The sequence below is a fragment of the Lissotriton helveticus genome, chromosome 8, assembly GCF_964261635.1.
Source record: "Lissotriton helveticus chromosome 8, aLisHel1.1, whole genome shotgun sequence".
Lineage (NCBI taxonomy): Eukaryota > Metazoa > Chordata > Amphibia > Caudata > Salamandridae > Lissotriton > Lissotriton helveticus.
In genome coordinates this window covers 1715167159-1716320591 of record NC_136069.1, presented here as the reverse complement: position 1 = coordinate 1716320591, position 1153433 = coordinate 1715167159, and the positions used below count along the sequence as shown (strand labels likewise).

Below are 1153433 nucleotides of genomic sequence, written 5' to 3'. Positions count from 1 at the left end.
GGGCTAGGTTTAGGTTTTGGGGTATAGGGGTATTTTTAGGGTTCAGGGGTAGGTTTGGGTTTTGGGGTACAGGTGTATGTTAAGGGTTCAGGGCTAGGTTTGGGTTTTGGGGTACATGGGTTCTTTTAGGGTTCAGGGCTAGGTTTGGGTTTGGGGGTACAGGGTTATTTTTATGGTTCAGGGCTAGGTTTGGGTTTTGGGGTACGGGGGTATTTTTAGGGTCCAGGGGTAGGTTTGGGTTTTGGGGTACAGGGGTATTTTAAGGGTTCAGGGCTAGGTTTGGGTTTTGGGTTACAGGGGTATTTTAGGGTTCATAGGTAGGTTTGGGTTTTGGGGTACAGGGGTATTTTTAGGGTTCAGGGGTAGGTTTGGGTTTTGTGGTACAGGGGTATTTATAGGGTTCAGGGCTAGGTTTGGGTTTTGGGGTACAGGGGTATTTTTAGGGTTTAGGGATAGGTTTGGGTTTTGGGGTAGAGGGTATATTAATAGGGTTAAGATGGGTTAGTGTTTAAGGGTGTTGGGGTATTTTAAGGAGTAAGGGTGGGCTATGATTATGGGGTGCAGGGGTATTTAACGGGAGCAGGGTGGACACCCGGAGCTGGAATGTACAGAACATGGGAAGAAAAAACAATGAAATATTGGGCACAACGCTCGCTTTTCTTTTTCCGTAATCCCGCGCCCCGCACACGCCCCCAGCACACGCCCACAGCACACGATATGAGACATGGCATGAAGGGCGGAACGTACCACACTCCCCCAGCGTTTGTCACGCCCCCCAGCACACACCCACAGCACAACGCAGACACGCCCACAAGGGACTTCTTTGCTGGCACGGTACTTTTACCTTTTAAATGTATATGGTGGGTGTCTGCGTAGCCTATGTCCTTCTGCTGCAACTGCCCTTTCGAACGCTGTATTGGGTGTTGTGATTGGTGCTGTGGTTCCTGAGATTACCCGCCTCAAAGGTTTGGGCTCTCTCTCTTTTATATTAGTATGGATTTATATCCTCAACTAACCTCAATACCCACTCCCCACCCTCCGCAATTGGTGTGGACATCATGCTTCCAAATGCAACTCACATCATAATTCTCGGCTATAAATTAAGCATTCCTAACATAGTTCAAACACTAGGGGTCAGTTATACATTCCTTGTGTCCTAATTCCCATCTGCACTTTGTAGATCCCCCATGGTCTGCACCATTGCCTCCCAAGCTTTCGCCAGCTCCAGAGCCTTCTCATTAGCTGATCGTTGGGCCTGTTGGAATCTAACACCGCTCTCTTCTTTAGCCCACTTATAAAACTCCGCCCGCCGTCCCTTGCCTATGGTCCTTCTTTTGATTTCCAATGCATAATTATTTCTTTCTTTGCTAATATTAACCCCAGATCTATAAATTTACTTGTAATTTTCGTTTTAGCTGTGTGGGGGAACCAATGCAATAAACATGTGGCTATGTCATAATCTAGTCGTCTGCCCGTTACTTCGCTCAAGAGCTCTCCCACCTCTGTCCAATAATTCCCTAGAATCGGGCATTCCCAGAGCATGTGCTCCAATTCCACCCCCTCCTTCGAACATCTGGGGCATGCTGCATCCTGTACATGAAAATATTTCCGGATCTTTCCTGGCGTCATGTAAGCTCGGTGAACTATGAAAAATTGCACTAGTTGAAAGCGCGCATTTCTCGTTCCCTTCCATGCCCTCCTGAGGATATGTCCCCAGGCCGTGTCTGGTATTGTTCGACCTACGCTCGCGTCCCATTTTGATTTAAATTCTTCTAGCGGTTGTAGCCCTTCATGTAACATCCTGGATTGGAGACACCTGATTGCTCTAAAGGTCCCCGCAGCCATAACTACATATTGACAAGCCATTGTTGTTTTGGGCTCCACCTGTCCTTCCCTCCAATGTTTTCGGATTGCCGTCGGCACTGCCGCATGAATCAAGAAGCTGCCACCTGGAAGGTCATACCTCTCCTGTATCGCCTGGAAAGACAATAGCTCTCCTTCTTCATACAGGTCCCCTAACATGTGGAGTCCCATTTGTTCCCACTCCATAAGAGAGGTCCAGTCCCCCCATTGCGGAAGTGCCGTCAACATCCCCCAGCGGAAGCTCCAGGGCATAAGGGTGTAAGACTCCCGCTTTGCGCTGGCTACGGTTCCAGAACAACCTCAAAGTTCTCTTTTCTAGTGATAAATCCCGGAGATTACGTTTTTGTTGTAGGACTATGTATGAGAGTATATGCCTTTGAATCCCCCTGCCTCTTAGATGATCAGGACCCCGAAACTCTGTAGCAATTGCTTGTGTGAAAACCTGCAAATGCGCCGCTAAGTAGTAGAGCTCAAAGTCCGGGACTGCCAGTCCGCCTTCTGCTTTAGGTCGCATTAATTTTGCTAGAGCTACACGCCTTTTACCATTCCCCCATAGAAACCCGACGGTCATTGTCCTCAAAACTTTGAACATCATCGGCGGAATCCACACTGGCAAGGTCCTGAAGTAGTAAAGCAACCTAGATAGAGCCACCATTTTAAGTAGAGCTACTCTCCCCATCACCGACAACGGGAGCGTTGACCAAAATCCCATGCTCCCTTTCAAGGCCCTTATGCAGCGCCCCACATTTCCTTCCAGCATATCAATTGCTTCATGATAAATTCGGACTCCAAGATAGAGGAGACATGTCGGTTCCCTTTTTATCTCCTGGGTAAGCACCGGTATGGATTCACACGGCCGTATTGGGAATAGATATGTCTTCTGCCAGTTCACCCTGAGTCCAGATAGGTACCCAAATCCAGACAACAAGGACACTGCCCCCTGCAACGCCTCCCCCGTGTTCCCTAAAAACATGAGTAGGTCATCTGCATATAGCGATATATGCTGCGGCATCTCATTACACCTTAGTCCCTCATAGCTGTGCCCCAGTCTTGCTTTCACTGCCAAAGGCTCTATCGCAAGAGCAAATAACAGAGGGGACAATGAGCATCCCTGTCTCGTCCCCCTTAGTACTGGATATTGGGTAGATATCAACGTCCCCAGTCGTACTCTTGCCACTGCTGAAGAATACAGTACCTTTGTCCAGTTCCCAAATTGTACCCCCAAGCCGAATCGCCCCAACACCTTATAGAGGTATGCCCACTTCAGACTGTCAAAATGTAAATGTAAATGTAGTATACTTGTAAAGCGCACAGCTGCCCCAGCAACGGGGCGTCCCGGCGCTGTATAACTCTGGGGAACCCGTCCTGGCTTTCCCTGTGGGATGGTCCCTGCTGGGAGTCCCCAAGGTGGAGCCAGGCATCCCCGGAATTGGTGGGGCCGTTGTGGAGATTAGGCAAGCTAATGCCCAGAGTTGCCGAGTGGAACCCCTGATTAGAGTAAGCACCGAAGCGAGAATTATCAAGTCCGCTGACCAAGGTCCACGACCCTGCCGCGTCGGGAATTGAACCCTGGTCCCGGGCTGACTTCTGCTCTCAGGCCTGCTGCCTCTAACCAGTGAGCCACACTACTCCAAAGCCTTCTCTATATCCACTGATAGGACCGCAGGCATCTCCAGACCATACTGATCGTCTCCCATAATCCGTATGAGCCGCCGTATATTCGAGGATGTGCTCCTAGTAGGAATAAATCCCACCTGATCCGCATGCACCAAAGTGGTCATGTGAGGAAGCAATCGAGTCGCCAGTATCCGGCTCAAGATCTTATAGTCCGTCGTCAACATAGACAGACGTCACATCTGTACTTTCCCATCCGGGTTTCAGGAGGGGGATAATCAGCGCCTCTCGCATTGATGAAGGCAATTGACCCTGCTCCCTGGCCTCCTTATATACCCCAGACAACCGGGGAGCTGAAATATCCACATACTGCGCATAAAATTAAATGGGTAGACCGTCCGTTCCCGGAGTCTTGTTCCGAGCCATATGTTTAATCTTGCTCCTAATCTCAGCCAACGTTATGTCTTCCCTAATAGGTCTGCTTGTTCCTCTTCTAATTGCAGAAGCTGAGCCTCTGCTAGGTAAGCATCTATGTCTGTCTCCTCCACCCTCAAAGTGCACTTGTATAGTGACTCATAGTAGTCTAGAAATCGTAGCATGATTTCTCTCTGGGTGTGTACCATATTACCTGCTGTCGTCTCTATGGCCATGATTGGGCAACCTCTCCGAGCATGATCGGCCAGCCGTGCCAGTAATGTTCCAGCTTTATCTCCCTCAGCATGTATTCTTGCCGTGTAAGTCTTATAATCGAAGCTCCGCAATCTCTCTACTTCCACTGCCACTGCCTCTTTTGCCTCCACTAGTTGCGCTTGCAGTGCTGGCTGTTCCGGTCTCCGCTGTGTCACCACCCTCTGTTTCTTCTCCGCCTTTTCTACATCGTTCAACAACACCTTCCTCACTCCTGCATATTTGCTAATACAGAGCCAGCGTATTACCACCTTAAAGGCGTCCCATTCCACCACTCTGGTAGAAGCTGTTCCCCCATTTTCCACAAAATAGCGTTCTATGCCATCTTTTATCTCTGTCCTGAAAACTTGATCTTCCAATGTCTCAGGGCACAAACGCCAGGTAGGTATATTGGATCTTGCTCTCAACCAATTGATAGATAATACCAGTGGGTTGTGATCAGACAGTGTCCTGGCCAGGTATTCGGAGCGTGCAACGACAGGGGCTATCGTCTGGGAGCATAAGATTGCATCTATCCCAACATGTAGCTCGTGCAAGGCCGAAAAAAAGGAATAATCCCTGTCCCTGGGGTGGTGGCTGCGCCAAACAGCTACTAATCCCCATCCTTCTTGCCAATCCACCCTGCTCTTGGCTAGCCGACGGACCGGTGAGTCAATCAGCGGGGGATGTGATCTATCCAGGGCAATATCTGTTATTGAGTTAAAATCTCCCCCCACTATTGCCGGGCTTGTCAAATACTGCGCTAAGGCGCCTGATATGCGCCCAAAGAAGTGTGCCTGGTCCGATTTTGGTGCATATATATTATAGAGTGCAACGTCTCTCCCATATAGCCTTCCCTCCACCGCTACATATCTGCCCTCCGGATCTATAATGTGTTTCGTGGCCTGGAATGGGACCCCAGCTCTTACCCAGATCAGTGCTCCACGAGCAAACGCCGAATATGATGTGCTAAAAACCTGCCCCCTCCATCTACGCTGCAGCACCTGCCCTTCCGCTTTAGTAAGATGGGTTTCCTGCAGCAATGCTATCTGGACTCCTCTCCTGACCAAATAGGCGTGAACTTTATGGCGCTTCGTCATCGTACATAAGCCCCGTACATTCCAGGTGATGCAACGCAGTTCAGGTAACGCTCCCATTGTGATTGAACCACATCCTCCCACCTCTTTTCATACGACTGCCCACACCAAGTGCCCCCACCACCCCAACAACACCCCTGCTATTCCCTTCCCTCCACCACCCAAGAACAGGACCTAATATTAAACTATCAACCCCCATCCAAACCATACAACAAAATCACACAACTATATCCCGCAGTAGTCACTGCGGGCTTGCCTTAAGGGCAATTGGGGGTTGCTCAGCTCCAACAGGCAGCTACGCCAGCCTTCGGACCCGTTGCACTGCGATCCCTTACGTAAACCTCAAAGATCTACACCCTCCTGTGCATTCATATGATACAGCATTAAGCTTGGTCAATTTGTCTTTTGATTGACCATCTGCAGGTGCCCACGTCCCCTTTCCCTACTCGTCCAATACACCATCTGCAGTTCCAGGTGTGACCCTCGGGCCCTGGATGCTGTCCGTTTCCGACATCTCAGTGTCCGAACGTGTCTTGTCCCCATCAGATTCAGTTCCTGGTGTTGAGTGAGTCCCCTGATCCCCGGACAATGCTGACACTGCTTCCAGAGCTCCCAGTTGTTCTTCTTCCGCTTGTGACGTTGATGGTTTCTGCAATCCCCTTCCTCTACGACGTATCCGCTGGGACTTGCATACTGGGGGTGCCTTTGGCGGGTCCGACGCCCGATGCCTTTTTCGGTCTGTGCCCGCTTTATAAGACTCTAGCCAAGTCCATGCTCATCACAAGAGGTCTTTATTCGATTTGCATCATAAAAGACAAATACATAATAAAAAAACAGTTCATACACTTTTACATATAAGATAATAAATACGTTACATTTTAAAACCATGTTAAGAAAAGTATTACATTTTAGACAATGATGTACAAAAACACCCCTTACTACATAAAAACAATGCTACGTTGAGACTAAGAGTCATAAAAACATATACAATGGGAACTTCATTTACCAAGGTTGTGAATACGGATTGACCAAGCCCAGCTCACAAATTTTGCAACACCAATGGCGATAGGGGGGGAAGTGTCAGTTTTGAGAATCCTAGTCGCTGCAACAGCAGATCTAGTACCTAGTAAGCGGCAGACTGGTAAAAGCCAAACTTTTCTGGGTAACAAATACTTAGGGCAGCAGAAGAAAAAGTGTTCAATATTCTCTACTGCTGTTACACAGAAAGGACACTTATCGCTACCACCAGTTGACCAGGAGTGCGTAAGCCCCCGCACAGGTAACAAGCCTACTCGTTATTGGTGATACAGTTTACGATCAATTGGCTTAGTAATTAAGTCCCAGTAGGCTTCATATTTAGGGACATCCTTTACAACCAAAAATTCCAATGACATAGTAGGACCAACAACCATAGTGGATCTCCTCTCAGCGATCCAATGCCAATAAATATCTTTAAGTGCCTTTTTGATGGAAAGGTCGCATGTGCTGGATCAACCCATAACGCCTCCAGGCTCAAATTTTTCAAAAGCGTCCTGAGATGAGAGAACCAGGGAACCCTGTGGGACCCTTCAAGCCCCCTCACCTCAACGATGGCCTCAGCAAACAGGGATAGTTCAGGTGTAGTCCACAGACGATGCCAGAACGCCAGTGGTCTATACCGTACCACGTCCTTGATGGATTTAATACCTAAGTCAAGCTGCAGGGGTAAGCAAGGTGTTGATTGTGGGAGACCAGTTGCCATTCTGAGGAACCTATTCTGTGCCACCCTCAGAGTGGATAAATCACTATACCCCCACAGTTCTGCACCGTAGATAGTTGCAGGAATTATCTTGGAGCTATACATTTTTACCAACGGTGCCAGGGGTTTAGTGAGAGATTTTGCATGCTCCTTCAATAAGGCTCCCCCAAGTTGAGCATGTTTCAGGATCATAAGATCCAATTGGGGTTTCCAGCTCAAGTTCTCACTTAATGTGACACCCAGGTATGTAAAAACTTCCGTTTGATCCAAAATGGCTCCGCTCATCGACACCTTGGCATTCACAGCCTTGGGGACTCACAGAACCATAAATTTGGTCTTGTTGACATTCACCTCTAACTCGTGCTCGCTGCAGAAACACTCAAAACGGGCCAGTGCGGACTTAAGGCCCTGCCTCGTTTTAGAAATAATAAGAGTGTCGTCCGCGAACATGAGGAGGGGAATTTTCCTTCCAGCGAGAGATGGGGCGTCCGTTGGATAGTTAGAAAAATACTTAGTCACCCCGTTAAAAAACAAGGAAAAAAGGGTGGGGGCCAACACACACCCTTGTCTAACCCCCTTGGCAACTTTAAAGCTGTCTTTGACCTCCCCTGGACCACCCCATCTTACTTTGGCATAGGTGTTTGAGTGCAGACTGATCAGCAACGCCACAAGCTCTTTGGGCATGCCCAAATCCAACAAGACTTCCCAGAGCTTAGTCCTGGGCACTAGGTCGAAAGCAGACCTAAGGTCCACAAATGCCGCAAACAGCAAACCTCCCCCAAGATAGACCACCTTCCAATATAATAGCATGAATCTAAAAACTTGCTCTAAGGTCCCCATGTGTTGCCGAAAACCCGCCTGGAGAGGACTTAAAACATCATAATCAGATATCCAAATCTGGATCCTACCCAAAAGAAGGCGAGCCACAATCTTTTGTACAGCATCAATGAGGCTAATAGGTCGATAATTAGCCGTTACTGAGCGATCACCCTTCTTATGAATAGGAAGGATCTCCGCCCCCAGCCATGAGTCGGGGACTTTCGCACCTCTTGCCAAAGCATTGGCTAAAAGAACATTCTATGGGACCCAGAGGTCCTGTTCCTGCTTGAACATATTAGCTGGTATGCAGTCAGGTCCTGGTGCTTTACCCCCTGGGATAGCCCTTAACACTGCCCTCACTTCAGCTGGCGTAAAAACCAAGGCTTCGTTGGAAGTAATGGGCAACGGAGTTGCACAACTAGTGACATTCGCTTTGAATTGATTCCCGTAGTAATCGACCCATTCCCTTGGCTCAACACAGTTTGAGGGGGATCTATCCTATGGGTGATTGCCCCATTTAAGCTGCCGCCAGAATTTAATCATGTTATTACTCTGGCAGGCCTCCAACAGTTCCTTCCAACGGATCTCGTCCCAATTCTTCTTGGCAGTGGCCTGCGCAGCTTTGTAGGTGGCCCTGCAACTGCGGATTAAGCTCTGATCTCTTGACTTTAAAGCCGCATGCAGCACTTTTTGCGACTCCCTGCATGCACTGTCAAACCAGGTTAGGGCCAGTGGATTTAATTTAATAAAAAGAGTTTTAAGATTTAGGAAAAGGTCCCTATGTAATGTAGTGATATTGTCCAGAAGGGCCGACTCTTGGCTGAACCCTCTGATTAGGATCATTGTATCCCTCAGAATGGTTCTAATCCTTGACATAACCTCCTCATCAAGGGCTATTTTAGGCCAACTAACCCTTCTTTCATTATTGGATAATAGGACCTGCGGCAGGGACGCCTCTGCCACCAAGGGCTCTGCAAAGGTACCTTCTTTGATCGATAGAACCAGGGGATTGTGATCACTCTCTGCTCTATTTACTACCACCATATCCAGCAGACTGGGCCACATTTCCACATTCACCAAAATATAGTCAATGCAGGAGCTAGATCTGCCATTATCGTAGGTCATTGCCCCCATCCTATCGGACTTCAATCGCCCATTGACTGCACGCATTCCCTGATTCATGCATAGACCCTTCAAAAATATGGCTGATTGGGACCATTTCTTAATAGGTTGTAATTCCAAACCCGGAATGCCCCATAAAGAATCCTCATCTTCGGTGAGCATACCATCGTCCAACCCCATAGGTTCAAAACAGGTATTGAAATCCCCCAATACCACCCTATTTGTATTCACCGGCAGTGAACTTAGGAGACCCTCCAACACCAGTGCAACAGGAGAACATTTTCCCCCTTGAATACCCCGCATATAGATATTTACAATCACCATATTCAGTCCCAAAGACGAATTCACCCGTATGGCCAGCATATCGGGGTTGTCCAACGGGAGCTCCTCCACTGTTACTCCCACGTGTTGGCGTACCCAAATAGCTAGACCACCCACAGGTCTGCCCCTTGCACCTTTCACAGCTGGTCTAGAATAGTTCAAATAGCCAGCGCGAAAAATAGGCCGGGTAGCCCAGGTTTCCTGGAATGTCCAAATATCAGAGTGGTCTATGAAGGACCCCCAATCAGGCAGATCAAGCTTTGATTCAAGGCCAGCAATATTCCAGGAACATATCCGTAACTTCGGTAAACACTGGTCAATTGCCCCATTCCCAGCTCCTGCCGAGCTAGATAAGGCTGGGCAGGGTGGGCAGAGAGTTGGGCTAGCATCAATGCAAGAAGGTAGAGAACTTACTGGTAAGACTGAATATAATGTTTCACCAAGGGTGGCTTTATCAACATTTAAACCAACGGATATCCCCTGTTCAGATCCCGCTAGAAATGAGCAACCGTCAACAGAAGGGAGTACACTTTTGGGCTCAATGGTTTGTACAGATAAAGGACTCTCACATCCTGAATGTAATAAGGAGTTTGATGTCAGAGTCACCGTACCCAGTGGACTGCCAACAGAGTACCCCGGCTGTCAATCACACCCATCGAAGCAGGAGAAAATGTTAAATCTGTTAGATGTTTCTAACGGAGTAAATGGAATCAAATGATCCATTCTCCTCTTCCCATGTGAGTGATCCAACCTCCCTGGAGGCATACTATAGCTTCCATGCTTCTTCAGGGGTAGTGAAGAACTGCGTCAGGCCATCCAAGATGATCCGCAGCTTCGCCGGAAAAAGCAAGGAGTATTGAATCCCCTCGGCCCTGAGTTCTTTCTTGATTGACATGAACTATGCGCGGCGACGTTGAGTCTCCAGTGTATAATGTGGAAATATTGTCACTTTATTATTACCCACTGAAAATGGCCCATCATTGCGTGCCCTCTGGAGCAACAGGTCTCTGTCTTTGTAATGGAGTAATCTAGCTACTACTGGCCAGGGAGGACGACCCAGTGGTGGCGGCCGCGCCAGGACTCTGTTTGCACGTTCGAGTGTGAAGAAGGAGGACAGTCCTTCTGGGGCTACGTCTGTCTTCAGCCATGATTCTAGGTAACCAATCAGGTCGTCCCTTCCACTTTCTCCGGGAGTCCCACTACGCGTATGTTGTTGCACCTATTTCTACTTTCGGAATCCTCGGCCTTCTTCTCCAGCGCTTGTATACGGTCTAGGGCATTTGCCATTTTGCCCTCAAGGGCAGCGTGGGCCGGCACCATGTCTTGGAGTGTATTCTCAGTAAGTTTCACCCTATCTACTAGTTTCGAGTGGTCTGCACGCAATAGCCCTAATCCAGTCCCCACCTGCGCAATATCCTGTTGTAGGGCATCTCGTGAAGCCGCTATAGCCTCTAGGATTCGGTCGAGCTGCTGCTGCAACCTCGGGTCTTGCACCATTTCCATGGCCCCCTGTTCCGCCTGATTGGGCACCTCCGCCTCCATGGTCCCCTCCTTCTTTCCTTTGGTTTTCAACATGGTCAGGGGTCCACTCTATTGCCCAGCGTGTTCTGTGTGACTCTATAAAATCCTCCAACCAGGATATACCGAGTTGTTTAATCTCTGAGGTCTTTCCGTTCTTCCCCAGTGTTTGCACAGTGCTCTATCGGGGACCGGACCATACTACTCACACATCTTTAGCTCCCAGAGTTGCACTCCCAGGCCCAGTCGCAATGCCAATACACTTCAGCCCCGTTCAGCCCCTACAGTTCACTAATGCAACCACACCCTCCTCAGTTCACTGCCATCAACTGGCACATCTCCAGATCGAGCTCTACGTAGTTCGGTGTCTACACTTCCACATGCTCCAATATAACAACTACTGAGATATCCACTCCTTTGCTTTCGAAATGGTTCTAAAAGTCCTCCTTAATCAAGCGCTGCCGTGGTCCTAAGCGCCCCATCAGTGCAGCCTGTTCTTGCGCTTTCACCGATCACTCTCGGTTCACTAATGTCTATTCACAGGGCCCCAATCGATCCTTACTAGCCGCATTTTTCCTCCCTGCTGAGCATCCTATCATCGAGGCAATCTCCGCCAGCCGCCGCGCAGCCTTGATCCTAGCTGGACCATGCCGATGTTCTCGTGGTCAGCCGTCCCAATTTTACTGTCCCTGCCCTGGCTCGTAGGCTGCAGCTCGCCTGCGCCCCGCTCCCACCTCCGCAGTGCGGGACCCCAGGCTGACCGCAACCCACTCACCTGGGCTTTTGCTGCAGGGCCCTCCAGCGATCGCCTCCATGTGCAGTTCGCCGTTGTCGCCGCTCTCCTCCGCAGTGCCTCATCAGGATGCAAGGGCCCAGACGCTTCTCACCGATGGTTTCCGATCCCCACTATATTCAGCGCAAGTCATCAGTCGCGCTGATTTAGGGATCTGTCGCCCTTAACACCAGTCGGCCACTTCAGGGTTCCTAGCGCAATTTCCTTACTCCTTCAGCGTCAAGAAGCAGCGCCCCTCACCGCCGGTCCTTCAGGCCTCTGGTACCCGGCTAGCAGAATGGTAACGCCGCCGCCATCTTAGCTCCACAGTTCCGAATTTTTGCTGCGATTTCAAGGTTATATGCTGCTACCTAACTCGGCGTTGCAATTACAGGCAGCTGGCCGTTGCCGCCGTTTTGCCTTCTGATTACCGTGCGGCTCCGTCTTGTGTGTCTGGTTTTTACTCGGAGTCTAGGGCACCGGCAGTTCCGCAAGCACACCACCTCTGTTCTGCCCCACTTCCGACACCTTTGGGGCCGATTTTCCTCGCAGGGTAGATGGTTTATTCAGGATAACACAGGGATCAGGCACGGAGCTCCGAGCTTACGCCGTCTCTCCCATCGGCGCCTAAGCCACGCCCCCCGAGGATCCACACTCACAAGATACTACTAGTAAATCCCTGTGTGAATAGCAAACAATGGTAAACCTACAACTTTGTGACTCAGGCCCTCGGTGTTCTGAGTGAGGGCTCGATGATGACGCCACTGGAGAGGCTTCGCACTCAGAAGATACTACTCGTAAATCCCTGTGTGAATAGCAAACAAGGGTAATCCTACACTGTGTGAATCAGGCCCTCGGTGTTCTGAGTGAGGGCTCGATGATGACGCATGCCACTGAAGAGGCTTCATACTCACAAGATACTACTCGTAAATGCCTGTGTGAATAGCAAACAATGGTATACTTACACCTTTGTGATTCAGACCGTCGGTGTTCTGAGTGAGGGCTCGATGATGACGTCACTGGAGAGGCTCCGCACTCACAAGATGCTACTCGTAAATCTCTGTGTGAATAGCAAACAAGGGTAAACTTACACATGTGTGACTCAGGGTAAACCTACACTGTGTGAATCAGGCCCTCGGTGTTCTGAGTGAGGGCTCGATGATGACGCATGCCACTGAAGAGGCTTCATACTCACAAGATACTACTCGTAAATCCCTGTGTGAATAGCAAACAAGCGTAAACTTACACCTGTGTGACTCAGGCGCTAGGTGTTCCGAGTGAGGGTTCAATGATGAAGCATGACACTAACGAGGCTCCGCAATCACAAAATGCTACTCGTAAATCCCTCTGTGAATAGCAAACAAGGGTAAACTTACACCTGTGTGAATGAGGCCCTCGGTGTTCTGAGTGAGGGCCTGATGAAGCCACTGAAGAGGCTCCGCACTCACAAGATACTACTCGTAAATCCCTGTGTGAATAGCAAACAAGGGTAAACTTACACCTGGGTGGTTCAGGCACTCGGTGTTCTGAGTGAGGGATCAATGTTGAAGCATGACACTGAAGAGGCTCCGCACTCACAAGATACTACTCGTAAATCCCTGTGTGAATAGCATACAAGGGTGAACTTACACCTGGGTGAATCAGGCCCTCAGTGTTCTGAGTGAAAGCTCGATGATAAAGCCACTGAAGAGGCTCGGCACTCACAGGATTCTACTTGTAAATCCCTGTGTGAATAGCAAACAAGGGTAAACTTACAACTGGGTGAATCAGCCTCGGTGTTCAGAGTGAGGGCTTGATGATGGAGTATGTCACTGAAGAGTCTTCTGAGTGAGGGCTCGGTGATGACTCCTCTGATGAGGCTTCACACTCACAAGATACTACTCGTAAATACCTGTATATATAACAAACAAGGGTAAACTTACACCTGTGTAAATCAGACCTTCTGTGTTCTGAGTAAGGGCTCGATGATGACGCATGCCACTGAACAGTCTCCGCACTCACAAGATACTATTTGTAAATCCCTGTGTGAATATCATTACAAGGGTGAACTTACACCTGTGTGAATCAGGCCCTCGGTGTTGAGAGTGAGGGATCGATGATGAAGCATGCCAATGACGAGGCTTCACACTCACAAGATACTACTCGTAAATCACTGTGTGAATAGCAAACAAGGGTAAACTTAAGCCTTTGTAAATCAAGCCTTAAGTGTTCCAAGTGAGGGCTCGATGATGAATCATGCCACTGAAGAAAGGCTGCGCACTCACAAGATGCTACTCGTAAATCCCTGTGTGAATAGCAAACATTGGTAAACTTACACCTGTGTGAATCAGGCCCTCGGTGTTCTGAGTGAGGGCTCGATGATGAAGCCACTGAAGAGGCTCTGCACTCACAAAGATACTACTCGTAAATTCCTGTGTGCATAGCATACAAGGGTTGTTGGACCTGGGGTCTCCAAGTCACATAGGGTAGCCTGGCACCAAGTGGTCAGTACTAAACTAGAGGTCAACCATGTTAAGCTTGCGTCACACCCTCACAGTAATGCAGCGTTCACCCATTCAAAAATAACGACACTACACCAAATTAGAAACATACGGCTGTTTTTATAAAAATTCTTTTTGTGCACGCCCTCTTTGTTTCTCAGCAGTATTTCTGTTTCAGCGCAAAATTAGCTTCACTTTTAATGATTGTCAATTCATTAATTCTTAGCAGTATCTTAGTTTCAACACAAAATTCGTTCCACATGTAATTATTGACAATCAGTTCATTCTTAGCAGTATAGATTTCATTTATAGATAGACTTAGGTTTCCTCTTCAACCCTCTTCTCCCATTACCAAATTGAGCTTAAGGTTACAGGTACTAGTCCTTTACTTAGTGTTTCCAAACCAGGCCTAGAGGGAATGGTGCTCGGGTAACCCCTCAACCAGAGTATTGCCTTTGTTCCCCACCCTCTTTTAGGTTACACTGCCCAGAAAGACATCACAAGCTCTGACAGCTCCAGTCAGTGTGATAGAAGGTTTAGCGTTAGAACTTTAACCCTGTTCTCCTTAGGCTGCAAGTTGGCCTTCACCCTGGATACACTTTCCTGCAGGCAGCCCTTCCGTGGGTGGGTGTGTGTGTGTGTCCAGTTATGATGTCACACTCGGCTTGAGTTTGGTTCCTTCCCTACACGATGGTGGAAAGAAAGATTGTTCCCCGCCTGTCAGCTGTAAGTCGGGGGAGGCGGGCTCTTCAGGCAAACTTGAATGATTCACCCCTCCCTCTCCCTATGCTGAAGCTGGGTAAGAGGCACTCTCTGCCTTGGGCCCCACTCTCCACTCCCCGACCTTACAGCGTAGGTGAGGCTTGTCCTAGTTCCACACTCTCCCTTGCCGCCGCGTTTCACTTGGAGATCCACTTCGTGTCGGTTCCGGCCTCAGCGCGGCAGCAAACCCAGCAGCTGAAGGGGGCAGAGCTTCGCCAAGTCCTTCTCACAGCTTCCTGCTCTGGATCCCGCCCTCCTCGCTTCGTCAGAGGGGAGAGTGGAGATCGACGCCGGCCGGCCTCCGTCAGGTACACGCCTCTTTCTCTTCCGGGAACCCCCTCATCTGCCTCACCGCTCTCTGCAGTACAGTCTGCCGCGCTCGCCACTCACAAAGCTCAGGCAGACCCTTCCGACTGACCTTTCTCCTCAGAGGCCCGGGAAAAACAGCATCAGTGGAAGAATGACGCCGTTACCATTTACCAGCGCCACCGGGTAGGTCTTTCCCTTACGACCAGAAAGTCGGATAGGAAGGGAGCAAGGGGGGGTTCTCCACACTGCAGTTCCTCAACGAGCCTTTCCAGCGGGGTCACTCAAAAGGCGGAGGGTGAAACGTGAACAGAATAGTCTTCCCTAACCAGGTGACCCCGTTTCTAAGAACGGACTCTCTTCAGCTGTTAGGAGCCTAGAATGTTGTACAGCTATCAGGGCTCAGTCAGAAGATAGGGGGCTCCGTCAGCAGAGTAGGGCAGCTGAACTTAGGGACAGTCTACCTCATAACTTTGCGCTGGCCTCCCTACACTAATGCTTCACTCCTAACAAGGTTCTCTCAGGCTCTCTGGTCGCTCCTAAAATGGCTGCCTACCATTCCGCCTTATATAGGCTGACCCCAGAAGGTCCAGAAGGGTCCAGAAGGTTCTGGAATGTCCCTATGCTAACCTATGGGTCCGTACTCTGAGGTGGCATTTATGGCAGTTGCTGACCACCATTTTGTGTGTCTTGTAACTTTAGTCAGGAAGGCACCTAGGCCTTCCCTCAGAAAAGGAGGGATTTCTGGGACTGTGAGGAACCATGGGGTCAAGGAGCACCTAACCCCAAAGTCAACACTTGAAAAATTCAGTCAGTGGACATAAAAAGAATAAAAAGATTGGGGGCAAAAAGGGGACAAAATAAATAAATAATTAGGAGGGACCACCAAAGGCTGACAGGTCTAACAAGGGTAAACGTACAACTTTGTGAATCAGGCTCTAGGTGTTCAGAGTGAGGGTTCGATGATGAAGCCACTGAAGAGGCTCCACACCAACAAAGATACTACTCGTAAATCCCTGTGAATAGCATACAAGGGTAAACTTACACCTTTGGGAATCAGGCACTAGGTGTTCTGATTGAGGGCTCGATGATGACGCATGCCACTGAAGAGTCTCCGCACTCACAAGATACTACTCGTAAATCCCTGTGTGAATAGCAAACAGGGTAAACTTACACCTTTGGGAATCAGGCCCTCCGGTGTTCTGAGTGAGGGCTCGGTGATGACGTATGCCACTGAAGAGGCTCCACACTCACAAGATACTACTAGTAAATCTCAGTGTGAATAGCAAACAAGGGTAATCTTACACCTTTTTGAGTCAGGCCCTCGGTGTTCGGAGTGAGGGCTCGATGATGAAGCAGGTCACTGAAGAGGCTCCACACTCGAGATGCTACTTGTAAATCACTGTGTGAATAGCAAACAAGGGTAAACTTACACCTGGATGAATCAGGCCCTCGGTGTTCAGAGTGAGGGTTCGATGATGAAGCATGCTACTGAAGAGGCTCCACACTAACAAAGATACTATTCATAAATCCCTGTGTGAATAGCATACAAGGGTAAACTTACACCTTTGTGAATCAGGCACTAGGTGTTCTGAGTGAGGGCTCGATGATGAAGCCAATGACGAGGCTCCGCACTCAAAGATACTACTCGTAAATCCCTGTGTGAATAGCAAACAAGGGCAAACTTACACCTGAGTGAATCAGGCCCTCGGTGTTCGGAATGAGGGCTCGATGATGATGCATGAAACTGTAGAGACTCCGCACTCACAAGATACTACTCGTAAATCCCTGTGTAAATAGCGAGCAAGGGTAAACTTACACCTTTGTGAATCAGGCCCTTGGTGTTCGGAGTGAGGGCTCGATGATGAAGCATTCCACTGAAGAGGCTCCGCACTCAGAAGATACTACTCGTAAATCCCTGTGTGTATAGCAAACAAGGGTAAACTTATAACTTTGTGAATCAGGCCCTCGGTGTTCTGAGTGAGGGCTCGGTTATGACGCATGCCACTGGAGAGGCTCTGCACTCACAAGATACTACTCGTAAATCCCTGTGTCAATAGCAAACAATGGTAAACTTACACCTGGGTGAATCATGCCCTCAGTGTTCTGAGTGAGGGCTCGATGATGAAGCATGCCACTGAAGAGGTTACGCACTCACAAGATAATACTCCTAGATTCCTGTGTGCATAGCAAACAAGGGTAAACTTACACCTTTGTGACTCAGGCCCTCGGAGTTCTGAGTGGATGTTCGATGATGAAGCATGCCACTGGAGTACTGTAGCGAGTGAGAGCCCTTTTTAAAAAAAACGATTTCAAGGTGAGGAGAGGCATCACCCTGGTTCCATTCCTTTTTGATTTGCTGGTATTTAAATGATCAAACAGTTGCCATGTTTGAATGTCTACATCTTAAATCCACATCTTTTTTTGGTGAATTCAATCGTCAAGTGTTTTGTTGCACGTTCTAATCTCTTTCCCAGGTCCACACGTCTGTGGCGGTTTCCATGCCAGAATGTAACTTAGCGAGTAAAGCTAGTGATTATGTTACTATCTAACCTACTCGACTGCGTACAGAATCCACTGTGAAATGCTATGATACTTTTCGCCTTTGTACGCACTTTACAAAAACTCACAAGAAATCAATAACACATAAGATAGTGATTGGGGTACTCACACCTTTGTGATTCAGGTCCTTGGTATTCTGAGAGAGTGCTTGTTAATGAAGCCACTGAAGAGGCTCCGCACTCACAAGATACTACTCGTAAATCCCTGTATAAATAACAAACAAGGGTAAACTTACACCTGTGTGAATCAGACCCTCGGTGTTCTGAGTGAGGGCTCGATGATGACGCATGCCACTGAACAGTCTCCGCATTCACAAGATACTATTTTTGAAGTGAAGAGCCTCCTGCGTTCACTGGGGAATTGTATTGGGGGTATTTTATTTTTATTTCCTCACCTTGCACGGTGGCAATCTTTTTAAATACTGTTTTCTTGGCGTTCCTTACCTGATTTTGATCTCTGCTTTCTTCTTCCCACCCCGATCCGCCACGTCCTCCCTTGGGCGATTGAGCAGAGGGTGAGGAACCTTCACTTCCTGTGTGGGCTGGGGTTAGCACTCTTGTCTCCCGCGCTTCTCCCCCTACATAATGGAAGCTACACAGCGGGTGCGCCAAAGGCAAGCCCATCTGCACCCGTCCGCGGCCGGCCGGGGTCAGAGGCCAGAACCGCTGCCCAATGTGTGCAAAATATGCATTACTCTGGAGACCAGCTTAAAAAACTCTGTCCTTTCATCAAAGAATCATGCAGACTTAGCCTGCGGCCCGATGTTGTGCACCAGGGATGTCATAATTGCCTGTATAAAGTGGCTAACATGCCCTTAGTCAGAAGGGGTGGCAGGGAGCTAGCTATGTCACTAGTTAACTGTCGCTCCTTGAAGAAGCACAAACTGGAAATCTTTGATTTTTTTGTGGACCATCAGCCTGACAACCTTTTTCTGACAGAAACATGGCTGGATGCTGATTCTGCCCCGGAGATTTTAGAGACACTCACGCCTAACTACGGTTTAACAAGAGTTGACCGGCGGATCCAAAGAGGGGGAGGGATCGCGGTGATTCATAGAATTGATACTACCTGCGTCTTGGAGCCAGTAGATATTACAGGCAGGGAGGCTGTTTTTGTTTCTATTAACCTGTCACCGAATAATACCATCAATGGGTATCTTATTTACCGTCCGTCAGGCACTATGATCCAGTTCTCGAGAAGTTTAATCGAGCAACTGATGCAACCAGCCTTAAGATATAGCAAAATACTAGTGGTAGGGGATCTCTATAAACATTTCGTTGAGAATGATAATAAAGAAGCGCAATCTCTAAAGCTCATGCTGGAATCCCTCCAGTTGAGACTGCAATCAACACTTCCTACCCACCAACATGGGCACTTGTTAGATCCTATTTTCGCTAATTGGGAAGGGATCAAAGTATCTGTCCTAACTAGAATACCGTGGTCTCACCATTATCTTGTCATGTTCTCCGCTCCACGGTGTGTGGATAATCAGTCAAAAGCCATTCATGCAGCACAACTGCGCAGGAAATGGGCTAAATTCTCTCAGGAAGCATTTGACCAGGCACTTAAGCAAACTAAGCTCTCTTTAGGCAGGGATTTGGCCTCGGCCTGCCCAGCTTTTGACAGCTGGATCTTGGAAGCTCTTAATAGAACGGCTCCCTGGACTACGCAACCTCCGGTGAGATGTACCAAGTCGGCGCCATGGTTTAATGATAATCTTAAAGTGGCTAAATCTATCTGTAAACTGCTGGAACGTACATGGCGGAATTTATTTTTAATGAGGCTGATGAATTGAGTTATAAAGCAGGATTGAAAATCTATCATGCCCTTATCAGAAAAACCCGTAGGGAGTATTATAAGGAGAAGATAGCAATGGCGGAGAACTCTTCTAAAGAGCTCTTCTCTATCCTTGAGGACATCTCCTCCTTAAACAGGATACTGTCTCCCGATGTCCTTTCAGAGTCTTTGTCTGAGACATTAGCCAACTTCTTCATTGAGAAGGTCGCTAAAATCTATCGGTCCTTCCCTGATGAAGCTTGTAATGGCCTCCACGAGGAAGATTCTAGAAGGAAGTTAAAGGAGGAAGACTCCTTAACACATTTTAATGTTCCTTACACTATGGAACTTAAGAAAGTGGCGTTGGGCATTCGTTCTGGCTCTCAGAAGGACCCGGCCACTCCCAGAATTCTCAGAGACCATGCGGAGTGCTTATGACCACATATAGGTCACCTCCTCGAACTCTCCTTTCAATCCAGCTGTCTACCGCTTAGCCTGAAGAAAGCCATGATACTCCCCATAAAGAAGAAGCCTAATCTCAGTGCTTCTCTTCTGGATAATTTCCAACCTATCTCCCTTTTGCCTTATTGTGCGAAAGTTGCAGAGAAAGTGGTGAACCTCCAAGTTACGGAACACATTAATGCTCCTCAACTTTCCACCCCTCTCAGTCGGGATTTAGGGCGTATCATTCAACTGAAACGGCCCTCCTTTTCCCTACTGAACTGATTTGGAAGCAGGTGGACGAAGGGCACACTGTCGCTCTGGTGCTTCTAGACCTCAGCGCGGCGTTTAACACGGTTTCGCACCTGATCCTTCTTAAGTGCCTTAAAGAACCTGAGATCGTTGGGGTGGCTTTCGAGTGGCTGAGCTCTTTTTTGAAAAACAGAAGTTTCCAAGTTAGTCGATCACCTTTCCGTTCTCAGTCTATATCCCTGGTGCAAGGGGTTCCACAGGGCTCTATTTTGAGCCCGACACTATTCAACCTTTACATGGAGCCTCTTGCTAAAATCATTGAGGCCCATGGGGTTGATATAGTGTCATAACGCTGATGACACCCAGCTGGTGGTATCCCGCTCTCAGGCTCCGGATAAGGCAGCAGTCAACTTCTCCTCTTGCCTTTCTGAACTTGCAGGATGGATGAATAAAAACTGCCTGCGCCTGAATGGAAACAAAACCGAGCTGTTGGTAGTGGGCAAAACCCCCTCAATATGGTCATCAGCTTGGTGGCCGTGTGAGTTGGGCCCTACCTCCGCCCCTTCCAATCAGGTGAAGAACCTGGGAATGTGGTTGAACACTAAACTGACGTATGACCACCACATTAACCCGTTGCCTGTGTCGGACGTCCCCCAGCCGCCCGACGTCACGGTGGGCATGTGGGTCGAACGGCTAAGGGCCGTCCGACCACGCCTAGGGCAATAAAACACCTCACGGCTGCGGAATTTCCGCCGCGGTCAACCGGTCAAAGTGGTCACTGGGAAATGCGTTGGCATCTTGAAGTGCTTACGAAAGACCTTGGATTTGCTCCCCATTGAGGCCAGGAAAACCCTGGTTCACTCCCTTGTCACTGTCCATCTTGATTATGGGAATGTGACGTATGCAGGGCTGAGTAAAGCGGGCCTGCATCAACTACAATGTATACAAAATGCTGCGGACCGAATGGTGTTGCAGCTTCCCAGGAGATCTTTGAGCATCCGTGCCCTATCCACGCTGCACTGGCTACCCATCAAAGAAAGAATCATGTACAAAACTCTCTGCTTCCGCCATCGCATTGCGTATGGCAAGGGGCCGGCATATATCCAGGCATTGCTTACCCCGTACTGTCTGACACGACAATTGCGATCTTCATGAACAAGGCTGTTTCAGGTCCTTCGCATACACAAAGCTAGAATGGGGATGCGTTCCTTTAGCTATTTAGCAAGCAAGCAATGGAACGCACTCCCCGGTGACTTGCGGCGTAAACCATCTGAATCTATATTCGGCGAAAGTTGAAAAAGTTTCCCTTTCCAAATTAGGGTGGGTGGATACTGTTCCTAGTTCTCCCCACTCTTGCTCTCTTTTTGATGCTTGACTAGGGGGCCTTTGCGCCATGTCCTTGGAATATCTGCTAGGCTTAGCGAACGCAGCGTGGGGACACACTGTGATTAGATTTAGAAGTGCTTTTATTATTATTATTTGCTAAGCCCTTGAGTTGCCATGGAGTCCGGCAAGGCAAGGCGACGCAAGGCAACACAAGAGCTTAGGTGTGACTTACTAAGCCATGGAAAGCCACAGTGTGTGAATTAATAAATCCAGAGGGACGCAAGGGATCACAATTCGTGCCTTGTGCTACTCTCCATTGGGAAGGCCTTCCATGGGTGGAGCATGGACATTCCCGGCATCCACCGATGGATTTTGGTGCATTACAGTTTACAAGACTTGTAAACCTGGGAATGAGTCAACATGGTGTGCCTACCCGACAGAGGTGCGGCAAAGAGAAATATCTTTATTTCTTCATGTTATTTCCTCTTTCAGGGTGTAATTCATTCTGTGGCACATGTAGAAAGAGGACAATGCCTCTCAGGATTGTCAATCATACCTATACCACAGGCACCCTTGTACCAATGCACAAGGGTGCCTGCGTTGGTGCTAGGCAGCATTTAGTGCGCCAGAGCAGGAATGAGGTTCCGTAAAAATTATTACGATGTTCTGGGCATTGCCGAATATGGACGAGTTTGGTATCTACGAACCGCAAATGACGAGTTCGGCAAGTGTGCGAAATTTCGCTACACTACCTGCCAGGGTTCGTCTAATATTAGGCATTCTTCATCTGAACCCTCGGGTTCCATTTTAGATACAGCATCCATTTTGTTTCTTGCCCTCACGTAGTCAGCGAGTAGATAACTGTTCGCCCCCTGACCCTCTAGTTCCCAAGCCTTGCGGAAGACGCATATTCCTTTCATGCGTCTTTATGGCCGGAGGAATGACACAGCAAAGGCAGATGGCTCAGCTTGAGGGTAATCTGGCCGTGCCGGCTTATTGTGACAGCCTTGCAGGCGATGGATCCAACTCTTTGATCCTACGATCATGCTTCCGATATTACCCCCACACTCTTTTCTCTACACGTGTCTGACTTCCTTGCAGCTGTTCTTGTCTCTTCTTCTTTGTCATTTACAACTCTAATGGGTGTGCCTAATGGTGGGAAGATGTACTTTTACAGTTGGGAACCGGCATAGCTATTGTAATGATGTTCCGGGATTCTGAACACATGAAAGCGACCCTTTTGAAGTTTTACTGTGGGAACTGAATTGTAACCTTTTGTTCACACGTTGTGCAATGGCAACATTTTGTATAAAAGAGAGTGACCTACAATACAATTTGAAGCAGACTCTCAGAACCTACACACTGTTGTACTTCTTGTGACTTTTGCCTCCCTGCAGTAATAAACGCTGATCTTTGACGCCGAAGGAAGTATCCCGTGTCTCTGTAATTTGTGCGCCGAAACAGGTATCCCATGAAGGTTATAGGTGTTGTTCCCTGGCACCGCTGGTACTGCTAAAAGTCCAGTCCTTCAGTTGGCGCCCAACGTGGGGCGACTTCAGCGGTACCGGTCCAAAGCCTGATGATCGTGTGGAACTTCGTGTGAAATCTCCGAGGGAAGGTGCACCCCGCTTCATCGATCCTGTTGTCGAAATAAGTGGCCCGAAGTTTTTCCCTGCGAAGATTCCCGCCTCCTAACGGCTGCGACGGACCGATGCCCTGACTGTCGACCTGTCTTCGACGCCCGGTGCAGACCTTATGTACAAGCGAGACGACAGACGGGCCTTCCTGGTGACGCCATTGAAGTTCTGAGTTAAGTATTTTGTGGGTCGCTCCCAGTCCTTAGTGGTTGTTCTAGCTTCTTGAAAGCTTTGTTGTTAGCCTTTAAGGCTTTGTTGTAATAGCTCACCGAGCTTTGTAATAGCCTCCTCAGGCTTTGTGGTTAGCTCTCCGAGCTTTGTGATAGCCTTAAGGCTTTGTTGTATTGCATGGTTCCATTGCATTTGTGGTTCTTAGTATTGGTTCTTAGTATTATTTGACAGTTGCAATTGCCAAAAACCGAGGGTTTTGACTTACACGAGGTTCTATTGCTTCGGTAATCCTTGAAGTTTGATACTAGGTTAGTGTGCATGATGCCTAGCCATAGTGGTTTGTTTCGTATTTTCCAATGTTGCGCAATGGATTCCCGGTTGGAGGACTCGTGTCCGATACCTCCAGTTGGAACTCCGATACATGATCTTTATAGTCGACATGGGGTGGGTCCTATAATATATAATGATTACTGGGTCCGCTATACAAAGAAAGACGGTGACCTTAGATGGCCACCACATGGAACTTTTGAACTTTCGATTTTAGATAATCTTGAGGCTAAATTATTTTTAAAGAAAGCTAGGCCAGCTATGTTTGATTCTTTTCGAATATGGCGTAAAGAGGCCAAGCAGAAAGAAATCAAACAACTTAAAAAGGATCAAAAGCAAGGGTTCGTTCCGATAATGCAAACTATAAAAGAATGTAAACAGGACAAAGAAGAAAAGGAAATGGAAATTTCTACTAGATTGCATCATATGAAAATAGATAAATGTTACCCGGTTTTACCGAATAAACTAGAAAAGAAAGAAGAAGATTTAAAGGAGGATTCCTTGTTATCATATTTGATGAAATCATCACCTCCTTACGTACAGGGTGCTACTGCTCCTGTAGCTCCTCCTGTAGCTCCCCCTGTTGTTCCTCTTGTTGCTCCAGCGGCTGCGGGCCAGCCCGTTGTTCACCCTACGTTTGTTTCACCACCTGTCTTTGTTCCTACTGCTCCTGTACCTGTATCTTCGCAGACTGTTGTTTCTGCTACTCCAACTATCTTGTCAGTTCCTACTATGCCTTCTTTCACCTCCAGTGTTGTTGCCCCTGTTTTTCTTTCCCCTTCTGTTCGTAAGCGTGTTCCTAACTCTGTTGCTACCCTTTATTCACCTCTTTCTGGTCCGTTATTTTCGTCTGATTCATCTGAAACTCCTCAGAGACGGAGTCAGATCCCTAGTGGTAGGGAGAAAGAGACATTAATAACCATGGCACATAGGTGGATAAGACATCCTGCTAATTACACTCCTCGTGTGGTCTTTGATACATTTTCTCAGTTTAATGAGCCTACGCAGAGATTCGTGTTTGAGGAGATGTGTAACTTTTTGAGGGAAGAATGGTATAATGATGATGTAGATAATGTACCGTCCGACATAATTGAACTTCAGAGTCACTTTTCCAACGGTATGATCATAGGTGAAGATGTACGACGTGCCGTGGAACGCTTATTAGCGTTTAGATCCACAGCACATTCTCGGGTGTCCTCAGATGATACCACCGAGAATTGGAAAGCGGTTCCTGGTCAATATCCCATGAGAGAGGTTCCGCCACTGTGGGTGCCTGGTGATCCTAATGCAAACCCTGTGGTTCTACCGCATTTTCGAAGGGTATGGATACATCTTCCATGGAAACGATCGGAAGTTTTGCAAGTGAAGCAATCCTTACCCGATCCGCGTAAAAATCCGGCTGGTTATTATAAGGAGTTATCACAACTGGTGGAAGCTTCTATTATGAACCTTGCCGACATCGACATGTTGTTTGGCAATATTGTACCGCAACCAGTTTGGGCCAAAATTCGTCAAGCCAACCACGCAGTTGAATTAGGGGGTGATTGGGCTGCACTGCTAGCGGCTGATGCATTACAAGTTGGTGGGGCTAAGCCCGACCAGCTAATCTTAGACTTGCCGCAGAAAATCATTACGCTCATGAAAACTATCATGCCAGCGATGAAGGTGAACTGGGATAAGTTATCAGCTTGTAAGCAAAAGAAAGACGAGAGTGTCTCGGATTTCTTTACAAGGTTTGAGGAAGCGTTTGTCGACCACAGCGGCCAGGACATGGGCGCTGAAGGAGGCCAGCGGTTATTTGTTGACAAGTTCGTATCGAATCTGTTGCCTGAATTAAGCAACAAACTGAAAAATTCAGAGAGTGCGTGGGCAGTTTCAACCCCTGCGCAAATACTAGCAACAGCCCAGTATTATGAGAATAGGGAAAAGGAAGAAAGTGATCGTGTAGAGAAGAAAACGAAGGAGCTCAAAACGAAGGTTTTGTTACAACAAGCATACCCTCCACGATCAAACCAAAATGATTCACAACAGCAGTATCGACCACGGGCACAGCCTGATAGGATGCAGCCGCGTTCTGACAATTTTGATTATAGATCTTCACTTGGGTATAATCAGTGCGCATATTGTAGGAAAGAGGGACACCTAAAATATGATTGTCTTGCCTTACGGGACCGCCTAAATGGTGTGTCAGCACGAGGAAACCGCGGTGGTGGTCCCCAACAGGCATCACGAGGTAGAGGTCGTGGTTCATCCCACAATCAGAGTGATCGTTATCAAAATCAATCAGATGCAAATAATTGTTTTGACCAGCGAAATGCAGGGTCAGTCCGATCTGCACAGTATAATGTGGATGATTATTACGTAGAGCATGAGACTGTTGCAAATGACCATTACTAGGACAGCCAACGACAAAGAGAGGGAGTAGTGTCAGTTCCGGTCGATCAGAGTGGGCCTTACGTTGCAGTGGCTACATCGGGTGTAGTTGAGCCTTTTCTGTTAGACACTGGTGCAACGAAAAGTTCCATCATGCATTCGAGACTCCCTGGCGCACCTTTGTCTGGCTTAACGAACGTTTCCGTTGGATTCTCTGGCGCCCCTGTTAGTAACCCAGTCTCTAGTCCCTTGCCTCTTATGATTGGACCTCGTGAGCTAACGGCTCCACTGATTCTATCTACAGGTTGTGGTGAAAATCTTTTGGGCATGGATTTGTTGAAACGATTATATGCAACATTGTATTGTTCCCCCGAAGGAGTGGAGCTTACATTGGGACAGAGAGTGATCTCTCCAATGTATTTATCGGTCGATAAATTCCCACCGGAATTGAATTCCCTCCCTGCGTCCTTATGGGCCACAGGTCCCAATGATGTGGGTCTGTTAGACATTCCACCCTATGTGATTCAATTGGAACCGAATGCGCGATTACCGCGTTTACCTCAATATCGTATTTCTCTTGAGGGCGAACGAGCGCTGTTAGCAATCGTTCATGATTTCATTGGAAAAGGTGTTGTTGAAGAAACTCGTGGAAACGTGTGTAATAGCCCTGTATTACCAATTCTGAAACGAACTGACCCAACTAAACCTCCTGTGTATCGTTTCGTTATAGATTTGAGAGAGGTAAATAAAATAGTGGTTCCACAATTTCCTGTGGTCCCTGACATTACGGCCTTACTAACAATGATTCCGGCATCTGCCTCCTGGTTCACAGTGATCGATCTAAAGAATGCTTTCTTTAGCATCCCAATTGCAGAGGAAAGCAGAGACCTATTCGGATTCTCATTAGGTGGTCGCAGTTTTAGGTTAAAACGCGCTCCACAGGGCTACTGTGAGAGTCCGTCAATCTACAGCCAAGCACTTAAAGGTCAACTTGATGCCTTTGTATTACCTAAAGGTGCAGCTTTGATTCAATACGTTGATGATCTTTTAGTGGCAGCTGATACAGAGGCTATTTGCAAAACGGCTACAGTATCATTATTGCATTATCTACATGACTTACATCACAAGGTATCGCCTTCAAAGCTACAGTATTGTTGTCAAGAAGTAACCTATTTAGGTCACTTATTGTCAAGAGAAGGGAGAAGGTTGACCCCAGAGAGAATTGCAGCAATTTCCCGAATGACTGTGCCAAAAACCCAGAGAGATGTTCGTGCCTTTTTAGGTATTACGTCCTACTGCAGACAATGGATTCCAAATTTTTCATTGTTGGCGAAACCATTGATAGCCCTTACGTGCAAAGATGTTCCATCCCCATTGCCTTGGTCTGAAGAGTGTCCGAAAAGTTTTTCGGAATTGCGTGATGCGTTGTGTTCGGCTCCTGTGTTGGGCACTCCTGACTACAGTAAGCCATTTACACTATACGTTCATGAGAGGGATGGTTGCGCGTTGAGTGTTCTGACACAACCTTTTGGCGACAAACAACGCCCATGTGCCTATTTTTCTTCGACTTTAGACCCAGTAGCAAGAGCCTTGCCAAGTTGTTTAAGGGCAACGGCGGCAGCTGCGGCGTCCATTCGACAGTCCGCAGGTTTAGTCATGGATAATATGCTCACGGTAATGGTTCCGCATGCAGTTGACACTCTATTGAATCGAACGAAAACTCAACATCTGACGAGCGCAAGATTGTCTGGATATGAGTTGACGTTGCTGGCCAGTCATATACGGATAAAACGATGTAATGTGTTGAATCCAGCAACATTGCTGCCAATTGACACAGAATCAAATGGTGAAGCAGTACATGACTGCTATCTCAGAACTGAGGAGGAAACTAAGGGTCGTATTGACCTAAAAGATACTCCATTGACAGATCCCGATGGTACTTTGTATGTGGATGGTTCCTGTTTTAAATTGCCGAACGGTGATGTGACAACTGCGTATGCTGTAGTAACATTGAAAACGATTGTAGAAAGCGCAAGATTAAGTCAGAAATCAGCTCAGGCTGCCGAGTTAGTCGCCTTGACAAGAGCGTGTGTGTTGTCTAAAGATAAACGGGTGAATGTGTTTACAGATAGCCAGTATGCGTTTGGTGTGGCACATAGTTTTGGACGACTGTGGAGAGAGAGAGGATTTCTTACGTCGCATGGCACGAAGATTCAACATGGTCAGCTTGTAAATGATCTTTTGGATGCACTCACATTGCCTAAACAGGTGGCCATAGTCAAATGTAGCGCACATCAAAAAGTAACGGACGATGTGGGTCGTGGTAATGCGTTTGCGGATGAAACGGCTAAAGAGACGGCTAAAGATTTGACGAACAGAATGTATGTTACGAGCTCAGTGAGATGGCCAACAGAGACTGGTATGTGTGAAGACACATTTGAAAGTGTGAAAGGAATACAGAATGAAGCCACTGAGACGGAAAGGACAAAATGGAGAGAGAGCACGGGAAGATTGGATGAGAATGGATGTTGGGTTGATCTATCAGAGAAGCAGAGATGGATGTTACCGGATGCGTATGTGCTCGCTGTTGTTACAATGGCTCATGGTATGGCGCACATCAACACGAAAGGTATATGCAAGTTGTTGTCTCATGTATGGAAGAATGATGGGATTACTAAGTGCGCCGAGAGAGTGGTTAAGAATTGTATGGTGTGTTTGATGCACAATCCTGGTAAGGGCACCCCCACTCCACCTGGTCATTTTGCCCCTCCTACGTACCCTTTCGAAGTTATCCAGTTGGACTTTATCCACATGGACCGATGTAATAACTTGAAGTATGTGTTGGTTGTGGTGTGTGCATTCTCTAGGTGGATTGAGGCCTACCCCCTTAAGGATAATACGGCCTTATCCACGGCAAAAATTTTGCTCAAAGAGTATTTTCCCCGCTAAAGAATGCCTCGGGTCGTATGGTCGGACAACGGAAGTGAGTTTGTTGGGAGTGTGATGAAGAGTGTGTGTCGCGGTTTAGGGATAGTACAAAAATTTCATAGTGCAAACCATCCACAATCAGCAGGCCTGGTGGAAGGATATAATGGCACCCTAAAACTAAAATTGGCCAAAATTCAGGCAACAACTGGTTTATCATGGCCCGACGCTTTGCCTCTGGCTCTCCTATCGACCAGGGCAACTGTACACTCTCGAGTAGGGCTCAGCCCATATGAGATTGTGTTCGGTCGTCCTGCTAATATATGGGGAGTCCCAAGACCTAAGGAAGTTGACAGAATTGAATACCCTATGTTGATTGATTATCTCTATGATCTGACTGCTAAATTGAGTTTGATTCATCAACAGGTCTTTGAGTCTCTGCCGTCACAAACAGAGGGTCCTGGTCATCGACTTCAACCAGGGGACTGGGTCCTTGTTAGAAACTACGGACGAAAACGAAACCTTGAACCAAGATTTGTGGGCCCGTTTCAAGTACAGCTGGCTACGAGGACGGCGGTTCGACTACACGGACGTCGGAACTGGGTACATGCTACCCACACAAAGAGAGTCCCGCTTCCTTTGCCATCGGACACCTGGATAAGAAGAGGTCTTTCTTCATCTGAGACCGACACTGCACCACGTTTCGTTCCATTCAGCGAAGCTCGGCTTGTATCTGACACCGTTGCTGACTCCTCTCAAACAATCTCTTCCACGTCAACCTTGGAAAATTTGACTGTTGAACAATTGCCTGAACAATTGAACACTCCTTTGCCGTCCAATCCATTGTTTGAAGATCAGACTCGCCCTGGAAGTAGCCGATATTTTCTTCGTCCACGAACAAGCCATAAATAAAAAGATTTTTTTTTTGTTTCTAGGTTCTACATTGCTCTGAAAACAGTGGACATTATATATTGTGTATCTTTTTCTTTTTTTTTCGTACAGCCAAGAACATTATTTAGTTAGAACCTACCATCCAGGTTGACCGTAAGGCCGTGCGGGTACTCCCTTCTGTTTAGCAGCTATCAACACAAGGTTGGTTTCTATTATCAATTTCTGGGAACTCCTGGGAATTGATAACCGCTACTCAGAACGAAGTGCGTCAAGAACGTCGCGGACGGTCGTTAGGGGATGGAATCATCATTTTCTGAGCTGTCGAAAAGAGAAGAAATGTTGGCGCAAAGATCTACATTACAGAAAATATGTTATACAAAATGGTTTTTCTCACAAGTAATCATACTGTTTCTCACCATATCTTTGCTATTGGTAGGAGGAATATATTATGGGTCTCAGTTCTTATTGTCTTCTGCTACACCTACTCTTCCATCTCATGATCAATATTTCGTTTCTACTGTTTCTCCACATTCCTTTTATCCTCTGCCTCAACACGAACAAATCAGACGTGTGGAATTCAGAAACAACTCTTTTATCCAACTCCTGCATCAGCATCAGTTAGTGGTAAACACTACCAATTGTTGGGTGTGTGGGTTAATGCCACATACCATGGATAAAGGTGTTCCGTACCTAGTTCTGCCTTATAGTGCACAAGGGTCAGCTCGAGCATTACAAACTATGTTCCGTAGCGCACTAGATTCCTACCCCCATCGAGAACCACGCTCAGCAAACTCTGGTCCTGGCCCGTACCACAAGACTCTGGCGAGAGCTATTGCAGACTTAGATAGAGATATTTTTGACGCATCGCTCATCCCAGAGGAAGAGGTGCGAGCATATAAGGAACTAAGTGAAGCTGAGTACAGCTTATCAGTGGGTGAAAGGCAGCTTAAAAGCTCACCACCGATATGGATTGTACCTCACCTTGGTAATTTCTGCTTGAAAGGTCTTGGTCGAAATCCGAGAGCTCAGTTTGGGGAGAGTGCTTGTACCGAGACATATGTCTTACCCACACTCTCCTCCCCTGTCTTCCTGCCTGCCAAGAGTACCTACTTTGTATGTTATGATCGAGCCTATACGTGGTTACCTCATGACTTCTCGGGTACCTGCTATATTGCAAATCTTTTGCCTCCGACTTTCACTGTGGCCTCTGATTATCACAGAAATAGAATTGTAAGAGGTGTGATTAGCAAAGAAGATACTTCCGGACAAGAAGCGGGAGACTTCTTTAAGGGTTTCCTACCGTTCTGGGGACCGATGGTTAATAGCAGGAACCTGAGACAGTTAACTCGTGTAGTAGAATCAACTGCCAACATAACTGCAAATGCCCTTGGTAATTTAACAGCCGAAGTTCAGGCGGATAGACTGATGACGTTGCAGAACCGTATGGTTCTAGATATCGTTCTAGCAGATAGAGGTGGGGTTTGTAAAGTCATCCATTCGAGTTGCTGCATATTCATACCTGATAACGCTCCAACGGTTTATCAAGCCATCTCTAAGTTGCACAAAATTTCGGAGTCCATACACGTGGACGAAGGAAATTGGACGCTTCTGGGATGGTTTTGGGGTCTGATATCGACTTGGGGTTGGAAGATTCTGATGATCATAGGGGTTGTTGAGACATTTCTGTTCTCATGTTGTCTTTGTGTGCAATGTGGTCCTGCCTTATGTGGCCTTTGTGCTACGACGTGTATAAGACAGCCCGTTGTCACCAAAGAAGCATTGAAGAGCAGAATAATGTACCAACAACATCTGAGTGATCTGATGAGTATCGAAATCGATTATGATTCCGACTAGTGCTTGCCTACATGAGGGCAAAAGGACCGTCTGAGGTTCCGTAAAAATTATTACGATGTTCTGGGCATTGCCGAATATGGACGAGTTTGGTATCTACGAACCGCAAATGACGAGTTCGGCAAGTGTGCGAAATTTCGCTACACTACCTGCCAGGGTTCGTCTAATATTAGGCGTTCTTCATCTGAACCCTCGGGTTCCATTTTAGATACAGCATCCATTTTGTTTCTTGCCCTCACGTAGTCAGCGAGTAGATAACTGTTCGCCCCCTGACCCTCTAGTTCCCAAGCCTTGCGGAAGACGCATATTCCTTTCATGCGTCTTTATGGCTGGAGGAATGACACAGCAAAGGCAGATGGCTCAGCTTGAGGGTAATCTGGCCGTGCCGGCTTATTGTGACAGCCTTGCAGGCGATGGATCCAACTCTTTGATCCTACGATCATGCTTCCGATATTACCCCCACACTCTTTTCTCTACACGTGTCTGACTTCCTTGCAGCTGTTCTTGTCTCTTCTTCTTTGTCATTTACAACTCTAATGGGTGTGCCTAATGGTGGGAAGATGTACTTTTACAGTTGGGAACCGGCATAGCTATTGTAATGATGTTCCGGGATTCTGAACACATGAAAGCGACCCTTTTGAAGTTTTACTGTGGGAACTGAATTGTAACCTTTTGTTCACACGTTGTGCAATGGCAACATTTTGTATAAAAGAGAGCGACCTACAATACAATTTGAAGCAGACTCTCAGAACCTACACACTGTTGTACTTCTTGTGACTTTTGCCTCCCTGCAGTAATAAACGCTGATCTTTGACGCCGAAGGAAGTATCCCGTGTCTCTGTAATTTGTGCGCCGAAACAGGTATCCCATGAAGGTTATAGGTGTTGTTCCCTGGCACCGCTGGTACTGCTAAAAGTCCAGTCCTTCAGGAATGAGTCGTATCTTGGTAGATACAGCGCATTTCTGCGCTGCCCCGGTCATGCAGTGGAGCAAATTGCCTTGTGTTGCTTTCATTTTTGTTAAATATGCTCCTAACATGAATTTCAGCATCACAATTACCATCTAATAAATTGATTAAGAGAAATCGCTCAAACCACCAGTAAAGAAAAATGAATGTATTTAAACGCTGAGTTGATATCTGTAGGTTTGCTGCTCATCTGATTCGTCGCTTGAGTCTGAAAGAGAAACAAGTTACAATTACATGGAGGGAGAGCAAGAATGTAAGAAACATCTGATATCCATAACAATGTACATTTCATTTTTTACTATTTTAAAATATGTATCTCTCCAAATGCACCCACAAAAGTCTCCACATTCTTTAGCTTTGGCTGATTTTCATCATTTGCAATTCATCATCCTCAAATCTTTTTTGGCCAATCGTCATCATAAAAGTGCATGTAAACATTGTTAAAATTCATAACATATCTATAAAAGCCATGTAAAGTGCAGTGTGCAAAACAAAGCTTAAAACACAAAGGGTCATTTAAGCAGCTAATACAGGAACAAGAAGGATAATTCCTATCTCTGGAGGTTACACAACTTGTACCTGATGACAAAATCCTAAGTAAGGGTCCGCTCCGTCACAGGGATGTTTGGACCTCCTCATAACCTAACATATTGTCCATCAAGATACATGAATACATTCCATTTCAAGTAACTGTCCATCTGCTGTCTTAGATATTCTGCCATTATCCCTTGTTCCTCAACTAATCGATCAAAGCCGCCATAAAAACATGCAAATGGAATAAAGCTATCAAATGCATCATGCAACTAGATAAATATGTTAGGAACCTCTAAAACTGTCCATACCTTTAAAATTCTGTCCATCATTAAAACCAGTTTTACTAAGAAAACATGCTGCAACCTTAGAGTTCTTGATGCGAAGGGAATCAAATGAATGTCGGCCTCAGGGGGTGCTATGGATGCTGAAATGAATGAATGTCGGCCTCAGTGGGTCCTACGGATACTGAAATGAAGGAATGTCAGCCTCAGTGGGTCCTACGGATACTGAAATGAAGGAATGTTGGCCTCAGGGGGTCCTACGGATACTGAAATGAATGAATGTCTGCCTCAGTGGGTCCTACGGATACTGAAATGAAGGAATGTTGGCCTCAGGGGGTCCTACGGATACTGAAATGAATGAATGTCAGCCTCAGGGGGTCCTACGGATACTGAAATGAATGAATGTCTGCCTCAGTGGGTCCTACGGATTCTGAAATGAATGAATGTCTGCCTCAGTGGGTCCCACGGATACTGAAATGAATGAATGTCGGCCTCAGGGGGTCCTACGGATACTGAAATTAATAAATGTCTGCCACAGGGGGTCCTACGGATACTGAAATGAATGAATGTCTGCCTCAGTGGGTCCTACGGATTCTGAAATAAATGAATGTCTGCCTCAGGGGGTCCCACGGATACTAAATGAATGATTGTCTGCCTCAGTGGGTCCTACGGATACTGAAATGAATGAATGTCAGCCTCAGTGGGTCCTACAGATACTGAAACGAATGAATGTCGGCCTCAGTGGGTCCCACGGATACTGAAATGAATGAATGTCAGCCTCAGTGGGTCCTACGGATACTGTCATGAATGAATGTCGGCCTCAGTGGGTCCCACGGAAACTGAAATGAATGAATGTCAGCCTCAGGGGGTCCTACGGATACTGAAACAAATGAATGTCGGCCTCAGTGGGTCCCACGGATACTGAAATGAATGAATGTCTGCCTCAGTGGGTCCCATGGATACTGAAATGAATGAATGTTTGCCTCAGGGGGCCTACGGATACTGAAATGAATGAATGTCGGCCTCAGTGGGTCCCAGGGATACTAAATGAATGATTGTCTGCCTCAGTGGGTCCTACGGATACTGAAATGAATGAATGTCAGCCTCAGTGGGTCCTACAGATACTGAAATGAAGGAATGTCTGCCTCAGTGGGTCCTACGGATACTGAAACGAATGAATGTCGGCCTCAGTGGGTCCCACGGATACTGAAATGAATGAATGTCAGCCTCAGTGGGTCCTACGGATACTGTAATGAATGAATGTCGGCCTCAGTGGGTCCCACGGAAACTGAAATGAATGAATGTCAGCCTCAGGGGGTCCTACGGATACTGAAACAAATGAATGTCGGCCTCAGTGGGTCCCACGGATACTGAAATGAATGAATGTCTGCCTCAGTGGGTCCCATGGATACTGAAATGAATGAATGTTTGCCTCAGGGGGCCTACGGATACTGAAATGAATGAATGTCGGCCTCAGTGGGTCCCACGGATACTGAAATGAATGAAAGTCGGCCTCAGTGGGTCCCACGGATACCTGAAATGAATGAATGTCGGCCTCAGTGGGTCCCACAGATACAGAAATGAATAAATGTCGGCCTCAGTGGGTCCCACGGATACTGAAATGAATGAATGTCAGCCTCGGTGGGTCCCACGGATACTGAAATGAATGAATGTTGGCCTCAGTGTGTCCAACGGATACTGAAATGAATGAATGTCTGCCTCAGTGGGTCCTACAGATTCTTAAATGAATGAATGTCTGCCTCAGGGGGTCCCACGGATACTAAATGACTGAATGTCTGCCTCAGTGGGTCCTACGGATACTGAAATGAATGAATGTCAGCCTCAGTGGGTCCTACGGATACTGAAATGAAGGAATGTCTGCCTCAATGGGTCCTACAGATACTGAAACGAATGAATGTCGGCCTCAGTGGGTCCCACGGATACTGAAATTAATGAATGTCAGCCTCAGTGGGTCCTACGGATACTGAAATGAATGAATGTCGGCCTCAGTGGGTCCCACGGAAACTGAAATGAATGAATGTCAGCCTCGGTGGGTCCTACGGATACTGAAACAAATGAATGTCGGCCTCAGTGGGTCCCACGGATACTGAAATGAATGAATGTGTGCCTCAGTGGGTCCCACGGATACTGAAATGAATGAATGTCTGCCTCAGTGGGTCCTACGGATACTGAAAGGAATGAATGTCGGCCTCAGTGGGTCCCACGGATACTGAAATGAATGAAAGTCGGCCTCAGTGGGTCCCAGGGATACCTGAAATGAATGAATGTCGGCCTCAGTGGGTCCCACGGATACAGAAATGAATAAAAGTCGGCCTCAGTGGGTCCCACGGATACTGAAATGAATGAATGTCAGCCTCAGTGGGTCCCACGGATACTGAAATGAATGAATGTCAGCCTCAGTGGGTCCTACGGATACTGAAATGAAGGAATGTCTGCCTCAATGGGTCCTACAGATACTGAAACGAATGAATGTCGGCCTCAGTGGGTCCCACGGATACTGAAATTAATGAATGTCAGCCTCAGTGGGTCCAAAGGATACTGAAATGAATGAATGTCGGCCTCAGTGGGTCCCACGGAAACTGAAATGAATGAATGTCAGCCTCGGTGGGTCCTACGGATACTGAAACAAATGAATGTCGGCCTCAGTGGGTCCCACGGATACTGAAATGAATGAATGTGTGCCTCAGTGGGTCCCACGGATACTGAAATGAATGAATGTCTGCCTCAGTGGGTCCTACGGATACTGAAAGGAATGAATGTCGGCCTCAGTGGGTCCCACGGATACTGAAATGAATGAAAGTCGGCCTCAGTGGGTCCCAGGGATACCTGAAATGAATGAATGTCGGCCTCAGTGGGTCCCACGGATACAGAAATGAATAAAAGTCGGCCTCAGTGGGTCCCACGGATACTGAAATGAATGAATGTCAGCCTCAGTGGGTCCCACGGATACTGAAATGAATGAATGTTAGCCTTAGTGGGTTCCACGGATACTGAAATGTAATCGTAACAGCATTTTAGGATCCTTATAGCAGCTGGCCTTACACCTTCTGGTTAACCACGCACAGTAGAGGTATCTGCTCACAGCAAACACAATTGCTAGGGAAGTATTGTTCCGTAAAATCCATAAAGTGGGCAGATACTGGTGGGAAACCAGATGAAGGCCAATAGGAAAAATCCACGTCCCCCTCACTGTTAAATATGCAGGTATGCAATATATGTTCTATATTCTCCATTGCAAGGCAATGAAAAAATGGAAAATGTATATGTGGAAAGCTTCATCTCAAAGTAAAACACTTCACGTGAAGTGTTCTATACTGAAGTCTCAGGTGCAAGATCTTTGCTAACGGTGGACAAATTTCACTAGAGATGTCTCGACGTGAGGTGAGGGTTTATGTTGCAGATACTTTGCTGTAAGACTCCCCTCTGAGGTGTTCACTTGTATCTAGCCCAAAATGTGGGCACAATATGGAAGTTTAAGTTTATTGTTTCAGTTAGATAAAACCATAACAATTTTGCAGGTTAAACACTATATAAACGTCATGAATATGTATAAAACAATTCAAAAAGTCAGTCAGCTGGTTACTTGCTGGTACAATTATCTTCAATCACTGCAAGGTGACAACAGTAGTAGTCTAATATGACACCCTTCTTCAACAATCTGACTGCAAAAGTGGCAGGTCTGGCCGCAAACTCCTGGCCTTAAAAGTGACAGGCCTGGCCGCAAACTCCTGGCCTTAAAAGTGACAGGCCTGGCCGCAAACTCCTGGCCTTAAAAGTGACAGGCCTGGCCGCAAACTGCTGATAGCAAGAACTAAGGTTTTAAAAGGGGTGACATGGCTGGCTGCAAAACATGGGTAGGTGTGTGTTTAAAAAGTGCGCAGAAAAGTGCGTGCCTGCAGGAGGGAAATGTCTGGGCATGTTTACAACTGAAGGGATTGCAGGCAGCTGGCGGTTGAACAGCTGTGGAGCAGTCCTGAGGACATGTAACCAGGGCATGGGGAAGGCTCGGTCCTCTAGGTGTTAAAGTGGTAAAGGGGTCCCAGGCGTGAGCTGAGGGAGGAGGAGTGAAAAAAAAACTTGCCCGGGCCCTCACAAACCTTACTATTGCAATTCTCAAAATAGGCTAATACAAACCCATTACAAAATAATAAACCACAGCCACCCAGGAGCTAAGGGTTGTGCAAAAAAAAAAAAAGACAGGTGGCCTGTAGAGCCAAGGCTGCCCCCACAACCTGAAACAGGGGGACAGCTGGCAGGCTGTAATTCACACATCCCAAAGCTCCTGGCCGCAAAAGTGACAGGCCTGGCCGCAAACTCCTGGTCTTAAAAGTGACAGTTCTGGCCTTAAAAATGACAGGGGATTGGAGTTAGAGCCTGTTCCACGGAGCCAGCCTTCCCAGGACAAGCGTCAAACAGCTTTAACAAATGGGGCCCATTATAAAAGTGTCAAGTAGGTGTAGAGAGTTTTGCAATGGCCACCCCAGCAACTTAAGGCAAGAATGGACCTGAGCCACTTATCCCAGATTGACGCCGCCTGCTACACTGTAATGGAGGTAAATAAGGGTTGGCGCAATGTTGTATGTTGTATGTTTATGGGTTATTTAAAGTCTAGGGACAATGCATTTAAATGAGCATAGATGTATTTTTAAATGGTGCGCAGTGCATTTGTAGTATTGCACCCTTGGTGTTTTAATGTTTAAAGTGTTGTGGCCTGCTGGTAAATGTGAATAATGTTGGCAATGAAGTTTTTAAACGGCGCAAAATACAATGTATCTGTATTTAAAGTGTATAAAGGAGGTTTTGTGTGTGGCGCAGGGGTGTAGTCTTAAGATTATACATTTTTTATAGAAACAGTTTACCATGCTCGAGTACATTTAATGGCAATAATGTTAGAGGTTACGAGGTGCTTGTATTGCAAGGTTACTAGAGGGCCTTTAAATAATATACAGTGCATACATTTCAAAATAAAAACAATTTGGTACTCACCAGTCCTGTTTATCCTGCCGGTGAACTATCTCAGAAGTCATAGCCTTCAGGTTAAAAAAAGAAAATCTGCTACAAGTCCATGGGGGGCTCCTGAGTCAGTGTTGGGGGCGTTGTGGGTGCTAGCGCCGTTTTTTAGGTTTCGCCTGGCGTTCACTGCGGAGCAGTGTCGCGCAGGCAACATTTTTTGATCTCCAGTATGGGGCTTTCACCCGCCTCTCTCTTCCAATTGGCTAGCTCCATAAATGGAGGCTAGCCAGTGGAAGAGAGATGTGGCTCTCATTCTCGGAGCAGATTCGTGGGCGTTTCTGTGTTTTTTTAGCCCCGCCCCCTTTTCTCCGTCATGCAGCGGTGGGCGTTTTTTGTTTTTTTCAAAGCTTTGTTTTTGTCATTCCTCCGAAGATGGCGCCCGGGCAGTAGCTTACATGCGAAGCTGCTCTGCAGTGCCGTCTTGTTTTTTTTTTTTGGTGCGTGCGGTTTTATCATTGTTGCCTCGTTCTCCTTGCTGGAAGGAGGCATTGCAGTGTATGCAAATGATGGCTTTCAAGGTAAGAAGAATGATGTCAGAGAAAACCGGCGGGAAGTGCTGGATGCAGTGAAAGTGAGAACTCAACAGGAAGAGTTGTGGTGCGTGTGGATAGTATAAGCGTTACCCACATTATAGTGAAATTGGCACGGGAGTGGCGAGTGCCTAATTAAGTGAGCCACGAGTTACCAAAGCCCAGCGCATTCACCACACTTGTTAATATGGCGCAGGTAGGAACCAGTAGCCAAGCGTGGTAGCTGGTGTCAGCGTTCCCGTATTATAATTAGGGCTCCCGGTTTTACATTTTTACGGATTTATACATATAAATACAGACGGGAAATAAGTTTTCCTTTCTCTGTATTTATATATATATAAACGGAAAAATACGAGTAAATTTGGCACGCTGCAGTGCTTTTGTTTCCGTGCCACGCCGCTTTTCTGATACTGGAAATTCCTTTCAGTGACGTGCTGTGGTGTGGACCTATTGGCTCAGGGTCTTCTAGTGACGCCGGTGACCCTGAGCCAATCCTGGTCCTAGCAAAACGTCACTCTATGGGCGTGCTAACACCTTCAGCCCCGCCCTGAGAACTTTGTAAGTTTATTACGCATGCTTAGTTGTATTGGGCATTGGTTCGAGGTTCTGGTGGGGCACCAGGACCTGTTTATTTATATCGCTCCGTTCCTGGAAGGAGGAATGCTTTTGAAAAGAGGGGTATTTTTGGAGAGCAAGCACTCTCTCGAGTTTCTTTCTGTGTTTGGGCATAATAAGCGGCGGCATCATATATAGCCAAGCAACACGCATCACCATTAGGCTCGGCTACGATTGGGCGAGGGGAGCAGAGGATCGGCAGGCCTAATTTCTACTGGTGAATGTCAGTGTTTGCGCTTGTAAGGGAGACGCGGGTTGGGCAGGGAGTTCTAGGGAAAGGTATGGCATGGGGATGGTCTGCGAGCAAAGTCCGAACACTCCAAGGGGAAAAGATATGCGTCGGGTTTGACATCAGACAGTTCCCGGGAGTGACGCCAGTGAGAAAACACGTTTACACCAGGCGTTCAGGTCCTCTCCGAGCGGCTCCCTGGTTTCCCTTCTAAAAAAAAATGTTGCAAAATACGATGTTGCCTCTTTTCCACATAGTAACTCGAGCTGCGATCTAACCCTAGTCCATTGGCCAAATCTTCCTGGCAACATTGCTTTAATTTACTTATACGTCGTTTACCTGATTTGGTAAAACCGAGAGTGGTTAAATGGGCTAGATGCTGATATTAGCTGATAATGTAAAATTGAACTTGCATACAGAGCTGTTGTTTCTTCGAAGTAGGGTGGTGTTTGTACTTTTTAAAAGCACATTTTTTAGTCTCTTGAAATGCACATGTGCTTGTACTACAATGGGAAAGTTTTCAGATGAATGTATTGTATTGACCAATAACAACCGGGCGCTGGTATGCATTGTCAATTTAAATAAATGTTGAAAAATACTAGCTGTAGCAGCGTCTTTTGCTTGCGTCAAAAATAAATGTGGATAAATACAGAAAAAATGCCCAAAAAAGAAATATGGATAAATACAGACGGAAATGGCAAAAAAATAAATACCATAAAACCGGGAGCCCTAATTATAATGAAATAGGCACGGGAGTGACGAGTGCCTGATTATGTGAGCCACGAGTTATCACATCACGAAGGAATAGCACGAGAAGAGGTTCCTACTGGAGAGTAAGGTTGTGAGCTATAAATTAGGGAGACAATGGATGGGGTGAAGCCATTATCAGTAGATACTCTGCAGGGTGAGGGGAACGAACGCGTGGTGAAGCAGCGCTTAGGCACCCGTATACAGTATAAGCACGGAGCAAAGGATGGGATAGCCACCAGCTACATACCAGCACTCTTACAGCTTAAGGTAGCGTTAGGTCTTGGAAGCAATATGGTTACGCTTACCTGAGTCAAAGAGTAGATCGGTCCGTGACTTGAGCCGTGTTACAAGCGTCCAACGTCCGTGAAGTTCTTTTAGAAATGCCAGTACTGCTGCGGGCATGCGCAGTTTAAGTCAATGCACGCCAGTGGTCAGAATTGACAACTAGACCGCGCGCCCACTGAAAGAGTCAACTTCCTGTTCAAAGAGGCTCTGGGAAAATACACTTCCCGTACAGATAGCCAGCACATTAATGCAATGAGTGTCAATGTCGAAAAAACAATAAAGTTAAAAACAAGAATGAGAGTAATGTCAGAAGGTCAAAAGCATACGTGTTGGTAAGCCAAGGTTTAAAAAGGGTAAATGATGATCAGTGAGTGCTATGGATGTCGAAAAGAACAAAGGAAGAGAGAAAATAAGTAGAACTAGATTATATATGAAGGCTAAAATGTCGATAAATTGTGACATGTCCGACCAGGAAAGGTAGTACCTATGCTAAGCACAATGCAGCGGTTTAAGTGCAATAAGGAAGCCAGGCGGTGTGAATGGTGAGAAGAGCAATAAGCGGAGGTGCTAAAAGGTGATCTCAATCTAGTGCGTATGGTAGCTGGTGGCTATCCCATCCTTTGCTCCGTGCTTATACTGAATATGGGTGCCTAAGCGCTGCTTCACCACGCGTTTGTTCCCCTCATCCTGCAGAGTATCTACAGATAATGGCATCACCCCACCCATTGTCTCCCTAATTTATCCACTGAGGCCAACATTCATTCATTCGTTTCAGTATCCGTAGGACCCACTGAGTCCGACATTCATTCATTCGTTTCAGTATCCGTAGGACTCACTGAGGCCGACATTCATTCATTTCAGTATCCGTAGGACCCACTGAGGCTGACATTCATTCATTTCAGTATCCGTGGGACCCACTGAGGCCAACATTCATTCATTCGTTTCAGTATCCGTAGGACCCACTGAGGCCGACATTCATTCATTTCAGTATCCGTAGGACCCACTGAGGCAGACATTCATTCATTTCAGTATCCTTAGGACCCCCTGAGGCCGACATTCATTCATTTCAGTATCCATGGGACCCACTGAGTCAGACATTCATTCATTTCAGTATCCGTAGGACCCACTGAGGCCGACATTCATTCATTTCAGTATCTGTGGGACCCACTGAGGCCAACATTCATTCATTCGTTTCAGTATCCCTAGGACCCCCTGAGGCCGACATTCATTCATTTCAGTATCCTTAGGACCCCCTGAGGCCGACATTCATTCATTTCAGTATCCGTAGGACCCACTGAGGCAGACATTCATTCATTTCAGTATCCGTAGGACCCCCTGAGGCCGACATTCATTTGATTCCCTTCACATCAAGAACTCTAAGGTTGCAGCATGTTTTCTTAGTAAAACGGGTTTTATTGATGGACATAATTTTAAAGGTATGGACAGTTTTTGAGGTTCCTAACATATTTATCTAGTTGTATGATGCATTTTATAGCTTTATTCCATTTTGCCTGTTTTATGGCGGCTTTGATCGATTAGTTGGGGAACAAGGGATAATGGCAGAACATCTAAGACAGCAGATGGACAGTTACTTGAAATGGAATGAATTCATGTATCTTGATGGACAATATGTTAGGTTATGAGGAGGTCCAAACATCCCTGTGACGGAGCGGACCCTTACTTAGGATTTTGTCATCAGGTACAAGTTGTGTAACCTCCAGAGATAGGAATTATCCTTCTTGTTCCTGTATTAGCTGCTTAAATGACCCTTTGTGTTATAAGCTTTGTTTTGCACTCTGCACTTTAAATGGCTTTCATAGATATGTTATGAATTTTAACAATATTTACATGCAATTTTATGATGACGATTGGCCGAAAAAAGATTTGATGATGATGAATTGCAAATGATGAAAATCAGCATTAGCTAAAGAATGTGGAGAATTTTGTGGGTGCATTTAAAGAGATACATATTTTAAAATAGTAAAACATTAAATGTACATTGTTATGGATATCAGATGTTTCTTACACTCTTCCTCTCCCTCCATGTAATTGTCACTTGTTTCTCTTTCAGACTCAAGCGACGAATCAGATGAGCAGCAAACTCACAGATATCAACTCAGCGTTTAAATACATTCATTTTTCTTTACTGGTGGTTTGAGCGATTTCTCTTAATCAATTTATTAGATGGTAATTGTGATGCTGAAATTTATGTTAGGAGCATATTTAACAAAAATGAAAGCAACACAAGGCAATTTGCTGCACTGCATGACCGGGGCAGCGCAGAAATGCGCTGTATCTACCAAGATACGACTCATTCCTGCTCTGGCGCACTAAATGCTGCCTAGCACCAACGCAGGCACCCTTGTGCATTGGTACAAGGGTGCCTGTGGTATAGGTAGGATTGACAATCCTGAGAGGCATTGTCCTCTTTCTACATGTGCCACAGAATGAATTACAGCCAGAAAGAGGAAATAACGTGAAGAAATAAAGATATTTCTCCTTGTTACACCTCTGTCGGGTAGGCACACCATGTTGACTCATTCCCAGGCTTACAAGTCTTGTAAACTGTAATGCACCAAAATCCATTGTTGGAAGCCGGGAATGTCCACGCTCCACCCATGGAAGGCCTTCCCAATGGAGAGTAGCACAAGGCACGATTTGTGATCCCTTGCGTCACTCTGCATTTATTAATTCACACACTGTGGCTTTCCATGGCTTAGTAAGTCACACCTAAGCTCTTGTGTTGCCTTGCGTCGCCTTGCCGGACTCCATGGCAACTCAAGGGCTTAGCAAATAATAATAATAAAAGCACTTCTAAATCTAATCACAGTGTGTCCCCGCGCTGCGGTCGCTAAGCCTAGCAGATATTCCAAGGACATGGCGCAAAGGCCCCCAAGTCAAGCATCAAAAAGAGAGCGAGAGTGGGGAGAACTAGGAACAGTATCCACCCACCCTAATTTGGAAAGGGAAACTTTTTCAACTTTCGCCGGAATATAGATTCAGATGGTTCACGCCGCAAGTCACTGGGGAGTGCGTTCCATTGCTTGCTTGCTTGGTAAATAGCTAAAGGAACGCATCCCCATTCTAGCTTTGTGTATGCGAGGGACCTGAAACAGCCTTGTTCATGAAGATCGCAATTGTCGTGTCAGACAGTACGGGGTAAGCAATGCCTGGATATATGTCGGCCCCTTGCCATGCGCAATGCGATGGCGGAAGCAGAGAGTTTTGTACATGATTCTTTCTTTGATGGGTGGCCAGTGCAGCGTGGATAGGGCACGGATGCTCAAAGATCTCCTGGGAAGCTGCAACACCATTCGGGCCGCAGCATTTTGTATACATTGTAGTTGATGCAGGCCCGCTTTACTCAGCCCTGCATACGTCACATTCCCATAATCAAGATGGACAGTGACAAGGGAGTGAACCAGGGTTTTCCTGGCCTCAATGGGGAGCAAATCCAAGGTCTTTCGTAAGCACTTCAAGATGCCAACGCATTTCCCAGTGACCACTTTGACTGGTTGACCGCGGCGGAAATTCCGCAGCGGTGCAGGTGTTTTATTGCCCTAGAAGTGGTCGGACTGCCCCCAGCCGTCCGACGCACATGCCCACCGTGACGTCGGGCGGCTGGGGGACGTCCGACACAGGCAACGGGTTAATGTGGTGGTCAGTTTAGTGTCCAACCACATTCCCAGGTTCTTCACCTGATTGGAAGGGGCGGAGGTAGGGCCCAACTCACACGGCCACCAAGCTGATGACCATATTGAGGGGGTTTTGCCCACTGCCAACAGCTCGGTTTTGTTTCCATTCAGGCGCAGGCAGTTTTTATTCATCCATCCTGCAAGTTCAGATAGGCAAGAGGAGAAGTTGACTGCTGCCTTATCCGGAGCCTGAGAGCGGGATACCACCAGCTGGGTGTCATCAGTGTTATGACACTATATCAACCCCATGGGCCTCAATGATTTTAGCAAGAGGCTCCATGTAAAGGTTGAATAGTGTCGGGCTCAAAATAGAGCCCTGTGGAACCCCTTACACCAGGGATCTACACTGAGTATGGAAAGGTGATAGACTAACTTGGAAACTTCTGTTTTTCAAAAAAGAGCTCAGCCACTCGAAAGCTGTCCCCACGATCTCAGGTTCTTTAAGGCACTTAAGAAGGATCAGGTGCGAAACCGTGTCAAACGCCGCGCTGAGGTCTAGAAGCACCAGAGCGACAGTGTGCCCTTCATCCACCTGCTTCCAAATCAATTCAGTAGAGAAAAGGAGGGCCGTTTCAGTTGAATGATACGCCCTAAATCCCGACTGAGAGGGGTGGAAAGTTGAGGAACATTAATGTGTTCCGTAACTTGGAGGTTCACCACTTTCTCTGCAACTTTCGCGCAATAAGGCAAAAGGGAGATAGGTCGAAAATTATCCAGAAGAGAAGCACTGAGATTAGGCTTCTTCTTTATGGGGAGTATCATGGCTTTCTTCCAGCTAAGCGGTAGACAGCTGGATTGAAAGGAGAGTTCGAGGAGGTGACCTATATGTGGTAATAAGCACTCCGCATGGTCTCTGAGAATTCTGGGAGAGGCCGGGTCCTTCTGAGAGCCAGAGCAAATGCCCAACGCCACTTTCTTAAGTTCCATAGTGTAAGGAACATTAAAATGTGTTAAGGAGTCTTCCTCCTTTAACTTCCTTCTAGAATCTTCCTCGTGGAGGCCATTACAAGCTTCATCAGGGAAGGACCGATAGATTTTAGCGACCTTCTCAATGAAGAAGTTGGCTAATGTCTCAGACATAGACTCTGAAAGGACATCGGGAGCCGCTATCCTGTTTAAGGAGGAGATGTCCTCAAGGATAGAGAAGAGCTCTTTATAAGAGTTCTCCGCCATTGCTATCTTCTCCTTATAATACTCCCTGCGGGTTTTTCTGATAAGGGCATGATAGATTTTCAATCCTGCTTTATAACTCAATTTATCAACCTCATTAAAAAAATAATTCCGCCATGTACGTTCCAGCAGTTTACAGATAGATTTAGCCACTTTAAGATTATCATTAAACCATGGCGCCGACTTGGTACATCTAACCGGAGGTTGCGTAGTCCAGGGAGCCGTTCTATTAAGAGCTTCCAAGATCCAGCTGTCAAAAGCTGTGCAGGCCGAGGCCAAATCCCTGCCTAAAGAGAGCTTAGTTTGCTTAAGTGCCTGGTCAAATGCTTCCTGAGAGAATTTAGCCCATTTCCTGCGCAGTTGTGCTGCATGTATGGCTTTTGACTGATTATCCACACCACGTGGAGCGGAGAATATGACAAGATAATGGTGAGACCACGGTATTCTAGTTAGGACAGATACTTTGATCCCTTCCCAATTAGCGAAAATAGGATCTAACAAGTGCCCATGTTGGTGGGTAGGAAGTGTTGATTGCAGTCTCAACTGGAGGGATTCCAGCATGAGCTTTAGAGATTGCGCTTCTTTATTATCATTCTCAACGAAATGTTTATAGAGATCCCCTACCACTAGTATTTTGCTATATCTTAAGGCTGGTTGCATCAGTTGCTCGATTAAACTTCTCGAGAACTGGATCATAGTGCCTGACGGACGGTAAATAAGATACCCATTGATGGTATTATTCGGTGACAGGTTAATAGAAACAAAAACAGCCTCCCTGCCTGTAATATCTACTGGCTCCAAGACGCAGGTAGTATCAAGTCTATGAATCACCGCGATCCCTCGCCCTCTTTGGATCCGCCGGTCAACTCTTGTTAAACCGTAGTTAGGCGCGAGTGTCTCTAACATCTCCGGGGCAGAATCAGCATCCAGCCATGTTTCTGTCAGAAAAAGGTTGTCAGGCTGATGGTCCACAAAAAAATCAAAGATTTCCAGTTTGTGCTTCTTCAAGGAGCGACAGTTAACTAGTGACATAGCTAGCTCCCTGCCACCCCTTCTGACTAAGGGCATGTTAGCCACTTTATACAGGCAATTATGACATCCCTGGTGCACAACATCGGGCCGCAGGCTAAGTCTGCATGATTCTTTGATGAAAGGACAGAGTTTTTTAAGCTGGTCTCCAGAGTAATGCATATTTTGCACACATTGGGCAGCGGTTCTGGCCTCTGACCCCGGCCGGCCGCGGACGGGTGCAGATGGGCTTGCCTTTGGCGCACCCGCTGTGTAGCTTCCATTATGTAGGGGGAGAAGCGCGGGAGACAAGAGTGCTAACCCCAGCCCACACAGGAAGTGAAGGTTCCTCACCCTCTGCTCAATCGCCCAAGGGAGGACGTGGCGGATCGGGGTGGGAAGAAGAAAGCAGAGATCAAAATCAGGTAAGGAACGCCAAGAAAACAGTATTTAAAAAGATTGCCACCGTGCAAGGTGAGGAAATAAAAATAAAATACCCCCAATACAATTCCCCAGTGAACGCAGGAGGCTCTTCACTTCAAAAATAGTATCTTGTGAATGCGGAGACTGTTCAGTGGCATGCGTCATCATCGAGCCCTCACTCAGAACACCGAGGGTCTGATTCACACAGGTGTAAGTTTACCCTTGTTTGTTATTTATACAGGGATTTACGAGTAGTATCTTGTGAGTGCGGAGTCTCTACAGTTTCATGCATCATCATCGAGCCCTCATTCCGAACACCGAGGGCCTGATTCACTCAGGTGTAAGTTTGCCCTTGTTTGCTATTCACACAGGGATTTACGAGTAGTATCTTTGAGTGCGGAGCCTCGTCAGTGGCTTCATTATCGAACCCTCACTCTGAACACCTAGTGGCTGATTCACAAAGGTGTAAGTTTACCCTTGTATGCTATTCACACAGGGATTTATGAATAGTATCTTTGTTAGTGTGGAGCCTCTTCAGTAGCATGCTTCATCATCGAACCCTCACTCTGAACACCGAGGGCCTGATTCATCCAGGTGTAAGTTTACCCTTGTTTGCTATTCACACAGGGATTTACAAGTAGCATCTCGAGTGTGGAGCCTCTTCAGTGACCTGCTTCATCATCGAGCCCTCACTCCGAACACTGAGGGCCTGACTCAAAAAGGTGTAAGATTACCCTTGTTTGCTATTCACACTGAGATTTACTAGTAGTATCTTGTGAGTGTGGAGCGTTCAGTGGCGTACGTCATCACCGAGCCCTCACTCAGAACACCGGAGGGCCTGATTCCCAAAGGTGTAAGTTTACCCTGTTTGCTATTCACACAGGGATTTACGAGTAGTATCTTGTGAGTGCGGAGACTCTTCAGTGGCATGCGTCATCATCGAGCCCTCAATCAGAACACCTAGTGCCTGATTCCCAAAGGTGTAAGTTTACCCTTGTATGCTATTCACAGGGATTTACGAGTAGTATCTTTGTTAGTGTGGAGCCTCTTCAGTGGCTTCATCATCGAACCCTCACTCTGAACACCTAGAGCCTGATTCACAAAGTTGTACGTTTACCCTTGTTAGACCTGTCAGCCTTTGGTGGTCCCTCCTAATTATTTATTTATTTTGTCCCCTTTTTGCCCCCAATCTTTTTATTCTTTTTATGTCCACTGACTGAATTTTTCAAGTGTTGACTTTGGGGTTAGGTGCTCCTTGACCCCATGGTTCCTCACAGTCCCAGAAATCCCTCCTTTTCTGAGGGAAGGCCTAGGTGCCTTCCTGACTAAAGTTACAAGACACACAAAATGGTGGTCAGCAACTGCCATAAATGCCACCTCAGAGTACGGACCCATAGGTTAGCATAGGGACATTCCAGAACCTTCTGGACCCTTCTGGACCTTCTGGGGTCAGCCTATATAAGGCGGAATGGTAGGCAGCCATTTTAGGAGCGACCAGAGAGCCTGAGAGAACCTTGTTAGGAGTGAAGCATTAGTGTAGGGAGGCCAGCGCAAAGTTATGAGGTAGACTGTCCCTAAGTTCAGCTGCCCTACTCTGCTGACGGAGCCCCCTATCTTCTGACTGAGCCCTGATAGCTGTACAACATTCTAGGCTCCTAACAGCTGAAGAGAGTCCGTTCTTAGAAACGGGGTCACCTGGTTAGGGAAGACTATTCTGTTCACGTTTCACCCTCCGCCTTTTGAGTGACCCCGCTGGAAAGGCTCGTTGAGGAACTGCAGTGTGGAGAACCCCCCCTTGCTCCCTTCCTATCCGACTGTCTGGTCGTAAGGGAAAGACCTACCCGGTGGCGCTGGTAAATGGTAACGGCGTCATTCTTCCACTGATGCTGTTTTTCCCGGGCCTCTGAGGAGAAAGGTCAGTCGGAAGGGTCTGCCTGAGCTTTGTGAGTGGCGAGCGCGGCAGACTGTACTGCAGAGAGCGGTGAGGCAGATGAGGGGGTTCCCGGAAGAGAAAGAGGCGTGTACCTGACGGAGGCCGGCCGGCGTCGATCTCCACTCTCCCCTCTGACGAAGCGAGGAGGGCGGGATCCAGAGCAGGAAGCTGTAAGAAGGACTCGGCGAAGCTCTGCCCCCTTCAGCTGCTGGGTTTGCTGCCGCGCTGAGGCCGGAACCGACACGAAGTGGATCTCCAAGTGAAACGCGGCGGCAAGGGAGAGTGTGGAACTAGGACAAGCCTCACCTACGCTGTAAGGTCGGGGAGTGGAGAGTGGGGCCCAAGGCAGAGAGTGCCTCTTACCCAGCTTCTGTTGAAAGTTAAGGAGATAGGCCCTGGGACGTGGGGTAGGCTGGACCGTGTATAATTTTTGAAAAAACAAGTGCCACCCCCACCAATTTTCAGTGCTCTTTACTGCGAGCAAACAAATCAAGAAATGAATCACCGATCTGTTTGGTATATTTATTTATACCTGTTATTTACTAAGTTCAACATATAAACTTCAACGAGTTGTCCGAGGAAGACACTCAACATATAATTACTGTACACAAAAGAAAAATGTACGACGATTCACAAAAACAATTCAAAGAGAATATATATCACGAAATTCACAAACAATTTTAAACAAGAAAAAACACACAATTAGTGTAATACATATTTCATGATGAATGATCATTTAGCAACATTCATTTCATAGTGAACTTCAATTGATCGGAACATTTGCTCATCCAAAAACAATATGTACTCAATGAAGGAGACACGTTCTAGGAAAACAATGGGAGAATGCAGACGAATTAATCAAATGGCCAGTTAAACCAAGAAAACAATTATGTATTCTCTATGCATTCCTCCAATGATGCCGACGCGTTTCGAGTCCGTGAAACAATTAACGGGCTCTCATCAGGGCTCATTCAATCTGGATCTAAAAGTGTGTGTTAAAAACAAGAACAAAAAGAGAGAGCGACATGTCACCATTGTGTTCAGTATCCGAGTGACTGCCCCCACTGCCCCTCTAGGCCCTTTTAGTACCTGAAAAGTGGCTCCGGAGGCCTGATCTCGGGGATCTGTGAGCACCAAAGCTTGTAGTAGGACCTTGTTATCTGTAAGATAACATAGAACTTAAAATGCCGTCAGGCATAGCATCATCATTGAAAGCACACGCGGGAAAACCCGCGAACCATCAAGAAAGAAATCATCGTGTTCATACCTGGGACAGTACCGGGAGAAATCCCTGCCCCTTTCTTATTTCAAATGGCCCGTCATTCCTTCTTTAGACCTGTAAAATGCGAACCATAATAGCCGCATTAGGCTAATATCCCAATTCCCAACATTAAAAAAGCGCAAACGATATTCCAGAGTCAAAGGTTTTGCAGTCGCCTACCTGGAGACTCAGCGTTTTGTCCGTGGTCTCCGGTGAAAGGGCGTACTGTTCGTTCTGGTGGAGGCAAGAGAGCGCAGTGATGTATAAAAAGCCTGCCAACAGTCAAACTATTTGTATTTCAGGCGGGGTGAGTTTTAAATATCAGATCTTAAGTGCAAGTTTACCTTAGCTTCAGTATCTGTGGATCACAAACATATCAGTAATCCTTCGTGCGTTAGGGTGAAGCAGGTCATGGCAACGTGGCATTTAATCCCGTCCAAATATCAGTAGCCTGTCAAGCAAAGGGGGAAGACGCTTCAGTAATCGTCTCCATTTGTGCATAAAAAACCATGACATTGAATGTTGTGTGGAGCACTCACCAGCTCAATAGGCGCTCCGTTGTCAGTCTGTTCAGGTTCGATTCCGAATCAGTACTGCCATGTTTGGGGCGGAGTTATAAACCTTTATTTAGCGCTGCGCTCTCTTGCCTCCACCAGAACGAACAGTACGCCCTTTCACCGGAGACCACGGACAAAACGCTGAGTCTCCAGGTAGGCGACTGCAAAACCTTTGACTCTGGAATATCGTTTGCGCTTTTTTAATGTTGGGAATTGGGATATTAGCCTAATGCGGCTATTATGGTTCGCATTTTACAGGTCTAAAGAAGGAATGACGGGCCATTTGAAATAAGAAAGGGGCAGGGATTTCTCCCGGTACTGTCCCAGGTATGAACACGATGATTTCTTTCTTGATGGTTCGCGGGTTTTCCCGCGTGTGCTTTCAATGATGATGCTATGCCTGACGGCATTTTAAGTTCTATGTTATCTTACAGATAACAAGGTCCTACTACAAGCTTTGGTGCTCACAGATCCCCGAGATCAGGCCTCCGGAGCCACTTTTCAGGTACTAAAAGGGCCTAGAGGGGCAGTGGGGGCAGTCACTCGGATACTGAACACAATGGTGACATGTCGCTCTCTCTTTTTGTTCTTGTTTTTAACACACACTTTTAGATCCAGATTGAATGAGCCCTGATGAGAGCCCGTTAATTGTTTCACGGACTCGAAACGCGTCGGCATCATTGGAGGAATGCATAGAGAATACATAATTGTTTTCTTGGTTTAACTGGCCATTTGATTAATTCGTCTGCATTCTCCCATTGTTTTCCTAGAACGTGTCTCCTTCATTGAGTACATATTGTTTTTGGATGAGCAAATGTTCCGATCAATTGAAGTTCACTATGAAATGAATGTTGCTAAATGATCATTCATCATGAAATATGTATTACACTAATTGTGTGTTTTTTCTTGTTTAAAATTGTTTGTGAATTTCGTGATATATATTCTCTTTGAATTGTTTTTGTGAATCGTCGTACATTTTTCTTTTGTGTACAGTAATTATATGTTGAGTGTCTTCCTCGGACAACTCGTTGAAGTTTATATGTTGAACTTAGTAAATAACAGGTATAAATAAATATACCAAACAGATCGGTGATTCATTTCTTGATTTGTTTGCTCGCAGTAAAGAGCACTGAAAATTGGTGGGGGTGGCACTTGTTTTTTCAAAAATCTTACCCAGCTTCAGCATAGGGAGAGGGAGGGGTGAATCATTCAAGTTTGCCTGAAGAGCCCGCCTCCCCCGACTTACAGCTGACAGGCGGGGAACAATCTTTCTTTCCACCATCGTGTAGGGAAGGAACCAAACTCAAGCCGAGTGTGACATCATAACTGGACACACACACACACCCACCCACGGAAGGGCTGCCTGCAGGAAAGTGTATCCAGGGTGAAGGCCAACTTGCAGCCTAAGGAGAACAGGGTTAAAGTTCTAACGCTAAACCTTCTATCACACTGACTGGAGCTGTCAGAGCTTGTGATGTCTTTCTGGGCAGTGTAACCTAAAAGAGGGTGGGGAACAAAGGCAATACTCTGGTTGAGGGGTTACCCGAGCACCATTCCCTCCAGGCCTGGTTTGGAAACACTAAGTAAAGGACTAGTACCTGTAACCTTAAGCTCAATTTGGTAATGGGAGAAGAGGGTTAAAGAGGAAACCTAAGTCTATCTATAAATGAAATCTATACTGCTAAGAATGAACTGATTGTCAATAATTACATGTGGAACGAATTTTGTGTTGAAACTAAGATACTGCTAAGAATTAATGAATTGACAATCATTACAAGTGAAGCTAATTTTGCGCTGAAACAGAAATACTGCTGAGAAACAAAGAGGGCGTGCACAAAAAGAATTTTTATAAAAACAGCCGTATGTTTCTAATTTGGTGTAGTGTCGTTATTTTTGAATGGGTGAACGCTGCATTACTGTGAGGGTGTGACGCAAGCTTAACATGGTTGACCTCTAGTTTAGTACTGACCACTTGGTGCCAGGCTACCCTATGTGACTTGGAGACCCCAGGTCCAACAACCCTTGTATGCTATTCACACAGGAATTTACGAGTAGTATCTTTGTGAGTGCAGAGCCTCTTCAGTGGCTTCATCATCGAGCCCTCACTCAGAACACAGAGGGCCTGATTCACACAGGTGTAAGTTTACCAATGTTTGCTATTCACACAGGGATTTACGAGTAGCATCTTGTGAGTGCGGAGACTCTTCAGTGGCATGCTTCATCATCGAGCCCTCACTCTGAACACAGAGGGGGTGATTCACACAGGTGTAAGTTTACCCTTGTTTGCTATTCACACAGTGATTTACGAGTAGTATCTTGTGAGTGTGAAGCCTCGTCATTGGCATGCTTCATCATCGATCCCTCACTCTCAACACCGAGGGCCTGATTCACACAGGTGTAAGTTCACCCTTGTAATGATATTCACACAGGGATTTACAAATAGTATCTTGTGAGTGCGGAGACTGTTCAGTGGCATGCGTCATCATCGAGCCCTTACTCAGAACACAGAGGGTCTGATTTACACAGGTGTAAGTTTACCCTTGTTTGTTATATATACAGGTATTTACGAGTAGTATCTTGTGAGTGCGGAGCCTCTTCAGTGGCTTCATCAGGCCCTCACTCAGAACACCGAGGGCCTCATTCACACAGGTGTAAGTTTACCCTTGTTTGCTATTCACAGAGGGATTTACGAGTAGCATTTTGTGATTGCGGAGCCTCGTTAGTGTCATGCTTCATCATTGAACCCTCACTCGGAACACCTAGCGCCTGAGTCACACAGGTGTAAGTTTACGCTTGTTTGCTATTCACACAGGGATTTACGAGTAGTATCTTGTGAGTATGAAGCCTCTTCAGTGGCATGCGTCATCATCGAGCCCTCACTCAGAACATCGAGGGCCTGATTCACACAGTGTAGGTTTACCCTGAGTCACACATGTGTAAGTTTACCCTTGTTTGCTATTCACACAGAGATTTACGAGTAGCATCTTGTAAGTGCGGAGCCTCTCCAGTGGCGTCATCATCGAGCCCTCACTCAGAACACCGACGGTCTGAATCACAAAGGTGTAAGTATACCATTGTTTGCTATTCACACAGGCATTTACGAGTAGTATCTTGTGAGTATGAAGCCTCTTCAGTGGCATGCGTCATCATCGAGCCCTCACTCAGAACACCGAGGGCCTGATTCACACAGTGTAGGATTACCCTTGTTTGCTATTCACACAGGGATTTACGAGTAGTATCTTCTGAGTGCGAAGCCTCTCCAGTGGCGTCATCATCGAGCCCTCACTCAGAACACCGAGGGCCTGAGTCACAAAGTTGTAGGTTTACCATTGTTTGCTATTCACACAGGGATTTATGATTAGTATCTTATTAGTTCGGAGCCTCTTCAGTGGCATGCTTCATCATTGATCTCTCACTCAGAACACCGAGGGTGTGATTCACCCATGTTTAAGTTTACCCTTGTTTGCTATTCACACAGGGATTTACTAGTAGTATCTTGTGAGTGTGGATCCTCGGGGGGCGTGGTTTAGGCGCCGATGGGAGAGACGGCGTAAGCTCGGAGCTCCGTGCCTGATCCCTGTGTTATCCTGAATAAACCATCTACCCTGCGAGGAAAATCGGCCCCAAAGGTGTCGGAAGTGGGGCAGAACAGAGGTGGTGTGCTTGCGGAACTGCCGGTGCCCTAGACTCCGAGTAAAAACCAGAAACACAAGACGGAGCCGCACGGGAATCAGAAGGCAAAACGGCGGCAACGGCCAGCTGCCTGTAATTGCAACGCCGAGTTAGGTAGCAGCATATAACCTTGAAATCGCAGCAAAAATTCGGAACTGTGGAGCTAAGATGGCGGCGGCGTTACCATTCTGCTAGCCGGGTACCAGAGGCCTGAAGGACCGGCGGTGAGGGGCGCTGCTTCTTGACGCTGAAGGAGTAAGGAAATTGCGCTAGGAACCCTGAAGTGGCCGACTGGTGTTAAGGGCGACAGATCCCTAAATCAGCGCGACTGATGACTTGCGCTGAATATAGTGGGGATCGGAAACCATCGGTGAGAAGCGTCTGGGCCCTTGCATCCTGAAAAGGCACTGCGGAGGAGAGCGGCGACAACGCCGAACTGCACATGGAGGCGATCGCTGGAGGGCCCTGCAGCAAAAGCCCAGGTGAGTGGGTTGCGGTCAGCCTGGGGTCCCGCACTGCGGAGGTGGGAGCGGGGCGCAGGCGAGCTGCAGCCTACGAGCCAGGGCAGGGACAGTAAAATTGGGACGGCTGACCACGAGAACATCGGCATGGTCCAGCAAGGATCAAGGCTGCGCGGCGGCTGGCGGAGATTGCCTCGATGATAGGATGCTCAGCAGGGAGGAAAAATGCGGCTAGTAAGGATCGATTGGGGCCCTGTGAATAGACATTAGTGAACCGAGAGTGATCGGTGAAAGCGCAAGAACAGGCTGCACTGATGGGGCGCTTAGGACCACGGCAGCGCTTGATTAAGGAGGACTTTTAGAACCATTTCGAAAGCAAAGGAGTGGATATCTCAGTAGTTGCTATATTGGAGCATGTGGAAGTGTAGACACCGAACTACGTAGAGCTCGATCTGGAGATGTGCCAGTTGATGGCAGTGAACTGAGGAGGGTGTGGTTGCATTAGTGAACTGTAGGGGCTGTGTGGTAAATAAATAAATAATACCCTATTTTTGAATGATTGAATGAATAACAGATAGCTCAATAAATAAGAGTCAAGATTCGAGGTAGTAGGAGTTGTTGCAGGTTTATTACAGCATAAGGACAGGATCAGGACAACCTGCATAGGGTGACCCAGCAGAACAAAAGGGGTCCCAGCAGCTGCTGGGGCTGGGTCTGGGATGAGCGCGCTAACATTTAATAACATAACATTGACTTTTATACATAGCGCAAACACATAGCATTACATTGCAGTAGGCGTAGCAGTGGGTGGAGTAGAAGACGTGACGCGTAGCAGTCGCGAAAGATAACAGTAAAAAGAGGTGTAACTGGGAGTTTACTTAGACATGTGATGTAAACGTAACAGAATATGTCATGAATGGGCGGACACATAGGAGGGGGCTACCTAAGGAGCCGGGACCTCTAACCTAATGGTGCGCGAAAACTGGCAATGACGTATTACTAGGAGAAGCTGGGGGCTACGAACTCTGTGCTAGGAGCAGAGACTAGAGTCTGGAGAGTCGGAGCGACATGTACCTAAACCCTATCTGGTATCTAATGTTTAGGGAACATGTTGATATGAACTAGAAGTCATGAGGGGAGAGGCTAACTTGATTCTAAGACTGGACCATGCATTATTCTACATGTAGTGCGTGAAGAATATTAAATGACTATTAAATACAGTATTTCTCTAACGTGGAGCCGAGAAGGCTAGACTATGACGGAAACTATTGATGCAGTTCAGTAGCTTAGGAATGCAGAGGAGGAGGACTGAACTGATAGCAGGAACTATAACATACTTTTGGCAGACTCAGAGGCAGAGCCGGGGTGCACCGGGCACTGCAAGACAGGAAGTAAGTGAAGGGTCGAGGATACAGGTGGGGGCTGCATCGCTCCTCAGCGAGGCTTTCAGGAGACAGGAGCTGAATCTGTGGTCCGGGCCCTTTTGAGGCCTAGAAACGGGGACTTTATAATGGAATAACGTGCACACTGAGAAACGTGGCAACATTACTTTACATAGGCCTGATATTCGTAGTATTCACGAGGACTGGAAACTAACATACCAGAGGTGGACACAACTGTAATTGCGTCTTTAATCAGAAATGGGGAATAACATATGCATATTGGTCATGCACACATAACATATGATGGATGAGGCGTAGGGACACAGAACATGGCAAAATTTACTTTTCCACATTCCCTCCTTGTCACTACGTTTCCATCAGGAAACATCAATATTCATGATACCATCTATCATTTCATACAGTACCATTTGCTCGTCTCGAATTGTCTTGGAACGGGATTTAGAACAGGGCTTGGGACTGGGAATACAAGAGGTAGCACACATGCTGCAAATCGCAGGGCCACATTGTATACAGAGGCAGCAGCTAAATATAATCGCTACTGCAATACCTAGAAAGGACAAGACTTTCCATCCCCATGCGGAAATTACATTCCAGAACCAACCGGACCATGTCCAGGTGCCTGGATCTTGATGTAACAGATGGGCAATTTTATGGAGTCTGGTTATAGCTGAATAAACAGACGGCGCGTTATTTGGAATGAAAATGCAACAACTGGATCCGAGAATTCTACAGGCCCCGCCCCTATCGGCCAGTATGACGTCAAGGACGAGACGATTCTGTAAAACGACAATTCTCATAAAGGATTGCTCTTCAGTTAAGTTACCTAGAGCGGAGGCAGTCTCATCTACTACTGCTGCAAGGGTTCTTGTTAACCTACGAATTAGCTTACTATTTACAACTGTACCTAAATAAGGGAAAACACCTTTATCTATATCAATGAATTGTTCTGCGGCGGTTTCAGTATAATCGACAATCGGGAGATTTCTCTTGTGTCTAGTGTGTACTAAAAAAGAATTCCTATGATAGTCAGGTGGGGCTAGAAAAACAGGTGGCAGTAGGAAGGCAATGTAACAGGTTCCCTCCCAATCGAGGGGCAGACGGACATATGCAGTTTGACCACAAACAAAATAAGAATGACGTGAAGCTTTAAAAATAGATTTCCTACGGTCACTATACTTGATAACAGTAGTACATTCACTATGACCTATATGTACAGAACCATAACTACGGACACATAATTCGCCTTTGACTGGTAGTACTGAAATAGCGGGTGAGTCTGGAGTAGTATCAGACTGAACATTCAGAACCATGAAATTCGACGAATAATTTCCTAAATTATATACTTCATTTTCTAGATCTAAACCTGTTCTGTGGGGGAAACCTTGCTTGTCTGGGAAACATGTACTGTTAAGAAAAGACATATCTATGGAAGATGACGTTAACGTGGACCATGCTCCACACGAACCATTGTGTGAGAATGGATAAGGAAAGAGTGGCAGAACTCCCTTTGGTGTCTGAAAAGGGGGGAGTCGACCACACACCCAACAATTAGTGGCATTGCTGGTCTGGTGTGAATAATGTAACATACGGATGAATGTGTTATTACGCATTGCGAGGCGGTATGAATATTCGTGAGGAGGCAGATCACTAAACGTGTGCTCTACTGTAGCATGAGCAGACATATTTACATGAGGAACTGGAAAACACAGATAGAAAGCATAACTGGTGCAGGAAATCATTATGCTGAGAAACAATATGAAACTTAGAAAAACGATACATTGGAGTGAACTTCGACTGACTCTCTCACTATGAGGGTCTATTTTATACATGTCAGAAACAATCTAACCGTTTCACCTAGGGGAGGACTTATACAATCAAACTGGCTGACTTATTAGACCTGAGCTTTAACTTATACTCCTGTTGCGGAGTTTTCTCTAACAAGGGAGGGGTTGTAATAATGTTCGGTGCGGGACAGTCCTTTAAAACAATGTTCTGGCAATCCTTCAAATCCTGGGAAATGTTCTTGGAAATGTTTTTAAAGTCTGGACTCGGTCCTTTGAAAAGTTTTACATGAGAAAGATGGACCCACCCCTTCCTGCCTTCCAACTTGACGGCAGTTCGGGTGGTCAAGAGGACCTGGCGTGGCTCCTTCCAACGTGGTTCCAGCGGACTTGATCTGTCAAAGTTTCTGATCATCACCAAGGATCCTGGAACGATCTCGTGCGGTGCCACCTCGGTATTGTCTGGAAATGCGGCGGCAACCTGTGAACGACATGAGTTGAGGGCAGACATCAAGGAAGCTAGGTAATCTGTCAGCATATTACATGAAACATCGGTAATACTTCGGGGTCTAGGAGTACCCCACATGTTAGGGGGGCGGCCGAAAACGACCTCATACGGGGACAGACCTGATCTGGAATGTGCGACCATACGCATATAAAACAGAGCGACTGGCAAAGCTACTAGCCAGTCTACACCCTTGTCTTTACAGACTTTTGCTATACGGATCTTCAGAGTCTGATTATGTCTTTCGACTAGTCCAGCTGCTTCTGGATGGCGTACACAATGGAACTTCCACTGGTACCCTAACAACAGGGAAACATGTCTCATGAGTTCTGATGAGAATGGCTGGCCGTTGTCAGAATATACGATTCTAGGGAGTCCATATCTAGGGAAGAATTCACGAACCAACTGTTTGGCAGTGGTCGCGGCTGTGTAATCTGGGACTGGATATGCTTCTGTCCACCTGGACAAAGCGCATACAACTACAAGGACATACTTGAAACCTCGACATCGCTCCATCTGAATATAATCCATCTGGAGGACCTCAAAAGGGTGGTCAGGGGGCTGGAAACCACCTTGTTCCACCGGGACACTTTTACCTGGATTAAACTGACAACATATCATACAGGTACGGACTTTCTGCTTGGCTGCAGCTCGTAAATGCTTGTTGAACCAAATGTTCTGGATACTGTCTAACATAGCTTTTTCTCCTAAATGTGCTGGACTATGTGCGGTATTGATAATGACTTGAACCATAGAATCGGGGAGAAACCATGTGGCTCTACCCTTCGTTAACCATCCTTGATCTGTCTGGACCCCTCCTTGTACAGACCATTTCTTGATTTCATCGGGAGTAGCATGTGACTGAATATCTATGACATCTTGTGTAGGGTCCTTAACTGTCATGCATGTAATCAGATCTGGAATATGTGTCTGATTAACTGGAATGTCTGGAGTCTGTGCTGTAAGCTTGGCTGTGCGGTCTGCTAGGTCATTACCTTGGGAAATAATGTCTGTAACTTTCGTATGTGCTTTGCACTTCATGATAGCAATAGATGTCGGTAAATGTATGGCATCTAACAGGGCTTGAATAAGGAGACCATGCTGAATCTTGGTTCCATGAGAAGTCATAAAACCTCTCTCCTGCCAGAGCACTCCGAAGTCGTGTACAACTCCAAATGCGTAACGTGAATCTGTGTAAACATTAACCTTCAGGTTCTTGGCATGTATACAGGCTTGTATCAGAGCGACTAGCTCTGCTGCTTGAGCGGACAGAGTATCAATACGGTGTGTTTCAATAACTTCAGTGTCAGTAGTCACTGCATACGCGGCGACTAGTTCTCCTGTACTAGTTCTCATACATGAACCATCCACATAAAGTGTCAGGTCAGGATCTGGTAATGGAATATCTGTCAAATCTTGTCTTGGCTTTGTCGTAATGTTAACTAATTCCACACAATCATGTGTGTCTGGATTTGAACTAACTGATGGTAACAGTGTAGCAGGATTCAGGACGTTGCAGCGTCTAATTTCTATGTGTGGCTGGAACAGTGTCAATTCATAACCTGTTAAACGTGCAATTGTCAAGTGCTGAGTTTGTGTTCGGTTTAAAAGAACTTCTACTGAATGTGGGACTTGTACTGTCAGGGAATGTCCTAAAACTATGGAATCACTTTGTCTGATAGCTAGTGCTGTGGCTGCAACTGACTTGAGACACGCAGGCAACGCCTGGGCGACTGGATCTAATGTGCTCGAAAAATAAGCACAGGGCTTGTATTGACCTGCTTGATCTTGTGTGAGAACAGATAATGCTGTACCTTCACGTTCTGTAACGAAAAGTGTAAAAGGCTTACTGTAGTTCGGTGTAGCTAGAACTGGAGCTTGACATAGGGCTTTCTTTAACTCGTTAAAACTAAGTGTATGGTCAGATGTCCAAGGGAGGACAGTCGATACGGCTGCCTCCTGTGTCGTTAACTGTATCAGTGGCTTGGCTAGAAATGCATACTGGGGAATCCATTGTCTACAATAAGAAGTAAGGCCGATAAAGGCACGTACCTCCTTCTGGGTTCTGGGCTGGGGAAGACTCGCTATTAACTGGATACGGTCGGGTGTCAACTGCCTACCCCTCTTGGACAGCAAGTGTCCTAAGTATACCACTTGCTGGACACAGAATTGAAGCTTCGAAGGTGACACCTTGTGCCCCATCTCGGCTAGAAAATACAGAACTGTAAGTGATGCTCGCTCGCAGTCACGTTCAGAACGGGCTGTGATCAGTAGATCATCGACATACTGGAGCAGGGCAGTGTCAGTTGGCATGTGAATGTTGTCTAGTTGTCTCTTGAGTGCTTGACTGTAAATACTAGGGCTTTCTGTGAAACCTTGAGGAGCGCGTGTAAACATATAGCTCCTTCCATTTAAACAAAATCCGAAAAGAAACTGGCTGTCTGGATGAATTGGAACACTAAAAAATGCATTCTTGAGGTCAATAACAGTGAAAAACATGGCTTCGGAATCAATGGCTGTTAACAGGGATGAAATGTCTGGGACAACTGGGTACTGAGGAACAATACATTTATTAAGCTCTCGTAAATCAATCACTAATCGATATACTGGGGGTGCATTTGGATCAGTACGTTTCATGACTGGGATGATCGGAGAATTGCATACATTGGAGTCAGTTTCTACAACTACTCCTTGAGCCATGAGCTCGTCAATAATTTTGGATAAGGCTGCTACAGCCTCGGGTGGCAATCTGTACTGCCTGATTCGGGGTAACACTACACCTGGTTTGAGAGTCACACGATAGGGTGTGATTTGCATGTAACCTACATCAGTTGGACCTTGCGCCCATAAATGCTGCGGAACATTAGACAATCTTGAATCAAAATCTCGTAATACATAGTGACCCTTAAAGTCACGTAGGAACAGACGTATTCCCTCTGGGGAACAACAAATAACTGCACCTAATTCTTTCAATGTCTTAATACCTAACAGATTTTCTGGACATGACTTAGTAAGTAACAGATCAGTAGTACGGGACAATGGACCTACTTCTAGAGTAACTGGCTTAGATATCTCATTAACTATGGGTTTTCCTGAAAATCCAAGGGAAACATTTCTTGAGCCTGAGAGCGGAGCCCCTGGAACTTCGGCATGACTAATTGTGGTCCTACTTGCCCCTGTATCGATCAAAAACTTTCTGTCTTTCCCTAATACTTGACTATGAACATAGGGACCTTCTTGGTCTACAGGTATCTCGATGAGAGGCAAGCCTACCTCCCTCTCTAGGCTGTTTCATGAATATGACTGATACTCTGGATACTCGGACTGTGCATACTGGTACATCTGCGATGTAACGTGCTGTGTTGCAGCAATAGGCTGCGGTACTGTAACTGTCTGTGGTGCATTCTGTGACTGAGGAATCTGTGAAACTAGTTCTTGTCTCGGCGGACGTGGTCTTTCTTTAGTCTTACCAGTAGCTATGTTGTGCTTCAGAACTGCACACTCGTTTATAAAATGACCTGGCTGTTTACAATAATTGCAGTTCCCTTTAACGGGAGCCGCAGGATGACTGGCTTGATTCGGACCCCTCTTCTGACTGTCTTGAGGAACAGATTGTGCAACTAGCACTTTCATTTTCGTGTCTTTCATACGTTTTCTCTCGTGTTCTTGCTCTTCTCTAATTCTATTCTGGTGATACTGGAGCATCTGGAGCATCTGGGACGGAGTATTTGCTTGCCAGGTGCTTTCGACTTTCAAAACTCGATTTTTAATTTGTGGACTTGAATTCTCGACTAATTTGGTAACGAAAAGATGAGGGTATGACTCACTACTTGTCTTGAGACCACTGTTAATACTGAAACATTTCTCGAATCTAGAATAAAAATCACTAATATCCTCTTCTTGTTTCTGTTTACAGGCTGAGATTGCATCCCAGTCTTCTTTTCTAGTTGTCAATAATCTGGGTAAAACTTGAATCAATAATTCTGGTAATTCTTTACATTTATCTCCAAGACCGGTACCTGGTACTCGTGCCTTGTCTTCAGCTTCTAGAGCTGCCCAATCGATCTTTTTCTCTCCCACCTCCCATTCTTTTTCCTTTAACTTTTCATACACCCCTGCGGGTAGCAGAACCTTTAACATTTTAATGATATCTGGGTAGGTGTATTCTCCCATACGGAGCATGTCTTTTAATTCTCTATGGAACCCTGCTGGATCTTTGTCATGACAGGGAATTAATTTCTTCATTTCAAGGAGTTCCATCTTTGATATCGGAGTGTATACAAACACTCGTTGCATTGCGCCACCCGCCCCCTGGACTGGGTGGACTTCTCGTAGCGGATTCTGTCTGTCTATATAGAATGGTTTACTTTCTGGGGGTGAGACATGAACAAAATGCGGGTTCAAGAACGTTCTATACTTGTGGCGTTGTTCTAGAATAACACTAATTAAATCGGTACCTAGACCTCTCCATCTGTACTGGAGTAACTCGTTCAGGATATCATGTAACGGGCCTGGATCAGAATGTTGACCCTCATACAGAGTAATGAGGTGCTGGATCATATACGTACCCACCAGTCGTTGCTCGGCTGGGGGCAGTTTCAGAAACATTTGTGCCACTATTTCGTCTGGAAAAGTGGTAGAATCAGTAATCCATCGGACTGCTGATCGGGTTAGTTCTTGTTCATGCATGGTACTTAACTCACTGTAACCGATTCGTGATTTCAGAATGTGATCGGTAGCTTGAAACACTTGTTCTAGTGAACCTTGTTCTGGTGCTGGATGATGAAAAACAGACTTGGGTTCTAGGCGTAAATGGCGATCTGGAAATCTGGATTTTCCTACATACGCTATTCTGGCGGGATTCTCGTCTTCCTCTTCAGGATCAGAGATACTTTCTTTCTCGCTTACTTGTGCTGCTTTACGCTGTTCGTGTAACCTTACTATTTCTTTACGAATTTTCTTGTACATACTTTCCATGGCACTAATGGTCTTGTGCTTACCCTCGGCTATATTATCACTCCACCTTGTTAGGATTCTCATTTCGGCGGGATCTTTAGACGGGTAATCTTGTTCTCTTATTAGACAATTGATCAGGAACTTTAATATCATGAGCTGAATCTCGGCTTTTCTTTGAGACATAATCTCGCCTATACTTTCTGGATCATCCCCTGTACGGATGAAACGATATATTCTGTCTAGATCTTCTTTCATATTCGGTAAGGTGACTAGATACTCGGTCACTCTCCTTACACGTAAGGAATATAAAACCATAGTATATTCGCCTGGAACTGGATCATAAACACATTCGTTAAGGGCTTGTCTGATTTCTGTAACAGACTTATTACTTTTAGGAGTACGCTGTGATGCTTGAGCGTGTAATTCGAGTGCTGATAAACGCTTGTGTGGCGGCGGGGTTTGAGGAGGACCTCCTCCTGCGGCCCCTAGACTAGAATCGTCGACTGACATTCTTCGTGCTTGCAGGGTCGGTAATTGTAACGTGGGCTGAACTTGTATGGCAGGCTGACCCGGGGGTACCGTAACAGGTACTCCGGTGTCTGGAGGAACGGGAAGTGCCTGATTTACAGGGACGGGCGGAGCGCGAACAGGATTTGCATATTCTGGAACTGTGTCGTCCAAATAGGACGAAATAAAAATATCAGCTGCGGTCGGTTTGTGACGTAGCTTGGTCGGAACTAATGGTGGCGGGAAATTACTGGATGCCTCTGGGGTCGCTTTTGGCACACCTTTGGCAAGAAGAGGATACATACCCTTAATAAGGGCATGCCTCTGTCTGTCTGACTGTTCGGCTTTGACTTGTTCACCTATCTCGATTAGTTCTCTTTCTTGGGCTCGTTCTTGGGATTCTCTACTTAACTCTGACTTTCTGACTTCCTTTTCCGTTCTTCTATGCGCTTCCTTACGCCATAACTCGATGGCATCTTTCTGTGACTGTCTGGCTTTCTTTTTCCATAATACTTCTTCTACTCGCATGATACATTCGGCATCCCATGTACCCGATACGGGCCATCTATACTTTTCCTCTAACTGTTTGGTATATTCTACCCATAAATCTAGATACAATATGGCGCTTATGCCATGTTTCTGATACATAAAGTGACCTGGACTGTCCCTAGGCGGAACAGGAACTGCTGCTTCCAGCAGACCCTTTCTGGTTTTTAACTGACGTAACTTGGAAAAGAGCGGCATTCTAAACTTGAATCGGAACACAATACAATACACGAAAAACAATAACAATTGGGAAAACAATTCAGGCATACCACGACATTGGAAATACATTGAACAACATTATAAATAACAGTTCGAACAGAATACTACCTGAAAATACTGAAAACAGAAACAGAACAGAATTCTCGAGAACGGAACAGACTAGAGTTACTGGATGCACTGCTATAACAGTACGGAACATACCGGTCCCATAAAGGAACACATCAAGACCCGTATCCACCTAGGTGAACACTTCGTTTGTGGGCTTGGGTACCACCAACCCACGGACCAGGAGTCAATTTAGACTGACCCTGTCTAGACACTACCCCAGCAATGGTACTCACCGGGCAGCACGGAACGGAAGGCCTCGGACGGGACTGGACTACGACGACGAACTTCGGACTTCGGACTTCAGTTACGGGTGGACCTCCGGATACCTCGGACCTTGGACTCTCGGCTTGGGCTCTGGTCGGGACTCGCCGCGTTCCTCCACCGTCTCGTTCGGATGCTGGACCGCCTCCTCCGTCTCCTCCGTGGGCCTGAGGGATACTTGAAGCAGAAATATCTGCCAGTGCACGGTATGGTTCCGTCACGACTGCAGAGGGTCAGGGGGTCGGCGTGGCTTCACCGACGCGTGGGGAAAGGGCAAGTCCCTATTCGGGCGCCATTATGTGGTAAATAAATAAATAATACCCTATTTTTGAATGATTGAATGAATAACAGATAGCTCAATAAATAAGAGTCAAGATTCGAGGTAGTAGGAGTTGTTGCAGGTTTATTACAGCATAAGGACAGGATCAGGACAACCTGCATAGGGTGACCCAGCAGAACAAAAGGGGTCCCAGCAGCTGCTGGGGCTGGGTCTGGGATGAGCGCGCTAACATTTAATAACATAACATTGACTTTTATACATAGCGCAAACACATAGCATTACATTGCAGTAGGCGTAGCAGTGGGTGGAGTAGAAGACGTGACGCGTAGCAGTCGCGAAAGATAACAGTAAAAAGAGGTGTAACTGGGAGTTTACTTAGACATGTGATGTAAACGTAACAGAATATGTCATGAATGGGCGGACACATAGGAGGGGGCTACCTAAGGAGCCGGGACCTCTAACCTAATGGTGCGCGAAAACTGGCAATGACGTATTACTAGGAGAAGCTGGGGGCTACGAACTCTGTGCTAGGAGCAGAGACTAGAGTCTGGAGAGTCGGAGCGACATGTACCTAAACCCTATCTGGTATCTAATGTTTAGGGAACATGTTGATATGAACTAGAAGTCATGAGGGGAGAGGCTAACTTGATTCTAAGACTGGACCATGCATTATTCTACATGTAGTGCGTGAAGAATATTAAATGACTATTAAATACAGTATTTCTCTAACGTGGAGCCGAGAAGGCTAGACTATGACGGAAACTATTGATGCAGTTCAGTAGCTTAGGAATGCAGAGGAGGAGGACTGAACTGATAGCAGGAACTATAACATACTTTTGGCAGACTCAGAGGCAGAGCCGGGGTGCACCGGGCACTGCAAGACAGGAAGTAAGTGAAGGGTCGAGGATACAGGTGGGGGCTGCATCGCTCCTCAGCGAGGCTTTCAGGAGACAGGAGCTGAATCTGTGGTCCGGGCCCTTTTGAGGCCTAGAAACGGGGACTTTATAATGGAATAACGTGCACACTGAGAAACGTGGCAACATTACTTTACATAGGCCTGATATTCGTAGTATTCACGAGGACTGGAAACTAACATACCAGAGGTGGACACAACTGTAATTGCGTCTTTAATCAGAAATGGGGAATAACATATGCATATTGGTCATGCACACATAACATATGATGGATGAGGCGTAGGGACACAGAACATGGCAAAATTTACTTTTCCACAGCTGAACGGGGCTGAAGTGTATTGGCATTGCGACTGGGCCTGGGAGTGCAACTCTGGGAGCTAAAGATGTGTGAGTAGTATGGTCCGGTCCCCGATAGAGCACTGTGCAAACACTGGGGAAGAACAGAAAGACCTCAGAGATTAAACAACTCGGTATATCCTGGTTGGAGGATTTTATAGAGTCACACAGAACACGCTGGGCAATAGAGTGGACCCCTGACCATGTTGAAAACCAAAGGAAAGAAGGAGGGGACCATGGAGGCGGAGGCGCCCAATCAGGCGGAACAGGGGGCCATGGAAATGGTGCAAGACCCGAGGTTGCAGCAGCAGCTCGACCGAATCCTAGAGGCTATAGCGGCTTCACGAGATGCCCTACAACAGGATATTGCGCAGGTGGTGACTGGATTAGGGCTATTGCGTGCAGACCACTCGAAACTAGTAGATAGGGTGAAACTTACTGAGAATACACTCCAAGACATGGTGCCGGCCCACGCTGCCCTTGAGGGCAAAATGGCAAATGCCCTAGACCGTATACAAGCGCTGGAGAAGAAGGCCGAGGATTCCGAAAGTAGAAATGGGTGCAACAACATACGCGTAGTGGGACTCCCGGAGAAAGTGGAAGGGACGACCTGATTGGTTACCTAGAATCATGGCTGAAGACAGACGTAGCCCCAGAAGGACTGTCCTCCTTCTTCACACTCGAACGTGCAAACAGAGTCCTGGCGCGGCCGCCACCACTGGGTCGTCCTCCCTGGCCAGTAGTAGCTAGATTACTCCATTACAAAGACAGAGACCTGTTGCTCCAGAGGGCACGCAATGATGGGCCATTTTCAGTGGGTAATAATAAAGTGACAATATTTCCAGATTATACACTGGAGACTCAACGTCGCCGCGCATAGTTCATGTCAATCAAGAAAGAACTCAGGGCCGAGGGGATTCAATACTCCTTGCTTTTTCCGGCGAAGCTGCGGATCATCTTGGATGGCCTGACGCAGTTCTTCACTACCCCTGAAGAAGCATGGAAGCTATAGTATGCCTCCAGGGAGGTTGGATCACTCACATGGGAAGAGGAGAATGGATCATTTGATTCCATTTACTCCGTTAGAAACATCTAACAGATTTAACATTTTCTCCTGCTTCGATGGGTGTGATTGACAGCCGGGGTACTCTGTTGGCAGTCCACTGGGTACGGTGACTCTGACATCAAACTCCTTATTACATTCAGGATGTGAGAGTCCTTTATCTGTACAAACCATTGAGCCCAAAACTGTACTCCCTTCTGTTGACGGTTGCTCATTTCTATCGGGATCTGAACAGGGGATATCCGTTGGTTTAAATGTTGATAAAGCCACCCTTGGTGAAACATTATATTCAGTCTTACCAGTAAGTTCTCGACCTTCTTGCATTGATGCTAGCCCAACTCTCTGCCCACCCTGCCCAGCCTTATCTAGCTCGGCAGTGCTGGGAATGGGGCAATTGACCAGTGTTTACCGAAGTTACGGATATGTTCCTGGAATATTGCTGGCCTTGAATCAAAGCTTGATCTGCCTGATTGGGAGTCCTTCATAGACCACTCTGATATTTGGACATTCCAGGAAACCTGGGCTACCCGGCCTATTTTTCGCGCTGGCTATTTGAACTATTCTAGACCAGCTGTGAAAGGTGCAAGGGGCAGACCTGTGGGTGGTCTAGCTATTTGGGTACGCCAACACGTGGGAGTAACAGTGGAGGAGCTCCCGTTGGACAACCCCGATATGCTGGCCATACGGGTGAATTCGTCTTCGGGACTGAATATGGTGATTGTAAATATCTATATGCGGGGTATTCAAGGGGGAAAATGTTCTCCTGTTGCACTGGTGTTGGAGGGTCTCCTAAGTTCACTGCCGGTGAATACAAATAGGGTGGTATTGGGGGATTTCAATACCTGTTTTGAACCTATGGGGTTGGACGATGGTATGCTCACCGAAGATGAGGATTCTTTATGGGGCATTCCGGGTTTGGAATTACAACCTATTACGAAATGGTCCCAATCAGCCATATTTTTGAAGGGTCTATGCATGAATCAGGGAATGCGTGCAGTCAATGGGCGATTGAAGTCCGATAGGATGGGGGCAATTACCTACGATAATGGCAGATCTAGCTCCTGCATTGACTATATTTTGGTGAATGTGGAAATGTGGCCCAGTCTGCTGGATATGGTGGTAGTAAATAGAGCAGAGAGTGATCACAATCCCCTGGTTCTATCGATCAAAGAAGATACCTTTGCAGAGCCCTTGGTGGCAGAGGCGTCCCTGCCGCAGGTCTTATTATCCAACAATGAAAGAAGGGTTAGTTGGCCTAAAATAGCCCTTGATGAGGAGGTTATGTCAAGGATTAGAACCATTCTGAGGGATACAATGATCCTAATCAGAGGGTTCAGCCAAGAGTCGGCCCTTCTGGACAATATCACTACATTACATAGGGATCTTTTTCTAAATCTTAAAACTCTTTTTATTAAATCCACTGGCCCTAGAAGAAATAAGCTGAAGCCCCTAACCTGGTATGATAGTGCATGCAGGGAGTCGCAAAAGGCGCTGTATGCGGCTTTAAAGTCAAGAGATTAGAGCCTAATTCGCAGTTGCAGGGCCACCTACAAAGCTGTGCACGCCACTGCCAAGAAGAATTGGGACGAGATCCGTTGGAAGGAATTGTTGGAGGCTTGCCAGAGTAATAACATGATTAAATTCTGGCGGCAGCTTAAATGGGGCAATCGCCCACAGGATAGATCCCCCTCAAATTGTGTTGAGCCAAGGGAATGGGTCGATTACTATGGGAATCAATTCAAAGCGAATGTCACTAGTTGTGCAACTCCGTTGCCCATTACTTCCAACGAAGCCTTGGTTTTTACGCCAGCTGAAGTGAGGGCAGTGTTAAGGGTTATCCCAGGGGGTAAAGCACCAGGACCTGACTGTATACCAGCTAATATGTTCAAGCAGGAACAGGACCTCTGGGTCCCATAGAATGTTCTTTTAGCCAATGCTTTGGCAAGAGGTGCGAAAGTCCCCGACTCATGGCTGGGGGCGGAGATACTTCCTATTCATAAGAAGGGTGATCGCTCAGTAACGGCTAATTATCGACCTATTAGCCTCATTGATGCTGTACAAAAGATTGTGGCTCGCCTTCTTTTGGGTAGGATCCAGATTTGGATATCTGATTATGATGTTTTAAGTCCTCTCCAGGCGGGTTTTCGGCAACACATGGGGACCTTAGAGCAAGTTTTTAGATTCATGCTATTATATTGGAAGGTGGTCTATCTTGGGGGAGGTTTGCTGTTTGCGGCATTTGTGGACCTTAGGTCTGCTTTCGACCTAGTGCCCAGGACTAAGCTCTGGGAAGTCTTGTTGGATTTGGGCATGCCCAAAGAGCTTGTGGCGTTGCTGATCAGTCTGCACTCAAACACCTATGCCAAAGTAAGATGGGGTGGTCCAGGGGAGGTCAAAGACAGCTTTAAAGTTGCCAAGGGGGTTAGACAAGGGTGTGTGTTGGCCCCCACCCTTTTTTCCTTGTTTTTTAACGGGGTGACTAAGTATTTTTCTAACTATCCAACGGACGCCCCATCCCTCGCTGGAAGGAAAATTCCCCTCCTCATGTTCGCGGACGACACTCTTATTATTTCTAAAACGAGGCAGGGCCTTAAGTCCGCACTGGCCCGTTTTGAGTGTTTCTGCAGCGAGCACGAGTTAGAGGTGAATGTCAACAAGACCAAATTTATGGTTCTGTGAGTCCCCAAGGCTGTGAATGCCAAGGTGTCGATGAGCGGAGCCATTTTGGATCAAACGGAAGTTTTTACATACCTGGGTGTCACATTAAGTGAGAACTTGAGCTGGAAACCCCAGTTGGATCTCATGACCCTGAAACATGCTCAACTTGGGGGAGCCTTATTGAAGGAGCATGCAAAATTTCTCACTAAACCCCTGGCACCGTTGGTAAAAATGTATGGCTCCAAGATAATTCCTGCAACTATCTACGGTGCAGAACTGTGGGGGTATAGTGATCTATCCACTCTGAGGGTGGCACAGAATAGGTTCCTCAGAATGGCAACTGGTCTCCCACAATCAACACCTTGCTTACCCCTGCAGCTTGACGTAGGTATTAAATCCATCAAGGACGTGGTACGGTATAGACCACTGGCGTTCTGGCATCGTCTGTGGACTACACCTGAACTATCCCTGTTTGCTGAGGCCATCGTTGAGGTGAGGGGGCTTGAAGGGTCCCACAGGGTTCCCTGGTTCTCTCATCTCAGGACGCTTTTGAAAAATTTGAGCCTGGAGGCGTTATGGGTTGATCCAGCACATGTGACCTTTCCATCAAAAAGGCACTTAAAGATATTTATTGGCATTGGATCGCTGAGAGGAGATCCACTATCGTTGTTGGTCCTACTATGTCATTGGAATTTTTGGTTGTAAAGGATGTCCCTAAATATGAAGCCTACTGGGACTTAATTACTAAGCCAATTGATCGTAAACTGTATCACCAATAACGAGTAGGCTTGTTACCTGTGCGGGGGCTTACGCACTCCTGGTCAACTGGTGGTAGCGATAAGTGTCCTTTCTGTGTAACAGCAGTAGAGAATATTGAACACTTTTTCTTCTGCTGCCCTAAGTATTTGTTACCCAGAAAAGTTTGGCTTTTACCAGTCTGCCGCTTACTAGGTACTAGATCTGCTGTTGCAGCGACTAGGATTCTCAAAACTGACACTTCCCCCCCTATCGCCATTGGTGTTGCAAAATTTGTGAGCTGGGCTTGGTCAATCCGTATTCACAACCTTGGTAAATGAAGTTCCCATTGTATATGTTTTTATGACTCTTAGTCTCAACGTAGCATTGTTTTTATGTAGTAAGGGGTGTTTTTGTACATCATTGTCTAAAATGTAATACTTTTCTTAACATGGTTTTAAAATGTAACGTATTTATTATCTTATATGTAAAAGTGTATGAACTGTTTTTTTATTATGTATTTGTCTTTTATGATGCAAATCGAATAAAGACCTCTTGTGATGAGCATGGACTTGGCTAGAGTCTTATAAAGCGGGCACAGACCGAAAAAGGCATCGGGCGTCGGACCCGCCAAAGGCACCCCCAGTATGCAAGTCCCAGCGGATACGTCGTAGAGGAAGGGGATTGCAGAAACCATCAACGTCGCAAGCGGAAGAAGAACAACTGGGAGCTCTGGAAGCAGTGTCAGCATTGTCCGGGGATCAGGGGACTCACTCAACACCAGGAACTGAATCTGATGGGGACAAGACACGTTCGGACACTGAGATGTCGGAAACGGACAGCATCCAGGGCCCGAGGGTCACACCTGGAACTGCAGATGGTGTATTGGACGAGTAGGGAAAGGGGACGTGGGCACCTGCAGATGGTCAATCAAAAGATAAATTGACCAAGCTTAATGCTGTATCATATGAATGCACAGGAGGGTGTAGATCTTTGAGGTTTACGTAAGGGATCGCAGTGCAACGGGTCCGAAGGCTGGCGTAGCTGCCTGTTGGAGCTGAGCAACCCCCAATTGCCCTTAAGGCAAGCCCGCAGTGACTACTGCGGGATATAGTTGTGTGATTTTGTTGTATGGTTTGGATGGGGGTTGATAGTTTAATATTAGGTCCTGTTCTTGGGGGGTGGAGGGAAGGGAATAGCAGGGGTGTTGTTGGGGTGGTGGGGGCACTTGGTGTGGGCAGTCGTATGAAAAGAGGTGGGAGGATGTGGTTCAATCACAATGGGAGCGTTACCTGAACTGCGTTGCATCACCTGGAATGTACGGGGCTTATGTACGATGACGAAGCGCCATGAAGTTCACGCCTATTTGGTCAGGAGAGGAGTCCAGATAGCATTGCTGCAGGAAACCCATCTTACTAAAGCGGAAGGGCAGGCGCTGCAGGGTAGATGGAGGGGGCAGGTTTTTAGCACATCATAATCGGCGTTTGCTCGTGGAGCACTGATCTGGGTAAGAGCTGGGGTCCCATTCCAGGCCACGAAACACATTATAGATCCGGAGGGCAGATATGTAGCGGTGGAGGGAAGGCTATATGGGAGAGACGTTGCACTCTATAATATATATGCACCGAAATCGGACCAGGCACACTTCTTTGGGCGCATATCAGGCGCCTTAGCGCAGTATTTGACAAGCCCGGCAATAGTGGAGGGAGATTTTAACTCAATAACAGATATTGCCCTGGATAGATCACATCCCCCGCTGATTGACTCACCGGTCCGTCGACTAGCCAAGAGCAGGGTGGATTGGCAAGAAGGATGGGGATTAGTAGCTGTTTGGCGCAGCCACCACCCCAGGGACAGGGATTATTCCTTTTTTTCGGCCTTGCACGAGCTACATGTTAGGATAGATGCAATCTTATGCTCCCAGACGATAGCCCCTGTCGTTGCACGCTCCGAATACCTGGCCAGGACACTGTCTGATCACAACCCACTGGTATTATCTATCAATTGGTTGAGAGCAAGATCCAATATACCTACCTGGCGTTTGTGCCCTGAGACATTGGAAGATCAAGTTTTCAGGACAGAGATAAAAGATGGCATAGAACGCTATTTTGTGGAAAATGGGGGAACAGCTTCTACCAGAGTGGTGGAATGGGACGCCTTTAAGGTGGTAATACGCGGGCTCTGTATTAGCAAATATGCAGGAGTGAGGAAGGTGCTGTTGAACGATGTAGAAAAGGCGGAGAAGAAACTGAGGGTGGTGACACAGCGGAGACCGGAACAGCCAGCACTGCAAGCGCAACTAGTGGAGGCAAAAGAGGCAGTGGCAGTGGAAGTAGAGAGATTGCGGAGCTTCGATTATAAGACTTACACGGCAAGAATACATGCTGAGGGAGATAAAGCTGGAACATTACTGGCACGGCTGGCCGATCATGCTCGGAGAGGTTGCCCAATCATGGCCATAGAGACGACAGCAGGTAATATGGTACACACCCAGAGAGAAATCATGCTACGATTTCTAGACTACTATGAGTCACTATACAAGTGCACTTTGAGGGTGGAGGAGACAGACATAGATGCTTACCTAGCAGAGGCTCAGCTTCTGCAATTAGAAGAGGAACAAGCAGACCTATTAGGGAAGACATAACGTTGGCTGAGATTAGGAGCAAGATTAAACATATGGCTCGGAACAAGACTCCGGGAACGGACGGTCTACCCATTTAATTTTATGCGCAGTATGTGGATATTTCAGCTCCCCGGTTGTCTGGGGTATATAAGGAGGCCAGGGAGCAGGGTCAATTGCCTTCATCAATGCAAGAGGCGCTGATTATCCCCCTCCTGAAACCCGGATGGGAAAGTACAGATGTGACGTCTGTCTATGTTGACGACGGACTATAAGATCTTGAGCCGGATACTGGCGACTCGATTGCTTCCTCACATGACCACTTTGGTGCATGCGGATCAGGTGGGATTTATTCCTACTAGGAGCACATCCTCGAATATACGGCGGCTCATACGGATTATGGGAGACGATCAGTATGGTCTGGAGATGCCTGCGGTCCTATCAGTGGATATAGAGAAGGCTTTTGACAGTCTGAAGTGGGCATACCTCTATAAGGTGTTGGGGCGATTCGGCTTGGGGGTACAATTTGGGAACTGGACAAAGGTACTGTATTCTTCAGCAGTGGCAAGAGTACGACTGGGGACGTTGATATCTACCCAATATCCAGTACTAAAGGGGACGAGACAGGGATGCTCATTGTCCCCTCTGTTATTTGCTCTTGCGATAGAGCCTTTGGCAGTGAAAGCAAGACTGGGGCACAGCTATGAGGGACTAAGGTGTAATGAGATGCCGCAGCATATATCGCTATATGCAGATGACCTACTCATGTTTTTAGGGAACACGGGGGAGGCGTTGCAGGGGGCAGTGTCCTTGTTGTCTGGATTTGGGTACCTATCTGGACTCAGGGTGAACTGGCAGAAGACATATCTATTCCCAATACGGCCGTGTGAATCCATACCGGTGCTTACCCAGGAGATAAAACGGGAACCGACATGTCTCCTCTATCTTGGAGTCCGAAGTTATCATGAAGCAATTGATATGCTGGAAGGAAATGTGGGGCGCTGCATAAGGGCCTTGAAAGGGAGCATGGGATTTTGGTCAACGCTCCCGTTGTCGGTTATGGGGAGAGTAGCTCTACTTAAAATGGTGGCTCTATCTAGGTTGCTTTACTACTTCAGGACCTTGCCAGTGTGGATTCCGCCGATGATGTTCAAAGTTTTGAGGACAATGACCGTCTGGTTTCTATGGGGGAATGGTAAAAGGCGTGTAGCTCTAGCAAAATTAATGCGACCTAAAGCAGAAGGCGGACTGGCAGTCCCGGACTTTGAGCTCTACTACTTAGCGGCGCATTTGCAGGTTTTCACACAAGCAATTGCTACAGAGTTTCGGGGTCCTGATCATCTAAGAGGCAGGGGGATTCAAAGGCATATACTCTCATACATAGTCCTACAACAAAAACGTAATCTCCGGGATTTATCACTAGAAAAGAGAACTTTGAGGTTGTTCTGGAACCGTAGCCAGCGCAAAGCGGGAGTCTTACACCCTTATGCACTGGAGCTTCCGCTGGGGGATGTTGACGGCACTTCCGCAATGGGGGGACTGGACCTCTCTTATGGAGTGGGAACAAATGGGACTCCACATGTTAGGGGACCTGTATGAAGAAGGAGAGCTATTGTCTTTCCAGGCGATACAGGAGAGGTATGACCTTCCAGGTGGCAGCTTCTTGATTCATGCGGCAGTGCCGACGGCAATCCGAAAACATTGGAGGGAAGGACAGGTGGAGCCCAAAACAACAATGGCTTGTCAATATGTAGTTATGGCTGCGGGGACCTTTAGAGCAATCAGGTGTCTCCAATCCAGGATGTTACATGAAGGGCTACAACCGCTAGAAGAATTTAAATCAAAATGGGAAGCGAGCGTAGGTCGAACAATACCAGACACGGCCTGGGGACATATCCTCAGGAGGGCATGGAAGGGAACGAGAAATGCGCGCTTTCAACTAGTGCAATTTTTCATAGTTCACCGAGCTTACATGACGCCAGGGAAGATCCGGAAATATTTTCATGTACAGGATGCAGCATGCCCCAGATGTTCGAAGGAGGGGGTGGAATTGGAGCACATGCTCTGGGAATGCCCGATTCTAGGGAATTATTGGACAGAGGTGGGAGAGCTCTTGAGCGAAGTAACGGGCAGACGACTAGATTATGACATAGCCACATGTTTATTGCATTGGTTCCCCCACACAGCTAAAACGAAAATTACAAGTAAATTTATAGATCTGGGGTTAACCGCATGCGTGCGGGCGGAATTCCGCTCGTACGCTGACTTTTTCAAAAGCGCACTTTACGTGACGAGCTGGGCTCGTCATGAGCGTGCGAGGAGGCTACCTCATGACGAGCCCAGCTCGTCATCAGCGTCGAAGGGGTTAATATTAGCAAAGAAAGAAATAATTATGCATTGGAAATCAAAAGAAGGACCATTAGGCAGGCGACGGCGGGCGGAGTTTTATAAGTGGGCTAAAGAAGAGAGCGCTGTTAGATTCCAACAGGCCCAACGATCAGCTAATGAGAAGGCTCTGGAGCTGGCGAAAGCTTGGGAGGCAATGGTGCAGACCATGGGGGATCTACAAAGTGCAGATGGGAATTAGGACACAAGGAATGTATAACTGACCCCTAGTGTTTGAACTATGTTAGGAATGCTTAATTTATAGCCGAGAATTATGATGTGAGTTGCATTTGGAAGCATGATGTCCACACCAATTGCGGAGGGTGGGGAGTGGGTATTGAGGTTAGTTGAGGATATAAATCCATACTAATATAAAAGAGAGAGAGCCCAAACCTTTGAGGCGGGTAATCTCAGGAACCACAGCACCAATCACAACACCCAATACAGCGTTCGAAAGGGCAGTTGCAGCAGAAGGACATAGGCTACGCAGACACCCACCATATACATTTAAAAGGTAAAAGTACCGTGCCAGCAAAGAAGTCCCTTGTGGGCGTGTCTGCGTTGTGCTGTGGGTGTGTGATGGGGGCGTGACAAACGCTGGGGGAGTGTGGTACGTTCCGCCCTTCATGCCATGTCTCATATCGTGTGCTGTGGGCGTGTGCTGGGGCGTGGGCATGTGCGGGGCGCGGGATTACGGAAAAAGAAAAGCGAGCGTTGTGCCCAATATTTCATTGTTTTTTCTTCCCATGTTCTGTACATTCCAGCTCCTGGTGTCCACCCTGCTCCCTTTAAATACCCCTGCACCCCATAATCATAGCCCACCCTTACTCCTTAAAATACCCCAACACCCTTAAACACTAACCCATCTTAACCCTATTAATATACCCTCTACCCCAAAACCCAAACCTATCCCTAAACCCTAAAAATACCCCTGTACCCCAAAACCCAAACCTAGCCCTGAACCCTATAAATACCCCTGTACCACAAAACCCAAACCTACCCCTGAACCCTAAAAATACCCCTGTACCCCAAAACCCAAACCTACCTATGAACCCTAAAATACCCCTGTAACCCAAAACCCAAACCTAGCCCTGAACCCTTAAAATACCCCTGTACCCCAAAACCCAAACCTACCCCTGGACCCTAAAAATACCCCCGTACCCCAAAACCCAAACCTAGCCCTGAACCATAAAAATAACCCTGTACCCCAAAACCCAAACCTAGCCCTGAACCCTAAAAGAACCCATGTACCCCAAAACCCAAACCTAGCCCTGAACCCTTAACATACACCTGTACCCCAAAACCCAAACCTACCCCTGAACCCTAAAAATACCCCTATACCCCAAAACCTAAACCTAGCCCTGAACCCTAAAAATACCCCTGTACCCCAAAACACATACCTATCCCTAAACCCTAAAACTACCCCTGTACCCCATAACCCAAAACTATATCTGAACCCTTAAAATACCCAAACACCCCAAAACATATTCCTCAGTACCCAAAAAATATACCCCTGTACCCATACTTACCTTATCCAAACATTAAAAAAAATGCTTTTACCATTCATGCATTTACAAAGAATTTCGTTGTAAATGTATGCGTGGTAAAAGCATATAAAATGTAATGCCATGCGTTATAATGGCATTGCGGAGTCATGGTACTTTCGTAATGAAAGTATGCGGAGTGTTGGTATGCGGAAAGAAAGTTGCGGAATAATGGATGTTTACCCTCCCCTGGTAAGTACATTGGTGGCACGGCGCCCACATCTCCAGCAACACACTCATATTTTTTCACCACCAATTTGAAAAATGCCAGCACCGACATACACTTTTAGACACACCTCCCGCCATAAGTTCTAGAATTGCGAACTTTAGAGCTGGGGAGCTACGTTCGAATCACGGCATCAGCTCAACATCCTGTGGTTCCAGGCAAATCGCTTTGTCTCCCCGTGCCTACCACAAATGAAAGTGTTCTTCTGTAATGTAAATTTTGCTCACGCCATGTTGTCGAGTTTGCGCTATATAATATTGCAAGGAAAAATAAAGTAGGGAAACTCGAGTTCACACACTACTGAACACGCACTCTTAAGTGCATCAGCAGTGCACTGTGAATCGGAGCGTTTCACAGGCCTGTCACAGATAAGAAATGCTATCAAACCGAAAGCCTACACTACAATATACTACTGGCCGGCAGCAATTCATACCCGGACAACGTCGGGACGGGCTGCTAGTGAAGATTTATTTGGTGGATGATGGAAATATTGATTATAAAATGGTATTGTAAGATGGTAAAATCATTAATAAAATGTGTTTTCAAAAAAAAAGTGAGTGTGGATCCTCTTCAGTGGCTTCATCATCGAACCCTCACTCTGAACACCGAGGGCCTGATTCACCCAGGTGTAAGTTTACCCTTGTTTGCTATTCACACAGGGATTTACGAGTAAAATCTTGTGAGTGCAGAGCTTCTTCAGTGGCATGATTCATTACTCTGAACACAGAACACTGAGGGGCTGATTCACACAGGTATAAGTTTACCCTTGTTTGATATTCACACAGGGATCTGCAAGTAGAATCTTGTGTTTGCGGAGACTCTTCAGTGGCTTGCGTCGTCATCGATCTCTCACTCAGAACACTAAAAGCCTGATTAACACAGGTTTTAGTTTACCCTTGTTTGCTATTCACACAGTGATTTAGGAGTAGTATCTTGTGAGTGTGAAGACTCTTCAGTGGCATACTCCATCATCAAGCCCTCACTCTGAACACCGAGGCTGATTCACCCAGGTGTAAGTTTACCCTTGTTTGCTATTCACACAGGGATTTACGAGTAGAATCTTGTGAGTGCCGAGCCTCTTCAGTGGCTTTATCATCGAGCTTTCACTCAGAACACTGAGGGCCTGATTCACCCAGGTGTAAGTTCACCCTTGTATGCTATTCACACAGGGATTTATGAGTAGTATCTTGTGAGTGCGGAGACTCTTCAGTGGCATGGGTCATCATCGATCTCTCACTCAGAACACTAAAAGCCTGATTAACACAGGTTTAAGTTTACCCTTGTTTGCTATTCACACAGGGATTTACGAGTAGTATCTTGTGAGTGCGGAGCCTCTTCAGTGCCTTCATCATCGATCCCTCACTCGGAACACCGAGGGCCTGATTCACACAGGTGTAAGTTCACCCGTATATGCTATTCACACAGTGATTTACAAGTAGTATCTTGTGAGTGAGGAGCCTCGTCAGTGTCATGCTTCAACATTGATCCCTCACTCAGAACACCGAGTGCCTGAACCACCCAGGTGTAAGTTTACCCTTGTTTGCTATACACACAGGGATTTATGAGTAGTATCTTGTGAGTGCGGAGCCTCGTCAGTGGCTTCATCATGGAGCTCTCACTCAGAACACCTAGTGGCTGATTCACAAAGGTGTAAGTTTACCCTTGTATGCTATTCACACAGGGATTTATGAATAGTATCTTTGTTAGTGTGGAGCCTCTTCAGTGGCATGCTTCATTATCGAACCCTCACTCTGAACACCTAGTGGCTGATTCACAAAGGTGTAAGTTTACCCTTGTTTGCTATTCACACAGGGATTTACAAGTAGCATCTTGTGAGTGTGGAGCCTCTTCACTGACATGTTTCATCATCCAGCCCTCATTCCGAACACCGAGGGCCTGATTCAAAAAGGTGTAAGTTTGCCCTTGTTTGCTATTCACATAGAGATTTACGAGTAGTATCTTGTGAGTGTGGAGCGTTCAGTGGCGTACGTCATCACCGAGCCCTAACTCAGAACACCGGAGGGCCTGATTCCCAAAGGTGTAAGTTTACCCTTGTTAGCTATTCACACAGGGATTTACGAGTAGTATCTTGTTAGTGTGGAGCCTCTTCAGTGGCAGGCTTCAACATCGAGCCCTCATTCAGAACACAGAGAGCCTGATTCACAAAAGTGTAAATTTACCCTTGTTTGCTATTCACACAGGGATTTACGATTAGTATCTTGTGAGTGCGGAGCCTTTTCAGTGGCATGCTTCATCATCAAGCCCTCACTCAGAATACCGAGGGCCTGATTCACTTAGGCATAAGTTTACCCTTGTATGCTATTCACACAGGGATTTACGAGTAGTATCTCATGGGTGTGGAGCCTCTTCAGTGACATGCTTCATCATCGATCTCTCACTCAGAGCACCAAGGGCCTGATTCACTCAGGTGTAAGTTTACCCTTGTTTGATATTCACACAGGGATCTCCAAGTAGAATCTTGTGTTTGCGGAGACTCTTCAGTGGCATGCTCCATCATCGAGCCCTCACTCAGAACACAGAGGGCCTGATTCACCAAGGTGTAAGCTTACTTTGTTTGCTATTCACACAGGGATTTACGAGTAGTATCTTGTGAGTGTGAAGACTCTTCAGTGGCACACTCCATCATCGAGCCTTCACTCTGAACACCGAGGCTGATTCACACAGGTGTAAATTTACCCATGTTTTCTATACACCCAGGGATTTACGAGTAGTATCTTATGAGTGCAGAGACTCTTCAGTGGCATGCTTTATCATCGAACTGTCACTCTGAAGACCGAGTGCCTGATTCAACCAGTTGTAAGTTTACCCTTGTTTGCTGTTCACACAGGGATTTACGAGTAGTATCTTGTGAGTGCGGAGCCGCTTCATTATCGAGCCCTCTCTCAGAATACCAAGGGCCCGAATCAGAAAGGTGTGAGTACCCCAATCACTATCTTATGTGTTATTGATTTCTTGGGAGTTTTTGTAAAGTGCGTACGAAGGCCGAAAGTATCATAGCATTTTACATTGGATTCTGTATGAAGCAGAGTAAGTTACATAGTAACATAATCACTAGCTGTACTCGCTTAGTTACATTCTGGTGTGGAAACCTCCACAGACGTGTGGCTCTGGGAACGCAATTAGAATGTGCAACAAAACACTTGACGAAAGAATTCACCAATAAAAGATGTATATTTAAGATGTAGACATTCAAACATGGCAACTGTTTGATCATTTAAATACCAGCAAATAAGTGGCATGCTTCATCATCGAACTCTCACTCTGAAGACAGAGGGCGTGATTCACAGAGTGTAAATTTACCCTTGTTTGCTATTCACACAGGGATTTACGAGTAGTAGCTTTGTGAGTGCGGAGCCTGTTCAGTTGTAGTGTAGTTCCTATTATCCCAATAGGCTCTGCGCATTGGAATAATACCTTCAATAGTATAGGCCTAGACCAGACGTTAACTAGGTCTACTACTGTCGATATTAGACTTAAAGTTTTGGGTTTGCCAGCTAGCTCAGAGTTCACTAGAGACTTTCTCGAATAGGCAAGGAGGAGTTGAACCTCCCTGGATAGACAAGAAGGGATTTAGTTTCTGACAACCATAGAACATGACAACTTTGCTCTCCCCTAATCAAGAGTGTATCTCTAGAGTCGTGTGAAAACAAAAGGCAATTTATTTTACTCAGTCAGTACGTGCATTCTTAGTCTCACCAGATTGTAGAGAAAAGGAAGAGACGGGCGTGTTCAATAAAAGATGTTATTTATTGATCAGTCTCTTTTCTCATACAAGAGAAATGGATCGATATTATTGCAATACTTATGGTTAAGTAAAGTGCATACATTAAAAGCAGAAGTATAAAATAATACTGTAAAAACATTTATATGGTTTCTAAGCCATATGAAGGTTTAAAATGAATAAAATGAATATATACACATATACATTTGATTAATCGTACTCAACTGGTGTTTCTAACTACGCCTACCCCGTGTACCTGACCTAAGCCTAATACGTGGGCGGGAATAGAAAGTTACAGTTTAAGTTAAGTTTGTTTTGCCAAGTGTCTGACTAAAGAATTCTCTGCGAGGGGTTATTCAGTTCTGTACCTGGAATCTAGGATGAATGAGGGATGGTATCTCTCGTCTCTGGTCTCGATATTCCAGGCTGCCTGCGAGGGCTACCCGGAAGTGCCGGAGCTGGATTTCTCGGCAGGAGGAAAGGCAGCTTCTCGTTCTCAGCGCGTCAGGAAGGCGGGGCTGCGCCAGTGGGGTCTGCTCTGCTCTTGGCTTCGGCAAGTCTGGCTGCTCAGATCTCGTCACCACCGCGTGTGTTTGCCTAGGGCAATATCGGTAATATTTATACCTTTAAGGTGCCGAGATTGACGTAAGGATGGACATAGATACGTCAACAAGGAGGTCATACGACCTGGTCGTTAGCACATTCTTTTGCTGAAGTTCTCAGTGAAATCAAAACAATGGCCGCAGGGTTTTTCCCAGGTCTGTCATAGGTTTGATTTGTTTTGAGAACTCCGTATGCCTTATCAGGGGCTGGAGGAATATCGCTTGTCTAATTAGATTGCAAGCGTTATGACCTAATCAGATAACACGTTCCTGTGCCGTAGTGTGGCTTAATCAGATAACGGTTCCTGCATCATGGGGGTTTTCTGCCTCATGGGATGGCTGCTAGTTAACTTGGTAACCAGAATAGGGTCAGGAATAGGGGGATCGATACAGAACCTATAGGAATACATCACACCCACTCCACGCTAACTATGGACATATTTACTAATCTAGGCATAGTAAAACATACTGTAGAGTATAGTGTATACCTTACCACCCCAAAATACATAAATGCATTTTGAAATTATCAAATATACGGAAAAATAGTCACATGTACTATATGCACTCAAGCTGTAGAATAATGCCAAAGTAATCAAGCATATGTATACATTATTACTAATCGAATATGAGAATTACACATGAAATGGCTCTTAATAGAGAAGAAAAAGTTCGAGACCATTCCATCACAGAATAAAATAATTATGAACATACCAGCGGGCAGCTAATGTATATAAACTATCTAAAATTAGAAATTTTAGTTCTCTAAGAATAGTTCTTACTTTAAGCAGAAGATAGTGTCCCGAAAAATATGCAAAAATATTTTGGGGCTGCTGAAAAAATTGCTGTCCGTGAACTGGAGGGAAAATTGTTCATGGAATTTTGCTTTTCTAGTTGAAGGCCAAATTCAGGGAACGCCGTGTACGAGCTTGCTCAAAAGTCTCTATTTCTGCTCTGGTGAGAACATCATATCATTCAGACTCTCGAAAAAGTTGTCAACAGCTTCCTGGGAGAGTTCCACTAACTCGGAAAAAGGTGTAACCATGCATTCGTGCGCATGATTGTCTCCATTGACGTTTTGATTAGTATTGCTGACAGAAGGTCGTACCTGATCAATGCTGCTTTCATCTTGAACTTCACTACCCCTTAATCGTAGTGGTGAAGCTTCCACGAATGCCGTCATCCGGATTGGTAGCCTTTGAGGGCAGCACAAAGCATGAGCCTTTATTGGACTCAACAATGTTTCTGCATCCATTGGCGCATCCGATTGTAGCTTCAGACAGGTGTCTAACACGCATTCTTCTCCGCATAGCAAGCACCTTAATACAGGTAAAACACATCGATGCCACATTGGTCGAAATGATAGAAACCAAGTCATGTTCAGGTCTCTAAGCCGGGATAGTCCCAAGATTTTTGATATCCGGTCCCGGTATCCAATGGCTAGGATTGTTTCTTCCCTTGTCGCAGGTGTTTTGTCTGTGACATGGTTTGCCATAACGAAATATAAGGACTAGGAATAGGATTCCTGCAATTAGTCCCAAAATGGGTGGAAGTCCGCCAAAAATCGAATGGACGAAATCTGGAAAAATACCCAGTATGGCTTTGAATGGTGTTAATGCCATCGAAAATACTGTCTTAAATACTTTTGAGACTCCACTGGTATCAGAAATATTTAAGATTTCATTCAGGATTTCTGCGAAATGTATGGGGGAATTAGTTGATAATAAGGAGTGAATCTCTGCAGTCGTCCTTGCGACTAGGAGATCATACGTTTCTTTTGATGACGTGAGCCTGGTCGGTGTCTGTAGAAGCACTGTTGTCATTCTGCTTAAAGTATCTATTCGAATAGAAGTAATTTTCAAGTTGGGCCATGCCCTTGCCTCCCTGTCTGGAAAGGAGCTGGGGAACAATGAGTGTCCACAGCACTTGACCTTCGCAGTCGTAGTTACGAGATAAGGAGTCCCGGGCATAAGACTACAACATCTGCGATCTACAATTAGAATGTAACTCCCATTGTAGAGTCTTTGAAAGAATGGTTCTATCTCTGTTGCAGGTGCGCCTTGCTGGTGACATGAAAGGTTATTTGAGTTCCCTTCACAGGCTCCATGCAAACTAATTCCATTGCACAGAAGTGTACCGCTTAGTGACATCGCACAATTATTGCCACTAAGAAACACTTTCTGTCCTTTATTACTGACACATGCATGTGAATAGGGCAAGTTCCATGTTGTTTTAATGTACCCTTTCCCCAATTTTTCGTACATGCCAGCCTGTATATATTTTTGGCAGTATTGAAACCTGAAGGTAGATATTGGAATATTAATTATCCCGTGTATTATCCATTCACTGACAGGTCGTTCTGACATTGTCACTGGTAATCTCTCGAGTTTCTCAATGCTCAGGATTGTATAATCAGCACCCTTCTGCGCCATACTGATTTGTTTATCAGTAAGGTTAAAGATATTGAATAGTGACGTTGTGTTGATTAAACGGCAAGGCACATAGCCTGAACGCAGATTTTGTAACGTCCAGCCAAGCTGTACAATAGAACGCAATTGAGACTGACCGTGTTGTAACAACAGTAAGTCTTGCGATAATATGTCGATTGCTGAAGACACAATGCTGTCCAAAGAAAAAATTCTGGAGGACAGAGTCATTAACCCATTGTCCACTACAGAAAGTGATTTTTCCAAATTAATACGGTCAATTTCCCGTATTCTTTCTGCTGTTTCAATTTGAGTCACCTTCCAGGCCTCGTTGTATGCTGCATATACAGAGGCTGCTATGAAACGTTTTTGACGCTGTTTGCGCGGTCCCATAATGAAATCATGCAAGTCAGCACCATCAGTAAGTAAAGTTAGGTGTTGCTTAATTTCTGCCAGTGTGGAAGTTTGTAGCCATTGAAGGCATAATTTGCCCACACTGTAGGTGGTTATTATCCCTGGGTGTTGTCTTTGGTAATATCTAGGGTCTGGCCTGGTCATTTTGAACCCCTGTGTTTTGTTCAGGAATCTATCTTGACAGTTATTAGTATCTGTGGGCCAGATCAACCACTGTTTCCAATCAGGATGTGTTCTGTTTTGGTTTAATACATAATTTACGTCTATCTCTGCTACAGAGTTTCGGGGTCCTGATCATCTAAGAGGCAGGGGGATTCAAAGGCATATACTCTCATACATAGTCCTACAACAAAAACGTAATCTCCGGGATTTATCACTAGAAAAGAGAACTTTGAGGTTGTTCTGGAACCGTAGCCAGCGCAAAGCGGGACTCTTACACCCTTATGCCCTGGAGCTTCCGCTGGGGGATGTTGACGGCTCTTCCGCAATGGGGGGACTGGACCTCTCTTATGGAGTGGGAACAAATGGGACTCCACATGTTAGGGGACCTGTATGAAGAAGGAGAGCTATTGTCTTTCCAGGCGATACAGGAGAGGTATGACCTTCCAGGTGGCAGCTTCTTGATTCATGCGGCAGTGCCGACGGCAATCCGAAAACATTGGAGGGAAGGACAGGTGGAGCCCAAAACAACAATGGCTTGTCAATATGTAGTTATGGCTGCGGGGACCTTTAGAGCAATCAGGTGTCTCCAATCCAGGATGTTACATGAAGGGCTACAACCGCTAGAAGAATTTAAATCAAAATGGGAAGCGAGCGTAGGTCGAACAATACCAGACACGGCCTGGGGACATATCCTCAGGAGGGCATGGAAGGGAACGAGAAATGCGCGCTTTCAACTAGTGCAATTTTTCATAGTTCACCGAGCTTACATGACGCCAGGGAAGATCCGGAAATATTTTCATGTACAGGATGCAGCATGCCCCAGATGTTCGAAGGAGGGGGTGGAATTGGAGCACATGCTCTGGGAATGCCCGATTCTAGGGAATTATTGGACAGAGGTGGGAGAGCTCTTGAGCGAAGTAACGGGCAGACGACTAGATTATGACATAGCCACATGTTTATTGCATTGGTTCCCCCACACAGCTAAAACGAAAATTACAAGTAAATTTATAGATCTGGGGTTAATATTAGCAAAGAAAGAAATAATTATGCATTGGAAATCAAAAGAAGGACCATAGGCAAGGGACGGCGGGCGGAGTTTTATAAGTGGGCTAAAGAAGAGAGCGCTGTTAGATTCCAACAGGCCCAACGATCAGCTAATGAAAGGGCTCTGGAGCTGGCGAAAGCTTGGGAGGCAATGGTGCAGACCATGGGGGATCTACAAAGTGCAGATGGGAATTAGGACACAAGGAATGTATAACTGACCCCTAGTGTTTGAACTATGTTAGGAATGCTTAATTTATAGCCGAGAATTATGATGTGAGTTGCATTTGGAAGCATGATGTCCACACCAATTGCGGAGGGTGGGGAGTGGGTATTGAGGTTAGTTGAGGATATAAATCCATACTAATATAAAAGAGAGAGAGCCCAAACCTTTGAGGCGGGTAATCTCAGGAACCACAGCACCAATCACAACACCCAATACAGCGTTCGAAAGGGCAGTTGCAGCAGAAGGACATAGGCTACGCAGACACCCACCATATACATTTAAAAGGTAAAAGTACCGTGCCAGCAAAGAAGTCCCTTGTGGGCGTGTCTGCGTTGTGCTGTGGGTGTGTGCTGGGGGCGTGACAAACGCTGGGGGAGTGTGGTACGTTCCGCCCTTCATGCCATGTCTCATATCGTGTGCTGTGGGCGTGTGCTGGGGCGTGGGCATGTGCGGGGCGCGGGATTACGGAAAAAGAAAAGCGAGCGTTGTGCCCAATATTTCATTGTTTTTTCTTCCCATGTTCTGTACATTCCAGCTCCGGGTGTCCACCCTGCTCCCTTTAAATACCCCTGCACCCCATAATCATAGCCCACCCTTACTCCTTAAAATACCCCAACACCCTTAAACACTAACCCATCTTAACCCTATTAATATACCCTCTACCCCAAAACCCAAACCTATCCCTAAACCCTAAAAATACCCCTGTACCCCAAAACCCAAACCTAGCCCTGAACCCTATAAATACCCCTGTACCACAAAACCCAAACCTACCCCTGAACCCTAAAAATACCCCTGTACCCCAAAACCCAAACCTACCTATGAACCCTAAAATACCCCTGTAACCCAAAACCCAAACCTAGCCCTGAACCCTTAAAATACCCCTGTACCCCAAAACCCAAACCTACCCCTGGACCCTAAAAATACCCCCGTACCCCAAAACCCAAACCTAGCCCTGAACCATAAAAATAACCCTGTACCCCAAAACCCAAACCTAGCCCTGAACCCTAAAAGAACCCATGTACCCCAAAACCCAAACCTAGCCCTGAACCCTTAACATACACCTGTACCCCAAAACCCAAACCTACCCCTGAACCCTAAAAATACCCCTATACCCCAAAACCTAAACCTAGCCCTGAACCCTAAAAATACCCCTGTACCCCAAAACACATACCTATCCCTAAACCCTAAAACTACCCCTGTACCCCATAACCCAAAACTATATCTGAACCCTTAAAATACCCAAACACCCCAAAACATATTCCTCAGTACCCAAAAAATATACCCCTGTACCCATACTTACCTTATCCAAACATTAAAAAAAAATGCTTTTACCATTCATGCATTTACAAAGAATTTCGTTGTAAATGTATGCGTGGTAAAAGCATATAAAATGTAATGCCATGCGTTATAATGGCATTGCGGAGTCATGGTACTTTCGTAATGAAAGTATGCGGAGTGTTGGTATGCGGAAAGAAAGTTGCGGAATAATGGATGTTTACCCTCCCCTGGTAAGTACATTGGTGGCATGGCGCCCACATCTCCAGCAACACACTCATATTTTTTCACCACCAATTTGAAAAATGCCAGCACCGACATACACTTTTAGACACACCTCCCGCCATAAGTTCTAGAATTGCGAACTTTAGAGCTGGGGAGCTACGTTCGAATCACGGCATCAGCTCAACATCCTGTGGTTCCAGGCAAATCGCTTTGTCTCCCCGTGCCTACCACAAATGAAAGTGTTCTTCTGTAATGTAAATTTTGCTCACGCCATGTTGTCGAGTTTGCGCTATATAATATTGCAAGGAAAAATAAAGTAGGGAAACTCGAGTTCACACACTACTGAACACGCACTCTTAAGTGCATCAGCAGTGCACTGTGAATCGGAGCGTTTCACAGGCCTGTCACAGATAAGAAATGCTATCAAACCGAAAGCCTACACTACAATATACTACTGGCCGGCAGCAATTCATACCCGGACAACGTCGGGACGGGCTGCTAGTGAAGATTTATTTGGTGGATGATGGAAATATTGATTATAAAATGGTATTGTAAGATGGTAAAATCATTAATAAAATGTGTTTTCAAAAAAAAAGTGAGTGTGGATCCTCTTCAGTGGCTTCATCATCGAACCCTCACTCTGAACACCGAGGGCCTGATTCACCCAGGTGTAAGTTTACCCTTGTTTGCTATTCACACAGGGATTTACGAGTAAAATCTTGTGAGTGCAGAGCTTCTTCAGTGGCATGATTCATTACTCTGAACACAGAACACTGAGGGGCTGATTCACACAGGTATAAGTTTACCCTTGTTTGATATTCACACAGGGATCTGCAAGTAGAATCTTGTGTTTGCGGAGACTCTTCAGTGGCTTGCGTCGTCATCGATCTCTCACTCAGAACACTAAAAGCCTGATTAACACAGGTTTTAGTTTACCCTTGTTTGCTATTCACACAGTGATTTAGGAGTAGTATCTTGTGAGTGTGAAGACTCTTCAGTGGCATACTCCATCATCAAGCCCTCACTCTGAACACCGAGGCTGATTCACCCAGGTGTAAGTTTACCCTTGTTTGCTATTCACACAGGGATTTACGAGTAGAATCTTGTGAGTGCCGAGCCTCTTCAGTGGCATGGGTCATCATCGATCTCTCACTCAGAACACTAAAAGCCTGATTAACACAGGTTTAAGTTTACCCTTGTTTCTATTCACACAGTGATTTAGGAGTAGTATCTTGTGAGTGTGAAGACTCTTCAGTGGCATACTCCATCATCGAGCCCTCACTCTGAACACCGAGGCTGATTCACCCAGGTGTAAGTTTACCCTTGTTTGCTATTCACACAGGGATTTACAAGTAGAATCCTGTGAGTGCCGAGCCTCTTCAGTGGCTTTATCATCGAGCTTTCACTCAGAACACTGAGGGCCTGATTCACCCAGGTGTAAGTTCACCCTTGTATGCTATTCACACAGGGATTTACGAGTAGTATCTTGTGAGTGCGGAGCCTCTTCAGTGCCTTCATCATCGATCCCTCACTCGGAACACCGAGGGCCTGATTCACACAGGTGTAAGTTCACCCGTATATGCTATTCACACAGTGATTTACAAGTAGTATCTTGTGAGTGAGGAGCCTCGTCAGTGTCATGCTTCAACATTGATCCCTTACTCAGAACACAGAGTGCCTGAACCACCCAGGTGTAAGTTTACCCTTGTTTGCTATACACACAGGGATTTATGAGTAGTATCTTGTGAGTGCGGAGCCTCGTCAGTGGCTTCATCATCGAGCCCTCACTCAGAACACCTAGTGGCTGATTCACAAAGGTGTAAGTTTACCCTTGTATGCTATTCACACAGGGATTTATGAATAGTATCTTTGTTAGTGTGGAGCCTCTTCAGTGGCATGCTTCATTATTGAACCCTCACTCTGAACACCTAGTGGCTGATTCACAAAGGTGTAAGTTTACCCTTGTTTGCTATTCACACAGGGATTTACAAGTAGCATCTTGTGAGTGTGGAGCCTCTTCACTGACATGTTTCATCATCCAGCCCTCATTCCGAACACCGAGGGCCTGACTCAAAAAGGTGTAAGTTTGCCCTTGTTTGCTATTCACATAGAGATTTACGAGTAGTATCTTGTGAGTGTGGAGCGTTCAGTGGCGTACGTCATCACCGAGCCCTAACTCAGAACACCGGAGGGCCTGATTCCCAAAGGTGTAAGTTTACCCTTGTTAGCTATTCACACAGGGATTTACGAGTAGTATCTTGTTAGTGTGGAGCCTCTTCAGTGGCAGGCTTCAACATCGAGCCCTCATTCAGAACACAGAGAGCCTGATTCACAAAAGTGTAAATTTACCCTTGTTTGCTATTCACACAGGGATTTACGATTAGTATCTTGTGAGTGCGGAGCCTTTTCAGTGGCATGCTTCATCATCAAGCCCTCACTCAGAATACCGAGGGCGTGATTCACTTAGGCGTAAGTTTACCCTTGTATGCTATTCACACAGGGATTTACGAGTAGTATCTCATGGGTGTGGAGCCTCTTCAGTGACATGCTATATCATCGATCTCTCACTCAGAGCACCAAGGGCCTGATTCACTCAGGTGTAAGTTTACCCTTGTTTGATATTCACACAGGGATCTCCAAGTAGAATCTTGTGTTTGCGGAGACTCTTCAGTGGCATGCTCCATCATCGAGCCCTCACTCTGAACACAGAGGGCCTGATTCACCAAGGTGTAAGCTTACTTTGTTTGCTATTCACACAGGGATTTACGAGTAGTATCTTGTGAGTGTGAAGACTCTTCAGTGGCACACTCCATCATCGAGCCCACACTCTGAACACCGAGGCTGATTCACATAGGTGTAAATTTACCCATGTTTTCTATACACCCAGGGATTTACGAGTAGTATCTTATGAGTGCAGAGACTCTTCAGTGGCATGCTTTATCATCGAACTGTCACTCTGAAGACCGAGTGCCTGATTCAACCAGTTGTAAGTTTACCCTTGTTTGCTGTTCACACAGGGATTTACGAGTAGTATCTTGTGAGTGCGGAGCCGCTTCATTATCGAGCCCTCTCTCAGAATACCAAGGGCCCGAATCAGAAAGGTGTGAGTACCCCAATCACTATCTTATGTGTTATTGATTTCTTGGGAGTTTTTGTAAAGTGCGTACGAAGGCCGAAAGTATCATAGCATTTTACATTGGATTCTGTATGAAGCAGAGTAAGTTACATAGTAACATAATTACTAGCTGTACTCGCTTAGTTACATTCTGGTGTGGAAACCTCCACAGACGTGTGGCTCTGGGAACGCAATTAGAATGTGCAACAAAACACTTGACGAAAGAATTCACCAATAAAAGATGTATATTTAAGATGTAGACATTCAAACATGGCAACTGTTTGATCATTTAAATACCAGCAAATAAGTGGCATGCTTCATCATCGAACTCTCACTCTGAAGACAGAGGGCGTGATTCACAGAGTGTAAATTTACCCTTGTTTGCTATTCACACAGGGATTTACGAGTAGTAGCTTTGTGAGTGCGGAGCCTGTTCAGTTGTAGTGTAGTTCCTATTATCCCAATAGGCTCTGCGCATTGGAATAATACCTTTAATAGTATAGGCCTAGACCAGACGTTAACTAGGTCTACTACTGTCGATATTAGACTTAAAGTTTTGGGTTTGCCAGCTAGCTCAGAGTTCACTAGAAACTTTCTCGAATAGGCAAGGAGGAGTTGAACCTCCCTGGATAGACAAGAAGGGATTTAGTTTCTGACAACCATAGAACATGACAACTTTGCTCTCCCCTAATCAAGAGTGTATCTCTAGAGTCGTGTGAAAACAAAAGGCAATTTATTTTACTCAGTCAGTACGTGCATTCTTAGTCTCACCAGATTGTAGAGAAAAGGAAGAGACAGGCGTGTTCAATAAAAGATGTTATTTATTGATCAGTCTCTTTTCTCATACAAGAGAAATGGATCGATATTATTGCAATACTTATGGTTAAGTAAAGTGCATACATTAAAAGCAGAAGTATAAAATAATACTGTAAAAACATTTATATGGTTTCTAAGCCATATGAAGGTTTAAAATGAATAAAATGAATATATACACATATACATTTGACTAATCGTACTCAACTGGTGTTTCTAACTACGCCTACCCCGTGTACCTGACCTAAGCCTAATACGTGGGCGGGAATAGAAAGTTACAGTTTAAGTTAAGTTTGTTTTGCCAAGTGTCTGACTAAAGAATTCTCTGCGAGGGGTTATTCAGTTCTGTACCTGGAATCTAGGATGAATGAGGGATGGTATCTCTCGTCTCTGGTCTCGATATTCCAGGCTGCCTGCGAGGGCTACCCGGAAGCGCCGGAGCTGGATTTCTCGGCAGGAGGAAAGGCAGCTTCTCGTTCTCAGCGCGTCAGGAAGGCGGGGCTGTGCCAGTGGGGTCTGCTCTGCTCTGGGCTTCGGCAAGTCTGGCTGCTCAGATCTCGTCACCACCGCGTGTGTTTGCCTAGGGCAATATCGGTAATATTTATACCTTTAAGGTGCCGAGATTGACGTAAGGATGGACATAGATACGTCAATAAGGATGTCATACGACCTGGTCGTTAGCACATTCTTTTGCTTAAGTTCTCGGTGAAATCAAAACAATGGCCGCAGGGTTTTTCCCAGGTCTGTCATAGGTTTGATTTGTTTTGAGAACTCCGTATGCCTTATCAGGGGCTGGAGGAATATCGCTTGTCTAATTAGATTGCAAGCGTTATGACCTAATCAGATAACACGTTCCTGTGCCGTAGTGTGGCTTAATCAGATAACGGTTCCTGCATCATGGGGGTTTTCTGCCTCATGGGATGGCTGCTAGTTAACTTGGTAACCAGAATAGGGTCAGGAATAGGGGGATCGATAAAGAACCTATAGGAATACATCACACCCACTCCACGCTAACTATGGACATATTTACTAATCTAGGCATAGTAAAACATACTGTAGAGTATAGTGTATACCTTACCACCCCAAAATACATAAATGCATTTTGAAATTATCAAATATACGGAAAAATAGTCACATGTACTATATGCACTCAAGCTGTAGAATAATGCCAAAGTAATCAAGCATATGTATACATTATTACTAATCGAATATGAGAATTACACATGAAATGGCTCTTAATACAGAAGAAAAAGTTCGAGACCATTCCATCACAGAATAAAATAATTATGAACATACCAGCGGGCAGCTAATGTATATAAACTATCTAAAATTAGAAATTTTAGTTCTCTAAGAATAGTTCTTACTTTAAGCAGAAGATAGTGTCCCGAAAAATATGCAAAAATATTTTGGGGCTGCTGAAAAAATTGCTGTCCGTGAACTGGAGGGAAAATTGTTCATGGTATTTTGCTTTTCTAGTTGAAGGCCAAATTCAGGGAACGCCGTGTACGAGCTTGCTCAAAAGTCTCTATTTCTGCTCTGGTGAGAACATCATATCATTCAGACTCTCGAAAAAGTTGTCAACAGCTTCCTGGGACAGTTCCACTAACTCGGAAAAAGGTGTAACCATGCATTCGTGCGCATGATTGTCTCCATTGACGTTTTGATTAGTATTGCTGACAGAAGGTCGTACCTGATCAATGCTGCTTTCATCTTGAACTTCACTACCCCTTAATCGTAGTGGTGAAGCTTCCACGAATGCCGTCATCAGGATTGGTAGCCTTTGAGGGCAGCACAAAGCATGAGCCTTTATTGGACTCAACAATGTTTCTGCATCCATTGGCGCATCCGATTGTAGCGTCAGACAGGTGTCTAACACGCATTCTTCTCCGCATAGCAAGCACCTTAATACAGGTAAAACACATCGATGCCACATTGGTCGAAATGATAGAAACCAAGTCATGTTCAGGTCTCTAAGCCGGGATAGTCCCAAGATTTTTGATATCCGGTCCCGGTATCCAATGGCTAGGATTGTTTCTTCCCTTGTCGCAGGTGTTTTGTCTGTGACATGGTTTGCCATAACGAAATATAAGGACTAGGAATAGGATTCCTGCAATTAGTCCCAAAATGGGTGGAAGTCCGCCAAAAATCGAATGGACGAAATCTGGAATAATACCCAGTATGGCTTTGAATGGTGTTAATGCCATCGAAAATACTGTCTTAAATACTTTTGAGACTCCACTGGTATCAGAAATATTTAAGATTTCATTCAGGATTTCTGCAAAATGTATGGGGGAATTAGTTGATAATAAGGAGTGAATCTCTGCAGTCGTCCTTGCGACTAGGAGATCATACGTTTCTTTTGATGACGTGAGCCTGGTCGGTGTCTGTAGAAGCACTGTTTTCATTCTGCTTAAAGTATCTATTCGAATAGAAGTAATTTTCAAGTTGGGCCATGCCCTTGCCTCCCTGTCTGGAAAGGAGCTGGGGAACAATGAGTGTCCACAGCACTTGACCTTCGCAGTCGTAGTTACGAGATAAGGAGTCCCGGGCATAAGACTACAACATCTGCGATCTACAATTAGAATGTAACTCCCATTATAGAGTCTTTGAAAGAATGGTTCTATCTCTGTTGCAGGTGCGCCTTGCTGGTGACATGAAAGGTTATTTGAGTTCCCTTCACAGGCTCCATGCAAACTAATTCCATTACACAGAAGTGTACCGCTTAGTGACATCGCACAATTATTGCCACTAAGAAACACTTTCTGTCCTTTATTACTGACACATGCATGTGAATAGGGCAAGTTCCATGTTGTTTTAATGTACCCTTTCCCCAATTTTTCGTACATGCCAGCCTGTATATATTTTTGGCAGTATTGAAACCTGAAGATAGATATTGGAATATTAATTATCCCGTGTATTATCCATTCACTGACAGGTCGTTCTGACATTGTCACTGGTAATCTCTCGAGTTTCTCAATGCTCAGGATTGTATAATCAGCACCCTTCTGCGCCATACTGATTTGTTTATCAGTAAGGTTAAAGATATTGAATAGTGACGTTGTGTTGATTAAACGCCAAGGCACATAGCCTGAACGCAGATTTTGTAACGTCCAGCCAAGCTGTACAATAGAACGCAATTGAGACTGACCGTGTTGTAACAACAGTAAGTCTTGCGATAATAATTCGATTGCTGAAGACACAATGCTGTCCAAAGAAAAAATTCTGGAGGACAGAGTCATTAACCCATTGTCCACTACAGAAAGTGATTTTTCCAAATTAATACGGTCAATTTCCCGTATTCTTTCTGCTGTTTCAATTTGAGTCACCTTCCAGGCCTCGTTGTATGCTGCATATACAGAGGCTGCTATGAAACGTTTTTGACGCTGTTTGCGCGGTCCCATAATGAAATCATGCAAGTCAGCACCATCAGTAAGTAAAGTTAGGTGTTGCTTAATTTCTGCCAGTGTGGAAGTTTGTAGCCATTGAAGGCATAATTTGCCCACACTGTAGGTGGTTATTATCCCTGGGTGTTGTCTTTGGTAATATCTAGGCTCTGGCCTGGTCATTTTGAACCCCTGTGTTTTGTTCAGGAATCTATCTTGACAGTTATTAGTATCTGTGGGCCAGATCAACCACTGTTTCCAATCAGGATGTGTTCTGTTTTGGTTTAATACATAATTTACGTCTATCTCTTCATCTGTAGAGCTATTGCTGTTCATTGTTGGTTTTGGAATAGACGGTTTATTTAAGTCTTTTATTTTGGCTAGGCCAAGACAGGTAGTTTGTTGAACAGTGTCATTTAAAAATATAATTTGTTCTGGGATCATGCACGCTCTAAACAAAGATTCTATACCTTGTACTTGCCATTCTTTCGTACCCCAAACACTTTTCAATTCAACATTTTTGTCCCAATAATCAAAACCAAAAGTATTCATTTGTTCAAAGAATGAGTCTGAATATATCAATTTTGTGTTTGTTATCATGGTCTTTGTCCCTGTCTTATTTGACAATTTGAAATAAAATGTTTCAGCATTACTTGTGTTAAAACCTGAAAAGTATGAATATTTGTCATAAACGGTTCTTTAGCTTCCTTTTGGAGGGGTTGCACAATGTTCCCATTGATTATAATTTAAAACATTTCTAGGTTGTGCAGATCTATGTAGAAAATGGTTAACATAGTGGTTGTAGCAGTACATACTATCATAATTTGTAGAACCCTGCAAATAATCATGTTTGGTAAATTTAGCAGACATCACTAAGTCAGACATCATATTATTTATACTTTCAAAGTCCCAATCATCAGCAAATGAGCTTGGTTTTACAAAGTCACTCAATGAGATCTTGATTTGGTGTGGATATTTCAGGATTTCAACCGGACCATAGATTTCGTAGTCAGTGTTGTCCCATACTACCCCACCCGGTATAGGATTGGCTGTGAAGTTGACTGAATAAAGTTCTCTTTTCTCGACGTGTGAAGATGTGTGTGGTTTGAGGATCAAGTTGATTTTCTGACTTGCTGTGTCCATTTTAGCATATTTTCCCTCAATGAAGCGTCCCAAAGTTAATACCATGATGAGCCAAAGTATGAGGATAAATGCACCAAAACCCACCCAAAATTCGATCCATGGAGAAATCAGATATGTTTCTTTCAGTTGTTTCAAAAGTTCTTTAGCTTTATCTTTAAAGGTTTTTGTTGATGGCTGTGTTTTTGATTCAGTGAAGCCTTCAGAGGAATCATCGAAGTTTATGAAGTAGCCGGATGCAGTTCTATCAATAGTTCCAATTGCTTCAGGATTACTGTTTCTTGCATAGTCGTTTGTTACTTCATTATAGATTGGTGTGTCTCTGCTAAATGTTTTTATTTGGGTTTTCAGAGGTTTAAGTTCCATTGCATTGTTGCATAGTCCTTGTTGTAGTTCTGTAGGCGTTTCGAATGTGATTAGCCTCTTAGAATGAACCTCTGTGTTTGTAGCAAATCTTGGTGTTCTGCTACTTATTGGGAGTCCACTTGGCCTACTATTTGTTATCGGCCACATGATTGTGGTTTTACCAGGTCGATGGATACAACTTGGTTCTCCTTTTTACCAGCAAGCGGCGGTAGTACTACTGATCTTGTCCCGCTGATAGACAAGACAGGAACTGCTTTTCTGTAAGAAGGCCCAAATTCCTTCTTTACCGCGATCTTTTCTCTGACTAGATCCCCGACTTTTGGAATCCAGACAGGTCTTGCTGGGACAGGTGGTGGTTCTTCAGTGGTTGTTGGCTGTTGTTTCAACTTTATGTTGCTCAGGTCTTTTCTTGTTTCGTTTAAGTCCTGCAAAATAGCCAAACGATCTTTGATATCAAAGCTTTTTTCCTTCACCACTGAAGTCTGACTGTCGAGGTCTAAGACCAACATCCTAGTTCCAAATAATAATTCGTACGGACTGAATCCCTTCAGAGAATTTCTTGGCAAGTTATTTAGACTACGTTGGACACTTATTAGATGTTTGACCCACCCAGCTCCCGAACCCAATATCCTTTCCGTTATAGATTGCTTTCTGCCTTGGTTTTTTCTTTACACCATCCCGTATCCCTCAGGAAGGAAGTGAGAAGATTCCCGCTGTGCTATGCTCATTTGGCCATGTTTCCCCTCAGGCTGGAGGGCTAGAGTGAAAACAATGGTCAAACGTAGCATGCTCTTAGCGTATATGCCATTTAGACTCGCAAATCTTTGTATAACAGTCCAGACGTCAGCCGAGTGCTGGTGATCTACATTATAAGTGGAAACTAGCCTGTATATGTTAATCGGACGCTTTGCTTCTTACTGTTGATCTTTTCTGGAGTGAAACGACACGGTATTACACCGTTTCTCTCACCACTGCGATTTCTGTTACATTTTGGGCAGTTCTTTACAAACATGGTATGATGCAGGCTCATGCCTGGCCACCAGTACCTTGATTGTAATTCTTCCAGAGAATCTTTTAGTTTGAGGTGTCTGAGACCCTCACCCATATGCGCGTCTGCAATTAACAAGTTTCTCCTGTCCATGTTTGGAATCACTCTATCCCCCACTCCAGGGATTCGAGCAAAAGGGACGGAGTTTGCATCGATTATGTATGTATAATTGAGTGGATAGTTGATCGGTAGCGCTGAGCAGTCGCCTTTTGATGACGTTTTCACCGCCAGCACTGTTTCACCGTCAATATACTTCACTGTACGCTTTTTTCGAGCTACGGAAGCCGATTTAGTTGCTACCGCTGTGGCTGTTTCAGCCAATGAATTCCCTGCAATGTGAACGCCATCACGCTGATGACTCAGTGAGTGTGTCACGTGAGTCTTTGGTAGTTCTTTTTGTAAAAGAGCTATTTGTTCCCAAAGCAGTTTCTGCTTTATTGTTGCACCTGTGTCATCTTTGTAACCGTTTTGAATCCATGTCTGCAAATCCTTGTTATAATGATTTGACGCAGTAATATGAATCGGACACTATAAGTGTTGGGAATTCGCGATCCGCATTATCTAGCGCCATTTTCAATGCTATTATTTCAGTCTGTTGTTCTGAATTAGTTTCTACTGAGTGTGTTTTTGTTAATAGAGGTCTTAGTTTACCTCCGCGCCACACTTCTTTTGTAATCTCACATGTGGGGTTGTATGCTTGTTCTCCCCAAACGGAGGGTTGAGCATGTCCGTCTGTATAGATTACACAAGCGTATTGTCGTAAGGGCAGAATGTCGATTGGCAGAGGGAATGTTCTTTCATATTCTAGATTTTTTAATTCTTCTAGTTCTGGATCAAAGTAGTAGTATACTTTGTCCGTTGTAATTAAATTCACCCATTGTATCCATTCCGGATTCAATGTTGTTGTTGGTAAATTACACGGTGTTGTTAGTGTCTCAAAGGCTGATTCTGCTGTTCTGATTTTGATATATCTACCGTCAGCTTTGTCTTTTTCTCTAGCTATTGCGGTTTGAACTGCATGAACAATGTTTTCTTTAATACTGAACTTCTTTTCAGCTTCTGTGTACAAGTGTGATTTGAATGCAATTGGTACCTTTTCTCCCTCATTAGAGGTCAGGTATGTGAATCCGCATCTTCCTGGGATGACTCGAATCACAAGATTGCGTGTGTTATCACGTGTTTCTAATTTTGTTTTAATTAGCATGTCTGTTTGTAAGGATCTCAGAATTTCTGTGTGTATTTGAGTCCAATTGGTTCTTTTAAAATCTGGTTTTATTAGATCATAAAGGGGTTTTACCCTTTCTGCGTAATTTGCAATGTATGTTCTTCCGAAATTTAGGAAGCCTAGAATTGACTGTGGGTTTTTTAGTGTTCTAGGTGCTTGGAGTACGGCACATTTCTCTAGGAAATTGTCAGCCAGGCTTTTGCCTTCACTTGATAATTCATATCCTAAGAACAGGACTGTTAGATGGGCAATTCTGGATTTTTTAAAGTTGAATTTGTAACCCTCTGCTGCGAACCCAAGTATTATGGTGTTCACTCTCTTCAAGTGAGTATCCAAGTCATCATCTGTTAAGTATATGTCGTCGACATAAGATAATGCTTCGTCATCATATGTTTGTAGTAATTCTGTTACTCTCGCTGAGAATACTCCCGGGCTGTTCTTGTACCCCTGGGCTAACCGACAGAATTGTTTTTGAGTGCCATTTATTGAGAACGCGGATAAATATCTGCTCTCTGGTGCTATGTTTTGACAAAAGAATCCATTAGAGATGTCTAATGTTGTTTTGTATCTTTTGCGCACTATGTTATTCATTAGTGCAGCACTATGCGAGTTTTGCACTGCAAAAGTTTTGCAACATGTGTTAAGGTGTCTGTAATCCAAAACTAGACGATATGAATTGTCTGGTTTGGAGACCGGAAACAAAGGGTTGTTCATTTGTGAGGTGCAAGTTTCAATCAACCCCTGGTATTCTAGCTGATCTAGTATTTCTTTTACCTGTTTTTTAGCTTCTTGCTTAATTGGGTACTGCCTTTGTGCAGTAGGTTGTGATTTTAACTGGATTTTGTGAGGAGGGGAGTCCTCATCCCATCCTACATGATTTTTATATAAAGCAGGAGCTAGAGCTACTGCCCACTTTCTAGCAAGTGTATATTTTTTATGAATCGGGATATGATTCGAGAAGGCAGGCATAATTATTTCTTCACCATGAGGGCACTCCCTAACAAACTCTGGTGGCCAGTCTTTTTCAGCTAGAAGGATGTCATAGCCCTCGGAGAGATTATCCCAAAATAGTCCCCTTATTTTCCTAGTCTTATCTCCCTCTATACGTAATGTTATTTCGTATATCTTGTGAGGTTTGCTAACCCTGGTGTCTGCAGTTTCCACTTGAAGATATTCATTCGTGTCCACTGTCTCCAGATGATTCATAAGGACTTTGCGAGCTATGCTCACTTCTGCTGCGCTGTCTAGCATTGTCTGAGCCCATTCCCCGTTTTTCAGTTGTGTCCTCAGTATTCTCGATATTGTTAACTACCTTGATACTGGCTACCTTCTTTTTTGGAAATTGTAATTTCTTTTTTAGCTGAGCAGGTTCCTTGTCTTTGGACTTGGCGTGCTTTTCTCTTTGTTCTGATCGTCCTCTTCTTTCCGATTTCCGCGAGGAAGTCTGAAAAGATTGAGAGGGACGTGTATCAATGTCTTGATATCTATCAGGCTTCTTTATATTATCCCTATTTCTAAGGTTATATCTTTTCCCAGAGGGGTCACTCTGAGGTGACCTGTGTCTTTGGTTCGGAGATTTCTCCCTTCGCCTAGGAGACCTTCCTCTGGACTGGAATTTCTTTTCTTTAGGATTGGATTGTTTGTTTCCATCCCAGTTCTTTTTTGGTGAATTATTATTAAAAAATATTTTTTCAGGACTTTCAGTCAGTTGCGGTTTTACTGGTATTCCACCTAAACTATCTCTACCTAGTTCCTCATAGGATTTTTCTATGATTCTGGCAATTTCAGCTGGTTGGTCCGCTATATCTGTCTCTTTTAACCTCTGGCGGATCGCCACGTTTGCTGCTTCTCCCTTTATGTTGGCTAATAATATAGCCGAGACCTGCTTGAAGTCTTTCAGTAATTTCATACCAAGAGTTAAAGCGGGTTCTGGACCGTATTCGTCTTGAATTTGTTTTAGCACATCTGGTATTACCGAAATGGATGGAACACCGTGCGTTTTTGTGTAGATAGAAGCGAAGACTGTACCCCAAGTGTCACAGTCCTCTATGTGTGGTGCGATTCCCATTGGGAGACATATAGTCAGAATCCTGTGTTTTTCTAGTGGGGTGGTGTCAGGAAACACCGCCTCTATTTGGGTAATTTTTTGTGCCAACCAGAATGGTATTTGTTCCCGTTTAGTCGGTACTTTACCTAGGCAGGACTGGATGTTCTGTGGTGTAATTTTGTTTGTGTTCCCCTGGTGAGGGGTCAGCTGTGGAATTTTAATCGCTGGCTGAATTGTTGAAGTCCGCATCACATACTGTACTAATTGTCTATGAATTTTTATTAATTGTTTTAGCTGTGTTAACAGCTCTGCTACAGACATCCCATTGATGTCTGGATGTGGTGTGTATCCGGCTAGGACCGGCCACGTTGCTCCTGGTCTACCTAAAGGACCGAGCCTGGTGATGTGATTGTTATGTTTTAGGGCGCCATCAAATAAGAGCAAATGCTCTTGGAATTTGAGTGGTACTTCCACCTCCTCGAAAGGAGTGTACTCATTAGGAGGTTCCTCTATTTTGTAATAGTGGAAGTACTTTGTTACAGCATTTGCTGCTGGAAAATGTATCCATGAATAGTATACCTCTGTCTGCCGATATTCGTGTGCCTCAATTACGAATATGACTGTGCCACCTCTAGGTGTCAGTCCATTTTCTATAAGTTTTAGAGTTATAGATCTCCTTTTGATGACCGGGATGAGTATTATATCCCCGTCCGCATCTAGTGCTGCAGCATCAGCTGCTGCGAGTTCAGCTGCTAATCTAACTGCCTCTCTTTCTTCTTCATTGTCTGACATTTTACTGTCCTGAAGGTTATTATGTTTGTTTGCAGATCAGGTTTCTTATGGGAACAAAGATTAGATGCACAATACTTTGGAACAGTGTATCCTTCAACGTTGACTAAACCAAGTACCATACATAGGAGTTTCCTCCTGCGAGGTTTGGCGGATATTACCTTTTACCCACTCCAGACGTCTTTGGAGTATTGTGGGAAAAGGGGTCTGAGTGAGAAAGCACGACTGAGTTACTCTAAATGTCTTACGTTAGTTTTATCGCCCTTTCCAAACGCGTTGGGCGCCATGTAGTGTAGTTCCTATCATCCCAATAGGCTCTGCGCATTGGAATAATACCTACAGCAGTAAAGGCCTAGACCAGACGTTAACTAGGTCTACTACTGTCGATACTAGACTTAAAGTTTTGGGTTTGCCAGCTTAGCTCAGAGTTCACTAGAAACTTTCTCGAATGTTCAGGAAAGAATTAACTCCCCTGATTAGACAAGAAGGGATTTAGTTTCTGACAACCATAGAACATGACAACTTTGCTCTCCCCTAATCAAGAGTAAATCTCGAGAGTCGTGTGAACAAAAGGCAATTTATTTTACTCAGTCAGTACGTGCATTCTTAGTCTCATCAGATTGTAGATAAAAGGAAGAGACGGGCGTGTTCAATAAAAAGGTGTTATTTATTGATCAGTCTCTTTTCTCATACATGAGAAATGGATCGATATTATTGCAATACTTATAGCTAAGTAAAGTGCATACATTAAAAGCAATAGTATAAAGTAATACTGTAAAAACATTGATATGGTTTCTAAGCCATATGATGTTTAAAATGAATAAAATATATTACATACATATATACATTTGACTAAACGTACTCAACTGGTGTTTCTAAATACGCCTACCCCGTGTACCTGACCTAAGTCTAATACGTGGGCGGTAATAGAAGGTTACAGTTTAAGTTAAGTTTGTTTTTGCCAAGTGAATAACTAAAGAATTCTCTGTGAGGGGTTATTCAGTTCTGTACCTGGAAGTTAGGATGAATGAGGAATGGTATCTCTTTCTCTGCTCTCGATATTCCAGGCTGCCTGCGAGGGCTACCCGGAAGCGCCGGTGCTGGGTCTCTCGGCAGGAGAAAGCAGCTTCTCTCAGCGCGTCAGAAAGGCGGGGCTGCTGCCAGCGGGGTCTGCTCTGCTCTGGGCTTCGGCAAGTATGGCTGCTCCGTCTCGTCACCACGCGTGTGTTTGCATAGGGAAAGATCGGTAATATTTATACCTTTAAGGTGCCGAGATTGACGTAAGGATGGACATAGATACGTCAATAAGGATGTCATACGACTTGCTCGTTAGCACATTCTTTTGCTGAAGTTCTCTGTGAAATCAAGACAATGGCCGCACGGTTTTTCCAGGTTGTCATAGGTTTGATTTGTTATGAGAACTCCGTATGCCTTATCAGGGGCTGGAGGAATATCGCTTGTCTAATTAGATCGCAAGCGTTATGACCTAATCAGATAACATGTTCCTGTGCCGTAGTGTGACTGCGTCAGATAACGGTATCTGCATCATGGGGGTTTTCCTTGCCTCATGGGCTGACTGCTAGTTAACTTGTTGGTTAGTTTAACCAGAATAGGGTCAGGAATAGGGGGATCGATTCAGAACCTATAGGAATACATGACAGAGTGGTGTCTGTACTCTGACATTTACTGTGTAAGGGGTATGAGAGTGCCATCTGTAGTGTCTAACTGCTAGCTTGTATGGGGAGCCAGTCCACTCAGTAGAGTGAAATTACTACTCTGGGATGTAAGAGTGGTGTCTGTACTCTGACATTTACTGTGTAAGGGGTACGAGAGTGCCATCTGTAGTGTCTCACTGCTAGCTTGTATGGGGAGCCAGTCCACTCAGTAGAGTGAAACTACTACTCTGGGATGTAAGAGTGGTGTCTGTACTCTGACATTTACTGTGTAAGGGGTACGAGAGTGCCATCTGTGGTGTCTCACTGCTAGCTTGTTAGGGGAGCCAGTCCACTCAGTAGAGTGAAACTACTACTCTGGGATGTAAGAGTGGTGTCTGTACTCTGACATTTACTGTGTAAGGGGTATGAGAGTGCCATCTGTAGTGTCTCACTGCTAGCTTGTATGGGGAGCCAGTCCACTCAGTAGAGTGAAACTACTACTCTGGGATGTAAGAGTGGTGTCTGTACTCTGACATTTACTGTGTAAGGGGTACGAGAGTGCCATCTGTAGTGTCTCACTGCTAGCTTGCTAGGGGAGCCAGTCCACTCAGTAGAGTGAAACTACTACTCTGGGAAGTAAGAGTGGTGTCTGTACTCTGACATTTACTGTGTAAGGGGTACGAGAGTGCCATCTGTAGTGTCTCACTGCTAGCTTGTTAGGGGAGCCAGTCCACTCAGTAGAGTGAAACTACTACTCTGGGATGTAAGAGTGGTGTCTGTACTCTGACATTTACTGTGTAAGGGGTATGAGAGTGCCATCTGTAGTGTCTCACTGCTAGCTTGTATGGGGAGCCAGTCCACTCAGTAGAGTGAAACTACTACTCTGGGATGTAAGAGTGGTGTCTGTACTCTGACATTTACTGTGTAAGGGGTATGAGAGTGCCATCTGTAGTGTCTCACTGCTAGCTTGTTAGGGGAGCCAGTCCACTCAGTAGAGTGAAACTACTACTCTGGGATGTAAGAGTGGTGTCTGTACTCTGACGCTTACTGTGTAAGGGGTATGAGAGTGCCATCTGTAGTGTCTCACTGCTAGCTTGTAAGGGGAGCCAGTCTACTCAGTAGAGTGAAACTACTACTCTGGGATGTAAGAGTGGTGTCTGTACTCTGACATTTACTGTGTAAGGGGTACGAGAGTGCCATCCGTAGTGTCTCACTGCTAGCTTGTTAGGGGAGCAAGTCCACTCAGTAGAGTGAAACTACTACTCTGAGATGTAAGAGAGGTGTCTGTACTCTGACATTTACTGTGTAAGGGGTATGAGAGTGCCATCTGTAGTGTCTCACTGCTAGCTTGTTAGGGGAGCCAGTCTACTCAGTAGAGTGAAACTACTGCTCTGGGATGTAAGAGTGGTGTCTGTACTCTGACATTTACTGTGTAAGGGGTATGAGAGTGCCATCTGTAGTGTCTCACTGCTAGCTTGTTAGGGGAGCCAGTCTACTCAGTAGAGTGAAACTACAACTCTGGGATGTAAGAGTGGTGTCTGTACTCTGACATTTACTGTGTAAGGGGTATGAGAGTGCCATCTGTAGTGTCTCACTGCTAGCTTGTTAGGGGAGCCAGTCTACTCAGTAGAGTGAAACTACTACTCTGGGATGTAAGAGTGGTGTCTGTACTCTGACATTTACTGTGTAAGGGGTATGAGAGTGCCATCTGTAGTGTCTCACTGCTTGCTTGTTAGGGGAGCCAGTCCACTCAGTAGAGTGAAACTACTGCTCTGGGATGTAAAAGTGGTGTCTGTACTCTGACGCTTACTGTGTAAGGGGTATGAGAGTGCCATCTGTAGTGTCTCACTGCTAGCTTGTTAGGGGAGCCAGTCCACTCAGTAGAGTGAAACTACTACTCTGGGATGTAAGAATGGTGTCTGTACTCTGACATTTACTGTGTAAGGGGTACGAGAGTGCCATCTGTAGTGTCTCACTGCTAGCTTGCTAGGGGAGCCAGTCCACTCAGTAGAGTGAAACTACTGCTCTGGGATGTAAGAGTGGTGTCTGTACTCTGACATTTACTGTGTAAGGGGTACGAGAGTGCCATCTGTAGTGTCTCACTGCTAGCTTGTTAGGGGAGCCAGTCCACTCAGTAGAGTGAAACTACTACTCTGGGATGTAAGAGTGGTGTCTGTACTCTGACGCTTACTGTGTAAGGGGTACGAGAGTGCCATCTGTAGTGTCTCACTGCTAGCTTGCTAGGGGAGCCAGTCCACTCAGTAGAGTGAAACTACTACTCTGGGATGTAAGAGTGGTGTCTGTACTCTGACATTTACTGTGTAAGGGGTACGAGAGTGCCATCTGTAGTGTCTCACTGCTAGCTTGTTAGGGGAGCCAGTCCACTCAGTAGAGTGAAACTACTACTCTGGGATGTAAAAGTGGTGTCTGTACTCTGACATTTACTGTGTAAGGGGTACGAGAGTGCCATCTGTAGTGTCTCACTGCTAGCTTGTTAGGGGAGCCAGTCCACTCAGTAGAGTGAAACTACTACTCTGGGATGTAAGAGTGGTGTCTGTACTCTGACATTTACTGTGTAAGGGGTACGAGAGTGCCATCTGTAGTGTCTCACTGCTAGCTTGTATGGGGAGCCAGTCCACTCAGTAGAGTGAAACTACTACTCTGGGATGTAAGAGTGGTGTCTGTACTCTGACATTTACTGTGTAAGGGGTACGAGAGTGCCATCTGTAGTGTCTCACTGCTAGCTTGTTAGGGGAGCAAGTCCACTCAGTAGAGTGAAACTACTGCTCTGGGATGTAAGAGTGGTGTCTGTACTCTGACATTTACTGTGTAAGGGGTACGAGAGTGCCATCTGTAGTGTCTCACTGCTAGCTTGCTAGGGGAGCCAGTCTACTCAGTAGAGTGAAACTACTACTCTGGGATGTAAGAGTGGTGTCTGTACTCTGACATTTACTGTGTAAGGGGTATGAGAGTGCCATCTGTAGTGTCTCACTGCTAGCTTGCTAGGGGAGCCAGTCCACTCAGTAGAGTGAAACTACTACTCTGGGATGTAAGAGTGGTGTCTGTACTCTGACATTTACTGTGTAAGGGGTACGAGAGTGCCATCTGTAGTGTCTCACTGCTAGCTTGTATGGGGAGCCAGTCCACTCAGTAGAGTGAAACTACTACTCTGGGATGTAAGAGTGGTGTCTGTACTCTGACATTTACTGTGTAAGGGGTATGAGAGTGCCATCTGTAGTGTCTCACTGCTAGCTTGCTAGGGGAGCCAGTCCACTCAGTAGAGTGAAACTACTACTCTGGGATGTAAGAGTGGTGTCTGTACTCTGACATTTACTGTGTAAGGGGTACGAGAGTGCCATCAGTAGTGTCTCACAGCTAGCTTGTTAGGGATGCCAGTCCACTCAGTAGAGTGAAACTACTACTCTGGGATGTAAGAGTTGTAGTGTAGTTCCTATCATCCCAATAGGCTCTGCGCATTGGAATAATACCTACAGCAGTAAAGGCCTAGACCAGACGTTAACTAGGTCTACTACTGTCGATACTAGACTTAAAGTTTTGGGTTTGCCAGCTTAGCTCAGAGTTCACTAGAAACTTTCTCGAATGTTCAGGAAAGAATTAACTCCCCTGATTAGACAAGAAGGGATTTAGTTTCTGACAACCATAGAACATGACAACTTTGCTCTCCCCTAATCAAGAGTAAATCTCGAGAGTCGTGTGAACAAAAGGCAATTTATTTACTCAGTCAGTATGTGCATTCTTAGTCTCATCAGATTGTAGATAAAAGGAAGAGACGGGCGTGTTCAATAAAAAGGTGTTATTTATTGATCAGTCTCTTTTCTCATACATGAGAAATGGATCGATATTATTGCAATACTTATAGCTAAGTAAAGTGCATACATTAAAAGCAATAGTATAAAGTAATACTGTAAAAACATTGATATGGTTTCTAAGCCATATGATGTTTAAAATGATTAAAATATATTACATACATATATACATTTGACTAAACGTACTCAACTGGTGTTTCTAAATACGCCTACCCCGTGTACCTGACCTAAGTCTAATACGTGGGCGGGAATAGAAGGTTACAGTTTAAGTTAAGTTTGTTTTTGCCAAGTGAATAACTAAAGAATTCTCTGTGAGGGGTTATTCAGTTCTGTACCTGGAAGTTAGGATGAATGAGGAATGGTATCTCTTTCTCTGCTCTCGATATTCCAGGCTGCCTGCGAGGGCTACCCGGAAGCGCCGGTGCTGGGTCTCTCGGCAGGAGAAAGCAGCTTCTCTCAGCGCGTCAGAAAGGCGGGGCTGCTGCCAGCGGGGTCTGCTCTGCTCTGGGCTTCGGCAAGTATGGCTGCTCCGTCTCGTCACCACGCGTGTGTTTGCATAGGGCAAGATCGGTAATATTTATACATTTAAGGTGCCGAGATTGACGTAAGGATGGACATAGATACGTCAATAAGGATGTCATACGACTTGCTCGTTAGCACATTCTTTTGCTGAAGTTCTCTGTGAAATCAAAACAATGGCCGCACGGTTTTTCCAGGTTGTCATAGGTTTGATTTGTTATGAGAACTCCGTATGCCTTATCAGGGGCTGGAGGAATATCGCTTGTCTAATTAGATCGCAAGCGTTATGACCTAATCAGATAACACGTTCCTGTGCCGTAGTGTGACTGCGTCAGATAACGGTATCTGCATCATGGGGGTTTTCCTTGCCTCATGGGCTGACTGCTAGTTAACTTGTTGGTTAGTTTAACCAGAATAGGGTCAGGAATAGGGGGATCGATTCAGAACCTATAGGAATACATGACACCCACTCCACGCTAACTATGGTCATATTTACTAATCTATGCATAGTATAACATAGTACAACATACTATAGAGTATAGTGTATACCTTACCACCCCAAAATACATAAATGCATTTTGAAATTTTCAAATATACGGAAAAATTGCAGTCATATATATTGTATGCACTCAAGCTATGAATTAAATGCTAAAGTAATCACGCATTTGTATACATTATTGCTTATTTGGTATATGAGAAATTACACATGAAATGGCTTCTTAAATACAGAAAAAAGTTTCGAGACCATTCCATCACAGAATAAAATATTTGTGAACATACCAGCGGGCAGCTAAAGTCTATAAAGTATCTAAAAATAGAAATCTTAGTTCTCTAGGAATAGTTTCTTACTTTAAGCAGAAGATAGTGTCCCGAATAATTGTAAAAATTAATTTGGGGCTGCTAAAAAATTGCTGTCCGTGAACTGGAGGGAAAATTGTTCATGTGACTTTATTTTTAAAGTTGAAGGCCGAATTCAGGGAACGCCGAGTGCGAGCTTGCTCAAAAGTCTCTATTTCTGTTCGGGTGAGAACATCATATCTTTAGGCTTTCGAAAAAACTGTCAACAGCTTCCTGGGAAAGTTCCACTAACTTGGAAATAGGTGTAATCATGCATTCATGCGCATGATTGTCTCCATTGACATTCTGATTCGCATTGCTGACAGAAGGTCGTACCTGATCGATGCTGCTTTCATCTTGAACTTCACTACCCCCCAGTCGTAGTGGTGAAGCTTCCACGAATGCCGTCATCAGGATTGGCAGCCTTTCAGGGCAGCACAAAGCATGAACCTTTATCGGGCTCAACAATGTTTCTGCATCCATCGGCGCATCTGATTGTAGCGTCAGACAGGTGTCTAACACGCATTCTTCTCCGCATAGCAGACACCTTAATACAGGTAAAACACATCTTTGCCACATTGGTCGAAATGATAGAAACCAAGTCATGTTCAGGTCTCTAAGCCGGGAGAGTCCCAGGATTTTTGATATCCGGTCCCGGTATCCAATGGCTAGGATTGTTTCTTCCATTGTCGCGAGAGTTTGGTCTGTGACATGGGTTGCCATAACGAAAAATAAGGACTAAGAATAGGATTCCTGCAATTAGTCCCAGGATCAGGGGAAGTCCGCCAAAAATCGAATGGACGAAATCTGGAAAAATACCCAGTATGGCTTTGAATGGTGTTAATGCCATCGAAAATACTGTCTTAAATACCTTTGAGACCCCAGTGGTATCAGAAATATTTAAGATTTCATTAAGGATTTCCGCGAAATGTATGGGGGAATTAGTTGATAAACAATGAATGTATCTCTGCAGTCGTCCTTGCGACTTGGAGATCATATGTTTCTTTTGATGACGAGAGCCTTGTAGGCGTCTGAAGAAGCACTGTTTTCATTCTGCTTAAAGTATCTATTCGAATAGAAGTAATTTTCAAATTGGGCCATGCCCTTGCCTCCCTGTCTGGAAAGGAGCTGGGGAACAATGAGCGTCCACAGCACTTGACCTTCGCAGTCGTAGTTACTAGATAAGGAGTCCCGGGCATAAGACTACAACATCTGCGGTCTACAATTAGAATGTAACTCCCATTATAGAGTCTTTGAAAGAATGGTTCTATCTCAGTTGCAGGTGCGCCTTGCTGGTGACATGAAAGGTTGTATGAATTCCCTTCACAGGCTCCATGCAAACTAATTCCGTTACACAGAAGCGTGCCACTTAGTGACATCGCACAATTGTTGCCACTAAGAAACACTTTCTGTCCTTTATTACTGACACATGCATGTGAATAGGACAGGTTCCAAGTTGTTTTAATGTACCTCTTTCCCAATTTTTCGTACATGCCAGCCTGTATATATTTTTGGCAGTATTGAAACCTGAAGGTTGAGATTGGAATATTTATTATTCCATGTATTATCCATTCACTGACAGGTCGTTCTGACATTGTCACTGGTAATCTCTCAAGTTTCTCAATGCTCAGGATTGTATAATCAGCACCCTTTTGTGCCATACTGATTTGTCTATCAGTAAGGTTAAAGATTTGGAATAGTGACGTTGTGTTGATTAAACGCCAAGGCACATAGCCTGAACGCAGATTTTGAAACGTCCAGCCAAGCTGTACAATAGAACGCAATTGTGACTGACCGTGTTGTAGCAACAGTAAGTCTTGCGATAATATATCGATTGCTGAAGACACAATGCTGTCCAATTAAAAAATTCTGGAGGACAGAGTCATTAACCCATTGTCCACTACAGAAAGTGATTTTTCCAAATTAATACGGTCAATTTCCCGTATTCTCTCTGCTGTTTCAATTTGAGTAACCTTCCAGGCCTCATTGTATGCTGCATATACAGAGGCTGCTATGAAACGCTTTTGACGCTGTTTGCGTGGTCCCATTATGAAATCACGCAAGTCAGCACCATCAGTAAGTAAAGTTAGGTGTTGCTTAATTTCAGGCAGTGTGGAAGTTTGTAGCCATTGAAGGCATAATTTGCCCACACTGTAGGTTGTTATTATCCCTGGGTGATGTCATTGGGGATATCTAGGGTCTGGCCTGGTCATTTTGAACCCCTGTGTTTTATTCAGGAATCTGTCTTGACAGTTATTAGTATCTGTGGGCCAGATCAACCATTGTTTCCAATCAGGATGTGTTCTGTTTTGGTTTAATATATGGTTTACGTCTATCTCTTCATCTGTATCAGAGCTATTGCTAAACGTTGTTGGCTTTGGAATAGACGGTTTATTTAAATCTTTGATTTTGGCTAAGCCAAGACAGGAGGTTTGTTGAACAGTGTCATTTAAAAATATGATTTGTTCTGGGATCATGCAGGCTCTAAACAGTGATTCTATACCCTGTACTTGCCATTCTTTTGTACCCCAAACACTTTTCAATTCAACATTTTTGTCCCAATAATCAAATCCAAAAGTATTCATTTTTTCAAAAAATGAGTCTGAGTATATCAATTTTGTGTTGGTTATCATGGTTTTCATCCCTGTCTTGTTCGACAATTTAAAATAAAATGTTTCAGCATTGCTTGTGTTAAAACCTGAAAAGTATGAATATTTGTCATAAACGGTTCTTGAGCTCCCTTTTGGAGGTGTAGCACAATGTTCCCATTGATTATAATTTAAAACATTTCTAGGTTGTGCAGATTTATGTAGAAAATGGTTACCATAGTGGTTATAGCAATACATACTATCATAATTTGTAGAACCCTGCAAATAATCATGTTTGGTAAATTTAGCAGACATTACTAAATCAGACATCATATTATTAATGCTTTCGAAGTCCCAATCATCAGCAAATGAGTTTGGTTTCACAAAGTCACTCAAGGAGATCTTAATTTGGTGTGGATATTTTAGGATCTCGACCGGACCATAAATTTCATAGTCAGTGTTGTCCCATGCTACCCCACCCGGTATAGGATTGGCTGTGAAGTTGGCTGAAGAAAGTTCTCTTTTCTCGACGTGTGAAGATGTGTGTGGTTTGAGGATCAAGTTGATATTCTGACTTGCTGTGTCCATTTTAGCATATTTTCCCTCAATGAAGCGTCCCAAAGTTAATACCATGATGAGCCAAAGTATGAGGATAAATGCACCAAAACCCACCCAAAATTCAATCCATGGAGAAATCAGATATGTTTCTTTCAGTTGTTTCAAAAGTTCTTTAGCTTTCTCTTTAAAGGTTTTTGATGATGGCTGTGTCTTTGATTCACTGAAGGCTTCAGAGGAATCATCGAAGTTTATGAAGTAGCCGGATGCAGTTCTGTCAATTGTTCCAATTGGTTCAGGATTACTGTTTCTTGCATTTTCGTTTGTTACTTCATTGTAGATTGGTGTGTCTCTGCTAAAAGTTTTTATTTGGGTTTTCAGAGGTCTAAGTTCCATTGCATTGTTGCATAGTCCTTGTTGTTCTTCTGTAGGCGTTTCGAATGTGATGAGCCTCTTAGTTAGGACCTCTGTACTGGTAGCAAACCTTGGTGTTCTGCTACTTATTGGGAGTCCACTTGGCCTACTATTTGTTATCGGCCACATGATTGTGGTTTTACCAGGTCGATGGATACAACTCGGTTCTCCTTTTTACCAGCAAGCGGCGGTAGTACAACTGATCTTGTCCCGTTGACAGACAAGACAGGAACTGCTTTTCTGTAAGAAGGCCCAAATTCCTTCTTTACCGCGATCTTTTCTCTGACTAGATCCCCGATTTTTGGAATCCAGACAGGTCTTGCTGGGACAGGTGGTGGTTCTTCAGTGGTTGTTGGCTGTTGTTTCAACTTTATGTTGCTCAGGTCTTTTCTTGTTTTGTTTAAGTCCTGCAAAATAGCCAAACGGTCTTTGATATCAAAGCTTTTTTCTTTCACCACTGAAGTCTGACTGTCAAGGTCAGAGATAATCATCCTAGTTCCGAATAATAATTCGTATGGACTGAATCCCTCCAGAGAATTTCTTGGCAAGTTATTTAGACTACGTTGGACACTTATTAGATGTTTGACCCACCCAGCTCCCGAACCTAATACCTTTGCCGTTATAGATTGCTTTATGTCACGGTTTTTTCTTTCAACAATTCCGTTCCCCTCAGGGTGAAATGGACAAGAGTACCGCAAATTCACGGCCATTCCGACCATGGCCTCCTTATAAGCTCTAGAGCTAAAAGCAGGACCATTGTCCGAATGCAGCATGCCAATTGCGTATGTGCCGATAAAGACTCGCAAATCTTTTATAACAGTTCTGGCGTCAGCCGTTCGCTGGGGCCACATCCATATGAATCTCGTGCATGAATCCACTGCGACCAAGATATATTTATAGTTACCATCCCTTTGTAAGGGACCACAGTGGTCTAGATAAACACATGCTAATGGTTTATCCGAGATTAGAAGGGGCGTCTGAGCTGGACGTCTCACCGTTGATACTTTCATTCTTTGACATATTTCACATTCTAGAACATAGTTCCTTGTTTGTCTTCTCATATGTGGCCACCAGTATCTCTGTTTTAATAATGATACTGTGGCTGAGACGCCAGCATGTATAGACGCAAGCCCTTCGTGTGCCGCTATTATTAGTCCTAACCTATGTTCCATGTTTGGAATTGCCCTATCCCCCACTCCAGGGATTCGAGCAAAAGGAACATTGTTTGCATCAGTTATGTATGAATATTTTACTGGAAAGCCTTTCGGGAGTCGTTCTATCGAATCCTTTTCTGAAGCGCTGACAGCTTGTAATATTTCGCTGTCTATTTTTGTTTTTGACCGGGTGATGGCAGCTACGGAAGCCGTTTGCACAGCTGCCTTCGCGGCCTCATCAGCCAATGAATTCCCTGCAACGTGAACGCCATCACGTTGATGACTCAGTGTGTGTATCACGTGAGTCTTTGGTAGTTCTTTTTATAAAAGAACTACTTGTTCCCAGAGCATTTTATGCTTGATTGTGCCTTCTTTTGCATCCTTAAAACCATTTTGAAGCCAGATCTGCAAGTATTCATTGTAAGACTGAACGCAATAATACGAATCGCACACAATGAGTGTGGGGAATTCTCGATCGGTATTTTCAAGCGCCATCTTGAATGCCAGTAGTTCAGCTCGCTGAGCTGTACAATCTCCTAGAGATTGTGTTTTAGTGAGGGTTGGTTTAAATTTTCCTTCGTGCCAGCGACCTTTGACAATCGCGCACGCAGCACTGTAAGCTTGTTTACCCCCTACTGCGGGTTGTGCTGATCCGTCTGTATATATTATACAGCCGTAATGTTCTAGAGGCAGAATTTCGGTCGGCGGAGGACATTCAAATTCATATTGGAGAAATTCTTGTGTTTTTAAGTTGGGATCAAATTCGTATGCCACGTCTGTTGCAGCAAGAGAGTTAGCCCATTGTATCCATCTTGGATGGAGCGCTTTAGCATTAGGAATGCTTGCTTTTGTTACAGCCTCTAAGGCTGGTATCGGTGTCACGATTATTATTCGTTTACCTTGTGCCAGGGCTCGTTCTTTTGCTATAGCTGTCTGTGTTGCAGTTAGAATTTTTTCCGTAGGGCTAAATTTCATTTCAGCCTTAGTGTACAAGTGTGATTTGAATGCAATTGGTACCTTTTCTCCCTCATTAGAGGTCAGGTATGTGAATCCGCATCTCCCTGGGATGACTCGAATCACAAGATTGCGTGTGTTATCACGTGTTTCTAATTTTGTTTTAATTAGCATGTCTGTTTGTAAGGATCTCAGAATTTCTGTGTGTATTTGAGTCCAATTGGTTCTTTTAAAATCTGGTCTTATCAGATCATAAAGGGGTTTGACCCTTTCTGCGTAATTTGCAATGTATGTTCTTCCGAAATTTAGGAAGCCTAGAATTGACTGTAGGTTTTTTAGTGTTCTAGGTGCTTGGATTACGGCACATTTCTCTAGGAAATTGTCTGCCAGGCTTTTGCCTTCACTTGATAATTCATATCCTAAGAACAGGACTGTCAGATGGGCAATTCTTGACTTTTTAAAGTTGAATTTGTAACCCTCTGCTGCGAACCCAAGTATTATGGTGTTCACTCTTTTCAAGTGAGTCTCCAAGTCATCATCTGTTAAGTATATGTCGTCGACATAAGATAATGCTTCATCATCATATATTTGTAGTAATTCTGTTACTCTCGCTGAGAATACTCCCGGGCTGTTCTTGTACCCCTGGGCTAACCGACAGAATTGTTTTTGAGTGCCATTTATTGAGAATGCAGTTAAATATCTGCTCTCTGGTGCTATGTTTTGACAAAAGAATCCATTAGAGATGTCTAAGGTTGTTTTGTATTTTTTGCGCACTATGTTATTCATTAGTGCAGCACTATGCGAGTTTTGCACTGCAAAAGTTTTGCAACATGTGTTAAGGTGTCGGTAATCCAAAACTAGACGATATGAATTGTCTGGTTTGGAGACCGGAAACAAAGGGTTGTTCATTTGTGAGGTGCAAGTTTCAATCAACCCCTGGTATTCTAGCTGATCTAGTATTTCTTTTACCTGTTTTTTAGCTTCTTGCTTAATTGGGTACTGCCTTTGTGCAGTAGGTTGTGATTTTAACTGGATTTTGTGAGGAGGGGAGTCCTCATCCCATCCTACATGATTTTTATATAAAGCAGGAGCTAGAGCTACTGCCCACTTTCTAGCAAGTGTATATTTTTTATGAATCGGGATATGATTCGAGAAGGCAGGCATAATTATTTCTTCACCATGAGGGCACTCCCTAACAAACTCTGGTGGCCAGTCTTTTTCAGCTAGAAGGATGTCATAGCCCTCGGAGAGATTATCCCAAAATAGTCCCCTTATTTTCCTAGTCTTATCTCCCTCTATACGTAATGTTATTTCGTATATCTTGTGAGGTTTGCTAACCCTGGTGTCTGCAGTTTCCACTTGAAGATATTCATTCGTGTCCACTGTCTCCAGATGATTCATAAGGACTTTGCGAGCTATGCTCACTTCTGCTGCGCTGTCTAGCATTGTCTGAGCCCATTCCCCGTTTTTCAGTTGTGTCCTCAGTATTCTCGATATTGTTAACTACCTTGATACTGGCTACCTTCTTTTTTGGAAATTGTAATTTCTTTTTTAGCTGAGCAGGTTCCTTGTCTTTGGACTTGGCGTGCTTTTCTCTTTGTTCTGATCGTCCTCTTCTTTCCGATTTCCGCGAGGAAGTCTGAAAAGATTGAGAGGGACGTGTATCAATGTCTTGATATCTATCAGGCTTCTTTATATTATCCCTATTTCTAAGGTTATATCTTTTCCCAGAGGGGTCACTCTGAGGTGACCTGTGTCTTTGGTTCGGAGATTTCTCCCTTCGCCTAGGAGACCTTCCTCTGGACTGGAATTTCTTTTCTTTAGGATTGGATTGTTTGTTTCCATCCCAGTTCTTTTTTGGTGAATTATTATTAAAAAATATTTTTTCAGGACTTTCAGTCAGTTGCGGTTTTACTGGTATTCCACCTAAACTATCTCTACCTAGTTCCTCATAGGATTTTTCTATGATTCTGGCAATTTCAGCTGGTTGGTCCGCTATATCTGTCTCTTTTAACCTCTGGCGGATCGCCACGTTTGCTGCTTCTCCCTTTATGTTGGCTAATAATATAGCCGAGACCTGCTTGAAGTCTTTCAGTAATTTCATACCAAGAGTTAAAGCGGGTTCTGGACCGTATTCGTCTTGAATTTGTTTTAGCACATCTGGTATTACCGAAATGGATGGAACACCGTGCGTTTTTGTGTAGATAGAAGCGAAGACTGTACCCCAAGTGTCACAGTCCTCTATGTGTGGTGCGATTCCCATTGGGAGACATATAGTCAGAATCCTGTGTTTTTCTAGTGGGGTGGTGTCAGGAAACACCGCCTCTATTTGGGTAATTTTTTGTGCCAACCAGAATGGTATTTGTTCCCGTTTAGTCGGTACTTTACCTAGGCAGGACTGGATGTTCTGTGGTGTAATTTTGTTTGTGTTCCCCTGGTGAGGGGTCAGCTGTGGAATTTTAATCGCTGGCTGAATTGTTGAAGTCCGCATCACATACTGTACTAATTGTCTATGAATTTTTATTAATTGTTTTAGCTGTGTTAACAGCTCTGCTACAGACATCCCATTGATGTCTGGATGTGGTGTGTATCCGGCTAGGACCGGCCACGTTGCTCCTGGTCTACCTAAAGGACCGAGCCTGGTGATGTGATTGTTATGTTTTAGGGCGCCATCAAATAAGAGCAAATGCTCTTGGAATTTGAGTGGTACTTCCACCTCCTCGAAAGGAGTGTACTCATTAGGAGGTTCCTCTATTTTGTAATAGTGGAAGTACTTTGTTACAGCATTTGCTGCTGGAAAATGTATCCATGAATAGTATACCTCTGTCTGCCGATATTCGTGTGCCTCAATTACGAATATGACTGTGCCACCTCTAGGTGTCAGTCCATTTTCTATAAGTTTTAGAGTTATAGATCTCCTTTTGATGACCGGGATGAGTATTATATCCCCGTCCGCATCTAGTGCTGCAGCATCAGCTGCTGCGAGTTCAGCTGCTAATCTAACTGCCTCTCTTTCTTCTTCATTGTCTGACATTTTACTGTCCTGAAGGTTATTATGTTTGTTTGCAGATCAGGTTTCTTATGGGAACAAAGATTAGATGCACAATACTTTGGAACAGTGTATCCTTCAACGTTGACTAAACCAAGTACCATACATAGGAGTTTCCTCCTGCGAGGTTTGGCGGATATTACCTTTTACCCACTCCAGACGTCTTTGGAGTATTGTGGGAAAAGGGGTCTGAGTGAGAAAGCACGACTGAGTTACTCTAAATGTCTTACGTTAGTTTTATCGCCCTTTCCAAACGCGTTGGGCGCCATGTAGTGTAGTTCCTATCATCCCAATAGGCTCTGCGCATTGGAATAATACCTACAGCAGTAAAGGCCTAGACCAGACGTTAACTAGGTCTACTACTGTCGATACTAGACTTAAAGTTTTGGGTTTGCCAGCTTAGCTCAGAGTTCACTAGAAACTTTCTCGAATGTTCAGGAAAGAATTAACTCCCCTGATTAGACAAGAAGGGATTTAGTTTCTGACAACCATAGAACATGACAACTTTGCTCTCCCCTAATCAAGAGTAAATCTCGAGAGTCGTGTGAACAAAAGGCAATTTATTTTACTCAGTCAGTACGTGCATTCTTAGTCTCATCAGATTGTAGATAAAAGGAAGAGACGGGCGTGTTCAATAAAAAGGTGTTATTTATTGATCAGTCTCTTTTCTCATACATGAGAAATGGATCGATATTATTGCAATACTTATAGCTAAGTAAAGTGCATACATTAAAAGCAATAGTATAAAGTAATACTGTAAAAACATTGATATGGTTTCTAAGCCATATGATGTTTAAAATGAATAAAATATATTACATACATATATACATTTGACTAAACGTACTCAACTGGTGTTTCTAAATACGCCTACCCCGTGTACCTGACCTAAGTCTAATACGTGGGCGGTAATAGAAGGTTACAGTTTAAGTTAAGTTTGTTTTTGCCAAGTGAATAACTAAAGAATTCTCTGTGAGGGGTTATTCAGTTCTGTACCTGGAAGTTAGGATGAATGAGGAATGGTATCTCTTTCTCTGCTCTCGATATTCCAGGCTGCCTGCGAGGGCTACCCGGAAGCGCCGGTGCTGGGTCTCTCGGCAGGAGAAAGCAGCTTCTCTCAGCGCGTCAGAAAGGCGGGGCTGCTGCCAGCGGGGTCTGCTCTGCTCTGGGCTTCGGCAAGTATGGCTGCTCCGTCTCGTCACCACGCGTGTGTTTGCATAGGGAAAGATCGGTAATATTTATACCTTTAAGGTGCCGAGATTGACGTAAGGATGGACATAGATACGTCAATAAGGATGTCATACGACTTGCTCGTTAGCACATTCTTTTGCTGAAGTTCTCTGTGAAATCAAAACAATGGCCGCACGGTTTTTCCAGGTTGTCATAGGTTTGATTTGTTATGAGAACTCCGTATGCCTTATCAGGGGCTGGAGGAATATCGCTTGTCTAATTAGATCGCAAGCGTTATGACCTAATCAGATAACATGTTCCTGTGCCGTAGTGTGACTGCGTCAGATAACGGTATCTGCATCATGGGGGTTTTCCTTGCCTCATGGGCTGACTGCTAGTTAACTTGTTGGTTAGTTTAACCAGAATAGGGTCAGGAATAGGGGGATCGATTCAGAACCTATAGGAATACATGACAGAGTGGTGTCTGTACTCTGACATTTACTGTGTAAGGGGTATGAGAGTGCCATCTGTAGTGTCTAACTGCTAGCTTGTATGGGGAGCCAGTCCACTCAGTAGAGTGAAATTACTACTCTGGGATGTAAGAGTGGTGTCTGTACTCTGACATTTACTGTGTAAGGGGTACGAGAGTGCCATCTGTAGTGTCTCACTGCTAGCTTGTATGGGGAGCCAGTCCACTCAGTAGAGTGAAACTACTACTCTGGGATGTAAGAGTGGTGTCTGTACTCTGACATTTACTGTGTAAGGGGTACGAGAGTGCCATCTGTGGTGTCTCACTGCTAGCTTGTTAGGGGAGCCAGTCCACTCAGTAGAGTGAAACTACTACTCTGGGATGTAAGAGTGGTGTCTGTACTCTGACATTTACTGTGTAAGGGGTATGAGAGTGCCATCTGTAGTGTCTCACTGCTAGCTTGTATGGGGAGCCAGTCCACTCAGTAGAGTGAAACTACTACTCTGGGATGTAAGAGTGGTGTCTGTACTCTGACATTTACTGTGTAAGGGGTACGAGAGTGCCATCTGTAGTGTCTCACTGCTAGCTTGCTAGGGGAGCCAGTCCACTCAGTAGAGTGAAACTACTACTCTGGGAAGTAAGAGTGGTGTCTGTACTCTGACATTTACTGTGTAAGGGGTACGAGAGTGCCATCTGTAGTGTCTCACTGCTAGCTTGTTAGGGGAGCCAGTCCACTCAGTAGAGTGAAACTACTACTCTGGGATGTAAGAGTGGTGTCTGTACTCTGACATTTACTGTGTAAGGGGTATGAGAGTGCCATCTGTAGTGTCTCACTGCTAGCTTGTTAGGGGAGCCAGTCCACTCAGTAGAGTGAAACTACTACTCTGGGATGTAAGAGTGGTGTCTGTACTCTGACGCTTACTGTGTAAGGGGTATGAGAGTGCCATCTGTAGTGTCTCACTGCTAGCTTGTAAGGGGAGCCAGTCTACTCAGTAGAGTGAAACTACTACTCTGGGATGTAAGAGTGGTGTCTGTACTCTGACATTTACTGTGTAAGGGGTACGAGAGTGCCATCCGTAGTGTCTCACTGCTAGCTTGTTAGGGGAGCAAGTCCACTCAGTAGAGTGAAACTACTACTCTGAGATGTAAGAGAGGTGTCTGTACTCTGACATTTACTGTGTAAGGGGTATGAGAGTGCCATCTGTAGTGTCTCACTGCTAGCTTGTATGGGGAGCCAGTCCACTCAGTAGAGTGAAACTACTGCTCTGGGATGTAAGAGTGGTGTCTGTACTCTGACGCTTACTGTGTAAGGGGTACGAGAGTGCCATCTGTAGTGTCTCACTGCTAGCTTGCTAGGGGAGCAAGTCCACTCAGTAGAGTGAAACTACTACTCTGGGATGTAAGAGTGGTGTCTGTACTCTGACGCTTACTGTGTAAGGGGTATGAGAGTGCCATCTGTAGTGTCTCACTGCTAGCTTGTTTGGGGAGCAAGTCCACTCAGTAGAGTGAAACTACTACTCTGGGATGTAAGAGTGGTGTCTGTACTCTGACATTTACTGTGTAAGGGGTATGAGAGTGCCATCTGTAGTGTCTCACTGCTAGCTTGTTAGGGGAGCCAGTCCACTCAGTAGAGTGAAACTACTACTCTGGGATGTAAGAGTGGTGTCTGTACTCTGACGCTTACTGTGTAAGGGGTATGAGAGTGCCATCTGTAGTGTCTCACTGCTAGCTTGTTAGGGGAGCCAGTCCACTCAGTAGAGTGAAACTACTACTCTGGGATGTAAGAGTGGTGTCTGTACTCTGACATTTACTGTGTAAGGGGTACGAGAGTGCCATCTGTAGTGTCTCACTGCTAGCTTGCTAGGGGAGCCAGTCCACTCAGTAGAGTGAAACTACTGCTCTGGGATGTAAGAGTGGTGTCTGTACTCTGACATTTACTGTTTAAGGGGTATGAGAGTGCCATCTGTAGTGTCTCACTGCTAGCTTGTTAGGGGAGCCAGTCCACTCAGTAGAGTGAAACTACTGCTCTGGGATGTAAGAGTGGTGTCTGTACTCTGACATTTACTGTGTAAGGGGTACGAGAGTGCCATCTGTAGTGTCTCACTGCTAGCTTGCTAGGGGAGCCAGTCTACTCAGTAGAGTGAAACTACTACTCTGGGATGTAAGAGTGGTGTCTGTACTCTGACATTTACTGTGTAAGGGGTACGAGAGTGCCATCTGTAGTGTCTCACTGCTAGCTTGAATGGGGAGCCAGTCCACTCAGTAGAGTGAAACTACTACTCTGGGATGTAAGAGTGGTGTCTGTACTCTGACATTTACTGTGTAAGGGGTATGAGAGTGCCATCTATAGTGTCTCACTGCTAGCTTGTATGGGGAGCCAGTCCACTCAGTAGAGTGAAACTACTACTCTGGGATGTAAGAGTGGTGTCTGTACTCTGACATTTACTGTGTAAGGGGTATGAGAGTGCCATCTGTTGTGTCTCACTGCTAGCTTGCTAGGGGAGCCAGTCCACTCAGTAGAGTGAAACTACTACTCTGGGAAGTAAGAGTGGTGTCTGTACTCTGACATTTACTGTGTAAGGGGTACGAGAGTGCCATCTGTAGTGTCTCACTGCTAGCTTGTTAGGGGAGCCAGTCCACTCAGTAGAGTGAAACTACTACTCTGGGATGTAAGAGTGGTGTCTGTACTATGACATTTACTGTGTACGGGGTATGAGAGTGCCATCTGTAGTGTCTCACTGCTAGCTTGTATGGGGAGCCAGTCCACTCAGTAGAGTGAAACTACTGCTCTGGGATGTAAGAGTGGTGTCTGTACTCTGACATTTACTGTTTAAGGGGTATGAGAGTGCCATCTGTAGTGTCTCACTGCTAGCTTGTTAGGGGAGCCAGTCCACTCAGTAGAGTGAAACTACTGCTCTGGGATGTAAGAGTGGTGTCTGTACTCTGACATTTACTGAGTAAGGGGTACGAGAGTGCCATCTGTAGTGTCTCACTGCTAGCTTGCTAGGGGAGCCAGTCTACTCAGTAGAGTGAAACTACTACTCTGGGATGTAAGAGTGGTGTCTGTACTCTGACATTTACTGTGTAAGGGGTACGAGAGTGCCATCTGTAGTGTCTCACTGCTAGCTTGAATGGGGAGCCAGTCCACTCAGTAGAGTGAAACTACTACTCTGGGATGTAAGAGTGGTGTCTGTACTCTGACATTTACTGTGTAAGGGGTATGAGAGTGCCATCTATAGTGTCTCACTGCTAGCTTGTATGGGGAGCCAGTCCACTCAGTAGAGTGAAACTACTACTCTGGGATGTAAGAGTGGTGTCTGTACTCTGACATTTACTGTGTAAGGGGTATGAGAGTGCCATCTGTTGTGTCTCACTGCTAGCTTGCTAGGGGAGCCAGTCCACTCAGTAGAGTGAAACTACTACTCTGGGAAGTAAGAGTGGTGTCTGTACTCTGACATTTACTGTGTAAGGGGTACGAGAGTGCCATCTGTAGTGTCTCACTGCTAGCTTGTTAGGGGAGCCAGTCCACTCAGTAGAGTGAAACTACTACTCTGGGATGTAAGAGTGGTGTCTGTACTCTGACATTTACTGTGTACGGGGTATGAGAGTGCCATCTGTAGTGTCTCACTGCTAGCTTGTATGGGGAGCCAGTCCACTCAGTAGAGTGAAACTACTACTCTGGGATGTAAGAGTGGTGTCTGTACTCTGACATTTACTGTGTAAGGGGTATGAGAGTGCCATCTGTAGTGTCTCACTGCTAGCTTGCTAGGGGAGCCAGTCCACTCAGTAGAGTGAAACTAATACTCTGGGATTTAAGAGTGGTGTCTGTACTCTGACATTTACTGTGTAAGGGGTACGAGAGTGCCATCTGTAGTGTCTCACTGCTAGCTTGCTAGGGGAGCCAGTCCACTCAGTAGAGTGAAACTACTACTCTGGGATGTAAGAGTGGTGTCTGTACTCTGACATTTACTGTGTAAGGGGTACGAGAGTGCCATCTGTAGTGTCTCACTGCTAGCTTGTTAGGGGAGCCAGTCCACTCAGTAGAGTGAAACTACTACTCTGGGAAGTAAGAGTGGTGTCTGTACTCTGACATTTACTGTGTAAGGGGTACGAGAGTGCCATCTGTAGTGTCTCACTGCTAGCTTGTTAGGGGAGCCAGTCCACTCAGTAGAGTGAAACTACTACTCTGGGAAGTAAGAGTGGTGTCTGTACTCTGACATGTACTGTGTAAGGGGTACGAGAGTGCCATCTGTAGTGTCTCACTGCTAGCTTGTTAGGGGAGCCAGTCCACTCAGTAGAGTGAAACTACTACTCTGGGATGTAAGAGTGGTGTCTGTACTCTGACATTTACTGTGTAAGGGGTACGAGAGTGCCATCTGTAGTGTCTCACTGCTAGCTTGTTAGGGGAGCCAGTCCACTCAGTAGAGTGAAACTACTACTCTGGGAAGTAAGAGTGGTGTCTGTACTCTGACATGTACTGTGTAAGGGGTACAAGAGTGCCATCTGTAGTGTCTCACTGCTGGCTTGTTAGGGGAGCCAGTCCACTCAGTAGAGTGAAACTACTACTCTGGGATGTAAGAGTGGTGTCTGTACTCTGACATTTACTGTGTAAGGGGTACGAGAGTGCCATCCGTAGTGTCTCACTGCTAGCTTGTTAGGGGAGCAAGTCCGCTCAGTAGAGTGAAACTACTACTCTGAGATGTAAGAGAGGTGTCTGTACTCTGACATTTACTGTGTAAGGGGTATGAGAGTGCCATCTGTAGTGTCTCACTGCTAGCTTGTATGGGGAGCCAGTCCACTCAGTAGAGTGAAACTACTGCTCTGGGATGTAAGAGTGGTGTCTGTACTCTGACGCTTACTGTGTAAGGGGTACGAGAGTGCCATCTGTAGTGTCTCACTGCTAGCTTGCTAGGGGAGCAAGTCCACTCAGTAGAGTGAAACTACTACTCTGGGATGTAAGAGTGGTGTATGTACTCTGACGCTTACTGTGTAAGGGGTATGAGAGTGCCATCTGTAGTGTCTCACTGCTAGCTTGTTTGGGGAGCAAGTCCACTCAGTAGAGTGAAACTACTACTCTGGGATGTAAGAGTGGTGTCTGTACTCTGACATTTACTGTGTAAGGGGTATGAGAGTGCCATCTGTAGTGTCTCACTGCTAGCTTGTTAGGGGAGCCAGTCCACTCAGTAGAGTGAAACTACTACTCTGGGATGTAAGAGTGGTGTCTGTACTCTGACGCTTACTGTGTAAGGGGTATGAGAGTGCCATCTGTAGTGTCTCACTGCTAGCTTGTTAGGGGAGCCAGTCCACTCAGTAGAGTGAAACTACTACTCTGGGATGTAAGAGTGGTGTCTGTACTCTGACATTTACTGTGTAAGGGGTACGAGAGTGCCATCTGTAGTGTCTCACTGCTAGCTTGCTAGGGGAGCCAGTCCACTCAGTAGAGTGAAACTACTGCTCTGGGATGTAAGAGTGGTGTCTGTACTCTGAAATTTACTGTTTAAGGGGTATGAGAGTGCCATCTGTAGTGTCTCACTGCTAGCTTGTTAGGGGAGCCAGTCCACTCAGTAGAGTGAAACTACTGCTCTGGGATGTAATAGTGGTGTCTGTACTCTGACATTTACTGTGTAAGGGGTACGAGAGTGCCATCTGTAGTGTCTCACTTCTAGCTTGCTAGGGGAGCCAGTCTACTCAGTAGAGTGAAACTACTACTCTGGGATGTAAGAGTGGTGTCTGTACTCTGACATTTACTGTGTAAGGGGTACGAGAGTGCCATCTGTAGTGTCTCACTGCTAGCTTGAATGGGGAGCCAGTCCACTCAGTAGAGTGAAACTACTACTCTGGGATGTAAGAGTGGTGTCTGTACTCTGACATTTACTGTGTAAGGGGTATGAGAGTGCCATCTATAGTGTCTCACTGCTAGCTTGTATGGGGAGCCAGTCCACTCAGTAGAGTGAAACTACTACTCTGGGATGTAAGAGTGGTGTCTGTACTCTGACATTTACTGTGTAAGGGGTATGAGAGTGCCATCTGTTGTGTCTCACTGCTAGCTTGCTAGGGGAGCCAGTCCACTCAGTAGAGTGAAACTACTACTCTGGGAAGTAAGAGTGGTGTCTGTACTCTGACATTTACTGTGTAAGGGGTACGAGAGTGCCATCTGTAGTGTCTCACTGCTAGCTTGTTAGGGGAGCCAGTCCACTCAGTAGAGTGAAACTACTACTCTGGGATGTAAGAGTGGTGTCTGTACTCTGACATTTACTGTGTAAGGGGTATGAGAGTGCCATCTGTAGTGTCTCACTGCTAGCTTGTATGGGGAGCCAGTCCACTCAGTAGAGTGAAACTACTACTCTGGGATGTAAGAGTGGTGTCTGTACTCTGACATTTACTGTGTAAGGGGTATGAGAGTGCCATCTGTAGTGTCTCACTGCTAGCTTGCTAGGGGAGCCAGTCCACTCAGTAGAGTGAAACTAATACTCTGGGATTTAAGAGTGGTGTCTGTACTCTGACATTTACTGTGTAAGGGGTACGAGAGTGCCATCTGTAGTGTCTCACTGCTAGCTTGCTAGGGGAGCCAGTCCACTCAGTAGAGTGAAACTTCTACTCTGGGATGTAAGAGTGGTGTCTGTACTCTGACATTTACTGTGTAAGGGGTACGAGAGTGCCATCTGTAGTGTCTCACTGCTAGCTTGCTAGGGGAGCCAGTCTACTCAGTAGAGTGAAACTACTACTCTGGGAAGTAAGAGTGGTGTCTGTACTCTGACATGTACTGTGTAAGGGGTACAAGAGTGCCATCTGTAGTGTCTCACTGCTGGCTTGTTAGGGGAGCCAGTCCACTCAGTAGAGTGAAACTACTACTCTGGGATGTAAGAGTGGTGTCTGTACTCTGACATTTACTGTGTAAGGGGTACGAGAGTGCCATCCGTAGTGTCTCACTGCTAGCTTGTTAGGGGAGCAAGTCCACTCAGTAGAGTGAAACTACTACTCTGAGATGTAAGAGAGGTGTCTGTACTCTGACATTTACTCTGTAAGGGGTATGAGAGTGCCATCTGTAGTGTCTCACTGCTAGCTTGTATGGGGAGCCAGTCCACTCAGTAGAGTGAAACTACTGCTCTGGGATGTAAGAGTGGTGTCTGTACTCTGACGCTTACTGTGTAAGGGGTACGAGAGTGCCATCTGTAGTGTCTCACTGCTAGCTTGCTAGGGGAGCAAGTCCACTCAGTAGAGTGAAACTACTACTCTGGGATGTAAGAGTGGTGTCTGTACTCTGACGCTTACTGTGTAAGGGGTATGAGAGTGCCATCTGTAGTGTCTCACTGCTAGCTTGTTTGGGGAGCAAGTCCACTCAGTAGAGTGAAACTACTACTCTGGGATGTAAGAGTGCTGTCTGTACTCTGACATTTACTGTGTAAGGGGTATGAGAGTGCCATCTGTAGTGTCTCACTGCTAGCTTGTTAGGGGAGCCAGTCCACTCAGTAGAGTGAAACTACTACTCTGGGATGTAAGAGTGGTGTCTGTACTCTGACGCTTACTGTGTAAGGGGTATGAGAGTGCCATCTGTAGTGTCTCACTGCTAGCTTGTTAGGGGAGCCAGTCCACTCAGTAGAGTGAAACTACTACTCTGGGATGTAAGAGTGGTGTCTGTACTCTGACATTTACTGTGTAAGGGGTACGAGAGTGCCATCTGTAGTGTCTCACTGCTAGCTTGCTAGGGGAGCCAGTCCACTCAGTAGAGTGAAACTACTGCTCTGGGATGTAAGAGTGGTGTCTGTACTCCGAAATTTACTGTTTAAGGGGTATGAGAGTGCCATCTGTAGTGTCTCACTGCTAGCTTGTTAGGGGAGCCAGTCCACTCAGTAGAGTGAAACTACTGCTCTGGGATGTAATAGTGGTGTCTGTACTCTGACATTTACTGTGTAAGGGGTACGAGAGTGCCATCTGTAGTGTCTCACTTCTAGCTTGTTAGGGGAGCCAGTCCACTCAGTAGAGTGAAACTACTTCTCTGGGATGTAAGAGTGGTGTCTGTACTCTGACATTTACTGTGTAAGGGGTACGAGAGTGCCATCTGTAGTGTCTCACTGCTAGCTTGCTAGGGGAGCCAGTCCACTCAGTAGAGTGAAACTACTACTCTGGGATGTAAGAGTGGTGTCTGTACTCTGACATTTACTGTGTAAGGGGTACGAGAGTGCCATCTGTAGTGTCTCACTGCTAGCTTGAATGGGGAGCCAGTCCACTCAGTAGAGTGAAACTACTACTCTGGGATGTAAGAGTGGTGTCTGTACTCTGACATTTACTGTGTAAGGGGTATGAGAGTGCCATCTATAGTGTCTCACTGCTAGCTTGTATGGGGAGCCAGTCCACTCAGTAGAGTGAAACTACTACTCTGGGATGTAAGAGTGGTGTCTGTACTCTGACATTTACTGTGTAAGGGGTATGAGAGTGCCATCTGTAGTGTCTCACTGCTAGCTTGCTAGGGGAGCCAGTCCACTCAGTAGAGTGAAACTACTACTCTGGGAAGTAAGAGTGGTGTCTGTACTCTGACATTTACTGTGTAAGGGGTACGAGAGTGCCATCTGTAGTGTCTCACTGCTAGCTTGTTAGGGGAGCCAGTCCACTCAGTAGAGTGAAACTACTACTCTGGGATGTAAGAGTGGTGTCTGTACTCTGACATTTACTGTGTAAGGGGTATGAGAGTGCCATCTGTAGTGTCTCACTGCTAGCTTGTATGGGGAGCCAGTCCACTCAGTGGAGTGAAACTACTACTCTGGGATGTAAGAGTGGTGTCTGTACTCTGACATTTACTGTGTAAGGGGTATGAGAGTGCCATCTGTAGTGTCTCACTGCTAGCTTGCTAGGGGAGCCAGTCCACTCAGTAGAGTGAAACTAATACTCTGGGATTTAAGAGTGGTGTCTGTACTCTGACATTTACTGTGTAAGGGGTACGAGAGTGCCATCTGTAGTGTCTCACTGCTAGCTTGCTAGGGGAGCCAGTCCACTCAGTAGAGTGAAACTACTACTCTGGAATGTAAGAGTGGTGTCTGTACTTTGACATTTACTGTGTAAGGGGTACGAGAGTGCCATCTGTAGTGTCTCACTGCTAGCTTGTTAGGGGAGCCAGTCCACTCAGTAGAGTGAAACTACTACTCTGGGAAGTAAGAGTGGTGTCTGTACTCTGACATTTACTGTGTAAGGGGTACGAGAGTGCCATCTGTAGTGTCTCACTGCTAGCTTGTTAGGGGAGCCAGTCCACTCAGTAGAGTGAAACTACTACTCTGGGAAGTAAGAGTGGTGTCTGTACTCTGACATGTACTGTGTAAGGGGTACGAGAGTGCCATCTGTAGTGTCTCACTGCTAGCTTGTATGGGGAGCCAGTCCACTCAGTAGAGTGAAACTACTACTCTGAGATGTAAGAGAGGTGTCTGTACTCTGACATTTACTGTGTAAGGGGTATGAGAGTGCCATCTGTAGTGTCTCACTGCTAGCTTGTATGGGGAGCCAGTCCACTCAGTAGAGTGAAACTACTGCTCTGGGATGTAAGAGTGGTGTCTGTACTCTGACGCTTACTGTGTAAGGGGTACGAGAGTGCCATCTGTAGTGTCTCACTGCTAGCTTGCTAGGGGAGCAAGTCCACTCAGTAGAGTGAAACTACTACTCTGGGATGTAAGAGTGGTGTATGTACTCTGACGCTTACTGTGTAAGGGGTATGAGAGTGCCATCTGTAGTGTCTCACTGCTAGCTTGTTTGGGGAGCAAGTCCACTCAGTAGAGTGAAACTACTACTCTGGGATGTAAGAGTGGTGTCTGTACTCTGACATTTACTGTGTAAGGGGTATGAGAGTGCCATCTGTAGTGTCTCACTGCTAGCTTGTTAGGGGAGCCAGTCCACTCAGTAGAGTGAAACTACTACTCTGGGATGTAAGAGTGGTGTCTGTACTCTGACGCTTACTGTGTAAGGGGTATGAGAGTGCCATCTGTAGTGTCTCACTGCTAGCTTGTTAGGGGAGCCAGTCCACTCAGTAGAGTGAAACTACTACTCTGGGATGTAAGAGTGGTGTCTGTACTCTGACATTTACTGTGTAAGGGGTACGAGAGTGCCATCTGTAGTGTCTCACTGCTAGCTTGCTAGGGGAGCCAGTCCACTCAGTAGAGTGAAACTACTGCTCTGGGATGTAAGAGTGGTGTCTGTACTCTGAAATTTACTGTTTAAGGGGTATGAGAGTGCCATCTGTAGTGTCTCACTGCTAGCTTGTTAGGGGAGCCAGTCCACTCAGTAGAGTGAAACTACTGCTCTGGGATGTAATAGTGGTGTCTGTACTCTGACATTTACTGTGTAAGGGGTACGAGAGTGCCATCTGTAGTGTCTCACTTCTAGCTTGCTAGGGGAGCCAGTCTACTCAGTAGAGTGAAACTACTACTCTGGGATGTAAGAGTGGTGTCTGTACTCTGACATTTACTGTGTAAGGGGTACGAGAGTGCCATCTGTAGTGTCTCACTGCTAGCTTGAATGGGGAGCCAGTCCACTCAGTAGAGTGAAACTACTACTCTGGGATGTAAGAGTGGTGTCTGTACTCTGACATTTACTGTGTAAGGGGTATGAGAGTGCCATCTATAGTGTCTCACTGCTAGCTTGTATGGGGAGCCAGTCCACTCAGTAGAGTGAAACTACTACTCTGGGATGTAAGAGTGGTGTCTGTACTCTGACATTTACTGTGTAAGGGGTATGAGAGTGCCATCTGTTGTGTCTCACTGCTAGCTTGCTAGGGGAGCCAGTCCACTCAGTAGAGTGAAACTACTACTCTGGGAAGTAAGAGTGGTGTCTGTACTCTGACATTTACTGTGTAAGGGGTACGAGAGTGCCATCTGTAGTGTCTCACTGCTAGCTTGTTAGGGGAGCCAGTCCACTCAGTAGAGTGAAACTACTACTCTGGGATGTAAGAGTGGTGTCTGTACTCTGACATTTACTGTGTAAGGGGTATGAGAGTGCCATCTGTAGTGTCTCACTGCTAGCTTGTATGGGGAGCCAGTCCACTCAGTAGAGTGAAACTACTACTCTGGGATGTAAGAGTGGTGTCTGTACTCTGACATTTACTGTGTAAGGGGTATGAGAGTGCCATCTGTAGTGTCTCACTGCTAGCTTGCTAGGGGAGCCAGTCCACTCAGTAGAGTGAAACTAATACTCTGGGATTTAAGAGTGGTGTCTGTACTCTGACATTTACTGTGTAAGGGGTACGAGAGTGCCATCTGTAGTGTCTCACTGCTAGCTTGCTAGGGGAGCCAGTCCACTCAGTAGAGTGAAACTTCTACTCTGGGATGTAAGAGTGGTGTCTGTACTCTGACATTTACTGTGTAAGGGGTACGAGAGTGCCATCTGTAGTGTCTCACTGCTAGCTTGCTAGGGGAGCCAGTCTACTCAGTAGAGTGAAACTACTACTCTGGGAAGTAAGAGTGGTGTCTGTACTCTGACATGTACTGTGTAAGGGGTACAAGAGTGCCATCTGTAGTGTCTCACTGCTGGCTTGTTAGGGGAGCCAGTCCACTCAGTAGAGTGAAACTACTACTCTGGGATGTAAGAGTGGTGTCTGTACTCTGACATTTACTGTGTAAGGGGTACGAGAGTGCCATCCGTAGTGTCTCACTGCTAGCTTGTTAGGGGAGCAAGTCCACTCAGTAGAGTGAAACTACTACTCTGAGATGTAAGAGAGGTGTCTGTACTCTGACATTTACTCTGTAAGGGGTATGAGAGTGCCATCTGTAGTGTCTCACTGCTAGCTTGTATGGGGAGCCAGTCCACTCAGTAGAGTGAAACTACTGCTCTGGGATGTAAGAGTGGTGTCTGTACTCTGACGCTTACTGTGTAAGGGGTACGAGAGTGCCATCTGTAGTGTCTCACTGCTAGCTTGCTAGGGGAGCAAGTCCACTCAGTAGAGTGAAACTACTACTCTGGGATGTAAGAGTGGTGTCTGTACTCTGACGCTTACTGTGTAAGGGGTATGAGAGTGCCATCTGTAGTGTCTCACTGCTAGCTTGTTTGGGGAGCAAGTCCACTCAGTAGAGTGAAACTACTACTCTGGGATGTAAGAGTGCTGTCTGTACTCTGACATTTACTGTGTAAGGGGTATGAGAGTGCCATCTGTAGTGTCTCACTGCTAGCTTGTTAGGGGAGCCAGTCCACTCAGTAGAGTGAAACTACTACTCTGGGATGTAAGAGTGGTGTCTGTACTCTGACGCTTACTGTGTAAGGGGTATGAGAGTGCCATCTGTAGTGTCTCACTGCTAGCTTGTTAGGGGAGCCAGTCCACTCAGTAGAGTGAAACTACTACTCTGGGATGTAAGAGTGGTGTCTGTACTCTGACATTTACTGTGTAAGGGGTACGAGAGTGCCATCTGTAGTGTCTCACTGCTAGCTTGCTAGGGGAGCCAGTCCACTCAGTAGAGTGAAACTACTGCTCTGGGATGTAAGAGTGGTGTCTGTACTCCGAAATTTACTGTTTAAGGGGTATGAGAGTGCCATCTGTAGTGTCTCACTACTAGCTTGTTAGGGGAGCCAGTCCACTCAGTAGAGTGAAACTACTGCTCTGGGATGTAATAGTGGTGTCTGTACTCTGACATTTACTGTGTAAGGGGTACGAGAGTGCCATCTGTAGTGTCTCACTTCTAGCTTGTTAGGGGAGCCAGTCCACTCAGTAGAGTGAAACTACTTCTCTGGGATGTAAGAGTGGTGTCTGTACTCTGACATTTACTGTGTAAGGGGTACGAGAGTGCCATCTGTAGTGTCTCACTGCTAGCTTGCTAGGGGAGCCAGTCCACTCAGTAGAGTGAAACTACTACTCTGGGATGTAAGAGTGGTGTCTGTACTCTGACATTTACTGTGTAAGGGGTACGAGAGTGCCATCTGTAGTGTCTCACTGCTAGCTTGAATGGGGAGCCAGTCCACTCAGTAGAGTGAAACTACTACTCTGGGATGTAAGAGTGGTGTCTGTACTCTGACATTTACTGTGTAAGGGGTATGAGAGTGCCATCTATAGTGTCTCACTGCTAGCTTGTATGGGGAGCCAGTCCACTCAGTAGAGTGAAACTACTACTCTGGGATGTAAGAGTGGTGTCTGTACTCTGACATTTACTGTGTAAGGGGTATGAGAGTGCCATCTGTAGTGTCTCACTGCTAGCTTGCTAGGGGAGCCAGTCCACTCAGTAGAGTGAAACTACTACTCTGGGAAGTAAGAGTGGTGTCTGTACTCTGACATTTACTGTGTAAGGGGTACGAGAGTGCCATCTGTAGTGTCTCACTGCTAGCTTGTTAGGGGAGCCAGTCCACTCAGTAGAGTGAAACTACTACTCTGGGATGTAAGAGTGGTGTCTGTACTCTGACATTTACTGTGTAAGGGGTATGAGAGTGCCATCTGTAGTGTCTCACTGCTAGCTTGTATGGGGAGCCAGTCCACTCAGTGGAGTGAAACTACTACTCTGGGATGTAAGAGTGGTGTCTGTACTCTGACATTTACTGTGTAAGGGGTATGAGAGTGCCATCTGTAGTGTCTCACTGCTAGCTTGCTAGGGGAGCCAGTCCACTCAGTAGAGTGAAACTAATACTCTGGGATTTAAGAGTGGTGTCTGTACTCTGACATTTACTGTGTAAGGGGTACGAGAGTGCCATCTGTAGTGTCTCACTGCTAGCTTGCTAGGGGAGCCAGTCCACTCAGTAGAGTGAAACTACTACTCTGGAATGTAAGAGTGGTGTCTGTACTTTGACATTTACTGTGTAAGGGGTACGAGAGTGCCATCTGTAGTGTCTCACTGCTAGCTTGTTAGGGGAGCCAGTCCACTCAGTAGAGTGAAACTACTACTCTGGGAAGTAAGAGTGGTGTCTGTACTCTGACATTTACTGTGTAAGGGGTACGAGAGTGCCATCTGTAGTGTCTCACTGCTAGCTTGTTAGGGGAGCCAGTCCACTCAGTAGAGTGAAACTACTACTCTGGGAAGTAAGAGTGGTGTCTGTACTCTGACATGTACTGTGTAAGGGGTACGAGAGTGCCATCTGTAGTGTCTCACTGCTAGCTTGTTAGGGGAGCCAGTCCACTCAGTAGAGTGAAACTACTACTCTGGGATGTAAGAGTGGTGTCTGTACTCTGACATTTACTGTGTAAGGGGTATGAGAGTGCCATCTGTAGTGTCTCACTGCTAGCTTGTTAGGGGAGCCAGTCCACTCAGTAGAGTGAAACTACTACTCTGGGAAGTAAGAGTGGTGTCTGTACTCTGACATTTACTGTGTAAGGGGTACGAGAGTGCCATCTGTAGTGTCTCACTGCTAGCTTGTTAGGGGAGCCAGTCCACTCAGTAGAGTGAAACTACTACTCTGGGATGTAAGAGTGGTGTCTGTACTCTGACATTTACTGTGTAAGGGGTATGAGAGTGCCATCTGTAGTGTCTCACTGCTAGCTTGTATGGGGAGCCAGTCCACTCAGTAGAGTGAAACTACTACTCTGGGATGTAAGAGTGGTGTCTGTACTCTGACATTTACTGTGTAAGGGGTATGAGAGTGCCATCTGTAGTGTCTCACTGCTAGCTTGCTAGGGGAGCCAGTCCACTCAGTAGAGTGAAACTACTACTCTGGGATGTAAGAGTGGTGTCTGTACTCTGACATTTACTGTGTAAGGGGTACGAGAGTGCCATCTGTAGTGTCTCACTGCTAGCTTGTTAGGGGAGCCAGTCCACTCAGTAGAGTGAAACTACTACTCTGGGAAGTAAGAGTGGTGTCTGTACTCTGACATTTACTGTGTAAGGGGTACGAGAGTGCCATCTGTAGTGTCTCACTGCTAGCTTGTTAGGGGAGCCAGTCCACTCAGTAGAGTGAAACTACTACTCTGGGAAGTAAGAGTGGTGTCTGTACTCTGACATGTACTGTGTAAGGGGTACAAGAGTGCCATCTGTAGTGTCTCACTGCTGGCTTGTTAGGGGAGCCAGTCCACTCAGTAGAGTGAAACTACTACTCTGGGATGTAAGAATGGTGTCTGTACTCTGACATTTACTGTGTAAGGGGTACGAGAGTGCCATCCGTAGTGTCTCACTGCTAGCTTGTTAGGGGAGCAAGTCCACTCAGTAGAGTGAAACTACTACTCTGAGATGTAAGAGAGGTGTCTGTACTCTGACATTTACTGTGTAAGGGGTATGAGAGTGCCATCTGTAGTGTCTCACTGCTAGCTTGTATGGGGAGCCAGTCCACTCAGTAGAGTGAAACTACTGCTCTGGGATGTAAGAGTGGTGTCTGTACTCTGACGCTTACTGTGTAAGGGGTACGAGAGTGCCATCTGTAGTGTCTCACTGCTAGCTTGCTAGGGGAGCAAGTCCACTCAGTAGAGTGAAACTACTACTCTGGGATGTAAGAGTGGTGTCTGTACTCTGACGCTTACTGTGTAAGGGGTATGAGAGTGCCATCTGTAGTGTCTCACTGCTAGCTTGTTTGGGGAGCAAGTCCACTCAGTAGAGTGAAACTACTACTCTGGGATGTAAGAGTGGTGTCTGTACTCTGACATTTACTGTGTAAGGGGTATGAGAGTGCCATCTGTAGTGTCTCACTGCTAGCTTGTTAGGGGAGCCAGTCCACTCAGTAGAGTGAAACTACTACTCTGGGATGTAAGAGTGGTGTCTGTACTCTGACGCTTACTGTGTAAGGGGTATGAGAGTGCCATCTGTAGTGTCTCACTGCTAGCTTGTTAGGGGAGCCAGTCCACTCAGTAGAGTGAAACTACTACTCTGGGATGTAAGAGTGGTGTCTGTACTCTGACATTTACTGTGTAAGGGGTACGAGAGTGCCATCTGTAGTGTCTCACTGCTAGCTTGTTAGGGGAGCCAGTCCACTCAGTAGAGTGAAACTACTGCTCTGGGAAGTAAGAGTGGTGTCTGTACTCTGACGCTTACTGTGTAAGGGGTATGAGAGTGCCATCTGTAGTGTCTCACTGCTAGCTTGTTAGGGGAGCCAGTCCACTCAGTAGAGTGAAACTACTACTCTGGGATGTAAGAGTGGTGTCTGTACTCTGACATTTACTGTGTAAGGGGTACGAGAGTGCCATCTGTAGTGTCTCACTGCTAGCTTGCTAGGGGAGCCAGTCCACTCAGTAGAGTGAAACTACTACTCTGGGATGTAAGAGTGGTGTCTGTACTCTGACATTTACTGTGTAAGGGGTACGAGAGTGCCATCCGTAGTGTCTCACTGCTAGCTTGTTAGGGGAGCAAGTCCACTCAGTAGAGTGAAACTACTACTCTGAGATGTAAGAGAGGTGTCTGTACTCTGACATTTACTGTGTAAGGGGTATGAGAGTGCGATCTGTAGTGTCTCACTGCTAGCTTGTATGGGGAGCCAGTCCACTCAGTAGAGTGAAACTACTGCTCTGGGATGTAAGAGTGGTGTCTGTACTCTGACGCTTACTGTGTAAGGGGTACGAGAGTGCCATCTGTAGTGTCTCACTGCTAGCTTGCTAGGGGAGCAAGTCCACTCAGTAGAGTGAAACTACTACTCTGGGATGTAAGAGTGGTGTCTGTACTCTGACGCTTACTGTGTAAGGGGTATGAGAGTGCCATCTGTAGTGTCTCACTGCTAGCTTGTTTGGGGAGCAAGTCCACTCAGTAGAGTGAAACTACTACTCTGGGATGTAAGAGTGGTGTCTGTACTCTGACATTTACTGTGTAAGGGGTATGAGAGTGCCATCTGTAGTGTCTCACTGCTAGCTTGTTAGGGGAGCCAGTCCACTCAGTAGAGTGAAACTACTACTCTGGGATGTAAGAGTGGTGTCTGTACTCTGACGCTTACTGTGTAAGGGGTATGAGAGTGCCATCTGTAGTGTCTCACTGCTAGCTTGTTAGGGGAGCCAGTCCACTCAGTAGAGTGAAACTACTACTCTGGGATGTAAGAGTGGTGTCTGTACTCTGACATTTACTGTGTAAGGGGTACGAGAGTGCCATCTGTAGTGTCTCACTGCTAGCTTGTTAGGGGAGCCAGTCCACTCAGTAGAGTGAAACTACTACTCTGGGAAGTAAGAGTGGTGTCTGTACTCTGACGTTTACTGTGTAAGGGGTACGAGAGTGCCATCTGCAGTGTCTCACTGCTAGCTTGTTAGGGGAGCCAGTCCACTCAGTAGAGTGAAACTACTACTCTGGGAAGTAAGAGTGGTGTCTGTACTCTGACATGTACTGTGTAAGGGGTACGAGAATGCCATCTGTAGTGTCTCACTGCTAGCTTGTTAGGGGAGCCAGTCCACTCAGTAGAGTGAAACTACTACTCTGGGATGTAAGAGTGGTGTCTGTACTCTGACATTTACTGTGTAAGGGGTACGAGAGTGCCATCTGTAGTGTCTCACTGCTAGCTTGTTAGGGGAGCCAGTCCACTCAGTAGAGTGAAACTACTACTCTGGGAAGTAAGAGTGGTGTCTGTACTCTGACATGTACTGTGTAAGGGGTACAAGAGTGCCATCTGTAGTGTCTCACTGCTGGCTTGTTAGGGGAGCCAGTCCACTCAGTAGAGTGAAACTACTACTCTGGGATGTAAGAGTGGTGTCTGTACTCTGACATTTACTGTGTAAGGGGTACGAGAGTGCCATCCGTAGTGTCTCACTGCTAGCTTGTTAGGGGAGCAAGTCCACTCAGTAGAGTGAAACTACTACTCTGAGATGTAAGAGAGGTGTCTGTACTCTGACATTTACTGTGTAAGGGGTATGAGAGTGCCATCTGTAGTGTCTCACTGCTAGCTTGTATGGGGAGCCAGTCCACTCAGTAGAGTGAAACTACTGCTCTGGGATGTAAGAGTGGTGTCTGTACTCTGACGCTTACTGTGTAAGGGGTACGAGAGTGCCATCTGTAGTGTCTCACTGCTAGCTTGCTAGGGGAGCAAGTCCACTCAGTAGAGTGAAACTACTACTCTGGGATGTAAGAGTGGTGTCTGTACTCTGACGCTTACTGTGTAAGGGGTATGAGAGTGCCATCTGTAGTGTCTCACTGCTAGCTTGTTTGGGGAGCAAGTCCACTCAGTAGAGTGAAACTACTACTCTGGGATGTAAGAGTGGTGTCTGTACTCTGACATTTACTGTGTAAGGGGTATGAGAGTGCCATCTGTAGTGTCTCACTGCTAGCTTGTTAGGGGAGCCAGTCCACTCAGTAGAGTGAAACTACTACTCTGGGATGTAAGAGTGGTGTCTGTACTCTGACGCTTACTGTGTAAGGGGTATGAGAGTGCCATCTGTAGTGTCTCACTGCTAGCTTGTTAGGGGAGCCAGTCCACTCAGTAGAGTGAAACTACTACTCTGGGATGTAAGAGTGGTGTCTGTACTCTGACATTTACTGTGTAAGGGGTACGAGAGTGCCATCTGTAGTGTCTCACTGCTAGCTTGCTAGGGGAGCCAGTCCACTCAGTAGAGTGAAACTACTGCTCTGGGATGTAAGAGTGGTGTCTGTACTCTGAAATTTACTGTTTAAGGGGTATGAGAGTGCCATCTGTAGTGTCTCACTGCTAGCTTGTTAGGGGAGCCAGTCCACTCAGTAGAGTGAAACTACTGCTCTGGGATGTAATAGTGGTGTCTGTACTCTGACATTTACTGTGTAAGGGGTACGAGAGTGCCATCTGTAGTGTCTCACTTCTAGCTTGCTAGGGGAGCCAGTCTACTCAGTAGAGTGAAACTACTACTCTGGGATGTAAGAGTGGTGTCTGTACTCTGACATTTACTGTGTAAGGGGTACGAGAGTGCCATCTGTAGTGTCTCACTGCTAGCTTGAATGGGGAGCCAGTCCACTCAGTAGAGTGAAACTACTACTCTGGGATGTAAGAGTGGTGTCTGTACTCTGACATTTACTGTGTAAGGGGTATGAGAGTGCCATCTATAGTGTCTCACTGCTAGCTTGTATGGGGAGCCAGTCCACTCAGTAGAGTGAAACTACTACTCTGGGATGTAAGAGTGGTGTCTGTACTCTGACATTTACTGTGTAAGGGGTATGAGAGTGCCATCTGTAGTGTCTCACTGCTAGCTTGCTAGGGGAGCCAGTCCACTCAGTAGAGTGAAACTACTACTCTGGGAAGTAAGAGTGGTGTCTGTACTCTGACATTTACTGTGTAAGGGGTACGAGAGTGCCATCTGTAGTGTCTCACTGCTAGCTTGTTAGGGGAGCCAGTCCACTCAGTAGAGTGAAACTACTACTCTGGGATGTAAGAGTGGTGTCTGTACTCTGACATTTACTGTGTAAGGGGTATGAGAGTGCCATCTGTAGTGTCTCACTGCTAGCTTGTATGGGGAGCCAGTCCACTCAGTGGAGTGAAACTACTACTCTGGGATGTAAGAGTGGTGTCTGTACTCTGACATTTACTGTGTAAGGGGTATGAGAGTGCCATCTGTAGTGTCTCACTGCTAGCTTGCTAGGGGAGCCAGTCCACTCAGTGGAGTGAAACTAATACTCTGGGATTTAAGAGTGGTGTCTGTACTCTGACATTTACTGTGTAAGGGGTACGAGAGTGCCATCTGTAGTGTCTCACTGCTAGCTTGCTAGGGGAGCCAGTCCACTCAGTAGAGTGAAACTACTACTCTGGAATGTAAGAGTGGTGTCTGTACTTTGACATTTACTGTGTAAGGGGTACGAGAGTGCCATCTGTAGTGTCTCACTGCTAGCTTGTTAGGGGAGCCAGTCCACTCAGTAGAGTGAAACTACTACTCTGGGAAGTAAGAGTGGTGTCTGTACTCTGACATTTACTGTGTAAGGGGTACGAGAGTGCCATCTGTAGTGTCTCACTGCTAGCTTGTTAGGGGAGCCAGTCCACTCAGTAGAGTGAAACTACTACTCTGGGAAGTAAGAGTGGTGTCTGTACTCTGACATGTACTGTGTAAGGGGTACGAGAGTGCCATCTGTAGTGTCTCACTGCTAGCTTGTTAGGGGAGCCAGTCCACTCAGTAGAGTGAAACTACTACTCTGGGATGTAAGAGTGGTGTCTGTACTCTGACATTTACTGTGTAAGGGGTATGAGAGTGCCATCTGTAGTGTCTCACTGCTAGCTTGTTAGGGGAGCCAGTCCACTCAGTAGAGTGAAACTACTACTCTGGGAAGTAAGAGTGGTGTCTGTACTCTGACATTTACTGTGTAAGGGGTACGAGAGTGCCATCTGTAGTGTCTCACTGCTAGCTTGTTAGGGGAGCCAGTCCACTCAGTAGAGTGAAACTACTACTCTGGGATGTAAGAGTGGTGTCTGTACTCTGACATTTACTGTGTAAGGGGTATGAGAGTGCCATCTGTAGTGTCTCACTGCTAGCTTGTATGGGGAGCCAGTCCACTCAGTAGAGTGAAACTACTACTCTGGGATGTAAGAGTGGTGTCTGTACTCTGACATTTACTGTGTAAGGGGTATGAGAGTGCCATCTGTAGTGTCTCACTGCTAGCTTGCTAGGGGAGCCAGTCCACTCAGTAGAGTGAAACTACTACTCTGGGATGTAAGAGTGGTGTCTGTACTCTGACATTTACTGTGTAAGGGGTACGAGAGTGCCATCTGTAGTGTCTCACTGCTAGCTTGCTAGGGGAGCCAGTCCACTCAGTAGAGTGAAACTACTGCTCTGGGATGTAAGAGTGGTGTCTGTACTCTGAAATTTACTGTTTAAGGGGTATGAGAGTGCCATCTGTAGTGTCTCACTGCTAGCTTGTTAGGGGAGCCAGTCCACTCAGTAGAGTGAAACTACTGCTCTGGGATGTAATAGTGGTGTCTGTACTCTGACATTTACTGTGTAAGGGGTACGAGAGTGCCATCTGTAGTGTCTGACTTCTAGCTTGCTAGGGGAGCCAGTCTACTCAGTAGAGTGAAACTACTACTCTGGGATGTAAGAGTGGTGTCTGTACTCTGACATTTACTGTGTAAGGGGTACGAGAGTGCCAACTGTAGTGTCTCACTGCTAGCTTGAATGGGGAGCCAGTCCACTCAGTAGAGTGAAACTACTACTCTGGGATGTAAGAGTGGTGTCTGTACTCTGACATTTACTGTGTAAGGGGTATGAGAGTGCCATCTATAGTGTCTCACTGCTAGCTTGTATGGGGAGCCAGTCCACTCAGTAGAGTGAAACTACTACTCTGGGATGTAAGAGTGGTATCTGTACTCTGACATTTACTGTGTAAGGGGTATGAGAGTGCCATCTGTAGTGTCTCACTGCTAGCTTGCTAGGGGAGCCAGTCCACTCAGTAGAGTGAAACTACTACTCTGGGAAGTAAGAGTGGTGTCTGTACTCTGACATTTACTGTGTAAGGGGTACGAGAGTGCCATCTGTAGTGTCTCACTGCTAGCTTGTTAGGGGAGCCAGTCCACTCAGTAGAGTGAAACTACTACTCTGGGATGTAAGAGTGGTGTCTGTACTCTGACATTTACTGTGTAAGGGGTATGAGAGTGCCATCTGTAGTGTCTCACTGCTAGCTTGTATGGGGAGCCAGTCCACTCAGTGGAGTGAAACTACTACTCTGGGATGTAAGAGTGGTGTCTGTACTCTGACATTTACTGTGTAAGGGGTATGAGAGTGCCATCTGTAGTGTCTCACTGCTAGCTTGCTAGGGGAGCCAGTCCACTCAGTAGAGTGAAACTAATACTCTGGGATTTAAGAGTGGTGTCTGTACTCTGACATTTACTGTGTAAGGGGTACGAGAGTGCCATCTGTAGTGTCTCACTGCTAGCTTGCTAGGGGAGCCAGTCCACTCAGTAGAGTGAAACTACTACTCTGGGATGTAAGAGTGGTGTCTGTACTCTGACATTTACTGTGTAAGGGGTACGAGAGTGCCATCTGTAGTGTCTCACTGCTAGCTTGTTAGGGGAGCCAGTCCACTCAGTAGAGTGAAACTACTACTCTGGGAAGTAAGAGTGGTGTCTGTACTCTGACATTTACTGTGTAAGGGGTACGAGAGTGCCATCTGTAGTGTCTCACTGCTAGCTTGTTAGGGGAGCCAGTCCACTCAGTAGAGTGAAACTACTACTCTGGGAAGTAAGAGTGGTGTCTGTACTCTGACATGTACTGTGTAAGGGGTACGAGAGTGCCATCTGTAGTGTCTCACTGCTAGCTTGTTAGGGGAGCCAGTCCACTCAGTAGAGTGAAACTACTACTCTGGGATGTAAGAGTGGTGTCTGTACTCTGACATTTACTGTGTAAGGGGTATGAGAGTGCCATCTGTAGTGTCTCACTGCTAGCTTGTTAGGGGAGCCAGTCCACTCAGTAGAGTGAAACTACTACTCTGGGAAGTAAGAGTGGTGTCTGTACTCTGACATTTACTGTGTAAGGGGTACGAGAGTGCCATCTGTAGTGTCTCACTGCTAGCTTGTTAGGGGAGCCAGTCCACTCAGTAGAGTGAAACTACTACTCTGGGATGTAAGAGTGGTGTCTGTACTCTGACATTTACTGTGTAAGGGGTATGAGAGTGCCATCTGTAGTGTCTCACTGCTAGCTTGTATGGGGAGCCAGTCCACTCAGTAGAGTGAAACTACTACTCTGGGATGTAAGAGTGGTGTCTGTACTCTGACATTTACTTTGTAAGGGGTATGAGAGTGCCATCTGTAGTGTCTCACTGCTAGCTTGCTAGGGGAGCCAGTCCACTCAGTAGAGTGAAACTACTACTCTGGGATGTAAGAGTGGTGTCTGTACTCTGACATTTACTGTGTAAGGGGTACGAGAGTGCCATCTGTAGTGTCTCACTGCTAGCTTGTTAGGGGAGCCAGTCCACTCAGTAGAGTGAAACTACTACTCTGGGAAGTAAGAGTGGTGTCTGTACTCTGACATTTACTGTGTAAGGGGTACGAGAGTGCCATCTGTAGTGTCTCACTGCTAGCTTGTATGGGGAGCCAGTCCACTCAGTAGAGTGAAACTACTACACTGGGATGTAAGAGTGGTGTCTGTACTCTGACATTTACTGTGTAAGGGGTATGAGAGTGCCATCTGTAGTGTCTCACTGCTAGCTTGCTAGGGGAGCCAGTCCACTCAGTAGAGTGAAACTACTACTCTGGGAAGTAAGAGTGGTGTCTGTACTCTGACATTTACTGTGTAAGGGGTATGAGAGTGCCATCTGTAGTGTCTCACTGCTAGCTTGTATGGGGAGCCAGTCCACTCAGTAGAGTGAAACTACTACACTGGGATGTAAGAGTGGTGTCTGTACTCTGACATTTACTGTGTAAGGGGTATGAGAGTGCCATCTGTATTGTCTCACTGCTAGCTTGCTAGGGGAGCCAGTCCACTCAGTAGAGTGAAACTACTACTCTGGGATGTAAGAGTGGTGTCTGTACTCTGACATTTACTGTGTAAGGGGTATGAGAGTGCCATCTGTAGTGTCTCACTGCTAGCTTGTTAGGGGAGCCAGTCCACTCAGTAGAGTGAAACTACTACTCTGGGATGTAAGAGTGGTGTCTGTACTCTGACGCTTACTGTGTAAGGGGTACGAGAGTGCCATCTGTAGTGTCTCACTGCTAGCTTGTTAGGGGAGCCAGTCCACTCTGTAGAGTGAAACTACTACTCTGGGATGTAAGAGTGGTGTCTGTACTCTGACACTTACTGTGTAAGGGGTACGAGACTGCCATCTGTAGTGTCTCACTGCTAGCTTGCTAGGGGAGCCAGTCCACTCAGTAGAGTGAAACTACTACTCTGGGATGTAAGAGTGGTGTCTGTACTCTGACATTTACTGTGTAAGGGGTATGAGAGTGCCATCTGTAGTGTCTCACTGCTAGCTTGTTAGGGGAGCCAGTCCACTCAGTAGAGTGAAACTACTACTCTGGGATGTAAGAGTGGTGTCTGTACTCTGACGCTTACTGTGTAAGGGGTACGAGAGTGCCATCTGTAGTGTCTCACTGCTAGCTTGCTAGGGGAGCCAGTCCACTCAGTAGAGTGAAACTACTGCTCTGGGATGTAAGAGTGGTGTCTGTACTCTGACATTTACTGTGTAAGGGGTATGAGAGTGCCATCTGTAGTGTCTCACTGCTAGCTTGTTAGGGGAGCCAGTCCACTCAGTAGAGTGAAACTACTACTCTGGGATGTAAGAGTGGTGTCTGTACTCTGACGCTTACTGTGTAAGGGGTACGAGAGTGCCATCTGTAGTGTCTCACTGCTAGCTTGCTAGGGGAGCCAGTCCACTCAGTAGAGTGAAACTACTGCTCTGGGATGTAAGAGTGGTGTCTGTACTCTGACATTTACTGTGTAAGGGGTATGAGAGTGCCATCTGTAGTGTCTCACTGCTAGCTTGTTAGGGGAGCAAGTCCACTCAGTAGAGTGAAACTACTACTCTGAGATGTAAGAGAGGTGTCTGTACTCTGACATTTACTGTGTAAGGGGTATGAGAGTGCCATCTGTAGTGTCTCACTGCTAGCTTGTATGGGGAGCCAGTCCACTCAGTAGAGTGAAACTACTGCTCTGGGATGTAAGAGTGGTGTCTGTACTCTGACGCTTACTGTGTAAGGGGTACGAGAGTGCCATCTGTAGTGTCTCACTGCTAGCTTGCTAGGGGAGCAAGTCCACTCAGTAGAGTGAAACTACTACTCTGGGATGTAAGAGTGGTGTCTGTACTCTGACGCTTACTGTGTAAGGGGTATGAGAGTGCCATCTGTAGTGTCTCACTGCTAGCTTGTTTGGGGAGCAAGTCCACTCAGTAGAGTGAAACTACTACTCTGGGATGTAAGAGTGGTGTCTGTACTCTGACATTTACTGTGTAAGGGGTATGAGAGTGCCATCTGTAGTGTCTCACTGCTAGCTTGTTAGGGGAGCCAGTCCACTCAGTAGAGTGAAACTACTACTCTGGGATGTAAGAGTGGTGTCTGTACTCTGACGCTTACTGTGTAAGGGGTATGAGAGTGCCATCTGTAGTGTCTCACTGCTAGCTTGTTAGGGGAGCCAGTCCACTCAGTAGAGTGAAACTACTACTCTGGGATGTAAGAGTGGTGTCTGTACTCTGACATTTACTGTGTAAGGGGTACGAGAGTGCCATCTGTAGTGTCTCACTGCTAGCTTGCTAGGGGAGCCAGTCCACTCAGTAGAGTGAAACTACTGCTCTGGGATGTAAGAGTGGTGTCTGTACTCTGAAATTTACTGTTTAAGGGGTATGAGAGCGCCATCTGTAGTGTCTCACTGCTAGCTTGTTAGGGGAGCCAGTCCACTCAGTAGAGTGAAACTACTGCTCTGGGATGTAATAGTGGTGTCTGTACTCTGACATTTACTGTGTAAGGGGTACGAGAGTGCCATCTGTAGTGTCTCACTTCTAGCTTGCTAGGGGAGCCAGTCTACTCAGTAGAGTGAAACTACTACTCTGGGATGTAAGAGTGGTGTCTGTACTCTGACATTTACTGTGTAAGGGGTACGAGAGTGCCATCTGTAGTGTCTCACTGCTAGCTTGAATGGGGAGCCAGTCCACTCAGTAGAGTGAAACTACTACTCTGGGATGTAAGAGTGGTGTCTGTACTCTGACATTTACTGTGTAAGGGGTATGAGAGTGCCATCTATAGTGTCTCACTGCTAGCTTGTATGGGGAGCCAGTCCACTCAGTAGAGTGAAACTACTACTCTGGGATGTAAGAGTGGTGTCTGTACTCTGACATTTACTGTGTAAGGGGTATGAGAGTGCCATCTGTAGTGTCTCACTGCTAGCTTGCTAGGGGAGCCAGTCCACTCAGTAGAGTGAAACTACTACTCTGGGAAGTAAGAGTGGTGTCTGTACTCTGACATTTACTGTGTAAGGGGTACGAGAGTGCCATCTGTAGTGTCTCACTGCTAGCTTGTTAGGGGAGCCAGTCCACTCAGTAGAGTGAAACTACTACTCTGGGATGTAAGAGTGGTGTCTGTACTCTGACATTTACTGTGTAAGGGGTATGAGAGTGCCATCTGTAGTGTCTCACTGCTAGCTTGTATGGGGAGCCAGTCCACTCAGTGGAGTGAAACTACTACTCTGGGATGTAAGAGTGGTGTCTGTACTCTGACATTTACTGTGTAAGGGGTATGAGAGTGCCATCTGTAGTGTCTCACTGCTAGCTTGCTAGGGGAGCCAGTCCACTCAGTAGAGTGAAACTAATACTCTGGGATTTAAGAGTGGTGTCTGTACTCTGACATTTACTGTGTAAGGGGTACGAGAGTGCCATCTGTAGTGTCTCACTGCTAGCTTGCTAGGGGAGCCAGTCCACTCAGTAGAGTGAAACTACTACTCTGGGATGTAAGAGTGGTGTCTGTACTCTGACATTTACTGTGTAAGGGGTACGAGAGTGCCATCTGTAGTGTCTCACTGCTAGCTTGTTAGGGGAGCCAGTCCACTCAGTAGAGTGAAACTACTACTCTGGGAAGTAAGAGTGGTGTCTGTACTCTGACATTTACTGTGTAAGGGGTACGAGAGTGCCATCTGTAGTGTCTCACTGCTAGCTTGTTAGGGGAGCCAGTCCACTCAGTAGAGTGAAACTACTACTCTGGGAAGTAAGAGTGGTGTCTGTACTCTGACATGTACTGTGTAAGGGGTACGAGAGTGCCATCTGTAGTGTCTCACTGCTAGCTTGTTAGGGGAGCCAGTCCACTCAGTAGAGTGAAACTACTACTCTGGGATGTAAGAGTGGTGTCTGTACTCTGACATTTACTGTGTAAGGGGTATGAGAGTGCCATCTGTAGTGTCTCACTGCTAGCTTGTTAGGGGAGCCAGTCCACTCAGTAGAGTGAAACTACTACTCTGGGAAGTAAGAGTGGTGTCTGTACTCTGACATTTACTGTGTAAGGGGTACGAGAGTGCCATCTGTAGTGTCTCACTGCTAGCTTGTTAGGGGAGCCAGTCCACTCAGTAGAGTGAAACTACTACTCTGGGATGTAAGAGTGGTGTCTGTACTCTGACATTTACTGTGTAAGGGGTATGAGAGTGCCATCTGTAGTGTCTCACTGCTAGCTTGTATGGGGAGCCAGTCCACTCAGTAGAGTGAAACTACTACTCTGGGATGTAAGAGTGGTGTCTGTACTCTGACATTTACTTTGTAAGGGGTATGAGAGTGCCATCTGTAGTGTCTCACTGCTAGCTTGCTAGGGGAGCCAGTCCACTCAGTAGAGTGAAACTACTACTCTGGGATGTAAGAGTGGTGTCTGTACTCTGACATTTACTGTGTAAGGGGTACGAGAGTGCCATCTGTAGTGTCTCACTGCTAGCTTGTTAGGGGAGCCAGTCCACTCAGTAGAGTGAAACTACTACTCTGGGAAGTAAGAGTGGTGTCTGTACTCTGACATTTACTGTGTAAGGGGTACGAGAGTGCCATCTGTAGTGTCTCACTGCTAGCTTGTATGGGGAGCCAGTCCACTCAGTAGAGTGAAACTACTACACTGGGATGTAAGAGTGGTGTCTGTACTCTGACATTTACTGTGTAAGGGGTATGAGAGTGCCATCTGTAGTGTCTCACTGCTAGCTTGCTAGGGGAGCCAGTCCACTCAGTAGAGTGAAACTACTACTCTGGGAAGTAAGAGTGGTGTCTGTACTCTGACATTTACTGTGTAAGGGGTATGAGAGTGCCATCTGTAGTGTCTCACTGCTAGCTTGTATGGGGAGCCAGTCCACTCAGTAGAGTGAAACTACTACACTGGGATGTAAGAGTGGTGTCTGTACTCTGACATTTACTGTGTAAGGGGTATGAGAGTGCCATCTGTAGTGTCTCACTGCTAGCTTGCTAGGGGAGCCAGTCCACTCAGTAGAGTGAAACTACTACTCTGGGATGTAAGAGTGGTGTCTGTACTCTGACATTTACTGTGTAAGGGGTATGAGAGTGCCATCTGTAGTGTCTCACTGCTAGCTTGTTAGGGGAGCCAGTCCACTCAGTAGAGTGAAACTACTACTCTGGGATGTAAGAGTGGTGTCTGTACTCTGACGCTTACTGTGTAAGGGGTACGAGAGTGCCATCTGTAGTGTCTCACTGCTAGCTTGTTAGGGGAGCCAGTCCACTCTGTAGAGTGAAACTACTACTCTGGGATGTAAGAGTGGTGTCTGTACTCTGACACTTACTGTGTAAGGGGTACGAGACTGCCATCTGTAGTGTCTCACTGCTAGCTTGCTAGGGGAGCCAGTCCACTCAGTAGAGTGAAACTACTACTCTGGGATGTAAGAGTGGTGTCTGTACTCTGACATTTACTGTGTAAGGGGTATGAGAGTGCCATCTGTAGTGTCTCACTGCTAGCTTGTTAGGGGAGCCAGTCCACTCAGTAGAGTGAAACTACTACTCTGGGATGTAAGAGTGGTGTCTGTACTCTGACGCTTACTGTGTAAGGGGTACGAGAGTGCCATCTGTAGTGTCTCACTGCTAGCTTGCTAGGGGAGCCAGTCCACTCAGTAGAGTGAAACTACTGCTCTGGGATGTAAGAGTGGTGTCTGTACTCTGACATTTACTGTGTAAGGGGTATGAGAGTGCCATCTGTAGTGTCTCACTGCTAGCTTGTTAGGGGAGCCAGTCCACTCAGTAGAGTGAAACTACTACTCTGGGATGTAAGAGTGGTGTCTGTACTCTGACGCTTACTGTGTAAGGGGTACGAGAGTGCCATCTGTAGTGTCTCACTGCTAGCTTGCTAGGGGAGCCAGTCCACTCAGTAGAGTGAAACTACTGCTCTGGGATGTAAGAGTGGTGTCTGTACTCTGACATTTACTGTGTAAGGGGTATGAGAGTGCCATCTGTAGTGTCTCACTGCTAGCTTGTATGGGGAGCCAGTCCACTCAGTAGAGTGAAACTACTGCTCTGGGATGTAAGAGTGGTGTCTGTACTCTGACGCTTACTGTGTAAGGGGTACGAGAGTGCCATCTGTAGAGTCTCACTGCTAGCTTGCTAGGGGAGCAAGTCCACTCAGTAGAGTGAAACTACTACTCTGGGATGTAAGAGTGGTGTCTGTACTCTGACATTTACTGTGTAAGGGGTACGAGAGTGCCATCTGTAGTGTCTCACTGCTAGCTTGTTAGGGGAGCAAGTCCACTCAGTAGAGTGAAACTACTGCTCTGGGATGTAAGAGTGGTGTCTGTACTCTGACATTTACTGTGTAAGGGGTACGAGAGTGCCATCTGTAGTGTCTCACTGCTAGCTTGTTAGGGGAGCAAGTCCACTCAGTAGAGTGAAACTACTGCTCTGGGATGTAAGAGTGGTGTCTGTACTCTGACATTTACTGTGTAAGGGGTACGAGAGTGCCATCTGTAGTGTCTCACTGCTAGCTTGTTAGGGGAGCCAGTCCACTCAGTAGAGTGAAACTACTACTCTGGGAAGTAAGAGTGGTGTCTGTACTCTGACATTTACTGTGTAAGGGGTACGAGAGTGCCATCTGTAGTGTCTCACTGCTAGCTTGTTAGGGGAGCCAGTCCACTCAGTAGAGTGAAACTACTACTCTGGGATGTTAGAGTGGTGTCTGTACTCTGACATTTACTGTGTAAGGGGTACGAGAGTGCCATCTGTAGTGTCTCACTGCTAGCTTGCTAGGGGAGCCAGTCCACTCAGTAGAGTGAAACTACTACTCTGGGATGTAAGAGTGGTGTCTGTACTCTGACATTTACTGTGTAAGGGGTATGAGAGTGCCATATGTAGTGTCTCACTGCTAGCTTGTTAGGGGAGCCAGTCCACTCAGTAGAGTGAAACTACTACTCTGGGATGTAAGAGTGGTGTCTGTACTCTGACATTTACTGTGTAAGGGGTACGAGAGTGCCATCTGTAGTGTCTCACTGCTAGCTTGCTAGGGGAGCCAGTCCACTCAGTAGAGTGAAACTACTGCTCTGGGATGTAAGAGTGGTGTCTGTACTCTGACATTTACTGTGTAAGGGGTACGAGAGTGCCATCTGTAGTGTCTCACTGCTAGCTTGCTAGGGGAGCCAGTCTACTCAGTAGAGTGAAACTACTACTCTGGGATGTAAGAGTGGTGTCTGTACTCTGACATTTACTGTGTAAGGGGTACGAGAGTGCCATCTGTAGTGTCTCACTGCTAGCTTGAATGGGGAGCCAGTCCACTCAGTAGAGTGAAACTACTACTCTGGGATGTAAGAGTGGTGTCTGTACCCTGACATTTACTGTGTAAGGGGTATGAGAGTGCCATCTGTAGTGTCTCACTGCTAGCTTGTATGGGGAGCCAGTCCACTCAGTAGAGTGAAACTACTACTCTGGGATGTAAGAGTGGTGTCTGTACTCTGACATTTACTGTGTAAGGGGTACGAGAGTGCCATCTGTAGTGTCTCACTGCTAGCTTGCTAGGGGAGCCAGTCCACTCAGTAGAGTGAAACTACTACTCTGGGAAGTAAGAGTGGTGTCTGTACTCTGACATTTACTGTGTAAGGGGTACGAGAGTGCCATCTGTAGTGTCTCACTGCTAGCTTGTTAGGGGAGCCAGTCCACTCAGTAGAGTGAAACTACTACTCTGGGAAGTAAGAGTGGTGTCTGTACTCTGACATTTACTGTGTAAGGGGTACGAGAGTGCCATCTGTAGTGTCTCACTGCTAGCTTGTTAGGGGAGCCAGTCCACTCAGTAGAGTGAAACTACTACTCTGGGATGTAAGAGTGGTGTCTGTACTCTGACATTTACTGTGTAAGGGGTATGAGAGTGCCATCTGTAGTGTCTCACTGCTAGCTTGTATGGGGAGCCAGTCCACTCAGTAGAGTGAAACTACTACTCTGGGATGTAAGAGTGGTGTCTGTACTCTGACATTTACTGTGTAAGGGGTATGAGAGTGCCATCTGTAGTGTCTCACTGCTAGCTTGCTAGGGGAGCCAGTCCACTCAGTAGAGTGAAACTACTACTCTGGGATGTAAGAGTGGTGTCTGTACTCTGACATTTACTGTGTAAGGGGTACGAGAGTGCCATCTGTAGTGTCTCACTGCTAGCTTGCTAGGAGAGCAAGTCCACTCAGTAGAGTGAAACTACTACTCTGGGATGTAAGAGTGGTGTCTGTACTCTGACGCTTACTGTGTAAGGGGTATGAGAGTGCCATCTGTAGTGTCTCACTGCTAGCTTGTATGGGGAGCCAGTCCACTCAGTAGAGTGAAACTACTGCTCTGGGATGTAAGAGTGGTGTCTGTACTCTGACGCTTACTGTGTAAGGGGTACGAGAGTGCCATCTGTAGTGTCTCACTGCTAGCTTGCTAGGAGAGCAAGTCCACTCAGTAGAGTGAAACTACTACTCTGGGATGTAAGAGTGGTGTCTGTACTCTGACGCTTACTGTGTAAGGGGTATGAGAGTGCCATCTGTAGTGTCTCACTGCTAGCTTGTTTGGGTAGCAAGTCCACTCAGTAGAGTGAAACTACTGCTCTGGGATGTAAGAGTGGTGTCTGTACTCTGACATTTACTGTGTAAGGGGTACGAGAGTGCCATCTGTAGTGTCTCACTGCTAGCTTGCTAGGGGAGCCAGTCTACTCAGTAGAGTGAAACTACTACTCTGGGATGTAAGAGTGGTGTCTGTACTCTGACATTTACTGTGTAAGGGGTACGAGAGTGCCATCTATAGTGTCTCACTGCTAGCTTGTTAGGGGAGCCAGTCCACTCAGTAGAGTGAAACTACTACTCTGGGATGTAAGAGTGGTGTCTGTACTCTGACATTTACTGTGTAAGGGGTACGAGAGTGCCATCTGTAGTGTCTCACTGCTAGCTTGTATGGGGAGCCAGTCCACTCAGTAGAGTGAAACTACTACTCTGGGATGTAAGAGTGGTGTCTGTACTCTGACGCTTACTGTGTAAGGGGTACGAGAGTGCCATCTGTAGTGTCTCACTGCTAGCTTGTTAGGGGAGCAAGTCCACTCAGTAGAGTGAAACTACTACTCTGGGATGTAAGAGTGGTGTCTGTACTCTGACATTTACTGTGTAAGGGGTATGAGAGTGCCATCTGTAGTGTCTCACTGCTAGCTTGTATGGGAAGCCAGTCCACTCAGTAGAGTGAAACTACTACTCTGGGATGTAAGAGTGGTGTCTGTACTCTGACATTTACTGTGTAAGGGGTACGAGAGTGCCATCTGTAGTGTCTCACTGCTAGCTTGCTAGGGGAGCCAGTCCACTCAGTAGAGTGAAACTACTACTCTGGGATGTAAGAGTGGTGTCTGTACTCTGACATTTACTGTGTAAGGGGTACGAGAGTGCCATCTGTAGTGTCTCACTGCTAGCTTGTTAGGGGAGCCAGTCCACTCAGTAGAGTGAAACTACTACTCTGGGAAGTAAGAGTGGTGTCTGTACTCTGACATTTACTGTGTAAGGGGTACGAGAGTGCCATCTGTAGTGTCTCACTGCTAGCTTGTTAGGGGAGCCAGTCCACTCAGTATAGTGAAACTACTACTCTGGGAAGTAAGAGTGGTGTCTGTACTCTGACATTTACTGTGTAAGGGGTACGAGAGTGCCATCTGTAGTGTCTCACTGCTAGCTTGTTAGGGGAGCCAGTCTACTCAGTAGAGTGAAACTACTACTCTGGGAAGTAAGAGTGGTGTCTGTACTCTGACATGTACTGTGTAAGGGGTACGAGAGTGCCATCTGTAGTGTCTCACTGCTAGCTTGTTAGGGGAGCCAGTCCACTCAGTAGAGTGAAACTACTACTCTGGGATGTAAGAGTGGTGTCTGTACTCTGACATTTACTGTGTAAGGGGTATGAGAGTGCCATCTGTAGTGTCTCACTGCTAGCTTGTTAGGGGAGCCAGTCCACTCAGTAGAGTGAAACTACTACTCTGGGAAGTAAGAGTGGTGTCTGTACTCTGACATTTACTGTGTAAGGGGTACGAGAGTGCCATCTGTAGTGTCTCACTGCTAGCTTGTTAGGGGAGCCAGTCCACTCAGTAGAGTGAAACTACTCCTCTGGGATGTAAGAGTGGTGTCTGTACTCTGACATTTACTGTGTAAGGGGTATGAGAGTGCCATCTGTAGTGTCTCACTGCTAGCTTGTATGGGGAGCCAGTCCACTCAGTAGAGTGAAACTACTACTCTGGGATGTAAGAGTGGTGTCTGTACTCTGACATTTACTGTGTAAGGGGTACGAGAGTGCCATCTGTAGTGTCTCACTGCTAGCTTGCTAGGAGAGCAAGTCCACTCAGTAGAGTGAAACTACTACTCTGGGATGTAAGAGTGGTGTCTGTACTCTGACGCTTACTGTGTAAGGGGTATGAGAGTGCCATCTGTAGTGTCTCACTGCTAGCTTGTATGGGGAGCCAGTCCACTCAGTAGAGTGAAACTACTGCTCTGGGATGTAAGATTGGTGTCTGTACTCTGACGCTTACTGTGTAAGGGGTACGAGAGTGCCATCTGTAGTGTCTCACTGCTAGCTTGCTAGGAGAGCAAGTCCACTCAGTAGAGTGAAACTACTACTCTGGGATGTAAGAGTGGTGTCTGTACTCTGACGCTTACTGTGTAAGGGGTATGAGAGTGCCATCTGTAGTGTCTCACTGCTAGCTTGTTTGGGGAGCAAGTCCACTCAGTAGAGTGAAACTACTGCTCTGGGATGTAAGAGTGGTGTCTGTACTCTGACATTTACTGTGTAAGGGGTACGAGAGTGCCATCTGTAGTGTCTCACTGCTAGCTTGCTAGGGGAGCCAGTCTACTCAGTAGAGTGAAACTACTACTCTGGGATGTAAGAGTGGTGTCTGTACTCTGACATTTACTGTGTAAGGGGTACGAGAGTGCCATCTATAGTGTCTCACTGCTAGCTTGTTAGGGGAGCCAGTCCACTCAGTAGAGTGAAACTACTACTCTGGGATGTAAGAGTGGTGTCTGTACTCTGACATTTACTGTGTAAGGGGTACGAGAGTGCCATCTGTAGTGTCTCACTGCTAGCTTGTATGGGGAGCCAGTCCACTCAGTAGAGTGAAACTACTACTCTGGGATGTAGGAGTGGTGTCTGTACTCTGACGCTTACTGTGTAAGGGGTACGAGAGTGCCATCTGTAGTGTCTCACTGCTAGCTTGTTAGGGGAGCAAGTCCACTCAGTAGAGTGAAACTACTACTCTGGGATGTAAGAGTGGTGTCTGTACTCTGACATTTACTGTGTAAGGGGTATGAGAGTGCCATCTGTAGTGTCTCACTGCTAGCTTGTATGGGGAGCCAGTCCACTCAGTAGAGTGAAACTACTACTCTGGGATGTAAGAGTGGTGTCTGTACTCTGACATTTACTGTGTAAGGGGTACGAGAGTGCCATCTGTAGTGTCTCACTGCTAGCTTGCTAGGGGAGCCAGTCCACTCATTAGAGTGAAACTACTACTCTGGGATGTAAGAGTGGTGTCTGTACTCTGACATTTACTGTGTAAGGGATACGAGAGTGCCAACTGTAGTGTCTCACTGCTAGCTTGTTAGGGGAGCCAGTCCACTCAGTAGAGTGAAACTACTACTCTGGGAAGTAAGAGTGGTGTCTGTACTCTGACATTTACTGTGTAAGGGGTACGAGAGTGCCATCTGTAGTGTCTCACTGCTAGCTTGTTAGGGGAGCCAGTCCACTCAGTAGAGTGAAACTACTACTCTGGGAAGTAAGAGTGGTGTCTGTACTCTGACATTTACTGTGTAAGGGGTACGGGAGTGCCATCTGTAGTGTCTCACTGCTAGCTTGTTAGGGGAGCCAGTCCACTCAGTAGAGTGAAACTACTACTCTGGGAAGTAAGAGTGGTGTCTGTACTCTGACATGTACTGTGTAAGGGGTACGAGAGTGCCATCTGTAGTGTCTCACTGCTAGCTTGTTAGGGGAGCCAGTCCACTCAGTAGAGTGAAACTACTACTCTGGGATGTAAGAGTGGTGTCTGTACTCTGACATTTACTGTGTAAGGGGTATGAGAGTGCCATCTGTAGTGTCTCACTGCTAGCTTGTTAGGGGAGCCAGTCCACTCAGTAGAGTGAAACTACTACTCTGGGAAGTAAGAGTGGTGTCTGTACTCTGACATTTACTGTGTAAGGGGTACGAGAGTGCCATCTGTAGTGTCTCACTGCTAGCTTGTTAGGGGAGCCAGTCCACTCAGTAGAGTGAAACTACTACTCTGGGATGTAAGAGTGGTGTCTGTACTCTGACATTTACTGTGTAAGGGGTACGAGAGTGCCATCTGTAGTGTCTCACTGCTAGCTTGTATGGGGAGCCAGTCCACTCAGTAGAGTGAAACTACTACTCTGGGATGTAAGAGTGGTGTCTGTACTCTGACATTTACTGTGTAAGGGGTATGAGAGTGCAATCTGTAGTGTCTCACTGCTAGCTTGCTAGGGGAGCCAGTCCACTCAGTAGAGTGAAACTACTACTCTGGGATGTAAGAGTGGTGTCTCTACTCTGACATTTACTGTGTAAGGGGTACGAGAGTGCCATCTGTAGTGTCTCACTGCTAGCTTGTATGGGGAGCCAGTCCACTCAGTAGAGTGAAACTACTGCTCTGGGATGTAAGAGTGGTGTCTGTACTCTGACGCTTACTGTGTAAGGGGTACGAGAGTGCCATCTGTAGTGTCTCACTGCTAGCTTGTTAGGGGAGCAAGTCCACTCAGTAGAGTGAAACTACTACTCTGGGATGTAAGAGTGGTGTCTGTACTTTGACATTTACTGTGTAAGGGGTACGAGAGTGCCATCTGTAGTGTCTCACTGCTAGCTTGTTAGGGGAGCAAGTCCACTCAGTAGAGTGAAACTACTGCTCTGGGATGTAAGAGTGGTGTCTGTACTCTGACATTTACTGTGTAAGGGGTATGAGAGTGCCATCTGTAGTGTCTCACTGCTAGCTTGTTAGGGGAGCCAGTCCACTCAGTAGAGTGAAACTACTACTCTGGGAAGTAAGAGTGGTGTCTGTACTCTGACATTTACTGTGTAAGGGGTACGAGAGCGCCATCTGTAGTGTCTCACTGCTAGCTTGTTAGGGGAGCCAGTCCACTCAGTAGAGTGAAACTACTACTCTGGGATGTAAGAGTGGTGTCTGTACTCTGACATTTACTGTGTAAGGGGTATGAGAGTGCCATCTGTAGTGTCTCACTTCTAGCTTGTATGGGGAGCCAGTCCACTCAGTAGAGTGAAACTACTACTCTGGGATGTAAGAGTGGTGTCTGTACTCTGACATCTACTGTGTAAGGGGTATGAGAGTGCCATCTGTAGTGTCTCACTGCTAGCTTGCTAGGGGAGCCAGTCTACTCAGTAGAGTGAAACTACTACTCTGGGATGTAAGAGTGGTGTCTGTACTCTGACATTTACTGTGTAAGGGGTACGAGAGTGCCATCTGTAGTGTCTCACTGCTAGCTTGTTAGGGAGCCAGTCCACTCAGTAGAGTGAAACTACTACTCTGGGATGTAAGAGTGGTGTCTGTACTCTGACATTTACTGTGTAAGGGGTACGAGAGTGCCATCTGTAGTGTCTCACTGCTAGCTTGCTAGGGGAGCCAGTCCACTCAGTAGAGTGAAACTACTACTCTGGGATGTAAGAGTGGTGTCTGTACTCTGACATTTACTGTGTAAAGGGTACGAGAGTGCCATCTGTAGTGTCTCACTGCTAGCTTGTTTGGGGAGCAAGTCCACTCAGTAGAGTGAAACTACTGCTCTGGGATGTAAGAGTGGTGTCTGTACTCTGACATTTACTGTGTAAGGGGTTCGAGAGTGCCATCTGTAGTTCTCACTGCTAGCTTGTATGGGGAGCCAGTCCACTCAGTAGAGTGAAACTACTACTATGGGATGTAAGAGTGGTGTCTGTACTCTGACATTTACTGTGTAAGGGGTATGAGAGTGCCATCTGTAGTGTCTCACTGCTAGCTTGCTAGGGGAGCCAGTCTACTCAGTAGAGTGAAACTACTACTCTGGGAAGTAAGAGTGGTGTCTGTACTCTGACGCTTACTGTGTAAGGGGTACGAGAGAGCCATCTGTAGTGTCTCACTGCTAGCTTGTTAGGGGAGCCAGTCCACTCAGTAGAGTGAAACTACTGCTCTGGGAAGTAAGAGTGGTGTCTGTACTCTGACGCTTACTGTGTAAGGGGTATGAGAGTGCCATATGTAGTGTCTCACTGCTAGCTTGTATGGGGAGCAAGTCCACTCAGTAGAGTGAAACTACTACTCTGGGATGTAAGAGTGGCTTCTGATAGTGTGAGACTGCTAGACTCACTCTAGTGTGAGACTGCTACTTTGTGAGTGGTGTAAGGGTTCCATCAGCAGAGTTACACGGCTTGTTTGTGAGGGGGGGAGTGCTCTTGGTATCACAAGTCTGCTGTTTTTAGGGATGTGAAGGTGTTGTCTCTAATTGTGACTGTTAGTCTTGGAGGAATGTGAGTGTTGTTAGTGTGTGACACTAGTATGTGAGGGGTTAGAGTTTTGTCTATAGTGTGGCTCATAGTCTTTGAGATGTGTAAGATTGCTGTCAGTAGTGCACAAATTCGTGTTTGTGAGGTATGCCGGTGTTTTCAGCGATGTCACTGATCGTGTGTGGGACTGTACGAGCGCCATCAGTCGAGTGAAAATGAGATTCTGTGAGAGGCGTGAGAGTGCTGTTGCTAGTTTGAGACTGGTAGTCTGAGAGGTGTGAGAGTGCTGTTGCTAGTTTGAGACTGGTAGTCTGAGAGGTGTGAGAGGTATGAGAGTGCTGTATGCAGTGTGAGACTGGTAGTCTGAGAGGTGTGAGAGTGCTGTTGCTAGTTTGAGACTGGTAGTCTGAGAGGTGTGAGTGCTGTACGCAGTGTGAGACTGGTAGTCTGAGAGGTGTGAGAGTGCTGTTGCTAGTTTGAGACTGGTAGTCTGAGAGGTGTGAGAGTGCTGTTGCTAGTTTGAGACTGGTAGTCTGAGAGGTGTGAGAGTGCTGTTGCTAGTTTGAGACTGATAGTCTGAGAGGTGTGAGTGCTGTATGCAGTGTGAGATAGATAGTGTTAAAGGGTATTGTGAGACTGCTGTTCTGCCAGGAATATAAGAGTGCGGTCTGTCATGTGACTGCGGCTTTGTGAGGAGTATGAGAGTGCTGTCTCCAGTGCGAGATGGCACATTTGTGAGGGCTGTTGGCCCACTCAGTAATGTGAGACTACTACTATGATGGATGTTAGAGGGCTTCTGATAGTGTATGCCTGCTTGTTTGTGAGGGGTAAAGGAGGGCAGTGGGTTGTGTGAGATTACTACTCTTCAATGAGTGTGAGCCCTTGGTTGTACTGTGAGACCTATGTGAAGGGTGTGAAAGTTTTGATGTTGTTGGGAAAATGCTATTCTGTGAGATGCTTGGGCGATATCTGTAGTGTGAGACACCTACCCTGAGATATTTGTGAGGGTCTTAATATGTGTGCTCCCCAGTCCGCTATAAAATATAGTGTCACATGCAGCACTGGGCCCCTACCAGGCCCAGCGAAACAGCACTTTGTTAGAATGAAAATTAGAAGGGTTCAGACAATCAAAAGGGACGACTGTAATTGAAAATCCGAACACCAGTGAAGCAGAGAGAATTCAGAGGGAAGAGGTTTTCTCTGTAGCTCTCAACATGTTCCTTTAGTGACAAATGTGCTCCGCTTTCATCCCATGGGCTTCTTCTAACAGACCGCGATGAGGAGAGGGCAGGACAGGTATTACAAGAGATCTGAATAGGGTCAAATCAGCTTGCCTTACTTCTCCAGTACAATTAAAGAGAACCATCTTTAGTGATTATTGATTCATGATTGTTCTGTGAATAATGCCCAAATTTCACAAAAAAGCATGAATTCTTTTTAGGTCGAGCCTAGCGCAGCGCGCATGCGCTGCCCTAGGAAAACGACCTCTTGGAATCACTCTGGACTTTTCACACGCTTGTGTGTGTGTTTTTTTTAAAGTATTTTTTCTATTGGGCTTTGCATGCATATTTCTAAAAAGACAGCACGCAATTGGGCAACGGCGGATGCATGTCCCACCTTTCCCAGGAAATGTATCCGCCCACGGCCTAGGGCTTACGGTTACGAGCAGCAGCACGCAGTGTGCCATCTGTTATGTGTCAGATTTCACACGAGCACGTGTGCACCACTTGCGGGATGCTGCAGCTGCATTCCTCGCGCTTGTTCGTTAATCGGGACAAGCATGTTGGAAAACTGTACTAGAACACACAAGAGAAATACACTGCTATTCCACATCCCCCGCATGTGTAGATTTGTGCAAACAGCCTTATCTTTCTAACATTTGGTGTTAGTCACTGCCTATTGTGAAGGCCTTGCTTCTGTCCCGAGTTGGCTATGGTTGATTCCATGAGCTACAATCTCAGGCTGCATACATCTGAAAACCTAATTTCAGCAATGTACAGGAAGTTCCTGCTTGTTATCGCTGAGGCTCAGAATGATAAACCCATGTCAGTGCTCTCAACAGTCATTATAGCCACTTACCCTGACGTACATATGTACGTGATCCTCGAAGGTCACCTAATGCACGGGGTTCGCAGCATCTGCTCCAATATTATTAATCTTGAGGACAGCAATCGATCAAAGGTGTTTGTGTAGCGTTCTTCTGGTAAGTGGCAGCCTGCCTCACTGGGCGAGCTTCATATCTTACCTTCGGAAGGCCTTTGAACTACCTCCCTTTTCCGGCAGAATCTCGAGTCAAAAGAGACACGTTTAGGGCAGATGGTGATTTTTTAATAAATAACTTTGGTGGAATTTTTGTATTTGTACGGTTTACATTTTCTGTCCTGGAAACAGTATTACTTATTTTTCAGCTACTTAAGGTTCACTCATTTCTTTACGTTACCTTTATTTTGTTTACCTGTGACATCCCGTCACAGTGTTTTATAGCGCTGGGGCCGTTTCCATGTGCACTTGGTATCATCATGCATGGAACAATAACGCTTTGAACATTGAACTCCCTCCTACTCCCCTGGAAAAAGTAATCCTTCAGCGTCTTGCTAGTGCTATTAGGTGGATGTATGTTGTGGAACTGTGTGCGTGCAGTCCTCTCCCTCCTATCAGTGATTTGTTATTTAAGTTCATGCCGGACTTGTATGTATTTCATGATCGCCAGCAAATCCATTGAAGGCATCTCCTGTCTGTGGGACTGGCATGTAGATATGGTTGTGGAGTTCCAGTAATTTGATGCTGCCATGCTCAAGCAGACTTATCATCAATATTTCATCTGTTTTAAAGGTGTGGGTTGTCTCAACCTCAGTCCTCCCATGGGTTTCAGCGCCTTCCTTTCTTCCGGTCTAAGTACCATGGTTCCAACTTCCACCAGGTTCCAGTTTCTCGTCCAGGGGGCCCAGGTACCTTCCATCTCATGGTGATGGGCCTTTTGGTTTAGCAACAACACAAGATCAGCGAACTACTTAGCCACCTTATTTGTCTTGGGTGGTGCGTGTATCCCCGGCAGGCACCTCTCGATGCTCCTGTGCTGTCCCCCCTGTGATATGACATACCACCATCACACATCTTATCACAACTCACCACTACATTCCACACCATGCCACTGCCCTAACGTCACTACACTACGCATAACTTGCACACAAAATGTACAGTTTTGAACACAGCAGCTACATTGCTCTACAACATACCTTAAAACATTGCCAATATCTAAGGCTACACACTTATAAGGTCCCAAAGGCGAGACCTATTGGCTATGCCAATGCTTGTTCAGGATTGCTTGGGAAGTTAAACTGAGCTCAGCTCGTGGCCCAGTTGATGCCAACATTCGTAGGTGTTTGTGGCTGCTCTGTAAAGCCAGGTCACTTTGGAACCTGCCTCCCCTCTGTCAAAGACACAATCTGATGCTAAGAGCCACCCCTGTGTATTTCCTCATCATGCCAGGGCTGCGGCCATATTCCAAGTCGGTGGAAATACAAGTTAGTTCCATTTGAGTTTGCGAGGAGGCGGTTGTGCTCTGTGCTGAAACAATGTGAGCGTTAGCTGTCGGTGTGCTTGTTGAATGACAAGGTGTGACATCTAACCGTATTTAATATTTAAAATTCAGCATCTGTCACCATGACTTCGGATTGATCAAGTTTTGCGTGCTTGGAGAGATGACCCTGGCTCTGTTGTCGCACCACAAGTTAAGAGCAGTGTGAGTTGGAGCTTCTACCTGAAAGGCACTCTCAGGGTTCTGTGGGACCATATTTAGTTTTTCTTTGTAAATGTATTGTTTTCGTGATGCCAAATCGGTCCCAGGCAAGTTCTTTTTTGTTTAAATGAATTGACGGGCTCCTTGTGAAATGTTTCTAGTTGCTACTGGGGTTTATAAAAACGAAATATAAGCTCAGTTTATTCCACATCATCATGACATATGACGTCATGACAGAATCCAGCAATTCTACCTCAAACACCTATCCACCCTGTAGGATGGACACAGAGATGAAAGGTGATATTAAAGGACTGACTGGAGTCTTACCAGTGAGTTTGCAGAGTGCACACGGACCCCACCCATGACTGCACCGTCCACTGTGCTAACTTTCAGGCATTTCCAGGAGCTGGCATGTCACATGTGTGCATTAAAGTCAGGACTGGTTATCTTGAGAGCAGGGCACGCGACAGAAGCATGCTCCTGAAAATCCTGGTCAAAGCCCTGTTTGAGATACTTTAATGCAACCCTCATGTGGGACGCAAGGAAAATTGAATTTTGCCATGTTATATGTGCCTACGTGTTCCCCATCCTATGTTATATGTGCATGATCGATATGCATGTATCCCCCTATGATCGATTAAAGACGCAATTATCGTTGTGTCCAGCTCTAGTATGCCAGTTTCCAGTTCTCTTGAAAGCAACGAGTATTAGGCCTATGTTGCCACGTTTCTCGGTGTGCACGTTAATTCGGAATAATGTCCCCGTTTCTAGGCCTCATGAGGGCCCGGACACCAGATTCAAGCTCCTGTCTCCTGAACCTGCTCCGAGGAGCGATACAGCCCCCACCTGCATCCCTGACCCTTCACTTACTTCCTGCCGCGCAGCGCGGTGCCCGGCTCGGCTCTGCCTGCCTGTCTGCCAAGAGTATGTTATGCTTCTAGTTATCAGTCCAGCTCCTCGTCTTTGCATTCCTAAGCTAATGAACCGCATAAACAGTTTCAGCTATAGTCTAGTCTTTCTGTCTCCATGTAAGAGAAATACTGAATTAATATTCATAGAAGATTCCTAGCACACGCAATACATGGAGAATACATGCATGCACCAGCCTTAGTGTCAAGTAGCCTTTGCCCTGATAACTTTTGGATTCTATCAACATGTACTCCAAACACCAGATACCAGACATGATATAGGTACATGTCGTCCTGACACCGCAGACTTTAGTCTCCTCTTCTAGTGCAGAAGTCATAGCCCCCAGTTCTCTCTAGTAACACGTCATTGCCCGTTTGCGCGCACCACTAGGTTAAAGGTCCCAGCTGCTTAGGTAGCCCCCTCCATGTTTCCGCCCATTCATGACACTTCTGTGACGCTTACATCACATGTCTCAGTGCACGCCCTGTGCACGCCTACTTTTCACGCCTACTTTGTTCTTATCTTACGCTTGTCACCAGTTACGCCTACTGTATGTAATGTAATGTAATATTGTACTATATATATGCTGCACTGTCGATGAAATGGTGCAGCTGCCATCCCGTGCCTTCTATGCCCTTTTATTTCAGGCTGTCCCGTTCCAGTCCCTTCCCTTTTGCCTGAATAAATCCTTTCAACTCACATACATCGGATCCTGCCTCTTATTTATTGAGCTATCTGTTATTGTTAATATAGTCAAAAATAGTACCGGTAATTAATTATTTTTTTACCACATAATGGCGCCCGAATAGGGACGAGCCCCTTCCTCACGCGCTGGCGATGCAACGCCGGTCCCCTGACCCTCTGCAGCCGTGACGGAACTATACCGTGCACGTGCAGATATTTCTGCTTCAAGTCTCCCTCAGGCCCACGGAGGAAACGGAGACTGCAGTCCGACATCCAGACGAAGCGGTGTGGAATGCGGTTCGTCCCGACCAGAGCCCAAGCCGAGAGAGCAAGGTCCGAGGTATCCGGAGGCCCACCTGTAACCGAAGTTTCCGAAGTTCGTAGTCCGACGTCGTAGCAGTCCAGTCCAGTCCGAGGCCTTCCAGTTTCTGCTTCCCGGTGAGTACCGTCGCGGGGCGAGTATCTAGACAGGATCATTAGTTTGTTCCTGGTCCGTTGGGTTTGGGTACACAGATCCATTACGAAGTATCCACCTAGGTGGATACGGGTCCTGACGTGTCTCTTTATGGGACCGGTATGTTCTGTACTGTTTTAGCAGTGCATCCAGTAATTCTAGTAAGTTCAGTTCTCGAGAAATTCATGTGTTCTGTTTTCAGTGTATCAGGTAGTATTTCTGTTCGAACTGTTATTCATGTATTTTTCGTGGTATGAGTGATTTGTTCGCTATTTTATTATTGTGTTTATTGTATATTGTGTTAAAGTCGAGGTATAAGTTTAAGATGCCTCTATTCTCGAAATTACGTCAGATCAAAACTAGAAAAGGTTTACTCGAAGAAGCAGTTCCTGTCCCTCCTAGGGACAGTCCAGGACATTTTATGTATCACAAGCATGGCTTAGATGCCATAATATATCTAGACCTATGGTCAGACTACACGAAAGATCTTGAAGAGAAATATAGATGGCCTGTATCAGGCACATGGGATGCCGAGTGCACCATGAGAGTAGAAGAAGCATTATGGAAAAAGAAAGCCAGACAGTCCCAGAAAGATGCCATCGAGTTATGGCGCAAAGAATCTCATAAAAGAACCGAAAAAGAATTCAGAAAAACAGAATTAAGTAGGGAATCCTCAAAGACAGCCCAAGAAAGGGAATTAATCGAAGAAGGTGAACGAGTTAGAGCAGAACAATCAGACAGACAGAGAAATGCCCTTATTAAAGGTATGTATCCTCTTCTTGCCGAGGGCTTGCCAAAAGCAACCCCGGAAGCATCCTCTAATTTTCCGCCGCCATTGGGCCCGACTAAGCTACGTCATAAACCGACGGCAGCTGAAATATTTCTCTCGTCCTATTTGGACGATACAGTCCCGGAATATGCAAATTCTGTCCCGCCTGCTCCCGTTAATAATGAAATTCCTGTTCCTCCAGCCGCTGGTCCCGTGGGTCCAGTTAATGTTACAGTACCTGTTACAGCACCCCCGGCCCAGCCCACAGTACATGTACCCGCTTTTCCAGTCACTCTACCAGCCCGTACAGTATTCCCCGACGATTCTAGTTTAGGAGCCGCGGGGGGAGGTTCCCCTCGTACCCCGCCTCAACCCAGACGTCTGACGCTACATGAACTAGCATTACAGCGTACGCCAAAAGTGTCTACATATGTAGATATCATGCGAGGTCTTACTGAATGTCGTTATGATCCAGTCCCAGGCGAGGATCACATGGTCATATATTCATTACGTTTAAGACGGGTTGCCAGTTATCTAGACACCCTGCCCGATATGACAGAACATCTAGACAAGATATATCGTTTCATCCGTACACGAGTGAATCCAGGAAGTATTCACGAAGCCATGGTTCAGAGAAAAGTCGAGACTCAGCTCATGATTTTAAAGTTTCTGATTAACTGTTTAATAAGAGGGCAAGATTATCCAGATAAAGATCAAGAAGAACTGAAAGTCCTGACTAGGTGGAGTGACAATATAGCCGATGGAAAACACAAGACACAAGGTTGTATAGAGAGTATGTACAAGAAAATCCGTAGGGAAATTATAAGTATACACGAGAAGCGAGAAGCAAAACAAGCAACCGAGAAAGAGAATGACTCTTCCAGTGAAGAGGTAGACAGCGAGAATCCCTCCAGAATAGCGTATGTAGGTAGAACCAGATTTTCCGACAGACATTCATATCTGGATTACAAGAAAATTTCTCCTTCTCCAGCACCAGAACAGTGTTCTCTTGAGCAAGTATTCCAGGCCACCGATCACATTCTGAAATCACGAATAGGTTATAGCGAGCTTAGCACCATGCATGAACAAGAACTAGCCCAATCAGCAGTCCGATGGACTACTGATTCTACCACTTTTCCAGATGAAATAGTGGCCCAAACGTTTCTGAAACTGCCCCCAGCCGAGCAACGACTGGTGGGTATGTATATGGCCCAGCACCTCATTACACTGTATGAGGAACAACATTCTGATCCAGGTCCTCTACATGATGTATTAAACGAGTTACTCCAATACAGATGGAAAGGTCTAGGTACCGATTTAATTAGTGTCATTCTAGAACAGCGCCACAAATACAGAACGTTTCTGAATCCACATTTTGTTCACGTCTCACCACCAAAAAGTAAATCATTCTACATAGACAGACAGAATCCGTTACGAGAAGTACATCCAGTCAAGAAAGAGGGTGGTGGTCTAGAACGAGTATTTGTTTACACCCCTATCACGAAAATGGAACTCTTAGAAATGAAAAAGTTAATTCCCTGTCATGATAAAGATCCAGCAGGGTTTCACCGTGAATTAAAGGACATGCTCCGTATGGGAGAATACACGTATCCTGATATCATTAAAATGTTAAAGGTCCTGTTGCCTGCGGGCATATATGAAAAACTCAAAGAAAAAGAATGGGAGGTGGGAGAGAAAAAGATAGATTGGACCGCATTAGAGACTGAAGATAACACACGAGTACCAGGTACCGGTCTTGGGGATAAAGCTAAAGAATTGCCCGAGTTATTGATACAAGTTTTGCCAAGATTACTAGCCACGAAAAAGGAAGACTGGGATGCTATCTCAGCCTGTAAACAGAAACAAGACGAAGATACTAGTGATTTTTATTCTCGATTAGAGAAATGTTTTATTATTAATAGTGGTCTGAAAACAAGTAGTGAATCATACCCTCATCTTTTTGTCACTAAACAAGTTGAGAATTCAAGTCCACAAGTTAAAAATCGAGTACTGAAAGTCGAAAGTACCTGGCAAGCTAATACTCCGTCACAGATGCTCCAGATGCTCCAGTACCACCAGAACAGAATCAGGGAAGAGCAGGAACACGAAAGGAGACGTATGAAAGACACGAAAATGAAAGTATTAGTTGCACAGTCTGTTCCGCAAGACAGTCAGAAGAGGGGTACGAATCAAGCCAGTCATCCTGCAGTTCCCGTTAAAGGGACATGCAATTACTGTAAACAGCCAGGTCATTTTATAAATGAATGTGCAGTTCTGAAACACAACATAGCTACTGGTAAAACTAAAGAAAGACCACGTCCGCCTAGACAAGAACAAGTTTCACAGACTTCCCAGCCACCGCAGAATGCACAACAGACAGTTACAGTACCGCAGCCAATAGCTGCAACACAACACGTTACACAGCAGATGTACCAGTATGCACAGTCAGAGTATCCAGATTATCAGCCGTATTCATGAAACAGCCTAGAGAGGGAGGTTGGCTTGCCTCTCATCGAGATTCCTGTAGATCAAGAGGGTCCCTATGTACACAGTCAAGTATTAGGGAAAGATAGAAAGTTTCTGATTGATACAGGGGCAAGTAGGACTACCATCAGTCATGACGAGGTTCCAGGGGCTCCGCTCTCAGGCTCTAGAAATGTTTCCCTTGGTTTTTCAGGAAAGCCTATTGTTAATGAAATATCGAAACCAGTTTCCCTAGAAGTTGGTCCATTGTCCCGAACTACAGATTTGTTACTCACGAAATCATGCCCAGAGAATCTGTTAGGCATTAAGACACTGAAAGAATTAGGAGCAGTTATATGCTGCTCTCCAGAAGGAGTACGATTGTTTCTCCGTGATTTTAAAGGTCATTATGTATTACGTGATTTTGATCCAAGATTATTGAATGTACCACAGCATTTATGGGCTCAAGGTCCAACTGATGTAGGTTGTATGCATATCACACCCCATCGTGTGACTCTGAAGAAAGGTGTTGTATTACCACGAATCCGACAGTACAAATTGCCACCTGAGGCTGTAGCAGCCTTATCCAAAATTGTTGACGAGCTTATTGCTCAAGGAGTGGTTGTAGAAACTGACTCCAATGTATGTAATTCTCCTATCATTCCGATTCTGAAACGTACTGATCCAAATGCACCTCCAGTTTATCGATTAGTGATTGACCTTCGAGAACTTAATAAATGTATTATACCACAGTACCCCGTAGTCCCAGATATTTCCTCCCTATTGACAGCCATTGATTCTGAAGCTACGTTCTTTACAGTTATAGATCTTAAGAACGCATTTTTCAGTGTCCCCATTCATCCAGACAGCCAGTTCCTTTTCGGTTTCTGTTTAAACGGAAGAAGCTATGAATTTACGCGAGCTCCTCAAGGTTTCACAGAAAGTCCTAGCATTTACAGTCAAGCACTTAAGAGACAACTAGACAATATTCACATGCCAACTGACACTGCCCTGCTCCAGTATGTTGATGATCTACTGATCACAGCCCGTTCTGAACGTGACTGCGAGCGTGCGTCACTTACAGTCCTGTATTTCCTGGCCGAGATGGGGCACAAGGTGTCCCCTTCCAAATTACAATTCTGTGTCCAGCAAGTGGTCTACTTGGGACACTTACTGTCCAAGAGGGGTAGGCAGTTGACACCTGACCGTATCCAGTTAATAGCACGTCTTCCACAGCCCAAGACTCAGAAGGAGGTACGAGCTTTTATCGGCCTCACTTCCTACTGCAGACAATGGATTCCTCAGTATGCATTTCTAGCCAAGCCACTGATACAGTTAACGACACAGGAGGCAGCCGTATCGACTGTCCTCCCTTGGACCCAAGAACATACACTTGTTTTCAATGAGTTAAAGAAAGCCTTATGCCAAGCACCCGTTCTAGCAACACCAAACTATAGTAAGCCTTTTACACTTTTTGTTACTGAACGCGATGGTACTGCATTGTCTGTTCTCACACAAGATCAAGCAGGACAGTACAAGCCTTGTGCTTATTTTTCTAGCACATTAGATCCAGTAGCCCAGGCTCTGCCTGCGTGCCTCAAGTCAGTTGCAGCCACAGCCCTAGCTATCAGACAGAGTGATTCCATAGTGTTAGGACACTCCCTGACAGTACAAGTTCCACACTCCGTGGAAGTTCTTTTAAACCAAACACAGACTCAGCACTTGACAATTGCACGTTTAACAGGTTATGAACTGACACTGTTCCAGCCACACATAGAAATCAGACGCTGCAACATTTTAAATCCTGCCACCCTGTTACCCTCAGTTACTTCAAATCCTGCCACACATGACTGTGTGGAAGTTGTTAACACCATGACAAAGCCAAGACAAGACTTGACAGACATTGCATTACCTAACCCCGACCTGACACTTTATGTGGATGGTTCATGTATGAGAACAAATACAGGAGAACTAGTAGCCGCGTATGCAGTGACTACTGAAACCGAAGTTATAGAAACACATCGTATTGATACCCTGTCTGCTCAAGCAGCAGAGCTTGTCGCTCTGACCCAAGCCTGCATACGAGCCAAGGACCTGAAAGTAAACATATACACAGATTCACGTTCTGCATTCGGAGTCGTACACGACTTCGGAGTACTCCGGCAGGAGAGAGGTTTCATGACTTCTCATGGAACCAAGATTCAGCATGGTCTCCTCATTCAAGCTCTGTTAGATGCAATACATTTACCGACAGCTATTGCCATCATGAAGTGCAAGGCACATACGAAAGTCACTGATATCATTTCTCAGGGTAACGATCTAGCAGATCGAACAGCCAAGCTTACAGCTCAGACTCCAGACATTCCAGTTAACACGACACTAACACACATTCCAGATCAGACTACTTGTATGACAGTTAAAGACCCTACACAAGATGTCATAGATATACAGTCACATGCTACTTCCGATGAAATCAAGAAATGGTCTGAACAAGGAGGGGTCCAGACAGATCAAGGATGGTTGACGAAGGGAAAAGCCACATGGTTTCTCCCCGACTCTATGGTTCAAGTCATTATTAATACCGCACATAGTCCTGCACATTTAGGAGAAAAAGCCATGTTAGACAGTATTCAGAACCTCTGGTTTAACAAGCATTTACGAGCAGCAGCCAAGCAGAAAGTGCGTACCTGCATGATCTGTTGTCAGTTCAATCCAGGTAAAGGTGTTCCGGTGGAACAAGGTGGATTCCATCCTCCTGACCACCCTTTTGAAGTCCTCCAGATGGATTATATTCAGATGGAGCGATGTCGAGGTTTCAAGTATGTCCTCGTAGTTGTATGCGCTTTGTCCAGGTGGACAGAAGCATATCCAGTCCCAGATTACACAGCTGCGACCACTGCCAGGCAGTTGGTTCGTGAGTTTTTCCCCCGCTATGGATTGTCTAGGGTCGTGTATTCAGATAACGGCCAGCCATTCTCATCCGAGCTCATGAAACAAGTATCTCTTCTGTTAGGGTATCAGTGGAAGTTCCATTGTGTACGCCATCCTGAAGCAGCCGGTCTCGTAGAGAGACATAACCAGACTTTGAAAATCCGAATTGCTAACGTGTGTGCAGAGAAAGGCTTAGATTGGATAGTAGCACTGCCAGTTGCCCTTTTTTATATGAGAATGGTTGCTCATTCCCGTTCAGGTCTATCCCCATACGAGATAGTGTTTGGTCGTCCCCCCAACATGTGGGGTACTCCTAGACCCCGTAAGATCACTGATGTTGACAGTAATATGCTGACAGATTACCTTGCCTCCTTGATGTCTGCACTACAATCTTGTCGTTCACAGGTTGCCGCTGCATTTCCAGACAACACCGAGGTGAAACCGCACGAGGTCGTTCCGGGTGATATGGTCCTTATAAGGAACTTTGATCGTTCAAGTCCGCTGGAGCCCCGTTGGGAGGAACCCCGCCTCGTCCTTCTCACCACCCGGACTGCTGTGAAGGTGGAAAACAGAAAAGGGTGGCTACACGTGAGCCACGTCAAGAAATTTCACGGACTTAAACCTAAGACTTTTCTCAAGGACTGCCCCGTTTTCAAGGACTGCCAAGACTATGAATCTAAAATTCCTCTGTTAGAGAAAACTCCGCAACAGGAGTATAAATCCAAGTTGAGGTCTAGTAAGTCAGCCAGTTTAATTGTCTAAGTCCCTCTCGGGTGAAACGGTTAGACAGGTTCCTGACATGTATGAGACAGACCCACACAGTGAGAGAGTTAGTCAAAACTCTAAGAGATGTATCATCATTCTGTTCTTTTTATTGTTCCTGAGTCTTATGGTTACATGCATAAGCTATGCCTTACATTTATGTTTTCCTATTTCACATGTACATATGTTTTCTAATGTTACAGTAGAGCACACATTCAGTGACCTGCCTCCTCACGAGTTATCCTATCGTCTTGCTATGCGTAATAACACTTTTATCCGAATGCTGCATTATTCACACCAGACCTGCAATGCCACTAATTGTTGGGTGTGTGGTCGACTCCCCCCTTTCCAGACACCGAAGGGAGTTCTGCCACTCTTTCCTTATCCGTTTTCACACAATGGTTCGTGTGGAGCATGGTCCACGTTAACGTCATCCTCAACTGATATGTCCCTTCTGAATAGAACATGTTTCCCAGACAAGCAAGGTCTTTCCCATAGAACAGGGTTAGATCTAGAAAATGAAGTATATGATCTAGGTAATTATTCCTCGAATTTCATGGTTTTGAATGTTCAGTCCTATACTACTCAAGATTTGCCTGCTATTTCAGTTCTACCAGTTAAAGGCGAATTATGTGTCAGAAAGAATGGTTCCGCACATCTAGGACATAGTGATTGTACTACTGTGGTCGAGTATAGTGACAGTGGGAAATCTATTTTCAAAGCCTCACGTCATTCGTATTTTGTGTGTGGTCAGACCGCATATGTACGTCTGCCCCTTGATTGGGATTGAACATGTTACATTGCCTTCCTACTGCCACCAGTTTTTCTAGCCCCATCTGATTATCACAGAAACACACATCTAGTACACATTAGACATAAAAGGGAGATCGAGTCCCCAATTGTCGATCAAACTGAAACTACTCTAGAACAGTATCAAGACTTCAATAAAGGTTTCTTTTTCTTTATAGGCCCTGTCCAGAATAGTAAGTTAATACGTAGGTTAACCAGAACCCTTGAAGCAGTAGTGAATGAAACTACTTCCGCTCTAGGTAACTTAACAGAAGAAGAATCTGCTATGAGATTTGTCGTGCTCCAAAATCGTCTCGTCCTTGACGTCATACTGGCCGATAGAGGAGGAGCTTGTAGAGTCATCGGATCTAGTTGCTGCATTTTCATTCCTAATAACGCACCGTCTGTTTATTCAGCTATAACCAGACTTCATAAAATTGCCCATCAGTTACACCAGAATCCAGGCACCTGGACATGGTCCGGTTGGCTCTGGAGTATAATATCTGCCTGGGGATGGAAAGTATTGTCATTCCTAGGTATAGCAGTAATGATTATATTCAGTTGCTGTCTCTGTTTACAATGTGGCCCTGCGATTTGCGGCATGTGTGCTACCTCTTGTATTCCTAGTCCTAAGTCCCGTTCCAAGACAATTCGAGACGAGCAAATGATGCTATATGAAATGATAGATGGTATCATGAATATTGATGTTTCCTGATGGAAACGTAGGGCACAAGGAGGGAATGTGGAAAATTGAATTTTGCCATGTTATATGTGCCTACGTGTTCCCCATCCTATGTTATATGTGCATGATCGATATGCATGTATCCCCCTATGATCGATTAAAGACGCAATTATCGTTGTGTCCAGCTCTAGTATGCCAGTTTCCAGTTCTCTTGAAAGCAACGAGTATTAGGCCTATGTTGCCACGTTTCACGGTGTGCACGTTAATTCGGAATAATGTCCCCGTTTCTAGGCCTCATGAGGGCCCGGACACCAGATTCAAGCTCCTGTCTCCTGAACCTGCTCCGAGGAGCGATACAGCCCCCACCTGCATCCCTGACCCTTCACTTACTTCCTGCCGCGCAGCGCGGTGCCCGGCTCGGCTCTGCCTGCCTGTCTGCCAAGAGTATGTTATGCTTCTAGTTATCAGTCCAGCTCCTCGTCTTTGCATTACTAAGCTACTGAACCGCATAAACAGTTTTAGCTATAGTCTAGTCTTTCTGTCTCCATGTAAGAGAAATACTGTATTAATATTCATAGAAGATTCCTAGCACACGCAATACATGGAGAATAAATGCATGCACCAGCCTTAGTGTCAAGTAGCCTTTGCCCTGATAACTTTTGGAGTCTATCAACATGTACTCCAAACACCAGATACCAGACATGATATAGGTACATGTCGTCCTGACACCGCAGACTTTAGTCTCCTCTTCTAGTGCAGAAGTCATAGCCCCCAGTTCTCTCTAGTAACACGTCATTGCCCGTTTGCGCGCACCACTAGGTTAAAGGTCCCAGCTGCTTAGGTAGCCCCCTCCATGTTTCCGCCCATTCATGACACTTCTGTGACGCTTACATCACATGTCTCAGTGCACGCCCTGTGCACGCCTACTTTTCATGCCTACTTTGTTCTTATCTTACGCTTGTCACCAGTTACGCCTACTGTATGTAATGTAATGTAATATTGTACTATATATATGCTGCACTGTCGATGAAATGGTGCAGCTGCCATCCCGTGCCTTCTATGCCCTTTTATTTCAGGCTGTCCCGTTCCAGTCCCTTCCCTTTTGCCTGAATAAATCCTTTCAACTCAGATACATCGGATCCTGCCTCTTATTTATTGAGCTATCTGTTATTGTTAATATAGTCAAAAATAGTACCGGTAATTAATTATTTATTTACCACAGACACAGAGATGAAAGGTGATATTAAAGGACTGACTGGAGTCTTACCGGTGAGTTTGCAGAGTGCACACGGACCCCACCCATGACTGCACCGTCCACTGTGCTAACTTTCAGGCATTTCCAGGAGCTGGCATGTCACATGTGTGCATTAAAGTCAGGACTGGTTATCTTGAGAGCAGGGCACGCGACAGAAGCATGCTCCTGAAAATCCTGGTCAAAGCCCTGTTTGAGATACTTTAATGCAACCCTCATGTGGGACGCAAGGCCGGAAGACCTGAGCCGCATAAAGCTTTGCCAGAACTTCCTTTCAGGATACATGGACAATAATGCGAGTCGGGGATTCTTTCCTGAAAGCCCAGAGTCCGGCTCCTGCTAGAACGCCAGGTCTACCTCTCTGACAAACTTCCAGTCATGGGGCTTGTCAAGACAGGCAGCCAGAGTATCTTCCCAGAATGTCTAGTCAGGTCGCCAGCCAGAAACGTCATCAAGTTATCTTGAGTTTTTGTAAAGCACGTGTTGCTGTTTTTCGGCCACTGCAAAGCCCTTTGAGTGAGGGAGACCAAGGCCTAGTAACCTACTCCTTTTGTTCTGGGGCTGTGGAGAAAAGATATTCTTTCAGATTTGTCCTGAGCCCATTCCACTTCCTTGCAGTGCCCACTGGTCACGGCCAGCTGCATCCATTCGAAACCACGGGACTCAACGTAGACCACGCCCCATGCGTGTACCTTGGTCATGCCCTGTGTAGTGTCCTGCGGGACACGGTCTAGTTGTTGTAAATGATGTATTCTACACTGTACACCCACCCACCACTGATGTCACGAGTCACGTGACACAGTTAATAAATAGGGCGGAGCGCACGTGCTCTTGGCCAGTCTTACTAACCCACTACCTTGTGCCTGCGTCCCTCATTGCAGCTCCATGTGGGCCTAAGGCCCAACACTACACTGGCGACGAGGTCGGTACGTGTGCCCATGCGTGCCACTACCCACAGCAAAAACAAGAGAAAAGGGGAGGAGAGCTGCCCGCCTGAAGGGCATCCCCTGCAGCAAGGAAGCGCTCAGCGGCACGTCGGAGCCCCACAGCGACCGGGAGGCCCACAGCAAGCCGACCGGAGCCCACCCGCGTCGTCCGCCACCAACAAGTGCCACCAGGGAAAAGCGGACCGCCCAGTGCCCACCTGGGACAGCCGCGAGGCAGCGACCCCCACCAGAGAGGGGCACCAGCCGGGCGGAGCCCACCCGCCACGTCCGCGAGGCCGAAGGTGAGCTCCAGGGGCGAAGTGCCCGCCATGAACTATGCCCAATCATAAGCAGGACCAGCGGAGACCACCCGCGGCCTGCCCGAGTCATCCCCTGCCCCCGCCGCGTGTGTGATTGGAAGCGGTGGGGCCCAGAGACGAGCAACGGCGTGGGGGAGTATGCGGCCGGACCCGACTTTACAAAGAACAACGAGGGGGAGGGAGCGGAGTAGCTAACCGCCTCCCGACCCCCCTCGCAATGTGGTCCGAGTCGTTAGCTGGCCAGCGGAGCCCACCCACGGCCCGCCGATAGCACCCCCAGCAAGACACTGCAAAGCAGCGCCAGCGGAGCCCACCCGCGGCCTGCTCTGAGCATGCCCGGTCTCCGGCGCGCAGCGTGAGGCTGCTGCGGCGGGTGACCGGAGGAAGCAAAGACTGCCGGGCCAGAGAAGTACTGAACGGGACACAATCAGAGCCGGAGAAGCCCACCCGCGGCCTGCCTCAAGCACCCCCCTTGGCCCGGAGAGAGGACAGGAAAGCACCACAAAGCCGCCCGTACACGCAGTAACAGTGTGCACACACACCCCCCGCACATACCCACTGAACTACCTCGCCTTCATGCCTGCGCCCTCCTGCCCCCAACAGTAGATAAATAAAGGGAAGTGACTCACAGCAGGATAGCTCGAAGCCCAGCAGCAGCTCCAGCCCCCCTGTGTGCAGCCGGTGAGGGACAGACAGTAGAGTACACAACACAGGGAAGACAGCCACAAGGCAGGCTGCTGCCAAATCGGAGTCTACCGCCATCTAGTGGCCGGAGAGGAAAAGCGCACCTGCCATTCAAGAAAAGAAAACAAGCATTGCACAAACCCCCGATGGGTCAACAGTAGCAAGGGTCAACGGATTGAGTAGCGCCCCCTCCCAACGAAAGCATACAATCTCATGCAGCAAGTAAGTGCGCAACCACGCAGGAAACACCCACACACACCAGCAAGGAGTCGGCAGTCGCCACTTCCAACGCAACGTGGGAAGAGGCACGCCTCAGTGAGAACTCAAGCACTGACAGAACGTCTAGAGGGAAGCGACTGCCAAGCACTGGAAGAACGTCCAGGGAAAAGACTGCCGCGATCAGAAGACGGAGAGAGCAGCGACTCCTAGTGGCCACAGGTGTTCACCGCAGTATCAACTACTCCCGCCAACGGTCCAATGCAGCAAGTACCCGACGACAGCCAAAGCAGCAAGTACCCAACGACACGCAACAGGCGTCCAAGAGCCCTGAACAGTAAGTGCGCAGATAACGCGCCACGTGGCAACGCACAGCCACCGCAAGGAGAAAGAAGAGCGCAGACAAAAGCGCACTAAAGGAAAAGCACTGCAAGCAGCAAAGTGCAAGAACCACACAGCGTCCCGCCAACGGATCAGCAACCGCAGCCAGCAGATCTCAGAGGACGCCCCGCCATCACCAGGAAGATTGCCTGCTCACGCCCAGTAGCTGAAACGGACTCCACACAGAACAAATCAGCTGAACGCACAGCAAAGTGCGCCCAAGGAATCAAAAGCGCGCCAACACTGAAGCATTGCAAAAAAAAAAAAAAAGAACAGTGATCACACAGATCACCGGAAGCATCCAGGAAGTCAACCGAGTACACAAAGGACACGCAAAGTCAGAAGCGCGCAGGAGATCGCGCCAGTGAACCTGACAGCACAGTCGGAAAACCTCCCCACTCAGGAACACTGCTGAACGCAGGTCGGAGAGCACACACATCCCCACCGCCACAGCGAAGCCCTACAGTAGGCCGAAGACCACCAACAGTGTCCTCCCTCGCACTGCCTCCAGATTGAGTCGGCAGTGACCCACGACAGGCAAGAGAGGAGTCGCACACCCCACGTGGCAGGCCGCCACAGCACCATGTGCTCCAACAACCAGCGACACAAGACGGACGTCACGTCGCCCAGCAAGCAGGAAACACGTCACCAAGTGACTAATCCCGATAAGCACGCCAGAGCAAAGGCAGAAGCCGGTGCCACAACAGCACCGCCTCCAGGTCTAAACGCAACGCCCTCGAAGAAAAGAAGAGTGACAGCTCTGTCACCCCAAAGACCGGATGAGCACAGGTGGACTGAACAAACCAACAATAGAGAAGACCGAGGACTCACAGCCAGCCAAGAAGCACACCCTGACACGCCAGACAGCCACCAAGGCGGACCGACGTCCAAGGACACAGCCCCACGGATGAACCAAACATTAGCCGCAGCAAGCGCAGTCCACGTCTCATCCCAACGCTTCCCCAGGCGACCGACCATCCCAGAGCGTCGGCAGTCTGAGTCAGTCGGCGTCCCTGCTCCCGTCCGCAGATGCCAAAGGCGAATACCAGCACTGAGCGGCTGCCCTCTCACCGCCCCAAGATGGAGTCGGCAGTAGCCCCACAACAGGCAAGAGAGGAACCGAACACTCTACGGGTCAAGCCGCCACCTAAGGTCAACATCAACAAAGCGGAGGCACAGGCTGCCAAATCTCCCCGGACATCCAACACTCCCAGCAAGTCCCCAACACCTATCATCCCGTGTCTCTACATGGCTGACAACCACCATCACCCCAGCCACCAGCACCTACACCAATCAACACCACTGCCAGAGACCGGCAGTGTGGACTGGCAAGAGGTTCAAGAAGTTCAAGTAAGACGTGGTCCGCGACCAAGAAACCAACGAACTTCGACACCCTCAAGAGCCAGAAGTATAACCATTATCAGGAGAAGGTCGCGACGACTGGTCCAGTCACAGAGTGGAAAAGAAGACAGTGTCCTAGAGCCAGGACAAGACCAGAAAGAAATGGGTGGAGTGCACGCTGCTCGGAGAAACCTGGTCAGAAGGACAAGAGCGGCACGGTGACCGGACCGCGTCGCGAAGAAGGAAAGAAGATGGAGAACGAGTGGCACGATGCCACGAAAGGAAGGAGAAGGAGAAAGGAATCATGTGGCACGATGCCATCAAAGAACAGCAACATCCAGAAAAGTGAGGAGAGGTGTGACGAGTCTGCACACCCACCAGAAGAGAAGGTGACACGCACCACAACATCGAGGGCCTACGAGTCCAGGGGAACATCGGTAGCACTAAGTGAAGAACAGGCCCCTACCTACAAGTCCTCTAACAACCCGTCAACTGCAGGAATGAACAGGCTGGACCATTGGCAACACCCACCTTTGGGATTGAGCGGAAGTCTGGATGGGGAGAACGCTCAGACGCCCGGCAGAGGGAAGACTGACCACCCCACACCAGCCCGTGGATATCCAAGGGGCAAAGGCCTCAGGGACACCGGTGGCAGAGGGTCCCGACACGAGAGATGGATCCGTCGCCGTCTACCCTGCACGTCCCAGGAAAAGGGGAACTTGTGCGCAAAGGAAAGAGTCAACAGCTACCCTCCAGGCGGAGCTACGGATGCATGGTAGTAATCTCATCGCCTCTTACATTCACACCGGCTTGTGGAGTTGGAGCAACGCTGCAGAGAACACCCTGCCCAGCGGACACCTGAAGAAGAGGGCCTCCAGGACATCTCGTGGCAGGAGAACACCCGCGAGAGGGGCGTCCCAGTGAGAAGGATGCTTTTCAACCACTCACTCCTTTGCAGTGTGGAGCCAAGCTGCCTACAGTGAAAAAACCCAACGGACTAGTAAAAGACAACCTCCATCAAGTCTACCTTCTGGCCATCCGGTTCGGCGTCACCCCAAGATCAAGCTCTCAACTGACTGAAGAACACACTGCCATGGCGCAAGTCCAGAAGAGCACGCCCACGAGGACCAGGACATCTAGCCCAAGAGAACGAACGTTTCAGCTGGATATTTCCACCGTCGTCATCTAGCAATCAGCTGAAGAGACTCTTTCTAAAATTATGATTTTGTATATTTTGTGTTTTTCTCCCACAGGTTCGGACTTTATTTTGTCTCAACTTTCATTAAAGTTGGGGAGGAATGTAGTGTCCTGCGGGACACGGTCTAGTTGTTGTAAATGATGTAACCTACACTGTACACCCACCCACCACTGATGTCACGAGTCACGTGACACAGTTAATAAATAGGGCGGAGCGCACGTGCTCTTGGCCAGTCTTACTAACCCACTACCTTGTGCCTGCGTCCCTCATTGCAGCTCCATGGGGGCCTAAGGCCCAACACTACACCCTGCTCCCGCTGCTCTCAGGGACTCCACGTAGACCACGCCCCATGCGTGTACCTTGGTCATGCCCTGCTCCCGCTGCTCTCAGGGACTCCACGTAGACCACGCCCCATGCGTGTACCTTCGTCATGCCCTGCTCCCGCTGCTCTCAGGGACTTGACGTAGACCACGCCCCATGCGTGTACCTTCGTCATGCCCTGCTCCCGCTGCTCTCAGGGACTCGACGTAGACCACGCCCCATGCGTGTACCTTCGTCATGCCCTGCTCCCGCTGCTCTCAGTCTCTTCTGGGCATCACCATAGTGCCTGCTTTGACTATGCTACGTCCCTGCACCACAACACCACCTCAAAAAGGGGCTGATAGGATCACAGACCCAGTGAAACCAATCTTAGCATTCTCAGTAAACGTTTGTGGTCCAAAATGTGTATATTGCGCAACAGACGTGTTGGCAGCGTATGTGGGTGCTGCTCTGAAACACTTTTAGACTGAGGAAAGGGACTCTGCCCCCTTTAGTTCATGCTCCTGGCCCCCAGTGGATAAGAGCTGCTGTTTTCCACCAATGCAGGTCCCAGGAAAGGAATTTGTGTTAAACTGTGACTCTTCAGGGTTTCTTTAAAACATGTCATACCAGGAAACTCTTAATGTCAGTTGAAGTGTATTGATCATATGTAGAGTTCTATATTGTATTGGTTTACTAGGCTATTAATTGTAAATCGCACAGCCTGGTATTGGGGACTAATTTAGTCAAAAGTTGTCGACAGTATCCCAAGATTCATCCCGTCCAGATGTAGTAAGGAGAAAGGTGGCCATGTTCTCTGTTACAGCTGCAGTACGCCTCATCGGACCCACCAGGATGGACTGAGAACTCTACGTTTATCAGAAACACTGCGAAATGCAGAAAAAAGCAACACACTGATAACACTCAATAAATCAACGAGCATACAATATTTTTCGTTAAATATGAAAAGTTCTTTAATGTACACAAAACTAAAGACTCTAATTAAAATCACAAACAATTACAAGATTTCCTATAGGGCCTTGTGTAGTAAGGAATGTCCACACGTGGAGTTATTTCAGGAACTTTATTCGGTATCAATCATAACAAGATGCTCCCAGCTTGACAGGACCAAAACTCTCAACATTCTAAGGCTGTCTCCAGAGACAGCTACGGGTCGCACCAAGTGGGCATGAGAGGGGAGGGGGGAAAAGAGGAGAGTGGAAGATACCAAGTGCCAAGTTGCAACACATCATCCCCCCTAGGGAAACAAAGGGAGTGGGAACGGGACAGCAGAGAGAACGGGTATGGTGAAGAGGAGAGAAGGGAGAAAGGTGAGGCAGGGGTGAAAGTAAAGGGGAAGACGGAAGAGAGGGAAAGGATTACGAAGGAGGAACAGCAGAAGAGAAGGATGCGGGGAGTGCGAAGTGGGGAAAGGGGAGACACCTCAAACCCAGGGCCAGCGAAGCTGTCCCAATGAGATAGAACTGAGTGAAGATAACTGTGGAGGCAAGATTTTAACAACCTTAAAGAAGAACTTGCGGAGGAGAGAGGGCCAGGTCGGGGCAGGGGACCCTGTACCGCTAGGTCCCACGCGGTATACTGGCTTGTGACGCAATGGATGAGCAGGAAGATGTCACATGGGCTTTTGCAGGAACTTCCCCACCCTATGACGCGTCCTCAGTCACCTCCCCCTCTGCTCTAATCATAATAATTAGTGGAAATCAACGAAATGGAGTTCTGCACTACTCCCACCAGTCCTTCCATCTCCCACTGGAGAGGTGCTCCAGGAGATGCCGCTCATATCACTTCTTTAAGCAGAAACTTGAACCCTGGCAGTGCCCGGCAACACCCTCTGGCACCCTATGTCTCTATTGCAGTAACATCAACGATGACTGGCCTCGGCGCTCTTTTGTCCTTCCTTCCTTGGCCACTACCAGCAACCAATACTCTCTTGACTTCCTTTTCAAATAGCTCGCGCTGAACGACTTGATTCCCCATTGCCCTAGTTCCTTTCTCCTGTTTCATCCTGCATCTTCCCTCGGAGAACTCAGAAGTGTTTTCTAGGTCCAGTAACTTATGCTTGCTTCTATCATCATAGCGTGGACCCCTCAGTCCTGACTGGACATTTGGCTGGAAATCTTTTAGTATGGATCTTTGCATTACCTTGCTCTCTCTCTCCGCCGTCCCACTGTAGGGCCTTTGAGGGTATTCTCCTTTCTTCTCCCTCTTCAAACTTGAGACCACTTCTCTTTCCTTTAGACTATTGACAACATACTCCTCCCTCACTTTAGACTCGAGTTCAGATGGCGTGGTCATTTGCCTCATCTCTTTGCTATTGAATGGATTACCGTTACCTTTATTCTTTTTGCGCTCACTTACTATTGCCCTAGTGTGTTTTCCTTTCCTTTCGAATACTTCTTCTTCTCCTCCTAAACCTTCTCCACATTTGTCCTCTAGTTTCTTACGTATCTCTCTCTCATCCACTATACATCGATAAGATTCTCGTTTTCCTTGCAAGTTGCTTATGGTGGTAATTTCCCTTAGTACTTTAATACTGGCAGCCCCATCCAAAACTTCAGCGCCCTCGGATTGCGGCGTAGAGTTCTTTGACACACCTCCCTTTGTTACCCTCATGCTTAGCTTCGGTGCCTGCTCCTTCATTTGTTCTCCTCTTCTTCCTTTGTGTGATATTCTCAGTTTCATTAGATCCTTCCACCCCAGTACGGTGGGTCCGCTTTCTGTTATGTAAATGGTGCTCCTAGACTGATTTCCCCTGTACATTAAATCCATGACTTGGTATCCTATTACTTTAATGTCATCTCCTGTATTAGACTTTGGGGAAATGTTTGCCTCTTTCAATACGCTTCCATATTTTTTGACTAATTTACGGTTCCATTCCCTCTTGCTCATCATACTATGACGGGAACCTGAATCTGTTATCACGTCTGTCACCACTCCACCTATACTGATGGTACATCCCATGCTTATTTTACTTAGATTGACTTCCTCGTGGCCACCTCTCCTTTCCTTCTTTACTTCTTCACTTTGTATTTTTTCCAACGAGTCATGTTCATAGTATTTATCCAAAACACTCAAGATGTCCTCATAGATGTTCCTGATAGTACCTATCATGAATGCCTTTTCCATTTCTCGGTACTTTTCTCGTCCCCCAGTTCCTAAGCTGTACAGCAATATTTCCGCCTTTTCCTTGGGTACAAAGGATACTGCCTCTTCCTCAAAAATTGAAATGTAATTCTCGAAGTACTTTTTCCACACACTCCAATCAGCGACATTTTGCTCATCCTCCTCCTTGAACGGCACGGGTGGCGGAAAATTGTACTTCTGGCCCCACTCCATGTTACCCGTGCTGTTGTCTCTATGATAGCTCATGGAGGTGCAATGTTCCCCTCCCGCCAGCAGATGTCGTGACGAGAGTGCCTCGTTATGTGCTCCTTTGCCCCGGATAGTTAAAAGGAAAATGCTGATGGGGAAAATCTTGCTCGGTGCGATCACCCTTTCAGTCCTGCGAGTAGCGGGTTCCTCCTCCTCTTTTGTTACCCATGAAACAGGAACGCAGTCTTCCCTGATAAGCTCTACTGCCCCCCCTTCAGCCTCGCCGATTTTCTCTTAGAATACTACTCTTCACAAACGTGCTCATGTAATCATAAGTAAACCCCTTATTTTATTTGTTTATTTATTTTCTCCTTGACGTCTTTTAAATTTCTCTGATCTTGTTCCTTGTTCCCCACTGCAGGTTTGTTAACGTGCGTGCATTGGGCAGGAAAGCCCACTGGGTGGCAGTACAAGGTGGCGTCTGTACCATTTACCCTCTGTGGAGGTGACACTGGCGTCTGTAAATCTTCACGGCTTAAATTTTTCTGAGAAAGAGGATAGTTATTACACAAAAACCCACTCTCGGATGCTCCTCACGCTCAATTTCCTAGGAGCACCCCTCTGTGAGTCAGGGAACAGTCTCGGTGACCGGTTGCGCGATCTTTCTATCACCCGCTTCACCCCCCCGAGAACTCCCCTGGTTCCTCAGTGAATCTCGTAACCCGCAGCGTTTTTTTTCACTTCAGGTACGTTTGTAAATATTTAACTTAAACATCCTTTACAACCCTTCTTTTCTTAACTAATATATTCCTCTTATGCAAGCCTAATGTCTCACGATATCGTACCTCCACTTCAACGGCTAAACTTGGGACAATTTCTGGTTGGATGTGTCTCTGGGTGAAACGCCGAACAAACTGTCTCTACAGTGCAGCTCACGGCTGGAGACGGCAGCTTGCCTTTGGCCCCTCTTTGCTTGTTATCTCTCACCTCTTCTTGACGCTTCCTCCCGCGATGACGAATCTCCACTTCTTTGATTTTCCTTTTCACACACACCCCGGAGTTCCCCGCACCAACGCCTGCTCGGGCTCCGCCTGAGGAACCCTCCGGGGAGTTTACCAAAGTCGCTTCTTCTTCCTAAACTCAGATCAGCTTCCCGCTGCGTTGTGATGACGCACTGACAGGGAGAATGGCGACGTGCTGACAGGCAGGGATTAACTCCTCAGGTAGGATCTTTCACTTATACCGGGGTTAAATTACCTTCCTCAACATCCAATGCTTCTGAGGTTAACTTCCCAATGCGGTGAGAACGATTTTTATTTCATTTTTTTTTTTTCCGATACTTCCGTTCCTCATCCGCTAAGCTCTCTTTTGAGTTCCAGCTGAACACTTTGCGGACTTCCGCCTCCTTCAAGACCCACCACCGGATTAGCTTCTACTCACAGCATGTCCATTGCTCTCTTCCTCTAGCTCAGGGGCGAGAAAAATGTCTGGCAGGGTGTTGCTCGATGGAAGCTGACCTCAAGGCAAACACGCCGCCTAGCGCCGGAGAGCTGACAACGAGTCAATGTTTACTTTCTCCTACGCGCCATCCGTATAGTGTTCCTCAGAGCGCAGAGCGCAGCGCGTATCCTTTTCATATGTATGTATGTATGTTTTTTTTTTTCCTTTGATTCCTTTCAGGAACAGTTCTCGCCTTCGAGCTCAGCATGCACGCCTTCCCTGTGCCCGAAATGACACACGACTTTGCCCCAGCACACTGATACCCAAAGGCTTACTTTGAGTAGGTGATGTGAATACACGGTGCCCGACCCGACACCCGATTATCGTTCTCCACCTCACTTGGGAGATCTATCAGGGGCTAATGCGCAGGGAAGTGGTGACTGTACAACCTCTTACTTGAAGATCACTTGGGGTCAGCTCCCTTATCACCTCACCGCTTTGCTTTCCTACGCTTCACTCCGTTTATTTTCTTTTCCCCTTCTTCAACTGGTTCATGTTACTTCGTCAGTTACAACTGCTCACCACACGAGCCTTCGTCTCTATCACAGCTCTTCAACTCGGGTCTTATTTATCCTCACAAACTCACTTTTCATAAGAACGCCCGATGCAAATCCTCTCTCAAATTGCTTCTTCCGCTAATTTCACGAGTACTCTCCAACAGAGCCGATTTCTCGACCTCTTGACCGAGGCTTTCAATGTCACTTTACAACGCGGTGGGAACAACTAAATGCAATTTCGTCTCCCGCTCCGCTCAGCCTTCTTCATAGGCTTCAGCTGCTCACCTGATGATCTTTTCAAAATTCATCCACTCGGGACTTACTCCTCTTCCGTTTCTTTTTCACACAAGGACGACGCTTCAATCCTTTTTTTTTCACACCAGGACGCCCGACGCAGCTTAATAAATCAATTCTTCACACGTTGTCTCTGTCCAAGCTTAACTTACTCCAGGGGAGAGCACCCCACTGACCCTGGCTCAGCTCCGTAGTCCTCGTCGCCACAAATGTAGTAAGGAATGTCCACACGTGGAGTTATTTCAGGAACTTTATTCGGTATCAATCATAACAAGATGCTCCCAGCTTGACAGGACCAAAACTCTCAACATTCTAAGGCTGTCTCCAGAGACAGCTACGGGTCGCACCAAGTGGGCATGAGAGGGGAGGGGGGAAAAGAGGAGAGTGGAAGATACCAAGTGCCAAGTTGCAACACCTTGCAGATTGACCGGGGTGCAAACTAAATACATAAAAAAGATGGCAGGAGGCAACTAACCCTGTACATATAATATGCTACCGCTCTCTGCGACGCCCCGTGTGACAGTCTGCACCAAGGTAGGCTCATGTGGGGATAAAATAGCAAATATCCTTTATGGGCCTTTATTGTTAAACATGAGGCTTTTTACAACCAAAAAGGTGACGTCTACAGCCCTTGTCAAGTCATTCACAGTGTCAAATGAAACACCTGTTGCTTATGTGACTACATTTAAAAATCAGTAAAGTAAACCTGTTGCCTTTAACATGAACATAGGCAGAGAGCACATGTTCAGGTGTTAGAAGGCCGGTCAAACATTTTAAATTGATGATACACTGGCAGGAACCTTAAGGCCCTCGCTCTGAGAATCACCAGATGTTGTACAGCCTGGATCAGTGGCTTATTACTGTGGCCAGCTCACAATTACTGTACTGAGCATAGTCTGAGCAATATAAGCATGCTTTCCAGCACAGCAAATATGTATGTTCCGCCCAATAAAATCCAGGAAAGAGTAACATTCAGGAAAGAGTAAAATTCAGGAAAGAGAAACATTCAGGAAAGAGTAACATTCAGGAATGAGTAAAATTCAGGAAAGAGAAACATTCAGGAAAGAGTAACATTCAGGAATGAGTAAAATTCAGGAAAGAGAAACATTCAGGAAAGAGTAACATTCAGGAAAGAGTAACATTCAGGAAAGACTAACATTCAGGAAAGAGTAACATTCAGGAAAGAGTAACATCCAGGAAAGAGTAACATCCAGGAAAGAGTAACATCCAGGAAAGAGTAACATCCAGGAAAGAGTAACATTCAGGAAAGAGTAACATTCAGGAATGAGTAACATTCAGGAAAGAGTAACATTCAGGAAAGAGTAACATTCAGGAATGAGTAAAATTCAGGAAAGAGTAACATTCAGGAAAGAGTAACATTCAGGAATGAGTAACATTCAGGAAAGAGTAACATTCAGGAATGAGTAACATTCAGGAAAGAGAAACATTCAGGAAAGAGTAACATTCAGGAAAGAGTAACATTCAGGAAAGAGTAACATTCAGGAATGAGTAACATTCAGGAAAGAGTAACATTCAGGAATGAGTAACATTCAGGAAAGAGTAACATTCAGGAAAGAGTAACATTCAGGAAAGAGTAACATTCAGGAAAGAGTAACATTCAGGAAAGAGTAACATTCAGGAATGAGTAACATTCAGGAAAGAGTAACATTCAGGAAAGAGTAACATTCAGGAAAGAGTAACATTCAGGAAAGAGTAACATTCAGGAAAGAGTAACATTCAGGAATGAGTAACATTCAGGAAAGAGTAACATTCAGGAAAGAGTAACATTCAGGAAAGAGTAACATTCAGGAAAGAGTAACATTCAGGAAAGAGTAACATTCAGGAAAGAGTAACATTCAGGAAAGAGTAACATTCAGGAAAGAGTAAAATCCGCGAGTGAGGGAAGCCAAAGCCCTTCCCTCAGTAGTGATTCTTAAAACTTTTCATCTGTTGATCGCAAAGTGCGGTGACAGCTGTGCTGGCAAGTCCACCCTAAATTCAGAGAATGCCTCTGTTTAAACATATCCCAAGAACTTCCTATAACTATTGTCACTTTTCTTCCCACATTTCCCATTGGTACAAATACTGCCGCCACATATCTATCCCGGTTGGATTTTCTACCGAGATTGCACTCGAAACAAACTCTTACACTGGGTCTCAGGAGGTCATTTCGAATTTGATTGCAGTAATACTGTGAGTTGATATTGTCATTACGACAACTGGTAACCATGATCTTGCTGCAAATTTAGCATTCAGTGGGAACTAGCAAGCAGAAACAGTGTATGAATATATATATATAGATATAATATATTTTTGGGGTTTTGCTATTAACTTTTGCCCGGTTTGATGACTCTTCAGAAAACGTGCCCAAAAAAAGTGAATCCACCTCAGCTCCTTCCTGGCGAGTTTTGGGGGATCCGTCTCTGCCCCTGGTCCTTGTGGATTCTTTGAGAGACAGGCGGTGTTGTGTATTTAATTGTGTGTAAATAAATATATAGATGTAAACAGCACTGTGCTGAAGTCGGAACACAGAATAAAGCTCACACTCTGAAATATTATTTGCAGTAGTAGTTAATTCAAAGGCTGACTTGTATGTGTATGTACTTTGTGGGCTCTGGAGATCAGCCATAGACTTGTCTGCTTCCGCTTAGGGACTTTTTTTCTGTTCAACTGCCTCTATGTAACTGTCTTGTTAGAAAACGACCAGCAGAGGTCAGTAAAATACCAGAATTACCTTCTGCCGAGGGACTTTATTTTTGTAATTTTTCTGGCCATTGCCTCTATTTAACTTTCTGATAGAAAACGACCAGCAGAGTTGAGTAAATTACCAGAATCACTTTAGCATTCTCTGGATTCCAGTCCCTAGAAATTGTCTTCCACAAGCACCCATAGACAAAAACATTTTTTTCAAATCTTGTATTTTCCGTGATATGACCATCGAAGTTTCTGATTTTATATTAAAAACAGAGCTTGGAGTTTGGTGCTTACTTTCCCTCATGTTAAAGAACTGTAGATGTTTCAGCGCCCCGGCTAATGTGCTACATAGCTAAATGCATATAAGACCCCAAAGGCGAGACCGATTGCCTTGCAAATGCTTGTTATATATAGGGACAATTATAACTGATCTCCAAGACTCCGGAGGACCCAGGGCCGCATTACATCTTAATATGTTGGTTAACAACGGTAGCCACAGGGGGATGTTTGCTAAGAACAAGTCCGCGGGTATGCCATCCGGCCCCGGGGCCTTGTTCTTTACAGTCCAGGTGAGTGCCCCTTTACTTCAGCCAGAGTTGGAGGTTCCAAAGGAGACGCCACATATTGGGGGTGGGCATCACATTGGGTCTCAGTGCTATTACTATAGAGACCATCAACCTGCCTTACCCACATTTCAGGCGTGATTGTTACATCAATGTTGCCGTTTATTGTATCATTAGAATACTCTTCATGGACAGTTTTCCAGAAGAGTTTAGAGTCTTTGCACTGAGATGCCAGATGTAATTGGCCCCATGCTTCTTACCTGAACTTCATCTTACGTTTTTCCAGCGCGCGCTTGTAGTCTATACGCATCTGTCTCACTCCCACCATGTCTCGTGGTTTAGTTTTTAAGGTCTTAATTAATTTATTATGTAACTGGGAGCATTTCCTATTGAACCACCTTTTGCTTTTCTGTATTCTATTAGGTTGGTTCTTCGTTAGGAGTACCTTTATTGTCTCAGTTATTTCCTCATACGATTTAATCATAACTGATGCGTTTTTTTCTTCCAGACAATCCAATACTTGCCCTAGGTGACTCCTTATAATCTCCTCCAGAACGAAGTCTGGATTAATGGTAGACCACTTCTGAGTTAAACCTTTATTTTTAGTATAAGAAAGGGGGACTGCTTTAGCTGATGTGGTGAGGGGATCTGATAAGACCACTAGTTTTAGTGTTAGTGGGTAATGATCGCTAAAATGTATTTTAGGTATATTAAAAATCACATTTTGAAAGTTAAAATAATCAGACAGAATAATAAAATCAATCAACGTCCCTTGGCCTCTTCCTACTTATGTTACTACATCAGAAATCCAAAGTTAAAAAGAGTGAACATTTAAACAGTAAAGAATTCAAAATATTCCCACAAGGATTATGTTCAAAGTGAAAACCACCCACCGTGTCCCTTGCTAAACAGTGACATGTCTCATGTTTCGATAGTGTACACAATTTACAATACAAATCACTCCCCCAAAGTATTACATAATCCATTTGTAGCTCCTCAATATGCTTCATTGGTGCAGTTTCTAATTCCTGGACAATAGTAATGTTTGCGCTATTAAAGGTATTGTGATAAAAATTAATGACCACAAGGGTCAGATTTTTCTTAAACAACATATTAATAATCTGGAAATGCGAGGATTCCAACTGCATTTTTCTAAATCTGCCGTTTAATGTGGTGGAAATCAGAGTTAATAGGCCTCCCTTGTCGTGACTACCTACAGATGGTCAGGCAGGAGTGTGCACAGAATACGCCATTTATGTGGGCTATTATTGCGCATCAAGTTTCCTGTAAGCAAACTATACTAAATTCGCGAACAAACTCTACCCAATCTTTAATGCCTAATATATTTGACAAAGCCGCTGTATTCCAGAAAAGACTGCCATATGTAATTACGCTGGTATAAGAGGTGTCCTCGCTCGCTATGCAGCCAATGTCTATGACATCACCCTCTACTGACAGCCTATTTGATAATACATTAGAGTCTGGAACAATAACTGATAGTACCTCAGGGCGTGCTGGCAAAGGGTCTTACATACCATCACTGATATATTATCAGGATTAGACCCTGTGAGATATGTCAGATCTAAGATGCCAGCCTGGTTGAGATGACAAGCGTCATTAGCCATTTTGATGTTAAAAAATGACGGTGAAGTTACTATTGGGGCACGATGACTATCTCTTTCGACAGGACACGGAGTGGGGGTAAATTTAAATTTGCAACCACCAGTCTCCCTCATCGACTGATGGTTCAGTCATTCCACTTGATCTTGGGAGGAAAAGTGATTAAATGTCGGGATGATCAATGGGGAAAACGATTTTGATTGTACATGGGCACGACCAGTGCCTATATTAGACTATGGCCTATAGAAATATCCACGTGATACAGCTTCAATAAACCCCCCAAAACTGTTACTATTACTCCAAGGAAGTCTGTCCATAAGTCAATGTGCAAAATTCCTGTCCCTAAACTGTATGACAACGCAGTCTCCTACTTCGTTTTTTGCCTGCGAACCCACCCATGAAACACGTTCTACATTGTTGATATTATCATTTAAAACGTCACATCCTGACCAGTCCAAGGTATTCGCCAGCCAATGCATTGTTTTGTTTTTGAGCTGTTTCCAGTTTTCTGTCTCGCTAGGTGGCAAGGGTGGGAAATTTTTGAGGATAATAACATTGGGGGTGACTTCCGGAGGTAGATGGAGTGTTCTCAAATTACTTTTATTAATATCAAAAGAAAGTTTATTGTAATTTCTGCCAATGAGAGTATTCTCACTTTTTTCCCTTGAGCTGTTGAAGGTCCAGGCCGAGCATTTTCGAGTTGTTTCGATGAACGCGTTATAATGTCAATATTATTAGTAGCGTGTTGGACTTGGCCCTTTTTGCAGGGTCATCCCTGAACTTTTTGCCTTCCTCCTGTATTTTTTCTGACCTGTTGTTGGCTGTTTTATGACTCTGGGCACTTTACCACTGCTGATCAGTGCTAAAGTGCATATGCTCTCACTATTGTAAATAGATGTATGGATTAGTGACTCCATGATTGGCTGGTTTAGTTTACTTGTCAGACCCTAGTACGGTGCACTGCGTGTGTCCAGGGCTTGTAATTCTAATACTGCTGGTGGGCTGGCAGCACTGGTTCTGCCACCCACAGAAGCAGCATGTGAAAGTGTGTCTCAGGTCTGCCATCGCAGAGCATGTGTGCAGTCTGGTACTGCCATGTTGACTGGTCAAGTGCACCCACTTGCCAGTTCCTAAACCTTCCCTTTTCTGCATATTATTCACCCCTATGATAGGCCCAAGGGCAGGGTGCATTGTAAGTATACGGTAGGACATGCCCTGGTATGTGAGGCATGTCCTAATAGTGAATTACAGCCATTTTCGTTTTTCACTGTTGCAAGGCTACCTGTTCCCCGTAGGCCAGAATGGGCAGTTTGATTATTACATCTTATAATCCTAACTGACTCAGGGAACTAGGTACACATTCAAATTTAGTATGCCTGAAATACATCTTTTAGTTAAGTTGGTTTTAACATTCTGTGTTTGAAAATACCACCTTTAGAAAGAAGGTATTTTCTTGCCTAACTAACCAAGCCTGTCTCTGCTAGGTTGTTCGTTCCTTGCCTGGACTTTGAGTGGTAGTGGCTGGAGGATTCCAGGAGATAAAGGGAATCAGCACATGGCTGAATAGAGAGATATGCATGTAGATGGGAGGGAGGGAGTTGCACCTGGGACTTGAATAGGGCTGTGCCTTCCCTCCAAAATCCTGGCTCAAACTCATGTGGTGTGTCTGATCTCCCTGCCCTGCACTGTGAAAGGAAAGAAGGAGTCATGTTCAGGACTGACCAGAACTTGTTTGGACTAGGCCTCTCTGCCTTCAGAGAACAAAGAGAAACTGTGTATGAAAAGGGGTACCAGACCCCAGAACTTTAGATCACTTTTGGGAAACAAGAAGAAATCTTTGCTTGGGAGAGGAACCAAAGAGACTGAGGAGAGACTATCTCTAAGCGTGAGGGATTGGCCTGCAGTGGTTGCCTGACTGCCAAAGAGAGGAGAATGGACTTTTGTGCTACTTTCATTTAACTTGTGAAGGATCTCCAAGGGCTTGAGATAGAGCTTGCCTCCTGCTGGGGGGCGCTAGGTGGCGCACACCCAAGATGGGCGCATACCTGTGAGGCTCGGGATGCTTGGTGAACTTATCCGCAATTTATCCTAACTTCTACCATGGCGGCATGATATCTGTTGCTGCCTAATTGGTCCTTAAGTGCTCTGCTACGCCCGGGGCAAGATGTGAGGCTCCTGAGGCTTCCTGGCTCCGGCTGTGGCGAGGTGCGGACTGCGGGGGCTGCAGGGGCTGCGGTGGACGCGCCTGTTGGAGCCCTGACTCGGCTGCTGTGCCTACTCTAGGCCCGCGGCTTACCACGAAGGAGATAGGCCTTGCCATCATCGGGCCCCGGCTGCGGCCTCGTTGCCTTGATTCTGCTCCTTGCCTGCGGCTATTGCTCCTGATATTGCCGCTGTTACCTTCCTATGCTGTGACCTGGGACTCTCTCCGACCACAAGGCAGCGAAGAATGCGGTACATTTCAGCGGTCCTTGTCTGCATTTGCGATCGGCTTGAAACCCTTGCGCTGCACCCTGGCCCTTCCCTGCTGGCACCTCCCTGTATCGGCCACTGTCTCTCCCACTTCAGAGGATTGTGCCTGCTGTCGGCTGTGGGGCAGTGCGGTGCACTGCATCGGTTGAGACGCTATTCATTGCTGTAAGAGGTGTCCCTTGTATAGGATTCAGAGGCTGCAGCGGCCGCGTGAGTACTGTCCCTAAGGACAGTGTCCTGTCTTCTTGGCCCCATTGCCATTGGTCAGCGGAGCTATCCATACTGCCCCACGTGCTGGAACTCGTGGAGCCACTTGCCCGCCTGATCTTCAACACCCTCAGCGCTGATCTTGACCCCTGCATTTGCTGGTGCGGCTCATACACCCCCTCAGGGCTCGCTGCACTGGCTGCTGTGTATTGGGGTATAGCCCTGACCCTCATTGTGACTTGACGCTGCAAACGCTGCCAGTCCCATCGCTGCCACATCACTGTCAGACACATCAACGGCATTGACTCTCGCACACACTGCGATCTATGGGGACACGTACTCTGTGATGCCCGTTTGTGCTGCCACGCTACGGTCTGGGGTCCATCCACCTTCCATAAAAAGATTTGGGCCTGACTAATCTCCTCTGGAGGAATTCTTTCAAGAAATAACTGGTTTTGGGAGAGACCTCAATTTACAAACACAGTAGCATGCTGACTGCACCCTCCATCTTGGCTCAGTGCCTCCAGACACGACTCCCCTCTCCGTAGACGCCTCTGTCGCTTATTTGGACAGCTCTACGGACTCACAACCTGCGCCTGCTTGTGACTGCTTGGCGCTTGCTCCTTCGTGCTGTGGGGTCGCCAGTGCAGTTACCGACGGACGTCAACGACGCTTGACTTTCGAGTCCAAAAAAACTGCGACAAGGTCCACCACCGCTGATGCTGAGTCTGTAGCTGTAGACCAAACTCAGTCCTCGCGCACACCTTCGAGGATGATGTTAAGTCGTTGCTCCTAGCAGTACAACATAGCCTATCAGATTTATCAGGAAACATGGACACCATGTATAATAGGCTGAACTTCTTGGTGCAAAAAGTTGACAAGCATGACGGGCAGTTAAAGGAGGCGGAACGCCGCATATCTGAGAATGAAGATGTCACCACACAGATGCAGACTCAGGTCACTCAAATGGATAAACTTCTAAAGTTCATTGCAGCTAAGAATAAGGATATTGAGGCCAAAAGCTGTCGCAATAACGTCTGCATTTTAGATTTTCCTGAGAGCACAAATATTGGGCGTAGGGAGGAATACATTGAACGTCTTCTAAACAGCTCCTTTGGTGCAGACTCTTTTTCGCCTCACTTTGTAGTAGAATGTACGCATCTCCCCGCATCGCAATGATGTATCGTGCCCCCCGTCCCCCGAGGGGAGGCACGAGGCCCATCATTGCTTGGCTTCTCAATTACCGGGACCGCAACATAGCACTTCAGAAGGCCTGTGAACTGAAACCACTGCCGTTTGAAGGAAATGCTTTCACCATATATCCGGACTTCATGCTGGCGGTGCAGGAGGCACGCCGGAAATTCCTTGCTGTCAAGCAGAAACTTCGGAAGGCTCCGATAGAATACACTCTTTTATATCCTGCGAGGCTCCGGATTGCGCACAATGGGAAGCATGTCTTCTGCACAAATCCACAGCAGGTAGATGACTTCCAGAAAACCATCTTGAGACGTTCTTCGCGCCGAGACTGTACTTCCAGTGGTACAAAAGGGGATTCATTGACTAGGACCCAGATTATATCTTGTACTGCCGGCTATAGGTTAATTAGATGTAAATGCCACCTTGCCAAGCACCCTTTCCCCATGCGCCACTCTTCTCCTTTATGGGTTGACACCCAGGGACTGCAAAGCAGATAGAGTTAGGCCCTGGGAAGGGATTATTGCCCCCTGGTGCCCCCCTTATGGGAGCTCCCGTATGTCTCTGGTTTTTGCTTTGTACATTCAACTGTTACGAAATTATATCACTTAGCTGGCCTCAGTTGGTTGTAGCACATTGGCTGTTTATGTTGACCTTTTTTGGGTGGGCTACGATATGCCGGCACGTTTGGGGTGCCATTGTGGGTGGAGGAGGAATGTGTTGTACTGAGTTTTGTTTTCAGGTGGAGGGGTTGGGGTCGGGAGGTTTTTAACTGTTCTTGTACATATTGGATAATTGCAGCTAGGCAGAGACATCTTTATGTGAATGGACACACTGTCCCTCATCATTGGCAGCATCAACATGCAACACCACTCCACCTACAATGATGACACAAACTGACGTCCCTTGTCTCAGATTGCTCACATGGAACGTCAGGGGACTCCGTGATCCTCGCAAGCGCCAACAGGTATTGGCATACCTTGACAGACACCACATCCAACTAGCCATGCTTCAAGAAACGCATATGGACCCTAAGCGTCCTCCTTTCTTCAGCACAAAATGGGCTTCTACATGTGTATACTCATCTTATTCCACCCACTCGCGTGACACGCCTATACTAGTTAAGAAGAACACGCCGTTCATAATGGGAGGTACATATGGTGACTCATCTGGTTGTAGCTGCATACTCTGGGGTACACTTGGTACATAATCTGTCACACTAGCTTGCAGTCATGGTCCTAACACAGATGACCCCGATTAATTCACCACCCTCTGGGGTCAAATACAAAAAATATGCTCCACGCATGTTATATGGGGTGGGGATTTCAATACTGCCCTTTGCTCATCTATGGACTGCTTTAATCCCCTTCTGCAATATTACACCAACACTCAGGAGACATTATCTGGCCTGTTTGTGGAACATGGACTTGTTGATGCGTGGAGTAACACCTTGGATTCATAGTGCCATTCACTTAGATTGCACACACTCTGACCACGTGCCGGTGTACCTTGAATTGCTACCCCCCAACTCCATTGTCACCCCACAATGCTGGAAACTCATACCCGTGGCACTACTAGACACCGTGTTTCACGAGGAACTTGGCGAAGAGATCACTATGTTTTTTTATAGGAATAAAGGTTCGGGTGACGACCTGGGCGTGCTCTGGGAGGGTTTCAAAGTCACGATCAGGGGTATCTGTATATCAAAGAGTTGTGAAGTGCTCCGGGACATTCGGAATAGACTGCAACGCCTTGAAATCGAGATAAAGCATTAGAAACAAATATGTGGGCAGCTAACTCTAGTACCCAACGGGCTACCCTCCGCAAAACATTCACAGACTATACTGACACTGTGTCTAGGGAAGTGAAGTTCAGATGTAAATACTTCACCGCCCCTAGATATGGGGAGGGTGAGAGGCCTGGGCGAGCATTGGCGAGCGCCATAAAGAAACCTAGGTTTTCTAGTTATATACTGGACGTGATAGACGATGACGGGGAACGGCACGGAGACAGTCTTAACATACTCAATGTCTTTGTCACATATTATACAAACTTATATACCTCACAACGATCATCCCCCCCTGATTTTGCTCCTTACTTACAGGATATATCCCTTGCCTGGTTGGTGTAAGAAAGTGAGTTTCTGTTGCAGTACCCCCCCCCACTTTTTGCCTGATACCCAATGCCCTTTTTCCTTGGTGTGCCCTGGGTCCCTGCCAATCAGGTACCCAGGGCCTGTGTTCCTTCCTCAAAAACTGTACTAAAGCCTAAACCCAATTGGCATCTCTGGCCACATGTCAGCCCCTAGTAAATGGTACCCTAGGTACTCAGGGCATTGTGAACAGAGAAGACCCCTAAGGGCTGCAGCACTTATTGTGCCACCCTTAGGGGCCCTGTACCCTGACGCACACACACTGTCTTTGCAGGCTGAGTGACCTGGTGCAGAACTAAAGAAAGAGTCAACATGGCACACATCCCTGTGTGCCATGCCCACAAACCCACTGCCCTGGCATACATCAGCCACCCCTCTAGCTGGGTGCCCTATGCCAGTGGTGTGGACACAGGTGCATGCACCCTGTGCCCCTACAGTGCCCAGGGCCATTCCTGTGCACTATAAGTGCAGTGATGCCATTAAGAGTATAGGATGCTGGGAGGTTGTCATTACGAACTCCACAGCACCATAATGGCTACACTGAAGGTTGACAAGTTTGATATCAAACTTTTCAGCACATTAAACCCACACTGATGCCAGTGTGGAATTTAATGTAAAATGCACTACAGAGGGCATCTTAGAGATGCCCCCTGAAGCCTTACCTACAATCCACGTCGTGTCTGAGAGGCTGCTTAGGCTGCCACACACCGGACATGTTGCTGGACCCCTGGGTGGAGAGCTCCCAATATCCTGGGCCTGCAACACTGCACATCGGGGAACGAGGTGCCAAGCCTCCTCCCCCAGGATGGGCAGGGGAAGCTTCAAAGGCATTCCACCTTTGTGAGCTTCTCCAGACCACTTGCTGTACTCAACAACTGGCCCCCATCAATTCTGACTCCCACTCTGGTGGGAAGACTGGCCGGAAACCCTATGTTAAACAGGGGGTGTGGGAGAGGTGAGGTGATGCACGACCCCGGGCTCCGGCCATCTTGAAGATGGGGAGCCCTGCCCAATCACAGCAAGGCTCCTGCCCCCCTCCCACAGGAGAAGAGCAGGCTAGGGGGTGTACCCACCCCAGGACAGGGACTCGTTGGTCCCTGCCCTTGCCCTACCTATAACACCCCTAAATTTAGTATTTAGGGGCAGCCTGAACCTATTTCCACAGATCCATATTCAGAAACAAGAAAGAAGAACAAGAAACAAGAAGACCTACCATGCAGCTGCTAAGAAGAGGAAGACACCAACTGATTTGGCCCCAGCCCTACAGGCCTGTTGACCCTCGAACCTGCTCCTGCTAAACCCCGGCATCTCCATTGGTCAGCAACCTCAAAAACCCTGGAGGATCTGATTGCCTTGTGACTCTGACTACCTGGGTCTCCCACAAGCAGTGTTACTGCTCAAAGCAAGTAACAAGCCCTGGCATCAGTCCGGAACCACGAACCCTGCACATTCTGCACCCTCCAAGCCTGGCCTGTGCTGGAGTGAGTCAAGACCCTGAGGACGTCCCCCTGGCGATTCTGACTTGGAATCCAATGCCCAAGGGCCCTCCTCGACGACCCTGACGACGCCTGCATCCTCAAGACAAAGGACCCCGCCAACCACGACCAGCAGGGGGTAAGATTTCCCAACCTCAAAAGAAAATCCTGCACCCAGCAGCCCACGGCCCCCTCTGCCCAACTCCTGGGTGCCTACCTATCCTCCAAGATCCCAACTTACCCCTCAAAGTGTTGGTCACTCCAGAAGATTCTCCGTCCCCAAGCCTGCAGCCTTTGTTCCCTTTTCAAGATCGTCATTGAATAACATTAAGCGCCCAACGGCTCAAAAGCACCCTGCACCCAGCTGCCCGAGTGCCTCTGGCAGTGCAACCTTTGTCCTATACTACTTCCCCATTTGCCCTGAGCAAGTGACCAGGAGCCCAGCTCCCACAGCCGCATGGCCTGCTAGCCAGCAGCCACCAACCAAAGGCCCCCTGCCTCTCGTTGGACAACATTGGGACTAACTACCTCTGCACCCGGCTGCCCCTGTGCCGTTGAGGGTGTACCAACTGTACCTACCTGACCCTGGGGGACCCCTGAGTCGATGCCCAGAACCTTAACTTCACCAGTCGAGTACTCACCTGAAAACCGATGACTCACTTTCCTGCCGTAGGATAACATTGACTGGTTTGACTCGAAAAAACTTCCAAGTGTGAAGTTTTGAAACTTTAAAATCTTCATCTAAAATCAGCCGAATAACAAATTCCAAAGTACTCACCTGTGATCAGGAGAGAAGCAAGTATTGTACCTTTTAGCCAAATACTGAACAGCAAAAGTAATCACAACCGAGTCTACTAGTAATCTAAATTTCTTCCTTAGGAAACCATTGACTGTTTTTCTGTGAAATTTCTTCTGTTTACTTTTGAAAATTACAAATATTCCTTAAAAATCGTACCAACTACTAAAACGTAATTACTTACCTGTCTTAGGTAGAGACCCCAGTGCTGGACCTAGGATCCCAGTACTGGATTACAAAAGTAACGAGAACCTACTTTACCTCTGACTTGAATTTCCTGCCGTAGGATAACATTGCTAGTTTTTCACTGAAAAGTTTGTGTGTGAACTTTTAAAATACCTTTTTATTCTTTAAAAATCATTGCAGGGGGCGTGGCCAAGATGGCGACCGCAGCAGATGCGAGTCTGTGAGGCTCCCGGTCCCGGCCCTAATAATTGACCCATAAACAGCTCGAAACTCCCCCCCCAGACAACGCCTTTTGCAGCCCTAGGCACGGGGGCTGCAGCAACTGACCCGACGGTGTGGCGGAGACTGCGGAGGCTGCCCAGCGCGGTGCCTTCTCCCCGGCGGCGCTGACATCGGCCGCGCGTATCGCCTGCAGGAGGGGGCCTCTAGGGCTCACGAGGTGTGTGGCCCGGTCGGAGGGGCAGCGGAGATGGCAGAGAGCCGGAGCACTGAGGGTCGAGGTGCTGTTGAGCCCGTTACACAGAAGGCGGAGGTGAGAGGCGAGGTGAGCGCTCCCAGAGCTGCGGTGTACCGCGGGAGCGCGAAACTCGAGGCCCAGGCTTCGGGGCCTACCCCGCGAGGGGTGCTACAGGGGTGAACAATTCAGAAAAGGGGGTGGTGATGAACAGAGTGTCTGAATTAAGCAGACCACTCTTACCCAGTCCAAAGATCAGGGCTTGATCCATCACCGGTATTTAGCTCACTGCCCCATCCCAGCTCAGAACCTGGCTATATGCAAATTAGTCTGTCCCATGCCCAGTGCATCATGGGAACAGGGCAGACCAAACTACCAAGCCAATTCTTCACCAGAAAGGAGACAAGCTTCCGGGGACCGGTTTCTGGCATTTCAGCCGTCGTCGGCCCGGCTTGCTTGAATCCTGATGGAGCAGTGAGCAAGGGACTCATGTCTGAGTATACCCTGCCACACCTATAGTGGCCAAAGAATTATGAAAGAATTGGCTTGGTAGTTTGGTTTGCCCTGTTCCCATGATGCACTGGGACAGTGACAGACTAATTTGCATGTAGCCAGGTTCTGAGCTGGGATGGTGCAGTGAGCTAAAAAACGGTGATGGATCAAGCCCTGATCTGTTGACTGGGTAGGAGTATTCTGCTTAATTCAGAGACTCTGTCCATCACCACCCCCTTTTCTGAATCGTTTTGTCCACCATAAGCGTGGAAGGGTATGCTCACATGTGAGTCCCTTGCTCATTGCACCACCCCAGTGAAAGAATTGGCTTGGTAGTTTGGTTTGTCCTGTTCCCATGATGCACTGGGACAGTGACAGACTAATTTGCATGTAGCCAGGTGCTGAGCTGGGATGGTGCAGTGAGCTAAAAAACTGTGATGGATCAAGCCCTGATCTGTTGACTGGGTAGGAGTATTCTGCTTAATTCAGAGACTCTGTCCATCACCACCCCCTTTTCTGAACAGGGGTGAACAGTCGCCGCAACTGGGGCACGATCAGAAGGCGCTTGGGGGGGCGCGGTTACCAGAATCTGGCGGATGAGGTGGAGGACGGCGGCCGAGGCGGCGTTGGGAGAAGGGGCCGTGAGAATGAAAATTGAGGCTCAGGCCTCGAGGCCCTTGCCCGACAGACAGGAGGCGGGTACAGCGTCCGGAGTGCTGGCGTGAAGCGGAGTCCGGGCTCGGAGGACCGCAATTGGAGGAAGGCCTCGCAGTCGCCGCCCTGCTTTCCTGAGGATTGCCAGAACCACATGGAGGGACCTCCTCGGGTTTGAGGTGCAACACAGTGACGCAGGGGACCCGAGCGGTTGAGCGGTAAGGAGACCCGCTGCGTCCCGGAGAGCAGCCCACTGTGCGCTGCTGGGGCCCTGAACCTGACTAGAGAGGGCCCCCATTCAGGGACTTCAACGGGTGGCAGTAGCGGAAGGAGACGTTGGAGCGTGGCTGCCGGCCGGGGGTGCTCGCGCTGCACGGAGGGTGCCCTGCCCAGAAGAGACGTCCAGAAGGTAGCGGACGCCGGTCCCCCTTGGTGGCCAGAGAGCGGGAGGTGAGGAAGCCTGAACATTGCAGGCCCCTGGGAGGCCAAGACCAGCGGGGACGCGGCCGACCAGGTGGGTGTGATCCCGGGCTGTGGGTGCTACGGAGGAGAGTGACCCCTGTGGGGACTGCGGGTCCACGAGTCTGCGGCGGACACAGAGCCGTGGAGGATTGGTGTGACTTCATGGACCTCCGGGGAAGCTGTTTCACATCCGGGGGCCCAGGGACAAAGCTACGTGCCTGGCCATGTCGGGGGGCTAGCATCGGGGTGGCGGCACAATAACGGAGCTGCTGATGAAGGGGGCAGTCAAGGGAGAGAAGAGCCTGTCGGGGTCAGCAGCGACCAAGGACTCCGCAGTACAGGAAGATGAGGGAGCCCCGATAACCAAAGCCTTCCTGGAGTCCCTATTTAATTCCCTGCGGGATGACAACCAGACCCTCAAGCAGGATGTGGTGTTCTGTGTCATACATGGAATCAGGAACACTGCCGTGTTCCGGATTCCATGAGATGACAGTTATGACCCAGGTTGATAACATAGATCTGTTTTATCTGTCTCCATAATAAATCAGCTAATAACATCTTCCTGACTCTGGAATCAACTTCATTTCACTGGCGACGATTGGAGAATGACCACAGCTCAACCTGGAGTCCCTACCTGCATCATTGCACCTCGTCTGATGCGGAGGATCACGAACTGTTCACAGCAGTGTCAGCGCGATATCAGCGCTGTTTCCCCATCCATCTGAGCTTCACAGCAGTGAAATCGCCGTTCTTGTGAGTTGTTGTGGGAATAAGCTGAGCAATTTCGACTGAAATCATCATTTTCCGGTGAGTCGCGCTGAATCAGCCTGTGCGCATGCGCATAACAAAACCAGAGCGAGACAACGCGCAAGACCGGTGCCTGAACACGAGCAGTGTCTGCGCGAGCCAAGCCTGAGTGTGACCAGCGTCTGCGCGAGCCCAACAACCTCATTACTCATACGTGTGACGTCATAACGTCACAATCTAACGCAGGGCGGCCATTTTAAAGAAAGAAATCTTCAATCTTCACGAAGTTAATCGTTTTTACCAAACGAAACCACATTTCGGCATCTAAAAACACTGGAATATTACAAAATTTCCAAATGAATCTTATAAAATATTAATACAACAATTTTAATATAAAAAAAAAAATTTTTTTTATTCATCAAAAAAAAAAAAAAAAAAAAAAAAAATTTCTTCAAATACTGTACTAACACTATAATGGAGAGTTTTTCAGCGCCGCCACCATTTCTGCCTAATCCAGGCGAACCTATGTTAGAATGGAAGAGATGGAAAGAAGGATTTCATGCTTATATTGAAGCCATTGGAGGAGAAGATTATACCGACAAGCGTAAATTAGCGATTTTAAAACACTGTTTGGGTGCAGAAGGAAGGCATGTCTTAAGCCATTTACCTTTGCCTACGGATGGTGTATCTACTTCTGATAACACGATTGATGTTTTTGAGGAGGCAATCAAACAATTAGATAAGCAATATATAAAAAAAGTCAACACGGTAGTTGCCCGTCACAAGTTTTTAAGTAGAGGTCAATTACCAAATGAATCAGTTGACTCATTCATGAACGACTTAAGAGTTTTAGCATCCAAATGCAAGTATTCAACCTTTCATGATCAGATGCTGCGCGATCAAATGGTTCACAAAATTGCTGACACCAAGCTTCAAGGGAAACTTTTAGATACTGAAGATCTGACTTTAGATAAAGCATTAGATAGAAGAGGATGCCTTTTGGCCTAATATCAGCATCTTCCGTTTTTCAAAGGGTCATGCATAATCTGTTTAAGGACTTCGTCAATGTCTTGTATTTCCAGGATGACATTTTAATTTTCGCATCCAATCAATCTGATCATTCCGAAATTCTGTATAAAGTTTTATGTGTGTTACAAGAAAGTGGTCTAACACTTACGAAAGAGAAATGTAAATTTGGTGTAACTTCTGTAGACTATCTGGGTCACACCATAAGTAAAGAGGGCATTTCCCCGAAAATGAACTTAGTCAAGGCCATAGAGTTAGCCCCAGACCCTGTTGACAAAGATCAGCTCAGATCTTTCTTGGGGCTTGCAGAATATTACTCAAAGTTTATTCCCCTGTTTTCTGACAAGACTGTAAACATGAGGAACTTGATGAAAAAAAATGTTCAATTTATTTGGGATGACAACTGCAAAAAAAGAATTCTTGTTGCTAAAAAAAAATATCATATCTGCACCTGCGTTAGCAACGTTTAATACTGCTAACAGTTCACTTATTATCACTGATGCAAGTAATGTAGGTGTTGGTGCAGTATTGATGCAACGTCAAAAGGGTCAATTAGTGGCGATTGGGTTCGCATCTCGTCCTTTGAGGGAAGCTGAATGCAAGTATTCCACATTAGAAAAGGAGGCTCTAGCTTGCTGGTGGGGCATTGAATACTTCCGGAAGTATGTGTATGGCACTGTGTTTAAGCTATGGTCGGACCATCGTCCGTTGGTGGATTTATTTACTACCAAGGGCTGTGGTAAAGCAACTTCAAGAATTGCCAGATGGCAGTACAAGCTTCAAGACTTCCATTTTAAGGTGGAATATATCCCTGGCGTTAGAAATGTCTTAGCTGACTGTTTATCAAGGTTGCCTGTGCCCGATGACAATGTTGTAGAAGAAGATAAGGATGAAGATAACGTTGTGTCAATATGTGAAGTCTCCAAAGGTTGTATTGATGAGAATGCATGGAAGTCAGCGTGTGATAACGATTCAATTATTAGTGATGTGAGCAAATTTGTAAAAACACAATGGCCTCGTAAAGAGTTGTTGTCTGATGAGTTTCTCCCTTTCTTTCATGTTGCTCAAGAATTGTCCGTTGTAGGTGATGTTTTGGTCAGAGGTCTACAATTAGTGGTTCCTCATGACTTACAATCCAGGATTTTAGACATGGCTCACGAAGGTCATCCAGGGATGACATCCATGAAGAGAAGGATTAGAAGTGAATTCTGGTGGCCAGCAATGGACAAGTGCATAGAACGTCAGGTTAGAGACTGTCTAGATTGCTGTTTAAGTGATAAATCTCAAAAGCATATTAAATGTGAATTGTTTCCCATTTCTAGACCTTCACGTGTTTGGGAAAGTGTGTCGTTAGATATTGCTGGTCCTTTGTCGTTTAACAAGAGTGTGATGTACGCAATAATTTTGGTAGACCAGTTGTCTCAGTGGCCTGAGGTAAAGATGGTTTCCAGTATAACATCCAGTGTTGTGATCAAGTTCTTAAACGAAGTGTTTGAAAGGGAGAGTTTTCCAGAATCAATTACTACTGACAATGGGGTGCAATTTGTATCCTCGGAGATGAAAGAGTTTATGGAGCGTCATGGTATAAGACATAGACGCGTGTCAGTGTATTATCCCAAAAGTAACGGTATCGTGGAGAGGTGGATCAGAGTGTTTAAGGAAGCTCTTCAACTTGCCTTGCAAAATGGAAAAGATTGCAAACAAACCATTAGCGAGGTTCTGTGGTGTTATAGAAACACACCCAGGAGCATGGGAGATCTATCTCCTTTTGAAAAGATGAGAGGGAGGAGATGTGGTTCTAACATGTCACAACCTTGGATGAAAATGCTTGGGTCTAGGAGTTCTGTTGACATTGATTGTACTCCTTGTGGTAATTCTTCTCAGTTCAGTGTCAATGATTGGGTTCGTGTCAAGAAGTGCAGGAATGTCAAGTCTGGTGAGTCCCGGTATTCCAGTCCTTTGATGGTCACGCGTGTAGGAAGGCAGGTTGTCGAACTTTCAGATGGAAATGTCTGGAACTTGTCTAGGGTTGTTAAGGTTCCTAAGTGGTTGTGGCCCAAGGATGTGTCTCCAGGGTCTAAGGTTTTTTCTGGCTTGAGGTCTTCCAATAGTGCAAGTAATTGGAGGAAGTTCTCAGGTTCTACAACTCTTCATTGTTTTCCTGAAGTTAAGTCTACCTGCTCCACCAAAGACAATGTGCCAATTCATCGAGCACAGAGAAAATGTCATGTTCCAGTGTGGACTAAGGACTATCACCTTTATAAATAATTCTAATTGGGAATTTAGTATGTTGCTTTTCAGATATTTGCATTTATATGTTTCTTGCATGTCACAACTTCTTGATGTATAATATTTGCTAGTTTTTGTCATTAAGTGTTTCTTTATGTTCATATAATTGTTTCTTTACGAAGGGGAATGTGTAGTGTTCTGTGTCATACATGGAATCAGGAACACTGCCGTGTTCCGGATTCCATGAGATGACAGTTATGACCCAGGTTGATAACATAGATCTGTTTTATCTGTCTCCATAATAAATCAGCTAATAACATCTTCCTGACTCTGGAATCAACTTCATTTCACAGGACATGGCGGGTGAACACCGGGAGCTCCGTCAATATGTGGATGGTCTGGGGGAAAGGGTGGCAGCAGTCGAAGAAGCGGAGCAGTCGCGGAGTGAGGAGGTGGAACACCTGCAGCAAGAAGTACTACGCTTACAGGAACAACAGCTGAACTTACAGGCCCATGCGGAGGACCTCGAAAACCGCTCCCGACGGAACAACCTACGGGTCCGGGGAGTGCCATCCAAGGCGGAAGGGGACGATATCACCCGCTACTAACAGGGCCTCTTTAAGGAAATCCTGGGAGAAAACGAGGACTTCATCATCCGCATCGACAGGGCACACAGGGTGGGCCTCACACGCAGGGCACCCGCCCCTCCCCCGGACCTTCTAGCATTCCTGCCTGATTTCCCACTGAAAGAGCGCATTATGAAGGAGGCACGCCGAAAACAACCGCTCCGCTATCAAGGACAGCGGTGGCACTTTATCACGACCTCTCTTGATCACCTTACAGAAAAGGAGGGCCTTTAAAATCGCCACCACGTTTCTACAGGACAAAGGGATTCCATATTCTTGGGGTCACCCCTTTCGCCTTATCTTCAAGTGGAACGGTGTACTGCAGCAGTTCCGATCCTTGAGAGACACTTGTGCCCTGCTGGGGATTGACTTGGCCGACGACTCGATGTACAGTACCGAAATGAGCGGCCTCTCGCAGGGGAGACCTCCCCGCTCCACAGGGGAGGGCTGGCATTGCATACGGCGTAGGCAGTCGTCTAGAGCGGCTCATAAGCTGGACCCGACAATTTCCGTCGCCCATGATGCCGCTGCTGGAAAATCCAGACTTTGGGCCCGGTAGGGATGTGCGGGCGTTTGCTCGGTGGCGCCCGGCGGGCTGTCGGGTATTATGCCACATGTACTCCGGTGGAGGGGTGGCACCTTTTTTAGCGCCTACGTCAGGATCATGGCCTTCCAGAATCGGAGAGCCTCCGTTATTTCCAGGTGTGTCACTGGGCGCTTGACCCTCGGATGTGGGAGGGGGATGACCGAAAACTCAGCCAATACGAATATTGGCTTCTCTCCCGGATGACAGACAAACGACTTATATCGGACCTCTACCGAATGCTACTGGAGCGATATTCCCGAGTTTATAATGCAGGGAGGGCACTCTGGGAGAGGGAGCTGGGTAGGGACCTGAGCAAAAAGGAGTGGGAAGACATTTGTTATCGGGCCCGACACTCTGCTTACCACATGGGCCTGACGGACACTTTTACCAAGCTGGTGTCATACTGGTATTACACGCCCGAAAGGTTGCATGAGATAGATCATACCAGGGATGCATCCTGTTGGAGGGGCTGCGCAGAGACAGGCACATTGACACACCTCTTGTGGGATTGCACACACATTCAGGGATACTGGAAGGTGGTCCTTGATGAGATAGATACTCACTTTGACACGGAGATTCCTAGATTCCCGGCCTATGTTCTCTTAGGGCTTCCCAATGCCATTACTTTTCCGTTGAAGGCTCGAAGAGAGAGGTTAATCGCAATAGCGCTGGGCTCCGCCGTTCAGACTATTCTGGCCTTATGGCCCAAGGCACATGTACCCACCATGCTGGGTTGGTTGGGCAGACTTTGGTCAGTCTTGGGAATGGAGAAACTGTCCCTGGTTAAAGCGGGAGAGGGGGCTAAATATGCAGAGTTATGGCAACCCTTCTTGTCCCTTTTGGCCACAGAATTCAGGGAGGTGACCTGCCCCCGTTATCTACGGCTGTTGCGGCTGTCTCAGCCCGGTGCTTGAATTGAATTTGAGTGACTGGATGTCTGTCTAGTGTGAGGAATTGGACCTGGAACGAGGGTGGTGGGTGGGTAGGCTGAGAGGCGGTTGGGGTCTGGGGGGGGGGCGGTGGGGATTGTTCTCTCTCCTGGCATTTGCACTTGCGCAACTGATTCAGCCGCCTTTCGGTGTGGAACAGGGGTCCTTTTTTCTATGTAAGCCTTTTAATAAGACTTGCCCTGATGTTCTTGTTTCACATTTAGCACTTGTCACATGTACACTGGCTGCTGTATGTATGTTGCTTTATATGAGAGTCTTTAGTTCAATAAAAAGATTTAATACTTAAAAATCATTGCAATAACCAAAACTTTGTACTAAACTGTTTTCAGCTTAGATCCCGGGACTGAATCTAGGATCCAGTCCTGGAGTTACAAAATAATCTATAAAGTAATCACCTGCATTTATGTAGAATAACTCATTGAGCTCAATCCGCATCGACAGGGCACACAGGGTGGGCCTCACACGCAGGGCACCCGCCCCTCCCCCGACATTCTAGCATTCCCACTGAAAGAGCGCATTATAAAGGAGGCACGCCGTAAACAACTGCTCCGCTATCAAGGACAACCGGTGGCACTTTATCACGACCTCTCCACGGTCACCTTACAGAAAAGGAGGGCCTTTTAAATCGCCACCACGTTTCTACATATTCTTGGGGTCACCCCTTTCGCCTTATCTTCAAGTGGAACAGTGTACTGCAGCAGTTCCGATCCTTGAGAGACACTTGTGCCCTGCTGGGGATTGATTTGGCTGATGACTCGATGGACGGTACCGACATGAGCGGCCTCTCGCACGGGAGACCTCCCCGCTCCACAGGGGAGGGCTGGCAATGCATACGGCGTAGGCGGTCGTCTAGAGCGGCTCACAAGCCGGACCCGACAACGGTGGCGCAGGAGAAAGCAGCGGCCATCCAAGAGGTGTCCAAGGACACTACAGCCTCGGAGTGAAACACCTCCTTTAGAGAACAACCAAGAGAAAGGGGGGGTTTCCATCTATAGCTATACTTCCAAGCGGGTCTGAAAGGGACTGGGTCGGGCCATAGGGGTTTCCAGTGCCACGTTCCCCTTTATTGACTTCTTCCATGGGCCTGAACAAGGTTGTGACTGGTCCAGGACTCTTATGTCTATTGGGGAGTTCTCAGTTGGGGTTAGGGGGGGCAGCGGGTTGGAGTTGAGGGTAAGGGAGCGGGGACTGATCTGCAATCTTGGAGGTAGTTTGGTAGGGTGGGGGAGGGGTTCCAGGTTCAGGTAAGGATGGATGTGTGTGAGGACATTGGCTTGCAGGAGGTTGGCAGAAGGGCGGAGGGGTGGGAGACAGGAATGGCAGGGAGGAGAGCGGGAGAGGGTCAGGCTTCAGTTGGGACTCTGTTTCTGGGGATACAGCTTGGAGGATTGAAGGACGCTTATGCCTGCGACTGATATGTGCCTCCTCACCTTGAATGTCCGAGGCTTGAACAACCCAGTAAAGTTAGGTATTTGTACGAAAAAGCAGCAGCGGACCTTAAAAAATGCCGCACATAACCTCCAGTGCCAATGAGTCTAAGATCAAGTCAGTTTGATATTGTGCTGCCAACCCCGACACCAGCTGCTGTTTGGCGTCGCTGTGCTCTCCAGATCAGTTAAATAGTTTTTAGGTATTCATGGGGGCGCACCAAAATGAGAGTCCAAAAAGAATAAGTAGAGAAATGTTCTTTATTTATCTTTGTTCAGCAGAGAAAGGCACATTAATAAAATATATAGTGAGATCAGCCAACGCGTTTCACTCCCTACCAAGGAGTTTCTTCAGGGCGCTATGAATATTTTCGGTAAGTTGTCCTTTGTAGGATCCCTCTGTGATCACACTGATATTTTCCCGGTCGTTATTCCAGCCTTTAGAAGACTTTTTGGAGTATCTATCTTCCCTTCTCTTTTCTTGTTGTAGTGGGCTTTGTAGGTCTTGTCCAAAAAGGTAGTTCTGGTACTTCAAAAAAGGAGAAACCCGTCCCTGGTTATGTTTGTTCTAGGTGGGTGAAGTGCTGTAATGACCGTCGTCAGTTTCGGAGTCTCGGCATGGCTGGTTCCAGGCTATATATTTTATTAATGTGCCTTTCTCTGCTGAACAAAGATAAATAAAGAACATTTCTCTACTTATTCTTTTTGGACTCTCATTTTGGTGCGCCCCCATGAATACCTAAAAACCCAGTAAAGTGCAGGGCGGTCTTGTCTCTCCTGGAGGACTCGAAGGTGGATATTTGCCTCCTACAGGAGACACACCTCTTGCCTAAAGATTGCCATAGGCTGAAGTCGCGCCATTTCCCAACGCAATTTTTCTCTTCGGCTTCCACGAAGACTGCAGGAGTTGCTATATTGGTGTCCCACCACTTCAGAGGCAAGGTTCTACAGAAAAGCGCTGAAATAAAGAGGCGGCTGCTCTCCTACAGATTTTCATTGGGGGAGGACACTTTCATGGCTAGCTCAGTATATGCACCTAATGAGGGACATGAAAAGTTTTTTCACCAGATTCTTAGTGAGACGGCTACGTCCCCAGATAGACATATTGTGATAGGGGGGGATTTTTATTTGGTCTTTGATAACCTCCAGGACAGATCAGTGCAGCGTTCTTCACAGTCAGGCACTCTGTCAGAAGGAGGACATTGTAGGATGAGAGAGCTGGGGTTGACCGATCTTTGGCGGAGCTTTCATCCGGGTACCAGGGATTACACGTACTACTCCAATGCTCACAAGACCTATGCTCGCCTAGACTACCTGTTGACATCCACCTCACTCACATCGCTGGCAAACCAGACTGACATTGGGGCGATGGCGCTGTCAGATCATGCGCCACTCACGGCAGTGTTCTCTTTCCCGCCCCTCGCCCGCGCTCCACGCTGTTGGAGACTGCGCGATACGTTACTCCATCGGAAGGAGGTTATAGACAAAATCAAGGGGGCCATAAAGAAGTACATGACACATAATCAGCCTTCTGAAACTTCACAGGCCACACACTGGGCGGCGGTGCTAAGGGGCGAATTCATAGCGCTCTCGGCGGCGGAAAATGCGGAGCGGCGCGTAAAATGGAGGAGCTGACGGCTCATACTCGCGAGTTAGAGAAGATTCATCAACGAACAGGGGCGCCGAAAGTTTGGCGACAGCTCCGCCTGGCACGTCAACAGCTGGAGGCGCTTGACCAAAATCGCGCCGAATATGCGGCTCTGAGGGTCCGTCATATGTATTACACAGGCGGGGACTGATGCGGACGTCTGCTAGGAAGGGCACTCAGGGAGCAGTTACAGCGCCATTCGGTACAAGAGATAACCACACAGGTGGGCAATAGAGTTACCGGGGATAGGGACATAGCGAATGCCTTTAGCGATTTTTATTCCTCGTTGTATACCGGAGCCAGACTTGACCCCGCAGACAGTGAAGCGTTCTTACTGGCTGTCGTTCTGCCCACTATTTCACCTGAGCAGTCTGAGGCACTGGAGAGGGCGATCCGACCGGAGGAGGTGATTTCAGCGATCTCACGACTTAAATTAGCTAAGGCTCCGGGCCCGGATGGTTACACCGCGATCTTTTATAAGACCTTCTGCCTCCAACTGGCTCCGTTGCTCACCGCTCTTTTTAACTCATTTTCAGAACCAGGTGCTATTCCGAGGGATCTGATGGAGGCCACGATCTCTGTCATCCATAAACCCGGGAAAGACCGAACGCAATGTGGAGCCTATAGACCCATCTCCCTCCTCAACGTTGATCTCAAGCTTTATACTAGCATCCTCGCTTCCCGGCTAGCGCCCCTTATGCAGGGGTTGGTTGACCCGGATCAGGCGGGATTTATCCCCGAACGACAGATCTTCCCTGAGCCCGACGCTGTTTAACGCATATATGGCTCCCCTGGAAGACGTGGTGACACCATTTAACATAAAAATGGTAAGCTACGCTGACGACACTCAACTGGTCGTCTCTCTATCCCAACTAGCCGACCACCCAGAGAAACTGGCGAACTGCCTTACCCAAATACACAGCTGGATGAGTGATTCATCACTAAAATTAAACGGGTCTAAGACCGAAGTGATGCTCCTGGGAAAACAATGGGCAACCATCCCCCCAACAGTCTGGCCCGACGTATTCGGAGAAATCCCCTCCCCGAAGCGTGAAATCAAAACCCTTGGAGTATGGCTCGAACCGGAGCTCACCATGAAGACGCAAGCGGCCAAAACTGCTGGCACCTGTTTTGGGCTCATGCGCACCACCCGTAAGATCCTCCCATTACTTCCTCCTCCCTCTAGGAAACTTCTCATCCAGGGGCTAGTTTTGTCCCGTCTTGACTACAGCAATATGGTCTACCTGGGCGCCCCAGAGGCCACCCTGACTAGACTACAGCGGACACAGAACGCTGCGGCCCGTCTGCTCACGAACCTTCCTTCGAGAGTGTCAGCAAAACCAGCCCTCAAGGCCTTGCACTGGCTCCCTGTTCGCCAAAGGGTGGAATTCAAAGCCATGTGTACAACACACAAACTTATCAACGGATCTGGCCCTACTATCCTCAGCAGCCTGGTCACCCCCTACAAAGCATCCATATCCCTCCGTTCAGACAGTGAGCACCTAGCCAACGTCCCCAAATTCAAAAGGACCCGCACCGGAGGCCGACCATTCTCAGTGCAAGCGGCCGTGAGATGGAATTCCCTCCCACGCACCCTCAGACTGGAAGCCATCTACCTGACCTTTCGCAAAAAACTGAAAACGCACCTATTCCCGAAATAACTGTTCCTCCTCCCTCCCTCTCCTTACAGGATAAACAATCTCCTTACAGCGCGGGGATGCCCTTGGGTCACCAGGCGCTATACAAATCGCTAAAATAAAATAAATAAATAAAATACCAAGAGAGCACTCCACCTGATCGAACGGGCCACAAGATTGCCCGGCGAATTCATGATGCTGGCGATTGACGCCGAAAAGGCATTTGATCGGGTCCATTGGCCGTATCTGGAACAAGTGTTGATAAAGGCGGGACTGGGTGCCAAATTCCACACTTGGGTGCTGAATTGTTGTACCTTTCCCACGGCGACTGTACGCTTCAATGGTTGTTCGTCACTCCGCTTCCCTATAGAACGCGGGACCCGACAGGGGTGCCCACTCTCCCCCCTACTTTTTGCATTATACAGGAGCCGCTGGCGCAGGCCCTGAGGACGTATCCCAGAGTTAAAGGGATGAAATTTGGAGCCTACATCCACACAATCAGTTTATATGCTGATGAAGTGCTCCTTTCTTTGGCCACCCCGAAGGAATCCCTGCCGGCCAGTGTCAAGATTCTCGATGCATTCTCAGGGGCCTCTGGCTTTCAAGTAAATATGGCAAAATTGCTGACCCTGGGTCTCTCCCTGGAGCACCAGACTCACTCGTCCTTTGAGGAGTGCTTTACCTTCCGCTGGTCATCGGAGGCGGTCCCTTACCTGGGGATTCAATTGGCGGCAACTTTGCAGGACACGGTAAGTATCAACTATACCACCCTCCGCCGTACTATCCGCGCGGAGCTGAGACGTTGGCAGCATTTGCCACTCTCTTGGCTAGGACGGGTGTCGGCAGTAAATATGACTATCTTGCCACAGGTTTTGTATGTCTTCTGGGCTATCCCGCTCCGAGGGTTGGATTCGCCAAACTCAACCGGAACTTGCGCAGTTTATCTGGAATGGAAGGCGCCTGAGGATGAAACTGCGACTGGCGATGCTCCCTCCAGAGAAAGGAGGCCTGGGGCTGCTGCTCTGATGCTATACTACCAGGCGACGCAACTCCGCACCCTAGTGGAGTGGAATCGGTGGGAGTCGGAGCGGCACTGGCTCTTTCAGGATCAGGCGGTGGCGAGCCGCCCACTGCAGGAAGTCCCCTTCCTCCGTAGACAACACCGACCCCCTAATCTATACGCCTCTTTCATCACCAGAGTGCCTCTGGAGGTGTGGGACCAGACTATCGCTCAGCACGGTCTGACGACGTTTCCGTCGCCCATGATGCCGCTGCTGGAAAATCCAGACTTTGGGCCCGGTAGGGATGTGCGGGCGTTTGCTCGGTGGCGCCCGGCGGGCTGTCGGGTCTTATTCCACATGTACTCCGGTGAAGGGGTGGCACCTTTTGAGCGCCTACGTCAGGATCATGGCCTTCCAGACTCGGAGCACCTCCGTTATTTCCAGGTGCGCCACTGACCCTTGACCCTCGGGTGCGAGGGGGGGCTGACCGAAAACTCAGCCAATACGAGTTATTTCCTGTGATTTTCACAAGAGTGCAGGTGTGGTCGTGCTGCAATTTTGGAACTCAGTTTCTAGTTCAGTGTGTTGCATGGGGGAGAGGCGATCGTGTGTCTTCCCTCATACTCATATTCATGTTTTGACATTTGGAATTGGCTGGAAGAGAGATCCTTCATCTGCCGATGTTTTCCCCAAGTGATGACGTCTTAGAATGTTCTTCTAGAGACAGTGGAAACTAACGAGGCATCAGCAGAAGTTTCCGTGTTCACTTGTCGTTTTCGTTTTCCTAGAAACAAGAAGCGGTGATAAGCAGTGAGTTCTTGTAGCGTGTCATCTCCGGTTTCCAGGGTGACGGCTAGTGATGCATCTGTGGAGTTTCACTTTGATTCTTTACCAGGAAGCTGGAAGCAGTGTGTTGCACGAGCATGTCACCAGAGTTTTCCAAGGTGACGGTAAACAAAAGGGAAGTGACATGACTGTGGGTGTGTCTTTCGCAGGTTACACATCTCAGTGAGTGGTTCTTCGAGGAAGCGGCAAGTGACGTGACGCATTTGAGGGAGTGTTGTTTTATGAAGAAGGCAAGTGACTTGTTTTGTCGTGTTCCCCGTACTTGCTTGTTGTTGGGCAAGGGGAGAGTTTAGTTTCCTGGTCCAAGAAGTACCCCAATGTTTTTCGTGACAAGCTTGGCTGTGTTAAAGGTTTCAAACATTTTATCAATGTCAAGGAAGGCGCTCTCCCGATCAAACACAAATTATGTAATGTGCCTTTTAGTATCAGGGATGATATCTCATTGGAACTTAAGAAAATGTGTGAGTTTGGAGTTATTGAACCGATTGAGTTCTCACTCGGTGGTAGCGCGCAAAAAGAATGGTACTCTTAGGGCCTGCATTGACTTGCACAGTCTCAATAGAGAGGTTTGGGTGGATTCTCACCCTCTTCCCCGTATTGATGACGTACTCTCAAAATTTGCTGGTGCTGTGTTATTCTCCAAGATTGACTTAGCATCCGCATACCATCAGGTTGAACTTGATCAAGCTTGCAAGCATGTGACTGCTTTTGTATCACCAGTCGGTACTTTCCAGGTTAGGAGGATGCCTTGCAGGCTACCCTCGGCAGCATCAGTTTTCCAGTGTGTTATGGAAAAGGTTTTAGAGGGTGTCATGGATACTCTCGTTTTTCAGGATGATATTTTGGTGGCTGGGAAGAACAAGGAGTCGCATGGCAAGAATCTGGCTGAGGTTTTGGGAAGGTTGGAAAGTCAAGGCATTGTTGCTAACAAACTTAGATGTGTTTTTGGTGTTGTTTCCATTGAATATCTGAGACACTGTATTTCAGAGATGGTATTGTGCCAAGAGAAGGTCTCAATGAGGTAATTTCAAATGCTCCTTCCCCCACTTTAAAAGGGCACGTTTCTCCCTTTTTGGGTTTGTGTGAATTTTACACAAAGTTTATTTCTAAGTTTGCTGCGAAGATTGTTCACATGAGGGATCTCCTCAAGAGAAAATCTGTGTTTCTTTGGGATAATTCATGTCAGGAAGAGTTTGTACAAATCAAAAAAGAGTTGGGGTCATGTAATAGTCTTAGTCCCTTTGATCCTTCTTTTCCATGCACGGTGTCTGTTGATGCTAGTCTTGATGGACTCAGTGGTATGATCTCCCAAGTCAAGCAAGAAAGGAATTCACAATTGGTTTTGCCTCACGGTCTCTATACCCCAGGGAGAAGAACTACTCGGTCATTGATGGAGAATTGCTTGCATGTTGTTGGGTTATTGAACGTTTCACGTGTTTTTTGTGGGGAAAAACGTTCACACTCCTTACTGACCATAAACCCCTCATTCCAATTTTGGAGGGGAAGATTGTCAAAGATCACACTCCCAATTTGTCAAAGATCACACATTGTAATCAGAGCCCATGTTGCCAGGTTGAGTTCAAAGCTGCTGCAATACAATGTTGGGGTAGCACACATTCCTAGTGGGTGAAATACACGTGCAGATTATCTTTCTCGGTCTCCCTTACCTCTGGGTAAATCTGAAATGACAATGATGCTGAGGATGGTTGTCTGATTGCTGCAGTTGATGCTTGTGCTGTGAGTTCTTTCTCTGAGTGTGATTGGTTTCATGGTATGGAGTCTGATTCTCTACTATGGAGTGGATAGATCAGTGGTGTCTCTTCCGTGTAAGAGAGACACCCCCGATCTATCCACTTTGGCGTCTATACTCAGATCGCCATAACGACGGATGTACCCGCCCGTTGTCTACTTTCCTTTTTACTTTCCACCGATAACCCTTCACTAATTAACCCGTTTATGCCGGGTTGGAATTATCACCGGCTACCCACCCTGAAGAGTCACAAGCCAACTGCTCGCTTGACGAAACACGTGTCGGCTGGTTGCTTTATGTCTTGAAGTCACCCTTCCAGAAAGGAAGGCCTAATACATTACTTTTGAAAGAAACCATCTATGAGTCCATCTTGTTTCATTACCTACAATTTTCCCTTCTTTACTTCTGAATACATTCATGATTGACTTATCATAACGTGTGCACAGGATTTGTGTTGTTTAAAAATGTTACATTATGTAAAAAAAAATTGAAATCGTATATAAAATGCATTTTGTTTGAAATTTTTGTTTTATGCTACATTTTTTTAAACATTTTGTAAATATAAATATATATTAAAAAAATGTATTATTGTTAATTTATCATTTTCATTTTATTATGATTTAAGGGGCTGATTACAATGGTGGTTCAACTGACGCATTACAAAGGGACCATCCAATGCTCTCTGACGGGCTCATGGAGCCTGCCGGTGAATCGGACAGACGGCATAATCCCTTAATGACGGTGGCTTAGCCATCAGGATTATGATGTTGGTTTCCAACAGCCATTCCATGTCGGCCTTTCTGACATGGAAAGGCCGTTGGAAAGTGACATTGGAGGCCCCTTGCAAGGTCCCCTTCCGGCCTTTGTAATGTGGCCACACGGTGCAGGGATGTTTCAAAACCTCCATTTGTCAATGGAAGCTTGTGCTGCGGGCCCGTCCGCTGCACAAGCTTCCATTGACAAATGGATGTTTCTGACCGCCCTATGGACGTTCGCTTCAAAATACTGCTGTCGGAACCTCCCACCTAAGGTCGGGCAGTTCACAATCCGCAACTTGACAGGCAGATGTAAATCCACCCGACATTGTAATCAGAGCCCATGTGTTTAAAGTTTATGAAAGGTAGTAAATATTTTTAAAAATATAATATTTTTTAATAGTAATTAAAATGCTAACTATATGTTCTAAAAATTAAATATCTATATAAAGGTTTGTAGTTTAGATTAGTGTGTTTTGAGATAACATTTTAGTTACTTTTACATAAAAATGTGTGTGCATATGCAAAATGTATTGTTTATGTAATTTTTTTAAATGTGCAATATGTTGTGTAAAATGTTTTTTCTTCAAAACCTTCGGTGCTCATGAGGGCCTGGAGCCGTCATGATGCACAGTGAGCGTGTGCTCATGACAGCTCCAGGCCTTCATGAGTCTGACCCATTGGGGAAGCGCTAGCGCTCCCCCTGTGGGATGCCGATCGTCGCGTTTCTCTCGGGGAAGGCAGGGGAAGCTCTTCCCCGGCCTCCCCTGCCCTCCTTCAATGACGTCAATGCGCGAGGCGCGCTGACATCATTGGAGTTTTGCCTTTGTTCCCCGATGCGCAGGAAGCCATTTGCTTCCAGCGCGTCGGGGAACAAACAGGTACGTTTTGTGGCTGGGGAGGGGGGGAATTCTCCCAAAGAGGCATTGGGGGGGAAAGGAAAGGGGTTTCCTTTCCCCGATGCCTCTTTTGTGCATTCTTGCTGCATGACTGTGCGATCGTGCAGCAGGAATGCCCAGTAGCACCAGGGATTTTTTTAATTTTTATTTAAATGCCAGCAACAGCTTGCAGGGAGCGCCCCCTTAAGCAAGGGTCGCTCCCCTTATTGGGGGCATAATTAATAACTGTTAGACGGGGACCCGGAGGGTCGGCCGCATACAGGGGGGAGAGGCCTCCGGTGAGGGTCCCCTCCGGTAATCGTACGGACGGGTAACTTCCCCCCCACAGATAGACACCACACAGGGATGAGTTCTTCACACTTTTATATATCGTAAGAGCAAGGTAATTGACGGTAGAGCAGGACCAGGATACGAGGATCCTGTCAATTCTAGTCTCTTTGAGGGAAGGGGTAGCGGGACAGTCTCAGTACTGGACAGGTACGGGGGTAGCAGGTGTGGAGCTCACAATCCTCGAGCTGATGGTTCGCAAGTAGGGGCCACGGCAGCGCCAGCAGGCCTTCAAGATGGTTCACGAAAGGATGAGCCGCGGCAGCGCCAGCAGGCCTTCAAGATGGTTCACGAAAGGATGAGCCGTGGCAGCGCCAGCAGGCCTTCAAGATGGTCCACAAAAGGATGAGCCGCGGCAGCGCCAGCAGGCCTTCAAGATGGTCCACAAAAGGATGAGCCGCGGCAGCGCCAGCAGGCCTTCAAGATGGTTCGCAAAAGGATGAGCCGCGGCAGCGCCAGCAGGCCTTCAAGAGGGTTCGCGAAGAGGAGCCGCGGCAGCGCCAGCAGGCCTCCAAGGATGAGTTTGTCTCGGTGTCTCTCGACTCCAGGATACAACTGCCTTCCTGCTCTGGAGCGGCCCCAGTTATAGGTCTGGCGCCCTTTGATGTCCGGACCCTCGCACTTGGAGGTCGGGAGGTCCGGGATGAGGGAGTCCAGACACCCAGCAGGGGGGTGGAGCCAGCGCCCAGGGAGGCTGGGGGCGATCGACACCTGGCGGAGGGGAGCCGTTGACACTCCTTCTCCCATTGACCTGCCAAGTGGTCTCTTTACCCCATGGGTGGATGGTGGTGCCTCGATGTCGGGGCCTGGCCGGGCCCGAGGTCCACCCGAGGCCACGAGGCCTGGCCGAGTAGTGTCCAAAATGGCGGCTGGGCCGGGGACAGGGGTCCTGGAAAGGACCCGGGCCAGCCGATACGGTGGTGTTCAGGAGCCAGGGTTCCGTCGGGGAAGGGCCGGAGGTTCCCTCGGCGGGTTGCGGGGGTGGTTCTTGTCCGGGGAACAGGAGGAGCAGGGGGCCGCGACCCGCCATGCGGGGAGGGGACAGCCCGGCCACGAGGCCTGTCCAACAATAACTTTGTCTGCCCCCTCCCCCCCCCCGAGGAGGGAAGATTTTAGCATATTTTTGTTTTTTTAAATGGCCCATTGGACTAAGAGTCCATTTTGTGTGGGGAGTGTCCCCTTGGGCAAGGGTCACTCCCTTTGGGGGGTATGTAAATGCTGTCTTCCCCCATGAGGGGCAGATCTTGCCATTTTATGTTATCTAGGGCCCACTGGCCACCAGGGTTTTTTTTGGGGGGAGATTGACCCCTTGGGCAAGGGTCGCTCTCCCTTGGGGGATGTCTCTCCCCATATTTGGCCCACTATACCACCAGGAATTTGTTTTTGGGCAGTGGCCCCTTGGGCAAGGGTCACTCCCCTTATTGGGGCAATGTTTTTTGGCTTTGTCTGCCCCTCTGTGGGGCAGATTTCACCATTATTTTTAAATGTGGCCCACTTGACCACCATTGAATACTTTGTGTGGAATGGCCCCTTGGGCAAGGGTCACTCCCCTTTGGGGGCTATGTTTTTGGCTGTCTGCCCTCATGGGGGGTAGATCTTGCCTTTTTTTTTTTATCTAGGGCCCAGTAGGCCACCAGGGAATTGTTTTTGGGCGAGTGACCCCTTAGGCAAGGGTGGCTCTCCTTTGGAGGCTGTGTCTCCCCATGTTTGGCACACTAGACCATCAGGGATTTGTTTGTGGGGAGTGGCCCCTTGGGCAAGGACGCTCCCCTTATGGGGGCAATGTTTTATGGCTTTGTCTGCCCCCCGGGGGCAGATTTCACCATTATTTTTACAGTGGCCCGCTGGACCACCATTGAAAACTTTGTGGGGAGTAGCCCCTTGGGCAAGGGTCACTCCCCTTTGGGGGCTATGTTTTTGACTCTCTGCCCCCATGGGGGGCAGATCTCACCTTTTTTTTTAAATCTTGGGCCCATTAGGCCACCAGGGATTTTTTGGGGGGAGCCTGACCCCTTGGGCAAGGTTCGCTCCCCTTTATGGGAGGATGATTGTGGCCATTTCTGTCCTCTTTGGGTGGCAGATCAGAAGTATGTTGTTTAGGCCCATCTGCCCCAAGGGAGCAGAAGCCACTAGACAACAGGGGGTTTTAAATTTTTGAATCGGGGAGTGGCTGCAAGGGCTAGGATTGCTCCCCTTTTATTTGGTATGAAAAACATTTTTGTTGTGTTTACTCCAAGTATTATTGTCATGCATGAATGAATTGTTTTGTAAGTAATGGCAGCATATTTGTTAGTGTTCAGAGCATGAAATTCTTTGCAATGTGTTTTGCATTGTCATATGTGCATTTTTTTTTCTTTTTCTTCTTTAGTGGGATATTGTTGATCCTTACTGTGTCTGTGCAGAGTAGGTGGTGGTGAGTCTAGCTGATTCTGTCAAGTGAGTGGTATAGTGTTGGAGTGTATAGGTCTTTGTAATAAAGCTACATTATGTTTATATTTTTTTTACAAAGGGTTTGTTGTTGTTGACTTGTTTGACAAGTAACCTTTATTAGTAAGCATTATGGCTAGCCATAGAATGACTGCTCAGCAGATGGTTGGTATGCTTCTTGAATCTTCCTCGGAGCATGATTATGAGACGGACAGTGCGTCTGAGGGAGAGGAGGGGGGGAAGATTCAGGTAGTGAGCTTTCTCTCCACATGGAATCATCGGATGATGAAGGTACTCTCAGTGCGGATGAAGGTACTTGGTGTGGATGAAGCACTCTCTCTGGGGATGAAGTGCCTGCTTTAGAGGAGGATACGGCTGTGCTGATGGTGCAAGAGGCATCTGGATTGGAGCCTGAGGCTGCTATGCTTCCTAATGGAAGTGCTAGACTCTGGGTTGATCCAAACATGGTGCAGCCGGTGTTGCTGCCTTTAGTAGTGATGCAGGGTGTAGAGTGGATTGTGAAAATGTTTTGCCTATACAGTTTTTTCAGTTGTTTATGGATCATGTATTTTTGGGTGAGATTGTTGAGCAGACTAATTTGAATGCTGAACAGTTTTTGAGGGACAACAATGCCAGACTTAGGCCCCACTCTAGAGGTACCCGGTGGACTCCCACAAAACTGGAAGAGTTGAAGAAGTTTTTGCGTTTGAATTTATTGATGGGTTTGATAAGGAAGCCTTCCATGGCTTCATATTGGTCTACCAGTCCCTTAATGGCAACGGCCATATTTCCTGCAGCTATGACTCTTGATCGGTATTTACTTTTGCTTCGGACAATGCATTTTGTTGATAATGATTTGGCTTTACCTCGAGATCACCCTGACTGTGACTGTCTTTTTAAGATTCGGCCTGTTCTTGATCACTTTGTAGATCAATTTTCAGAGATCTATACTCCAGGGAAAGAAATATCTCTTAATGAGTCTTTGGTCCTGTTTGGTACATTCCTAGCAAGAGGGCACGCTATGGAATTAAGCTGCATATGTTGTCTGAGGGTAGGACAGGATATGTTTTTAATTTCCATGTGTACACTGGTAGGCACTCCACTACTGACCCCCCTGGTTGTCCGCCACTTTTGGCGTTTTTAGAGAAAATTGTGTGGGATCTTGCTAGAGGACAGTTTAACAGAGGCCACAGAGGGCACTATAAAGGGCACTTTAAAAAAATCCTAAATTTGATGGCGGTGTGTGTAGGCTGGCGCGTGACTGGTGGTGTGTGTGGACTGGCATTTGGTTGGCGGTGTGCGTGGACTGGCGCTTGGCTGGCGATGTGCGTGGACTGGCGCTTGGCTGGTGGTGTGCATGGACTGGCGCTTGGCTGGCAATGTGTGTGGATTGGCGTTTGGCAGGCATTGTGCGTGGACTTGTGGTGTGCGTGGACTGGCGCTTGGCTGGCGGTGTGCGTGGACTGGCGCTTGGCTGGCAGTGTGCATGGACCAGCGCTTGGCTGGCAGTGTGCGTGGACTGGCGCTCGGCTAGCGGTGTGCGATTAGTGACTTGCTGCTGGTCACTACACACACTGCTAGCCGAGCGCGACTCCACGCAATTCATCAGCTTGTGTGGTTGCTGTGTCAGGTATGTGGGCATATGAAAGCGATGGGCCCTTGAATGGCGCTGTCTGCTGGTGTGAGTGTTGTAATGTGATGGGCCCGCGGCTGGTGGTGTGAATGGTTTTGTATGTGTCACACATATGAAAGGTGAATGAATGGCCTGTAAAGAGGTTGGTGCCTAGTCGTGGCTTTACAGCTCACGAGCTGTGAGTCAATGGTTCTGTTTCTCGTCCTTTCAATTATTAACAGTGCATTTCATTTTTGTGAAATCACTTGTTAATACAATTGTATATACTGAACCATCATTCACCCTTGTGCCAAATCCAACCAGTATGTGTGTGTGTGCTTGAGGATTAGATGGCTGTGTAGTAATATTTGTCTTTTTTGTTTTTCTTAAGCAGTGTGGACCTTGTCCCTTTTTGTGAATGTTGTAATGTGTTGCTTTCATGCCTGGTGGTATGAATGGTGTGTGAATGGCCCGTAAAGCAGTTGGGGCCTTGATGTGTCTTTACAGCTCACGAGCTGCTAGTCACTTGTTCAGTTTTTTGTCCTTTCAATTATTATCAGTGCATTTCATTTTTGTGAAATCTCTTGTTAATAAAATTGTATATACAGAACCATCACTCACCCTCGTGCCAAATCCAACCAGTATGTGTGTTTGTTTGATGAATAGATGACTGTGCAGTAATCTTTGTACATTTCCATTCCATCTAAGAATAATCTACCAACTGTAAATATTGTTGTAAACTAAACACCCATGGGAGTACATGGTGATGTCTCTCTTGTGGATCCCAAAAAGTTATCGTATCTACAATGTCCTTCAAACCTGCTGCGGGTACTTGGGCCTCCCAGATGAGTGAGGCACCATTTTTATTGGGAGACCCAGGGGAACGCTGGGTGGTAGGAAATTTGTGTAGGCCCGGTGATGCCGCAACTTTCCCACACAAGAATGTGTGAAACAAGTTATTACTTTCAGCTAAAATTGAGGTTTGCAGGGGATTCTGGGTAAGGAAACCTTGGGGGATCCACACAAGCCATACCTCCCTGGAATTCCCTGGGTGTCAAGTTTTCAGAAATGTGTGGGTTTGGTACGTTTCCCAGGATGGCCGCTGAGCACGGGGCCAAAAACCCGCTGGTTCCCCCTTGAAAAACCAGGTCATTTTGAGATGCAATTTTGATGTTGCCTCACTACGCTTTGGGCCCTTGCCTGTCGCGGGTGCTTGGGCCTCCTACACGAGTGAGGCACTGTTTTTATTAGGAGACCTGGGGGAATGATGGGTGGTAGGAAATTTGTGTCAGGCCGGGGATGCCACAACTTTCCCACACAAAAATGTGTGAAAAATTTGATTTGTTTTTCCAGCTAAAATTGAGGTTTGCAGGCAATTCTGGGTAAGGAAACTTTGGGGGATCCACGCAAGCCATACCCCCTGGAATCCCCTGGGTATCTAGTTTTAAGAAATGTGTGGGTTTGGTAGGTTACCCTAAATGGCTGCTGAGCACGGGCCAAAACCCAGGTGACCCCCACTTGCAAAACCAGGTAATTTTGAGATAGGCAATTTTAATGTTGGTTAACTACGTTTTGGTCCCTTGCCTGTCGCAGGTAATTGGGCCTCCCAAACAAGTGAGACCCCATTTTTTTCTGGAGACCTGGGGGAACGCCGGGTGGTAGGAAATTTGAGTCAGCCAAGTGTTGTCACAACTTTTTTACACAAAAATGTGCAAATAAAAAAAGTGATTTTATCAGCTAAATTTGAGGTTTGCAGGGGGTTCAGGTTGAGGAAACGTTGGGGGATTGACGCAAGCCATACCTTAATGGAATCCTCCAGGGATCCAGTTTTCAGAAATGTGTGGGTTTGGTACGTTTCCCTAGGTGCCAGCAAAGCTAGGGTTCAAAAACTACAGCTAGACACTGTGCCAAAAAGGGTCATTTTTCACCTTGAAATTGCGGTGTGTCCATGTTGCGTTTTGCGCCGTTTCCAGTCACGGGCACTAGGCCTACCCACACAACTGAGGTACCATTTTTCTTGGAAGACTTTGGAAAATACAGGGTAGGTAGAAATGTGTGGATCCACCCAGAACTTTCTACCACAGAATTGTGAGGAAAATGTGTTTTTTTGGCAATGTTTTCGGTTTGCAAGGGATTCTGGGTAACAGAACCTGTTGCGAGACAGTCAAGTCACCCCATCCTGGATTCCCCTGGGTGTCTAGCTTTCAGAAATGTATAGGTTTGCTAGGTTTCCCTAGGTGCCAGCAGAGCTAGGGTTAAAAAAAACTACAGCTAGGCAATTTTTCCCTGTGAAATTGTGCTGTGTCCACGTTGCATTTTGTGCTGTTTCATATAGCGGGCACTAGGCCTGCTCACTCAGGTGAGGTACCATTTTTCTCAGAAGACTTTGGGGAATGCGGGGAGTGTGGACATTTGTGGATCCACGCAGATTCCAGAACTTTCCACCACAGACATGAGGGAAATTTGTTTTTTTGACAATTGTTTTGCAAGGGATTCTGGGTAACAGAACCTGGTGGGAGAGGCAGTTTACTCACCCCATCCTGGATTCATCTGGGTGTCTATTTTTCAGAAATGTATAGGTTTGCTAGGTTTTCCTATGTGCCAGCAGAGCTAGGGTTAAAAAACTACAGGTAGGCACTTTGCCAAAAAAGGGTCATTTTTCACTGTGAAATTTTGGTGTGTCAACGTTGCATTTCGTGCCGTTTCATGTCGCGGGCACTAGGCCTATCCATGCAAGTGAGGTACCATTTTTCTCGCAAGACTTTGGGGAACGTGGGGTGAGTGAAAATGTGCGTATCCACACAGATTCCAGAACTTTCCACCACAGAAATGTGAGGAAAATGTTTTTTTCTGACAATTTCTTTGGTTTGCAAGGGATTCTGGGAAACAGAACCTGGAGGGAGGCAGTTGAGTCACCCCATCCTGGATTCCCCTGGGTGTTTAGTTTTCAAAAATGTATATGTTTGCTAGGTTTCTCTTGGTGCCAGCAGAGTTAGGGTTCAAAAACTAGAGCTAGGCACTTTGCCAAAAAAGGGTAATTTTTTACTGTGAAATTGTAATGTGTCCACGTTGCGTTTTGTGCCGTTTCATGTTGCGGGAACTAAGCCTACCCACACAAGTGAGGTACCATTTTTCCCAGAAGACTTTGGGGAACGCCGCGTGGGTGTACATTTGTGGATTTACGCAGATTCCAGAACGTTCCACCACTGAAATGTGAGGAAAATGTGTATTTTGTCAATTGTTTAGGTTTGCAAGGGATTCTGGGTAACAGGACCTAGTGGGAGGCAGTCGAGTCACCCCATCCTGAATTTCCCTAGGTGTCTAGTTTTCGAAAATGTATAGGTTTGTTTGGTTTCCCTAAGTGCCAGCAGAGCTAGGGTTCAAAAACTACAGCTAGGCACTTTGCCAAAAAAGGGTCATTTTTCACTGTGATATAGTGTTGTGTCCACGTTGCGTTTTGCGCAGTTTCATGTCACGGGCATTAGGCCTATCCATGCAAGTGAGGTACCATTTTTCTTGTAAGACTTCAGGGAACGTGGGGTGGGTGGAAATTTGTGGATCCACACAGATTCCAGAACTTGCCACCACTGAAATGTGAGGAAAATGTTTTTTTTGTTGTCACTTTTTTAGTTTTGCAAGGGATTCAGGGTAACAGAACCTGCGGGAGGCAGTCAAGTCAGCTCATCCTGGATTCCCCTGCGTGTCTGGTTTCTAAAAATGTACAGGTTTGCTAGGTTTCCCTAGGTGCCAGCAGAGCTAGTGTCCAAAAACTACAGCTGGGCACTTTGCCAAAAAAGGGTCATTTTTCACTGTAAAAATGTGGTGTGTCCATGTTGCGTTTTGCGCCGTTTCCTGTCACGGGTATTAGACCTATCCACGCAAGTGAGGTACCATTTTTCTTGGAAGACTTCGGGGAACGAGGGGTGGGTGGAAATTCGTGGATCCACGCAGATTGCAGAACTTTCCACAGCAGAAATGTGAGGAAAATTTGTTTTTTGGCCATTTATTCAGGTCTGCAAGGGATTCTGGGTAACAGAACCTGGTGAGAGAGAGACAGTCAAGTCACCCTATCCCGTGTTCCCTAGGGTATCTAGTTTTCAAAAATGGATAGTTTTGCTAGGTTTCCCTAGGTGCTGGCAGAGCTAGGGTTCAAAAACTACAGCTAGGCACTTTGCAAAAAAGGGTAATTTTTCAATGTGAAAATGTGTTGTGTTCACTTTGCGTTTTTAGCCGTTTCCTATTGTGGGCACTATGCCTACCCACACAAATAGATACCATTTTTATTGGGAGACTTAGGGTAATTCAGATTTGTAAAGCAACTATTATTACCTATTGACTTTCAATGCATTTCTGCCTTCCAAATGAAATTCAATGTGTAAAAAAGATGTCCTTTTGAAAAATGACCGATAACGATAATTCTCATGCTAGTATGACTGTTCCCAATTTCAGAAATGTGCAAATATCTTCTGTTTCTAAACTCTATATTTTGTTCCTATTACAGAAATACATAGGTCTCTTTCATATCAACTTTTCCATGTATACATTTTCCCAGAGTAATTGCAATATACCCGCTACAAAAAACCATCATAAGTCACTGCTCAGTTTTTGGCTCTTGGTTCGTTGGGTTTTTGGTAAACCTACAAGTCCTATATATCCCCACATCCAGTAATGTCCTGCGGATGTAACGCTATATTGCTTTCAAAGAGATGTCATATTTAGAAGAAGTTACAGGTGAAAACATTGACAAAAAAGGCTGTTTTTTTTAACAAATTATCAATTTTTCCTATATTTAACTGTTAGTTTCTATGAAGAAACCTTGAAGGATAAACACATGACCCCTTGCTGAATTCAGAATGTTGTCTACTTTACAAAAATGTATAGCTTTCCTGGATCCAGTATTGATTCACACCCATTTCTACATTAAGTGGAAGGAGGTTGAAAGCACAAAAAATAGCAAAAATAGGCTATGTCCCAGAAAAATGCAGCAACTGTGCAATAAATTTAGTTTTTCTGATACAAGTCTGTAATTCCCTAAAATCTGGGAAAATTCTGCCCCATAAACCCTTTTTTGATATCATTTGCAGGGAAAGACCCAGACACTTTCATTTGCAGCACTTTTTTCCCATTTTTCCCCAAAAAACAAATATTTATCTGTATTTTGGCTAATTTCTGGTCCCCTCCAGGGGACTCCACAAACCCTGGGTACCTTTAGAATCCCCATGATAATGGAAGAAAAGGACCCACATTTGGCATGGAAAACCTTCAAAAAGCCTTAGATTGGCGTGGGAAAAGCAAATGTGTCCACTTTAGGCTCCAACACCTTCCACCAAAATGATTAGATTGGAGTGGGAATAGTAAATGTCACCCATCAGAAATTGGTTTTATGGTTGGCAGAGGTATGTAGCCTGTCCAAGCAGAACAAAAATCCTAGTCAAGGTAAGTCAGATACACTCTAAAAGATAACCTGGGCTCACCCTCTGTAAACTTGGAACAGAGCAGTAAGGCTAATCTAAGTGGAAATGTGTAAAGTATTTGTGCAACACAATGCCAAGGAACACAATGAAAACACCACAGAAAGACTCCTCACCAGGTTAGAAACATCGATTATATTTTTATATAAAAAAATCAAGACCAAAACATCATAATCCAATAAGTAGAAGTCGAGATATGAATTTTTAGAGGATAAAAGTGTTTCTAGTGCTTAGAAGCAATGCAGACCTATGGCGGTTATCTGGTCATTCTGTACCGGGGCAAAGTCAAAAGGTAAGGCCAACCACAATGGAGGACAGGCTTTATACAGGAGCCATGAAGGCCCGCTGAACTAAGTACCTTGATCCTGGACACAAAAGCGAGATGCAGGGTGCAGCCAAGCAATGTGTCGATGTTGATCCCACAGTCGAGGTAATGCGTCGATCAAGTCAAGTCAAGTCAGAAGTTTTTGTATAGCGCATACTATTCACCGCAAGGTCTCAAGGCGCTCCTTGGCTTCCTTTCTGGGCAGCCATGGACCTAGTGGTCACACAAACCCACTCAGGCAACCCCGACATTTCCAGGTGTGACTTGAGCTCCACTTCTAGGCAGTGTGCTCAAGATCATTCTCTAGCAAACAACAACTTTCAGAAGACCTGAGACCCCCTCCCCCACTCAGCAGGAACTAGAACCACAGGGTAGTGGATCTCCCAGGTGTCTGTACTACAACCTGGTGGAATGTATTTGGAATCACTTGCTCAGAGAATACCAGATGACACCTTAACATAGTCACACTGGCTCCTGTGCCCCTCAGATTTGCCCATTGATGGTGACCCACTGCCTATACTAGGAAGTATTAGAAGGCATGTAGGCTTTGGGCACCATCTCCTTGTCACCCAGGGATGCTAGGGCAATGTCACCAACCCCCCCACTACCTGGGATCATCTCCACTATGCTAACCAATCCCGGGGGAGTCCCTTCTCTGAGAGGCTGTGCCCTCTTGGAGCACTTGGGATCACCCTTGATGTGCCCATACTCATAACATGAATAACACTTGGGTCAGACTTGCAATGACTCTTATCAGAAAAGCCTTTCTTCTGGTGGCCAAGTTGGGAATCCTCTACTTTGCGGCCCCTAACCCAGCCCTTCAGTGCCTTGCTGGAGTAGTCTAAGTCTGGTTTGGACTGGTTTGGGAGTTTGTGGCGGTCTGTAACCTCTGTCTATACTTATAAGGCGGTAGCCCAAATTTAGTAAGGAGAATGCCTTCATGGGGGCATACGTGGTCTGGTCCTTCATCTCTAATGTCAAGAGTGAGTCCCACCCCACCATGGGCATATTCCTCCATGAGCTACCCCCCCTACCCCCAATGCTCCTCTAGGACCTTGAGGACCCTCAGAGATACCTCATAAGCTGAGAACCATCTATCTATATTGTCCCCCATCACATAACTGGGCACTGGGTCCTTGGGTATGCGGACCCTCACCTCTCCTTTGGACGCTGCTGGTATGCTGCCACCATTACTGCTGGACTCCATCTGCTTTGCTCTGAAGAACAGCTCTCTGAGACTGAGCTCATGGGCCACCCTCTTCTCATCCATGGCCAGTCTCTCGCTTGCCAACCTCTCCTCAGTTTCCAGTTTTAGTTTGGGTAGCTCCAGCTCCATCTCCAGTTTGAGCTTCCTCTCCTTTCCTCCCTCCTGTCCTCCAGCTTCACTTGTGACAAGCCCCTGGAAGGCACGCCGCTCCCTGCCCCATGCTGATTCTCCTCCTGGGGGTGGGGGTTGGGTGTCATTCCTGCAGCTCATGATTCTCCTCTGGGTCCTGGTCCTCATCCTCTTTCAGCCCCAGGTCCCCCTCAGGGTCCTCCTCCTCTGTTGCTGCTTGCAGCCCCTTTACTTCCTCATTGGCTGTGAATCCACCTTAGAAGCTTTCCAGCCCACATTTAGCCACGTCTCTTTGCAGAGCATTTGCAGCTTAGACCTAGGGCCAGATAATTGATAATTGTGACTCGCTAATTGGAATGCACAACAGTATCTCAGACACTATTTGCGATTCCCAATGGTGTCGCAAAATGCATGCCTCATTAATATTAATGAGGCAGGCACAATTTGCGACCCCTTTAGGAATGGCTAGCACTCACTGGGATGGTGGCCTGCTGGGGTCAGCAGACCACCATGTCTTTGACTGCTTTTTTAATAAAGCTGTTTTTTAAAGAAAAAGAAAAATTTCATTTTTCCGTTTCCTTTTTTTAAGGGCAGGAGGGGTCTCTGGGTCCACTGCCTGCTCTTAAAAAATATTTTCCCACAAACTCACAAATTGCGAGTAGTTTACCACCTACTGAAAGTAGGTGGTAATCTGCTTGTATTTTGCGGCCACAAATGCAGTCGCAAAACATGAGTCCATAGCATGTTGACTCGCTATTAGGAAGGGGCGCCCCTTCCTAATAGCGAGAGTCGCAAATGCTATTTTGGGAGTCAGTGACTCGCAAAATAGCATTTGTACATGCTATTACCCTTTTTTGTGGTCGCAAACGGGAGATCGCAAAAAAGGGTCGTACATCTGGCCCTTAGTGAGGTTCTTGACATCAATCAGCTGCTTCTCCATGGTAGTAGAGGAAGGTAGGGTTACTAAAATTTAGAAAATGAAAATGGCCAATGGAGATTTAGGAGAATTTAGAAAGCCTTTAATTTGCCATAGACATCGGATGGCAGCGTACAGCAAATCACTGTATGGCACTGAACAAACACACGTCCTGTCATCGCAGCTGATCACATGTTAGAAATTGGATTACTGGGGTGAGAGCCCTGTTCAACCTGCAACCACAATCCTAGTAAGGATAAGGCACAAGCAAACCCCAAATTAACCTGTGCTCAAACCCCAGGCAGCATGACACAGATTAGTCAGACTTAAGTTGGAGGCAGTATGTGAATTATTTGTGACACACTTCAAAAAGTAAAACAGTAAAAATAAAAGTATCCCACACCAGGTTAGAGAAATAGATCTTAATTTAATTATTAAAACAAGACCAAAATAACGAAAATCCATTCAGCAGAACCAGAGTTATGAATTTGTTAAGAATACACTGGAATTTAGTGCCTCAAAGCATAAAGCGCCATCTGCGGCTATCTGGTTGAACTGGACTGGGTCAACGTAATAGGTTAAGTTTAATAAGTTTAAGCTGATCGTGATGGAGCGCAGGTCGGTTCCAGTTCCACATTAGTCCAGCTGAAGTTTTACCTTCTCAAGTTTTGTTCCAAGAGTCCCGTTCGCGTTGGAGGTGGTAGCGAGGAGCAAGGAGAGCATTGCAGCCAGTGATCTGCATGGCCCGAGGAGCAGGCCGGGCATCGCGGATGTGTTTGCGCTGGAGATCCTCCGCGAGCGGTCGATGATGCAATGAGATAGACTTGTGGCGGCTAGTGCTGGTCAAGCAGCGCAGTTCCGGTGCAAATAAACCCTTTCAAGGTCGCTAAAAGCCCATACGTTTTACTTCAAGAGCTCAAGAGCCGCACCAAGGGTACAGGACTTGAGAGGCACCTCTTGGGGGTCAGGAATTCCCTGAAAATGGGCCCAGGAGCTGTTGGGAAGCCTTTTATGTGCCTGAGGCTATCACATGGACTTCAGGCAAGCCCTTTGAGTCACTCTGGGTCCTGGGTTCAAGATGATATTTCAGGTCCAGTCCTGCCCCAGGTAGAGGGGGGATAGAAGACAGCAGGTCAGCACAGCAGGGCAGAAAATCTTCCAGAGCAGCAGTCCAGCAGAACATCCTTGTAGCTACCCAGCAGTCCTTCTTCCTGGCAGAGTATCCACAGGTCCAGAAGTGCACTGAAGAGGTGGGGTGAAGGCCCTATTTCTATACCCTGGTGCCCTTCTCCTGGAAGGTGGGAGAAGCTTCTGGAATGGTTTTTTGAAGTACATGGAATTTCCTGACTCTTCTGCCTAGGTTCCAAGTTAGCTGCAATGACAATGGAGGATGATAAGGCCCTTTGTGTGAAGGCAGGGCACAAGCAATTTGGTTGTAAGTGGGGCTGTGCTCAGCACCACCTTCCCACCCTGCCAGCCGATGGCCCATCCAGGCACAACTAATTCCTCTATTGTGTCTGTGTGGAAGGAATTAACAAAGTTTAGCTGTCAGTTACACCAAGTCATGTGACCCAAGACAGACTGCAGGCAAAAAAAGAGCTAATGGCAGGAAAATATAATTTTTCTAAAAGTGGCATTTTCCAAACTGTAATGAAAAATACAACTTTTCCATAAAAGAAGATTTATCTTTACAATTTCACATGTACCAAACAGTATCCTATGGGAGGAGTAGGCCTCACAGTGATGAAAAACGAATTTGGGAGTTTTTCACAACTAGGTCATGTAAAACTTAAAAGTACATATCCAAACTTTAAATTACACCACACCCCACCCTATGGGCTACATAGTGCCTACCTTAAGGGTGCCTTATATTTTATAAAACAGGAGTTTAAGGCAAGGGTATTTTAATGCCAAGTTGACATGGTGTTGCAGCACTGCATTAAGGCTGCATTTGCAGGCATGGGACATATTTTAAGGTGCTGCTAAGTGGGTGGCACAAGACGTGCTGCAGAGCCATTTGTAACATTTAATTCACAGGCCCTGTGTACATGGTATCCCACTCTACAAGTGGCTTATAAGTAAATTAAATCCAGAACCTTAAGGCCAACAGAAACAAAAATACAGCAAAAATTGGACTTAAGTAAGCAAAACGTTTGAGGGAAGACCACCCCAATGCCAACAGTTCTAACGTCTGCTGTCAATCCACCGTGCCTCCAAGGAGAGTTGGAACTGGAGAGACACTCGGCACCAGCCATGCTCACCAGGGAGCGTGGTTCAGTCAGGCGAGCAGCCGTACGTGGGAATCGAGGAAGCTGGCTAACAAGCGGGTGGCAGGCAAGAATGCTCCTTAAGACACGGTGGTGGGATAGACCCATCCCCTTCAATTTGAATTTAGTTAGGAGTGAGAGAAACTCCAAGGTATGTGGGGCCAACAAAGTGGCTGGTTCATTCTGTTTTACTAAAAAAGTGAGAGACGCTTGGCAAGAGTGGGACTTCTATGACGTTTATGGTTTTCTTTTTTACATTGCAGTTTGGGGCGTAGTTGTAACAGAGAAAGGCGGACAGGGTCAGAGAATATACCCAGAGTACTCTCATAAGTGAAAGAGAAATAGGACAAGACAGAACGAATAGAAGAAAGGTGAAAGTAAAGCACAAGGAATTACATCGGAAAGGCACAGAAGAGAAACTTTCCGGACCTTGTTTCTTTTCTGAGGGTCTCCAGTCCCACATAAGAGAGAAGCTTAGAAGTAAAAGAAGATAAGGAAGGCTGGACAAGGACCTTACAAGAGAGCAAGATACAAGATACAAACATTTAAAGTCACAGCATTCAGGACAAAACATTCTGACAAAATACCTATTACAGCTACCAAGACTCACCTCAAAATATTGGCCTGTTGTATGATATATATTGTATACTATGTTGATAAATTTCTACGAAGGATTTTCTCTTCTTTTTTTTCAGACTCCAATAATAAAGGCAAATCATGTGGAGCAAATGTGGAAGGTAAGATAAATACATTATTAAATTCCACTTCCTTTGTATTCTTAAGGATACGAGGAAAAATAATTTAAGTTTTTTGTAAATGATTGAGTGTGCTAAACCATCCTGTTATGGTACTTGTCACTGTAATTTCCTGTTAAGGAAGTTTCTGTGTGCCCACCTGCCAGCACAATGACCCATTGCTTGCACTATTTATCCGGCTGTTTGTACATCAGGTGACCATCAGGTCATGTAACCGCCTGGACGCGATTCTTTTCCTCCCACCTCATGATTCAAGAATTAAAACTGAAAGATGAGTGAAGAGCAAAGGAGGGAGGAAAACTCAAGAGAGAGATGTAGGGATGGGTAGAGTGGGTAGAGCTGGCAGAGCAGGGTTAGGGTGGGCAGGCTGAAGGAACAGAGGTCAGAATTGGGCTGGGGTGAAGGGAAGACTGGAGGTAAGAGGGAAACAGGCATAAGAGAAAAACAGAAAGAAGATATACTAGAATAAAGCAGTCAGCCTAAGAGAAATGGGGGCAGAATCAAAGGAGAAAACAGGCAGACTGGTGGAAAGTCAGCAAGGGTAAGTGGGCCAAATAGGGAGAAGGCCCTGGTTACTTACCAGTAATCTTTAATTTTTTCAATTCCTTATTCCTCGTTCCATTACTTACTACTTGCATTTATCCCCCCTTTCTAAGGATATTTGAGGACAGCATTGCTCTAAAGGTTGGTCTCCAGTTTATTCCTGAAGTGAACTCCATCTTTTCCAGATCACAAGAATTTCTTCTTCTCTTTCTTCCTCTAATTCTGAATCTCTTGGATGTGATAAGAGAGGTTAAGAATTATTAGTCCGGATTGACTGAATTTAGAATGAGTGTCTCCCTTCTTGTCAATTTCTGCCAGGTCAACAGAGGGAAACACTTCTCTTTCCATGTTATCTGTTGGATTAGGAGGTAATCTCTTTTTCATATAGAAAAGTTCACGTTGAGTGGCCTGGTTCCTTTCAGGGATCTCCAGCCAGGGGGGTGGCTCCTCTAGGGCTGGTTGGTGGAGCCCCCTCCTCTGTTTGTGCTGCAGCGGCTCCTCTAGGGCTTGGGGGTGGGGCCCCCTCCTCTGTTTGTGCTGCAGCGGCCTGGCCTCTCATTCCACTGTTGTTGATCATCACACACAGTGCTTGTCTCAGGGGTCAGCATTGCAATGTGGAGCTGCCATTCTTACATCTAAAGCTCTATAGAGCTGATATCCCCTTGCCTGGCAGATTCATGCATGTTTTCATTTATTAAAATTGTTGTTGCATGAATTCCCTCAACTCTTATCTGTTATGCATCGGTATTTCTGCAATGAGAAAGGAATGGGACGAGGAATGGATGAGGAGGTAATGCCTGGATTACTCACCGGTAATCTTCATAACTCTGATTTCTTATGCCTCATCCTATTACTTATGTCCCTTCCTCCCTCCTTTTAGGTCTCGCCTACGCAGCGTGCATGCGCTGCATAGGAAAGAGACCTGTAGCCATCGGTTGCCTTTTTCAGGCTAAAACAAGCAAGCATTGGATTGCCTTCAATGGCAACGCATGCACGTACAGCGATTCCCTTACGGGAGCGCGTGGCGCCATGTGTTAGTAATTACCACAAACACATGGTGCCCCTGGCTCGCTCCCGCAAGGGAAACGCTTTAGTTTCTCTGGGCCGCACTCCCCTCAACCCTCCCACTATTAGCACAATGCACCCACGCTTGTTAAACGCTTCTTGTAAGAAGAAATGTACCTCATTCATTCAGGACATCTCAGTGACGTTCTGAAACTTAATTTTCAGGTTTGTTTTTTTTGTTCACAGAGCAGGGAGATGCTTTGGAAGAAAAAATATTGTCTCACGTCTCACTGTCTCTTTCAAATTGCTCCTGCTTTGAGAACAGTGTCTTTGATATAAACCCAAATTGGTGTGAATGTTTCCCCGAACATAGGGGCATATTACCAAGTGCCTTATCCCCGCTTTAGCGGCACTTTTTGCCGCTAAAGCTGCGATATTTATTTATATCACCCTATCAGCAAGCTGTCGCTAACAGCAGTTAGCGACAGCTTTCTGGAGAAGGCGACCGGTGTGGGTGCCGCTTTGCATGTCAGCGAGATAACAGAGGGTTGTATCAGCAAGGTTTTCCACTTTCCCCATGCTACATCGCTGCTTTTCTCGCAATGTTGGCCCTTCCCTCCTGCTATCGCTGGAATATATATCACCATGGCGCTAATTGTTGCTAATACAGCATTAGCATGGTGATATATTGCAGCGATAGTTGGCAATGGAAATATTTGCGTTAAGCACGCTCTGCGATATTTTTCGCAGCTTCTTGATAATATGTTCCATAGTCATTCCACTGGTTTTTCTATTCCATTTTAGAATTTGATGTTTGTGTTTCCATCTGCTGATAAATGCTTTCCCTGAATTCTTGTAGTTTGAGATGTTTACTTAATTTGAGCAAATGAATTGAGTCTTTAAATGGCTGAAACAAAACTGAACACATCTGTGAGGTGTCTCGTTATCTTATGCAGTGTCCGGTGTGGCATACAACCATGCAATCCATTTTTTAACCTTTGTCCGTGTCAACTATTATCGACTTTTTTGTCACAAATACAAATTATACTACAAGTGATCTACTGTAAATGAATGTTTTTCAGAATATCATCCCCACTTTTCTGGGCGGTATCCTTACTTTACTGTCATGTCCCAGTGCACTTCTAATAGCTGGTTGCCACAGCGAGCCAATAAAAAGCAATATATTTAAGTTTTTAGACCTCAAAAAGCAATAATTTTAATCTTTTGGACATCACTGTTGTGTAAGATAATTAGCAAATAAACAGTTTTGACTCGTTTTTCAATTGTTTACTCTCTATAATAATTGTATCGTACATTGAAAATGTGTTTACATTTATGGACTACAATTGATGACTTATTTTTATTTAAGAATAAATCTGACCTTTTAAAGAGAAGTTTAAATTAAAATATGTGGTAAACAGGGGTTCGTCTGATAGAATTACACATTGATAGAGGTAGGCGTGGGCATACTGGAGAATTGTTCCCACTGTGGAGTCTTGTAGTTGTTTGTGAAATGTACTTATCATAAGTAAAGGTGATAGACACTTCTTACTTCCATCTCTTGTGGGGGGTCGGATTTGAGCCCAGATTTCTTTTTTAAATATGTACAAAAGCGGAGGACATAAATATGGGTAAAATACCACGTGTGCTGGTGTTAGTAAATGTGTTAAACTGGTGAATTTTAAAACTCTTTATCACGAAGTCCATGAGGGTTTGGGAAAAAGGTTAATGCCTCTCCCTCGATAATGTAAATGTTCATATTTTCCCCTCTAAAGTGTTCATTATAAATAGTGTTATGATGAGGCGTTGGGGAGGTGGAATCAGATGAGCCCAGTTTCATCATTTAACTCACACTCCTTGCATGCCGCAGCTATTGTCATCATTCTTGAAAGATGGAACCAAGACGTCTTTCCTTAGAGTGTTTCTTGAAAGCAGCCATGATTGACATTACAATGCAGATGTTCCAGGACAGAAGTTGGCTGAGATGATTTTCTTCTAATGGTCGCTGCTCCTGCTGAAGCCATGCTTCCACCCCTGAGCTGGCATGCAGCATGTGCTCTGAACACTTCACAAACACTATCCAAGCACACTTTTGTAGCACTGAACTCTTGCTGCAGGCGCTGCACCCTCTGCAGTCTCACGCATGCAGAGTGGATTGCACCCATGCTGACCCCTCAGGTGCAAGCCCATGTGTGCACGCCTGGCTCGTCTCTAGAAGGGAAGCTCTAGTCTGCTGCATGGTCCAGTAAGACTTGGATTGGGTCTTTGTATAAAGAATGCTGACTCCCTGTTGTCTCAATAAGACCACTCACTTCTCAGTTGGTGAATGTAGGCACACTTCCTCAGCAGTGTACTCACAGCCATGAAGTCTTCATGACAGTTTTCAGATGGGTGGGCATGATGTGGTCTTGAAAAGTTTTCAAGACCTCCTTTGGGTAAGACATCTTAGTTGCTAATGTGTTTTCCTTCGATTACAGCTAATCCTTGCATTCTTCACTATCTGGGTCAAAAGCTAAGAATTGTTCGGAATCCAAATGTGCATTCTTAGTGTGTGCATAGAATGAACAAAAAGACACTGTGTTTCCATATATGGAATTTAGATGCTTTTGAGGTCGCGCCTGCATGAGCATGCGGTAATACAGGCGCTTCCGCTTGTGGTACTTCTGCGTTCTATAACAGGCTTGGATCCCATCCATTGCCTCCCATTCATTTCCATCCCTGTCACTCTTCTCTGCTGCCTGCTAGTTGAGAAGTGCTTGACATGCGTCATTTCCTTTTCTTTCGGTGATGCATAGACCAAGTACAGATTAAGTTCAATTAGGCTCCTCTTGCTCGTCATCTGTTGCTCACACTGTGTTTCAAGTACTATTTCTTCAATTTAAAAAAAAAAAGCAATCTGACCCGGTCAACGCTGGCCGAGTCATAGTGCTTTAAAAAAAAAACATATAGCACAAAATCGTCCCGGGGACATTGGAGTGCTTATATGAGCACCAGATTGCATTACACAAGATAAGATTATTGAATTTCCTTTTTTTTTAGGTCTCGCCTACGCAGCGTGCATGTGCTGAATAGGAGACCTTTAGCCGTCGTACAGCTCTTTTTCCAAGCACATACTCGTGCTTGTGGCGGCATACAGCTTGCGGGAGTGCGCAGCGGTGCGCCACAAGCACGAGTGTGTGCTTGGATAAAGAGCGAACAGCTGATGCTTAGCGAGCACGCGCGCGCGTGCACTCCCCCCACCCCTCCCACTTGTTTACTTCTTCAAGCCTGAAGGCTCAAGCACGCACAGCTGCAAGAGTTGTCTCCTGTGTGTGCACGCGTGCACTCCCCCCACCCCTCCGACTTGTTTACTTCTTCAAGCCTGAAGGCTCAAGCACGCCCAGCTACAAGAGTTGTCTCCTGTGTGTGCACGCGTGCACTCCCCCCACCCCTCCCACTTGTTTACTTCTTCAAGCCTGAAGGCTTAAGCACGCCCAGCTGCAAGAGTTGTCTCCTGTGTGTGCGCGCGTGCACTTCCCCAACCCCTCCCACTTGTTTACTTCTTCAAGCCTGAAGGCTCAAGCACGCCCAGCTGCAAGAGTTGTCTCCTGTGTGTGCGCGAGTGCACTCTCCCCACCCATCCCACTTGTTAACTTTGCCTCCCAATGGAACTTAAGAAACTTAACATACCGCACTCCTTCATGTGACACTGCACTGATAGCGCAGCTGACGGTACTTGCATTTTTAACTTGTTTACTTGTTCTATATGTGAAATCGGCATCACATTGTCTCCATTGTAGGAAGCATTGTGTACTAAGCATAGGGAGCACCTTCCTGATTTCAAAGGCTGTGAGTGTACTGTGGATACTTGCCAAGGCACATGGGCATTGTGAGAAGAGTTGAGAGGGGGCGGCGTTCATGTATCCCTCTTCTTTCACGTAGACCTCATAATTTTGTTATCGTGTTCACTTTTCCTCGTTCCAATGACCGCAAGTTGTAGGTGCCCTGTTACATATTGTTTCGTGCCCAGGCTGCACCTCTTCTGTTTTAGGGGCTCCTGCTTCTGCTGCCTGCACTGTAATTAATCTGTGTGCGAGGGGAGCTTGGCAAACAGCCGTGCCTATGCTACTGTCCATGTGCGTGAGAAAATTGTGCAGTGTTTGATCTGTGTTTGCATAACTTGCACTACCCCTGCTATACCTCTTCTGTGTTTGATGGAAGCTTGTACTGCTGATGCTTGTGTGGTTCCTGCTGCATGTTATAGAGACTTCCAGTTCGCTATACAAAGCCCCAATGATGGTCTTTGCCACTGCTTGTTTGTTAAATATTTGGAGATAGAAGCTGTCAGTTCCTCAGAGAGCTGGCAAGTCCTCAAGGAGCTACGTGAGGCTTGCATCAAGCTGGTATATTGAGGTATCTTTCAGACCGTCTTTCACCTCCCCATGCGGCATTGATTCTTGTACATGCAGTGTTTTGTACATTGATCTCACTATTGGCCTGTAACATGTCATTCACCTTCCCATTGTATTGCTGGTGCATTCCTTCCTCTAAAAAAACTCATAAATGATAGTTCATTGGTTCTGAGGTTTCAGGAGCTGCCTTCTGAAGCACGCTTTCACGCATTCGATATACACAGTTTGTAAATGTCACTTTATTACAGTTATGCTGTTAACCTCGCAGGGTTTGGGAAGTCGTATTATCAGATTAAAGCTCAAGTGCGTGTGCTTTTCTATGCCACCATTCTAATTCATGTTATGAGGCGGTTTTATGTCAAGTGCTCTGGGTTACTGTCCTATGCCTACCTTTAACGATTTATTACTTTCAGTTGGGTTTGTCCAATTGAGTTAGTTGGAATAAATCAACAATACAAGTCCCACAATGCATTGGGTTGGTAAATGAAAGCACCAACACGTTAACATGTGAGCATGTCATTGCAGGAAAGAAAATATATTTTCTAAAGGGAGTGTCTGCTCTGTTAATGAGGGTTTGTCACATGACCACAGGAGGTTTACCTGAAGAACAAGCATTGGCATAGCCAATAGGTCTCGCCTTTGGTACCTTATAAGTGTTTAGTTATGCAGCACAATATCCTTACTGCAACAACATTCACTGTTACATGGCTAAACACTTATAAGGTCCCAAAGGTGAGACCAATTGGCTATGCCAATGCTTGTTTTATGTAGGAGTCTTTATAGAGGCTTATTAAATCATGATGAGTGGTAAGAACTGGTCCCTGTAAGGTGCATGCGCATGCGCACCTCTGTCCCCCCGAGCGCACTGTGCTGTCTGTGAAGCGCGCACACACAGCCCATCCCGGGCGAGCGTTCGGGTCATCGGTTTTATGTTAAATGCAGCCCATGACGGGCGCTCAGGTTAACATAAATACTTTCTCAAATGCCCTATATCAGTCCCGAAGCCATGCTCTATTTAGAAAAGAAATGCCCAGGTAAATCTGTCCCCCTGATAAAGATGTTGGAGGTTATTTAAAAAAAAGAAAGATTAAGAAAGAGGTGCTTGGTGAGGGTGACCTTGGAGAGTTTCTCTCACCATAATAGCAACTAGTAATGAATGGGACGAGGAATGGTGAGGAGGTAATGTAAAGACTGTGGAAAGAGAGCAGTTCACGGTAATGAGGGGCGTAGTTTCTCTGTTACTTACCGGTAATCTTCATTACTCCAAGTCATAGGCTTCCTCACCACAGTCCTTAAGTCGAGAGCACCTCATGACTCATGCACGGCATTCACCTGTAAAAATGCTAAAAACTATTGCTATGATGCCCACACCAACATTGCCCCCACCCTCAGGGAACGAGAGAACTAATGCAGGACTGTGGAAAGAAGACTATGACTCAGAGTGAAAAGTTTACTGGTAAGTAACTGAGTCGTTACCTACCTCTTCCGTCTTTATTGCCACAGTCTTTACGTCATGAGCGCACACCCAAGCCATATTGAAAAAATCGAAAGAGACAGAAACAATGAAACACCCAGGGCCTGAGTCACAAAGATAAACTTCTCCTTTTGTGTACAGTTGTGCTTGTTTACTATTCACAAAGGGATTTGCAAGTAGCATCTATACAAGTTTGGACTCTCCACACATAAAAAGACCCCTCATTTTATGTAGGTATAACTTTACCTTTGTGAATCAGCCCCACTGTGTTTAGTCAAAACACCAGTATCAGAAACACACAAATAAACATATTCCATTGCAGAAAGCACATCTCAACCGAAGCAAGTGGAGTAAACTTCACCCAATCGTAATTTATAATAGGAAATAAAAGTATGGTGGTCAGATCAAATGGCTGCTGTGCAAATATCTTTGAGCGAAGCCCCCTTAAAAGCTGCCCATGAGGAAGAGACTGCCCCAGTGGAGCCTCCCTGAACCTCAGAAGGAAAGTAAAAGACACGCCCTTTGTGAGCCAAAGCAGTCGCTGTTTTAATCCACCTACGAAGCGTGGAAACAGTACGCTTAGGACCAAATTTGCTCGAGCGCACGAGTTAAGATGGCCGCACCCCGGTGAGCTCCTCACCACGTCTGCCCTTCATCGTTGATTCCTGCAATTAAGGAGCCAGAATTCAACTTAATTATGCCGGCAGTAGCGTTTTAACGCTTTTAAATTCCAGTGGGGTGCTTGTCTAGTTCCTCTTCGTGGCAGAAGGAGTCTTTTTCCTCTCCTGTTTCTTCATCGGTCTTCTATCACAGGTACAGCTGAGTCTTCCAGTCAGGGGGGCAGAGCAACATTCTGGAAAGGGCGAGGCTGTGGCCTAGTCACTCCCACAGTCAGATTTAGCTGCTGCACCTCCTTCTCCTGAAAGGTCTTCCTTTTTATAAATATATTCTGAAAGTTATATTATATTTTGTTGCAGAATTTCAATTTTAGGAAGTATGGAGAGCAAAAATACACGTTCAACATAATAAAAGGAAGCAAAATATTTCTCCCCCTCCAGTTAAATCAAAAATGGTAGAATCTAGTGAACCTTCTTTGGCTTTACTACTTGTTTAGATTCATGCAATTCATTCTAGCACAGATACTATTGATTCTGCAATAACATTTTTACAAACAGACATGGCTAGTCTATCAATGGAAATATCTGACAACGCAATTAAAATTCAGGACAATAAAGTTAAACTTGATAGTTTCTCACAGCTTGTACCAAAAATACCTCCTATGTCTAACCTTCTTCTTGAATTGGAAAATCGTAATAGAAAGTATAACTTGCGTATTTTTAACTTACCAAAAGACGTGGAGGGTAATGCTTGTTGGTTATGTTTGGAGAATTTGTTACTTGGCCTCCTACGTCTAAAGTTTCTTGAGAAATTTGAAATTGATAAGGCTCACAGGATTCCCTCTCATCGTAATCCACCCCAAAATAAACAGTGACACATGATTTTTAAAGTTTTATGTCATCATCACTTAAGGGCCAATTACAATCTCGCTCAGAAGAGCTCCTGACAGCATCCGTCAGGAGCGGATCCAATTCGTAGGCGCGATTTTCGACTGACTCGTCCCCCATTCCGAATAACCAAGTATGATGTGAAAAAGCCCTCCGCTCCAAGGGAGTCTTCTCCGAGCACAAGTCCTTCTGTTCCCTCGCCCGGAGCTGAATTGCACAGCGCAAAGGGGGCTGCTTCCGAACAACCAATTACGATGCATGCGTCAACCTGCAGGAGTGACTCGGAGACAAAAAAGCTTTTGGAGACAGACATTGGGGGGCCGCAGCAGGCCCCAATTTACCCGGGCCCTCCGAATCAGTCACAGGGGTGCACATAAACCACCCCCGATCCAACCATGCACACCGTGTTGGGCACCATAGGGTGCCCACGACGGAGAGCCCGCTTTTCCCCAACCACCTGTTTTTTTGCTATGGGAGTCTGTGTACGCATCACTACACAGGCTCCCATAGACTTCAGTGGGAGTCCAACCGACCCGAGTCCGTCAGCGCACAATTGCATTGTATTCAGTCGGTCAGAGGCCTGGAGCCCGATTCGCTCGGAAAGCCCTCCAAGACTGAGCCGTCCTTAGGACTTTTCCAGCAAGATCATAATCGGCACCTTAGTATTGATACGAACAGCAGCACATAAAATTCCTTCTTTAGTGGTTAATGGCAATAAAATCTTCACACATCAGGACTTTGCAGAAGAACCTGTTAAAATTCACAAAGACTTTACTGATCTTCGACCATAATTGCAAAGTCTTTCCTTCAAATATGGTGCTTTTGGCCCTTCGGCTATGTGAATTTAGAAGGACGGTTTCTCAAAGTCCTTTCATGGCCCTGAAGACCTCCGTCTATTTTTGGATCAACCTTCACAGCTCCCCATGGATACACATGAGACCGCTACCTGAAAATTAATCTCATTGTTCTTTCCTGCTAACCTACTTATTCAATTTGTTTTACAGGGCACAAATGGTCCGGTCATGCTTGCTAAGCATGTGTGCGTTTCAAGATTGTTATTAATGTTTAAATGTTGTCTTTTTCTGTGTATGTACTTATCTTTACTTTTATTTTTTCCCTATTGTTCCTTTCTAGAGCTACTTTGTATTATTTTATGCTTTAACAAACGTCATCTCTTTCTTCTTCTCTGCACTTTCTTTTCTCTGTTATTGCTAATTTCAATAATATTAAAATTGTATCCTTGAATGTTAAAGGTTTAAGACATCTTGTGAAGCGTACTAAAATTTTAGATTATTTACGAGGTTATAAAGCGGATATTTGTATTTTACACGAGACACATATTGATGATAAAGTCTTGGCTTATATACAGAAAAAAATGGGTTTTAATGTATATGGTCCGATGACTTATTACCCCAATTTTTGGTCTCTTTTTACCACAGAAGTGCTCAAGTTAGGCAATGTCCCACTTATTGTTGGAGGAGATTTTAACATTATATGTGACCCTTTATTAGACAGGTCATCACAAACTAAATATCGACAACCTAGAGCTTTTTTTACTCTAAAGTCATTTTTTAAAACAATGAAGTTGGTTGATATCTGGCCGTTGCATCATCCTACTGAGAAAATGTTTACTTTTTTTTCAAATCCTCATAGCTCTTATTCAAGATTAGATTATGTATTAGTTTCTCGCAAATTAATTCACTCAGTCACTACACCACATAGCTATAATATTGATATTTCTGACCATGCTGTTATTTCTATGGTTCTACAACTTAGAATTCTCAAGCTCATTCCAGATGGCTTATGAATGCACATATTGTTCTTAAATAATAAACCAAAAATGTAATCAGCCCTTCACGATTATTTTACTTTTAACCCAGAAGTCTCTGCATCCATGGTAACTCGATGGGATGCCTTTAATGCATACATTAGAGGGACATCCATTTCTTTTATGGCTCTTGAAAACAAATCATTCAATTGTAAAATTATAAGAATTGGAAAAACAAATTGCAACATTTGGGAGACTTTTCATATCATCCAAAAACCCCCATTTAAAAAAAAAATGCAAAAGCTGCGTTATGAGTTTAACTCAATATTAAGTAGAAGAGCTGGTATACAACTTTCTCATTCTAAAGCCAAGTTTTGTTTTAATGATAATAGATTTGGAAGGCTCTTGGCAAACTATTACGTATTAAAAAAGATAAAACTCAAATAAATTCAATTCATGGTTGCAATGGAAAGATTGCACTATCCCAAAATGGATATTGTTAAGGAATTTCTAATTTATTACTGAACCTTACATAATAAACCTAATTTAGAAGACACTTCACTAATTGATCACTTTTTACGTAAATGTTGATTACCTAAAGTTTCTCAGTTAACTAAAGATAAATTAGACTCGCCAATCAGTATGGAAGGGTAAATCTCTAGTTCCTGATGGAATTCCAGCAGAATTTTATAAAGAATTTGCCTTGCAAATTATTCCTCATTTATTTACTTGGGATAGTGCACTTGTGGGACACCCCCGCGCCGCACGGCCACCAGCTGCTGCGTGTGTCTCCCTCTGCCTGCCCTCTGCCTCGCCGCCGGCCTCGCTGACGCCTGGCCGCTCCCCTCTGGCCTTTGCCAGTGTTTTTGCCCTAAATTTGTGCTTGTTTTTCTCTGTGCCGTCCGATCGCTTTTTTAGCTGTTTTTCCTCTGTTTTGCCCGTCTATTGTGCCTGTATTCCCTTGTGCTGTACCATCGTTTTTCCTTCCTGTTTTTGCCTTATTTTTCCCTCCATTTGTGCCTGTTAACTGTAATTTTATCCTCTTTGCTGTGTCCAGTGTCCTTCCTGTCTGCCCGCCTACCTCGCCGCCCTCCGCTCTCCCTCCCCGCTTCCCACCTCCCGCCACCGCCTGTGGCCACGCCCCTTTTCTCTTCTGTTCCCTCCCCGCTCCCGCCTCCCAGCTGCTCCGCCCACCCGCGCACTTGGCCTTAAATGGCGACCGTGCGACGCAGGTGAGTGTGACCCACTTGTGGGACACCCCCGCGCCGCACGGCCACCAGCTGCTGCGTGTGTCTCCCTCTGCCTGCCCTCTGCCTCGCCGCCGGCCTCGCTGACGCCTGGCCGCTCCCCTCTGGCCTTTGCCAGTGTTTTTGCCCTAAATTTGTGCTTGTTTTTCTCTGTGCCGTCCGATCGCTTTTTTAGCTGTTTTTCCTCTGTTTTGCCCGTCTATTGTGCCTGTATTCCCTTGTGCTGTACCATCGTTTTTCCTTCCTGTTTTTGCCTTATTTTTCCCTCCATTTGTGCCTGTTAATTGTAATTTTATCCTCTTTGCTGTGTCCAGTGTCCTTCCTGTCTGCCCGCCTACCTCGCCGCCCTCCGCTCTCCCTCCCCGCTTCCCGCCTCCCGCCACCGCCTGTGGCCACGCCCCTTTTCTCTTCTGTTCCCTCCCCGCTCCCGCCTCCCAGCTGCTCCGCCCACCCGCGCACTTCGCCTTAAATGGCGACCGTGCGAACGCGCAGCGGTCACGCGCAGCGGGCGCGCCGATTGTGCGCCGAAGGCGCGCCAAAGGTAAGCCCGTCTGCGCCCGTCCGCGACCGGACCGCGCCCAGCGCCAGGACCCCTGGCCCACGGAGACCCCGACCTACCCGCCTGACGTACTCCGCCGCAACCCTCATCGCACTCAACACCGGCCGACTTCCAGACTGCCACCAAGCTACTCCACGACGTACCCACGGACCTTTCAGCTGCCACGCCTGCAAGTTCACCTGCACCCGGACCTGCCCCGCACCAGCACCCGCCAAGTCGAACACCAGCAGCACCCACCTCAAGTGCATCCTGCTCAACACCCGCTCCGTCCACAGACACGCCATCGAACTCTGGAACCTCCTAGACGCCACAGCCCCTGACGTTGCCTTCCTCACGGAGACCTGGATGAACGCCTCGTCAGCTCCTGACATCGCCATCGCCATCCCAGAGGGCTACAAGATCGTCCGGAGGGACCGAAACGCCAACCAGATGGGAGGAGGCATCGCCATCATCCACAGGAGCACCATCCGTCTCACGACCAGCACCGACAACACTCTGACCAGCGCCGAACACCTGCATTTCCAGATCCACACCAACCCGAACACCACCCTCAGAGGCACCCTGATCTACCGACCCCCTGGACCACGCACGCAATTCAGCGAGGACATCGCCGACTTCGTCAGCCCGCATGCCCTCCCCTCCGCTGACTACATCCTCCTGGGAGACCTCAACTTCCATCTGGAGAACAACAACGACCGCAACACCAGCACCCTGCTCGACAACCTCGCCAACCTGGGACTCAAGCAACTGGTGTCCACCCCCACCCACCTTGCCGGACACACACTCGACGCCGTCTTCTCATCCAGCAAAGACGTCACCTTCAGCCACGCCACAGAGCTTCAATGGACGGATCACAGCTGCGTCCACTTCACCTTCAAGAGAACAACGACCCACCAACACCAGCAACAGGCCGCCCGCAGAAGCTGGAACAAGATCACGGCAGACCAGCTCGCCACCTCCCTGGGCCAGCACCCTCCTGCCAGCTTAGCGAACCCCAGCCAGGCCGCCGACAACCTCACGAAGTGGATCAGCAACTGCGCGGACGAACTCGCCCCACTGAGGACCCCGCCTAGCAGACCCGGCAGCAAGAAGGCCCCATGGTTCACCGACGAACTCAAGAGCTCCAAGAAGAACTGCCGAGCCCTCGAGAAAGTCTGGAGAAGGGAACCGACACCAGACAACAGGACCTCCTTCAAACTTGCCACCCGGAAACACCACCAGCTGATCCGCGCCGCCAAGAAAACAGCATTCAAGGACCGGTTGGACAACAACGCACACAACTGCAAGGAACTCTTCAACATCGTGAAAGAGCTTTCCAACCCCAGCGCAGGAAACAACGACATCACCCCATCGCAAGACCTCTGCAACTCCCTCGCTTCATACTTCCACAACAAGATCGCGGACATACACAACAGCTTCAACAACCAACCAACGCACACCAGGACCGAACAACCACCCCCCACCACCACCCTCCACGCCTGGACCCCGATCAGCACCGAAGACACCATCCGCACGATGAACTCCATCCACTCCGGATCACCGACCGACCCCTGCCCTCACCACGTCTTCAACAAGGCTGACGCTGTCATCGCACCCCACCTGCGAGACATCATCAACACATCCTTCGACACCACCATCTTCCCGGAGAGCTGGAAGCACGCCGAACTCAGCGCTCTACTCAAGAAACCAACAGCGGACCCCACCGACCTCAAGAATTACCGCCCCATCTCGCTCCTCCCGCTTCCAGCCAAAGTCATCGAGAAGACCGTCAACAAGCAGATGGCCGCCTTCCTCGAGACGAACGGATCCCTCGACCCCTCACAGTCCGGCTTCCGAGCCAATCACAGCACCGAGACCGCCCTCATCGCCGCCACCGATGACATCCGAACCCTGATGGACAATGGAGAAACAGCGGCCCTCATCCTCCTAGACCTCTCCACGGCTTTCGACACGGTCTGCCACCGCACCCTAGTGCAGCGTCTCAACAACGCCGGAATCCAGGGGAAGGCACTGGAATGGATCATCTCCTTCCTCGGCGGAAGAACACAGAGAGTCCGCCTACCACCGTACAAGTCAGAGGCCTCCGAAGTCATCTGCGGCGTCCCCCAAGGATCATCTCTGAGCCCCACCCTCTTCAACCTCTACATGAGCCCCCTCGCGGCCATCGTACGCAAACAAAACCTCAGCATAATCTCCTACGCCGACGATACCCAGCTGATCCTCTCCCTGACGAACGACCCCGCCGCCGCCAGAGCCAACCTGCACGAAGGGATGAAAGAGGTAGCCGAGTGGATGACGACCAGCCGCCTGAAACTGAACTCGGACAAGACGGAGGTCCTCATCCTGGGCTCCTCGCCCTCCGCCTGGGACGACTCCTGGTGGCCCCCCGCCCTGGGCACCGCACCCAAACCGACAGACCATGCACGCAACCTGGGCTTCATCCTGGACTCCTCCCTCTCCATGACCAGGCAAGTCAACAACGTCTCCTCGGCGTGCTTCAACATCCTACGCATGCTACGGAAGATCTTCTGGTGGATCCCCACCGAGACCAGGAAGACCGTCACCCAGGCCCTCGTCACCAGCCGACTGGACTACGGCAACGCCCTCTACGCCGGTACCACCGCCAAGCTCCAGAAGAGACTCCAGCGGATCCAGAACGCCTCAGCCAGACTCATCCTCGACATCCCACGAACCAGCCACATCTCCGGACATCTGAGAGACCTTCACTGGCTCCCCGTCAACAAAAGAATCACCTTCCGTCTCCTCACCCACGCACACAAAGCCCTACACGACCAAGGCCCGAGCTACCTCAACAGCCGAGTCAACTTCTACGCTCCCAAACGCCACCTCCGATCAGCCAACCACGCCCTCGCCGCTGTCCCCCGCATCCGAAGAGCGACTACAGGAGGAAGGTCCTTCTCCTACCTGGCCGCCAAGACCTGGAACTCCCCCCCGACCGACCTGCGCCTGACCCAAGACCACCTCTCCTTCAGGAAGAAGCTGAAGACCTGGCTGTTCGAGCAGTAGCGGCACCCCCCCCCCCCCCCAGCGCCTTGAGACCCTACGGGTAGGTAGCGCGCTTTATAAGTGTCAATGATTGATTGATTTAAATGTTTCACCTTTGTTGGTGCTTCAAGCTCAACTTCTGGTTCTTTTACTGGAGCTTTGATTATATTTTTTCCAAAACCTAACAAAGTCTCGCCCATTGTATCAAATTAAATCAAGATTGTAAACGCTATGCTAAAAGTCCACATTTGTAAAGCGCACAATCACCCGTAAGGGTCTCTAGGCGCTGGGGGCCGTCGGGAAGATTAAGCGAGCTATTGCCCAGAGTCACATGGTGCTGGGCTAACCTGCCGCCGGAGCCGGGGATCGAACCGTGGTCCCCAGATTCCAACGTCAGTCACCCTGGCCGCGGCGCCACACCTCTCCCTAAAATTATTGCAACCAGATTGACCTCCATACTAGATTTCCTTATTCATCCTGATCAGTCTGGTTTCCTGAAAAATAGATATCCTGTCAATAACATAGTCCTGACTGTACTTTGAGCAAAATCAAACCCACTCAGGCGTTGTGCGATGGGCTGGCTCTCTTCTTCCAAGAAAAAATTCACAAGATCGTGGAAGGCCTGAAAGATGTAACGCTATCCGGTCCTTTGGAACAGGAAAAGGGGGAAATAATTAATAATAGCCTTAACTGGGATAGCGACTCTAACTCGGCTGTCCCTAAGGTCACCTTGGATGAATTCATGATGCCTTCGGAAGAGTAGTTTGCCCGAGTGGCCCTAGGAATCTCCTCAGGATCACCCTAGGATCCTGCTCCCCATAAGATAATGAAAGAACTCAGATTAGAGATAGTTCCTATCCTACGTCAGCTGTGCTGCCAATCCCTCAATAATGGAGTGGAGCCACCCAGCTGGAAGCAGGTTATTATTACGCCACTCCTGAAAAAATCCACACTGGACCCAGGCTGCCATAAGAACTGTAGGCCAATTTCGCTCTTACCATACCCGGTCAAGATCCTGGAATGTTTGGTTAGTAGGGCGCTGTCCTATCTTCTGGAGACAAACAATAAATTGGAAGAGGAGCAATTTGGTTTCAGGCCTGGTCACGGACGGAGACAGCCTTGGTGACCGTCTTAGATAACCTTCGAATGCGGGCGGACAGGGGCCAATCAGCATTTGATACGGTCAACCACAATATACTTCTCTCGAGGCTGGAAACCCTAGGAGTGACAGGTGTGGCATTGAGATGGATGCGCTCCTACCTATCTGATAGATGGCAAGCAGTAGCGCTCCCTCCCTATCAATCGGAGTTTGTAAAAAATTGAACACGGAGTACCGCAGGGGTCCTCAATCAGCCCTATTCTGTTCAATGCATATATGCGACCACTGTTAGAGATGATTAAATCGCACAACATCAGAGTGGTCAACTACGCCGATGACACCCAGCTTATGGTGTCCCTGGATGGTGACCAGGCGGATTCCCTGGAAAGCTTTCACACCTGTATGCTTGAAATGGTGAAATGGCTGAGGGACAACTCGCTTCAATTCAATAGCGAGAAAACAGAGATTCTACACTGGAAGGTGGAGGCGAACCTTCGAGGACTACCAACTGATTTTTGGCCAATAACCACAGATGGCTCGTTGACACCAGTGAGCACAGTACGCAATCTGGGGGTCAGTCTTAATGAAAAGCTGAATCTGGAGTCCCATGTCAACAAACTGGTGGGAGGCTGCTATACTCTCATCCGAGGACTTCGGAAAGTGCTACCATTGCTGCCAATCCAGGCAAGCACCACAGTATTCAGGAGCATTATACTGAGCTGCCTGGATTATTGTAATGCCCTGCTCTTAGAGTCCCCGAGATATCTGATTGCCAGACTCCAGGGTATCTAGGCAGCAGCAGCAAAGCTTGCTCTGACTCGAGCACGCCGCTCCTCGACGACACAAGCACTGGCGGAGCTGCACTGGCTCCCAGTGACCCAAAGGATTCTGTTCAAATCCTTATGCATAGTGTTCAAGGCACTTCATGGACAGGGACCCAAACTGCTCCAAGATTCCCAGGATAAAGAAAGCAACCCTGGGGGGAAGAGTTTTTGACGTGGCAGCTGCCCGCCTCTGGAAATCAGGAGCAGACAGAACCTAATGCTGTTCCGTAAGAGAGTCAAGACGTGGTCTTCCCTAAAGTTTGATCCTTGACTTAGTCACATGGTTCTCCACATTAGCTGCCTTCCTTTCATATCAGCGGCCTTTCTCTCACCAGCTCTCTCCTTATGTCTCAGCGCCAGGATGCCCGAAGGGTGGCAGTGTGCTCTACAAATGCTAAAAATAAAATAAATAAATAAAACACTAAAGTCTTATTATATTTTTTTGAACAGGTGACTTCCTTATCTTTACCATCTGGAGTGCTTGCATTGGATGTTGAAAAAGCTTTTGACAAAGTTCATAAGCGATTTTTATTTCATACCTTATCGGCATTTAATGGTGGTGATTTGTTTATTCGCATGATATCTGCTTTCTATTCTAGCCCTTCTGCTCGCCTATTCATTAATGGTCAAATTTCTAATGATGTGCTTTTCTTTTTAGAGGTACCAGACAAGGTTGTCACTTGTCTCTGTTGTTATTTCTTCTTGTTATTGAGCTCTTACTTACTACTATTAGAACATGTATTGCTATCACTGGTATTAATATCAAGGATGTTATTATCAAAACATTAGCATATGAAGATGATATACTTTTGTTTATTAGTAATCCTGAATCCTCACTCCCTCCATTATTAGATATTATCTCATTATATTTTCAGATTTCAGGTTATACATTAAATACGAACAAAACTGTATTTTTTCCTCTCAATCTTCATTGTACACCTGAAATGTTACCTATACAAGAAATAATTTGCAAAAGGGATTAAATTGAAAACCTTAGAATTCAGTTTTCCACTTCTATAAAAAAAACAATTACATTAAATTGTGAATCTATTATAAACTATATTAAAGATAAATTCACTAAGTTGTCTGCATTACACCTTTCATGGTGGGGGAAAATTGATTCAATAAAAATGGTAATAGCTCGTATTTTTTTTTTATTCCCTAGATATGATCCCTCGTAAATTTCCTATGCAGTTTTATAAGAATGTTGATCAGCATTTTTGTACGTTTTATTTTAATATAAATCAACCTGTATGGAAAAAAGAAATGGAGGGTTTGGTTTGCCACCTTTTTTAACTAATGTAAAGCGTTTGCATTAAAACAAAGCTCTCTTTGGTTTAATCATTCCCACCTTAATAATCCCCCTACATGGCTTTTAATAGAAAAAGGTTTGATAACGATTTTTCCTTTACCTACTTTGCTAACTACGTCTCACACTTCAATGTTAATTAATAACTCAGAGCCTGATTCACAAAAGTAAATTGAGACTAAATCTAACTTTACGACTTTTGGTATTCACAAAAGGCATTTACGAGTCATAAAGTTAGACTTTTATCTCAGTTAAACTTCAGTTTTACTTCCGTTAAACTTAAGACCAAAACTTAAGTTTGACTGAGACAAAAGTCTAACCTTACTACTCGTAAATGCTCTTTGTGAATACCGAAAGTCCTATAATTAGACTTTCTTCTCAGTTTACTTTTGTGAATCAGGCCCTCTATTATTTTGAAATCCACAAAGTTAAAATTTCACGATTTAGATTCACTTTTTCAGAAACCCATGAGACTCCAGACACTGAAACACCATCTTGTCAGCTTGCAGGCCCTCCGAAAAAGAAGCGCAAATGAGCCAGTTATCAAGATAGGTTGAAACCAATAACCCCAAGGCATGCAGGGTACCAACCAAAGGAGCCACGGTCTTTGTGAAGACTCAAGGAATCTAAGAGAGGGCAAAAGGAAGAACACAGAACTCAAAATGGTGCCCCAGTGCAAAGAATAGCAAAGTCTTCTGAGAGGAATGGTGCATAGATAAATGAAGATCGATATCCATCAGGTCTGTAGAAGCCAGAAACATGCTAGGGCAGATGAAGTACTTCATTCCTCCAAGCACCCCCTGGGCCTGCTGTCGCCCCCCGACTCCTGTCTCAGCGCTGGTCCACTCAACTCTAAAAACAAGGGTAAGGGCCTCCCATCTAGACCTACTAATGATGCTGCGACTCCCCGTTCCACCCCCTCTCTCCCTCCCGCAAGTCAGGTTGGCGCGAATCCTCCCAATGTGTTCTACAATCGGATCAAATCCAGGGATAGCATCTCCCCTAGTGCTGCCAGAGAAGTTCTTCCCACTCCCCCAACCTCTTGCATCCGCCATTAAGTCTACGTTGCCGCCCGCTTCCTATCTTTGCTCCTCGCCCTCTCGCCTAGTAACTAACAATCACCTCACCCTCTGCTCACCTAGATTCTACCTCTCCTTACTTTGATTTACTGGTCCCACCAAACTATAACATCATTAGACTTGATAGATAAGTAAAAAAAGGGGGAGGCATTGCTTGCATCTATCTCCTTGTCACAGAACTCCATGCAGAACCCACGGACTCTTGCGAATATCGTGCCCTAGCCATTAGTAACAACTCTACTCAGTTGTGCATCTTCTACCACCCCCCAGACTAGAATGACACATTCATGGATCTGCTCATGGAAATCCTTACTGCTAAAGTCTCCTCCCATTCCAATGACATTTTCCTTGGTGACTTTAATCTGCATTAGAATGACCCCAATGACTCCCAGGTCAACGCTGTCAAAGACTTTCTTGCTGACCAATCACTCACCCAGGACTGTACCCTGCCAACCCACTCAAAAGGCGCCACATTGGATTGGAACATCACCAAGGCATCGGCGGTCAGGCTGAATACAATTGATACATGTGACTAATCGGACCACCACGCCATCACCTTCCTAATACCTGACTGCCACATGAAAAGACATGGGCAACCGGTGAAACCGAAACCGAAACGTTAGCTCAGAGACACTAAGAACTTTGACCTCAAGAAGCTGACTGCTCGCTGCGAGAATGACCTACACCCCCCCAAATCTATCTAAGGTCAATCACCTTACAGAGCACTACAACTCGGCTATGTCCAACATATTGGATGATCTGGCCCTGTTAGAGCTCAAAAGGTCCCAAATCAAAGACAAAAACCCCTGGTTCAGCAGACCCCTCAATAGCAAAAGGCGAGCTCTCCGACTGGAGAAACTGGAGACAACACCCCTCAGCCCCCCAGCTTAAACTTCTATGCCAGGCCAGAAACACTTACAACAAGAACATCTTCATATTTAAAGAAGAGTTTTTGAGATCAGAACTAGAAAATGCCAAAAACAGACCCCGCAAACTCTTTAAAATAGTCAAACGTTAATCAAACAAACTCGCGTAATCTTCAAAAGAAACTACAAAATCATTAATAACCTGTGATGAGTTCTCCTCCTTCTTTAAAACCAAAATCAATTTGTTAGGTATCAAACTTAATGCCACCTCAAACTTCCCTCCTCCTCTTACCGGGACCCATCTCCTCTCTTCCCCCAGGCAACACCCAAGAACAAAGCCCACTTGTCCTACTTCAAACTTTATGATGACCATTCCATCTCGAAAATTCTATCCTCCTTAAAACCGGATACCCACTTCAACGACCCTCTCCCTGCCAACTGCTTGGCAGTGACCTCCATACTCATCACTCCCTTATAGATTACAATATCTTTTTTTGAATAAATCTTTTTATTAACAATCATCGACATACAAGCAATCATAAAACCCACTCAATATCAATAGAGGCATGACAATTAGAGGCAATAATCCTTCACATTAGACACAGTAAGGACATTTCAAGGAGGGAGCAGGTCATCTAGTTCAATACTTTGTGGGGGAGTGCAAATGTCTCCACGATATGAGTTCCTCTGTGTCCATATGTGGGGCCACTTTCTAGGACAGCTTTGGGCAGCATATAGTGTCTTTTTCCCTGACCATACACCAGTCCATACTCATCTCCCATGCCCCCAGCGTGGGGGGAGTTGCCGCTCCCCAGGCCTAAGCGATGTTTCTTTTGGCTAGCATGAACCCCAGAGTGGCCCACTGTGTTTGATGGGTGTTCAAGTCAGTTGGTTCCCATATGTTCAGTAGGCATCTACGTGCTTTAGGGTGAATAGCAATAGTGAGGATTGCCCTCATGACTTCATGTATCTCCCTCTGGTATGTTTGAATGTGTGTACACTCCCATATGATGTGCATAAAGGTGCCTATTTTCCCACAACTTCTGCGACAGTCTCCTGTTTCCGCTCTTCCGATCTGTACTAGTCAAGGCCAGTCATATTTATCCTATGCAGGATTTTAAGCTGTACTAATCTTAATCGTGCTGGAATAGCCACCACCCTAGGGGAGGATATCGCCTCCTGCCATTCCTCACCATCAATTTCTATACCATCTGCTACCCATTTCTGTTGCAATACAGAGATAGGATCTTCCATATTATATATTAACTTATTATAGATTAATGAGATGGTCTTATCCGGGAGGTGGCCATCCAGTATCCTGTCCTCCAACGGGGATGACTCGGGAAGGGAGGAGCCCTTTGGAAGGAGTGAGTGTAATGCATGGCTAACCTGTGTGTAACGAAAAAGCTCAGTGTCAGCTAGCTCGTGTTGACTTTGGAGAGTGGCAAATGTTTTCACTCCTCCCTTTTCCCATAAATCTTTAATTTGTGAAATACCAATCATGTCCCATTTATCGAACTCTTTCGATGTCCATAGATTACCTAGTTGTGCCGAATCCCACAGGGGGGTGACCAACGTCAGTCTACGCTCCCATCTGAGGAATATGTTTGCGGCGTGCCATACACATACTGAGTGACCAGTGGGGACCGTCATCTGAGGCCGGCCAGGTTTCGAGTAGAGTGAGCTATTATAATTCCCTCCCGGAAGGAGCCACCTATCCATATGGAAGCCTGGATCATCTAGGCCACCGTAGGTGCCATGATTGATGGCTGCCAGGTGTGCAGCCCAATAATATTTCTTTATATCTGGGAGACTGATGCCTCCATCATACCATTTTAATGTAAGTTTACCCAAGGCTATGCGTGGCGTCCCATTCCACAATAATTCTCTCTGAAGGTGTTCCATTTCTTTAAAATATTTCAGTGGAATAGGATCAAGTGAGTTTTGCAGGGGAGGGGCATCATTTTAAAAAGAACAGCCTTGCCTAGAAGAGAGAGGGGAAGGGATTTCCAGCTGGCTATGTCCCGCTTTAACCGTAGTATTGGAGGAAGGAGCTTTTTTTCGTATCGAAGTGCAGGGTCTAGGGAGAGAAAAATCCCCAAGTATTTCAATCTCGTGGCACTGATCTGAATTTGACAGTTACGGGGCAAGACAGGTAGATCTCCCTGCAGGACATACAGGTGAGACTTAGTCCAATTGATCGTAAACCCAGAATATCTGCCGAATACTGCCAAAATGTGCAGAACTGCAATTAGGGATTTTTTTGAATAAGTTAAATAGAGTAGTTTGTCATCCGCATAAAGCGAGATGCCGTCCTCCCATTCAGGTGACCAACAAGATGGGGGAGAGCGGGCATCCCTGACGCGTACCCCGGCTCAAGACAAATGTGTCCAACTTTTATTATTAACCACAACTTGTGCCAGTGGTGTCGAGTACAGTAGGCAAACCCACTGAATAAATTCCTGGCTGAACCCCAGTTTTCGGGGGACCGCTATGAGATAAGGCAACTCAATAGTATAGAATGCCATGGTGGCGTCCAAAGAGACAAGGATAGATGGATCCAGGATCATGTCCACCCGACCTAGGACCCCATGGACTTGGTGCAAATTTAATGTTGTGTTCAAGTGCGGTATAAAAACGGATTGGTCTGGATGCACCAGGTTAGAAATTATTTTATTTAGTCGTTTAGCTAGTACTTTTGCAAGGATCTTTGGCTCGGCAATAAGGAGGGAGATAGGTCTATATGAGGTACAATCTGTTTTGGGGTTGCCTTCCTTATGTATAGTCTCTATGTTGGCTATTCCTTGGTCCTTTGGTAACTCCCCTCTTTCTCTTCTTTCCTCGAACATGGCTTTAAGTTGAGTAGCCAATTTATCAGGGTTAAGTTTATATAATTCGATTGGAATGCTGTTAGGGCCAAGGGCTTTCCCTGAGCTCAGTGATCTGTTCGCCTGTGCTATTTTGACTGTTGTCAAGGGGCTGTCCATTAGTTAATGCTCCTTCAAGGAGAGGGTTGGGAGTGTTATGTCCCTCAACAATTCAGCAGAGCCTTCTTCGGTGTATGGTGCTACTGCGGTATACACCGCATCAAAATGACTGGCAAAGTGATTTGCAATTTCTTGATGGTCAGTGATGCAAATATTGTTAGCGTCTTGCAGAACCGGGACCAATCTGTTCACCCATTCCCATTTATCAAGCCAAGCTATCAATTTTCCAGCTTCATCCCCTAGGTCATAGATCCTACTGATTTACTTTTTTCCCCAGTATTTTAGCCTTCTCTGTAACTAACGCCCTATATTCATCCTGTTTAAGGCGCACCAAGTGAAGCAAAACTGGTGTGGTCATTGTTTCCATGTCTCCTTGTAAGTGGTAGATCTCATCTTCTATGTTAGACACTTTCTTTTGTTGTTCCTTCTTCTGTCCAGATATTAGGGACATGGGGGCCGATTCACAGTACTAACTTAAGACAAAATCCTAAACTTGCTACTTTTGGTATTCACAGAAGGCATTTAATAGTAGTAAAGTTAGGATTTTGTCTTAAGTTTGACTTAAGTTTGACTAAAGATAAACTTAGGACAGACTTAAGACAAACTTAAGACAGACTTGAGACAGACTTAAGATAAACTTAAGACATAATCCTAACTTAAGTCTGTCTTAAGTCTGTCTTAAGTCTGTATATGTACCCATATCGGTGAGTGGTCGGATATGCCCCTAGCTAGGCATCTGATTTCGTCAATATGTGAGATTTGGGGGCTAGGGATCAAAATGTAATCTAATCTGGATAGGCTGCGGTGGGCTCCAGAGTGGAAGGTGTGTTGTATTTTCTCAGGGTTGTAAGTACGCCAGCCGTCCACCAATCCCATGGTCTCCAGAAAGTCCGGTAGCCATCTATTAGAAGGCCCTAATTCATGAGTGGGGTGACGGTCCAATCTACCTGAGCCCAGTGAATTGAAATTGAATCAGTAATAACATTCTCTCCGATAGTGAAAGGAGAGTGGTACGTAGGTCTTGGAATGTAGTAGTCTGGAGGTCAGGTGGGACATAAACAGACATTAATGCCAGGACCCAGTAATACCTATATAACGGCCCCTGTCATCAGCCCAAATGGAATCTACGCTGAGGGGGAATGTGGTTTTTAGAATAATGCCTACTCCTCTCGAACTTGTTGTGAACCCCGCATGCGCCACCAGTTGTACCCCCACCTGCACATAGCTTTACATGAGATTCATATCAGGTGCGTATCCTGAAGAAGAACTATGTCAGGGGCCTGTTTCCTGACATATCGAAAAACTATACTGCATTTAACTTAATCCCCAAACCCGTTGACATTCCAGCTCAGAATTCTGGCACTCTTTTCCCACTGCGTATGCATTAAACCTAGTGGAAAAACTCAAAGCCTCAGTAACACCTATCACATTGCTTGTCGATGGAAAAACTGCAACAAAGAACAAAAACAAATCTCTCCTCCAACAACCCCCCTCCCTGCTTCCCTGCCCTTTAAACTGCCAATACTAAACTGGCAGAGTGCCTGTCGCCCAACTGCTGTAGTAAATAAAGAAAATGAGGGTGTGTGGTACCCCGCCCCCACCACCCCTCCACCCCAGAACACTTAATTTGTCTCTGAGAGGAAATGTTACACCATTGTACATCTAGTCTATCAAGCTAGTTGCACCCCCTTTAGCAGTCTCATTATGTCCGCCAGTGTCCAACTTCGTTGCTTTTGGACTAACTGGATGAAGTCAGAGAAAAAGGTTATATCAGCATTATCAAGTCTAAGTGGAGGCAAGATTCTGGCGAGTTGAAGTATTGCGTTGCGGTCCGGGTAGTTGAGGATCCTAGCCAGGATAAGGCGCGGGGGCCCCGGGCCTCGGACGTCCCCCGAGACTCTGTGGGCTCTTTCAACGATGAAGAGGTTGCTAAGTCCTTTGGGTCTGAGATGTTGAAGGATGAGCTCTTCCACAAATAGATCAACTGATTCTCCCTCCGCTCTTTCGGGGACCCCTAATAAGCGTACGTTATTGCACCTAAGGTGTCCTTCATAATCATCCAGCTTAGTTTCTGCGAACTTTCGAAAAGATTGCAGTTCGTGAATTTCGGTTTGTAGTTGCGAGGTATCTTCCACAAGGCTGGTAAACTTGAGTTCCATCTGTTTAAGCCTCTCATTGTTTTTATTGAGATCTTCCCGGATAAGGTTCACCTCGAGCGTTACGGTGTCCGTTTTGTGTTCAAGTGAGGTTTTTATCTCCGCTATGGCTGTCATGACATCCTTAAGAGTAGGTTCTTTGTCCGGGTTCCTTTGCTCTACTGCATTCCTATTAGGGGAGGACTCGAGTATGCTCTCCTTTGAGAAGCATATTTGTACAACTTATTAAATTGTACTGTCTTCAGGCCACTTGTGGTCACCATTTGCCTTCCATCGGGTTTCCCACTGAGGTCCGCAGCGTGGCCTATTAGCTGGCCCAAACAGCTGGGAATTTTGCTGTATGGTGTGAGAGATAAAATTACTGCAGGCGCTGGGTTGATATATGGGTGCAGTGCTTGTCGGACAAAGTAGGTGAGATCGTGGGAGGCTGGCGATCATTATGAGTCCAGGATGCTGCCTCGGTAAAAAGCTGTGGGGCCTCCCCCACTAACTAATGGAAATGGTGCCACCATGTTCCTTCAGGAACGTCCTTTGTGGGGCCTGTGATCACCCCTTCACAAAATGATTCATCTGCCACAGCGCAGAGAGCTCGTGCTTCGCTGGCATTCCGCCCTCCTGATAGCCTGGTTGCACCCAAGTGATTACCCGTTTCGGCTCTGCATCTAGCGGCCATCGGCCGGGAAGACATGGTTTGGCAGTTTGGGCTGGACTGTTTCCATGAGGCACAGGGTCAAAACTGATTTGCATATGGCCATGTCTGAACTGGGGCGGCATGGTGAACAAAATAACGATGGATTAAACCCAGATCTGTGACTGGGGGTGAATGTTTTGCCATTGTGCAACATCCGTCCATCATCTTGTTTGTTTTGCTGTTCACCCTATGTGGAAAGAGTATGTTCAGACGTGGGTTCCGTGCTCACTACACCGCTGGAGTCAAGCTATCCTGGCTGATGACAGCTGATAGCCAGAAACCGGTCCTAGGATGCTTGATTCCGGTCCAGGGAAGACATGGCTTGGCAGTTCGGGCTGGACTGTTTCCATGAGGCACAGGGTCAAGACTGATTTGCATATGGCCATGTCTGAACTGGGGTGTGCAAAATAACGATGGATTAAACCCAGATCTGTGACTGGGGGTGAATGTTTTGCCAATGTGCAACATTCCGTCCATCATCTTGTGTGTTTTGCTGATCGCCGCGTCCGAAGCAACACTGGTGGGGGTGGGGGCTCGCCGCACCTCACTCTGAGCCTCCCTCCCCACCGCCTCCTTTACAGCTTTTTGGGCTGGATCTTCTTCTTCTCTAGTGGAGGCTCACTAATGCACAACCCAGAGTCTGCCAATCCTGTTCTGCGCCGTCCGCCCCGCAGTCACACCGATGATCCCATCTTCCGCTTAGTGCTGCAATTGAAGGCCGCAGCAGAGGTCAATTTGGGGCGAGCCTTTCGGGCAAAACTCAAAGTTCTTCCGCCTGCGTCGTCACGCATGTCCCATCTCCAATCACTCGAGGTCCCGGCACTCTTCACTCTGCAGGCCGTGTGGTGCCGAGGGGGATATCTCAGCATGGAGATCGACTGCAGACTCAGTTTTTTCCGCCTTGTATTCCAGGTCCCTTTTGATTGTCAGTTTCCTCTTCAGATAGAAGGATATGTGGGTCGGATATGTGGTTTAGGGTCAGGGTTAACAGAGCTCCACTAAGCAGCGGCAATTACGCAACGCCACGTAGCCACGCCCCCCCTCCTGGACTACAATATCAATGCTTCCCTTCCATAAGGATCCATATCTGACTCCCTGAAAACCGGGCAAGTCATCCCCATCCTAAAAAAATCCACTCTGAATCCAGCAATTCCAGACAGCTTCAGACCAATTTCTAATATTCCTCTTCTTGCGAAAGTGCTGGAAAAATGTGTGCAGCCACAACTAAGCCAACATATCGCTAATTTCAATTTGTTTGACAACTTCCAAACATGGCGGATTTTGCGGATTGGCAATACGCGGATTTGCGGATTGCCAAAATCCGCAAAATCCGCGAATCCGCGCGGAATTATTTTTTTTTATGTTCGCACGGGTTTCTGCAAGTTCGCACGCGTTTTGTACTCCAATGGAATGGATTAACTCAATTACAGCACTCAACTGCACACCGACCATAGTGGATTCTGCTAAATCTCTCGGGATAACCTTGGAGAGCAACCGGAATATGCACAAACACATCAACTCGATGGCCAAAATGTCCAGGTTCCATCTGAGCTACTTGAGAAAACTAAAAGCCTTCTTTATACTGCGGACCTAAACATCGCAGTTCAGGCGTTCGTTATCTCCAAAATTGAATACGGCTGCTCTACCCTATCTGGCCTACCAAAGACTTCCACAGCTCCTCTAAAAACAGCAACTAGCCTCTTATCTGGCTCAAAACAATTTGACCACATTTCACCACATCTGAAGGCCTTGAATTGGCTTCCTCTCGAGGCCAGAATCCAGCTCAAGCTGGCCTGCATCACTCACAAAGCCCTGTACACGAACTCCCCGGCATACCTCGCCCAGACAATTGTGGTATCTGGGAAATTCAGAAACTCCCGGTCTGCCAGAGACCTTGTGCTCCAGTCACCCGCTTCCACAAGGAAAAAGCTTATAACCGAGCGTTCTCGGGGGCTGCACCAAGAATCTGGAACTCGCTACCATCCTCCATCAGAAAAATACCTTCTCTGTCGATCTTCAAAAAGGAAGCTAAAACCTTGCTAATGAGCAAATTTCTCCAATGACTCTCCTTGGTCGCACATTCCGCCTTCTATAATGACTTTTGTTTTCTGTGCATAATCTCCTGTACTGCTTGCCACTCTCTGTGTACCAATTCTCACTCCTTCAAATGTTCTGCCGGTTCTCTCTGCCTTTTGCAATCATTTATCCCCTTGTATGCAATTGCTATTTTTTCCCTTTTTATCGCTGAGATGTACCTCGCTGATTTTGGTTCTGCACTGATTATTGTATATAACTATGGCTTTTGTCCTAATGTGTTCAATTCCCTAACCCCCATTCCTTTTTTTTGCCTATGCCTAAACTGTACCTAACGTGTTTATCCCTGTAAAGCGCTTTGATACCCTGATGGGTCATGTTCGCTCTCTATAAAAACTCAAATAAATAAATAAATAAATAAATGTGTTGTAAACTCACCATTTTTTATTTTTGATGATGTATGAATTGGTTTACTCCCTTGAGATCCAAAACCAGATGAAATTCACCTGTGAGCTTTTGAACCAAGAACATAAGTGAGTAGCAGCCTCGCCCCGACTCTTACTTTGGCACTCGGACGGGATGTATGTCGTTTCAACGCATGCTTTTACCACGCATCCCCTACAACGCGGGGATTACAACGCAAGTCGTTACAACGACTTGCGTTGGGGGGCGCTTGATAGTGGAATAGTTGAATTTTCTATTCCAACTCCAGTCCCCGTGGACAGTAGGGAAGGTGTTGGATAGAAAATTAAACTATTTCCTATCCAACAGCGCCCTACAGCGAAAGTCGTTGTAACAACTTTCATTGTAATTCCTGCGTTGTAATGGTAGTGCGGGGTAAAAGATTCGTTGTAAACGATGTTCCCCCTCGGACAGTAGCCCCCTGTGCTCAAGTTCTTGAATTCTGCTTTGTGCAGTGACAGTAGTGAAGCGCATGTCTGTTCAGTGAGTGATGTGTCTGGAGGCTCAGTGAGACACTGATATGTAGGTTGACAAGATGAGAGGGGCTCCAGGGGTGAATGGGGGGCTATAAGAGTCAGTGAGCTCTATGACTGGAAGCTCAGTGAGATACTGGTGTTGTGGCAGATTGACAGGATGAGAAGGGTGATTGAGTGCTGTTAGTGTCAGTGACGTCTGGAATGTCAGTGAGATACTAATATCAGTCAGACTAACAAAATGAGAAGTGCTACTGAGGAGTGACTGAGAGACTATAAGGGTCAGTGAGCTCTGTGTCTGGGATCTCAGCGAGATGCTAGTATCATAGCAGACCGTCTGCATGAGAAGGGCTGCTGAGTAGTGACTGAGAGACTATAAGGGTCCGTGAGCTCTGTGTCTGGGATCCCAGTGAGATGCTAGTATCATAGCAGACCGTCTGCATGAGAAGTGATACTGATTGGTGACTGAGAGACTATAAGGGTCAGAGAGCTCTGTGTCTGGGATCTCAGTGAGATGCTGGTATCGTAGCAGACCGATGGGATGAGAAGGGCTGCTGAGGGGTGACCGAGAGACCATAAGGGTCAGTGAGCTTTGTGTCTGGGATGAAGGTTAAATATTGGTATCGTAGCAGACCGTCTGCCTGAGAAGATATGCTGAGAGGTGATTGAGAGACAGCAAGGGTCAGTGACATGCTGGTATTGTATAAAAATAATTATGTTTTATATAGAAATACCACAAGACCATAAACAACAAAAATGATCCTCAATACTATTGGAAATCAAGAGTTCTGATTAAAAAGGCTTAAATCAAAGTTCTGTGCGAGTCAGTTGCCCTGTCCGGCTACAGCGTTGCTGAAATAACACAGAGTCTAACAAATCCAGCTGACCGCGTCGGTCCGGGCCCACTCAAGTGTCGACAGACTCGGTCACAGTACCTTTACTTGATGTGGCAGGCACTGGCGTGCGAGCCGGTTCTGGCGTTCACCGCGTTGCAGAAAAGAAAGCGGTGCAGAGACAGACCGGAGTTCGGAAGCTGGCGTCAATCAGTCCGGACATCGGTACACGTCGGGCGGTGCGTCGCGAAGTGTGCGAGCGGTGCCCAACATCGATGCGTTTACAGGACTCGAAGTCAGCAACAGTGATCATGTCGGTCAGACCAGTTCGAGTCTGTATGTCGCGGTGTCCACAGGTTACGGTGCAGGCAACGGCTTGGTGACGGCATCAGGATGGAGTCGTGAGCTTAGAGCTTGTGTTGAAAGATGCAGAAGTTGTTCGATGCTGCGCCTAAAGGACACTGGGTTGGTTGTGAGAGTCAGTCACAGTTCCCTGCCTCTGTAGCCACTGAAACAGCATTTCCAGCAGCAATCCACAAAGGCTGGTGAAGTTACTGGTCCTGAGACTTCGGTCAGGGGGCAAGCTCTTCTCTCAAGGAGATCCTTCACAAGTTCAAAGTAAAGTACACAAAGCTCCTTTCTCCTTCCTTTGGCAGTCAGGAAACCACTACAGGCCAATCCCCCAAACAGCACTTCAGCTCAAGGATAGTCTCTCCTCAGTATCTTCAGGTTCCTCTCCACAGCAAAGGTTTCTTCTTGTAGTCCAAAAGTGATCTAATTACTTGGGATCAGGGTCCCAATATATATACCCCAAAATCCTATGTCCTCTGAGGGTAGAGGGGCCTTTTTGTCCAGTCCAAACCAGTTCTTGAGCACTCTTTTTACAAGACTCTTTCTTTCCTTTCACAGTGCAGGGCAGAGACATCAGACGCCCCACGGGAGGTGGAGCCAGCATTGTGGAGGGAAAGCACAGCCCTGGAGCACTTTGTTGAAATGATTCCTTCTCTCCTTTCACAGTGCAGGGCAGAGACATCAGACGCACCACAGGGGGCGAAGCCAGCACTGTGGGGGGCAGGCAAAGTCCTATTCTGGTCCCAGGTGCAACTCCTCCCTCCCATCTAGATGCAGATCTCTCTATTCACCACTGGGCGGACTCATTCTGTCTCCTGGAATCCCCCAGCCTTGTCACTCAAAACTTCAGACAAGGAATACACAACCTAGCAGAGGCAGGCTTGGAAAGTTAGACAAGAAAATATCTACTTTCTAAAAGTGGTGTTTTCAAACACAGAATGTTAAAACCAACTTCACTAAAATATGTATTTTATCATTCTTATTCCAGGCATACTAAACTCGAATTTCTCCCATGTTCCTTGAGTCAGTTAGGATTATAAGATGTAATTATCTAACTGCCCATTCTGGCCTATGGAGAACAGGTATCCTTGCAATAGTGAAAAACAAAAATGGATGTATTTCACTATTAGGACATGCCACACATAGCAGGGCATGTCCTACCTTATACTTACAATGCACCCTGCCCTTGGGCGTACCATAGAGGTGTCTGATATGAAGAAAAGGGAAAGTTTAGGGACTGGCAAGTGGGTGCACGTGCTCAGTCAACATGGTAGTATCAGACTGCAAACAGGCTCTGCAATGGCAGGCCTTAGACATATTTTACAAGGCTGCTTCTGTGGGAGCACAACCAGTGCTGCTAGCCCACCAGCAGCATTTGGTTTACAAGCCCTGGGCACTCCTGGTACACTGTACCAGGGTCTGACAAGTAAAACGAAAAAAGCCAATCATGTAATCATGAATTAATACATTAATTTACAATAGGGAGCACTTGCACTATGGCACTGGACAGCAGTGGCACAGTGCCCAAAGCATCTGACACATGAGGCAACAACAAACATGGAAGGGAGACCCACACCAATAGTGCCAGGTCTAACACTGACACTGTCAGGATGTCATTGGATAGTGGAACTCCAGTGATGTTAGTCCTCCTCGATCAGTCAGCCCCCTTTGACACCATCTCTCATCGCATCCTTTTGAAAAGATTGCGAGAGTTTGGTGTCAGAGGCACAGCCTTTAAATGGATTCAAAGCTGTTTATCTGACAGAACACAATGTGTCCAGCTGGACTCTTGTGTCTCAAACCAGTCTGACAGATAAGGGAGTCCCCCAGGGATCCATCTTAAGTCCCACCTTGTTTACCGTATATGTGGCTCCCTTGGCTGGAGTCATTAGAAGGTGTGAGTTTGAGACCATATTGTACGCAGATGACACACAGCTGATAGTCCCTACTGAGGATCACGCTACAGTAATAAAAACTAAAGTTTAAAAATTATATGTCCAGTATAGCAAGATGGATGAGTGAGTATTTTCTGCAGCTCAATGCCACCAAAGCAGAGATATTGTTGTTTGGGAAAGCCGAGGAATTGTGGACTTCAGATTTGTAGCCATCTGAATTAGGAGAAGTACCCTCCCCAAAAATCTGGGCTAAGAATCTAGGCATTAGAATCAATAATAAATTATCTACATTATCAGGCACCTGTTTCGGAACAATGCAGATGTTTAGAAAGATCTTCCCCTGGATCCCTCTATCGGCAAGAAAAACCCTCATCCAGTCGCTCCTGGTTAGTCGACTGGACTATTGTAACGCCTTATTGGTTGGAATAAGGGAAGACCTACTTTCCAAACTACAGGTGGTACAAGATACCGCTGTCCGCCTTGCCCTCAATAAACCAGCACGAACCCCCTCTCTACTACTTCTTCACCAATTACACTGGCTTCCTATTAGGAAACGAGCTATTTTTAAACTCTTATGTACGGTCTTTAAGTCTCTTTAGGGGAATGGACCAGCCTACCTCAAGAAGAAGCTTGTACTGCATCGACCTGTACGTCAGTTGGGATCCAGCAAACGCAACCAGCTTCGCACGCCGCGTATCAGGAAGGCAAAAATGGGTGGTCGGGCCTTTTCCCATTTAGCCCATCGGAATAATCTCCCTGAGGAGATCTGGGCATGCACCGAGCTGTCTCAATTCAAAAAAATGCTCAAGACTTGTCCATTTTAAGTTTATGCTGCTCATTGGGTGTCATCTTCTCAAGCGCCGAGAGATCCCCCAGGAGATGATTCGCAGCACCATAAAAATGAGTTTATTAATAATAATAATAATATAGTGGTATTGTTGCAGACAGTCTGCATAAGAAGGGCTCCAGAGCAGCCACTGAGGTAGATATAGGAGTCAGTGAGTCCTGTGTCTTTCATCTCAGTGACATACCAGCATCAAGGTAGGCTGACAGGATGAGAACGATGACAATGGGGTTTAAGGGTCAGTGAGTTCTGTGTCTGGTATTCCAGCGAGAACCTAGTATCATAGCAGACCATCTGCATGAGAAGGGCTGCTGAGGGGTGACTGAGAGACTATAAGGGACAGTGAGCTCTGTGTCTGGGATCTCAATGAGGTACTGGTATCGTGACGCACTGTCAGATCAAACAGTGCGATCCTTACCTTCTATGTCTCTGCTGTGGCTCTGCAGACACAACGTAGACCCGGCCGTTGTTACTCGTGAATGTCCAAATCGAGAAGGAAGACTGGTCGGGGCTAGGGAAGAGGGCCTTGTCTGTAGGGCTCATCTGAATCTCTCAATGAGCTGCTGTGAGGCCTTAAAGGCTGTGATAGTCCCAACTAACTTCCTAACCTTTATCTCACAATTATCTACCTGTGATCTGCGTGTATACGTGGGATGGCGCTTGTGAAGGGTCTGGTGAAGACGTCAGGTGATCCTCAGTGATCCTTGTATAGGGTTTGGCTTTACAGACAGATCTACAACACAATCATTACTTAATTACAATTAGTTAGAACAGATTAAATCTACATCATGTAATTGCTACACGTTTTTATTTGTCAACTTATACAACTTGGAGTGTAGATTTAAGGTTTCCAATTTTCTCTCTGGTGTTTCTTTCACAGCAAAGAGTCTGCAACAATATATTGTCTCTAAGCTCCTAGAGGTTTTGTGAAGAATTCTTTTTTGAAAACTGATTTTGTACTCTGGTGTTTTGGAACTCAGTGATATGAGCTTCAAATTTGCAAATGTGAATGAGTTATTGTTCTCTCAAATCCTGTCTTTTTAATGCATATCTATGCGTAATTTACAAAAAAAGGTCATCTTGATTTTCCATAAAAGGCCAATGTGCCTACCCTCTTTCTTTTACTTGTTATATTGGGCTTTTGTTTTACAAAATATGACAATTTTGATAACTGGGGAGCCTCAAGATATAGATTTAGCCAATAATATATGAGATGATTGTAGGAAAAGAAGCTGAAAGCAATGCGAACAAAAATATTGAACCGAACTATCATAAGAAGAACAAAAGCAAAGCAGCAATAAAGGTATGGGGTCAAGTTAAGAAGCATCTGGTATTTGGAAAATGTAATTTTAATTTAAAATGTAACTTCTACATGCCTACATCTTCCTATACTATCCTTCCATCAACTTTTCGTGGTGCAGTAATGAAAGATAGAGACAGAAGGGGGTTCTAACAATATCATGCTATTGCACAGCTTCACTCTTTTGTCGAATTATCAGAGTTGTTTTATTTGTGGTAGGCAGATTTTTATACATATTTTCAAGTATGGATTTCCTGTTTAAAAAGATAAGAGACCAGAATTCTGACTTTAAATGTATGACCAAGATTCCTTTAATTGAAGCCTTGAGATTGAGTTATAGAATGGGACCCATATATGCATTGATGATTCTAACTCACTCAGAATAATGACTTAGAGGCACAGAATGATAAATGGAATTAGCGATTGGGCTTGGAGGATATGTACCTACAAGAATCATTGGCTTTGTCTGATAAGATTATTCCACAAGCTGATCTGAAAGCCCAACCTTTCAAGACAGCCTTTCATTTGCATTACACCCCTTCAAGAATGTTTAAATGGGGTGGGGGGGTGACTGTGATGGGAAATGTAACAGATGTGCACAGACTTGGCAGACATAGTACATATGTTTTCTGCAAGTCCAGAGCTAGTACCATTGATACAAGGAGTGGGCGGCCATTTGAGTAACAGCATTAAGACACCAATGGTGGCCCACCCGTTGAGGATGATGCTGGGGGGGGGGGGTTGGTGAGAGGGAGGATGTGAATGATTCGAGAAGGATACTGTATTTAGTTTTTATGGCTATGGCTGTAGCAAGATTGTGTATCAACTCTGACTGGCTAAAACCGGATGCCCCTAATTTTAATATGAGAAGATCTCGGGGATATTATCAACAAAAGGCAATAATAATATATTATGAAGCCCATTATCGCCGTATACAATATTGAGATATTCTTATATAAACTTAAGGGGCTTAGGAAACAGCGACGATGGAAAACTGGTGTGCAAATGGGCTTCTATGGGAATTCTCAAGGGCATATTATCAACAAAAGGCAATAATAATATATTATGAAGCCCATTATCGCCGTATACAATATTGAGATATTCTTATATAAACTTAAGGGGCTTAGGAAACAGCGACGATGGAAAACTGGTGTGCACATGGGCTTCTATGGGAATTCTCAAGGGCATATTATCAAGCCCATTATCGCCGCTTTAGCGGCAGTTTTCTGCCGATAAAAGCGGCGATAATGAATCGCCTTTTGTTGATAATATGCCCCTAGGTTCTCGCCGTATACATTATGGAGATATTCTTATATAAACTTAAGGGGCTTAGGAAACAGCGACAGGGGAAATGATTTGGTCTTGGGTAACAGAATGGATGGAGGGTTACAAGAAAGTCAGAGGCTTTAGTTGGTTAGGAAATTGATGTACGGTGTTTATAAAATGCATATATGGATGTTTTATATTTGTGGTATGGATTGCTGCTGTTAGGAATTATGCACCTGCACTTTAACCTGGGGTATTTGCCTATTTATGATAATAATTGAATCAATTGAATTTTTGTGGTTATGTACTTAGAATATGAATGGATTTTTATAATCATGTCTTAAAAATGTGATATTTAATGCTTTGGAAAATCAATTAAAAAAAGCAACACATGTATTCTACATCATGTATTTGCTACATGTTTTCATTCATCAAATTAAACAACTCTCTGGTGTTTCCAGCACACCGAAGAGTCTGTAAGAATGTATTGTCTCTCAGCTCTCAGCTCCCAGAGGTTTCAGGAAGTCTTTTCCGATGACTGATTTTGTACCCTGGTTTTCTGTATTTTTTATGGAAGACAAGTGTGCCTACCCTCTTCCTTTTCTTTGCAGGAGCTTCTGTTGTTGGCCAGAGGATCGGGAGACTGAGGACATGGTGGCGCAGCTACTGGATGAAGTTAGGTGAGTGAGCGATGATGAGGAGAACCTCGCGGCAAAGCACGTGAAGCCTGGGCGTGGTTTAAATATTGACCGTGGCCTGAAGTACCGGGTTTTTAAGAACCCAGCGGTGCCAGGGAGAACACCCAAAGACTTCGAGTTCTTCCTGTTTCAGACTACAGAAACACAGAGTCTTCTTGGTGAAATCAAAGATCGTATTTATTGGCTGTAGCCAGTAACAGGTATCCTAGAAGTACAACAGCATGTATGTTCTCAGGAGACTGCTCAATCTTACAAAGCCAGACTTCTCCTTTTATACAAAATAATATGCTTCAGGCAAAACATTCCTTATTTTATGGTTGACCATTCACATATTTTACTACAAAGAAAAAGCAGAGTCATGATGACAAGCCCACATTTCAGTTCGTCCAGCCCGCAATTGATTACCCGGCAAGGCCCAGTATTTCCATCAGATATCGACGGACCCCCAATAAAATCGGGCACCTCCTCCTCGTAAAGCAAGTCATAAAGCAAGAAACAGGGACAGGTGTGTGTAAGATTAGGCATGATTTGTGTGTGATGAAAGGTTTATGATATGTTGTGCCTCAATGCTAATCTCGCTCTGCCACTGGGAAAGGAACTGGCCGGACAGGTTTGGCTTCGGGCAGTGGAGTCAGCTTGCCCAGGTCACAGAGGAGGCAGCAAAGGTACGTGTCCTTCGGACTCGGTTTTGGCTTTAGTCATTTGGCTATGTGAGGGCAATCACAAAATGGCTGCCGTTCACAAAATGGAACACGAGGGTCAAGACGAAAACTCCGATTTCAGGGTGATTTCGTCACTCGAACATGACAGAAATGCTTGTGCATAGTATTTAATTCATTACCGGTCTGCTGATACCAAAATCGTCATGATACGATGGTGTTTATGACACGGGTCCAGAATTTTCAGTACCACAGACCCTCCTTTTGCACTTACATAGGCAATAACCTATACTCACGCTAATCTGAGTCCAGGTCTATATTCATAAAGTCATTGAGATGTTGCTGTAGCATCATCCTATTACTTAGCTCGTTTCTTGATACAGGTTTCCTTACACATGATGTAGCACAGAGGCCACATATTGCAGGAGCACACTGTACGCACAGACAGAACAGGAAAAGAATGGCTAAGATCATCCCAATGACTATCAGAATCTTCCATCCCCAGGCGGATATCAGTTCCCAGAACCACCCCATCAGTGACCAGTCTCCTTTATCCACGTGAATAGATTCAGAGATCTTATGCAGTTTGGAGATGGCCTGGTATACTGTCGGAGCGTTATCTGGGATGAAAATGCAGCAACTTGATTGGGTCACTTTGCATACCCCACCTCGGTCTGCAATTATGACGTCTAAAGCGACCCTGTTCTGAAGTGTCATAAGGCGATCCGACTGGAGCTCAGCAGTCAAATTACTAAGGGCACCGGCTGTTTCAATTACAGTGGATTCAACCACCCTTGTCAATTGCCTTATGTTCCTGCTGTTCACCATAGGTCCCCAAAACGGCAGAAAACCTTAACAAAATCTCCGAATTCTTGTCCTGTAGTGTCGTCACTACTAATGACACCTCTGACTATCCTTGTTTTATGGTAATCTGCCGTGGCCGTGTAGGTGGGAGGCAACAGGAACGAAACAAAACATGTGCCCGAAAAGTCAGGGGGCAACCATGTATAGGCCCTATCATGGCAGATGAAGTAGGTGCCCTTAGCTGCTAGAAACGAAGGGGAAGTTCGAGATGGAAAGACATATGTTTCAGTGCAGACACTTTGCCCTAACTGAGCTCTGGGATTCTTGCCATTACCTTGCAGACATAGGTGACCCTGATGGGGTACAATCCAAATCGGGGAGGATATTTTTGCTTGCTGGTTCTCACTCAAAGCAACTCTATATCCTGTTATGTTCCATCTAGTGTATGCTTGCAACTCATCTCCGGCAATGGTTCTATACGAGTCAATGTCTCTGAGTTACTTCTCGTGGAACGTGGGGGATATGGTTCAATGGCATATATGAACACTGTTTGAAACGCCCACAAAGAACCATTGTAGCTGAATGGGAGAACCAAGTATGGGATGCCCTTATCTGTGGTATGTGGCATAAGACCACACACCCAACAATTAGTTGTGTTTACTACCAGTTTGTGTTGGTGTAAAAGCTGAATGAATGAGTTATTGGCAAATTCTGATCTTCTAGCGGACTCGTGTTCAGGTAGAGGGTGAAAAGAATGCGAGGAAACAGTAGAAGGAGGTATGGGCTGTGTAGTGGGTGTAAATGTCACTTGAAAAGTAAATAAAACATATCCTATTAAAAACGTCATCACACTAAGCAACATAAAAATACATAATATCAAAAATCGTGTTCTTGTCATCAATGTACACATTCTGGCTTTAAAGTTCATCGGTTTGGCAGGTCTCTCCATCTTGAAAAACTCCATCCTCTATAATTGCTGCCCGCGGCGGTAGGGTGTTCTATGCTAAGGAATGCTTCTGTCAGTCCAGGGCAACTCCCTTAGACCAACCAGAACCGTCAACCTAACGTCTTCGGCTGCACCCCAAAGACTTGGGCAACCGCGACCCTAGCAGCGGAACCCGGATGGCGGTTCGAAAAACAAAAATAAGCAAGTTTCTCAGATGAGAGAGCTGCACTTTCAAAAATAGAAGAAAAGAATTTTATTTGTCCATAGTCATAGTTCTTGGCCTCAAATTATAACGGGTTCTTCCAGGTGCTGTCTGGTCTTGGAATAAGAGTTCAGGCTCTGTAGTGTTCAATCGAATTGACGGAGGCACGGCTGCTTGCAAAACATTATCGCTTTCCTGTTCAGAAGTTGTTCCTTTTACTCGTGCATCACTAAAAGGCAGAAAGCGAGGCACGGTCTCAGTCTCAGCGTCAGCGATCCCCTCCTGGGTCCACCGGTCGTACGCTAGAGGCAAAGGTACCCTCTTGCAATGTACGCCGTGAACCCAGTACTTTTTCCCTTCCACTGGAACAGCTGATCTTGTTGAGAGAAGGACTAGATGAGGGCCGGTCCACCGGGGTTGGTCATTCTTTGTTCACTGGAAGTTTTTAATCAGCACGTAGGATCCAGGATCGATCGGATGTCCTGGAGTTTCAGAGACCTGAGGCAGGGTGTCGTGGACCTGTTGGTGTAAAACACGCAATTTAGCCGTCAATTCGTACAAATAATCTAGCAGTACAGGGTGTTCGATCTCACTAAACTTGGTTGGCCTTGGCACTCCCCATATGTTGGCCGGGCGGCCGAACACAATTTCATAGGGACTAAGTCCCACCCTTGAATGAGCAGTCATTCTCGTTGATAGGAGTGCCAAGGGCAGAGCGTCCCCCCGGACAACTTTAACTTAAGGTGCATGGTAAGCCTCATTCCTCCAGGGTTTTACCCCTCCCTTTGTGGTATATAAATAAATAATACCGGATCTAGGTTTGACTGGACATAGCAATAACAGATAGCTCAATAAATAAGAGTCAAGATTCGAGGTAGTAGGAGTTTGCAGGTTTAATACAGCATAAAGGACAGGAACAGGACAACCTGCACAGGAATGGGATGGCAGCTGCCTGGGGGTAGGATCTGGAATGAGCGCGCGCTGGCGTAAGGGAAAAAAGGATCGGCGTAACATTTAATAACAGTGCACAAGCATATATACTAAAACAGTTGCAATTGCAATACATACAATAGGCGGAGCAGTGGGTGTGGTCAATAGCAGTCGCGAAAGATAAGGGTGAAAGTAGGTGTAACAAGAGGCGTATACATAGACATGTGATGTAAACGTAACAGAATATGTCATAAATAGGGCGGAAACATGGAGGGGGCTACCTAAGGAGCCGGGACCTCTAACCTAGTGGTGCGCGCAAACTGACAATGACGTGTTACTAGGAGAAGCTGGGGGCTATGAACTCTGTGCTAGGAGCAGAGACTGAAGTCTGGAGAGTCAGGGCGACATGGACCTAACACTATCTAGTATCTGATGTTTAGAGAACATGTTGATAGAATCCAAAAGTTATCGGGGTAAAGACTAACAGACTCTAGGACTGGTGCATACATTATTCTACATGTAGTGCGTGTTGAAGAATATTAAATGACCATTAATACAGTATTTCTCTTACATGGAGACGTAAAGGCTAGACGATGACGGAAACTATTGATGCGATTCAGTAGCTTAGGAATGCAGAGAAGGAGGGCTGGACTGATAACTAGAATCATAACATACCCTTGGCAGACTAGCAGGCAGAGCCAGGCCGAGCCGGGCACTGTGAGGCAGGAAGTAAGTGAAGGGTCAGGAACACAGGTGGGGGCTGTATCGCTCCTCAGCGAGGGCTCAGGAGACAGGAGCTGAATCTGGTGTCCGGGCCCTTTTGAGGCCTAGAAACGGGGACTTTTCAATGAAATAACGTGCACACTGGGAAACGTGGCAACGTAACTTTACATAGGCCTGATATTCGTAGTATTCACGAGAACTGGAAACTGGCATACTAGAGATGGACACAACTATAATTGCGTCTTTAATCGATCATGGGGAATACATATGCATATTAATCATGCACACATAACATAAGATGGGGGACACGTAGGGACACAGAACATGGCAAAATTTACTTTTCCACATTCCCTCCTTGTCACTACGTTTCCATCAGGAAACATCAATATTCATGATACCATCTATCATTTCATACAGTATCATTTGCTCGTCTCGGATTTTCTTGGAACGGGATTTAGAACGGGACTTGGGACTAGGAATACAAGAGGTAGCACAAATGCCACAAATCGCAGGGCCACATTGTATACATAGGCAGCAACTGAATATGATCGCTACTGCAATACCTAGAAAGGACAAGACTTTCCATCCCCAGGCGGAAATTATATTCCAGAACCAACCGGACCATGTCCAGGTGCCTGGATCTTGGTGTAACATATGGGCAATTTTATGGAGTCTGGTTATAGCTGAATAAACAGACGGCGCGTTATTTGGAATGAAAATGCAGCAACTAGATCCGATGACTCTACAAGCCCCGCCCCTATCGGCCAGTATGACGTCAAGGACGAGACGATTCTGGAGCACGACAATTCTCATAAAGGATTGCTCTTCGGTTAAGTTACCTAGAGCAGAAGTAGTCTCAATCACTACTGCTTCAAGTGTTCTGGTTAATCTACGTATCAGTTTACTATTCACGACAGTACCTAAATAGGGGAAAACACCTTTATTGATATCTATGTATTGTTCTAGAGCAGTTTCAGTATAATCGACAATCGGGAGGTCTCTCTTGTGTCTAGTATGTACTAGGTGGGAATTCCTATGATAATCAGGTGGTGCTAGGAAAACTGGTGGCAGTAGGAAGGCAATGTAACAGGTTCCCTCCCAATCGAGGGGCAGACGAACATATGCGGTCTGACCACAAACAAAATAAGAATGACGTGAAGCTTTAAAAAATGGATTTCCTACTGTCACTATACTTGACAATAGTAGTACAATCACTATGTCCTACATGTACGGAACCATTCTTTCGGACACATAATTCGCCTTTAACGGGTAGTTCTGACATAGCAGGTAAGTCTGGAGTAGTATCAGACTGAACATTCAGGACCATGAAATTCGAAGAATAATTACCTAAATTATAAACTTCATTTTCTAGATCTAACCCTGTTCTGTGGGAAAGACCTTGCTTGTCTGGAAAACATGTACTGTTAAGAAAAGACATATCTGTTGATGATGACGTTAACGTGGACCATGCTCCACATGAACCGTTATGTGAAAATGGATAAGGAAAGAGTGGCAGAACTCCCTTCGGTGTCTGGAAAGGGGGGAGTCGACCACACACCCAACAATTAGTGGCATTGCTGGTCTGGTGTGAATAATGTAACATGCGGATAAAGGAATTGTTACGCATAGCAAGACGATAAGATAGTTCATGAGGAGGCAGATCACTAAACGTGTGCTCTACTGTATTATTAGAAAACTTATTTACATGAGAAATAGGAAAATACAAATAAAATGCATAACTTGTGCAGGTAAACATAATGCTGAAAAACAATATGAAACTTAGAAAAACGATACATCGGTTTGAGTTTTGACTAACTCTCTCACTATGGGGGTCTATTTTATACATGTCAGAAACCGGTCTAACCGTTTCACCTAGGGGAGGACTTAGACAATCAAACTGGCTGACTTATTTTACTAGACCTTAATTTCTTCTTATACTCCTGTTGCGGAGTTTTCTCTAACAGGCAGGGTTTAGTATCATTGTCTTTTGCGGGACAGTCCTTAAGAACAGTACTTTGGCAGTCTTTCAAATCCTGGGAAATGTTCTTGGAAACAGTCTTTAGTCCATAAAACTTTTTCACGTGAGACAGGTGGACCCAGCCCTTCCTGCCTTCCAGCTTGACGGCAGTACGGGTGGCCAGGAGGACCTGTTTTGGCTCCTTCCAGCGAGGCTCCAGCGGACTTGAACGATCAAAGTTCCTCACAAGAACCAGATTTCCGGGAACGATCTCATGCGGTGCCACCTCGGTATTGTCTGGAAATGCGGCGGCAACCTGTGAACGACAAGAGTGCAAGGCAGACATCAAGGAAGCTAGGTAATCTGTCAGCATATTACTTGAAACATCTGTAATACTTCGGGGTCTAGGTGTACCCCACATATTAGGGGGGCGGCCGAATACGACCTCATACGGAGACAGACCGGATCTGGAATGTGCGACCATGCGCATGTAAAACAGAGCGACTGGCAGAGCTACTAGCCAGTCTACACCTTTTTCTTGACATATTTTGGCAATGCGGATTTTCAGGGTCTGGTTATGTCTCTCTACGAGACCAGCTGCTTCTGGATGGCGTACACAATGGAACTTCCACTGGTACCCTAACAACAGGGAAATGTGTTTCATGAGCTCAGATGAGAATGGCTGGCCGTTATCAGAATACACGACCCTAGGGAGTCCATAACGGGGGAAGAACTCACGAACCAACTGCTTGGCAGTGGTCGCGGCTGTGTAATCTGGGACTGGATATGCTTCTGTCCACCTGGACAAAGCGCATACAACTACAAGGACATACTTGAAACCTCGACATCGCTCCATCTGAATATAATCCATCTGGAGGACTTCAAAAGGGTGGTCAGGGGGCTGGAATCCACCTTGTTCCACCGGGACACTTTTACCTGGATTAAACTGGCAACATATCATACAGGTACGGACTTTCTGCTTGGCTGCAGCTCGTAAATGCTTGTTGAACCAAATGTTCTGGATACTGTCTAACATAGCTTTTTCTCCTAAATGTGCTGGACTATGTGCGGTATTGATAATGACTTGAACCATAGAGTCGGGGAGAAACCATGTGACTTTACCCTTCGTTACCCATCCCTGATCTGTCTGGACCCCTCCTTGTTCGGACCATTTCTTGATTTCTTCGGGAGTAGCATGTAACTGGATATCTATGACATCTTGAGTAGGGTCCTTAACTGTCATGCATGTAGTCGGATCTGGAGTATGTGTCTGTGTCGGATTAACTGAAATGTCTGGAGTCTGTGCTGTAAGCTTGGCTGTGCGATCTGCTAGATCATTACCTTGAGAAATAATATCAGTAACTTTCGTATGTGCTTTGCACTTCATGATAGCAATAGATGTCGGTAAATGTATGGCATCTAACAGAGCTTGAATAAGGAGACCATGCTGAATCTTGGTTCCATGAGAAGTCATGAAACCTCTCTCCTGCCAGAGCACTCCGAAGTCGTGTACAACTCCAAATGCGTAGCGTGAATCTGTGTAAACATTAACTTTCAGGTTCTTGGCGTGTATGCAGGCTTGTGTCAGAGCAACTAGCTCTGCTGCTTGAGCAGACAGGGTGTCAATACGGTGTGTTTCTATAACTTCAGTGTCAGTAGTCACTGCATACGCGGCTACTAGTTCTCCTGTACTTGTTCTCATACATGAACCATCCACATAAAGTGTCAGGTCGGGATCTGGTAATGGAATATCTGTCAGATCTTGTCTTGGCTTAGTCATAGTGTTAACTACTTCCACACAGTCGTGTGTGGCAGGATTCGAAGTAACTGACGGTAACAGTGTAGCAGGATTCAGAACGTTGCAGCGTCTGATTTCTATGTGTGGCTGAAACAATGTCAGTTCATAACCTGTTAAACGTGCAATTGTCAAGTGCTGAGTTTGGGTTCGGTTTAAAAGAACTTCCACGGAGTGTGGAACTTGTACTGTCAGGGAATGTCCTAATACTATGGAATCACTTTGTCTGATAGCTAGTGCTGTGGATGCAACTGACTTAAGGCACGCAGGCAGAGCCTAGGCTACTGGATCTAATGTGCTTGAAAAATAAGCACAGGGCTTGTATTGTCCTGCTTGATCTTGTGTGAGAACAGATAATGCTGTACCTTCACGTTCAGTGACAAAAAGTGTAAAAGGCTTACTGTAGTTCGGTGTAGCTAGAACTGGAGCTTGGCATAAAGCTTTCTTTAACTCATTGAAACTAAGTGTATGTTCAGATGTCCAAGGGAGGACAGTCGATACGGCTGCCTCCTGTGTCGTTAACTGTATCAGTGGTTTAGCTAGAAATGCATACTGAGGAATCCATTGTCTGCAATAAGAAGTAAGGCCGATAAAAGCACGTACCTCTTTCTGTGTCTTGGGTTGAGGAAGACTCGCTATTAACTGGATACGGTCTGGTGTCAACTGCCTACCCCACTTGGACAGTAAGTGGCCTAAGTAGATCACTTGCTGTACACAGAATTGAAGCTTTGAAGGGGACACCTTGTGCCCCATCTCGGCTAGAAAATACAAGACTGTGAGTGATGCTCGCTCGCAAGCACGTTCAGAACGGGCTGTGATCAGTAGATCATCAACATACTGGAGCAGGGCAGTGTCTGTTGGCATGTGAATATTGTCTAGTTGTCTCTTAAGTGCTTGACTGTAAATACTAGGACTTTCTGTGAAACCTTGAGGAGCTCGTGTGAACATATAGCTCCTTCCATTTAAACAAAAACCGAAAAGAAACTGGCTGTCTGGATGAATGGGGACACTGAAAAACGCATTCTTGAGGTCTATGACTGTGAAAAATGAGGCTTCGGAATCAATGGCTGTCAATAGGGAAGAGATATCTGGGACAACTGGGTACTGGGGAATAATACATTTATTGAGTTCTCGAAGGTCAATCACTAATCGATATACTGGGGGTGCATTTGGATCAGTACGTTTCATGACTGGAATGATCGGAGAATTACATACATTGGAGTCAGTTTCTACAACTACTCCTTGAGCCATGAGCTCGTCAATAATTTTGGATAAGGCTGCTACAGCCTCAGGTGGTAATCTGTACTGTCTGATTCGTGGCAGGACTACACCTGGTTTGAGAGTCACACGATAGGGTGTGATTTGCATGAAACCCACATCAGTTGGACCTTGTGCCCATAGATGCTGCGGGACATTAGACAATCTTGGATCAAAATCTCGTAATACATAGTGACCCTTGAAGTCACGTAAAAACAATCGTATTCCCTCTGGGGAGCAGCAAATAACTGCACCTAATTCTTTCAGTGTCTTAATACCTAACAAATTTTCTGGACATGACTTCGTAAGTAACAGATCAGTAGTGCGGGACAATGGACCTACTTCTAGAGTAACTGGCTTAGATATCTCGTTTACAATAGGCTTTCCTGAAAATCCAAGGGAAACATTTCTAGAGCCTGAGAGCGGAGCCCCTGGAACTTCGGCGTGACTGATGGTCGTCCTACTTGCCCCTGTATCAATCAGAAACTTTCTGTCTTTCCCTAGTACTTGACTATGAACATAGGGACCTTCTTGATCTACAGGAATCTCGATGAGAGGCAAGCCTACCTCCCTCTCTAGGCTGTTTCATGAGTACTGTTGGTACTCTGGATACTCAGACTGTGCATACTGGTACATCTGCTGTGTAACATGCTGTGTTGCAGCAATAGGCGGACGTGGTCTTTCTTTAGTCTTACCAGTAGCTATATTTAAGCATGAGCGCAAAATCCGCTCCGATCGCGGATTTTGCGGATTTTTGGTAAATCCGCGATCCGCGAACTCTCGCGGATTTACCGAGAATCCGCAATCCGCGATCGGAGCGGATTTTGCGGTCAAAAGTTCAAGCCTTAGCCTAATGCATAATTTACGATGGCGCCGGCAAGCTGCCAGCGCCATCCTCAAATGGTTACTTAATTAGCTTCGACAGGAAGCTCTAACAGATAAGATAAAGCAGGGGCTCGAGCGCCTGCTTTATTTTATCAGTTGGAGCTTCCTGTTGAAGCTAATTAAGTAACTTTTGCAGGATGGCGCCGGCAGCTTGCCGGCGCCATCGTAAATTATTTACAATGCTGAAAAACGGAGGTGTCTTCTCGAATTAATATGAGGGGCAGGGTGGAGGTGTCTTCTCGAATAAATATGAGGGGCAGGGTTCATTCTGGCACGACGGTCCTGGCACAAAAAATATACCTCAACAGGAAACACTTGCGGATATCAATAAAGCATGTGCCCTAGTTGAAGCTTAAATTCAGTGACTCATTCATCAGCCCAAAAATTAATCTGCTGCTCTGATCGGTCTCTGCCCTTTTATACACACAAGAGGCATGCTCGCATGGACGCCCCGTCCGTTTGGCCCCGCCCACACACTCGAGGTGTGCACCGTCTTCCCGCCATTTACCCACTATGATGGACATTTCACTCAAGGGACCCCTGCGCACTTCGGCGCGATTGCATAGTAACACACACTTGGTCGCTGGAACTAGTTGAAGCGCAAATGCAGTGACTCATTAATCAGCCCAAAAAAAATCGTGAGCATTGGGAGGCTGGGCAGATGTGCCTTCTTCCCAAATATATCATTGAAAATCCGCTGTGATGCTGCTCTGATCGGTCTCTGACCTTTTAGACACACAAGAGGCATGTGCGCTCGCGTGGAAGCCCCGTCCGTTTGGCCCCGCCCACACACTCGATGAAGCCCCGCCCCCAAATCCGCAAATCCGCTAAATCCGCGGATTTTGCGGATCCACGATCCGTGGATCCGCTAAATCCGCGAATCGTGGATCCGCAAAATCCGCCCATGCTTAGCTATATTGTGTTTCAGAACTGCACACTCGTTTATGAAATGACCTGGCTGTTTACAATAATTGCATGTCCCTTTAACGGGAGCTGCAGGATGACTTGCTTGATTCGGACCCCTCTTCTGACTGTCTTGAGGAACAGATTGTGCAACTAGTACTTTCATTTTCGTGTCTTTCATACGTTTTCTCTCGTGTTCTTGCTCTTCTCTGATTCTATTCTGGTGGTACTGGAGCATCTGTAACATCTGGGACGGGGTACTAGCTTGCCATGTACTTTCGACTTTCAAAACTCGATTCTTAACTTGTGGACTTGAATTCTCGACTAATTTAGTAACAAAAAGATGAGGGTATGACTCGCTACTCGTCTTCAAGCCACTGTTTATAATAAAGCATTTCTCAAATCTAGAATAAAAATCACTAGTGTCTTCGTCTTGTTTCTGTTTACATGCTGAGATTGCATCCCAGTCTTCCTTTTTTAGTGGTTAATAATCTGGGCAAAACTTGTATTAACAGTTCTGGTAATTCTTTACATTTCTCTCCAAGACCGGTACCTGGTACGCGTATCTTATCTTCAGCTTCTAGAACTGCCCAATCGATCTTTTTCTCTCCCACCTCCCAATCTTTTTCCTTGAGTTTCTCGTATACCCCTGCGGGCAATAGGACTTTTAGCATTTTAATAATATCTGGATAAGAGTATTCTCCCATACGGAGCATGTCTTTTAATTCTCGGTGGAACCCTGCTGGATCTTTGTCGTGACAAGGAATTAATTTCTTCATCTCTAAGAGTTCCATCTTTGTAATCGGGGTGTAAACAAATACTCGTTGCATTTCACCACCTGCTGTCCTGACTGGGTGTACTTCTCGTAGCGGGTTCTGTCTATCTATGTAAAACGGTTTACTTTCTGGAGGTGAGACATGAACAAAATGCGGGTTCAAAAACATACTATATTTGTGACGCTGTTCTAGAATGACACTAATTAAATCGGTACCTAAACCTTTCCATCTATACTGGAGTAACTCGTTCAGGACATCATGTAACGGACCTGGATCAGAATGTTGACCCTCATACAATGTGATGAGGTGCTGGATCATATACATACCCACCAGTCGCTGCTCGGCTGGGGGCAATTTCAGAAACATGTGTGCCACTATTTCGTCTGGAAAAGTGGTAGAATCAGTAATCCATCGGACTGCTGATCGGACTAGTTCTTGTTCATGCATAGTACTTAACTCACTATAACCGATTCGTGATTTCAGAATGTGATCGGTAGCTTGAAATACTTGTTCTAGAGAACCTTGTTCCGGTGCTGGATGATGAAAAACTGACTTGTGTTCTAGGCGTAAATGGCGGTCTGGAAATCTAGATTTTCCTACATACGCTATTCTGGCGGGATTCTCGTCCTCTACCTCTTCTGTAGGAGAGTCATTCTCTTTCTCGCTTACTTGTGCTGCTTTACGTTGTTCGTGTAACCTTATTATTTCCTTACGAATTTTCTTGTACATACTCTCTATACTACTGATAGTTCTGTGCTTACCCTCGGCTATATTATCACTCCACCTTGTCAGGATTCTCATTTCGCTCGGATCTTTGGTCGGATAATCTTGTTCTCTTATTAAACAATTAATCAGAAACTTTAATATCATGAGCTGGATTTCAGCTTTCCTTTGAGACATGGCTTCGCCAATACTTTCTGGATCATCCCCTGTACGGATGAAACGATATATTCTGTCTAGATCTTCTTTCATATCTGGTAGGGTGTCCAAATACCCGGTCACCCGTCTTACACGTATGGAATATATAACCGTACTATCATCACCTGCGACTGGATCATAGCGGCATTCAGTAAGAGCTCGTCGGATATCTGCAACGGACTTATATTTGGGCGTACGCTGTAACGCACATTCATGTAACTCGACTAACGTTAAACGTTGGTGTGGTGGCGGGGTACCAGGAGGACCTCCTCCTGCGGCCCCTAAACTGGTATCATCGACTGATACTCTTCGTACTGGCGCGGCGGGAAATTGTAATGTAGGCTGGACCGGGGGTACCGTAGCAGGTACTCCGGTGTCTGGAGGAGCAGGAATGGCATGATTTACAGGGACTGGCGGAACAGGATTTGCATATTCTGGGACTGTGTCGTCCAAATAGGACGAGATGAAAATATCAGCTGCGGTCGGTTTGTGACGTAGCTTGGTCGGAACTAATGGTGGCGGAAAATTACTGGATGCCTCCGGGGTCGCTTTTGGCAAGCCCTCGGCAAGAAGAGGATACATACCCTTAATAAGGGCATGCCTCTGTCTATCTGACTGTTCGGTTTTGACTCGTTCACCTATCTCGATTAATTCCCTTTCATGGGCTCTTTCTAAGGATTCTCTACTTAATTCTGACTTTCTGATTTCTTTCTCGGTTCTTTTATGAGATTCTTTGCGCCATAACTCGATGGCATCTTTCTGTGACTGTCTGGCTTTCTTTTTCCATAATGCTTCTTCTACTCGCATGATGCACTCGGCATCCCATGTACCCGATACGGGCCATCTATACTTTTCTTCTAACTGTTTGGTGTACTCCACCCATAAATCTAGATATAATATGGCACTTATGCCATGCTTCTGATACATAAAATGACCTGGACTGTCCCTAGGCGGGACAGGAACTGCTTCTTCTAACAGACCTTTTCTAGTTCTTAACTGACGTAGTCTGGAAAATAACGGCATGACTGAACTGTAATCTGGACACAATACAATACACAATGAACACGATAATACAATAACGATAATTACACCACTTTCATACCACGACACTAAAATACATGAAAAACATTTAAAATAACAGTTCGAACAGAATACTACCTGGAATACGGAAAACAGAATACATGAATTGCTCGAGAACAGAACTGACTTAGAACAGAAACTAGATGCACTGCTGGAACAGTACGAAACTTACCGGTCTCATAAAGAGACACGTCAGGACCCGCATCCACCGGAGTGGACACTTCGTTTTGGGATCTGTGTACCACCAAACCCCACGGACCAGAGACAATTAGATTGACCCTGTCTAGATACTACCCCAGCAACGGTACTCACCGGGCAGCAAGAACGGAAGGCCTTGGACTGGACTGGACTGCTTCGACGCCGGACGGACGAACTTCGGACTTCTGTTACGGGTGGGCCTCCGGATACCTCGGACCTTGGACTCTCGGCTTGGGCTCTGGTCGGGACTTGCCGCGTTCCTCCACCGCCTCGTCTGGATGCTGGACCGCAACCTCCGTCTCCTCCGTGGGCCTGAGGGATACTTGAAGCAGAAATATCTGCCGGTGCGCAGAAGAGTTCCGTCACGGCTGCAGAGGGTCAGGGGGCATACGTGGCTTCACCGGCGCGTGGGGAAAGGGCAAGTCCCTATTCGGGCGCCATTATGTGGTATATAAATAAATAATACCGGATCTAGGTTTGACTGGACATAGCAATAACAGATAGCTCAATAAATAAGAGTCAAGATTCGAGGTAGTAGGAGTTTGCAGGTTTAATACAGCATAAAGGACAGGAACAGGACAACCTGCACAGGAATGGGATGGCAGCTGCCTGGGGGTAGGATCTGGAATGAGCGCGCGCTGGCATAAGGGAAAAAAGGATCGGCGTAACATTTAATAACAGTGCACAAGCATATATACTAAAACAGTTGCAATTGCAATACATACAATAGGCGGAGCAGTGGGTGTGGTCAATAGCAGTCGCGAAAGATAAGGGTGAAAGTAGGTGTAACAAGAGGCGTATACATAGACATGTGATGTGAACGTAACAGAATATGTCATAAATAGGGCGGAAACATGGAGGGGGCTACCTAAGGAGCCGGGACCTCTAACCTAGTGGTGCGCGCAAACTGACAATGACGTGTTACTAGGAGAAGCTGGGGGCTATGAACTCTGTGCTAGGAGCAGAGACTGAAGTCTGGAGAGTCAGGGCGACATGGACCTAACACTATCTAGTATCTGATGTTTAGAGAACATGTTGATAGAATGCAAAAGTTATCGGGGTAAAGGCTAACAGACTCTAGGACTGGTGCATACATTATTCTACATGTAGTGCGTGTTGAAGAATATTAAATGACCATTAATACAGTATTTCTCTTACATGGAGACGTAAAGGCTAGACGATGACGGAAACTATTGATGCGATTCAGTAGCTTAGGAATGCAGAGAAGGAGGGCTGGACTGATAACTAGAATCATAACATACCCTTGGCAGACTAGCAGGCAGAGCCAGGCCGAGCCGGGCACTGTGAGGCAGGAAGTAAGTGACGGGTCAGGAACACAGGTGGGGGCTGTATCGCTCCTCAGCGAGGGCTCAGGAGACAGGAGCTGAATCTGGTGTCCGGGCCCTTTTGAGGCCTAGAAACGGGGACTTTTCAATGAAATAACGTGCACACTGGGAAACGTGGCAACGTAACTTTACATAGGCCTGATATTCGTAGTATTCACGAGAACTGGAAACTGGCATACTAGAGATGGACACAACTATAATTGCGTCTTTAATCGATCATGGGGAATACATATGCATATTAATCATGCACACATAACATAAGATGGGGGACACGTAGGGACACAGAACATGGCAAAATTTACTTTTCCACACCTTCCCTCAGTAGAAATTAACCACCCCCTGATAACTGTTGCTCTTAACACAGGTACAACTACAACGGCTCACTGCAGCAATCAGATCTGACCCAGCCCCCCAACTTGTGAACAGCGCGGTAGACACAACGCTCTTCGCGCTCATGTAATTATCCCCCTGCTTCCTTCATGGTCCCCTCACCGCCCCTCACTATCCCTCGCCAATAGTGTGGAACACTTCACCAAGGCACACCTATGTCCCTCGTCGCATGAACTGATCACAATGCGCCGTGGATATCAGCACTGGTTGCTTGACAATTCTCTCACAAGAATGACCAAGTAACACCTTAAAGCATGGTATGAGTCCGAATTCAGAATAATCCTAAGAGTTACACAGATGTTTAATGTTCTGTCATATGTCCCCCTTTTTCCATGTTTATACAGGCTTTAATTCAGGCAGGCAATGGTTGTCCTGATGATGATCCATTATCTTTGACTGGATCGAAACGCCGTCGACATGATATGTGGGCTTAACACTAGTTCACTATTATGTGCCTAAAACGTTCTGTTTCCCACATATGTGAAGCAAATACATTGCAAATACTGCCCTTTTCCTCCGCTTTTCTTCACATGCCTGAAACACCTTATATGTTTGTATTGTCTTAATGTACGTATAGCACTGTGGATGCAGGACTGTGTCCCACTGTTCCATTGTTTTCTTCTAAATCAATTTATTTAACTATTGAATAAATTTGCAAGTCCGGCTGGACTTTTTTGGTTATTATAGTGCATATTGTGGCCTATAATTATTATGGTTGTCAGCTTCCTTGTCAAGGACCTTTGTTTCTTTTGCAATTGATACCCCAGGTCCTTGTTTACCTAGCGGGTCCCCTTGTCTTTAAAATAGTAAGGGCAGAGCGTCAGGCCATTTAAGACCAGTGCTCGCTTGGATCTTGGCCAGTTTCAGTTTTAGTGTGCCATTATAGCACTCTACTAGTCCAGCTGATTGGGGGTGATTTGCAGCGTGAAATTTTTGCTGAATGCCTAGCCCTTCACATACTTTCTTCATCACTCGACCCACAAATTCACTCCCATTATCACTCCAGACCATTCTCGGCATTCCAAATCTAGGGAAGAATTCTTTGACAATGGCTTTAGCTGTGGACAGGGCAGTATTGTCCTTTAAGGGATATGCTTCTACCCATCTTGAAAAGGCACAAACAACAATGAGTACGTATTTCAGATTGTTGCACCTTTCCATGTGGAGGAAATCTAGCTGCAAAACCTCAAACGGATACGTTGGAGGCGCAAAATGACCAGCTGGAGTTGGAGTTCCCCTACCAGGATTGTATTTCAGACACACCATACAATTCTTGACCACATTCTCTGCACACTTGAGAATTCCAGTATTTTGCCATACTGGAGCCAACAACTTACAAATCCCTTTCACACTGATATGAGCCATTCCATGGGCCATTGTCACCACTGCAAGCACATACGCATCGGGTAACAACTATCGCTGATGTTCTGACAATTCGACCCAACAACCATTTGCATCCAGTTTACCCTTACTTTCTCTCCATTCATTCAACTCTTTCTCTGTAGCTTCAGCTTGAATGAACTTCACACTCTCAATCGTATCTTCACACATTCCAACGTCACCAATCCAGTTCGCAGGGCCTGCAACATACATTCGACTCATCACATTCCTTGCAGTTTCTTTCGCAACTTCATCCGCAAACGCATTTCCGCGACCAACATCATCTGTAACCTTTTTGTGTGCACTGCATTTCACAATCGCAACTTGCAACGGCAAGGTCAGTGACTCAAGAAGCTCATTCACCAACTGACCATGCTGGATCTTAGCACCATGCGAAGTCAGGAAACCACGTTCACGCCACAGACGTCCAAAACTATGAGCAACACCAAAGGCATACTGACTGTAAGTGTACACATTCACTCGTTTTCCTTTCGCCAACACACACGCTCTTGTCAATGCAATCAGTTCTGCCGCTAGTGCTGAGTTATGTGGGATACGTGCAGTTTCAACAATCGTATGCAAAGTCGTAACAGCATATGCCGCAGTCGTATCACCATTCGGCAACTTGAAATACGAACCATCAACCCACAAAGTACCATCACATTTTGGAAGAGGAGTGTCCTTGAGATCTATCCTCCCTTTCGTTTCTTCCTCAGTTCTAAGAAAACAATCATGTGACTCTTTGACATTCTCTGTCTCAACTGAAATCGGCAACAACGTGGCTGGATTCAGTGTATTGCACCTCTTGATGTGCACATGACTCGCCAACAGTGTCAGCTCATAACCTGACAAACGAGCACTAGTTAAGTGCTGTGTCTTGGTTCTGTTTAACAAGGTGTCCACCGCATGTGGAACCATCACGATCAGCATGTTATTCATTACTAATCCAGCAGACTGTCGAATATAAACAGCTGCTGCCGGAGTGGCTCTCAAGCAACTTGGCAACGCCTTAGCTACCGGATCTAAAGTCGACGAAAAATAAGCGCATGGACGTTGCTTGTCCCCAAAAGACTGTGTCAGAACTGACAATGCACAACCTTCTTTCTCATGGACATACAATGTAAAGGGCTTACTGTAGTCGGGGGTACCCAACACAGGAGCCGAACACAATGCATCACGCAATTCGGAAAAACTTTTCTGACACTCTTCAGACCACGGAATTGGATTCGGTGTATCTTTCCAAGTTAATGCCACCAAAGGTTTGGCCAATAAGAAAAAATTTGGTATCCATTACCTACAATATGATGTAATGCCCAAGAAAGCACGTACTTCTCTCTGTGTCCTTGGCACACTCAATTTTGCAATTGCCTGAATTCTTTCTGGGGTCAGTTTTCTTCCCTCCTTCGATAAGAGATGACCTAAGTAGGTCACTTCTTGTCGACAATATTGCAACTTCGAGAGAGACACTTTGTGATGCAGATCACACAAATGACGCAACAACGACAAGGTGGCTTCTTTACAAATCTCCTCAGTATCTGCAGTGACAAGCAAATCGTCGACGTACTGAATAAGGGTAGCACCGTCAGGTAAAACAATCGTATTAAGCTGTGTTTTCAAAGCCTGACTATATATTGATGGACTTTCACAGTAGCCTTGAGGAGCGCGTTTGAAGCGGAAGCTTCGCCCTCCTAAACTGAAGCCGAAAATATCCCTGCTCTCCTCGGCAATCGGGATGCTGAAGAAAGCATTCTTCAAGTCAATCACCGAGAACCAAGTCGCTGAAGCTGGAATCATGGTCAATAAGGCAGTGATATCAGGGACAACTGGAAACTGTGGCACAACTATTTTATTCACTTCTCTAAGATCAATCACAAACCTGTAAACAGGTGGCTGGGAAGGATCAGTACGCTTCAAAACAGGCAGAACAGGACTATTGCAAACGTTGTCTCTAGTTTCCTCAATTACATCTTTTTCTATCCGATCATAAATGATCGCTAACAACGCCTTTTCGCCTTCGCTAGAGATCTTGTATTGGGGAATGCGCGGCATTCTAACATTGGTTTTCAATGTCACAACATATGGCGGTATTTCGAAGAGACCCACATCATTAGGACCAGTAGCCCAAAGAATATCCGGAAGAGAAGACAATTCTGTCGGAAGTTTATCCTTCGATAAATACATTAGAGAAACCACTCTCTTGCCCAGTGTAAGTTGTACTCCCGAAGGAGAACAGTACAAAGTCGCATACAATCTTTTCAACAGATCCAATCCCAACAAGTTCTCACCACAACCTGTTGTAAGAATAAGGGGTGCTTCCAATTCACAAGGTCCAACAGAAAGAGACATAGGACTATAAATCGGGTTCCTAACCGGGGCACAAGAAAAACCTACTGAAATATTCATTTCGCCAGACAAAGGTGCGCCAGGGAGTTTTGAGTGCATAACAGAACTCTTTGTAGCACCAGTATCCAACAGAAAGGGCTCTGACAAACCTGATGTAATCACCTCAACATAAGGTCCATTCTGATCTATTGGAACTGAAACAACTCCCTCTCTTTGTCCATGGCTGTCCTAGCAATCATTACCTTACATATTCTCATCCTCTGCATAGTAGTCATCAGCATAGTACTGAGTCGTCCTACCAGATGCGTTATTCTGCTGGTCAAAACTATTCATTGAATTCTGTGGCGGAAACGAACGTGCGTTTTGCGGGAACGCACCGCGTCCCCTACCTCTAGGCGTTTGTTGAACACCGCGACCTCGTACACCAGAAGCACCATTCGTACGCTGCAACAAAACCGGACAACTATTCTTAAAATGGCCCTCCTCTTTACAATACGCACACTGATTGGGTCCATACGGTAAACGCTGTTGAGAAGACTCGTTTCTTTGCGAGTTTCTCGAATATTGCTGAGGCTGCTGATAATCGCGCTGATTATTACTACGGGGTGGATAAGCTTGTTGTAGAAGAACTTTAGTTTTTAATTCCTTAGTCTTTTTATCCGCTTTCTCTAACTCATCTTTGCGCCTATTTTCGTAGTACTGGGCAGTAGCTAAAATCTGTGCTGACGTGGAAACAGCCCAAGCCCTTTCAGAATCCTTCAACATATTACACAATTCGGGAAGCAAATTATGTACAAATTTGTCAACTAACAATCTCTGACCACCCTCAGTAGCCATATCCTGACCACTATGATCTACAAAAATCTCTTCAAACCGCGTGAAAAAATCAGACACAGTCTCATCTTTCTTCTGTTTGCACGCAGACAACTTGTCCCAATTAACATGCAAATCAGGCATTAAAGTCTTCATATACGTAATAATCTTATCAGGAAGTTCAGTAATTAAATCCTCAGGCTTAGCACCGCCTACTTGCCTATTGTCGGCATCTCTAAGATTAACCCATGTATCACCTAATTCAACCACATGATCCGTATGACCAATCTTACTCCAAATGGGTTGTGGAACGACATTGCTAAACAACATGTTGATGTCCGCCAAATTCATAATACACGAACCCACAGTCTGAGTCAACTCTTTATAGTACCCTGCTGGATTTTTGCATGGGTCAGGCAAAGACTGCTTAATAGCTAAAACTTCAGCGCGTTTCCACGGAACATGCACCCAAACACGCTGAAAATGAGCCGGTACAAGTGGCGGAACATTACCTGGACCAGCAGCTACTTCTTCTTTCCACACAGGAGGAACCTCTCTCATTGGATATTGTCGTGCCTTTCTCCCAACTGAAGAATTAGGCCTGAACAATTGTTGAGAAGGAGATTCACTCCTAAAGGACAACAACATCGCGACAGCTTTTTCAACATCAGATGGACTTACAATAGTTCCCTTCGCAAATTCGGAACGTATGTTGTACAGCTTATCAGGAGCTTTCCCTACTTCCTCGTCCCATTTTTCAACAAGAAAAGCACACATCGTATCGAAAACGTACCGTTGCTTCGGTGCTTCCCATTGAAGGAAAACATGCATAACGCTCTCTAGATCATACTGTGTATCGTACATAATCCATTTACGCGCCATGTGATCCAAAATCGTACGCTCATCCATATTCAGCAACTGACTACGTGACTGTCTACGCTCAGTAGCAGGGGACATACTCAATTGTCCCAACAAAGGAGAAAATAAACCAGAAACAGCAGCAGTCATTCGCTGTCTAGTAGAAGGAGAAGATGGAAAAACAAGAGAAAACGGAGCAATAGTGGAAGAATCCAAAGTCGGAGCAGAAGGAGTGTTTGAAACAGGCGTGGGAGTAGCAGGCAAAGGAAGAGGCAAAGTTGGCGGCCCCTGAGGAGGCTGCGCCAAAGGAACAGTAGCCAACGGAAGAGGAGCTGGCTGTGGAGGAATCACAGGTGGCACAATAACCGGAGGTTGCACGGCAACAACTGGTGGCGGTGGTGCCATAGCATTTTGTGCATAAGGGGGTGGTGAACTCAAGATATGTGACATTAAAGGATCTTTCTCAAGATCTTTCCTCATTTCCTGTTCTTTACGCGGCAAAACTGGGTAGCACTTATCTACCGCTAACTTCTTTACTCTTTTCATCTGTTCGCTTTCTTGCTCTTCTTCGTTATCCCTAAATGCAACAGCAGCTTGTACCATTGACATACCTCGTTTATTTTTCTTCGCTAATTTAATTTCTCTCTGTTTGGCTTCTTTGCGCCATATGCGAAAAGAGTCAAACATTGCCGGCCGGGCTTTCTTCTTAAAAAGTTTAACCTCTAGATTATCCAGAATCTCTGTGTCAAAGCTACCATATTGGGGCCATTTTAAAACACCATCCTTTCTGGTGTATCGGATCCATACTTCGTTATATGCGATAGGGCCTACGCCATGTTTCACATATAAGTCATAAGTCGGAGTTCCAATCGGAGGAACCGGACACGAGTCCTCTAACCGGGAATCCCTATTACAACCAACACAAAACAAATTTCCAAGTCTGCTAAGACCAGGCATCTTCGGTCTCTAGTCTAGCTTCAAACTTCAAAGGATTATCGAATACGATAGTCTCGTGAATACACGAGTCCTTCGGCTTTGGCACTTGCAAGTTCCAAACAAAGCGATCCCGAAGGATACCAAAAACTAAGAACCAAACTAAGGACTGGGAGACGCTCCACTTTTACTTAACTGAGGTATCGATGACGTCACCAGAAGACTCGTCTATCGTTTCGCTCTACCAATCATCAAGGGTCCAAAACAGGGCGATAGTCAGGGCAGCAGTCCTTCGTAGCCGTCGGGACGTGGGGAACCTCGCAGCAAAGACTTTCGGACCACGTCGACATACAGGGGTCGATGAAGTGGTTGGCCATCCTCCAGAATTTTCACACGAAGCTCCTCACGAACCTCTGGCTTGGACCGGTACCGCTGATACCGCCCCACATTGGGCGCCAACTGAAGTACCGGGTTTTTAAGAACCCAGCGGTGCCAGGGAGAACACCCAAAGACTTCGAGTCCTTCCTGTTTCAAACTACAGAAACACAGAGTCTTCTTGGTGAAATCAAAGATCGTATTTATTGGCTGCAGCCAGTAACAGGTATCCTAGAAGTACAACAGCATGTATGTTCTCAGGAGACTGCTCAATCTTACAAAGCCAGACTTCTCCTTTTATACAAAATAATATGCTTCAGGCAAAACATTCCTTATTTTACGGTTGACCATTCACATATTTTACTACAAAGAAAAAGCAGAGTCATGATGACAAGCCCACATTTCAGTTCGTCCAGCCCGCAATTGATTACCCAGCAAGGCCCAGTATTTCCATCAGATATCGACGGACCCCCAATAAAATCGGGCACCTCCTCCTCGTAAAGCAAGTCATAAAGCAAGAAACAGGGACAGGTGTGTTTAAGATTAGGCATGGTTTGTGTGTGATGAAAGGTTTATGATATGTTGTGCCTCAATGCTAATCTCGCTCGGCCACTGGGAAAGGAACTGGCCGGACAGGTTTGGCTTCGGGCAGTGGAGTCAGCTTGCCCGGGTCACAGAGGAGGCAGCAAAGGTGTACGTGTCGTTTGGACTCAGTTTTGGCTTTAGTCATTTGGCTATGTGAGGGCAATCACAAAATGGCTGCCGTTCACAAAATAGAACCCGAGGGTTCAAGACGAAAACTCCCATTTCAAGGTGATTTCGTCACTCGAACATGACGGAAATGCTTGTGCATAGTATTTAATTCATTACCGGTCTGCTGATACCAAAATCGTCATGATACAACGGTGTTTATGACACGGGTCCAGAATTTTCAGTACCACAGGCCAAGATGGCCACCAAGACTTGATGAAATCTTGCAAGGTTTCAGCAAATCCGGTGTGGAATTACTTTTTCCAAAACAGTACAAGGCACTCCACATTACCAGGGTGGAGCTCCTGATAACGATCGATAAATCAATCGACAGGGGAGACTGAGGGGGTCTGAGGGTCAAAGAGCCCCCTTATCTGAGTTCTCAGTGGGATCTCAGTGTGGTGATAGACCTAGAGGATAAAAGGGCTACTGAGCAGTGTAAGAGATTGGGTCATTGGTTAAGGTGGGTGACACCCTATTAAAGCAACAAACACACTCCTTGTCAGGGTGAACCACAAAAGACACTCATTCTGTGCTTAACCCTCTGGTATCTTGGCACAAAAACAGTCAGGCTTATCTTAGAGATAACCTGTAAAATATTTATGCAGCACTTAAACAGTGATAAAATGAAACTACAACAGAAAAAAACAAAAAAAATCTCAAACCAATTTAGATAAAGGATATATTTTAATGAATACAAATATACCAACGTTATAATGAGTCTAATCTGTAAAACCAGAGTTATGAATGTCTCAGGTTTTCAGTTTAAAATACCACCTAAAAGATTAAACACCAACTACGGGTATCTTGTCATGCGAGACCGGGACAAAGTCCAAAGTTAGGGTCGGCTGTGAGCGAGTACAGGTCGAATACATGAGGGGAATTTGGCACGGTCTCGGCCAATCTTTAGACTTAGAAATAATTGTGAAGAAACTACAAGGATTTAGCAGGGGAAAGTGGCAGGCAGTGGCTGAGAAGGAGTCATTATCACCGAGGAACTCTGACAAAGAAGCCATCGACGATGAGGGGAAAATGCTCAGAGCAGAAAAAGCCAGATCTCAGGTCCAAGGAGGTTGTCTTCTTCAATGGGGAGCCTGTTGCCGTCGAGCACTTTGAAGTTTTTACCTGCAGACTTAGATATTTTTTGGGAAGTTGAAAACCTTCAGCGGGAAAAAGCTGTAAGCTGGAGCCAAAAAGAGCTCCATGAGGCCGGATACTGTCACTCAGATGTCGCTTTAAACAGGATTTGCTGCTGTGGAGGAGAACATAGTGGAAGTTACAGTGAATTCAGGACAACAGGAGATGCACATTGGGCGGATCGGCAGGAAGGTAGGTTCCGGTCTCCTGTTGGCTCGCCAGGAAGTATTTGGTGGACTTTTTTCCAAGTCCCAACTTTTAGGGTTAGGCTGGAGCAGCATCTTTAACACCACTTCCAATGTTGCAGGATTAAGGGTTAGGACTCACTCCAGCAAAGGCCAGGTGCAGGGTTTAAGGCCCAGTAGTCCTGGGTTCAAAGAGATGGTCCACTTCTCCTGCACTCATCAAGGCAGGCCTCAGGCAGCAGGCCAGTCCCATAGCTGCCAAGTTTTCAGATTGCTTATGTATGACATTTCCATGATTTCTGTTTACTAAAGAGTAACATTGAAGCGCCAGATGAATGACATTCAGAGTGACATCTTATCGCAAATAAAACCACGCAATTAGGCCCATGCAAAGAGATAAAGACCAGAAATGATGACCTGTTAAGCAACGAAAAGCTAAATTGTCTTAAAACTACTTCAGAGCCTATGCTATTGCCCCTTTCTAAGATGATCGTACTCTCATTTCAATTAAGAAATACTGTTTACTGCTGTTTGTAGATGATGAGGAGCAGGCTTACTGCTGATTGTAGCTGACGAGGAGCAGGCTTACTGCTGATTTTAGCTCACGAGGAGCAGGCTTACTGCTGATTGTAGTTGACGAGGAGCAGGCTTACTGTTGATTGTAGTTGACCAGGAGCGGGCTTACTGCTGATTGTAGCTGACGAGGAGCAGGCTTACTGCTGATTGTAGCTGACGAGGAGCAGGCTTACTGCTGACTGTAGTTGATGAGGAGCAGGCTTACTGCTGATTGTAGCTGACGAGGAGCAGGCTTACTGCTGATTGTAGTTGACCAGGTGATATAGACAGAGGGGTCCCAAGTACTATAGATAGATATTATCTTCAATGACTTCAAAGAGAGAGTATCACAGCATTGTTTTTAATCACGACGTGTACAGTAGAACAAAATTCATAAAATACATCAACAATTCATCACAATAAATACCCCTGAGGGATTGGGAAGGGAAGGTAGTGAATGAGAAGTGAGGAAACTATACAAACGATAGAACACTGGTCATTATGACCTCAATAAAAATATGATAATGATTAGTTAGGGTAAACTAAATATAACAATTCATAAAACAATTACTCCAATAAACTCATGCCTCATCAAAACAGAATCATAAATGATATATCAAAAAAGGCTGAGCAAGGAAGGGAAGTGTCGACGTTTCGACCCAAATCAATGCAGGTGTACGATGGAACCTTGCTCGAGGGTCTTCATCAGGACGAGGGTGGACAAGGGGCAAGAAATCTGCATAAAAAATTATTTTATCAAAATTAATAATGGTCCAGTTGATCCATATATCTAAAAATGTTTCACAGGGTCAGAGAGAGGGAGTCACTCTAAGAGCACTATAAGGAAGTTAAAGGCAATCCAAGGAATATTAAGTGAGATATCACACAATAAAAATAACGACACAAGCAAACAATATCAATGAATAAATACCACACAGATATTATTGTGGTTTGCTGCATCAATGTAAACAGTGTCAGAATATATAGTTCATTATAATACCTGAGCAATGGTCTTATACTGGTAATAGTGTCTTAAAGTTTTTACTGAAAAAGACAACAGTAGTCGGGTTTTAGTGTGCCTGTCAAGCGAATGACCCAATTATCTATCAAGGAACAATGTCTGGTATATGCAATTATCAGCATACAGTTCGTAACGATATTTACCTCATGGATCAAGCAGTTTGGCGTTAGGTCGATGGGGAAACCGCCACGTGGGTCGGGATCCGGCAAAATGTGGATTGGCAAGAGGGTCACACCTCAGTACAATATAAAAGAATTAGCAGGTAACGAAACCAACACTAGCGTACCTCTGATATCAGATCACTAACCTGGGACGATTACTGTACAGTGACGTTTCAATAGACAGAGTCCGCTTTCTATAAATCATTAAAGGAGACAGCTTAGTAATCCCAGTGACTTATTGGGTAAACCCGTGTAGTTGACCAGGAGCAGGCTTACTGGTGATTGTAGTTGACGAGAAGCAGGCTTACTGCTGATTGTAGCTGATGAGGAGCTGGCTTACTGCTGATTGTAGCTGACGAGGAGCAGGCTTACTGCTGATTGTAGTTGACGAGGAGCAGGCTTACTGCTGATTGTAGTTGACAAGGAGCAGGCTTACTGTTGATTGTAGTTGACGAGGAGCAGACTTACTGTTGATTGTAGCTGACGATGAGCAGGTTTACTGCTGATTGTAGTTGACGAATAGCAGGCTTAATGTTGATTGTAGTTGACGAGGAGCAGGCTTACTGCTGATTGTAGCTGAAGAGAGCAGGCTTACTGCTGATTGTAGCTGACGAGGAGCAGGCTTACTGCTGATTGTAGTTGATGCGGAGCAGGCTTACTGTTGATTGTAGTTGACCAGGAGCAGACTTACTGCTGATTGTAGCTGACGATGAGCAGGTTTACTGCTGATTGTAGTTGACGAGGAGCAGGCTTACTGTTGATTGTAGTTGACCAGGAGCAGACTTACTGCTGATTGTAGCTGACGAGGAGCAGGCTTAGTGCTGATTGTAGCTGACGAGAAGCAGGCTTACTGCTGATTGTAGCTGACAAGGAGCAGGCTTACTGCTGATTGTAGTTGACGAGGAGCAGGCTTACTGCTGATTGTAGTTGACCAGGAGCAGACTTACTGCTGATTGTAGCTGACGAGGAGCAGGCTTACTGCTGATTGTAGCTGATGAGGAGCAGGCTTACTGCTGATTGTAGTTGATGAGGAGCAGGCTTACTGTTGATTGTAGTTGACCAGGAGCAGACTTACTGCTGATTGTAGCTGACGATGAGCAGGTTTACTGCTGATTGTAGTTGACGAGGAGCAGGCTTACTGTTGATTGTAGTTGACCAGGAGCAGACTTACTGCTGATTGTAGCTGAGGAGGAGCAGGCTTAGTGCTGATTGTAGCTGACGAGAAGCAGGCTTACTGCTGATTGTAGCTGACGAGGAGCAGGCTTACTGCTGATTGTAGTTGACGAGGAGCAGGCTTACTGCTGATTGTAGTTGACCAGGAGCAGACTTACTGCTGATTGTAGCTGACGAGGAGCAGGCTTACTGATGATTGTAGCTGACGAGGAGCAGGCTTACTGTTGATTGTATTTGACGAGGAGCAGGTTTACTGTTGATTGTAGTTGACGAGGAGCAGGCTTACTGCTGATTGTAGCTGACGAGGAGCAGGCTTACTGCTGATTGTGATTGATGAGGAGCAGGCTTACTGCTGATTGTAGTTGACGAGGAGCAGGGTTACTGTTGATTGAAGTTGACGAGGAGCAGGCTTACTGCTGATTGTTGCTGACGAGAAGCAGGCTTACTGCTGATTGTAGCTGACGAGGAGCAGGCTTACTGTTGATTGTAGTTGATGAGGAGCAGGCTTACTGTTGATTGTAGTTGACGAGGAGCAGGCTTACTGCTGATTGTAGTTGACGAGGAGCAGGGTTACTGTTGATTGTAGTTGACGAGGAGCAGGCTTACTGCTGATTGTAGCTGACGAGGAGCAGGCTTACTGCTGATTGTAGCTGACGAGGAGCAGGCTTACTGTTGATTGTAGTTGATGAGGAGCAGGCTTACTGTTGATTGTAGTTGACGAGGAGCAGGCTTACTGCTGATTGTAGCTGAAGAGGAGCAGACTTACTGTTGATTGTAGCTGACAAGGAGCAGGCTTACTGTTGATTGTAGTTGATGAGGAGCAGGCTTACTGTTGATTGTAGTTGACGAGGAGCAGGCTTACTGCTGATTGTAGCTGACGAGGAGCAGGCTTACTGTTGATTGTAGCTGACGAGGAGCAGGCTTACTGTTAATTGTAGTTGATGAGGAGCAGACTTACTGCTGATTGTGATTGATGAGGAGCAGGCTTACTGCTGATTGTAGTTGACGAATAGCAGGCTTACTGTTTATTGTAGTTGACGAGGAGCAGGCTTACCGCTGATTGTAGCTGACGAGGAGCAGGCTTACTGCTGATTGTAGTTGATGAGGAGCAGGCTTACTGCTGATTGTAGTTGACGAGGAGCAGGCTTACTGCTGATTGTAGTTGACGAGGAGCAGGGTTACTGTTGATTGTAGTTGACGAGGAGCAGGCTTACTGCTGATTGTAACTGACGAGGAGCAGGCTTACTGCTGATTGTAGCTGACGAGGAGCAGGCTTACTGTTGATTGTAGTTGACGAGGAGCAGGCTTACTGCTGATTGTAGCTGAAGAGGAGCAGACTTACTGCTGATTGTAGTTGACAAGGAGCAGGCTTACTGTTGATTGTAGTTGACGAGGAGCAGACTTACTGTTGATTGTAGCTGACGATGAGCAGGTTTACTGCTGATTGTAGTTGACGAATAGCAGGCTTAATGTTGATTGTAGTTGACGAGGAGCAGGCTTACTGCTGATTGTAGCTGACGAGGAGCAGGCTTACTGCTGATTGTAGCTGACGAGGAGTAGGCTTACTGCTGATTGTAGTTGATGAGGAACAGGCTTACTGTTGATTGTAGTGGACCAGGAGCAGACTTACTGCTAATTGTAGCTGACGATGAGCAGGTTTACTGCTGATTGTAGTTGACGAGGAGCAGATTTACTGTTGATTTTAGTTGACCAGGAGCAGACTTACTGATGATTGTAGCTGACGAGGAGCAGGCTTACTGTTGATTGTAGTTGACGAGGAGCAGGTTTACTGTTGATTGTAGTTGACGAGGAGCAGGCTTACTGCTGATTGTAGCTGACGAGGAGCAGGCTTGTGCTGATTGTAGCTGATGAGAAGCAGGCTTACTGCTGATTGTAGCTGACGAGGAGCAGGCTTACTGCTGATTGTAGTTGACGAGGAGCAGGCTTACTGCTGATTGTAGTTGACCAGGAGCAGACTTACTGCTGATTGTAGCTGACGAGGAGCAGGCTTACTGTTGATTGTAGTTGATGAGGAGCAGGCTTACTGTTGATTGTAGTTGACGAGAAGCAGGCTTACTGATGATTGTAGCTGACGAGGAGCAGGCTTACTGTTGATTGTAGTTGACGAGGAGCAGGTTTACTGTTGATTGTAGTTGACGAGGAGCAGGCTTACTGCTGATTGTAGCTGACGAGGAGCAGGCTTACTGCTGATTGTGATTGATGAGGAGCAGGCTTACTGCTGATTGTAGTTGACGAGGAGCAGGGTTACTGTTGATTGTAGTTGACGAGGAGCAGGCTTACTGCTGATTGTAGCTGACGAGAAGCAGGCTTACTGCTGATTGTAGCTGACGAGGAGCAGGCTTACTGTTGATTGTAGTTGATGAGGAGCAGGCTTACTGTTGATTGTAGTTGACGAGGACCAGGCTTACTGCTGATTGTAGTTGACGAGGAGCAGGGTTACTGTTGATTGTAGTTGACGTGAGCAGGCTTACTGCTGATTGTAGCTGACGAGGAGCAGGCTTACTGCTGATTGTAGCTGACGAGGAGCAGGCTTACTGTGAGCAGGCTTACTGTTGATTGTAGTTGATGAGCAGCAGGCTTACTGTTGATTGTAGTTGACGAGGAGCAGGCTTACTGCTGATTGTAGCTGAAGAGGAGCAGACTTACTGTTGATTGTAGCTGACAAGGAGCAGGCTTACTGTTGATTGTAGTTGATGAGAGGCAGGCTTACTGTTGATTGTAGTTGACGAGGAGCAGGCTTACTGCTGATTGTAGCTGACGAGGAGCAGGCTTACTGTTGATTGTAGCTGACGAGGAGCAGGCTTACTGTTAATTGTAGTTGATGAGGAGCAGACTTACTGCTGATTGTGATTGATGAGGAGCAGGCTTACTGCTGATTGTAGTTGACGAATAGCAGGCTTACTGTTGATTGTAGTTGACGAGGAGCAGGCTTACCGCTGATTGTAGCTGACGAGGAGCAGGCTTACTGCTGATTGAAGTTGATGAGGAGCAGGCTTACTGCTGATTGTAGTTGACGAGGAGCAGGCTTACTGTTGATTGTAGTTGACCAGGAGCAGACTTAATGCTGATTGTAGCTGACGATGAGCAGGTTTACTGCTGATTGTAGTTGACGAGGAGCAGGCTTACTGTTAATTGTAGTTGATGAGGAGCAGACTTACTGCTGATTGTGATTGATGAGGAGCAGGCGTACTGCTGATTGTAGTTGATGAATAGCAGGCTTACTGTTGATTGTAGTTGACGAGGAGCAGGCTTACCGCTGATTGTAGCTGACGAGGAGCAGGCTTACTGCTGATTGTAGTTGATGAGGAGCAGGCTTACTGCTGATTGTAGTTGATGAGGAGCAGGCTTACTGTTGATTGTAGTTGACCAGGAGCAGACTTACTGCTGATTGTAGCTGACGATGAGCAGGTTTACTGCTGATTGTAGTTGACTAGGAGCAGGCTTACTGTTGATTGTAGTTGACCAGGAGCAGACTTACTGCTGATTGTGGCTGACGAGGAGCAGGCTTAGTGCTGATTGTAGCTGACGAGAAGCAGACTTACTGCTGATTGTAGCTGACGAGGAGCAGGCTTACTGCTGATTGTAGTTGATGAGGAGCAGGCTTACTGCTGATTGTAGTTGACGAGCAGCAGGCTTACTGATGATTGTAGTTGACCAGGAGCAGACTTACCGCTGATTGTAGCTGACGGTGAGCAGGTTTACTGCTGATTGTAGTTGACGAGGAGCAGGCTTACTGTTGATTGTAGTTGACCAGGAGCAGACTTACTGCTGATTGTAGCTGACAAGGAGCAGGCTTAGTGCTGATTGTAGCTGACGAGGACCAGGCTTACTGCTGATTGTAGTTGACGAGGAGCAGGCTTACTGTTGATTGTAGTTGATGAGGAGCAGGCTTACTGTTGATTGTAGTTGACGAGGAGCAGGCTTACTGCTGATTGTAGCTGACGAGGAGCAGGCTTACTGTTGATTGTAGCTGACGAGGAGCAGGCTTACTGTTAATTGTAGTTGATGAGGAGCAGACTTACTGCTGATTGTGATTGATGAGGAGCAGGCTTACTGCTGATTGTAGTTGACGAATAGCAGGCTTACTGTTGATTGTAGTTGACGAGGAGCAGGCTTACCGCTGATTGTAGCTGATGAGGAGCAGGCTTACTGCTGATTGTAGTTGATGAGGAGCAGGCTTACTGCTGATTGTAGTTGACGAGGAGCAGGCTTACTGTTGATTGTAGTTGACCAGGAGCAGACTTACTGCTGATTGTAGCTGACGATGAGCAGGTTTACTGCTGATTGTAGTTGACGAGGAGCGGGCTTACTGTTAATTGTAGTTGATGAGGAGCAGACTTACTGCTGATTGTGATTGATGAGGAGCAGGCTTACTTCTGATTGTAGTTGACGAATAGCAGGCTTACTGTTGATTGTAGTTGACGAGGAGCAGGCTTACCGCTGATTGTAGCTGACGAGGAGCAGGCTTACTGCTGATTGTAGTTGATGAGGATCAGGCTTACTGCTGATTGTAGTTGACGAGGAGCAGGCTTACTGTTGATTGTAGTTGACCAGGAGCAGACTTACTGCTGATTGTAGCTGACGATGAGCAGGTTTACTGCTGATTGTAGTTGACGAGGAGCAGGCTTACTGTTGATTGTAGTTGACTAGGAGCCGACTTACTGCTGATTGTAGCTGACGAGGAGCAGGCTTAGTGCTGATTGTAGCTGACGAGGAGCAGGCTTACTGCTGATTGTAGTTGACGAGGAGCAGGCTTACTGCTGATTGTAGTTGACCAGGAGCAGACTACTGCTGATTGTAGCTGACGAGGAGAAGGCTTACTGTTGATTGTAGTTGATGAGGAGCAGGCTTACTGTTGATTGTAGTTGACGAGGAGCAGGCTTACTGATGATTGTATCTGACGAGGAGCAGGCTTACTGTTGATTGTAGTTGACGAGGAGCAGGCTTACTGTTGATTGTAGTTGACGAGGAACAGGCTTACTGCTGATTGTAGCTGACAAGGAGCAGGCTTACTCCTGATTGTGATTGATGAGGAGCAGGCTTACTGTTGATTGTAGTTGACGAGGAGCAGGGTTACTGTTGATTGTAGTTGATGAGGAGCAGGCTTACTGCTGATTGTAGCTGACGAGGAGCAGGCTTACTGCTGATTGTAGCTGATGAGGAGCAGGCTTACTGTTGATTGTAGTTGATGAGGAGCAGGCTTACTGTTGATTGTAGTTGATGAGGAGCAGGCTTACTGCTGATTGTAGCTGACAAGGAGCAGGCTTACTGTTGATTGTAGCTGACGAGGAGCAGGTTTACTGCTGATTGTAGCTGAAGAGGAGCAGAACTACTGCTGATTGTAGTTGATGAGGAGCAGGCTTACTGCTGATTGTAGCTGACGATGAGCAGGTTTACTGCTGATTGTAGTTGACGAGGAGCAGGCTTACTGTTGATTGTAGTTGACCAGGAGCAGACTTACTGCTGATTGTAGCTGACGAGGAGCAGGCTTACTGCTGATTGTAGCTGACGAGGAGCAGGCTTACTGCTGATTGTAGTTGACGAGGAGCAGGCTTACTGCTGATTTTAGTTGACCAGGAGCAGACTTACTGCTGATTGTAGTTGACGAGGAGCAGGGTTACTGTTGATTGTAGTTGACCAGGAGCAGGCTTACTGCTGATTGTAGCTGACGAGGAGCAGGCTTACTGCTGATTGTAGCTGACGAGGAGCAGGCTTACTGTTGATTGTAGTTGATGAGGAGCAGGCTTACTGTTGATTGTAGTTGACGAGGAGCAGGCTTACTGCTGATTGTAGCAGACGAGGAGCAGGCTTACTGTTGATTGTAGCTGACGAGGAGCAGGCTTACTGCTGATTGTAGCTGAAGAGGAGCAGACTTACTGCTGATTGTAGTTAATAAGGAGCAGGCTTACTTCTGATTGTGATTGATGAGGAGCAGGCTTCCTGCTGATTGTAGTTGACGAGGAGCAGGCTTACTGCTGATTGTAGTTGATGAGGAGCAGGCTTACTGCTGATTGTAGCTGACGATGAGCAGGTTTACTGCTGATTGTAGTTGACGAGGAGCAGGCTTACTGTTGATTGTAGTTGACCAGGAGCAGACTTACTGCTGATTGTAGCTGACGAGGAGCAGGCTTAGTGCTGATTGTAGCTGACGAGAAGCAGGCTTACTGCTGATTGTAGCTGACGAGGAGCAGGCTTACTGCTGATTGTGATTGATGAGGAGCAGGCGTACTGCTGATTGTAGTTGACGAATAGCAGGCTTACTGTTGATTGTAGTTGACGAGGAGCAGGCTTACCGCTGATTGTAGCTGACGAGGAGCAGGCTTACTGCTGATTGTAGTTGATGAGGAGCAGGCTTACTGCTGATTGTAGTTGACGAGGAGCAGGCTTACTGTTGATTGTAGTTGACCAGGAGCAGACTTACTGCTGATTGTAGCTGACGATGAGCAGGTTTACTGCTGATTGTAGTTGACTAGGAGCAGGCTTACTGTTGATTGTAGTTGACCAGGAGCAGACTTACTGCTGATTGTGGCTGACGAGGAGCAGGCTTAGTGCTGATTGTAGCTGACGAGAAGCAGACTTACTGCTGATTGTAGCTGACGAGGAGCAGGCTTACTGCTGATTGTAGTTGATGAGGAGCAGGCTTACTGCTGATTGTAGTTGACGAGCAGCAAGCTTACTGTTGATTGTAGTTGACCAGGAGCAGACTTACTGCTGATTGTAGCTGACGGTGAGCAGGTTTACTGCTGATTGTAGTTGACGAGGAGCAGGCTTACTGTTGATTGTAGTTGACCAGGAGCAGACTTACTGCTGATTGTAGCTGACGAGGAGCAGGCTTAGTGCTGATTGTAGCTGACGAGGACCAGGCTTACTGCTGATTGTAGTTGACGAGGAGCAGGCTTACTGTTGATTGTAGTTGATGAGGAGCAGGCTTACTGTTGATTGTAGTTGACGAGGAGCAGGCTTACTGCTGATTGTAGCTGACGAGGAGCAGGCTTACTGTTGATTGTAGCTGACGAGGAGCAGGCTTACTGTTAATTGTAGTTGATGAGGAGCATACTTACTGCTGATTGTGATTGATGAGGAGCAGGCTTACTGCTGATTGTAGTTGACGAATAGCAGGCTTACTGTTGATTGTAGTTAATAAGGAGCAGGCTTACTGTTGATTGTAGTTGATGAGGAGCAGGCTTACCGCTGATTGTAGCTGATGAGGAGCAGGCTTACTGCTGATTGTAGTTGATGAGGAGCAGCTTACTGCTGATTGTAGTTGACGAGGAGCAGGCTTACTGTTGATTGTAGTTGACCAGGAGCAGACTTACTGCTGATTGTAGCTGACGATGAGCAGGTTTACTGCTGATTGTAGTTGACGAGGAGCGGGCTTACTGTTAATTGTAGTTGATGAGGAGCAGACTTACTGCTGATTGTGATTGATGAGGAGCAGGCTTACTTCTGATTGTAGTTGACGAATAGCAGGCTTACTGTTGATTGTAGTTGACGAGGAGCAGGCTTACCGCTGATTGTAGCTGACGAGGAGCAGGCTTACTGCTGATTGTAGTTGATGAGGATCAGGCTTACTGCTGATTGTAGTTGACGAGGAGCAGGCTTACTGTTGATTGTAGTTGACCAGGAGCAGACTTACTGCTGATTGTAGCTGACGATGAGCAGGTTTACTGCTGATTGTAGTTGACGAGGAGCAGGCTTACTGTTGATTGTAGTTGACTAGGAGCCGACTTACTGCTGATTTTAGCTGACGAGGAGCAGGCTTAGTGCTGATTGTAGCTGACGAGGAGCAGGCTTACTGCTGATTGTAGTTGACGAGGAGCAGGCTTACTGCTGATTGTAGTTGACCAGGAGCAGACTACTGCTGATTGTAGCTGACGAGGAGAAGGCTTACTGTTGATTGTAGTTGATGAGGAGCAGGCTTACTGTTGATTGTAGTTGACGAGGAGCAGGCTTACTGATGATTGTATCTGACGAGGAGCAGGCTTACTGTTGATTGTAGTTGACGAGGAGCAGGCTTACTGTTGATTGTAGTTGACGAGGAACAGGCTTACTGCTGATTGTAGCTGACAAGGAGCAGGCTTACTCCTGATTGTGATTGATGAGGAGCAAGCTTACTGTTGATTGTAGTTGACGAGGAGCAGGGTTACTGTTGATTGTAGTTGATGAGGAGCAGGCTTACTGCTGATTGTAGCTGACGAGGAGCAGGCTTACTGCTGATTGTAGCTGACGAGGAGCAGGCTTACTGTTGATTGTAGTTGATGAGGAGCAGGCTTACTGTTGATTGTAGTTGATGAGGAGCAGGCTTACTGCTGATTGTAGCTGACAAGGAGCAGGCTTACTGTTGATTGTAGCTGACGAGGAGCAGGTTTACTGCTGATTGTAGCTGAAGAGGAGCAGAACTACTGCTGATTGTAGTTGATGAGGAGCAGGCTTACTGCTGATTGTAGCTGACGAGGAGCAGGCTTACTGCTGATTGTAGTTGATGAGGAGCAGGCTTACTGTTGATTGTAGTTGACGAGGAGCAGACTTACTGCTGATTGTAGCTGACGAGGAGCAGGCTTAGTGCTGATTGTAGCTGACGAGAAGCAGGCTTACTGCTGATTGTAGTTGATGAGGAGCAGGCTTACTGCTGATTGTAGTGACCAGGGGTGCCACTTTTCTGCTGCAGGTGGGCATCCAGTAGTTTACTCAGGGCTAGGCAGAACGGCTTGCGTTGCTGTGTCTGTCTAATTGGAGGGTAAACTCTCAAGCTGGCTGGTGCTAGGGGGTCTTTAGTGCGCTTGAGTGTGTCCAGCTCACCCACATCACCTAGTTCAATGGGCAGGAGGATCAGGAGGGTCACCCCCTGTTGACTTTCAGCACTATTGGGCTGGTGAAATCAATAGGTCCGGGGTTTGGGCCCAGAGAGAGCTATTTGATTGCTCAGTCTCACCGGCTGCAAACATGCTATGCTTCGCTGTGACACGCATGATGACACACACACACACACATACACACACACCCTGCTTTTGCCATGGCGTAGGGTAAAATAAGTACAAATGAACCCATTCCAAAGAATGTACCTGCCACCAGGACTAATGACAACTGTGGCCCAGGAAGAAACAGAGGGCTCCACTGGAGCTACATGAGACGGGCTGCGCCTGGCAGTGCTTGATGTTATGTTTTATGGAACAAGAGCTTTTTGTCACTGTGAGTCACTGACGTTACAGCCCAGTCCTCGAGACATGTTCCAGAGAATCTGGGTCTGGCAGAGCAGATTTGAATTTCTTTTCAAAGCTACGCAGGTTGTGGGAACAATATCACAGAACATACTATTGTGGTCACCATAGCAATGTGAATGAGTCCAGACCACAGCCTCGGTAAGTGCGCGTAAATACATTGCTGCTGGAATGCAGTGGCAAAGCAAGCAGTTGACAAGTACCTGAGCTACTTTTGTTGATAATTCCACTTCATCCATACAGTTCAGGCGGTTCATGACTGTTACTGCGAGTAGGCAAACTACCACACAGTTATCCACCACTTTAGCGGAAGGGACTGTGAGAATTTGGCCTGGCATATGCTGTCCACTATTCTAGTGGGCACCTTGCACCAGTCCAAACAACCCTTAAAGAAAACCTTCATTGAAAGCTATCCTAGTGGTAGCTGTGGAGAGCAGCCTTCAGGCTAAGTCTTGAAGGAGTGTAAAGCAGCTTGGTTTACCAGATTATAACCTCTTGAATGTCTAAATAAAAAGAGAAACACACAAGGTATATATATAAAATATATTTATTTATTTCTAAACACTCTCTAGTAATCTGTTTATGAGATTACAGAGCAAGGTATCCAGTCAGTCAGTCAGTCAGTCAGTCAATCTTTATTCGGGTACCACAGTACCCATAAAAGCACAATATAAAAAATACATTACATACATATTAAAAATGTTAGCCGGTCAACTAGTCTAAATATCCATTTTTAGGTATTGATTAGACTTTTTTGCTGGAATTTTCAAATCGCTTGGACATCATACACATGAGCACATATATATAATATATATATTTAAAAAAAATTCTCTCTCAGTTCTTAACTTACAGCAACGTCTACATGGACAGGAATACATTCACGTGGTCTATTATCGTATTAATTTCGACTTTTTACACAAGAGTGAGGTAGATATACTATATCCTTCTCTTATAAAACTTGCTTCACCTTGTTAGCATGCTTACTTATGCATGGGATCTAAGAATTAAAAATCCTATTTTTCTTCCTGCTCTTCTTCTGGACACTCTCCTTGACTGGTAATATTTCACAATGGGTGATACTTTTGATAAGTTCATGGCCTTTTTATATATCAGTTTTTCCTCCCTGGACACTTTAAGAGAACATCACTGCATGCTACTTCGTTCTTGTTAGATGGAACATCATAACATAAATCCTGTGTATCACACCTAAAGGAATAAATGCATGATGAGCACTACATGTTATTTATTTGTCTCTGCAGCCTTGAGAAATTTACATTACAAGTAACAAAACACGTGTCGGCTGTCATCGGCTGTTCTTTGAACATCACTACCTGGAACGCCCTAGGATTAGGACCCCCAACGTGGCCGTTACTTCTTGTCTTTCTGTAGTGCTATAATTTCTAGCCAATTGTGCATTTAAATGTGAATGTCGCGTCTAATGTACTGAATGCATTATTAACATCTTATGTTCTGTCTGTTGGATCTCTTGGAGCTGAATGCCCAGAGTTCTTTGATGTCCCATAGAATTTGGAAATTGAAACAAAAAAAATTAAATAGAACAAGACAAGTGTTCAAATCTCAAGATGTTCTCTTCTCTCTCTTTGGAGTAATGAGTATGATGTTTTTTCATGTATGAGCAAAACTTTTATTGTATGATTATCTTGACCATCATACATAGATATATTGATTCAACTGCAAAACTGCATAAACAAAAATCCTAGAGTGCCGAGGTATAATCTGTTTTTGTAAGATTCTTTTAAACTGCTACCAGGTGTACCGTTGTGTACATGTCTCTCCCTCCAGAAGGGTGGAATCATACCCCCGCTGCCAGGACTGGCGTGGGTTGGGGGGGTATGATTCCAAAGTGCTTGACATGACATGTTTCCTTGCAGCCATTACAAAGTTAGCTTTTACAGCAAGGTTAAAATACACTTAAGAGTATATGGTGTGGCTGCATCACAGAAAAATCCCAGAGAATAGATTCCGAAGGCTGCAGAGGGGCCCTGCTCATGCATGGGCACTCTCACAAAACCCAGCACTCTGCCTTCAGGATTGATAAGGCCTGCCATAGGGGTGACTGATAGGTTTATATGTGTAGTGATATAAGGTAGATATATGGAACCTATATCTATAGAAGGGGTGCATGCACCACCTTACACAGGCTGCAGTAGCAAACCTGTGGTGTCATTTTGGAATGCTTCCCAGGGGTGGCATAATGCATGCTTTAGCCCCTGGTAGGCCACTGGAGTACCTATGCCCTGGGTACATGGTGTACCATATACTAGGGACTTATACGGGTACCGCAGTAACAAAACTGGAGTGTACCTAAAGTGCTTGGAATCATTTTAGAGAGGAAGAAGCTAGGCTGGGGTCCTGGAGAACCAGGCCCCAGCCAGACTAAGTTGTTGTTGTTGTTGTTTTTGTACTTGTATAGCACGCAGCTACGCGGACCGGGTCTCCCGGTGCTTGTACTCATACCGCTAAGGAACCCTTCCTGGCTTTCCTTGTGAAGTGTCCACTCCTGGGCACCCCCATGGTGAAACCAGGCATCCCAGCGCTGTTGGGGCCGTTGTGGAGATTAAGCAAGCTATTTCCCAGAGTTGCAGCGTGGGACCCATGATTCGAATAGGCACCGAGGCGAGAATATCAGGTCAGAGGAATTTTGAGCCCGAGACCCGCCGAGGCGGGAATCGAACCCTGGTCCCGGGCCAGAGCTCTGCATCAGGGTCTGCCGCTCTAACCATTGAGCCACACTTCTCCACTAAAGTCGAAAAACAGGGAAACAACAGCAAAAAGTGGGGGTAACTATAAGAAGCAGATCCTACTCTCTCTCCTACACAACCCCCCCACCCCCACCAAGCAGGGACATTAAACTAACCTTGACCAGTTGAGTCTTCATATTCTAAGTGGAAATATCTGGAGAGTCCATCTGCATTGGCATGGTTACTACCAGGTCTTTGTTCCACTGTATAGTCCATCCCCTGTAGTGAAATGGACCACCTCAAAAGTTTGGGGTTTTCACCCTTCATCTTTTTTACCCATAAGAGGGGCCAATGGTCTTTCTGAACAGTGAAGTGAGTGCCAAACAAGTATGGCCTCAGCTTCTTCACAGCCCAAACCACAGCAAAGGTCTCCCTCTCAATAGCTGATCAACGTTTCTCTCTGGGGGTCAGCCTTCTGCTAATAAAAGCTACTGACTGGTCCTGACCATTATTATTCAATTGTGATAACACAGCCCCTACCCCCAACTCGGAGGCATCTGTTTGGACAATGAATTCTTTGGAGTAATTAGGACTTTGCAGAATAGGAGCAGTGCACATGGCCTGCTTCAGGTCATCAAATGCCTTTTGACAGCTAACTGTCCACTGAACTTTCTTTGGCATTCTCTTGGGAGTTAAGTCATTCAGGGAAGTGACAATGGATCCATACCCCTTGACAAATCTTCTCTAGTACCCAGTCAGGCCCAAGAAAGCCTGGCCTGAGTGTGGGTAGTTTGAGCAACCCAGTCCATGATGGTCTGGATTTTGCTCTGTAATGGTTGAACCTGGCTTCCACCCACAAGGTGGCCCAGGTATACAACCTGACTCTGCCCTATCTGGCACTTACTAGCCTTGATAGTTAGGCCTGCTCTCTGCAGGGCCTCCAAAACATTTCTCAGGTGGACCAGGTGATCCTCCCAGCTGGAGCTAAAGACAGCAATATCATATAGATATGCTGAACAATAGTATTCCAGGCCTGCTAGGACTTTATTCACCAACCTTTGAAAAGTGACAGGTGCATTCTTCAAACCAAAGGGCATCACCAGAAATTGGTAGTGCCCACTAGGGGTAGAAAATGCTGTCTTGGCCTTTGCATCATCAGCTAGTCAGATCTGCCAGTCGCTAGCTGTTAGATCAAATGTGCTCAGAAACTTGGCTGAGGTTAAAGTGTCTATGAGCTCATCTGCTCTGGGTATTGGATGGACATCAGTCCTAGTGACTGCATTGAGACCCCTGTAGTCAACACACAACCCTATCTCTCTCTTACCACCCTGGGTGTGAGGTTTAGGTACCAGGACTAGTCCAAGGGCTCTCTGAGGGTTCAATAACTCCCAAATCATTATCTTCTGGACTTCTGTCCTAATACAGTCCCTGACATGGTCAGGTTGCCTGTAAATCTTATTTTTCACAGGCAGACTGTCCCCAGTGTCCACTTCATGAATGCACCAGGTAGTCGGACTTGGAGTCAGAGAGAACATATGTCTGTACTAATTGTGCACCTGTCTACAATCAGCTTGTTGCTGATCAGTTAGGCTGCCTACCAAGGCTACACCATCTACTGACCCATCATCAGGGTTCTGTGAGAGCAGGTCTGGGAGAGGGTCACTCTCTTCCTCCTGTCCCTCATCAGTAGCCATGTGCAATCCCATGTCTGCCCTGTCAACATATGGTTTCAGTCTGTTGACATGAAGCACCCTATGGGAACTCCTGGAAGTTCCTAGGTCTACCAAGTATGTCCCCTCTCCCTTCTGCTCAACAATTATATGGGGGCCACTCCTGTCCTGGAGGGCTGCTGGGGCCACAGGCTCCAACACCCACCCTTTCTGTCCTAGGTGGTATATAGTCAGCACATCCTTTTGCCGTGCCAGGCTTTTTGTAATTCCTGACTGGCCTCAAGGTTTTTAGTTGCCTTCTTCAAATACTCTGCCATCCTGGAGCGGAGACCAAGTCCACAATATCCTGTTTGGGAGGTTAGAGAGGTAACTCCCATCCCTCCTTCACTAGACAAAATGGACCCCTAACAGGATGTCCAAACAGAAGTTCAAAAGAGCTGTAACCAACCCCCTTTTGAGGAAACTCCCTGTAGGCAAACAGAAGGCAGGGCAAAAGGATGTCCCATCTGCGCCTAAGCTTTTCTGGGAGACCTTTGATCACGTCCTTTAAGGTTTTGTTGAATCTCTCAACTAAACCATTGCAATGTGTGAGATAGGGTGTGGTGAATTTGTAATTCACTCCACACTTCTTCCTCATAGCAGTCAAGTAACTAGACATAATGTTTGTCCCCCTCTCTGATACTACCTCCTAAGGGAAACCCACTCTGGAAAATACTCACAGGAGGGCTCTTGCCACCACAGGAGCTGTGGTGGTCCAAAGTGGAATAGCTTCTGGGCACCTAGTAGCATGGTCCACCATCACCAGGATAAATCTGTTGCCAGAGGCTGTCTGAAGAGCCATGGGACCAACTATGTCAATCCCCACTCTTTCAAAGTGAACCCACAGCACAGGTAGTGGTATCAGGGGGGCCTTTGTTTTACCACCTGCCTTACCACTGGCTTGTCAGGTAACAAAGGAGCGACAAAACTCCTTGGTGTCTTCAGACATATGGGGCCAATGAAAGTGAGGGACAATCCTGTCCCAAGTCTTGTTTTGGCCCAGGTGACCTGCTAAGGGAATATCATGGGCTAGTGTTAAGTATAACTCAAAGTGATCAGGCTCAAGCTCATCTGGGGCAGTTCCTTCTTCATGACTAAGATCATCTCCCTCAAGAGACTGATCTGTACTCTGAGTCAGGGGGAAAGGCACTGCCTTAACCATACTGCTCCACTTCTTGGAAGGCACCTGGTCCATTCTTCCAGAATCCAGGGCCTGTTCAGTTTTAGACAGTTTGGCCTGTGACCTGGTCACTACAAACACATGTACAGGGATTTCTAACATTTCTGCATGGGTCCTGAGCTCCACTTCAGCCCAAGCTGAAGTCTCTAAATCATTGCCAAGCAAGCATTCTACAGGGCGGTCTGCACTTACCACAACCTTTTTAAGGCCAGTTACCCCTCACCAGAAGAAATTAACAACTTCCAAGGAATGGTCAGTCCTGACATTGCTAGCATTTGTCACTTGGTACATTTCACCAAGTATGATATGCTCAGGAGTCACATGGTCTTGGGTCACCATTGTGAAACTTGGCCCGGTGTCCCTGTATGCCGAAGCCTCTTTTCCATTAATCAAAGGCTGCTGTCTGTATTTGCTCAGATTACTGAGACTGACAAAGGAGGACATATCCATGCATCCACCACAGATCAGTACAGCCTGCATTGGAACTCTGACTAGGACAGAGTCCATCTCAGGACCCAGGGTTAACCCTACTACACCCTTATTCTGAGTACCACCACTTGGAGCTGAATTAGGGGAAATAGTTGCCTTAGGGGCAATGGTGGCTGGAGTTGAGTCTTTGGACTTTGAACAATCACTAGTCCAATGGGTTTTCTATTTACAGATTTTACACCATGGTTTCATTTGGCCTTTTCCTTTGTTAAATTGGGACTCCCCACCAGATGCAGATCTTTGGGGACCTTGAGAAGGCTTGTGCTCTTTACCCTTTTCCCCACCCTTGTCAAAGTTCTTAAAATATTGCTTCTTAGAGCCACCTTGGTTCTGAACCTTCTGCCTCACCCTGGTTCTGACCCACATGTCTGCCTTATGGGCCAATTCTTGGGGAGAGGGCAGATCAGAGTCCACCAGGTACTGATGCAATGGCTGATTTTGACATTTATTAAGGATCTGCTCCCTCATAATTAATCTGTACAATCCTTTAAAATCACACACCTTACTGCCAAGTAACCAGCCGTCCAGAACCTTAGAAGCACCATTTACAAAGTCAACTCAGCCCTGAGTCTGTGCCTTTTGGTTATCTCTGAACCTAATCCTGTATTGTTCAGTGGTTAAGCTAAACCCTTCAATCAGAGCACTCTTCAGGACTTTGTATTTATCAGCATCATCTTCTCTTACTGCGAGGAGCTTGTCTCTACCTTTGTCTACAAAGGAGAGCCACAAGATTGCTGCCCACTGCTCCTCAGGGACCCTCTGTACTTTACAGGCCCTCTCAAGTGCAGTTATCCATTTGTGGATGTCTTCCCCAGTATGGTAGGGAGGGACAATCTTTCTCAGGTTCCTGTGGTCATGAGTATGTTCTCTAACGCTAGGGACACTGATGCTGCCACCATGGGACTCTAGTCCCAAATTTTTAGAAGCTCTCTGGAGCTCCAGGGCTTCCCTATCTAAATCCAACTGTGCTCTTCTGATTCTGAGTTTCTCCTACTCAAAAGCAAGTAGTCTGCTATTTCTCTCAGTGGAGGACTCTCTCCTTAAGGAGCCTCAGGTCCTTTGAGGGGCAGACATCCCTACAGATGCACCAGAGTGATCAGACTCCACTGAAGGAGTTCTAGACCTCCTAGGTACACACTGAATTCCGCCTGGAGGGGTGAAGAGGGGAGCACTGGGGTTCCCTTCCTCATCCTCGGGTAGAATTTGGTTATCCAGTTTAGAATCGTTCTGAGGCTCTGGTCAGCATCAAGGTCTAGGTCTTAGATGTTTTCACCTCCTTGCCTTTACTCTTCTGCTGCCCCACCCAACCTGCCTGTCTCATCAGGCCCAGGGGTCTTTCTAAGATCATCTAAAAGCAATACCTCTATGAGGCGTTGGGTATCTGGGTGTCTCCCTGTCTTCAATTTCATAGCTATACAAATGGCCCTCAATTCTGGAAAGGGGACATGGTCAGAGTTAGTTAATCTGGAGCCATTGGCTTCAGCCCTTGAAGACATACTAGTGCGGTGTGGTGTCTGCACCTACCTACTCTAGTGGGACTAATAGACTCTCTCTTGAGTTGTAGAAAGGGTGTGGTAGACCCTTGGCACACAACTCTAAGTTCAGTAGAACTTACTTTATTCTAACTTGATTTATATGTACCTATGTACCTATAGTGGTTTTCAGTTAGTCACTCAAAGAGATTATCTCGTAAAGCAATAGCAAGCTTGAATCCAACCGTTGCACACCAATGTGAGAAGTTGGCCTAGAAAATGCTGTCCACTATTCTAGTACTACCAAAGGGGATGATGGACGGAGTGTTTGAGCAAATCAAACACTCACCCTCAGTCACCTGATCTGGGTTTAATCCATCACCATTCTTTAGCTCACTCCACCACCCCAGTTCAGACATGGCCATATGCAAATCAGTCTGACCTTTTGTCTCTTGGGAACAGTCCAGCCCGAAATACCAAGCCATGTCTTCCCTGGACCAGAAACAAGCATCCTGGGACCGGTTTCGGATTCATAAGCCTCATCAGCCAGGCTAGCTTGAATCCAGTGGTAGAGTGAGCAAGGGACCTACGTCTGGGCATACCCTGCCAACTTAGGGCGAACAAAGGGATACCAAATGGGGATGATGGACGGAGCGTTTGAGCAAATCAAACACTCACCCCCAGTCAAATGGTCCCTTGCTCACTTTAGGCCCGATTCACAGAACTAACTTAAGACAAAATCCTAAACTTACTACTTTTGGTATTCACAGAAGTTAGGATTTTGTCTTAAGTCTGTCTTAAGTTTGTCTTAAATCTGTCTTAAGACAAGCTTAAGCCAAAATCCTAACTTCTGTGAATACCAAAAGTAGTAAGTTTAGGATTTTGTCTTAAGTTAGTTCTGTGAATGGGGCCCTTTGCCACTGGATTCAAGATAGCCTGGCTGGTGAGGGTTATGAACCCGAAAGCGGTCCCAGGATGCTTGTTTCCTGTTCAGGGAAGACATGGCTTTGCAGTTCGGGCTGAACTGTTCCCATGTGACACAGGGTCAGACTGATTTGCATATGGTCATGTCTGAACTGGGGTCGTGGAGTGAGCGAAAGAATGATGATGGATTAAACCCATATAAATTGATTGGGGGCGAGTGTTTGATTTGCTCAAACGCTACATCCATAATTCCCTTTGGTATCGCTTTGTTCGCCCTAAGTTGGCAGGGTATGCCCAGAGGTGGGTCCCTTGCTCACTTTGCCACTGGATTCAAGATAGCCTGGCTGATGAGGGTTATGAACCCAAAACCAGTCCCAGGATGCTTGTTTCCGGTCCAGGGAAGACATTGCTTGGCAGTTCGGGCTGGACTGTTCCCATGAGGCACAGGGTCAGACTGATTTGCATATGGCCATGTCTGAACTGGGGTGGTGGAGTGAGCTAAAGAATGATTATGGATTAAACCCAGATCAGTTGACTGGGTTGAGTGTTTGATTTGCTCAAACGCTCCGTCCATCATCCCCTTTGGTATAGCTTTGTCCACTATTCTAGTGGGCACCTCGCACCAGTCCAAACAACCCTTATTGATGATAGGTTTAAGACAACCTTTATTGAAAGCTATCCTAGTGGTAGCTGTGGAGAGCAGCCTTCAGGCTAAATCTTGAAGGAGTGTAAAGCAGCTTGGTTTACCAGATTATAACCTCTTGAATATCTAAATAAAAAGAGAACCACACAAGGTATACATATAAATATATATATACTAGCAGCCCCTCCCGACGTTGTCCGGGTATGAATTGCTGCCGGCCAGTAGTATATTGTTTTGTAGGATTTCGTTTTGATAGCATTTCTTATCTGTGACAGGCCTGTGAAACGCTCCGATTCACAGTGCACTGCTCATACACTTAAGAGTGCGCATTCAGTAGTGTGTGAACTCCAGTTTCCCTACTTTATTTTTCCTTGCAATATTGTATAGCGCGAACTCAACAACATAGCATGAGCACAATTTACATTACAGAAGAACATATTCATTTGTGGTAGGCACGGGGAGACAACGCAATTTGCCTGGAATCACAGGATGTTGACCTGATGCCGAGATTCGAACGTAGCTCCCCAGCTCTAAAGTTCGCAATTCTAGAACTTGTGGCGGGAGGTGTGTCTAAAAGTGTATGTCGGTGCTGGCCATCAATGAGAGAGACCTGTGCATTTTTCAAATCGGTGGTGAAAAAATATGAGTATGTGCTGGAGATGTGGGCCGCCGTGCCACCAATGTACTTACCGGGGGAGGGTAAACACCCATTATTCCGCAACTTTCTTTCCGCAGACCATCACTCCGCATACTTTCATTATGAAAGTACCATGACTCCGCAATGCCATTATAACGCATGGCATTACATTTTTTATGCTTTTACCACGCATACATTTACAACGAATTTCGTTGTAAATGCATGAATGGTAAAAGCATGTTTTTAAAAAATGTTTGGATAAGGCAAGTATGGGTATAGGGGTATATATTTTGGGGTACTGAGGTATATGTTTTGGGGTGTTTGGGTATTTTAATGGTTCAGATATAGTTTTGGGTTATGGGGTACAGGGGTATTTTTAGGGTTCAGGGCTAGGTTTGGGTTTTGGGGTATAGGGGTATTTTTAAGGTTCAGGGGTAGGTTTGGGTTTTGGGGTACAGGGGTATTTTAAGGGTTCAGGGCTAGGTTTGGGTTTTGGGGTACAGGGGTATTTTTAGGTTTCAGGGCTCGGTTTGGGTTTTGGGATACAGGGGTTTTTTAGGGTTCTGGGCTAGGTTTGGGTTTTGGGGTACAGGGGTATTTTTAGGGTTCAGGGGTAGGTTTGGGTTTTGGGGTACAGGGGTATTTTAAGGGTTATGGGCTAGGTTTGGGTTTTGGGGTACAGGGGTATTTTAGGGTTCAGGGGTAGGTTTGGGTTTTGGGGTACAGGGGTATTTTTAGGGTTCAGGGGTATGTTTGGGTTTTCAGGTACAGGGGTATTTATAGGGTCCAGGGCTAGGTTTTGGTTTTGGGGTACAGGGGTATTTTTAGGGTTTAGGGATAGGTTTGGGTTTTGGGGTACAGGGTAGATTTATAGGGTTAAGATGGGTTAGTGTTTAAGGGTGTTGGGGTATTTTATAGAGTAATGGTGGGTTATGATTATGGGGTGCAGGGGTATTTAAAGTAGGGGTGGGTGGAATGGGCACGAACTTGGCACAATAAATCCGCAATATTTCGTTCCGTCAGATTTCCAATTATTAAAACAGAAACCTCATATATTCAAGGTAAAAAAACAAGTATTTCTACATGCTAAAATGCATATAGTAATTTCACAAAAGTGAAATTATCTTCCAGCAAGCAGTGAGAGAGGTGATGATTTTGAGATCAAGCCCCTGCAAACCATTATGGGACGAGATTAGCAGTGGGAAGTGAATATTATAGTATCCAAATAATTCTACAAAGAGCTGCAGTTCACCTCGTTATCCCCAGTTGTCCCCAAGAGGGAAATGCAATAGCATTTAAAATATTACACATCAAGCTGCAGTTCACCTCATGTCCCTAGATGTCCCTGATGATGCAAATGCAATAGCATTTAAAATATTATATATCAAGCTGCAGTTCACCTCGCAGTCCCTAGATGTCCCTGATGAGGCAAATGCAATAGCATTTAAAATATTATACATCAAGCTGCAGTTCACCTCGTCGTCCCAAGATGTCCCTGATGAGTAAAATTCAAAAACATTGAAACCCTTTCATGAATGCTAAAAATTATGCTAAGCTTATCCCATAATGCTTTGCAGGGCCTTTTAGTTCTATTTTTGCCCATAACTGTGCTTGGGGTGGTTCTAAGAGAATGGGACCTCCACTGCATTACTCTTTAAAGGGAGCAGGAATGTATAGAACCTGGGAAGAAAAAACAACACTTGTGACGGAATGCCCCCAGCGATTATCACGCCCCCAGCACACACCCACAGCACAATGCAGACACGCCCACAAGGGACTACTTTGCTGGCACGGTTCTTTTACATTTTAAATGTATATGGTGGGCGTCTGCATAGCCTATGTCCTTCTGCTGCAACTGCCCTTTCCAACGCTGTATTGGGTGTTGTGATTGGTGCTGTGGTTCCCGAGTTTACCTGGCCAAAAGGTGCAAGTTCTCTCTTTATAATAGTAGTATATATTTATTTCTAAAGACTCTCTAGTAATCTCTTTCTGTGATAATGGTTCTGAGAATCTGAGAATCTGGTTTAAGGCTATGTGCACTGTCCATAAATCGATCACCGGTAATGGCCCCCCGGTGATCGTGCCTATGCTGAAACCCTATCAAGCTCCAAGGATACTGAGATCAAATAACAAAAATCTTCTGACGGTTCCCAGGATTCGTCGGTCACGCATGGGTGGCCGACGCTTCGCCCTTCATGCTGCAAACTTGTGGAATCGACTCCCCAATTCCATCCGCCTAGAACCTAACCATCTCCTTTTTAGGAAACTGCTGAAGACCTCTCTTTCCTTGACTAGTGGCAATGTCCTCTAGCTTCTAAATGTGCTGGGATGCCCTAGGGTAGCCATGGGCTATAGAAATGCGTATTCATTCATTCATTCATTACAGAGCAAAGTACACACTTTAAACAATATAGAACTTCAGTAAATAGCACAATATACACTGGTCCCCAGGGAGGGAACCACACCGTATATTAAGAAAGTGGTATAAGAACCACGACTTGACTAGACACAAGGCCTAGAGCCTGTAGAATCGCTGGGACCACAAGGAATCACCCCAGGTGGTGACACAGGGGAGCCACGGGGGACGCGTGCAACATGAGAACACAGCCACGAGACGCCATTAGATTCTATGGGGAAAGTTGCGGTTGGAAATTTAATGATTAAGGACACTTAGAAGAGGACTTTGAGCAAACCCCTTTAGACTGAAAGGGTTCTAGGGCCAAAACCCACGGAGCACTGGAGTACTCAAGTTACCTCACCCAGGGAAGCCGAGTGCCTAGGTGTCAAATGGTGTCGGGAATCGTCTTTGATTTCAATGGCGATCTGCTGCAAAGTGCTGCTGCAGTGGAGAAGAAAAGTGTCCGGTGTGATCCAAGCCTGGATCGAAGATGTCAGGAACCTGAAAGCAGAGGGGACAGAGTCGGGGTCACTTGCCAGTGACCAGGAGCACGATAGATGAATGCCCACCGATGTTAGGTGTTTCAGGTGCAAAGAGGTGAAGATTGACTCTGCAGCCACGAGGACCAGGAGGTGTCAACGATGATCAGGAGCTGGATTCGAGCGGTCCCATGAAGGATGTTGAGTGCTGCGGTATCGGTGCCCAGATTGAACCCAACAAGCCTTGGCAACAGCAACCCACGCATACATCAGCCAGCCCAAGATCATGAATCAAATTACTCATTGCTCGATGTATACGTGGGGCTCCGACATAATAACTATTATTTGATCTATCCCGTGAAGGGTCAAGAAGGACGATGAAATCACCTCTGATTATTATTGGAGTAGTGGTTTCTATTAGTTTAGATTGAATTTTACAGATATGCGCTGGATCGTCTATATTAGGGCCAAAGAATGAAGCTATGGTAAACTCCATCCCTCCAATCTCCAACTGCGCTATAATCCATCTCCCTGACTGATCGGATAACACTGATGTAATATTACCTCTAGCGCACTGCCTGTTCTGATGAACAAAAATGCTCAACCCAATGATATTTACCAAAGGTGACCCACCATTCTGAATAGCTCAGGTGAGTCTCCTGTAGGAGGCAGACCTGAGCAGATGATTGTTCGAGGTATTTCATGACCAATCTTTGTCTACGTGGACATCGCAGCCCATTGATGTTCCATGAGATACATTTTATTTCACTACTCATTAAGGCTGCTACATCCACCCAATGGCAAAACTTTACTCAGACGTTTTAAGGTTGGCTTAAGTTTTAATACAAGGTTGAGATTGAGGATATATTTTAGTTCCCATTGCACCCCCACCCATGCTCCCCCACCTCACTCCCTCCCTGCCCCAGTGACCCCTTCAGCTCCACGCTACCCTGGGGAACCCCCCTTCCTCTCTGAGCATGAGCCCTCTGGACCAGATCCCCTGACATGACCGTGAAAAAAGAAAACGTTTATATAGAGACTAAACCGGTCGCCCCCGGGATGCCCAGCAATACAATAACTAACAGTGGATAATAGGTGAGTACTCCTCCCCCCTACACACCTGTACCACACGCCAGTTCCTTATTTTATTAATGAGGGCATCGACTTCCTCAATTTGACGTAGATTATGCATATGATTATTCCACATAATGCGGAGGGATGCTGGAAATCTCAGTTGTGTCTTAGCTCCCAATGAATTTCGAATTGCCATTCTTTTACCAAACTCCCATTGTTTTGTTGCTGTAATGTTGGAGATGTCAGACCTGATGGAAAAAGAAAATGGGTTGGATACAGAATTACTTTTTATCAAGCCTACTTTTAGAGCCAAGGATAGAATTTTCTCTTTTACAGAGTACATAAGAAAATTTACAAAAAAAATTATTGGCTTTTGTTTTGCAAGATTCCTCTTGTATGGGTCCCAATGGACTCGTTGAATATCAAGAGCCAGATCTAGTTCCGGGGAGTCCTTGAGATTCACTTCTTTTAAGAGAGAAATCAAAAAGGTTTTAATGTCTCCCCCTCCAAGTCCTCTGGGACATTTAGCAGTTTTAGTTCGTTTTTTTCTGGCATGATTCACAAGACGCTCTATATCATCCTTCAAATCCCTGTTTTGAAGGGCTGATTTATCCATTTCCTTTGAGGACGAATGTAGTGCTTCCTTAATTTTAGGGATTTCAGATTCTATAACGTCCGTTCTCTGAGAGACCTCTTCAAGTTTCTGTGCTAATACCTCACAAGAGGCTTGAATTGCAGCTTGATTCGATTCTGAACCAAAGAATCTTCTCCCGATATCCTCCTTTAGGGCCAATAGAATATCCGCTAGTGAGTCAATCTCCAAGCTGGTAGGGGGTACCGCTTGAGGTGGCCCAGGTATTCTAGGTGTTTCAAAAGCTAAAGAGGATGCAGATACATCCCCCTTCTCCGTTGCTGGGGGTAAACCCAACCCGTTCTCTTGGACTTCCAAGGTCGAGTACCTGTTCGACATTTCCACAGAGTGGATGACCGCACGTTGCTTGATGGGTGCTTCAGGTATTTTCATTGCAGAAACCACCCCTCCTACAGCTTCATTCATTGCCCTAGAGGGGGACGGAGAAGAGGACTGCATACTATCCTTCGATGGGGGGATTTGATGGAGAAGCAGACTGTATACTCGTAGATGCCATAATGCTTCTTTTATTTAGCCCCCTATCCGATGGAGTAGATAACACCTTCTAGAATGTCTTCAGTGATGGAGTAATTCTAACTTTCTTCGTCCTCCCCTTCCCTTTTCCACTCACTGGAGGAGTTTTCTCTGTGATAGCTTTCCCCTTGCCCTGCCTAGCAGTGGCCCTTACTTCTGCGACCGGGTAAATTTGGCAGAGTCAGTGCCTAAATCGAATTTGTCAGCCCTATTACGCATAAAGTACCGGCAAATGTTTGATTTGATGGTGGCACTGCGGGGGCCCTGCAGGGAACACTACTCTCACTATTCTCCATGCAGTGCTGAGGGCCCACCCGCTGTACTACCCCAGTTGTCCCTGCTAGGCTCACATGCACACCAGGGACCTCACTGCATACCTCCAAGGTGGACAGAACAGTCAGTAGGTCCTCAGTATAGAAAAAATTAAAGTTCTTACCCTTGCCTTCACTGGGAAAGACAGCAGACTCAGGGGGGAGAAGGGCGCAATCTCCTACCTCGCTCCAGATCCAGCTTCCCACCACGCTCTCCCACCTCTGCTCACCACACCTCCGGGAGACGTAGTCGCAGGTGCTGACTCTGCCAGCGAAGACCCTGAGCTGCAAACCTGGGATCCGTATCCTCCACTCCCACGCTGCGCCGACAAACCTCATGAACGTAGGCTCCTGTGGTGCCGTGCTGCCTCAAACTTCAGACACCATCCAAAGACGCCAGCAACACCTTTTGTCGAGGTAACTAGAAAGAAATGGCACAAAAGGGAATATATTTCAAGCTGGGGAAGAGGGGGGTCTGCTAATATTGATTTATGATATCATCTAAAGTGCTCGCCGGGCTCCGAGGATAGACCTGGTAGCACACGCCAGGGGAGCTCGACCGCGACCATTAGTTTCCGGCCACCATGTTCCCCCCCAATAATCAATTCTTGAATCATCATCAAACCATATTCTGAGATTATTTACGTTCTGACAGGACAGGGAGGGGTGCCTAAGGAAGAAAGCCACCAAGATATGTTCCAGAAAGAGTGATTGGAGCCAAGAGGATTACCTTCGTTTTTTTTAATTCATATTTAAATTATTATCTTGCATCTAGATGACAATGTTGAGCAGACAATCCTTAAATTTAGTGGCTATCACATCAGCATCAGAAGAAATTTACACTACAACGTGTTTGTCATCTGCGTATGACACAACTGCAAAGCCATAAGATCCAATACGTTTTGCCAATGGAGCAACGTGTATCTTGAAATGTGTAGGCGATAGTGAAAAGCCCTGGGGCACTGTTGTGTTGTAGTATTCTTGTTAAGAATGTGGGTAGGTTCTTAGAATAAGAACGTGAATGTGGGGTTCCAGGGTGGGACAGTTGATGGGAGACAGAGGACTTGTTGAGACCCGTCTTTACAATTTTGGCGACGGAGCACCCTACATGATAAGGTAATAGGATCCAAAATAAAAACACCAAAAGCCACACTATTTTTTCTTCCTGGAAGAAAAGAACTCAGGGTGGCAAGGACTGCGCCTTTAACCCCGATCGACTCAAGCCGGCTGATTAACTGTGAAGGATTCATTGTATCAAACGCAGCTGAGAGGTTGAGGACTTGGTGCAGCCCTATCACCTGAATTTGTGGTGGTGAGCCCCAGCAAGACCTACCAGTGCAAGGGATTCACCCTTCTCTGCAGAGTCCTCAGACCAATAGGAAGAATTTGGCACAGATACTGGAATAGAAAATACAGAGTTTATGAAATCTCATGAGGTGGAACTACATTCACACAGCACCCTTTGGTAATGTATTAAGTAGCACACTGAATGGAAGGAGCTGGGTCCTTTTATACCCACACAGGGGCTCAAATGAAGGCGGTACAAGTACAAACTGCTGGTTTTAGGTACATATAAGGTCATACAGAAAATGCACAGTCAACAAGTAGGAGGAGCTAACTGTTGCTAATTCTGGTGAACACATCCTGACAGTTACAAATTAACAGCAGCTTCATGGACAGCTGCAAGCTCAACTGAGCATGTGCGAAGGTGGGAGATGCAAAATATAGTTCGACTCCAGGCAGATTTCAAGAGCAGTTAACAGAAAGTTAGGACAGAGCACATGGCGAGCACATGGTAGCACATGGCAAACAAAATGGCTTACAGAAATACAAAATGGATTCCACAAAATAGACAAGATTGTCTCTAAATGCAGGATGGCTTCTGCTAATGCTAACCTAATCGCTGCCAAATTACAACAGACAACCCTTTTAGCATTAGATGAAGACATTCGTTTATCTGGGGTAATCTAGATATGCATCCTGTACATTGATGCTCATCATCTCAGTGATTTCTTTATTTAACATTTGTTGTGCTTTCATTTCTGTAATATTTCTTTTGGCAGGTGTACAAGCGGTTGTATGACGTTACAACGCATACTTTTACAATGCATGCCTTTACAACACATTTTTTACAACGCAACATCCATTACAACGCAGTTCATTACAACGCATGCCATTACAACGAATTTCCTAAAACTACCATTACAACGCATTCCATTACAACGCATACTACCTTTACAACGCATACCATTACAACGCATACCATTACAACGCATGTTTGTTCATTATTGTAATGGTATGCGTTGTAATTACTGCGTTGTAATGACATGCATTGTAATGGTATGCGTTGTAGTGTCATGCGTTTTTATGGTTGCGTTGTAATGACATGCGTTGTAATGGATCTTGCATTGTAAAAGTTTCGTTGTAATGGTAGTGCGTTGTAAAAGTTGCGTTGTAAAGGTTGTTTCCCGTACAAGCAGCCATGCACATGGAGCAAAGCATAGGACCACATTGTATACAAGTACAGCATGTAAATAGTATCACCAGTAGTATACATAGAATAGTCAGTAGCTTCCAGCCCCAAGTAATAAAGAGTGTCCATATCCAGTTCGAAAATGACCATGTACCAGTCTCTGGGTGAATTTCTGCAGCAATCTTATGCAGTTTAGAGATTGCATCATATACTGAAGGTGAGTGATCCGGAATGAAGACACAACAGCTGCTGCCAATGAAGCGGCATGCACCACCTCGATGAGCCAGAATCACATCTAATACCATGCGATTCTGGAGTGCTACAATCCTCGCAACTTGCAGCTCCTCTGTAATGTTCCCAAGTGCCATAGCTGTTTGATTGGTGACAGCCTCCACACCACGAGTCAATCACCTTATCTTTCTGCTATTCAATGCAGCACCGACAATCAATCAATCAATCAACAAAATTTGTATAGCGCGCTGCTCACCCGTAAGGGTCTCAAGGCGCTGAGGGGAGGGGGGGGGTTGCTACTGCTTGAACAGCCAGGTCTTGAGTTGTTTCTTGAAGGAGAGATGGTCATGGGTCAGCCGTAGGTGAGTGGGGAGGGAGTTCCATGTCTTGGCTGCCAGGTAGGAGAAGGATCTTCCTCCGATGGTGGATTTGCGAATTCGTGGGACGGAGGCGAAGGCGAGGCTGGCGGATCGGAGCTGGCGGGTGGGTGTGTAGAATGTGAGGCGGCTGTTTAGGTACTTCGGGCTCGTGTCGAGGAGAGCCTTGTGTGCGTGGGTGAGGAGTCTGAATGTGATCCTCTTGCTGACGGGGAGCCAGTGCAGGTCTTTCAGGTGGGCGGAGATGTGGTTGTGGTGAGGGATGTCCAGGATGAGTCGTGCTGAGGCGTTCTGAATGCGCTAGAGTCTTTTCTGAAGTTTGGTTGTGGTTCCAGCGTAGAGGGTGTTCCCGTAGTCCAGACGGCTGGTGACGAGGGCATGGGTGACCATCTTCCTGGTTTCGGTGGGGATCCATCGGAAGATCTTTCGGAGCATGCGCAGGGTGCTGAAGCAGGATGACAAGACTGCGTTGACTTGCTTGGTCATCGTGAGGGAGGAGTCCAGGATGAAGCCCAGGTTGCGTGCGTGGTCCGTTGGCTTGGGGGCGGTGCCCAGGGCAAGGGGCCACCAGGAGTCGTCCCAGGCAGAGGGAGATGGTCCGAGGATGAGGACTTCCGTCTTGTCTGAGTTCAGTTTCAGACGGCTGATCTTCATCCATTCTGCGACGTCTTTCATTCCTTCCTGGAGGTTGGCTCTGGCGGTGGTGGGGTCATTGGTGAGGTAGCGGATCAGCTGGGTGTCGTCGGCATAGAGATGATGTTGAGGTTGTGTTGGCGTGCGATGGCTGCGAGAGGGCTCATGTAGAGGTTGAAGAGGGTGGGGCTGAGTGAGAATCCTTGCGGAACGCCGCAGATGACTTCGGTGGCCGCGGATCGGAACGGGGGGAGGCGGAATCTCTGGGTTCTTCCGGTGAGGAATGAGATGATCCACTCCAGGGCCGCTCCTTGGATTCCGGTGTTGCTGAGGCGCTGTATCAGGGTGAGGTGGCATACGGTGTTGAAGGCTGCCGAGAGGTCTAGGAGGATGAGGGCAGCAGTTTCCCCGTTGTCGAGCAGGGACCTGATGTCGTCGGTGGCTGCGATGAGGTTGGTCTCAGTGCTGTGGTTTGCTCGGAAACCGGACTGTGAGGGGTCGAGGGATCCGTTGGTCTCGAGGAAGGCGGAGAGTTGTCTGTTGACGGTCTTCTCGATGACTTTGGCTGGAAAGGGGAGGAGCGAGATGGGATGGAAGTTCTTGAGGTCTGTGGGGTCCGCGGTGGGTTTCTTCAGGAGGGCGCTCAGCTCGGCATGTTTCCAGCTCTCCGGGAAGGTGGCGGATGCGAAGGAGCTGTTGATGATGTTACGGAGTTTGGGTGCGAAGTTGGAGTCGGCTTTGTTGAAGATGTGGTGTGGGCAGGGGTCGGTAGGGGAGCCGGAGTGGATGGTGTTCATCAGGCGGGTGGTGTCTTCGGTGCTGACAGGGGTCATGGTGCAAAGGGTGGTGGTGGGGGCCGCTGGTTCGGTGGTTGGGTGCGTGGTCAGTGCACCAAAGCTGTTGTGTATGTCGGCGATCTTGCGGTGGAAGAACGAGGCGAGTGAGTCGCAGAGGTCTTGCGAGGGTGTGATGTCGTTGTTGCAGACGCTGGGGTTGGAGAGCTCTTTAACGATGCTGAAGAGTTCCTTGCTGTTGTAGGTGTTGTTGTCCAGTCGTTCTTTGAATGTTGTCTTCTTGGTGGTGCGGATCAGCTGGTGGTGTTTGCGGGTGGCGTTCTTGAGGGCTGTCATGTTTTCTGCTGTCTGGTCGTGGCGCCAGGCTTTCTCGATGGTGCGGCAGGTTTTCTTGGAGTTTTTGAGGTCGTTGGTAAACCACGAGGCTTTCCTGCTGCCGGGTCTGCTGGGAGGATTCTTCAGTGGTGCGAGTTCTTCGGCGCAGTTAGTGAGCCACTGTGTGAGGTTGCGGGCTGCTTCGTTGGGGTCCTACGTGTTGGTGGGCGGGTTCTGGCTGAGGGCGGTGGTGAGCTGGTCGGCGGTGATCTTGCTCCAGCTTCTGCGGGGAACCTGTTGCGGGTGGTGGTGGGTCGTGGTTCTCCTGAAGTTGAAGTGGACGCAGCTGTGATCTGTCCAGTGTAGTCCGGTGGAGTGGCTGAAGGAGATGTGCTTGCTGGAGGAGAAGATGGGGTCAAGCATGTGGCCGGCGTAATGGGTGGGGGTGTTCACCAGTTGCTTGAGTCCGAGGTTGGCGAGGTTGTCCAGCAGGGCGGCGGTGTTGCAGTCCTTCTTGTTCTCCAGGTGGAAGTTGAGGTCCCCTAGGAGGATGTAGTCTGTAGAGGTGAGGGCGTGCGGACTGATGAAGTCTGCGATGGCTTCGCTGAATTGTGTGCGTGGTCCCGGGGGTCTGTAGATGAGAGTGCTTCTGAGGCTGGTCTTGGGGTCGGTGTGAATCTGGAAGTGAAGGTGCTCGGCGGCGGTGAGGGTGTCGTCGGAGTTGATCATGATGCGGATGGTGTTTCTGTGGACGATGGCGATGCCTCCTCCGGTTTGGTTGACGCGGTCCCTCCGGGTGATCTTGTAGCCTTCCGGGATGGCTATGGCGATGTCGGGGGCTGAGTAGGCATTCATCCATGTCTCTGTGAGAAGGCGACGTCTGGTGAAGTTGTGTCGAGGAGGTTCCAGAGTTCGACGGTGTGCCTGTGGACGGAGCGGGTGTTGAGCAGGATGCACTTGAGGTGGTTGTTGCTGGAGCTTGGCTTGGCGGGAGAGGTGCAGGTCCAGAGGCAGGTGAATTGGCAGGCTTGGCAGGTGAAGGGTCCCTGGGTGCGTTTCAGGGTGGCTCGGTAGCAGGCGGGGTTCCAGCTGGCGTTGAGTGCGTAGAGGGTTGCGGCGTCATAAGTTCGTCGGGTGCGCTGGCATCGTGAAGGACCAGGGTTCCTGGCGCTGGGAGCGGTCCAGGCGCGGACGGGCGCAGACAGGCTTGTCTTTGGCGCACCTTCGGCGCACAATCGGCGCGCCTGCTGCGCACGTCCGCTGCGCTTCCGTGCATCGACCTCCATAAATGGCAAAGTGGGAGGGAGGAGCAGCTGGGAGGCGGGAGTTGGGTGGCCAATGGGCGGGATACAGAAGAAAAAAGGGGGCGGGCCACAGGGGAGCAGCGGCGGGGAGCGGGGAGGGGGAGAAGCAGCGGGAAACAATCACGGGCACACGGGGACGGCAAAATTACTGGGGCACAGCTAAGACAAGAAAAACAAGAGACTGGCAAAAATACAGGGGCACAAGCTAAGACAGAACAAAGAAACTGGCACAAGTCACTACGCAAACAATCCAGGCACTCAGCTGGAGCGAGGCAGCAGTGGAGGGGTCAGGGGTCCTGGCACTCACGGGGTGGGAGCCGCGCGGTGTGTGGAGCGACCGGCCCTGCAAGAAGGGACAAAGGTCACAGCTCACCATCGTGCGGCGACCTCCATAAATGGCCAAGTGGGAGGGAGGAGCAGCTGGGAGGCGGGAGCGGGGTGGCCAATGGGTGGGATACAGAAGAAAAAAGAGGGCGGGCCGCAGGGGAGCAGTGGCGGGAGCGGAGAGGGGGCGAAGCGGTGGGAAACAATCACGGGTACACGGGGACGGCAAAATTACAGGGGCACAGCTAAGACAAGAAAAACAAGAGACTGGCAAAAATACAGGGGTACAGCTAAGACAAGAAAAACAAGAGACTGGCAAAAATACAGGGGCACAAGCTAAGACAGAACAAAGAAACTGGCACAAGTCACTACGCAAACAATCCAGGCACTCAGCTGGAGTGAGGCAGCAGCGGAGGGGTCAGGGGTCCTGGCACTCACGGGGGGGGGGGGAGCCGCGCGGTGTGTGGAGCGACCGGCCCTGCAAGCAGGGACAAAGAAGAACAAACCCAAATTGAAATCGACATATTGTTGCAGAGTGGTATCAGTCTGATCAACCTTATCTGTACTTATTGTTCGTTTGTAATTGTGTTTGGAAATATCATTGTACAATTTTAAATCCCGGTGATCTGATGGAGGGGCTAAGAACACAGGTGGTAGCAAAAATGATATGTAACATACCCCAGACCACCCAACAGGTAATTGATAGTATCCTTTATTACCGCACACAAAATAGGTATTATGTGAAGACCTAAAACTGCTGTTATTAGCACCTTCAATGGTTAGAATTACTGTACACTCACTCCTTCCTACTGGAATTCTCCCAACACTACTAATACATAATTCTGCTTTAGCTCTTGTCACAGAAACTACAAAAGGTCCAATGTTCTTAATGTTTCTCATATTGATGAAGACATATGGTGTTGAAATATTGTCCGGTTGATACTCTTCCCATTCCCATTTAGTCCCTTTAGCTTGAGGAGAACCATCTTCGTCTTGATAGCATACTTTATTCAGACGAAAGATAATTCCACCTACTAAGGGATTTCCGGAAGCAAACAAAAGTGCATAGCAAGCTTGACAAGAACCATTATGGGAAAACGGTAGAGGAATAGAAGGTGTTCCTCCTTTCTTTTGGTGCACAGGTATCATCCCACACACCCAACAGTTGGTGGTATTTGTGGCATTATGTGTATGATGCAACATTTGAAGAAAAGTGTTGTTTAAGTAGGATTGTCGCTGCTTTGGCTCATGGTACGTAAGCGTGAAGTAATGATGTTCCACTGGCGCAGTCATAGTCATAATTTCTTGTATAGCGCACATTTCACAAAAGTCTCAAGGCGCTTAGCAACAAACGACAACCAAGTATAGAGGGGGGAAATGGAGAGAAAATTAATTGGGAAAAAGCCAGGTTTTTAAGCCCTTACGAAAAGCCTGATGATTGGAAAGAGACAGCAGATGTGCAGGTAGTTTGTTCCATAGTTGAGGGTCTAAGTAAGAAAAAGCTCTACATCCCATTCTCGATGTTCTAGCCCTAGGCTGTACCAGAAGGGCTTTAGTACTAGACCTTAAGGTTCTGGAGGGTTTGTACCTGGCCACTTTCTCAACAAGATAAGAAGGTCCAGTCCCATGTAGAAGTTTGTGTGTGAGACTAAGGATCTTAAACTGGCTTCTTTGTCGCACTGGAAGCCAGTGCAATTGTCTAAGACAGGGCAAAGAGGGGGACCTGGGGGGCAAACCTAGCACCAAGCGTGCGACAGCGTTTTGGAGGGTTTGTAGCTTAGTCAACAGGCCCTCATTGATGGAGGTATACATTGCAGTAGTAGTAGTGGCAACAAAATGCTGTCGAGCAGGAGCCACTTTCTCAATAAACTAGGCGATTATTGCCATAACCACCAGAGCAACAACAAACCCTACAGCAAAAATGATTCGTTTGTTATGCATTTTAGCAACAACGATAATTGATCTTTCTACAAACTCATTGAAACAATCATTGGAGCTCTTATCCCTGGGCAGCCGTTGATTTCTTCACCACGGGCCAAGACAGGTGTCACTACACTACACAGGAGTGATCCCCCCCTTGCCACATCAGCTCTCTCCGTTTCACTAACCCAGGGCGGTAGCTCAACCAGTCTTTTCCAGCACTGCAGATTCTTTCCTCGGTCTCAAGTGGTATCGCGATGCTCCAGGAATCGTGTGGTCCGGGAAGACTTCCGCAGATTTGTCAGGTGAGATAGCTTGACCTTTCTCCGTCTCCAGAATCTCTCGATGGTCGGTCAACACAGCAGGCTCCACCAAGGCAGTTAGTACTCTCTTGCAGTGAGTACTATGGACCCAATTCTTTCGATTCGTCACTCAAACTGCAGTCCTTGTCTCAAGGAGCACTTTCTCTGGTCCTTGCCACCTTGGCTCCAAGCTGTTCGATCTGTCGAAGACCTTGACTATCACATGGTCGCCAGGACGGGGTTCATGGGCCTTACCTGTAGATCTCTCAGGAAGTGCTTCTTGAACCTGTTGATGAATAGAAATCAAACTGTTGGTTAACTGTGACAAATAATCATTCATCAGAACACAAGGTACATCATGTATGGGGCGTGGCTTAGGAACTCTCCAAATGTTCATTGGTCTCCCAAAGACCACTTCATATCGGGTAAGGCCAGATTGTGAATGTAACAATGCCAAGGGGAGTGCATCTGGCCACTTCAAAGACGTGGAAGCCAGTATTTTCGCCAACTTCAATTTCAAAGTAGCGTTGTACCTCTCCACTAATCCTGCTGATTGAGGGTGGAAAACTGCATGGAATTTCTGCTTGATCCCTAATCCTTTCAGGACATGCTCAACAACTTGCCCAATAAAATGAGGTCCGTTGTCACTCCACAAAAGTTTACAAACACCATATCTAGGGAAAAACTCCTTTAGAAGCACCTTCGTTGTGGTGAGAGCAGTATTATCCTTTGTAGGGTATGCCTCTATCCATTTACTAAAGGCACATACCACCACTAGGACGTATTTCAGATTATTGCAGCGTTCAAGTTGGATGTAATCCATCTGCAAAACTTCAAAAGGTGCGGTTGGTGTAGCAAACCCTCCTGTAGGAGTTTGGGTCCCTTTTCCAGGATTATACTGCCAAAAGATCAAACAGGACTGTATTACTCTTTTAGCCGTGCTGGAAATTTCAGGATGCTCCCAATCTTGCGTAAGCAATTTCGTTATTGCTAGAGCTCCAACATGTGCCAGCCCATGTGCCATGTGAACCATAGGATGTAAATAGGCTGCAGGCGATTTCCATTTATCCATGTCTTTATTGCGCCAACAACCCTCATTGTCCAATATTCCTTCTTTAGACCATTGCTCAAGTTCTTTCACAGAGGCAGATCTCTGTATATCCAATACTTCTTCTCTAGCATCATGCCAATGCTCAGCTTGAGACTTCAATACGTACAAGGAAGTAGTGCTTCGTTGCATTGCAGTCTCACGGGCTACGCGATCAGCAAAAGCATTACCTTGTCCTATCTTGTCAATGATTTTCTTTTGTGCGCTACACTTCATAATAGCAATTCTTATTAGGTATGTAAGTGCAGAAAAGAGATTTTGTACTAATTCTCCGTGCATTATTTGCATCCCGTGGGATGTAAGAAAGCCTCTTTCCTTCCAGAGTAGGCCAAAATCATGAACCACTCCAAAAGCATAGTGGCTATCCGTGTAGATGATCACACACAAGTCAGTGCTAAGTTCACACGCTCGTGTCAAAGTGTAAAGATCCATTTTCCAGTCAATTTAATGAAGATTAGATGACTGTATTGAAGAGTAAAGTAGATATACCTCCAGCATAGCTTCACAGCTTACAATCTAACTTCTCTAATTAAAAACTAACATTCCATCCTAGCAACACATGAACATTCCAATGATGTCATGTTCATGTACTCAACTCTACACAAAGCTATTAGTTCAGCTGCTTGAGCCGACTTCTGTGGTATGCGAGCTGTTTCCACTACTGTCTCAAGTGTCGTTATTGCATATGCAGCTGAGGTCGTACCATCTGGCAACTTCAAACAGGTCCCATCAACCCACAGTTCCCCATCTACATCTGAAAGGGGCGTATCTTGCAAGTCGACCCGACCCTTTGTCTGTTCCTCAGTAAGGAATATACAATCATGAGGCTCTTTTGATTGAGATTCAGTCACAGGATATGGCAACAAAGTAGCTGGGTTCAGTGTGGCGCACCTCTTCAAGGTAATATGAGGTGCCAACAGTGTCAATTCATATCCTGTCAGGAGGGCACTAGTTAAGTGTTGTGTCTTAGTCTGATTCAAAAGGGCATCCACTGCATGAGGTACTAGCACCAACACTTTGTGTGACAAAACTATCCCTTCACTCTGACGTATGGACACAGCTGTTGCTGCAACTGAATGGAAGCACCCAGGCAATGCACGAGCAGCAGGATCAAGAACTGCAGAAAAGTATGCACAGGGACGCTGCTTATCACTGTGTGTCTGTACTAAAACTGACAATCCACACCCATCTTTTTCGTGTACATAGAGTGTAAAAGCCTTCGTGTAATATGGTATGCCTAACACTGGTACAGAGCAAAAAGCTTGTCTTAACTGACGAAAAGCATTTTGGCATTCATCTGTCCATGGAAGGGGGATTGGAGTGTTTTTAGTCAAAAGCGCTAGCAGGTGTTTAACAATGTGTGAAAAACCCAATATCCATGGCCTACAAAACAAAGTCAAACCAATGAATGCACGGACATCTTTCTGAGTGGAAGGTACTGGTGTGTCTAAAATTGCTTGAATGCGATCTGGTGTCAATGCACGTCCCTCCTTAGACAGAAGGTGGCCTAAGTAGGTTACCTTCGGTCTGCAATATTGCAATTTCTTCTGTGATACTTTATGGTTGTGTGTAGCAAGAAAAGAAAGTAAAGACAAAGTACATTCTTCACACTGCTCAGGCGTGTCGGCTGCCAACAAGATGTCGTCGACATATTGTATGAGAGCCACTCCTTTAGGCAAAACGAAACAATCAAGCTGTCTCTTCAATGCTTGACTGTAAATACTAGGACTCTCAGTGTACCCTTGAGGAGCTCTACAAAATCTGTATGATCGATTATTCAAAGTGAAACCAAACAAATATTGGCTATCAGGATGAATTGGAATTGAGAAGAAATCATTCTTCAAATCAATTACAGAAAATGTAGTTGCTGTTCGAGGGACTAAGGTAAGCAATGTCGTTATGTCAGAAACCGCAGGGTACTGCGGTACTACAATCTTGTTTACTTCTCTCAAATCAATGATGAATCTGTAAATCCTAGTGTCAGCATATTTTTTCAAAATGGGAAGAATCAGACTATTGCAAACATTGTAAGAAACTTCTTCCACAATCCCCACTTAATCAAATCATGTACAATGCGTGTGAGTGCTTCTTCTCCTTCTCGAGAAATTTTATGCTGAGGCAGTCTTGGCAATGAAGCGCCCTCCTTGACATTAATGTGGACTGGCGGAATAACCATTTGGCCAACATCGGTGTCTGAAGTAGCCCACAAAGTACTAGGGAGTGAAGCTAATGCAATGTCCTCTTTAACAATACAGGATCTCTCAATCACAGGGTAGTTGTCATTCAAAATAACACGCACTCCTTCAGGAGAACATCGTATTGTAGCCCTGCAATACTTGAGCATATCAAGACCCACAATATTGTCTGGTGTCTTTGGAGAGAGCAAAAATGGACATGGAGCAGTAAACTTATCAACATGGAATGCAAGGGGTTGTGACAATGGGCTAAGGGAGGGTGTTCCATCGAACCCTATTGATGTAATGGTTGAGCCAGACAGGGGAACCCTTGGAACCAATGGTTTAGATAAGGTGCTACGAGTAGCTCCTGTATCAACCAGAAACTGATCAGTAGAACCGAAAACATGTGCTGTAACCTAGGGACCCTTCTGATCTACTGAAACTTCAACTGATTTCTTACCCCATCCTAGGCAATCCTATGCGTAAGCAGAATCTTGAAAATCAGACGGCAAATAGTCGGACATTTGATATTGGTTCCGTCTATCAAAAGTGTTAAACCCATCCTGCCCACGTGTATTAGCATCAAACTTAGCATGATCATTCGTGCTTCCTCTAGGCCCTGAATATCCTGAACGACTTCTCGTTTGTCTCCGACCACGTGGACACTGCTGAGCACGCAGCACTGGGCAATCAGAAATCCAATGTCCAAATTTCTTGCAGTATGCACACTGGTCAACAGACAAATTCGGACGAGCATAAGAAGAAAAAGACGAACCATAAGATCCACGTCCACCTCTACCATTACCTCTAGAAGGCGGACCATAAGCCTTAGCCAATATAACCTTCGTTTTCAACTCTTTAGTCTTTTTCTCCTCATTACCCTTTGCTTCTAATTGCTGGCGTTCATAATACTGAGCCATAGTCAAAAGAGAAACCAGAGAAGAGGTAGTCCATGAACTCTCACTGGCCTTTAGGCGACTAGCTATACCTGGCAAAAGGTTTGCGACATATTTATTGACAAACAGATGCCTACCCGTGTCAACTGTCAATGACTGGCCACTAAAATCGTGGAATGCCTCCTCAAAGCATGTAAAGAAATCTGAAACCGATTCATCTGCCTTTTGCTTACATGAAGTTAATCCAGTCCAATCTATCTTTTTAAGGCGAATTATTGTCTTTAACTTAACTAATATAGCTGTAGGGAGCTCTAAAATCAATTTACACGGTTTCTGTGCAGGCTCCCGCTCTACATCCATTTGTTCTAACTCTTTCCATAATGCCCCAAAAGTTGCACGATCATCAACTTTACGCACGGTTCTCCACATGTCAGGCGGCAATATCAATCCGAAAAACAAATCAATATTAGGCAAAGTCATGGTACAAGAGCTAATAGCACCCTCAACTTGATCATAAAAAGTTGCTGGATTTTTGGGCGGATTAGGCAATGCATTTTTAAGGGCCATAACATCTGCTCTATTCCAAGGAGTGTAGACACAATTATAAATAAAGTAACCCTTCGAATCGGCAGAACTTTTATCATTATCTGTTCCCTCACCTCTAGGATGAACAAACAAAGGCGCGGCTTCCCGCATAGGTTTTGCATGAACTATCAGTCTTATCTGTTCCAACGATAGAAGCTTGTACCACGCCGGTCTGAGATGTTAGTGCTGCTGCTGCTGCCTTTTTCTCCTCTCGCAAACGGACTGCATCAACACGCAGTTTAACCAAACGCCTGATTGTATCAGCCACCTGGGAAAAGACAAAAAGACCATCACGCATTTGCTTACAATCAGTTGCTAGATCATCAGGTTCCAATTCATCAGAATTTTTCCTAAACCACTCAACAACCTCTGCGGCAAATACCTCGCTAACATATATTTGCTCCCTTTCCTGCCAGTTTTTTATCTCATCCAAAAGCTCAGAAGCAGGGGCAGTACTATGAAGGGACTTACGAGCAGCAGCTCTAATGTCAGACGCACGCTCAGCAGACAACATAGAACAAGTTTCCTGTGCTTTCTCCTGTTATTTAGAAGAGTCCTCATCTGACTCATGAGGGGCAGAGGGAAGAATATACTGAGGTGGAGAATGATCTAATAACAAGAAATCATCTTGGGGTTTATTAAGGATAGGATAAAGGGGTTGCCTAACAGCGTATTGGCCAGTTACCTGTAAATGGCGCTCCCTATCCTCTCTCTCTTTTAGTTCTTTTGTTTCCTTCTTTTTTAACTCTAATGCTTTCGCATAAATGTTCTTTCGCTGTTCTTTTTCAATCAAGGCTTGCTCACGCTTCATTCATTCATGCACTTCTTTCTCCCACATTCGCACACAGTCAAACACATATTGCCTAGTCTTTCGTTTAAACATACATTGTTCCACATACTGAATCTTTCGCAAATCAATTGACCCATGCATAGGCCAACGCAACGCAGGATCCTTATGAGTATATTTATTCCATAACGTGCTGTACATTATGGAATAAATACCATACTTAATGTACATGTCCCTATTAGGCGTCACCTCCGGGGGGGCTGGTTGTGCTTCATCGCGTCTCAAACTGGTACCTATACAAAAGCAACACATCCTACGAAGTGTGCTAGAAACAGGCATGCCAAAAATAGTGCAAAATATGCAGTATTATAATCAAAGTAGCGCTTAAGGTACTCTTGGTACGTTGCGCCGTTCAAACAAATTGAAATGGAGAAAAATCTCCTCATTACCTGCCTATATAAATTGCAAATCATATCTACCTTGCAAACAAATACTAATATGGGCCAATCCTTCAAATCAAAAGCCACAGTGTTACAAAACTACCGTACCAATCCAAGGCATCAAAAACCAGCAGCAAGTGCCGCAGAACGACTCATACCAATCAAATGGTGTCCAGGATCCAACTGCCAAGTTCTCAAATGACCAAATGGTCACTTCACGGCGAATCAACAGAAGAGATCTCAGTCGAGCACCGGCACCACCTGGAAGGTCAGATCAGAAAGAAAGAAAAAATGCTGTGGTTGCCAAGACTCGGGTCTCCTCAGGCAGCGATCGCGTCCAAAGCAGATTCCAATCCTTCGTTTCGACCAGTCCTTCGGGCATCCGAGTCGCCGATGAGCCCCAAGTTGGAAGCGTCAATTTGTGGTGGTGAGCTTCAGCAAGGCCTACCAGTGCAAGGGATTCGCCGTTTTCTGCACAGAGTCATCAGACCAATAGGAAGAAGTTGCCACAGAAACTGGAATAGAAAATACAGAGTTTATTAAATCTCATGAGGTGGAACTACATTCACACGGCACCCTTCGGTAATGTATGAAGCAGCACACTGAATGGAAGGAACTGGCTCCTTTTATACTCACACAGGGGCTCAAATGAAAGCGGTACGAGCACAAAATGCTGGTTTTAGGTACATATAAGGTCATACAGAAAATGCACAGTCAACAAGTGGGAGGAGCTAACAGTTGCTAATTCTGGTGAACACATACTGACAGTTACAGACTAACAGCAGCTGCATGGACAGCTGCAAGTTCAACTGAGCATGTGCGAAGGTGGAAGATGCCAAATATAGTTCGTCTCCAGGCAGATTTCGAGAGCAGTTAACAGAAAGGTAGGACAGAGCACATGGTGAGTACATGGTAGCACATGGCAAACAAAATGGCTGACAGAAATATAAAATGGATTCCACAAAACGGACAAGGTAGTCTCTAAATACAGGATGGCTTCTGCTAATGCTACCTAAAGAACAAAGGTACCTGTCAGTCACGTGACGCCGAGGTGCTCAAAAAGTCACGCTGGAAAGGAGAGCACAGAAAAAACAAACAAAACAGACAGATAGGTCAAGGACTTAGTAATTACATAGACTATCAACAAATGCTGTTTTGAGTCCTATCAGACCACCCAAATGGCGGAGCCTCATCAAGTAGGACACTCATACCATGATCAGTCTGCAAACGCCCAGATGTATATTGGCAATGCATGACTTCGTCATGGTCAGGACACCGCAAATGTTAATACAAGAGGTGGTACTGATAAGTGCAGTGCAAAAAAGTATATATGTAGTGAAGTGACTAAATGGCTGTCGAGGCAAACAAAGACCTTTATTAGTGATTGCCTGGACGTCAGGTTAAAAATAGTGTAATGACAGTGTAAAATAATCACTGTCCAGCTTGCTTGGTGGAAAAAATCAGGCCAACATGTTTCTGCCGTATTGTGTAAAATCACTGGCATTCATCAGGGCCAAGCTCTCATATGCTACTGCAATTACACTAACCAATGTGTAAGAATAAATTGAAAAAGGATTAAATAACCATATTGCATGTAAACTAAGAGTGGTCGCACACGACCATCCTACCGCATCTTCTCAATTTGCTCAGTGGATGCGATCGGTCTTCCCTGTAGTAGACATGAAAAGAAACGGAAAACCATATAGAAAATATGAACACGTGGTGTTAAATAAGACATAGACAACATTTATGACTTAGATATACCCAGAATGCCACGTGTTATTACTGTGCACCACCAGCGATCATTCAAGCAAACTCGGACAGATCCATCACTAAACTATGATGATCATTCAAGAGGTGCGAATATAGCGTCACCAGGAGTTGTCCTGTGCATAGTTTCAAGAACAAAAATTTTTTTCACTTACCCATCAATCTGTGGGAAGTAAGCCTCACCTCACCCGGCAACTGCTCGGAAGGATAAGGCCCCGCTCTAGACATGTGAATGTTCCCAGGTTAGATCACTGTCAAAATTATAGTACAATGTACTGTCTAACAAACCCAATAATTTTCTCAACTGCCCACAACTCTCACCACGAGGAGCCGGATGCAAACATCAGACGACTAACATGTAGTGCAACCTCTATACATATTACAAAATATTGCTGACTGCAAACCAGCCGCTCAGTTCTATGTCTACACTGAACCACTGTGCAGTCATTCATGATGAAGAAAATATTACTGACTGCAAACCAGCCCCTCAGTTCTATGTCTACACTGAACCACTGTGCAGTCATTCATGATGAAGAAACAGGTGTAATAGTAACCTTGTCCTCACAAGCATGTCTCTGGTAAAGGCTGACAATGCCATACTGGCCAGACCCCAAATACACGCTCAAGATAATAATCCACTTTACACAATCCCAACTAACCTGTCCGTCGGTACCTCACGGCGGGTTCACGAGCCGAAGGGGAGGCACCGACTGACAGTTTTGGACTATTCTTATACTTGCGTTAATTAGGTGATCGTTTCCAGCTGGTTCATGTCCCGCTGTAACAGCGCCTGTGCGCTGTTGAAACACTATCTAGTGCATGCGCAAATGGGCCCAGAGTGATCGCGCGCATGCGCTGAACGAGTTGACTACAACCCGGACGAGAACGCTAGCCCTGCAAGTGTGTGTGAGTACGGGGCGCATGCGCGAGCCGGGTACACTTACCGGTCTCTAGCGCGCAGTCTCAATGAACCGTCTGTGTCGCGTGTATGCTAAACCGAGTTAGCGAGGCGCATGCGCGTCCATTCTGCTAATGCTAACCTAATCGCTGCCAAATTACAACAAATCCACCTGTCTGCGGATCTCCTCTGTAGCAACCAGCAATGCAGACTCAGGCCTAAAATCATGTTGAGAAGAATCCATAATGTTATGGGTCTCAATGAAGGCCACTTGTACTGTATTAAGTGTATTTTCCAAACTTTAGGCTAGCAAAGGTAGTGTTGATATAGGTCTAAAGTTTTTTGTATCACCAAATCAAAGGTAGATTTTTTTAACAATTGGCAGATAGATGCATTGGAAAATAACCTGATGTCAGATCTACGTTAAGCAAAATGGTAAGGTGTTTGGCCATTGCACCAGATACCATATTCAAACCCGAAGGGGGACAAGGGTCTAGCGGAGGCCCTGATTTAATGGTCTCCCGAAAACCCAAAGTCCTATCCTCTTAGAAAGTGGTGAAATGCACCAGCAGGGTCTGACTTGGTTCAATGCCATCTGTAAATTCCTGAGAAAGGGAAAAGGGACCTATCGCCATATCTGAACAGGACCCTTTAGATATGGAAAAAAAATCAATGTAGACCCCTGACACCTGGACTGAAAATATACTGCCAACCCATAGCAGAACTCTTGCAAGGGTAAAATAAGTTGTGACCTATTATTGTTAGCGAGGGAAGTGACTGTCTTAAACAGTTTGTCAGTGGAATCCTTGAACTAACATATTTTATCTGAAAAATATTTGGGTTCCTCTAACATAATCAATGTTTTATACTCCTGTATCGCCGCTTTATATTGCACTTTTTTCTCCGCTTTATAATCAGTTCTCAATCTTCTTTCAAAAGTCCTACATTTTTACTTAAGTTTTTCTACTCAGGGGAATACCATGGGGCGGTGGAGGCTTTCCGAAAACATTTAAAAGTTATTAAAGTTGCTTGCAAGTATGTCTGACTTGGAGTCAATGGGAGGTTATCAGTGGTGAATCCAACAACAATGACACGAGCCCGAGGAGCATGTATGTGTAACAAGGGGGTCATTGATATCATATTTACCTACATTCTCATTATTATGCGGACAGTTATTACATCATACATCAACATCACATTTACTGATATTGACTTCATTATGCATGCATACATTACGGCATACATCAACATCACATTTACTGATATTGACTTCATTATGCGTGCATACATTACGGCATACATCAACATTGCATTTACTGATATTGACTTCATTATGCGTGCATACATTACGGCATACATCAATATTGCAATTACTAGTATTGACGTCATTATGTGTGTATAAGTTACGGCATACATCAATATTGCATTTACTAGTATTGACGTCATTATGCGTGCATAAGTTACGGCATACATCAATATTGCTATTACTAGTATTGACGGATTGTGTGTGTATGAGTTACGGCATACATCAATATTGCAATTACTAGTATTGACGTCATTATGCTGCATAAGTTACGGCACACGTCGATATTGCATTTACTGTGCGTACAGAGGTTTCAGCGTACATCGATATTGCATTTATTGATACTGCTGTTGTTATGTGTGCATACATCAAGGTGTACATTGACATTGACATCGTATTCATCACTCTCAACATGTGCATGGGCCTGTGTGTGGCCTTGGTCTTGCATACAGTGTGTGGGTGTCATTTGAGTGGTGAGCTACTCAGCCACTTGAGTAAAGATCCCCTTCTATGCGCTAACTTGAATCTTAGCATTAACGTCCCAAGTGTATGTTGTGCGTGGGCATGTGTGTGGCACATACATTGTATGGTTGTAAATAACAAGAGTGATGAAGGACTGTGGGTTTCATTTTGGACGCCTGGGACCTGTTCATGTGCACAAGGTGAGGTTATTTTCCCTGACAGTGGCTGACATTCCTGAAGCTGGAAGGAAGAGACCTACACAGGGAAGTGGAGAGGGAGGAGACAAGCTCCACTCAAAATTCATTGAGGGCTGGTGTTGAGAGGGCCTGCTCATTAGCCTTCCTGTGCCCTCCCATTAGGTGGCGGGTGGGGGTGGCATTTTTGTTGTTTATGTTTAGGATATGCAGAGCACATGGGTGCCCCAGATGGAGTGCCCCAGCACAAAAATACCCTCCGCATGGAGGAAATGCCACCTGAAGCTGAATTATATTAATAATTTCCTGAAAATGGCTTCAGAAGAGCATTGACGAAGAGAGAGGCGAGACTGTTCCAGAGTGTGGGGGCAGATTCCTGAAAGAGTGGCCCCCACGCGTGAATATCCTAAGTCTTGGAGTCCTGGATGGGGTATAGGGATGCATGTAGAACTGAAGTAATATGGGACTGTTCTTGTTAAGTCTTGTACATGAAGCAGAGAGCTGTCAATGTAAGTCTCTTGCTGGCCAGCAGCCAGTGCAGGTCTCTAAGGAAGGTGAGAGGGGAGTCATGCCTTTGTACTTGTGAAAGGAGATGGGATGCTGCATTTTGAATAGTTTGCAGACGTCTCATAAGGGCCTGAGAGAGGCTGAGATTCAGGACATTGCCATAGTCCAGAGGCGAAGTGATAATAGCCTGGACAATGGGTTTTTGATCAGATGGAGAAACAGTAGAACCTTTTACAGACAACTGCGAAGTTCAAAGCAGCGATCAGTAATGGTCTTTATTTGGTTGTCTGTGGTTAAAAGTTGTGACCGGTCCTTTCTAATAGCTTTTTGATAGGCCTTAACAGCTGCATTATAGTGTTTCTTATAGAGCGCATATCATATTGCTTGCGCCAAGAGCGTTAAAGGCCACTGCCGCTTATCTTGAGGGAAGTAAGGTGGCTGTTGAACCAAGGGGCCGAGAGTTGTCTACATGGAGGGAGATACAAGAGGAATACCTGAATCTAGTGCAGAGGAAAGCCAGGGCTTCACAGCGCTATCAGCTACATTCTGGTCTGAGCTCGATTCTCTCCATGTTGGACTATTCTAGTGATCCCTACTTGGGTCTCCTGGAATATCTAATACATCAGCTCCAAGGGGTACAAAACACCGCAGTCCACCTTCTGTTTGAACTGACGAGATGGGGGTCTGTGTCTCTGTACTGAAAACAGCTGGACTGGTTGCAGGTGAGCAAAAGAATCAGAAACAAAGCCCTAACAATTGCTTACCGAGCTTTCCATGGAGTTGAACCTAATTATCTCAACATCAGGATCTGAGAATCCTGCCCTCCAAGGGCCTTGCGCTCAAGGGATGCACATCTGCTAGGGGTCTCACCCTTCAATAAAAAGAGACATGGGGCTCCCCCTTCAATAAAAAGAGACATGGGGCTCCACTTCTCTGTTCGAGTCACTTTGATCTGGACTCAGCTCCCATCCCAACTCAGAAATATACCTGGTCAGACTTCTTTCCGGAAGATGTTAAAAACATATTTATTTTAACTATAACATGATGCACTAGACCTGCCTCACAGGGACACTCTTGAGTAGCCAGTCATTCATTCATTCATACATTCACAACTGTGTAAGAGTACGTTTAGATCGGGGTTTGGAACATATTCTGTTCTGCGGCAGAATTGGTGGCATTTTGGTGACTCCGCATTACTCTTTGTAACGCAGAGTTCCAGACAAATTCTGCCAGTTGCCACATGATGAATTTATTTGCTCACACATGGCTCCAGAAGGATAATTTGGCATGGATGAAGGAGATTTGGTGCCGCTAGCATGATTTCCAGCCGCTATGAAGACACCCAATGACATTTTTCTAAAGTGGGCTGTCACGTTCGCATTCAGAACATGCCGCTCGAGCAGAAAATCTACTAGAGCGGCAGCAACATCATCTCGAGTAGCTGCTCCCTCTGTTGTGCATTTGCACTGATTTTTTAGCATTGAACGCACCCCCAGCACTAAATCAACGCATGAGCAGCGCAACATGTCTATTTCCACCCATTGGCGGAGCTCTGCTGTGTTTATATATAACTCCACGCAATTCTGCTGAGTCAAATTCATCAAGTTCCACACACCCCTAGTTTAGATGCACACAGACGACGACAGAAGTGAGAAGTTTAGACAAATGACTAACCAGAGTGGGTGTCATTGCACTGGAAGCAGTCCATACGGGAAACAGCGTTTACAACGCTGTTTCCACAATGCATGGCTTTACAACGCGGTCGTTACAAAGACCGCATTGTTATCACGTGTGCCATTACATCGTATCAATGACCTGCTGAAGGGGGCGTGCAACACAAGGGAATGTGTTGGACTTTAAATCCAACACCTTCCCGGCCGTTGCACAAACTGGAGTAGGAATAGTAATTAATACTATCCTAAGTCCAGCACGCCCCCTACAGCAAGTCGTTGAAACGACTTGAGATGTAATGACACGCGCGGTAACAATGCAGTCATTGTAACGTCTGCGTTGGTAAGCCATGCGTGGTGAATGTATGCGTTGAAACGTCATACATTCGACCATACATCTATCAAGATGGAAATATGTATTTTTTAAAAAAAAATTTAATCCTCACACTGCAATAGTAGGTTTAGGGAGTTTTCAGGGACCCGCTTCTCAGTTCACTGTTCCTTCACTGCCCCTTTTTCTTTGATCTTAACAATGGACGTACATTTGGGTAGTATGGACATTTTAATTATATTGGATCTACCTAGGAAGGTCAGGGGGAGGCCTCCCCAAGCTTTTAACAGTTTTCTGACCTCTGCAGTAATCCTCTCAAGATTTATCTTCGTTATTTTGTCCAGATCTTTAATTAGATCTATTCCTAAGTACCTGATTTTCTCCCTGGTGTAATTGTTGTTAATCGGGGCATTCCAGCTCATAATCTCTGTTTTTGCCTGAATAGTTTGGTATCCAGATACCTTCCCAAATTTAGACAAAGCTTCTTCTATTGAGGTGATTGACCCCTCTTAGTTATTGGTAAAAATCATTAGGTCGTCTGTATATAGAGCAACCTTTTTTTCCCACCCATGGTATTTGAATGGTGTTATGTTGGGGTGAGTTCTAAGACTATTTTCCAAGGGCTCAATGTATAAATTTAAAAAAAGTGGGGAAAGGGGACATACCTGTCTTGTCCCTCTCTTTATATCGATGTTTTCTGTTAGATCCCCATTGATTAAAATGTTGGCCTTAGGTGTTCTATATAATGCTTTGACCATTCCCTGGAACTTATCCCCTAGATTAAATTTAATGAGTGCTTTATTTAAAAAGTCCCAATTCATCCTGTCGAAGGCTTTGGCAGCGTCAAGAGTGATTATAGTCAAGGGGGTTTTTCAGTCACGGCTATGTCTATGGCCCCGATGAGCTCATGTGTTAGGTCATGCAGCTGCCTACCCTTCAGAAACCCTTTCTGAACTTCCTTTATCAAGCTTTCGGCTATTTTCCCTAGCCTTTTTGCCATAATTTGTGTAAATACTTTATAATCGCAATTCAGTAATGAAATCGTACGGTAAGACTCACATTTTGCAGGATTTTTCCCCGGTTTTAATAGAATATTTATTGTTGCATCATTCCAGGAGTCTGGGAGTTTTCCTTTCTCTAGGTAGATTGTATTTATCAAGTCTGTGAACGGAGGAGTTGGAACCTCTCTGAGCTTGGTGTATAATTTGTTTGGAAGTGCATCTGGTCCTGCCGCTTTCCTTCTTTTTAGGCCTTTCACACTTCTTCCACTTCCTCCTTTGAGATTTCGGAGTTTAACTCTTCCCTTTCCTCAATTGTTAACCTTGGAAGTTCCTGAGCTTCAAGGTACTCTTTAATTTGTTTGCTTGTTGGATTTGTGTCCTCTGTGTATAGTTCCGTGAAGAAGTTTACAAATTCATTCATTGTCACCGAGTCCTCTGAGCTCGGTTCTGTAGTACCTTGTGGCTGGATATTAGCTATCTTATTCCTACTTGCGTCCGTTTTCGTTTTCCATGCCAACAACTTGCTACAACCTTCTCCATACTTATAGTGAGACAATTTGCTCACTTCCCATCTTTCTCTTACCTTACTCTCTAGTACTCCTGATAAGGATTCCTTTTGTTTCATCCTGTCCGCCTATAATTTCCTTTGTTTAACTAAATCTTCTTCCGCTTCGATTTGTTCGTCCAGAGTTTTTATAATTTTTCTAACTTCCTTTTATCTTGTTTTGTTGTTTTTGTTTTATGTGTTGCCAGGCTTAATATTTTCCCCCTGATTACTGCTTTGTATGCGTCCCAGATGACCTGTGATGAAGTTCCCTCTTTGTTATTTTCAAAATAAGCTATTGTCTCGGCTTTGAGATCTACTATGTTTTGTGGGTCAATTAAGATGATACGGTCTACAGTCCACCTTGAGGTTGGCTTATCCTTTCCTTGATGTGTTTTTAATAGCACAGCGGAGTGATCGGATAAATGGGTAGGCAGATGCTCAACTTTTTGTGTATTATCTACCAGAGCCTTATCTAGTAAGAAGTAGTCTATTCTAGACTGCAGACCGAGTTTTTTATTTTTAAACGTGAATGCGTGATTTTTGTCTCCTTTTTTCCTTTCCAGATGTCCACCAACCCTAGGTCTCTTTTTCAAATCCCCAGCCAGTCCCTCATTTTAGGCAAATTTGGTTGTTTTATTGGATGGGACCGATCTATTTTTTGATCTGGGACTAGGTTGAAATCTCCCCCTAGTATTATCGGGGATGTAGCTGATATTAGTTGGGCATATAAGTTTTGTAATGGGTCTGGATCATCTATATTGGGCCCATAGTATCCCGCAATGGTGTAAGAGTTATTGCGTATTCTTACCCTGGTGACCGCCCACCTGCCCTTTTTATCTACTTCTGTTTTCTCAATTCTAACTTTGAGTGATTTTTTGAAGAGTATAGCTACTCCTTTTATGGTGCATTCCTGGTTTGTACAAACAAAGCAGTCTACCCACTTTAGTTTTTTTATAATTTCTTCCCATTCCTTTTTTAGAAGATGTGTTTCTTGTAAAATTATAATTTCACTGTCTATGACCTTCAGATATTCAAAAATCCTGCACCTTCTGCTTGGTGTTCTAAGACCGTTAACATTCCATGATATTATGTTAACCTTATTTTCCATTTTTCTTTTATTTGCCATAGCTTCCTACAGCCCTTTGGTAGTATTTGGTGGGACCTAATTTCTCCTTTCTTGCAATTTGATGATTTGTTTTTCTTTTTTTCCCTATTTTGCTCCTCACCCTTGTGTGTATTTTGTTTGTTTTATTTTACATATGATTAAAAAAGACCCTCCCTGGGGAATCCTCCCTATTGTCTTTTTTGGGCTGCATCATTTGGCCCCTTTTGAGCTTTGTGTTAGCCCTTTTAGTGTGTAACGTCTTTTAATTCTTATCTCATTTTCTCTTACTCATCTGTCCCTATTTTATTATTATGCTCAGTGAATTGACTCTGACTCACCCCTCATTTGGTCCTTCATTTGATCAAGAAGATGGGCAACTTCAGCTGGCTCTCTTATATTGTGCATCTTGTTTCTCCACATGATTCTAAGTGCAGCTAGGAACTTCATCTGGACAGTGGCTCCTAGGCTTCTTAATTCTTGCATATGTTGGCCTAGTCCCCACTGCCTGTCCTGAGTAGCTTTTGAAATATACGAGCGAATTCCAAAGGACCATCCCCCTTTATCCTGGGGGCCAATATTTAGGGCCTCACTTAAAATTCTCTACTTGACAGTGTATGTTTTGAAGTTTATTAGTATTTTCCTTGGATTTTTCCCATCCTTATTTCTTCCAAAAGGGTCGCGATGTACCCTTTGTATGTCTTCCTCCAACCCTATTTTTTTGTCCAAGGGAAATGTTCCTCTAGGAGTTGCACTATGAACTTTTTGACGTCTGTCCCTTCTTGACCTTCTGGTACATTTAGTATTCTTAGATTGTTCTTTCTTGCCTGGTTTTGTAAAGATTCCAATTTTTCGTTAATCCTTTTATCACCTTCTCTCAGGACCCTTATTTCCTTTTGGTTCATTTCTACTTTCTTACTCAGTGCCCCAACCTATCTTCACCAGTATTTGCCGGTACCCCCCTCTCTCCCTCCAGTGTTACACCAGACTCCTCTATACTTAGTCCTCGATCTCCACACTGCAATTTGTCTGCACTTTGCCTCCCTCATCCTTGCCTTTATCACCCTCAATTCGGCTTACCCTTTTCATCCGCTGGGAAGCTTCACTTGCCTCTGCCACTGCTCCTCCGTCCACCGAGTCCCTTTCTGCCTTTCTAGGTGTTATAGATCCCGCTTCTGTAATAGGGGACAAGATAAGTCCCAGTGGCTGTCCTGCTGTCACCAAATCACCCCTCAAGAGGTGCTGCGTTGACTCCGTTATTGCTCCTGTTACTGTTGCCTGTGCTCTGTATACTGAGAGCTCCTGGGCATTGATGACTGTTTTCTTCTGCTGATCTGCACCAATGAGACGAGATACGACCTGTTTCCTACTTGTTATGCCTCCGTCGCACTCCCTTACTAGCAGCGCTTCATGAGCGTCTCTGCTTTCTGCCCTTTTCAGACCTCCTGGGATTGCCTTCAGTGCCTTCAGAAAGTTGTTGGATTCCGTGCTCCTCCCTGTTGCAGTGTGAGTGCTAGTGCAGCCGCCACCACTGTCCTCATTCCCCCGGAAGAGGAAGGGGATTCTGGCAGCTGCTCGCAGAAAACTCTTCCGGGCTTCTCTCGCAGCGGTCCACAATCCGATGTATGGGAGGAATGCTTCTCTCAGTTTGTCTCGCGGAATCGGTGCCACTCCCGAATGGAGGTAAGCATGTTCTTTTCCGCTGCCATCTATAGACATTCTTGAGATTAGGAATGTTGGTTGTCTACTGTGGCTCCGTCTCCGATTTCAACACCTGCTCACCATTCTTATGATTATTTCGCTTTTTTTAAAAAAAATGAGGATCAGGTTACCTAAAGATTACGTATGTATTTTGGGCTGAAGTCAGTGCATTTTGTACAATTCCTTCTCCTGGGACTGCTTTCTTGCGGGAGGTTTACATGGAGCTCCCGACCTGGCTTCCTAGCCGGCCGCCATTTTCCCCCTTAAGATGGAAATATGTATGGTGCAATGGTCTAACTTTATGTGGTAAATAAATAATTAATTACCGGTACTATTTTTGAAATACATTAATAAAACAGATAGCTCAATAAATAAGAGGCAGGATCCGAGGAATCTGAGGTTATCAGGCTTTAATCAGGCATAAAGGAAGGGACAGGATCGGGACAGCCTGAAATAAAGTGACATCGAAGGCACGGGATGGCAGCTGCAACGCTTCATCAACAGTACAAGCTATATATACTATAACATCATAATTACATTACATACAGTAGGCGTAACAAGTGACAAGCGTAAGATAAGAACAAAGTAGGCGTGCAAAGTAGGCGTGCACTTAGACATGTGATGAGAACGTCGCGGAAGTGTCATGTAATGGGTGGATACATGGAGGGGGCTACTTGAGCAGCTGGGACCTTTAACCTAGTGGTGCGCACACACGGACAATGACGTGTTACCGGGGAGAACTGGGGGCTCTGACTTCTGCACTAGAAGAGGAGACTAAAGTCTGCGGTGTCAGGACGACATGTACCTATAGCATATCTGGTATCTGGTGTTTGGGGTACATGTTGATAGAATCTAAAAGTCATCAGAGGAAAGGCTACTTGACACTAAGGCTGGTGCATGCATATATTCTTCATGTATTGCGTGTGCTATGAATCTTCTATGGATATTAATACAGTATTTCTCTTGCATGGAGACAGAGAGACTAGACTATAGCAGAAGATGTTTATGCGGTTCAGTAGCTTAGGAATGCAAAGGCGAAGAGCTGGACTGATAACTAGAGGCATAACATATTCAGGGCAGACAGGCAGGCAGAGCCGGGCCGGGCACCGCGCTGCACGGCAGGAAGTAAGTGAAGGGTCAGGGATGCAGGTGGGGGCTGCATCGCTCCTCGGAGCAGGTTAAGGGGACAGGAGCTTGAATCTGGTGTCCGGGCCCTCATGAGGCCTAGAAACGGGGACATTATTCTGAATTAACGTGCACAATGGAAAACGTTGGCAACATAGGCCTAATACTCGTTGCTTTCACGAGAACTGGAAACTGGCATACTAACGTTGGACACAACTATAATTGCATCTTTAATAGATCATAGGGGGATATATGCATATCGATCATGCACATATAATATAGGATGGGGAACACGTAGGCACACATGACATGGCAAAATTCAATTTTCCACATTCCCTCCTTGTGCCCTACGTTTCCATCAGGAAACATCAATATTCATGATACCATCTATCATCTCATATAGCATCATTTGCTCGTCTCGAATTGTCTTGGAACGGGACTTTGGACTAGGAATACAGGATGTAGCACACAAGCCGCAAATCGCAGGGCCACATTGTAAACAGAGGCAGCAACTGAATACGATCATTACTGTTATACCTAGGAATGACAATACTTTCCATCCCCAGGCAGATATAATACTCCAGAGCCAACCGGACCATGTCCAGGTGCCTGGATTCTGGTGCAACTGATGGGCAATTTTATGAAGTCTGGTTATGGCTGAATAAACAGACGGTGCGTTATTAGGAATGAAAATGCAGCAACTAGATCCGATGACTCTACAAGCTCCTCCCCTATCGGCCAGTATGACGTCAAGGACGAGACGATTTTGGAGCACGACAAATCTCATAGCAGATTGCTCCTCAGTTAAGTTACCTAGAGCGGAAGTAGTCTCATTCACTACTGCTTCAAGGGTTCTAGTTAATCTACGTATTAACTTACTATTCTGGACAGGACCTATGAAGAAAAAGAAACCTTTGTTGAAATCTTGATATTGTTCTAGAGTAGTCTCAGTTTGATCGACAATTGGGGACTCGATCTCCCTTATATGTCTAATGTGTACTAGATGTGTGTTTCGGTGATAATCAGATGGGGCCAGGAAAACTGGTCGCAGTAGGAAGGCAATATAACATGTTCCATCCCAATCAAGGGGCAGACGTACATATGCGGTCTGACCACACACAAAATACGAATGACGTGAGGCTTTGAAAATAGATTTCCCACTGTCACTATACTCGACCATAGTAGTACAATCACTATGTCCTAGATGTATAGAACCATTCTTTCTGACACATAATTCGCCTTTAACTGGTAAAACTGAAATAGCTGGCAAATCTGGAGTAGTCTCGGACTGAACATTCAAAACCATGAAATTCGAGGAATAATTACCTAGATCATATACTTCATTTTCTAGATCCAACCCTGTTCTATGGGAAAGACCCTCCTTGTCTGGGAAACATGTTCTATTCAGAAGGGACATATCATTCGAGGATGACGTTAACGTGGACCATGCTCCACACGAACCATTATGTGAAAACGGATAGGGAAAGAGTGGCAGAACTCCCTTCGGTGTTTGGAAAGGGGGTAGTCGACCACACACCCAACAATTAGTGGCATTGCTAGTCTGGTGTGAATAGTGTAACATACGGATAAAAGAATTGTTGCGCATGGCAAGACGATAGGATAACTAGTGAGGAGGCAGGTCACTGAAAGTGTGCTCTACTGTAACATTGGAAAACACATGTACATGTGAAATAGGAAAACATAAATGTAAGGCATAACTTATGCAGGTAACCATAAGACTCAGAAATACTAAAAAGAACAGAGTGATGATACATCTCTTAGAGTTTTGACTAACTCTCTCACTGTGTCGGTCTATCTCATACATGTCAGGAACCTGTCTAACCGCTTCACCCGAGAGGGACTTAGACAATTAAACTGGCTGACTTACTAGACCTCAATTTCTGTTTATACTCCTGCTGCGGAGTTTTCTCTAACAAGGGAAGTTTAGATTCAGTGTCTGGGCAGTCCTTGAGAACCGGGCAGTCTTTGAAAAATGTCTTTGGCTTAAGTCCATGAAACTTCTTCACATGGCTGGAGTGTAGCCAGCCTTTTCGGTTTTCCACTTTCACTGCTGTCCGGGTGGTGAGGAGGACAAGACGGGGCTCCTTCCAACGGGGCTCCAGCGGACTTGAACGATCAAAATTGCGAACCAACACGAAGTCTCCTGGAACGACTTCATGCGGTTTCACTTCGGTGTTGTCTGGAAAAGCAGCGGCAACCTGTGAACGACAAGATTGTAGTGCAGACATCAAGGAGGCAAGGTAATCTGTCAGCATATTACTGTCAACATCAGTGATCTTACGGGGTCTAGGAGTACCCCACATGTTTGGGGGACGACCAAAAAGTACCTCATACGGAGATAGACCTGAACGGGAATGAGCAACCATTCTCATATAGAAAAGGGCAACTGGCAGTGCTACCAACCAATCTACGCCTTTCTCTACACATACTTTAGCAATTCGGATTTTCAGGGTCTGGTTATGTCTCTCTACGAGACCGGCTGCTTCAGGATGGCGTACACAATGGAACTTCCACTGGTACCCTAACAGAAGAGATACTTGTTTCATGAGTTCGGATGAGAATGGCTGGCCGTTATCTGAATACACGACCCTTGGCAATCCATAGCGGGGAAAATACTCACGAACCAACTGCCTGGCAGTGGTCGCAGCTGTGTAATCCGGAACTGGATATGCTTCTGTCCACCTGGACAAAGCACATACAACTACGAGGACATACTTGAAACCTCGACATCGCTCCATCTGAATATAATCCATCTGGAAAACTTCAAAAGGGTGGTCAGGAGGATGGAATCCACCTTGTTCCACCGGGACACCTTTACCTGGATTGAACTGACAACAGATCATGCAGGTACGCGCTTTCTGCTTGGCGGCTGCTCGTAAATGCTTGTTAAACCAAAGGTTCTGCATACTGTCTAACATGGCTTTTTCTCCTAAATGTGCAGGACTATGTGCGGTGTTAATAATGACTTGAACCATAGAGTCGGGGAGAAACCATGTGGCTTTTCCCTTTGTCAACCATCCTTGATCTGTCTGGACCCCTCCTTGTTCAGACCATTTCTTGATTTCCTCGGAGGTAGCATGTGACTGGATATCTAGTACATCTTGTGTAGGGTCCTTAACTGTCATACAAGCAGTCTGGGCTGGAATGTCTGTCTGTGTCGTGTTAACTGGAATGTCTGGAGTCTGAGCTGTGAGCTTGGCTGTTCGATCTGCTAGATCGTTACCTTGGGAAATGATGTCAGTAACTTTCGTTTGTGCCTTGCACTTCATGATAGCGATAGCTGTCGGTAAATGTATTGCATCTAACAGAGCTTGAATGAGGGGGCCATGCTGAATCTTGGTTCCATGAGAAGTCATGAAACCTCTCTCTTGCCAGAGTACTCCGAAGTCGTGCACGACTCCGAATGCATAACGTGAATCTGTGTATATGTTTACTTTCAGGTTCTTGGCTCGTATGCAGGCTTGGGTCAGAGCGACGAGCGCTGCTGCTTGAGCAGACAGGGTGTCAATACGATGTGTTTCTATAACTTCGGTCTCAGTAGTCACTGCATACGCGGCTACTAGTTCTCCTGTACCTGTTCTCATACATGAACCATCCACATAAAGTGTCAGGTCGGGACCAGGTAATGCAATATCTGTCAAGTCCTGTCTTGGCTTTGTCATGGTGTTAACAACTTCCACACAGTCATGTGTGGCAGGATCTGGAGTAACTGAAGGTAACAGTGTAGCAGGATTTAAAAGGTTGCAGCGTCTGATTTCTATGTGTGGCTGGAACAGTGTTAGTTCATAACCTGTTAAACGAGCAATTGTCAAGTGCTGTGTCTGTGTTCGGTTCAAAAGAACTTCCACGGAGTGTGGGACCTGTACTGTCAGGGAGTGTCCTAACACTATGGAATCACTTTGTCTGATAGCTAGTGCTGTGGCTGCAACTGACTTGAGGCACGCAGGCAAAGCCTGGGCTACTGGATCTAATGTGCTAGAGAAATAAGCACATGGCTTGTACTGTCCTGCTTGATCTTGTGTAAGAACAGATAATGCAGTACCTTCACGTTCGGTGACAAAAAGTGTAAAAGTCTTACTGTAGTTCGGTGTTGCTATAACAGGTGCTTGGCATAAGGCTTTCTTTAATTCATTGAAAACAAGTGTATGTTCTTGGGTCCAAGGGAGGACAGTCGATATGGCTGCCTCCTGTGTCGTTAACTGTATCAGTGACTTGGCTAGATATGCGTACTGAGGAATCCATTGTCTGCAGTAAGAAGTGAGGCCGATAAAAGCTCGTACCTCCTTCTGAGTCTTGGGCTGTGGAAGATGTGCTATTAACTGAATACGATCAGGTGTCAACTGCCTACCCCTCTTGGACAGTAAGTGTCCAAGGTAGACCACTTGCTGGACACAGAATTGCAATTTGGAAGGGGACACCTTGTGCCCCATCTCGGCCAGGAAATACAGGACTGTAAGTGATGCACGTTCGCAGTCACGTTCAGAGCGGGCTGTGATCAGTAGATCATCGACATACTGGATCAGGGCAGTGTCAGTTGGCATGTGAATATTGTCTAGTTGTCTCTTAAGTGCTTGACTGTAAATGCTAGGACTTTCTGTGAAACCTTGAGGAGCTCGTGTAAATGTATAGCTCCTTCCATTTAAACAGAATCCGAAAAGGAACTGGCTGTCTGGATGAATGGGAACACTAAAGAATGCGTTCTTGAGATCAATAACAGTAAAGTACGTAGCTTCAGAATCAATGGCTGTCAATAGGGAAGAAATATCTGGAACCACTGGGTACTGGGGAATGATACATTTATTAAGTTCTCGAAGGTCAATCACTAATCGATAAACTGGAGGTGCATTTGGATCAGTACGTTTCAGAATTGGAATGATAGGAGAATTACATACATTGGAGTCAGTTTCTACAACTACTCCTTGAGCAATAAGCTCGTCAATAATTTTGGATAAGGCTGCTACAGCCTCAGGTGGCAATTTGTACTGTCGGATTCGTGGTAATACAACACCTTGCTTCAGAGTTACACGATGGGGTGTAATATGCATACAACCTACATCAGTTGGACCTTGCGCCCATAAATGCTGTGGTACATTCAATAATCTTGGATCAAAATCACGTAATACATAATGACCTTTAAAATCTCTCAAAAACAATCGTACTCCTTCTGGGGAGCAGCAAATAACTCTTCCTAATTCTTTCAATGTCTTAATGCCTAATACATTTTCTGGACAAGATTTCGTAAGTAACAAGTCTGTAGTTTGGGACAATGGACCAACTTCTAGGGAAACTGGTTTCGATATTTCATTAACAATAGGCTTTCCTGAAAATCCAAGGGAAACATTTCTAGAGCCTGAGAGTGGAGCCCCTGGAACCTCGTCATGACTGATGGTAGTCCTACTTGCCCCTGTATCAATCAGAAACTTTCTGTCTTTCCCTAATACTTGACTGTGTACATAGGGACCCTCTTGATCTACAGGAATCTCGATGAGAGGCAAGCCAACCTCCCTCTCTAGGCTGTTTCATGAATACTGCTGATATTCTGGATACTCTGACTGTGCATACTGGTACATCTGCTGTGTAACGTGCTGTGTGGCAGCTATGGGCTGCGGTACTGTAACTGTCTGTTGTGCGTTCTGCGGTGCTTGCGTAATCTGCGGAACATGTTCTGGTCTCGGCGGACGTGGTCTCTCTTTCGTCTTACCAGTAGCTATGTTATGTTTCAGAACTGCACACTCGTTTATATAATGACCTGGCTGTTTACAGTAATTGCAGGTCCCTTTAACGGGAGCTGCAGGATGACTGGTTTGATTCATACCCCTCTTCTGACTGTCTTGTGGAACAGACTGTTCAACTAATACTTTCATTTTCGTGTCTTTCATACGTCTCCTTTCGTGTTCTTGCTCTTCCCTGATTCTGTTCTGATGGTACTGGAGCATCTGAAGCATCTGTGACGGAGTATTAGCTTGCCAGGTACTCTCGACTTTCAGTACTCGATTTTTAACTTGTGGACTTGAATTCTCGACTAGTTTGGTAACAAAAAGATGTGGATATGACTCACTACTTGTTTTCAGACCACTATTTATAATTAAACATTTCTCAAATCTAGAATAAAAATCACTAGTGTCTTCATCTGGTTTCTGTTTACAGGCTGAGATAGCATCCCAGACTTCCTTTTTCGTGGCTAGTAATCTTGGCAAAACTTGTATTAACAATTCGGGCAAAGCTTTAGCTTTTTCCCCAAGACCGGTACCTGGAACTCGTGTGTTATCTTCAGTCTCCAATGCGGTCCAATCTATCTTTTTCTCTCCCACCTCCCATTCTTTTTCTTTCAGTTTTTCATATATGCCCGCAGGCAACAGGACCTTTAACATTTTAATGATATCAGGATACGTGTATTCTCCCATACGGAGCATGTCTTTTAACACACGGTGGAACCCTGCTGGATCTTTATCGTGACAGGGTATTAACTTTTTCATTTCTAGGAGTTCTATTTTCGTGAGGGGGGTGTAAACAAATACTCGTTCTAGATCACCCCCCGTTCCCTTGACTGGATGTACTTCTCGTAACGGATTCTGTTTGTCTATGTAGAATGATTTCCTTTCTGGAGGTGGAACAAGAACAAAATGTGGATTCAGGAACGTTCTGTATTTGTGGCGCTGTTCTAGAATGACACTAACTAAATCAGTACCTAAACCTTTCCATCTGTTTTGGAGTAACTCGTTCAGTACATCATGTAAAGGACCTGGATCAGAATGCTGATCCTCATATAGTGTGATGAGGTGCTGGATCATATACATACCCACCAGACGTTGCTCGGCTGGGGGCAGTTTCAGAAACATTTGGGCCACTATTTCGTCTGGAAACGTGGCGGAATCACTAGTCCATCGGACTGCTGATCGGGCTAGTTCTTGTTCATGCATGGTACTAGGCTCGCTATAACCTATTCGTAATTTCAGGATTTTATCTGTAGCCTGGAATACTTGTTCCAGAGAACATTGTTCTGGCACTGGAGAGGGAAAAACTTTCTTGTAATCTAGACGTGAATGTCTGTCGGAAAACCTGGTTCTACCTACATACGCTATTCTGGAGGGATTCTCGCTGTCTACCTCTTCACTGGAAGAGTCATTCTCTTTCTCGGTTGCTCTACTTGCTCTCTCTTTCTCGTGTATACTTACAATTTCTTTACGGATTTTCCTGTACATACTTTCTATACAACCTTGTGTCTTGTGTTTTCCCTCGGCTATATTGTCACTCCACCTAGTCAGAGCTTTCATTTCTTCTTTGTCTTTATCAGGATAATCTTGTTCTCTTATTAAACAGTTAATCATAAATTGCAGAATCATACTTTGAATATCGACCTTTCTGTGTGCCATAGCTTCGTGAATACTTCCTGGATTCTCCCCTGTACGGATAAAATGATATATTCTGTCTAGATGACCTTTCATGTCGGGCAGGGTGACCAAAAAGTTGGCAACTCGTCGTAAACGTATTGAATACAGGAGCATGTGATCCTCACCTGGTACTGGATCATATGCACAATCAGTAAGGTTTCGCTTGAGATCTGCGTATGTAGTCACTTTTGGCGTACGCTCTAACGCTGCTTCTCTCAGCGTCATTCGTTTTGTTTGAGGCGGGGTGATAGGAGCACCTCCTACCGCTCCTCCTGGACTAGAATCGTCTACTAATGCTGAATGTGCTGGTAAGGTAACTGGCAAAACTCGTGACGTGGACTGGTCCGGGGGTACTGGCACATGGACAGGGTTCCCGGGACCAGTGGCTGGAGGAACAGGAATTACATTATTAACGGGGTGCTGGGGTTGAGCAGGCGGAATAGGATTTGCATATTCTGGGACTGTATCGTCCAAATAGGACGAAAGAAATATTTCAGCTGCCGTCGGTTTGTGACGTAGCTTAATCGGGACCAATGGTGGCGGTAAATTACAGGATGCTTCCGGGGTTGCCTTCGGCAAGCCCTCGGCAAGAAGAGGATACATACCTTTAATAAGGGCATTTCTCTGTCTGTCCGACTGTTCTGCTCTAACTCGTTCACCTTCTCCTAGAAGTTCCCTTTCTTGGGCTTTTTCTGAAGATTCCCTACTTAATTCTGCTTTTCTGAATTCTTTCTCGGATCTCCTGTGAGATTCTTTGCGCCATAACTCGATGGCATCTTTCTGGGACTGTCTGGCTTTCTTTTTCCATAATGCTTCTTCTACTCGCATGATGCACTCGGCATCCCATGTACCTGATACAGGCCATCTATATTTCTCTTCAAGATGTTTGGTGTAATCCACCCATAAGTCTAGATATTATATGGCATCTAAGCCATGCTTGTGATACATAAAATGACCAGGACTGTCCCGAGGAGGGACAGGAACTGCTTCTTCGAGCAAACCTTTTCTAGTTTTGGTCTGACGTAATTTCGAGAATAGAGTCATCTTAAACTTATACTTGGACTTTAACGCAATATACAATAAACACAGTAATGAAATGAAAAACAAATCACTCATACCACGACATATAAATACATGAATAACAGATCGAACAGAAATACTACCTGATACATTGAAAACATAATACTTGAATTTCTCGAGAACAGACTTACTAGGAATACTGGATGCACTGCTAGAAACAGTACAGAAACTAGATGCACTGCTAAAACAGTACAGACTGGATCTGTGTACCCAAACCCATCGGACCAGGAACAAACTAATGCTCCTGTCTAGATACTTCCCCCGCAACGGTACTCACCGGGAAGCAGAAACTGAAGGCCTCGGACTGGACTGGACTGGTACGACGTCTGGTTACTCGCGCTTTGAACTTCGGGCTTCGGTTACAGGTGGGCCTCCGGATACCTCGGACCTTGTTCTCTCGGCTTGGGCTCTGGTCGGGACAAACCGCCTTCCACACCGCCTCGTCTGGATACCGGACCGCAGTTTCCGTCTCCTCCGTGGGCCTGAGGGAGACTTGAAGCAGAAATATCTGCACTTGCGCATAGGGTTCCGTCACGGCTGTAGAAGGGTCAGGGGGCCTGCGTTGGATCGCCGGCGCGTGGGGAAGAGGTAAGTCCCTATTCGGGCGCCATTTATGTGGTAAATAAATAATTAATTACCGGTACTATTTTTGAAATACATTAATAAAACAGATAGCTCAATAAATAAGAGGCAAGATCCGAGGAATCTGAGGTTATCAGGCTTTAATCAGGCATAAAGGAAGGGACAGGATCGGGACAGCCTGAAATAAAGTGACATCGAAGGCACGGGATGGCAGCTGCAACGCTTCATCAACAGTACAAGCTATATATACTATAACATCATAATTACATTACATACAGTAGGCGTAACAAGTGACAAGCGTAAGATAAGAACAAAGTAGGCGTGCAAAGTAGGCGTGCACTTAGACATGTGATGAGAACGTCGCAGAAGTGTCATGTAATGGGTGGATACATGGAGGGGGCTACTTGAGCAGCTGGGACCTTTAACCTAGTGGTGCGCGCAAACGGACAATGACGTGTTACCGGGGAGAACTGGGGGCTCTGACTTCTGCACTAGAAGAGGAGACTAAAGTCTGCGGTGTCAGGACGACATGTACCTATAGCATATCTGGTATCTGGTGTTTGGGGTACATGTTGATAGAATCTAAAAGTCATCAGGGGAAAGGCTACTTGACACTAAGGCTGGTGCATGCATATATTCTTCATGTATTGCGTGTGCTATGAATCTTCTATGGATATTAATACAGTATTTCTCTTGCATGGAGACAGAGAGACTAGACTATAGCAGAAGATGTTTATGCGGTTCAGTAGCTTAGGAATGCAAAGGCGAAGAGCTGGACTGATAACTAGAGGCATAACATATTCTTGGCAGACAGGCAGGCAGAGCCGGGCCGGGCACCGCGCTGCGCGGAAGGAAGTAAGTGAAGGGTCAGGGATGCAGGTGGGGGCTGCATCGCTCCTCGGAGCAGGTTGAGGGGACAGGAGCTTGAATCTGGTGTCCGGGCCCTCATGAGGCCTAGAAACGGGGACATTATTCTGAATTAACGTGCACAATGGAAAACGTTGGCAACATAGGCCTAATACTCGTTGCTAACACGAGAACTGGAAACTGGCATACTAACGTTGGACACAACTATAATTGCGTCTTTAATAGATCATAGGGGGATATATGCATATCGATCATGCACATATAATATAGGATGGGGAACACGTAGGCACACATGACATGGCAAAATTCAATTTTCCACACATATCAGAGGAATGTGGGGGGTCTACCTTAAGATTAGTTAACCCGGAATGAAATATAACCTGCTTTGTGGGTAGGGGCATTAACACATTTTAAAAGCTGAATACCGTCCAGGTCGTATTAAGGTTCATAGCAGAGGAACACTTTGTGTTGTTGAAGTGTAGATTTAGATCACCTAGAATGCTGGAAATTGCACATTTTAAGACTTCAGGGGAATTACTTCATGCAGATTACTAGAGAGCTATTGATCTGGGCCCGGGGGCTGCAATGGAGAGCTCCTGAATAGGAGAAGTAAGGTGTTATCTTTAATGAAAGGTCAAACCTTCACTCTCCAGGACATGAAGATCTACGATAGAGCAATTTAAAGGTGACTTAAAAACAATGGCCAGGCCACCACCCTTTGTGGCGGGTAGATCTTGCCTTAGAATTGAGCAGCCCTCTGGGAGCATCTGAACTATGTGTGGGATTGAGGCTTTGTTGGGGGTGAAAAAAGTCATTTAGGTGGCATCAGCCTTTTGTCCCATCTCTGATCACTGTTCATTATGGCTGTTAATAGATAGATGCATAAAGTTTGCACACTTTTTGTCTCTTTTGTGGGTATTTGTGCGGCTGGTTTCCTGCCAAAACAACCTTTAAAAGAAGAAGCCAAGCAAGAGGATTCATTTCCATTATCCATCAGAATGGGAAGTGACATCACTGGATATCCCAACATCCATCTCCACAGGAAGTGACATTGCTGGATTTTCAATCATCCATCTCCACAAGAAGTGGCATCACTGGATTTCCCATCATCCACTTGCACAGCAAATTCATCATTCTTTCCCCCTCCCTGGACCTACTTAATAGCGACCCATTGCCGGTTTACCCAAAACCAATCTTTATCGGACCCACACTGACAGTACACATTGACCCACTCTCTCACGCTCACACAGCCCTGTAACCAAACATACAGTACTCTGCCTTTGTTTGTATGCTCCTCAACACTCATCAAACACACCACCTGGAACCTGCTGCACAACAATGCCCCGGGGCTATTTTCCTTGTGGAAACCTGGCTGAACCCTTCATAGTCACCAAACATCACCACATCCACCCCCCCCAGCTAAAAAATCACCAGACAAGCTAGACTTCACCTGCCCAGAGGCAGAATCACCAATGTCCACTAGAATTCTATCAGCTTCACCACTCCCATGGACATGTCATCCTAAACATAGAACACTTGTCGTTCAAGCTCCATGTCACAGCCAACTTCACCCTAAGCGGCACTCACACAAACTTCACCAACACCACCATGGATTTCATCATACCAACCCCCTCATTGCGAGCAATTACTTCCTGCTAAGAAACCTGCACTTCCACCCAGAAGACCACCAGACCCAAACTCAAAAGCACTCATCAAAGACCTTGAAAGCCTGGGCCTCACTCAATGCGTAAGGTACCTATGAATATTGCTGATAACCTCCTGGACTCTATTTTCACCACTTACGACAATATCTGAGTCAACAAGTCCTCACCAGTCTCCTGGACAGACCAAACGCTTGTCGAATTGAGCATCTCCGTTCACTGCACATGCACCACTGCCAGAACACCCAGCCATAACTGGAACAGCATCACCGACAAGGACTAGAAAACCGCTAAAAACACCCTGCGACCAAAACACAGGAACAGCCTCCCAAAAGCCATCAGGAATTTCAAAATTGAATCACTTCCTGTGCCCACTCCCTGGCCCCCTTAAATACCATAAATATCATAATACAACAAGATATAGACCAAAGGTCAGTTGGGACCCACAGGAACTCAGACGGATGGAACGTCACTGCAATCAACTGGAGAATGAACCAGGACAATGCAGACAGGAGCACTTTCAAATTCGTCCTGAGACGCTACCACCGAATGATTTTGCCCACCAAACATACCTTGCACGGGTGGACAACATCAATGAGCCATTAACAGAAACAAAGAACTTTCACCATTGTGAAGGTTTTCAACTGACCAGCGGCTGCCTCCAAATCGATCACCCCCTGGCAGAACCTCTGCAGCAATGTTTCTTAATTCTACATCAACAAAATAACCAGTTTTTACATCAAATGCAACCCGCAACCGGATGTGACAGACCTCACCAAATGCATCCCGGTCTTATGCAAAGAGCAAATGCTGCCACATGGCTCGTCATCATCATAGATTAAACAGCAACCACCATGAAATCCATCAACTCAAGTGCCCCATCATGCTCCTGCTCCCACCAGGACTACTCCAGAGGACTTCAACCCATCAGCACCATTATCATGCCATTCCAAATGCCTCCACCTCTATTGTGACCTTCCCGGAAACTTGGAAGCATGCAACTTTCCTCCCATTGCAGAAGATACCCTCAGTGGACCCTTCAACACTTTTCTACTACAGACCAATCTCCCTGATACCAATCCCAGCCAAAGTCTTAGACAAAATCATCAACCAACATCTCACAGATTACTTCAACAATCACCAAGTATTCGTGTTTAAGGCCCAGCCACAGCAGGCAAACTGCCCTCATCGCAGCCACAAATTATATCAGAATGACTCTGGACTGAGAAGCACCATCGGTCCTCATCCTCCTGGATCTCTCTGCAGGGATTGGCAACGTATCCCACCCCATTCCCATCAAACTCTTCTATGTTGATCAAGAGATACAACTCATTCTCTCCCTCATTGACCAGATGCCCAGCCCAGGATCAAGTTCACTGCCTGCATGACTGAAATCACTGACTGGATGAAGCTAAAAAAAACAGACCAAAATCATGTTTGTCTGAAAGAGCGCTTTACCGTGGGTCTCCACCTGAGGGTCACGCCCACACCAAGAACTTCGGGTTCGTCATCAACAGCTGACTCAATATCACAGCCCAAGTCAACCCCATGCCCACCTCATGCTTCCATACCCTAAAGATGCTGAGGAAGATTTTAAAATGGCTTCCAAACAGCACATGCTAAACCGGCACGCACGCCCTTTTCACAAGCAAGCTGAACCTAGGGAATACCCTCTATAATGAGAGCAACAAAATATTCACCAGAATTCTGCAGATCAATCAGAACTAAACAGCCAGAATCCCTCTCAACTTCCGTTGGGAAGGAAAACCCCTCTGCATGGCAAAAGACATGTACCCCTGCCCTGAGTACTGTTGTCTAGTTCTCCTTTTTTGGCATGGGCGAACACAGATCATGCGTGTGCCCCATGACATAGGCCTGTCTCACAGATTGTGATCTTGTTGGACCTAGAGGGGTGCCCAAAGTGCTACCCTCTAAGTGGTGGAAGGCTACTGCCTTCACCAGGAGATAAGAAGTACTAGCGCGGTCATGCCAGGAATCCAAGGGCCTCATTTATGAGGCTGTGCGTCACTTTTACGCCGCTGGTGCGTCACTTTTTGTGACGCACCAGTGGCGTAAAAAATGTGCCTTGTTGCAGCATATTTACAAAGTGATGCATCTAGGTAGATGCGTCACTTTGTAAACCCCTGCGCCACATTATACCTGCGACAGGTATAATGTTTGCAAGGGGGGCGTTTTGACGCAAGAAAGAGTCATAGAAGTGACGCAGTGAAATCTATAAGATTTCACTGTGCCATTTCTTGGACGCTAATGCGTCAAAATCTGACGCCTGCCTCACGGCAGGCGTAAGACTGACTCAGGCCCTAACAACATGTCCATGTGAAAGTACACATTGCGGGAGTTGCGTCACTTTTGTGACACACCAGCAATGCTTCACTTTTGCACCTACAGATACGTCAGAAATACTGACGTATCTGTAACTCCTTGCGACATGATGCGTCATACTGTGAATATGATGCATCGTTAGTGTCGCTTGGAGAGCGTAGTGAAAAGTGACGCATCGCTGTTTTCACGCAGCGATGCGTCACTTTTCATAAATGAGGCCCCAAGTAGTGATCAGTAATAGTGAACAGGACGTTTGTACTGTGAGTCACTGGAGTGAGGCCTACACACTCACCCACCTTTTGAAAAAGTTCCACTGCTTTGTGCTTAGCTCACTCTAGTCCTCCATCAGGTAGATGTGAAGTGCTGCATAGTGCAGGAGCAGTGACTCTGACTTAGTTGTTAGCGTGCCTGGGGAGGGTACAGTACAAGGATGGAGCAATACTGTGCAGTGCATGTGCGGTTAGTACATCTTCCGGGTGTATGTATGCCTGAGAGGAATACATTACATGAGAGATGTAGTGCTGTGCAGTGTGTGCACGAGGACCGCTTGTGCTGGATCTGTGTGTGCTGCATGAAGTGCAGTACACGAAGGTTGAAGAGTTGTGCAGTGTGCACATAGTGTGTGTGTGAGGCAGTGTTTGGGGCGACCCTGACAGGGAAACAACAGTCACTTGATTAGAGTCATCTGGTAGGTCCACACCTCGTCCATTGAGCGAGGTACTGAAAGGACCCCATATGTCCCTTGGTCGAGATGCCGTTGGCATTAGGTCCCAAAATATCGCCAACTGCTCCAGACAGTAGGCAATGTCACGTGCCCACGCAGCAACCCGGGCGGCTTTAGGGGTATCCCAGTGTATGACTAGTCTACGCTTTACAAGTAGTAACATCATGGACACCAAACAACATCTTTCAAGTGGGATGTCCCCTATATATCCCAGCAGTGCCACCAGTGAGGTGCATTTAAGTGACAATCCAGTGACAGCTTGTATAGTATCATATACCTGTTTCCAAAATTCAGCAATGGGCGGGCAACTCCACGCAATATGCAGAAAGGCTGCGGCCTCCCGTTTGCATTTCCAGCAGCTGGAATCTGGGCGTAACCCAAGTTTGTACAACTGCATGGGGGTGCAATATACCCTGTGTATGAATTTGAAATGGATAAGTCTCAGCTTATAGTTCGGGGTTAGATATCTCAGCTGCGAGCAACAAAATTACCATTGCTCATCTGTAGGCAGTTCTTCATGGTCAGTTCTCCATTGTATTAATGCCCTAGGGGCAACCCATGGGGTGAGTATGCGTGAGGTTATATAACTTAGTGATAGACCTGGCACCTTGGCGTGAGTCTCCCTTCCACTTTTTGCTGATGTGCCTCAGATGTTTTGCTGGTGTTCGCTGCTCAGGGCACTGCGCCACAGCCAATCCGTGCCGCAGTGCAAGTGCTCCCAAAGTAAAGTGTATCCGTAATTGATTTCCATGATTGGCTTATTTGGTTTACTGTCAGGCCCCAGTAACGTGCAGGAGGAGTGCCAGGGCTTGTAAATACAAATGCTGTTAGTGGGCCTTCAGCTCTGGTTGCGCCACCCACAGAAGCGTCCTCGTAAGATGTGTCTAAGGTCTGCCATTGCAGAACCTGCGTACAGTCTGGTACTGACTGCGCAAGTGCACACACTTGCCAGTCCCTGAACCTTCCCTTAACTTCATATCAGTCACCCCTATGGTAGGCCCACTGGCAGGGTGCATTGTAAGCATAAGGTAGGACAAGCCCTAATGTGTGGCATATCCTAATAGTGAATTACCGACCTGTTCTCTTAGGCAAGATGAGCTGCCGGAATTATTACACGCTATAGTCCCGGCAGGCTCAGGGAACACGGTGGCACGTCAAGTTTAGTAGGCCTGAACTCCGAATAATAAAATACTTCCTTCAGTAAGGTTTATTTTAATATCCTGTGTTTGCAAATGCTACTTTTAGAAAGTTAGCATTTGCTCGCCTGACTATTTCAGCCCGGCTCTGCCAGGATGTGTATCTGCTGTCTGGGTTTGTGTGAGTGACAGGGCTGGGGGATTCCCGGGGACAGTCGGGGTTACCAGGTGGTGAATGGGGTGCTTACACCAGGATGGGTGGGCGGAGTAGTCCTTGACTCTGAATAGGGTTGTGCTCCACCACCACAATGCTGGCTCCACCTCCTGCGGAGCGTCTGATGTCTCTGCCCTGAGCCCTGAAAGAAGACGGCGGCTTTCTGTCAACAGAGTACTCCAAAACCGGGTGGAACCAGGCTCAGGCCCCCTGGCCTGCAAAGACAAAAGAAACTGTGTATAAGAGTAGGAGCCCTGCTCCTAAAAAAGCAGATCCTGTTTTGACCACGACAAACCTCTGCCTGACTAGAAGGACCAAGAGAAGCTGAAGGAAGGAAACCTGTCCCTGACCTGAGGGACTGGCCTGCAGTGGTGCCTTGCTGAGAACGGAGAGGAAAAACCAGAGAAGACTTTGAAGACTTGTGCCTGAAACGATCTCCAAGGGCTTGATCTCGAGCTTGCCCCCTGAAAAGAACCCCAGGACCAGTGGGTTCAATTCTGCCTGTGCCCGTCTGCTGCTGGGCCCTTACGTTCTCTTCCCTCGCCGGGGTTGTGAGTCGGGTGCCTTCGCCCCTCCTAAGGTCGTGACAGCTCGGAGCATGGTCGCCCCGCATCCAGTGCCGGGCCGACCGCTCTCCTGTCACCTCGTCTGCTACGGAGCGCGTTGCGCGCCTCTCATCTTCTCCCGCCGGAATCTGCACGGAGCGCATCTGATAGCCCCGGACAGTCCGTACGTCGCTACGTACCTGACTGTCTCGATTGCCCTCCTGCATACCAAGGCCCGTGCCGCACCTCAAGAAGGCCTCCCGTACGTTGGTACCAGAGGCCCAGTGCTGCAACCGTCTGCCCAAGAATGCGACACCCCTCACAGATCCACAGGTACGACCCAGCATGCTAAGAAGTAGTACGCCCCGCAGGCCTGAATGGCGACTCGCCCCGTGAGCAGCTCCAGACCCCAGATCGCCGCAACCCTCCACACCATCCCGCTCACCCGCCTCGCACCTCGAGGGGGCTTCGAGCCGGATAGATCCTTCGGAGAAACGTCTGCCTCGTCCCGGGTCCGCCCTGACCAGTGGCCGCACCTGAAACACCTCGGACACTCAACTCAAGGTACACTTGAACTCGATCCCGAGTTAACATCAGATGCAGGGTCCGCAACATTTGTTTTCCCTCTCGTCCGTCATTCATCAACGGGTCCCTCCTCCAGCACGAGGCGCGCATCAACCCTCAGCGTACCTTGCTGACCAAGAACACTAAAAAACTATTGCCTATTTAAATCTGGTGGCCTCAATCGCTAAACGTTTTATGGTCTTGTAATAATCCTGCATATGAAGTATATCTTTTACATAAAGTCTACGTATTTTTGATACAACCTTACGGCTGGTGTCCGTCTGTGGTGGGTCAGTGGGTTTACTGTGTGTGATCATAAATGCTTAACTAACTATCGCTCTGAGGATTAGCCTTGTCTGCTCGCGCCACGCAACCTAGAGGGTGAGCAGGTGTTATTCTCACGGAGTAGTTCCCTTGCCCTGACTCGAGGATAAGGTCCCTGCTTGTCACAAGTGCATACCTGTGCCAACCAGAGACCTCCAATTCTAACATCTAGTAATAAATCTACGAGGTGAAGGTGTGATTAATAGGTGCTCTAGAAGCTTCATTATATCTGGGGGGCTGGGAATGTCGAGCGAATTGTCTTGCAAGCGGGTCGGAGTTGAAAATAAAGGAATAGGTTCAGAAGTGGAATTTGAGTGTCTTCCCGTTGTTGTGGCTGCTCTAAAATTGTGTCCAGTGGGTACAGGTCTCCCAGTGTGGAAATGCCCATGTTATGTGCCTGTGTTATGCAACCCCTGTCATTGAGAAAGGGAAAATATGGATGGGCGCAACTGGGGTGGAGGGAGCTTAGAGCAGTGGCGTCCCGACACGTTTTCTTAAATTTTCCCAGGCCCAATGCAATGTTTCTACAGTATTTTATTTAATTGGCGGATCTATGATATGGCTTATACACAGCCACGTGTAGAGGAGTAGGGTCAGCCACATTTGTTTCAATGGCCACGTGTGGCTGGTGGGATGTGTCCAGAAATGAAGGAATTGGGCTTGTGCACATAATGCATGGAGTTCAAAGTCAGGCGCACCCATTCCACCCCCAGAAAGCTGGCGTGTTAGCAGTTCCCAGCTCACGCAAGGTTGTTTGCCGGCCCAAACCAATGCAATCACCAAAGAACGAAGGGAGTTAAAAAAGGCCTCGGTCAGTGGTATGAATAGGTATAAAAATTGAGGAAGGGCTATCATCTTGGTGATAGCGATTCTGCCAGCTAGGGACAAAGATAGAGCAACCCAGATTTTCGATTTACGCTCCAACCAGTCCAATAACTTGCCAAAGTTCATTCGCCATATGTCCTGTAAGTCTCTACTGAGCCAAACCCCCAGGTATTTTACAGCACCACCTGCCCATTTAAGTAGGAACTCCAAGTCGGTTTCCAGCGGGACCTCAGTCAGAGGTAAAACAAAGAACTTAGACCAGTTGATCTGTATGCCAGACATTCACCCAAACTGAAGGATTTCTCTCAGCACGGGTTAAGGTTATCATCTGGTTTACGAATATATAATGTTATATCGTTTGCATACATTGATAATATTATACCTCTGTCCTTGAATCCCAGTCCACGAGCGTGTGGTGCTGGCGAATTCTGGCTGCTAAGGGCTCCATTGCCACTGCGAAGAGCTGCGGTGAGAGTGGGCATCCCTGCCTGAAACCACGAGTTATACAGAATGGTTTCGATATTAGATTGTTTGCTCTGAGTCGGGCTGTGAGCTTAGTATAAAGCAGGCCTTTTAGTTTGATAAAATTGGGACTGAATCCTAATCTAGGTATTATCATGAACAAGAAAGGCCATTCCAAGAAATCAAACGCCTTGGTTGCGTCAAGAAACACTGCAATGGCAGGGGGTTGGGGGTCAAGCTGGTTTATCGGGGCGAAGAATGTGCACAGATTGTGGGCCATTGACCTACCTGTAATGAATCCTGATTGGTCTGGCCTAGCTATGAGCGGTAAAAGTGGCTGTAGCCTGTTAGCAATTAGTTTGGCCAGGATCTTAGCATCCACATTGATCAACGACAGGGGTCTATATGAGTCACAGAGATTAGATGCCTTGCCTGTTTTCAGAAGGGAAATGATTGCTGCTTTCCGCATAGTCAGTGGGAGGATTTCTATCTTCAACGACTCCTGATAGGCATTCAACAGTCGGGGCGCCAGCTCCTCTGCATAAGTTTTATAAAATGTGGTGGTCAGACCATCTAGCTCATTTACCTTTTCGCCAGGTAAACTGCCAATGACTTGTGTGATGTCAGCTATTGTAAAAGGTTCGTCCAGGTAATCTCTATGTGCGTCGCTTAACCATAGTAGCTCTAATGATTCTAAATATTCACTAAGTTCTGGGTGGGGTGTTGCTGTGTATAATGAAGAATAATATTGTGTACGATATTCATTCGTAGCTTTTTGCCCTCTAATGGGGAATTCGTCCTCATCCAATAACTCGGCTATGAAGGCGGGAGAAGAGCGCTGTCTGAGGGCATTAGCAAGGGTTTTGCCAGGCCTGTCACCCTCCCCATAGCTGCGTGTTCTTTTGCGTTTCCCCAAGAATCAGGTCTCCTTATCTGCCTCATCTTCAAATTCTGAAATTGTCACTTGTATGATTGCCAAGTGTCTGGGTTCTCTAGTCTGAAAAAACAGTTGCTCGGCAAATTCGATTTCTTGCTCAAGCTTTGCTATAGCAGACCGAATCGAACCTAGCACCCCTGGTCGCTTGGATATGCAGGCCCTCTGGATCACTACCTTGAACGCTTCCCGCAGCGTTGAGGCTGAGTCCACCAACCCTTCATTAGTGTCGAAACATTGAGTAATGTCAGTTCTGATCTCTTCTCTGAATACTGTATTCAGTCAGGAGCGTGTGTGGCGGTAGATGCCAGCTGAATGCACGGGGTAATGTTTGAGGGATCTTCCAGTGCAGTACCAGTGGATTCAAGCAAGCCGGGCTGAAGACGGCTGGAATGCCAGAAACCGGTCTTCGGAAGCTTGTTTCCAGTCCAGGGAAGACATGGCTTGGCAGTTCGGGCTGTACTGTTCCCATGAGGCACAGGGTCAGACTGATTTGCATATAGCCATGTCTGAACTGGGGTGGCAGAATGGGGCTAAAGAACGGTGATGGATTAAACCCAGATCTTTTGACTGGGTGTGAGTGTTTGATTGATTCAGATTCTCCGTCCATCACCACCCCCTTTTGTACCGCTTTTGGCCGCCATAAGCGTGGCAGCGTATGCTCAGACGTGAGTCCCTTGCTCACTTTGCCACTGGATTCAAGCAAGCCGGGCTGAAGACGGCTGGAATGCCAGAAACCAGTCCTCGGAAGTTTGTTTCCGGTCCAGGGAAGACATGGCTTGGCAGTTCGGGCTGGACTGTTCCCATGAGGCACAGGGTCAGACTGATTTGCATATAGCCATGTCTGAACTGGGGTGGCAGAGTGGGCTAAAGAACCGTGATGGATTAAACCCAGATCTTTTGACTGGGTGTGAGTGTTTGATTGATTCAGATTCTCCGTCCATCACCACCCCCTTTTGTACTGCTTTTGGCCGCCATAAGCGTGGCAGGGTATGCTCAGACGTGAGTCCCTTGCTCACTTTGCCACTGGATTCAAGCAAGCCGGGCTGAAGACGGCTGGAATGCCAGAAACCGGTCCTCGGAAGCTTGTTTCCGGTCCAGGGAAGACATGGCTTGGCAGTTCGGGCTGGACTGTTCCCATGAGGCACAGGGTCAGACTGATTTGCATATAGCCATGTCTGAACTGGGGTGGCAGAGTGGGCTAAAGAACGGTGATGAATTAAACCCAGATCCTTTGACTGGGTTTGAGTGTTTGATTGATTCAGATTCTCCGTCCATCACCACCCCCTTTTGTACCGCTTTTGGCCGCCATAAGCGTGGCAGGGTATGCTCAGACGTGAGTCCCTTGCTCACTTTGCCACTGGATTCAAGCAAGCCGGGCTGAAGACAGCTGGAATGCTAGAAACCAATCCTCGGAAGCTTGTTTCCGGTCCAGGGAAGACATGGCTTGGCAGTTCGGGCTGGACTGTTCCCATGAGGCACAGGGTCAGACTGATTTGCATATAGCCATGTCTGAACTGGGGTGGCAGAGTGGGCTAAAGAACGGTGATGGATTAAACCCAGATCTTTTGACTGGGTGTGAGTGTTTGATTGATTCAGATTCTCCGTCCATCACCACCCCCTTTTGTACCGCTTTTGGCCGCCATAAGCGTGGCAGCGTATGCTCAGACGTGAGTCCCTTGCTCACTTTGCCACTGGATTCAAGCAAGCCGGGCTGAAGACGGCTGGAATGCCAGAAACCAGTCCTCGGAAGTTTGTTTCCGGTCCAGGGAAGACATGGCTTGGCAGTTCGGGCTGGACTGTTCCCATGAGGCACAGGGTCAGACTGATTTGCATATAGCCATGTCTGAACTGGGGTGGCAGAGTGGGCTAAAGAACGGTGATGGATTAAACCCAGATCTTTTGACTGGGTGTGAGTGTTTGATTGATTCAGATTCTCCGTCCATCACCACCCCCTTTTGTACTGCTTTTGGCGGCCATAAGCGTGGCAGGGTATGCTCAGACGTGAGTCCCTTGCTCACTTTGCCACTGGATTCAAGCAAGCCGGGCTGAAGACGGCTGGAATGCCAGAAACCGGTCCTCGGAAGCTTGTTTCCGGTCCAGGGAAGACATGGCTTGGCAGTTCGGGCTGGACTGTTCCCATGAGGCACAGGGTCAGACTGATTTGCATATAGCCATGTCTGAACTGGGGTGGCAGAGTGGGCTAAAGAACGGTGATGAATTAAACCCAGATCTTTTGACTGGGTTTGAGTGTTTGATTGATTCAGATTCTCCGTCCATCACCACCCCCTTTTGTACCGCTTTTGGCCGCCATAAGCGTGGCAGGGTATGCTCAGACGTGAGTCCCTTGCTCACTTTGCCACTGGATTCAAGCAAGCCGGGCTGAAGACAGCTGGAATGCTAGAAACCAATCCTCGGAAGCTTGTTTCCGGTCCAGGGAAGACATGGCTTGGCAGTTCGGGCTGGACTGTTCCCATGAGGCACAGGGTCAGACTGATTTGCATATAGCCATGTCTGAACTGGGGTGGCAGAGTGGGCTAAAGAACGGGGATGGATTAAACCCAGATCTTTTGACTGGGTGTGAGTGTTTGATTGATTCAGATTCTCCGTCCATCACCACCCCCTTTTGTACCACTTTTGGCCGCCATAAGCGTGGCAGGGTATGCTCAGACGTGAGTCCCTTGCTCACTTTGCCACTGGATTCAAGCAAGCCGGGCTGAAGACGGCTGGAATGCCAGAAACCGGTCCCCTGAAGCTTGTTTCCGGTCCAGGGAAGACATGGCTTGGCAGTAATAATAATAATAATAATATGAAACTTATAACGCGCTCAGCTTACCCGGGGGCATCCCGGCGCATCCCGGCGCAGTTCGGGCTGGACTGTTCCCATGAGGCACAGGGTCAGACTGATTTGCATATAGCCATGTCTGAACTGGGGTGGCAGAGTGGGCTAAAGAACGGTGATGGATTAAACCCAGATCTTTTGACTGGGTGTGAGTGTTTGATTGATTCAGATTCTCCGTCCATCACCACCCCCTTTTGTACTGCTTTTGGCCGCCATAAGCGTGGCAGGGTATGCTCAGACGTGAGTCCCTTGCTCACTTTGCCACTGGATTCAAGCAAGCCTGGCTGAAGACCGCTGGAATGCTAGAAACCGGTCCTCGGAAGCTTGTTTCCGGTCCGGGGAAGACATGGCTTGGCAGTTCGGGCTGGACTCTTCCCATGAGGCACAGGGTCAGACTGATTTGCATATAGCCATGTCTGAACTGGGGTGGCAGAGTGGGCTAAAGAACGGTGATGGAATAAACCCAGATCTTTTGACTGGGTGTGAGTGTTTGATTGATTCAGATTCTCCATCCATCACTACCCCCTTTTGTACCGCTTTTGGCTGCCATAAGCGTGGCAGGGTATGCTCAGACGTGAGTCCCTTGCTCACTTTCTAACTGGATTCAAGCAAGCCGGGCTGAAGACGGCTGGAATGCCAGAAACTGGTCCTCGGAAGCTTTTTTCTGGTCCAGGGAAGACATGGCTTGGCAGTTCGGGCTGGACTGTTCCCATGAGGCATAGGGTCAGACTGATTTGCATATAGCCATGTCTGAACTGGGGTGGCAGAGTGGGCTAAAGAACGGTGATGGATTAAACCCAGATCTTTTGACTGGGTGTGAGTGTTTGATTGATTCAGATTCTCCGTCCATCACCACCCCCTTTTGTACCACTTTTGGCCGCCATAAGCGTGGCAGGGTATGCTCAGACGTGAGTCCCTTGCTCACTTTGCCACTTGGTTCAAGCAAGCCGGGCTGAAGACGGCTGGAATGCCATAAACCGGTCCTCGGAAGCTTGTTTCCGGTCCAGGGAAGACATGGCTTGGCAGTTCGGGCTGGACTGTTCCCATGAGGCACAGGGTCAGACTGATTTGCATATAGCCATGTCTGAACTGGGGTGGCAGAGTGGGCTAAAAGAACGGTGATGGATTAAACCCAGATCTTTTGACTGGGTGTGAGTGTTCGATTGATTCAGATTCTCCGTCCATCACCACCCCCTTTTGTACCGCTTTTGGCCGCCATAAGCGTGGCAGGGTATGCTCAAACGTGAGTCCCTTGCTCACTTTGCCACTGGATTCAAGCAAGCCGGGCTGAAGACGGCTGGAATGCCAGAAACCGGTCCTCGGAAGCTTGTTTCCGGTCCAGGGAAGACTTGGCTTGACAGTTCGGGCTGGACTGTTCCCATGAGGCACAGGGTCAGACTGATTTGCATATAACCATGTCTGAATTGGGGTGGCAGAGTGGGCTAAAGAACGGTGATGGATTAAACCCAGATCTTTTAACTGGGTGTGAGTTTTTGATTGATTCAGATTCTCTGTCCATCACCACCCCCTTTTGTACTGCTTTTGGCCGCCATAAGCGTGGCAGGGTATGCTCAGACATGAGTCCCTTGCTCACTTTGCCACTGGATTCAAGCAAGCCGAGCTGAAGACGGCTGGAATGTCAGAAACCGGTCCTCGGAAGCTTGTTTCCGGTCCAGGGAAGACATGGCTTGGCAGTTCGGGCTGGACTGTTCCCATGAGGCACAGGGTCAGACTGATTTGCATATAGCCATGTCTGAACTGGGGTGACAGAGTGGGCTAAAGAACGGTGATGGATTAAACCCAGATCTTTTGACTGGGTGTGAGTGTTTGATTGATTCAGATTCGCCGTCCATCACCACCCCCTTTTGTACCGATTTTGGCCGCCATAAGCGTGGCAGGGTATGCTCAGACGTGAGTCCCTTGCTCACTTTGCCACTGGATTCAAGCAAGCCGGGCTGAAGACGGCTGGAATGCCAGAAACAGGTCCTCGGAAGCTTGTTTCCGGTCCAGGGAAGACATGGCTTGGCAGTTCGGGCTGGACTGTTCCCATGAGGCACAGGGTCAGACTGATTTGCATATAGCCATGTCTGAACTGGGGTGGCAGAGTGGGCTAAAGAACGGTGATGGATTAAACCCAGTTGCCCCAGTATTGGAACTTTCATAGATTCCCATGCTTTGTATCATTCCCCGTCGTCGGACTGGGAGTCTCGGTAATAAAAAATATCATAGTAGTAGGTACAAAAGAGAAAGGAAAGGCCTAGGCCTCATTCCCTTTTGTAACATATCAGCCTCTTTTTGTAAAAGAGACCAAACTCTAGGCATCAGCCAATCAGAAGAGCCTCACCCTTAGAACCTTCCTGAAGGAACCTCAGAGCCTCAGATTTTCTACCGCACGTTGTGCGAGGGAGTCTCCATTGAGCTCTGCTCTATTTCTACTCTTTAAAACTCATTTCTACAGATATTTCTTCAAAATTTTCTTCAGATTTCTTCAGGAAACTCTTTCTTCTTCAAAATGTCTGAGGTTGAGAAGAAGGAAGCCCTTTTCAAGCCCTGTTCCACCTGTGGGAAGAAAAGGCTGTTTGTGGAAGACAAACACAAGGATTGCATCTACTGCCTGTATCCAGATCACAAGGCAGAGGACTGTAAGATTTGCCGCACTCTCTCCACCAAGACCTTGAGAGATCGTGCTGGAAGGCTTCTTACATGGTTGCAGAGGCAGAAGGAAAGGAAACATGGAGTTTCCAGTGATGAGGAGGAATCGGCATCCTGTGCTTCCTTTAGAAGGTCAGTGAAAAGGAGTAGAGGTTCCCCATCTTCCTCTATTGGGCGCCCCTCTAAGGCTTCAAAGAAAACCCCCAGGGAGTCTGATGGCCGGGGTTCAGGAGGTTCCCCCCACCACAGTGGGTCGGGCAAGGCAGAACTGGTTTCGCCTCCTAAGGGTGAGAAGACAGACCCAGCCTTCAAGAGACCCTCTTCACACTCTTCAGAGAGGAGTTCCAAGTCCTCTACGACGAAGACTTCGTCGACGGTGGCTTCGTCGACGACGAAAATGAAGCCCAAGATCCAATTGGTCCCGTCGACGGGCTCGTCGGCGGGAGCGTCGACGACGAAAGCTTCGTCGTCGTGGAAGAAGAGCTCGACGACTGCGGCGTCGACGGGAAGTATGCCGACGACATCGTCGACGAAGGCGAAGACATCGTCGACGAAGAAACCATCATCGTCGACGACGGTGTCGACGACGGCAGTACCGACGACGACGTCGACGACGGTGTCGACGACGGTCATGTCGTCGACGAGTGCTTCGACGACGACAACAATTTCTACATCGACGGCGGGCTCGTCGTCGGTGGCGTCGACGACGACATCTACTATTCCTATCTCGTCGACGAGGATTTCACCGGCGTCGACGGACCAACCAACGATACTGGCTGCAGAGAGAAGGGTAACAATACCTCTCACAAGGATCACGCCTGAAATGACATCCCCAAGGAGGGTGACCTCATTACCCCCAACGATGTTGCTAGACCAGGAGTACTCTGAGGGAGACGGTCAGGATGGCTTTGATTATGCGAATAGCCCATCTCAGCTTCTCATTAAAAGTCAAGAGACGGACTCAGAGGAGGCATATGAACAAGGTGGAGGTGACTACCCACAAACAGACCACTTAATGGACTGTGAATCACAAGACATGGTTTCAGTCCCGACGTCCTTCCTGCATGACCTGCACAAGATGTTGTAAGACTACAAGTCCAAGGCCGAGCGACCAGCGCCGAGGAGGTCTACTCCGTCAACACCAGTAAAGGACCACTCTTCAATTGTCCCTCCTGTACACCCAGTACAGACTCCTCCTCAACCACAGCGGCCAGTGCCCCAGGCTGCGTCTGAAACAGCGGATGATCCGGATGGGGATCATGATAATGATACGGATACGTCATCCGGTGATAATCAGGACTCGGATCAGGAAGGGGATGAATACAATGGCTACATCATCCCGGATCAAGCTTCGCCCCACCAGGACCTAGGTGATTCTCCTCCTGCTGACATCGGCAGTTTTCACCAACTGATGGAACGTGCAGCCGGCCGATTTAAGTTGGTATTGCCTGCGCAAACCACAGACTGTTTCTTGTACGATTTTAAAGACACTCACCGCAAGACTACGAGGCCCATTCCGATTGTGGAACATCTATGGGAGGAGGGTTTGAAGACCATGAAAAACCCAGCGACGGTGGTCCCTGTGCTACCGCGCCTTGACAAAAAGTATAAAGCGCCGGAGGATGGACCGGCTGCCCTGACAGGTCATCCCAAGCCGGACTCTGTAATCTCACAAGCGGCGCAAAGGAAGTCACGGAACCCTTCTGCTCCCTTGACGGCCCCTCCTGACAAGGATGGACGACGGCTGGATAACACAGGCAAGAGATTTTCATCCATTGCTAGCCTTCTGGTTCGCGCCGCCAATGCTTTGGCAATATTGGGACGATATGATCGCCAGTTATGGTGCGATATAGCTCCCTATTTGGATCAGCTTCCACCAGAATACGGGCTGGAAGCCAAGAAAACCTTGCAAGAAGGTGAAGCGGTCTCCATGGAGATAATAGACTGTGCCATGGACATTGCCACAACGTCCTTTAGGGCTTTGGCAGGAGCGGCAGTATTAAGACGCCAAGGGTGGCTAAAAGCGACTTGGTTTCGGCCAGAAATCCAAAACAAGGTCCTTGATCTACCTTTTGATGGCGAGGCACTCTTCGGCAAATTGATCGACGACACGCTGCAGGACATCAAAAAGGACACGGAGACAGCTAGATCGCTGGGAACACTCCAGTACCGCAAAACTCCTTTTAGGGGCACAAGAGGCAGAGGTGGCACCTACAGAGGCGCATACCAACAACAGCGCTATTCTTCGAACAGCTCTGGGTACCAGCCGAATCGCCAGTCATACCAACAAAGGCAGGGCCAGTCCTCTGGTTATTCACGGCCTTACAACAAAGGCAAGCAAGCTGCCCGTGGACGAGACTCGTCCAAACGCCAATAGCGGCCTTCTGGCTCTGCCTACTGCTCCCTCCTCCGAGAGATCATCAGTTGGAGGCAGGGTGTCAAAATTCCTTCTGAACTGGTCCCAAATTACATCGGACCGTTGGGTGCTCAACATCATCAGACGAGGACATACTTTGGAGTTTACGGAAGTCCCTCCACCCAGACCCCCATCAGCCATCCCATCAAAACATCTGCATCTCCTGCGGCTAGAGGTACAACAAATGCTCCGCAAAGGAGCGATAGAGCCGGTCCCCTCCAATCAACAGGGCCACGGTTTCTATTCCAGGTTCTTCCTGGTGAGAAAAACGCAGGAGAAATGGTGTCCCATCCTGGACCTCAGGGAGCTAAATGCCTATCTCATCTCCTTATCCTTCAGGATGGTATCCCTACAGGACGTTTTGAAAATGGTCAACCCGGGGGATTATATGGCCACACTCGATCTGGAGGATGCGTACTTCCATATCCCGATTCACCCAGCGCACAGAAGGTTCCTACGCTTAACAGTAGCCAAGAGCCATTTTCAGTTCAGAGTCTTGCCGTTCGGCCTTCGCTCTGCTCCAAGGATTTTTACGAAGGTGCTGGCACCTGTAGCAGCATTTCTGCGGAAAAACCACTTCCAGGTCTTCCCTTACCTGGACGATTGGTTACTAAAGGCCCCGACCAGAGCATTAGCGCAGGACGCGGTGCAGGCTTGCACCACTCTGTTCCAAAATCTGGGTCTCACCTTGAACATGGAGAAATCCACGCTGCTGCCGTCACGGACAGCGCGGTTCCTGGGAGCGATGTTGGATTCGCGGCTCTCAAAGGCATTTCCTACTCGAGAAAGGGTACATAAACTGCAAAGATTAGCAGGAAGCCTTCAAAGAAAAAAGTGTCTTTCTGTACGCAGCTACAAGTCGCTGTTGGGGGTGATGTCATCTTGTATACCCCTGATCCCGCACTGCAGGCTCCGGATGCGCCCCCTGCAGGAGCAACTGGACCTCCAGTGGCAGCAAGTGCACGGATCGTTCGCCGACAAAGTAATGGTCACTCGAGAGATGAAGGAGGCAGTGCTTTGGTGGTCGAATCAACAGAACTTATGCCAAGGTCTATCCTTCGCAAGCGTTCCATCACCTCACATACTGACGACGGATGCGTCATTGGAGGGATGGGGAGCAGTGATGCAGGACCTGCAGGTCAGCGGCCATTGGTCTCCAAGCGACCAAAAGCTACACATCAACCTGTTGGAGCTGAGAGCGATCAGGCTAGCCCTTCAAGCCTTTCTTCCGCGTCTCCAGGGTTCACAGGTGCTAGTCAGGACGGACAACACCACGGCTATGCATTATGTGAACAAGGAAGGAGGGACGAGGTCACTCCCCTTGTCGCGAGAGGCTCAACAGATTCTGGAATGGACAATTCTTCACGGAATTTCTCTAAAGGCGGAGCACTTACCAGGAGTGCTCAACGAGGGCGCCGACAGGCTGAGCAGGCTCGCCTCAGTCAGTCACGAGTGGGAGCTGAAACAACAAGTACTAGATCTACTCTTTCAAAAATGGGGCACACCAGAGGTGGACCTTTTTGCAACGCCGACCAACAAAAAGTGCCTAGCCTACGCCAGCAGGTTCCATCACCAAGGCTCATTGGGCAATGCCCTATCGATAGCCTGGACAGGGAGGTTCCTCTATGCATTTCCACCGATTCCCCTGCTTCCTCGTCTCCTCAGGAAAATGAGGACGGAACCATGCAAGATCATCCTTATAGCCCCGGCATGGCCAAGACAATTCTGGTACACCGAGCTCCATCTGCTATCACTAGTACCTCCGATAAAGCTGGAAGATGTTCCGGATCTCCTGGCAATGTCCGAAGGACAAGTTTGGCATCCAGACCCAAGATCGTTGCACCTGACTGCATGGCTCCTGACCAGCGAGAATACATGAATGTTCCTCTTTCCAATGAGGTCAAAGACATCCTCTCTCAGGCAAGGGCTCCGTCCACAAACAAAACATACAGACTGAAGTGGAAAAGATTCTGTATCTGGTGCAAAAAAGAAAAGATTGATCCTTTCACGTCAAAACCTCATCAGCTCCTACCTTACCTACTCTCGCTAGCTAAGTCTAATCTGTCCCATTCTACTATCAAGGTTCATTTAGCGGCGATTTCGAGATTCAGAAGATCTGATTCTGGTCCTTCGTTGTGGTCTGCAAGAATTGTCAAACAATTCCTCAAAGGCCTGTTCAGGGTCTATCCGCCAGTGTGATCTCCTCCTCCAACATGGCATCTAAACTTAGTCCTGGCTCAACTACTGATGGGACCTTTTGAGCCGATTCACCGCTCAGACCTAAAATTCTTATCATGGAAGTTAGCTTTACTCTTGGCCCTCACATCAGCGAGGCGAGTGGGGGAGATGCAAGCCCTAACTATCCAAGAACCGTTTTTGCAGTTCAAAAAGAACACTACCATCTTAAGGACGAACCCAAGGTTCATTCCCAAGGTCCCCACTGACTTTCACCTAAATGAGCCGGTCATACTAAAGACATTTTTTCCGAACCCAGTCACTCCAGCAGAAAAGACATTGCACACTCTGGATTTGCAACGCTGTCTAAAGTTCTACATGGACCGAACCAAAGACTTTAGAAAATCTTCACAATTGTTCATTGCTTTCGGCGGTCCAAACAAAGGTCTCCCTCTGTCTAAACAGGGGATCTCGAGATGGATTTCAAGTGCCATTCTGCATTGCCACAAGTTAGCAGGAAAACCTCTAGTGGGCAAGATCCGTGCTCACTCGACGAGATCAGTGGCTTCTTCTACGGCCCTCTTTGCGGGGGTACATATCAAGGACATCTGCAGAGCTGCTACCTGGAGCAGCGTGCACACGTTCACTAAGCATTATTGCTTAGAGTCATTGCAGCAGGATGACGCGGCTGTGGGCCAGGCTGTCCTGAGAAACCTCTTCAAGTGATGGGTGAGCTTTCCTTTCTATCCCACCTTCCATGGGTGACACATTTTGTAATTTTCTGGCTAATGTTATGGTATACTGCTTTACAAAATGGGTTTATGGTGTTTACTGCTTGCTATTCTGATAGAAAGCATGGGAATCTATGAAAGTTCCAATACTGGGGCAAGAAAACAAGTTACTTACCTGTAACTTTGGTTCCCCAGTATTGGTAACTTTCATAGATTCCCATGCGCCCACCCACCTCCCCGGGGAAAGCTCAGCCTTCAGCAAGTATGGTGTCTAGCACACTACGGCTACGAAAATCTGAGGCTCTGAGGTTCCTTCAGGAAGGTTCTAAGGGTGAGGCTCTTCTGATTGGCTGACGCCTAGAGTTTGGTCTCTTTTACAAAAAGAGGCTGATATGTTACAAAAGGGAATGAGGCCTAGGCCTAATGTGGAAAAGTGAATTTTGCCTTGTTGTGTGTCCCTACGTGTTCCCCATCATATGTTATATGTGCATGATCGATATGCATATTTATCTCCCTTGCCTGAATAAAGACGCAATTATAGTTGTGTCCAACGTTAATATGCCAGTTATCCAGTCCTCCTGAAAGCAACAAGTATTAGGCCTATGTTGCCAACGTTTTACATTGTGCACGTTAATTCATCGAATTGTCCCCGTTTCTAGGCCTCATGAGGGCCCGGACACCAGAATCAAGCTCCAGTCTCCTGAACCACTCCGAGGAGCGATGCAGCCCCTCCCGCATCCCTGACCCTTCACTTACTTTCTGCCAAGCAGCGCTGTGCCCGGCCTGGCTCTGCCTGCCTGCCAAAATTATGTTATGCCCACAGTTATCAGTCCAGCTCTCCGTCTTCACATTCCTAAGCTAACGAACCGCATAAACATCTTCAGCTATAGTCTAGTCTTTCTGTCTCCATGCAAGTGAATTACTGCATTAATATCCATAGAAGCTTCATAGCACACGCAATACATCCAGAAATATATGCATGCACCAGCCTTAGTGTCAAGTAGCCTTTCCCCTGATGACTTTTAGATTCTATCAACATGTACTCCAAACACGAGATATCAGATATGCTATAGGTACATGTCGTCCTGACATCCCAGACTTTAGTCTCCTCTTCTAGCACAGAAGTCAGAGCCCCAGCTCTCCCCAGTTACACGTCATGGCCCGTTTGCGCGCACCACTAGGTTAAAGGTTCCAGCTGCCCAGGTAGCCCCCTCCATGTATCCACCCATTTCATGACACCTCTGTGACGTTCTCATCACATGTCTTCGTGCACGCCCTGTGCACGCCTTCTTTGTACGCCCATGTGTTCTTATCTTTCGCTTTGTCACTTGTTACGCCTACTGTATTCAATGCAATTATAATGTTTTCCTATATATACTATGTAATGTTAATGTGAAGCTGCCCCTGCTGTCCCTCTCTCCCCTTCCCCGGCAGCTGCCATTCCATTTCATGCCAGGCTGTTCCGATCCTGTCCCTTCCCTTGTGCCTGATTAAAGCCTGTTCGACTCAGATTCCTCGGATCCTGCCTCTTATTTATTGAGCTATCTGTTTTAGTTAATATATAGAAAAATAGTACCGGTAATTAATTATTTATTTACCACATAATGGCGCCCGAACAGGGACTTACCTCTTCCCCACGCGCCGGCGATGTAACGCAGGCCCCCTGACCCTTCTACAGCGTGACGGAACTCTACTGCGCACCTGCAGATATTTCTGCTCAAGTCTCCCTCAGGCCCACGGAGGAGACGGAGACTGCGGTCCGGCATCCAGACGAGGCGGTGAGGAAGGCGGTTCGTCCCGACCAGAGCCCAAGCCGAGAGAGCAAGGTCCGAGGTATCCGGAGGCCCACCTGTAACCGAAGCCCGAAGCTCGAAGCGCATGCGTAGCAGTAGCCAGACGTCGTAGCAGTCCAGTCCAGTCCGAGGCCTTCAGTTTCTGCTTCCCGGTGAGTACCGTTGCGGGGGAAGTATCTAGACAGGTTCATTAGTTTGTCCCTGGTCCGATGGGTTTGGGTACACAGATCCAGTCCGAAGTATTCACCTAGGTGGATACGGTATGACGTGTCTCTTTATGAGACCGGTATGTTCTGTACTGTTTTAGCAGTGCATCTAGTAATTCTATTAAGTCTGTTCTCGAGAAATTCAAGTATTATGTTTTCAGTGTATCAGGTAGTATTCTGTTCAAACTGTTATTCATGTATTTTTATGTCGTGGTATGAGTGATTTGTTTGCCATTTCATTACTGTGTTTATTGTGTATTGTGTTTAAGTCCAAGTACAAGTTCAAGATGCCGCTGTTTTCTAAGTTACGTCAGATAAAGACTAGAAAAGGGTTACTCGAAGAAGCAGTTCCTGTCCCTCCTAGGGACAGTCCTGGTCACTTTATGTATCACAAGCATGGCTTAGATGCCATACTATATCTAGACTTATGGGTGGATTATACAAAGAATCTTGAAGAGAAATATAGATGGCCTGTATCAGGTACATGGGATGCCGAGTGCATCATGCGAGTAGAAGAAGTATTATGGAAAAAGAAAGCCAGACAATCCCAGAAAGATGCCATAGAATTATGGCGTAAAGAATCGCATAGGAGATCAGAGAAATAATTCAGAAAAGCAGAATTAAGTAGGGAATCCTCAGAAAAAGCCCAAGAAAGGGAAATCCTAGAAGAAGGTGAACGAGTTAGAGCAGAACAGTCCGACAGACAGAGGAATGCCCTTATTAAAGGCATGTATCCTCTTCTTGCCGAGGGCTTGCCGAAGGCAACCCCGGAAGCATCCTGTAATTTACCGCCACCCTTGGTCCCGACTAAGCTACGTCATAAACCGACTGCAGCTGAAATTTTCCTTTCTTCCTATTTAGACGACACTGTCCCCGAATACGCTAATACAGATCCTACTCCGCCAGTTCAAGCCCAGCCCCCTGTTAATAATGTACTTACTGTTCCTCCAGCCATTGGTCCCGGGAATCCTGTTAATGCACCCGCACCCCAGGACCAACCCACATTACGTATGCCTATTTTACCAGTCACGTTACCACCACCCGTACATTCAGTATTAATCGACGATTCTAGTTCAGGAGGAGCGGGGGGAGGTGCTCCTACCACCCCGCCTCAAGTAAAACGACTGACGCTGAGAGATGCAGCGTTACAGCGTACGCCAAAAGTGACTACATACGCAGACCTCAAGCGACACCTTACTGATTGCATATATGATTCAGTTCCAGGCGAAGATCACATGATAATATATTCCATAGGTTTACGACGAGTTGCCAACTATTTGGCCACCCTGCCCGACATGAAGGAACATCTAGACAGAATATATCGTTTTATCCGTACAGGGGAGAATTCAGAAAGTATTCACGAAGCTATGGCACATAGAAAAGTCGAGAATCAAAGTATGATTTTACAGTTTTTGATTAACTGTTTAATAAGAGAACAAGATCAACCTAATAAAGACAAAGACGAGATGAAAGTCTTGACAAGGTGGAGTGACAATATATCCGAGGGAAAACACAAGACACATAATGGTATAGAAAGTATGTACAGGAAGATCCGTAAAGAAATCATAGGCATACACGAGAGGGAGAAAGCAAGTAGAATAGCAGAGAAAGAGAATGAATCTTCAGACGACGAGACAGATAACGAGAACCCAACCAGAATAGCGTATGTAGGCAAGACGAGATTTTCCGATAGACACACACGCCTAGATTACAAGAAAGTTTTTCCTCCGCCCGTGCCAGAACAGTGTTCTCTGGAACAAGTATTCCAGGCTACAGATAAAATTCTGAAACTACGAATAGGTTACAGTGAGCTTAATACCATGCATGAACAAGAACTAGCCCGATCAGCAGTCCGATGGACTAGTGATTCCGCCACGTTTCCAGACGAAATGGTGGCTCAAATGTTTCTGAAGCTGCCCCCAGCCGAGCAGCGTCTGGTGGGTATGTACATGATCCAGCACCTCATCACACTGTATGAGGATCAGCATTCTGATCCAGGTCCCTTATATAATGTACTGAACAAGTTACTCCTAAACCGATGGAAAGGTCTAGGTACCGATTTAATTAGTGTCATTTTAGAACAGCGTCACAAATACAGGACATTCCTGAGTCCGCATTTTGTTCCTGTCTCATCCCCATTCTACATGGACAGACAGAATCCGTTACGAGAAGTGCATCCTGTTAAGGGAGCAGGGGGTGATCTCGAACGAGTATTTGTTTACACCCCTATCACGAAAATAGAACTTCTAGAAATGAAAAAGTTAATACCCTGTCACGATAAAGATCCAGCAGGGTTCCACCGAGAGTTAAAAGACATGCTCCGTATGGGAGAATACACGTATCCTGATATCATTAAAATGTTAAAGGTCCTGTTGCCTGCGGGCATATATGAAAAACTGAAAGAAAAAGAATGGGAGGTGGGAGAGAAAAAGATAGATTGGACCGCGTTAGAAACCGAAGATAACACACGAGTCCCAGGTACTGGTCTTGGGGAAAAAGCTAAAGCATTGCCTGAATTGTTAATACAAGTCCTGCCAAGATTACTAGCCACGAAAAAGGAAGACTGGGATGCCATCTCAGCCTGTAAACAGAAACAAGACGAAGACACTAGTGATTTTTATTCCAGATTTGAGAAATGTTTCATTATTAATAGCGGCCTGAAAACAAGTAGTGAATCATATCCACATCTTTTTGTTACCAAACTAGTTGAGAATTCTTTACCACAAGTTAAAAATCGAGTACTGAAAGTCGAGAGTACTTGGCAAGCTAATACTCCGTCACAAATGCTCCAGATGCTACAGTACCACCAGAACAGAATCAGGGAAGAGCAAGAACACAAAAGGAGACGTATGAAAGACACGAAAATGAAAGTTTTAGTTGCACAGTCTATCCCACAAGACAGTCAGAAGAGGGGTACAAATCAAACCAGTCATTCTGCAGTTCCTGTTAAAGGGACATGCAATTACTGTAAACAGCCAGGTCATTACATAAACGAATGTACAGTTCTGAAACACAATATAGCCACAGGTAAAACGAAAGAGAGACCACGTCCGCCTAGACAGGAATATGGTCCACAGAATGCCCAGCCACCGCAGAACGCACAACAGACAGTTACAGTACCGCAGCCTATAGCTGCCACACAACACGTTACACAACAGATGTACCAGTATGCACAGTCAGATTATCCAGAATATCAGCAGTATTCATGAAACAGCCTAGAGAGGGAGGTTGGCTTGCCTCTCATCGAGATTCCTGTAGATCAAGAGGGTCCCTATGTACACAGTCAAGTATTAGGGAAAGACAGAAAGTTTCTGATTGATACAGGGGCAAGTAGGACTACCATCAGTCATGACGAGGTTCCAGGGGCTCCGCTCTCAGGCTCTAGAAATGTTTCCCTTGGTTTTTCAGGAAAGCCTATTGTTAATGAAATATCGAAACCAGTTTCCCTAGAAGTTGGTCCATTGTCCCGAACTACAGACTTGTTACTTACGAAATCCTGTCCTGAAAACTTACTAGGTATCAAAACATTGAAAGAATTAGGAGCAGTGATATGCTGCTCCCCAGAAGGAGTGAGATTGTTTTTACGTGATTTTAAAGGTCATTATGTGTTACGTGATTTTGATCCAAGATTATTGAATGTACCACAGCATTTATGGGCGCAAGGTCTAACTGATGTAGGTTGTATGCACATTACACCCTATCGTGTCACTCTGAAACAAGGTGTGGTGTTACCACGAATCCGACAGTACAAATTGCCACCCGAGGCTGTAGCAGCCTTATCAAAAATTATTGACGAGCTCATTGCTCAAGGAGTGGTTGTAGAAACCGACTCCAATGTATGTAATTCTCCTATCATTCCGATTCTTAAACGTACTGATCCAAATGCACCCCCAGTATATCGATTAGTGATTGATCTTCGAGAACTTAATAAATGTATCATTCCAGTGGTTCCAGATATCTCTTCCCTATTGACTGCCATCGATTCTGAAGCAGAGTTCTTTACTGTTATTGATCTCAAGAACGCATTCTTTAGTGTTCCCATTCATCCAGACAGCCAGTTTCTTTTCGGTTTCTGTTTAAATGGAAAAAGTTATAAATTCACACGAGCTCCTCAAGGTTTCACAGAAAGTCCTAGTATTTACAGTCAAGCACTTAAGAGACAACTAGACAGTATTCACATGCCAACTGACACTGCCCTGCTCCAGTATGTCGATGATCTGTTAATCACAGCCCGTTCTGAACGTGACTGCGAACGTGCGTCACTTACAGTCTTGTATTTTCTGGCCGAGATGGGGCACAAGGTGTCCCCTTCGAAACTGCAATTTTGTGTCCAGCAAGTGGTATACCTTGGACACTTACTGTCCAAGAGGGGTAGGCAGTTGACACCAGACCGTATCCAGTTAATAGCACATCTTCCCCAGCCCAAGACACAGAAGGAGGTGCGAGCTTTTATCGGCCTCACTTCTTACTGCAGACAATGGATTCCTCAGTACGCATATCTAGCCAAGCCACTGATACAGTTAACGACACAGGAGGCAGCCACATTGACTGTCCTCCCTTGGACCCAAGAACATACACTTGTTTTCAATGAGTTAAAGAAAGCTTTATGCCAAGCACCGGTGTTAGCGACACCAAACTACAGTAAGCCTTTTACACTTTTTGTTACTGAACGTGATGGTACAGCATTATCTGTTCTTACACAAGATCAAGCAGGACAATAGAAGCCTTGTGCTTATTTTTCTAGCACATTAGATCCAGTAGCCCAGGCTCTGCCTGCGTGCCTCAAGTCAGTTGCAGCCACCGCTCTAGCTATCAGACAAAGCGATTCCATAGTGTTAGGACACTCCCTGACAGTACAAGTTCCACACTCTGTGGAAGTTCTTTTAACCCCTTCAGTGCTAATGACAAGGGTAACTCGTCATGGAGTTTCCATTGATTTCAATGGAAAGTCAATGGAAGTGCATCAGGTGCCTTAGCAGCCAAGTGGTTAAACCGAACACAGACTCAGCACTTGACAATTGCACGTTTAACAGGATATGAATTGACACTGTTTCAGCCACACATAGAAATCAGACGCTGCAACATTCTAAATCCCGCTACACTGTTACCCTCAGTTACTTCAAATCCTGGCACACATGATTGTGTGGAAGTTGTTAACACCATGACAAAGCCAAGACAAGACTTGACAGACATTGCATTACCTGATCCCGACCTGACACTTTACGTGGATGGTTCATGTATGAGAACAAGTACAGGAGAACTAGTAGCTGCGTATGCAGTGACTACTGAAACCGAAGTTATAGAAACACATCGTATTGACACCCTGTCTGCTCAAGCAGCAGAGCTCATCGCTCTGACCCAAGCCTGCATACGAGCCAAGGACCTGAAAGTAAACATATATACAGATTCACGTTATGCATTCGGAGTCGTACACGATTTTGGAGTACTCTGGCAAGAAAGAGGTTTCATGACATCTCATGGAACCAAGATTCAGCATGGTCTCCTCATTCAAGCTCTGTTAGAAGCAATACATTTACCGAAAGCCATTGCCATTATGAAGTGCAAAGCACATACGAAAGCCACTGACGTCATTTCCCAAGGTACTGATCTAGCAGATCGAACAGCCAAGCTTACAGCTCAGACTCCAGACATTCCAGTTAACACGACACAGACAGACGTTCCAGTCCCGACAACTTGTATGACAGTTAAGGACCCTACACAAGACGTACTAGACATCCAGTCACATGCTACTCCCGATGAAATCAAGAAATGGTCTGAACAAGGAGGGGTCCAGACTGATCAGGGATGGTTGACGAAGGGAAAAGCCACATGGTTTCTCCCCGACTCTATGGTTCAAGTCATTATTAATACAGCACACAGTCCAGCACATTTAGGAGAAAAAGCCATGTTAGATAGTATCCAGAACCTTTGGTTTAACAAGCATTTACGAGCAGCAGCCAAACAGAAAGTACGTACCTGCATGATCTGTTGTCAGTTCAATCCCGGTAAAGGTGTCCCGGTGGAACAAGGTGGATTCCATCCTCCTGACCACCCTTTTGAAGTCCTCCAGATGGATTATATTCAAATGGAGCGATGTCGAGGTTTCAAGTATGTCCTCGTAGTTGTATGCGCTTTGTCCAGATGGACAGAAGCATATCCAGTCCCAGACTACACTGCCGCGACCACTGCCAGGCAGTTGGTTCGCGAGTACTTCCCCCGCTATGGCTTACCGATGGTCGTGTATTCAGACAACGGCCAGCCATTCTCATCCGAACTCATGAAACAAGTATCTCTTCTGTTAGGGTACCAGTGGAAGTTCCATTGCGTACGACATCCCGAGGCAGCTGGCCTCGTCGAGAGACATAACCAGACTCTGAAAATCCGCATTGCCAAGGTCTGTGCCGAGAAAGGCGTAGATTGGTTGGTAGCACTGCCAGTCGCCCTTTTTTACATGAGAATGGTTGCTCACTCCCGTTCAGGTCTGTCCCCTTTTGAGGTAGTTTTCGGTCGTCCCCCGAACATATGGGGTACACCTAGGCCACGTAAGATCACAGATGTTGACAGTAATATGCTGACAGATTACCTGGCTTCCTTGATGTCTGCACTACTCTCTTGTCGTTCACAGGTCGCTGCTGCCTTTCCAGACAACACCCAGGTGAAACCGCACGAGGTCGTTCCTGGTGATCTTGTTTTGATCCGAAATTTCGATCGTTCAAGTCCGCTGGAGCCCCGCTGGAAGGAACCAAAACTTGTCCTGATGACCACAAAGACCGCCGTCAAGATTGAAGGAAGAAAAGGCTGGTTACATTCCAGTCACGTGAAACGATTTCATGGACTCAGTCCAAAGACTTTTTTCAAAGACTGCCCCGTTCTCAAGGACTGCCCAGATACTGACTCTAAACTCCCCCTGTTAGAGAAAACTCCGCAGCAGGAGTATAAACAGAAGCTCAGGTCTAGCAAGTCAGACAGTTTAATTGTTTAAGTCCCTCTCGGGTGAAGCGGTTAGACAGGTTCCTGACATGTATGAGATAGACCCACATAGTGAGAGAGTTAGACGAAACTCCAAGAAAATACTTTATTGTAAGAATTTACGCAGCCGATGCGTTGTCACATTATCATGTATGTTATTTCTGAGTCTTACGGTTACATGCATAAGTTACGTTTTATATGTATATTTTCCTCCTACTGTTTCACATGTACATTTTTCCTCTAATGATACAGTAGAGCACACTTTTAGTGAACTACCCCCTCACGAGTTATCCTACCGTCTTGCCATGCGCAACAATACTTTTATCCGAATGTTACACTATTCACACCAGACCAGCAATGCCACTAATTGTTGGGTGTGTGGTCGACTCCCCCCTTTCCAGACACCGAAGGGAGTTCTGCCACTTTTTTCCCTATCCGTTTTCACACAATGGTTCGTGTGGAGCATGGTCCACGTTAACGTCATCCTCAAACGATATGTCCCTTCTGAATAGAACATGTTTCCCAGACAAGGAAGGTCTTTCCCATAGAACAGGGTTAGATCTAGAAAATGAAGTATATGATCTAGGTAATTATTCCTCGAATTTTATGGTTTTGAATGTTCAGTCCGAGACTACTCCAGATTTGCCTGCTATTACAGTTCTACCAGTGAAAGGCGAATTATGTATCAGAAAGAAGGGTTCAGTACATCTAGGACACAGTGATTGTACTGCTGTGGTCAAGTATAGTGACAGTGGGAAATCTACTTTCAAAGCCTCACGTCATTCTTATTTTGTGTGCGGTCAGACCGCATATGTACGTCTGCCCCTCGATTGGGATGGAACATGTTACATTGCCTTCCTACTGCCACCAGTTTTTCTAGCCCCATCCGATTATCACAGAAACACACATCTAGTACACTTCAGACATAGAAGGGAGATCGAGTCCCCAATTGTCGATCAAACTGAAACTGCCTTAGAACAGTATCAAGACTTCAATAAAGGTTTCTTTTTCTTCATAGGTCCTGTCCAGAATAGTAAGTTAATACGTAGGCTAACCAGAACCCTTGAAGCAGTAGTGAATGAGACTACTTCCGCTCTAGGTAACTTAACTGAGGAACAATCTGCTATTAGATTTGTCGTGCTTCAAAATCGCCTCGTCCTTGACGTCATATTGGCCGATAGGGGCGGAGCTTGTAGAGTCATCGGATCTAGTTGCTGCATTTTCATTCCTAATAACGCGCCGTCTGTTTATTCAGCTATAACCAGACTTCATAAAATTGCCCATCAGTTACACCAGAATCCAGGCACCTGGACATGGTCCGGTTGGCTCTGGAGTATTATATCTGCCTGGGGATGGAAAGTATTTTCATTCCTGGGTATAGCAGTAATGATCATATTCAGTTGCTGTCTCTGTTTACAATGTGGCCCTGCGATTTGCGGCTTGTGCGCTACATCCTGTATTCCAAGTCCAAAGTCCCGTTCCAAGACAATTCGAGACGAGCAAATGATGCTATATGAAATGATAGATGGTATCATGAATATTGATGTTTCCTGATGGAAACGTAGGGCACAAGGAGGGAATGTGGAAAAGTGAATTTTGCCTTGTTGTGTGTCCCTACGTGTTCCCCATCATATGTTATATGTGCATGATCGATATGCATATTTATCTCCCTTGCCTGAATAAAGACGCAATTATAGTTGTGTCCAACGTTAATATGCCAGTTATCCAGTCCTCCTGAAAGCAACAAGTATTAGGCCTATGTTGCCAACGTTTTACATTGTGCACGTTAATTCATCGAATTGTCCCCGTTTCTAGGCCTCATGAGGGCCCGGACACCAGAATCAAGCTCCAGTCTCCTGAACCACTCCGAGGAGCGATGCAGCCCCTCCCGCATCCCTGACCCTTCACTTACTTTCTGCCAAGCAGCGCTGTGCCCGGCCTGGCTCTGCCTGCCTGCCAAAATTATGTTATGCCCACAGTTATCAGTCCAGCTCTCCGTCTTCACATTCCTAAGCTAACGAACCGCATAAACATCTTCAGCTATAGTCTAGTCTTTCTGTCTCCATGCAAGTGAATTACTGCATTAATATCCATAGAAGCTTCATAGCACACGCAATACATCCAGAAATATATGCATGCACCAGCCTTAGTGTCAAGTAGCCTTTCCCCTGATGACTTTTAGATTCTATCAACATGTACTCCAAACACGAGATATCAGATATGCTATAGGTACATGTCGTCCTGACATCCCAGACTTTAGTCTCCTCTTCTAGCACAGAAGTCAGAGCCCCAGCTCTCCCCAGTTACACGTCATGGCCCGTTTGCGCGCACCACTAGGTTAAAGGTTCCAGCTGCCCAGGTAGCCCCCTCCATGTATCCACCCATTTCATGACACCTCTGTGACGTTCTCATCACATGTCTTCGTGCACGCCCTGTGCACGCCTTCTTTGTACGCCCATGTGTTCTTATCTTTCGCTTTGTCACTTGTTACGCCTACTGTATTCAATGCAATTATAATGTTTTCCTATATATACTATGTAATGTTAATGTGAAGCTGCCCCTGCTGTCCCTCTCTCCCCTTCCCCGGCAGCTGCCATTCCATTTCATGCCAGGCTGTTCCGATCCTGTCCCTTCCCTTGTGCCTGATTAAAGCCTGTTCGACTCAGATTCCTCGGATCCTGCCTCTTATTTATTGAGCTATCTGTTTTAGTTAATATATAGAAAAATAGTACCGGTAATTAATTATTTATTTACCACACTTTCCTTTCTCTTTTGTACCTACTACTATGATATTTTTTATTACCGAGACTCCCAGTCCGACGACGGGGAATGATACAAAGCATGGGAATCTATGAAAGTTACCAATACTGGGGAATCAAAGTTACAGGTAAGTATCTTGTTTTCATCTTTTGACTGGGTGTGAGTGTTTGATTGATTCAGATTCTCCGTCCATCACCACCCCCTTTTGTACCGCTTTTGGCCACCATAAGCGTGGCAGGGTATGCTCAGACGTGAGTCCCTTGCTCACTTTGCCACTGGATTCAAGCAAGCCGGTCTGAAGACCGCTGGAATGCCAGAAACCGGTCCTCGGAAGCTTGTTTCCGGTCCAGGGAAGACATGGCTTGGCAGTTCGGGCTGGACTGTTCCCATGAGGCACACGGTCAGACTGATTTGCATATAGCCATGTCTGAACTGGGGTGGCAGAGTGGGCTAAAGAACGGTGATGGATTAAACCCAGATCTTTTGACTGGGTGTGAGTGTTTGATTGATTCAGATTCTCCATCCATCACCACCCCCTTTTGTACTGCTTTTGGCCGCCATAAGCGTGGCAGGGTATGCTCAGACGTGAGTCCCTTGCTCACTTTGCCACTGGATTCAAGCAAGCCTGGCTGAAGACGGCTGGAATGCTAGAAACCGGTCCTCGGAAGCTTGTTTCCGGTCCAGGGAATACATGGCTTGGCAGTTCGGGCTGGACTGTTCCCATGAGGCACAGGGTCAGACTGATTTGCATATAGCCATGTCTGAACTGGGGTGGCAGAGTGGGCTAAAGAACGGTGATGGATTAAACCCCGATCCTTTGACTGGGTGTGAGTGTTTGATTGATTCAGATTCTCCGTCCATCACCACCCCCTTTTGTACCACTTTTGGCCGCCATAAGCGTGGCAGGGTATGCTCATACGTGAGTCCCTTGCTCACTTTGCCACTGGATTCAAGCAAGCCGGGCTGAAGACGGCTGGAATGCCAGAAACCGGTCCTCGGAAGCTTGTTTCCGTTCCAGGGAAGACATGGCTTGGCAGTTCGGGCTGGACTGTTCCCATGAGGCACAGGGTCAGACTGATTTGCATATAGCCATGTCTGAACTGGGGTGGCAGAGTGGGCTAAAGAACGGTGATGGATTAAACCCAGATCTTTTGACTGGGTGTGAGTGTTCGATTGATTCAGATTCTCCGTCCATCACCACCCCCTTTTGTACCGCTTTTGGCCGCCATAAGCGTGGCAGGGTATGCTCAGACGTGAGTCCCTTGCTCACTTTGCCACTGGATTCAAGCAAGCCGGGCTGAAGACGGCTGGAATGCCAGAAACCGGTCCTCGGAAGCTTGTTTCCGGTCCAGGGAAGACTTGGCTTGACAGTTCGCGCTGGACTGTTCCCATGAGGCACAGGGTCAGACTGATTTGCATATAGCCATGTCTGAATTGGGGTGGCAGAGTGGGCTAAAGAACGGTGATGGATTAAACCCAGATCTTTTAATTGGGTGTGAGTTTTTGATTGATTCAGATTCTCTGTCCATCACCACCCCCTTTTGTACCGCTTTTGGCCGCCATAAGCGTGGCAGGGTATGCTCAGACATGAGTCCCTTGCTCACTTTGCCACTGGATTCAAGCAAGCCGGGCTGAAGACGGCTGGAATGCCAGAAACCGGTCCTCGGAAGCTTGTTTCCGGTCCAGGGAAGACATGGCTTGGCAGTTTGGGCTGGACTGTTCCCATGAGGCACAGGGTCAGACTGATTTGCATATAGCCATGTCTGAACTGGGGTGACAGAGTGGGCTAAAGAACGGTGATGGATTAAACCCAGATCTTTTGACTGGGTGTGAGTGTTTGATGGATTCAGATTCTCCGTCCATCACCACCCCCTTTTGTACCAAAAATAAAAGTGTGTCCTCATGTAACGTAACTGGAAAATATGTAAAGCGCTCTGATACCTGATTCGGTTCGGGTCTAGTGTGCGCTATATAATACTCTGCAAAAAAAAAAAAGGCACAATCAAATAACGGATACGTTCATTGTCAAACACTGATTTAAACAATGTGCTAGACGTATCTAGATCTTGAAAATAGATGTGCAATTGTATTTGACAATTAATTAGGTCTTACATGTTGTGTTGTCTGTTTTATGCTGGTCATGTTTGGGGCATTAAGAAATTGTATGAACTATATATAAAAAAGTAGGCTTTGTATTTTGTGCTGAAAGTTTTGTTTTTATTGTTATTTTTATTAATTTTGCATATGTATTTTTAAGATTTTGTATAATGAGCTCTAATATCGTGAATTTGTGGCAATAAAGTGTCCTTTTTTATCAATTTTTTTTATTAATTCTCTGTTCAGTGTGATAAATATATTAATACATGTTAGCATTGTATATCAGTGTGTCAAGGGAAAAATGCGTTGTTGTTGGTACTATAACTAGAGCAGCGTGTCTGGCTCTAAACAGTTGAACAGATTTGATATCTCCACAGGGAGATATTCTCATGGTGCTCGAGTAACGGCCACTGGGTACCTAGAAGAAGTTGCACTAAATAGAATGTACATTTTTAAGGATAGCTATACGTTAAAATATACATTCCAACACGATTTGTTAAATGTAGTTTTCACAGCAGAAGAAGACGTACTAAATTGAATGCACATTTTCCAGGAATAGTCACACGTAAAATGATACATTCCAGCGCGGTTTATTAAATCTATTTGTGACGGCGGAGAGCAGCGCTCTCGAATGTGAGTGACCGCTGGACCACGGTGACTACACACCCCAGCATGCATCATTGCTCCCAGCAATCGTAGCGAGAGCATGACGCGATTCTGTCACCGTGCTCAGGATTTAAACCTGGCACTCATGCCCGCCGGACGGGCACCTCCTGGTCCAGCTCCGTGGATGCCCGGGGTACCGGCGGACAGGTGAGCAGCTCTTTGTGGCCCTTGAACCACTGATGACGTGTTACTCTGGTGGTGAGGCTGCATGCATGTGTGAGACATGATGCTCTAAGACCTCCACACTGGGCAGATGGAGGGACCAGAGCGTGTGTGTTTAGTGCCCATTCGCTTACTCTCTCCCACTGCACATGCAATGTCACGTAATCTATGTCAAAGGCGTGACACTTTGTATTGACGGGCAGCGGATAACATCTGTTAGGGGTGTGTGCACATAAATGCCATTTCCAAGCCTCCACACTGGCGTTTGTATGTGTATAAGTCTGCTACAAAAGCTGCACTGAAGCAAACTAAATATCACGAGTAGATCAAACTTTGCATATCTATCGTGCTAGGATCAGATTGGCCCAGAGAATTGTTAGCAGGATTATAAACTAACGTTAGTTCTCACAGTGCACCCCACGGATCCTAGGACGCGTGCCTCAGTATCCTGATTGACACTGATGCACTCGAATAGTGTGACAGCGGCTGTGTGCTTCCTGGTGCCCCCTATGTATGCTCTTCCTGAGCATCAGCACCTCTCTCACCATCACCGGGGGCTCCATTTTCAACTGCCGTCCAACAATTGGCAGTAAAAACGCACTATTAAGTTACAATACCTATACATCGGACATAGGAGTCCTTTCTCTTCTACTGCCTTGTGCTTTTCAAGTTCACGCCCCTGACCAATACACTCTCAAAAGAGCCCCTATGTGTCTACTACATATGTGCCATTGTCTTTCTGATAGACTCACAACCCAACAATTGGCATCAGGACGAAGCATCAGTTTTGGACGCATTACCAATACATCTTACTAGAGAGTCTTCTCTCTGTTTTTACCAAGTGCCCCCAGTGGGCTAACAGACTTACACTTTATGCAGATTTACTCTGTGAACAGTTTTGAACTCATAACGTGTGAAATGTGTCAAAACGACTACTATAGACATGTATTCTATTGACCCAGCATACTTCCTTTTTTTCAGAGCCTAGCCTCTCCCCTGAGCTGCGGCCAGCTTGAGGTGAGGTTCTTTATCCGTAAGTAACGGGCAAGCCACTTATTCTACTAAAAGTAAAAAACCAAGAATGAGGACCGCGTCTCACATGGTCATGATTGTTCCCTATTGTTTGCTTCAAGAGTTGTACACATTCTTGATTTCCTTTTTTTGCTTTTGTCTTCCACAGGTACGACCAGTAAATAGAACACCAACTGTGGGATTACTGGTTTTGTATTGATATTTGTTATTTATCACTGTTAACTTTTCTAAGCCGTAGCATAACTTTTGATGGTCCTGACGAAAGCTGTGACACCTTCTAGTGTCCTCTAGGCTGAAACATGTAGACCTGTTTGCGTCCACCACATGCAGTTATTATTTCAGACTGTATCACTTCCCTCACATTACAACTGATTTCTGTTTTGCACAGCTCCCATTACCTAACCAGTAAAGTGTCCTCTCATCCAAAGGATTTAGTATATCCAAACAGTATAGGAATAGGAATAAAAACAACCCTGAGCTCCTCTCTCACAGTGAGGGGGTTGCGGCCCTTGGCGGGGCTAGGGGATCCCGTCAAGAGGAGAATCCCAGATGATGAAGCATACCACCTCGGTGGGTGATGGGATTACGTACTAATTACATACTAATTAAGGGACTCCTACAGAAGCATCCTGAGATCATTTTTGTCATCTCTTTTTCTATCATTAGTTGTTCACCCAGACCCGAGGATTTCTTGTGTTGTTTTAAAACCCCTTGACAAGCCTTAAACTCCCATTTAATTACATATAAGTAACCCCTAAAGTAGGTTCTGTGTAGCCCATAGGGCAGGGTGCTGTGTAAGTAAAAGGTAGGACATGTACTTTTAAGGTTCGCATGTCCTATGGTGACAAACACCCACATTCTTATTTTACTAGCCTGCCCATCTCCTCCCATAGGTTAACATTAGGAATTTCTTAATACACTTTTAAGTTGTAATTCCTGAATAGAAAGGAGGGGCTGTATCATGTTTTGTATCTTTGGAATGGTAAAGATAAATCCTCTGTACTGGTTAATTTGGATTTAACATTACTGTTTTAGAAATGCTACTTTTAGACTCTGTGTGCCTGCAGCATGTCTCCAATACATGTCTGGGGTGGGTGACAGCTACACTTTGGTGTTCCCTCTAGAAAGCCACCAACACAGGAAGGTTATGTGTGTCTGAGAACGTATCTGCATTCTGATGGCCCACCCTAGGCAGGTAGGGGGAATAGCTGACACTTGCAACTGAACAGGTAGTCCCCACACAAAGGGCTGATCACCCCGTACCGATAGTCTGGAGCTGGGGCTGAGAAGAAACACTCTGTACACTTCAAAGACCTTTCTTTGAGGGCACTCCCACTTTAAAGTCACAGCTGGGTATGATTAATGAGTGTCTGGCCCCACCAAAGAGGTACACTACTTGACTTCTGAAGAACTCTGCCAGGAAGGATGACTGTAGTGCCGCTACAAGGACTGCCTCTCTCCTGGACTGCGGCTTTGGAAGAACTGCTTTTCTGCTTTGATGTGCTGACTGTTGCCTGCTGCTTGCTACCCTCTGCCCTGCTGAGGAAAGGGCTGGACCCCTCTCACTTGAACCCAGAGTGACTCCAAGTGCTTGCTGGCTTGCCCCCGGTCTGAAGACTCAGAGCCACCAAAGATTTCCTAAAATACTGCAACAGCACCTGGACTCTGCCAACTGTGAGTCCTGCCTTGCCAAGTGGGGCCAATCCAGTCTTGGGGCTTTGGAAGTGACTTTTTATGTGCTGGCCCAGCAGAACCTACTCCTAAGCTACTTTGTGCCAATTGGAACCGACACATCTAATTCAACACTGATGCAGTTGCTGGTCGACGACATCACTTTGACAGACTGCGCAGTTCAACAATGACAGACTGCATGGCATGAAGACGATGCATCCCCGTCATTGCAAAGGCGTTTGGCGCTGACAGCGGAGAATGGAATTGAATCACCGGCTCCATCTGAAGGATCAATGACAATTTACCGCCTCCTTTGCTACTTGCATCAGGTCTTTTGAAGCTTCCTCCATCTAAGCTACTTTTTCAGCAGGACCTGCGTGAGTCCCCTAGCTGGCCTGCACTCCATCCCGGTTGGCCTGAACTTTGGATTTGCCGCAGTCTAGCGCGACCAGATGCCCCCGGTTGGCGCTCTATGACTCTAAGCACTATATTTTGATTGAAACTTAAAAAATACAAAACTCCTGTTCTACTAATTGGATTTTTGTAGTTGTGGTCTTGTTTTACTCACACAAAATAATATGTTTGTCTTTCTATTTGTGGACTTTTTTGTGGTGTTTTCATTGTGTTCCTCTGTATGTGTGTGTGTGTGTGTGTGTGTGTGTGCGTGTGTGTGTGTGGGGGGGGGACATCCTTTACAACGCAACTATTACCCCGCACTACCATTACAACGTGGGGATTACAACGAAAGTCGTTACAACAACTTTCACTGGAGGGCACTGTTGGATAGGGAATAGTTTAATTTTCTATCCAACACCTTCCCTACTGTCAACGTGGGCTGGAGTTGGAATAGAAAATTAAACTATTCCGCTATCCAGCGCCCCAACGCAAGTCGTTGTAACGACTTGCGTTGTAATCCCCGCGTTGTAATGGCATGCGGGGTAAAAGCATGTGTTGTATTGGAATACAACCGTGCGTGTGTGTGTGTGTATGTGTGTGCACAAATACTTTACACATTGCCTCTTTAGATAAGCCTGACTGCTCAGTGCCAAGGTATGAGTGGGTGAACACAGGTGTGGATTTCAATTACCCTGACTAGAGTGGTGGTCCCAACTTGGACAGGGTGCATACCGTTTCCAACTAGAGACCCCAATTTCTAACAAAAAACAAATTGATGCTTTCGGGCATTCCTGTTTGGTGTTATGATTTTAAATAACATTTTTCTAATGGACCACGTTACAAATGCCCTTTGGGTGTCGGCCTGAAGATCATACTGGCAGTCTTGGAGTATCTAAAGCCTTTCTTGCCAAGACTACACATGATGGACTGAATGCAGCAAAATATGTTATCTGCATAGGTTTAGACACTACGGATCATCTCGCCAGGGCAGTTAGTACAAGCGTTGTTCTTCGGAGGCATGCCTGCATGACATCCAGAGTGTTTTCTGTGTCGTACACGCATCACAAATTCTCCACTCTAGAGAGAACACAGACTACACTTTGGAACACTTCAAAGCCTACAGCTTGTTCATTGGAGCTGTGGATTCCTTTTTGGCAGTTTCCACATCAATACAGCAAGTTTAGGGTCTATTTCATGAGGTGGCTTATAGACAGCTCATATGATGAATGTTATTTGTAAAGAGCAATTGTCTCTCAAAATAGAGCATCCTAGCGCTGTGCTTGGAGTACTATTGATTTCTGACAGTGTGCCGCATAGAGTTCGATTAGTGAGATGCAGAGGGAGGGGCAAGCCCGAAATCACCAAGTTTTAAGTTATTTTTTAAATGCTGAGCAGATCTGATGGTTCGCGTATTACTGGGAAGGCGGTTCCAAGCTTTAGAGCCTAAAACTGCAAAACACTTTCCGCCCAAGACTTTAATCGAAACAAGGGAGGTTTCAAAAGTTTCTAAGAGGATGATCCTTGGGTTTGTTGAGGAACATAGTGGCAGAACCGGTCATTGAGGTATTTTGGCCTGACTAATTGAAGGCTCTAAAAACAAGCAAAAGTAATTTAAAAAGGCCCCCTTATGGATTGGGAGCCAGTGCAGTTTCTTGAGTGCAGCTGATGCAGAACATCTCCTGGGCAGTTGTAGACCCAGTCCAGGGGCTGAATTCTGTACTATCTGAAGTTTATTCAATGATACGTTGTGTGTAGCCGGCATACAGACTGTTGCAATAGTCCAATTTTGATGAGATTAGCGCCATGGTAACAGGTTTCCTGGCAGCCAGAGGCAGGAGATTGAAGAAGGATTTCAATGATTTTATTAGATTAAAACACATGCCGGGAATGGGCGATTCCTGTGGAAGAAAGGATAGATCAGTGTCAATTTTTGCCCAAGATTCTTTTGTTGTGTTCGATTTTAGATTCCAAATGATATTCCCGATTCATGCCCTTATATAGGTACAATTTGCGTTGCCCTTATATAGGCATAGAAAACCAGTCTTTATTTAGGCATAGCCCATGCTACCCAAATACAGGCATGGCTACTTCCATCCATTAATCTACATCACACCGATTTCTTGGAAAACCAGACTCTTAAACCATTAGGGACTTCCCCTTACTTGAATATTGGTTTCTCCAAGAACTCATTATTATGCATGAACATCTATTCCTTAGGGGTTCATTCATGACGTTCATATGCCCGACTTTACGTCAATACTGGCATTCCTAAACACCTTCAAGGTATAAATATACCTTCACTTGCTATGGCAAAGCACGGTGTGGTTCGGTGCAATTCAACTACCCACTTGCACGACGCAGCTCGCTACAGCAAGTGCCGAAGGAAGCCAACTCTCCAGCTGACGCACTGACCAGAAGCTGTCATCCTCTTGCTGAGAAATCCAGCTCCAGTGTTTTTGACTCCCCTTGCCGGGTGTTGGGAAATCGAGTCCCGACACAGAAATATCAACCTCTCTCATTCTAAAGTACGGAGCTGATTAGAACCTAGAGAAAACTTTGGCAGATTCTTGACTAAACTAAACTTAAGATAAACAGCACTTACTTCTTCCCTCGTACTAGACCTATGTTAGGTACACTGGGGTAGGCGTATTTTTGAAGCACCAATTGAGTATTTTAGCCTGTGTTATTTATGTATGTATTTTTATATTTGTCATGGCACCAGACAATGCTATTACATTATTACTTTATATTACTGTTTACGCTCTACGCATTATACTTTGCATTCTGCCTAACGATTGTAGCAGTTCACCTCTCTTGCATGAGAAAGAAGACTGTTCAATAAACCCCTTTTTATTGAAACACCAGTCTATCTCTTTTCTATGCAACTCTGTAGAAACGAGGCATGCACCATTGACTAAGTAAAATAGTTATCTATTGTTTCCACGACTCTGAAGATACGTTTTTGATTCTTGGGGAAACAACGTTGTAATGTTTATGCAGTTGTCATAAACTAATCCCTTTTTGGTTATCCGAGAAAGCTTCTAGTGACCTCTGAGCTAGCTGGCACTCACAATTAAGTTTAGTATACTCAATAGAGACATACTGACCTCAGTCCTATGTCAAATCTATAGTGTGTATTATTCCAATGCGCAGACCCTATTGGGTATATAGTAACTACTCTACACTTTGCACCCTTTGTCGTGGCAGTAGGGGTTGCAAAATCTGGCCACCATTTCATGGGGGAAATCAGTTGGATTTTCCGAATAGGAGTATTTCCGTCTTAAAAGAATTGCATTTGAGGTGGTTATCTTGTATCCACTGAATGGTATCAGTCAAGCAGTTACCAAAAAAAATTCTGACTTGAAAGAGTTTTTGTCCAAAGACAGGATCAGTTGGGTATCGTTTACATAGGATGTAGTAGCAATCCCATATGAAGACATTAAGGATACCTGGGGAGGCATATAGGTATTAAGAAGATCTGTGCTCAACAAAGACCCCAGTGGTACTCCCATACTAACTTTTTTTTCTGGTGACGCAAAATTGTCCAAGGGCGACCATTTGCCTTCTCTTGGTCAGAAATGAGTTTAGCCAAGCAAGGGCAGTGTGTGAGATTCCGATGTTCTGAATCCACTGCATTAGAATGGTGTGGGTGATGGTATCAAATGCAGCAGGTAGGTCCGATAGAATCAGCACCGCATTATTCACTGAGTCTAGGTTAATGTTAATCATTTCTGAGACATCAAGGCGTGCTGATTCTGTGAAATGTTTGGGCCTAAACCCTGATTGTCAGTTGTGGAGTACCCCGTAATTCTGAAGAAAAGTCATTAATTGTTGGTTGACAATTTTTTCCAAGACCTAGATAAGCATTGGATGGAGGGAAATATGGACTAAGTTAGACAGGATGGTTGAATCTGCAAGAGAGTTCCTCTGTAAGGACTTGACGATTGCCAGTTTACAATCGGCAGGGTCTGCTGCTTTTTCTAGTGAGGTGTTCATGATATGGTTGCTGAAAGTATTTACCACATCAATGACTGCGTTAAGTATAGATGGAGGACAGGGGTCAAATGGGGATCCTGCTTTGCACATCAAGACAGCTTGACGAGTGGGTGCTAAGGAGACCTTCTGACAGTGGGATAGCCCCACCTTCCGGACAGTGTTACCGACGGGTACAGGCAAGACATTTGCTAAAGTGGTATTTAGAATTGGACTGAAACCCTGCTGGATGATGGAGATGTTATCTTTAAAAAAAACTGGAATTTGATTGAAAAGGGCCTGAGAGGGAGGAATTTCCCAAATTAGAGCTTTTGGTTCAAGAAATAGTTTCGCCAAGTTGAATATCTATTTTTAATCATACTGAGCTTCTTCAATTTTAGAAGTTTAATAGCATTTTTATGTTTTCATAATGGGTTGGTGGTGACTCTTTTGTGCAGTCCTATATTGTACAAGATCATGTTGTTTGTAGGCTCAAAGCCATTGACGTTCTTGTTAGATCGAGGTTAGCCGCAGCGCACATGCGCTGCTCGCGCTGCAAGACTGCTGTAGTAGTGTATGAAAGAGAAGCTGCACCGACTCTCCGCCCATATTTTTCATTGGCTTGCGTCATTGTCTTTCGTAAATGCTGCTTTCAGATTCGTTAATAAGCTTGCTAGTCCCTCCTTAGTACGGCCTTGTCTTCATTTGTAACCTCCCGTGGCGACTAGCCCCTTTACTTCAGTTGTTACACAGGACCAGTTATTTAGTCTGTAAGCACTGTTGACTTTATTGAGTTCCTCTTACTGCCGGCTGGACATGCGCTGCTTCAGCTGAAACCGCTTGTGTTTTTATAAATAGCACGGCTTCTGCCATAACATGGGTGCCTGCTTTCAATCACTTTAACCCTGCATTATCTCGTGTCTGTTTCAACCCCCCAAGTAAAATGGATTTAGAAATGATTAGAGAATTAAGTCATGTGAATTCCAGGTAGCACATAATCCTGTGCTAATGAGCTGAAGCTGACAACAGCACATCTGTGTTACATGTCATCTATATAAGGCAACCTGATAGGTTGTTTTCAAAAGCCTGTTTTATTAACAACAATACCACCACCACCAATACTACCAATACCACCACCACCAATACCACCAATATCACCACCACCATCAATACCACAACCTCCACCACCACAAATACAATCATCACCAATACCACCACCACCACCGATACCACCACCATAACCAATACCACCACCACAATACCACCAACACCAATACCACCAACACCAATACCACCACCACCACCAATACCCACACCACTTATACCCCTACCAATATCACCACCAGCAATATCACCCCTACCACCACCACTAATACAACCACCACCAATACCATCACCACCAATACCAATGCCACCAATACCACCAATACCACCAATACCAATAATACCAATACCACCAACACCATCAATACCACCAATATCACCACTAATACCACCACCACCAATACCACCACCAATACCAAGACCAATAGCACCACCAATACCATCACAAATACCACCACCACCACCAATTCAAACAATACCACCAATACCAACACCATCAATACCAACACCACCACCAATACCCCCAATACCACCAATACAACCAACTAATGCCATCACCAATACGATCACAAATACCACCAATGCCACCACCACCACCAATACCACCACCACCTCCTATACCACCACCACCACTAATACCCCCACCATCAATACCATCAAAACCACCACCAATACCACCTCCAATACCATCAATACCACCCCCAATACTACCAAGAGCACCAGCACCAATACCACCCCACCACAAACACCAGCACCAATTGCGCCAGCACCAATACCACCACCAATATCACTAATACTACCACCACCAATACCACCACCACTAATACCACCACCACCACCAATACCGTCACTACCAATACCACCACCAATACCGTCACCACTAATACCATCACCACCAATACCCTCACCACCAATACCACCACCACCAATACTACCACCACCAATACCACCACCAATACCACCACCACCACCACCACCACCACCAATACCACCACCAACAATACAGCATCACCAATGCCAATACCATCACCACCACCGATACCAGTACCTCCATCAATACCACCACCAATACCAATGCCGCCAATACCACCAATGCCAATATCACCACCACCAATACCACCACAACCAATATCACCACCACCACCACCAATACCATCACCAACAATACCACGACCTCCACCACCACCAATACAACCACCAAAAATACCACCATCAATACCATCACCACCAATAACACCACCAATACTAATACCACCAACACCAATACTGTAACCACCAATACCACCACCAACAACACTACCCCCACCAATACCACCACCACCAATACCAATATCACCGCCAATACCAATACCACCACCACCAATACCACCACCACCAATGCCATCCACAATACCACCACCATCACCAATACCCACACCACCAATACCCCCACCAATATCACCACCACCAATATCACCACCTCTAATACCACCACCACCAATACCATCACTACCAATGCCACCACCAATATCACCACCACCAACACCATCAATACCACCACCACAAATACCACCAACAATACCACCAACACCGCCATCACCAATACCAACAATACCACAACCTATATCACCAATACCACCACCAATACCATCACAAATACCACCAATCCCACCACCATCCATTCAACCAATACCACCCAATACCACCACCACCAATACCTCCAATACCAATACCACCGATACAAACAACCAATGCTACCATAATACCATCACAAATACCTCCATTACCATCCCAATACAACCAAGAGCACCAGCACCAGTACCACCCCCACCACCAATACCAGCCACAATTCCACCACCACCAACACCGCCACTACCACCAACACCAACAATACCACCACCACCAATACCACCACCACCAATACCAGTACTACCATTAAGACCACCAATATCACCACCAATACCACCATCACCACCACCAATACCACCACCAATAACACCACATACCAAACCAATACCACCACCAATACCTCTACCAATACTACCACTGCCATTACTACCACCACCACCAATACTACCACCACCAAAACCACCACCAATAACACCACCATCAATACCACCACCAATACCACCACCAATATTGTCACCAATACTACCACCAACATTACCAATGCCACTGCCAATACAAGTACCACTACCAATAGCACCAATACCACCGCCACCACCAATACCACCAGTTTCACCACCACCATCAATACCACAACCTCCACTACCACCAATACAACCATCACCAATACCACCACCACCACTGATACCACCACCATAACCACTACCACCACCACCAATACCACCACCACCAATATCAATAATACCACCACTAATACTACCACCACCAATACCACCACCACCCGTAACCACACCACTAATATCACCACCAATATCACCACCAGCAATATCACCACTGCCACCACCAATACCACCACCACTAATACAATCACCACCAATATCATCACCACCAATACCAATGCCGCCAATACCACCGATTCCACCAATACCAATAACACCACCACCATCAATACCACCAATACCACCACCACCACCAATATCACCACCAATACCGCCACCAACACCAACAATACCAAGACCAATACCACCAACAATACCAAGACCAATACCACCACCAATACCATCACAAATACCATCAATACCACCACCACCAATTCAAACAATACCACCAATACCACCACCAATACCAACACAACCAATACCAACACCACCACCAATACAACCATCCAATACCACCACCAATACCATAACAAATACAACCAATACCACCACCAATACCAATACAACTAATACTACCACCACCACCAATACCAACACCACCTCCTATACCACCACCACCACAATACCACCACCACCACCAATACCCCCACCATCAATACCATCAAAACCACCACCAATACCAATACCACCTTCAATACCATCAATACCACCCCCAATACTACCAAGAGCACCAGCACCAATACCACCCCCACCACCAATACCACCACCAGAACCAAATGCACCAGCACCAATGCCACCACCAATATCACTAATACTACCACCACCAGTACCACCACCACCAATTCCACCACCACCAATACCGCCACTACCAATACCACCACCAATACCACCAATACTACCAACACCAATGCCACCAGCAACAATACAAGCACCACCAATGCCAATACCACCACCACCAATACCAGTACCACCCATACTGCCACCGCTAATACCACCACCAATACCACCACCACCAATACCAATATTACCACCAATACCAGTACCACCAATACCACCACCACCAATACCATCCACAATACCACCACCAATACCATCACCATCAATACCAATGCTTCCAATACCACCAATACCAATAACACCACCACCAATACCACCATCACCAATATCACCACCACCATCAATACCACCACCACCAATATCACCTCTAAAACCACCACCAATACCAGCAATACCACCGCCAATACCAACAATACCAAGACCAATACCACATATACCACCACCAATTCCACCAATATCATCACAAATACCACCACCACCAAATCAAACAATTCCACCAATACCACCACCAATACCAACACAACCAATACCAACACCACCACCAATACAACCAACCAATACCACCACCATTACCATAACAAATAAAACCAATACCACCACCAATACCAATACAACCAATACTACCACCACCACCAATACTACCACCACCTCCTATACCACCACCACAATACCACCACCACCACCAATCCCCACCAAAAATACCATCAAAACCACCACCAATACCACCAATACCAATACCACCTTCGATACCATCAATACCACCCCCAATACTACCAAGAGCACCAGCACCAATACCACCCCCACCACCAATACCACCACCAGCACCAAATGCACCAGCACAAATACCACCACAATACCACCAATACCACCACCAACACCCCATCATCAATACCACCAAGAATACCACAACCAATAATACCTCCTTTACCACCCCCGATACCACCAATAGCACCAGCACCAATACCACTCCCACCACCAATACCAGCACCAATTCCACCAGCACAAATACAACCACCACCACCAATATCATTAATACTACCACCACCATTACCACCACCATCAATATCACCAATGCCAGTACCACCATTAAGACCACCAATACCACCACATACCAAACCAATACCACCACCGCCAATACCTGTACCAATACTACAACTGCCAATACCACCACCACCAATATGACCACCACCAAAACCACCACCAATAACACCACCATCAATACCACCGCCAATACCACCTCTGCCAGCACCAATACCACCACCACCACCAATATCGTCACCAATACCATTAATACCACCACCAATATCACCAATACCAATGCCATTACGAATACCACCACCAATACCACCACAACTAATATCACCAACACCATCAATACCACAACCTCCACCACCAATACAACCACCACCAATAACACCACCACGAATAACTCCCCCAATACCACCACCACCAATACTGCCACCACCAATACTAACACCAATACCACTACCAACAATACTACCACCACCAATACCACCAGCACCAATTCCAATATCACCGCCAATACCAATACCACTACCACCAATACCACCACCACCAATACCATCCACAATACCACACCCAATACCACCACCACCAATACCATCAATACCAATGCTGCCAATACCACCAATACCAATACCACCACCACCAATACCCCCATCACCAATATCACCACCACCATCAACACCTCCAATACCACCAACACCAATATAACCTCTAATACCACCACCAATACCAGCAATACCACCACCAATACCACCAATACCACCAACAATACCAACAAAACCAAGACCAATACCACCAATACCACCACCAATTTCACCGATACCATCACAAATACTACCAATACCACCACCACCAATTCAAACAATACCACCAATACCACCACCAATACCAACACAACCAATACCAACACCACCACCAATACCACCAATACAACCAACACCACCACCAATACCAATACAACTAATACTACCACCACCAATACCACCACCACTAATACCACCACCATACCACCAATACCACCACCACCACCAAAACCCTTACCATCAATACCATCAAAACCACCACCACCACCAATTTCACCTTCAATACCATCAATACCACCCCCAATACTACCAAGAGCACCAGCACCAATACCACCCCCACCACCAATACCACCACCAGAACCAAATGCACCAGCACCAATACCAGCGCCAATATCACTAATACTACCACCACCACCACCACCAATATCGCCACCACCAATACCATCACCACCAATACCCTCACCACCAATACCAATACCACCAATACTACCAACACCAATACCACCACCAACAATACCAGCACCACCAATGCCAATACCACCACCACCAATACCAGTACCACCATCAATACCACCAACAATACCACCATCACCGCCAATATCACCTCCACCAATACCACCACATAACAAACCAATACTACCACTACTAATACTACCACCACCACCACCAATACTTCCACCACCAAAACCACCACCAATAACACCACCATCAATACCAACATCAATACGACCAATACAACCACCAATACCGTCACCAATACCACCAATACCTTTTTAATAATTTCTTTTATTAGCGACACAGGAGACAAAAAAATAAACAGACAAATCAAGACAAGCAGCATGAGGAAAGAGACAATGAATATAAAAAAAGGAATAGTTTCATCATATACAGAATTGACACTGAATCATTTGACATATTCTGTTTATATCCAGGCAAAATAAATACAAATGTCATTGCTGGTTAAAAGAGAGAGAAAAAAAAACAACAAATAACTAAATGAAGAAATAATTTTCACCTAAAATAGGAAAGACCCCAGATCTTCTCAAATTTAGCTAGAGATTTAGTGCCCCTGAGCCTGGCCAACACTAGGTCCATACTATGAATTTAATTAAGTAATGACCACCATTCCATAATATGTGGGGAATTAGGGGAGATCCAAGCGCGTGCGATTATAAGTTTGGCACATGACACCGAAATGGTGACTAAAGATCTTTGTGAAGTACTCCTGCCATTACTATCTAACAAAACAATACCAATGCTGCCAATACCACCAATACCAATACCACCACCACCAATACCCCCATCACCAATATCACCACCACCATCAACACCTCCAATACCACCAACACCAATATAACCTCTAATACCACCACCAATACCAGCAATACCACCACCAATACCACCAATACCACCAACAATACCAACAAAACCAAGACCAATACCACCAATACCACCACCAATTTCACCGATACCATCACAAATACTACCAATACCACCACCACCAATTCAAACAATACCACCAATACCACCACCAATACCAACACAACCAATACCAACACCACCACCAATACCACCAATACAACCAACACCACCACCAATACCAATACAACTAATACTACCACCACCAATACCACCACCACTAATACCACCACCATACCACCAATACCACCACCACCACCAAAACCCTTACCATCAATACCATCAAAACCACCACCACCACCAATTTCACCTTCAATACCATCAATACCACCCCCAATACTACCAAGAGCACCAGCACCAATACCACCCCCACCACCAATACCACCACCAGAACCAAATGCACCAGCACCAATACCAGCGCCAATATCACTAATACTACCACCACCACCACCACCAATATCGCCACCACCAATACCATCACCACCAATACCCTCACCACCAATACCAATACCACCAATACTACCAACACCAATACCACCACCAACAATACCAGCACCACCAATGCCAATACCACCACCACCAATACCAGTACCACCATCAATACCACCAACAATACCACCATCACCGCCAATATCACCTCCACCAATACCACCACATAACAAACCAATACTACCACTACTAATACTACCACCACCACCACCAATACTTCCACCACCAAAACCACCACCAATAACACCACCATCAATACCAACATCAATACGACCAATACAACCACCAATACCGTCACCAATACCACCAATACCTTTTTAATAATTTCTTTTATTAGCGACACAGGAGACAAAAAAATAAACAGACAAATCAAGACAAGCAGCATGAGGAAAGAGACAATGAATATAAAAAAAGGAATAGTTTCATCATATACAGAATTGACACTGAATCATTTGACATATTCTGTTTATATCCAGGCAAAATAAATACAAATGTCATTGCTGGTTAAAAGAGAGAGAAAAAAAAACAACAAATAACTAAATGAAGAAATAATTTTCACCTAAAATAGGAAAGACCCCAGATCTTCTCAAATTTAGCTAGAGATTTAGTGCCCCTGAGCCTGGCCAACACTAGGTCCATACTATGAATTTAATTAAGTAATGACCACCATTCCATAATATGTGGGGAATTAGGGGAGATCCAAGCGCGTGCGATTATAAGTTTGGCACATGACACCGAAATGGTGACTAAAGATCTTTGTGAAGTACTCCTGCCATTACTATCTAACAAAACAAGAGCAGGATCTAAAGAAAATAAGACCCCCTAATTTCAATGACATTATGTTCTCAAATGAAGCCCAAAATTCTGATATCTTGGGGCAAGTGTATAGCATGTGCACAGGATCTGCTGCAGCTAACGCACATTTAGGGCATTTGGTTTGTTCACTATAAATACTGTTAGAAACCCATTTAGATATTCTTTCTGGAGTGTGGTAAAGCATACATGTTGTTTTAAAATGCAGCAATCTTAAACTTGACGAAGAAACCACATTGTTAAAATTGTGTAGCGATGAGTTAATCAAAGCCGGAGTAATATTACTCCCTAACATCCTACTCCACTTCTCTGCAAGAGTACTGCAGTCTGTATTCTTGTAAGTATTGAAACACTTATAACAGGTACTAATTAATGACTTATGTTTCTGCGAATAAAAGCAATCCCATATACTAGAATCAGTAATATACTTTAGTTTCATCTTACGAATAAAGAAGTCATATATCTGCAAGTACTTAAACCTCGTAGAGTCAGGAATATTCTAGAGTGTCCTAAGTGTTTCAAAACTCATGAAACCTTGTGCGCCATACAGATCCCCGAGACTTTTTATTCCATGCGTCAACCATATATTAGTTAATCCATCACTAAAGATACCCGGTAGACCAGGATTTCCCCATAAAGCCAATTATTACGCCAGATCTTAACTAAGTCTCTAGCTATCTTAAAGCGCACCTTTTTGTAGTAATTGGGATCAATAATCCTCCACAAAAACATATTCACATCAGACTTAAACATACAAGTAAGATAATAAGGTCGATTATCTACATCCTCAGAATTAATTAAATATCGTAAACGCCCCACAAATGTTGCCAAAAAATATAGATTAAAATCCAGGAAATTCAGCCCTCCTGAGTCTGAGGCCCCTTTTAACAGAGTAATAGATCTACGAACTTTACGATACCCCCAAATAAAACTACTAAAAACCCCATCCAATTTTTTAAAGAAAGAATTACATAATACCAAGGGGATAGAGCGAAAAAGATAAAGAAATTTAGGTAAAATTATCATACGAATCAAATTAATTCTACCAATAATATTTAAGGGGAGTTTGTGCCACTTTTTTTAACAGAGTTATAGTGTTTTTAACTAATTCATCATAATTGATTTTAATTACATCCTTAATATTTGCAGATAGCTTTACCCCTAGATATGTAGCTGATTGACAGAATCCAACGAGGCCCCCAGGTTTATAATTCGCAATTATTTGTGTTTTGTTTAAATTTAATTTGTAGCCAGAGACGATCCTGAATCTACTAGCTTCTACTGTAATGCCCTGCATCGCATTAACAATATCAGTTGAGAAAATAGTGATATCGTCAGCATATGCTGTGAACTTCAGTAAATAAGGACCAGATTTAAAAGGAGAAATGGCAGGTTGTAATTGTAGTGCATGCAGAAATGGTTCTATTGATAATGCAAATAAAAGAGGTGAGAGAGGGCACCCCTGGCGAGTTCCTCAGGCTATGGTAAAAGAGGTGGAAAGTTGACCATCATAACTGATTTTGGCCACGGGGTTATCGTATATTGACTGTATCCAATTCAAAAAGTTTTCCTTAAAACCCAGGCCAATCATACCTCGCCACAAGTAATCCCACCCCACTCGGTCGAAAGCTTTTTCTGCGTCAAGCATGATCATACCGAGTGGGGTGGATTCCTTTTCTGCAATGTCAAAGGCTGTCACAGCCATGTTAATATGTGCTGTGGTATCCCTACCTATTACGAAACCGTGTTGATTTGGGCTAACTATTTTCGGTATAATTGGTGCTAAGCGGTTAGCTATTACTTTTGCAAATATTTTAGCATCCGCATTAATTAGCGAGATGGGGCGGTAAGAACCGCACTCATCAGGTGATTTCCCCTTCTTCAAAAGAAAGACCAATTTAACCTTATTCCAAGACCTCGGAGCTTCCTTGCTTTCTCCAACAAATTTAATGACCTGATAAAGGAGAGGTGTAAGCTCATCAGCACATAACTTATATATTTCTAACGGGATCGCATCTTCTCCCGATGCTTTCCCTGATGGCAAGAGGGAGATTGCCTCCTTAATTTCAGATATGCTAATAGAATCAGATAGTTGTTCCATCTCTGGAAGGTCAGGCTTTTCTAGAAAATTATCTAGATACTTCTGGATTGCCTCTACTGTAGGATAATTTTCTGGGGTATATAATTTTTTGTAAAATGCAACAAAGTGTTCTAGAATTTGCGTTGGTTGGTCAATTATAGTATTATTAGGGCCCCTTAAATTTTTTATCAGAGTATTAGCTCGATCATCAGCTATTTTATAAGCTAATAGTTTTCCAACTTTATCTCCACTCTCATACTGTGTCACTTGGAATTTATGTAATTTTATACTACTCTTGTCCCAAAAGGTAGTTTTTAGGGCAGACTTCAAGCGTCCTAATTGTAATTCCAATTCTATTGTATTCGTGGCCTGTCGACCCAAAGCCTCTGCCAATAGTAATTCAGCCGAGAGTATATTATTAACCAAGGCTTTGTTTTTTCTACGAAGTTCAGAATTTTGGTGATACAGAAATTGTTGGGTAAAGCCCCGAATACTAGCTTTGCAAGAATCCCATACCATAAGGCATGTCGTAGAATTAAGGTTAAGCATGATGAAGTCTACAATGTGTAACTTAAGTTGTGAAATAAATAATGTGTTGGTAAATAAATGCCTGGGAAAAGAAAAAATATGAGGTGTTATATGGTTCTTTTCTGTATTAAAAGTTAATAATATGAGATTATGATTGGAATTGATTCTAGGGCAGAGTTCAATAGTACTAATGCTGATTACCCTATCAGATGCCCAAACCATATCGATACGTGAACCAAGCCTATGAGGGGCAGAGTAATATGTGTAGTCAGGAGTAGTGGGAAAAATAGATCGCCAAACATCTTTAATATTGTGAATACGCCCTAACTCTGAAATGGCTGCCCTAGTTCTCCGCATTCGAAAAAGAGCGTTTCTCCTCGTAGTGTCAATCTTGTAGTCCATTATGCAATTGAAGTCCCCCATTATAATTAATTTGCCTACCCACTGCAACAGTTCTACAATCAACTCATCAAAAATATAAGCATCATCAAAATTAGATCCATAAACTACACAAAAAACATATTTACTTTTTTCGATCAATAATTGAACAATAGCCCACCTCCCTTTCTTATCGCATTTGCTCTTTCCAACTTCAACCTTAAAACGTTTATCTTTTAGAATGGCAACCCCCCTTATTGATGCATTAAATGTCGAGCAGATTATTACCTCATACCCCAGGTGGGCCAAAATGTTCCTATCTGCATAGGCAGCATGTGTCTCGGATAAAAAAACAAAGTTGGGCATATACAAAGCTATTTCTTCCCGAACCAAACGTCTTTTCTTCTTACTATTCAAACCAGCAACGTTCCAGGCTAGACATTTTATTTGAGGCATTTAAGATAGAAAAAGATTACATGTGTCCTGTCAATCCTATCAATCTGTAATTTTATAATACCTAGTGCTTTTCTCTCCAGCTGCTCTGGTTTTTTATTTTCCTGTGAAGCTTTTTTCAGACAAACCCCCCTCCACCTACCCTTCCCACCCTTCAGCCCCAACCCGCCTGCCCCCTCCCTCCTCCGACGAGAGAGCACCCCCCAATGACATCTTTCTGCCGCTGTGGTGGCAGTGACCCCAAGAATCAGCCTGTGGCTTCACCCACTCGTTGCCAAACCCAAAAAAATAAACAGAGTTTTACTTCAGATAGTATCTCTCTCAATTACGAGAATGAGGCTAAAAACTCCTCAGCTTCCCTTACATCTATAAAGAAATGAGTGTGGCCTCCCTTAATTACTTTTAACCTAGCCGGTTCCTGCAGATATGCTTGTCCCCCTAGGGCCTTAAATGGATCAATTAACTTGCGTAATTGCCATCTTCTGTCCATTGTGGCCTTACTGAGGTCCGACTTAACGAAAAAAGAAAGTTCTCCTACCGTAACTGGTAGAATAGGCTTTGCTTTTAAGGAAACAGCCTGCCTTAACAGATGGTTCCCGTAGGGGATTAGGAATGGGCGAGGGAATTTGTTATGTTTATTTCTCTGGGTTATTGGTAACCTATAGACTCTCTGCAACTGAGAGTCCCAATTCCAATCTAAAAGATCTGTGATGGCCTTCTGCAATAACCCAACAAAAAATGCCCTCGGATCCCCCCCCTCAACCCCTTCGGGAATACGAAAAAGCCTAAGTTTGGACCGCCTTTGGCGGTTTTCAAGATCCTCAACTTTTAACTGCAGTGCTAAAAGCTTGTCATCATGTTGGTTAACCATAGTGCTCATTCCTGCCGCTCCTTCCTCTATCCTAACCACACGCTGTTGTAGATCCCCAATTTCCTGCGTCATCCCGCCCATCTTTACATCAATATCCGTAAGGAGTTCTGCAATCTGGTATTGTCCTCCCTTAATTTAAAAAAATGTTCCTGCGCCTCCTTCCGATTGCTAGCCAGAATCTGTAGAATAGTATCAAATGACGAGTTGGTGTTTCCCATCTCTACCTTCAAAGTCCCACTGATGCTAGTGTTACTAGTATTGCTAGTATTGTCAACTCCTTCTAGTAGGGTTAGAGGGCTAGTAGCAGCAGAAGAGGTAGCCGAATGGATGATGACCAGCCGCCTGAAACTGAACTCAGATAAGACGGAAGTTCTCATCCTGGGCTCCTCGCCCTCCGCCTGGGATGACTCCTGGTGGCCACCCGCCCTGGGCTCCGCACCCAAACCAACAGACCACGCACGCAACCTGGGCTTCATCCTGGACTCCTCCCTCTCCATGACCAGACAAGTCAACGCCGTCTCCTCGTCTTGTTTCAACATCCTGCGCATGCTACGTAAGATCTTCCGGTGGATCCCCACCGAGACCAGGAAGACGGTCACCCAGGCCCTCGTCTTCAGCCGTCTGGACTATGGCAACGCCCTCTACGCCGGAACCACCGCCAAGCTCCAGAAGAGACTCCAGCGAATCCAGAACGCCTCAGCAAGACTCATCCTCGACATCCCCAGGCGAAGCCACATCTCCAGACACCTGAGAGACCTGCACTGGCTCCCGGTCAACAAGAGAATCACCTTCCGCCTCCTCACCCACGCACACAAAGCCCTGCACAACCAAGGCCCGAGTTACCTCAACAGCCGCCTCAACTTCTACGCTCCCACACGCCACCTTCCATCGACCAGCTACGCCCTCGCCGCCGTCCCCCGCATCCGAAGAGCCACAACAGGAGGAAGATCCTTTCCCACCTGGCCGCCAAGACTTGGAACTCCCTCCCGACCCACCTCCGCCTGACCCAAATTCCACCTCGCCTTCAGGAAGCAGCTCAAGACCTGGCTGTTCGAGCAGTAGCGGACCCCCCCCCCCCTCGCCAAGCGCCTTGAGACCCTCCGGGTGAGTAGTGCACTATATAAATGCTATGATTGATTGATTGATTGAAGAGGTGATATCTTCTACGTCCTCCAACACCGTTGAGCTATTAGGGAGAGTTATTTTAGTAGTTAGTTCCAACAGGATGACAGCATTTTCTGGGGCATCTGAAGCTCTCGAAACGTTAGCCAAATGGTTAGATATTACAGTCTTTTGCGATGCTGTTGTAATCAAATCCGATACAGGCTGCTTTAAAGTATCCTTTACTATAGAGATATCCTCAATAGGTGTTGCAGAGACAGGAGTAATCTCTTGTTCAGGTGAGCTTACCCCAGAAAGCCGAAGTGTCATGCTCTTTACCAACCCTTTGGCCTGAATCCATTTCTTAAGGGGACTTTTTTCAGCAAGAAGCGATTTCTTTACTGCCAGCAATAGAATCGGTACTGATGAATTCTGTAGACCCAGTACTTTCCCTTTTTTTGGTCTTCGTTTTATTCTTTGATTTAGGTTTAGGTTTGACCTTGCCGTTAAAGTGTACAGTATTGCCGAATATAGGGTCAGTTTCACTCAGCTCCTCGTATTCCTCGTTCGACACTTCATCCTCTATATCTCCATTCTCATCCACATACGAGTTTTCCTGAAGGGGGTCGGTTCAGATAATTCTGGAGAGTTTACAATAGTCTCTGCGACAGGAGAAAGAGCTTCCGTTAGGCAGGTAGAAGGAGCCTTCCCTGGACCATTAGCTTCTTCTACGGATATTTCTTCGTCTACAATTTCCAATGGGGGTACCCCCCCTGAGCAGACGGAGAGACGACTATGACCCCTTCACCCTTTTAGCACCATTCGCAGGATCCATGCTGATTGGGTTCTTAGTTACTTCTTCAGAGGAAATGTTAGCAGACCCAAGCGCTGGTATAACCAAGACGGGGGGTCGAAGTACTTGTTTACCCGGGACCAATGGAGTTACTGTGGTATTAAGTATTTCTTTAGTTGTAGAGGAGGCACCAGTAGAGATAGAAGCATCAGTTGTTTTAGCAGCTTTAGACATTGGTGTCACAGCATTGGATTTAAGAGTACTATGCTTCAGAGTCGTGTCTATAACCACTGTCGCCTCACCTTCCTCTAAGGCATTATTCTTATTAGCCCTAGTGTCCCTCCGATAGATTTTAGGAGCCATTTGCAAACACTTACTTCAAGGTGGGTCCACGCTCACCTGAACTCCGTTAGACGGCGTCTCAAACCAACGTCTCTGATCTAAACCATACCAGCCGCGTGTGAAGCCTCCAACGAGCCGCTGGATCAGGCGCCGTAAGACCAAGAGGTAAATCTGGAACAACCGCTGCATGTGTCCAAAACCACCCCTTTCTTTACTTTGTTAGGAAATCACAAGACTCACAAGAGTCACAAGAGTCGCAAAAACAAACAGGAGCCAGGCAAACAGAAATATATGCTGCAACTGCTGCCAATGCATGTAAAAACCTCAATTCCAATTCCGATTCTGATCCCCTCGTTTAGTCCATGTCTGGTTTTCTATCTCTCTAGTCCGCCTCCCGATGTGTCAGCAAGCTCGCCGAGTAAGATCCGAGGCTTCCACGCTTTAACCTGCCTGCACAACCATTCAACATACAGCACTTCCCGTGGGTGTGTCAGCAATTCAGCCCTCGAACACCTCGAGCACCGCCAGCCCACATCCAGTTCCTCTGTCTCGCCAGGCTGTTACCACTCCGTCCGTCCGTCCGCACAGCAAGTCAGCAAACATGCCTTAGATGCCGGGTTAGATGCCGGGTTAGCAAGGAGTTTGGGTAAGCTCTTTCTGCAGTTCCGTAGCATCCGTAGCCATCCTCAAACACGAAACTCCATATCCATAAAACGCCTGGTTAGCAAGGAGTAGGGATCTGCTCACAGCTGCAACTGCACGACGGCGTCCTCAGTCCGCCATCTTGGTATACCACCAATACCACCACCAATATCACCTCCACCACCAACACCAATGCCACTACCAATACAAATACCACCACCAATACCACCACCAATATCACCACCACCAATACCACCATAACCAATATCACCAACACCACCATTACCACCACCAATACCACAACCTCCACCACCAACAATACAACCACCACCAATACCACCACTACCAATAACACCACCAATACCACCACCAATACTGCCACCACCAATACTACCACCATCAATACTTGCACCACCTTTACCACCACCAACAATACTACCACCGCCACCAATACCAATATCACCGCCAATACCAATACCACTACTACCAATACCACCACCACCAATACCATTCACAATACCACCACCAATACCACCACCACCATCACCAATACTCATAACACCACCACCAATACCATCATCAATACCATCACTACCAATGCCACCACCAATACCAATACCAATACCACCACCACCAATACCAATAAAACTACCACCAATACCACTAACACCATCAATACCACCACCACAAATACCACCACCAATACCACCAACACCACCACCAATACCATCACAAATACCTCCAATACCACCACCACCAGTTCAACCAATACCACCACCAATAGCACCAATATCACCAATACCAATACCACCATTACAAACAACCAATACCACCACCAATACCACCAATACCACCACCATACCACAAATACCACCACCAATACCCCCACCATCAATATCATGAATACCACCAAGAATACCACAACCAATACTACTTCCATTACCACCCCCAATACCACCAGGAGCAGCAGCACCAATACCACCCCGACCACCAATACCAGCACCAATTCCACCATCAATAATATCACCAGAACCACCACCAATACCACCACCACCAATATTACCAACACCACCCCCACAAATACCACCAACAATACCATCACAAATATCATCAATACCATTACCATTAATACCACCATCAATACCACCACTCTAAATACCACCAATAATACCACCACCAAAACCACCACCACCACCAATACTACCAATCCCACCACCAATACCATCCCAAATACCACCAATGCCATCATAAATACCACCACCAGTGCCAATACATACTACCAATACCACTACCTCCAATACCAAAACCAGTACCACCAATTCCAATACTAATACCACCACCAATACCAGCACCAATGCCCCCACAATCATACCACCAATACCACAACCAATACCACCATCACCACCAATACTACCACCACCAATACTACCACATACCAAACCAATACCACCACCTGTACCACCACTGCCAATACCACCACTACCACCAAGACAACCACCACCAATAACACCACCCACCACCAATACCAATACCACCACAATCAATACCACAACCTCCACCACCACCACCAATACAACCACCAATACCACCACCACCATCACCACCAATACCAATTTCACCACCAATACCAATACAACCACCACCAATACCACCACCAGTACCAGCACCACCATTACCACCACTAGTAATGCCACCACCACCACCACCACCAATACCATGACCACCAATACCAATGCCACTAACAATACCTCCAATGCCAATACCACCACCAACAATACCACCATCACCAAAACCACCAACAACACCACCAATACCACCACCACTAATACCAACACCACCAATACCACCACCAAAACCACATCACGAATACCACCACCAATACCACCACCACCAATACCACAACCAATACCACCACCGATACCATCACAAATACCACCACAAATACAACCAATGCCACCACCACCACCACCACTACAACCATCAATACCACCACCACCAATACCACCACCACCAATACCACCAACACTACCACCACCAATGCCACGACCAATACCTCCAATACCACCACTACCAATACAACAAATCCCACCACCAATACCAATACCACCACCAATACCATTACAAATGCCACCAATACCACAAATACCATCATAAACACCACCAATACCAGCACCACCACTGCCAATTACACCACTACCAATACCACCACCACCAATACTACCACCACTATCAGCACCAATACCCCACCATTATCAGCACCAATAATCCCACCACCAATACTACCTCCAATACCGCCACCACCAATACCACCACCACCACCAATACTACCACCACCATTACCAATATAACCAGCACCAATACCATCACCACCACCAATATTACCAGCACCAATACCATCACCACCACCAATATTACCACCACCAATACCACCACTACCACCACCACCATCACCACCAATACCACCACCACCAATACTATCACCACCAATACCACCACCAACAATGCCACCACCAACAATAACACCACCACCACCAATACCACCACCACCAATACCAGTACCACCACTAATTTCAGTACCACCATCAATACCACAATACTACCACTAATACCACCATCACCACTAATGCCACCATTGCCAATACAACAACCAATACCACCACCACCAATAATATCACCATCAATACCACCAATACCACCGCCGATACCATAACCAGTACCACCATCAATGCCAATGCCAATACCAATACCACCAACACCAATACCAACACCACCACCAATACCAATGACACTACGACCAATAGCATCACAAATACCAACTCCACCAATAAATACCACTACCACCAATACCGCCACAACCACCAATACGACCACCAATGCCACCACCACCACCACTAATACCAACATTACTGTTGGACTTGGCCCTTCTGGCAGGTTCACCCCTGAACTTTTTGCTTTGTGTTGTGACCCAGTGATAGTGACTTCTGGTCTTTGCACACTTTGACACTGTGGCGCAGTGTAAAGTGCGTGCGCTCCCTAAGTGCGTGTGTAAGATGGGCCTGCCCTCCCTTAGGAATGCATGGGGAATGTCTGTGTCCCTGGTAGTTCCTGATGCGTGAGGTGTGCATGGTCGTGTTTGGTATGTGCACACTCGTGTGATTGAATGCTTCACAACGATGTATGTGGCATGACTGTGTCTTGTGCGGAAGTGCCACTTCTAGGAATTGGCATATTAGTGTAAAATATGCCTGGCGTGTGATTGGCTGGAGCTGGCTGGGATGCCAGGCTCCAGGAGTCTGTGTGGGTCTGCCCTGGTGGTGAATGGAGAGATTAGCATGCTGATGTGAGGGAGGGGCTGCGCCTGTGTCCTTAATGAGGCTGGGTTTTCCCCATACAAGGCTGGCTCCGCCCCCTGTGGTGCAACTGATGACCCTAGCCTCCCTAGTGAATGAAAGGTGTGGTTGAGCCATCAAGGGTACTCCAAAACCAGCTGCGACTGGTTCTCCCCCCACCCTGCACCTAAAGACAAAGGGAAAAGGTGTATAAAAGAGGGACTGTGACCCCATGAAAATGTTCTTCTTCTTAACTTGAATATGACCAGGGGCATGCTGCTGCTGGGGCCCGGGGGAAGGCTTGCCTCCCTGGGCCCTGCCCAGCCCCTGGACTCCTGAAGGACTTTTGCTGGACTGTTGGCTCCTCTTGCGCCTGGGGGCCCTGGATTTCTTCCCTAAGCGCCTGGGAGCGCTTGTTCTTTGCTCCAGCGCTGTGGAGCCCTGTGTCCTGCCGTTCGCGCTTGGGAGCGCTGATTCTTTGCCCTTTCTAGTGCTTCGAACCACTTCATTCCCCACTAGCGATGAGAGCGCTTTGTTTATGTAAGCCAGTGCCCACCCGGCATTTGCCCCGTTCAGTGAAGGGTTCCTGGACCCCCAGCGAGTGCCTACCTCGCTTTATTTCTTTATTATTGATTTTGAGGGTGCCCACCCCTCGTTTTGACCCCCAAGATTCACTGCCGCGGCCCGAGCCGCGATAGAATTGCCGCCGCGTCCGCGGCCCGTCTGGTTGTGGGCGGGGCCGCTGGACGGATGCGGAAGTGCGGCCATTTTCCCCAAAAACAGAAGTCCCGGAGCCTCGCAGGCTCCATCTGCTCAATGTCCCGGTCCCGAGATGGGGGACCGGGTAAAGACCGGTGTGTCGAGAAAGCGGGGCTCTCATGAGGTGAGAGAGCCCCGCCAGCTGCCCTGCTGACACCCACCGAGGCTCCCTTGAGCAAGGGAGAGCCCCGGCAGACCTCCTGGAGTCTGACGGAAACGGCGAGACGCCTCCCCAGAGCAGCCCGGTGAGTTAGGGCTGGACCGGGGGGGGGGGAAGAGAGGCAGCATTTGAGCGGCCCCGTTTGGTAGCGGGCCGCTCCTCCAGCTGGCTATTAATTTGTCTTAAAGCCTTGTTGGCTCCATCAAAGCCCCCCCAGTATTTGCAGAGCCTACATGGCTCAATGGGGCGCAGTTGTTTTGAGGGGCCCATGCTTCCCCGCACAGCTCTTCCCAGGGGCAGAGCTGATTCCCAGAGCCCCGTGGCTCCAACGATGGGGACATTTATTTCTTTAGGGAGCCAGAGTGCTCCCGTGCACACATTATGGATTCACAGCCTGTGAAGGGCTCCAACGTTTTGGGCGCAGTGTTCCTGAGGGGCTAGAGAGAGCCCCTGGCGATATTTGTTTCCAGCTGCCCAGCAATTAGTGGGCAGCTGCACCGTTTAGGTCTTTCTCTTTTAGGGACATGTACTCTGGACTTTAGGAGTGAGGCGCACTCCTTCTTCCCTACCTTGGCCTTCCCCAGCTGCGCAGCACTTAGTGCCAGCTGCAGCGTTTAGGCCCTGTTCTGTCCCTGCCTACAGCTGCCCAGCACTTTGTGGGCAGCTGCTATGTTTAGGTTTTGGCGCAGTGGCGCAACCTGGACCCTGGACTTTTGATGTAAGTTCTGTGTTAATGTGATTTATGCGAAGTGTTCTTTGCTGCACCTCTGAATGTTTCTATGCGTCATGCGCCTTGTTCCTTACACCGCTGAATGTGTTGTTGATACATCATGTGTTTTCCTTCCCTGCACCTCTGAATGTATGTTTATGCATCATGTGTTTTGTCCCCAGGTCTATACCCCTAAATGTATGGTGATATTTAGTTGGTTGTTCTTGCTAGTACAGGTGGTGCTAGTGAGGTCCTGGTTCCCTGCGTGACCTGTTCCTAGGGTGGTTAGGATTGCGTAGGTGGTACTTACCTGATTACCAGTAGTTACTGATTGTGTGCTATTTTGTGCTACAGTGATTTTCTGTTATGTTCTAAGTGATATTCCAAGGGCTTGATACTGAGCTCGCCCCCTGACCAGAGTCCCAGGACCAGTGGACTCTATTGTGCCTTCCCTGACAAATTGCTGGGACTTGTCTGATCTCCCTTGGGCTCCTGGAGCCTCGCTGAAGTGTGCCTCGCTCATTCCCCTCGGCAGCTCGTGCACGGCAGCCCGTCCAAGCCTCGAGCAGCGCCGCTCTCCCCTGAGCCGCGCCGCTTCGCTGGGTCGCCCGCATCCTGCCTTCCCCTCCTCTTCTGAGCCGCACACATTGGTCGCCCCCAGAGAAACGCTTGTAGCTAGCCGGCCGCCCGCTCAAGTTTACTAAGGTGATCACTCGCATTATCCCGCAACCAGGACGGGAGTTACTGTCCGTTAGGCTCTATGTTCTAAGTTCTAGGCCTACAAGTATTGTATTCTAAGTTCTAAAAGTGCAGATTCCTGACAGTGGTCCAAGTGGCCCTGTCTTGTACATATCCCTTGTAAATTCTGCCCGTGCCTGTTGGCACATTGTAAAGTGTGTGTTTTTATCTAATGTGTTTTGGTGTAATACAAAGGCTATTTTTATATATAACCTTGTGTGGAGTTTCCTTTGTAGTGGGCCTTGGGTGTTGTTGCTGGGGTGCGTGCGCAAATACTTAACTCACATCGCCTCCAAGTTTAGCCTTGCTGCTCGCGCCACGTTACCTAGAGGGTGAGCAGGGGTTACCTTGGCGTGTAACTCCCTTGCCCTGACTTGGGAGTGGTGGTCTCTGACTGACTTTGGCGCAAGCCCTGTCCAGCCAGGGATCCCATTTCTAACAATTACTATCAGCAATAGCATCACCACCAATGCCACCGCCAATACCATTACCACCAACTCCACCACCAATACCAATAACACCAAAACCAAGACCACCATCACCAATACCACCAATACAACCACCACCAACAATACCACCATTAATACCAATGCCACCACCACCAATATAATTACCAATACCACCACCAATACCACCACCACCAATACTACCACAATACCACCACCACCAATACCACCACAAATACTATTGCAAATACCACCAACACCACCACCAATACCACCACCAATGCTACCACCACCACAACTACCACTTCCAGCAATACCACCACCACTACCAATATCACTAATAACACCACCAATTCCACAACCAATAGCACCACAAATACCACCAATACCACCACCTCCACCAATACACCACAACCAATACCACCACCACTAATTCCAACACCACAATGATCACCAATACTACCACCACCACCAATATCCCCACCATCAATACCACCACCATACCACCACCACCACCAATACCACCTCCAATGCCACCACCAACACTAATACCACTAACAGCACCACCACCACCACCACCACCACCAAAACCACCACCACCACCAATATCACCATCACAAATACCACCACCACCAATACCACCACCACAAATACCACCACTATCAATACCACCACCACCAATACCACCAGCACCAATACCACCACCAATACCACCACCACCAATATCAATACCACCAGCACAAATACCACCACCAATACCACCATTTCCACTAATACCACCAACAGCAATACCACCAACAATACCACTACATACCACACCAATACCACCACCACCAATACCACTCCCACCATTAATACCACCACCACCAATACCACCATCATAAATACCACCACTGCCATCACCAATACCACCACCAATACCACCACTACAAATGCCACCAATACCAACACCACCACTAATACCAATGCCACCACCAATACTACCACCACCACCAATACCACCACCACTAATACCACCAACACCACCAATAACGCCACCAATACCACCTCCAACAATACCACCACCAATATCACAGCCACCAATACCACCACCACCAATTCCACCACCACCAATACCACCACCAATACCACCAGCACCAATACTACCAACACTACTACCACCACTACAAATACCATCACCATCACCAATACTACCACCACCACTAATACCACCAATACCACCACCAATACCACCAACAATACCACCACATACCAAACCAATACCACAAATACCACCACCAATACCACCACCACCACCAATACCACCACCATCAATACCACCACTGCCACCACCACCAATACCACCACCAATACCATCAACTATGCCACCATTGCCACCACCACCATTACCACCACCACCAATACCACCACTATCAATACCACCACCAATACCACCAGCACCAATACCACCACCAATACCACCACCAATATCAATACCATCAGCCCAAGTACCACCACCAATACCACCAATCCCACCATCACCACTAATACAACCACCAGCAATACCACCACCACAAATTCCTCTACCGCCAATATCGCCATCACCAATACCACTACTACCCGTACCACCTCCAATACCACCAAAATCAATACCACCACCAACATCACCAATACCACCACCACTAATACTACCATCACCACCAATACAAATACCATCACCAATACCACCACCACCACCAATATCAATACTACCACCAGAATACCATCACCGCAATACCACCATACCACCACTAATACCAATACCACCACCAATACCAGCACCACCAATATCATTACCACCAATACCAGTACCACTATCACCAATACCACCACCACCAATACCAATACCGCCACCAATACAACCATCACCAATACCACCAATTCCACGACCAATACCACAACCACCAATACCACAACAACCAATACCAGCACCACCAATACCACCACCACCAATGCCATCACCACCTGTACCACCATCACCAATACCACCACCAATACCAATACCACCACCACCAATACCAATACCGCCATCAATGCCACCAATACCACCATCACCAAAACCACCAATGCCATAACCAATACCACAACCACCAATACCACAACAACCAACACCAGCACCTCCAATAATATCACCTTCAATACAACCACCACCACCACCAACACAACGCCACCAATACCACCACCAATACCACCGTCAATGCCAATGCCACTACCAATACCACCAACACCATCACGAACACCACCACCAATACCAATGACACTACCACCAATACCACCACAAATACCACCTCCACCAATACCACCACCACCAATACCACCACCAATACCACCACAAATGCCACCACCACCACCACTAATACCAACATTACTATCAGCAATACCATCACCACCAATACCAATAACACCACCACCAAGACCACTATCACTGATACCACCAATACAACAACCACCAATACCACCATTAATACCAATGCCACCAGCACCAATACAATCACCAATACCACCACCAATACCACCACCACCAATACCACGACAAATACTATTGCAAATACCACCAACACCACCACCAATACCACAACCAATGCCACCACCACCACCACTGCCAGCAATACCACCTCCCCTACCAATACCACTAATAACACCACCAATTCCACGAACACTAGCACCACAAATACCACCAATACTACCACCTCCACAATACACCACAACCAATACCACCATCACTAATTCCACCACCACAATTATCACCAATACTACCACCACCACCAATAACATTACCACCACCACTAATATCCCCACCATCAATACCACAACTATACCACGATCACCACCAATACCACCACCGATACCACCTCCAATACCACCACCACCACTAATACCACTAACAGAACCACCATCAATACAACCTCCAAAACCACCACCACAACCAATATAATCAGCACAAATACCACCACCAATGCCACCACCACCATTACCACCAGCACCAATACCACCACCACCAATACCACTCCCACCATTAATACCACCACCACCAATACTACCACCATGAATACCACCACTGCCATCACTAATACCACCATTACCAATGCCACCAATACCAACACCACCACTAATACCAATGCCACCACCAATACTACCACCACCAATACCACCAACACCACCAATACGCTACCAATACTACCTCCAACAATACCAACACCAATATCAATACCACCACCAACATCACCAATACCACCACCAATACTACCATCATCACCAATACCAATACCGTCACTGTTTGACTTGGCTGTCTCTAGTTGGCAGAGGTATGTGCTTCTGACAAATAGGGACTCACCTCCTCTAGTCAGGGCAAGGGTATCACACACTTAGATAACCCCTGCTCACCCCCTTGGTAGCTTGGCAAAGCAGACAGGCTTATCTCAGAGGCAGTGCGTTAAGCATTTATGACCACATACAGTAATAAAGTGAATACACTACAAATGGACACGACACAATAGTATTATAAAAATAAGGATTTTTATATAAGGCTTAGCACAAGACCAAATAACGACAAAAATATACCACAATCTTAATAAATACTCTTGGAAGGAAAAATAATAGTTCAAGTGTAGTTTCTTCTTAGCACAAAGACTTTAGTAACAAAAGCAACTCTTCTTCTTTAAAACACAGTTCTTGGCAACAATGTAACCCACACGGGAGTCACACGATGTCGAGGCAAAGTTAATCCAAAGGTTCGGCGTCGACCGCGAGGAGCGCTACGTCGAGCCTGGAGTCGAGCAGACCCCCACAACACAGTACCTTGGAAAAGCGAAGCACACGATGATCAGCGGCATCGAGATGTCCGGCGTCGCGTCTTCGGCGTCGATCGGGCCTCGGAGTCGGGGCGACCTGCAGCGGCGTCGACAGATGTCAGGCAGGAGCAGCTCTCCCGAGGCGAAGCAGGATACGGCGTCGTCGTCGATGTCGATGATGATGTTGCAAGAGTGAGCAGCGCTCACGGCGTCAAGAGGGCTCGGGGTTGATGCGATCAGCGGCGGCGTCGACACGGGGTCACTTGGAGCTGGAGCCGAACTCGCTTACTCACTGGCGTCGCTACTGGCGTCGATCGGGCCTGGCGGCCGGCGTCGAGGAAGCGGGACACTGGAGCCGTTACTCACGATGTCGGGCTGGATTCGGCGGCGTCCGTCGGCGTCGAGATTGCTGGATTCTTTCAGAGGTGCTAGATTTTCAGGTTCCAGCAACAAGCACTTTTAGCAAATAAATGAAGTCCTTTAGCCCTGTGACTTCAACAGGAGGCTGGCACTCTTCCAGCCCTTGGAGATTTTCTTTAGCAAAGTTTGAGAGTACACACTCAGTTCCTCTCTCCTGGTTCCTTGGCAGAAATAAAGAAGCACTGCAGGATTCCCCCCAGCAAACAGCACTCTGGCAGAAGGGGTAGGCAAGTCCTTGGATCAGCAGGCTTCTTGTCCTTGGTTCAGGTTTCCTTGTCAGAAGTGATCTAAATTCTTGGTTCAGGGGTCCTTCTCTTATACCCCTTTTTGGCTTTGATCCCTTTGTCCATGCGGGGAAATTCCCCTCATCCTGGGTTTGTTGTGGGTGTAGCCAGGCAGAGGCACCTGGCCTATTCACTGTGCAGGGCAGAGTCCTCAGACGCCCAGCAGGAGGTGGAGCCAGTATTGTCACTGGCAGGAGCAGAGCTATCAGTCGCCCGGCAGGAGGTGGAGCCAGCATTGTAACAGTCAGGGCAGGCTATCAGGAGCTACTCTTCCCCTACTCTCAATGCAAATGCACCACTCACCCCACACTGACTCATTCAGAACTCTGGAGCACCCAGCCCCTGTCACACACACACCAAACCAGCAGAAACCAGAAATAGTTAGACAAGAAAATAGCCACTTTCTAAAAGTGCTATTTTCAAACCCAGAGTCCAAAAACCATCCACACAGACGGATGCGTTATTAAACCCCGAGTTCAGGGATACCAAACTCGACATTGCACCATGCTCCCCGAGCCAGCTAGGATTATAGCATTAATAATCCTGGCAGCCCATTCTAACTAATGGAGAGCAGGTAACCTCACAATAGTGAAAAACGAATATGGCTGTAATTCACTATTAGGACATGCCAACTTGGTCAGGCTTGTCTTACCTTATACTTACAATGCACCCTGCCCGTGGGCCTACCATAGGGGTGACTAACATGCAGTTATGGGAAGGTTTAGGGACTGGCAAGTAGGTGTACTTGCGCAGTTTGCGTGACAGTACCAGACTGCACGTAGGTCTAGCAATGGCAGACCTTGAGACATACTTTTACTAGGCCGCTCTTGTGGGTGGCACAACGGTTGCTGCAAGCCCACGAGCAGCATTTGTATTTAAAAGCCCTGGCACTCCTGGTGCACTAGACTAGGGACTGACAGTAAACCAAATAAGCCAAACATGGAATTCAATCAATACAGCAATTTTACATAGGGAGCACTTGCACTGTGGGACTGATCAGCAGTGGCACAGTGCCCAAAGCAATACACCAGCAAAAACATCGTAAACAGAATAAAATGGAGGAGAGACTCAGGCCAATGATGTCAGGTCTAACACGTGTCCCCTCCAGCTGAAATGTGGGGAGAACTACCCTTGACCTATGGAGTCCTCATCACTAAGGTGGAAAAATCTGGACAGACCATCAGCATTGGCGTGATCTGTACCAGGGCGGTGTTCCACCGTGAAGTCCATCCCCTGTCGGGAAATGGACCACCTCAACAGCTTTGGATTCTCTCCCCTCATCTGCATCAACCATCTGAGGGGCCTGTGGTCTGTCTGAACCCGGAAGTGAGTCCCAAACAGGTAGGGTCTTAGCTTCTTCAGCACCCAGACCACATCAAATGCTTCTCGCTCTATCGCACTCCACCTCTGTTCCCCGGGAAGTAACCTCCTACTGATGAAGGCTACAGGTAAGGCTCAGCCCTCTTCATTCACCTGAGCTAGAACAGCCCCCACGCCATGCTCTGAAGCGTCCGTCTGGACAACAAATTCTTTAGAAAAGTCGGGTGCCTGGAGTATGGGTGCTGTACACATTGCAGTTTTCAGGGTGTCAAAGGCCGTCTGACAGGAGTCAGTCCAGATCACATTTCGTGGCTGCTTCCTGGAAGTCAGCGAAGTCAAGGGGTGCACAATGTTACCATAATCCTTGACAAACCTCCTCTAGTAACCCGTGAGTCCTAAGAAGGCTCTCACCTGAGTTTGGGTTTTGGGCGGTGCCCAAGCCAGGATGAAATCAATCTTGGGTTGCAGGGGGGCCACCTTGCCGCTCCCTACTTGGTGCCCCAAGTACACCACTGAACCCTGCCCAATCTGGCACTTACTGGCTTTGATTGTGAGGCCTGCTCTGCGCAGGGCCAACAACACTTCCTGGAGGTGGCGCAAGTGTTCCTCCCAGCTGGCGCTGAACACTGCGATGTCGTCCAGGTAGGCGGCACTGAAATCCTCTAGTCCAGCCAAGACCTGGTTGACCAACCTCTGGAAGGTGGCAGGGGCATTCTTCATCCCAAAGGGCATAACCCGGAACTGGTAGAGCCCATCTGGTGTGGAGAATGCTGACCTCTCTTTTGCCCCATCAGTTAAAGCGATCTGGCAGTACCCAGACGTTAGATCAAACGTACTAAGGTACTGGGCAGCCCCCAACCGATCTATGAGCTCATCAGCTCTGGGGATGGGGTGCGCGTCAGTCTTGGTGACTGAATTGAGTCTTCGGTAATCCACACAGAACCGAAGATCTGGTGAAGCACCAGGCGCTGCAGCCTTCGGGACCAAGACCACTGGGCTGGCCCAAGGACTGCTAGAGGACTCAATCACCCCTAAGGCAAACATCTTGGAGACCTCCTCCTTGATGTATGCTCTGACCTTGTCAGTCACCCTGTAAGCCTTGTGCTTCACAGGAGTGATGTCCCCGGTGTCCACATCATGGACACACCAGTGAGTGACACCAGGAATCAAGGAGAACAGATCAGGGAATTGTCCCAACAGTTGGCGACAATCTTGCTGCTGCTCAAGGGTCAGTGTGTCAGAGAGGACAACACCATCCACTGACCCATCTTGCTCTTTTGCATACAGGAGGTCAGGAAGAGGCTCACTCTCCTCCTCCATTCCAGCATCTGTAGCTAGGAGCATGCCCACTTCGGACCTTTCTAAGTGGGGCTTTAAACGGTTGACATGCAGGACCCTCAAGGGGTTCCTGGGAGATTTCAAGTCCACCAAGTAGGTGACATCGCTCTTCTTCTCCACAACCTTAAACGGTCCAGTCCACCTGTCCTTGAGCGCACAAGGTTCCACAGGGGACATGACCCAAACTTCCTGACCCGGCTGAAGTTCGACCAGAGTGGCATCCCGGTCGTACCACCACTTCATCTCTTCCTGGCTGGCCTTCAGATTTGCCTGAGCAAGATCTCTGAAGCGCCGAGTCTGGTTCCTGAAGGCCAGCATGTAACTGTATACATCCTGGGGAGGTTTCCTGGGAGATTGCTCCCAGCCTTCTTTGACCAGACTCAAAGGTCCTCTTACCGGGTGCCCGTACAAAAGCTCAAAGGGGCTGAACCCTAGAGACTTCTGCGGCACCTCTCAGTAAGCAAACAGCAGGCATGGCAAGAGGACGTCCCATTTATGCCTCATTGGTTCTTCAAGACCCATGATCATGCCTTTAAGGGTCCAGTTGAATCTCTCAACCAGCCCATTACCTTGAGGGTGGTAAGGAGTGGTGAACTTGTAGGTTACCCCACACTCCTTCCACAGAGACTTCATATAATTGGAAATGAAGTTGGTGCCCTGGTCTGACACCACCTCTCTGGGGAACCCCATGCGGGAGAAAACACCCATCAGCGCCCGTCCCACCACGGGGGCTGTCACTGTTCGGAGAGGGATGGCTTCCGGGTACCGTGTGGCATGGTCCACCAAGACCAGGATGAACCTGTTGCCCAGGGCTGTCTTGTGGTCCAGGGGCCCAACAATGTCAATCCCAACCCGGTCAAAGGGGGTACTGACAACTGGAAAAGGTTGGAGGGGAGCCTTCTGCTTCCTTCCGCTTTTCCCACTTGCCTGGCAAGTGTGACACGTTTTACAATGGATGTCTACATCCCTTCTCATCTGAGGCCAATAAAAATGAGTGACAAGCCTGTCAAAAGTCTTGTCCTGCCCCAGATGTCCAGCTAACGGAACGTCATGAGCCAAACCCAGTAGGAAGGCTCTGAAGCGCTGGGGTACCACCAGCACACGGACTGACCCAGGCTCAGCAGCCTTAGGCTCGCTATACAGGAGGTCGTTCTCCCAGTAGACAAAATGTGTCCCTGACTAATCACCTGTGGTTTGGGCTGAGGCCTGCTGCCTCATACCCACAAGAGAAGGGCACACTTTCTGTTCTGCACAAAATTCTTCCCTGGAGGGACCACCATCTTGCTGCCAGTGGGTCAGCTCAGGCAGGTCTCCCAGTTCAGCAACTTGTTCCCCTGTGGGCTCCAGGGCATACCCCTCAGGGTCTGCTTCCTCCTGGACCACGGGAACTATGGGGGCCGGTTTCCCGTGCCTCCTGCCTCATCTCTTCACAGCTGGGTCCTGGGCCATACTTTCAGGCTCCGGGACCCCATCAACACCCTTACTTGCTGTCATCGATCGAGTGGTTGCACACACCCACTCTGGCACACCCAACATTTTCAAATGTGTCTCTCGCTCCACCTTAGCCCAAGGGGAGTCTTCCAAATCATTGCCCATGAGACAATCAACAGATATGGCGGGTCTTACAGCAACTTGAAGAGTACCTGAAACTCCCCCCCATTCAAAGGGAACCTGAGCTACCTCACACTTTTTCTGGGAGTTGTCAGCAGCTATCACAGGGTAGAATGCGTGGGGAACCACCTGCTCTCTGGACACCAAGTGACACTTGACAGCTGTCACACTCGCTCCGGTGTCTCTGAGAGCTTCCACTCTATGGCCATTAATGGTCACCCTCTGCCTATATTTATTAGTGTTACTAGGCAGAGGGGGTGGAGGGACCATTTCCATGTCTCCTAACGAGACCAGGAACATCTCTGCGGGACCCCTCCCACCAGGGGCAACCATCTCCTCACCTCTCAGGGCTACACTCGCCAACTGACGGGGGGTGCACATGGTGGTGCACTAGAGTCCCTCATGGGACACTGGGGATCATAAAAACGATGTCCTACCTGCTTACAAACATAGCAGGTCATTGGGCCCCTATGAACAGGTTTTCCTGTCAGGCCCCTGGCTTCTTCACAGGGGGAGGCTGGGAACCCTTCCCTTGGTTCCCTTGGGGATTACTTTGGGGCCCTTTTTGGAACTCCCTATGTTTACCCTTGTCCCCCCCACTCTTCTGCTGGGGACCCTGCCCACCTTTGGCTGAGTCTCCCACTGGACCGTTGTGGACCCTGGTACTGACCCAGCGGTCCGCCTCCTCAGCAAGTTTTCTAGGGTTAGATATCTTGCTATCAATAAGGTGCTGGCGCAGCTCTGGAAAACATTTATTAGACAAATGCTCCCAAGCAAACAAATCATAAAGAGCTTAATAACTTTCCACTTTGCTGTCCTTTACCCAACCATCCATGGCTCTGCAAAAAAATGACACATATTCAACCCACGTCGTACCAGGCAACTTCTTACATTCTCTAAAGGTGTGTCTGTACTTTTCTGGGGTTAGGCCATACCTTAACATTAAAGCATCTTTCATATGAGCATAAGACATCCTATCCTCAACAGGCATGTCCAAGAGGGTATCTCTCCCCTCATTCACAAAGTGACCCCACAACCCCGCTCCCCAATTCTTCTCAGGGACCAGGTGGGCCAACAATGCTAACTCATATGCTTTAAACCATTGACCAATATCCTCATTCTTCTGAAAATCTATGATCACATCTTTGGGAAAATAAAACCTACTTTCTGCAGGCACAGATGGGATGCTGCCACCAGAGGGATTCAATTCTAAACTCTTAGCCTTGAGCTCTATCTCCCTCAACCTTGTGTCATGCTCCAAAGCTAACTTTTCTCTTTCAAGCTCCAACCTTTTGATCTCCAGATCAGCTTCTCTCCTACCTCTTGCATTTTCTATTTCCAACTGCCCATTTATCTTAAGTTTTGCCATTTCCATGTTGTATGCAAGCTCCTTCGCCCTTTCTTCTCTTTCTTCAGGGGAAAGACCTTTAGAGGAAACACTGCTACCGGGAGGAGACACGGCCCCATTTACTGGCACCTCTTCCTCCCCTTCCACTGGCGGTACCACCATCGCATCAGAGGGATCTCTGGACTCTAACCAGGCTTCCAAAGATTTGAGAACTTCCCCTTTGTTTTTGCAGCCTTTAGTAGGAACTTTCAAATGCTTACAATAATGATCCAATTGCTTTCTGCTGTAATCTTTGATCTTACTTCTATCAAATTCCTCCACAACAACAGGGGTAGTGCTTCCGGCATCACTCATGGTCAAAACTGGCAGTGTTAAAAAATCAAGCTTCAGAAAAGCGGAAAACAAAAATAGAATCCTACCAAAATAGATTGTGGCTGCGCTATGGTCTGCTTTCACTATGTAGTGCATACTAATCACTGCACATGGGTCATAAATGCAATGTTCAAATCCTCACCGCTGACCCACCAATGTTAGACTTGGCTGTCTCTAGTTGGCAGAGGTATGTACTTCTGACAAATAGGGACTCACCTCCTCTAGTCAGGGCAAGGGGATCACACACTTAGATAACCCCTGCTCACCCCCTTGGTAGCTTGGCAAAGCAGACAGGCTTATCTCAGAGGCAGTGCGTTAAGCATTTATGACCACATACAGTAATAAAGTGAATACACTACAAATGGACACGACACAGTAGTATTATAAAAAAAGGATTTTTATATAAGGCTTAGCACAAGACCAAATAACGACAAAAATATACCACAATCTTAATAAATACTCTTGGAAGGAAAAATAATAGTTCAAGTGTAGTTTCTTCTTAGCACAAAGTCTTTAGTAACAAAAGCAACTCTTCTTCTTTAAAACACAGTTCTTGGCATCAATGTAACCCACACGGGAGTCACACGACGTCGAGGCAAAGTTAATCCAAAGTTTCGGCGTCGACCGCGAGGAGCGCTATGTCGAGCCCGGAGTCGAGCAGACCCCCACAACACAGTACCTTGGAAAAGCGAAGCACACGATGATCAGCGGCGTCGAGATGTCCGGCGTCGCGTCTTCGGCGTCGATCGGGCCTCGGAGTCGGGGCGACCTGCAGCGGCGTCGACAGATGTCAGGCAGGAGCAGCAATCCTGAGGCGAAGCAGGATACGGCGTCGTCGTCGATGTCGATGATGATGTTGCAAGAGCAAGAGTAAGCAGCGCTCACGGTGTCGAGAGGGCTCGGGGGCGATGCGATCAGCGGCGGCGTCGACACGGGGTCACTTGGAGCTGGAGCGGAACTCGCTTACTCACTGGCGTCGCTACTGGCATCGATCGGGCCCGGCGGCCAGCGTCAAGGAAGCGGGACACTGGAGCCGTTACTCACGATGTCGGGCTGGATTCGGCGGCGTCCGTCGGCATCGAGATTGCTGGATTCTTTCAGAGGTGCTGTATTTTCAGGTTCCAGCAACAAGCACTTTTAGCAAATAAATGAAGTCCTTTAGCCCTGTGACTTCACAGGAGGCTGGCACTCTTCCAGCCCTTGGAGATTTTCTTTAGCAAAGTTTGAGAGTACACACTCAGTTCCTCTCTTCTGGTTCCTTGGCAGAAATAAAGAAGCACTGCAGGATTCCCTCCAGCAAACAGCACTCTGGCAGAAGGGGTAGGCAAGTCCTTGGATCAGCAGGCTTCTTGTCCTTGGTTCAGGTTTCCTTGTCAGAAGTGATCTAAATTCTTGGTTCAGGAGTCCTTCTCTTATACCCCTTTTTGGCTTTGATCCCTTTGTCCATGCAGGGGAATTCCCCTCATCCTGGGTTTGTTGTGGGTGTAGCCAGGCAGAGGCACCTGGCCTATTCACTGTGCAGGGCAGAGTCCTCAGACGTCCAGCAGGAGGTGGAGCCAGTATTATCACTGGTAGGAGCAGAGCTATCCGTCGCCCGGCAGGAGGTGGAGCCAGCATTGTAACAGGCACGGCAGGCTATCAGGAGCTACTCTTCCCCTACTCTCAATGCAAATGCACCACTCACCCCACACTGACTCATTCAGAACTCTGGAGCCACCCAGCCCCTGTCACACACACACACCAAACCAGCAGAAACCAGAAATAGTTAGACAAGAAAATAGCCACTTTCTAAAAGTGCTATTTTCAAACCCAGAGTCCGAAAACCATCCACACAGACGGATGCGTTATTAAACCCCGAGTTCACTGATACCAAACTCGACATTGTACCATGCTCCCCGAGCCAGCTAGGATTATAGCATTAATAATCCTGGCAGCCCATTCTAACTAATGGAGAGCAGGTAACCTCACAATAGTGAAAAACGAATATGGCTGTAATTCGCTCCAACGCATCCAAAATGCCTCAGCAAGACTCATACTGGACATCCCCCGTCAAGCTCACATTTCCGGTCATCTGAAAGACCTCCATTGGCTCCCCGTCAACAAAAGAATAACTTTCCGTCTCCTCACCCACGCACACAAAGCCCTCTACGACCTAGGACCTGAATGCCTCAACACGCGACTGTCCTTCTACACACCCACCCGCCAACTACGATCATCCAATCAAGCCCTCGCCGCAATTCCGCGCATCCATAGATCCACCATGGGGGGAAGAACCTTCTCCTACTTAGCGGCCAAAACCTGGAATTTTCTCCCCACCCACCTCCGCCTTGTACAGAACCACCTCACCTTCAGAAAGCAACTTAAAACTTGGATATTCAATAAGTAAAGCCCCCTCCCTCCCCCAAGCGCCTTGAGACCCTCTGGGTGAGTAGTGCGCTATACAAATTTCCTAACTTGAACTTGAACCACCAATACCAGCTCACTAGTAATAGCAGGGGCACTGTACGAGGATAGAGCTGCATCTGAGACCATCCCTCCCTCCCTCCATGCCTGCCATAAAGCACAGCCCGCCCTGCACCATGATGTGAAACCAGGGCCCTACTACACCTGGACTGTTTTGTATTAGGCCAAAGATAGCAATGACATTATGCAACGCCACTCTGAAATCACGGAGAGGGCAGGAAATAGCCACCCCCTCTCCCACTCTTCTTTCCGTGCCGCGACAGTGTAATCACAAAGCGAAAGGTGTTGGAGTGCTTTGTTAGTGTTTTTAGCTCGGATCGTATGTACCTCTCACGGCACAGTTTGTGTCTGTGTAATTTACAACACTTACAAATCTCATTCACAGCACTATGTATCACTACTTTGAAGACGTCGCAGGCCTGTCTCTTCCTCTGACATTTACAATCTAACAAGCGGTCAAATAGGTCCTTTATTGCAATGCAATAGGTCTTGCATTTGCGAGAGTTTAAGCTATTAGTATTGTTAAAGACAATGTCTTTTATTTAAAAAGATAACAAGTATGGTTAGCGAAGGGGAAAGCCCTAATGAAGTGCATCAGAGATCCCACTATCTGATTGCAATAAAAGAATCGTACCACAAGCTATGTTGCAATGTTACAAATGTTACTGCCAAGTTCTCATTTGGTGGGTTTGGGAAAGTGGAGAAGAGAAGCTTTAAGGCACACCATATCACTTCTTTAATGTGCACCGACTGACTATCCACATTTTTCCAAGAAACTTACTACTGCACAGGCAACAAGTGGTCTTAAATCCGATGTTAAGATACGCAGCGCTTCCTGGTGACAACGTGTTCCCAGCAACCTACAAACGGGTGCCAACTATTTGCGTCTCAGAAGTTGAACATTGGACAAACAAAAAAAATGTGTGCAATTGGCCCAACAGACATGGGGCAACCAGGACAACGTAACTGCACAGAGGGAGGCCGTCGCCACACAGCTGTAAAGGAATTCACAGGAAGGGATCCAAGTCTAAGTTGGATATAAAGCTTTCTGAATTGTGGAATCGTGATGTCCTCCAGATATTGCTCGTGTGCACTTTGGGTTTTAAAAACCATAAATTCGGTTGTGAGGCGACCATTGTGATTTTGTGTTACATTAGACTGAGCCGCGCAGCTCCAATATTGGGACTTGAGCTGCCTTTTACTTGGTAAAATACAGGGGTCGTTGGCGTTCCATGAGCTCCCTAAGCCTTTTGCTGCAAATAGGGATCTAACTTTGGTAAACCTCCCAATTTTGTTAAAATAATCAGGTTTGCAAACTTCATCGGCCACAGCAGCGTAATATGAAAGCTCAGGGTTTTGTTTCAGACGCTGCCAAAAGAGCAAAGTCGTGCCTTATTTACAATAGATTGCCTAACCATATCAAGTTTTAGAGGAAGAAGCATTAAGCCCTGTACAACGTGGAGTTCACTACTTTGTGGTTGTAGATCTGTAGTGGCACTGCTATTGGTCTTGACTGAGAGTGTCTATGCTCCTTCAACAGAACCCCAGTGGTCTGCTTCTGCTAAAGAATCCGCTTTGCTACGTGGCACTTCCAGGCCATTTCCTCAGAGAGGGTCACACACAGGTAGTCAAATGTATCTACTCTCTCTTTCGAGGGGGTGGTCTCCCAGAGAGTCATTTTTCCTTTAAAGGATTTGGGGGAGTTCTTCAACAGAAGTTTTGTTTTCGATGTGTTGACCTCCAGGCCTCTCGACCCACAGAAGGAATCAAAGCGATCTAACAGCAGTTGGAGACCACTGGGGGTCTTTGAGACCAACAGCGTATCATCTGAAAATAGCAGAGTTGTCACTTTGACCTTCCCCAATGAGAGGGCATCAGCTGGGACTTCCGCTAAGAGGTTGACACCATTGATAACGAGCGAAAACAAGGGAGGCACCAACACGCAACCTTGTCTAACCCCCGCTATCGACTCTCTTCGGGTCTGTCAGCTGCCCTTGCTATCACTAGCAGACCCGTGCGAAATTATTCTTGTGAAGGCCGATGGCCAACGGGAGGAGTTGAGGTGAAAGGCCCATCTCCTGCAGGACTTGCCATAATTTGTGTCTTGGGATGAGATCAAAGGCCGACTGCAAGTCGATAAATACTGTGTAAAGATTACCCCCTTCTATAGTGACTGTTTTCCAGGCCAATAGTGAAAAACAAAAGACCTCTTCGATGGTGCTTACTTTCTTTCTGAACCCTGCTTGGAAGGGAGATCGGATGTTAGTCTCCTCCATCCATTCTGTGATCTTCATGAGGAGGGCGCGGGAGAAGACCTTTTGGGCACCATCGATCAGGCTAATGGGCCTATAGTTGGATGGAAGGTAGCGATCGCCTTTTTTAAATACCGGGATGACCTCAGCTTCCTTCCACGAAGGTGGTATTTTGGCACCACTGGCGAGTGCACATATGTACTTGGACCATTTGTTTGTGTCAGAAAGGAAAACATAACCAGGGATGCCATCAGGCCCTGATGCCTTATTCCTGACCACCGAGTTTATACTGTGTGATATTTCCTCTAGAGTAAAACATTCAGGGGTCTTGAGAGAAGTGGATATGGGAATCAAGCCTTCGATAGCCAGTGTTTCTGTAGCAGTGTAGACTGCAGAGAAGTGTCCCTGCCAGGTGGAAGTGGCAATTAGTGGGAGGCTTCGGTCTATCGGTGTCTCCCCCGGTCACCAAACACTAGAAGTGTTGGGAATCCTTATTTTGGCAGGCATCCTTGATCGGGAGCCATCTGTCCTCTTCAGAATCCTTTTTGGCTTTGGCCTGGGCTTTCTTGTAGGATATCCTCGCTACTTTCACGTCTGCCACATTTTTTGCTCTAATGGCCATGGCCAATTGTTATCTTGATTTGTTACACTCCTGGTTAATCCAGGAGTGTGGTCTGACTGATTTCGGTTTGCTCTGAGGTCTGAGAGGGATGCTAAAAAATCAAGCTAACTGTTTAAAAAAGCGTGTGTGACACGACGTAATCTTTGTGAACCTGTCATGCTGCTCCAGTAGGCTAAGTAGCTCACCAGTACTCTCTAGAAATTTGTCTTTCATGGTCTCTAATTTTGAAGTGTCTATGGCTACATGTGCCCACTTCAGTCGCCTGTCATTATTATTCAGGATTACCTCCTTGGTGGAAAGACTTGTATGCAGGTGGCCAAAGTTTTTATCCCACAGAGGTGACATTTCAAGCTCAGAGGATTGTGTTACCTATGTCCCAACTACCACATCCAACAGTCCGTGCCACAATCTGACATCTAGCCAGATGTGGTCAATGCGGCTCGTATTCGTGGTTGTGTTAAAGGTGTTGGCCCCGTCTTATCAGACTTAGTCCGGCCTTTGGCAGCTCTGAGCCCATACTTGAGGGTTACAGCATGTAGCTGTAACGCTGTACGGGGCCATTTTTTAATGGGTGGCAAGAGTAAAGAGGGAACGAGCCACATCTCGTCCACCTTATCACTGTCAGTTACATCTTGGGAGTCCTGGGGTTCAAAGGTGGTATTAAAGTCCCCTACCACCATTACGGGTGACTGTGGGTCCCTCTCCTCTAGACAATTTTCCAGATCCAGAATGGTGGGAGAACTGCAACCAACTTCGGCACCCTGGGCATAGAACTTGAAGAGGTCAAGTCCTGTGTCGTTCCTGTCCCTGATAGGAAGGGTCTAGGATGTCAGGGCTTTTGATCTTAAGGTCTCGGGCGGTACATGAAAGATTGATTTTTACCCAGATCAACAGTCCCCCTGCAGGTCGCCTTGATATACTGGCTACTGCTGGACAGGAATAAGTGACATAACCAGTTATAAAGAATAGACCAAGTTTCCTGCAGAAAACAAATATCAAATTGCTCAGTATACTGGGACCAATGTGGTAGTGCCAGCTTGGACCTCACTCCGGCAACGTTCCTTGATAGTATACGAAGGTTGGGAGGTGTTCCCCCTTGTGCTGGGTGGGAGGATTGGATCTCATTCAGTCTGTAGGCTGATACTTGGTCAGCGATATATCGGGCCGAGTTGGAGCCTCCTCTCTAGGGGTAGCGGTAATAAGCTATTGAAAAACAGGCATCCCCAAAGTACTGGGCTCTGGAGGTGGTAGTGTTGTATCTATACAGTGCCTCAGTTTAGTTTCTGGGTGCTCAACCTTTCTAGTAGAAGGGACTGATGGGTAAAGTGGACTGGTTTGGCTTTGCCAGTCACTCATTGGTGGCTAAAGGTGAATCAGAACCTAGAGGGATTCCTTGGCTAGTGGTTGTAAACTGCTATGAGTTGCTAAAGCGATTGCATTTTAGTCTAATTCCCATTTGGGTGGGAGAACATGATCTTGCCTCTAGGGCTATGAGGTTATGGACTAGGTTTGCATCCCTAAGATGTAGTTCTATAGAATCGATTAGGAGTTGTGATGCAATAGCCTCTCTGCCCATACAAAGATATACACCCCCTCACCTTGCGTATCCAATGTATGGATTTATTTATCAAGGAATCTTTGCCCTCCTTTTTCATATGTGGGACAATTTTAGGTATATTTGTCATAAAGATGGACGTGGCGCAACCTTGTGCCTGATCGTTCCTATAGCTTGGTTGGCAACCACTACCTTCATTTGTGCAGCCTCTGCTTTGGATTACGTCAGATCTACTCTTAACAGTCACAGTTGTCGGGGAAAGGTGGACATGGACATTAAAGGGACTATACTAGTCAAAGTGTGAGACGGCTCCTGTGTAGGTCCCTTGTCTGCGCTGGGCAGCGTTCATCAGAAGTGCCTCTATAAATCAAAAGTTTATCTTGAACATTGAGGGATTTTATTTCTCCCCTCAGATCAAAGATAATCCTGGCTGTATCCTCGCTCTGTGATGTTGTCTCCACAGGAAGGCTCCCAGCCCAGTGCACCCTTGAATCTTTCTCTAAAGGTTCTGTAGTCACCCTTGTCAAGGAAGGATCCGTCTCTAGCGCCTGCACTTCCACCTGTTTCGAGCAGGACTGATCTTGGAGCGGTAGAAACCTGTTTGATAAGACAATGTTGGTGGAAGTGTCGATGTCAGTATTGATCAGGGATTTTTCTACATCTGCAATGGGAAGTGGGAGTGAAACTACCTCCAAAATACCAGTGCTGTCTATAGAATATGTAGCAGTGGTGGTACGGGGAGGCAACATTTTTCTACTCCTCGTTTTAGTCAACATTGTGGTAATATGTTGTGCAGGGTTAGGAGTGGGACTATGGGATGAGAGGGCCCTTCAGAAAGTTGTGGTTGGCCATAGTAGCCGTGCAGGTGTCAGAGCCAGGATTCCCTGGCATTCCATTATTAGGTAATCAATACGATCCAGGACACAGTTTTGGTTGTAGTCTTACGAGTCTGCTTACTTCTGCTCACTTTCAGACGGGGCCCGCTCCCTCGCTCACAATTAGACAATTTTATTTTCCCCATAATGTTGATCAGTATAATTTTTAATATAGTTAATAATTGGGATATCAATGGTATCTACAGAGGTGTGTATGGGAAGTATATCACGTCAATGTTCAATAGGTACCTACAGGAATCTAACAGCAGCACCTACCACACACATATGTAGCTAGTATCCAAATCCTGTTTCAAGATGTGTGGATAAACAGAGGGAAGCTTAGAAAGGGGTAGTAAAGACACCCTACAACTTGCCTTTTGAGACTTAGGGATGGTAGTAGCTACGTCTATATATCATATGTGTCAAGTGTAATGTGTCATGTGTCTTATCGTGTTTGGAATATGGACTATTGTAATATTTAAGATAACAAACCCTCCCAGAACATAAAGGGTGCTCAGACCTCGAATAGAGATTGAAGAACAACAAATCAACCCACAATTTGGTAGAGAAAGTCACATTTAACAAATAAATAAATAAAAATCAGGACAAGTAACTGCAGATAAAAGCAAGGTGATCGCTTAGGTGTGGATGTTGCTATCAAAGTCTCAAGTTCTCAGAAACCCAATGTTAATGGAGGGAATGAGGTGGCTTTCGTGGCTCCAGCCAAAGGCAAAGAGACAGTCTCCTAGCAATCAGCTGTGACATATGGACTCTTCAGACAAGATGAGAAGTTGATGAGAAAAGCTGGCATTGAAAAGTGGCCTAGCCCATTCCTGCTTCTCCTTGGGCTTGGCAAAGGCTGTTGCGACTATAAGCCTGCTATAGTAGCGCGTAGTGCGGGCTTAGGATAAGTCTACTTTGTTACCAAGATTTAGAAAAGAGGGAAAGTACTCAATGACCCCAGCCCTGAAGACTGCTGCAATCAGTGGCTAATCAGCAATAAGGAGAGCAAGCAAACTCACCCAACAAGTCGAAGTAGGAGTCCTAAGGAAAAATCAGATAGAAGAGAGGAGGCCCAGCCTAGCCTCTTCAAGACTCTGACTGGCATTGACGGGCCCCCCTTTGACCCAAACTTTGCTGGGGCTTGTCCACGCGTGTCCTGCGCTCGTTGCATGGAAGCGGCTCCCTTACCGCGAGGAGCTCTGGTGAATGAGGTCTGGGTCACCCCAGCAAAGCAGCAAAGGTGGAGCAGGAGTACAGGCGTCCCATGCTGTGGGAGCCCTGGCGATGTTTTATGTATCTCCTGACGTGCTTGTTGCATGGAAGCGGCTTCCTTGCCACGAGGAGCTCTGGTGAATGTAGTCTTGGTCACCCCAGCAAAGCAGCAAAGGTGGAACAGAAGTATGGGCATTCCCCGCTGCGGCAGACGTGGCGAGGTTTTATGCGCCTCTTGGCGCGCTCGTTGCATAGAAGCGGCTGCCGTGCCGCGAAGAGCTCTGGTGAATGTAGTCTGGGTTATCCCAGCAAAGCAGCAAAGGTGGAGCAGGAGTACAGGTGTCCCACGCTGCAGGAGCCCTGGCCATGTTGTATGCACCTCTTGGCATGCTCGTTGCATGGAACCGGCTCCCTTGACACAAGGAGCTCTGGTGAATGTAGTCTGGGTCACCCCAGCAAAATAGCAAACTTGGAGCTGCTTCCGTAGATGTAAAATGCAATCTGGCATCGCTGAATGGAACAAACGTTGGCACTATTTCTGTTTCTGAGTCTCCTCGTCCTTCTCTCACCCACTGATCATAGGGGAGAGGTTGAGGCACTCATTTACAGTGTGTTGCATGTGTCCAGTTTTTCCGACCTTCAACTTTCAAGGCAGTGCGGGTGGCCAGTAACACCTGACGGGGCTGAGTCCAGTGGGGCTCGAGGCTCTTAGTACGTTGAAAGTTGCGAAACAGAACCCAGTCGCCAGATTGGATAATGTGTCCTGGGACCTTGCTTTTATCAGGTATGGCCTCATGCACCTGGTGATAAAGAGTACGAAAGCTGTTAGTCAAACTGTACAGATAATCAGTCAACACAGGGTATTCAACATCAGACAGTTTCTTAGGCTGCGGGACACCCCACACATTGGCAGGCCTCCCAAACACAATCTCATGGGGGGATAATCCTATCTTGGTATGGGCTGTTGTCCTGTCAGACAGCAGAGCCAGGGGCAGAGCAACAACCCAAGTGACACCCGTCTCGGCTACAATTTTGGCCATTATGGTCTTTAGGATGTCATTGTACACCTCCACTAGACCTGCTGAGTGGGGGTGGTTAACTGCATGAAATTTTTGTTTTATACCAATTGCTGAACAGACCTACTCCATTATTTGAGCCGTAAAGTGTGTCCCGTGTTCACTCCAGACCCAACGGGGCAAACCAAATCGTGGGAAGCATTCTTTCAATAGTATTTTGGCGGTAGTGATAGCGGTGCAGTCTTTGACAGGGTAGGCCTCCACCCATCGGCTGAAGGTACAGACCACCAGGACATATTTCAAATTATTACATCTGTCCATCTGGATGTAATCCATCTGGAGGACTTCAAAAGAAGAGGTAGGAGGAGAGAATCCTCCTTCAGGAGTTACTGTACCTTTACCTGGGTTATACATAAGGCAACTCATGCATGTTTTGACCAACCTCTCAGCATATGCTTGTATCTTTGAATTATATCAGGTAGGTTCCAACAGCTTACATATCCCTTTTGCACTAATGTGAGCAGGGCCATGGGCCATCGTAACTATTGGTAGCATATGACTGTCAGGTAACATCCATTGCCTTTCCATAGTAGTGCGGACCCAGCAACCATCAATTCCCTCTTTCGCCAAATGCTCTTTCTACACCCCTAGTTCCTCAGGAGTAGCATGGGACTGAATATCAAGCACACTTTGGACTGTGTCTTCTACCATCCCCCCTCTGCCACCCACCTTGCGGGACCTGCTACATACATCCCTAACCTTTTCTTAAGAGCTGTCTGGCTGGGTTTCTGGTCAGCCAGGGCATTGACTTTCCCAACATCATCTATCACTTTCTTAGGGGCCTTACATTTTATAATGGCCATGTTTCTGGGGTATGTCAAGGAGTCTAACAATCGGAGAATTAGGGGGCCATGTTGAATCTTTGTCCCATGTGAAGTAAGGAAATTCATTTCTTTCCACAGTCTTCCAAAATTGTGAGCCACCCTAAAAGCATGCTGACTTTCAGTGTAGATATTAACCGTTATTCCTTTGCTTAACTCACAGGCTCTAGTGAGGGCCACTAATTCTGCAGCTTGAGCAGAGCACTGTGGAATCTGAGCTGTTTCTACTACTTGCTCCAATGTCGTGAGTGCTTAGGCGCTGATGTGTTACCATCTGATCCTCTGAGATCCGCCCACATATAGTGTACCTTCTGGGTCTGCTATCGGGGTATCCTGTAAGTCAACCATAAACACCACAGAGAGAGAAAGGGTCATAGGGATATTTAAAGACCTGCCCAGGTTTACATCCCCTTGTACTACAATGTAATGAACAAAAAGAACCGGGGGTCTAAAAGACAACAATATATCCGACTGGCTTAAACTCCTCAAAGAGTAAGTCAGAACACAAGTCACATAAAAGCCCACAAAGCCAGAAAAAGAGAGCAAAAATCAAGTGATTGCTAGTGAGATCCAAAAGCAACTGAATGGATTCCCATCAATGTATCGCAGTGATCAATCTTCTCATTTGGTCATCCATCTATCAAGATGGTGTGTCTCTTGATCATAGAGACTTGCTACCATTCCAAAGGTAATTGACTGTATTGGATCAGACCCACAATCACTTCAGGCAGAGAATGTGTTACTAGATATCAGATCACAAGGGAATTCAATGCAGTGCAAAACACAAAAAGTGGTGATTAAAATAGGGTGATGAGGCAAAAAAAAGACATTTTATTAGGATACCGACTCACCCCCTAATAAAAAACAGAACAGTGCAAGGGGCAGTTGAAACAAATAACTGTTTTTTGCAGTTATTTGTTTAAACTGCCCCTTGCACTGTTCTGTTTTTAATTAGGGGGTGAGTCGGTATCCTAATAAAATGGTTTTTTTGCCTCATTATCCTGTAAGTCAACCCGTCCCTTTGTCTCCTCCTCTGTCCTCAATATACAGTCATGTGGCTCTAAACGGGCATCATGAGTATCCAGTGGGAGTAAGGTGGCGGGATTCAGTATGGTGCATCTCTTGTTGTTAATTTGGCTGGAAAAGAGTGTCAATTCATATCCTGTGAGTCGTGCGCTAGTGAGGTACTGTGTCGTGGTGTTATTAATGAGGGTATCCACAGAATGAGGAACCATCAGAGTCAAGGGGGAGTTCATGACGATCCCCGCACTCTGACGGAACATGAGTGCGGCCGCTGCGGTCGCCTGTAGGCATCCTGGGAGAGCCCTCGCAACAGGACCTACGGTAGCTGAAAAAAATAGGCACATACCCGATGATGACCTCCGAACATCTGGGCCAAGACAGCGCATGCACAGCCGTCTGTCTCCGGTCCCCTCCCACCACAGTTGCAGTCTTTACCTTCCTCCCTCTGGGCATTATCAGTGAAAGAAGTGATAAGGAACATAATCAGTTCCTAGTAAAAGTGCGCACATCCCACGGAAAAGGAATCACCTAACTGTTACAGATATTACCATGTGCCTCCTCCACTACGCCCTTGTCCATCAATTCAGATATTATTGTTAAAAGGGCTACTTCTCCTCCCGTGGGTAGTCGATACTGCCGGAGGCGGGGGAGAATTGCACCTGGCTGAATGCGTACCACATGAGCGGGTATGCTGAGACACCCCACACCAGTGTCTGATAATGCCCAGAGGGAGGAAGGTAAAGACTGCAACTCTGGTGGGAGGGGACCGGACAGATACATATAGGAGGCTGTGGTGAGGGAAATTGTTAGGGATACACCTTGGGGACTACATGAGCTTTCAGTAAATCCATGGCTAATAAGTTTTCACTGCAACCTGTAGAAAGGACCAAGGGAGCATCAACATGTGCGGGGCCAATATCGAGAGGGAGGGGTTCAGAGACAGGGCTGGTCACGGGTGTTCCTGCAAAACACACGGAGACATTCATTTTGCCAGAAAGGGGTGCATACAGGACTGACAGACGTGCATTAGAAGACCTGGTGGCCCCAGTATCCAAAAGAAAATTCTGACTGTTTCCCACAACTGAAATTTGAACATATGGGCCCCTTTGATCCACTGGAGTTTGCACTCTAGTAATACCCCTTTCCTGGCTGTCCTATGCTTGATAGAACCCTGTCTCATCATCTTTATCATAATCATCATTGTAATAAGTGTGTGTTGCTACGTATTCATCAAACCTATTGACCGGGCGTTGCTGGACAGGAGCGTCATCCCTGGGCCTACGTTCTTTGTCCTGTGGATGGGGCGGGCCATGGTCCCTAGTCGGCCTCCCCTCCCTAGGAGCGCGAGGTCGAGTCTTCCCTGTTCGAATGTTTTCAGCTAACACGGGACACTCATCTATCCAATGGCCGTACCCTTTACAATAAGCACACTGATCTGTTTGGAGGGCTCCCGTACATTGAGGGCCGGCGGGGGTAGACTGGCGAGCCCTCGGAGGGGGTTGGGGCTGTGGTCTGAAATTACCGCTGGCATCGGGACCTCGGGGAGGATAAGTCTGCTGCAGAAGTACCTTAGTCTTAAGATCTCTAGCCTTCTTACTTTCCTTTTCTCTATCTTCATTCTCCCTATTCTTGTGATACTGTGCCATAGCCAAGATACCAGTCCTAGTCTTGGCAGACCATGTACTCTCAACTTTCTTGAGCCTGGCGGAAATCTCAGGAAGCAAGTTGCTGACAAATTTATCGACAAATACTGGGCCAGAGCCTGGGATCCGGGGGTCCAAGCCACTATGTCCCTTGTATTCTGTTTCAAAATGGGTAAAGAAGTCAGCCACACTTTCATCTTTTTGCTGCCTGCAGGCATTTATCTTATCCCAGTTGACAACAGTTTCTGGCAACATTGTTCTTGTTGGAGCATCATTTTCATATTGGTGTTGTGAGTGTTAGAGGTTGGGGGCTTGAGAGCCTGAACACACATTGCACAGAGCACTGGCAGGCACTGAATGCACAAACAGCAGGAGACTAGGACAGCTACTCCCAAGGCAAGGAAGATGTGAACCCTCTATTCCCATTGGGAAAGGAGGCCCCAGATCCCGCCTGTGATTGACCAGTTGCCTTCATCCTGATGAATTTCAGAAGAAAGGCGATGCAGACGTTGGATGGCATCATAAACTGTAGGTGTGGTATCTAGAATATACACACAGCAGCTGGAGCCGATCAATTTAAACACACCACCACGATCTGCAAGGATGATGTCAAGGACCATACGGTTTTGAAGTGTTACAAGGTGGTCTGCCTGTAGGTCTGAAGTGATGTTGGCGAGGGCAACGGCTGTTTCTGTGATGGTGGCCTCAAGGACCCTGGTCAGTCCTCACACAGCAAGATTGTTTGCCATGGGGCCCCAGAATGGAAGGAAACCCTTAAAGAAGTCCACGACTTCCTGGCCCACTGTATCCTCAGCCGATATGACACCCCTACGCGAGCGGCGCATAGCACCCTTCATCAACAGGTGGTAACCTCCATGGGTAGAATACGTTGGTGGAAGGAGGAAGGCCAGATAGCATGTACCAGACCAGTTACGGGGGAGCCAAGTGTAGGCCGCTGTACAAAAGATAAAGTAAGTGTTGGGGGACGCCAGCAACTTCGGAGGAGACATAGAGTTTAAAGTTTTAATAATATCACAAATACTAGTACCAACTTTCTTAGTTCCCAGGCCATGGATGCAGACATGGCTCTGCACATTTATAACATTTAGGGGCCCATTAGGATGACGGGCGGACTTTTTCCGCCCGCCATCCTATCGTGAAATGGGACCGCCCACCATAAGGGCTGGGGTCCCGTGGGGGCCATTAGGATGTGCCCGCCACAGTGGCGGGCACATCCCGCATTCCTGTCATTGTGGCGGGAGGTGCACTCAGCACTGCCCGCCACAATGCCAGGAAGGCATGTTGTGCATAGAACTGCTGGGGGGTACCAAGGGTACCCCCCATGTGCACCCCCCACCCCCCAGAGCCCCTGGGGGCCTGCAGCGGGCGTGGCGATCCACCCTACATCCTAATTGGCCCCTTAGTGTTTCGTACATCAGGCAGTATCCTTCAGGCACGGAATTTAGAAAATGTTTGTCGAGTAGTTGAGTTGAAGACTACCGAGTTCATCCATTGATAATGGCAATGTTGATGAGCTGGTCGGGCAAAAGGACCATTGGCATTGCCAGACCTGTTCGCCAGAAGTCATCCCGAAATGTTCCAAGTGCAAACTTGGCAGTACCATTGAGAGTATAGGCCTCCTGCATCAACATCCACCATGCAAGACAGGACCCAGAGACGTAAAAAGGATAAGGAAAGAATGGGACAGGGTGTATCATAGAATGCGGCATGAGCCCACATACCTAACTGTTGGAAGTATTCATGATCAGCTGATGATGATGCAACATTTGGACGAAGGTGTTATTGAAATATTTCTGCACGGCGGGGTAATTTGTGGGCTGCTAACGTGAAATACTGATTGTTAGATCTGGGGGTCTCTAGTTGGCAATGGTTATCACCTTTGTCCAAATAGGGACCCTTACTTCTAAGTCAGGACAAGGGGATTACTCTCCTTAATAACCCCTGCTCACCTCTTTGGTAGCTTGGCACAAGCAGACAGGCTTATCTCAGAGGCAGTGTGTTAAGCATTTGTGAATATACCCAGCAATACAGTGATAACACTACAGATGGACACAACACAGGTTTTATAAAAATAAGTATTCTTTATATAGACTTAAACACAAGACCACAAACGACAAAAATCCACAATACTATACTAAAGGTCACTTAAAAGATGATAAAAGTCTCTTAGTTCAAGTGGTTGGTAAATACGACAAAGTTCTCAACAAAGTTCTGGGAGGCGGCACGCAAAGTGAACAAAAGGCTTGCAAAAGGGGAGATGCGTCGGTTCCGTGACCCGGAGGAACGGTTGCGTCCTTCCTCAATGCTTGCGCAGAGTAGGGAACTCGTCGTGAGCCTTACCGGTGCAGAGGTGATGCGTAGATTCTCGACCTGTTGCGGTGCACAAGATGGCGCACTGATGCGATGCGGTGATCCAGTTGCAATGCGAGAAGATGGCGTCCTTGATGCGGCGATGCGATTACGATGCGATGACGCCCTGGCAGTCTTGCGACAACTCTGTACTTTGGAGCTGCGACCGGCCCTGCGATGCGCTTCTCTGGTGATGCGATGACAGCTCTCTCGATGCGTCGCGCTTCTCCGGCGATGCGACAGCAGACAGCTTCGATGAACACACGCTTCCAGGGAGATGCGTCGAACTCTCGCTTCTCCTGCATTGCGATGATTTCAGCTGCGGCAGCAACACGCTTCTTCTCGATGCGTCGCGTTTCCAGCTCCCAGCGACACGCAAGTGACTGGAGTCAGAATTCCCAGCAAGGAAATTCAGGAGGGAGCTGGAGGTGAAGTCTTTTGGCCCTGAGACTTCAGCAGGAGGCAAGCACAGTTCAAGCCCTTGGAGAATATTCTGTAGATGAAAGTCCTTACAAAGTTCGTTCTCCTTTCCCTTGGCAATGAAGCAACCACTGCAGGCCAACCCAGCCAACAGCACACTGGCAGAGGGGCAGTCCAAACTCCTGCAGCTTCCTTGGTTCTTCTCCTTGGCAGAAAGGTTTCTTGTTTCAGAAATGATCTAAAGTCTGTGGGACTGGGTTCCAATATTTATACCCCAAAATCGTTTGTTCTCTGAAGGCAGAGAGGCCTCTGCCTAGTTTAAACCAGTTCCTGAGCACTGTGTTTACATGACTCTTCTCTTCCTTTCACTGTGCAGGGCAGAAACATCAGACGCCCCACGGGAGGTGGAGCCAGCACAGGGGAGGGAAGATGCGGCTCTGGAGTACTCTGTTGACAGGATTCCCTTTCTCCTTTCACTGCGCAGGGCAGAGACATCAGAGAAGCCACAGGGGTTGGAGCCAGCGTTGTGGAGGGAAGGCCCAGCCCTATTCAGGTCCCAGGTGCACTCTCCCCCTCCCATCTGGAGGTAAATCTCCCTATTCACCACTGGGCTGTCCCAGACTGTCTCCTGGAATTTCCCCAGCCCTGTCACACACAAACCCAGACAAGGAATACACAAGTCAGCAGAGGCGGGCTCAAATGGTTAGGCAAGCAAATACCTACTTTCTGAAAGTGGTATTTGCAAACATAGAATATTAAAATAAACTTTACTAAAAGATGTATTTTATTATTCTGAATTCAGGCATACTAAACTCGAATTTCTACCATGTTCCCTGAGTCAGTTAGGATTGTAGGGATGTAACAATCTTCACTGCCCAGTCTAATCTATGAGAACAGGTAGCCTTCAATAGTGAAAAACGAAAATGGCTGTAATTCACATCAGAACATGTCCTACCTTATACTTACAATGCACCCTGCCCTTGGGCCTACCATAGGGGTGTCTAATATGAAGCAAAGGGAAAGTTTAGGGCCTGGCAAGTGGGTGCACTTGGCCAAGTCGACATGGTTGTCACAGACTACACACCGGCCTTGCAATGGCAGGCCTGAGACACACTTTACAAGCTGCTTCTGTGGGTGGCACAACCAGTGCTGCCAGCCCACCAGCAGCATTTGCTCTACAAGCCCTGGGCACACATTGTGCACTGTACTAGGGGCTGACACTAGATCAAATAAGCCAATCATGGAATCCAATCAGTATATCAATTTAACACTTACACTGTGGCACTGATTAGCAGTGGCACAAGGCCCAAAACATACAACCAGTAAAGATAGGTCAAAACAGAGGAGGCAATCCGTCAAAAATGGAAGGAAGACTCACCCCAATGATGTCAGGTCTAACACTGATGCTCCGCAGGAGTCAGGGTAGGAGTTTGTGGGGTAACAGGATAGTAGAACAGTAACATCTAACCGATGATAGGCAAGATGAGGGAGACAAACAGTATCACCACGGTGGCCATGAAGCACTTGCTATGTGGGAGACTGACATATCGTTTCTGGACTTGGGTGTACTGAACGGCTGCCATTGTACTAAGGCAGGGACCACTAGCGGCTGTCTATGATTGGTGGTTGCTTCACTGGATGCAGGTGCCAAGAGCCCTAGGGCGTACCTTAGTTTGACACACCAGCACCGGTCTCAGCCGGTAGATCACAGCTCTACAGCCTATAGGTACCTGAGCGAAGTCAAGGGCAAGCCTTCCTTCTGGAACGCAAGTTATATCAGGTAAAAGTAGGATCAGTATGGTTGGGGAATAATTGTTCCTGATGCTGAGCAGAGTTAGGGGAGTGTTCCACCTTTCCCTTCAGTAAACAGCCACTCTCTGCTTCCGTAGATGTAAAATGCAATCTGGCATCGCTGAATGGAACAAACGTTGGCACTATTTCTGTTTCTGAGTCTCCTCGTCCTTCTCTCACCCACTGATCATAGGGGAGAGGCTGAGGCACTCATTTACAGTGTGTTGCATGTGTCCAGTTTTTCCGACCTTCAACTTTCAAGGCAGTGCGGGTGGCCAGTAACACCTGACGGGGCTGAGTCCAGTGGGGCTCGAGGCTCTTAGTACGTTGAAAGTTGCGAAACAGAACCCAGTCGCCAGGTTGGATAATGTGTCCTGGGACCTCGCTTTTATCAGGTATGGCCTCATGCACCTGGTGATAAAGAGTACGAAAGCTGTTAGTCAAACTGTACAGATAATCAGTCAACACAGGGTATTCAACATCAGACAGTTTCTTAGGCTGCGGGACACCCCACACATTGGCAGGCCTCCCAAACACAATCTCATGGGGGGATAATCCTATCTTGGTATGGGCTGTTGTCCTGTCAGACAGCAGAGCCAGGGGCAGAGCAACAACCCAAGTGACACCCGTCTCGGCTACAATTTTGGCCATTATGGTCTTTAGGATGTCATTGTACACCTCCACTAGACCTGCTGAGTGGGGGTGGTTAACTGCATGAAATTTTTGTTTTATACCAATTGCTGAACAGACCTACTCCATTATTTGAGCCGTTAAGTGTGTCCCGTGTTCACTCCAGACCCAACGGGGCAAACCAAATCGTGGGAAGCATTCTTTCAATAGTATTTTGGCGGTAGTGATAGCGGTGCAGTCTTTGACAGGGTAGGCCTCCACCCATCGGCTGAAGGTACAGACCACCAGGACATATTTCAAATTGTTACATCTGTCCATCTGGATGTAATCCATCTGGAGGACTTCAAAAGAAGAGGTAGGAGGAGAGAATCCTCCTTCAGGAGTTACTGTACCTTTACCTGGGTTATACATAAGGCAACTCATCCATGTTTTGACCAACCTCTCAGCATATGCTTGTATCTTTGAATTATATCAGGTAGGTTCCAACAGCTTACATATCCCTTTTGCACTAATGTGAGCAGGGCCATGGGCCATCGTAACTATTGGTAGCATATGACTGTCAGGTAACATCCATTGCCTTTCCATAGTAGTGCGGACCCAGCAACCATCAATTCCCTCTTTCGCCAAATGCTCTTTCTACACCCCTAGTTCCTCAGGAGTAGCATGGGACTGAATATCAAGCACACTTTGTACTGTGTCTTCTACCATCCCCCCTCTGCCACCCACCTTGCGGGACCTGCTACATACATCCCTAACCTTTTCTTAAGAGCTGTCTGGCTGGGTTTCTGGTCAGCCAGGGCATTGACTTTCCCAACATCATCTATCACTTTCTTAGGGGCCTTACATTTTATAATGGCCATGTTTCTGGGGTATGTCAAGGAGTCTAACAATCGGAGAATTAGGGGGCCATGTTGAATCTTTGTCCCATGTGAAGTAAGGAAATTCATTTCTTTCCACAGTCTTCCAAAATTGTGAGCCACCCCAAAAGCATGCTGACTTTCAGTGTAGATATTAACCGTTATTCCTTTGCTTAACTCACAGGCTCTAGTGAGGGCCACTAATTCTGCAGCTTGAGCAGAGCACTGTGGAATCTGAGCTGTTTCTACTACTTGCTCCAATGTCGTGAGTGCTTAGGCGGCTGATGTGTTACCATCTGGCCCTCTGAGATCCGCCCACATATAGTGTACCTTCTGGGTCTGCTATCGGGGTATCCTGTAAGTCAACCATAAACACCACAGAGAGAGAAAGGGTCATAGGGATATTTAAAGACCTGCCCAGGTTTACATCCCCTTGTACTACAATGTAATGAACAAAAAGAACCGGGGGTCTAAAAGCCAACAATATATCCGACTGGCTTAAACTCCTCAAAGAGTAAGTCAGAACACAAGTCACATAAAAGCCCACAAAGCCAGAAAAAGAGAGCAAAAATCAAGTGATTGCTAGTGAGATCCAAAAGCAACTGAATGGATTCCCATCAATGTATCGCAGTGATCAATCTTCTCATTTGGTCATCCATCTATCAAGATGGTGTGTCTCTTGATCATAGAGACTTGCTACCATTCCAAAGGTAATTGACTGTATTGGATCAGACCCACAATCACTTCAGGCAGAGAATGTGTTACTAGATATCAGATCACAAGGGAATTCAATGCAGTGCAAAACACAAAAAGTGGTGATTAAAATAGGGTGATGAGGCAAAAAAAAGACATTTTATTAGGATACCGACTCACCCCCTAATAAAAAACAGAACAGTGCAAGGGGCAGTTGAAACAAATAACTGTCTTTTGCAGTTATTTGTTTAAACTGCCCCTTGCACTGTTCTGTTTTTAATTAGGGGGTGAGTCGGTATCCTAATAAAATGTTTTTTTTTGCCTCATTATCCTGTAAGTCAACCCGTCCCTTTGTCTCCTCCTCTGTCCTCAATATACAGTCATGTGGCTCTAAACGGGCATCATGAGTATCCAGTGGGAGTAAGGTGGCGGGATTCAGTATGGTGCATCTCTTGTTGTTAATTTGGCTGGAAAAGAGTGTCAATTCATATCCTGTGAGTCGTGCGCTAGTGAGGTACTGTGTCGTGGTGTTATTAATGAGGGTATCCACAGAATGAGGAACCATCAGAGTCAAGGGGGAGTTCATGACGATCCCCGCACTCTGACGGAACATGAGTGCGGCCGCTGCGGTCGCCTGTAGGCATCCTGGGAGAGCCCTCGCAACAGGACCTACGGTAGCTGAAAAAAATAGGCACATGCCCGATGATGACCTCCGAACATCTGGGCCAAGACAGCGCATGCACAGCCGTCTGTCTCCGGTCCCCTCCCACCAGAGTTGCAGTCTTTACCTTCCTCCCTCTGGGCATTATCAGTGAAAGAAGTGATAAGGAACATAATCAGTTCCTAGTAAAAGTGCGCACATCCCACGGAAAAGGAATCACCTAACTGTTACAGATATTACCATGTGCCTCCTCCACTACGCCCTTGTCCATCAATTCAGATATTATTGTTAAAAGGGCTACTTCTCCTCCCGTGGGTAGTCGATACTGCCGGAGGCGGGGGAGAATTGCACCTGGCTGAATGCGTACCACATGAGCGGGTATGCTGAGACACCCCACACCAGTGTCTGATAATGCCCAGAGGGAGGAAGGTAAAGACTGCAACTCTGGTGGGAGGGGACCGGACAGATACATATAGGAGGCTGTGGTGAGGGAAATTGTTAGGGATACACCTTGGGGACTACATGAGCTTTCAGTAAATCCATGGCTAATAAGTTTTCACTGCAACCTGTAGAAAGGACCAAGGGAGCATCAACATGTGCGTGGCCAATATCGAGAGGGAGGGGTTCAGAGACAGGGCTGGTCACGGGTGTTCCTGCAAAACACACGGAGACATTCATTTTGCCAGAAAGGGGTGCATACAGAACTGACAGACGTGCATTAGAAGACCTGGTGGCCCCAGTATCCAAAAGAAAATTCTGACTGTTTCCCACAACTGAAATTTGAACATATGGGCCCCTTTGATCCACTGGAGTTTGCACTCTAGTAATACCCCTTTCCTGGCTGTCCTATGCTTGATAGAACCCTGTCTCATCATCTTTATCATAATCATCATTGTAATAAGTGTGTGTTGCTACGTATTCATCAAACCTATTGACCGGGCGTTGCTGGACAGGAGCGTCATCCCTGGGCCTACGTTCTTTGTCCTGTGGATGGGGCGGGCCATGGTCCCTAGTCGGCCTCCCCTCCCTAGGAGCGCGAGGTCGATTCTTCCCTGTTCGAATGTTTTCAGCTAACACGGGACACTCATCTATCCAATGGCCGTACCCTTTACAATAGGCACACTGATCTGTTTGGAGGGCTCCTGTACATTGAGGGCCGGCGGGGGTAGACTGGCGAGCCCTCGGAGGGGGTTGGGGCTGTGGTCTGAAATTACCGCTGGCATCGGGACCTCGGGGAGGATAAGTCTGCTGCAGAAGTACCTTAGTCTTAAGATCTCTAGCCTTCTTACTTTCCTTTTCTCTATCTTCATTCTCCCTATTCTTGTGATACTGTGCCATAGCCAAGATACCAGTCCTAGTCTTGGCAGACCATGTACTCTCAATTTTCTTGAGCCTGGCGGAAATCTCAGGAAGCAAGTTGCTGACAAATTTATCGACAAATACTGGGCCAGAGCCTGGGATCCGGGGGTCCAAGCCACTATGTCCCTTGTATTCTGTTTCAAAATGGGTAAAGAAGTCAGCCACACTTTCATCTTTTTGCTGCCTACAGGCATTTATCTTATCCCAGTTGACAACAGTTTCTGGCAACATTGTTCTTGTTGGAGCATCATTTTCATATTGGTGTTGTGAGTGTTAGAGGTTGGGGGCTTGAGAGCCTGAACACACATTGCACAGAGCACTGGCAGGCACTGAATGCACAAACAGCAGGAGACTAGGACAGCTACTCCCAAGGCAAGGAAGATGTGAACCCTCTATTCCCATTGGGAAAGGAGGCCCCAGATCCCGCCTGTGATTGACCAGTTGCCTTCATCCTGATGAATTTCAGAAGAAAGGCGATGCAGACGTTGGATGGCATCATAAACTGTAGGTGTGGTATCTAGAATATACACACAGCAGCTGGAGCCGATCAATTTAAACACACCACCACGATCTGCAAGGATGATGTCAAGGACCATACGGTTTTGAAGTGTTACAAGGTGGTCTGCCTGTAGGTCTGAAGTGATGTTGGCGAGGGCAACAGCTGTTTCTGTGATGGTGGCCTCAAGGACCCTGGTCAGTCCTCACACAGCAAGACTGTTTGCCATGGGGCCCCAGAATGGAAGGAAACCCTTAAAGAAGTCCACGACTTCCTGGCCCACTGTATCCTCAGCCGATATGACACCCCTACGCGAGCGGCGCAAAGCACCCTTCATCAACAGGTGGTAACCTCCATGGGTAGAATACGTTGGTGGAAGGAGGAAGGCCAGATAGCATGTACCAGACCAGTTACGGGGGAGCCAAGTGTAGGCCGCTGTACAAAAGATAAAGTAAGTGTTGGGGGACGCCAGCAACTTCGGAGGAGACGTAGAGTTTAAAGTTTTAATAATATCACAAATACTAGTGCCAACTTTCTTAGTTCCCAGGCCATGGATGCAGACATGGCTCTGCACATTTATAACATTTAGGGGCCCATTAGGATGACGGGCGGACTTTTTCCGCCCGCCATCCTATCGTGAAATGGGACCATAAGGGCTGGGGTCCCGTGGGGGCCATTAGGATGTGCCCGCCACAGTGGCGGGCACATCCCGCATTCCTGTCATTGTGGCGGGCGGTGCACTCAGCACTGCCCGCCACAATGCCAGGAAGGCATGTTGTGCATAGAACTGCTGGGGGGTACCAAGGGTACCCCCCATGTGCACCCCCCACCCCCCAGAGCCCCTGGGGGCCTGCAGCGGGCGTGGCGATCCACCCTACATCCTAATTGGCCCCTTAGTGTTTCGTACATCAGGCAGTATCCTTCAGGCGCGGAATTTAGAAAATGTTCGTCGAGTAGTTGAGTTGAAGACTACCGAGTTCATCCATTGATAATGGCAATGTTGATGAGCTGGTCAGGCAAAAAGGACCATTGGCATTGCCAGACCTGTTCGCCAGAAGTCATCCCGAAATGTTCCAGGTGCAAACTTGGCAGTACCATTGAGAGTATAGGCCTCCTGCATCAACATCCACCATGCAAGACAGGACCCAGAGACGTAAAAAGGATAAGGAAAGAATGGGACAGGGTGTATCATAGAATGCGGCATGAGCCCACATACCCAACTGTTGGAAGTATTCATGATCAGCTGATGATGATGCAACATTTGGACGAAGGTGTTATTGAAAAATTTCTGCACGGCGGGGTAATTTGTGGGCTGCTAACGTGAAATACTGATTGTTAGATCTGGGGGTCTCTAGTTGGCAATGGTTATCACCTTTGTCCAAATAGGGACCCTTACTTCTAAGTCAGGACAAGGGGATTACTCTCCTTAATAACCCCTGCTCACCTCTTTGGTAGCTTGGCACAAGCAGACAGGCTTATCTCAGAGGCAGTGTGTTAAGCATTTGTGAATATACCCAGCAATACAGTGATAACACTACAGATGGACACAACACAGGTTTTATAAAAATAAGTATTCTTTATATAGACTTAAACACAAGACCACAAACGACAAAAATCCACAATACTATACTAAAGGTCACTTAAAAGATGATAAAAGTCTCTTAGTTCAAGTGGTTGGTAAATACGACAAAGTTCTCAACAAAGTTCTGGGAGGCGGCACGCAAAGTGAACAAAAGGCTTGCAAAAGGGGAGATGCGTCGGTTCCGTGACCCGGAGGAACGGTTGCGTCCTTCCTCAATGCTTGCGCAGAGTAGGGAACTCGTCGTGAGCCTTGCCGGTGCAGAGGTGATGCGTAGATTCTCGACCTGTTGCGGTGCACAAGATGGCGCACTGATGCGATGCGATGATCCAGTTGCAATGCGAGAAGATGGCGTCCTTGATGCGGCGATGCGATGACGATGCGATGACGCCCTGGCAGTCTTGCGACGACTCTGTACTTTGGAGCTGCGACCGGCCCTGCGATGCGCTTCTCTGGTGATGCGATGACAGCTCTCTCGATGCGTCGCGCTTCTCCGGCGATGCGGCAGCAGACAGCTTCGATGAACACACGCTTCCAGGGAGATGCGTCGAACTCTCGCTTCTCCTGCATTGCGATGATTTCAGCTGCGGCAGCAACACGCTTCTTCTCGATGCGTCGCGTTTCCAGCTCCCAGCGACACGCAAGTGACTGGAGTCAGAATTCCCAGCAAGAAAATTCAGGAGGGAGCTGGAGGTGAAGTCTTTTGGCCCTGAGACTTCAGCAGGAGGCAAGCACAGTTCAAGCCCTTGGAGAATATTCTGTAGATGAAAGTCCTTACAAAGTTCGTTCTCCTTTCCCTTGGCAATGAAGCAACCACTGCAGGCCAACCCAGCAAACAGCACACTGGCAGAGGGGCAGTCCAAACTCCTGCAGCTTCCTTGGTTCTTCTCCTTGGCAGAAAGGTTTCTTGTTTCAGAAATGATCTAAAGTCTGTGGGACTGGGTTCCAATATTTATACCCCAAAATCGTTTGTTCTCTGAAGGCAGAGAGGCCTCTGCCTAGTTTAAACCAGTTCCTGAGCACTGTGTTTACATGACTCTTCTCTTCCTTTCACTGTGCAGGGCAGAAACATCAGACGCCCCACGGGAGGTGGAGCCAGCACAAGGGAGGGAAGATGCAGCTCTGGAGTACTCTGTTGACAGGATTCCCTTTCTCCTTTCACTGCGCAGGGCAGAGACATCAGAGAAGCCACAGGGGTTGGAGCCAGCGTTGTGGAGGGAAGGCCCAGCCCTATTCAGGTCCCAGGTGCACTCTCCCCCTCCCATCTGGAGGTAAATCTCCCTATTCACCACTGGGCTGTCTCAGACTGTCTCCTGGAATTTCCCCAGCCCTGTCACACACAAACCCAGACAAGGAATACACAAGTCAGCAGAGGCGGGCTCAAATGGTTAGGCAAGCAAATACCTACTTTCTGAAAGTGGTATTTGCAAACATAGAATATTAAAATAAACTTTACTAAAAGATGTATTTTATTATTCTGAGTTCAGGCATACTAAACTCGAATTTCTACCATGTTCCCTGAGTCAGTTAGGATTGTAGGGATGTAACAATCTTCACTGCCCAGTCTAATCTATGAGAACAGGTAGCCTTCAATAGTGAAAAACGAAAATGGCTGTAATTCACATCAGAACATGTCCTACCTTATACTTACAATGCACCCTGCCCTTGGGCCTACCATAGGGGTGTCTAATATGAAGCAAAGGGAAAGTTTAGGGCCTGGCAAGTGGGTGCACTTGGCCAAGTCGACATGGTTGTCACAGACTACACACCGGCCTTGCAATGGCAGGCCTGAGACACACTTTACAAGCTGCTTCTGTGGGTGGCACAACCAGTGCTGCCAGCCCACCAGCAGCATTTGCTCTACAAGCCCTGGGCACACATTGTGCACTGTACTAGGGGCTGACACTAGATCAAATAAGCCAATCATGGAATCCAATCAGTATATCAATTTAACACTTACACTGTGGCACTGATTAGCAGTGGCACAGGGCCCAAAACATACAACCAGTAAAGATAGGTCAAAACAGAGGAGGCAATCCGTCAAAAATGGAAGGAAGACTCACCCCAATGATGTCAGGTCTAACACTGATGCTCCGCAGGAGTCAGGGTAGGAGTTTGTGGGGTAACAGGATAGTAGAACAGTAACATCTAACCGATGATAGGCAAGATGAGGGAGACAAACAGTATCACCACGGTGGCCATGAAGCACTTGCTATGTGGGAGACTGACATATCGTTTCTGGACTTGGGTGTACTGAACGGCTGCCATTGTACTAAGCCAGGGACCACTAGCGGCTGTCTATGATTGTTATGTTATGTTATGTTAATAACTTTTATTCGGCGCACAGCTGCCCCAGCGAAGGGGCGTCCTGGCGCCTGATCAGATACCACAACACAACAGGTCAGAGCTGAAAAGAAGAAAGATCAATTAACAGGCGCACAGCTGCCCCAGCGAAGGGGCGTCCTGGCGCCTGATCAGATACCACAACACAACAGGTCAGAGCTGAAAAGAAGAAAGATCAATTAACAGAAGCGAACAGGTGAGTTTTAATGGCGCGTCTAAAAAGAGTAAGGCTATCCAGGGCACGGATGTGTACAGGGAGGGAGTTCCATAAATCAGCCGCCAGAACACGAAAAGAGCGCCCTCCCATCCTACTCAGTCTGAACCTAGGCTTAATCGCCAGATGGTGAGATTCAGACCTGAGGGACCGTGTGGGGAAATACGGAGAAATGAGGCCCGCAAGAGCAGGGGGGGAGGAAAGCTTCAAAATCTTAAATGTCAGACAGAGAGCCTTAAATTTGATTCTCTGTCTAACCGGAAGCCAGTGAAGGGAGGTCAGGACAGAGGAGACAGAACATCGTCTCGGGAGGCCCACGATGGCGCGTGCAGCAGCGTTCTGCACAATCTGAAGCCTAGAAGCCTCAGCCTGGTTCACTCCAAGTAGCAAAGCACTCCCGTAGTCCAATCGCGACAAAATGGAGGCCTGAACCACCAGTTGCCGCGTGGGGGGGTCGAAGAACTTAAGGACAGGTCGCAGTCCTCGCAGGATACCGAAACAGGTAGCTGCTGTCTTCTTTGTGTGACTGGCAAAAGAAAGATGGGAATCCAGCCAGACCCCCAGATTTTTAACTTCGGCCGCTGAAGTAGGAGAAGCCCCCAATTCGGGAGGCCACCACTGGTCACCCCAAAGTTCCGTCTGCTTCCCTAAGATCAGGACCTCGGTTTTTTTAGCGTTAAGCTGTAAGCAGTTGCTACGCATCCACTTAGCCACAGCTATAAGTCCTGCCCGGAATCTGGGGGCATTCACCTCAGGGTCCCCGCTGAGTGTCACCGCCAGCTGCGTGTCGTCGGCGTACGATGTCATGGTAAGGCCACATTCCCTGACGACAGCAGCCAGCGGTTTCACATACAGGTTGAACAATGTAGGGCTTAAAGCGGAGCCCTGAGGGACTCCCAGAGAGTGGAACGAGGACTGGCCTGGTGGAATGGCTACTTTAAAAAAACGGTCCGAAAGGAAGGAGCGGAACCACTCAAGAGCTTTCCCACCAATACCCACTTCCTCCAGACGCCGCAACAAAATGTCATGAGACACCGTGTCGAATGCGGCGCTCAGATCTAACAATAGGAGCGCCGCAGTCTGCCCCGCATCCAGCACTGACCGCAAATGCTCGGTCATAAAGAGCAGAGCTGTTTCAGTGCTGTGTTGAGAGCGGAACCCATTTTGACTCTCGTCAAGAATGTTATTACGAGAGAGATGGGTAGACAGGATGGTATTCACGTGTGCCTCAATGACCTTAGCGGTCCAAGGCAGGAGGGAGATGGGCCGGTAATTTTCCGGGAGCAAGGGGTCAAGATTGGGTTTCTTCAAAATAGGGCTGACCACAGCTTGCTTCCAGGAGGGAGGAACCACGCCCTCAGTGAGGGGAAGATTGATAAGATCCAGGATGGGCTCACGACACATAGGCGGGAGCAGCGTAAAAAGCTCCGGCTTCAGCGGGTCTAAGGGAGAGCCGGATTTAACTTTAAGGCTCAGAGTATCAAATACCTCAATAGACATAGCCGGCAAGGAGGACAGAGTTTCCAAAACCAAAGTCTTCACAGCACTAGGAGCCTCCTCGGGAACGGAAGATGTAAAACCTCGGTAGATTACCTGCACCTTCTCCACGAAGAAGGATGCCAGACTCTCACAGTGTGAGTCCGTGCAGATTTCTATCGAGGTAGTCCGTTTCCCCATCAGATCTTTAAGTACCTTGAAGATAAGTTTGGAAGGATTAGGACTATTGGAGAACTCAGTTGCATAATAGGCAGCCCGAGTTTGACAGATGGCTCTATGGTAGTTCTTGAGCTGGGTAAAGTACAGCGATTTTAACACGGGATCAAAGGACTTCCTCCAGGCCCTCTCAGCTTGCCAGCAAGTTCTTTTAAGCTCGGCAAGACTCTCATTATACCAAGGGCTGCGGGTCTTAGCGTGACATTTAGACCAGCGCAGGGGTATAAGATTGGTGGTTGCTTCACTGGATGCAGGTGCCAAGAGCCCTAGGGCGTACCTTAGTTTGACACACCAGCACCGGTCTCAGCCGGGAGATCACAGCTCTACAGCCCATAGGTACCTGAGCGAAGTCAAGGGCAAGAATCCTTCTGGAACGCAAGTTATATCAGGTAAAAGTAGGATCAGTATGGTTGGGGAATAATTGTTCCTGATGCTGAGCAGAGTTAGGGGAGTGTTCCACCTTTCCCTTCAGTAAACTGTCACTCTCTGCTTCCGTAGATGTAAAATGCAATCTGGCATCGCTGAATGGAACAAACGTTGGCACTATTTCTGTTTCTGAGTCTCCTCGTCCTTCTCTCACCCACTGATCATAGGGGAGAGGCTGAGGCACTCATTTACAGTGTGTTGCATGTGTCCAGTTTTTCCGACCTTCAACTTTCAAGGCAGTGCGGGTGGCCAGTAACACCTGACGGGGCTGAGTCCAGTGGGGCTCGAGGCTCTTAGTACGTTGAAAGTTGCGAAACAGAACCCAGTCGCCAGGTTGGATAATGTGTCCTGGGACCTCGCTTTTATCAGGTATGGCCTCATGCACCTGGTGATAAAGAGTACGAAAGCTGTTAGTCAAACTGTACAGATAATCAGTCAACACAGGGTATTCAACATCAGACAGTTTCTTAGGCTGCGGGACACCCCACACATTGGCAGGCCTCCCAAACACAATCTCATGGGGGGATAATCCTATCTTGGTATGGGCTGTTGTCCTGTCAGACAGCAGAGCCAGGGGCAGAGCAACAACCCAAGTGACACCCGTCTCGGCTACAATTTTGGCCATTATGGTCTTTAGGATGTCATTGTACACCTCCACTAGACCTGCTGAGTGGGGGTGGTTAACTGCATGAAATTTTTGTTTTATACCAATTGCTGAACAGACCTACTCCATTATTTGAGCCGTAAAGTGTGTCCCGTGTTCACTCCAGACCCAACGGGGCAAATCAAATCATGGGAAGCATTCTTTCAATAGTATTTTGGCGGTAGTGATAGCGGTGCAGTCTTTGACAGGGTAGGCCTCCACCCATCGGCTGAAGGTACAGACCACCAGGACATATTTCAAATTGTTACATCTGTCCATCTGGATGTAATCCATCTGGAGGACTTCAAAAGAAGAGGTAGGAGGAGAGAATCCTCCTTCAGGAGTTACTGTACCTTTACCTGGGTTATACATAAGGCAACTCATCCATGTTTTGACCAACCTCTCAGCATATGCTTGTATCTTTGAATTATATCAGGTAGGTTCCAACAGCTTACATATCCCTTTTGCACTAATGTGAGCAGGGCCATGGGCCATCGTAACTATTGGTAGCATATGACTGTCAGGTAACATCCATTGCCTTTCCATAGTAGTGCGGACCCAGCAACCATCAATTCCCTCTTTCGCCAAATGCTCTTTCTACACCCCTAGTTCCTCAGGAGTAGCATGGGACTGAATATCAAGCACACTTTGGACTGTGTCTTCTACCATCCCCCCTCTGCCACCCACCTTGCGGGACCTGCTACATACATCCCTAACCTTTTCTTAAGAGCTGTCTGGCTGGGTTTCTGGTCAGCCAGGGCATTGACTTTCCCAACATCATCTATCACTTTCTTAGGGGCCTTACATTTTATAATGGCCATGTTTCTGGGGTATGTCAAGGAGTCTAACAATCGGAGAATTAGGGGGCCATGTTGAATCTTTGTCCCATGTGAAGTAAGGAAATTCATTTCTTTCCACAGTCTTCCAAAATTGTGAGCCACCCCAAAAGCATGCTGACTTTCAGTGTAGATATTAACCGTTATTCCTTTGCTTAACTCACAGGCTCTAGTGAGGGCCACTAATTCTGCAGCTTGAGCAGAGCACTGTGGAATCTGAGCTGTTTCTACTACTTGCTCCAATGTCGTGAGTGCTTAGGCGGCTGATGTGTTACCATCTGGCCCTCTGAGATCCGCCCACATATAGTGTACCTTCTGGGTCTGCTATCGGGGTATCCTGTAAGTCAACCATAAACACCACAGAGAGAGAAAGGGTCATAGGGATATTTAAAGACCTGCCCAGGTTTACATCCACTTGTACTACAATGTAATGAACAAAAAGAACCGGGGGTCTAAAAGCCAACAATATATCCGACTGGCTTAAACTCCTCAAAGAGTAAGTCAGAACACAAGTCACATAAAAGCCCACAAAGCCAGAAAAAGAGAGCAAAAATCAAGTGATTGCTAGTGAGATCCAAAAGCAACTGAATGGATTCCCATCAATGTATCGCAGTGATCAATCTTCTCATTTGGTCATCCATCTATCAAGATGGTGTGTCTCTTGATCATAGAGACTTGCTACCATTCCAAAGGTAATTGACTGTATTGGATCAGACCCACAATCACTTCAGGCAGAGAATGTGTTACTAGATATCAGATCACAAGGGAATTCAATGCAGTGCAAAACACAAAAAGTGGTGATTAAAATAGGGTGATGAGGCAAAAAAAAGACATTTTATTAGGATACCGACTCACCCCCTAATAAAAAACAGAACAGTGCAAGGGGCAGTTGAAACAAATAACTGTTTTTTGCAGTTATTTGTTTAAACTGCCCCTTGCACTGTTCTGTTTTTAATTAGGGGGTGAGTCGGTATCCTAATAAAATGTTTTTTTTTGCCTCATTATCCTGTAAGCCAACCCGTCCCTTTGTCTCCTCCTCTGTCCTCAATATACAGTCATGTGGCTCTAAACGGGCATCATGAGTATCCAGTGGGAGTAAGGTGGCGGGATTCAGTATGGTGCATCTCTTGTTGTTAATTTGGCTGGAAAAGAGTGTCAATTCATATCCTGTGAGTCGTGCGCTAGTGAGGTACTGTGTCGTGGTGTTATTAATGAGGGTATCCACAGAATGAGGAACCATCAGAGTCAAGGGGGAGTTCATGACGATCCCCGCACTCTGACGGAACATGAGTGCGGCCGCTGCGGTCGCCTGTAGGCATCCTGGGAGAGCCCTCGCAACAGGACCTACGGTAGCTGAAAAAAATAGGCACATGCCCGATGATGACCTCCGAACATCTGGGCCAAGACAGCGCATGCACAGCCGTCTGTCTCCGGTCCCCTCCCACCAGAGTTGCAGTCTTTACCTTCCTCCCTCTGGGCATTATCAGTGAAAGAAGTGATAAGGAACATAATCAGTTCCTAGTAAAAGTGCGCACATCCCACGGAAAAGGAATCACCTAACTGTTACAGATATTACCATGTGCCTCCTCCACTACGCCCTTGTCCATCAATTCAGATATTATTGTTAAAAGGGCTACTTCTCCTCCCGTGGGTAGTCGATACTGCCGGAGGCGGGGGAGAATTGCACCTGGCTGAATGCATACCACATGAGGGGGTATGCTGAGACACCCCACACCAGTGTCTGATAATGCCCAGAGGGAGGAAGGTAAAGACTGCAACTCTGGTGGGAGGGGACTGGACAGATACATATAGGAGGCTGTGGTGAGGGAAATTGTTAGGGATACACCTTGGGGACTACATGAGCTTTCAGTAAATCCATGGCTAATAAGTTTTCACTGCAACCTGTAGAAAGGACCAAGGGAGCATCAACATGTGCGGGGCCAATATCGAGAGGGAGGGGTTCAGAGACAGGGCTGGTCACGGGTGTTCCTGCAAAACACAAGGAGACATTCATTTTGCCAGAAAGGGGTGCATACAGGACTGACAGACGTGCATTAGAAGACCTGGTGGCCCCAGTATCCAAAAGAAAATTCTGACTGTTTCCCACAACTGAAATTTGAACATATGGGCCCCTTTGATCCACTGGAGTTTGCACTCTAGTAATACCCCTTTCCTGGCTGTCCTATGCTTGATAGAACCCTGTCTCATCATCTTTATCATAATCATCATTGTAATAAGTGTGTGTTGCTACGTATTCATCAAACCTATTGACCGGGCGTTGCTGGACAGGAGCGTCATCCCTGGGCCTACGTTCTTTGTCCTGTGGATGGGGCGGGCCATGGTCCCTAGTCGGCCTCCCCTCCCTAGGAGCGCGAGGTCGAGTCTTCCCTGTTCGAATGTTTTCAGCTAACACGGGACACTCATCTATCCAATGGCCGTACCCTTTACAATAAGCACACTGATCTGTTTGGAGGGCTCCCGTACATTGAGGGCCGGCGGGGGTAGACTGGCGAGCCCTCGGAGGGGGTTGGGGCTGTGGTCTGAAATTACCGCTGGCATCGGGACCTCGGGGAGGATAAGTCTGCTGCAGAAGTACCTTAGTCTTAAGATCTCTAGCCTTCTTACTTTCCTTTTCTCTATCTTCATTCTCCCTATTCTTGTGATACTGTGCCATAGCCAAGATACCAGTCCTAGTCTTGGCAGACCATGTACTCTCAACTTTCTTGAGCCTGGCGGAAATCTCAGGAAGCAAGTTGCTGACAAATTTATCGACAAATACTGGGCCAGAGCCTGGGATCCGGGGGTCCAAGCCACTATGTCCCTTGTATTCTGTTTCAAAATGGGTAAAGAAGTCAGCCACACTTTCATCTTTTTGCTGCCTACAGGCATTTATCTTATCCCAGTTGACAACATTTTCTGGCAACATTGTTTTCATAAGCGTCAATATTTTACCTGGTAAGGCCAAAATGGCGTCATCTGGCTTTGTCCCTCCCACTCGTGCATTTTCCATGGCCTCTAAAACTGAATCTTATCCCATACATCAGTGGGGACGACTGTGCCGAAGAGCAAGTCCATAGCATCTAGAATAAGAATGCCTGTAGAACATATCTGACCCAGCTCTTGATATAAGGCGGCTGGGTTCTTTCGGGGATCAGGCAGCTGGCCCTTTAATTGCATAACCTCTGATCTCTTTCAGGGAACGTGGACCCATACTCTACGCCAATGCGCATCAACTGCCTGACCATTATTTTGCGCTGCAGTGACCGTGTGAAAATAGACTGGAGCCGCCTCTCTCATGGGCATAGCTGTTTCGGGAAGGGGGTCAGGGAATGTTGTGGCATCACGATACGCAATTAGAGTGGAGATGGCATTATACATTTCCTCGCCATTCACATGTCCTTGCATTTTCTGCAACCGTAGTTCAATCAGACCTGCCGGTATTTGCAAGAACAAGGCCTCATACCTTTTCATCACAAAGGTGCACATGTACTCAGCCATGGTAGTTTGTTGCATAGTCGTCCACTGAGGAAAGGTGGACCATATCTCTTTAAACCCGTAAATATTCCCATCATTAATCCAGAATTGACATTGCTTCCTCTGTGCGTCTGTTTCTTCAAGACCAGCAAAACATATGGCAGATCGCAGGGAATCTCTCCTTGGTGTCATAAAGAGTGTCTGTAAGTTGCGTCCCACGGAAGTAAAACATGATTCAGGTGTGATAGGAGTAAGGGAGGAAAGGTCAGGTGTACAGGGTTTGGAAGGGTGGGTGTTGGAGCCGTCTGAAAAGTGGAACTCGATGGGGGGCCTAAAGACAGAGGAGTGGGGGATAGGATAGGGGGTGGGGGTGTTACCGGGGAAAGCTGAGCGGGCAAGGCCGTAGGAGTAGGCAAGGCTGGCGGGGCAGGGGGGTGAGGATGAGGCTTTGGGGCAGTCTGCAGGGCAGGATACATAGGGGCATAAGGGGGCGGACCATCCAAAATAGTATTGAGCAAGGAATCCCCCTCCACGTTCATTTGGTTTCGTCTCTTCTTATCTCTAACGGGGTAACAGCCCTGAGTCTGTGCTCCCTATCGGCTATTTCAACTGATCTTTCTGCCCTTTTCTGTAGGTGTTCCCTAGCATGGTCAGCCATAGACATACGTTCCTGTTTTCTCTCCTGAGCCTTCTGCTTTTTAGCTCTCTGCTCTATCTCTTTCCTCCAAAATCGGACAGATTCGAACATAGAAGGGCGGGTTTTTCTTTTTAGCAATTGTTCTCCTAAGTTGGCGAGAACTTGGGAATCAAAGGCGCCATAAGGTGGCCACTGCAATTCTGAGTTACTTTGCTTCGTATATTTTACCTAGAAGGAGGCAAACAATATGGCAGAAGGACCATGTTTAACATACATCGCATGGCCAGGGGTCCCTTCTGGAGGAAGCGAACAAGCTGCCTCCATCTGGGAGTCCTGCGTACACATACAACAACATAATTTCTTAAACTTACTACTGACCGGCATGTTTGTAAACAGATAAAAGACAACAATGGGTCTGGGAACTCACCTCGCTGGCTTGGCTTTTTCAAAAGTCAATAACAGCAGGACCATACAGACTTGGTGGGTGATCAGCCCACCCTTACCTGACAGGGGTAGTTCTCTTCTGCAGTTGCAGGGCCGTGTCCTGTTATAGGAATCACAGTTAGGGGACCCCAGCGAGGACGCGGTCACGTGGCCCAGACCCGGCGGGGAGGAACAGTGGGTGAGTCGTTTGGCTACCGGACTGCAAGAATCCCTTGGGTAGGGTACCTCCGTTGGAGTCTCTCCGTACACCTCCTCACATCTACCGGGCCTGACCTTCGTGCTCGTGGGGTTCCTATTCGGGCACCATTTGTAGAACCATAGGTACCCACCTACGGGGTCTCGGTGGCAGGGGGACCGCCCAAGTCTACCATATCCTACCGTATCCAGGTTTATTTAGTATAGCCCGGGCAATGGAACAGAGTCCCAAGCGCGTCAGCGACAAGACAGAGGAGCCTGCTGCTTCACTCTGCAGCGTACAAGCCTTATACACACATTTTCCTCACAAAAATACGTAGCTTATTCATGCCAGTCTTGGTTCAGAAAAGAGGATGTTGAAACAGGTGGCGTAACCAAGTCTTGCAAAACAGGATGGGTGCGTGCAGAAGTCCGGTCCGAGGGTGGTGAGGCCAATTCTTTGTTCCCTTTTTCAAAATTGGCTCAACCACAAGGAGCAGGAAGGGCAGGGTGGTCGTGACAGTTAGAACTTCGTCAGACATCTGCAGAAACAACCAGGAGGGTCTTGCGGAGGTGTTTGACATGAAATGGCAATGCAAACACAATGGAGTCCTGACAAGAAGGACACTTTTCCTCAAGGTACATGCAGAGAGTGGGTTATTTTCCACATTTTCTTCTATGCAGATCTTGCTTCATCCAACCCCTTCCTGGGACTTAATAATGCCCAATGAATTAGACCCCCTCGGGGACCTAACAGTGGTCTCATGGAATGTTCGATTACTGAATAAAGTGCAACGAGGCACAGTCCTACGACAGGCGGAGAGGTATGGGGCAGATATCCTGCTCTTACAAGAGACCCATTTACTGGGGACAAAGGTCCCATGCCTCGCCAACTTCTGGATTTATCACATTTACCAAGCAGGGTTCACAAGGGGCTCCAGGGGGGTGGCTCTCCTTATATATCGTAGGGTTCAGTTTCAATATATAGCACATAGGGATGATCCCAGGGGCCGCTTCCTCTTCATCAGGGGGAAGATATATGGAGAGCAGATCACCATTGGCAGTATCTATGCTCCCCCCTCCACTAGGAGCTACTTTTATTGAAAAACTTTTGGGGTTATGGGGAACCATTCCAACGGGTTTGACCCTGATGGGGGGCAACTGAAACAACACTATGGGGCCTTTAGACCGACAGCGCAACTGAAATTCCCATCAACCATCGGGCCCGACTAAACTTTATACACTGGCATCAACATTGGACTGGGCTGACATATGGAGCAAATGCCACGCTACAGAGCGGGATTACACATACCTTTCGACTGTCCATGGGTCACAGTCTCGATTAGATTATTTTTTGTCCCTTTGGTGTTTCTCCATGCATGTTCACAGATACGGTACAAAAGGGGGTGGTGATGGACGGAGCATCTGAATCAATCAAACACTCACACCCAGTCAAAAGACCTGGGTTTAATCCATCACCGTTCTTTAGCCCACTCTGCCACCCCAGTTCAGACATGGCTATATGCAAATCAGTCTGACCCTGTGCCTCATGGGAACAGTCCAGCCCAAACTGCCAAGCCATGTCTTTCCTGGACCGGAAACAAGCTTCTGAGGACCGGTTTCTGGCATTCCAGCCGTCTTCAGCCCGGCTTGCTTGAATCCAGTGGCAAAGTGAGCAAGGGACTCACGTCTGAGCATACCCTGCCACACTTATGGCGGCCAAAAGCAGTACAAAAGGGGGTGGTGATGGACAGAGCATCTGAATCAATCAAACACGCACACCCAGTCAAAAGATCTGGGTTTAATCCATCACCGTTCTTTAGCCCACTCTGCCACCCCAGTTCAGACATGGCTATATGCAAATCAGTCTGACCCTGTGCCTCATGGTAACAGTCCAGCCCAAAATGCCAAGCCATGTCTTTCCTGGACCGGAAACAAGCTTCCGAGGACCGGTTTCTGGCATTCCAGCCGTCTTCAGCCCGGCTTGCTTGAATCCAGTGGCAAAGTGAGCAAGGGACTCACGTCTGAGCATACCCTGCCACACTTATGGTGGCCAAAAGCGGTACAAAAGGGGGTGGTGATGGACGGAGAAGACATGGCTTGGCAGTTTGGGCTGGACTGTTCCCATGAGGCACAGGGTCAGACTGGGTGTCACAGGGGTGGAAGCGCCATCTCCCCCGACTACGAGCAAATGGAAGAACACATTAGATAAATGTATGGGAGCTGAGATTGCAGTCTTTGAGTCCCGGGTTGCCCCAGTAAACATCGCAAGATTTGGACATAATGGGTGACATTTCGCAGATTTAACCTATACCCCTACCCGAGGAAGACCCATGAGTGCCACTCACCGATCCCTGACGCGTATCACCCCATGCTATATCGTCTGATTGTCTTATTGCCTTGTTGGAATGTATAATGTGAATCTGAGGCCTCATGTGCTATATCGTAGAGATTGACCACTGTCTGCATATTGTTTGTATTATTGTTTTACCTGCATGTTTGGCCGATAATGTTTATCATCATGAAAATGGTTATTGATGCAAAAATAATCCCTCTGCTCATGCGTGTTATTGTAGGGCTAACGCCCGTTATACGGCAAAATAACCAAATAAAATTTGTTATAAAAAAAAAAGAACAAGTTATTGACCTTTTGTAATCCTCTTTCTGGTGCATACTCTGTCTAACCGCAGATTCCCCCCTGCCTTTCAACCGCTCCGTTTTGTGGCCTGGTATCTCTTTAATACTCCAGCTCTGAGGGTGCAGAAAGGGTGGCTTATGCGGCACGGCTTCATCACTTCTGGGGCAGTATGAATCGGTGTGGAGGTCCTTGCAGCCTATATGTGATGGTCCCAGCCATGTGTTTGTGACAAGTACTGATTATTTCTGTAACCTTATATAGCAGTGGGCATGAAAATCTGGGAGTAATCCCTCAACAATGGCTTTCATTATGAGTTTAAGGGTACAATCCAATCCCTTCATAAACATGGACTGGAATTTCAGTTTTTGTTGGAAATACTGCACCCCGCAACTTCCTCCTGACGGATTTCACATGGATAATCCTGTCAGACGTCTTCAGGGAATAATGAGTGGTAAAAATGCCACATACATCAAAAGAGGAGCAGAAAATAGCGATTCTGCATGTAATTCCCCATTTTTAGGTTTAAAGTATTTTATTGAAGGAGTACACAGATAGAACAAACATTCCAGCAATGACATCCGTGCTGCAGCCCTGGGAGCCCCCCTAAAGAAGTGTCAAACACCCTGCAACCGTAGTAGAGGCTGTGTGAGCTCCGCACCCATGTGCATAATAGTAAACAACACCCTGAGGTAGAAAAAGGCTCTCCGTACACTCCCAATTTTCTAGAAACTGTTCCCCCCAACTCCCCCCCACCCTGTCCCTCCCTTTTCTCCCCGGCCCCCTCCGTCCAGTTGTGGTAAATAAATAAATAAATACCGGTACTATTTTTCTATGCATTAACTGAAAAGGATAGCTCAATAAATAAGAGGCAGAATCCGTGGTATCTGAGTCATACGGGCTTTAATTAGATGGCTCGAGCCAATAGACCATCGGGTTCCATCACCTGCTAAGGTTCAGGAAGGGACAGACACAGGACAAAAAGGGAAGTCGCGCACCCTCATATTAACATCATACAGTATATATAGTAAAACAGTACAATTGCATTGAATACAGTAGGCGTAACAAGTGACAAACGGAAGATAAGAACATATGGGCGTGAAAAGAAGGCGTGCACAGGGTGTGCACGGAGGTGTGTGATGTAAACGTCACAGAAGTGTCATAAGTGCGTGGATACATGGAGGGGGCTACCTGGGCAGCTGGAACCTTTAACCTACTGGTGCGCGCAAACGGGCCATGACGTGTAACTGGGGAGAGCTGGGGGCTCTGACTTCTAGCACTAGAAGAGGAGACTGAAGTCTGGGATGTCAGAACGACCCGTACCTATAGCATATCTGATATCTTGTGTTTGGAGTACATGTTGCTTGAATCTAAAAGTCATCAGGGCAAAGGCTACTTGTCACTAAGGCTAATGCATGCATATATTTCTTCATGTATTGCGTGTGCTATGGATCTTCTATGGATACTAATTCAGTAATTCTCTTGCATGGAGACAGGAAGACTAGACTATAGATGAAGATGTTTATGCGGTTCGTTAGCTAGGAATGTGGAACCGGGGAGCTAAACTGATAACTGTAGGCATAACATATTCTTGGCAGACAGGCAGGCAGGCCAGGCCGGGCACCGCGCTGCTTGGCAGGGAGTAAGTGAAGGGTCAGGGATGCGGGCGGGGCTGCATCGCTCCTCGGAGTGATTCAGGAGACTTGAGGCTTGAATCTGGTGTCCGGGCCCTGTGAGGCCTAGAAACGGGTGCAACTCGATGATTTATCGTGCATAATGTAAAGACGTTGGCAACATAGGCCTAGAAGCCTAATTCACGTTGCTTTCAGGAGGACTGGATAACTGGCATACTAACGGTGGACACAACTATAAATGCGTCTTTATTCGGTCAAGGGGGTAAATATGCATATCGATCATGCACATATAACATATGATGGGGAACACGTAGGGACACATGACAGGGCAAAATTCAATTTTCCTCATTCCCTCCTTGTTCCCTACGTTTCCTTCAGGAAACATCAATATTCATGGTACCATCTATCTGTTCATAGAGCATCATTTGCTCGTCTTTTATCTTTTGGGAATAGGACTTTGGACTGGGAATACAAGATGTAGCGCACAAACCGCAAATCGCAGGGCCACATTGTAAACAAAGACAACAACTGAATATGATCATTACTCCTATACCCAGGAATTACAGTACTTTCCATCCCCAGGCAGATATTATACTCCAGAGCCAACCGGACCATGTCCAGGTGCCTGGATTCTGGTGTAACTGATGGGCTATTTTATGAAGTCTAGTTATTGCTGAATATACAGACGGTGCGTTATTAGGAATGAAAACGCAACAACTAGATCCGATGACTCTACAAGCTCCGCCCCTATCGGCCAGTATGACGTCAAGAACAAGGCGGTTCTGAAGGACAACAAATCTCATAGCAGATTGCTCTTCTGTTAAGTTACCTAGAGCGGAAGTAGTCTCATTCACTACTGCTTCAAGGGTTCTGGTTAACCTGCGTATTAATTTACTATTCTGGATAGGTCCTATGAAGAAAAAGAAACCTTTATTGAAATCTGTATACTGTTCTAATGCAGTTTCAGTCTGATCGACAATTGGGGACTCGATCTCCCTTCTATGTCTGACGTGTACTAGATGTGTATTTCTGTGATAATCGGATGGGGCTAGGAAAACTGGTGGCAGTAGGAAGGCAATGTAACATGTTCCATCCCAAACGTACATATGCGGTCTGACCACATATAAAATATGAATGACATGAGGCCTTGAAAGTAGATTTCCCACTGTCACTATACTCGACCACAGTGTTACAATCACTGTGTCCTAGATGTACTGAACCATTCTTTCTAACCCATAATTCGCCTTTTACTGGTAGAACTGTTATAGAAGGTAAGTCTGGAGTGGTCTCGGACTGAACATTCAATACCATGAAATTGGAGAAAAAATTACCTAGATCATATACTTCATTTTCTAGATCTAACCCTGTCCTATGGGAAAGACCTTCCTTGTCTGGGAAACATGTTCTATTCAGAAGGGACTTATCGTCTAAGGATGATGTTAACGTAAACCATGCTCCACATGAACTATTGTGTGAAAACGGATAGGGAAAGAGTGGCAAAACTCCCTTCGGTGTCTGGTAAGGGGGGAGTCGACCACACACCCAACAATTAGTGGCATTGCTGGTCTGGTGTGAATAGTGTAAAATACGTATAAAAGTATTGTTGCGCATTGCAAGGCGATAGGATAACTCGTGAGGAGGCAGTTCACTGAAAGTGTCCTCTACTGTATCATTAGAGGTTAAATGTACATGCGAACCAAGAGGAGGAAAAAATACATGTAGCGTAATACTTATGCATGTGATCGTAAGACTCAGAAATAACATAAACAATAACGTAATAACACATCTGCTTCGCAGACTCTTACAATAACGTATTTTCTTGGAGTTTCGCCTAACTCTCTCACTATGTGGGTCTATCTCATACATGTCAGGAACCTGTCTAACCGCTTCACCCGAGAGGGACTTAAACAATTAAACTGTCTGACTTGCTAGACCTTAATTTGAGTTTATACTCCTGCTGCGGAGTTTTCTCTAACAGGGGAAGTTTAGAGTCAGTATCGGGGCAGTCCTTGAAAAAAGTCTTTGGACGCAGTCCATGGAAACGCTTGATGTGGCTGGAGTGTAGCCAGCCCTTCCTGCCTTCCAGTTTCACGGCGGTCCTTGTGGTCATCAGAACAAGTTTCGGCTCCTTCCAGCGGAGTTCCAGCGGGCTTGAACGATCGAAATTCCTAACGAGGACGAAATCGCCTTGAACGACCTCGTGCGGTTTCACCTGGGTGTTGTCTGGAAAGGCAGCCGCGACCTGTGAACGACAAGAGAGTAGTGCAGACATCAAGGAAGCTAGGTAATCTGTCAGCATATTACTGTCAACATCGGTGATTTTAAGTGGCATAGGTGTACCCCACATGTTCGGGGGACGACCAAATACAACTTCAAAAGATGACAGACCAGAACGGGAGTGAGCGACCATTCTCATATAAAAAAGGGCAACCGGCAGGGCTACCAACCAATCTACACCTTTCTCTGCACATACCTTCGCTATACGTATTTTCAGAGTTTGATTATGTCTCTCGACGAGGCCAGCTGCCTCGGGATGTTGTACGCAGTGGAACTTCCACTGGTACCCTAACAAAAGGGATACTTGTTTCATGAGTTCGGATGAGAATGGCTGTCCGTTATCTGAATACACGACCCTCGGTAAACCATAGCGCGGAAAGAACTCACGAACCAACTGCCTGGCAGTGGTCGCGGCAGTGTAATCTGGGACTGGATATGCTTCTGTCCATCTGGACAAAGCGCATACAACTACGAGGACATACTTGAAACCTCGGCATCGATCCATCTGAATATAATCCATCTGGAGGACTTCAAAAGGGTGGTCAGGAGGATGGAATCCACCTTGTTCCACCGGAACACCTTTACCTGGATTGAACTGACAACAGATCATGCAGGTACGCACTTTCTGCTTAGCTGCTGCTCGTAAATGCTTGTTAAACCAGAGGTTCTGAATACTATCTAACATGGCTTTTTCTCCTAAATGTGCTGGACTATGTGCTGTATTAATAATGACTTGAACCATAGAGTCGGGGAGAAACCATGTGGCTTTTCCCTTCGTCAACCATCCCTGATCTGTCTGGACCCCTCCTTGTTCAGACCATTTCTTGATTTCGTCTGGGGTAGCATGTGTCTGTATGTCTAGTACATCTTGTGTAGGGTCCTTAACTGTCATACAAGTCGTCTGGTCTGGAACATCTGTCTTTGTCGTGTTAACTGAAATGTCTGGAGTCTGAGCTGTAAGCTTGGCTGTTCGATCTGCTAGATCGTTACCCTGGGAAATGGTGTCAGTGGCTTTCGTATGTGCTTTGCACTTCATAATGGCAATGGCTGTCGGCAAATGTATTGCTTCTAACAGAGCTTGAATGAGGGGGCCATGCTGAATCTTGGCTCCATGAGAGGTCATGAAACCTCTTTCTTGCCAGAGGACTCCAAAGTCGTGTACGACTCCGAATGCATAACGTGAATCTGTATATATGTTTACTTTCAGGTTCTTAGCTCGTATGCAGGCTTGGGTCAGAGCGATGAGCTCTGCTGCTTGAGCAGACAGGGTGTCAATACGGCGTGTTTCTATGACTTCAGTTTCAGTGGTCACTGCATATGCAGCTACTAACTCTCCTGTACTTGTTCTCATACATGAACCATCCACGTAAAGTGTCAGGTCTGGGTCAGGTAATGCAATGTCCGTCAAGTCTTGTCTTGGCTTTGTCATGGTGGTAATAACTTCCACACAGTCATGTGTGGCAGGGTTTGATGTAATCGAGGGTAACAGTGTAGCAGGATTTAATATGTTGCAGCGTCGGATTTCTATGTGTGGCTGAAACAATGTCAGTTCATATCCTGTTAAACGTGCAATTGTCAAGTGCTGAGTCTGTGTTCGGTTTAAAAGAACTTCCACGGAGTGTGGAACTTGTACTGTCAGGGAGTGTCCTAACACTATGGAATCACTTTGTCTGATAGCTAGAGCTGTGGCTGCAACTGATTTGAGGCACGCAGGCAGAGCCTGGGCTACTGGATCTAATGTGCTAGAAAAATAAGCACAAGGCTTGTGTTGTCCTGCTTGATCTTGTGTGAGAACAGATAATGCCGTACCATCACGTTCAGTGACAAAGAGTGTAAAAGGCTTACTGTAGTTTGGTGTCGCTAACACAGGTGCATTACATAAAGCTTTCTTTAATTCACTAAAAACAAGTGTATGTTCCTGGGTCCAAGGGAGGACAGTCAATGTGGCTGCCTCCTGTGTTGTCAACTGTATCAGTGGTTTGGCTAGATATGCGTACTGAGGGATCCATTGTCTGCAGTAAGAAGTGAGGCCGATAAAAGCTCGTACCTCCTTCTGTGTCTTGGGCTGTGGAAGATGTGCAATTAACTGGATACGATCAGGTGTCAACTGTCTACCCCTCTTGGACAGTAAGTGTCCAAGGTATACCACTTGCTGGACACAGAATTGCAGTTTCGAAGGGGACACCTTGTGCCCCATCTCTGCCAGAAAATACAAGACGGTCAGTGATGCACGTTCGCAGTCACGTTCTGTACGGGCTGTGATCAATAGATCATCGACATACTGGAGCAGGGCAGTGTCAGTTGGCATGTGAATACTGTCTAGTTGTCGTTTAAGTGCTTGACTGTAAATACTAGGACTTTCTGTGAAACCTTGAGGTGCTCGTGTGAATTTATAGCTTCTTCCATTTAAACAGAATCCGAAAAGGAACTGGCTGTCTGGATGAATGGGGACACTAAAAAATGCGTTCTTGAGATCGATAACAGTAAAGAACGTAGCTTCGGAATCAATGGCAGTCAATAGGGAAGAGATATCTGGAACCACTGGGTACTGGGGTATGATACATTTATTAAGTTCTCGAAGGTCAATCACTAATCGATAAACTGGAGGTGCATTTGGGTCAGTACGTTTAAGAATCGGAATGATAGGAGAATTACATACATTGGAGTCAGTTTCTACAACTACTCCTTGAGCAATGAGCTCGTCAATGATTTTCGATAAGGCTGCTACAGCCTCAGGGGGTAACTTGTATTGTCGAATTCGGGGTAATACAACTCCTTGTTTCAGAGTGACACGATATGGTGTAATGTGCATACAACCTACATCAGTTGGACCTTGCGCCCATAAATGCTGTGGTACATTCAGTAATCTTGGATCAAAATCTCTTAACACATAATGTCCTTTAAAATCACGTAAAAACAATCTCACTCCTTCCGGAGAACAGCATATTACAGCACCTAACTCTTTCAATGTTTTAATACCAAGTAAATTTTCTGGACATGATTTCGTAAGTAACAAGTCTGTAGTTCGGTACAATGGACCAACTTCTAGGGAAACTGGTTTCGATATTTCATTAACAATAGGCTTTCCTGAAAATCCCAGGGAAACATTTCTTGAGCCTGAGAGTGGAGCCCCTGGAACCTCGTCATGACTGATGGTAGTCCTACTTGCCCCTGTATCAATCAGAAACTTTCTGTCTTTCCCTAATACCTGACTGTGTACATAGGGACCCTCTTGATCTACAGGAACCTCGATGAGAGGCAAGCCAACCTCCCTCTCTAGGCTGTTTCATGAATACTGCTGATATTCTGGATAATCTGACTGTGCATACTGGTACATCTGCTGTGTAACGTGTTGTGTGGCAGCTATAGGCTGCGGTACTGTAACTGTCTGTTGTGCGTTCTGCGGTGGTTGCGAATTCTGCGGAACCTGTTCCTGTCTAGGAGGACGCGGTCTCTCTTTCGTCTTACCTGTAGCTATGTTGTGTTTCAGAACGGCACATTCTTTATGTAATGACCTGGCTGTTTACAGTAATTGCATGTCCCTTTAACAGGAGCTGCAGAATGAGTAGTCTGATTCGTACCCCTCTTCTGACTATCTGCTGGAACAGACTGTGCAACCAGTACTTTCATTTTCGTGTCTTTCATACGTCTTCTTTCATGTTCTTGCTCTTCCCTGATTCTATTCTGGTGGTACTGTAACATCTGTAGCATTTGGGACGGGGTATTAGCTTGCCAGGTACTCTCGACCTTTAATACTCGATTTTTAACTTGTGGTAAAGAATTCTCAACTAGTTTGGTAACAAAAAGATGTGGATACGACTCACTACTTGTTTTCAAACCGCTATTAATAATGAAACATTTCTCAAATCTGGAATAGAAATCACTAGTGTCTTCGTCTTGTTTCTGTTTACAGGCTGAGATGGCATCCCAGTCTTCCTTTTTCGTAGCTAGTAATCTTGGCAAGACCTGTATTAACAACTCGGGCAATTCTTTGGCTTTTTCCCCGAGACCAGTACCTGGAACTCGTGTGTTATCCTCGTTCTCTAACGCGGTCCAGTCAATCTTTTTCTCTCCCACCTCCCATTCTTTTTCTTTGAGTTTTTCATATATGCCCGCAGGCAACAGGACCTTTAACATTTTGATGATATCAGGATACGTGTATTCTCCCATACGGAGCATGTCTTTTAATTCACGGTGGAACCCTGCTGGATCTTTATCGTGACAGGGCACTAACTTTTTCATTTCTAGTAGTTCTATTTTCGTTATAGGGGTGTAAACAAATACTCATTCAAGGTCACCCCCCGTTCCCTTAACAGGATGCACTTCTCGCAACGGATTCTGTCTGTCTATGTAGAATGGGGGTGAAACAGGAACAAAATGTGGAGTCAGGAACACACTAATTAAATCGGTACCTAGACCTTTCCATCGGTTTAGGAGTAACTCGTTCAATACATTATATAAAGGACCTGGATCAGAATGCTGACTCTCGTACAGTGTAATGAGATGCTGGATCATGTACATACCCACCAGTCGCTGTTCGTCTGGGGGCAGTTTCAGAAACATTTGAGCTACTACTTCGTCTGAATACGTGGTAGAATCACTAGTCCATCGAACTGCTGATCGGGCTAGTTCCTGTTCATGCATGGTACTAAGCTCACTGTAACCTATTCGTAGTTTCAGAACTTTATCGGTAGCCTGGAATAAATGTTCAAGAGAACACTGTTCTGGTACGGGAGGAGGAAAAGCTTTCTTGCAGTCTAGGCGTGTGTTTCTGTCAAAAGGTCTCGTCCTACCTACATACGCTATTCTGGTGGGATTCTCGGTATCTACATCTTCGTTTGAAGAGTCATTCTCTTTCTCGGCTACTCTCCTTGCTTTCTCCCTCTTGTGTATGCTTACAATTTCTTTACGAATCTTTCTGTACATGGTTTCTATACAATTTTGTGTCTTGTGTTTTCCATCTGCTATATTGTCACTCCATCTTGTCAGGACTTTCATCTCATCTTGATCTTTATCAGGATGATCCTGTTCTCTTATTAAACAATTTATTAAAAATTGCAAAATCATGCCTTGAATCTCGACTTTCCTGTGTACCATAGCTTCATGAATACTTTCTGGTTTCTCCCCTGTTCGGATGAAATGATATATTCTGTCTAAATGTTCCTTCATATCTGATATGGTAATCAAGAAGTTTCCAACTCGTCGTAAACGTACGGAGTATATTATCATGTGATCTTCGCCTAGCACTGGGTCATATCTGCAATCAGTAAGGTACCTTTTGAGGGCTTCGTACGTAGCCACTTTTGGCATGCGCTGTAACGCTGCGTCTCTCAGCGTTAGTCGTTTTGTTTGAGGCGGGGTGATAGGAATACCTCCCCCTGCTCCTCCGGAACTAGAATCGTCAGTTAATACTGAATGTGCGGCTGCTGGTAATGTGACTGGTAAAATAGGCGTACGTAATGTGGGTTGGTCCTGGGGTACGGGCACATTAACAGGATTCCCGGGACCAACGGCTGGAGGCACAGTAATTACGTTATTAACAGGGTGCTGAAGTTGAACTGGCGGGGTAGGATTCGTATTAGCATATTCTGGGACAGTGTCGTCTAAATAGGAAGAAAGGAAAATTTCAGCTGCAGTCGGTTTATGACGTAGCTTAGTCGGGACCAATGGTGGCGGTAAATTACAGGGTGTTTCCGGGGTCGCCTTCGGCAAACCCTCGGCGAGAAGGGGATACATACCTCTAATAAGGGCATTTCTTTGTCTGTCTGACTGTTCTGCTCTAACTCGTTCACCTTCTTCTAGTAATTCCCTTTCTTGGGCTTTTTCTGAGGATTCCCTACTTAGTTCTGCTTTTCTGAATTCTTTTTCGGTTCTTTTATGCGATTCTTTACGCCACAATTCTATGGCATCTTTCTGGGATTGTCTGGCTTTCTTTTTCCATAATGCTTCCTCTACTCTCATGATGCACTTGGCATCCCATGTTCCTGAAACAGGCCATCTATATTTCTCTTCGAGATCTTTAGTATAGTCAACCCATAAATCTAGATACAGTATGGCATCTAAGCCATGTTTATGATACATGAAATGTCCAGGACTGTCCCTAGGAGGGACAGGAACTGATTCTTCGAGTAACGCTTTTCTAGTTTTTATCTGACGTAACTTTGAAAACAGAGGCATATTTGAACGCACTTGAACTTGAACACAATACACAATGAACACAGTAATGAATAGCAAGACAAATCACTCATACCACGACATCAAAATTACATGAAAAACAGTTCGAACAGATACTACTTAATACATCGAAAACATAATGCATCGGAGACATAATACTGGAATTTCTCGAGAAACTATACCAGAGAACAGACTTACTAGAATTACTGGATGCACTGCTAAAACAGTACAGAACATACCGGTCTCCTAAAGAGACACGTCATACCGTATTCACCTAAGTGAACACGTCGGACCGGATCTGTGTACCCAAACCCGTCGGACCGGGGACAAATTAATGAACCCGTCTAGATACTTCCCCAGCAACGGTACTCACCGGGAAGCAAAACTGAAGGCCTCGGACTGGACTGGACTGCTACGACGTCTGGTTACTGCTACGCACTACGCATGCGCCTCGGGCTTCGGGCTTCGGAAACAGGTGGGCCTCCGGATACCTCGGACCTTGCTCTCTCGGCTTGGGCTCTGGTCGGAACGATCCGCCTTCCTCACCGCCTCGTCTGGATGCCGGACCGCAGTCTCCATCTCCTCCGTGGGCCTGAGGTAGACTTGAGCAGAAATATCTGCAGGTGCACAGTAGGGGTCCGTCACGGCTGTAGAAGGGTCAGGGGGCCTGCGTTACATCGCCGGCGCGTGGGGAAGGGGCTCGTTCTTATTCGGGCGCCATTTATGTGGTAAATAAATACCGGTACTATTTTTCTATGCATTAACTGAAAAGGATAGCTCAATAAATAAGAGGCAGAATCCGTGGTATCTGAGTCATACGGGCTTTAATTAGAAGGCTCGAGCCAATAGACCATCGGGTTCCATCACCTGCTAAGGTTCAGGAAGGGACAGACACAGGACAAAAAGGGAAGTCGCGCGCCCTCATATTAACATCATACAGTATATATAGTAAAACAGTACAATTGCATTGAATACAGTAGGCGTAACAAGTGACAAACGGAAGATAAGAACATATGGGCGTGAAAAGAAGGCGTGCACAGGGCATGCACGGAGGTGTGTGATGTAAACGTCACAGAAGTGTCATAAGTGCGTGGATACATGAAGGGGGCTACCTGGGCAGCTGGAACCTTTAACATACTGGTGCGCGCAAAAGGGCCATGACGTGTAACTGGGGAGAGCTGGGGGCTCTGACTTCTAGCACTAGAAGAGGAGACTGAAGTCTGGGATGTCAGAACGACCCGTACCTATAGCATATCTGATATCTTGTGTTTGGAGTACATGTTGCTTGAATCTAAAAGTCATCAGGGCAAAGGCTACTTGTCACTAAGGCTAATGCATGCATATATTTCTTCATGTATTGCGTGTGCTATGGATCTTCTATGGATACTAATTCAGTAATTCTCTTGCATGGAGACAGGAAGACTAGACTATAGATGAAGATGTTTATGCGGTTCGTTAGCTAGGAATGTGGAACCGGGGAGCTGAACTGATAACTGTAGGCATAACATATTCTTGGCAGACAGGCAGGCAGGCCAGGCCGGGCACCGCGCTGCTTGGCAGGGAGTAAGTGAAGGGTCAGGGATGCGGGCGGGGCTGCATCGCTCCTCGGAGTGATTCAGGAGACTTGAGGCTTGAATCTGGTGTCCGGGCCCTGTGAGGCCTAGAAACGGGTGCAACTCGATGATTTATCGTGCATAATGTAAAGACGTTGGCAACATAGGCCTAGAAGCCTAATTCACGTTGCTTTCAGGAGGACTGGATAACTGGCATACTAACGTTGGACACAACTATAAATGCGTCTTTATTCGGTCAAGGGGGTAAATATGCATATCGATCATGCACATATAACATATGATGGGGAACACGTAGGGACACATGACAGGGCAAAATTCAATTTTCCTCACAGTGCCCTGCGCAGCTAAATGTAGTTGAATCCACCTGCGACCCTCCTCTCCCTGTTAACCAGGGCCAATGGCAGCTAAGCAGTGTAATCAATCGGTGGTGTGATTCTCAATAATCTCAAGTATCTTGGACAGGTTAATTCCCTGAACTCGGTGGCCAGTAGTGCATGGAAGGGCTGCCATAGGTCTTCAAATTGTTCCACCTCCCCGGCCACCATAAGTGACAGTTTCTCCATGCCCAGGACATGCCACAATCTGTGCAGCCAACCCGTAATGGACGGAACAGTGGTAGTGCGCCAGTGTATTAGGATGTTTTGAATCGCCAAGCCTAGTGCAATTGCAATTTGTCTACCCCTACGTGATTTCAGTGGATACATCAACCCATTAGGCAATCCCAAAAGGACATATGCTGGAAAGCGGGGCAACTCTATCTCAAAATGGGCATCGATCTCATCAAGCACCTCCTTCCAGTACGGGAGCAATATCGGGCAATCCCACAGAACGTGTGTCAGAGTGCCTAGTTGTCCACACTCCCGCCAACAGGCGTTATCAATGTGCCTATTCATCTTGTGCAACCGTTCCGGGGTATAGTACCAATATGTTGATACCTTGGTGAATGTGTCAGTCAGTCCTACGTGATAAGCGGAGTGTCGCGCACGATACGAGATCTGGTCCCACTCCTTGTGGCTCAATGTCCTACCCAGCTCCCTGTTCCAGCGTTCCCTACCCGGATTATGAAAGTGGGTGGAGGGGGGTTGCAACATCTTGTAAAGATCCGTAATTAGTTTTGCATCCAAAGTACGCGTCGCCAACCATTTCTCGTACGGCAGTAGCTTCCTGTCAGCCAAGTCTCGTACCTGTGGCTGTAAAGCCCAATGTCGTACCTGCCAGTAGCGCATCCTGTCCGTCTCTAATAACCAATATTCCTCCTTGAGACTCTGAAAAGGGAGGACCCCTTCCGACCCGTACAGATGGAAAAGAGCCCTGCATCCAGCCGCCCGCCAGTGTGTGAAGACACCCGGGGCAGTCCCCGGCGTGAAGTCAGGGTTGTCCGCAATAGGTGTGAATGGGGAGGGAAACGTGGTGAGCTCGTGTGTCTGATTGGTAACATCCCACACTCTCAGTGGGACCCGCGTAACAAAAGAAGCATAGAGGTTCGGAGGGCGATGTACTCTACGCAGAAAGGGCACTTCCTGCAACAGACGGCCAGCCACCGCCTGGTCCTGGAAAAGCCAGTGCTTGTCCGTCTCCCACCGACTCCATTCCACCAGGTATCTCAGCTGCGCCACCTGAAAGTACTTGCGCAAGTCTGGGACTCCCAGTCCCCCCGACTCCGGTGCCAACACGGAGAGTGCCCTCTTCATCCGAGGTCTGCGGCCCTGCCAAACGAAGTGGGATAAGGCCGATTGCGTCTGCTGAATCCAGCCTTTAGGTGGTTGCAGCGGCAGCACCCGAAACAGATATAAGATCTGGGGGAGGACCGTCATTTTAACCGCCGCCACTCTCCCAAGCCAGGATATCAGGCCTTTACTCCATCTCCCCAGTTCCTCTTTAATCTTTCTACCCAGGGTTGCATAATTAGCTGTCACTATTGCCTGCAGCGTGGGCGCTAGCAGGATACCCAGGTACTGGACCTGACTGGTCGACCACTGCATGGGGAAGAGGTCTTGCAATTCCCGGCGCGTGGCAGGCGTAAGGGAAAGATCCAGGGCCGCCGATTTCCCCATGTTCATCTTGAACCCCGCCACCAGGGAGAAGGCCTCCAGCTCTGCAACGCACGCAGGCAAAGCGTGCCTCGGCTCCTCTAAGGTCAGTATCACATCGTCGGCGTAGAGGCTGACCGTGTGTATATATCCCCCCATTTTCACGCAGATCGCGTCCGGATTCTGCCGTATTCTCTGGGCAAAAGGCTCCATATACAGAGCGAAGAGGAGTGGGGACAACGGGCATCCTTGTCTGGTGCCTCGCTCAATATTAAACCTCTGAGAGCTACAGCCGTTCACCCGCACCACCGCCGACGGGAACCGGTAGCAATTAAACACCCAAGAGCGAAATTTCCCGTCGATGCCCATCTTCTCCAGCACTCGAGCTAAATAAGGCCAGTGCACCCGGTCGAACGCTTTTTCAGCGTCAACCGACAATAGCATCCTTTCTCTGGGAACCCGAGCTGCCTTTTCCAAGATATGTACCACTCTCTTGGTGTTATCCACCGTCTGCCTCCCGGGCACAAAGCCGGCCTGATCCGGTTCCACCAGACCCGGCAGATAGAGCGCCAAGCGCGCCGCCAAAATTCCCGTGTACAGTTTGAGGTCAACGTTTAAAAGGGAGATCGGACGGTACGAGCTGCACTGGGCCCTGTCCTTCCCGGGTTTGGGTATGACCGACACCGTGGCTTGCAAAAGATCCGGCGGGATTGCCCCCGGTTCGGCGAAGGAGTTAAATAGTCTCGTCAGTATAGGCGCCAGCGTGGCACTAAACGTCCTGTAAAAGAGCGCCGTATAGCCATCCGGGCCAGGGGCCTTACCGTGTTTAAGCTTAGAGATGGCGGTGATAACCTCCTCCATCCGGATCTCTCGTTCCAGAAACTCCGTTTGGGACGGTGCCAGGGACGGGAGGGTAACCGAGTCTAGATAATCCTCTGTCTCCCGCGCCAGCAGGTCCTCCCCTGTGTACAAGTCGGCATAAAAACGGCGGAAGGTCTCGGCTATCTGTGCGTCCTCCGAGACCATCCCGCCACCTCCAACCGCGATCTCCTTCACCCAGTGGCGTTCATGGGCCACCCTGAGTTTGCTCGCCAGGAGGCGGCCACACCTGTCCCCCCCTGTATAGTAAGCATGCTTCAAGCCGCAGCGCCGCATATTCCGCCCTATCCATATCTAAAGAGGACAGGAGTTTCCTCGCTGCCTTCAGCTGCTTCCAGATCCTGGGGGCCCCCGTGCGACGATGCACCTCCTCAAGTTCCTTGACGTTTTGCGTGAGCTCGTCCCGCTTCTGCCTCCGATCCCTGTTCTCTGCCGAGGAGATCGCAATGAATTCCCCTCTGACCACCGCCTTGAGTGCCGCCCATTGTGTGGCTACCGAGGTATCAGTGTTGTCATTGTGTGTTTGGAAGTCCCTGATTGCCTCTGTAACGCGCTGCACAACTGTTTTCTTATGTAAGAGAGCGTCCCTAAGGCGCCAGACCCCGCAAGAGCCCCGATCAGCTAGCAAAGAAAATGATCCCGAGACCGGCGCATGATCCGATAAGGAAATGACCCCCATCTCCGATGTCGTAGCCAAAGCACTGACTGGACCAGTAACCAGTAGGTGGTCCAGCCTAGCGTATGTCTTATGCGCGTGAGAGTAGAAAGAGTAGTCCCGGTCTGCAGGGTGCAAGTAGCGCCAAAGATCGTGAAAATCCAGATCTATTAATTGGGACTTTGTGAGCTGTGATAGTTCCCCCGACTGTGGGGACCGCTGGGCTGACCTGTCTGTAGCTGAGTCAAACACCATATTTAGGTCACCGCCCAAAATAATGTGTCTATCTGGAGATGCCGCTATGTCTACTAGTGCTGAGCGCATGAAGCTATCCTGTTGTTCATTCGGACAGTATATCGTCCCGATGGTAAATGTCAGGGTCCCTAGTTTAAACCTGTGCGCTAAGAGTCTCCCCTTCTGCTCTGCGAATTTGTGTAATACCTCCCCCCTGAATGAAGCAGACACTAATATCGCTACCCCTGCCATTTTGGTGGTGTTCGATGAGAAAAACTGCGTGGGGAATTTGCATGATCGTAATCTATGGCAATCCCGTGTGAGCAAGTGAGTCTCCTGGAGGAGACAAATGTCAGCCTGTGTGTTCTCTAGCAAGGACAGGACTGCCCGCCTCTTAACAGGGTTTTTAAGCCCTTTGACATTGAGAGTCACAACCTTAAGGGACGCCATAATACTTCAGAACAAAGTGATGTACGCAACAAGTCCCAAATAGGGAAGATCGATGTGTGAGCCTACGCAGCGACATGACCCTCACTGGGTCCACGTGAGAACAACCAGATCACTGAACGGACTGCACCCACCCCACCTCGTACCCAACTCCCAACCCCCCAGTCCCCAACTTCTCAACTCTCCCCCCTCCTGTACCCCTCCCGGTCCCCCAACATCCCCCGACTCCCTCCCCTTCCAGGTCCCCCGGCACCTTCTGAAGAATTGTCCCAGCCATGTCCTTTCGGACAAGTCCGCGGTTAAGTATCGAAGTGGATGTCCAGCCACACCCTTCCACCCTCCGCTCCCTCCCCGCCCCACAGGATCCCCTGCCTGCGAAAGCTGCAATGCTGTGTCGTTCTCCCCCCGGAGCAATCTCACGCTGTCAGCACGACACCATCACTCATCGTAGTGTCTCCCGCAGCAGCTTGGATGGCGCTCGCCATTTCGGCCCTGATGATGGGCGAGCTTGGACGTTGAGGCGCCGCCAGTGTTCTGCGCCTCTAGACCCTGCGCCATCCGTTGTCCGAGGTGCGTCTTCTGCGAGGCGTAGCGGACTCCTCCTCCTCCGCGGTGATCCCCAATACCTCACATGTGTCCTGCAGGTACCTCAGCTGATGCACCTCACCGTTCCACTTAAAAATAAGGTGGAAAGGATGACCCCATGAGTAAGGCGTTTCGTGTTGCTTTGGGAAGTCTGTCGCGATCTTAAACGCCTTACGTTTTTGTAGGGTGGTCACGGCCAAGTCCTGGTACAAGGCCACCGGGTGCCCTCGGAAGGCCAGTGAGGGTGTTTTCCGGGCCTCCGCCATGATTCTTTCTGTGAGTGGGAAATCAGGAAGGAAGGCCAAGAGATCCGGGGGTGGGGCATTAGCACGTCTCTGGGGCCCCACTCTATGAGCCCTATCAATTCTTATTGGAAAATCCGCCGCCTCGCCCAATATGTCTCTGAAGAGTTCCCGCAGGAATCCCGCTACATCTGATCCCTCCTCCGCCGATGGAATTCCCCGGACCCTTATGTTATTCCGCCGGGAGCGGTTTTCCAAATCCTCATTATGGGCCTGGAGGTCTAACTGCTGGTCCCTCAAGAGCAACACTTCTTGCTGTAGCTGCGCAATTTCCTCGTCCTGCCGTTGCGTAGTGCCTTCTGTCGCGGCCACTCTCTCTCCTAGGCCATCCACCTCCCTCCGTATCTCACGAACTTCCCTGGCCACTTCCTGCTTAAGCGCTTGAAAGTCATCGCGCAACGTGCCAAAGAGTGACTCCAAAAAGGACCTGGTGACCGGCGGCTCACCGCCCCCTGCCGATTGTGAGCCACTCGCCGCGTTCGGTGATGGCTGATTCCTGTCTCCCCTGTTCTGGGACCTACCAAGCAGTTCCGGTAGTGTGCGCTCGTTCCTCTTCCCACCTTTCTGATTCGCCATTCCTTCCGCCGGGCAGCACCGCTGCTCACCGCCAGCCAGTCCTCCGTTCTGTGACCACACGCAGCTCCACTGGACGGGGTGTTTGGGATTCACTTGCTCTCTGTCCGGGTATGCCACCCCGGAAGGCCCACGCCAGCGTCCGCTCTTTAGGCCGTGCTATTGACCACCGTCCCCCCCCCCCTCCACTGGCTGTCCACCCAGGGCCGAAAAGGCTACGATCTTCAGAGGCACTCCCTACGCGATAGCTGATGAGCCAGACGTCTGCGCAGTTCATTCAGGCCCTCGTGTCCAACGGTTTCGTGAGACCCTCTCACTCCTAGGCCAGACCCCTCGATAGCTGCGGGTCCGGTCTCCTCCAGCCGTTCTCAGTATCCCAGCCCCAATTGTCAACGGGTGGCGCCTCACATCCCACTCTCCAGGGGGAACTGTCTCAGCGGGCCCCTCGGTGATAACTCCCCTCTTTGTCCGCCCTGGAGTAGCACTGCTGCCGGGCCGCCAAGACCGTGGGGGCGCCCTCCTTGAACCGGATACCACCTACAGTCCACTGGGTCGTAGCGGGCAAGCGTCAGGCCCGGAGCCTGACCACCGGCCTCGTGGCACAGGCCTCACACTGCCAGGGTCGCCACCTCCCCTTATCTCCTCACTTGCGGGACTCCCCCGTGTTCCTCGGGCGGCCAGTCAGTTCCAGCATTCCTCCCAGGGGCGCAATGTCCGTCTGCAGTCCGCCGGCCCCCTCCGCTCCCTCCAGGGCGGTCCGGCGGTTCCGCGTACTTCCACCAACTGCGTCACCGCCCTTGGTGCCGGGGTAGTTACCGGCCTCCACTCCGGTCTCGCTCGGGGCTCGTCGTGGGCCGCTCCGTGGAGGCACCCCCAACGCTGCGCTCCGGCCGGCGTTAACTCCCGGGCCCCTCTCCGACGCCTCCTGCGCGGGCTGAGTCTTCAGGGGCTCTGCCCTTCCGGCCCACAAGCCTCCGGAGATCCAGGCTGCAGCCGTGGCCCCGAGTCGCAGAAGGGCCGACCCCAGGGGGAGGGGCGTCCCGGCAGGCCTCCGGCGCTGTCCTGGGTCACCCTGTACCTTCGCGGCACCCAAGCGTACCGCAGCTGTCCCTCACAGCGCTACCGCAGGTTCCTTCAGGCGCCGGGCAGAGACCCACTCCTCTCTCCGATACAGGCGCCGCCCACCTCCGCTCCGGCTCCGACGCCGTTCAGCGGCGATCCGCGCCGCACTCCAAACTTCGCCTCCCGGTCCTCCGCAAGACTGATCTCCGGTCCCGCAGCAGCCTGGCCGGTCTTCACGCCTTCCCCGTCCGGTATGGTGCCGGGGGGGGGGAGAACTGGCGATTCCAACGGCTCTGGGTTAGGGCCTGGTCGGGAGCTCCGGGAGAAAGCGTCTCCTCACCCCGCCATCTTGGCCACGCCCCCTAATTCCCCATTTTCACATGGAAACTCATATTAGCAGGTTTATACGGTTTCTGATGAATGGCTCAGCGTGGGGTAGCGGTAGTTCCCGGGATCAGCAGGCACCTTCCTCATTACCAGGGCAGTTGTAGTTTTTCATTTACCTTGAAATTGGTATTGTGTTAGATCCACTCCTGGACTGTGGCCCCCGCGGCTCCTCTGTGTGACCTTCACTCGCCATCAGCGATGTTGACTCTCTTGATGAATGTAGAGTCTCCCACACGACTGCTTCAGGGGTTCAGATTCCATCACAGACATTGTAGTGAAGGACGCGGCATTTAAAGGGGGGCTGCACGTGGACTGGTGGGCGTGAGGACAACTGTGGAAGGAAGACATTGAGCTGATAACTTTGCTGTTTATCTTAAGTATTTTGGCCTCCTTGTTTGATGAACCTGTGATGTTTTTCTTTTTTTGCTGATAGACCTTTTCAGGAAATAAATGTAGTTGTAATTGAGCCTCCATTTCCTATAATAGTCTTCTTTCCTGGGAATCATGTCCTTGATGCTCCTGCCCTGTTTATTTCAATCCAAAGTCTGTCATTTCAGGACCACAAAGAATCCCCGATGTTATTACCGTGTCACTTTTTAATGTCTTATTCTCTTTGATAACACCAAACAAGAACCAACCGTAGCGGCGACTATAGATACATCTGTAGTGTTTCATGCTCATTGTGACTGTGCAGTTACATTAAACCGTAATACTCTTAACTCACATTTTATTCCTAAGTAGATTTTTCATATGTTGTCTCTATTTTCAAACAGATCACAAGAGGAAGTACAAGCAATATATTAAAGATGAATTCAGAGAAATGAAAGATAATGACAGTAGATTCGGTGAAACTGTGACTTTAGAAGGAAGGTATACAAAGCTCCTCATTTTAAAGAACTACCGTGAAAGGAAAGATAAAGAACATGAAATAATGTCTTGTGGAGAGAGACATCTAGAGCTTATGGAAGAAAGAGCTGCAGATTCATTCTCTAGCATCAAAGATTTATTTTCCCCTGAGAAGGACGGACACGTCCCCAGGACTGTGGTGCTCCAGGGAGCGGCTGGGATCGGAAAGACAATGACGGCCCGAAAGATCATGTTCGACTGGGCATCGGGCAAACTCTTCCGGGGCAGATTTGAGTATGTGTTTTACATCCACTGCAGAGAATACAACCAGCTGAGGGCAGAGAGGCCGCTCGCTGACCTCATCTTCCCCAGCATTGAAGGCGGGCCGCGCCTGTCAATGGGTGAGATCGAAGTCAACCCCGAAAGGATGCTCTTCATCATCGACGGCTTCGATGAACTTAAAATCCCTGAAGGTTTGCTGTCCGGTGATCCTGATAAAAAATCTCAAGAGGGTAAAACAATCTTCAGTTTATTAAGGAAAAGGTATCTAAAGGAATCATATAAAATAATCACCACCAGGCCAACTGCTTTGGACGCCCTTGGAAGGTGTGTGAAGGGTGAACGCTTCGCAGAGATACTTGGATTTTCTGAAGCTGGTAGGAAAGAATATTTTACAAAGTTCTTTGGAAATTAAATACAAGCTGCAGACGCTATCGTAATAGTAAAAGAAAATGAAATCCTCTACACCATGTGTTTTGTGCCCATTGTGTGCTGGATTGTCTGTACTGTCATCAAGGAGCAGATGGAACAGAAGGAGGATTCTTTGCGTGATTTGAGAACAATTACTTCCGTCTACTTGCTTTTTCTTTTCAATTTATTGAAGCAGCAGGGTTTAGACCCTGTGCAGCAAAACATTACCAGTAACATGAAGAGTCTGTGTGCCTTGGCTGAGGAAGGCGTCTATCAGCAGAAAATCCTATTTGAAGAACAGGACATAGTTAACCATGGTGTAGACATACCGGCCGTCCAATCCCTCTTCCTGAACAATAATATTTTTAAACAATGTACTGATAAGGTCAGCCTCTACAGCTTCATCCACTTGAGCTTCCAGGAGTTTTTTGCGGCTCTCTTTTACATACTCGAAGGAAAGGATGGAGCCGCAGAGAACACAGAGAGTCCGCAGAGCGCCGTGAACCACTTACTAAAGGAATACACAGAGCTAGGAAACAATCACTTGATGCTGACCGTGCGCTTCCTGTTCGGCCTTCTCAATACAGAGAGACTGGAGAAGATAAACAGGAAACTCCAGTGGAAGGTTTCACCAGAAATCAAACCTGTGCTACAGGCCTGGATAACAGAAAAACTAAACCAAGAAGGAGACAAGATCACTAGTCACATGGTGGACTTATTCCAATATTTGTACGAGACTCAAGATGAAGAGTTTGTGACAACAGAACCTGTATGTGTGAAACACATAAGTATAACAAAAAGTACGATGGAGCGAGAGATGACTTCCATGGATTTCAGAGCACTCGCATTCTGTTTACAGCATTCAGGAGTCGAGAGCATTCATCTAGAGCGGATTCCACTGAGGCCCGAGGGAGTCCGAGCGCTGAAGCCGCTTTTAATGGAATGTCCCAGTCTTCGGTAAGTTTCTCAATTTCGTATATTTCAAAACATCTGTGTCTTAGAGTAAAAATTCAAAAAAACTGGTAGCATGGGACTTCCTGTCAGGGATGCACAGTATAAAACACAGAAAATTACATTTGAACTTTGGCAGAGCGTTGAGTTTGTGGGCTGTGCTTGGCTTTATCTGGTATTTTACACCACTGAGCCTTGCTAGGCATTTTGTTTCATGGTACTTCTGCGGCTGCTAGTAATTTTGTCTGAAACAAAACAGATTGCCAGTACTGTGCAGCAGTTCAAAACACCATGAAAGAACGAACTACCAATTGCTCGTTTCCAAATGACCACTCTTTCAGTCAAGTTTTAGAGTAGAAATCTATAAATCTTTTATTTTTATTTTTTTATACTGATTTAGCTTGTTTTCGTTTTATTTTTTTATTTTTTTATTTTTATTTTCAACTATAAAACATATACATTATTGGGAAATACGGAGGAGTGAAACAAATTCATAAACAGGGGACATATATGAAAAAACTGGTTTATACAACATTGAACACAATGATAGACAAGACACGTATACACGAGACAAACAATAATCACCAATCAATAGCTAAGGGGGCGGTGATAGTTGGTGGTATGATTTTCTCAAATAATTAGAGTCACTAGGTTACAATTCAAGGTGGAAATCAAATCCTATTTACAATCTAAAGGATGGTGTAATGAAATCGATAAGATCAAAACATCAGAAAAAGTAACGTTTGAAAGACAATTTTTTTGCTTTGTGATTGTCCAAGCAAAAATAAATCAAAAGCCACAAACGTGGCACCAATCGTCAACTACCACCTTGGTCGACGCGTTTCGAATCCTAGGCAATTCTAAGGATTCTCTTCAGGACCAAACAGATTTAGTCTGTAAAAAACAATAAATAAAAACAGTCTGTCAGTCCACTCAGCAGAGAGGGTCTCAACTTTCATTCGTCAACAGCATACTATCAGTAGGTTACCTGTCAAAGGCTTTGAAGGGGCTCGAGGGTGTGATGAGCTGCAATATAATTGCAAAACAAAAAATCAGAATCCCATTTGCTGAGAGGAAACCCTAGTTGGAGGGGGGAGGCTGAAATACTCACTAGTAACAGGTCTTGTCGTGTCCCAATATACACGCAAAGATTCCCGTGAGAATGATCCGCAGGTTCCGGATGCAAATCCGTCATTACATTTTTATGCGCCTCGTATTCAAATCTGGGGAATGAAGTAACGGGGGACGGTTAGCATGGCGAGTATCACACTTCATGCCAACAATGAGCAGTGGTCTATTTGAATCAACAAGAACGCAGTCCAGCGTTGGTGTCCGCTACATGGGACACACTACGTAACTTAATCTGTGCAAAGATTAAGTGGGCGGTGTACGTCGAGTTTATAAAAAACAATTACCTCTGATTAGGCGTCCATCTCCTCCTCGCTCAGTCGTAGTCCTGTGTGTTTGCGATGTTAGTGCTTCCGGGTCGTCCTTATTTAAAGGGGTAGTACTTCCGGGTGTCTCCGTGCGTATCTCGAGTGATCTGTAGTTACATATAAATTGCTACCGGCAACTTTTAATTGCGTCAAATTTAGATGCGCTGATAGTCATTCCAGGTCAACCTATAGAATAGATGGTACTTCCGGGTGTCTCCGTGTATGACTCAAGGGATCTGTAGTTCCATGTAGTTCGCTCTCGGCAAGTTTAATTGCGTAAAGTTTCGAAATGCATTGTTTAAGGGAGATCGAGTCAGCTATTTGATGTTGACGCATTGAGCATAATACAGATAAGTTTCAAGGAGTTGAACAGCAACATATTGCATTGCGAGGGGTTTGAGGGTTTTGCACTAATCACTGTTGTGCAAAGTATTAGAATTCGATGTAGCTGTTAAATATCGAATGTAGTGATAATCCTCTGTTTAATCAACTTGGCCTATTGGGTAGAACGAGATATTACAGGTTATAAAGCTCGGACATTTCGTTCAGACCTTGTATAGTGGTATTAAATTTCAGAATCAGCATTGCCTCTCGTTGTCGTAGCTTGGCCTCTACATCTCCGCCTCTTGGGTCATTGTCTATTTTTGATATTATTGTCCATTTAAAATCCTGTTCTCCATGCGACTCATCGATCCAATGTTGAACCAATGGGGCTGTGAGCACTTTTTTCTTTATTCTGGACTTGTGTTGGGACATCCTTTGTCTTACTTCCTGAGTTGTTTTTCCTATATACAGTTTATCGCATGAACATAGTATGCCATAAACCACGTTCTTTGTTTTGCAGTTTGTGAACTGATCATGCTTCCATGATATTCCTGCGTGTTGAAAAAGATTTCCTTCTATGGTCGAAGAACAACATAGGCATGTACCGCATTTTCGGTGGCCAATTATAGGTGGAAGGTTCACGTAGTCACGTAATGTGGGTACTTTTGGCTTGGGGATGGCTGCTCTGACGATGTAATTCGCTATGCTTTTGTCTTTTTTATATGTGAAGAGAGGGACATTCCTAAGCTGGGTGTCGAGGTCTCTGAGTAGATGCCAGTTTTGATGGATCAGTTTCTTAAGAATGTTGGATGAAGGGCAATATGTAGAAACACAGACCGTGCGTTGTTGATGGGTGTTTTGCTTTTTAACCAGCAGTTCTTCGCGTGGTGTCCACCAAGCTCTTTTGATCGCCTGTTTGAGTAATTTGGCTGGGTAACCGCGAGTTAGGAGTTTCTCTTTAAGGACATTTGCATGGTCCATAAATTCATCTTTAAAGGTGCAGATTCTGCGGATGCGCAGAAACTGTCCTATTGGCAGATTTTGTTTTAGACTCCTTGGGTAGCTACTTGAAAAGTCCAATGCCTTATTGCGGTCAGTTTTCTTTTTATATAGAGTGGTCACCAATTGTCCGTTAGCACAGTACACTTCAACGTCCAAAAAAGACATTCTTGTCTCAGAGGTCTGGAGTGTAAATTTAATATCCTCTGTCCTGTTATTGATCCAGTCGTGGAATTGGTTTAGTTGTTCCAAGGTCCCTGACCATGTGAAGAAAACATCATCGATATATCGTACCCATCCACCAATCCATTGGTGGAATGGGTTATTGTTGTGGATGAAAGTATCCTCATATTGGCTTATAAAGAGGATCGCCAATTCCGGGGCAAAGGGACAGCCCATGGCGACTCCCTTTATCTGGTAGTAGAAGTCTTCTCCAAACTTGAAATAGTTTTTTGTCAGAGCTAGTTTGGCCAATTTCAGAATAAACTCTGTTGGAATTTTAGATGGACTCGCACGTTTATTCAAAAAGATCTCTAGTACCTCCAGTGCTTGATCTTGAGGGATTTGGGTGTAGAGTGATACTATGTCCATGCTCACTAAAAGGTCGTGTTTCTCTGTGAATGGTAGGTGGTCCAATTTTATTAGGAAGTCTGTGGTGTCCAACAGAAAGGATTTAACCGTCAATGTGAATGGTTTCAGGAAGAAGTCTATAAATTTCGAGACTGGCTCAAATAAGGAGTCACATCCAGAAATTATAGGACGGCCTGGTGGTGTTGTTTTGTTTTTATGTACTTTGGGGAGTACGTAAAACAATGGAATTCGTGGGTGTTTGTTCAATAAAAAGTTGAATTCATTTTTCCCAAGAAAACCTTGTTCGAGTCCATTGTGAAGTATCAGGCCCAGTTCTTGTTGTAATTCGGACGTGGGATCCATATTGAGTTTTCGGTAACATTTAGGGTCTGAAAGTTGTTTTTTTGCTTCTAAGATGTATTCGTCTGTTCCCCAAATCACAATCGATCCACCTTTATCGGCTTGTTTGACAATGATGTTTTCATTTTGTTTGATTGATTGCAGAGCTGATTTTTGTTCCTGAGATAAATTTGGTTTTGTATATCCGTTTCTTTTCTTTTCTTGAGCCGCCAGTGCCGAAAGGATGGTCTTTTCAAAGTAGATCACCTCTTTAGGTATTTTATGTGCTGGCAGGCAGAAGGAAGATTTTTTCTTGAACCCAGTTGTTTCAAGTTGAGGAGGTATTTCTTTGTCAGAAAAAAATGTAATCAATCGAATTTTTCGGCAAAATTCTATGAATTCCAATTTCAACCGAACGAAATCAGTGAATTTCGATGGTACAAATGATAGTCCCTTCTCTAGGACACTGATTTCTGCTGTGGTTAAAATTTCTTTCGAGAGATTGTAAATTGGAGACTTTTCATATGGTGCTAGTTCTTGTAGTTTTGCCGCCTTGTTGACATCTCCCATGGTTGATTGAATCTTGTTTTGCCGCGGGTTTTTTGCTGGCCCTGTCCTAAAAAAGGTTGTTGTTGTTGGTTTTGGAAATTAGGTTGATAATTCGCTTGATACTGTTGTTGATAATTTCTTTAGAAACCTCCTCTTCGGTTATACTGAGGACGTGAGGTCCCCTGATCGGGCTCACTCCCTCCTGAGGATGAAGTATCAGAGAAGGTGAGATATTTTGTACGTGATCTGCCTTGATTATCCGAAAGGAACCGTCTAGCTTCAGGTCTAGAATAGAATTCTTGTTGAAGATACGGATAAGCTTTTTCGAAGGTAAAATTGCGTTTATCTCTCTCGAAGTTGTTGTCTTTTTGTTGAACAGTGTAATCCTTAAATTCAAGGATATCTTTCTCAACTTTTTCAAGGAGGATCTTTGAATCCTGGATTAGAGGGTTCGATTTAATTTCAGTCTCTAGTTTTTCAATTTTTTCCAGTTGGATTTTTGATAGACGTTGAGCTGTTTCTATAGTCAAGACCATAAGGTCTCGACTACATTTGGTCTCTATAAAACTGAAACCTTTTTTGTAAACACTGTCCTCAGTGAAAATCACTGGTATGTTTTTCACTATCAGTCCAGATGGTATAGTGCCTGACCTAAGATGTTGGAGTAAATAGTGGCCGTGCAAGTCTGTCCGTATTTGTTTCTTCTTCAAGCAGACTCATTTGTCTGATTCGTTATTTATCTGAGCAGAGTTACTGAATGTAGCTGAGCCGAACGAAGGAGGGTCTCTAAGGAGTTTTTTAATATGATCTTCGCTGTAAGCGAATGTTTGTTCCTCTGACATTATCTGTAGGTTGAATTTTTTAATATGGCCAATCTAGACAAATCTTTTCAAAATAAACACTCTCATACATGCAAACCAGTCTAAAAAAATGTATAAAATAAAAAATAAAAAATAACGTGTAGTGATAGACAAAGATTATGTGTCACATAGACAAGGTGGAAAGTTACCACAGTCCACACGTGGTGGAAAAAAGTTGATCCGAAACAGAGACTAACTTGAATGTCTCTCAAATAACCTCGCGAGCCGGCGCCCGTAATTTTGTCATCACCCGTGTGCTTCTGTGCATAAAGGGCACAGCTAACCATCATATTTCACAAAGTGCCAGATGTAGGAACCCTAATACTGGTCGGTAACGGCAGAAGTTACCGAATTTCGGCCGTTACCTACCAGTATTAGGCATTTGGGATGTAGGTGGCACAATTCAGATTCGTAATTTACCGAATCGGTATTTAAGAATTCTGAAAATTACTGCATTCTTGAATATCGATTCGGTAAATTACCGAATCTGAAATGTAGGAAGCACTCAAGTGAGTGCTTTTCACCTGTAAGGATTCGTTATTTACCACCAACTATAAGTTGGTGGGTGTTGGACTTGGTCCTTTTCCCTGAAATTTTTTGCTTTTCGCTCCCCTAATTCAGGATGTCCCCCCATCGTAACGAAGTTATGTAGGCCCTGTGAGGTTTTGATGCCCTGTGTAATATTAAAATCAATGCTAAGGTGCAGGTGCTCTCTTCCCCCAACATGGCTGCCACTGACCCCTGCTACTGCAGCGTGGTCTTTATAGTAGCACTCTACTTGCCAGGAGCTGGTTGGAACCCCTAAATATTGTTGCCATACCAGCCTGCCTTGCCTGCCCATAGCTAGACTAGGGAAGCTCCTGGAACCTTCTAGAATAGGGGCGGAGTCTGTTTTTGCTTCCTTAGAGGGTATTCACCTGACCTGGGCATATATAAAGAAAAGGAGGGAAAGGTTTCAGTCAGTTGGGGCTTCACTGACCTGGGGGACCCTACGTAGGAGATTTAGGCGGTAGGGCCTAGTCAGAAACCTATACCACTGGGGGTGACAGGGTTTAGGCGCTGCCCACCAAGCTGTGTGAGGAACACTGAACTAGCCCACTGATCAGGCCCGGCGGGAGGGGAACCCAGGGACCACCTGCAGTGACCTGCTGAGGAATCCTGTCAGCAGCCTTCAACTCAACCCCCCCTTCAGGAAACCAAGAAACTGCTATCTACAAAGAGCGCAGGAACCATCAAGCGCCAAGAAGAAACCTAACTACCACAGGACTGCTGGGGTTCAACCAGGTACTGGGCTGTGCCATCTCTGCGCCGCCTTGCCTCTACCTGTGTCCCCAGCGCTGTCCTGCCTCATCCCCCTGGCTAAACTGACTGAGATGCTAAGCGCTCATCCTTCCTAGCGCAAGGCTCCTGAACTGCCTAGCCGTCTGGACTGCTTGTCCTGCTCAACTGAAGTGTGCCCCCCTCCAGCGCTCCCCTCTGTGCCCTGGAGAAGCGCTGGATCCCTGCATCCTGCTGCTGGCTGAAGCGCTACTGCCCATTTGAGCGCTGTGACCCCCGAGGCGCTATAAGTACCCAGCGCCATCCTGCCCTCCATCGTGCTGATTTGCCCCCCTTCCTGAAAAGCGTGGGCCCTTGACACCGGCTGCAGCCTGAGCGCTGAGGGCGCTGACGTACCTGTCCACAAAGAGCTGAGACGCCCGGCTAGTGCTGTACTTTGGGGCGCTGTGGTCCCCGAAGACCCCTGCTGGGGCGCTGACTGGGCTTTCACCGCCCGGACCTGGCTCGACTGGAGGGCCTTCCCGCAATCGCCTGCCTTGTCCCGGTGGCCCCCGATGTGAGGAGAGGGCTGCCGTAGTTTTGTAGGGGGCCGCGATAGGCCCTGAAGCCCTCGCCACCACCACCATGTGACGGGGGCGCCGGCTGCGTCATCGGCCCGCCTCCACCAACAACGCACACGGATTGCCTCCCGCGGCTACATTAGGTGAGGCCGCAAACCGATAGGCGGCCGCTGCCGCGCCTTCCCCAAAGCTGTGCCCTGATTGGCTCTGGGCCTGCCCGAAGCTCGGGAAGGCCAATTCTATTGATGAGGGGGCCCTGGAGAGGGAACACGGGCCCCGTCTGATCCTCAGCCCAGGGACAGTTCCTCAACACCGCGGGGCCTCCGCTGCTGTACTGAAGGCCCCTGTTAACTCCTGCTGTCGCCTGACCCTACCGGAGGACTCCGAGGAGAGAAGGAGCCCTCCCACTCATCTGGAACCTCCGCAAGGGCTCCCCGAAGAGCCGAAGCTCAAGGTAAACCCGGGGAGGAGGGTGGAAGGCCCAAAGGAGGCCCCGAGTTCTCCCTCCCCTGAGGAAGACTGTTGTTGGGCCTCGTTGGCCCCTAGTTGTGCCCGCAGGGCTGCTGGAATTGGAGAGGAGCCCTGTACTGACTGGTGAGCCCAAAAGTAACCCTTGACTAGGGGAAAGGCGAACGCTAATGTGATACTGCTCCTGGGGGATCGCCTAGGCCCCAGTCCTAACGATTACCCTGAGGCCCCTAACCATGATTGAGACCTGTTAAATTAAATGTTCCTTTTTGCCTGATACAGGGTGTATCATGGCCTAATGAAATGCTCCTTCTAGCCTTATGCATGTTTTACTCTGATCTAATGAAATGCTGGCTTTTCCTGATGAGATGTTAGTTCGCTGGCCTAAGGAGATGTTGCCTGGGAATTAATGAAACCTTTACCCCGGCCTGTTGAATGGTTCATTACTGCACAATGAAATGTCTATAATTGCCTGATTTCCAGAAAGTTGTACTTCTGCCTAATGCCAGGTCGAAGAGGGCCCCTGAACTGGGCCAGACCGTGACTAAAGCCCTCTGGTGACCGTTGGGCCATGAAAGTTAGCCCCCTGTTGGGGTACCGGTGTCTCCAATCTGCCCTAGGCAGGACCCCAAGGAATGCTAAAACGTGCTGTCGATTTGCTGGTCCTGAGGCACACGGTTATATATAGGCTTACTCTGGTTACTGAAATGTTGAATCCTGCTTCATGGGAGAAATGCCTGCTCATTCTGGTTAAAAGAAATGTTCATTCTTGCCTAATGAAATCACCACCTTGGCTTGATGCCTTGCTTGTTAGTGCCTAATGAAATATTTAATGCTGAGCAATGGAATGGTTATGATTTCCTGCCAAAATGGTTATTTGTATTTGTATTTGTACTGGGTTTTATATCGCGCCAACTCACCGACAGGTCTCAAAGCGCTACTAACCAAGTGCAGCAACAAGAAACAAGATGAATATATGAGAGATTCTAGAGCTAATAACCAGATACTAGGAAGTAAATGCGTCTTTGAAGAGTAGAGTCTTCAAGGACTTCCTGAAGTGGAGAAGGTTGGATTCTCTGCAAAGCGCCTCCGGTAACTTATTCCAGATGATCGGAGCCTGAACTGAAAAGGATCTGCCTCCTTTAGTTGCCAGCTTAAAGCGTGGGCAGGACAGCAGGAAAGAACCGGATGATCGCAGGGCGCGCTTAGGTTCGTATATTTCAAGTCTCTCTTTTATATAAGCTGGCGCCTGTCCGTGGATTGCTTTGTGGCAGATGCACATGCTCTTAAATTCAACTCTTTGCACCATAGGCAACCAATGAAGCCTATAGAGCAAAGGGGAAGCATGAGTCCGCCTTGGCACTCCAAATATCAGGCGCGCTGCGTCATTCAGAGTGACCTGAAGACGGTTGGATAGATTTTTTGGGAGGCCAAGGTATAGCGCATTGCCATAATCGATTCTAGACACTATTGTGGCTGAGACAATGGTTCGAAGCATATTCCGTGAGAGTAAGGGAACAAGCTTCCGCAGTTTCCTGATTAAATTGGTACAAGAACCAACTACAGCAGACACTTGGTTAGCCATCGAGAGTTCCTGATCGATTTTCATGCCGAGGCTCTTAACGCTAGGACACGGTTTTGGAGAGGGTCCGAGTTCTTGTGGCCAAAACAGATCATCCCAGGGGGAGGTCAAGGTTGAAACTACGAGAACCTCCGTTTTATCTGGGTTGATTTTCAGTAAATTGGACGACATCCAGTTCACTGTAAATCGTAATATGTCTTGGGCCATGGACTGAGCCGATGGTGTATTGTCGATACTCAGCAGCAGCTGAGTATCATCGGCATAGTTGAAAACTTTACAGTTCATAATTGCCAGGGACTCTATCAATGGCTGTAAGTACAAGTTGAATAGGAGTGGAGAGAGCGCAGAGCCCTGCGGGACTCCACAAGATAAGGCACCCCCATCGGAGACCTGATCTGCTACCTGGATTCTCTGCGTCCTCCCAGATAAGAAGGCTGTTAGCCATTCAAGGGCTTGCTCTCCTATCCCAAACCGGGCCAGTCTTCCCAGAAGCAATGCATGGCTGACAGTATCAAACGCCGCTGAAAGGTCTAATAATATCAGGGCGCTTGGCTTTTTACTGTCAGCCATGCATCTAAGCTCGTCCAGCACAGACAGCATTACCAATTCTGTGCTATGGTGGGTACGAAAGCCAGCTTGCCGCTCCTGGAGAAGATGGTGAGTTTCCAGGAGGGATGACAAAGATTTTAGCACGTGCTGCTCCAACACTTTTGACAGAAATGGCAGCTGGGAGATAGGTCTGTAGTTCTTCAGGCTGGATGGATCTGCCCCAGGCTTTTTTAACAGGGGTCTGACGCGTGCCTCTTTAAAGGAGGTTGGTAATGCGCCAGTAGCTAGTGAGGTGTTTAGGAGGTGTAAGATCTGATCCTCTAGGATCGGGATTGCTAGTCGGAGGATATCGGGTGGGCACGGGTCGGCAGGGGAGCCTGACTTGGTGGATGCTACAAGTTGTCTCAGGATGGTAGGGTCAATTTCGGGGAATCTAGTAAAGATAGGGGTTGAGGGATTTAAGAGAGGCAGTTGTTCGATGTGTGAGACTGGATTATCCTTCTTAATATCAGACAAGATAATCGCAACTTTTTCGAGGAAATATCCTTGAAAGGTGTCACAGTTGATCGAGATGTCGATCTTTTCCTCCTTCACACTTAGCTCTTTTAGGATTTGAAAGGTTTCTCTCTGGATGTTTGTGGCGTTGTTTATGCGTGTCTCGTAGTAGTCCTTCTTAGCTAAGACGATAAACTTTTTGTATGTTTGAAACGATATTCTATATAGTTCCCTATCAGTGTCCTTTTTGGATTTCCTCCAGCATCTTTCGAGGCAGCGGAGTTTTCTTTTATGTTCGCGTAAACTTTGGGTGAACCAAGGGGCTCCTTTCTCTGCACCCTTTACTCTTTGTACCTTTTCGGGGGCTAGCTCATCGATTGATTTCCTGAGAGTAGTCGTTATCGCATCATACATTGAGTCAAGGTCGGAATCACCTTGGGAGACTATGGAATTCTGTTTGTATTTGGGCAGAGTTTTGGCCAGGGTGTCAGAGTTCACTTTTTTCCATTGGCGCACTTTTTTAGTTTTTAAAGGGAGTTTAGCCTGGGGATTGATTAGCGGTATGTCGTACAGTATTAGATGGTGATCCGACCAGATACAGGGTGTAATACTTGTAATGGCCGCCTTTGGCATGGAAGACCAGATAAGATCAAGAATATGGCCTTTTTTGTGGGTTGGAGCTTCCACAAGTTGTACTAGACCAAGAGAGGTCATAGTAGTCTGTAATTTCTGGGCTAGCGGATCATGATCGCTTTTATCCCAGTGGACATTGAAGTCGCCAGTTACCAGGATGCTTTTGTAACGTGTGCATAAGTCTGATAATATAGGGAAGAAGAGGTCGTTGAATTTTGAGGTACTTTGGGGTGGGCAATACACTGTTAGGATAGTAAAACAGGAGTTGTTCATAGTGATTTTTATTCCTAATATGTCGACGGTACTTATGGTCTCCGCTAAGATTTTAGTTACCGTAAACTGCCTTTTAAAGATCGTTGCTACACCCCCACCTCGGGCCCCCTCTGGTCGGTTGTGCCAGATCATATCATACCCACTAGGAAGGGCGGCGATGATATCCGGGGAAGAGGCATCACTCAACCAGGTTTCGGTGAGTGTCAAGATATCAATAGTCTCATCTTGTAAAAGGGTGTAGATTTCCAGGTGATGTTTCTGCAATGACCTGGTATTAAGGGTAGCTAGCTTAAGGGGGGGTGGAGAACTAGAGTTCTTACAGCTAGGTATGTGCAAGATGTTAAATTCCTCTAAAGTGGCACATATAACGGGAGATAGTGTATAGCTGTCAGATTTCAATACTAGGAGATCCCCTGAGGAATAGCAGGTGCGTGTACCAGAGTCCCTAAGCCCTGTGCCCGGTCGTGCGCGGACGGGCGCAGACGGGCAGGACTCTGGCACGACTCCGGCGCAGATCCGGCGCGCCCGCTGATCGCGTCCGCTGCGCGGAGTCATCTCTGCCCGTTTTTATGGCGATTGGAATCGCGTCACAAATTACAGCCTGACCCAAGATGGCCGCCAAAACCGGTGCTCTGCTCTCGGCGTCAACACTCGGCCGAGAGCAGGTCCGGATCGAGAAAGGAGGGGGTGACAGGGGTCTAAGGCACTATTGAGCGCAAGGGGGGTCACAAACACCTATTGCGATCAGGTGCAACAAAGTACCAAATTACACAATTTCAAATTTTAAAAATCGGATTAAAATTCAGAGAAGGCAAGAGACCTCCCGGCATCCGCCTCAGGAGGGTGAAAGTGCGTGCAGGTTAGAGTTACCGGCACTCTCCCTTCGCGTCCCTTTTATGGCGCTTGGAATCGCGTCACAAATTACAGCCTGACCCAAGATGGCCGCCAAAACCGGTGCTCTGCTCTCGGCCGAGAGCAGGTCCGGATCGAGAAAGGAGGGGGTGACAGGGGTCTAAGGCACTATTGAGCGCAAGGGTGGTCAACAGGGGGGTCACAAACACCTATTGCGATCAGGTGCAACAAAGTACAAAATTACACAATTTCAAATTGTAAAAATCGGATTAAAATTCAGAGAAGGCAAGAGACCTCCCGGCATCCGCCTCAGGAGGGTGAAAGTGCGTGCAGGTTAGAGTTACCGGCACTCTCCCTTCGCGTCCCTTTTATGGCGCTTGGAATCGCGTCACAAATTACAGCCTGACCCAAGATGGCCGCCAAAACCGGTGCTCTTCTCTCGGCGTCAACACTCGGCCGAGAGCAGGTCCGGATCGAGAAAGGAGGGGGTGACAGGGGTCTAAGGCACTATTGAGCGCAAGGGGGGTCAACAGGGGGGTCACAAACACCTATTGCGATCAGGTGCAACAAAGTACAAAATTACACAATTTCAAATTTTAAAAATCGGATTAAAATTCAGAGAAGGCAAGAGACCTCCCGGCATCCGCCTCAGGAGGGTGAAAGTGCGTGCAGGTTAGAGTTACCGGCACTCTCCCTTCGCGTCCCTTTTATGGCGCTTGGAATCGCGTCACAAATTACAGCCTGACCCAAGATGGCCGCCAAAACCGGTGCCCTGCTCTCGGCGTCAACACTCGGCCGAGAGCAGGTCCGGATCGAGAAAGGAGGGGGTGACAGGGGTCTAAGGCACTATTGAGTGCAAGGGGGGTCAACAGGGGTGTCACAAACACCTATTGCGATCAGGTGCAACAAAGTACAAAATTACACAATTTCAAATTTTAAAAATCGGATTAAAATTCAGAGAAGGCAAGAGACCTCCCGGCATCCGCCTCAGGAGGGTGAAAGTGCGTGCAGGTTAGAGTTATTCCCAATGAAATGTTCTTTCTTGATTAAGGAGATGTTTACCCTGGCATGAGGAAGTGTTTATTTCTGCACTGAGTGATTACTGAAGGGTTTGCTTCAGATTACAGAGTTGTTTTACCCCAGCCTCATGAAATGTTTTGCTCCTGTTTAATAACATGCTGATTCCTGACACGATGAAATGTTTATTGCTAAGTAATGAAATTCTAACCCCTAATGAAATGGTTATTGCAAGACGCTACATTGATTATTGAACTGCTCCCTTTACTCCCCTCTGATGAAATGCTTTGATGAAATAGAGATACTCTGATTTTTGATTACCCTGAACCTTGATCATAGATAAAGCCTATTGATTTAAATCAAACTCACTGGAGTGGCGTCATTCATTGCATGCGTTTTATTGTCTCAGTGGATGCCTGTGCTGTGTGGTCACTTACCACCTAAGCTTTCGGGTGCCTACCTGCTCGAGCCAAGCTACCCCCTGGGGAACTGGTGACCCCAGTTCCTACAGTGATAAATAACAAAAACCGTTAAAAAAGCAATTATGTGCTTTTTTAACAGTGCTTTGCTGCAGACATACATGCCCTTAGGGCATGCATGTGTGCCACATGTGCACCCATGCACTATTCAGGGATGCAACAGGGTGTCAATATGACGCCCTGCCACCCTTGTAGGTCTTACCCCCTTACCGATTCGGTATTTACCGAATCGGTATTACCCATTCATTCCTATGGGCCTGGAGGCCCATAGAAATGAATGGGGAATACCGATTTGGTATTTACCAAATTTACCGAATTTTACAGATTCGGTAAAAAATACCGAATTATTACCTGCGTACCATTTACTCATTCTAAAATACCGAATCAGTAAAATTTGGTATTTTAGAAACGGTAAATGGTATTTACCTACATCTGGCACAAAGTGATTTGTTACCAGTATAAAGTAATTCCATAAAGAAATTTGCTGTGTCCAGATTTAGTGCTAGTGGGTGGCATTCCCTTGTGGGATTCCTGCTATCATGAGACAATCCACATGGAATCGGGAATTACAGTGCGGACTGGAGTTACAAGTGGCATTCCCTCATGCAAGACGCTACATTGATTATTGAACTGCTCCCTTTACTCCCCTCTGATGAAATGCTTTGATGAAATAGAGATACTCTGATTTTTGATTACCCTGAACCTTGATCATAGATAAAGCCTATTGATTTAAATCAAACTCACTGGAGTGGCGTCATTCATTGCATGCGTTTTATTGTCCCAGTGGATGCCTGTGCTGTGTGGTCACTTACCACCTAAGCTTTCGGGTGCCTACCTGCTCGAGCCAAGCTACCCCCGGGGAACTGGTGACCCCAGTTCCTACATTGGTGGCAGCGGTGGGATCAGGACCTGTGGCTATACAGCACCCTCCAGTGAGACAGAGTGCGCCGCAATTGGACTAGACACCTATCGTACATGCAAGCCTAATCAATTGACCCCCCACTGTCAAACCTGAGTGTATAGAGACCTGTTTTGACCTAATCCTGTTACCTACGTCCAAGTATCTTTCCCTTATTTATCTGGGTCCCCACCTGTCAAAATGGAGTTCCAGCTGGCCAACCTTGAAGAGTATACAGTGGTGCACTTAAGGGAATTTTGTCAGGGGATGGGGGTGCCGGTTGGGCGGAGAGCCGCAAAGGAGGAACTCTGTACTGCCTTGAGGGCATGGGTAAGGGCCCACCCAGAGGGGAGAGGGGATGGGAAACAGGAGGGGCAGGGCACACCAGGGGAAGCTACCACCCAGGAAGAGCTAGACCTACTGAACACTGTGGCGAGTGAAAATGTGTTGCCAGGAAGACGTCCCGGGGCAGGTAGTAGTATATCTAGGAGGAGTGCGTCGTCAATGGAGTATGAGGACAGGAGGGAGGAGAGGCGATTGAGATTGGAGCTTGATAAGCTAGAGCATGAGAGGGAGTGAGAAAGGGAAGATAAGGAGCTCGCAATGGAAGAAAAGATATTAGCAATGGAGGAGAGGTAGTTGGCGCACGAGCTTCAGCTTAAGGAGTTGGAGCTGAGAGCCTTGCAATTAAGTGCACCAGGAAGTCCTAATGGTGGCAGCGTACCCGTGGTTTGGGGTTCTGACCAGTCGCAGGATTTAGATCCTGGACTGGGGTGCCAGGTTCAGGGGTTGCCTGAACTGGTGGGTGGGACGTCTGTAAACAGTTACCCCTGGGTTTGACTTCCAGGGGTACTTCTCCCGCTGGGAGGGTGCGGAACTCTGGGAGCGGGTGCGGAGGGAGGAAGGACTCTCCTCTGGCACCTGCCCAGCCACGGGGCGTAGATCCTGGACTGGGGTTTCAGGTTCAGGAGTTGCCTGACCTGGAGGGTGGGGTACCTGTAATTAAGGTCCCTATCGGTTTTGCTTCCATGGGTACTTCTCCCGGTAGGAGGGTGCAGAACTCTGGGAGGGGGTGCAGGGGAAGGGAGGACTCGCCCCTGTCACCAGTTCAACCTAAGGGTCCAGACTCTAGGTTGGGGAGTGAGTGGTGTTCTGAGGGTGTCCTGCTTTGGAGGAAAGAGCGGAACCCCAGAAGGAGAGGTAGGGGGAGGAGAGCCTCGCCCCTGGTGGCTGGTCAGCCTGAGGGTTCGGACCCCAGGTGGGAGGACCAGTGGCAGTTTGGAGCTGCAAGGGGAGAAGGAGAGTGGTCAAAAGGTACTACGGGCCTGGGGCTACTGCCCCCCACTCTGTGAGAGCGCAAGGGCCAGAGGCTTCTGGATTGTCTAGAGGCCAGTCCTGGCCACATCCCACTAGGGAACACCAGTGGGGTGGCTTGAATGGCGAAGAGCTGGCAGATTCCATTGCAGTTACGGGCCTGCATCCACCTTTTTCCACCCCAAGCAGGGAAGCCCATCAAGGTGATGATTGGTCTACCCTGGCTTTTGCCTGGGGGGGAGTTGTGTTGGATTTGGTCCTTTTCCCTGAAATTTTTCGCTTTTCGCTCCCTTAATTCAGGATGTCCCCCCCATCGTAACAAAGTTGTATAGGCCCTGTGAGGTTGAGATGGCCTGTGTAATATTAAAATCAATGCTAAGGTGCAGGTGCTCTCTTCCCCCAACATGGCTGCCACTGACCCCTGCTACTGCAGCGTGGTCTTTTTAGGCGCACTCTGGTTGCCAGGAGCTGGCAGGAACCCCTAAACATTGTTGCAACACCAGCCTGCCTTGCCTGCCCATAGCTAGACTAGGGAAGCTCCTGGAACCTTCTAGAATAGGGGCGGAGTCTGTTTTTGCCGCCTTAGAGGTTGGTCACCTGACCGGGGCTTATATAAAGAAAAGGAGGAAAAGGTTTCAGTCAGTTGGGGCTTCACTGACCTGGGGGACCCTACGCGGGAGACTTAGGCGGTAGGGCCTAAGCAGAAACCTATACCACTGGGGGTGACAGGGTTTAGGCGCTGCCCACCAAGCTGTGTGAGGAACACTGAACTAGCCCACTGATCAGGCCCGGCGGGAGGGGAACCCAGGGACCACCTGCAGTGACCTGCTGAGGAATCCTGTCAGCAGCCTTCAACTCAACCCCCCCCTTCAAGAAACCAAGAAACTGCTATCTACAAAGGGCGCCGGAACCATCAAGCGCCAAGAAGAAACTTAACTACCACAGGACTGCTGGGGATCAACCAGGTACTGGGCTGTGCCATCTCTGCGCCCCCTTGCCTCTACCTGTGTCCCCAGCGCTGTCCTGCCTCATCCCCCTGGCTAAACTGACTGAGATGCTAAGCGCTCAATCTTCCTAGCGCTAGCTTCCATAACTGCCTAGCCGTCTGGACTGCTTGTCCTGCTCAACTGAAGTGTGCCCCCCTCCAGCGCTCCCCTCTGTGCCCTGGAGAAGCGCTGGATCCCTGCATCCTGCTGCCGGCTGAAGCGCTACTGCCCATTTGAGCACTGTGACCCCCGAGGCGCTATAAGTACCCAGCGCCATCCTGCCCTCCATCGTGCTGATTTGCCCCCCTTCCTGAAAAGCGTGGGCCCTTGACACCGGCTGCAGCCTGAGCGCTGAGGGCGCTGAAGTACCTGTCCACAAAGAGCTGAGACGCCCGCTAGTGTTGTACCTTGGGTCGCTGTGATCCCCGAAGGCCCCTGCTGGGGCGCTGAATGGGCATTCACCGCTGCGCGCCCGGCTCGACTGGAGGCCCTTCCCGCAATTGCCTGCCTTGTCGCGGGGGCCCCCGATGTGAGGAGATGGCCGCCGTAGTAATGTAGGGGGCCGCGATAGGCCCTTAAGCCCTCGCCACCACCACCACGTGACGGGGGCGCCGGCTGCGTCATCGGCCCGCCCCCACCAACACCGCACATGTATTGGCTCCCGCGGCTACATTAGGTAAGGCCGCAAGTCGATAGGCGGCCGCTGCCGCGCCTTCCCCAAAGCTGGGCCCTGATTGGCTCTGGGCCAGCCCGGAGCTCGGGAAGCCAATTCTATTGATGAGGGGGCCCTGGAGAGGGAACACGGGCCCCGTCTGAACCTCAGCCCGGGGACAGTTCCTCAACACCGCGGGGCCTCCGCTGCTGTACTGAAGGCCCCTGTTAACTCCTGCTGTCGCCTGACCCTACCTGAGGACTCCGAGGAGAGAAGGAGCCCTCCCACTCATCTGGAACCTCCGCAAGGGCTCCCCGAAGAGCCGAAGCTCAAGGTAAACCCGGAGAGGAGGGCGGAAGACCCGAAGGAGGCCCCGAGTTTGCCCTCCCCTGGGGGAAGACTGTTGTTGGGCCTCGTTGGCCCCTAGTTGTGCCCGCAGGGCTGCTGGAATTGGAGAGGAGCCCTGTACTGACTGGTGAGCCCAAAAGTAACCCTTGACTAGGGGAAAGGCGAACGCTAATGTGATACTGCTTCTGGGGGATCGCCTAGGCCCCAGTCCTAACGATTACCCTGAGGCCCCTAACCATGATTGAGACCTGTTAAATGAAATGTTCCTTTTTGCCTGTTACAGGGTTTATCATGGCCTAATGAAATGCTCCTTCTAGCCTTATGCATGTTTTACTCTGATCTAATGAAATGCTGGCTTTTCCTGATGAGATGTTAGTTCGCTGGCCTAAGGAGATGTTGCCTGGGAATTAATGAAACCTTTACCCCGGCCTGTTGAATGGTTCATTACTGCACAATGAAATGTCTATAATTGCCTGATTTCCAGAAAGTTGTACTTCTGCCTAATGCCAGGTTGAAGAGGGCCCCAGAACTGGGCCAGACCGTGACTAAAGCCCTCTGGTGACCGTTGGGCCATGAAAGTTAGCCCCCTGTTGGGGTACCGGTGTCTCCAATCTGCCCTAGGCAGGACCCCAAGGAATGCTAAATCGTGCTGTCGATTTGCTGGTCCTGAGGCACAAGGTTATATATAGGCTTACTCTGGTTACTGAAATGTTGAATCCTGCTCCATGGGAGAAATGCCTGCTCATTCTGGTTAAAAGAAATGTTCATTCTTGCCTAAGGAAATCACCACCTTGGCTTGATGCCTTGCTTGTTAGTGCCTAATGAAATATTTAATGCTGAGCAATGGAATGGTTATGATTTCCTGCCAAAATGGTTATTCCCAATGAAATGTTCTTTCTTGATTAAGGAGATGTTTACCCTGGCATGAGGAAGTGTTTATTTCTGCACAGAGTGATTACTGAAGGGTTTGCTTCAGATTACAGAGTTGTTTTACCCCAGCCTCATGAAATGTTTTGCTCCTGTTTAATAACATGCTGATTCCTGACACGATGAAATGTTTATTGCTAAGTAATGAAATTCTAACCCCTAATGAAATGGTTATTGCAAGACGCTACATTGATTATTGAACTGCTCCCTTTAATCCCCTCTGATGAAATGCTTTGATGAAATAGAGATTCTCTGATTTTTGATTACCCTGAACCTTGATCATAGATAAAGCCTATTGATTTAAATCAAACTCACTGGAGTGGTGTCATTCATTGCATGCGTTTTATTGTCTCAGTGGATGCCTGTGCTGTGTGGTTACTTACCACCTAAGCTTTCGGGTGCCTACCTGCTCGAGCCAAGCTACCCCCTGGGGAACTGGTGACCCCAGTTCCTACAGTGATAAATAACAAAAACTGTTAAAAAAGCAATTATGTGCTTTTTTAACAGTGCTTTGCGGCAGACATACATGCCCTTAGGGCATGCATGTGTGCCACATGTGCACCCATGCACTATTCAGGGGTGCAACAGGGTGTCAATGTGACACCCTGCCACCCTTGTAGGTCTTACCCCCTTACCGATTCTGAAGGACTGGGCTATTCTAAGGCCCAGCGGTGCCAGGGGACAACACCTGAAACCTTCGTGGGTTACCTGTTCTGGCGCACAAGTGACAGAGACACGGGACACTTCCTTTGGCGTCAAAGATCGAGGTTTATTTACTGCAGGGAATACAGAAGTCACAAGAAGTACAACACGTGTATGTTCTAGGAGACTGCTTCAACTTCCACTAAGTGGGTCGCTCCTTTAATACATCTTTCCGACATTGCACAACATGTGAACAATAGATTACAACTCAGTTCCCACAGTAAATGACAAAAGGGTCGCTTTCATGTTTCGGAAACCCGGAACATAATTACAGTAACATCGCCGGTTCCCAACTGTAAAAGCACATCATCTCATCATTAAGTACATTCCATTTAGGCTGTAAATGAGCAAAGAGAAAAGGCAGAAACAGGTGCAAGGAAGACAGTCCAACAGATTGAAAGAGAGTGTGGGGGCAGTATTGGAAGCAAGATTGCAGGATCAAAGGATTCGTGCCATATGCATGCACGACTGAAACAATAGACCAGCCGGCGAGATGCGCTTCGAGCGGAATCATCTGCCTTTGCTGTGTCATCCCCCTCGTCATAAAGTCACCCTCAAAGGAACACGTGTCTTCCGCAAGAGCTTGGGAATCCCAGGGTCACGAAGCGAACAGTGTCCGTTCGCTGACTACTTGAGGGCAAGAGACAAAATGGATGCCGTATCTAAAATGGAACCTGTGGGTTCAAAAGAAGAAACCCACGAATAAGACGAACGGTGCAAAGTAGTGTAGCGAAAATACGTACACCCACTGAACTCGTCATTTGCGGTTCATAGATACCAAACTCGTCCATATTCGAACGAGTCGAAAACGTCGTTCCGATTCTCACGGAACCTCAGACGCTCCTTTTGCCCTCATGTAGGCAAGCACTAGTCGATATCAGAATCGATCTCGATATTCATCAGATCATTTAGATGTTGCTGCAACATTATTCTATCCATCAATGCTTCCTTGGTAACAGATGGCCGTCTTATACACGTTGTAGCACAGAGGCCACATAAGGCAGGACCACATTGTACGCAAAGACAACACGTGAATAGGAACGTTACAACAACCCCGATGATCATCAGACTCTTCCAACCCCACGTCGACATTAGGCCCCAAAACCATCCTAGTAGCGTCCAATCGCCTACATCCACGTGTATGGATTCGGAGATCTTGTGCAACTTTGAGATGGCTTGATATACAGTTGGAGCGTTATCAGTAATGAATATACAGCAACTCGAATGGATCACCTTGCACACACCACCTCTATCTGCAAGAACGACGTCTAAAACCATACGGTTCTGCAACGTCATAAGTCTATCCGCTTGGAGCTCTGCTGTTAGGTTACCAAGAGCGCTCGCAGTTATGTTAGCAGTCGATTCTACCACACGAGTCAACTGTCTCAGGTTCCTACTATTAACCATAGGCCCCCAAAACAGCAGGAAACCCTTAAAGAAGTCTCCTGCTTCTTGACCAGCAGTGTCCTCTTTGCTAACAACGCCTCTCACAACTCTAATCTTGTGATAGTCTGAGGCAACTGTAAAAGTTGGTGGCAAAAGATTCACAATATAACAGGTGCCTGAGAAGTCACGGGGCAACCATGTATATGTGCGATCATAACATACGAAGTATGTACCCTTGGCAGCCAAGAAAACGGGGGAAGAGAGCGTTGGCAAAACATACGTCTCAGTACATGCACTCTCCCCAAGCTGAGCTCGCGGGTTTCGACCACGTCCTTGCAAGCAGAAATTACCGAGGTGGGGTACAATCCAGATCGGAGACGAGCTTTTAAGCTGTCTGTCACCCACTGACATGCTATACTCAGCCTCACTCAGATCCTTGTATGCTCGCACCTCTTCCTCTGGGATAAGTGATGCATCATAAATATCTCTATCTAAATCTGCAATCGCTCTCGCTAAAGTCTTGTGGTACGGGCCGGGACCAAGGTCTGCAGTACGTGGCTCTCGATGGGGGTAGGAATCTAGTGCGCTACGAAACATAGTTTGGAATGCTCGAGCTGACCCCTGGGAGCTATAAGGAAGAATCAAATACGGAATACCCCTATCCATGGTATGTGGCATTAACCCACACACCCAACAGTTAGTAGTATTCATCACCAACTGATGCTGATGTAGGAGCTGGACAAAAGAGTTGTTCATGAATTCCGCACGTCTAACCTGTTCATGTTGGGGTAGGAGATGAAAGGAATATGGAGAAACAGTGGGAGTAGATTTCGGTACAGAAGAAGAAGTAGGTGAAACAGAAGGCAATAATGACTGTATTCCAAAATACACTCCACCCACTAACAGCATAGAAACAGTCAGGAATAGCAAAAATAGCTGAAACAGAAAGCATTTGGTTCGAATAAGCTTATGAAGCTTAGATCTTGACGCTAACATCTTCTCTACTTCCGACAGCTTAGAAAACTCCATCCTCTAAAAACCGTCCGTACGTTCTTGACGCACTTCGTTCTGAGTAGCGATTATCAATTCCCAGGAGTTCCTAGGTATCGACAAAAGTAACCGACCTAGTGTCAGGAACCTGCTAAACAGAAGGAAGTACCCACACGGCCTTACGGTCAACCCGGATGAAAGGTTTTTATTTAACAAACATTCAATTTTAATGTAAATCTCCTAGCTGTGGAAAAAGAAACACACATAAAAAAGGACTCAAAATCAATAGAGGATTCAATTGTTCATAATGTTCGTGGCAACTGTAAGGGATAATGTGAATTCAAAGGGAAAAACAAAACAAAAAAATGTTTTATTAGTCTTTGTCACGAGAACGAAGGAAATATCTGCTTCTTCCAGGACGAGTTTGTTCTTCAAATAATTGTTCAGATTGTGAAACAATGTTCGATCGTTCTGATGACAGTTCAGGCCTTGAATTCTCCAACGCTGGTGGTTCAACAAATATATCTGACTGTAATGTAGTGTCTCCTACAGGTTGAGCATCACTAAACGGCACAAATCTTGTTGGGGTCTCTGTTTCCGTTGCAGCAATTCCAGTCCTCACCCAAGAATCTGATGGCAAAGGAATCGGAACTTTCTTGGTGTGGGTGGCATGCACCCAATTCTTTCGACCTTCCAACCGAACTGCAGTCCTTGTGGCCAGGAGGACTTGGAAGGGGCCAACGAATCTCGGCTCCAGGTTCCGTTTCCTTCCGAAATTGCGGGTGACAACCCAGTCACACGGTTGGAGCCGATGTCCAGGACCCTCTGTTTGTGCCGGTAGAGCTTCAAAGACTTGTTGATGAATTAACCTCAATTTAGCAGTCAGATCATGAAGATAGTCAATTAACATTGGATATTCAAGACCACTGAAGTTCTTGGGCCTCGGGACTCCCCAAATGTTTGCAGGACGGCCGAACACAATCTCATATGGGCTAAGTCCTACTCGAGAATGTACAGTCGCCCTGGTCGACAAGAGAGCTAGAGGCAAGGCATCAGGCCACGACAGACCAGTCGCCGCTTGAATCTTAGCAAGTTTCAGTTTCAGGGTGCCATTGTACCCTTCCACTAAACCTGCGGACTGGGGATGATTGGCGCTATGGAATTTTTGTCGAATTCCAAGGCCCTTACACACACTCTTCATCACGCTCCCCACAAACTCACTTCCGTTATCTGACCATACAATCCGTGGCATTCCATACCGAGGAAAGTATTCCTTCAGTAGGACTTTCGCTGTGGACAGGGCAGTATTATCTTTCAAAGGATAGGCCTCAATCCATCTGGAGAATGCGCAAACCACAACTAAAACGTATTTCAGGTTATTGCATCTCTCCATATGGATGAAGTCCAATTGGATAACTTCAAAGGGACATGTAGGGGGAGCAAAATGGCCAGGTGGAGTGGGAGTGCCCTTGCCAGGATTATACATCAGACACACCATGCAGTTCTTAACCACTCTTTCCGCACACTTAGCGATCCCATCATTCTTCCATACAGGAGACAACAACTTACATATACCTTTCGCGCTAATATGTGACATGCCGTGAGCCATAGTCACAACGGCAAGCACATATGCATCCGGTAACATCCACCTCTGGCATTCTGACAAATCAACCCAACATCCATGTATGTCTAACTTTCCCGTGCTTTCTTTCCACTTAGTCTTTTCAGTTTCAGTGGCCTCATTCTGAATCGCTTTCACGCTCTCAACAGTGTCTCCACACATACCAGTCTCCGCAGGCCACCTTACTGAACTCGTAACATACATTCGGGTTGCAAGGTTTTTAGCGGTGTCCTTAGCCATCTCATCCGCAAACGCATTACCACGACCAATATCATCCGTAACCTTTCGATGCGCACTACATTTAATGATTGCCACCTGCTTAGGCAACGTAAGTGCATCTAAAAGATCGTTCACGAGCTGTCCGTGTTGGATCTTGGTACCATGCGATGTCATGAATCCTCTTTCTCTCCACAATCGTCCAAAGCTATGTGCAACACCAAAGGCATACTGACTATCCGTAAACACATTCACTCGCTTTCCCTTAGACAAAACACACGCTCTCGTTAACGCAATCAACTCTGCTGCTTGTGCAGAACTCTGACTCAATCTCGCAGTCTCCACAACCGTACTCAACGTCACCACAGCATACGCGGTCGTCACATCACCATTCGGCAACTTAAAACACGAACCATCAACATACAAAGTACCATCGGGATCTGTCAATGGAGTGTTTTTCAGGTCAACACGACCTTTCGTTTCTTCTTCAGTTCTCAAATAACAATCATGTGGTGATACATCATCTGATTCCATACTAGTCGGCAACAATGTTGCAGGGTTTAGCACATTACAGCGCTTGATCTGTATATGACTTGCCAAAAGCGTCAACTCATAACCAGACAACCTCGCACTCGTCAGATGTTGAGTTTTTGTCCGATTCAAAAGAGTGTCAACTGCATGCGGAACCATTACCGTAAGCATATTATCCATGACCAGTCCTGCAGATTGTCGGATGGACACCGCAGCTGCCGCTGTCGCTCTTAGACAACGCGGCAATGCTCTAGCTACTGGGTCCAAGGTCAAGGAAAAATATGCACATGGACGCTGCTTACCGCCAAATTGTTGCGTCAAAACACTCAACGCACAACCTTCTCTCTCGTGAACGTATAGTGTAAACGGCTTACTGTAGTCAGGAGTACCTAACACAGGAGCCGAACACAACGCATCACGTAACTCAGAAAAACTTGTCTGACACTCTTCAGTCCATGGCAAAGGAGTCGGGACATCCTTGCACGTGAGAGCTACCAATGGCTTAGCTAGTAATGAAAAATTTGGAATCCATTGCCTGCAGTATGACGTAATACCTAGAAAGGCACGTACATCTCTCTGAGGTGTTGGCACAGTCATTCGAGCGATCGCTGCAATTCTTTCTGGGGTCAACCTTCTTCCCTCCTTTGACAATAAGTGACCTAGGTAGGTTACTTCTTGACAACAATATTGTAGCTTAGAAGGTGACACCTTGTGATGTAAATCACATAGATGCTGTAACAGCGATACTGTAGCAGTTTTGCAAATGTCTTTAGTGTCAGCAGCCACTAACAGATCATAGACATATTGGATCAAGGCCGCACCAACCGGTAATACAAACGCATCAAGTTGACTCTTAAGAGCTTGACTGTAGATCGATGGACTCTCACAGTAGCCCTGAGGAGCGCGTTTAAATCTAAAGCTGCGACCACCTAATGAGAAGCCGAATAGATCTCTGCTTTCCTCAGCAATCAGAATACTAAAGAAAGCATTCTTCAGATCGATTACCGAGAACCAACAAGCAGAGGCTGGAATCAGAGTCAGTAAAGCCGTAATGTCAGGCACCACAGGAAATTGTGGAATCACAATTTTATTCACCTCTCTCAAATCGATGACAAAACGGTACACGGGAGGCTTAGAGGGATCAGTTTGTTTTAAAATGGGTAACACAGGACTGTTACACACATTTCCTCTAGTTTCTTCAATTACATCCTTTTCAATCAAATCGTAAATGATCGCTAACAGCGCACGTTCACCATCAAGAGAGATACGATACTGGGGAATACATGGTAATCGCACATTCGATTTCAATTGGACGACATAGGGCGATATGTCCAACAGGCCCACATCATTGGGACCTGTCGCCCACAAAGACTCAGGAAGAGAACTCAATTCCGGTGGGAGCTTATCTGTTGACAAGTACATAGGAGAGATCACTCTCTGACCCAGTGGAAGCTCCACTCCCGCAGGAGAACAATACAAAGTCGCATATAACCGCTTCAACAAATCCAGACCCAAAAGATTCTCACCACAACCAGTAGTCAAAATCAAAGGAGCTTCTAGCTCACGAGGTCCGATTGTGAAGGGCAAAGGGCTAGAAACCGGATTACTAACGGGGGCGCCAGAGAATCCAATGGAAACATTCGTTAAGCCAGACAAAGGTGCGCCAGGGAGTTTCGAATGCATGATGGAACTTTTTGTCGCACCAGTGTCCAACAGAAAAGGCTCAACTACGCCCGATGTGGCAACTGCGACGTAAGGCCCTCTCTGATCAACCGGAACTGATACTACTCCCTCTCTTTGTCTATGGCGGCCCTAGTAATGACCGTCTGCATCGATGTCATGCTCGACGTAATGGTCGTCCACATGGTACTGTGCAGATCTACCAGACGATGAATCGCGCTGGTCAAAGCAATTGTTCGAGTCCGATGAGGACGTAGAACGCTCGTTCTGATTTTGAAAAGTACCCCGACCTCTACCTCGTGGTGCCTGTTGAGGACCACCACGACCGCCTCGAGCCGAAACGCCATTATTTTGGTCACGTAGAGCATGACAATTAAACTTCAAATGGCCATCAAGCCTACAATACGCACATTGATTATAACCAAGCATAGATCTTGGTGTAGAGGTGTCAGTACGCGACTGCGTCCTAGAAGACTGTGGTTGCAATCGATTTTGCTGTTGCGAGTCATTTTGATTTGAGCGCGGAGGATACGCTTGCTGCAACAAAACCTTAGTTTTAAGCTCCTTCGTTTTCTTATCTACACGATCACTTTCTTCTTTCTCTCTATTTTCATAATATTGAGCCGTAGCTAATATTTGAGCAGTGGTGGAAACAGACCAAGAACTTTCGGAATTTTTCAACTTGTTACTTAGCTCAGGCAACAGATTCGACACAAATTTATCAACGAACAGTCGCTGACCTCCCTCAGTACTCATATCCTGACCACTATGATCGATAAATGCCTCTTCAAATCTAGTAAAGAAATCAGAGACACTCTCGTCTTTCTTTTGTTTGCACGCAGACAATTTATCCCAATTAACTCTCATTGCTGGCAGAAGCGTCTTCATAAGCGTAATAATCCTTTGGGGCAGATCCGTAATCAACTGGTCAGGCTTAGCCCCACCAACTTGTAGTGCATCAGCCGCCACAAGAGCAGCCCAATCACCGCCTAACTCGGCTGCGTGATTTTCTTGACGAATTTTCGCCCAAATTGGTTGCGGAACTACGTTACCGAACAACATGTCAATATCAGCAAGGTTCATGATGGTAGCATCCACAAGTTGGGATAACTCCTTATAATAACCTGCGGGATTCTTTCGTGGATCAGGCAAAGATTGCTTCACCTGCAAAACCTCTGATCGTTTCCATGGGAGGTGTATCCAAACTCTCTGGAAGTGTGGCAAAATAGCAGGATTGACAGTAGCATCACCTGGCATCCACACTGGTGGAACTTCTCGCATGGGATACTGACCAGGTGTTGCCATCTATTCCTCAGTTTCTTTGCTAAACAATGCCCTAGGTTGTACTGTAGGCCGGAAAGATAACAAACGCTCTAATGCACGTCGTACGTTACCACCTACAATCATACCGCTCGAAAACTGATTCCGAAGTTCAGTCATTTCGGACGGTACATTATCTAATTCATCCTCGTCGCACTCCTCCTTCAATGATTTGCACATTTCTTCAAACACAAATCTTTGTGTGGGCTCATTAAACTGAGAGAACGTCTCGTAAACTACACGCGGAGCATATTTAGCAGGATGTCTAATCCATTTGCGTGCCATGGTTACTAACGTCTCACTCTCCCTACCACCAGGAATTTGACTTCGTCTCTGAGAGACATCAGAAACATCGGACCCAAGAATCGGTCCGAAAAGTGGAGAATAAAGGTTAGCGACAGCGTTAGGTATACGATTACGAACAGAAGGAGAAGAGGAAAGAAGTACAGGAGCAACAACATGAGGGCTAAACGTAGGAGCAGTAGGAGTAGTCAAAACAGCAGAAGTAGCAGGAACAATAGACTGAGCAGGTACAGGTAAGGGAGCAATAGGAATAGGAGCAGATAAGGGAGTAAGAACAATTTGAGGACCAAGGGGATTCGGAAGAACAGGACCTACGGCAGGCTGTCCAGCAGCTGCCGGAACAACAGGTAGGGGAACAGGAGGAACCACAGGGACTGTAGTATCCTGTGCATATGGAGGTGGTGATTTCATTAGATAGGACAACAAAGGGTCCTCTACCACTTCTTCTTTCTCATCAGAACTTGACGGTAGAACCGGATAACACTTATCCACCGCCATATGATGCAATCTAGCAAAGACTTCTTTTTCTTTCTCTTCTTTGTCTCGCTGAAACTGCTCTGCATTTCTCATTACCGTAATGATACCTTCCCTCTTATTTTTCTTATTCTGTTTGATTTCTTTCTGCTTGGCCTCTTTGCGCCATAACCGAAAGGAATCAAACATGGCCGGCCTAGCTTTCTTTTTAAACAATTTGGCTTCAAGATTATCTAAAATTGCAAGTTCGAAACTTCCGTGAGGTGGCCAACTAAGGACACCATCATTTTTAGTGTAACGGAGCCAGAAATCATTATATATGATAGGACCTACTCCGTGGCGACTATAGAGCTCATAAATTGGAGTTCCAACCGGAGGTATCGGACATGAGTCCTCTAGTCGGGAATCCGAACCGCGGCATGTAAAGAAACCAAACAAAGAACTACGGCCAGGCATCGTGCACACTAACCGTCTTACAAACTTCAAGGGTTTATCGAATTACGATGTCCTTGCAAAAATGCAAGACCCTTGGTTTTTGGCAATTGCAATCGTCAAATAAAACCCAACAACTAAGAACCAACAACTAAGAACCACAAATGCAATGGAACCATGCAAACAACCAAGTTTCAACAACAAAGCAAATGTCCCAAGAAGGAACCAACAACTAAGGACTGGGAGCGACCCACAAATACTTAACTGAAAGAACAATGGCGTCACCAGGAAGGCCCATCTATCGTCTCGCTGTACAAAGGTCTACGCCAGGCGCCAAACCAGGTCGACAGTCAGGGCATCAGTCCGTCGCAGCCATCAGGAGGCGGGAATCTTCGCGGGAAAAGTCTTCGGGCCACTTATTTCGACAACAGGATCGATGAAGCGGGGTGCACCTTCCCTCGGAGATTTCACACGAAGTTCCTCACGATCGTCGGGTTTCGGACCGGTACCACTGATGTCGCCCCACGTGCTGGGCGCCAACTGAAGGACTGGGCTATTCTAAGGCCCAGCGGTGCCAGGGGACAACACCTGAAACCTTCGTGGGTTACCTGTTCTGGCGCACAAGTGACAGAGACACGGGACACTTCCTTTGGCGTCAAAGATCGAGGTTTATTTACTGCAGGGAATACAGAAGTCACAAGAAGTACAACACGTGTATGTTCTAGGAGACTGCTTCAACTTCCACTAAGTGGGTCGCTCCTTTTATACATCTTTCCGACATTGCACAACATGTGAACAAAAGATTACAACTCAGTTCCCACAGTAAATGACAAAAGGGTCGCTTTCATGTTTCGGAAACCCGGAACATAATTACAGTAACATCGCCGGTTCCCAACTGTAAAAGCACATCATCTCATCATTAAGTACATTCCATTTAGGCTGTAAATGAGCAAAGAGAAAAGGCAGAAACAGGTGCAAGGAAGACAGTCCAACAGATTGAAAGAGAGTGTGGGGGCAGTATTGGAAGCAAGATTGCAGGATCAAAGGATTCGTGCCATATGCATGCACGACTGAAACAATAGACCAGCCGGCGAGATGCGCTTCGAGCGGAATCATCTGCCTTTGCTGTGTCATCCCCCTCGTCATAAAGTCACCCTCAAAGGAACACGAGTCTTCCGCAAGAGCTTGGGAATCCCAGGGTCACGAAGCGAACAGTGTCCGTTCGCTGACTACTTGAGGGCAAGAGACAAAATGGATGCTGTATCTAAAATGGAACCCGTGGGTTTAAATGAAGAAACCCACGAATAAGACGAACGGTGCAAAGTAGTGTAGCGAAAATACGTACACCCACTGAACTCGTCATTTGCGGTTCATAATACCAAACTAGTCCATATTCGAACGAGTCGAAAACGTCGTTCCGATTCTCACGGAACCTCAATTCGGTATTTACCGAATCGGTATTACCCATTCATTCCTATGGGCCTGGTGGCCCATAGGAATGAATGGGGAATACCGATTTGGTATTTACCAAATTTACCGAATTTTACAGATTCGGTAAAAATTACCGAATTATTACCTGCGTACCATTTACCCATTCTAAAATACCGAATCAGTAAAATTTGGTATTTTAAAAACGGTAAATGGTATTTACCTACATCTGGCACAAAGTGTTTTGTTACCAGTATAAAGTAATTCCATAAAGAAATTTGCTGTGTCCAGATTTAGTGCTAGTGGGTGGCATTCCCTTGTAGGATTCCTGCTATCATGAGACAATCCACATGGAATCGGGAATTACAGTGCGGACTGGAGTTACAAGTGGCATTCCCTCATGGGATTCCTGCTATCATGAGTGAATCCCCATAGAACATGGAATTACAGTGTGGACTGGAAATACACAAGGCATTCCCTTGTGGGATTCCTGCTGTCATGAGTCAATCCACAAGGAATCAGGAATTACAGTACGGACTGGAATTACATGTGGCTTTTCCTCATGGGATTCCTGCTGTCATGAGTCAATCCCTATGGAATAGGGAATTACAGTGTGGACTGGAATTACACAGTTCTGTCTGAAATAATGTGCACATTTACTATTTTCTCTAAGCATGCGTTAAATGTGAGTGGTAGGGGGCCCGCAGCAGGGGTGGGGAGGACAGTTGAATGGATTGTGGAAGGAAATGAAAGTCAAGTTATAGTAGGATTTTGTGAACAGCCGAAAAGTAGTACATTTACTCAAAAGTGTAAATTACTCGAAAGTGTGAGTTACTTTTGTGTTTCAGGACCTTGCTTTTTTATTCTATACATCAGTAGAGCCTTGTTAGGCGGCCGGACGTTTGTCCGCTTCACATCGTCTGTTTGGAATGTCAAACCCAGCTTCCCACGTGACACTATCTGAAGGAAGCTGAAGCTCTACATAGTGCGCTAAAGCAAAGTACACTCTGTAGAGTCCAGGCATCCCTTATTGGTATACAGGTGCAAAAAGGGTAACATTCAATTCTCTCTTTTGTGGTCATGTGGGAGAGGAGTTTAGACTTATCAGAGGGTGGTGGTAAGCAGTTGTTGTACTCAGAGGCAATGAATGAGACACACACTCATGAATAAATCTGAGACCAAATAAAAAAATAAGTTGTATATTTATATAAAATTTGATACCAAGAGCTACGTAAACTAATAATTAATTTTGAGATATTGAATTTCACAAGTAAATTAAATGTTCTCTTAAATGCATCTTTACGTGTAATGCTTTCCTATGGGAGAAAAAGACATATACAGGTATTTGCAGGAGGTTTCCGGGGGTCCCCTTCAGGTCCAAAGTACTATCAGCAGTTAGTGTTCCTGCCCTGGGAAGTCGTGGTGCAGAGAGGCTGGTAAGGTTGGTAGCCTTTTGCGATACACCGAAGGAGAGGGGGGCACCTAAAGACAGGCTGTAGGGTCAAGTCCGGGAGCTCCCGATAAGAGCCTCGGTTCACAAGGGTCCTAGGAGCAAGGCAGCACAGTTGGTCCTTGAGAACCTGGTCGCAACAACCTCTGTATTTTAGGCGTCCCGGAGAAACTTGAGGGGGGCGATACCCAAGCCTTTGTGGTTAAACTGCTAGAAGAGTCCCTTCCAGCCCTCAAAGATTGGAACTTGAATGCAGAGATTCAACGAGCCCACCGGATGCCATTTAATATCCCTACGAAACCGGGATACATCCCAGAGCTATTTTGGTTTATTTTGGGAATGTTTTGGTACGACAGATTGTTGCCGATAAAGCTAGGCCTGACCACAAAGTACAGTATAATGACTTTTCATATTTTTCAAGACCAGACTTTTGCCACGTTACTGTGGAAAGACGCTGGCGGCTTCGATCTTTGATCAAACCGTTTCAAGATAAAGGCGCACAGGCGTATCTCAATAACCCCGCAAAGTTAAAAATTGTACATGGCGGCCTTACCAAATTTTTTCAATCAGAAATCAAAGCAAATGCTTATCTAGGTCAGATTTCTTAAAATTTGCAGAATAGTAAAGAAATAGAAACCTTACTTATTCTCTGTAATATGCAGTAAGTGTATGAAAGGAGCCGCTTGTCCGTTATAATATCTGTTATAATGTAACTAATGGCTTAATACATCCTTAGATGATGTTACATATGTATTAATATTTGCATTATTACTGTTGTCTACCACTTCTAGCTTATCATTTATATTATCCAAACTATTCGCTCCTATCCTTCTTTCCACTTTTTCTTTTCGTAATTCTATGAGTCAACTACCTTATAAAGCGGAAGCTTAGATACTATGCTGTGACTACATCACCCAGACTCTGTGTGAGTCTGATTGCCTACTTAATGGGGGGGTTCAAGGGAAGGGTAGGGAGTTTGTTAAGGGGGGACACGGGAGGGTCACCACGGGGGGTGAAAATACAAAACGAAAAAAAAGAACCAGGTTTTTCATCTAAAGAAACACTTAAAGGGGTACCCAATAAAACACTAACAGAATTAGATAATTGTTGTATAATAAAGTTTTATATGTTTGAGGCGATGCTACAACCATTTCCTATAAATAATGGGTAGATTAAGCATCCAAACTTGGAATGTTGGAGGGCTATTAACAGGGGATAAGTGAAGGCGCTTGGCTGAGCTGCTTAAATTAAACCCAGTAGATGTGCTTTGTCTTCAAGAAACCCATGTGCCATGGACTAAAAAATCGTGGTTAAATATGAATGGCTACAATCTAGTGGCTGTCTCCACACAATCCTCGAATATAAGGGGGGTTGCAATACTAGCAAAAAACAATCTTGGATCAGGGATACGACACCTTTCAGATCCTCATGGCAGATGGGCTATTACTAAACTTGCTTGTGGTATAACCATTTGCACTGTATATGGCTCAAACCAAGATGACCCCTCAATCTTTGAAGAATTAGAGATCGAATTAGCCACCTGGCAAGGCCCGTTAGTTCTATGTGGGGATTTTAATATTTCATTAATACCACCATTATCTAATATTTCCTCCAAAACAAAATATCGAGGACGTAAACCCAGAGTATACAAAGCTGTTAGGAGGCTTATAGGTAATCTTGGCTTAACTGATATGTGGCTACACAACAATTCATACGATCAAGGATTTACCTACTTCTCTCACCCGCATCAAAAACAGGTTCGAATCGACTACATGTTTGTTACTGGAGACCTTATTCCACAATCGAATATTAAAAAAATTCCAAGAATAATCTCAGACCATAATGCATTAATCCTTGCCGTTACAATTACTCCTCTATTTACTCAACAACGATCTTGGTCATTTGATAGGAAATTACTGTCCAATACTGAATTTATATCACACATTAAAAAATGGACAGAAGAGTTTTTTAATATAAATCGGTTCAGTACGTCTAGAAACGTAGTTTGGGATTCATATAAATCTGCCTTAAGAGGAGAGGGTACACAGACATAATATCGACTCCAAAATATCGTTTGGACAGAATATCGAGTTGAAAATATCGTTTGGAGAAAATATCGACTGGACAGAATATAGACAGCCAAAATATCGTTTTTAAGGTAAGTGAAGTAATATCGTTTTTAAGGTAAGTGAAGTAATATCGATTTTTATTTTTAGGGTTCAGGGTCAGTTTTGGGTTTTTGGGTAAAGGGGTATTTTTAGGGTTCAGGGTCAGTTTTGGGTTTTTTGGTTAAAGGGGTATTTTTAGGGTTCAGGGTCAGTTTTCAGTTTTTGGGTAAAGGGGTATTTTTAGGGTTCAGGGTCAGTTTTCAGTTTTTGGGTAAAGGGGTATTTTTAGGGTTCAGGGTCAGTTTTCAGTTTTTGGGTAAAGGGGTATTTTTAGGGTTCAGGGTCAGTTTTCAGTTTTTGGGTAAAGGGGTATTTTTAGGGTTTAGGGTCAGTTTTCAGTTTTTGGGTAAAGGGGTATTTTTAGGGTTCAGGGTCAGTTTTCAGTTTTTGGGTAAAGGGGTATTTTTAGGGTTCAGGGTCAGTTTTCAGTTTTTGGGTATTATTTTATTATATTTTATTACTATATATATATGTTTAATAAATATGAATTTTTTTTTTATTATTTAACTTTCATTAATTATTTATTTATCATAAGTTAATTTAAGTAATTTTAAGTATATTTTAGTAATTAATTATTAATATTAATTTAATTTAACACTGTTTCTAGTAAATACGATATTTTTTACAACTATATTTTTGTTAACGATATTTTAAACTCGATATTTTTGTACTTACCTGTTTGTAGATAGAAACTCGATATTTTGACTGTCGATATTTTCTCAACGATATTTTTGAAGGTCGATATTCTCTCCGTCGATATTCTTTCAGTGATCCAGAGGAGAGATCTCCAGTTTCCAATATGCCGCATGAACCAAAACAAGAAACTATCATGAAACAAAGCTGTCTGAACTGGCTAAAGCCGAACTAGAGCACACCTCCTTGATTGAACAGGGCAAAGAAGCAAATAATCAATGGCTTCAGGTTGCGGTCTTAAAAGCTGAACTTAATACTGATCTTAGTCAGAAAGCCGCTCAAACCTATAGAGCCTATAGAAAGAAAGCTTACGAAAGTGGGGAAAAAATAAGTAAACAATTGGCATTACGAACCCGTCCCAAAAAAAATTCTAATAATATTACCACTATTGTAGACGGCGGACGGACTTATGTCCAGCCGACAGATATTATTCTACAATTCCAACAATATTACCAAAACTTATACTCTGAAGAAGTGACCAATTCGGAAGAAGATATTGATACCTTCCTGGCTGGCTTTCTTAATAATTCGGCAGCTACCAGTTTATTAGACGATGCGGCTAGAGAAGAACTTGAAGCCGAGATCACATTGGCTGAAGTTGAGGCAGCTTTATCACTCTTATCTTCTGGTAAAGCAGCAGGCCCAGATAAATTGCCAATCGAAATATATAAAACCATTAGTTTCCAACTAAACCCCCTACTATTGGATCTATTTTTGGGTGTTCAGTACAATGGCATTCCCCCATCTTCTTGGGATGAGGCTAGTATTATAGTATTTCCCAAGTAGGGAAAATCACCAGAGCAGTTGACTTCGTATCGCCCAATTTCTTTGATAAATTCGGACTCCAAATTATATGCCAAGGTGATGGCTCTCAGACTCAGCGGGATCATTGGGCAGCTGGTCTCTCTGTGGCAGCATGGCTTCGTTCCGGGAAAAGGGACCACTGACCATACTCGTCGGGCTATTGCCCTTTTCGATGCCATGTCAGTCACGGGGGGCCAAATGTCTATGATCCTGCTTGACGCTGAGAAAGGCTTTGATCGTGTTTCATGGAACTTTTTATGGGTTGCCATAGCACGTCTTAATTTCGGCCCTAAATTTCTTAAATCTATAAAATCCATGTATCGTCAACCTAAAGCAAGAATATCATTGTCAGGTTTGGAATCTGGTTATATTAATATTGAAAGAGGTACAAGACAAGGGTGTCCCTGTTCACCCCTACTCTTCGCCCTCTATATTAATCCCCTTATCCTAAAATTGTTAGAAAATAATAATATCAAGCCAATTCTATGTAATCAATACGAAACTAAAGTTTTGGCATACGCTGATGACATCGCGGTATTAACATCCTACTTATCTATTCCTTTCAATAGAGGTGGGCTTACAGCACCGAATATTATCCTGTATCATTGGGCAGCCTTTTTAAAACATCTAAAACCAATGATTTTAGAATCATCGTCTGTCTTTGGAACAACTAATACCACAATCCCTACAATTTATGAACTTGTACTTGGCCGAGTAGCCAGTGGCCTCTTATTAAGAAAGACTGAAAATTCCTATTACAAACAATTTAAGGGTGAAATCATTAAAAGCGCCTGGATACTTTGGAATCAGGTACTCAAACATATGCAGATAGGCAAAATTAACCGGTACACACCTCTATTCCAATCCACTATTACCTCTGGTCTTGATTTTGATCATACGGCTAAGAAATGGCAAAGATTGGGTATAAGAACAGTTAAAGATGTTTGGGTAAATGGCTCACACACTACATTTCAAGATCTAAAAATAAAATTTGGCCTTCCGGAAGGGGACTTTCTCAAATTTGCACAGCTCCATGCAAAATTAAAAGCAACAAGCATTTACAATGCAATGGTCTCGGCAGCATTAAAGGTAGAGCTATTGGCATTGCTCATGATTTTTTTTTTTTAATAATAAATAAATGACATTGTCATTACATTGCGAATAGCTTCATCGCTTGCATATGCGAGACCTATTGCATTAGCACCCACGCACAGAGTAAGTAGTAGAGTGAGAAGTTGATAGTGAGGAGGAGAGAGTTATTAGGAAAGAGTATTAGAGAGCGCATCAGAGTTGTGTGATTAATAACAGCTGTGAGCCCGTGCCTGAGGTGCATCATCAGAGCTGTGTGAGTAATAACAGCTGTGAGCCCGTGCCTGAGGTGCATCATCAGAGCTGTGTGAATAATAACAGCTGTGAGCCCGTGCCTTAAGTGCATCATCAGAGCTGTGTGAATAATAACTGTGGCAGCTCCGTGCCCGAGGTGCATCATCAGAGCTGTGTGAATAATAACAGCTGTGAGCACCTGCCTGAGGTGCATCATCAGAGCTGTGGGAATAATAACTGCGTCAGCCCGTGCCTGAGGTGCATCATCGGAGCTGTGTGAATAATAACAGCTGTGAGCCCGTGCGTGAGGTGCTTCATCAGAACTGTGTGAATAATAACAGCTGTGAGCCCGTGCGTGAGGTGCATCATCAGAGCTGTTTGAATAATAACAGCTGTGAGCCCGTGCGTGAGGTGCATCATCAGAGCTGTGTGAATAATAACAGCTGTGAGCCCGTGCGTGAGGTGCATCATCAGAGCTGTGTGAATAATAACTGCGTCAGCCCGTGCCTGAGGTGCATCATCGGAGCTGTGTGAATAATAACAGCTGTGAGCCCGTGCGTGAGGTGCATCATCAGAGCTGTGTGAATAATAACAGCTGTGAGCCCGTGCGTGAGGTGCATCATCAGAACTGTGTGAATAACTGTGTCAGCCCGTGCCTGAGGTGCATCATCAGAGCTGTGTGAATAATAACTGCGTCAGCCCGTGCCTGAGGTGCATCATCAGAGCTGTGTGAATAATAACAGCTGTGAGCCCGTGCGTGAGGTGCATCATCAGAGCTGTGTGAATAATAACTGCGTCAGCCCCGTGCGTGAGGTGTATCATCAAAGCTGTGTGAATAATAACTGCGTCAGCCCGTGCGCGAGGTGCATCATCAGAGCTGTGTGAATAATAACAGCTGTGAGCACCTGCCTGAGGTGCATCATCAGAGCTGTGTGAATAACTGTGTCAGCCCATGCCTGAGGTGCATCATCAGAGCTGTGTGAAGAATAACTGTGTCAGCCCGTGCCTGAGGTGCATCATCAGAGCTGTGTGAATAACTGTGTCAGCCCATGCCTGAGGTGCATCATCGGAGCTGTGTGAATAATAACAGCTGTGAGCCCGTGCGTGAGGTGCATCATCAGAGCTGTGTGAATAATAACAGCTGTGAGCCCGTGCGTGAGGTGCATCATCAGAACTGTGTGAATAACTGTGTCAGCCCGTGCCTGAGGTGCATCATCAGAGCTGTGTGAATAATAACTGCGTCAGCCCGTGCCTGAGGTGCATCATCAGAGCTGTGTGAATAATAACAGCTGTGAGCCCGTGCGTGAGGTGCATCATCAGAGCTGTGTGAATAATAACTGCGTCAGCCCCGTGCGTGAGGTGTATCATCAAAGCTGTGTGAATAATAACTGCGTCAGCCCGTGCGCGAGGTGCATCATCAGAGCTGTGTGAATAATAACAGCTGTGAGCCCGTGCGTGAGGTGCATCATCAGAGCTGTGTGAATAATAACAGCTGTGAGCACCTGCCTGAGGTGCATCATCAGAGCTGTGTGAATAACTGTGTCAGCCCATGCCTGAGGTGCATCATCAGAGCTGTGTGAAGAATAACTGTGTCAGCCCGTGCCTGAGGTGCATCATCAGAGCTGTGTGAATAACTGTGTCAGCCCATGCCTGAGGTGCATCATCAGAGCTGTGTGAAGAATAACTGTGTCAGCCCCGTGCCTGAGGTGATGACCTCGAAGACTAATCGTTTTTTGAGTATTTTACTCACCAACAATTTCACGCAAATAGGGCTTTTCCTGATCACCTATTGTTTTTACCCCACCCCACCTCACGTCATCCACACGTTTTTCGTGCTAAATTGTGAGCCCGTGCCTGAGGCGCGCGCGCAGGTCAAGGCACGCACACAAGCCCAGATGAGAAACACTTCGTACCACTTTTATTAAAACCATACGAAGTTTTCCCAAATACTTCACCAAGTGAAAAAAGCTTAATGGAAGAACAAAAATCAGAGAAAAAAATGCATCAAACACTCTGGCCCAAAAACATTATGTCTTGGGCGGTCTTTTAATTTAGACCTGGTAAATTTCAAACATGGGCTTTTGCACAATATACCGAGATTAAGAGCAGTAGGGGTGTGAATGCCGTTAGAATGAGCAGTTCCTAAGCACGTGGTAGCGTGCCCAACTGGCGATGATGTTATAGGTTTCGCTGGTTATCCAGACTGACAGATGTTGGTGGAGTTGCCAGCAAACACTATCCCTCATAATAGAGAGAAATTATATGAATTGGGTGTTCCCTTGGCATATTCTCTTTTCTCCATTCAAGAAGTCAATTGGACTATGCCGTACAGCCGGCTCCTAAATCCCTATTCACCATTCAATGTCCAGCATCCAGGACTCTATTAAAAAAGGCTTCTTTAAACAGCAACTAGTTTTTTTTATACTGTAATTATTTTCTCATAAAAACGATTTCATTACATTACACTGCAGTCCATCAGTTATCCCCCGACACAAATGTGACAGTGTTAACAATGCTAGGTTGCTTTATTATGTGAGACGCGGTATAAAAAGAAATACAGACACATCCTTCCACCTATCGATAGACGATAAAATGAAGCCCAGTGTCACTCCTGGAGGGAGCCAAGCTGCATATACAACAGGCCCAAGCAGATGTTCGATACCTGATACTGGTGCAAAACTATGGATAAAGGTGGCCATCACTTACAAGAAACATTTTAATGCAAACAAGACCCTTTACAGCCCAGTTTAATACAGAATCCTTCTCAGTGAAAACTGTTCAGCAATAGCTGGACGGAGAGGGTAAGCTAAAAGCTTCTTGCAACTTTCAAGCAAAATGGTTCTGTGAGGGGGAGGGAAGAAACACGACAATGTTGTGGCTCAAAGGGATTATTGCTGGTATTTTGCCTGACCACAAATAAACCGAACTTCAATGTATGCAAGTTTAACTATGCCGTTTTGTAAAGTGTTTGACACATTTATGGGCATCGGGTGTGCCCGATTCTCTAGCTTATTGCTCCTAAACATACTGTTCTGGGCAAATAAACCTCATTGTACAAAACTCAGTAATTTGTGCAGCGCTGAAGACATGATCTATCGTGGAAGGCTGTAGAAAAGTCAACTAATTTATATGTAAAAATATATTTACATATTCAAAGCTTAGCTAAATCTGCTCAGAATGATACATTATAAATACTGCTTAGGAGCACGTGTGACACAGCATTCATGACACAGTAACATTATCGGCCAGCAATCTTTAAGGCTTCCAGCAAAGAAAGCCTCCCAATTAGGCAATTGCCTTTCATTAAAATGCACCCTGCATGGTGTAGAAAAGAGAAATAAAGTAGGCAGGGCGTCAGTGTAACATGAGCATGTCAGTTCATTAATATGTGGACCCCCGCGCCTGACCTGGTACTGTACAAGCTGTGGCGCGGCCTGCCCTATACATCACCTGTTCTCGCTGCTGGTCCACTTCAGACAGACAGACAGCTGCAGCACTAGAGCCCGCTCACAGCTTGATGGGGCTCTGGCCACGAGATGCCAAAGTGCGGCTGCACAGCTAGAGCGCTGCCAGCGCACCCAGGGCTTGGGACGTCTGCAGCCTGACAGGCGGCAGGAAATATGATTAATGAGCAAGATATAATGATAGCAGGAACCCGATTTGCACCACAAAAAGGTCACAGATCAAAGTAGTATGCAGGTCATGAGTCCGCAATCACTGCATGCAATCTGCGGACGGGGAGAGGTCAACTGGGAGCCACGAGGAAACAAGCAGCACCAACTTCTCACTGCACTGCATCTCGGGCCTGCTTGCGCTCTTTTCCCTTTCAGTGTGGCTACATTTGGAGAGCCAGAAACGCCTTGTTGCCACCTGTACTTCCCCTACCTCCTGCTTGGGAGCCTCGTTGCGGCCTGCGCGTGGAGAGAAAAAAAGCAACAATCCTGGAAGCGAAGGGGGCGGGAAAACAAGGCAGAGGAAAATAATCTAAAAATAAATTAAAGAACAGCGTGGGGGCTTGGGCACGTCCGCTGCTGTTCACCACAATGTGCCGGCTGCAGCAGGATAACGTGTGCAGCCAGGATAGGGGCTTTGTCAATGGCGGCACGGCGCAATGAAAAACAAGATGTAAAGAAGGTGAACACAATTAAATGAACATAGACCATTGAGAAATGTAGATAGAGGCTAAATGTCAGCAGCATTCACCTACCTGTGGCTCCGTCTTCAGGCTCGGTGGAGGGTCTGCAAGGCAAAAAGAAGAACAAGACCGAACATTGGAGCTGGTTCTCACAACAACAACCAATAAGCCGTGAGCGTGCACGCTCCCGAACTTCCGGTATCGGGATGTGCACGCTCACGACTGTCGTGGGGCGGGACTTCTGTCTTTGCGAGAAGCCCGCGCCCACGCCACGGAGTGGATGGCCCAGAGGAGCGGTGGCAGCAGAAGTCAGGAGTGGCGGCTGATGCGGTAAGTGAGGCTTGGGGGGCTTGGCACGTGTGTGTGTGAGTCTGCGCGTGTGTGTCTGCACGTGTTTAAGAGTGTTTGTGTCTGCATGTGTGTGTGTCTGCGCGTGTGTGTGTGTGCGTGCCTGTGTGTGTGCACGTCCACAGACCCTGGTCGGCTCGTGCACCGCTCTATCTCCCTTGAGGAGCAAGTGGGCGACAATAGGTCTCGATGCCGAGACCTAAAAAGGGACGTAATTAGTCTCCAGAAGAATGACCTAATTGAAGCATGTACCACCTCAAAAACTAGGATAGGCACACTCTATGACATTCTTTTAACAAATATTAATGATGATATCGAGAAAACAGAAACTAAATGGGCGGTGAAATTAAACAACCCCGATATTGATATAGATAAAGTACTCGATATGAGCAATAATTTGTTTATGGCTAGCAATTTAAGGGCACAACTGTATAAAACAATATATGATCTATATTTTACCCCGGCCAAATTATTCGCGTGGGGTAAAAGGGGGACCGATGCATGCCCACGCTGCTCACAGGGCCCAGCGACATTAGTTCATATGTTTAGTAGCTGCCCCGAACTTCTTATCATAAAAAGTATGATTGCTTCATTTTGGGAGAACATTTTCCATCATAAACTTCCTGAATCTGACACCCTATATGTTTTGGGATATGATGGCTCGTTAAACTTAGCTAAATCTGAACAAAGATTAATATTTATAGGCACAGCTGTACTGAGGTTAATTTTATCTGCTCGCTGGAAGGATGATCTTCTCCCTAGTTTTCAAATGTGGTTAGCTCCTTTTCCTGCTGTCTTTAATTATGAGTCTGCAATATTCGCCACTAGGGGATTCAAAACAAAACTCAGTGGTGAAGAACTTTGGCGTCCAATTTCTATTTGGAAAGAAGGTTTATTTCCTAGAGGAATTGGCTGAGATGAATGAGACTTTATCGAGTCATGTCAGTAGCCTTTGTTAATCCCCTCCAACACATTTGTTTTGTTCGGCTGTTTTTCTGTTTTCTAATTCTCGTCTATTATCTTTGTTACTCGTTTTATCATTATTATTTCACTGATCCCTAATGTATATACTTTATTCAATGTCTCTATGTTAAGTGTATTGTCTTATGCTGATACTGGTTCTTTAATAAAAAAATAAAACATTTTTTAAAAAAGAGAGAACCTGGGCCGGGTCGCTCGCCTGCAGAGGGGTAAGGTCGGCTGGTCTGGTGCATCCCAGGTCCTTGCTATTGTCAGTTTTGCCAGTTGTGGATTAAAAACCAGGACAGCTGGGCCACTCTGGAAGTTGGTCTCCGTGGTGCTGCTGTCCCTCAATGGCTGCTCAGTCTCAGTGTTTTGGAGCCCCGACTGGACTCAAACAGGCTTTGGTTGCTGCAAGTGGTCCGGTATTCCGGGTATTGGTGCCGTGCGGCTCTGAATCCTCCTGGCATCTTCTCACTTTGTGGGGAGACGGATCTGACCTCCTGGAGCCTGGTGACCAGGGAGCGGCAGCACGGTAAACCGGACGCTGCTGTTTTTGTGCCCGCGGACTACAGGGGAATAGTTCCTCTACTCCAAGGAAGATTGCAGGCAAACTACAAAGGGCTGCAGTCCCCCCCCCCCAGTTCTTGGTAGCGGCTCATCTGCAGGATGAATTGTTTTTTTCACTATTGTTGAGCTGGTGCAGGCAGGCAGGGTTTGGCATCAAAAAGTCCACAGCAAGTTTCAGTTCTTGTTTTCGCGGCTCTTCTTTGTCGTCTTCTTCTGGGTCCATCGAATCTGAGTTCCTGGCATCAGGGGTGCCCCCTAAAAACTCAATTTAGGGACATTAAAGGGCGTGACAATTGGTAGCCAATGGACTAGTTACCTTTAGGGTGACTGCACCCCCTATATGACCACTTCCTGTGGGAAGCTGGCATAAGCCTAACCACCAAAAACAAAGGTGGTGAAATTCTAGTTTGCGGTTCACTTCAGGTAGTCCACCTAACTAGCCAATTTTCCCCCCTGTCCTTGTGCCAAATGGGCCCTGGGCAGGGGGTGTCAGTTTGCCTGTCTGGGAGAAGCATGGGTCGCATATCAAAGAGGCAACAGAGGCCTTTGAAGCCTCCGACCTTGATATGCTGATCACTCGGCCATCGTCCTTGGAGGAGGCGACAACACATCCTGCCGGAGCTGGCTTAGTTTCTGCCCTGAGAGAGCGCAGGCTCTCACCTGCATGGGAATAGAAACCTGTCTGTGGTGGGACTCTGTTCCACACCAGTTAGCCAGCGCACTAGAGGTTTGTAGGTTTTCAGGGAGCGTCTCTAAGGTGCCCTCTGGGAGCATGTATTAATAAATCCACCACTGGAATCAGTGTGGGTTTATTAATAGGAGATGTTTGATGCGAAACATCTTTAGTTTCAGTGAATCCATCATGTAGCTGGGGAGCTTGTAATCACCAGTGCCCGGTACATATACTCACGATGGCTTCCCTGTTCACCGGCAGTGTCCAGGAATCGACTGGGACACCACAGGGGCATATCTGCTCATTCAGATATATGTCCTCTCATGTAATATAATGCACCCTGCCTTAGGGCTGTAAGGCCTGCTGTAGGGGTGACTTACATCTATTACATGCAGTGTCTGCAGACATGGCACACAGGAAGGATGGCATGTGGTGTCTTCACTTTTGTCTGCACCTTGTCACACATGTCAATTTTGCATGAGGGTGGTGAGGAGTCCCTTCTTAGGGTGGCACAATACATGCTGCAGGCCTTAGGTGCCCTCCTTAGTACCCATGCCCTAGGTATCAGGGGTACCATTTACTGGGGATTTACAGGGGTGCTAAACTTATTGCCAATTGGGGAACAATTGCACAGTTTTCGGAAACGAGATCTGCCACTGGGGACCTGCAAGGCGGAAACTCAGTGCACTTCTGTCAAAATTGCATCATATACCAGGCACACAATGATGGGGTGACCATGTTCAAAAGGGGCACTTTCATACGCTGCCCATCTCTCAGGGGCCTATTAATGAAGGTGAGCTTACACATGAGTAAATCTACACATGGAACTTTACTCTTATTCTTTGTAGTAAAATTACTACTTTAGGCTACTCAACCTTTACGAGTGCAAATTTACTAGAATGTGTACACGTACATGTCTACATTTAGGTACTTTCCTAATAGTGAATCGCATCGGTATGTATGAATGTTTTGTGACTGCTTCGGGGTCGCAAAACATTCACATTTTACCACCTATTTCAAGTAGGTGATAACCAATTTACAAATGGGAAGGAGTCCCCAAGGGACCTCTTCTCCTTTGTGAATGTTTGTAAAAACGTTTTTAAGAGCCGGCAGTGGTCCCATGGATCACTAACTGCTCTTACAAAATGAAAATAAACTTTTCATATTTTGTTTTGTAAAGCATCTCCTTTTCCTTTAAGGAAAACTGGCTGGTTTACAAAAACAAAAAAAAAGCTTTATTGAGAAGCAGTCATGGACATGGTGGTCTGCTGATCTCACCAGGCCTCCTTCCCCCTTGATTTCTGCGATTCCTAGAGAGTCACAAATTGCAACCGACCTCATTAATATTCATGAGGTAGGTCATTTGCGACCCCCTAAGAATCGCAAATGGTGTACTATACACCTTCATACATTGCACTTTGCGATTTCCTAATTGGGGATCCTTGTGATTTGCAATTAGGGATCGCAAAATGATAGCTACATTCATCTGGCCCTATATCTCTTTTATCTCAGTATTACTCCGAGGTGCCTGTTTTTTTTTTCTTCAGTTGTGTCATTTGTAGTGGTATTAGGCTATCAAAAGCTTCCTGTGGCCACTCATATAATTTTGGAACAGAATGTCTTGTGTCTAGATCTGTACTGGACGTTAGTTGTGTTTCTAAGTGTTCCATATTGAGTTTGTTCCACTGTCGATAGGTAAATGCAGGTAAGGTGGTTTTAGGGGCGTTGCTTTGTGTTGTTTTATGTTTGAAATCAGGCAAATGGTGGTCTTACCATGTGACTGGAGTCATTATTTGCAAGGTAACTAGTTCTGTATTAGCAAAAAGACATCTAGGATGTGTCAGCGATGTGTGTGGGTCTGTCAGTGATCTGATGCAGGTTCAGTGTGTCTAGGCCAGCAATGATTGTTTTTGGTTGTTGAGGTCACCCAGTATGTGTAAGTTGGAGTGTAGTGTTATCATGTTTGAAACTGTGTCTTAAAGTGTCTCTGTGAATGTTGCATTGCTAGGTAGAGGACTCTAAAGGAGCAGGAAGTTCTAGGAGGGAGATAGAGTAGGATTGCATCTGGTGAAAAGTGCCTCACAATCTTGTATGGAGACGTCGTCAGCTTTAGTGATATGTAATGTTTGCCTGAACACAGCAGCTAGGCCACCTCTTCTTTTGCCTATACGATATTTCATGATAGATTGATAGCCTAGAGGACGGCCTAATGCAGGACTGGAGCCATATCATCTCCCAACCATGATTCATTTATGCAGAGTATGTCAGGTTTTGCATCAGTGAGAAGGTCGTAGATGTGAGGTTCGTTTTTAGAGAGTGATTGAGCATTTATTAGTAGTGAGTTTAGAGAATGTGCTTTGGCAATAGTGTGCCTTTGTTTTGTAAAAGAGTGAGCAGTGGTTTGTAGCAGGTGTGTACTTAGTTTGGTATTGGGTATAAGAGGATAGCAATCGTGTAGCTGTTCTGTATCGTGTTCCTTGTCCAGCGGGCTAAGAAGTCATTTTGATGGGTCTGCGTGTGTAGGTGGTAGAGACGGTGGTTGAGAGCGAGTTGGTGAGCTGTGGTGTTTTTTAGTGTAATGTAGTACAGTAGACATGGAGAAGCAAAGTTGTGAGGAGTGGCATGTTGCTTATTTTGTTTGCTTCTGTTTAGGGCGGAAGGTGTATGAGTTAGGTGTCGTGGTGCAGCATGTGGGTCATGTAGTAAGGTTCTAAATTGTCCAATGCATGAGAGGCGGTTAAAAGAGAGTTGCTGTCTCGCTGTATATGTGTTAGGTGTGGGGGAAGAGAGAAAGCTTGGCATTGGAGTTTGACCATGGTGTGAATCATTTGTGTAGTCTGGAAGGTGGGTGTATGTTTGTAGTTTGTGATGGAAAGAATTATGAGGTGTGTATGAGAGATTTTGTTCTGCTGGGGCATGTGTTATATTTTGTTTTTGAGGAGTAGTGAAAGGAGGTGCTGATGTATATGTTTTCTGAGAAGGATCTGCATATAGAGTATTGTTTGTGAGTGGAAGTTGGAAGGCAAAGGGGGTGGTGATGTGTTTGTGAGTGGAGTATAAGTTGTGTGTAAGAGGGGGTGAACTAGAGTTAAGAATGTTTGTGTTATATTTGATTGCTGCTAGAGGTAATATGTGTGGTGCAGTAGAATTCAAGTGTTGTGTGGTTGTGGTATTGTGGGAAAACGAAGAGGAGGATGTTGGTGACGGGAAAGATGGAAGGCTGAGTATAGGTTTGTTAGTGACAAAAGGGGTCTGTTAGGAGTAATTAGAGCAGTGAGTGTGTGTCTGGATGGGATATAGGGCTAGATGTACGACCCATCTAATTTGCGAGTCTCAAATTGCATTCTTTTGAGACTCGCAATTTGCGACTCCCAAATTGCGATTTACTACAGTGTCTCAGACAGTTTTTGCGATACCTAATGTGGTCACAAATTGCCTGCCTCATTAATATTAATGAGGCAAGTGCAATTTGCGACCCCATTGGGAATGGCTAGCACTCCCAGGGACGGTGGCCTGCATGTCTGTGACTTCTTTTTAAATAAAGTATATATATATATTTTTTTTTAAATGCAGCCCGTTTTCCTTAAGGGAAAACGGGATACATTTAAAAAAGAAAAATTAAACGTTACTGGTTTTTTTTTAAGAGTAGTAAGTGGTCCGTGGTCGGTTCCAGTCACAAAGGGGAAAGGGTCCCCTTGGGACCCATTCTCGTTTTGCGAGTGGCTTTCCACCCATTTCAAATGGGTGGTAATTTGCGAGTGTTTTGCAGCCGCTATTGCGGCAACAAAATAATGAGTCGCTATTAGGAAAGAACGCCCTTGGCACGCCCCTTCCTAATAGTGATTAGCAAACCCTATAGATTACCGACTCACAAAATAGGGTCTGTAAATAGGGCAGACCGATTTTGCAGTCGCAAACGGGCTGATTTCCCGTTGACAACTGCAAAAAATAGTCATACATCTAGCCCATAGTTAAGTATGGTGTGGATTTGGGTTGTGTTAGTGATTAGTGGATTGGTTAGTGGTATAGGACAGAGTTGTGTATTGTTTGTAAGTGATGGTGCAAATGTGCGGTGGCTGGGATAGAAGAGTGTATAGGTTTAGTTTCTGAAGCTTTGTTTAGGGTTAGTGTTGGACTTGGCCCTTTTGGCAGGTTCACCCCTGAACTTTATGCCTTTTAATATGACATAATGGTAGTGATTTCTGGTCTCTGTGCACTTTGGCACTCTGACCCAGTGTAAAGTGTGTGCGCTCTCTGAGTGCCTGTGGTGAGATTGGCCTGCCCTCCCATAGGAATGCATGGGGGATATGTGTGTCCATGGTAGTTCCTTATGTGAGAGGAATGCAGGGGCGAGTTTGGTATGTGCGAACTCGTGCGATTAAATGCTGCGCGATGGTGTGTGCAGATTTATTGTGTCCACTTTTAGAAGTTGGCATTTCTGTGTGCAGTGAATGTAATTTGACTGTCTGTCTTGTGATTCTCAGGAGCTGGCTGGTGTGCCTGGCTCCAGGAGTCAGGATGGGTATGCCTGGTGGTGAATAGAGAGATCTGCATGTAGATGGGAGGGAGGAGTGCACCTGGGACCTGAATAGGGCTGGGCCTTCCCTCCACAATGCTGGCTCCACCCCCTCCGGTGCATCTGATGTCCCTGGCCTGTCCTGTGAATAGAGAGGGGAGCTGAGCAAAACAAAGTGCTCCAGAACCAGTCGCATCTGGCTTTCCCCTTGCCAGCACCTTTGGGAACAAAGGACTTTGTGGTATAAGAAGGGGCAGTGACCCCATGTAAAATGTTCTTGTTTGCTACTTGAATCTACCAGGGGCGTGCTGCTGGTGGGGCCCAGGAGGGACCGCCGGGGGGGGGGGGGGCTGCCTCCCTGCTGGAGGGCCCTATTTGCTGGCCCCTGGGCCCTGACCTGCCCCTGAATGCCTGGAGGACTTCTTGGGGGGGGCTTCTCCTTTTGGATCCTGACAGAGGGGGCTTTCTGCTGGTGGGGCCCTGGAGGGACCGCCATAGGGACTGCCTCCTGGCTTGAGTGCCCTGTTTGCTGCCCCCTGGGCCCTACATTGCCCCTCCTGATGCCCAGGACTTCTGGAACCTTCTGCTTCATTTTTCTGGCCCCAGAATTTGATTCTGTCTTTTTGCGCCCTAGGAGTGCTGAGATTTGGCTCCAAAAGGAGCCCTGAAGCTTGGCAGCACTGGGGTGCGATAGTCTGCGAGGGATTCCTGACATGGGGACTCCCCCACCTGTGCTGCTTTCATTGCGGGTGCCCACCCCACTGATTGCTTGTAATTCAAGAGCAGGTGCCCACCCTGCATTATGGCAGCTTGGTTGATTTAATAGTGCGCGAGTGCCCACACCGTGACTTTGTCCGGGTGTTTATTTAAAAGTAGAGCGGGTGCCCACCCCGCGATGTGTTCTTGATTCTGAGGGAGCCTACCCCTCATTTAGTCCCACGAAGGAAAATCACCGCCGCAGCTCACAGCAAAACCGGAAGTCAGGCGGCCAGACGCCTGGAGAGGGGTGGGACTTCCGTGCGAGGAGGAAGTCCCGCTCACCGCCCGAGGTCCACCCGACAAGCCCCGATCCCGAGACGGGGGACCGGGTGAAGCCTGACTCATCGAGAAGGCAGGGTTCCCATGAGGAGAGAGAGCCCCGCAAAGCACCACAGTCTGTTTCTTGCAGAGGGGGCGCGAGGCACATTGCCTGTGCCTGCCCCTGCCGCATCCACAACGAGGAGCCTTCCTCCCCCGCCATGAGCCGTTAAGTCGAGACGGCAAGAAGGGGGAGGCCACACGACAGCATGCAGTGCCAAGTCAGTGAGCGGGCAAGCAGTTGCGGGCCGCTCCGACGGTGGAGCATCTTTTGTAGTAAGAGACGCATGGCCCTCGTGATGGGCCTGATTCTTTCCAGAGGCAGTGCGCTCCATGGGGGCCAGTTTATTTTTATAACCACGGTGCCCTTGGGACATAATTGTTTTCCTGAGCCCCATGGCTCCCATGTTTGGGGGCCATTTCTTCTCCCCTTTATCTGGCGCATAACTAGTTCAGGAGCCAGTGTGCTCCCTGGGCCATAGTTGTTTCCAGAGTCTAGATTGCTCCAACGTTGTGCATCATGATTTCTAGAGCCCAGGTGGATCCGACATTTGGGGCAGTTTGTTCTAAAGGGCCAGTGAGGGCCCCTGCCGCACCCTATCATTTACAGCTGCCCAGCAAGTAGTGGGCAGCTGCACTGTTTAGGCGCAATTCGTGTGAGAGTCCCTGAGAGGGACAGAAGTGGCCCAGAGGTGCCAGGCCTTCCACAGCTGTGCAGCCCTTAGTGCCAGCTGCATCGTTTAGGCCTCACAGTTATTGTTCTCAGCTGCCCAGCAAGTAGTGGGCAGCTGCAACGTTTAGGTTTTGCGCAGTGGCGCACCCTTGACTTTCGCTGCCTAGGCAGCAGCCATGACTTTGAGATATCGGGCGTTTGAGCCTCCTTTCTGAGATGGCCAGTTGGCCAGGGTGATGGTTACATTCATAGGGCACCAGGCCCCAATGTGATTTATGTGCTAATGCCTTTGGTGCTAGGAAATGTATAGTGTGTAGTATGTTTTACGCACCCTGTGTTTGATACCTCTAAAATATGGTTTATGATTATGAGGTTGGTTTGCCTATTTTGGGTTTGTGTTTGTGAGATTATACTTCACTGTGTAATTTACGCCCCTAATGTGAGTTATACTTAGATGGTTAGGATCGAATGTATTTAGACTGGTGTGATACTGTGCATAATGTAGTTTCTGTCACAGATTGATGCAATGTACAGTGATTACCAGTTTTTACTTGTTGTACGTTTTATGATCTATTTTACTTTTACCAAGTCCGCTTTGTGATGATCCTGACAGTGGTCCATGTGGCCCTGTCAGGTGTACATAATCCCTTGTAAATATTGCCCGTGCCAGTTGGCACAGTGTATCGTATGTGTTTACTATTTTAATGTGTTTTGAGAATACAAAGGCTATTTTTGATATAACCTTGTGTGGAGTTCCTTTTGTAGTGTGCCTGGGATGTTGATGCTGTTGTGTGCGTGTGCATATGCTTTACACATTACCTCCCGGATAAGCCTGACTGCTCATGCCAAGTTACCAAGGGGGTCAGCAGGGGTTTTCTTTGTCATGTAACTCCCTTGCCCTGATTAGAGTGGTGGTCTCACTCTCTGCCTGGCTTTGGCGCACGCCTTAGCCAACCAGAGATCCCATTTCTAACAGTTAGTTTGTAGTAAATGAGTAGAGTACATGTACTTTGAGTCTGAAAATCTGGTTGTGGATGGGGTAGGGTGGGTACTGGTGTATGTGTTTTTGGGCAGCATTTCTAGCCGTAGTCCTGGCCAGCCTTGAACAGGCTCAAACCTTGGCCAATGGGAACCCTAGCTCTAACCCTAACCAATCACAACACTAGCCCTAAACCCTAGAAAAAAGAGGACACTAGCCTCTTACAGAAAATCACAGCCCTAGTCCTAGGAGCAAACCAGAAACCAAACCTTCAACCCTAGGTTCAATAGAAACCCTAGCCCCAACCCTACTCCCAACAGCCAATCAGACATGAAACCCTAAGCCCTACATCCAATAAAAACCCTAGCCCCAGCCCTAGTTTCAGCAGACAGTCACAAAACCCTAAGCCCTACGTCCAATGGAAACCCCAACCCCAGTAACCAATCAGAAACCCTAAACCTATACACCAATCAGATCACTAACCTTAACCCCTACATCCAATAGAATCACTGACCCTGGAACCAATCATAACCTTGAAATTATCAACCAATAAGAACACTAAACCCAATCCAGTAGAAACACCAGAACCAGCCACCAATCAGTGCACAGATGTAGCATCCAAGAGAAGCTAATATAAGGTGCCTGCGACATCCGGCACAGTTTGCTGGGCAGGGGTCTGGGAGCTGCTCCTCAATTCAGAATCTGAAAGGAGACAGAGGAGAACCTAACCCTTATCCTAAAAGATCTACCCTCCGCCATTGCACCACTATCTTAGAATGATGATTTGTGATGTAATCTTTCATATAGCTTAATGACGGAAAGTTCAAACATCAATGTTCACATTGTGAGTCTACAGCACTCCACACACGTGAAATCTGTAATATCTGAAATTCATTAAAGTAGTAAGAACACAACACTAAAGGAGTATTTCATTTTGAAACCATATGCTTTCCTGGTGTGTCCTGTCCCTGGTGATGAGGGGGTTCCCGAGTTCTCTCAGGGGGCAGTGGGGTGTAGACAAGTGTACCCATAAGGATGCTACTGCCCTTAAATGTGGGTAAGAAAGGGTGCGGGCTGCACACAAGCATATTGATGCCCTTGCAAGAGTGTGCACTAGAATGTATATAATGTTGGTGGCTCTGGCCAAATATTATTATTTTTTTGCAGTTTTTTTTATAGTGCAATATGGTCATCAGTTGCATCACAAAAGGACTAATTCATTTGTTTAGGCATGGGGAGATTGAACGAATTGCCCAGAACCACAGGATGTTTGAGCCTCTTGCCCGACTCCAACCTGGTTTCCAAGCCCAGAAGTTGGCCGCATTGCCGGTGTAAGCTACCATCTTCCAAATGTGTGCTAGCTAGTGCGTCTGGCCTAAGATGAGTATACTCTTTACCTGATCCTCGGGAAATACACGGGTGCCCGAGAAGGGACGATCTACATGGCCTTCATGGATCTCTCCTCTGCTTTTGACTGTGTGAATCTGGGGAGAATGTGGCAATCCATGAGGGCCATGGGGGTGGAGGACAATCTGGTGGACTTCCTGAGGGATCTGCATAGTGATACGAGGGCAAATATTAGGTTTGCTCAGGACCTCGGGGTCTCCAGGATTTCAGTATTGAAAGGGCTGTAAGACAGGGATGCATCCTTGCCCCGTTTATTTTTTACCTTTATATTAACGACTTGGATAGGATTTTAACAGAAACAGGGGCTGATTTTCTGTATGTGGGGCGAAGGGATCTGCCCGTTCTGCTCTATGCAGATGACGCGGTTCTCCTAGCCCGCACCCCAAGAGGCCTGCAGACCTTGTTGGATACCTTTTGCAGCTTCATGGCAGACCGCGATTTGGCCGTGAATAACTCAAAATAATTTGTAATGCAAGTTGGAACATGCCCTAAGAAGCAATATTCCTTTAGGGTGAATGCAGAGAAGGTGCCCTTAACCCCAACCTTCTCTTACTTGGGCGTCCTAATGGATGATCATTTGGACTGGAGTGCACTGGGTTAGGAGATGGAAGAGGGACAAGAGTAAATGCATCTATTCTCAATTTTGCCACAAAGATGGGAAAGCGCCCAATTGCGGCATTACTGAAAATGTATCAAGCAAAAAGCGTAGCAACTGCCATCTACGGAAGCGAACTATGGGGATATGTAGCCTCGGAGGGAATTCGGGAGGCTGAGAATAATTTCCTAAAACAACTGCTAGGGGTTCCCAAAGGTACTGCTAATTTAATAGTACATGAAGAGACTGGGACTGCATTTATTTCTGATACTCTGGCTATACGTCCATTGATCTTTTGGCTCAACTGTTGGCTGAACAAAGCCTTAATCATGAAATATTGAAGGAAGTAATGAGCCTGGACCACATGCTTGATATCCCATGGCTTAAATACATAAAGGGTTGTTTTGGTGTTTGGGTTGTTTTTGTGATCTGGGGTGCCCAGACTTGTTTTTAAGACCTGGTATTATAACTACAAAAGACGTGGTGTTTGTAAAAGAATCTTTTTTCACGCTCAAAAAAACATACAGACATGGGGTAGAATTTTTAAAAACCAGCGTGCGGAAATTTGTGATGCTAAAAACTATTCCGGGCTCTGAGCATTATCTCTTAATGCCACTGTCGAACTATGAGCGGTTTTTATTAACCAGGTTTAGAATGGATTTTTTACTTGCTGTTCCTCTGGGGCGCCACAGAGGACACGAGCTAGCACCCTGTGGCTGCGACGGGGAGTCTCCACAGGACTTGCTGCACTTTATGTTCTTCTGTAGCTTTTATGATGCTCCCCGGAGGTTTCTTTTTAAAATCACTTTTAAAAAACTAAATTTTTTCAAAGCGCGCCCCGCCCTTTATTATGTACAAATGTTAAAACCTGAATGCATCTCTTTTGTGGTTTGTTTTTTGAAATGCTCATTGAAGTATAGAAAATGTATGCAAAAATTAACTTTTAAATGCCGCCTGTTTTTTCTTTCTGTGTAATACAGTGCTGTGGCCATACAGTCTTTTTAACCGGTTAATTAATTCATCTGTAATGCTGGTATCTTCATCTATTGATTGGATGGTCCACCCACATTGTAATAATAATATTGTGTCTTTTAATAATGGTTATATATGGCAGTTAAATATTTTAATATGTATACAATGGGATTGTTGTTTCGAACGTCTAGGATTTAGATACGCCCCGTGTCTTTTTATGAGATTTGTAATCTTATATGGTTTTCTATCTTTTAAACCGAATAAAGTTTTTTTTTTTTTAGTATACTTAAGTTCGTTGGTGCTGTAATCATGTCTGCGAAAAGTTTGCTGGTACCCGCAGAGCAGAGATACAGAACAAGTTTACAGGCAGAAGGGACTGATGTCTACAGAGTCTGTGCACAGAAGGCTACCACTAACTTGCCCCGTTGGCCTGTATAAACGGGCCTCTGTTGGGCAGCGCTGATAGTGGAACAAATAAAAATAGAAATAAAATAAAGTAAACAGGTTTGTTTACGAGGGAGATGCGGGTGACCCACTGAAACCCTCGCAACCGAGCAGTGGCCGACCCTGAACAAAACGAGAAACAAAACTGAAGGCCTTACCAGTCCTCAGTAGAGCTTTTATAAATGCGGCGGGAGACAGAAGTCGGTAGGTTTTCAGCCTGTGGGGAGTACGTAACAATGCTGTGCACACAAAATCTATAGTATATAAAAGTAGTTTCAAAATAAAGGAATGTGTCCCAATAGTACCAAAGTCCTCCAGCAAACCAAAAGTTCCTGCGCTCCCTTTACAGGATATACGGCGACTTGCACACCGGCCGCCTCTGCTTCAGAAAGTAGGGGGCGGCCTCCAGCACAAGTCTGCCTCAAGTGACAATAAAATGTGGCTGTTGCTTCCCTTCCATGAGAATATGGCGTTGAACAATGGCCACAGTAAAAAAACAAACAATGTCTTCTACCTGATGTGTTTTGGCTTGGAGTGTGGTGTATGTATGAACAGAGACGCAGCTGCAGCACTGCCTAGAGGACTTAGAATGAAGGAGTTACTGATGGGACCAGAGAAGCAGCTAGAAGCACTGCCTAGAGGACTTAGAATGAAGGAGTTACTGATGGGAACAGAGAAGCAGCTAGAAGCACTGCCTAAAGGACTTAGAATGAAGGATTTACTGATGGGACCAGAGAAGCAGCTAGAAGCACTGCCTAGAGGACTTAGAATGAAGGAGTTACTGATGGGACCAGAGAAGCAGCTAGAAGCACTGCCTAGAGGACTTAGAATGAAGGAGTTACTGATGGGACCAGATGAGGTGCCGGGTTTTTAGGAACCCGGTGGTGCCAGGGGATAACACCCGAAGACCTCTGAGTTCTCCCTTGTTCCAGACCACAGAAACAATGAGTCTTCTATCGCAGTCAAAGATCAAGTTTTATTGGCAGCTACCAAGTAACACGTGTCCCAGAGTACCTATTTTTTAAGATTTGCCATTTATCCATCTAGTGAATTTTGGTATTTAATAAAATCCCCCTTCGTAATGTTTTCGTCTAGCTCTGCACCGTCGCTCATGCCTCCTTATTCTATGTCACTAAGAACGGGAATTAAGGTATGATAAAATGCGATCTCCTTCCCCTTTTTTAAATGATGATCCAATTTATATTCGGTCACTAACATAGACCTTGCCTGAATTTTTTATTCTGAAAACTTGTGCCAGAATCCGCTTCTTCATACATCCTCCTCCCCTTGTAACCCGTGTGGTTAATAAATCCAGGTACAAATCTACTTAACAACCTCTCTTCATGAATGATTTTTCATGAATGATATATTATTGCAATGTTTAAAAAGTTGTGTTTAGGATAATCAGCATGAAAAAGATATAATGCCTATAAGAATCACAAACTGTGTCTATTTCGGAACTTTGATATTTCAGTTGTCTTGACCCTCAATTAATGACACAATGAAATTATCAGATCAATTGATATTGAACTTTGTCACAATCGAGTTTACCATACAAATCTAGAAGGATCATAAACTGGGTTTATCTCGCCACAGTGCTCATTTTGGAATGTAGGAATTACAATTACCTTGACCTTCAATTTATGGTATAATGAAATTACCAGGTCATCGATATTGGATTTTTTCATAATTGAGTTTACTATATAAGTTTTATAATATGACTAGCTAGTATTTTTGTCTCATATAAGTTATTGTTTTGTTTAATGTCATGTATGTTATGTTATTTCTAGGTGTATTATGTTCAATGAATTTCTTTGATTGGACTCAATTGTAATTGTAAATATTTCTGTTTCATTTTACATTAGGGCTTTACAAATATTATTTTGATCAGTCCTGAAGATGGTCTCAAAGATATGTTCATAGGAGACCGAAACGTCGACCATCACCCTTATCCTATAAAGAAGTAGTAACACTCATATATTGGATAGGCGTGTCCAGGTTTTACAGAGCAGCCAATTGAAATCTACCTATTTCTTCCTGTTTACCTGTATATATATATATTTGTATTTTAAATCCCTTGCAATTCATGATTTGATAAAACTCAACACTTTGCATATACACCATTTTGTCTTGTTTTCTTCTTGTTTGTTATTGTGTTATCTAGCTATGTCAAATGTATTTTTGTATTGATATACAATTGAATTGATCAAATATAGTTGTTTTGAACTAAACTCGTCTGGGACCATTCAATTGTCCTTCTGAATAAGATTTTTAAAATAATATCTAAATTTCTACTGAATAAACTCCCTTGGAGGCAATTCTTACCCATTCATTACTTTCACCCAAGGCCCCAAGGGTATATTGGGTTGCTCACTGCATTTACCTCGCACTTGGATCTCAGCAGCAGGTGGGGAACAGTTTGCACCCGCACTTCCTGGAGGTGTCACAGGGGCCCATGAGCCAGGGTCTCACTTACAATCTGATGGTCACTGCACAAGGAGGAGGGATATTATTTTTGTGTCAAATGAACCTGCTGAAAGCTCCGACGGGGTCATATGCATCGAGGCACTTCTCAAGAACACCTTCCTCCCGTTACGACCTTTTCCCCTCGAGCCTCCCGGCCTCACTCGCTTGTATTTAAGTGTACCGTGATATCAGGAGCCGTGCCAATAATAGGTCTTCCATTACACGCCTCCACTCGGTAGAAAAAACCTCGTGCGCATCTTCGATAGGGAAATTAAAGCTGAGTCCGAGAGGGTCTATCTCAAATGTAGCGCCTTGAAACGCTGAACAGATGTTAGTGAAGAGGGGCAGGAAACATGGCCTAAATAGATGGAGGCAACAAACCCACTATCATGGGTAACATTTTAAGAGAGAATTTGTTGTTTCTCAAAACTGATCAGATCTTTCTTTATAATCTGAACCTTTTGTCTCTGGAGATAAGTTCGCCCTTTGCTGAATGAATCACAAACTTAGAAATTGAATTATCCGAGTCAGACTCACAAAGACTTAGGCCCGATTTAAATGTTGGCGATGAGCATTCTCTGTTGTGAGGAGGAGTTCTTACCGCCAACATTATGGCTGAAAGCTGAATTTAAAAGAAGGCCGACCACAGCTTGACCGCGGTGGAGACGTGTCTGTCTCAACTGTGGACAAACAAACTTCTCTGACAGCCTCAGAGATGCCTACGTGTAGCTCGGGCAGGCATGCGCATTAAAAAGACAAATACTGTGTTTATTACCAAATATCAACGTCTCAAGTGACATGTGCAAGCATCAAGACAGGAATGAGAAACAATATCCGTGACAGGAACTTTGGTGGAAAAATATTAAATTCCGTACAAAACAACATTTCAAAGTAATTCCATAACAATCCCGAGGTCGGGGTGATTGTATGAAAACAGAACCCACCTGCGGTGAAGAGCAATAAGCCCTTGACCTCAAATCTGCTATTTTGGGTCAGAAGTTTAGCAGCAAAGCCGAGCTAGGAAAGCACCTCTATAGGGTGAGACCTAGTGGAGATCAATGAATACTTACCCCGAAGCCACCATTACGAGTTAAACATTGACAACGAGGAGTGCTTTTGTAATCTAATTGCATATCTAAAGAGGGATTACTCACCCCATCCTGGCAAATTCACACTTGTGCCGTGTATCCCTTATCTTATGTCAGCACTTCAAAATATGAACACCTGAAAAGTACCCAATATGTGATGTTGGTCTATTTTATTTTCTGATTAAACACCTCGTCCCACAGGGACTGCAGACAAAAAGATCTCTGTGTGCATCACACCCCGTGAAAATATACTACTGGCTGCAATAACTGCTAAAGTTGTAAGTTGAGCATTCACACCACGGCAGAGGGTCTCCAGGTTAAAATATGTCTTAATATATTTATAAATATGTCCATTTCATTCTGCATCTGCCAGTATGAGAACTCCCTATGAGAAGTTAACCTGATATATGATGTTCACTAGTTCTAGTGACCACCTTGTATCAGTCCAAACAAACCTTATGGTGATTGGTTGTAAGTCAACCTTATAGACCAGCTATCATAATCGTAGCATGGACAGAGCAGTCTTATGCTAAACTCTTTTGGCATGTGAAGCCAGCTGTTTTACCATATGCAACCCCTTTAACACCAAGTGAAACGACACCACACAGGATATATATTGAAAATATATATGTATTTTATTTCTATAGAATCCCCTGAACTCTTTATGAGCACAGAAGCACACACGTTAAACAAGATACTTGATTAAATATACAAAAGTTGCACAGTTATGGATAGGCCAGGTGGCCCGCTAAACCATATATTAAATAAGTAGTATAAGAACCACGAATCAAACAGTTGTAAGGCTTAGGGCCTTGGGAATCGCTGGGGCTACGCTGTGATGACAGTAGTTAAGAACTAGGAGGCCCACGGGATCTGGTTGCAGTGTTCAAAGTCACATGCATGCACTCATTGGAAACAATGGGTGCGTAAAATTTAAAGAATTAAAGAATGGAAGTCTTCCGGATGGTCTAGAACTTAGTCACTTAAAACTAGGACACTAGGAGTGTCAACCTACACGGGAGCACCGGAGTGCCAGCGTTACCTCACCCACAGGAAGCGGGTGTAGTGGTGCCAAAGTGTGTCGGGTTTCTTGGTGATGTTCAATTGAGGCTGGAGATGAAGATGCTGCAGGCGACCAGACGAGGAGAGTTCCGGTGGATCCAAGGGTGGATCGAAGTTGGTGAAGACCTGTAAGCGGAGGGGACAGTGTTCAAGTCACTAGCCAGCGACCGGCGTGGAACCAGGAGGGAACCAGGCGATGTCACGTTGCAAACAAGTGAGGATTAGAAGATTGTCTCTTCAGCCACGTGAACACGAAGACATCGACGATGACCAGGAGTCAGGCAAAATCTGACCCACGAAGGCTCTAGCTGTCGGTGGAGACGGCTTCAGGATTGGAGCAAACAAGCCTTGGCAATTGCACACCAAGCAGGAAACGATGTCGGCTTCTTACTCAGACCAGCAAGGTCTGAGGGGCTGCTTCCTTTCACAGAAGCAAGGGCCAGTCTGGAGCAGCCAGACCAGTGGTGGAAATTCAAAGATGGGTCGCCAAGATGGCCCCTAGCCAACGGGCCAGTAACCGGAATGACGTGTCGAGTGGCAAAATGCAAAAGAGCACCACGCAGAACTCGTGGGGGATGCGGGGCTGATCTTTGGTGCAAATGCTGCTCGGGGCTGGGGCTTCTCAAACCCTAATGCACAGCTTCGAGGAGGCCTCGGTTGCTGCACTGTTAGCTTCTCGTGGACTTTCCAAGATGGCCGGTCCCACGTCTCTCGTTGCCTCCATGGGTCTCAGTTTTGCATGGACTGTGGATTGGGCTGCAGGATGTCTGGGAGTCTGGTTCTTGTCGGGCTCTGGGCTCGGACTCTGGCGGGAGGCGGCGGCAAAGCAAGCCGTTGATCGCTGGATGGTGCCTGTATTCACAGGGTGGCCAATCCTTGGCCACAAGGGAGATTTTCTTCAGTCTTCTGAGCAGCAGAATGTCGAAGTCCAGAGTTTCTTCTTCCAAAGTCGAGTTTCAGGATAATCTAAAGTCTTGGGACACAGCTCCTACCTTTATTCCAAATCAAGGGGCTGGATTACCTACTAGGTCCCTCCTATGGGTGGGACCAGGAAGGGGGGTGGGTACACCCCCTTTCCTTTGTCCAGTTTTGTGCTAGAGCTGGGGCTGGAGTGTCCCAGCACCGGTTTGAACTGGCCTATGCACGGGGACACCTTGTGTGCCCCAGGCATGTCTGAGTCTATTCAGCCCTCCCTAACCCACTACACAAAATCCTGTCTGGGGTGGTGCTAGCACCTCCCAAGGCAGGAAACCCTTTGTCCAAGCCTCCCTCGCTGGAAGGGCTCCCAGCAGCAGGAGATCAGACTTGTGTCTGTGGTGTCAGCATCCATTTTGTGATGCTTAGGCTCGTGTTTAACTTTAACCGGGGTTTTAGTTAGGTACATATCGTGTCCCTCTAGAAGGGTGGAATGCTACCCCCATCACCAGAATTGGCAAGGGGGTAGTATTCCAATTCGTATGACACCTTACTCGACATGTTTTGATAAAGCCAAACCCATGTTAGCATTTAACCGCGAGGTTCATAATGCACTTAAGAGTATATGGTATGACAATATCCTAGAACAGCTATAAGGACATTGTCCTGAAAGCTGCAGACAGGCTCGGCTCATGCTAGAACACCATCTCACATACAACTAAGCACTCTACCTCCAGTATTGTTAAGGCCTGCCATAGGAATGACTTATAGGTATATAAGTGTCTAGATAGAGGTTAGATATAGGTATACTATATCTAAAGCAAGGGGTGATTACACCACCTTGCCCCAGTTGAGTGATCAGCCAGTTGTGTCAAATGTAAAGGCCAGTCAGGGGTGCCATAATACACGCTGCAGCCCCTGTTAGGCCTTGGATGCACCTATGCCCTGGGTACCTAGGGTATACTGTACAGGGGCTCACAAGGTGATCCAGTATCCAATCCAATCCCCGTCAACAAGAGGATCACGTTCTGGCTCCTCACCCACGCACACAAGTCTCTCCACAACCTGGGCCCCAAGTACCTCAACGACCGCCTGACCTTCTACACGCCCACCCGCCAGCTACGGTCTACCAGCCTCGCCCTCACCGCCGTACCACGCATCTGAAGAGCCACCGCCGGAGAAAGATCCTTCTCCTACCTGGCGGCCAAGACATGGAACTGCCTCCCCATCCACCTACGGCTGACCCTGGACCATCTCGCCTTAAGGAGACAACTCAAGACCTGGCTGTTCAAGCAGTAGCGGACCCTTTCCCCCAAGCGCCTTGAGACCCTTCCGGGTGAGTAGTGCGCTATACAAGTGTTATGATTGATTGACTGATTGAATTGGAGATCTACCTAGGGCACATGGAGTCCATTTTATAGAGAGAGCAGATAACCTTGGATCCTGATTAGCAGGATCCCAGGCCAACTAAGTCAAAAACCAGCTAAACACTAGGCAAAAAGTTGGGGGCTTCCTACACAACCCACCCCCCCCCAAACGAAAGGAGATAAGGCTATCCTTGACCAGGTAAGCCTATATTGCCATGGTGGCCATATGAGGAGGTGCATGCACTGGCATGGTTACCCCCTATCTCATGGTCCATTAAGCAATCCCTCACCCTAAGGGTATCAGAGGGTCTCCACCATAAGGAATCTCTACCTGTGGTGTGTTTTGGCAAAGTAAAAGGCTGGTGTGGGAATGGAGTATTGAAGTGAGGCTCCACTAATGTAGGGCTCAGATTCCTCCAATCACTATCCACTATATGCCTTTCTTTCCTTGACTGAGTTGCAGTGTGCTCTCAGGGTCAACCTCTGGCTACCTACAGCTGGAGGCTGGGTTCCTTCTGTTGGATTGCTAGAGGGACATGTCAGGTTTAGGGCCCTTAGGTCCCAGGTTTGGCTGTGCCCAACAGAGTCCATCTGGGGGAGGTTCCTAACTAGGTGTAAGGGAGATCCCTGAGGAGTGTTTAGAATTGTCACCTTGCTAGGGCTGCTAGCTTTGGTGCCCCTAATCTGCTGATGGGGGGTTCCTGTGGACAGGGGGCCCTTTGGGGTCCACTGGCCTCCCTGACCTCTACAGCCCTGGGCTGACTGAGGCAGGGTAGAGAGGGGCAGGTTACCTGCTCCAGACTGGGTCCCACCTTGGAAGGGTCCACTGACATCAGGGGTTCTGCCAGGCTAGGCCTGACTACCTCTGGGGCAGTTTCTTCACAAGGGGTAGGGTCAGTTCTCTGAGGAGGCTGACTCTCACCCAATGTCTGGTGGGAGGGAGACTTTTCTTCCTCCCCAATGCTCCTTGTCTGAGTGGAGTGATCCATAGTTTCAGGCTTCACAACACTAAAATCTGTTTGGGTTTGGGCTGTGACCATCACAGCCCTGCCAACCTTTTCTGGAAGGAACTCTGAGTGTGGACTGTGACTATCACAGCCCTTCCAACCTTTTCAGGAAGGAATTCTGCTTCGGCTGGGGCTGTGGCTATCACAGCCCCAATAACCTCTTTGGGAAGGCCTATCATTCTGGAATGTGTTTCTTGTTCTACCTCAGCCCAGGCTGAGATCTCTAGATCATTCCCCAGTAGGCAATCTACAGGCAAGTTTGTAGACACTGCCACTCTCTTGGGGCCAGTGACACCTTCCCAGCTGAGATTCACAACTGCCATGGGATGATCTACCTTCACTCCTTCAATGTTGATCACCTGATAGATGAACCCAGGTAAAAGTTATCCTGAGGGGACTAGACTGTTAGTCACCATAGTGATGCTAGCCCCTGTGTCTCTGTAGGCTTCAACTTTCTGGCCATTGATGAGGGGCTCCTGTCTGTACTTTCCCAAAGTGTTGGGACAAGTGGTGAAGTTGGCAAACCCCATGCCATTTTCACTGACAAGAGTAGCTGAGTTAGGGGACCTGGTTAGACCAGAGTCCCCATGCACTCCCAAAGTAAACCCAGCCAAATTCTTGGGGGTCCTCCCACCACCTGGGGGATTACTACTAATAGTAACAGGAGGTTTGAGAGTATTACTTGGGGGTATGTTCTCCTTATTGTTGGCCTTTGGGCAAATGCTGTCATTCTTCCAGTGGCCACGCTTTTTACAGTCATGGCAATAAGGTTTCTTTTGGGTAGAGGAAGTGTTTTGGGACCCACCCCCATCATTGTAATTTTGGGGCCCTGGGGAAGTCTTGTCTTTAGATTTATACCCACCTTTCTCTTGAGGCTTGGTAGAATCTTTCTTCTGGTCACCACCCTGATTTCTAGGCCTAATCCTGGTTCTGACCCATTTGTCTGCCCTCTTACCCAATTCTTGTGGAGAGGTCAGATCTGAGTCCACCAGGTGCTGGTGTAGAAGCTGGTTTTGACAGTTATTAAGTATTTGCTCTCTCATCATCAAATTATACAATCCTGTATAGTCCTTAACTTTACTGCCCAACAACCAGCCCTCCAGAGCCTTAGTAGCACAATCTACAAAATCAGCCCAGTCCTGAGTCTGTGTCTTCTGGGTATCCCTGAATATCAACCTATATTGTTCAGTGGTTAAGCCAAACCCATCAATCAGAGCACTCTTCAGGGCTGTGTAGTTATTAGCATCCTCATCACTAACTGTGAGGAGCTTATCTCTCCCTTTTTCTGAAAAGGAGAGCCACAAGATTGCTGCCCACTGACTTTGGGGTAACTGCTGTACTTTGCAGGCCCTCTCCAAAGCAGTTATCCACTCGTGGATGTCATCCCCTTCTTTGTAGGGGGGCACAATCTTACTCAGGTGTCTATTGTCATAGGACCTGTCTTTATCCTTAGGGATATTGCTGCCACCAGTGGAGCCTACTCCACTCTCTCTATGCTCTCTGGCACGAGCAAGCTTCTCTTTGGCCAAGGCAACTTCAATTTCCTGCCTCTCAATCCTAAGTTGAGACTCTCTCATTTTTGCCTGATGTTATCTCCTCTGAGGGGAAGTCATTCTCCTCTGAGCAGAGGCATTGGAGCCATTAAGAGCATTGGAATGGTGAGAGTCTCCAGAGTGAGCCCTTCTCCTCTATGCCCCTTGTTAAACCTGCTTGGGGGTTGGTATGGGACTGTCCCATTTCCAGCCCCATGTAGGTTTAGGTTAGCCTGACTAAGTCTCCTGACTAAGACCTGGCTGTTTCCCTCCCCATCAGAGTCTTTCCTAACCCCATCTGATTCTTCATCGTCATCATCATCATCAATGACTGTGGGATCCCTGGCATCATCTGTTGGGGACAGGACCTCATCTGCATCCCCTGTAGGGTCTGGGTCAGATGTTTTTAGAGCTTCTGCTTCATCTAGGAGCTCTAGGAGTTGCTGAATGGTAGGGTTAGACCCTTGTTTCAGCTTTCTTGTGGTACACAAGTGTCTCAGTTCCTTAAAACTGATGAAAGCAAATTTGGATGGTGCCCTGGGAGGGTCATTCTCCACAGGTGGAAGTCCACTGGACCCCTCTGTGCCCGACATTGCTCTAGTGAGGTGGATGTGATGCAACTACCTACACTAGTTGTTTTCCCACAAAACCTTCTCTAGTAGTTGTAGTCAGGGTGTGCTAAGCCCTATCCTCTACAACAGCTAAGTTCAGTAGAACTTAAGTATACTATCCTTGTTTTATATGTACCTATAGGTACCTGTATGATCTTTCAAACGATATTGCGAAGGTTACAATGGTAAAACAGCAGCAAGCTCAAATCCCAACTGCTGCTCACCAATGTGAGAAGCTGGCCTGATATATGATGTTCACTAGTTCTAGTGACCACCTTGTATCAGTCCAAACAACCCTCATGGTGATTGGTTGTAAGTCAACCTTATAGACCAGCTATCCTAATGGTGTCATGGACAGAGCAGTCTTAGGCTAAACTCTTTTGGCATGTGAAGCCCGCTGTTTTACCATATGCAACCCCTTTAACACCAAGTGAAACAACACCACACAGGATATATATTGAAAATATATATGTATTTTATTTCTATAGAATCCCCTGAACTCTTTATGAGCACAGAAGCACACACGTTAAACAAGATACTTGATTAAATATACAAAAGTTGCACAGTTATGGATAGGCCAGGTGGCCCGCTAAACCATATATTAAATAAGTGGTATAAGAACCACGAATCAAACAGTTGTAAGGCTTAGGGCCTTGGGAATCGCTGGGGCTACGCTGTGATGACAGTAGTTAAGAACTAGGAGGCCCACGGGATCTGGTTGCAGTGTTCAAAGTCACATGCATGCACTCATTGGAAACAATGGGTGCGTAAAATTTAAAGAATTAAAGAATGGAAGTCTTCCGGATGGTCTAGAACTTAGTCACTTAAAACTAGGACACTAGGAGTGTCAACCTACACGGGAGCACCGGAGTGCCAGCGTTACCTCACCCACAGGAAGCGGGTGTAGTGGTGCCAAAGTGTGTCGGGTTTCTTGGTGATGTTCAATTGAGGCTGGAGATGAAGATGCTGCAGGCGACCAGACGAGGAGAGTTCCGGTGGATCCAAGGGTGGATCGAAGTTGGTGAAGACCTGTAAGCGGAGGGGACAGTGTTCAAGTCACTAGCCAGCGACCGGCGTGGAACCAGGAGGGAACCAGGCGATGTCACGTTGCAAACAAGTGAGGATTAGAAGATTGTCTCTTCAGCCACGTGAACACGAAGACATCGACGATGACCAGGAGTCAGGCAAAATCTGACCCACGAAGGCTCTAGCTGTCGGTGAAGACGGCTTCAGGATTGGAGCAAACAAGCCTTGGCAATTGCACACCAAGCAGGAAACGATGTCGGCTTCTTACTCAGATCAGCAAGGTCTGAGGGGCTGCTTCCTTTCACAGAAGCAAGGGCCAGTCTGGAGCAGCCAGACCAGTGGTGGAAATTCAAAGATGGGTCGCCAAGATGGCCCCTAGCCAACGGGCCAGTAACCGGGATGACGTGTCGAGTGGCAAAATGCAAAAGAGCACCACGCAGAACTCGTGGGGGATGCGGGGCTGATCTTTGGTGCAAATGCTGCTCGGGGCTGGGGCTTCTCAAACCCTAATGCACAGCTTCGAGGAGGCCTCGGTTGCTGCACTGTTAGCTTCTCGTGGACTTTCCAAGATGGCCGGTCCCACGTCTCTCGTTGCCTCCATGGGTCTCAGTTTTGCATGGACTGTGGATTGGGCTGCAGGATGTCTGGGAGTCTGGTTCTTGTCGGGCTCTGGGCTCGGACTCTGGCGGGAGGCGGCGGCAATGCAAGCCGTTGATCGCTGGATGGTGCCTGTATTCACAGGGTGGCCACTCCTTGGCCACAAGGGAGATTTTCTTCAGTCTTCTGAGCAGCAGAATGTCGAAGTCCAGAGTTTCTTCTTCCAAAGTCGAGTTTCAGGATAATCTAAAGTCTTGGGACACAGCTCCTACCTTTATTCCAAATCAAGGGGCTGGATTACCTACTAGGTCCCTCCTATGGGTGGGACCAGGAAGGGGGGTGGGTACACCCCCTTTCCTTTGTCCAGTTTCGTGCTAGAGCTGGGGCTGGAGTGTCCCAGCACCGGTTTGAACTGGCCTATGCACGGGGACACCTTGTGTGCCCCAGGCATGTCTGAGTCTATTCAGCCCTCCCTAACCCACTACACAAAATCCTGTCTGGGGTGGTGCTAGCACCTCCCAAGGCAGGAAACCCTTTGTCCAAGCCTCCCTCGCTGGAAGGGCTCCCAGCAGCAGGAGATCGGACTTGTGTCTGTGGTGTCAGCATCCATTTTGTGATGCTTAGGCTCGTGTTTAACTTTAACCGGGGTTTTAGTTAGGTACATATCGTGTCCCTCTAGAAGGGTGGAATGCTACCCCCGTCACCAGAATTGGCAAGGGGGTAGTATTCCAATTTGTATGACACCTTACTCGACATGTTTTGATAAAGCCAAACCCATGTTAGCATTTAACCGCGAGGTTCATAATGCACTTAAGAGTATATGGTATGACAATATCCTAGAACAGCTATAAGGACATTGTCCTGAAAGCTGCAGACAGGCTCGGCTCATGCTAGAACACCATCTCACATACAACTAAGCACTCTACCTCCAGTATTGTTAAGGCCTGCCATAGGAATGACTTATAGGTATATAAGTGTCTAGATAGAGGTTAGATATAGGTATACTATATCTAAAGCAAGGGGTGATTACACCACCTTGCCCCAGTTGAGTGATCAGCCAGTTGTGTCAAATGTAAAGGCCAGTCAGGGGTGCCATAATACACGCTGCAGCCCCTGTTAGGCCTTGGATGCACCTATGCCCTGGGTACCTAGGGTATACTGTACAGGGGCTCACAAGGGGATCCAGTATCCAATCCAATCCCCGTCAACAAGAGGATCACGTTCTGGCTCCTCACCCACGCACACAAGTCTCTCCACAACCTGGGCCCCAAGTACCTCAACGACCGCCTGACCTTCTACACGCCCACCCGCCAGCTACGGTCTACCAGCCTCGCCCTCACCGCCGTACCACGCATCTGAAGAGCCACCGCCGGAGCAAGATCCTTCTCCTACCTGGCGGCCAAGACATGGAACTGCCTCCCCATCCACCTACGGCTGACCCTGGACCATCTCGCCTTCAGGAGACAACTCAAGACCTGGCTGTTCAAGCAGTAGCGGACCCTTTCCCCCAAGCGCCTTGAGACCCTTCCGGGTGAGTAGTGCGCTATACAAGTGTTATGATTGATTGACTGATTGAATTGGAGATGTACCTAGGGCACATGGAGTCCATTTTATAGAGAGAGCAGATAACCTTGGATCCTGATTAGCAGGATCCCAGGCCAACTAAGTCAAAAACCAGCTAAACACTAGGCAAAAAGTTGGGGGCTTCCTACACAACCCACCCCCCCCCCCAAACGAAAGGAGATAAGGCTATCCTTGACCAGGTAAGCCTATATTGCCATGGTGGCCATATGAGGAGGTGCATGCACTGGCATGGTTACCCCCTATCTCATGGTCCATTAAGCAATTCCTCACCCTAAGGGTATCAGAGGGTCTCCACCATAAGGAATCTCTACCTGTGGTGTGTTTTGGCAAAGTAAAAGGCTGGTGTGGGAATGGAGTATTGAAGTGAGGCTCCACTAATGTAGGGCTCAGATTCCTCCAATCACTATCCACTATATGCCTTTCTTTCCTTGACTGAGTTGCAGTGTGCTCTCAGGGTCAACCTCTGGCTACCTACAGCTGGAGGCTGGGTTCCTTCTGTTGGATTGCTAGAGGGACATGTCAGGTTTAGGGCCCTTAGGTCCCAGGTTTGGCTGTGCCCAACAGAGTCCATCTGGGGGAGGTTCCTAACTAGGTGTAAGGGAGATCCCTGAGGAGTGTTTAGAATTGTCACCTTGCTAGGGCTGCTAGCTTTGGTGCCCCTAATCTGCTGATGGGGGGTTCCTGTGGACAGGGGGCCCTTTGGGGTCCACTGGCCTCCCTGACCTCTACAGCCCTGGGCTGACTGAGGCAGGGTAGAGAGGGGCAGGTTACCTGCTCCAGACTGGGTCCCACCTTGGAAGGGTCCACTGACATCAGGGGTTCTGCCAGGCTAGGCCTGACTACCTCTGGGGCAGTTTCTTCACAAGGGGTAGGGTCAGTTCTCTGAGGAGGCTGACTCTCACCCAATGTCTGGTGGGAGGGAGACTTTTCTTCCTCCCCAATGCTCCTTGTCTGAGTGGAGTGATCCATAGTTTCAGGCTTCACAACACTAACATCTGTTTGGGTTTGGGCTGTGACCATCACAGCCCTGCCAACCTTTTCTGGAAGGAACTCTGAGTGTGGACTGTGACTATCACAGCCCTTCCAACCTTTTCAGGAAGGAATTCTGCTTCGGCTGGGGCTGTGGCTATCACAGCCCCAATAACCTCTTTGGGAAGGCCTATCATTCTGGAATGTGTTTCTTGTTCTACCTCAGCCCAGGCTGAGATCTCTAGATCATTCCCCAGTAGGCAATCTACAGGCAAGTTTGTAGACACTGCCACTCTCTTGGGGCCAGTGACACCTTCCCAGCTGAGATTCACAACTGCCATGGGATGATCTACCTTCACTCCTTCAATGTTGATCACCTGATAGATGAACCCAGGTAAAAGTTATCCTGAGGGGACTAGACTGTTAGTCACCATAGTGATGCTAGCCCCTGTGTCTCTGTAGGCTTCAACTTTCTGGCCATTGATGAGGGGCTCCTGTCTGTACTTTCCCAAAGTGTTGGGACAAGTGGTGAAGTTGGCAAACCCCATGCCATTTTCAATGACAAGAGTAGCTGAGTTAGGGGACCTGGTTAGGCCAGAGTCCCCATGCACTCCCAAAGTAAACCCAGCCAAATTCTTGGGGGTCCTCCCACCACCTGGGGGATTACTACTAATAGTAACAGGAGGTTTGAGAGTATTACTTGGGGGTATGTTCTCCTTATTGTTGGCCTTTGGGCAAATGCTGTCATTCTTCCAGTGGCCACGCTTTTTACAGTCATGGCAATAAGGTTTCTTTTGGGTAGAGGAAGTGTTTTGGGACCCACCCCCATCATTGTAATTTTGGGGCCCTGGGGAAGTCTTGTCTTTAGATTTATACCCACCTTTCTCTTGAGGCTTGGTAGAATCTTTCTTCTGGTCACCACCCTGATTTCTAGGCCTAATCCTGGTTCTGACCCATTTGTCTGCCCTCTTACCCAATTCTTGTGGAGAGGTCAGATCTGAGTCCACCAGGTGCTGGTGTAGAAGCTGGTTTTGACAGTTATTAAGTATTTGCTCTCTCATCATCAAATTATACAATCCTGTATAGTCCTTAACTTTACTGCCCAACAACCAGCCCTCCAGAGCCTTAGTAGCACAATCTACAAAATCAGCCCAGTCCTGAGTCTGTGTCTTCTGGGTATCCCTGAACATCAACCTATATTGTTCAGTGGTTAAGCCAAACCCATCAATCAGAGCACTCTTCAGGGCTGTGTAGTTATTAGCATCCTCATCACTAACTGTGAGGAGCTTATCTCTCCCTTTTTCTGAAAAGGAGAGCCACAAGATTGCTGCCCACTGACTTTGGGGTAACTGCTGTACTTTGCAGGCCCTCTCCAAAGCAGTTATCCACTCGTGGATGTCATCCCCTTCTTTGTAGGGGGGCACAATCTTACTCAGGTGTCTATTGTCATAGGACCTGTCTTTATCCTTAGGGATATTGCTGCCACCAGTGGAGCCTACTCCACTCTCTCTATGCTCTCTGGCACGAGCAAGCTTCTCTTTGGCCAAGGCAACTTCAATTTCCTGCCTCTCAATCCTAAGTTGAGACTCTCTCATTTTTGCCTGATGTTCTCTCCTCTGAGGGGAAGTCATTCTCCTCTGAGCAGAGGCATTAGAGCCATTAAGAGCATTGGAATGGTGAGAGTCTCCAGAGTGAGCCCTTCTCCTTCTATGCCCATTGTTAAACCTGATTGGGGGTTGGTATGGGACTGTCCCATTTCCAGCCCCATGTAGGTTTAGGTTAGCCTGACTAAGTCTCCTGACTAAGACCTGGCTGTTTCCCTCCCCATCAGAGTCTTTCCTAACCCCATCTGATTCTTCATCGTCATCATCATCATCAATGACTGTGGGATCCCTGGCATCATCTGTTGGGGACAGGACCTCATCTGCATCCCCTGTAGGGTCCGGGTCAGATGTTTTTAGAGCTTCTGCTTCATCTAGGAGCTCTAGGAGTTGCTGAATGGTAGGGTTAGACCCTTGTTTCAGCTTTCTTGTGGTACACAAGTGTCTCAGTTCCTTAAAACTGATGAAAGCAAATTTGGATGGTGCCCTGGGAGGGTCATTCTCCACAGGTGGAAGTCCACTGGACCCCTCTGTGCCCGACATTGCTCTAGTGAGGTGGATGTGATGCAACTACCTACACTAGTTGTTTTCCCACAAAACCTTCTCTAGTAGTTGTAGTCAGGGTGTGCTAAGCCCTATCCTCTACAACAGCTAAGTTCAGTAGAACTTAAGTATACTATCCTTGTTTTATATGTACCTATAGGTACCTGTATGATCTTTCAAACGATATTGCGAAGGTTACAATGGTAAAACAGCAGCAAGCTCAAATCCCAACTGCTGCTCACCAATGTGAGAAGCTGGCCTGATATATGATGTTCACTAGTTCTAGTGACCACCTTGTATCAGTCCAAACAACCCTCATGGTGATTGGTTGTAAGTCAACCTTATAGACCAGCTATCCTAATGGTGTCATGGACAGAGCAGTCTTAGGCTAAACTCTTTTGGCATGTGAAGCCCGCTGTTTTACCATATGCAACCCCTTTAACACCAAGTGAAACAACACCACACAGGATATATATTGAAAATATATATGTATTTTATTTCTATAGAATCCCCTGAACTCTTTATGAGCACAGAAGCACACACGTTAAACAAGATACTTGATTAAATATACAAAAGTTGCACAGTTATGGATAGGCCAGGTGGTCCGCTAAACCATATATTAAATAAGTGGTATAAGAACCACGAATCAAACAGTTGTAAGGCTTAGGGCCTTGGGAATCGCTGGGGCTCCGCTGTGATGACAGTAGTTAAGAACTAGGAGGCCCACGGGATCTGGTTGCAGTGTTCAAAGTCACACGCATGCACTCATTGGAAACAATGGGTGCGTAAAATTTAAAGAATTAAAGAATGGAAGTCTTCTGGATGGTCTAGAACTTAGTCACTTAAAACTAGGACACTAGGAGTGTCAACCTACATGGAAGCACCAGAGTGCCAGCATTACCTCACCCACAGGAAGCGGGTGTAGTGGTGCCAAAGTTTGTCGGGTTTCTTTGTGATGTTCAATGGAGCCAGGAGATGAAGATGCTGCAGGCGACCAGACGAGGAGAGTTCCGGTGGATCCAAGAGTGGATCGGAGTTGGCGAAGACCTGTAAGCAGAGGGGACAGTGTTCAAATCACTAGCCAGTGACCGGGGTGGAACCAGGAAGGAACCAGGCGATGTCGCGTTGCAAACAAGTGAGGATTAGAAGATTGTCTCTTCAGCCACGTGGACACGAAGATGTCGACGATGACCAGGAGTCAGGCACAAGCTGTCCCACGAAGGCTCTAGCTGTCGGTGGAGACGGCTTCAGGATTGGAGCAAACAAGCCTTGGCAATCACAAACCAAGCAGGAAACGATGTCAGCTTCTTACTCAGACCAGCAAGGTCTGAGGGGCTGCTTCCTTTCACAGAAGCAAGGGCCAGTCTGGAGCAGCCGGACCAGTGGTGGAAATTCAAAGATGGGTCACCAAGATGACCACTAGCCAACGGGCCAGTAAACAGGATGACACATCGAGTGGCAAAATGAAAAAGGGCCCCACGCAGAACTCGTGGATGATGCGGGGCTGATCTTTGGTGCAAATGCTGCTCGGGGCTGGGGCTTGCCAAACCCCAATGCACAGCTTCGAGGAGGCCTGGGTTGCTGCACTGTTAGCTTCTCGTGGACTTTCCAAGATGGCCGGTCTGACATCTCTCGTTGCCTCCACGGCTCTCATCTTTGCAGGGACTGTGGATCGGGCTCCGGGATTTCTTGGAGTCTGGTTCTTGTCAGGCTCTGGGCTCCTGCTCCGGCGGGAGGCGGCGGCAAAGCAAGTCGTAGATCGCTGGGTGGTGCCTGTATTCACAGGGTGGTCACTCCTTGGCCACAAGGGAGATTTTCTTCAGACTTTCCACATACCTCAGTCAGAAGTAACTGTACGTGACTCTGGCTTTTTTTCAGATTTGAGTGACTGTGATTGTGACTTGCAAATACAACGTGCTTATCAGCTTCCCGTCAATCGCAATGCCTCCAACACCAATGAGACACAGCCCCGGTCTATGATAATATATATTGGGAACTTCCTTTTGTTACAGGCTGTTTCTCTTACAGCCTGACCAACCTTCCCGGTCTTAATTGACAACCTGTCCATTGTCACATGCTCAGATCAATGTAGATTCACAATAGACTGGAGATGGAAGCAGCAACAATTTATCGCCTCTTCGAAGGCCACAGTGGACAAGCTGTCCTGCGTGACCCTGCTTCTTTCAAATTTATTAAGGATGGGCGGTCTCAGAGGTGATTGTCTGAGCAAGGTGCTGCACAGGCTCTGGCTTGACTGAGGGGAGCAAATAATTACACTTAATTACATATGATAAAATAATTACATTCTTTTTATTTTGGTTCCCCTTTATTTCCATTCTAGGTGCTGCTTAGCTCTGCTGGTTTGTAAAGGTGTTACGTGATAAGCTGAAATAGTATGTCTTTTCTTTCACTCTGACTTGGTCTCCGCCTAATCTTTTTTTTCTTTTTCCTTTTTCTTCTACTGCAAGTTTGGTGGATAGTTGGTGGTTAGGGATGCAGGGTGGATGGGGGCTCTTTTGGGCTGATTTCTGTCGGTCGGAACCACATCATTCACTCCTATGGACAGCGTTTCTGCCCTCGGGACTACAATTTTGATTTCCAACAGCCTTTCCATGTCGGCCTGTCCGACAAGAAAAGGCTGTTGGAAATAAATTTGGGGGCCCCTGGCCCTCTATGGCCTACAGTTGATGGCCGAGGGGGTACCTAAGGTACACCCAGTGAACCCACGCACTGTGTGGAAGGCACTGTAGGATGTCTGCAAGAGGGTGCAGGGTTTTTCACATACAATCCATTTCCCCATAGGAGCCTGTGTTACGGCCAGCTCTCGGACATAACACAAGCTCCCATAGGGAACAATGGTTTAAGTTTATTTGAAACAGTCTGTCAGTCAGTCAGTCTCTCTCTCTCTGTAAGTCTCTCTCTCTCTCTCTCTCTGTCAGTCTCTCTCTTAGTCAGTCAGTCTCTCTCTTAGTCAGTCAGTCTCTCTCTCTGTCAGTCTAGTTCTCTCTGTCATCCGGTCTCTCTCTGTCAGTCAGTCTCTCCCAGTCAGTCAGTCAGTCTCTCTCTCTCTCTCTGTCAGTCAGTCAGTCGGTCTCTCTCTCTCTGTCATTTTATCTGTCAGTCCCTCTCTCTGTCAGTCTTTCTCCCTGTCAGTCCCTCTGTTTGTCAGTCTCTCTCTCAGTCTCTCTCTCTCTGTCAGTCTCTCTTAGTCAGTCAGTCTCTCTCTCAGTCAGTCTCTCTCTTTCTGTCAGTCAGTCTCTCCCTTTCTGTCAGTCAGTCTCTCACAGTCTCTCTCTCTCTCTGTGTTGGACTTGGCCCTTTCTGCAGGGTCATCCCTGAACTTTTTGGCTTCCTCCAATATTCTCTCTGACCTGTTTTTGTGGGTTTAATGACTCTGGGCACTTTACCACTGCTGACCAGTGCTAAAACTGCATATGCTCTCCCTATGTAAAGTGTAACTGTGATTAATATTCCTGATTGGTTCATTGGATTTACTGTCAGTCCCCAGTAAAGTGCACCAGGAGTGCCAGGGCTTGTAAATGCCAATACTGCTAGTGGGCCTGCAGCGCTGGTTGCGCCACCCACAGAAGCAGCCTTTTACGATGTGTCTAGGGTCTGCCATTGCAGAGCCTGTGTGCAGTCTGGTACTGTCATGCTGGCTGGGCGAGTGCACACACTTGCCACCCCCTAAACCTTCCCTTTACTTCATATGAGTCACCCCTATGGTAGGCCCGAGGGCAGGGTGCATTGTAAGTGTAAGGTAGGAGATGCTCTGATTTGTGTGGCATGTCCTAATAGTGAATTACAGCCAATTTCGTTTTTCACTATTGTAAGGCTACCTGTTCTCTTAGGCCAAGATGGGCAGCTGGAATTATTACACCCTATAATCCCAGCAGACTCAGGGAACACGGTAGAAAAATAAGTTTAGTATGCCTGAACTCAGAATAATAAAATACTTCTTTTAGTAAAGTTTACTTTAATATCCTGTGTTTGCAAATGCTACTTTTAGAAATTTAGCATTTGCTTGCCTAACCATTTCAGCCCGCCTCTGCTAGGATGTGTCTGGGTTGTGTGAGTGACAGGGCTGGGGGATGACCGGTGGTGAATGCAAGGATTACACCTTGGTGGGAGGTGGGAGTGCCCCTGGACTCTGAATAGGGCTGTGCACTATACTAACAAGAAATAACTGTGGGTCTAGAATGATTATTTACTCTGTATTCAATCTGTGTCTATTCCGCAACCTGTACTCATGTGCAATTAGTGAGATACATTAGGACTGATGTGATTATATACCCATCAGTTACACACTCTGAAGCGCCCTTTTGTCATCATTTGGGCCACTTCACAAAGTGGTGTGTCCACACTGTAGACATAGGTATTCTAAAGAGTGGTAACTGGAAGCAGTGCTAAACAAAAAATTTGAGTGAAAGTGCTAATATTAAAATTGGATAGTGGGTGCACACACAATTTTATTAGAGAGCAAACCACTTCGAAGATTAAAAACATAAAGTACAAAGTAACAGTAGTTCATAACAAATATCTACTGCATGTATGGTAAGGTCGACATGTTTCTGCAGTTATAGATCATAACGGTATCACCTGCTTCAAAACGGGTGCGTGCATAATAAATAAAAAATTATCATAGATATCACCTGATTCAGTCCTCTCACTTCTCTTTTGGGGTGAAACAGATATCCGCACACAAGAGATACCATGCAGAGAAGACACAAGAAAAAATAAAAAATAAAACAGAGACAGTGAGATAACGATTTAATAAAGAAGTTAGTTATCTCACACCGAGCTTTATTTTTAGCATTATAACCCAACCTAGTATGTTTGAAAAACATAACTTAACCCAAACCAATTTTATTGGGATTCCCTCTCACTCACCTTGAATGAGAGAGGCAGGCGCCGCTCCTCACCTGGCTACAGCTCAGAAAAATGGGGCACCGCTCTAATAGGAAACCATAAAGTCGATAGTGAGATGCTCTCATGACCACCGTCAAATACAAATTCTGCCTATACTGTTACTTCTGTTCTTATTATCCAGTCTTATGTTGGTAAGGCTAAAAACTCCTACTAATTTCATACTGAGCAATACTTATTGTGTCAGTGTGTCTCGAGCATGCTCAGATGTTATTAGAAAATATTGAAGGAGAAGCACTCACACACGCGTGTGAAAATTGATTAGTTAAGCAATTAGTATCTCTCCTAGGAGTTAAAAGCTCCACTCATTTACAAAAAAATTGCCTTTCTTAGCAAACGCTTCTCAAAGAAGGATACTTTTAACAGAGAAGGCAATTACTCAGAGATGGTATATCAACGTGTCTTATAACAGAGAAGGCAAATACTCGGAGATTGTTGTGGTTCTGAAAATTCTGGACTCGTGTAATAAACTTCGTCGTAGCATGACGATTTTTATATCAAAAGACCGAGAATGGCTAGTACACTATGTACAAGCAATTTCGTCATATTCGAGTGACGATTTCACCTCGAAATCTTCATTTTCGTCCTGAACCCTTGGCTTTCATTTTGTGTACGGCAGCCATTTTGTGAGTTGCCCTCACATAGGCTTATAACTACAGCCAAATTCGATATCAAAGGACACGTACATCTTTAATGACTTCTCTGTGACCTGGGCAAGCTGGAACCATTGCCCCAGGCCAAACCTGTTTGGTCAGTTCCTCTCCCAGTGGCCGAACAAGATAGCATCAAGGCACAACATGCCATAAACCCTTTTCATCACACACACACCCTGCCTAATCTTGCTCACACCTGTCCCTGCTATTTTCTGTCTCACTTGCTTTATGATGAGGAGGTGCCCGTTTTTATTGGGGGTCCACCGATATCTGATGAAAATGTTGGGCCTTGCCGGGTAATTTGTTGTGGGCTGGACGAACTGAAATGTGGGCTTGTCATCATGACTCTGCTTTTTCTTTGTAGTGAAAATATGTGAATAGTCTACTGCAAATCTAAGAATGTTTGCCTGGAGCTTAATATTTTGTATAAAAAGAGAAGCCTGGCTTTGTAAGATTGAGCAGTCTCCTGAGAATATACACACCGTGTTGTTGTACTTCTAGGACGACTGTTACTTGGTTGCAGCCAATAAATTCGATCTTTGACTTCATCTAGAAGACTCTGAGTTTCTGTGTCTGAATCAGGAAAGTACTCGAGGTCTTTGGGTGTTGTCCCTGGCACCGCTGGGTTACCGGCTCAGTACCGGTTCTGAAAAACCCAGTACCTCAGCTGGCGCCCAACGTGGGGCGATACCAACGGTACCGGTCCAAGCCAGAGGTTCGTGAGGAGCTTCGTGTGAAAATTCTGGAGGAAGGCCGCCACTTCATAGACCCCTGCATGTCGATGTGGTCCGAAAGTCTTTGCTGCGAGGTTCCCCGCTTCCCGACGGCAACAAAGTACTGCTGCCCTGGCTATCGCCCTGATTTGGACCCTTGATGTTTGGTAGAGCGAAACGATAGACGAGTCTTCTGGTGACGTCATCGATATCTCAGTTAAGTATAAGGGGAGCGTCTCCCAGTCCTTAGTTGGTTCTTAGTTTTGGGTATCCCTTCGGGATCTTTGATTTGGAACTTGCAAGTACCAAAGCCGAAGGACTCGTGTATTCACGAGAATATCGTAATCGATAATCCTTTGAAATTTGAAGCTAGACTAGAGAGCAAAGATGCCTGGTCTTAGCAGACTTTGAAGTTTGTTTTGTTGTGGTAGTAATAGGGATTCCCGATTGGAGGACTCGTGTCCGGTTCCTCCGATTGGAACTCAAACCTATGAATTATATGTGAAACATGGAGTAGGCCCCATCACATATAATGAAGTATGGATCAAATACACCAGAAAAGATGGTGTTTTAAAATGGCCCCAATATGGTAGTTTGACACGGAAATCTTAGACAATCTCGAAGTTAAACTTTTCAAGAAGAAAGCCCGGCTGGCGATGTTTGACTCTTTCCGCCTATGGCGTAAGGAAGCCAAACAGAAAGAAATTAAATTAGCGAAGAAAAATAAGAGAGAAAGGGGTATTTCGATAATGCAAGCTGCCATGCAGTTTAAAGATAACGAAGAGGAACAGATGAGTGAGCAGTTGCACAGGCAATGTAAAATGGTAATAGATAAATGCTATCCAGTTTTGCCGCCTCTTCAGCAAGATGCAGCAAAAGAATTTGAAAAAGATCCCCTAATGTCGCATTTGTTAAGTTCGCCACCCCCTTATGCGCAAAATACTACGGCACCTCCGCAACCGTGATTGCATTGCCTCCTGCTCCCCCACAGCACCCACCAGCTGTTCTCCAGTTGGCTCCTGCTCCTCCGGTGCAGCCTCCTCATGGGCCACCGCCTTTGACATCTGCTCTGCCTTTACTTCCTACAACTTTAACTACTATATCGACTCCCACTTCTGGTATTCCTTCTGACACTGCCTCTGCATCTGCCTTGCCTCACCCTGCTTTCCCGCTTGTCTTTTCATCGACTTCTCCGTCAGAGAGTGGCTAGTACTGTTACTAGTATTCTATATCCTTTCTTTGGAGCGCAAGTCCGGCTCCTATCTCTGAGCGCACACAGTTGCGTAGCCAACTGCCTGATTCTAGGGAGAAGGAAACGTTGAATCATTTGGCACATAGATGGGTGACTGACCCGATGAAATATGATCTAGAATCTGTTATGGATGTCTTCCATCAGTGGGAAGCATCAAAGCAGAGATACGTTTTTGAGAAAATGTGTGCTTTTCTTTGTGAAGATTTAGAGGACAATGATTTGGACTCTAATCCGCCCGAGTTGAGCCATGTACGGTTTGAGTTTGCAAAAGGCGCAATTGTGGGTTCGGATGTTAAGAAAGCAGTTGCGACGTTGTCGTTAAGGACTGAAGGTGTTTCTCGTTCGTTGTTTGAGTCTGACTCTTCTGTCAAAAAGAAGGGAAGACAATATCCCATGAGAGAAGTTCCCCCAGTTTGGAGAGATGGTGACCCGAATGCTAATCCGGTTATTCTGCCACACTTTCAGCGTGTATGGGTACATGTTCCATGGAAGCGAGCTGAAGTTTTGGCCCTTAAGCAGACATTGCCTGATCCCAGTAAGAATCCTACAGGGTATTACAAGGAATTGTCACAGACTGCAGGTTCTTGCATTATGAATTTAGCTGACATAGACATGTTGTTTGGGAATGTTGTTCCACAGCCTTTATGGGGAAAGATTCGCTATGCGGATCATGATCAGGAGTTAGGTGACTCATGGGCTAATATTGCTGCTGCAGATGCCCGAAAAGTTGGTGGTGCTAAACCTGAACCTTTAGTAGCAGAACTTCCTGGTAAGATCATTGATTACATGAAGACTATAATGCCCGCGATGCGTGTGAATTGGGATAAATTGTCTGCGTGTAAGCAGAAGAAAGATGAAACGGTGTATGATTTCTTCACCAGGTTTGAAGAGACGTTTGTTGACCACAGTGGTCAGGATATGAGTACAGAAGGTGGTCAACGGTTATTCGTCGATAAGTTCGTGCACAATTTACTTCCCGAGTTGTGTAAAAAGTTAAAAGACTCAGAGAGTTCTTGGGCAGTTTCCTCTTCAGCACATATATTGGCGACTGCACAATATTACGAAAATCGAGACAAAGATGAGAAAGATAGAGCAGAGAAGAAAACTAAAGAGTTAAAAACGAAGGTTTTGTTACAGCAAGCATATCCGCCACGTGGTGGTCAAAATAGTGGTGCTCAGAGTAACTATCAGAATAATTATCAGCAGCCTCAACAGTTTCAGAGGAACTCGCAAAGAGTCGAGTATACTCAACCACGTGTCCCTGTAGGTCCCAATCAGTGTTCATATTGTAAGGAAGAGGGTCATTTCAAGTATAGTTGCCCTATCTTGTTACAGCGCGCAAATGGTGTTTCTGGCTTAAGAGGTCGAGGTGTTCAACAAGCACCTAGAGGTAGAGGACGTGGAAATTTCCCCCAGAACGTTCGTTCCCTTCCGCCTCAAAATTCAATGAATAGTTTTGACCAGCAGAATAACGCGTCTGGTAGGACGGCTCAGTACTATGCTGATGATTACTATGCAGAAGATGAGCATATGGAAGGTAATGATTGCTAGGACAGCCATAGACAAAGAGAGGGAGTTGTTTCAGTTCCAGTAGATCAGAGTGGACCATACGTCGAGGGGGTTACATCAGGTGTGTCGGAACCTTTTCTGTTGGATACTGGGGCTACAAAGAGTTCTATTATGCACTCAAAACTCCCTGGCGCACCTTTGTCTGGCAAAATGAATGTTTCTGTAGGTTTTTCTGGCGCCCCGGTTAGGAACCCGATTTTTAGTCCTATGTCCCTTTCTGTTGGTCCTTGTGAATTCGAAGCACCCCTTATTCTGATGACAGGTTGTGGTGAAAACTTGTTGGGATTAGATCTGTTAAAAAGATTGTATGCGACTTGGTACTGTTCTCCTTCGGGAGTACAACTTACACTGGGTATGAACGTGGTTTCTCCAATGTATTTGTCAAGGGATAAACTTCCGACAGAATTGTCGTTTCTTCCTGATATTCTTTGGGCTACTGGTCCTAATGATGTGGGTCTTTTGGAAATACCACCATATGTTGTAACATTGAAAGCCAATGTTAAAATGCCACGCATTCCCCAATACAAAATCTCTAGTGAAGGTGAAAAAGCTTTACTAGCGATCATTTATGATTTGATTGAAAAAGATGTGATTGAAGAGACAAGAGGCAACGTTTGCAATAGTCCTGTTCTGCCTGTTTTGAAACGAACTGACCCTTCCCAGCCACCTGTTTACAGATTTGTGATTGATCTTAGAGAGGTGAATAAAATAGTTGTGCCACAATTTCCAGTTGTTCCTGACATTACTGCCCTATTAACTATGATTCAGGCTTCTGCCACCTGGTTTTCGGTGATTGACTTGAAGAATGTTTTCTTCAGCATCCCGATTGCTGAGGAGAGTAGGGATATTTTTGGCTTCAGTTTAGGAGGTCGAAGCTTCCGCTTTAAACGCGCTCCCCAGGGCTACTGTGAAAGTCCATCAATATATAGTCAAGCTCTAAAAACACAGCTTGATACGATTGTTTTACCTGATGGCGCAACCCTCATTCAGTATGTTGATGATTTGCTTGTTGCTGCAGATACTGAGGAAATCTGTAAAGAAGCCACGTTGTCTTTATTGCGTCATTTGTGTGATTTGCATCACAAAGTATCTCTCTCAAAATTGCAATATTGTCGACAAGAAGTGACATACTTAGGTCATCTCTTATCGAAGGAGGGAAGGAAACTGACCCCAGAAAGAATTCAGGCAATAGCAAAATTGAGTGTGCCAAGAACACAGAGAGAAGTGCGTGCTTTCTTGGGCATTACATCATATTGCAGACAATGGATACCAAATTTTTCGTTGATGGCCAAACCTTTGGAGGCATTAACTTGTAAAGATACACGAATCCCGTTCCATGGTCTGAAGAGTGTCAGAAAAGTTTTTCTGAATTGCGCAGTGCATTATGTTCGGCTCCTGTGTTGGGTACCCCTGACTACAGTAAGCCCTTTACATTATATGTCCATGCGAAAGAAGGTTGTGCATTATCAGTGTTGACACAGTTGTTTGGAGACAAGCAGCGTCCATGTGCATATTTTCGTCGACTTTGGATCCGGTAGCTAAAGCATTGCCGAGTTGTTCAAGAGCAACAGCGGCAGCAGCTTTTTCTATTCGACAGTCTGCTGGTCTAGTGATGAATAACACGTTAATTGTGATGGTTCCACATGCAGTGGACACTTTGTTAAACAGAACCAAGACACAGCACTTAACTAGTGCTCGATTGTCAGGTTACGAGTTGACATTGTTAGCGAGTCATGTGCACATAAAAAGATGCAACACTCTTAACCCAGCTACGTTGTTGCCGAGTGTAGAGGAATTAGATGCTTCAGAACAGCATGATTGTTTCCTTAGAACAGAAGAAGAAACGAAAGGGAGAATAGATCTTAGGGACACTCCTCTTGTAAAGTGTGATGGTACCTTATGGGTGGATGGTTCATGCTTCAAGCTTCAAGCTTCCGAATGGTGATACGACTGCAGCATATGCTGTCACGACTTTGCATACAACTGTTGAAGCTGCACGTATTCCACATAATTCAGCTCAAGCAGCAGAATTGATTGCACTCACGAGAGCATGTGTGTTGTCGAAAGGAATGAAAGTGACTATCTATACCGACAGTCAGTATGCATTTGGAGTGGCTCACAGTTTTGGACGATTGTGGAAAGAACGTGGGTTCCTGACTTCGCATGGAGCTAAGATTCAGCATGGTCAGTTGGTGAATGAGCTTCTTGAGTCACTGACTTTGCCGTTGCAAGTTGCAATTGTAAAATGCAGTGCTCACAAGAAAGTGACTGATGATGTTGGTCGTGGAAATGCATTTGCTAACGAAATTGCAAAAGAAACAGCAAGGAATGTGATGAGCCGAATGTATGTTGCAGGCCCTGCAAGATGGGTTGGTGATGTTGGAATGTGTGAAGACATGATAGAGAGTGTGAAGTCTATTCAAGCTGAAGCTACAGAGAAGGAGTTGAGTGTGTGTAGAGAAAGTATGGGTAAAATGGATGCCAATGGTTGCTGGATTGAATTGTCAGAGCATCAGAGATGGTTGTTACCCGATGCGTACATGCTTGCAGTGGTTACAATGGCCCATGGAATGGCTCACATCAGTGTGAAAGGGATTTGTAAGTTGTTGGCTCCAGTATGGCAAAATGCAGGAATTCCTAAGTGTGCAGAGAATGTGGTCAAGAATTGCATGGTGTGTCTGAAACACAATCCTGGTAGGGGAACCCCAACTCCAGCTGGTCATTTTGCGCCTCCTACGTATCCGTTCGAGGTTTTACAGCTAGATTTCATCCACATGTAGAGGTGCAACAACTTAAAATACGTACTCGTTGTTGTTTGCGCCTTCTCAAGATGGGTAGAAGCATATCCCCTAAAGGACAATACTGCCTTGTCCACAGCGAAAGCCCTTGTGAAAGAGTTCTTCCCCAGATTTGGAATGCCTAGAATTGTCTGGAGTGACAATGGGAGTGAATTTGTGGGTCGAGGGATGAAGAAAGTATGTGAAGGGCTAGGCATTCAGCAAAAGTTCCACGCTGCAAATCACCCCCAATCAGCTGGACTAGTGGAATGCTACAATGGCACGCTGAAGTTAAAATTGGCCAAAATTCAACCGAGCACTGGTCTTAAATGGCCTGATGCTCTACCCTTAGCACTCCTATCCACCAGAATGACTGTGCATTCGCGAGTGGGACTTAGTCCATATGAAATTGTTTTTGGCCGCCCGGCCAATATATGGGGAGTGCCAAGGCCCACAAAGTTCAGTGAAATCGAACACCCTGTTTTGCTTGACTATTTGTACGAATTGATGGCTAAATTGCGTGTTTTACACCAACAGGTCCATGACACTCTGCCTCAGGTCTCTGAAGCTCCAGGACATTAGATCGATCCTGGATCCTGGGTGCTGGTCAAGAACTTCCAGTGAACCAAGAACGACCAGCCCAGGTGGACCGGCCCACACCTCGTCCTTCTTTCTACGAGATCAGCTGTTCGAGTAGAAGGGAAAAAGCACTGGATCCACGGTGTACACTGTAAGAGGGTGCCTTTGCCTCTGCCGTACGACCGATGGGTCCAGGAGGGTGTCGCCGACTCAGAGACTGAAACTGTGCCACGTTTTCTGCCTTTCAGTGATGCACGTGTAAAAGGAACACTTACTGAACAGGAGAGTGACAACATTTTGTAACCAGCTGTATCACCGTCAGTTCGATTGGACACTACAGAACCTGAACTCCTTTTCCGAGATCATACCATACCTGGAAAGCAAAGATACAATCTGAGGTCGAGAACTATGGACAAATAAAAAAAAACTTTCTTTTTCATTGCTATTTTTGAAAGTGCAGCTCTCCCATCTGAGAAACTTGCTTATTTTTGCTTTTCGAACCGCCATCCGGGTTCCGCTGCTAGGGCCGCGATTGCCCAAAGTCTTTAGGGTGCAGCTGACGACGTTAGGTCGACGGTTCTGGTTGGTCTAAGGGAGTTGCCCTAGACTGACAGAAGCATTCCTTAGCAGAAACAACCAACCATCGCGGGCAGCATTGTATAGAGGATGGAGTTTTTCGAGATGGAGAGATCTGCCAAGGAAACGAACTTTAAAAGCAGAATATGTAAAATGATGACAAAGAAAAGCTTTTTGATATTGTGCATTTTCATGTTATTCAGTGTAATGATATTTTTTATAGGATATGTTTTATTCTCTTTTCGAGTAACATTTGCACCCACTACATCGCCTATACCTCCTCCTTCCACTGTTTCCTCACATTCTTTTCAACCCCTTCCTGAACACAAATCAGCTAGGAGATTAGAGTTTATTAATAACTCCTTTGTTCAGCTCTTGCATCAACACCAACTTGTAATGAACACGACTAACTGTTGGGTGTGTGGTCTTATTCCTCACACAACGGATAAAGGTATCCCTTATCTGGTCCTGCCTTTCAGCCATAATGGTTCTGTGTGGGCATACAGAACAATGTTCATATATGCACATGAAGTCTACCCCCTACGCTCTGTAACAGACAATCCTAAAAATAGCGCTCTAGTTAAGGGTATAGTAGACATTATTAAGGAAGATATTTCCTACGAGACTATCCCGAGAGATGAGACACTAGTATACATAGGATGGAACGTGACCGGATATGGAGCTACTCTGAGTGAGAAACAACAAGCTAAGAGATCTTCCCCGATTTGGATTGTACCCCATCAGGGTCACCTGTGTCTGCAAGGTACTGGCAAGAATCCCAGAGCTCAGTTAGGGAAGAGTGTCTGTACTGAAACGTATGTTTTTGCATCTCAGACTTCCCCTTCGTTTTTAGCAGCTAAGGGTACCTATTTCATCTGCCATGATAGAGCCTATACATGGTTGCCCCCTGACTTTTCGGGCTCATGTTTTGTTTCGTTCCTGTTACCTCCCACCTACACAGCAGCGGCAAATTACCACAACACAAGGATAGTTAGAGGTGTCTTGAGTAAAGAAGACACTGCAGGACAAGAATTTGGGGACTTCGCAAAGGGTTTTCTGCCGTTCTGGGGACCAATGGTTAACAGCAGGAACATAAGGCAATTGACAAGGGTGGTTGAGTCCACCGTAATTGAAACTGCTGGTGCCCTTAGTAACTTGACTGCTGAGCTCCAGTCGGATCGTCTTATGACCCTTCAGAACAGGGTCGCATTAGACGTCATCCTTGCAGACCGAGGTGGGGTATGTAAATTGATCCAATCGAGTTGCTGTGTTTTCATTCCAGATAACGCTCCAACAGTGTACCAGGCTATCTCCAAACTACATAAGATTTCCGAATCTATTCATGTGGATAAAGGAGATTGGTCGTTAATGGGATGGTTCTGGGAACTTATATCCGCCTGGGAATGGAAAATTCTGATGGTCATTGGGATGGTCTTAGCCATTCTTTTCCTGTTCTGTCTGTGCGTGCAGTGTGCTCCTGCAATATGTGGCCTCTGTGCTACATCATGTGTAAGGAAACCTGTATCAAAAGACGAACTAAGTAATAGGATGATGTTACAGCAACATCTCAATGACTTTAGAAATATAGACCTGGACTCAGATTAGCATGAGGATAGGTTAATTGCCTATGTAAGGGCAAAAGGAGGGTTTTTGGTTCTTTAAATTCTGGACTCGTGTAATAAACTTTGTCGTAGCATGACGATTTTTATATCAAAAGACCGAGAATGGCTAGTACACTATGTACAAGCATTTTCGTCATATTCGAGTGACGATTTCACCTTGAAATCGTCATTTTCGTCCTGAACCCTTGGCCTCCATTTTGTGTACGGCAGCCATTTTGTGAGTTGCCCTCACATAGGCTTATAACTACAGCCAAATTCGATATCAAAGGACACGTACACCTTAATTGACTTCTCTGTGACCTGGGAAAGCTGGAACCATTGCCCCAGGCCAAACCTGTTTGGTCAGTTCCTCTCCCAGTGGCCGAACAAGATAGCATCAAGGCACAACAGGCCATAAACCCTTTTCATCGCTCACACACCCTGCCTAATCATGCTCACACCTGTCCCTGCTCTTTTCACTCTTACTTGTTTTATGATGAGGAGGTGCCCGTTTTTATTGGGGGTCCACCGATATCTGATGAAAATGTTGGGCCTTGCCGGGTAATTTGTTGTGGGCTGGACGAACTGAAATGTGGGCTTGTCATCATGACTCTGCTTTTTCTTTGTAGTGAAAATATGTGAATAGTCTACTGTAAATCTAAGAATGTTTGCCTAAAGCGTAATATTTTGTATAAAAAGAGAAGCCTGGCTTTGTAAGATTGAGCAGTCTCCTGAGAATATACACACCGTGTTGTTGTACTTCTAGGACGCCTGTTACTTGGTTGCAGCCAATAAATTCGATCTTTGACTTCATCTAGAAGACTCTGAGTTTCTGTGTCTGAATCAGGAAAGTACTCGAGGTCTTTGGGTGTTGTCCCTGGCACCGCTGGGTTACCGGCTCAGTACCGGTTCTGAAAAACCCAGTACCTCATTGTATGTCAACATGACTCTTCAGAAGAGTGAAGATCTGTATTGTATTCCATGATAACGCCAAATTAATAAGTCTCTTATTGTGCCTACCTGTCCGTCGGTACACCAGACAGGCATCTGCGCTGTTCGGGGAGGTGCCGCGGTGCCATCTCGCGCCGCTTTTAAAGAGTATTCAAACCCGTTGGGTCCCTCGTCAGTTTTACAACTCACCGAGCATGTGCAAAAATGCGGAAGAGTATACTGTGCGTCCATTGGCCACCTATCGGATGTCATCGGCACGCGTCAGCTAGACTACTTGGGAAACGTAGTTTGGTAAATAGAATACTGTATGACGAGTTCGTAAACACCTGTGTGTCATATTCAATCGAAAAAAATTTAGTTTATGCCGTGCATGTCTATATAACCTTTTGGCTATTACTTAGATGTTGTAGTGAAGCGTCAATTCAGTTGTTAGGTAAATGTAGTTAGTATGTTACCTACTGTCAGAAAATGTAGTTTATGCCGTGCACATCTGTGTCATTTTTTGGCTATTATTTAGATGCCATAGTAAAGCGTCAGTTCGGTTGTTTGAAGTTCGGGTTAGAGCTTCATATGCCGCATTCGCCCACATCATGATAGTGTATCACTAGCTGATGGGCAATCAAATGATTATCAATGGTTTATGCAATGTTACTATTTGTAAAACCATGCTCATTATATTTTCGCTATGTGCTCATATCATCTATTCTAAGAATGATGAGGCGATATTCTGAAGAATGTTAACAATAATAGTAAGTTGCCCATCAAACAGTGTGAGCCCAAAATTATTTGGGTATTTACAGACAGTAATAAGATACATTCCATAAAGAGTTGTATCAAATGTATACTCTGAGGAACGGAGAAGGCCCACCGACTGATCGTGCAAGGAGACACACTGTACTGGAGGTCAGCCCTGTAATTCAGTTCACTTGCAATATTATAACGCCATCCATGGAATGTCTTCGTTTAGGCCGTTTTTATCAGTATTCAAACGATACACCCATTTCTGCTCCAATTTAAATAGATGTTTAGTGATGTCTGTGACATGAGGAGGGATCTGTGGTTGCTCCAACACGGTCCAGGTGAAATCAATTAGTTTGTGTCCCACCTCCAAAAAATGGTTGGTAAGGCGAGTCGCCTGCTTTTTACTGCCTTTTGCTGTGCACTGCCACCACAATGCTGGCTCCACCTCCTGGGGAGCGACTGATGACTCAGCCGGCACCTGGCCCAGGAAGAGGGAGGACTGTCAACAGAGTACTCCTGGCTGCCCCTGTCATCACAATGCTGGCTACACCTCCTGCGGAGAGTCTGAAGTGCCTGCCCCTCACACTGAAAGCAAAGGCCAGGAACAGCACAACAGAGTGCTTCAAAACTGAAATAGGCTATGCAAAGGTCCCCCTGGCCCGAAGGAACAAAAGAAACTGATTAGAAGTATAGGAACTAGATCCTGTTTCTCACAACGAACCTCTGCCCAACTAGAAAGAAGAAGCTGAAGGAGAGATCTGCTGTCTGCCTTGCTGAGGAAGGAGAGGAAGAGGCCTAAAGAGGACTTTGCTGACTTGTGCTGAAACTTTCTCCAAGGGCTTGATTGAGCTTGCCCCCTGAACGGAACCCCAGGACCAGTGGGTTCCTTGTGCCTTCGCTCGCCTTGTACTTTGAGCCGTGTGTGCCTCTTACTGGAGCTGAGTCTGCGCCCCCCATCGCCCCCTCCTAGGGCTGTGGCACTCGGGAGCTTGCCTACCCTTTACCCGTGAGAGCCTCGCTCTGTTGGAGTCGCTCTCTGCCCCCGGGTCAGGCTTCCTGCTCCTCTGGCCCCGCCTGCCATTAGGAGCACGCTGCAGCGCTCTCTCGCCCCTCCCACTGGTATTCCTCCGAGGCTGGTGATCGTCGCTGGGACAGCCGCCCGCACGTAGGAACGTGCCCTGCTGCCCAGCTTCACCCCCCCGTTTGAGACTTTACAGGCCGCGCCGGCCACTCTACAGGAGACCCCAGTACAGTCGGTACTGAGGCCGTGGACTGCGCCTGCCTGTGCGCACACACCCGCTGTAGTAAAGGTCCGAAAGCACACTAGTGCCCCCAGGTGCACCAGACTCCTACGAGCCGTCCCCCTGCACGAGGGACGACGAACGCAAAGAAGTACACCTGCCTCTCCCCTTAGGTGCACTGAGGATCACTAGGTGCACCTCCCTGAGCCAAGCGTACCCGTTCCCAGCGCACCGACCCTCTCTGCACAACGAGTCTTTGACTCTCACCGGGCTTGGGGCCCGCAATGTTTTCTTTCCTCATTTCAACCGTGCAGAGTAGAGGAGTGCGCCTCGCATCGCCTGGTCGAGCCGCGTGTACAACTCTTCCCCTAAAGAAGAACCAAAGGTACGCCTTCACATGATTCTACAACGGGCTCGGGCCCGCACCGTTCTGCTTTCCCCACCAGCCCGGTACTCCGCGTACCAAGCCTGTACCCTAGAGGATCCTTCAAGACTGCCCAAGCAAACGGTACGTCGCGTACCTCTATCGAAGCGCATTTGAATCTGAGCGCATTTTAATCTGAGCGCATTTTAAACTGGGCGCATTATTTTTGGCTGGTACGCTTTCCCCCCCTTTGAAAAGACCGGTACGCTTCATATCGGTACCTTGGAGCCCGTACGCTTCGATCCTCATTGCGAAGCTGTACGCCTCGTACGCATGCTCACGCTAGATGCGTGAGTATTGGTAGGGCCTCGGTGTACGCGACTCACGCGAGAAGCGTGAGTATTTGGTAGGGGCTAACGATTTCAACCGTGCAGAGTAGAGGAGTGCGCCTCGCATCGCCTGGTCGAGCCGCGTGTACAACTCTTCCCCTAAAGAAGAACCAAAGGTACGCCTTCACATGATTCTACAACGGGCTCGGGCCCGCACCGTTTTGCTTTCCCCACCAGCCCGGTACTCCGCGTACCAAGCCTGTACCCTAGAGGATCCTTCAAGACTGCCCAAGCAAACGGTACGTCGCGTACCTCTATCGAAGCGCATTTGAATCTGAGCGCATTTTAATCTGAGCGCATTTTAAACTGGGCGCATTATTTTTGGCTGGTACGCTTTCCCCCCCTTTGAAAAGACCGGTACGCTTCATATCGGTACCTTGGAGCCCGTACGCTTCGATCCTCATTGCGAAGCTGTACGCCTCGTACGCATGCTCACGCTAGATGCGTGAGTATTGGTAGGGCCTCGGTGTACGCGACTCACGCGAGAAGCGTGAGTATTTGGTAGGGGCTAACGATTTATCCCTGTTAAAGTGCACAGAAGCGCTACGAAGTGTCCAGCTGGCCTCAGACTGGCCTAGATACCCAAAATCTAAAGAAGAAGCAGCCTAAAGTGAACTAAGGACTACAAGAGAATATTGCCTATTTTTTTACACCCTGTGGTCCCCCACTCAAAGAACTGTGGCATCATCATTTCTGGTAGAGTAACTGGAACTGTTGCAAGATACTAAGGACCAAAAAGAACATTTGCCTATTTTTTCTAGACCTTGTGGCCTAATACTGTGTTGAGTTGGTCTTGTGATAAGTCATTGCTGCATATATATATATTTTTACATAACCTAAGCCTGGTGTCCATTTGTGGGGGAATCAGTGTGTTTTACTGTGAAAGGTCATGAATGCTTAACTAGCGCCCCGAAGTTTAGCCTTGTCTGCTCGTGCCACACTACCTAAAAGGGTGAGCAGGGGTCATTCTAAGGAGTTGTTCCCTTGCCCTGAGTAGAGTGGTGATTTCTGTCTGGCTTTGGTGCCAACCTCAGTCAGCCAGGAATCCCATTTCTAACACTCAGGCAGCCGGTCTCTCTCTCTGTCATTTTATCTGTCAGTCCCTCTCTCTGTCAGTCTCTGTCTCTGTCAGTCTTTCTCCCTGTCAGTCCCTCTGTCTGTCAGTCTCTCTCTCTCTCTCTATCTGTTAGTCTCTTTATCTCTCTCTTTCTGTCATTCTCTCTTAGTCAGTCAGTATCTCTATCAGTCAGTCTCTCCCTTTCTGTCAGTCAGTCTCTCACAGTCTCTCTCTGTCAGTTTCAGTCAGTAAGTCAGTCTCTCTCTCTCAGTCAGCCGATCTCTCTCTCTGCCAGCCAGTTTCTCTCTCTCAGTCAGCTAGTCTCCCTCTCTCTCTCTCTCTCTCTCTCTCTGTCAGTCAGTCTCTCTCTCTCTCTCTCAATCAGTCACTCTGTCAGTCAGTCTCTCTCTTAGTCTCTCTCTTAGTCTCTCTCTTAGTCAGTCTCTCTCTCTGTCAGTCCCTCTATGTCAGTCTCTCTGCCAGTCTCTCTCTCAGCCTCTCTCTATCAGTCTCTCTCTCTGTCAGTCAGTCTTCCAGACAGTCTCTCTCTCTCTCTGTCTGTCTCTTGCAGTCAGCCAGTCTCTCTCAGTCAGTCTCGCTCTCTGTCAGTCAGTCTCTCTCTCTGTCAGTCAGTCTCTCTCTGTGAGTCTCCCTCTCACTCAGTCTGTCTGTCTCTGTCAGTCAGTCTCTCTCTCTGTCGGCCAGTCTCTCTCTCTCTTTCCCTCTCCTTCTCTCTGTCTCTCAGTCTCTCTCTCTGTCAGTCAGTCTCTCTCTGTCAGTCTCTCTCTCTCTCTCTCCGTCAGTCTCTCCCTCTGTCAGTCTCTCCCTCAGCCAGTTAGTCTCTCTCTCTCTCTTAGTCTCTCTCTCTCCTAGTCAGTCTCTCTCTCTCCGAGTCAGTCTCTCTCTCTCCCAGTCAGTCAGTCTCTCCCAGTCAGTCAGTCAGTCTCTCTCAGTCAGTCAGACATTCTCTCTCTACATCAATCAGTCTCTTTCTCTCTCTCTCTGTCAGTCTCTCTCTCTGTCAGTCTCTCTCTCTCAGTCAGTCTCTCGCTCAGTCAGTTTCTCGCCCAGTCAGTCAGTCTCTCTCACAGTCAATCTCTGCCTCTCTCTCTTAGTCTCTCTCTCTGTCAGTCAGTCTCTCTCTCTGTGTCAGTCAGTATATCTCTACCTCAGTCAGTCAGTCTCTGTCAGTCAGTCAGTCTCTCTCTGTCAGTCAGTCTCACTCTCAATCAGTCTCTCTCTGTGTCAGTCAGTAAGTCACTCTCTCAGTCAGCCAGTCTCTCTCTCTGTCAGTTTCTCAGCCAGTCAGTCTCTCGGTCAGTCAGTATTCAGTCTCTGAGTCAGTTAGTCAGTCTCTACTCTCTCTCCACTCTCGCTCTCTCTCGCTCTCTCCATTCTCTCTCAACTCTGTCTACTCCATCTCCACTGTCTCTCTCCACTCTCTCTCCACTGTCTCTCTCGCCACTTTCTCTCTCTCTACTCTCTCACTCTTTCTCTCACTCACCACTCTCTCTCCACTGTCTCCCTCCACTGTCCCCTCCACTCTCTCCACTCTCTCTTTACTCTCTCTCTACACCCTCTCTCCCTTCTCTCTCTCTACTCTCTCTCCACTCTCTCTCTCCACTCTCTCTCCACTCTCTCTCTCTCCACTCTCTCTCTCTCCACTCTCTCTCTCCACTCACTCTCCACTCTCTCTATCTCCACTCTCTCTCTCTCTCCAATCTCTCTCCACTCTCTCTCTCCACTGTCTCCCTCCACTCTCTCTCCACTCTCTCTCCACACTCTCTCGCCACTCTCTCTCTCTCTCCTCTCTCTCCACTCTCTCTCGCTCACTCTCTTCACTGTCTCTCCATGCTCTCTCCACTCTCTCTCTCCACTGTCTATCTCCACTCTCTCTCTCTACTCTCTCTCCACTTTCTCTCTCTCCACTGTCTCTCTCTCCAATGTCTCTCTCCACTGTCTCTCTCCACTCTCTCACTCGCTCCACTCTCTCTCCACACTCTCTCTCCACTCTCTCTCTCCACACTCTCTCCACACTCTCTCCACTCTCTCTCTCTACTCTCTCTCCACTGTCTCTCTCTCTCCACTCTCTCTCTCCACTGTATCCCTCCACTCTCTCTCCACTCTCTCTCCACTCTCTCTCTCCACTCTCTCTCTCTGCTCTCTCTCTCTCCACTCTCTCTCTTCACTGTCTCTCCACGCTCTCTCCACTCTCTCTCTCCACTGTCTATTTCCACTCTCCCTCTCTCTACTCTCTCTCCACTTTCTCTCTCTCCACTGTCTCTCTTTCCAATGTCTCTCTCCACTGTCTCTATCCACTCTCTCACTCGCTCCACTCTCTCTCTACTCTATCTCCACACTCTCTCCACTCTCTCTCTCTACTCTCTCTCTTCACTGTCTCTCTCTTTCCACTCTCTCCACTCTCTCTCCACTCTCTCTCTCTCCAATCTCTCTCCACTCTCTCTCTCCTCTCTCTCTCTCTCTCCACTCTCTCTCCACTCTCTCTCGCCACTCTCTCTCTCGCCGCTCTCTCTCTCTCTCTCTCCACTCTCTCTACTCTCTCTCCACTGTCTCTCTCTTTCCACTCTCTCCACTCTCTCTCTCTCCAATCTCTCTCCACTCTCTCTCTCCTCTCTCTCTCTCTCCACTCTCTCTCCACTCTCTCTCGCCACTCTCTCTCTCGCCGCTCTCTCTCTCTCTCTCTCCTCTCTCTCTCTCTCCACTCTCTCTCGCTCACTCTCTTCACTGTCTCTCCATGCTCTCTCTCTACTCTCTCTCCACTTTCTCTCTCGCCACTGTCTCTCTCTCCAATGTCTCTTTCCACTGTCTCTCTCCACTCTCTCACTCACTCCACTCTCTCTCCACTCTTTCTCTCCACTCTCTCTCTACAATCTCTCCCTACTCTCTCTCTCCTCTCTCTCTCTCTCCCTACTCTCTCTCTCCTCTCTCTCTCTCTCCACTCTCTCTCCTCTGTCTCCCTCCACTCTCTCGCCACTCTCTCTCTCTCCACTCTCTCTCTCTCCACTCTCTCTCCACTGTCTCCCTCCACTCTCTCTACTCTCTCTCTACTGTCTCTCTCTCCCCACTCTCTCCACTTTCTCTCTCCACTCTCTCTCCACTCTCTCTCCACTGTCTCTCTCTCTCCACTCTCTCTCTCCACTCTCTCTCCACTCTCTCTCCACTGTCTCCCTCCACTCTCTCTCTCTCCACTCTCTCTCCACTGTCTCCCTCCACTCTCTCTCTCTCCACTCTCTCTCCACACTCTCTCGCCACTCTCTCTCTCGCCACTCTCTCTACTCTCTCTCCAATGTCTCTCTCCACTCTCTCTCTCTCCACTGTCTCCCTCCACTCTCTCTACTCTCTCTCTACTGTCTCTCTCTCCCCACTCTCTCCACTCACTCTCTCCACTCTCTCTCCACTCTCTCTCCACTCTCTCTCGCTCACTCTCTTCACTGTCTCTCCATGCTCTCTCCACTCTCTCTCTCCACTGTCTATCTCCACTCTCTCTCTACTCTCTCTCCACTTTCTCTCTCTCCACTGTCTCTCTCTCCAATGTCTCTCTCCACTGTGTCTCTCCACTCTCTCACTCGCTCCACTCTCTCTCCACTCTTTCTCTCCACTTTCTCTCTACTCTCTCTCTCCACTCTCTCTCCACACTCTCTCTCCACTCTCTATCTCCACACTCTCTCCACACTCTCTCCACTCTCTCTCTCTACTCTCTCTCCACTGTCTCTCTCTCTCCACTCTCTCTCTCCACTGTATCCCTCCACTCTCTCTCCACTCTCTCTCCACTCTCTCTCTCCACTCTCTCTCTCTGCTCTCTCTCTCTCCACTCTCTCTCGCTCACTCTCTCCACTGTCTATTTTCACTCTCCCTCTCTCTACTCTCTCTCCACTTTCTCTCTCTCCACTGTCTCTCTTTCCAATGTCTCTCTCCACTGTCTCTATCCACTCTCTCACTCGCTCCACTCTCTCTCTACTCTATCTCCACACTCTCTCCACACTCTCTCCACTCTCTCTCTTCACTGTCTCCCTCCACTCTCTCCACTCTCTCTCTCTCCAATCTCTCTCCACTCTCTCTCGCCACTCTCTCTTTCGCCGCTCTCTCTCTCTCTCTCTCCTCTGTCTCTCTCTCCACTCTCTCTCGCTCACTCTCTTCACTGTCGCTCCATGCTCTCTCCACTCTCTCTCTCTCCACTGTCTATCTCCACTCTCTCTCCACTTTCTCTCTCGCCACTGTCTCTCTCTCCAATGTCTCTTTCCACTGTCTCTCTCCACTCTCTCACTCGCTCCACTCTCTCTCCACTCTTTCTCTCCACTCTCTCTCTCCTCTCTCTCTCTCTCCCTACTCTCTCTCTCCTCTCTCTCTCTCTCCACTCTCTCTCCTCTGTCTCCCCCCACTCTCTCTCCACTCTCTCTCTCTCCACTCTCTCTCTCCCTACTCTCTCTCCACTGTCTCCCTACACTCTCTCTACTCTCTCTCTACTGTCTCTCTCTCTCCTCTCTCTCTCTCTCCTCTGTCTCCCTCCACTCTCTCTCCACTCTCTCTCTCTCCACTCTCTCTCTCCCTACTCTCTCTCTCCTCTCTCTCTCTCTCCTCTCTCTCTCTCTTCACTGTCTCCCTCCACTCTCTCCACTCTCTCTCTCTCCATGCTGTCTCCACTCTCTCTCTCTCCACTGTCTATCTCCACTCTCTCTCTCTACTCTCTCTCCACGTTCTCTCTCACCACTGTCTCTCTCTCCAATGTCTCTTTCCACTGTCTCTCTCCACTCTCTCACTCGCTCCACTCTTTCTCTCCACTCTCTCTCTCCTCTCTCTCTCTCTCCCTACTCTCTCTCTCCTCTCTCTCTCTCCACTCTCTCTCCTCTGTCTCCCTCCACTCTCTCTTCACTCTCTCTCTCTCCACTTTCTCTCTCCCTACTCTCCCTACTCTCTCTCTCCTCTCTCTCTCTCTCCACTCTCTCTCTCTCCTCTGTCTCCCTCCACTCTCTCTCCACTCTCTCTCTCCCTACTCTCTCTCTCCTCTCTCTCTCTCTCCACTCTCTCTCTCTCCTCTGTCTCCCTCCACTCTCTCTCCACTCTCTCTCTCCTCTCTCTCTCTCGCCACTCTCTCTCTCGCCACTCTCTTTCTCTCTCTCTCCCCACTCTCTCCACTCTCTCCACTCTCTCTCTCTCCACTCTCTCTCCACTGTCTCCCTCCACTCTCTCTATTCTCTCTCTACTGTCTCTCTCTCCCCACTCTCTCCACTCTCTCGCTCCACTCTCTCTCCACTGTCTCCCTCCACTCTCTCTCTCTCCACTCTCTCTCACTCCACTCTCTCCACTCTCTCTCCACTGTCTCTCTCCACTCTCTCTCCACTGTCTCCCTCCACTCTCTCTCACTCCACTCTCTCCACTCTCTCTCCACTCTCTCTCTCTCAACTCTCTCTCCACTTTCTCGCTCTCCTCTCTCTCTCTCTCTCTCTCTCTCTCTCTCTCCACTCTCTCTCTCCACTCTCTCTCACTCCACTCTCTCCACTCTCTCTCCACTCTCTCTCTCTCAACTCTCTCTCCAGCTGCAACATGTTATTTTATTACATCTAGATTTATTATAAATATCCTAAATTAATTTACATTTATATTTTATATTTCAATATTTTCATTTAAAAAAAATTAAAAATAAGCTTTAATAATTTCCCTATACTTCCTCATAGGGAGATCTCCACTACAATGGCAGTGGTGGAAATCACTACCTACGAGTGAAAAGTTACTAGTAGTAATTTTAGACTCATAAATCCTATTGAAGGAAAGTCCACCAGTGGGTGGAAACATGTAAGTTTACACTTAGGTGTAAATCTACAGTAGGAAATGCTGGACGGCAAAAAGGTTTAGATTTACACCTGGGTGCAGGGGTTTACAGGAGTAAATGCAGGTCTCGAGTCGGGGTACCACGTGGGTGGGCAGCGTCCCCCTACTTATTTTACCGGGATTTCGACAACTGGAGCAAATGGAGCCACACATTCACTTTTGGGCCTCTCTGGGGCGAGATCAGAGCTCATTCAGAACGCTGCTCACGCGCTGGCTTCTCTGATGCAATCGCATCTAAGGGGTGAGCAAGAGGAGGTAATCAATCTGATGGTGCAAGCCACCTTTCGTGATGTCACTTCCTGTCGTGACGACAGCACCCCCCACTTCTTTTTTTAGGATTTGTGCCCTGAGTAAATGTACATGTGTAAACTTACCTTTGCGAAGAGGCCCCAATGAATTTTACAGCTGTGTGCCTAATTGTTCCTACTTAATGGAGATAATTGCTTTGGCTTTTGTGTAGTGAGAAGTTTATGGAATGAAGTAGGCATCTTAAGTTATAGCGCTTTGACTGTACCTTTTCAAATGCATTCTGGGCACGGAGTTAAGGGGATTTCATGTGAAAACGTAGGCTGGCACTGGTGGCAGAGTGGGAGGCTGGCACTGGTGTCAGAGTGGGAGGCTGGCACTGGTGGCAGAGTGAGAGGCTGGCACTGGTGGCAGAATGAGCGGCAGGCACTGGTGGCAGAGTAAGAGGCTGGCACTGGTGGCAGAGTGAGAGGCTGGCACTGGTGGCAGAGTGGGAGGCTGGCACTGGTGGCAGAGTGGGAGGCTGGCACTGGTGGCAGAATGAGTGGCAGGCACTGGTGGCAGAGTGGGAGGCTGGCACTGGTGTCAGAGTGGGAGGCTGGCACTGGTGGCAGAATGAGCGACAGGCACTGGTGGCAGAGTAAGAGGCTGGCACTGGTGGCAGAGTGAGAGGCTGGCACTGGTGGCAGAGTGGGAGGCTGGCACTGGTGGCAGAGTGGGAGGCTGGCACTGGTGGCAGAATGAGTGGCAGGCACTGGTGGCAGAGTGAGAGGCTGGTACTGGTGGCAGAGTGGGAGGCTGGCACTGGTGGCAGAGTGGGAGGCTGGCACTGGTGGCAGAGTAAGAGGCTGGCACTGGTGGCAGAATGAGTGGCAGGCCCTTGTGGCAGAGTGGGAGGCTGGCACTGGTGGCAGAGTAAGAGGCTGGCACTGGTGGCAGAATGAGTGGCAGGCACTGGTGACAGAGTAAGATGCTGGCACTGGTGGCAGAATGAGTGGCAGGCACTGGGGGCAGAGTGGGAGGCTGGCACTGGTGGCAGAATGAGCGGCTGGCACTGGTGGCAGAGTAAGTGGCAGGCACTGGTGGCAGAATGAGCGGCAGGCACTGGTGGCAGAATGAGCAGCAGGCACTGGTGGCAGAGTAAGATGCTGGCACTGGTGGCAGAATGAGTGGCAGGCACTGGGGGCAGAGTGGGAGGCTGGCACTGGTGGCAGAATGAGCGGCTGGCACTGGTGGCAGAGTAAGAGGCTGGCACTGGTGGCAGAGTGAGAAGCTGGCACTGGTGGCAGAATGAGCGGCAGGCACTGGTGGCAAAGTGGGAGGCTGGCACTGGTGGCAGAGTGAGAGGCTGGCACTGGTGGCAGAGTGGGAGGCTGGCACTGGTGGCAGAGTGGGAGGCTGGCACTGGTGGCAGAGTAAGAGGCTGGCACTGGTGGCAGACTGAGTGGCTGGCACTGGTGGCAGAGTGGGAGGCTGGCACTGGTGGCAGAGTGAGAGGCTGGCACTGGTGGCAGAGTAAGATGCTGGCACTGGTGGCAGAATGAGTGGCAGGCACTGGTGGCAGAGTGGGAGGCTGGCACTGGTGGCAGAGTGGGAGGCTGGCACTGGTGGCAGAATGAGCAGCAGGCACTGGTGGCAGAGTGGGAGGCTGGCACTGGTGGCAGAATGAGCGGCAGGCACTGGTGGCAGAGTGGGAGGCTGGCACTGGTGGCAGAGTGGGAGGCTGGCACTGGTGGCAGAATGAGCGGCAGGCACTGGTGGCAGAATGAGCAGCAGGCACTGGTGGCAGAGTGGGAGGCTGGCACTGGTGGCAGAATGAGCGGCAGGCCCTGGTGGCAGAATGAGTGGCAGGCACTGGTGGCAGAATGAACAGCAGGCACTGGTGGCAGAGTGGGACGCTGGCACTGGTGGCAGAATGAGCGGCAGGCACTGGTGGCAGAGTGAGAGGCAGGCACTGGTGGCAGAATGAGTGGCAGGCACTTGTGGCAGAGTGGGAGAGGCTGATACATCTCAGAGGAGCAGATTCCTGTGGGGAATGCTGTCTCTGGGGCCCCCACCCTTGTTCCGGGTCTGGCTCTTGCTCTGACTGGAGAGAAACAATGTCTATTGATACTTTTTTTCTCTTCAGTCAGCGGGAGGGGCTCAGAGGGGGCTGCAGACAGCCTGCACCTTCTTTAGAGGGAGAGAGGCTTGCTTCAGCGCAAGCCTCTCTCTCACAGCTCTCACCGAAGAGCTGAGGGGGGCCTGGGCCCCGTTCATTTACTGAAGAGAGTGGGCTCCCCCGCACCACGTTTGTTACGCCCCTGGGCAGGAAGGAAATTAAGATAAAACTGAAGTTGTGACGCCCCTGTCTGTGCTCTGCTTTACTCCTCTCCATATCACTTCTGTCCTGCAGGTTGAGGAGCTGCTCCCTCACCGGTTTATGGTGTGGAGACCTCGCCTCTGTCCTGAAAATAAACACATCTCTCACAGAGCTCGACCTGAGCAGCAATTATAAGCTGAGAGACGCTGGAGTAAAGAAGTTGTGTGAAGGCCTCAAACATCCAAACTGCAAACTAAAGACACTGAGGTACAGAGCTGTGCAGGTCTTATCACGTCATTGATTTCAAAATATACATCATAGATGGGGCTCACACAAATATTATAAAAATGTATTTAAATGTTTACATGATTGCCTCTTTTCTGTTAATGTCGTGATAAAGGCACCCATTAATAACATTTGTGAATTAAGTCAGGTTTGTGAAGTGGGGGTACCCGAGCCCCAATCCATGGCCATGAAAGAAGCCCCTGTCATGGTGCAGAGGGGCACTTTTAAAGCCGGTTTCTCAGGTATTTGAGATAAAGTGGAATAGGTCGTAACTAGAGGGCAGGTCAGTTCCTTCCAGTGAGGGCGCCTCGCTCACCAGTGTCCCTGCTGTTACCAGACCGGCTGCTGGATACGAGGCCGAGGAATGTCAGTGAGATACAGGGGGCTCTGGGGTGCTCTTCATCCTCTGCGGGGGCCTCCGAGGCCCTCTTCATTCTCTGCGGGGGGCTCTGGGCCCTCTTCATTCTCTGCGGGGGGCTCCGAGGCCCTCTTCATTCTCTGGGGGGGCTCCGAGGCCCTCTTCATTCTCTGGGGGGGCTCCGAGGCCCTCTTCATTGTCTGCGGGGGCTCTGAGGCCCTCTTCCTTATCCATGGGGGGGCTCCGAGGCCTTCTTCATTCTCTGTGGGGGGGCTCTGAGGCCCTCTTCATTCTCTGTGGGGGGGGTCTTAGGCCCTCTTCATTCTCTGGGGGGCTCCGAGGCCCTCTTCATTCTCTGCAGGGGGAGGGACACATCATTGTGTCTTAAGCCACTGAAGGGACACCTAGAGATTACGCAGGGCGTGATTCAAGCCAGCAGCCGCGAGAGCATTGTTAGGCGAGCTCTTGACCCTTAGAAATTCATACTAATATAATAAAGAGAGAGCCCAAACCTTTGAGGCGGGTAATCTCAGGAACCACAACACCAATCACAACACCCAATACAGCGTTGGAAAGGGCAGTTGCAGCAGAAGGACATAGGCTATGCAGACGCCCACCATATACATTTAAAAGGTAAAAGAACTGTGCCAGCAAAGTAGTCCCTTGTGGGTGTGTCTGTGTTGTGCTGTGGGCGTGGGCTGGGTGCGTGACAAATGCTGGGGGCGTGTGGTACGTTCCACCCTTCATGTCATGTCTCATATTGTGTGCTAGTCCCACCCTGCTCCCTTTAAATACCCCTGCACCCCATAATCATAACCCACCCTTACTCCTTAAAATACCCCAACACCCTTAAACACTAACCGATCTTAACCCTATAAATATACCCTGTACCCCAAAACTCAAACCTATCCCTAAACCCTAAAAATACCTTTGTACCCCAAAACCCAAACCTAGCCCTGAACCCTATAAATACCCCTGTACCTCAAAACCCAAACCTACCCATGAACCCTAAAATATCCCTGTACACCAAAACCCAAACCTAGCCCTGAACCCTTAAAATACCCCTGTACCCCAAAACCCAAACCTAGCCCTGAACCCTAAAAATAACCCTGTACCCCAAAACCCACACCTACCCCTGAACCCTAAAATACCCCTGTACCCCAAAACCCAAACCTAGCCCTGAACCCTAAAGATACCCCTGTACCCCAAAACCCAAGCCTAGCCCTGAACCCTAAAAATACCCCTATACCCCAAAATCCAAACCTAGCCCTGAACCCTAAAAATACCCCTGTACCCCAAAACCCATACCTATCCCTAAACCCTAAAACTACCGCTGTACCCCATTACCCATAACTATAACTGAACCCTTAAAATACCCAAACACCCCAAAACATATACATCAGTACCCCAAAACATATATCCCTATACCCATACTTACCTTATCCAAACATTTAAAAAAAAATGCTTTTACCATTCATTCATTTACAACGAATATCTTTGTAAATGTAGGCATGGTAAAAGCATATAAAATGTAATGCCATGCGTTATAATGGCATTGCAGAGTCATGGTACTTTTGTAATGAAAGTATGCGGAAAGAAAGTTGCGGAATAATGGGTGTTTACCCTCCCCCGGTAAGTACATTGGTGGCACGGCGGCCCACATCTCCAGCAACATACTCATATTTTTTCACCACCGATTTGAAAAATGCACAGGTCTCTCTCATTGATGGCCAGCACCGACATACACTTTTAGACACACCTCCCGCCACAAGTTCTAGAATTGCGAACTTTAGAGCTGGGGAGCTACGTTCGAATCTCGGCATCAGCTCAACATCCTGTGATTCCAGGCAAATCGCTTTGTCTCCCCGTGCCTACCACAAATGAATGTGTTCTTCTGTAATGTAAATTGTGCTCATGCCATGTTGTCGAGTTCGCGCTATATAATATTGCAAGGAAAAATAAAATAGGGAAATTCGAGTTCACACACTACTGAACGCGCACTATTAAGTGCATCCGCAGTGCACTGCGAATCGGAGCGTTTCACAGGCCTGTCACAGATAAGAAATGCTATCAAAACGAAATCCTACAAAACAATATACTACTGGCCGGCAGCAATTCATACCCGGACAACGTCGGGACGGGCTGCTAGTTACAATATAAAGGAGCGGACATTTGTTTTTCACGCTCTCCCCTTAATGATCTCCCCATTTGCTTGTCTCTTGCTAAGTGTTTCCTCGCCGTCTGCCCTCAGGGCCTCATTGATGAGTTTTTGCCGTAGGGCAGCGCTGCAGGCCTTCCTGCCCTACGGCAAAAGAAAAGGGGAGGAATGCGTTGTATGTATCAGATACGGAGCATTCCTGCCCTTTTTTCCAGCACTTGCACACAATGGGCTGCCGTGCGCCAAGCCAGGCACAAAATCAATCACAAGAGGCTTTTTACTCTTTTTTTTGTGTACCACAGAATGCTGCACACATACAAAAAGGAAACATTAAGAGAAATTAAGATATTTCTCCTTGTTGTGCCTCCCTCACGCAACCACAGCCGCTCCTATGCATCAGCTTCTTCCTCTCGTATCAGCATTCCTGGTGCTGAGGACACACTCACTTGTGCTTATTCCACTCACTTCTAGTCTTCAGTGCATCTCCTTTAGCTCTGCTGGTGGACAGATCTCCTCAGATGCAGAGGATCACAGGTGTGTATTGCACTCAGTTCTTATTCAGTGCTTCTTCTCACTGTGTGTGTGTTGGATAAATCTCCCCAGGTGCAGTTAACAAATGTGTTTCAAAACAATCTGCCAACTATTTACTCTCTGCCTTTCACAAGGCTTGTTGTACAGTGGCTGAAGATCAGGAGGAGGCCATGAAAGGTAGAGCAGGCTGCAGAGAGGGGCATTTGTAAGAAGAAACGAAGCATAGGCTGCGGAGCTCTGCACCTATCCGTTCTACGTAGGCTGAGAGATAGCTCTGCTGTCAGAGCTCTGCACCTCTCCATTCTACGTAAGCTGAGAGATAGCTTTGCTCTCAGAGCTCTGCACCTCTCTGTTCTGCGTAGGCTGAGAGATATCTCTGCTGTCAGAGCTCTGCACCTCTCTGTTCTCCGTAGGCTGAGAGATCGCTCTGCTCTCGGAGCTCTGCACCTCTCTGTTCTAGGTCAAAAGCATACTGACACCAGGCAATAACCATGGAAGCTGATCCTACTTCCCTACAGACATTTTCACGTACAATGGACATTGTTGATTTTTGATTTTTGTTGGACAATGGTTGGGGACAGGTGTAGGAGAGTAGGGTCTGCTTCCTATGGTCACCCCCACTTTTTGCTGTGATTCTCTGGTTTTTCAACTTTAATGTGGCTGCGGGCCTGCTAATCAGACCCACAGCCCAGCTGTTCTCTCTCCAAATTGATACCATGCACTTTAGGTGCTTACCAGATCGGTTACTGGGTCATCCTTGTGAGCCCCTTTATAGTGTACCCAGGTACCCAGGGCATCGGTGCACCCTAGGCCTACCAGGGGCTGCAGCATGTATTGTGCCACCCCTCGTTTGCCGTCCAAACTGACACCACAGGTCTGAATGGGGGTTGGGAGCACAGTGCCTCACAGTCCCAGCACAGTTCGCCCCTTTGCATCCTGGTAAATGCAGTACACAGTTCAAACTTACTTCAAAAATAGCTGGAGTTTTTCACCAAAGTTGGTGCAGACATGGCTGTATATCTCTAGACACCTGTTTCTGGGTTGAGCCCTTCATCAATAGAGAGCAGCAGTTTTAGAGAGCAAAGAAAAATCATCTAGGGTTGCTGGAAATGCTGCCAAGTTCCTCTCAGGTCACAGTACCGCTCACAGGCACACAGGTGCATCTCCAAAGCTCGTCAGCTTGCTGGCTCAAGGGAGCCTTTTAAACAGAAAGTGGATTGGGAGCACACTGCCTCATAGTCCCAGCACGGTTCACCCCTTTGCATCCTTGTAAATGAAGTACACAGTTCAAACTTACTTACTTCAAAATTAGCTGGAGTTTTACTGAAGAAGGACAATTATCCTGAAACACGTGTCTAGAGATACACAGCACTGGCTGCACCAACAAGGGTGAAAAACTAATGCCTTATACCGAAGAAAGTGTTATCATGCACTGCATTTATTATGATGCATCGGGGCAAACTGAATGCTGGAGTGTGAGGAAGTGAGTGTCCACCCCCCTCCTATTTGAAAAATCTCCCTTGAGCTAATGAGCTGATGAGCTCTGGTTGATGCACCTGCGCCCAGCGAGTGGTACTGAGACCCAAAAAGACTTTGAGCAGCATCTCCAGCCCTCCCCAAAAAAGTGTTGCTCTCTACTGAAGAAGGACAATTATCCTGAAACAACAAGGGTGCAAAACTAAAGCCTGATACCGAAGAAAGTGATATACACTGCCCTGCACCCATACTCCAACACTTTTAAACATTACGTTGGAGTTTTGACCAAGTTTGATTTTCCAGACATCATTGAGAGATTCTGGGAAGACAGTCAGTTGAAGAAGCTGGAGGTTGCTGTACACGTGCGATCAATTAGGTGAGAGCAATTTCACAACAATCACAGACAAGTGGCCGCATGTATCAGACTGATCAAACTTGCAATATTCTGATCACAAATTCATCATTATAATATTAATATGCAACAAAATATCACGTCTATTATGTGATGATCACTGTTAGAAATGGGATCCTCGGCTGGCCAAGGCTCACGCCAAAACCAGTCAGAGACCACCACTCTAAGTCAGGGCAAGGGAGTTACACATCAAGATAACCCCTGCTCACCCCCTTGGTAACGTGACACGAGCAGTAAGGCTAAACCCGGAGGCGATGTGAGTTAAGCGTTAACCTTTTTATGCACGCACCCCCAGCAACAACATCCAAGGCCCACCACAAAGGAAACTCCACAGAAGGTTATGTATAAAAATAGCCTTTGTATTACACCAAAACACACATTAGATAAAAACACACACTTTACAATGTGCCAACAGGCACGGGCAGAATTTACAGGGGATATAAGTACAGGACAGGGCCACATGGACCACTGTCAGGAATATGCACTTTTAGGTTTGGAAATAGCACTTGTAGAACATAGAATAATTACTTTAGCACCAAATAGAAAATAGAGCACACAACCAGTAACTACTGGTAACAAGTAAGTACCACCTACGCAACCCTAGCCACCTTAGGAGAATATTATCCAGGGAATTAGGAACATCACCTTTGTATCACAATACATTTAGGGGTATAGTAGACTTGAACACATTACACAACCGGGGCCGCTCAAAGCGAAAGGAAACTGCCCCCTTAAAGGTGGAGCCTCACTGGCTCTTGCTGCGGAATGCCCCCGGAGCCCTTACACGGAGAGAGCATACTGGGGGGGTGGGCACTGGCAATGTGCCCCGACGCCCCCCTCTGCTACAACAACACCGGGCCCCACTTATCGGTTTGCGAGGACTCCTCTGGGTCACACAGGGCTCGCACCGCAGCTGCCGGAGCCCTGCCTCTCGTAGTCCTTCCGACGGTGTCAGGCGGACGTCGCGGGGCTCTCTGCTTCTGCCGGCGCTGCGGCACTTGTCAGGACGTCCTGGGAGGCGGGGTAGGCTCCCGTGCTCCCTCTCACCGGCCACTTCCTTCTTCACCCAGGAGCGCGGGGTCGGCTCCCGTCCACTTCCGGGTCTGGGCAAGCACTTCAGGGTCGCGGCTGCAGCCAATGGCAGCACAGCCCTGGGTTGTGGAGGCGGGATAGCGCCTCAGAGGATTCTCGGCCTGCGGCGGTTATTTTCCTTCACCAGTGCAGGGTGGGCACCTGCGAATTAACCCCTACAGCGGGGCACGCACCACATTTAGGGCCATGAAAGAAATAGCGGCCAGGTCCCTGGGGGGGTGGGCCCCTGCCAGGGGACTTAAAATATCGGCGAAAAGCGGCAAATAAGCGGGGTGGCTCCCGCACTGCAAGATTCACAAAAATGGGGGATCCCCACGCCGGGGAATCCCTCGAGGGTGGAAGGAGTACTGCACCGGCTGCTAGGGGGCAAATCCAGCGCTCCCAGGCGCTGTAAGGCTCCAGCAAAGTTCAGGCCCCCAAAGTCCAGCAAGAGTCTTTCAGGAGGTGGGGGAGCAAGGCTGGGCCCAGAGCCAGCTCACAGGGTCCTCCTAGGCAGGGAGGCAATCCCCAGTGGTGGTCCTCCTGGTGCCCAGAAACAGCAGCCCCCCTCTGGAATGGATTCAAGAAGAGAATATTTTGTATGGGGACACAGCCTCTTTTTATACAGTAAAATCCTTTGTCTGTGTGCAGGGTGGGGGAAGAACCAGTTGCAGCTGGTTTTGGAGCACCTTGTTTTCCTCAGCCACCCTTTCCATTCACCAGGCAGGCTAGGGTCATCAGTCGCACCACAGGGGGTGGAGCCAGCATTGTGTGGGGAAAGCCCAGCCCTATTCAGGTCCCAGGTGCACCACTCCCTCACATCACACATGCTAATCTCACACTCACCACCGGGGCAGACCCATCATAACTCATGGAGCCTGGCATACCAGCCAGCTCCAGCCAATCACAAGCCAGCACATTCACTGCACAGACAGGCACACTTCTAGAAGGGGCACTTCCATATTAGACACAAACACGCTGCACACATCATTGCGCAGCATTCAATCACACGAGTCTGCGCATACCAGACTCGAGCCTGCACACCCCACGCATCAGGAACTACCAGGGACACATACATTCCCCATGCATTCCTATGGGAGGGCAAGCCTATCTCATCACAGGCACTCGGAGTGCGCACGCACTTTCCACTGGGACATAGTAAAAGTGTGCAGAAACCAAAAATCGCCATCCCCAGGTCACATACAAAAAGCAAAAAAAGTTCAGGGGTGAACCTGCCAGAAGGGCCAGGTCCAACAATCATCATATGTCTGTCTCCAGTTACCCACAACAGGCCCCCACCCAACCACCTCATAGTTTCAAATTTGAGCCAGCCTGTACACACACAGCAACATCGCATATCCAAATCAAGTAAAATCAACGCATTCTTTGTGTAGCCTAGATTTGTATTTGTTAGCTAAAGGGACTGGTTGGGTCTTTGAAGATTGAGAAGCAGAAAGCAAGGCAGTGTGGACTCAGCAAACAAATGTTGCTAAGTATTGGAAGGGAATGGAAAAAATCACCTTCACAAACAAAATGATCCCCCGTCATTAGCCACCAACACTGTAAATCATATCATACACAACTAAGTTAAATAGTTATAGTAGAACAAAGACCGAGTGTCACTGCCTGCCACTACGTGAATCATCTCAACACACTCACAAGCAACAATCACTCATAATATATATCATACTTTGGTGCGTGCAATACATGCAATCCACCTGGTGAAATTCAAGCGCGGTGACGGTGGTACATTGTCAATTTTTTGTTTCACGAAACAGACATTGGCCAATCTTGTAAATGTCATGATACACAGTTAGACTGCGTGGTTGGCCCCAGTTTTATGGCATGATGGGCTCCTATGCATAAAACGCCCTCCCTTTGACCAGCGCCCCAGCACCTGTATTTTATATGTGTGAAGTTGTGCTGTGCAGGGAACACGCTTGTTTTTATAATGCATACTTTCTATTGTTTTACACTTTTGTCTGTTTACTTCTTGTCTTTGCTATTGCACTGTGTGTCAGAAAACTCTACTATTTACCCCCGGCACTGCGTGCCTGTAATGGTTACTTGCTAGGCGTATTTTTGCACCCAACACTGCATGCCTGTAATGGGTGCTTGAACACCCGCAGAAGTGCTGATATCCGGTGACCCCGTGGGTGCTCTCGGTGGCCATCTTGGATGTAGTTTTCCTACATGAACCACACTAGAATAGCCAGAAACCTCTTTGCCTTCAGAGTTCCAGAGAGGCAACACCCCCATGTTGAGGGAGCACCGAAAGCTCTACATTTGCCTGTCATCACCCAGGAACAGCAGAGTGGCTGCTCAGGCCCTCCTGAAGACCCACATTGTGATCTGGAAGAAAATCGCTATAATCACTACTTGGCCTTCTGAACCTGCATCAACCCCTTGCACGACATCTGTCATATTCACTGCTCGACCTTCCTGAAAATCTGAAAAACGAAACAAAAACTACACGTAAAGGTACCCAATGCATGCATGCATGCAAACGCATGCTGCAAATCACATTTTGTGTGAGTGACTTCAACCATACAAACCCTATTTCAACAGGCGTGCCCTAGTACAGTCAATAACTTGAAGCTTTGGCATGTGGCATACGTGAATAATAGCTTGGAACCTTTGGAATTAATGACTTGATGTTCTTTCTGAACGTTTCTTGTTTAAACTGTACTACCAATCCTGGTTCTAAGGGACATGTAAAGCTATGCCACCTGTGAGTCAAGGACCCCCACAGGTCTGAGAAGGTCTGAGAATCATCGGACATGTGGTGTCAAAAAAGCAATACTGTGTGTTACGTTAATGACTTAAAGTTGTTTCTGCATCTGTATAAGCACCATTCCTTGTACAAATAGCTATGTTGTGTCATAGTAGATTGCACATTTACGAGTTATTCAACAACATTCCTCCGTAGACTAAACTAAACGGACAGGGTCCTAGGACCTTGTAACGGACTTCACAATGGATTTAGTTGTTTGCAGGCAGGTAGGAGACTAGACCCTACTCACAACACAGTAAATACACTCGATGGTGGATACATTACAATGCAAAAAATAAGTTAAGTCACGATTAGCTCTTCCTTTTTGATTTGACAACTATAGAGCAGGAGCCTTATATATGTATAGGTTACCTAGGCAGCATAAAACTAAGGGGACGTCCTGGCACATACCAGCATGCACAATGACTAATATGGGTGTACAAAATTTGCTTGCTCAACAAAGTGTGAGAAGATACATTTCTCCTTACATCAGCAAGAATAGCCTGACAGTTCTATACTAGGAGCAGGTGCATTCTATAAGCTAGGCCTTTCTGAGCATGTGCAAGGCTCTGGAAGAGGTAGAAAGCACATGGCAAGAACATGGCTAACTAAGATGGCTGCCAAGTACAAAATGGCTTTCAGCTCATGCTAACAGATTCCTGCAATCTTCAACAGATGGTCCTTTTAGCATGAGCAAAAGACATTCCTATGATCTAGTAGGAACATAGAAAGTGTTTTGCACATTTATTCTCATCAATTTATGAATATCCTAATTAATTACTTAGGTGGGCATTTTTCATTCTAAACATTTCATTAAGTGGGTATATATAAGGTGTAAACAGGAGTACAAAGGGAACAGAGCATTGGGTCATAATTAACATACAGATAGCAGGAGAGAGTAATGACTATTAACACAAACAGAATTATCAATATTTTCCAGCCCTAAGCAAATCCTCGAACCATCTAGTCCAATTCTATGTAAAAAACATGTTCAGGGCTCCTATGCATTTCAGTGACCATCCATTGCAATTTCAGAATAGCCAACAGCACATATCTAATAACAACCGTCACCAGTGTTCCTTTTATGAGGGCTAGAATATCAATTAATGTACTTTTAGGAGGAGGGCAAAGTAACATTGCTAACAAAAAGAAGTCCTTGGGAAATTGAAGCCACTGTACAACCAAGCCAGAGGGGAGTCTTCTCCCTGTGTCCGTTTGAGCCTCACAGGCAGGCTCTTGTAGTTCCCACGGTGGAGCTGCACAACTGCAAATCAGGAATCACAGCCCAGTTTAAGAAGGAAAATAAGTTTTTATTTCAGGATAGAGCAATCACCCCCCCACCCCCCATCCCCTGGGAAAATGCCCTAAACTATCCGGTCCAGTGTCTCAGGCAGTTCGCCAGTTTTCTTCACTTCAAAATAACAGGCACCAGAGACACAGCACCTGTACCCTAAACTCAAGTCCTTCCTTAACTCCTGTAATGCTCTGCTGGTGCACTGCTCTTTTGTTGGGGCCACAAATTGTATCCAGTGTGCCCAGGTATCTCTTGATCAACAAACAAAGGTGCAAACTTGCATTCACTTTGGGACCAGGATTCAGAGGCCTGATGCTGGGATCTCTGAAGTAACCCTTGTTCCAAAAGGGGTCACCTCAAGCAAAGCTTCCTCGCCATTCTGGTTGGTCTGTGACTCTCAGCTGGGCATCAAAAACTTGATGCACGATTTCTCCTTTCTGATTTGTGACCCCGTCTTTCACCCAAGACAGTGGCAGGGGTACAGAATTACCATCCCAGGGCTTCTGCCTTCACTGAGTTCCTAGTTGCCAGCAACACCTGTGTTGGTTACCTTCACCTTGACTTCAAGCTGGACTGGTGATGACTCCCCAGGCTGGATCTGATGCCCGGGCCCCTCTGGAAATGGTTGTAGGGCAGCAAATATCTATTGGTGGACAAAACAAAATGTCTTTAGACAAGGCACAGGATCAATCTATCAACACAGAGGAAAGCCTCAGAATACTTCCTAGTCTTGGGGGCACCCCATACATTAGCAAGGCATCTAAGAACTACTTCATCTATCTGAGAGTAAAATAAAACCTGGACCTATTACACTATTTGAAGCAGCTATGGAAGTCTGTGTTCATTGACTAAAATCGGAGGAAAAGAGAAAATCAATACAGACACACTCTGAATCCTTACATTTGTGTATTCCTACATTATTCATCTGAAGAACCTCAAGAAAAAAGGAAATGTTCTACACTTTTACTCATAGACTTTGCATTACTTGTACTGGACTGCAGACAATTCTAAAATCAATTTTCTTCCATAAAAACACCTACATTGTATGCTTAGGACCATGCTCTCATGTTATAGGTGCAGCAGGAAAATCTAAAACTGCTAAATTAACAGGGATTCTTATTACATAAAGAACTAAAAACTTCAACTTAGTGGGTGCATACATTTCTCCGGCAGAACATGTTGTGACAAAGTCCTATAAAACAATATTTTCTTCAATTTTTTTTACTGAGGATCACTTGGGCGTCTTTCCTGCATTCTACTTTTCATGATCCAAACTATGCAACATCAGCTCGAATAAGGACTGTCAGTTTATTTGCACTGACTAGCTAATAATAATGTTATCACCTGGGAATTTTAGAACAAAAACCACCCACATCTAGTTCCCCTTAAAGATCAAATAAGGGAACAGCAATCTAGACTACTCATCCTTTCATAAAAACATCAGACAGGAAGGCCAGTAACATACTATATTTATTTATTGATTTTATTACTTTCAACAAGTTTTAAAACAGTATTACTGAATAGCCAATTAAATGTCTCATTACTATTTCATAGACCGCTTAGACAGGCTCAAAAGAGATTGAGAAAAAGAGAGAGAAAACATACATTTGCCTACCCTTAATTTGTAGAGGAGCTAGCCTCCTTCCCCCATTCCGACAGTAGGAAAACCTTAAACAGGTTTCACTTCTGTCGACACTATCTACTTCTATTTGTGGCAGCTCGGCACCAATACACTTGCAGGAGGTAAATAGCACATTTAGCTAGCTAGAAAACATTAATAACCAGCTACCAATTCCTTTAGCAACTGTAGTAGTTGTAAAATGAGGGTGAATAAATTCAAAACAAATCCCATGGCCTCCTTATCTCAGCCCTTGCACAGTAATCTTTAAACTAAAAACATTATTTGTATATACATGGCAGAGCTATGCTCTTAATCAGAGCCCTCATATAACATTATATTTCCTTCTGTTCATATGAGTGCACAAAAGCTTGTTTTTGTCAAAAATAGTAAGCAAAACTTCTCTTTCTCTCCCTGCACTGCCATCTCGTCTTTCAAAAAGTTTCCGAGGTCAAAGTGCCAAAGAAAACCTTGCTCTGAGCCCTGCTAGGCTGCTAAATGCAGAACTCGACCTTTAACCCTTACCAGCTGTCCTATTTTGTGCAAGGCTTTCCATGCGGTTTTCCAATTCAAAGCAACTATGAAGAATCACAGCTGAAAGGCAGTCCTGTTCATGCCTGTTTGCCAGTAATTTAGAGGTACGCTTAATAACTTCTGCTGGTTTCTATATTTAGTTTCATTTGTGTGCATTGTGCGGTGTGCTTTTTCAGCAGTATAGAGGTCAGCGGTTCATTCTATACCTACATGTGTGCATTTACTGAAGCCTGAGATCAGCTTGAAACCTGCTCTGAGTGGCTATTAGACCGTGAATTTTGCCCCATTTTGACTTTGGTGTTAGGGGCACTTAAAAAGGAATAACCTACAATGTTTTGGAATATTAGTCATTCCCAGAGTGTCCTCTACATATCCCAGAGATGGGGGATCAGAAATGTATAAGGTACACTCTTATAACAAGCATTGGCATAGCCAATAGGTCTCGCCTTTGGGACCTAATAAGTGTTTAGCCATGCAGCATATAATCGTGGGTGCAATGCCACCAGGGATTTGATAGCAATACAAATACTACATACTGGGTCTTGCAGTCTTGTTCTAGGTTTCCCTACAGTAATAGCGCATAGATAAATTAATTTAGGGCTTTAAAAGGGATGAAAAACTTGGGGGTTTCTCAAGGGGTTATGGCCTATATAATTAAGGTTGTGACTTAAAAACACCTAAGCTAAAAACTTGTGCTTAGCATAGTAAGCCTCCTGACTGGTATTTTGCATTTTCTAATAATGCATTCAGATATATAATACAGCAAGTAACATTGGGCCATATTATCAAGAACTGCTTTAGTGGCAGGAAACAGCAGCTAAAGCGGCGATAAGAGGCTTGATAATATGCCCTTGTGAATTTCTATAGAAGCCCAGGTTCTGCAGCATGTGAATGTGCAGTATAAAAGGTGACTTTGGTCTGAAAGCACAGATTATCAGCAAAAGACTGTTTTAGAAGGAGTGGGACCCCCACACAGGAGCCCTATGAACCTCACACATTAGCAGCATGATGGGGAGAAGGGGTGTTTCACTGGGTGTAAAATACTACTTTTAAAATGCATTTTGTCTCACTTTTGATGGAGATACTAGTCTCTAAAAAGTAGTTCCTTAATACTTCTGCAAGGTCATTTATATGATGAAGCAGTGAGAAAATAGAACAAATGAAACAATCTATCATGAATGAAAATATGAATGGAAAGAAGGATGGAGCGAAGGATGAATGTATGAAGAGAAGGATGGAAGGATGATGGAAGAATTGATAGGTGTGTGGGTCTATGGATTGATGGATTGTTGGTTGGATAGAGATGGATGAATGGATGGATGGATGAAGAGAAGGAATGATGGATATGGAAAGGAAGGAACAATAGATGTCTAAAATTTTTGAGGAAGGGCACCCTTTGCTAGATTGAGATGGGGAAGGGTGGAGAGACAGGCAGTCAGCTGGACTGTCAAAGGCACAGAATCGGAGGTAAAAAGGTTAGGAACAGTCTGCAGGTCAGAGGCTGCGACCATTCCTTGCTCGCTCTCTTCTCAGACGTCATGTGCCATTTGGTGTAGTTATGGACATCACGCTGTCAGGGAAAATGCAGGCCAGGAGTGGCCGGAGCTAAGCAACATCTTGCTCCCAAGCCACAGTTTGTAAACCCCTCAATGAAAGTTTATGGCCTACAGTAAACCAGGATAAATAGGTGAGGCAATATAAAGTAGTCCACTTCAAACAAGCATAACTCCGGAAGATGGGCAGGCTTGTGATGCTTAAAAAGAAAGGAAAAAAATCTAACTAAGACCGCAGACTAGCCTTCTTCTTGAACCTGCATTAAACCAGTACTTTATTAAAGTACAGAACTCTTAATATAAAAACAAAACAAGACATTTTTGGTCTAATGCAAGAAGCAAATACACCAACGCTCACACTGAGACAGATTAGATATCCTAGTCTCATGTAATCTACAATGAATGCTATATCCCCAAACAAGGTTGTGATCATTCCACTAGTCCCGCGCACTGCTCAAGAAGGTTGCAGAAAAACCCCCTTCAAAACATAAGGAAAAAAGGGCATAGTGATGTGAGATAATTGCAAGTAATGGGCAATGGGAGTACCAACACAAGGAATTTAACTGTCTGGAAAACAAGAATGCCTAATCTTTGCATTCCATTTTAATATTTGTAGTCACATTTTTGGATAAAACTCTTAGTGTTTTGTTGCAGCGAAAAATCACAGAAAAAAAGAATATATACAATGGTATGGCAGATCTTACCAACTAAACCCACTGCTATTTAAATCCAGGATGACGTACAAAAAAGTGAGGTAAAGAAAACAGACACACAGGGCAATAGCTTTGTTTTACAGACCACAAACATCACCCATTCTAAAGGGAGCAGCAAATTCATGTTTCTGGGCCATAAAGTGTTTGCCAGCGGTAATTCAATGTGATGGCATGCACAGCTGGAGGTGATAGGGAGAAGAAATTTTAAATTAACCGCGACCTTTGTTAACACATGAACGTACCCCACAGTATGTGCGGTGTGAGAAGCAATTGAGAATACGGGGCAGATAGCAGTTTTAGTGCTCCACCCCCTGCCGGTTGACTGTCTATGGTAGCCCTACAAACAGCATCAGAAAACAAGCCTTGTCTGCCTAGCGCTATTGCCTTCTTGCTGGACATTGATCATGTGCCTGTGCGTACAGAATGACAGTGCTTCTTTTCCTTTTGGGGTATTCACGTGATAGGCTTGTGGTGGGGAAGAGAAGAGTGGAATTAAAAATGTGTTTTAGAAGAAGACTTTGACGCACGCTCTTGTCTCCCTCCTCCCGCACTACTCAGTTGCTGACAGTGTGAGAGCGACATGGGTGCATGTGCAGGAGGACAAAGCACTAGGAGCCGCTTCAACATGGGAGAAACACTAAGCTCCAGCACAGTGCATAAATAAACAGACACACGGCGCATGCAGGTGGACACTGCAATGCCGCACGGCAATAAAAAAACAAAAAAGCATAAATGAACAGACACAGGGCACATGGAGGAGGACACTGTAACACTCTGCAGCATTGGCCACGAAAGTCATCGCGATCACGATCGCTGTGAAGGGGAAAGTGATCGCGATGGCGGGCTACAACATGCAAGTGATGCGCGCGCAAGCGCACGTTCTATCAAGCTGGTCGCCCCTTCGGGAGCACTTCCCAAAGCCTCTACTAAATGTCTCTCCGAGCAACGCATGCGCGCTGACTCATCGAGACCTAAAAATTAGTTTTGTACGCCTGGGTGAAGTGACTTTTTCCATTTTAGTTTCCCCCATTACGGTAAAACGATTCTTAAATTAAACTTTGATGCTAGGAGTTTACAGTATGATAATTATTAGGCTTTATAGAGATTAAAAAACAAATTTAGAGCACTTATTTTTAATGAAAATTTTTTCATATAATCAAAATTCCCCTTTTTCATAATTTTTTTTCTTTATTAACACCAACCCTGTTGATGGTTGCACATATGAAAAGCAATCTTCATTCCCACTTCTCTTCACAATGTATTCATTCATAACCCTAAGCACAGAACCCTTTCTGGAAACATGAAAATTCTACGCCACGTGTTTAAGGACAGTTATTATTTAACATCAAAACCACGGATGTGCTTAATTACATTGGCATTAAGAAAGGAAAATCCCTACTTTAAAATTTGTGTCTGTTATCCTAAATAAAGAAACTGTTTTTTGTAACTTTTAAAATTATTCTGTAATACAGGCTTTTATACCAGGTTTATACTAACTTAAAGTCTAGTTCACTCAGCAGTTTCCTTGTGGCTTGCGGTCAGGAATAGCCATGTGCTATTGACGCAGCTGTTGCTGTGACCAGCAGGTGTCAAATTCTCACGCCTTTCAAGTCAGCACAAATCTATCATTCTGTAATGCTGTGTTTATTTCAGCAACAACCAATTCATTCAGATGATGTGAATGCCTTTTAATATCTAATTCAATGTATCTAAGGAAAATTCTGTAACTTTTGCATTTTAGTCCTAATTATTGCAAATCAAACAATTTAGTTTTTTCCCTTCCTTTCAAGGAGGCCTATTTTAATCCTGTTGAATGTGAATTCTATTTTATCTGTAGCATTGTTGCAATTTGCACATATCTATAGTGGCTTACTTTGTCAATTTTAATGATAGCGTGCAGCTATTTAGCATATGTTACATAATTAATTTCTGGATATTTATTTAATATGTAACTAATTAACCCCTTCAGTGCTGCGCGAATTTCGCTGCAGTGCTGAAGGGTCATAAATCAAATTGACTCATGACGGAAATGTTCCGTCATCAGCACCGGAGCACCGACGCTGATGACGGAACCGTTCCGTCATGAGCATGCAAGGGGTTAAATAACATTTTGTATAACAGAATGATGACAAAAAAAAAAACACATTGAGTTCATTCCAGACATTTACAGAAGGGGGCCATACACCTCAGAACACACAATACAATGCGCTTAAGGCTAGCAATCCTTACATAAAGAGTGCAATCGATATTTACTCACACAATTACCACCGATGTCAAACCACAAACCACATAGACATTTAAACACACGATTAACCCACAAATCAACACTTAGGACACAAACAAAAGACAGCCCACAATCTGTACTTAAACCAAACAATTTGTAAATACTAATTGTAAGTCATATTTACAAGAAAAGCTTCTCAAAAGTAGTCCAAAAGGCTGCACAAAAAAACAGCCCAAAAACGGTTCCATGTTTAAGAAGCCAAAATACACCAAATTTGCTAGTTTTAGCTGGTAGAACACTCAAAAATCGCTTTGCATATCTCCACTTATAAAAGTTTAAAGTGCACAAATCAGGATCCTTTTTTATGTACATATTTAATTCCATGGGGTATGTAGTCACCAAGGAAGAAATACGTTTTTATATCTAAACCTATTTAAGTATCCCCTCTAGGGGAGCCGGCTGATTCCATTCTAGTTCCATAATGGTACCTCCAAAAAATCAACACATTTTACGATGTGTGCTAAGAACAGGCATGCAAAAAATATTGCAGAATATTCACTATTATGCGCAAAGTAGCACTTACCTCAATGTGTGCCGTTCAAGTTTTATAAAAAGTAGAGAAAAATCTTCTCATTACCTGTCTATATAAATTGCAATTCATATATATCCAAATTCCAAATATTTGCCAATTTCCATACAATTCTAAAACCAAAAAGTGTTGCAACAAATGACCTTTCTAAGCACAAATCTCCAACCTCTCACTGCCAAGTTCTGAATGACCTAAGTATCGTTTAGAATACTCACGCCAAAAGGGTTCTCAGTGTGCCTGGGCGGTAAATTCGGTTTCGCTTGCGGAATTTGGGTGATTTCGCTTTCCGCAGAGAACGCGTAGTTGCCAAAATTCTGCGATCCGCGGCTTCACAGAATTTTTGCTTGTTTGCGCTTTCAAAATGCGTGTTCGCAAGATATTTCTCCCTGAGCACGCAAACAGCGTTCGCAAACTGGAAAAAAGCAAACTGGAAAAAAGCATCGCGAACACGCGGAAAAAGCAATTCCGTGTGTTTGCAGAACTTTTGCGTACTCATGGAGGTTTTATGCCGTTTTGCGGAGCTTTGCGTTGCACAACTACGCAAATTCCTCCCCTAGTTCTCAGTCAGGAGTGGTAAATATTTGGAGGATCAAATCAGGAAGACCAGAAATATACTGGGCTGCAAGACAGAGAATCTCCAGAATCTCTGTGGACAGGGTATCTCCTTAGTAATGTCCGGCCTGTCCTCCTCAGTAGATTCCTGCCTCCTGTCAAGACCACTCCCTTGGATAACCGCTTCTCTGAAGAGGTCCACGTCAGGCGCCATTTGAAGAAATATAAACCTCCTATAGGTGTTCACTGATTCACCTAGTCCTTTTAACCAACAAAGAAGAAATTGGCACAGAAGCTGTAATGTTATTTCACATAAATTTGTAACGTGCACAGCTACTCATGAGTATCCTGGCGCGGAGCCTAGTGGGGAGGGAGGGAGGGTGAAATGCTAGCCGGAGAATAGACACATTTTCAACTCCCTCCTGAACACAACTGGATCCTGGAAAGTGCGTAAAGCGAGGGGAAAAGTGTTCCAGGCCGCCGCCGTCCTCACTTTAAAGGAGCTGCCCCCTAGTCTCTGAAACTTAAAACGGGGGATCAGAGCATAGCAGAGGGACGAGGACCGCAAAGCACGTGCAGGGACATCAAAGGAAAAGCGCCTCTGTAGATAGAGAGGACCACAATCGTGCAGGGCCAAAGTCAAGGATTTAAATTTCACTTTCTCCCTCAAAGGGAGCCAGTGAAGAGAGCGTAGCTCCTGCCGGACACTGTTACCAGCTGGAATGGCCAACAAAAGTCTGGCTGCTGTTTTCTAAACCACCTGCAGTTTTTTCAACAGGTACCCAGGAACACCAGCATAAAGGGCATTGGCATAATCCAGCCTAGACAGGATCAGCGCGCAGGTAACAGTTTTCCTCGCTGCTAGAGGGAGGAGGGGGAAGAATCTTCAGAGGGTTTTAAGTTGGCCAAAACAACATACAGCCAGCTTGTTGATGTGAGTCAAAAAAGAGAGACGTTCATCAAACCATACCCCCAGGTATTTTACTGCATTTCCTGATGGGGTCGGAGAAGGAAACCCAGGATGCCAAAGGTCCTCTCTAAAATTGGGGGGGAATTTGCCAAAGAGCAGAACCTCCGATTTTTCTTTATTCCATTTCAGCTGTGCCTCAGCCAACCATTTCAAAATGGAGGACAGGCAGAAATGTACCAGTAGTACCATGTCTATATCTGGGTATCATCTGCATATGAATAAACAAAATAGAATCCACTCAGAGGGTGGCAGTGATCCCTAAGGTGATGGGGAACACACAGTGTTGTTTAAATGCCCCTCACACACCAACAGGCCCCTTGGTGTCATGCTTCATCATTGGGGCCTTTGCATCCCTCTACGGGATGCGGCGTGCTACGACTCACGGCTACGTAGGAGCACTAAGTAGTGAACTATGTGAGGGTGTGTGTATACTGGGGGAAGAGTGTGAGTGAGGTGAGGTGAAAAAAGTGAGTAAAAAATACCTGGCACGTAGGAAAACAATTATTTATTATGTCCTCGGCTGGTATTAATAAAAGGTGCAGAATCTGGTTGATAATATACGTACTAGGGTATATCAACCATCAGGGTGTCAACATGTTTCGGAGCGCAAGGCTCCTTCTTCAGGACGAGGATATGCACTCTATCCTCACCTTACTCAAATGAGAATGTGAAAGTGTTTGAAAATTAATACAAAATAAATGTGTAATGTACCTATCAGTGTTTATAAATAGGTATGTTCGTTGCGCCCAATTGGCGTTTGAAAAAACCTGTGAAAAAAAAGACATAATAAATATACTAGTCGGATGTCCAGGAACATAGAGAACATAATAGTCGGATGTCCAGGAACTGAAGAAGAAATTTCTCTCCTAATTAGATAAGGGTAAACAACAGAACATAAATGGGGGTCTGGTACCCTGAAAAAGAAGACACTTGAGAAGGACATGTAAACATAAACACATAGACATACATCATAAATGTAATCTCCCTTGGTGGGTGGAGGGAGAATGTGGTAAGGGTAAAGGCTTACTTATTTTCAAAATTCAGATGGCTTCATGAGCCTATACGTGGTATTGGGGGTATCTTCCCTCGTTGCCTGGTAAACAACCTAAAAGATAGTAAAGGCTGCATTGTAGGTGGTGGATAGAAGGGATAAACAGAAAAATATATATAAGGCTGCTGATGCACAATGCGCCTCTTCGTTTTTCACAACCCCACTCACGGTTACTGCATGGTTCCATCGCCTGCCTTCCCCTCAACCCGGCTCCGATGAAGTGAGCAGTAGGCGAGAAGACTGGCTATTTATACTCTTCGTTGTGGTAATTAGTGAAGGCAAATTGGGTAATGAATCTCGGAAGTATGCCCAAATACGGCAGCAAACGCCCTGCCGTTTCCGGTGTTGACGCGATCTATGAAGGATTGCGCTGGACAATACTGCGCCTGTCTGAGGGGATAGCGCATCGTCAGATGCGCACGCGTGAACCCGGGACTGACGGCGCATGCGCGAGAGTGCCACACTGAGCTCTCGCGCATGGGCAGTCCCGATTGACGGATCTTTTTTTTGGTGCATTGTGTGAATGAGTATCAGAGGAAAGGCAAGCAATCCTTGATAAAATATACTGATAACGAGGGTGAAAAGTCGCCTCACTGCTCTGGGGGAATATTAAGTTGGCAAAAGGAAATCTTAGAAATGGTCAGAAAATTTATATAGTGGGAAATAACGCCAAAGTTGATTTTGGGGCGTTCAATGTACAGAACCCACACTGGTGACCCTGTCTTCGGACATAGTCTTATATATTGGATCATAGATATAAGGTCTGTATGGGTAATCTGATAGATAAAGAATGGGTGCCAATATACTCAAGGAGGTCACACCATGTTGTATTACACTCTTCATAACCTGAATACAGATTCTGGAGTTAGCGTAGTTGGCTCCAAGGAATCGAGTCATTGAGCCCTGAGGTGTCTGTGCCAAGACGAAACACCCAACGTTGCTCTTTTTCCAATAACCCTATCTCTGAAGGTAGCTGTTCGATCACTGTCCAGTGCAACTCATTGACACAGTGTTGAAGTTCAAGGAAGTGGGCTGACATTTTTGTTGTTGACTTCTTGCACCTGATGTTGCTTTTGTGCTCATTAATCCTTACTTTGACTTGTCTCGTGGTCATTCCCACATACTCCTTTTTGCAGGGACATGTGATCAGGTAGACCACATTTCTACTATTGCAGTTCGTAAAGGTACGTTGTTCCCAACTAGTGCCATTAGTAAAGTTGAGAGTCTGGCTCTTCTTGGTAAGGTGACAGCTGTTGCAATTGCCACACGGATGGTGCCCTTTTACCCCTTGTAGTCTTGTTTGTTCCACTCTGTGTGGAGGGGGTCTTGTATAGACAAGCATGTCTTTAAGATTCCTACCACGCCTGTGGGCGAACAGTGGTTTCTCAAGGGATAGTGTGCCACTCGTGAGTATGCGCCAATGTCTATTCACCAGTTTCGCCACTTGGTTGGTTACTGGGCTATAGGTAGTGACACAGACTGTTCTACTCATCTGATCATCTTTTGTGGGTTTGTCTTCAAGGAGAGCATCACGGTTATTATTCCTAGCTCTCTTCATAGCCTTCTGGATGACAGGGTTGGGATATTTTCTTTGTCTTAGTTTGGTGCAGAGATCTTTTGCTTGATTTTTGTACTTCGCCAGGTCACTGCAGTTGCGGCGTAGGCAAAGGAACTGCCCGTACGGAAAATTTTCCCTCAGGTGACGTGGATGGAAGCTGTCAAACCTGAGTAGGCAGTTCCTGGCCGTCGGTTTAAAGTGGGTCTCAGTTTTGAGAAAACCTGCCTCATGGTAGATGTTGAGGTCTAGAAAAACCATAGTGCTGTTTGACATTTGGTGAGTGAATTTGAGGAAAGTGTTCTGATCATTGAGCCATTGCATAAATTCTGAGATTGAACTTTCATCTCCGTCCCAAATCACCAGGATGTCGTCAATGTAACGTCGCCACGAATTGATCTTCCCCCTAAAAGGGTTACTAGGGTGGAGGATTTTGGAGGACTCCAAGTGATGGACATAAAGTCCCGCCAGACTAGGGGCAAAAGTGCTTCCCATGCTGGTCCCATGGCTCTGCCAAAACAGGGTCCCCTGGTATTCAAAAACGTTTTTTGTGAGAGCTAAGGAGATACACTCCATGACAACACCACGAGGGGTTTGGTATTTCCAGTGTGTGGAGTGGAGTACTTCTTCAATAATCAGAAGAGTTTCATCATGTGGGAGACTTGTATAAAGACTCTCCACATCTAAGCTCAGAAGCATTTGTGACTCGGGATCAAAAGGGTAGTCCCGCAATAGTTGGAGCACTGCCTTTGTATCTCTTAGGTACGTATCGGTTGCCTGCACCAGGGGCCTCAAAAAGGCATCTGCAAACTTTGATAGTGGTTCCAGGATGGATGAGATGCCGGATACGATCGGGCGTCCCGGTGGATTCTCAAGGTTCTTATGCACTTTTGGTATGGTGTAGAAGTAGGGCGTGCGCGGGTTTTTTTGAACCAGAAACTCAGATTCTTTTTTGGAGAGCCAATCGTGTGCAAGGGCCTCCTCAATCATTCCTTCAATTTGTACTCGCAGGGACTCGGTGGGGTCTTCAACCAAGACTTGATAGTTCCTGTTGTCAGACAGGAGTCTTCTGCATTCCTTGTCATAGGCGGTGGTGGTTTGAATAACCACTGCTCCCCCCTTGTCAGCAGGTTTGATGGTTAGGTCTTTGTTGAGTCTGAGTTCCCTTATTGCTTCATTTTCCAGTTTACTGATATTCTGGAACACTCTTTGCTTGGTGTCCAAATTTTTTAGTTCCTGCATGATAGCTTTTTCAAAAGCCAAGACTTCCACAGGGAGTTGGTTGTCCATTGGTGTGAAGTTAGATTTAGGTTTTAACCCAGTATCTGACAACTCTACAGATGGTTCTTTTTCCTTGAAGAAAGCCATCAATTTTATAGTTCTTATGAAATCCTGCATTTCTTTATGTAGCAAGAAAATGTCTGGTTTATTAGTTGGGACGTACCCTAAGCCTTTGTTGAGTACCTTTTTTGTATCTCCGAGAGAGGCCAAGGGGTTATCTTGATAACTAGGTCCCCCTCTTGCTCAAAGACGCTCGGTTCGCTGTCATACTCCTGGTTAGGACTCTGGGGTCTGTTCCGTCTCCGGGTTGCCAGTTCACATTGTTGCCCTTCCTGTTCCTCCCTCTGTTCGATCCCTGGCCCCAGGATAAAAAAGGCTGGGTATTTTGGGGTACATTAGTTTGTTCCGGGACCCATTGTGGATACATTTGTCCCATTGGTGGTGGGACAAATTGATATGGTGGGAACTGGAAGTGGTTCTGATAGGGGTTGAACTGAGGTCCCTGGAAACCTCGCCATCCTCTCTGGCGGGGGAATTGAGATCTCTGCTGTCGATAACCACCCCTCTGTTTTTTCTGGAAGCCACCTGAACTCGTGCTAGTAGTACTCCCGTCAGAACTTACATTATCTGTATCACTGCCATTATCTTTCATCACATAGTCTGCCTTTGTGTAAGGATACGCCCTCTCAGGGGTGAAGCCATCTTTATCTTTCTTCAGTTTATTGAATTTACTCTGTTTCAGAGTGGTCTCAAAATCCATCATTTGTTGGTTAAGTTCTTCTAACCCTTTCTTCAGATCAGCCGGTGAAATGAAGGCTTTTAACTGTACTTCCAGTCTGGTGATCTCGGTTTTAAGTTCCAGGGATTTTCTTGTTGCAGTGTGCACTATCAAGACCAGCCAGTCTCTAGTGCAATGCCATGAAATGAGTGACCATGCTTTTTAAAAACAAGGTCGTCCTGGAAAATAAAAGGTTCATTCTTGACCAGCAGACCCTGCGGGGCTATTTTGTTTCTTAGGTATTCCCTCATCAGTAAACCATGTAGGGCTGCTCTTATTTGGATTTTTCTAGTGTTCATTAACTCATCCCAGTCTGCTACTGCTGGGCTCGGGTCACTACTGGTAAGGCCTTCAAAAGGATTAACATCAGCAAGAATTCTGTCGATGTCGTCCTCACTGAAGGTCAGTCCATGTTCATCCTCCATGATAGTATCCGGAGGGAGGGGAGGTCCAGGATGGTTCAAATATGTGTTAGAAAATGTGTTAATGTATGTCCAAAGTGTCTTCTATTGAACGGGAAGGGGCTCCCACAGCTGCGCGCTGTCTAGAACTAAGATACAACAAAAGGGGGGAGAGAGAGGGAAGTGGATTCAGTCTCCCTAGGCATTATGAATAAACAAAATAGAATCCACTCAGAGGGTGGCAGTGATCCCTAAGGTGATGGGGAACACACAGTGTTGTTTAAATGCCCCTCACACACCAACAGGCCCCTTGGTGTCATGCTTCATCATTGGGGCCTTCGCATCCCTCTACGGGATGCGGCGTGCTACGACTCACGGCTACGTAGGAGCACTAAGTAGTAAACTATGTGACGGTGTGTGTATACTGGGGGAAGAGTGTGAGTGAGGTGAGGTGAAAAAAGTGAGTAAAAAAATACCTGGCACGTAGGAAAACAATTATTTATTATGTCCTCGGCTGGTATTAATAAAAGGTGCAGAATCTGGTTGATAATATACGTACTAGGGTATATCAACCATCAGGGTGTCAACATGTTTCGGAGCGCAAGGCTCCTTCTTCAGGACGAGGATATGCACTCTATCCTCACCTTACTCACATGAGAATGTGAAAGTGTTTGAAAATTAATAAAAAATAAATGTGTAATGTACCTATCAGTGTTTATAAATAGGTATGTTCGTTGCGCCCAATTGGCGTTTGAAAAAACCTGTGAAAAAAAAGACATAATAAATATACTAGTCGGATGTCCAGGAACATAGAGAACATAATAGTCGGATGTCCAGGAACTGAAGAAGAAATTTCTCTCCTAATTAGATAAGGGTAAACAACAGAACATAAATGGGGGTCTGGTACCCTGAAAAAGAAGACACTTGAGAAGGACATGTAAACATAAACACATAGACATACATCATAAATGTAATCTCCCTTGGTGGGTGGAGGGAGAATGTGGTAAGGGTAAAGGCTTACTTATTTTCAAAATTCAGATGGCTTCATGAGCCTATACGTGGTATTGGGGGTATCTTCCCTCGTTGCCTGGTAAACAACCTAAAAGATAGTAAAGGCTGCATTGTAGGTGGTGGATAGAAGGGATAAACAGAAAAATATATATAAGGCTGCTGATGCACAATGCGCCTCTTCGTTTTTCACAACCCCACTCACGGTTACTGCATGGTTCAATCGCCTGCCTTCCCCTCAACGCGGCTCCGATGAAGTGAGCAGTAGGCGAGAAGACTGGCTATTTATACTCTTCGTTGTGGTAATTAGTGAAGGCAAATTGGGTAATGAATCTCGGAAGTATGCCCAAATACGGCAGCAAACGCCCTGCCGTTTCTGGTGTTGACGCGATCCATGAAGGATTGCGCTGGACGTTACTGCGCCTGTCTGAGGGGATAGCGCATCGTCAGATGCGCACGCGTGAACCCGGGACTGACGGCGCATGCGCGAGAGTGCCACACTGAGCTCTCGCGCATGGGCAGTCCCGATTGACGGACCTTTTTTTCGGTGCATTGTGTGAATGAGTATCAGAGGAAAGGCAAGCAATCCTTGATAAAATATACTGATAACGAGGGTGAAAAGTCGCCTCACTGCTCTTGGGGAATATTAAGTTGGCAAAAGGAAATCTTAGAAATGGTCAGAAAATTTATATAGTGGGAAATAACGCCAAAGTTGATTTTGGGACGTTCAATGTACAGAACCCACACTGGTGACCCTGTCTTCGGACATAGTCTTATATATTGGATCATAGATATAAGGTCTGTATGGGTAATCTGATAGATAAAGAATGGGTGCCAATATACTCAAGGAGGTCACACCTTGTTGTATTACACTCTTCATAACCTGAATACAGATTCTGGAGTTAGCGTAGTTGGCTCCAAGGAATCGAGTCATTGAGCCCTGAGGTGTCTGTGCCAAGACGAAACACCCAACGTTGCTCTTTTTCCAATAACCCTATCTCTGAAGGTAGCTGTTCGATCACTGTCCAGTGCAACTCATTGACACAGTGTTAAAGTTCAAGGAAGTGGGCTGACATTTTTGTTGTTGACTTCTTGCACCTAATGTTGCTTTTGTGCTCATTAATCCTTACTTTGACTTGTCTCGTGGTCATTCCCACATACTCCTTTTTGCAGGGACATGTGATCAGGTAGACCACATTTCTACTATTGCAGGTCGTAAAGGTACGTTGTTCCCAACTAGTGCCATTAGTAAAGTTGAGAGTCTGGCTCTTCTTGGTAAGGTGACAGCTGTTGCAATTGCCACACGGATGGTGCCCTTTTACCCCTTGTAGTCTTCTTTGTTCCACTCTGTGTGGAGGGGGTCTTGTATGGACAAGCATGTCTTTAAGATTCCTACCACGCCTGTGGGCGAACAGTGGTTTCTCAAGGGATAGTGTGCCACTCGTGAGTATGCGCCAATGTCTATTCACCAGTTTCGCCACTTGGTTGGTTACTGGGCTATAGGTAGTGACACAGACTGTTCTACTCATCTGATCATCGTTTGTGGGCTTGTCTTCAAGGAGAGCATCACGGTTATTATTCCTAGCTCTCTTCATAGCCTTCTGGATGACAGGGTTGGGACAAGACTACAAGGGGTAAAAGGGCACCATCCGTGTGGCAATTGCAACAGCTGTCACCTTACCAAGAAGAGCCAGACTCTCAACTTTACTAATGGCACTAGTTGGGAACAACGTACCTTTACGAACTGCAATAGTAGAAATGTGGTCTACCTGATCACATGTCCCTGCAAAAAGGAGTATGTGGGAATGACCACGAGACAAGTCAATGTAAGGATTAATGAGCACAAAAGCAACATTAGGTGCAAGAAGTCAACAACAAAAATGTCAGCCCACTTCCTTGAACTTCAACACTGTGTCAATGAGTTGCACTGGACAGTGATCGAACAGCTACCTTCAGAGATAGGGTTATTGGAAAAAGAGCAACGTTGGGTGTTTCGTCTTGGCACAGACACCTCAGGGCTCAATGACTCGATTCCTTGGAGCCAATTACGCTAACTCCAGAATCTGTATTCAGGTTATGAAGAGTGTAATACAACAAGGTGTGACCTCCTTGAGTATATTGGCACCCATTCTTTATCTATCAGATTACCCATACAGACCTTATATCTATGATCCAATATATAAGACTATGTCCGAAGACAGGGTCACCAGTGTGGGTTCTGTACATTGAACGCCCCAAAATCAACTTTGGCGTTATTTCCCGCTATATAAATTTTCTGACCATTTCTAAGATTTCCTTTTGCCAACTTAATATTCCCCAAGAGCAGTGAGGCGACTTTTCACCCTCGTTATCAGTATATTTTATCAAGGATTGCTTGCCTTTCCTCTGATACTCATTCACACAATGCACCGAAAAAAAGATCCGTCAATCGGGACTGCCCATGCTCGAGAGCTCAGTGTGGCACTCTCGCGCATGCGCCGTCAGTCCCGGGTTCACGCGTGCGCATCTGACGATGCGCTATCCCCTCAGACAGGCGCAGTAACGTCGAGTGCAATCCTTCATGGATCGCATCAACACCGGAAACGGCAGGGCGTTTGCTGCCGTATTTGGGCATACTTCCGAGATTCATTACCCAATTTGCCTTCACTAATTACCACAACGAAGAGTATAAATAGCCAGTCTTCTCGCCTACTGCTCACTTCATCGGAGCCGCGTTGAGGGGAAGGCAGGCGATTGAACCATGCAGTAACCGTGAGTGGGGTTGTGAAAAACGAAGAGGCGCATTGTGCATCAGCAGCCTTATATATATTTTTCTGTTTATCCCTTCTATCCACCACCTACAATGCAGCCTTTACTATCTTTTAGGTTGTTTACCAGGCAACGAGGGAAGATACCCCCAATACCACGTATAGGCTCATGAAGCCATCTGAATTTTGAAAATAAGTAAGCCTTTACCCTTACCACACACTCCCTCCACCCACCAAGGGAGATTACATTTATGATGTATGTCTATGTGTTTATGTTTACATGTCCTTCTCAAGTGTCTTCTTTTTCAGGGTACCAGACCCCCATTTATGTTCTGTTGTTTACCCTTATCTAATTAGGAGAGAAATTTCTTCTTCAGTTCCTGGACATCCGACTATTATGTTCTCTATGTTCCTGGACATCCGACTAGTATATTTATTATGTCTTTTTTTTCACAGGTTTTTTCAAACGCCAATTGGGCGCAACGAACATACCTATTTATAAACACTGATAGGTACATTACACATTTATTTTTTGTTAATTTTCAAACACTTTCACATTCTCATGTGAGTAAGGTGAGGATAGAGTGCATATCCTCGTCCTGAAGAAGGAGCCTTGCGCTCCGAAACATGTTGACACCCTGATGGTTGATATACCCTAGTACGTATATTATCAACCAGATTCTGCACCTTTTATTAATACCAGCCGAGGACATAATAAATAATTGTTTTCCTACGTGCCAGGTATTTTTTACTCACTTTTTTCACCTCACCTCACTCACACTCTTCCCCCAGTATACACACACCCTCACATAGTTCACTACTTAGTGCTCCTACGTAGCCGTGAGTCGTAGTACGCCGCATCCCGTAGAGGGATGCGAAGGCCCCAATGATGAAGCATGACACCAAGGGGCCTGTTGGTGTGTGAGGGGCATTTAAACAACACTGTGTGTTCCCCATCACCTTAGGGATCACTGCCACCCTCTGAGTGGATTCTATTTTGTTTATTCATAATGCCTAGGGAGACTGAATCCACTTCCCTCTCTCTCCCCCCTTTTGTTGTATCTTATCATCTGCATATGCCATCACCTTAGCCCCCAACTCCTCCGCCAGATAGATCAGCGGTGTAACATATATGTTAAAGAGAAGGGGGCTAAGGGAGGGACCCTGAGGGACACCCATAGATGCCGATTGAGGGGCGGAGGAGGAAGGAGAAATCCAGATCTGCTCGACAAGCTCATCCAGAAATGATCGAAACCAATCCTACACGACATCTGCCAGACCAATCTAAACCAAACGGGAAAGAAGAAGTGCGTGTGGTACCGTGTCGAACGTCGCCAAGAGGTCAAGCTAAATAAAACTGCTCTCCCGCCGGTGTCCAGACACTCCTGAATGGCTTCCGCCACCTCCACCAGCACCGTTTCTGTGCTATGTGATGCCCTGAACCCTGATTGCGTAGGGTGCAGGAGCATCTCCCTTTCCACAAAGTCGGTCAACTGCTTATTGACCACCTTCTCACACATTTTCGCCATGGCAGGAAGGAGGGAGAGAGGACTGTAATTCCCTGGGCAGAGGGGATCCAGTGATGGATTTTTTAGAAGAGGGAGGATCTTGGCCTCTTTCCAAGCCCGTGGAACCACCCCTTTCTGGAGAGACAGATTTATAATGGTGGTTACCTCCGTGTTGATATCCTCGGCAACTGCTGCCAGTGTCCTTGCTGGACAAGGGTCCAAGGGTGAGCTTGACTTCAGTCCCTTCAGGATTTTGTAACACTCCAAAGGGTCCACCATCCTAAAAGCGGACCAGGAGGGGGCTGTACCACAGAGTGACGTTCCAAAGGGATGTCCATACTGCTAATGCAGGGAATAAATGTTGCTTGAATTGCCCAAATCTTTTCCCTAAAATAGCAGGAGAGGGTGTTACACCAGGAAGGTGAGGATAACGGCACACTTGCCTGAGCCATCGGAGGCGTGAAGCTCTGGACAATCGCAAAGATTACTTTAGAGCTGTTACTAGCTGAATCAATGCGGGCAGAGAAGAATTGCCCTTTGGCAAGCGTAACCGCTGCATAATATATTTTCTGCTGGGTTCTGAGTTTCTGCTTGTCAGCTGAGCAATAACCATTCCTCCGCTCGAGAACCTTACAGTCATGCTTCAAAGTTTTAAGAGTAGGGTTAAACAATGGCTTGGATGGTGACTCCCTCGCCAGCCTGGCTGGACTACACGGAGCCACAGTGGCTACCACCGTTGATACCAAACTGGAGAATATAAAAATAACATGTTTATTTATCTCAGATGAGGGAGATTGCGTCACACAGTACCCTCAGGTCACTGTAGGAGGCATTCTAAGGAGTACAGAGAGCAGGGGCCTTGGGTATGCATAGGTTACATAGTCAGCATAAAACCAAAGGGAGGTCCTGGCACATACCAGCATGCAAAATGACTAATATGGGTATACAAAATGTGCTTGCTCAACAAAGTGGGAGGAGAGACATTTCTCCTTACATCAGCAAGAATAGCCTGACAGTTCTATACTAGGAGCAGGTGCATCTATAAGCTAGTCCTTTCTGAGCATGTGCAAGGCTCTGGCTAACTAAATGGCTGACAAGTACAAAATGGCTTTCAGCTCATGCTAACAGGGATCCCTGCAATATTTAACAGACATGCCAGGCACATCAGGGCATGTCCTACCTTATACATACAATGCACCCTTCCTTAGGGCCTATCTTAGGAGTGACTAATATGTAGAAAAGGGAAGGTTTAGGGACTGGCAAGTGGGTGCACTTGCCAAGTTGACATGGAAGTCACAGCCTGCACACAGGCCTTGGAATGGCAGGCCAGAGTCATACTTTACAATCTGCTTCTGTGGGTGGCACAACCAGTGCTGCAAGCCCACCGGCAGCATTTGATTAACAGGCCCTGGACAAACATGGTGCACTGTACTGGGGTCTGATAAGTAAATCTAATAAGCCAATCATGGAGTTACTAATCCAATACAACAATTTACCAAAGGGAGCACTTTCACTTTGGCACCGAATAGCAGTGGCAAAGTGCCCAAATCATCTAGACTAGCAAAGAACATTGCAAAAATACAGGAGGCAACAGCAAAAAATGGAAGGGAGACCCACGCCAAAGGTGCCAGGTATAACACGTGTCCCCTCCAGCTGAAATATAGGGAGAACTACTCTCCCCTTGGGAGTTCTCTTCACTAAGGCTGATAAATCTGGACAGACCATCAGCATTGGCATGTTATGTTATGTTACTGTGGGTTTTGTAAAGCGCTCAGCTGCTCCGAAGAGCGTCCCGACGCTGTAGATCATTACACAAATACCAGCAACTAACAAGACAGCCAAAGCGGCACAAAAAATCCACAAGAACAACTTACAGGGCAAAAAGATGAGTTTTAAGTCCCTTTCTAAAGGTAGACAAATTGGAGCACGTTCGCAACATCAGGGGCAGAGTGTTCCAAAGACGGGGGCCAGGTAACTAAAAGAGCGACCTCCACAACGAATACGTCTCACTGCCGGCACGATTGCATTGGCCTGGGAAGCCGACCTCAAGGGTCTAGATGGAAGATAGAAGTTGACCCTTCGCTGCAGATAGCCAGCGCCGAAATTGTGTAGCGCCTTAAAAGCTGTGGTTAAGGTCTTAAAAGAGATGCGCTTTCGAATCGGCAGCCAATGCAGAGTAACAAGGAGGTTGCTAGCCCTGGCTCATCTGGTAAGACCAAAGATTGCCCTGGCTGCCGAATTTTGGACTACCTGAAGGCGGGTCAGCAGATATTCAGAAAGACCCAAATAAAGGATGTTGGCATAGTCCAGGCGTGAGCCTATCAAGGCCTGCACCGTTATCCTCTTGTGCTCCAAAGATAGGTACGGCAGAAACTTTCTCAACATCCTTAGGATGGCGAAGCACTTCCCCGTCAGGCCAGCTACCTGGGCCTTGAAGGAGAGGGTGTTATCAACCAGCATGCCCAGATTCTTAGCTGTAACAGAATCGCTGGCAGGGGGGAACATGGCCGAAGGCCACCAGTGCTTCCATCTCGGGTCGGCGGGACAACCAAAAAACAATATCTCGGATTTTTCTGAGTTGCATTTGAGGCCGCTTTTCCCGAACCAATCAAACACAAACTCCAGACACTTCCGGATGGCCGCTCCGTCGAAGTCACAGCCCCTGTCACAAGTGAACAGAAGCTGTGTATCATCCGCATAGGAGACGATCTGAGCCCCTAGCTCCTCTACTCGCGCCGCTAAAGGTGTCATAAAGATGTTAAAAAGAGAGGGGCTGAGTATGGAGCCCTGCGGGACCCCCACCTCAAGCTGCGGCATAGGGGCGGAGAAGGGGGAGCCCAGATCGTTTGTCTGCGGTCGGACAAGAAAGATTGAAACCATTCGAACACCGTTCCCCCCAGGCCAATCTCCCAGAGTCTTGTCAGGAGAAGGTCGTGGGGAACAGTGTCGAAGGCCGCCGACAGATCAAGCATGATGAGCAAGGCCTTTCCACCCCTGTCCAAAGTTTCCTTCACAGCCTCGGTCACCTCGAGTAGAGCGGTTTCTGTACTCAGGTTAGATCTAAACCCGGACTGTGACTGATGTAACAAGGAATTGACCTCTAGAAAGTTGGCTAGGGTGGTGTGTAAATGCTTTTCCGCTATTTTGGCCAAAGCGGGCAGCAACGAGATTGGCCTGTAGTTGGAATGCAATTTGGCATCTGCATTCGGCTTTTTAATAAGTGGAAGGACTAGGGCCTGCTTCCAAGATGAGGGGACTTTGCCCGAACTCAGAGATGAGTTAATAATAGGGTTGATGATAGAGTTAAGAGCAGGAGCCAAGGTCGCAAGACACTTGGAGGGGCAAGGGTCAAGTGGAGAGCCAGATTTCAAGTTGGACAAGAGGTCAAGCGAGGCATGAAGCTCTAAAACAGGAAAGCAGTCAAGAGTAGGACCCGAAGTATCCGTGCCCAATGCAGATGAGTGTAACCAGGGATTAAGAGAGCCGTCGGCCACAGAGCCGGAATCCGAGATGTTATGAGCTCCTTGCAAGGCCGACTGGATGGTACGAATTTTATTAGTGAAAAATGCTGCAAGCTCCGTAATCCATGGTTCCGAGAAGACAGACGTGGGAGTACAGCAGGAAGGAGAGATAAACTCTTTAACAATCTTAAAGATCTCTTTGCAGGAGTTATCTGCTTCCACAATCCTTTTAGCTAAAAATGATTTTTTCTCTGCTGTGATCTCCCGATGATATTCCCTCACTGCTTCTCTATAAGACTGCTTAGCAGATGTATCATACTGCCTCCGCCAAATTCTCTCCAGCCTCTTGCAGTGCCTTCTCTTACCAGCCAAGGCAGCAGAAAACCACGGGGCCGACGCTCTTGCCAGTTCTGATCTGACCTGGCGGGGTGGTGCCAAGGCTTCCAAACGTGCAGTGAGCCAGTTCTGAAAACACACTACATCGTCCTCCAACCTGCCTGTGAAAACACAAGGATAGGTTTCTAAGGCCCGAGTAAGCATGGCTGGGGTGACTTTGTGGAAGGCTCTAGGCATACGTGCTATTTGCCGCTGCACATTGCGAGCGGACGCTAAATGATGTACTATCACAAAGTCCGCTAGGAAATGGTCCGACCAGAGGACTGGGGCAAGGGAGGAGAGGGACACCGGAACGGTCGAGAATATTTGATCTAAAATGTGCCCTGTCTCGTGTGTAGGTGCCTGCAAGTACATATGAAATCCCACCGAAGATGTCATATCCAGGAATTTTTGCACTTCAGGATCCTCAACCTTATCCATGTGGATGTTAAAATCCCCTAGGATTAGGCAGTGTTTTGCCCTAAGACTGAGTGTGGAAATAATCGAGAACAAATCCTCGGTGAAAGAGCAGAGAGGGCCAGGAGGTCTATAAAGCAAGAGCCCAAAGCAGGATTGATGGGAGGAGAGGGCCAAGGAGAAGGCTAGGGTCTCACAGCCTGGTAGGTCATCCACAGGCAGGATAGTACATGGAATGTGCCTCTTAATAATGAGCGCCACTCCACCTCCCCTGCCCTTACTTCTGTCTCGATGGAAAACAGCATGCGTAGGAGGGATGGCGATGGCCAGATCAGGTTCCGATCCCTCACCGAGCCATGTCTCCGTGAGAAAGAGACAATCCGTTTCATCGTGTGTTAGAAGATTATGGATGTCAAGAGCATGTTGGGGAAGGGACCTGGTGTTTAATAATGCACATTTGCTGCCTAAAGGGGGGAGCTTGCACGGAGGGGTTTCGGTAAAACCAGGAATCCACCCGCACATGAAACATTTAGTAATAGCCCCTGCGGAATAGGGGATGACTCGCTGACATGGAGCAGTATGTGTATTATAGGTCAAAAGTTCCTCTTTAGTGTACATCCTGCTAAGTGCTAAATGAGACCCGCCTGGCTCGCGCCCCGAGCGCCTCCAGGACGCTGACGGGCGCAGACGGGCTGACTCAGGCGAGACTCCGGCACAGGGACGGCGCTCTCGCAAACGCGACCGCTAGGGCGGGAGACAACCGTTTCCTTTTATGTGGGACCCTAGAGCGCTCACACCGCTCTAGCCCACACTCAAGATGGCCGCCGTGGGAGGAAATCCCTGACCCCGGTCTGAAGCCCTAACGGCAGCTAGAGCCGTGACAAAGTGGCGATAATGCGTGCAAGTGGCCTAAGAGTATGCTGTATGCAATACAGAGTGGAAATAAACAGTTTTTAAAATACGATAAAAACGAGCAGAATTACTCGCACAGCTCGTGAATAAAAGTAGCATGCTCAGCACTTCACAGGTAGCGTTTCTAGCTGATATCTGAGATAAGATCTCGCGAACGCTGTCCCTGGGCTCCTTTTATGTGGGACACTAGAGCGCTCACACCGCTCTAGCCCACACTCAAGATGGCCGCCGTGGGAGGAAATCCCTGACCCCGGTCTGAAGCCCTAACGGCAGCTAGAGCCGTGACAAAGTGGTGATAATGCGTGCAAGTGGCCTAAGAGTATGCTGTATGCAATACAGAGTGGAAATAAACAGTTTTTAAAATTACGATAAAAACGAGCAGAATTACTCGCACAGCTCGTGAATAAAAGTAGCGTGCTCAGCGCTTCACAGGTAGCGTTTCTAGCTGATATCTGAGATAAGATCTCGCGAACGCTGTCCCTGGGCTCCTTTTATGTGGGACACTAGAGCGCTCACACCGCTCTAGCCCACACTCAAGATGGCCGCCGTGGGAGGAAATCCCTGACCCCGGTCTGAAGCCCTAACGGCAGCTAGAGCCGTGACAAAGTGGCGATAATGCGTGCAAGTGGCCTAAGAGTATGCTGTATGCAATACAGAGTGGAAATAAACAGTTTTTAAAATTACGATAAAAACTAGCAAAATTACTCGCACAGCTCGTGAATAAAAGTAGCGTGCTCAGCGCTTCACAGGTAGCGTTTCTAGCTGATATCTGAGATAAGATCTCGCGAACGCTGTCCCGGGGCTCCTTTTATGTGGGACACTAGAGCGCTCACACCGCTCTAGCCCACACTCAAGATGGCCGCCGTGGGAGGAAATCCCTGACCCCGGTCTGAAGCCCTAATGGCAGCTAGAGCCGTGACAAAGTGGCGATAATGCGTGCAAGTGGCCTAAGAGTATGCTGTATGCAATACAGAGTGGAAATAAACAGTTTTTAAAATTACGATAAAAACTAGCAGAATTACTCGCACAGCTCGTGAATAAAAGTAGCGTGCTCAGCGCTTCACAGGTAGCGTTTCTAGCTGATATCTGAGATAAGATCTCGCGAACGCTGTCCCGGGGCTCCTTTTATGTGGGACACTAGAGCGCTCACACCGCTCTAGCCCACACTCAAGATGGCCGCCGTGGGAGGAAATCCCTGACCCCGGTCTGAAGCCCTAACGGCAGCTAGAGCCGTGACAAAGTGCCGATAATGCGTGCAAGTGGCCTAAGAGTATGCTGTATGCAATACAGAGTGGAAATAAACAGTTTTTAAAATTACGATAAAAACTAGCAAAATTACTCGCACAGCTCGTGAATAAAAAGTAGCGTGCTCAGCGCTTCACAGGTAGCGTTTCTAGCTGATATCTGAGATAAGATCTCGCGAACGCTGTCCCGGGGCTCCTTTTATGTGGGACACTAGAGCGCTCACACCGCTCTAGCCCACACTCAAGATGGCCGCCGTGGGAGGAAATCCCTGACCCCGGTCTGAAGCCCTAATGGCAGCTAGAGCCGTGACAAAGTGGTGATAATGCGTGCAAGTGGCCTAAGAGTATGCTGTATGCAATACAGAGTGGAAATAAACAGTTTTTAAAATTACGATAAAAACTAGCAGAATTACTCGCACAGCTCGTGAATAAAAGTAGCGTGCTCAGCGCTTCACAGGTAGCGTTTCTAATTGATATCTGAGATAAGATCTTGCGAACGCTGTCCCGGGGCTCCTTTTATGTGGGACACTAGAGCGCTCACACCGCTCTAGCCCACACTCAAGATGGCCGCCGTGGGAGGAAATCCCTGACCCCGGTCTGAAGCCCTAACGGCAGCTAGAGCCGTGACAAAGTGCCGATAATGCGTGCAAGTGGCCTAAGAGTATGCTGTATGCAATACAGAGTGGAAATAAACAGTTTTTAAAATTACGATAAAAACTAGCAGATTTACTCGCACAGCTCGTGAATAAAAGTAGCGTGCTCAGCGCTTCACAGGTAGCGTTTCTAGCTGATATCTGAGATAAGATGTTCAATACCAAGGCGGTCTTCCACCGTGAAGTCCACCCCCGTAGGAAAATGGACCACCTCAACAGCTTTGGATTCTCAACCCTCATCTGCATCAACCATCTGAGGGGCCTGTGGTCTGTCTGAACCCGGAAGGGAGTCCCAAACAAGTATGGCCTCACCTTCTTCAGTGCCCAGACCACAGCAAATACCTCTCGCTCAATTTCACTCCACCCCAGTTTTTGTGGAAGTAACCTCCTACTGATGAAGGCTACAGGTTGGTCTAGGCCCTTCTCATTCATCTGTGACAAAACAGCCCTCACACCATGCTCTGAAGCGTCTGTCTGAACAATAAACTCTTTAGAGATGTTGGGCGCCTGAAACACGGGCACAGTGCACATGGCAGTCATCAGGGCATCCAAAGCTTTCTGACCGGTGTCAGTCCAGTTCACTTTCTTGGGCTGCTTCCTGGATGTCAGCTCTGTCAAGGGTGCAACGATGCTGCCATACCCCTTGACAAACCTCCTGTAGTACCTCATGAGTCCTAGAAAGGCTCTCACCTCTGTCTGGGTCTTGGGGGGCTCCCAATCCAGGATGGTCTCAATCTTGGACTGTAGGGGCTAACCTGGCAGCTCCCAACCTGGTGTCCCAAGTACACCACAGAACCCTGCCCGATCTGGCACTTACCCACCCTTGATCGTGAGGCCTGCTCTCTGCAGAGCCATCAACACTTCCCGGAGGTGGCGCAGATGTTCTTCCCAAATGGCGCTGAACGCTGCAATCTCATCCAGGTAGGCAGCACTGAACTCTTCCAGTCCAGCCAACTCCTGGTTGACCAACCTCTGAAAGGTGGCAGGGGCATTCTTCATCCCTAAGGGCATAACACAGAACTGGAAATGCCCATCTACTGTGGAGAATGCTGACCTCTCTTTGGCCCCATCAGTCAAGGCGATCTGCCAGTACCCAGACATCAAATCAAACGTGCTGAGGAACCGGCAGCCCCTAACCAATCAATGAGCTCATCAGCTCTGGGGATGGGGTGCGCCTCAGTCCTAGTCACTGAATTGAGTTCTTGGTAGTCCACACAGAACCGAAGTTTGGGTGTGGCACCAGGTGCGGCAGCCTTTGGGACAAAGCCTTTGGGACCAGGACTCAATCCCCCCTAATGCAAAGATCTTGGAGACCTCCTCCTTAATGCAAGCTCTCAGCCTGTCAGTCACCCTGTACGTTTTGTGATTAACAAGAGAACTTGTAGTGTAGTTCCTATATTCCCAATAGGCTTTGCGCATTGGAATAATATATCCTGTAGTTTCGACGTAGCATTGAAGTCGACTAGGTCTCTACTGAGTATACTAAACTTAATTGTGAGTGCCAGCTAGCTCAGAGGTCACTAGAAACTTTCTCGAATTCACAAGAAGGGATTAGTTTCTGACAACCGCATAAACATGACAACTTTGTTTCCCCAAGATAAAACGTATCTTCAGAGTCGTGGAAACAATAGATAGTTATTTCACTCAGTCAATCGTGCATGCTTCGTTTCACCAGAGTTGCCGAGAAATAGAGAGACGGGCATTTTCAATAAAAGTATTTATTGACCAGTTTTCTTTCTCATGCAGAGGAAATGAACTGCTACAATCGAAATACTGGATGCAAAGTACAGTGCGTACAGTACGAAGAATATTATAAAATAATACTGTAAAAGCAGGGTATGGTTTCTAAGCCATAAAATAGATAAAATACATACAATAATAAATAATTACTAAAAGTACTCAACTGGTGCTTCTAAAATACGCCTACACCAGTGTACCTAACCTAGGTCTAGTAAAAGGGAAGAAGTAAGTGAGGTGTAGCTTAAGTTTAGTATTCTTTGCCAAGAATCTAATCCAAGAATTCTCTAAGGGTCTAATCAGCTCCGTACCTTGGTTTTAGAATGAAGGAGGTCTGGTATCTCTCTCTCAGGACTCGCTTTCCCGGCAACCCGCAAGGGTAGCCTGGAAACACTTGAGCTGGATTTCTCGGCAGGAGAAAACACATTGTCTCTCAGTGCGTCAGCTGGAGGGTCGGTTTCCTCCCGCGCTTGCTGCTGCAGGGCGCGTAAGGCAAGTAGATAGTCGATCTGCTCCAAACCACTGTGTCTTTGCCTAGGCAAGTGTGGGCATACTTATACCTTGAAGGTGCGCCGAGTTTGTCGTAAGGTTTGACATAGTAACGTCATTAGAGACTCAATTCTCTGAAAACTCCATGAGTTCTTGTATAAATCAAAATTCAAGCAGGGGGAAGTCCCTAGCTGCTGAAGGTGGGTTTTTCCAAGAAATCGTTGTGGATTTTCTGAACTAGTGGAAGTAGCCCTGCCGTATTTGGGCTGCAAGGCTCAGTTTAAATATGGTTATGATTTCTATGCCTATGTAAGGATATGGTGAATTATACCTATATTAAGGCATGAATCGGGAAAATTGTACTATGGTCCTAAAATGATCCATAACAAACTGTCTCCAGTGTCCACGTCATGGACGCAGCAGTCAGTGACACTGGGAGTCAGGGAGAATGGATCAGAGAATTGCAGTTTTAGTTTTTGGGCATCAGGGCACCTTTCTCATCTCAACTAAGGGTCCAGGACTGATGGGACACGACTTGGGAGTACAGGACTCACTCAGGCGGGGTTCATGTGTGGATTCAAGATGGAGGAAGCCTTTGGTGTCTCTGTGGCTCTGAGCAGGAGGCCTTCAGTCTACCTTTAGTGTCACTCTGGTAGTCCTGGGTGCAGGTGACACGGCTGTGGATTAACAGCAGGGCTGGCCTCTGAGGGCTCAAGGCAGGCTCCAGGTAGCAAACCAGTCCTTCGAGGTACAGCGAGGCAGTTTGGCAGAGTATGCAGCAGGTCACAGCAGCAGGCAGTCCTCTGAGGGCTCAAGGCAGCTCCAGGCAGCAAAGCAGTCCTTCCAGGTGCAGCGAGGCAGTCTTGCAGAGTATGCAGCAGGTCACAGCAGCAGGCAGTCCTCTGAGAGTCCTTCTAGATACAGCGAGGCAGTCTGCAGAGCATGCAGCAGGTCACAGCAGCAGGCAGTCCTCTGAGAGTCCTTCTAGGTACAGCGAGGCAGTCTAGCAGAGCTTGCAGCAGGTCACAGCTGCAGGCAGTCCTCTGAGGGTCCTTCCAGGTGCAGCGAGGCAGTCTTGCAGAGTATGCAGCAGGTCACAGCAGCAGGCAGTCCTCTGAGAGAGAAGAGTGGGGCTGAGGGCCCTAATTTTTATACCTGGTTCCCTTCCTCTGGAAGGTGGTTGAAGCTTTTAGAGAGTTGTTTAGAAGTGCATTGAACTTTCTGACTCCCCTGCCCTGGGTCCAAGAGGTTGCAATGACAATGTGGAGGTGATAAGTCATTTGTGTGACGGTTCAGCACAGCCTGTTCATCTGCAAGTGGGGCTGTCCTAAAGAGAGGAGTCTGTCCATAGAGAGGAGCATGTCCATTAGAGGGGTCTGACCACACAGAAAAATCTGTCCATAGAGAGGAGTCTGTCCGTAGAGAGGAGTCTGTCGATAGAGAGGGGTCTGTCCATAGAGAGGAGTCTGTCCATAGAGAGGAGTCTGTCGATAGAGAGGGGTTGGCCCATAGGGAGGTGTCTATCTATGGAAAGGGGTCTGTCCATCGAGAAGCGTCTGTTCTTAGATGGGAGTGTGTTTATAAACAGAAGTCTGTCCATAGAGCGGAGTCTGTCAATAGGGAGGTGTCTATCCATAGAAAGGGGTCTGAGAGGAGAGTGTCAAAAAGAAAGTCTTTCCATAGAGAGGAGTCTGTCAATAAGAAGGAGTTTGTCCGTAGAGAGGGGTCGGTCCATGGAGAGGTGTCTGATTGTAAAGTTGTCTGTGCATAGAGAAGAGATTGCCCATAGTGAGAAGTCTGTCCAAAGAAAGGGGTCTGTTCATAGTTAGGAGTCTGTCCCTAGAAAGGAGTCCATTCCATCGAGATGGGTCTATTCTATAGAGAGGAGTCTGTCCATAGAGAGGAGTCTGTCCTCTCAATGGACAGACTCCTCTCCGGACAGACTCCTCTCTATAGAATAGACTCCTCTCTACGAACAGACTCCTCTCTAACAACAGACCCCTCTCTATGGACAGACTCCTCTCTATGGACAGACTGCTCTCTATGGACAGACTCCTCTCTATGGACAGACTCCTCTCTATGGACAGACTCCTTTCTTTGGACAGACTCCTCTCTATGGACAAAGTCCTCTGTATGAACAGACTCTGCTCTATGGACAGACTTCTCGCTATGGACAGACTCTTTTCTATGGATAGACCCCTCTCTAAGGGCAGCCTCCTCTCTACCGACAGAGTCCTCAGTCTTTCGATAGAAAGTGGTTCGTCCATAGACAGGAGTCTGTCCATAGAGATGAGTCTCAACATAGAAAGGGGTTTGTCCGTTGGGAGAAGTCTGTCCATAAAGAGGGTCTGTCTATAGTTGGGAGTCTGTTCGTAGTGCGGAGTCTGTCTGTAGAGGATATTTTATACAGTGATATAAGTGACAACAATATTTGTTCCTGATATTTTTGTACTCACCATTATAAGTGTAGGATATCTTTGACATCGATATTTATGTCTCAATATTTTATATTTCAATATTCAATATTTTTGTATCACGATATTTCCAGAGGCGATATTTGGTCAGCGATAGAACACGAGCGTGTTGCTTGTATTGGATGGACGCGGCATATATCACTAACAGATATTTGTTAGCTCTTAGGAGACACCTGTGCATGCAGGGGGGGTGGGATACTGTGCAAACTTTCACCGATCGAGAACGATATCTGCCCGCTGTCACATCCTACGCCATTTCACAGCTCCTTGGAAATGAAATACCAGTATTTGTAAAGCGCACAGCTACCTCCGAAGGGGTGTCCCGGTGCTGGGGGATGTCCCGAAGATTAAGCAAGCTATTGCCCAGAGTCACATAGCGCTGGCCTGACCTGCGGCCGGTACCTGGGAATCGAACTGTGAAACCCGTGGTCTGGAGTCAGGAACCCAGGCCTCTGTGCCACACCTCTTCCTTGGAGAGCAAGAGGTCCTACAGAGGCACTACTAGTTCATGCTACTGTCACCGGGCATCCACCAATGACACCCCCCACGTGAGCCACTGCTCCCTGCATCTGCAGCACAGCGCCACCACTGTCCTCCCGCCAACACTGCATCCGCAGCACAGCGCTACCACTGTCCTCCTGACAACACTGCATCCGCAGCACAGCGCTACCACTGTCCTCCTGCCAACACTGCATCCGTAGCACAGCGCCACCACTGTCCTCCTGCCAACACTGCATCCACAGCACAGCGCCACCACTGTCCTCCCGCCAGCACTGCATCCGCAGTCTCTCTCAGCACCCTGTCGTACAGCTGCCCTACATCTGCGGGCGCCCCCCCTGAACACTACAACTCATGCTGTCTGCCAACCCCCCTACTTCCACAGCACACTGTTGTGGCCCCTCGTCACTGCCGAGGAGCTGATGCTTCTGTTCTGTAAGAGCATCGCAGTCTCCCCCAGCACCCTGTGAGCACAGCTGCCCTACATCTGTGGTGCCCCCTCACACTACAACCTCTGCTGTCTGCCTCCATTACTGCTGAGGAGCTGATGCTTCTTTTATGTCGGAGAGCATCACAGAGCCCGTAGGAGGGACAGACGGATGAGCACAAGAGCACCCACCCGTCGGGGGAAGCGCTGGGAGTCAGTCGCGCAACACCCATTGGACTCACCGGGCTTCAGCCCCCCCCGTCGTGTGTGGCACCCCGTTATGAGACAGATCCCGGGCACACACACAGCCACACCCAAACGTTTCACAGGTCTTTAAAAGACCATTTGAATGCTAATTAGGCCTTGCTGTTGTTTCACCCCTTGTTGGAGGCCCTGCAGCTCCACTCTGCCTACTGATCAAAGGTTCAGCCCCCCTCCGAAATGTTTTCTTATTCCCCCCCCCCCCCCCCCGAAATTTGGGTCTAGTTGCGCCTCTGCTGGGAATAATTCCGTGTTAACACTCCTCTGCCTTTTCAGCCCCTCCCACGGCTGCAGGGCCATTGAATGCATGCAGCGTTGAAATGAATGGCTGCAGGTTACCCAAAGAACACGGACATGTGCATTAACCGACTGAGCTACCTCCCATGGTTTCCATCCTGAATGCTGCACTTGGATCTCAGCAGCAGGCAGGGAACAGTTTGCACCCGCACTTCCTGGAAGTGTGACTGGGGCCCACGAGCCAGGGTCGCACTTACATTCTGAGGAGCACTGCACAAGGAGGAGGGGTAATATTTTTCATGTCAAATGAACCTGCTGAAAGCTCTGACGGGGTTATATGCGTCGAGGCACTTAAAAGAACAACTTCCTCCTGTTATGACCTCTCGCCCTCGAGCCTCCGGCCTCACTCGCTTGTATTTAACTGTAGCGAGATATCAGGAATTGGGCTAATAATACGTCTTCCATCACAAGCCTCCACTCGGTGGAACAAACCTCGCGCGCATCTTCGATCGGGACATTAAAGCGAAGTACGAGAGGGTCTGTCTCAAATGTAGCGCCTTGAAACGCTGAACAGCTGGTAGTGTAGAGGGGCAGGAAACATGACCTAAATAGATGGAGGCAGCAAACGCACTATCATGGGTAACATTTGAAGAGAGAATTTGTTGTTTCTCAAAACTGATCAGATCTTTCTTTATAATCTGAACCTTTTGTCTCTGGAGATAAGTTCGCCCTTTTCTGAATGAATCACAAACCTAGAAACTGAATTATCTGAGTCAGACTCAAAGACTTAGGCCTGATTTAAATGTTGGTGATGAGCATTCTCTGTTGTGACGAGGTGTTCTCACCGCCGACATTACGGCTGAACGATGAATTATAAAGCGGGTCGACCCTAGTTTAACCGCGGTGCAGACTTGTCTGTCTCCTCTGTGGACAGACAGCTCGGGCAGGCATGCACATTAAAAAGACAAATACTGTGTTTATTACCAAATATCAGCGTCTCAAGTGACATGTACAAGCATCAAGACAGGAATGAGAAACAATATCCGGGACAGGAACTTTGGTGAAAAATTTTACATTCCAACAAAACAACATTTCATAGTAATTCCATAACAGTCCCGAGGTCGGGTGATTGTATGAAAACAGAACCCACCTGCAGGTGAAGAGCAATGACCCTCGACCTCAAATCCGCTACTTTGGGTCAGAAGTTTATCAGCCCTGCCGAGCTACGGAAAGCACCTCTATAGGGTCAGACCTAGTGGAGGTAAATGAATACTTACCCAGGAGCTAACATTACGAGTTAAACATTGACAATGAGGAGTGCTTTTGTAATCTAATTACATATCTAAAGAGGGATTACTCACCCATCCTGGCAAATTCACACTTGTTCTGTGTATCCCTTATCTTATGCCCGCACTCCAAAATATGAACACCTGAAAAGTACCCAATATGTGATGTTGGTCTATTTCTCAATATACTATTTTATTTTCTGAATAAACACCTCGTCCCACAGGGACCTCTGATGAAAACATCTCTCTGTGTGCATCACACCCTGTGTAAATATACTAATGGCTGCAATAACTGCTAAAGTTGTAAGTTGACCCATCACACCACGGCAGAGGGTCTCCAGCATGAAACATGTATGAATATATTTATTAATATGTCCATTTAGCTCCGCCTCTTCCAGTCTGAGAACTCCCCCATGAGATTCCTATGAACAGGGCGTGGTCGGATGTGTGAGGTGGGGATGTGTCACTAGAGGGGGGTAAGTCAAGGACGGGAAGGAAATGAAGATAAACTGAAGTTGTGACGCCCCTGTCTGTGCTCTGCTTTACTCCTCTCCCTGTCTCTTCTCTCCTGCAGGTTGGATTGGTGCTCCCTCACCAGTTCATGCTGCGAAGACCTCACCTCTGTCCTGGAAACAAACTCATCTCTCACAGAGCTCGACCTGAGCTGGAATGAGCTGCGAGACGCTGGAGTGAAGAAGTTGTGTGAAGGCCTCAAACATCCAAACTGCAAACTACAGACACTGAGGTACAGAGCTGTGCAGTTCTTATCACGTCATTGATTTCTAAATATACATCGTAGGTGGGGCTCACACTTATATTTTAAAAATGCCTTGAAATGTTTACATGATTGCCTCTTTTCTGTTAATGTTGTGAGAAAAGCTCCCATTAATAACATTTGTGAACTAAGTCAGGTTTGTGAAGTGGGGGCACCCAAACCCCAAAGATGGTGCCGAGGGGCACTTTTTAAAGTCTGTTTCTCGGGTATTTGGGATAAAATGAAAGAGGCCTTAACCAGAGGGCAGGTCTGTTCCTTCCAGTGAGGGCGCCTACCCACCAGTCTCCCTGCTGTTAACAGACCTGCTGCTGGATACGAGGCCAAGGAATTGCAGCTACAAGATAAAAGGCAGAGCAGGTTGCACAATGGGGCAACTGTAAGATGAAAGGTAGAGTGGGCTACAGAGAGGGGCTAGTGTAAGATGAAAAGTAGAGCAGGCTACAGAGAAGGCAGCTGTAAGATGAAATGTAGATCAGGCTGCTGTGAAGGGCAGCTGTAAGATGAAATGCAGAGCAGGCTACCGGGAGGGACAACTGTAAGATGAAAGGTAGAGCAGTCTACAACAAAGGCAGCTGTAAGATGAAATGTAGAGCAGGCTGCTGTGAAGGGCAGCTGTAAGATGAAAGGTAGAGTAGACTACAAAGAAGGCAGCTGTAAGATGAAAGAAGAAACAGACTGCGGAGAGGGCTGTTGTAAGATGAAAGGTAGAGCAGGCTACAACAAAGGCAGCTGTAAGATGAAATGTAGAGCAGGCTGCTGTGAAGGGCAGCTGTAAGATGAAAGGTAGAGCAGACTACAAAGAAGGCGGCTGTAAGATGAAAGAAGAAACAGACTGCAGAGAACAACAGCTTTAAAATGAAAGGTAGAGCGGGCTGCAGAGAGGTGGAGCTGTACAATGAAAGGAGGAACAGACTGCAGAGAGGTGCAGCTGTAAAATGAAAGGTAGAGCGGGCTGAAGAGAGGGGAAACTGTGAGATGAAAGGTAGAGCAGGCTACAGAGAAGGTAACTGTAAGATGAAAGGTAGAGCAGGCTACAGAGAAGGTAACTGTAAGATGAAAGGTAGAGCAGGCTGCATGCAGGGGCAGCTGTAAAATGAAGAGTAGAGCAGGCTGCAGAGAGAGGCAGCTATAAGATGAATGGTAGAACAGGCTGCGGAGAGGATTATCTCTGAGATGAAAGACGTAGCAGGCTGCAGAAAGTGGTTCACAGTATGCCTAGCCAGCAGAGCTGGTGAGGTTCACGGTGTGCTTAGACAGCAGAGCTGCTGAGGTTCATGGTGTGCTTAGACAGCAGAGCTGCTGAGTTTCATGGTGTGCTTAGACAGCAGAGCTGCTGAGGTTCATGGTGTGCTTAGACAGCAGAGCTGCTGAGATTCATGGTGAGCTTAGACTCCAGAGCTGCTGAGGTTCACTCTGTGCTCGGACAGCAGAGCTGCTGAGGTTCACGGTGTGCTAAGACAGCGGAGCTGCTGAGGTTCACTCTGTGCTTAGACAGCAGAGCTACTGATGTTCATGGTGTGCTTAGACAGCAGAGCTGCTGAGGTTCAAGGTGTGCTTAGACATCAGTGCTGCTGAGGTTCACTCTGTGCTTAGACAGCAGAGCTGCTGAGGTTCACTCTGTGCTTAGACAGCAGAGCTGCTGAGGTTCATGGTGTGCTTAGACAGCAGAGCTGCTGAGGTCCATTGGGTGCTTAGACAGCAGAGCTGCTGAGGTTCATGGTGTGCTTAGACAGCGGAGCTGCTGAGGTTTACAGTGCGCTTAGAGTGTAGAGCTGCTGAGGTTCACTCTGTGCTTAGACAGCAGAGCTGCTGAGGTTTACGGTGCGCTTAGAGTGTAGAGCTGCTGAGGTTCACAGTGTGCTTAGACAGCAGAGCTGCTGAGGTTCACTCTGTGCTTAGACAGCAGAGCTGCTGAGGTTCATGGTGTGCTTAGACAGCAGAGCTGCTGAGGTTCATGGTGTGCTTAGACAGCAGAGCTGCTGAGGTTCATGGTGTGCTTAGACAGCAGCTCTGCTGAGGTTCACGGAGTGCTTAGACAGCAGCTCTGCTGAGGTTCACGGAGTGCTTAGACAGAAGAGCTGCTGAGGTTCACAGTGTGCTTAGACAGCAGAGCTGCTGAGGTTCACAGTGTGCTTAGACAGCAGAGCTCCTGAGGTTCACTGTGTGCTAAGACTGCAGAGATGCTGAGGTTCACAGTGTGCTTAGACAGCAGAGCTGCTGAGGTTCACGTTGTGCTTAGCCAGCAGAGCTGCTGAGGTTCATGGAATGCTTTGTCAGCAGAGCTGCTGAGGTTCATGGTGTGCTTAGCCAGCAGAGCTGCTGAGGTTCACGGTCTGCTTAGACAGCAGAGCTGCTGAGGTTCACGGTCTGCTTAGACAGCAGAGCTGCTGAGGTTCATGGTGTGCTTAGACAGTAGAGCTGCTGAGGTTTATGGTGTGCTTAGACAGCAGAGCTGCTGAGGTTCACGGTGTGCTTGAACAGCAGAGCTGCTGAGGTTCATGGTGTGCTTAGACAACAGTGCTGCTGAGGTTCACTCTGTGCTTAGACAGCAGAGCTGCTGAGGTTCACAGTGTGCTTAGACAGCAGAGCTGCTGAGGTTCACGGTGAGCTTAGACAGCAGAGCTACTGGGGTTCACTCTGTGCTTAGACAGCAGTGCTGCTGAGGTTGATGGTGTGCTTAGACTGCAGAGCTGCTGAGGTTGATGGTGTGCTTAGACGGCAGCGCTGCTGAGGTTCACAGTGTACTTAGACAGCAGAGCTGCTGAGGTTCATGGTGTGTGCTTAGACAGCAGAGCTGCTGAGGTTCATGGTGTGTGCTTAGACAGCAGAGCTGCTTGAGGTTCACTGTGTGCTTAGACAGCAGAGCTGCTGAGGTTCACTGTGTGCTTAGACAGCAGAGCTGCTGAGGTTCATGGTGTGCTTAGACAGCAGAGCTGCTGAGGTTCATGTTGTGCTTAGACAGCAGAGCTGCTGAGGTTCATGGTGTGCTTAGACAGCAGTGCTGCTTAGGTTTATGTTGTGCTTAGACAGCAGAGCTGCTGAGGTTCATAGTGTGCTTAGACAGTAATGCTACTGAGTATCACAGTGTGCTTAGACAGCAGAGCTGCTGAGGTTCACTGTGTGCTTAGACAGCAGAGCTGCTTGAGGTTCACTGTGTGCTTAGACAGCAGAGCTGCTGAGGTTCACTGTGTGCTTAGACAGCAGAGCTGCTGAGGTTCACTGTGTGCTTAGACAGCAGAGCTGCTGAGGTTCACTGTGTGCTTAGACAGCAGAGCTGCTGAGGTTCACTCTGTGCTTAGACAGCAGAGCTGCTGAGGTTCACTCTGTGCTTAGACAGCAGAGCTGCTGAGGTTTACGGTATGCTTAGACAGCAGGGCTGCTGAGGTTCATGGTGTGCTTAGACAGCAGAGCTGCTGAGGTTCACAGTGTGCTCAGACAGCAGAGCTGCTGAGGTTCACGGTGTGCTTAGACAGCAGAGCTGCTGAGGTTCATAGTGTGCTTAGACAGCAGAGCTGCTGAGGTTCACGGTGTGCTTAGACAGCAGAGCTGCTGAGGTTCATAGTGTGCTTAGACAGCAGAGCTGCTGAGGTTCATGGTGTGTGCTTAGACAGCAGAGCTGCTGATGTTCAGCTGTGCTTAGACAGCAGAGCTGCTGAGCTTCACGGTGTGCGTAGACAGCAGAGCTGCTGAGGTTCACTCTGTGCTTAGACAGCAGTGCTGCTGAGGTTCACTCTGTGCTTAGGCTGCAGAGCTGCTGAGGTTCACTCTGTGCTTAGACAGCAGAGCTGCTGAGGTTCATAGTGTGCTTAGACAGCAGAGCTGCTGAGGTTCACGGTGTGCTTAGACAGCAGAGCTGCTGAGGTTCATAGTGTGCTTAGACAGCAGAGCTGCTGAGGTTCATGGTGTGCTTAGACAACAGTGCTGCTGAGGTTCACTCTGTGCTTAGACAGCAGAACTCCTGAGGTTCATGGTGTGCTTAGCCAGGAGAGATGCTGAGATTCATGGTGTGCTTAGACAGCAGAGCTGCTGAGGTTCATGGTGTGCTTAGACAGCAGAGCTGCTGAGGTTCACGGTGTGCTTAGACAGCAGGGCTGCTGAGGTTCACGGTGTGCTTAGACAGCAGAGCTGCTGAGGTTCACTCTGTGCTTAGACAGCAGAGCTGCTGAGGTTCACGGTGTGCTTAGAGTGTAGAGCTGCTGAGGTTCATGGTGTGCTCAGACAGCAGAGCTGCTGAGGTTCATGGTTTGCTTAGACAGCAGAGCTGCTGAGGTTCATGGTTTGCTTAGGCAGCAGAGCTGCTGAGGTTCACGGTGTGCTTAGACAGTAGAGCTGCTGAGGTTCATGGTGTGCTTAGACAACAGTGCTGCTGAGGTTCACTCTGTGCTTAGACAGTAGAGCTGCTGAGGTTCACTCTGTGCTTAGACAGCAGAGCTGCTGAGGTTTATGGTGTGCTTAGACAGCAGAGCTGCTGAGGTTCACGGTGTGCTTAGACAGCAGAGCTGCTGAGGTTTACGGTGCGCTTAGAGTGTAGAGCTGCTGAGGTTCACGGTGTGCTTAGACAGCAGAGCTGCTGAGGTTCATGGTGTGCTTAGACAGCAGAACTCCTGAGGTTCATGGTGTGCTTAGCCAGGAGAGATGCTGAGATTCATGGTGTGCTTAGACAGCAGAGCTGCTGAGGTTCATGGTGTGCTTAGACAGCAGAGCTGCTGAGGTTCACGGTGTGCTTAGACAGCAGAGCTGCTGAGGTTCACGGTGTGCTTAGACAGCAGAGCTGCTGAGGTTCACTCTGTGCTTAGACAGCAGAGCTGCTGAGGTTCACTCTGTGCTTAGACAGCAGAGCTGCTGAGGTTTATGGTGAGCTTAGACAGCAGCGCTGCTGAGGTTCATGGTGTGCTTACATAGCAGAGCTGCTGAGGTTCACGGTGTGCTTAGACAGCAGAGCTGCTGAGGTTCATGGTGTGCTTAGACTGCAGAGCTGCTGAGGTTCAGCTGTGCTTAGACAGCAGAGCTGCTGAGGTTCATGGTGTGCTTAGACAGAAGAGCTGCTGAGGTTCACAGTGTGCTCAGACAGCAGAGCTGCTGAGGTTCACAGTGTACGTACACAGCAGAGCTGCTGAGGTTGACTCTGCCTAGACAGAAGAGCTGCTGAGGTTCACGGTGTGCTTAGACAGCAGAGCTGCTGAGGTTCAGCTGTGCTTAGACAGCAGAGCTGCTGAGGTTCACTATGTGCTTAGACAGCAGAGCTGCTGAGGTTCAGCTGTGCTTAGACAGCAGAGCTGCTGAGGTTCACTCTGTGCTTAGACAGCAGAGCTGCTGAGGTTCACTCTGTGCTTAGACAGCAGAGCTGCTGAGGTTCACGGTGTGCTTAGACAGCAGAGCTGCTGAGGTTCACAGTATGCTTAGACAGCAGAGCTGCTGAGGTTCACAGTGTGCTTAGACAGCAGAGCTGCTGAGGTTCATGGTGTGCTTAGACAGAAGAGCTGCTGAGGTCCAGCTGTGCTTACACACCAGAGCTGCTGAGGTTCATGGTGTGCTTAGACAGAAGAGCTGCTGAGGTCCAGCTGTGCTTACACACCAGAGCTGCTGAGGTTCACTCTGTGCTTAGACAGCAGAGCTGCTGAGGGTCATGGTGTGCTTAGACAGCAGAGCTGCTGAGGTTCATGGTGTGTGCTTAGACAGCAGAGCTGCTGAGGTTCATAATGTGCTTAGACAGCAGCGCTGCTGAGATTAGCACATATAACAAGAGGCATCTTTGTAAATTCTCGCGTTAGGTGACCTATGAACACTCAATGTAATTCCTTTAAAGAGGAAGAAGCACCCCTGCCAATGCTTCTCTTCACCTGGAGGCGACAAAGATAAACACAGAAGAAGGACCACTCAACCACGTCCTGGCACGGCGTCATATCATGCTTGGAGTTTAATGTATCAGGACTAGACTCGGACCTCATCAAAAATAGGAATAATTGGAAATATTTGCCCTCCCATGCAAGGCTTAAAAGAAAATGAAAAGGCACAGGCAGGGTCGATAGGTCTGGCCTCGGCTGGCATTGCAATAGTAACTTTCTTTTGCCATAATTTGACATTACATTTATTTATTTTTTAAATCATTCAGAGATGTAGCTGTTTTACTAATGATGTTTTTTAAATAGCAGGCATTTATTTTGGGAAACAGAGTTCACACCGCAACCGTTACAACGCATGCCTCTACCCCGCATTCTATTGCAATGAAAAAGTTGTATAGCAGTGGGGAGAAGGTGTTAGATTTAACTCCAACACCTTCCCTACTGTTGCACACACTGGAGTTGGAATAGAAAATTAATCTATTCCAACTTCCGTGCTCCCCCGACAGCAACTCGGGGTAATGTTTGGCGTTGTAACGGCTTGCGGGGTAACGTCACATAACCATTTAATTTATGTCATGAATTTCAATATTATTGGTGAATGAGACAAGATTACATCGCCATCTCATCTCTTCAGTCTCTGTCGGGGGGGCTCCGAGGCCCTCTTCATTCTCTGGGGGGGCTCGGTGGCCCTCTTCCTTCTCTGTGAGGGGCTCCGGGCCCTCTTCATTCCCCGGGGGAGGGGGCTCTGAGGCCCTCTTCATTCTCTGGGGGGCTCCGAGGCCCCCTTCATTCTCTGCGGGGGGCGCCGAGGCCCTCTTCATTCTCTGGGGGTGGTCTGGGGGGAACGCATCATAGTGAAGGGACACGTACACATTTTTTTCAGTGCATCTTCTCTCTCTGCTGTTGGACAGATCTCCTCGGGTGCAGAGGATCACAGCCGTGTATTGCACTCAGTTCTTGCCTTCAGTGCATCTTCTCTCTCTGCTGTTGGACAGATCTCCTCGGGTGCAGAGGATCACAGGTGTGTATTGTACACAGTTCTTGTCTTCAGTGCATCTTCTCTCACTCTGCTGTTGGACAGATCTCCTTGGGTGCAGAGGATCACAGGTGTGTATTGGACTCAGTTCTAGTCTTCAGTGCATCTTCTCTTCTGCTGTTGGACAGATCTCCTCAGGTGCAGAGGATCACAGGTGTGCATTGCACTCAGTTCTTGTCTTCAGTGCATCTTCTCTCAATGCTGTTGGACAGATCTCCTCAGGTGCAGAGGATCACAGGTGTGTATTGCACTCAGTTCTTGTCTTCAGTGCATCTTCTCTCACTGCTGTTGGACAGATCTCCTTGGTGCAGAGGATCACAGGTGTGTATTGCACTCAGTTCTTGTCTTCAGTTCATCTTCTCTCTTCTGCTGTTGGACAGATCTTCTCAGGTGCAGAGGATCACAGGTGTGTATTGCACTCAGTTATAGTCTTCAGTGCATCTTCTCCCACTCTGCTGTTGGATAGATCTCCTCAGGTGCAGAGCATCACAGGTGTGTATTGCACTCAGTTCTTGTCTTCAGTGCATCTTCTCTCTTCTGCTGTTGGACAGATCTCCTCAGGTGCAGAGGATCACAGGTGTGTATTGGACTCAGTTCTAGTCTTCAGTGCATCTTCACTCTTCTGCTGTTGGACAGATCTCCTCAGGTGCAGAGCATCACAGGTGTGTATTGCACTCAGTTCTTGTCTTCAGTGCATCTTCTCTCTCTCTGCTGTTGGCTAGATCTCCTCAGGTTCAGAGGATCACAGGTGTGTATTGCACCCAGTTCTTGTCTTCAGTGCATCTTCTCTCTTCTGCTGTTGGACAGATCTCCTCAGGTGCAGAGGATCACAGGTGTGTATTGCACCCAGTTCTTGTCTTCAGTGCATCTTCTCTTCTGCTGTTGGACAGATCTCCTCAGGTGCAGAGGATCAAAGATGTGTATTGCACTCAGTTCTAGTCTTCAGTGCTCCATCTCTCTCTTCTGCTGTTGAATAGATCTCCTCAGGTGCAGAGGATCACAGGTGTGTATTGCACTCAGTTCTTGTCTTCAGTGCATCTTCTCTCTTCTGCTGTTGGACAGATGTCCTTGGGTGCAGAGGATCACAGGTGTGTATTGCACTCAGTTCTTGTCTTCAGTGCATCTCCTCTCACTCTGCTGTTGGACAGATCTCCTCGGTGCAGAGGATCACAGGTGTGTATTGCACTCAGTTCTTGTCTTCAGTGCATCTTCTCTCTTCTGCTGTTGGACAGATCTCCTCGGGTGCAGAGGATCACAGGTGTGTATTGCACTCAGTTCTAGTCTTCAGTACATCTTCTCTCTTCTGCTATTGGACAGATCTCCTCAGGTGCAGAGCATCACAGGTGTGCATTGCACTGAGTTCTTGTCTTTAGTGCATCTTCTCTCACTGCTGTTGGACTGATCTCCTCAGGTGCAGAGGATCACAGGTGTGTATTGCACTCAGTTCTTGTCTTCAGTACATCTTCTCTCTTCGGCTGTTGGACAGATCTCCTCGGTGCAGAGGATCACAGGTGTGTATTGCACTCAGTTCTTGTCTTTAGTGTATCTTCTCTCACTCTGCTGTTGAACAGATCTCCTCAGGTGCAAAGGATCACAGGTGTGTATTGCACTCAGTTCTTGTCTTCGGTGCATCTTCTCTCTTCTGTTGTTGAACAGATCTCCTCAGGTGCAGAGGATCACAGGTGTGTTTTGCACTCAGTTCTTGTCTTCAGTGCATCTTCTCTCTTCTGTTGGACAGATCTCCTCAGGTGCAGAGGATCACAGGTGTGTTTTGCACTCAGTTCTTGTCTTCAGTGCATCTTCTCTCTTCTGCTGCTGGACAGATCTCCTCAGGTGCAGAGGATCACAGGTCTGTATTGCACTCAGTTCTAGTCTTCAGTGCATCTTCTCTCACTGCTGTTGGACAGATCTCCTCAGGTGCAGAGGATCACAGGTGTGTTTTGCACTCAGTTCTTGTCTTCAGTGCATCTTTTCTCTTCTGCTGTTGGACAGATCTCAGGTGCAGAGGAGCACAGGTGTGTATTGCACTCAGTTCTAGTCTTCAGTGCATCTTCTCTCTCTGCTGTTGGACAGATCTCCTCAGGTGCAGAGCATCACAGGTGTGTATTGCACTGAGTTCTTGTCTTCAGTGCATCTTCTCTTCTGCTGTTGGGTTGATCTCCTCAGGTGCAGAGGATCACAGGTGTGTATTGCACTCTGTTCTAGTCTTCAGTGCATCTTCTCTCATCTGCTGTTGGACAGATCTCCCCAGGTGCAGAGGATCACAGGTGTGTATTGTACTCAGTTCTTGTCTTCAGTGCATCTTCTCTCTTCTGCTGTTGGACAGATCTCCTCGGGTGCAGAGGATCACAGGTGTGTATTGCACTCAGTTCTAGTCTTCAGTGCATCTTCTCTCTTCTGCTGTTGGACAGATCTCCTCAGGTGCAGAGGATCACAGGTGTGTATTGCTCTCAGTTCTTGTCTTCAGTGCATCTTCTCTCAATGCTGTTGGACAGATCTCCTCGGGTGCAGAGGATCACAGGTGTGTATTGCTCTCAGTTCTAGTCTTCAGTGCACCTTCTCTCTCTGCTGTTGGACAGATCTCAGGTGCAGAGGATCACAGGTGTGTATTGCACTCAGTTCTAGTCTTCAGTCCATCTACTCTCTTCTGCTGTTGGACAGCTCTCCTCGGGTGCAGAGGATCACAGGTGTGTATTGCACTCAGTTCTAGTCTTCAGTGCATCTTCTCTCTTCTGCTGTTGGACAGATCTCCTCGGGAGCAGAGGATCACTGGTGTGTATTGAACTCAGTTCTAGTCTTCAGTGCATCTTCTCTCTTCTGTTGTTGGACAGATCTCCTCAGATGCCGAGGATCACAGGTGTGTATTGCACTCAGTTCTTGTCTTCCGTGCACCTTCTCTCTCTGCTGTTGGACAGATCTCAGGTGCAGAGGATCACAGGTGTGTATTGCACTCAGTTCTTGTCTTCAGTACATCTTCTCTCTCTGCTGTCGGGCAGATCTCACCAGGTGCAGAGGATCACAGGTGTGTATTGCTCTCAGTTCTTGTCTTCAGTGCATCTTCTCTCTCTGCTGTTGGACAGATCTCCTCATGTGCAGAAGATCACAGGTGTGTATTGCACTCATTTCTAGTCTTCAGTGCATCTTCTCTCACTCTGCTGTTGGACAGATCTCCTCGGGGGCAGAGGATCACAGGTGTGTATTGCACTCAGTTCTTGTCTTCAGTGCATCTTCTCTCACTGCTGTTGGACAGATCTCCTCAGGTGCAGACGATCACAGGTGTGTATTGCACCCAGTTCTAGTCTTCAGTGCATCTTCTCTCTCTGCTGTTGGACAGATCTCCTCAGGTGCAGAGGATCACAGGTTTGTATTGCCCTCAGTTCTAGTCTTCAGTGCATCTTCTCTCTTCTGCTGTTGGACAGATCTCCTCGGGTGCAGAGGATCACAGGTGTGTATTGCACTCAGTTCTAGTCTTCAGTGCATCTTCTCTCTTCTGCTGTTGGACAGATCTAAGGTGCAGAGGATCACAGGTGTGTATTGCACTCAGTTCTAGTCTTCAGTGCATCTTATCTCTTCTGCTATTGGACAGATCTCCTCGGGTGCACAGTACCACAGGTGTGTATTGCACTCAGTTCTAGTCTTCAGTGCATCTTATCTCTTCTGCTATTGGACAGATCTCCTCAGGTGCAGAGGACCACAGGTGTGTATTGCACTCAGTTCTTGTCTTCAGTGCATCTTCTCTAGCTCTTCTGTTGGACAGATATGCTCAGGTGCAGAGGATCACAGGCGTGTATTGCACTCAGTTCTTGTCTTCAGTGCATCTTCTCTAGCTCTTCTGTTGGACAGATCTGCTCAGGTGCAGAGGATCACAGGCGTGTATTGCACTCAGTTCTAGTCTTCAGTGCATTTTATCTCTTCTGCTATTGGACAGATCTCCTCGGGTGCAGAGGACCACAGGTGTGTATTGCACTCAGTTCTTGTCTTCAGTGCATCTTCTCTTCTGCTGTTGGATAGATCTCCTCAGGTGCAGAGGATCACAGGTGTGTATTGCACTCAGTTCTTGTCTTCAGTGCATCTTCTCTCTTCTGTTGGACAGATCTCCCCAGGTGCAGAGAATCACAGGTGTGTATTGCACTCAGTTCTTGTCTTCAGTGCATCTTCTCTTTTCTGCTGTTGGACAGATCTCCTCGGGTGCAGAGGATCACAGGTGTGTATTGCACTCAGTTCTTGTCCTTAGTGCATCTTCTCTCTTCTGCTGTTGGGCAGATCTCCTCAGGTGCAGAGGATCACAGGTGTGTATTACACTCAGTTCTAGTCTTCAGTGCATCTTCTCTCACTGCTGTCGGACAGATCTCCTCAGGTGCAGAGGATCACAGGTGTCTATTGCACTCAGTTCTAATCTTCAGTGCATCTTCTCTCTTCTGCTGTTGGACAGATCTCCTGAGGTGCAGAGGATCACAGGTGTGTATTACACTCAGTTCTAGTCTTCAGTGCATCTTCTCTCTTCTGCTGTTGGACAGATCTCCTCAGGTGCAGAGGATCACAGGTGTCTATTGCACTCAGTTCTAATCTTCAGTGCATCTTCTCTCTTCTGCTGTTGGACAGATCTCCTAAGGTGCAGAGGATCACAGGTGTGTATTGCACTCAGTTTTTGTCTTCAGTGCATCTTCTCTCTTCTGCTGTTGGACACATATCCTCAGGTGCAGAGGATCACAGGTGTGTATTGCACTCAGTTCTAATCTTCAGTGCATCTTCTCTCACTGCTGTTGGACAGATCTCCTCAGGTGCAGAGGATCACAGGTGTGTATTGCACTCAGTTCTAATCTTCAGTGCATCTTCTCTCACTGCTGTTGGACAGATCTCCTCAGGTGCAGAGGATCACAGGTGTGTATTGCACTCAGTTCTTGTCTTCAGTGCATCTTCTCTCTTCTGCTGTTGGACAGATCTCCTCGGGTGCAGAGGACCACAGGTGTGTATTGAACTCAGTTCTTGTCTTCAGTGCATCTTCTCTCTTCTGCTGTTGGACAGATCTCCTTGGGTGCAGAGGATCACAGGTGTGTATTGCACTCAGTTCTAGTCTTCAGTCCATCTTCTCTCTTCTGCTGTTGGACACATCTCCTCAGGTGCAGAGGATCACAGGTGTGTATTCCACTCAGTTCTTGTCTTCAGTGCATCTTCTCTCACTCTGCTGTTGGACAGATCTCCTCGTGTGCAGAGGATCACAGGTTTGTATTGCACTCAGTTCTAATCTTCAGTCCATCTTCTCCCACTCTGCTGTTGGATAGATCTCCTCAGGTGCAGAGGATCACAGGTGTGTATTGCACTCAGTTCTTGTCTTCAGTGCATCTTCTCTCAATGCTGTTGGACAGATCTCCTCGGGTGCAGAGGATCACAGGTGTGTATTGCACTCAGTTCTAGTCTTCCATGCATCTTCTCTCACTCTGCTGTTGGACAGATCTCCTCAGGTGCAGAGGATCACAGGTGTGTATTGCACTCAGTTCTTGTCTTCTGTGCATCTTCTCTCTTCTGCTGTTGGACAGATCTCCTCAGGTGCAGAGGAGCACAGGTGTGTATTGCACTCAGTTCTAGTCTTCAGTGCATCTTCCCTCAATGCTGTTGGACAGATCTCCTCAGGTGCTGAGGATCACAGGTGTGTATTACACTCAGTTCTAGTCTTCAGTGCATCTTCTCTCTTCTGCTGTTGGACAGATCTCCTCAGCTGCAGAGGATCACAGGTGTGCATTGCACTCAGTTCTTGTCTTCAGTGCATCTTCTCTCAATGCTGTTGGACAGATCTCCTCGGGTGCAGAGGATCACAGGTGTGTATTGCACTCAGTTCTAGTCTTCCATGCATCTTCTCTCACTCTGCTGTTGGACAGATCTCCTCAGGTGCAGAGGATCACAGGTGTGTATTACACTCAGTTCTTGTCTTCAGTGCATCTTCTCTCACTGCTGTTGGACAGATCTCCTCAGGTGCAGAGGATCACAGGTGTGTATTGCACTCAGTTCTTGTCTTCAGTGCATCTTCTCTCTTCTGCTGTTGGACAGATCTCCTCGGGTGCAGAGGATCACAGGTGTGTATTGGCCTAGTCTTCAGTGGATCTTCTCTCTCTGCTGTTGGACAGATCTCCTCAGGTGCAGAGGATCACAGGTGTGTATTGCTCTCAGTTCTAGTCTTCAGTGCATCTTCTCTCTTCTGCTGTTGGACAGATCTCCTCAGGTGCAGAGGATCACACGTGTGTATTGCACTCAGTTCTTGTCTTCAGTTCATCTTCTCTCTCTGCTGTTGGACAGATCTCCTCAGGTGCAGAGGATCACAGGTGTGTATTGCACTCAGTTCTTGTCTTCAGTGCATCTTCTCTCTTCTGCTGTTGGACAGATCTCCTCGGGTGCAGAGGATCACAGGTGTGTATTGTACTCAGTTCTTGTCTTCAGTGCATCTTCTCTCTTCTGCTGTTGGACAGATCTCCTCGGGTGCAGATGATCACACGTGTGTATTACACTCAGTTCTTGTCTTCAGTGCATCTTCTCTCTCTGCTGTTGGACAGATCTCCTCAGGTGCAGAGGATCACAGTTGTGTATTGTACTCAGTTCTTGTCTTCAGTGCATCTTCTCTCTTCTGCTGTTGGACAGATCTCCTCAGGTGCAGAGGATCACACGTGTGTATTGCACTCAGTTCTTGTCTTCAGTGCATCTTCTCTTCTGCTGTTGGACAGATCTCCTCGGGTGCAGAGGATCACAGGTGTGTATTGCTCTCAGTTCTAGTCTTCAGTGCATATTCTCTCACTCTGCTGTCGGACAGATCTCCTCAGGTGCAGAGGATCACAGGTGTTTATTGTACTCAGTTCTTGTCTTCAGTGCATCTTCACTCTCTCTGCTGTTGGACAGATCTCCTTGGGTGCAGAGGATCACAGGTGTGTATTGCACTCAGTTCTTGTCTTCAGTGCATCTTCTCTCTTCTGCTGTTGGACAGATCTCCTCAGGTGCAGAGGATCACAGGTGTGTATTGCACTCAGTTCTTGTCTTCAGTGCATCTTCTCTCTTCTGCTGTTGGACAGATCTCCTCAGGTGCAGAGGATCACAGGTGTGTATTGCACTCAGTTCTTGTCTTCGGTGCATCTTCTCTCACTCTGCTGTTGGACAGATCTCCTCGGGTGCAGAGGATCACAGGTGTGTATTGCACTCAGTTCTTGTCTTCAGTGCATCTTCTCTCTTCTGCTGTTGGACAGATCTCCTCGGGTGCAGAGGATCACAGGTGTGTATTGCACTCAGTTCTTGTCTTCAGTTCATCTTCTCTCTTCTGCTGTTGGACAGATCTCCTTGGGTGCACAGGATCACACAGGTGTGTATTGCACTCAGTTCTAGTCTTCAGTGGATCTTCTCTCTTCTGTTGTTGGACAGATCTCCTCAGGTGCAGAGGATCACAGGTGTGTATTGCACTCAGTTCTAGTCTTCGGTGCATCTTCTCTCTTCTGCTGTTGGACAGATCTCCTCAGGTGCAGAGGATCACAGGTGTGTATTGCACTCAGTTCTTGTCTTCAGTGCATCTTCTCTCTCTGCTGTTAGACAGATCTCTTCAGGTGGAGAGGATCACAGGTGTGTATTGCACTCAGTTCTAGTCTTCAGTGCATCTTCTCTCTTCGGCTGTTGGACAGATCTCCTCAGGTGCAGAGGATCACAGGTGTGTATTGCACTCAGTTCTAGTCTTCGGTGCATCTTCTCTCTTCTGCTGTTGGACAGATCTCCTCAGGTGCAGAGGATCACAGGTGTGTATTGCACTCAGTTCTTGTCTTCAGTGCATCTTCTCTCTTCGGCTGTTGGACAGATCTCCTCGGGTGCAGAGGATCACACGTGTGTATTGCACTCAGTTCTTGTCTTCAGTGCATCTTCTCTTCTGCTGTTGGACAGATCTCCTCGGGTGCAGAGGATCACAGGTGTGTATTGCTCTCAGTTCTAGTCTTCAGTGCATATTCTCTCACTCTGCTGTCGGACAGATCTCCTCAGGTGCAGAGGATCACAGGTGTGTATTGCACTCAGTTCTAGTCTTCAGTGCATCTTCTCTCTTCGGCTGTTGGACAGATCTCCTCAGGTGCAGAGGATCACAGGTGTGTATTGCACTCAGTTCTTGTCTTCGGTGCATCTTCTCTCACTCTGCTGTTGGACAGATCTCCTCGGGTGCAGAGGATCACAGGTGTGTATAGCACTCAGTTCATTTGTTCAGTTCATCTTCCCTCTTCTGCTGTTGGACAGATCTCCTCAGGTGCAGAGGATCACAGGTGTGTATTGCACTCAGTTCTTGTCTTCAGTGCATCTTCTCTCTTCTGCTGTTGGACAGATCTCCTCGTTGCAGAGGATCACAGGTGTGTATTGCACTCAGTTCTTGTCTTCAATGCATCTTCTCTCTGCTGTTGGACAGATCTCCTCGGGTGCAGAGGATCACAGGTGTGTATTGCAGTCAGTTCTAGTCTTCAATGCATCTTCTCTCTGCTGTTGGACAGATCTCCTCAAGTGCAGAGGACCACAGGTGTGTATTGCACTCAGTTCTTGTCTTCAGTGCATCTTCTCTCTGCTGTTGGACAGATCTCCTCAGGTGCAGAGGATCACAGGTGTGTATTGCACTCGGTTCTAGTCTTCAGTGCATCTTCTCTCTTCTGCTGTTGGACAGATCTCCTTGGGTGCAGAGGATCACAGGTGTGTATTGCACTCAGTTCTAGTCTTCAGTGCATCTTCTCTCTTCTGCTGTTGGACAGATCTCCTCGGGTGCAGAGGATCACTGGTGTGTATTGAACTCAGTTCTAGTCTTCAGTGCATCTTCTCTCTTCTGTTGTTGGACAGATCTCCTCAGATGCCGAGGATCACAGGTGTGTATTGCACTCAGTTCTTGTCTTCCGTGCACCTTCTCTCTCTGCTGTTGGACAGATCTCAGGTGCAGAGGATCACAGGTGTGTATTGCACTCAGTTCTTGTCTTCAGTACATCTTCTCTCTCTGCTGTCGGGCAGATCTCACCAGGTGCAGAGGATCACAGGTGTGTATTGCACTCAGTTCTTGTCTTCAGTACATCTTCTCACTCTGCTGTTGGACAGATCTCCTCAGGTGCAGAGGATCACAGGTGTGTATTGCACTCAGTTCTTGTCTTCAGTACATCTTCTCTCTCTGCTGTTGGACAGATCTCCTCATGTGCAGAGGATCACAGGTGTGTATTGCACTCATTTCTAGTCTTCAGTGCATCTTCTCTCTTCTGCTGTTGGACAGATCTCCTCAGGTGCAGAGGATCACAGGTGTGTATTGCACTCAGTTCTTGTCTTCAGTCCATCTTCTCTCTTCTGCTGTTGGACAGATCTCCTCAGGTGCAGAGGATCACAGGTGTGTATTGCACTCAGTTCATAATTTACACTGTGCCACTGGCATGGGCAGAATTTACAGGGGATTATGTACATAGGACAGGGCGACATTGGCCACTGTCAGGAATAAGCACTTGGTAGAACTAGCACTTAGAACATATAATACTTGTAGCACCAAATAGCAAATGTAGCACACAACTAGCAACCACTGGTAAAAGGTAAGTACCTCCTACGCAATCCTAACCACCTTAGGCATAAACCATATCTAGAGGTATCAGAACACAGGGTGCACAAAACATACTACACACAGTACATTTCCTAACACCGAAAGCATTAGCACATGAATCATAATAGGGTCCATGTTCCACCACTGCACCTAAACGTAGCGGCTGCCCACTACTTGCTGGGCAGCTGAGGTACAAGAACAGGGCCTAAACGCTGCAGCTGGCACTAAGTGCTGTGCAGCTGTGGAAGGCAAAAGTAGGGGCGAAGGAGTGCGACTCACTCCTGAGTCCAAAGTACATGTCCCTAGAAAGAAAACCTAAACGGTGCAGCAGCCCACTACTTGCTGGGCCGCTGTGAAGCAAACTGTGACCTGCTCCACAGGTTTGGAAGCCTCTAAAAACAAATAGGGGCCCTGGGGCAAAACTGCGCCAACTGTTGCAGCCCCGTGGGCTTGAAAGAAATGAACAACTGTGTCCCTTGGAGCCTCTCAGGCTCTACATACAAAAATGACTGTGGGACAACGTGGGAGCGAAAACAAATGCCCCCGTGTGCGTGGAGCCTCGTGGGCTCTAGAAATATACTGCCCCCTTTGAGCCTCTTGGGCTTGAGAAACAATGCTGCCCGCTGGGGGGGGGGGAGGTGGGAGCGGCCCGCTGCAACCTGGGGCCGCTCTACCCTCTTAGACACCCCGAAATTAAGCTAGCACCACTGGGGGGGGGAGGGCACCGGCAATGTGCCCCGATGCCCAAAGGAACACAGGGGCCATCGGTGGAGCCTTCGCGGCTCTAAAACTATGGGGAACGAACGTTGGAGCGGCCCACTGCCAGACGGGGCCACTCGGACCTGGCATCTTGCTCCCTCCAGGAGCGGCAGCGCTTCTCTCTTCCGTGGTGGCAGCCCCGGGGCTCTCCATAACTCACCGGAGCCCCGGGCCGCAAGAGGCCATCTCTCGGCAGGCTGCTTCTTCCTCCGGCCAGAGCAGGACCCTTAGCCAATCCCAGCTCGGCGGCGGGTTGGACTTCCCTCCAAAAACGGAAGTCCCACCCCGCGTCAGGCACTCCGGCAGGATTCGATGTAAAACACCGAATGCGCCTCTTGTGGACCGTTTCATCGAAAAGATCATACCAAAATGGATCTACAATGGACAATCATTGACGCAATAGAAGTCCCACCAAGGGGCGGAGATCTCAACCGACTCATGAACAAGGAAGAGCTCAAATGGATACTTAAGACTAAAAGCAACCACAATGGTCTCGACCGTCTCGAAGGTTGGACTTCTTTGCAATGACCATGCAATTTCTTCTGAATTAATTGAATATGACACTGCTACACCATCATAGTCCTGTATAACTCTATATGTATGTAATTTAATTGTTTTATTGGTAGTGGTTGGATGAGTCACTAATTTGTTGGACTTATTCATGCCTTAAACAACACCTTCCAAAATGGCCGCCGCATTAGTTTACCTCTCCCTATGCAGAAGCATGAGACCTTCACTTCGCACCCTTCTAAAATGGCGGACTCATTAGCTCACTTCTCCTAGCCTAAAAGCTAGTGACCTTCACCCGGTCACATGGTCACTGTCACATGATCGGCCCAAACTTAATGGAGTTTCAGTTCCAAGCCGCGTACAGTCACTCTGAGCATCGTCTCGACTGTCGGCTTGGACCCCATTCTAGTACCACTGCTCATCAACCACACGGTAAGAGTACTGGTTGTTTCCATCTGCCCTAGTTTATGAATTATGACGGCCATACCGGCTCCTCATTCCCCCTTGTTTCTCTCTCCTTAGGCTAAATTCTGCCACTTTAACAAGAGTTTACAGATTCTAAGGTAAGCGGCACGTAGGACACCAAAATGCATGCCTCAGTACGGTCCCATTCCATTCCATTCCATTCCATTCCCTAACTCTAATTCCCCCTCCCCAGCTACCGGATTCTCATCGCAAACCTGCATCGAGAACGCAGCGCGCCGTTGTATGACGGTAAGGACACCACCAGCCACTGCTGCTTGCACGATGTTCCATGTAGCGTCTTAATCACTATGGGGCATATTTACAATAAGTGTCGCATCCCTGCATATCAGCAGGGATGCGCCACTTATTGTGCACCACGCCTCCACCACCATGGATGCGCCGCATTTACTATGCGGGGCACCATGGGGCAAAACTGTCACAGATGCGTCACGCAACTGTGCCGAAAAGTGACGTATTGCTGGAGTTGCATCGCAAGCGCGACGCAGCTCCAACAATGCTCTAGGGTGCCCTATCTTGTTAATGCTGCGTCAATCCTTACGCCTGCTTCAAGCAGGCGCAGGGTTTTGACGCAGCATGGGCCCCAAAGTGACTGAGTGAAATCTTGTAGATTTCACTCAGCCACTTTTAGGAGGTGTTCCTGCTCCGGAACACCCCCCCTGCTTTACAACGTGACGCATCTCCCGGATGCGTCACGTTGTAAATACCCCGCACCATGGTGCATCTTTTGCGCCGCTGTTATGTCACAAAAGTGACGCAACGGCAGCGTTAAAGAGGCGCAAGGGGCTTGTAAATCTGCCCCTATATGCCTCTTTCACTTGCAGAATAAATGTTTTTTTTTAAACTTAACCGGCTATCTCCACATACGACTATTGTCACTCCGGCATTTTCGTAGGTAAGCGCCATGATTCGCCTTGTTGCACCGCACTCCTTGATACTTTTCGGCATTGTTAATTTCACCCGCGCCCGCACTTTTTAGATTTTTCACAGTTCTTCGGCCATGTATAATTCCTAAGGTACTGGCCTTGGCTACGATTTATCGCATCATAGCAGCGCAGGTCCGGTGGTACCAACGGGCATTCTTCTCAGGTGCGTGCCATGTGTGAATCTATTTAAACGGGCCTTCCCACACCTGCTGAAATGTCCCTCATACCATATCGTTTCTCCACGGAGAAATTCGTCCAACCCTCTTGTAATGTAATTTATTCCACATGTATTGTAAAAAATGTTGATATTAGGGCACCCTGTCACATGGATTGGTATTATGATACTCACTGGTCACACGTGCCTGTCTTAATTATGTACATTATGTTTATATAATTTTTATACCTCTTTTCTCCCCATTTTTCTTCCCCCTTTTTCCCCAATTGTCAATCCATGTTGATGTATTGTCTATGTGATATGTTTTAAATTTCTATCTGGGTGTGGTAAATAAATAAATAATACCTCTATTTTTTGACTAGATATAACAATAACAGATAGCTCAATAAATAAGAGTCAAGATTCGAGGTAGTAGGAGTTTGCAGGTTTTAATACAGCATAAAGGACAGGAACAGGACAACCTGCACGGGCAAGATCTGGGATGGCTAGCCAACAGGGGGGCCCCGACAGCTGTCGGGCAGGATCTGGAATGAGCGCGCTGGCTTTTAATAACAATACACAAGTATATATACTAAAACAATTGCATTACAGTACATACAGTAGGTGTGACAGTGGGTGGAGTTAGCAACAGTCGCGAAAGATAAGGATGAAAGTGGGTGTAACAGGAGGCGTATACATAGACATGTGATGTAGACGTAACAGAATATGTCATAAATGGGGCGGAAACATGGAGGGGGCTACCTAAGGAGCCGGGACCTCTAACCTAGTGGTGCGCGCAAACTGACAATGACGTGTTACCAGGGAGAAGCTGGGGGCTATGACTTCTGCGCTAGAAGGAGAGACGAAAGTCTGGAGAGTCAGAGCGACATGTACCTAAACACTATCTAGTATCTGATGTTTTAGAGAACATGTTGATAGAATCCAAAAGTTATCGGGGTAAAGGCTAACAGACACTAAGACTGGTGCATGCATTATTCTACATGTAGTGCGTGTTGAGGAATATTAAATGACCATAAATACAGTATTTCTCTTACATGGAGACGTAAAGGCTAGACGATGACTGAAACTATTGATGCGATTCAGTAGCTTAGCAATGCAGAGAAGGAGGGCTGGACTGATAACTAGAATCATAACATACTCTTGGCAGACTGGAGGCAGAGCCAGGCCGAGCCGGGCACTGTGAGGCAGGAAGTAAGTGAAGGGTCAGGGATACAGGTGGGGGCTGTATCGCTCCTCAGCGAGGGTTCAGGAGACAGGAGCTGAATCTGAGTCCGGGCCCTTTTGAGGCCTAGAAACGGGGATTTTTTACAATGAAATAACGTGCACACTGAGAAACGTGGCAACGTAGCTTTACATAGGCCTAATACTCATAGCTTTCACGAGAACTGGAAACTGGCATACTAGAGATGGACACAACTGTAATTGCGTCTTTAATCGATCATGGGGAATACATATGTATATTAATCATGCACATACAGCATGGGATGGAGGACACGTAGGGACACAGAACATGGCAAAATTTACTTTTCCACATTCCCTCCTTGTCACTACGTTTCCATCAGGAAACATCAATATTCATGATACCATCTATCATTTCATACAGTATCATTTGCTCGTCTCGAATTGTCTTGGAACGGGATTTAGGACGGGACTTGGGACTAGGAATACAAGAGGTAGCACAAATGCCGCAAATCGCAGGGCCACATTGTATACAGAGGCAGCAACTGAATATGATCGCTACTGCAATACCTAGAAATGACAATATTTTCCATTCCCAGGCAGAAATTATACTCCAAAACCAACCGGACCATGTCCAGGTGCCTGGATCCTGGTGTAACTGATGGGCAATTTTATGAAGTCTGGTTATAGCTGAATAAACAGACGGCGCGTTATTTGGAATGAAAATGCAGCAACTAGATCCGATGACTCTACATGCTCCTCCTCTATCGGCCAGTATGACGTCAAGAACGAGACGATTTTGGAGCACGACAAATCTCATAGCAGATTGCTCTTTGGTTAAGTTACCTAGGGCAGAGGCAGTCTCATTCACTACTGCTTCAAGAGTTCTTGTTAACCTACGGATTAACTTACTATTCTGGATAGGTCCTATAAAGAAAAAGAATCCTCTATTGAAATCTGTATACTGTTCTAGAGCAGTTTCAGTTTGATCGACAATCGGGGACTCAATCTCCCTTCTATGTCTAATGTGTACTAGATGTGTGTTTCTATGATAATCAGATGGGGCTAGAAAAACTGGTGGCAGTAGGAAGGCAATGTAACAGGTTCCCTCCCAATCGAGGGGCAGACGAACATATGCGGTCTGACCACAAACAAAATAAGAATGACGTGAAGCTTTAAAAATAGATTTCCCACTGTCACTATACTTGACAATAGTAGTACAATCACTATGTCCTACATGTACGGAACCATTATTTCTGACACATAATTCGCCTTTGACTGGTAATACTGAAATAGCAGGTAAGTCTGGAGTAGGATCAGACTGAACATTCAGGACCATGAAATTCGAAGAATAATTACCCAAATTATAAACTTCATTTTCTAGATCTAACCCTGTTCTGTGGGGAAGACCTTGCTTGTCTGGAAAACATGTACTGTTCAGAAAGGACATATCATTTGAGGATGACGTTAACATGGACCATGCTCCACATGAGCCATTATGTGAGAACGGATAAGGAAACAGTGGCAGAACTCCCTTCGGTGTCTGGAAAGGGGGGAGTCGACCACACACCCAACAATTAGTGGCATTGCTGGTCTGGTGTGAATAATGTAACATACGGATAAATGTATTGTTGCGCATAGCAAGACGATAGGATAGTTCGTGAGGAGGTAGATCACTAAACGTGTACTCTACTGTAGCATTAGAAAACTTATTTACATGAGAAATTGGAAAACATAAATGAAATGCATAACTCGTGCAGGTAACCATCAGGCTGAGAAACAATATAAAACTTAGAAAAATGATATATCGGATTGAGTTTTGACTAACTCTCTCACTATGGGGGTCTATATCATACATGTCAGATACCTGTCTAACCGTTTCACCTAGGGGAGGACTTAGACAATTAAACTGGCTGACTTTATTTTACTAGACCGGAGCTTACTTTTATACTCCTGCTGCGGAGTTTTCTCTAACAGGGAGGGCTTGATATCAATGTCATTTGCGGGACAGTCCTTAAGAATAGTTAAATGTTCAGACTTGAAAGTGTCTATAGAAGTGTCTTTGAGCTGTTTAGGTCTTAGTCCATGAAATTTCTTGACGTGAGACAGGTGCACCCACCCCTTCCTGCCTTCCAACTTGACGGCAGTACGGGTGGCCAAAAGGACTAACTTCGGCTCCTTCCAGGGAGGCTCCAGCGGACTTGAACGATCAAAATTCCTGACGAGAACCAAGCTTCCAGGAACGATTTCATGCGGTTTCACCTCGGTATTGTCTGGAAATGCGGCGGCAACCTGTGAACGACAAGAGTGTAGGGCAGACATCAAGGAAGCTAGGTAATCTGTCAGCATATTACTGGAAACATCTGTAATACTTCGGGGTCTAGGTGTACCCCACACGTTTGGGGGGCGGCCGAATACGACCTCATAAGGGGACAGACCTGATCTGGAATGTGCGACCATGCGCATATAGAACAGAGCGATTGGCAGGGCAACTAACCAGTCTACACCTTTTTCTTGACAGATTTTGGCAATGCGGATTTTCAAGGTTTGATTATGTCTCTCTACGAGACCGGCTGCTTCTGGATGGCGTACACAATGGAACTTCCACTGGTACCCTAGTAAAAGGGAAACGTGCTTCATGAGTTCAGATGAGAATGGCTGACCGTTATCAGAATACACGACCCTAGGGAGTCCATAACGGGGGAAGAATTCACGAACCAACTGCTTGGCAGTGGTCGCGGCTGTGTAATCTGGGACTGGATATGCTTCTGTCCACCTGGACAAAGCGCATACAACTACAAGGACATACTTGAAACCTCGACATCGCTCCATCTGAATATAATCCATCTGGAGGACTTCAAAAGGGTGGTCAGGAGGCTGGAATCCACCTTGTTCCACCGGGACACTTTTACCTGGATTGAACTGGCAACATATCATACAGGTACGGACTTTCTGCTTGGCTGCAGCTCGTAAATGCTTGTTGAACCAAAGGTTCTGGATACTGTCTATCATGGCTTTTTCTCCTAAATGTGCAGGACTATGTGCGGTATTAATAATGACTTGAACCATTGAGTCGGGGAGAAACCATGTGGCTCTACCCTTCGTCAACCATCCCTGATCTGTCTGGACCCCTCCTTGTTCGGACCATTTCTTAATTTCCTCGGGGGTAGCATGTAACTGGATATCTATGACATCTTGAGTAGGGTCCTTAACTGTCATACAAGTAGTCTGTTCTAGAGTGGATGTCGGTGTCTTGTTAACTGGTATGTCTGGAGTCTGAGCTGTAAGCTTGGCTGTTCGGTCTGCTAGATCATTACCTTGGGAAATAATGTCTGTAACTTTCGTATGTGCTTTGCACTTCATGATAGCGATAGATGTCGGTAAATGTATTGCATCTCACAGAGCTTGAATAAGGAAACCATGCTGAATCTTGGTTCCATGAGAAGTCATGAAACCTCTCTCCTGCCATAGCACTCCGAAGTCGTGTCCGACTCCGAATGCGTAGCGTGAATCTGTGTAAATATTAACTTTCAGGTTCTTGGCACGTATGCAGGCTTGTGTCAGAGCAACTAGCTCTGCTGCTTGAGCAGACAGGGTGTCAATACGGTGTGTTTCAATAACTTCAGTGTCAGTGGTCACTGCATACGCGGCTACTAGTTCTCCTGTACTTGTTCTCATACATGAACCATCCACATAAAGTGTCAGGTCGGGATCTGGTAATGGAATATCTGTCAGATCTTGTCTTGGCTTAGTCATAGTGTTAACAACTTCCACACAGTCATGTGTGGCAGGATTTGAAGTAACTGACGGTAACAGTGTAGCAGGATTTAGAACGTTGCAGCGTCTGATTTCTATGTGTGGCTGGAACAGTGTCAGTTCATAACCTGTTAAACGTGCAATTGTCAAGTGCTGAGTCTGTGTTCGGTTTAAAAGAACTTCCACGGAGTGTGGAACTTGTACTGTCAAGGAATGTCCTAATACTATGGAATCACTTTGTCTGATAGCTAGTGCTGTGGCTGCAACTGACTTGAGGCACGCAGGCAGAGCCTGGGCTACTGGATCTAATGTGCTCGAAAAATAAGCACAGGGCTTGTATTGTCCTGCTTGATCTTGTGTGAGAACAGATAATGCTGTACCATCACGTTCTGTGACAAAAAGTGTGAAAGGCTTACTGTAGTTCGGTGTAGCTAGAACGGGTGCTTGGCATAAAGCTTTCTTTAACTCATTAAAACTAAGTGTATGTTCAGATGTCCAAGGGAGGACATTCGATACGGCTGCCTCCTGTGTCGTTAACTGTATCAGTGGCTTGGCTAGAAATGCATACTGAGGAATCCATTGTCTGCAATAAGAAGTAAGGCCAATAAAAGCACGTACCTCCTTCTGTGTCTTGGGCTGTGGAAGACTCGCTATTAACTGGATACGGTCAGGTGTCAACTGCCTACCCCATTTGGACAGTAAGTGGCCTAAGTAGATCACTTGCTGGACACAGAATTGAAGCTTCGAAGGAGACACCTTGTGCCCCATCTCGGCTAGGAAATACAGAACTGTAAGTGATGCTCGCTCGCAAGCACGTTCAGAACGGGCTGTGATCAGTAGATCATCGACATACCGGAGCAGGGCAGTGTCAGTTGGCATGTGAATGTTGTCTAGTTGTCTCTTAAGTGCTTGACTGTAGATGCTAGGACTTTCTGTGAAACCTTGAGGAGCTCGTGTGAATTTATAGCTCCTTCCATTTAAACAGAATCCGAAAAGGTACTGGCTGTCTGGATGAATGGGGACACTGAAAAATGCGTTTTTGAGGTCTATGACTGTGAAAAATGTAGCCTCAGAATCAATGGCTGTCAATAGAGATGAGATATCTGGAACAACTGGGTACTGGGGAATGATACATTTATTGAGTTCTCGAAGGTCAATCACTAATCGATATACTGGGGGTGCATTTGGATCAGTACGTTTCATGACTGGAATGATAGGAGAATTACATACATTGGAGTCAGTTTCTACAACTACTCCTTGAGCCATGAGCTCGTCAATAATTTTGGATAAGGCTGCTACAGCCTCAGGTGGCAATCTGTACTGTCTGATTCGTGGCAAGACTATACCTTGCTTGAGAGTCACACGATGGGGTGTGATTTGCATAAAACCAACATCAGTTGGACCTTGCGCCCATAGATGCTGCGGGACATTTGACAATCTCGGATCAAAATCTCGTAAAACATAGTGACCCTTGAAGTCACGTAAAAACAAACGTATTCCCTCTGGGGAACAGCAAATAACTGCACCTAATTCTTTCAGTGTCTTAATACCTAACAAATTTTCTGGACAGGACTTCGTAAGCAATAGATCAGTAGTTCGGGACAATGGACCTACTTCTAGAGTAACTGGTTTGGAAATCTCGTTAACAATTGGCTTTCCTGAAAATCCAAGGGAAACATTTCTAGAGCCTGAGAGCGGAGCCCCTGGAACCTCGTCGTGACTTATAGTCGTCCTACTTGCCCCTGTATCGATCAGAAACTTTCTGTCTTTCCCTAATACTTGACTGTGAACATAGGGACCTTCTTGATCTACAGGAATCTCGATGAGAGGCAAGCCTACCTCCCTCTCTAGGCTGTTTCATGAATACGCTTGATACTCTGGATACTCTGTCTGTGCATACTGGTACATCTGCTGTGTAACATGCTGTGTTGCAGCAATAGGCTGCGGTGCTGTAACTGTCTGTTGTGCATTCTGTGGCTGAGAAGTCTGTGAAACTTGTTCTTGTCTAGGCGGACGTGGTCTTTCTTTAGTTTTACCAGTGGCTATATTGTGTTTCAGAACTGCACACTCGTTTATAAAATGACCTGGCTGTTTACAATAATTGCATGTCCCTTTAACGGGAGCTGCAGGATGACTGGCTTGAGTCGGACCCCTCTTCTGACTGTCCTGCGGAACAGATTGTGCAACTAGTACTTTCATTTTCGTGTCTTTCATACGTCTTCTCTCGTGTTCTTGCTCTTCTCTGATTCTATTCTGGTGATACTGGAGCATCTGTAACATCTGGGACGGGGTACTAGCTTGCCAAGTACTTTCGACTTTCAAAACTCTATTCTTAACTTGTGGACTTGAATTCTCGACTAATTTAGTAACAAAAAGATGAGGGTATGACTCACTACTCGTCTTCAAACCACTGTTTATTATGAAACATTTCTCAAATCTAGAATAAAAATCACTAGTGTCTTCGTCTTGTTTCTGTTTACAGGCTGAGATTGCATCCCAGTCTTCCTTTTTAGTGGCTAATAATCTAGGCAAAACTTGTATTAATAGTTCTGGTAATTCTTTACATTTGTCTCCAAGACCGGTACCTGGTACTCGTATCTTATCTTCAGCTTCTAGAGCTGTCCAATCGATCTTTTTCTCTCCCACCTCCCAATCTTTTTCCTTGAGTTTCTCGTATACCCCTGCTTGCAACAGGACTTTTAACATTTTAATAATATCTGGATACGTGTATTCTCCCATACGGAGCATGTCTTTTAATTCTCGGTGGAACCCTGCTGGATCTTTGTCGTGACAGGGAATTAATTTCTTCATCTCTAAGAGTTCCATCTTGGTAACTGGGGTGTAAACAAATACTCGTTGCATTTCACCACCCGGTGTCCTAACTGGGTGTACTTCTCGTAACGGATACTGCCTGTCTATGTAAAACGGTTTACTTTCTGGAGGTGAGACATGAACAAAATGCGGGTTCAAAAACGTTCTGTATTTATGGCGTTGTTCTAGAATGACACTAATTAAATCGGTACCTAAACCTTTCCATCTATACTGGAGTAACTCGTTCAGGACATCATGTAACGGACCTGGATCAGAATGTTGACCCTCATACAGTGTAATGAGGTGCTGGATCATATACATACCCACCAGTCGTTGCTCGGCTGGGGGCAGTTTCAGAAACATTTGTGCCACTATTTCGTCTGGAAAAGTGGTAGAATCAGTAATCCATCGGACTGCTGATCGGGCTAGTTCTTGTTCATGCATAGTTCTTAATTCACTATAACCGATTCGTGATTTCAGAATTTGATCGGTAGCTTGAAATACTTGTTCTAGAGAACCTTGTTCTGGTGCTGGAAGATGAAAGACTTTCTTGTGTTCTAGGCGTAAATGTCGGTCTGGAAGTCTAGATTTACCTACATACGCTATTCTGGCGGTATTCTCGTCGTCTACCTCTTCAGTAGAAGAGTCATTTTCTTTCTCGCTTAATTGTGCTTCTTTGCGTTGTTCGTGTAACCTTATTATTTCTTTACGTATTTTCTTGTACATACTCTCTATACTATTGAGTGTCTTGTGCTTACCCTCGGCTATATTATCACTCCACTTTGTCAGAACTTTCATTTCGACCGGATCTTTAGTCGGGGAATCTTGTTCCCGTATTAAACAATTGATCAGAAACTTTAATAACATGAACTGGATCTCAGCTTTCCTGAGAGACATGACTTCACCAATACTTTCTGGATCTTGTCCTGTACGAATGAAACGATACATTCTGTCTAGATCTTCTTTCATATTCGGTAGGGTGACCAAATACTCGGACACCTGCCTTATACGTACGGAATATATAACCATACTATCCTCGCCTGGGACTGGATCATAACAGCATTCAGTAAGAAGTCGCCTGATTTCTGCAATAGTCTTATATTTGGGCGTACGTTGTAACGCACGTTCATGTAACTCGACTGCTCCTAAACGCCTACTTGGCGGCGGGGTACCAGGAGGACCTCCTCCCGCGGCCCCTATACTGGAATCGTCGACTGATACTCTTCGTGCTGGCAGAGTGACTGATGTGGCGGGAAGTTGTACTACGGGCTGGACCGGGGGTACCGTAGCAGGTACTGCAAAAGGTGCCCCGGTGTCTGGAGGAGCAGGAATTACATGATTTACAGGAACTGGCGGAACAGGATTTGCATATTCTGGGACTGTGTCGTCCAAATAGGACGAGATGAAAATATCAGCTGCGGTCGGTTTGTGACGTAGCTTGGTCGGGACTAAGGGTGGCGGAAAATTTCTGGATGCCTCCGGGGTTGCTTTTGGCAAGCCCTCGGCAAGAAGAGGATACATACCCTTAATGAGGGCATTCCTCTGTCTGTCTGACTGTTCGGTTTTAACTCGTTCACCTATTTCGACTAATTCCCTTTCTTGGGCTCTTTCTAAGGATTCTCTACTTAATTCTGACTTTCTGATTTCTTTTTCGGTTCTTTTATGAGATTCTTTGCGCCATAACTCGATGGCATCTTTCTGTGACTGTCTGGCTTTCTTTTTCCATAATACTTCTTCTACTCGCATGATGCACTCGGCATCCCACGTACCTGATACGGGCCATCTATACTTTTCTTCTAACTGTTTGGTGTACTCCACCCACAAATCTAGATACACTATGGCACTTATGCCATGCTTTTGATACATAAAATGACCTGGACTGTCCCTAGGCGGGACAGGAACTGCTTCTTCTAACAGACCTTTCCTAGTTTTTAACTGACGTAATTTGGAAAACAGCGGCATGACTGAACTGTAGTCTAGACACAATACAATACACAATGAACACGATAATTACACCACTTTCATGCCACGACATTGAAATACATGAATGACATTTAAAATAACAGTTCGGACAAAATACTACCTGGAATACTGAAAACAGAATACATGAATTTCTCGAGAACAGAACGGACTAGAACAGAAACTAGATGCACTGCTAAAACAGTACGAAACTTACCGGCTCCATAAAGAGACACGTCAGGACCCGCATCCACCTAAGTGGACACTTCGTGTTGGATCTGTGTACCCCAAACCCACGGACCAGAGACAATGCAATTGACCCTGTCTAGATACTACCCCAGCAACGGTACTCACCGGGCAGCAAGAACGGAAGGCCTCGGACTGGACTGGACTGCTACGACGACGGACGGACAAACTTCGGACTTCTGTTACGGGTGGGCCTCCGGATACCTCGGACCTTGGACTCTCGGCTTGGGCTCTGGTCGGGACTCGCCGCGTTCCTCCACCGCCTCGTCTGGATGCTGGACCGCAACCTCCGTCTCCTCCGTGGGCCTGAGGGATACTTGAAGCAGAAATATCTGCACGTGCACGGTATGGTTCCGTCACGGCTGCAGAGGATCAGGGGGCTTGCGTGGCTTCACCGGCGCGTGGGGAAAGGGCAAGTCCCTATTCGGGCGCCATTATGTGGTAAATAAATAAATAATACCTCTATTTTTTGACTAGATATAACAATAACAGATAGCTCAATAAATAAGAGTCAAGATTCGAGGTAGTAGGAGTTTGCAGGTTTTAATACAGCATAAAGGACAGGAACAGGACAACCTGCACGGGCTAGATCTGGGATGGCTAGCCAACAGGGGGGCCCGACAGCTGTCGGGCAGGATCTGGAATGAGCGCGCTGGCTTTTAATAACAATACACAAGTATATATACTAAAACAATTGCATTACAGTACATACAGTAGGTGTGACAGTGGGTGGAGTTAGCAACAGTCGCGAAAGATAAGGATGAAAGTGGGTGTAACAGGAGGCGTATACATAGACATGTGATGTAGACGTAACAGAATATGTCATAAATGGGGCGGAAACATGGAGGGGGCTACCTAAGGAGCCGGGACCTCTAACCTAGTGGTGCGCGCAAACTGACAATGACGTGTTACCAGGGAGAAGCTGGGGGCTATGACTTCTGCGCTAGAAGGAGAGACGAAAGTCTGGAGAGTCAGAGCGACATGTACCTAAACACTATCTAGTATCTGATGTTTTAGAGAACATGTTGATAGAATCCAAAAGTTATCGGGGTAAAGGCTAACAGACACTAAGACTGGTGCATGCATTATTCTACATGTAGTGCGTGTTGAGGAATATTAAATGACCATAAATACAGTATTTCTCTTACATGGAGACGTAAAGGCTAGACGATGACTGAAACTATTGATGCGATTCAGTAGCTTAGGAATGCAGAGAAGGAGGGCTGGACTGATAACTAGAATCATAACATACTCTTGGCAGACTGGAGGCAGAGCCAGGCCGAGCCGGGCACTGTGAGGCAGGAAGTAAGTGAAGGGTCAGGGATACAGGTGGGGGCTGTATCGCTCCTCAGCGAGGGTTCAGGAGACAGGAGCTGAATCTGAGTCCGGGCCCTTTTGAGGCCTAGAAACGGGGATTTTTTACAATGAAATAACGTGCACACTGAGAAACGTGGCAACGTAGCTTTACATAGGCCTAATACTCGTAGCTTTCACGAGAACTGGAAACTGGCATACTAGAGATGGACACAACTGTAATTGCGTCTTTAATCGATCATGGGGAATACATATGCATATTAATCATGCACATACAGCATGGGATGGAGGACACGTAGGGACACAGAACATGGCAAAATTTACTTTTCCACATGGGCTTGAAGTAGATAAGGAAATTTAACACAGGTATGAATTACAATGTCCTGAGGATGATCCCCTCATCTTAGCATAGGGATCGAAACATCGTCGACACCATATACACTATGGACAGACTGCTGTCTACGGACAGAGTCTTCAGTCCTTCCATAGAGAGTGGTTCGTCCATAGAGAGGAGTCTCAGCATAGAAAGGGGTCTGTCCGTAGAGAGGAGTCTGTCCATAACGAGGGTCTGTCTGTAGGTGGGAGTCTGTCCATAGTGAGGAGTCTGTCCGTAGAGGATATTGTATACAGTGATATAAATGCCAACAATATTTGTTCCTGATATTTTTGTATTCACCATTATAAGTATAGGATATTGTTTACATCGATATTCATGTCACAATATTTTATATATCAATATTCCATTCAATATTTTTGTATCACGATATTTCCAGAGGCGATATCTGGTCAGCGATGGAACGCCAGTGTGTTGCTTGTATTTCATGGACATGGCATATATCACTAACAGATATTTTTTATCTCTTAGGAGACACCTGTGCATGCGGGGGGATGGGACACTGTGCAAACTTTCACCAAACGAGCGCGATATCTGTCCACGGTCACACCCTGCGCCATTTCACAGCTCCTGGGAAATGAAATGAACTGAAATACCAGTATTTGTAAAGCGCACAGCTACCTCTGGAGAGGTGTACCGCGCTGGGGGCCCTCGGGAAGATTAAGCGAGCTATTGCCCAGAGTCACACGGTGCTGGGCTGACCTGCAGCCGGCGCCGGGGATCAAACCATGAACCCTGTAGTCCGGAGTCAGGCACCCTAGCCGCTGCGCCACACCTCTTCCTTGGAGAGCAAGATGTCCTACAGAGGCGCGATAAGTTCATGCTACCGTTCACCGGGCAGCCAGCAATGCCCCCCCATGTGAGCCACTGCTCCCTGCATCCGCAGCACAGCGCCACCACTGTCCTCCTGCCCCCTGCATCCGCAGCACAGCGCCACCACTGTCCTCCTGCCAACACTGCATCTGCAGCACAGGTCCACCACTGTCCTCCTGCCAACACTGTATCCACAGCACAGCGCCACCACTGTCCTCCTGCCCCCTGCATCCGCAGCACAGGTCCACCACTGTCCTCCTGCCCCCTGCATCCGCAGCACAGCGCCACCACTGTCCTCCTGCCAACACTGCATCCGCAGCACAGGTCCACCACTGTCCTCCTGCCCCCTGCATCCGCAGCACAGCGCCACCACTGTCCTCCTGCCAACACTGCATCCGCAGCACAGCGCCACCACTGTTCTCCTGTCAGCACTGCATCCGCAGCACAGGTCCACCACTGTCCTCCTGCCAACACTGCATCCATAGCACAGCACCACCACTTTCCTCCTGTCCTGCCAGCACTGCATCCGCAGCACAGCGCCACCACTGTTCTCCTGCCAGCACTGCATCCGCAGCACAGGTCCACCACTGTCCTCCTGCCAACACTGCATCCATAGCACAGCACCACCACTTTCCTCCTGTCCTACCAGCACTGCATCCGCAGCACAGCGCCACCACTGTCCTCCTGCCCCCTGCATCAGCAGCACAGCGCCACCACTGTCCTCCTGCCAACACTGCATCCTCAGCACAGGTCCACCACTGTCCTCCTGCCAACACTGCATCCACAGTACACCACCAGCACTGTCCTCCTGTCCTGCCAGCACTGCATCCGCAGTACAGCGCCACCACTGTTCTCCTGCCAGCACTTCATCCGCAGCACAGGTCCACCACTGTCCTCCTGCCAACACTGCATCCATAGCACAGCACCACCACTGTCCTCCTGTCCTACCAGCACTGCATCCGCAGCTCAGCGCCACCACTGTCCTCCTGCCAACACTGTATCCACAGTACACCACCAGCACTGTCCTCCTGTCCTGCCAGCACTGCATCCGCAGCACAGGTCCAGCACTGTCCTCCCGCCAACACTGCATCCGCAGCACAGCGCCACCACTGTCCTCCTTCCAACACTGCATCTACAGCACAGTGCCACCACTGTCCTCCCGCCAACACTGCACCCACAGCACAGCGCCACCACTGTCCTCCCGCCAACACTGCATCCGCAGCACAGTGCCACCACTGTCCTCCCGCCAACACTGCACCCACAGCACAGCGCCACCACTGTCCTCCCGCCAACACTGCATCCGCAGCACAGGTCCACCACTGTTGTCCCACCAACACTGCACCCACAGCACAGATCCACCACTGTCCTCCCGCCAACACTGCATCCGCAGTCTCTCTCAGCACCCTGTCAGCACAGCTGACCTACATCAGAGGACACCCCCTGAACACTACAACTCCTGCTGTCTGCCACCCCTCCCCCCTGCATCTGCAGCACTGCCCCCGCACTGCTCTCCTGCCCTCCATCCTCATTCCAGAAGCCTCCTTGCCCCACTTCACACGGCAGTCACACTGCACCCTGCCCACTGCACTGTAAACTAACACCCCCCCCCTCAGGCAGTTCTGTGCATCTCTGATGGAGGGTGCAGGGTGACGGGGAGACCCCCTCCCTGGACTCTCGGCTGCTCGTGGCCCCTCATCGCTGCTGAGAAGCTGATGCTTCTTTTCTGTAGAAGTGCATCACAGAGCCCGTAGGGGGACAGATGTGCGCAAGAGCACCCAGGCATCAGAGGAAGCGCTGGGAATAATTCTGTGTCCACACTCCTCTGCCTGTTGGGCCCCTCCCATGGCTGCAGGGCCACTGAAAACACACAGAGTTGAAATGAATGGCTGCAGGTTACCCAAAGAACTCGGACATGTGCATTACCGACTGAGCTACCTCACATGGTTTCCATCCTGAATGTTGCACTTGAATCTCAGCAGCAGGTGGGAACAGTTTGCACCCGCACCTCCTGAAGGGTCATAACATCACATAACATGGTTATTTGTAAAGCACACGTATCACCCAAGGGTCTCAAGGCGCTGAAAAACAGATGTATATTGTTACCCACCTCAATGGTACTCATTTTATCGACCTCAGACGGATGAAAGGTTGAGTGTACCCTCTGTGATTAGAACCTGTGACCATGAGGTCGAACCCAGGCCCCTGCAGTGGATGCTTCAGTCCACTGCGCCACCAGACCCGGACACAGGTGACCACGAGCCAGGGTCGCACTTACATTCTGAGGATCACAGTCAAAGGAGGAGGGATATTATTTTTGTGTCGAAGGAACCTGCTGAAAGCTCTGACAGGGTCATTTGCGTCGAGTCTCTTCTCAAGAACAACTTCCTCTCGTTACGACCTGTCCCCCTCGAGCCTCCCAGCCTCACTCACTTGTATTTAACTGTAACGAGATATAAGGAACCGGGCCAATGATACGTCTTCCATTAGAAGCCTCCATTCGGTAGAACAAACCTCGCTCGCATCTTCCGACACTGAAATTAAAGCTGAGAACGAGAGGGTCTGTCTCAAATGTAGCGCCTTGAAACGCTGAACAGATGGGAGTGAAGAGGGGCAGGAAACATGGCCTAAATAGATGGAGGCAACAAACCCACTATCATGGGTAACATTTGAAGAGAGAATTTGTTGTTTCTCAAAACTGATCAGATCTTTCTTTATAATCTGAACTTTTTGTCTCTGGAGATAAGTTCACCCTTTGCTGAATGAATCACAAACCCAGAAACGGATTATCTGAGTCAGACTCATAGACTTAGGCCTGATTTAAATGTTGGCGATGAGCATACTCTGTTGTGACGAGGAGTTCTTACCGCCAACATTATGGCTGAACGCTGAATTTGAAAGCAGGCCGACCATAGCTTGACCGCGGTGGAGACGTGTCTGTCTCCACCCTGGATGAACACACTTCTCTGACAGCCCCACAGATGCCTGCGTGTAGATCGGGCAGGAATACACATTAAAAAGACAAATACTGTGTTTATTACCAAATATCAGCGTCTCAAGTGACGTGTACAAGCATCAAGACAGGCAAGAGAAACAATATCCGTGACAGGAACTTTGGTGAAAAATGTTAACTTCCAACAAAACAACATTTCATAGTAATTCCATAACAATCCCGAGGTCGGGTGATTGTAAGAAAACAGAACCCACCTGCAGGTGAACAGCAGTAAGCCCTTGACCCCAAATTCGCTATTTTGGGTCAGAAGTTTATCAGCACAGCCGATCTACGGAAAGCACCACTATAGGGTGAGACCTAGTGGAGATAAATGAATACTTACCCAGGAGCCAACATTACGAGTTAAACATTGACAATGAGGAGTGCTTTTGTAATCTAATTACTTATATAAAGAGGGATTACTCACCCATCCTGGCAAATTCACACTTGTGCCGTCTATCCCTTATCTTATGTCCGCACTCCAAAATATGAACACCTGAAAAGTACCCAATATGAGATGTTCGTTTATTTTTCAATATACTATTTTATTTTGTGAATAAACACCTCGTCCCACAAGGGTACTGACTGTGCTGTGGGTCCTGGCCAGTAGTATTGATAGAGATCGCAGGTCACCCAACCAATAATTTCACCACTTGGTTTCGGGCCCATATACTTTAATTCTCCATCTACATTAATCAGGTGACCTTACAATCTACTACCAATAACCATGAGTCCTTTCGATTGTTTCAAGTGTACCCGACTTACCATCCACCGTTACGGGTACCTAATGACACGATGAATCAGGGAGCTAGCTGTAAAGAAAGGCAGGCAAAATACAAACCCAACTTTATAAACCTTGATATTTCATAAAATGACCACGGACAACTGGGAAGTTTTAAGATTTTTATCTAGAATTCGTCTTCTAAGAGCATTAGGCTTACAGTTAAAAGGCAGTCGATAATCAAGATAACAAAAATCATATAACCATAAAGGAACAATGTAAGGGCAACCATTTGGGTTTTTCTAAATAATAGTGAACAGGGAACATGCTAAGTAGAGTAAAAAAATGTAATTCAAGAATGGACATCTATAAATGGGCAAACTTATGCAAGTACTAGAGTTACACTATTGGGAAATACTTAAAGTTGGAATAAACTCAGTGATCCTATACATTGATAGGAAGGAATGATAAAGGGAACACGCTATAAATCTAGAAAATTACTTTAGTCAGTTTTATAAGAGAAAATTATAGACCACATCAGAAGATTGCAAACTGCAATGGAGAAAATGATTTCTAAAAGGTAGGGTAACATAGGAACACGCTATGAAATTAAATGCAACTGACTTTATGATATGCAATGGTTGCGGAAAGCATGGAAAATTATCGTATGCAAAGGTATGTCTTTATTGAAGCAAAGACAGAAAAATAGAAAGGTGCAGTTTAGAGTTTCAGTGAGATATTTACCTAGACTGGTGTGAAGACCAACCCTGGCCACGGGTCAGTTAAGGACAGGAAATACCCCAAGGAAGGATAGTCATCAATGGGACAGCAGGTGCAGAATGGACACCACAGGACAGGACAGGAAAACCAGATTAGGATCAGGACAGGACCACCAGGACACGACCAGCACCCGCAGTTCAGAAGCAACGCCTGCGCTCCACCCTCTCTGCAGCTACCGGTCAGAACCCCGATTGGGTTAGCGAACTTTCCAGCAAAGTGCTCCGCCAGCACTTAAGGTTTAGTAAAACCTTTGAGTCTATGGTCAAATTCGGACAGAGTGCTCCGCAGCGCTCTGTAAATTTGGTCACCTATTGAGTGCGTTGGGTCAGTGACAGGTCAGCTAATTCAGACAAGTCGGACAAATTCCCTAGGTGAACCTAGGCTAGTTATACTGTTTTCGGGTCAGTGCACCACCCCCCAATGTTGCAAAGTGTCAGAATCCCCAATTTCGATTGGTTCTAAGGTAGGATGGGTTAACACACCAATCAGAACAGACTTTTCTAAGACCTAATTTACATTCTAGGGTACCGCCTAACAAGATTGGGGTTCTCATGAGACAAATCTTTGGAATACAATGAAATATTAACAAATGTTTCAACTTGGGTACAGCCAACTCCGTCCTGCTGGGTCGCAGGTCCTTTTCTCAGGAGCATCTTGACTGTGGCTGCCAGCTGGCTGAGTTCCACTGCTCAAGGCTACATCTCTCCCGGGCTGCGTGAGCATGCGTGGAAGGGACCTTCAAGATGGCTCTTGGTACATTCAGACCCCCATTTGCCGCGATACATGAAAAGTAAGCGAAAACAAATTAAAACATAGAAATGAATGAATGTACCATATATCATGAATAACTACTTTATATTTCTTACTTATAAAAATATACTATGCAATTAAGGGTAAGTGCAACAGACAATAACACAAGAGCAGCGGTGCAAGCTTCACCACGTTATTACAATGACAGCCATTTTATGGCTATTACGCATGCGCACCCTTTCCCTCCAGAACTGCAACTACGTCACATCACGTGAGTGTGTCTAACGCATGCGCAGAAGCAAAATTCAAGCAGCGGCCATTATTATATACAAGGGTTATTCATATTAATGAAACACATGGCAAGCATCACTACGATACACACGCATATTCAAAAATACGTAAAATTAGTAAAACGAACAAATTGGATTATAGGATTATAAAAGATTCGAGGTTCTTGACTCGAGCAAGTCGCGATGCGAATTCTTGCTCTATCAGTATAACAAGGGTACTGACTGTGTTGTGGGCCCTGGCCAGTAGTATAACAAGGGTACTGGCTGTGTTGTGGGTCAGGGGCCGTAGTATAACAAGGGTACTGACTGTGTTGTGGGCCCTGGTCAGTAGTATAACAAGTGTACTGACTGTGTCGTGGGTCCTGGCCAGTAGTATAACAAGTGTACTGACTGTGTTGTGGGCCCTGACCAAGAGTATAACAAGGGTACTGACTGTGTCGTGGGTCCTGGCCAATAGTATAACAAGGGTACTGACTGTGTTGTGGGCCCTGGCCAGTAGTATAGCAGGGGTACTGACTGTGTCGTGGGTCCTGGCCAGTAGTATAACAAGTGTACTGACTGTGTCGTGGGTCCTGGCCAGTAGTATATCAAGGGTACTGACTGTGTCGTGGGTCCTGGCCAGTAGTATAACAAGGGTACTGACTGTGTTGTGGGCCCTGGCCAGTAGTATAACAAGTGTACTGACTGTGTCGTGGGTCCTGGCCAGTAGCATAACAAGGGTACTGACTGTGTTGTGGGCCCTGGCCAGTAGTATAACAAGTGTACTGACTGTGTTGTGGGCCCTGGCCTTTAGTATAACAAGTGTACTGACTGTGTTGTGGGTCCTGGCCAGTAGTATAACAAGTGTACTGACTGTGTCGTGGGTCCTGGCCAATAGTATAACAAGGGTACTGACTGTGTTGTGGGCCCTGGAGAGTAGTATAGCAAGGGTACTGACTGTGCTGTGGGCCCTGGCCAGTAGTATAACAAGGGTGCTGACTGTGTCGTGGGTCCTGGCCAGTAGTATAACAAGGGTACTGACTTTGTTGTGGGCCCTGGCCAGTAGTATAACAAGTGTACTGACTGTGTCGTGGGTCCTGGCCAGTAGTATAACAAGTGTACTGACTGTGTCGTGGGTCCTGGCCAGTAGTATAACAAGGGTACTGACTGTGTTGTGGGCCCTGGCCAGTAGTATAACAAGTGTACTGACTGTGTCGTGGGTCCTGGCCAGAAGTATAACAAGTGTACTGACTGTGTCGTGGGTCCTGGCCAGTAGTATAACAAGGGTACTGACTGTGTTGTGGGCCCTGGCCAGTAGTATAACAAGGGTACTGACTGTGTCGTGGGCCGTGGCCAGTAGTATAGCAAGGGTACTGACTGTGCTGTGGGCCCTGGCCAGTAGTATAACAAGTGTACTGACTGTGTCGTGGGTCCTGGCCAGTAGTATAACAAGGGAACTGACTGTGTTGTGGGCCCTGGCCAGTAGTATAACAAGTGTACTGACTGTGTCGTGGGTCCTGGCCAATAGTATAACAAGGGTACTGACTGTGTTATGGGCCCTGGCCAGTAGTATAGCAAGGGTACTGACTGTGCTGTGGGCCCTGGCCAGTAGTATAACAAGGGTACTGACTGTGTTGTGGTCCTGGGCAGCAGTATAACAAGGGTACTGACTGTGTTGTGGGCCCTGGCCAGTAGTATAGCAAGGGTACTGACTGTGCTGTGGGCCCTGGCCAGTAGTATATCAAGGGTACTGACTGTGCTGTGGGCCCTGGCCAGTAGTATAACAAGGGTACTGACTGTGTTGTGGGCCCTGGCCAGGAGTATAACGAGGGTACTGACTGTGTTGTGGGCCCTGGCCTGTAGTATAACAAGGGTACTGACTGTGTTGTGGGCCCTGGCCAGTAGTATAACAAGGGTACTGACTGTGTTGTGGTCCTGGGCAGTAGTATAACAAGGGTACTGACTGTGTTGTGGGCCCTGGCCAGGAGTATAACAAGGGTACTGACTGTGTTGTGGGCCCTGGCCAGTAGTATAACAAGGGTACTGACTGTGTTGTGGTCCTGGGCAGTAGTATAACAAGGGTACTGACTGTGTTGTGGGCCCTGGCCAGGAGTATAACAAGGGTACTGACTGTGTTGTGGGCCCTGGTCAGTAGTATAACAAGGGTACTGACTGTGTTGTGGGCCCTGGGCTGTAGTATAAAAAGGGTACTGACTGTGTTGTGGGCCCTGGCCAGGAGTATAACAAGGGTACTGACTGTGTTGTGGGCCCTGGCCAGTAGTATAACAAGGGTACTGACCGTGTTGTGGGCCCTGGCCAGTAGTGTAACAAGTGTACTGACTGTGTTGTGGGCCCTGGCCAGTAGTATAACAAGTGTACTGACTGTGTCGTGGGTCCTGGCCAATAGTATAACAAGGGTACTGACTGTGTTATGGGCCCTGGCCAGTAGTATAGCAAGGGTACTGACTGTGCTGTGGGCCCTGGCCAGTAGTATAACAAGGGTACTGACTGTGTCGTGGGTCCTGGGCAGTAGTATAACAAGGGTACTGACTGTGTTGTGGGCCCTGGCCAGTAGTATAACAAGGGTACTGACTGTGTTGTGGGCCCTGGGCAGTAGTATAGCAAGGGTACTGACTGTGTTGTGGGTCCTGGCCAGTAGTATATCAAGGGTACTGACTGTGCTGTGGGCCCTGGCCAGTAGTATAACAAGGGTACTGACTGTACTGTGGGCCCTGGCCAGTAGTATAACAAGGTTACTGACTGTTCTGTGGGCCCTGGACAGTAGTATAACAAGGGTACTGACTGTGTTGTGGGCCCTGGCCAGGAGTATAACAAGGGTACTGACTGTGTTGTGGGCCCTGGCCTGTATTATAACAAGGGTACTGACTGTGTTGTGGGCCCTGGCCAGTAGTATAACAAGGGTACTGACTGTGTTGTGGTCCTGGGCAGTAGTATAACAAGGGTACTGACTGTGTTGTGGTCCTGGGCAGTAGTATAACAAGGGTACTGACTGTGTTGTGGGCCCTGGCCAGGAGTATAACAAGGGTACTGACTGTGTTGTGGGCCCTGGCCAGGAGTATAACAAGGGTACTGACTGTATTGTGGGCCCTGGCCAGTAGTATAACAAGGGTACTGACTGTGTTGTGGGTCCTGGGCAGTAGTATAACAAGGGTACTGACTGTGTTGTGGGTCCTGGGCAGTAGTATAACAAGGGTACTGACTGTGTTGTGGGCCCTGGCCAGTAGTATAACAAGGGTACTGACTGTGTTGTGGTCCTGGGCAGTAGTATAACAAGGGTACTGACTGTGTTGTGGGTCCTGGGCAGTAGTATAACAAGGGTACTGACTGTGTTGTGGGCCCTGGCCAGTAGTATAACAAGGGTACTGACTGTGTTGTGGTCCTGGGCAGTAGTATAACAAGGGTACTGACTGTGTTGTGGGCCCTGGCCAGGAGTATAACAAGGGTACTGACTGTGTTGTGGGCCCTGGTCAGTAGTATAACAAGGGTACTGACTGTGTTGTGGGCCCTGGGCTGTAGTATAAAAAGGGTACTGACTGTATTGTGGGCCCTGGCCAGTAGTATAACAAGGGTACTGACTGTTGTTGTGGGCCCTGGCCAGGAGTATAGCAAGGGTACTGACTGTGTTGTGGGTCCTGGGCAGTAGTATAACAAGGGTACTGACTGTGTTGTGGTCCTGGGCAGTAGTATAACAAGGGTACTGACTGTGTTGTGGGCCCTGGCCAGTAGTATAGCAAGGGTACTGACTGTGTTGTGGGTCCTGGCCAGTAGTATAACAAGGGTACTGACTGTGTTATGGGCCCTGGCCTGTAGTATAACAAGGGTACTGACTGTGTTGTGGGCCCTGGCCTGTAGTATAACAAGGGTACTGACTGTGTTGTGGGCCCTGGCCAGTAGTATAACAAGGGTACTGACTGTGTTGTGGGCCCTGGCCAGGAGTATAACAAGGGTACTGACTGTGTTGTGGGTCCTGGCCTGTAGTATAACAAGGGTACTGACTGTGTTGTGGGTCCTGGCCTGTAGTATAACAAGGGTACTGACTGTGTTGTGGGTCCTGGCCTGTAGTATAACAAGGGTACTGACTGTATTGTGGGCCCTGGCCAGTAGTATAACAAGGGTACTGACTGTGTTGTGGGCCCTGGCCAGGAGTATAACAAGGGTACTGACTGTGTCGTGGGTCCTGGGCAGCAGTATAACAAGGGTACTGACTGTGTTGTGGGCCCTGGCCAGGAGTATAACAAGGGTACTGACTGTGTTGTGGGTCCTGGCCAGTAGTATAACAAGGGTACTGACTGTGTTGTGGGCCCTGGCCAGTAGTATAGCAAGGGTACTGACTGTGCTGTGGGCCCTGGCCAGTAGTATAACAAGGGTACTGACTGTGTTGTGGGCCCTGGCCAGGAGTATAACAAGGGTACTGACTGTGTTGTGGGTCCTGGCCAGTAGTATAACAAGGGTACTGACTGTGTTGTGGGTCCTGGCCAGTAGTATAACAAGGGTACTGACTGTGTTGTGGGCCCTGGCCAGGAGTATAACAAGGGTACTGACTGTGTTGTGGGTCCTGAGCAGTAGTTCCCCATTAATGAAACTCACACCTGCAAGCACGGGACTAATAATGTCCTTTATGCACGCGTGACGCCGTGCACGGCGCATCACAGGAGGAGGAGATTTCTCAATACACAAATGGCGTTTCTCTTACGGAGCTTCGCTCTAGTTTCTACATATGAAGATTTATGTGGCAATAAATATACATTCCTTACTACTTTGTGGTAACGTGATGGCTGTTATTTCTATTGAGCCCTGACGCGCTAATAAAGAAACCGCTCCTAGGTGTATCCCTAGAGGAGAGTAAGTCAAGGACAGGAAGGAAATGAAGATGAAACTGAAGCTGTGACGCCCCTGTCTGTGCTGTGCTTTACTCCTCTCCATGTCTCTTCTCTCCTGCAGGTTGGAGAGCTGCTCCCTCACCGATTCATGCTGCGGAGACCTCGCCTCTGTCCTGGAAACAAACTCATCTCTCACAGAGCTCGACCTGGGCAACAATGAAGAGCTGCGAGACACTGGAGTGAAGAAGTTGTGTGAAGGCCTCAAACACCCAAACTGCAAACTACAGACCCTGAGGTACAGAGCTGAGCAGTTCTTATCACGTCACTGATTTCTAAATATACATCGTAGGTGGGGCTCATACATATATATTTTATAATGTGAAAAACGCACATCCGTTCCATGACAATACAAGGTGTGCAATAAGTGAGGGTTGTGAAGGGGGGGACCCAAGTCCGAGAAGTGAGTTTGGAACAAGCCCCTCTAATGGTGCAGAAGGGCAGACTTTAAAGCTTGTTTTTCAGGTATTTGGAGTAAAATGTCAACAACGGCGCAGATCTGCCCATAAGTAGTATATGGTCAGGGGCGTAACTTGAAGGGGGTGTGAGGCGGGGGAAGACCCTTAATGGTTCCTTAAAGTCCGGTCTCATCCTCTTGACAGCCCAATGACAGCTGCTCGTCGCTGGAAGTGTGAGATACCCCCTAGTGTGTGCGTCTGTGCGTCTGTGTGTACCTGTGTGTGCTTCTGTGTCTGTGAGCGGGTGGCATGTAGGCAGCAAGCGCAGCGGTTGAGCCATTAATTTGCCAGCTGGTGCAGCGAGCCCCTGACAGTCAGTGTGTAGATCTGTGAGTCAGAATGTAAGTAGGTCTGTTAGACAGAAAGCAGACAGATATGTGAGACAGAATGTCTGTTGGCTTTTGAGACGGAATACAAACATATAACGTTCACTCCCAGCTTTCCTGCGTGAGCAGATTGTGTGATCCTGAGCAATACTGTAAATGCACCATTAGTGAGGTGACACTAACAATGGGTTCATTATCTTTAGGATACTACATAGGAGATTAATTGAAGAAAGCATATCTTTAAAAAGGTGCAAAGCGATTAAAAATATGTCTGCACACCTGGAATTTCTCTGTTAAAAGACATTTTGGTGAGACTCCATATGTTTCACTTTCTTTAGATTGAACTAAAACTAAATATATAGACCAAGGGTCTCTAAGTGACTTTCCACCTGGTCTCCACAGACTTTTTACATTTTACTTTCTGATTAAAAGCAGAAATATAGTGACTTAGGTTTTCTAATTGATTATGAACCTTGGCCTCACTGAATATTAATCAATGTATCCTGATGTGAGAGTGAGCACTGAACCAATAGAGTCTATGTTTACAGAGAATTCTTTTAAAAAATTCATTGTATTTTATCCATTGCTTTTAGATGTATGCAATGAAAATGATTTTGTTCAAATAGCCTTGTTAGACATCGAGCATTGGGTCGCGTGACTTGGTTCAGTGTATCCTACATGGGGTCAGTAGCGCGGCACCAAATGCAATCTCTGGTTTTCCATTTCACTGGCAACCTTCTCGGCTTAAGTATTTAGGAATACTCCTCAATAGGGGATTGGATAACATTGTCACGGACAATTTAACTCCCTTGATTGCGCAAATGCAAAGGGACTTCGAGAAATGGAAAGCCCTGGGTTTATCCCTTTGGGGACGGGTCCAGGCGATTAAGATGGTCACCTTACCGCGTTTTCTTTATGTTCTGGGTATGCTTCCTTTGACTATTCCTTTGGCTACTCTTCGGTCCATTGATTCCAAAATAAAAATTTTTTTATGGGGTACAGTTAAACCGCGTCTCACCTTAGCAAAATTAAAATCCCACCAATTGCAGGGAGGTTTGGGTCTTCCCTCTATCGAGCACTATTCCCTTGCCCTTCATCTTTCTCATCTTTCTTTCTTTTTACCTAAGTCTAAGGACATCCCTCAATGGGTGCCACTTGAACGCCATTTATTGGCTTCTGGCCCTGGTTTATCCCTTTTATATGGCAAGGGTTCCAGTTCTCTTGACCCCAAAAATCCTATTCTATCCGCCATGTTTAAGTCTTGGCAAAGAAGTCACCGTCTCCTTAAATCTAATTCGCGGCTTCACTTTCATGCTCCTATATGGTCTAATTCGGCTATTCGAGTTCGAGGTCGCACTGTATCCTGGCCTTTATGGCAGGACGCTGGTATTCATTCACTGGAACAACTGTTCCATGGTGACGATTTTAAATCCTTTTCCCAACTAAATGAGGAATTTCATTTACCGCCCACTCAATCCTGTAAATATTCTCATCTTCAGCAAGCTATCACAAAACATCTAAGTTGCCCACCTGAACTATTGTCCACTTCTCCTATTTTATCTTACTTGAATTCATGGGGAACTTTTAAGGGTGTTACTTCTGGTCTCTATAAGACTTTTTTGCACCCTTTATTTTCGCATCCCCTTTCGAAAGCTCTTCAATTGAAATGGCAAACACGCCTCTCGGTGACATGCTCAGATACTCAATGGGATCTCATTTTGGAAGGATTACATAAGGGTGTTCGTGAAGCTCGCCTTAAATTTTGTATTTTTAAAATTCTTCATGAGTGGCACTGGTCTCCGGTCAAATTACATCATGCTAAGTTACTTTCGCATTCTTTGTGTTGGAGGTGTTCTGCTTCCGGCTGTGACATAACGCACATTATATGTGAGTGCCCTCGTACCAGATCATTTTGGCTTTTTGTACGCAACACCTTGGCTCATTCTATGTCATTGCTCTTACCCTTTACCTCTGCAAACATAATTCTACATGACTTTCGTGGCCTTTCCAAGTTTACTAAACCACAGACCCGTCTCCTCCATACTGCTTTAGCCACGGCAAAAATTTGTATATTGCGTCACTGGAAATCTCCCTTACCTCCTTCTCAGGAGGAATGGCTGGTGGCAATGATACAAACTGCCTCTTATGAACGTATAATTTACAGTCTACAGGACCAAGCTTCCATTTTTCTGCAAGTGTGGTCCCCATTCCTGGAGACCACAGTGGATGATAACTCTGTCTCTACTTCTTCTTCTTCTACGACTACTCTTCCTTCTTAAATTCACCTTCCTTGTAACATGCTTACTTTCTCTTCCTTCTCTCTTTTCTGCTTCCTATCGTTTTTCTTGTTTCCATCTCTTTTCACAACTAGTTTGTTACTCTGGGGCTTCCTTTCTCTTTCTTTTTCTTTTTCTTTCTTTTTCCTTTTTTCCTTTCTTTCTCTTCTCTTTCTTTTCTTTCCTTTTTTACCCTGAATTTCGCCTTATGAATACTAGAGGATGTGTTGTTTTATACCTCCTTTGTTATATTTTATGAATGATTTCCTCATTTATACTGTGATTCATTACTTCCTATGCATATGTGTCTGCATTTGTGACTTATTTGAAATTTTCTTAATAAACAATTTCAACACAAATAGCCTTGTTAGACGTTGAGCATTGGGTCGTGTGACCTGGTTCAGTGGATCCTACTTGAGGTCAGTGGCACCAAAGGGAATCTTGTTCTTTGTGAGTTATAACCGCCCGGTCCCTTTTGGCTTAGCTGGGGTAACGCTCTCTTTTTTGTGGGGTGCGATCCTAAGCGACGCTTTTACTGCACTGAGCCTCCTTTTCTTTAATCATCTAAGAGCTCCTTGAAGCGCATCAGTCCAGGGTGTGCGCTGCACCAAGGCTCCTGCGTGTGGTTTCATAGACTCCCGTGCTGCTCCAGACATGGGTTTGATTGGGCGGCGCGTCCTGGGTGGGGTCTGGACATGACAGACGGACACAGGGGCTCCTCTGCAGGGTGTGTGCCAGAGGCGGCCCTCGGGGAGGGCGGGGCTTAGAGTTTGTATGAAATCCCTGTGGGTGAGTTACCCCGGGTCTGACTGATGCACCTGCTTTTGTTCCACAGCCTGGGGGGTGTTCAACTCTCCCATGAGTGCTCTGCAGACCTGGGAGAAGCTCTCCTGGAGAAGCTGTCACCGGGGGAGCTCTACTGAGAAGCTTCAGCGACTGAGGTCTCTACAACTGAACTCCAAGGTGAGATTCCTGAGTCTGTCCAGGGAGAGGGGTCTATGGTTCTCATGAGTTTACAGTTCACGTCAGACCCAGAGGAAATTCAACAATAAAGGAATTCATATGTTCTACTCACAACTCAAAATAAATGTTTTAAGATTACACTATCATATATTAAATTACAGAGATTGTGAGTAGCTTGTGTTCAAAACTGTGCATTCTGTCGGCAGAGAGCAGTCTGTTCATAGAAAGGAGTCTGTCCATAGGGAGGAGTCTGTCTGTAGAGAGGAGTCTGTCCATAGAGAGGAGTCTGTCCATAGAGAGGAGTCTGTCCATAGAGAGGAGTCTGTCCATAGAGAGGAGTCTGTCCACTGAGAGGAGTCTGTCCACAGAGAGGAATCTGTCCATAGAGAGGAGTCTGTCCACAGAGAGGAGTCTGTCCATAGAGAGGAGTCTGTCCACAGAGAGGAGTCTGTCCGTAGAGAGGAGTCTGTCCATAGAGAGGGGTCTGTCCTTAGTGAGGAGTCTGTCCATAGAGAGGAGTCTGTCCAGAGAGAGGAGTCTGTCCGTAGAGAGGAGTCTGTCCAAAGAGGAGTCTGTCCATAGAGAGGGGTCTGTCCTTAGAGAGCAGTCTGTCCATAGAGAGGAGTCTGTTCATAGAGAGGAGTCTGTCCATAGAGAGGAGTCAGTCCATAGAGAGGAGTCTGTCCATAGAGAGGAGTCTGTCCTTAGAGAGCAGTCTGTCCGTAGAGAGGAGTCTGTCCACAGAGAGGAGTCTGTCCATAGAGAGGAGTCTGTCCATAGAGAGGAGTCTGTCCATAGAGAGGAGTCTGTCCTTAGAGAGCAGTCTGTCCGTAGAGAGGAGTCTGTCCACAGAGAGGAGTCTGTCCATAGAGAGGAGTCTGTCCATAGAGAGGAGTCTGTCCATAGAGAGGAGTCTGTCCATAGAGGAGTCTGTCCATAGAGAGGAGTCTGTCCATAGAGAGCAGTCTGTCCACCGAGAGGAGTCTGTCCACAGAGAGGAATCTGTCCATAGAGAGGAGTCTGTCCACAGAGAGGAGTCTGTCCATAGAGAGGAGTCTGTCCACAGAGAGGTGTCTGTCCGTAGAGAGGAGTCTGTCCATAGAGAGGGGTCTGTCCTTAGTGAGGAGTCTGTCCATAGAGAGGAGTCTGTCCATAGAGAGGAGTCTGTCCTTAGAGAGGAGTCTGTCCATAGAGAGGAGTCTGTCCATAGAGAGGAGTCTGTCCTTAGAGAAGGGTCTGTACATAGAGAGGAGTCTGTCCATAGAGAGGGGTCTGTCCATAGAGAGGAGTCTGTCCATAGAGAGGAGTCTGTCCACAGAGAGGAGTCTGTCCGTAGAGAGGAGTCTGTCCATAGAGAGGAGTCTGTCCGTAGAGAGGGGTCTGTCCTTAGAGAGCAGTCTGTCCTTAGAGAGGAGTCTGTCCATAGAGAGGAGTCTGTCCATAGAGAGGAGTCTGTCCTTAGAGAAGGGTCTGTACATAGAGAGGAGTCTGTCCATAGAAAGGGGTCTGTCCATAGAGAGGAGTCTGTCCATAGAGAGGAGTCTGTCCACAGAGAGGAGTCTGTCCGTAGAGAGGAGTCTGTCCGTAGAGAGGAGTCTGTCCATAGAGAGGAGTCTGTCCGTAGAGAGGAGTCTGTCCGTAGAGAGGAGTCTGTCCGTAGAGAGGAGTCTGCCCATAGAGGAGTCTGTCCATAGAGAGGAGTCTGTCCGTAGAGAGGAGTCTGTCCAGAGAGAGGAGTCTATCCGTAGAGAGGAGTCTGTCCATAGAGGAGTCTGTCCATAGAGAGGGGTCTGTCCTTAGAGAGCAGTCTGTCCATAGAGAGGAGTCTGTTCATAGAGAGGAGTCTGTCCATAGAGAGGAGTCTGTCCATAGAGAGGAGTCTGTCCATAGAGGAGTCTGTCCATAGAGAGGAGTCTGTCCGTAGAGAGGAGTCTGTCCATAGAGAGGAGTCTGTCCATAGAGAGGAGTCTGTCCATAGAGAGGAGTCTGTCCGTAGAGAGGAGTCTGTCCATAGAGCCTGGCGCTGCTGAGGATGGTGCTCCAGAGAGCCTGGCGCTGCTGAGGATGGTGCTCAAGAGAGCCTCGCGCTGCTGAGGATGGGGCTCCAGAGAGCCTCTGCCTGCTGAGGATGGGGCTCCAGAGAGCCTCGCACTGCTGAGGATGGTGCTCCAGAGAGCCTCGCACTGCTGAGGATGGTGCTCCAGAGAGCCTGGCGCTGCTGAGGATGGTGCTCCAGAGAGCCTCGCCCTTCTGAGGATGAGGCTCCAGGGAGCCTCGCGCTGCTGAGGATGGTGCTCCAGAGAGCCTCGCGCTGCAGAGGATGGTGCTCCAGAGAGCCTCGCGCTGCTGAGGATGGTGCTCCAGAGAGCCTCGCACTGCTGAGGATGGTGCTCCAGAGAGCCTGGCGCTGCTGAGGATGGTGCTCCAGGGAGCCTCGCGCTGCTGAGGATGGTGCTCCAGAGAGCCTCGCCCTGCTGAGGATGGTGCTCCAGAGAGCCATGGCACTGCTGAGGATGGGGCTCCAGATAGCCTCGCCCTGCTGAGGATGGTGCTCCAGAGAGCCTTGCACTGCTGAGGATGGGGCTCCAGAGAGCCTGGCACTGCTGAGGATGGGGCTCCAGAGAGCCTCGCGCTGCTGAGAATGGGGCTCCAGAGAGCCTGGCGCTGCTGAGGATGGTGCTCCAGAGAGTCTCGCGCTGCTGAGGATGGGGCTCCAGAGAGCCTCGCCCTGCTGAGGATGGTGCTCCAGAGAGCCTCGCCCTGCAGATGCTTGGGCTCCAGAGAGCCTCGCCCTGCTGAGGATGGTGCTCCAGAGAGCCTCGCCCTGCTGAGGATGGGGCTCCAGAGAGCCTCGCCCTGCTGAGGATGGTGCTCCAGAGAGCCTCGCTCCGCTGAGGATGGGGCTCCAGAGAGCCTGGCACTGCTGAGGATGGGGTCCAGAGAGCCTCGCACTGCTGAGGATGGCGCTCCAGAGAGCCTCGCGCTGCTGAGGATGGGGCTCCAGAGAGCCTCGCTCTGCTGAGGATGGTGCTCCAGAGAGCCTGGTGCTGCTGAGGATGGGGCCCCAGAGAGCCTCGCACTGCTGAGGATGGTGCTCCAGAGAGCCTGGCACTGCTGAGGATGGTGCTCCAGAGAGCCTCGCCCTGCTGAGGATGGGGCTTCAGAGAGCCTCGCGCTGCTGAGGATGGTGCTCCAGAGACCCTCGCGCTGCTGAGGATGGTGCTCCAGAGAGCCTCGCACTGCTGAGGATGGTGCTCCAGAGAGCCTCGCGCTGCTGAGGATGGGGCTCCAGAGAGCCTCGCTCTGCTGAGGATGGTGCTCCAGAGAGCCTGGCGCTGCTGAGGATGGGGCTCCAGAGAGCCTCGCACTGCTGAGGATGGTGCTCCAGAGAGCCTGGCACTGCTGAGGATGGTGCTCCAGAGAGCCTCGCCCTGCTGAGGATGGTGCTCCAGAGAGCCTCGCCCTGCTGAGGACGGTGCTCCAGAGAGCCTCGCCCTGCTGAGGATGGGGCTCCAGAGAGCCTGGCGCTGCTGAGGATGGTGCTTCAGAGAGCCTCGCCCTGCTGAGGATGGGGCTCCAGAGAGCCTGGCGCTGCTGAGGATGGGGCTCCAGAGAGCCTCACCCTGCTGAGGATGGGGCTCCAGAGAGCCTCGCGCTGCTGAGGATGGTGCTCCAGAGAGCCTCGTGCTGCAGATGCTGGGGCTCCAGAGAGCCTGGCACTGCTGAGGATGGTGCTCCAGAGAGCCTTGCCCTGCTGAGGATGGTGCTCCAGAGAGCCTGGCGCTGCTGAGGATGGTGCTCCAGAGAGCCTCGCCCTGCTGAGGATGGGGCTCCAGAGAGCCTCGCGCTGCTGAGGATGGTGCTCCAGAGAGCCTCGCGCTGCTGAGGATGGTGCTCCCGTGAGCCTCGCGCTGCTGAGGATGGTGCTCCAACGAGCCTCGCGCTGCTGAGGATGGTGCTCCAGAGAGCCTTGTGCTGCTGAGGATGGTGCTCCAGAGAGCCTCGCCCTGCTGAGGATGGTGCTCCAGAGAGCCTCGCACTGCTGAGTATGGTGCTCCAGAGAGCCTCGCTCTGCTGAGGATGGTGCTCCAGAGAGCCTGGCACTGCTGAGGATGGTGCTCCAGAGAGCCTCGCGCTGCTGAGGATGGTGCTCCAGAGAGCCTCGCCCTGTTGTATTGGTTTCATATCAGGCCTACATACTCTGCTAAACTCTCGAACTCCTTAGTATAGAAGTTGGCACGGACACTGGAAAGGGTAAAAGACAAGTTTATTAGGACCCCATGGGGTGGTGGTACATTCCTACAGCACCCTTCGGCAATGTAAGAAGTAGCACACCGAACATCGGTGCGCGACCTCTTTTATACAGTTTAATAACAATAAAAAGATAGGCGGTTACAAGTTACACATTTTAGGTACATATAAGGTCATTTTTGGAACACAGCCAGCATGGGGGAGGAGTTCAATAGCACTGGTCAGTTAGTACTAACATTCCTAAAGAGTGACCAGCAAATGCATGATGCGCATGTGCGCTTGACCAGTACTAAAAATAGCCTGTTGCCGAGCAGAATAGGGACCATGGGTATCAAGAAAGGACAAAAGGGCACACTGATCACGAGGCAGCGTGTTCATAGAAAACGGAAGTCAGAGGGAGTCAAAATGGCCCCCGTTCGTTTTGGTCAAGTTAACAGAAAAGACCGTGTAGCTGTGCTAAACGCTAACTCAGGAGCTGCCAAAACACGACAGACGGCCCTTTTAGCGTTTAGCAAAAGCTACCTCATAGTGAACGTAGTCAGAATGTTCATCCTCAATGTTAATAGCCATTATTTTCAATACTTCATCATTGGTCAGTTTCTCTTGCTTAAAAATAGCTCGTTTAGACGGAATACAGGTTGTGATACATACGGAACATACTGTAGGGCCACATTGAACACATAGACAAAGGGAAAATAGTACTCCAATAAAAACACAGAGAATCGTTAATAATTTCCAACCCCAAGTACTAAGCAGGGTCCAGAACCAACCAGAAAAGGTCCATGTTCCATTTTCTGGGTGGATCTCAGCAGCTATCTTATGTAATTTTGTAATCGAATCATATACGGAAGGTGAGTTATCTGGTACGTACACGCAACAACTACTTCCGATGACGCGGCATGCTCCGCCCCTATCAGCTAATATCACATCTAGAACCATTCGGTTCTGGAGCGCCACAATTCTGGTAATTTGCAATTCCTCAGTAATATTCCCTAAAGCAGAGGCAGTTTCATTAGCGACAGCTTCCACCACACGTGTAAGCCGCCTTATCTTCCTGCTATTCAGTGCAGCTCCTACGAACGAAAATAACCCCAAATTGAAATCTACATATTGTTGTAAAGTGGTATCAGTCTGGTCTATTTCATCAAGATCTACTGTTCGTTTAACTCTGTTCAGTATGAAATCATGGTACAGAACGTAATCATTGTGGTACATGGGAGGAGCAATAAATACAGGTGGTAATACAAAAGCTATATAGCATGTTCCTAACCATCCCAATGGTAGACGATGGTATCCCTTACTTCCACAAATGAAATATGTGTTACGTGAAGCTACAAATGCAATTCCAGTTGGTGTATCAAAGGTAAGTGTAATATTACATTCACTGCGGCCTACAGGGATTGTACCTTTATTTCTAATACACAAATCTGCCTTTGTCTCAATGACTGTTATCATATGCGAGCTCGTTACATTTATAAGTCTTTGATTCGTATATACACGAGGTGTAGAAACATTGTCCGGACGATACTCTTCCCATTCAAATTTAGTTCCTTCAGCGTGTGGATAGCCATCTTTGTCGTTATAGCAGATTTTATTCAACCGAAAAAGTAGTCCACCTTTCGTTGGCCATCGCAGAGTAAAAAGAAGAGTGTACCAAGCATGACAAGAACCATTATGAGAAAACGGGAGAGGAATGAGTGGTGTTCCTCCCTTCTTCTGATGTCCGGGCAACATTCCACATACCCAACAATTGGACGTGTTGGTCATGTTATGAGTATGATGCAAAATCTGAATAAAGCTGTTATTCAAATAAGTCTGTCTATGTCTTTCTTCGTGAAAAGGCAAAGTAAAATGAAAATGTTCAGATGGACTTGGAGTGGTGGACAGCAAATGTTCTCGTACGGGAAACAATAGTTCTATAGTCCAAGCTAATACTGCAATCACCACTACGGTCAAGACAAACAAAACAGCACCAAGAATTCTCCCTTTTCGTGTCGAAGGAGATGCCATAGTTCACAAAACAATACTCTTCAAAAGCAACACTAAGCGGAAAAATAAAACGATGGTTCTGGACCGAGGCTGCCGTTGATTTGTTCTCCGGGATTCAAGACGGGTGTCGCTACACTAGGCAGAACTGATCCCCCCCCCCCTTGATATTCCCGGCTTCCGTTTCACAAACCTCGGAGCAGTTACCAACCAGTTTCAAAAACACAAAAGGAATCTTATTTCCTGGGACGTAGATTGTACTTCACTTTATCAGAAACAACGTGGTCCGGGAAGGCTCCCTCCAATTCATCAGGCGTGACAGCTGGGCTCTTTTCTGTATCCAAAATCTTTCTGTAGTCGGATAGCACCACAGGGCTCACCAGATCCGGAGAGACACGTCGGCAGTGCGCTGAATGTATCCACCGCTTCTTGTTGGGGACTCTCACAGCAGTTTGCGTAGCCAGCAGCACTTGCTCAGGGCCATGCCATCTCGGTTCCAAACTGCTGGATCGCTCAAATACTTTGACCATCACGTGATCCCCAGGGCGGAGATCGTGAGCCTCACCAGTGGAGTTATCAGGGAGCGCCTCTCGAACCTGTTGATGAATAGAAAGCAAATCATTTGTTAATCGTGCCAAATAATCGTTCATCATTATACAAGGCATATCATGTATCAAACGAGGTTTTGGAACTCCCCAAATATTCATCGGCCTTCCGAACACCACTTCATAGGGTGTGAGGCCAGATCGTGAATGTGGCACCGATCGAATGGACAGCAATGCCAGAGGCAAAGCATCCGGCCATTTCAGAGATGTGGATGCCACTATCTTTGCTAGCTTCAGCTTCAGAGTCGCATTGTATCTTTCTACCAAACCTGCTGACTGCGGATGAAAAACAGCGTGGAATTGTTGCTTGATTCCCAATCCTTTCAGGACTTACTCCACTACTTTCCCAATGAAATGAGGGCCATTATCACTCCACATAAGTTTACAAACACCATAGCGCGGGAAGTACTCTTTGAGTAACACCTTAGCTGTTGTCAATGCTGTATTGTCTTTCGTAGGGTAAGCCTCAATCCATTTGCTGAAGGCACACACCACCACTAGGACATACTTGAGATTATTACAGCGCTCCAGCTGGATGTAATCCATTTGTAGTACTTCGAATGGTGCAGTAGGTGGAACAAACCCTCCTTTAGGAGTATGAGTCCCTTGTCCAGGATTGTGCTGTAAACATATCAGACAAGTCTGTACTACTCTCTTAGCCGTGCTAGCAATGTCAGCATTGTCCCAGACTCGTGTAAGCAATTTAGTAATTGCGAGAGCTCCAATGTGTGCCAGCCCATGTGTCATGTGCACCATTGTTTGTAAGTAGGCCATGGGTAGTTTCCATCTCTCCATATCTTTACTACGCCAGCAACCCTCATCATCCAGCATTCCTTCAGTGGCCCATTTCATAAGTTCCGCCTCAGATGCTGACTTCTGTATATCTAGTATTTCTTCTCTAGCATCATGCCACCGCTCGGCTTGTGACTTCACCACATATATGGGGAAATTATTTTGCAGCATAGCGGTCTCTTTCGCAATGCGATCTGCGAAAGCATTGCCTTGCCCTATTTTGTCCGTCACCTTTTTGTGTGCGCTGCACTTGACTATTGCAACTTTCTTTGGGCATAACAGTGCATTCAGGAGATCGCGTACCAATTCTCCATGCATGATGTGTATTCCGTGTGAAGTCAAAAATCCTCGTTCCTTCCAGAGTAGGCCAAAATCATGCACTACTCCAAAAGCGTAACGACTATCCGTGTAAATGTTCACACATAGTCCAGCACTTAACTCACATGCTTTCGTTAAGGCTATCAATTCAGCTGCTTGAGCCGATTTCTGGGGTATTCGTGCTGCTTCTACCACTGTCTTAAGTGTCGTGATCGCATAAGCTGCAGAAGTCGTACCATCTGGTAACTTCACGCACGATCCATCAACCCACAGTTCCCCATCTACATCTGGAAACGGTGTATCCTGTAAATCGATACGACCCTTTGTCTGTTCCTCAGTCAGAAAAACACAATCATGTTGTTCTTCCTTCTGGGTCTCAGCAACAGGATCCGGCAGTAAAGTAGCAGGATTCAGTGTCGCACATCGTTTTAGTGTGATGTGCGGCGACAACAACGTTAGCTCATATCCCGTCAAACGGGCGCTGGTTAGATGCTGTGTTTTCGTTTGATTCAATAACGCATCTACCGCATGGGGAACTAACACCAGCAATTTGTGTGACAAAACTATTCCCTCACTTTGTCGTATCGCAACTGCTGTTGCTGCAACTGCTCGAAAACATCCAGGCAATCCTCGAGCCACAGGGTCGAGTACCGCCGAGAAGTATGCACAAGGCCTCTGTTTGTCTCCGTGCGTCTGCACTAACACTGACAATGCGCACCCATCCTTCTCGTGTACATATAATGTAAAGATCTTCGTGTAATCAGGTGTACCCAACACTGGTGCAGAACAAAGAGCTTGTCTCAATTGTTCAAAAGCATTCTGACATTCATCCGTCCACTCAATGGGGATCGGCGCATCTTTAGACAACAATGCTAACAATGGTTTAACGATATGTGAAAAGCCCAATATCCATTGCCTACAAAAAGACGTCAAACCTATAAAGGCACGAACATCCTTCTGAGTGCGAGGAACTGGTGTGTCTAAAACTGCTTGAATTCGATCTGGTGTCAATGCACGGCCCTCCTTAGACAAAAGATGACCGAGGTAGGTCACCTTGGGTCTACAATATTGCAGCTTTTTCTTCGAAACCTTATGATTATGTTTGGCTAGGAAGGAAAGCAAGGAAAAGGTACTCTTCTCACATTGTTCTGGTGTGTCTGCAGCAAGTAAGATATCATCTACATATTGAATGAGAACCACTCCATCTTGTAATTCAAAGGAATCAAGCTGTCTTTTTAATGCCTGACTATAAATGCTAGGACTTTCAGTATAGCCTTGAGGAACTCGACAAAATCTGTACGATTTATTATTTAATGTAAAGCCGAATAGATATCGACTGTCGGGATGTACAGGGATCGAAAAGAAGGCATTCTTCAAATCGATGACTGTAAAAGTAGTTGCCGTTGATGGAACCAACGTAAGCAACGTGGTGATGTCAGACACCACCGGGTACTGAGGCACTACTATCTTATTTATTTCCCTCAAATCAATAATGAATCGGTAGACCTTAGCATCTGTGTCTCGTTTAAGGATCGGTAAAATTGGGCTATTGCAAACATTGTAGGGGACTTCCTCAACTACTCCTGCCAAAATCAAATCGTTCACAATGTATATCAAAGCATGTTCGCCTTCTCTGGAAATCTTATATTGTGGGACACGTGGTAAAGATACTCCCTCCTTCACAGTAATACGTACTGGAGGAATTACCATCTGCCCTACATCAGTATCAGAAGTGGCCCACAACGTTTGTGGTAAGGAGGCCAATACTTCAGATTCATGGAGAAAACACACTCGCTCTAATTCTGGGTAATTCTCGTTCAACACAACTCGCACTCCTTCTGGGGCACAGCGAATAGTAGCTCAAAAGTGTTTTAACATATCGAGTCCCATAATATTATCTGGTGTGTTCGGGGACAACAAGAAGGGACAAGGGGCAGCAAATTTATCAACATGAAATGCAACTGGTTGAGACAATGGGCTAGAAGTAGGTGTTCCATCGAACCCTATCGCTGTAATTACCTCGCCAGACAGGGGAGCCCTTGGAACCAAGTATTTGGACAAAGCGCTACGAGTAGCTCCTGTATCGACCAGAAATTGATCAGTAGAACCCAGAACATGTGCTTCTATATATGGACCCCTTTGATCAACTGGTACCTCAACCGATTCCACACCCCATCCTACGCAATCCTATGCATAATGCTCATCCCGTGGTTCAGCAGAACCACCCTCATTTATCTGATATTGATTGCGATTATCAAACGTATTATAATCTGCCTGACCACGACCCCTTGCTCCATATCCTCCGCGATCATTCATGCCATAACCTCCTCTTGACCCCTCATAATTATTTCTAGACCTCCCACTTCCACGTCCCCTCAAATTACGCTGCTCTCGAAACACCGGACAGTCTGCAATCCAATGTCCAAACTGTTTGCAGTATGCACATTGATTCACAGAAATGTCAGAACGAGGGGGAGGAGCATTACTGTATGATCCTCGCCCTCCTCTATTGTTTCCTCTCGTAGCCTGAACCTGAGCTAACATTACCTTCGTCTTCAAATCCTTCGCCTTCTTTTCACTACTTTCTTTTGCCTCCAATTCCTGTCGTTCATAATATTGAGCCATAGTCAATAAAGAAGCAGGGGTTGCTGTGGTCCATGAACTTTCACTCGTTTTTAATCGTTTCGCAATCTCCGGTAGGAGATTAGTCACATACTTATCAACGAATAAGTGCCTGCCTGTATCTTCTGTCAATGATTGACCACTGTAATCATGGAACGCTTCCTCGAAGCGAGAGAAAAAATCAGAAACCGATTCATCCGCCTTCTGCTTACAAGAGGCTAATATAGTCCAATCAATCTTTTTAGCGGGAGCAAGAGTCTTTAATTTTGTTAGTATGGCCTGTGGAAGGTCTAATATTAATTGACACGGCTTACATGCTGGTTCCCTATCCAAGTCAGCCTGAACAAGATCTTTCCAAGTGGCCCCGAGAGTCGTGTGGTCATCAAACCTACGAATCGCTCTCCACATATCAGGGGGCAATATCAACCCGAAAAATAGTTCAATATCAACTAACGTCATGATACACGAAGAAATTGCACTTTCAACATTTTCATAAAAAGCCGCAGGATTTTTACGGGGATCAGGTAAAGCATTCTTAAGTGCCATAACATCTGCTCTATTCCAAGGCGTGTAAACCCAATTATATACAAAATACCCTTTCGCATCTTTGGATCTTTTATCATCATCTGTGCCATCCCCTTTATGAGGGACATATAAAGGCGCAGCTTCTCGCATAGGTCTAACATTAATCGCAGCGATCTTATCTGTTTCAAAGATAGGGCATTCTTTGGATATCCCCGTCGCTCCGGACGCAGACGAATTCTTCGACTTTGCCAACTCCCGTAGTCGTGTCGCCTCATTTCGCAGTTGAATCAAACGCTTGAAGAAGCCGTCCGCATCTGAAAGAACAAAAAGACCTTTACGAAAATTCTCACGACCCTCGGATATCTCCTTTGGTTCTAACTCGAGAGAATATTTTCTGTACCGCTCAACAACTTCATCTCCAAAATGATCTAAAAAATACAGTCGCTCCTGATCAGACCACTGTTCCATTTTTGCAGTAATGTCAGAAACAGTAACAGTATTAATATTTAGTTTTCGTGCAAACGAACGTAATTCCGCAGTTCGTTCTGCATGTAACCTGGTACGCTGTGTTCGATCACTATCCTCGTCTGATTCCTCGTTCGGAGCCGTAGGTGCGACGTACGGAGGCGGACAACGATCTAGTAATGAAAAATCATCTGTTTCATTAGTAAGGACTGGATAAAGAGGACGCCTGATAGGGAATTGACCATTAACCTGTAAATTACGTTCTCGTCTCTCCCTCTCTTCCTTGTCCTGTAATTCCCTCTCCTGTAGCTGTAAAGCTTTGTCATGTGCAGCCTTCCGCTGCACTTTCTCCGCCAAGGCTTCCTCACGCTTCGCTCGTTCACGCACCTCTTTCTCCCACATACGCACACAATCAAACATATCTTGTCTAGACCTTCGCTGAAACAGACACTGCTCTACATATTGTACCTTTCGAAGGTCAAACGACCCATATAGTGGCCACCGTAATTCACAATCAGTTTTAGTATACTTATGCCATAATGTGCTATACATTATTGGTGGAATACCGAATTTGACATACATTTCACGATTTGGAGTCCCCTCTGGGGGAGACGGCTGTTTTTTACTTAATCGATAATTGGTACCATTTTCAGAACAGCACATCCTTCGGAGTGTGCTAAAAACAGGCATGTTTCAAAAAGTACCACGAGGTGTGAGACTACAAAAATGACACCTAACGCGGTGTACCGTTCAGATCAAATAAATCAGGAAAATATCCCTACATGCCTGTCTATGTGAGGTGCACTTCACATATTCAAATTCAAATTCAAAGATTCAAACGTTAGCTAACAAATTCAAATTCAAATTCAAAATTCAAAAAGCCACAGTAAGTGTCAGTAGACTACCTCACCAAGCAAAAGCTTACCAAGTATTTTTCAAACGTCCAAAGTCCAACTGCCAAGTTCTGTGGTCAAATCAGCCAAAACGGCACATCACGACAATCCAAGATCAGAATCTCAGTCGAAGACCGGCACCACCTGGAAGGTCGGATCGGAAGGAAGGAAAAACACACCGTGGGTGCCAAGACTCGGGTCACTCAGTGGCAGCGTACGCGTCCATGGCGAGTTTCCTGACCTTCGTCGCGACCTCTCCTTCGGGCATCCGAGTCGCCGATGAGTCCCTTCGTGGTCGCCAATTGTTGTATTGGTTTCATATCAGGCCTACATACTCTGCTAAACTCTCGAACTCCTTAGTATAGAAGTTGGCACGGACACTGGAAAGGGTAAAAGACAAGTTTATTAGGACCCCATGGGGTGGTGGTACATTCCTACAGCACCCTTCGGCAATGTAAGAAGTAGCACACCGAACATCGGTGCGCGACCTCTTTTATACAGTTTAATAACAATAAAAAGATAGGCGGTTACAAGTTACACATTTTAGGTACATATAAGGTCATTTTTGGAACACAGCCAGCATGGGGGAGGAGTTCAATAGCACTGGTCAGTTAGTACTAACATTCCTAAAGAGTGACCAGTAAATGCATGATGCGCATGTGCGCTTGACCAGTACTAAAAATAGCCTGTTGCCGAGCAGAATAGGGACCATGGGTATCAAGAAAGGACAAAAGGGCACACTGATCACGAGGCAGCGTGTTCATAGAAAACGGAAGTCAGAGGGAGTCAAAATGGCCCCCGTTCGTTTTGGTCAAGTTAACAGAAAAGACCGTGTAGCTGTGCTAAACGCTAACTCAGGAGCTGCCAAAACACGACAGCCCTGCTGAGGATGGTGCTCCAGAGAGCCTGGCGCTGCTGAGGATGGGGCTCCAGAGAGCCTCGCCCTGCTGAGGATGGGGCTCCAGAGAGCCTCGCGCTGCTGAGGATGGTGCTCCAGAGAGCCTCGCGCTGCTGATGCTGGGGCTCCAGAGAGCCTCGCACTGCTGAGGATGGTGCTCCAGAGAGCATCGCCCTGCTGAGGATGGGGCTCCAGAGAGCCTGGCGCTGCTGAGGATGGTGCTCCAGAGAGCCTGGCGCTGCTGAGGATGGGGCTCCAGAGAGTGTGGCGCTGCTGAGGATGGTGCTCCAGAGAGCCTCGCCCTGCTGAGGATGGGGCTCCAGAGAGCCTCGCGCTGCTGAGGATGGTGCTCCAGAGAGCCTCGCGCTGCTGATGCTGGGGCTCCAGAGAGCCTCGCACTGCTGAGGATGGTGCTCCGGAGAGCCTCGCCCTGCTGAGGATGGGGCTCCAGAGAGCCTCGCGCTGCTGAGGATGGTGCTCCAGAGAGCCTCACGCTGCAGATGCTGGGGCTCCAGAGAGCCTCGCACTGCTGAGGATGGTGCTCCAGAGAGCCTCGCCCTGCTGAGGATGGGGCTCCAGAGAGCCTCGCGCTGCTGAGGATGGTGCTCCAGAGAGCCTCGCGCTGCTGAGGATGGTGCTCCAGAGATGCTCACGCTGCTGAGGATGGTGCTCCAAAGAGCCTCGCGCTGCTGAGGATGGTGCTCCAGAGAGCCTGGTGCTGCTGAGGATGGTGCTCCAGAGAGCCTCGTGCTGCAGATGCTGGGGCTCCAGAGAGCCTGGCGCTGCTGAGGATGGTGCTCCAGAGAGCCTGGCACTGCTGAGGATGGTGCTCCCGAGAGCCTCGCCCTGCTGAGGATGGTGTTCCAGAGAGCCTGGCACTGCTGAGGATGGTGCTCCAGAGAGCCTCGCGCTGCTGAGGATGGTGCTCCAGAGAGCCTTGCGCTGCTGAGAATGGGGCTCCCTCGCGCTGCCGAGGATGGTGCTCCAGAGAGCCTCGCGCTGCTGAGGATGGTGTTTCAGAGAGCCTCGCCCTGCTGAGGATGGGGCTCCAGAAAACCTCGCCCTGTGGAGGATGGGGCTCCAGAGAGCCTCACCCTGCTGAGGATGGTGCTCCAGAGAGCCTCACGCTGCTGAGGATGGTGCTCCAGAGAGCCTCACCCTGCTGAGGATGGGGCTCCAGAGAGCCTCGCCCTGTGGAGGATGGGGCTCCAGAGAGCCTCACACTGCTGAGGATGGTGCTCCAGAGAGCCTGGCGGTGCTGAGGATGGTGCTCCAGAGAGCCTCGCACTGCTGAGGATGGGGCTCCAGAGAGCCTCGCCCTGCTGAGGATGGTGCTCCAGAGAGCCTCGCCCTGCTGAGGATGGGGCTCCCTCTCCCTGCTGAGGATGGTGCTCCAGAGAGCCTCGCCCTGCTGAGGATGGGGCTCCCTCGCCCTGCTGAGGATGGTGCTCCAGAGAGCCTCGCACTGCTGAGGATGGGGCTCCAGAGAGCCTCGCCCTGCTGAGGATGGTGCTCCAGAGAGCCTCACCCTGCTGAGGATGGGGCTCCAGGGAGCCTCGCGCTGCAGAGGATGGGGCTCCCTCTCCCTGCTGAGGATGGTGCTCCAGAGAGCCTCACCCTGCTGAGGATGGTGCTCCAGAGAGCTTCGCGCTGCTGAGGATGCGGCTCCAGAGAGCCGTGCGCTGCTGAGGATGGGGCTCCAGAGAGCCTCGCACTGCTGAGGATGGGGCTCCAGAGAGCCTCGCGCTGCTGAGGATGGTGCTCCAGAGAGCCTCGCACTGCTGAGCATGGGGCTCCAGAGAGCCTCGCGCTGCTGAGGATGGTGCGCCAGAGAGCCTGGCGCTGCTGAGGATGGGGCTACAGAGAGCCTCGCGCTGCTGAGGATGGTGCTCCAGAGAGCCTCCCCCTGCTAGGATGGTGCTCCAGAGAGCCTCGCGCTGCTGAGGATGGTGCTCCAGAGAGCCTCGCGCTGCTGAGGATGGTGCTCCAGAGAGCCTGGCACTGCTGAGGATGGTGCTCCAGAGAGCCTCGCGCTGCTGAGGATGGTGCTCCAGAGAGCCTCGCTCTGCTGAGGATGGGGCTCCAGAGAGCCTCGCACTGCTGAGGATGGTGCTCCAGAGAGCCTCGCCCTGCTGAGGATGGGGCTCCAGAGAGCCTCGCTCTGCTGAGGATGGGGCTCCAGAGAGCCTCGCAGTGCTGAGGATGGTGCTCCAGAGAGCCTGGCACTGCTGAGGATGGTGCTCCAGAGAGCCTCGCCCTGCTGAGGATGGTGCTCCAGAGAGGCTGGCGCTGCTGAGGATGGGGCTCCAGAGAGCCTCGCCCTGCTGAGGATGGGGCTCCAGAGAGCCTGGCGCTGCTGAGGATGGGGCTCCAGAGAGCCTCGCCCTGCTGAGGATGGTGCTCCAGAGAGCCTGGCACTGCTGAGGATGGTGCTCCAGAGAGCCTTGCCCTGCTGAGGATGGGGCTCCAGAGAGCCTGGCACTGCTGAGGATGGTGCTCCAGAGAGCCTCGCCCTGCTGAGGATGGTGCTCCAGAGAGCCTGGCACTGCTGAGGATGGTTCTCCAGAGAGCCTCACCCTGCTGAGGATGGTGCTCCAGAGAGCCTTGCGCTGCTGAGGATGGGGCTCCCTCGTGCTGCCGAGGATGGTGCTCCAGAGAGCCTCGCACTGCTGAGGATGGTGCTCCAGAGAGCCTCGCGCTGCTGAGGATGGTGTTCCAGAGAGCCTCGCGCTGCTGAGGATGGGGCTCCAGAGAGCCTGGTGCTGCTGAGGATGGTGCTCCAGAGAGCCTGGCGCTGCTGAGGATGGGGCTCCAGAGAGCCTCGCCCTGCTGAGGATGGTGCTCCAGAGAGCCTCGCGCTGCTGAGGATGGTGCTCCAGAGAGCCTCGCCCTGCTGAGGATGGTGCTCCAGAGAGCCTCGCGCTGCTGAGGATGGGGCTCCAGAGAGCCCTGCCCTGCTGAGGATGGGGCTCCAGAGAGCCTCGCCCTGCTGAGGATGGGGCTCCAGAGAGCCTCGCCCTGCTGAGGCTGGGGCTCCAGAGAGCCTGGCACTGCTGAGGATGGGGCTCCATAGAGCCTCGCGCTGCTGAGGATGGTGCTCCAGAGAGCCTCGCGCTGCTGAGGACGGTGCTCCAGAGAGCCTCGCTCTGCTGAGGATGGGGCTCCAGAGAGCCTCGCACTGCTGAGGATGGTGCTCCAGAGAGCCTCGCCCTGCTGAGGATGGTGCTCCAGAGAGCCTCGCACTGCTGAGGATGGGGCTCCAGAGAGCCTGGCGCTGCTGAGGATGGGGCTCCAGAGAGCCTCGCGCTGCTGAGGATGGTGCTCCAGAGAGCCTCGCCCTGCTGAAGATGGTGCTCCAGAGAGCCTCGCGCTGCTGAGGATGGTGCTCCAGAGAGCCTCGCGCTGCTGAGGATGGTGCTCCAGAGAGCCGCGCTCTGCTGAGGATGGGGCTCCAGAGAGCCTCGCTCTGCTGAGGATGGTGCTCCAGAGAGCCTCGCCCTGCTGAGGATGGTGCTCCAGAGAGCCTCACCCTGCTGAGGATGGTGCTCCAGAGAGCCCCGCGCTGCTGAGGATGGTGCTCCAGAGAGCCTCGCGCTGCTGAGGATGGTGCTCCAGAGAGCCTGGCACTGCTGAGGATGGTGCTCCAGAGAGCCTCGCGCTGCTGAGGATGGTGCTCCAGAGAGCCTCGCTCTGCTGAGGATGGGGCTCCAGAGAGCCTCGCACTGCTGAGGATGGTGCTCCAGAGAGCCTCGCCCTGCTAAGGATGGGGCTCCATAGAGCCTCGCTCTGCTGAGGATGGGGCTCCAGAGAGCCTCGCAGTGCTGAGGATGGTGCTCCAGAGAGCCTGGCACTGCTGAGGATGGTGCTCCAGAGAGCCTCGCCCTGCTGAGGATGGGGCTCCAGAGAGCCTCGCGCTGCTGAGGATGTGGCTCCAGAGAGCCTGGTGCTGCTGAGGATGGTGCTCCAGAGAGCCTGGCGCTGCTGAGGATGGGGCTCCAGAGAGCCTCGCCCTGCTGAGGATGGTGCTCCAGAGAGCCTGGCACTGCTGAGGATGGTGCTCCAGAGAGCCTCGCCCTGCTGAGGATGGTGCTCCAGAGAGCCTCGCGCTGCTGAGGATGGTGCTCCAGAGAGCCTCGCACTGCTGAGGATGGGGCTCCAGAGAGCCTGGCACTGCTGAGGATGGTGCTCCAGAAAGCCTCGCCCTGCTGAGGATGGTGCTCCACAGAGCCTGGCACTGCTGAGGATGGTTCTCCAGAGAGCCTCACCCTGCTGAGGATGGTGCTCCAGAGAGCCTTGCGCTGCTGAGGATGGGGCTCCCTCGCGCTGCCGAGGATGGTGCTCCAGAGAGCCTCCCACTGCTGAGGATGGTGCTCCAGAGAGCCTCGAGCTGCTGAGGATGGTGTTCCAGAGAGCCTCGCGCTGCTGAGGATGGGGCTCCAGAGAGCCTGGTGCTGCTGAGGATGGTGCTCCAGAGAGCCTGGCGCTGCTGAGGATGGGGCTCCAGAGAGCCTCGCCCTGCTGAGGATGGTGCTCCAGAGAGCCTCGCGCTGCTGAGGATGGTGCTCCAGAGAGCCTCGCCCTGCTGAGGATGGTGCTCCAGAGATGCTCACGCTGCTGAGGATGGTGCTCCAAAGAGCCTCGCGCTGCTGAGGATGGTGCTCCAGAGAGCCTGGTGCTGCTGAGGATGGTGCTCCAGAGAGCCTCGTGCTGCAGATGCTGGGGCTCCAGAGAGCCTGGCGCTGCTGAGGATGGTGCTCCAGAGAGCCTGGCACTGCTGAGGATGGTGATCCCGAGAGCCTCGCCCTGCTGAGGATGGTGTTCCAGAGAGCCTCGCCCTGCTGAGGATGGGGCTCCCTCTCCCTGCTGAGGATGGTGCTCCAGAGAGCCTCGCCCTGCTGAGGATGGGGCTCCCTCGCCCTGCTGAGGATGGTGCTCCAGAGAGCCTTGCACTGCTGAGGATGGGGCTCCAGAGAGCCTCGCCCTGCTGAGGATGGTGCTCCAGAGAGCCTCACCCTGCTGAGGATGAGGCTCCAGGGAGCCTCGCGCTGCAGAGGATGGGGCTCCCTCTCCCTGCTGAGGATGGTGCTCCAGAGAGCCTCACCCTGCTGAGGATGGTGCTCCAGAGAGCTTAGCGCTGCTGAGGATGCGGCTCCAGAGAGCCTTGCGCTGCTGAGGATGGGGCTCCAGAGAGCCTCGCACTGCTGAGGATGGGGCTCCAGAGAGCCTCGCGCTGCTGAGGATGGTGCTCCAGAGAGCCTCGCACTGCTGAGCATGGGGCTCCAGAGAGCCTCGCGCTGCTGAGGATGGTGCGCCAGAGAGGTTGGCGCTGCTGAGGATGGGGCTACAGAGAGCCTCGCGCTGCTGAGGATGGTGCTCCAGGGAGCCTCACCCTGCTGAGGATGGTGCTGCAGAGAGCCTCGCACTGCTGAGGATGGGGCTCCAGAGAGCCTGGCGCTGCTGAGGATGGGGCTCCAGAGAGCCTCGCGCTGCTGAGGATGGTGCTCCAGAGAGCCTCGCCCTGCTGAGGATGGTGCTCCAGAGAGCCTCGCGCTGCTGAGGATGGTGCTCCAGAGAGCCTCGCGCTGCTGAGGATGGTGCTCCAGAGAGCCTCGCTCTGCTGAGGATGGGGCTCCAGAGAGCCTCGCCCTGCTGAGGATGGTGCTCCAGAGAGCCTCGCCCTGCTGAGGATTGGGCTCCAGAGAGCCTCGCTCTGCTGAGGATGGGGCTCCAGAGAGCCTGGCACTGCTGAGGATGGGGCTCCAGAGAGCCTGGCACTGCTGAGGATGGGGCTCCAGAGAGCCTCGCCCTGCTGAGGATGGGGCTCCAGAGAGCCTGGCGCTGCTGAGGATGGGGCTCCAGAGAGCCTCGCCCTGCTGAGGATGGTGCTCCAGAGAGCCTGGCACTGCTGAGGATGGTGCTCCAGAGAGCCTCGCCCTGCTGAGGATGGGGCTCCAGAGAGCCTGGCACTGCTGAGGATGGTGCTCCAGAGAGCCTCGCCCTGCTGAGGATGGTGCTCCAGAGAGCCTGGCACTGCTGAGGATGGTTCTCCAGAGAGCCTCACCCTGCTGAGGATGGTGCTCCAGAGAGCCTTGCGCTGCTGAGGATGGGGCTCCCTCGCGCTGCCGAGGATGGTGCTCCAGAGAGCCTCTCACTGCTGAGGATGGTGCTCCAGAGAGCCTCGCGCTGCTGAGGATGGTGTTCCAGAGAGCCGCGCGCTGCTGAGGATGGGGCTCCAGAGAGCCTGGTGCTGCTGAGGATGGTGCTCCAGAGAGCCTGGCGCTGCTGAGGATGGGGCTCCAGAGAGCCTCGCCCTGCTGAGGATGGTGCTCCAGAGAGCCTCGCGCTGCTGAGGATGGTGCTCCAGAGAGCCTTGCCCTGCTGAGGATGGTGCTCCAGAGAGCCTCGCGCTGCTGAGGATGGGGCTCCAGAGAGCCCTGCCCTGCTGAGGATGGGGCTCCAGAGAGCCTCGCCCTGCTGAGGATGGGGCTCCAGAGAGCCTCGCCCTGCTGAGGCTGGGGCTCCAGAGAGCCTGGCAAAGCTGAGGATGGGGCTCCATAGAGCCTCGCGCTGCTGAGGATGGTGCTCCAGAGAGCCTCGCGCTGCTCAGGACGGTGCTCCAGAGAGCCTCGCTCTGCTGAGGATGGGGCTCCAGAGAGCCTCGCACTGCTGAGGATGGTGCTCCAGAGAGCCTCGCTCTGCTGAGGATGGGGCTCCAGAGAGCCTCGCCCTGCTGAGGATGGTGCTCCAGAGATCCTCGCCCTGCTGAGGATGGTGCTCCAGAGAGCCTCGCCCTGCTGAGGATGGGGCTCCAGAGAGCCTCGCAGTGCTGAGGATGGGGCTCCAGAGAGCCTGGCACTGCTGAGGATGGGGCTCCAGAGAGCCTCGCCCTGCTGAGGATGGGGCTCCAGAGAGCCTCGCGCTGCTGAGGATGGGGCTCCAGAGAGCCTGGTGCTGCTGAGGATGGTGCTCCAGAGAGCCTTACCCTGCTGAGGATGGTGCTCCAGAGAGCCTCGCGCTGCTGAGGATGGTGCTCCAGAGAGCCTCGCGCTGCTGAGGATGGTGCTCCAGAGAGCCTGGCACTGCTGAGGATGGTGCTCCAGAGAGCCTCGCGCTGCTGAGGATGGTGCTCCAGAGAGCCTCGCTCTGCTGAGGATGGGGCTCCAGAGAGCCTCGCACTGCTGAGGATGGTGCTCCAGAGAGCATCGCCCTGCTGAGGATGGGGCTCCAGAGAGCCTCGCTCTGCTGAGGATGGGGCTCCAGAGAGCCTCGCAGTGCTGAGGATGGTGCTCCAGAGAGCCTGGCACTGCTGAGGATGGTGCTCCAGAGAGCCTCGCCCTGCTGAGGATGGGGCTCCAGAGAGCCTCGCGCTGCTGAGGATGGGGCTCCAGAGAGCCTGGTGCTGCTGAGGATGGTGCTCCAGAGAGCCTGGCGCTGCTGAGGATGGGGCGCCAGAGAGCCTCGCCCTGCTGAGGATGGTGCTCCAGAGAGCCTGGCACTGCTGAGGATGGTGCTCCAGAGAGCCTCGCCCTGCTGAGGATGGGGCTCCAGAGAGCCTGGCACTGCTGAGGATGGTGCTTCAGAGAGCCTCGCCCTGCTGAGGATGGTGCTCCAGAGAGCCTGGCACTGCTGAGGATGGTTCTCCAGAGAGCCTCACCCTGCTGAGGATGGTGCTCCAGAGAGCCTTGCGCTGCTGAGGATGGGGCTCCCTCACGCTGCCGAGGATGGTGCTCCAGAGAGCCTCGCACTGCTGAGGATGGTGCTCCAGAGAGCCTCGCGCTGCTGAGGATGGTGCTCCAGAGAGCCTCGCGCTGCTGAGGATGGTGCTCCAGAGAGCCTCGCACTGCTGAGGATGGGGCTCCAGAGAGCCTGGCGCTGCTGAGGATGGGGCTCCAGAGAGCCTCGCGCTGCTGAGGATGGTGCTCCAGAGAGCCTCGCCCTGCTGAGGATGGTGCTCCAGAGAGCCTCGCGCTGCTGAGGATGGTGCTCCAGAGAGCCTCGCGCTGCTGAGGATGGTGCTCCAGAGAGCCTCGCTCTGCTGAGGATGGGGCTCCAGAGAGCCTCGCCCTGCTGAGGATGGTGCTCCAGAGAGCCTCGCCCTGCTGAGGATTGGGCTCCAGAGAGCCTCGCTCTGCTGAGGATGGGGCTCCAGAGAGCCTCGCAGTGCTGAGGATGGGAGACCAGAGAGCCTGGCACTGCTGAGGATGGGGCTCCAGAGAGCCTCGCCCTGCTGAGGATGGGGCTCCAGAGAGCCTCGCGCTGCTGAGGATGGGGCTCCATAGAGCCTGGTGCTGCTGAGGATGGTGCTCCAGAGAGCCTGGCGCTGCTGAGGATGGGGCTCCAGAGAGCCTCGCGCTGCTGAGGATGGTGCTCCAGAGAGCCTGGCGCTGCTGAGGATGGTGCTCCAGGAGCCTCGCGCTGCAGAGGATGGTGCTCCAGAGAGCCTGGCGCTGCTGAGGATGGTGCTCCAGGAGCCTCGCGCTGCAGAGGATGGTGCTCCAGAGAGCCTCGCCCTGCTGAGGATGGTGCTCCAGAGAGCCTCGCCCTGCTGAGGATGGTGCTCCAGAGAGCCTCGTGCTGCTGAGGATGGTGCTCCAGAGAGCCTCGCCCTGCTGAGGATGGTGCTCCAGAGAGCCTGGCGCTGCTGAGGATGGTGCTCCAGAGAGCCTGGCGCTGCTGAGGATGGGGCTCCAGAGAGCCTCGCGCTGCTGAGGATGGTGCTCAAGAGAGCCTGGCACTGCTGAGGATGGTGCTCCAGAGAGCCTCACCCTGCTGAGAATGGTGCTGCAGAGAGCCTGGCGCTGCTGAGGATGGTGCTCCAGAGAGCCTCGCCCTGCTGAGGATGGTGCTCCAGAGAGCCTCGCGCTGCTGAGGATGGTGCTCCAGAGAGCCTCGCACTGCTGAGGATGGTGCTCCAGAGAGCCTCGCACTGCTGAGGATGGTGCTCCAGAGAGCCTCGCCCTGCAGAGGATGGTGGTCCAAAGAGCCTGGCACTGATGAGGATGGTGCTCCAGAGAGCCTGGCACTGCTGAGGATGGTGCTCCAGAGAGCCTGGCACTGCTGGGGATGGTGCTCCAAAGAGCCTTGTGCTGCTGAGGATGGTGCTCCAGAGAGCCTCGCGCTGCTGAAGATGGTGCTCCAGAGAGCCTCGTGCTGATGAGGATGGTGCTCCAGAGAGCCTTGTGCTGCTGAGGATGGTGCTCAAGAGAGCCTTGTGATGCTGAGGATGGGGCTCCAGAGAGCCTCGCCCTGCTAAGGATGGTGCTCCAGAGAGCCTTGCCCTGCTGAGGATGGGGCTCCAGAGAGCCTCGCGCTGCTGAGGATGGTGCTCCAGAGAGCCTGGCGCTGCTGAGGATGGTGCTCCAGAGAGCCTGGCACTGCTGAGGAAGGTGCTCCAGAGAGCCTGGCACTGCTGAGGATGGTGCTCCAGAGAGCCTCGCCCTGCTGAGGATGGGGCTCCAGAGAGCCTCGAGCTGCTGAGGATGGGGCTCCAGAGAGTCTTGTGCTGCTGAGGATGGTGCTCCAGGGAGCCTCGCCCTGTTGAGGATGGTGCTCCAGAGAGCCTTGTGCTGCTGAGGATGGGGCTCCATGGAGCCTCGCCCTGCTGAGGATGATGCTCCAGAGAGCCTCGCGCTGATGAGGATGGTGCTCCAGAGAGCCTCACGCTGCTGAGGATGGTGCTCCAGAGAGCCTCGCCCTGCAGAGGATGGGGCTCTAGAGAGCCACACGCTGCTGAGGATGGGGCTCCAGATAGCCTCGCTCTGCTGAGGATGGTGCTCCAGAGAGCCTCGCCCTGCTGAGGATGGTGCTCCAGAGAGCCTGGCGCTGCTGAGGATGGTGCTCCAGAGAGCCTGGCGCTGCTGAGGATGGGGCTCCAGAGAGCCTCGCGCTGCTGAGGATGGTGCTCAAGAGAGCCTGGCACTGCTGAGGATGGTGCTCCAGAGAGCCTCACCCTGCTGAGAATGGTGCTGCAGAGAGCCTGGCGCTGCTGAGGATGGTGCTCCAGAGAGCCTCGCCCTGCTGAGGATGGTGCTCCAGAGAGCCTCGCGCTGCTGAGGATGGTGCTCCAGAGAGCCTCGCACTGCTGAGGATGGTGCTCCAGAGAGCCTCGCACTGCTGAGGATGGTGCTCCAGAGAGCCTCGCCCTGCAGAGGATGGTGGTCCAAAGAGCCTGGCACTGATGAGGATGGTGCTCCAGAGAGCCTGGCACTGCTGAGGATGGTGCTCCAGAGAGCCTGGCACTGCTGGGGATGGTGCTCCAAAGAGCCTTGTGCTGCTGAGGATGGTGCTCCAGAGAGCCTCGCGCTGCTGAAGATGGTGCTCCAGAGAGCCTCGTGCTGATGAGGATGGTGCTCCAGAGAGCCTTGTGCTGCTGAGGATGGTGCTCAAGAGAGCCTTGTGATGCTGAGGATGGGGCTCCAGAGAGCCTCGCCCTGCTAAGGATGGTGCTCCAGAGAGCCTTGCCCTGCTGAGGATGGGGCTCCAGAGAGCCTCGCGCTGCTGAGGATGGTGCTCCAGAGAGCCTGGCGCTGCTGAGGATGGTGCTCCAGAGAGCCTGGCACTGCTGAGGAAGGTGCTCCAGAGAGCCTGGCACTGCTGAGGATGGTGCTCCAGAGAGCCTCGCCCTGCTGAGGATGGGGCTCCAGAGAGCCTCGAGCTGCTGAGGATGGGGCTCCAGAGAGTCTTGTGCTGCTGAGGATGGTGCTCCAGGGAGCCTCGCCCTGTTGAGGATGGTGCTCCAGAGAGCCTTGTGCTGCTGAGGATGGGGCTCCATGGAGCCTCGCCCTGCTGAGGATGATGCTCCAGAGAGCCTCGCGCTGATGAGGATGGTGCTCCAGAGAGCCTCACGCTGCTGAGGATGGTGCTCCAGAGAGCCTCGCCCTGCAGAGGATGGGGCTCTAGAGAGCCACACGCTGCTGAGGATGGGGCTCCAGATAGCCTCGCTCTGCTGAGGATGGGGCTCCAGATAGCCTCGCTCTGCTGAGGATGGGGCTCCAGAGAGCCTCGCTCTGCTGAGGATGGGGCTCCAGAGAGCCTCGCCCTGCAGAGGATGGTGCTCCAGAGAGCCTCGCCCTGCTGAGGATGCTGCTCCAGAGAGACTCACGCTGCTGAGGATGGTGCTCTAGAGAGCCTCGCCCTGCTGAGGATGGTGCTCCAGAGAGCCTTGCGCTGCTGAGGATGGTGCTCCAGAGAGCCTCGCGCTGCTGAGGATGGGGCTCCCTCGCCCTGCTGAGGATGGTGCTCCAGAGAGCCTCGCACTGCTGAGGATGGGGCTCCAGAGAGCCTCGCCCTGCTGAGGATGGTGCTCCAGAGAGCCTCACCCTGCTGAGGATGGGGCTCCAGGGAGCCTCGCGTTGCAGAGGATGGGGCTCCCTCTCCCTGCTGAGGATGGTGCTCCAGAGAGCCTCACCCTGCTGAGGATGGTGCTCCAGAGAGCCTCACCCTGCTGAGGATGGTGCTCCAGAGAGCCTCGCACTGCTGAGGATGGTGCTCCAGAGAGCCTCGCGCTGCTGAGGATGGTGCTCCAGAGAGCCTCGCGCTGCCGAGGATGGTGCTCTAGAGAGCCTCGCACTGCTGAGGATGGGGCTCCAGAGAGCCTGGCGCTGCTGAGGATGGGGCTCCAGAGAGCCTCGCGCTGCTGAGGATGGTGCTCCAGAGAGCCTCGCCCTGCTGAGGATGGTGCTCCAGAGAGCCTCGCGCTGCTGAGGATGGTGCTCCAGAGAGCCTCGCGCTGCTGAGGATGGTGCTCCAGAGAGCCTCGCTCTGCTGAGGATGGGGCTCCAGAGAGCCTCGCCCTGCTGAGGATGGTGCTCCAGAGAGCCTCGCCCTGCTGAGGATTGGGCTCCAGAGAGCCTCGCTCTGCTGAGGATGGGGCTCCAGAGAGCCTCGCAGTGCTGAGGATGGGAGACCAGAGAGCCTGGCACTGCTGAGGATGGGGCTCCAGAGAGCCTCACCCTGCTGAGGATGGGGCTCCAGAGAGCCTCGCGCTGCTGAGGATGGGGCTCCAGAGAGCCTGGTGCTGCTGAGGATGGTGCTCCAGAGAGCCTGGCGCTGCTGAGGATGGGGATCCAGAGAGCCTCGCGCTGCTGAGGATGGTGCTCCAGAGAGCCTGGCGCTGCTGAGGATGGTGCTCCAGGAGCCTCGCGCTGCAGAGGATGGTGCTCCAGAGAGCCTGGCGCTGCTGAGGATGGGGCTCCAGAGAGCCTCGCCCTGCTGAGGATGGTGCTCCAGAGAGCCTCGCCCTGCTGAGGATGGTGCTCCAGAGAGCCTCGCCCTGCTGAGGATGGTGCTCCAGAGAGCCTCGTGCTGCTGAGGATGGTGCTCCAGAGAGCCTCGCCCTGCTGAGGATGGTGCTCCAGAGAGCCTGGCGCTGCTGAGGATGGTGCTCCAGAGAGCCTGGCGCTGCTGAGGATGGGGCTCCAGAGAGCCTCGCGCTGCTGAGGATGGTGCTCAAGAGAGCCTGGCACTGCTGAGGATGGTGCTCCAGAGAGCCTCACCCTGCTGAGAATGGTGCTGCAGAGAGCCTGGCGCTGCTGAGGATGGTGCTCCAGAGAGCCTCGCCCTGCTGAGGATGGTGCTCCAGAGAGCCTCGCGCTGCTGAGGATGGTGCTCCAGAGAGCCTCGCACTGCTGAGGATGGTGCTCCAGAGAGCCTCGCACTGCTGAGGATGGTGCTCCAGAGAGCCTCGCCCTGCAGAGGATGGTGGTCCAAAGAGCCTGGCACTGATGAGGATGGTGCTCCAGAGAGCCTGGCACTGCTGAGGATGGTGCTCCAGAGAGCCTGGCACTGCTGGGGATGGTGCTCCAAAGAGCCTTGTGCTGCTGAGGATGGTGCTCCAGAGAGCCTCGCGCTGCTGAAGATGGTGCTCCAGAGAGCCTCGTGCTGATGAGGATGGTGCTCCAGAGAGCCTTGTGCTGCTGAGGATGGTGCTCAAGAGAGCCTTGTGATGCTGAGGATGGGGCTCCAGAGAGCCTCGCCCTGCTAAGGATGGTGCTCCAGAGAGCCTTGCCCTGCTGAGGATGGGGCTCCAGAGAGCCTCGCGCTGCTGAGGATGGTGCTCCAGAGAGCCTGGCGCTGCTGAGGATGGTGCTCCAGAGAGCCTGGCACTGCTGAGGAAGGTGCTCCAGAGAGCCTGGCACTGCTGAGGATGGTGCTCCAGAGAGCCTCGCCCTGCTGAGGATGGGGCTCCAGAGAGCCTCGAGCTGCTGAGGATGGGGCTCCAGAGAGTCTTGTGCTGCTGAGGATGGTGCTCCAGAGAGCCTCGCCCTGCTGAGGATGGTGCTCCAGAGAGCCTTGTGCTGCTGAGGATGGGGCTCCATGGAGCCTCGCCCTGCTGAGGATGGTGCTCCAGAGAGCCTCGCGCTGATGAGGATGGTGCTCCAGAGAGCCTCACGCTGCTGAGGATGGTGCTCCAGAGAGCCTCGCCCTGCAGAGGATGGGGCTCTAGAGAGCCACACGCTGCTGAGGATGGGGCTCCAGATAGCCTCGCTCTGCTGAGGATGGGGCTCCAGATAGCCTCGCTCTGCTGAGGATGGGGCTCCAGAGAGCCTCGCTCTGCTGAGGATGGGGCTCCAGAGAGCCTCGCTCTGCTGAGGATGGGGCTCCAGAGAGCCTCGCCCTGCAGAGGATGGTGCTCCAGAGAGCCTCGCCCTGCTGAGGATGCTGCTCCAGAGAGACTCACGCTGCTGAGGATGGTGCTCTAGAGAGCCTCGCCCTGCTGAGGATGGTGCTCCAGAGAGCCTTGCGCTGCTGAGGATGGTGCTCCAGAGAGCCTCGCGCTGCTGAGGATGGGGCTCCCTCGCCCTGCTGAGGATGGTGCTTCAGAGAGCCTCGCACTGCTGAGGATGGGGCTCCAGAGAGCCTCGCCCTGCTGAGGATGGTGCTCCAGAGAGCCTCACCCTGCTGAGGATGGGGCTCCAGGGAGCCTCGCGCTGCAGAGGATGGGGCTCCCTCTCCCTGCTGAGGATGGTGCTCCAGAGAGCCTCACCCTGCTGAGGATGGTGCTCCAGAGAGCCTCACCCTGCTGAGGATGGTGCTCCAGAGAGCCTCGCGCTGCTGAGGATGGTGCTCCTGAGAGCCTCGCGCTGCTGAGGATGGTGCTCCAGAGAGCCTGGCACTGCTGAGAATGGTGCTCCAGAGAGCCTCGCGCTGCTGAGGATGGTGCTCCAGAGAGCCTCGCTCTGCTGAGGATGGGGCTCCAGAGAGCCTCGCCCTGCTGAGGATGGGGCTCCAGAGAGCCTCGCTCTGCTGAGGATGGGGCTCCAGAGAGCCTCGCCCTGCTGAGGATGGTGCTCCAGAGAGCCTGGCACTGCTGAGGATGGTGCTCCAGAGAGCCTCGCCCTGCTGAGGATGGGGCTCCAGAGAGCCTGGCACTGCTGAGGATGGTGCTCCAGAGAGCCTCGCCCTGCTGAGGATGGTGCTCCAGAGAGCCTGGCACTGCTGAGGATGGTTCTCCAGAGAGCCTCACCCTGCTGAGGATGGTGCTCCATAGAGCCTCGCGCTGCTGAGGATGGTGCTCCAGAGAGCCTCACGCTGCTGAGGACGGTGCTCCAGAGAGCCTCGCTCTGCTGAGGATGGGGCTCCAGAGAGCCTCGCACTGCTGAGGATGGTGCTCCAGAGAGCCTCGCCCTGCTGAGGATGGTGCTCCAGAGAGCCTCGCACTGCTGAGGATGGGGCTCCAGAGAGCCTGGCGCTGCTGAGGATGGGGCTCCAGAGAGCCTCGCGCTGCTGAGGATGGTGCTCCAGAGAGCCTCGCGCTGCTGAGGATGGTGCTCCAGAGAGCCTCGCTCTGCTGAGGATGGGGCTCCAGAGAGCCTCGCCCTGCTGAGGATGGGGCTCCAGAGAGCCTTGCTCTGCTGAGGATGGGGCTCCAGAGAGCCTCGCAGTGCTGAGGATGGTGCTCCAGAGAGCCTGGCACTGCTCAGGATGGTGCTCCAGAGAGCCTCGCCCTGCTGAGGATGGGGCTCCAGAGAGCCTCGCGCTGCTGAGGATGGGGCTCCAGAGAGCCTGGTGCTGCTGAGGATGGTGCTCCAGAGAGCCTGGCGCTGCTGAGGACGGGGCTCTAGAGAGCCTCGCCCTGCTGAGGATGGTGCTCCAGAGAGCCTGGCACTGCTGAGGATGGTGCTCCAGAGAGCCTCGCCCTGCTGAGGATGGGGCTCCAGAGAGCCTGGCACTGCTGAGGATGGTGCTCCAGAGAGCCTCGCCCTGCTGAGGATGGTGCTCCAGAGAGCCTGGCACTGCTGAGGATGGTTCTCCAGAGAGCCTCACCCTGCTGAGGATGGTGCTCCAGAGAGCCTCGCGCTGCTGAGGATGGTGTTCCAGAGAGCCTCGCACTGCTGAGGATGGTGCTCCAGAGAGCCTCGCGCTGCTGAGGATGGTGCTCCAGAGAGCCTCGCACTGCTGAGGATGGTGCTCCAGAGAGCCTCGCGCTGCTGAGGATGGTGTTCCAGAGAGCCTCGCGCTGCTGAGGATGGGGCTCCAGAGAGCCTGGTGCTGCTGAGGATGGTGCTCCAGAGAGCCTGGCGCTGCTGAGGATGGGGCTCCAGAGAGCCTCGCCCTGCTGAGGATGGTGCTCCAGAGAGCCTCGCGCTGCTGAGGATGGTGCTCCAGAGAGCCTCGCCCTGCTGAGGATGGTGCTCCAGAGAGCCTCGCGCTGCTGAGGATGGGGCTCCAGAGAGCCCTGCCCTGCTGAGGATGGGGCTCCAGAGAGCCTCGCCCTGCTGAGGATGGGGCTCCAGAGAGCCTCGCCCTGCTGAGGCTGGGGCTCCAGAGAGCCTGGCACTGCTGAGGATGGGGCTCCATAGAGCCTCGCGCTGCTGAGGATGGTGCTCCAGAGAGCCTCGCTCTGCTGAGGATGGGGCTCCAGAGAGCCTCGCACTGCTGAGGATGGTGCTCCAGAGAGCCTCACCCTGCTGAGGATGGTGCTCCAGAGAGCCTCGCACTGCTGAGGATGGGGCTCCAGAGAGCCTGGCGCTGCTGAGGATGGGGCTCCAGAGAGCCTCGCGCTGCTGAGTATGGTGCTCCAGAGAGCCTCGCCCTGCTGAGGATGGTGCTCCAGAGAGCCTCGCGCTGCTGAGGATGGTGCTCCAGAGAGCCTCGCGCTGCTGAGGATGGTGCTCCAGAGAGCCTCGCTCTGCTGAGGATGGGGCTCCAGAGAGCCTCGCACTGCTGAGGATGGTGCTCCAGAGAGCCTCGCCCTGCTGAGGATGGGGCTCCAGAGAGCCTCGCTCTGCTGAGGATGGGGCTCAAGAGAGCCTCGCAGTTCTGAGGATGGTGCTCCAGAGAGCCTGGCAGTGCTGAGGATGGGGCTCCAGAGAGCCTCGCCCTGCTGAGGATGGGGCTCCAGAGAGCCTGGTGCTGCTGAGGATGGTGCTCCAGAGAGCCTGGCGCTGCTCAGGATGGGGCTCCAGAGAGCCTGGCGCTGCTGAGGATGGTGCTCCAGAGAGCCTGGCGCTGCTGAGGATGGTGCTCCAGGAGCCTCGCGCTGCTGAGGATGGTGCTCCAGAGAGCCTGGCGCTGCTGAGGATGGTGCTCCAGAGAGCCTCGCCCTGCTGAGGATGGTGCTCCAGAGAGCCTGGCACTGCTGAGGATGGTGCTCCAGAGAGCCTCACCCTGCTGAGGATGGTGCTCCAGAGAGCCTCGCCCTGCTGAGGATGGTGCTCCAGAGAGCCTCGACCTGCTGAGGATGTGAATCCAGAGAGCCTCGCCCTGCTGAGGGTGGTGCTCCAGAGAGCCTCGTGCTGCTGAGGATGGTGCTCCAGAGAGCCTCGCGCTGCTGAGGATGGTGCTCCAGAGAGCCTCGCGCTGCTGAGGATGGTGCTCCAGAGAGCCTCGCCCTGCTGAGGATGGTGCTCCAAAGAGCCTGGCGCTGCTGAGGATGGTGCTCCAGAGAGCCTGGAGCTGCTGAGGATGGTGCTCCAGAGAGCCTGGCACTGCTGAGGATGGTGCTCCAGAGAGCCTGGCACTGCTGAGGATGGTGCTCCAAAGAGCCTGGCGCTGCTGAGGATGGTGCTCCAGAGAGCCTGGCGCTGCTGAGGATGGTGCTCCAGAGAGCCTGGCACTGCTGAGGATGGTGCTCCAGAAAGCCTGGCACTGCTGAGGATGGGGCTCCAGAGAGCCTCGCCCTGCTGAGGATGGTGCTCCAGAGAGCCTCGCCCTGCTGAGGATGGTGCTCCAGAGAGCCTCGTGCTGCTGAGGATGGTGCTCCAGAGAGCCTCGTGCTGCTGAGGATGGTGCTCCAGAGAGCCTCGCCCTGCTGAGAATGGTGCTCCAGAGAGCCTGGCGCTGCTGAGGATGGTGCTCCAGAGAGCCTGGCGCTGCTGAGGATGGGGCTCCAGAGAGCCTCGCGCTGCTGAGGATGGTGCTCCAGAAAGCCTGGCACTGCTGAGGATGGTGCTCCAGAGAGCCTCACCCTGCTGAGGATGGGGCTCCAGAGAGCCTCGCGCTGCTGAGGATGGTGCTCCAAAGAGCCTGGCACTGATGAGGATGGTGCTCCAGAGAGCCTTGTGCTGCTGAGGATGGTGCTCCAGAGAGCCTCGCCCTGCTGAGGATGGTGCTCCAGAGAGCCTCGTGCTGCTGAGGATGGGGCTCCAGAGAGCCTCGCTCTGCTGAGGAAGGTGCTCCAGAGAGCCTGGCACTGCTGAGGATGGTGCTGCAGAGAGCCTGGCGCTGCTGAGGATGGTGCTCCAGAGAGCCTCGCCCTGCTGAGGATGGTGCTCCAGAGAGCCTCGCCCTGCTGAGGATGGTGCTCCAGAGAGCCTCGCCCTGCTGAGGATGGTGCTCCAAAGAGCCTGGCGCTGCTGAGGATGGTGCTCCAGAGAGCCTGGCGCTGCTGAGGATGTTGCTCCAGAGAGCCTGGCACTGCTGAGGATGGTGCTCCAGAGAGCCTGGCACTGCTGAGGATGGGGCTCCAGAGAGCCTCGCCCTGCTGAGGATGAAGCTCCAGAGAGCCTCGCCCTGCTGAGGATGGTGCTCCAGAGAGCCTCGTGCTGCTGAGGATGGTGCTCCAGAGAGCCTCGTGCTGCTGAGGATGGTGCTCCAGAGAGCCTCGCCCTGCTGAGGATGGTGCTCCAGAGAGCCTGGCGCTGCTGAGGATGGTGCTCCAGAGAGCCTGGCGCTGCTGAGGATGGTGCTCCAGAGAGCCTGGCACTGCTGAGGATGGTGCTCCAGAGAGCCTGGCACTGCTGAGGATGGTGCTCCAAAGAGCCTGGCGCTGCTGAGGATGGTGCTCCAGAGAGCCTGGCCCTGCTGAGGATGGTGCTCCAGAGAGCCTGGCACTGCTGAGGATGGTGCTCCAGAGAGCCTGGCACTGCTGAGGATGGGGCTCCAGAGAGCCTCGCCCTGCTGAGGATGGTGCTCCAGAGAGCCTCGCCCTGCTGAGGATGGTGCTCCAGAGAGCCTCGTGCTGCTGAGGATGGTGCTCCAGAGAGCCTCGTGCTGCTGAGGATGGTGCTCCAGAGAGCCTCGCCCTGCTGAGGATGGTGCTCCAGAGAGCCTCGCGCTGCTGAGGATGGGGCTCCAGAGAGCTTCTCCCTGATGAGGATGAACCTCCAGAGAGCCTCGCGCTGATGAGGATGGTGCTCCAGAGAGCCTCGCGCTGCTGAGGATGGTGCCCCAGAGAGCCTCACCCTGCTGAGGATGGGGCTCCAGAGAGCCTCGCGCTGCTGAGGATGGTGCTCCAAAGAGCCTGGCACTGATGAGGATGGTGCTCCAGAGAGCCTTGTGCTGCTGAGGATGGTGCTCCAGAGAGCCTCGCCCTGCTGAGGATGGTGCTCCAGAGAGCCTCGTGCTGCTGAGGATGGGGCTCCAGAGAGCCTCGCACTGCTGAGGAAGATGCTCCAGAGAGCCTGGCACTGCTGAGGATGGTGCTGCAGAGAGCCTGGCGCTGCTGAGGATGGTGCTCCAGAGAGCCTCGCCCTGCTGAGGATGGTGCTCCAGAGAGCCTCGCCCTGCTGAGGATGGTGCTCCAGAGAGCCTCGCCCTGCTGAGGATGGTGCTCCAAAGAGCCTGGCGCTGCTGAGGATGGTGCTCCAGAGAGCCTGGCGCTGCTGAGGAAGGTGCTCCAGAGAGCCTGGCACTGCTGAGGATGGTGCTCCAGAGAGCCTTGCCCTGCTGAGGATGGGGCTCCAGAGAGCCTCGCGCTGCTGAGGATGGTGCTCCAGAGAGCCTGGCGCTGCTGAGGATGGTGCTCCAGAGAGCCTGGCACTGCTGAGGAAGGGGCTCCAGAGAGCCTGGCACTGCTGAGGATGGTGCTCCAGAGAGCCTTGCCCTGCTGAGGATGGGGCTCCAGAGAGCCTCGAGCTGCTGAGGATGGGGCTCCAGAGAGCCTTGTGCTGCTGAGGATGGTGCTCCAGAGAGCCTCGCCCTGCTGAGGATGGTGCTCCAGAGAGCCTCGCGCTGCTGAGGATGGTGCTCCAGAGAGCCTCGCGCTGCTGACGATGGTGCTCCAGAGAGCCTCACCCTGCTGAGGATGGTGCTCCAGAGAGCCTCGCCCGGCTGAGGATGGGGCTCCAGAGAGCCTCGCCCGGCTGAGGATGGTGCTCCAGAGAGCCTCGCTCTGCTGAGGATGGGGCTCCAGAGAGCCTTGCCCTGCTGAGGATGGGGCTCCAGAGAGCCTTGCGCTGCTGAGGATGGGGCTCCAGAGAGCCTCGCACTGCTGAGGATGGGGCTCCAGAGAGCCTCCCCCTGCTGAGGATGGGGCTCCAGAGAGCCTCGAGCTGCTGAGGATGGGGCTCCAGAGAGCCTTGTGCTGCTGAGGATGGTGCTCCAGAGAGCCTCGCCCTGCTGAGGATGGTGCTCCAGAGAGCCTTGTGCTGCTGAGGGTGGGGCTCCAGGGAGCCTCGCCCTGCTGAGGATGGTGCTCCAGAGAGCCTGGAGCTGCTGAGGATGGTGCTCCAGAGAGCCTGGCGCTGCTGAGGATGGGGCTCCAGAGAGCCTCGCGCTGCTGAGGATGGTGCTCCAGAGAGCCTGGCACTGCTGAGGATGGTGCTCCAGAGAGACTCACCCTGCTGAGGATGGGGCTCCAGAGAGTCTCGCCCTGCTGAGGATGGTGCTCCAGAGAGCCTTGTGCTGCTGAGGATGGTGCTCCAGAGAGCCTCGCCCTGCTGAGGATGGTGCTCCAGAGAGCCTCGCGCTGCTGAGGATGGGGCTCCAGAGAGCCTCTCCCTGATGAGGATGGGGCTCCAGAGAGCCTCGCGCTGATGAGGATTGTGCTCCAGAGAGCCTCGCGCTGCTGAGGATGGTGCTCCATAGAGCCTCACCCTGCTGAGGATGGGGCTCCAGAGAGCCTCGCGCTGCTGAGGATGGTGCTCCAAAGAGCCTGGCACTGATGAGGATGGTGCTCCAGAGAGCCTTGTGCAGCTGAGGATGGTGCTCCAGAGAGCCTCGCCCTGCTGAGGATGGTGCTCCACAGAGCCGCGTGCTGCTGAGGATGGGGCTCCAGAGAGCCTCGCTCTGCTGAGGAAGGTGCTCCAGAGAGCCTGGCACTGCTGAGGATGGTGCTGCAGAGAGCCTGGCGCTGCTGAGGATGGTGCTCCAGAGAGCCTCGCCCTGCTGAGGATGGTGCTCCAGAGAGCCTCGCCCTGCTGAGGATGGTGATCCAGAGAGCCTCGCGCTGCTGAGGACGGGGCTCCAGAGAGCCTCGCGCTGCTGAGGATGGTGCTCCAGAGAGCGTCGCCCGGCTGAGGATGGTGCTCCAGAGAGCCTCGCGCTGCTGAGGATGGTGCTCCAGAGAGCCTGGCACTGCTGAGGATGGTGCTCCAGAGAGCCTGGCACTGCTGAGGATGGTGCTCCAAAGAGCCTTGTGCTGCTGAGGATGGTGCTCCAGAGAGCCTCGCGCTGCTGAAGATGGTGCTCCAGAGAGCCTCGTGCTGATGAGGATGGTGCTCCAGAGAGCCTCGTGCTGCTGAGGATGGTGCTCAAGAGAGCCTTGTGATGCTGAGGATGGGGCTCCAGAGAGCCTCGCCCTGCTAAGGATGGTGCTCCAGAGAGCCTTGCCCTGCTGAGGATGGGGCTCCAGAGAGCCTCGCGCTGCTGAGGATGGTGCTCCAGAGAGCCTGGCGCTGCTGAGGATGGTGCTCCCGAGAGTCTGGCACTGCTGAGGAAGGGGCTCCAGAGAGCCTGGCACTGCTGAGGATGGTGCTCCAGAGAGCCTTGCCCTGCTGAGGATGGGGCTCCAGAGAGCCTCGAGCTGCTGAGGATGGGGCTCCAGAGAGCCTTGTGCTGCTGAGGATGGTGCTCCAGAGAGCCTCGCCCTGCTGAGGATGGTGCTCCAGAGAGCCTCGCGCTGCTGAGGATGGTGCTCCAGAGAGCCTCGCGCTGCTGACGATGGTGCTCCAGAGAGCCTCACCCTGCTGAGGATGGTGCTCCAGAGAGCCTCGCCCGGCTGAGGATGGTGCTCCAGAGAGCCTCGCCCGGCTGAGGATGGTGCTCCAGAGAGCCTCGCTCTGCTGAGGATGGGGCTCCAGAGAGCCTTGCCCTGCTGAGGATGGGGCTCCAGAGAGCCTTGCGCTGCTGAGGATGGGGCTCCAGAGAGCCTCGCACTGCTGAGGATGGGGCTCCAGAGAGCCTCCCCCTGCTGAGGATGGTGCTCCAGAGAGCCTTGTGCTGCTGAGGGTGGGGCTCCAGGGAGCCTCGCCCTGCTGAGGATGGTGCTCCAGAGAGCCTCGCGCTGCTGAGGATGGTGCTCCAGAGAGCCTCGCGCTGCTGACGATGGTGCTCCAGAGAGCCTCGCCCTGCTGAGGATGGTGCTCCAGAGAGCCTCGACCTGCTGAGGATGGTGCTCCAGAGAGCCTCGCTCTGCTGAGGATGGGGCTCCAGAGAGCCTTGCCCTGCTGAGGATGGGGCTCCAGAGAGCCTTGCGCTGCTGAGGATGGGGCTCCAGAGAGCCTCGCACTGCTGAGGATGGGGCTCCAGAGAGCCTGGCACTGCTGAGGATGGGGCTCCAGAGAGCCTCACCCTGCTGAGGATGGTGCTCCAGAGAGCCTCCCCCTGCTGAGGATGGTGCTCCAGAGAGCCTCACCCTGCTGAGGATGGGGCTCCAGAGAGCCTCGCCCTGCTGAGGATGGTGCTCCAGAGAGCCTCGCGCTGCTGAGGATGGGGCTCCAGAGAGCCTGGCACTGCTGAGGATGGTGCTCCAGAGAGCCTGGCGCTGCTGAGGATGGGGCTCCAGAGAGCCTGGCGCTGCTGAGGATGGGGCTCCAGGGAGCCTCGCCCTGCAGAGGATGGTGCTCCAAAGAGCCTGGCACTGCTGAGGATGGGGCTCCAGAGAGCCTCACCCTGCTGAGGATGGTGCTCCAGAGAGCCTCGCGCTGCTGAGGATGGGGCTCCAGAGAGCCTCGCACTGCTTAGGATGGTGCTCCAGAGAGCCTCGCGCTGCTGAAGATGGTGCTCCAGAGAGCCTCGCCCTGCTGAGGATGGTATTCCAAAGAGCCTTGCGCTGCTGAGGATTGGGCTCCAGAGAGCCTCGCACTGCTGAGGATGGTGCTCCAGAGAGCCTCGCCCTGCGGAGGATGGTGCTCCAGAGAGCCTCGCCCTGCTGAGGATGGTGCTCCAGAGAGCCCCTTGCTGCTGAGGATGGTATTCCAAAGAGCCTTGCGCTGCTGAGGATTGGGCTCCAGAGAGCCTCGCCCTGCTCAGGATGGTGCTCCAGAGAGACTCGCGCTGCTGAGGATGGTGCTCCAGAGAGCCTGGCGCTGCTGAGGATGGTGCTCCAGAGAGCCTCGCCCTGCTGATGCTGGTGCTCCAGAGAGCCTTGTGCTGCTGAGGATGGTGCTCCAAAGAGCCTGGCACTGATGAGGATGGTGCTCCAGAGAGCCTCACACTGCTGAGGATGGTGCTCCAGAGAGCCTCGCGCTGCTGAGGATGGTGCTCCATAGAGCCTCACACTGCTGAGGATGGTGCTCCAGAGAGCATAGAACTGCTGAGGATGGTGCTCCAGAGAGCCTCACGCTGCTGTGGATGGGGCTCCAGAGAGCCCTCGCGCTGCTGAGGATGGGGCTCCAGAGAGCCTCACCCTGCTGAGGATGGTGCTCCAGACAGCCTCGCCCTGCTGAGGATGGTGCTCCAGAGAGCCTCGCCCTGCTGAGGATGGGGCTCCAGAGAGCCTCGCGCTGCTGAGGATGGTGCTCCAGAGAGATTCACGCTGCTGAGGATGGGGCTCCAGAGAGCCTCGCCCTGCTGAGGATGGTGCTCCAGAGAGCCTCGGGCTGATGAGGATGGTGCTCCAGAGAGCCTTGCGCTGCTGAGGATCGTGCTCTAGAGAGCCTTGCGCTGCTGAGGATGGGGCTCCAGAGAGCCTCACCCTGCTGAGGATGGTGCTCCAGAGAGCCTCGCGCTGCTGAGGATGAGGCTCCAGAGAGCCTCGCGCTGCTGAGGATGGTGCTCCAGAGAGCGTCGCCCTGCTCAGGATGGGGCTCCAGAGAGCCTCGCCCTGCTGAGGATGGTGCTCCAGAGAGCCTCGCCCTGCTGAGGATGGTGCTCCAGCGAGCCTCGCGCTGCTGAGGATGGGGCTCCAGAGAGCCTCGGCCTGCTGAGGATGGTGCTCCAGAGAGCCTCGTGCTGCTGAGGATGGTGCTCCAGAGAGCCTCGCGCTGCAGATGCTGGGGCTCCAGAGAGCCTCGCCCTGCTGAGGATGGTGCTCCAGAGAGCCTCGCCCTGCTGAGGATGGTGCTCCAGAGAGCCTGGCACTGATGAGGATGGTGCTCCAGAGAGCCTGGCACTGCTGAGGATGGTGCTTCAGAGAGCCTCGCGCTGCTGAGGATGGGGCTCCAGAGAGCCTCGCCCTGCTGAGGATGGGGCTCCAGAGAGCCTCGCACTGCTTAGGATGGTGCTCCGGAGAGCCTTGCGCTGCTGAGGATGGTGCTCCAGAGAGCCTCGCCCTGCTGAGGATGGTGCTCCAGAGAGCCTCGCCCTGCTGGGGATGGTGCTCCAGAGAGCCTCGCCCTGCTGAGGATGGGGCTCCAGAGAGCCTGGCACTGATGAGGATGGTGCTCAAGAGAGCCTGGCACTGCTGAGGATGGTGCTTCAGAGAGCCTCGCGCTGCTGAGGATGGTGCTCCGGAGAGCCTTGCGCTGCTGAGGATGGGGCTCCAGAGAGCCTTGCACTGCTGAGGATGGTGCTCCAGAGATCCTGGCGCTGCTGAGGATGGTGCTCCAGAGAGCCTCGCGCTGCTGAGGATGGGGCTCCAGAGAGCCTTGCACTGCTGAGGATGGTTCTCCAGAGATCCTGGCGCTGCTGAGGATGGTGCTCCAGAGAGCCTCGCCCTGCTGAGGATGGTGCTCCGGAGAGCCTTGCGCTGCTGAGGATGGTGCTCCAGAGAGCCTCGCTCTGCTGAGGATGGTGCTCCAGAGAGCCTCGCCCTGCTGAGGATGGAGCTCCAGAGAGCCTCGCCCTGCTGAGGATGGTGCTCCAGAGAGCCTCGCGCTGCTGAGGATGGGGCTCCAGAGAGCCTCGCCCTGCTGAGGATGGTGCTCCAGAGAGCCTCGCCCTGCTGAGGATGGTGCTCCAAAGAGCCTCGCGCTGCTGAAGATGGTGCTCCAGAGAGCCTAGCCCTGCTGAGGATGGTATTCCAAAGAGCCTTGCGCTGCTGAGGATTGGGCTCCAGAGAGCCTCGCACTGCTGAGGATGGTGCTCCAGAGAGCCTCGCCCTGCTGAGGATGGTGCTCCAGCGAGCCTCGCGCTGCTGAGGATGGGGCTCCAGAGAGCCTCGGCCTGCTGAGGATGGTGCTCCAGAGAACCTCGTGCTGCTGAGGATGGTGCTCCAGAGAGCCCCTTGCTGCTGAGGATGGTATTCCAAAGAGCCTTGCGCTGCTGAGGATTGGGATCCAGAGAGCCTCGCCCTGCTCAGGATGGTGCTCCAGAGAGACTCGCGCTGCTGAGGATGGTGCTCCAGAGAGCCTGGCGCTGCTGAGGATGGTGCTCCAGAGAGCCTCGCCCTGCTGATGCTGGTGCTCCAGAGAGCCTTGTGCTGCTGAGGATGGTGCTCCAGAAAGCGTCGCCCTGCTCAGGATGGGGCTCCAGAGAGCCTCGCTCTGCTGAGGATGGTGCTCCAGAGAGCCTCGCCCTGCTGAGGATGGTGCTCCAGCGAGCCTCGCGCTGCTGAGGATGGGGCTCCAGAGAGCCTCGGCCTGCTGAGGATGGTGCTCCAGAGAACCTCGTGCTGCTGAGGATGGTGCTCCAGAGAGCCTCGCGCTGCAGATGCTGGGGCTCCAGAGAGCCTCGCCCTGCTGAGGATGGTGCTCCAGAGAGCCTCGCCCTGCTGAGGATGGTGCTCCAGAGAGCCTGGCACTGATGAGGATGGTGCTCCATAGAGCCAGGCACTGCTGAGGATGGTGCTTCAGAGAGCCTCACGCTGCTGAGGATGGGGCTCCAGAGAGCCTCGCCCTGCTGAGGATGGGGCTCCAGAGAGCCTCGCACTGCTTAGGATGGTGCTCCGGAGAGCCTTGCGCTGCTGAGGATGGTGCTCCAGAGAGCCTCGCCCTGCTGAGGATGGTGCTCCAGAGAGCCTCGCCCTGCTGGGGATGGTGCTCCAGAGAGCCTCGCCCTGCTGAGGATGGGGCTCCAGAGAGCCTGGCACTGATGAGGATGGTGCTCCAGAGAGCCTGGCACTGCTGAGGATGGTGCTTCAGAGAGCCTCGCGCTGCTGAGGATGGTGCTCCGGAGAGCCTTGCGCTGCTGAGGATGGGGCTCCAGAGAGCCTTGCACTGCTGAGGATGGTGCTCCAGAGATCCTGGCGCTGCTGAGGATGGTGCTCCAGAGAGCCTCGCGCTGCTGAGGATGGGGCTCCAGAGAGCCTTGCGCTGCTGAGGATGGTGTTCCAGAGATCCTGGCGCTGCTGAGGATGGTGCTCCAGAGAGCCTCGCCCTGCTGAGGATGGTGCTCCGGAGAGCCTTGCGCTGCTGAGGATGGTGCTCCAGAGAGCCTCGCTCTGCTGAGGATGGTGCTCCAGAGAGCCTCGCCCTGCTGAGGATGGAGCTCCAGAGAGCCCCCCCTGCTGAGGATGGTGCTCCAGAGAGCCTCGCGCTGCTGAGGATGGGGCTCCAGAGAGCCTCGCCCTGCTGAGGATGGTGCTCCAGAGAGCCTCGCCCTGCTGAGGATGGTGCTCCAGAGAGCCTCGCGCTGCTGAAGATGGTGCTCCAGAGAGCCTCGCCCTGCTGAGGATGGTATTCCAAAGAGCCTTGCGCTGCTGAGGATTGGGCTCCAGAGAGCCCCGCACTGCTGAGGATGGTGCTCCAGAGAGCTTCGCCCTGCGGAGGATGGTGCTCCAGAGAGCCTCACCCTGCTGAGGATGGTGCTCCAGAGAGCCCCTTGCTGCTGAGGATGGTATTCCAAAGAGCCTTGCGCTGCTGAGGATTGGGCTCCAGAGAGCCTCGCCCTGCTCAGGATGGTGCTCCAGAGAGACTCGCGCTGCTGAGGATGGTGCTCCAGAGAGCCTGGCGCTGCTGAGGATGGTGCTCCAGAGAGCCTCGCCCTGCTGATGCTGGTGCTCCAGAGAGCCTTGTGCTGCTGAGGATGGTGCTCCAAAGAGCCTGGCACTGATGAGGATGGTGCTCCAGAGAGCCTCACACTGCTGAGGATGGTGCTCCAGTGAGCCTCGCGCTGCTGAGGATGGTGCTCCATAGAGCCTCACACTGCTGAGGATGGTGCTCCAGAGAGCCTAGAACGGCTGAGGATGGTGCTCCAGAGAGCCTCGTGCTGCTGAGGATGGGGCTCCAGAGAGCCTCGCGCTGCTGAGGATGGGGCTCCAGAGAGCCTCGCCCTGCTGAGGATGGTGCTCCAGAGAGCCTCGCCCTGCTGAGGATGGTGCTCCAGAGAGCCTCGCCCTGCTGAGGATGGGGCTCCAGAGAGCCTCGCGCTGCTGAGGATGGTGCTCCAGAGAGATTCACGCTGCTGAGGATGGGGCTCCAGAGAGCCTCGCCCTGCTGAGGATGGTGCTCCAGAGAGCCTCGGGCTGATGAGGATGGTGCTCCAGAGAGCCTTGCGCTGCTGAGGATCGTGCTCTAGAGAGCCTTGCGCTGCTGAGGATGGGGCTCCAGAGAGCCTCACCCTGCTGAGGATGGTGCTCCAGAGAGCCTCGCGCTGCTGAGGATGGTGCTCCAGAGAGCCTTGCGCTGCTGAGGATTGTGCTCCAGAGAGCCTCGCGCTGCAGATGCTGGGGCTCCAGAGAGCCTCGCCCTGCTGAGGATGGTGCTCCAGAGAGCCTCGCCCTGCTGAGGATGGTGCTCCAGAGAGCCTGGCACTGATGAGGATGGTGCTCCAGAGAGCCTGGCACTGCTGAGAATGGTGCTTCAGAGAGCCTCGCGCTGCTGAGGATGGGGCTCCAGAGAGCCTCGCCCTGCTGAGGATGGGGCTCCAGAGAGCCTCGCACTGCTTAGGATGGTGCTCCGGAGAGCCTTGCGCTGCTGAGGATGGTGCTCCAGAGAGCCTCGCCCTGCTGAGGATGGTGCTCCAGAGAGCCTCGCCCTGCTGGGGATGGTGCTCCAGAGAGCCTCGCCCTGCTGAGGATGGGGCTCCAGAGAGCCTGGCACTGATGAGGATGGTGCTCCAGAGAGCCTGGCACTGCTGAGGATGGTGCTTCAGAGAGCCTCGCGCTGCTGAGGATGGTGCTCCGGAGAGCCTTGCGCTGCTGAGGATGGTGCTCCAGAGAGCCTCGCTCTGCTGAGGATGGTGCTCCAGAGAGCCTCGCGCTGCTGAGGATGGGGCTCCAGAGAGCCTTGCACTGCTCTGGATGGTGCTCCAGAGATCCTGGCGCTGCTGAGGATGGTGCTCCAGAGAGCCTCGCCCTGCTGAGGATGGTGCTCCGGAGAGCCTTGCGCTGCTGAGGATGGTGCTCCAGAGAGCCTCGCTCTGCTGAGGATGGTGCTCCAGAGAGCCTCGCCCTGCTGAGGATGGAGCTCCAGAGAGCCTCGCCCTGCTGAGGATGGTGCTCCAGAGAGCCTCGCGCTGCTGAGGATGGGGCTCCAGAGAGCCTCGTGCTGCTGAGGATGGTGCTCCAGAGAGACTCGCCCTGCGGGGGATGGTGATCCAGAGAGCCTCGTGCTGCTGAGGATGGTGCTCCAGAGAGCCTCGTGCTGCTGAGGATGGGGCTCCAGAGAGCCTCGCGCTGCTGTGGATGGGGCTCCAGAGAGCCTCGCACTGCTGAGGATAGGGCTCCAGAGAGACTCGCCCTGCGGGGGATGCTGATCATGAGAGCCTCGCCCTGCTGAGGATGGGGCTCCAGAGAGCCTCGCGCTGCTGAGGATGGTGCTCCAGAGAGCCTGGCACTGCTGAGGATGGGGCTCCAGAGTGCCTGGCACTGCTGAGGATGGTGCTCCAGAGAGCCTGGCACTGCTGAGGATGGTGCTACAGAGAGCCTCGCGCTGCTGAGGATGGTGTGCCAGAGAGCCTCGCCCTGCTGAGGATGGTGCTCCAAAGAGCCTCGCGCTGCTGAGGATGGAGCTTCAGAGAGCCCCCCCTGCTGAGGATGGTGCTCCAGAGAGCCTCGCGCTGCTGAGGATGGGGCTCCAGAGAGCCTCGCCCTGCTGAGGATGGTGCTCCAGAGAGCCTCGCCCTGCTGAGGATGGTGCTCCAGAGAGCCTCGCGCTGCTGAAGATGGTGCTCCAGAGAGCCTCGCCCTGCTGAGGATGGTATTCCAAAGAGCCTTGCGCTGCTGAGGATTGGGCTCCAGAGAGCCTCGCACTGCTGAGGATGGTGCTCCAGAGAGCTTCGCCCTGCGGAGGATGGTGCTCCAGAGAGCCTCACCCTGCTGAGGATGGTGCTCCAGAGAGCCCCTTGCTGCTGAGGATGGTATTCCAAAGAGCCTTGCGCTGCTGAGGATTGGGCTCCAGAGAGCCTCGCCCTGCTCAGGATGGTGCTCCAGAGAGACTCGCGCTGCTGAGGATGGTGCTCCAGAGAGCCTGGCGCTGCTGAGGATGGTGCTCCAGAGAGCCTCGCCCTGCTGATGCTGGTGCTCCAGAGAGCCTTGTGCTGCTGAGGATGGTGCTCCAAAGAGCCTGGCACTGATGAGGATGGTGCTCCAGAGAGCCTCACACTGCTGAGGATGGTGCTCCAGTGAGCCTCGCGCTGCTGAGGATGGTGCTCCATAGAGCCTCACACTGCTGAGGATGGTGCTCCAGAGAGCCTAGAACTGCTGAGGATGGTGCTCCAGAGAGCCTCACGCTGCTGAGGATGGGGCTCCAGAGAGCCTCGCGCTGCTGAGGATGGGGCTCCAGAGAGCCTCGCCCTGCTGAGGATGGTGCTCCAGAGAGCCTCGCCCTGCTGAGGATGGTGCTCCAGAGAGCCTCGCCCTGCTGAGGATGGGGCTCCAGAGAGCCTCGCGCTGCTGAGGATGGTGCTCCAGAGAGATTCACGCTGCTGAGGATGGGGCTCCAGAGAGCCTCGCCCTGCTGAGGATGGTGCTCCAGAGAGCCTCGGGCTGATGAGGATGGTGCTCCAGAGAGCCTTGCGCTGCTGAGGATCGTGCTCTAGAGAGCCTTGCGCTGCTGAGGATGGGGCTCCAGAGAGCCTCACCCTGCTGAGGATGGTGCTCCAGAGAGCCTCGCGCTGCTGAGGATGGGGCTCCAGAGAGCCTCGCGCTGCTGAGGATGGTGCTCCAGAGAGCCTCGCCCTGCTCAGGATGGGGCTCCAGAGAGCCTCGCCCTGTTGAGGATGGTGCTCCAGAGAGCCTCGGGCTGATGAGGATGGTGCTCCAGAGAGCCTTGCGCTGCTGAGGATGGTGCTCCAGAGAGCCTCGCGCTGCAGATGCTGGGGCTCCAGAGAGCCTCGCCCTGCTGAGGATGGTGCTCCAGAGAGCCTCGCCCTGCTGAGGATGGTGCTCCAGAGAGCCTGGCACTGATGAGGATGGTGCTCCAGAGAGCCTGGCACTGATGAGGATGGTGCTCCAGAGAGCCTGGCACTGCTGACAATGGTGCTTCAGAGAGCCTCGCGCTGCTGAGGATGGGGCTCCAGAGAGCCTCGCCCTGCTGAGGATGGGGCTCCAGAGAGCCTCGCACTGCTTAGGATGGTGCTCCGGAGAGCCTTGCGCTGCTGAGGATGGTGCTCCAGAGAGCCTTGCCCTGCTGAGGATGGTGCTCCAGAGAGCCTCGCCCTGCTGGGGATGGTGCTCCAGAGAGCCTCGCCCTGCTGAGGATGGGGCTCCAGAGAGCCTGGCACTGATGAGGATGGTGCTCCAGAGAGCCTGGCACTGCTGAGGATGGTGCTTCAGAGAGCCTCGCGCTGCTGAGGATGGTGCTCCGGAGAGCCTTGCGCTGCTGAGGATGGTGCTCCAGAGAGCCTCGCTCTGCTGAGGATGGTGCTCCAGAGAGCCTCGCGCTGCTGAGGATGGGGCTCCAGAGAGCCTTGCACTGCTCTGGATGGTGCTCCAGAGATCCTGGCGCTGCTGAGGATGGTGCTCCAGAGAGCCTCGCCCTGCTGAGGATGGTGCTCCTGAGAGCCTTGCGCTGCTGAGGATGGTGCTCCAGAGAGCCTCGCTCTGCTGAGGATGGTGCTCCAGAGAGCCTCGCCCTGCTGAGGATGGAGCTCCAGAGAGCCTCGCCCTGCTGAGGATGGTGCTCCAGAGAGCCTCGCGCTGCTGAGGATGGGGCTCCAGAGAGCCTCGTGCTGCTGAGGATGGTGCTCCAGAGAGACTCGCCCTGCGGGGGATGGTGATCCAGAGAGCCTCGTGCTGCTGAGGATGGTGCTCCAGAGAGCCTCGTGCTGCTGAGGATGGGGCTCCAGAGAGCCTCGCGCTGCTGTGGATGGGGTTCCAGAGAGCCTCCCACTGCTGAGGATAGGGCTCCAGAGAGACTCGCCCTGCAGGGGATGCTGATCATGAGAGCCTCGCCCTGCTGAGGATGGGGCTCCAGAGAGCCTCGCGCTGCTGAGGATGGTGCTCCAGAGAGCCTGGCACTGCTGAGGATGGGGCTCCAGAGTGCCTGGCACTGCTGAGGATGGTGCTCCAGAGAGCCTGGCACTGCTGAGGATGGTGCTACAGAGAGCCTCGCGCTGCTGAGGATGGTGTGCCAGAGAGCCTCGCCCTGCTGAGGATGGTGCTCCAAAGAGCCTCGCGCTGCTGAGGATGGAGCTTCAGAGAGCCTCGCGCTGCTGAGGATGGTGCTCCAGAGACCCTCGCGCTGCTGAGGATGGGGCTCCAGAGAGCCTCGCCCTGCTGAGGATGGTGCTCCAGAGAGCCTGGCCCTGCTGAGGAGGGTGCTCCAGAGAGCCTTGCCCTGCTGAGGATGGGGCTCCAGAGAGCCTCGTGCTGCTGAAGATGGTGCTCCAGAAAGCCTCGCACTACTGAGGATGGGGCTCCAGAGAGCCTCGCACTGCTGAGGATGGTGCTCCAGAGAGCCTCACACTGCTGAGGATGGTGCTCCAGAGAGCCTCGCACTGCTGAGGATGGTGCTCCAGAGAGCCTCACACTGCTGAGGATGGTGCTCCTGAGAGCCTCGCGCTGCTGAGGATGGTGCTCCAGAGAGCCTCGCCCTGCTGAGGATGGGGCTCCAGAGAGCCTGGCACTGCTGAGGATGGTGATCCAGAGAGCCTCGCCCTGCTGAGGATTGGGCTCCAGAGAGCCTGGCGCTGCTGAGGATGGGGCTCCAGAGATCCTGGCACTGCTGAGGATGGTGCTCCAGAGAGCCTCGCGCTGCTGAGGATGGTGCTCCAGAGAGCCTGGCACTGCTGAGGATGGGGCTCCAGAGAGCCTCACACTGCTGAGGATGGTGCTCCAGATAGCCTGGCACTGCTGAGGATGGTGCTCCAGACAGCCTCGCCCTGCTGATGATGGGGCTCCAGAGAGCCTGGCCCTGCTGAGGATGGTGCTCCAGAGAGCCTCACCCTGCTGAGGATGGTCCTCCAGAGAGCCTCGCCCTGCTGAGGATGGTGCTCCAGAGAGCCTCGCCCTGCTGAGGATGGTGCTCCAGAGAGCCTGGCACTGCTGAGGATGGGGCTCCAGAGAGCCTCGCGCTGCTGAGGATGGTGCTCCAGAGAGCCTGGCACTGCTGAGGATGGGTCTCCAGAGAGCCTAGCAACGGCTGAGGATGGTGCTCCAGAGAGCCTTGCCCTGCTGAGGATGGTGCTCCAGAGAGCCTCGCGTTGCTGAGGATGGTGCTCCAGAGAGCCTGGCACTGCTGAGGATGGTGCTCCAGAGAGCCTCGCTCTGCTGAGGATGGTGCTCCAGAGATCCTCGCGCTGCTGAGGATGAGACTCCAGAGAGCCTCGCGCTGCTGAGGATGGTGCTCCATAGAGCCTCGCTCTGCAGAGGATGGTGCTCCAGAGAGCCTCGCCCTGCTGAGGATGGTGCTCCAGAGAGCCTCGCCCTGCTGGGGATGGTGCTCCAGAGAGCCACGCCCTGCTGAGGATGGTGCTCCAGAGAGCCTGGCGCTGCTGAGGATGGTGCTCCAGAGAGCCTCGCCCTGCTAAGGATGGTGCTCCAGAGAGCCTCGCCCTGCTGAGGATGGTGCTCCAGAGAGCCTCGCCCTGCTGGGGATGGTGCTCCAGAGAGCCTTGCCCTGCTGAGGATGGTGCTCCAGAGAGCCTGGCGCTGCTGAGGATGGTGCTCCAGAGAGCCTCGCCCTGCTAAGGATGGTGCTCCAGAGAGCCTCGCACTGCTGAGGATGGGGCTCCAGAGAGCCTTGCCCTGCTGAGGATGGTGCTCCAGAGAGCCTCGCCCTGCTGAGGATGGTGCTTCAGAGAGCCTCGCGCTGCTGAGGATGGTGCTCCAGAGAGCCTCGCGCTGCTGATGATGGTGCTCCAGAGAGCCTCGCACTGCTGAGGATGGTGCTCCAGAGCGCCTTGCCCTACTGAGATTGGGGGTCCAGAGAGCCTCGTGCTGCTGAGGATGGTGCTCCAGAGAGCCTCGCGCTGCTGAGGATGGTGTGCCAGAGAGCCTCGCCCTGCTGAGGATGGTGCTCCAAAGAGCCTCGCTCTGCTGAGGATGGATCTTCAGAGAGACTGGCACTGCTGAGGATGGTGCTCCAGAGAGCCTGGCAGTGCTGAGGATGGTGCTCCAGAGAGCCTCGCACTGCTGAGGATGGGGCTCCAGAGAGCCTCGCGCTGCTGAGGATGGTGCTCCAGAGAGCCTCGCCGTGCTGAGGATGGTGCTCCAGAGAGCCTCGTGCTGCTGAGGATGGGGCTCCAGAGAGCCTGGCGCTGCTGAGGATGGTGCTCCAGAGAGCCTCACCCTGCTGAGGATGGTGCTCCAGAGAGCCTGGCGCTGCTGAGGATGGTGCTCCAGAGAGCCTCGCTCTGCTGAGGATGGAGCTCCAGAGAGCCTCGCCCTGCTAAGGATGGTGCTCCAGAGAGCCTCGCCCTGCTGAGGATGGTGCTCCAGAGAGCCTCTCCCTGTTGAGGATGGGGCTCCAAAGAGCCTCGCGCTGCTGAGGATGGATCTTCAGAGAGACTGGCACTGCTGAGGATGGTGCTCCAGAGAGCCTGGCGCTGCTGAGGATGGTGGTCCAGAGAGCCTCACACTGCTGATGATGGGGCTCCAGAGAGCCTGGCGCTGCTGAGGATGGTGCTCCAGAGAGCCTCACCCTGCTGAGGATGGTGCTCCAGAGAGCCTGGCGCTGCTGAGGAGGGTGCTCCAGAGAGCCTCGCTCTGCTGAGGATGGAGCTCCAGAGAGCCTCGCCCTGCTAAGGATGGTGCTCCAGAGAGCCTCGCCCTGCTGAGGATGGTGCTCCAGAGAGCCTCGCCCTGCTGAGGATGGTGCTCCAGAGAGCCTCGCCCTGCTGAGGATGGGGCTTCAGAGAGCCTCGCGCTGCTGAGGATGGTGCTCCAGAGAGCCTCGCCCTGCTGAGGATGGTGCTCCAGAGAGCCTGGCACTGCTGAGGATGGGGCTCCAGAGAGCCTCGCCCTGCTGAGGATGGGGCTCCAGAGATCCTCGCCCTGCTGAGGATGGGGCTCCAGAGAGCCTCGCGCTGCTGAGGATGGGGCTCCAGAGAGCCTCGCCCTGCTGAGGATGGGGCTCCAGAGAGCCTCGCCCTGCTGAGGATGGTGCTTCAGAGAGCCTCACACTGCTGAGGATGGTGCTCCAGAGAGCCTCGCACTGCTGAGGATGGTGCTCCAGAGAGCCTGGCGCTGCTGAGGATGGTGCTCCAGAGAGCCTCACACTGCTGATGATGGGGCTCCAGAGAGCCTGGCGCTGCTGAGGATGGTGCTCCAGAGAGCCTCACCCTGCTGAGGATGGTGCTCCAGAGAGCCTGGCGCTGCTGAGGATGGTGCTCCAGAGAGCCTCGCTCTGCTGAGGATGGAGCTCCAGAGAGCCTCGCCCTGCTAAGGATGGTGCTCCAGAGAGCCTCGCCCTGCTGAGGATGGTGCTCCAGAGAGCCTCGCCCTGCTAAGGATGGTGCTCCAGAGAGCCTCGCCCTGCTGAGGATGGTGCTCCAGAGAGCCTCTCCCTGTTGAGGATGGGGCTCCAGAGAGCCTGGCACTGCTGAGGATGGTGCTCCAGAGAGCCTCGGCCTGCTGAGGATGGACCTCCAGAGAGCCTCGCGCTGCTGAGGATGGTGCTACAGAGAGCCTCGCGCTGCTGAGGATGGTGTGCCAGAGAGCCTCGCCCTGCTGAGGATGATGCTCCAAAGAGCCTCGCGCTGCTGAGGATGGAGCTTCAGAGAGCCTCGCGCTGCTGAGGATGGTGCTCCAGAGAGCCTCACCCTGCTGAGGATGGTGCTCCAGAGAGCCTGGCGCTGCTGAGGATGGTGCTCCAGAGAGCCTCGCTCTGCTGAGGATGGAGCTCCAGAGAGCCTCGCCCTGCTAAGGATGGTGCTCCAGAGAGCCTCGCCCTGCTGAGGATGGTGCTCCAGAGAGCCTCTCCCTGTTGAGGATGGGGCTCCAGAGAGCCTGGCACTGCTGAGGATGGTGCTCCAGAGAGCCTCGGCCTGCTGAGGATGGACCTCCAGAGAGCCTCGCGCTGCTGAGGATGGTGCTCCAGAGAGCCTCGCTCTGCTGAGGATGGAGCTCCAGAGAGCCTCGCCCTGCTAAGGATGGTGCTCCAGAGAGCCTCGCCTTGCTGAGGATGGTGCTCCAGAGAGCCTCTCCCTGTTGAGGATGGGGCTCCAGATAGCCTGGCACTGCTGAGGATGGTGCTCCAGAGAGCCTCGGCCTGCTGAGGATGGACCTCCAGAGAGCCTCGCGCTGCTGAGGATGGTGCTACAGAGAGCCTCGCGCTGCTGAGGATGGTGTGCCAGAGAGCCTCGCCCTGCTGAGGATGGTGCTCCAAAGAGCCTCGCGCCGCTAAGGATGGAGCTTCAGAGAGCCTCGCGCTGCTGAGGATGGTGCTCCAGAGACCCTCGCGCTGCTGAGGATGGGGCTCCAGAGAGCCTCTGCCTGCTGAGGATGGGGCTCCAGAGAGCCTCGCGCTGCTGAGGATGGTGCTCCAGAGAGCCTGGCACTGCTGAGGATGGTGGTCCAGAGAGCCTGGCCCTGCTGAGGATGGTGCTCCAGAGAGCCTCGCTCTGCTTAGGATGGTGCTCCAGAGAGCCTGGCACTGCTGAGGATAGTGCTCCAGGGAGCCTCACCCTGCTGAGGATGGGGCTCCAGAGAGCCTCACGCTGCTGAGGATGGTGCTCCAGAGAGCCTCTTGCTGCTGAGGATGGTGCTCCAGAGAGCCTGGCACTGCTGAGGATGGGGCTCCAGAGAGCCTCGCCCTGCTGAGGATGGTGCTCCAGAGAGCCAGGCGCTGCTGAGGATGGGGCTCCAGAGAGGCTCGCCCTGCTGAGGATAGGGCTCCTGAGAGCCTCGCCCTGCTGAGGATGGTGCTCCAGAGAGCCTCGCCCTGCTGAGGATGGTGCTCCAGAGAGCCTCGCTCTGCTGATGCTGGTGCTCCAGAGAGCCTGGCGCTGCTGAGGATGGTGCTCCAGAGAGCCTCGCCCTGCTGAGGATGGTGCTCCAGAGAGCCTCGCCCTGCTGAGGATGGTGCTCCAGAACGCCTGGCACTGCTGAGGATGGTGCTCCAGAGAGCCTGGCACTGCTGAGGATGGTGCTCCAGAGAGCCTGGCGCTGCTGAGGATGGTGCTCCAGAGAGCCTCTTGCTTCTGAGGATGGGGCTCCCGAGAGCCTCGCACTGCTGAGGATGGTGCTCCAGAGAGCCTGGCACTGCTGAGGATGGGGCTCCAGAGAGCCTGGTACTGCTGAGGATGGTGCTCCAGAGAGCCTCGCGCTGCTGAGGATGGTGCTCCAGAGAGCCTCGCGCTGCTGAGGATGGTGATCCAGAGAGCCTCGCCCTGCTGAGGATGGTGCTCCAGAGAGCCTCGTGCTGCTGAGGATGGGGCTCCAGAGAAGCCTCGCTCTGCAGAGGATGGGGCTCTAGAGAGCCTTGCCCTGCTGAGGATGGTGCTCCCGAGAGCCTCGCCCTGCTGAGGATGGTGCTCCAGAGAGCCTCGGCCTGCTGAGGATGGACCTCCAGAGAGCCTCGCGCTGCTGAGGATGGTGCTACAGAGAGCCTCGCGCTGCTGAGGATGGTGTGCCAGAGAGCCTCGCCCTGCTGAGGATGGTGCTCCAAAGAGCCTCGCGCTGCTGAGGATGGAGCTTCAGAGAGCCTCGCGCTGCTGAGGATGGTGCTCCAGAGAGCCTCACCCTGCTGAGGATGGTGCTCCAGAGAGCCTGGCGCTGCTGAAGATGGTGCTCCAGAGAGACTCGCTCTGCTGAGGATGGAGCTCCAGAGAGCCTCGCCCTGCTAAGGATGGTGCTCCAGAGAGCCTCGCCCTGCTGAGGATGGTGCTCCAGAGAGCCTCTCCCTGTTGAGGATGGGGCTCCAGAGAGCCTGGCACTGCTGAGGATGGTGCTCCAGAGAGCCTCGGCCTGCTGAGGATGGACCTCCAGAGAGCCTCGCGCTGCTGAGGATGGTGCTCCAGAGAGCCTCGCTCTGCTGAGGATGGAGCTCCAGAGAGCCTCGCCCTGCTAAGGATGGTGCTCCAGAGAGCCTCGGCCTGCTGAGGATGGACCTCCAGAGAGCCTCGCGCTGCTGAGGATGGTGCTACAGAGAGCCTCGCGCTGCTGAGGATGGTGTGCCAGAGAGCCTCGCCCTGCTGAGGATGGTGCTCCAAAGAGCCTCGCGCTGCTGAGGATGGTGCTCCAGAGACCCTCGCGCTGCTGAGGATGGGGCTCCAGAGAGCCTCTGCCTGCTGAGGATGGGGCTCCAGAGAGCCTCGCGCTGCTGAGGATGGTGCTCCAGAGAGCCTGGCACTGCTGAGGATGGTGCTCCAGAGAGCCTCGCTCTGCTTAGGATGGTGCTCCCGAGAGCCTCGCGCTGCTGAGGATAGGGCTACAGAGAGCCTCGCCCTGCTGAGGATGGTGCTCCAGAGAGCCTGGCACTGCTGAGGATGGTGCTCCAGGGAGCCTCGCCCTGCTGAGGATGGGGCTCCAGAGAGCCTGGCCCTGCTGAGGATGGGGCTCCAGAGAGCCTCGCTCTGCTTAGGATGGTGCTCCAGAGAGCCTCGCCCTGCTGAGGATGGTGCTCCAGAGAGCCTCGCCCTGCTCAGGATGGTGCTCCAGAGAGCCTGGCACTGCTGAGGATAGTGCTCCAGGGAGCCTCGCCCTGCTGAGGATGGGGCTCCAGAGAGCCTCACGCTGCTGAGGATGGTGCTCCAGAGAGCCTCTTGCTGCTGAGGATGGTGCTCCAGAGAGCCTGGCACTGCTGAGGATGGGGCTCCAGAGAGCCTCGCCCTGCTGAGGATGGTGCTCCAGAGAGCCAGGCACTGCTGAGGATGGGGCTCCAGAGAGGCTCGCCCTGCTGAGGATAGGGCTCCCGAGAGCCTCGCGCTGCTGAGGATGGTGCTCCAGAGAGCCTCGCCCTGCTGAGGATGGTGCTCCAGAGAGCCTCGCTCTGCTGATGCTGGTGCTCCAGAGAGCCTGGCGCTGCTGAGGATGGTGCTCCAGAGAGCCTCGCCCTGCTGAGGATGGTGCTCCAGAGAGCCTCGCCCTGCTGAGGATGGTGCTCCAGAGAGCCTGGCACTGCTGAGGATGGTGCTCCAGAGAGCCTGGCACTGCTGAGGATGGTGCTCCAGAGAGCCTGGCGCTGCTGAGGATGGTGCTCCAGAGAGCCTCTTGCTTCTGAGGATGGGGCTCCCTAGAGCCTCGCACTGCTGAAGATGGTGCTCCAGAGAGCCTGGCACTGCTGAGGATGGGGCTCCAGAGAGCCTGGCGCTGCTGAGGATGGTGCTCCAGAGAGCCTGGTACTGCTGAGGATGGTGCTCCAGAGAGCCTCGCGCTGCTGAGGATGGTGCTGCAGAGAGCCTGGCGCTGCTGAGGATGGTGCTCCAGAGAGCCTCGCCCTGCTAAGGATGGTGCTCCAGAGAGCCTCGCCTTGCTGAGGATGGTGCTCCAGAGAGCCTCTCCCTGTTGAGGATGGGGCTCCAGAGAGCCTGGCACTGCTGAGGATGGTGCTCCAGAGAGCCTCGGCCTGCTGAGGATGGACCTCTAGAGAGCCTCGCGCTGCTGAGGATGGTGCTACAGAGAGCCTCGCGCTGCTGAGGATGGTGTGCCAGAGAGCCTCGCCCTGCTGAGGATGGTGCTCCAAAGAGCCTTGCGCCGCTAAGGATGGAGCTTCAGAGAGCCTCGCTCTGCTGAGGATGGTGCTCCAGAGACCCTCGCGCTGCTGAGGATGGGGCTCCAGAGAGCCTCTGCCTGCTGAGGATGGGGCTCCAGAGAGCCTCGCGCTGCTGAGGATGGTGCTCCAGAGAGCCTGGCACTGCTGAGGATGGTGCTCCAGAGAGCCTCGCACTGCTGAGGATGGTGCTCCAGAGAGCCTTGCACTGCTGAGGATGGTGCTCCAGAGAGCCTCGCACTGCTGAGGATGGTGCTCCAGAGAGCCTGGCACTGCTGAGGATGGTGCTCCAGAGAGCCTTGCACTGCTGAGGATGGGGCTCCAGAGAGCCTCGCGCTGCTGATGATGGTGCTCCAGAGAGCCTCGCACTGCTGAGGATGGTGCTCCAGAGAGCCTCGCGCTGCTGAGGATGGGGCTCCAGAGAGCCTCGCCGTGCTGAGGATGGTGCTCCAGAGAGCCTCGTGCTGCTGAGGATGGGGCTCCAGAGAGCCTCCCCCTGCTGAGGATGGTGCTCCAGAGAGCCTCGCCCTGCTGAGGATGGTGCTCCCGAGAGCCTCGCCCTGCTGAGGATGGGGCTCCTGAGAGCCTCGCGCTGCTGAGGATGGTGCTCCAGAGAGCCTCCCCCTGCTGAGGGTGGTGCTCCAGAGAGCCTCCCCCTGCTGAGGGTTGTGTGGCCCCCGCGCCGGAGGCTGCTGAGGGTGGTGCAGCCCCCACACATGCTGGTGCTCTAGAGAGCCTCGTGCTGCTGAGGATGGTGCTCCAGAGAGCCTTGCTCTGCTTAGGATGGTGCTCCCGAGAGCCTCGCGCTGCTGAGGATAGGGCTCCAGAGAGCCTCGCCCTGCTGAGGATGGTGCTCCAGAGAGCCTGGCACTGCTGAGGATGGTGCTCCAGGGAGCCTCGCCCTGCTGAGGATGGGGCTCCAGAGAGCCTGGCCCTGCTGAGGATGGGGCTCCAGAGAGCCTGGCCCTGCTGAGGATGGGGCTCCAGAGAGCCTGGCCCTGCTGAGGATGGTGCTCCAGAGAGCCTCGCTCTGCTTAGGATGGTGCTCCAGAGAGCCTGGCACTGCTGAGGATAGTGCTCCAGGGAGCCTCACCCTGCTGAGGATGGGGCTCCAGAGAGCCTCACGCTGCTGAGGATGGTGCTCCAGAGAGCCTCTTGCTGCTGAGGATGGTGCTCCAGAGAGCCTGGCACTGCTGAGGATGGGGCTCCAGAGAGCCTCGCCCTGCTGAGGATTGTGCTCCAGAGAGCCAGGCGCTGCTGAGGATGGGGCTCCAGAGAGGCTCGCCCTGCTGAGGATAGGGCTCCTGAGAGCCTCGCCCTGCTGAGGATGGTGCTTCAGAGAGCCTCGCCCTGCTGAGGATGGTGCTCCAGAGAGCCTCGCTCTGCTGATGCTGGTGCTCCAGAGAGCCTGGCGCTGCTGAGGATGGTGCTCCAGAGAGCCTGGCGCTGCTGAGGATGGTGCTCCAGAGAGCCTCGCCCTGCTGAGGATGGTGCTCCAGAGAGCCTGGCACTGCTGAGGATGGTGCTCCAGAGAGCCTGGCACTGCTGAGGATGGTGCTCCAGAGAGCCTGGCGCTGCTGAGGATGGTGCTCCAGAGAGCCTCTTGCTTCTGAGGATGGGGCTCCCGAGAGCCTCGCACTGCTGAGGATGGTGCTCCAGAGAGCCTGGCACTGCTGAGGATGGGGCTCCAGAGAGCCTGGCGCTGCTGAGGATGGTGCTCCAGAGAGCCTGGTACTGCTGAGGATGGTGCTCCAGAGAGCCTCGCGCTGCTGAGGATGGTGCTCCAGAGAGCCTCGCCCTGCTGAGGATACGGGCTCCAGAGAGCCTCGTGCTGCTCAGGATGGTGCTCCAGAGAGCCTCGCCCTGCTGAGGATGGTGCTCCAGAGAGCCTCGTGCTGCTGAGGATGGGGCTCCAGAGAAGCCTCGCTCTGCAGAGGATGGGGCTCCAGAGAGCCTTGCCCTGCTGAGGATGGTGCTCCCGAGAGCCTCGCCCTGCTGAGGATGGTGCTCCAGAGAGCCTCGGCCTGCTGAGGATGGACCTCCAGAGAGCCTCGCGCTGCTGAGGATGGTGCTACAGAGAGCCTCGCGCTGCTGAGGATGGTGTGCCAGAGAGCCTCGCCCTGCTGAGGATGGTGCTCCAAAGAGCCTCGCGCTGCTGAGGATGGAGCTTCAGAGAGCCTCGCGCTGCTGAGGATGGTTCTCCAGAGAGCCTCACCCTGCTGAGGATGGTGCTCCAGAGAGCCTGGCGCTGCTGAGGATGGTGCTCCAGAGAGACTCGCTCTGCTGAGGATGGAGCTCCAGAGAGCCTCGCCCTGCTAAGGATGGTGCTCCAGAGAGCCTCGCCCTGCTGAGGATGGTGCTCCAGAGAGCCTCTCCCTGTTGAGGATGGGGCTCCAGAGAGCCTGGCACTGCTGAGGATGGTGCTCCAGAGAGCCTCGGCCTGCTGAGGATGGACCTCCAGAGAGCCTCGCGCTGCTGAGGATGGTGCTCCAGAGAGCCTCGCTCTGCTGAGGATGGAGCTCCAGAGAGCCTCGCCCTGCTAAGGATGGTGCTCCAGAGAGCCTCGGCCTGCTGAGGATGGACCTCCAGAGAGCCTCGCGCTGCTGAGGATGGTGCTACAGAGAGCCTCGCGCTGCTGAGGATGGTGTGCCAGAGAGCCTCGCCCTGCTGAGGATGGTGCTCCAAAGAGCCTCGCGCTGCTGAGGATGGTGCTCCAGAGACCCTCGCGCTGCTGAGGATGGGGCTCCAGAGAGCCTCTGCCTGCTGAGGATGGGGCTCCAGAGAGCCTCGCGCTGCTGAGGATGGTGCTCCAGAGAGCCTGGCACTGCTGAGGATGGTGCTCCAGAGAGCCTCGCTCTGCTTAGGATGGTGCTCCCGAGAGCCTCGCGCTGCTGAGGATAGGGCTCCAGAGAGCCTCGCCCTGTTGAGGATGGTGCTCCAGAGAGCCTGGCACTGCTGAGGATGGTGCTCCAGGGAGCCTCGCCCTGCTGAGGATGGGGCTCCAGAGAGCCCGGCCCTGCTTAGGATGGGGCTCCAGAGAGCCTCGCTCTGCTTAGGATGGTGCTCCAGAGAGCCTCGCCCTGCTGAGGATGGTGCTCCAGAGAGCCTCGCCCTGCTCAGGATGGTGCTCCAGAGAGCCTGGCACTGCTGAGGATAGTGCTCCAGGGAGCCTCGCCCTGCTGAGGATGGGGCTCCAGAGAGCCTCACGCTGCTGAGGATGGTGCTCCAGAGAGCCTCTTGCTGCTGAGGATGGTGCTCCAGAGAGCCTGGCACTGCTGAGGATGGGGCTCCAGAGAGCCTCGCCCTGCTGAGGATGGTGCTCCAGAGAGCCAGGCGCTGCTGAGGATGGGGCTCCAGAGAGGCTCGCCCTGCTGAGGATAGGGCTCCTGAGAGCCTCGCGCTGCTGAGGATGGTGCTCCAGAGAGCCTCGCCCTGCTGAGGATGGTGCTCCAGAGAGCCTCGCTCTGCTGATGCTGGTGCTCCAGAGAGCCTGGCGCTGCTGAGGATGGTGCTCCAGAGAGCCTCGCCCTGCTGAGGATGGTGCTCCAGAGAGCCTCGCCCTGCTGAGGATGGTGCTCCAGAGAGCCTGGCACTGCTGAGGATGGTGCTCCAGAGAGCCTGGCACTGCTGAGGATGGTGCTCCAGAGAGCCTGGCGCTGCTGAGGATGGTGCTCCAGAGAGCCTCTTGCTTCTGAGGATGGGGCTCCCGAGAGCCTCGCACTGCTGAAGATGGTGCTCCAGAGAGCCTGGCACTGCTGAGGATGGGGCTCCAGAGAGCCTGGCGCTGCTGAGGATGGTGCTCCAGAGAGCCTGGTACTGCTGAGGATGGTGCTCCAGAGAGCCTCGCGATGCTGAGGATGGTGCTCCAGAGAGCCTTGCGCTGCTGAGGATGGTGATCCAGAGAGCCTCGCCCTGCTGAGGATACGGGCTCCAGAGAGCCTCGTGCTGCTCAGGATGGTGCTCCAGAGAGCCTCGCCCTGCTGAGGATGGTGCTCCAGAGAGCCTCGTGCTGCTGAGGATGGGGCTCCAGAGAGCCTTTCCTTCTGCAGAGGATGGGGCTCCAGAGAGCCTTGCCCTGCTGAGGATGGTGCTCCCGAGAGCCTCGCCCTGCTGAGGATGGGGCTCCAGAGAGCCTCGCGCTGCTGAGGATGGTGCTCCAGAGAGCCTCACCCTGCTGAGGATGGGGCTCCAGAGAGCCTCGCGCTGCTGAGGATAGGGCTCCAGAGAGCCTCGCCCTGCTGAGGATCGGGCTCCAGAGAGCCTGGCACTGCTGAGGATGGTGCTCCAGAGAGCCTGGCTGTTGGAAATGGGATCCCCGGCCGGCCAGGGCTTTCGCCAAAGTCAGTCAGAGACCACCAAACCCAAGTCAGGGCAAGGGAGTTACACACCAAGATAACCCCTACTCACCCTCTAGGTAACGTGGCGCGAGCAGCAAGGCTAAACTTGGAGGCGATGTAGGCTAAGTATTTGCGCACGCACCCCAGCAACAACAACCAAAGGCCCACCACAAAGGAAACTCCACACAAGGTTATATAAAAATAGCCTTTGTATTACACCAAAACACATTAGATAAAACACACACTTTACAATGTGCCAGAGGCACGGGCAGAATTTACAAGGGGATATTTACAAGACAGGGCCACCTGGACCACTGTCAGGGATCAGAAGTAGCACTTTCAGAAACAGCACTTAGAAGGTAAAATATAAATGTACTTTAGCACAAAATAGCACACAACCAGTATCTACTGGTAACAGGACCTCACTAGCACCACCTGCACTAGGGAGAAAACAACCACCTATGTATCACAATACCTGTAGGGGTGTAAGAACATAACACATGATGCAATGCATAACATTCATTCAGAGGTGTAAAAGGCACATGACGCATAAACAATACATTCAGAGGTGCATAACAATAACAATGGCGCCAAACTCACAAGTCACCACCTGTGACTGTCCATAGGCAGGAACACCAGAACTGTCCCAATGTCAGGGGGCCTAAACGTGGCAGTTGCCCACAAAGTGCTGGGCAACTGGTGCAATGCTGGTGGGGACAACGTTGGAGCCTCTCAGGCTCTGGACAAAGCACTTGTGTCCCCCAAGAGCCTCGTGGCTCTAAACAAACAGAATGGCCCCCTGAGCCTCTCTAGGCTCGAAATCAATAATGGCCGCCGTTGGAGTCCCCCTCCTGGGGACTCGAAGCAAAATTGGGGCACCTAGAGCCTCTCTGGGGCTCTTAAAATAATAGTGGGCACTTTGGAGCCTCTCGGGCTCAACAGACAAAGGTGCGGCTTTCTGTGGCGGTGGGGCCCCTCACGGGGGACCCGAGAATACGTGGGGCGCCTCTGTTGGGAGTCCCCCCCCTCTGGGGGACTCTAGATGCCGCAATTACCCTGAAGCCCTCGTGGCTTCACAATCACAATGAGCGCGAGATCGCACTACAAGGGGGGGGGGGCGGACACCTACAATGTGTCCCGGCGCCCCTCCCCTCTCCTCTGCCCCACTCACCGGGTCGGGCGGCGGCTCTGCTTCTTCTTCTCTCCCCGGGGCTCTCCCTTCAGATGGGAGCCCCGGCAGGCAGCTTCCGGCTTCCTCTTCGGGCGGGGCTCCGCTCCTCTCCTCCGAGGCTCTCCCTTCTCCTGGGAGTCCCGGGGAAAGCAAGGTCACTTCCTGTTGTCTCGGTCGTCCCGCCCCCGGCCTGCCTGACTTCCGGTTCGGCCGGGCGGCGACGGGGACACTCTCGGGGTTGGCTCCCGATTAAATTTAAATATACAGCGAGGTGGGCACTCGCTTGGGCGGCAATGTCCCTGGCAGGGTGGGCACCTGCCAGAGGACTCGAAAATCGGCACGGAGCGGGGCAAAACGCCGGGTGGGCTCCGGCTTCCACAAGTAAAGCGCTCCTAGCGCTGAAAGGCAATTTAGAGCGCTCCCTGCGCTAAAAGCAAAATAAAGCGCTCTTAAGCGCTAAAGACAAATAAAGCGCTTCCAGGCTCCAGGGAAAGTCCAAAAGCGCTCCCAGGTTCTGGGAGCACAAGCACAGCGCTCCCAGATGCCCTCAGCAGGGCAGAGTTCCAGCAAAGTCCTTCAGGGCAGGCAGGGGGCAAGGCTGGGCCCAGAGCCAGCACACTGGGTCTCCAGGCAGGGAGACACCCCAAGTGGCGGTCCTCTGGCCCAGCGACAGCAGCAACAGCCCCCTCAGGATCCTGGAAGAGAACAACTTCAGTGGGGACACAGCCCCATTTTTATACAGTATTTCCCTTTGTTCAAGGGTGCAGAGTGGGGGCGGAACCAGTCGCAGCTGGTTCTTGAGTACTCTGTTTACCTCAACCACCCTCTCGATTCACTGGCAGGGCTTGGGTCATTAGACACACCACAGGGGGGCGGAGCCAGCATTGTGTGGGGAAAACCCAGCCCATCCAGGACACAGGTACACTCCTCCCACACATTACTCAGGCAGATCTCCCACTCACCACCGGGCAGACCCATCCAGACTTCCTGGAGCCTGGCATGCCAGCCAGCTCCAGCCAATCACACGCCAGCACCCTCACAGCACACGTACAGCCATGTCTAGAAATGGCGCTTCTCTACTAGACACATACATGCTGCATACACCATCTCGCAGCATTCACTCTCACGAGTTCACACATACCAGACTCAAGCCTGTACACCCCACGCATCAGGAACTACCAGGGACACATACATTCCCCATGCATTCCTATGGGCGGGCAGGCCTAGCTCAGCACATGCACTCAGAGTGCGCACGCACTTTCCACTGGGACACAGTGAAAGTGCGCAGAATCCAAAAATCACCATCTCCAGGTCACCATTTCAAGCAAAAAGTCTAGGGGTGAACCTGCCCTAAGGGCCCAAGTCCAACACAACCCCCTTCCAGCCAAAACGCAGGGGAGACCAATCACCACCGTGATGGACTTCCCTGCTTGGGGCGATAGAACACGGACGCGGGCCCGCAACTGCAGGGACACCCTCCTGTTCTACGCCACAGTGAACCCATGGGATTCCCTCTAAACACACTGTCTGGACCAACTGGGCTATCCCACTGGTACTCCCATGTTGTCCGCGGCCAGGACCAGGCCCGGGGCCACCCAGGTGCCACTGGTCCATGCCAATTCGCAGAGCGGGGGGTAGTAACCCCTGGCACATAGGAGCCATTTTCCACTCTTCCTGTCTGCAAGACAGGACTAGACTGCCACTGGTTCTCCAGCCTAAGGCCTACAACCTCAGGCGGACCAGGAGTCTCAGGGAAGGCTCTCCTCCCCTTACCTCTTCTCCTAGGGTTCCTCCTCCTCCGGCGAGGGGTACACCTAGAACGCCATTCCAACCCAGGGCTTATCCACTCAGGTTGCACCGGGGTCAGAGGGGGGCTCTCCCACCCTCTGCACCCCCTTCCAGAGGTCTGCCCTCTCCCACCTGGAGAAGTTCCTCTGGAAGAAGAACCGGTCAGGACACTGGTTACAGTCATCCTACCCTTCAGGTCAGGCTGATCCTGAACCTGGCCTTCCAACCTCTGGTCTAAAACCTTCGGTGGAACAATTGCCTGGCACTCCAGGACTTCTGGGGACTTACACTCAATCCCCCTGAGGCTAACAAATGAGACATATGTTGTGTGACTGTCTGTCTGGCGCAGAGCTCCCGCCCTCTGTCCACCTGACAGTGCGTGACGATCCCCCAGACCAGAAGTGGTGTTACCATGGTCACTACACGGGAACCTAGCCCAACTGGGTAGTCCCTGACCCACTGGTCCTTCCACTGGGGAACTCCCCCAATCACTCCTCACTCTGGACTCCTGTACCCACCCTACCGGGGCGGTACTGCCAGACTCTAGAACCACAGGAGCTCTGGTTACAGACGCTCCAGGTCCTCTACTCACTAGGAGATCTTCCTCAAATGGACTAACAGGACAGCCTAGGTCGCCAACCTGGTGTTCCCTACAGAAACCATCCAAGTCCTGAGGCAGGGCTTCGGGCGTCCGGGGAACCTCGGTCTCCCCCTCACTCCTGCTCCACTGAGCCAGGCAGTGAGCCCCTACACCCTCCTCGCTATCCTGGGACCTAGCTGGGCTACACTGAGCCTCTTCCACCACGATGGGCTGGAAGATACCTGAACCACTTCTTTTGGAGTCACTCCCTAATGACCCTAGAGAACCTTTATCACTCTCCCAGCGCTCTGCTTCCTCAGCAAGCGCCCAAGGACTAAGGGATTCAGACTTCAACAGGTGCTGGCGCAACTCTGGACAAACAACACTGAGCAACTGCTCCTTGAGAAACATATTCAGTACTCCGTCTTTCTCATCATCCGAGCTAGCCGCCAGCCAATCCCACATTGCATCAGAACAGTCATCCACAAAAAAAAACCACTTCTGTTGAGGCGGTTTCCTACTGCCCCTGAACTTTAACCTTAACTCCTCCTCTTGGGAACAAGGGACCATACGTTGGGCACGGGGTAGGGGACTGTCTGTACTGAAGTCTAAATAGCTGCCACCACTGGACTCAGCCCTCCCTGGGGAATCCAGAAAATTAAAACTGCGCGCAGGGGATAGTCTATCCTCCAGAGCTACTTTGCCTCTGGTGGAGGCCCTCTCAGCCTCCTCTATCCTTTCCTGCGCTAAGACCATCTCGGTCTCTAGCTGTTGCTTCCTAAGCTCCAGCTGCGCCATAGCCTGGGCATGCTCCAACCTGAGCTTTTCTAAAGCCAGCTGGTGCTCCCTTTCTCTCCTCCTATCTTCCAGCTCCTCTGGGGACAGGGAAAGGGATCAGGCGCTGCCTCCTACACTGGACCCAGCAAGGGACTCCCTATCTATGGGGTCCTCACTCTCTACTGGCATCCAGGTGCTGTCATCTTCTTCCTCCTCTTCTGAATCTTCAGGGCTCCCCACAGACCCACCACCCTCCTGGTGTGAAGCCCGGGCCCTTTCCTCACTGCGCTCAAGATCCCATTGATCCTCTTGCCATTTGACCATGCATCTCCTAAGTGCATACCATCCTGACTGATCCGCCCCTATGCCTCTCTCTTCACAGAACTTTCTCAACTCCCACACACCGTATGTGGCTAGATCATTGAAATCAAAAACCAGCTCCATTCTGGCAGATGTTCTGGAGACAAGATCACACAGGGAACCTAGGGGTCTGAGCTAATACAGGAGTACACAATTCACAAGGTATCAGCAAGCTCTCTACCCCAGAGAACTCACACTCACTTGCCTAGTGCCACCCACCATTCATCCACACACAACCCTCCCCTCGGACTGGTAAGGCAGTTTCTACCACCCCTGATTCCTCAACCTGACCACAAGTGACACAGGTACCGACTCTGGGCGCAGGGTAGGGGACAAATGTACTGACACAATTGCACAATGATACCTTCAGGAGAAGAAAATATGAGACTTCCAAAAACAACAATCCCCTAAAATGTGGTCATCTAAAATGCAGAGTTTTGTGGTGCAGCCAGCTGCTACCAAGGTACAGCGCAAACACAAATCCTTATCCCGCCGCTTGCCGCCAATGTTGGAAATGAGATCCCCGGCCGGCCAGGGCTTTCGTCAAAGTCAGTCAGAGACCACCACACCCAAGTCAGGGCAAGGGAGTTACACACCAAGATAACCCCTACTCACCCTCTAGGTAACGTGGCGCGAGCAGCAAGGCTAAACTTGGAGGCGATGTAGGCTAAGTATTTGCGCACGCACCCCAGCAACAACAACCAAAGGCCCACCACAAAGGAAACTCCACACAAGGTTATATAAAAATAGCCTTTGTATTACACCAAAACACATTAGATAAAACACACACTTTACAATGTGCCAGAGGCACGGGCAGAATTTACAAGGGGATATTTACAAGACAGGGCCACCTGGACCACTGTCAGGGATCAGAAGTAGCACTTTCAGAAACAGCACTTAGAAGGTAAAATATAAATGTACTTTAGCACAAAATAGCACACAACCAGTATCTACTGGTAACAGGACCTCACTAGCACCACCTGCACTAGGGAGAAAACAACCACCTATGTATCACAATACCTGTAGGGGTGTAAGAACATAACACATGATGCAATGCATAACATTCATTCAGAGGTGTAAAAGGCACATGACGCATAAACAATACATTCAGAGGTGCATAACAATAACAATGGTGCCAAACTCACAAGTCACCACCTGTGACTGTCCATAGGCAGGAACACCAGAACTGTCCCAATGTCAGGGGGCCTAAACGTGGCAGTTGCCCACAAAGTGCTGGGCAACTGGTGCAATGCTGGTGGGGACAACGTTGGAGCCTCTCAGGCTCTGGACAAAGCACTTGTGTCCCCCAAGAGCCTCGTGGCTCTAAACAAACAGAATGGCCCCCTGAGCCTCTCTAGGCTCGAAATCAATAATGGCCGCCGTTGGAGTCCCCCTCCTGGGGACTCGAAGCAAAATTGGGGCACCTAGAGCCTCTCTGGGGCTCTTAAAATAATAGTGGGCACTTTGGAGCCTCTCGGGCTCAACAGACAAAGGTGCGGCTTTCTGTGGCGGTGGGGCCCCTCACGGGGGACCCGAGAATACGTGGGGCGCCTCTGTTGGGAGTCCCCCCCCTCTGGGGGACTCTAGATGCCGCAATTACCCTGAAGCCCTCGTGGCTTCACAATCACAATGAGCGCGAGATCGCACTACAAGGGGGGGGGGGGAGACACCTACAATGTGTCCCGGCGCCCCTCCCCTCTCCTCTGCCCCACTCACCGGGTCGGGCGGCGGCTCTGCTTCTTCTTCTCTCCCCGGGGCTCTCCCTTCAGATGGGAGCCCCGGCAGGCAGCTTCCGGCTTCCTCTTCGGGCGGGGCTCCGCTCCTCTCCTCCGAGGCTCTCCCTTCTCCTGGGAGTCCCGGGGAAAGCAAGGTCACTTCCTGTTGTCTCGGTCGTCCCGCCCCCGGCCTGCCTGACTTCCGGTTCGGCCGGGCGGCGACGGGGACACTCTCGGGGTTGGCTCCCGATTAAATTTAAATATACAGCGAGGTGGGCACTCGCTTGGGCGGCAATGTCCCTGGCAGGGTGGGCACCTGCCAGAGGACTCGAAAATCGGCACGAAGCGGGGCAAAACGCCGGGTGGGCTCCGGCTTCCACAAGTAAAGCGCTCCTAGCGCTGAAAGGCAATTTAGAGCGCTCCCTGCGCTAAAAGCAAAATAAAGCGCTCTTAAGCGCTAAAGACAAATAAAGCGCTTCCAGGCTCCAGGGAAAGTCCAAAAGCGCTCCCAGGTTCTGGGAGCACAAGCACAGCGCTCCCAGATGCCCTCAGCAGGGCAGAGTTAGAGCAAAGTCCTTCAGGGCAGGCAGGGGGCAAGGCTGGGCCCAGAGCCAGCACACTGGGTCTCCAGGCAGGGAGACACCCCAAGTGGCGGTCCTCTGGCCCAGCGACAGCAGCAACAGCCCCCTCAGGATCCTGGAAGAGAACAACTTCAGTGGGGACACAGCCCCATTTTTATACAGTATTTCCCTTTGTTCAAGGGTGCAGAGTGGGGGCGGAACCAGTCGCAGCTGGTTCTTGAGTACTCTGTTTACCTCAACCACCCTCTCGATTCACTGGCAGGGCTTGGGTCATTAGACACACCACAGGGGGGCGGAGCCAGCATTGTGTGGGGAAAACCCAGCCCATCCAGGACACAGGTACACTCCTCCCACACATTACTCAGGCAGATCTCCCACTCACCACCGGGCAGACCCATCCAGACTTCCTGGAGCCTGGCATGCCAGCCAGCTCCAGCCAATCACACGCCAGCACCCTCACAGCACACGTACAGCCATGTCTAGAAATGGCGCTTCTCTACTAGACACATACATGCTGCATACACCATCTCGCAGCATTCACTCTCACGAGTTCACACATACCAGACTCAAGCCTGTACACCCCACGCATCAGGAACTACCAGGGACACATACATTCCCCATGCATTCCTATGGGCGGGCAGGCCTAGCTCAGCACATGCACTCAGAGTGCGCACGCACTTTCCACTGGGACACAGTGAAAGTGCGCAGAATCCAAAAATCACCATCTCCAGGTCACCATTTCAAGCAAAAAGTCTAGGGGTGAACCTGCCCTAAGGGCCCAAGTCCAACACTGGCGCTGCTGCGGATGGTGCTCCAGAGAGCCTCGCGCTGATGAGGATGCGGCTCCAGAGAGCCTCGCCCTGCTGATGCCGGTGCTCCAGAGAGCCTCGCCCTGCTGAGGATGGAGCTTCAGAGAGCCTCGCGCTGCTGAGGATGGTGCTCCAGAGAGCCTCGCGCTGCTGAGGATGGTGCTGCAGAGAGCCTGGCGCTGCTGAGGATGGTGCTCCAGAGAGCCTCGCCCTGCTGAGGATGGTGCTCCAAAGAGCCTCGCGCTGCTGAGGATGGAGCTTCAGAGAGCCTCGCGCTGCTGAGGATGGTGCTCCAGAGAGCCTCACCCTGCTGAGGATGGTGCTCCAGAGAGCCTGGCGCTGCTGAGGATGGTGCTCCAGAGAGCCTCGCTCTGCTGAGGATGGAGCTCCAGAGAGCCTCGCCCTGCTAAGGATGGTGCTCCAGAGAGCCTCGACCTGCTGAGGATGGTGCTCCAGAGAGCCTCTCACTGTTGAGGATGGGGCTCCAGAGAGCCTGGCACTGCTGAGGATGGTGCTCCAGAGAGCCTCGGCCTGCTGAGGATGGACCTCCAGAGAGCCTCGCGCTGCTGAGGATGGTGCTCCAGAGAGCCTCGCTCTGCTGAGGATGGAGCTCCAGAGAGCCTCGCCCTGCTAAGGATGGTGCTCCAGAGAGCCTCTCCCTGTTGAGGATGGGGCTCCAGAGAGCCTGGCACTGCTGAGGATGGTGCTCCAGAGAGCCTCGGCCTGCTGAGGATGGACCTCCAGAGAGCCTCGCGCTGCTGAGGATGGTGCTACAGAGAGCCTCGCGCTGCTGAGGATGGTGTGCCAGAGAGCCTCGCCCTGCTGAGGATGGTGCTCCAAAGAGCCTCGCGCTGCTGAGGATGGAGCTTCAGAGAGCCTCGCGCTGCTGAGGATGGTGCTCCAGAGACCCTCGCGCTGCTGAGGATGGGGTTCCAGAGAGCCTCTGCCTGCTGAGGATGGGACTCCAGAGAGCCTCGCGCTGCTGAGGATGGTGCTCCAGAGAGCCTGGCACTGCTGAGGATGGTGCTCCAGAGAGCCTCGCACTGCTGAGGATGGTGCTCCAGATAGCCTTGCACTGCTGAGGATGGGGCTCCAGAGAGCCTCGCGCTGCTGAGGATGGTGCTCCAGAGAGCCTCGCACTGCTGAGGATGGTGCTCCAGAGAGCCTGGCACTGCTGAGGATGGTGCTCCAGAAAGCCTTGCACTGCTGAGGATGGGGCTCCAGAGAGCCTCGCGCTGCTGATGATGGTGCTCCAGAGAGCCTCGCACTGCTGAGGATGGTGCTCCAGAGAGCCTCGCGCTGCTGAGGATGGGGCTCCAGAGAGCCTCGCCGTGCTGAGGATGGTGCTCCAGAGAGCCTCGTGCTGCTGAGGATGGGGCTCCAGAGAGCCTCCCCCTGCTGAGGATGGTGCTCCAGAGAGCCTCGCCCTGCTGAGGATGGTGCTCCCGAGAGCCTCGCCCTGCTAAGGATGGGGCTCCAGAGAGCCTCGCGCTGCTGAGGATGGTGCTCCAGAGAGCCTCCCCCTGCTGAGGGTGGTGCTCCAGAGAGCCTCCCCCTGCTGAGGGTGGTGTGGCCCCCGCGCCGGAGGCTGCTGAGGGTGGTGCAGCCCCCACACATGCTGGTGCTCTAGAGAGCCTCGTGCTGCTGAGGATGGTGCTCCAGAGAGCCTCGCTCTGCTTAGGATGGTGCTCCCGAGAGCCTCGTGCTGCTGAGGATAGGGCTCCAGAGAGCCTCGCCCTGCTGAGGATTGTGCTCCAGAGAGCCTGGCACTGCTGAGGATGGTGCTCCAGGGAGCCTCGCCCTGCTGAGGATGGGGCTCCAGAGAGCCTGGCCCTGCTGAGGATGGGGCTCCAGAGAGCCTGGCCCTGCTGAGGATGGGGCTCCAGAGAGCCTGGCCCTGCTGAGGATGGTGCTCCAGAGAGCCTCGCTCTGCTTAGGATGGTGCTCCAGAGAGCCTCGCCCTGCTGAGGATGGTGCTCCAGAGAGCCTCGCCCTGCTGAGGATGGTGCTCCAGAGAGCCTGGCACTGCTGAGGATAGTGCTCCAGGGAGCCTCGCCCTGCTGAGGATGGGGCTCCAGAGAGCCTCACGCTGCTGAGGATGGTGCTCCAGAGAGCCTCTTGCTGCTGAGGATGGTGCTCCAGAGAGCCTGGCACTGCTGAGGATGGGGCTCCAGAGAACCTCGCCCTGCTGAGGATGGTGCTCCAGAGAGCCAGGCGCTGCTGAGGATGGGGCTCCAGAGAGCCTCTTGCTGCTGAGGATGGTGCTCCAGAGAGCCTGGCACTGCTGAGGATGGTGCTCCAGAGAGCCTCGTGCTGCTGAGGATGGTGCTCCAGAGAGCCTCGCCCTGCTGAGGATAGGGCTCCTGAGAGCCTCGCGCTGCTGAGGATGGTGCTCCAGAGAGCCTCGCCCTGCTGAGGATGGTGCTCCAGAGAGCCTCGCTCTGCTGATGCTGGTGCTCCAGAGAGCCTGGCGCTGCTGAGGATGGTGCTCCAGAGAGCCTCGCTCTGCTGAGGATGGTGCTCCAGAGAGCCTCGCACTGCTGAGGATGGTGCTCCAGAGAGCCTGGCACTGCTGAGGATGGTGCTCCAGAAAGCCTTGCGCTGCTGAGGATGGGGCTCCAGAGAGCCTCGCGCTGCTGATGATGGTGCTCCAGAGAGCCTCGCACTGCTGAGGATGGTGCTCCAGAGAGCCTCGCGCTGCTGAGGATGGGGCTCCAGAGAGCCTCGCCGTGCTGAGGATGGTGCTCCAGAGAGCCTCGTGCTGCTGAGGATGGGGCTCCAGAGAGCCTCCCCCTGCTGAGGATGGTGCTCCAGAGAGCCTCGCCCTGCTGAGGATGGTGCTCCCGAGAGCCTCGCCCTGCTGAGGATGGGGCTCCAGAGAGCCTCGCGCTGCTGAGGATGGTGCTCCAGAGAGCCTCCCCCTGCTGAGGGTGGTGCTCCAGAGAGCCTCCCCCTGCTGAGGGTGGTGTGGCCCCCGCGCCGGAGGCTGCTGAGGTTGGTGCACCCCTCACACATGCTGGTGCTCTAGAGAGCCTCGTGCTGCTGAGGATGGTGCTCCAGAGAGCCTCGCTCTGCTTAGGATGGTGCTCCCGAGAGCCTCGCGCTGCTGAGGATAGGGCTCCAGAGAGCCTCGCCCTGCTGAGGATGGTGCTCCAGAGAGCCTGGCACTGCTGAGGATGGTGCTCCAGGGAGCCTCGCCCTGCTGAGGATGGGGCTCCAGAGAGCCTGGCCCTGCTGAGGATGGGGCTCCAGAGAGCCTGGCCCTGCTGAGGATGGGGCTCCAGAGAGCCTGGCCCTGCTGAGGATGGTGCTCCAGAGAGCCTCGCTCTGTTTAGGATGGTGCTCCAGAGAGCCTCGCCCTGCTGAGGATGGTGCTCCAGAGAGCCTCGCCCTGCTGAGGATGGTGCTCCAGAGAGCCTGGCACTGCTGAGGATAGTGCTCCAGGGAGCCTCGCCCTGCTGAGGATGGGGCTCCAGAGAGCCTCACGCTGCTGAGGATGGTGCTCCAGAGAGCCTCTTGCTGCTGAGGATGGTGCTCCAGAGAGCCTGGCACTGCTGAGGATGGGGCTCCAGAGAGCCTCGCCCTGCTGAGGATGGTGCTCCAGAGAGCCAGGCGCTGCTGAGGATGGGGCTCCAGAGAGGCTCGCCCTGCTGAGGATAGGGCTCCTGAGAGCCTCGCGCTGCTGAGGATGGTGCTCCAGAGAGCCTCGCCCTGCTGAGGATGGTGCTCCAGAGAGCCTCGCTCTGCTCATGCTGGTGCTCCAGAGAGCCTGGCGCTGCTGAGGATGGTGCTCCAGAGAGCCTCGCCCTGCTGAGGATGGTGCTCCAGAGAGCCTCGCCCTGCTGAGGATGGTGCTCCAGAGAGCCTTGCACTGCTGAGGATGGTGCTCCAGAGAGCCTGGCACTGCTGAGGATGGTGCTCCAGAGAGCCTGGCGCTGCTGAGGATGGTGCTCCAGAGAGCCTCTTGCTTCTGAGGATGGGGCTCCCGAGAGCCTCGCACTGCTGAGGATGGTGCTCCAGAGAGCTTGGCACTGCTGAGGATGGGGCTCCAGAGAGCCTGGCGCTGCTGAGGATGGTGCTCCAGAGAGCCTGGTACTGCTGAGGATGGTGCTCCAGAGAGCCTCGCGCTGCTGAGGATGGTGCTCCAGAGAGCCTCGCGCTGCTGAGGATGGTGATCCAGAGAGCCTCGCCCTGCTGAGGATACGGGCTCCAGAGAGCCTCGTGCTGCTCAGGATGGTGCTCCAGAGAGCCTCGCCCTGCTGAGGATGGTGCTCCAGAGAGCCTCGTGCTGCTGAGGATGGGGCTCCAGAGAGCCTCGCTCTGCAGAGGATGGGGCTCCAGAGAGCCTTGCCCTGCTGAGGATGCTGCTCCCGAGAGCCTCGCCCTGCTGAGGATGGGGCTCCAGAGAGCCTCGCGCTGCTGAGGATGGTGCTCCAGAGAGCCTCACCCTGCTGAGGATGGGGCTCCAGAGAGCCTCGCGCTGCTGAGGATAGGGCTCCAGAGAGCCTCGCCCTGCTGAGGATGGGGCTCCAGAGAGCCTGGCACTGCTGAGGATGGTGCTCCAGAGAGCCTGGCGCTGCTGCGGATGGTGCGCCAGAGAGCTTCGCGCTGCTGAGGATGCGGCTCCAGAGAGCCTCGCCCTGCTGATGCCGGTGCTCCAGAGAGCCTCGCCCTGCTGAGGATGGAGCTTCAGAGAGCCTCGCGCTGCTGAGGATGGTGCTCCAGAGAGCCTTGCGCTGCTGAGGATGGTGCTACAGAGAGCCTGGCGCTGCTGAGGATGGTGCTCCAGAGAGCCTCGCCCTGCTGAGGATGGTGCTCCAAAGAGCCTCGCGCTGCTGAGGATGGAGCTTCAGAGAGCCTCGCGCTGCTGAGGATGGTTCTCCAGAGAGCCTCACCCTGCTGAGGATGGTGCTCCAGAGAGCGTGGCGCTGCTGAGGATGGTGCTCCAGAGAGCCTCGCTCTGCTGAGGATGGAGCTCCAGAGAGCCTCGCCCTGCTAAGGATGGTGCTCGAGAGAGCCTCGCCCTGCTGAGGATGGTGCTCCAGAGAGCCTCTCCCTGTTGAGGATGGGGCTCCAGAGAGCCTGGCACTGCTGAGGATGGTGCTCCAGAGAGCCTCGGCCTGCTGAGGATTGACCTCCAGAGAGCCTCGCGCTGCTGAGGATGGTGCTCCAGAGAGCCTCGCTCTGCTGAGGATGGAGCTCCAGAGAGCCTCGCCCTGCTAAGGATGGTGCTCCAGAGAGCCTCACCCTGCTGAGGATGGTGCTCCAGAGAGCCTCTCCCTGTTGAGGATGGGGCTCCAGAGAGCCTGGCACTGCTGAGGATGGTGCTCCAGAGAGCCTCGGCCTGCTGAGGATGGACCTCCAGAGAGCCTCGCGCTGCTGAGGATGGTGCTACAGAGAGCCTCGCGCTGCTGAGGATGGTGTGTCAGAGAGCCTCGCCCTGCTGAGGATGGTGCTCCAAAGAGCCTCGCGCTGCTGAGGATGGAGCTTCAGAGAGCCTCGCGCTGCTGAGGATGGTGCTCCAGAGACCCTCGCGCTGCTGAGGATGGGGCTCCAGAGAGCCTCTGCCTGCTGAGGATGGGGCTCCAGAGAGCCTCGCGCTGCTGAGGATGGTGCTCCAGAGAGCCTGGCACTGCTGAGGATGGTGCTCCAGAGAGCCTCGCACTGCTGAGGATGGTGCTCCAGAGAGCCTTGCACTGCTGAGGATGGGGCTCCAGAGAGCCTCGCGCTGCTGAGGATGGTGCTCCAGAGAGCCTCGCACTGCTGAGGATGGTGCTCCAGAGAGCCTGGCACTGCTGAGGATGGTGCTCCAGAAAGCCTTGCACTGCTGAGGATGGGGCTCCAGAGAGCCTCGCGCTGCTGATGATGGTGCTCCAGAGAGCCTCGCACTGCTGAGGATGGTGCTCCAGAGAGCCTCGCGCTGCTGAGGATGGGGCTCCAGAGAGCCTCGCCGTGCTGAGGATGGTGCTCCAGAGAGCCTCGTGCTGCTGAGGATGGGGCTCCAGAGAGCCTCCCCCTGCTGAGGATGGTGCTCCAGAGAGCCTCACCCTGCTGAGGATGGTGCTCCCGAGAGCCTCGCCCTGCTGAGGATGGGGCTCCAGAGAGCCTCGCGCTGCTGAGGATGGGGCTCCAGAGAGCCTCGCACTGCTGAGGATGGTGCTCCAGAGAGCCTGGCACTGCTGAGGATGGTGCTCCAGGGAGCCTCGCCCTGCTGAGGATGGGGCTCCAGAGAGCCTGGCCCTGCTGAGGATGGGGCTCCAGAGAGCCTGGCCCTGCTGAGGATGGGGCTCCAGAGAGCCTGGCCCTGCTGAGGATGGTGCTCCAGAGAGCCTCGCTCTGCTTAGGATGGTGCTCCAGAGAGCCTCGCCCTGCTGAGGATGGTGCTCCAGAGAGCCTCGCCCTGCTGAGGATGGTGCTCCAGAGAGCCTGGCACTGCTGAGGATAGTGCTCCAGGGAGCCTCGCCCTGCTGAGGATGGGGCTCCAAAGAGCCTCACGCTGCTGAGGATGGTGCTCCAGAGAGCCTCTTGCTGCTGAGGATGGTGCTCCAGAGAGCCTGGCACTGCTGAGGATGGGGCTCCAGAGAGCCTCGCCCTGCTGAGGATGGTGCTCCAGAGAGCTAGGCGTTGCTGAGGATGGGGCTCCAGAGAGGCTCGCCCTGCTGAGGATAGGGCTCCTGAGAGCCTCGCGCTGCTGAGGATGGTGCTCCAGAGAGCCTAGCCCTGCTGAGGATGGTGCTCCAGAGAGCCTCGCTCTGCTGATGCTGGTGCTCCAGAGAGCCTGGCGCTGCTGAGGATGGTGCTCCAGAGAGCCTCGCCCTGCTGAGGATGGTGCTCCAGAGAGCCTCGCCCTGCTGAGGATGGTGCTCCAGAGAGCCTGGCACTGCTGAGGATGGTGCTCCAGAGAGCCTCGCGCTGCTGAGGATGGTGCTCCAGAGAGCCTCGCGCTGCTGAGGATGGTGATCCAGAGAGCCTCGCCCTGCTGAGGATACGGGCTCCAGAGAGCCTCGTGCTGCTCAGGATGGTGCTCCAGAGAGCCTCGCCCTGCTGAGGATGGTGCTCCAAAGAGCCTTGCCCTGCTGAGGATGGTGCTCCCGAGAGCCTCGCCCTGCTGAGGATGGGGCTCCAGAGAGCCTCGCGCTGCTGAGGATGGTGCTCCAGAGCCTCACCCTGCTGAGGATGGGGCTCCAGAGAGCCTCGCGCTGCTGAGGATAGGGCTCCAGAGAGCCTCGCCCTGCTGAGGATGGGGCTCCAGAGAGCCTGGCACTGCTGAGGATGGTGCTCCAGAGAGCCTGGCGCTGCTGCGGATGGTGCGCCAGAGAGCTTCGCGCTGCTGAGGATGCGGCTCCAGAGAGCCTCGCCCTGCTGATGCCGGTGCTCCAGAGAGCCTCGCCCTGCTGAGGATGGAGCTTCAGAGAGCCTCGCGCTGCTGAGGATGGTGCTCCAGAGAGCCTTGCGCTGCTGAGGATGGTGCTACAGAGAGCCTGGCGCTGCTGAGGATGGTGCTCCAGAGAGCCTCGCCCTGCTGAGGATGGTGCTCCAAAGAGCCTCGCGCTGCTGAGGATGGAGCTTCAGAGAGCCTCGCGCTGCTGAGGATGGTGCTCCAGAGAGCCTCACCCTGCTGAGGATGGTGCTCCAGAGAGCGTGGCGCTGCTGAGGATGGTGCTCCAGAGAGCCTCGCTCTGCTGAGGATGGAGCTCCAGAGAGCCTCGCCCTGCTAAGGATGGTGCTCGAGAGAGCCTCGCCCTGCTGAGGATGGTGCTCCAGAGAGCCTCTCCCTGTTGAGGATGGGGCTCCAGAGAGCCTGGCACTGCTGAGGATGGTGCTCCAGAGAGCCTCGGCCTGCTGAGGATTGACCTCCAGAGAGCCTCGCGCTGCTGAGGATGGTGCTCCAGAGAGCCTCGCTCTGCTGAGGATGGAGCTCCAGAGAGCCTCGCCCTGCTAAGGATGGTGCTCCAGAGAGCCTCGCCCTGCTGAGGATGGTGCTCCAGAGAGCCTCTCCCTGTTGAGGATGGGGCTCCAGAGAGCCTGGCACTGCTGAGGATGGTGCTCCAGAGAGCCTCGGCCTGCTGAGGATGGACCTCCAGAGAGCCTCGCGCTGCTGAGGATGGTGCTACAGAGAGCCTCGCGCTGCTGAGGATGGTGTGTCAGAGAGCCTCGCCCTGCTGAGGATGGTGCTCCAAAGAGCCTCGCGCTGCTGAGGATGGAGCTTCAGAGAGCCTCGCGCTGCTGAGGATGGTGCTCCAGAGACCCTCGCGCTGCTGAGGATGGGGCTCCAGAGAGCCTCTGCCTGCTGAGGATGGGGCTCCAGAGAGCCTCGCGCTGCTGAGGATGGTGCTCCAGAGAGCCTGGCACTGCTGAGGATGGTGCTCCAGAGAGCCTCGCACTGCTGAGGATGGTGCTCCAGAGAGCCTTGCACTGCTGAGGATGGGGCTCCAGAGAGCCTCGCGCTGCTGAGGATGGTGCTCCAGAGAGCCTCGCACTGCTGAGGATGGTGCTCCAGAGAGCCTGGCACTGCTGAGGATGGTGCTCCAGAAAGCCTTGCACTGCTGAGGATGGGGCTCCAGAGAGCCTCGCGCTGCTGATGATGGTGCTCCAGAGAGCCTCGCACTGCTGAGGATGGTGCTCCAGAGAGCCTCGCGCTGCTGAGGATGGGGCTCCAGAGAGCCTCGCCGTGCTGAGGATGGTGCTCCAGAGAGCCTCGTGCTGCTGAGGATGAGGCTCCAGAGAGCCTCCCCCTGCTGAGGATGGTGCTCCAGAGAGCCTCACCCTGCTGAGGATGGTGCTCCCGAGAGCCTCGCCCTGCTGAGGATGGGGCTCCAGAGAGCCTCGCGCTGCTGAGGATGGTGCTCCAGAGAGCCTCCCCCTGCTGAGGGTGGTGCTCCAGAGAGCCTCCCCCTGCTGAGGGTGGTGTGGCCCCCGCGCCGGAGGCTGCTGAGGGTGGTGCAGCCCCCACACATGCTGGTGCTCTAGAGAGCCTCGTGCTGCTGAGGATAGTGCTCCAGAGAGCCTCGCTCTGCTTAGGATGGTGCTCCCGAGAGCCTGGCGCTGCTGAGGATAGGGCTCCAGAGAGCCTCGCCCTGCTGAGGATGGTGCTCCAGAGAGCCTGGCACTGCTGAGGATGGTGCTCCAGGGAGCCTCGCCCTGCTGAGGATGGGGCTCCAGAGAGCCTGGCCCTGCTGAGGATGGGGCTCCAGAGAGCCTGGCCCTGCTGAGGATGGTGCTCCAGAGAGCCTCGCTCTGCTTAGGATGGTGCTCCAGAGAGCCTCGCCCTGCTGAGGATGGTGCTCCAGAGAGCCTCGCCCTGCTGAGGATGGTGCTCCAGAGAGCCTGACACTGCTGAGGATAGTGCTCCAGGGAGCCTCGCCCTGCTGAGGATGGGGCTCCAAAGAGCCTCACGCTGCTGAGGATGGTGCTCCAGAGAGCCTCTTGCTGCTGAGGATGGTGCTCCAGAGAGCCTGGCACTGCTGAGGATGGGGCTCCAGAGAGCCTCGCCCTGCTGAGGATGGTGCTCCAGAGAGCTAGGCGTTGCTGAGGATGGGGCTCCAGAGAGGCTCGCCCTGCTGAGGATAGGGCTCCTGAGAGCCTCGCGCTGCTGAGGATGGTGCTCCAGAGAGCCTAGCCCTGCTGAGGATGGTGCTCCAGAGAGCCTCGCTCTGCTGATGCTGGTGCTCCAGAGAGCCTGGCGCTGCTGAGGATGGTGCTCCAGAGAGCCTCGCCCTGCTGAGGATGGTGCTCCAGAGAGCCTCGCCCTGCTGAGGATGGTGCTCCAGAGAGCCTGGCACTGCTGAGGATGGTGCTCCAGAGAGCCTCGCGCTGCTGAGGATGGTGCTCCAGAGAGCCTCGCGCTGCTGAGGATGGTGATCCAGAGAGCCTCGCCCTGCTGAGGATACGGGCTCCAGAGAGCCTCGTGCTGCTCAGGATGGTGCTCCAGAGAGCCTCGCCCTGCTGAGGATGGTGCTCCAAAGAGCCTTGCCCTGCTGAGGATGGTGCTCCCGAGAGCCTCGCCCTGCTGAGGATGGGGCTCCAGAGAGCCTCGCGCTGCTGAGGATGGTGCTCCAGAGCCTCACCCTGCTGAGGATGGGGCTCCAGAGAGCCTCGCGCTGCTGAGGATAGGGCTCCAGAGAGCCTCGCTCTGCAGAGGATGGGGCTCCAGAGAGCCTTGCCCTGCTGAGGATGGTGCTCCTGAGAGCCTCGCGCTGCTGAGGATAGGGTTTCAGAGAGCCTCGCCCTGCTGAGGATGGGGCTCCAGAGAGCCTGGCACTGCTGAGGATGGTGCTCCAGAGAGCCTCGCGCTGCTGAGGATAGGGTTTCAGAGAGCCTCGCCCTGCTGAGGATGGGGCTCCAGAGAGCCTGGCACTGCTGAGGATGGTGCTCCAGAGAGCCTGGCGCTGCTGCGGATGGTGCTCCAGAGAGCCTCGCGCTGCTGAGGATGTGGCTCCAGAGAGCCTCGCCCTGCTGATGCCGGTGCTCCAGAGAGCCTCGCCCTGCTGAGGATGGAGCTTCAGAGAGCCTCGCGCTGCTGAGGATGGTGCTCCAGAGAGCCTCGCGCTGCTGAGGATGGTGCTGCAGAGAGCCTGGCGCTGCTGAGGATGGTGCTCCAGAGAGCCTCGCCCTGCTGAGGATGGTGCTCCAGAGAGCCTCGCCCTGCTGAGGATGGTGATCCAGAGAGCCTCGCCCTGCTGAGGATGGGGCTCCAGAGAGCCTCGCACTGCTGAGGATGGGGCTCCAGAGAGCCTCGCGCTGCTGAGGATGGTGCTCCAGAGAGCCTCGCGCTGCTGAGGATGGTGCTCCAGAGAACCTCGCCCTGCTGAGGATGGTGCTCCAGAGAGCCTCGCCCTGCTGAGGATGGTGATCCAGAGAGCCTCGCCCTGCTGAGGATGGGGCTCCAGAGAGCCTCGCGCTGCTGAGGATGGTGCTCCAGAGAGCCTCGCCCTGCTTAGGATGGTGCTCCAGAGAGCCTGGCACTGCTGAGGATGGTGCTCCAGAGAGCCTCACCCTGCTGAGGATGGTGCTCCAGAGAGCCTTGCCCTGCTGAGGATGGTGCTCCAGAGAGCCTTGCCCTGCTGAGGATGGTGCTCCAGAGAGCCTCGTGCTGCTGAGGATGGGGCTCCAGAGAGCCTCGCGCTGCTGAGGATGGTGCTCCAGAGAGCCTGGCACTGCTGAGGACGGGGCTCCAGAGAGCCTAGCAACGGCTGAGGATGGTGCTCCAGAGAGTCTTGCCCTGCTGAGGATGGTGCTCCAGAGAGCCTCGCATTGCTGAGGATGGTGCTCCAGAGAGCCTGGCACTGCTGAGGATGGTGCTCCAGAGAGCCTCGCTCTGCTGAGGATGGTGCTCCAGAGATCCTCGCGCTGCTGAGGATGAGGCTCCAGAGAGCCTCGCGCTGCTGAGGATGGTTCTCCATAGAGCCTCGCTCTGCAGAGGATGGTGCTCCAGAGAGCCTCGCCCTGCTGAGGATGGTGCTCCAGAGAGCCTCGCCCTGCTGGGGATGGTGCTCCAGAGAGCCACGCCCTGCTGAGAATGGTGCTCCAGAGAGCCTGGCGCTGCTGAGGATGGTGCTCCAGAGAGCCTCGCCCTGCTAATGATGGTGATCCAGAGAGCCTCGCACTGCTGAGGATGGGGCTCCAGAGAGCTCGCCCTGCTGAGGATGGTGCTCCAGAGAGCCTCGCCCTGCTGAGGATGGTGCTTCAGAGAGCCTCGCGCTGCTGAGGATGGTGCTCCAGAGAGCCTCGCGCTGCTGATGATGGTGCTCCAGAGAGCCTCGCACTGCTGAGGATGGTGCTCCAGAGAGCCTCGCCCTGCTGAGGATGGGGCTCCAGAGAGCCTCGCGCTGCTGAGGATGGTGCTCCAGAGAGCCTCGCGCTGCTGAGGATGGTGTGCCAGAGAACCTCGCCCTGCTGAGGATGGTGCTCCAAAGAGCCTTGCGCTGCTGAGGATGGAGCTTCAGAGAGCCTGGCAGTGCTGAGGATGGTGCTCCAGAGAGCCTCGCACTGCTGAGGATGGGGCTCCAGAGAGCCTCGCGCTGCTGAGGATGGTGCTCCAGAGAGCCTCATGCTGCTGAGGATGGTGTGCCAGAGAACCTCGCCCTGCTGAGGATGGTGCTCCAAAGAGCCTTGCACTGCTGAGGATGGTGCTCCAGAGAGCCTGGCAGTGCTGAGGATGGTGCTCCAGAGAGCCTCGCACTGCTGAGGATGGGGCTCCAGAGAGCCTCGCGCTGTTGAGGATGGTGCTCCAGAGAGCCTCGTGTTGCTGAGGATGGGGCTCCAGAGAGCCTCGCGCTGCTGAGGATGGTGCTCCAGAGAGCCTCCCCCTGCTGAGGGTGGTGCTCCAGAGAGCCTCCCCCTGCTGAGGGTGGTGTGGCCCCCGCGCCGGAGGCTGCTGAGGGTGGTGCAGCCCCCACACATGCTGGTGCTCTAGAGAGCCTCGTGCTGCTGAGGATGGTGCTCCAGAGAGCCTCGCTCTGCTTAGGATGGTGCTCCCGAGAGCCTCGCGCTGCTGAGGATAGGGCTCCAGAGAGCCTCGCCCTGCTGAGGATGGTGCTCCAGAGAGCCTGGCACTGCTGAGGATGGTGCTCCAGGGAGCCTCGCCCTGCTGAGGATGGGGCTCCAGAGAGCCTGGCCCTGCTGAGGATGGGGCTCCAGAGAGCCTGGCCCTGCTGAGGATGGGGCTCCAGAGAGCCTGGCCCTGCTGAGGATGGTGCTCCAGAGAGCCTCGCTCTGCTTAGGATGGTGCTCCAGAGAGCCTCGCCCTGCTGAGGATGGTGCTCCAGAGAGCCTCGCCCTGCTGAAGATGGTGCTCCAGAGAGCCTGGCACTGCTGAGGATAGTGCTCCAGGGAGCCTCGCCCTGCTGAGGATGGGGCTCCAAAGAGCCTCACGCTGCTGAGGATGGTGCTCCAGAGAGCCTCTTGCTGCTGAGGATGGTGCTCCAGAGAGCCTGGCACTGCTGAGGATGGGGCTCCAGAGAGCCTCGCCCTGCTGAGGATGGTGCTCCAGAGAGCCAGGCGTTGCTGAGGATGGGGCTCCAGAGAGGCTCGCCCTGCTGAGGATGGGGCTCCAGAGAGCCTCGCGCTGTTGAGGATGGTGCTCCAGAGAGCCTCGTGTTGCTGAGGATGGGGCTCCAGAGAGCCTCGCGCTGCTGAGGATGGTGCTCCAGAGAGCCTCCCCCTGCTGAGGGTGGTGCTCCAGAGAGCCTCCCCCTGCTGAGGGTGGTGTGGCCCCCGCGCCGGAGGCTGCTGAGGGTGGTGCAGCCCCCACACATGCTGGTGCTCTAGAGAGCCTCGTGCTGCTGAGGATGGTGCTCCAGAGAGCCTCGCTCTGCTTAGGATGGTGCTCCCGAGAGCCTCGCGCTGCTGAGGATAGGGCTCCAGAGAGCCTCGCCCTGCTGAGGATGGTGCTCCAGAGAGCCTGGCACTGCTGAGGATGGTGCTCCAGGGAGCCTCGCCCTGCTGAGGATGGGGCTCCAGAGAGCCTGGCCCTGCTGAGGATGGGGCTCCAGAGAGCCTGGCCCTGCTGAGGATGGGGCTCCAGAGAGCCTGGCCCTGCTGAGGATGGTGCTCCAGAGAGCCTCGCTCTGCTTAGGATGGTGCTCCAGAGAGCCTCGCCCTGCTGAGGATGGTGCTCCAGAGAGCCTCGCCCTGCTGAAGATGGTGCTCCAGAGAGCCTGGCACTGCTGAGGATAGTGCTCCAGGGAGCCTCGCCCTGCTGAGGATGGGGCTCCAAAGAGCCTCACGCTGCTGAGGATGGTGCTCCAGAGAGCCTCTTGCTGCTGAGGATGGTGCTCCAGAGAGCCTGGCACTGCTGAGGATGGGGCTCCAGAGAGCCTCGCCCTGCTGAGGATGGTGCTCCAGAGAGCCAGGCGTTGCTGAGGATGGGGCTCCAGAGAGGCTCGCCCTGCTGAGGATAGGGCTCCTGAGAGCCTCGCGCTGCTGAGGATGGTGCTCCAGAGAGCCTAGCCCTGCTGAGGATGGTGCTCCAGAGAGCCTCGCCCTGCTGAGGATGGTGCTCCAGAGAGCCTGGCACTGCTGAGGATGGTGCTCTAGAGAGCCTGGCACTGCTGAGGATGGTGCTCCATAGAGCCTGGCGCTGCTGAGGATGGTGCTCCAGAGAGCCTCTTGCTTCTGAGGATGGGGCTCCCGAGAGCCTCGCACTGCTGAGGATGGTGCTCCAGAGAGCCTGGCACTGCTGAGGATGGGGCTCCAGAGAGCCTGGCGCTGCTGAGGATGGTGCTCCAGAGAGCCTGGTACTGCTGAGGATGGTGCTCCAGAGAGCCTCGCGCTGCTGAGGATGGTGCTCCAGAGAGCCTCGCGCTGCTGAGGATGGTGATCCAGAGAGCCTCGCCCTGCTGAGGATACGGGCTCCAGAGAGCCTCGTGCTGCTCAGGATGGTGCTCCAGAGAGCCTCGCCCTGCTGAGGATGGTGCTCCAAAGAGCCTTGCCCTGCTGAGGATGGTGCTCCCGAGAGCCTCGCCCTGCTGAGGATGGGGCTCCAGAGAGCCTCGCGCTGCTGAGGATGGTGCTCCAGAGAGCCTCACCCTGCTGAGGATGGGGCTCCAGAGAGCCTCGCGCTGCTGAGGATAGGGCTCCAGAGAGCCTCGCTCTGCAGAGGATGGGGCTCCAGAGAGCCTTGCCCTGCTGAGGATGGTGCTCCCGAGAGCCTCGCCCTGCTGAGGATGGGGCTCCAGAGAGCCTCGCGCTGCTGAGGATGGTGCTCCAGAGAGCCTCACCCTGCTGAGGATGGGGCTCCAGAGAGCCTCGCGCTGCTGAGGATAGGGTTTCAGAGAGCCTCGCCCTGCTGAGGATGGGGCTCCAGAGAGCCTGGCACTGCTGAGGATGGTGCTCCAGAGAGCCTGGCGCTGCTGCGGATGGTGCTCCAGAGAGCCTCGCGCTGCTGAGGATGTGGCTCCAGAGAGCCTCGCCCTGCTGATGCCGGTGCTCCAGAGAGCCTCGCCCTGCTGAGGATGGAGCTTCAGAGAGCCTCACGCTGCTGAGGATGGTGCTCCAGAGAGCCTCGCGCTGCTGAGGATGGTGCTGCAGAGAGCCTGGCGCTGCTGAGGATGGTGCTCCAGAGAGCCTCGCCCTGCTGAGGATGGTGCTCCAGAGAGCCTCGCCCTGCTGAGGATGGTGATCCAGAGAGCCTTGCCCTGCTGAGGATGGGGCTCCAGAGAGCCTCGCACTGCTGAGGATGGGGCTCCAGAGAGCCTCGCGCTACTGAGGATGGTGCTCCAGAGAGCCTCGCGCTGCTGAGGATGGTGCTCCAGAGAACCTCGCCCTGCTGAGGATGGTGCTCCAGAGAGCCTCGCCCTGCTGAGGATGGTGATCCAGAGAGCCTCGCCCTGCTGAGGATGGGGCTCCAGAGAGCCTCGCGCTGCTGAGGATGGTGCTCCAGAGAGCCTCGCCCTGCTTAGGATGGTGCTCCAGAGAGCCTGGCACTGCTGAGGATGGTGCTCCAGAGAGCCTCACCCTGCTGAGGATGGTGCTCCAGAGAGCCTTGCCCTGCTGAGGATGGTGCTCCAGAGAGCCTTGCCCTGCTGAGGATGGTGCTCCAGAGAGCCTCGTGCTGCTGAGGATGGGGCTCCAGAGAGCCTCGCGCTGCTGAGGATGGTGCTCCAGAGAGCCTGGCACTGCTGAGGACGGGGCTCCAGAGAGCCTAGCAACGGCTGAGGATGGTGCTCCAGAGAGTCTTGCCCTGCTGAGGATGGTGCTCCAGAGAGCCTCGCATTGCTGAGGATGGTGCTCCAGAGAGCCTGGCACTGCTGAGGATGGTGCTCCAGAGAGCCTCGCTCTGCTGAGGATGGTGCTCCAGAGATCCTCGCCCTGCTGGGGATGAGGCTCCAGAGAGCCTCGCGCTGCTGAGGATGGTTCTCCAGAGAGCCTGGCGCTGCTGAGGATGATGCTCCAGAGAGCCTCGCCCTGCTAATGATGGTGCTCCAGAGAGCCTCGCACTGCTGAGGATGGGGCTCCAGAGAGCCTCGCCCTGCTCAGGATGGTGCTCCAGAGAGCCTCGCCCTGCTGAGGATGGTGCTTCAGAGAGCCTCGCGCTGCTGAGGATGGTGCTCCAGAGAGCCTCGCGCTGCTGATGATGGTGCTCCAGAGAGCCTCGCACTGCTGAGGATGGTGCTCCAGAGAGCCTCGCCCTGCTGAGGATGGGGCTCCAGAGAGCCTTGCGCTGCTGAGGATGGTGCTCCAGAGAGCCTCGCGCTGCTGAGGATGGTGTGCCAGAGAACCTCGCCCTGCTGAGGATGGTGCTCCAAAGAGCCTTGCGCTGCTGAGGATGGAGCTTCAGAGAGCCTGGCAGTGCTGAGGATGGTGCTCCAGAGAGCCTCGCACTGCTGAGGATGGGGCTCCAGAGAGCCTCGCGCTGCTGAGGATGGTGCTCCAGAGAGCCTCGTGCTGCTGAGGATGGTGTGCCAGAGAACCTCGCCCTGCTGAGGATGGTGCTCCAAAGAGCCTTGCACTGCTGAGGATGGTGCTCCAGAGAGCCTGGCAGTGCTGAGGATGGTGCTCCAGAGAGCCTCGCACTGCTGAGGATGGGGCTCCAGAGAGCCTCGCGCTGCTGAGGATGGTGCTCCAGAGAGCCTCGTGCTGCTGAGGATGGGGCTCCAGAGAGCCTCACGCTGCTGAGGATGGTGCTCCAGAGAGCCTCCCCCTGCTGAGGGTGGTGCTCCAGAGAGCCTCCCCCTGCTGAGGGTGGTGTGGCCCCCGTGCCGGAGGCTGCTGAGGGTGGTGCAGCCCCCACACATGCTGGTGCTCTAGAGAGCCTCGTGCTGCTGAGGATAGTGCTCCAGAGAGCCTCGCTCTGCTTAGGATGGTGCTCCCGAGAGCCTCGCGCTGCTGAGGATAGGGCTCCAGAGAGCCTCGCCCTGCTGAGGATGGTGCTCCAGAGAGCCTGGCACTGCTAAGGATGGTGCTCCAGGGAGCCTCGCCCTGCTGAGGATGGGGCTCCAGAGAGCCTGGCCCAGCTGAGGATGGGGCTCCAGAGAGCCTGGCCCTGCTGAGGATGGGGCTCCAGAGAGCCTGGCCCTGCTGAGGATGGTGCTCCAGAGAGCCTCGCTCTGCTTAGGATGGTGCTCCAGAGAGCCTCGCCCTGCTGAGGATGGTGCTCCAGAGAGCCTCGCCCTGCTGAGGATGGTGCTCCAGAGAGCCTGGCACTGCTGAGGATAGTGCTCCAGGGAGCCTCGCCCTGCTGAGGATGGGGCTCCAAAGAGCCTCACGCTGCTGAGGATGGTGCTCCAGAGAGCCTCTTGCTGCTGAGGATGGTGCTCCAGAGAGCCTGGCACTGCTGAGGATGGGGCTCCAGAGAGCCTCGCCCTGCTGAGGATGGTGCTCCAGAGAGCCAGGCGTTGCTGAGGATGGGGCTCCAGAGAGGCTCGCCCTGCTGAGGATAGGGCTCCTGAGAGCCTCGCGCTGCTGAGGATGGTGCTCCAGAGAGCCTAGCCCTGCTGAGGATGGTGCTCCAGAGAGCCTCGCTCTGCTGATGCTGGTGCTCCAGAGAGCCTGGCGCTGCTGAGGATGGTGCTCCAGAGAGCCTCGCCCTGCTGAGGATGGTGCTCCAGAGAGCCTCGCCCTGCTGAGGATGGTGCTCCAGAGAGCCTGGCACTGCTGAGGATGGTGCTCCAGAGAGCCTGGCACTGCTGAGGATGGTGCTCCAGAGAGCCTGGCGCTGCTGAGGATGGTGCTCCAGAGAGCCTCTTGCTTCTGAGGATGGGGCTCCCGAGAGCCTCGCACTGCTGAGGATGGTGCTCCAGAGAGCCTGGCACTGCTGAGGATGGGGCTCCAGAGAGCCTCGCGCTGCTGAGGATAGGGCTCCAGAGAGCCTCGCTCTGCAGAGGATGGGGCTCCAGAGAGCCTTGCCCTGCTGAGGATGGTGCTCCCGAGAGCCTCGCCCTGCTGAGGATGGGGCTCCAGAGAGCCTCGCGCTGCTGAGGATGGTGCTCCAGAGAGCCTCACCCTGCTGAGGATGGGGCTCCAGAGAGCCTCGCGCTGCTGAGGATAGGGTTTCAGAGAGCCTCGCCCTGCTGAGGATGGGGCTCCAGAGAGCCTGGCACTGCTGAGGATGGTGCTCCAGAGAGCCTGGCGCTGCTGCGGATGGTGCTCCAGAGAGCCTCGCGCTGCTGAGGATGTGGCTCCAGAGAGCCTCGCCCTGCTGATGCCGGTGCTCCAGAGAGCCTCGCCCTGCTGAGGATGGAGCTTCAGAGAGCCTCGCGCTGCTGAGGATGGTGTTCCAGAGAGCCTCGCGCTGCTGAGGATGGTGCTGCAGAGAGCCTGGCGCTGCTGGGGATGGTGCTCCAGAGAGCCTCGCCCTGCTGAGGATGGTGCTCCAGAGAGCCTCGTCCTGCTGAGGATGGTGATCCAGAGAGCCTCGCCCTGCTGAGGATGGGGCTCCAGAGAGCCTCGCACTGCTGAGGATGGGGCTCCAGAGAGCCTCGCGCTGCTGAGGATGGTGCTCCAGAGAGCCTCGCGCTGCTGAGGATGGTGCTCCAGAGAACCTCGCCCTGCTGAGGATGGTGCTCCAGAGAGCCTCGCCCTGCTGAGGATGGTGATCCAGAGAGCCTCGCCCTGCTGAGGATGGGGCTCCAGAGAGCCTCGCGCTGCTGAGGATGGTGCTCCAGAGAGCCTCGCCCTGCTTAGGATGGTGCTCCAGAGAGCCTGGCACTGCTGAGGATGGTGCTCCAGAGAGCCTCACCCTGCTGAGGATGGTGCTCCAGAGAGCCTTGCCCTGCTGAGGATGGTGCTCCAGAGAGCCTTGCCCTGCTGAGGATGGTGCTCCAGAGAGCCTCGTGCTGCTGAGGATGGGGCTCCAGAGAGCCTCGCGCTGCTGAGGATGGTGCTCCAGAGAGCCTGGCACTGCTGAGGACGGGGCTCCAGAGAGCCTAGCAACGGCTGAGGATGGTGCTCCAGAGAGTCTTGCCCTGCTGAGGATGGTGCTCCAGAGAGCCTCGCATTGCTGAGGATGGTGCTCCAGAGAGCCTGGCACTGCTGAGGATGGTGCTCCAGAGAGCCTCGCTCTGCTGAGGATGGTGCTCCAGAGATCCTCGCGCTGCTGAGGATGAGGCTCCAGAGAGCCTCGCGCTGCTGAGGATGGTTCTCCATAGAGCCTCGCTCTGCAGAGGATGGGGCTCCAGAGAGCCTCGCCCTGCTGAGGATGGTGCTCCAGAGAGCCTCGCCCTGCTGGGGATGGTGCTCCAGAGAGCCACGCCCTGCTGAGGATGGTGCTCCAGAGAGCCTGGCGCTGCTGAGGATGGTGCTTCAGAGAGCCTCGCGCTGCTGAGGATGGTGCTCCAGAGAGCCTCGCGCTGCTGATGATGGTGCTCCAGAGAGCCTCGCACTGCTGAGGATGGTGCTCCAGAGAGCCTCGCCCTGCTGAGGATGGGGCTCCAGAGAGCCTCGCGCTGCTGAGGATGGTGCTCCAGAGAGCCTCGCGCTGCTGAGGATGGTGTGCCAGAGAACCTTGCCCTGCTGAGGATGGTGCTCCAAAGAGCCTTGCGCTGCTGAGGATGGAGCTTCAGAGAGCCTGGCAGTGCTGAGGATGGTGCTCCAGAGAGCCTCGCACTGCTGAGGATGGGGCTCCAGAGAGCCTCGCGCTGCTGAGGATGGTGCTCCAGAGAGCCTCGTGCTGCTGAGGATGGTGTGCCAGAGAACCTCGCCCTGCTGAGGATGGTGCTCCAAAGAGTCTTGCACTGCTGAGGATGGTGCTCCAGAGAGCCTGGCAGTGCTGAGGATGGTGCTCCAGAGAGCCTCGCACTGCTGAGGATGGGGCTCCAGAGAGCCTCGCGCTGCTGAGGATGGTGCTCCAGAGAGCCTCGTGCTGCTGAGGATGGGGCTCCAGAGAGCCTCGCCCTGCTGAGGATGGTGCTCCAGAGAGCCTCGCCCTGCTGAGGATGGGGCTCCAGAGAGCCTCGCCCTGCTGAGGATGGGGCTCCAGAGAGCCTCGCCCTGCTGAGGATGGGGCTCCAGAGATCCTCGCGCTGCTGAGGATGGGGCTCCAGAGATCCTCGCCCTGCTGAGGATGGGGCTCCAGAGAGCCTCGCCCTGCTGAGGATGGTGCTTCAGAGAGCCTCACACTGCTGAGGATGGTGCTCCAGAGAGCCTCGCACTGCTGAGGATGGTGCTCCAGAGAGCCTGGCCCTGCTGAGGATGGTGCTCCAGAGAGCCTCACACTGCTGATGATGGGGCTCCAGAGAGCCTGGCGCTGCTGAGGATGGTGCTCCAGAGAGCCTCACCAAGCTGAGGATGGTGCTCCAGAGAGCCTCACCCTGCTGAGGATGGTGCTCCAGAGAGCCTCGGCCTGCTGAGGATGGACCTCCAGAGAGCCTCGCGCTGCTGAGGATGGTGCTACAGAGAGCCTCGCGCTGCTGAGGATGGTGTGTCAGAGAGCCTCGCCCTGCTGAGGATGGTGCTCCAAAGAGCCTCGCGCTGCTGAGGATGGAGCTTCAGAGAGCCTCGCGCTGCTGAGGATGGTGCTCCAGAGACCCTCGCGCTGCTGAGGATGGGGCTCCAGAGAGCCTCTGCCTGCTGAGGATGGGGCTCCAGAGAGCCTCGCGCTGCTGAGGATGGTGCTCCAGAGAGCCTGGCACTGCTGAGGATGGTGCTCCAGAGAGCCTCGCACTGCTGAGGATGGTGCTCCAGAGAGCCTTGCACTGCTGAGGATGGGGCTCCAGAGAGCCTCGCGCTGCTGAGGATGGTGCTCCAGAGAGCCTCGCACTGCTGAGGATGGTGCTCCAGAGAGCCTGGCACTGCTGAGGATGGTGCTCCAGAAAGCCTTGCACTGCTGAGGATGGGGCTCCAGAGAGCCTCGCGCTGCTGATGATGGTGCTCCAGAGAGCCTCGCACTGCTGAGGATGGTGCTCCAGAGAGCCTCGCGCTGCTGAGGATGGGGCTCCAGAGAGCCTCGCCGTGCTGAGGATGGTGCTCCAGAGAGCCTCGTGCTGCTGAGGATGAGGCTCCAGAGAGCCTCCCCCTGCTGAGGATGGTGCTCCAGAGAGCCTCACCCTGCTGAGGATGGTGCTCCCGAGAGCCTCGCCCTGCTGAGGATGGGGCTCCAGAGAGCCTCGCGCTGCTGAGGATGGTGCTCCAGAGAGCCTCCCCCTGCTGAGGGTGGTGCTCCAGAGAGCCTCCCCCTGCTGAGGGTGGTGTGGCCCCCGCGCCGGAGGCTGCTGAGGGTGGTGCAGCCCCCACACATGCTGGTGCTCTAGAGAGCCTCGTGCTGCTGAGGATAGTGCTCCAGAGAGCCTCGCTCTGCTTAGGATGGTGCTCCCGAGAGCCTGGCGCTGCTGAGGATAGGGCTCCAGAGAGCCTCGCCCTGCTGAGGATGGTGCTCCAGAGAGCCTGGCACTGCTGAGGATGGTGCTCCAGGGAGCCTCGCCCTGCTGAGGATGGGGCTCCAGAGAGCCTGGCCCTGCTGAGGATGGGGCTCCAGAGAGCCTGGCCCTGCTGAGGATGGGGCTCCAGAGAGCCTGGCCCTGCTGAGGATGGTGCTCCAGAGAGCCTCGCTCTGCTTAGGATGGTGCTCCAGAGAGCCTCGCCCTGCTGAGGATGGTGCTCCAGAGAGCCTCGCCCTGCTGAGGATGGTGCTCCAGAGAGCCTGGCACTGCTGAGGATAGTGCTCCAGGGAGCCTCGCCCTGCTGAGGATGGGGCTCCAAAGAGCCTCACGCTGCTGAGGATGGTGCTCCAGAGAGCCTCTTGCTGCTGAGGATGGTGCTCCAGAGAGCCTGGCACTGCTGAGGATGGGGCTCCAGAGAGCCTCGCCCTGCTGAGGATGGTGCTCCAGAGAGCTAGGCGTTGCTGAGGATGGGGCTCCAGAGAGGCTCGCCCTGCTGAGGATAGGGCTCCTGAGAGCCTCGCGCTGCTGAGGATGGTGCTCCAGAGAGCCTAGCCCTGCTGAGGATGGTGCTCCAGAGAGCCTCGCTCTGCTGATGCTGGTGCTCCAGAGAGCCTGGCGCTGCTGAGGATGGTGCTCCAGAGAGCCTCGCCCTGCTGAGGATGGTGCTCCAGAGAGCCTCGCCCTGCTGAGGATGGTGCTCCAGAGAGCCTGGCACTGCTGAGGATGGTGCTCCAGAGAGCCTCGCGCTGCTGAGGATGGTGCTCCAGAGAGCCTCGCGCTGCTGAGGATGGTGATCCAGAGAGCCTCGCCCTGCTGAGGATACGGGCTCCAGAGAGCCTCGTGCTGCTCAGGATGGTGCTCCAGAGAGCCTCGCCCTGCTGAGGATGGTGCTCCAAAGAGCCTTGCCCTGCTGAGGATGGTGCTCCCGAGAGCCTCGCCCTGCTGAGGATGGGGCTCCAGAGAGCCTCGCGCTGCTGAGGATGGTGCTCCAGAGCCTCACCCTGCTGAGGATGGGGCTCCAGAGAGCCTCGCGCTGCTGAGGATAGGGCTCCAGAGAGCCTCGCTCTGCAGAGGATGGGGCTCCAGAGAGCCTTGCCCTGCTGAGGATGGTGCTCCTGAGAGCCTCGCGCTGCTGAGGATAGGGTTTCAGAGAGCCTCGCCCTGCTGAGGATGGGGCTCCAGAGAGCCTGGCACTGCTGAGGATGGTGCTCCAGAGAGCCTCGCGCTGCTGAGGATAGGGTTTCAGAGAGCCTCGCCCTGCTGAGGATGGGGCTCCAGAGAGCCTGGCACTGCTGAGGATGGTGCTCCAGAGAGCCTGGCGCTGCTGCGGATGGTGCTCCAGAGAGCCTCGCGCTGCTGAGGATGTGGCTCCAGAGAGCCTCGCCCTGCTGATGCCGGTGCTCCAGAGAGCCTCGCCCTGCTGAGGATGGAGCTTCAGAGAGCCTCGCGCTGCTGAGGATGGTGCTCCAGAGAGCCTCGCGCTGCTGAGGATGGTGCTGCAGAGAGCCTGGCGCTGCTGAGGATGGTGCTCCAGAGAGCCTCGCCCTGCTGAGGATGGTGCTCCAGAGAGCCTCGCCCTGCTGAGGATGGTGATCCAGAGAGCCTCGCCCTGCTGAGGATGGGGCTCCAGAGAGCCTCGCACTGCTGAGGATGGGGCTCCAGAGAGCCTCGCGCTGCTGAGGATGGTGCTCCAGAGAGCCTCGCGCTGCTGAGGATGGTGCTCCAGAGAACCTCGCCCTGCTGAGGATGGTGCTCCAGAGAGCCTCGCCCTGCTGAGGATGGTGATCCAGAGAGCCTCGCCCTGCTGAGGATGGGGCTCCAGAGAGCCTCGCGCTGCTGAGGATGGTGCTCCAGAGAGCCTCGCCCTGCTTAGGATGGTGCTCCAGAGAGCCTGGCACTGCTGAGGATGGTGCTCCAGAGAGCCTCACCCTGCTGAGGATGGTGCTCCAGAGAGCCTTGCCCTGCTGAGGATGGTGCTCCAGAGAGCCTTGCCCTGCTGAGGATGGTGCTCCAGAGAGCCTCGTGCTGCTGAGGATGGGGCTCCAGAGAGCCTCGCGCTGCTGAGGATGGTGCTCCAGAGAGCCTGGCACTGCTGAGGACGGGGCTCCAGAGAGCCTAGCAACGGCTGAGGATGGTGCTCCAGAGAGTCTTGCCCTGCTGAGGATGGTGCTCCAGAGAGCCTCGCATTGCTGAGGATGGTGCTCCAGAGAGCCTGGCACTGCTGAGGATGGTGCTCCAGAGAGCCTCGCTCTGCTGAGGATGGTGCTCCAGAGATCCTCGCGCTGCTGAGGATGAGGCTCCAGAGAGCCTCGCGCTGCTGAGGATGGTTCTCCATAGAGCCTCGCTCTGCAGAGGATGGTGCTCCAGAGAGCCTCGCCCTGCTGAGGATGGTGCTCCAGAGAGCCTCGCCCTGCTGGGGATGGTGCTCCAGAGAGCCACGCCCTGCTGAGGATGGTGCTCCAGAGAGCCTGGCGCTGCTGAGGATGGTGCTCCAGAGAGCCTCGCCCTGCTAATGATGGTGATCCAGAGAGCCTCGCACTGCTGAGGATGGGGCTCCAGAGAGCCTCGCCCTGCTGAGGATGGTGCTCCAGAGAGCCTCGCCCTGCTGAGGATGGTGCTTCAGAGAGCCTCGCGCTGCTGAGGATGGTGCTCCAGAGAGCCTCGCGCTGCTGATGATGGTGCTCCAGAGAGCCTCGCACTGCTGAGGATGGTGCTCCAGAGAGCCTCGCCCTGCTGAGGATGGGGCTCCAGAGAGCCTCGCGCTGCTGAGGATGGTGCTCCAGAGAGCCTCGCGCTGCTGAGGATGGTGTGCCAGAGAACCTCGCCCTGCTGAGGATGGTGCTCCAAAGAGCCTTGCGCTGCTGAGGATGGAGCTTCAGAGAGCCTGGCAGTGCTGAGGATGGTGCTCCAGAGAGCCTCGCACTGCTGAGGATGGGGCTCCAGAGAGCCTCGCGCTGCTGAGGATGGTGCTCCAGAGAGCCTCATGCTGCTGAGGATGGTGTGCCAGAGAACCTCGCCCTGCTGAGGATGGTGCTCCAAAGAGCCTTGCACTGCTGAGGATGGTGCTCCAGAGAGCCTGGCAGTGCTGAGGATGGTGCTCCAGAGAGCCTCGCACTGCTGAGGATGGGGCTCCAGAGAGCCTCGCGCTGTTGAGGATGGTGCTCCAGAGAGCCTCGTGTTGCTGAGGATGGGGCTCCAGAGAGCCTCGCGCTGCTGAGGATGGTGCTCCAGAGAGCCTCCCCCTGCTGAGGGTGGTGCTCCAGAGAGCCTCCCCCTGCTGAGGGTGGTGTGGCCCCCGCGCCGGAGGCTGCTGAGGGTGGTGCAGCCCCCACACATGCTGGTGCTCTAGAGAGCCTCGTGCTGCTGAGGATGGTGCTCCAGAGAGCCTCGCTCTGCTTAGGATGGTGCTCCCGAGAGCCTCGCGCTGCTGAGGATAGGGCTCCAGAGAGCCTCGCCCTGCTGAGGATGGTGCTCCAGAGAGCCTGGCACTGCTGAGGATGGTGCTCCAGGGAGCCTCGCCCTGCTGAGGATGGGGCTCCAGAGAGCCTGGCCCTGCTGAGGATGGGGCTCCAGAGAGCCTGGCCCTGCTGAGGATGGGGCTCCAGAGAGCCTGGCCCTGCTGAGGATGGTGCTCCAGAGAGCCTCGCTCTGCTTAGGATGGTGCTCCAGAGAGCCTCGCCCTGCTGAGGATGGTGCTCCAGAGAGCCTCGCCCTGCTGAAGATGGTGCTCCAGAGAGCCTGGCACTGCTGAGGATAGTGCTCCAGGGAGCCTCGCCCTGCTGAGGATGGGGCTCCAAAGAGCCTCACGCTGCTGAGGATGGTGCTCCAGAGAGCCTCTTGCTGCTGAGGATGGTGCTCCAGAGAGCCTGGCACTGCTGAGGATGGGGCTCCAGAGAGCCTCGCCCTGCTGAGGATGGTGCTCCAGAGAGCCAGGCGTTGCTGAGGATGGGGCTCCAGAGAGGCTCGCCCTGCTGAGGATGGGGCTCCAGAGAGCCTCGCGCTGTTGAGGATGGTGCTCCAGAGAGCCTCGTGTTGCTGAGGATGGGGCTCCAGAGAGCCTCGCGCTGCTGAGGATGGTGCTCCAGAGAGCCTCCCCCTGCTGAGGGTGGTGCTCCAGAGAGCCTCCCCCTGCTGAGGGTGGTGTGGCCCCCGCGCCGGAGGCTGCTGAGGGTGGTGCAGCCCCCACACATGCTGGTGCTCTAGAGAGCCTCGTGCTGCTGAGGATGGTGCTCCAGAGAGCCTCGCTCTGCTTAGGATGGTGCTCCCGAGAGCCTCGCGCTGCTGAGGATAGGGCTCCAGAGAGCCTCGCCCTGCTGAGGATGGTGCTCCAGAGAGCCTGGCACTGCTGAGGATGGTGCTCCAGGGAGCCTCGCCCTGCTGAGGATGGGGCTCCAGAGAGCCTGGCCCTGCTGAGGATGGGGCTCCAGAGAGCCTGGCCCTGCTGAGGATGGGGCTCCAGAGAGCCTGGCCCTGCTGAGGATGGTGCTCCAGAGAGCCTCGCTCTGCTTAGGATGGTGCTCCAGAGAGCCTCGCCCTGCTGAGGATGGTGCTCCAGAGAGCCTCGCCCTGCTGAAGATGGTGCTCCAGAGAGCCTGGCACTGCTGAGGATAGTGCTCCAGGGAGCCTCGCCCTGCTGAGGATGGGGCTCCAAAGAGCCTCACGCTGCTGAGGATGGTGCTCCAGAGAGCCTCTTGCTGCTGAGGATGGTGCTCCAGAGAGCCTGGCACTGCTGAGGATGGGGCTCCAGAGAGCCTCGCCCTGATGAGGATGGTGCTCCAGAGAGCCAGGCGTTGCTGAGGATGGGGCTCCAGAGAGGCTCGCCCTGCTGAGGATAGGGCTCCTGAGAGCCTCGCGCTGCTGAGGATGGTGCTCCAGAGAGCCTAGCCCTGCTGAGGATGGTGCTCCAGAGAGCCTCGCCCTGCTGAGGATGGTGCTCCAGAGAGCCTGGCACTGCTGAGGATGGTGCTCTAGAGAGCCTGGCACTGCTGAGGATGGTGCTCCATAGAGCCTGGCGCTGCTGAGGATGGTGCTCCAGAGAGCCTCTTGCTTCTGAGGATGGGGCTCCCGAGAGCCTCGCACTGCTGAGGATGGTGCTCCAGAGAGCCTGGCACTGCTGAGGATGGGGCTCCAGAGAGCCTGGCGCTGCTGAGGATGGTGCTCCAGAGAGCCTGGTACTGCTGAGGATGGTGCTCCAGAGAGCCTCGCGCTGCTGAGGATGGTGCTCCAGAGAGCCTCGCGCTGCTGAGGATGGTGATCCAGAGAGCCTCGCCCTGCTGAGGATACGGGCTCCAGAGAGCCTCGTGCTGCTCAGGATGGTGCTCCAGAGAGCCTCGCCCTGCTGAGGATGGTGCTCCAAAGAGCCTTGCCCTGCTGAGGATGGTGCTCCCGAGAGCCTCGCCCTGCTGAGGATGGGGCTCCAGAGAGCCTCGCGCTGCTGAGGATGGTGCTCCAGAGAGCCTCACCCTGCTGAGGATGGGGCTCCAGAGAGCCTCGCGCTGCTGAGGATAGGGCTCCAGAGAGCCTCGCTCTGCAGAGGATGGGGCTCCAGAGAGCCTTGCCCTGCTGAGGATGGTGCTCCCGAGAGCCTCGCCCTGCTGAGGATGGGGGTTCCAGAGAGCCTCGCGCTGCTGAGGATGGTGCTCCAGAGAGCCTCACCCTGCTGAGGATGGGGCTCCAGAGAGCCTCGCGCTGCTGAGGATAGGGTTTCAGAGAGCCTCGCCCTGCTGAGGATGGGGCTCCAGAGAGCCTGGCACTGCTGAGGATGGTGCTCCAGAGAGCCTGGCGCTGCTGCGGATGGTGCTCCAGAGAGCCTCGCGCTGCTGAGGATGTGGCTCCAGAGAGCCTCGCCCTGCTGATGCCGGTGCTCCAGAGAGCCTCGCCCTGCTGAGGATGGAGCTTCAGAGAGCCTCACGCTGCTGAGGATGGTGCTCCAGAGAGCCTCGCGCTGCTGAGGATGGTGCTGCAGAGAGCCTGGCGCTGCTGAGGATGGTGCTCCAGAGAGCCTCGCCCTGCTGAGGATGGTGCTCCAGAGAGCCTCGCCCTGCTGAGGATGGTGATCCAGAGAGCCTTGCCCTGCTGAGGATGGGGCTCCAGAGAGCCTCGCACTGCTGAGGATGGGGCTCCAGAGAGCCTCGCGCTACTGAGGATGGTGCTCCAGAGAGCCTCGCGCTGCTGAGGATGGTGCTCCAGAGAACCTCGCCCTGCTGAGGATGGTGCTCCAGAGAGCCTCGCCCTGCTGAGGATGGTGATCCAGAGAGCCTCGCCCTGCTGAGGATGGGGCTCCAGAGAGCCTCGCGCTGCTGAGGATGGTGCTCCAGAGAGCCTCGCCCTGCTTAGGATGGTGCTCCAGAGAGCCTGGCACTGCTGAGGATGGTGCTCCAGAGAGCCTCACCCTGCTGAGGATGGTGCTCCAGAGAGCCTTGCCCTGCTGAGGATGGTGCTCCAGAGAGCCTTGCCCTGCTGAGGATGGTGCTCCAGAGAGCCTCGTGCTGCTGAGGATGGGGCTCCAGAGAGCCTCGCGCTGCTGAGGATGGTGCTCCAGAGAGCCTGGCACTGCTGAGGACGGGGCTCCAGAGAGCCTAGCAACGGCTGAGGATGGTGCTCCAGAGAGTCTTGCCCTGCTGAGGATGGTGCTCCAGAGAGCCTCGCATTGCTGAGGATGGTGCTCCAGAGAGCCTGGCACTGCTGAGGATGGTGCTCCAGAGAGCCTCGCTCTGCTGAGGATGGTGCTCCAGAGATCCTCGCCCTGCTGGGGATGAGGCTCCAGAGAGCCTCGCGCTGCTGAGGATGGTTCTCCAGAGAGCCTGGCGCTGCTGAGGATGATGCTCCAGAGAGCCTCGCCCTGCTAATGATGGTGCTCCAGAGAGCCTCGCACTGCTGAGGATGGGGCTCCAGAGAGCCTCGCCCTGCTCAGGATGGTGCTCCAGAGAGCCTCGCCCTGCTGAGGATGGTGCTTCAGAGAGCCTCGCGCTGCTGAGGATGGTGCTCCAGAGAGCCTCGCGCTGCTGATGATGGTGCTCCAGAGAGCCTCGCACTGCTGAGGATGGTGCTCCAGAGAGCCTCGCCCTGCTGAGGATGGGGCTCCAGAGAGCCTTGCGCTGCTGAGGATGGTGCTCCAGAGAGCCTCGCGCTGCTGAGGATGGTGTGCCAGAGAACCTCGCCCTGCTGAGGATGGTGCTCCAAAGAGCCTTGCGCTGCTGAGGATGGAGCTTCAGAGAGCCTGGCAGTGCTGAGGATGGTGCTCCAGAGAGCCTCGCACTGCTGAGGATGGGGCTCCAGAGAGCCTCGCGCTGCTGAGGATGGTGCTCCAGAGAGCCTCGTGCTGCTGAGGATGGTGTGCCAGAGAACCTCGCCCTGCTGAGGATGGTGCTCCAAAGAGCCTTGCACTGCTGAGGATGGTGCTCCAGAGAGCCTGGCAGTGCTGAGGATGGTGCTCCAGAGAGCCTCGCACTGCTGAGGATGGGGCTCCAGAGAGCCTCGCGCTGCTGAGGATGGTGCTCCAGAGAGCCTCGTGCTGCTGAGGATGGGGCTCCAGAGAGCCTCACGCTGCTGAGGATGGTGCTCCAGAGAGCCTCCCCCTGCTGAGGGTGGTGCTCCAGAGAGCCTCCCCCTGCTGAGGGTGGTGTGGCCCCCGTGCCGGAGGCTGCTGAGGGTGGTGCAGCCCCCACACATGCTGGTGCTCTAGAGAGCCTCGTGCTGCTGAGGATAGTGCTCCAGAGAGCCTCGCTCTGCTTAGGATGGTGCTCCCGAGAGCCTCGCGCTGCTGAGGATAGGGCTCCAGAGAGCCTCGCCCTGCTGAGGATGGTGCTCCAGAGAGCCTGGCACTGCTGAGGATGGTGCTCCAGGGAGCCTCGCCCTGCTGAGGATGGGGCTCCAGAGAGCCTGGCCCAGCTGAGGATGGGGCTCCAGAGAGCCTGGCCCTGCTGAGGATGGGGCTCCAGAGAGCCTGGCCCTGCTGAGGATGGTGCTCCAGAGAGCCTCGCTCTGCTTAGGATGGTGCTCCAGAGAGCCTCGCCCTGCTGAGGATGGTGCTCCAGAGAGCCTCGCCCTGCTGAGGATGGTGCTCCAGAGAGCCTGGCACTGCTGAGGATAGTGCTCCAGGGAGCCTCGCCCTGCTGAGGATGGGGCTCCAAAGAGCCTCACGCTGCTGAGGATGGTGCTCCAGAGAGCCTCTTGCTGCTGAGGATGGTGCTCCAGAGAGCCTGGCACTGCTGAGGATGGGGCTCCAGAGAGCCTCGCCCTGCTGAGGATGGTGCTCCAGAGAGCCAGGCGTTGCTGAGGATGGGGCTCCAGAGAGGCTCGCCCTGCTGAGGATAGGGCTCCTGAGAGCCTCGCGCTGCTGAGGATGGTGCTCCAGAGAGCCTAGCCCTGCTGAGGATGGTGCTCCAGAGAGCCTCGCTCTGCTGATGCTGGTGCTCCAGAGAGCCTGGCGCTGCTGAGGATGGTGCTCCAGAGAGCCTCGCCCTGCTGAGGATGGTGCTCCAGAGAGCCTCGCCCTGCTGAGGATGGTGCTCCAGAGAGCCTGGCACTGCTGAGGATGGTGCTCCAGAGAGCCTGGCACTGCTGAGGATGGTGCTCCAGAGAGCCTGGCGCTGCTGAGGATGGTGCTCCAGAGAGCCTCTTGCTTCTGAGGATGGGGCTCCCGAGAGCCTCGCACTGCTGAGGATGGTGCTCCAGAGAGCCTGGCACTGCTGAGGATGGGGCTCCAGAGAGCCTCGCGCTGCTGAGGATAGGGCTCCAGAGAGCCTCGCTCTGCAGAGGATGGGGCTCCAGAGAGCCTTGCCCTGCTGAGGATGGTGCTCCCGAGAGCCTCGCCCTGCTGAGGATGGGGCTCCAGAGAGCCTCGCGCTGCTGAGGATGGTGCTCCAGAGAGCCTCACCCTGCTGAGGATGGGGCTCCAGAGAGCCTCGCGCTGCTGAGGATAGGGTTTCAGAGAGCCTCGCCCTGCTGAGGATGGGGCTCCAGAGAGCCTGGCACTGCTGAGGATGGTGCTCCAGAGAGCCTGGCGCTGCTGCGGATGGTGCTCCAGAGAGCCTCGCGCTGCTGAGGATGTGGCTCCAGAGAGCCTCGCCCTGCTGATGCCGGTGCTCCAGAGAGCCTCGCCCTGCTGAGGATGGAGCTTCAGAGAGCCTCGCGCTGCTGAGGATGGTGTTCCAGAGAGCCTCGCGCTGCTGAGGATGGTGCTGCAGAGAGCCTGGCGCTGCTGGGGATGGTGCTCCAGAGAGCCTCGCCCTGCTGAGGATGGTGCTCCAGAGAGCCTCGTCCTGCTGAGGATGGTGATCCAGAGAGCCTCGCCCTGCTGAGGATGGGGCTCCAGAGAGCCTCGCACTGCTGAGGATGGGGCTCCAGAGAGCCTCGCGCTGCTGAGGATGGTGCTCCAGAGAGCCTCGCGCTGCTGAGGATGGTGCTCCAGAGAACCTCGCCCTGCTGAGGATGGTGCTCCAGAGAGCCTCGCCCTGCTGAGGATGGTGATCCAGAGAGCCTCGCCCTGCTGAGGATGGGGCTCCAGAGAGCCTCGCGCTGCTGAGGATGGTGCTCCAGAGAGCCTCGCCCTGCTTAGGATGGTGCTCCAGAGAGCCTGGCACTGCTGAGGATGGTGCTCCAGAGAGCCTCACCCTGCTGAGGATGGTGCTCCAGAGAGCCTTGCCCTGCTGAGGATGGTGCTCCAGAGAGCCTTGCCCTGCTGAGGATGGTGCTCCAGAGAGCCTCGTGCTGCTGAGGATGGGGCTCCAGAGAGCCTCGCGCTGCTGAGGATGGTGCTCCAGAGAGCCTGGCACTGCTGAGGACGGGGCTCCAGAGAGCCTAGCAACGGCTGAGGATGGTGCTCCAGAGAGTCTTGCCCTGCTGAGGATGGTGCTCCAGAGAGCCTCGCATTGCTGAGGATGGTGCTCCAGAGAGCCTGGCACTGCTGAGGATGGTGCTCCAGAGAGCCTCGCTCTGCTGAGGATGGTGCTCCAGAGATCCTCGCGCTGCTGAGGATGAGGCTCCAGAGAGCCTCGCGCTGCTGAGGATGGTTCTCCATAGAGCCTCGCTCTGCAGAGGATGGGGCTCCAGAGAGCCTCGCCCTGCTGAGGATGGTGCTCCAGAGAGCCTCGCCCTGCTGGGGATGGTGCTCCAGAGAGCCACGCCCTGCTGAGGATGGTGCTCCAGAGAGCCTGGCGCTGCTGAGGATGGTGCTTCAGAGAGCCTCGCGCTGCTGAGGATGGTGCTCCAGAGAGCCTCGCGCTGCTGATGATGGTGCTCCAGAGAGCCTCGCACTGCTGAGGATGGTGCTCCAGAGAGCCTCGCCCTGCTGAGGATGGGGCTCCAGAGAGCCTCGCGCTGCTGAGGATGGTGCTCCAGAGAGCCTCGCGCTGCTGAGGATGGTGTGCCAGAGAACCTTGCCCTGCTGAGGATGGTGCTCCAAAGAGCCTTGCGCTGCTGAGGATGGAGCTTCAGAGAGCCTGGCAGTGCTGAGGATGGTGCTCCAGAGAGCCTCGCACTGCTGAGGATGGGGCTCCAGAGAGCCTCGCGCTGCTGAGGATGGTGCTCCAGAGAGCCTCGTGCTGCTGAGGATGGTGTGCCAGAGAACCTCGCCCTGCTGAGGATGGTGCTCCAAAGAGTCTTGCACTGCTGAGGATGGTGCTCCAGAGAGCCTGGCAGTGCTGAGGATGGTGCTCCAGAGAGCCTCGCACTGCTGAGGATGGGGCTCCAGAGAGCCTCGCGCTGCTGAGGATGGTGCTCCAGAGAGCCTCGTGCTGCTGAGGATGGGGCTCCAGAGAGCCTCGCCCTGCTGAGGATGGTGCTCCAGAGAGCCTCGCCCTGCTGAGGATGGGGCTCCAGAGAGCCTCGCCCTGCTGAGGATGGGGCTCCAGAGAGCCTCGCCCTGCTGAGGATGGGGCTCCAGAGATCCTCGCGCTGCTGAGGATGGGGCTCCAGAGATCCTCGCCCTGCTGAGGATGGGGCTCCAGAGAGCCTCGCCCTGCTGAGGATGGTGCTTCAGAGAGCCTCACACTGCTGAGGATGGTGCTCCAGAGAGCCTCGCACTGCTGAGGATGGTGCTCCAGAGAGCCTGGCCCTGCTGAGGATGGTGCTCCAGAGAGCCTCACACTGCTGATGATGGGGCTCCAGAGAGCCTGGCGCTGCTGAGGATGGTGCTCCAGAGAGCCTCACCAAGCTGAGGATGGTGCTCCAGAGAGCCTCACCCTGCTGAGGATGGTGCTCCAGAGAGCCTGGCGCTGCTGAGGATGGTGCTCCAGAGAGCCTCGCTCTGCTGAGGATGGAGCTCCAGAGAGCCTCGCCCTGCTAAGGATGGTGCTCCAGAGAGCCTCGCCCTGCTGAGGATGGTGATCCAGAGAGCCTCGCCCTGCTGAGGATGGGGCTCCAGAGAGCGTTGCGCTGCTGAGGATGGTGCTCCAGAGAGCCTCGCCCTGCTTAGGATGGTGCTCCAGAGAGCCTGGCACTGCTGAGGATGGTGCTCCAGAGAGCCTCACCCTGCTGAGGATGGTGCTCCAGAGAGCCTTGCCCTGCTGAGGATGGTGCTCCAGAGAGCCTTGCCCTGCTGAGGATGGTGCTCCAGAGAGCCTCGTGCTGCTGAGGATGGGGCTCCAGAGAGCCTCGCGCTGCTGAGGATGGTGCTCCAGAGAGCCTGGCACTGCTGAGGATGGGGCTCCAGAGAGCCTAGCAACGGCTGAGGATGGTGCTCCAGAGAGCCTTGCCCTGCTGAGGATGGTGCTCCAGAGAGCCTCGCGTTGCTGAGGATGGTGCTCCAGAGAGCCTGGCACTGCTGAGGATGGTGCTCCAGAGAGCCTCGCTCTGCTGAGGATGGTGCTCCAGAGATCCTCGCGCTGCTGAGGATGAGGCTCCAGAGAGCCTCGCGCTGCTGAGGATGGTGCTCCATAGAGCCTCGCTCTGCAGAGGATGGTGCTCCAGAGAGCCTCGCCCTGCTGAGGATGGTGCTCCAGAGAGCCTCGCCCTGCTGGGGATGGTGCTCCAGAGAGCCACGCCCTGCTGAGGATGGTGCTCCAGAGAGCCTGGCGCTGCTGAGGATGGTGCTCCAGAGAGCCTCGCCCTGCTAAGGATGGTGCTCCAGAGAGCCTCGCACTGCTGAGGATGGGGCTCCAGAGAGCCTCGCCCTGCTGAGGATGGTGCTCCAGAGAGCCTCGCCCTGCTGAGGATGGTGCTTCAGAGAGCCTCGCGCTGCTGAGGATGGTGCTCCGGAGAGCCTCGCGCTGCTGATGATGGTGCTCCAGAGAGCCTCGCACTGCTGAGGATGGTGCTCCAGAGAGCCTCGCCCTGCTGAGGATGGGGCTCCAGAGAGCCTCGTGCTGCTGAGGATGGTGCTCCAGAGAGCCTCGCGCTGCTGAGGATGGTGTGCCAGAGAGCCTCTCCGTGCTGAGGATGGTGCTCCAGAGAGCCTCGTGCTGCTGAGGATGGGGCTCCAGAGAGCCAGGCGCTGCTGAGGATGTGGCTCCAGAGAGGCTCGCCCTGCTGAGGATAGGGCTCCTGAGCACCTCGCGCTGCTGAGGATGGTGCTCCAGAGAGCCTCGCCCTGCTGAGGATGGTGCTCCAGAGAGCCTCGCCCTGCTGAGGATGGTGCTTCAGAGAGCCTCACACTGCTGAGGATGGTGCTCCAGAGAGCCTCGCACTGCTGAGGATGGTGCTCCAGAGAGCCTGGCGCTGCTGAGGATGGTGCTCCAGAGAGCCTCACACTGCTGATGATGGGGCTCCAGAGAGCCTGGCGCTGCTGAGGATGGTGCTCCAGAGAGCCTCACCCTGCTGAGGATGGTGCTCCAGAGAGCCTGGCGCTGCTGAGGATGGTGCTCCAGAGAGCCTCGCTCTGCTGAGGATGGAGCTCCAGAGAGCCTCGCCCTGCTAAGGATGGTGCTTCAGAGAGCCTCGCCCTGCTGAGGATGGTGCTCCAGAGAGCCTCGCCCTGCTGAGGATGGTGATCCAGAGAGCCTCGCCCTGCTGAGGATGGGGCTCCAGAGAGCCTCGCGCTGCTGAGGATGGTGCTCCAGAGAGCCTCGCCCTGCTTAGGATGGTGTTCCAGAGAGCCTGGCACTGCTGAGGATGGTGCTCCAGAGAGCCTCACCCTGCTGAGGATGGTGCTCCAGAGAGCCTTGCCCTGCTGAGGATGGCGCTCCAGAGAGCCTTTCTCTGCTGAGGATGGTGCTCCAGAGAGCCTCGTGCTGCTGAGGATGGGGCTCCAGAGAGCCTCGCGCTGCTGAGGATGGTGCTCCAGAGAGCCTGGCACTGCTGAGGATGGGGCTCCAGAGAGCCTAGCAACGGCTGAGGATGGTGCTCCAGAGAGCCATGCCCTGCTGAGGATGGTGCTCCAGAGAGCCTCGCGTTGCTGAGGATGGTGCTCCAGAGAGCCTGGCACTGCTGAGGATGGTGCTCCAGAGAGCCTCGTGCTGCTGAGGATGGGGCTCCAGAGAGCCTCGCGCTGCTGAGGATGGTGCTCCAGAGAGCCTGGCACTGCTGAGGATGGGGCTCCAGAGAGCCTAGCAACGGCTGAGGATGGTGCTCCAGAGAGCCATGCCCTGCTGAGGATGGTGCTCCAGAGAGCCTCGCGTTGCTGAGGATGGTGCTCCAGAGAGCCTGGCACTGCTGAGGATGGTGCTCCAGTGAGCCTCGCTCTGCTGAGGATGGTGCTCCAGAGATCCTCGCGCTGCTGAGGATGAGGCTCCAGAGAGCCTCGCTCTGCAGAGGATGGTGCTCCTGAGAGCCTCACCCTGCTGAGGATGGTGCTCCAGAGAGCCTCGCCCTGCTGGGGATGGTGCTCCAGAGAGCCACGCCCTGCTGAGGATGGTGCTCCAGAGAGCCTGGCGCTGCTGAGGATGGTGCTCCAGAGAGCCTCGCCCTGCTAAGGATGGTGCTCCAGAGAGCCTCGCACTGCTGAGAATGGGGCTCCAGAGAGCCTCGCCCTGCTGAGGATGGTGCTCCAGAGAGCCTCGCCCTGCTGAGGATGGTGCTTCAGAGAGCCTCGCGCTGCTGAGGATGGTGCTCCAGAGAGCCTCGCCCTGCTGAGGATGGGGCTCCAGAGAGCCTCGCGCCGCTGCGGATGGTGTGCCAGAGAGCCTCGCCCTGCTGAGGATGGTGCTCCAAAGAGCCTCGCGCTGCTGAGGATGGAGCTCCAGAGAGCCTCGCCGTGCTGAGGATGTTGCTCCAGAGAGCCTCGTGCTGCTGAGGATGGGGCTCCAGAGAGCCTCACCCTGCTGAGGATGGTGCTCCAGAGAGCCTCGCCCTGCTGAGGATGGGGCTCCAGAGAGCCTCGCCCTGCTGAGAATGGGGCTCCAGAGAGCCTCGCCCTGCTGAGGATGGGGCTCCGGAGAGCCTCGCGCTGCTGAGGATGGGGCTCCAGAGAGCCTCGCCCTGCTGAGGATGGGGCTCCAGAGAGCCTCGCCCTGCTGAGGATGGTGCTTCAGAGTGCCTCACACTGCTGAGGATGGTGCTCCAGAGAGCCTCGCACTGCTGAGGATGGTGCTCCAGAGAGCCTGGCGCTGCTGAGGATGGTGCTCCAGAGAGCTTCACACTGCTGATGATGGTGCTCCAGAGAGCCTGGCGCTGCTGAGGATGGTGCTCCAGAGAGCCTCACCCTGCTGAGGATGGTGCTCCAGAGAGCCTGGCGCTGCTGAGGATGGTGCTCCAGAGAGCCTCGCTCTGCTGAGGATGGAGCTCCAGAGAGCCTCGCCCTGCTAAGGATGGTGCTCCAGAGAGCCTCGCCCTGCTGAGGATGGTGCTCCAGAGAGCCTCTCCCTGTTGAGGATGGGGCTCCAGAGAGCCTGGCACTGCTGAGGATGGGGCTCCAGAGAGCCTCACCCTGCTGAGGATGGTGCTCCAGAGAGCCTCGCCCTGCTGAGGATGGGGCTCCAGAGAGCCTCGCCCTGCTGAGAATGGGGCTCCAGAGAGCCTCGCCCTGCTGAGGATGGGGCTCCGGAGAGCCTCGCGCTGCTGAGGATGGGGCTCCAGAGAGCCTCGCCCTGCTGAGGATGGGGCTCCAGAGAGCCTCGCCCTGCTGAGGATGGTGCTTCAGAGTGCCTCACACTGCTGAGGATGGTGCTCCAGAGAGCCTCGCACTGCTGAGGATGGTGCTCCAGAGAGCCTGGCGCTGCTGAGGATGGTGCTCCAGAGAGCTTCACACTGCTGATGATGGTGCTCCAGAGAGCCTGGCGCTGCTGAGGATGGTGCTCCAGAGAGCCTCACCCTGCTGAGGATGGTGCTCCAGAGAGCCTGGCGCTGCTGAGGATGGTGCTCCAGAGAGCCTCGCTCTGCTGAGGATGGAGCTCCAGAGAGCCTCGCCCTGCTAAGGATGGTGCTCCAGAGAGCCTCGCCCTGCTGAGGATGGTGCTCCAGAGAGCCTCTCCCTGTTGAGGATGGGGCTCCAGAGAGCCTGGCACTGCTGAGGATGGTGCTCCAGAGAGCCTCGGCCTGCTGAGGATGGACCTCCAGAGAGCCTCGCGCTGCTGAGGATGGTGCTACAGAGAGCCTCGCGCTGCTGGGGATGGTGTGCCAGAGAGCCTCGCCCTGCTGATGATGGTGCTCCAAAGAGCCTCGCGCTGCTGAGGATGGAGCTTCAGAGAGCCTCGCGCTGCTGAGGATGGTGCTCCCGAGAGCCTCGCCCTGCTGAGGATGGGGCTCCAGAGAGCCTCGCGCTGCTGAGGATGGTGCTCCAGAGAGCCTCCCCCTGCTGAGGGTGGTGCTCCAGAGAGCCTCCCCCTGCTGAGGGTGGTGTGGCCCCCGCGCCGGAGGCTGCTGAGTGTGGTGCAGCCCCCACACATGCTGGTGCTCTAGAGAGCCTCGTGCTGCTGAGGATGGTGCTCCAGAGAGCCTCGCTCTGCTTAGGATGGGGCTCCCGAGAGCCTCGCGCTGCTGAGGATAGGCCTCCAGAGAGCCTCGGCCTGCTGAGGATGGTGCTCCAGAGAGCCTAGCAATGGCTGAGGATGGTGCTCCAGAGAGCCTCGCCCTGCTGAGGATGGGGCTCCAGAGAGCCTCACGTTGCTGAGGATGGTGCTCCAGAGAGCCTGGCACTGCTGAGGATGGTGCTCCAGAGAGCCTCGCTCTGCTGAGGATGGTGCTCCAGAGAGCCTCGCGCTGCTGAGGATGAGGCTCCAGAGAGCCTCACCCTGCTGAGGATGGTGCTCCAGAGAGCCTCGTGCTGCTGAGGATGGTGCTCCAGAGAGCCTCGCGCTGCTGAGGATGGTGCTCCAGAGAGCCTTGCACTGCTGAGGATGGTGCTCCAGAGAGCCTTGCACTGCTGAGGATGGTGCTCCAGAGAGCCTTGCACTGCTGAGGATGGGGCTCCAGAGAGCCTCGCGCTGCTGAGGATGGTGCTCCAGAGAGCCTTGCGCTGCTGAGGATGGTGCTCCAGAGAGCCTGGCACTGCTGAGGATGGTGCTCCAGAGAGCCTGGCACTGCTGAGGATGGTGCTCCAGAGAGCCTCGCCCTGCTGAGGATGGGGCTCCAGAGTGCCTCGCGCTGCTGAGGATGGGGCTCCAGAGAGCCTCGCCCTGCTGAGGATGGTGCTCCAGAGAGCCTCGCACTGCTGAGGATGGTGCTCCAGAGAGCCTTGCACTGCTGAGGATGGTGCTCCAGAGAGCCTCGCGCTGCTGAGGATGGGGCTCCAGAGAGCCTCGCCGTGCTGAGGATGGTGCTCCAGAGAGCCTCGTGCTGCTGAGGATGGGGCTCCAGAGAGCCTCGCCCTGCTGAGGATGGTGCTCCAGAGAGCCTCGCCCTGCTGAGGATGGTGCTCCCGAGAGCCTCGCCCTGCTGAGGATGGGGCTCCAGAGAGCCTCACGCTGCTGAGGATGGTGCTCCAGAGAGCCTCCCCCTGCTGAGGGTGGTGCTCCAGAGAGCCTCCCCCTGCTGAGGGTGGTGTGGCCCCCGCGCCGGAGGCTGCTGAGGGTGGTGCGGCCCCCACACATGCTTGGGCTCCAGAGAGCCTCGCCCTGCAGAGGATGGTGCTCCCGAGAGCCTCGCCCTGCTGAGGATGGTGCTCCAGAGAGCCTCGCGCTGCAGATGCTGGGGCTCCAGAGAGCCTCTGCCTGCTGAGGATGGGGCTTCAGAGAGCCTCGCCCTGCTGAGGATGCTGCTCCAGAGAGCCTCGCCCTGCTGAGGATGGTGCTCCAGAGAGCCTCGCGCTGCTGAGGATGGTGCTCCAGAGAGCCTTGCCCTGCTGAGGATGGTGCTCCAGAGAGCCTCGCCCTGCTGAGGATGGTGCTCCAGAGAGCCTTGCACTGCTGAGGATGGTGCTCCAGAGAGCCTCGCTCTGCTGTGGATGGTGCTCCAGAGAGCCTCGCCCTGCTGAGGATGGTGCTCCAGAGAGCCTCGCGCTGCTGAGGATGGTGCTCCAGAGAGCCTCGTGCTGCTGAGGATGATGCTGTAAAATACCGTCTACTTGGGAAGAATCAATAATCGTCCCTATTTACAAGAAAGGTGACCGGGGCGACCCCAAAAATTACCGACCAATATCATTACTGGACTCATCTGTAAAAATTATGAGTCAGGTCCTATTAGTAAGATTAGAGGAATGGGCAGAAACTAATGAGATCTTAACTAACTGCCAGTTTGGATTCAGAAAAGGGCGTGGTACCATTGAGCAGTGTCTGAATCTAGAGCTCCTGGTAGGGAAATATACACAGGCCAAAAAAGGGTCGCTTTATTTATGTTTTGCTGATTTAAGCAGCGCTTTTGATTTGGTAGACCATGCTATATTGTGAACCACACTGTTAGGAATGGGGGCTCCTGAAGGTATAATATATTTCCTGGCCCGCATGTACGAAAAGCTACGCACCAGTGTCCGTTATGGACCCAACGGGGAGTGTACGACCAAGTTCAGGATTGGGAGGGGAATTAGACAGGGGTGTGTTTTAGCACCCCTGCTTTTTACCCTCTTCATAAATGAGGTAGACTCTGTCCTGCAGACAGTCGCGGCGGATGCCCCTAGAGTTAACAATTTAAACATCCCTGTGTTACTCTATGCGGATGACGCCGTGTTACTGTCCAGGACTCCTTTGGGTCTTCAACGTCTGATGGACTGCTTTGTGCAGTTCATCAAAAATAGGAAACTGGTGATTAATAAATCAAAAACATACGTGATGGAGTGTGGGCCTGGACGAGCTAAAATGAAAGGCAAATCCCATTATTTTATTGATGGTGAACCGGTCCAAACAGTTGAAAATTTCTGTTATTTGGGAATTACTTTTTCAAAAAACGGTAGCTGGGATACTGAACACAAAGTTGTTAAAACAAAGATGATTAGGAGTGCTAATGGGGTCTTTGTTTCTGCCAAGAAGCTGGGGAATAAACGAATTAAAGACATGCTAAAAATGTATCAAGCTAGATGTCTTTCTGCAGCTCTTTATGGGGCTGGTGTATGGGGTGTGTCACCAGCGGGGAGCCTTCAGGTGGAGGAGAACAATTTCCTGAAAAGGCTCCTATGTTTACCTTAGTCTATCTCCAACACCTTGGTTCATAAGGAAACAGGGATTCAAACCCTAAGCGATATGATCATGTTAAGACCCCTATTATTGTGGCGCTCTATCTGGCTGAGCGATGGCACCTCACTGAACAGAGCTATTATTGAGGATTGCCTTTCCTTAGACCAGTATCTAAAGATCCCTTGGATCAAATACATTATGGAATGCTCCCAAAAGGTTTTTGGGCTTAATGTGATCAATGATCCATACAGTATCTTGGATATCTCCAAATTAAATATGAAAATAACTTTCTTGAATTACTGCAACGAAAGGCAACTTTTGAAGGATTCTAAGCTATCCACGTGTTTACTGTATAATAGCATGAGTGATTTTACTGGATTTCATCCGTACTTGTCACAGGTAACCAGAGTTTCGCATCAGTTTGTACTAACCAGAATGAGGATGGGGATAGTACATTATCTTGTTGCGTGTCCTAATATTAAAATGCGCCCTAATGGTCCCTGTGCATGTGATAATAAAACGGAACAGAGCACGAAGCACTTTCTCCTATCATGCAAACTGTATAGTGAACTACGGAAACTCCTCCTAAAGCCAATGTTGAAAAGATTTGGACGCATATTATCAAGCCTGTGCGATAAAAATATCGCCGCTTTTTCGGCCGAAAACGGCCGATAAAGCGGCGATAATGGGCTTGATAATATGCTCTATGGAATTCCAATCGAAGCCCATGTTAGATGTGAAGACATCTAACATGGGCTTCGATTGGAATTCCATAGAGCATATTATCAAGCCCATTATCGCTGCTTTATCTGCCGTTTTCGGCCAATAAAGCGGTGATATTTTTATCGCACAGGCTTGATAATATGCCCCTTGGAGTGAGAACAATTACGGATTCAATGAAACTGCTTTTTAATCTACATCACCCGGACATTTGCTTTTTTACTGCTACATTTTTGCTTAAATCAATTAGCGCCAGGAAAAGTATGTGTTTTTAATCGTTTTAAATATTTATTCCATCCCCCACTGGATAATATATGTATTATGTGTTCTCTTTTAACGAAATGTTTGTATCTGCAACTGTATGTGCTTTTATGGACATGTTTTTTAATGTTCCGAATAAAGCTTTATGATATGATATGATATGAATGGGAAGGCATTTTCAGTTTGCAATTCGCAATTAGCGAATCGCAAATTGAGAATGCAATTTCAAGGGTGCAGGGGTGTCCAAAGGACACCCTGTTTCACCCCTGAAATCAATCTGTGCACATATGTTGTGCACACACATGCCCTTAGGCAACATGAAACATGAAACTTGGAAAAATGCACAAATTCGCAAATCGCAAATTACCATGAGGTTCAACCTCATGTTAATTTGCTCCTCCTAATTGCGAAATCGCTATTTTTTAAACTTTCATGCATTGCATTTAAGGAATCGCAAAATGCGCTTCCTTAAATGCAGTCGCATTCTGAGAATTTGCAAATATTTGCGAATTCTCAAATTGCGAGGGCCTTCACCCGTCATGCATCCCAAAAGCTAATTTTGCGATCGCAAACGCACGATTTTTGCGATTCGCACTATTTGCGATCACAAAAAGCTTTGATGGTACCATGTGCCTGATGGTCCTTTACAGAGGCAATAGCTTAAACTCTTGCAAATGCGAACCCTATGGCATTGCAGTGTATGTCGTGGTATGGTCCATTCGTGTAAAGGAATACCACTACCAGGTATTTAACGGCATGGTCCTAATGCCAAAAATGTATAGAGTGCATACAAAAAAAGCATTGGCATAGCCAATAGGTCTCGCATTTGGGCCCTTATAAGTGTTTATCCATGCAACAGTTGATGTGGTTGCACCAAAGGTATTATGCTGCATAACTAAACATTTATAAGGTCCCAAAACCGAGACCTATTTGCTATGCCAATGCTTGTTGAGGTATGTGGGGAAAATTGCATGTCTTGGCATGATAGAATTTAGGGAAATGTAATAACCAAACATGACTGAATAGTTTTAAGGCTGAGAGCTTTTATGCTAAATGAATAGAGATCAGGCTAGGAGAGTAGGTTTGTGCAATAAAAATGGCAACAGGAAATTTTAAGTTTTGCTTTAGTTTTTAAAAAGACTGTTGAGGTTTTCACAATAATTATCATTATTCTGATACACATAATTAGTAGACAATGAAGCATAATAAACATTGTATATTGTAAAATACCAATTATTGTGTGTACGTTGTGTCCAGGGTTCAGGGCGGGCTCCAAGGATACACCCACTGTAGATGAGAGGGTTTCTGACGGGGTTCTCAGACTCCTGACGCTGCCATTTGAGAGAGGACTGGGAGACACCTGTTGTTCTTCTTTTCTCAAAAGATAGGGTGTATTTAAAGCCCCGCCATGCCACCCAACCCAAGAAGACAAATCATCTTACAATCAATTCATATCCAATAAGCATAGCGGAGTTAAATTTACCTGTTACACAAAATATAGGGAGTAGGGGGAGCTTTGTGCATCTATCTTGAGGCCCTACCCTTTGTCTATAATGTATTTACAACTATATGTATATGTTAACTTGGAGATTGAATCATGTTTTGATTGTTGCGGGCTATGCATTACAATGTGAATTATTCAATTTGAACATAGAGGTTATGTAAATTTAATGATGTATCTGTTTTTGGAATGTGTTTAGTAAAATGTGTTTATTCTTACTTTTTTCTTTACAGATACGTAATGTTTTAATGGGAATGAATATAATATTTTCCTGAAGAAGGTGTTGGCTATTTATTAATTTGCCCACCAAAACGCATCGATGCTCAAGCAAGAGATAATTACTCTAAGTCTGTGGAGACAATAATTCTGACGCAGAATTGGAATATTGATCAGAATTGATCTCTGGATGACTTTTGTATTTTCCTTTGTGCAATAGGAACTATTTTTCCTTAGTGTTGTTCCCATTCTATCTTATCTTATTTTATTCTGTTTAGTTTTGTGCCTATGTGTTTTATACTGTTTTTAACAATATTGTACCTATGATAGGCTTGGATCATGTGCTCCCAATAAGCCTTAAATGTTTTTAATATCTGTTTGAATAAACTGTATACATTATTAATATCATTTTTACATTTCCACTTTGTTCATCACATTGTGTGAATTAAGGTTCTTTGCTTAGAGTTTGCTGTGCATTGAATATATGTGATTTAAATTGCCGAAAGGGTATTTCATTTTTTGACATTTGTCTTTACGGTACCCTACCCCTTTGGCTGTTGGGTCCCTCTCTTTTATTAGAGATACACAAAATTACATTCATCCCATGAAGAGTGCACCGAAAAAACAAGAAAGAAAGAAGCCCTATAAAATAACCCCCCTACCACCTATTGCCCTATCCTGGAGAAGAAAAGAAAAATCTCTCCTATCCCTCAACCATTGCAGAGATCCAGCCGAGAAAGGAGTTCACACCGTAGCCCTTTTTGCCTAGCGCCCTTGCCTTTTCGTGCATAAACTGACATCTCGTTGTGATACATGGTCATAAGGCGGGCAAGCCATGTGTTACATCCTTCCTTCACTTCTTTTTCCTTCCTTCCCCATCCTTACTCATTTGTTACATCATCTGGTTCCTCGCCAGCCCTGGCATGTGCTATGTTTACTTTCCATTCACATTCCAGATTCTGCATGGTTTGTTTTATACTGGAATCTTGGGGAATATTAGCAAGAACCTCGTTAAAATTATCGCAGTTTTAGCAGCGGGAAACTGCTGCTAAAACGGCGATAATAGGCTTGCTAATATGCATTATAGAATTCCAATCTAACCTGGGCTTCTGTTAGAATTCTATAATGCATAATAGCAAGCCCATTATCGCCGTTTCAGCTGCAGTTTCCTGCTGCTAAAACGGCGATCATTTTAACAAGGTCCTTGCTAATATGCCCCCTTGTCTGTTGCCGAGTTGCATCTGGAGCTGTTTATGGATGGACTTACATTGCTGTGCTGAGAATAAACCTACTTCAAAATGTATTGAATATTGGACTCTTTCGTAACACCATTGTTGACTCGATTGATGGAAAGATCTAGCCAAGCCGTCGCCAGGCACAGTCTTAAAACCGTCATTGCAATTAACACAAATGCCTGTGCATGACTTGGGACTGCTTGACTAACCCCAAGTAGTACAAGTTGCAGGTTTAGTTCTATATCTAGACCCAGTCTTCCCTCCAGTAACTCAGTGATGTCCCCTATCAGTTCCCCAAGGCAGGACAGCTTGCAAACATGGGTCCCAAATCTACGCAGTATAAGTGACATCGAGGACACTGCACATTTTTAGTCCTGCCATATTTCGCTATTTTCCCCGGGGTGTAGTATAACATATAACTGGTTTTAAAGTGCTAAACTTGCAAATTTATTGAGGTTAAAATTGACTACGCGAGGTTCCGAGACTCAGAGAGGACATCTTTTCCTGCCTGGACCGTCTCCTGCCATCACTTTTCCTTCTTATCTATACCGTCTGGCATTAACAGGTTCAACAGCTGATAAAACATCCAATAGGGTTTTTCATTATCAGGGCCCTTTCGACCAGCTCAGTCCTGATAAACCCTTCGGGACCTCCTGCTTTTTTTCGCAAGAAATTCAGAATCTGAATATGTTTAAAGAGTTCATTATGCCCTAGATTAAAAGCGAGCCGTAGGGTCTCGCATGTGATTGTTTCCCCCCTCCTGAAATAAAACCCCCTAGCTTGTTTGGGCTACCCACTTCCCATCGATTCATGTGAGAGTCCCAGAACATTTCCGGAAGATTAGGGTTCTTGTGTAACGGGGTATAAACATGAAGCCGTCCAATAACCTACTTTCTACCAGACCACTGCCCAAATTTGAAAAGATCAGCGGAGTGTCTCGAATCTGACTCTTTTATAGTACCCATACTCAAGTTGCGGCCTGTGACCCCCCATACCTCATCCCCAACCAGGAGCTCATACAGAGTTGGACAGTTCCATTGACCTCCCCTTTTATCCCAAACAAACAAGCCATCCATTGCAAGGCAGTGGCCCAGTAGTAAAGTGCAATATGAGATACCGCTAGCCCCCCACGCTATCTCGGAGAGTCAAATATTTGAGCCCCCTTCTCGACCAAGCACAAAAATCTAGAGACAAACCATCTTCAGCACATTAGTTCTTCCTATCAAAGACAAACGTAGGTTATTTATTCTTCCAAAATCCACTCTAGTTTTCAAATTATTGGATCCAGATTTGTCTCCACAATTTTGTCTACTTTTGGGTACTGTATTTATCCCCAAGTCGATAGCCCTTTCCGCCACCAGCCTATCCTCCAACTCCACCTCTCCATTCTTTATAATTTGAGTTTTGTCCTGGTTTAACAGGAAACCTGAACATTTGCCGTCCTCTATTTCTCTTAGTGCCATCCCCGGAGCTGGAGTAACTAGCACTAAGTCATCAGCGTAAGCCAAGATTTTTGTTTTCCAATCTTGAGCTCTACCAGGCAGTATTAATTTGTTATTTTCTATCCTCCTTATCAAAGGATCGATATACAGGGCAAACAGCAGGGGTGGCCCAGGACATCCCTGTCTTGTACCCCATTGTATCATTATCAATTCCGACTGCCCCCCCATCAGAGGGATACTTGATATGGACTGCTGATAGAGTGCCTTTAGGGCCAAGGCCAGTCTTTTTAATCAAGGTCTAGAGATAGGACCAGGAGAGCCTATTGAATGCTTTGTCTGCATCCAAGAGTATTAAAGCCATGGGGTCTCCCCTAACTGCGGTTGCGTCAGAAAGTGTAATAACCCACCCAATGTAGTCTGTATGTTCCTCATCCTGGAATGAAACCATGCTGCCAAGGGGAGACAATTTTACTAATTATTCCAGAGAGCCTTGTCGACAAAATTATAGAATCGCTATTCATTAGAGTAATCGTCAGATAAGAGCCTAATTCTAACGGGGACTTCCCTTTTTTAGGGAATACTATGATGATAGCTAAGGCCAAGGGCCCGGGTTGTTCCTCCCCTTCTTGCAGAAAAAGTTCCTACAAGTACTTTTTGAGGCTGGAGGATAAGATCTTATAAAACTCTCCGGGTATAATATTCCCATTAGGACCAAGTTTAAATACGATGTCATATCCTCAAGCCCCATTCCCACATCATTAGAGTATAACCACTGCTAGAATCCCTGGAAGGCAGCCCTTATTCCAACTCGGTCAGACACCGATCCTACCAGGGGATCCCGAATTTCCGTTGATTGAGACTGAACTGTTTGCTGCCTAGTCTGAGCTGCAGAAAAAAAAAACATCCTCTCACTGTATTGGTAGAATTGAGGTTTCTGTGCCACAAATGTATCTGCAGCTTACTGTGTCGAAATACTCACTATTGCTGCTTTTGTAGCGATCACCTTTATTTGTGCCATCAGAATATCTGTGCCCCATGCTACCGCATCTACTAACTTAGTCTCTGCAAGTGACAGCTTTTTGTACAAATCCCCCAGGCATAGCTTCCCTTTTTTTTAATGGGCTCAGCTATACCCCCTGAACCCCTGCCTTGAAAGAGTCCCAAATGATCCCAACGGGAGCGCTGCCCAGATTTTCGAACGGGACTCCACTCCTGCATTCTCCTGAGATATTCCTCATCCAACAAAGAGCCTGTTGAAAAGACGCGGAACGTAGTTGACCGGACTATCTGATAAAGGAATTTCCAGAACCAGCGGATTATGAGCCAACAGCCCATTGGATATTTCTCAATGTAACTACGCTGTAGCAGTTCTTGGGCGATAAGAAAGTAATCCAACCTCGCATGCACTTGATGTGGAGCTGAAAAATATGTAAAGCCAGGATCAAAGAGACATTTCTCCCTTTAAACTCCCTCAAAGCATGAGCTAACCTTATGTCCAATTGTGGAAAATTATATTTTGCCTTGTCATGTGTCCCTACGTGTTCCACATCCTATGTTATATGTGCATGATTAATATGCATGTATCCCCCTATGTCCGAATAAAGACGCACCTATGGTTGTGTCCAACGTTAGTATGTCAGTTATCCAGCCCCCCTGAAAGCAACATGAATTATGCCTATGTTGCCATCTGTATATTGTGCATGTTAAAGTTATTGAGTTGCACCCGTTTCTAGGCCTCATGAAGGCCCGGACACCAGATTCAAGCTCCAAGTCTCCTGAATCCTGCTCCGAGCAAAGCAGCCCCCACCTGCATTCCTGACCCTTCGCTTACTTCCTGCAGCGCAGTGCCCGGCTCGGCCTGGCTCAGTCTGCCTGCCTGCCAAGAATATGTTATGCTTCCAGTTATCAGTCCAGCTCCTCGTCTTCACATTCCTTAGCTAGCGAACCGTATAAACATCTTCAGTCATAGTCTAGTCTTTATGTCTCCATGCAAGAGAATTACTGAATTAATATCCATAGAAGATTCATAGCACACGCATTACACGAAGAATATATGCATGCACCAGTCTTAGTGTCGAGTAACTTTTGCCCTGATAGCCTTTAGATTCTATCACCATGTTCTCCAAACACCAGATATCAGATATGCCATAGGCATATGTCGTCCTGAAACCCAGACTTTAGTCTCCTCTTCTAGTGTAGAAGTCAGAGCCCCCAGCTCCCCCAGGTACCACGTCATAGCCCGTTTACGCGCACCATTAGGTTAAAGGTTCCAGCTCCCTAGGTAGCCCCCTCCATATGTCCGCCCATTTCATGACACTTTTGTGACGTTCTCATCACATGTCTCTGTACACGCCTTCTTTTCACGCCCCTTTACTCTTATCTTTCGCGACTGCTACTAGCCACGCCTACTGTATTGAATGTAATTGTAATGCTTTTATATATATATATGTACTGTTATTTATTATACGTCAGTCTGTCCCGTTCCCCGGCAGCTGCCATCCAGTCCATCCATTGCAGGCTATCCCGTTCCTGTCCCTTCCTTTATGCCTGATTAAAGCCTGAAGACTCAAGATACCTCGAATCCTGTCTCTTATTTATTGAGCTATCTGTTTTATAGAGTATCCTGAAAAATAGTACCGGTAATTAATTATTTATTTACCACACAATAATGATCTAATAACCTTGGGTTTACGACCTGTGTACAGTTTAATCCCCGTGTCCAACAGATCCAAGTTCAGATTAATATTGAAATCCCCACACTTAAGCGGAAGTGGCCTTAAGACCAGCTCAAAGTTTAGCCACTCAAATACTATTGGGTCATCAGGGACTGACCCGTATTCTGAACAAAGCGTAATCCCCGCTCTGGGCACTCCGTAATAGCCCATCGGCTTTACTTATGCTCCCGAATGTGACGGAAAGTACCCCCACCTTCCAAGCGAAAATTGCCACCGTGTGTGTGTGCCCCTGTGAAGCGCAGCATACCACCTGATATCCCAATGAGTCCAGACCCTTTTTCCTCGACCACTCGATGCACATCTTCTGCAAGCGAATAAGGTCTGCTTGGAGATATTGTATATCTGTGGCCACCCTACGTTTCTTGATCGGGTCATTTAAACCACATATGTAAATTGTTGCAGTCCACAGATTACTCATCCTTAGTGTGTAGAAAAGAAACCAGTATTCCACCTGGTATACTTTAACCTGCCTTACCACATCTACTTTGTACGTAAATTTCCCTGTCTACTTGTGTATCCCACCCCCCAACCCTGCCCCCAACCCACCCTACAGCCCCCACCCCCAACCGCCCCACCACAATCAAGCAAGTAGGTCAAACATGACCCTAGTAATGCCACCCACTGCCACTCCTCCCCGAGGTGCCCCCGAGCTCCTGCCCACATGTAAAATACATAAGAGAGAAAGTAAAGCATAGAAAGATTTCGTTTAAGGAGTACAGAGTCGAAGAAGAAAAGCCCCATCTCAGTGTCCTTGGGCTGCTGGAGATTCTCAAATTCCTTGAGCTTCCACATCACATGCATCATTGGTGATTCCTGTGCCTCCTTGTGGTTTTGCAGTTTTTCAATTTCTGCCTCTACCACTCCAGCCCGTCCACGAGGGTTACTCTTTCCTCAATTTTCGAGCAAGCCTTACTAATTTTCCGAATTGACACCAGCAGGTTCTTTGTGGCCTGATGGGCCCTACGATTCTCCAGCCATGCTTCCCCTTGCATTTGTTTTAGTGTAGAATAAATGAACGTGATAGAGGGAATATCAGCAGAGCCTGAGATATTGCCGAGCCCGGCATAGAGTGTGCCCTTTGTCCTCCATCATCATTGTAGACCTGCCTTCTGGCAAAGTAACCCCACTTCAACTTACGGGCAGTGCTAGTGTCAGTGGCTTGACCGGTTCTGCTTGCCCTGGTTTTCTTTCTCCATTTCTGGGTAGAAGGTTTACCATGACTACCCCCGGGACTGCCCACTGAGGCCCCAGTTCCAGACTACTCTTCAGTTCAACTAACACTTGACACTAACAACTCAGACTCATCCGTTAAAGAGGAAATGATTCCCCAATCTCTGGGGACCCCAGTTCCTTCCTGATATTGGCTTCCAGCAGACAGGTCCCAGGGAATATAGGTAGAGCACAAAGTTCAAGGTTTACAGCTACAGCTTGGAAAGACTGAGTTCTCCCCTTCTTCCAGCGATCTCAAGCCCAGAGTACTTCTCTTGTACCCTTCTCCCACCGGATTGCTCTGCACACGCATACCTGTACCAGCTCCAGCTGGCTTACCTTCTCCAGGTTTCAACATTGTTTCATTGTACTCTGCCGCAGAGAGAGCGCTGATTTGCTCCCCACCCGCCAATCAAGCTTTTCTGAGAGCCGTGGGAGTGCTCTCTGCTTTCGAGTCACCAGTGTGCGGCCTTGGCACCGTGGCAGCTGACGAGAAGACCTCCACTATTGTGGGCTGCTTAGACCCACCCAGGTTAGTGCCTGCTTTCCGTGCCCGTTGCCTCTTTTCAGTCTCGTTCTTGAGTCCCTTCAGGGCTGGAGCAGCAGCGTCCTCTGCTTGCGGGGCTGGACAGAAGACCGTCCCATAGCAGTAGCATGCTTCCCTGCGTTGCTGGGTTCCAGAGGCATTTTTTTGTAGAAGACGCTGCCGGAGCCTCCTGCACAAAGCACGGACCACGGATCCAACCCGATGGAATGCCGCTGCCACAGCAATTTGTGGCCCTTGGAGCGAGAGGCCAATCCGAAACCAGAAACGAGCAAAACCAGAAAGGTATGTCTCTCCCACCATATCACCCCCTCTTCTTGTCCTAACTGACGGGTCAGTTCTTTCACCATCTTTCAGCGTTGAGGGCTAGCGTCTCAGGGAGCAGCTAGTGCGGGGGTCAAGCAGACACCATCTTGCTCATTCAATGGGGTGTTACAGATAGATTAAGGCTTAGGAAGTCTAAATGGGTGTGCCCCCAAAAATTAGAAGGGATCACAACATGACCATATCTTGTTCATTTACCATACAATTTTTGTCCATTGTTGCATCTCTTTTGCTGGCCTTAACTCTCTCTGTATTTCCCTGGATGATACAAAACACCAGCAAAGCCTCCTTCATGGTCACTAATTTATGTCTACCAGCTGCCGTCCTTGTCCCTCGCTGCCGGTCCTCCCCTGACCTCCCCCTGCCCCTTTTTGTTTGAGCCCCCTTCCTTGGCCCCTGATCCCATTCTCCTGTTGTTTTCCCAGCTTGACCTCTCCATGCGTCCCTTCTCCAAAACTCAAAGCTCTTCCATTAATATCCTGCACAGTTCCTCCTCCCTTTTATGTCTCTTTTGACCATCATAGTCTTCCTCATCCTCTTCAATCCCCTCAATCACCTTCTCCTTCATGCCCAATCATCTCCCTGCTTTTGCCTCACACAGCGAGCGCGGCTGAACCTGCCTTTCCGAAGGCGCTCCCAGCCCAACGTTCACCATCCGCGTGCCCCTTCAATCCTCCTCTTCCCTCCAGTGACCCTGGCTCTTCCCCTCCTTCCTCTTCTCTCCTCTTGTGATCCCATCTTTACCCTTCAATCCTCCTCTTCCCTCCGGTGACCCTGGCTCTTCCCCTCCTTCCTCTTCTCTCCTCTTGTGATCCCATCTTTACCCTTCAATCCTCCTCTTCCCTCCAGTGACCCTGGCTCTTCCCCTCCTTCCTCTTCTCTCCTCTTGTGATCCCATCTTTACCCTTCAATCCTCCTCTTCCCTCCGGTGACCCTGGCTCTTCCCCTCCTTCCTCTTCTCTCCTCTTGTGATCCCATCTTTACCCTTCAATCCTCCTCTTCCCTCCAGTGACCCTGGCTCTTCCCCTCCTTCCTCTTCTCTCCTCTTCTGATCCCATCTTTACCCTTCAATCCTCCTCTTCCCTCCGGTGACCCTGGCTCTTCCCCTCCTTCCTCTTCTCTCCTCTTGTGATCCCATCTTTACCCTTCAATCCTCTTCTTCCCTCCAGTGACCCTGGCTCTTCCCCTCCTTCCTCTTCTCTCCTCTTCTGATCCCATCTTTCCCTTCAATCCTCCTCTTCCCTCCAGTGACCCTGGCTCTTCCCCTCCTTCCTCTTCTCTCCTCTTTTGATCCCATCTTTTCCCTTCAATCCTCCTCTTCCCTCCGGTGACCCTGGCTCTTCCCCTCCTTCCTCTTCTCTCCTCTTTTGATCCCATCTTTGTGCCCTTTCAATCCTCCTCTTCCCTCCAGTGACCCTGGCTCTTCCCCTCCGTCCTCTTCTCTCCTCTTCTGATCCCATCGTTTCCCTTCAATCCTCCTCTTCCCTCCAGTGACCCGGGCTCTTCCCCTCCGTCCTCTTCTCTCCTCTTTTGATCCCATATTTGTGCCCCTTCAATCCTCGTCTTCCCTCCAGTGACCCTGGCTCTTCCCCTCCTTCCTCTTCTCTCCTCTTTTGATCCCATCTTTTCCCTTCAATCCTCCTCTTCCCTCCAGTGACCCTGGCTCTTCCCCTCCTTCCTCTTCTCTCCTCTTTTGATCCCATCTTTTCCCTTCATTCCTCCTCTTCCCTCCAGTGACCCTGGCTCTTCCCCTCCTTCCTCTTCTCTCCTCTTTCGATCCCATCTTTTCCCTTCAATCCCCCTCTTCCCTCCACTGACCCTGGCTCTTCCCTCCTTCCTCTTCTCTCCTCTTTTGATCCCATCTGTTCCCTTCAATCCTCCTCTTCCCTCCAGTGACCCTGGCTCTTCCCCTCCTTCCTCTTCTCTCCTCTTTTGATCCTGTCTTTTCCCTTCAATCCTCCTCTTCCCTCCAGTGACCCTGGCTCTTCCCCTCCTTCCTCTTCTCTCCTCTTCTGATCCCATCTTTACCCTTCAATCCTCCTCTTCCCTCCAGTGACCCTGGCTCTTCCCCTCCTTCCTCTTCTCTCCTCTTTTGATCCCATCTTTGTGCCCCTTCAATCCTCCTCTTCCCTCCAGTGACCCTGGCTCTTCCCCTCCTTCCTCTTCTCTCCTCTTTTGATCCCATCTTTTCCCTTCAATCCTCCTCTTCCCTCCAGTGACCCTGGCTCTTCCCTCCTTCCTCTTCTCTCCTCTTTTGATCCCATCTGTTCCCTTCAATCCTCCTCTTCCCTCCAGTGACCCTGGCTCTTCCCCTCCTTCCTCTTCTCTCCTCTTTTGATCCCATCTGTTCCCTTCAATCCTCCTCTTCCCTCCAGTGACCCTGGCTCTTCCCCTCCTTCCTCTTCTCTCCTCTTTTGATCCCATCTGTTCCCTTCAATCCTCCTCTTCCCTCCAGTGACCCTGGCTCTTACCCTCCTTCCTCTTCTCTCCTCTCTTGATCCCATCTTTTCCCTTCAATCCTCCTCTTCCTTCCAGTGAGCCTGGCTCTTCCCCTCCTTCCTCTTCTCTCCTCTTTTGATCCCATCTTTTCCCTTCAATCCTCCTCTTCCCTCCAGTGACCCTGGCTCTTCCCCTCCTTCCTCTTCTCTCCTCTTCTGATCCCATCTGTTCCCTTCAATCCTCCTCTTCCTTCCAGTGACCCTGGCTCTTCCCCTCCTTCCTCTTCTGTCCTCTTTTGATCCCATCTTTTCCCTTCAATCCTCCTCTTCCCTCCAGTGACCCTGGCTCTTCCTCACCGTCCTCTTCTCTCCTCTTTTGATCCCATCTTTTCCCTTCAATCCTCCTCTTCCCTCCAGTGACTCTGGCTCTTCCCCTCCTTCCTCTTCTCTCCTCTTCTGATCCCATCTTTTCCCTTCAATCCTCCTCTTCCCTCCAGTGACTCTGGCTCTTCCCCTCCTTCCTCTTCTCTCCTCTTCTGATCCCATCTTTTCCCTTCAATCCTCCTCCTCCCTCCAGTGACCCTGGCTCTTCCTCTCCTTCCTCTTCTCTCCTCTTCTGATCCCATCTTTTCCCTTCAATCCTCCCCTTCCCTCCAGTGACCCTGGCTCTTCCCCTCCTTCCTCTTCTCTCCTCTTTTGATCCTGTCTTTTCCCTTCAATCCTCCTCTTCCCTCCAGTGACCCTGGCTCTTCCCTCCTTCCTCTTCTCTCCTCTTTTGATCCCATCTTTTCCCTTCAATCCTCCTCTTCCCTCCAGTGACTCTGGCTCTTCCCCTCCTTCCTCTTCTCTCCTCTTCTGATCCCATCTTTTCCCTTCAATCCTCCTCTTCCCTCCAGTGACTCTGGCTCTTCCCCTCCTTCCTCTTCTCTCCTCTTCTGATCCCATCTTTTCCCTTCAATCCTCCTCTTCCCTCCAGTGACTCTGGCTCTTCCCCTCCTTCCTCTTCTCTCCTCTTCTGACCCCATCTTTTCCCTTCAATCCTCCTCCTCCCTCCAGTGACCCTGGCTCTTCCCCTCCTTCCTCTTCCCTCCCGTGACCCTGGCTCTTCCTCTCCTTCCTCTTCTCTCCTCTTTTGATCCTGTCTTTTCCCTTCAATCCTCCTCTTCCCTCCAGTGACCCTGGCTCTTCCCTCCTTCCTCTTCTCTCCTCTTTTGATCCTGTCTTTTCCCTTCAATCCTCCTCTTCCCTCCAGTGACCCTGGCTCTTCCCCTCCTTCCTCTTCTCTCCTCTTCTGATCCCATCTTTACCCTTCAATCCTCCTCTTCCCTCCAGTGACCCTGGCTCTTCCCCTCCTTCCTCTTCTCTCCTCTTTTGATCCCATCTTTGTGCCCCTTCAATCCTCCTCTTCCCTCCAGTGACCCTGGCTCTTCCCCTCCTTCCTCTTCTCTCCTCTTCTGATCCCATCGTTTCCCTTCAATCCTCCTCTTCCCTCCAGTGACCCGGGCTCTTCCCCTCCGTCCTCTTCTCTCCTCTTTTGATCCCATATTTGTGCCCCTTCAATCCTCCTCTTCTCTCCAGTGACCCTGGCTCTTCCCCTCCTTACTCTTCTCTCCTCTTTTGATCCCATCTTTTCCCTTCAATCCTCCTCTTCCCTCCAGTGACCCTGGCTCTTCCCTCCTTCCTCTTCTCTCCTCTTTTGATCCCATCTGTTCCCTTCAATCCTCCTCTTCCCTCCAGTGACCCTGGCTCTTCCCCTCCTTCCTCTTCTCTCCTTTTTTGATCCTGTCTTTTCCCTTCAATCCTCCTCTTCCCTCCAGTGACCCTGGCTCTTCCCCTCCTTCCTCTTCTCTCCTCTTCTGATCCCATCTTTACCCTTCAATCCTCCTCTTCCCTCCGGTGACCCTGGCTCTTCCCTCCTTCCTCTTCTCTCCTCTTTTGATCCCATCTTTTCCCTTCAATCCTCCTCTTCCCTCCAGTGACCCTGGCTCTTCCCCTCCTTCCTCTTCTCTCCTCTTTCGATCCCATCTTTTCCCTTCAATCCTCCTCTTCCCTCCAGTGACCCTGGCTCTTCCCCTCCTTCCTCTTCTCTCCTCTTTTGATCCCATCTGTTCCCTTCAATCCTCCTCTTCCCTCCAGTGACCCTGGCTCTTCCCCTCCTTCCTCTTCTCTCCTCTTTTGATCCCATCTGTTCCCTTCAATCCTCCTCTTCCCTCCAGTGACCCTGGCTCTTCCCCTCCTTCCTCTTCTCTCCTCTTTTGATCCCATCTTTCCCTTCAATCCTCCTCTTCCCTCCGGTGACCCTGGCTCTTCCCCTCCTTCCTCTTCTCTCCTCTTTTGATCCCATCTGTTCCCTTCAATCCTCCTCTTCCTTCCAGTGACCCTGGCTCTTCCCCTCCTTCCTCTTCTCTCCTCTTTTGATCCTGTCTTTTCCCTTCAATCCTCCTCTTCCCTCCAGTGACCCTGGCTCTTCCCCTCCTTCCTCTTCCTTCCTCTTTTGATCCCATCTTTCCCTTCAATCCTCCTCTTCCCTCCGGTGACCCTGGCTCTTCCCCTCCTTCCTCTTCTCTCCTCTTTTGATCCCATCTTTTCCCTTCAATCCTCCTCTTCCCTCCAGTGACCCTGGCTCTTCCCCTCCTTCCTCTTCTCTCATCTTTAGGTCACATCGTTCTCCTTCAATTCTCCTCTTTCCTCCAGTGACCCTGTCTCTTCCCCTCCTTCTCTCCTCTTTTGATCCCATCTTTTCCCTTCAATCCTCCTCTTCCCTCCAGTGACCCTGTCTCTTCCCCTCCTTCTCTCCTCTTTTGATCCCATCTTTTCCCTTCAATCCTCCTCTTCCCTCCAGTGACCCTGGCTCTTCCCTCCTTCCTCTTCTCTCCTCTTTTGATCCCATCTGTTCCCTTCAATCCTCCTCTTCCCTCCAGTGACCCTGGCTCTTCCCCTCCTTCCTCTTCTCTCCTCTTTTGATCCTGTCTTTTCCCTTCAATCCTCCTCTTCCCTCCAGTGACCCTGGCTCTTCCCCTCCTTCCTCTTCTCTCCTCTTCTGATCCCATCTTTACCCTTCAATCCTCCTCTTCCCTCCAGTGACCCTGGCTCTTCCCCTCCTTCCTCTTCTCTCCTCTTTTGATCCCATCTGTTCCCTTCAATCCTCCTCTTCCCTCCAGTGACCCTGGCTCTTCCCTCCTTCCTCTTCTCTCCTCTTTTGATCCCATATTTCCCCTTCAATCCTCCTCTTCCCTCCAGTGACCCTGGCTCTTCCCCTCCTTCCTCTTCTCTCCTCTTCTGATCCCATCTTTCCCTTCAATCCTCTTCTTCCCTCCAGTGACCCTGGCTCTTCCCCTCCTTCCTCTTCTCTCCTCTTTTGATCCCATCTTTTCCCTTCAATCCCCCTCTTCCCTCCAGTGACCCTGGCTCTTCCCCTCCTTCCTCTTCTCTCCTCTTTTGATCCCATATTTCCCCTTCAATCCTCCTCTTCCCTCCAGTGACCCTGGCTCTTCCCCTCCTTCCTCTTCTCTCCTCTTTTGATCCCATCTTTTCCCTTCAATCCTCCTCTTCCTTCCAGTGACCCTGGCTCTTCCCCTCCTTCCTCTTCTCTTCTCTTTTGATCCCATCTTTGTGCCCCTTCAATCCTCCTCTTCCCTCCAGTGACACTGGCTCTTCCCTCCTTCCTCTTCTCTCCTCTTTTGATCCCATCTTTTCCCTTCAATCCTCCTCTTCCCTCCAGTGACCCTGGCTCTTCCCCTCTTTCCTCTTCTCTCCTCTTTTGATCCCATCTTTTCCCTTCAATCCTCCTCTTCCCTCCAGTGACCCTGGCTCTTCCCCTCCTTCCTCTTCTCTCCTCTTTTGATCCCATCTTTTCCCTTCAATCCTCCTCTTCCCTCCAGTGACCCTGGCTCTTCCCCTCCTTCCTCTTCTCTCCTCTTTCGATCCCATCTTTTCCCTTCAATCCTCCTCTTCCCTCCAGTGACCCTGGCTCTTCCCCTCCTTCCTCTTCTCTCCTCTTTTGATCCCATCTGTTCCCTTCAATCCTCCTCTTCCCTCCAGTGACCCTGGCTCTTCCCCTCCTTCCTCTTCTCTCCTCTTTTGATCCCATCTTTCCCTTCAATCCTCCTCTTCCCTCCGGTGACCCTGGCTCTTCCCCTCCTTCCTCTTCTCTCCTCTTTTGATCCCATATTTCCCCTTCAATCCTCCTCTTCCCTCCAGTGACCCTGGCTCTTCCCCTCCTTCCTCTTCTCTCCTCTTTTGATCCCATCTTTTCCCTTCAATCCTCCTCTTCCCTCCAGTGACCCTGGCTCTTCCCCTCCTTCCTCTTCTCTCCTCTTTCGATCCCATCTTTTCCCTTCAATCCTCCTCTTCCCTCCAGTGACCCTGGCTCTTCCCCTCCTTCCTCTTCTCTCCTCTTTTGATCCCATCTGTTCCCTTCAATCCTCCTCTTCCCTCCAGTGACCCTGGCTCTTCCCCTCCTTCCTCTTCTCTCCTCTTTTGATCCCATCTGTTCCCTTCAATCCTCCTCTTCCCTCCAGTGACCCTGGCTCTTCCCCTCCTTCCTCTTCTCTCCTCTTTTGATCCCATCTTTCCCTTCAATCCTCCTCTTCCCTCCGGTGACCCTGGCTCTTCCCCTCCTTCCTCTTCTCTCCTCTTTTGATCCCATCTGTTCCCTTCAATCCTCCTCTTCCTTCCAGTGACCCTGGCTCTTCCCCTCCTTCCTCTTTTGATCCTGTCTTTTCCCTTCAATCCTCCTCTTCCCTCCAGTGACCCTGGCTCTTCCCCTCCTTCCTCTTCTCTCCTCTTTTGATCCCATCTTTTCCCTTCATTCCTCCTCTTCCCTCCGGTGACCCTGGCACTTCCCCTCCTTCCTCTTCTCTCCTCTTCTGATCCCATCTTTTCCCTTCAATCCTCCTCTTCCATCCAGTGACCCTGGCTCTTCCCCTCAGTCCTCTTCTCTCCTCTTCTGATCCCATCTTTTCCCTTCAATCCTCCTCTTCCCTCCAGTGACCCTGGCTCTTTCCCACCTTCCTCTTCTCTCCTCTTTTAATAATAATAATAACCAAGTTTATAAAGCGCCTGTGTAGACTCATATGGCACAGACTCACCTAAAATAGCAAAGAGATTCTGGTAGCGGAAGGCACAACGGTACTCCCAAATTATTTAGGGAAGAGGTGGGTTTTTAGTTTTAGCCTGAATCTCATCTCTGATGGCTCCATCCGGAGTTCCAGCGGCAGCGCATTTCAGTACTTACTGGCCAAGTACCTGAAAGAGCGCCCCCCCATCCTAGCTCGATAGATGCGGGGCACCTGGAAGAGCATACAGCCCAGAGATCTTAGCTGACGCCTTGGTTGATACAAGGATAGCAGGCTTTGAAGATAGGCAGGGCCTTTGCCCTGTGCAATGCGGTGCGCAAGGCTAAGAGTTTTGAACTTAATGCGTTCTCGAACTGGGAGCCAATGAAGTTTAGCCAGAGCTCGGCTCCCAGAAGACTTTCTTGACAGATTCAGTGCCAGTCTAGCAGCCGCATTTTGAACACCCTGCAATCGATGAAGCCCCTTTTGGCTCAGGCCCACATACAATGAGTTGCCGTAGTCGAGATGTGGGGTAACCAAAGTATGGATCAGAATTTTTCTACGGGTCGGTGGAAGGAGGGCCAGCGTTTTGCGCAGGCATTTTAAGATGCCGTAGCATTTACCTGCTACCCCTCTAGTATGGTGTTCAAAGGAGAGGTTAGTATCCAGTTTGACCCCCAAGTTCTTTACCTGCTCTAGAGGGCAGGGAGGGGGTCCTAATTCCGTAGGCCACCAGGCAGAGGACCAAATGGAGGGGGATTTTCCCACCATAAGGAGTTCTGTTTTGTTTGCGTTCAGGCGTAAGCAGTTATTGTTCATCCATAACGCCAGTTTACCCAAACATGACGAGAAATTAGCTGCTGCCTCTTCAATGGGTTGGGAGAGTGTCACCACCAGTTGGGTATCATCCACGTAGGACACTATTTCCACCCCGAACGCTTCTACTAGCTTGGCCAGGGGTTCCATATACAGATTGAATAAAGTTGGGCTCAATATAGAGCCCTGAGGAACCCCTTGTTTTAATGCCCGTACTTCCGATTTATATGGTGGGCAGTGTACTTGGAATTTTCTGTCTGAGAGATACGCCTTAACCCATTTGTATTGACATATACAATGGAATATATAGACTTGAATCAGTACTATATCTGGTAGTTCCAGTACCCAGCCGGGCCTGGAAATTTTTATTCAATATATACAAGAATAGGGAAGACCACGGAGAGGGTCAGATTCAACATTTGATAGGGTACAAGCTTGTACCTATCCGAGAATAGCTAACAAACAATTCCAGAAAAAGAAAGGAGATAGAGAAAGACAAACAATGTCAGGCAAGAAAGACGTGGGAGCCAACTGTCTCTTGCATTTGAATCAATTGTGAAGCAAGTTTGGACATACAATTACTGCAATAAAATAGTCACAATGGGAATACTGCAGAATTGCCTAGACTGTCGACGACGTTTCGATCCCCTGGCTCCTTCTTCTCCTCATTATTATGTACAACGGTATCCACGAGGCAACTGCACGCATTTAGTCTTAATCTCCAATAGTTGTTTAAAGGGTCATCAATTTTTGGAAGAGTGCACAGACAACACAAGTGATGGTGGGTTCCAGGTTGGTCGAAGTCCTAATGCCGAGTGTGCTATTATTTAGACGAAAGCATGCTAGCCTACAGGATTGCTAGTGAAGGCTCCGGTGAACTTAGGGTCTTTATTGGCGAGTGCATATTAAATGAACGTGAACATGCTGGTCTGTGAAATTGCATGTAAGGTAACCGACAAAAATAAGTGCCTGTTGGAGTTTCCGATAGTGAAACAGTGCCTAATGTGGATGGAGGCTGGCTGAAAAAGCTGTGATGCCGTAGTGGGGAGCGCGAAAGAGGGAGCTGACCTGTCGGAATCCGTTTCATAGCATGGAATCAAGGAATGTGATGTGGGCGCAGCCCGGTTTGGCGATGATTACCTGCAGGAATTAGGATTGCTGGTTAGTGAACCAAGCGTACGCATTTGTGCTGGTGAAGTGCCTAGATCGGGTTTCAATATTTACCTCAGGCTTCGAGTTATTCAAAGAAATTGAAGACCTCGGACATTCAAATGTAGTGTCCTCTGGTTTGGTTTGAAGGAGATCGGTGCTCCAGGTGCAAACGAGTACCAGCGTTGGCTGAAGTTACGAAGCACGCTGAAAGATTTAGATTGTGTCAGGGGCAATACACTAAGTGTATAATGCCGAATAATGCTTTCCAGAGCTCGGGGGCTTACCTTATTTTTGTATTAACCTCATCAATGTTGCTCCAGCGTCGAGCAGTGAACCGGGAGTCGGAGGGCTCAATGGCCAATACACCCGACCACGCCGAGAATCCGGAAGTTGGATGGGAGCCTGAAGTTTTCAGTCGATTTATGAGGCAGGTGAGGGTGAAAAGGGACTACTGGTTGCCACGGCGGCCATATTGGAATGGGGTCGTGTTAGAAGACATGTATTAACAACCAGTGAAAAACCGGTGAACGAGTGAGTGACATGGATACAAATTGGTAGATTGTTACAAAAAAGGGTTCAATTATTCTCACAGTTGTGTAAAAATAGGTTAACACCTGGCATTTTAGGAAAAAATAACAAATTCATTTACTAATCATAGTACAGAACTGCAGTCAAATTCAGGTTTCGAAATTACTGTCTTATCCAGAACAAATTTTAAAGAAGTCAAGCCCAATCCTCTGTCCGATTTAGGCCATTCTGAATTGTGTCCAGCAAAATTATGCATTTCAATTCTTCTTTATTAATTAGTTGGGACATGTTTCCTCCTCTTGGTGGTAGCCTCAACACTTTCAATATGGTCCATCGGAAATCATCTTCCTTATGATTGGCATTGGTGAAATGTTCCACTAATGGGGCATTAGGGGTTTGGCATCGAATGCGGCTTCTATGCTGGCAAATCCGAGTTTTCACTTTCTGCGATGTTTGTCCAACCTACATTTTGCTGCACGGGCACTGGATCATATATATAACATTACTCGTGTTACAGTTCGAAAGGGTGGAACTTTTAAAAGTGACTTTGTTCAACATCATGGATTTACCCTCAATGGTCAAATCACACACGCTACAATTGCCACATTTCACATGTCCAACAATGGGGGACAGACCCCATACAGCCTCAAGTGTGGAAGGGTGAGTGGGGCTTGGAAGGGCTGCCCAAACCAGATGGTCCTTCAAGTTTTTGCTTTTTTTGAAGGCAAATAAGGGTCGTTCAATTTCTACTGTGCCTGCATTAATGATTGGCCAGTGATGGAGTATCATTTTTCTCAGTTTGTTTGATAGTGGGGAAAATGTGGTGACACAAGCCAACCTCTCTTGTTCTTTCTTGGGAGTGGGTGTTAACAGGGTCTCACGGGGTCTATACCAGGCTCGCTTAAGAGCGTTTTTAACAATTCTCCTGGGGTAGCCCCTTACTTTGAGTTTGTTTGCTAGGATGGCACTTTCCTTAAAATAATCCTCCCTACAGGAACAATTTCTTCGGATCCTGAGAAACTCAGAAAATGGGAGTGAGTCACGAAGAGCTCTAGGGTGATTACTTGAATACTCTAGCAGTGTGTTTCGCTCAGTCGGTTTTCTAAACAACCGAGTCAAGAGCACCCCTTCTTGGTGAAAGATAGTGAGGTCCAAGAAGTCTATGGAGGATTTATTGGATGTGAGTGTGAAGTTGAGGCTGGAGCAGTTGTTATTCATCCAATGTAAAAAGTGGCGTAGATCATTGATATCATATCTCCATAACATGAAGATATCATCAATGTATCTACGCCACATGATGATGCCAGAGAAAAAGGGGTTTGATGGTAGTAAAACCACCTGTCTCTCAATCTCATCCATGAACAATACGGCCAGGTTTGGGGCAAAAATCGCGCCCATAGAGGTCCCCTTTATTTGCTGGTAAAAGAGACCATTGAAGGTGAAAAAGTTTCTGGTCAGGCAGAGTTCAAGGAGTTGTAAGATGAAAGAAGTTGGTATTGCATGGGGACGTGGGCGTGTGTCCAAGGTTTTTTGAATTACCCTTAGCGCTGCAACCTGGTGGATATTAGTATACAGAGACTCCACGTCCATGGTGCATAGAGTGTCCGTTATGGGGTCAAACGGATGGTGTTCAATCAGCGAAATCATGGACATGGAGTCTCGGACGTAACATGGGGTAGAAGGTACAAACTCTTTGATAAAAAAATCTACAAAGGCTCCTAGTGGCTCGAGAATCGAGCCACATGCCGAAACAATGGGGCGGCCTGCTGGTGAAGTGAGATTTTTATGGACCTTCGGGAGCATGTATATCACCGGTGTCCTAGGGCTTTTGATGTTCAGGTAATTAAATTCTTTTTTCGTCAGAAAATCTTTCGCTATGGCATCAGTGGTGATCCTACGTATTAGTTCCTGAATTTCCTTAGTAGGATTAGATGCTAACCTTAGGTAATGTTCCCTATTGTCTAGCTGTCTTTGGATTTCTGCAGTGTAGGAGTCAAGTTCTTGTAGGACGATTCCACCTCCTTTGTCCGCACTTTTAATGACCAAGGAGTTATTCGTTCTAAGCGTGGTTATAGCCTGTTTCTCCTTCAATTTAATATTATAAGGAGTAAATCTTTTTTTGCTTTGGAGGATAGAAAGGTCTTTCAAGACCATTTTCTCAAAGGTAACTATTTCTGGTGGGATCATTCCAGATGAGGGCAGGAAGGTGGATGGGGGACGGAAAGGAGTCAAGACGGATGCGTCTAAAGAACCTCATCAGTTCAGTTTGAATCTCCATGAAGTTGGGTGGAATTGTGGGCACAAAAGTCAATCCTTTCTTAAGTAGAGATAATTCATCTTCTCCTAGAGAGTGATTGGAGAGGTTAAATATGGGAATGGTTTCTAACTGTGTAGAGGCACATTCTCCCGCTGGTAATAATTGTTCCTGGTCCGCCGCTCTCCTGGCGGGTTGAACCATCTTTGGGTTTTCTTGACCCTTCCCCTTTGTGGTGTTCCTTGTTGGCCTCTCTGTAAAAAAGAATTGGTGTTTGTGTTTGTGTTTTGATGTGCTCCCCTATGCCTGGAAGTGCTGCCACCTTCACCTGCGTCTGAGTTATCGGACGATTCCGCTGAGGTATCTGAAAATCCCACCAAATTCTGGCATCTGTTGTACCTACCCCAGGGTCTGTACTGTTGAGGGTTAGTATACACCCGATTGGTGTAAAAATCATTTTGCAAATAAGGGTACGTCACTTCGATATTATATGATTTTATGTCCTTCTTAATCTTATTAGATTTTTTATTCTGTTCAATCCTGTGAAAATCCGCGATGGTTTTATCCACCTGTTCTAAGAGTTTCTTATTTTCTGCGGATGTACCTGACTCCTGAATTTGTTTCAGGATATCGGAGATCTCAACCTCAAGGGATTTCAGTGTTTCGGTGGCGATGTCAATGCCTAATGCCAACCAGTGGCGTGAACAGGTTGTTCCTATATAGCTGAAATTAGATGTATATTTGGGATTATCTGTGAAAATCCCGGGTTTATTACGGACCTGTAACCCCAAAGGAATCACATCAGCTTTTAAATAGTCCGTTAGCATCAATACCATCAGTTGCCAAACGCACTTGTTTTTTCTTTAATTTTTCTAATTGTTCGGGAATTGTGGTATTCGCCTGACTGGGAACTTCTGAGTTTTCTGACAGTAATGAAGGGCCAGAACAAAGTTGTTTCAAATAGTCATCTGTGTAGAGGGGAGCAAAGGCTGACATGCTGTGACGTTTAAAGTAAGAAGAAGGAAAGCAGGGCTAAGTCCAGTTTGGTGATATAGAGAAGATAAGAAAATTTGAAAGGAAAGAAGTACCAGGAAACCCAGACCCGGAATGGGTTTGGACAGTTATGAGCCCCTGCAAACCAGCGTTTGCGCTCAAGTCTTTTCAATTATAACAAGGGAACCCAATTGATACCTTCGGACCATGGGCAGACAATCTTTTCTAGAGAACAAAGGTCCTTAGGATAAACGTAATGACATATACAATGGAATATATAGACTTGAGTCAGTACTATATCTGGTAGTTCCAGTACCCAGCCGGGCCTGGAAATTTTTATTCAATATATACAAGAATAGGGAAGACCACGGAGAGGGTCAGATTCAACATTTGATAGGGTACAAGCCTGTACCTATCCGAGAATAGCTAACAAACAATTCCAGAAAAAGAAAGGAGATAGAGAAAGACAAACAATATCAGGCAAGAAAGACGTGGGAGCCAACTGTCCCTTGCATTTGAATCAATTGTGAAGCAAGTTTGGATATACAATTTGTTGGAAATGGGATCCCCGGCTGGCCAGGGCTTTCGCCAAAGTCAGTCAGAGACCACCACCCCCAAGTCAGGGCAAGGGAGTTACACGCCAAGATAACCCCTACTCACCCTCTAGGTAACGTGGCGCGAGCAGCAAGGCTAAACTTGGAGGCGATGTAGGGTAAGTATTTGCGCACGCACCCCAGCAACAACACCCAAAGGCCCACCACAAAGGAAACTCCACACAAGGTTATATAAAAAATAGCCTTTGTATTACACCAAAACACATTAGATAAAACACACACTTTACAATGTGCCAGAGGCACGGGCAGAATTTACAGGGGATATGTACAAGACAGGGCCACCTGGACCACTGTCAGGAATCAGAAGTAGCACTTTTCAGAAATAGCACTTAGAACATAGAATATAGCACAAAATAGCACACAACCAGTAATCACTGGTAACCAGGACCTCACTAGCACCACCTGTACTAGGGAGAAAACAACCACCTATGTATTACAATACCTGTAGGGGTGTAAGAGGAAAACACATGATGCAATGCATAACATTCATTCAGAGGTGTAAAGGAGGAAAACACATGATGCATCACAATACATTCAGAGGTGTAAGGCACATGACGCATAAAAACACATTCAGAGGTGCAGAAAGTACAATTGCGCCAAACCCACGTAAGTCACCACCTGTGACTGTCCCTAGGCCAACTGGCCTCTCTGGGGCTAGGACGCCCTGTGTCCAGTGTCCAGGGGCCTAAACGTAGCAGTTGCCCACAAAGTGCTGGGCAACTGGCGCAATTGAGGATGAGCCAATCGTGGGAGCCTCACAGGTTCTGGAATCAAAATGCGCCTTTGAACCTCGCTGGGCTCTTCACGCTACCAAATGCCTCCTCTGAGCCTCTCTGGGCTCTGAAAACATAGGTGGCACCTTGAGCCTCTCACAGGGCTCTGCTCACAAATAGACAGGCACTCACGGGCCTCGGGCTCTCAAAAATGCCCCCTTGAGCCTTCCCGGCTCAAAATAACTGATGCCCCTAGAGCCTCTCAGGGCTCTTGAACACAGCAATGGGGCACTCAGGGTTAAAGAAATGCCCCGTCGTTGGAGCCTCGCAGGCTCAGAACAAAAATGCCGCCTGGTTGGAGTCCCCCCCTCTGGGGGACTCGAGACGCAGAAATTGCCCCTGGAGCCTTTCGCCAGGCTCCACAACAATGAGCACGGGATCGCGCTCCTGGGGGGAGGGGGGGGCGGACACCGACAACGTGTCCCGGCGCCCCTCCCTTCTCTACTTTGGCCTCACACCCCCTCCCGGTCAGCTCCACTCACCGGCTGTCTCGAGGCGGCGGTCTCCTTCTCGAGAGCTCCCGCTCCCCGGGGCTCTCTCTGCAGACTTCTCACTTCCCTCCTGGGCTCTCCCTCGCTTTGGGAGCCTGGGGGGTCAAGGAAAGGTGCCGGCTTCTCCCTTTACCGGAGCACGGGGTGGCCTCCCGTCTGCGTCCGGTTGTTTCTCTGTCCTGCCCCCGGCCTGCCTGACTTCCAGGTCGCGGCTGCGGGGCGGGACTTCCGGTCGGCCTGCTCACTGATTGGCCGGCCGGCCAACCACTTCCGGGTCGCACTTGGCAGCGGCCCGGCAACGTTTTAAAGACACTCCGGGCTGCGGCGGTGACTCTCGAGGGGCAATGCCGGGTGGGCACCGGCCTTAATTACCATAAAGCGCGGTGGGCACGCGCTCGAAAGGCGGCAATGTCCCCGGCAGAGTGCGCACCTGCCAGGGGGCTCAAGACTCGTCACGGAGCGGGGCCAACGCCGGGTGGGCTCCGGCTTCCAAAAGTAAAGCGCCCCTCAGCGCTAAATGCAAAATAAAGCGCTCTTAGCGCTAGGAGGGAAAAGGAAAGCGCTCCCAGCGCTATCAATCCAATTCAGCACCCCCAGGCGCTATAGGACAACAAAGTCCAGCAAAGGTCCTTCAGCAAGGCAGGGGGGGGCAAGGCTGGGCCCAGAGCCAGCTCACTGGGTCTCCAGGCAGGGAGACACCCCAAGTGGCGGTCCTCTGGCCCAGCAGCAGCAGCAACAGCCCCCCTCAGGATCCTGGAAGAGAACAACTTCTGTGGGGACACAGCCCCATTTTTATACAGTGCATTCCTTTGTTCAAGGGTGTAGAGTGGGGGCGGAACCAGTCGCAGCTGGTTCTTGAGTACTCTGTTTACCTCAACCACCCTCTCTATTCACTGGCAGGGCTTGGGTCATTAGACACACCACAGGGGGGCGGAGCCAGCATTGTGTGGGGAAAACCCAGCCCATCCAGGACACAGGTATACTCCTCCCACACATCACTCATGCTAAACTCCCACTCACCACCGGGCAGACCCATCCAGACTTCCTGGAGCCTGGCATGCCAGCCAGCTCCAGCCAATCACACGCCAGCACCCTCACAGCACACGTACAGCCATGTCTAGAAATGACGCTTCCCTACTAGACACATACATGCTGCATACACCGTTGCGCAGCATTCACTCACACGAGTTCACACATACCAGACTCAAGCCTGTACACCCCACGCATCAGGAACTACCAGGGACACATACATTCCCCATGCATTCCTATGGGCGGGCAGGCCTAGCTCAGCACATGCACTCAGAGTGCGCACGCACTTTCCACTGGGACACAGTGAAAGTGCGCAGAATCCAAAAATCACCATCTCCAGGTCACCATTTCAAGCAAAAAGTCTAGGGGTGAACCTGCCCTAAGGGCCAAAGTCCAACATAACCCCCTTCCAGCCAAAACGCAGGGGAGACCAATCACCACCGTGATGGACTTCCCTGCTTGGGGCGATAGAACACGGACGCGGGCCCACAACTGCAGGGACACCCTCCTGTTCTACGCCATGGTGAACCCAGGGGATTCCTTCTAAACACACTGTCTGGACCAACTGGGCTACCCCACTGGTACTCCCAAGTTGTCCGCGGCCAGGACCAGGCCCTGGGCCACCCAGGTGCCACTGGTCCATGCCAATTCGCAGAGCGGGGGGTAGTAACCCCTGGCACATAGGAGCCATTCTCCACTCTTCCTGTCTGCAAGACAGGACTAGACTGCCACTGGTTCTCCAGCCTAAGGCCTACAACCTCAGGCGGACCAGGAGTCTCAGGGAAGGCTCTCCTCCCCTTACCTCTTCTTCTAGGGTTCCTCCTCCACCTGCGAGGGGTACCCCTAGAACGCCATTCCAACCCAGGACTTATCCACTCAGGTTGCACCGTGGTCAGAGGTGGGCTCTCCCACCCTCTGCACCCCCTTCCAGAGGTCTGCCCTCTCCCATCTGGAGAAGTTCCTCTGGACGAAGAACCGGTCAGGACACTGGTTACAGTCGTCCTACCCTTCAGGTCAGGTTGATCCTGAACCTGGCCTCCCAACCTCTGGTCTAGAACCTTCGGTGGAACAGTTGCCTGGCACTCCAGGACTTCTGGGGACTCACACACAATCCCCCTGAGGCTAACAAATGACACATCTGTTGTGTGATTGTCTGTCTGGCGCAGATCTCCCACCCTCTGTCCACCTGACAGTGCGTGACGATCCCCCAGACCAGAAGTGTTGTTACCATGGTCACTACACGGGAACCTAGCCCAACTGGGTAGTCCCTGACCCACTGGTCCTTCCACTGGGGAACTCCCCCAATCACTCCTCACTCTGGACTCCTGTACCCTCCCTACCGGAGCGGTACTGCCAGACTCTAGAACCACAGGAGCTCTGGTTACAGACACTCCAGGTCCTCTACTCACTAGGAGATCCTCCTCAAATGGGCTAACAGGACAGCCTAGGTCCCCAACCTGGTGTTCCCTCAAGAAACCACCCAGGTTCTGAGACAGGGCTTCGGGCCTCTGGGGGCTCTCAGCCACCCACTGACTCCTGCTCCACTGAGCCAGGCAGTCAGCCCCTACACCCTTCTCACTAACCAGGGACCTAGCTGGGCTACACTGAGCCTCTTCCACCACGCTGGGCTGGAAGATCCCTGACCCACTACTTTTGGAGTCACTCACCAATGACTCTACAGAACCTCTGGTCCCTTCCCAGCGGTCTGCTTCCTCTGCCAGCTCACATGGTTCAGACAATCCACACCCTAACAGGTGTTGGCGCAACCCTGGTGAACAACAACTGAGCAACTGCTCTCTGAGAAACATATCGAACAATAGGTCCCAATCACATTTCGTGGGCTCCCGTACCCAATCACACAGGGCTTCACAACAGTCATCCTCAAAGTCTTCCCAAGACTGATGAGACGGTTTCCTAAGGTTCCTAAACCTCAACCTATTCTCCTCCTCTGGGGAAACAGGAACCATACTCTGGGAACTGGGACTTTCTAGACTGAGATTTAAATAGCTGCCACCACTGGACCCAACCCTCCCTGGGGGATCCAGACACTCAACACTGCGCGCAGGGGATAGTCTACCCTCCAGAGCTACTTCGCCTCTGGTGGAGGCCCTCTCAGCCTCCTCTATCCTTTCCTGCGCTAAGACCCTCTCGGTCTCTAGCTGTTGCTTCTTAACCTCCAGCTGTTGCTTTCTAATGCCCAGCTGTGCCATAGCCTGGGCATGCTCCAACCTGAGCCTCTCTAAAGCCAGCTGGTGCTCCCTTTCTCTCCTCCTATCTTCCAGCTCCTCTGGGGACAGGGAAAGGGATGAGGCGCTGCCTCCTAAACTGGACCCAGCAAGGGACTCCCTATCTATGGGGTCCTCACTATCTGCTGGCGTCCCTGTGCTGTCATCTTCTTCCTCCTCCTCAGACTCTTCAGGGCTCCCCTCTGACCCTCCACCCTCATGGTGTGAGACCCGGGCCCTCTCCTCACTGTGCTCACGCTCCCAGTCCTCCTTCTGCCATTGGATTAGGTTACCCCTAAGTTGGGACTGGGTGTCTGACTCATTCACTGCAATGTCTCTCTCCTCGCAAAACTCTCTCAGTTCATGCAAAAACAGACCCCAGACATTAAAAGCAGACTCCATCTTGGCAAGATGCTCACAGACACGTGCAACACAGGGGACTTAACAATCTGAAGTAAGAGTACACAATTCCAAAATTTCAACAATCTCCTTATCAAAGAGAACTCATACTCATGCGTCCAGGAAAACACACCATTCATCCACACACACCCTCCCCTCGGATCGGTAAGGCAGTTTCTACCACCCCTGACTTCTCAACCTGACCAAAAGCGACACAGGTACCAAACTCTGGAAGCAGGGCGGGGGACAAATGTACTGAACACAATCAAATGACACTCTTCAGGAGAAAATGGAATTTCAAAAACAATCCCCTAAAATGTGGTCATCTAAATGCAGAGTTTTGTGGTATGGCCAGTTACTACTAAGGTACAACGCAAACACAAATCCTTATCCCGCCGCTTGCCGCCAATGTTGGAAATGGGATCCCCGGCTGGCCAGGGCTTTCGCCAAAGTCAGTCAGAGACCACCACCCCCAAGTCAGGGCAAGGGAGTTACACGCCAAGATAACCCCTACTCACCCTCTAGGTAACGTGGCGCGAGCAGCAAGGCTAAACTTGGAGGCGATGTAGGGTAAGTATTTGCGCACGCACCCCAGCAACAACACCCAAAGGCCCACCACAAAGGAAACTCCACACAAGGTTATATAAAAAATAGCCTTTGTATTACACCAAAACACATTAGATAAAACACACACTTTACAATGTGCCAGAGGCACGGGCAGAATTTACAGGGGATATGTACAAGACAGGGCCACCTGGACCACTGTCAGGAATCAGAAGTAGCACTTTTCAGAAATAGCACTTAGAACATAGAATATAGCACAAAATAGCACACAACCAGTAATCACTGGTAACCAGGACCTCACTAGCACCACCTGTACTAGGGAGAAAACAACCACCTATGTATTACAATACCTGTAGGGGTGTAAGAGGAAAACACATGATGCAATGCATAACATTCATTCAGAGGTGTAAAGGAGGAAAACACATGATGCATCACAATACATTCAGAGGTGTAAGGCACATGACGCATAAAAACACATTCAGAGGTGCAGAAAGTACAATTGCGCCAAACCCACGTAAGTCACCACCTGTGACTGTCCCTAGGCCAACTGGCCTCTCTGGGGCTAGGACGCCCTGTGTCCAGTGTCCAGGGGCCTAAACGTAGCAGTTGCCCACAAAGTGCTGGGCAACTGGCGCAATTGAGGATGAGCCAATCGTGGGAGCCTCACAGGTTCTGGAATCAAAATGCGCCTTTGAACCTCGCTGGGCTCTTCACGCTACCAAATGCCTCCTCTGAGCCTCTCTGGGCTCTGAAAACATAGGTGGCACCTTGAGCCTCTCACAGGGCTCTGCTCACAAATAGACAGGCACTCACGGGCCTCGGGCTCTCAAAAATGCCCCCTTGAGCCTTCCCGGCTCAAAATAACTGATGCCCCTAGAGCCTCTCAGGGCTCTTGAACACAGCAATGGGGCACTCAGGGTTAAAGAAATGCCCCGTCGTTGGAGCCTCGCAGGCTCAGAACAAAAATGCCGCCTGGTTGGAGTCCCCCCCTCTGGGGGACTCGAGACGCAGAAATTGCCCCTGGAGCCTTTCGCCAGGCTCCACAACAATGAGCACGGGATCGCGCTCCTGGGGGGAGGGGGGGGCGGACACCGACAACGTGTCCCGGCGCCCCTCCCTTCTCTACTTTGGCCTCACACCCCCTCCCGGTCAGCTCCACTCACCGGCTGTCTCGAGGCGGCGGTCTCCTTCTCGAGAGCTCCCGCTCCCCGGGGCTCTCTCTGCAGACTTCTCACTTCCCTCCTGGGCTCTCCCTCGCTTTGGGAGCCTAGGGGGTCAAGGAAAGGTGCCGGCTTCTCCCTTTACCGGAGCACGGGGTGGCCTCCCGTCTGCGTCCGGTTGTTTCTCTGTCCTGCCCCCGGCCTGCCTGACTTCCAGGTCGCGGCTGCGGGGCGGGACTTCCGGTCGGCCTGCTCACTGATTGGCCGGCCGGCCAACCACTTCCGGGTCGCACTTGGCAGCGGCCCGGCAACGTTTTAAAGACACTCCGGGCTGCGGCGGTGACTCTCGAGCGGCAATGCCGGGTGGGCACCGGCCTTAATTACCATAAAGCGCGGTGGGCACGCGCTCGAAAGGCGGCAATGTCCCCGGCAGAGTGCGCACCTGCCAGGGGGCTCAAGACTCGTCACGGAGCGGGGCCAACGCCGGGTGGGCTCCGGCTTCCAAAAGTAAAGCGCCCCTCAGCGCTAAATGCAAAATAAAGCGCTCTTAGCGCTAGGAGGGAAAAGGAAAGCGCTCCCAGCGCTATCAATCCAATTCAGCACCCCCAGGCGCTATAGGACAACAAAGTCCAGCAAAGGTCCTTCAGCAAGGCAGGGGGGGGCAAGGCTGGGCCCAGAGCCAGCTCACTGGGTCTCCAGGCAGGGAGACACCCCAAGTGGCGGTCCTCTGGCCCAGCAGCAGCAGCAACAGCCCCCCTCAGGATCCTGGAAGAGAACAACTTCTGTGGGGACACAGCCCCATTTTTATACAGTGCATTCCTTTGTTCAAGGGTGTAGAGTGGGGGCGGAACCAGTCGCAGCTGGTTCTTGAGTACTCTGTTTACCTCAACCACCCTCTCTATTCACTGGCAGGGCTTGGGTCATTAGACACACCACAGGGGGGCGGAGCCAGCATTGTGTGGGGAAAACCCAGCCCATCCAGGACACAGGTATACTCCTCCCACACATCACTCATGCTAAACTCCCACTCACCACCGGGCAGACCCATCCAGACTTCCTGGAGCCTGGCATGCCAGCCAGCTCCAGCCAATCACACGCCAGCACCCTCACAGCACACGTACAGCCATGTCTAGAAATGACGCTTCCCTACTAGACACATACATGCTGCATACACCGTTGCGCAGCATTCACTCACACGAGTTCACACATACCAGACTCAAGCCTGTACACCCCACGCATCAGGAACTACCAGGGACACATACATTCCCCATGCATTCCTATGGGCGGGCAGGCCTAGCTCAGCACATGCACTCAGAGTGCGCACGCACTTTCCACTGGGACACAGTGAAAGTGCGCAGAATCCAAAAATCACCATCTCCAGGTCACCATTTCAAGCAAAAAGTCTAGGGGTGAACCTGCCCTAAGGGCCAAAGTCCATCACAATTACTGCAATAAAATAGTCACAATGGGAATACTACAGAATTGCCTAGACTGTCAACGACGTTTCGATCCCCTGGCTCCTAATGAACCGGGATCATCATCAGGACTTGATTTTAAGTTGCCTGTTTTGTTATTGAAGCGCCTGTAAAAAATAAGAATAAAGGGAGAAAACAGAAACGAAGATATAAAACTTATTTACAAGTGAAAACAACGTCATTCGTCTGTCAGACCATTATTACAGAGATTCGCATGCTTCTCCTCATTGTTATGTACAACGGTATCCACGAGGCACCTGCACACATTTAGTCTTAATCTCCAATAGTTGTTTAAAGGGTCAACAATTTTTGGAAGAGTGCACAGACAACACAAGTGATGGTGGGTTCCAGGTTGATCGAAGTCCTAATGCCGAGTGTGCTATTATTTAGACGAAAGCATGCTAGCCTAAGGGATTTCTAGTGAAGGCTCCGGTGAACTTAGGGTCTCTATTGGCGAGTGCGTATTAAATGAACGTGAACATGCTGGTCTGTGAAATTGCATGTAAGGTAACCGAAAAAATAAGTGCCTGTTGGAGTTTCCGGTAGTGAAACAGTGCCTAATGTGGATTGAGGCTGGCTGAAAAAGCTGTGATGCCGCAGTGGGGAGCGCGAAAGAGGGAGCTGACCTGTCGGAATCCGTTTCATAGCATGGAATCAAGGAATGTGGTGTGGGCGCAGCCCGGTTTGGCGATGATTACCTGCAGGAATTAGGATTGCTGGTTAGTGAACCAAGCGTACGCATTTGTGCTGGTGAAGTGCCTAGATCGGGTTTCAATATTTACCTCAGGCTTCGAGTTATTCAAAGAAATTGAAGACCTTGGACATTCAAATGTAGGGTCCTCTGGTTTGGTTTGAAGGAGATCGGTGCTCCTGGTGCAAACGAGTACCAGCGTTGGCTGAAGTTACGAAGCACGCTGAAAGATTTAGATTGTGTCAGGGGCAATACACTAAGGCCCAGATGTAGGTAAAACTTATTTACCGACTCTTATTTACCGAATTTTACCGATTCGGTAAATAAGAATCGGTAAATAAGAAGGGGGGGTATGTAGGAACATCCAGATGTTCCTACTTACCGATCGGTAAATAATCTGTATTTACCGATCGGTAAATACCGACCGGTAAAGCCCCATTCATTCCTATGGGCTTTGAAGCCCATAGGAATGAATGGGGCATTACCGGTCGGTATTTACCGATCGGTAAATACAGATTTTTGACAAGGGTGCAGGGGGTGTCACTTTGACACCCTCTAGCACCCCCCAAAAAGGTTCGGGGGCCATATGGCAGGCATACCTGCCCTAAGGGCAGGTCTGCCTGTCATATGGCACAGGTGTGCATGCACACATGTGCATGCACACCTGAATCGGTATTTTAACATCAAATACAATTTGATGGTAAAATACCGATTTTGTAGGCCTTGTGGGACTCAGAAGAGTCCCACCTACATGTCAATTTTTACCAATCGGTAAATATACCGGTCGGTAAATATACCGGTCGGTAAATATACCGGTCGGTAAATTTACCGACCGGTATATTTACAGAATCGGTACAGTCCCCCTACATCTCGGTAGCCAAATACCGGTCGGTAACGGCCGAATTCGGCCGTTACCGAGCGGTATTTGGCTACCTACATCTGGCCCTAAGTGTATAATGCCGAATAATGCTTTCCAGAGCTCGGGGGCTTACCTTATTTTTGTATTAACCTCATCAATGTTGCTCCAGGGTCGAGCAGTGAACCGGGAGTCGGAGGGCTCAATGGCCAATACACCCGACCACGCCGAGAATCCGGAAGTTGGATGGGAGCCTGAAGTTTTCAGTCGATTTATGAGGCAGGTGAGGGTGAAAAGGGACTACTGGTTGCCACGGCGGCCATATTGGAATGGGGTTGTGTTAGAAGACATGTATTAACAACCAGTGAAAAACCGGTGAACGAGTGAGTGACATGGATACAAATTGGTACAGTGTTACAAAAAAGGGTTCAATTATTCTCACAGTTGTGTAAAAATAGGTTAACACCTGGCATTTTAGGAAAAAACAACAAATTAATTTACTAATCATAGTACAGAACTGCAGTCAAATTCAGGTTTCGGAAATTACTGTCTTATCCAGAACAAATTTTAAAGAAGTCCAGCCCAATCCTCTGTCCGATTTAGGCCATTCTGAATTGTGTCCAGCAAAATTATGCATTTCAATTCTTCTTTATTAAGTAGTTGGGACATGTTTCCTCCTCTTGGTGGTAGCCTCAACACTTTCAATATGGTCCATCGGAAATCATCTTCCTTATGATTGGCATTGGTGAAATGTTCCACTAATGGGGCATTAGGGGTTTGGCATCGAATGCGGCTTCTATGCTGGCAAATCCGAGTTTTCACTTTCTGCGATGTTTGTCCAACCTACATTTTGCTGCACGGGCACTGGATCATATATATAACATTACCCCCAGTACCCCCAGAGATGCTATGTTTGGCTCGATGGACAAATTTCTGACAAGGGTGGCGGCTGTCATAGACAATGAACTTGCTATATCTGAACGGCGCCTTTCACTTGACTTCCCTCCTGTTAAAAGCCCTCCGCCAGCAATAGTTGTGTCCCCTTCAAATCCTTCGTCCCCTGCACTCTTGCTTGGAGATTCACCTGGGGATCCCCTTATTGCACCTCCAATGGGTGGTTTAGAGGGGTTAGATAACTCACTGATTGATGTCCACGGTACCAGCCCATGTGCCGTGCTTATAGATCCTTGCAATGAGCTTTCCTTAGCAGACCCACCTGGCACCCAGTCCCTACACTGCCCTGAGGTTCTGACTCTCGCTATACAAGCCCCGTCTAAGAAGCAACCCATCCAGGAGCCCATTAAAAGGAAGGGGAGAAGGGCAAACCACACTCGAAAGGGTTGTCCACTCAAGTCTATTAACCACCCCAGGTACCCGCTCCTGAGGGGTCCTCCCCCCCAGAGCACTGCAGGATCGGTATCCTCGGTATCCCCAGGGACAGCCACTTGCGCACCAGTTGTTACTGACATAGTGCCACCTTGCTTGTCGGCCCCATCAACGTCTGCTCAGGATAACGTGGGTCACTCTATGGAGGCGTTTGAGAAGATGGTCAAATCTCTTGTGCTGCCACTTATAGACCAGGTCAAGAGGTTGGGGGAAAGGCTTGACTGCTTTGAGCAGGCTACTAGGGACAATTTCTTTGCTCTAAAAACCCTTCTCAAGCACCAGCCGAAGCCCTGTGAGGATAGGACAGATAGGTCAGATAGGTTAGAGGAGCTCAATAGGATAGAGGCCCCAGTGAGACCCCCCCTGGGAGACCAGTTGACGCAGCCGCCTAAGCACCCTGCACCTGGGAATACGATCTTGGCTGCTCCTAGGGGTGGTACCAGTCAGACAAAATCGAAGGCTCCCACCTGTGTTGCCCTTGTGCATGCTACCCTTCCCCCAGCAGTAATACCCCCGGTGGCTGGCAAGGCACCAAGGAAACACAAGAAGGGAGGGATGGGCCCTACTTCGCAACCTGGGGTTGCCATATCTGATGCAACTGGTGAGGTTGCATCAACTCCTAAGGTTTCATCTATTCCTGTCCCACCTACACATCGGCCCCCTTTGGGTCCTCCTCAGATCAGCAGACGCAAGTGCCCCCCAGTCAACCTCCCCCCTGAGTGTCACCCGTATGTCGTTATCCTCCTGAAAGTTCCCCCTCTTGGGAGTACCCAGCGTGAAAACCATCAGGCACTAAAGAACAAGGTCATCCACTGGCTGAAAGCCAACAGGCCCTTGCCTGTGGGAGTGGATGGAATTGTTCTCGGTGTACGCAGGGTGGGTTGGATTGGATACGGGGAAAAATCGCTTGAAGGGGATTGTGTGGTCGTAAATTTTCAAGATGCTAGGGTTGCCCAATTTATATGCTCTCAAGGTCAACCCACGGCTGGTTCGGGAATCGACATAGTCGATTTGACATTCTTTTATCCACGGCCTCTTATGACCACCCCCTCCATCCATCTTGGTCATCCCTCCTTCACTGGCAGCCTGGGGGGCCAATTTTTGGTAGAAAACAATGCCCACGGCTTTCTGACCCCGGGAGTTCCTTCTCAGCAGCTATGTACAGCCCCAGTGTTGCTAAATTGGGGACCTGGGAGCTGTTGACTCGGTCACGATCCGGGGGAGGTCGTTGTGGCCCCGGGTTCTGTCGCTGAGTCAACACCATACTCCAAAACCATTGGCCCCTCCTCTCCACTGCAGACTCTGGCTATGGCCGAGTATGTAGAGGGGAGGGGGGAGACCAGGGCTCCCCATAACTCTACGCTTGGTCCCCCTGTTGTGGGTTTTGCGGACTTGTCACCCCCTGTCGAGGATTGTAGCATTGCAGCTGTAACGGACCCCCCGATTAGGGTTTTCAGCTGGAATGTTGCGGGCCTCGAGAGGAAGCTGGCATTGCCGGATTGGAACGAGCGTGTGGAGCAATACTCCATATGCCTGTTCCAGGAAACATGGAGCCGGGTGCCCCTCCATAAGGCGGGGTATTCCACCCACTTTTTGCCGGCAGCAGAAAGTGCAACTGGTAGGGGCCGTCCCTCTGGCGGTTTGTTAATCTGGGTAGCTACCAAACTTAACTGTAGGGTGGAGGAGAAGGACACTAACTGCCCTGACCTCCTAAATATTTTGCTTCGTAATTCCCAGGGCAGAGTTATCTTAAACATTTTTAACATCTATGCCCGCGGCACTAAGGGGGGAAGAGAATCCTCGGTCATAGCTTGTTTGGAGGTGCAACTCCGATCATCTCCATACGGGTCTTGTACACTGCTGGCAGGTGATCTGAACTGCACCTTCGAGCCTCTTGACCTGGATATTTTAGCAGATCAGGAGGAACTCGATAATGGGTGGGGGATTCCCCCCCTCGAGCTTGGCCCTGTTAAAAAGTGGACGGAAGTGGCCCTCCAGATCAATTCCCTAGCTATGGAGTTCGGGCTTAGAGCTGCCAATGGTAGGACCAGGTCCGACAGGGCAGGGGCGCACACCTACAATAGGCCAGGACACACGTCACGCATTGATTATTTCCTTCTTGACACACACCTGTGGGGCATGGTGGAGGACATGGTAGTTTTACCTTCTGTGGAGAGTGACCACAATCTGCTGTCCCTCACCCTGTCACACAGGTGCGTCAATAGTACCGTGAGTGGGTCTTCTTGTAACCCCGCTCCAGACCTGTCAGTGGTCTCGAACTGTGGGCGTAGGCTGAAGTGGGCGAGGCTGGCTCTTTCGGAGGAGAAAACCTCTGTGATCAGGCAGCTTCTGGCCTCAGCCCTGGCCAATCTCGACTGTCAAGAGGAAGGACAGATGGAGGTGGCACCTAGGTTTTGTGCCATAATCCAGGCCATTGGTGACCTCTTTGTAGTCCCAGCCCACCCGAGAGGAAGGAAACCTAACCTACGTCCGGGTCAGGGCTGGTACAACCAAAAGTGTAGGGAGGCGAAAACATTTCTTATTGAGGCAGTTAAGTCCAAGTTACCGCTTAGGACTAGAGAGGCCAGGAGACACTACACACTCTGCCAGAAAAATGCAAGGATGGAATGGGAGGACAAATTCTGGCAGGACCTCCTGGCGGCCAGCCGTGGGAAAGACGCTAAAGGTTTTTGGGACATGGTGGGCAAAAGGAATCGTCCCGACGATTCCCGGAGGACTTGTGCGATTAATGCCCAGACTTGGTTTTCCCATTTCCAAAACCTTTACTCTGCTATTGAAGGCCCACTTAATGATCCCTTTAAAATTCCACCCTTTACTCTAGACCGAGACCAGGAATTGTTTTCCCCCCTCGATGTAATAAAGCAAATTAAAACCCTGGTCCCTTTGAAAGCTGCTGGCCCGGATGGCCTACCGGGGGACATTCTCCGTGCCTATCCGGAAGAATGGGGGGCTCTAATCTCTGCACTCCTCAATGCAATCATGGGGGGAGGGCCTGTGCCTGACTCCTGGAGAGGTGCGGAGGTGGTGCCCATCTTCAAAAAGGGCAGTCGGGATTCACCAGGGAACTATAGGCCTATAAGCCTAATAGACTCCAGCCAGAAATTGGCCGGGAAAACCATCTTGGGGAGAATTACCCAATGGGTGGACGACAATCACATTCTGTCCGACATGCAGGCTGGGTTCCGTTCAGGTACAGGAACCATTGAACAGGCCTTTAGGCTTTTGTTGATACACTGGAAGGTGGTGGTGCTGGGCAAGGGCAGTCTTTATTTGGCCTTTATTGACCTTAAGACTGCCTTTGACCTGGTACCGAAGGAGGAACTTTGGAGGGTGCTTGATGGCTTAGGGATGCCCCCGTACCTATTGAACCTCCTCATTAACCTGCATACTAACACCTATGCCCAGGTTAGATGGGGGTTGAATGGGGAAAAGACCGATAAAATCAGGGTCGAGAGGGGAGTAAGACAGGGCTGTGTCTTGGCCCCCACCTTATTCTCCCTCTACATTAACGGGGTGGTAGATTATCTTCTGGGCGAACCATCAGACGCTCCTAGCTTGGGTGGAGTAAAAATTCCAACTCTGTTGTTCGCCGACGACACCCTCCTCATCTCCAAAACCCCCCAAGGTCTACAGTCCCTACTGAACCGCTTCCAGGATTTCTGTACCACTAAAGGCCTCGTCATAAACATAGATAAGACCAAGTACCTAGTCATGCACCCACCCCGCAAACTTGGTCTCCCTCCAATTCTGAACTCTATATCCCTAGAAAGAGTGGCGGAATTTGATTATCTGGGGATCCGCTTGAATGATGCAATGAGCTGGACTGCCCACATCGATAAAATGACTTTGGCTCACAAAAGGGTGGGGGGCGCCCTTCTTAAGGAGTATAATAACTCCTCAAAACATTGTGTTGCTCCCATACTCGAGATTTACAAAGCCCGTGCAGTCCCTGCTTCTCTCTATGGATCGGAACTGTGGGGCTTGGGAAAGGTCGATTCACTGAGTAAGGCCGAAAATAAATTTATCAAGGACCTTCTTGCTATCCCATCGAGCAGCCCGACCATCCCAATGCTCTTGGACACTGGCTGTAAAGCCATAAAGGACCAGGCTCGGCTTCGCCCCCTTCTGCTCTGGGCACGCTTGTGGAGGGTCCCGGAGCTACAGTCTTACGCCAATGGGCTGGCAGAAGTGATGCATGCTGATGGCTGGAGTAGCATCAAATGGCTGAAGGACATAAAATATCTTTTAGGGGAACTGGGTTTGGCCTCTTGCTGGCATAGTCACTCCGCTCCACCAAAGAAGACTCTAAAAAAACTTTTCTGGGAGTGGGTTGACGTGAAGCGCTCTAGTAGCCAGCAGCATTGCAAAACCACCGCAGCTTTCCTGTTGTTTAAAGACGTTGTCTTGTACGAGCCATATATGGATATTATAACAGTTGCCATAGATAGGTCCCTGTATATAAAATTTCGGCTAGGAACCTTGCCCTTGGCGGATCTCTGTTCAAGGTGGAATAAAGCCCAGCACACATCACGCTTTTGTGCCTCTTGTCCGGATAAACCAGAGACGGTGCCACACTTCCTTTTTGAATGCCCGGACTATGGTCGCCCCAGATCACGTTGGCTTGGCCCCATTTGTAGAGAATTGGGGACTCGTCAGCACTTTGTTGCCCTTCGGATTCTTTTAACGAATACAGCCCCTCCTATTGTTTGTGCTGTTGCAAAATTTTTAAAATGGGCTTGGTTGATAAGACTTAGAAGACTGTCCATATCAATTTAATTCTCTTTTTAGATAATTTATTCTGATACATCGTGTTTTAATTGCCATTCTATTTGTACAGTCTTACTTATTTCGACATGCTGTTTTTATATTTTTTTGTACTGCTTTTATGATATGTGCATATCGAAATAAAGCATCAATCAATCAATATATAACATTACTCGTGTTACAGTTCGAAAGGGTGGAACTTTTAAAAGTGACTTTGTTCAACATCATGGATTTACCCTCAATGGTCAAATCACACACGCTACAATTGCCACATTTCACATGTCCAACAATGGGGGACAGACCCCATACAGCCTCAAGGGTGGAAGGGTGAGTGGGGCTTGGAAGGGCTGCCCAAACCAGATGGTCCTTCAAGTTTTTGCTTTTTTTTAAGGCAAATAAGGGTTGTTCAATTTCTACTGTGCCTGCATTAATGATTGGCCAGTGATGGAGTATTTATTTATTTTATTTATTTATTATATTTGTATAGCGCATTATCACCGATTGGTCTCTAAGCGCTTGTACTTGAGAAACTGATCCTTTCAGAAAACAGACAACCTAGTTATATCATACCCCACGCTTCTCGAAAGAGCACTGTTTTTAAGGATCGCCTGAAGGGCATTAAATTTGGTTCCTTCCTGAGACTAGGTGGTAGTTTGTTCCAGGCTGCGGGAAGAGTGGTAGAAAAAGCACGTCCCCCTAAGGTGGTCAAACGATAACGCGGATTTACCAGAAGAGCGTCCTCAGATGAACGCAAGGTTCTTCTAGGGGTATACTGCACCAACCTAGCTTTAATGTAGTTGGGTGCATTACTGTAGACCGCTTTATGAGCGATGCACAGACCTTTAAATAAAATCCTCTGCCTAATAGGAAGCCAATGTAATTGGCGTAAAAGAGGAGAGGCATGAGTGTTTCTAGGCTTTCCAAAAATCAGTCTGGCTGCACCGTTCATCATGATTTGCAGTCTCGAAAGTTGCTGCTGGGGAAGCCCAACATAGAGGGCGTTCCCATAGTCGAGACGTCCTAGGATCATTGCGGAGACCATCGTCCTTCGTGTGGAGAATGAGAGCATTGGGAAGATTTTCCGGAGTTGCCTTAGGAGGCCCACGCATGTGCCAACCACCAATGACACTTGATTTTTCATGGATAGATTACCATCCATATGGATACCCAGGCTTTTCACCACTTTTGCAGGTATCGGAGACCTACCCAACTCCTGAGGCCAGAGAAGATCGTTCCAGGGATTGCTTGAGATGGTAATAGGCAATATTTCGGTCTTCTCTGGATTAATCTTCAGGGAGTTGGAAGACATCCAGTTAGTCGTGTATTTTAAGATGTTATGTAGCCTGACCTGGGTATTAGATGACTCCTCAATTTGTATGATAATCTGTGTGTCATCGGCGTAGTTATAAATTTGAGAAAAATGGGGGACGTGAGGCGCAATGTCGCCTCAACCAAACGCACTGTCGAATATGCCTCATTGGCAAAACGTGTATATATATATATTTAGTCCAATGTTTGTTATGAGTTATTCAAATTTGATACGGTGTCCATAGTCTTATCGTTTTTACTCCAATATAAATCCCCATCAGGAAGTGAACGCCATTTTTCAAAATCTTCTATTGTTCAAATTGTGCCCCAAATGGCCTCTTGTAGGAACATGACAGAAGCGTAGTTCATCAGTAGCAGTGTTTATTCGGAAAAAACCCAATGCATTTCAGGCATCCCTGTGCCTTTCGTCAGGGGTCACTACAAATTACAATCAAAAAAGAGTACGTTAAAATTCATCCATATTATGTGGCCCTTAATTTCATCTTGAACATCGTGTACTAACATGTCATCACTTTTTCTAACATCCCGTGTGGTTACTCTAAAGCATACCCATGCTGTCGGAACCTCGCGAACATCCTTAACCACTTGGCTGCTAAGGGGTGTGCGAGGTGTTCCATTGACTTTCCATTGAAATCAATGGAAAGTCCATGACGAGCTGGGCTCGTCATGAGCGTCGAAGGGGTTAATACCACCCTCTCTATAATCACTCGTTTTAAGGTAGTATAACGTGCCTCACTTTCATAAAGTATATTTTCTAAGGAGTCCAAGAAATTGGCTCTGCATTATATTTTAAATGAATTGTGTAATTCATTCAAACGTTCCTACCTGCCACAGGTCTTTAAAAACCTCTTCATCATCACATCATTACCGGAAGTCAAAACCTCGTATCGCGGTTACTCCCACTTTTAAATCCCTCGCAACTGGTTGATTTTAATTGAAGGCTTACCTACTCGGAAGTGTCTGCGCACTACAAGACCCATAATGCGCTGTCTCAACAGTTACCACATAGTAATAGTATTTCAGAACCCTTGTCGATATAAAAAACATGTCTATAATTTAGCTGTTTCCCAAATGTTGTTTCTAAACTCTGAATAAACACGAACATTTCAAACGAACATAGATGTTTGTACCCCCCTGATGAGGAAATAATCCTGTTAATCTTTCAGTGTCAACGAAGGTAAATGCTTTTCAAGTGGGTGCTATCCCGTGGGTTGGGCAACAGTGAAATACAATTATGAATGAATAGGGATGCACTCGAGTTTAAACGTGTGTCAACAAAGTTTTTCATTATATGCGTGCAGCTTGGTGAAGGTACCTTGCCCAGGTGGCACCTTGTTTAACATGAGAAAAATGGGGGAAGTGAGGCGCAATGTCGCCTCAACCAAACGCACTGTCGAATATGCCTCATTGGCAAAACGTGTATATATATATTTAGTCCAATGTTTGTTATGAGTTATTCAAATTTCATACGGTGTCCATAGTCTTATCGTTTTTACTCCAATATAAATCCCCATCAGGAAGTGAACGCCATTTTTCAAAATCTTCTATTGTTCAAACTGTGCCCCAAATGGCCTCTTGTAGGAACATGACAGAAGCGTAGTTCATCAGTAGCAGTGTTTATTCGGAAAAAACCCAATGCATTTCAGGCATCCCTGTGCCTTTCGTCAGGGGTCACTGCAAATTACAATCAAAAAAGAGTACGTTAAAATTCATCCATATTATGTGGCCCTTAATTTCATCTTGAACATCGTGTACTAACATGTCATCACTTTTTCTAACATCCCGTGTGGTTACTCTAAAGCATACCCATGCTGTCGGAACCTCGCGAACATCCTTAATACCACCCTCTCTATAATCACTCGTTTTAAGGTAGTATAACGTGCCTCACTTTCATAAAGTATATTTTCTAAGGAGTCCAAGAAATTGGCTCTGCATTATATTTTAAATGAATTGTGTAATTCATTCAAACGTTCCTACCTGCCACAGGTCTTTAAAAACCTCTTCATCATCACATCATTACCGGAAGTCTCGCAACTGGTTGATTTTAATTGAAGGCTTACCCGCCCTCGCGTTAACCTACTCGGAAGTGTCTGCGCACTACAAGACCCATAATGCGCTGTCTCAACAGTTATCACATAGGGGGGTACAAACATCTATGTTCGTTTGAAATGTTCATGTTTATTCAGAGTTTAGAAACAACATTTGGGAAACAGCTAAATTATAGACATGTTTTTTATATCGACAAGGGTTCTGAAATACTATTACTATGTGATAACTGTTGAGACAGCGCATTATGGGTCTTGTAGTGCGCAGACACTTCCGAGTAGGTTAACGCGAGGGCGGGTAAGCCTTCAATTAAAATCAACCAGTTGCGAGACTTCCGGTAATGATGTGATGATGAAGAGGTTTTTAAAGACCTGTGGCAGGTAGGAACGTTTGAATGAATTACACAATTCATTTAAAATATAATGCAGAGCCAATTTCTTGGACTCCTTAGAAAATATACTTTATGAAAGTGAGGCACGTTATACTACCTTAAAACGAGTGATTATAGAGAGGGTGGTATTAAGGATGTTCGCGAGGTTCCGACAGCATGGGTATGCTTTAGAGTAACCACACGGGATGTTAGAAAAAGTGATGACATGTTAGTACACGATGTTCAAGATGAAATTAAGGGCCACATAATATGGATGAATTTTAACGTACTCTTTTTTGATTGTAATTTGTAGTGACCCCTGACGAAAGGCACAGGGATGCCTGAAATGCATTGGGTTTTTTCCGAATAAACACTGCTACTGATGAACTATGCTTCTGTCATGTTCCTACAAGAGGCCATTTGGGGCACAGTTTGAACAATAGAAGATTTTGAAAAATGGCGTTCACTTCCTGATGGGGATTTATATTGGAGTAAAAACGATAAGACTATGGACACCGTATGAAATTTGAATAACTCATAACAAACATTGGACTAAATATATATATACACGTTTTGCCAATGAGGCATATTCGACAGTGCGTTTGGTTGAGGCGACATTGCGCCTCACTTCCCCCATTTTTCTCATGTTAAACAAGGTGCCACCTGGGCAAGGTACCTTCACCAAGCTGCACGCATATAATGAAAAACTTTGTTGACACACGTTTAAACTCGAGTGCATCCCTATTCATTCATAATTGTATTTCACTGTTGCCCAACCCACGGGATAGCACCCACTTGAAAAGCATTTACCTTCGTTGACACTGAAAGATTAACAGGATTATTTCCTCATCAGGGGGGTACAAACATCTATGTTCGTTTGAAATGTTCGTGTTTATTCAGAGTTTAGAAACAACATTTGGGAAACAGCTAAATTATAGACATGTTTTTTATATCGACAAGGGTTCTGAAATACTATTACTATGTGGTAACTGTTGAGACAGCGCATTATGGGTCTTGTAGTGCGCAGACACTTCCGAGTAGGTTAACGCGAGGGCGGGTAAGCCTTCAATTAAAATCAACCAGTTGCGAGGGATTTAAAAGTGGGAGTAACCGCGATACGAGGTTTTGACTTCCGGTAATGATGTGATGATGAAGAGGTTTTTAAAGACCTGTGGCAGGTAGGAACGCTCGAATGAATTACACAATTCATTTAAAATATAATGCAGAGCCAATTTCTTGGACTCCTTAGAAAATATACTTTATGAAAGTGAGGCACGTTATACTACCTTAAAACGAGTGATTATAGAGAGGGTGGTATTAAGGATGTTCGCGAGGTTCCGACAGCATGGGTATGCTTTAGAGTAACCACACGGGATGTTAGAAAAAGTGATGACATGTTAGTACACGATGTTCAAGATGAAATTAAGGGCCACATAATATGGATGAATTTTAACGTACTCTTTTTTGATTGTAATTTGTAGTGACCCCTGACGAAAGGCACAGGGATGCCTGAAATGCATTGGTTTTTTTCCGAATAAACACTGCTACTGATGAACTACGCTTCTGTCATGTTCCTACAAGAGGCCATTTGGGGCACAGTTTGAACAATAGAAGATTTTGAAAAATGGCGTTCACTTCCTGATGGGGATTTATATTGGAGTAAAAACGATAAGACTATGGACACCGTATGAAATTTGAATAACTCATAACAAACATTGGACTAAATATATATATACACGTTTTGCCAATGAGGCATATTCGACAGTGCGTTTGGTTGAGGCGACATTGCGCCTCACTTCCCCCATTTTTCTCATGTTAAACAAGGTGCCACCTGGGCAAGGTACCTTCACCAAGCTGCACGCATATAATGAAAAACTTTGTTGACACACGTTTAAACTCGAGTGCATCCCTATTCATTCATAATTGTATTTCACTGTTGCCCAACCCACGGGATAGCACCCACTTGAAAAGCATTTACCTTAGTTGACACTGAAAGATTAACAGGATTATTTCCTCATCAGGGGGGTACAAACATTTATGTTCGTTTGAAATGTTCGTGTTTATTCAGAGTTTAGAAACAACATTTGGGAAACAGCTAAATTATAGACATGTTTTTTATATCGACAAGGGTTCTGAAATACTATTACTATGTGGTAACTGTTGAGACAGCGCATTATGGGTCTTGTAGTGCGCAGACACTTCCGAGTAGGTTAACGCGAGGGCGGGTAAGCCTTCAATTAAAATCAACCAGTTGCGAGGGATTTAAAAGTGGGAGTAACCGCGATACGAGGTTTTGACTTCCGGTAATGATGTGATGATGAAGAGGTTTTTAAAGACCTATGGCAGGTAGGAACGCTCGAATGAATTACACAATTCATTTAAAATATAATGCAGAGCCAATTTCTTGGACTCCTTAGAAAATATACTTTATGAAAGTGAGGCACGTTATACTACCTTAAAACGAGTGATTATAGAGAGGGTGGTATTAAGGATGTTCGCGAGGTTCCGACAGCATGGGTATGCTTTAGAGTAACCACACGGGATGTTAGAAAAAGTGATGACATGTTAGTACACGATGTTCAAGATGAAATTAAGGGCCACATAATATGGATGAATTTTAACGTACTCTTTTTTGATTGTAATTTGCAGTGACCCCTGACGAAAGGCACAGGGATGCCTGAAATGCATTGGGTTTTTTCCGAATAAACACTGCTACTGATGAACTACGCTTCTGTCATGTTCCTACAAGAGGCCATTTGGGGCACAGTTTGAACAATAGAAGATTTTGAAAAATGGCGTTCACTTCCTGATGGGGATTTATATTGGAGTAAAAACGATAAGACTATGGACACCGTATGAAATTTGAATAACTCATAACAAACATTGGACTAAATATATATATACACGTTTTGCCAATGAGGCATATTCGACAGTGCGTTTGGTTGAGGCGACATTGCGCCTCACTTCCCCCATTTTTCTCATGTTAAACAAGGTGCCACCTGGGCAAGGTACCTTCACCAAGCTGCACGCATATAATGAAAAACTTTGTTGACACACGTTTAAACTCGAGTGCATCCCTATTCATTCATAATTGTAGTTATAAATTTGACACTCCATTTGATTTAGAGCAAAAATCAGTGGCTGTAAGTATATGTTAAAAAGGAGCGGTGAGAGGGCAGATCCCTGTGGCACTCCACATGTAATTGCCGCTGGTGTAGAGACCAAATCTGACAACTGGACCCTCTGCGATCTTCCCTGCAGGAATGATGTTAACCAGCCCAGCACGGTCCCCCCGATGCCCAGATCTCTCACGCAAATAATAATTAACAAAAGGGGGGAGGGAGAGGGAATAGTGGATTCTGTCTCCACTGGCAATATTCATAAAACAAAATGGAATCCACTCAGTGGAGTACGGTTGTTACCACAATGGTGGGGAGCAACCAGTGTTGTTAAAATACCCCTCACACACCAACAGGCCCCTTGGTGTCATGCTTCATCATCGGGGTCTTCGCAAACCTCTACGGAATGCGGCGTGCTACGACTCACGGCTACGTAGGAGCACTTATCTGTGAACTATGTGTTTGGTGTGTGTGGGTAAATAATGTGAGTGGTGAGGTGAAAGTGAAAAATTAAAAGATACCTGGCACGTGAGTACTGAAAAAAAAATTTTATTTAGTCTCCGGCTGGTATCGTTAAAAGAGTGCTAGAGTGGTTGTTATCTACTGATTAGGGTAAATCAACCATGTTAGTGCGTCGACATGTTTCGGAGTTAAAAACTCCTTCTTCAGGACGAGGATGTGCACTACTTATCCCCACCTTACTCACATGTATGTAGATATAAAAGTGTGCTCTACAAAAATAAGATTAGGTGAAAATGTACCTGTCTGTGTTTAATATTATAAGGTCCGTTGCGCCCAATTGGCGATTAAAGACACTTATGGAAAGAGGTCAAATGGCCTCATGAGCCAAAACGTGGTGAGGGGGTCCGTTCTACCCGGTATGGCAACGGTTACTTCTAGGGCTGTCTGGCTTCCTACCCCTCCACGCGGCTCCGACGAGATCTCTCACGCGTCTCAGCAGTAGGTTGTGATTCACCGTATCAAACGCGGCTGAGAGATCTAAGAGCAACAGGGCCCCCGGGATCTTTTTGTCAGCTCTACATCTTAGTTCGTCTAGAATGGATACCATCACCAGCTCCGTGCTGTGATGTTTTCGAAAGCCAGCCTGATTTTGCTCTAATAGGGCGTTGGTCTCCAAATGTTTTGAAAGATGACTCAAAACATGCTGCTCAATCATTTTAGCCAGAAAAGGTAGTTGGGAGATGGGCCTATAGTTTTTCTGATCTTTGGCATCAGCCCCTGGCTTCTTAAGAAGCGGGATCAGCCTGGCCTCTTTGAAAGAAACCGGGACCTGTCCCGGCTCTAGGGATCTGTTGAAGAGGGTAAGCACATCCTCTTCCACTCCTGACATCGCTAGTTTAAAGACACTGGGTGGGCAGGGATCTGCCTGTGAACCCGAGTTTACTCTCTCTGTCAAAGTGACCAACATTTCCTTAGTAATCAAGGGCAGTGTGTTTGTAGAATAGTGTACAACAGGGGGATCCTGCGTGATAAGTAATGGGCATTCAAACCTTTGCGTCTGGGAGATTTCACCCAGGAGATTATCGATTTTCCTTATGAAGAAATCCTGGAAATTCTGGCAGTCTTCCTGTCAGAACTCAGGTTTCTGCTCTTTGGTATTTCGCAATTCCTTGAGTGCTTTAAAAATTTCTTACTGTGGCACTTGAGCTGTCCTTATTCTATTCTCAAAAAAATCTGCTTTACGGGCTAATATGGCCTTTTTATAGTGTGCAAGCTCCTGTATATAAAGGTTCTGGGTATTGATATTATAATCCCTCCTCCAGGCTCTCTCCACCTTACGGAGCACCTGTTTCTTAGCTCTTAGAGTTTCATCAAACCAAGGAGCTCCCCTCCCTCTGTCCACCCGTTTCACCTTTTTTTCAGGGGCAACAACATCGATGGCGTTCTTCAATTTCTCAAGTAGTTTTTGACTACTAAACTCGACATTCTCATTGGCTATATTTGACTCTTTTGAGTTTAATAGGTGTCCCACCAACTCCTCCTGGTTGATGTTACTCCATTTTCTTACCATTTTCCACGTGGTTCTTTGTTTATTCCCCACCCGGTTATTTTTCTTCTGACCAGTAATTAAATAATGGTCTGACCAAGCACATGGTGTAGTGCTAATGGGGTCTGGCAGGGAGTCTATGCTCCAAACCAGATCTAAAGTATGGCCTTTGTCATGGGTAGGGCCGGTCACTGTTAGGCGCATACCCAGAGTCATTAGAGCCTCTTCAAGAAGAAGCGCTTGTCCTACCTTTGGGGAAAGCTCCCAGTGGAAGTTAAAGTCTCCCATGATCATCAGGTTGTCATAACGAGACCTGAGGTCGTGTACGACCTCTAATAGGTGATCCAGAAAGATTGATTCAGCCCAAGGAGGACGATATAACAGAAGGATGACCCAACAAATGGTGCCCCTCTCAAATTTCACTCCAAGAGTCTCTGCTCCACCCAAATTTTCTGCACATATTCTTTCCGATTTCCAGCTATTATTATATAAAAACGCTACCCCCCTCCTCTCTTCGTACCTGTTCGGTTGAGACAGATAGCCTCAAAACCTGGGGGGAGTGAGGCAACCAAATCCGGTGTTGAGGATTCTTCTAGCCACGTCTCTGTGACCCCGAGGATGTCAATATCGCCATCCTGCAATAGCGAAAAGACTTCTAAGTTATGTCTCTGTAAAGAGCGAGTGTTTAACAAACAGTAATTCAGGGTACTATCCGCCGTTCGAAGCTTTGTTCCCTCCTTCCACTGTGTACGTTTGAATAGGCCTTCATGTCGTAGTATGGCTTTACAATCCTGAGAGGGTTCTACATCGGCTCGATTGAATTGTAATAGCGCGGATCTACTATATGTAATGAAATGGCCAGGGGTTGTGGCCCCTGGTCCCGGTTGGGCGCGGATGGGCGTAGATGGGCTTGCCTCTGGCGAGCCTCCGGCGCGCCCACGGCGTGCTCGCTGTGCGTCATCGCTGCGCTCTGACATGTGCCTGGTTAAAATAGACGTCATACACTAGCCGCCTGACAGCTAGAACGCTGCCCAGAAATGGCACCTAAACCACATCCCCACTATCCCCAAGATGGTGGTGGCGGTGGCGAGAGACCCGCAACACAGCGGTGAGGTCACAATTTAAAGTGCAGGTAAGCGGGCATGTTCCTAAAAGTATACCGTGTATACCGTGAGACACACAGTATCCCACCAGTTAAAAAATCCAATTTAGCTTGAAAGCCTAAAAGATGCCTAGCAATATGCGCTGCGAGCAGGTTAGAAGCGCTACTGATTTACAATTAAATACTTTTTATCCTGAGTATCATTTTTCTAAGTTTGTTTGATAGTGGGGAAAATGTGGTGACACAAGCCAACCTCTCTTGTTCTTTCTTGGGAGTGGGTGTTAACAGGGTCTTGACTCGGTTGTTTAGAAAACCGACTGAGCGAAACACACTGCTAGAGTATTCAAGTAATCACCCTAGAGCTCTTCGTGACTCACTCCCATTTTCTGAGTTTCTCAGGATCCGAAGAAATTGTTCCTGTAGGGAGGATTATTTTAAGGAAAGTGCCATCCTAGCAAACAAACTCAAAGTAAGGGGCTACCCCAGGAGAATTGTTAAAAACGCTCTTAAGCGAGCCTGGTATAGACCCCGTGAGACCCTGTTAACACCCACTCCCAAGAAAGAACAAGAGAGGTTGGCTTGTGTCACCACATTTTCCCCACTATCAAACAAACTGAGAAAAATGATACTCCATCACTGGCCAATCATTAATGCAGGCACAGTAGAAATTGAACGACCCTTATTTGCCTTCAAAAAAAGCAAAAACTTGAAGGACCATCTGGTTTGGGCAGCCCTTCCAAGCCCCACTCACCCTTCCACACTTGAGGCTGTATGGGGTCTGTCCCCCATTGTTGGACATGTGAAATGTGGCAATTGTAGCGTGTGTGATTTGACCATTGAGGGTAAATCCATGATGTTGAACAAAGTCACTTTTAAAAGTTCCACCCTTTCAAACTGTAACACGAGTAATGTTATATATATGATCCAGTGCCCGTGCAGCAAAATGTAGGTTGGACAAACATCGCAGAAAGTGAAAACTCGGATTTGCCAGCATAGAAGCCGCATTCGATGCCAAACCCCTAATGCCCCATTAGTGGAACATTTCACCAATGCCAATCATAAGGAAGATGATTTCCGATGGACCATATTGAAAGTGTTGAGGCTACCACCAAGAGGAGGAAACATGTCCCAACTACTTAATAAAGAAGAATTGAAATGCATAATTTTGCTGGACACAATTCAGAATGGCCTAAATCGGACAGAGGATTGGGCTTGACTTCTTTAAAATTTGTTCTGGATAAGACAGTAATTTCCGAAACCTGAATTTGTCTGCAGTTCTGTACTATGATTAGTAAATGAATTTGTTATTTTTTCCTAAAATGCCAGGTGTTAACCTATTTTTACACAACTGTGAGAATAATTGAACCCTTTTTTGTAACAATCTACCAATTTGTATCCATGTCACTCACTCGTTCACCGGTTTTTCACTGGTTGTTAATACATGTCTTCTAACACGACCCCATTCCAATATGGCCGCCGTGGCAACCAGTAGTCCCTTTCACCCTCACCTGCCTCATAAATCGACTGAAAACTTCAGGCTCCCATCCAACTTCCGGATTCTCGGCGTGGTCGGGTGTATTGGCCATTGAGCCCTCCGACTCCCGGTTCACTGCTCGACGCTGGAGCAACATTGATGAGGTTAATACAAAAATAAGGTAAGCCCCCGAGCTCTGGAAAGCATTATTCGGCATTATTCACTTAGTGTATTGCCCCTGACACAATCTAAATCTTTCAGCGTGCTTCGTAACTTCAGCCAACGCTGGTACTCGTTTGCACCTGGAGCACCGATCTCCTTCAAACCAAACCAGAGGACACTACATTTGAATGTCCGAGGTCTTCAATTTCTTTGAATAACTCGAAGCCTGAGGTAAATATTGAAACCCGATCTAGGCACTTCACCAGCACAAATGCGTACGCTTGGTTCACTAACCAGCAATCCTAATTCCTGCAGGTAATCATCGCCAAACCGGGCTGCGCCCACATCACATTCCTTGATTCCATGCTATGAAACGGATTCCGACAGGTCAGCTCCCTCTTTCGCGCTCCCCACTACGGCATCACAGCTTTTTCAGCCAGCCTCCATCCACATTGGGCACTGTTTCACTACCGGAAACTCCAACAGGCACTTATTTTTGTCGGTTACCTTACATGCAATTTCACAGACCAGCATGTTCACGTTCATTTAATATGCACTCGCCAATAAAGACCCTAAGTTCACCGGAGCCTTCACTAGCAATCCCTTAGGCTAGCATGCTTTCGTCTAAAGAATAGCACACTCGGCATTAGGACTTCGACCAACCTGGAACCCACCATCACTTGTGTTGTCTGTGCACTCTTCCAAAAATTGATGACCCTTTAAACAACTATTGGAGATTAAGACTAAATGCGTGCAGTTGCCTCGTGGATACCGTTGTACATAATAATGAGGAGAAGCATGCGAAACTCTGTAATAATGGTCTAACAAACGAATGACGTTGTTTTCACTTGTAAATAAGTTTTATATCTTCGTTTCTGTTTTCTCCCTTTATTCTTATTTTTTACAGGCGCTTCAATAACAAAACAGGCAACTTAAAATCTAGTCCTGATGAGGATCCCGGTTCATTAGGAGCCAGGGGATCGAAACGTCGTCGACAGTCTAGGCAATTCTGCAGTATTCCCATTGTGACTATTTTATTGCAGTAATTGTATGTCCAAACTTGCTTCACAATTGATTCAAATGCAAGAGACAGTTGGCTCCCACGTCTTTCTTGCCTGACATTGTTTGTCTTTCTCTATCTCCTTTCTTTTTCTGGAATTGTTTGTTAGCTATTCTCGGATAGGTACAAGCTTGTACCCTATCAAATGTTGAATCTGACCCTCTCCGTGGTCTTCCCTATTCTTGTATATATTGAATAAAAATTTCCAGGCCCGGCTGGGTACTGGAACTACCAGATATAGTACTGATTCAAGTCTATATATTCCATTGTATATGTCATTACGTTTATCCTAAGGACCTTTGTTCTCTAGAATAGATTGTCTGCCCATGGTCCGAAGGTATCAATTGGGTTCCCTTGTTATAATTGAAAAAAAAAATTAACCCATTTGTAGGCCTTCCCTACAATCCCATCCTCCCTTAGGCGGGAGAGCAGCATGGGGTGTGAGACGGTATCGAATGCCGTGCTGAGATCTAATAACAACAGCGCGCTGTCCGTCCCTCATCCACTCTCTTGCGTAACAGTTCGGTCGAGAATAGCAATGCTGATTCCGTCAAATGGTGAGCTCTAAAACCCGATTGAGATGGGTGGAGGAGTTGGAAGTCCTCCAGATATTTTCCCAACTGTGCGTTTACAATTTTCTCCACCACTTTCACACAGAAGGGGAGGAGCGAGATGGAGTGGAGATTGTTCAGATGTTCTATGCCAAGGCTGGCTTTCTTTTTGATGGGAATAACCTGTGCTGTCTTCCAATCCTGAGGTACATAACAGGTCTTGAGCGACAGCCCTATCATATGACTAATATGGTTTAAAAGGAGTTCTGCCCGACACCTAAAAATCTTAGGTTGTGCAGCGTCGTTAGGAGAGCAAGTCTTGATACTCTGGACTATTTTCAACAACTCCGGGTTAGTTGGAACTTATTATTTATTATTTATTTTAAGTTTTATAGAGCGCGTAGTCACCCAGTGGGTATCCCAGCGCTAAAACCTTGTTACTCGTGAAGGGGAGAGGACAGGAAAGGTGCCAATTTAGGGGAAGAGAAGAGTTTTAAGGGTTTTTCTGAACCGGAGGAGGTTGGGTTCTGTTCTGAGGTTCAGAGGGAGTGCATTCCACTTAATACCAGTGTTTACCGAGAAGCGACGGCCACCTATGCGGGCCTTTTTCACCTTGGGGATCGTGATAAGGTTTCCGTGCTCCGAGCGGAGCGTTCAAGTGGGTCTGTAGGGGGTGATCCAGTTGTTTAGTATGGGGGGGCCGGTGTTGTGAAGAACCTTGTGGGCAAGACAGAGGGCCTTGAAAGTGACCCTTTCCCTAATCGGGAGCCAGTGCAGCTTCCTAAGAGCGGGCTTGGCAGATGATGTGGCCGGAGTGTTTGTTAGGAGTCGAGCGGCGGCGTTTTGCGCTTTTTGCAGAGATTGAAGGGTGGATTCCGGGGCGCCCAGGTAGATGGCATTGCTGTAGTCCAGCCTAGATAGAATTAAGCCCTGGATCAGCATGAGGCGCGACTGGAAAGGTAGAAGTGGAATTACTTTCCTGCAAGATTTAAGTAAACCGTAGCAGGTGCCGGCCGTCTTTCTGGCCTGGGTCCGGAAGGTAAGGTCAGTCTCCAGCCACACTCCGAGACTCTTGACCTCCTTCTTGGGAGTGGGGGGTTCACCCATGCAGGCGGGCCAGATGTTAGAGGGGATGTTCGTGGTTTTTTGTCCTAGGAGCAGGATCTCTGTCTTGGAGCCATTTAGCTTCAAAGCAGAGTCGCTCATCCACTGGTATACGCTGGAGAGGCAGTCGTGGAGGTTGGAGGGCTCGAGCTTAGGGTGGGAGAGTGTTACCACCAGTTGTGTATCGTCGGCGTAGCTGACGATAGTGACTCCGAAGGGTGAGACAAGTTCCTCCAGTGGGGCCATGTAAACGTTGAACAACGTAGGGCTCAGGGAGGAGCCCTGAGGCACGCCGCACTGGAGGGGGATGGAGGGGGAGCGGCTTTCGCCTTCCCATACTTGGTAGGAGCGACGGGAGAGAAAGGACGAAAGCCACTTCAGAGCTCTGCCCTTAACCCCAACAGTCCCGAGACGGTGGGTTAGGACCTGGTGACTGACCGTATCAAAGGCCGCACTAAGGTCTAGGAGGACCACTGCCACTGATCCTCCTGTGTCGATGATTTCCCTGGTTCTTTCTACTGCCACGAGGAGAGCAGTGTCTGTGCCCTGACCTGGTCTAAAGCCTGTCTGTGAGTCGTTGAGAAGATGGTTTGACTCAAGGTAGTGTGACAGCTTTTTGTTTGCTAGTTTTTCGGCGACTTTACCTATCCAGGGAAGAAGTGAGATAGGTCTATAGTTGGAGAGGTCTGTGGGGTCAAGCGACGGTTTCTTGAGAAGCGCTTTGACGACAGCTTCCTTCCAATTAGAAGGAACCTCTCCTTGTTCCAGTGAGATATTGATCAGGGCTGTTAGTTGAGGAACTATGGTCTGCGCGATATTTTTAGCAAAACGTATGGGAACCGGGTCGCTAGGGGCTCCGCTCTTGGTTGAGGTAAATATGACTCTTACTTCTTCCTCTGTGACTGGGCCAAGCGACTCCAGGAGGGATTTGTCGGCGGGAGGTGTCTGCTCCTTGGCTCTCTCTAAAACGTCGGAGTTGGCGGGTGGGAGGTCGGTGAGAATTTTTTTAATTTTTTCGTCAAAGAAGGAGGCCAACTTGACGCATTTTTCCTCGGCTTCTTTTAGGTTCATAGGTTTTTGGGGGGGGGCCGGGACAAGGAGGAGTTCTTTGAAAATGGAGAAAGTCTCCTTGGATGAGCAGGCGGAGTTGTTTATCTTTTCCTCGAAGTAAGTCCTTTTGGCGTCATGTAGGGCTCGTTTGTAAGCTTTCATGGAGCACTGATAGACGCTTTTCTCTTCTGCTGACTTATTTCTTCTCCATGAGCGTTCTGTCTTTTTGCATAGTTTTTTAAGGGTGGTAAGGGCGGGTGTGTACCAGGGAGAGGGATTGATTCTTTTCACTTGTTTTAGCGTGCTAGTCAGTGGAATGGAGCTGTCTAGGGGTCGGACTAGCCAATCCATGAATTCTTTGTCCGCGGTATTTGGGTCCGTGGAAAGGGGGGCGATGGTATCGCGTAATTTGGCCTCCCATTCCTCTGGAACTAACTTGTGCCATCGTCTGGTTTGTACCCTTGTTTTTTGTGTGAGCGCTGGTGACATGTCGAGTGACCAGTGCATGGGTATCAGCATATGGTCTGTCCAAGGCAGGGGAATGGGGTCCTGAGCGTGCAGGTTCCCAATGTTAGAGAAGATAGGGTCTAGGAGTTGACCCTTCTCGTGGGTGGCTTTAGGATTTTGCAGATGGAGGTCAGCTGTAGTAAGATCTGCGAGCAGGTTTACTGCAGTATTGTTCGTGGGGTCCAGAAAGTGCATATTAAAATCCCCTAAGAGGAGGAAATTAGAGACCGAGATGGACTTGAGTAAGATGTGGTCCATCAGAGTGCTGGTAAAATCACCTAGGGATCCTGGAGGTCGGTACACAAGTAGTCCCGAAAGGGAGGTAGATGGCGAGATCTGGATTGTGAAGTGGCAGTCCTCACAGTCTTTGACAGATCCGGTCTCGATTCTACATTTGAGGTGGTCTTTGAAGAGTATGGCTAGGCCGCCACCTCTACCGATTGGCCTGTTTAGGCAACATATTTGGTAGCCTGGGGGAGTTGCATTGGCCACATCGAAGTTGCAGTGCGGGGTCAGCCAAGTTTCCGTCAGAAACAATAGATCTAGCAGCGAGTCCTGGACGAGAATGTTGATTTCGTGAGCATGTTTTGCCAATGATCTGCAATTCAGAAGGCCAAGCCGGAGTCCTAGGTGGCGTTCCGTTTCCTCGGGTTTATTGCAGAGGATGCATCTTACATAGGGGGTGTCCTCCTTGTGGATGTATTTACACTGGGAGGGTTTTCCCGGGTTCCAGGCGAGCAATGAGCCTCTGGGGTATGAGAGACGATTTTGCAAAATGGGCATAGTGGCTAGGCCTAAGGCCGCCTGGGCCCGGACGGGCCCAGACGGGCTTGCCTTTGGCGTGCCTTCGGCACGCTGACGGCGCGCCCGCTGCGCCCGTCCGCTGCGCGTCCGGTGATTGCACATCTTTTGAAGGAGGAAAATGGGGCGTGTGGGCGTGGCCTGTGGTAGGCGTGGCCTCTATTCCTCGCTGTGAATGGCGGCGGGAATGTTTGTTTTCCAATTTGTAAGTTGCAGCGAAGATCGCTGTTTTGGCGTTTCAGTACTCGTTCTGGTGGAGCCAGGCAAGTGGGTGCAGATTAAAAAACAAGTATTCAGAACACAAGTGATACAATTTTAAAATAGGTGATCTCCTGGCTTCCGCCTCAGGAGTATGGCAAGGTTCTGTTTTCGTGGCGCTGTCGGCAGCGTTTTATAGTGGGATGGGCGTGTGGGCGTGGCCTGTGGTAGGCGTGGCCTCTATTCCTCGCTGTGAATGGCGGCGGGAATGTTTGTTTTCCAATTTGTAAGTTGCAGCGAAGATCGCTGTTTTGGCGTTTCAGTACCCGTTCTGGTGGAGCCAGGCAAGTGGGTGCAGATTAAAAAACAAGTATTCAGAACACAAGTGATACAATTTTAAAATAGGTGATCTCCCGGCTTCCGCCTCAGGAGTATAGCAAGGTTCAAACTGGCAAAGGCAAGGCTTTCCTGTCAGACTCCCTTCCCTCCTATGTTCTACGGGAGGTCCACTTGCTTCCGTTACGAATGAGTTATAAATCGTTTCGACTTTTTGGACAAAGAAGTCCGCAATCACCTCACAAGTCTCTCTAGAGTAAATGTCAGGGGCTGAAGTCCTCTCCAGGGATGCAAGTTCCTTGTAGATACCAAAGAGCTCCTTAGTCGAGTTCTCTGCGATCATAATTCTATTATTCAGGAAATCCCTTTTGGTCTTCCTAAGTAGCCGATGATATTCTTTCATACCATATTTATATGCTTGTTTGGCTGTTTCCTCATAATTTTTTCACCAGGCGCGTTCTAGGCCTTTGCACCTAAATTTTGTTTCTTTTAACTCAGCGTTGAACCATACTGCTGATTTAGCGCCCCTAAGCGGCTCCTTGGTTGTCCATGGGGCTGTTTTATCAAGAGCTCCTATCAGCCAGCTCTCATAGTCTTGCCAGGCCTCGTCCAAATTGTCTCTCAATGGTGGACTACTTGTTCTTAGAGCAAGTTCTAGATCGACTTGTTTAAGTTTTCCACCATTGCCTACGTTTATATGACCTCAGTTTGTCAACCGTAGACTTTTTGGGCAGGCCAGCTATTGCAAAATGGACCAAATGGTGGTCTGACCAGGTCACCGGCCTAGGGCACTGAACCTCTATCCCCTCCCAATTTGCAAAGATGGGGTCTAGAAGGTGGCCCGCCTGGTGGGTCGGCAGGCGTGATTGCAGTTTAAGCTTGAGTAACTCCAGGGAGGTTAAAATACTTAGAGCCTCCCTATTGTCTTCTTCCTCTAAATGTAAATTAAAGATCTCCTAAGATGAGGAGCATGCTATAATGCAGCGGCGGCTGAGCGATCACCTCCATTAGGTTCCCTACAAAAACCGAGGGCGCACCAGGTGGACGGTATTTCAAAAAGCCATTAATGGTCATATTCGGTCCCCATTTGATTGAGAAAGAACCTGCTTCGCAGTCTTTAATCTTAGCTACTTCTAAGGTGCATTTGAGCTCTAATTTGTGTACCAGAGCGATCCCCCCCCACGCTGCCTTTTGCGGTCCAGTCTAACCATTCCTTATTCAGTTGGGAGTGCCTCCAGAATATCAGGTGCCGACTCCATGTCTAACCAGATTTCCGTAAGGAAGAGCACCTCAGGTTGAAGATCCATACAGAGGTCATAGATTTCTAACTTGTGTTTCCTAAGGGAGCGGCAGTTAATCTGCATCATATTCATGGACACTTTCTCATGCATATGCCTACCCTCGCCCCTAGGGTCAAATTGACAAGCCGCACAGTACAGGAGTTGCCTATCCGCCTGCATAGCATGTAAACAATTCAATGCTATCGGCAGGCGTAGTTGTTCCAGTCGTTCCTTAGAATATACCATTCTGCCCTGGCTCTCAGGAGGCGTTTGGGCAGGGGTTTGTGCCCCTGACCCCGTCCAGCCGCGGGCGGGCGCAGACGGGCTTGCCTTTGGCGCGCCACCGGTGCGCCCGCTGCGCGCCCGCTGACCAGGCTTCATGAAAAAGGGGCAGGACGTGGAACGACTGGAGTGCTACCCCTCTTTCCAGGCAAGCCGGAAGTGTAGGTATTCCTCAACCCTCCGCAGCAAACGCCCACAATGGGCGCGGCAGACCAGGGCGGGAGAATTACAGAGTTACAGCAGTACAAATGCAGGTATGCGTTTTAAAAACAGAGTGAGAAGCAGTTTAGCTAATGAACAGTGTGTTCTTTTGATCCCATCTTATCCCTTCAATCCTCCTCTTCCCTCCAGTGACCCTGGCTCTTCCCCTCCTTCCTCTTCTCTCCTCTTCTGATCCCATCTTTTCCCTTCAATACTCCTCTTTCCTCCAGTGACCCTGGCTCTTCCCCTCCTTCCTCTTCTCTCCTCTTCTGATCCCATCTTTTCCCTTCAATCCTCCTCTTCCCTCCAGTGACCCTGGCTCTTCCCCACCTTCCTCTTCTCTCCTCTTTTGATCCCATGTTTTCCCTTCAGTCCTCCTCTTCCCTCCAGTGACCCTGGCTCTTCCCCTCCTTCCTCCTCTCTCTTCTTCTGATCCCATCCTTTCCCTTCAATCCTCCTCTTCCCTCCAGTGACCCTGGCTCTTCCCCTCCTTCCTCTCCTCTTTTGATCCCATCTTTCCCTTCAATCCTCCTCTTCCCTCCAGTGACCCTGGCTCTTCCCCACCGTCCTCTTCTCTCCTCTTTTGATCCCATCTTTTCCCTTCAATCCTCCTCTTCCCTCCAGTGACCCTGGCTCTTCCCCTCCGTCCTCTTCTCTCCTCTTTTGATCCCATCTTTTCCCTTCAATCCTCCTCTTCCCTCCAGTGACCCTGGCTCTTCCCCTCCTTCCTCGTCTCTCCTCTTTTGATTCCATCTTTTCCCTTCAATCCTCCTCTTCCCTCCAGTGACTCTGGCTCTTCCTCTCCTTCCTCCTCTCTCCTCTTTTGATCCCATCTTTGTGCCCCTTCAATCCTCCTCTTCCCTCCAGTGACCTTGGCTCTTCCCCTCCTTCCTCGTCTCTCCTCTTTTGATTCCATCGTTTCCCTTCAATCCTCCTCTTCCCTCCAGTGACCCTGTCTCTTCCCCTCCTTCCTCTTCTCTCCTCTTTTGATCCCATCTTTTCCCTTCAATCCTCCTCTTCCCTCCAGTGACCCTGTCTCTTCCCCTCCTTCCTCTTCTCTCCTCCTTTGATCCCATCTTTTCCCTTCAATCCTCATCTTCCCTCCAGTGACTCTGGCTCTTCCCCTCCTTCCTCTTCTCTCCTCTTTTGATCCCATCTTTGTGCCCTTTCAATCCTCCTCTTCCCTCCAGTGACCCTGGCTCTTCCCCTCCGTCCTCTTCTCTCCTCTTCTGATCCCATCGTTTCCCTTCAATCCTCCTCTTCCCTCCAGTGACCCGGGCTCTTCCCCTCCGTCCTCTTCTCTCCTCTTTTGATCCCATATTTGTGCCCCTTCAATCCTCTTCTTCCCTCCAGTGACCCTGGCTCTTCCCCTCCTTCCTCGTCTCTCCTCTTTTGATTCCATCGTTTCCCTTCAATCCTCCTCTTCCCTCCAGTGACCCTGGCTCTTCCCCTCCTTTTTCTCTCATCTTTTGATCCCATCTTTTCCCTTCAATCCTCCTCTTCCCTCCAGTGACCCGGGCTCTTCCCCTCCGTCCTCTTCTCTCCTCTTTTGATCCCATATTTGTGCCCCTTCAATCCTCTTCTTCCCTCCAGTGACCCTGGCTCTTCCCCTCCTTCCTCCTCTCTCCTCTTTTGATCCAATCTTTGTGCCCCTTCAATCCTCCTCTTCCCTCCAGTGACCCTGGCTCTTCCCCTCCTTCCTCTTCTCTCCTCTTTTGATCCCATCGTTGTTCCCCTTCAATCCTCCTCTTCCCTCCAGTGACCCCGGCTCTTCCCTCCTTCCTCTTCTCTCCTCTTTTGATCCCATCTTTTCCCTTCAATCCTCCTCTTCCCTCCAGTGACCCTGGCTCTTCCCCTCCTTCCTCTTCTCTCCTCTTCTGTTCCCATCTTTTCCCTTCAATCCTCCTCTTCCCTCCAGTGACCCTGGCTCTTCCCCTCCTTCCTCTTCTCTCCTCTTTTGATCCCAACTTTTCCCTTCAATCCTCCTCTTCCCTCCAGTGACCCTGGCTCTTCTCCTCCTTCCTCTTCTCTCCTCTTTTGATCCCAACTTTTCCCTTCAATCCTCCTCTTCCCTCCAGTGACCCTGGCTCTTCCCCTCCTTCCTCTTCTCTCCTCTTCTGATCCCATCTTTGTGCCCCTTCAATCCTCCTCTTCCCTCCAGTGACCCTGGCTCTTCCCCTCCTTCCTCTTCTCTCCTCTTTTGACCCCATCTTTTCCCTTCAATCCTCCTCTTCCCTCCAGTGACCCTGGCTCTTCTCCTCCTTCCTCTTCTCTCCTCTTTTGATCCCATCTTTACCCTTCAATCCTCCTCTTCCCTCCAGTGACCCTGGCTCTTCCCCTTCTTCCTCGTCTCTCCTCTTTTGATCCCTTCTTTTCCCCTTCGATCTTCCAAAATAATTGGATCCTGGTTCATATCCTGCTCCATTTCTCCGGCATCCATGCCAACCTTTTCCCCATATCCCTCTCCCACCTTTCTGCTGGTGTTCACACCCTCTTGCCTTCTCTTGAGGGACCTCAGACCCAATCTTGAAATTTCCCCCTTATCTTGCTTGTCCTCGCCGGCTCCTCTCTTTCCAGCGCCTTCACCGTCCCTTCCTGCAGCTTTCTGGTAACCTCAACCATCGCTTCCTGCCTTCTCTGCTGTTGGTAGCATCCTCGCAGGCAAGAAACACACACACACACACACACACACACATACACACACACACACACACACACACACACACGCACTCACACACACACTCACACACACTCACACACACCCACACACACTCCTGCTGCTCAATTCACCTTTGGGGAATTCAACTCTCGCTGTCTAGACTTGAGAGTTGCCCCAAGCGATCTCAATCTTGGAAAGTTGCCTTAAAATGGTCAAATATTACAACGTGGGATGAGATGGTGTCAAGGTCTATGGTGACCCTACGCGCCACAATGGGAGGTCCCTTCTTGGAGCAGTTTTTGCCCTCAAGTTGTGCTCTGCAGCTGCAAAATGTACATTGTCTTTGGTGATCAGACTGTTCACTGATTTTCATTAAACCACTTAATAATAATAAATAGTCTTTATTGTTAGATTTAATTAACAACGCTACAATGTGCAGGGGTCATAGTAAAATAACGTCGCTTCAGTAAAAACCTGAGCAATGTGCGAGAGATCAGAATAAAAATCTAGTGCATCGTGAAACATAAATTAAAGAAAGAGGAGCCAAAGGTGCAAGTGCGGGTGGGGCAGTATAGATTTGGGATCTTTGCTAGTACTAACCCCTGTTAGGAGTCTGTTTTCGTGTGGAGGAAGGCTGGGGGTCGAGTTGCTGGGGTGGAGGGTTGCTTTATGTCCGTAGATGTTTGTGTGCCTGCTGCCTTTGTGGGTCCTCTCTATGCCTTGGATGTACTTAACAGTTCGAGAAATTGATCTCTGGTCTGAGGAGTCCAAGCGTCAGAATGGCTTCTCTGCAGGTGCGCACCCCTTGCAGGTTCTTTTGCGGGCGCAGTATTTTGCGCCGTATGTCTAGGGGGGTCTCGCATAGGCAGATAGTGTGGACCAGGTTTTCAGTTGGGAGGCCACATAGCCGACAGGTCGTGTCCCCTTCTGATTGCAATCAGGGTCCGTTGTGCGGTTTCGATGATAAATTGCCCAAGCGGCAAGACAGGAATCAGCTTTTCATCCTAGGGATTAAAGCTTCAGTACTGCTGGGGTCCCACGGTCTTAGAGCTGTTTAGTGTGACCCAGGCGTGGGAGCGGTTTGCTAGTGCTGCCCTGTCTCCAGCAAGGCTGATATGTTCTTGATTTTGATACTGTTTTTTAATTGATCGTTGCTTACTGCAGCAGTCTGAAGTTCGGCCACTCCTAGCAAGTCGATAGTTTCGTTGACATGTTCACGAGCTGTTGCGTGGGGGCATATTATCAAGGACCGGTGTTAAAATTATCGCCGTTTTATCAGCAGGAAACTGCCGATAAACCGGCGATAATGGGCTTGATAATACGCCCTTGTTAATTCCCTTAGAAGCCCATGTTCTGGTGTTAACATAGGCTTCTATGGGAATTAACAAGGGTGTATTACCAAGCCCATTATCGCCGTTTTATCTAAAGTTTCCTGCTGATAAAACTGCGATAATATTAACACCGGTCCTTGATAATATACCCTGTGATTCCTTTTTGATCTCCTCCCAGATGTGATGGTTGATGGATTTTTTCTCTAAGGTTTAGAGCTTGCGGCAGAAGATGGCAAAGGCTGCGCGTCTGGCTTGGAGCTGCTTTGTTAGCCCAAACTCAAGCCAGGTCTGGGCCGGTGAGAGGTTTTGGGGTACCTGCAAGATGTGCCTGTATATATGGACTATTGACTTCTCCAAAACCAGTATGCCTCTGCCTCACAGTTCCTTGCTGCCATAGGCCAGGGTTAGGACCACTTTTGCTTGGGCGAATTTATGAATGGTGCTGAACGAGTGCCTGTTCAGATTCTTAAATATCGCTGCCAGCCGCAAGAGCGATCCCTTTCCTTTCAATTTCCTCCTTATGTGACTTGAAGGAGCCGTTATTGTCGAATAGGAGGCAGAGGTACTTGTAGCAGGTTGTTTAGCCAATCCTGCTCCCGCCAGTTCAGCAGCTGACCTTCCCCTTCAGAGACTTCGCAGCACAATTCATAATTTTGTTTTTCTTACTATTTATTTTTCAGCCTATTCGCTTCGCGTAGGCCTCGGTCACTCCCCAGAGGCCCTGCATCCCAAACCGAGTTTTGCTTAGTAACATCAGATCATCAGCGTACCGACGAATGCACAGCTGGGTCATCCCATGAAAGTTGATGGAGGAGAGTGTTGGGGGGAGGTCTGCAAGAAATAAATTGATTAGCACCGGTGCCAGCTCGCACCCCTGTTTGAGACTGCTTGTTGTTGTAATGGCCCTTTAAAGGTTGCCTCCGTTCCCCAATCTGATTCTGACCCAGGTGTTCGAGTATAGGGTTTCTATTGCTTCCAGGAGGTGTGGGGAGATTTTCCAGTTCTTCAGTTTTTCCCAGAGCTTGTTACGGTCCACTCTATCGAAGGCGGCTTGGCAATCAATGTAAAAGAAATAGAGGGGGAGCTTTGAGATTTTGGAGGAGTCGAATATAAGAGACAGGGAGGGCATCATGTTTGTTGTGGTACCTGATTTCCTGGTGAAGCCTGTTTGGCTTTAATTTCCCAACCAGGTTTTAGCCCATTTGATCCTCTCTCCCTGCGCTGATTTGCAATTATTGCGGGGTGCTCCACTCCTTTCCTGAGCCGCAGTGACTTCTCTCCTCATGGAGTGTCCTGGCAGCTTCATATTGAAGTCCCCTGTCACTATTAGTGGGGTGCCTGGATGACATCCTTCCAGTTTGATGATGTGTTCTGTCAGCTTTTCTATAGCTCCTCGTGATCTTTCCGTGCTGGTGGCGCGTAGATGTGTATCAGCCTGAGGCCGTGTTCCTTCCCTTAGTTACAAGAGTCCGATGCAGTATCTGGAGTCTCTCTTGTTCTGTTGTGATCTTGCTCCTCACTTTAAGAGCTGTTGATACATATATTCCTAAGCGACCTTTCCATCCACAAAATTTGGGGTTTTAGGTGGCCGGGATCGAGGAATGAGTAAATCCTGGCATTAATAAATACCGGAATTGAGATTGGTTCTGATGCCCAAGTTTCCTGGAGCGCTACGATTGAGATGTGTGGAGATAACTCAGTGTTTCGGGGTCACTGATCTTGTCCTTCAGACCAAGGATATGCCACGAGCAGAGTCTTGTCATTAAACCTCTTACTGATAACATCTTTTTCTCTTCTATCCCGCCTGTTGATAAATGTGAACTCAAAGACATCCAAAATATGTTTTCAAGCTCCCTGTGACCTTGAAACTGAGGAGAGGTGTGGCTCACTGGTTAGAGGCGGCAGACCTGTAAGCAGAGAACAGCCCGGGACCAGGGTTCAATTCCCGACGCCGCCGGGTCTTGGACCAGGGTCAAACGGACTTGATAATTCTCACCTCAGTGCCTACTCTAACCAGCGAACACACTCTGCAACTCTGGGCATTAAGCTTGCCTCATCTCTACAACGGCCCCCCACAGATACTGGGGATGCCTGGTTTCACCCTGGAGATACCCAGAAAGGGACCATCTCACAGGGAAAGCCAGGACGGGTTCCCCAGCGGTCTACAGCGCCAGGACACTCGGGTAGAGTAACAGTGCGCTTTACAAGTATCCCACATTTACATCACATTTACATAACAGTGTTAACCAGGTTGGGGTTTGTATATTGGATCAGATTTTCTTGAGTGGACAGCGGAGTTTACTTTTGATGTGTTTGACCCACTGCTCAATATAAAATGCTTATGTGCATGTGTTAAAATTCACAATTTTGTCAGTAAAAAATGTACACAATATGATGTTTCTGGCACTGTGGATGTTTCAGTGTTTAGTCTAATATTCTCCTAAAATGGACTTTAAAGAATGAGCAGGTTTTGCTCATTTTTCTGTTTCCTGTCACATGTTATGGTAAGTGTATTTGTAAAGCGCTCTGTCACCTGCGAGGGATCTTGGCACTGAATAGGCGTGTGTGCCTAGCCCTACCTATGGTGCGTTGGGTAATTGAAAAGCCAGTTCTTTCGCTTCTTGTGGAATTCAAGAAGAGAGGAGGAGGCTCTGAGGTGGAGAGGGAGGTTGTTCAAAGCATTAATGAGCAATGTGAGAGAACGCTCATCCTTCTGATCTGGTTCTGTCTATGTGTGGGTTTGGTTGCAAGTAGGAATTCCTGCAGAGCTGAAGTGTCAGGATGGTTGGTGATAGGAGATGCAACTGTTCAGGTAGGTGGGGCCTGAGTTATGGAGTGCCTTGAGTGTGTGTGTGCACGCGCGCAGGCAGGCTGTTCTAGTAGTTGGGGACTGAGTTGTGGAGTGCCTTGAATGTGTGTGTGTGTGTGTGTGTGTGTGTACAGGCTGTTCAGGTAGGTGGGGCCTGAGTTGTGGAGTGCCTTGAATGTGTGTGTGTGTGTGTGTGTGTGTGTGTGTGTGTGTGTGCAGGCTGTTCTAGTAGTTGGGGCCTGTGCTGTGGAGTGCCTTGAATGTGTGCGCGTGCATCTATATCTATGAATGAGAGGGAGCCAAAGTAGACCCAGAATACATCTTTTCAGGATGTCCACATCAGATGCATTTGCATTCACTTAATCTAAATGAAACTTAAATGTCAAATCAGTGGTTATCCCGAGAATCTGTCTTGGTCTTGTTCCTTCTGAGCCTACATGGTTACCACTGCTCTGAAAAGAGAATGTATTCAGCATAACATCCTGATGTAATTTGTGTTCTATATTCTACAGGGCACGGACATCAAGTAATGAAACGGACATTCAGACTCCACTGGTACCATCTGAGGTGCTCTCAAATGACTTTGGCAGCAATTGCACTGAGCAGAAAACATCGTAAAACAAAACAAAGAAATAATCAGTTGGCAGCCAATAGAATCTTTCGGCAAACAACACGAATCAAGAATGAGCTAAAAGTGTATACAAATGCTTCATTTTTTCATATCGACTGGAAACAAGTCAAAGGGCACAGCCTATTGAGAAACTATGAGCTCAAGTATGGAAATAGTTACAGTGACTTATCAGCAATGAGTACGGCCCAGAAATAACACACTGATGAGAAACCTTATGCATGCACTGAATGTGGGAAATGTTTCAGGTACCGATCATTAATGTATAGGTAACAGCATAAACACACAGGTGATAAACCACAAACGTGTTCTGAGTGCGAGAAAAGTTTTAGTTTCCCATTGTTACTGTATAGGCATCAGCAAATACACAAAGGTAAGAAATCATATTCATGTGACGAATGCAGAATAAAATGTAGTCAAAAAATCAAATTAACCCGACACACACAAAAACACGTGGGTGCATCACCTGTAGCATCCCCCAGCTATGGAGCGTATGTCACTAAGTGTGGATGGGAAGGGTAAAGATTTAGTGAAACTCTGGGCACCTTTCCTGCATCTCCTCACTCAAGACATGAGAGAAGTGACATGCCCGAAATAGTTACAGATCCTCAAGCTTGTCCCCCTGGAGCCCTTGGGCCCCTTTCAATCTTAGGTGTTTTTTTCAGAAACCCGATATGAATGATGGAGGGTCTTCAACTATTGATGGAACTGGTGCGGAGGTGGGTGGGGGAGGGATTGGGAGGTGGGCGTTGTTTAGTTAGATTGTCCTCTTCTTTGATTTGCTGTTTTGTTCTTATCGATGTCTATAAATAGGAAATCAGTATGACAGTCCCACTCGTTGGCCGTTACTGTGTTAATCCTTCACGTTGTATGTCTTGTAGCGATGCTTTGGTATTCATTTTTGCTCTGCTGGCCTTAGGATGTAGGCAGGACGCTGTGTACTATGATTCGGATTTCCGAATAATAAAAATGATTGACTCTAAAAAAAACAAGTGAGTGAAAAAGCACAGCTGTGCTCAGACTGTGGAAAGACTTTTAGGTTCCCAGAAGCATTGATTCAGCACTTTCAAATTCACACAGGACAGGAGAGAAACCATATACATGTTCTGAGTGTGGGAAGAGTTTTAGGGCCCAATGGTAATTTGACACACATCAACGAATACACTTGCGTACCAGTAAAGGATGCTGTTGGAGGAACTATTAATCCTCCAAAGGAAATCAGGACTCTTGCTATGGTTTGAAAGAGTTAACGAGTGGTTCTTTCAGTTGGGGCTGGGGAATAAGTGGGACGACCCGCAGTCTGTTACAAAACAAATGTAACCACAGCTAAAAATAATGGGTAAACAACCTTTACAACGCAACTTTTACCACGCAGTGCCTTTACAACGCAACTTTTACAACGCATTGCGCTGGGGGGCGCTCTAGGATAGGGAATGGGTTTAATGTACTATCCAACACCTTCCCTACTATCCACGGGGACTGGAGTTGGAATAGTAAATTAAACAATTCACTATCCAGCGCCTAAAAGCACTATGCGTTGTAATGGTATGCATTGTAAAAACCGTGTTGTAAAAGCATGCGATGTAAAAGCATGCGTTGTAATGTCATACATCCAAAATAATGTACTCTTAACTTTATCGATCTTTCTGGCACCGAGTCCTAGTCACTTGGCACTTTAACCACAAGTTTTCTAAATGTAAAAAGCTGTTTTAACTTTGATACTTACATGGACGATGTTGAACCACCCCAAGCACGAGCACTTTACATACATATTAAATTTGGCAGCTTACCCCTGAATGCCATGAGTAGCAGGTGGGCCAACATTAATATAACCCCTATGTGTCCGTCCCGTAACTCCACTATAGAAACTGTTGAACTCTATGGGGCAGATTTAAAAGCCCCCTGCGCCACCAGTGCATCACTTTTCGTGATGCACCGGCGGGCCATTTCACTGCCCCATATTTACAAGGAAAGGCAAAGCCACCCTGCGTGACTTTTCCTGTCCTTGTAAATACAACTCCTTCACATGCAGCACTTTGCGTGAAAGGGGCATTCCATGGGTGTTGCTGTGGGTGTTCCCACTCAACACCCATGGAACCAGACACATTTCCAGATTTACAAGGAATCGTAGAGGTGCCGTAGTGAGGCTCAACAAGGAGAAATGTTTTCATTTCTCCTCGTGTTTTCCTCTTTCAATGCGTGCTGCATTCTACAGCACGCATTGAAAGAGGAAAATGCCTGTAGTGATTGTTTTTGTGCAGGAAGATGCCCCTTCCTGCACAAAAACAATCTCCCCACGACGCAGGCATCCTTACACCAGGGTGCAAGGGTGCTGGCGCATGGCAGCAGTTTGTGCGCCAATGCGGGGGAGAGCACAGGAGTGTGACATATTGTAAATATGTTGCATTCCTGTGCTTCGGAAGTGCTGCAGCATGGCGCAGCCAAAGGGCTTGCATTTCAGCGTTGCTGCACTTTCTTGTAAATCTGCCCCTATGTGTTTTTTTGTCCTGCATATGCCAATCTGAGGAAAACAAGGATCATTCCTGCATGTCGGCTGTTGTCATTCTCTTGCCCTTGTATTTAGCTCTGATACGACCAAATGGCTTGTTTTTACTATATCTAGATATCTTCTCTATGCCTGGTGACAGAGGTCTAAAGTGGCCACTTAAGCTCCACTACAGGAGTTGTGGATACCCACAGAGACATCCCAGACTGAGGGCCGAGTGCAAACAACGATGTAGGACAAATGTTATAGCTCCCCTTTGTGAGAAGTTGGCCTGGCATATGCTGTCCACTATTCTAGTGGGCACCTTGCCCCAGTAACAAACGACCCTTATTGATGGTAGGTTTAAAGACAACCTTTGGAGAGCAGCCTTCAGGCTGAGTCTTGGAGGAATGTAAAGCAGCTTGTTTCACCAGACTATAACCAAATGAATGATCAAATGAAAGGAGAACCACACCAGGCATATATATAAAATATATGTATTTATGTTAAACACATCCCTCTAGTCTCTTTATGAGGCTAGAGGCAAAAGTACATTCAGTAAACCTATTTAGCACACAGTAAATTAGCACAATATACGTTGAGCCCTAGTGGCGTACCAAACCATATATCAATAAAGTGGTATAAGAACCATGACTAGCATAGATACAAGGCCTAGAGCCTTTAAAACTGCTGGGGCCACCAAGAACCATCCAAGGTAGTGACACAGGGGACCCACGGGGGACGCATGCAGTGTCTAAACACAGCCGCGAATCACCATTAACTTCAATGGGGAAAGTCGGGGTTGGAAATTTAAAGATAAACACTTCAAGAAGGGCTTGGAGCAAAACTTTTTAGAACTAGGACGTTCTAGAGTCAACACCCACAAGAGCACTAGAGTACTTGAGTTACCTCACCCAGGGAAACTGGGTGCATAAGTGTCTTTTCGTGTTGGGTTTCGTTGTCGTTTTTAATGGCGATCTGCTGCAAAGTGTTACTGTCGTCGAAGAGGAAAGTGTCCGGATGGATCCAAGCCTGGATCAAAGATGAGAAGAACCTGAAAGCAGAGGGGACAGAGTCTGGGTAACTTGCCAGTGACCAGGGGCACGATAGGTGGATGCCCACCGATGTCGGATGATTTCAGGTGAGGGAGGTGAACATTGACTCTTCAGCTACAAGGTCCCGGAGATGTCGATGACAACCAGGAGCTGGATTCAACCTTTCCCATAAAGGATGTCGAGTGCTGCAGTGTCAGTGCCAAGATTGCACCCAACAAGCCTTGGCAACAGCAACCCATGCCAAAAGCAGAGATAGGCGTCGGTGCAGACCATCAAGGTCTGGGAATCTCACCACTTGGTAGGGAGTCAGGGCTCGTCTGGAGCAACCAGGGAAACCCAAGGAAATTAGAGTTACCTTCGAGGGGATGCACCAGTCAATGGACTAGGGATCGCGAAGGAGCCTCGAGCGGAAATATAAGAAGCAGGCCCACAGAACACTTGTGGAGTGTAGGCCCACAATCTTCAATACAGATGATGCTTGGGGCTTGGTCTACAAGTAACCCAAAGCACAACTTCAGGAAAGATCGGGAAGTCATTGCACTTAGCAAATGTGCGTGGTGTCAGGAGTTCCTGTTCCGCGTCACTCGTGAAGGCTGCAGGTCTCAGCTTTGCTGGGGACTCGTGTCAACCTTCAGGAAGTCTGCAAATCCTCTTCCTGGTCTGCAGGTATTTCGGAGTCCAGCGGGAGCTTTGAAGATGATGACTGGCAAATGTTTTGTGGGTGCCTGTTTGAACAGGGGAGTCACTCCTTGACCCTAAGGGAGGTTCTTCCATCCTCTAGTCATTAGAAGAGTGTCGAAGTTCCAGGATTCAGTTTCAGAGTGTCATTAAGGTGTAATCTAAAGTCCTGTTGCCAGGGTTCCCTTACTTATACTAGAAAAAGATGTTGGACATACTCTGGGGACCCACCTATTGGAGGGTTTAGAAAGAGGGGTGGTTACACCTGTCGTGGTGGGCCTCAGCAAGGCCTACCAGTGTTAGGGGTTTGCCCTTCTCTGCAGAAGTCCTCAGACCAATAGAATAGAAGTTGGCATGGAAATTGTAATATAAAACAAAGTATTTATTAACCTGATGAGGTGGAAGTACATTCACACAACACCCTTCGGTAGTGTATGAAGTAGCACCCTGAACAGAAGGAACATGGACCTTTTATACCCACACAGGGGCTGAAAAGAAGGTGGTACAAGTACAGAAAGAAGGTTTTATGTACATAGACGGTCATACAGAAAATGCAGTCAACAAGAAGGAGGAGCTAGCAATGGCTAATTCTAGTAAGCACATCCTGACAGTTACAAACTAAGGACAGCTGCATGGACAGCTGCAAGCTCAACTGAGCATGTGCAGAGTAGCAGAAGCTAAATATCGTTTTTTTACAGGCAGAATATAAGAGCAAACAACAGTAAGGAAGGACAGAGCACATGGTGAGCACATGGTAGCACATGGCAGACAAGATGGCTGCCGAAGGGGGGCGTGGCTAGCAGCCGATGAGGAAGGTCGCAGCCTAGCGAGGCTCCCGACCCTCTGGCGGCAATCCTCAATTAATCCTTCCTAAAACCCGGGATCCCCACGCAAATCGGGTGGATCCCGAGTACTACACCCGGGCCTGCTCCGGTGCGAAGCTCGAGCTGGTGGAGCTACTGCGGCGGCCGCCGCACGCTGCGGAGAACCCGGGCCACCGATAATCAAGATGGCGGCTCCCTAATAGCCGGGAGCTGAGAGATCCCGGAGGCTCCTTCCCCGGCGCCTGACTGCACCGAGTACGGCTGGCGGACCCCTACAGCGCGGACCGGAACCTCCCGGAGAGCTGCCGACCCCCGCCTGAGGCGCGACAGGAGGAAAGGGGCTCCCTGCGGTAAGACCCGGCAAGACCCCGCCCCACCCGAAGAACCGAAATCCACGTCCCGGTTTTGGGGCCTGCGGTCCCGGCGGGGACGGCCCAACCGGAAACGGAGGGGGACTCTGAGGAGGCCATGGCGACGGGAGGCGGCTGGACACTGGAATCCCGCCGGCCCGACTGCTACGACCGGGTGTGGACGGCGGAGCTCCACCACGGCAGGGAGCGGAGATCGGTGCCCCGGCTCGGGGGCCCGCCCTGCTGATACCTGCGGCCCCATATCCATCGCTGGCCGCATCCTCGGGCAGCATTGATGGGGTCCGGCCTGCGGGGAGGGACCGGCCGGTGCTCTGCTGGTCCACCGTGCCTGTCGTGGCGCCCTGGGTGGTGGCGACCCTGCGGGGGCCCAGCCCCATCGACCGCCTGAAGCCGAGCTCCCCTGCATGATTCGAGGGGCGGCTGGGACCCTGACTGCCACCATGGGAGGTGATTTTCCCCTGTAATGGACCCTGGCTGAATGGCGCAGTCCTCTGCGAGTTCTACCGGACGCTGGAAGCTGGTCGACTACCGCCACATGCAACTGGGCCTGGGCTGCGCCTGAGGTGGAAATCGAAATGCTGCATTGTTTGGGGACATACGGCGACCTTCACGGGAGTGCCCGGGGACCCAACTAGCCTGCTGTCCTGCTTGGAGCGTGCACCCCGGGGAGAGAGAGACCGGTGTGTGGGCGCGCCACTACTGTCCACCAGGGCCCAGATTTACGCGAGGAGCCCGGCTACTCCTGTTGCAGCGGTCCCGGAATTGCAGTTGGGGCCCGGGAGGAGGTCTTTCAAGAACCCTAGCTGATACACGGAGGTCAATCCGGAGCGGGAGGAGTTTACCTCCGCTGCATATCCCTGTGACTCAGCTCAACGACGCAGGCAAGACATGGGAAAGCCCAGAGGCCCCGAAAGGGGACGGGAGTCCTGCTTCGGAAACGCCCGAGGATCCCACGCCGCCTGCAACGGACCTACAACAAATGCAGGACAGGATCCTGGAAGCCATAGCTGCTACGAAAGATGCCTTGCACCACGACATTGCGCAGGTGTCAGCTGGGCTGGGGCTCCTGCGCGCTGACCACGCGAAACTAACGGACAGAGTCAAGGAAGCGGAGGCCACCCTAAAGGACGTGGTGCCGGCACAGAAGTCGATGGATGGGAAGCTCACGGAAGCGCTGGACCGGATTCATACCCTGGAAAGGAGAGCCGAAGATGCTGAAAATCGCAGTCGGCGGAACAACGTGTGCCTCGTGGGCCTTCCGGGAAAAAAAGAGGGAACGGACATGGTAAGCTACTTGCACGAATGGCTGCAGTCAGTGGTGGCCCCGGAGGGCCTGTCCCCCTTCTTCACTCTGGAGCGGGCACACCGAGTGCCGTCGAGACCTCCGAAGCCGGGACTCCCGCCTCGCCCAGTGGTCATAAAACTTGCTACACTATAAGGACAGGGACTGGCTGTTGCAGCAAGCCAGGGAAGCGGGTCCGTTCCAGGTCGACAACAGTAAAGTGACGCTGTTCCCTGACTACACGTTCGAAACCCAAAAACTACATGCCTCCTTCCTCTCTATCAAAAAAGAGCTCAGGGCGGAAGGCATACAATACTCGCTGCTGTTCCCGGCCAGACTCCGAGTAGTGGTGGACGAGAACACCCTGTTCTTCCCGATGTCGGCAGAAGCATGGACCTGGTGGGACACTTACAAAGCTGGCACGGATGGGGCTCGGTTTCGGGCTGAGGAGGAGCGCCAGGAACATTCACTCAGGTGATAGAGACGACACCGAGGGCGCGGACAAGGCCCCAAAAAGCCAACGAACTTTTAAACAGCAGATGAACGTAGAGCAGCACTGCAGGCGGTGAAGGAGGTATCGGGGTCAGCACACACCCAGTCGGAGAGGGGCTCGGAGGACCAGGGTACGGGCTCGGACACTGAACTTTCGGAGCTGGGTGGAGCCAGAAGCCCGAAGGTCACGCCACAGACATCGGATGAAATCATCGAGAGCTGAACCCTCGACAAGGTACCTGTTTGAGTTGCGGGGGGCTTGCTGCAATTACTAAGAACTTTGGAGCAGACTGCTGTAAGACGGAAATGGTATGGGACTTGCTGTGTATAGTAGGGCGGGGGGTTAGGATACAGCACCTAGTGGGTCCAGAGGCTAGCGTGCGCACCCCGAGGCCCGTAAGGCCAACGTAGCATTGACTACGTATTAGAGAATTAGTGGGCACGTTGCTCAACTGCTTGGATGGGTGCGACTCTTTTGAAGTTAAGTCCTGTTCTGGGGGAGGGGGGGCCTGGAGAGGTTGGGGAGACTCTAGGAGCGGCTTGGGGAGGGGGGTCAAGGGACGGTTGGGGAAGGGAGGGGTCGGGGTCACGTCTGTGGTCAAGATGCAAACTACCAGAGGTCCAGTTTACCTCCAATGGGACAATGGCTAATGCTGGTCCGTTGAAATGTGTGTCCTGGAATGTGCAGGGCTTAAATACAATGGCGAGGAGACACAAAATCCACTCGTACCTGGTTCGTAGAGGGGTGCATATTGCATTCCTGCAAGAGACCCATTTAACTAAGAAAGAGGGAATTGCGCTCCAGCGTAGGTGGAGGGGCCACTTATTCCACACTGCGTACTCTGCATTTGCTAGGGGAGTGCTAATTTGGGTTAGAGCGGGACTCCCCCTTTAGGTGACTAGGCACACAGAGGACCCGGACGGGAGGTATGTGGCAGTCGAGGGTCTACTTAGAGGCCGACACTTAGTGCTCTGTAGCATTTATGCACCGAATGTGGATCAAGCACCATACTTCACGAAACTCTCCAGAGTGCTTGCCAGCTACTTCACAGGTCCAGTGCTGATGGGAGGGGACTTCAACTCCATAGAGGATGTTACCTTAGACAGGTCGCACCCACCACTTCGCACTTCCCCTGTACACCGGTTGGCGAAATGCAGATCTGAATGGCAGGGTACATGGGACCTAACCGACTGCTGGCGCGCACAGCACCCCACTGAGCGGGATTACTCATTCTACTCTTGTTTGCACAACTTAAATGTACGCCTAGATTCCTTTCTCTGCTCCCCTGCGGTACTTACTGCGGTGGCCCGGACCGAATACTTAGCACGTACGTTGTCTGACCACAATCCGCTCCTCCTGACGCTGGACTGGATGACTGAACCTCCTAAAATCCCGACATGGCGACTGCGGCCGGACACACTGGATGACCCGCCCTTCCGTGCCGAGCTGGGAGAGCGGATCACCCAGTATTTTGTGGAGAACGAGGGCACCGCCTCGTCCAGAGCTGCAGAGTGGGATGCATTTAAAATAGTAGTGAAAGGGCACAGCATTGGGAAGTATGCGGGGGTACGCAAGACATTGATGGACGACCTAGAAAAGGCTGAGCGCACGCTACGAGAAGTGGAACTGGACCGACCTAATCACCCTGAACTACAGGAGAAAGTAAGTGGGGCGCGGGAAGCGGTAGCAGTGGAGGTGGAGCGCCTTTGTAGCTTCGATTATAAGACATACTTGACGAAGACTCTTGCTGAAGTAGACAAAACAGGAACACTCTTGGCCTGGCTGGCTAACCCCAATAGGAATAGTCAACCGATTTTGGCCTTGCAGGGCAATGGGGGTCACACCCATACTGCACAATCTGCAATACTAGACTGTTTCAGATCATACTACGAGAGATTGTATAGAACGGAGATGAGTGACCACACTGAAGCGCTGGACGCCTTTCTGAGCGACCTGCAGCTCCCGCACCTGGAGCAAGAACAAGCTGACGCCCTGGGAAGCCCAATTGAATTGGCCAAAAGAAGGGGAGCAGTGAGGCGAATGGCGCGTAATAAAACACCGGGGATGGATGGGTTGCCCATTGAGTTCTACGGGAGATACTTAGACCAACTAGCCCAGAGACTCCAGATGATTTATAACGAGGCCAAGGAGGTAGGCAGGCTCCCCCGATCGATGAGCGAGGCCATAATGATCCCTTTATTGAAACAACGTAGGGAGAGTACAGACCCTGCATCCTATAGGCCATTATCTATGCTAACGACCGACTACAATATATTGAGTACGGTGCTGGCCACCAGGCTGCTTACTCATATGCAAGATTTGGTCCATAAAGACCAATCGGGTTTTATTCCCACGAGAAACACTACACACAACATTCGTAGGCTACACAGGTTGGTGGATACTCCGCCCCCTGAGGCGAGGTCCCCCCTGGTGTTGGCGATCGACATAGAGAAGGCCTTTCACAGCCTAGAATTGAACTACCTATATAGAGTGATGCAAGCATTTGGACTGGGAGAGGGATACATACGGTGGACGAAAGTGCACTACTCCTCAGCGAGAGCAAGGGTGAGGGTCGGATCGTTGGTGTCGGACCAATACGAAGTGACTCGGGGAACCAGACAGGGCTGTGCACTCTCCCCCCTGCTATTTGCGCTTGCGGTGGAGCCTCTTGCGGCTAAGGCTAGAACGGGGGAATATTACACCGGGCTGGTTCACGGAGGTGAACTCCATTACATCTCCTTATATGCGGATGACCTCCTCCTCTTTTTGGATAATGCGGAAGAGGCTGTGGGGGGTGCCGAGAGGCTACTGGAGCGCTTTGGCAATATATCGGGGCTGCGGGTAAATTGGTCGAAAACCTGTCTCTTCCCGCAACGGAGGGGGGAGGTGAGCCCTCCACCCCGCCACAACCTTCGCTGGGAACCCCATTGTCTGAGCTACCTAGGGGTGCACATCTATCATGACCCGGCGGACCTCCTAGACGGTAACATAGGCCGCTGCATCCGTTCCTTGAGGAGTTGTATGTCCTTCTGGGCCACTCTGCCCCTTTCGACGGCGGGCCGAGTTGCACTTCTGAAAATGGTGGCTCTGCCGCGACTACTGTATTTCTTCCAAACCCTCCCCGTTTGGATACCCGGATTGACCTTTAAACAATTGAACTCAATGCTAGTGTCCTTTTTATGGGGAACGGGCAGACGCAGAATAGCACTGGCAACGCTAATCCGCCCTAAAGACGAGGGAGGCCTGGCTGTCCCGGACTTTGAGCTCTACTACTTAGCAGCTCAGTTGCAATTCTTCACGCAGGAAGTAGCGAGAGTGTATCGCGGCCCGGAGCGGGGGAGGGAGTACGGCACGCCCCGCCATGTCCTAGCATATATCACTCTGCAACAAAAACTACTTCTACGGGAGCTCTCCCAGGAGGAACGGACCCTTCGTTTGTGCTGGAACCGCTCGCAAAAGCGAACCGGACCCGGTCACCCATATGCTCCCGAAATCCCACTGGGCATGGTGACGGCACTCCCGCATGGCGGTGACTGGTCGGGACTGCATCTCTGGGAAGAGGCGGGGTTGCAGATGATAGGTGACCTCTATGAGGATGGGGTGTTGTCCCCATACCAGGCCTTGCAAGAACAGTTCGATCTTCCGAGGGGGGACTACCTACTGCACGCGGCGGTGGTGAGAGCCATACAGGTGCACTGGGGGGGGCCTGATAGAGCCTGTAACGTCACTAGCGTGCCAATATACTATGATGGCGGCGGGAACACTTAAAGCCGTTACGTGCCTCTACCGCAGAATGCACACGGAAACCCTACTGCCACTTACATCACTTAAGAATAAATGGGAAGCGGACCTGCACTTAGACATCCCAGACGCTACTTGGTCACAGCTAGTGCGGAGAGCCAGAAAGAGTACTAGGAACGCGCGCTTCCAACTGATACACCTCTATATTCTCCACCGTGCTTACCTCACCCCGAGTAAAATCGCAGCGTACTTTCACGTAGCAGACGCAGCATGCCCTAGATGCAATCAAGTAGGTGCTGACCTAGTCCATATGTTAAGGGGTTGTCCCTGTTTGCAAGAGTTTTGGACGGAAATTGAAGAGACCCTGAACGCAGTCACAGAAAGGGCATTGCATTTTGACAGTGCAGTCTCCATTTTACATTGGTTCCCTCACACGAAGAAGAACAAACTGTCGAGTAAATTTATAGACATGGGCTTACTCATAGCAAAGAGAGAGTTGACCAAGGGGTGGAAATCGAAGATGGTACCGACACATAGGAGGTGGCTGAATGAATTCCTGAAATGGGCGACTGCGGAGAGCACGGTATGTTACCAAATGGCTCGCCGTAGTTCAGATGACAAGGCGCAAGAAGCAGCAATGATGTGGGAAATACTAGTGCAGGCACTAAGGGATAACGCAGTGGAAGAGGAGGGAGAGGAGGAGACCCAAGTCGCGACATCCCCAACAGTGATGGACACGTCCGCAGAGCTTCCACAGGATGCACACACGCAGTAAAATGTAATAGCTCCGTGATCCCACGATTTAGGCACACATGATTGCACCGAGCACAGACGCAGACACCAGGAGAGGAGGGAGGGGAGGGGGGTTCAATGTTAGGGGTTCCTATGGTAGACCAAGTACGTCTTTATTGGACCATCGGTGCGACACAACACAATAAACGTTTAAAAGCAAAGGGTAGAGATCCTTGAATATTGACAGTGGTGACGGGCTCGGCCCGAAGAGTGTACTATATTGCGAATTGACGCCGCCCTGCCTCCGGGATGAGGGCTAAATGGCTGTGTCCAACACGACTGGGAAGTATTCGATGAACTGTGACTCTGTACTGTATGATACTCAATGTGGCACTGTATGTTATACGTAACCCTGCAATAAAAATTGTTTTAAAAAAAAGATGGCTGCCGAAAACAAGATGGCTTCAGCTAGATGCTAACCCCGATCGCTGCCAAATTACAACAGATGACCCTTTTAGCATTAGCTGAAGACATTCGTTCATTTGGGGTAATCTAAATATGCATCCTGTATGTTTATTAACATTATTCCAGTAATTTCTTTATTTAGCATTTGTTGGGCTTTTATTTCTGCAACATTTCTCTTAGCAGGTGTACACGCAGTGATGCAAACGGAGCAAAGCATTGGACCACATTTTATACATACACAGCATGTAAATAATATCACTAATATTCTACATAGGATGGTCTGTAGCTTCCAGCCCCAGGCAATAAACGATTGTCCAAAACCAGCTTGAAAAAGTCCATGTACCAGTCTCTGGATGAATTTCTGCAGCAATCTTATGCAGTTTAGAGATTGCATCACACACTGAAGGAGAGTGATCTGGAATGTTAACATAGCAACTACTACCGATGATGCGACATGCACCACCTCAATCAGCCAAAATCACATCTAAAGCCATACGATTTTAGAGTGGTACAATCCTCGCAACTTGCAGCTCTTCTGTAATGTTCCCAAGTGCCATAGCTGTCTGATTGGTGACAGCTACCTCAACTTTAGTCAATCGTCTTCTCTTTCTGCTGTTTAATGCAGCACCCACAAAGAAAAACAAGCCCAAATTGAAATCAACATATTGTTACAAAGCGGTGTCAGTCTGGTCCACTCCATCAATACTTATTGTCCTCTTATTTCTATTCTTGGAAATATCGCTGTACAATTTAAAGTCCCTATGATACGATGCAGGTGCCAAAAACACAGGAGGCAACAGAAAAGACACATAGCATACTCCAGAGTAGACCATCAAACTGGTAGTAGGTAATATCCTTTGTTACCACACACAAAACAAGTATTATGTGAGGATATGAAACTGCTGTTATTGGCACCTTCAATAGTAAGAACCACAGTACAATCACTCCTTCCTACTGGAATTCTCCCAACACTACCTATACATAAATCTGCTTTAGCCCTGGTAACAGAAATCACAAATGGTCCACTGTTCTTTATAGTTCTCTTATTTGTGAACCCATAAGGTGTAGAAATATTGTCAGGTCAATACTCCTCCCATTCCCATTTAGTCACCTTAGCGTGAGGGTAACCATCTTCATCTGGATAACACACTTTATTGAGGTGATAATTAATCTGTCCTACAGTCATCCTTGTTATGTTGTACAAAAGGGGATGATGGACGGAGCGTTTGAACAAATCAAACACTCACCCCCAGTCAACTGATCTGGGTTTAATCCATCACCATTCTTTAGTTCACTCAGCCACCCCAGTTCAGACAAGGCTATATGCAAATCAGTCTGACCCTGTTGCCTCATGGGAACAGTCCAGCCCGAACTGCCAAGCCATGTCTTCCCTGGACCGGAAACAAGTATCCTGGGACCGGTTTCGATTCATAATCCTCATCAGCCAGGCTATCTTGAATACAGTGGCCAAGTGAACAAGGGACTCACGTCTGAGCATACCCTGCCACACTTAGGGCGAACAATATATTTTATTAGCTGCAGGCTGGGGTCAAACATCACTCCCAGGTTGCGAACTGAATCGTTCGGCAAGCTGGTACCCTGAAAGGATGGAGGCCAGAAATTCAATGGAAGGGGCCTAGGGGTACAGTCCATTGAACAATGTAGCACCTCTGTTTTGGAACTGTTAAATTGTAAAGAGTTTTGGCTCAACCATTCCGCCGTGGTGGCCATACAGTGGTGAAAGGTTTCCTGTGACACAGCCTCCCTGCCCTCAAACGAGAAGACAAGTTGGGTGTCATCAGCGTAGTTGGTGACCGCTATTCCAAAGGACTTTATCAATTTGAACAGGGGGCGGAGGTAGAGATTGAAAAGGATCGGGCTCATGGCCGATCCTTGGGGCACACCCTGCCCAACCCTTCTGGTGTTAGATTTAAACGGTGGCAGGGCCACCATCTGGTGCCTGTTGTCAAGATAAGATACCAACCAGTCAAGAGCCAGCCCAGATACCCCTATTTCCTCCAGCCTCCCTATCAAAATCGTATGGCTGACCGTGTCGAACGCGGCCGACATGTCGAGCAGCACCAAAAAGGCTGCTCGACCTTGGTCGGCACGCGTCCGAAGGTCATCTAGAACAGTCACCAGCGCAGACTCTGTCCCATGGGCTGGTCTAAACCCAAATTGGGCCACATCCAGGCACTCCTTGGCCTTTAAAAAACTGGAGAGATGTTTTGTGACCAGTTTCTCCAGAATTTTGATTGGGAATGGGTGCAGCGAGATAGGTCTAAAATTTGCTGGACAAGAGGGATCCAAAGAGTCCTTTTTCAGGAGTGGGGAGACATCCGCCAGCTTCCAACAGTCCGGTACCCGTGCCGACCTAAGGGACTGACAGCAGATGGAGAAGAGCGGAGGAAAAAGCTCTTCCCTGAATAGTTTCCAAAATGTATGTGGAAGGGGGTCAAGTGGCGAACCCGAGGATACCCCATCTGCCAATATACAGAAATCTTCAAAGGACGGCAGGGGGAAGTTGTTCAAATGCACTGGCCTAGCCTTTTCCTCCAAGATGGAAATTGGAGCAGGATTACACCAGGTCTGAGCATTAGAACCAGATGAAGAAGCAAGGTTATTCAGAATGGTTGCAATCTTATCCTCAAAGGCCTGTGCTAGTGACTCACATAGGGATTGAGAAGCGGGAATGGTCTTTACAGTACCGGCGGGGTACGCCAAGTCTTTCACGATCTTAAATAGGGCCTGGGATGTATTCACAGTTGACAGCAGTGATTCCTCCAAAAAGCTAGCCTTGGCCTTTTTGATCTGGGCTTTGTAGGTCGCCAACGCCTGTTTAAAAAGAGCTCTATCTGACTCCAGGTACTGTTTCCTATAATTACGTTCAGCCCGTTTACACTGGAGTTTAAGTTGAAAAAGTTCTCCTGAGAACCACGGCATTGGCTGCCTTGTCCTAGTTCTAATTTTTAGCAGCGGGATCAGCGAATCTAATGATGCTAAATTTCGCTGGTTAAGGGTCTCTAAGCTCGCGTCCACATTGTCTCCCAACATAAAGCCGTCAGGAAGCAAAGTGGGGAGAGTGGATTGTTTGAGGAGTTTAGACCATTGTCTGCCTACCTTAGGGGCTCCTGAGTTACCTTTCTTAATTGATAAGGCGGGGAGTGAAAGAGAAAAATGGACAAGTGCATGATCCGTCCAACACTGAGGTAGAATGTTCCGAATGGTCACTTGGCCTGCATTAGTGAAGATCAAGTCTAAGATATGACCCTTTGAGTGGGTCTGATGTAGTACTAACTGCTGCAGCTGAATGTTACAACTAGCCTGAACCAGCTCTTTGAAGGCGGAATCGGTCGGGCCGTCCGGCCACAGATTGAAATCCCCCAACACTATTAACTTAGTGTGGGAGTTAGACAGATTGTAGATTAAGTCAATAAGCTCTGTTACAGCAGACAGGGAGCTGGCCGGGGGTCTATAACACAGCAGCCCTGTGTATAGAACCCCTCCCTGACCCTTAATTGAAAAGCCCAATAGTTCACAACCAGGAATTGCCTTTATATCAATCAAAGAAAGTTCTATTGTTTCTCTAAAAATCAGCCCTACTCCTCCTCCTCTGGATCCCACCCGGGGGTTATGTCTAACTTTGTAGTTAGTTAGTCTAGCCCTAGTTCCACCGTACTGTTAGCACTAGTCAAGGTCTCTGTCATGAGGAGTATGTCTAGCTCATGAAAATCAATGAGTAACGCAATTTCCTCTGAGGGCTTACTAAGGGATCTCACATTTAGTAATCCACAAGACAGAGAATCTAGCTGGTTATCGATGGTAAAGGACTGATGTCTAGGAGAAGTGCCGAGGTTTAGCCTTAAAAGATCATCACGCGAGTAAGGAAGCGCAGCCTGGCACAGAGAGGAATCATTGCCGGCGCCCGGGGCGCCCTGTGCGCGAACGGGCGCAAACGGGCATACCTCTGGCGCACCTCCGGCGCGCACCCGCTGCGCGCCTTTGCTGCGCGCTGATTGCCTATCCATCTTAAATAGCCGTACACGTGGGAGTCGTGCCAGGGAAACAACTAGTCCCCCACCAAAGATGGCGCCCGTAATTCGGCAGCCTCAGATTCCCTCTCCCAAGATGGCGGCCAAAAATGCCGCGAAGCGGTGGATGTCGGTGCCTAACTTCTCTGAGTCCTGCAAAGTGCAGGGTGAGCCAACAATTATTGTGCAGGTGAGAGCTAAATCAAGTTGTGCCGTTCAAATCTTATTCAAAGTAGAGAAAATTCTCCTCATTACCTGCCTATATAAATTGCAATTTATATAGTCCCAAAATCCCAAATCATTGGCCAATGCAAATACCAAACCAAAACAGCAAGCGCCGCATGAAACAACCTTACCAATCCCTGGTGTCCAGATTCCAACTGCCAAGTTCGCGAATCACCCAAATGGTCACTGCACGGTGAATCAACAGAAGAGATTAAAATCTAATATATTCTCTATTAAAAGGGGAACACGCCAAGGATGCCCGTGCTCCCCAATTCTTTTCTCCCTATATATTGATCCTCTTATTCAGGCTATATTGGGGTGCCCTAGGCTAAAGCCGGTGATAATTAATGGTTTTGAAAACAAAATATTAGCCTTCCGGGCCATACCACTATTCGTTGGGGAAAAAATAATGCTGAATATGGAATCTGTGTTTATTAAATTTATTTGGCAATATGGTAAGGTTAGGCGGTCTACAAACCTCCTCTCTCTCCCAAGGGAAAGGGGGGGATTAGCACTTCCTAACCTAAGGCTATACCATTGGACTTGTCTCTTAACCCAAATGACGGTACTCTTCCAGTCAGTTGCCCCTAACAATAATGTAAGTCTCGAAGCTTACCAACCCCCCTCTATTTATGAGTTATTGTTAGGAAGAAAGGCGCTGGGCATAATGCTATGTGAGGTAGATCGAAGATTTTATAAAAAAGCAAGATACAAGATCATTGACAGTGTCTGGAGGGTATGGAAGTCTAGTAGAAACGTGTGCAATATCCCCAAAATTAATCCATATATCCATATTTGTAATTTTAGTCTTTTTTCAAGATTAGGGATAGAGAGGACCCTAAAAATTTGGAGGGGGATGGGTATTAAGACTCTACGGGAATTAATGGATGGGGATGGGATTATAAGCTTTGAGGCCTTACAAAAGGGCTTTGGAATTCCAGATAACCATTGGTTTGTATATACCCAACTGGCTTGTTCCCTGAAGGCTATCAAACCAAAGCCGCCACCTCCAGGTAACAGTCCCCTCCTCGACGCATTGACTAATGGGTGTAAAAAAATTAAGTCTATATATAACATTCTCATTTTAGAGATTCTAGATGATGTTGACAAGACCGAGGTAGCATGGTCCAATAAACTTGGAAAGCCAAATGTAGACCTTGACCTGGCTCTGGCGTTGAACAAAAGGATATTTAGAGCCACAAATGTAAGAGCCCAGCATTATAAAACGGTGTTTAACCTATATTATACCCCCGTTAAATTATTTGCATGGGGGGTAAGAGCAGATGATACTTGCCCAAGATGTGGGGGGCACAAGCAGACTTACTGCATAGGTTTTTTAATTGCAGACTCCTGACCCCAGTGAAGAATGAGATCGAAAAATTTTGGGAGGGGCTGCTAGGTCACAAGATCGATCTATCCCCTACCCTGATGATCTTGGGCACTGACTCTAATCTAAATTTGGGCAAGGAAGAAGAAGCTCTGGTCTTTATATCTGTGGCTGTGCTAAGGATTCTGATATCAGCGGGGTGGAAGGATACTGCTGCACCGTCCTTCCAAATGTGGCTATCCAGGTTTCTTGGAATACATAATATCGAGACCTGCTTATATGAGCGAAAGGGGGTGAAAACACGGGACTTTGGAAGAAGGTTTTGGGCTTCGGTCACTAATTGGAGGCAGACTAATGCAATAATTGTATGAATTGCTACTTTGCACAGTCTTTGAATATTTATTGGAAATAGGCTTTTTATAACCGAATATTGATGGTTTTATGCACTTTTTTCAGTTATTGGACTTAAGTATTTATTTAATGAACCGGTTGATCAATTGGTGGTTTTTTTTTCCTTTTTTTATGTCCGGATTAATCTAATAATGTATTTTACTCAAGTGATGTATTTTTGACTCCCAATAAAAAAAATTAAAAAAAATCAACAGAAGAGATCTCAGTCGAGGATTGGCACCACCTGGAGGGTCAGATCAGAAAGAAAGGAAAAACGCCGTGGGTGCCAAGACGCGGGTCTCCTCGGGCAGTGATCATCCAAAGTGAGATTCCAATACTTTGTTTCGACTACTTCTACGGGCATACGAGTCACTGATGAGCTCCATGTTGGGCGCAATTTGTCATGGTGGGCCTCAGCAAGGCCTACCAGTGCTAGGGGTTCACCCTTCTCTGCACAAGTCCTCTGACCAATAGAATAGAAGTTGGCAAAGAAACTGCAATATAAAACAAAGTATTTATTAACCACATGATGTGGAACTACATTCACACAACACCCTTCGGTAGTGTATAAAGTAGCACCCTAAACAGAAGGAACATGGACCTCTTATACCCACACAGGAGCTCAAAAGAAGGCGGTACAAGTACAGAAAGAAGGTTTTATGTACATAGAAGGTCATACAGAAAATGCAGTCAACACGAAGGAGGAGCTAGTAATGGCTAATTCTAGTAAGCACATCCTGACAGTTACAAACTAAGGACAGCTGCATGGACAGCTGCAAGCTCAACTGAGCATGTGCATAGTAGAAGAAGCTAAATATAGTTTGTTCACAGGCAGAATACAAGAGCAAACAACAGTAAGGAAGGACAGAGCACATGGTGAGAATATGGTAGCACATGGCAAACAAGATGGCTGCCGAAAACAAGTTGGCTTCAGCTAGATGCTAACCCCGATCGCTGCCAGATTACAACACACCCATTTTGTTTGTCCAGTTTTGCGCCAGAGCAGGGGCTGAGTGCCCCTGCTACCGGTTTGAACTGGACTATGCACAGGGACACCAAATGTGCCCCCAGTGCAGACTTTCCGGCACTCTCAGAGTGCCCCCACCCAGCCCCAATTCACTAAAGCCTGCCTGGGAAGTGGTTACACCTCCCTGTGACAGGATACCTATTGTCCAGGCCTCCCCTGCCATAGTTTCGTCCAGCAGCAGGAGGTCAGACGAGTGTCTGTTGCTGCAGTATTTATTTTGTGATGCCAGGGCTCTTTTAAACTATTACCGGTCAGACCAGTGTGTACATGTCTCTCCCTCTAGAAGGGTGGAATTCTACCTCGCTGCCAGGAATGGCGGGTAGGGGTAGGATTCCAAAGTGTTTGACACCAAACACGACATGTTTCGATGCAGCCATTCCAAAGTTAGCATTTACCACGAGGTTATAATACACTTAAGAGTATATGGTCTGGCTGCATCACAGAACAGCCACAGAGGATAGATTCCGAAAGCTGCAGAGGGATCCTGCTCATGCTTGGGCACCCTCTCACACAAAACCAAGCACCCTGCCTTCAGGATTGATAAGGCCTGCTATAGGAGTGACTGATAGGTTTATATGTGTCAGTGATTTAAGGTAGATAAGTAACCTATATCTTAGTAAGAGGTGCATGCATCACATTACCCAGGCTGCTGTAGCAGTTCTGCAGTGTCATTTGGGATGGCTTCCCAGGGGTGGCATAATACATGCTTCAGCCCCTGGTAGGCCTCTGAGGTACCTATGCCCTTGGTACCTAAGGTACCATATACTAGGAACTGACAAGGGTACCCCAGTAACCAAACTGGAGTGTACCTAATGTACATGCAATCAATTTAGAGAGGAAGCAGATAGGCTGGGGTCCTGGATAGCACGGCCCCAGCCAAAATAAGTCAAAAACCATTAAAACAACGGGAAAAAGTGGGGGCAACCATGTAGTCAGATTCCACCTTCCTACACCCTTCATTTAAATTGATTTGTATTTATTTTATATTTTCAAAAACTCAAATCTTTATAATTCATGAATGTTAGATTTGGGGGTCTCTGGTTGGCACAGGAAGGTACTTGTGACAAGCAGGGACCCTCTCCTCTAGTCAGCACAAGGGGATTACACACCTAAAATAACCCCTGCTCACCCTCTAGGTTGCGTGGCGTGAGCAGTCAAGGCTTATTTCAGAGGCATTGTAAGTTAAGCAGTTGTGACCAAATACAGTAACCCAGTGACAACACTACAAATGGACACCACACAGGTTTTATATAAAAAATAAGTAGACTTTTTATAGAGTTACCATAAGACCATACACGACAAAAATACACTAGGATTACTTTAAGATGGTAGATTTAAGCTTAGTTCAGTTCAGTTCTTGGATGAGACACTCTTCATCGATGTACCTTAAGTTGCGTTGCACTTCAACGACAAGCAATGTCGCAGCGATGGGAAATGCGGCAAAGTTCAGATACAAAGAAATAAAGACACGAAGATCTTCCAGATGCTGCACGCTTCTCGGGGATGCGAGAACTCTCGGTTCGATGCATGGACTGCAGCGTCGATGCCCTTACGATGCGACGGCAACAGCTCCAATGGTGACGCTCTTCTCCACGATGTGTGAAGCTTCCGCTCGATGCGACAACTACAGCGGCGACATTCAAGATGCTCTTGGTTGATGCGGCGCAATGCAACAGCTCCAGCGGCGACACCCTCCTTCTTCAGAGTTGCGACGGCAACAGCAGCGACGGCGACACGCTTCCTCTTCGTTGCGGCATGCTTCTCTCAGATGCGGTGCAGTGCGACAGTTCCAGCGGCGACACCCTCCTTTCTCTGGAGTTGCGAAGGCAGGCACAGGGACCGCGACACGCTTTCTCTCGTTGAGGCACGCTTCCAGCTCCTTGCGACACGCAGTTCCTCAGAAGGCCCAAAACAGCAGCAGGCACTACCAAAAGAACTCTGGGGAGCTGGGGGTGAAGTCTGTTGTCCCTGAGACTTCAGCAGGAGGCAAGCTCTTTTCCAAGCCCTTGGAGATCCTTCACAAGTTAAAAGCAAAGTTACAAAGTTCCTTTCTCCTTCCTTTGGCAGTAAGGCAACCACTGCAGGCCAATCCCCCAAGCAGCACTTCAGCTTGGGAATAGTCTCTCCTCAGTTTTTTCAGGTTCCTCTCCTCAGTCAAGGTTTCTTCTTGTAGTCCAAAGTGATCTAATTTCATGGGATCAGGGTCCCAATATTTATACCCAGAAATCCTTTGTTCTCTGAGGGGAGAGGGGCTTTTGCCCAGTTCTAAAGCACTCTGTTTACCAGACTTCTCCTTTCCTTTCACAGTGCAGGGCAGGCACATCAGACGCCCCACAGTAGGCGGAGCCAGCATTGTAGAAGTGAAGTACAGTCCTGGAGCACTCTGTTTACAGGACTCCTTCTCTTCTTTCAGTGTGCAGGGCAGAGACATCAGCCGCTCCCCAGGGGTGGAGCCAGTATTGTGGAAGGCAGGCACAGCCCTATTCAGAGTTCAGGTGCACTCCTCCCACCCATCTGGATGCAGATCTCTCTATACACCACTGGGTGACTCAGCCTGTCTCCTGGAATTCCCCAGCCCTGTCACTCACAAAACCAGACATAGGAATACACAAACTAGCAGAGGCGGGTTTGAATGGTTAGACAAGCAAATACCTACTTTCTAAAAGTGGTATTTGCAAACACAGAATATTAAAATAAACTTTACTAAAAGATGTATTTTATTATTCTGAGTTCAGGCATACTAAACTCGAATTTCTACCATGTTCTCTGAGCCTGTTAGGATTATAAAATGTAACAATTCTAACAGCCCATTCTTGCCTATGGAGAACAGGTAGCCTTGCAATAGTGAATAACGAAAATGGCTGTAATTCACCATTAGGACATGCCACACACATCAGGGCTTGTCCTACCTTATACTTACAATGCACCCTGCCCTTGGGCCTACCATAGGGGTGACTGATATGAAGAAAAGGGAAGGTTTAGGGACTGGCAAGTGTGTGCACTTGCCCAGCCAGCATGACAGTACCAGACTGCACGCAGGTTCTGCAGTGGCAGACCCAAGACACATTTTAAAAGGCTGCTTCTGTGGGTGGCACAACCAGCGCTGAAGACCCACTAGCAGCATTTGGATTTACACACTGTTAGACCTGGCACCTTGGCGTGAGTTTCCCTTCCACTTTTTGCTGTTGTGCCTCCAATGTTTTGATGGTGTCTGCTACTCAGGGCACTGCGCCACGGCCAACCCGTGCCGCAGTGCAAGTGCTCCCTACTGTAAAGTGTACATGTGATTGATGTCCATGATTGGTTCATTGGATTTACTGTTAGTCCCTAGTAAGGTGCACTAGGAGTGCCAGGGCTTGTGAATGCCAATACTGCTAGTGGGCCTGCAGCGCTGGTTGCGCCACCCACAGAAGCAGCCTTAAAATGTGTCTAGGGTCTGCCATTGCAGAACCTGCGTGCAGTCTGGTACTGTCACCCTGGCTGGGCAAGTGCACACACTTGCCAGCCCCTGAACCTTCCCTTAACTTCATATTAGTCACCCCTATAGTAGGCCTGAGGGCAGGGTGCATTGTAGTGTAAGGTAGAACATGCCCTGATGTGTGTGGCATGTTCTAATAGTGAATTACTACCAAATTCGTTTTTCACTATTGTAAGGCTACCTGTTCCCTTCTAGGCCAGATGGGCTGCTGGAATTATTACACTCTATAATCCCAGCAGGCTCAGGGAACCTGGTAGGAATTCGTGTTTAGTATGCCTGGACTCAGAATAATAAAATACTTCTTTTAGTAAAGTTTATTTTAATATCCTGTGTTTGCAAATGCTACTGTTAGAAAGTTAGCATTTGCTTGCCTAACCATTTCAGCCCGCCTCTGCTTGGATGTGGATCTGACTGTCTGGTGTGTGTGAGTGACAGGGCTGGGAGTTGACAGGTAGTGATTAGCAGGAGGACCCCTTAATGGGTGGTGGGAGTTTCCCCTGAATGATGCATCAGGCTGTGCCCCTGCCACCACAATGCTGGCTCCGCCCTCCTGGGGAGCGACTGATGACTCAGCCTGCACCTGGCCCAGGAAGGACCGAAGCTTGTAAACAAAGTGCTCAGGCCACTCCTGCCCTCTCAATGCCGGCTCCGCCCCCCTGGGGAGCGGCTGATGTGCCTGCCCTCACACTGAATGCAGAAGTCATAAGTACCCACAACAAGTACTCAGAGACTGGAGCAGTTATGCAGAGGCCCCCCTGGCTTGCTAGAACAAAAGAAACTGGGTATAAAAGTAGGAGCCCTGCTCCTTGTAAATTAGATCCTGTTTGTGCTACAAGAGAAACTCTGCCCGAAGAGAAGGACCTGGAAGGACTACAAGGAGGAGTGCTGACTCTGGCCTGTGTCTGGTGCCTTGCTGCCAAAGGAGAGGAAAGAAAAGACTACCAAAGACTTTTGCTTATTTGAACTTTGTGCCAAACTCTGCTGAAAGATCTCCAAGGGCTTGCCTGTGAACTTGCCCCCTGACCAGCGCTCCAGGAACAGTGAGCGCTACCCCCCTGAAGAAAAGCTGCTGCTGGCGTGTGCTGTGTGTCTCTACAGCGCCAAGGAAAGGAGAGTCGAGAGCGCTGTGCCTGCCGCCACGCTCTCTAAACAATTTGTGCAGCTGTGCCCCTTCCCCGACCACCGTGACTGTGGCCTGTTCGTGTGCCAGCCGCAAAGTAAGGATCAGCCCCGCGCTGGTTCGAGCGCCGTGACTGTCCGCGCTGAGCCGCCCTTGCAACGGAAAGGGAGGACCTGCCCGGTCCAAGCATCGCCGCCTGTGTGACCCCCGAGGTACAGGCTGCTCCGCAAAGACCGGCACTGCCAAGATTGTGCCCCTCGTGACTTGGGCGCTGAGACCCCCTGGCCCCCGCAGCTGGAAGTGACTCGCTGCGGAGCCGTGCCTGAATTGTGCCCCGCGCTCCGTGGAGTGCACCCCCCTCAGCCCCGCCTGCCTGCAGCTTCCCCCCTTCAGTGCGAGTGAGCCGGACTCCGGAGACTCCTGCCCCGCATCTGCACCGTCATCCCGGGTGCCCTGTTACCTGCGCTGAGACTCGCAGGCCGCCGCACCCTCCAGGAAGACAACGCGACGCGGGACAGATCCCCGGACAGCCGTCCGCTCCAAGACTTACCAGCAAGCCAAGGTACTGTGTTCTTTGACCTCGCGGTGTGAGCATCCTACGTCCTGAGCTCGCACCGCGCTCCCTGCTTCCCAGCGCGAGCCGCCCCTGAAACCAAGGCTCGCACTGTGCCAGATCGACGAGGCCCACGCGGGAAGCGTGAGCTTTAGCCGGCCGGGCCCGTTCTCCTCTCTGAGACGAGCGGAGACAGCGGAACGCGCATTGAGGCGCTACAAGACACTGAACCTTGCTGGAACCTGGGCAGAAGGCCCAAAAGATTGCTTATTGCTGAGAAAGAACTGTGACATTGATAAAAGAGTAACTGGAACCTGCTTTCAAAAAGTAACCAAGACTGTATTTACAAGCCTGCTTGAGATTTATATAAAGAGATATATTTTCACAAATACAGTTTGGTGTCATTGTGTGGTGGGTTGGTTGTGATGGTGTAATATTGCAAATGTTTAACCCTACATGCCCCAGAGATTAGCCTAAGACTGCTTAAGCCACACTACCTAGAGGGTAAGCAGAGGTTGTCTTGAAGGTAACCCTCAGCCCTGACGAGGAAGAGAGAGGCCCTGCTTGTCGCCAGTGTTGCACTGCGCCAACCAGAGACTCCCCCTTCCTACATTGGTGGCAGCGGTGGGATTCGCGAATTTACATTTGCAGTGTTTTACCTTAGCTACTGACCATTGCATAGTGATTACAGTCCAGTAACTTAGCCACAGACTTTTGATTTTTTGATTTTGCTAAAGAAGAAGATCCCTAGTGTTGCAAACATGCCTGGCACAAACAGCATTGATGGAGGAGAGTCCATAGCCTCTAGTGCGCAGGGGCTAGAATGGGACGCATCAAAGCTGGATGACTACACAAAGAAGCAGTTGAGTTATTTTTGCAGGAAACTCAAGGTTCCACACGCAGGATGCAGAAACAAACCTGAGTTCTACAAGGCCATGAGAGCCTGGATTGAATCTAGGAAGGCACCTGAGGATCAGAATGCACCTGTGGATCCAGTGGGTCTGGAAAAACCAGACAGCGTTCTTAGCTTTGGCAGAGGCCTGTCGCCAGAGGAGCTGGCAGACAGACAGGCAACCAGGGATCATGAGATCAAGATGGCAGAATTGAATTTGAAGGGCCAAATGGAGCTTGAAAGCAAAAAAATGGCTCTGGAAGAAAGAAAACTCCAGTTTGAGTTTGATATGAAAATGAGGGAGATGAGTCTAAAAGAGAAAGCCTTGGATCGTCCTCCCTCTGGTGGCAGCACAACGCCGGTGCAGGTAGAGTCAAGAGTGCACATCCCCAAAGATGTAGTTAAAGAGTTCTTTAAGGGGGATGACATAGGACAGTGGTTTAGGGCATATGAGGTAGCCATGCTTTCCCACCGGGTCCCTGAGAAGGATTGGGGAGCGGGGTTATGGGGAAGGTTCCTTAGCGAAGGAAGGGACACCCTGCTAGATTTGCCCACTGAAGACCAGAGATCCTATCCCCATATGAAAGAAGCTTTAATGACCAGGTATGGGCTTACCCCTGAAATGTATAGGCAGAAGTTTAGGGGGTGTAATAAGCGGCCTGGGAATACGTATGTGGAGTTTGTGACTTTTTTTTGCAGAGCACTGGATGGTTGGGTGAAGGGTAACAAAGTGAATGATTTTCAAGGTCTCTTTGATTTAATTGCATGGGAGCACTTGTCTGATCAATGTTTTCCTGAGTTACGCCAGCACCTGATTGATAGCAAGTTGTCCAACCCGAGGAAACTTGCTGAGGAGGCGGACCGCTGGCTCAGCACCAGGGTCCACAAGGGTCCAGTGGGAGACTCCGCCAAGGGTGGGCAGGGTCCCCAGCAGAAGAGTGGGGGGGACAAGGGAAAACAGAAAGGGTTCCAAAAAGGCCCCCAAAGTAATCCCCAAGGGGACCAGCAGAAAGGTTCTCAGCCTCCCCCACCCCCTAAGCAGAATGGGGCCCCGACAGGTCGACCTGTTCCAAAGGGGCCCTTCAATTGTTACAAATGTGGTGACCCGGGGCACATAGCCAGTGACCCCAAGTGTCGCCTGTTTGGAAAACCAGCACCCACTGGTGCTCCGCCCCGACAAGTGACCAGTGTTCACTTAGGAGAAGAAGTGATGGTCCCGGGGGGTGGAGATCCTGTTCAGATGACCCTAGTCTCACTAGGAGACAGTGAGATGGTCCCTACAAGCTACCTGCCCTCTAACACTAAAAAATATGGGCAGGTGGTTACCATCAATGGTAAGAAAGCTGAGGCTCTTAGAGACACAGGAGCCAGTGTGACTGCAGTGAGGCATCACCTGGTGTCTCAAGAGCAGGTTGTACCCCATGCCTACTGTAGGGTTGTCAACGCTGACAATTCAGAGAGTCAGTGTCCGATGGCTCAAGTTCCCTTCGAGTGGGGGGGGGTCTCTGGTACTCTGCAGGTCTGTGTGAGGAAAACCATGCCTGTTGACTGTTTGCTAGGGAATGACTTGGAGGACTCCCCTTGGGAAAAGGTGGAGAAGACGACTCACCTGAAGATGGTGGGTCTACCTGACTGGGCGTGCGTGACCACCCGGTCAATGGCAGCCAGTAGGGGTGATCAAGAGATCCTGGGGCCTGACGGAGAGGCCCAGGAACCGGCCTTAGGGAGAAGGCGCAGGGTGCGCGGGAAACCGGCCCCTGAAGTTCCCACGGTCCAGGAGGAAGCAGACCTTGAGGGGGATGCCCTGGAGCCTACTGGGGAACAGATTGCCGAACTGGGGGACCTGCCTGAGCTGACCCATTGGCAGCAAGAAGGAGGCCCCTCCAGGGAGGAATTCTGCAGGGAGCAGAAAGAATGCCCTTCTCTCATGGGTATGCGGCAGCAGGCTGCAGACCAGGCCAATGGTGTTCAGGCCAAAACACATTATGTGTACTGGGAGAATGACCTCCTGTACTCAGAGCCTAAGGCTGCTGAACCTGGGTCAGCCCGTGTGCTGGTGGTACCCCAGAAGTTCAGAGCCTTCCTACTGGGACTGGCTCATGATGTGCCTTTAGCAGGACATTTGGGGATGGACAAGACCTATGACAGGCTTGTCACCCACTTCTACTGGCCCCAAATGCACAAGAGCTCAGATGCTCATTGTAGGACCTGTCCAACTTGCCAGGCAAGTGGGAAGAGCGGAGGGAAGAACAAGGCTCCCCTCCAACCCTTCCCTGTGGTCAGTACGCCATTCCAACGAGTGGGTATTGATATTGTTGGGCCTCTGGACCCCAAGACAGCCATGGGCAACAGGTTCATCCTGGTCTTGGTGGATCATGCCACCCGGTACCCTGAAGCCATCCCTCTGAGGACAGTGACGGCCCCCGTGGTGGGGCGTGCACTAATGGGAATTTTCTCCGGAGTGGGGTTCCCTCTAGAGGTGGTGAGCGACAGGGGGACCAACTTTATATCCAAGTATATGAAGTCCCTTTGGCAAGAGTGTGGTGTAACCTACAAGTTCACCACACCTTACCATCCACAAGGAAATGGGTTGGTTGAAAGATTCAACCGAACCCTGAAGGGCATGATCATGGGCCTGGAAGGTCCAATGAGGCGTAAGTGGGACGTCCCCTTACCATGCCTGCTCTTTGCATACCGCGAGGTGCCACAGAAGTCTCTAGGGTTCAGCCCCTTTGAGCTGCTGTATGGCCACCCCGTGAGAGGACCACTGAGTTTGGTAAAGGAAGGCTGGGAGCAATCTCCCAGGAAACCTCCCCAGAATGTATATAGCTACATGCTGGCCTTCAGAAACCAAACCAGGCGCTTCAGACAACTTGCTGAGGCAAATCTGGAAGCAAGCCAGGAGGAGATGAAGCGGTGGTACGACCAGAATGCCACTCTGGTAGAGCTTCAGCCTGGACAGGAGGTGTATGTCTTGGCCCCAGTGGAACCCTGTGCACTTCAGGATAAGTGGACAGGCCCATTTGAGGTTGTGGAGCGCAAGAGCTCAGTGACATACTTGGTGGACATGAAGACGCCCAGGAGTCCTTTAAGGGTCTTACATGTCAACCGCCTCAAGCCCCACTTGAAAAGGTCCGAAGTGGGCATGCTGTTGGCCACTGATGATGGAATGGAAGAGGAGTCTGAGCCTCTTCCTGACCTCTTAGTGGCCTGTGAGAAAGATGGGTCAGTGGATGGAGTTAACCTCTCACCCACCCTGACCCCTGAGCAACAGGAAGACTGCCGCCAGTTGCTGGGGCAGTTTCCAGACCTGTTCTCCCTGGTTCCTAGTGTCACAGATTGGTGCGTCCATGATGTGGACACAGGAGACAGCTTACCTGTGAAGCATAAGGCTTACAGGGTAACTGACAGGGTCCGGGCCTGCATCAAGGAGGAGGTCTCCAAGATGCTTGCTCTTAGGGTGGTTGAGTCTTCCAGCAGTCCTTGGTCCAGCCCCGTGGTCTTGGTCCCAAAGGCTGCTGCGCCGGGAGCCACACCTGAACTCCGGTTCTGTGTGGACTACAGAGGACTCAATTCAGTCACCAAGACTGACGCGCACCCTATCCCCAGAGCTGATGAGCTCATTGATCGGCTAGGGGCTGCCCGGTTCCTCAGCACGTTTGATTTAACGTCTGGGTACTGGCAGATCGCCTTGACCGATGGGGCAAAGGAGAGGTCAGCATTCTCCACACCAGATGGGCATTTCCAGTTCCGGGTTATGCCATTTGGGATGAAGAATGCCCCTGCCACCTTTCAGAGGTTGGTCAACCAGGTGTTGGTCGGGCTGGATGAGTTCAGTGCCGCCTACCTGGATGACATCGCAGTGTTCAGTGGCACCTGGCCAGAACACCTGCGGCACCTCTGGGAAGTGTTGATGGCGCTGCGCAAGGCAGGCCTCACAATCAAGGCAAGCAAGTGCCAGATTGGGCAGGGTTCAGTGGTGTACTTGGGACACCAAGTGGGGAGTGGCAAGGTGGCACCCTTGCAACCCAAAATTGAGACCATCCTGGCTTGGGAACCCCCCAAGACCCAGACTGCAGTGAGAGCCTTCCTGGGGCTCACTGGGTATTACAGGAGGTTTGTCAAAGGCTATGGCACTATTGTGACCCCCTTGACAGAACTGACTTCTAAGAAGCAGCCCAGGAATGTGATTTGGACTGACACCTGTCAGAAGGCTTTTGACACCCTGAAGACTGCCATGTGCACGGCGCCCGTGCTCCTGGCTCCTGATTTCTCCAAGGAATTCATAGTGCAAACAGACGCTTCAGAGCATGGTGTAGGGGCTGTTCTCTCACAGATGACTGAGGAGGGCTGGGACCAACCCGTAGCCTTCATCAGTAGGAGGTTACTTCCACGGGAAAGTAGGTGGAGTGCAATAGAGCGAGAAGCATTTGCTGTGGTCTGGGCGCTGAAGAAGCTAAGACCCTACTTGTTTGGGTCTCACTTCCGGGTTCAGACGGACCACAGGCCCCTCAGATGGTTGATGCAAATGAGGGGTGAGAACCCAAAACTGTTGAGGTGGTCCATCTCCCTACAGGGTATGGACTTCACGGTGGAACACCGCCCTGGCACAGATCACGCCAACGCTGATGGTCTGTCCAGATTTTTCCGCCTTAGTGATGAGGAACTCCCTGGGGAAGGGTAGTTCTCCCCACATTTCAGCTGGAGGGGACACGTGTTAGACCTGGCACCTTGGCGTGAGTTTCCCTTCCACTTTTTGCTGTTGTGCCTCCAATGTTTTGATGGTGTCTGCTACTCAGGGCACTGCGCCACGGCCAACCCGTGCCGCAGTGCAAGTGCTCCCTACTGTAAAGTGTACATGTGATTGATGTCCATGATTGGTTCATTGGATTTACTGTTAGTCCCTAGTAAGGTGCACTAGGAGTGCCAGGGCTTGTGAATGCCAATACTGCTAGTGGGCCTGCAGCGCTGGTTGCGCCACCCACAGAAGCAGCCTTAAAATGTGTCTAGGGTCTGCCATTGCAGAACCTGCGTGCAGTCTGGTACTGTCACCCTGGCTGGGCAAGTGCACACACTTGCCAGCCCCTGAACCTTCCCTTAACTTCATATTAGTCACCCCTATAGTAGGCCTGAGGGCAGGGTGCATTGTAGTGTAAGGTAGAACATGCCCTGATGTGTGTGGCATGTTCTAATAGTGAATTACTACCAAATTCGTTTTTCACTATTGTAAGGCTACCTGTTCCCTTCTAGGCCAGATGGGCTGCTGGAATTATTACACTCTATAATCCCAGCAGGCTCAGGGAACCTGGTAGGAATTCGTGTTTAGTATGCCTGGACTCAGAATAATAAAATACTTCTTTTAGTAAAGTTTATTTTAATATCCTGTGTTTGCAAATGCTACTGTTAGAAAGTTAGCATTTGCTTGCCTAACCATTTCAGCCCGCCTCTGCTTGGATGTGGATCTGACTGTCTGGTGTGTGTGAGTGACAGGGCTGGGAGTTGACAGGTAGTGATTAGCAGGAGGACCCCTTAATGGGTGGTGGGAGTTTCCCCTGAATGATGCATCAGGCTGTGCCCCTGCCACCACAATGCTGGCTCCGCCCTCCTGGGGAGCGACTGATGACTCAGCCTGCACCTGGCCCAGGAAGGACCGAAGCTTGTAAACAAAGTGCTCAGGCCACTCCTGCCCTCTCAATGCCGGCTCCGCCCCCCTGGGGAGCGGCTGATGTGCCTGCCCTCACACTGAATGCAGAAGTCATAAGTACCCACAACAAGTACTCAGAGACTGGAGCAGTTATGCAGAGGCCCCCCTGGCTTGCTAGAACAAAAGAAACTGGGTATAAAAGTAGGAGCCCTGCTCCTTGTAAATTAGATCCTGTTTGTGCTACAAGAGAAACTCTGCCCGAAGAGAAGGACCTGGAAGGACTACAAGGAGGAGTGCTGACTCTGGCCTGTGTCTGGTGCCTTGCTGCCAAAGGAGAGGAAAGAAAAGACTACCAAAGACTTTTGCTTATTTGAACTTTGTGCCAAACTCTGCTGAAAGATCTCCAAGGGCTTGCCTGTGAACTTGCCCCCTGACCAGCGCTCCAGGAACAGTGAGCGCTACCCCCCTGAAGAAAAGCTGCTGCTGGCGTGTGCTGTGTGTCTCTACAGCGCCAAGGAAAGGAGAGTCGAGAGCGCTGTGCCTGCCGCCACGCTCTCTAAACAATTTGTGCAGCTGTGCCCCTTCCCCGACCACCGTGACTGTGGCCTGTTCGTGTGCCAGCCGCAAAGTAAGGATCAGCCCCGCGCTGGTTCGAGCGCCGTGACTGTCCGCGCTGAGCCGCCCTTGCAACGGAAAGGGAGGACCTGCCCGGTCCAAGCATCGCCGCCTGTGTGACCCCCGAGGTACAGGCTGCTCCGCAAAGACCGGCACTGCCAAGATTGTGCCCCTCGTGACTTGGGCGCTGAGACCCCCTGGCCCCCGCAGCTGGAAGTGACTCGCTGCGGAGCCGTGCCTGAATTGTGCCCCGCGCTCCGTGGAGTGCACCCCCCTCAGCCCCGCCTGCCTGCAGCTTCCCCCCTTCAGTGCGAGTGAGCCGGACTCCGGAGACTCCTGCCCCGCATCTGCACCGTCATCCCGGGTGCCCTGTTACCTGCGCTGAGACTCGCAGGCCGCCGCACCCTCCAGGAAGACAACGCGACGCGGGACAGATCCCCGGACAGCCGTCCGCTCCAAGACTTACCAGCAAGCCAAGGTACTGTGTTCTTTGACCTCGCGGTGTGAGCATCCTACGTCCTGAGCTCGCACCGCGCTCCCTGCTTCCCAGCGCGAGCCGCCCCTGAAACCAAGGCTCGCACTGTGCCAGATCGACGAGGCCCACGCGGGAAGCGTGAGCTTTAGCCGGCCGGGCCCGTTCTCCTCTCTGAGACGAGCGGAGACAGCGGAACGCGCATTGAGGCGCTACAAGACACTGAACCTTGCTGGAACCTGGGCAGAAGGCCCAAAAGATTGCTTATTGCTGAGAAAGAACTGTGACATTGATAAAAGAGTAACTGGAACCTGCTTTCAAAAAGTAACCAAGACTGTATTTACAAGCCTGCTTGAGATTTATATAAAGAGATATATTTTCACAAATACAGTTTGGTGTCATTGTGTGGTGGGTTGGTTGTGATGGTGTAATATTGCAAATGTTTAACCCTACATGCCCCAGAGATTAGCCTAAGACTGCTTAAGCCACACTACCTAGAGGGTAAGCAGAGGTTGTCTTGAAGGTAACCCTCAGCCCTGACGAGGAAGAGAGAGGCCCTGCTTGTCGCCAGTGTTGCACTGCGCCAACCAGAGACTCCCCCTTCCTACACACACCCTGGCACACTCAGTGCACTAGACTAGGGTCTGACAAGTTAACCAAATAGCCAAACATGGAACCACTGATTAATAAATCAATTTACAATAGGAAGCACTTGCACTGTGGCACTGGATAGCAGTGGCACAGTGCCCAAAGCATCTAAACACCAGCAAAAATACATGAGGCAGCAGCAAAAATAGAAGGGAGAGCCAAGCCAATGGTGCCAGGTCTAACAATGAACATGTGCTAAATTTGTAATCCTACTTTTGGATCTCACATACGACTCTTTGAATGGGGTTTAATTTTTAACATTTTGTATGTATTTTCTATTGATGAAATTATTAAGCGTGTATTGTGTTTTTCTGTCTTGCGTATGATCATGTTATTGATCAAATAATTAAATATTAATAATAGTTGGACAGAAAGGATGGAGAGATGAATGGGGGCCTGTTAGAATGGAACCAGCGCAGTGAAGAAAGGATGGAGAGATGAATGGGGGCCTGTTAGAATGGAACCAGCGCAGAGAAGAAAGGATGGAGAGATGAATGGGGAGCCTGTTAGAATGGAACCAGCACAGTGAAGAAAGGATGGAGAGATGAATGGGGGGGCCTGTTAGAATGGAACCAGCACAGTGAAGAAAGAATGGAGAGATGAATGAGAGCCTGTTAGAATGGAACCAGAGCAGTGAAGAGAGGATGGAGAGATGAATGGGGGGCCTGTTAGAATGGAACCAGCGCAGTGGAGAAAGGATGGAGAGATGAATGGGGGGGGTCTGTTATAATGGAACCAGCGCAGTGAAGAAAGGATGGAGAGATGGATGGGGGCCTGTTAGAATGGAACCAGCACTGTGAGGAAAGGATGGAGAGATGAATGGGAGCCTGTTAGAATGGAACCAGCACAGTGAAGAAAGGATGGAGAGATGAATGAGAGCCTGTTAGAATGGAATCAGCGCAGTGAAGAAAGGATGGAGAGATGAATGGGGGGCCTGTTAGAATGGAACCAGCGCAGTGGAGAAAGGATGGAGAGATGAATGGGGGGGGTCTGTTATAATGGAACCAGCGCAGTGGAGAAAGGATGGAGAGATGAATGGGGGGGTCTGTTAGAATGGAACCAGAGCAGTGAAGAGAGGATGGAGAGATGAATGGGGGGCCTGTTAGAATGGAACCAGCGCAGTGAAGAAAGGATGGAGAGATGAATGGGGGGCCTGTTAGAATGGAATCAGCGCAGTGAAGAAAGGATGGATAGATGAATGGGGGGCCTGTTAGAATGGAACCAGCGCAGTGAAGAGAGGATGGAGAGATGAATGGGAGCCTGTTAGAATGGAACCAGCACAGTGAAGAAAGGATGGAGAGATGAATGGGGGGCCTGTTAGAATGGAACCAGAGCAGTGAAGAGAGGATGGAGAGATGAATGGGGGGCCTGTTAGAATGGAACCAGCGCAGTGGAGAAAGGATGGAGAGATGAATGGGGGGTCTGTTATAATGGAACCAGCGCAGTGGAGAAAGGATGGAGAGATGAATGGGGGGGTCTGTTAGAATGGAACCAGAGCAGTGAAGAGAGGATGGAGAGATGAATGGGGGGCCTGTTAGAATGGAACCAGCGCAGTGAAGAAAGGATGGAGAGATGAATGGGGGGCCTGTTAGAATGGAATCAGCGCAGTGAAGAAAGGATGGATAGATGAATGGGGGGCCTGTTAGAATGGAACCAGCGCAGTGAAGAGAGGATGGAGAGATGAATGGGAGCCTGTTAGAATGGAACCAGCGCAGTGAAGAAAGGATGGAGGGATGAATGGGGGGCCTGTTAGAATGGAACCAGAGCAGTGAAGAGAGGATGGAGAGATGAATGGGAGGCCTGTTAGAATGGAACCAGAGCAGTGAAGAGAGGATGGAGAGATGAATGGGGGGTCTGTTAGAATGGAACCAGCGCAGTGAAGAAAGGATGGAGAGATGAATGAGAGCCTGTTAGAATGGAATCAGCGCAGTGAAGAAAGGATGGAGAGATGAATGGGGGGCCTGTTAGAATGGAACCAGAGCAGTGAAGAGAGGATGGAGAGATGAATGGGAGCCTGTTATAATGGAACCAGCGCAGTGAAAAGAGGATGGAGAGATGAATGAGAGCCTGTTAGAATGGAATCAGCGCAGTGAAGAAAGGATGGAGAGATGAATGGGGGGCCTGTTAGAATGGAACCAGCGCAGTGGAGAAAGGATGGAGAGATGAATGGGGGGGGTCTGTTATAATGGAACCAGCGCAGTGGAGAAAGGATGGAGAGATGAATGGGGGGGTCTGTTAGAATGGAACCAGAGCAGTGAAGAGAGGATGGAGAGATGAATGGGGGGCCTGTTAGAATGGAACCAGCGCAGTGAAGAAAGGATGGAGAGATGAATGGGGGGCCTGTTAGAATGGAATCAGCGCAGTGAAGAAAGGATGGATAGATGAATGGGGGGCCTGTTAGAATGGAACCAGCGCAGTGAAGAGAGGATGGAGAGATGAATGGGAGCCTGTTAGAATGGAACCAGCACAGTGAAGAAAGGATGGAGAGATGAATGGGGGGCCTGTTAGAATGGAACCAGAGCAGTGAAGAGAGGATGGAGAGATGAATGGGGGGCCTGTTAGAATGGAACCAGCGCAGTGGAGAAAGGATGGAGAGATGAATGGGGGGTCTGTTATAATGGAACCAGCGCAGTGGAGAAAGGATGGAGAGATGAATGGGGGGGTCTGTTAGAATGGAACCAGAGCAGTGAAGAGAGGATGGAGAGATGAATGGGGGGCCTGTTAGAATGGAACCAGCGCAGTGAAGAAAGGATGGAGAGATGAATGGGGGGCCTGTTAGAATGGAATCAGCGCAGTGAAGAAAGGATGGATAGATGAATGGGGGGCCTGTTAGAATGGAACCAGCGCAGTGAAGAGAGGATGGAGAGATGAATGGGAGCCTGTTAGAATGGAACCAGCGCAGTGAAGAAAGGATGGAGGGATGAATGGGGGGCCTGTTAGAATGGAACCAGAGCAGTGAAGAGAGGATGGAGAGATGAATGGGAGGCCTGTTAGAATGGAACCAGAGCAGTGAAGAGAGGATGGAGAGATGAATGGGGGGTCTGTTAGAATGGAACCAGCGCAGTGAAGAAAGGATGGAGAGATGAATGGGGGGCCTGTTAGAATGGAACCAGAGCAGTGAAGAAAGGATGGAGAGATGAATGGGGGGCCTGTTAGAATGGAACCAGAGCAGTGAAGAGAGGATGGAGAGATGAATGGGGGGCCTGTTAGAATGGAACCAGCACAGTGAAGAAAGGAACCCAATTGATTTGAGTCTCTGCAGCAAAATCCCGCTACACAATTACGGTCCACTGTAGTTTTGTTGTGCCCTGTATAACGATGAGTGCAGATCCTGTGCTTCTGCCTGGGGAAGGCCTGTTTGGTGGATGTCAAGTCATTATTCTCCCAGCTGTAGTCGTGTTTTTGTGCATATAAACCTCTTTCAATCTACTTTACAACGAGAGCACCATCGCACATTTGTCCATATGCAGATGGGAGTGTTGGGTCGTAGCCTGTAGAATAGGTTTGTTGTGGGCAATTTTAAGATCTCCAGGGTTTCGGCCAAACTGTATCAAGCAGCTGATATATCTTTGCGGTGGCAGCTGAGCTGTGGACAAGAAGGTCCTTTAAAATATTCAGAAGGCAAACTCTTCATAGGCAATGAGGATTTTAACCCTCGCTCTCAAGAGGACGATGGGTTTTATATGGAGCCTTAAAGCTGCAGACAAAGTCGATGCTCTCCTCTTCCTGTTTGCCATACTGGACACAGAGAGCCTAAGATATCCACCCAACAGCTCCAGGGATGAATGCAGAACAGGGGTGCAATCTGGACGCTAGAATACCCTCTGGAGGTAAATGCAGCATGCTGAGTGAGTGAGTGAGTGAGTGAGTGAGTGAGTGAGTGAATGAGTGAGTGAAACAGTGCGAGGGCAGAAGAATGTGTTAACTCAGATACCCATGATGCTTTTGCGCATCTTGGGTTGAGAGATATTTATGAGGACAGGGAGCACCAGATGCCTCTTTCAGGGGACCACAGAGAGGAGGTGGCATTGGGCAATGGCATCAAAATGACTGGAGCACACCATCATGAAGGTGAGAAGATCTGAGGGCAGAAGCTGAAGCATCCTAACCATGAGCGGAACATGGATGGAATTGAGATTGAAATTCTAATTAGAGGAAGCCATTTTTAGGGCAGTCTCTGTAAAATAACGTACTGAGGTTGGCAGCTGAAGGATGGCACTAAATTTGAAAACTTTATATGACTGAGACAACCATTGAAGGACCAAGTCATACAATGTACGACCCAGGAGCTGAGAAGCATGGCTGCTGCAGAGAAACGGGGGAAGTCCCGACCACTGCGTCAGAAGCTGAAGCCACCAAGGTGGTATTTGTTATCCCTTTCATTCAGAGCTCTGGTGCTCTACTGATACCTGCTAGCCTGAGGGGCAGATTTACTGCAGGTGACATAATCTTGCCCAGAAGAAACAAAGATCTGGTGATGGGCAGAGACACATGAGAATAGATGAAACACATCTGTGGCATCCGCGGGTGAAATCAACCAAGAGAACTGAGAAGAAGCAGGCAACCGGTGCCTGGAAGTGGAGTAAACGCCTGAGACGATCAGACGTTTCCTCTGATCCCCCCAAACCATGATCCCTAAGTGTTGTCATCCTGACAACACTTCTTGAGATTCTGCCGATTTCCCTCATAAGAGTCTCACCCTCCAATGCACCTTGCTGCCGAGTACAGCTGGAGACAGCTGTGCTGGCTGCAGAATCAGAAATTGAAAGTTGGGCCCGAGGGCGTGACCGGGGCAAGGACTGAACAAGATTTATAGCCAGAGTCTAATTATGACTTCTAGATGATACGCTTCTGTTGTCAAAGAGACGTTTACTTAAGGCTGTTACATTAGATAGCATTTGCTCTACTTAGCCATGTGTGCCCATGTTCATTTATATACATATATCTCCCTAGTGAAGATAGAAATGCATTCTATGCTGCTCTGTTCCCCAGGGTCACAGATTGTGCAGGAGGCACAACGGTGCTGGGAGAAGACGTCAATAGCTTTGAACAGCGGCCTAGATAGATTGTTTGACACGTCTGGTACTCCACACCCCCCTGATTCACTGACGGGGGCATGGTGGACTGTGGGTTCTGTGATGTCTGGCAGACGCAACATCCCTATGAGAGGGACTACAAGTTATATTCACATTTACACTGTAAAATTGATTTTTTCCCCCATTATCCAGAGAAATTCTTTCAGTTGTCCAGGATAGCAAAGTAGGTTCAGGGGCCTATTCTGACCACTCCCTGGTCACTGCCTCATCAGCCAGGCACTAAACAATCAAGAGAAAAAGTGTCTAAGGGAAAATGTTTAAAGACCTACCCAGGGTGAAGTCCCCTACTCAATGAATTAAAAACAAAAAACACACTGGGGGTCTGTATCAGAGCCTGTCGTGCTCCAGAAGTAAACGAACACTCCTACCTAAGTCAGTGGGCGTTACTGTGGCTATGTACCATTAGCTTACTCACAAAGTACCAAAATAAGCAACCAGTATGGTGGGATTCACTACAATTGTCGAATAGACCCATACAGAGAAAGACTGGATTTCCATCAACGTCAGATGTAGATCATGTATTCTCATTTGGTCATCCAAATAGGAATGGTATGTCTCATGATCATTGAGACTGGTCCATAACCCATACTCTTCTGGGTCACATCTCCAAATGTCGTGAAGACCATGAGTGCAATGATCGTGATGGAGTCCGGTGCAGTGCAAAAATTATAAAGTGTGGTGACATTAAAAAAGGATAGAAGATGAATACAACAACCTTTAATATAACTTGATCCCTCCCTTACTAAAAACAAGAACAGTGCAGAGATGCAGTCTAACCATATGACTGCATGTATCGGGCCAACATGTTTCAGCCTGAAGGGAACCAAATCCCGCGGCTTTCTTCAGGGCCACAGTCCTTAACGTTTGCTACTGCATATCAAAAACGTGAAATGTAACTAAACCAATCAAAGGATACAAGTGTGTCATATGTATTTCTCTCAATCCTCTGTATCAACCAGTATCGTTTGTATCTGTTCACAAAAGAAATCAGAGATATAACATGAATCCCAAAATAAGGTTGCCTTATGGTCAAAGTCCCAAGTAGGTGACCGCTATTTTTAACTAACTATGTACTGACCTGCGTTGTACAGGGAGTATACCTCACCTCTCCTGGAACCTTGCTCAGGATAAAATGAGGCCCGCTCTGTAAAAGGTAAAGGAGGGGATGAAAGAGAAGCAGTAGGCTAATGTATCCTAGTCTACTACTAACTACCTTGACTGATACCCTTCAAATCTTAACACCTTTTAGAGCGTTTACTAGGTCTTAAGCAGAAGGAGGACAAGACCCTATCCCGGGGAACAGTCCCAAGCACCCATCTCAGTGCATACATTACTTCGTAAGAGCAATAGATCTAACTGCTCTTAGGTTCATACTGAGCAAAGTAAGGTTCGACGTCGAAGATGTCTACGGGGGCCCCGTCGACGAAGGTCCCGTCGACGAAGGTTCCGTCGACGATGGTTCCGTCGACGAAGGTCCCCTCGACGAAGATCCCGTCGACGAAGATCCCGTCGACGATGGTTCCGTCGACGATGGTTCCGTCGACGATGGTTCCGTCGACGAAAGTCCCGTCGACGATGGGGAGGCAACGAGGACAGGGGTGAGGCCATTTAAAAAGGGTGTACAAAGAGGTGGAGCCCTCCTTGGTGCGTTTGCGTTTTTACAAAATGATGATAAAACGTCATATGTTACATACCCCCAATGTCGAAAGCGCACTGTTTATAAGTCGCAATCGCCTCTTGTTTACCGCGCGGGGTGACGATGTTCTCTGTGGCCTGATCTGAGTGAAAACACGGCCAAACCCCTCTCGCGAGAGTGACGTACCGGACTACAAAAATGCGTCATCACGCGCACCCTTGTAGTTCTAAGGCCAGCTTTAGACAGACTGCCGGAATAATGCAGTAACAAGCGGATTGCCCGATCTATTATGCGAAACCAATCTCACTGTGTCTTTATGCAAGTATGATATGAGGGACGTGTGGCTGACAAGGGGTGTCTACTAAAAAGTGACGCCATAACCCCCATTTTAGTAGTTCTAATCCACTGTCAATTCCCAAAACCCTTATTGAACCCTGACCCAACGTGTGGCCGACAAAGCATTTCTCATGAAGCAAGACACCATCATCGCTGCTGTCCAATACATAGAACTATATTAATTGAAAATAGTACTGTGATCAGTCAATGAAACAGTCCTCTATTCACAACAAATAGGGTGTGTGGCCAGGCAGACAGAAAATCCTGTTAGAAATTACAGTGGGGCCTTTAAGACGAGAGTACCCAGGCACATTGCGTTTCAAACGGCTGTCATAGAGGTCTGCGGTCTTTACTTTGAAGAGAATAGATGTTCGTATAGTACATTAGGGTATTCAACAAAAGTTGTCTTGTTATGTTATATGCATTTGTAGAGCGCAGCGGTTACCCTGGGGTGTCTTGGCGCTTAAACAATCGAATCGCAGGAAGGCGTGCAGTCCCAAATTGCTAAAAGGTAAAACAAAAACCTGTTTTCGATGCCTTCCTGACTGACATCAGGCCGGGGAGGCTCGACTATGGAATGGGGGCTCGTTTCAGGCCCTGGAGGTGCAGGTAACAAAGCGTCTACCTCCCCGGTTGACTGTTTCAAAGGGAGGTGCTGTCACCGTCTTTACTCCTAATGAGCGGAAAGTTCTCTTCTGGACATACCGGCTAAAACGGTGTCTCAGGTGCTCTGTTCGTCCTCCCTGAGGGGCTTTGAAGGCAGTACAAAGGAATATAACCCTCACCCTTTGCCTTACTGGCAGCCAGTGAAGCTTCCTGGTTTATTTTTTTACTGATGTGAATTTCGGGGTACCAGTGATCAGCCTGGCTGCGGCATTCTGCAGAAATTGCAGTTTATTCATGTTTTGCGAAGGGAGTTACTGTCCCACACTTGCTCCTACAAGAGGCGTAGCGTCGGATTGGTAACGCGGGCACTCGGGCAATGCCCGAGGGGCCGGTGTTCGAGTTCCAGCTTTGGGCTGCTTTTTTGAGCAGTATGGGGGCTGATTTGGGTGGTTTCTGCATTGTTCGGATACCGCCAGCGGGGCAGAGGTGTCACTCCCTTTCTCACACTGGGCCAGCCATTAATGTATGCATATTGAGTGGGGGCAGGGGGCCTGAGCAGAAGTAGCCTCACGTGTTATCAGGTACGTTTCATCAGTGTAAACTAATGTGTGGATTCTTTTAGTCCCCCTCCCCTTTTTTTAAATAAAATGATGCTGAAGCAGAGATTTGAGGAAAGGTATTATGCAAATGTAGACCGATTTCTTTTTTTTTTTGCGTGCCCGGGCTGATTTTTAATCCCAATCCAACCCTGAAGAGGCAGATCAAAGACAAAAAAAGAAGAGCTTGAATCTACAATTGAAGTGCACCCCTTGTGCGCAAGTAGCGGCGACCCTGGAACATACGTGTTTTGTTCAGCGTGGGAAGCGAGCTGGAGCATCCTGGTGGTGAGACGTGAGGAAAATGCTATTTTTACAGCAAAAATACTAAGAGAAAGGGGGCAAAGCAAATCGTATCCTGGCCTACAAATGAAAAGCTGCCAAATATTTAACCATATGAGAAACAAGCATTTGCAATGCAATAGGTCTAGCATTTGCAAAAGTTAGAGCTATTGGTGTTGTAAATGACAATGTCTTTTACCCATGTGTTTTGTTTTGGAGTGGAGTGTATATATTTGGTGTGGAGTGGAATTATGTGGGTTGGATTGGAATTGTGTGGGGTGGAATTGAGTGGTGTGTAGTGTATTTGAGTAGTGTAATTGTGTGGTATGATGAATAGATAGGCGTGGGAACTGCACAGAACAGAAAGGAAGATAGAGAGGGATAGGTAGTTAGTGCACAAAGTCGTGAACAGACTCCATACCAAAGAGTAGAAGGAGTGTGAGAGAAAGAAAGGGAGAGCAGGCCACAAACGCATAAAGAGAGAGCGCCTGTGTACGCAGAAGACACCCCAAGAAGAGGAGGAGAACGTGGGTTTGAGGAATGGAAAACTTGAAAAGGCACAGGACGTGAGAGAGTGAGAGAGAGGGGTGAGAGAGACTGAGAGAGAGATCGAGAGAGGGATAGAGAGAGTAGGAGAGAGAGGAGGGATGGGCACCCAGAGGTGGGGGAGGCTAGAGGTGGGCAGTACACAGAGCCAGGAGGTACAAGAAGGTAGCCTGTGTGAGCAGGCAGTATAGAGAGAAGAGAGGGAGTGTGGGGGAGGGTTGATGGGGGCAGTGGGATTATAAAATGAGAGGGGCAGTGGTTGTGTAGTAGAGAGATGACAGGCTTGGTGGAAGTAAGTGGGAAAGATGGGTTGTTTTGGAAATTTTGTTGTGCAATTGTGAGTCTTGGAATTATGTGGTATGGTGTGGCATTGTGTAGTTGAAATATGTGGCATGGTGTGCTGTGGCAATTATGTGTATAGCAATTAAATGGTATTAAGTGTACTGGATTTATGTAGAGTCAAATTGTGTGTTATGGAGTTTATTCTGTGGAATGGTATTGTGGAGATGCAGCTTGTAGAGTTGATTTATGTGGTGTGCTTTTAAATTATGTGGCATGATGTGGAAATTTGTGGTGTGGATTATGGGTATATGGTGTTTTGTGGAATTGTATTGTGTTTTTGAAAAATGTTGTTTGGTGTTGAATTATGTATTGTGTATTTGACATGTTTGGAGTTGCATTGTGTGGCCTGGTAACCTGTGGGGTTGAGTGAAAGTATGCTTATTAGAAGTTTGTGTCATGGTGTGGAGAGCATTTATGTGGATTGTTGGACTGTGGCATAGAGTGCATTTATGAGTAGGTTGTAATTATGTGGAGTTTGGTTATGCTGCAATGAGTGGTATTCTGTGGAATGTAATTGTGTTGTAAGGTGTAGAATTGTGTAGCATTGAATTGTTGGTATTGTGTGGAATTATGAGGGAAGGGTTGGAGTGGAATTATGTGGCATGGTGGGGAGTAGTATTATATGGCGTGGAATTATGTGCCATGTTGAGAAGCTGAATTTATTTTGTGCAATGCCAATAGGTCTTGCTTTTGCGAGAGTTAGAGGTTTTTGGGGTTGTAAATGAAAGTGTCTTTTACCCGTGTGTTATGGAGTAGAGTGGATGTATGTGGTGGGGAGTGGAATCATGTGGGTTGGATTGGAGTTGTTTGTTGTGGAATTGTGTGGTGTAGATTGGATGTGTGTAATGGAATTATGTGGCATGGTGTGCAGTAGAATTATGTGGATGGTAATTATGTAGTTTTGAGTGTACTGGATTTACGTGGACTGGGATTGTGTGTTGGAAAGACTGGAAGGGCTGGGGTATTGTTAATACAACGGCAAACCCTGCTTGACATGCAACTCACTGCCACTGTAAAAGGTGAGAACTGTGGTGCCTTTTATACAAAATAATAAAATCCATGTTACTGCGTTGGGTGTCCCGGGTGTCTGGGACAGTGTCAGTGGCAGACTTAAAGCGCAGGTCACTTCCACTGTAAAATGCAAAACATACTGTGGCCTTTAAAACTACATATGCTATACGTCTGTGGCTGCACACAGACCACACATAAGGAGGGTTGCATAGTTTGTAATCAGTAGTTGTACCTAATATATTATTTAATGCAAACACTATATCTCTTGACACAACAGTTTGCTACCATTCATGAACCCCAAACTGTCACAAGGCCAAGTGACACTCATAACAAGCATTGTTGAAGGCAAGCGATCTGACTTTAATGGACTAACACTTTGAAATGCATTGGTGCCCGACTTGATTTGTGTGTATTAGCTCCATAACTCAAAAAATGAACCCAAGCACTGGTCAAAAATACATTATTATCATTAGCAAGTCTTTTGTGGGCGAAGTTCTGAAAGTGCTGACATTTGTAATCAAGCCTTCCTGATTGGCACAGGCACTCTTGCAAATGAATTCCAAAATATGCTTTTATCCTTAACGAAAGACTTAAAATTACTCTTATTTCATTTATTCATGTCCTGCTTTTTAGGAACATATCTATTTCGTTTGTTTGTTGTAACAAGCATGATTTCCCATTTAGAAATAAAGCGAATAGATCAGCGTTGGGCAAATCCGTTTGAAATGAAAATGTTTCTCTTCTGGGCAGAGCTGCGAGAATTCAAAGTGGAAAGCATCCATGAAAGTGTTGGTGTCACTGGTTAACATGTGCCCATTTTGGAAAATTCACAGTGTTTAGGGCCCTTTTCCTGTGGAGACTTTTATAGTGCATGGTAAGACCTCTGCAGACTGTGGAGCCAGCCAGCCTGGTTTTTTCTACATTGTCACTTTCATGTGCACAACACATGATTGAAGCTTTCAACCTGTGTCAAGTACTATTCTTGAAGAAAAAAGAAGAGGAAAGAAATACCACCAGGGATTGAAGACCAATACAATTAATGCACACTGGGTCATGCAGTGTGATTTAGGAATATGTGCTTGCTTGAGACACGAAATGGAAAGTGTTTCAACTAAAGTGCAGTTTTAAATATTTTGCCAAGGACGCCCTGCTGCTCCCAAGTCTTTCTGAAAGGCCTTTGGTGGCGGTTATCAGTCACAAGACAAGCATTTGCAATGCAATAGGTCTCGCATTAGGAACGTGTGAGCTATTGGTATTGTAAATGACAATTTTTTTTAATATGAGTTGGCTTTGAAAATATAAAAATTTATAGCATTGTTTTTCACAAAGCCAATAGCTTACACGTTCCTAATGCGAGTCCTATTGGCTATGGCAATGCTTGTTGGTAGCAAGCAAGGACAGTGCTGTTGTGGTGCTGAGTGATGATGTGGTTGGGCTGAGTGATGTGGTGGTGTCCCCGAGTGATGTGGTGGTGTCCCCGTCCCGAGTGATGTGGTGGTGTCCCCGAGTGATGTGGTGGTGTCCCCGAGTGATGTAGTGGTGTCCCTGAGTGATGTGGTGGTGTCCCCGAGTGATGTGGTGGTGCCCCCGAGTGATGTGGTGGTGTCCCAGAGTGATGTGGTGGTGTCCCAGAGTGATGTGGTGGTGTCCCTGAGTGATGTGGTGGTGTCCCAGAGTGATGTGGTGGTGTCCCCGAGTGATGTGGTGGTGTCCCTGAGTGATGTGGTGGTGTCCCCGAGCGATGTGGTGGTGTCCCCGAGTGATGTGGTGGTGTCCCCGAGTGATGTGGTGGTGTCCCTGAGTGATGTGGTGGTGTTCCTGAGTGATGTGGTGGTGTTCCTGAGTGATGTGGTGGTGTTCCTGAGTGATGTGGGGGTGTCCATGAGTGATGTGGTGGTGTCCCTGAGTGATGTGGTGGTGCCCCTGAGTGGTGCCCCTGAGTGATGTGATGGTGTCCCTGAGTGATGTGATGGTGTCCCATAGTGATGTGGTGGTGTCCCCAAGTAGCCTGAAAAAAAGTCAAGAAGAATCCTGAGGACTACAACTCCCATAAATCCGCTAATAAGACCACTGAGAGACTTCCTGCTTTTATAAATTCAAAAATTGGCAGAGTCAGCACAAGCGTGTGTGATGGCAGAGCCACCCGTCTGAGCAATTTGTGGAAGAAGAAGAGAGAGAGTGGGAACTGAATGGAAAACATCCTTAACCACAATGTATGAACAACGATTTACCGGAACAGCGAAGAGTTAACAACGAAGAGGGCTAAACCACGAAGGAAACCTCCACGAACGAACGAACAACAAAGGATGAAACCACGACTTTTAGAACAACAGAGTTGCACGTACGAACATTTAGGAAAACGTATAAATGGGTAGATGAGTAGTGTGGGGGGTTGTGGGGGAACTCCCCCCACAAATACAATTAAAAAATATTTATAGTTAGAATAATAACGTAAAGAATACATTCGTAAAAGTTATGTATCAGATACAGCAAAGGTTTCTGAAGAAAATGATTTACATAAAAATTACCGGTTTATGTCAGGAGACGGCAGTGTTGCAATGATTTTAACAATTGTAAATGCTTTCGAATCACAAAAAGAATATGATCAGTGTGCTCGTTTTTGAAAACAGAAATTACCTAATATTTTAGAAAAAAAAATGGCATACATTGAAAAAGTGACATTAAATATTGTTTTTTCGTGGTTTAGGGAGTAGTGGTTTAAAATGTAGTGGTTAAAAAATGGTCGTGATTTAGCCTTTGTTGTTCCAGAAGTAGTGGTTTAGGCAGTAGTTGTTAAGTCATACAATCAACTGAATGTATCTGGAAGTGCTACTTTATCTTTAACATTGCTAATAACTGTAAGATAGGAGAAGCCAAGTTTAAACAGCATACAGATAGATAACACAAGTCCAATGATTGAAACTTGAAATCACAAGTCTTGAAGTAAATCAGATTTGCTGCACAGGAGACTGATAACACATACACTTCTCTAAAAGTGCAGTGAAACATTGTTACTTTCTTTTAGTTTCAGAAACGGGTTAAGAATCCTCATGTACGAACACGCGCGCCTCACTTGGGTCCAATTTACAGCACACGCTGACTCGGTTTAAACAACATCGGACCGAAGACAAACGTTCAAGTAAGCAAATATATTGCATACAATAATATTGCAATCAATAAGAAAATGTAACACATCGGAAAGTGCAGGACTTACAGCAGACAACATTTCTTTAAACAATTCCTATGTTTAGGTCACAAGGTCAGAAGCACGAAGGTCATGCTGAAGAAGCAAACGTGTAGACAGAAAATTGATGCCCCCATTTAAACCAAGCTCTCGGCATTGCTGTGCCGGGGGGGGGGGGGAGGGAGCAGCAGCCTTTGAAGTCTGATGCCGAGGCACAGACAAATGGTGGTGTGCGAGTGGCTTCCTTTCAAGTCTGATTGGGGGGGCTTGGGAGCAGCGAGCGCGCGCCCGTCGCACATGCACTGGCCTTAATCCGCATTCCAAAGACCTCTTGGTAGGATTTTCTGGTGGCCCTCTATATCTCTCGCCAGCAATGCGCAAGCGCATTGGCAGGGGAGACCTAAAAAGAAACTGTTTATCTGGGGCATACAGGCCCGCCTCTTTCCTAAATCTCTTCAGCCAGAGATTCAATAACGTTTCCTTGTTATCATGCTCAGTAAACATACAGTCTGCGATTTACACTCCTTGTGCTGAGCATTCTAAGAGCGGACGACAGAAGACAAAAGGGATATTTGTACATATCAAACCCTTTCACCAAACACCAGGGGGAGTGATGCTGTCAAACCTCACACACCAGTGGAGTATTTTGTAATTCAATTGTTTATTAAGGAGTTCTGCACTGGACTGCATTTACCCTGCAAGAGATGTTCATACCGTAACAACGGAAGCCCACACCTACCAATATCATCAAAATACTGAAAGGAACTATGAAGGAGCAATCTTCAAACTTGGGAAGTGGGGAAGTGGGTTCTAGTCTTGGCATCGTCTCCCCGTGAGCCTGTTGTTGTTGTTATTATTTCCATTGTTATTGGCATCATCATCATCATCATCATCATCATCATCCTCATCATCATCATCATCATCATCATCATCATATATGCAGCCAGTCACGAAAACAGGTGCCCCCGGTGCCTCCTTTAGAATTGGCACTCCTTTCTCTTCCTTGGTAATATCTGCTCTACAACAGGTTTATGTGTGAGGAGCACGTGGAGGGTGATGGAGACCTTCTGAAGCCTTCGTTGCGTGCAGCCGACTGATCTGGGTGGACTGACCTCATACCTCACAGTGGGCCTTGAACAGATTCAGACCACTCCTGTGCGCTATACAAATACGTATCATAGGAGACACCGCTGCACGCTGAGATACAGGCACTACTGGGTCCGGCCACCTTCACGCCTTGGCCATCAGCGCTTATGTCCATGCGTGGGTAATGTTTGTTAGCAGATGGAATCAGGTAAAAGGGCGGCACCCAGGAGTCTAGGCTGGAGGCTTTTCTTTAACCTGTTAGCCAGTTCCACAGGTCCTGGGAGGCTGCACTTGACCCCTCTGTCTCAGATCTGAGGGGTCCTCTGACAGGACCACAGTGGGCACCAGTACCACCCCCATGATGCCCCAAATATGTGGTGAACAGTCTTCTGCAAAAGAGTCCTGTGTCTTTATTTCCAGTGCTGCAAACTAAAGGTCCCGGGTCGAATTTAGGGGCATATTATCAAGGGGGTTTATCTCCGCTTTTTTGGCTTTAAAAGCCAAGAAAGCGGAGATAAAATTATCTCCCTATTACCAAGCTGTCGCTAACACCAGTTAGCGGCAGCTAGTAGGAGATAGCGACCATCTTGGGCCCCACTTTGCATGTCAGTGATATTTATCCCTAATGACATGCAAAGTGGGCGTGCCAAGATGTTAGCGACTGGAAACAGTCGCTAACATCGCTATCTCCTATTACCAACTTTTGGAGATATTCGCGCTAAGCACGAATATCTCCAAAAGCTAACACCTGCCCTGAGCAGTTCTTAGCCATGTTATCCAATGGGAGGTGGATAACATGGCTAAGAGCATTAGTTCGGTAATGCATGAATATCGCTGACTTTTCAGCGATATACATGCATTGGGGCCGTTTTTTATTGAATTTGCGATAAACCTTGGTAATGCCAAGGTTTATCTGCGATAAAAATCGCTGCAGCTCAGCGATACATTTTTGTCTCTAACCAATCAATAGCTTGGTAATATGCCCCTCAATTCTCTCTCGCGAAATTGTGTCTTGCCAAGTGACCACACACCAGGCAAATGTTCTAGCAAACATCTAAAACCGGTCTGCATTAGAGGCTTCAAGGAAAAGTGTGACTTATTTCAAAAGTAGTTAAATGTTACTTAACGAACCTTGAAATGTGCTCTTACTGTAACACAGAACACAAACCGAAATGTAAGGCTATTGTTTTACACACATGCTTTCTTTCAATTGTAGATCTGGGGTCGGACGTCAGCCATCATAAACATTTAAACAACGTACGTGGTAGCGAATGTCGACTATACAGAAAGTATTTCAGAATATACAGCCTGATTCATCAACGGGCCGTTTTGCGAGCCCCTAATAGCGATTCATAGCGAATCGCTATTGAGGACTCGCAAAACGGTATTCATGTAGGAATTGCTAAATAAATAGCGATTCCTACACATTCCTTATTTGCGAGTAACAATTTGCTACTCGCAAATAAGGAATAACTCCCCATTGATTCCTATGGGCCAAAAGGCCCATAGGAATGAATGGGGAGTATCCCTTATTTGCGAGTAGCAATTTGCTACTCGCAAATAAGATAGCGATTTTAAGGGTGCCAGGGGTGTCCAAAGGACACCCTGTAGCACCCCTTAAATGCACATTTGAACAGGTGTTGCGCACACACATGTCCAAAGGACATGTGTGTGTGTAACATACAAAAGAAAAAAATGCACTAAAGTGCTTTTTACACTATTTTTGCAATTTACCACCAAGTCAGACTTGGTGGTAAATTGAGACCAAATATTGCGATTTTGCTATTTCTAATTGGTTGATGAATTGCATTTAAGGAATCTCTATTAGAGATTCCTTAAATCCAATTCCTCGCAAATATGCGATTTCTGTAATAGTGATTTTTGCATTTGGGATGATGAATCCCAAATGCAAAAATCGCACTCGCAAAGGGCCAGATTCTCAGAATCTGGCCCTTTGCGAGCGCAAATCAGCTTGATGAATCAGGCTGATACTCTGTAAACTAAAGATTCTCAATTTAGCCGGTAAAATCCAGCTGACTGAAAAAAGTAAATTTGAAACTGGTTAGGGTGTTCACGGTGGTTTCATGACAAAGTGCACTGCGCTCTCGTGCACTTAAAACCCAACAAACTGAGCATAAACAGTTACATTGTTGGCAAAACAGGGCGCTAACTGAATACATAAAAGATACTCTTGGGGGGGAGGAGCCTAGCTCGCGACCGAGATGGCCGCGCTTTAGCTCGGCTCCGTTCGCCCGCCTGTGTTTTTCACATTTATCCTGCATTTATCCTGCCCCGGGAAGCCCTCCTTGCTGTGTGGTACTATTCCGACGCTCTGCAGGCACTTACCACTTGTTCCAGTTGTCCTGGCTGCTGTGGGTCCGGTGCAGTGCCCCCGACCGTTCCCGGGACTCGAGAGCGGACTGGCCTGGTTCTTCGTCCCGGCTCCTGGGCCGGATGCAGCCTGCGGGCTTGCCCTTCGGAGCGCGCTGGAGGTGATTGGAGGGCCGCTGTTCGTGTGAGCCGGAGGTTCCTGGCTGAGAGACTCCTGTGTGGCGGCAGCCTTGGATGGTGCCGCTGCCCTTCATTATTGGGGTTCCTCGTGTGTTCAGCTTCCTCCCCCTTTGTTCTCCGGTCCGGCCATTTTGTTCTTTGCCGCCCGGACTCGGAGAACGGGACTGGCGACATTGGGGGGCCGGCGAACCCCCTTCTTCTGGTGGCCCCCCTTCCTGTCCGGGGTGTTCTTCTGCCTGTCGGCGGGACTTCTTCTGCTTGACTGCCGCCCCGGCGGAGGTTGTTGGCCGCGCGGCCTGTGCGGGCTCTCAAGATGGCGACCAACCCCAATTGTTTGGGCCGGGCCCGGACGAGCACTGGGGGCCCGCCGCAAGGCCCGGGTGTCGGATACTGTAAATGTTTTCCTGCACTTAAGGGGATCTTGAACGTCCTGCTATCCTGGCGGCTCTCGGTGGCCGCGCCTCTCCTGGCTCTGGAGACGGTTCCTCACTGCGGGCCTCCCGGGCCCCCGCAACCGGATGAGGCATTGATATCGCGGGGTGTGGCTGGTACTCTCCTGGCGGCCTCTGCCCTGGCTGCCGCCCCGGAGGTGCGCAACCTGACGGCGCCTTCTCCTCCTGTGCTGCCTCCTCTGCCCTTGGCCCGGGAGCTGGATTTTGTTTTGCCGGACTTTCATGATTCTCCTGGTCCCTCTCAATCACCACTGCCCGATGACGTCTCCTGTGCCGGCCCGGATGGGTCGGTTTTTATGGATATATCCTTGGAACTGTGCCTGCATCGTTTGCTACATTCTGTGATTTTCCTGGATCTTCCGTGCTTTTCTTCCTGTGACTTTTTTGGACTGCCGTTGGACTCTCCTGCTGCCTGCCTTCTGTTCTTTCTGGCAGGGTCCTCGTTGGGTCGGACCCTTACTGCTTTGGATAAAAAGGGTCAGGGCTGATGAAACCTGGCTCTTATATGCGGTAGCTCATGAACGGTTTGGATGATCTTTGTGTCCTGATATGGTTCTGTGTAACTGGTTAGTGCTCCTGGACTTTGGCCTGATACTCTTTGGCTTCCCGAGGACTTGGACCTTCAACCCGGGCGGGTGGATGGGTGCGTTTACTCCTGTCTTTGGCCCTCCCCCGTGTGTATGTTGGTATGTCTTTACTCCCTTCTTTCCTTCCCTTCCTCCCCCCCCCCCTTTTTTGTCTTTTAATTCTAACTTTCCTTGCTCCACTAAATTTCGGGTTCTACTTAGGGCGACAGGCACGCTGCGGGGGGGTAGGCCGTAGCCTTCTGCAGGGGTGCAGGGTGGGCTTAGGGGTGGGTGGGGGGGGTCTGTTTGTGTCGGGGGGTCTTTTTCCCCCCTTATTTTCCCTTTTTGTTCTATGGCTCTTGTGTATTCACTTTTTCGGGACTCTGTCACCTCGTATCTCCCCCGGGGGTTTTCTGTCCTTCTTCCGGTGTGTGGCTGATTGTGGTTCGCTGCCTATTCTGGTATCGTGTTTCGGTTCCATCGCATGCCGGTTTTATTGTCCTGTTTTTCCCCCTGGGGGTGCATGGTCTGGCGGGTATTCCTTTTGTTGTCCTTTTCTCCCTCCTTCCCTTCCTCCTTTATGGAGGTGCCCTTTTTCCGTTGGGGTGCGTATTGCATAGTCTTTGTGCTGGGGCTTTTTGAACACGTCTTCTTTGTTCGGGTAGGGGCGGAGGTGGGTGAGCGCGATTGATTGTTGCCACTGTCGCTGTTTGATGATCTGATTCTGTTTTTGTCCTTTGCTAGATTTGATTATATGGCTTCATTTTCTTACGTTGTGTTTATAAAATGGCGGCTTGCCGCGGTCCCTCCCTTGTATTCTCATATACGGCCCGTTATTCCTTTGGTCCCCTCCCCGCGCTAGAAAACTTAACCTTTATTATCCTGCTCTTGCTGAACGCTCGATTGTTTTATTGCTTCACCAGTGCTCCTGATGTTATATCCTGTGCAGATCTTCTTTTGTATGCCGGTTATTTGACCATTCTGTTTCTGGCCAGCCCGTGGGGTTGTAGGCCAGTATTTGTGAGCTTCCATTGTTCAATAAAGGTTTTCAAAAAAAAAAAAAAAAAAAAAAAAAAAAAAGATACTCTTGGGAAAAAAGGAGCCCGTAAATTGGTTTAAACAAAGAATGAGCGTGTCAGCACAAATCAACCCGGCATTTTTTCCCGTTCTCACAAAGACTGAACATATTGGAAAAGGCCAGCGAACGAAAACTTACATTTGAGGGAACTTTCTGGGAGGTTATTACGACGACACGAAAGGAAAAAAAACAAAGAAGAATAAGTGAAGTTCCTTATTGAGCGAGATACTGGAACTGCCAAGTAGAAATCAGGAAGCTGCAGGCTGGTAAATTATTCAGATTACACACACCTCCCCTCCCCTCCTCGTCTGAAGTGCTGTGGGGGCCATCACACCCGTCACACGGTGCGCGTACTTAACGAAGTGCTTTTCCAAATGCTGAAAGGGCATGAATAAAGGCAGCCTGGAAAAAGGGGTCCGCTCCCCTGAAATCCACATTACTGCGGACTGAGATTGAGAGCAGCAGCTCCAGACGGGGGCTATGCCGGTCCCAGCGGAGGGCTTCGCGGCATGCTGGAGGCTTGAGAATGGCCCACCATAAGCCCGTTGGACTTGGCCCTTCTGGCAGGTTCACCCCTAAACTTTTTGCTTTTAATGGTGACCTGGTGATGGTGATTTTTGCGTTCTGCGCACTTTCACTGGGTCCCAGTGGAAAGTGCTTGCGCACTTTGAGTGCGTGGAGTAAGGTTGGCCTGCCCTCCCATAGGAATGCATGGGGAATGTGTGTGTCCCTGGTAGTTCCTGATGCGTGGGGTGTACAGGCTCGAGTCTGGTATGTGCGGACTCGTGTGATTGAATGCTGCGAAATGATGTATGCGGCGTGTATGTGTCTAGTGTGGAAGTGCCACTACTAGACATGGCAGTGTGTGTGCTATAAAGGTGCTGGCGTGTGATTGGCTGGAGCTGGCTGGGATGCCAGGCTTCATGAGTCATGATGGGTCTGCCCGGTGGGGAGTGTGGAGATTAGCATGCTGATGGCTGAGGAGGAGTGCACTTGGGTCTTGAATAGGGCTGGGCTTTCCCCATACAATGCTTGCTCCGCCCCCTGTTTTATGTCTAACGACCCTAGCCTGCCTAGTGAATAGAGTGAGGGGCTGAACACATCAAGGGTGCTCCCAGACCAGCTGCGACTGGTTCTTCCCCCACCCAGCACACAGACAACGGATTTATTAGTATAAAAAGGGGCTTTGTCTCCTTGCAAGTTTTTCTTTCCTGATCTTACTGAGGGGGGCTGCTGCTGCTGCTGGTGCCAGGAGAAACCGCCACTTGGGACTGCCTTCCTGCCTGGAGGGCCCAGTGAGCTGGCCCCTGGCCCAGCCTTGCCCCCCATCTTGCTGCATACCAAGGACTTGCCCTGGACTTGTGCTGTCTTATAGCGCTGGGAGCGCTGTAATTATCTCTATAGCACTGGGAGCGCTGAAATCAGTCCTCAAGCGCCGGTGGGAGCTGCATTTGCCTTCCAAGCGCCTGGGAGCGCTTTACTTTTCCCTCACAGCGCCTGGGGGCGCCGTAATTGTGCCATGAGCGCTTGGAGCGCTTTACTTTTGCTTTAGTGCCTGGAAGCGCTTTATTTGACTAGCGCTTGAGAGCCCTTTATGATGCCTAGCGCTGGGAGCGCTCTATTTTCCTGAGGCCGGTGCCCACCCGGCATTTCTAAACCCTGCATTTTCTTTGTGATTTTCCCTGACTTTAGCCTCAGCAGCGCGACCAGAGCCGAGAGGGGAGGCTCGTCAGCCTATGCCCAGAGACAGAGAGGGGCAGGACGTCCCGCCCCCACCCCAGCCCGGAACTGGGACAGGAAGCCAGGCAAAGCCCCGGGAAGATGTGGGCGGGCCTGGTCGTGCTCCGGGCTCCACGGAAGAGAGAAGCCCAGAGCAGAAAGGAAGCGCGGAGCTCTCCCGAGGAAAAGAGCCCCGCCCACTGCCACTACCAGCACCCGGCCCCCAGAAGCAGGACCGGGTGGAGAAGAAACCGCCACAGAGAGGAGCTGCCTCGTGAGTCCCGGTGAGTGGGGCTTCGTCTTGGTAGCTCTTGGGGGCATTTAGTCAAAGCGGCAGTGGTGATTAGGGCCCCGTGGGCATATCTCTGTTTCTGAGTCCACGCAGTGGGACTCCAACCACGGTGCCCTTTGTCCTCAGAGCCCCGAGAGGCTCAAAGCGCACCATTGCCTTTAGGAGTCCCCAGGAGGGGGACTCCAGCTTACCACGCCAAAGTTGCTCGTGAGCCCCGAGGCTCCGACAAGGCCGCATTCTGTTTCGCGCCACGAGAGGCTCAGCTGGCATTCTAATTCGAGCCTAATAGAGGCTCCAACGACAGGGCCATATTTGTGTTCGAGCCGCGAAGGCTCCCCGGGGGCACCATTGTTCTAGGTGTGTTTTAAGAGCCCAGCGAGGCTCGTGTGGCCATTTCTTTACTCAAAGCCCAGCTAGGCTCCAAAAAGGGGACACGTATATGTTCAGAGCATGCGAGGCTTCCAAGTTGCCCCCGCCCATTCTCTACACCAACTGCCCAGCACTTTATGGGCAGCTGCTACGTTTAGGCCCCTGACTTTGGGACACAGGGCGTCCTAGCCCCTACGAGGCCAGTTGGCCTAGGGACTGCCACAGGTTGTGGCTAATGTGATTTTTGCGCAATTGTGTTCTTTGATACACCTCTGAATGTGTTTAAGCATCATGTGTTTTCCTTCCCTGCACCTCTGAATGTGTTGTTTATGCATCATGTGCCTTGTTCCTTACACCTCTGAATGTATGTTATGCATCATGTGTTATGTGCTTATACCCCTACAGGTATTGTGATACTTAGGTGGTTGTTCTTGCTAGTACAGGTGGTGCTAGTGAGGTCCTGGTTCCCTGCGTAACATTTTCCTAAGGTGGTTAGGGTTGCGTAGGTGGTACTTACCTGGTTACCAGTAGTTACTGGTGGTGTGCTATTTTGTGCTACAGTGATATACATTCTATGTGCTATGTTCTAAGTGCTAAGTTCTAAAAGTGCTGATTCATGACAGTGGTCCATGTGGCCCTGTCTTGTACATATCCCCTGTAAATTCTGCCCGTTCCTGTTGCCACATTGTAAAGTGTGTGTATTTATCTAATGTGTTTTGGTGTAATACAAAGGCTATTTTTATACATAACCTTGTGTGGAGTTTCCTTTGTGGTGGGCCTTGGGTGTTGTTGCTGGGGTGCGTGCACAAATACTTAACTCACATAGCCTCCAAGTTTAGCCTTACTGCTCGTACTACGTTACCAAGGGGGTGAGCAGGGGTTTTCTTGCCGTGTAACTCCCTTGCCCTGACGTGGAGGTGGTGGTCTCTGACTGACTTTGGCGCAAGCCCGGGCCAGCCAGGGATCCCATTTCTAACATTGGTGGCAGCGGTGGGATAAGGATTTGTGTTTGTGCTGTACCACAGTGGCAACTGGCCGCACTACAAAACTCTGCATTTTAGATGACCACATTTTGGGGATTATTGTTTTTTTGGAAGTTCCATATTTCTTCTCCTAAATGTATCATTATGTAATTGTGTCCAGTACATTTGTGCCCCCGCCCTGCGCCCAGAGTTGGTACCTGTGTCACGTGTGGTCAGGTTGAGGAATCAGGGGTGGTAGAAACTGCCTTACCAGTCCGAGGGGGGGGTTGTGTGTGGATGAATGGTGTGTGGCACTAGACAAGTGAGTGTGAGTTCTCTGGGATAGAGAGCTTTCTGAATCCTTTGTGAATTGTGTACTCCTGTGTTAAGCTCAGACCCCTAGGTTCCCTGTGTAATCTTGTCTCTGTAACGTCCTGCCAAGATGGAGCCTGTTTTTGATTTCAATGAGCTAGCCACATACGGTGTGTGGGAGCTGAGAAGGTTCTCTGAAGAGAGAGGCATAGGGGCGGATAAGGCAGGCTGGTACGAACTTAAGGACTGCCTGGTCAGATGGCAAAAGGATCAATGGGATCTTAAGCGCAGTGAGGAAAGGGCCTGGCCCTCACACCATGAGGGTGGTGGGTCTGTAGGGAGCCTTGAAGATTCAGAAGAGGAGGGAGAAGATGTCAGTACTTGGACACCAGTAGAGAATGAAGACCCCATAGGTAGGGAGTTCTTTGCTGGGTCCAGTGTAGGAGGCAGCGCCTCATCCCTTTCCCTGTCCCCAGAAGAGTGGGAAGATAGGAGTTGAGAAAGGGAGCACCAGCTGGCTTTAGAGAAGCTCATGTTAGAGCATGCCCAGGCGATGGCTCAGCTGGGTGTTAGAAAGCAACAGCTAGAGACTGAGAGGGTCTTAGCGCAGGAGAGGATAGAGGAGGCTGAGAGGTCCTCCACCAGAGGCAAAGTAGCTCTGGAGGGTAGACTATCCCATGCGCGCAGTTTTAATTTTCTGGACTCCCCAGGGCGGGATGAGTCCAGTGGTGGCAGCTATATAGATCCCAGTGCGAGCAGTCCCACTCCCAGTTCCCAGAGTATGGTACCTGTTTCCCAAGAGGAGGAGTTAAGGTTGAAGTTCAGGGGCAGTAGGAAGCTGTCTCACCAATCGTGGGAGGAGCTTGAGGATGAATGTTGTGAAGCACTGTGGGCTTGGGTAGAGGTTCACACTGACTCTGATTTTGACACACTGCTTAATATGGTTCTCAAAGAGCAGGTGCTCAGTTGTTGTTCACCAGGGTTGCGCCAACACCTGTTGGGGTGTCGATTGTCTGACGCATGTGAGCTTGCAGATGAGGCAGACCACTGGGAAAGGGCTAGAGGTTCTCTAGAGTCATTGGTGAGTGACTCCAAAAGTAGTGGTTCAGGTATCCTCCAGCCAAGCGTGGTGGAGGAGGCTCAGTGTAGCCCAGCTAGGTCCCAGGATAGCGAGGAGGGTGTAGGGGCTCACTGCCTGGCTCAGTGGAGCAGGAGTGAGAGGGTGACCGAGAGTCCACAGACGCACGAAGCCCTGCCTCAGGACTTGGATGGTTCCTGTAGGAAACACCAGGTTGGGGACCTAGGCTGTCCTGTTAGTCCATTTGAGGAAGATCTCCCAATGAGTAGAGGACCTGGAGCGTCTGTAAACAGAGCTCTGGTGGTTCTAGAGTCTGGCAGTACCGCTCCGGTAGAGAGGGTACAGGAGTCCAGCGTGAGGAGTGATTGGGGGATGAGTTTCCCAGTGGATGCACCAGTGGACCAGGGACTAGCCAGTTGGGCTAGATCTTCTTGGGGGGACCCGGGTGGCGCCACTTCGGTTCTGGGGGATCTTAGCGCACTGTCAGGTGGACAGGGGACGGGAGATCTGCGGCAGACAGACAGTCACACAACATATGTGTCATTTGTTAGCCTCAGGGGGATGGTGTGTGAATCCCCAGAAGTCCTGGAGTGCCAGGCAATTGTTCCACCAAAGCTTTTAGACCAGAGGTTGGGAGGCCAGGTTCAGGATCAGCCTGACCTGAAGGGTAGGACAACTGTAACCAGTGTCCTGACCGGTTCTTCTTCCAGAGGAACCTCTCCAGTTGGGAGAGGCCAGACCTCTGGAAGGGGGTGCAGAGGGTGGGAGAGCTCACCTCTGACCCCGGTGCCCTGTGTTGGAATGGCATTCTAGGTGTACCCCTCGCCGGAGGAGGAGGAACTCTAGGAGAAGAGATAGGGGGAGGAGAGCCTTCCCTGAGACTCCTGGTCTGTCTGAGGTTGTAGACCCTAGGCTGGAGAACCAGTGGCAGTCTAGTCCTGTCTTGCAGACACGAAGAGTGGAGAATGGCTACTATGTGCCAGGGGTTACTACCCCCCGCTCTGCGAATAGGCAAGAACCAGTGGCACCTGGGTGGCCCAGGGCCTGGTCCTGGCTGCGGACAGCTCGGGAGTACCAGTGGGGTAGCCCAGTTGGTCCAGACAGTGGTTTTGGAAGGAATCCCATGGGTTCACCGTGGCGTAGAACCGGAGGGTGTCCCTGCAGTTGCAGCCCCGCGTCCGTGTTCTATCGCCCCAAGCAGGGAAGTCCATCACGGTGGTGATTGGTCTCCCCTGCCTTTTGGCTGGAAAGGGGTTGTGTTGCACTTGGCCCTTCTGGCAGGTACACCCCTAAACTTTTTGCTTTTAATGGTGACCTGGTGATGGTGATTTTTGGGTTCTGCGCACTTTCACTGTGTCCCAGTGGAAAGTGCGTGCGCACTCTGAGTGCGTGGAGTAAGGTTGGCCTGCCCTCCCATAGGAATGCAATGGGAATGTATGTGTCCCTGGTAGTTCCTGATACGTGGGGTGTACAGGCTCGAGTCTGGTATGTGCGGACTCGTGTGATTGAATGCTGCGAAATGATGTATGCGGCGTGTATGTGTCTAGTGTGGAAGTGCCACTTCTAGACATGGCTGTGTGTGTGCTGTAAAGGTGCTGGCGTGTGATTGGCTGGAGCTGGCTGGGATGCCAGGCTCCATGAGTCATGATGGGTCTGCCCGTTGGTAAGTATGGAGATTAGCATGCTGATGGCTGGGGAGGAGTGCACCTGGGTCCTGAATAGGGCTGGGCTTTCCCCACACAATGCTGGCTCCGCCCCCTGTGGTGCTTCTAACAACCCTAGCCTGCCTAATGAATAGAGTGAGGGGCTGAGCACATCAAGGGTGCTCCCAGACCAGCAGCGACTGGTTCTTCCCCCACCCTGCACACAGACAAAGGATTTATTAGTATAAAAAGGGCTTTGTCTCCTTGCAAGTTGTTCTTTCCTGATCTTACTGAGGGGGGCTGCTGCTGCTGCTGGCGCCAGGAGGAATCGCCACCTGGGACTGGCTTCCTGCCTGGAGGGCCCAGTGAGCTGGCCCCTGGCCCAGCCTTGCCCCCCATCTTGCTGCATTCCAAGGACTTGCCCTGAACTTGTGATGTTCTATAGCGCTGGGAGCGCTGTAATTATCTCTATAGCGCTGGGAGCACTGAAATCAGTCCTCAAGCACCAGTGGGCGCTGCAATTGCCTTCCAAGCGCCTGGGAGCGCTTTACTTTTCCCTCACAGCGCCTTGGGGCGCCGTAATTGTGCCACGAGTGCTGGGAGCGCTTTACTTTTGCTTTAGCGCCTGGAAGCGCTTTATTTGACTAGCGCTTGAGAGCGCTTTTGTGATGTATTTCTATAGGTACTGTATCGATCCCCCTATTCCTGACCCTGGTTTAGTTAATAATTAACTAGCAGCCATTCAACGGTGCAAAAACCGTTATCTGATTAAGCCAGACCACGGCACAGAAGCGCGTTATCTGATTAGGTCATAACGCATGCCATCTAATTAGGCAAGCGATATTCCTCCAGCCCCTGATAAGGCATACGGAGTTCTCAAAACAAATCAAACCTACAGCGACCTGGGAAATTCCCGTAGCCATTGTTTTGATTTCACCGAGAACTTCAGTAAAAGAATGTGCGAACGAACCCGTTCGTATGACATCCTTATTGACGTATATATGTCCATCCTTACGTCAATCTCGGCACCTTTCAGGTATAAATATTACCGACATTGCCTTAAGCAAACACACGCGGTGGTGACGAGATTGGAGCAGCGAGACTTGCCGAGGAGCCCAGCTGAGAGCGAAGCCCACAGACGCTGCCCCGCCTTCCTGACGCTCTGAGAACGAGACGCTGCCTTTCTCCTGCCGAGAAATCCAGCTCCGGCGTTTCCACGCAGCCCTCGCAGGCAGCTGGAATATCAAGACCTGGGATAAGAGATACCAGCCCTCCAACATTCTAGATCTCAGGTACAGAACTGAATAACCCCTTGCAGAGAATTCTTGAGTCAGTCCCTTGGCAAAACAAACTTAACTTAAACTGCTACTTATCTACTCCCGCCCACGTATTAGGCTTAGGTCAGGTACACTGGGGTAGGCGTGGTTAGAAGCACCAGTTGAGTACGATTAGTCAAATGTATATATGTATGTATATATTTTATCCATTTTAAAGAATCATATGGCTCAGAAACCATATCAATGCTTTTACAGTATTATTTTATGATTCTGTCTTTACTATATGCACTTTACTTAACTACAAGTATTACAATAGTAGCGATTCATTTCTCTTGTACAAGAAAAGAGACTGATCAATAAACACCATCTTTTATTGAACACGCCCGTCTCTTCCTTTTCTCTACAATCTGGTGAAACTAAGAATGCACTGAACTGACTGAGTAAAATAAGTTGTCTTTTGTTTTCATACGACTCTAGAGATACACTCTTGATTAGGGGAGAGCAAAGTTGTCATGTTCTATGGTTGTCAGAAACTAAATCCCTTCTTGTCTATCCAGGGAGGTTAAAATCCTCCTTGCCTATTCGAGAAAGTTTCTAGTGAACTCTGAGCTAGCTGGCAAACACAAAACTTTAAGTCTAATATCGTCAGTAGAAGACCTAGTTAACCTCCGTCCTAGGTCTATACTATTGAAGATATTATTCCAATGCGCAGAGCCTATTGGGATAATAGGAACTACACTACACTTTATGCTGCCTAGCGCTGAGAGCCCTTTATTTTGCTGAGGCCGGTGCCCACCCGGAATTTCTAAACCCTGCATTTTCTTCGTGATTTTCCCTGACTTGAGCCTCAGCAGCGCGACCAAAGCCGAGAGGGGAGGCTCGTCAGGGAGGCCGCGCTGCCATTGGCTGCCGAGTCAGCCTATGCCCAGAGACAGAGAGGGGCAGGACGTCCCGCCCCCACCATAGCCCGGAACCGGGAAAGGAAGCCAGGCAAAGCCCCGGGAAGACGTGGGCAGGGCCTGGTCGTGCTCAGGGCTCCACGGAGAAGGGAAGCCCAGAGCAGAAAGGAAGCGCGGGGGTTTCCCGAGGAAAAGAGCCCCGCCCGCCGCCACTACCAGCACCCGGCCCCCAGAAGCAGGACCGGGTGGAGAAGAAACCGCCACAGAGAGGAGCTGCCTCGTGAGTCCCGGTGAGTGGGGCTTCGTCTTGGTAGCTCTTGGGGGCATTTAGTCAAAGCGGCAGTGGTGATTAGGGCCCCGGGGGCATATCTCTGATTCTGAGTCCCCGCAGTGGGACTCCAACCACTGTGCCCTTTGTCCTCAGAGCCCCGAGAGGCTCAAAGCGCACCATTGCCTTTAGGAGTCCCCAGGAGGGGGACTCCAGCTTACCACGCCAAAGTTGTTCGTGACCCCGGAGGCTCCGACAAGGCCGCATTCTGTTTCGAGCCATGAGAGGCTCAGCTGGCATTCTAATTCGAGCCTAAGAGAGGCTCCAACGACGGGGGCCATATTTGTGTTCGAGCCGCGAAGGCTCCCCGGGGGCACCATTGTTCTAGGTGTGTTTTGAGAGCCCAGAGAGGCTCGTGGGGCCATTTCTTTACTCAGAGCCCAGCGAGACTCCAAAAAGGGGACAAGTATATGTTCAGAGCCTGCGAGGCTCCCAAGTTGGCCCCCCCCCATTCTCTACACCAGCTGCCCATCACTTCGTAGGCAGCTGCTACGTTTAGGCCCCTGACTTTGGGACACAGGGCGTCCTAGCCCCTACGAGGCCAGTTGGCCTAGGGACTGCCACAGGTTGTGGCTAATGTGATTTTTGCGCAATTGTGTTCTTTGATACACCTCTGAATGTGTTTAGGCATCATGTGTTTTCCTTCCCTGGATCTCTGAATGTGTTGTTTATGCATCATGTGCCTTGTTCCTTACACCTCTGAATGTATGTTATGCATCATGTGTTATGTGCTTATACCCCTACAGGTATTGTGATACTTAGGTGGTTGTTCTTGCTGGTACTTAGGTGGTTGTTCTTGCTAGTACAGGTGGTGCTAGTGAGGTCCTGGTTCCCTGCGTAACATTTTCCTAAGGTGGTTATGGATGCGTAGGTGGTACTTACCTGGTTACCAGTAATTGCTGGTGGTGTGCTATTTTGTGCTACAGTGATTTACATTCTATGTGCTATGTTCTAAGTGCTATGTTCTATCAGTGCTGATTCCTGAAAGTGTTCCATGTGGCCCTGTCTTGGAAGAAGTTGCACATGACTGGCCTGTGGTGGGCATCAAGATCTTCTATCGCGTGTTGGAACACGTCCGTGTCCGTCGCTTGCCTTGTTATCTTCTGTTAGAAAGGCGATCCCGGGGGAGGCAGAAGATGTCTAACTGGCCACCCCTAGGTCCACCTCTCCGTCGAGAAGTAGCCGAGCGTTACCGAGAGGCCTCCTGGGTGAGGGCCCTCTCCTAGGATCGTACAGCAGAGTAACCACAACACTACAAACGGACACCACACAAGAGGATAAGTTCTTAGGCTTTATCAGGAATAAAGGTTGCTTGTTCTTGGCGATATGTACAGGTAGATCGATGGATCTATAAAGTCTCAGAAAGAAGGGATAGGGTAGCGGGACAGTCTTAGTACGGGTGCAGGAAGGGATACCCTGCGCACAGCTCTCAATCCTCGAGCCGGGGGTTCCGAGAGGTCGAGCCGCGGCAGCGCCAGCAGGACTCGACAGGTGGTCTTTACGGAGGGGAGGCCGCGGCAGCGCCAGCAGGCTCGAGGTGATTTCGGCGAAGATGGGCCGCGGCAGCGCCAGCAGGCTCTCAAGATAGTTCAGCGAAGGTGGGCCGCGGCAGCGCCAGCAAGTTCTCAAGATGGTTCCGAGAAGGTGGGCCGCGGAAGCGCCAGCAGGCTCTCAAGATGGTTCAGAGAAGGTGGGCCGCGGCAGCGCTAGCAGGCTCTCAAGATGGTTCAGCAAAGGTGGGCCGCGGCAGCGCAAGCATGCTCTCAAGATGGTTCCGAGAAGGTGGGCAGCGGCAGCGCCAGCAGGCACTCAAGATGGTTCAGAGAAGGTGGGCCGCGGCAGCGCCAGCAGGCTCTCAAGATGGTTCAGCGAAGGTGGGCCGCGGCAGCGCCAGCAGGCTCTCAGAGTAGCTTCCGGTTACAGGCAAATGAGTTCGTCTGGTGTCGGCCGCGACAGCGTCAGCAGGGCTTCCAGTCCAGGATACAACTGCCGTCCTACTCCGGGGCTGGCCCAGATATAGGACTGGAGTCCTTTGATGTCCGGGCCCTCGCGCCTGGGGGCCAGAGGGGCCGGGATGATGGTGTCCAGACACCCAGCAGGGGGGTGGAGCCAGCACCCAGGGAGGCTGGGGGGCGATCGATACCAGGCGTCCGGGGACGGCTGGAGGCCCATCGAAACTTCCCTCCTCTCGGATCTTGTGGAGTGGCCACTCGACCACCTGGGTGGATCTTGGTGCCTCGATGTGGGGGCGTTGCTGGGGCCTGGGCCGGGGCCGAGGCCTCGTGTTCGTGACATGGAGGGCCCAAGATGGAGTCGGGCGAGGCCTCGTGCTCAGGACGTGGTTTGTGACGTGATGGGCCCAAGATGGAGTCGGGCCGGTAGTGAGGGTCCGGGATGGTAACCGGACCAGCAGGGTTGGTGTTGGGGTGTGCAGGGTCGGGCAACAGGGGTCGCCCGAGGCTCGGCGGAGGGCCGATGTCGTCCTGGGCCTGCCATGCGGGAGGGGTAGGGCCACGCCATGAGGCCGGTTCCAACACGCGTCCCCCCAGCTGAAGGCAGGGGAGAGTCACCCATCTTCTTGGGGGTTCTCCTCGCCGAGGCGGAAGAATCTGGACAGGCCGTCAGCATTGGCGTGGTCGTTACCGGGGCGATGCTCCACAGTGAAGTCTATCCCTTGGAGGGAGATGGACCATCGCAACAGTTTCGGGTTTTCTCCCCGCATATGCATCAACCACCGCAGGGGCCGGTGGTTGGTCTGGACCCGGAAGTGGGTGCCGAAGAGGTAGGGCCGGAGCTTCTTTAGGGCCCGCACGACGGCGAAGGCTTCCGTCTCGATGGTGCTCCATTGTTGCTCTCTGGCAAGCAGCCGCCGGCTGATGAAGGCATCGGGAAGGTCGACTCCCTCAGGTTTTACTTGTGAGAGGAACGCCCCAATTCCGTGCTCCGAGGCGTCGGTTTGGACCACAAACTCTCGGCTGTAGTCGGGGGCTTGGAGCACAGGGGCGGTGCACATGGCGGTCTTCAGTGTGTCGAAGGCGACCTGGCACTCGGGGGTCCAGCGCTCCTTTTGGGGTAACCTTTTGGAGGTTAGTTCTGTGAGGGGCCCCACAATGCTTCCATAGTCTTTTATGAAGCGCCGATAATATCCGGTGAGCCCCAGGAAGGCTCGGACTGCTGTTTGGGTGACCGGGGGCTCCCAGGCACGGATGGCGTCAATCTTTGGCTGGAGGGGAGCCACCTGGCCGCTCCCTACATGGTGTCCCAGATAGGTCACGGACCCTTGGCCTATCTGGCACTTGCTGGCTTTTATTGTCAGTCCGGCCCGTCGGAGGGCCGTCAGGACCTCCCAGAGGTGGGTCAGGTGTTCATCCCAGTGGAGGCTGTACACTGCAATGCCGTCTAGATAGGCGGCACTGAACTCCTCTAGCCCGGCCAGCACCCTGTTCATGAGTCTCTGGAAGGTGGCCGGGGCGTTCTTCATGCCGAAGGGCATCACCTTGAAATGGTAGTTGCCATCAGGGGTCGAGAAGGCCGATCGCTCTTGCGCTCCAGGGGTGAGGCAGATCTGCCAATATCCGGCCGTGAGGTCGAAGGTGCTGAGATACTTTGCGGCCCCCAGGTGATCGATCAGTTCATCCGCCCGGGGGATGGGATGGGCGTCGGTCCTGGTGACGGCATTCAGCCCCCGGTAGTCGACACAGAACCGGAGCTCCGGGGGATCGCCGGGTGCGGCGGCTTTAGGGACCAGGACAACGGGACTGGCCCAGGGACTGTTGGAGGGTTTGACTACCCCCAGAGCTAGCATCTTGGCCACCTCGGATTGAATGCAGGCCCGAACTCGGTCGGGCACTCGGAAAGCTCGGTGTCTTACAGGCGGGCTGTCTCCGGTGTCTACATCGTGGACACACCACCGGGTGACCCCAGGAGTGAAGGAAAATAGATCTGCAAATTGCCCCAGCAGCTTCCGGCAGTCTTGGTGCTGTTCGGGGGTCAGGGTAGCGTAGAGCGTGACCCCTTCGACGGAGCCGTCTCTCTCGCGGGTACTCAGGAGATATGGTAGAGGTTCGGAGTCGTCTTTAGCTCCGTCATCGGTCGCTAGCAGCAGACTTAGTTCAGTGCGGGCAAAGTGCGGCTTGAGCCGGTTAGCGTGTAGAACCCGGAGGGGGTTTCGGGGGGACTCCATGTCCACCAAGTAAGTGACGGGGCTCTTGCGCTCCACCACCTTGAAGGGCCCCGTCCATTTGTCCTGGAGAGCACAAGGTTCGACCGGGGACATGACCCAGACCTGTTGGCCCGGCTCGAACTCGATGGACGAGGCGTTCTGGTCATACCAGCGTTTCATCTCCTCCTGACTGGCCTCCAGGTTGGCCTCGGCAAGTTCCCGGAACTTTCGAGTCTGGTTGCGGAGTGTCAGGAGGTACTGGTAGACATCTGGGGGAGCACCTCGGACAGTCGTCTACCAGCCTTCTTTGACCAGGCTGAGGGGGCCTCGGACCGGGTGCCCATACAATATTTCAAAGGGGCTGAACCCCAGGGACTTCTGGGGTACCTCGCGATATGCAAACAGGAGGCAGGGCAGCAGGACATCCCATTTGCGTCGTAGCAGCTCCTCGGTGCCCTTGATCATTCCTTTCAGTGTTCGGTTAAACCGCTCCACAAGTCCATTTCCTTGGGGGTGATACGGGGTGGTGAACTTATACGTGACCCCGCACTGTTGCCACAGGGACCGCATATATTTAGATATAAAGTTTGTGCCCCGATCACTCACGACTTCTCAGGGAAGCCGACTCTGGAGAAGATCCCCATTAGGGCTCGGCCTACTACGGGGGCCGTGATGGTTCGGAGGGGGATGGCTTTAGGATAGCGGGTGGCATGGTCCACCAGAACGAGGATGAAGCGGTGCCCATGGGAGGTGCGAGGGTCCAAGGGCCCCACTATGTCGATCCCCACTCGCTCGAAGGGGGTGGTGACCACGACAAAAGGCTGTAGTGGAGCTTTTACTTTCCCCCCTCTCTTCCCGCTGGCTTGACAGGTCGGACAGGTTTGGCAGTGGTTGTGCACATCGTTGCGCATCTTCGGCCAGTAGAAATGGGTCACCAGGCGGCTGTAAGTTTTGTCCTGCCCCAGGTAACCGGCGAGGGGCACGTCATGTGCCAAGTTCAAAAGGAAGTCTCTGAATCGGAGGGGAACGACCAGCACCCGGCTGGCCCCTAGTTCGGCAATCTTCTGCTCGCTGTAGAGAAGGTCGTGGTCCCAATAGACCCAGTGGGATCCTGAGGGGTCTCCAGCGGCTTGAGTGGCTGCTTGTTGTCGGATTCCCTCGATGGAGGGACATGTTTTCTGGTCCTGCTGGAATTGTTCACGGGTGGGGCCACCTTCTTGGCGCCATTGAGCTAGTTCGGGAAGGTGGCCGAGCTCGGTAAGGTCTTCATGGCTGGGCCCCTGGGGGCCGGGTTCAGGGTCGGCGTCCTTGGGGACGGCGGGCCGTGGAGGTGCGGGCCACTCCGGTTCTTCCGGCAGAGCATCTTCGATCGGGGCGGTGGCCCGGTCAGCCATGGATCGAGTGGTCGCACAGACCCACTCGGGAAGGCCTAGCATCCCCAGATGCTCTCTCCGCTCGACGTGGGCCCAGGCGGAACTTTCCAGGCAGTCGACGGGGGCATCATCATGGACGGTCACCTTCAGCATGCCCGACACCCCTCCCCATTCGAAGGGGAAGCGGGCCATCTGGCACAAACTTTCGGAGTTGTCCGCTGACCGTACCGGGCACAGGATATTGGGTAGAATCTGTTCCGGGGTCACCAAGTGGCAGCGGACCGCCGTCACGCTGGCTCCAGTGTCACGGAGGGCTTCGGCCCGCCGACCATTGATGGTGACCCACTGGCGGTATTTCTGGGTGTTGCCTGGGATTGGGTCTCGGGGGATCATGTCTCGATTACCCAGGCATGCCAAGATCATAGCAGCGGGCTCCCACTCCACCTGCTTGGGGTCGTTGTCTTCTTCCTCGCCTCCTTCTGTACCCAGGGAGGCGGCCGCGATCTGGCGGTTCGGAGGACCGGTGGTGCCGGGTCGCTGGTTCATCGGGCAAAGGGGGTCATTCGCATAATGACCCTGTCGTTGGCATCTGTGGCACGTAACATTCGGGCGGGGCCCTGGTCTCGCTGGAGGGGCCCCCCTTCGGCCCAGGGATGGCGAAGTGGAGGTAGGGGAGAACCCCGAACCCCGTGGAGGGATCTCGGCCCCTGCTCTGGCCTCCTCCTCCGCCTCGTGGTCGGTGGTTTCCGGGGGATCCCCAGCCGTAGTCTCCCATCGGGCTCCGGGGAACTCGGGTGCTCACCCATCTATCAGCCTCGACAGCGAGTTTTCGTGGCTCTGTCAATTTGCTGTCGAGGAGATGTTGTCGGAGTTCGATGAAGCAGTTGTTGGAAAGATGTTCCCATATAATGAAGTCAACCAACTGCTGGTAGGTGGTGACCTGGCTGCCTTTGATCCACTCGTCGAAAGCTCTGCTGAAAAAGTTCACGTACTCGACCCATGTGGTACCGGGGATTTTTTTACAGTCTCGGAACCGCTGCCGGTACATTTCGGGGGTGAGTCTGTAGCGAGTGAGGAGAGCAATTTTCATGTGCTCGTACGAGGTCATCTCGGCATCGGGGAGCTCTAGCAGGGCGTCTCTCCCCTCGTTGACGAACTTCCCCCACAGGCCGGCGCCCAAGTCCTTGAGGGGTACTCGATGGGCGGTCATGGCTACTTCGTAGGCTTTGAACCACTGTTGAATGTCTTAGTTCTTGTAGTACTCTTTGACGACATCCTTGGGTATGTGCACCTTCGTGTCCATAGGAGGGGGCGAGGTCTTGCCCCCGGATGCGTTGGCATCGTTTGTTTAGGCCTTGATTTCTCTTTCCTTTAAGCCGCGCTCATGCTCGAGCATGAGTCTCTTTTCCTCGAGGTCCCTTTGTCTCCGTTTTTCCTCCAGGTCTCCTTCTAGCCGTAGTTGCTCGAGGGCTATCTTTTTCGTCGTCAGCTGTAGTTCTCCATCTAGCCGGAGTCGGGCGAGCTCCAATTCGTGGAGCCGGTTCCTCTCTCGTTCTCGGGCGTCTTCGTGGGAGAGGCCCGTGTCTAGGTTTGCGCGTCTTTCTCCCGCTGGGGGCGCGTCGGTCTCCGGACGTCCGTTCGGGCCCAGGTTATCTTCGTTCTGGGGTGGCGTGTCACCGGCTTCCACCCTGGCTTGTAGGGCCGATTTAAAGTAAGCATGGGCGGATTTTGCGTATCGGCAATCCGCGGATTCGCGGATTTGCGGATTTGCGTATTTCGAAAATACGCAAAATCCGCGGATCCTAGCGTATTTTTTTTTTTTGTGTTCGCACGGGTTTCTGCACGTTTGCGAGGGTTTTATTGTACAAAACGCTCGTGAACGGGCAGAAACCCGTGCGAACAAAAATGCATAGGCCTCTATCCAGCATCACAGCTGATTTTCGACGGTAGATTTGGGAAGAAGGCACATCTGCCGAGCCTTGACAACGCTCATGATTGTTTTTGGGCTGATGAATGAGTCACTGAATTTAAGCTTCAACTAGGGCACATGCTTTATTGATATCTGTAAGTGCTTCCTGTTGAGGTTTAATTTTTGTGACAGGACAACCGTGCCAGAATGAACCCTGCCCTTCATATTTATTCAAGAAGACGCCACCGTTTTGTGCCATACCTCTACTCGGATCACTGACATAATATCGATGTCAAAAATATCGAGATACCAAAATATCGAGGATAAAATATCGAGGGACAAAATATCGACTGCCTATCTTCAAACAGGTAAGTACTAAAATATCTACTCCAAAATATCGACTTACAAAAATATAGACTGTCAAAATATCGATTTTTTTAAATGTCTTAAAATTAAGTTAAAAATAATATATATAAATATATTTAATATAAACTTAGAAATAATTATTAAATAAATGTAATATTAATAAATAATTAATATAAATTAAAAAATTATATCACCAAAAATAATACATTACCTACTGGCGGTCGCCAGTAGGTATATATAGTTAGGATTTTTTCTCTATGGGATTTTTGAAAATTCTATGTGTAATAACTTTGGCGTTTGTGGACGGAATTGGCTGAAATTTTCAGGAAAATGGCACATTTTGTTTCTGAGCAGCCCTTGAAAATTTGGGGGGGGGTTCGTCAAGGGGGGGCCGAGAAAAAAGGGGGGTCCCAAAACGTGTTTTTAACATTGAGTTTTCCATAGGGTGGTTGGCCTCACTTTTAGCCCGAACGGCTGAATGGATTTGCACGAAACTTGGCAAAATTGTAGGGACTGGTAGCCCGATGTGCCTTTTGTAGGTCTCAATATATGTGCTCCAGTGGATTTTGAGAAATTAACGTTTAAAAAAAGATATATATCTGTAACAGCAGACCTGGCAGCGTCCCAGGACGCGTACTTTTCGCGCAACGGAGCTTTGTGAAGCGAAGCTGATTGGTTCTCCGGCGTCTGTCAACATTCCAAAAAGTCCGTAGCGGCCGCCATCTTGTCTCTCGGTAGGATCGAGAGACAAGAGGAGGTCAAAACAAAGGGGGAAATAACTATAAGGGGGCATAGTAGATCCTCGCTGACCCCCTAGGTTTGATGTGGAGGTTTTAAAAGGGCCCCGCGGGGCAAAAAAAAAAAATAATAATAATAATCGAACGGCTGAATGGATTTGCACGAAACTTGGCAAAATATTAGGGACTGGTAGCCCGATGTGCCTTTGCTAGGTCTCAATATATGTGCTCCAGTGGATTTTGAGAAATTAACGTTAAAAAAAAGATATATATCTGTAACAGCGCTCCGCTTCGCGTAACGGAGGTTTGCGAAGCTGATTGGTCATTCTGTCACTGGGCTATAGTTGGGCTACATCTGGCTGATATTTGGGCTACATTTGTTTTTTTGTGTGTCTGGCGGCCATCTTTGGGCTACATTGGGCTACATTGGGCTTCATTGGGCTACATTGGGCTACATTTGGGCTCCAACATATATATAGGCCAATGTAGCCCAATATATATTTTTCAAAGTTAATTTTCGTAAAAACCACTGGAGCATATATCTTGAGACATAGCAAAGGCACATCGGGCTACCAGTCCCTACAATTTTGCCAAGTTTCGTGGAAATCCATTCAGCCGTTCGAGCTAAAAGTGAGTCCAACCGCCCTATGGAAATGAAGGAAATGAATGGGTAATTTGTAATTAGCAAATAGCTAATCGCAAACTAGGAATGGTAAAGAATCGCTATTTATTCCTTAAAGTTCGCTATTTAGGAAATGCAAAAAACTTTGATGATACATATGGCGGTTCATCTCTAACAAGATAAGAAGCATAGGGATACATTTATGATGACTGGCGCATCACCAGGGATGTGTTAGTCATTCTGTGCCGCTGTTCCGTCACCTATGGTGTGCTGCATTTACAATGCGGCGCATCATGGGGCAAAACCAGCACAGATGCGTGATGTATCTGTGCCGTAAAGGTGGCGCATTGCTGGAGTTGTATCGCAAGTGTGATGAAGCTCCAGCAAGGGTCGGGGGTGCCCCTGTCGCAGGGTTTCTGTTCTCACACAGAACTGTGGACAGAGGACTGGAACCTCGGCGAATTAGTGTGTCCCAAAACTCACGTTAGTAATCAAAAACTCCTTAGCAAGCTAGGTACAGTGTCACATTGGATATAATAAACTCTCAATGTTTAGACAATCCAGAATATGAACTTATAGTACCTCAGGATACGTGGAACTCATGAACAGTCGGTCGTTATATATTTCTTAGAAACCAGAACATGGAGTTAAGAAGAACACATGTGTATTTGAAATGTTTATTTACTAATGCCGTCTTCTCAGGCGTAGTATCTTAGATAATACAAGTACACATATTATCAGTAGCAAAATTACCAGCATAGTTACTAGTACATAAAAAGCGAATGGTGATAGTATGTTAACATGCTGTAAATGAATAAGAGTTAGCAACACTTATAAGCAGCCGCGGGCCGTGGAGGGAGTTACGGTGAGGCAGGGAGGCGGGGAGGGGCAGAAGCAGGGTGGAGAATACAAGTACACATATTATCAGTAGCAAAATTACCAGCATAGTTACTAGTACATAAAAAGCGAATGGTGACAGTATGTTAACATGCTGTAAATGAATAAGAGTTAGCAACACTTATAAGCAGCCGCGGGCCGTGGAGGGAGTTACGGTGGGGCAGGGAGGCGGGGAGGGGGAGGGGCAAGGTAGAGAGGGCTCCACCCTGCTTCTCCCCCTCCCCGCCTCCCTGCCTCACCGTAACTCCCTCCACGGCCCGCGGCTGCTTATATCTCACCCTCCCTAATACACATATTATATTATTTGCTAAGAAGGTCTCTTTGTGTTGGTTTAGGGCGTGCCCATACTTTAGTGTCTTAGATTTGAAGGAATCACATCAGCATACACCAGCTCTCTCTTCATGTGAACCGCATCAACTGTTGTGTATGTGTGTTCGGCAAAGCAATATAAAACCCGCCTCATGCCCAGAATTGGCAGAAGTTGCACTTATGTTATGAGTATGAAGTCGTGGAGATCAGACCTCATAACAATTCTGTATCGTGTTGTTCTTGAAACTTTAGCACTCGCTGTACAGATATAGTTTAACAAGCAAAGCAGATAGTAGAGCAATAACATATTATTCTCATGTAAACCACGATGAACTACTAGGTGGAAAGCTAAAGCAACAACTAAGTGTCGTGTGCAGAAGTTGCAAAAAAGGAAAAATGGCGTTTAAACCGGTAATGAGCCCATGCTAACTTAACACGGTGTAAAGATATCCAGGACCTAGATGACACCTCCCCATGATCCGGAAACGAACTGAATAAGATAATAGAAGTGCCATCTCATGAGAGCAGATTGCAAGTTTATATGTGGACGGTCCGCAAGGTAAAGCATTAAAAACTAGGAAAATTTAATGCTAAAGAAAAATAAAACAGCCAAGTACTTTATCGAGTCTTAAGCCAATAGGCAAGGTAAATAATAAAAACTTGACAAATAAGTCAATGAATTGTCAATGAAATGCTAGTACTCAGCATATCAAACATGAAAAAGGTCTATGACATAACTGTGTATGCAAAATAAGCTGCAACAGCCTCCAATAGGAAGTCACCGTCTTCATCCGAAAACAGTTCAGCCATCCAATTTAAAAGCGGAAAAGAACATACGTGCTCTCCCAGCACCGGATCCTCTATCACCATCAGAGGACAGCTCGGTGGGTTTTCAAGAAAGCTCTGTTCCAAGAAAGACTGTGCTGCCGCCAGTAAATTCCAGGGACCAAGTAGTCCATGCATCAATGCCACAGCCATAATCCTTTCGCCAGGACAAACCAACTCGTGAGTAATGATAGGAGTCATCAGCTGATTAAAGTCGACGTCAGGAGAAACCGGTCCGCAGAGACACAAATCAATGGCCCAATCGAAATCACAGGTCAGGCAGTGAAATACAGGCTGGACACAGGTGAAGTAGGAGAATCGAAAAGATAATCCATATGCCGTGCTTAATATCGCCAACGGCATTGTGCCATAATATTCTAGCATGCGATTGCGGAACAGTGTCAGCAGCTGCAGGGTGGGAGGTTGCATAGGAGGGGCATCCATATTTAAAAATGTAAAAAAGCACAAGAGCGTCCGCTGGTAATGCAAGTAAAAATGCCAATCCACGAACCAGAGTGGAGAAAATAGAATGAAAGGAAGCAGGGATGACTCCAAAGATTTTCTCAAATGAAGTCACGAGACCACTGGTAACAACTTTAAAAAAGTGCGCCAGGGCTTTTGTGGAGGATGCGTTAAAGATAGTCGGAACCATCTTGCTGAAATTGAAAGGCAAATCTGAATTGAAAAGGGTCTGCACCTCTGTACGGGTGTTCGCTATGTGAAGCACGAAAGTTTCACGGGCCGAACTCAAGGCCACCTCTCTCTGAGACAAAAGAGCTCTTATTCTTGCCATGCCGTTGAAATCTGTCCCAAGGTTGGTATTTGTGGCCAGATTGAAAACTCCCTATGTTCATGTGTGGGAGGAAATAGAACATTTCTGCAGCAAATAACCCGTTCACTTACTGTTACGATAAAAGGAATACTTTTAATTAACTCAGAACAATCTTCATTATTGAGCATCAAATAACTACCATTTTCCAACAACTTGAACGTGGGGATGATAGCAGGAACTGGCGTGCCTTGCAACACGCAAGCCATATTTGGTCGGTGTTTGTTGCATGAACCGTGTAACTGTATGTGCCTACACATTAGTGAATGATCTGGCGTCTCAGTGCATTCCTCTCCATTCAGATAAACTTCTTGATCATCTTTGAAACATCTGTATGTGTATGGAAGCGACCAGACCTCATGAAGAAAAGCACTACCTAAAGGTTCATAACGACCTATTGATATATATTTCATACAATTTGAAAACTTATATAAAGCAAAAGGCAGCGTTATTAAACCGTGGATAAGGCACGTTGCCAAAAAACCCGCAATCCTCTGCTGATGATGTCACTGAGCATGTCATGAATGATGTAATATGTGACATCATCAGCAGTGGATTACGGGTAATAGTATCTCTAGTTTACTCCCCTATAGCTGTCTTTCTTTTAACATAAGTGTCTGTTTCCTTCCCTTATACTTACTGTTTTTGATTCGCTTCCGGTTCGCGTACCGGCGAGCGAACTGGGAAGCGAACTAAGAGAAATAGAGGTTGGCACAGTTCCAAATATTGTACCAATTTTTTAATAACGGGGAGGTAGTTCTGAAAAGAACTTTTTTTTTATTGTTTTTGTTGTTTTATATTTTTTTTATTATTTTTCGGAACATTTTTTTACTTTTTTTGAATTTTTCTGAACAGTTTTATATTTTTTTGGGTTTTTCTTGGAGGGGGCAATGAAAACGATTCATTGTAAAGGGCTCAACAGGAGCAACAAAACAAAAAAAGAAGTATTTAATATTTTGGGCGTTTCGTACAAACTTGCATATGATAGTCAATAGCTCTGTTGATCAGAGTGATGCTTCTTTCTCCGTAGGAAATGAATCCATCGCAAAATACGCAGATGTGTTTTACTTCACCAAATTTCATTTGTATATTTGGCACCATCTCCCTGCCCTCTGGTCCCGTTACTTCCGGTACAACAGATCTTCTGGCCATAATAGGGAGATTATCTAGGTCGTTCCGAAACTGTGCAGCACTGTAGTTGTTAGGATGCCACCTAGTCATATGGCGATGCATTGTGTAGTTTCCGAAACTGTATTTTTTCTCGGTTCCTCTGGACAGTCTATCTTGACATATAAGGCAAGTTACGTATCTTGCATTTACTTTTTTCTGACCTTTGGGAATTTTAAAAAATTGCCAAATGAAGTTTTCTTTCCGGTGAGACGTCCTGGGCTGCTCAGGCAAAAACTGCCTCTCTTCGTGCTCGTCGTCCTGTTCCTCTTCTTCCTCTTCTTGTTGAATTATAACTTGAGCAGGTGGTCCACTCTTCCTTGGATGTGGTGGAGGTGGTGGGGAAGCACCAGCTGAAGCTACTAAAGACGCCATTGCTCAGTGATCACAAAGGGTCTTTCTCTCACAATGATGAAAGTCAGAGTGAGGAAAGAAGGAGGGATTTTCATCATTTGGGAAAAACAAGAGTTCTCAACCAATCAAAAGTGTTCATTTTAGATTATATGACCTAGTCTTACATCATTAGGAAACCAAAAGTGAAATGAACCAATGAAAAGTGTTATTACCAAGTCACATGACTTGCTGTGTTTACGTTAAGCGCTTTGCAGGGCCTCCCGGTTTGCTTCCAGAAACCTGCGCTTTGCGACTCGCTTCGCGTACCAGTTCGCTAACGTAGCACGTCATATGACGTATCACGCGACAACGTGAAACGTCATGCGGACGGGAGGCGTCACGATGTTGTTTTCTAACGCGGCACTTGCGGTAAAGAAACGTTTACCGGCTCGCGGTCTATTTCGCGGCATCAAGGTCAGCTAACGGGAAGCTTCCCGATTCGCGAAGCGGGAACGAAGAAAAAAAAATATTTAAAAAAGAAATTATTCATAAACATATAAAATATATTTTTGGATTTAAAGAAGAATACATTTTACAGCTACAGATATTAGCTGTTAAAAAACCAATGAAATTCACAGAAAAAACCATAGGTTATAGACCATATATAGTTAGGAATTAGCATTTACAAAACCTTGAAAATTCACTGAAAAAACAATAGGTTATAGACCATATATAGTTAGGAATTAGCATTTAGAAAACCTTATTTTACTCACACAAAACCATTGAAATTCCATATATAGTTAGTTGCACTAACTATATATCGCGCACCCGCAATCCACTGCTGATGATGTCACATATTACATCATTCATGACATGGTCAGTGACATCACTGATGACATCACTGATGACATCTCAAATGACATCACTGATGACATCATCTAGTGTCTGTGTGTTTTTGTAAAGTTTAAATACGTTTTACATATTGAAGAATGAGTGGATGTATGGAAGACTGAGTGTGTGTGTGGCTGGCTGGGAGGTGTGTGACTCTGTGCATATCAATGTGTACTTGTATCAGTGATTGTATAAGAGAGTAAGTATGTGTTAGTATATGTGTGAAAAGTATGGTGTTCTGTGTTTAACTATAGATGAGGAAATCGAAGTGTGATTGATTCTTCACAGGACTGACTAGGTGTATGAGTGCATATGATAGTGTTCTAATAATAACTGACTGTATGTATGAGTAATTGTATGGGTGAATGAGTGAATGTGTGTGTAGACGTACGAATCAGTGAGTGCGTATGTAGTAACTGGTATTGGTGTGTCATGATGTCATCAGTGATGTCATTTGAGATGTCATCAGTGATGTCATTTCAGATGTCATTAGTGATGTCATCAGTGATGTCACTGAAGTATGGTGTTCTGTGTTTAACTGTATAGATGAAGAAATGGAAGTGTGATTGATTCTTTACAGGACTGACTTGGTGTGTGAGTAACTCCATGGATGAGTGGCAGTGTGTGACTGTCTGCATAGGTGTATGAGTGCATATGATAGTGTTGTAATAATGAGTGACTGTATGTATGAGTGATTGTATGGGTGAATGAGTGAATGTGTGTGTAGACGTAGGAATCAGTGAGTGCGTATGTAGTAACTGGTATTGGTGTGTCATGATGTCATCAGTGATGTCATTTGAGATGTCATCAGTGATGTCATCAGTGATGTCATTTGAGATGTCATCAGTGATGTCATCAGTGATGTCACTGACCATGTCATGAATGATGTAATATGTGACATCATCAGCAGTGGATTGCGGGTGCGCGATATATAGTTAGTGGAATTTCAATGGTTTTGTGTGAGTAAAATAAGGTTTTCTAAATGCTAATTCCTAACTATATATGGTCTATAACCTATGGTTTTTTCAGTGAATTTTCAAGGTTTTGTAAATGCTAATTCCTAACTATATATGGTCTATAACCTATGGTTTTTTCAGTGAATTTCATTGGTTTTTTAAAAGCTAATATCTATAGCTGTAAAATGTATTCTTCTTAGAATCCAAAAATATATTTTATATGTTTATTAATAATTTTTTTTAAATATTTTTTTTGTTTCGCTCCCGGTCCGCGAACCGGGAAGCTTCCCGTTAGCTCAATTTGATTCCGCGACCCGGTCCGCGAACCGGTAAGAAATCAACATAGTGACGGTATCGCGTTGCCGCGTAATGCGTCTTATGACGTACTGCGTTAGCGCACCCGGAAGTGCCCCGGGGCGCGGACCGAGGCGCGAAACGCAGCTCCCCGGAAGCGATCCGCGGCGCGAAAGCGCGACGTATCGCGTTGCTGCGAAATGCGTCTTGTGACGTATCGCGTTAGCGCACCCGGAAGTGTCCCGGGGCGCGGACCGGGGCGCGAAGCTTAGCGACCCGGAAGCTAACCGGGGAGCGTTCCGCAGCGCGTAACATGAGCGTGAGAGGTCATGTGACTTGTTAATAAAACTTTTCATTGGTTCATTTCACTTTTGGTTTCATAATGATGGAAGGCTAGGTCAGGTGACTTAAAAATAACACTTTTCATTGGTTGAGAAGTATTGTTTTTTCCCAAATGATGAAAACCCCTCCTTCTTTCCTCACTCTGACTTTCATCATTGTGAGAGGAAGACCTATTTTGCTTGTTGGAAAATGGCTTCATTGGTAGCTTCAGCTGGTGGACCCACACCACCACCACCACCTCCTCATGGGAAGAGAGGACCACCTCCCCAGGTCCTGACCAACACTGAGGAGGAAGAGGAAGAAATGGATGAGGAGGGAGAAGAACCACAATTTTTAGAAGAGTTGCCCCGGGTTTCCAGAAAGAAAGCCAGTTTCATCTGGCAGTTTTTTTCAATACCTCGTGGCCAAAAAAAAGTCAACGCGAGGTATGTCACCTGCCTGATATGCAAGGAACAATTGTCCAGAGGGACGGACAAAAAATATAGCTTTGGAAATCACACAATGCACAGGCACATGACGAGGAAACATCCCCTAAATTACAGCCGGGCGGAATTAAGGGATATGCACGACAATCCAAGACCAACTCCTGTGGCCAGACCAACAATACCGGTTTCTCTAACACCAGAAGAGGCACGGGAAACTGTGCCAAATATTCAAGAAAATTTTGGGCACATGATTCACTTATGTATGCACTGTCGTGCATTATTAGCTTGTGGCAACATGAGCATCAATGCACTCAACCTGGCGTATGAACACCATGATTGCCCTAACCGCCCCCAGTAATTTTTTTTTGCTCCTGTTGAGCCCTTTTCAACGCCTGTTTTTTGTTGTTTCCTCCCCCCCCAAAAAAAACCAAAAAAAATATAAAATCGTTCAAAAAATACAAAAAAAACAAAAAATGTTCAAAAAATAAAAAAAATATATAAAACAACAAAAATATAAAAAAAAAAGTTCTTTTCAGAACTACCTTCCCTTTCCAAAAAAATTGCTAGAATGTTTAGCACTCTGGCAAGCTCTATTTCTTTTGGTTCGCTTCCGGGTTAGCTTCCCGGTACGCGGACCGGGAGCTAACCAAAAAAATTAAAAAAAAAAAAAGTGTAAGTATAAGGAAAGGAAACAGAGAGTGATGTTAAAAGAAAGACAGCTATAGGGAGTAAAGAAGAGATACTGTTTAATAGATCTATTTACCGAAGAAAAGACAGAAGAGGGTATAATTGTGAAAAACAAAATAGATAACGAAGTGAAAGAAAAAAAAAGAGAGTATAACATTAACAAAGAAGAGTTTCTTGGAGAATGTGAGTGAATGTTCAAAATAAGATTAAAACATGAGGAATAACAGAGAGAAAAAATAGAAAACAGAAAACAAAAAATAACAGAAAAAGATTAATTGAAACAGCAAAGAAATGTAATTAACATAGAGCCATATCATCAACATAGGCAATAAAAGTTTTGCAGCTTTTATTGGCAGAAATGTGTCGCTAAAGCTGCTTTTGTGGCAGAAAACTGCCACTAAAACCACTTTTGCACCAGTTTTCTGCCAATAAAAAGAGCAATAATTTTATTGGCTGTGTTCATAATATTCCCCTTAGTGTGCTTCAACTACACAGAGAAAGCATTATGAACAAGTAGTGATAGAGTGATCAGTCAAAGACACTAAGAGTAATAGAGACGCAGTGAGTGAACAAGAGTGAGGAACTATGAGAAGAGAGGGACTGAGAAAAAGAGTGGAAGGAGTTGAGTAAGTAGGTAATAGAGAAAGGAATGAGGGAAGTAGCAAAGGCAGGAAACTGAGGGTTAAAGAAATGAAGCAGTGGAACTAATAGTAGTTAAATGTGATAGAAATGTAACGAAAACAGTACAAAATATTTACCTTATAATTGTCGTTAAATTACTCACTTTTTGTTTTTATACTTTCAATCTGTGAAAGAGAGAACAAACATTTGAAAAATATTAAAAAATGTATTAAAAAATTAGAAAAGACAAGGGAAAAGATTGAAGGACAAACAGTTTTTCAACAACTTTGACACTTACAGAAGCTTCTGCTTCTCCAGGCCCCCTACACAGTCCTAAAGATATACATTTTAAACTAACAGTATCTTGATGCAGATGAAGTGAGGCCTATCTTAAAACATGGTGCATCTTTTGCATTGCTGTTGTTTCAGAAAAGTGTCGCAAGACACTAAAATTTTAAATAATTGCTTCAGGATGCCAATAAGATGTCTACTATCCAGAGGTTTGTTTCAGGTGAGGCCTACTCAGGGTTGCAGATGAGATTTACACTTGTTGAAGAGTACAGAGGAGATAATACATGTGAAGGTCTACCAATGAAGTGAGTCATGTCCACTGCACTCTTCAACAAAGTTCAAACCTCCTATGTTTCCCTGGACAGACCTAAACTTGATCTGCACAATGTGATTCGTAATGATAGGAAACACAGGTGATGTAAATGAAATACGTGCAATTTATTTTGCTCATTTCACAATCACATCACTTGTGTTTCCTTTGCTTAGGTATCTCATTGTGCAGATGTAGTCCAGCATATGAAAGAATACGCAGAAGTGCAGCACTGCATGCAACAACTTTGACACTTACAGAAGCCTCACCTTCTCCATGCCTCCTACACAGTTCTACATATACATCATAAATGCAAATAGTACAGAATTAATTATACATGTTAAATGGTTTATTTTTGCTGTTCTCAGAATGTATCAAAATTCACTAAAAACAGTGACTTGAAGGTATTCATCATATAACAGCGGGGAAAAAAAAACACAATCAAAATGATTGTGTTTAAAAAACCCATACAACATAAGAAATGAAAATTCAGAACTCCTTAAAGTTAACTTACTTTCCATGACGTCCAAGGATGTCCTATGAACAGCTTACACTCTGTTGTGCTGTTATTATTTTCTGCCCGCCACTTTCTGAAAGAAAATCTCAATCGTTTTGAAAAATATGTTACATACAATAAATGTCTTCTCGCTCTCTACCACACGTTTCCACAAGGCCAAATCGTGTAAGAGCCATTTATAACTCTTGGAATTCTTGTAAGCAAATCCCGTCATTTTGTATTTCGGCAACTTTCAGAAAGAAAACGTTCAAGATCACTTTCACAATCCTGGACTAGTAATATCTTACCCTTCTTGCTCACTCATGTTCTACATTTCCTATGACACTGATACTGCTTACTATGAAGCAGACTTTCACTACCTCTATGACTACTACAATTATTTAATTCTCTACATCACTTTTAATCACAAAGCAATATAAAACAGTTGATAAAATTATATCAACCCCTAGAACCATTATACGCCAGTTACCTACCCTAAATTCTCTTTTCTGAAAACAGAAAGTAAGAATATTTCTAACTAAAAAGGCAGCATTGTATCGTAGTCAAATGGGAAATCATTGCCCAAACAGCAAATTTTTTTACATCTTCAATAGGCTGTGTAATAAGCGGATCTTGTCAAAGGACCATCATGCCATATAATAGCTGCAGTTACAAATGTTCTTCCTAAAATCAACGACTGTGTAGCCACAACATTTGTAATTAAAGTTGAAGACTTACTTTTATCAGGTTTATATAATTGGATTTTTAAAATGGGCCTCCAGCCGTCCCCGGACGCCTGGTATTGATCGCCCTCCGGCCTCCCTGGGCGCTGGCTCCACCCCCCTGCTGGGTGTCTGGACGCCCTCATCCCGGCCCCCCTGACTCCCAGGCGCGAGGGTCCGGACATCAAAGGACTCCAGTCCTATATCTGGGCCAGCCCCGGAGTAGGACGCTAGTTGTATCCTGGACTGGAGAGCCCTGCTGACGCTGTCCCGGCCGACACCAGAAGAACTCATTATCCTGTAACCTGAAGCTACCCTGGGAGCCTGCTGGCGCTGCCGCGGCCCATCTTCGCTGAACCATCTTGAGAGCCTGCTGGCGCTGCCGCGGCCCATCTTCGCTGAACCATCTTGAGAGCCTGCTGGCGCTGCTGCGGCCCATCTTCACCGAAACCACCTTGAGGCCTGCTGGCGCTGCCACAACCCCCTCTCCGTTAAAGACCATCTGTCGAGTCCTGCTGGCGCTGCAGCGGCTCGACCTCTCGGAACCCCCGGCTCGAGGATTGAGAGCTGTGCGCAGGGTATCCCTTCCTGCACCCGTACTGAGACTGTCCCGCTACCCTGTCCCTTATGTACGAGACTTTACAGATCCATCGATCTGCCTGTACATATCGCTGAGAACAAGCAACCTTTATTCTTGATAAAGCCTACGAACTTAACTTCCTGTGTGGTGTCCATTTGTAGTGTTGTGGTTACTCTGCTGTACGATCCTAGGAGAGGACCCTCACCCAGGAGGCCTCTCGATAACGCTCGGCTACTTCTCGACGGAGAGGTGGACCTAGGGGTGGTCAGTCAGACATCGTCTGCCTCCCCCGGGATCGCCTTTCCAACACTCCCCCTCCCCCTCACCCCCTCACTCCCTCTCACCCTTACTCCCCCTCACTCCCTCATGCCCCCTCACCCCCTCACTCCCCCTCACTCACCCTCACCCCCTCACTCCCCTTCAACCTCACTCACCCTCACCCCCTCACTCCCCCTCCCCCTCACTTCCCCTCACCCTCACTCCCACTCACCCCCTCACTCCCATTAACCCTCACTCACCCTCACCCCCTTACTCCCCCTCACCCTCACTCCCCCTCACCCCCTCACTCCCCCTCACCCCCTCACTCCCCCTCACCCTCGCTCACCCTCACCCCCTCACCCTCACCCTCACCTCCTCACTCTCACTCCCCCTCAGTCTCACACACCCTCATCCTCACCACCCTCAGCCTCACTCACCCTCACCCCCTTGCCCCCTCACTCCTCCTCCCCCTCACCCCCTCCCTCCCTCTCACCCTCATTCACCCTCACCCCCTCACTCCCCCTCCCCCTCATCCATACACTCTCCCTCCCCCTCACTCCCCCTCCCCCTCACCGCCTCACCCTCACTCCCCCTCAGCCTCACCCCCTCAGCCTCACCCCCTCACCCTCACCCCCTCAGCCTCACTCCCCCTCAGCCTTACACACCCTCACCCTCACTCTCCCTCAGCCTCACACACCCTCAGCCTCACACACCCTCACCCTCACTCCCCCTCCCCCTCCCCCTCTCACCCTCACCCCTCACCCTCACTCCCCCTCACCCCCTCACCCTCACTCCCCCTCAGCCTCACCTCCTCACCCTCACCCCCTCACCCTCACTCACCCTCACCCCCCTCAGCCTCACTCACCCTCACCCCCTCACCCCCTCACCCCCTCACTCCCCCTCAGCCACACTCCCCCTCAGCATCACTCACCCTCACCCTCACCCTCACCCCCTCAGCCTCACTCACCCTCACCCCCTCACCCCCTTACTCCCCCTCCCCCTCACCCCCTCACTCCCTCTCACCCTCACTCACCCTCACCCACTCACTCACCCTCACCCCCTCACTCCCCCTCACCCCCTCACTCCCCCTCAACCTCACTCACCCTCACCCCCTCACTCCCACTCCCCCTCACCCCCTCACTCCCCCTCCCCCTCCCCCTCACTCCCACTCACCCCCTCACTCCCCCTCACCCTCACTCACCCTCACCCCCTCACCCTCACCCTCACTCTCACTCCCCCTCAGCCTCACACACCTTCACCCTCAATCCCCCTCAGCCTCACACACCCTCAGCCTCACACACCCTCACCCTCACTCACCCTCACCCCCTCAACCTCACCCCCTCACCCTCACTCCCCCTCAGCCTCACCCCCTCACTCCCCTCACCCTCACCCCCTCACCCCCTCACTCACCCTCACCCTCACTCACCCTCACCCCCTCACTCCCCCTCAACCTCACTCACCCTCACCGCCTCACTCCCCCATTCCCCTCACCCCTTCACTCCCCCTCACTCACCCAGGTACCTTAAGAGTCAGTTGTACATAAACTGATGGTAAAGTTCCAGCAAGAAGAAGCCCCAAGAAACAACCGACAGAGTCCCCATGCTCAGTCCACAACCCTGCAGTAGAGATCACAAATCTTAAATAGATGTACATGTCCCATCAGTTTTGCTGTGAACACTAGCTTATACGTCTTTCAACAATCAGCCCCATGCTTTGAAAGACAAAAACTTTAAAGTTTAAAATCACTTCCACGCCACATATATCATGAAAAAAGCATCCACAGTCTGAAGACATGTAAAATACAACAAACAAATGTAGTAACTACGCGACCGTGTTCCCCTCCAGCAGCTGGAAACTAACTTTATAAACTAAATAATCAAAATGCGCTACCAGTCAATTGAATGTACACCAACACATGTGGTTGACCAGAAGTCCTCATTACCAAGCAACTCACCTAATGTTAGACTACGAAAACACAGTGTCTCCCCTGGGTGTGTAGATCAATACTGTGACAGTTCTCTGGTAACTCCCAATATCCTTCTGCTTGAAGCGAGGCCATACGTGAGCCAAGTCACACACAGCCCGATGCTGTGAAGAAATCGGAATAGCAAGAATAAACTGACAGTACCATAAACGTGCTGATTAACAATAGCGAGCCACCAGTCATACCGATCTAGTACTCACCACAAATCCTTTCTTGTGAAGCTAACTCCAAAGGTCTCACCACCATGCCTACTGTAACAACGAGTGCCCAATGTGACCGCCTCGTCTGCTTTTGAATATGCTACACTAATTCCCCTTCCGTGCCTACATGACGAATCACCAACAATTAAAAAGAATAGAAGTAGAAGTAAGGCGAAGAAACTCTTAGCATGATTTTTTTTAAATAATGTGAAAGCTGTAGTGGCTATCCACAGCAGCTCCTAAGTAATGCTAAACATTTATTGACGTATGTACACAACAGTACACCTAATCATTAATCTAAAGCTGGCAAATTGTACGCTAAATCCCAGCTTCACCATTAAATAGGATTTTAAATTCCAATTATTTTGAGTGAAAATAGCATATACCTGCTCCCAATCTGGAGTTAGGTCTTATTAAATGTAATAAGGTAATCCAATGTTAGTCAATGGGAGAAGCAGTCCTTCATACAAAGAAAAACAGCTACAGGGGTTTGTCACTGCTTGGACATGTAAAACTTAACAAAACATGTCCTACGTTTTAAATACTATCCACCCTGCGCTATGAATCTTAAAGGTCTAACTCATGGGTGACTATTAAGTGTTAAAAAGGAAGGCTTGGACTGGCAAAAGTCTATTTGCCAGGTTGAAATGGTAGTTAAAAACTGTATTAGAGGCTGCAGTGGCCAGCCTGAGGCATGTTGTAAAAGGCTACTAAAGTGGTAGTATAATGAGTGCTGCTGCGCACTAGTAGCATTTAATTTACAGGCCCTAGGTATTTGTAGTATAATTTACTGGAGACTTTTATGTACATTACATGTAGCAACCAGGTAGATGCCAAATGTACCATGATTTAGGGAGCGACCACCAGTACTTTACCACTGGATTGTAGAGAAAAAGTGCACAGAGTCCTAAAGCCAACAAAAAGGGGTTAGCCATATCCCTGATTATCACCTCTTCTTAATTCTCAGCCACTTTGGGGGTGTTACTGTCTTAAAGGAGGGTCACGTTGGAGGAGGATTCTCTGGTGGTCTTTGGATGGCTGAGGAGTGGCCTACATAGTTTATTTCATCTGCTAGGTTCTTTGTAACCCCCGCTATGGAGCTCTTCACCTACATAATGGAGGCAGAAACATATCTATCTATCTATCTATCTATCTATCTATCTATCTATCTATCTATCTATCTATCTATCTATCTATCTATCTATCTATCTATCTATCTATCTATCTATCTATCTATCTGTCTGTCTGTCTGTCTGTCTGTCTGTCTGTCTGTCTGTCTGTCTGTCTGTCTGTCTGTCTGTCTGTCTGTCTGTCTGTCTGTCTGTCTATCTATCTATCTATCTATCTATCTATCTATCTATCTATCTATCTATCTATCTATCTATCTATCTATCTATCTATCTATCTATCTATCTATCTATCTATCTATCTATCTATCTATCTATCTATCTATCTATCTATCTATCTATCTACCTGTCTGTCTGTCTGTCTGTCTGTCTGTCTGTCTGTCTGTCTGTCTGTCTGCCTGTCTGTCTGTCTATCTATCTTTCTATCTATCTGTCTATCTATCTTTCTATCTACCTACCTACCTAACTATCTATCTATCTATCTATCTATCTATCTATCTATCTATCTATCTATCTATCTATCTATCTATCTATCTATCTGTCTGTCTGTCTGTATGTCTTTCACCAGTAGGTATTTATAGTTAGGACCTGATTTCCATTACATAGCTGTTTTTGATTTGCCAATAACTTTGACGCTATTTGACGAATTCTTGTGAAATTTTCAAAACTATTGGGGCAGTCACTTCAGCTGTTGTCTTGAAAACTGCGAGGTGATCTGTCAAGGTGGGGCCGAGAAAAACGGGGGGTCCCAAACGGGTTTTCTCCATGTTAATTTCCATAGGAAACTTTATGCACAGTTTTCAGCCCGAACGGCTGAACGGAAATACACAAAACTGAGAAAAAGGTAGTGCTTGGTCCAGTAGGCAACCTTTTTGGTAAATGGGGTAAATCTGCTTAGTAGTTGCTGAGAAATGTAAAGTTATCTCAGATGTACAACTGTGCCCACAGTGGATCCGCAACCACTCCCGATCTTGTGTTTGAGATCTGATTGGCTGGCAAAACTTCAAACCAGAACGTGTTGGCAGCCATCTTGTAACTCAATTGAACCGATCCTCCAGAAAAAACTTTTAAAAAAAGATAAAAGGGGGCAGGGTGGAAACACCCTGACCCCCCTCGGCCTGTGCAGGGGTCCCACAGACACCCCCACGCCCAAAAAAGCATTTTAACATTTGTTTTGGTGGGAGTCGCAGTGAATCAGCGAATCTGGCTGTATTTTTTTTAAACTAAGCGTGGCTTCCCAAGCTTCATGTAATTAGGCCCCAGGCTGTACCAGGTCCCAAATGCATTATTAAAATAATGATGTGGGACCCGTGTGGGCCCCCCGCAGCCTAGAGACCACCAGCTCCCTGGGGCACATATATTTGTAATTGAAAAAAGTACAGAGCAGCCCTACACCTCCCCCACAACTCTGGAGACCGCCACTGTTGGACCTGGCCCTTTTTGGCAGGTTCACCCCTAAACTTTTTGCTTTTTCCTAGCCTGTTGCTGGAACCTAGTGTTGGTGATTTTAGGCCTTTGCGCACTTTTTCACTGTGGTACAGTGTAAAGTGCGTGAGCTCTCTGTGTATGTGTGGTGAGTGACCTGCCCTCCCATAGGAATGCATGGGGAATATGTGTGACCAGTTTGGGGGCATCTTTTGTGCAAGTCCTACCTGCTCCTCACTTTCAGCTACCCTGCAGACTTGCTCCGCTCTCCCCCGCCGCCGCTCCAGCACCGCGGCCGCCGAGAGGGGGGAGCGTCGAGACTACATCACCCAGCGTCCCCTGCTCTCACACGGGGACACCGGCAGCAGCGTAACACTCCCGCGCCCGGAGGCGCATAAGAGCGAGCCTCTCCTGCGGGCGAGCGGGGGTGTCAGCCAGTTTGGGGGCATCTTTTGTGCAAGTCCTACCTGCTCCTCACTTTCAGCTACCCTGCAGACTTGCTCCGCTCTCCTCCGCCGCCGCTCCAGCACCGCGGCCGCCGAGAGGGGGGAGCGTCGAGACTACATCACCCAGCGTCCCCTGCTCTCACACGGGGACACCGGCAGCAGCGTAACACTCCCGCGCCCGGAGGCGCATAAGAGCGAGCCTCTCCTCCCGCCTCGCGGGACGCGCGCGGGCGGCGCCGGGCGGAGCCCGGGCAGAGGGCGGGCCGTCTAAGGCCGTCCAAGGACGACCAGGGATGGGACGGGCTACGTCTCTTTCAGCATGGGTAAGCGGAAAATGGCTACAGCGGCGGCAGGCGAGGGTAATGCGAAGGTTCCTAAATACACCACCAGCATTATCACTTATTTAACATCTAAGGTGGGAGAATTGTCTACGCAGATCGCTGAGTCCGAGCGTGAGCTGGGGCTTGTTCCCAGTCCTGGGGCTGCCAATTCATCTTATGTATCAGCCTCTACATCAAACTGTATCCCGTTGGAGCCACGGGTCATTATTGAGTCATGTAGACCTACTTTGCCTCAATCTGTCACAGTTCTTCCGTTCCCGGCTTTGCCCGACACTGTGATACCAACATTTCCATCAAGCACGGGGGGTGTTGAAAGGCCGGCAGTTAGTCAGTCTGGTCTCCAACAGCCAACTTATGTAACTGAGGATTGTATCGCGGCCCTCCTAGAAAAACTGTTCACAGAAAGACTGGAATCTGCCTTGGTACAGATTGCCTCTGATATTAACGAGACTTTGAAGGACTGTGTTAAGAATCTTATGGCTAAATGTGATCGTATTAACGATGCTCTCATTTCCCGGGCCCCACCCCCTTGTATACCCACACCATCTCTCCCAGTAGTTGTGCAGGTGTCTGCCCCTAAGGGTGGGGGTCAACCCACAACTAGGTTGGCTAGCCCCCCTATAGTTAATATTGATAATCCTGTTCACAAAAAAGGGATAGTGGATAATGGAATATACATTCCCTCGACGGAGGTTGCCAGCCAAGTAATTTCCCCCGCAAACCTAAGAAGCCAGCAGGAGGCTGTGGCAAAAAGGGTACCCCCAGTAAATTTACCGCCAGAGGCAACACCCTTTGTCGCAATCCTTGTTAATGTGCCAAAACTCAAAGAGGGGGAGGTGGAACAACATGATACCCTTCTTAGGCATGTAAAAAAATGGTGTAATGCTAATTGCTCAGGTGAAAGCAATATTGCTGACAATATTTTGTCAAGCAGAAGGGTTAACTGGGTGGGCACAAGTAAGAAAAAGGCATTGGGAGACTGTGTCATTGTTAATTTCAAATCCAGAAATGTCGCTTGTCGACTCTTTTGGGATGACTCCCATTTGGACCCTGTAAGCAAAGGTGTCAGGGCTATGCCTCTTTTTTAAGACACAAGGGGGACCCAACAGATAGCTAAGTACCATGGGTATAACAACGTTATAGTGAACAAGGGTCCTTAGCTTATTACAGAATCCAAAAAACAATACTGTATAGAAACACAATGGAAAGCTATACGTTATAAAATTTCCAAACCCAGCCGGGAAAGGAGTTTATTTTATCAAGAAACAATGTTCAATCCTACAATACAAACGTAATAACAAGACACAAGCCTGTGCCGTACATAAAAGGAGGAAAAGAAAAATAGAATAAAGGTGAAAGCGGTGTCTAACAGGCAAAGAAAGAGAGCAAAGACAGGGCACTGTCGATAAGTAAAAAATCAATAACAGTATCGCCTGGAGTGGAGTATACACAATCTTATTTGTCAATATTGTAAATGTAAATCCACTCATGGGTGTCGACGTTTTCGATCCCTATTGCTCAACTAGATACATGGGATCATCATCAGGACATTTGTAATGAACAAGACATGCCTGATTGTAAGAAAGCCTCAGTGGATATATGCATGAAACCTCACATGGGAGGTGTGCTTCAATTCGAGGCTTTGGCCGAAGAGATCGTGCACGTAGTAAAATGTCGTGGAGGTCTTTTTGGGGGTCCAGACGAACTTTTCAATAGAATTCGTATTTCGTTTCCAACTGCATACGATGGCAGCGCTTACTTAGCTCATCAGGGGAGCCGGATAAAAAGTTTACGTGTAGGCAGCGGTGGCCATACACGGGGGTTGCCAACAATGTGGCCTTCAGACGATAGTCAAAGTAAAGACTCGTCTCTCCCGTGGCTTCTCGGTCAATGCCGGTATGCCTCTTGGCTTTTTTTATCCCCGAGCTCATAGTTTGAGAGGTGTAGAAAATAATACGACATACCCTATTGAAAAATCCTGGGCGGAGGACAAACTTATTTCATCAGCGGTAACTAATGATTGGGTTATCAAGCCAACTAAGGGGATTGGGTTACTTAATGCCGAGAGGAGCTTTCCTACAAAAGATTTATTGTTATCAAATAGGTTTGCGGCCCTCACTGATAGTATGGATACTGAATGACTAGTGCCCGCACATGAAAACCTGATTGCCCCATGTTTAGGTTCTGCAGAGGCCAACACATCAGAGGACATGGCCACAATTGTTACAGATGCCCCACTAGCAGTGGGCGAAGGGCATATCAGGTTAATATCTTGGAATATTGCGGGCCTACGGGCAAAGCAGGATGATCCTATCTGGTTACAACAATTGAAGGAAAATGACATAGTTGCCTTGCAAGAAACTTGGTCGCAAGGAAAGGGGTTCTGGCTAGATGGTTATAGATCTTTTTTTGTTGATGCCCAGAGCTCCGTGGCGGGAAGGGACAGAGGGGGCCTGTTATTGCTTGTCTCAATTAAATTGGCAGGGAAGGTTAGAGAAATACCCAGTTCATCTCCTTCCTTCCAGTCGGTGGAAATTTGTCTGTTAGACAAGAACAAGATTTTGCTCATAAATTGTTATAACGCAACCCAAGGGGGGGCCCCCAATGCTGTCTTAGATGGCCTATCGGCCTTTTTAACGAATTATATGTCAAATCAAACCACTTTTGTTCAGTTAATTATGATGGGTGATTTTAATGTACATTTATGTAAGTTCCATTGCCACATTGTAGATGATACCGGCCCAGATCACACATCATTGCCTCATTTTGAACATAGCCGATTTATATGAGCCAGGGTTCGAAGACCATACAACTCGAGTTCCCACGTATAACGCGAGGGGTAGCGAAACAATCATTGATTATTTCTTTATGTCCCCGGGGCTCTTACGTTATGTTTTGTTTTACAATGCTTTTGTAAGTGGGTTCAGTGACCATAATCCGGTGCTGCTGGTTTTGGATACTCTTTCTGGTTTATGTAAAGGGGAACAAATGTCTAGCTCTGCAAGGGATGTAAGGAGTAGTGACCAGGGAAGGCGCCTGAAATGGTGCAAGGTATGTCCGAAGGACTTTCATGACCAAATTGAACAACATATGGCAGTTGAAATCGAGAAATGTCGGGATGGAGTGAGTAGGGGGGGGGATGTTGTTGGTGCCTTTGAAGCTATCTGTACAAGAATAGATAAAGAGCTTACAGAAAGACCAAGGAGGGGCCAGCGTTTTTTTTGTGTGTTTTTATCTAATGTGTTTTGGTGTAATACAAAGGCTATTTTTATATATGTTAGAAACGGGACCTCTGGCTGGCCAAGGCTTGCGTCGAGGTCAGTCAGGGATCACCATTTCCAAGGTCAGGGCTAGGGAGTCACACACCAAGATAACCCCCGCTCACCCTCTAGGTAACGTGGCGCGAGCAGCAAGGCTAATCTCAGAGGCGATGTGTAAAGCGTTTGCGCGCGCACCCCAGCGACAACAACCAAAGGCCCACCACAAAGGAAACTCCACACAAGGTTATATCAAAAATAGCCTTTGTATTATAATAATAAAAACACATTAGATAACACACACACTTTACAATGTGCCAACAGGCACGGGCAAGATTTACAAGGGATTATGTACAGGACAGGGCCACTTGGACCACTGTCAGGGGTATGCACTTGTTAGGAATAATACTTGTAGGTATAACACTTTAGCACATAAACATATAATGACTGTAACACAGAAATAGAAAATGTAGCATACAACCAGTAACAACTGGTAAAGGGAAAATACCTCCTACGCCACCCTAGTCTCTGTAGGGAAATCACGCAGGGAGCTAGGACCTTATCAGCAGGACCTATGGAAGGAAAACCTATCACCTCCTACGCCACCCTAGTCTCTGTAGGGAAATCACGCAGGGAGCTAGGACCTTATCATCAGGACCTATGGAAGGAAAACCTATCACCTAAGCAAGTCACATTTAGCAAAGGGAAGGAAACCTAAAATAATCACCTAGGCAAGTAACATTTAGCAAAGGCAATCAAACATCAACATTCCTCTAAGCAGGTTACTTTTAGCAAAGGGAAATAAAAGAACAAGGCATTACCTAAGCAGGTCACTTTTAGCAAAGGTAATGACACCAACAATCCTCTAAGCAGGTCACTTTTAGCAAAGGGGATAAAAACATAAAGAATTACCTAAGCAGGTCACTTTTAGCAAAGGTAAAAACAAACATTCCTCTAAGCAGGTCACTTTTAGCAAAGGGGAATAAAGGAACAAAGAATCACCTAAGCAGGTCACTTTTAGCAAAGGTAATAATAAACAAGAATTGCACATGTAACATTAAAACACATTCAGAGGTGCAGGTTAGAACTTTTGCGCAAGAATCATATAGCAAAGAAATCACAATGCGCAGGGTGCATGTAGCACAACACTCAAAATGTCCCTCAGGCCAACTGGCCTCGAAAGGGGCGGAATGCCCTGAGTCTCAGTGTCAGGGAGGTCTGCGCAGGCAGCACAGACACAAAAGCCTAAACGTAGCAACTGTCCACTAAGTGCTGGACAGTTGTGAATAGCAGGTAGGCAGACGTTGGAGCCAGGTGGGCTCAAGAACAATGGTGGACAAGGAGCCTCTCAGGGGCTCGCAAAACAAAAATAGGCAATGTAGAGCTTAGCGCTCTAAAGCAATGAAATGCCCCCAGAGCCTCGGGGCTCGTAACTACAGGTAGGGCAAGGAGCCTCGCCGGGCTCGGCAACAACTGTGGCCTCTGGAGCCTCTCGGGGCTTACAAAGGACCAATGGGGGCGTTGGAGTCCCTCACGGGGGACTCAAGAACAGAATGGCCCCTCAGAGCCTCGTGGCCCTTGCAGCACAGATGGGGGCGTTGGAGTCCCTCACGGGGGACTCTACCTCCACGAAAAATGCCCCCTGAAGCCCTCAGGCTTCCTAAAGCAATGCGCGCACGATCGCGCTACGGGGGAGGGGCGGACACCGACAACGTGTCCCGCGGCCCCTCTCCCTCCTCGGCACTCACCGGCAGTCTCAGGGCGGGCGGGGCTCCTCTCGTCCCGGGGCTCCTCTCTCCACTCGGGGAGCCTCGGGGACACGACCGGCTGCCTCCCTCGTCTCCCGCCTGGCCTTGTCTCCTCCACACGCCGCCTGACTTCCGCCGGGGCCGCCAATGGCAGCGCGGCCCTGGGGGTCAGGAGGCGGGACTTCCGGGTCGCTGCAGGCAGCGCGGCGGCCCGGCAAGCTTCCAGTGCGCCCGGGCTGCGGCGGTGATGTCCTGGGCAATGCCGGGTGGCACCGGCTCGAAAATAAATACAGACCACGGGGCAATGCCGGGTGGCACCGGCCTCGAGTTAAAAATAAAGCGAGGTGGCACTCGCTCAGCCTGGCAAAGCGCTCCAAAGCGCTAGAATCAAAATAAAGCGCACCCAGCGCTTAGGGGGAAAATAAAGCGCTCTTCAGCGCTAGGAGTAAAAGGAAAAGCGCTCCACAGCGCTAGTGGGCAAATAAGCGCTCCCAAGCGCTAAGAGCAAAGCAAAGGCTCCAGCAGGGTCTGGAGGCAGGCAGAGGGGCAGGGCAGGGCCAGAGCCAGCACACTGGGTCTCCAGGCAGGGAGACAAGCCAAGTGGCGGTCCTCTTGGCCCCACAGCAGCAACAGCCCCCTCTGGCAAGGATCCACAAGTAGAACAATTTCTGTGGGGACACAGCCCCATTTTTATACAGCGAATTCCTTTGTTAGGAGGTGCAGGGTGGGGGGAAACCAGTGGCAGCTGGCTTGGGAGTACCCTTGATGGCCCAACCACCCCTTTCATTCACTGGGGAGGCTAGGGTCATTAGACAAACCACAGGGGGGCGGAGCCAGCATTGTGTGGGGAAAACCCAGCCCATCCAGGACACAGATCTACTCCTCCCACACATCACTCATGCTGATCTCACAATCACCACCGGGCAGACCCATCCAGACTTCCTGGAGCCTGGCATGCCAGACAGCTCCAGCCAATCACGCTCCAGTATCCTCACTGCACACATACATCAATGTCCAGAAGTAGCACTTCCCTTCTAGACACATCCAAGCCGCACATACCATTGCGCAGCATTCATTCTCACGAGTTCATACATACTAAACTCGAGCCTGCACTCCCCACACATCAGGAACTACCAGGGCACACACATTCCCCATGCATTCCTATGGGAGGGCAGGCCAGCCATACTACACGCACGCACTTTCACTCTGGGACACAGGGAAAAAGTGCGCCAAGACCCAAAAATCACTACACAGGGTCACAAATAAAGGCAAAAAAAGATTAGGGGTGAACCTGCCCTAAGGCCCAAGTCTAACACGACCCCCTTCCAGCCAAAACGCAGGGCAGACCGATCACCACCGTGATGGGCTTCCCTGCTTGGGGCGATAAAACAAGGACGCGGGCCCACAACTGCAGGGACACCCTCCTGTTTTACGCCATGGTGAACCCCTAGGGTTCCTTCTAAAACTACTGTAGGGACTAACTGGGGTACCCCACTGATACTCTCCAGCTGCCCTCGGCCAGGACCAGGCCCTAGGCCACCCAGGTACCACTGGATCCTGTATACTCACAAAGTGGGGGGTAGTAACCCCTGGCACATAATAGCCATGCTCCACTCTTCCTGTCTGTAAGACAGGGCTAGACTGCCACTGGTTCTCCAGCCTAGGGTCTACAACCTAAGGTGGACCAGGAGTCTCAGGGAAGGCTCTCCTCCCCTTACCTCTTCTCCTAGGGTTCCTCCTCCTCCTGCGAGGGGTTCCCTCTAAACAACATTCTCCCAACCTAGGGTTTAACCCCTCAGGTGGTACCGGGGTCAGAGGTGGGCTCTCCCACCCTCTGCACCCCCTTCCAGAGTCCTGCTCCCTCCCAACCGGGGCGGTACCTCTGGAGAAAGAACTGGTTAGGACACTGATTACAGTAGTCCCACCCTTCAGGTCAGGCTGATCCTGAACCTGGCCTTCCAACCTCCGGTCTACAACCTTTGGTGGAACCAATGCCTGGCACTCCAGGACTTCTGGGGACTCACATCCTATCCCCAAATCACTCCTTTCACTGGACTTCTGTACTCTCCCTCCTGGAGCGGTACTGCCAGCTTCTAGGACCATAGAAGCTCCGCTTACAGATGCTCCAGGTTCTCTACACACTAGGAGATCTCCCTCAAGTGAACTAACAGGCAAGTCTAGGTTCCTTTCCTGGTGTTCCCTAAAGAAACCATCCAGGCTCTGTGACAGGGCTTCGGGCATCTGGGGACTCTCGGTCACACACTCACTCCCGCTCCACTGAGACAGGCAGTCAGCCCCTACACCCTTCTCACTAACCAAGGACCTAGCTGGGCTACTCTCACCCTCTTCCACCACACTGGGCTGGAAGACACCTGACCCACTATTGTTGGAATCACTCACTAGTGACTCAAAAGAACCTTTCGCACTGTCCCAACGCTCGGCTTCCTCTGCGAGGGTGTCTGGATCAGTCAACCCATATTCCAACAGGTGTTGGCGCAACCCTGGCAAACAACTATTGAGCACCTGCTCTCTTAGAACCAGATCATATAGCTTGGCAAACTCAGTTCCCATGTGAACCTCTAGCCAATCACACAGTGCATCTTGACATTCATCCACAAACTCTTCCCAAGACTGGTGAGGCAGTTTCCTAAGGTTCCTAAACCTCAACCTATTCTCCTCCTCTGGGGAAACAGGAACCATACTCGGGGAACTGGGAGTGGGACTGTCTACACTTATATTTAAAAAGCTGCCACCACTGGACTCCACCCTCCCTGGGGAATCCAGACAATTACAATTATGCTCAGGGGAGAACCTACTCTCCCTGAACAAGGCCCTCTCTTCCTTCCTATCCAACCACTCCTCTGGGGACAGGGAAAGGGATGGGGCGCTGGTACTGACACTGGACCCAGCAAGGGACTCCCTATCTATGGGGTCCTCACTATCTGCTGACATCCATCCACTGTCATCATCACACAACTCACATTCTTCAGGGCTCCCAACAGACTCACCATCCTCATGACGTGCGGCCCGGGCCCTCTCTCTCTCACTGTACTCAAGATCCCACTGACCCTTTTGCCATTGGATCAGGCTGTCCCTAAGCTGGGACTGAGTATCCGACACACTCACCTCCATGCCTCCCTCTTCACAGAATCTGACCAGCTCTGACCTACTGTACCTAAAAAGACAACAGAGATCAAAAACAGGCTCCATTTTGGCGGACGTTCTCAAGAAGAGTTTGACACAGGGAACCTGGGGGTCTGAGCTTACACAGGAGTACACAATTACACAATTCAGCAAGATTCCTATCTCAGAACTTGCACTCCACTGTCCAGCGTAACACACACTCATTCACACACAACCCTCCCCTCGGACTGGTAAGGCAGTTTCTACCACCCCTGATTATCTCAACCTGACCACTAGCGACACAGGTACCAAACTCTGGGAGCAGGGCGGGGAACAAGGTACTGGACAAAATACAAATGACACCTTTCAGGAGAAGCAAAACTGAACTTCCCTAAAAAACAATAATCCCAAAATGTGGTTATCTAAAATTGCAGAGCTTTGAAGTGTGGCCTGTCGCCACTGTGGTACAACGCAAACGCAAGTCCAATCCGCACCGCTAGCCACCAATGTTAGAAACGGGACCTCTGGCTGGCCAAGGCTTGCGTCGAGGTCAGTCAGGGATCACCATTTCCAAGGTCAGGGCTAGGGAGTCCCACACCAAGATAACCCCCGCTCACCCTCTAGGTAACGTGGCGCGAGCAGCAAGGCTAATCTCAGAGGCGATGTGTAAAGCGTTTGCGCGCGCACCCCAGCGACAACAACCAAAGGCCCACCACAAAGGAAACTCCACACAAGGTTATATCAAAAATAGCCTTTGTATTATAATAATAAAAACACATTAGATAACACACACACTTTACAATGTGCCAACAGGCACGGGCAAGATTTACAAGGGATTATGTACAGGACAGGGCCACTTGGACCACTGTCAGGGGTATGCACTTGTTAGGAATAATACTTGTAGGTATAACACTTTAGCACATAAACATATAATGACTGTAACACAGAAATAGAAAATGTAGCATACAACCAGTAACAACTGGTAAAGGGAAAATACCTCCTACGCCACCCTAGTCTCTGTAGGGAAATCACGCAGGGAGCTAGGACCTTATCAGCAGGACCTATGGAAGGAAAACCTTTCACCTCCTACGCCACCCTAGTCTCTGTAGGGAAATCACGCAGGGAGCTAGGACCTTATCATCAGGACCTATGGAAGGAAAACCTATCACCTAAGCAAGTCACATTTAGCAAAGGGAAGGAAACCTAAAATAATCACCTAGGCAAGTAACATTTAGCAAAGGCAATCAAACATCAACATTCCTCTAAGCAGGTTACTTTTAGCAAAGGGAAATAAAAGAACAAGGCATTACCTAAGCAGGTCACTTTTAGCAAAGGTAATGACACCAACAATCCTCTAAGCAGGTCACTTTTAGCAAAGGGGATAAAAACATAAAGAATTACCTAAGCAGGTCACTTTTAGCAAAGGTAAAAACAAACATTCCTCTAAGCAGGTCACTTTTAGCAAAGGGGAATAAAGGAACAAAGAATCACCTAAGCAGGTCACTTTTAGCAAAGGTAATAATAAACAAGAATTGCACATGTAACATTAAAACACATTCAGAGGTGCAGGTTAGAACTTTTGCGCAAGAATCATATAGCAAAGAAATCACAATGCGCAGGGTGCATGTAGCACAACACTCAAAATGTCCCTCAGGCCAACTGGCCTCGAAAGGGGCGGAATGCCCTGAGTCTCAGTGTCAGGGAGGTCTGCGCAGGCAGCACAGACACAAAAGCCTAAACGTAGCAACTGTCCACTAAGTGCTGGACAGTTGTGAATAGCAGGTAGGCAGACGTTGGAGCCAGGTGGGCTCAAGAACAATGGTGGACAAGGAGCCTCTCAGGGGCTCGCAAAACAAAAATAGGCAATGTAGAGCTTAGCGCTCTAAAGCAATGAAATGCCCCCAGAGCCTCGGGGCTCGTAACTACAGGTAGGGCAAGGAGCCTCGCCGGGCTCGGCAACAACTGTGGCCTCTGGAGCCTCTCGGGGCTTACAAAGGACCAATGGGGGCGTTGGAGTCCCTCACGGGGGACTCAAGAACAGAATGGCCCCTCAGAGCCTCGTGGCCCTTGCAGCACAGATGGGGGCGTTGGAGTCCCTCACGGGGGACTCTACCTCCACGAAAAATGCCCCCTGAAGCCCTCAGGCTTCCTAAAGCAATGCGCGCACGATCGCGCTACGGGGGAGGGGCGGACACCGACAACGTGTCCCGCGGCCCCTCTCCCTCCTCGGCACTCACCGGCAGTCTCAGGGCGGGCGGGGCTCCTCTCGTCCCGGGGCTCCTCTCTCCACTCGGGGAGCCTCGGGGACACGACCGGCTGCCTCCCTCGTCTCCCGCCTGGCCTTGTCTCCTCCACACGCCGCCTGACTTCCGCCGGGGCCGCCAATGGCAGCGCGGCCCTGGGGGTCAGGAGGCGGGACTTCCGGGTCGCTGCAGGCAGCGCGGCGGCCCGGCAAGCTTCCAGTGCGCCCGGGCTGCGGCGGTGATGTCCTGGGCAATGCCGGGTGGCACCGGCTCGAAAATAAATACAGACCACGGGGCAATGCCGGGTGGCACCGGCCTCGAGTTAAAAATAAAGCGAGGTGGCACTCGCTCAGCCTGGCAAAGCGCTCCAAAGCGCTAGAATCAAAATAAAGCGCACCCAGCGCTTAGGGGGAAAATAAAGCGCTCTTCAGCGCTAGGAGTAAAAGGAAAAGCGCTCCACAGCGCTAGTGGGCAAATAAGCGCTCCCAAGCGCTAAGAGCAAAGCAAAGGCTCCAGCAGGGTCTGGAGGCAGGCAGAGGGGCAGGGCAGGGCCAGAGCCAGCACACTGGGTCTCCAGGCAGGGAGACAAGCCAAGTGGCGGTCCTCTTGGCCCCACAGCAGCAACAGCCCCCTCTGGCAAGGATCCACAAGTAGAACAATTTCTGTGGGGACACAGCCCCATTTTTATACAGCGAATTCCTTTGTTAGGAGGTGCAGGGTGGGGGGAAACCAGTTGCAGCTGGCTTGGGAGTACCCTTGATGGCCCAACCACCCCTTTCATTCACTGGGGAGGCTAGGGTCATTAGACAAACCACAGGGGGGCGGAGCCAGCATTGTGTGGGGAAAACCCAGCCCATCCAGGACACAGATCTACTCCTCCCACACATCACTCATGCTGATCTCACACTCACCACCGGGCAGACCCATCCAGACTTCCTGGAGCCTGGCATGCCAGACAGCTCCAGCCAATCACGCTCCAGTATCCTCACTGCACACATACATCAATGTCCAGAAGTAGCACTTCCCTTCTAGACACATCCAAGCCGCACATACCATTGCGCAGCATTCATTCTCACGAGTTCATACATACTAAACTCGAGCCTGCACTCCCCACACATCAGGAACTACCAGGGCACACACATTCCCCATGCATTCCTATGGGAGGGCAGGCCAGCCATACTACACGCACGCACTTTCACTCTGGGACACAGGGAAAAAGTGCGCCAAGACCCAAAAATCACTACACAGGGTCACAAATAAAGGCAAAAAAAGATTAGGGGTGAACCTGCCCTAAGGCCCAAGTCTAACAATATATAACCTTGTGTGGAGTTTCCTTTGTGGTGGGCCTTGGGTGTTGTTGCTGGGGTGCGTGCGCAAACGCTTAACTCACATTGCCTCCAAGTTTAGCCTTACTGCTCGTGCTACGTTACCAAGGGGGTGAGCAGGGGTTATCTTGGCGTGTAACTCCCTTGCCCTGACGTGGAAGTAGTGGTCTCTGACTGACTTTGGCGCAAGCCCTGGCCAGCCAGGGATCCCATTTCTAACAGCCACCTCCCTGGGGCCTAAATAAATATTGAAGCGTGGGGTGGTCCGGTCCCCCATGCAGCCCCGGGGACCGCCATCTACCTAGGGCACATGTATTTTAAAAAAAATGAAAGTGTGAGGAGGCCCTACCATCCCCCCCCAGCCCCGTGGAACGCCACCTTCCTCGGCTAACATAAATATTAAAGCATGGGGGGGCTCCAGCCCCTCCACACAGCCCTTTCCTTGGGCACAAACACAAACATGAAGGGGGTCAGTTGCAGACCCCTTGCCACGGGGACCACCACCGCGCTGGGGCATACTTAGAAGAGAGGGGGCCGCATAGCCACCCTAGTGGAGCCTTACATGGCCCTGGGAACCGCCACAACCCTAGGCTGGCTCCAGCAATATCCCGGAGTGCCCACCCTTGGGACATTGTACTTTGCTATGGCATGGCAAGAGCATCACTCCCGCCATGCCCTAGCAAACGCAGCTCTGCTTTTAGCAATCAAGAGCACAAAATGCTCTTGCTTGCTGAAAGCGGAGCAGCATCCGTTTCTCCGCTCGCTGTGAAACAAGCAGAGAAACAGACACTTTGCTTTGGGATACAAGGAGCTGTCAGCAATTCTGGCTCCGGCAGGAGGCTGGGAGCCAGCAGGGACTGCAGGAGCATTAAGGCTTCCCCCGCGGTTCCACATGAAGTGACCAGGCCATGGGGGATGGGGCCCCCAGGGCCAAACTTGGCCCAGGGAGGCAGGCCATACGACACCCCTATTAAAAAAAAATCTATGTTAAGGTCAGATCCTGGGTGAAGGTGTGCCAAAGAGCCAAAGTTGGCGTGGGAAGGGGGCTCGCGCTCTCCTATTCCTTTGTATTATAAAACTATTTTTTTTTAAAGAAAGGCCAGGCCCCGGGGGATTGGGTCCCTGGGGCCAATATTGGCCCGGGAGGGGGCTGCATGTCCCCCCTTCCTTGTTATTTTTTTTAAATAAAATTCAAAAAGGGGCAGGCCCCAGGGGATAGGGTCCCTGGGGCTGAAAATGACCCAGGGAAGGGCGGGCTACAAGCCACTCCATCCTAAAAAGTAGAAAATATAAAAAACATAAAAATGAAATTTGAATATTGAAGTTTTTATTCGTCGTGTGTTAGCTTCTCAGCAACACATGTAATCAGTCAATTTCTTTTTAGATGTATACGTCCACAAAACACCATAACCTTTTATTTATATAGAATGCTGTCACTCATTGAGGAATATGCATGTAGTAATTATTTTATTTTTAAGAGTACTGGTTGTTTTTTCAATTACCATTCTAAGGTGCCCAACATTTTAGAGTATTTCTTCTTGTTTTCATGGGGTACACGGTCACGTGATCGCATTCACGCGTCTATTTTTACTAATATCTGACACACTTGGAGACGTTTGAATGGATCACACGCGTATGGGCAGCAATGCTTGCTTTACTGCACTGCTGGAGGAACGTAGAATGTAGAAAGTTTTTTACAATTGTCATTTTATTGTGTTGCGGTTACACTGTTCAGGTGATTTTAGTCTTGGTTTTTTTTTTTAGGGTTTATATAATAATAATCCACATTTGTAAAGCGCACAATCACCCGTAAGGGTCTCTAGGCGCTGGGGGCCATCAGAAAGATTAAGCAAGCTATTGCCCAGAGTCACATGGTGCTGGGCTAATCTGCTGCCGGTGCCGGGAATCGAACCGTGATCCCCAGATTCCGGAGTCAGTCGCCCAGGCCGCGGCGCCACACATCTTCCGTATCACATTTAGGGGTGAGTGATTGCACAGTACATGGTTTGAATGGTGTGCATTAATGTGGTCATGACATTTGAGTCTGGAGAGCACAGGGGGGAGCACGCGTGTAGAATGCACTATTTGTGGTTTGTGGTGCAAAGGTGTTCACTACAGGGTACATTCTGTTTTGTCTTTGGTTAATGCTGACAACACGTGATGCTTACTTGTTGATTCTTGTTTATTGTAGGCCCCTGAGGAAGGGCGGTTCAGTGCCTGAAACACATTGGGAATGTCATCTCCATGTTAAACTATGAGGACGCGTGTATCTCTCTGTGTCTATGAGCAAAGCCGCAGGGTCACTCGTTGAACTGAAGATTGGAGGAATACTTGGGATTACTTCCAGAATAAACAATGGATGAAAAATGAAAAAACACTGTCTGAATGTCATTGGATGGATTCATATGGGTTGGGGCACCAGACGAGGCTCCAGCAGCGTGCTTACTACAGTATTGGGCCAGAGATCCTTACAACCTATATACCTGCTTCAGAACCTTTTTTGAAGAATATGAAAAGGTGTAGTGTAAGTAGGTGGAAGCGGGAGTTATGTCTGGGCCAAGTTCCGTATTTCATAAAGTGGGAGGGGTCGGTCCACAATCATGGGATAAAGAACAGGACCCCAATAGTGTGTCCTATTTGCAAACTCAGCACGCTGTTACTTTCTCATTTATTCTTATGTGTCCCTACCGTTAGAAATGATGGGAACAAAATATTGCTCCTTGTGTTCAGAGAACTGCAGCTCCGTCAAATGCAGGAGCCGATGATCTCGGTGCAGAAATGTTGTAACTTAAGACTCTGTTGTCGACCGGGCTCATTAGGTCTCGCCTCACAGTGCTTGTGAAATCTATTCATTTTAATATAAACTCAAAAGAGGCTTGCATCCCGTCCACTCTCTGTCCTGGTTGGCTTTTCATTGGTTCTTGTGCATCCCACTTACTTTCCCTCCATTTCTATTGGCTGTAACATATTTTCCTACATTTACCAATGCTTGTTCCTCGTTTGCTTCTCTTATCAGTTTCCCTTAGCCAAAATACTGTTAACATCTGCTTTGATGGAATGATTTTTTCATAAAGTTTTGCCTTGCAGTAGATTTATATAGCAACCTATCACCAGAGAGATTAACGGACAGATGTACAACCCGTTTTTGCGTGCGCAAACATATTTGGCCATGTGCATAGCCTATTTAGCGAGTCCCTATTTGTTTGAGACTCGCTAAATAGGTTTTGCGACTCGCTATTTGGAAGGTGTGTCCTCTTCCAAATAGCGAGTCTCAAAACAATGTACTAATGTTTTGCAACCGCAATTGCGGTCGCAAAACACTTACAATTACCACCTATTTCAAGTAAGTGGTAATGCATTTGCCAAGGGAGGGGATACCCAGGGGACCCCTTCCCCTTTGCAAATGCATGCAAAAAAATGAAACAAAAATGTTTCATTTAAAAAAAAAAAATGCATTCCGATTTCCTTTAAGGAAAATGGGCTGCTTTAAAAAAAAAAAGCTGCTTTATCAAAAAGCAGTCCAGACATGGTGGTCTGCTGAGCCCAGCAGGCCACCATCCCTGGGAGGGCTGGCATTCACAATGGGCGCGCAAATTGTGAGAAGCTCATTAATATTAATGAGCCTCGTAATTTGCAACCCCATTGGAAATCGCAAAAAAGTGTAAACACACTGTTGTACATTTCATTTAGAGCCTCGCAATTTGCTACTCGCAATGTGTCGCAAATTGCGAGGCACTAAATGAAAGGGTCGTATATCTGACCCTTAGTGATTTGCGCAGAATCACAGGATGTTGCGCTGCTGAAATTTGAACCAGGATCACCAGCTCTCGAGTCAGCAGCTCGGGTCAATGCGCCACATCCTCTCCACTCCTGTGTCACTTGTAAGGAATCTCTTCCCTTCGTCCCGGACAATAATTGAAAAAAAACTGCTTTTTATAGGCACAACCAATGCATTGTGTTTAGATCTTGTGATGAATAAACTGGCCCATGTGAAATAAAGCACTCTTGGTTGTACAGAAGCTAAACATGTTGTTGAAATAGTAAGTTGAAATCCATACGGTCGCACACTGCTGATATGTGTAGTTCTCTACATCACAAAACAAACCGATGACGTAAGGCCTGGAAAAATTGTCGCATAAACTGTATCTGAGGAATTAGCACATTACACTTGAAAGAAAAAATCCTTCTTTACTGGAAATGAATATTTATACTTCTTAATCACATTTATTGGTTGAATTGGGTGAAATGTCATAGTTTAATGACTGGAAGAATCAATAATCTACAGGAGACTCGTCAAGACATGTACAGAAGAGTTACTGTGATCTCAAGTCAGATATACATTGCACCAGGCATTTGATGAGAAACTTTTTTCTGTCTCACAAATTACAATAAAATTGAATTTTACTTTTGCTGCTTTCATTATTTAAAATCATTTTGGTACCACTGCAATTCTGTTTTTGCTGTTTCTTTCATCATCGATAGATGATAAGTCAGTCAAATTACTTTATTTGATTAATTTGAGTCATAAAAGTACAGTACACATTGCACAATATAATAAAATCATGTAACCCAATAAGACATATGAGCGAATTTGTTTTTTTTTAAAAAGGATTTCATACCGCAGGATCAATTTTCTAATGCAAAAGAGCTTAAAACACAATTAAGAATAATTTCATAAAAACTAAACCAGAGGTTATCTATCTATATGATATAAAGTCATCCTGATTTCAACATTGGGTACCTGTTTTTATTAAGATGAACCGTTGCCACTGGCAATGTTAAAAATCTCCCCAGGATTGTTAAGCAGTTGAAGATAAAATAAGGCTGGTCTGACCTGTAAGAAACCCTTTCCTCTTAACAGAGGAACTAAAAACCTCCTACGAATCTCACTGTAATAGTCACAAAACATTATGAGATGCATTGTGTCCTGAGGTGAATAGTTATCACAAGGAAAGGGGCCATATCCTCTGGTTTGCACCAGCCTTGCAGATTACCTAAGGAGAAATGGATTAAGTTAAACCAGAACCTGTTTAAAAGCCAACGGTGAAAGGGCTTGGAAACAATTCTTAGGTAGGGCTCAATCAAAGGGGAGGTTTGTAACAGAAAGTGAGCCCTGACTGAGGGTTTCACCAACTCCCTCTCCTCACGCTCCATCCTTATTAATTTCAAAAGTTGGGATTCAACCCATTTAACCCATTTGACATCCTCTTTTTTTATCCTATTCAGGTTATCAAAAAGATCTGGGCTCCCCAATTTAAAAGACATATGCTTGACGTAGTGCAGTCACGGGATACCACTGGCTTTCTCCGGGGTAACACAGTCCCGAGTGATCTGATGATTCAGGGTTAAGTCGGGTTAAGCCAGGTCCTAAGCCAGCATACTACCGGGCCAACCTCATCGAGTCAGACACGTATCTGAGCCCCAATTCCTGATGAATGGCAAAAGTTGGGGTTGATTGGGGGACCGACAAAAGGCTATGCAGAAATTTATTTTCAACTATCTGCACCCCTTCCAAGTGCTTGTAACCCCAGATGTCAGAACCATAGAGAGCATTAGCCAAGCATTTAGATCTATAAACATTAAGCATGGCTTCGAAAGGCCCTGCCCCCCAACGCTGTGCAAACCCTTGAATAGCAGCCGTTGATCTTACCACTGCATTTCTTTTGATTTTCTTTTGGGGGACCCAGGAACCTCTCTCATCAATGAGAACCCCCAGATAGGTAAAGGAGGACACCCTAGAGACCTTAGCTCCATTGCAATTAAAGGATTTTACTTTTCTGTTTCTTCGACCCATCGACATAACGTGGGATTTTGGTACGATCACTATTAAGTCCAAGGACTTCAGATAGGCCCCAAAGGCATCCAGTAGCCTCTGAAGGCCTATGGCTATACGGGCTGATAACACAGCATCATCCACGTATAGGAGAACAGGGATACCCCTTTCTCCTACTCACGGAATGTCCAAACTTGGCAAGTCTAAAAACTTTTCTAAGTTATTAATATAAAGGGTAAAAAGTAGTGGTGCCAAAATACATCCTTGACGTACACCTCTACCAGATTTAAAGTGCCTAGCTGAGAGATCCCTGTGTAAATCCGCCAGGAAATAGACTAAACTTGGGTCAATGCCCATGATCACCAGATCAAAAGCCGAGGAGAGGTCCTTAAAGGCCAACTGTAAAGTGCCTTATTTAGCTCCCTTATTTAGGTCCCCGGTAGCTTGTCTCCTTTCTGGTGAAGAATTGGCTTGGTAGTTTGGTCTGCCCTGTTCCCATGATGCACTGGGCCAGGGACAGACTAATTTGCATATAGCCAGGTTCTGAGCTGGGATGGGGCAGTGAGATAAATAACGGTGATGGATCAAGCCCTGATCTTTGGACTGGGTAAGAGTGGTCTGCTTAATTCAGACACTCTGTTCATCACCACCCCCCCCTTTTCTGAATTATTTAGCTATGGTATGTTTACCTATTAACAAATGTAAGTTAAAGCACTGATCCATAGTACTGCTACCTTGTCTAAAACCATGTTGTAGCTTCGATAAAACCTCATTATCATTCACCCAGTCCGTGGCTTTGTCTAGGATCACTCTACCTAGGATTTTCACAGCAGAATCAATTTAAGATATTGGTCTATAACACCGTGGATCCCCTCTACGTGTTCCAAGCCTCCTCTTTAATCTTTAATCTTGTTTTTCCGTGTAGAAACAGCAATCTTATACTGTTTCCTTAACATAGCTATCTGGCCCGTATCTCGTGAGATGCTTTTGAAGGCTTGAACCAAGTTACGATGGGCCCGTGAACAGTTGTTATCAAACTATCCTTCAGCCATATTTAATCTGGGTTTAGTCGTCATTGTCAGATCAGAAGCCCCCTGACCATATGGTTCTGTTTGGATGAGTAGATATCTTAGTAGTCTTCATTTTATATCATCTCTAGGAAGCACTGGATTATCTAAACTTGTTGTTACTTGTCTCTTATCTTTCATAGAAGATTGGCTAAAAATCTTTTGATCTGTTATCAAAATATTTAGTTGCTTGTGTTTTATATTACTTTTAAGACATACAGCATTACTGATTTCGTCTTTTAATATTTTGAGTGCACTGATTGTAATGTTTGTTTTGCCCAGCCTGCATAATCTCACCTGCATAAGATCGCGGGTGCATCCTGATCTCTTTCCAGCTCCTAACAAGAGAGGACGATGCAGGAGCTGCTGCTCCCAAGTGTTGGTGCCTGGGGAGGGGGAGATGGTGATGCACCTCACATCCTTGAGGGTACTTTTCTCTAATGCCACATGCCCCAAAGTACATCGCGGGGGCGTGGGCAATGGTGGATGTGGCAAATGATCCCCATAGTGTGTGGATAGTGGGGTCAATATCCAATGCAGTGTAGGGCAGTCAAAGGGTGGACTGACCCTCACAGTTTCATGGAATGTTTGGATCCTTTGTCTACATCACTTCCTGTGCAGTCTAGGGTGGGACTTAGAGAGTTCACTGTGGATTTCACTTCTGGGTCAAAACATCTGGATGAGGTTTCACAGGGGTGGGCTGACATTCCCCTCACTGTCCTAAAGTTTACACAAGTGAACATCCTAGTGATCATGTCTTAAAGGGTGAAATCCCACCCACCACTGTGTACTCACATTTTATTCCTACTGTTCCATACATCCCATTTGTCAGGTTAATACCAAAATACAAGTTCCTTTTATTGCTAACCTGCTTTTCCTACCAGATGTTGCCTGGTGTTACTCTCAGGCCTCACTAGAATGATATAGCACTTTGGAAAGAAGATACAGCTGAGCAGACCGGCGCTGGAGCTCAAGATGGCAAACACCTCCACGGCCACCATGTACTTCCCGCGTGTGCTCAGGTACGCTGGGATGAAGGAGATCCACACACTGACAAACACCAGCATACTGAAGGTGATCAGCTTGGCCTCGTTGAAGCTTCCGGGGAGATTCCTTGAGAGAAAGGCCACTATAAAGCTGACTGTGGCCAGGAGGCCCATGTATCCCAGCATGCAGTAGAAGAAGATGGCGTCCCCTTCATTACACTCAAAGATTATCTTCTCATTGTAGGACTTCATGTTAAGTTCTGGAAATGGAGGAGACTTCACCAGCCAAGCAGCACAGATGACAGTCTGGACCAGGGAACAGAAGAACACGATGCAGATTGGGGTCTTTGATCCCAGCCACTTCCTCGCAGAGCTGCACGGATTAGTGGCCTTGAAGGCAAGAACAACAAGAACAGTCTTAGCAGGAACACAGGAGACACTGATGGAAAAAATGACCCCAAACAAAGTTTGTCGTAACATGCAGGTGAGAGTCCTGGGACTGCTGATAAAGAGGAAAGAACAGAGGAAGCAGAATATGAGTGCAAGGAGGAGCACGTAACTGAGGCCTCGGTTGTTGCCTTTAACAACAGGAGTGTGTCGGTACTTGATAAAGACTCCCAGGACAGAAGCAGTGAAGAACGTCAGGAGGATGGCAGAGGAGGTTAGAGTCTGTCCCAGGGGTTCATCGTATCTTAGATACTCAGTCATTTTCTGAATGCATTGATCACGACCGCTGTTGGGCCACTGATTCTCAGGGCATTTGAAGCAGGTGATGGTGTCTGAAAAAAAATATGTAGGTTAAGCTTGAGGTAAGGGAAAGTTCAGAATGTATTATGGTATTGCAGTTATCCAAATGAGCATAAAAGAGGAGAAAATTTGCTTTTTGGTGAACTTTAACTCCCCCCAGCTCCTACTTGTCTCTTGCTAGTGCCAGGACACATCTTCTGAAGCAACATTCATTCATTCATCTATGATAAATAATGGCTCTTCAATCATTTCCGGGACCACTGCATTCCCCATTACTTGCCCCACTGCTTGCTCCGTAAATCTTAGTCTGCTTCTTTTGCTCAACTTCTTTCACTTAAACCACTTCTTCCTCATTGACTGTCGCCTTTTCACTACTTGCATCTATTGCTTTTAACCACATTGCAGCATCCTCCATACTTCTTGCAATTTGGATTGTTTCTTTTGAATTTAAATCTCTTGCCAATAACCTATCTTTGGCCTGTTTATTATTTGTACAGCGTACAGTTTGGTCTCAAATCAAACAGTCAGCTAAATCCTGAAATTGACACATAATGGCTAATATATCTTCATCTTCTGTTTAAACATGAGAAAAGAACTTATTACTTTCAAAAGCAACATTCACCTTGGGTATGAAATGTTTATTAAGCATTAATAGTGACATGTCATTAACATTTGCAGCTTCCGCCTCCCAGCCTCTTGTCCCTCCCCCGCCCCTATTTCATGGTAGACGCACTGCTTGCACGCCAAAGGTGCGCCAAAGGCAAGCTCGCCTGTGCCGCTCTGCAACCCAACCACGACCAGCACAGCACAGCTGCCCTCCTCGCACTCAACCCCAGAAGAAACAGCGACTGTCAACAGGCCAAACCAAACAATACCCACGGCCAGTTCTTCTGCTGCCACTAATGTCTGAACTTCACCACCACCCCGGTTGCCAACACTGCCAATGCCAACACCGCCGGCACCCTAATATGCATCCTCCTCAATGTGGGCTCCATACATGCCGTGGAGATCTGGAACCTACTCGATTCTCTCGCTCAACATCACTTTTTTACAGAAACCTGGATAAACGCCTCCCCCCAACATCAACAATCCTTGGTACCCTTGACTACAGACCCCATGACCCCCAGGCCCCTTTCGCTACAACCATCACTGACCTCATCGCACCCCACACCATCTCCTCGATAAAATACATTCTAATCGGAGACCTGAACTTCCACCTCGACAACCCCAGCGACCCCAACTCCACCAACCTTGCGAACATCGGCCTCAGACAACTCATCACCACACCAACTCACAGTGCAGGACACACCATCGACCCCATGTTCACAAGAGGAAACAGCATCCACTAAAGGCACACAACAAATCCCCATGGACTGACCACCACTGCGTACACTTCATCGTCGACAAACCCAAGGCACCCGAACCAACCCCACACCCACCGCGAAGGAACTAGAGCAAAGTCACCAACGAGCAACTTAACTCCACTCTAACCTGAGACAACCACACTACGGCATCCAACGCCAACCTCGCAGCCAGAGAATACCACACTTGGATTGCCAACGGCACAGACAAGCTTGCCCCGACACGTAACCCAAACCAACAGCACCCCAGTAGAGCCACCTGGTTCACCATTGAGCTCCAAAAATCCAGCTGCACCTGCATATGCCTGGAGAAGAACTGGAGAAACAGCAAAACACAGGGAAACTACACCACCTAGAAGGACGCCATGACGGACTACCACCAACGAATCAGAATCACCAAGAGGACCTTCATCCAAAACAAAATATTTGCCAACTCCAGCAGCTCAAAGGAACTTTTCAGAGTCATCCGGGAATTCACCAACACCCGCAGTGATACCACAGACATCACCCTGTCCCAAGATCTGTGCAACAAGCTCACATCCTACTTCCACATGAAGATCAAAAACCTCTATGACAACTTTGTCCATCTCCACAGCCGACCTGCTCTCCAGCCCCACCAGCCAGCCCACCATCTCCTCCTGGGCACCGATCACAACCGACAAGACTGCCTCGACCATTAAAGGCATTCACTCGGGGGCCCCCACTGGCCCCTGCTCTCCACATATCTACCACAGAGCCGCCACCTCCATCGACCCCAAACTGCAGCGCACCATCAACACCACCTTTGAAAATGGCACTTTCCCAGATTATTTGAAACGTGCAGATGTCAGGCCCCTGCTCAAGAAGCCCTCAGCTGATCCCACAGACCTATAGAACTGCGGGCCCATCTCGCTTCTCCGCTTTGCTGCCAAAGTCGCAGAGAAAACAGTAAAGGAGGAACTGACGAGATTAATCTAAGGCAATGCCATCCTTGACCCATCTGAATCCAGCTTCCAAAGCAACCACAATACCGAGACCGCCTTACTTGCCGCCACAGATGATACCTGCACAGTCTTCGACCAAGGCCACACCGCGGCCCTAATTCTATTCGACCTATCAGCGGCGTCCAACACTGTCTCACATCGCACACTTGTGGCCAGACTTCACGACGCTGTCATACAAGGCCCGCCCTCGACTGGGTCCGATCTTTCCTCACTGGCAGAAACCAAAGGATCAAATTCCGCCTTTCCTCTCTGACCCCACGGAAATCATCTGGGGAGTCCCACATGGATCATCACTTAGCCCGACCATCTTCAACATCTACATGGCCTCTCTCGCCGCCATCGTCCGACAATATGGCCTCAATATTGTAACCTACGCTGACGACACCCAGCTCATCCTCTCGCTCACCAAGGACCCCACCACAGCCAGACTGAATTTCAAGAGGGGAATGCAGGACGTCACAGCCTGGATGACCAACATCTTCCTCAAACTCAACTCTGAAAAGACAGAAGTCCTCGTCCTCGGAACCACTCCTTCAGCACGGGCCCACTGCTCTCTCCAGCCCACAGACCATGTCAGAATCCTCTGCATTGTATTCGATTCATCCCTCTCCATGAACCAACAGGTCAACGCCAAGGCATCCAGCTGCTTCAACACCCTCTGCATCCTCCATAAGACGTACTCATCACCAGCAGGTTGGACTATGGAAACACACTCTATGCCGGCATAAACAAGTCCCTACTCTACAAACTCCAGACTATACAGAACACCTCCATCAGACGCGTCCTCGGCATCCCCCGACAAGAGCAAATCAGCCAACACCTACAAGGGCTCCACTGCCTCCCTGTGGAGAAGAGAGTCATCTTCAAGATTCTCACTCACACCTACAAATGCCTACATAACACCGGACCCAAATACCTCAACGCAGAGTCACCCTCCATGTACCCGCAAAAAAAACCTCAGATCAGCCAACCTCGTCCTTGCCATAACCCGGCGCATCTACAGAGCCAGAGCAGGAGGTAGATCCTCCTCTCACATTGCAGCCAGGCCCTGGAATGAGCTCCCGACAAACATCAGATGCGCCCCCTCCCTGACACCTTCAGGAAGACTCTCAAGACCTGACTCTTCAGCTGAACAGCAATGCAGACCCCTCCCAGCGCCTTGAGACCCTAACGGGTGAGTAGCGCGCCTAGAAATCCCTGATTGATTGATTGATTGATTAACCATCTTTGGCACCCAGTGACACTTAAGGAAGTTCATCATACAATCTCTTCCCTTCTGCCCACAAGTGATGTAAAAGAATAGCCTGCTTTCTTACTGGTCCGTATTAGTCACCTCCAATTGTCAACATATTTTTCTACCTTTTCTGTGGGAGTGCTGGTTCACCAGGTGTTGGCAGAAAGGTGAGTGGAGCCAACATACTTTGCTAAGGAATCCTGTAAAAATGATAGCAATACAATAAACTAAAATAAATTGCTAAGATAAATAACCAACACAATAAGTTAATAATTAGCTAACATAACAGTTTAAAATAATAATACTCCTTCAGGTTATTAAAGTCCCTTCTTTGTTTCCTTTCCTATTAAACATAAGTATTCGGCATGAGGTAGGTCTATGTGTATTTCAACAGCTTTTGATAGTCCTTCCTTTATTGTTCAGCCCATTCTTGAAGTAGGAGTGAGGACCAGATCAACAACAGGAGCTCTACACATTATCTCAGTAAGCTCTTTCAAGTGATTAAAACTTGAACCCAATTTGTTGTTTTTAGCAAATGCAGTGTGTGGTACCCACAAGTGAGATGACTGGGCTACAATATTGCTCTGTAGCTCTCGTGAGCCTGGGGCTGGCATTCACAACTAATGACCCAGTACACGCTGAGCTGCAGCCTCTCACTTTGGCGGGTGAGCCTGAGGCTGGTCCTCGTTTGTGGATCCCAGCGCTCGAGGGCCTCACACTCAAGCCTTGTTCATATTTAGAGTTTTACATGTTTTCTAAATTATTAGAGATATTCAAGTAAGTACTGTGTTTGAAGGTAAGTAGTTTACCTTGTGTTGCCTAGACTAGAGTGGGAATAGTTAATCTTACCCCTCCGAAGTCTAATACTTTCCCTACTGTTGCACAGACTGGAGTGGGAATAGTAAATGTCACCTCTCCGAAGCTAAATGCTTTCCCTACTGAAGGAGCAGTAAACAGGATTTAAAGTTTGATTTTATCTTCTCGCACTTTCTGTGCGTTCAAAGAGAGAGGTCAAGGGTCAGCCTAGTCTGATGTTTACTTTTCTTTTCCTTATAGTGTGAGGATTTTGTGAAATGAATGATGAGAGAAGCTTTCTGGTGTGAAAGACTGCAGGTCGCAGTGTTCCTCTCCACGCAGCCACATTTAAATACCTATAAAAGAACTGTTCACGCATCTAAAAATAAAAGAGAGCACACGTGACGCGTTTTTGCCGCATTTGTAAAGTGTGATGGAAGCAACGATTTTAAAAGAGTCAAAACAAATGAATGCACCTACCTTGGCGACGCACAAATTACACATATTTTCAAACACATTATCGGGCACCTCCTAAAGTTTTGTCAGTAAAACGGAGGGCCTTATTTATGAGGCCTTGCGACAGTTTTGCGCTGCCGTTGCATCACTTATTGTGACGCCTCGGCGGAGTAAAACATGCCTCCTGTTGTGCCCTATTTACAAAGTGACGCATCTAAGCAGATGCGTCACTTCGTAAACCCCTGCGCTACATTATACCTGCGTCAGGTATAATGTATGCAGGGGGTGCGTTCCCACGCAAGTAAGCCATAGAAGTGACGCAGTGAAGTACATACATACTAGAAGCCACTTCTAGGATGCAAATGCCTCAAAACCTTACCTCACGGCAGGCGTAAGGGTGACGCAGTGCTACATCCATCGCCCTCCCCCTGCATTGCTGGAGTTGCATCACGCTTCCGACACAGCTCCAGCAATGTGTCATGTTTGCGCCAACAGATACGCCAGTAAAACTGACGTATCTGTAACTCCTTGTGACATAATGTAAATATGACGCATCCATCATGCCGCAAGGAGGGCGCAATGAAAAGTGACGCATCGCTGTTTTCACGCAGGGATGCGTCACTTTTCATAAATGAGGCCCTGAATGTCTGTGCAAATTAAGTGGTGATTTCAATGGAAAATGTGCGATCTGCAAATGACGGAGGCTACTGCAGCGTCCTCTCTGCTGAGGTGGACATATAAATGATTAAGTCAACATGGAACTCGATATTACACGTCTTTATCCTTCTGCGTGTAACCGTGAACTCAACATTCTAAATCATGAACTCTATCAACCGCACCCGAACACTTACCGTCACTGTCCTACGGAGTCCGTCAGGAACCTAAAGGGTCCGTCATCTCTAACTCACAAGACACTATGGGGCAGATTTACAAGAAACCGATGAATCTGTACAGATACTTCAGTTTCCCTGGCCCTCCAAGCAAAACGCCTGCGCCACCATGGATGCGCCATATTTAGAATGCGGCGCACCATGGCGCAAGGATTGACAGATGCTTCAGAAATTCTGACGCATCTGTTACCGCAAAAGTCACGCATTGCTGGAGTCGTGTGGCAAGCACAACACAACTCCAGCAATGCACGGGGAGGCCTATTCCCAATAAACTGCATAACTCCTTATGCCTGTTCAAGCAGGCGTAGGGTTTTGACGCAGTGGCGCCCTAGAAAGGGTGCAGTGAAATCTTGTAGATCTCACTGCGTCTCTTCTACAAGGCTTTTTAGCGTGCGAACGCCCACCCTGCAAACAATAAACCCGATGCAGGTATAATGTGACACACGGCCTTACAACATGACACATCTCCTTAGATGTGTCATGCTGTAAATGGGCCGCAACGTGGTACATTGTTTACGCCGCCGATGCATCACAAAAAGTGACCCAACGGCAGCAAAAAGTGTCACAAGGGGCTTGTAAATAGGAAACCGGGGATCTGTCAGAGGTGTTTTATCTTTAATTTGTCCCCCTGGTCTTCTATTTCTTCAAAGAGCTTCCAACACTGTAGTCGAGCCCACCCCGACTTATAGGCGTCGGGGTGACCCGATGATGAAGCATGACACCTCTAGGGTGTGTGAGGGTAACTAAACAAGAAGAATTGTTTGCTTGATCATCTGATGGTGAAGTGACTCACCTTTCCTCACACTTTATTCTTCACGCCCACCCATTTAAGTGCACCCTAAGTGACCACTGCGTGGTCAGGTGGAGTAATTTGTTGTGGCTTTATGATTGAACGTGGGAGGGGTTACTCCGACCCAGAATCCTCTCGACCCTCCAGGCGTTGAAAAAGTGTTTCAGCAGCCTTTTTGTACACATGGTTAGCACAGAGCACAGCTCTAGGGTTAATCACAGAAATCTTCTGTTTATTAACTCACAAGATTGCTCAGGTATTTTTCCCTAAAGTTGTATCTCATTCACGACCGCTGTCCATCTAATTAGACTGTCATTTGACTCCATCTGAATTCAAATATGGCAGAACAACTAGGAATCGACTACTCAGATGATATGGCATCTGCCATACTCGCCGGGCCATCCCTTTTATCTGACACTAATATTAGCCAGAACCTCACCCACGCCAAAAACTGGGACGAACTAAAAGAAGTGAAACGATGCCAGATGAAAATCCTGTTACACGTCGCCATTATGACGGAATATCTCCGCGGTAATGCAGCACCCACAGGATTGTTGGTGACTAATGCACCAAGGATCTTCCTAGATGATCCCCAATTAAAAAAAGAGTGGTCACTCATTGCGTGCCGCTGTTCACGCGATTGGTTGATTCTAATCATTAATACAGCTAAAAGTCTCTCCAACGCCTTACTGGTGAAAACCAAAATTAGCGAGGACTCGCTGATAACAGAAATTAAGCTGACTCTATATAAAAGCAAACTTGAAGAGGTGAACAAGGAAATAGAGAACATAAGGATTATCTCATGCAGAATAGAATCAGTGAACTGCAGAAGGATCTAAAAAAATGTAGTCGTGAGAAGGTATATCCTTATATAAAAGATGACTGTAGAGGGCAAGAACATTTAGACTCAGGATCATCAGGCAGTGGACACTCAATATCATCCGGCTCTGAATATGACGACTGGGCTAGTAATGACGAGGAAGAGCAAGAAGACCACGAAGGGGTGGCTACCACCAGAGACACGGACACCAACAGATGTATCCATGGCCAGGCCCCCAGGCCCCAATGCCTTTCCAAGGTCCGCCACAAATCCCCAGAGGCCCAGACTACCGGCCCGGCTTCAACCAGCATTTTATAGGACAGGGTGGAAGCGAGGAAGATGTGGGAACAAGAGGATCCAATGGGAGGACTACAGGAATCCGATGAACACACGGAGCAACACAAGAGGTCAACAACAAACAGGAACGAGCAACATGAGGGATTAGTCGTGAATCGGACTGACATCACACGTACAAATGAAGAACTGACGGTCCTGGAGAAGGGACTGGGTTTTGTCCCCACCACCTATTTGGACAAATTCCGCCTATGCTGTGATCTGGGGGAGTTCTTCAGAAAAATTTGTTTGGAGACGTTCTTCATGGAGAGGGGGAGACCCAGAGATGATGACACCCATACAAACCTAAGACCTAAGTCAACCTTTTTTCCCCTATCCAACATGATACCTCCAGAAGTCATTTCTCCTTCTTCGTTACCCTCATTTTACACTACTGGGAGATTTTAATCTACAGTTGGAATCTAAATCGGATACGCAGGCGCTTAATTTTCATCAGACCCTGGAGATTTTTAACTTACAACAAAGGGTAACACAGCCCACACATCAAGCAGGACATACCCTCAATGGGATATGCACCAATTTTCCCCTCTTGGAAATCCAGACACCTGTCCCACAAATTTGGACAGACCGTAGTCTGATTCCTTTTTGCATTAGATCACCACGCCCTCAGAACTCATTAAAATTGAGTAAACATTCAGAAAATTATGTTAACTGGACTATGGTCGAAGATAGTTTCAAGCTCAAACCCATTATTCAGACTCAGATTCCCAGCTTGTCCGGAAATGTTGAACAAGACTCGAAATGCTTTCATAGCTGGATGCAGCAAGAGATCAAAAAACTTGCCCCACCTAAACACTCCCGAAGAAGGGAGAAAAGAGGAAAGATAAATGCCCCCTGGTTCACACCAGAACTGGCCAAACTCCACCTATTATGTAAGAAAGGTGAACGCAATTGGCGCAAAACTTATGATCCTGCAAACAGAAGCCTTTATATCCAGCAGAGGAAATTATATCTCGGTAGTATTAAAATCGCCAAGAAGGAATAATACATTAATGCCATTAAGGAAGCACAACAAATACAAAAAACGTTATTCTCCATTGTTAAGACTTTCACACACCCAAAAGCCTTACAGCCTGAAATCCCACCATCCCTAGAATTCTGCAACCAAATTGCGGACTTCTTTGTGGAAAAAATTTACCTAATACAAAAGGATTTCCCAGCCCCGCAAGTCTTTCAGTCTTCTGGCCCTCCTGATCAGGGAGAAAACACGACCGGTAGTCTTAGAACCTTCACACCAGTTACACTATCCCTAACCCGGGAAGTAATTCTTGCGTGCAAATCGGGCGCACCTTCTGATTCTTGCCCCCCATGAATTCTCTGTCAGTTAATCAATGTGGTTAATCCCCTCATAAATGAGATTGTAAATGCTTCCCTTAATACAGGCATAGTCCCAGGTCAATGGAAACAAGCAGTTGTAAAACCTCTGATGAAAAAATCTAATAAATCTCCCACAGACCTTGCCAATTTACGTCCAATCTCACTCCTCCCAGTCCTGGGTAAGATTACCGAACAGATGGTCTACAAAGAGCTAAAAAGACATGTAGAAATCCAGAATGTCCTTCATCCCCAACAATCGGGTTTCCGTTCTCATCATTCTACGGAAACAGCTCTGATCGAACTTACCGATTCCATAAACTTTTTGCAGGATCAAGGAAAGAACGCCGTTCTGATTTTATTAGATCTCACAGCGGCATTCGACACCATCTCCCACTCAATACTGATAGGTAGATTAAGAGATATTGGAATTTCAGATGTAGCACTGGCGTGGATTGTCTCGTTTTTGACAGAAAGATCACAAACAATTGCATTGGGTCCTTTCCTCTCCAAAGAAAAAAAGGTGTTGTCTGGAGTTCCTCAGGGCTCTATTCTGAGCCCAATATTATTTAATATTTATATGGTTCCTCTCATCTCCCTGATTGAGTCATACGGCATACTGGTGACATCGTATGCCGATGATACTCAACTTATTGTACCTCTTGATAAGAACTCCACCAATGCGGAACAAAACCTCAAGAATTGCATTGAGGATGTTTTTCTTTGGATGGAAGAAAACCATCCTAAATGCAAATAAGACAGAGATTCTTCCTATGGGAAAAAACCCTAATTTCTGTCCTGGTAAATGGTGGCCGGAGGATTCCCCTGCTCCCCCACAAGCTGTGGTGTCAGCAAGAAATCTAGGTGTCCTATTTGACACCGAGCTATCATTTGAGCAGCATGCGAGGAATGTGGCAGGAATTTGCTTTAGTATTATAAAATCTCTAAAGTAGTTTTTTGACTTCCTGCCCACTGACTCAAGAAAGGCTGTGGCAGTGACCTTAATCCTCGCACACCTTGATTATTGTAATGGCCTGATGGCAGGTGTTAAAAAAATCACGCTGAAAAAACTCCAAAGCGAGCAACACGCAGCTGCCAGACTCGTCCTCAAATTGCCGAGGAAATCTTCAGCGTCGGCCGCTTTGAAGACCCTTCACTGGCTGCCTCTGCATAAGAGGATACTATTTAAAATTCTGATTGTCGCCTTTCGGGCATTCAATGGCACAGGCCTGAAGTATCTCAGCAGGCGTTACCCCCACTACAACCCTTCCAGGACGTTGCGATCCTCAGGCGACAACCTGATAAAATTGGCAAAATTTAACTACAAAACCAAGGGGGGTAAGACCTTAACCTTCCTGTCCTCCAAAGCCTGGAATTCAATGCCTAAGAACCTTAGATTTCTGACTGAGGAAAGCCAGTTTAGGAAGCATCTTATAACCTGGATCTTTAATCTTCCAGATGATTACGTAATGGCCACTATCTAGTATTGTATTTGCAACTGTATGCACATTGTCTCGTTAGCGCCAGGATGCTCCTTTCGGAGCGATAGCTGTGCTCTACAAATAAACAATACAAATACAAATACAAATACAAATACAATACAAAATTCCTTTGAAGAAGCAGTGGTCAAAGAAGTTGAGTTGCTTCAACCAAGAAGAGACAGGTTTAATAACCTAAGCAACAAAGAACGAACTGCCCTGGCAACCCTTAAATCTAGAACGGACATAGTAATAAAGCCGGCAGACAAGAGTGGGGCTATGGTGATTCAGTGTACCAACGCCTACAGGACTGCATGCCTGAGTCTACTAGCCGACACACGATACTATAAGAAGATCAACAGAGACCCAACACAACATATAAAGACAACCATCAGTACAATCACGGGGGACGCCCTGGAAGAAGGATGGATCACGAAAAAAAAAACGAATTCTTGAATCAAGAAGATCCTAGGACTCCACTGTTTTATACGATACCTAAGATTCACAAAGGCAAGATTCCTCCTCGGGTAGACCCATTGTCTCTGGCACTGGGTCTCTCCTGGAACCTCTGTAAAAATATGCAGATCGGTTCTTACGCCCCCTGGTGACACAAATCAAATCATATGTACAAGACACGAAACACCTCTTGAGTCTTCTGGAATACAATCCTGAGGAAAACATCCTGGTTGTAGGATCCACGCTGGTACAGGCCACTTTCGCTCCTAGACTCCAATGCCAAACATATAGGGCCAATCGTCCTGAGCAGGATCAAGAACTGGGCCAAGCAGGGCAATCTTCACTCTCCAGTACGTCTCTACAGAAGGGCTCAGCAAGGTAGATTAGTGCCTTACCCTTCATCTGAATAGGCGTTTAAACAGAATGTCAGACTCAAAAATATTGTGGGACTAAATATCATTTAAAAAATGTTGAGGACAAACATATTGTGACGGTAAGTTTCTATAAGGTAAGTAAAATGTTACTATACACAATTCCACATATATGTACCTTGACCATATACCTTCAAGCTTCGTAGACGTGGAGATCAGAATAGTAAATCTACACTTACCTACTTGTACTTATTTTCTGATATTGTGGTCCTCAATATTTTTGACACAACATTTTGATTCTGATATTCGGTCGCTAATCCCCGTGATTTTTAACAGGGACACCCCTATGAAGGGGGAGGGGCTCTACATCTTTCCTTCATGGATTCGAGTGGTGCCTTTGATGCAGTCAACTGGTGCAAACTTTTCAGCATTTTGCCAGAGTTAGGTCCAGGCCAAGTGCCTCATTTGTGAGAGGCTTGCATCGCCGGAGCATCACTTCGTTTGACGCTTCAGTGGTGAAAACCTCTCAACGATATCTATGAGGCGATGTAAAGCCACTCAGCCAGGCTTTGGATGGCTTCATCAATATGGAGTATGGCCAGCCAGCTCAAGGGACTGTGTTGCCTCACTCTGCACCAGGGAGGCGTTCCATGGGCGTTGCAGTGCGTTATCACACAGAACACCCATGGATGTTGACGCTGCCCTGGATATACTTAATCATGCAAACCTGGGGCAGTGCCAAAACCCTATGCTTCCCCAGAGCAGGCGCAACGAGGAGAGGCTGCTTTAATTACTCCTCTTTATTTTCTCTCTCCATGTATGCGGCATTCTGCAACATACATGGCGAGAGTAAAGCACCTCCTGGATTGTGTTTTGTGCAGGAAGGTGCCTCTTGCTGAACAAAAACAATCCTGCCTGCAACTGAGGCACCAGTTCACAACGGAGCAAGAGTCTACGTCAAAATGGCGCCAGAACATACAGAAAGGACAGGAATGCATCGTATTGCTTAAATACAGTGGGTTCCTGCCCTTTCACGTTGGCGTAGGGCAGCACAGCAGGTAGCCTTGCTGCTCTGCCCTACACCAAAATGCCATGAATGAGGCCCCAGAGGTCTCCAATCAGTCTATCAAGAACTATCAGTAGCTCACAACTGTAAGTTCATTGTTAAATAAGCACTTCAATAAATATGATTTACCTTTTCCTTTTGAAGTTAAGGGAAGTTCAGGCTGCAGATTGCAGGGCCTGATAATGTGCAGCGCTCAGTCAGATGTATGACCCAGGTGTGTCACAGAGGTGAAAAATGAGGCATTGAGGTATTTCACTCTTAACTAAAAGTCCTTGTCAACTATGTATTGCTGTGCGAGAACCAAAAGATGTTTCCTAAATGCTTTTAAACAGGAGAACATTACAATGAAGAGTTAACTAAATGATTTCCCATATTTCAAAGTCTTGCGTTTACAAACATCTGGCCTCTTGCTCCCACTGCCCAGTAGACACAGTGCCACATTTTTAACTAGAAGATTCAGTTGTTTTTTTTAAAATGGGAGAAATTTAAAATGAAGAAAACATTTCTATGAAACATGAAGGGCCTAATATAGATTTCCACGGACGGGTTACTCCGTTGCAATGGTGACTGATATCCGAAATCTAAATCCCATCGGAAATCATGGCATTTATATTTCAGCAGATGGCAGATTTATGTATATGAATATATGTGTCACAGATAAAAGATAATGCTATGCGTAGTATTATTTCTTTCTACTGCTTTCGCTGTACATAATATATCTCGCATACTATCTTACGATTGTAACAGCTCATATCTCTTAAACGAGAAACAAGACTGTTCAATAAATCCTTTTATTGAAACAGCCGTCTATTCTTTCTGTGTAACTCTGAAGAAACTGTTGAACTGCATTTTAAAATGACCCACATGACTCCATTTTGTGTTGCCATGCTCTCGGCAACCTGGTGAAGAATTGCTTTCCACGTCCCTGTCAAAACGTGCCCAACCCTCCCTGCCCCTTGTGGTCGAGCCAATTCCGAGAAGCTGCCTGTTTACCCCACCACCCCAGTTGTGCCAGAGACTCAGCCACATCCTGTCCATTGTTGGTAACTCAGCCTGTCACGACCAGCTGCCCTGTGACCACACCAACTGATAGAGGAAGCACAAGGCTGTGCCCTGTGACCACACCAACTGATAGAGGAAGCACGAGGCTGTGCCCCATGACCACACCAGTTGGACAAGGAAGCACGGGGCTGCAGAAATTGTGCAATCAGAGAACAGATGTCCCCTGACCACGATTGCACCACAAGACTGACGAAGAACTTGTCAGAATGAGGAACTTATCAAAATGTGGAACTGTGTATTGTACAGATGGGCGTGGCTAGCGCTATAAATATGTGTAAGCTGTGGAGTAAAACAGCAGTCTCCATAGAATTGTCTTTGTACCATTCTGGGACCTCTGTCCTTAGCTTGAGCTAATAAATAACTTACTTCCCTCCAAAGCTGGTTGTCCTGGTCTTCTTGGTAATGTATGATTTGTGCAAGAAGAACCTCGTAGATTCTAGGTGTCCCCTGCACCACTGGCTTTGACTCTCCTAGTGGGGGGTCTCCAAAAAGCTGGTTCTACAAAACTAAGCATGCACTATTAGCTGAGTGAAACTGTTATCTGTTGTTTCCTCGATTCTGAGAGTGTTTCGATTCTAAGAGGAAACAAAGTTGTCATGTTTATGCGATTGCCAGAAACTACTCCCTTCTTGTTTACAAGGAGTTTCTAGTGGCCTCTGAGTTAGCTGGCACAACGTAATTACGTTTCATATACTCGATAGGGGCATACTGACCTCAGTCCTATGCCAAATCTATAGGGTATATTATTCCAATGCGCAGAGTCTATTAGGGAAATAGGAACTACACTACAGTGGGTGCCATTTATGGACAACTTAGACCTTGAGATGAACATCTAAAAAAACACTTTTATGGTTTGTGGTCCTAAAACTAGCAAAGCAGGTATTACTCGAGTGAAAGGGCAACCTATGAAGAAGGTCAAGAGTTCAACAATATTAGAACTCTCCCTCACGACCCATTTATTTTAAGGATCCATATCACTGATTCCACATTAGGCACTAATGAATAACAAAAAAACAATTATTTCTTTTTCACTTTCTTATTTCATTTTATTCATTAATCTTTATATAGTCTTTTGTTTCTCTTTTTTTCTTTTTTTACACTATTTTCTTTCATGAAGAGATCATTTTATAAATCAAACACAGTTCTTTTACAAAATTACAATAGTACAAAGTTATTTGCACATAAAACCACCAATGATTAACATACACACCTGGCTAGAGAAAACATGCAACCAACATCATACATACATACTACATACATACTCTTCACACAATACACTCCATCTGTACGAGTTAACACGTTTCAGTTGTTTATCTGTTGATCACAATGGATTCACTACGTTCCGTAGGATTCAAATAATAGACTTGGTCAACGCGTTTCAGTGGATTAACGATATTGGGAACCACCTTCTTCAGGACCCGTCAGAATATTGCATAGGGATCTCTAAACCCAGGAGTATTCCTTTCTGTGTATAACGTCTTTATCTTTTCACAGCCAGAGATTCTGTTTATAATTTTTTTTTTTAGACTGTATATTCTAGTGGCTTTTTACAGCATAAATTAGGTATGGGTTCGACACGGTTTTTAATTTCTTTAGTTGTTCACTCTTTTATCAGTATTTCTTCCTTTACTTTGATATTCACCCTCTCTTCTATTATTTATCTTGGGTTGTTCCCCCTTGTATCTTTTCCTTTCTTAAGGTATAAGTCCAAAATGTCTCCAAACTGCTCAATAATTCTTCTTTTTCATATAGTTATGTCCTAACACCAGAGCCCGTGACACAGAATCCGTCCACACCTTCCTCAAGAGGTCAAGAGTTTCCCATACTTGGGAATCATTTTAGATTCTGGGAGCAGCTGGCTGGCTTGTACTGCTAACAGATGTCAGAGCTGTAGCCAAGCCTTGGGGGGGGGGCTTTTTGATTCTGCCAAGAGATTGGGAAGATTAGAAGCACTAATGCCTCCTGGTTTTAACACATTGGGCTGGGGTTTGATGGGCCCAACCTCAAAGCTGAAGAAAATCTATTCTGTTGGTGATTGTCAGGCCCCTCATTCCTTCTTGCATGAGTAACGAGTGCTCTCCTACGCGCTGGATTTGATTTAAGTCTCACCGTTGCTGCTCTGGGTTTCAGTCTGGACCCACAGGTGTACGCGCTTTAACTGGGATGTCATTCTAGATTGTTTGGTCTGTTATGAGCCTCACTTGACTCCTGGTTTAAATACATTGAGGCTTCCACCAAAGTTACTGGTAGGTTTGACTTGTTTACCTTTCCACACAGACTAACCAAGGCGGATATTACCTGGGTTATGATGCAATGTCTGTCATTCTGCGTTTCATCCAGGGAAAAAGAGGAATCAGGAAACTAATGTTCAGATATTTCGCCATTGCCCAAACCTTCCCATACCTGGAACTTTATCGGCTTAGATTAAACATCCCTGGGAAAGGCAATTTCTGCTAAAATTCCAGCTGGGGGCCATGAGATCCGGACCCGGTGAGATGGGTAGGCATTACTGGCCCTGACACAAGCAGTAGAAACCTCAACCCCTATGGCTTCTCCCTTGATGTCAGACCCACCGGGTACTGTTGACACACCATAACTCTAACCTTTAGGCAAGAGCAGGGTCAAACAGGTAGTACAACTTATGTGCTGTATTTATCACTGATACTAAATTGTGTGTCTTGTAAAGCGCACTGCTACCCGCACCGCAGGCCTCGTAGCGCTATAGACCGCTGGGGAACCCGTCCTGGTAAGATGGTCCCTACTGGGTTTCTCCAAGGTGAAACCAGGCATCCCCGGCGTTTGTGAGGGGCCGTTGTGGAGATGAGGCAAGCTTAATGCCCAGAGTTGCCGAGTGTGATCCCTGGTTAGAGTAGGCACCGAGGCGAGAATTATCGAGTCCGCTGACCCTGGTCCAAGACCCTGCCACGTCGGGAATCGAACCCTCGTCCGAGGCCGTTCTCTGCTTTCGGGTCTGCCGCCTCTAACCAGTGAGCCACACCACTCCACTACTAATCATTAGGTCATGTTTTGTAGATTGTAGTTTTTTACTAGGTCCTGAAGAATCGCAGTCAATGTACTAGAAGCGAGAAACATGTTGACCACACCACTTGCACTTTAGCCCTGGTCCAATATGGGAAACCAAAGTTCCCATGAAGACCGGCTACCCTTGATTTTAATTGTGGTAGAGGACCACAAGAATAAAATTGTTTTCCGGTACCTTGTACCACATTTTATCCTCACCCGCACTATCTACTCTGTCCTGGCCCCTCACCCCCACTTCACCCATAGGCAGTTGGATAAAAGATCTCCGATAAAGAGCCCCTCTTTGAGGTGAGCCCGTTGGGCATTGCACCGCTGCCCGACGAGGAGCATTGCCTATGATGAAGCATGACACTCGCAAGGGTGTGTGAGGCCATTATATCCAACAAATTGGATACCCAGGGGTGGTCCTCCATTGAGCACTAGCCCTTATACCTTAGTGACCTTCTCCTTCTTTCTTTCTCCCCCTAGGAACAGCCCAGTCATCACTCTTGTTGTCTTGACCATGAGATCTCACCTTTGCTTTCTGCTCAATCAATATGATGCTGAGTCTATTTTAATTTGCTCTTCTGATGAGTCCTCTGTGCAAACTTTACAACATTATATCTTCTTTTACTTATATGACAAATCATTGACAAGGACATTTCTAAGACTGGTTCTTAAATGATATGGTTTTAAACCGCACAAACCAGCTTTGTACTTTCACTGTGTGTTATTGAACCAATTTATTTTGTTAAATGTAGAAAGAGTTCTTAAAATGGCTATATGTATGCAAATTTTGATGAATTTCTTAAATCTTAGTGCTGTATTCTTATTCACTGATGTATTTTCTTTAATCAAGTACTTGACGCTTAAATGATTGTTTGTAAATAGCCCAATAAAGCTATTCCGCAAATTGGAATGGATATCCTTCTGAGACCCATGAAACCCTGCCAGAAATGTCAGAAAACAAGATGTTGCTCCCCAGAGCGAGATATTGAGAGAAAGGCCCCTCGAGGAACTGCTGAACACAATACTTCAGGAGAGGTGAGCGAGCCAACAAAGGAACAGGGAGAACCGAGTAAAGGGTCTGTCTTTAAGGGCCCAGGCAGGAGCTGAGCCGTGGGGACATTTGGCATTGAAATCGTGCAACAAACATTATGTAAAAATATGATAAAGTGTTGTCAAAATGTAAAAAAAAATATTTGTTTGGAACGTTTCAACTTAGTATATCAGATTATATCACTGAATTGAGAGACGTTTATTATAAGTCATAATTTTTTAATAGTAACTTAAAAACTTTCATGCACTCACTCCCCACACTGACGACAACACCGTCAGTGACTCAAAAGGTAAGTGAGTTGTCAAGTGCTCACTATATGTGGGCAATATTCTTATTTTACAGGAAGCAACATTATAGTCCATTCAGTCAAACACAAGAGAGATTTCCTTGTAGCACACATGCAATAATAACAACTCTGAGGCATGTCCAAATAAAGTAATTGGCTAGAATCACCTAATTTGGTCACGTGGCCAAGCCAGGGTTCTTCACAGGTTTTCTGGTCTCCATTGCATAGTTTAGCCACTGGATTAGTATCCCTTTCTCATTCCTGTTGGACATCAAAGTTTAATGCTTTTTCTTTTATTTCTGGTGCATGCGGTTGGAGCGTGGGTAGCAGGAGGAAGCCACCTGAAAGCTTTGATCCTTTTGGGCAGTAGGACCATGAGCTGAACCACAGCCTGGCATCTGGCTCGAACCTTCAGTGGCTCACCCACCTCTGTACTCCTCTCTCGGTATTCTGTGCCTGAAATAAGCTTAGATGCTGCTGCTAGTGTGATATCTTAGCTTGCACTGCTGCTAACCATCCTGTGCTGCGGGAGAGGGGCACTTACACTACTGCCAAATACTGCACATTGTGTGTGTGTGGTTACACATGGCTTGCACCGCTGCTGGCCTCCTCACTACTGCCAAATACTGCACATTGTGTGTGTGTGGTTACACATGGCTTGCACCGCTGCCAACCTCCTTGTACCTTGAGGAATTCCGAAACAGCACTAACCCGTCGAAGGACATCTTTAGGGCGGTTAAAGATCTTATGTCTAAGCGGTCTACCGTTACAGCTGAGAGCTCAGTCACACACTGTGAATCCCTCGCTTCCTATTTTTTGGGAAAAGTCCAGGCTATATATCGGACATTCCCTAGCTCTGGTTATGTGCTAGGTAGCTCTAAGGAGACACTTCCCCTGACCACTCTGCTTTCATTTCCCCCTCTCACTCAGGAAGGGTTTGACAAACTTGCCATGCAAGTTAAATCTGGGTCTCCATCTGATCCAGTAAGGCCTGCCCTCTTTCGAGACCAGACCTTTTTGGGACGCATGGCTATACGCTCCCTGGTCAATCTTTCCCTAGAGACGGGGATAGTCCCCACTAGTTGGAAGCAGGCGGTGGTGTCTCCGATTATTAAAAAACCTTCTCTTGACCCGTCTAAGCCGGAAAGCTATCGTCCCATTTCGCTGCTACCCTGGCCTGCCAAGTTGACAGAGGCCCATGTCAACCTGGCCTTGTCTGAACATCTTGCCCGGTCCAATGCCCTCGATCCCACACAGAATGGCTTCCGTGCTGGTCACAGCACGGAGACTGCCCTTCTTGTGATGGTGGAACATCTCCGTGCGAGGTTGGATGCTGGTCAGACGGCGGCGCTGATTTTGTTAGATCTCAGCGCCGCCTTCGATACTGTATCGCACAGCATCCTCCTCCAGCGGCTCGAGGAGATCGGTATCGGTGGCCAGGCGCTGCAATGGTTCCGCTCCTTCCTAGACAACCGCTCCTTCTGTGTTGCCATCCCTCCCTTCAAGTCCAGGTTCCAGCCTCTGGCCATGGGGGTTCCGCAGGGATCCTCGCTGAGTCCCACGTTGTTTAATCTTTACGTGAGACCGCTGGCTGATGTCGCAAGGCAGTGGGGCCTAACTTTGGTCTCATATGCCGACGACACACAGCTGGCGGTTACTCTCAGCGGGGACGCGGAACAGGACGCCCCCAGGTTTCAGTCTGGACTGAAGGCGGTGGCCAGCTGGCTGACAGGCAACTGTCTCCAGCTTAATGCCACAAAAACAGAGGTTATGGTTGTCGGGAAGGGAGTGGAGCTCTGGGGCGATCAGTGGTGGCCGTCGGAGCTAGGCCCCACCCCGACCCCGGTGTCGGAGGTGAAGAACCTAGGGGTCTGGTTAGACGCTGGTCTCACATTCATAGGGCACACCAAAAAAACTGCAGCCTGTTGCTTTGGACTTTTAAGAGGCTTAAGGCCAGTGCTTAGGTTTTTTGATGCCCCCACCAGACAGCTTGTGGTCCAGGCAACCATCATCTCTCGTCTGGACTATGCAAGCTCTCTGTTGGCTGGGGCTAACCAGGCTGAGTTAACCCGCCTGCAGCGGGTGCAAAACGCCGCGGCGAGAGCCATTGTTGGCTTACCCAGGTTTTGCCCGGTGACCAATGTCCTTCGCTCCCTGCACTGGCTCCCGGTCAGGAAGCGTATTCTTTTTAAGGTCTTGTGTTTGGCCTTCAAAATCCTAAGACCACCAACCCGAACACCACCCTCAGAGGCACCCTGATCTACCGACCCCTGGGACCACGCACACAATTCAGCGAGGACATCGCCGACCTCGTCAGCCCGCATGCCCTCCCCTCCGCCGACTACATCCTCCTGGGGGACCTCAACTTCCACCTGGAGAACAACAGCGACCGCAACACCATCAGCCTGCTCGACAACCTCGCCAACCTCGGACTCAAGCAGCTGGTGTCCACCCCCACCCACCTCGCCGGACACACACTCGACGCCGTCTTCTCATCCAGCAAAGACGTCACCTTCAGCCATGCAACAGGACTCCACTGGACGGACCACAGCTGCGTCCACTTCACCTTCCGCAAAACGACGATCCACCACCACCAGCAACAGGTTGCCCGAAGAAGCTGGAACAAGATCACAGCCGACCAGCTCACCGCTTCCCTGAGCCAGCACCCTCCCGCCAGCTCAGCAAACCCCAGCCAGGCCGCCGACAACCTCACGAAGTGGATCAACAACTGCGCGGACGAACTCGCCCCTCTGAGAACACCACCCAGCAGACCCTGCAGCAGAAAAACACCATGGTTCACCGACGAACTCAAGAGCTCCAAGAAGAACTGTCGAGTCCTCGAGAAAGTCTGGAGAAGGGAACCAACCACGGACAACATGACCACCCTCAAGCTCGCCACCCGGAAACACCACCAACTGATCCGCGCCACCAAGAAAAATACATACAAGGATCGACTGGACAACAACGCACACAACTGCAAGGAACTCTTCAACATCGTGAAAGAGCTCTCCAACCCCAACGCCGGAAACAATGACATCACCCCGTCGCAAGACCTCTGCAACTCCCTCGCGGCCTACTTCCACAACAAGATCACGGACATACACAACAGCTTCAACAACCAACCAACGCAAGCCACAACCGCAACAACGCCACCCACCACCACCCTCCGCACCTGGACCCCGATCAGCACCGAAGACACCATCCGCACCATGAACTCCATCCACTCCGGATCTCCGACTGACCCCTGCCCTCACCACGTCTTCAACAAGGCCGACGCTGTCATCGCACCCCACCTGCGGGACATCATCAACACCTCCTTCGACACCGCCACCTTCCCTGAGAGCTGGAAGCACGCCGAACTCAGCGCTCTTCTCAAGAAACCCACAGCGGACCCCACCGACCTCAAGAACTACCGTCCCATCTCGCTCCTCCCGTTCCCGGCCAAAGTCATCGAGAAGACCGTCAACAAACAGCTGGCCGCCTTCCTCGAGACGAATGGATCCCTCGACCCCTCACAGTCGGGCTTCCGAGCGAACCACAGCACCGAGACCGCCCTCATCGCTGCCACCGATGACCTTCGAACTCTGATGGACAACGGAGAAACAGCGGCCCTCATCCTCCTGGACCTCTCCGCGGCTTTCGACACTGTCTGCCACCGCACCCTAGTACAGCGCCTCGGCAACATCGGAATCCAGGACAAGGCACTGGAATGGATCACCTCCTTCCTCGACGGAAGAACACAGAGAGTCCGCCTACCACCGTACAAGTCAGAGGCCACCAAAGTCATCTGCGGCGTCCCTCAAGGATCCTCGCTGAGTCCCACCCTCTTCAACGTCTACATGAGCCCCCTCGCGGCCATCGCACGCCAACACAACCTCAACATAATCTCCTACGCCGACGACACCCAGCTGATCCTCTCCCTGACCAACGACCCCGCCGCCGCCAGAGCCAACCTGCACGAAGGGATGAGAGATGTAGCCGAATGGATGACGACCAGCCGCCTGAAACTGAACTCGGACAAGACGGAGGTCCTCATCCTGGGCTCCTCGCCCGCCGCCTGGGACGACTCCTGGTGGCCCCCCGCCCTGGGCACCGCACCCAAACCGACGGACCACGCACGCAACCTGGGCTTCATCCTGGACTCCTCCCTCTCCATGACCAGACAAGTAAACGCCGTCTCCTCGTCTTGCTTCAACATCCTGCGCATGCTACGCAAGATCTTCCGGTGGATCCCCACCGAGACGCGGCAGACGGTCACCCAGGCCCTCGTCACCAGCCGACTGGACTACGGCAACGCCTTCTACGCCGGAACCACCGCCAAGCTCCAGAAGAGACTCCAGCGGATCCAGAACGCCTCGGCCAGACTCATCCTCAACATCCCCCGACGCAGCCACATCTCCGGACACCTGAGAGATCTGCACTGGCTCCCGGTCAACAAGAGAATCACCTTCCGTCTCCTCACCCACGCGCACAAAGCCCTACACGACCAAGGCCCGAGCTACCTCAACAACCGGATCAACTTCTACACTCCCAAGCGCCTCCTCAGATCAACCAACCACGCCCTCGCCGCCGTCCCCCGCATCCGAAGAGCGACAACAGGAGGAAGGTCCTTCTCCTACCTGGCCGCCAAGACCTGGAACTCACTCCCGACCGACCTGCGCCTGACCCAAGACCACCTCTCCTTCAGGAAGAAGCTCAAGACCTGGCTGTTCGAGCAGTAACGGCACCCCCCCACCCAGCGCCTTGAGACCCTACGGGTGAGTAGTGCGCTCTATAAATGACCTGATTGATTGATTGATTGATTGAGAGGCATAGGCCCTGCGATTCTGGCCAACTCTATTTCTTTCTATGTCCCCACCCGCAACCTCCGATCTCAAGGTCAGGCCCTTGCTGTTGTCCCTAGATTTAGGTTGAGCAGGATGGGGGGTCGTTCTTTCAGGGTGAAAGCGGCGTTAATCTGGAACACCCTTCCATTTGAAATCCGCCTGCTTGAGGACCTGTTGTCTTTCCGTAGAGCCATCAAGACCTTCTTGTTTTAGCCTCTTTTCTGTGGCTTTGTCTCCCTGTTATGTTGTGTTGCTCCGTTGTTTCTGCGCCGGGATGCCCCTTCGCTGGGGTCGCTGTGCGCATAATAAATTGTTATAACATAACATAACATAACCTGTGCTGCGGGAGAGGGGAACTTACACTACTGCCAAATACTGCACATTGTGTGTGTGTGGTTACATATGGCTTGCACCGCTGCTGGCCTCCTCACTACTGCCAAATACTGCACATTGTGTGTGTGTGGTTACACATGGCTTGCACCGCTGCTGGCCTCCTCACTACTGCCAAATACTGCACACTGTGTGTGTGTGGTTACACATGGCTTGCACTGCTGCCGGCCTCCTTGTACCTGTGCTGCGGGAGAGGGGCACTTACACTACTGCCAAATACTGAACACTGTGTGTGTGTGGTTACACATGGCTTGCACTGCTGCCGGCCTCCTTGTACCTGTGCTGTGGGAGAGGGGAACTTACACTACTGCCAAATACTGCACATTGTGTGTGTGTGGTTACATATGGCTTGCACCGCTGCTGGCCTCTTCACTACTGCCAAATACTGCACATTGTGTGTGTGTGGTTACACATGGCTTGCACCGCTGCTGGCCTCCTCACTACTGCCAAATACTGCACACTGTGTGTGTGTGGTTACACATGGCTTGCACTGCTGCCGGCCTCCTTGTACCTGTGCTGCGGGAGAGGGGCACTTACACTACTGCCAAATACTGAACACTGTGTGTGTGTGGTTACACATGGCTTGCACTGCTGCCGGCCTCCTTGTACCTGTGCTGCGGGAGAGGGGAACTTACACTACTGCCAAATACTGCACATTGTGTGTGTGTGGTTAAACATGGCTTGCACTGCTGCCGGCCTCCTTGTATCTGTGCTGCGGGAGAGGGGCACTTACACTACTGCCAAATACTGCACATTGTGTGTGTTTGGTTACACATGGCATGCACTGCAGCCGGCCTCCTTGTATCTGTGCTGCGGGAGAGGGGCACTTACACTACTGTGAAATACTGCACATTGTGTGTGTGTGGTTACACATGGCTTGCACTGCTGCCAGCCTCCTTGTATCTGTGCTGCGGGAGAGGGGCACTTACACTACTGCCAAATACTGCACCTTGTGTGTGTGTTGTTACACATGGCTTGCACTGCTGCCAGCCTCCTCACTACTGCCAAATACTGCACATTGTGTGGGTGTGGTTACACATGGCTTGCACTGCTGCCGGCCTCCTCACTACTGCCAAATACTGCACATTGTGTGTGTGTGGTTACACATGGCTTGCACTGCTGCCGGCCTCCTCACTACTGCCAAATACTGCACATTGTGTGTGTGTGGTTACACATGGCTTGCACTGCTGCCGGCCTCCTCACTACTGCCAAATACTGCACATTGTGTGTGTGTGGTTACACATGGCTTGCACTGCTGCCGGCCTCTTCACTACTGCCAAATACTGCACATTGTGTGTGTGTGGTTACACATGGCTTGCACCGCTGCTGGCCTCCTCACTACTGCCAAATACTGAACACTGTGTGTGTGTGGTTACACATGGCTTGCACTGCTGCCGGCCTCCTCACTACTGCCAAATACTGCACATTGTGTGTGTGTGGTTACACATGGCTTGCACTGCTGCCGGCCTCCTCACTACTGCCAAATACTGCACATTGTGTGTGTGTGGTTACACATGGCTTGCACTGCTGCCGGCCTCCTCACTACTGCCAAATACTGCACATTGTGTGTGTGTGGTTACACATGGTTTGCACCGCTGCTGGCCTCCTCACTACTGCCAAATACTGAACACTGTGTGTGTGTGGTTACACATGGCTTGCACTGCTGCCGGCCTCCTTGTACCTGTGCTGCGGGAGAGGGGAACTTACACTACTGCCAAATACTGCACATTGTGTGTGTGTGGTTACACATGGCTTGCACTGCTGCTGGCCTCCTTGTACCTGTGCTGCGGGAGAGGGGAACTTACACTACTGCCAAATACTGCACATTGTGTGTGTGTGGTTACACATGGCTTGCACAGCTGCCGGCCTCCTTTTACCTGTGCTGCGGGAGAGGGGAACTTACACTACTGCCAAATACTGCACTGTGTGTGTGTGGTTACAAATGGCTTGCACTGCTGCCGGCCTCCATGTACCTGTGCTGCGGGAGAGGGGAACTTACACAACTGCCAAATACAGCACATTGTGTGCGTGGTTACACATGGCTTGCACTGCTGCCGGCCTCCTCACTACTGCCAAATACTGCACTGTGTGTGTGTTGTTACAAATGGCTTGCACTGCTACCGGCCTCCTTGTACCTGTGCTGTGGGAGAGGGGAACTTACACTACTGCCAAATACTGCACATTGTGTGTGTGTGGTTACACATGGCTTGCACTGCTGCCGGCCTCCTTGTATCTGTGCTGCGGGAGAGGGGAACTTACACTACTGCCAAATACTGCACTGTGTGTGTGTGGTTACAAATGGCTTGCACTGCTGCCGGCCTCCTTGTACCTGTGCTGCGGGAGAGGGGAACTTACACTACTGCCAAATACTGCACATTGTGTGTGTGTGGTTACACATGGCTTGCACAGCTGCCGGCCTCCTTTTACCTGTGCTGCGGGAGAGGGGAACTTATACTACTGCCAAATACTGCACTGTGTGTGTGGTTACAAATGGCTTGCACTGCTGCCGGCCTCCATGTACCTGTGCTGCGGGAGAGGGGAACTTACACAACTGCCAAATATAGCACATTGTGTGCGTGGTTACACATGGCTTGCACTGCTGCCAGCCTCCTCACTACTGCCAAATACTGCACTGTGTGTGTGTGTGGTTACACATGGCTTGCACTGCTGCCGGCCTCCTCACTACTGCCAAATACTGCACTGTGTGTGTGTTGTTACAAATGGCTTGCACTGCTGCCGGCCTCCTTGTACCTGTGCTGTGGGAGAGGGGAACTTACACTACTGCCAAATACTGCACATTGTGTGTGTGTGGTTACACATGGCTTACACTGCTGCCGGCCTCCTTGTATCTGTGCTGCGGGAGAGGGGAACTTACACTAGTGCCAAATACTGCACATTGTGTGTGTGTGGTTACACATGGCTTGCACTGCTGCCGGCCTCCTTGTACCTGTGCTGCGGGAGAGGGGAACTTACATTACTGCCAAATACTGCACACTGTGTGTGTGTGGTTACACATGGCTTACACTGCTGCCGGCCTCCTTGTACCTGTGCTGCGGGAGAGGGGAACTTACACTACTGCCAAATACTGCACATTGTGTGTGTGTGGTTACAATTGGCTTGCACTGCTGCCGGCCTCCTTGTACCTGTGCTGCGGGAGAGGGGCACTTACACTACTGCCAAATACTGCACATTGTGTGTGTGTGGTTACACATGGCTTGCACTGCTGCCGGCCTCCTTGTATCTGTGCTGCGGGAGAGGGGCACTTACACTACTGCCAAATACTGCACATTGTGTGTGTGTTGTTACACATGGCTTGCACTGCTGCCGACCTCCTCACTACTGCCAAATACTGCACATTGTGTGTGTGTGGCTACACATGGCTTGCACTGCTGCCGGCCTCCTCACTACTGCCAAATACTGCACATTGTGTGTGTGTGGTTACACATGGCTTGCACTGCTGCCGGCCTTCTCACTACTGCCAAATACTGCACATTGTGTGTGTGTGGTTACACATGGCTTGCACCGCTGCTGGCCTCCTCACTACTGCCAAATACTGAACACTGTGTGTGTGTGGTTACACATGGCTTGCACTGCTGCCGGCCTCCTCACTACTGCCAAATACTGCACATTGTGTGTGTGTGGTTACACATGGCTTGCACTGCTGCCGTCCTCCTCACTACTGCCAAATACTGCACATTGTGTGTGTGTGTGGTTACACATGGCTTGCACTGCTGCCGGCCTCCTCACTACTGCTAAATACTGCACATTGTGTGTGTGTGGTTACACATGGCTTGCACCGCTGCTGGCCTCCTCACTACTGCCAAATACTGAACACTGTGTGTGTGTGGTTACACATGGTTTGCACTGCTGCCGGCCTCCTTGTACCTGTGCTGCGGGAGAGGGGAACTTACACTACTGCCAAATACTGCACATTGTGTGTGTGTGGTTACACAAGGCTTGCACTGCGGCTGGCCTCCTTGTACCTGTGCTGCGGGAGAGGGGAACTTACACTACTGCCAAATACTGCACATTGTGTGTGTGTGGTTACACATGGCTTGCACAGCTGCCGGCCTCCTTTTACCTGTGCTGCGGGAGAGGGGAACTTACACTACTGCCAAATACTGCACTGTGTGTGTGTGGTTACAAATGGCTTGCACTGCTGCCGGCCTCCATGTACCTGTGCTGCGGGAGAGGGGAACTTACACAACTGCCAAATACAGCACATTGTGTGCGTGGTTACACATGGCTTGCACTGCTGCCGGCCTCCTCACTACTGCCAAATACTGCACTGTGTGTGTGTGGTTACAAATGGCTTGCACTGCTGCTGGCCTCCTTGTACCTGTGCTGCAGGAGAGGGGAACTTACACTACTGCCAAATACTGCACATTGTGTGTGTGTGGTTACACATGGCTTGCACTTCTGCCGGCCTCCTTGTATCTGTGCTGCGGGAGAGGGGAACTTACACTACTGCCAAATACTGCACTGTGTGTGTGTGGTTACAAATGGCTTGCACTGCTGCCGGCCTCCTTGTACCTGTGCTGCGGGAGAGGGGAACTTACACTACTGCCAAATACTGCACATTGTGTGTGTGTGGTTACACATGGCTTGCACTGCTGCCGGCCTCCTTGTATCTGTGCTGCAGGAGAGGGGCACTTACACTACTGCCAAATACTGCACATTGTGTGTGTGTTGTTACACATGGCTTGCACTGCTGCCGGCCTCCTCACTACTGCCAAATACTGCACATTGTGTGTGTGTGGTTACACATGGCTTGCACTGCTGCCGGCCTCCTTTTACCTGTGCTGCGGGGGAGGGGAACTTACACTACTGCCAAATACTGCACTGTGTGTGTGTGGTTACAAATGGCTTGAACTGCTGCCGGCCTCCATGTACCTGTGCTGCGGGAGAGGGGAACTTACACAACTGCCAAATACAGCACATTGTGTGCGTGGTTACACATGGCTTGCACTGCTGCCGGCCTCCTCACTACTGCCAAATACTGCACTGTGTATGTGTGGTTACAAATGGCTTGCACTGCTGCCGGCCTCCTTGTACCTGTGCTGCGGGAGAGGGGAACTTACACTACTGCCAAATACTGCACATTGTGTGTGTGTGGTTACACATGGCTTGCACAGCTGCTGGCCTCCTTTTACCTGTGCTGCGGGAGAGGGGAACTTACACTACTGCCAAATACTGCACTGTGTGTGTGTGGTTACAAATGGCTTGCACTGCTGCCGGCATCCTTGTACCTGTGCTGCGGGAGAGGGGAACTTACACTACTGCCAAATACTGCACATTGTGTGTGTGTGGTTACACATGGCTTGCACAGCTGCTGGCCTCCTTTTACCTGTGCTGCGTGAGAGGGGAACTTACACTACTGCCAATTACTGCACTGTGTGTGTGTGGTTACAAATGACTTGCACTGCTGCCGGCCTCCATGGACCTGTGCTGCGGGAGAGGGGAACTTACACAACTGCCAAATACAGCACATTGTGTGTGTGGTTACAAATGGCTTGCACTGCTGCCGGCCTCCTTGTACCTGTGCTGCGGGAGAGGGGAACTTACACTACTGCCAAATACTGCACATTGTGTGTGTGTGGTTACACATGGCTTGCACTGCTGCCGGCCTCCTTGTATCTGTGCTGCTAGAGAGGGGCACTTACACTACTGCCAAATACTGCACATTGTGTGTGTGTTGTTACACATGGCTTGCACTGCTGCCGGCCTCCTCACTACTGCCAAATACTGCACATTGTGTGTGTGTGGTTACACATGGCTTGCACTGCTGCCGGCCTCCTTTTACCTGTGCTGCGGGAGAGGGGAACTTACACTACTGCCAAATACTGCACTGTGTGTGTGTGGTTACAAATGGCTTGAACTGCTGCCGGCCTCCATGTACCTGTGCTGCGGGAGAGGGGAGCTTACACAACTGCCAAATACAGCACATTGTGTGCGTGGTTACACATGGCTTGCACTGCTGCCGGCCTCCTCACTACTGCCAAATACTGCACTGTGTGTGTGTGGTTACAAATGGCTTGCACTGCTGCCGGCCTCCTTGTACCTGTGCTGCGGGAGAGGGGAACTTACACTACTGCCAAATACTGCACATTGTGTGTGTGTGGTTACACATGGCTTGCACAGCTGCTGGCCTCCTTTTACCTGTGCTGCGGGAGAGGGGAACTTACACTACTGCCAATTACTGCACTATGTGTGTGTGGTTACAAATGGCTTGCACTGCTGCCGGCCTCCATGTACCTGTGCTGCGGGAGAGGGGAACTTACACAACTGCCAAATACAGCACATTGTGTGTGTGGTTACAAATGGCTTGCACTGCTGCCGGCCTCCTTGTACCTGTGCTGCGGGAGAGGGGAACTTACACTACTGCCAAATACTGCACATTGTGTGTGTGTGGTTACACATGGCTTGCACTGCTGCCGGCCTCCTTGTATCTGTGTGGCGGGAGAGGGGCACTTACACTACTGCCAAATACTGCACATTGTGTGTGTGCTGTTACACATGGCTTGCACTGCTGCCGGCCTCCTCACTACTGCCAAATACTGCACATTGTGTGTGTGTGGTTACACATGGCTTGCACTGCTGCCGGCCTCCTCACTACTGCCAAATACTGCACATTGTGTGTGTGTGGTTACACATGGCTTGCACTGCTGCCGGCCTCCTCACTACTGCCAAATACTGCACATTGTGTGTGTGTGGTTACACATGGCTTGCACTGCTGCCGGCCTCCTCACTACTGCCAAATACTGCACATTGTGTGTGTGTGGTTACACATGGCTTGCACTGCTGCCGGCCTCTTCACTACTGCCAAATACTGCACATTGTGTGTGTGTGGTTACACATGGCTTGCACCGCTGCTGGCCTCCTCACTACTGCCAAATACTGAACACTGTGTGTGTGTGGTTACACATGGCTTGCACTGCTGCCGGCCTCCTCACTACTGCCAAATACTGCACATTGTGTGTGTGTGGTTACACATGGCTTGCACTGCTGCCGGCCTCCTCACTACTGCCAAATACTGCACATTGTGTGTGTGTGGTTACACATGGCTTGCACTGCTGCCGGCCTCCTCACTACTGCCAAATACTGCACATTGTGTTGAGGAAAATTGAATTTTGCCTTGTCATATGTGCCTACGTGTTCCCCATCCTATGTTATATGTGCATGATCGATATGCATATATCCCCCTATGATCGATTAAAGACGCAATTATAGTTGTGTCCAACTCTAGTATGCCAGTTTCCAGTTCTCGTGAAAGCAACGAGTATTAGGCCTATGTTGCCACGTTTTACAGTGTGCACGTTATATTCCCCGCATTGTCCCCGTTTCTAGGCCTCAAAGGGCCCGGACACCAAATTCAAGCTCCAGTCTCCTGAACCCACTCCGAGGAGCGATGCAGCCCCCACCTGCATCCCTGACCCTTCACTTACTTCCTGCCGCGCAGCGCGGTGCCCGGCCTGGCTCTGCCTGCCTGTCTGCCAAGAATATGTTATGCCTCTAGTTATCAGTTCAGCTCTCCGTCTTCATATTCCTAAGCTAGCGAACCGCATAAACAGTTTCAGCTATAGTCTAGTCTTTCTGTCTCCATGCAAGAGAATTACTGTATTAATATTCATGAAGATTCATAGCACACGCAATACATGTAGAATGCATGCATGCACCAGCCTTAGTGTCAAGTAGCCTTTGCCCTGATAACTTTTAGATTCTATCAACATGTACTCCAAACACCAGATACCAGATATGCTATAGGTACATGTCGTCCTGACACCGCAGACTTTAGTCTCCTCTTCTAGTGCAGAAGTCATAGCCCCCAGTTCTTCCCAGTTACACGTCATTGTCCGTTTGCGCGCACCACTAGGTTAAAGGTTCCAGCTGCTCAGGTAGCCCCCTCCATGTCTCCACCCATTTATGACACTTCTGTGACGTTCTCATCACATGTCTACGTGCACGCCCTGTGCACGCCTTTTTTTTTACGCCCATGTGTTCTTATCTTACGCTTGTCACTTGTTACGCCTACTGTATGTAATGTAATTGTGATGTTTTACTATATATACCTTGTACTGTTAATGAGACGTTGCAGCTGCCTCTTCTATGCCATTCTATTTCAGGCTGTCCCGATCCTGTCCCTTCCCTTGTGCCTGATTAAAGCCTGTTAGACTCAGATTCCTCGGATCCTGCCTCTTATTTATTGAGCTATCTGTTATTATTAATGTATTCAAAAATAGTACCGGTAATTAATTATTTATTTACCACATAAATGGCGCCCGAATAGGAACGAGCCCCTTCCCCACGCGCCGGCGATGTAACGCAGGCCCCCTGACCCTTCCACAGCCGTGACGGAACTCTACCGTGCACGTGCAGATATTTCTGCTTCAAGTCTCCCTCAGGCCCACGGAGGAGACGGAAACTGCGGTCCGGCATCCAGACGAGGCGGTGAGGAATGCGGTTCGTCCCGACCAGAGCCCAAGCCGAGAGAGCAAGGTCCGAGGTATCCGGAGGCCCACCTGTTTCTGAAGTCCGAAGTTCGTAACCAGACGTCGTAGCAGTCCAGTCCAGTCCGAGGCCTTCAGTTTCTGCTTCCCGGTGAGTACCGTTGCGGGGGAAGTATCTAGACAGGTTCATTAATTTGTTCCTGGTCCGATGGGTTTGGGTACACAGATCCAGTCCGAAGTATTCACCTAGGTGGATACGGTATGACGTGTCTCTTTACGAGACCGGTATGTTCTGTACTGTTTTAGCAGTGCATCCAGTAATTCTAGTAAGTCCGTTCTCGAGAAATTCAAGTGTTATGTTTTCAGTGTATCAGGTAGTATTCTGTTCGAACTGTTATTAATGTATTTCTATGTCGTGGTATGAGTGATTTGTTTGCCATTTCATTACTGTGATTATTGTGTATTGTGTTCGCAAGTACAACTCAGACATGCCTCTGTTTTCGAAGTTACGTCAGATAAAGACCAGAAAAGGGTTACTCGAAGAAGCAGTTCCTGTCCCTCCTAGGGACAGTCCTGGACATTTCATGTATCACAAGCATGGCTTAGATGCCATATTATATCTAGATTTATGGGTGGATTACACGAAGGATCTTGAAGAGAAATATAGATGGCCCGTATCAGGTACATGGGATGCCGAGTGCATCATGCGAGTAGAAGAAGCATTATGGAAAAAGAAAGCCAGACAATCCCAGAAAGATGCCATCGAGTTATGGCGCAAAGAATCTCATAGAAGAACCGAAAAAGAATTCAGAAAAACAGAATTAAGTAGGGAATCCTCAGAGAAAGCCCAAGAAAGGGAATTAATAGAAGAAGGTGAACGAGTTAGAGCAGAACAGTCAGACAGACAGAGAAATGCCCTTATTAAAGGTATGTATCCTCTACTTGCCGAGGGCTTGCCGAAGGCAACCCCGGAAGCACCCTGTAATTTACCGCCACCATTGGTCCCGATTAAGCTACGTCATAAACCGACCGCAGCTGAAATTTTTCTTTCGTCCTACTTGGACGACACAGTCCCAGCATATGCAAATCGTATTCCGCCCGCTCACCCTCAGCATCCTGTAAATAATGTAATTCCTGTTCCTCCAGCCACTGGTCCCGGGGACCAAGTTAATGTGCCAGTACCCCCGGACCAGCCCACAGTAAATGTACCCGCTTTGCCAGTCACTTTACCAGCACGTACAGTATTAACTGACGATTCCAGTTCAGGAGCCGCGGGGGGAGGTGCTCCTATCACCCCGCCTCAAGTAAGATGACTGACGCCGCGAGAAGCAGCGTTACAGCGTACGCCAAAAGTGGCTACATACACAGACCTCAAGCGACTTCTTACTGACTGTATATATGATCCAGTTCCAGGTGAAGATCACATGGTATTATATTCAGTACGTTTAAGAAGGGTTGCCAACTTTTTGGTCACCCTGCCCGACATGAAGGAACATCTAGACAGTATATATCGTTTTGTCCGTACAGGGGAGAATCCAGAAAGTATTCACGAAGCTATGGCACACAGAAAAGCCGAGATTCAACATATGATTTTACAGTTCTTGATTAACTGTTTAATAAGAGAGCAAGATTATCCTGATAAAGACAAAGACGAGATGAAAGGCCTGATCAGGTGGAGTGACAATATAGCCGAGGGAAAACACAAGACACAAGGTAGTGTAGAAAGTATGTACAAGAAAATTCGTAAGGAAATTATAGGTATACACCGGAAGGAGGAAGCAAAAAGAGGAACCGAGAAAGAGAATGACTCTTCTAGTGAAGAGGTAGACAGCGAGAATCCCTCCAGAATAGCGTATGTAGGTAGAACTAGATTTTCCGACAGACATTCACGCCTAGATTACAAGAAAGTTTTTCCTCCTCCAGTACCAGAACAGTGTTCTCTTGAACAAGTATTCCAGGCCACCGATCAAATTCTGAAATCACGAATAGGTTATAGCGAGCTTAGTACAATGCATGAACAAGAACTAGCCCGATCAGCAGTCCGATGGACTAGTGATTCTACCACGTTTCCAGATGAAATAGTGGCCCAAACGTTTCTGAAACTGCCCCCAGCCGAGCAGCGTCTGGTGGGTACGTATATGATCCAGCACCTCATTACACTGTATAAGGATCAGCATTCTGATCCAGGTCCTTTACATGATGTATTGAACGAGTTACTCCTAAACAGATGGAAAGGTCTAGGTACCGATTTAATTAGTGTCATATTAGAACAGCGCCACAAATACAGAACGTTCCTGAATCCACATTTTGTTCCCGTTCCACCCCCAGAAAGAAAATCATTCTACATAGACAGACAAAATCCGTTACGAGAAGTACATCCAGTTAAGGGAGAGGGGGGTGATCTAGAACGAGTATTTGTTTACACCCCTATCACGAAAATAGAACTTCTGGAAATGAAAAAGTTAATACCCTGTCACGATAAAGATCCAGCAGGGTTCCACCGTGAATTAAAGGACATGCTCCGTATGGGAGAATACACGTATCCTGATATCATTAAAATGTTAAAGGTCCTGTTGCCTGCGGGCACATATGAAAAACTCAAAGAAAAAGAATGGGAGGTGGGAGAGAAAAAGATAGATTGGACCGCATTAGAAACTGAAGATAACACACGAGTTCCAGGTACCGGTCTTGGGGATAAAGCTAAAGCATTGCCCGAATTGTTAATACAAGTTTTGCCAAGATTACTAGCCACGAAAAAGGAAGATTGGGATGCCATCTCAGCCTGTAAACAGAAACAAGACGAAGATACTAGTGATTTTTATTCTAGATTTGAGAAATGTTTCATTATTAATAGTGGTCTGAAAACAAGTAGTGAATCGTATCCACATCTTTTTGTTACCAAGCTAGTTGAGAATTCAAGTCCACAAGTTAAAAATCGAGTACTGAAAGTCGAAAGTACCTGGCAAGCTAATACTCCGTCACAGATGCTCCAGATGCTACAGTACCACCAGAACAGAATTAGGGAGGAGCAGGAACACGAAAGGAGACGTATGAAAGACACGAAAATGAAAGTATTAGTTGCACAGTCTGTTCCGCAAGACAGTCAGAAGAGGGGTCCGAGTCAAGCTAGTCATCCTACAGCTCCCGTTAAAGGGACCTGCAATTACTGTAAACAGCCAGGTCATTATATAAACGAATGTGCAGTTCTGAAACACAACATAGCTACTGGTAAGACGAAAGAGAGACCACGTCCGCCTAGACAAGAACAAGTTTCACAGACTTCCCAGCCACCGCAGAATGCCCAACAGACAGTTACAGTACCGCAGCCTATAGCTGCAACACAACACGTTACACAGCAGATGTACCAGTACGCACAGTCAGAGTATCCAGATTATCAGCCGTATTCATGAAACAGCCTAGAGAGGGAGGTTGGCTTGCCTCTCATCGAGATTCCTGTAGATCAAGAGGGTCCCTATGTACACAGTCAAGTATTAGGGAAAGACAGAAAGTTTCTGATTGATACAGGGGCAAGTAGGACTACCATCAGTCATGACGAGGTTCCAGGGGCTCCACTCTCAGGCTCTAGAAATGTTTCCCTTGGATTTTCAGGAAAGCCTATTGTTAATGAAATATCGAAACCAGTTACTCTAGAAGTTGGTCCATTGTCCCGAACTACAGACTTGTTACTCACGAAATCATGTCCAGAAAACTTACTAGGCATTAAGACTCTGAAAGAATTAGGAGCAGTTATATGCTGTTCCCCAGAAGGGGTGCGATTGTTTTTGCGGGACTTTAAAGGTCATTATGTATTACGTGATTTTGATCCAAGATTATTGAATGTACCACAGCATTTATGGGCGCAAGGTCCAACTGATGTAGGTTGTATGCGCATCACACCCCATCGTGTCACTCTGAAGAAAGGTGTTGTATTACCACGAATCCGACAGTACAAATTGCCACCTGAGGCTGTAGAAGCCTTATCCAAAATTATTGACAAGCTCATTGCTCAAGGAGTGGTTGTAGAAACTGACTCCAATGTATGTAATTCTCCTATCATTCCGATTCTGAAACGTACAGATCCAAATGCACCTCCAGTTTATCGATTAGTGATTGACCTTCGAGAACTTAATAAATGTATCATACCCCAGTACCCTGTGGTTCCAGATATTTCTTCCCTATTGACTGCTATTGATTCTGAAGCTACGTTCTTCACTGTTATCGATCTCAAGAACGCATTCTTTAGTGTCCCCATTCATCCAGACAGCCAGTTCCTTTTCGGATTCTGTTTAAATGGAAGGAGCTATAAATTCACACGAGCTCCTCAAGGTTTCACAGAAAGCCCTTGCATTTATAGTCAAGCACTTAAAAGACAACTAGACAATATTCACATGCCAACTGACACTGCTCTGCTCCAGTATGTCGATGATCTATTGATCACAGCCCGTTCTGAACGTGACTGCGAACGTGCGTCACTTACAGTTTTGTATTTCCTGGCCGAGATGGGGCACAAGGTGTCCCCTTCTAAATTGCAATTCTGTGTCCAGCAAGTGGTCTACCTTGAACACTTACTGTCCAAGAGGGGTAGGCAGTTGACACCTGACCGTATCCAGTTAATAGCACATCTTCCACAGCCCAAGACTCAGAAGGAGGTACGAGCTTTTATCGGCCTCACTTCTTACTGCAGACAATGGATTCCTCAGTACGCATATCTAGCCAAGACACTGATACAGTTAACGACACAGGAGGCAGCCGTATCGACTGTCCTCCCTTGGACCCAGGAACATACACTTGTTTTCAATGAGTTAAAGAAAGCTTTATGCCAAGCACCTGTCCTAGCAACACCGAACTACAGTAAGACTTTTACACTTTTTGTCACTGAACCTGATGGTACTGCATTATCTGTTCTCACACAAGATCAAGCAGGACAATACAAGCCCTGTGCTTATTTTTCTAGCACATTAGATCCAGTGGCCCAGGCTCTGCCTGCGTGCCTCAAGTCAGTTGCAGCCACAGCTCTAGCTATCAGACAAAGTGATTCCATAGTGTTAGGACACTCCCTGACAGTACAAGTTCCACACTCCGTGGAAGTTCTTTTAAACCGAACACAGACACAGCACTTGACAATTGCACGTTTAACAGGTTATGAACTGACACTGTTTCAGCCACACATAGAAATCAGACGCTGCAACATTTTAAATCCCGCTACACTGTTACCCTCAGTTACTTCAAATCCTGCCACACATGACTGTGTGGAAGTTGTTAACACCATGACAAAGCCAAGACAAGACTTGACAGACATTGCATTACCTGATCCCGACCTGACACTTTATGTGGATGGTTCATGTATGAGAACAAGTACAGGAGAACTAGTAGCCGCGTATGCAGTGACTACTGACACTGAAGTTATAGAAACACATCGTATTGACACCCTGTCTGCTCAAGCAGCAGAGCTTGTCGCTCTGACTCAAGCCTGCATACGTGCGAAGAACCTGAAAGTAAACATATACACAGATTCACGTTATGCATTCGGAGTCGTACACGACTTTGGAGTGCTCTGGCAAGAAAGAGGTTTTATGACTTCTCATGGAACCAAGATTCAGCATGGCCCCCTCATTCAAGCTCTGTTAGATGCAATACATTTACCGACAGCTATTGCTATCATGAAGTGCAAGGCACATACGAAAGTCACTGACATCATTTCCCAGGGTAACGATCTAGCAGATCGAACAGCCAAGCTCACAGCTCAGACTCCAGACACTCCAGTTAACCCGACACAGACAGACATTCCAGATCAGACTACTTGTATGACAGTTAAGGACCCTATACAAGACGTACTAGATATACAGTTACATGCTACTCCCGATGAAATCAAGAAATGGTCCGAACAAGGAGGGGTCCAGACAGATCAAGGATGGTTGACGAAGGGAAAAGCCACATGGTTTCTCCCCGACTCTATGGTTCAAGTCATTATTAACACCGCACATAGTCCAGCACACTTAGGAGAAAAGGCCATGTTAGACAGTATTCAGAACCTCTGGTTCAACAAGCATTTACGAGCAGCAGCTAAGCAGAAAGTACGTACCTGCATGATCTGTTGTCAGTTCAATCCAGGTAAAGGTGTCCCGGTGGAACAAGGTGGATTCCATCCTCCTGACCACCCTTTTGAAGTCCTCCAGATGGATTATATTCAGATGGAGCGATGTCGAGGTTTCAAGTATGTCCTCGTAGTTGTATGCGCTTTGTCCAGGTGGACAGAAGCATATCCAGTTCCAGATTACACCGCCGCGACCACTGCCAGGCAGTTGGTTCGTGAGTTTTTCCCCCGCTATGGATTGCCTAGGGTCGTGTATTCAGATAACGGCCAGCCATTCTCATCCGAACTCATGAAACAAGTATCTCTTCTGTTGGGGTACCAGTGGAAGTTCCACTGTGTACGACATCCTGAAGCAGCCGGTCTCGTAGAGAGACATAATCAGACTCTGAAAATCCGCATTGCCAAAGTATGCGCAGAGAAAGGCGTAGATTGGATAATAGCACTGCCAGTCGCCCTTTTCTATATGAGAATGGTCGCTCACTCCCGTTCAGGTCTGTCCCCTTATGAGGTAGTGTTCGGTCGTCCCCCAAACATGTGGGGTACACCTAGACCACGTACAATTACAGATGTTGACAGTAATATGCTGACAGATTACCTGGCTTCCTTGATGTCTGCACTACTCTCTTGTCGTTCACAGGTTGCCGCTGCTTTTCCAGACAACACCCAAGTGAAACCGCATGAGGTCATACCAGGCGACCTCGTTTTGATTCGTAATTTCGATCGTTCAAGTCCGCTGGAGCCCCGCTGGAAGGAGCCAAGACTCGTATTGCTAATAACAAGGACGGCCATCAAGGTGGAAGGCCGGAAGGGGTGGTTGCACTCCAGTCATGTAAAGCGATTCCATGGACTTCGGCCAAAAACTTTTTTCAAAGACTGCCCCATTCTCAAGGACTGCCCAGACACTGAATCTAAACTTCCCCTGTTAGAGAAAACTCCGCAGCAGGAGAATAAAGAAAAGTTAAGGTCTAGTAAGTCAGCCAGTTTAATTGTCTAAGTCCCTCTCGGGTGAAACGGTTAGACAGGTTCCTGACATGTATGAGATAGACCCACACAGTGAGAGAGTTAGTCAAAACTCTAAGAGAATACGTTATCAAAAGAATCTTCGAAGTAGATGTATTATTACTCTAGTATTCATGATATTTCTGAGTCTTATGGTTACCTGCCTAAGTTATGCCTTACATTTATGCTTTCCTATTAATTCACATGTACATATGTTTTCTAATGTTACAGTAGAGCACACTTTTAGTGACCTGCCTCCTCACGAGTTATCCTATCGTCTTGCCATGCGCAATAATACGTTTATTCGAATGTTACACTATTCACATCAGACCAGCAATGCCACTAATTGTTGGGTGTGTGGTCGACTCCCCCCTTTCCAGACACCGAAGGGAGTTCTGCCACTCTTTCCCTATCCGTTTTCACATAATGGTTCGTGTGGAGCATGGTCCACGTTAACGTCATCCTCAAATGATATGTCCCTTCTGAATAGAACATGTTTCCCAGACAAGGAAGGTCTTTCCCATAGAACAGGGTTAGATCTAGAAAATGAAGTATATGATCTAGGTAATTCTTCCTCGAATTTCATGGTTTTGAATGTTCAGTCCGAGACTACTCCAGATTTGCCTGCTATTTCAGTTCTACCCGTGAAAGGCGAATTATGTGTCAGAAAGAATGGTTCCGCACATGTAGGACATAGTGATTGTACTACTGTGGTAGAGTATAGTGACAGTGGGAAATCTATTTTCAAAGCTTCACGTCATTCTTATTTTGTGTGTGGTCAGACCGCATATGTTCGTCTGCCCCTCGATTGGGATGGAACATGTTACATTGCCTTCCTACTGCCACCAGTTTTCCTAGCCCCATCCGATTATCACAGAAACACACATCTAGTACACGTTAGACATAGAAGGGATACTGAGTCCCCAATTGTCGATCAAACTGAAACTGCCTTAACAATATCAAGACTTCAATAAAGGTTTCTTTTTCTTCATAGGTCCTGTCCAGAATAGTAAGTTAATACGTAGGCTAACCAGAACCCTTGAAGCAGTAGTGAATGAGACTACCTCCGCTCTAGGTAACTTAACTGAAGAGCAATCTGCTATGAGATTTGTTGTGCTCCAAAATCGTCTCGTCCTTGACGTCATACTGGCCGATAGGGGAGGAGCTTGTAGAGTCATCGGATCTAGTTGCTGCATTTTCATTCCTAATAACGCACCGTCTGTTTATTCAGCTATAACCAGACTTCATAAAATTGCCCATCAGTTACACCAGAATCCAGGCACCTGGACATGGTCCGGTTGGCTCTGGAGTATAATATCTGCCTGGGGATGGAAAGTATTGTCATTCCTAGGTATAGCAGTAATGATTATATTCAGTTGCTGTCTCTGTTTACAATGTGGCCCTGCGATTTGCGGCTTGTGTGCTACCTCTTGTATTCCTAGTCCTAAGTCCCGTTCCAAGACAATATCGAGACGAGCAAATGATGCTATATGAACAGATAGATGGTATCATGAATATTGATGTTTCCTGATGGAAACGTAGGGCACAAGGAGGGAATGAGGAAAATTGAATTTTGCCTTGTCATATGTGCCTACGTGTTCTCCATCCTATGTTATATGTGCATGATCGATATGCATATATCCCCCTATGATCGATTAAAGACGCAATTATAGTTGTGTCCAACTCTAGTATGCCAGTTTCCAGTTCTCGTGAAAGCAACGAGTATTAGGCCTATGTTGCCACGTTTTACAGTGTGCACGTTATATTCCCCGCATTGTCCCCGTTTCTAGGCCTCAAAGTGCCCGGACACCAGATTCAAGCTCCAGTCTCCTGAACCCACTCCGAGGAGCGATGCAGCCCCCACCTGCATCCCTGACCCTTCACTTACTTCCTGCCGCGCAGCGCGGTGCCCGGCCTGGCTCTGCCTGCCTGTCTGCCAAGAATATGTTATGCCTCTAGTTATCAGTTCAGCTCTCCGTCTTCACATTCCTAAGCTAGCGAACCGCATAAACAGTTTCAGCTATAGTCTAGTCTTTCTGTCTCCATGCAAGAGAATTACTGTATTAATATTCATGAAGATTCATAGCACACGCAATACATGTAGAATGCATGCATGCACCAGCCTTAGTGTCAAGTAGCCTTTGCCCTGATAACTTTTAGATTCTATCAACATGTACTCCAAACACCAGATACCAGATATGCTATAGGTACATGTCGTCCTGACACCGCAGACTTTAGTCTCCTCTTCTAGTGCAGAAGTCATAGCCCCCAGTTCTTCCCAGTTACACGTCATTGTCCGTTTGCGCGCACCACTAGGTTAAAGGTTCCAGCTGCTCAGGTAGCCCCCTCCATGTCTCCACCCATTTATGACACTTCTGTGACGTTCTCATCACATGCCTACGTGCACGCCCTGTGCACGCCTTCTTTTCACGCCCATGTGTTATTATCTTACGATTGTCACTTGTTACGCCTACTGTATGTAATGTAATTGTGATGTTTTACTATATATACCTTGTACTGTTAATGAGACGTTGCAGCTGCCTCTTCTTTGCCATTCTATTTCAGGCTGTCCCGATCCTGTCCCTTCCCTTGTGCCTGATTAAAGCCTGTTAGACTCAGATTCCTCGGATCCTGCCTCTTATTTATTGAGCTATCTGTTATTATTAATGTATTCAAAAATAGTACCGGTAATTAATTATTTATTTACCACAGTGTGTGTGTGGTTACACATGGCTTGCACCGCTGCTGGCCTCCTCACTACTGCCAAATACTGAACACTGTGTGTGTGTGGTTACACATGGCTTGCACTGCTGCCGGCCTCCTTGTACCTGTGCTGCGGGAGAGGGGAACTTACACTACTGCCAAATACTGCACATTGTGTGTGTGTGGTTACACATGGCTTGCACTGCTGCTGGCCTCGTTGTACCTGTGCTGCGGGAGAGGGGAACTTACACTACTGCCAAATACTGCACATTGTGTGTGTGTGGTTACACATGGCTTGCACAGCTGCCGGCCTCCTTTTACCTGTGCTGCGGGAGAGGGGAACTTACACTACTGCCAAATACTGCACTGTGTGTGTGTGGTTACAAATGGCTTGCACTGCTGCCGGCCTCCATGTACCTGTGCTGCGGGAGAGGGGAACTTACACAACTGCCAAATACAGCACATTGTGTGCGTGGTTACACATGGCTTGCACTGCTGCCGGCCTCCTCACTACTGCCAAATACTGCCCTGTGTGTGTGTTGTTACAAATGGCTTGCACTGCTACCGGCCTCCTTGTACCTGTGCTGTGGGAGAGGGGAACTTACACTACTGCCAAATACTGCACATTGTGTGTGTGTGGTTACACATGGCTTGCACTGCTGCCGGCCTCCTTGTATCTGTGCTGCGGGAGAGGGGAACTTACACTACTGCCAAATACTGCACTGTGTGTGTGTGGTTACAAATGGCTTGCACTGCTGCCGGCCTCCTTGTACCTGTGCTGCGGGAGAGGGGAACTTACACTACTGCCAAATACTGCACATTGTGTGTGTGTGGTTACACATGGCTTGCACAGCTGCCGGCCTCCTTTTACCTGTGCTGCGGGAGAGGGGAACTTATACTACTGCCAAATACTGCACTGTGTGTGTGGTTACAAATGGCTTGCAGTGCTGCCGGCCTCCATGTACCTGTGCTGCGGGAGAGGGGAACTTACACAACTGCCAAATACAGCACATTGTGTGCGTGGTTACACATGGCTTGCACTGCTGCCAGCCTCCTCACTACTGCCAAATACTGCACTGTGTGTGTGTGTGGTTACACATGGCTTGCACTGCTGCCGGCCTCCTCACTACTGCCAAATACTGCACTGTGTGTGTGTTGTTACAAATGGCTTGCACTGCTGCCGGCCTCCTTGTACCTGTGCTGTGGGAGAGGGGAACTTACACTACTGCCAAATACTGCAGATTGTGTGTGTGTGGTTACACATGGCTTGCACTGCTGCCAGCCTCCTTGTATCTGTGCTGCGTTTACCGACAGCTATTGCTATCATGAAGTGCAAGGCACATACGAAAGTCACTGACATCATTTCCCAGGGTAACGATCTAGCAGATCGAACAGCCAAGCTCACAGCTCAGACTCCAGACACTCCAGTTAACCCGACACAGACAGACATTCCAGATCAGACTACTTGTATGACAGTTAAGGACCCTATACAAGACGTACTAGATATACAGTTACATGCTACTCCCGATGAAATCAAGAAATGGTCCGAACAAGGAGGGGTCCAGACAGATCAAGGATGGTTGACGAAGGGAAAAGCCACATGGTTTCTCCCCGACTCTATGGTTCAAGTCATTATTAACACCGCACATAGTCCAGCACACTTAGGAGAAAAGGCCATGTTAGACAGTATTCAGAACCTCTGGTTCAACAAGCATTTACGAGCAGCAGCTAAGCAGAAAGTACGTACCTGCATGATCTGTTGTCAGTTCAATCCAGGTAAAGGTGTCCCGGTGGAACAAGGTGGATTCCATCCTCCTGACCACCCTTTTGAAGTCCTCCAGATGGATTATATTCAGATGGAGCGATGTCGAGGTTTCAAGTATGTCCTCGTAGTTGTATGCGCTTTGTCCAGGTGGACAGAAGCATATCCAGTTCCAGATTACACCGCCGCGACCACTGCCAGGCAGTTGGTTCGTGAGTTTTTCCCCCGCTATGGATTGCCTAGGGTCGTGTATTCAGATAACGGCCAGCCATTCTCATCCGAACTCATGAAACAAGTATCTCTTCTGTTGGGGTACCAGTGGAAGTTCCACTGTGTACGACATCCTGAAGCAGCCGGTCTCGTAGAGAGACATAATCAGACTCTGAAAATCCGCATTGCCAAAGTATGCGCAGAGAAAGGCGTAGATTGGATAATAGCACTGCCAGTCGCCCTTTTCTATATGAGAATGGTCGCTCACTCCCGTTCAGGTCTGTCCCCTTATGAGGTAGTGTTCGGTCGTCCCCCAAACATGTGGGGTACACCTAGACCACGTACAATTACAGATGTTGACAGTAATATGCTGACAGATTACCTGGCTTCCTTGATGTCTGCACTACTCTCTTGTCGTTCACAGGTTGCCGCTGCTTTTCCAGACAACACCCAAGTGAAACCGCATGAGGTCATACCAGGCGACCTCGTTTTGATTCGTAATTTCGATCGTTCAAGTCCGCTGGAGCCCCGCTGGAAGGAGCCAAGACTCGTATTGCTAATAACAAGGACGGCCATCAAGGTGGAAGGCCGGAAGGGGTGGTTGCACTCCAGTCATGTAAAGCGATTCCATGGACTTCGGCCAAAAACTTTTTTCAAAGACTGCCCCGTTCTCAAGGACTGCCCAGACACTGAATCTAAACTTCCCCTGTTAGAGAAAACTCCGCAGCAGGAGAATAAAGAAAAGTTAAGGTCTAGTAAGTCAGCCAGTTTAATTGTCTAAGTCTCTCTCGGGTGAAACGGTTAGACAGGTTCCTGACATGTATGAGATAGACCCACACAGTGAGAGAGTTAGTCAAAACTCTAAGAGAATACGTTATCAAAAGAATCTTCGAAGTAGATGTATTATTACTCTAGTATTCATGATATTTCTGAGTCTTATGGTTACCTGCCTAAGTTATGCCTTACATTTATGCTTTCCTATTAATTCACATGTACATATGTTTTCTAATGTTACAGTAGAGCACACTTTTAGTGACCTGCCTCCTCACGAGTTATCCTATCGTCTTGCCATGCGCAATAATACGTTTATTCGAATGTTACACTATTCACATCAGACCAGCAATGCCACTAATTGTTGGGTGTGTGGTCGACTCCCCCCTTTCCAGACACCGAAGGGAGTTCTGCCACTCTTTCCCTATCCGTTTTCACATAATGGTTCGTGTGGAGCATGGTCCACGTTAACGTCATCCTCAAATGATATGTCCCTTCTGAATAGAACATGTTTCCCAGACAAGGAAGGTCTTTCCCATAGAACAGGGTTAGATCTAGAAAATGAAGTATATGATCTAGGTAATTATTCCTCGAATTTCATGGTTTTGAATGTTCAGTCCGAGACTACTCCAGATTTGCCTGCTATTTCAGTTCTACCCGTGAAAGGCGAATTATGTGTCAGAAAGAATGGTTCCGCACATGTAGGACATAGTGATTGTACTACTGTGGTAGAGTATAGTGACAGTGGGAAATCTATTTTCAAAGCTTCACGTCATTCTTATTTTGTGTGTGGTCAGACCGCATATGTTCGTCGGCCCCTCGATTGGGATGGAACATGTTACATTGCCTTCCTACTGCCACCAGTTTTCCTAGCCCCATCCGATTATCACAGAAACACACATCTAGTACACGTTAGACATAGAAGGGAGACTGAGTCCCCAATTGTCGATCAAACTGAAACTGCCTTAACAATATCAAGACTTCAATAAAGGTTTCTTTTTCTTCATAGGTCCTGTCCAGAATAGTAAGTTAATACGTAGGCTAACCAGAACCCTTGAAGCAGTAGTGAATGAGACTACTTCCGCTCTAGGTAACTTAACTGAAGAGCAATCTGCTATGAGATTTGTTGTGCTCCAAAATCGTCTCGTCCTTGACGTCATACTGGCCGATAGGGGAGGAGCTTGTAGAGTCATCGGATCTAGTTGCTGCATTTTCATTCCTAATAACGCACCGTCTGTTTATTCAGCTATAACCAGACTTCATAAAATTGCCCATCAGTTACACCAGAATCCAGGCACCTGGACATGGTCCGGTTGGCTCTGGAGTATAATATCTGCCTGGGGATGGAAAGTATTGTCATTCCTAGGTATAGCAGTAATGATTATATTCAGTTGCTGTCTCTGTTTACAATGTGGCCCTGCGATTTGCGGCTTGTGTGCTACCTCTTGTATTCCTAGTCCTAAGTCCCGTTCCAAGACAATATCGAGACGAGCAAATGATGCTATATGAACAGATAGATGGTATCATGAATATTGATGTTTCCTGATGGAAACGTAGGGCACAAGGAGGGAATGAGGAAAATTGAATTTTGCCTTGTCATATGTGCCTACGTGTTCCCCATCCTATGTTATATGTGCATGATCGATATGCATATATCCCCCTATGATCGATTAAAGACGCAATTATAGTTGTGTCCAACTCTAGTATGCCAGTTTCCAGTTCTCGTGAAAGCAACGAGTATTAGGCCTATGTTGCCACGTTTTACAGTGTGCACGTTATATTCCCCGCATTGTCCCCGTTTCTAGGCCTCAAAGTGCCCGGACACCAGATTCAAGCTCCAGTCTCCTGAACCCACTCCGAGGAGCGATGCAGCCCCCACCTGCATCCCTGACCCTTCACTTACTTCCTGCCGCGCAGCGCGGTGCCCGGCCTGGCTCTGCCTGCCTGTCTGCCAAGAATATGTTATGCCTCTAGTTATCAGTTCAGCTCTCCGTCTTCACATTCCTAAGCTAGCGAACCGCATAAACAGTTTCAGCTATAGTCTAGTCTTTCTGTCTCCATGCAAGAGAATTACTGTATTAATATTCATGAAGATTCATAGCACACGCAATACATGTAGAATGCATGCATGCACCAGCCTTAGTGTCAAGTAGCCTTTGCCCTGATAACTTTTAGATTCTATCAACATGTACTCCAAACACCAGATACCAGATATGCTATAGGTACATGTCGTCCTGACACCGCAGACTTTAGTCTCCTCTTCTAGTGCAGAAGTCATAGCCCCCAGTTCTTCCCAGTTACACGTCATTGTCCGTTTGCGCGCACCACTAGGTTAAAGGTTCCAGCTGCTCAGGTAGCCCCCTCCATGTCTCCACCCATTTATGACACTTCTGTGACGTTCTCATCACATGCCTACGTGCACGCCCTGTGCACGCCTTCTTTTCACGCCCATGTGTTCTTATCTTACGATTGTCACTTGTTACGCCTACTGTATGTAATGTAATTGTGATGTTTTACTATATATACCTTGTACTGTTAATGAGACGTTGCAGCTGCCTCTTCTTTGCCATTCTATTTCAGGCTGTCCCGATCCTGTCCCTTCCCTTGTGCCTGATTAAAGCCTGTTAGACTCAGATTCCTCGGATCCTGCCTCTTATTTATTGAGCTATCTGTTATTATTAATGTATTCAAAAATAGTACCGGTAATTAATTATTTATTTACCACAGTGTGTGTGTGGTTACACATGGCTTGCACCGCTGCTGGCCTCCTCACTACTGCCAAATACTGAACACTGTGTGTGTGTGGTTACACATGGCTTGCACTGCTGCCGGCCTCCTTGTACCTGTGCTGCGGGAGAGGGGAACTTACACTACTGCCAAATACTGCACATTGTGTGTGTGTGGTTACACATGGCTTGCACTGCTGCTGGCCTCGTTGTACCTGTGCTGCGGGAGAGGGGAACTTACACTACTGCCAAATACTGCACATTGTGTGTGTGTGGTTACACATGGCTTGCACAGCTGCCGGCCTCCTTTTACCTGTGCTGCGGGAGAGGGGAACTTACACTACTGCCAAATACTGCACTGTGTGTGTGTGGTTACAAATGGCTTGCACTGCTGCCGGCCTCCATGTACCTGTGCTGCGGGAGAGGGGAACTTACACAACTGCCAAATACAGCACATTGTGTGCGTGGTTACACATGGCTTGCACTGCTGCCGGCCTCCTCACTACTGCCAAATACTGCCCTGTGTGTGTGTTGTTACAAATGGCTTGCACTGCTACCGGCCTCCTTGTACCTGTGCTGTGGGAGAGGGGAACTTACACTACTGCCAAATACTGCACATTGTGTGTGTGTGGTTACACATGGCTTGCACTGCTGCCGGCCTCCTTGTATCTGTGCTGCGGGAGAGGGGAACTTACACTACTGCCAAATACTGCACTGTGTGTGTGTGGTTACAAATGGCTTGCACTGCTGCCGGCCTCCTTGTACCTGTGCTGCGGGAGAGGGGAACTTACACTACTGCCAAATACTGCACATTGTGTGTGTGTGGTTACACATGGCTTGCACAGCTGCCGGCCTCCTTTTACCTGTGCTGCGGGAGAGGGGAACTTATACTACTGCCAAATACTGCACTGTGTGTGTGGTTACAAATGGCTTGCACTGCTGCCGGCCTCCATGTACCTGTGCTGCGGGAGAGGGGAACTTACACAACTGCCAAATACAGCACATTGTGTGCGTGGTTACACATGGCTTGCACTGCTGCCAGCCTCCTCACTACTGCCAAATACTGCACTGTGTGTGTGTGTGGTTACACATGGCTTGCACTGCTGCCGGCCTCCTCACTACTGCCAAATACTGCACTGTGTGTGTGTTGTTACAAATGGCTTGCACTGCTGCCGGCCTCCTTGTACCTGTGCTGTGGGAGAGGGGAACTTACACTACTGCCAAATACTGCAGATTGTGTGTGTGTGGTTACACATGGCTTGCACTGCTGCCAGCCTCCTTGTATCTGTGCTGCGGGAGAGGGGAACTTACACTAGTGCCAAATACTGCACATTGTGTGTGTGTGGTTACACATGGCTTGCACTGCTGCCGGCCTCCTTGTACCTGTGCTGCGGGAGAGGGGAACTTACACTACTGCCAAATACTGCACACTGTGTGTGTGTGGTTACACATGGGTTGCACTGCTGCCGGCCTCCTTGTACCTGTGCTGCGGGAGAGGGTAACTTACACTACTGCCAAATACTGCACTGTGTGTGTGTGGTTACAAATGGCTTGCACTGCTGCCGGCCTCCATGTACCTGTGCTGCGGGAGAGGGGAACTTACACAACTGCCAAATACAGCACATTGTGTGCGTGGTTACACATGGCTTGCACTGCTGCCGGCCTCCTCACTACTGCCAAATACTGCCCTGTGTGTGTGTTGTTACAAATGGCTTGCACTGCTACCGGCCTCCTTGTACCTGTGCTGTGGGAGAGGGGAACTTACACTACTGCCAAATACTGCACATTGTGTGTGTGTGGTTACACATGGCTTGCACAGCTGCCGGCCTCCTTTTACCTGTGCTGCGGGAGAGGGGAACTTATACTACTGCCAAATACTGCACTGTGTGTGTGGTTACAAATGGCTTGCACTGCTGCCGGCCTCCATGTACCTGTGCTGCGGGAGAGGGGAACTTACACAACTGCCAAATACAGCACATTGTGTGCGTGGTTACACATGGCTTGCACTGCTGCCAGCCTCCTCACTACTGCCAAATACTGCACTGTGTGTGTGTGTGGTTACACATGGCTTGCACTGCTGCCGGCCTCCTCACTACTGCCAAATACTGCACTGTGTGTGTGTTGTTACAAATGGCTTGCACTGCTGCCGGCCTCCTTGTACCTGTGCTGTGGGAGAGGGGAACTTACACTACTGCCAAATACTGCAGATTGTGTGTGTGTGGTTACACATGGCTTGCACTGCTGCCAGCCTCCTTGTATCTGTGCTGCGGGAGAGGGGAACTTACACTAGTGCCAAATACTGCACATTGTGTGTGTGTGGTTACACATGGCTTGCACTGCTGCCGGCCTCCTTGTACCTGTGCTGCGGGAGAGGGGAACTTACACTACTGCCAAATACTGCACACTGTGTGTGTGTGGTTACACATGGGTTGCACTGCTGCCGGCCTCCTTGTACCTGTGCTGCGGGAGAGGGTAACTTACACTACTGCCAAATACTGCACATTGTGTGTGTGGTTACACATGGCTTACACTGCTGCCAGCCTCCTTGTACCTGTGCTGCGGGAGAGGGGAACTTACACTACTGCCAAATACTGCACATTGTGTGTGTGTGGTTACAATTGGCTTGCACTGCTGCCGGCCTCCTTGTACCTGTGCTGCGGGAGAGGGGCACTTACACTACTGCCAAATACTGCACATTGTGTGTGTGGTTACACATGGCTTGCACTGCTGCCGGCCTCCTTGTATCTGTGCTGCGGGAGAGGGGCACTTACACTACTGCCAAATACTGCACATTGTGTGTGTGTTGTTACACATGGCTTGCACTGCTGCCGGCCTCCTCACTACTGCCAAATACTGCACATTGTGTGTGTGTGGTTACACATGGCTTGCACTGCTGCCGGCCTCCTCACTACTGCCAAATACTGCACATTGTGTGTGTGTGGTTACACATGGCTTGCACTGCTGCCGGCCTCCTCACTACTGCCAAATACTGCACATTGTGTTTGTGTGGTTACACATGGCTTGCACCGCTGCTGGCCTCCTCACTACTGCCAAATACTGAACACTGTGTGTGTGTGGTTACACATGGCTTGCACTGCTGCCGGCCTCCTCACTACTGCCAAATACTGCACATTGTGTGTGTGTGGTTACACATGGCTTGCACTGCTGCCGGCCTCCTCACTACTGCCAAATACTGCACATTGTGTGTGTGTGTGGTTACACATGGCTTGCACTGCTGCCGGCCTCCTCACTACTGCTGAATACTGCACATTGTGTGTGTGTGGTTTCACATGGCTTGCACCGCTGCTGGCCTCCTCACTACTGCCAAATACTGAACACTGTGTGTGTGTGGTTACACATGGCTTGCACTGCTGCCGGCCTCCTTGTACCTGTGCTGCGGGAGAGGGGAACTTACACTACTGCCAAATACTGCACATTGTGTGTGTGTGGTTACACAAGGCTTGCACTGCGGCTGGCCTCCTTGTACCTGTGCTGCGGGAGAGGGGAACTTACACTACTGCCAAATACTGCACTGTGTGTGTGTGGTTACAAATGGCTTGCACTGCTGCCGGCCTCCTTGTACCTGTGCTGCGGGAGAGGGGAACTTACACTACTGCCAAATACTGCACATTGTGTGTGTGTGGTTACACATGGCTTGCACTGCTGCCGGCCTCCTTGTACCTGTGCTGCGGGAGAGGGTAACTTACACTACTGCCAAATACTGCACATTGTGTGTGTGTGGTTACACATGGCTTGCACTGCTGCCGGCCTCCTTGTACCTGTGCTGCGGGAGAGGGGAACTTACACTACTGCCAAATACTGCACACTGTGTGTGTGTGGTTACACATGGGTTGCACTGCTGCCGGCCTCCTTGTACCTGTGCTGCGGGAGAGGGTAACTTACACTACTGCCAAATACTGCACATTGTGTGTGTGGTTACACATGGCTTACACTGCTGCCAGCCTCCTTGTACCTGTGCTGCGGGAGAGGGGAACTTACACTACTGCCAAATACTGCACATTGTGTGTGTGTGGTTACAATTGGCTTGCACTGCTGCCGGCCTCCTTGTACCTGTGCTGCGGGAGAGGGGCACTTACACTACTGCCAAATACTGCACATTGTGTGTGTGGTTACACATGGCTTGCACTGCTGCCGGCCTCCTTGTATCTGTGCTGCGGGAGAGGGGCACTTACACTACTGCCAAATACTGCACATTGTGTGTGTGTTGTTACACATGGCTTGCACTGCTGCCGGCCTCCTCACTACTGCCAAATACTGCACATTGTGTGTGTCTGGTTACACATGGCTTGCACTGCTGCCGGCCTCCTCACTACTGCCAAATACTGCACATTGTGTGTGTGTGGTTACACATGGCTTGCACTGCTGCCGGCCTCCTCACTACTGCCAAATACTGCACATTGTGTGTGTGTGGTTACACATGGCTTGCACCGCTGCTGGCCTCCTAACTACTGCCAAATACTGAACACTGTGTGTGTGTGGTTACACATGGCTTGCACTGCTGCCGGCCTCCTCACTACTGCCAAATACTGCACATTGTGTGTGTGTGGTTACACATGGCTTGCACTGCTGCCGGCCTCCTCACTACTGCCAAATACTGCACATTGTGTGTGTGTGTGGTTACACATGGCTTGCACTGCTGCCGGCCTCCTCACTACTGCTGAATACTGCACATTGTGTGTGTGTGGTTTCACATGGCTTGCACCGCTGCTGGCCTCCTCACTACTGCCAAATACTGAACACTGTGTGTGTGTGGTTACACATGGCTTGCACTGCTGCCGGCCTCCTTGTACCTGTGCTGCGGGAGAGGGGAACTTACACTACTGCCAAACACTGCACATTGTGTGTGTGTGGTTACACAAGGCTTGCACTGCGGCTGGCCTCCTTGTACCTGTGCTGCGGGAGAGGGGTACTTACACTACTGCCAAATACTGCACATTGTGTGTGTGTGGTTACACATGGCTTGCACAGCTGCCGGCCTCCTTTTACCTGTGCTGCGGGAGAGGGGAACTTACACTACTGCCAAATACTGCACTGTGTGTGTGTGGTTACAAATGGCTTGCACTGCTGCCGGCCTCCATGTACCTGTGCTGCGGGAGAGGGGAACTTACACAACTGCCAAATACAGCACATTGTGTGCGTGGTTACACATGGCTTGCACTGCTGCCGGCCTCCTCACTACTGCCAAATACTGCACTGTGTGTGTGTGGTTACAAATGGCTTGCACTGCTGCCGGCCTCCTTGTACCTGTGCTGCGGGAGAGGGGAACTTACACTACTGCCAAATACTGCACATTGTGTGTGTGTGGTTACACATGGCTTGCACTTCTGCCGGCCTCCTTGTATCTGTGCTGCGGGAGAGGGGAACTTACACTGCTGCCAAATACTGCACTGTGTGTGTGTGGTTACAAATGGCTTGCACTGCTGCCGGCCTCCTTTTACCTGTGCTGCGGGAGAGGGGAACTTACACTACTGCCAAATACTGCACATTGTGTGTGTGTGGTTACACATGGCTTGCACAGCTGCTGGCCTCCTTTTACCTGTGCTGCGGGAGAGGGGAACTTACACTACTGCCAATTACTGCACTGTGTGTGTGTGGTTACAAATGGCTTGCACTGCTGCCGGCCTCCATGTACCTGTGCTGCGGGAGAGGGGAACTTACACAACTGCCAAATACAGCACATTGTGTGTGTGGTTACAAATGGCTTGCACTGCTGCCGGCCTCCTTGTACCTGTGCTGCGGGAGAGGGGAACTTACACTACTGCCAAATACTGCACATTGTGTGTGTGTGGTTACACATGGCTTGCACTGCTGCCGGCCCCCTTGTATCTGTGCTGTGGGAGAGGGGCACTTACACTACTGCCAAATACTACACATTGTGTGTGTGTTGTTACACATGGCTTGCACTGCTGCCGGCCTCCTCACTACTGCCAAATACTGCACATTGTGTGTGTGTGGTTACACATAGCTTGCACTGCTGCCGGCCTCCTTTTACCTGTGCTGCGGGAGAGGGGAACTTACACTACTGCCAAATACTGCACTGTGTGTGTGTGGTTACAAATGGCTTGCACTGCTGCCGGCCTCCATGTACCTGTGCTGCGGGAGAGGGGAACTTACACAACTGCCAAATACAGCACATTGTGTGCGTGGTTACACATGGCTTGCACTGCTGCCGGCCTCCTCACTACTGCCAAATACTGCACTGTGTGTGTGTGGGAGACCTCAACTTCCATCTGGAGAACAACAACGACCGCAACACCAGCACCCTGCTCGACAACCTCGCCAACCTGGGACTCAAGCAACTGGTGTCCACCCCCACCCACCTCGCCGGACACACACTCGACGCAGTCTTCTCTTCCAGCACAGACATCGACTTCAGCCACGCCACAGAGCTTCAATGGACGGACCACAGCTGCGTCCACTTCACCTTCAAGAGAACAACGACCCACCAACACCAGCAACAGGCCGCCCGCAGAAGCTGGAACAAGATCACGGCAGACCAGCTCGCCACCTCCCTGAGCCAGCACCCTCCTGCCAGCTCAGCGAACCCCAGCCAGGCCGCCGACAACCTCACGAAGTGGATCAGCAACTGCGCGGACGAACTCGCCCCACTGAGGACCCCGCCTAGCAGACCCGGCAGCAAGAAGGCCCCATGGTTCACCGACGAACTCAAGAGCTCCAAGAAGAACTGCCGAGCCCTCGAGAAAGTCTGGAGAAGGGAACCGACACCAGACAACAGGACCTCCTTCAAACTTGCCACCCGGAAACACCACCAGCTGATCCGCGCCGCCAAGAAAACAGCATTCAAGGACCGGTTGGACAACAACGCACACAACTGCAAGGAACTCTTCAACATCGTGAAAGAGCTTTCCAACCCCAGCGCAGGAAACAACGACATCACCCCATCGCAAGACCTCTGCAACTCCCTCGCTTCATACTTCCACAACAAGATCGCGGACATACACAACAGCTTCAACAACCAACCAACGCACACCAGGACCGAACAACCACCCCCCACCACCACCCTCCACGCCTGGACCCCGATCAGCACCGAAGACACCATCCGCACGATGAACTCCATCCACTCCGGATCACCGACCGACCCCTGCCCTCACCACGTCTTCAACAAGGCCGACGCTGTCATCGCACCCCACCTGCGAGACATCATCAACACATCCTTCGACACCACCATCTTCCCGGAGAGCTGGAAGCACGCCGAACTCAGCGCTCTACTCAAGAAACCAACAGCGGACCCCACCGACCTCAAGAATTACCGCCCCATCTCGCTCCTCCCGTTTCCAGCCAAAGTCATCGAGAAGACCGTCAACAAGCAGATGGGCGCCTTCCTCGAGACGAACGGATCCCTCGACCCCTCACAGTCCGGCTTCCGAGCCAATCACAGCACCAAGACCGCCCTCATCGCCGCCACCGATGACATCCGAACCCTGATGGACAATGGAGAAACAGCGGCCCTCATCCTCCTAGACCTCTCCGCGGCTTTCGACACGGTCTGCCACCGCACCCTAGTGCAGCGTCTCAACAACGCCGGAATCCAGGGGAAGGCACTGGAATGGATCATCTCCTTCCTCGACGGAAGAACACAGAGAGTCCGCCTACCACCGTACAAGTCAGAGGCCTCCGAAGTCATCTGCGGCGTCCCCCAAGGATCATCTCTGAGCCCCACCCTCTTCAACGTCTACATGAGCCCCCTCGCGGCCATCGTACGCAAACACAACCTCAGCATAATCTCCTACGCCGACGATACCCAGCTGATCCTCTCCCTGACGAACGACCCCGCCGCCGCCAGAGCCAACCTGCACGAAGGGATGAAAGAGGTAGCCGAGTGGATGACGACCAGCCGCCTGAAACTGAACTCAGACAAGACGGAGGTCCTCATCCTGGGCTCCTCACCCTCCGCCTGGGACGACTCCTGGTGGTCCCCCGCCCTGGGCACCGCACCCAAACCGACAGACCATGCACGCAACCTGGGCTTCATCCTGGACTCCTCCCTCTCCATGACCAGGCAAGTAAACAACGTCTCCTCGGCGTGCTTCAACATCCTACGCATGCTACGGAAGATCTTCTGGTGGATCCCCACCGAAACCAGGAAGACCGTCACCCAGGCCCTCGTCACCAGCCGACTGGACTACGGCAACGCCCTCTACGCCGGGACCACCGCCAAGCTCCAGATGAGACTCCAGCGGATCCAGAACGCCTCAGCCAGACTCATCCTCGACATCCCACGAACCAGCCACATCTCCGGACATCTGAGAGACCTTCACTGGCTCCCCGTCAACAAAAGAATCACCTTCCGCCTCCTCACCCACGCACACAAAGCCCTACACGACCAAGGCCCGAGCTACCTCAACAGCCGAGTCAACTTCTACGCTCCCAAACGCCACCTCCGATCAGCCAACCACGCCCTCGCCGCCGTCCCCCGCATCCGAAGAGCGACTACAGGAGGAAGGTCCTTCTCCTACCTGGCCGCCAAGACCTGGAACTCCCTCCCGACCGACCTGCGCCTGACCCAAGACCACCTCTCCTTCAGGAAGAAGCTGAAGACCTGGCTGTTCGAGCAGTAGCGGCACCCCCCCCCCCCCCAGCGCCTTGAGACCCTACGGGTAGGTAGCGCGCTCTATAAGTGTCAATGATTGATTGATTGATTGGTTACAAATGGCTTGCACTGCTGCCGGCCTCCTTGTACCTGTGCTGCGGGAGAGGGGAACTTACACTACTGCCAAATACTGCACATTGTGTGTGTGTGGTTACACATGGCTTGCACTTCTGCCGGCCTCCTTGTATCTGTGCTGCGGGAGAGGGGAACTTACACTACTGCCAAATACTGCACTGTGTGTGTGTGGTTACAAATGGCTTGCACTGCTGCCGGCCTCCTTGTACCTGTGCTGCGGGAGAGGGGAACTTACACTACTGCCAAATACTGCACATTGTGTGTGTGTGGTTACACATGGCTTGCACAGCTGCTGGCCTCCTTTTACCTGTGCTGCGGGAGAGGGGAACTTACACTACTGCCAATTACTGCACTGTGTGTGTGTGGTTACAAATGGCTTGCACTGCTGCCGGCCTCCATGTACCTGTGCTGCGGGAGAGGGGAACTTACACAACTGCCAAATACAGCACATTGTGTGTGTGGTTACAAATGGCTTGCACTGCTGCCGGCCTCCTTGTACCTGTGCTGCGGGAGAGGGGAACTTACACTACTGCCAAATACTGCACATTGTGTGTGTGTGGTTACACATGGCTTGCACTGCTGCCGGCCTCCTTGTATCTGTGCTGCGGGAGAGGGGCACTTACACTACTGCCAAATACTGCACATTGTGTGTGTGTTGTTACACATGGCTTGCACTGCTGCCGGCCTCCTCACTACTGCCAAATACTACACATTGTGTGTGTGTGGTTACACATGGCTTGCACTGCTGCCGGCCTCCTCACTACTGCCAAATACTGCACCTTGTGTGTGTGTGGTTACACATGGCTTGCACTGCTGCCGGCCTCCTCACTACTGCCAAATACTGCACATTGTGTGTGTGTGGTTACACATGGCTTGCACTGCTGCCGGCCTCGTCACTACTGCCAAATACTGCACATTGTGTGTGTGCGGTTACACATGGCTTGCACTGCTGCCGGCCTCTTCACTACTGCCAAATACTGCACATTGTGTGTGTGTGGTTACACATGGCTTGCACCGCTGCTGGCCTCCTCACTACTGCCAAATACTGAACACTGTGTGTGTGTGGTTACACATGGCTTGCACTGCTGCCGGCCTCCTCACTACTGCCAAATACTGCACATTGTGTGTGTGTGGTTACACATGGCTTGCACCGCTGCTGGCCTCCTCACTACTGCCAAATACTGAACACTGTGTGTGTGTGGTTACACATGGCTTGCACTCCTGCCGGCCTCCTTGTACCTGTGCTGCGGGAGAGGGGAACTTACACTACTGCCAAATACTGCACATTGTGTGTGTGTGGTTACACATGGCTTGCACTGCTGCTGGCCTCCTTGTACCTGTGCTGCGGGAGAGGGGAACTTACACTACTGCCAAATACTGCACATTGTGTGTGTGTGGTTACACATGGCTTGCACTGCTGCCCGCCTTCTTGTATCTGTGCTGCGGGAGAGGGGCACTTACACTACTGCCAAATACAGCACATTGTGTGTGTGTTGTTACACATGGCTTGCACTGCTGCCGGCCTCCTCACTACTGCCAAATACTACACATTGTGTGTGTGTGGTTACACATGGCTTGCACTGCTGCCGGCCTCCTCACTACTGCCAAATACTGCACATTGTGTGTGTGTGGTTACACATGGCTTGCACTGCTGCCGGCCTCCTCACTACTGCCAAATACTGCACATTGTGTGTGTGTGGTTACACATGGCTTGCACTGCTGCCGGCCTCGTCACTACTGCCAAATACTGCACATTGTGTGTGTGTGGTTACACATGGCTTGCACTGCTGCCGGCCTCTTCACTACTGCCAAATACTGCACATTGTGTGTGTGTGGTTACACATGGCTTGCACCGCTGCTGGCCTCCTCACTACTGCCAAATACTGAACACTGTGTGTGTGTGGTTACACATGGCTTGCACTGCTGCCGGCCTCCTCACTACTGCCAAATACTGCACATTGTGTGTGTGTGGTTACACATGGCTTGCACTGCTGCCGGCCTCCTCACTACTGCCAAATACTGCACATTGTGTGTGTGCGGTTACACATGGCTTGCACTGCTGCCGGCCTCCTCACTACTGCCAAATACTGCACATTGTGTGTGTGTGGTTACACATGGCTTGCACCGCTGCTGGCCTCCTCACTACTGCCAAATACTGAACACTGTGTGTGTGTGGTTACACATGGCTTGCACTGCTGCCGGCCTCCTTGTACCTGTGCTGCGGGAGAGGGGGAACTTACACTACTGCCAAATACTGCACATTGTGTGTGTGGGGTTACACATGGCTTGCACTGCTGCTGGCCTCCTTGTACCTGTGCTGCGGGAGAGGGGAACTTACACTACTGCCAAATACTGCACATTGTGTGTGTGTGGTTACACATGGCTTGCACAGCTGCCGGCCTCCTTTTACCTGTGCTGCGGGAGAGGGGAACTTACACTACTGCCAAATACTGCACTGTGTGTGTGTGGTTACAAACGGCTTGCACTGCTGCCGGCCTCCATGTACCTGTGCTGCGGGAGAGGGGAACTTACACAACTGCCAAATACAGCACATTGTGTGCGTTGTTACACATGGCTTGCACTGCTGCCGGCCTCCTCACTACTGCCAAATACTGCACTGTGTGTGTGTTGTTACAAATGGCTTGCACTGCTGCCGGCCTCCTTGTACCTGTGCTGTGGGAGAGGGGAACTTACACTACTGCCAAATACTGCACATTGTGTGTGTGTGGTTACACATGGCTTGCACTGCTGCCGGCCTCCTTGTATCTGTGCTGCGGGAGAGGGGAACTTACACTACTGCCAAATACTGCACTGTGTGTGTGTGGTTACAAATGGCTTGCACTGCTGCCGGCCTCCTTGTACCTGTGCTGCGGGAGAGGGGAACTTACACTACTGCCAAATACTGCACATTGTGTGTGTGTGGTTACACATGGCATGCACAGCTGCCGGCCTCCTTTTACCTGTGCTGCGGGAGAGGGGAACTTATACTACTGCCAAATACTGCACTGTGTGTGTGGTTACAAATGGCTTGCACTGCTGCCGGCCTCCATGTACCTGTGCTGCGGGAGAGGGGAACTTACACAACTGCCAAATACAGCACATTGTGTGCGTGGTTACACATGGCTTGCACTGCTGCCAGTCTCCTCACTACTGCCAAATACTGCACTGTGTGTGTGTGTGGTTACACATGGCTTGCACTGCTGCTGGCCTCCTTGTACCTGTGCTGCGGGAGAGGGGAACTTACACTACTGCCAAATACTGCACACTGTGTGTGTGTGGTTACACATGGGTTGCACTGCTGCCGGCCTCCTTGTATCTGTGCTGCGGGAGAGGGGCACTTACACTACTGCCAAATACTGCACATTGTGTGTGTGTGGTTACACATGGCTTGCACTGCTGCCGGCCTCCTTGTATATGTGCTGCGGGAGAGGGGCACTTACACGACTGCCAAATACTGCACATTGTGTGTGTGTTGTTACACATGGCTTGCACTGCTGCCGGCCTCCTCACTACTGCCAAATACTGCACATTGTGTGTGTGTGGTTACACATGGCTTGCACTGCTGCCGGCCTCCTCACTACTGCCAAATACTGCACATTGTGTGTGTGTGGTTACACATGGCTTGCACTGCTGCCGGCCTCCTCACTACTGCCAAATACTGCACATTGTGTGTGTGTGGTTACACATGGCTTGCACCGCTGCTGGCCTCCTCACTACTGCCAAATACTGAACACTGTGTGTGTGTGGTTACACATGGCTTGCACTGCTGCCGGCCTCCTCACTACTGCCAAATACTGAACACTGTGTGTGTGTGGTTACACATGGCTTGCACTGCTGCCGGCCTCCTCACTACTGCCAAATACTGCACATTGTGTGTGTGTGGTTACACATGGCTTGCACTGCTGCCGGCCTCCTCACTACTGCCAAATACTGCACATTGTGTGTGTGTGTGGTTACACATGACTTGCACTGCTGCCGGCCTCCTCACTACTGCCAAATACTGCACATTGTGTGTGTGTGGTTACACATGGCTTGCACCGCTGCTGGCCTCCTCACTACTGCCAAATACTGAACACTGTGTGTGTGTGGTTACACATGGCTTGCACTGCTGCCGGCCTCCTTGTACCTGTGCTGCGGGAGAGGGGAACTTACACTACTGCCAAATACTGCACATTGTGTGTGTGTGGTTACACAAGGCTTGCACTGCGGCTGGCCTCCTTGTACCTGTGCTGCGGGAGAGGGGAACTTACACTACTGCCAAATACTGCACATTGTGTGTGTGTGGTTACACATGGCTTGCACAGCTGCCTACCTCCTTTTACCTGTGCTGCGGGAGAGGGGAACTTACACTACTGCCAAATACTGCACTGTGTGTGTGTGGTTACAAATGGCTTGCACTGCTGCCGGCCTCCATGTACCTGTGCTGCGGGTGAGGGGAACTTACACTACTGCCAAATACAGCACATTGTGTGCGTGGTTACACATGGCTTGCACTGCTGCCGGCCTCCTCACTACTGCCAAATACTGCACTGTGTGTGTGTGGTTACAAATGGCTTGCACTGCTGCCGGCCTCCTTGTACCTGTGCTGCGGGAGAGGGGAACTTACACTACTGCCAAATACTGCACATTGTGTGTGTGTGGTTATACATGGCTTGCACTTCTGCCGGCCTCCTTGTATCTGTGCTGCGGGAGATGGGAACTTACGCTACTGCCAATTACTGCACTGTGTGTGTGTGGTTACAAATGGCTTGCACTGCTGCCGGCCTCCATGTACCTGTGCTGCAGGAGAGGGGAACTTACACAACTGCCAAATACAGCACATTGTGTGTGTGGTTACAAATGGCTTGCACTGCTGCCGGCCTCCTTGTACCTGTGCTGCGGGAGAGGGGAACTTACACTACTGCCAAATACTGCACATTGTGTGTGTGTGGTTACACATGGCTTGCACTGCTGCCGGCCTCCTTGTACCTGTGCTGCGAGAGAGAGGAACTTACACTACTGGCAAATACTGCACACTGTGTGTGTGTGGTTGCACATGGCTTGCACTGCTGCCGGCCTCCTTGTACCTGTGCTGCGGGAGAGGGGAACTTACACTACTGCCAAATACTGCACATTGTGTGTGTGGTTACACATGGCTTGCACTGCTGCCGGCCTCCTTGTACCTGTACTGCGGGAGAGGGGAACTTACACTACTGCCAAATACTGCACATTGTGTGTGTGTGGTTACAATTGGCTTGCATTGCTGCCGGCCTCCTTGTACCTGTGCTGCGGGAGAGGGGAACTTACACTACTGCCAAATACTGCACATTGTGTGTGTGTGGTTACACATGGCTTGCACCGCTGCCGGCCTCCTTTTACCTGTGCTGCGGGAGAGGGGAACTTACACTACTGCCAAATACTGCACATTGTGGGGTAGATTTATGTTAACTGGCGCATCGCCTGGGATGCGCCAGTTAACATGCGCCACAGTGCGCCACTGCTCCGCCACCCATGGTGCGCCGCATTTATGATGCGGCGCACCATGGGGCAAAAACGGCACAGATGCGTGACGCATCTGTGCCGTAAAGGTGGCGCATTGCTGGAGTTGCGTCGCAAGCGCGACGCAGCTCCAGCAAGGCTCGGGGGTGCCCATCTTAACAATGCTGCGTCAAGACCTACGCCTGCTTCAAGCAGGCGCAGGCTTTTGACGCAGCATTGGCCTGAAAGTGACTGAAATCTCATAGATTTCACTCAGCCACTTTTGCGAGGCGCACCTGCCCCGGAACGCCCCCCCTGCTCCGGAACGCCCACAAGCGGCGCAGGGCTTTACAACGTGACGCATCTGCCTAGATGCGTCACGTTGTAAATCGTTCGTAGGGATGCGCCACGTTTACGCCGCCTTGCGTGACGCAACAGCGGCGTAAACGTGGCGCAAGGGCCTCATAAATCTGCCCCTGTGTGTGTGGTTACACATGGCTTGCACCGCTGCTGGCCTCCTCACTACTGCCAAATACTGCACATTGTGTGTGTGTGGTTGCACATGGCTTGCACTGCTGCCGGCCTCCTCACTACTGCCAAATACTGCACATTGTGTGTGTGTGGTTACACATGGCTTGTGCTGCTGCCGGCATCCTTGTACCTGTGCTGCGGGAGAGGGGAACTTACACCACTGCCAAATACTGCACATTGTGTGCGTGTGGTTACACATGGCTTGCACCGCTGCTGCCACAGATGGTGTCCATGTTCTGTGCATGCGGGGGAAGCTTGCACGGCAAGATCAGTATGTATTCTATGGTGTGAGGGAAGTGTATACTCCTGCCTGGTGGCAAACCTGCAAGACTCTGAAAATGTCACTGATTGCCCTGAACTACTTTACTAATTGACCAAAGCACTAAACTACATCAGACCTCCAAATTGGAGTTACAAATACAAATATGTCAGTACTCTGAAGTAATAAAAAAGAAAGGGTGCAGTCATAAATGGCTGTTGGCTGAACACATGCTTATCAGCATTTGATTCCTCCAATTACTGCAGTATACAATCAGGATACAGGAAAGGACTCTGTACAATTGAACTTCGACACATGCATGGCAGACATGTTGTGTGTACCATTGGATCTGTGGTCTAGTGGTTGAGTCTGCAGTCACGAGCTACATTGTGGTGACATTTTAAGCAGAGTTGGAAGAGAGATCTATGCTTCCCAAATGCTGTTGCTCTACCAGCAGCTGAAGGAGTACGCCATATTCCCTGCTTTTATGATATTCTGTGGCATATTTACATAAAAAATGGTGAAGCGCGGCGCCACAAGCAATTTTGCCGCACCGAGCTGAGTCATTTTCAAAAGGCAGGGATGCGACGTATTTACACAAGAATATGGTGCATCCTTGTACTCACCCCTGGGCCGCAGGTAAAAAAGCTTCCTAACGCCAACGCAGGCACCCTGGCACCATGGTGCCAGTGGGTCTGCGTTCCAAGGATGACTGTGTTTGTGCAGGAAGGGCCATTAAATCATTAATAGTATGTTGCTCCGTTTATGTGTGCTGCGTTCCGCAGCACACATGGAAAGAGCAACAAACGAGGAGAAACAAAAGCATTTCTCCTCATTACACCACACTATCACCACCTTTTGAAAGGCATTAGTTGTTGGCACGCTTTAGATTTAAAGACCCTTGTAAATCTGGAGCAGTGTCAAAAAGCCATGGGTGTTGCGGGGAACGTCCAGAGCAACACCCGTTGCACGCCCAGTTGCTGCAGAAAAACTGTGTTTCAGAGGGCCATATTGTATGAACCCGCCTCTCTGTAGAGTGCACTAAAATGAAGTACACTATGTAAAGAGTCTGAGAAATCCCCAAAGGGTAGTGTAGTAAACAAGTCCAAGTGAATTTTTGAAAAATGTATTGAGAATCAGCACAGCAAAGATCCTGTCAGAGCAGCAGCAGGATGCAACTGCCTTCCAAGTACAGAATGCCACAAAAGCACAGTTCTGTTTAGAATCAAGAACTACCACAGAAACATAACAAGTCTCATGCCTTAAAGGAATACACAAATATATGTATAATAATGTATCTACATAAAATAAGAAATGTAACACATCTTCCCCATTAAAATGAACAACAAAGGAAACAAAAGAAAACAAAAAGTTACACAAAATCTCGCAACGAAATGGGTCTATTTCTGACCCTTACTTCATTTTTGATTCTTTTTTTTTTGCAGAGTTTTATATAGCACAAACTAGACCCGAACCAAATCAGGTATCAGAGCGCTTTACATATTTTCCAGTTACGTTACATGAGGACACACTTTCATTTTAGGCAGGGGGAGATTAAGTGATTTGCCCAGAATCACAGGAGGTTTTTAACGTTGTTACCGAGACTCAAACCCAGATCCCCAGGTCCAAGGTCGAGCGCCCTAGCCGTTAGGCCAACTCCTCTCCCCTCCTCTCCTCTCTCTTGATGCCACAGAATCACATTTGGGTTCATGCACAAGCTTGTCATGATGAATTAAGTTTTCCTGGGACTGGTTGGTATTTTGTATAGGACACTTAGCTATTCTCCTTGAGTTCCAAACTTTACCATCCTGAGTAACAACAGTATTCCTGAACACTTTTTTAATTTGAATAGGTCTACCGTATTTACTCATGCCCATACCAACCAAACCAGGTTTAAGAATCCTGACCCAGTCACCAACCTCCAGATTATGTTCTCTAGTGTTCCACCTGTTGTTGTTGTTGTTGTTGTTGTACCATGAACCCGAAAATACCCCTGTACCCCAAAACCCAAACCTACCCCTGAACCCTAAAAATTCCCCTGTACCCCAAAACCCAAACCTACCCCTGAACCCTAAAAATACCCCTGTACCCCAAAACCCAAACCTAGCCCTGAACTCTAAAAATACCCCTGTACCCCAAAACCCATACCTATCCCTAAACCCTAAAACTACCCCTGTACCCCATAACCCAAAACTATATCTGAACCCTTAAAATACCCAAACACCACAAAACATATACCTCAGTACCCCGAAACATATACCCCTATACCCATACTTACCTTATCCAAACATTAAAAAAACATGCTTTTACCATTCATGCATTTACAACAAATTTAGTTGTAAATGTATGCGTGGTAAAAGCATATAAAATGTAATGCCATGCGTTATAATGGCATTGCGGAGTCATGGTACTTTCGTAATGAAAGTATGCGGAGTGATGGTATGCGGAAAGAAAGTTGCAGAATAATGGGTGTTTACCCTCCCCCGGTAAGTACATTGGTGGCACGGCGGCCCACATCTCCAGCAACATACTCATATTTTTTCACCACCGATTTGAAAAATGCACAGGTCTCTCTCATTGATGGCCAGCACCGACATACAGTTTTAGACACACCTCCCGCCACAAGTTCTAGAATTGCAAACTTTAGAGCTGGGGAGCTACGTTCGAATCTCTGCATCAGCTCAACATCCTGTGATTCCAGGCAAATCGCTTTGTCTCCCCGTGCCTACCACAAATAAATGTGTTCTTCTGTAATGTAAATTGTGCTCATGCCATGTTGTCGAGTTCGCGCTATATAATATTGCAAGGAAAAATAAAGTAGGGACACTCGAGTTCATACATTACTGAATGTGCACTCTGGTAGTGTAAGTATAACACGCATTTGTGTGGCTTATTTGCTAGGTAACAACTAATGGGAAACATTATTATGGGGGGAGGTTAACAGAATGGGTTTGAATTCAATAATTAACATGAATTTGTGTTTGTTTCTATGATAGTTCCAAAAGTGGCTTCTGAGGCCTAGCTAAAAGATGTACGCTTGGGTAAACAGTGAGTAAGAGCTGAACAGCGCAGGCGCGCCAAAACCTGCACGTAAGAGTGAACTTACTTTTTAGATAGATTAAGTTAGGAAATTAAGGTATAAAAACCCTTAGTTTTGTCAAGAAGGGGTCGCTTTTTCGATTTCATGTGGAAGTGCTGCCCGACTGATGACCGATTCCTGGATGTAAGACTCTAATGATTTTTACTTGTTTGCTTTGCAGGATTGAAGGATATCATGAGGGTGGTAGTTAGGGATGTTAGGAGAGAATGAATTTGGAACTATCTGTTCTTTGCTAAACTATAACTGTTTTCTAAAATGAAGTGATTTTTCTTGAGCTCTAAATAAAAAGATCTTTTTAAAATAAAGTTTATGATTTTACTGAATAAAGAATTAACTTATGCATAAATGTCAGACATATTAAAGTTTTGCTTTTAATACAATTGGGAAAATGGAATTTTAAAAGCTGGGCTTGTGCTTTTCCTACGCCTAATTTTCTTTCTAGCAGATCCATTGCCACTATGGTGGTGTGTCTGAATAATTAAATGCTTGAATAAAACCATGGTAAAGTGTAATAATCTATAGGTGTAAATAATAACTGATTTAAAAAGGTTTTGGACACTCCACCAAATGTAACAGCATTTCTCCAGTGAGATTCACCAAAAGCCTTGAAGACAAGTATAAGAGAACAGAGTAAATGCGCAGTGTAATGGGCCCCACTGATGCATGATTTGCGTGTTTTAAAGGTTTCAAGGAATTGGTGAGTATTGATTAGAAATGATTTCTGGAGCCGCGCTGTAGCAAAGTCTCTATCAAGAAAGCTGCACACATGGGTTCCACTACACGCAGCAGTGAGAGTCAGAGAGTGTTTTTGGAGGGATCTGGGTTTAGGTATGTAATGTTCGAGACCGCGTTCACGCGGTCTAGTCCTCCACGCACCAGAAGGTGCGCCTACGTGAGCGCGTGATGTAACGCGCTCGAGTATAAAATAAAGGAGGCGTGGCCGGCCAAGGCAGTCCGGACTACGCGGAAACCATACAGCGTGTCCCGTGTGTTTTTTATGCCGCAGCGCCAGCCCCACAGCGTGCCCGCGGCCTAAGAGTACAACACTGGCGACGAGGGGTCGTGAACCTATGCTGTGCCCCCAGCTCTCACTGCGCTCCTCGAGCACGAGCGGCAGCGCCGTCCACAATGCCCGGAGAGCTGCAGGATGAGAGCGCCACCCGCGCCACGTGCCTCCGAGCCGGCAGAGAGGCGCGGATACACCGCCCCGCACCTCGTACCTGAAGGCGTGGTCGCCGGCCCGGCGGAGGCACCGCGGAAGTGTCCAGGAACATTTGGGAAGTCCTACCCATCCTCCGAGGCCTGAGAGGTCGGCGTTCCGACCGGAGGGGAATCCGGCAGAGACAAGGTGCACACCACCAGGCCAGCACCGCGGCCTGATCCGGGCGGCAAGGGCCACGCGCTACATGGGGAAAGGTCAGTGCTAACACAAATAGAGCCCCAGCAGGCCGACACAGTGCCATCAGAGCCCAGCCATGCCCATGTGCACGAGGCAGCCCCGAATAAGGACACGCTCGTCAAGACACATTGCTAAGGAAGACCACAGGCTGTGAGCCGAGCCCCACGTCGAGCCAACATGGCGTTCATACCTGCAATCGAACCGTTTGTCGTAGACGGTGCCCCAGCATCCCTTGCGCCTCGATAGAAAGACTGGACAGATTGGTTGCAGAGGGGGCAGGCACAGCCAGGGAAGGCCGCAGAGCTTTGCTGTTGCATTTGGGTGGGAAGGACGTCCACAGGATCTACAAAACTATCGTGGAGGCCACCCCAAAGACTTACCTCACACTCCTCAATGCTCTCAATGCACACTTCGAGCCCATGGCCAGCAAAGACTATGAAAGGTTCATTTTCCGTCAAGCAAGGCAAGAAGCAGAAGAGTCACTAGACGCATTCCACGGTAGGCTGAAAGAACTTGCCAGGATGCGTGGTTTCCGCGATGAACAAGAGGAGATACGGGGACAGATAATTCAGGGGTGTTACTCCTCCAAGCTGAGAGTTACGTTCCTACAAGAAGTTGGCAAACCTCTGGCGGACATCCTCAAGTTGGGGCGCTCCAAAGAACTATCACAGGCCAGAGCCTCGCACATGGAGGCCGCCCTCCACCGACCCATCAAAGCGGAGCAGGTTAACACGGCGGAACAGGTCAACGTCGTCAAACCAAAAGCACGCCAATATGGCGGGAAAAAGCCACAAGAAAAGCGCAGAGAATGCGGATACTGCGGTGGCCAGCCCCACCGCGCCCAGGACTGCCCAGCACGAAGGAAACAATGCAGCTCATGTCGGTGGATGAACCACTTCGCAGCGGTATGCAGGTTATCCAAGTCAAAGAAAGAGACGGCCTATGCCATAAGGGAGGATCAAGACAGCGAAGACATGGACGACGACACCAATGACTATCCCGTCCACTACGTATTCGCCATCGACCAGAAGAAGCGGCGTCTCCCGAAGTGTCGCATCAAGATACACCAATAAGAGGTGAGGGCCACAATTGACACAGGGGCATCCATCGAATTAATGGCGGCAAACGTGTACAACCAACTCAGCGCCAAACCACCGCTGCGGGCAGCGAAGATCAGAGTATTCGCATACGGACAGAAAACACAGATTCCACTAATAGGATGCTTCCAGACTGAACTCCAGCACCAGGACCTGAAAGTAGCTTTTTTGGCTATACCTTTTCAGATCAAGGGATAGCCCCGGACCCAGACAAGGTCAGAGATGTACAAGACGCACCTGCCCCCTCCAACGTATCAGAGATGAGGAGTTTCCTGGGCATGGTGAACTTCTGTGGGAGGGTCGTGCCAGATCTATCGAACCTCACCAGGCCTCTCTGAGAACTGACCAAAACCACTACCCCCTGGCAGTGGGGTGAAGAGCAAGAGAAGGCATTCCGAGATACCAAATCAGCCCTATCCGCGGACAGGACACTGTCGTACTTCGACCCAGCTAAGCCCACAAACATAGCAGTGGATGCCAGCCCATATGGCCTGGGGGCCGTGCTAACTCAACGTCAGGGCAATGACGAGTGGGCCCCCATCGCTTACGCCAGTCACTCCCTAATGGACACAGAGCAAAGGTACTCACAGATAGAGAGGGAGGCAATTGCAATTCACTGGGCATGCAGACACTTCCACGTCTATGTGTATGGACACCCTTTTACAGTGTTGACGGATCACAAGCCCCTGATTCCCCTATTCCGGGGGTCAGTGTCAAAACCACCTCCAAGAATCGAAAAGTGGATCCTCCAATTACAAGAATGCGACTATCAAGTAGAGTACAGGCTGGGGGCGACAAACCCAGCGGACTATCTCTCCCGACACCCCCGCGCTGCCACCAAGGTAGAGAGGGATGACGCCGAGGAAACTGAGGAATACGTGAGGGTCATGCTGGAAAGATCGAGACCCCTACCCATGAGCCTGGAGATGATCATTGAGGCCACACGGAATGACGAAGTGTTACAACTGGTGGCAAGTGCCCTAAGATCCAACGACTGGCGACCGATCCAAACATCCCTGAGCAAACGAACACCGCAAGCCAAAACCTCACTGGAGACACTTCTAAGAGTAAAAGAGGAACTGTCTGTTAACAACCAAGGATGCCTACTGAGAGGACCGCGGATAGTGATGCCGGCCTGCCTGACCAAGCAAGCTGTGGAACTCGCTCACCGAGGACACCAGGGCATGGTTAAGACCAAGAGTGGACTCCGAGCTAAGGTATGGTTCCCAGAAATGGACGCCATGGTGGAGCAAGCAGTCAGGACGTGCAGATGGTGCCAAGCAGCTGGGCAACCCGAGCGCCCACCCCCAGTTATCACCGAAGATAGCCCGCAGAGACCGTGGGAGTGTGTCAGCGCAGACTTCAGGCACTTACCAGATGGGAGATACGTACTGGTCATGATTGAAGATTTCACCAAATACCCAGAGGTCGAAGTCGTTGAAACGCAAACAGCAAAGGAAGTCATTGCAAAGTTCGAGAAGACGATAGCTACTCATGGCATCTTTGAGACCGTCGTCAAAACTGACAAATGACCCCCTTTTCAGGGACAAGTGTTTGCTGCATACCTCCAAAGCTGGGGAATCCATCACCGGAAAGTAACCCCCTGCTGGCCGCAAGCCAACGGGGAGGTGGAGAGGTTCAAGCGCACATTGAACAAGGTCATAAGGATAGCCCATGCTAAGGAAGCGCCCCTGGAAAGGGCAATCTACAGTTTCCGGCGAGAATATCGACTAACCCCCCACCGAACCACTGAAGCAGCACGAGGTCCCTCTGCCATTGGACGAGTGGTCAGGGACACCATCCACAGTCACCCCGATTGGGTGCCGAACAAGGTGGACAGGCAGGTAACCCTCTCCAACAGAGCCCGGTCCAACAGTTACGCCAGCTTCCGGCGCAGAGCCAGAGAATTGGAAATCCAGGAAAGGGACCGAGTGTATGTAAAGGACAGATATCCGGGAAGCAAATTTCGACTCCCATTTGAGCCCAGGCCGTGGACAGTCCTGCACTGTACTGGCACCATGGTGACGCCCAACGAGGACCGGAAATGGTCACCCGCAACGCGTCTTTCTTCAAAAAGGCCCACCCCGACACTGTTTGTCCTCAAGAACCGGAGCGGGGAGAAGAGACATCAAGCCAGCCAGAGGGACCGGACGGACCACAGGGCGATGATCGAGGTGTCCAGGGTGAGAGTGTGGAAGCGAGTCCCTCGACATCCGGGACCCCCAGACTCAGCACCACCCGATCTCCGGACACTCGCCGAGACATCCGATCTTCCCCCAGGTCACCCCACTGAGGGCCCCCGCCAGAGGAGAAACTGCGGGATACAGTCTGCGGAGAAACCCAGCTCCATCTTCCCAGCTAGCAGACTATGCAGTAGGCTGATCCTGAACAACCTGCCCGTCAGACTGGTAACCGGCCGCATGGCCCTGTTTCACTTATCATGACTCTTTAAGGTTTTTGTATTGTGTTTTGATCAAATAAAGGTTAGAAGGAATGTTATGTTCGAGACCGCGTTCATGCGGTCTAGTCCTCCGCGTACCAGAAGGTGCGCCTACGTGAGCGCGTGACGTAACGCGCTCGAGTATAAAATAAAGGAGGCGTGGCCGGCCAAGGCAGTCCGGACAACGCGGAAACCATACAGCGTGTCCCGTGTGTTCTATATGCCGCAGTGCCAGCCCCACAGCGCGCCCGCGGCCCAAGAGCACAACAAGGTAGTGCTGCTGACTCATCCCCTGCAGAGGAAAGGAAGACCCGACTGTCCTTAAGGGTGTTGTCCTGCCCTGTGGGATGGGTCAGTGTCTCGCTTCCGGCCTGACTAGTAATGTACGTCTTCTGTGACTTGCAGCTTCGGTGTCTTTCTCTTCCATGGCTGCCTTGACGGGATGTGCCGTCGCTGTGCACGTTTAGTTACTGACATGATCTGGCCTGTGTACTCCCTCGCTGAGTGACACCTCTCCTGGCCCCTGAGTGACCCGGGCCCCAGAGTGACCCGGGCCCCAGAATGACCCGGGCCCCTGAGTGAACCGGGCCCCTGAGTGACCTGGGCCCCTGAGTGACCCGGGCCCCTGAGTGACCCGGGCCCCTGAGTGACCCGGGCCCCTGAGTGACACCTCTCCTGGCCCCTGAGTGACCCGGGCCCCTGAGTGACCCGGGCCCCTGAGTGACCCGGGCCCCTGAGTGACACCTCTCCTGGCCCCTGAGTGACCCGGGCCCCTGAGTGACCCGGGCCCCTGAGTGACCCGGGCCCCTGAGTGACACCTCTCCTGGCCCCTGAGTGACCCGGGCCCCTGAGTGACACCTCTCCTGGCCCTTGAGTGACCCGGGCCCCTGAGTGACACCTCTCCTGGCCCTGAGTGACCCGGGCCCCTGAGTGACCCGGGCCCCTGCCCGGCTGCTCTCCTGTTGATGTGCATGTGATTCTGTCACAGTGCACCCCTTGGGCCGTTTCTTTCCTACCCCCCTGCCCCACCCCTTCCCAGCACTTTTCTGTGGGTGTCGAGCTCTCTGATTGGCTGCTTGTCCCCTCACTCTGCTCCTATTGGCTCATTTTTGCTTGACTGGATGCCTCTGATGAGTCTCTTTGGCTCGAGTTTATTTTTAATTCCCTACATGTGTGTCTTGTCCTTACTCTGTTTCTGCCAGTCCCCCCATTGCTCCCTCTGACTGGGGGCTTCCCGCCCCTTCTAGCTCTTCATGGTTGGTGAGCAGCGACCCTCGGAGCAAAGGAAGTCTCCTTGGAAAGAAAGGTTTGACATTTCTTTTACAGCCAATCAGCGGCAGGGGTGAAGCGCCCAGGTGTGAAGCGCTCAGCGACAGGGGTGAAGCGCCCAGGTGTGAAGCGCTCAGCGGCAGGGGTGAAGCGCCCAGGTGTGAAGCGCTCAGCTGCAGGGGTGAAGCGCCCAGGTGTGAAGCGCTCAGCTGCAGGGGTGAAGCGCCCAGGTGTGAAGCGCTCAGCGGCAGGGGTGAAGCGCCCAGGTGTGAAGCGCTCAGCTGCAGGGGTGAAGCGCCCAGGTGTGAAGCGCTCAGCGACAGGGGTGAAGCGCCCAGGTGTGAAGCGCTCAGCGGCAGGGGTGAAGCGCCCAGGTGTGAAGCGCTCAGCGGCAGGGGTGAAGCGCCCAGGTGTGAAGCGCCCAGGTGTTGGATGAGAGACGGTCATGATTCATCGACCCCCCCCCCCCGACTTGCAAACGTTTCCAGACATTAGAATCCAACCTTCTCTGCGTTGTTTTTAAGGCTCGTCAGGTTTTTCTGCAGTTTTCTCACCGAAGTGCATTTTCCTGACAAAATGCTATTTCTTTCGTGAGATGCTCTTGTTATGGCAAGAAGACCCCCGATCAGACCTTCTCTTTCTCTGCGTCATGTGACCGCCTGAAGAGCATGACCCGGATGTCTATCGCCTCTATCAGAGGATGCCCCGGAAACCCTTACAAGGGAGACAGAAGATGAAGCTTCACTGCCTCCAAGAGAGGCTTCAAGGGCAGATTTACAAGCCCCTTGCGACACATTTACGCCGCCGTTGCGACACTTCTGTGTCCATGCACCATGTTGCGCCTTATTTACAACGCAACGCATCTAGAGAGATGCGTCACGTTGCAAAGCTTTGCGCCACATTAAACGTGCGTCAGGTTTAATGTATGCAGGGGGGCGGGGCGTTCCGTCAGAAAAAGCCTCGGAAAAGTGATGCAGTGAACTCTACAAGATTTCACTGAGTCACTTTTCCGACGTTACTGCGTCAAAACCCTGCGCCTGCTGGAAGCAGACGTAAGGCGTGACGCAGCATGTTAGGTATGGGCAGCCCCTGAGCATTGCTGGAGCTGCGTCGCGCTAATGACACGACTCCAGCAATGCGCAGCCCTTACGCCATCAGATGCGTCACGCATCTGTTTATCCTTACGCCAGGATGCGTCGGCGGGGCATCTATGATGGCGCAAGGGTAGAATTGCGTGACGCATCTTACCTGGCGCATCCTGCTGCTATGCAGGGATGCGCCAGTCCTTGTAAATCTGCCCCCTAGTCTCCACTCAGGAAGGTCGGAAGTTCGAGCAAAAATTGAACTTTTTTTTTCTTCCCCATGAAAATCCTCAAGAGGGGACCCTAAGAGAGGCATGGTCACTGAACTGCCCTGCTTCCACTTGACCTCAAGGTCAACGGTGTCAATAAAGACCGCGGCATTAGTAAAATGCGCTCTGTCAAGACGTTCAAGGTCGAAGCATGTTTGGGTGACCAGGCGTTCACCCACCAGCCCTTTGCCACCGAGACACATGCAGACTTTGACCCTAGAGGCACCAGGAAAGCTGTTGATGCCTGAGACCCATCAGTTCAGACTTCCCTGGCAGTTAAAGATGAGCTGCTCCTGAATATAAAGTGAGCCTCAGAGTCCAGCCTCAGAGTCCAGCCTCAGAGTCCAGCCTCAGAGTCCAGGCTCCTGAATATAAAGTGAGCCTCAGAGTCCAGCCTTAGAGTCCAGGCTCCTGAATATAAAGTGAGCCTCAGAGTCCAGCCTTAGAGTCCAGGCTCCTGAATATAAAGTGAGCCTCAGAGTCCAGCCTCAGAGTCCAGACTCCTGAATATAAAGTGAGCCTCAGAGTCCAGCCTCAGAGTCCAGGCTCCTGAATATAAAGTGAGTCTCAGAGTCCAGCCTCAGAGTCCAGGCTACTGAATATAAAGTGAGTCTCAGAGTCCAGCCTCAGAGTCCAGGCTCCTGAATATAAAGTGAGTCTCAGAGTCCAGCCTCAGAGTCCAGGCTCCGAAATATAAAGTGAGCCTCAGAGTCCAGCCTTAGAGTCCAGGCTCCTGAATATAAAGTGAGCCTCAGAGTCCAGCCTTAGAGTCCAGGCTCCTGAATATAAAGTGAGCCTCAGAGTCCAGCCTTAGAGTCCAGGCTCCTGAATATAAAGTGAGCCTCAGAGTCCAGCCTTAGAGTCCAGGCTCCTGAATATAAAGTGAGCCTCAGAGTCCAGCCTTAGAGTCCAGGCTCCTGGATATAAAGTGAGCCTCAGAGTCCAGCCTTAGAGTCCAGGCTCCTGGATATAAAGTGAGCCTTAGAGTCCAGCCTTAGAGTCCAGGCTCCTGAATATAAAGTGAGCCTCAGAGTCCAGCCTTCAGAGCAGGCTCCTGAATATAAAGTGAGCCTCAGAGTCCAGCCTTAGAGTCCAGGCTCCTGAATATAAAGTGAGCCTCAGAGTCCAGCCTCAGAGTCCAGGCTCCTGAATATAAAGTGAGCCTCAGAGTCCAGCCTTAGAGTCCAGGCTCCTGAATATAAAGTGAGCCTCAGAGTCCAGCCTTAGAGTCCAGGCTCCTGGATATAAAGTGAGCCTCAGAGTCCAGCCTTAGAGTCCAGGCTCCTGGATATAAAGTGAGCCTTAGAGTCCAGCCTTAGAGTCCAGGCTCCTGAATATAAAGTGAGCCTCAGAGTCCAGCCTTCAGAGCAGGCTCCTGAATATAAAGTGAGCCTCAGAGTCCAGCCTTAGAGTCCAGGCTCCTGAATATAAAGTGAGCCTCAGAGTCCAGCCTTCAGAGTCCAGGCTCCTGAATATAAAGTGAGCCTCAGAGTCCAGCCTTCAGGGCAGGCTCCTGAATATAAAGTGAGCCTCAGAGTCCAGCCTTAGAGTCCAGGCTCCTGAATATAAAGTGAGCCTCAGAGTCCAGCCTTAGAGTCCAGGCTCCTGAATATAAAGTGAGCCTCAGAGTCCAGCCTTAGAGTCCAGGCTCCTGAATATAAAGTGAGCCTCAGAGTCCAGCCTTAGAGTCCAGGCTCCTGAATATAAAGTGAGCCTCAGAGCCAAGCCTCAGAGTCCAGGCTTCTGAATATAAAGTGAGCCTCAGAGTCCAGCCTTAGCGTCCAGGCTCCTGAATATAAAGTGAGCCTCAGAGCCAAGCCTCAGAGTCCAGGCTTCTGAATATAAAGTGAGCCTCAGAGTCCAGCCTTAGAGTCCAGGCTCCTGAATATAAAGTGAGCCTTAGAGTCCAGCCTCAGAGTCCAGACTCCTGAATATAAAGTGAGCCTCAGAGTCCAGCCCTCAGAGCAGGCTTCTGAATATAAAGTGAGCCTCAGAGTCCAGCCTTAGAGTCCAGGCTCCTGAATATAAAGTGAGCCTCAGAGTCCAGCCTTAGAGTCCAGGCTCCTGAATATAAAGTGAGCCTCAGAGTCCAGCCTCAGAGTCCAGACTCCTGAATATAAAGTGAGCCTCAGAGTCCAGCCCTCAGAGCAGGCTTCTGAATATAAAGTGAGCCTCAGAGTCCAGCCTTAGAGTCCAGGCTCCTGAATATAAAGTGAGCCTCAGAGCCAAGCCTCAGAGTCCAGGCTTCTGAATATAAAGTGAGCCTCAGAGTCCAGCCTCAGAGTCCAGGCTACTGAACATAAAGTGAGCCTCAGAGTCCAGGCTTCTGAATATAAAGTGAGCCTCAGAGTCCAGCCTCAGAGTCCAGGCTTCTGAATATAAAGTGAGCCTCAGAGTCCAGCCTTAGAGTCCAGGCTCCTGAATATAAAGTGAGCCTTAGAGTCCAGCCTCAGAGTCCAGACTCCTGAATATAAAGTGAGCCTCAGAGTCCAGCCCTCAGAGCAGGCTTCTGAATATAAAGTGAGCCTCAGAGTCCAGCCTTAGAGTCCAGGCTCCTGAATATAAAGTGAGCCTCAGAGTCCAGCCCTCAGAGTCCAGGCTCCTGAATATAAAGTGAGCCTCAGAGTCCAGCCTCAGAGTCCAGGCTCCTGAATATAAAGTGAGCCTCAGAGTCCAGCCTTAGAGTCCAGGCTCCTGAATATAAAGTGAGCCTCAGAGTCCAGCCTTAGAGTCCAGGCTCCTGAATATAAAGTGAGCCTCAGAGTCCAGCCTTCAGAGCAGGCTCCTGGATATAAAGTGAGCCTCAGAGTCCAGCCTTAGAGTCCAGGCTCCTGAATATAAAGTGAGCCTCAGAGTCCAGCCTTAGAGTCCAGGCTCCTGAATATAAAGTGAGCCTCAGAGTCCAGCCTCAGAGTCCAGGCTCCTGAATATAACGTGAGCCTCAGAGTCCTGCCTCAGAGTCCAGGCTCCTGAATATAAAGTGAGCCTCAGAGTCCAGCCTTAGAGTCCAGGCTCCTGAATATAAAGTGAGCCTCAGAGTCCAGCCTTAGAGTCCAGGCTCCTGAATATAAAGTGAGCCTCAGAGTCCAGCCTTAGAGTCCAGGCTCCTGAATATAACGTGAGCCTCAGAGTCCAGCCTCAGAGTCCAGGCTCCTGAATATAAAGTGAGCCTCAGAGTCCAGCCTTAGAGTCCAGGCTCCTGAATATAAAGTGAGCCTCAGAGTCCAGCCTCAGAGTCCAGGCTCCTGAATATAAAGTGAGCCTCAGAGTCCAGCCTTAGAGTCCAGGCTCCTGAATATAAAGTGAGCCTCAGAGTCCAGCCTCAGAGTCCAGGCTCCTGAATATAAAGTGAGCCTCAGAGTCCAGCCTTAGAGTCCAGGCTCCTGAATATAAAGCGAGCCTCAGAGTCCAGCCTTAGAGTCCAGGCTCCTGAATATAAAGTGAGCCTCAGAGTCCAGCCTCAGAGTCCAGGCTCCTGAATATAAAGTGAGCCTCAGAGTCCAGCCCTCAGAGCATGCTCCTGAATATAAAGTGAGCCTCAGAGTCCAGCCTCAGAGTCCAGGCTCCTGAATATAAAGTGAGCCTCAGAGTCCAGCCTCAGAGTCCAGGCTACTGAATATAAAGTGAGCCTCAGAGTCCAGCCTTAGAGTCCAGGCTCCTGAATATAAAGTGAGTCTCAGAGTCCAGCCTCAGAGTCCAGGCTCCTGAATATAAAGTGAGCCTCAGAGTCCAGCCTTAGAGTCCAGGCTCCTGAATATAAAGTGAGCCTCAGAGTCCAGCCTCAGAGTCCAGGCTCCTGAATATAAAGTGAGCCTCAGAGTCCAGCCTCAGAGTCCAGGCTCCTGAATATAAAGTGAGCCGTAGAGTCCAGCCTTAGAGTCCAGGCTCCTGAATATAAAGTGAGCCTCAGAGTCCAGCCTCAGAGTCCAGGCTCCTGAATATAAAGTGAGCCTCAGAGTCCAGCCTTAGAGTCCAGGCTCCTGAATATAAAGTGAGCCTCAGAGTCCAGCCTTAGAGTCCAGGCTCCTGAATATAAAGTGAGCCTCAGAGTCCAGCCTTAGAGTCCAGGCTCCTGAATATAAAGTGAGCCGTAGAGTCCAGCCTTAGAGTCCAGGCTCCTGAATATAAAGTGAGCCTCAGAGTCCAGCCTTAGAGTCCAGGCTCCTGAATATAAAGTGAGCCTCAGAGTCCAGCCTCAGAGTCCAGGCTCCTGAATATAAAGTGAGCCTCAGAGTCCAGCCTTAGAGTCCAGGCTCCTGAATATAAAGTGAGCCTCAGAGTCCAGCCTTAGAGTCCAGGCTCCCGAATATAAAGTGAGCCTCAGAGTCCAGCCTTAGAGTCCAGGCTCCTGAATATAAAGTGAGCCTCAGAGTCCAGCCTTAGAGTCCAGGCTCCTGGATATAAAGTGAGCCTCAGAGTCCAGCCTTAGAGTCCAGGCTCCTGAATATAAAGTGAGCCTCAGAGTCCAGCCTTAGAGTCCAGGCTCCTGAATATAAAGTGAGCCTCAGAGTCCAGCCTTAGAGTCCAGGCTCCTGAATATAAAGTGAGCCTCAGAGTCCAGGCTCCTGAATATAAAGTGAGCCTCAGAGTCCAGCCTTAGAGTCCAGGCTCCTGAATATAAAGTGAGCCTCAGAGTCCAGCCTTAGAGTCCAGGCTCCTGAATATAAAGTGAGCCTCAGAGTCCAGCCTTCAGAGCAGGCTCCTGAATATAAAGTGAGCCTCAGAGTCCAGCCTTAGAGTCCAGGCTCCTGAATATAAAGTGAGCCTCAGAGTCCAGCCTTAGAGTCCAGGCTCCTGAATATAAAGTGAGCCTCAGAGTCCAGCCTTAGAGTCCAGGCTCCTGAATATAAAGTGAGCCTCAGAGTCCAGCCTTAGAGTCCAGGCTCCTGAATATAAAGTGAGCCTCAGAGTCCAGCCTCAGAGTCCAGGCTCCTGAATATAAAGCGAGCCTCAGAGTCCAGCCTTAGAGTCCAGGCTCCTGAATATAAAGTGAGCCTCAGAGTCCAGGCTCCTGAATATAAAGTGAGCCTCAGAGTCCAGCCTTAGAGTCCAGGCTCCTGAATATAAAGTGAGCCTCAGAGTCCAGCCTTCAGAGCAGGCTCCTGGATATAAAGTGAGCCTCAGAGTCCAGCCTTAGAGTCCAGGCTCCTGAATATAAAGCGAGCCTCAGAGTCCAGCCTCAGAGTCCAGGCTCCTGAATATAAAGTGAGCCTCAGAGTCCAGCCTTAGAGTCCAGGCTCCTGAATATAAAGTGAGCCGTAGAGTCCAGCCTTAGAGTCCAGGCTCCTGAATATAAAGTGAGCCTCAGAGTCCAGCCTTAGAGTCCAGGCTCCTGAATATAAAGTGAGCCTCAGAGTCCAGCCTCAGAGTCCAGGCTCCTGAATATAAAGTGAGCCTCAGAGTCCAGCCTTAGAGTCCAGGCTCCTGAATATAAAGTGAGCCTCAGAGTCCAGCCTTAGAGTCCAGGCTCCTGAATATAAAGTGAGCCTCAGAGTCCAGCCTCAGAGTCCAGGCTCCTGAATATAAAGTGAGCCTCAGAGTCCAGCCTCAGAGTCCAGGCTCCTGAATATAAAGTGAGCCTCAGAGTCCAGCCTTCAGAGCAGGCTCCTGGATATAAAGTGAGCCTCAGAGTCCAGCCTCAGAGTCCAGGCTCCTGAATATAAAGTGAGCCTCAGAGTCCAGCCTTAGAGTCCAGGCTCCTGAATATAAAGTGAGCCTCAGAGTCCAGCCTTAGAGTCCAGGCTCCTGAATATAAAGTGAGCCTCAGAGTCCAGCCTTCAGAGCAGGCTCCTGGATATAAAGTGAGCCTCAGAGTCCAGCCTTAGAGTCCAGGCTCCTGAATATAAAGTGAGCCTCAGAGTCCAGCCTTAGAGTCCAGGCTCCTGGATATAAAGTGAGCCTCAGAGTCCAGCCTTAGAGTCCAGGCTCCTGAATATAAAGTGAGCCTCAGAGTCCAGGCTCCTGAATATAAAGTGAGCCTCAGAGTCCAGCCTCAGAGTCCAGGCTCCTGAATATAAAGTGAGCCTCAGAGTCCAGCCTCAGAGTCCAGGCTCCTGAATATAAAGTGAGTCTCAGAGTCCAGCCTTAGAGTCCAGGCTCCTGAATATAAAGTGAGCCTCAGAGTCCAGCCTCAGAGTCCAGGCTACTGAATATAAAGTGAGCCTCAGAGTCCAGCCTCAGAGTCCAGGCTCCTGAATATAAAGTGAGCCTCAGAGTCCAGCCTCAGAGTCCAGGCTACTGAATATAAAGTGAGCCTCAGAGTCCAGCCTTAGAGTCCAGGCTACTGAATATAAAGTGAGCCTCAGAGTCCAGCCTTAGAGTCCAGGCTACTGAATATAAAGTGAGCCTCAGAGTCCAGCCTCAGAGTCCAGGCTCCTGAATATAAAGTGAGCCTCAGAGTCCAGCCTCAGAGTCCAGGCTACTGAATATAAAGTGAGCCTCAGAGTCCAGCCTTAGAGTCCAGGCTCCTAAACATAAAGTGAGCCTCAGAGTCCAGGCTCCTGAATATAAAGTGAGCCTCAGAGTCCAGCCTCAGAGTCCAGGCTCCTGAATATAAAGTGAGCCTCAGAGTCCAGCCTTCACGGCAGGCTCCTGAATATAAAGTGAGCCTCAGAGTCCAGCCTTAGAGTCCAGGCTCCTGAATATAAAGTGAGCCTCAGAGTCCAGCCTTAGAGTCCAGGCTCCTGAATATAAAGTGAGCCTCACAGTCCAGCCTTAGAGTCCAGGCTCCTGAATATAAAGCGAGCCTCAGAGTCCAGCCTTAGAGTCCAGGCTCCTGAATATAAAGTGAGCCTCAGAGTCCAGGCTCCTGAATATAAAGTGAGCCTCAGAGTCCAGCCTCAGAGTCCAGGCTCCTGAATATAAAGTGAGCCTCAGAGTCCAGCCTCAGAGTCCAGGCTCCTGAATATAAAGTGAGTCTCAGAGTCCAGCCTTAGAGTCCAGGCTCCTGAATATAAAGTGAGCCTCAGAGTCCAGCCTCAGAGTCCAGGCTACTGAATATAAAGTGAGCCTCAGAGTCCAGCCTCAGAGTCCAGGCTCCTGAATATAAAGTGAGCCTCAGAGTCCAGCCTCAGAGTCCAGGCTCCTGAATATAAAGTGAGCCTCAGAGTCCAGCCTCAGAGTCCAGGCTCCTGAATATAAAGTGAGCCTCAGAGTCCAGCCTTAGAGTCCAGGCTCCTGAATATAAAGTGAGCCTCAGAGTCCAGCCTTCAGAGCAGGCTCCTGAATATAAAGTGAGCCTCAGAGTCCAGCCTTAGAGTCCAGGCTCCTGAATATAAAGTGAGCCTCAGAGTCCAGCCTTAGAGTCCAGGCTCCTGAATATAAAGTGAGCCTCAGAGTCCAGCCTTAGAGTCCAGGCTCCTGAATATAAAGTGAGCCTCAGAGTCCAGCCTTCAGAGCAGGCTCCTGAATATAAAGTGAGCCTCAGAGTCCAGCCTTAGAGTCCAGGCTCCTGAATATAAAGTGAGCCTCAGAGTCCAGCCTTAGAGTCCAGGCTCCTGAATATAAAGTGAGCCTCAGAGTCCAGCCTTAGAGTCCAGGCTACTGAATATAAAGTGAGCCTCAGAGTCCAGCCTCAGAGTCCAGGCTCCTGAATATAAGGTGAGCCTCAGAGTCCAGCCTCAGAGTCCAGGCTCCTGAATATAAAGTGAGCCTCAGAGTCCAGCCTTAGAGTCCAGGCTCCTAAACATAAAGTGAGCCTCAGAGTCCAGCCTTCAGTTACCTCAAGAACACTTGGCGCGTGCAATAGACCTTCAGCATACCTTCTTCCAGATCCCAGCTGTAGAGACACCTTGTGTATTCCTGTTGTATTCTCTATTATCAGATTGTATGTGCGCTTCAGTTCCATCCTAGCATAGCATGGACTGTTCTGATGTCATTAGGGGTTTGAGGGTGCTGCTCAGGTGAAGCTTACTCTGGCAGCTGGTGGATGGGATCCTTTGTACCTGAACAAACCTCTAATGAAGTCTACAATGTTTCCTCATTTTTATGGACATTCTACACACCTGGGACGTTTCTCAGGCTTCCAGTGGGCATTGACTCTTTCCAGTTTGAAATCCTTCCATGTGGGCTAAAGTCAGCAGCAAGAACATTCTCCAAACGTATAACTGGGACTTTAGCGTATCTCTGAGAACCAAGCATCTTCGCCTCTCCCTATCTTGACACTTGGTTGATTAATAATGGGATGTCTGACGTCCTACATCATTTCCATATAGTGTTGAGATTGTTGCCATCTGGGCCTGCTTGTCAATCATAAGAAGCGGACTGCCGGTCCAGTTGGGTGTAGTTGGGACACTGTCTGCACGAGTGTCGTTTGCGGGAGAGGCTTCCACACAAACTCCGGGCCCGATCCTGTACTACAGCCGTCCGTTCTTGAACCTAGCGGACTAGCTTCCGAACTCATTCGAAATGGGCCTTTACACTTCCCACAGGACGGTGGTAACTCTGAAGGGAACATCCACCTTGAAATTATGGCCTTACAAATGGAAGAGGTTTCACCTCCAGTGCTTCCAAACAACTGTGACTCCTCTAGCCGCCAGGAAGAAGTGGCACTTTCATAAGTGCTGCATTTAGCAAGCTCAAAATAATTGAAGAAATCAACACGTTGGGTCTTCCTGCAGGAATTCCTTGATCCACAAAGATGGTAAGGGGAACCTGGTTGCAAGATCAACCGACCACAAAGTCCTCTCCAGTCTGGCCGAAGTCCGGTCACCCGGTGTCGAGGTCACAAGCCTATTCTTCCTGGTTCAATAACTTGCCTTCTGAGGGTCGCAGTAACGCTGACGGCACTTTCAGGCTCCGTGAGCTCTGGTGCAAATCTTTGCGTCAGGTCTTAGTTGTTGATGTTGCAAGTTTGAAGACTTTGTGCTACCAACTCGCCCCAGCAGGCTTCTTCAACTGTTGTGCCCCTGTGCCGTGATCAGCAGGCCTGCCAGCTGGGCCTTGGAACTCTCCTGGCTTGCCTGGGCTCTGGAGACAGCTTCCCCTTGGGCAGGACATGGCAGTCACTGTCCCTCAGTTTGCTAGCTACCAGGGGCAGTCTTCGACAGTGCGGCCTCTTCTTGCGGGTTCTTTGGTGCAGCAGGGCAGTCCTTTTTCCAAGATGGTAAAGATCTGAGGTCTAGGTGCCAGGCGTTCCCTCTTTTATGCTTGTAAAATGCCCTCGGGGCAGGATGTGGTTGGGAGCCAATGGGCTACTTGGTTCCTTACTACCTGGTGAACACTTCCTGTGGAGTGTGCCGTCTGGCTATCACAGGATGCATAATTCTGCCCACTCCCAAGATGGAGAGACCCCTTTCGGGGTGTTCAGACCTCCCCAGCTCAACACATCTGCCTTTCAAAGACTCATTCCCATTTGAAGCTTACCTTTTGGGGCTAACACCTAAGTGGCTTCCAGCAGGAGGGAGTTAACACCTCCCTGGCCTGCGATCCATGATTGTTCCCCTTCCTGAGAGCCATCGGTACGTCTCTCCAGGAGAACAGGAAGCCGTCTCGTGAAACAGGCTCCATGTCTGCCCTGGAAGGCGCCGTAGTTTGAAAGGCCACAAAATGGTGGCTTGGTAAAAGCTGCACACTGCAACACGTTACATTAATTTCAACGTGCATTCCAAGATGGGCCCAATGTAACAAGTTGTTTGATACCTTGATGTGCCCACTTTGGTCTCGCCTTTCTATAGTTAGCACAGCTGAGTTGTCCGCGTGTAATACTGTACTTGCTAATTGGGCGACCATATCTTTCCACAGTAACAAGCGTGTTTTCTTTTGTTTACTGGCGAGACATGTAAACGACTTGTCCTTCCTGTGTCGCTCTGCACCCTGCCTTTGGACTCGGTAGGCTTCCAGAGGGGTGACCTATGCAGCTGTACAGGGGAAGTAGTGGTTTTGCCAATGTTTTAATGACACATTTGGGCTCGCAAGTCTGCAACTGTTCTTTCAGTCTGCAGTGCCAGGAAGAGGGAATCGCTTTTACTTGGGGGGGATCTCCAGGTTGGCACAACAGGTGCTGCAAGCCCCGGAGTACCCCTATACCTTACATGTCCTGTGTGCCAGGGTACCATATACTAGGGACCTCCAGTCGCTCGGAGTCTAAAGACCCGCAGCATCAGTTGAAAGACTTGGGAGCGGCCATACAAAAAGAGGCGTTTCCTTACAGGAATCCAAAGATTTATTTGTAAATTATGGTCTTTTAGAACTAGTCTATCCACTTTGAAACCATAGATCTGCAGATGGCTAGTTTCTCGCGTTACCAGTTAGCAAATAAACTAATGGCTAGCAAGCCTAAAGTCCAGGGGTAAAGCTGTGACTGCGGCTCTTTCGAGAGTTTTCTTATATCCGAAATACTTAAAGCTGCTCCTTTGGAGGTCTCTGCCCGTCAATTTAGAAGACACTGTTGTCTTGATTATGCCTCCAGGGCGAGTAGGATGGGTTTCCTTAGGGAATCTTTATCGTCCATGCCTTGTGATGGATTGCTATCCCATTCACTGCTGACGACTTTACGAGAATCCCCAGGGGGAGAAGTTGCTTACCTGTAACGCTAGTCCTCCTCTAGGGTAAGTCATAATCAACTTTCCCACCTATCTAGACGAAAGAGCATAACATGTTTCTCTTAGGCCAAGGATATTTTTTCCTGTTTAAAAAAAAGGAATTGATCTGTCACCTTCGAGCTTGATGGCACACTGGAGAAGGGTGATTCCTCAAAAGAAGAGTTCTTTTTATTTGTTCTTTATTGCAGCCTATCTGCTTCCATTACCTTTCTTTTCCTTAAGAAAAAGGTTTTTAAAAGATGTTTGTAGGCACTTTTTACTTTATTTGTGACTATTTAGTTGCTGTGTGTATATTTGTTTAAAAGTGCTGTGGGATCACACTGGTGGGACAGTCCTGCTGGATACTTCTAACCATTTTACCACAGATTCCTCACCTGTGGAAGGTTCCCGGACACCGGGCTGGACCCGGAGATCTTGGAAGCCAAAGCTCTTGAGTGCCATGAGGCAGAGCCATCTGAGTCAGTTACTGCTTCGGAAGTGTCAGAGCTGAGCTGCTTAGAGGTTCCATCTCTTATCACCAACCTTGGCTCATTGAATTCGACTTTGACGCAGATCTGGAGTTCTCCTCCCAGGTGTGTCCGCCTCCTGCCGATTACAAACCTACAAGAGTACGCGTCCTAACACCCACCGCTGCCACCAATTCAAGCCGTGCTGTACCACAGGAAGCCACTGTCGAGCAAGTGCCACAACTGTGCATGTCTGTGGAGCTTGGACTCCAGCCATGCTTCAAAGTTTTGTGAGAAGTGTAACTCCATGCACCCGAATGTATGTAACAGGGCAACACCAAGTGTCTGCATTCCTCATTCATAGCAGCCGTCCTCCCCCAGCCGCACTGCCACCTCCCGCCCCAGATTGGGGGCTGTTCTCGCACCTAATCCCAGTCTTAACCAAAGTCAACCATTCATTCAAAAACTGGTGCCCTGATGGACATGCTTCTTGGCCTTTTGTGAAGTAAGCCATCGCTGCATAAGAGGGGTATAAAGACAGCCACTCTACAGCCAAACTCTTAGGGTTTCTTTCACCAGCCATCAGCCATCGCTGCATAAGAGGGGTTTAAAGACAGCCACTCTACAGCCAAACCCTTAGGGTTTCTTTCACCAGCCATCAGCCATCGCTGCATAAGAGGGGTTTAAAGACAGCCACTCTACAGCCAAACCCTTAGGGTTTCTTTCACCAGTCATCAGCCATCGCTGCATAAGAGGGGTTTAAAGACAGCCACACTACAGCCAAGCCCTTAGGGTTTCTCTCACCAGTCATCAGCCATCGCTGCATAAGAGGGGTTTAAAGACAGCCACTCTACAGCCAAACCCTTAGGGTTTCTTTCACCAGCCATCAGCCATCGCTGCATAAGAGGGGTTTAAAGACAGCCACTCTACAGCCAAACTCTTAGGGTTTCTTTCACCAGCCATCAGCCATCGCTGCATAAGAGGGGTTTAAAGACAGCCACTCTACAGCCAAACTCTTAGGGTTTCTTTCACCAGTCATCAGCCATCGCTGCATAAGAGGGGTTTAAAGACAGCCACTCTACAGCCAAACTCTTAGGGTTTCTTTCACCAGCCATCAGCCATCGCTGCATAAGAGGGGTTTAAAGACAGCCACTCTACAGCCAAACTCTTAGGGTTTCTTTCACCAGCCATCAGCCATCGCTGCATAAGAGGGGTTTAAAGACAGCCACTCTACAGCCAAACCCTTAGGGTTTCTTTCACCAGCCATCAGCCATCGCTGCATAAGAGGGGTTTAAAGACAGCCACTCTACAGCCAAACCCTTAGGGTTTCTTTCACCAGTCATCAGCCATCGCTGCATAAGAGGGGTTTAAAGACAGCCACACTACAGCCAAGCCCTTAGGGTTTCTCTCACCAGTCATCAGCCATCGCTGCATAAGAGGGGTTTAAAGACAGCCACTCTACAGCCAAACCCTTAGGGTTTCTTTCACCAGCCATCAGCCATCGCTGCATAAGAGGGGTTTAAAGACAGCCACTCTACAGCCAAACTCTTAGGGTTTCTTTCACCAGCCATCAGCCATCGCTGCATAAGAGGGGTTTAAAGACAGCCACTCTACAGCCAAACCCTTAGGGTTTCTTTCACCAGCCATCAGCCATCGCTGCATAAGAGGGGTTTAAAGACAGCCACTCTACAGCCAAACCCTTAGGGTTTCTTTCACCAGTCATCAGCCATCGCTGCATAAGATGGGTTTAAAGACAGCCACACTACAGCCAAGCCCTTAGGGTTTCTCTCACCAGTCATCAGCCATCGCTGCATAAGAGGGGTTTAAAGACAGCCACTCTACAGCCAAACCCTTAGGGTTTCTTTCACCAGCCATCAGCCATCGCTGCATAAGAGGGGTTTAAAGACAGCCACTCTACAGCCAAACCCTTAGGGTTTCTTTCACCAGTCATCAGCCATCGCTGCATAAGATGGGTTTAAAGACAGCCACACTACAGCCAAGCCCTTAGGGTTTCTTTCACCAGTCATCAGCCATCGCTGCATAAGATGGGTTTAAAGACAGCCACACTACAGCCAAGCCCTAAGGGTTTCTTTCACCAGTCATCAGCCATCGCTGCATAAGATGGGTTTAAAGACAGCCACACTACAGCCAAGCCCTTAGGGTTTCTTTCACCAGTCATCAGCCATCGCTGCATAAGATGGGTTTAAAGACAGCCACACTACAGCCAAGCCCTTAGGGTTTCTTTCACCAGTCATCAGCCATCGCTGCATAAGAGGGGTTTAAAGACAGCCACTCTACAGCCAAACCCTTAGGGTTTCTTTCACCAGTCATCAGCCATCGCTGCATAAGAGGGGTTTAAAGACAGCCACTCTACAGCCAAACCCTTAGGGTTTCTCTCACCAGTCATCAGCCATCGCTGCATAAGAGGGGTTTAAAGACAGCCACTCTACAGCCAAACCCTTAGGGTTTCTTTCACCAGTCATCAGCCATCGCTGCATAAGATGGGTTTAAAGACAGCCACACTACAGCCAAGCCCTTAGGGTTTCTTTCACCAGTCATCAGCCATCGCTGCATAAGATGGGTTTAAAGACAGCCACACTACAGCCAAGCCCTTAGGGTTTCTTTCACCAGTCATCAGCCATCGCTGCATAAGAGGGGTTTAAAGACAGCCACTCTAAAGCCAAACCCTTAGGGCCCGATTCACAGAACTAACTTAAGACATAATCCTAAACTTACTACTTTTGGTATTCACAGAAGTTAGGATTTTGTCTTAAGTTTGTCTTAAGTTTGTCTTAAGACAAACTTAAGACAAAATCCTAACTTCTGTGAATACCAAAAGTACTAAGTTTAGGATTTTGTCTTAAATTAGTTCTGTGAATCGGCCCCTGTGGGTTTCTTTCACCAGTCATCAGCCATCGCTGCATAAGAGGGGTTTAAAGACAGCCACTCTAAAGCCAAACCCTTAGGGTTTCTTTCACCAGTCATCAGCCATCGCTGCATAAGATGGGTTTAAAGACAGCCACACTACAGCCAAGCCCTTAGGGTTTCTTTCACCAGTCATCAGCCAACGCTGCATAGGAGGGGTTTAAAGACAGCCACTCTACAGCCAAACCCTTAGGGTTTCTTTCACCAGTCATCAGCCATCGCTGCATAAGAGGGGTTTAAAGACAGCCACTCTAAAGCCAAACCCTTAGGGTTTCTCTCGCCAGCCATCACCTTCATTAGCAGTGGATAGGTTCCGGCGCTGTTCAGGGGGCAGCGCACACTGAGAACGGAAGCCTGGCCTCCCAGCCAGCTCAGCAATCTGCTCTGACCTTTCACAAACCTATGGGGCATGGTGGCACCTGAGGCTGTTCACATCAGCAGGGGCAGCTGTGCTCGGATTGCTCCTCCTGCGACTCCACAGCCACCAAGCCACTCTTGCTCAACCTTTCAGGACCACAGCCAGCCGACAGGGGGTGTTACCCGAATTGTGTCATGCCCTTCCTCATTGAAAATGCATCACATGGGACCAGTGAGTGTTGCAGATTGTTTCATGGGTCCACACCCTACCTTTATTGTGTCCCCTCACATTCTTCCGATCTCAGCTCGTATTTTGACAGACCGCACTAACTTCTCTATGTCAGAGTTTAGTCCACTGCCTCATTGAGAGAGTACCTGAGTGAGAAATGGGGGTGGGGTGTTATTCCAACTACGTCTTCCTTCCTCGGAAGGCCCTCCAGGATCCGAAAGCTTCTTTACCAAAGGACACATTCAAAAGGTCTCTGGCTCAGGTTCTTCCTCCCCTGGATCCAGGGATTTGATGGTGTTCTGGGGCTTGCTGGACACATTTTCAACGCCTATCCTTTTGTTCCACAGACCTTATCTAGGGTTCACGGTGGAGATGACGCACTTCCAGTTTGCCACTCTACCCCTAACCTCAAGGGTCTTGTGTTCCCATGGTGATGCCAGTGGTCACAGCTTATATTTGTTGGTGTTTGCATACATGTATTCCATTAACTCAACGGCTGGCTGCTTAAGGAGGGCTTGCCCCATTTTGGCTGCAGCCCACCTCCGGACACTTGTCTTGCTGTCATCCGTAGTACTTTTGCTTCAGCGTCCGTCTCACCTTACGCCAGTACATGGAAGTCCCTTAAATAAGAGCTATTCCGCACACACTGGTGGTCAAGGCCTGGCTCCATGAAGTCAGTGACGTCCAGGATGCTCAATCTTGGTTCTTGGATGGTTCTGAGTCTTCTTGGGCCCCTAGCCTTGTACGTCCTCCTCATCTGTGCCGGATAACATAAGCATGTCCTACAGAGGAACCTTTCATTTGAATGGTTTCTGAACCTGGGAAGCGCAGCTGACACAATCTGCGTCTCTCCCAGTCCCACCCAGAGCTTGGAGTGGAGTCAGATGTTTTAACTGTGGATTTTAGGGCTCCCCTGGGAGAGTGGAAACCAGGGGTCTCTGGTCTCCATTGACGCGCAGGTTTCACAGCTCTCTGTTGGCGCTTTGTATTGAAAGTCTTTCTACCAACCATCAAGGGCAGGGTGGGGCAGGTTGTCGTGGACAAAGCTACTGCCATGTGATACCGAAACCAATTAGGACAAAGTGGGGTCCTGCAACTTCTGCCAGGAGAACCTGTGCCTTTGGGAATGACTGGATCAGCAGGTCGTTTTTGGATGACCAATCACTTGAGAGGGTCTCAGAATGTTAGGTCAGACAAACTGAGCAGACGTCAGCTGGCAGATCACTAGGGTAGTCTTCATCCTAGTGTGGTTAAAGGCAACTTTGACTCGTGGGATGTACCACGGCAGGATCTTTTCACCCCTGGCAAAACCTTACTGTGTCAAGACTACTGCATTCTAGATTTTCCACCAGGAATATCCAAAGGAAACTCATTGCGCGTGCAATGGGACGCAGGCTTCCGGTACACATTCCCATCCCTACCTGCCTCATTCCCATCCCTACCCGCCTCATTCCCATCCCTACCTGCCTCCTTCCCATCCCTGCCTGCCTCCTTCCCATCCCTACCTGCCTCATTCCCATCCCTACCTGCCTCATTCCCATCCCTACCTGCCTCATTCCCATCCCTACCTGCCTCATTCCCATCCCTACCTGCCTCATTCCCATCCCTACCTGCCTCCTTCCCATCCCTACCTGCCTCCTTCCCATCCCTACCTGCCTCCTTCCCATCCCTACCTGCCTCATTCCCATCCCTACCTGCCTCATTCCCATCCCTACCTGCCTCCTTCCCATCCCTACCTGCCTCCTTCCCATCCCTACCTGCCTCATTCCCATCCCTACCTGCCTCATTCCCATCCCTACCTGCCTCATTCCCATCCCTACCTGCCTCATTCCCATCCCTACCTGCCTCCTTCCCATCCCTACCTGCCTCATTCCCATCCCTACCTGCCTCATTCCCATCCCTACCTGCCTCCTTCCCATCCCTACCTGCCTCATTCCCATCCCTACCTGCCTCATTCCCATCCCTACCTGCCTCATTCCCATCCCTACCTGCCTCATTCCCATCCCTACCTGCCTCATTCCCATCCCTACCTGCCTCATTCCCATCCCTACCTGCCTCATTCCCATCCCTACCTGCCTCTACTTCCTTGCACCTTTAAGGAAATTGGGAAAATCTTCCCAAATCCTATTGATAGCCTGAATTATTGTGCCCCGGTGGGGGTAGGGGTAACATCCTGATCTCTTGACCCTGCACATTTGCGCTCTGATCCAGCTACTCTTTTGGGACGACCTCCTGTCGAAGAAACAGGGCAGAGTCTTGTGCCCAAATCTCCACTACCTCTGTCTCCGTGAGTGCTGATTGTTGGCAACTGAGCCGTTTTGAGATACAATTGAAGAGATGGATGCAATCCTATCAGTCGGACTTGCTTTGACCAGAGAGGACCAGGGCAGTTTCCTGTTTGAGCCTGTTTGAGACTGGTCGGGACTAGGGCCAGAAATGCTGCCCTTTTTCTCATTTAGCAATACCCAGCCCACACCATCCACATCCACAAACAGAGCAGCACACTCACACCAAATGTACACCACCCACAACACTATGCACAGATTAATGTACCAGCCTGCACTACAAACCCAACCAAACCACATCTACACACCCTACTATCCCAACTACCACACATATCCACCATCACCTACAAACAGTACACAACTCTATCCTATACTAACCAATACACTCATCACTAACACACGTCAATCAACACCATACATAACTACATCCCATTCAGACACACTCTCCCTGCTGTAATTACACCTAACAGACCACCTTTTATCTCCTACTCTACCCCTCCTTGCATCATCTGACACCTCTTTAACCATACCGATCCCCTAAAACAAACCTTTCTAAACTCTTTCCTCTGAGTCCTCCCCTCCAAAACTCCTTTTACTCACCCAAAAGCCTCCTCCTACTGCTAAGACCTAAACAAACAAAAAAGATCTTTCACTTTTTCATCCCTCCACTATCCTTTTCAATCGAAATTAACAGACTAACACGTTCACTTCTCAAATTCCATATTAAACTATACTAATATACTACCCAAATCACAGAATAACATATAAACTACTCAAATTACTTCATATTTTTTTTTACTATACTAATTTTCAACAGTAATCCTTAATGGGTTCCGGAGTGGCGTGCTACTCGCCAGAAAGGCAATTCAACACCTATCAGGGGTGACAAGTGCTATATGAATGCAAATCTTTCTTCCCCTTCTATCCCTCCGCTATCCTTCTCACTCCAAATAACTGACTAATATCTACCACTGAAATTACTTTCATATTTCACCATATGAATTCACCACTAATCCTTTGTAGGCTTCCCTTATAGTGTGCGTCAACAAGCGCTATATAAATACAAACCTTTGTCCTCCTCTATCCTTCTGCTATCATTCCAAATCCAAACACCTAACTAACCTATCCACCACTTAAAATGTACTTGCATGTTTCACTATACTAATTCATTACTAATCCTCATTTGGTCCCGGAGTAGCGTGCTACTCGCCGAAAAAGCACTTCGACGCCTCGTCAGGGGTAGTAAGCGCTATATAAATGAAATTACAATACAATACAATGCAATGTGTTTTTGCTGGTTATAGATGCTTTTGGGAATTGTGCCACTGCTGGCAAGTGCCTGAGGTTCCGTGACGATTTTACTCGTGTTTGTAACATTGTCGTAAATACATAATTTTGGTATCAGTGAACCGCAAATGATCCATTTAGTATATCCTGGTGTTTTCGCTATGCTACGAGCAAGAGCACTCCTGTTACCAACACATTTGTGATTTACCCATGGCATCCATCTTAGAACACGGAAGCCATTTTGTATTCCTTGCCCTCACATAGTCAATGGACACGCAATGACTTCTTCTTATTTAAGGACACGTAGGCCTTAACCGGCGATTCACCTTGCTAGTGACACGTGCACCTTAGGCCAGCAACGCTGTGGCAGCATGACTCGGCAAGAACTGCCTCCCCAGCCTGAGGCCAGTCCTGCTATACTGGTTCTTGTGTTCGTTGGCCTGATCATGATTAAGCGGCCGAAGCTGGTAACCGTGCCCATTTACGACCCACAAACATTTCTTATCCTGTCTTTCTATCTTCTGCACCTGGCTCTGCTCCTTTCCTTCTGGGCCTTTATTAGGGGGAGGTAACGAAATTTACGATGAGGCGGTCCGGGTCTTGAATGAAGAATTGACATGGGATTATGATGGACTAGTGGGAACCCCTCATTCGTAATGTTTTGACATCAGATACTGTTGACGATTCCTGTGCAACGCCAAATATTTATTGTTTAGAACACGAATGTTTAGAACTGTGGTAACATGTAAAGAATTTGCCTGAAGCCCAATATTTAGTATATAAGGAGCAACCCTCTTTGTACAAATTGAACAGGCTCCTAGATACTGCCCATGTGTAGTTTCTGTGACTTCTGTGTCCCTGCAGTAATAAACCTTTGGTCTTTGACGCCACCATCGAGAAGCCCGTGTTTCTGTTTGTTTTGTGCACCGAGACAGGTGGAACTCCGGGGTCTTCGGGTGTTATCCCTGACACCTCTGGACGGAACCAAAAAGTCCAGAACTCCAATTGGCGCCCAACGTGGGGCGACGTCATTCGGTACCGGTCCAAAAGCCTGAAGAGTTCGAGGAGCTTCGTGTGAAGATTTCAGAGGGAGGCGCCCCACTTCATCGATCCCGGCATATCGCAAAAGTGGCCCCGACGTTCTCTTCCACGAGGGTTCCCGTTCAGACGGCTGCAGTGGTCCGTTGCCTTGACCGTCGCCCTGTCTTGGACCCGAGGTGCAGTCCTCAGTACGGCGAAACGTGACGGGTTTCTCCTTGGTGACGTCTTCAGTGCCTCAGTTAAGTATTCAGTGGTTGCTAGTTGGTTATTTTGTAAGGGTTGCTCCTGTGTGGATAATCCTTTTAGTTCTCAGTTCAGTTCAGTTCTGTAAGGTTATCACTGGTTATTCTGGTTACGATAATCATTCTGTTCAGTTCAGGTATCGATACATTTGTCAGTTCTGGTAGGCCTAAGTTCTTGGTTCGAGTGCGCATCTTTTCTGTTTGTGTCTTGTTTGTTTTGTGTTCCGGATTATAAAATGGTAAGTCGGAAAAATTGTATGTTGTCTTGTTTTAGTTGCAACAGTGATTCCCGGTTGGAGGACTCGTGTTTGGTTCCTCCGATTGGAACTCCCCTTTATGATCTATATTGCAAGTTTGGTGTGGGCCCTATCTCTTATAACGAGATATGGATCCGCTACACAGAGAAAGATGGTGTCCTTAGTTGGCCACTACATGGTAGTTTTGAACCTGAAGTTCTCGATAATCTAGAAAGAAGGTTGTTTAAGAAGAAAGCCCGGCCGGCAATGTTTGATTCTTTCCGTTATTGGCGAAAAGAATCTAAACAGAGAGAAATTAAAAAGTTGAAGAAAGAACAGAAAGAGCAAGAGTTGACTTTAGAACAGTCTGCTAGGCAGCTGCAACTCAACGAGTCTGAGAAAGCGATGGAGGTGGCCGATAGAGAGCGTAATTTAGCGATAGACAAGTGCTATCCTGCTTTGCCATCGAGTACGGCTAAGATAGTAGAGGACCCTGAAAAGGATCCCCTGTTGTCTTACTTGTTACGATCACCCCCACCGTATGCACAGGGTGCTACGGCTCCACCTATACCGAATGTTCAATTACCGGTTGCTGGACAACCTGGTGTCCCTGTTCCCGCTCCCCTGAATCAAGTTCCTGTACCTCCTGTAGTCAATATTAATGTTCCTTCGACAACCCCTCTTCTAGGGTTGCCGGCTTCTTTACCTATGCCTGTGTCGCTCACACCTGCTACTTCACAAGCTATTTTGCCTGCTACTCCTACTGTTCCTAATCTATCTGTTCCAACTGCTACTCTATTTACTGCCTCTGCTAATATTATGACTCCGCTTTCTGTTCGTCGAAGAATCACTGATTCTGTCTCTAATATTCTATCTCCCTTCTATAAAACTCTGATTAAGACTCCTACCTCTGACTCTGTGCAGAGGCGTAGTCAGCTTCCCAGTACTGAAGAAAGAGGAATACTAGATTCCACTGCTCTTAGATGGGTTTCGAAAGTTGGAAGATATAATGTACAAGATGTATTAGATACATTTATGCAATGGAACGAACCGACACAACGATATGTGTTCGATGAAATGTGTTTCCTTCTACGTGAGGAATTGGAAGAGGATGACCCTGAATCAAATCTAGGAGAATTAATTAATGTTCAGAAAGAGTTTGCTGCAGGTATGATAGTTGGACAAAATATAAAAGAAGCGATGGAACTGATTTTAAGTTATAGGAATGACCCATCCCTTCGTTCACCAAGAGAATTAGAGAAACGTAGTACGAAACAAAATCGTCAATATCCAATGAGAGAGGTTCCACCAATTTGGCGTGAAGCTGTGCAAGCTAATGTAAACCTTGGTATTGCAGCCGCTCCGGCTCAATTCCAGAGAGTCTGGATACATATTCCATGGAAGCGAGCTGAAGTGTTAGCAGTAAAACAGGCCTTGCCAGATCCGCGTAAAAATCCTGCAGGGTACTACAAAGAGTTGGCTCAAACAGTTGACGCTTGTGTATTGAATTTGGCTGACATAGATCTGCTATTTGGTAATGTAGTACCGCAACCAATTTGGGCTAAAATTCGTAAAGAGAATCATCCAGTTGCCCTAGGTGGTGACTGGGCAGCTATAATTGCAGCGGATGGTCAACAAATAGGTGGTTCCAAACCTGAACCTTTAATTGCTAACTTGCCTGGTAGAATAATCGATTTAATGAAAACCTTGATGCCAGCATTGCGCGTTAACTGGGACAAATTGTCCGCGTGCAAACAAAAGAAAGACGAAAGCGTCTCCGACTTTTTCACAAGATTCGAAGAGACTTTTGTGGATCATAGTGGTCAGGATATGAGCACAGAAGGAGGCCAGAGATTATTTGTTGATAAATTCGTGCACAATCTGTTGCCAGAACTTAGTAGTAAATTAAAGAATTCTGAAAGTGCGTGGGCTGTCTCTACGACTGCGCAAATACTTGCGACTGCTCAGTACTATGAAAATAGGGATAAAGAAGAGAAGGAAAAATCAGATAAAAAGACGAAAGATTTAAAAACTAAAGTACTTTTACAGCAAGCTTATCCGCCTCGCACGAATCAAACTAATATGCAGCAAGGGTCATATCAAAGAACGGATTATAATTTTCAAAGGCCACAATACCAATGGAATCAATGTGCTTATTGCAAAAAGGAAGGTCATTACAAAAGTGAGTGTCCAGTTCGAACGCAAAATAATGCTGCGGCAGCTCAGAGAGGTCGTGGTAGTTCTATGCAAAACTCTAGAGGTCGAGGACGAGGTGCTATGCCTCCACAGACAAGTGATCGCCCCACTAATTATTTCGACCAGCGAAATGGACAATCTGCCCAACAGAATAGGTCTCCACAGTATCATGTGGAAGACTATTATGAAACTAGTGAGGAAGTTCAGCAAAGTGAATACTAGGACAGCCATGGACAAAGAGAGGGAGTAGTATCAGTACCAGTAGATCAGAGTGGGCCTTATGTCGCGGTAGCAACATCAGGTATAGTCGAACCGTTTCTGTTGGATACTGGTGCAGCAAAAAGTTCTATCATACATGCGAAACTCCCTGGCGCACCTTTGTCTGGCTCAACAAACGTTTCAGTAGGTTTTTCGGGCGCCCCTGTTCATAACCCTGTTTCTGGTCCTTTGTCTATTTCTGTTGGACCCCGTCAATTGAAAGCACCCCTGATTTTGACGACAGGTTGTAACGAAAATCTGCTTGGTTTAGACTTGTTAAAACGCCTGTACGCGACATTGTACTGTTCTCCAGCAGGAGTACAGCTTACGTTGGGTAAAAGAATAATCTCCCCGATGTACTTGTCGATGGATGCGCTCCCACCAGAGCTGCGTTCACTCCCTGATACTCTTTGGGCGACTGGTCCTAATGATGTAGGTCTCTTGGAAATTCCACCCTATGTAGTAACTTTGAAAGCAAATGTCAAACTTCCACGAATTCCTCAATACAGAATCTCTAGTGAAGGTGAGCGTGCGCTCCTACTGATAGTACAAGACCTGATCAAGAAAGACGTTGTAGAAGAAACTAGAGGTAATGTCTGTAATAGTCCTGTACTGCCTATTTTGAAACGAACTGACCCAACAAAGCCTCCAGTATATAGGTTCGTAATTGATCTTAGAGAGGTTAATAAAATTGTGATCCCACAGTTTCCTGTGGTACCAGACATTACTGCATTGTTAACGTTGATTCCTGCTACAGCAGCATGGTTTTCAGTTATCGACTTGAAAAATGCCTTTTTCAGCATTCCGATAGCCGAGGAAAGCAGAGATATCTTCGGTTTCTCTCTAGGAGGACGAAGTTTCAGATTTAAACGCGCTCCACAAGGTTATTGTGAAAGCCCATCCATTTACAGTCAAGCATTAAAAAGCCAGTTAGATTCCTTCGTACTTCCTCGTGGTTCTGCTTTAGTACAGTATGTCGATGATCTTCTAGTGGCTGCCGATGACAAGGAAACTTGCAAAACAGCTACGATTTCTTTATTGCATCACTTGTCAGATTTGAATCACAAGGTGTCACCTTCAAAAATGCAATACTGCTGCCAAGAAGTGACCTACCTAGGTCATCTCTTGTCAAAGGAGGGAAGGAAGTTGACCCCAGAGAGAATAAAAGCAATTACACAGATGAATGTTCCTAGCACGCAGAGAGAAGTACGTGCCTTTTTAGGTATTACCTCATATTGTAGGCAATGGATCCCGAATTTTTCTCTTCTAGCAAAACCATTGGTAGCTTTGACTGGGAAAAATGTTCCGAGTCCGGTACCATGGTCTGCTGAATGTCAGCAGAGTTTTTCTGAGTTACGAAATGCACTGTGTTCAGCACCTGTATTGGGTACACCCGACTACAGTAAGCCATTCACGCTCTATGTCCACGAGAGAGAAGGTTGTGCATTGAGTGTTTTGACGCAGAAATTTGGTGATAAACAACGCCCTTGAGCGTATTTTTCATCAACATTAGATCCAGTAGCTAGAGCGTTGCCTAGTTGCTTGAGAGCTACAGCCGCAGCTGCAGCTTCCATTCGACAATCTGCTGGTTTAGTAATGAACAACATGCTAGTAGTTATGGTTCCTCATGCTGTGGATACACTCATGAACCGAACCAAGACGCAACACCTTACCAGTGCTAGATTATCAGGTTATGAACTGACACTGTTAGCTAGTCATATTCAGATCAAAAGATGCAATATATTGAATCCAGCAACATTGTTGCCGACTAGCCAAGAGTCGAGTGATTCCGAACCACACGACTGTTGTTTCAAAACTGAGGAAGAAACAAAAGGACGAATCGATCTAAAAGACACTCCGTTATCAGATCCAGATGGCACGTTGTATGTTGATGGGTCTTGCTTCAAATTGGAGAATGGTGATGTGACTGCTGCTTATGCAGTAACAACTTTGAGTACGATTGTGGAGACTGCAAGAGTGAGTCAGAATTCTGCCCAGGCTGCAGAATTGATCGCGTTAACAAGAGCGTGCGTTTTAGCTAAGGGAAAGAGAGTGAATGTGTTCACAGATAGTCAGTACGCGTTCGGCGTGGCCCATAGTTTTGGCCGTTTGTGGAAAGAGAGAGGTTTCATTACGTCCCATGGGACTAAGATTCAACATGGTCAGCTAGTTAATGACTTGTTGGAATCTCTAACCTTACCGACTGAAGTTGCAATTGTGAAATGCAGTGCTCATAAAGCAATCACGGATGATGTTGGACGTGGGAATGCTTTTGCCGACGAGATTGCAAAACAGACAGCTAGGAATATGATGAGTAGAATGTATGTTGCAACGTCTGCAAGATGGATTTCTGAGTCTGGAATATGTGAGGACACAGTGGAAAGCGTGAAAGAAATTCAGAAAGAGGCGACTGAGGAGGAAAAACTTGCATGGAAAGAGAGCACGGGTAAATTGGACTCGAGTGGGTGTTGGATTGACTTGTCGGAACAACAGTGTTGGATGTTGCCTGATGCGTATGTGCTTGCAGTAGTAACGATGGCACATGGAACAGCGCACATCAGTTCAAAAGGGATTTGTAAGATGTTGGCTCCGGTCTGGAAGAATGACGGGATTAGTAAGTGTGCAGAGAGAGTGGTGAGAAATTGTATGGTATGCTTGATGCATAATCCTGGCAAGGGAATCCCCACACCTGCAGGTCACTTCGCTCCTCCTTCCTGCCCCTTTGAGGTGATCCAGCTAGACTTCATTCACATGGATCGTTGCAATAATCTGAAATACGTCCTAGTGGTAGTTTGTGCTTTCTCCAGATGGATCGAAGCATACCCACTGAAGGACAATACTGCCTTATCCACTGCCAAAATTCTTCTTAAAGAATACTTCCCCAGATACGGAATGCCACGGATTGTATGGTCAGACAACGGAAGTGAGTTCGTAGGGAAAGTTATGCAGAGTGTGTGTGCCGGCCTAGGGATTAGACAGAAGTTTCATAGTGCGAATCATCCCCAGTCCGCGGGTTTAGTCGAGGGTTACAATGGTACCCTTAAACTGAAACTTGCTAAGATACAAGCATCCACGGGTTTGTCCTGGCCAGACGCATTGCCTTTGGCTTTGCTATCAACAAGAGCAACTGTGCATTCTAGAGTAGGGCATAGTCCTTATGAAATAGTTTTTGGTCGTCCTGCAAATGTTTGGGGGGTACCTAGACCGAAAGAATTTAAGCAGCTGGAATACCCAATGTTAATTGATTACCTTTTCGACTTGACTGCTAAATTGAGTCTTATTCACCAACAGGTTTTCGATGCATTGCCAAAGCCACCGGAGAGTCCAGGCCATCAGCTGAAACCGGGTGATCAGGTGGTCATCAGAAATTTTGCAAGAACAAAAAATCTTCAGCCCAGATTCATTGGCCCTTTCCAAGTCCTGCTAGCAACGAGAACTGCTATTCGTGTGGCCGGAAGGAAAAATTGGATCCATACGACACATGCTAAACGTTTGCCTCTGCCACTTCCTTACGACAACTGGGTAAAGAAAGGAATCGGTGCCTCTGAAACGGAACAAGTCCCCAGGTTCATACCTTTCAGCGATGCAGAACTAATCACGGATTCACCAAATTCTGACTCTCCTCCTGAAACTGCTCTTTTGAACCCTGAACATTTGTCATCCACACCCAATGAACATTTGCCATCTGCACCAAAAGAACATTTGCCATCGGCGAACGTGAACATTGCAACGTCAGCTGAAAATACATTGTTTCCAGATCAGACAGCTCCTGCAAAACTGAGATACAACTTACGTTCTCGCAATATGGACAAATAAAGCAGGAAACTGCCTATTTTCAGATTTGAATTTGCTATACATTGCCTCCAGCCAGGAAGTTTGCTAATACTTTGTATTGTTTCTTTTTGTTTTAAAATTGCCTTGCCGTCTGGGTAGCCGTAGGGTCGTGGCTGTGTGCCTAGTTGAATCTGCGGGGGTCAGACACAAGGTCGATCTTTCTGTTAGTTCTGGGAACTCCCAGGGCTGATAGAGGCATTTTCATCTACGTACACATCATCAGTGGTCGCGAACGGTCGTAGAAGATGGAGCTTCCTGAGCTACAACGAGAAAATGTAATTTATGTTCACAGAAATAGACTGTACAGAATACTTCACAGCAGATGCTTTCTAATGCAATGTGCAGTTACATTTTTAATTGTTTTGATAACGTTGGTGGGTGGAATCATCTTTGGCGTACATTTGATTTTTATGCCAGTAACTACAGTACCTCCCCTTGATCCTACTACTTCTACGGTTTCTTCTATGCATTCTTTTCACTCATTTCCTGAACACGAACAAGCTCGACGCTCAGAATTTATTAACAATACATTTGTACAGCTCTTGCATCAACACCAACTGATAGTTAATACTACAGACTGCTGGGTGTGTGGCTTGATACCCCACACTATGGATAAAGGCATTCCCTATCTAGTCTTGCCTTTCAGCTATAATGGATCATTTCAGGCCTTTCAGACCATTTTTTTCATATGCCCTTGAAACCTATCCTCCGCGTCCACCACGGTCCACTAAATACAACTCAGCCAACAAAGCTTTAGTCCAGGGAATTATTGACATGATTAAAGACGTCAATAATACTCCATCTTATCCTAGAGATGAATTACTGGTGTATTTGAGTTGGAACTCTACAGAGTATCGCCTTAGTTTGGGAGAAAGCAAGCGTAAAAGCTCCACTTCAGTTTGGGTCGTGCCTCACCAAGGACAGGTCTGTTTGCAAGGAAATGGGAGAAATCCGAGAGCTCAGCTAGGGAGGAGTGAGTGCGTTGAGACTTACGTATTTCCGTCTAACTCCTCCCCTGCCTTTCTGACTGCTAGGGGTACCTACTTCATTTGTCAGGACAGAGCATATACATGGCTGCCTGCTGACTTTTCAGGTTCATGTTATATTGCTCGATTGTTACCCCCGACATACACTGCTTCTGCAGATTATCACAAAACCAGAGTAGCAAGAGGTGTCTTCAGCAAGGAAGATACCGCTGGTCAAGAAGCTGGAGACTTTTTCAAAGGTTTCCTTCCGTTTTGGGGGCCTATGGCCAATAGTAGAAATCTTCGTCAACTAACACGGGTAGTTGAATCTACTATTACAGAAACTGCAGGTGCCCTTAGTAACTTAACAGCTGAGCTTCAGGCGGATCGTCTCATGACGTTGCAGAACCGTATGGTTCTAGACGTAATACTTGCAGATCGAGGTGGGGTATGCAGAATGATCCAATCGAGCTGCTGTGTCTTTATTCCAAATAATGCTCCAACAGTCTATGAAGCAATCTCTAAGCTACATAAGATTTCCGACTCTATACACGTAGATAAGGGAAACTGGTCCTTCATGGAGTGGTTTTGGACTCTGGTATCAGCGTGGGGATGGAAGGTTCTGATGGTTATTGGTGTCATCCTAGTATTTCTGTTCTCGTGCTGTCTTATTATCCAATGCGGTCCCGCTCTGTGTAGCCTCTGTGCTGCAACCTGTTTCAGAAAACCACCTGCATTAGGAGAAAAGGCACGAGACAGGATGATGATACAACAACATGTCACTGACCTGATGAGCATAGAATTAGACTCTGACTCTGATATAGACTGAGTAATTGCCTATGTAAGGGCAAAAGGAGGGTCTGAGGTTCCGTGACGATTTTACTCGTGTTTGTAACATTGTCGTAAATACATAATTTTGGTATCAGTGAACCGCAAATGATCCATTTAGTATATCCTGGTGTTTTCGCTATGCTACGAGCAAGAGCACTCCTGTTACCAACACATTTGTGATTTACCCATGGCATCCATCTTAGAACACGGAAGCCATTTTGTATTCCTTGCCCTCACATAGTCAATGGACACGCAATGACTTCTTCTTATTTAAGGACACGTAGGCCTTAACCGGCGATTCACCTTGCTAGTGACACGTGCACCTTAGGCCAGCAACGCTGTGGCAGCATGACTCGGCAAGAACTGCCTCCCCAGCCTGAGGCCAGTCCTGCTATACTGGTTCTTGTGTTCGTTGGCCTGATCATGATTAAGCGGCCGAAGCTGGTAACCGTGCCCATTTACGACCCACAAACATTTCTTATCCTGTCTTTCTATCTTCTGCACCTGGCTCTGCTCCTTTCCTTCTGGGCCTTTATTAGGGGGAGGTAACGAAATTTACGATGAGGCGGTCCGGGTCTTGAATGAAGAATTGACATGGGATTATGATGGACTAGTGGGAACCCCTCATTCGTAATGTTTTGACATCAGATACTGTTGACGATTCCTGTGCAACGCCAAATATTTATTGTTTAGAACACGAATGTTTAGAACTGTGGTAACATGTAAAGAATTTGCCTGAAGCCCAATATTTAGTATATAAGGAGCAACCCTCTTTGTACAAATTGAACAGGCTCCTAGATACTGCCCATGTGTAGTTTCTGTGACTTCTGTGTCCCTGCAGTAATAAACCTTTGGTCTTTGACGCCACCATCGAGAAGCCTGTGTTTCTGTTTGTTTTGTGCACCGAGACAGGTGGAACTCCGGGGTCTTCGGGTGTTATCCCTGACACCTCTGGACGGAACCAAAAAGTCCAGAACTCCATGCCACAGTGCAAGTGCTCATTATGGTAAATTGTGGTATGGATTAGTGACTCCATGATTGGCTGGTTTGGTGTACTTGTGAGATCCTAGTACAGTGCACTGAGTGTGCCCAGGGCTTGTAAATCAACTGCTGCTGGTGGGCTTGCAGCACTGGTTGTGCCACCCACGGGCGCAATGCGTAAAGTGTGTTTTAGGTGTTTTAGGTCTGCCATCGCAGAGCCTGTGTGCAGTCTGGTACTGCGATGCTGACTGGGCAAGTGCGCCCACTTGCCAGTCCCTAAACCTTCCCTTTTCTTCATATTAGTCACACCTATGGGAGGCCCAAGGGCAGGGTGCATTGTAAGTATAAGGTAGGACATGCTGGTGTGTGTGTGGCATATCCTAATAGTGAATTACAGCCATATCCAATGCATAGTTCTGTCTCTTTTATGTAGTGTGTCTCTCAGCGCCACGAACCTTCGGCGTAGGTGATTTCTACAAATATCAAATCCGATATAATAATTCTCCGCTCTACAGCGAGACCTAAAAATAGCAGTTACATCTATAATAGCTAGGACTAATATCTTTCTTATACAATTTTAATCAAGTCTCATAAACGATATGTGAGACCTTTCAAAAATGTATTAGTTTCCTTTATCAGCACCAAAAAGAGGCAGCTAAATAACGGGAAATGCCAATTTCTAACTATGCTGTTAATGAAGAGCAATACGGATCCTATAAAATTATTTACAAAAGACAAGCAAAACGATAATGTTAACTGATCTCAAGAATGATAAAGAACTGCAAACTCATTTGTTAAAGGAGCGACACAAAATTTATGACCAATGGTAATAGAAAACAATCATTGGCTGTTGCGGCTGTTGGTCTTGCATACAATGCATTATGGGTAGGTTGTATTTACCATATCTTCTTTACCATGGCCTCATTCGAGATTTCCTTCAGACGATACGCTGCAATTCTACTGAATGCCGACAGAGGGCCACACTCGGCTTTACGTTGTCAACTCTGCTCCAAGGAAGGATTTGAATAGCGCCCTGTTAGACAGCTTCTTCAAGTCTCCTAGTTGTATTACAGCAGTTGCTGCTACATTAGTGTCATGACATCTTTAACCCTCGGTTACAGGAATGCCATATTCCTGAAACGCCAAGCAAATTTAGAGTTCTGCCATCAAATGTGTCAGAACAGGGCAGTGATTGCAATCCATACCCAACCTCACAGTCCCTGAAATCTTTGCAAACTTTAAACAATCCAGGTATTAATATACACTTAATGTTTTGCTTGAATCCCAGACCGCTCCTCCAAAGCCATTACAACAAGCTCGCGTGGCAGCAGGGGGAGGCGCGCGCGCGCCTCGTGGGGGTGATGGGGAGCCTGTGTGATTCACTTGCGGGAGCGATAATTGCTACCATATGGTGGTGCTCGCTCCCGCAAGTGAATCACCATACGTGCACGCGTTGCCATTGAAGGCAATGGAACGCGTGCACTGTTGTGGGTGAAAAAGGGGACCGACGGCTAAAGGTCTACTCTTAAGCAGCGCATGCGCGCTGCATAGGCGAGACCTAAAAAAGGAGGAGAAATAATGGTATTTCTCCTCGTTGCGCCTCTTTAAAGGCTCCCCGGGGAGGAGTTAGAATCTGATGCATTTCCAGGTATACGAAACCTTATAAATCTGGGAATGCATCAGAATCCATGGGTGTCGTGTGGGAACACCCAAAGCAACACCAATGGAACTCCCCTTTCACACAGAGTAATGCATGCACAGGGCCATATTTACAAGGACAGGAAAAGCCAGGCACGGCGGCTTTGTGTGGCCTTGTAAATATGAGCCATGACACTGCGCCGCCGGAGTGTCAAAAAAAGTGCTTCTCCGGTGGTGCAAGGGCCTTGTAAATATGCCCCCTAATATCTTCCTAAACATATATCATAGCTCAGGGACAAATGCTAGAACAAGCCTATACTAGGAAGCCATCCAGTGCACTGCCGACAGGGGGCACCAGAGCGCACCAATAAAAAGCAAATGTAGTGGCACTGGTAGGTTAGAGAGCTACGCAACCTCTGGCAGCAGCATTCCTATCAGCCTCTAACATGGTTTATCTCCAATACACAGCTTTCTGATATCGAGTATCCGCCAGTCTTTCAGAGGGGGTCTGTGCTGATACCAGCACACTCCGCTCTTTTCCCCAGCTGGGAGGAACGCCCCTTAATTACTGCTAAAAACAGCAGACATCAATTTAATACTCAGTACTTTGTTTAAATTGCAGTGCTGATGTACGTATTGTCCACATATCACATACCGTAAATAGCCTTAATGACATGAAGTACATCGGGCCACCCACCAAGCTGTCGATCAATATTTATTATAGTTTGAAAAGCTGCCCCTCGTATCATATAATCATAAATTACTTTGAACTTATAAACAATAGTTCTCTTTCTCAGCCACTGCAAAGACTCTCCCACAATATGATCAACACTTACTACTTAATTATTAAAACTAATAAACGGGAAACAAGCATTGACAAAGCCAACAGGTTTTTAGCCTACGCAAGAGCTACTGACTGCCAATGTGTTTTAGCCGTGCTGTACACCAGTATGACTGCTGTTAAGCATGGCTAAAAGAGTGGCGTGGAGTGTTGTAAAGTGGAGTGGTGTTGAGTAGAGTGGAGTATTATGGAGTGGCAGTGTAGAGGGTTGGGGAGTGGCGTAGAGTGGAGTTGAGCGGCGTGGAGTGAAGCGGATTGTTATGGAGTAGTGTAGAATGTTGTGGAGTGTCATAGAAGGAGTAGAGTGTTGTAGAGCTTAGTGGTGTACAGTGGAGTGGCATGATGTTGTAGAATGCCATACGGTGGAGTAGAGAGGTGTGGAGTAGAGAGGAGTATCGTGAAGTGGTGTGTTGTGGAGTAGAGCAGAGTGTTCAGAGTGGAGTGGCATTGAATGTGGTGGGTGGCTGTGACCGGGTGGCGGCGCCCACCGCCCCTTTTTCCTCAACCCCCTCTTTGTCGTCCTTACAGCAGCCTGACTCCGGGGCCGGGATAATACCGTGGCAGGCATTCTACTCCAGGGACGAGGGAGAGAGCTGTTACTTTAATTGGGCGGAGTTGGAGTCAGACCGCGCCCCCTGGTCAGCGGAGAAACCGGACACAAAAGACGGCGAAACAGGAAGGACGGTGTGTTCATCGCCCGGAGGAGTCGAGGAGTCGAGAGGTAGAGAAAGCGGAATCGAGGACGAGAACGAGCCAGAGGAAGGAGAGACGGAGGAGGAGAGCCCAGCTGGTACAGAGCCAGGAGGCCAACGACAAGGCGCCTCGCCCAGCCGCACTTCAAGGAAAGTGTGGCTAACCCAGGTACGGGATCGTATCGTGGGCTGGGCGGGGAGGAGAGGTCTTAAACCTCCATAGAGCACCCGCTATCGTATCCCTTCACAAATCCCTCCCCTTTTCACTCTCGACACGTCGCTGAAACTGTATGCACGTGTGTATCTCCCCACACTCCCTTCCCTTGAACACGCAGAGAAAGCAGAGCACCTTGCTGAGACCGTTTTTTCTCTCCTTACATGCATCCCTCGACCGGCGGACAACACGGACGCGCCTACATCTCCCAGAAGACAGCTGGAGGGAGGTAAACCGGGAGGAGAGCATCGGAAAGAGAGGAGCTCACCGGCACGACGAGGAACAGAGCCGCCCCTTCCCTACTACCGAAATCCCCCTGAAAGAAAGCGTGTATTGAGAAAAACAATAAAACCCGCTTTACCCAAACCGCCTGAGTGTGCGTTTTCATCGATCCCGCCACAGTGGCATAGGACAGAGTGGAGTGGAGCAGATGGTATTGGTTAGAGTGGAGTAGAGTGTTGTAGATCTGAGTGGCGTGCAGTGGAGTGGCATAGTGTTGTAGAATGTCGTACGGTGGAGTAGAGAGGTGTGGAGTAGAGATGAGTATTGTGAAGTGGTGTGTTGTGGAGTAGAGCGGAGTGTTCAGAGTGGAGTGGCATAGAATGTGGCGGGTGGCATAGGACAGAGTGGAGCAGATGGGGTTGGTTAGAGTGGAGTAGAGCTTTGTAGATCTGAGTGGCGTACAGTGGAGTGGCATGGTGTTGTAGAATGCCGTGCAGTGGAGTAGAGAGGTGTGGAGTAGAGAGGAGTATCGTGAAGTGGTGTGTTGTGGAGTAGAGAGGAGTGTTAAAGAGTGGAGTGGTGTTGCGTAGAGTGGAGTGTTATGGAGTGGCGGTGTAGAGGGTCATGGAGTGGCATACAGTGGAGTAGAGAGGAGTATCATGAGGTGGTGTGTTGTGGAGTAGAGCTGAGTGGTTAAGAGTGGAGTGGCATAGACTGTGGCGGGTGGCATAGGGCAGAGTGGAGTGGAGCAGATGGTGTTGGTTAGAGTGGAGTGGAGTGTTGTAGATCTGAGTGGCGTACAGTGGAGTGGCATGGTGTTGTAGAGTGTCATACGGTGGAGTAGAGAGATGTGGAGTAGAGAGGAGTATCGTGAAGTGGTGTGTTGTGGAGTAGAGCGGAGTGTTCAGAGTGGAGTGGCACAGAATGTGGTGGGTGGCATAGGACAGAGAGGAGTGGAGCAGATGGTGTTGGTTAAAGTGGAGTAGAGTGTTGTAGATAGAAAGAATGGAAAGCAAGCAGCCCTTTAGCGATGTCTGAGGAGTGTAATGTGGTCTAAACATAAAACAAAGCATTAGCAAAGCCAATAGGTCTCACCCATGCGAGATTTTAGCCATGCACATCAATGGAGCTTTGGTTGGAAGTACACAAAAACAGTGCTATGACGTGGTAAACGCTGGTTGCATCAAAGCAATTAAAAAAATCTTAGCAATGCCATATAGTAGAGCGGTTTGGCTTTGTCCATTGTGTTTACCATGTTGTACAGCAGCTGCCAGCTGTGCAGCACCCAGAGACTTCAGCTTCTGTTGCAGGGATTCGGCACAAACACAGAACTATGCGCAGGAATATGGGACCTTGCTGTATAGGGACTGAGTCTTCCTATCACCTTAGTACCCACAAGCCTAGGACCGACTAGCTATAGTGTCTCACTTGCTCTACTACTCACTCACAGAGTGAGTAGTAGGGCACTCACACCAGTGATTAGACACCCTGGAACACAACACTCCCAGATCTCTCAGGAATCACGGTAACAAAACACACCCTTTCGCTCACACTCTCGTACTTGTCCACAATAAGATCTGACAGAGACACAAAGCAGTTTAAAATATTTATATTAACTATGTGCCCTAACATGCAGTATATGTGCCACAACAAGTAGGAAAATGCATAGTACAAATGGTGTCAGCATAGCAGCTAATCCATAATTCATGAAGAACAGACAATAGAGCCTAACCTCCCTCCTCTTGCTACGGAGCAGTATTATTACATATTAGAAGATCTCTGGGCTTTGTCTGCAGACCCCATACCTGAGACTATAGATGGTTGATCTGCATCACATGTGCTGTCTCACTCTTCTCCCTGGAAAGGTCCCGCTCCAAGTGTGTGTTACCTATTTGTGTATCCCACTAAAAACCAAAGTACATTGTCCAAACAACAGCTGCATCGGTATGTTTTGTCTAAGGGCTAAGGTCTGGCCAGAACAAAATACCAAGGGGCATTGTTGTTCGACCTTGTACATAATGTTCAGTCAACATCCCAGGAACATGCAAAGAGCGAACACAGCAATGAGTTCTCATGTGAAAGCAGCCCGACAAAATATTGCAAAGACGTAGTAACGTGCGCCAAGCAGCAGGCAGGCTGCAACGTGCTCATGCTAACTTAGTGAAGACGACAATGTCCCAATGGGCCACGTGACGCTTTGAGCAGCTGAAATTTAAGGGAAATCCGCTAGATCAGCAGGGTTCCCACAGATCATGTACCTGCCTATAGGACTGGTAACACCTGATCATAAATCTACTCATGTACCCTTTACATTTCGATGGGAAAAGCAACAGAATGATGGGAAGTTGACCAATGACATCTGGTCGGGTGATAACAAGGTGCCCATTTGGATAAGCATTCAGGTGTCACACTGTGCAGTGCCTTGTCCTTAAGAGAAATGAAAGTTTTCTCTTTGCAGAACGTCCTTTCAAACCGGTGGACAGAATCCAGCTAGTCATGACTGTTAGCTGCTCACCCGTTGTGGCCCAGCAGCTGGCTTCCAACAATATGCAATAGTGGACCATTCATTTTACAGTTGCCCTAATGACAAACCAAACATGGCACAGTGTATGGCCTCATTTCTTGCTCCATATTGATCTAGCAACTTTCATTGGTATGACAGTTCTGAGTGCAGGATAAAAGCAGTATGCAAGCGCAATAGCTCACACACTGACCTCATTAGGGGTGACTGAGGCTCCAAGGACAGGGATGACGCGACTGTATCTGCAAAGCTTGTGCAGTGGTCTCCAACCTGGAGCCAGTGATTGCGTGGTGAGTGCAACAGTCACATCATGCTGAAATATTCATTTTCAAGTTTCCAGTTTAATCCAATTTATTTGCCTTCATAATCAGTCCAACAAAGCAGAAATTACAAACAATGCAATAGCACAAGCAAGTAAAGCCGCAAGACAGATAATCGTGAGTAAAACCTTGTGTCCTACAGGATAGCCCATCTTTGAGAAACTGGGGCCAGCAGGATGAAGACGACAGCAGTGTGGGGGCAGGGACAAGAGCACATGATTGAAGGACCTGGAATAAATGAAATGGAATGCAACAAATGAAGGAATGCCAACCACAACACAGCGGATCCGCAGATTCTATCACAGTGACATATGCCATGCCTTGTTTAATTGCGACTTGCTGGCATCTTTCTGATCCACAGCCAAGGACAGGAGTGGGGCAACAGGCCCAGCATCATCAGCCACAAGGGCAAGGCAGGAACATCAGCTCAGTGTCAAAACTGTGCAACAATCCAGCAAGCAGAGGCTTTCCCCAGTTCAAAAAGAAGATTGACATTTGTCAGATCACAACACAATGCAGCTCTTTGCCTGGCTGTTGCTGCTCTGCTGCTGCCGCTGCTGGTGCTGCTGCTGCTGGTGCTGCTGCTGCTGCTGTTGCTGCTCTGCTGCTGCTGCTGCTCTTCTGCTGCTGCTGCTGCTCTGCTGCTGCTGTTGCTGCTGGTGCTGCTGCTGCTGAGGTTGCTGCTGCTGTTGCTGCTCTGCTGCTGCCGCTGCTGCTGCTGGTGCTGCTGCTGCTGGTGCTGCTGCTGTTGCTGCTCTGCTGCTGCTGCTGCTGCTCTTCTGCTGCTGCTGCTGCTCTGCTGCTGCTGTTGCTGCTGGTGCTGCTGCTGATGATGTTGCTGCTGCTGTTGCTGCTGCTGATGCTGCTCTGCTGCTGCTGTTGCTGCTGCTCGGCTGATGCTGCTGCTCTGCTGCTGCTGTTGCTGCTGCTGCTCTGTTGCTGCTTCTCTGTTGCTGCTGCTCTTCTGCTGCTGCTGCTCTGCTGCTCTGTTGCTGCTGCTCTTCTGCTGCTGCTGCTCTGCTGCTGTTGCTGCTGATGCTGCTGCTGCTGCTGTTGCTGCTGTTGCTGCTGCTGCTGTTGCTGCTGCTGCTGCTGCTGCTCGGCTGCTGCTGTTGCTCTGCTCTGCTGCTGCTGCTGCTGCTGTTGCTGCTGTTGCTGCTCTGCTGCTGCTGCTGTCGGTGCAGGAAGGAGAGGCGTTGGCTGAGCTTTTGCTCTACCAGTTCTGCTGATACCACTGAGCTCTGGCCACCACATCGTTGGAGTAGTCACCGCCTATAGTATGTCTGTCCACATCATCATAATCAGAGACTCTTCTTGGGCCACAATTGTAGGCTGCAATTCCACCTGAAAGACAGAGGGACAGAGGCGTCAGTCCAGACTCAGACTGGCTCAGGGCTGCTGTGTGCACAAGATGGGCCCTCTCCGCCAAAATCACTAGCAGGGGACACTTTCACCGATGCATTCTATATTGTTATTATGCATATACTACTCTTTTACAACATTATTATGTGAAGGCTGTTTGATACTCTTTGAAGGCGAAGCTCCACACCCCTCAATGCAGAGCGCGTCATTATTGGGTGAACAGTTAACACTATTCAGACTCTGCATGGTTCAACTGCTGACTCCATGTCAGTGTATTTATTACACGCATTGACATTATTACACTTGTATACACTTATGTTATATAAATGAATGTATGGCTTGTACATTATATTTGAGCTTCAGAATTTACTGTTAACACTATGTGCCTGATTCATAAAGGTACATTTTAACTTTTGTGTAAGTTTAAGGTTTTTTGGGTACTCACAAACTACGAGTTAATAGTAAGTTTACGACTGCAGAGATTCCGCAGTGAGGGCGTAGAACATGTAAAGATAGGACAGGTCTGTCTTTGTTTACATTAGGCCCTATAACACAATCTCCCAGCCTGGCTACATAGATCAATTGAAAGGCATCTGAGCTGAAGGGTCATCAAGCCGGCGTCCACTGGCAACCGAGGCAGGGCGGCACAAACATCCCCGCCACCACGGCAAGCAGCAGAAGCATCCCATAAGGAGTGACATGGACAGGCAAACCTAGACACACAGTGCAGCCAGTAAGACCTCAGAAATGGCAGTGGCAGTGAGACTGGCTCAAATGCCCCTCATTTGCTTAAGTGAATTGTGAGGAATTCTGGGATGTATAGATTTTGGGCCAAGCAATAGTGATAGACATGGGCCTTTGGAGAAGCCTCAGCAGCCTGTTATTCCCCAGGGCAGATGCAGACACTCCATCATTCACTTACCAAACCATCACTTTTGCAGCAAGCCACCCCTGGAGAGCTACAAGACAGATTATAGATGAGGAATCCAAGGGGGACCTCTGCCAGATCCGACGAGCCAAGTGATGCTCTGCACTGGACTGAAGCGAGTTCATGTAACCTTAGCATACATGATCATGTAACCTTAGCACATGTGTTCATGTAACCTTAGCATACATGTTTATGTAACCTTAGCATACGTGTTCATGTAACCTTAGCATACGTGTTCATGTAACCTTAGCACACGTGTTCATGTAACCTTAGCATACGTGTTCATGTAACCTTAGCATACGTGATCATGTAACCTTAGCACACGTGTTCATGTAACCTTAGCATACGTGTTCATGTAACCTTAGCATACATGTTTATGTAACCTTAGCATACGTGTTCATGTAACCTTAGCATACGTGTTCATGTAACCTTAGCATACGTGTTCATGTAACCTTAGCATACGTGTTCATGTAACCTTAGCATACGTGATCATGTAACCTTAGCACACATGTTCATGTAACCTTAGCATACGTGTTCATGTAACCTTAGCATACGTGTTTATGTAACCTTAGCATACGTGTTCATGTAACCTTAGCATACGTGATCATGTAACCTTAGTATACGTGTTCATGTAACCTTAGCATACGTGATCATGTAACCTTAGCATACGTGATCATGTAACCTTAGCATACGTGTTCATGTAACCTTAGCATACGTGTTCATGTAACCTTAGCATGCGTGTTCATGTAACCTAAACATATGTGTTTATGTAACCTTAGCATACGTGATCATGTAACCTAAGCATACGTGTTCATGTAACCTTAGCATACGTGATCATGTAACTTAAGCATACGTGTTCATGTAACCTTAGCATACGTGTTCATGTAACATAAGCCTACGTGATCATGTAACCTTAGCATACGTGTTCATGTAACCTTAGCATACGTGTTCATGTAACCTTAGCATACGTGTTCTTGTAACCTTAGCATACGTGTTCATGTAACCTTAGCATACGTGATCATGTAACCTTAGCATACGTGTTCATGTAACCTTAGCATACGTGATCATGTAACCTTAGCATACGTGTTCATGTAACCTTAGCATACGTGTTCATGTAACCTTAGCATACGTGTTCTTGTAACCTTAGCATACGTGATCATGTAACCTTAGCATACGTGATCATGTAACCTTAGCATACGTGATCATGTAACCTTAGCATACGTGTTCATGTAACCTTAGCATACGTGTTCATGCAACCTTACCATACGTGATCATGTAACCTTAGCATACGTGATCATGTAACCTTAGCATACGTGTTCATGTAACCTTAGCATACGTGTTCATGTGCGGCGCTGCAAGACAAGAAAAGGGCAGGAATGCAACATATTTAAGGCACTTCTACACATTCCTGCCTTCCCCCTGCGCTGGGGCCCTCTCCTCTGCTTAGCACTAACAGAAGCACCTGTGGACGACCGCGCAGGGGTGCCTGTGTTGTGAAAATGGATTGTTTTTATGCCGGAAGGTACACCTTCCTGCACAAAAACAATGTACTGAGGCTGTCTCCGTGTGTGCTGCAGAATGCGGTACACTTACAAAAAGGACAAAACGAGGAGAAACAAACGTATTTCATCTGGTCATGTCTCACCAGGGGAGGTGTAGGTTTTTAGCACATTCCACGTTTGGTCATTCTGGGAATGCGTCAAAATCCATGGATGTTGTGTGGGAAGACCTATGCAACATCCATGGAACCGCCTACCTGGCGCGTGGTAATGCAACACCGTGGTTCGCGCTGCGTGGCACCACTCGAGCTTCATTAAGCCACTCAGGGCCACACACGGTGGCCTTGCGTGGCGTCATAAATCTCATTTTTTGTTTGCGTCGCTCTTTCACCATGTTGTGTGGTGTAAACGTGACGCAAAGGCGCTTGTAAATATGCCCCTGAGGGCATATTTTGGATGCAGCGCGATCTATGGGAAACCTTTCTGAAAGATTGATTTCTGATGTTTTAGTCAGTTATTTAAAAGGGGTTCGGGAGCCCAAAGTCACCACAGAAGTGAAACGTGAGGAAACTGGTGGCAACAAATGCACCATGAAGAACAGAGCAATGAGTGCATCACGGAAGCATTGTCTGAGATGAGTCGACCCTCTCCTAGGAGGAGTCTGGAATATTGCGACACGCGCGCGATTGACGCGTTCCTCAGCTGTACTTTAAGCAGTGAAAGAGCATCTGGCTTGTTTCTTGCCATCTCCTTTCTTAGTTCTCTCAGAAGACACCTGAGATCAGAACAAATGAACCCCTTAAGTGCACGATCATGGAGTGGACAAGCATTAGCACCTAGCTGGCCCCAAGCAGGCTGCAACTCAACAGATGTCATGAAATGCTCCAATCTGAACCTATGCATCCTGTTTACCTACAGTGCATCTCCCTGGAGTATCTCTGACAAGAACGACAGGCCTTACTTCAAGGCCATGTCTCAGAGAGAGAATTCCACAAATGACACCCAGAAGAGTAACAGAGCACCACACACCTGCAGCCGGACAATTCTCCAAATCAAAGGAAGTTTCATGCGCCCAGGTGCACCGGCTCACGAGGCCGCCCCGCGAGGCCGCCCCACGAGGATGCCCCGCGAGGACGCCCCACGAGAACGCCCCACGAGGACGCCCCACGAGGACGCCCCACGAGGACGCCCCACGAGGACGCCCCACGAGGACGCCCCTACGGCACTCAGGTAGATGCTGCTGTCCATCCCAGAGAGTGAGAAGTCTGTGTCAATGGAAGTCCAAGGTTATTTATGGCACAGCCTGCTTTGGAGCACTTCTGATTTAATGTGCATGAAAACCCACGGCCAGAGCTAGAGCTTGGCTAGTGATGGAGCTCAGATTTCACCTATAAAATGTATGCATTATTAAATGACAAAAAGTTGCAGACAGCATTTATGAACTGGCACGCAGATTTTGCCGCATGCAAACTGAAAATATGAAAGAGGCCTGCAAATGAAATCATGTAAAACAATGCTCATTTCATTAATCATGCAGGTAAAATGTGTAGTTTAGATTTAAGCTCACAATAGAATATATATTTAATTTAGAAAATGTGTCTTGAACTAGCATATTTGTGCTGAATTAACAAGCATTTTTGCAAGAGTAGAAATGTGCTGAAATGTGTTTTTGCAGTGTAGAAAACCTTGTGATTTCAGTTCGCATTAGTAGACTCCGCTAATTGCTGTATTTAGGTCTCGGCCTGAGTAGGCTGCGCTTGCGCAGTCTCGCTGGGCGAGAAATTATGTCTTAGAGTAGGGAGGCAAACGAGCCAGCTCTTCTTCATTGGCTGGCTTCCTAAACGGCGGCCAGCCATTGGAGAAGAGCTCTGTCTGTCCCTTTAAGCCCCGTCCATTTCGGGTTAAGGGGGTGTTTTTTGCTGTTTTCTCTATGTGACGTCATCCGTCACTCAACAAAAAACACGCCCCCCAGTCTGAAAAGGACGGGGCTTATCCGCAGCTGCTGCCACCATTTTCCTTAGAGTTTTGGGACGGCTAGCGACGCTCCACAAGGCGTTATGGAGGTTCCGGTTTGTGTGTGCAGCCGCCCATTGTCAGTTCGTGTCAGCTCGTGTTTGTTGCCTCTGTCTGCTGAAAACCCAGGAACTGATAGCAAAGGGTTCAGGTCGGATCATGGCCAGGCGCGTGATGGTGGTGACGAGGCGGGCGTAGCTCAGCGGTGACATCATTGTTTATACATTTCCACATGTGGAGTAGGCTGCGTCACCTTTCCATCAGGCCTGCCGGGTAAGTCCTGTCAATGCGGTGCATCCTGTTACATCAAACAAGACGTGCCCACCTGCTTTGGGATACCCACAGTCCATGGGGATTTGTTTCCTTGTTTGTGAAGTTTTGGATGAGCAGAGGAGCACGCAGGAGTTTTGGCCGCTGCCCCCGCAGTACAGCCAGCCCGATAGTTATTGTTTTCGACAAGGGGTCATTCAGCGAGGGTGCCGGACATTACTGGTTAGTGGGAGCCATGTCAGGTAGGCGCTGGTTATTGCAACATCCATGTTATGTACACATGAGGGCAGGGCTCTGCAAGTTTTAGGCATCCCTCCGCTTATTATGTTTTTGTCCTAGTGAAACTTTAAAAACATTCAGGCTCTTCCTCCTTTTCTAGATTTCCTTTCTTATATACCCCTCTCATATTCCCCAACGGTCGATCTTTCCTTTCCCAAGTATCTTTTTACCTGCCCGCTTTCGGTCTTCTCTGCCCCTTTCTTCTCCCTTCCGTATATTTCCTAAGTTTATATAACATCTTTTTGCCTTCCCTGACAACTTCTCCCCGTCCTCCGTCATGTCCCGCCGTCACCTCTTCTCATCCACACTGTCTACTTCTGTCTTTATCCATCTGGAGATAAGCTTCCCTCCGAGTTTCCCAAAAGCGCGAAGAGTCCAAGGAATTGGTGAACTATGTGAAATATGTAAAAAACAAAATCTCTCTGCCTTCTATTTCTCTATCTATAATCTTTTCCCATTTCTTTCATTTTCCTACTTTCTCCCTCCGACCTTTTTTTCTTCATGTCCACTTCTCCTTTCCTTTCCTCCTTCTCGGTCTCCTGCTCGTTTTACATATTTTACAGTGTCACTGAGAACAGATGCTCTTTTAATCCGCTTATTGCTGCGTGGGTGACTGCCTGCAGCTTTGTTTGCTCAATGGAAATACTCCTGGACGTGACATTCTCTTACATTTGTAACGTGTTTTTGGTCCTTGTGGTTCAGCTGAGGTGCTCAAGGACTACTGAGGATGTAGCTGCCATTAACAAAGCAGAAATGGTGATGCCAGCCAGGGCTCTGAAGAACAGACTTCAGGTGGCCACCTCACTCTGTGCAATCACATTGTTTCCTTTGTTTGGCTCTGTGTGTGTGTGGGGGGCTCTGTGTGTGTGTGTGTGTGTGGGACTCTGTGTGTGGGGCTCTGTGTGTGTGGGGCTCTGTGTGTGGGGCTCTCTGTGTGTGGGGTGGGCTCTGTGTGTGTGGGGGGCTCTGTGTGTGTGTGGGGGGGGGCTCTCTGTGTGTGGGGGGCTCTCTGTGTGTGGGGGGCTCTGTGTGTGTGGGGGGCTCTGTGTGTGGGGGGGGCTCTGTGTGGGGGGCTCTATGTGTGTGTGGCTCTCTCTGTGTGTGGGGGGCTCTCTGTGTGTGGGGGGCTCTGTGTGTGTGTGTGTGTGTGGGGCTCTCTGTGTGTGTGTTGGGCTCTGTGTGTGTTTGGGGGGCTCTCTTTGTGTGTGTGTGGGGGGCTCTGTGTGTGTGGGGGGGCTCTCCCTGTGTGTGGGGCTCTGTGTGTGGTTGCAAATGCAATAGGTCTCGCATTTGTGAGAGATTAAGCAATTGGCATTGTAAATGACAATAATTATTTAGAGGAGGGGCACACCTAAGTTATACAATCTAAACAGTTTTTTGGAATAATAATTCAATGCGTGCTACTGAGGTTGGCGCAATGTCCAAATCGCGCTTGAAACATGAAAAAATACAACCAAGTGAAAACGCTTCCCCTCTGTGCACTGTTGCTAATCCCAATGGGAAATTAATAAACGCAATTAATCAATTAATTGTTACAACCGGCTCGCTTCTTAATGAAAGCAACGCGCTCTGTTCAATTGGAATATAACTCGTATCCCGCTTTGCAGCGTGCCTGCAGTATCATGGCATGCCCAGCGGGGTTACTGGTCGTGAATATCAAAACCTCGATTCCATATTGTGCCTATGCGGCGTTGGTTAACGTGGTTTCTTGGAAAGAAACTGCAAATTTGAGCGAACGGAGCTGCTCCGTGTCCGTAACGACGCTCGATGTGTTCAACACATCGAGTGTCGTTACGGACACGGAGCAGCGAGCCGGTTGTAACATTGGACAGCTGTGTAACAGCGCGATTGCTTGCTTTTTTCCGTACTAGCGATACAGGTTTCTCACACACACAAGTACAGCCCCTGATGAAGGGCCGTGTGGCCCGAAATGCATTGGGCATTTCTTGAAAGAAAAAATGGATTGAAAAAGAATTGTATCGTAAATGTATATGGAATGTTATGACACAATAATATTCTGATGGACTATAAGATTTCAGTAAAAAAGCTTTGAACTGAGTTATTTGTTAAGCTTTTCTTATGATATTATGGAATTTAATTGATTAATTGCGTTTATTAATTTCCCATTGGGATTAGCAACAGTGCACAGAGGGCAAGCGGTTTCGCTTGGTTGTATTTTTTCATTGTAAATGATAATACCATTTATTTATATGTTTTAAAAACAAAAACATAAATAAAAATAATGTCATGAGCAATGCCAATAGCTCTAACTTTAACAATGCCGAGACCATTGCATTTTAAATGCTTGTTGCCCTTGAAGATGAGAATGGAATGTGCTCCTCTTCCCCACCAACTTTCAATGAAAGGGCTCTGTTAATAAATCGCGCCCTCCTGTTTCCGTCTCGTCTCTTCCACCTTCTCTATGTTGCATATTTTTTTGTAGCCTGTGTCAACAGTGGAGTGAAGAGAAAAACAGCAGAGGAAACATTGATCTTAAAAATGTATTTTGTGTTTCCTCATAATTAGTACACGCCTGATTAATGACGTATCCGGTCCACCCATGGGGAGACGATGTGTCTTGAAGTTCTGATTGGACCAGCTATGAGGACCAAGCACGTGGACTTTTGCTTGAAATATGGCGTACAAGTGGCAGGGTTGGCTTTTCTTTCCTGACCGCCAGGCAGGACACTGACAGATGAACAGCACAGCGAGGCGGAGAGAGGGCTGAGAGGATCAGAACAGGTTTAGATTTTAGGTGATAAACTTTAAATTTCATGCTTTGACTAATTGCTTTTGAAAAGATGTATTTGTCCTGTGTATTTATGTCTCTTTATGGGAGATTTTTGCCATTACTCATTATTAATTATCCTTGCTAACTCACTCTTTTCTTAGAAACTCTTTCAGTGTTTTCCTTCCTACATGTGATGCTTACATGCAGACTGTAACATGTTCCGTGTTAATGCTATTTTTTAAGTTCTGTCACCTGATTGATATTTGACTAATGAATAAAGAGTCTATCACATCACCCTTCACAGCAGTAAACAAGAGGTAATGAGGTTTGGAATAGAGAAATGACCAGGTAATTACCGCTGGATCGCTGGCATGCTCAACTCCAGCTCATGCGATTCTGGCTAGCCTTCTTTAAACATCTGTCAAGCCTCTTTACAGCTGTGCTAATAATGCCATTTATAGAGGGCACTTTGAAAGTACTGGTAATAACCCAACCTGCGATATGTTCATTTTTAAACTATTACAACAAAATGGAGTCTTTAGCTTAAAAGCCCGGCCCTACACCTCAACACTCTCCCCCCGCCCCCATATGATCCCTTCCGAGGCTCCGGCCTGGGGGGCTACACAGTTCAATACCCATACAAAGCATCATCTCCCCAAAGTGCAGTCTCACAAGCAAATCTGGATAGGACAGGGCTTGTGGGACAGAGAGAAAAGCCATGAGGCCAGTGGCTGCTTTTGGTGCTGTGAGGGTAGGATTATTTGCCAATACCGCCTGAAAGAAATCCCTTTACACTTTTTTACCTGAGGGACCCTACTTGTTTGCCGCTGGACAGACACGACACTCCTGGCAATTCCATCAGTGTAACGCGTTGGAATCTTTCATGAGATTTGCTTCAGCAATGCCAACAATATCACTAACAAATATTCTGCTACCTTTCACCTAATATTAACTTGGCCCTTATACTTTATGACGCTTTATCAGCTCCTCCAGTTTTGAATAGCGTTTGGTAAATGAACCATTCACCACAGCTCCCACTGCCTGGTGCTTCATTGTTCATGACTTTTTAATATAGGTCAGTGATCTGGCCTCGCAGTGCTACTGTACGAGAACGCAAATGGAAGGGAATCTACGTTGGGCCTATGTTGGAGTTGCATTCTCGGATGATAGTAGGCACTCACAGTAGCGTGGCCAGTGTGCCTTGGGCCGTAGTGCAAGGACGAGCATTGGCTGGCAAGGCTGCTGTTTAAATTATAATAAACAGGTGTTAGACCTGGCATCTCTTGGCGTGGTTACCCCTGACTTTTTGCCTCTACCTCCTATTTTGATGCTGTGATGGATTTTGTTTGGCTGGCTTAGATGCTTTGGGCACTTTGCCACTACTAATCAGTGACAAAGTGCAAGTGCTCCCTGTATAAAGTGTTACTGTACTTGGTTGTCCATGATTGGTATATTTGTTTTACTAGTGAAGTCTCTAGTAGAGTGCACTGAGTGGGCCAGGGCTGGTAATTCAAATGCTGCTAGTGGGCCTGCAGCACTAATTGTGCCACCCACATAAGTAGCCATAAAGAGAGATCTCAGGCCTGCCACAGCAGTGCCTGTGCACAGTTGGTTAACTGCCATGTTGTCCTTACAAGTGCACCCACTTGCCAGGCATTACCCTTCCTTTTCTGTGCATACCAGACACCCCTAAAGTAGGCCAAAGGTACCCCCCTGTGCAGGGTGCAGTGTATGTGAAAGGTAGGACATCTAGGGCCCGATTCACAGAACTAACTTAAGTCAAAATCCTAAATTTACTACTATTTCGGTATTCACAGAATGCACTTACTACTTTTGGCATTCACAGAATGCACTTACTACTTTTGGTATTCACAGAAGTTAGGATTTTGTCTTAAGTCTGTCTTAAGTCTGTCTTAAGTTTGTCTTAAGTCTGTCTTAAGTCTGTCTTAAGTCTGTCTTAAGTCTGTCTTAAGTCTGTCTTAAGTTTGTCTCAAGACAAACTTTTTTTTTTTTTTTAAACCTTTATTAGCATCAAAAGGATATACAAGTCCAGGCCTACAACCAAATCGGCCGGCATCAATATGTAAAGCGGTCAAAGGTTCCAAGGCAAACTTTACAGAGTCAGTCAGCAAAAAGCAGAGGCAAAACAATCGTAAAAAGGGAGAAAACACATAGGAACCAGACGGCCCAGAAACAGGAGCAAAAAAGGTTAATTTTATAATATGGGGATAAGGAGTACGATAGGCTCACTTTCAATATAGATGCGTCCGAAGTCCCAAAACCATCCTCAGCGACAATAAGGGGGCATGGGGCCGTAATACAGGAGAGACAACACAATACACACAGGGAGATAAGGACATTTTAGACATAATCGACACGTGATCATTATCATCTTTACATGCCCACCGCCCAAACCACAGCCAAGCCAGGACAGAGGGATCGGACAAACATTACAGCAGGACTAACCCGTCATAGTGACCTCTTGGAAAAAGGGGGGGGGCGAGGAAAAGGGGAGAGAGGGGGAAAAGAGGGGGAGGGGAGGAGGACAAGGCGAAAAAATGATAAAAGGAAATGAAATACAAAAACGAAAGAAAGAAGACCATGCCGAAACAGGCGTCCCGTGGCGAGAGTACAGGAGAAAACAGGAGCATCAGTAACAAGGAGGGTACAGCAATCGAGACGAAAAGCAACCGACCCATAAGAGGAGGATCAACGACGCCACACACCCCACCCCGAACATACCACGGGATGCAAGGACAGACGCGGCATTACTATAAAGAGATACAAAAGGGCCATAGAACCATAAAACAAACAACAAATAGAACCCAACCCACCCATCCCACCCTGCACCCCTGTAGAAGGCTATGGCCTACCCTTCAGACAGCGTGCCTGTCGCCCTAAACCAGAACCCGAAATATAGCAAGAAAGAAAGAGAGAAGAACGAGACAAAAAGAAACATAAACATAAATAAAGAAAACAGGAGGGAGGAGCATGAGAACAGAAATCAATACGGTCGGCCGCAGCCCTCCGCCCAACCAAACAATCGCAGCAAAAAACAGACCAGGACGACACCATTTCAATCGCCATAAAACTTACAGAGGAGAGGACTTCCCACCGCGCTATGGGTACAAACAACCGCGCCACGAAGTTGTACACCAATAATCCACAGGAGTCGCGCATATCACCCCCATCCCTTCCGAACCACAAATCCCACCCAACACATGACAATGTAAAGTGAGCTACTCAATACAAGACCAGCACACAATCGAAAAAAATTATGACTATCATATAGACAAGGGGGGTCAATCGGTCCGCAGGTGAGCAAAAGTCCGAGTAGAGAGTTTATAAGCATCAGCAATCGCAGCACGGGTGATGAAGAACAGGAGATCAGTTTCGCCGTTTGGGAAAGCGAGGGGTTCTCTGCAATAGACAAATGCGAAGCCATCGGTGCAGGCGCAGGCGGCAGTCCACCAATATTTCCGGGCATCCCAGCCGAACAGGGCCGCGGCACAATGTCCAAGTCCCCGGGGTCAGAACCTCGAAAAGCAGGGAGCTCCAAAGTCACCGGCACACAAAATGATCGTCGATCAGCGGCAGCAACACTTGCAGCAGTCGAGGGGGGCGAGGCAATGGAGTCTCCGAAACAAGAGGGAGGCAAGAAGAAACGGCTGCTCAAAATGGCGGCATATCGTGGCGGGCTCACAGGGACATCGGGGGCCAGGGATGCGCGCAGGGATCTCAGAGCTTCCAGGATATCTCTGAGTGTAAGCTCACGCTCACCAGACCAGACCCCCGCGCAATCAGGCAACCCAAGCCCGCCGCCACGAGGCGATACAAGTTCCAGATGGTCGGCCGCCATTTCGCGAAATCAGCCCAGTCGCCACCCTCCGCGACTCTCAAAAACAGTTAAAAAATGTAGGACTTTACAGAGCTCCGGGGGGCTCCCAGCAATGGCAGCCTTGGTGCAGAAAGGACGTCCGCCCAATGCGGGTCTCCGCCTACACCAGCACCGGCGCCCCAAACAAGCAGAGTCCGGGCGCAGAGGTCCAGGGCCGCCGGACACAGCAGCGGCGGGGGGGAACCCCGTCACAGAATCAGTCCCCGGTGCATCTCACTCACATCAGTCTCGCGGCCACCAGGGCTGGCCCGGATCAGGATCGCCGGGATGTTCGCACAACGGCTCTCATCATTGGTTCACTCTCTCGACCGGGGCCGACAGTCATCGGATCCCACAGGCTAGGTCCCGGTCTAGGGTCCACGGAGGCCCCGGTCTTGCGGAGGGCACAACTTCGGAACCGCTGCACGTCGAAACCTCCGGGCCAGACGGTGAGTACAAGTGAGGTGTTCCGTCTCCAATTCTCCGATAATGTGTCGTCTCCGGACAGGATATGATACAGGATATACGATCAGGCCGGAGGGCTGCGGGAGCAGAGCTAAAAGGCGACCATTACGCTCGCGAGCTTGGCTCCTCCCCCCTCAAGACAAACTTAAGACAAAATCCTAACTTCTGTGAATACCAAAAGTAGTAAGTGCATTCTGTGAATACCAAAATAGTAGTAAATTTAGGATTGAGTCTTAAGTTCATTCTGTGAATACCAAAAGTAGTAAGTGCATTCTGTGAATACCAAAATAGTAGTAAATTAGGATTGAGTCTTAAATTCATTCTGTGAATGCCAAAAGTAGTAAGTGCATTCTGTGAATACCAATATAGTAGTAAATTTAGGATTGAGTCTTAAGTTCATTCTGTGAATACCAAAAGTAGTAAGTGCATTCTGTGAATACCAAAATAGTAGTAAATTAGGATTGAGTCTTAAATTCATTCTGTGAATGCCAAAAGTAGTAAGTGCATTCTGTGAATACCAAAATAGTAGTAAATTTAGGATTGAGTCTTAAGTTCATTCTGTGAATCGGGCCCATACTGAGGTGTGTACCATGTCCTGACAGTGGAAAACTGCCAATTTCGTTTTCGCTGTTTGTGAGAAAGTGCCATCTTTCCACATGGTATGCCCCAACTTTCTGCTAATTTACTGATGTTCTTTGACTGAGTGTGCCCAGGGTTCCTGCCAATCTGGAGCCCAGGGCCTATGTTCCTTCCATAAAACTGGATTGATGCCTAAACCTAATTGGCATCTCTGGCCACAGGTAGGTCCCTGGTAAATGGTACCCCGTGTACCCAGGGCACTGTGACAAGAGAAGGCTCCTAAGGGATGCAGCCCGAATTGTGCCACCCTTAGCGGCCCTGCACCTTTTCACAAACACACTGCCTTGCAGGCTGTGTGTCGACATCCTGTGTGCCCTGCCTGCAAACCACTGCCTTGGCCTAGATCAGTCACTCCTCAAGTTTGGTGCACTATGCCAGTGGTGAGGGCACAGAGGCGCGAGCCCTGTGCCCCTACGGTGTTTGTGTCCATTCTCAGCCATTGTAAGTGCAGTGTGCCATTAAAGAGTATATGGTGCTGGGAGTTTGTAATTACGAACTCCACAGTACCATGATGGCTACAATGAAGACTGGGAAGTTTGATATCAAACTTCTCAGCACATTGTACCCACACTGATGCCAGTGTAGGTTTCAATGTAAAACGCAAGACAGAGGGCAACTTAGAGTTGCCCCCTAAACTTAACCCACATCCAGTGTTCCTACTGAGTGGCTGCTTCGGCTGCCACCATGGAAACAGGTTGCCGGACCCCTGGGTTGAGAGCCATCCTCTCTCAAGGGCCTGCAACAATGCGCATCCTGGGTTGAGGTGCGATGCCTCCTCCCCAAGGATGGGCAGGGGAAGCTTCAAAGGAATGCCGCCTTTGTGAGCTTCTCTAGACCACTTGCTGTACTCAGCAACTGATCCCCACCGGTTCTGACCCCCACTTTGGCCGGGAGAACCGGCGGGAAAAACAAGTGAAGAAAGGAGGTGTGCCAGCCTTTGCCAACCCCACCCCTCAGGTGGGGAAGGCGAGGTGAAGCACAACTCCGGGCTCACGCCATCTTGAAGATGGGGAACCCAAGCCAACCAGGAAAAGGATCCTGCCCTCCTCTCACTGGAGAGTGGCAGAGTAGGGGGTGTACTCACCCCAAGGAAGGGACCTCTTGGTCCCTGCCTTTGCTGTACTTGTAACGCCCCTACGCACCCTGAACCTTGATTCCTCCAATCCAGAAACAACTACAGAAGAAGCTAAGAAGAAGGACGAATTGCTGTGCAGCTGCTAACAAGAGGATGACGCCCACTGACATGGCCCCAGCCCTACCGGCCTGTGTCCCCTTGAACCTGCAACTGCTGAACCCCGGGGTGTCCTGCGGCCAGCAACCTTGAAAACCCCTGACTGCCTTGCCTCTACAAAGACTAAGTCTCCAGAGAACAGCAGCCCTGTTCAAAAACCTGCAACCACTGGCAGCAGGCCATGACCGCAAATCCATCCCACTATGCACCCGCCGAGCACGGCCCGATTTTTGAGTGGGAAAACACGAAGAGGAGGTCTCCCTGGTGATTGTGACCCAAGATCCAGAGATCCCAGACCAGCCTCAAGACCATAGTTGACGCCTGCAGCCAGAATCCAGAGACTCCCCTCTACTGCGACCAAGAGCTGGTAAGACTTTCTGATGCAAAAAGACACCCCTGCACCCGACGCCCCACTTCCTTGTGTGCCCCAACCAACGTTGCCTTTCCATCCCAAGACATCCCAACTTACCCCTCAAAGTGGTGGTCGTGCCCAGAAGATCCTCGTCCCCGAGTCTGCAGTGATTATTTCAGCTGTAATCTTTCCATTTTGAGAATAACAGGGCACCCGACGCCCCAACAGCACTCTGCACCCGGCTGCCCTAGTGCCGCTGAGGGTGCAACCTTTGTGCTAACCTTTTTGCTCATTTGCCCTGTGCATACAACCAGGAGCTCCGCTCCCACAGCCGTGTGGCCTGCTCACTAGCAGCCACCAACAAAAGGCCCACTAGCCTCCATTGGATAACATTGGGTCACCACACTCTACACCCGGCCACCCTAGTGCCGCTGAGGGTCTAACAAGAATGCATCCTTGACCCTGGGGAACACCTGAGTCCTGCCTCAGAACCTTAACTTCCACTGTCGATAACAAACCGTGAAGCCATTAACCCAGTTTTTTCCATAGGATAACATGAACTGTGTTTTGGTGAAATTTCTTCTAAGTGTGAAGTTTTAAAAGTTACAAATATTTGCTAAACATCGTACATCTAACTTAAATGCATTTTCTAAACTGTTTTCAGGAAATGTCCCGGTGCTGAATCTAGGATCCAGCACTGTGCTAGAAAAAGCTATTCAAAAAGTGATTTATCTGCATTTTACTAACCCTGGGCGAAGTACTGCGCTACGCTCACATAGTTTGGGAAGTTTGTGCTACTTCGCACTACGCAAATTGCACATAGCACAGTGCAAACACGCGTAGCGTAGCGGTAATTTTTTGCTTGCTCGCGATCCTCAATGGCAAGTTGGCGACCGTGAGGTAGCAAAATGACATCCCGGCAAGACTTTTTCCTCATTCGCGATCAGCAACATCAAGTTGCCGATCACGAGCATGGAAAATAAACCTCCTGGCGAGAGTCTCAACGCGGGGAGGCCAGGTTTCTCATTGCGAGTGGTCGCGTATGCTTACGACCACTCACAATGAGAAACTACCAGTTCACGTTCAGAAGGCTGCCGCTCGAGTAGAAATCTACTCGAGCGGCAGGAAACAACCGCTTGCACTGTGCAAGATGAGGTTTGCACTGATTGCACAGTGCGGACAAGCATCCGGCACTGTGCAACTTTGCACTTTTTAAAATTACTAATTTCAATTGCTACTTACAATTCAGATCGCCGCTGAGTGAGAGCGGATCCTGCCCCCCCCCCCCCCCCCCCTCGAGAACTCGACTGAGCCTCCGGCTCACCTGCCGCATTAGCATTTCCGGGCCCGCCATCTTGGGTGAGGAACACAATCAAATTGACCAGTACTAGGCCCCTCCCACCATCACGCCCTCGCCACTACAAAATGATTCCCCTTCCCAGGAGGCGCAGCGGACGGGCGCAGCGGCGGCGCCGGCGGGCGCCAAAGGCAAGCCCATCTGTGCCCGTCCGCGACAGGCCGGGACTAGGGGCCACGACCGCTAGCCAAAATAAATCCATTCATTATTCCTCCAGCACTTTGCATCAACTACGAGGCCCCATCAACGACCACTGCCTCGCATCCTGGAATCCCACCACAAAACTTTTCAGCTGCCTACACTGTACTTATCAAAGCTGCCCAACTACACCCCCCCTTATACCTTATGTTCCTGCTGAACTGCAGGTCTCTCCCTTAACATGCCGCTGAAATATCTCTGCTGATCTCTGACAAACAACCCGATGCCATTTTCCTCACGGAAACATGGCTACAAACAGATTCCGACCCCGATGTCATTCATATTACAAAGAACAGTGGTCCCTATGTGCATTTAATATACAGTACAAAATAATCATATACTTGATAAGTAATATGTCTTATGGGCTTATTTACATTGGACAAACGAGCCAGAAGGTCAAACTCCGCATTGGACAACATCGGAGTAGGATCAAATGCAAGACTGCAAATGCGCCCCTCGTAGAACATTACTCTGCCAAAGGACATAGCGAAAATGATCTACAATGGACAGTGATCACAATTATCAAACCGCCCCCTCGGGGAGCAGACATGGCTCAACTGTTGAATAAAGAAGAACTGCAATGGATTTTGCGCTGCAACAGCTTACATAATGGGTTAAACCGGATTGAGGACTGGACTTCCTTGCTGTAAATTGTAATGTTCTTATGTATTTGTGTAATACACTGATGCTAAATTCCCTTTGCAATTGATTTTAATACTTTGCATGCTCACTACACTTTATTTTCACCGCTTTAAAATGGCCGCCGTTTTCACCTCCCAAGCTATAATAGCCTTAGTAAGTCCCTTCACACTGTTTACCGCATTCCAGTCTCAGTAAAAGCCCGGGAACCTGAGATCACTGACTACCAGATCGCCACTCCCGCCATAGTGCCGTCGCACTCCTCAAGTAAGTAAGCAGCCGCTTCCCGCTTCTATTTGGTTTTTAATATTAGAGATGCCCATGTGTAATCTACACCTCCTTTTTGCACTTGTTAGGTAGCTATCGCGCTACGCCGCCATTGCAGCGTCAGAGTCCCGGCACAACTTTCCCACTTACGAACATTGTTCTGAACCACCGGGCTTATCAGGTAAACAGCTAACGTTTTTTCTGTGCAGTAAATGCCAAGCACGCGTATCTCTGTTTGTTTTTTAACTGGCCACATTTTATAATTGCAGACCCGCCGACTAAGCCAATGCGCAACCGCCAGATCCATTGATCAGACATTCCGGGGAGCGATTTCATTTGAATGAAGTATGTACCACAATACTTCCTGTTCACTTACGCCAGCATGCCTTTAGGTCATAGCCCACCATGCGTTACCGTGCACTTCCACTGCCCGTTTCTGAACGCAGTACCTTCAATCCCGAGAATACCGCTGTGCATCCACTTCTCACAGCCGTTATCACTGTGATTTGCGCCCGGTCTAAGCTTCCAAATTGCCATTTTACGATCACTTTGACTGAATTCTAAACACCAGAGCAGAATATTGCTATGTTTTTAAAAAAGTTCAGGGTCACTGCGTCGAATAAGTCATCACGACGGTAACATTTTAACTTTTTATTCACTTTTTTATCCATGCTTCACTCACAAGCACTCACTCTTATCACTACTTAAGGATCACTGAGACATGCCTTCATTTCTTGTAATTACCCTAACTCTCGGTCTTTCTGTTTTTTCCCCCCCCTTTTTTTTCCACTGTAACCATTTATGTATAAGTAAATGTAATTGAAAGGCATTATACATTGCTCTTGGTCAAGACAACAATAGTGCCAACTCTTGTCCTGATGATGATGCCTCCATTCCTATAGGCATCGAAACGTCGTCGACCTTTAAACCCCATATGCGCATTATTTATGTCAAAATTTACAAAATGCAATGGAGTGTTTTTCTGTAATTTATGCCTGCCTTACTGAAGTACAAGTACGCAGACTTATTCCTTTGCCTTGTTTACATTGCTTTTCTGTTGTTTTGTCTTGTATGTTGAGGGTCACGGCTGTGCCCACTTGACATCCCTTTCTTTAAAAATACTTCATCTTTGGATTTAAAGCTAAATAAACCCTGTCTGGACGGACAGAATACATATTACTTATCAAGTATATGAATATTTTGTACTGTATATTAAATGCACATAGGGACCACTGTTCTTTGTAATATGTAATGCCCAAGGTCCCTACGCTATACCTTAAGGGTTCCCTTGTTCTTTTGAAACACCCCGATGTCATTCAAGCACTCCCTGCAAGATACCAAATACTTCGGGTTGATCGTTCATCTGGAAAAGGCGGCGGCATAGCTATCATCTACAAGAATTGCTACACCTGCCGCTCCTCTCCAACGAACCTATCCAGCTGCGAACACATTACTTTCTCGCTGGACTACTCCCCCACATGCACATTCTCAGGGACTCTTATTTATCGGCCACCCGGCACCCCGACCAACTTTATAAACCAACTCGCACCGGAGTTAGCCAGTGGAGTCTGCTCCTCACCTAATTACACCTTATTAGGGGACCTGAATGTGCACCTGGACGACCCCCTGGACTCGGCAGCCGCCAAACTACGCAATAATCTGGAGGCACTAGAACTCTCCCAGCGAGTGCTGCAATCCACCCACTATAAAGGTCACCTACTGGAAACAATCTTTAGTAACTGTACCCATCTCACAGTTAGTCCATCCACCCCCCTCCCATGGACGGACCACTTTCTGATCCCATTTACCTGGGCGCCGTTAGGCCCGCGCCCCACACCCCCCCCCCGCCTCCATCAGAGACCGCAAATGGTCACAACTTAATACCAACTTGTGGACAACCACACTGGAAACCTCTGTCCCAGGAAACAACCCCAACCCGATTGTCAGTAATGACAACTTCAATAACTGGATCACCACTTCCTTAGATCTTATTATCCCATTCAAGGACATCAAACCCAAACAGAGACCTAAAAATGCACCTTAGTACTCACAGGACCTGCGCATTCTTAAGAAAGAATGCAAAAGATTGGAACGGAAATGGCGCACAGACTATTCACAAACCAGCAAAGATGAATATCGGGCTGCAAAAAAAATCTATAAAAACGACATAAAGAAAGCTCAAGCAATATTCTACGAAAATAAAATAAACAAAGCAGCCTCTAAACCCAAGGAGATATATCATATCGCGAAAAGCCTGCTCAAACTTCCCGACAAGCTACCAGACCCCCTGACTGCTCAAACTCGCTGTAATGAACAGACCGACTACTTCTACAACAAAATCACCACGATCTACTTCTCCTTCCCCCTACCCTCTCACCCCCAAATAGAACAGAAGGACACCAGACCACCACCCCCACTTACCACCCTAGAAACCTTTCCACCACTGGAGCCTACCAGCCTGGAAACCATAATACTCCAGGTTAAGTCTGGATCTCCCAGTGACCCAGCCCCAGCTCATTTCCTCAGAACAATCACCCCTACCATCCTGCCCACTATCCGGAACCTGATTGACAACTCCCTATCTTCAGGGCTTGTCCCTCCGAAGTGGAAACAGGCAACAGTTAAAGCCCTCCTGAAAAACCCCAATCTAGATCAGATGAACCCGGGGAATTATCGTCCGATTTCCTTGTTACCTTGGATACCTTGGTGGCTACTGAGACCATCAGGCAAGGAGTAGATGAGGGTCAAACCATGGCCCTCATTCTACTAGACCTAAGCGCAGCGTTCAACACTGTAGCACACTACACTCTGCTACAGTGTCTAAACAAAGGCGGTATAACGGGCTCAGCGCTGAGATGGATTCAATCTTTCCTCACTGACCGGGGTTTTCAGGTCAGACAGGGTGAACATTACTCCCGGATGTTCAATCTTGATCAGGGGTGCCCCAGGGCTCAGCCCTGAACCCCACCCTGTTTAACCTGTATGTTTCCCCGGTGGCCACCATAGTTGAAGGCTATGGAATCCAGCTAGTGTCATATGCCGATGACACACAACTGGCCATCTCACTGTCACGGGCGCCGGACGTTGCGGCGGTCAGCCTCAGTGCCTGCATGCAGGAGCTTGCATCCTGGATGTCTGACAACTGCCTGAGGCTGAATGGGTCCAAAACTGAGGTGCTCGTGGTAGGGGGAGGTCCGAGTGTGTGGTCGTCGGCATGGTGGCCGTCCTGCCTAGGATCAACCCCAGTGCCTTGTCAACAGGCAAAGAATCTTGGGGTTATGTTTGACTCTGCCCTCACATTTGCTCCCCAGATAGACCGGGTAACCGGGATGTGCTTTGGTATCCTCAAGAGTCTACGTAAGATCCTGGATCTACTTCCGGTCGGTGCCAGACAGACTCTTGTGCACGCCTTGGTTACATCAAGATTGGATTATTCCAATCTTCTCTATCTGGGAATAACAGCTAAAAGCCTCAACCGCCTCCAGGTACTACAAAATGCCACAGCTCGGCCGGTGCTAAGGCTCCCAAGAAGAACGGCTTCTAGAGCGGCTCTTAAAACCCTCCACTGGCTCCCGATGAAGGAGAGGATAACTTTTAAAGCACTATGCGTATGTCATCGTATCATCAATGGCAAAGCACCTAACCCCCTATCTACCCTCGTCACCCCCTATAGTCCTGGACGCAGGCTTAGATCCTCTGACACCGGGCTACTCGCTGTCCCAAAAATTCATAAAGCCCGAATGGGTGGCAGATCCTTCAGGCTACTGGCGCCGAAGAGCTGGAATACGCTTCCGAGGGAGTTACGTCTCGAACCCTGCGAAGTAAAATTCCGTAAAGCTCTGAAAACATATCTTTTTCGCTTAGCCTTGGTATAGCCTCCCTGTCATGTCTCTCTCACTTTTCTCTCCTAGCGCGGGGACACGCCGGTGTGCGTAATGCCATGCGCTTTATAAAATTCCAAATAAATAAATAACCAAAATCGTAGAAAAGCACGTTAATCAATCCCTCACAGAATTCCTGGAAGCAAATAACTTATTGGACACATCACAGACTGGGTTCCGCCCCATGCACAGGACAGAAACCGCCTAACTAGCTGTAACAGAAGGAGCTAGAACGATTGTGGATCAGGGCGGCACGGCGGCCATTATCTTATTGGACCTCAGTGCAGCATTCGACACTGCGAATCATGACATCTTGCTTCACAGAATTTCAGAGCTAGGGATAACGTCCACAGCAGCGGCCTGGTTGCAATCATTTCTATCAGAGCACTCCTTCCGAGTCTGTGAGGGAAATACCACCTCGCCCAGTAAACCACTCAGTTGTGGGGTCCCCCAGGGTTCGTCCCTAAGCCCCACACTGTTTAACATATACATGCACCCCCTCGCAGAAATAATTCGCCCTTTCGGCGTTCAAGTCGTGTCCTACGCGGATGACACGCAACTGGTGGTTACCCTGACTCATCCCTCCTCCTATCCTAGCGATCTCAGAGGTTGCATGGAAGAAGTATGTACCTGGATGAGCCAGTCCTACCTGAAACTGAACGGCGACAAGACAGAGCTAATGGTACTGGGTAACTCCCCACAAAAATCCATTGACTCTTTGTGGCCACCAGCACTAGGCCCAGCACCCCCAGCCAGGAACCCCATCAAGAGCCTAGGAATTTGGCTAGACAACGCATTAACTTTCCGCCACCAGGCAACCAAATTATCTGCCATCTGCATGGGCATTATAAGACTCATCCGTAAAATCCTGCCACTCCTCCCTTTCAAGGCCAGACAGATCATGGTCCAGGGCCTAATCCTCTCCCGGCTGGATTTCGGAAATGCCCTTTATCTAGGAGCCCCCGAATCAACCCTGAAAAAACTCCAGGTGATCCAAAATTGCGCCGCCCGTACTCTCCTGCGCATTCCCCGCCGCCAATCGGTGAAATCTGAACTAAAAGTCCTTCACTGGCTGCCAGTAAAGGACAGAATCAATTTTAAAAGCAAGTGTATAGCCCACCGTGCCTTATGGAGGAAAGGAGCAATCCTGAATCACACCTTGATCACCCCCTACAACCCCAACAGACAGCTGAGGTTGACCCATACCTTTCAAGTCGTCAAACCTAGGTTCAAAAGAGAAAGGAGTGGAGAAAGAATGTTCTCAACAAACGCGTCAAGGCTCTGGAACTCCCTCCCAATCTTTATCCGATCAGAACCTAACATTCTGCACTTCCGAAAAAAACTAAAAACCTTTCTCTTCAGCAGATAAAATCGACCCACCCCACACACCTGTATTTTGCTAAGCGCTAGGACGCCTGCGGGTAGCTATCACGCTCTACAAAAAAACAAATCCAATCCATCCTATATTGAAAGTATTTCAACAACGGTATCTTAAACCTGTAAAGTATGTTATGCTCATTTGCACCTAAAATATATTAACTGTATTTTTTTTATACAAAACCCAATTGGTCTCGAGTTCAGTCTCTGAGTGTGTGAATTCATTTGATGATTGAGCGGGTACAATACATGTATTAACACTGTCCTCCGATACTGCCTTACTGCTTGACCACTCTACCACAAATAGATAGTAAGGTTTTATCTAACCTTAACCTCTGCTACACCTTTGGGGACTCTTGGACTCTATACACACTGTATCTCACTTTGCTGAAGCATATATAGAGCCAGTTTCTTACATTGGTGGCAGCGGTGGGATACAAAACTTTGCATTTGTTGGACTACTTGGTTAGCACCTGATCACACTGCAGAACTCGTAAATTGCCTTTAGAGTCTGATTTATCAAATCGGATTTTTTTTCGATATTACTAAAAGTCTTGTTAGGGCCATGGTTAAGTCCCTGTTAGAATTTTAGAAACCAAAAGTCACTTTTAGTCAAGGGTAGAGGGGTTAGAACTTTTTTGTAATAATGTCTCAAAAACAGAACCCAGCTATTAGTGAAATTAATAGTAATGGCATAGAGGAATTGGTTGAGGAACTCAACCTCACCCCTTACCTTCACTTGTCTTTCAAGGAAGTAAGGTCCCTATGCAAAATTTAAAAGATACCAACAGGCCAGCATCCAACCAAACAAAGGCTCCAGGAGCTTTTGGCTGAGTATGCTAAGGCCCACCCCTCTGAAAATGGTGATGACCCATCAGAGGAGGAAGGAGGTGAAGAGGAGGGGGATAGGGTCCCACCTCCCGCACCTCCCAGGGAAGAAATGGTACCAGTACCTTTATTTCCAAGAGTTAATCTCTTGGGACCTAGAGGCCACACAGGTGGGCCAGGTCGGGAGGAAGGCATTGAGAACAGCCTCAATGACAAGGACAGTCTTTTAGCAAGGCTGACCAAAAGGTTAGATCTAGAGAAGAGATTCCTGGCTCTGGAAAAATAGAGAAAGGAGATGGGCTTTGAACCCCTTCAATGGTGGCGGCAATACAAATAAGGATAAAGAGCAATCTTTTGATCCTAACATCCCCAAAGGGATTGTCCCTAAATTTGAGGAGGGTGATGACATCACCAAATGGTTCACAGCCTTTGAGAGGGCTTGTAAAATGAGAAAGGTGAAGAAACCTCTCTAGTGGGCCCTCCTGTGGGAACTGTTCTCTGGTAACTGCAGAGAAAGGCTTCTGACCCTTTCTGGGAAAGATGCAGGGTCCTATGACCTCATGACGAAGACTCTGATTGAAAGATTTAGCCTCACCACTGAACAGTAATGCATTAGATTCAGGGGGGCTCACACAGCCCAGAACCAGTCCTGGATTGATCTGGTGGACTACTCCGTGAAGCCACTGGATGGTTGGTTAACTGGTCACAATGTGCATGATTTTTTGGAATTTACAACTTATTCATGAAGGAACATATTTTAAGTAGTTGCACAAATGAAACATTACATCAGCATTTGGTAGACCTAGGTCAAATTTCTCCCCAAGAATTGGGAAAGAAGTCAGACCACTGCGTCAGGACAAGGGTGACAAAGGGCCCCAAAAACTTGCACAGGGGAGTGGGTCCCAAAACTCTTCCCAAAATGGACCTATGCATAGGGGGAAGAACTTTGATCATCCTGCAAAGGCCTGGTGTAACAACTGTAAGATGTTGGGACACTTAACTGGAGATGCAACTTGTCCTAGCAAGAAGGCCCCTCGTCCTACAGCTACAGCTACAACCCCAGTTACTACTGGTGTAGCCAATCTCCAGGTGGGATCAATAGTGTGCCCAGACCAAATCAGGATGCACACTGAAGCAGTTCTAGTTTCTGAAGGGGAGGTTGAGTTTGCCATTGTAGCTGTGTGGCCACACAACCTGAAAAATTTGCAGTATCCCTGGATCAAGGGAACTAGGATAGAAGCCCTAGAGGGAACTGAGCCTATGGAGTTAGACCCTTACCAGGTAGGACTCTTGGGCCCAGGGGGACCCTCTAGGGAAGAGCTGCACCAAGGGCAACTGGATTTTCCTACTCTTAAAAGCTAGAGGCAGCAAGCTGTTTCAGAAGCAAACGGAGATGTCAGTGGTACCCACAGAGTCTATTGGGAAGAGGGATTACTGTATACTGAAGCAAGAGACCCCACTCAAGGTGCAACCAGGAGGGTGGTAGTGCCACAGAGGTACAGGGAGTTCCTCCTAACATTGGCTAATGAGATCCCCATTGCTGGACATCTGGGCCAGAACAAAACTTGGGAAAGGTTAGTTAACCATTTCTACTGGCCAAGGAATGCACCAAAAGGTGAAGGAGTTTGTCAGATCCTGCTTTACCTGTCAAGCCAGTGGCAAGACATGTGGCCATTCAAAGGCCCCCCTGATGCTACTACTTGTGGTGTGATGCCCTTTGAACGGAGAGGTTTGGACATTGAGGGTCCACTTGAACCTCCCACAGCCTCAGGGAACATGTGTATACCGGTGGTGGTGGATCATGCCACCAGGTATCCTGAAGCTATACACCTAGGACTACTACAGCTCCTGCCGTAGCCAAGGCCCTCATTGGTGTCTTCACCAGGGTAGGGTTTCCTAAGGAGGTGGTGTCAGAAAGAGGTTCTAACCTCATGTCTGCATACCTGAAACACATGTGGAAGGAATGTAGAGTGCAGTACACGTTTACTACACCCTACCATCCACAAACCAATGGCTTTGTTGAGAGATTCAACAAGACATTGAAAGGCATGATCATGGGACTCTCAGAGAAACTCAAGATGAGATGGGATGTTCTCTCGCCATGTCTGTTCTTCACTTACAGGGAAGAGTCACAGAAGGGAGTAGGTTTTCCCCCTTTGAACTTCTGTTTGGCCATCCTGTGAGGAGACTACTTTGTCTTGTAAAAGAGGGATGGGAGAAGCCTCTCCAAGAACCAAGACATAGTGGACTATGTACTTGGCCTAATGTCCAGAATGGCTGAGTATATGGAAAAGGCATCCAAAGCTCTTGAGGCCAGATGGGAGCTTCAGAAGCACTGGTATGACTTAAAAACTGCACTTGTTGAGTTTCAACCTGGGCAGAAGGAGTGGGTTTTGGATCCAGTGGTACCAAGAGCAATCCAGGACAGATGGAGTGGCCCTTACCCTATCCTGGAAAAGAAGAGTGAGGTCACCTACTTAGTTGACCTGGGCACTAGCAGCACACCCAAAAGGGTGATCCATGTGAACGCCTTAAGCTCTACAATGACAGCGCTGACATCACCATGCTCATCATGACTGATGAGGAGCAGGAGACAGAGAGTGAATCTATCCTTGACCTCCTCGCATGCAGTCCAAAAGATGGTTCAGTTGATGGAGTTGTCTTTTTATATTAATTTATTTAAACCATATTTTATTTGTCAAATGCACATAGAGCAGAGCTCTGTAACCCAAAGGCTCCCGTAGCATCAATATACAATATCAAGACTTTGACACTTTTCTCACATTGTAAAAGGAAAAATGAAAGGACTTACAAATAGAACAAAACAAAGGCTTCAGGGACCCAGAGGGGAATCCAATCCCCTCGCACTCCCATAAGACTTTGCTCTATTTTGTTAGAACATTCTGTCCTCCAGGGCAGAATGTTCTAATAGCCTCATAGCCCTTCGTAGGTGGGCTATACCGGCTATTAAAGTCCCTCTCCCTTGTTAAAGGCCCTCGTCGAACGCTGGAGAGGGCCTTTAATAGCCGGTATAGCCCTCCTCTCTGCCTCTTCTCTTCGGCGGCGCGCCCACATTCAATGTTCTAATGCAATCGATGGCTGTTCCTGTGGGGCGAACGAATGGTCTTAGAACACTTTTGCCTTCTGTAGCACAGAAGAGGCCATGTTTGTCAGCTGTAAACAGTCCAAGTGATACATGTGAAAGACAGGTATTTAAGAGCTCACCTTTTAATTGTTGCTCCTTTGTCCACTTCGGGAACTTCTTCTGGATGGTGTTGATCATATGAACAAGGATCGCAGTGGCTTGTGAGAGGTGTTCTTTGCTGTCCCACTCCCCTCTGGGGGTGTGCCACTCCTTAGCTACCTAATGCAAAACAAGACAAACATATTCAAGGAGAGCTTGTGTCGTGTTCACGCTTTAAAGATTGCTTTGAGTGTCGATAACCCACAGAGCTGTCCGGTGGTGACTCTCAGTGAAGTGTGTCCGGCTGAGCTGGTTAGCTTGTGAGACTGATGTTTCTTTCATATTTGCTTGTTTTTGCACACGACCCATAGGGAGAAAGGAACTTGCTGAGGGAGTCTTGATGAACCTTGACTTAGACATGAGGAGTCTAATGTGGGTCAAGGGGGGCATATCACATCGGGGTGCCCAGAGCACACGATACATGTGTGCCCACTGCTTGCAATGATGGAAGCCTTTGTCTCACACCATGTCATATTACAGGTGTGGATGCATGTGCAAACACGTCATTGCATGCACGCTAATGTCATGGGGTACCCCTTGAACGCGAGGTATGGAGGTCCCAGGACCCCCTCAAGCATGCCAGTGCAGGCAGATGCAGTCAAAGTCTCCATTCCCTTGAAAGTATATCCCTGTACCCTTTGAAAAATAGCCAATAGGTCTCGCCTTTGGGATCTTATAAGTGTTTGGCCACGCAACACCTGATGTTGTTGCACCAAGGATATTGTGCTGGATAACCAAACACTTAGAAGGTCCCAAAGGCGAGACCTATTGGCTATGCCAATGCCGGTTGAAATCGTTATGATAAAGATGATGTTTTCACAGTATTATAAATTAGACCTCTCGCTTGGTCATCGGTTTAACTATAGGAACTACGACTGAATCTGACATCTGGTCACAGAGCCTACTTAAGCCCATTTAGCAGTTCCTTCTTACCCGTAAATCACTCTGAGGTCATTTTGCACATTTAAATCTGATGGATCTTTTCGTGTCAACTAAATAAACGGTTGCAAATAAAAAGTAAACACAAGTCTCAAGCACAACAGCTAGGACAAATCTTTCAACAAATAATACAGATTATCAGTAAAGATATCAAGCATTCCTTAGTTGCCAGCAAAAAATGACTTGTAGTTTTGTTACTTCTACAACCGAGAAAGGAAACCAAACTCCTCCCCATGTCAAAGGCATCATGCACCAGGCAACTGAAGGGTCTCCAAGAGGCCAAAGTAAAACTGGGTCTGGCCCAACAGGGACATCTCTGGCAGTTGTAACAAGATCAAGCCCAGTAAACTCCCAGGTGTAAATATTGATGCATTGACTTAGTGTTGTTGCAGGTCCCACCAAAAGAGATAACAGTGATTCTCTGATTAAAATAGTCTTCAAATAAACTAGCCCCACCTAAATTCATGGAATACTGAGGAGCTTATTTATATATTTATAAAAATCCCAATGGAGAAAAAATTAGAAAAAAAGTTAAAAGCGCAACTGACCATTGAAAATATCCACGCATGCGTAATGTACACCCGCTACATTTTAAAAGAAGCGCGGCCCGTCATGACGGAAGATGTGCACATGGGGACTGGCTTTACTGGCGGCGAGAACAAACAGTCCCCAGTGTATTATGTCGCCAGTAAAGCATCCATTACCCACGTGCACATCTTTTCTCTTGTTTGTCTCCCCGCGTGCACGCTGGAATGGTATCGATTCCAAAAGTCCTCTGCTTTTCCCCAGGCCGAGACCTAATGAGGCAGATGCAGCTGGTGGTGAAACATGGAGCCCAGTGTCAAGCCGCGCACTCATTGACGCGCTGTCCCTATCAGAGGGCTAAAAGGGTCAAAGGTGAAGCTTGCACTGCTAAATTGCATAATAAGCAGCAGCACCTCAGTCTGGCACACCCACATACGTGTGTGCGGTGGCACAGCATGGAGGGGGCATTGTGCCCGAGAACTAGTAAGGCTCCAGCAGTGGAGAATCGTGCCTTGTCTAGGATAACCTCTGACCGAGTACATGTTTCTCATTTAGAATGATCCCCTTGAAATGCGTAAGATATGACAATCTTTGAAAGCAGCCGGGCTTGGGCCTAGATAGACTATTGTAGTGTCGCTGAATGACAATCTTTGAACGCAGCCTGGCTTGGGCCTAGATAGACTATTGTAGTGTCGCTGAATGACAATCTTTGAACGCAGCCTGGCTTGGGCCTAGATAGACTATTGTAGTGTCGCTGAATGACAATCTTTGAACGCAGGCCTGGCTTGGGCCTAGATAGATTATTGTAGTGTCGCTGAATGACAATCTTTGAACGCAGGCTGGCTTAGGCCTGGATAGACTATTGCAATGTCGCTGAATGACAATCTTTGAACGCAGCCTGGCTTGGGCCTAGATAGACTATTGTAGTGTCGCAGATATGACAATCTTTGAAAGCAGCCTGGCTTGGGCCTAGATAGACTATTGTAGTGTCGCTGAATGACAATCTTTGAACGCAGACCTGGCTTGGACGTAGAGAGACTATTGTACTGTCGCTGAATGACAATCTTTGAACGCAGGCCTGGCTTGGGCCTAGATAGACTATTGTAGTGTCGCAGATTTGACAATCTTTGAAAGCAAACCTGGCCTGGGCCTAGATAGACTATTGTAGTGTCGCTGAATGACAATCTTTGAACGCAGACCTGGCTTGGACCTAGATAGACTATTGCAATGTCGCTGAATGACAATCTTTGAACGCAGGCATGGCTTAGGCCTGGATAGACTATTGCAATGTCGCTGAATGACAATCTTTGAACGCAGCCTGGCTTGGGCCTTGATAGACTATTGTAGTGTCGCGGAATGACAATCTTTGAACGCAAGCCTGGCTTGGACCTAGATAGACTATTGCAATGTCGCTGAATGACAATCTTTGAACGCAGGCCTGGGTTGGGCCTAGATAGACTATTGTAGTGTCGCTGAATGACAATCGTTGAACACAGGCATGGCTTGGGTCTAGATAGACTATTGTACTGTCGCTGAATGACAATCTTTGAACGCAGGCCTGGCTTGGGCCTAGATAGACTATTGTAGTGTCGCTGAATGACAATCTTTGAAAGCAGACCTGGCTTAGGCCTAGATAATCTATTGTAGTGTCACTGAATGACAATCTTTGAACGCAGGCATGGCTTGGGCCTAGATAGACTATTGTAGTGTCGCTGAATGACAATCTTTGAACGCAAGCCTGGCTTGGACCTAGATAGACTATTGTAGTGTCGCTGGATGACAATCTTTGAACGCAAGCCTGGCTTGGACCTAGATAGACTATTGCAATGTCGCTGAATGACAATCTTTGAACGCATGCCTGGCTTGGGCCTAGATAGACTATTGTAGTGTCACTGGATGACAATCTTTGAACGCAAGCCTGGCTTGGACCTAGATAGACTATTGTAGTGTCGCTGAATGACAATCTTTGAACGCAAGCCTGGCTTGGACCTAGATAGACTATTGCAATGTCGCTGAATGACAATCTTTGAACGCAGGCCTGGCTTGGGCCTAGATAGACTATTGTAGTGTCGCTGAATGACAATCTTTGAACGCAGGCATGGCTTGGGTCTAGATAGACTATTGTAGTGTCGCGGAATGACAATCTTTGAACGCAGGCCTGGCTTGGGCCTAGATAGACTATTGTAGTGTCGCAGAATGACAATCTTTAAACGCAGGCCTGGCTTGGGCCTAGATAGACTATTGCAATGTCGCTGAATGACAATCTTTGGACGCAGGCATGGCTAGGGCCTACATAGACTATTGCAATGTAGCTGAATGACAATCTTTGAACGCAGGCCTTGCTTTGATCTAGATAGACTATTGTAGTGTCGCTGAATGACAATCTTTGAACGCAGGCCTGGCTTGGGCCTAGATAGACTATTGTAGTGTCGCTGAATGACAATCTTTGAACGCAGGCCTGGCTTGGGTGTTGATAGACTATTGTAGTGCCGCTGAATGACAATCTTTGAACGCAGGCCTGGCTTGGACCTGGATAGACTATTACAATGTCGCTGAATGACAATCTTTGAACGCAGTCCTGGCTTGGGCCTTGATAGACTATTGTAGTGTCTCTGAATGACAATCTTTGAACGCAGGCCTGGCTTGGGCCTTGATAGACTATTGTAGTGTCGCTGAATGACAATCTTTGAACGCAAGCCTGGCTTGGGCCTAGATAGACTATTGTAGTGTCTCTGAATGACAATCTTTGAACGCAGGCTTGGCTTGGGCCTTGATAGACTATTGTAGTGTCGCTGAATGAAAATCTTTGAACGCAGGCCTGGCTTGGGCCTAGATAGACTATTGTAGTGTCGTTGAATGACAATCTTTGAACGCAGGCCTGGCTTGGGCCTAGATAGACTATTGTAGTGTCGCAGATATTACAATCTTTGAAAGCAGACCTGGCCTGGGCCTAGATAGACTATTGTAGTGTCGCTGAATGACAATCTTTGAACGCAGACCTGGCTTGGGCCTAGATAGACTATTGTAGTGTCACTGAATGACAATCTTTGAACGCAAGCCTGGCTTGGACCTAGATAGACTATTGTAGTGTCGCTGAATGACAATCTTTGAAAGCAGACCTGGCTTGGGCCTAGATAGACTATTGTAGTGTCGCTGAATGACAATCTTTGAATGTAGGCCTGGCTTGGGCCTGGATAGACTATTGTAGTGTCACAGATATGACAATCTTTGAAAGCAGACCTGGCCTGGGCCTAGATAGACTATTGTAGTGTCGCTGAATGACAATCTTTGAACGCAGACCTGGCTTGGGCCTAGATAGACTATTGTAGTGTCGTTGAATGACAATCTTTGAACGCAAGCCTGGCTTGGGCCTAGATAGACTATTGTAGTGTAGTTGAATGACAATCTTTGAACGCAAGCCTGGCTTGGGCCTAGATTGTTGAGGAGTCCTGCGAGACTCTTCTGACGTTTCCTCTCAAGCTGCAAACTCCCAACTCCCTCAAGGATCAACCAACACAATCAGGACTTTGACACTGACTGAATTGACTTCTCCCCCAGGGAAAGGGGAAGTGGACAGAGAGACGCACAACAAATTATACAAAATTAAATCTTCGGTTGTGTCTCTCTTTAGGAAGTGCTCCAGGCCGAGGACCTTCTGTTAGGTAATTCTGCGCTGTCTTCACGCAATACTACGATGCAATATGAACAATATGAACAACAGTTACCTTGCTGACAACTTCTTAACTAACCTTAACAATTAATTAAACATAGTGCTTACTGACCATAAATCCGTCTGACCCTTGTTCGCACTTTACTGAAGTTTTAACTCTGGTTCTGAGTTTCGACACCTTTGAGTAAACACAACATGTCAAAATAGCTTGGCACTTTAACTGAGAAAACAGACCAGTTTAATTAGTGTGGTTAGTTTTAACAGAACTCTAAAAACTCATGCAAGATCATACCTGAGTCTTTAAAATAATTCTTCTGTAAAGAGACTCTGCAATTGGGAGACAGGAAAATACAGCCTATTCAAATTCACTCTATCACTAAAGATTATTATTCCAATCTAAACTTGTAAATATGTTAACCTTTTCTTACATCACTCAGAAAATAAGTCAACATTACACAGAATTGTCCATATAGGTTCAGAATGCCTATTTTACACTATTGTATTTACAAAGGCTTATTTATTTCATCCTGTTCGCTTTTAAGCGCTTAACTCTTCTCTGAGATTGGCTCTTTTCAATTGTAGTCATAAATCCCTTTTAAATCCTGGCTTAAGGATCTCTTCATGTAGCTAGCGCTAAGTCTGTGAACGAAGTTCCAGTTCAATATTTAGAGTAAATTTGCCTTTGTCAAGGCTTGTTTTTAGATCAGCTCTCCTAGACGCGTTATGCCTCTTAAGCGTCTTGAGAACTTCAAAGTTAATCACCTTTGCCACTTCCAATGTCAAGTTAAATTATTTGTGGCTCATTAAAAGAAAAAGAAACCTCTTACTGTTCTTTTCCACATTAATCTGAAACGTGGAACAGGAGACTCGATCTGACAACCGGAGGAGGAGAGCAGCGGGGAAACAAGCCTCCCGGCTGCCGCAGAGAAATGCCGGAAACCTGTCACGTCGTCTTCCAGCATAAATCTAAGACGCTGACTGCCAGGGCTTCCGGAGTCACGGGGAAATGATTGAATTAAGGAAATGAATAACGGGGCTCTGGCTGAACAAGCGGGTTAACAGGATATCAGGACCTAGGAAATTCCTACGTAGGGGCAGAAGCTCTCGCTAAGAACAACGAGAGACGAAGCATTTGACAGTTGGCTGAAGCTAGTATTTATAGCTTCAGCCACGAGACCTGCGCGAGGCTCTTACTTCATGACACCAAGCGCGAGGGAGCCCCGAGCCTGTCTCTCATGAGCGCACAATCTACGTAACTGCACCAAATAACAAACAAGCATTGCTAAAGGCAATTGCTACTGATTATATTACTAAACAGAATTTTAATTGAACTTAACATTAAAGTAAAACTCTAAATGAAATCACAAAACTAAATTAACCCTTTTGATTCACTATATATACACTGAATCCATTCTCAAGTCAAGTCAAATGTATGTTTATTATGACCGTAGTCTTTAAACAAAGCAGTGAGCATAACGCAATAGGGCTATCTAAAATGAATATTTGATATATATATATTTTTTTAAAATATTGTTCTTTAAAAAGCAATTCTACATTTCATTTTCAAAAGTACAATGTCCGAACTATAAAATACTAACAACCATAAAAAATTGCAAATACCTTAAAACTTGTTTATAAAAATTAAAACCTATTCGCTTTCCTACCACCATAACAGTTTCAATGGTTAAAATTCATACAGTACTACATTTTTCCTTGGTTCTCAGTGCGTTTAGGGCCACCTTTAAAAATTTCCCAAGGGCGATTACAATATCAATGAAGGGTATTTCTGTTAGAAGGCTGGCTGCCTGCAACCTTGTTTTTATTCCATATTTTAGGAAGACCGGGCGCAGCCATAGTTTTCTCTGCTCAAGGAGAAACAGACAGTCCAACAGAATATGCGACCAGTCTCCCTTGGTTCCCAGCTTACACCTGCAGCGACCTTCTTGATCTAACAATTTTGATTTGGGCTCTTTATTTATTATCCACGGGTTAATCCCAACTCGACACCTCAGGATCTCTTGCCTGAGCCCGCGGTTAGGTAATCTATCAAGGTAGGGGAACCAATTTTCGTTGGGCCAAGCATTTATCATATGCGCCACTGATTTTTTCTTTGTCAGATAGCCTATGTCTATCGATTTAGAAACTTCCTTCCCCCTTTGCTTCAGCTCCCCTTTGGTTTTAGGACCTGAAGCGTTTCCTGGACCCAATCTAACTCTAATGAGTTACAAATTCCTTTCAGTTTATCCCTGCAGTCCTTTGCCCATTTTAGCTCGCTTCTCAGTATTTCATTGCGACACCAATGTGCTACTTTTTGGCTTTCGGGGTCTTCCAATCTCTTCCAGAATCTAATCACAGCCATCTGGGATTGTATTTTCCACGAATTTGTGCCTATTTCTATCCTGATGGCTTGTATCATCGAAGATTGAGGAAGGGATAGGAGCCTTTTTAAGCAATTCCCCTCTATCAGGTCCCAGGATCCCTTACCGCTCAAATAAAGGATCTCGACGCCATACAAAACTTGAGAAGGAATCATTGCTTCGAAAGCTCTCAGCATAGGTCGGTGAGACATCTCTCCATAGACCCCATTAAACCTTTTTAGGCCACATATGGATGAGAGTGCCTTTGCTTTTTGGGTATCCAGGTGGGAGTTCCAATTTAGAGCCCTATCGAACCATAAGCCCAAATATCGATATTCATTAACTGTCTCCAGTTTAAGATCACCAATATACCAAATAAATTTACTTTTCTTTTTCCCGAAGCTTAGGGTTTTCAATTGTAGTCATAAATCCCTTTTAAATCCTGGCTTAAGGATCTCTTCATGTAGCTAGCGCTAAGTCTGTGAACGAAGTTCCAGTTCAATATTTAGAGTAAATTTGCCTTTGTCAAGGCTTGTTTTTAGATCAGCTCTCCTAGACGCGTTATGCCTCTTAAGCGTCTTGAGAACTTCAAAGTTAATCACCTTTGCCACTTCCAATGTCAAGTTAAATTATTTGTGGCTCATTAAAAGAAAAAGAAACCTCTTACTGTTCTTTTCCACATTAATCTGAAACGTGGAACAGGAGACTCGATCTGACAACCGGAGGAGGAGAGCAGCGGGGAAACAAGCCTCCCGGCTGCCGCAGAGAAATGCCGGAAACCTGTCACGTCGTCTTCCAGCATAAATCTAAGACGCTGACTGCCAGGGCTTCCGGAGTCACGGGGAAATGATTGAATTAAGGAAATGAATAACGGGGCTCTGGCTGAACAAGCGGGTTAACAGGATATCAGGACCTAGGAAATTCCTACGTAGGGGCAGAAGCTCTCGCTAAGAACAACGAGAGACGAAGCATTTGACAGTTGGCTGAAGCTAGTATTTATAGCTTCAGCCACGAGACCTGCGCGAGGCTCTTACTTCATGACACCAAGCGCGAGGGAGCCCCGAGCCTGTCTCTCATGAGCGCACAATCTACGTAACTGCACCAAATAACAAACAAGCATTGCTAAAGGCAATTGCTACTGATTATATTACTAAACAGAATTTTAATTGAACTTAACATTAAAGTAAAACTCTAAATGAAATCACAAAACTAAATTAACCCTTTTGATTCACCATATATACACTGAATCCATTCTGGGTCGGAATCTATTTAAGACGACCTGTAACACCCCTAACAGTTCCTCCCCCCAAAGGTCGTCTTACAGGTCTAGGTTTATCAGGATACAGAGCATGAAAAGATCTAACAAGTCTAGGAGCATGAACATTTTTCTCAGGTTCCCAAGATCGCTCAGAAGGATCATAACCCTTCCAGTCAACCAAATAAAACAAAGCACCCCGAATCCTTTTGGAATCTAAAATGGATTTAACCTCGTACTCAACATGGTCACCGACAATTACTGGCGGTGGTGGATTATCAGCACGAGTAGAAGGTTCAAAAGGTTTCAACAGAGAAACATGAAAAACAGGGTGAATAGCATATTCCTCAGGTAAAACTAATTTCACAGATACAGGGTTCAAAACTTTCTTAACTTCAAAAGGCCCAATATATCTAGGCTTCAACTTCCTGGGACCCTCCAACTGAATGTTTCTAGTGGATAACCATACCAACTGACCTTCCTTATACAAAGGAGCAGCTTTACGATGGGAATCAGCAGTCTTTTTCATAGATAACTTACTTTTGACCCATTGTTTTCTAGCCTTATCTTGGATATCCAACAGATGAGTCAACCTATCAGTAACTGCTGGCATAGACAATTGTTCATCAGGTAAGAGTATAGGAATAGATCTTGGATGTTGACCAGTGAGAAAATAAAAAGGAGAACAACCCAAAGCTGAATGAGTGGTGTTATTATAGGAAAATTCAGCCCACGGTAACATTTCATCCCAAGGGTGAGAGGAGGTAGTTAACAAACATCTTAAACCCTGTTCAACATGCTGATTCAATCTCTCCGTCTGACCATCCGTCTGTGGGTGAAAAGAAGAAGACAGAGCCAACTCAATTCCCAAAAGTTTGCTAAGTTGTGACCGGAATTTAGAAATGAACTGAGGGCCCCTATCCGAAATAATCTTTGAGGGCAGACCATGAAGTTTCACAATATTAGATAAAAATACAGCACTGAATTCAGTTGCCGAGGGAATCTTATGTAATGGAATAAAATGTCCCATTTTGGATAACAGATCCACCACCACAAGGACTGTAGTAAAACCATTAGACTTAGGGAGATCAGTAATAAAATCTAAACTGATTGTATGCCAAGGGTGAGGAGGAATAGTCATAGGACGAAGTAAACCCATTGGAACCTCATGTAAAGCCTTTTGACGAGAACAAACTGGACAGGCTTTCACGAATTGTTGAATAATAGAAATCATTCTTTCCCACCAAAAATGACGTTGACACAAATCCAGGGTTTTGTTAATACCAGGATGTGCAGCAATCGCCAAATCATGATTCCATTGCATGACCTTATCCTGTAAATCTCTTGTGGGAATAAACAATTTATCATTGTGATAGAAAAACCCATCTCTAATGGAATTACCTTTTTTTAATAACCATTCATGAACATCAAAGTTCCTTTTTTACGGAATCCAAGAAACTTTCTGAATGGATTTCAGCAGCAATTTTTTCTAAAGGCAAAATGCTGGGAGGATCCTTCATAGAATTTAAATCCTTTTCACAAACTAAACGTGAAAGTGTATCAGATAACAGCTGCTTCTTCCCTGGTCGATACATAATCAAAAAATCAAATTCGCTAAAAAATTGCAACCACCTCATTTGTCTAGGAGTAAAAGCCTTAACAGTGGAATAAAATTGCAAATTTTTATGGTCAGAATAAACAGTAATAGTGTGTTTAGCCCCCAAAAGATGATGCCTCCATTCTTGAAACACATCTTTAATGGCTAACAATTCTCGTTCTGCAATCGTATAATTCTGCTCAGCCAAAAGTAATTTCCTGGAGAAAAAGGCGATTGGATGAAAGTGACCAGTATTTGAATCCTTTTGAAGCAACACACCACCAATAGCAGTCTGTGAAGCATTGCTTCCACAAAGAAAGGCCTATTAGGATCAGGATGAACCAAAATGGGAGCCGAGGTAAAAGCCTTCTTCAACAATGAAAATGCCTGGTCAGCTTCCTCAGTCCAAGAGAAGACTTTCCCTTTTTTCAATAACTGGGTAATAGGAGTAACAATTTCTGAAAATTTAGAAATGAAACGCCTATAAAAATTTGCAAATCCTAAAATTCTCTGCGTGTCTTTAATTGAAGCAGGAATTGGCCAAGTTAAAATTGCCTCAACTTTCTTAGAATCCATATGAATTCCCTCTGGTGACAAACAATAGCCAAGAAATTCAACTTGAGAAGCATGGAAAACACATTTTTCCAATTTAGCATACAGAGAATGATCGCTCAATCTCTGTAATACCAACTGAACATGCTGTACATGCTCTTCCATACTTTTAGAATAAATTAAGATGTCATCTATATAAACAATACAACAGACATCCAATAAATCATGCAGGACCTCATTAATAAAATATTGAAAAGCCGCTGGAGCGTTGCAAAGACCAAAAGGCATAACCGTATACTCAAAAAGACCAAATTTCGTACGAAAAGCGGTCTTCCACTCATCGCCTTCTTTGACTCTAATCAAATGATATGCTCCTCTAAGATCCAGTTTGGTGTAGACACTAGAACCTTTAATTTGATTAAGAAGCACAGGAATCAAAGGCAATGGGTACCTATTCTTAATGGTTGCTTTATTTACCGCTCTGTAATCAATACAAGCCCTTAAATCACCAGACTTCTTCGCAACGAAGAAAAGAGGAGACGAAACAGGAGAAGTAGAATGTCGAATAAAACCTAATTCTAAAAGCTCATCCAAATAGCTTCTTAAATAAACATTTTCAGGTTCAGTTAAGGCGTAAATTCTACTACATGGCAGAATAGCACCCGGAACTAAATCAATTCTGCAATCAAAAATTCTGTGCGGTGGTAATTTGGTTGCTTCAACAGGATCAAAAACCTTAAAAAAACTCCTATACTCTACTGGAAGTTTATTATCTTCAGCAGTTAAAGCAGCACAAAAAAGGGGCATCACAGGATCCTTGGTCTCTTGATAACAATGTAACTTACAAAAGGAAGACTCTAAGGTAACTGTCCTTTTAATCCAATCAATATTGGGATTATGTAATTCCAACCAAGGAATGCCTAGGATGACACCAAAACTTGGTGCATCAATAAGATCAAAAACCACTTTCTCAGTATGCCCATTATCTGCTACCAAAGTTAATGGTTCGGTGTTAAATTGAATCATACCAGAAGACAAAACTGAACCATCAACTGCTCTCACAGACTCAGGTTCTTCCTTAGTAACAAATTTCAGATTCAATTTTTGGGCAAAACCAATATCGAAAAAATTCCCAGTAGCCCCAGAATCCAAAAGTACAGGAATGCTATGTCTTTGAAGAGTAGTTAAGATAAAGACCATTCGAATAGTAAAATGTTTGGGAATTTGTGTAGTTACATTGGTGACAAATTTAGAGATCTTAGAAGAAATTTTGCTCGAGGAAACGATCTCCGCTTTCCTCGAGTATTTCAGTTTTCCGACGGCTTAATAGGAAGAGTTTCAACAACTAGAACTTTCTTTTTAGCGGGCTTCACAGAACAATCCTTGGCAAAATGCCCAGGTTTGCCACAGTATAAACATAAATTGCCCTTACGCCTCCGTTCTTTTTCTTCAGGAGTTAAAGGCCCTTTGAACCCACCCGGTAAAACAGGTTCAACAAAAACATTCTTAACTTCAGACTCTTTTTTCTCAACTTTAACTAGAGGACTTCTAAAATCACTCCTATTTTTTTCATTTCTACGTTCACCCAATCTGTGATCAAGTCTAACCACTAGATCCTGAAATTCCTTAAACCCATCAGGTAAATTCACTATGTGCGCAAGGGAATCTTTTAAATCATCTTTTAGACCTCTATAAAATAAAGAAATCCTCTTCTCCTCTGGCCAATGAGTTTCAGACAGAAGTCTATTAAAGGTAGTTATATAGAATACAAGGTCCTTGGTCCCTTGACGAAGATTCAATAACTCATTATCAGAAGATTGAATTAAGGTATGTTTGGCGAATAGACTGGACATGGCCAATTTAAAATTCTGCAAATTGTGAAGCAAAGGGTCATTATTATCTACTAAAGGCATGGCCCAATTAGCAGCCACCCCTCCCAGATAAGAAATTATAAATGCCACCTTAGCAGAATCAGAAGAAAAAATTTGAGGTTTACACATGAAGTGCAATTGACATTGACTAAAAAATGTCGCAAATCTGCTATTATCTCCAGTAAACCTTTCAGGGTTAGCCAAAGGGACAGGTGTAGGAGTAACAACAGTAACTTGAACTGGTTGTTTTTCTGACTGAACTTCTGAGGCATGAGGCTGAATAACATCAACTCCAAATCTAGCTGGCGCTAAAACCGGTTTCTTCTCCTTAGAAGAATCCCTCCAAGACGAGAATCCAACCCTAGTCTCATCTAGCTCCTGACGAAGCGATTGATTCTCTAAACGTAAATTTTCCATCTCCACTGTCATCTTCTGGACTAACTGTGACAACTGTGAAGCATCCATGAGGGTGAGTTTGCAGACTTGAAAGGAAACGATTTTTAAAATAGGGAAGATAGGCTTCGTCTACTGTTGAGGAGTCCTGCGAGACTCTTCTGACGTTTCCTCTCAAGCTGCAAACTCCCAACTCCCTCAAGGATCAACCAACACAATCAGGACTTTGACACTGACTGAATTGACTTCTCCCCCAGGGAAAGGGGAAGTGGACAGAGAGACGCACAACAAATTATACAAAATTAAATCTTCGGTTGTGTCTCTCTTTAGGAAGTGCTCCAGGCCGAGGACCTTCTGTTAGGTAATTCTGCGCTGTCTTCACGCAATACTACGATGCAATATGAACAATATGAACAACAGTTACCTTGCTGACAACTTCTTAACTAACCTTAACAATTAATTAAACATAGTGCTTACTGACCATAAATCCGTCTGACCCTTGTTCGCACTTTACTGAAGTTTTAACTCTGGTTCTGAGTTTCGACACCTTTGAGTAAACACAACATGTCAAAATAGCTTGGCACTTTAACTGAGAAAACAGACCAGTTTAATTAGTGTGGTTAGTTTTAACAGAACTCTAAAAACTCATGCAAGATCATACCTGAGTCTTTAAAATAATTCTTCTGTAAAGAGACTCTGCAATTGGGAGACAGGAAAATACAGCCTATCCAAATTCACTCTATCACTAAAGATTATTATTCCAATCTAAACTTGTAAATATGTTAACCTTTTCTTACATCACTCAGAAAATAAGTCAACATTACACAGAATTGTCCATATAGGTTCAGAATGCCTATTTTACACTATTGTATTTACAAAGGCTTATTTATTTCATCCTGTTCGCTTTTAAGCGCTTAACTCTTCTCTGAGATTGGCTCTTTTCAATTGTAGTCATAAATCCCTTTTAAATCCTGGCTTAAGGATCTCTTCATGTAGCTAGCGCTAAGTCTGTGAACGAAGTTCCAGTTCAATATTTAGAGTAAATTTGCCTTTGTCAAGGCTTGTTTTTAGATCAGCTCTCCTAGACGCGTTATGCCTCTTAAGCGTCTTGAGAACTTCAAAGTTAATCACCTTTGCCACTTCCAATGTCAAGTTAAATTATTTGTGGCTCATTAAAAGAAAAAGAAACCTCTTACTGTTCTTTTCCACATTAATCTGAAACGTGGAACAGGAGACTCGATCTGACAACCGGAGGAGGAGAGCAGCGGGGAAACAAACCTCCCGGCTGCCGCAGAGAAATGCCGGAAACCTGTCACGTCGTCTTCCAGCATAAATCTAAGACGCTGACTGCCAGGGCTTCCGGAGTCACGGGGAAATGATTGAATTAAGGAAATGAATAACGGGGCTCTGGCTGAACAAGCGGGTTAACAGGATATCAGGACCTAGGAAATTCCTACGTAGGGGCAGAAGCTCTCGCTAAGAACAACGAGAGACGAAGCATTTGACAGTTGGCTGAAGCTAGTATTTATAGCTTCAGCCACGAGACCTGCGCGAGGCTCTTACTTCATGACACCAAGCGCGAGGGAGCCCCGAGCCTGTCTCTCATGAGCGCACAATCTACGTAACTGCACCAAATAACAAACAAGCATTGCTAAAGGCAATTGCTACTGATTATACTAAACAGAATTTTAATTGAACTTAACATTAAAGTAAAACTCTAAAGGAAATCACAAAACTAAATTAACCCTTTTGATTCACTATATATACACTGAATCCATTCTGGGTCGGAATCTATTTAAGACGACCTGTAACACCCCTAACATAGATAGACTATTGTAGTGTCGCTGAATGACAATCTTTGAACGCAGACCTGGCTTGGGCCTAGATAGACTATTGTAGTGTCGCTGAATGACAATCTTTGAAAGCAGACCTGGCTTGGGCCTAGATAGACTATTGTAGTGTCGGTGAATGACAATATATGAACGCAGGCCTGGCTTGGGCCTAGATAGATTATTGTAGTGTCGCTGAATGAGAATCTTTGAACGCAGGCCTGGCGTGGGCCTAGATATACTATTGTAGTGTTGCTTTAAACGCAGGCCTGGCTTGGGCCTAGATAGACTATTGTAGTGTGGCTGAATGACAGTCTTTGAACGCAGAGATGGCTTGGGCCTAGATAGACTATTGTAGTGTGGCTGAATGACAATCTTTGAACGCAGACCTGGCTTGGGCCTAGATAGACTATTGTAGTGCCGCAGATATGACAATCTTTGAACACAGGCCTGGCTTGGGCCTAAATAGACTATTATAGTGTCGCTGAATGACAATCTTTGAACGCAGGCCTGGCTTGGGCCTAGATTGACTATTGTAGTGTGGTTGAATGACAATCTTTGAACGCAGGCCTGGCTTGGGCCTAGATATACTATTATACTGTCACTGAATGACAATCTTTAAACGCAGGCTTGGCTTGGGCCTAAATAGACTATTGTAGTGTCACAGAATGACAATCTTTGAAAGCAGGCATGGCTTGGGCCTAGATAGATTATTGTAGTGTCGCTGAATGACAATCTTTGAACGCAGGCCTGGCTTGGGCCTAGATAGACTATTGTAGTGTCGCTAAATGACAATCTTTGAACGCAGCCTGGCTTGGGCCTAGATAGACTATTGTAGTGTCGCAGATATGCCAATCTTTGAAAGCAGACCTAACTTAGGCCTAGATAAACTATTGTAGTGTCGCTGAATGACAATCTTTGAAAGCAGGCCTGGCTTTGGCCTAGATAGACTATTGTAGTGTCTCTGAATGACAGTCTTTGAACGCAGACCTGGCTTGGGTCTAGATAAACTATTGTAGTGTCGCTGGATGACAATCTATGAACGCAGGCCTGGCTTGGGCCTAGATAGACTATTGCAGTGTCGCGGAATGACAGTCTTTGAACGCAGGCCTGGCTTGGGCCTAGATAGACTATTGTAGTGTCGCTGAATGACAATCTTTGAACGCAGGCCTGGCTTGGGCCTAGATAGACTATTGTAGTGTCGCTGAATGACAATCTTTGAACGCAGGCCTGGCTTGGGCCTAGATAGACTATTGTAGTGTCGCTGAATGACAATCTTTGAACACAGGCATGGCTAGGGCCTAGATAGACTATTGTAGTGTCGCTGGAAGCCAATCTTTGAACGCAGGGCTGGCTTGGGCCTAGATAGACTATTGTAGTGTCGCTGAATGACAATCTTTGAACGCAAGCATGGCTTGGGCGCAGATAGACTATTGTAGTGTTGCTGGATGTCAATCTTGGAACGCAGGCATGGCTTGGGTCTAGATAGACTATTGTGTTGTCGCTGAATGACAATCTTTGAACGCAGGCCTGGCTTGGGCCTTGATAGACTATTGTAGTGTAGCTGAATGACAATCTTTTGAACGCAGGCCTGGCTTGGGCCTAGATAGACTATTGTACTGTCGCTGAATGAAAATCTTTGAAAGCAGACCTGGCTTGGGCCTAGATAGACTATTGTAGTGTAGATGAATGACAATCTTTGAACGCAGGCATGGCTTGGTCCTAGATAGACTATTGTAGTGTCGCAGATTTGACAATCTTTGAAAGCAAACCTGGCCTGGGCCTAGATAGACTATTGTAGTGTCGCTGAATGACAATCTTTGAACGCAGATCTGGCTTGGACCTAGATAGACTATTGTAGTGTCGCTGAATGACAATCTTTGAAAGCAGACCTGGCTTGGGCCTAGATAGACTATTGTAGTGTCGCTGAATGACAATCTTTGAACGCAGACCTGGCTTGGGCCTAGATAGACTATTGTAGTGTCGCTGAATGACAATCTTTGAAAGCAGACCTGGCTTGGGCCTAGATAGACTATTGTAGTGTCGGTGAATGACAATATTTGAACGCAGGCCTGGCTTGGGCCTAGATAGATTATTGTAGTGTCGCTGAATGAGAATCTTTGAACGCAGGCCTGGCGTGGGCCTAGATAGACTATTGTAGTGTTGCTTTGAACGCAGGCCTGGTGTGGGCCTAGATAGACTATTGTAGTGTGGCTGAATGACAATCTTTGAACGCAGGCCTGGCTTGGGCCTAGATAGACTATTGTAGTGCCGCAGATATGACAATTTTTGAACACAGGCCTGGCTTGGGCCTAAATAGACTATTGTAGTGTCGCTGAATGACAATCTTTGAACGCAGGCCTGGCTTGGGCCTAGATAGACTATTGTAGTGTTGTTGAATGACAATCTTTGAACGCAGGCCTGGCTTGGGCCTAGATATACTATTGTACTGTCGCTGAATGACAATCTTTAAACGCAGGCTTGGCTTGGGCCTAAATAGACTATTGTAGTGTCACGGAATGACAATCTTTGAAAGCAGGCATGGCTTGGGCCTAGATAGATTATTGTAGTGTCGCTGAATGACAATCTTTGAACGCAGGCCTGGCTTGGGCCTAGATAGACTATTGTAGTGTCGCTAAATGACAATCTTTGAACGCAGCCTGGCTTGGGCCTAGATAGACTATTGTAGTGTCGCAGATATGACAATCTTTGAAAGCAGACCTAACTTAGGCCTAGATAAACTATTGTAGTGTCGCTGAATGACAATCTTTGAAAGCAGGCCTGGCTTGGGCCTAGATAGACTATTGTAGTGTCTCTGAATGACAGTCTTTGAACGCAGACCTGGCTTGGGTCTAGATAGACTATTGTAGTGTCGCTGGATGACAATCTTTGAACGCAGGCCTGGCTTGGGCCTAGATAGACTATTGTAGTGTCGCGGAATGACAGTCTTTGAACGCAGGCCTGGCTTGGGCCTAGATAGACTATTGTAGTGTCGCTGAATGACAATCTTTGAACGCAGGCCTTACTTGGGCCTAGATAGACTATTGTAGTGTCGCTGAATGACAATCTTTGAACGCAGGCCTGGCTTGGGCCTAGATAGACTATTGTAGTGTCGCTGAATGACAATCTTTGCACGCAGGCATGGCTAGGGCCTAGATAGATTATTGTAGTGTCGCTGGATGCCAATCTTTGAACGCAGGCCTGGCTTGGGCCTAGATAGACTATTGTAGTGTCGCTGAAAGACAATCTTTGAACGCAAGCATGGCTTGGGCGCAGATAGACTATTGTAGTGTTGCTGGATGTCAATCTTGGAACGCAGGCATGGCTTGGGTCTAGATAGACTATTGTGGTGTCGCTGAATGACAATCTTTGAACGCAGGCCTGGCTTGGGCCTTGATAGACTATTGTAGTGTAGCTGAATGACAATCTTTTGAACGCAGGCCTGGCTTGGGCCTAGATAGACTATTGTAGTGTAGCTGAATGACAATCTTTGAACGCAGGCATGGCTTGGTCCTAGATAGACTATTGTAGTGTTGCAGATTTGACAATCTTTGAAAGCAAACCTGGCCTGGGCCTAGATAGACTATTGTAGTGTCGCTGAATGACAATCTTTGAACGCAGACCTGGCTTAGGCCTGGATAGACTATTGTAGTGTGGCTGAATGACAATCTTTGAACGCAAGCCTGGCTTGGGCCTAGATAGACTATTGTAGTGTCGCTGAATGACAATCTTTGAACGCAGGCCTGGCTTGGGCATAGATAGACTATTGTAGTGTCGCAGATATGACAATCTTTGAAAGCAGACCTGGCCTGGGCCTAGATAGACTATTGTAGTGTCGCTGAATGACAATCTTTGAACGCAGACCTGGCTTGGGCCTAGATAGACTATTGTAGTGTCGCTGAATGACAATCTTTGAACGCAGGCCTGGCTTGGGCCTAGATAGACTATTGTAGTGTCGCAGATATGACAATCTTTGAAAGCAAACCTGGCCTGGGCCTAGATAGACTATTGTAGTGTCGCTGAATGACAATCTTTGAACGCAGACCAGGCTTGGGCCTAGATGGACTATTGTAGTGTCGCTGAATGACAATCTTTGAACGCAAGCCTGGCTTGGACCTAGATAGACTATTGTAGTGTCGCTGAATGACAATCTTTGAAAGCAGACCTGGCTTGGGTCTAGATAGACTATTGTAGTGTCGCTGAATGACAATCTTTGAACGTAGGCCTGGCTTGGGCCTAGATAGACTATTGTAGTGTCACAGATATGACAATCTTTGAACGCAGGCCTGGCTTGGGCCTAGATAGACTATTGTAGTGTCGCTGAATGACAATCTTTGAACGCAGACCTGGCTTGGGCCTAGATAGACTATTGTAGTGTCGTTGAATGACAATCTTTGAACGCAAGCACGGCTTGGGCCTAGATAGACTATTGTAGTGTCGCTGAATGACAATCTTTGAAAGCAGACCTGGCTTGGGCCTAGATAGACTATTGTAGTGTCGCTGAATGACAATCTTTGAAAGCAGACCTGGCTTGGGCCTAGATAGACTATTGTAGTGTCACTGAATGACAATCTTTGAACGCAGACCTGGCTTGGGCCTAGATAGACTATTGTAGTGTCGCTGAATGACAATCTTTGAAAGCAGACCTGGCTTGGGCATAGATAGACTATTGTAGTGTCGGTGAATGACAATATTTGAACGCAGGCCTGGCTTGGGCCTAGATAGATTATTGTAGTGTCGCTGAATGAGAATCTTTGAACGCAGGCCTGGCGTGGGCCTAGATAGACTATTGTACTGTTGCTTTGAACGCAGGCCTGGCGTGGGCCTAGATAGACTATTGTAGTGTGGCTGAATGACAGTCTTTGAACGCAGAGATGGCTTGGGCCTAGATAGACTATTGTAGTGTGGCTGAATGACAATCTTTGAACGCAGGCCTGGCTTGGGCCTAGATAGACTATTGTAGTGCCGCAGATATGACAATCATTGAACACAGGCCTGGCTTGGGCCTAAATAGACTATTGTAGTGTCGCTGAATGACAATCTTTGAACGCAGGCCTGGCTTGGGCCTAGATATACTATTTTACTGTCGCTGAATGACAATCTTTAAACGCAGGCTTGGCTTGGGCCTAAATAGACTATTGTAGTGTCACGGAATGACAATCTTTGAAAGCAGACATGGCTTGGGCCTAGATAGATTATTGTAGTGTCGCTGAATGACAATCTTTGAACGCAGGCCTGGCTTGGGCCTAGATAGACTATTGTAGTGTCGCTAAATGACAATCTTTGAACGCAGCCTGGCTTGGGCCTAGATAGACTATTGTAGTGTCGCAGATATGACAATCTTTGAAAGCAGACCTAACTTAGGCCTAGATAAACTATTGTAGTGTCGCTGAATGACAATCTTTGAAAGCAGGCCTGGCTTGGGCCTAGATAGACTATTGTAGTGTCTCTGAATGACAGTCTTTGAACTCAGACCTGGCTTGGGTCTAGATAGACTATTGTAGTGTCGCTGGATGACAATCTTTGAACGCAGGCCTGGCTTGGGCCTAGATAGACTATTGTAGTGTCGCGGAATGACAGTCTTTGAACGCAGCCCTGGCTTGGGCCTAGATAGACTATTGTAGTGTCGCTGAATGACAATCTTTGAACGCAGGCCTGGCTTGGGCCTAGATAGACTATTGTAGTGTCGCTGAATGACAATCTTTGAACGCAGGCCTGGCTTGGGCCTAGATAGACTATTGTAGTGTCGCTGAATGACAATCTTTGAATGCAGGCATGGCTAGGGCCTAGATAGACTATTGTAGTGTCGCTGGATGCCAATCTTTGAACGCAGGCCTGGCTTGGGCCTAGATAGACTATTGTAGTGTAGCTGAATGACAATCTTTGAACGCAAGCATGGCTTGGGCGCAGATAGACTATTGTAGTGTTGCTGGATGTCAATCTTGGAACGCAGGCATGGCTTGGGTCTAGATAGACTATTGTGGTGTCGCTGAATGACAATCTTTGAACGCAGGCCTGGCTTGGGCCTTGATAGACTATTGTAGTGTAGCTGAATGACAATCTTTTGAACGCAGGCCTGGCTTGGGCCTAGATAGACTATTGTAGTGTCGCTGAATAAAAATCTTTGAATGCAGGCATGGCTTGGTCCTAGATAGACTATTGTAGTGTCGCAGATTTGACAATCTTTGAAAGCAAACCTGGCCTGGGCCTAGATAGACTATTGTAGTGTCGCTGAATGACATTCTTTGAACGCAGACCTGGCTTAGGCCTGGAAGACTATTGTAGTGTCGCTGAATGACAATCTTTGAACGCAAGCCTGGCTTGGGCCTAGATAGACTATTGTAGTGTCGCTGAATGACAATCTTTGAACGCAGGCCTGGCTTGGGCCTAGATAGACTATTGTAGTGTCGCAGATATGACAATCTTTGAAAGCAGACCTGGCCTGGGCCTAGATAGACTATTGTAGTGTCGCTGAATGACAATCTTTGAACGCAGACCTGGCTTGGGCCTAGATAGACTATTGTAGTGTCGCTGAATGACAATCTTTGAACGCAAGCCTGGCTTGGACCTAGATAGACTATTGTAGTGTCGCTGAATGACAATCTTTGAAAGCAGACCTGGCTAGGGCCTAGATAGACTATTGTAGTGTCACTGAATGACAATCTTTGAACGCAGACCTGGCTTAGGCCTGGATAGACTATTGTAGTGTCGCTGAATGACAATCTTCGAACGCAAGCCTGGCTTGGGCCTAGATAGACTATTGTAGTGTCGCTGAATGACAATCTTTGAACGCAGGCCTGGCTTGGGCCTAGATAGACTATTGTAGTGTCGCAGATATGACAATCTTTGAAAGCAGACCTTGCCTGGGCCTAGATAGACTATTGTAGTGTCGCTGAATGACAATCTTTGAACGCAGACCTGGCTTGGGCCTAGATAGACTATTGTAGTGTCGCTGAATGACAATCTTTGAACGCAAGCCTGGCTTGGACCTAGATAGACTATTGTAGTGTCGCTGGATGACAATCTTTGAACGCAGGCCTGGCTTGGGCCTAGATAGACTATTGTAGTGTCGCGGAATGACAGTCTTTGAACGCAGGCCTGGCTTGGGTCTAGATAGACTATTGTAGTGTCGCTGAATGACAATCTTTGAACGCAGGCCTGGCTTGGGCCTAGATAGACTATTGTAGTGTCGCTGAATGACAATCTTTGAACGCAGGCCTGGCTTGGGCCTAGATAGACTATTGTAGTGTCGCTGAATGACAATCTTTGAACGCAGGCATGGCTAGGGCCTAGATAGATTATTGTAGTGTCGCTGGATGCCAATCTTTGAACGCAGGCCTGGCTTGGGCCTAGATAGACTATTGTAGTGTCGCTGAATGACAATCTTTGAACGCAAGCATGGCTTGGGCGCAGATAGACTATTGTAGTGTTGCTGGATGTCAATCTTGGAACGCAGGCATGGCTTGGGTCTAGATAGACTATTGTGGTGTCGCTGAATGACAATCTTTGAACGCAGGCCTGGCTTGGGCCTTGATAGACTATTGTAGTGTAGCTGAATGACAATCTTTTGAACGCAGGCCTGGCTTGGGCCTAGATAGACTATTGTAGTGTCGCTGAATGAAAATCTTTGAAAGCAGACCTGGCTTGGGCCTAGATAGACTATTGTAGTGTAGCTGAATGACAATCTTTGAACGCAGGCATGGCTTGGTCCTAGATAGACTATTGTAGTGTTGGTGAATGACAATCTTTGAACGCAGGCATGGCTTGGTCCTAGATAGACTATTGTAGTGTCGCAGATTTGACAATCTTTGAAAGCAAACCTGGCCTGGGCCTAGATAGACTATTGTAGTGTCGCTGAATGACAATCTTTGAACGCAGACCTGGCTTAGGCCTGGATAGACTATTGTAGTGTCGCTGAATGACAATCTTTGAACGCAAGCCTGGCTTGAGCCTAGATAGACTATTGTAGTGTCGCTGAATGACAATCTTTGAACGCAGGCCTGTCTTGGGCCTAGATAGACTATTGTAGTGTCGCAGATATGACAATCTTTGAAAGCAGACCTGGCCTGGGCCTAGATAGACTATTGTAATGTCGCTGAATGACAATATTTGAACGCAGACCTGGCTTGGGCCTAGATAGACTATTGTAGTGTCGCTGAATGACAATCTTTGAACGCAGGCCTGGCTTGGGCCTAGATAGACTATTGTAGTGTCGCAGATATGACAATCTTTGAAAGCAAACATGGCCTGGGCCTAGATAGACTATTGTAGTGTCGCTAAATGACAATCTTTGAACGCATACATGGCTTGGGCCTAGATAGACTATTGTAGTGTCGCTGAATGACAATCTTTGAACGCAAGCCTGGCTTGGACCTAGATAGACTATTGTAGTGTCGCTGAATGACAATCTTTGAAAGCAGACCTGGCTTGGGCCTAGATAGACTATTGTAGTGTCGCTGAATGACAATCTTTGAACGTAGGCCTGGCTTGGGCCTAGATAGACTATTGTAGTGTCACAGATATGACAATCTTTGAAAGCAGACCTGGCCTGGGCCTAGATAGACTATTGTAGTGTCGCTGAATGACAATCTTTGAACGCAGACCTGGCTTGGGCCTAGATAGACTATTGTAGTGTCGTTGAATGACAATCTTTGAACGCAAGCCTGGCTTGGACCTAGATAGACTATTGTAGTGTCGCTGAATGACAATCTTTGAAAGCAGATCTGGCTTGGGCCTAGATAGACTATTGTAGTGTCGCTGAATGACAATCTTTGAACGCAGACCTGGCTTGGGCCTAGATAGACTATTGTAGTGTCGCTGAATGACAATCTTTGAAAGCAGACCTGGCTTGGGCCTAGATAGACTATTGTAGTGTCGGTGAATGACAATATTTGAACGCAGGCCTGGCTTGGGCCTAGATAGATTATTGTAGTGTCGCTGAATGAGAATCTTTGGACGCAGGCCTGGCGTGGGCCTAGATAGACTATTGTAGTGTTGCTTTGAACGCAGGCCTGGCGTGGGCCTAGATAGACTATTGTAGTGTGGCTGAATGACAGTCTTTGAACGCAGAGATGGCTTGGGCCTAGATAGACTATTGTAGTGTAGCTGAATGACAATCTTTGAACGCAGGCCTGGCTTGGGCCTAGATAGACTATTGTAGTGCCGCAGATATCACAATCATTGAACACAGGCCTGGCTTGGGCCTAAATAGACTATTGTAGTGTCGCTGAATGACAATCTTTGAACGCAGGCCTGGCTTGGGCCTAGATAGACTATTGTAGTGTGGTTGAATGACAATCTTTGAACGCACGCCTGGCTTGGGCCTAGATATACTATTGTACTGTCGCTGAATGACAATCTTTAAACGCAGGCTTGTCTTGGGCCTAAATAGACTATTGTAGTGTCACGGAATGACAATCTTTGAAAGCAGACATGGCTTGGGCCTAGATAGACTATTGTAGTGTCGCTAAATTACAATCTTTGATCGCAGCCTGGCTTGGGCCTAGATAGACTATTGTAGTGTCGCAGATATGACAATCTTTGAAAGCAGACCTAACTTAGGCCTAGATAAACTATTGTAGTGTCGCTGAATGACAATCTTTGAAAGCAGGCCTGGCTTGGGCCTAGATAGACTATTGTAGTGTCTCTGAATGACAGTCTTTGAACGCAGACCTGGCTTGGGTCTAGATAGACTATTGTAGTGTCGCTGGATGACAATCTTTGAACGCAGGCCTGGCTTGGGCCTAGATAGACTATTGTAGTGTTGCGGAATGACAGTCTTTGAACGCAGGCCTGGCTTGGGCCTAGATAGACTATTGCAGTGTCGCTGAAAGACAATCTTTGAACGCAGGCCTGGCTTGGGCCTAGATAGACTATTGTAGTGTCGCTGAATGACAATCTTTGAACGCAGGCCTGGTTTGGGCCTAGATAGACTATTGTAGTGTCGCTGAATGACAATCTTTGAACGCAGGCATGGCTAGGGCCTAGATAGACTATTGTAGTGTCGCTGGATGCCAATCTTTGAACGCAGGCCTGGCTTGGGCCTAGATAGACTATTGTAGTGTCGCTGAATGACAATCTTTGAACGCAAGCATGGCTTGGGCGCAGATAGACTATTGTAGTGTTGCTGGATGTCAATCTTGGAACGCAGGCATGGCTTGGGTCTAGATAGTGTGATGTATTCCTATAGGTTCTGTATCGATCCCCCTATTCCGGACCCTGTTCTGGTTAACAAGTTAACTAGCAGCCATCCCATGATGCAGAAACCGTTATCTGATCAAGCCATACCACGTCGCAGGAACGTGTTATCTGATTAGGTCATAACGCTTGCCATCTAATTAGACAAGCAATATTCCTCCAGCCCCTGATAAGGCATACAGAGTTCTCAAAACAAATCAAACCTATGACAACCTGGGAAAAACCCTGCGGCTATTGTTTTGATTTCACCGAGAACTTCAGCAAAAGAATGTGCTAACGACCAGCTCGTATGACATCCTTATTGACGTATCTATGTCCATCCTTACGTCAATCTCGGCACCTTACAGGTATAAATATTACCAGTATTGCCTTAAGCAAACACACGCGGTGGTGACGAGATCGGAGCAGCCAGACTTGCCGAAGCCCAGAAGCAGAGCAGACCCCGCTGGCGCAGCCCCGCCTTTCTGACGCGCTGAGAACGAGACGCTGCTTTCTCCTGCCGAGAAATCCAGCTCCGGCGCTTCCGGGTAGCCCTCGCAGGCAGCCTGGAATATCGAGACCAGAGACGAGAGATACCATCCCACAACCATCCTAGATCTCAGGTACAGAACTGAATAACCCCTCGCAGAGAATTCTTGAGTCAGTCACTTGGCAAAAACAAACTTAACTTAAACTGCTACTTTCCATCCCCGCCCACATATTAGGCTTAGGTCAGGTACACTGGGGTAGGCGTAGTTAGAAACACCAGTTGAGTACGATTAGTCAAATGTATATATGTATGTATCTATTTTATCCATTTTAAACCTTCATATGGCTTAGAAACCATATAAATGTTTTTACAGTATTATTTTATACTTCTGCTTTTATTGTATGCACTTTACTTAACCATAAGTATTGCGATAATATCGATCCATTTCTCTTGTATGAGAAAAGAGACTGATCAATAAATACCATCTTTTATTGAACACGCCCGTCTCTTCCTTTTCTCTACAATCTGGTGAGACTAAGAATGCACGTACTGACTGAGTAAAATAAGTTGTCTTTTGTTTTCACACGACTCTAGAGATACACTCTTGATTAGGGGAGAGCAAAGTTGTCATGTTCTATGGTTGTCAGAAACTAAATCCCTTCTTGTCTATCCAGGGAGGTTCAACTCCTCCTTGCCTATTCGAGAAAGTTTCTAGTGAACTCTGAGCTAGCTGGCAAACCCAAAACTTTAAGTCTAATATCGACAATAGAAGACCTAGTTAACGTCTGGTCTAGGCCTATACTATTGAAGGTATTATTCCAATGCGCAGAGCCTATTGGGATAATAGGAACTACACTACATGGCGCCCAAACGTTTGGAAAGGCGATAAAACTAACGCAAGACATTAGAGTAACTCAGTCGTGCTTTTTCACTCAGACCCCTTTTTTCCCATAATACTCCAAAGACGTCTGGAGTGGGTGAAAGGTCATATCCGCCAGACCTCGCAGGAGGAAACTCCTATGTATGGTTCTTGGTTTAGTCAACGTTGAAGGATACACTGTTCCAATATATTGTGCATCTAATCTTTGTTTCCATAAGAAACCTGATCTGCAAACAAACGGAATAACCTTCTGAACAGTACAATGTCAGAAAGTGAGGATGAAAGAGAGGCAGTTAGAATAGCAGCTGAACTCGTAGCAGCTGATACTACTATGCAAGCAGCAGACCCGGATATAATACTCATCCCGGTCAACATAAGAAAATCTATAACTTTAAAACTTATAGAAAATGGACTGACACCTAGAGGTGGCACAGTCATATTCATAATAGAGGCACACGAATATCGGCAGACAGAGGTATTCTATTCATGGATAAACTTTCCAGCAGCAAACGCTGTAACAAAGCACTTCCACTATTACAAAACAGAGGAACCTCCTAATGAGTACACTCCTTTCGAGGAGGTGGAAGTACCACTTAAATTTCAAGAGCACCTGCTCTTGTTTAATGGCGCCCTAAAACATAATAATCACATCACCAGGCTCGGTCCTTTAGGTAGACCAGGAGCAACGTGGCCGGTCCTAGCCGGATACACACCACATCCAGACTTCGAAAGAATGTCTGCAGTAGATCTTTTAGTACAACTAAAACAATTAATAAAAGTACATAGACAATTAGTCCAATATGTGATGCGGACTTCAACAATCCAACCAGCAATTAAAATTCCACAGCTGACCCCTCATCAGGGGAACACAAATAAAATTACACCACAGAACATACAGTCCTGCCTAGGTAAAGTACCAGCTAAACGGGAACAAATACCATTCTGGTTAGCACAAAAAATCACCCAAATAGAAGCGGTGTTTCCAGACACCACCCCGTTAGAAAAACACAGGATTCTGACTATCTGTCTTCCAATGGGAATCGCACCACACGTGGAGGACTGTGACACTTGGGGTACAGTCTTTGCTTCGATTTACACAAAAACGCATGGTGTTCCATCCATCTCGGTAATACCAGATGTGCTAAAACAAATTCAAGATGAATACAGTCCAGAACCCGCTTTAACTCTTGGTATGAAATTACTAAAAGACTTCAAGCAGGTCTCGGCAATACTACTAGCCAACATAAAGGGAGAAGCAGCAAACATGGCGATCCGCCAAAGGTTAAAAGAGACAGATTTAGCAGACCAACCAGCTGAAATTGCCAGAATTATAGAAAAATCCTATGAGGAACTAGGTAGAGATAGTTTAGGTGGAATACCAGTAAAACCACAACTGATTGAAAGTCCTGAAAAAGTATTTTTTAATAATAATTTAACATCACAAAAAAAGAGCTGGGATGGAAACAAACAATCCAATCCCAAAGAAAAGAAATTCCAGTCCAGAGGAAGGTCTTCTTGGCGGAGAGAAAGATCTCCGAACCAAAGACACAGGTCTCCCCAAAGTGAGCCCTCTGGGAAAAAATACAACCTTAGAAATAGGGATAATATAAAGAAGCCTGATAGATATCAAGAAATTGATACCCGCCCCTCTCAATCTTTTCAGACTTCCTCGCAGAAATCGGAAAGAAGAGGACGATCAGAACAAAGAGAAGAGCACGTCAAGTCCAAAGACAAGGAACCTGCTCATCTAAAAAAGAAATTACAATTTCCAAAAAAGAAGGTAGCCAGTATTAAAGTAGTTAACAATGCCGAGAATTCTGAGGACACAACTGAAAAACGGAGAATGGGCTCAGACAATGCTAGACAGCGCAGCAGAAGTGAGCATAGCTCGCAAAGTCCTTATGAATCATCTGGAGACAGTGGACACGAATGAATATCTTCAAGTGGAAACTGCAGACACCAGAGTTAGCAAACCTCACAAAATATATGAAATAACTTTACGTATAGAAGGGGATAAGACTAGAAAAATAAGGGGACTATTTTGGGATAATCTCTCCAAGGGCTATGACATCCTTCTAGCTGAAAAAGACTGGCCACAAGAGTTTGTCAGGGACTGCCCTCATGGCGAAGAAATAATTATGCCTGCCTTCTCAAATCATATCCCAATTCATAAAAAATACACACTTGCTAGAAAGTGGGCAGTAGCTCAAGCTCCTGCTTTATATAAAAATCACGTAGGATAGGATGAGGACTCTCCTCCTCACAAAATCCAGTTAAAATCACAACCTACTGCACAAAGACAGTACCCAATTAAGCAAGAAGCTAAAAAACAGGTGAAAGAAATCCTAGATCAGCTAGAATACCAGGGGGTGATTGAAACTTGCACCTCACAAATGAACAACCCTTTGTTTCCGGTCTCCAAACCAGACAATTCATATTGTCTAGTTTTGGATTACCGACACCTTAACACATGTTGCAAAACTTTTGCAGTGCAAAACTCACACAGTGCTGCACTAATGAATAACATAGTGCGCAAAAAACACAAAACAACCTTAGACATCTCTAATGGATTCTTTTGTCAAAACATAGCATTGGAGAGCAGATATTTAACTGCATTCTCAATAAATGGCACTCAAAAACAATTCTGTCGGTTAGCCCAGGGGTACAAGAACAGCCCGGGAGTATTCTCAGCGAGAGTAACAGAATTACTACAAACATATGATGACGAAGCATTATCTTATGTCGACGACATATACCTAACAGATGATGACTTGGATACTCACTTGAAGAGAGTGAACACCATAATACTTGGGTTCGCAGCAGAGGGTTACAAATTCAACTTTAAAAAATCTAGAATTGCCCATCTAACAGTCCTCTTCTTAGGATATGAATTATCAAGTGAAGGCAAAAGCCTGGCTGACAATTTCCTAGAGAAATGTGCCGTACTCCAAGCACCTAGAACACTAAAAAACCTACAGTCAATTCTAGGCTTCCTAAATTTCGGAAGAACATACATTGCAAATTACGCAGAAAGGGTCAAACCCCTTTATGATCTAATAAAACCAGATTTTAAAAGAACCAATTGGACTCAGATACACACAGAAATTCTGAGATCCTTACAAAGAGACATGTTAATTAAAACAAAATTAGAAACACGTGATAACACACGCAACCTTGTGATTCGAGTCATCCCAGGAAGATGCGGATTCACATACCTGACCTCTAATGAGGGAGAAAAGGTACCAATTGCATTCAAATCACACTTGTACACTAAAGCTGAAATGAAATTTAGCCCAACGGAAAAAATTCTAACTGCAACACAGACAGCTATAGCAAAAGAACGAGCCCTGGCACAAGGTAAACGAATAATAATCGTAACACCGATACCAGCCCTAGAGGCTGTAACAAAAGCAAGCATTCCAAATGCTAAAGCGCTCCATCCGAGATGGATACAATGGGCTAATTCTCTTGCTGCAACAGACGTGGTATACGAATTTGATCCCAACTTAAAAACACAAGAATTTCTCCAATACGAATTCGAATGTCCTCCGCCGACCGAAATTCTGCCTCTAGAACATTACGGCTGTATAATATATACAAACGAATCAGCACAACCCGCAGTGGGGGGTAAACAAGCTTACAGTGCTGCGTGCGCGATTGTTAAAGGTCGCTGGCACGAAGGGAAATTTAAACCAGCTATCACCAAAACACAATCTCTGGGAGATTGTACAGCTCAGCGAGCTGAACTACTGACATTCAAGATGGCGCTTGAAAATACCGATCGAGAATTCCCCACACTCATAGTGTGCGATTCGTATTATTGCGTTCAGTCTTACAATGAATACTTGCAGATCTGGCTTCAGAATGGTTTTAAGGATGCAAAAGGAGGCACAATCAAGCATAAAATGCTCTGGGAACAAGTAGTTCTTTTACAAAAAGAACTACCAAAGACTCACGTGATACATACACTGAGTCATCAACGTGATGGCGTTCACGTTGCAGGGAATTCATTGGCTGATGAGGCCGCGAAGGCAGCTGTGCAAACGGCTTCCGTAGCTGCCATCACACGGTCAAAAACAAAAATAGACAGCGAGATATTACAGGCTGTCAGCGCTACAGAAAAGGATTCGATAGAAACACTCCCGAAAGGCTTTCCAGTAAAATACTCATACATAACTGATGCAAACAATGTTCCTTTTGCTCGAATCCCTGGAGTGGGGGATAGGGCAATTCCAAACATGGAACATAGGTTAGGACTAATAATAGCGGCACACGAAGGGCTCGCTTCTGTACATGCTGGCATCTCAGCCACAGTATCATTGTTAAAACAGAGATACTGGTGGCCACAAATGAGAAGACAAACAAGGAACTATGTTTTAGAATGTGAAATATGTCAAAGAATGAAAGTATCAACGGTGAGACGACCAGCGTTACAACACGGTCAGTCTCAATTGCGTTCTATTGTACAGCTTGGCTGGACTTCTAATCTCAGATAAACCATTAGCCTGTGTTTATCTGGACCACTGTGGTCCCTTACAAAGGGATGGTAACTATAAATATATCCTGGTCGCAGTGGATTCATGCATGAGATTCATATGGATGTGGCCCCAGCGATCGGCTGACGCCAGAACTGTTATAAAAGATTTGCGAGTCTTTATCGGCACATACGCAATTGGCATGCTGCATTCTGACCAGGGTCCTGCTTTTAGCTCTCGAGCTTATAAGGAGGCCATGACCAGCATGGGCATTGCATTGCGGTACTCTTGTCCATTTCACCCTGAGGGGAACGGAATTGTAGAAAGAAAAAACCGTGACATAAAGCAATCTATAACAGCAAAGGTATTAGGTTCGGGAGCTGGGTGGGTCAAACATCTAATAAGTGTCCAACGTAGTCTAAACAACCTGCCAAGAAATTCTCTGAAGGGATTCAGTCCGTACGAATTATTGTTTGGAACTAGGATGTTAGTCTTAGATCTTGACAGTCAGACTTCAGTGGTGAAGGAAAAAAGCTTTGATATCAAAGATCGTTTGGCTATTTTACAGGACTTAAACAAAACAAGAAAAGACCTGAGCAACATAAAGTTGAAACAGCAGCCAGCAACCACTGAAGAACCACCACCTGTCCCAGCAAGACCTGTCTGGATTCCAAAAGTCGGGGATCTAGTCAGAGAAAAGATCGCGGTAAAGAAGGAATTTGGGCCTTCTTACAGAAAAGCAGTTCCTGTCTTGTCTATCAACGGGACAAGATCAGTTGTACTACCGCCGCTTGCTGGTAAAAAGGAGAACCGAGTTGTATCCATCGACCTGGTAAAACCACAATCATGTGGCCGATAACAAACAGTAGGCCAAGTGGACTCCCGATAAGTAGTAGAACACCAAGGTTTGCTACCAATACAGAGGTCCTAACTAAGAGGCTAATCACATTCGAAACGCCTACAGAAGAACAACAAGGACTGTGCAACAATGCAATGGAACTTAAACCTCTGAAAACCCAAATAAAAACATTTAGTAGAGACACACCAACCTACAATGAAGTAACAAACGAATATGCAAGAAAGAGTAATCCTGAAGCAATTGGAACAATTGACAGAACTGCATCCGGCTACTTCATAAACTTCGATGATTCCTCTGAAGACCTCAGTGAATCAAAAACACAGCCATCAACAAAAACCTTTAAAGATAAAGCTAAAGAACTTTTGAAACAACTGAAAGAAACATATCTGATTTCTCCATGGATCGAATTTTGGGTGGGTTTTGGTGCATTTATCCTCATACTTTGGCTCATCATGGTACTAACTTTGGGACGCTTCATTGAGGGAAAATATGCTAAAATGGACACAGCAAGTCAGAAAATCAACTTGATCCTCAAGCCACACACATCTTCACACGTCGAGAACAGAGAACTTTCTTCAGTCAACTTCACAGCCAATCCTATACCGGGTGGGGTAGCATGGGACAATACTGACTACGAAATTTATGGTCCAGTTGAAATCCTGAAATATCCACACCAAATCAAGATCTCGTTGAGTGACTTTGTAAAACCAAGCTCATTTGCTGATGATTGGGACTTTGAAAATATAAATGATATGATGTCTGACTTAGTGATGTCTGCTAAATTTACCAAACATGATTATTTGCAGGGTTCGACTAATTATGATAGTATGTACTGTTACAACCACTATGGTAACCATTTTCTACATAAATCGGCACAACCTAGAAATGTTTTAAATTATAATCAATGGGAACATTGTGCAACCCCTCCAAAAGGAAGCTCAAGAACCTTTTTTGACAAATATTCATACTTTTCAGGTTTCAACATAAGTAATGCTGAAACATTTTATTTCAAATTGTCAAATAAGACAGGGACAAAGACCATGCTAACAAACACGAAATTGATATATTCAGACTCATTTTTCGAACAAATGAATACTTTTGGTTTTGATTATTGGGACAAAAATGTTGAAGGAAAAAGTGTTTGGGGTACAAAAAGAATGGAAAGTACAAGGTATAGAATCATTGTTTAGAGCCTGCATGATCCCAGAACAAATTATATTTTTAAATAACACTGTTCAACAAACTACCTGTCTTGGCCTAGCCAAAATCAAAGACTTAAATAAACCGTCTATTCCAAAGCCAACGATGAACAGCAATGGCTCTACAGATGAAGAGATAGACGTAAACTATGTATTAAACCAAAACAGAACACATCCTGATTGGAAACAGTGGTTGATCTGGCCCACAGATACTAATAACTGTCAAGACAGATTCCTGAACAAAACACAGGGGTTCAAATTGACCAGGCCAGACCCTAGATATTCCCAAAGACAACACCCAGGGATAATAACCACCTACAGTGTGGGCAAATTATGCCTTCAATGGCTACAAACTTCCACACTGACAGAAATTAAGCAACACCTAACTTTACTTACTGATGGTGCTGACTTGCGCGATTTCATTATGGGACCGCGCAAACAGCGTCAAAAACGTTTCATAGCAGCCTCTGTATATGCAGCTTACAACGAGGCCTGGAAGTAACTCAAATTGAGACAGCAGAAAGTATACGGGAAATTGACCGTATTAATTTGGAAAAATCACTTTCTGTAGTGGACAATGGGTTAATGACTCTGTCCTCCAGAATTTTTTCTTTGGACAGCATTGTGTCTTCAGCAATCGACATTTTATCGCAAGACTTACTGTTGTTACAACACGGTCAGTCTCAATTGCGTTCTATTGTACAGCTTGGCTGGACGTTACAAAATCTGCGTTCAGGCTATGTGCCTTGGCGTTTAATCAACACAACGTCACTATTCAATATCTTTAACCTTACTGATAAACAAATCAGTATGGCACAGAAGGGTGCTGATTATACAATCCTGAGCATTGAGAAACTCGAGAGATTACCAGTGACAATGTCAGAACGACCTGTCAGTGAATGGATAATACATGGGATAATTAATATTCCAATATCTACCTTCAGGTTTCAATACTGCCAAAAATATATACAGGCTGGCATGTACGAAAAATTGGGAAAAGGGTACATTAAGTCAACATGGAACCTGCCCTATTCACATGCATGTGTCAGTAATAAAGGACAGAAAGTGTTTCTTAGTGGCAATAATTGTGCGATGTCACTAAGCGGTACACTTCTGTGTAATGGAATTAGTTTGCATGGAGCCTGTGAAGGGAACTCAAATAACCTTTCATGTCACCAGCTAGGCGCACCTGCAACAGAGATAGAACCATTTTTTCAAAGACTCTATAATGGGAGTTACATTCTAATTGTGGATCGCAGATGTTGTAGTCTTATGCCCGGGACTCCTTATCTCGTAACTACGACTACGAAGGTCATGTGCTGTGGACACTCATTGTTCCCCAGCTCCTTTCCAGACAGGGAGGCAAGGGCATGGCCTAACTTGAAAATTACTTCTATTCGAATAGATACTTTAAGCAGAATGAAAACAGTGCTTCTTCAGACGCCGACCAGACTCACGTCATCAAAAGAAACGTATGATCTCCTAGTCGCAAGGACGACTGCAGAGATTCACTCATTGTTATCAACTAATACCCCCATACATTTCGCAGAAATCCTGAATGAAATCTTAAATATTTCTGATACCAGTGGAGTCTCAAAGGTATTTAAGACAGCATTTTCGATGGCATTAACACCATTCAAAGCCATACAGGGTATTTTTCCAGATTTCGTCCATTCGATTTTTGGCGGACTTCCCCTCATTTTGGGACTAATTGCAGGAATCCTATTCTTGGTCCTAATATTTCGTTATGGCAAACCGTGTCACAGACAAAACACCTGCGACAAGGGAAGAAACAATCTGAGCCATTGGATACCGGGACCGGATATCAAAAATCCTGGGACTATCCCGGCTTAGAGACCTGAACATGACTTGGTTTCTTTCATTTCGACCAATGTGGCATCGATGTGTTTTACCTGTATTAAGGTGCATGCTGTACGGAGAAGAATGCGTGTTGGACACCTGTCTGACGCTACAATCGGATGCGCCAATGGATGCAGAAACATTGTTGAGTCCAATAACGGCTCATGCTTTGTGCTGCCCTCAACGGCTACCAATCCTGATGACGGCATTCGTGGAAACTTCACCACTACGATTGAGGGGTAGTGAAGTTCAAGATGAAAGCAGCATCGATCAGGTACGACCTTCTGTCAGCAATACTAATCAAAACGTCAATGGAGACAATCATGCGCACGAATGCATGGTTACACCTTTTTCCGAGTTAGTGGAACTCTCCCAGGAAGCTGTTGACAGCTTTTTCGACAGTCTAAATGATATGATGTTCTCACCAGAGCAGAAATAAAGACTTTTGAGCAAGCTAGCACACGGCGTTCCCTGAATTTGGCCTTCAACTAGAATAGCAAAATAGCATGAACAATTTTCCCTCCAGTTCACGGACAGCAATTTTTTTTCAGCAGCCCCAAAATATTTTTACGATTTTTCGGGACACTTATCTTCTGCTTAAAGTAAGAACTATTCTTAGAGAACTAAAATTTCTATTTTTAGAAACTTTATAGACATTAGCTGCCCGCTGGTATGTTCATAATTATTTTTATTCTGTGATGAAATGGTCTCGAACCTTTTTTCTGTATTAAGAGCCATTTCATGTGTAAATTCTCATATACCAATTAGCAATAATGTATACATATGCGTGATTACTTTAGCATTATTCTACAGCTTGAGTGCATATAATACATGTGACTGTTTTTTCCGTATATTAGATAATTTCAAAATGCATTTTATGTATTTTGGGGTGGTTAGGTATACACAATACTCTACAGTATGTTTTACTATGCCTAGATTCGTAAATATGGCCATAGTTAGCGTGGAGTGGGTGTGATGCATTCCTATAGGTTCTGTATCGATCCCCCTATTCCTGACCCTGTTCTGGTTAACAAGTTAACTAGCAGCCATCCCATGATGCAGAAACCGTTATCTGATCAAGCCATACCACGGCGCAGGAACGTGTTATCTGATTAGGTCATAACGCTTGCCATCTAATTAGACAAGCAATATTCCTCTAGCCCCTGATAAGGCATACGGAGTTCTCAAAACAAATCAAACCTATGACAACCTGGGAAAAACCCTGCGGCCATTGTTTTGATTTCACCGAGAACTTCAGCAAAAGAATGTGCTAACCACCAGCTCGTATGACATCCTTATTGACGTATCTATGTCCATTCTTACGTCGATCTTGGCACCTTACAGGTATAAATATTACCGGTATTGCCTTAAGCAAACACACGCGGTGGTGACGAGATCGGAACAGCCAGACTTGCCGAAGCCCAGAAGCAGAGCAGACCCCGCTGGCGCAGCCCCGCCTTCCTGACGCGCTGAGAACGAGACGCTGCTTTCTCCTGCCGAGAAATCCAGCTCCGGCGCTTCCGGGTAGCCCTCGCAGGCAGCCTGGAATATCGAGACCAGAGACGAGAGATACCATCCCTCAACCATCCTAGATCTCAGGTACAGAACTGAATAACCCCTCGCAGAGAATTCTTGAGTCAGTCACTTGGCAAAAACAAACTTAACTTAAACTGCTACTTTCCATCCCCGCCCACGTATTAGGCTTAGGTCAGGTACACTGGGGTAGGCGTAGTTAGAAACACCAGTTGAGTATGATTAGTCAAATGTATATATGTATGTATCTATTTTATCCATTTTAAACCTTCATATGGCTTAGAAACCATATAAATGTTTTTACAGTATTATTTTATACTTCTGATTTTATTGTATGCACTTTACTTAACCATAAGTATTGCGATAATATCGATCCATTTCTCTTGTATGAGAAAAGAGACTGATCAATAAATACCATCTTTTATTGAACACGCCCGTCTCTTCCTTTTCTCTACAATCTGGTGAGACTAAGAATGCACGTACTGACTGAGTAAAATAAGTTGTCTTTTGTTTTCACATGACTCTAGAGATACACTCTTGATTAGGGGAGAGCAAAGTTGTCATGTTCTATGGTTGTCAGAAACTAAATCCCTTCTTGTCTATCCAGGGAGGTTCAACTCCTCCTTGCCTATTCGAGAAAGTTTCTAGTGAACTCTGAGCTAGCTGGCAAACCCAAAACTTTAAGTCTAATATCGACAATAGAAGACCTAGTTAACGTCTGGTCTAGGCCTATACTATTGAAGGTATTATTCCAATGCGCAGAGCCTATTGGGATAATAGGAACTACACTACAATAGACTATTGTGGTGTCGCTGAATGACAATCTTTGAACGCAGGCCTGGCTTGGGCCTTGATAGACTATTGTAGTGTAGCTGAATTACAATCTTTTGAACGCAGGCCTGGCTTGGGCCTAGATAGACTATTGTAGTGTCGCTGAATGAAAATCTTTGAAAGCAGACCTGGCTTGGGCCTAGATAGACTATTGTAGTGTAGCTGAATGACAATCTTTGAACGCAGGCATGGCTTGGTCCTAGATAGACTATTGTAGTGTCGCAGATTTGACAATCTTTGAAAGCAAACCTGGCCTGGGCCAAGATAGACTATTGTAGTGTCGCTGAATGACAATCTTTGAACGCAGACCTGGCTTAGGCCTGGATAGACTATTGTAGTGTCGCTGAATGACAATCTTTGAACGCAAGCCTGGCTTGGGCCTAGATAGACTATTGTAGTGTCGCTGAATGACAATATTTGAACGCAGGCCTGGCTTGGGCCTAGATAGACTATTGTAGTGTCGCAGATATGACAATCTTTGAAAGCAGACCTGGCCTGGGCCTAGATAGACTATTGTAGTGTCGCTGAATGACAATCTTTGAACGCAGACCTGGGTTGGGCCTAGATAGACTATTGTAGTGTCGCTGAATGACAATCTTTGAACGCAAGCCTGGCTTGGACCTAGATAGACTATTGTAGTGTCGCTGAATGACAATCTTTGAACGCAGACCTGGCTTAGGCCTGGATAGACTATTGTAGTGTCGCTGAATGACAATCTTTGAACGCAAGCCTGGCTTGGGCCTAGATAGACTATTGTAGTGTCGCTGAATGACAATCTTTGAACGCAGGCCTGGCTTGGGCCTAGATAGACTATTGTAGTGTCGCAGATATGACAATCTTTGAAAGCAGACCTGGCCTGGGCCTAGATAGACTATTGTAGTGTCGCTGAATGACAATCTTTGAACGCAGACCTGGCTTGGGCCTAGATAGACTATTGTAGTGTTGCTGAATGACAATCTTTGAACGCAAGCCTGGCTTGGACCTAGATAGACTATTGTAGTGTCGCTGAATGACAATCTTTGAAAGCAGACCTGGCTTGGGCCTAGATAGACTATTGTAGTGTCGCTGAATGACAATCTTTGAAAGCAGACCTGGCTTGGGCCTAGATAGACTATTGCAGTGTCGCTGATTGACAATCTTTGAACGCAGACCTGGCTTGGGCCTAGATAGACTATTGTAGTGTCGCTGAATGACAATCTTTGAAAGCAGACCTGGCTTGGGCCTAGATAGACTATTGTAGTGTCGGTGAATGACAATATTTGAACGCAGGCCTGGCTTGGGCCTAGATAGATTATTGTAGTGTCGCTGAATGAGAATCTTTGAACGCAGGCCTGGCGTGGGCCTAGATAGACTATTGTTGTGTTGCTTTGAACGCAGGCCTGGCGTGGGCCTAGATAGACTATTGTAGTGTGGCTGAATGACAGTCTTTGAACGCAGAGATGGCTTGGGCCTAGATAGACTATTGTAGTGTGGCTGAATGACAATCTTTGAACGCAGGCCTGGCTTGGGCCTAGATAGACTATTGTAGTGCCGCAGATATGACAATCTTTGAACACAGGCCTGGCTTGGGCCTAAATAGACTATTGTAGTGTCGCTGAATGACAATCTTTGAACGCAGGCCTGGCTTGGGCCTAGATAGACTATTGTAGTGTGGTGGAATGACAATCTTTGAACGCAGGCCTGGCTTGGGCCTAGATATACTATTGTACTGTCGCTGAATGACAATCTTTAAACGCAGGCTTGGCTTTGGCCTAAATAGACTATTGTAGTGTCACGGAATGACAATCTTTGAAAGCAGGCATGGCTTGGGCCTAGATAGATTATTGTAGTGTCGCTGAATGACAATCTTTGAACGCAGGCCTGGCTTGGGATTAGATAGACTATTGTAGTGTCGCTAAATGACAATCTTTGAACGCAGCCTGGCTTGGGCCTAGATAGACTATTGTAGTGTCGCAGATATGACAATCTTTGAAAGCAGACCTAACTTAGGCCTAGATAAACTATTGTAGTGTCACTGAATGACAATCTTTGAAAGCAGGCCTGGCTTGGGCCTAGATAGACTATTGTAGTGTCTCTGAAAGACAGTCTTTGAACGCAGACCTGGCTTGGGTCTAGATAGACTATTGTAGTGTCGCTGGATGACAATCTTTGAACGCAGGCCTGGCTTGGGCCTAGATAGACTATTGTAGTGTCGAAGAATGACAGTCTTTGAACAAAGGCCTGGCTTGGGCCTAGATAGACTATTGTAGTGTCGCTGAATGACAATCTTTGAACGCAGGCCTGGCTTGGGCCTAGATAGACTATTGTAGTGTCGCTGAATGACAATCTTTGAACGCAGGCCTGGCTTGGGCCTTGATAGACTATTGTAGTGTCGCTGAATGACAATCTTTGAACGCCGGCATGGCTAGGGCCTAGATAGACTATTGTAGTGTCGCTGGATGCCAATCTTTGAACGCAGGCCTGGCTTGGGCCTAGATAGACTACTGTAGTGTCGCTGAATGACAATCTTTGAACGCAAGCATGGCTTGGGCGCAGATAGACTATTGTAGTGTTGCTGGATGTCAATCTTGGAACGCAGGCATGGCTTGGGTCTAGATAGACTATTGTGGTGTTGCTGAATGACAATCTTTGAACGCAGGCCTGGCTTGGGCCTTGATAGACTATTGTAGTGTAGATGAATGACAATCTTTTTAACGCAGGCCTGGCTTGGGCCTAGATAGACTATTGTAGTGTCGCTGAATGAAAATCTTTGAAAGCAGACCTGGCTTGGGCCTAGATAGACTATTGTAGTGTAGCTGAATGACAATCTTTGAACACAGGCCTGGCTTGGGCCTAGATAGAGTATTGTAGTGTCGCAGATTTGACAATCTTTGAAAGCAAACCTGGCCTGGGCCTAGATAGACTATTGTAGTGTCGCTGAATGACAATCTTTGAACGCAGACCTGGCTTAGGCCTGGATAGACTATTGTAGTGTCGCTGAATGACAATCTTTGAACGCAAGCCTGGCTTGGACCTAGATAGACTATTGTAGTGTCGCTGAATGACAATCTTTATAAGCAGACCTGGCCTGGCCCTAGATAGACTATTGTAGTGTCGCTGAATGACAATCTTTGAACGCAGACCTGGCTTGGGCCTAGATAGACTATTGTAGTGTCGCTGAATGACTATCTTTGAACGCAAGCCTGGCTTGGACCTAGATAGACTATTGTAGTGTCGCTGAATGACAATCTTTGAAAGCAGACCTGGCTTGGGCCTAGATAGACTATTGTAGTGTCGCTGAATGACAATCTTTGAACGCAGACCTGGCTTGAGCCTAGATAGACTATTGTAGGGTCGCTGAATGACAATCTTTGAACGCAGACCTGGCTTGAGCCTAGATAGACTATTGTAGTGTCGCAGATATGACAATCTTTGAAAGCAGACCTAACTTAGGCCTAGATAAACTATTGTAGTGTCACTGAATGACAATCTTTGAAAGCAGGCCTGGCTTGGGCCTAGATAGACTATTGTAGTGTCTCTGAAAGACAGTCTTTGAACGCAGACCTGGCTTGGGTCTAGATAGACTATTGTAGTGTCGCTGGATGACAATCTTTGAACGCAGGCCTGGCTTGGGCCTAGATAGACTATTGTAGTGTCGAAGAATGACAGTCTTTGAACAAAGGCCTGGCTTGGGCCTAGATAGACTATTGTAGTGTCGCTGAATGACAATCTTTGAACGCAGGCCTGGCTTGGGCCTAGATAGACTATTGTAGTGTCGCTGAATGACAATCTTTGAACGCAGGCCTGGCTTGGGCCTTGATAGACTATTGTAGTGTCGCTGAATGACAATCTTTGAACGCCGGCATGGCTAGGGCCTAGATAGACTATTGTAGTGTCGCTGGATGCCAATCTTTGAACGCAGGCCTGGCTTGGGCCTAGATAGACTACTGTAGTGTCGCTGAATGACAATCTTTGAACGCAAGCATGGCTTGGGCGCAGATAGACTATTGTAGTGTTGCTGGATGTCAATCTTGGAACGCAGGCATGGCTTGGGTCTAGATAGACTATTGTGGTGTTGCTGAATGACAATCTTTGAACGCAGGCCTGGCTTGGGCCTTGATAGACTATTGTAGTGTAGATGAATGACAATCTTTTTAACGCAGGCCTGGCTTGGGCCTAGATAGACTATTGTAGTGTCGCTGAATGAAAATCTTTGAAAGCAGACCTGGCTTGGGCCTAGATAGACTATTGTAGTGTAGCTGAATGACAATCTTTGAACACAGGCCTGGCTTGGGCCTAGATAGAGTATTGTAGTGTCGCAGATTTGACAATCTTTGAAAGCAAACCTGGCCTGGGCCTAGATAGACTATTGTAGTGTCGCTGAATGACAATCTTTGAACGCAGACCTGGCTTAGGCCTGGATAGACTATTGTAGTGTCGCTGAATGACAATCTTTGAACGCAAGCCTGGCTTGGACCTAGATAGACTATTGTAGTGTCGCTGAATGACAATCTTTATAAGCAGACCTGGCCTGGCCCTAGATAGACTATTGTAGTGTCGCTGAATGACAATCTTTGAACGCAGACCTGGCTTGGGCCTAGATAGACTATTGTAGTGTCGCTGAATGACTATCTTTGAACGCAAGCCTGGCTTGGACCTAGATAGACTATTGTAGTGTCGCTGAATGACAATCTTTGAAAGCAGACCTGGCTTGGGCCTAGATAGACTATTGTAGTGTCGCTGAATGACAATCTTTGAACGCAGACCTGGCTTGAGCCTAGATAGACTATTGTAGGGTCGCTGAATGACAATCTTTGAACGCAGACCTGGCTTGAGCCTAGATAGACTATTGTAGGGTCGCTGAATGACAATCTTTGAAAGCAGACCTGGCTTGGGCCTAGATAGACTGTTGTAGTGTCGGTGAATGACAATATTTGAACGCAGGCCTGGCTTGGGCCTAGATAGATTATTGTAGTGTCGCTGAATGAGAATCTTTGAACGCAGGCCTGGCGTGGGCCTAGATAGACTATTGTAGTGTGGCTGAATGACAGTCTTTGAACGCAGAGATGGCTTGGGCCTAGATAGACTATTGTAGTGTGGCTGAATGACAATCTTTGAACGCAGGCCTGGCTTGGGCCTAGATAGACTATTGTAGTGTGGCTGAATGACAATCTTTGAACGCAGGCATGGCTTGGGCCTAGATAGACTATTGTAGTGTGGCTTAATGACAATCTTTGAACGCAGGCCTTGTTTGGGCCTAGATAGACTATTGTAGTGCCGCAGATATGACAATCTTTGAACGCAGTCCTGGCTTGGGCCTAAATAGACTATTGTAGTGTCGCTGAATGACAATCTTTGAACGCAGGCCTGGCTTGGGCCTAGATAGACTATTGTACTGTCGCAGAATGACAATCTTTAAACGCAGGCTTGGCTTGGGCCTAGATAGACTATTGTAGTGGCATGGAATGACAATCTTTGAAAGCAGGCTTGGCTTGGGCCTAGATAGATTATTGTAGTGTCGTTGAATGACAATCTTTGAACGCAGGCCTGGCTTGGGCCTAGATAGAATATTGTAGTGTCGCTAAATGACAATCTTTGAACGCAGCCTGGCTTGGGCCTTGATAGACTATTGTAGTGTCGCTGAATGACAATGTTTGAACGCAGGCATGGCTTGGGCCTAGATAGACTATTGTAGTGTCGCTGAATGACAATCTTTGAACGCAGGCCTGGCTTGGGCCTAGATAGACTATTGTAGTGTCGCTGAATGACAATCTTTGAACGCAGGCCTGGCTTGGGCCTAGATAGACTATTGTAGTGTCGCAGATATAACAATCTTTGAACGCAGGCCTGGCTTGGGCCTTGATAGAATATTGTAGTGTCGCTGAATGACCATCTTTAAACGCAGGCATGGCTTGGGCCTAGATAGACTATTGTAGTGTCTCAGATATGACAATCTTTGAACTCAGGCCTGGCTTGGGCCTAGATTGACTATTGTAGTGTCGCTGAATGACAATCTTTGAGCGCAGGCCTGGCTTGGACCTAGATAGACTATTGTAGTGTCGCAGAATGACAATCTTTCAAAGCAGACCTGGCTTGGGCCTAGATAGACTATTGTAGTGTCGCTGAATGACAATCTTTGAACGCAGGCCTGGCGTGGGCCTAGATAGACTATTGTAGTGTTGCTGAATGACAATCTTCGAGGGCAGGCCTGGCTTGGGCCTAGATAGACTATTGTAGTGTTGCAGATATGACAATCTTTGAAAGCAGCCTGGCTTGGGCCTAGATAGACTATTGTAGTGTCGCTGAATGACAATCATTGAAAGCAGGCCTGGCTTGGGCCTAGATAGACTATTGTAGTGTCGGTGAATGACAATCTTTAAACGCAGGCATGGCTTGGGCCTAGATAGACTATTGTAGTGTCTCAGATATGACAATCTTTGAACTCAGGCCTGGCTTGGGCCTAGATTGACTATTGTAGTGTCGCTGAATGACAATCTTTGAGCGCAGGCCTGGCTTGGACCTAGATAGACTATTGTAGTGTCGCAGAATGACAATCTTTCAAAGCAGACCTGGCTTGGGCCTAGATAGACTATTGTAGTGTCGCTGAATGACAATCTTTGAACGCAGGCCTGGCGTGGGCCTAGATAGACTATTGTAGTGTTGCTGAATGACAATCTTCGAGGGCAGGCCTGGCTTGGGCCTAGATAGACTATTGTAGTGTCGCAGATATGACAATCTTTGAAAGCAGCCTGGCTTGGGCCTAGATAGACTATTGTAGTGTCGCTGAATGACAATCATTGAAAGCAGGCCTGGCTTGGGCCTAGATAGACTATTGTAGTGTCGCTAAATGACAATCTTTGAAAGCAGGCCTGGCTTGGACCTAGATAGACTATTGTAGTGTCGCTGAATGACAATCTTTGAACGCAGGCCTGGCTTGGGCCTAGATAGACTATTGTAGTGTCGCTGAATGACAATCTTTGAACGCAGGCCTGGCTTGGGCCTAGATAGACTATTGTAGTGTCGCTGAATGACAATCTTTGAACGCATGCCTGGCTAGGGCCTTGATAGACTATTGTAGTGTCGCTGAATGACAATCTTTGAAAGCAGGCATGGCTTGGGCCTAGATAGACTATTGTAGTGTCGCTGATTGACAATCTTTGAACGCAGGCATGGCTTGGGCCTAGATAGACTATTGTAGTGTCTCTGAATGACAATCTTTGAACGCAAGCCTGGCTTGGGCCTAGATAGACTATTGTAGTGTCGCTGAATGACAATCTTTGAACGCAAGCATGGCTTGGGTCTAGATAGACTATTGTAGTGTCGCAGATATGACAATCTTTGAGCGCAGGCCTGGCTTGGGTCTAGATAGACTATTGTAGTGTGGCTGAATGACGATCTTTGAACGCAGGCCTGGCTTGGGCCTAGATAGACTATTGTAGTGTCGCTGAATGACAATCTTTGAACGCAGGCCTGGCTTGGGCCTAGATAGACTATTGTAGTGTCGCTGAATGACAATCTTTGAACGCAGGCCTGGCGTGGGCCTTGATAGACTATTGTAGTGTCGCTGAATGACAATCTTTGAACGCAGGCATGGCTTGGGCCTAGATAGACTATTGTAGTGTCGCAGATATGACAATCTTTGAACGCAGGCATGGCTTGGGCCTAGATAGACTATTGTAGTGCCGCAGACATGACAATCTTTGAACGCAGGCCTGGCTTGGGCCTATATAGACTATTGTAGTGTCGCTGAATGACAATCTGTGAACGCAGACCTGACTTGGGCCTAGACAAGACTATTGTAATGTCGCTAAATGACAATCTTTGAACGCAGGCCTGGCTAGGGCCTAGATAGACTATTGTAGTGTCGCTGAATGACAATCTTTGAACGCAGGCCTGGCTTGGGCCTAGATAGACTATTGTAGTGTCGCTGAATGACAATCTTTGAACGCATGCCTGGCTTGGGCCTTGATAGACTATTGTAGTGTCTCTGAATGACAATCTTTGAACGCAAGCCTGGCTTGGGCCTAGATAGACTATTGTAGTGTCGCTGAATGACAATCTTTGAACGCAAGCATGGCTTGGGTCTAGATAGACTATTGTAGTGTCGCAGATATGACAATCTTTGAGCGCAGACCTGGCTTGGGTCTAGATAGACTATTGTAGTGTGGCTGAATGACGATCTTTGAACGCAGGCCTGGCTTGGGCCTAGATAGACTATTGTAGTGTCGCTGAATGACAATCTTTGAACGCAGGCCTGGCTTGGGACTAGATAGACTATTGTAGTGTCGCTGAATGACAATCTTTGAACGCAGGCCTGGCGTGGGCCTAGATAGACTATTGTAGTGTCGCTGAATGACAATCTTTGAACGCAGGCATGGCTTGGGTCTAGATAGACTATTGTAGTGTCGCTGAATGACAATCTTTGAACGCGGGCCTGGCTTGGGCCTAGATAGACTGTTGTAGTGTCGCTGACACTGAGCTCCAGAGTAACCATAGTGAACTTTAAGTAGCCTGAGTCCTACACACATATTCTAAAGCTGTGCTGGCCATGGCTGTAACTTTTCGCTCATCTATAGGTGAATAAAGACCAGTCTGTCACATGAGCTAGATTTATCTGCTTTTAGGACTTGGTGAGGATTGGATGAAGGACGCACATCGAATCATCTGTGAAACCAATCTTAAGGGCTGTTTTTTCCTTTTTGCCTCCATGCACATTTGATCTCCATGACCTGCGAAGAATCTCAACTTGTTCATATTTAAGCTCCACCCAGCTTAAAATGTCTTACTTTTAAAATTCTTTCTCAAGCACCTTTGTTAGCGCCAAGAGGCCTTGTCGGGTCCCTGCTTCTCTCCACCTAAAGCTCCCTAGCCCCTATAAGCACGGAAAGGAAAGCCTCAAACCCTCTCTGAGTCCCAGGACAAGTCGAGGGGAATCAGTGGCTCAGGATTTGCACCAAGGTTCATCTTTACTGCACCAAGCATGCTGGGAAGACTCCTGTGAAACTCTGTAGGAGGGGATTCAGCCCTCGTGGGCTGGAGTTCAGAAACTAGCCGTCGTCCATGTAGGGTTGGGGCAACAAACACCAGTGCTGGTATCAAGACGGGTGTCAATATAATGCAACAAAGTTTACAATCTCACACCAAGCAATGACGGCTTCAAAGTACAGAAACAGATGAAAATACCATCCTTAGGGTTCAGTTATGTGATCTACAGAGAGTAACATTAGGCTTAGCACTGGTCCCATCACCCTTAAGCAATCGTTTCACAGCTACTATCAATATCCTATATCCCTTCAATCACCTCCATGCAGAGGATTCTTCGCATTTCTACAAAACGTGAACAAGATCTATTGTTACTGGAAATGGACTCACTGGACTGGAAATCCACCCGAAGACTTGTATAGAGACTTCCATCACTCATTACCATTAGCCTCCAGCAAAAATAATGAAGCCAGTTATATTTACAAACTATTGCTCGGAGAATATTCACAAGACCCAGATTCCCAATAACCAATCAAAACAACTTACTCTACAGCTCAGAGGTGGGTCTAGAGTTATCTGTGCTACCTTGCAACCCTGCTGACCATTGATAAGCAAGTAGACAAAGAAAGGACATATTTCTCAAGGTATGCCGCAAGCTACAAGGGTATATAATCTATCCACTATTGTCAGACTGGTTATATCTCACATGTGCAAACAAGCCCGGTGGGTGCAAACAAGCTCAGGAGGTGCAAAGAAGCCCAGAGGGTGCAAACAAGCTCAGGAGGTGCAAAGAAGCCCAGGGGGTGCAAACAAGCTCAGGAGGTGCAAAGAAGCCCAGAGGGTGCAAACAAGCCCGGAGGGTGCAAACAAGCCCAGAGGGTGCAAACAAGCCCAGAGGGTGCAAACAAGCCCAGAGAGTGCAAACAAGCCCAGAGGGCGCAAACAAGCTCAGGAGGTGCAAAGAAGCCCAGGGGTTGCAAAGAAGCCCAGTGGGTGCAAATAAGCCCAGAGGGCGCAAAGAAGCCCAGAGGGTGCAAAGAAGCCCATAGGTTGCAAATAAGCCTGGAGGGTGCAAACAAGCCCAGAGGGTGCAAACAAGCCCAGAGGGTGCAAACAAGACCAGGGGGTGCGAACAAGCCCAGGGGGTGCAAACAAGCCCAGGATGTGCAAACAAGCTCTGGGGGTGCAAACAAGCCCAGATGGTGCAAACAAGCCTGGAGGGTGCAAACAAGCCCGAAGGGTGCAAACAAGCTCGGAGGGTGCAAACAAGCCCAGAGGGTGCAAACAAGCCCAGAGGTTGCAAACAAGCCTGGAGGGTGCAAACAAGCCCAGGGGGTGCAAACAAGCCCGAAGGGTGCAAACAAGCCCGGAGGGTGCAAACAAGCCCAGAGGGTGCAAACAAGCACAGAGGGTGCAAACAAGCCCTGAGGGTGCAAACAAGCCCAGAGGGTGCAAACAAGCTCAGAGGGTGCAAACAAGCCCAGAGGGTGCAGGCAGCAACAGACAGAATCTACTTCCTCTCCTGGATGTCGCTATATCACAGATCTGGTCCTCCATTTCTTCGCCTTCTCCTCTATCTCAATTTGTGTATTTGCTCACCCTTTTCAGCTTCGAGGATAACAGATCACTGTATAGTTTGGTTCACTGTCAAACATTTGGAATCTATTCATTTAGCACGTATTTTGAATGAAAAGGCAGATTTTGTCAAGATTTCTGTGGGAATTTCCATAAGGCAGAAGCTGGGAGTGTCGTAGAGTGGAGTGCGGCTGAGTGGACTAGAGTTGTATACTTGAGGTGCGTAGTTTGGAGTAGAGTGGCCTAGAATTAAGTGTCATACAGAGGTGTAAAGTGGCGTAAAGTGGAAGTGCATAGAGTAGAAGGGCATTAAGTGGATTAGACTGTGGTGCATTAGAGCGAAGTGGTGTAAAATGGGGTAGTGGAGTACTTCTGGTAAGAGTGAGCTCTTCTCATGAGCCGTTTCAACCAATTAGGGGAGAGAATGTAGTCTTACGGCTAGAGCGGTCGACCTCGAAGCCGAGGTACCGGGTTCTTGTCTCGGCAACAACGCTCAACATCCTGTGATTCTGGGAAAATCACTTTCTCCTCGTGCCTAAGAAAAATGAATGTGTCCTCATGTAACGCAACTGGTGCTCATGTAAAGCGCTCTGATACCCGATGTCTCGGGTCTAGTTTGCAATATATAAAACTCTTAATGATAATTAAAATGAATAGATTGACTTGTACTTCCGGCTATTCCACCAGCTCATTACGTGATGATAAACACATGACGAATGTTACAAACAGTGCTGATAACGTGGTTAGGATTCCAGGAATGGACCAAATTGTGATCATTACTCTAATATGGGTACATCCCCACCACAGACATTCAGAGAGGATCGGCAGAATTTAAAAAGCTTTATGGTCCCGGTCAGTTGCACTAGAATAGAAACACGCTGAGGCACTGAAACGTCTTGCCTTTTGAAACGCTGACCTTAGCACTTTGCACTTTGTCTGTGGAAAATTGTTCATTTTGAATATTTTAACTTGCTGGGAATTTTAATTCTTTAAAACGGGTGTCCAACATAGCGACTATTCCAGGGGACTTCGCATTGCCTGCACATAAAATTTTATATATATATAAAATAAAATCTCAGGAGAAGTGTGCATGCGTGGGCGGCCGCGCATGCGCATTAGTATCCAAGATGGCGGCGTGGTTACCAGAGGGAGCCCCGGAGCCCCGGAGACGCAGCCGACAAGGTAAGTGGTGTTTATTGTTTTAAAAATCATTATTTAAGTATTTAGGGAGGGCAAGAGGGAGGCGGGTGGTATTTAGCGAGGGCGGGAGGGAGGCGGGTGGCGCGTAGTGGGGCTACGGGAAGTGCGTAGGTGGACATAGTTTCTCGTTCATTTCGCGTAGCTTCGCGTAGCCCCACTACGCCTACTACGCCCAGGGTTACAAAATACATCAAAGACCGATTAGTAAGGTACACCCCAGGCATGGCCTTCCGCTCTTCCAAGGCCTGCAAGCTTGCCCCATCGAGATTTAAATTTAAATCCAAAGGTGGCAGAGCTTTGTCGGTTCTCCTACCCCAAATCTGGAATGAGTTGCCGGAAGCTCTACAAGGAGAACCAGTGCTACTTCCCTTTAGGAAAGCCTTGAAGACCTACCTGTTTAAAAAGGCAATTGCTCTTACCTAACGTTAGCCCGACAGCAGGCGGAGTATTAGTGACTTGGTTGTGTTCCTCTTTTTTCAAAGCGCTTAGAGACCAGTGGTGATTTGCGCTATACAAAAACAAAGTAACCTAACATAACATAACTTCTAAGCGAAAGCCCACATTTTTAATCATGTCACTTCCAAAGTTATATACTCTCTTATCTTATGAAACACACCTTGATGTGGGTTTTGTCATTTATCCGAAATCAAGGCCCGCTGTTGTCCAGCTGGACCCAAGTGATGGCTCAATTCTCCGCCATATTTCTCCGCTATATTTATATCAAACATGCATTACATAATAAGCTGAAGCTGGTCTATTAATGCTCAAACTGTGAAATCAGGATATTCTGACTTACACCACTCATTTCCAACCCCTGGCCTCTGAGGTGACGTGTCCACTGCTGCAGCCTTTCATCTGGCTCTCGGGGACCTCCTCAAAGATTCCTTGTGGTTAGTGTTAAATCAACCAACCCCATTGGGGACTTTAATCAACCTGAAGCTGCGAATGGATGCCCAGAAAAACCTTTCGGCGAACCAAGGGATGGACTTAAAATTGAAGACCCTGACTTAATAAAGTCCCAAGTGGCAGTGTCTGATGTTACCCCTCAGGCGGCAGGACCCATGCAGACTGGAGACTCGTGAGTGACCCTGTCAACCAAAGAAAGGAAAAGCCGTAGGGAGACATGATTGAGTTTCTAGTGTGGACATTTGGTGAGAGGCTATCCTCAGTTACAGGCAAAGAACTTTGCTTGCCTATCTACAGCGGGCCTGTGAAGGGCTCAGAATTACTGAAGTGTACTTTACTGATTGATCACATCGATCTCATGCAAGTTCATTCTTGAGGACTTGTGATACTTCTTGCCGTATTAGACTCTGGAGCATCTGATTGGTTTATGGGTAATCAATTTCAAACTGGATGCTAGAGTCCTATCAAGGTGAAATACATGAAGGAAGCGAGACAAGTAATAGATGCGACGGCTCTCACTGTAGAAGCTGTAACTTTTGAAGTCCTTCCATTATTGATTCACTTCAATGTAATCAATGTTCCATCCTATCCCTTTCTATTGCTCTCGGCACTACATGACCTAGGAAACATCACGCCCATATAGACTGGAATACGCAACCTTTAACTCATCTTACTGCGATACACAGTGCTTTCAAAAGCAGTCACTGACAAGACAAAGGCCTAATTTTGAGTTAGGAGTAAGGGTTACTCTGTCACAAGAATGCGCCTTATTGCATGTGCATTATATCCCATGGCCCTTGTAATAAGGCGGATGGGGTATCCAACCCGTCCGCCAAACTCTAAGTCAGGCCATCAGCCGGAAAAACTGAAAAGAAATCAAAGCCCTGCACAGAAATAGTATGTGACACGTACGAAATGGCACCAATCCCAGTTTTCCACATAAATCTTGTCAGCATCAGCCTTTCCATGCTCTGAGGTACAGCCACATTCTTCTGAAGCCACCCTAAAAGTACAGAAGGATGTAGAGGATGCTCCTCCAAATTATCATGAATTTATAGATGTGTTTATCAAGAAACGAGTCAACACTCTTCCAGCTCATTGAGAGTGTGACAGACAAATCGATCTATTACCTGGAGAGCCTAGTCCACACTGGAAGATCTATCCACTGGAAGGTGAAAGAGGCCGACATTGTACAACAATAAATTCAGTAAAACTTTGATAAAAGCTTTATTCGACAGACCACCTTTCAAGCAGGGTCCCCAATCCTTTTTGTGTCGAAGGCGAATGGGGAATACAAGCCATGAATAAACTATAGAGAATTAATGTGATATCATAAGAAATTGATATCTGCCATCCCTGGATCAAGTCAAATCTGTCAAAGTATTGTATAAGTTGGATCTTACAGGAACATACAACTATGTGAAAAGGATTAATGGAATTTGGCATTCAATACCCAATATGGGCATTTTGAATAACTAGTACTGCCTTTCAGCTTCCGTAATTTCACTGCAGCCTTCCAGCATTTTGTCAACATTTTCAGTGATATTCTGGATCTGTGCATCGTGATTGGAAGGATTGGAGTTAGGACAGAACATGTGCATCTAGCCTTGAGCCCCAGATGATAACCAGTGCAGGCAATACCACAATCTCACATAGGACAGTAGAACAAGAAAACAGAATTTTATTCATACACACTTGCATGAGTCCAAAGCAATTGCCATCGTCACCCCACCCTTGGATCAGGTCGGCTCCAGCACAGGACTGCCGCGAGATAATTCCAGCAATAATGCCCGCTTGGACATTCTTCTCCCGTGCTACGCTGTCGATAAGGCCCTTGTATTTTTGCATATTGGAGGAGTCAGTCTGGGCCATCTTACGAGATGCTGCAACTCCTGGAATCAAAAATCAAAATGTTGTCCTTGATCACTCACTCACAATCATGCATGAAAATGCTGATTACGTTAGTTTTAGATTCAGCTGACCTGTTATTCCTCCCACTTCCTAAAATAGTTCTCAGGTCCTGAACATTACCCTGTGATACACAACCTGTCTCCAGTTTGAACAGAAACTATAACTTGGGGCAGAATCCATGACTTCATGATTATGCTTGGCAAAGTCAATCAAAACTGGAAAGATGGAAAGCTAAATCTTGCTTCTGAGTTCAGCTGGTTCGGAAGATTTTCCTTATATGACCAGAATTTCTACAAATATTACAGAACTTGGGAACTGCAGTGGAATTGGAACAAGAGACATTGCATGAAAGAATCAAAGTTTAGGTTTGTCTACTGAAATGGATTGAGAAAGTAGTGCTAAGTTCACAAACTAAAGACAACAGCAAAAGGGATGTCAGGTTTACAAACTAAAGGAGACAAAAAAGTACTTTCAGACTCAAGTCGCAAAGGCGAAAAAGAAACTAGCTTCAGCCTCGCGACCAAAAGTGACAGAAAAGTGCTGTCAGATTCCTGAACTATAATGGACTATAATGAACATGGACTGATTTACCTTACACTGCAGTGGGCTGCCAAGGTGAAATGAAAGCCAGATGAAAGAATCACAGAAGAGACACAGTAAGTATTGTTGACAGCAGGTCACCTACCGTCAAGGGAGGGATAGGACAATAGGAGAATAAGAGATTTATTCACACATTTAGACTAGCCCCGGCACAAATTAAGGAGGCTAGGAGATTAGCTCCTAGGTTTAAAATTGACTGTGCATTGAGTGCATGCAGCAGTCTTTGAACACCTAAATCATATAAGCAGCATATTGTGTTTTTTTTAATGTAATTTGCGTTTGGTAACGCAAACACACAAGATGGCTTATCATGTGAGCTTTTGTTTTTGTGTTTCTTTGCTTTTGATGATATTGCAGACCCGTCCTGAGTTGTGAAGGGATGGTCACGATGATGCCCAATGTTACATTACAGTTGGCTGGACTTGTTCTAGTCATTCAAAATTCTCAGATATGATATTTTCGTGCTGTGAACCTGACAGACAACACTTCACCAGTGCATGTCTATTCGGTTATGATAAGTATTGTAGGAACAATATATAGATAGGATTAAAAGTATGTCCACTGTGAAAGTCAGCCATGTTACTGTCCCTCCTTTGTGAAAATTGGTGGAGTGGAAATTGGACAGGAAATGAAATGACCAACAGACTTGATTGGTGATTCTCCTATTTGATTTTTAAAGAGAATTATAAGACTATGGCTCTTGCTAGGTGACACCACGGCCGAAAATGCAATCACCACATTGCGCACAGTCATTGAGACTTACCGCGTTCCAAATCAATCAGCTCAAGCTGCTGAATTAGTAGCTCTGTTGAGAGCCTGTGAGCTGAGTGAGGGAATGACTGTCAATATCTACATTGTATTCATTAGACTCACTTGCCATGTATTCCCAGTGATCATGAGGAGGCACTGTGCAGCTTGTGCATCATGTAGTGCGCATGGTGCACAATTACTAGCGGGGTATCTGCATGCCCCAGACAACTTGTATCATGCATTTTCCCTTTTTGCTGTTTCCTGAATAAAGAATGTAGGAACAAACAGATGTAGTAATTCAAAGGATGTCTTGAGCACAGCCATGTGTATGAAAGTCTATTTTAGAACAGAAATGCTATGTCCCCTTTTACCCCCAGCTGGTAGGAAAATGTACCCTTACATTGAAGTTAGTGAGGATAATGGAGAGCCCCAATTGAAGAGACCTGCAGTGCTGCCCTTGGCCCTGTATTGTATGAGGGCGACAGCGCATTCTAGATCAGAGTTGTCCCATGGTTTTTGGCCCTCCTGAATATTGCAGGCCACCTGTTCACTGCTCCACTGTTAATAGCAGGCGATTTGCTTCTGTGTTAATGGAAAGGAAATAACAAATGTTATCTTTCCTATACCGCCAGGTTCTGCAGGCTCTTCCATAAAGAAAGGAAGTCTGGTATTAAATGACCTGCAGACCAGTAATCACAGGATGAATCACAGCTCCTGCAAGCGACAGCTGGAGCCTTCAACAGTTCTCAGCATCCAGAAAACAGCAAAAACTGAACACCGCCAGAACGCCACTGGTGACATCTCGAAAGCACCGTGTTTGCTCCATCAGACGGCGTTGGACAGCAGAAGAAGGAGGAAATGGATCCCTGCTTGCCTCAGGCTGAGTTTTCAGCAAAAAACGAAAAAATAAATGGATCCTTGTTGTGAGCGACAGGGCTCGTTTAGGGTTTCATCCTTCAACTCTCATGTTCTGGTAACCTCTGACAGCGCGCGGTTTGGGCGCAATGAAAGCGCCAGCAAGTTCTATTTCCCCAGATGCCCTTGAGCCCCAGTTTCGAGATGACCATAAGTTTGGTCACCCCCTTTTTAGGTCTCGCCTGGCGAACACAGCACATGAGCTGCTTTTCCTTGGCGAGACTCTATTGTTGTGGATTTTGCTAGTGAAGGGAGACAAACCATGTCCACGCATGCACATCCAATGTACACGCGCATGGCGTCTCATCTCTGGTGTCTCCTCTGAAAGGGGACAGGAGATGGCATGCGTACGGACAGGAGATGTGCACTCTGTACGCGTGCACATCTCCTGTCCCCACGCGAACACAGCGGGCAGTTAAGTAACGTTTTCGGCACGTTGGCATTTCCATGTTCACACGTTTATCGTCTTTTGATGTATTTGCTAAATTGCAGCGCTTTTCTTACTGATTGAAAACCCAGAGGGCCGGAATCAAGGGGTGAAAAAAATGAATTTCCATCCTTACTCACGGAATCCGGATTAGTGAAGTTGCAAATGTAAAAGGTAAAGTGTGGACTCTATACACCTTACGTTTTAAGGGGTAGGGCTGTAAACAGTGGTGGGAAGAGGATTAGCAATAGTATATGTGACAAATGCTACCAAATCATAACTTAGTGGGAGTTCCCAAACATTTTTTTCACATGATGTTTGTTGCGTGATTTACATGTCAGCTATTTTCAGGGCTCAGTTTGGGCACGGGATCTTCAAGCCAAAGCCGATGCTTGGCTCTACGCCCCATGTTAATGTGCTAGCTAGCCCACCTTTAACTATTTCTAACAATAAACCACATGCTCTTACCACCAGACACATACAACCAAGCCCCGCTGAATAACAGCAGCACATCCCTTTTCAGCTCTCTAATCACCACGCCTTCAGCCTGTACAAACTATGTAAAAAGCCCCACCCTCAGGAAGAGGAGGTACCGCCACCCAATGCGGTCACGTGTCAGCGAACACCTAGGCTTTGGGTAATTAACACGCAGCTCTATGCACCTGTGTCAAGTTCACACCCACGAAGGACTGCAACTCCCCTGCTTTATAGTCCCCTGTAAACTCCCCGCTGGAGGGAAGAGATGCAGCACCCTTCAGCGTTTGTGCACTGTACTCGGGCTATGCAGTGCTACCTGTTTGTAGGAATTTAGGGGTGAGGGACCATAAAATAGCCATGCGTATTATTCTAACTAATGTCACTTCAATGCATATGGTTGTGGGGTGGCCAAATATGTGGCGAATGCTTGGTTCATCAGGTCAAAACTTTTACCCGATGTCTGAAATGTTACATGTATAGTTATTTTTGTTCAATGTATACGGGTTGGAATATGTCAATGTATTTCGGATACTGTATAATTGTACTTTTATGAAACTTGTTTCGAATAAAGTATATATTGTTAAATTGCTTCCGCTTCTCGCCCTGCCTGCCTCTCACAGAACGCCCGAGGATCAGGCCCCAAACATACTGAATACCCTATGGCCATGAAAAGCATGACCACAAGTAAATATGTAGGGTGCTCACATTGATACGGTGTGCGTTGGCTGACCAGGCCGTTTCCAAGACCCTAACACATTCTTACGTCAGCACTGGGTTTTTTCTGGAGATACATGCCCCCTCCTTCCCGTTGCTACCCTTCTCACTAACTATTCTTCCTCTACTCCTTCCAAAGCAGCCTCATTCCCTTTCGATCATACTATCCTCTGGCCTTCCTCCGACCTACGCATTCTGCATACTCCCTCCCATTCTCCACAAACGCTCCCATTTGTCCTCTGGCCGGCTTGCTTCCTTCCTTCCCACTTGCTGTAGGGCCCCTAATTTCCATACATTTCCCACCCTATTCAGGTCCTCCTGTTTCCCTTCCCCTTTCCTTAGGCCACTCCTTTTACCCTCATTCTCCACAGGCCTTCCCGGCATACTCTCTTTTATTATTTCCCCCTTCACCCTCAGACTATCTTCCACAAACACAACACAATACAAAACCGAGCGCCTTGTTTACAAAGCTGCGAGGAGTGGTCTAACTATGGCCTGGAATCTTTGTAAGACGGATCTTCCGTCATCTCTCATTCACGGACGGACACCACAATATCCACACCCTGTAAAGCAAAGTATGTGGAGAATACAGTTACACTACTACCCATAAAGTAGAGGTAGGAATGCTATTAAAACTACTGTCAATCAAGGTCACTTTTAGTCCTAGACATGCCAATATGGTCTCTAATAAACACTAGTAAAAGAGCAGAAGGTGCTCTACATTAGTCGCTGCCCCCCTCCGCCCAGGTAGCGCCTGGAGCCAAGGGAAGCTCTACCAGCGTACAGTGTGAACGCTGGCTTATTCGTGCAGGACAGGCCTGATCATTCAAGCACAAGCTGGGCTCCCAGCCAGTCATAGTTTTTTCAAACCTATTTTTTAAAATTGCACTAATTAGAGGATTAGTATTGGATTACTGGAGAGGACAGCAGCTATGACGGGAGGATGAGCAGAGGAACTGGAATACAGAAGGCACTTTGATGATTACTGTGGTGCCTCGAAGAGCCATCATGTTTTTTTTTCCAGTTTATGATTTAGACATTTCTCTTCAGCTGTATTTTTCTTATGAATGGGTCAATCCTCTCCTGTCCCAAGGTTAGAAAGGAGGTCCATGCTGACCCGTCGTCTGCTAAAGGTCACATCCATATTAAAAGCCATGTGACCTTCATTCGTACTAAGCATGGGCGAATTTTGCGAATTTGAGATTCACGGATTTGCGAATTCGCGATCTGCAAAATTCGCAAATTTGTGCGAATTTGCAGATTTTTTTATTTTTGCGTGTTTGCGGGGCGCTTTGCGTGTTCGCGGGGCGCTGTGCGTGTTCGCGGGGCGCTGTGCGTGTTCGCGGGGCGCTGTGCGTGTTCGCTTTTTTTTTTTTTTTTTTTCATTTTTACTTTTTGTTCCCTTCTGCCCTCTGCCCCACTCCTGTTTTATTTTAGGATGGCGCCGGCAAGCTGCCAGCGCCATCCTAAAACAGTTACTAAGCTATCAGGAAGCACTAATAGATAAAATAAAGCAGGAAATAAAGCAGGTGCACCTGCTTAATTTTATCTATTAGTGCTTCCTGATAACTTAGTAACTGTTTTAGGATGGCGCTGGCAGCTTGCCGGCGCCATCCTAAAATAGTTACAAGCTTGAAGCTTGAACTTTTGCCCCCAGATCCGTTCGCTCGCGGATTTTCGGCAAATTCGCGGGAGTTCGCGGATTGCGAATTTGCTGAAAATCCGCAAAAATCCACGAGCGGAACGGATTTTACGCACACACTTAATTCGTACACAGAGTTCATCTGCTTCTACCCCAATCTCAGAGTCCATGGCAGGACTTGATTCCTCGCTTCAGAGCCGAATCGGAGTTACTGGAGGTCTCAGAATTGGTTAAAGAGAACTCAGACGGTGGTCATTCAGCAATGGTGGTCCTGCTGGAGCTGTCAGAGGCATTCAACACAGTCTGGCATGCCACCCTTTTTGATAGACTAAAAGAAGAGGACATTCAAGGATAAAATCTTTTTTGGAAGACAGATCTCAAGAGGTGCATCTTCACCCTTTTTCATCTGCCCCTAAACCCCTTTTATATGGAGTGCCAGAAGGCTGTGCTTTGAGCCCGACTCTGTTCCATCTGTATATGGTTTCTTTGGCTGGCCTGATTGCATTCTATGGTGTGCAAGTTATATGGAGTCCCAGGAGGCTCAGCTTTAAGCCCGATTCTGTTCCAACTGTATATGGTTTCTTTGGCTGGCCTGATTGCATTCTATGGTGTGCAGGTTATATGGAGTCCCAGAAGGCTCAGTTTGAGTCCGACTCTGTTCCATCTGTATATGGTTTCTACGGCTGGCCTGATTGCATTTTATGGGGTGCAGGTTATATGGAGTCCCAGAAGGCTCAGTTTGAGTCCGACTCTGTTCCATCTGTATATGGTTTCTTTGGCTGGCCTGATTGCATTCTATGGCGTGCAGGTTATATGGAGTCCCAGGAGGTTCAGCTTTAAGCCCGACTCTGTTCCAACTGTATATGGTTTCTTTGGCTGTCCTGATTGCATTCTATGGTGGCAGGTTATATGGAGTCCCAGAAGGCTCAGTTTTGAGCCCGACTCTGTTCCATCTGTATATGGTTTCTTTGGCTGGCCTGATTGCATTCTATGGTGGCAGGTTATATGGAGTCCCAGAGGACTCAGTTTGAGCCCGACTCTGTTCCATCAGTATATGGTTTCTTTGGCTGGCCTGATTGCATTCTATGGTGTGCCGGTGACACCCAGCTCCTATGATAATTTCAGGAGCATTCGGAGGTTGCTCTCAACAAAATGAGAGACTTCAGGGAGTGGCCGGATGGATTGAAGAGAACTTCCTTTGATTGAACTCCAATTAAACAGCAGTTCTATTCTTCGTTCTTGTGGTCCTTCTCCTCCACCCCGGGTTCCTACTGCTCCTGCCAGAAATCTTGGTGTTATCTTTGACGCAGCCCTTTCCTTCCCTGCTCAAATTAAGCAGATTTCGTCAGTATGTTTCTGCAAACTGAAATCGCTACAGAAGTTGCTGCACCTTATACCTGAGGACTCACAAACACTTTGGTTCACACACTGATTATCCACTGCCTGAATCACACCATAGTCTTGAGTTGAAATCTTTCCTTTCTAATTCAAAGACTTCGGATTATTCAACTCGCAGCAGCACGTCATATCCGGAGAGTTCCTCCCACCCCCATCTGAAGCAAGTAGATTGGCTGCCAGTCACTAAACGCATTAAATTCACGCTATCACGTTGGCGTTTAGAGCGTTTTCAGGGGGAGGTCCCTATATCCGCTAGTATCCTTTGTCTGTAGGAGTCTTTCTTGGCAAGTGTTATGCATCTGAATTTGGATGCACGTCCTCTTCAGTGGAGCAGGAAGGTTCACTTGTCACTGTCAGACCTTTCCGAGCAGGCTGGCTTGCAGTGTGTAAAAAGCAACACATGAACACATGAACACACATGTGTGGCCAATAGCACAGCCAATGCACAACACCAGCACACCCATCCCAGGTACTAGGATACACAATCAATATTAAGGGCATTTTTATGAGTACTGTGGTCCTAGGACTGCTATACTCATGGTGGCGGCCTGACCACCGCCACCACTGCGGGTCCACCTGCTGTATTTTGGGTGTGGCGGTTGGATCGCCGTGTCTGCCGGGATCCAGGATTGCATGGCGGTGGTGCACCGGAAAGGTGCAGGAATATGCTGGTGGTGCCACTGCACCACCGTCGAGCATATTCCAAGTTGTATTTCTACCACCCATTTCATGGCGGTGAAACCACCATGAAAAGGGCGGCGGAGATGCAACCCGGTCGCTTCTGGGCCTGGGAGTGCTTCCGGGAGGACTCATGTTGTGCCACCCTAGAATTGAACCCTGGTTCATGCGCGACATGGGGCATTACTCACTGTGCAGGAACGTGCTGCAGGCACTGTCACGACTGCAGTCTGCTGTTAAGGCTCTCCTATAGGCCTAACACAGCCACCGCCGTGAGACCACTGCAGCACCGTCTGCCCTAGATTCAACTCAGAATCCAGGCAGGCAGTCGCACCACATGCATGGCGGTCTTCCTGCCAGCACAGTGGTGTCGGTGCACCTGGAGGACCACCAAACACATAACAAGGCTCTAAAACTAGAAGTGCTTATTTGAATCCTTTTACAGCTAAGGAAGTAGAAGCCTACCAACAGCTCTTGATTGTCACGATGCTGCCTGGGCCTGATACGCTTACCCAGTGGACATTATGGGGGGTCTACAGTTACCAAGGAAACACAAGAGACTCCACAACTTTTAGGATGCCGGCATTCATGGAGTTGACCAGCTACACTGTGATGGGACCAAGTTCGGGCAGTACACAAGACTTTTTTTCTGAAATAATGAGATCAACAGGATATTTCTAATACAAAACTGATTATGCACCTCAAAAATTAATACAAAGGAGAAAAACACTTTGGAATGGCTGCAATTAAGGCCACACTGATTTTATGGAGAAGAGTTAATATGTAAGAAATGGGACAGCATTTTGCCAGAAATTAGTGGACCAAAATTATGACAAATAGGCAGATATGGGCAGGGTTCACTATTTTTAAATATTTGGCTATATTTTGAATATGATTGTGTGTAAATCCATTCTAGGGGTGTCTGTTTCTAAAGACCATTTCCAGTCAGTTAATGGGAAGTTACTATTAATAACCCTGGGTGGAGTTTGCGGAGTTGCGCTATGCGCAACTCCGCAAAGTGGGAAAAAAACTCTGCTGTGCTACGCAAAGCTCCGCAAGTGGCGGAGTTTGATGGAAAATGCCATTCGCTGTGATTGCACAGTGCTGGAGGCATGTCCGCACTGTGCAATCTTCGTTAACAGCACCATACACAGCGCAAGCTGGCTCTGCTTTCCTTTCTGCCGCTCGAATAGATTTTTACTCGAGCGGCAGCTTTCTGAACACAAACGGGCAGTTTCTGAACGCGAGCGGTCGCGAGCATATGCGACCACTCGCAATGAGAAACCTGACCTGCCCGCATTAAGAAATCTCACCGGGGTGGTTATTTTCCACACTCGCGCTCGTCAACTTAATTTTGACAATTGCGAACAAGGAGAAATCTCGCCCGGAGGTTGATTTTCTTTGATCACGGTCGCCAACTTGACGTTGACGAACGCGAGCGAGGAAAAAGACTCCACTCCGCAACGCGGAGCAGAGTTTTTGGGATCTCCGCAAGCTGCGCGTAGCACGGAATGCGGAAATCTCCGCGAGCGGAGCGGAGTTCACTGCCCAGAGTTAACTATTAAATGAGAAATTGCATTCCGCGGCCAAACAAACGCTGAATGTGTGCGCAAGGGTGTTCAGCTTACCTCTCTCAGTCAGTCTCTCCTGCCGCGCAGTCTGCTCGGAAGCTCCAGAGGTCTCCACTCTCATAATGTCACCTAAGGGTCACACCATGAAAGCTGCTGTAAAATGGGATACACAACAGCTACAAAACACACAGATCTGATCATAACAGATAGGAAACATGTCTCCATTGCGGAGCGGAGTTTTTGGGAACTCTGTGAGCTCCACGTAACGTGGAATGCGGTAAACTCCGCAAACTCTGCGAGCGGAGTTTACCGCCCAGGGTTAACTGATAAAAGAGAAATTGCATTCCGAGGGCCCAAAAAACTCTGCATGTGTGCGCAAGGGTGTTGAGCTTACCTCCCTCAGTCAGTCTGCCCTGCTGCGCAGTCTGCTTGGAAGCTCCAGAGGTCTCCACTCTCATGACGTTACCTAAGGGTCACACCATGAATTAAAAGAGTATTTCATCTGAGAAACAGCACAGACAGGGAAACATGACATCTTAATTCTGACTTGTGTTGTGATCATGATTGACGGTGTGAAAGGGTGGCGCAGAAGAACACGTCACGCGCTCCTTTTAGTGCCGAAAGGCTTGAAGTTCCTGCTAAACATAACACTATACAACTGTAGAAGGCTGGGCATCCCTCACCATAACACACTAAAGAAACAAGTCTATCTTGAACGCCCAGAAAGCTGCTGTAAAATGGGATACACAACAGGTACAAAACACACAGATCTGATCATAACAGATAGGAAACATGCCTCCGATACTTAGCAGAGTTTTAGGGAACTCCGCGAGCTCCGCGTAACGTGGAAAATTCCGCAAAATCCGTAAGCGGAGCGGAGTTCACCGCCTAGAGTTAACTATTAAATGATAAATTGCATTCCGAGGCCAAACAAACGCTGAATGTGTGCACAAGGGTGTTCAGCTTACCTCTCTCAGTCAGTCTGTCCTGCCGCACAGCCTGCTCAGAAGCTGCAGAGGGCTCCACTCTCATAATGTCACCTAAGGGTCACACCATGAATTAAAAGAGTATTTCATCTGATAAACAGCACAGACAGGGAAAAATGACATCTTAATTCTGACTTGTGTTGTGATCATGATTGACGGGTGTGAAAGGGTGGCACAGAAGAACACGTCACGTGCTCCTTTCAGTGCCAAAAGGCTTGAAGTTTCTGCTAAACATAACACTATACAACTGTAGCAGTCTGGGCATCCCTCACCATAACACACTTAAAAAACAAGTCCATCTTGAACTCCCAGAAAGCTGCTGTAAAATGGGATACACAACAGGTACAAAACAACACACAGATCTGATACATAACAGATAGGAAACATGCCTAAGTGAAATGTCATAATATAAAGTCAAGCCTCAAAGGCTGTTAAGTCTTCATGCTAAGTTATCCGAAAAAACACGACGTGATCTCAGCCATTGTGCCTTCTTCTGTGTACGTCGTTCCTCGGTGGGCAGAATGCGCGTTGGTGGTCTTGTTGCCTCTAGGTCCGCTTTATATAAGCGATATGCTTCGCTTTCGGTTTCGGTTTCCCTGTGACTGAAGTAACGTTTCAGCCCCTCCCACCCCGGAAGCGGTCATGCCGTGGCTTGCATTCCATCTGGTATCCCCTTGGGTTCGTGTATCCCCTGTTCTTCGGCACTTTTCGTAAACGAAACTCAGCCCGGGCAGGTTCAGACAGAAGCAGCTGATCTCTGGGGCTGAGTGCAGGGGTACACGATTCAACAGGACGCCTAACTCAGCTCCGGCGATAAATCACAGGACGCCTAACTCAGCTCTGGCGATAAGTCACAGGACGCCTAACTCAGCTCTGGCGATAAATCACAGGACGCCTAACTCAGCTCCGGCGATAAATCACAGGACGCCAAACTCAGCTCCGGCGATAAATCACCTGATACTTTTGCACGAAAAGAGACAGACAGAAAGCGCAATAAATACAGAGAAGGCATTGTGATAAAAATAGCAATTACATTATTAAACGGTGTGAAAGCAAGGAAACTATTGCTCAAACATATGGAATCATAACAAAATAAACATGAGGGGAAGAGAATAGAAACAACGGCAGGGGTTCAAATAAGGGGAAAACTAGTATCAAAACCTGAGAAACATTAAAGGGTGAAGGTAAAAAAAAACGACAATGAACAAAGCAAAGTATTAAAATGGGGACAATGAACAAAGCAAAGTATTAAAATGGGGACAATGAACAAAGCAAAGTATTAAAATGGGGACAATGAACAAAGCAAAGTATTAAAATGGGGACAATGAACAAAGCAAAGTATTAAAATGGGGACAATGAACAAAGCAAAGTATTAAAATGGGGAAATAAAGTGATTTGATTTGTATATAGTGAATATGTTACAAGGTGTTAAAGGCAAACATGTAACTTGCACAGTAAGTTGAATAACTGCATGTTTGGTTAGTCTCATACATCATACTTGGCATTTTACCAGTCTGCCCTATATTTTTGTGTCCATGCTAATGAAACAAGCATTTGCAACACAATCGGTCTCATACTTGTGTGAAAGTTAGAGCTGTTGGCGTCGTAAATGACAATGTTTTTTTACT

The 1153433-nt window shown here is 48.4% G+C and overlaps 1 protein-coding gene and 1 pseudogene across 1 annotated transcript; one reads left to right on the top strand and one right to left on the bottom strand.

The window, feature by feature from the left end:
• The first annotated feature begins 266223 nt into the window (after positions 1-266223).
• LOC144772175 (NACHT, LRR and PYD domains-containing protein 12-like) lies at positions 266224-784749 on the top strand. The gene is given in 7 exon segments (XM_078656313.1): positions 266224-266474; positions 487970-489689; positions 587187-587360; positions 631579-631749; positions 674020-674193; positions 677851-677978; positions 784416-784749. Coding segments are annotated over 6 exon segments (2337 nt in total). The 5' UTR covers positions 266224-266464; the 3' UTR covers positions 677939-677978; positions 784416-784749.
• Positions 784750-1063539: 278790 nt separating this feature from the next.
• LOC144772174 (lysozyme g-like) lies at positions 1063540-1150964 on the bottom strand (annotated as a pseudogene).
• Between the last annotated feature and the right edge of the window lie 2469 nt (positions 1150965-1153433).